This window comes from Hippopotamus amphibius, chromosome 4 (genome assembly GCF_030028045.1).
Source record: "Hippopotamus amphibius kiboko isolate mHipAmp2 chromosome 4, mHipAmp2.hap2, whole genome shotgun sequence".
NCBI lineage: Eukaryota > Metazoa > Chordata > Mammalia > Artiodactyla > Hippopotamidae > Hippopotamus > Hippopotamus amphibius.
This window is the reverse complement of record NC_080189.1, coordinates 37,875,575-38,807,114: the sequence shown is the minus strand read 5'-3', so window position 1 is coordinate 38,807,114 and position 931,540 is coordinate 37,875,575. Positions and strand designations below refer to the sequence as shown.

General features: G+C 39.4%; 5 protein-coding genes, 1 non-coding gene and 4 pseudogenes across 16 annotated transcripts; 5 read left to right on the top strand and 5 right to left on the bottom strand.

The window, feature by feature from the left end:
• Nucleotides 1–47,627: 47,627 nt before the first annotated feature.
• Nucleotides 47,628–48,706, bottom strand: LOC130851576 (mortality factor 4-like protein 1; annotated as a pseudogene).
• Nucleotides 48,707–57,554: 8,848 nt separating this feature from the next.
• Nucleotides 57,555–501,676, bottom strand: DOCK4 (dedicator of cytokinesis 4). Of its 8 annotated transcripts, none has more exons than XM_057733986.1 (53): nt 501,376–501,676; nt 316,906–316,989; nt 314,651–314,691; nt 312,577–312,632; nt 308,073–308,169; nt 302,613–302,761; nt 297,090–297,174; nt 287,050–287,201; nt 264,030–264,111; nt 263,425–263,485; nt 257,861–257,993; nt 253,587–253,675; nt 233,998–234,123; nt 224,152–224,276; nt 223,161–223,323; nt 217,520–217,626; nt 201,379–201,535; nt 196,930–197,027; nt 196,732–196,815; nt 196,453–196,553; nt 193,872–193,953; nt 192,554–192,724; nt 187,992–188,184; nt 172,706–172,833; nt 170,287–170,421; nt 156,869–156,967; nt 144,522–144,616; nt 132,678–132,753; nt 130,709–130,809; nt 129,935–129,993; nt 119,746–119,894; nt 117,966–118,051; nt 112,322–112,417; nt 111,383–111,443; nt 106,877–106,970; nt 99,243–99,391; nt 96,860–96,946; nt 94,942–95,046; nt 89,253–89,394; nt 87,733–87,899; nt 84,517–84,603; nt 76,303–76,479; nt 75,500–75,583; nt 72,374–72,493; nt 71,895–72,016; nt 71,445–71,565; nt 70,382–70,463; nt 70,124–70,233; nt 68,001–68,073; nt 66,160–66,273; nt 63,354–63,415; nt 62,673–62,714; nt 57,555–60,499 (listed from the first exon to the last, which is right to left on the bottom strand). In XM_057733986.1, the coding sequence occupies exons 1-53, from the start codon at nt 501,410–501,412 to the stop codon at nt 60,059–60,061; spliced, it is 5,937 nt and encodes a 1,978-aa protein (XP_057589969.1). In that variant the 5' UTR covers nt 501,413–501,676; the 3' UTR covers nt 57,555–60,058. The 8 variants fall into 8 exon arrangements, with proteins under 8 accessions (XP_057589969.1, XP_057589971.1, XP_057589970.1 ...); XM_057733988.1 differs by having other exon boundaries at nt 71,499–71,565; XM_057733987.1 differs by lacking the exon at nt 62,673–62,714.
• Nucleotides 167,873–168,416, top strand: LOC130852709 (60S ribosomal protein L11-like; annotated as a pseudogene).
• On the top strand, nt 501,298–618,238 carry ZNF277 (zinc finger protein 277). 3 transcript variants are annotated; one of them, XM_057733996.1, is made up of 12 exons: nt 501,298–501,398; nt 561,664–561,861; nt 571,316–571,404; nt 571,675–571,757; nt 595,689–595,780; nt 600,641–600,751; nt 603,294–603,426; nt 610,555–610,622; nt 613,044–613,140; nt 614,755–614,797; nt 616,201–616,375; nt 617,799–618,238. In XM_057733996.1, exons 1-12 carry the CDS (start codon nt 501,322–501,324, stop codon nt 617,983–617,985), a joined length of 1,353 nt encoding a protein of 450 aa, XP_057589979.1. In that variant the 5' UTR covers nt 501,298–501,321; the 3' UTR covers nt 617,986–618,238. The 3 variants fall into 3 exon arrangements, with proteins under 3 accessions (XP_057589979.1, XP_057589978.1, XP_057589980.1); XM_057733995.1 differs by lacking the exon at nt 501,298–501,398 and adding an exon at nt 501,950–502,095 and having other exon boundaries at nt 561,660–561,861; XM_057733997.1 differs by lacking the exon at nt 501,298–501,398 and adding an exon at nt 501,998–502,095.
• On the bottom strand, nt 525,297–525,402 carry LOC130852720 (U6 spliceosomal RNA). Its single transcript, XR_009053447.1, has one exon. It is a non-coding gene; the product is annotated as a U6 spliceosomal RNA (small nuclear RNA).
• An 87,837-nt stretch (nt 618,239–706,075) lies between the features above and the next one.
• LOC130851355 (uncharacterized) lies at nt 706,076–706,234 on the top strand. The gene has a single exon (XM_057731526.1). It carries the CDS (start codon nt 706,076–706,078, stop codon nt 706,232–706,234), a length of 159 nt encoding a protein of 52 aa, XP_057587509.1.
• IFRD1 (interferon related developmental regulator 1) lies at nt 706,232–729,722 on the top strand. The gene is made up of 12 exons (XM_057731525.1): nt 706,232–706,368; nt 710,834–710,938; nt 711,082–711,166; nt 711,922–712,046; nt 713,822–713,979; nt 716,574–716,624; nt 716,708–716,886; nt 716,976–717,084; nt 722,395–722,529; nt 726,423–726,551; nt 727,003–727,098; nt 728,964–729,722. Exons 1-12 carry the CDS (start codon nt 706,278–706,280, stop codon nt 729,051–729,053), a joined length of 1,353 nt encoding a protein of 450 aa, XP_057587508.1. The 5' UTR covers nt 706,232–706,277; the 3' UTR covers nt 729,054–729,722.
• A 3,330-nt stretch (nt 729,723–733,052) lies between these two features.
• Nucleotides 733,053–743,921, top strand: LSMEM1 (leucine rich single-pass membrane protein 1). 2 transcript variants are annotated; one of them, XM_057730207.1, is made up of 4 exons: nt 733,053–734,058; nt 737,875–738,006; nt 739,935–740,057; nt 743,348–743,921. In XM_057730207.1, exons 2-4 carry the CDS (start codon nt 737,880–737,882, stop codon nt 743,476–743,478), a joined length of 381 nt encoding a protein of 126 aa, XP_057586190.1. In that variant the 5' UTR covers nt 733,053–734,058; nt 737,875–737,879; the 3' UTR covers nt 743,479–743,921. The 2 variants fall into 2 exon arrangements, with proteins under 2 accessions (XP_057586190.1, XP_057586189.1); XM_057730206.1 differs by lacking the exon at nt 733,053–734,058 and having other exon boundaries at nt 737,614–738,006.
• Nucleotides 743,922–801,068: 57,147 nt separating this feature from the next.
• Nucleotides 801,069–811,380, bottom strand: LOC130851860 (60S ribosomal protein L17-like; annotated as a pseudogene).
• Nucleotides 811,381–838,279: 26,899 nt separating this feature from the next.
• On the bottom strand, nt 838,280–852,751 carry LOC130851859 (60S ribosomal protein L9-like; annotated as a pseudogene).
• Between the last annotated feature and the right edge of the window lie 78,789 nt (nt 852,752–931,540).

Here is a 931,540-nt window from a genome sequence, read left to right as displayed (position 1 = left end):
TAGCACTTTGGAGAATGCCTCTACTTACTAGTTGGGGTGCTGCCGAATACATGAATCATTCAATAAAGCCAATTAGATCTTTAAAATTTGCTCGGTTTAATTTTTGTTTTTTAACACTACCAATTGACTTCAGAGCTTGAAATTTTCATAGTAGTTCTATCTTTGGATTAAGGTTACGAAATGTTCCTGTTACAATGCCAGTTGAACTATTGGTACTTTTATGCATATAGTTTATCAGATTGGTCCAAATCCCTAGCAGAGTTAACATTTGATGAGGAAACCAAGATACTTCTCAGGCAGAGCTGTTTGTTGAGGGCAGCCTCAGATAAGACCCCACTAAAAGGGATCCCAGGAAGCTGTGGGAGAAAAAAAAAAAGGTTGGAGCGCCCTGATAAAAGGGGTGGCTTTTGCTCCTTTTTTGTTTATAGGTGTGACATTTACGCAATGCCTTGAAGGATCAACTGGGTTATATGTGGCAGACTTTTCTGCTTGTCCCTGGGGCTCCAAAATATGTCATCAGGGATGGAATTAAGTGGAACTAGCTGATCAGGATTTACAACTTGCTACAAATCCGGCGGGCTCTTTTTTGTGCTGTTGGCTGTGTTTCGCTAAGTCAGTTTTCGGGCAGATGTGAAGCATGAGAGACTGACTACTATGTTTGGCAGCAGATTTAGTGTCTTCCTTTGGACCACAGGACTTACAAACATCCTCTAGGCTGGAGAAATGGCAAACACAGTATGAATCATAATGTGGAGAGTTGACGCAGGCCCTCCTCAGAGTCTTGTGTATCCCACTTTACATAACACATTTTGAAAAGTTTGAAGAAAAGCACACTCTTGGTAAATTAAATCATATTCAGCCATTGACTTTTCATTTTTTAAGATATATATTCCTGCAAAACGTAAATCTTGACTTTAAAAACATTGCGAAAAATTCATATTTTTACTGAAAAATAAAACGTGATAAAATAATAGCATCAAATAGTTAAATATGATTTTAAATATTATTGCTGTACCTAAGGAAAAAGCAGTTATTGTCAGTGAAGAAAAAGAAAGAACACTAAGCATTTTCTAAAGGTTCTCAAAGAACAATTTTCTCAGTGTACACTTTTTGTCTTAGTTTTTAAAAATAGTTTGGTTTCCTTCCAGCAATCTTTAAACTAAAAGTAGTAATGGCCAACAATAACAACAAAAACCCCGAACCAAACCAAAGAACAGATAGCTCCCAACCCCTATTAGCATTTGCTGTGTGCAAAGCACTGTACTGAGAGATCTACACGGATTATCTACTTTCATCCTCACAGCAACTTACTAGTATTATTACTGCTGGTGAAGATATCCTGACATGCAGAGGTATGAATGTGAAGTAGCAATTAGTCGCTCCGCAGTATTTCTCAAAGTACATTGCTCAGACTGCCTATACCAGAATCATCTGAGACCCTGGTTAAAAATTCATCTTTTTAGAGTCCCAACATGCAGAGATTTTAATTCAGAGGTTTAAGACAGGAATCAGAAATTTGCTTTTTAAAAAGCACTTCAGGTGATTCTGGTGCACAATGAAGTTTGAGAATCACTTAGAATATTCATCTTTAATGTAATTTTCATACATATTTTTAATACAGAGACATATAAGAAAGTAAAAATGGCGCATAATTCTACTCTTATAAAAATTAAAATGTGCATTAAATAATTTCAGTAAAATAGAAAGTTAGAGGTAAAATCTCCCTCCTTGCCACATGCTTCATCCCTAACACGTAAACACTCCTCCAAATAACCACTATCAAGTTTCCTGTTATCCCCCAGAAAATGTTACCATATATATGCATATACTTTTTAATTATGCCCAGAAAGTGAATCATACTATGTTTACTGTTCTCCATCTTTTTAATGTATAACTCAATCTCTCTATAGAGGGTATAGAGCTCTACCTCATTCTTTTAAGCTGGAACACAGTATCCATTAAATTTATATACTAAAGTTTAATACATTTTTATCTATCCAGGTTTTTACTATTATAAACAATATTGCCATGAATACTATATATGATATATATATCTGTATTTATATAACTATATTGACTGTGCTGTCTCTTTCAAACTGTAAATCTGATATTAAAATTACCCAGGTAGAGACATCTACGTGTTCTAAAAGCTTTAGATGCCCCTCTTAATCTCATTTCTGCTAGAATGAAAGGAAAGATTCTTAGCAAAGATGGTTCATATTAAAGAAGTTAGTGTTTTGAGTTAAACTTAATTATACTTAACTGTAGAAACACACAATCCGATCCTTCATTAACTTAACAGGACCACAAATGAAAAGAAAGAATCAGCTAAATTGGAATATGGCAAAATGGAAGAAAACAGAGCAAACTTAGCAAAACTGTAAAAAGGCAGGATTAAAAGAGACCCAGAAAGGAAAACTTCACTTAGTAACAGAGTTATTGAAAGAAAGACTATTCAAGCAGTAGTGATTATTTCAAACATACACAATAACTTATTTCAGTGAAAGTTAAATGTATTCATTTGTTCATTCATTCATTTATTCAATAAACATTTTTTGTTAGGCACTGTGCAGAGTTTGAGGCTATATGGAGAGAAAGATATAGATCCTACCCTCAATGACTTTACTGTCTATGGAAATACAGATACAAAAAAAAAAAATCAGTTGCTTTTAAAAAAAATTCAGGGATGTTTTCAGAGAAGGGGTTTCCAGGTGGCATAGACAAAGTAACATGTGTAGTCATTGAGAATTATAAGAGCAGGGCAGGTTAGAAATCAAAGTGTAGTTCATGTTACTGGCGTAGAAAGTGCAAGGTGAGAACTGTAGGAACAAGGGGAAATGAGACTAGATAAGAGATGACACTAGATAGTGAGGTGGGGTTAGATCATAAAAGGTCTTACTTGTCACACTCAGGCGCTGAGTATTTATACTGTGTGCAATAGGGAACAGCCAAGAATTTTCAATGGGAATGTTACACAATCAGATCTTCAGGAAATTGGATGGAGTTGAAATAATCTAGTTCACAGGTAACAAGGCCATAAGGAGCTACAGCAATTGTGGTGGTAGGCCTGGAGATGACAGGACTCTTCATGGGTAGAACCAACAAGTCTTAGCAATTGATCAGATGGAGAGAGGAGGCAGAAGGAGGAATTTATGATGTTGCCAAAATTTCTGGCTTGGGCAAATAGGTGTCTGGTATTCTCTGAAATGGAAATTAGTGAAAGGGGAACAGATATTTCCAGAATCTCTTTCAGATGTTCTCAACTTTATCAACACCAAACACACTTTTTTACATTAAAAAAAAAAATGTGTAATATCCCCTGCATATGCTGAAAATTTGTGGGTAGTATAACCTTCTTATATACAGAAGTCTTAAACTTTTAACACAATGGCCCAAAGTATAAATAAAAGGAAAGTAATTGAGGACAAAATATTTATATCAATATGTAAATGTTTAGGCGTGGCTATATAAAACCATAAAGAAGTAGACAGATAAAAGTTTAGACGTGTATGTGAAGTCACTATCAGTGACCCAGCCACACATATAGCTCAATATACTATACTATACCTCCCACTACATCACCCGGTCCCAGAATTTTAGAGGAGAGTTCATCTTGGTTGTGGTATTGGAGAAGGCTTGATAATGCTGGTGACATTTCAGTTTGGCTTTAAAAAGAGGAATAGAATTTTGAAATGGAGAAATAAAAGAAGAAGAAAAGGGCATTCCCAATACAGAGAACAGTACAAAGAGGGCATAAAAAAGGAAAGAACAGGATGATCTTTGGCTTTGACTGTAGCAGAAGCTACATGGAGTTGGTTTATGAAGCTGGAGAAGTATGTTCTGGTTACTTCAGAGAGAGCCTTGAGAGTCTACCAAAGAGTTTAGACTTTAACAATCTTAGTTGAACTTCTAGCTTGCTTTGGTAAGTTATTTTCATTAATCAGCAGCTTGAATAATTTCATTTTCCTATAAATATTGAACAGATCATCTTTAAGCTAGCCCTGCCCAAATTATCTCAAATTCCAAGGTGATGAAATACAAATTAATGAGATTTTATTGTCCAAAGTGATAAAGCTACATTAAAGAGAGTTTGAAGGTAATGAGGGGATATAAAAATAGATTTCTTGTCTTTTCATATAATGTCAGGCTTGAAAGGATCAAATGAGGTATTTTGTAGTTTTTCTTCTGGATGATAATCTGAGCAGTGGACATTTATGACCTCTGCTGGCAGTGATGTCGAAAAAAGAGTAAAAATCACATAAGGGATAAGTTCCAGCTTGAGAAATGAGAATGAATTCTGTTAAATAACTTCCTAAGAGAGGGTTCATGTTAACATTCTATCATTTAAATCACAGTTTTCTTTTTAAAATATAAAGATGTACTACATAATAATATCCAACGATTCTAAGAGGTTTGTTAATTATCCTTGCTAGAAGACAATAAAAGATAAGTCCATTCAAGCAATATTCTTCTGAGAAAAATTAATCTCTCTCTTTTTATTATTTTATTTTATTTTATTATTTTTTGCCTGAAATGTCCCATTAGGTTTTCAAAGCCTACCTTCTCTTCAAACATCCATTTGACTAAGGAGTCAGCCCATAGAAATCAGGAATAGGACAATTAAACTACTTCCACACATTTTAAATCTCATAAATAATTGAGATAAAATGGATGGTTGCTAGGCTGCAGTCAATTTCATTCTATCCAATTATAATGAAATTTAGGTGTTTTGGTTTTTTTTTCTTCTTGTTCTTCTTTGTAATCCTACGGGGAAAAGCTTTTGGTGTTTGAACTGCTGTATATAATAGTACCTATTCCTTTTTCTTATTAATATTTATTTATTTATTTATTTGGTTGTGCTGGATCTTAGTTGCAACAGGTAGGCTCCTTAGGTGCAGCTCACTGGCTGCTTAGTTGTGGCATGTGAACTCTTAGTTGTGGCATGCATATGGGATCTAGTTCCCTGACCAGGGATCAATCCTGGGCCACCTGCATTGGGAGCACGGAGCCTATCCACTGCACCACCAGGGAAGTCCAATAGTATCTATTCTAAGGCAATGACTTTGACATATTTCATGTCATTTCTTCTCATATCTTTGAAAAAAGATCTAAAGAAATCCAATGCTACCCCAGAAATGACAAAATTAAAGAGAATAAGAATGAGTAAAACCTGAAACTTGTTCTCCTTGGTCCCAAAGTGACCTTTAACTTCAAGACACTCAGAGCAGAGGTCCCCAAACTAAGTTAAATCAGCTTCTGAGGTGGAAATCAACACGTGAAAAGCATCAGCCCTGAAGCATCATGTACTTCAGTCCAAGAATACCAGGTAGGTTCCATCTTCAGACAGCAACTCTGATTGGTAGTAGGTATTTAGAGCAGAGACCTGCAAACTACAGCCAATAAGCCACGGGACTACAGCCCATAGGCCAAATCCAGCCAGCTACCCGTTGTTTGTAAAACATGTTTTGTTGGAACACAGCCATGCTCATTCTTTCCTTATTGTCTATGGCTGTTTTCACCCTACAGGGGTAGAGTTGAGTAGTTGCAACAAAAATTGTAACGGTCCGCAAAGCCTAAAATATTTACTGTCTAGTTTGTTACAGAAAATGTTTGCTGATTCCTGATCTAGAGTGTTATGTTCGGGAGACTGCTGAGACCTCATCTGGTGGTAGAAGGAAAGAATGCTAAGGTTGATTTTTTTCTTTTTGCTGTGTTCATGGAGGAGGAGTGCCATGTATTTATCAGCCCTGCTCTGTGCCCTGCCCAGAAGTCAGAACAGCATGATGGGGGGTATGAGATGGAAAAGAGTAGCTTCAGCATCAAATCCAGAGCCCAGTGATCACCAGAAATGGGAGGATGTTGAAAAGTAAGTCAAAAGAGTTGGTGGCAAGGAGGCGAGAAGTGATGTCAGGGAAAAGAGATCACTTGTCAGTGGGGATGATAGAAAACTTATAAAACCAAGTCTATTATTCAAAGTGTAAGTGCATTAAGTTTAGTTTTCTATTCTCTGGATTGAATTATACTCATTGGTGATATAGAAAATTTGGAGGAAAACTCTCTCTGAGTTTATTTAATGAAGGGAGGGAAGCAAGGCAGAGTGATAAGAAAGCATTCACTTTTCCTTGAAAAGGGGTGGCTCCTGGACTTCCCTGGTGGTCCAGTGGTTAAGAATCTGCTTTCCAATGCAAGGGACATGGGTTCCATCCCTGGTGGGGGAACTAAGGTCCCACATGCTGCAGGGCAACTAAGCCCGTGAGCCACAACAACTGAGCCCACGTGCCACAACTACAGAGAAGCCGGTGCACCGCAACAAAGAGCCCGTGAACTGCAATGAAAGATCCCACATGCTGCAGCAAACATCTCGTGTGCTGCAACTAAGACCCAACACAGCCAAATAAATAAATAAATATTTAAAAAAGAAAAGAAAAGAAAAAGAAAAGTGTGGCTCCTTTCCTCTGTTCCATCCTTCACATGCAGACACACGCACTCACATCCTCAGACCTCCTCATTTCACAAAGCTGGTTGATTTCATACAAATAAGGACACTTCTTTGTCCTGAGATATTGTAGTCAGAACTGGAACATAAAGACAACCCTTCTCTAGTGACCAGTAATTATTTGTTTGAAATGACCTTAAATATAGGACTTTTGAATGGACAAAGGGAATTTTTTCACTATTCCTTGGATCCTAAGGGCTTATTCCTATACCCTTATTTCTTATTTCTATAGAATAGAAATCTAATGAACGATAGTAGAAGTGTCCAGAGATTTTTAGAACATGCTGTTAGGGATGCTTGCAGTTGTCATGCAAAAACCTCAACGTGCGTCAAGATACAAACAATCCATTGACTGGCAAATTCACAAAATAAGAGGTGTTGGGTAGTCACCTACATATCTTCCTTCCTAGGACGAAACCAGCCAAGGAAGTCTAATTTCTTTCTTTGACGCACTGACAAAGGAGAAGTAATAGATATTATATATCCAGACTTGAGTAAGGCTTTCAGTACCATTTCACATGACATTTCCTTTCAACAAGCTGGTAATACATACCTTGGATCACAGTACTGTCAAGTGGCTGAAGAGTTGCAATCAAAGAGGAGCTATCAGTGACTTCTTGTCATCCTGAGGACATTTATCAAGTGGTGTCCATCCATAAGGGCTGGCTGAGGGCCAGAGTCATCCACAGGGTGATGGAAGTGAGCATAAGTTCAATAAATTTGCTGATAACACCAGGCTGAGCGGCCTCTTACACCTGGCAAGACGGGAATAGTTTTCAGTGACCTTGATTAAGTCGGGCTGGTAGAGTGAAACAATCTCAAAGCCAGGATGCCAGGCCAAGACACAGTGGGCAGATTTTCTATGAAGGAAGGCTTATGGCATGTTGCAGTAAAAGGCGCCAGTGTTTTATTTCCATAATTTTCTGAGGCACTATAATTAACAACTCTCCATGATGCCAAGTAGTTTACAGCTACTTTTATTGTACTAGATTCCTGATTTGCAAAATAGAAACTCAAAGACATGTCTCACCATATTCTTTTAAAATTTAAATAACCCCTGGAAAATGCCTGACAGTATTGGATGCTAAATGTTAGTTTCCTTCTTCCTCCCTGTTTTCCCACCCTTGTTATAGTGGAACCAGCACTGGGAAGGAAAAGGCTTGAATTCAATACAGAAATTAGGAAAAAAGGATCTTCCAAGAAACAAAAACACTGGTATTGAACCTTAAAGCACCCTCTGGCATATCAAAATGTTACCCCTTAATAATATTTTAACCACCAAGTAGAATGCTTTTTCAAGGATGGTTCAAAATTATATGAGTAGTTATAAGAATTTTAAGAAATTTACCTTCAGCAGTTATGGGAGTCAGAGAATTATTGCTTCTTTTACTTCATGGATATTATAAAAAATTAGTCCCTTGCACACAGTGGGTATTCAATAGGTACTTGTTTTATCTGCCTTGTAAGTTGTCAGAAGAAATGAATTTTTAAAAATCAGTGCTTAATAATAATCCCAAAGCAGATGTTTTTAACCCCTTTGGGAATTAGACTTTCCTTTGAGAACAAGGAACCAGTAACAAGAGCCAGCGCAGCACCTAGAACAAGTGTTACTCACAAATTCTCTTTTTTTTTCCATTTTAAAATTTATTTTATTCAAGTATAGTTGATTTACAGTGTTGTGTTCATTTCTCCTCTACAGCAAAGTGATTCAGTTACACATATGTATACATTCTTTTTCACAGTCTTTTCCATTATGGCTTATCACAGGATATTGACTACAGTAGGACCTTGTTGTTTATATTCAATACATTCTACATATAGAATATCCATGTTCCTGCAAATGGTATTATTTCATTCCTTTTTATGGCTGAGTAGTATTCCATTATATGTATATACCACACATCCACTCATCTGTCAATGGACATTTCGGTTGTTTCCATGTCTTGGCTACCATGAGCAGTGCTGCTATATGTCAATCTTTATTGCTAGAACAATGTAGCCTACTTGAACTTCATAAAAACATATCAGTGGCACACGCTTATGTTTCCAGGGCAGAGTGGGCACATCTTTGGTCAACACGAATACTAAATGACAGTCGTGCTCAAAGGCTCAGCCCTTACTTGAGCAAAAAGTTATTATTCATCAGAAAGGGACTGCCAACAGGACCACACATACATTCTTTTCTAGGCTGAGAAAGAAAAAGTCAAGGTTGTATTCCCATTAGTAATGACTCCAGACAGACCTTGGTGCCTGGAGCAGTGGAAGTGCAGGTTAGGCAATGAGAAAGCTGGCAGGTGTTCTTGGTCAATATTTTTCCAAAATAAACTCAAAGATATTCTCAATTGTAAACACCTTCTGCTTGTAGAGGATAAGATAAAAAGTTTCCTGCTCCCAATTCCTTACATTCAACTGAGGAAAATAGAGAACCACTGTCAGAAAAGAAAGTTTCTGGCATTAAACATCTCTTCCCCTATCTTCATGCCCGGCTTACCACTTGTGTTTCATTGAAACAGTTTGGGCAGTCAAAAGAGAGCTTCCCCACACTCCCACCACCAAAGCTACCAGCCTGTTTGCATCTTTGCCTCTTTCCCTATCTAATAGAACTTTGTGCACTGATTCTATTCCTTTTCACCCCTGCCTTATCAGCTGCCCCCCAGCCCCCGCCCTGATCATTCCCATTAGGTTACATGCATGTCGTTAAATCTCTAACCTAAAAAAATTAAAAATCAAAAAAACATTTTAAAAAACCCTCCCTAGATCCCTCTCCAGTTAACGTGGCTATCACTCCATTCTTTGTTCCCTTGTCACTCAAAACTCTGAAAAGAGCTGCCTATATTTTTGTCTAAGCCCTTCTTCTCTAAGTCACTCAATAGACTCTGATTAGACTTTTGTTTCCTCTACTGTACTCAAACTACTATTAACAAGATTCTAATAAACCTCCACATTGATAAATCTGGTAATTAAGTCTCTGTCCTTTTTATACTTGACCTGTCTGTTGATCACTTTCCTTTATTTGAAACATTTCCTTCCCTTGTCCTCCAAGACCTCACTTTCTCTGGGTTTTTCTTCTACATCACTGGCTGTACCTCCTCAGTCTCCTTGCCTTGACACAGCTCCTCTTCTGACCTCTAGACACTGGTGTGTCCCAAGACTTTGTCCTCAGACATCTCCTCTTCAATTCCTATATTCACTCTCTGCGGGATTTCATCCAATCTCATGACCTTTATAAACCACCTACACTGACAATTCCTAAATATATATCTTGGGCTGAGACCTCACTCCTGAATTCCACACTCGTATATCTATCTTCTTGACACTTCTACTTAATTGTCTAATTGACATCTCAAATGTAACACATCCAAAACCAGATCCTTAATCCCTTCTCCTGTGCCCCCATGCGCCCCACCTCCATTGCTCCTCTCCCAGACGTTTCCGTCTCAATAAAGTCAGCTCCATTCTTCTAGTTGCTCAAGTCAAAAAATGTGAAGTCATCCTTGATTCCTCTCTTTCTTTTTTGGTTCTCTCAGTGCTACATTTGAAATATATCGAACTCTACTGTTCCATTATCATCCTTTCCTGGTAGGATTATTGCCGTTGTCCCTAACCAGTCTCCCTCATCCACAGTTTCTCTCTCTAACCTTTGCAAATGCTCTACGTATGCACATACTCTCGTCTCCAGAGTAGCCTAAGGGAGCCCACTAAAGCTCAAGTTCAGTTATGTAAAGATTCTGCTCAAAACATTCCCTTTGTTTTCCATCTAATTCCAAACAAAATCCTCAATCTTCTCCATGACCCACAAGGCCCTACCACACTCAAGTCCTGGGAACTCCTCTGGCTCCTACCACTCTCCCCTGCTCACTCCTCTCTAGACACACTGCCCTCCTCGTGTTTCTCTAATACCCTGGACACATTTCTGCCCACAGCACTTGCCCTTGATGCTCTCTGTACTGGGATCTCTTCCCGCTCATGAATCTGCATGACTCTCTTTCACTTCATTTAGATTTTTGCTAAAATGTCCCTTACTCCAAACACTCGATATACGAGTAAAATCCCACAAACACACCTTATCTCATTACTCTCCATCCTAAAGCAGGGTAACTATTTCAGTTTAATTCTCTGTACTTATCACCATCTGACTAATATAAATTTGTGTCCTTTTGATCTCCTTCCACTAGGATATGAACTCCAGGAAAGCAGGGATTCTGGTCTTTTTATCCTCTGCTTTATCCTCAACGTTTAAAACAGTACTTTGCATGAAATAGGTATCCCAAAAATATTTGTCACATAAGTACTGCCTAGTGCAATTTCTCATAGCTGCAACTTTTGCTTCAGGAGATTGAGCTAAAACTAGGATTAGTTAGAATACTTTAAAAATCAATCTACAACACCCAAGTTTTTCTCTAGAATAATTCTTCAAAATAAGTGTGAATTCTTGGCCAAGACTTTTGTTGTGGATGTGACTTCTACTAAAATATAAAAATGGCTTTGGTAGTATATTCATTAAAGTTATCCAAAGAAAGAGGACCAACAGGATGTGAGTGTGTGTGTGTGAGTGTGTGTGTGTGTGTGTGTGTGTGTGTGTGTGTGGAGAGAGAGAGAGAGAGAGAGAGAGAGAAAGGCAAATTGATTTCAAGGAATTGGCTCATGTGATTGTGGAGGCTTGCCAAATCTGATGGGGAAAGTCAGTAGGCTGGGGACTCGGGGAAGAGTTGCGGTTTGAGTCCCAAGGCAGTCTGCTGGCAGAATTCCTTCTTGCTCAGGAGAGGTCAGTCTTTGTTCTATTGAGACTCAACTTTTTGGATGAGACCCTCTCACACTATGGAGGGTAGTGTGCTTTACTCAAAGTCCAGCAGTTTAAAAGTTAATCTCGCCCAGATAACACCTTTGCAGAAACATTTGGAATAACGTTTGACCAAAATTTAGACACTATGGCCCAGCACAGTTGACATATAAAATTAGGCACTTATAGGTATGTTATTCCAAATATATGTATTTTGGCTTTGTCTGCTTTGTCTCTTCCATTATCTGTCAGCTTCCTGGGCACATTGGTTTTCAGCAGAGCAGGTGACTGATCGATGTGACATGACTTTCGTGTAATGAGGTCAAGGAAACATGATGAATGACAATCAAAGATTTACATTCACCATGAAGGGTCTCCATCATGTTGGGCAAATTCCTGCTAAATTGCTCAGTCAGTTGCTTCTCTAAACAAGGTCATATCTGATTGTTTATATGCTTTAAACAAGATAAGAAGTGAGTATGGAAAGCCTTCCAGCATCAACACTTCTGCTGGAGGTGGCCTAACGGAGTCTAGGTTCTTCAGTTGACAATGGCTTAGAACATTAACATTACATACAGTTTTTCTTGGTTTGGAGGAAAATATGAAGCCATAATGTGAAGCCATAAGCCCCAGGCAAACATCTTAAGCCACACAAAAAGTCCACAAAGAGGCTATGTTCACTGCAAACTGCAAAAGTTTAGCAACTTATGATCAATGCAAACTACATGGGTTTGGAGATCACTGTAAAACATGTTGATTCAGAAAATAAGAGGATGTGTGTATGTGTTTGCATGTATGGCAGGCATGTGTCTTTATTTTATTGAAAACGGTGTTCTTGAATAGTGAACATTAATGCCATGTGGTATTTTGCAGTTAACCCTTAAAAAGGGAGCTGTCGCAGGATAAGGCAATTGTTTGAAGTCATCCAATGTGCCAGCATGGATTGGAAGTCAATAGATACTTGACAGTAAATGATTAATTAAATAAACCATTTTAAAGTCTTCATGTGTGTAAATCTAATGCCATGAACTGCATGCTCCCAGCTGCTGATACACTGTTTCAGCAACGGCTGTCTCTCACCAAAGGAAAAATTCCAGTGCTCTTTTAACAGACTTGAAACTCTTACTCTTTTTTTTAGTTAGATTCAGCAAGAACTACCAAAATATGGGTTCCAGAAAATACAATTAGAATTAGAATATAACTCTCTTAACATGGACACCAGTAGCTCTGATTTCTTATTTCTGTTTCATTCACTTGGATCCCAGGTAAATCATAATTCAGATATTAGCTGAGGTCAGCCTGCCCTTTCAGATTTAAATAAAGTTGGTCTGTCTTCTCATTCTGCCCTGTGGGATGTCTAATGTTTTCTCTGATCTTTTTACTAAGATCTTAGAACGCACATTTCTGTGGACATATCTGCGCTGAGCTCCCAGTTCTGCTGACCTCTTAGTGTCCCTGTTGTCTGGTCCCCACCCTCACTCCTCCTCCACTTTTTTCTGCTGAGTGCTGACCCAGATGTGGATGATAGCCCCATTTCCTTCTTGAAACAATAGCACAGATGGGGAATGTGGGTGTGTAGCAGTCTATCAAAAACTTGGGGCAATGGTGCTTAAACCACAGCAAGGGGAGCAACTTTAAATGTATACACCTTTAGCCATCCCACATGGATTTTCCCTCTTGTATCTCCTACCCTCATCTTTGCTTCCTTCCCTTTTCTGCTTTCCCTCACCACCAAATTTCTGTTGTTTCTTATTCACAGCAATTCAGTCTTCTTATAGATCACACCCTGAGGGCCTTATCTTACCTCTGAGGGTGATCTTTCAGTGTGCAGTTTTAAGCCAACAACAGCAACACTGCCTAAAGGGTCCGGTGCTGCTGTTAAATTAGTTTTTCCATCTATCTCTGAAAAGATGACATGGGACGTTCCAATTCCAAATCTACCTCAGTCTCTGAACTTGGGTCTCCATGCACCAAAATAGTAAAGACTTCCTGTCATTTTTTTGCAATTTCATCCTTCTGATTCCACGATAAGCATTGCCTTTTAAAAGTTGAATGTGCTTTTTTAAATTCTACATTTGTATTCTTATCCTTATAAGCAGACCATGGTGTAAACTGTAAGCTGAGAAGCAGCTAATGCGTATGAGCAGATTTATAGACAGATTTTATTACAAATATTACCTATTCTACTGTAACAGTTCTCTGCTTATATTATTTAAATCATTCTATATCCAGAAAAATAGAAAGCAGAGTCTCACTGTCATACTAAAGAATTTCAGAAACATCTAATTATAAAGTAAAGCTTCTTGAACTTGAACATCTCTCAGTAAGTAGGTAGGGACTATTTGGGTACCTCCAGCAGCATCACTAACTATTGGTTATTGGTAAATCCAAAGACCTTAGTTTAATAGTTGCTCAAAATAACTTTTTCATTAAAGCAAAAAGTGCATTTTAAGAAATAACTTGGTGGAATATTTGGATCCAAATGGAACTTTCAGTTCCTCAGAGGATCTATTGCCTTTATTTTGGCAAAGAAATACATTTGAGTGTTTACTGTATGCCAAAGACTGTGTTAGGATGTACGTGAATTAAATAATTCAGTTGTCACCACCCCCCCCATGAGGCAGCTAGTTTATCTCCACTTCAGATATGAAGATACTGAGGTTTGAGAAGGTTAAGTAACTTGTCCAAGATAATGAGATGCTGGCATCCCTAGGTGTATCACACAGGGCCCTGGCCGGAGAAGTCTGGCCCACCTAAACAAGCTAATGGAGGAGAGTTTAATGAAGGGAATGCTTGTTGAGGTGTGGGCAGGGATAGGCAGGATCAGCCATGGGAGCCACGACAACAGCTAGGCCTCCAAGGCCGAGTCACCTTAGGGAGAGGAAAGCAGATACTGCCAAACTGAGCCCCAAAGGGATGGAGACTAACAGAGTATATTCCTCGAGCTCTCATCAAACCTGCTGATCTGCATTACCCAAACTCAACCCTCAGGCAGAGGGCAAAGGCACCTGTAAGATACAGTCCATAAAGGTGAGACTCTTTTAAGAGGAGAAACTTAATGAATGTAAACCCCTCCTCCCCTTGGATTGTGCATCGCAAGTTTCCCAACACATGATCTAAAAATCCCCAAGTTGTACTGTTGAGAGAAGGGCCACAGCTTTGTTGCCAAGGCAACAGGGCTTTCATCAGGCTGTGCCGTGATTTGAATGTAAATCTCCAATGGTAACAGCTGATGAGAGTAGACTGCAGTCCTCCTGTAAGCGCTCAGTTACCTGTGTTTTGCTAAAACAGGAGCACTAGGAGATTGTTTTAGTGCTATAAACTGGGTATTTGTTCCACCCCCCCACTCTCCCCCACACACACATTTATGCTTTGAAATCCTAACCCCCAGTGCGATGATATTAAAAGGTGGGGCCTTTGGGAGGTAATTAGTTCATGAGGGTGAAGTCCTCATGAGTGGGATCAGTACTCTTATGGAAAGACAGGAAAGAGCTTACTTCTCTCTCTCTGCTCTTCACCATGTGAGGATATAAGAAACTGGCAGCCTGCAACCCAGAGGAGGGATCTCACTAGAATCTGACCAGACTGGCACTGTTATCTCAGACTTTCAGCCTCCAGAACGGTGAAAAACAGATTTCTGTTGTTTACAAGCTACCCAGTCTGTGATGCTTTGTTACAGCAGCCCAGACTAACTAAGAAATATGCAATGAGCCATGAGCCTGGCAGGCTTCTGTGCAGAAGCCTGTGGTAGGCAGCATAAACTCCCCCTAAAGATGCCCACATCTTACTCCCTGGAACCTGTGAGTTTTTCTTACCTGGCAATAGGGACGTTGCAGGTATGATTAACGTGAAGGACCTGGAGGTGGGGAGAGGAGTCCGGATTATCCAGGTGGAGCCCATCTACTTCCACAAGCCTTTAAAAGCAGAGAACCCGTCTCAGCTCCGGAAAATCAGAGAAATGGCCGCGGGAGAGTGGTGTGAACCCTTCTTGCTGGTTTTGAAAATGGAGGAAGGAGGACATGAGCTAAGGAATGTGGGGAGATCTGGAAGCTGGAAGAGGTAAGATAACAAACTCTATTCTGGGGCCTCCAGAAAGGAGTGCAGTCCTGCCAACACTCTGATTTTAGCCCAGTGACAATTAGATTTCTGATCTACAGAGCTATAGGATAAGAAGTTCATATTGTTTTAAGCTGCTACGGTTGTTTGTTAGGGCAGAAATAGAAAAGTATTACAAGGCCCTTACATCTTTTTGTTTCAGGTTAGAAAGCAAGCCTCTTGGTATATACATTTCTGGATGTGGGATGACTGACATCAAGGTGTTCCATAAGCCCCAAACATCCATCTTTAATCATTGGATCTATTCAAATTCTAGGGTAGAAGCTGATTTCAATTGCATACCAGCGCCACTTGAAAGTAGGTTGATGCTTCACACTGTTGTTTTTTTAAATATCTGCTTCATCAAAAGAAAAAGTTTCGTTCTGGGTGTCAGTAAAACAATCGGGGAGAGTAGCCTTTGAAAAATAGTCCCAGAACTAGGAGCCCTACTCCTGGCCATGTGTAAGTAGAAGAACCAAAACTCTTCAAAAACCGCCAAGTCAACCACAAGGCCATCAGTATACAGCACACTGTGTCTGCACCAGTCGTTGCTGGGTTGCACACACTCACGTCTCTGTGCGGTTCCTGATCAACCTGTGTTCACCACGGATGTAACGAAACACCAGTGCTCCCCGGAGAGCTCCTCGGATAGCAGAGGACTCTAATGGCTTCATGGGGCCACACAGGAAGTGTAAACCGAGTCGTTTACGGCCGAGCCACCTGTGCCTGGGGGGTAGTGAGGGTCAGCGGGGTCCGGGAAGACCTGAGTTATCCGCGTGTGAACACTAATCCTTCTGGTCTTGACGCCCACGTGAACGCAGCCCTCAGACGTCCCCGTGTACTGAGAGGTAGCAGCCACAGGAAGCACATCTGGTGTTTTAGCAACTGCAGAATCCTCAACGCACAATTCACTCCACAGAACAAAGCTCATGTCCAGATTCTTCCCTGTGTTTTGCAAGTGGCAGCACCTGAAAGGATGAGAATCTGTCTTGATATTAAGCTCCCTTTGGGATGTTTGCTTCAGACAGGATTTCTGAGTTTGAAGTCCCAGGGTTTTAGATGAAAAGAATTTTTGAGTTAGTTAAGGGGTGGGGGGAGGGTCGCTATGTGAGAACGCCTGTTTCCAATCTCCCAGAGTGACCACATGCTGAGGGGCTGATTAGACAAAGGCCACAGAAAGAAAGCAAGAAACTTGGCTGCATCAGGAAGGGGGATCCGAGCTTCACTGTGGACGCCTGTTTATTCTGTTTGTGATCTGTTTCCCAAGGGAGAAAGGGGAAATGTGTCACTCCTACCCCAGCGTTGTCGCACACCCATCAGGGCAAAATGTAGGAGTATCCTGCAGAGAAACGGAGCGGGGACACATAACGTCACCCTCTCTACCTCTGTATCTAGCTGTTCATCTGTACCCTTTACCATATCCTTTATAATAAACCAGTCAATGTAAGTAAGCATTTCCCTTGAGTTCTTTGAATCATTAGAGCAAATTATTGAACCTGAGGAGGGTCATGGGAACCACCGATTTGTAGGCAACCTGGGGACTGAGTACTTGGCATTGGCATCTGAAGGAGGGGACAGTCTTATGAGACTGAGCCCTTACCCTGTACATAACTGAATTGTTGGGCACCTAGTTGGTGCCCAGACAGCTGGAGAATTGGTTGGGGTGGGGAAAACTCCCAACCACTGTGGTGTCAGAAGTGTTGGTGAGAGTAGAGGAAGGAAAGAGAGTTTTCCTTCATGTTCTTTTAACCTGCATTCATGTGTGTGTGTGCGCAGGTCTATGCAGTGTGATCATTACCAGCATTAAGGTAGGGAACTTTTCATCACCACAAAACAACTCCCTTTTGCCATCTCTGTATATTTGCACCCAATCTCAATCATCCTCCCCATTCCTTGACAAGCATGAATCTCTTCTCCATAACTATGTTATTTCAAGGCTGTTTTATAAATGGAATCACACAGAGTAAACCTATTAGGATGGGCTTTTTTCACTCAGCATGATGACCTTGAGGTCCATCCAGGTGTTTGCATGTACCAGTAGCTCATGCCTCTTTATTAGTAGTATTCCACTGTATGGATATAAATCTTGTTTGACCGTATACTTGTTGAAGATCAACTGAGTTATTCCCAGTTTCGGGCTATTAAAAATAATGCTGTTGTAAACACTGATGTACAGACTTTTGCATGAAATAAGGTTTCTTTGGGATAAATTCTAAGAGTGCTGTTGCTGTGAAGTATACTCTTTGATTCAATTCCATGTCCATATCACAAAAATGCAAAACTGAAAAAAAACTTGAGTTTCTGCAAAAGGATATGATTATTTAATTTGTTTTTGCAAACAAAGAAGTTTTTCTCCAGGTTTATTGAGGTGTATTTCACAAATAAAATAGTAGGGTTTTTAAAGGTTACAGGTGTATTTCACAAATAAAATAGTAGGGTTTTTAAAGTGTACAATGTGATGATTTGATATATTTGTGAAAGAATTCCCCCATCAAGTTAATTAATACATCCTTCAAGTCACATATTTACTTTTTCTCTGGTGAGAATATTTAAGTCCTGCCCTCTTAGCAAATTTTGATTATATAATGTTATCAACTATAGTCACCCTGTGATATAGTAGATCCTCAGACCTTATTTATTTTATAACTGTATAACTGAAAATTTGTACCCTTTTGCAAGCCTCTCCCTATTTCTCCCATCCACTAGCCCCTGGCAACCACTTTTCTACTGTTTCCATGAGTTGGACCTTTTTTTTTTTTTTTTTTTTTTTAAGATTTCACATAAATATGATACCATTTGGCCTTTGTCTTTCTTTGCCTGATTTATCTCACTCTGCATAACACCCACCAGGTTCATCCATGTTGTCACAAATGAGAGGATTTCTTTCTTTTTATGGCTGAATAATATTCCCATGTGTATATGTGTTTGTGTGTATCGATAGATACCATATTTTCTTTATCCATTCATTTGTTGCTGGACACTTAGGTTGTTTTCATATCTTGCCTATTGTGAGTAATGCTGCTATGAACGTGGAGGTGGAGATAGCTTTCTGAGATGATTTCATTTCCTTGGGATATATACCCAGAAGTGGAAGTGATGGATCACACAGTAGTTCTAGATAAAATTTCTTCAGGAAACTCCGTGCTGTTTACCATAGTGTCTGTACCAGTTTATATTCCTACCAACAGTGTACAAGCGTTCCCCTTTCTCCACATCATTTCCTTACCTTTTTTAAAGAATAGACATCCTAACAGGTATAAGGTGATACCTCATTGTGGTTTTATTCTACATTTCCCTGATGATTAGTGATGTTGAGCACCTTTCCATGTACCTATTGACTATTTGTATATTTTCTTTAGAAAAATGTCTATTCAGACCCTTTGTCCATTTTTTAATTGTTATTTTCTTTTTTTGCTATTGAGTTGTATTCCTTGTATATTTTGGATGCTAACCCCTTATCAGATATGTGATTTGGAAATATTTTCTTTCATTTCTTGGTTGCCTTTTAATTTTGTTGATTGTTTCCTTTGCTGGGCAGAAGCTTTTAAGTTTGATATAGTCCCACTTGGTTATTTTGCTTCTGTTGCCTTTGCTTTTGGTGTCAAATCCAAAAAATCATTGCCAAGGCTGATGTCAAGAAGATTTCTCTGTTTTCTCTTGGGAGTGTTAGAGTTTCATGTCTTACATTTAAGTTTGTAATCCAACTTGAGTTTATCTTTGTGTATGGTATAAGATAGGGGTGTAGTTTCATTCTTTTGTTCAGTTTTCCCAACTCCAGTTATTGAAGAGACTGTCCTTTCCCCATTGTATTGTCTTGGCTACTTTGTAAATTAATTGACCACATATGCATGAGTTTATTTCTGGTCTCTCTATTCGGTTCCATTGGTCTATGTATCTGTTTCTATGCCAGCACCATACTGTTAAAATTGCTGTGACTTTGTAATATAGTTCACAATCAAAGTGTGATACCTTCAGCTTTGTTCCTCATTCTCAGGATTCCTTTGGCAATTCAGGTTCTTTTGTGGTTCCATACAAATCTTAGGATTGTTTTCTCTCTTTCTATGAAAAATACTACTGAAATTTTGAAAGGGATTTCATTGAATCTGTAGGTAGCTTTGAGTGGTATGGGCATTTTAGCACTATTAATTATTCCAATCCATTAACACAGACTATATTTCCATGTATCTGTGTCTTATTCAATTTCTTTCATGAATGATTTATAGTTTTTAGAACACAGATATTTTACTTCCTTGGTTAAATTTATTTAACCAAGTATTTAGGTATTGCTTTTGACAGTATTGCAAATGGAATTGTTTGCTTCTCTTTCTGTTAGTTTGGTGGTGGTATATAGAAATGCGAATAATGTTACTTTGACTTGGCAGCCTGCAACTTCACTAAATTCACTTAATTCATACAGGTTTTTTGGTTTTTTTGTTTGTTTTTGTATCGTCTTTTGAGCTTTCTATATTAAATGTTACATACTCTGCAAATACACATTTTGCTTTTTCCTTTCCCATTTGGGTGACTTCTACTTGCTGTTCTTGCTTAATTGCTCTGGCTAGGACTCCCAGTACTGTGTTGAATAAAAGTGGTGAGAGTGGTTACCCTGATCTTGTTCCTTATCTTAGAGGAAAAACTTTCAGCATTTTAGCATTGAGTATGATATTAGCCATGGGCTTACCATATATGACCTTTACTATGTTGTGGGAAGTTCCCTCAATACCCAATTTGTTGAGTTTTTATCATCAATGGATGTTGAAGTTTGTCAAATGCTTTTTCTGCATCTGTTGAGAGGATCATATGACTTTTATCCTTCGTTATATAGTATTAATATGATGTGTTGCATTTATTGATTTGTGCATGTTGAATCATCCTTGCAACTCTGGAATCCCACTTGATCATAATATATGATCCTTTAATCTATTGTTGAGTTCAATTTGCCAATATTTGTTGGATTTTTGCATGGTCAAATATGACACTATTAAGGGCTTCCACTTAAAGTTAGGGATAGGAATACATGATACATCTAAGGTGTATTTAAATTTAAAGTATTAATTACTCTTTAAAAATTAGGCCTGATGCTTTTTACATTTGTCCTAGGATCAAGTTGGCGATGACATTTGTTTTAAAAACATGATCCCCTCTAGAAAATGTGGTGGTGAGACACTTTTCAGCTAAAGTTATGTATCCCCTTCACAATGTTTGCTATATATGTGCACTGTGTTATTATCTCTTTAAATCAACTCATATTTCCTTAAATGTAATTTATGAAGCTCTAAATAACTACCATACATTGGATAACATTATTACCTATCATGAGTAAAAGATAAATACAAACTGTTCTTAAAAAAATTCCAGCTGGTTACCATTGCTTCCTATATTTTTTGTTAGGAAGAGATAGTCTCAGTACCAGAAATATGTTAACGACTTAACACCAAACTGAATCTTCTACCTTGCGAAATCAGAAGGTAGAATTAAAAAAATTCTTTTGAATATTAAGAAAACCAAAAAAATAGAAAAAAATATGATAATTCAACATACACATGATGCAGTTTCAGTGGCACCGCCTAAAACCATCAGTAGTTTCAAACAGCTGTGAAGCACGATGTCCCCTCTTTTTCACAACTAATATTGTACATCTTCCTCCATTAAGACTCATGTAGAAAATCTGACTTATCAAAAGATTTAGTTCGGGGATAGGAGTAAAAACTGTCTTTCTTCACTAAAGGCTAACCTAGGTAACATCTTTGGGATCATTCCAGCTGACCTGTTTTGCAATATTTCTACAAACTATACTTAGAGTGTGTATCCTTTGACCCACTGACCTGGGTATTACCACAGCATCTGCCTTCCGCTCTTCAAATCTTCCTCTGCCATACTTCTTTGGCTCAACAAGAGCTCTAGGCACCCAAGCCTGGAGTATCACCATGGGGGTGGCCAGCAAAGCCTGAGATGGGCACTAGAGAATGCACCAAGAATTACACATCAGGAACACACCTTGACCTCAAAGGTGAGAACAGATTTATCCCAGGCAGTCCTTCCCCACCACTGGCCAATGTTTGAAGCCAATAACCAGTACTTGCAACATGAGAAAGATGGAAATCAGAAAAGGCAGCATGACAAGTACAAAAGGTTTTAGCAGCAGACCTTCCTGAGAATTGGTCGCATAGTCATTATCCTGCAGGAGAAGCTTAGCAGCTTTGCCTGACCCCTGGGAAGCTCCACAGTTGCTCCCCAAGGGGCATTAGCCAGGCCTGCAGGTAGCAATCACCTGGGGGCATTTAAAATGCCCACAGCCAGCCCCGTTCCTAAAGACAGTGTTTTAATTGATGTGGAGTAGCTGCAGAAGTATTTTCAAAGAGCTCCCCAAGTGGTTACGAGGTACAGTCAGGGTCAGAGCCGAGAAGGCATCATACTTAGCACACACCGGAGTTTAACCGCAGTCAAGTGCCCCAGAGATTGGGAGGGTGATGGGAGGGTGAAGCAGGCTCCTCCAGGGTTAGATGCTAAGACCGTGCTGGTGGCTTGATTAGGCCAGCTGTGCTGTCTGTCTACTGGGAAACAGGCAGCCTAGATTGCTGGGCCAGAGGTGACCACTGTAATAATTGTTTAAATAACATTGGAAAAGAAGCTTTAAAAGAAAAATTCCCATGTAAATTTTAACTTAGGTTAACAAATTAAGGATCTATTGTTTAACTTGGAGCATCTTGATCTCTCCAGTTCACATCTCATGGCTGGAAAAGAGTCGTCTGTTTACCCACTTAGTACCTTCTTTTCTTTGTTTCTCCATGTGCCTGTTTTTTCGTTTTGTGTTATTTTTCACTTTGCTTGTTCTTTTTAATATTTTTTATTGAAGTATAGAATCTGTCTTTTTCCATATAGTTATTACAAAATATTGAGTATAGTTCCCTGTGCTATGTAGTTGATCCTTGTTGTTGAAGTGCCTGTTGTTTCTAAGCTAAGGTTATACATGTACCTTTGAAGGTGGGGTGAGATCCATGTGTATCTAGAAGCAGACACTTCTCTGACTATGCTCTGTGTAATTTCTCATTTTCAAATTGTTGGTTGCATAAAGGTTAACGTGGTGCTATTAAAACAGTATTTAAGAATAGAACAGGATAGGTAGAACATCGAATTTCAGCTGATTTCAAAACATTAATAAAAAATCAGATCGGTTATTCAGAATCCGATAAAAATAAATCTTTATAAAAGTGAAATGACTTGATAGAAAGAGTCACCCCATCTTCCTTTGTTCGTGCCAGCAGAGGCATCAGAGTGTCATTTGTAATTCTGGCAGAATCAGCACATCCTCTTCTCCCACAGGTTAGAGTTCCATGCGCTGATTCTGAGTGACAGGAACAAATGTCATTCCAACCACCCTCTCTGCAGGAGGAGGACTCCTGGGTATGATGCTGGTCTTCTCCCTTGCTGGGGTATTGCAAAGCTTAATTAATGTTTGCAAAACACTTGGAGGACCTTATATAGAAATTACTATGTAATTACAAAAGATCACCGTGAGGGAAAATGTTAGTAAAATTTACTGGGAGAGGAAGAGGGTTTAATTGGCAAATCTTACGCATTACTTTGAAAATTATATCAGACAGAAGTGAATTGATTTTATAAGCACTCAGGAATAAAGGAAGTTATCTTAAGAATAGTGGTCTATAAATGCAAGGTATTAAATTTCATGACTCAGTTTAATTTTGTTTAAATTCATAATATTAGTACAAACCTAACCACCTAACACTAAAACCATTTGTTACAGGGAGGAAGATCTGCTGTTTATATGATATGTCTCCTAAAAAAGCCCTTGTGCATAAGGATCTTTAGTTTTCTATGAAGTTGAACAAGAAAACACACCCCAACCACCACGATCATAATTGGATTTACTTTGAGGTCTTTCTTTCTCCGCATATCTTTTGGATGCCTGTTGGAGCTGCATGTTGTGTTTGTTGGATTACTTCTTGGGAAACTTCAGCAACATCAGAAGTGACCTGCATTTTATTCGTTTTGGTTTTTTTGAAGCAGAGCATCTGAGCTGAACTTGTTTATCTGATAACACAATTTCATAACCACGTAACGTGTAGTGGTTTCCCCACCCCCCGCTCCCCGTCCATCTTATGGTACAATGTTCATCTTGTCTGTTGATGCTTATTTCAGGGCTCATGGATGAAGTAGAATCATTATTTGAGCTAATTCATAGAAGCTAAGTTTTGCAAACCCCTGTTACTGTGTGGCTCAGGGCTTGAATGGCTGGGAGCTGAGCAGCCCAGAACTGTGCTGTCTCATGGCTTCAAAGCCACTTCTGCTTATACCCCAACCCACAGGAGCTGGAGACTAGATCTCAAGGGCCAACTCCTTGCCCAGGCTGTGGGACAACACCCCAACTGTCGGGAGAGCAGCTGGGTTGCTGCAGCCATGCAGGATTTGCCAATAACTTCCTTTACCCAGGAAGGGCTATTGAGCCAAGACATTCCCGGAATGGATTAGAAGCTGTGGCCATGTGTGAGGTGGAGGGGAGTGAAAAGATAATGTTCTCCAAGAGAACAGGACAAAATATGGTGGTGATTTTGTTAGGCACTGAGATCTCAGGTGGGGCAAGTCTCGGGGCAAGAGGTAGGAACTAGGGATGACCCCTGGTCATCAAACTAAGACATGATGCTTGGAGTGGAATCCAGAGAACCCAGGGATGCTGTCAAAGACAAAAGTGTTGCCAAACCGAACCTGGTTCTGCTCAACTGCCTCACTCTGAAGCCAATTTACTGACACCAGGTTTTAGCAAAGGAAAATATAGCGTTATTACAGGCACCAAGCAAGGAGAATAGGCAGCTCATGTCCTAAAGACCCAAGCTCTGTGATGGCTTTCAGGGAAGGGTTTTTAAAAGCAATATTAGGGGTGAGGCCTGCAAGGTGCATGGCTTTCTTCTGATTGGTTGGTGGTGACGTAACAGAGTGGTGCTTCAGGAATCTTAGTAATCAGCCTTCTGGTTCCAAGCAGTCTAGGGTCAGCACGTAGCCACCATTCTCCACCTGGTCCAGCATCTTAATTTCTCAGAACAACTCAGAGAGGTGAGTCAGATTGTTAGGTATATTCCTTGAGAAGGAACTAGGATTGTTTTATTGCTGAACTATTATCATTACTTCTCTTGATAGAGAGGTTAATCATAAACTCTTCAGGGGAGCTCAGTTTTAGGAGGACTCAGTTTCAAAAGCAAGGAGCGGGGGCCAGAGGCAAGTTTTTCTGAGAGGGCAAAGTAATGGCAGCTGACTTGCTGGTACCATTGCTCTACAGCTCTCATCTGATCAGGTCTCATTCCTGCTTACAAACCTCGAGTACCTTCAATATCCTCTGTAATAACCAGGGTCAAATCTGACAATCCTGGACTTTGGGTCCCATGCTACTGGAGGCAGCAGTGGTAGAGAAACCACTGTCCTATCCTTGTAATCCTTCTGTGTTCTGAGAAAAGACTCACTGAAGGACCAGCTTGACCTTGCATGTTCCCAGGTAAGACCCACCTCCACCTTTCCTCAGGGACTTGCCAATTGTATGAAATCTTGTTTTCTCCCTCTCTGAGACCGTCCTCATTAATGAATATTCTCCTTTTTGCAATTGCCTGAATAAAATCCTTTCCTTACCTGTTGGATGCATTTTCTTTCACAAGTCCAAACTCCTTAGCATTTCACAGAAGGCCCTTCAAGGTCCAAGTCCAGACTCCCCTTCTGCTGCTCTTCCAACAAACCCTGTTCTCCAGCCCCACAGTCTACTTGCATCTTACTATTAGCACCATGTTCTCCTGGGTCTCTCTGCCTTTGCACAAGCTACACCAACTGGGAGGAACTCCTTGCCCACTTCATCTTTTCAGCTAGTCCCAAATCATCCCTTAAGACTAAACAGAGCTATCCCCTCCTTCCTCAACCCCCTCCACTACTCATAGCATTTTGTTTACCTACATCAGAGTACTTACCACACTAGTTTGGGCATACTGTGTTGTAAGTCTCCCATTTACTTACCTTAAAACCGGTAAAACCCTGTTAGACTCTGAGGTATGCAGTGCCTGGTGAGATAGTACTTCATAAATATTTGCTGGAAGAAAAATCTGCCTGATTAATGATCATAGGTTTAAAATGGACTGGCTATGGCAATAACCACCTCTGTGCTGTTTATGTGGGAAAGAGCATTGCTGCTGTTCTGATTTGATTGATAGCTCTCACCCTGTTCAGATGAGAAGCCCTAATTAAATGTCAAAAGGGACTAAATTGCAAAGCATGAATTGTCTCGTAATTAAAGGGAGAAAGCAATTGAATTAAATGATCCTGTAATTGTTTAAAGTGACCATGCTGCATCCTTAGACTCATCCTCAGTTTCTTTCTGACCTCAGCTCTGGATTAGAGCTGGGGGGGGGGGGGCAGGTATTTTAATGTCAAAAGCAGGGCCCCCAGAAGGAAACCTTGGGCTACCTCAGTGAGAGGATCCCTCCCTACATCCTTGTTTCTTTTACCTTCCTCGTTCTTCTCTTTCACCTTTTAGTCCACTCTTGGCCAAATTTTACTCATTACCACAGAGGATACTTTAAAAATTCCTGCCACTTTTGTGTCCTATTAATATTTTTATGGGCTCATGTCTTATTTTTTTACTGCACACAAAAAGCAAACTTGATGTGACTACCTTAAACAGTAACCAGTATTACATGTCATGAGTCAAAGGTCACCCCCAAAATACATAACATAGACTAGGTTTCTAGCCTGCCAGGAAATCTGCTCTGACAGAGCAGAAAAGTTCAAAAGGGGCCCCTCCCTAGGATCCTGGTCACCTCTAGAGGCTCCCTCCCCCACCCCCACCCCCACCCCATGCCGAGATTCTCTGCTTTGCATAAGCTGAAAGGCTGAGTTTGAAATTACCATTCGGGTCCTATCTAAAGCCAGGCAGCTAAGTCGCTGTTTTAAGGCAAGGCAAGAAAAATTTAAACAAATGTTTTCTCTGCCTATTCTAGTCTCCTCCCTCCCCTCTAGTGTGTCTTGCACATCTGCGTTATGTGTTAACCAGACCTCCCCAATGGCAGAAATACCTGCTCAACTATGAAGATCAGTTTTTCTCCTTCTGGCACCAGCCATGTAACTCCTTAGAAGATAATATTCCTTTCTCAATTCTGTAAGGGGTTATGATGACCCAGCACTCACCTTGAACATGCAGACATCTTTGGTGAACTTTATGTACAATGTCAACATATCATTTCTCTTAAAGACAGCAATTGGTGCAGAACAGACTGGTCAGATGACCTGGGGAGGTACTGGGCCTCACCTAAAGGAAGTTCTTAGCTTAAATACTTACTTATGACCTATTCATGTTACTACCTATATTACTGGTATTCTGCCTGTTTTAGAAGATTGTTTCTTGCATTACCAAATGTGTGACTGAGACTCGGATAAAATTAATGATTAGGTGACTTGAAACAATTGACCAAAAATATAGTTCTATAAGATCAATGATTGTGATAGTGTAACTCTAGATATGGGAAGATAAACCAGAGGGAACCACTTCCTGGACCATAGCAAACTAGTAAGACAGGCGGTTGAGAGACTTTTGGCTGCTGTTAACAGGGCCTAGTCTGGTAATAGCACATTGAGTGGCTCATCAATGAAATCCTTGCCTGACCTGGGAATGAGCATTCCCAGCACCATGGGACAAATTGATCATGGAATGCTTCCCAAATTTTGGTTGAAATTAAGATAGAAAGGGAAGGAATTGTGGAATAATGTTGCCCACTATTCAGTTCTACAAGAATCCAGCCATTAGCCACTGCAGTCGTTGACCTACAATACACCCTGAAAGAAATTCAGGGCAAACATCAGGATGAAGTACTCTGTACTCTAGGAAAACTGGCAGAACAGGGCTTCAAATGCTTTTTATGAACCTGGATTCTTGCATCTTAGAAAGCACTAAACCATTAAAATATCTGTTCCTAGTGGCAGCAGCAACCTTCTACCTTGGTGTGTGCTTGACTGCATGCACTCCTTTGCCAAAATCACATATATACTGACCTCCTCCTTTACCTTTTTGTAACTGTTCCCAGACCTCTCTGAGAGACACCCTTCCCGGGTTATAATCCTTGGTTTGGCTCAAATAAAAGTTCCCATTTTTTCTTTAGATTGACTACTGATTAATTCTTTCATTGACATCACTGGTGTCATGGACCACTGCTGATACGTGTACCACACTTTGGATGACATTGCTGGAGTTTTCAGTATCAAAAGAGATGAAAACCTTGTTACTGTGTTGAGTAAGAATTCCTGATTGTTTTTCACTTATATGCCACAAACAATTCTGATTACTTTAACATCTTGCCTGTTTTACTTTCTAACCCTTTTAACTACTTCAGATGTGTTGCTCTGGGCTATTCTTCATGTCCCTTTAAAAATCATGTAGCCAGAATTTGGAACTGACATTTAGCAAGCACCTATTTTAAGGTAATTTACATGCTCTATCTCTATTAATCTTCCCAACAAACTTGAGAAATAGGTATCGTGATCCCTATTTTACCGATGATGTGAAAATTCTGCTTACCAGTAGAGAGCTAGGATTTAACTGGCCTGCTTGTTCACCTCTACTCAGTGCAGCCTTTGAGAATGAGCTGGAGTCTTCTCAGCAGTCATGTCATGGCTGAGAATCATAGTAACACTGCCTCAAGGTTCCTACCTGCTATATTCCAAGTGATAAAATCAAATCAGCATGCCCATGGCTCATTTTCAGTTTGGGATCACTACGACAATTTCATTCAGAGAGGGCAGATAGGTTTCATCCGAATGGTAATGCCAAACAGCAGGCAGAAACTGCCTGGCACTCTGCATTGGGAGAATGTTTCTGGGTTTCTCGGGTAAGGATTAATTAGAGATGTCTTCCACAGGCTGTCGAGCAGGGGGTGCCATCATGAGAACCACGCATTTATCATGCCTGCTATAATCTTTTCTGGAAATATACACATGCTCGGTCATTTCCCAGTTAGCATTTACATGCTTTCTATCTTCTCCCTTTATTTATAATGTAGCAGTTGTCTTTTTGGTTTCCTGTTACTTCCTGGGCTGCCCATGTTTGAAATTTAAATTCAATTTTTTGAAGGTGCTGGCAAACCTCACTCTTTCTCTTCTTTACATAACCCAATATTATCTACCCACCTAAGGTGATGTAACATGAACTAATACAGGTACCTGAGAGGGAGCAGCATACGGCACCCCAAAATGTGCCACTTTGGCAGGTGGACCATTTTGATCTAAAGGCAATCAAGACCCAGCAGACTCGGGAAATCCTGTTTGCCTCTCTCTTACCTGCCTGAAAGAATTTAGATAGAGGGCCTGTACCAGGAGAGAGCTAGTACCAAAGATAACTTCTTATTATCAGAAAAACTCATCTGCACGGCCTGGCATATATTTGTTTCCCAAACATCTGCTCTTGTCATGTCCCTGTGATTTGTCTTCCCTTTGAAGCCCCAGGGCCCTCTCCCATTTTTTTAGTTCAGGTTGGCACATAAGCATCAAGTGCCAGATTGCCTTTGGGTCTGATGTTTTTATGGGACTCTGGTATTTACAAAGTTTTTTTTTTTTTCTCCTTTAGTCTGTCTTACATCAAATTAATTATTAGGCCAGCCAAAGAACCTAGAAGGTGTCAGAAAGGAAGAAACTTTGCTCTACCCTTCCAGGTTCTTCTGGCTGGTCTATTCTGTGAATTAAATTGACATGAGACGGATTAAACCAATCTAAAGTTTAAAAACGTGTGTACATGGAAGAGACTCAAGATAACTGAGTAACTCACCAAAATGGCTCAATCCCTCACCTTAAATACCATCCTCAGCTACAGACAGAAGAGGATGGGGTGTCAGGGGGGTTACCAGGAAAAGTACAGTAAATGAGGGTAGGTTTGTTATGCAGGTGTAAGTCCTGGCCTTCTCCACTGTTAAGTTCCTGGAGGTTTGGTCATTCTCCTCTTCCAGGAACAGGGAGGGAGACACTCTTACAAATGGAGAGTTCTCTTATAAGTGTAATTTTTCTTACCAAACAGTAACTCCTACTTGGTTATACCTTTTTCCTGTGTCTGTTGTTTCTTAGAAAATAATCAGCTTTAAACAATTAATGTGCCAAAGAAATATGTTTTTGTTGTAGCAAATTGTACTCCTCCAAAAGAGAAAGGGAAGTTTCCCTCCTTTACAAACTTCATAGAAACAGTCACTAGAATTGTATGCCTCCATGAGATTTCGTAATTTGTTAAAAATAAATTTCACAAAATACGCAATAAGGTTTTGCCAATTTTTGTGCTTGTGATTCCTAAATCCAAAATGTTTGCCTCTGACTGAACAAGTTCCAAAAAAAATGGATTACATAATTAATTTCCAACTTCATAGATCAAATTTTTCCAAATTTGAAGACCAAAGGTTCAAAAACAACTTTGGTTGTTTAAGAATTTTACTATTTAATTTGTTAACCTGAATTCAATAAAAGTGATTTTGAAAAAGTACTTTTTTTAAAGCACCAAATAATCTTTTATTCCTTTTTAAACTTAAGTAGTCCCCAGATACCAGTTTGCAAATAGATTTCCAATGAGTATCTGAAAAGGTCATATTTCCTAATATTAATACAAAGAAGGGAAAAATTCTTTTCCCTAATGTAATTTTTTGACATAAGTATGGAATATGTTTGGCAGAAAGGGAGTGAAAACATATACATATCATGGTTGAATTTTAAGTTCTTAACTTGTGTTCTAGAGTGGGGAAAACATAGTAACTTTTCCCCTACGAAAACCATCTTACTCATAATTTAAGAGGATGAAATTCTAAGAACTCTTTCATCTTTGTGAGTTATTCATAATTAGGATATTCTAAATTTAGCGTTTGCATACTGATTCTTAGTTAAAAAAAACAAAAGTTGGTCCTGGAAACTAAAATTACCTGCTCCAAATTATAGTATTTTCTTTGAGAGTTTTGCTTTTCTGTTACCCCAACCAAAGGCAAATGAAATAAGAGAGAGCACAGTCATATGGCAGCCTCAAGAGAAAATTCATTTTAATTGCATTGATCTTACTTCATAAGGTTAAATACAATTGTTCCCCAAGTTATATATCATTTTTATTGAGGTTAATGTTGAGTCAAGATCTAATTTCAGCAGCTCCTTAAAGTTATTTGAACTGTTTCCTCCAGCTGCGTGATGATGCTTATTGTTCATTTGAAAATTCCAATTCACGACATCTTATTCCATTCATATGTAGTTGGATACGCTTTTAGAAAATTGTGTTTCAAAATAAGAGTGTGTGCTAGTCAAGCAAAAAAACTTGAGACTTCAATTTCTGAGCTATGGTAAACCTGATAACATAAAATAAGCTTGTGGTTGTTTAGAAAGCTTTTACAACCTGGCCTCACACTCTTTGACACTCCTTCCATTAAGAGGTGAGGTCTATAACCCTCCCATTGGATTTGGGTAGGTTTTGAAGACTTCAAGACTTTGAACAATAGAGTTCAACAGAAGTGACACTAAATGATCTATGAAAACCATGAAACTTGTTTGTTGGCAAACTTGCTCTTGGGGTTGGAAGCCATATGTGAGAAGCTCAACTACCTAGAGGGCATCATGGTGCAGAAGCTCCCTGTAAGTTTTCTAGCTGACAGCTCTGATTGAGTCCAGCCTTCCTGCCATCTGCATGAAGGCGCCAGACATGAGTAAAGATGTTTTCATATGATTCTGGTCCCCAGTCCTTTGAATCAGCCCCACTATTCACATCTCCTCAGTCTGAGGTCCCAGACATCATGGAACAAAGACAATCCATCCTCGCTATGCTCTGTATGAATTCATCACTTACAGAATCCATGAGCACAATAAAATGCCTCTACGTTTTAGGGTTGTTTGTTATTCAGCAACAGTAACTGGAAGGCAGCTTGGTACCTGAAAAGGGGTGCTCTCCTAATAAAACCTAAAACATATTGCATTGGTTTGGAGGCCAGGTAGCAGATGGAAGCTTGATGGACACTGAGAGACTGAGGGGAAATACTGAAGGAAATTGAGAGATGTTTTGGGAAGTTGAAGGAAAGAGGATCCTTGTTAGTCTTAATGGAAATTTTGGTAACACTGTCACCTGTGATAATATGGAAAATGGAAAATATACCTAATGAAATCAGTGATCTAGCTGCAGAGAGTACTGTGCAGAATATCAAAGGTCTCTCCTGGCTTCATCTATCTGCCTATTTAAAAAATGGGATAAAAGAGAGATGCACTAAAGAGTGGAGTTTGGGAAAAATCAAAAAGGCACAAGTGAGTTTTCTCAGCTAGTGAAGTGTTCTCAAAGTAAGAAAGGACCTAAGGAGAAAGATCAGATCCTAGCTGCTGTCAGGAAAACAGGAACTTGGGGAAATGACAGTACTCAAGGTGTGATTTATGAACCTGTGTTTAAAACTCATGAAAATTTAAGGTGGGGCCTCACAGACCCTTTTCAAAAAAACAAAAGTCTTCTAAGAATCTGAAGGGTGTGCCTTGCAGACACTCTCCATTAAACATAGGCTTTCTATGGAGAACAGATGGACACAGTGACAGACAAACCTAAGCACCTTAAAAGTGTTGTTCCACAGCAGGCTCAGAGAAGCCCCAAAGTAGAGAAAGACTTCCTAGGAGAGATTTCTAGGTATATCTAATGAAACAAATGGATAAACAAACAATTTTTTAAAGAAATTATATCTGTTTGGAATGAAATGGACAGAAATAATATAAAATGAAAGGAGGTCTTTGGACCCCTGAACTTCTATGGGCAGGAAGCAAAGTGAGCAGACGTATCAGATGCATAATTGGGTGATTTATTTTGGGAAAAGAATGATGACACAGAAAGTGAAACCAAGAACCTAGAGTGGGGAGCCTAGAGCTACGATGATCCGTTTCCAAGAAGACCCTGATGAAGGAACTAGCAACACGGGCTTGACTGGTTTTAGAATTGCTATGGGCCAGTGACGGCTGTGTGCCTCTGCTTCTCCCCCCACCCCCTTTTCTTAATTGATGTGTGGTTGACTTACAACATTATATTAGTTTCAGGTGTACAACATAGTGACTCAATATTTTTATAGATTATGCTCCATGTAAAGTTATAAAATCATGGCTGTTTCCCTGTGCTGTACAATATACCCTTGTTGATTATTTATTGGTTCCCCTCTTTTTGATCAAGAGTATCGCAGTAATTCTAGATGTGTCCTGCCTTTATATATTTGCTATACAGGGGGCAGATAACTTGTCTCTTTAGTTCACAGGTTTTTAAACTAGAAGAAATCGTATCTGAGGAATTATACCCCAGGGGTCTCGTCCACATCTGGACCTGATTTAGATAACAAGATCCTAGGCCTCAAACCTGAACTTAATATTGGAGAATCATAGGAGTTTTGTGAGTTCTTGAGAGAGTATGTTTTATATGTGGGAGGAATGTAAATTCTTAACAGCCACTGGGCCAATTATGGCAGTTTAAAAACTTGGCCACAAATTCTGTGACACTTTTCTCTTTAAGAGGTGAGGTGCTATAGACTTTGAATCCATGAACACAAATATCTTTTCATTTATTTGTGTCTTCTTTGGTTTCTTTCATTGATGTCTTATAGTTTTCAGTGTATAGATCTTTCACTTCATTGGATAAATTTATCCCCAAGTATTTTAATGTTTCTGATGCTATTGTAAGTGGGATTGCTTTTTTATTTCTTTGGATAATTTATTGTTAATGTATAGAAACACAACTGATTTTTGTATATTGATTTTGAAACCTGCAACTTTGCTAAATGTATTGGTTCTCACAGTTTTTTGGTGGAGACTTTAGGATTTTCTATATAAGATTATTTCATATGTAGATAGAGACAATTTTACTTCTTCCTGATTACTTGGATGCCTTTTATTTATTTATTGTTTTCTTGCTTGATTGCTCTGGCTGGAACTTCCAGCACTATTCTGAATAAGAGTGGTGAGAGTAGGCACCCTTGCCTTGTTCCTGATATTAAGGGGAAAGCTTTTAACCTTTCGCTATTGAGTATAATATTCTAGCCATAGAACATCTGGTATAATGTAGGCTTGTCATATATAGCCTTTATTATGTTGAAGTATGTTCTTGGTATATCCAATTTGAGTTTTTATCGTGAACGGATGTTTAATTTTGTTAAATATTTTTTCATGCATCTATTGAGATGAATGTGATTTTTATCTTTCATATTATTAAGTGATGTATCACATTGATTTGCATATGTTGAACCATCCTTGTATCCCAGGGGTGAATCCCACTTGATCACAATGTATGATAATTTTAACGTGCTGTTGAATTGGGTTTGCTAGTATTCTGTTGAGAATTTTTGTGTCTATATTGATCAAAAATATTGGCCTATAGCTTTCTTTTGTTTCATGTCCTTATCTGGCTCTGGTATTAGGGTAATAGCAGCCTCATAAAATGAGTTTGGAAGTGTTCCCTCCTCTTTGATTTTTTTGGAGGAGTTTGAGAAAGGTTAGATTTAATTCTTCTATAATTGTTGAATAGACTTCACCAATGAAACAGTTTTGTTCTGGGTGTCCTTCTGTGACTGGCTTATTTCACTTAGCATAATATCATCATTTCATCCCTGTCATCAAATATGACAGGATTACCTTTTTTGTGTAATTACATATAATTTCCATTATATGTAAATTCCACATGATTCCACTTATATGAGACATCTTAAATAGTTGAACTCAGAAACAAAATAGAATGGTGGTTGCAAGGGGCTGGGGGAAGGAGGAAACGGGAAGTTACTGGGCAATGGGTTTAGAGTTTCAGTCATATACAATGAAAAAGTTCTAGAAGCCTGCTGTACGACACTGAGCTTATAGTTAATATTACTGTACTGTACACTGAAAATTTTGTTGAGTTGATCTCATGTTACCTATTTTTACCACAATAAAAATAAACACAACTAAAATAAAATCAGTACATTAAAAAAATTGGTTATGGTACTCTAAGCTGTATATATGTCTGGAATTCAGATTATTGTAAATAATGGTCTCTCTTAAAATGTACCCAACTGTACGTGGTATTGCAGATGCTCTCAGGGCACAGCAGAACCTGACCTTGGTTCTGTGCACGCTGTGGAGGAGATGACCACTAGGACTTTTCTCAGAGCATTAAGGCGTTCTGGATTCACAGCACACAGGATGTCTGAAGGAATATACAGTCTGGCACCAAGCCGACTAAGTCGTATTCAAACATGTGAAGAGCTGTCCTTGGGCAGAGAGAGACTTGTTTCCCAAAGAGCTAGACTTTAGTGGGCTAACGTTGCAGCAAGAAAGCCTTTGGCTCTGTCAAAGTGCCCCAAAGCTCCTCAGCAAGAGAATACAATGTCTCATGAGGGGGTGAGTTGAGTCAAGTAGCAGCTGGTTGGCCATCTGCTAGGGAAATCATAGGAAAGTCCCTTCTGGCTCTGAGACTCATTGACTTCTTGACTCAATGACAACACATCAATTAAATTAACAAATTATTCTATGTTAAGTAGTGAAGTTTCAACAAGGACTCCCTCTACTCATTCTCTGCTCTGTGATGAATATTAGCTGTGACTCAGAACTTGAAAAAAATGTTGAAACCTTCCTTAGAGACCTCTGTGCACATTGACATGGTGCCCTGACACTCTGGCTTTCTGGCCTCCGCAATTGGGGCCGTGTAACCCCCTGTTTGGAGAATTGGGCTCTTGTGTCTGTGAATCAAAGAAATTCACTTCAGACCAGCATAGGAAAAATGTGGAATTCTCTTAAGTTTTAACAGAGCTGTTTTACAAAACACAAGGCAGGAAGTACAGTCAAGTCTGACAGAATCCAGCCTGGGAGAGCCATCAGGCAGCCACTCTGTTTCTCTCCACATCTTTGTCTTTCTGTATATCTCTATCTCTGTGGCCACATGGTCTTTTTTATATCTTGACCAGCCCATCAGCCTCATTCTTCTATCTGCAGATGGGCTATCTTGGCTTTTTCACACTCAGTGCTGCCTCACAGGTCTACAGGCAAGCTTAAAGCCATTTCTAAACTTCTGGCAAGGAGTTTTGATTGGTTGAGCTTGGATCAGGTGTCCATACCTGCTCTGGATGGTCAGTGGTGTGTGATATAAATGCGGTCTCGGGGTTTGTCTCTATAGATATTAGATATTAGAGAAAGAGAACAGTTAATGAAGAGACCAGATACCTAAGTGATAGAAAGTTTTATCACAGTACTTGGTACATAGTGAATACTAAATAAATGTTAGATTTAGATTAATTACAATTATATAGAACATAAGTACAATTATATAGAACATAATTACAATTATATACAACAAAGAGTTGACCTGAGGTAGAGATTCTGGATGTGGTGAACTAGGCTTATATATTAGCTAGGTGACTGGAAGCTCGTGGAATTCAAATTTGTGTCTTAGCCATAGAGAACAGACTTGTGGTTGCCAGGCGGGGTGGGGGATGGATTGAGAGTTTGGGGTTAGCAGATGCAAACTAGTATATATAGGATGAATAAACAACAAGGTCCTACTGTATAGCACAGGGAACTATCTTCAGTACCCTGTGACAAACCGTAATGAAAAAGAATGTGTGTATATATATATGTATAACTGAATCATTTTGCTGTACAGCAGATATTAACACAACATTGTAAGTCAACTATACCTCAATAGAAAGTTGTCTTGGCAAAGTTCCAGTTTATAATATCACAAACTTCCAAGATCAATAATAAGTCAAGTTTGTGATTTTTAAACTTGGTAATGTCAGAGATCTATTATAATTCTCTCCTAAACATGCTATTTATAAAAAAGAAAAATGCCAAGAGTTTAAAATGCAGTTCCTAATGTAACACTGATTTTTGGTCAAATGAGATAGAGCTAAGCTACTTCCTTGAACATTTCAAGTTTGTTCCCACATAATGACCAAGAAAATAATTTAAAAGCAACAAGAAGAATTGTTGAGTATGTTACATCTTTGAAGTCATTTTTGGAAAGTATTAGGTAAACTTCGATATTTTACTTAAAATCATCCATCACTTCTCAGTGAAACTTTCATTGGGAATATCAAAACTATCCCAATGGGGTTAAAACAGGCCCAGGGGCTGAGAAATTTGCTTTACAAGAAAATATAATCTACAGAGCTCTAAGGTCTGAGTCGGTTTGATTTTTTTATATGACAAAGCCAATTACAGGTGTATCTACTTTCTCCTTACTGAGAACTAATTTAAGCTAACATCATTTCATATAATATTCCTTGGGAACTAAATCCTTCGCTTCTTAGGTAAGTAAAACTGTTTTGGACTTGAAAGGGAGTTTTGCCCATCTTAGAAACCGGATCATGTTTCTAGGCATATTACCCTTATATGATCTCCCCTTTCTCTTTACTTCTTTTTAGTCCCTTGATGTCTGAAAATTCTGATGGACTGTGTATTAATGGATAGGTGCAACTCCCGTGCTAGTTTGCATTAATGTTTCTCCCCTTTGCCTCAACTGCATATTTTTAAGAAAAATTCTGTTGGTGTACTTCTGAGAAACTGTACATTGTAATAGACATAACTTAAATACTTAAACTTAAAATACTAGGGTATGTATGTATAACATACATACCCTAGTATGTATGTAACAGCTATATAGTCCACAGCATTGGCAGAATACACAGATAAGATACATGTGTTCTGTTTTTGCTCTGTTGCACTAGTAAATTGCTTTTGAAATGCATGCATGGGTCATATAAGAGGGTAAAAGAAGCTATACCAAAGGATTGAATTTCACCAACTATTTAATATCTTTAAGAATTGATGAAATACATCCCATTGCCTTTTGGAATTCCTTTCAAATGAAAATGCATAATCAGTCTTTCTTGCTTCTCTGAAGAGAGAGCAGGTATCAAGCTTTCTCTCTTGGCAAATCAAGGCTAATTTCACTCGATGGATTTATGCAAATTGATATTTTAGATGAAGATATCTAAAGTAAAGGTCAAGACAATGCCCCAAAATGAATTTGGTTTCAAAGGGCAAATAGGAACTCCAGACTCATTTGTTTTCATTAATATTTTGCTGCCCCCACAATACACGTCATAATCAAATTCAGTCCCAGCAGAGAAGTTTGACCATAGCTCCCTGATTTGTAATGGTACCTGGCTCTAGAATCGAAATATATTTGTATGACATAATGCTCTGTCCCTTCCCCCTCTATGCAGTCAGTCAGCACTTCATTCCTGTTTGGAAAAGTGATGCCAAGCTCAGTTATTTGAATTGTTTTCTTAATTAATTGAGATTATGTGATCATAACAAATCTTTTGGCAGCAGCGGCTAGAACAGACTTCTTAATGATGCTCCATTATGACCAGGTGGACTTTTTGACAGCTGATTTTTACCTGACAATATGTGTAAAGCCTTTAATTAGATAAATATAGCTAACAAGCTGACCTCGCCATCTGCTGTCATTTCTCTTCCTGGGTAGAGCATTTCATCCATTGCTTATGAAATGGTAACCCTGTTCAGTGCAGACCCCTTCAAGCAGCCCTACACAGAACTTACAGTTCACCTATCGGTATAGTCCATGGTTGCCTACCTCTCAACCTATTTATGGCCCCCTAACCAGAAAATAATTTTCCAAAATCAGTTGGTGGGGATCTAAACACTTCCATTCTTACCTCAAACCCAAGGGAGTAAATGAAGCCCCGTTCTTTTTTATCCAGTCAACAAATCGCTGTACATCAAAGAATTCTGAGGCTTGAAGTACTTGCTTTCTTGTGATGGCTGGTGGCAGCAATGGTGACATGGTGTAATAATGACAGTGAGATAGGCAGTGTAGTGGAGCTACTGTACCTGGCTTGAGTCCTTTTCAGGACTGAGCTGTTCATTTCCCCAGCTGTTGGGTGTCTGGGCAGGAGTGGCTCACAGATGTGTTTTCCTCCCTCCTCCAGGAATTGCCCTTAGTCAAAGGGAAATGCCTCACTCTGTTACACAACCTCGGCTCCACAGCTCCCTGTGGGATCAGCTCAGGCTCTTTGGCAAGAGTATCTCAATTCAGCTTCTCCCGCTGCCTAATCTTGCTGCCCTTACCCCTTACAATGTTGTTCCTGAACTCCCCAATAGACTCCTGCACCCAGACCTCTTTCCCAGAGGCTGTTTCCTGGACACCCAAGCTATAACATGCAGTGAGGTCACAAGTCTTGCTTGCAGACAAATGTTGGACTTGGACCACACTGATTTTGTTTGTTTGCCATAAGACTTTCTCCACATTTCTTTATCTCTCTCCTATGAGTAAGAGAGATTGTGGCTTTATTACATGCTTCATTATGGATATAGTGTGATGAGGGCTACACCTTATCTGGATTCTCTCAATGCATCAGTCATACCAGATACAACTGAAGCAAGCACTCATGCATGGTCAAGGATTTCAGGGGCACAAACTGACCTTGGAATGCCTCCTGTCTACATCTTGTCTATTTCTGTGGCTCAGCCCTCAATTTCCTCCCTCCCCAACAGTCATCTATTCGAACTCTTAGCAGCTCTCCTAAGCTATAGTTTTCCTCCCAATACAATTTGTGTACTTATGTGCTTCAAGGGTTTGCTCTTTGGCAAACTGAACCTAAGATGCTTCTAAGATATTCAAGAAGAGATTTCAAGTAGGTTATTTGATCAAGTGAACTTGGAGAAGAAATACTGATGATTGCATAAAACTGCTATATGAAACCGTGGAGATGGGATGAGGATTTTCTAGGGAGAGAGGAAAGAGAGAAGAGAATTTAGGATGAGCTTGAAAACTCATCCTAGAAGACTGGAAGAGGATGTAGGACCTACAAAGGAGACTGAGAAAGAGCAGCCACATAGAGAAAACTAGGAGGGTATGGTATTCTGGGAGCCAGAGTGCTTCAAGAGGGCTGAGGTGGTCAACTGAGGGTCTTTTAAATAACAGCTTTATAGAGAAATAATTCACATACCATAAAGTTTACCATTTTAAAGTGTACAGTTCAGAGGCTTCAGCATCCATTACCATGATCTAATTCCAGAATATTTTTACCCCCCAAATACGAAATTTGCCTATTCTGGACATTTCGTGTCAATAGAATTGTAAAATATGTGGTCCTTTGTGATTAGCTTTTTTCACTTATATTTTCAAGATTCATCACAGTATAGCATTATCAATACTTTATTCCTGTTTATTGCCAAATAATACTTTATCACATAAATATACCACATTTTTGTTTAGCTGTTATTCATCAGTTGATGAACAATTAAGCTGTTTGACTTTTGGACTATGTCTTTCCTTTTCTTTCCATTCCTTTTCTTTTCTTTTCTTTTCAGCTGCACCACACAACATGCGAGATCTTAGTTCCCTGACCAGGGAGCGAACCCTTGCCCCCTGTAGTGGACGTGTGGAGCCTTAACCTCTGGACCGCCAGGGAAGTCCCCTGACTTTTTGGCTATTGTGAATAATGCTGCTAGGATCATTAATATACAAGTTTTTGTGTGGATATGTGTTTTCAGATCTCTTGCTTATATTTGGAACTGGAATTGCTGGGTCATACAGTAGTTCTGTGTTTAACTGTTTGAGGAACGGCTAGGCCGTTTTCCAAAATGACTTCACTATTTTACTATTTACAATATTTTACTTTCCCCAGCAGCAATCAATGATGGCCCCAATTTCCCCACATCCTTATCAACATTTGTTATCATCTGTCTTTTTGATTATGGTTGTCCCAGTCTATGTGAAGTGGCTTTGATTTGCATTTCTCTGAGGATTACTGATGTTGTGTAATTTTTCATGTGCTAATTGGTCATTTGTAAATCTTCTTTGGAGAAATCCTTTTCCAGGTTTTTAATTAGAGTGTTTCTTTTATTATTGAGTTGTAAGAATTCTTTATATATTCTGAGTACAAGTGCCTTACCAGATATATGATTTGCAAATATTTTCTCTTAATCTGTGGGTTGTCCTTTCACTTTCTTAGTGATGCCCTTTGAAGCATAAAAGTTTTTAATTTTGGTGAAGTCTAACTTAAATACTTTTAATTTGGTTGTTCATGCTTTTGGTGTCATGGTCAGCTGCTTTGCCTGCTGGGAGAGATCAGGTAAAGAGAGAAATATCCACAAGTTTGGCAACAAGGAAGTCGTTTGTGACCTTGGAAGAAGGCTTATAAAATGTTGTGGTTGGACTCCTGGAGTAAATTGTGAAAGACTATGGAGAACCCCTAAGTCAGCCCCTAGTCCTGAAGTCCATGGGGGTATAAGAGAAAACAGCCTCCACTTGAGAGGGCTACAACTTGCAAAGGAGATGACCTCAGGGGTGTCACTTTTCAGCTAAGAAAGGGAGTCAAGGGAATGTTCAGGAAAAAGTTTAAAAACATAAGACAGTTTGTTGATCAGTGTTGGGAAGTTAGAGAAGGCATAGGGAAGAGTTATGGGGCTGGGGTATGATTGGGCCACTTTGAGAGGAAGCCTGGACTGAATTCTAAATTGATCCTTTGTCTTTGCATCACTAGACCAAGACTCAAAATCCTGAGGAGATCTATCCAGTTAGAGACCTCTTTCTGCCAGGAGCAGAGAGAAATAAGGTCTAACACTCTTGGGAAATTGAGTACTGCCTCCTACCGATACTACCCACAGTGGAGGCATCCCCTAGTTGGGAACGGAGATTGGATTCTGGGTTGTTCCCCCTCAAACAAAAAATACACTACGTAGACTATTTGTTAAATTTTTGTGTCTACTTTAAAAGAATGTTTTAGATAAAATGTTCTTGGCTAAGTGACAGATTCAATATCAAGTCAGATTCACATATAAATATCTGATTTGCTGTCACTTCTAACTATATGTTTGGTCTAGATGGTTTGAGGTATGAATTAGATCAGCCTAGATTTCGGGGGTAGAGTGTAACATGCAAAAGAATTTTTAAGCCATCATATATTCCTGGAGTTAAAGTATTTTCAACCCATGCACACACGTAAAGACTCACTGAAAATCATCTTTCTGGTATGTGTAAAAACATGCTAGGCGTCTGCTTTGATTTATCCCATTCTACCTATGGCTGCTTGCTGCAGTATAAAAATCCAACAAGAAGCCCTTGACAAACAGAGTTTTATTTTACTGACACACTTGCATCAATTCTCTAATTTAAATTCTACATGTGTTAGGGTTTAGTCTAAGCTGCTTAAATTCTGTGGATTAAATTTGATAGTTTTTTTCCCTTTCTCCCCGCATAATAATCCAAATGTTCAAGGATGGGTAAATGGCTCTGCTCCATGACTAGTAATCTTTGCTTTCAACATGTGGCTTCCAACACCAGGCCCAAGGCCACTGCTATAGTTCATCCCATTTCCAACTGGCAGTAAGGAAGAAAGGCTGTGGTCCAGGGCAGGCAGCTTATCTTTACATTAGAGTTGCCCCAGAATTTGCATACATCACTTATGATCACATTCCATTGGCTTGAATTTGCATATATCGCTTATGATCCCATCCCATTGGCCTGAATTTGCATACATCACTTATGATCACATCCAATTGGCCTGAGTCACATGGCTACTCCTAGCTGAAAAGGAGGCTGGGAAATGTCTTTGCCATGAATGCAGCTAAAATAAACAAGTTCTAGCCCTCAAGGAAGAAGGAAAAAGTGGATACTAGTTTAGCAATCTCCACCAAATCAGGGGACAGCTAATGTGTGAAAGTTTACCAGTTTTTCCACAGTAAACTCAATCCTTGTAATAAAGTGCAGAGAGGAATGTCCTCTCGAATAAGGAAACTCTTTCTGTCTGCTCTTTAGAGGGAAGAAGCAATTAAACATCAGGGTCGAGGGCATGGAAACCCTCTTGGTAGATAACTCAAGTTTTGCTATGTACTGGCTCTGAGATTTTGAGTAAACGACTTCACTTTTCTGTGCTTTATTTCCTCAAAAGGATGATAGCAATAAAAAATGCTCGGAATAGTGTCTGGGTTATAGCAAGCATTTAATTGATATTAGTTTATATTCCAGCAGCCCCTGGGGGTAATTAATGGCTTTTTAGCTAACATGTTAAATTAATAAATATTCTGAAATTGTTTGGTATTAATATGGATATTTATGAACATATACTAGGCTCCTAATAATTGCTGAATCAATGGATAATAATTCACTAAGGCCAGGGAAACCCAGAGGTCAAAGTAACAACAGGGCTTTATTTTCAGAGTCCTTCTGAACAGCTTCAGGGACTGTGGTCTGCTTGTAATTGATAAGGAAAGTAGGAGTCTTTAATTCTTTCCAGTGCTGTCTTGTCTGATTAACACCGTGATTTATAGCTATAGTTCCATGGGGAAAAAAATGATCACAACATTTAAGCTAGTAATTCCAAGTGTGACACAGGTGACACAGACACCTCATGGTAGAAAATAGAAAAGAAGCTTAATGTAAAATCCAATCTTTGAGACCTTTTGTGGCCACCTCTGGTACTTGGGATGCGCTCAGGCCTGATGGGCACCACAATATGTTTTGTTTTGTCTTTTAACTTATAAATTTATTTATTTTGGGATGCGTTGGGTCATTGTTGTTGCACACAGGCTTTCTCTAGTTGTGGCGAGTGGGGCCTACTCTTTGTTGTGTTGCGTGGGCTTCTCATTTTGGTGGTTTCTCTTGTTGCAGAGCACAGGCTCTAGGCGTGCAGGCTTCAGTAGTTGTGGCTCACAGGCTTAGTTGCTCCACAGCATGTGGGATCTTCCCCAACCAGGGATCAAACCTGTGTCCCCTGCATTGGCAGGCAGGTTCTTAACCACTGTGCCACCAGGGAAGTCCCCACAACCTGGTTTTAACGCATGTGTCTAGTCAGCCAGATGTTTCTGGGATCATCATATCTGATGGGGTTCCCAAGGCTCTGAAACTAAGCCTCTTTGGGCTTTTTTTTTATGTAGGAAGAGGAAACATTTTCATCTTCTTGTTGTTTTTAGTGGAATATCAACATTTTGGGGGGTCATATTTGAAGTGATGACTAGTCAGTGAGAAAGTGCTGGAGCATGATGGAAAGCATGAGAAAAGATGGTACAAAGAGAGGGCAAATTGCCATCTAGAAACTAAAAATATAGATGGAGGGGCTCACTTAGGACCAGTTCGTGAAGAAAGATATCTCTGAGATTATACCTCCATGGGCTTGAGTCAATAGAAGTCTGTTTGATTCACTGTCAGTTCTTTGGAGATAGAAATGTTTGAAAACTTGGCTCATTTCTACTGGAGAAGAGCTTTTGAGCAATACCAAACAAGGGTCTCGGAGTCCAAAACTTTCTGTGATGAATCTATGTAGGTGTTATAATGAAACCTCCCAAATGTAGGCTAAGGTCTGAAGAAGTCAACTTTACAGTGTGGGTCAATGAATGGGTCAGGAAACTCCACCTCATCTCCCCCCAACCCACGCCCCCTGGAAATTCTGACTTTACAGAATAGGAGGAATAACTGAGTATTCTGACCAATGCAAAATAAAAGGTCTCTAAAGACATGAGCAGTAGTATATTTTAGGTAGGAAATTGTATTGGGCTACAAATAAGAAAACAGCTAAAGTAAAGTATTCCAAAGAGGAATGCATCAAAGGCCATTACAGCGATCTGCATTACACAGACATCGGGGTTATATATTGTGCTGTTTCGATTTCTGACTTTCACTTCCCCTTAACGTCAACTACTCACACCCACTGCACCCTCCTGACTGCCGATCCCCCAGAACTGCTCTGAAATAATCCCCAATACTCTTCTCTTGGCCCATCACTCCCTCTCCTTCTAGCTCTCATTCCTTCCACATCCCCTCTTTGGCTTTATCCAAACGTCCTGTCACATTCTTTCAAGTTTGTGAGACCCCCCGCAAGTTTTTACTTCCTTCCCTGCCTGGCCTAGCCTAGCCTAATGACCCATTGCTTTACACGTGTCTTTGGGCTTTGGTCTTTCATGCTCTACTAATTCTCAACTATGGTGAACCAAGATGAAGGCGACTTTCATCCGCCTTCCTGGGAGCTAGACCTTGGCCACTGAATGCTCTTGGAGAAAGTTACAAAATTGCACCAACTGGTGCCATCACAAAGTTATGATCTCTAATCTCAGCAGGTCCTCCACAGCCTGGTAGTTCTTAAAGGTGTTTAAACATCACTAGCTCCAACAAATTTAGCCAAAACTTCACAACTCTCCTCAGGCCTACTTTACCAGCTCGCTGTCCTTACTCTCAGCAAGTAATTCTCTGCCTGCTACATGGATAAAATGGGGCCACTAGCAGTAAATCGTATAAACTCCTACTACGTCTCTAAAAAAAAAATACTGTTCTATATTCAGCATCAAGAATTCCTGATGAAGAGGCAATTCTCCTTTTCATCCACCCTCTGAATCCCTTCCCATTTTCGGGAACATCTTCACCTACACTATAGGCCAACGATTTCTTTCTCAGTGCATCCTATTATTTTCTGTTGCAGGCAGATCTGTTCTATTTGTCCTTCCTGCTTCTCCACAACTCTGCCTTTAGTCAGATCGCCCTTACTGCAGACCGCCATGGGAGCCCCTAGCTGGGCTTCCTGCTTCCTCCATTCTTCACTTCTTCCAGTCTATCCTCTTCACCACTGTGAGTAATCTGCACAGCAATCTTTCTAAAACATAAGTTTGAGCATGCTTTCTTCCTGCTTAAAATCCTGTAGAGGCTCCTTATCACCACTAGAAAAAAAGTCCAAGCTCCCCAGCATGGCAAACCATGCTTTTCATAGCCTGTCCCTGCCCACCTCTTTAGCTTCATCTCTCTACTCAGTTTGCTACCAGGTGCTCCTGCAATCAGAGTCCACTTCCCATCCTCTAAACACTACATGCTTGCTGCCAGGTCTCTCCTTGTGCAGGTTTCTCTTCCTGGAATGTCTTTTCCCTGTCGTGTCATTCTTGGTGGTTCTTCAAGTCTTTGATCAAGGGGTACCACCTCTATGAAGCCTGCTCGGTCCCACTTTTCCCCAGTACCCCTTAGTCTAGGTTAAATGCCTCAAAACTACCAAAAGCATCCTCCTCTGACTCTTTTATGGGCCTTATCAAGCCTTATCATGTATTCATCTTTTTAGCTAGTTACTTTTTACTGAAGTAAATTAACCATAGAAAAATTGAAAATACACACAAGAAAAAAGAGAAAAACCCAAACCTAAAATTTCTCTGCCCAGATTTAATCAATACTTACTTTTGGGCATATATTCTAGAATATATTTCCAAGTATGTATATACAAATAATTATTTGATAATGGGCTTATATTGTTTATGCTGTATTACACTTTAAAAATGAAAATTTTATATCAAAATTTTTTAGTTAGCAGTGTTGTAAATATATTACCATGTCAAAAAATATGCATGCATTTCATAATTTTTAATAGCTTCTGAGAATTAGTGTATACATCTTTTATTAAAGCTATTCCCTATAGTTAGCCACTTAGAATATTTCAAAATTTTTTCTTATAATCAGTGTTGCAATGATTATACATAAATGTGTACATTTCTGGTGAGGGTATTAGAATAAATTTTTAGAAGTTCAATTTCTGGATCAAGGAGAATTTTAGAGAGTGTTGTTAGTTATTTGTCCAATAGCAGAATCATCCTTTGTTTAAGGATTGGCCTATTTCTCTTCCTTCCCATCAGGGTAGAGACTCCTACCAGCTGGAAACTTTGTCTTGTTATTTTCTATGTCCCCAGGACCCTTGGGAGTATCACTGCCTCACATCAAGCATGTCAGATTCATGCCATCTGGCTGATTGCCCTTTTCTGGGAATGAGGAAACACAGACCAGATCAGGATCATCAGCCCTAGACAAACATTGTTCCAGTGTTTTCATGGAAATAAATCAACCCCACAGTATGATACAACAGGGTGTTGAACCTATATGTTTTGAATGGGATATATATCATGTAAATTCTGCATTTATGGGCCTTGCCACTCATTTGCTAATTAATCACTTGTTCACACACTTCATGGAACTTCTTACTTTTTTTTTTTTGCTAATTAACATACATACCTCCATTTTTTCTCAATTAAGAAGAAATTCCTGGAAAATGGGAATGATTAACTTCTTTGTATGCCTATAAGTTTGTGCTCTTAGTAGGCCCTCAATGAATATTTTTAATTACCCCAATAAGTCTAATCTTGATCATGAAACTGCTAGGGGGAGGGACACGGGGCTCATTCTGCTAATGTTTTCCACCCCTCATAAAGAGCCAGATAAGAGAATTAACTGCCTTTCACAGTGAGCCCGTAGCACACTCATTAAGTATAGTTGGAGGTGACTCTGCTCAGTGTCACTCATGGGTAGGAATGAGTGGATGGTCTTGCCTGAGGCAGCGGGTGGGCATTGCTGGGAGTCACATAGGAGGTCAAGGACCATTTCAACACCTCAAATAAATGCATATTTACTGTTGCCACCCTTCAACCCATTAGTTTCTTCAGCACCATGTTCCTACTATCGATATTTTATGCATCTGACTTGAACAAATTTTCTGAATAACACCCAGCCATCCACCAATTTGAAGAATATGGGAGTGTTCTTTAAAAGCTAGTAGCAGGAATATGGGAGCCATTACCCACTCACCTGGTTGCTCAAGTACTTTTGACTTGAAATTTGTAGCAATCAAGCACTCAAGGTTCAAAATGAACTCCAGGCTCTTAGTCTAGAAAGTCTTTGAAATCACAGCTGAGCGTGATGAGGTAGAGAGGAAGAAGTAAAACAGGTTGAAACTTACAAAATGACATAAAATTACTATGAAGAGACTACATTTCACTAAATACGTGAGGTCAAGGTGACAACTAATCAGCTTATTTCTGTAAATTTTGAATATTTTATTTTTTAAATTTTTAATTGAAGTATAGCTGATTTACAATGCTGTTAATTTCTGCTGTACAGCAAATTGATTCAATTTTATATATATATTCTTTGTTTTTATATTTCCCATTATAGTTTATCACAGGGTAGTGCATATGGTTGTTTGTGCTATACAGTAGGACATTGTTCTTTATCGTTTCTACATATAAAAGCTTACATCTGCTAACCCCAACCTTCCACTCCATCCCTTCCCCAATCCCCTCTCCCTTGGCAACCACCAGCCTGTTCTCTATGTTCACGATTCTGTTTCTGTTTCATCGATAGATGCATTTGAGTCATATTTTATTTTATTTTATTTTTTTTGAGCTGTAACCCCTTTTATTTTCTCTGTTTAAAATCAAACAGAAAACAAATGTCAATTCTGTTATACACTAACATTTCCAAAGTACATAATTTGTATAAGAGAAGGACTAAAACAAAAATGTGTTTACAGAGATCCAAACATAGTGAGTAGAAGCGCCTCACACAGCCTTCCGATGGTACTCTGGAGGAGCCACTTCATAATCGCTGGCACTAAACAAAGTTGCAGAATTCTTTGCCAGGTATTTTAGGAAATCATGAAGATAATTCAGTAATAAAGCAAGGCTCTTCTCATCCAGAGGTGTATAGGCCAACATTGCTCCAATTCGTACAAATAATCTCAGTAGATGTGGTGCTCCATACACCTGGGACATGGGCGCATCAGGGTGACCTGCGAGGATTTCAGCATACTGTGGTCTCTCAAATTTGTAGAGCAGCTGAGTGCCCAACATGACATTGAAGTATTCCTTTATCCCTACCACAACTTCATTAACAGCATACTCCTTATTATCTGTGTTTCCTTGAGATTTCTTGTAATTTGCATAATCCTCTAGAATGGAATCCACATTCTTCTTGGCAGGAAGATAAAAGAGCTGTTTTTGCCGGGTAATTAAGTCCCAGTCATCAACAAGCCATGGTTTTAGCTCTTCAGGAATCTTTACTTTAACTTCAACTCTGTTCATGAATGTTTCCTCATTCTCAACAGTAGGATCTACTTGGGCCCTTTTCTTGCGAGGAGGCTGAGGTGTCTCACTGGTACTACCACCATCTCCATTTCCAGGTGTTTTCTGTTTGTTCTTTTTTGTTTTCACTTCAACATTTTTCTGCTGCAGACCAAGAAGTCTTCTTTCCAGGGGCAGCCCCTCTCATCTTCCCTTCTGCATACTGCTCCTGATTGGCTTTTTGAAGTTCTCTTTGTTTCTGCAAGTTGGTATCCATGTATTTGAACACTCTGCTTTCTGGAACCCATTCATCCCAATTTTTATTCCAACCACTGTAATGTATAAAGTACTTCACTTGTTTATCCTTTATGGCAACCTTTACACACTTTACTTCATAAAGAAGAGGTCCATGGAAGCACAGCACTCTCTCACCCTCCTGGAATTTAGGCTTCGGGTCCTGCTTCGGCACCATTTATAAGTGATTCGCTGCCGCCTCCTCCTTCTCCCACCACCCCCGACTACCGCCCCCTACTCTCTACCCCCTGAGTCATATTTTAGATTCCACACATAAGTGATATGATATAGTATTTGTCTTTCTCTTTCTGACTTACTTCACTTAGTATGGTAATCTCTAGTCACATCCTTTTGACTCTTGGATTAGGAGTATTAAAAGCAATTTCTGCATCTTTCCCATCTTATTTCATCAAGAGTAATGGAAGCCCCAGGCCCTAGTCCCCTACTCACACCCATACAATGCTCCATGCAGAGAGCTGGGCTTCCAGATCGACTGCTCTTACCCTGATTCCCAGCCTTTGAGATTTCATAAAGCAGGACAATGAAAAACAAATGTGGGACAGTGATAAGGTTGTTACCTTTTATTTGTGTAAGTAAAGATATTGGGGGGAAAACTCTTCATCTACCACCACTAACTGTTCCAAAACAGAACACTGTAGCACCCTGGATAAAGAAGATCACACAAAGCAAAATCCTTCCCAAGTTGACAATTGGAAATTTAAGCCAATATATTGATATCATATTGTTCTTATTTTTCTCATTTTATAAAAAAATGTGTGAAAACTTCACAGTGAAGCAACATTGGCATTTGAGAAAGTCCATTAGCCCACACAGGCACACTTGCCACTTTGCCCAACCACACTCCTCCATGTGCTTCCTTCTGTCTCCAGTCTGTCCTGGACCACCACTCTCCTGCTCCCCTCCCTGAGTACCTCTCCTCCTCTGCTTACACCCATCCTTATTCTGAACCCCATGGAGTACCGATTCCATTGTAGGCCAGTACCCCTTTTTCTTGCCTGTTACCTCTATTTCTCCCCAGTTCTCTCCTTTAAATTGCATCCTAGATGTTCTGATGACACTCCATTCCCTGTGCACCCCAACATTACTTAGTAGGAGGAATCAGTCTACCCCACTCCTGGGAGTTTGATGATTTCGACCAGATCCAGGCCTGAGGCTGCTCCTGCTTCTCCTGGTCCAGGATTTTCCCACTTCTAGGTATATTGAAAAGTCCTTGTATCCCTGGGATAAATTGTACTTAATAATGGTGTATGAACCTTTTAATGTATTGTTGGGTTCCATTTGCTAGCATTTTGTTGAGGATTTTTAAGTCTGTGTTCATCAGTGATGTTGGCTTATAGTTTTCTTTTCTTGTGGTATCTTTGTCTGGTTTTGGTATCAGGGTGATAGTGGTTTGGGAGTGTTCCTTCCTCTGAAATTCTTTAGAACAGTTTCAGAAGGATAAATGTTAACTCTTATCTAAATGTTTAATGGAATTTGCCTGTGAAGCCATCTGGTCCTGGACTTTTGTTTTTTGGGAGTAGAAATAGTACTTGTGATTGGTCTGTTCATATTTTCTATTTCTTCCTGGTTCAGTCTTGGGAGATTGTACATTTCTAACAATTTTTCTATTTCTTCTAAGTTGTCTATTTTATTGGCATATAGTTGCCTGTAGTAGTCTCTTATGATCCTTTGTATTTCTGTGGTGTCCATTGTAACTTTTCCTTTTTCATTTCTAATTTTATTGATTTGAGCCCTCTCCCTCTTGTTCTTGATAAGTTTGGCTAAAGGTTTATCAATTTTGTTTATCTTTTCAAAGAACCAGCTCTTGGTTTCATTGATCTTTTCTATTGTTTTCTTCATCTGTATTTCATTTATTTGTTCTGATCTTCATGATTTCTTTCCTTCTACTAACTCTGGATTTTATTTCTTCTTCTTTCTCTAGTTCCTTTAGGTATAACCTTAGGTTGTTTATTTGAGATTTTTCTTGTTTCCTGAGCTAAGGTTGTATAGCTATAAACTTCCCTCTTAGAAATGCTTTTGTGCATTCCATAGGTTTGGGATCTTCATGCTTTCATTTTCATTTGTCTCTAGGTATTTTTTTTATTTCCTCTTTGATTTCCTCAGTGATCCCTTGGTGGTTTAGAAGCATATAGTTTAGCCTCCATGTGTTTGTATTTTTTATAGTTTTTTTCTTGTAGTTGATTTCTAATCTCATAGCAGTGTGGTTAGAAAGATGCTTGATATGATTTAAATTTTCTAAAATTTACCAAGCCTTGCTTTATGGCCCCACATGTGATCAATCCTAGAGAATGTTCCATGTGCACTTGAGAAGAAAGTGTATTTTGCTGCTTTTGGATGGAATGCTCTATAAATATCAATTAAGTCCATCTGGTCTAATGTGTCATTTAAGACCTGTTTCCTTATTGATTTTCTGTCTGGATGATCTGTCCACTGATGAAAGCGGGGTGTTAAAGTCCCCCACTTTTATTGTTTACTGTTGATTTCTCCTTCTATGGCTGTATTTGCTTATATATTGAAGTATTCCTATGTTGGATGCATATATATTTACAATTGTTATATCTTCTTCTTAGACTTGTTCCTTAATCATTATGTAGTGTTCTTCTTTGTCTCTTGTAAGTCTTTATTTTAAAGTCTATTTTGTAGCAAAATATTAAAAGGAACAAAGGAAAAGCAACAGATAACATACAAGGGAACTTGCTACTCCAGCTTTCTTTTGATCTCCATTTGCATGGAATACATTTTTTCCATCCCCTCAATTTTAGTTGATATGTGTCTGTAAATCTGAAGTGGGTCTCTTGTAGACAGCATATATCTGGCTCTTGTTTTTGTATCCATTCAGCCAGTCTATGTCTTTTGGTTGGAGCATTTAATCTGTTTATGTTTAAGGTAACTATTGATATGTATGCTCTTACTGCCATTTTGTTGTTTTGGATTTGTTTTTATAGGTGTTTTTTCTTTTCTTCCCTTACTCTTTTGTTCTCTTCTCCTGTGATTTGATGACTAACTTCAGTGTTGTGTTTGGAACCTTTTTCTTTTGTGCATGTGTATCTATCATAGATATTTAGTTTGTGGTTACCATGAGTTTTGATATAGCAGTCTATATATAAACAAGATTCTTTTAACTTGCTGGGCTTTTAAATTCAAATGCATTTCCAATATCCTGCATTTGTGCTCTCCTCACAATTGCTGGTTTGGGTATCATAGTTGTGTGCCGTTGATTTCCTACCTTTACTATATGTTTGCCTTTATTGGTCAGCTTTTCCATTTATAATTTTCTTGTTTTAAGTTGTGCGCTTTTCTTTTCCACATAGAGAAGCTCCTTTAGCATTGGTTGCATAGTTGGTCTGGTAGTACTTAGTTTTCTTAGCTTTTGCTTGTCTGTAAAGCTTTTGATTTCTGTTTTGAATCTGAGTGAGAGCCTTTCTGGGTAGAGTATCCTTGGCTGTAGGTTCTTCCCTCTCATCACTTTAAATATATTGTGCCAATTCCTTCTGGTTTGCAGAGTTTCTGCTGAGAAATCAGCTGATAACCTTATGGAAGTTCCCTTGTATGTTATTTGTTGCTTTTCCTTTGTTGCTTTTAATATTTTTTTCTTTATCTTTAATTTTTATCAATTTGATTACTATGTGTCTTGGTGTTTTCCAACTTGGGTTTATCCTGCCTGGGACTCTGCACTTCCTGGACTTGGGTGACTGTTTCCCTTCCCATGTTATGGATGTTTTCAGCTATTGTCTCTTCCAATATTTTCTCAGGTCCTTTCTCTTTCTCTTTTCCTTCTTGGGTCCTTATAATATGAATGTTGGTACATTTAATGTTGTTCCAGAGGTCTCTTAGACTGTCCTCATTTCTTTTCATTTTTTTTTTCTTTATTCTGTTCCATGGCAGTGTTCACCATTCTGTCTTCCAGCTGACTTATCCATTTTTCTGCCTCAGTTATTCTGCTATTGATTTCTTCTAGTGTATCTTTCATTTCAGTTATTGTGTTATTCATCTCTGTTTGATTGTTCTTTAGTTCTTCTAGGTCTTTAAGTATTTCTTGTATCTTCTCAATCTGTGCCTCCATTCTTTTTCTGAGATCTTGGATCATTTTTATTATTATTACCCTGAATTCCTTTTCAGATAGATTGCCTATCTCCATTTCACTTAGTTGTTCTTCTGGGGTTTTATCTTGTTCCTTCATCTGGGACATATTGCACTACCATTTCATTTTGTCTAACTTTCTGTGATTGTAGTTTCCATTCTGCAGGCTGTGTGGTTGTAGTTCTTCTTGCTTCTGCTGTCTGCGCCCTGGTGGATGAGGGTGTCTAAGAAGCTTGTGCAGGCTTCCTGGTGGGAGGGACTGGTACCTGCCCACTGGTGGGTGGAGTTTATCCCTTTGGTGGGAAGAACAGTGTCAGGGGATGTGTTTACTGGGCAGGTGTTTATTCAGGAAGACTTTAAGCAGCCTGTCTGCTGATGGATGGGGCTGTGTTCCCACCCTGTTGGTTGTTTGGCCTGAGGCATCCCAGCACCAGAGCCTTTACAGGCTGTTGTATGGGACCACGTCTTGGTGAGAAAATGGAGGTCTCCAGGAGGGCTCATGGCAATGAGTACTTACCAAAACTGCCGCTGCCAGTGTCCTTGTCCCTGCAGTGAGCCACAGCTGCCCCCTGCCTCCACAGGTGACCCTTCAATACTAGCAGGTAATTTTGGCCCATTCTCTTATGATATCACCACTTTTTTCCCTGGGTGTGCACGAGACTCTATGTGTGGCTTCTAAGAGTGTTTCCCCCAGTCCTGTGGAATTCCTGCAATCAAACCCCACTGGCCTTCAAAGCCAGATTCTCTGGGGGCTCCTCCTCCCCTTGCCAGACCCCCAGGCTGGGCAGCCTGATGTGGGGCTCAGAACTTTCCTGTAGGAGAACTTTTGTGGTATAATTGTTTTCCAGTTTGTGGACCACCCACCTGGTGTGTATGGAATTTGCTTTTATCACAATTGCACCCCTCCTACCATCTTGTTGTGGCTTCTTCTTTGTCTTTTGGTAGGGTTGTTCAGCAGTTGTGATTCTGGTGTTTGTGTAAGAAGGAGAGCTCACATCCTTCTACTCTGCCATCTTGTCTCCTTCTCCTATGCTAACTGTGTGCATATGTGTTAAATCCTACTTTTTTTCATTTAAAACACTATTAGTTTTTCCTTCGTGTTACCAGTCCTCAAATACTTCTTTCAAAAGAGCATATACCATTCTTTTGTTTGGTTGTCATATTGTATGTAACCATCTCCATACTAACATTTCTATGACTTTAAATTTTGCCTGTTATTTCTCCATATACCTATGCTGCATTTTGAATTATTTTCTTCTCATAGATTTCCAGTATTGAGTTACAGCTCAAAGGACATGACCATTTTTTAGATTCCAGATCCCTATTGCCAAACTGCATTTCAAAAACATTATCCTAATTTAGTGCCACCTGCTATATCAGTGAGGACAACTTGTCACCATACTCTTCCCAGAACTGGGTTCTGTCATTTTATACATACAGCTAATTTCATAAGTAACAAATGTTACTTCATTGTTGTTTTCATTTGTTAATTTACTTTGATTAGTAGTTCAGTTAATTATTTTGCCAAATGTTTGTTTATGTTCATCTTTTGTAAATTATCTATTTGCCTGTTAGCATATTTTCTCCCTTCCTTCCAATACTTATGCCTCAATAGTCTTAATTATTATTTTTTAAAATCAATTTAGATGAATTCTTTATACAGATATTAACATTGTCATATTTGGTACAAATGTTTTTTTAGTCTGTTTGCTCTTTTATCTTGGCTGTATTTTTCTCTGACTTACATAAGTTCTGAAATTTAATGCCAACTTGTAAATTCTTAAGCTCAGACAGTTGCCTTACCAAAAGGAATAAAAGAGAGGGAAAAGAAAAGTTATCTGAAGTTGGTAAACATTTAGTTATATTTGTTCTTCTCTTCAGGTCCAGCCATCAGATCAGTTCCACTAATTAGATCAAAGGTCACAGCCAGATCCCCCCTCACTTCCTCATTGATAAGGAAGGATTCAGAGAGGTGAGGTGGTATCAACTCATGGGTAGAGAGTTTAATCCTGATGAGGGGAGCTCCTCCTTTTCTGGGTTTGGAAGAAGGATTTGGGTAGGTTGTGGGTGGTGAGGCAAGAAGTTGGGATTCAGTGAGGGGAAGGACAATGGGTGTACCAGGAGACCCTCTGTCAAATTTCACTACAGGCTTGAATTTAATGCTCGCCATGTATTTACCCCCCCCTTTTAAAATAAACTAATTATTTGCTAATAACCTAATGTTCCCCCTCTTGAAAGGAAATAACATGGGACTGTTGACTGTTGTTCCCATGTCTGTTGCACTAAGACCTGTGTGTGCTTTTATCAGGATGAGAAAATTCACATTAAAATTCACGCAAAAGGAACTTGTAACCTGGTGATACAGAGTTCTTTTCAGACCTATCTAAAAATTGTTTCTATTGGCTGCTTAGTGCTGCTACTAAAGAACAAAGAGGAGCCAGTCCTTTAAACTCATTGCAAATGACTGAACAAACAGGCTTTAGTCATGAATGGAATTAAAATCTGCTTGTATTACTGCCAATCACTTCACCCAGAGGAGTTTCACATGGGACCAGAAATTCCTCCCTTTTACTCCCTACTACCTGCCACACCCACGCCTTTGAAGTAGAAGTCTCCTAGCAAACTCTATGTGCTTCTCAAAGAGCTCCAAATCCAGTTCTGCTTTGGACTTGGAGGGAACAAAATAAGCAAGAGGAGTGAAACCAGTGTGGTGAGTATCTGAATGAATGTTGTAGAAATCATTTTTTAAAATCTCTTGAAATATATCACAGTCAAAAACAAAACCATTGTGGAAAATGGGAGTTTCAGGCAACATTCCTATCCTGCAGCCATTTTCACTCCAGAGAGGCCATTATTTTCAAGTTATTTCTACTTTTTTAATTTAGATATAAGAGCAAAAATTATCTTAATTTGCTACTTTTTGATTGTCTTTAAATTTTAGGCATTATTGATTGACATCCCTATATGGAAGATGAGAATTTGTTATTCTCCACATATACAAATTCCTTCCTTACCCTCATCCTTCCAACATAATTTGGAGTTATAGAAATATATAGTTTACATTTCCATGACTATGTAAATATTATGTATAGCTGACCCCCATGGTATACTATAATTATGTTCACTTACCGAAAGATTTTTTTATTCTTTCTGGGGTTCATTTTTTCCCCCTTGATTTGCATAGCTGTCTAGGTACCTCTCTCATCCATCCCTCAACTATCTTACAAAAGTATAATCTGTTAGTAAGTTCAAACACGTCAAGCATTTCATCAGCCTCATCTTCTTGGGAACATTTCACTCAGCTGATGGTGGCACTTATTATGGCTATTCAGGTCAGTGTCCTCACTTCTAGATTTTTGGCTTCTTCACTGATTGTGAATGACAGGGGTAAACTAGATAAGTGAGATGGTGCTTGTGTTCAGAATATTGGGGATTTTCTAGTATTCTATACAAATAGAGGATCTAAAATGCCTTGCTAGCAAGCTGATCTCTGAGATGAAGTATTTTCAGTAGGTGCTATACTAAGTGTTACTGCCTGTTACTTTAATGTTGTCTCATCTCTCCTTTTCATTTTCTTGTAGGATATCAACTTCCTTGTACACAATTCTGTAAAATATTTAATTGGTTTAGTAACATTTTCTCAAATTTTAGGTAAGGCAGCAATATTTCCTTACCATATAGGAAAAAAATTACTGCATCAATAGCCAATCTTGGAAAAATATTGCCAGTGGCACTACAATTGGTACAACTCTTTTTGGGAAATAATTTGCCAATATGCAAGATAACTACAAAAATCATTCTTCCCTTGCCTCTGCAATTTTAGTCTAGGATTCTGTGTTAAGGAAATAATCCAAAACATGGAAAAAGCTGTATGTCAGAATAGTCCCAGTGGTATTATTTGTAGTAGTGAAAAACTGGAAACAATATCATGTCCATTAACAGGGGAATGGATAAGTAAATGGTGGGAATATATACTTGCTTTTTATGTACATGTAACAATATGGAAATACTTACCATAACATTAAACAAAAAATAAGAGTAGTTGATCTGGGTACACTGTGATTACCACTATGTAAAATATACATGTTGAAAACTGAAACCATCTACTCTATGCAGCTTATGTCTACATGAACATGACCTCACTATTCTGATGTTTGCTGGCATAACTTTATTCTTCTAGGAGTCTCTTTACCAGATAAATAAGTTTAGTTTTTATAACATAATTTCTCAACAGACCCATTAAATTGTCAACAGAAAGTATCAGTTAAGTTTGTCCTGAGTCTCTGAACCCCTCAATTCTGCAGTTTCTAACCAACTTTCAACAATCATATCGTGATATTTACCCAACCTTAAGGCCTGCTCATTGAAAGATCTACCTTAAACAAAATTCCAGAATTACAATAAAATCTGATCTTGCCCCTGCCCCTCTGAGACACTGCCAAGGCTCTGCTGAGGTGGTGCTCTCCCTTATGGCAGTGGGCAGTGATCTCAGCCCTGTATTATCAATAGATTGTGTTGGGATGCTTGGGGAACCAGCACTGGACAATGTAAGAAAACTATGCAATATGTGCATTGAGAAAAAGACAAAAGGGGTATGTAAACATAATAGTTATGTTAGGGGATTGGTATTCTGTCAGATTTTCAAGTCTTTTAATGGTATTCTTATGCAATGAGGACAAGGTTTATTTCAGTCAATAACTAAGAATTTATTCTGGTAAAGCCATCTTTTAATGTGTAAAAATCAAGTAAAGGCAAAGCTGTGCAACATGTTATTTTCCTTATTGTGTTTTGTAGAACAATCAGTATCAATCCAGAGAGAAGACTACTAAGGTAGGAAAAGAAGCTATTCATATTGTAATTAGGCTTATAGAATCGAAATAATTGTGGGTTCAGTGGTAGTGAAAATGATCTCAAAATGCTCTAAAGTCACTTAATGTTGAGAAATAATCAGGAAGACACTGACAATGACCTTTAAATGGGTTTTGGCATTTAATGGAACAGAGGCTTTAGACAGTGGTTTGCTTAGCGTTGAGTGACATAAATGTTGTACTCTAACACAGCATAGATGTATCTCACAAAATTAAAAGCCGGGCTTTATTAACAAATCTGGTAGTCATTGGATTTTGCAGTGTTAAATGTATTTCCTATAATTTTATGAAAATCAGGGCGAAAGCAGGCATACAGATAGTTTGTCCAGCTGGCAAAAACAGCGCTCAACTATTCCTTCTGTACACCTGTCAATTATTTACACAGCTTCTTTTCCAGGTAAAGACATGCTGATGACAGGAATAAAGACAGAAATATCAAGATTAATCAGGTAATTTTATTTAATATTTACCATTCAGCAGCAACCAACATGAACATTTGGGCTAAAAGAATCTCTTGAAATGTTCTGCTATATAGCTGCTTCAGAAATACACGCACATAATCGACTGTTCATTGCCAAAAACATTAAAAAAAAATGGCTTCAAGAGCAAATAACACTGATTTATACTGTGCCCAAGCACTAGTCAAGGAATCTATTAAATTACAGAGGAAAAGGAAATCAAAGAAGCTTTGTTATCTTATGCATGTCACCTTATTTAAATGGAAGGAAGGCTTTACTTCTTTAAAGCAACAGAAATATGAATCTTCCTATATATATAGATATATATGTATATACTTAAGGATGTGATTACAAACACAAAGTGTTATCATCAAAAGCAAAAGCTAGTTCAAGAAATTTCCAATTGAAAAACTTGCAAGATACAAAGCTAAAATTCATGTTCCTTTTCTCTATTATGAATACTTTCACTAAACATAAATATTTTAACATATATTAATTTTTCTGACATTCAAAATTGTAAAGTCAATATGGCAGAATTATTGTTAAAAGCACATATGTACAAATATTCTTTTTCCATACATAAAGTATTTGGCATAATTATAACAATCATACTGCCTCCACAACAGTTTGCTTTTATTTTTACTTTTTTTTTTTTACACATAATGGTATCTCTTATTAAAATTAACCAGTTATGTACAAAAATACTTGAACATTTATTATAGAAAACCTCTATAACCAGCCTCAACAGCATATACCTGCTGAATGGTTTTATTAAGGGAATATAAAAAAGTGGTCACTGCCTTCCAGGTAAGCTATCAACAGAAACACACACAGTTAAACTAAAATGAGCTTCCCAACAAAAGAGGGAAAATATTCAACAGTATGATTTAAAATACAGTTCATATCTATTGTCAGTTGAGTGTTATAAACAGTCAGTAAAGAAAACAAAGATACAAAATACATTACTACATACAAGGTGCTTTTTTCACACTCCTACAGACTGTGGCATTAGCGTCCCTATCTAGATCTAAGATGCTATGTTGCAATATTCAAGCTAGAGTGGTCTGTAGCCATCCTCCTTCAACAAAAGGACAATAGGATTAGCTAAAAAGACAAGCTCCACTGGTAATAATGGAGAGTTGTGAGGAATTTCTTATTTTGTGCAGGATTGAAAGTTAATGCCCTTGCCTTTTGAAAGTCCTTTTGTCATTTAATCATGCTAATATCTTTTCTCTACGGTTTTTTTTCTTCATTTACTCTATTGATTTAATACTGTCCTGTATTGATTCCTGAATTCTTGTTAATGGGACATGTTAATTTGTGCCTACTTAATACATGAACATCTGCTTTTCTTCAGTGACAAATTTGGTAGAGGAAACTATCAAGTAAGGAAGCACAAGATTCAAGTAAACATTTCTCCTGGGGTCTTTTGCTTCATCTACCTGATTGGAACTCTGGAAGTAAACTGCACCTTGAAAAGACATACAGTAGATACCATGCTGTCAGGGCACTAAAGGGTTTACCATCCAATTGGTAAAGTAGCATTTTAAGAATGTAGACAGCAGTCAAGGTCAAAAGCAACCTTAAAGAAGTATTTTGTTTCAAGAACAATACTTCCAGTCCCAATCCTTGCAACCCCTTAAGAGTACTGTCTCACTAGCCTGCTTTAACTTTTAATTCGGAAGATGTGCATTCATCAGCCTGTTCACAGAAAGAGCCAGAAATCTCACTTTATTGACAGAAGTCTCCTAAAGTAAGGACCATTGTGTTAGGATGTGCACTTACTTAATAAGCTTTCTCAAAGTATCAAGTATTCAGTAAAAAGTATACAACATTATCACTTCGTATTGTTCGACAATATTGTATTGGTTTTAAGATTAAACTATGTAAAAAAAGTGAACATAAAAAGATACAAAAGAAGGCTTTATCACTATCACTTTCAAATGAGAAACGCTGCAATGAAATTCAGCTATATGTGGAACATCTGGCATTTGAGATCAGTAACTTAACATTGTGCAACATTCTATTAATAAGCGAGTTTTAATTCCATTCACCTAAAGACAAATCTGAGTAAGTTATTAAAGTGCCTACACTAAACGCCTTCTCACCATACCTCTTATTTCTTGTAAACGGCAGAGAATTCATCGCAGGGAAATAACAAAAGGACTTACAACTGGGAGACTTTCCGGGGCAGGGGCCTGGGCCGTGGGCCGGGGTCCGTCCTCCTGGTCCCATTCTCCAGGTGGCCTGATCTCGCCGCCAGAGGCTTGGGGGGCAAGGCGGGCGGCTCGGCCGTGACGGGGATGGAGAGGCTGTGAGGTAGCGGGACCGGGCGCCGCAGAGTCCGCTCGTACACGCTGTACGGCGGCGGGGTCTTGCTCTCCTTGCGCACCGGCTCCTCGGACCCGCTGTAGCCCGAGCCCGAGCCCGACCCCGGAGCCACCAACTGTTCGTTCACCTGATTTTCAAAGCCTGAGGTTTCCGACGTGCTACACCGGCTGAGGGACGAAATTCCACTGCTGTAGCTGCCGGACAGGACGGGGGAGTTGGAGATGAGTCCCGGGGAGTGATACTCCACTGGAGAGGGGGTGAAACACGGCACCGAGCCCTGTGCAGAGTGGAAGCGGGTGGGGGGTAAGACAGCAGAGTCACTGACCCTGTGATGAGCTCAGCTGTGTCCCCCTCCAATCCACAGGCTGAAGCCCTATCCCCTCTCCCCACTGCCATGTGACTGCATTTGGAGGCAGAGCCTTTAAAGAGGAGGTAAGTGAAAATGAGGCTCTTGGGGGTGGACTCCAATCTAATCCGACTGGTATCCTTTTAGGGAAAAAAAAAAATCGGACACAAAGAGACACCCAAGATGCATGCACACAGAGAAAAGACCCTGAGGACACAGGGAGAAGGTGGCCGACTGCAAGCCAAGGAGAGAGGCCTCAGGAGAAACCGAGCACGGTGGCACCTTGTTTTTGGACCTGTAGCCTCCAGAACTGTGAGACAACAAATTTCTGTTCTTAAAGCCCTCCCAGTCTGTGGGGTTTTGTTCTGTCGGCCCTGGAAGACTCACACAGACACCCAGACTCAAATCTGAGTACTGTTGTGGCTCAGCCCCTGACATACACATCAGGTATTTATCTGCCGGGGCCGCCAGTCATTCAGTTCACCTCAGTGCCCACCGTACTCCTCCTCGTGGTCAGGAAAGAAGGGGGATAAAAGTACTCAGGGAGAAAAGGCAGAGGCATATCATGAGTCCCATCGTTTGAAAGAGAGGAAACTGGCAAAGAACAAAACCTGTTGGAGGTACCAGTTCCCTTTCTAGCTCAGCAGAACCACTGGAAGTTCTAGCAACAACGGCTCACTTTGTTGCTGGAGAGAATCTTTGAAGCTGAGCAGCGGCTGTCCCCTTTAGATGGAACATGAATTCTTCAGTTTCCCACCATCCCCACCACATGCCATTGAGGCCTCCTGACCTCCTTCGCTCATTTGTTAGCTGTCTAGCCCCGGTGGCATCAGAATTTGCTACTTCCCCAGGGGTTCCACGGGGAAATACTGCATCCTCTGTGCTCCTTGAATCCATTCAAAGTATATCAGCTTCTTAAAGACTTATAATAAAGCAACCTAAGTGACTTTGCTCAGCCCAGGGTTTCTTAAACTTACTTGACCATACACCATTTTTTTCATTTATCACATAAATGGCCTATAAAACCAAGAAATGTTACCCTAGACTAACTCTACCTTGGTCTCTCTTTTTAAACAAAACAATGCTGGTACACAGAAATCCTTTCATTTAGCATGAGCCTAAAGTTAAGCATGGCCAATTAAGAGATTTGAATTCACTGGAATTTTTTTTTTTTTATTAAAAATTAGATCCTAATTTCAAAATAAGGCAGGTAAGCTGACTCTTCTCCATGGGGTTAATACCATCATTTAATTTAAGCTGATAAAACTATCAGTTAAGGAGTTTTCTGCATTCTAAGCACAGCAAAGCTAGTAACTTGGTAGCACTACGCCCTCTAATGTAACCCAGGAGTTACAACAGCAATGTTCCATCCATTTTCTCTTCAAGCTCGATTTGTAAAGATATGGCTATGAGGCTACCTATGGCCAGTGAGAACACAGGCAGGTCTGCTGAGAAAGAGTATACACCACTTTGCTGACTATTGGGTGGCCACTTGAACATTTTTAGCCCTTCGGGTCTTTCTAATTTTTAAGAATCAATTCCTACTCATTACTAATCTGCAGAATCAAGTTAAAAGATGCATATGTGAATTCCATAGCAACCTGTGGGGCTCTTTGGGAGCAAGGGGAAATGCAACAGTGTGGAAGTACCATGTTGCTTTTGTTCCTATCACATCAGCATGACAGTCTGTGGCTTCCAGGGTGAATGCAGTCCCATGCACTTTACAGTTAACAGCTGCTCTGCAGAATGACAACCAAACTACCAAATAACGTGCACCCAGCAGCAAATTTTGACATCAGAAATATTGTCAATGCAAACAAAATGAGACTTCTTTGCAATTTTTCTCCATTTTGGGGATTTTCCTTCCAGATTCTCAATTTCTACCAGCAACAATCCTCAGCACCACAGATGCACGGGATCACAACCTGCCCCTGTGTGTCTGTAGAAGCGAATCTGTCTTATTCTTTCACATTAGCTAGAAATGTCTCATCAACAAAAAGGACGCGGAGCGTGTAAATCCTAAGTCATTCAGGTACAAAATCATTCTTTCAGCACTTACTTCAACCTCATATTAGCCTCTGGCACAGCAGCTCTGAGCACCTACCTCTGAACGTACTGACAGTCCTTGCAGCCCATCTGATTCGATCTGGATAGAGACTAAAATTATTCTCTACCTTCTTGTGGGATTTTGTATGTTTAGAGATGTTAAATAGCCTGTGTCTACATATCAAATCAAACGTCTGACCTTTACAGCTTTCCAGTTTGTTTCCCCCAAATTTTTAAATTCATCTTACTGCCTTGTTTTTCATGATCAAGTATGTATCTCTAATGTAAATGAAAGCCTTGGTATAAAATATTAAAAGAGGAAAAGTTGGCTTTGGCGTTTTCCAAATGAGGCTGATGAAAAAGGCACTGGAGAATATTTAGTAGATCTTGATTATTGTTTTTCAATATAAGTGGTTATTTCTGAGGTACGTTAAACCAAAAGACCAGACTGAAAATGCCCTAGTTGATACGTAGGGACCATTTCTTTCCTAATTCAGTGTATATACTCACTCTAGCTTGTACCTTCTCACTGCCACCATTTGGGGAAAAAAAGGCTAATAATCAGAAAACAAATGGCAGACTCCCCAAAGGGAAAGCATAATGTTTTCTTATCTATCTACTCCCCCTTCTTCATATGTTCTTTGCTTGGTCTGTGCAGATGAAAGCACCTCACTGATGTACGAGGGAAAAAAGTAACACAGGGCCAATCTCTAGCTTCAATCTAAACAAGAGCCTCTACCTTCAATGGAGATCGCCCAGCAGGCGAGGGGGATACTGGGGTCGTGTGTCTTGCTGGTGAAGCTGTAAAGAGAGAGAGACCATTTCAGTTCAGGAAACCAGACAGTTGACTACCTGCAAAAGCCCTCTGTGTGTACAAACCCATATAGCTGATCCAGTGCACAAAGATCTGGGCAAGAGAGGGGGTGAGGGAGAGACTACATGGTGCCCCCCCCAAAACGGATTCTTCACAAAGGATGGTAGCTCCAATATATGGGGTAATTAGTGAAAGTCACCAGTGCATACATGATGCTTTAACCACAGTGACAGGACTCCAAACTGGTCCAATGTCCTTTCCACTTCCTCAAAGTCAGATGCTTCTCTGCTGCTTGGTATGTTTCAAAAGGGGCTTTTAGGCGTGAGGTGCCAGGGAGCAGACTTGGGAAATAGCTGCTGACTTTGGCCTGAGCAGGAATGGGAAGACCCAGGTCACCCAGGCAGCTTAACATAGGTCCCCAGGGATATACGGACATCAGCCTCCCCTTCCACCCCCCCAATATTCCTGAAATTGACAGGAAACCCTTGGCCACATCCATACAAGAGGTACGAGGTTTTCCATTTTTCTCCCTAATGTCTGTACTCAGGTCTTCCCTTTATCTCTGGGAGTGGTGCCCTATGGATTTTATTATCAAGGCAAAGAAGAACCCTCTGTTTCTCCCACCAGATTTTCAAGCCCTACACCTGGGACACAGCCTGTGTGATGGCACTGCTCTGTGTATGCACTCGTGGTCTAAATCCAGCTCTCTAAAGCATAACCACACACTAAGAGCCTGCCGTGACACCGTCAACACGGAGTGTATAAGCCAGATTTCCCAATGTTGCCAACAGAGGTTTCCGTGAGCTCAGAGCTGGTGGCTCTGTGACGAGCTGCCCTTCTCCCAGCTGTCACAGTGAGGGTTGTAGCTCCTAAGAAAACTACAGAAAGGCTGAAGGGAAGAGAGACAGTTACAGATCCCCCCAACAGTGACCACACATGATGACATGAGGACAGACCATGACAGCAAATCAGTGCAGAAGGGAAGGCAGCCCTGCCAAGTTAACCAGGGAGCAGTACAGTCGCCAGTGCGCTCTGGACCTAAGGGACCAGGCAGAGGGTCGCTCCCCACACTGTGGGGTTGTGTCGCCTCCGTCTTGCACGCTAGGGCACGCTGTCAGTGCCTGCCATGCTCCCCCACCGCTGTTAGGTCTCCTGGCGCATCAGCTGTGGGTGTTGCGTATGGAAGAACAGCAGGTACGTAGAGAGAAGCAGAGCTTGACTGGGAGTGGTATTTCTGGCAGCAGTCAAGATTTACTGTTGCTTGGGCCCCTCTTCCTCTCCACTCAGGCATCCCTGACACCATCACTGTGAAACGCACAGCCGCCCCTGCACCCGCTGCATGTTTACAGTGATGTTCCTCTGGAAAGACCTAAAATAGTTCTATTTTAGAACTATTTGTCCTTGTCTACAAGTTTGAATTAGCAGGAACCTTAATACCATGAATAGTATATATAGTTCCTTAGAAAATGCTTTTCAAGTTCCCAGCTTTAGGTACACAACCCGGTATAAACTGGAGGTGGCCTATGTGGACATCATGAATAAAATACCAGTTACCGGTTCATGAGTTTTAAACGTCCATGGTCATACTGACCGACTCATGCAGATTATCGACTAAGGCTAAAGTTATTTCTTGTTCTGTTTAAAGATCTCACGTGTCTTTCCAAATCTATTGGTGACTTTTAGCTTTGGCGAGTATAAAACAAACTGGGTAGCACATAGCTTATTTTAAAAAGAGAGTCATTTTTCTTTTCTTAGTTAAAAAGAGAGACTAGAAAGATGAGATGCTAAAATACAGCAAATGAAAAATGGATGACCAATCCAGAAAAATCCGTGAAAAACGGTGTCATATTTTCTCTTGCCTTTAGGCTAGTTGTATTTGTAACGCTTCAAAACTACTCTAAATGTATGTTAAGTGTTGAAAAGATTCTCCCCATCACCAGGATAGAGTTAGTAGAACAGGGTAGCCCCTCTTAAAAACCGCCCCCACATGCAGGGCACCAAGCAACAGCTTGTTCAGGAGGAAAGGGGACCTATTATTGTTATAAACTCACAAAGGAAGTTTCTTAAGAATACTTTTCAGTGGTTCTCAACATCTAGAAAGGTGTGGTAAAACACAGATTCTAGGGCCTTGGCCCAAAATAGTAAAATTCGGATTTAGAAGGTCTGAGGTTAAGCCTAAGAATTTTGCTTCTTCAACCACCACCCTAGGGGATGCAGTGCCTTGAGTAAACCCTTTGAGAAATATGATCCTTGAATACAGAACCATCTAAGCAGCAGATAACCATGGATACACTGTGAATTGTTTCCCACAAGCCTATCCAAATCACAGTGAAGTCAGTCCTATTTTGGTGCAACCTGAAACCGGGGCGTCAGTCCTGAAGAAAGTGGCTAGAGTTAGCAAAGGTTGGTAAGAAGAAGGTGACTCAAGTGTAGGATAGAGAAAATGCTAGTGGCTCAGCAAGGTCAGGGTACCCCCTAAATTCTGAGGATGGTATGCAGGAAAAGAACATTCTACATTTGTCTGTCGGCTTAATAGGAGTGGCACACTGCGTGACTTAGTGTGACAGGAGTTCAGGAAAGAGGGGGAACACTACGAACGAGTTATATAACTATTACTAAGGTTTTTACCTTGGACACCAAATGCCTACCTTTTTGAGGAATTCAGGACAAGTTGGATTAGTCAATAAAAGTTATTTTATAAAAGTGATTGTTAAATGCTTCAAATACCCACCAGTCTGTGTGGGTCTTGGAGGGACAGGGGGAGAGATAAGTTTCCCACCGTCCGACATGTTCTTGGCTTCCTTCCCACTGTCCAGGCTCCAGCTGCTAGGGGTGGGGTTCACAGCTGGAAGGGAATAACACAGCTAAAAACACACGGTCTACTTCGCCCTGAGAACACTCGAAATCTTAGAAGAGTCAGAATTATCCAGAATGAAAAAATCAACTGGATTGAAAAAACATCAAACTTCCTAAATACCAAACCTTTACTTAACTGCCTACTTCACCGTCATAGTTGACATTTAATTGGGTGATAGCGTGTCTCTTTCTTTCCCTCAAGCCGTCAAACAGAACTACACGTCTCTACACGAGAGTGTAGAAACTTGTTGAGAATGACAAACATGCTTAGATTCTGGATAACAGATGGAAGATGTAGTCACGAGACTATTTTCAAACCTGATTTTTAATAGAAATTTCTGGACACGTGGCATGCCAAAAGGGGGAAGGCAGCGGCACGCTATTATCTCCACTGTCTGGCAGAATTACTGGCAAGGAACAGCCAAGCCACGCCATCCTGTTGGCCCTTGCTCCTAAAGTCAATGGGCGATAGTGAAGAACGTCCTAAAAAAATAATTTGGAATACTGACAGTACCATTCCTTTTTTGTAATCTGCCTGCTCCACGGTTCAGTAAGATGCAGAAAAATGGAACAACCCCGTTAGGAACAAGGGCAAGACGCACAAAGTTATAAATAGCCGCTCTGCAATGAGGTCTGCAGAATGAAGCCTTTAGAGAGTTCCAGTAGCTTGCTCCCTGAACAGACACTGCCACCTGATGGACATATCTAGAATTTCAGCATTTTTAACATTCTTCATGTCACCACTTTCAACGGATGGAACTACCACTCGTAAAATACTTTTAAATGTGCCTTGTGGTTTTCTTTGGCATACATGGTGGGAAAAAGACCACATTCCTAAGTTCTCTGGACAAAGATCAATATTTGACTTGTAACTTTAAAGCAAAATGTGTGTTTTAAAATAATTTTGGCTACAGTGTCACTGATTTCTATCTCCCAAGGAAAATTTTAATGTATCCATGTAATCAAATGACAATACAGTTGAGATCTTAATGAGGACAATTAAAATGCACTTTACATGGATATTTCATTAGTGACTCAGTTCACTGGCTTGCAGATGGCTCTGATTTTTTGAGGCTTGACCCTGGGAGGCGAACGGGTACCTTGTTGCCATCCCCATCCCCCTAGCTGAGGAGGTCACATTTAATCCGCTCTTCCTCCTCTGCTATGCTGCACAGACCGATACTAATTGGCTATTAACTGCTATGCATGTGTTTGTTTCTCATTTTTCATGTGACCTTGAGGCAGGGCACACTCCATTATGCACTGGATTGCAATTCTTAAACAGCATCTGAGTCACCACAAACAACAGATGAGCTGGCAGAATGAGCTTTGTAAAGCAGACCCAAAGTGGGACCAGGGAATCCATCTGAGAAGCTGCTTATTTTCATTGTGCTGAACAAGTAGCCTAATTGTCCACTTTGTTTCAGGTAGTGCAGGCGTTGCCTCGGTGACTCACTGAATGACACCGAAAGTCATTGAACAGAGGAGTCCCTACCTTGCTCAGATTCTGCTGTCAAATCCTACAAGAACACAGTTTGTGAAGAATGAATCAGAAATAACTGTCTTTCATTCATTTCCTAAAGAGTGAATTAGTCCAGATCATTAAAGGTCTGGAGATCTGCCCTCCACACAAACACACGGAAGACTGGAGGAAATGAGGACAAAACAAACCATTACACATTTCAGGATTGATGGAGGGGCTGGCTTTACACCCACCTTTCTCAGGTGCAGAAAGATTTGGGTCACTGCGTGGCAACGCCCCGTCTCCAATATGATTAAACAGCAGCCTCTGGAAAGGCACAAGAATCTATTTTTATGATGTAATATGCTGACATGTGAGACCTTCTAGAAAATGAGATAATTATCTTATTACTGAACCTTTTTGTTAAAAATTTTTTTAATATGGTATGATGAGCCTAGGAACAAAGAATTCAATTATATTTAAGGGAAAAAGGGGAGAAGACCTTTAGGTTTCAACAGTGTTTTAAAAGTCTACACTAGATTTCTGGGCTTCCTAGGTGGCGCAGTGGTTAAGAATCTGCCTGCCAATGCAGGGAACACGGGTTCGAGCCCTGCTCCAGGAAATTCCCACATGCCTTGGAGCAACTAAGCCCGTGCGCCATAACTATTGAGCCTGCGCTTTAGAGCCCGTGAGCCACAACTGTTGAGCCCATGTGCTGCAACTACTGAAGCCCACGCACCTAGAGCCCATGCTCCACAAGAGAAGCCACGGCAATGAGGAGCCCACGCACCACAACGAAGAGTAGCCCCCACTCACCACAACTAAAGAAAGCCCGTGCACAGCAAAAAAGACCCAACACAGCCAATAAAATAAATTTAGAAAAAAAGTCTATACTAGATTTCAAATATAAATGGCATATAAGTTTTGTAATAAAATGTAAGGAAAATATAAACAGTAAGCAGTTAATCTATGGCACTCTTTGTAAATACAAATGCTAGACTGGCCATATGAAATGCAAGTAAGAATTAAAGGAGAAATATTAGCTCAAAAAATCTCTAGTGAATGGACATTTTAAATCCTAGATTAGATTAAAACATATGAAATGGTCAATATGTTTTCAACCCACAAAAATACCAGTTTTACATGGTTCTACCTAACATATTAAAAAGGCACCAAGTCCTTAAAAGTAGATGCATCAGAGCAATGTGTATTATTGAAATTTTGGCAACATACACACTGCTTCAAATTTGACCAAAAGCAGAAAATTTGAGAGGCTAATCAGCAAATCTTTGAGAGTCCCCCATGCTGGTGTCATGCTCACCAGGAGCAGATGGAACAAACTGTGATACTTTTGCAACATCAAGTGACAAAGGGAAATAAAACCAGTTAGCTGGTTCAGCCGAACGCATTCAGATTTCTGCGAGACATCAGTGTTGTGCGGGTGAGATATCCTGGATCTTTGGGGACGATCACACACTCAGCAAAGATAAACCAATCAAGCCAAATCCCAACCACTCCTATCCATTTCCAGATGTAGCTACAGACTTCTGCCAGGATGGTGCAGAAAAACAGAGAAATGAGCTGGAGGATAAATGACTATTACTCTCTGCTCCTAAGTCATCCCCAAATAATCAGTAAACTCAGGGCTCCACATGAATCTTATCTTTGAGACCCTCCTTCAACGCACCTGAAGGGCCCAGAGGGAAAAGGCTTGGCCCTGCTCTCCCTTGGACTGAGCGAGGTCACTGCAAAAGCTAGTCTGGGCAGGTGGTGAGGGCCATGTGCCTTACTCCCTAGGGCTGCAAGGGGAGGCCCTAGGTTTCAGCTGCTTGCTCCTCAGTGCATTAAGGAAGAATGGCAAAGGCAAAAAGACATGCCCCTTGCTCCTTGGTACCTCAGCAAGGAATTTGCGGCAGCTCTCTCGAATTAGGTGAAGGCAAAAAGAAAGACTACTGGGCAGCCATGCTTCTCCTCAAGGGTCTCTGGGTGATGTCAGAAGTTCCTCCAAATTTGTTACAGACATGCAAACAGATACCCCACCCCACCCCCAATTTGTTTACCCAACCACCCCTCCTAATGTTCAAGTAGCAGCAACAGAATACAGAGTCGGATCGAGGTGGGTAAAATCACTTCCCATTTCCCCATCGGTAAGGCTTTACCGCTCAGGCAATTACCCGTGTATCCACATCAGGTACGTGGCTCACACAGAAATGCCTGACAACGGGCCCAGGGCAGAGGTGCGCTCTTCACCCAGACAGACTTGTCAACACAGCCTATCTGGTGGCCCCTGGCAGCTACCATGAGTTTCTGCAGAGACAAGGTAAGCAACACCCAGACTCTTCCTTGTTTTCTAGAATCTCCATCCCACGAGGACTACCTGAGAAGGTTCCACGGGTGTCGGGTAGATGGCACTGCACGGCCGCTCTCTCGGGGACAGGCAGGCGTTTTCTCTGGAATGTTTGTGTTTGTCAGACAACAGAGGAGAAGCTGGGAAGACAAGGAAAGAGAGGGTCGTCAGGGTATGGAGGGCTGGGCCCATCTGGAGGAGGGAGCCTGGGTGTGTGAGCGCCACCACAGCTCCTGGGGCTGGAAGGTGCTCCAGGCACCCTTCGTCCCCCCACACCCTGGCACAGACCTCTGGCACTCGACGGAGCAGAACTTGTCACATTCGGTGAGGCGGAGTGAGTAGAACTCAAGCTTGAGGTAGATGGACTTGGCTGGAAAACACGGGAGCTGTTATCAAACACGGCTTAGAGGCTGCAGACGGCACTGACACATTCGAAACAAAATCATGTTTTTTTTTTCAAATTGGAAAAAAAAATCCATTAAGAAATATGGAAAAAATCTCACTAACTAATAAAGACACCTGTCTGAATTAAGAACCTGAGATTTTGACCCCCCCCAAAGGAATGCGTTTGTGTTCATTTCAGCTACACACATCCTATGACTTTGGACCAGTTAGCAGCGGCTCCCTGACTAAAGCACAAGCAGAAAGACTCCTGGCCTCAGGAAGGTAAATAGGTGAGTGCTTCTACAAGGCAGAGAAAGTGCCTTCGCATTTTCTCTAATGTAATATGTTCAAAGCATGAATCTGACACTATGTATTGTGCCGCTTTTCCAAAGACAGAGGGGAGGAAAATTTCAGCTGAGTCTTACTGAGTTACTACCAATGCCCCAATGAGCTGTGTCTAAATACAAATTCTGGTTGCAAGTTACACTGACTCTAAAATCCCTAAAATCTCTTTTTACCCTTTTGTAAAAAAAAAAAATTTATTATGGGAAATTTCCAACATGTACCTAAGTAGAGAGATTTTACAATGGACCCTTAAACCATATCTTCTTAAAGAAAAAAACAAAACACTTAGAAATGCTAAGAGACAGCTCGTCACCGGCGACAAGCTCCAGGAGTCCCAACTGAAGGCCTGACGCACAGGTAGAGCTCAAAGCTCCCCCCAGCACAGCCTGCCAGGACTTTCCCACGGCTCGCTCAGGTCTTCTTAGGGTGGAAGGGGCAGCGTTGAGAGAATCAGCTTTGTAGACGCCAGAGACCAACAAGGCAATACGAGCGTTTAAAGCTTTGTCCTTAAGTCAAGTGCTCGCTCATAGTCTGTACCTAAGCACAGCAGGGTGAACGGAAATGCTCATGACTGAGACAGAAAGGGAATAAACAGGACCAGACAAAAAAGCGAATCAAGTACCTGCATGTTAAAGACTTCATCAGAGCTTTCTGATTGCCCTGTAATATTGCTTACTTCAGCAGAAGCTTGTGAGGACAGTGAGGAGGAAGAGTATCGGTTGACAGCTGGGTAACTTAACGGGCTGTTTTGAGGGGGAAAAAAAAATGGTCGTTAAGTCAGTCTCTGAATTGCACTTCATCACATGCTGGCATGGTATAATACCAAAGGGAAAGATATCTACATCCCATTTTGTTGTCTCCTGTTTGCCGCGAGATGATCAAATGTTCGAGTTTATTTATTTCTCATGCTGTTGCTGTTTTACCAGTGGCAGATGTCTGCAGCTGCCTCGAGGGTTAATTATTTCATTAAGAAATAGCGTATTTGACAAACTGTGCCATAAAGAACGAGAAAATCGCTTCAGATCATCTTGTGGGGATGCCAATTTGTCAGATAATTCAGAATATGACTTACCTGCGTCTAGGAATTACCCTGGTACCATCTGGGCTCATAGAAGCAGGTGCTGAGTTTCTACACACGCGAGGGCTTCCGTTAGGAAAATGGACTGGACTGGCTTGTATACAAGCAGAGAATTCCTAAAGAGGCAGTAAAGACAACATTTTAGAATAGTAATTGTAAGGGAAAAATCACTCGTGAGGTACTTCGCTGTACTAGATGTGCATTCTAATCGTCATGAAATCTTTATATGGGGACCTTATGAAGATAAGTTTCAGTATTATTAAGCTTTCTCTCATTTACTTTTTTGTTTTCATAAAAGTTCCATGTGGCAAATAGAAGTTAATGCAATATTAATATTTGAGGGCTCTCTGGCAAAATGATGCGGTTTGGTAGAAAAACCAAAAGATGTCACCATTGGATACTTCATTGTCCTTCTAACAAAAAGCAAATGGCAGAGGTCAGACTGCCCCCCGATGGACACTTTGTGTACATACCTGTATCCCTAAGCTGGACTTCATCACAAAGAACTGGTCCACCAGCTTTTTGTGAAGGGGTCTCATATCTTGAGGTACAAACTTCTCATGCACAGCCAAGCCAAATTCCAAAATCTGTGCCTTGATAGTAAGATAAGGAAAAAATCCACATCAATGAGTACCTCTGCTAAGTGCCTGCTGGGAGATTCAAGCATGGTACCATGCATTTTTCATGCAATATTGCTAATCTCTCAATCTGACAGGATAGGAACAATCCTTAGTTTACTGGGGAGGACACTGAGGATTAGAAAATTCTGCATTTACTAAAGGACAAATGGGAATTTTAACATAGGTCTCTCTGATTCCAAAGACTTGATTTTCCTACTACCCCAAGTTTCTTTCCCATGTATTTTCGACCTATAACAACAACCGTTTTAAAACAGCTAAATGTCTCCTTGTCCCCTGCCTGCACTTCTCAGGATGGGGAGGGAATGGGGGCTCCCTGTTAGAAGGGCCAGCTGGCTCTCCCTAAGGGACCACTTTTCTGGATGGCACCATCTCTGCTGTGTTTCCTTTCTCTCTCCCATCAGGTTCTCCTCTGCCACATCCCTCCCTCTCTCAGATTTTCAAACCCTGTCAGGGAGGAAGGAACCATGAACAGGAATTCTGTAACAGTTGCTATGCTTCTTATTTTCATTAAAAAAGTATTATTCATGTTCACTTATTATAATGCAAAAAAGGAACAGCTCCTACTTTTAAAAGTTTTCCTGCTGTGGGAACCTACACCGTGATGAATATAAACATTCAACTTTTCTTTGTACAGGTATCGAAAGTGCCTAATTCCTTTGATTTGAGTAGCAGCTGTCTTTTACATTTTTTAAAATGCCCCAGGCTATAGTGGTCAAAAGAATGAATTCCAGAGGCTGAGAGGAAAACAAATCACCCATCACGATGATGGTCCTTTATCTTTACAGCCGTTGGGGGGTGAGAGCATCCAGCACCTTCCGAAGGGGTCAGAACGGTGGCAACTTCTGCTCTGGATGCCCATCCCCCACCAGCACATTTGCATAAAAATAAAAATACCTTGAAATAAACATCAAGGGCACCTTGAAAGTAACAGCTCGAGTGGAGCATATGGCTGCGGCATAAAGGGCGAGCCCGGTCACTGTGGGACGGTAGGAGGGATGGAGGCGTTGAGCCTACGTGCAGGGGCCTCCTCCGTCCTTTCCAGCTTAGACACTAGCTGGGAGGGGCCCTTCCTTCCGTTCAGGTAACGCCGCAGACTGGGTTCTCCCAGCAGTAGGCTCTGGCATGGCATGGAGGTTAGGATGTTTATCGGGGTACATCCTTGGCATCACTGCCTGTGGGAGTGAGGGAGGGGCAGAAGCGGGACGTGACCAAACACTGACCTGCACAGCAGCCTGGCAGCCTCTGCCAACCCCAGGGGAGTTACGGACCTTTAACCGTCTGTCACAGATGCGCCGTGTTGGGCCCAAATGCCCAGGCTCTGTATCTCTTCCCTAGTCACTGGATGCAGGTCATCCGGGAAGGTGGGGCTCTCAGGCCAGGTGGCTCCCTGCAGCAGAGGCAGTGCCGGAGGACCTGAGAGCCCAAGGTATCTTCTAGCAGGTGGGGCCACAAACCCTTTCTGGAAGGGGCACTGGGGCTACGCATCTCCGTGTCTACCAGACATTTCTCTGAAACATCTTACAGAGGTCCAGAGGACGGTGCCCTGTCCAGGCCAACCCCCTCCTATGGTCCCACAAAGACATGTGACTCGCCCAGGGTCACATGGCAGTCGCACCACTTGGCTTATGATGGGATCTAATGTTTCCTGGGCCATAGCTCTTTCCACAAGGCCCCAGGAACATAACTGGGCAGGATGTGGAGGAAACAAAGGTTCCTTGATTTCCTTTTTCTTGAGAGGCTTCTTAGTTAGCCTTTCTGATTTTAATTCGAGAGAAAGAATTCAATCAGACTGAATACAGCAGGTAAGAATCCTGGGGTGAGGCAAACCACTCACAAGAGACTGTGCTGGTAAAATACAGACTTTTAAAAATCAACCAAGGCTAAAGTCATTCCATAGACCTAAGTACTGGATAACCTAAGCTGCTCACTTCATTTCCAGAATCTACAACACCCCCAGGGCCACAATGAGAGTTTAACTTATTCTATATTTCTTTGCGGGTCAACTTCAAGTAATTCCTCTCTCTTTTCCAGAAGCTGAACAACTGACCCCCTCCAGCCGTGACCCTCGTCCATGGCCACGTCTCTCCCTTCAGCATTAAGTTTTGTGGACTAAGCCTACAGGGACTAAAACCAGATACAACCTCATCATTTCCTAACCCAAAAGAGCATGCTTTATTTGTTTATTAACTTAGTATTATCAAGTAGAAAGAGATGCTTTTGTCACATTTTATCGTACATATTCCACTCTTCATGGGTATAAAATGCCTTTATTTCCTATTGAACCCAGCCTCCCAACCATAATATCTCCCACCTCAGAGGTTTTCAAACCATTTTCAGGCCAAGAGTTATCAGTAGGGGCACAGCAGGCAACAGATTAGTCACTCTGGTTCTTCGTACTTGATGGAACCAAAGAAATAAAGACCAACTATGCTCCTATGAAGTTGAAAATGATGAGACTGTATCTGGTTTTGTCCGTATCATATAATAGGCTTAGTCTGCACAACATCATACTGTTTTAAAGCGAAGGCTATTGATTGCCCACTTGCTGATTCGAACATTTGAGTAAGTACCTCATTCATTCATTTCCTTATTCATTCACTTTGAGTTGGCCTGAACTTACTTGATCCCAAAATCTTGAGTGGAAAGTTGGCATCAAGTCTTTGGGAGAGAGCATTCAAAGAACATTCCAAGAGATTACATGAAGCTGTTTTTTATAAGGGGCTGCCACAGTCTACTCATTGTTTTTTGGTTTTGTTTTTATTTTATTTTTTTCATATTAAAGTGGGAAGAAAAAGTAGAAATGAGCAAGTTAGGATACATTACAAGTGAATCTGTAATCCCTGACTGCTAGCTTCAGGTAGATCACTGATGTAGAAAACCACGTAGATGGGTCTCTGGGTAAGCAAGTACGTATCTATGCGGAAGAAGGGGAAGGTGATGGGCTTCTGCCCCCCTTACCTGCTCAAGCATCAGCTCTCTTAACCGTGCAATTTTCTCTCCATCTTCAGGGTGACTTAAGATATATTCTTTGACAAAGAATGCCTAACAAGAGAAGGGACAGTCAGTGTACTTCAGGAGAGTTACAAAGGAAGTGAAAGACATAGTTATTGTTTTTTTAAAGCCATCTTTAAAGAAATGATACCATTATACACCACTTTTGAGGGGCAGACAGAGTGATTCTGAGTGTGGTCAGATGGGACTATAAGGAATGATTGTTAAAAGGAGATCAGAGATTGTATAAACTTTGTATCTTTGGTAAAACAAACAGCAAATCCAAATCAATAAGCTTTATAACATCCTAAGGTAAATTGCCTTAAGACTCAGAATGATCAAGATGGTGGCCTCAACTTCCAAGTTACTGTATCTTTCTGTTTAAAAATAAGACTGCAGATGAAAAATCCACTTAAAGCATCTTCCAAACAAGATCAGAAGTTTCTATGTCCAAGACCCATTCTTTGCTCAGAGAAATGAGTTTAGGCAGACATTTATTAAACAATCCTGATACCCTCACTACTTTTATTCATCTAAGAAAATACACACACACACACACTTTTATCCTCAAAATATCACATTTTGGGAAACAGTAAGTGTGCATCACAAATGACTGTGTGTTTGCTCTATTTAACAAAGAAGTCTGGTTGTGTTAATTGTAGCCCTATGTTAGCAGGCTGATGTGATGTGTGTATATTTTGAAAAAAAGATTTCTGAAACTTGAAGAAATCACATAGGAAAACTTTCAAACAACAATATCTAATCCTCACCTCTTGATACCTGGAAACTCCACCATTAACCGCAGCATCTATAACTCCATTCAGGCACATGGTCAGGGGATTAATATTCTGCATCTGTCTTGTCTGACACTGACTAATCAGAGTCTTCAACTGCTGATTCTTATTTTCCAATACTTCAATTGCATTTTCCAGAGGACTCATTTCTACCTGAGAACAAATGAGCACAAGTATATATTGGATTTTGTGACATTCAAGAAGAAAGACAAGGGACTTCCCTGGTGGTCCCGTGGTTAAGACCTTGTGCTTCCACTGTAGGGGGCACAGGTTCGATCCCTGCCCCAGGGACTAATATTCTGCATCCCGCATGCTGCGTGGCATGGCCCCCCCCCCCCCAAAAAAAGTACATCATCCACATTCTCAATTATCTGTGCTCCGCCTTGGCTCCCAACAATATCTCTACCAGGGGCCATCCAGCAGAATAGACAAGGATGTGGAAGGCAAATTAGCTGTTCACTAGTAAGGTCTGTGATGAGAAAGTGATTATATTTGTTGGTTGAAATGCACTTTGGATAATCAGCAATCATCAATTATATATTAGCACTGCAACAATCAACTTAATCCTTAACAGAAAATTCAAGTATGTCATTTAAAACTTGTTTTCTTTTGAAGGCTAAATGTTCAAGGGCCTTATATATTATTAGCACCTTTCTACATACTTAATGCAAAGTACCACAAGAGACACAAAGATGCATTTACAGATCCTCTGATGTCAAGGAGATTTCAGCCCAGCTGGGAAGATGGGACATATGCCCATATGGACCCCATCTGTATACATAACAGCACCATAAGGTGGCACAGGATGGCACACAGTTGGGAGTTACAGAAAATAAGAGGATCATATACGCCACAGGATCTATTTGTTGAAGGAGAGCCAAACAGAATCATAATGACTTCACAATTCTGGGTCATATGGGAGACCTAATTGTGAAAATGATGAAAATGCTCTTCAAATGTATGCCATTGTGACTGTCACTGTCATTGACATTCCCTTTGAAAGAAGGTCTGCCAAGCTCTCAGCTGTACAATAATTCAAGCTTTACAATAAGCACATTTAAATATTGGTTCCTTCAGTTAAGGAAATAGAGTTTTTAAAGGTCACTTAAATCATCTTAAAGCAACACTGAAAAGTACTAGAATAATTTGACTATGTCAGAATTAAGAATATACATTCATCAAAAGACACTATAAAAGAGAAGGAGAGATAAACGAGAAAGTAGAAGATATTTGTGACATGTAAAACCACCCAGGGAGCCTATGTCCAGAATACATAACGGACTCTTATAAACCATTAAGAGAAAGGCAAACAGCCCAATTAAAAATGGACAAAACAAAAACAACATAGCCACTTTACAAAGGAAGAAACCCAAATGACGACTAAACATATGAAAAGTGTTTAACCTCATTTGTGATCAAAGAAGTAGAAAATAATACCACAATGGCATACTATGGTGGTAGTATACACTCACCAGAATGGCAAAAAAATGACAACAGCAAGTGAGCAACTGAATCTCTCAATTCCTGCTGTTGGAAGTTCAAATTGGTTCAATCACTTTGGAAAACATTTTGGGATTATTTATTAAAGATGAAGATATCTATATGTTATATTTTATGATCCAGCAATTCCACTCCTAGGCACATATCTGAGGAAAAGTATCTGGGTACATGCGTACCAGGAAACATATAAAAATGTTCATAATCATCTCCAAAATCTGTATGTCCAACAAGAACAGAATGTATACGCATATTGTAGCATACAATGGAATACTATACAGCAATGAAAACAAACAAGTCATATATAATAACATGGACTAATATTACAAATAATACTGAGTGACAGATGGAAGTTACAATAAAATATATACAGTATGACACTGTTACACAGGCAGACCTCATTTTATTGTACTTTGCTTTATTGTGCTTCACAGATACTGTGTTTTTTACAAATTGAAGGTTTACGCAACCCTCTGTTGAGTAAGTTTATTGGCATCATTTTTTTCAACAGCATTTGCTCACTTCATGTCTCTGTCACATTTTGCTAATTTTCACAGTATGTCTAACTTTTTCATTATTATTATATTTGTTAGGGTGAAATGTGATCAGTGACCTTTCATGTTACTACTGTAATTGCTTTGGCATTTTTTTAGCAATAAAGTATTTTTAAATTAAGGTATGTACATTCTTTTTAGACATAATGCTATTACACACTTAATACACTACAATATAGTGTAAATATCACTTTTATATGCACTGGGATACCAACAAATCCATGTGATTTGCTTTACTGTGGTGGTCTGGAATTGAACCTGCACCATCTCCAAGGTATGCCTGTATAAAGTTTAAAACCAGGCAAAACTAAATGGACTCATTTAAAGAGGCATATATAGGTAATAAACGAAGCAAGGGAATGGACACCATGAAAGTTATGATGAGGGAGGGAGTAGTAATTGGGAAAGGATGCACGGGAGGCCTATAGGGTGTCACTGGCAATGTTCTGTTTCTTTACCTGGGTGGTGGTAAACAGGACTTTATTTTCCAACTATTTAGGACATTAAACTTTTGTTTTATGATCACAAAAGCTAAATCATAAAGAAGAAGTCTGAGATCTCTGATGAACTGAAAGTTAAAAAGTGAACAAAACATCTTAGGAACAGAAAGTAGAGCAGTGGTTGCCAGGTGCTGGGGGAAGGGGAAAAGGGAAATTGTTGTTCAGCGGATACTGCACAACAATGTGCTATAGTTAACACCACTGTACCACACACTTAAAAATGGTTATGATGGTAACTTTTATGTATTTTTGACCAAAATTTAAAAATACAGGCTCACCCCTTATAAATTCAGGTGCTATTAATATGAAGAAATTTAAAAAGTAAACAAAATAAAATACAATAAACACAGACAAAAAGACATAATAACTTGGGAAAATATTTCCAACATATATTTCAGATGAATTATCAATACATCTCAAATACTGAAGAACACTATACAAAGAATATAATCAGTGCATTCACAAAAAAAAGAGTGAATAAATATATGAAAACATACCATCTCCACGAGCACTAAACAAATGCCAAAAAAAAAAAAACCCTACTGTGATTATTGTTGGTCTATTATTTGGAAATTCTAAAATAATACACAACACCCAGTGTTGAAAAGAATGCTGGGAAAATGGCTATTCCCAAGAACGATTATATACTCCAGACTGAGCATAAATTGATACATGCAATTGCTGATCAATGAATCAAAGGTTATATTGTGGACCCTTTGACAGCTCAATTCACTTCTAGGGAAATTATTCTAAGGAGATGGTCAAAGAAGTGTGCAAAGAATAATGTGTAAAAATGTTCATCAAGGAATTATTTTCCTTTAGTCCCAGACTGTGATCTTTAATTACTATTTACCACTAAAAAGAATCAGCAGTCATTGGAGAAATGGTTGCTTTCGGGTCTGAGGTAGGATTGTACAAGTAAGCCTGGACTACCTAGTCAATCCAGTAAGCAAGGAAGGCAGCTAGAGGAAGGCTTTAGAGCAGCTGGCCAGCGGTCCACCCACTGCCTTTATTGGAGGGATGTCCTTGGGGAACAGAAAAGAAAGCAGGTGATCCGGTCTTATCTCCTTGTCAATTGAACCTTCAAATAAATAGACTAAGACTAACTGATAGGAGGAAGAGATGGTATCTATGGAATGCCCTTAGCGGGAAAGCCCAGCTAATGGACTGCTTACAGTCAATAAACCCAGGGTCCATAAGGCATGCTTCCCTAGAGAATGTCCCAGAGAAATTTGACAACTCTCTGGAGTATAAAATGGAATGTTTCACAATTTAAATTTCATAATTTAAATGTGCCTCCTGTATGAGGAACTCTGGGAACCTCATTTAGAGATTCTATTAATACGGATTGTTATTGATGTGGGAAAGAAGGACCTGGAGAGAAGGCTCGAGGTCTCAGATGTCTCTCTGCTTAATCTAAGCCTCTTGATTGCCTTAAAGTTGTTAGTAAACGTTGATGCTGATTTGATAATCTGGTCCTGTGTGTTAGCTCAGTAACAAAGACAACTTGGATACTGTCAAAAATGGACAAAATGGAACAATTTGAAAATTAATGAGAGTAATAACTGCAGTGGACTGAAACAAAACAAATATGTTTAAATGCATGAATCATTACTGCTACTAAAAACAAAACCAACCAAACAAAAACCTCTCTGGTTGCCTTTATAGGGTGTGAGGGAATCAAATTATTATTTTGAAAACTGGTAAATAAAGGATGGAATAGAGCATTATCCTTCCTTTCCATTACCGCAGGGTAATAAAATAGCTGATGAGTGGATATTTCTCTTTATAGAAGTATTCCAATCAATAAACAAAGAAAGAATGATAAAATATCACCATTTTGTAATCCCTAATAGATGATTGGATGGGGCAATGAGCATCACTGGCTGCCAATCAGAGCATATAACGCCACCCATGAAGTAGGCTTGCAAAAAATAAAAACAAAATAACAACATCTTATCAAGCTTCTAGATCTAACTGCCAATTTACAAAATATATATAGGAAGAAAGAAACATGTTAAATGACCCCACTGATTCACAGTATGCAAAATCCAGACTTAAGGAAACACTTCAGGATAAATAACCTGGTCACTTCAACAACAACAATAAAAAACTGAAAAAAAAAAAAAAATTCAGGAGGAACCTATAGATCAAATGGGATCTAGGAGGTATGTCAACCAATTTCAACATGTGGCCCTTATTTGGGTCCAGGTTCAAACAACAAATGACAAAAACAAACACTTGTAAAATAAAGATTTGGAGAACAGTGAATGAACTGGATATTTTTATGATCAAGGAATTAATGTTCAAATTTTTAGGTGGAATAATGATATCATGGATATGTTTTTGGTTAATATATGGACTAAAATGTTCTTCCATAGATGAAATGATATGATGTCTGAGATTTACTTCAAAATAATCCAGTGGAAAAGGGAATGGAGGCAGGTGTAGATGAAACAAAATTGGCCTTTTTGATAGCTGTTGAAGTAAAATGATGGGTAAACCAGGTTCATTATATATTTTCTTTATTTTTACATGATACAGCTTTAGATTGAAAAAGACACTGGCTGCTGTGTATAGAAGTGACTGTAGCGGTGGGAGGGCAGATGAGCAGAAGCAGGTGACCGCTCAGGAGACGACTGCAGAAATCGGGCACTAGATGGCGCTATCAGTATGGAGGTGAGGGATGGTCGGATTCTGAGTAATTCTGAAAGTGGAGCCACACAGATTTTCTGATGCATATGATGTGAAGTGTGATAATATTGTCATTATCTTTAGTTAGAGTTTAGAAAAGAATCATTATTTGTACATTCTATTTTATAGCTTTTCCACCTTGTTTAAAATGTTTCAAATAAGCTTATTTTTTAATCAAAAAAATATTTTGCTTTGAAAAAAATAAAAACAATTACTGAGCAAACAGTAGTTCAAAGTCATTAGCATCTTTGAAAGAATGGGAGAATATGTTCAGTAATATGTTCTGGGGTTACGATTTAGAGAATAAAAGCCCACAACCTCACCCGAAATTTTTTGCTGCCAGAAGTTTCTGAACTCAGAATTTTTCTGATTTTAGAAAGGTAACACTGGGTGCATATAATATACTAGGTAATTCTCAAGCAGGGTCTGAGGACATTCCCTTTAATCAAATGCATTCGTATTTCTGTAGTAAAATATATAAATAGTCATATGAAGTGACATAAAGATCATAAATGGTCTTAGATCAGATTAGGTTTATTACCAAGTGAATTTTGGAGCCAAACTTATGAAAGTATCTTTTGGTATTCAGAATCTTTTAGATTCTGGCATGGTCCATAAGGGATTTCAGTTCAGTGTGGCATGTATGTACTGAGTGCCTACTCTGTGTCCAGATCTTCAGGACCTTCTATACTAGGAATTAAAGCAGTAAACCTTCTTCTTCAACTTTAATAGAAGGTGGGGATGTGCCAGGCAGTGGGAATAAGAGAAAGACACGAGGTTGTCAGAAGTGGGCTGTGTTCAGGGAACAAAAGAGCCCAGTGGCTTTGTTCTGTCTGACAGAATATAAGATTGCATATCCTAATAAAGTAGGCGGTTGCTGTTTGAAAGGCTGTGTTTAGTAATGCGCCTTTAATCATTAACAGCATGCTGCTTTTTATTAGCGGGGTGTATGTGTGTGTATATTTCCAAGGTTAGGAACATTGGTGAGACTTCACGGAATTTAACGCTCTGGGTAGTAAGTAGCCGACACGGCTCTCTGAATCGTTAATGCAGCATGGATGACTAAGAGCATTTCTGGGGGTTAAGGCCCATGCCATTCAGCAGGAAGCATAACAATAAGACTTTTTCTGAGCACTGAATCCAGCAGCCTCTCCTCTTCCATGGAAGGCAACAGGGTCTACCATGTAAGTAACCAGCTTTGTGGGCCCTTGACTCAGATCTGACAAGAACACAACCATACTGATGTAATCTGCTGGACTGAGTTCAATTTGTTAAGGGAGCTGTATGAATTTTTCAGCCTTGCGAAAGGAAAATGCCATTAAACCCTTAGCATCACTAGAAGCAGCTTAGAGAGATTTCAGGTAGGATAAACCATTCTTGGAGGACGATTTGGGCAGGAAGTGCTCCTCGTTATTCATTGACAGAGTGGGCTTGTTACCTAAAAGAGGAAGGGGTTAAATTATATTTTCACAATTGGCACAATTTTCATCAGTGGAAAATGTCCACATCAGAGGACTGTGCTGATCAAGTGGCTGGTCCCAGCCATAATGGATGAACCAAGGGTAGGCAAAGAGATGCTTGAGATTGCAGGGCTGTGGCTGACAGCAGAGTGCTGTCAGCTTGAAGAGCAGCCCAGACACAGGGCGGGGTCTCACTCCGGATGTGGTTGCCTTCAGCAACTGTTCTCTCTGTTCCCACAACTGGGGACTAGAGCTGGGGGCGTGAAAGCTTCTTGGGTGCTGTGGTTTCCAGGTTCTGTAATGACACTTGCTGATCTCTCTGCTGGTGCTCAGGGAGACTAACACAGCAGCCTCCCTTCTACTGTGAACTGTTACAGCACGACCTTACCATGTGTCAGATACTGTGCTGGGGCTTGACACTGGCCTCATGTTGCCTATAAAGCTAGAAGAGATAAACAAAACTGGCTTTGGCGTCAGAAAAACTTGGGTCTGAGTCTATCCTTTTTCAATATCCTGCTATGGAACCTCCGGCAAAGGCTTTTAACCTCTTGTCAAAACTTGTGAAAATGGGGATAAGAATATATACCTCGAAGATGGAGAAATGAGAACCCTAGTACACTGTTGGTGGGAATGTAAATTGGTTCAATCACCTTGGAAAATAGTATGGAAGTTCCTCAAAAAACTAAAAATAGAAACACCATATGATCCAGCAATCCCACTCTTAGATATTTATCCAAAGAAAATGAAAATACTAATTCAAAAAGATACATGCACCTCAGCATTCACAGCAGCATTGTGTACAATAGCCAAGATATGCAAGCAATGTAAGTGTCCATCCATAGATGAATGGATAGAGAAGATGTGATTATCCATCAATCCATCCATCCATCCACACGCACAAACAATGGAATATTACTCAGCCAAAGAAAAGAATTAAATTCTGTCATTTGCAGCAATGTAGATGGACCTAGAGGGTATCATACTCAGTGAAATAAGTCAGACACAGAAAGACAAATACTCTTTGTTATTACTTCTATGTGGAATCCAGAAATAAACGAATGCATATAACAAAACAAAAAACAAACAAAAAAGAACACATATCTTGTAGCTCTGATATGGTGATTAAATAAGATAATGTAGATAATTTTCTTCCACTGGCTTGGCACTGAAGATAAACAGTGAAGGTCATATAGCTAGAATAGTTAGGAGAGCTGGAATTCCAGTTCTTCTAACTCAAGGGCCTGAGCTGTTGACACGCTGCAGTCATAGCTGTTTCTGAGGAATTCCTCTGGCTGGCTGGGCTAGGTCAATGGTAATGTTCCCCTGTCAGCTTAGGTCATAGTGGTCAATATCACAAACACTCACTAACTTACTACGAGTGTTTCCAGGGACTTCGAGTCCAACGCAAAAGCAATGAACATATGGCCTCACTCCAGGTGAGCAACTGTGGTGAGAAGGTACTTGAGAATAAGCTCTGATCCTTACCACTTCACGCTTCTCCACTTCAAACCAGCGGGAAATTCCAGGTAAACTCTGAACCAAGTATAATGATGTTCTCTCCACCCAGAGACTCTGCAAAATACAAAACAAATTAAGTCCCCAAGTTACTCTTCTTTCTAGTTACTGAGCTATGACTAATGTTTGCCATTCAATTTCATCAAGTTTTCAGTTTTTGTCAGCTTTTCTTTAGAGTTCATTCCAGCACTATGGCAATCCCTTTGCACTCAGGAAGCGATCACGGTAAGACACGCTGAAGCTTATGTTAATTTCACTGTCTATCATCTGAAACTTTTTTTCCTGTGTAGAATAAATCATCTACTCCAGACAGCAAGCTTAAAAATACAAAAACAGGTCATCACATTATTTTCTTTACAATTTCATTAAATTTCTAGTTTACACTCTCTCCACTCTGCAAGGGGTCTGGTCATTTTTATTTGGAAGGGGTATAGTATCAGCTAGCCAACAAGGGATTAGCATAACACAGTCTTCAAGGAGGAAAGGGCCTTAGGAATCACAGAGCCTGATCTTTTTTTTTTTTTTTAAAGATGATGATACTAAGCCTCCAAGAGCCACGTGACCTGCTCAAAGCTACATTCTCATCACCTGTAGAGCAGGCCCTAGGATCCCTGCCCTAGAACTTCCGTCTTCTCCACGACTACAGCCACTGTGCCACCCTTCCTCGCGCCAGTCTGCACGGCTGTGATGCAGGAGGGTCTGTAGTTAAGAGCCGGGGCTCCCTCTGGCCAGATGAGCACCCCCACGACCCCTGAAACCATGGCTGCCTTTGGTAAGAGCTGCTGTTGACGGTGGCTTTCTCTTTGGTCAACCAGGCTTCTGTGTCTCTACCTGTTTCTTATTTAAACGTATCCCTAAGTGGATAATAAACTTGACAAAATTCCTGACACACTGCCATTTATTCAACGACAACAAATGGAAGGATTTCTTCGTGCCAGCCAAGACCTACTGACATGAACAGGGCAGAGGCCCGGTGACAGGAGCCCCGCGTGCTCTGCTGGTGACAAGAGGGTACGTAGATAAAGAAGGGGGGCTCAGGGAGAGGAGAAAGGTGCTGAGCGGAAGCCAGAGGAGGAAGCAGGCATGCACGGCATCCTGTGGGAGGAGGACAGCGCTTCTCAGAGGAGGTGACACGTGAGCGGAATTTTGAAGAGTGAGTAGGAGTTTGCCAGGCGGAGAGCGGGGGAGGCGGTGCAGGCAGCAGGAAGCAGCAGGCGCAGAGACGCGAGCGGCTTGTGGAAAGGGCATGGCAGGAGCTGTAGGGAGGAGCTCGGTGCTGCCAGAGCTGACGGGGAGGGTGGGCTGCGGCAGAGACGAGGCTTCTGGAAGGGCAGTTTGGAGGCAGATGCTGAAGGCTGTGAGCCCAGGCATAAGGAGCCAGATTTATTATTTTTTTTTGGGGGGGGGGGGTCACTACACCACTGATAAATATTTAAAGTGATGGCCAAGAGGAAATGTGGTGCAGCAGAAAAAGCAATGGAGAAGGCATCAGAAGGTACGCGTTCTGGTGCAGGGTCTGGGGTAATTAGATGCCACTCTGAGTCACCTGCCTGACACTGGTGGATCTTGGACTTTTCATCTACTGGAAACTTGCAATGAAAACTGTGATATAGGGACTTTCCTGGTGACGCAGTGGTTAAGACTCTGTGCTCCCAATGCTGGGGGCCCGGGTTCAATCCCTGGTCAGGGAACTAGATCCCATATGCATACTGCAACTAAGGAGTCATCAAACCACAACTAAGGAGCCCACCTGCCGCAACTAAGACCCACTGCCACCCAATAAAAAGTAGCATAGACGTATATATATACTACCAACTGTAAAATAGACAGCCAGTGGGAAGTTGCTGTATAACAAAGGGAGTTCAACTCGAGGATGGATGATGCCTTAGAGGACTGGGACAGGGAGGGTGGGGGGGAGTCAAGGGAGGGTGGGAATATGGGGATATGTGTATAAAAACAGATGATTGAACTTGGTGTACCCCTCCAAAAAATAATAAATAAATAAATTTTAAAAAAAACCAAAAAACAAAAACCCAAAACCCTATATTACACACTAATGATCTTTAATTGGTTTTGGAAGGCAAAAAGAAAAATAAAGGTACCCAAAAGGATGAGAAAATGGCTACGGATCTTTTCAATAACATCCCAGTGCTGTTTTCCAGTGCTTTCCTACCTTGATATTTAACCCATTCACCTCCTTGCCTGAAGGACTATGCTTTGCTCAGACCCATCATAACACTGCAAAGCTATCATTGCTTTCCCTCTCATCACTTGGCTGTGAGTTACCACTGGGAGCACCGGGGACTGACACAAGGTGAGTTCACATCAGACAATCACAGCTGACAGTGTTAGGAGAACATTTCCCAGCTTAAGCAGAGACGCTGTGATCAAAGAAGCTAAGCCAAGTCACCCACAATCCTACATTCGTTTTACATTCTTTGTTTGGGGGGAAATACTGACTAACTAGGGATCTGTCTGGTCTCACTTTGTCACTGTTTTCAAGGAAAGAGCAGATTATAATTTATCGGTGGAACGATCTTGCCCCTTTCCTCCAGGGGGTGCTGTGAGAAACCGTGCCCTTTCCAGCTGAGACAGAATTAGCCAGGCGTACTGGAACCACTGAGATGGAGAACTCAACCCATGCAAAGAGTTCATGGTTTCGCTTTTATACTGTGTCCTCTCAGAAGTCCTAGTTACACATCATTCTAACAAGAAAAAGCAGCAAAAGATAGCACGGAACTCTCCCAATGCACCAGCAGTCCCCCCAGTGGTTCTGTCTCAGAATCCCGTTCCTTCAGTATCCTTCACTCACGGCAGTCTCCTGTAACTGAGAATATCCTGAGGTTTCCACAGCTGGTCCAACAAGAATGAATGAGTGGACTGAGCTGAACCATAAGATCTCAAAAACTGGACCAAGGACCACTGCCATTAGAATCGTCATGAACTTCAGGGCTTCCTCTATGATCCAGAGAGTGAGAATTCCTAAGCTAAGAAATCTGCTTGGTTAGAAAGCACCCCATGTCACCCTGATACACGGTAGAGTTTGAGAACAACTAGACCACATGATTTCTGGTCCCCTTTAGTTTTATCACTTGACTCTATTCCGAGTAAATATTTATCAAGCATCTTGCCCCAAGAAACTCTGTTTATCTGAGGAAACCATGTATCATAAGAACTGCCCGGTACCTTGAATTCATTCTCTTTATCTTTAGTGCCTTTGTGAAAGGGTCTGTCGTAGCGGAACTTCCAGATGTGATTCACTTTATAGAAACTTTTGATGTTGTCTGGGACACCCTCTCTCTGCAGGACCTCCTGGCTCTCCGGGATGGGAGTCACGGCGTATATCTGCAAATCTAGGATTTAAGAGTCAAGGAGGCAACCTGACTTGGCAAACTCTGGGGAAGTCTGGCTCGAGCTGAGCTGTGGCCGAATAGAGGATGGGGAACAATCTGGTGTTTCTATTTGGGGCCAAGTCAAAACTGCCAATAGGATACCAAGAACTCGGTTCATAGCAAATCACTTCTCAAACTACAACCCTTAAAGTAGCTTTACATAGGTGATTCTGACAAAGTATCAGTTTGAAATTTCTATGTCCTATAAATTTATTTCATTGATTTTTTTTTTGGGGGGGTGGGGATGGGTGGGAATGGCTTGGATCTTAGATAATCAGGATTGTATTAATTTTAATCCTTGTTCATGACACGCTCTGATCTTTAGTCCATGCATGGTCCTTTTAAAATTTGTTTGTTTGTAAAATAATGTATAAATACCCATGCAATCAAAGACAGTAACCAGGACCAGTAGTAACTCGCATACTCCTGTCTCCAGCCTTTCCACATCTGTGGTAGCCACTCTCCCAAATCTTGTATTGATGAGCAGAGTGTTTGGTTGTAGTTGATATTTTTAAAAACTACTTTAAAGGGGTATCATATTTACTTGTATGTTTACCTTCTCTTCTCATTCAAAGAAGGATAGCAAAATTTTTTCCTTATGTAATTTCTTGCTACTGGTGAATTTGAGTTTCTACTTTGAAATGCAATCTATAATTTCCAGAGGGAGGTTCTGGTCTTCTTTAAGATCATCAGTTTCATAAAGAGACAGAGGAATTCAGAAAGGAGTGCTGTGGTGAATTCCCTTTGTCTCTAATGCCTGTGTAATTTCAGTTGAGTTGTTCAGATTTAGACAATGGGAGTGTCAATTATATAGCAATTATTAAATGATTAGTCCAGGATACCATGGCTAAGAGTCCCTGGAAGATACGGGGGGTACCTCTCTCCTCTTCCATCGAGAATAAAAATAGCAAGGGGAAAGGGGGTAAATGATATGTCCCAATAAACATAATGCTATCATTTCCTTGAAGTGAATTCAAATAGTTTCTACAGGGGATGCCAGAGGAAAATTATTCTAAGGGAAATCCCTAAAAAGGAGCTTTAAAAGCAGGGTTGAGATACAGGAAAGCTGTAACTAAAAGAAACAAAATTTGTTAACAGAATCCTTAAGGGATTTCTTGTCAACTGAAATCACAAGAATAACTAGCATAATTCTGTTTGGAGGGAGCTGACCTAAAATTAAGATGTTGAGAAAGAGGGAGAGTAAGAGCAGGGCTATTGAAAAGGGATCAGTGGCTGAACCACCTGCATGAAAACGCCCTGCAGCTAAAGGCCAGTGCGATCTAACTGGAATCCAGCCTTTCCAGCTGTGGATACACTGAGCTTCCGCCTGGAAGATGGTCTCGTCCGGCTGGTTGGCATGCTGCATGGCGATTGCATGGGGAAACTCGTTCAGCATTCTCTGCTGGAAGGCCTCCAGCCTTTCGTAGTCATGCCCTCGACACACAAACTCTTTATTCTGGAGGTGAAATCAGAAAAAGAAAAATTAGGACTATATAATTGATTGCATTAACTACAGAGAGAAGCTAAAATATATGGCACTGGTGGTGATAAGGAATTTGAAACTTCCATACCTGTAATTGCTTACTCTCCTCTATCTTGCAAAGGCCTGCTCGCCACTCTCAGTTAAACAGTAAAATGAATTACTAGAGTGATCAGATAAGGGAAGAATGCCTCGTTCTTAGGCACCCACCCCAAGCCTTTGTTCGAGACCCTTTGCACATAGACTTGTTATGTGATCATTAATTTCAACCTGCAACCAATATGAGAATGCCAATTGTGACCTTAGTCCTGATAAGTATGGAATGTCCTGCTCCTACAAGTTTCTGTTTGGAAACCACCCCCTTGCGTGTAACCCATAGCAACTCCGGTGCTCTGTAACTGCCGGTGACCTATAGTAATTTTGTAACCAGTCAGTTTGTACTGATTATAGCTGTATGTTTTAACCTATATAAGGAAAAGACTCCCCTGAAACAGGGCCCAGAATTTTGGAGCGTTAGCTCATCTGGGTCCGCCGGCTCAATAAAGCTGAGTTCTCCAACTCTCCGAGTGTGGTGCTTGGTTTTTCGTGGGATCGGTTTTCTGCAACAGCGGTAACTAAGCATAGGCCCAAAATCAGCAGACTATAACCAAAAAAATACACTAAAACAGTCTAAAGAATGTGCCCAAATATTAAAAATGCAGGGCAAAGGTCATGAGCATCACTCTCTCTTGCTTTTAATCAGTCCCAGTAGCATTCCCCACTCTTCCGGGTTCTCCTGCATGAGGAGCAAAGAGTCTGTTTCTCAGAGCACTGAAGCACAAATCAAAGCAATCGTGTTCCTGTTAAATGTTAGTGAACACATGTGTTACGGATTATTTTTATAAGCTGGATATCAAAGTTAAGTGGATAAATTCTCAATTTTGAAGAAGGCATAGTAAGTGCAATCTCTAAAAATACACGTTATTGCATTCTTTCTACAAAGGCCACAGAGATCAGCCTTAACATTTTCATGCCTACATCCTTCCACGGAAAGGAAGACTGAGCCTGCCTGCATTCCAGCAGCTCTCAAAAGGGCTGGCACAGGCCACGTTCCTGCCATCCCCAGCTCAGCTCAGCCTTCTGTAACCAGGAATTCTGCTAACTGGCCGAAGCTAAGATTTGGAACTTTTAAGGTCTTGCTAAATGTTGGACAAATTTTTGTCTGTTTTTGTTTTTTTTTTTACAATATGTATAAATATTCTGTGGGTTAGGACTCTCTCTCATTCAGGTAAGAATGGTGAAGGTTATCCTTCATAGAAGCCACCGAGCTGGAAAGACAGGCACATTTCCAACAAGTACCTTTATGATTTGGTTATTGATAAGGAGGAACTCTTTCTGACAGTTTAATGATAATGAAATTATCATTGTTGAGCATTGACTCGGCTCTCCGCACATACCTGATTTAATCCAAATAAACGTCAGAGGTTGTCACCTCCACCCCCCATTTTATAATTGGGAACTGAGAATAAAGATTGTTACATACTTCATACGATATTTAAGCTCAGATCTGAGTCCAAGGCTTGAGCTCTCTCTATTCTGAACATGGCCTGGTACATCCAGGAAAAACTCCTAGGAGCTACTGAGACCAAGAGAGATTGTGGGATAACATGCCCTGAAGATCTTTAAGAACTAGAGCGATTTGTGGTCTGGGGAGTTGAAGCCCAAGGGTCTCAGCGTTTCTCAGCTCTGTGAGGTTTTTGTGATGGTGTCAAATGCTCCAAGGACGACCTCTGGGCCAAAGTGAGGACGTTAGAAACCACCCGCCGGCAGGGGCCTCAGGGTTGCGGCAGCTGCAGGCACACAGAGGAAACAACAGCAGGACTGGGTTCTGAGAACCTGCCACAATTCCCTACAAGCCTCTCAATCAATCATGATCCTTTGAAAAACACAAGCTAAGACAGACTCCCTAGAAATCAGGACCCCCGCCCCCCACAACGAGTCTGTATTTACAACTTTCTTGATAGAAGTCATACCTTCTGATGCTGTATTATTTGTTTTATTCTACTCAAAAAGATAATCTACAAGGCCCTACTGTGTATAGCACAGGGAACTCTACTCAATACTCTGTAATAACCTATATGGGAAAAGAATCTAAAAAAGAATAGATACATATATATATAACTGAATCACTTTGCTGTACACCTGAAACTAACACAACACTGTAAATCAACTATACTCCAACATAAATAAAAATTTAAAAGTTAATAAATTTGTCTGATAAAATAAAGCTGTACATACCTCCCTATATATTACAGAAGTCCCCAAATAAATATCTGAATAGTTGAAAAACTGAAACAGTTCTAAAGCAATGCTTATGTCACAACAGTCTGTAAGATCAGGGGAGTTCCTCTAAGTGTAAGGTCATTCAATGGTAGTAAGAAATCATTTTGGAATAAACATAAATTTTGGGTCTGAGATTTGAGTTACTGAGAAATAAAAAGGAATTAAGTATTTCCTCCATCAATGCTTTTTTTTCTTTTAAACCACAGCTTTGAGATACAGTTCACATACCATAAAATTCACCCTTTTGAAGTTTGCAATTCAGTTGTTTTTAGCATATTCACAGAGTTGTGCAACTATCAGCATTGTCTAATTACAGATTATTTTCATTACCTCAAAAAGAAACTCATAGCCATTAGCAGTCACTCACTAGTTTCCCCTCCCCCAGCCCTTGGCAACCATTAAACTACTTTCTGTTTCCATGGATTTGCCTATTCTGGACATTTCATATAAATGGAATTATGTAACATGTGGCCTTTTGTGACTGGCTTCTTTCACTTAACATAATATTCTCAAGGTTTATCCATTCTGTACCACATATCAGTACTTCATTCCTTTCTTATTGCTGAAGAGTCCATTGTATAGTTCTACCATATTTTGTCTATCCATTCATCAGTGGACGGACATTTGGGCTGTTTTTACTTTCTGGCAATTATAAATAATGCTGCTTTGAATACTCGTGTACATGTCCTTGTGTGGCCCTGTGTTTTAAATTCTCTTGATTATATATACCTACGAGTGGAATTGTTGGGTTGTATTTGTTAATACTTCATTCTTTTAAATTGTCTTTTTCTTTTTTTAAGGAAATACATACCTATGGTATAAAAAATTCCCAAACAGTACAGGGCATACAATAAAAAGTAAATCTCTTTCCCACCCTTGACCTCAGTCACTCTCCTCAGACAAATCATTATTCAAAGATATTCTATGCATATAAAACATTGTCAATAAACAGCCCATTTTCCATGAGGATAAAAAAACCTACTTCAATCATACAGTTATATAAACATATTAATTTATTGGAGCTTTAAACATTATCTGGAAATGGATCAATGATAGGAAATTTTTAATGCTGATATTTGTTTATTTTTAAATCAAAGAATAGACCAGAATCTGATTTCCTAAAAAAAGGTCTAGCCCCGTGATTCTGAAGGGTGCAATGCCTTTAGAAACCAACAGAGGGTGACTATTCTCTTTCATTTTGAAGGAAAGGCCATTTAGTTCTAGAAAAGCTGTTTTCAAAAGAACAATGATATAGAGATTGATTTATTCCAAATGACTTTTTAACAAAATTCATTTGGAATAAATTTAACAAAATTTAACAAAATTTTATTAGCTGATGCAGTCTTCTAATTTGCTAACTTCTCTTTAAAATTACGGCTTCTAAACTACTTCTGATTTTTAAAAAGTTTACACTTTTAATTAAATGCACATACTAGACAGACGTCTATGGTACTTTATAGCACACTTGCTAGCTGAATTCAGAATTTGATCGGGGCTACAATATGACTTTTGTGGGCTGCTTCCTCTATAAAAAATATGAAAAATCATATCGTATGACTGATCTGGTATAAAGACAAACATACCAATAATAATCTAATGTATAATATGCATTATAATATATATTTTAACGTTTTCCTTAACCTAAAAGTTCACTTTTATCTTCTAATTTTTAAAAGAAATTAATACAGTTTTATGGACCATCTAAGAATATTATGGTCTCTAAACACCGTACCTACTGTGCGTAATAGACCAGGTGGCCCTGAGTATGATATGGAAGAGAATGTAAACTTTGCATGATTTTGAGACAAGCGAGGAAAGGGGTCTGCAGCAGCAGAGTCATGTCTGGACCCTCTTGTGGGGTCTCTGGCCCCCTGTGCTGCTCACAGCTCTAGAATATCCCTCCTTGCCCTCGGAACCTAGACCCAGGCCCTGGGCACTCTGCAGGGGGTGGCTGATGACAGCCCAGGACTAGCATGTCCACTTTCAAAATGTAGTCTTTCAAATTCATCAAGTGTTCTGAATTTGCCACTATCTTTGATTTGGAATCGAGCTTTCCTCTGTCTTCAGGCAGGTCCATCTGCAGAGCCAACAACGTGACCATGTACGTCATGTGGATCCTCTTCAACCCAACAAAGAGATTTTACTTATGTCTGCGTGGCACCCAAATACACGGGCATTTCAATCAATTAAAGATGAATGATGTGTTATTGGAGCATTTGTTCCATGTGATGCTAAATGAATCTTTGCCTATGGTGTTTGGTTACTGCATATATATAAAACCTTTATTCTGAAAGGCAGACAAAGTAATGATTATTAAAGAAACAAAGTCAAATCTTTCTCCTCTCTGTTCTCCTTTAAGTACCCCCTTCCTTTAAGTATTCATAGGTACTGACAGTTAAAGCAAGATATTTAGGGCAACACAAATACCAAAATATTTGTATATTGAGATTTAAAATTTGTAATGAATTCACTGAATGTTACAAATTATCCCAGACACTTCCCCTTAGTTGCCTGGGGAGGTGCATTTCTTCTCCCAACCAATGCTTTTAGGTAAGTAAGTATAAGTGGATGTTACATATGGAAATGTTGCATAAGTATTTAAGCATGTAAGAGGCTATTTGGTACAACGTGAACAATGGTAAGAATGGAGTCAAATATTTTATTATCCAGTAGGTACCTTAGAAAGTCTGGAAACTTTTCCTCTGTAGAAATAGTTTCTACTAGCAATAAACTGGATTTCTTTGCTGAGTGACATTTATCTTTTCACAAAATCAACTAGACCAAACAATGCTCTTCACAAGATTCTGGAGGCAGACTTTCCACATAATGTGAAACCGCTATGTTTTCTGTAGTCTGCAACTCCCGCCATTTTTCTCTAATGCTAACTCTATGGAAATTGCACTCTGAATAGAAGAAAGAATATCAATCACACAAAGGAAACAACTATAACTTCCAGAGATTGCTCACAAAAGATAGTAAGCTTAGAAACTTAAGAAAAATCAAATGATCGTTTGCAATCTTGGGAAATTACTCAAAACCAGTCATTCTAGATGAGCGTGTTTGCAAACTACAAAGTTAAAAGAAAATCTCATGATGTTATTATGTGTCTTAAAAAGATAAAATGTCATTCATATCTTAGTTAGCTTGACTGGGCTATCTACATTGGAAGTATGAAAGCAAATTAAATAGTATGCTACTTACTCGTAAGAAAAATGGAAATTTTTTCCCATAAAATCCAACTCTGAAGAACTCTGGTTCAAGACGTTGCTGGTCCATAATTTTGTCATACAAAGAGGCTTCCATCATCTAGCAAAGAACAGGGGATGTTTTAATCATTGTATCTCATCTTTTAGCTCCACCACTTTATAGAGGAGGAGATTTCTTCTATAAAAAGGAGAACGTCATTTTAGTTCAGTTTGCAAAAAAGAAGGTTTGACAGCCTTTCTATGCTTTAAGGCAGGGATCAGCAAACTTACTCTGTAAATGACCAGACAACAAATATTTTGGGCTTTGCAGGCCACATGGTCCCTGTCACAACTACTCAATTCTGTGAGGCCCACAGGCTGCCGTTTCCTGATCCCTGCTTTAAAGGATCGAGTTTATTATTACATGTTCTCACCAGAGAAAATGATTTCTATACACATGGTCTATTGAGGAAATAGTGTCTTCATAATAAAATAAAAATCAACATGAACTCTTAGAGGCAAAACCTTTCTGGAGAATTCTCGTATTCACCTGTGGATTCAGTTTTCCTGGGTCATAGTAATTCAGGACATTTAGAAGGTGCAACCTTGTACAGGTTGGACAAGGATAAACCAATAAACCAAACCAAAGGGGGCCCATAGAGCAAAGTGCTGTCTGGGCTGAAAGCTCTTAAGTGTGTCTTTGACAAGGTTGGAACTATGAAGTACATAAAGCTTATGGTTTCCCATTCATGGTATTGTCATCCCCAGGGTTTCCCGAGTAAGACTAATATTGCACTTGAAAACATTCCCCCTTCCCCCACCCCCAGTAACAGCACCCAAAAGAGCAGTTGGCATGAAGTGTAATGCTTCGGGTTTATAAAAATCTTAGTGACTATGGCACCCAAGGGCTCTCACGGGTAAACATTGTAACCTCGCTTCTGTTCCAGGGACCGGATGCCAAGAGAAGCACAGCAACGTTTACATAAAACTGCAGTGTCTGCCAGAGCCAGCATGATGGACTGAAGTTAAAACAAGGTTTTTCCTCCTCGGTTTTCATGTTAGGAGAAATATCGATGAACTGCTGACATGAAATACGGCGCCCAAAGTACAGGGCCAGCTCCTGCCAGCGGAATACGTTACTTGTGATGTAAGGGGTTTTGAGTTGTTAAAGGTGTATGATTACCATCTCTTAAACGGCTGTCACAGAATTAAAAGGCAACATCATCATCTTTTTTTAAAACGTAAAAAAGCTGATGATCCTGTTTAACAAACCCTGAAGAGCTGAGGTATTACGAGATGACACGGCATGTTCATGACGTGAAAGAACAGACCTGGATAACCAGAGGGACTTGCTTGAATCTGAAAGATTTCACAGCAGGTATAAGGCGTTTGTCCAGGGACACAGAACACTAAACCCCTTGGGCTCTTGCATACCAAGACCCTTTCCAGTTTAGCAAATAAAAACATATTTCTGAAGCTAGAAAGACTTGACACCTATAGAACTTAGCCCCCAAATATGTAAAAATGGGTCAGCTAGCCGTTGCTACTATTTTACTGCGCAGACTATGGGACTAAGAACGGTATATCGTTGCAGAGATTTGTGTGCAAGTGGTAAGCTCTTCAGTGTGGAGAGTCTCCTCAATAAACTGAAAGTATTTATCCTGGGTTAAATTTTATATTTCAGATGTCAGATGTCGTGTTGAGCATAGATCAAGGGCTCAGTGTTTGTATATTAATCCAGAAGCATCACAGAGATCCACATTCTGTGCCTCTGTTTAAACAGAGGAGTATGCTTCAGAGGAAAGGCATCTTTACAGAGCTTTCCTCAAGACATATCAAGACTATCACGAAGTTAATTTCATAGCGCCATACTGGAAAGCTAAGCAAAAAAAAAGGACTCCATAACCTGATTAGGATGCATCCAGGTACCTTACCCTCATCTTGCTCAGGTTTCTGTAATCATAGTAACTCTCGTACTGCTCTGCAATCTTCCGGCACAAGATGATGCCGTTCTCCCAACACTGTGGACACGTGAATGACATAAATGTTAACAATCTCACAACATTTACTAACTTCTACCCAGAGGTCAGGAGGCAACTGCTTTCAGATGATAAAGCCTTATTTTTAACCTTTATAACCTACCCTTAATAGTACCACTGCAATTTTAAGCATGAAAATAACATGTAATGAACATGTTAATTATTAAAAATGTTTAGAGAGTTGGAAATGATAACCCACTGCAAGTCATTAACATATGGTGCAAAAACAACATTTCCTGGTGTCATTTCAAAATTAGCATCTTGAAGATGTGGTATATAAATATATATGTGTGTGTATATATATATATCCTATATATATATATAATGGAATATTAGCCATCAAAAGAATGAAATAATGCCATTTGTTGCAACATGGATGGACCTAGAGATTATCATACTAAGCAAAGTAACTCAGAGAAAGACAAATACCACAATGTATCATTTAATACTTGGAATCTAAAATACAACACAGATCAGCATATCTACGAAACAAAAGCAGAGTCACAGACATAGAGAACAAACCTGTGGTTGCCAAGGGGGAGAGGAGGTTAAGGGAGGGAAGGATTGGGAGTTTGGGATTAGCAGAGGCAAACTGTTATACGTAGGATGGATATAAAACAAGGTCCTATTGTATAGCACAGGGAACTATATCCAATATCCTGTCACAAACCATAATGGAAAAGAATACGAAAATGAATATATATTTATATATATATATATAAAGTGGAATCACTTTGCTGTACAGGAGAAATTAACACAACATTGTAAATTAACTCTACTTCAATGAAATTTTAAAAAATAAAGTAATAATTTACAGGTAAACAAACAATATCATCATCTTGAAATACCTGCAGTTCCACAATGGCCAAGGAGATGAATGAACAGGCCCTCCGCGCTGGGGTGGGGGCAGCTGCCACGGACCCCTAAGGCCCAGTGATCCACAACTGGCACAGTGGATTCCTTGTTTAGCCCAATTGCACTTGTAAATTGTGAGGGTCTAACCCAGCTGGTTACTCTCACAAGAAATGCAGAAATCCCTTGATCCACCTCAGGTATCAGCACATTTTTTCACCAAACAGTAAATACTTCAGGCTTTGTGGGCCATACAGCCTTCGTCACAACTACTCAACTGCCATTAAACCATGAAAACATTCGTAGACACACATAAGCTTGGCTGTGTTCCAATAAAACTTTATTAACAGTGAAATACGAATTTCATGTAATTTTCATATGTCAAATATCATTCTCCTTTTGATTTCTTTCGACCATTTAAAAATGTAAAAGTGATTCTTAGATTGTGGTCTGAAGAGAAACAGCAGTTGGCCACCTGACCCTGGGCCATAGGCTCCAAGCCCGGATCCGGCACAGACTCCTGGGAATGGGCCAGGGATGCAGCCAGACGTTTTGTAACAGCTTATCTCACGGGGGGGGGGGGGGGGGGGACTTTACTGCAGGAGGGCACAGAGGCATTTCTTTGCTATGAACGTAATGAACGATATATCAGTGTAGTTAGATAAATAATAGAAGAGGATAGGAAAAAAGCAATTCCCTTGCATCAAATTTTTAGGTGTACCCAATTATGTTTTATAAAAGAATGACATTCACTGTTGTATTTTAATTTCCTGTTTAACCTTGGCACTTGGAAGATATTTTTAAATTTAAGACACGAATCACCAACGCATCCAAGGGTTCAAATCAACTGGGGTCAGATTCACAATTTTTTTTCCCCAAAGAGCATTGCAAACCCTTGAAGAGGGAGCAGGGGGCAGGGAGGTGAGGTACTGAGTTGCTTCATTAGCTCAGGGAGGTTTTTCAACATCCCACGGTAACTCTAATCTATAACGGGATGCCATAAAATTCTGTAAACTAGTTTACTTTCATTTATTTTGCCTTAAAACAAAGGGGAGTGGGGCAGATTACGACATGCCAATTTGGGGAGCTGAGTGAGGTGTGATGACGGTTTTTCAGATAACAAAATGCCTGGGTGTCAAAACCTCTAGATCAGTGTTTCTCAAGGTGGGGTCCAATGTTCACACGCTTTGGAATTTCCTGGAGTTCTGATGAAAATCGTGGCACCCCTGCTCCACGCCAGACCTGAACTTAATCAGAATGTCTAGGAGTAGGGCCTGGGAATCTTAATTTCAATGAACTCTTGGGAGTCTTTGATGCACATTGGAAACCTGAGGGCCCCTGCGTGAAGAGGTGGCCACCCGTGAACTAGAAATAAGGGAAATGTGACAGTCACCCCGGGAGAGGTCCCGGGCGGGGGGCCGCTTACCTTGCCTCTGTCAAAGTTCTGGATGACGGCGAGGTGCAGGTGCTCCTTGCGTTGCCATTCCGTCTGCATGGGGTAGCTCAGGAACTCCCGGAGGGGCCGGTCGGACCATTCCAGCAGCTCATCATACAACAGGAGGGTGTATGCGGCCTCTGAAAGTGGGGTGGGGTGGGACGGCGGTGACGGAGACGGGGCCCCAAACCACCTGCCTTCAAACGGGGCCGGTTCGGGGCAGACTGAGAAAATACTATTTTCTGAATGTCACGATACCGGAGAAAAAATGTCCAGAATATATGTAACAGAAGGTTAATGAATGATGATTCTCCTGGGAGAGGGAATTATCAGAGATTTGCGTTTGATCTTTTGGTTCTCTTTATTTTCTCGTTTCCTTCTCCCCGCCCGGATGTTCATGTGCTACTGGCATAATAAAAATGTTTAACGATATCTTCTATACCTGCTTCAAAGATGTAGGGGAGACACGTCTTTGTTTGCTACGGAAGTTCACTGGTAAATCCCTTGGGGTGGGACTACGGGCATCTCCCATAGGGCACGCTTAGCAAACAAAGAATGATAGCTAAATTCTCCTGGTTAATAAAAGGCTGAAAAGTCTGAAAGTGGTGTGTGTGGGGGGGGTGGTGTCAGGGTACAGGCAGAATTTAGGAGGGGCAAAGCTAGAGAGGAGCTGAGTTCAGAGAAGAAAAAATTTTTTAAATCTAGCAACAAAGGAAGGACTAGAAAGGGTAAAGTATTGGATAAGAATTGTGTGTGTGTGTGTGTGTGTGTGTGTGTGAGAGAGAGAGAGAGAACAAACTGTGGGGGTTGTGTGCCATGACCCCCATGGTTGGCCCCACAAATCTTCAGTAACAGCTACTGAAGTCATGACATTTGGTGTGTTTAGAATTTCTTGGGGAAGCGTGTAAAGAGATGACATTCTATACACACACGTGGAAATGGCGATGCACAGGCTTAAGCACAAGTGACAGGTAGTGTATTTAATAGAATACTTGCCATTCTGCAGGTCTCCTCTTTTCCTGAACCATAAATATGGCCAAATACATCAAGAATAGGAATCAGAATTCACGGTCACTGATGAAGGACTATAACGTATCTTTTCATCTAACACTATAATAGCCAATCATTTACCAAACTGAATAAAATGAACAAATCCTTATGTTATTTATCCACTTACCTACCTACCATCTCCACACGTCTCAAAAGACATAGCAGGAGATTTTAACACAATATCCATAAATGGTAATTCTTTTTCTTCACTTATTTGCCTTAAGGGTAACTACACATAAAGCTCTTAAGTAACATGTTAAGTTCCAGTACCATGATTTGGCTTTCTTAATGTATAAAATATAGTTGTGATAAGAAAGAGCTAGGGGGACTCGAGGGGGGGGGAGTCAAGGAAGGGAAGGAATACGGGGATATGTGTATAAAAACAGATGATTGAACTTGGTGTACCCCCGCAAAAAATATATATATATACAGTTATGTAAAAAAAAAAAAAAAAAAGAGAAAGAGCTAGATCCCTATCGCTTTTCTTTTGTCTCTTAACTGCAGAAGTCCTGTAAGGCAAAGACTCTGGCCTTTTTATAAAAAAAATTTTATTTACCTTTTTTTATAATTACCTTTTTTAAAAAATTTATCTTTTTTTCAAATTGCCTTTGGTAGTTCTTTTTTTAATTACCTTTGGTGAGCTCAATCCCATGGCTTCAATGAGTGCAGCAAAGCTTTCATGACGCACCTGCAGCCTCCTGTTCCCCAGCACTCAGTTTGTGCACTGTCACCAATATGACTTACCTTCACTGCCAGTGATCACATTGCTCCCCTGATTAAAGCTAGCCAATGACTCTGAGTAACTAACAGAACAAATTTAGACTTCCTAAAGTGACAGAGAAGGCTGCGCGTGATCTGGTCCCTCCGCTCACATTTTCCCACTGTGCCTCCGCTTACTACCGGTAAGAAGGAGACCGCCTCTGTCTCTCCTAAGAAGCCTCCAGCCCCCTTGACCCCATCATCAGCTTTTGCTGAGTGAAACAAGATGCATCCTGACCCAGAGGAGCTGCCCGACAGGGACAGAGGTGCCTTCTGTTGCAAGGGCACTGGACAAACTCTTTCCTATGGTGAGACGGACAGAAAAAATATCCACTGAAGGGTAGTGGTTAATGGGTGGATGCAGAAACAGCTGAATCGCCACAGTGTAGGTGGCCATGGAAGACTGCTTCACAGGGGAAAAGAATGATGAGGTCAGTAACCAGATCATCAGAGCTCTGCTGTATTTGACTAGCCTTCTAGTTTTCTCTGAGACCTCCTGAGATCATTTCCTAATCTTTAATTACTCACATATCCTTATCAGGCCAAGCATCTAAGAAAACCCCACGTGTGTCTTTGTTTTCCCGTCCACACTCTTTGCTCCTGTCATCTGAACAAACTAAGGTTCCCCTCACTTATCACACCAACTGACACCTACCGTCCTTCACAGCCTGTTCCTTCAAGCCTTTCCCCTTTAGCTGCTGAGTATCTCCTATTTTCTCTTAATGACACAGCTCAAATTTCTTTTGCGTCTCCCTGAGCACTCAAAAAATGTCCCTGAGACCACCCATGTCACAGTGAAAAGGGGGAGGGGTGAGGACTGAGGGAACCCCTCCCCACAGCTGAAGCCTGCAGCTGCCCACAGGGAGGGACCTAAAAGGCAATAAATGTCAAATTCACAGAGACAGAAAATAGAATGTGGTTGCCAGGGACTGGGGGGAGGGGGGGGAATGGGAAGTTACTGTTTAATGAGTACAGGGTTTCAGATTGGGCAGGTGAAAAATTCTGGAGACAGATGGTGGTGACGGTTGCACAACAATGTGAATGTACTTAATGCCACTGAACTGTACACTAAAAAAATGGGTGAGATGGTAAATTTTATGTTATGTATACTTTACCACAATAAAAAAAGTGAAAAAAAAGGGGGGGGGGGAGCAATGAAGGGTTTCTAATCCCTAAAATGCTTTCCAAATCACGTTTGCCCTGGGAAGGTCCAGGGGATGGCTAGAAGGTCAGGTGTGGGTGAGCTGCCCCTAGGAAGCATGGGAAAACAAGCAAGCATTGGTGGGCCAGCAGAGGAAGCTGACAAATGAGCGAATGGTGACATGGGAAAGTATGAAAATAAATTATACCTGTTTCAGAATTTGATTTGGGAAAATCATGATGTATATCTGGGGTAAATGGTGTGTATAAAGGAAGCTGTAGAAAATTTTCATTAAAGGAAACATGTACGCCTTTGAGGCGTTAACAACAGACTACTGAGGCTGTTTGGACACATTAGCAAATCGTAGATGTTTTATCACCATATGTTGTATACTTATTTTTCTACATCTTTAGAAGACAATATTACATATTGAAAAGAGGATGACTCACATCCAAAATTTCCAACAGACAGTTTTTAAAAGTGTTTGCAATTTTGAACAAAAGGCATCACCACATGCTTATATACGGGCCATCTCATTCCATCATTTTGAAGAAGTGTACTGTCAAGGACACCAATATGCAAAAAGAAATAACATCGGAGGAGAGTGGAGATGAATCAAGAAATGCAGGGGACTGTCACAGAGCGCTGGAAAGGATTAAGCCATTTAAACTGAATCCTATAAAGACAGAAAAGTTTTTCCATCAGTTTCACTTTCTCCAAGGACACACAAAAATGGGGACAGAAGAGAAATGAGTAAAATATTATATGGGAGAAGAACTTTTTTATGACTTTGGGGAATATAAAAACTGCAAGCTGGGTAAACAAATTAAAGAAAAAAGATTTACTTGTTTCCAAAATATAATCAGACAGATCTGGACTTTCAGAAAACCAAAATATATCTGTTACATATTTGCAAGAGCTTGTCCTCACTTCCCTGTCTCATTTCTTTTTTTTTTTTAAATGGACTTTAAAATAAGTCTACTAGGTTTTCACAGATAGAAAAACTACATTAACCATTTTTCTCAAAAATTAGCTACAACTACTTTAAAATGACCAAACTCCCAGACAACACAGTCAGCTCAAAAATCTTAGTTTATTTAATCAAAACTATCAGCACATTTGTATGAAGAGATACTGGGGCATCCTCAGTGATTAAGGAATTACTAATATTGAAGGAGAAAAATCTACTCTCAGGGTGTTAAAATCTCAATGAGTGCACTCATTAGTAATGCATGTATTTAAATCTCACATTGCTGGGCACTAGTCTAAGAACTGAGAAGACTAAAAAGAAAACATCATCTCTGTCCTTAAGCAACTTATCCTTTAACTAAAGATCTCTTTACCTACCTACCTATCAGCTCGCATGCGCACGCGCACACAAACACACCTTATTTAACTATGAATAAAAACAACATGATAAATACTTTCATGGAAATCTGAGAAACCCGCAATGGGAAAAGAGTTGGAAACATCAACGCAGCCCATGGCAAGGGGTACTGGGTCATGGAATTGGTGAGCGAAAGAGAAGGAAGGTAAAGACTTCATGGAAAAGATGATATAGGACCTCGCTCTGAAGGATAAAAAGAAGGAATGTAGTACAAGAGGTAAGACAAGGCTGAACAGACAGGTGCTGGTTTACTTATGACAGGCCTTGAATAAAGAGTGTGTGCTTTATTTTGTAGAAGACATGAATTGACAGAGTCCTATCTAGAGAATGGGTTGGCAAAATTTTCTCAAAGGGCCAGACAGTAGATAATTCAGGCTTGTAAGCCATATTACAACTTTGTTGCATGTATTCAACTCTGCTAGTGCAGCGTAATAGCAACCACAGACAATATGTAATTAAATGGGTGTGGCTGAGTTTTCATAAAACTTTCTTTACAAAAGAAGGTGGCTGGCCTGCACGTTGAAGTTTGCTGATCCCTGCTCTAGTGAGCAACTCTGGGGAAAGCTAAGAAGCAGTCCAGGTGAGAGATGATGCAGGCCTATTTGAGGCAGTGAAACTGGAAATAATAAAAAGGAAATGGTGTTGATGTTTAGGAAGCAGAATCAATAGCACTTCACGAATAAGAGGTATCAAAGATATCACGAAGGTCTCCGGACTGAGTAAACAGTGATGCTCTTAAGTGATAGAGTGGAACCATTAGCTAGAGGCACATTTAAATTCTGGGAACATGAGCACCACTTCAGAAAGGTTCATTTACTCTTTTAAAGCTGAGGGAGGTACCATGATTCAGGAGTGCTTTGGAAGGACAGTGTGGCAAAAGACTAAGATTTGTAGTTCCTAAATCCAATTAAGGGGTTCTCATTCTGGCTAAGATGTAGTAAGCACATTCTAGTGTATCTCTCTCATGGATTCAACTAAAAACCCCAGGCAGAATATATGAAGCAACTATTGGAGAATTCTGAACAGTAAATGAGAGGGTAGACAGAACAGGAAAATAAATACTCAAAAGAAGGACCATATATTGGTGAGTTCCCTGTTTTTATTTTTTGCCCTTTTTATCTCCTGGCTTAGCCTTCCCTGTCTTCTGGAACTGCAAATGGTAACAGACAGAAAAAGCCCCAAGAAAAGCTCCTCTAGTCAGAGGACTGGGAAGAGGACCTTCTGTGGGATGGAGTACTTTGGACTCTTCTGGTCTACTCTGAGTCCCTAGAACAAAGTTGTAAAACCAAAGTGCGACAATAGGAGAAGTCAGAGTGGCAGCAGCAGCAGCTTCCATTTTTCTCTTTTCTTTCATTGCTTTGCTCCCAGGGAGACCAACTGTACATAGTATATCACAATGTGGAGGATCAAGCCTGGCTGAGTATTTTGGCTCTGATCAAGTGAAAGTACTAGCAAAAGGAGCCTCCAGGAGATGGGAAGAGTGAGAAAGATCAGAGAGAGGAAGGAGATGGAGGAAGGAATTTTTAAATTCTATGTATGACTTCCTGGGCTCACTCCCAAGCTGTACATGTGTAGAATGAACTAGAATCAACATAACAAAGATTTTGATAAATGAACTATGGTATAGATAATTGTCCATGTCCCAGACTCTCCCTGGGTGACATACATGAAGGAAAGTAATGCAAGGCTTTGAAAACTAAACTGACCTTCAAAAGGTGGCCCAGGACTGGAGGTCTGAAGCTAACTGGATTGATTTTCTGCTAAAATAAGAATAGTCAACATTCTCCGGAAGATTTTTAACAGAACCCAGACTCTCACAATATTCAAAATGTCCAGGATACAATCCAAAATTACTTGACATTCAAAGAATCAGGAGAACTAAACAAATCTCAAAGGGAAAAGGCAATAACAGATGCCAAATCTAAGATGATTCAGTTGTTGAAATTATAGGCAAATACTATGAAACAGCTATTATAACCATGCTACTTGAAGTAAAAGTGAATACTCATGAAACGAATAGAAAGATAAATGTTCTTTGCAAAGACATTGAAGCTATTAAAAAAATAGCTAATTAAAAATTTTAGAATTATATAATAAAAATAACAAAAACTAAAATTTCACTGGAAGTGCTCAATAGTTGAATGGGAATGATGGGGAGAGCCAATGGACTTGCAAATGGATCAACAGAAATGATCCAATCTGAAAAACAGAAGAAAAATTGGAAAAGAAAAAAAAAAAAGAACGAGAAAAAATAACAGGGTCCCAGAAACTTAAGGAACAATACCAAAAGGCCTAACATACATAAAACTGGAGTCCCAAAAGGAAGAATCAGTGCAAAAAATATATTTGAAGAAATAATGCCTGAAAAATTCCCAAATTTGGTGAAGGAAGTAAGTTTATAGATCCAAGAAACTCAGCAAACCCAACCAGAATAAACCTAAAGAAAACCATGCCCATATATGTCATAATTGAACTGCTGAAAACCAAAGATAAAGTCTTGAAAGCAACCAGAGACAATTACACATTACACACAGGGGAACAATTTAAATGACTACACATCTCTCATCAGAAACAATGGAGGCCAGAAGAAAGTAAAACAACATTCTTAAAGTACTGAAACAAAGATAGTGTCCAAACAAAGACACTATCGAGCAAACATTTCCTTCAGGGATGAAGGTAAAATAAAGATGAAAGAAAACTAAGAATTCTTCACTATTAGATCTGCCCTAAAAGAAATACTAAAACAAGTTCTTTAGGTTGATGAAAATGTTAAGAAAGGAAAATTGAGAATTTCAGGAATGAAGAAAGAGCAACAGAAATGGTAAGTATCTAAGCAAATATAATAGATTATTTTTATCCTCTTAAATTCTTTAAAATAGATATGACTTAAAAATTATGACATTATCTGAAGGAGTTTTCAATGTACCTGGATGTAATACCTATGACAGCTACAATGTAAAGTGGGAAGGTTGATAAGTTCCTATATTTAATTTGAAGTAGTGAAATACTAACTGTAAGTAGACTGTGACAAGCTAGGTGTGTATTTTATGATCCCAAAAGCAACGTCTAAAAAAACTATGGAAAGAGATATAGTTAAAAAAAAACGAAGAAAAAAAAAGCCAATATATTAAAAACAGAGTACTTAGAAACATAAATCTAATTAAATTCCAATTTTAAAGGAGAAATGCTTGAGTCCTCAGCTCTAATTAAAAAAACAGAGGAGTTATTATGTTTAATATACCAGTGGAAAGCCCACTTCCCCCCACCTGAGCCAAAAGGCACAATTACCTGTGAAGTTCTGTGCTTTGAGATGCAGATCATAGAGTTTGTGGATGTAGCGTATGTACATTTCTTCCTTGTTCAGTTCAGTCTTATAGAAGTTCTATAAAAAAGAGTACAAGCATGGATAATTCCTCAAGAATTAGGTTGGCAAGTATCTGCCTTTTACTCTGCTTGACGTTTCATATACTAAACCAAGAGAACAGATGAAATTTTCTGTATAAATGTCTTTACAAAATTAAGTAAGGAGACCTAGTGACATTTTTAATTCAACTCTGTCTGTATTAAACATTACCTATCAATTATTGAATAGGCTGGAAATTCCTGGGAGGATATTACTACCACCAATTCACATTTCATTTATTACTTGCTGTTGTTTTTTGTTAGTTTAACTGCCAGTGGACAGTCTATTTAACAAAAATATTAAAAATAGGTAAGAGATTAACTTGTTTATTAAATTTGGTCACTGATAGTCAAAGGATAATTTCTTTAATTTTAAACTTATTTTATTTATTTATTTTTATAAATTTTATTATTTATTTATTTATTGGCTGCATTGGGTCTTTGAAGCTGCACACGGGCTTTCTCTAGTTGCAGCAAGCGGAGGCTACTCTTTTTCTTTTTTTTTTTTTTTGCTGTGTGCAGGCTTTCTTTTTAGTTGCAGTGAGGGGAGGTTAGTCTTCGTTGTGGTGCGCAGGCTGCTCACTGCCATGGCTTCTCTTGTTGCGGAGCATGGGCTCTAGGCGCATGGGCTTCAGCAGTTGCAGCACATGGGCTCAATAGTTGTGGCTCACGGGCTCTAAAGCGCAGGCTCAATAGTTGTGGCGCACGGGCTTAGTTGCTCCGCAGCATGTGGGATCTTCCTGGAGCAGGGATTGAACCCGTGTCCCCTACATTGGCAGGCAGATTCTCAATCACTGCGCCACCTAGGAAGCCCGAGGCTACTCTTCATTGTGGTGCACGGGCTCATAGTTGCAGTGGCTTTTCTTGTTTGTGGAGCATGAGCTCTAGGCATGCACGGGCTTCAGTATTTGTGGTTCACAGGCTCACTAGTTGTGGCACACGGGCTTAGTTGCTCTGTGGCATGTGCTTCCTAAAGCAGGGATCGAACCCGTGTCCCCTGCATTGGCAGGTGGATTCTTAACCACTGCGCCACCTAGGAAGTCCCAAACTTATTTTATTTTCAATTAAAGGTTTCTACTTTATGACTACAACATAAAGGGATTAATAAGAGATTTTATTTCAAATTACTGTTATAGGGGTATGCTTATTGAAAATTTTTGGTTTATTTTAAAAAAAGTACCTGGATCTTATTAAACTTCTCTAAAATGTTTTGACATTCGTCATCAAAAACTCAACTCTGACTTACCTGGACACATTCTGTTGCCATTTTAAAGGTATACTTCATAGGCATCCACATCTACTCCTTTACCATATTAGAGAGTACATTAGTCCTCACTGAACTTAGTAAACATAGGAGCAAAAGTCTAAGAAGTTGGAGTCCAGCAAAAGCATGATGTTATGCAAGACTCTATATAAGGCACTTTTAGTAAGCAGATCATTGTACATTATGAAATCCCTGCTTAAGCCATCTGAACTACTATCATTACTATTGCTATTGTTATTTTGACAGATGCTACTTGGTGTGTAGAAGGGAAAATGAACAGGGATGGGAGGATAAATCTGTTGACTTGAAGCAGTGACAGGTTTTTCTTAGGGGGAAAGGCCAGGAATTCTAAACATTTTTGAAGTTGATTAGCTAGAGAGGGCTTTGGTAATGGACCAAACTAGCCATGTAGCTGCTTAAATTGTACTTGGGCTCTAAGCCTGAGGACTGTCTGTCAATGTACTTTCTGGCCATTACCTAACAGGTGTCCATTCTTCAGTATGAGGACTCTTCTAACCTTGAGACACTGACATTTAGTTGAACACATCATAAAAAATATTTTTTTTCCAATTTATACCATTATCCTTCCCCTTTTCCTCTTGTGTCCTGTAGATCTTGTCATTCTTTAAAAAGCTAAGTAAACAATGCTCTTCACATCTCTCTTATTATAACCAAAATCATTTTAATTAGCAAAAATTGTTGTACCATAAACATAAATTTAACAACCCCATAGCAGTGTTTTACATGATTAAAGGATGATTTGTTCTAATAGCTTTCTGGTAAGAGGCAGATTTCTTTGGGAACAAAATAAATGATCACTCTGTAAATGAACAGTTCTTGAAAAAAAAAAATCTCTCCAGTCAGCAGATGAGAATTTTTCACATGTCTGGTAAAACTAGTGACACAAAGAACAAAACAATAATTACATTTCCTAGTATTAGTCATGTCAAAGATTACCCATTTTTACCAGTCTAATACTACAGTTTAAATCTGATCTTGTAAAGAAAGCCAGGACTCTCCTGAAGACAATCTGAAATTGATCTTTTCCAAAGAGTTAAGAAAAATCTCTAGGAGGAAGTGAGTGGTTAAAGAGAAACATATTGCAGCTAGAAAACATCAAAAACTTTCCACATGGAGCAGAAGCTAAAAAGATTAACTTCAAAGTTATATATCTGGTCCTTTAATAATAAGTATTCTTGTGCAAGTTGAAATTAGAACAGCTTTCAGAACATTAGCATTTTCTATAAGGACGTTTCTTGGTCAGTGCAAAAATAGCAAGATAAAATCTTTGTCTCAAGTGAATACTGATGGGCCACTGATTTTATTAAGTCTCTGTCTTACTCCTACTGGGAAACTAGAGTAAACACATTTAGGTTAAAATATTCATTCTTTCGTCCGAGAAAATGATCTCTTCTGTTATACCAGTTGAGGAGATGAACCTAGGGTCTGCATTTACTTGTGCACCTCTAAACAGAGGGTGCTGTGAAAGAAGATGGAGACTGGAAGATGATTCCTTTGGAAAAAGGTAAAGGCTTTCCTTTGAGGTTATTTATGAGACTTTGTGTTTGGAGTTGGGATAGAGTAAGGATTAAGGAGACAACCTGAGAAAACCTGAAGCTGAGAGAGCACTTGGCTTTTCTTCCCAAACAGTGATGTACAAGCAGGGATATGGAAGGAGGACAGGCTGAGGACCTTGACCATGGTGAAAGGCTGGCAAAAAGTTGGGGAAGCAGAGAAAGGAAATTTAAAAGTGGAAATGACTGTGCTCAAGGTTAGAAATAAGTGCTAAGAGGAGGGATAACGGGTTGACCCAGTGAGCTTGGCTCGATGGCCTGCAGGTTACTGCTGGGTCTGATGATAAACATTATGGAAGAAACTGCATGACAAGAGGTAGCCTGATAGAGGATGCTCAGATCTCACTCTTTTTAACAACTGATATCGGAGGTGGAGCTGTAACAATGAAATGCAAAAATAAAGAGGAAGTGGTGGGTGTGGTAAAAGAGGATAAAGCCATATACTCAGAGATGAAGAACAGTACAGCGAGAGAACAAATTAGGGAAACAGATTAAAAAGACAGCCATGAGAAAGCAAAAATCCTGAGCTCTGAAGAGGGGCTGTGAGGGGAATAAGCAAAACAAAACAAAAAAACCTGAAATTGATGATCTAAGACAAGACAGAATCAAAGTGGGGGACAAAACAAAATTTTAAGGTATAGACAAATAGAGAACAAAAAGGCATGTGACAGACTCATGTGGATCAGAGCAAGAATTAGAATTCTGTCTGTGCAAGTACTTAGAATAGATGGTGAGGTTTCATCTATTTTGCAAAATAAGAAAAAGAAACCATGACATTCACAAATTTAGAACCAGAAGCGGTCACAACGTATTCCTGTATTTTAAATCCGACTGAAGCAAATTATCCAAAGCATCAATTTATACTATATTAAAATTTGAAAAAGGAGTGTAAATGTGTAATCCTTCTTTTGCTCTGTAGTGAGAATACCTTTCTACTTGATAATTAGTTATGAGACATTTCAGTTCAAGTTTTGTGTTCCTAGAACTGTTCTGGTGTAGCCTATCATCCGCACCCAGTATTTACTTTTATTCTCAAAAATGTCTTGTTTGGGTGAGATATTATGTGGTCATCCTCGTTAAAATCCAAACCTTAACAACAGTGCTATTATGGATTTAATTTGCAAAGAAGCTAGACAGTGAAAATTCATGTATTAAATAGGAAACTGTCATTTGTTCAAAAAAGAACATTAATATTTATTAAAATCTAGAATAAATATAAGAAGGGCAGAAAGAAACTGTCTACACAGAAGTAAAAAGACCTTTCTCCAGGGACATCATGCTTTTCCCTAGGAGAGCAACAAAAGCCTCCAGGGCAGAGGAGCGATGCAACAGGAGCAGCCGGCATCACTCTGGCATCTTCTGTGGGTACATTCTGCAATGTTCGGACCTGAGAATTCTCTGGCATTTAATTCAACCTGAAGCAAAAACACTTCTAAACTCTTCTAAGAAACACCCAGATAAAGACACATTGTGGCTGAAAACAAACAAAACAGTATTTCTGTGAAAAAAGCAAACGTTAGGCTATAAGGAGGAAAAGGGGAATCATTTACTAACCAGGAGGCTCACGGTGCAGCCAATCTTTTTGCCATCTACCTCGCCCATTTTCATGCAGTCCCTAAAAACAAAAAGCAAGAGTCATAACTCAGAACTTCCTTCCTAGGGGCAAAAAAAAAGGACTGTCAGAGACTAAAGGCAATCTGCAAGTTGCTGTTTGGATAAAGCCTCGGTGGAATAAAGGCAGTGCCCCAGGAAGCGTGAGCTTGGGAGAGGCTGGGGGTGGAGGCGGGGGCGGTCAGACCCTCCTGAGCACCAGTTTTCGCTGAGAATTTCACTTCCAGGTGGACTATGCTCCCTCCCAATAGACAGGGGACTCCGGGAAGTGACGGTAAGTTACTACACACCTCTTACTGGTGTGAGAAGGCACTGGTGAGCCTGGCCATCAACAAGGAGAATGAAGCTTTTATTCTTAAAACAAAACACCATGCATTTAAGTGGGATGAAATGCTTCAACAGTTTAGATCATTTCCAAATAAAAAATTATGTCTCTGAAAGGTAACGGTGTGAGTGTTATCTCCCCTCTCCTTTTAAAAGAAAGCAACATGGTTGTACAATTCTCTGTTTCACTGCTGTCACCCTAAGATGAATGGATCTATTGGTTCTAATGGGTGAGTCTAAATACCAAAAAAAAAAAAAAACAAAAGAAAAAACAAAAACAGATAAACAAAAAATAAAGATTTTAATAACAGGACTCTCTCAATTCACTAAGACTTTAAAAGAACTGTCAAAAACCCCAAAACAAAACATAAAAAAGGTAACACAAGGAAAAACCATTGAACCAGCTAGTTAGAAGTCCATTACTTTACTGTACAAGGTTCCACGGTCTGATTATCAATTCTTTGAGTGATTAACTCAAGTGCAATGTCGACGGTATTCTAACTCTTTGACTTTCTAACTGGAGCACAGCATATCTGGAAAACGGTGGGCTCGGCTTACCTGTAATCTAACAACCTCTCCATCAGACGAGTTACAGTGGCGATTAATGAAACGCCACTTTCCCTCCATGTTTCCCGCTCAATTTTCTTTAGTAGACTGGAAAAGAAAGAACCCAGGGCATTTTCAACATTTATTTTTACCAGTCACCATGACAACCATTTTACTTTCATCAGTACCTTAAATGCCTTAGCAACCACTGCAACATCTCACAAGTAGCACAATTTGCAAACAATTGTCTTACCTAGGATAGGGACCAAATAGTGGAATTCTAATCCAGGAAGCATTGACAAAGCAAATTGATTTTCAGATTATCCAAGTCATCAAATACGAACACATGCATATAAATCATATTTTCAAAATATGTAAGCACCTCACAGCTCAAAAACATTGTTTCCTAGCTTCTCTCTTCCACTAACAGAGGCTTGCACCTCACCATATCAAACAACACTGCGAAAAGCGAAAACAGGAGTACCTCTAAGTTTACTTTTAAGTAAGATCTTGCTTTATTCACATAAAAATGTTTTCCTACCTCTCAGTGGAATGCATCCTCTTCCAAGCAATTTTACTGCAATGCAACTGCTACAGGAAAATCCTTGTACAGACGGTATGACGTTTTGCGTTTTTTCCTTTCACTTAACATTTGCCCACTCAATACATATTGTACTATCTGTGCACTCACTCAACAGTTTCATTCATTTTGCCATTAATCACAGAGGATTTTCTATGTGGTTGTTACAGCAGATTGATGACAAGTACTGAACCACATCTCTCCTCCTACATTTTCCCTAATCATAAGCACCTTGGAGCAGAGGCTCTGCTATGTAAACACAAAACAATAACAATCGTAATAATTAGGATCTGTTTTACTTTGACTCCCATCTCTCAGCAAATTAACCATATACTTGGCAAAAGCCTCTACAACTGAACATTCCCCAAAAGAAAAAAGTAAGAACATAGGCATGACAATATGAGGACAATTTGCCCTCCTAAATTGAATGATTGTTATTTCTAAAATGCTGTTTCCCTTTCACTCTGGTTTCAGGAATAACATAGAGAGAAACCATTTCTTACAAGTACCATCTCAGCCTATCCTATATTGTGCTTAGTAGAAAAAAAGCTATTTTGCCAAAGCTGTTTTTTTGGTCTGTGGCTACGCTCTCTCTCAATTTTCCTACCCACTCCCCACTTCTTCTTCTTGCTGTTGCCATTCCAGTGCCCAGCCTTCTGTCTTGTCTCCTCATCTGGTGCCTATACACCCCTGACCAATTGTTTTCCTGGTTTACTCTGAAGTGTTCCTAGATGAAAGAGGGGAAGGAGGCGGAGAAGTAGCACATGAAGGGATGGAACTTGCCCTTGACTAATCCCTCAGGGAAAGGTCCCCTAGTTTGTTCTAAATGTGTTTTCTTTAAAAAAAACAAAACAAAACAAAACAACCCCTGAAAAGCACCTGTTTCAAGCTTAAATGCCAAACTGGTACTGAACCAAGTTCTCAAATGAAAATCTGCCTGCCAAAGCAATGCAGGATGATGGAGAAATCTTCCCAAGTGACAGCCCACACCTCATATACTTTAGAGGCTGAAAAACAAAGAACTCAAGTTAGGTAATAATTCTAAAAATACATAGAGACTTCTTTTACAGGCATGAGTTTCATTAGTTTGCACAGCCTCCGGATGCAGTAAGAAATCTGAGCTACAGAATCCTCTTGTAAAAAGAGGCACAGCTCTGCAGAGCCTGTTTCCTTGACTAACTCAAGACTCAAATATCAGGACCAAGCCTAGAATCCAGTTTATCTGCTTTCTCGGCCAGGCTAGTTCTTTCTGTGGGGAAGCTTGCCCTCCCAGTTTACCTGATACACATTGACAAGGAGAGGCTGTCAGACAAGAAGAGTTTCTCTAGACAACTTGGGTGACATTGATCTATAATTTGGTATATTTCTATTTGGTCTATAATCATGCCAATGTGCCCATGTTGAGCACACGGGGAACTCATGTAATAAAAGTGAAAGATGATTTCTTTCTTTTTTTTTTTTTGAGGCAATAAAATGATAAATGGTTGCTACATAAACTAATGCACTAGAATTTACATACATGTCAAAAGGGCATAAATTATGCATCATTCTTTCCTTTTTTTAAACCATTTTTTTAAAACTGAAGTACAATTGATTTACAATGCTGTGTTAGTTTCGGGTGTACAGCAAAGTGATTCAGTTATATATACATATATATACACACACACACACATATATATTCTTTTTCAGATTCTTTTCCATTATAGGTTTATAAGATATTGAATATAGTTCCCTGTGCCATACAGTGTGTCCTTGTTGTTTCTATTTTATATATAGAAATGTGTCTATGTTAATCTCAAACTCCTAATTTATCTCCCCCCCCCGCCCCGCCACACACACTCCAAGGTGATTTCTTGTTGCTAATTGATAGGCGATGGGACTCTATAACACTGAGGAGCAGAATGAGTCATGGTCCTGCAGGATGACACACTGCTCATCAGGCTTTCACTCTGTGAAGGAATATGAAGGGTGTAGAATTTGACCCTCAGTCTACCTCTCTCTGTATCGTAACAGGATTGTGTGCAGGCCAACACATATAAAATACCTGTGTCTGCGCACACTCTTCCTAATCTAAAGAGTTAGATACCTAAGTATGTGTTACATAGCTAATCCTCTGTCTCCAAACTACATTTAAATGTGTGCTCAGCAAACAAAGATCTAGAAGATGATCTGAAGTCCTACCAGATTATTAAGAGCAACATACAATAAAGCACAGTAAAGGACTGAGGTGGAGGTGACCTCTTCTGGAAAGCCCCTTTAGAACACCCGAGGCTGTTGGTACCCCCACTGTGTGCTCCTACAGCACAGTCACTGCTGCATCCTCAGCCTTAGAAGGGCACCTAGCACAGGGAGATGCTCAATAAATGAAGCTGAATGAGTGAATGAAGTGGATCCAGGGAAGCGGAATTTCATTCTGATAGCTTCTTCTGGATGTTACGTGAGCATTGATGATCCACAATTTCAGCATTATCAAAAGCAATCAATCCTGACCCCTATTTATTTCAAAAAGATGTAGTGTGTGACCCCTATTTATTTCAAAGAGATGTAATGAAGATAACGTGAGGGTCAGCGAAAGATGAGGTCTTAGGAAGGAAGGTACTATATAAATTTACAGTCTCATTCCAAGGAGGCTGTTTTGGCACGTACATACGACATTTTCAGGAAGCACTGAGCTACTTTCAGCTTCTGAACAAATTTTAAGATGTTTTAGACATAAATTACAGAGAACAAATGAGAATCTGTACCATAATGGCATGTGTTCCTAATTTATAATGTGTGCAGTGACTCACTGTGATTATACTAATTCATTGTGATTTCTACTGCCAAAAAAGCATTTTATTGTTTCCTGAAACATAGCTGGATTTTCACTTACTTTTCTGAGCCCAGGTAGTAATGACATTTAATTATCACTTTAGATTTTATTTATTCCCAATATGCTGATCATAAAAGTATGAAAGAAAAGTATTTATAGTAACATTTCTAGTAATACACTAAAAATCAACAAAAGAATAAAAATCGCCATTGAATGAATCAGTCACCTTAAAATAGTCCTAATTATAGAGGCTTAATATTCTAATTATTGGTTTGATTTTAATGTCAAGGTACATCTTCTATTTCAAAGCCATATTTACACACAAGCAATCCAAATTGCATGCTATCAGGCCTTTATTGAAGTAGATAAGAGGCACTATAGAGCTATGTGAGTGTTTATTAATCTTGTGAATTTATTATAAATAATTAATCAGAAATCTCAAGAGATTCATTTCACTGAGTGCTTTCTCATTTTAGTTCTTTGTTCAAACCAAGGACTAGTAACTGAATTGAGAGTGGTTTTCAAAAGCAATTTATTACATTGGATGAGGTTTTAATCAGAATTCTTGCTAAACTCCAGCTGTCATGAAAGACAGATGCTTTGTACACTAGAATGAATGAGAGATTGGTGCATAATTATTAAAAGTTCCAGTTTAATTACAGTATCAGAAGAAAATGGCGTTGTTCAAGATTCAGTACAAAGAATGTATTTTATCACCCACCACCACTAGAAGAAATGTATATGCCCCTTCTTGGCTTTTCCTTTCAATATAATTTTCTTAAAAGCTTTGAGAATGATTTTGAATCAGGCAAGTTGAAATCTATCAGTCACTAACAATACTTTTCAAACCTATATATTTTTTAAAATAAATTTATTTATTTATTTATTTATTTATTTATTTTTATTTTATTGGCTGTGTTGGGTCTTTTTTTTGCCGTGCGTGGGCTTTCTTTAGCTGCGGTGAGCGGGGGCTACTCTTCGTTGTGGTGCGCGGGCTCCTCCTCATTGCCGTGGCTTCTCTTGTTGCAGAGCACAGGTTCTAGGTGCGTGGGCTTCAGTAGTTGCAGCACATGGGCTCAACAGTTGTGGCTCACGGGCTCTAAAGCACAGGCTCAATAGTTGTGGCGCACGGGCTTATTTGCTCCGCGGCATGTGGGATCATCCTGGAGCAGGGATCGAACCCGTGTCCCCTGCATTGGCAGGCGGATTCTTAACCGCTGCGCCACCTAGGAAGCCCTTAAACCTATATATTAATATATCCACTGCTCTAAATTTATGATCATAAAACAAATTACAGAATTTTGTATTTGGCTATTAGTACTAAAGCATTAATATTTAGTTTTAGGTGATACTTGGGTGTAAATATAAGTAAAAGCATATTTTGTGATAGAAAAATGTATTGCTAAACTGTTTTTGCACTTCTGAAAGAACTGCAAACATTTCCCAAGCACGAGCTCGTTCTTCCTTCAAAAAGAAACACTTCATAAGTATAAAAGGGTTGAAAGTGACTGAGATCCATAGAAAGCAATAGAGAAAACAAGTGCTAGAATTAAAATCCTAAAGCACTAGAACCTTCTTATGTATCCTCTCTGGCCATTTCACACGGTGGATGAATATTTGGTACGAGCACTTCATCTTGTGGTAGTGATCACATTCTTACCTTAGTAAGGACAACCTCAAAGTCTCCTTACAACACTCCATTACTTCTCTATCCTCCATACAAATCCTACTCACAGAATTTACAAAAAATGACTTGCTTCTGTGATATTCTAATAAAAAACATTCAGGAAGCAATTAATAATGCCGAGTGAGCAATAAGTATTGATGAATTAAATCGAGTTGAAGAACAGATGCAAACTAGGTTAATTTTCCCAACAGCAAATCAGCCAAGGATATCTTGCTTCGGAAAGCACTGCGCACAAACACAACAATCACACTACTATTGTGTTTTCCTCTCCCACTCTTCACCCTATTTAAAATCATTATCTTGCAGCCCCAGTTTCAAAACTATTAGGCACAAAAAGAGCGAGATTTGTTACATAACACTTGTAACCTGTCCTAATCAGAGATTGATACAAGAAGATATGTCTAAGCATCAAAATATTAAGATCCATTCGCCAGAGTTAGGCAATTATCCTTTATGTCACAGTCCACAAAGACAAAGCACTCCTGTGAGACCCAAGCTGTCTTTGTAGCTCTCAGCTGCTTAGCACCGACAACAAATTCCCCGAACAGAATCAACTTGAGATAAACATGTTACTCACATACTGTTGAAGAGCTCACGGTATGTTTCATCACCTTTGCCTTCTGACATCAGGCTATCCAGTTTGTCAATGAGCTTGGCTTCCACCTGAAACAGACCCAAACGTTACTCTCTCTTTCCTCCCTTTCACAAGTAGGATCTTCTAGGCACACTGAAACATATTTATTTCTGCAAGGGAAAAAGCCACAGTAAATTCTGTGAAAGCGATATTATCAGCTGTGGCTAACAGGAGACACCCCCTTGGAATTCTAGGGGGCCAATTTAGATGCAGGAACATGACTTCAAACTCCCGGTGGGGTAGCATGTGCTGCCGCCAAAGACTTCTATTTGTTGATTCAAACACAAATGCTGCAGCCCAGCTTAAACGTTTGAATTCTTTTTTTAGGAGCTGTAAAAACTGGCAAGTCTCAATTTTTTTTTAAATCATGATATATATATATAAGAACATCAGCAAACTACCATATCCACAAACATTCATTTAAATCTTTGATGTGTTCTGTAACTATTTTCTTTCTCAAAACAGTTTGAGGTGGCACTAAATCTTTGCTGAAGTTGAGAATTTGTCCTAACCACGTACAGATGGTAGATTCATAGACATAGATTCTAAGTCAGCAATAAGCAGCGTGAGGGAGAAAGGACATATTTTCTGAAAACTGTAGTCAAAACATTTATATTTTCAAGAAAGTAAATCCTTTCGGACTGAAAAATCAGGAAGGCAGACATAAATATGCCTTCATCTGTCAGAGGCATCAGAAGAGACAGAAAATGCAGAATCTCTGCATGGCCAGAGAGAGTTAAACAGCTGGGTAGGGAGGGTAGAGAGGGATATTTGACTTTGTCAAAGGACTAAGCACAATTATTCCCTCTGAATCAAATTTCAATAAGGGGATAAAGAGAAAAGGGAAGAAACGTGGGTCTTCACCCATACAATTTTTAAATAGCCTTTCATTCACGTATCAGCTTTCTTGAAAATAAATGCAGACATTGATACAGAGGAAATGCCATGCTTTTGGCAACAGGAAGGTTCTATGCATGCGTTCAGCTTGCTCGTACAGTTGACAATCATTTCTAAGACTTGAGAAGGGCTTCATTTGGAGAAGCAAGAAAGATCCTTCACACAGGTGAGTGCAATGACTGTGTGAACAGACAGTAGGTCTGCTATCTCCAATAGGAGTGACTTGGCATAGCAAAAGCGGCTGATATCTGCTATGAGATCTGGTTTTGGAATAAGAACATCTGTCTTTCCAAAACTGGAGCAGACCTATTAGATCCTATGTCAAAGAGAAATGATAGGCTCATCTCCTCGGAATTTCCTTTGCAACAATTTCTACTGCTTTTCCCTTTAAACTAATTCTCAATGCTTCAAGCAAAGAGCAATAAAACATGCTGTGCATCAAAAGTTCAAAGCTGAGCCATTCACTAAACACAATGCGCAGACCACTGAGAGGTCAATGATTTTAAGAATCATTAACCTTCTGATTCCTCTGTGTTGTGTCCAGCTGGGAGCAAATAGAGTCTCTGCCAGTTTTTTAAACACAGACCTAGGAAATCACAGGATTTTTTAGCTGAAAGGGAACGAAATGTTTTTTTAGGGCTTCTTGGAGACTCAGGAAAACACAGTACCAGAGAGGTATCTGAGGCTATGCAGCTTAGGAGTAGGCAGCCCAGGCTGAAATCTGGTTCGGTGCTCATTCCTCAACTCTGAGTTGAATGCAGTGGCTCAGAGATGCTCGAACAGAACTGAAACTCTTCCAACTGCTCCGAGGAGCACATCCGCCTACCTGTTTAAAATTGCCACTCCGCCTCTGCTCCCAGTCCATCATATCATGAAAAATAGGAATCATGACATTCCTGAGATCTGGCTGGGGTATCAAGGTCACTTCTAGGAAGGGGCCAATCAGGGCAGGGATGAAATGAAGCTTGTGCTCTCCTAAATTGAATGAAATATTTACGTTTCAGTATATTTAGTTTTAATAAGATTTCAGAAAAGTATTATTATACAATTTGTTTAAAACTATCATAAGAATACATTCAATTATAGTTGTCTCTTCAAGCAAGAAAATAAACAGATATATAAACAGTAAATTTTCATGTGTTAATACGTCTTCATCATTTTTAATTTAAAAAACTAGGGATTTACCTTTTTCACAGTTTAAAAAAAGTCATATGATACAATTAAACATTACATAAATCATCAGGAATTGGTTATGTATACATAATGTACATTCACACATTAAAGTTCTTACACAATCATTAAAAATGAGGTTGAAGAAGAATAACACAGAGGAAGTTTTTCAATATAATTAATGGAAAAAGAAAGGTACCATACAGTATGCACAGGTACATCTTTCACTTAAAAAGAAAATATATGATAGTCTAGAAGATTATATCCCCTAGTCCTAACCACAGTGGTTATCTCTGGGTGATGATATTACTGGTGATTTTTATATATGAAAAAGGTAGTTCATATATGTATTATATAATTTTCTTGCTTTTTTATATAATAAACATACAGCCTATATAAACATTTAAATGGTGGTACAAACAAAAAATAGAGCAACTTTCCGCAAAGACTACAATGTGATAATACTGAGCTCAAAACGGTTTTTAGCAAGTGCTCAAAGCTACGGTATTGACAATTCAGAGCAAAGGAAGGTGAAGGATGGGGTAGACGTGGATGATTTTGTCTAGCACACCAGTGCTGAGTTCAGCCCATAACCCTAGTCATCCATGTTAAGTCTCAGAGTTTCTGTTTTTAAAAGAAAACTGATGTGTATAAAAACAGATGATTGAACCTGGTGTACCCCCAAAAAATAAAATATAAAAAAAAAAAAAGAAAACTGTATGCTATGGAAAATGTACCATGTACACTTCATGTATGTACATGTACAACATTTCACATTATGAATGAAAGCATATGATACTGAAAGCATCCACTGGAAACCCCAAAAATGAGCTCAGCAGCTATGCAGAAGAGAGCTGGCTTCATGAAAGAGCATCATTTCTTTCTTATAATTCTTTTCTACCTTTGATCTTTTCTATTAAGTGTTGAATACATACACACAATCACGCTGTTCAGAGTTATTTGCCAATTTCGGAGTTATAGATCTTGACATTAATTATCATTCTATTTTGTTTTTTGTACTAGAAGGCATTAAGGTGGCTACAGACTTGGACATACATAAATTCAGAGTGCAAACATATAGTTTAAATTTATATTGATTTTAGAGGGGATATAAAAGGAAAGAGAATGTAAAGGAAAGAATTTGGAAAGAGAAGAAAAATGATGGATGAGGCTCAGAGATGGTCAAATCTAAGCGGGTGTTTGTGAAGTCACTGCTTTTTGTGACTGAAAGTGTGTTGGGATATTTCTGACATCTTCAGAATGTGGCCCCCATCTCTTTTTCTCAATATGGGATGATAACAGGACACAACTGGCAGGTCCCTCTCTATCTAAGAGTACCTTTGCTTTACATCACTAAAGCCACATGGTCCTTTCCTCTTTTTTTTGATGCTTCATCAAAGGAACTTCATTGTTTCTTATCATCTCTAAATGACATACACATCCATCACATGTGAGGAAGAAACTGGCTTGTAATTCTTCTTGCTTTCCTACCTTTATTTTTGACTCAGGTAATATTTCATCTTTTCCAAGGGACTACCTAGTTTTCCTCATCAGAGCAGGAACATTTCCTTCTTATTCATCAAAAGAAACTTCCCTTTTAATCTACCCTTGTATATTTTCCTCCAAACGAATCAATACTTTCAAGACCAACAAACTCACTGTGGCAGAATATACAGAAACATCAATTCATAGGTCTTCTCCCTGTATTTCCCCTATAATCCCAATATACACATTTCAAGCAGGGAACTACCAGCCAGCACTTGCAATTCCTTTCCATAGTTATTTCTGTCAGGGCAGAAGCAGAAGCAACCTGAACTCAATCATTCTTACTGTCAATTGTAAAAGTCTAAACCCACTCACTGCTTATTCAAGATGTCCTGGCAAGTGAGAGCAAGAAAGAGAAAAAAGGAAGGAGATTCCTGCAGAGATGAAAGCTGGCAAGTCCTGAGATTAGCCAGCTTTACACCTGTTTTGTGACCCTGCCCCAGGAGATGGCTGTAGGGCTTCAAAGTCTAGCCACAGATTCTCTGCTCCCACAGAGCCATGGACTGAAGGGACTCTGTACACAGGAAAAGGGCCATCTTGGCATGTGAAGAATAACCGGGAGGACCTCTCCGCTTCCTTGACACTGTGCAAGACACCAAGCCTTTGCACAGCTTCTGGGTGTGCATGGGGAAAGGGGGATGAGAAAAGCAGGAAATACAAAATAAAATGAAAATTCCTGGCAGCCCGGATAGTCCTTCCATACCTGTGATGGTGGAATGAGATTCAGAGCTGCTACATTGCAGATTTTTGTTTTTAGTCTTTCCTGAGCCTGGCATCCTTTGACCTCTCTGACAAATTAGCATGCACTTATTTTATTTACCACTATTTCCTTGAATATTCTTGAATCTCTTTTTCAAAAATCTCTTCCATTTATAGACATGTTTACAACATGATTTTCTTCTTTAAAAAATTTTTTACTATGAAAAATCTCAAATGTACACAAAATTACAAAGAATAGTAAAATAAATCCCCACATACCCATCATCTAGCTTCAATAATTATCAGCATTTTTTTTTTGCTAATCTTGTTTCACCTACCAACCCAACTATTTTTTCCCCTAGGAGATTTTAAACCAAGTCAAAGACATCATAACATTCTACTTGTACAAACATCAGTAAGCATCTTTAACAGGTAGGACATTTTATAAATATAGAGTCCCAATGCCTTTATCACACATTTAAAAAAGGTAAACAGTAATTCCTCAAATTAATCTAAAACCAGCCTATTTTAAAATTTTCCTGATTGTCTTAAAACATGTCATTTATAACTGGCTTCTTTCAATTACAACCTAAACAAAATTCATACACTCTTTCATGGCCTGATTTTCTAGGACAGTAGAGAAGCCATACCCACATTTAAATCACTGTACAGGAATGTATGAGCCTAGCCTTCTTCACTGAAAACACACTTTGGGGAACAAAGAATCTGTGCAACCCATACAAGCTTTCCACCATAGAAAATTTTACTCTTATCCAATCCTCAAAGCAAAATCTTGAGCTAGGTAGAGCAACAGTAAAATAAACTTCATTGAGATTATTTCTTTTTAAATCACAGATTTCGTATAGTTTTCCCATCTCTCATTGTTGGCCACATGGTCTTGTTTTGAAGTATTTAGGGCACCTGCTCCTCGGGCTGCTGGAGTTGTATATTTCTGCACACAGAGCAGCCTGTTAGGGAAGTATTGATTTTTCTACAGCAGTTACAAGACGCTGTGTTTGCAAATGTGGAAGAGGAGCCCACTTTATATTTAGTAAGAATGTTAGTTCAACTGAAAATGGAAAGAAAAAACTTAACCTTGCAGCATGATGAATGGCAAAGGTGAGACTTCGCAGTAAAGAATAACCTCTTTCTTTGTAGACTATTCTTGCAAGTATAGGTACAAACATATAAATTTGGAGGGGGAAAGTCATGCCTTTCCCCTTCTCATTTTTTACTGAGGGAACAGTGGTTTGTAACATTCTATGTTTTGTGTGTACAACATTACATTTTGACTTCTGTATATGCTACAACATGCTCCCCACCAAAAGTTTAGTTTCCATCCATCTCCATACAGCTGACTCCCTTTACCCATTTCATCCTCCCCCACCTCCCTTCCCCTCTGGTAACCATTAATCCATTCTATCTATGTGTTTCTTTCACTTTTTTTGTTCACATATTTACTTTTAATATTCTGCATTGATGAAATCACATGGTATTTGTCATGGTCTGACTTGTTTCACTTGTTGCAAATGGTGGGATTTCACCTTTATTATGACTGAATAGTATTCCATTGTATGTATACACAACATCTTGATCTATTCATCTGCTGATGAACACAGGTTGGTTCCATATCTTGGCTATTGTACATAACGCTGCACTAAACATAGGGGTGCATATATCTTTTTTGATACACTATATCTGTTTTGATTACTATAGCTTTCCAGTTTAATTTGAAATCAGGGAGTCTGCTACCTCCAGCTTTGTTCTTTTTTCTCATAATTATTTTGGCTGTTCAGGGTCTTTTGTGGTTCCATACAAATTTTAGGATTACTTGTTCTATTTCTGTGAAAAATGTCACTGGGATTTTGATAGAGATTGCATTCTGTAGATTGCTTTAGATAATATAGACATTTTAACAATGTTAAAGTTAACAATGTTAATTCTTCCAATCCATGAGCATGGGACAACTTTCCATTTCTTTGTGTCTTCTTCAACTTCTTTCAAAAATTTCTTACAGTTTTCAGTGTACACGTCATTCACTTCCTTGGTTAAATTTACTCCTTGGTATTTTATCCTTCCCTTCCCCTCCACTGCAACAGAACATTTTTAGTCCTTCACTAATAAAATGAAAATACTGAGGAATAATACATCTAAGAAAAGGTGTTCACTTATCACTATTTGGTTTACTCTTCAAAAATAAATTATTTTATCAAAACCACAATGAGAAACCACCTCACAGCCATTAGGGTGGCTACTATTAGAATAAGAACAAAAACAAAAACAAAAACAGGACATAAGTGCTGGCAAGGATGTGGAGAAACTGGAACCCTGTGCACTGTTAGAAGGAATGGAAAATAGTGCAGTTGTTATGGAAAATAGTATGGCAGTTCCTCAAAACATAAAAATAGAATTACCATATGATCCATTGCTCACAGGTAAATCTAGGAGATATAATGATCAGATTTGAAAATCCTAAAGCTTTATGTTTAAAAATAGACTAGTCACAGGGCTTCCTAGGTGGCACAGTGGTTAAGAATCCGCCTGTCAATGCAGGGGACACGGGTTCGATCCCTGCTCCAGGAAGATCCCACATGCCGCGGAGCAACTAAGCCCGTGTGCTACAGCTATTGAGCCTGTGCTTTAGAGCCCGTGAGCCACAACTATTGAGCCCATGTGCTGCAACTACTGAAGCCCATGTGCCTAGAGCCTGAGCTCCGCAACAAGAGAAGCCACGGCAATGAGGAGCCCATGCACCACAACGAAGAGTAGCCCCCACACATCACAACTAAAGAAAGCCTGTGCACAGCAAAAAAGACCCAACACAGCCAATTAAAAAAAAAATAGACTAGTCACTAAATTATGTGTATCCCTTTCACCCTTGTCCTCAGCAGAACACAAAAACTAACTTATTTCTAGCATATGGAAGAGTTTCCACACTTCTGAGGTAAACACCAATGACCAAACTCTGATTTTAATATACTGTCCAGTGAAATTTGTGTTTCTAAATTAAACCAAGTCAAAAGTTTTAAGTAACAGTGTACTTAGTGATTCTAGACATTTCTTCTCAATTTATTTTCTAAAACTCAGTGCTTTTTGTATTTACTAAAAACTACTGAGGATTTCAAATTATGACATCATAATAGCTTACTTGCATTATGAAAACATGGTGAATATGTCTATCAAGCTCTTTACTGTTCCACACAAACTGGGCAAAAAGTTTAAAATATCAGATTTAAAAACTAAGCTTTTAACAGGCATGGAGCAATTTTTCTTATATCCCTCAAAGTAAGTTGCACATGTCCAGTGCTTTATGAACTATGCTAAATTCAATCTATTGGCCTGTTCCATTAAAAATGAAAATCTGTAATCATCTGGATAAATTCTCCTTTAGCATTCAAAATACTCAGTACGACATATTTATAGGTAAACCAAATTATAACTAATATATTTTGATATTCTTAAGTAACAAGCTGACTTAAGCCCTGTAAGGGCTGTCAAAATACCCTGAGTACTTAATTGTTATTATCGTATTTATAAAAATATATATCGGAAAAGAGGCTTTAACATTTCTAAACATTCTCCAATTCCAATTGTTGTAGAGTAGTAATGATATTTAAAATTCACCTGATATTTTGGAAGTCTCAGACCACAACTCCAAGGGAATAACGCAGACACCAAGGAATGAAGTGAAAATGTACACTCATCCTACACTTGAACTATGTCATGCTGGGAATTTGTACTTGAGTATAATGAGCCTTTTCTAACAAAGTGCTATAGCTAGTCTTTGGGGCTAGAAAAACAAAGGGGAGAGTGTTTTCTAAAGCAGTGCTTTTCAATCTTCAGCCACGTGCATAAGAATCACCTGGAGAACTTGTAAAAACTCAGACTGTCGTGTGCCCTCTCAGCGACTCTATTTCAGTGGGTCTGGGAAGGAATCAGAGAATCTGCATTTCTTACAAGCTTCCAGGTGATGCTGTCTACTGACATCATAACGAGTCCACGGGGGTCAGGATGCTCCAGAGATTTTTCACATTCTCTAGATTTCTGAAGAAAACTAAGAAATAACTTAACATAAAACCCAGAGAGGTAGAAATATTTTTGTTAAAGACAAAATAGAGGAGAAAAGTTGATGGAGTATATAATGACATCTTTAGCGAGACAAAAAGTGCCAGCTTTATTTAGTAAGCCACAGGTCATGGGCCTGAGGGCACAGGTATGCTGGCTTGGAGAAATTTATGTGGAAATAACCACACATGGCAATGCTAAGGTTTATCTAGAAGAGGTTAACCTGCCATGTTTTCTAGCATTCTGCTAACTCAAACAAATCCATCCTGGTCTTATCACTTGAGCTCTGACCAGAGCCTAAACCACAACAGCATTTCAATGCAGCATTCTTTGGAAAACACTTTGCTAAATTACTGCCAAATGTAATAAGGGACATTCCAAGGGTCTTGGTCTGTTTTTGAAAAACAAAGACACAAAGAATCAATGAAACATGAAGATTGAGAGGAGTGCTCTTTAAATAAGACAAACTGATGCTATTTTTGAGCTGAATCTAAAGACACCTCATGGGCTTTTTCTGGCTGGTTTTAGAGGGTTGGAGGTTATTTCCAAGATGCTAACTCGACTTTTTTCCCCTGACATTATCAGCAAGCATTGAACATTGGGTTCAATTATATATAACAAGGCTTCCTCAAATTGCTTTGTATATATTGTATATTTGAGGGATATCCTGGTCAAAAATCACTCTGTACATGAATTCAAGCAAAATGATAATGGTTCTATTTTCACTTACAGAAAACAAATCCTGCTATCTCCAACTTGTGCTTGGATGAGCCCAAGAGAAAAGATATAATACTTTCGGGTCATTGTATATTCAATTCAAATAGGCCCATCACTTTAATAAATTACAATTAGGAAGTACAACGCAGTAATAGTAAACAAATACTATAAACTTGCATGATCAACATAGCAAATTAAATAGGTTACGATTTTCTATAAAGAAATCCTATGCCAATCAGATTTTAAAACAATTTATCTTCTAAATATTATTCTTTTCTATGCAACCAGGTCTATGTCATCAGTTTGCTGGATAATATGCTCTATCTGCTGTGGCAGATTAACAAAATGGGATCTAATCGTTTCTTAGCAACTGCAGATGCTTTAAAATCCTTTGGCTAGCAGTCCCTCCCAGCAGGAAGCACGCACGAGCCTCCTAGATACCTTCCCCCACAAGAGGGCAGACAGCAAGATCAAGCAGTATCAGCAGTATTTTGTCTTGTGGAACTGAAAACCATAGCCACAGAAAGATAGAGAAAATGAAAAAGCAGAGGACTTTGTACCAGATGAAGGGACAGGATAAAAACCCAGAAAAACAACTAAACGAAGAGGAGATAGGCACCCTTACAGAAAAAGAATTCAGAATAATGATGGTGAAGATGATCCAGGACTTTGAAAAAAGACTGGATGCAAAGATCGAAAAGTTTACCAAAGACCTAGAAGAATTAAAGAACAAACAAACAGAGATATGCAGCACAATAACTGAAATGAAAAATACACTAGAAGGAACCAACAGCAGATTAACTGAGGCAGAAGGGCGAATAAGTGACCTGGAAGACAGAATGGTGAAAATCACTGATGCAGAAAAGAATAAGGAAAAAAGAATGACAAGAACTGAAGACAGCCTAAGAGATCTCTGGGACAATGTTAAACGTGCCAACATTCGCATTATAGGGGTCCCAGAAGGAGAAGAGAGAGAGAAAGGACCTGAGAAAATACTGGAAGAGATTATAGTTGAAAACTTCCCTAACATGGGAAAGGAAAGAGCTACCCAAGTCCAGGAAGTGCAGAGAGTCCCAGGCAGGATAAATCCACAGAAAAACATGCCAAGACATACAGTAGTTAAATTGACAAAAATTAAAGACAGAGAAAAGTTATTAAAAGCAACAATGGAAAAACGACAAATAACATACAAGGGAACTCCCATCAGGGTAACAGCTGATTTCTCAGCAGAAACTCTGCAAGCCAGAAGGGAGTGGCATGATATATTTAAAGTGATGAAAGGGAAGAACCTACAACCAAGGATACTCTACCCAGCAAGGATCTCATTCAGATTTGAGGGAGAAATCAAAAGCTTTCCAGACAAGCAACAGCTAAGAGAATTCAGCACCACCAAACCAGCCCTACAACAAATGCTAAAGGAACTTCTCTAAGCAGGAAACATCAGAGAAGAGAAGGACCTACAAAAACAAAAACAAAACAATTAAGAAAATGGTGCTAGGAACATACATATCGATAATTACCGTGAATGTAAATGGACTAAATGCCCCAACCAAAAGACACAGGCTGGCTGAATGGATACAAAAACAAGACCCATATATATGCTGTCTCCAAGAGACCCACTTCAGACCTAGGGACACATACAGACTGAAAGCGAGGGGATGGAAAAAGATATTCCATGCAAATGAAAATCAAAAGAAAGCTGGAGTAGCAATACTCATATCAGATCAAATAGACTTTAAAATAAAAAATGTTACAAGAGACAAGAAAGGACATTACATCAAGATCAAGGGATCCATCCAAGAAGAGGAGATAACAATTATAAATATATATGCACCCAATATAGGAGCACCTCAATACACAAGGCAAATGCTAACAACTATGAAAGAGGAAATGCAAGGCAGAAATAGAGACACAGGTGTAGAGAACAAACACATGGACACCAAGTGGGGAAAGCGGGGAGGGTTGGGGGGGAATGAACTGGGAGATTGGGATACCAAATTGTACACTCTAAATATATGCTGTTTATTGTCTGTTAACTGTATCTCAATAAAAGTTCTTAAAAAAAAAAAACAACACACTAATACCTATAAAATATTATGATCAGATCAGTCAGATTAAGAACAATATAAACTGGATATTTGCTTCCAAAAGTGTTAAATGGTAATATTTTTCATAGAAATCTTAAAATAAAAAATAATTATAATTAACAAACATTTAGATGTTTCTTTAGAACTACATTAAGAATTAAATTTATTGCACTTTTGTAAAGTCAACACTTTTGAGGTAGAACATTTATTTCTTCTCTTCAGTGAATACAATACTAGCTAAATTACTAAATTATTTTCTGTTTGAAATGTGTAATAAAAAAAAAAAAAATCCTTTGGCTATACTCTTTATGATATAGGTCACTGGTTTTTAAGCTTTTAAGAGTACAGATGCTCAAGTCAATGTTTCATGAAGTTTATTCTAAATTTGTTGTAATTCATAGCCTCAATTCAGAGTTCTAGAAATTTTTAGTTGCTACAATTCCAAATTCTGAAAGGTTAGCTCATTGCTAGAATAGCATGTATTATTGGAACAATCCTAGATTATAAAATTTGTCATTCAATAATAATGAAACACACAAAAGAAAGGTGATTTTTCAGACAGACACCAATTTAAAGTTGTAACCTTATTCAGTGCCAAAGTATCAATTACTCTCTATAGATTTCTTCACTGATTTAGACATTTGGTTTCAAATGCTGTCCTTCTTCATTTGTTCACTTAAAAGGACAGTGACGAGCTATAAAATGGAGGTGGCTTCTTTTCTCATTACTCACCGAGGTTTTGCCACATGCTGAAAATTTCACAACCCATCGTTACCCGCATGTCACCATACCTGAAACAGAACAAAAATCAAATCTGATGAAAAGACTTCAGGACAAAGAATTTATCTGTGTCTCTTTAGGACACAATCTATCATTCTGAATTAAAAGGCAATATGTTTTTAATTGAATTGTTTAATGTATGTCTTTTTATTGAGGTATAACTGACATAACATCATATTGGTTTCAGGTGTACAATGTGACAATTTGAATATTTGTATATATTGCAAAATGGTCACCACAGTAAGTCCAGTTAATATCTATCATCATACCTAGTTACCCATTTTTTTTCTTTTGATGAAAACTTTCAAGATTCACTCTTCCAGCTACTTTCAAATATGCAACACAGTATCATTAACTATAGTCACCATGGGTACATTACATCCCCATGACTTATTCATTTTATAACTGGAACTTTGTACAATGTACTTGCCTTGATGCCTCTAGTTCAAATCCTCATATAAATCCTTTAGTAAAACACATTTGCCTCATAATTTTTTTGTTCCTATAGTAATTTTGGGTCGTGAAAGGCTGAGGACAAAAATGTTTAAATAAGTTCAAAATAGTGAAATTTCCAGAAAGGATTGCTTATTGTCCTCTTGGTCACTGCCATTCCACTATGATCCTAGTTATGGAGACTTGATTTATGAATCATTTGAACTAAAATACTCTTAAAAAGGCACATTTGATTTGTCTCACAGTCTCACCCAAGCATACGCTGGTACTTACTTTTCTAATACCTTTTTCTTTTTGGAAGGTGTGAACATCTCTAACTGCAGACACAACTGGTTTATAAAAATGACCGCAAGGTAAAAGTAGGAATCCCAGATCTAAAACAAGAATAAGATATTTAAATACTATAAGGCTACACAAATATTATAGGTGAAGTGACGTGATATCTTGGATTTACTTCAAAAGTGGTAAATGGATGGGATACAGTTGAAATAAGATGGGCTATGAGTTGTTAATAGTTGAAGCTGGGTATGGGTACATGAGGGATTCATCATACTATTCTCTTTACTTTTATATATGCATGAAATTTTCTGTAACAAAGAAGTAAACTAACTAAATAAATACTATCTATTTTTATATTGCTTCAATGCTGTATCCCAAGTTTCATGAGCTCTCTGGTATATGCTAAATGGTAGATGTTTTGTTTTTCTTATAACATGTCTGTGTCTCCAAGGAGGCTGAGGTATAAGTTGGATTACTTTATTCCTGTGTGATTTCATTTTTGGAACTCCTTTTCATGTAGAACTCAAAAAAAAAAATACACTTTTGGATATGCTAACTGGCTTTAAATTCAGAGTATATAAAAATTCCCTACCCAGACAAATCTGAGTCTAAGTTCTCTTATACCAAAAACAGCATCAGAAAGAGATCAGAATAAAACTCCCAGAAACAAACGTAACCAAAAACATGGAGGCATCATGGAAGGAAACCACTTTTCTATTGACACCATGTAAAATGAAAGATAAATAGGAGAAACATTATAAAGAATTAATATCTTTTACATATAAAGAGCTCTCACAAATAAAAAAGAACATGGTAAAACTCCAAGCAAAATAATGAACAAAAATCAAGAACAGGTACTTCACAAAATATGAATTTTAGTCAATAATTAGTCAATGCTAATAACTAGTTAAGAACATAAGTAAGAAGTGCAAATTAAAGCAAAAAAAAAGCTGTTCCCCTATCAAATTGCCCCCCAAAATTGTCTCTTCTAGCGTTGGTGTACATATAAGCAATCAAATATAATTGGTATGATCTTAAACAATACTTTCATTTAAAAATATTTATCTAAAGAAATAACTAGGAATATATGTCAACTTCTATTTTGTAAGGCTATACATAAAAAGAGTAATTTATAAGAATTAAACAGTAGAAACAAGTTGAATATTAAAAAGGAGCACTGATTATGAAATTTTGATATTTTAATTATTGTAAAGTATAAAGACATGCAACCATTAAAATTTCACTGGTTTCTATTTTACTTTTTGTATTTCCTATTTGTCTGATAAGGACATTTTATTGAATGTTTAATATAAAAGATGTTATTTTTAAAAGAATAAGAAATAAAGATGTCAAAACCATAAAACATCACTGAGAAACCAGGATAGGCACTGCCCATCTTTACATCCCATTTATCATTTCCCATTTTAAAAACAGTATATTGAGACTTCTCAGAGACCCAGGCATATCACATTACATTACAGACTTAGAGAAAGATCTGCCTTAAAGAATCTTACTAATCTTTCATTTTTTTCTTTTCATGAATTCATTCTAAAAAATGGGAAGTTGGAGAACGAACTAAAGGGTTTACTTTGCAAATATGTTCTTCACATAAACTCTGTTTTAAAAGATGTCTTAAAAACATCTTTTATGCTCTGAGTTCTTTTTGTCATGCATGGGGATCAAAAAGAATAAGAATTAAAATTTACAGTAACAATAAAGAACTCTCTCTCTTCTTAAGCACTAAGATTTCTACCAGGTTGATAAACATATTTATAGACCTAACTTGTTCACAAATATAATGAAAAACTCTTCTAACACTATTCATGATTGAAACTAATATAGCCCCAAGATTAATTTGAGGTCGCCAGAATATTACTAAGAGAAAGAAAATACATGAGGTAACTTCTGGTGGACAATGAAACCTTTCAGCCCAAGCAGGATAGTCATCTAAACGGATACTCACCTTATAATCAAAGTTTTCATTTAAGAAGTTCTTACGAAGTGCATCTGACAGGTAGAGAACTGTTGTAATAATAACGCTAGTGATAGAAAAGAATACATTTTAAGCTGGAAACCACGTTAGTGAAACTCATTTATTAGGCAAGTATAAAGTAAATAAGACAAAAACAAAATCTTCTACAGTGAGCTTGTGGAGCAGTATTAAATAATTCATTTCTGAAATAAAAAAGAGAACAAATGCCCAGAAAAATCTATGAATCTGTGACTCAGAATTATATTAATATCTTGATGCTTCATAATTTTAAATTTCCAAACAAAGCAAAAATGATTTAATACAAATATAATCTTCTATATTTGATTAACATGGAAGAAAGTCAAACTTTTAAAAAATACAGAAAAAAAGGTGGAGCTCAAAGATGAAATGGATAGGATAAAATGATACACTCTACTGAGTATTTATTAGATGTCTTCTACTTTCCTCCATTTAAGGTGTTAGGGGTATGCAAGAGCTATGGATGTCAGAGTCCCTCTCTCGTGGTGACAAGATTGCCACTAAAGAAACCATTACAGACTGTGAAACTGTCTATAACTCAGTACTAAGCTGTATGAAACTGACAGTGAGTGTTATAGCAATTTAGAGAATGGGGCATCTCTGGGCTAAAGAATTTAGGGAAATATACAGTCATATGTATCTTGCTAGGGAGATTAAAAAAGGAGGATTTAGTGAGCATTCTTGGTTTAACTCTTGAGTTATGCAATTTGTTCAAAAGCTGCTCCTTTTTACAGCTACAAGACTATATATTTAAAAGTGAATACATTTGCAACTGGTTCATTTAATGTTAGATACAGTATTATTTTGAACCATGACAGGTCACTCCCAAACCACCAAAAACCAAGCACCAATGCATAAATGATATTTAAAACCTCTTTGACCTCTCCTAAGACACATGCATAAGAAAGTGCTTGTGATGTAATGAGGCCCTAGTTCTCATTACAGGATTTGTAATTGAAGGATGTAGTTGTATGACCCTATGTAAAACAACATGAAACAAAACAGCCCCACCAACCTCACACCTTGGTAATTCTACTGGTAAAATATAGATTAGAAGAATATCTGCTCATTAGAAGAATATTTATAGTCTTTAAAGAACTTAAATGTTCATTATTGTAATCTGCTGGAAAACTCAGTGTTATAGTCTCTTTGTGGAGCAGGAGAGGATGAACAAGGCTAAGGAGTTGGATGGTTGAACGTGGAAGCTCAAGGTCAGAAGAGGAAAGAGAAGAAACCACCATTTTTGTGGGCACTTGCTCTACCATGAGCAAGCACTGTGTTACATCCATGTGCCTTTCATATGTCATTTACATCTTTCAATGAATCATCCTATAAAGGTTAAGCATAAGTAAAGCCTACGAGACTGAGAAGTCCTGTAGTTTCTTCTACCCCCCAAATGGCAGATATCAACAGTGAATTTCACATCAGAGACAAATCACCTGCAATTAACAGTATAAAGCGGCAACTGTCCATAGACACTGGTGAAATCAATGATGGTAAATGATTAAGTTCCCAAAGTAGGTAATTCAAATCTTACTATATGAACCTAAAGCTTAACTATCAGAAAATGAAATGCTATCAGACAAGGAAGCGACTCTTTACCTAGCATCTAGTAGATTGTGTGGCTTCTAAGTTTACTCTTTAATTTTTTTTAATTTAAAAAAAATTTTTATTTTGTATTGGAGGCTAGTTGATTAATAACGTTGTGTTAGCTTCTAAGTTTAAAGAAGAAAATTCTGCATCCTTAATAAATTTTCTGCTTTGACATTCAATGGAGAAACACACATAGCCCCATCACACCTGAGTTTTACATCAAAAATCACCTTCTGGCCCACAACTCTAGCTTGGATTGTTGTTCAGAAACAATAACCTCTAGCGTTAGTGAAACATGACATACCTGGGATTTGGGTCATTGGGCCCAGTGCTCTGGAAAGAAGCCGCCAAACTCAGTCTCCCAAGTGAGAGAGGTTATTCCACGGCAAAGGTTACTCACTCGTTATTTATATGCTGGGTCCCAAACACACAAACGAAATCCCTATCTTCTTAAACTGTGCTTGCTGGTAAACAACATGGAGTCTCTGGCTTTACGAAGGACCCGTGAGTCTTAAACTGGCCGCTCACTGGATTCACTTGGGAGCTTGACAGGATCACAACCCCAGAGATTGAATAATTGGACTAGGGTGCAACCTGGACGTGAGGATTGGTAAAGCTCCCTGATGAGTCCTATATACACCCAGAACTGAGAACTACTGCTCTAGGCTTTTCAAAGTTAGACAAACTTCCATGGGTACCTGGAGATCTGGTTAAGATGCAGGTGACGATTCCGCAGGCCTGGGATGGGGCCTCAGGCTCTGCATTCCTAACAAGCTCCAGGAGATGCTCATGCTGTTGATTCATAACCCACCCTTTGAAGAGCAAGGCTCTAGGGAGGTCCGAGTCAGAAACACATTCCAAACAACACTGCTTCACATTCTCCTGCCTTCTAGAATTTTAGGCCAATGACTGCTGTGGTTCTTTAATGAGCTACGCATCCTTGCTTGAGATTGAACACCTCACCCTCTTATCAAGGCTGCTTTATCACCAGGCACAAGAGGCACAGGGCCATTTCAGGGGCTTTGGAAAATCTGGAGCCCTGAAAAACTGTTATGGAATCAAAAGTTAAAACTGCAAAATAAAAACTAAAAACAAGACTCAAAACATGTCTGCAGAATGCAACATTATTTTCATTGTCTACTTTAATATTCATGCAACTTCTATTACATTAAAAAATTAGAGGTTACTTTTTTATAACTTCATGAGAATTCCTAAATATACAGAAGTGCTGAGAAATCACAGGCAATTGGAATTAACTGATTTACTCCATAGACCAATAATTTAAAAAGCAAAATGTAAAAGCTGCTTTTCATTTTGGCATGTGGGTTTATTTAACATGTTTGATATGATGAAGGGTAAAACCTCCAAAAATAAGACTTCCCGGGGCTAGAAAGATCTTAAAATGACGCTACTTCAATTGCTTTTCATTTATGCTGATAACATTCAGCCCAAGTTACAGAGGCAGCTCTCCCAGAGCTTTTCATGTCTCAGCACTAAGACAGTTTCCTGGCACACAGGTCCCCAACCAGCTAAGGGCATATATACATTATTGCTCCTTCATTGTAGTGGATACCTGTCATGTTCAAGGATTTTTCTTTACTTGTTCTAGTTTATCCAAAACCATGTGGCTCCTTTGGTTTTATTCTTTTACTCGTGATTCAGTTTCTGAACATGGGGACATTTCAAATCTCAGTGCTCCAATTCAATAGCTAAGAAAGGCTGGCAATCTGTTACTACAAACGGTCAAAATACTGATGTCTGCCACGGAAATGCAGGCATGAGGATCACTTGTGACAACCCTGATCCGTGGCACAGTGTGATGAATGTATACAAAAAAGAGAAATTGGCACACAGGAAATCAAAGCTCTTGCTTCAAGTTTTCCAGCTGCCACTTCATTTCTGGCGTTTAGAAAGTATTTTTTAAGCAACACTAGCCCTCCTATAGAAACCTCATCTCCTTTAAACTGCCCTTTTGAAAACTACTCCAACCTGATAATATGCTGAAGCAAAAGCCCATCTCCATAAATTATCAATGGACCGACAGAAGCACCTTTTAGAAAAACTGGGCATCGACAAGGCTGCTGTTTGTGCACTGAAAAACTAAGGAGATCTAAATTTGGAGTACAACAACCTCTGTACAACCTGGTGGATTCAGAGGACAGAAGAAATCACCACAAAGACACTGAGGGCAGATAAAAATCTTGCACAGGCCTCAAGGAAACTGATCTAAGCTAGTGGTCCTCACATGTCAGTACATGAGCAGCACCTGAAGGATACACAAGACTTTAGGGCCTCACCGGCACCTACAGCTTGGAGAGATCATGCCGGGGCCCAGCCAGGTGACTCTGATGCACATGATCGTTCGTTTTGAGGTTTGGTGTTACAGATGGAAGAGAAGACAGACAAGGGTTGGAACCTGGAGAGCAGTGACATTTGGGGAATCTGTCCTTGTCAAACACTACATCACCAAGGGACTACCCTGGTAAGTATTTGTTGAATGACTATAGCCGCAAACCTGTATTTAAATCTATGCTTTGTGATCGTTATTTGCTGTACTAGATAATTCTAAAATGTAAAGCTTGCAAAACTTTTTACAGTTTTCTATGGATATTTTGAAGACGAGACTGAAATTAAGATAGGCAAAGCTGATGGAGAGAGGCACTCCAAGCAGAGGGCACAGGATCAGCCAAAACAGGGGATCAGGAAAAGGAGTGGTTTTGCTTTCAGTCAAGGAAGCATGCAGCGTGGGTGAGGTAAAAAGAATGAATAGGGATTGAAATGGGAGGATTTTTTAAAATTCCTTGACCTCCTCCTCTGGGCAGTATTGGTGGAAAACCACTCATGTGGCAACAGCTTCAGTTTTTTTCTTTTACCTATTAGCCTTAAACCCTAATGTGTTCATTGCCTTTCATTCTCTCTATCAGTTCTTCACAACTCACCAGGAGATGCAGTGTGTAGGCAATTCTTGCGTAAATATTTCCTGGAACTGTTGGTTTGGTACATTCATCTTAGTAATATATAGTTTTGATAAAAATCACTATCTTTCCTCCCCCTGGGCAATAAAAGCATTTAAAGATAATTACCCTAATAGAAAAACACCACCATCAACAAAAAACAATAGTAGGTGTGTCAATGGGTGTTCAACAGATCAGCTACTCTAACAGAAAACTTTCCATGGTCAGTATCACATACTCTTCCTTCCTGTCACCAGGGATAAACTATCAATGCTCCCAGTTAAGGCAAGCTTCCTTAGCACTAGATCAGTGCCACTCTAAGTGTGGTGGGGCTCCTTCATTGAGAAAGTCTCACCAGAAAAAAACGTCAACTGAAGGAAACTGCATGCTTACACAGTTGATTTAATTTCCACGGTAAGCTGATGGTGGACAGGTGCCACCCTCAGGAAAGCTGTTCTCAGACAGGCACAATGAGAAATACTGTACTTGATCTCATCCCTACATGCCTACCCAGGGACACTTCCTTCATTTAGGCCTCTTTTCTTTAGCACCATCAGTATCTCTCTTTTCTGTACCCTTCCTATCAGTAAACCAACAAGCATACTATTCCATATTTAGAAATGAATCCTAGTCCTCATATCTCCTTCCGGATATAGCCCCACTTCTCTGCTCCTTTTTACAGTAAAATCTTCTACAGAGCTGATAATTATTGCTTTCACTTTCTCAATTCCCATCTGTTCTCGAATTCACTCTAATAAGACTTTCATCTCCACCACTCCACTGAAACAGCGCTTGTCAAGGTCACCAATATCTACAGCACACTGCCAAATCCCAGGGATAATGTCAGTCCTCACCCTCCAGCCTCCCAGCAGCTCTTGATACTCCTTCCTTCATGAAATATTTTCCTCATACACTATTATACCGTTCTGGTTCTCATTTTACATCACAGCCTACTCCTTTTCAGTCTCGGTTGCTGATTGCTTCTCAGCATCCTGACCTTTGAAAGGTTGGCATGTTCCAGGGCCCAACCTTAAGCAGTCTTCTCTTTTCAATCTATACTTTCTTCCAGGGTGCTCTCATTCAGTTTGATGACTTCAATACTACCCGATGCTAATGACCCTCAAATATATGTCTCTAACCTTGACTTCTTCTCTGAGCTCCATACAAGCATGTCCAGCTCCTTCTCCTACATCTCCACTTGGGTATATAAGAAAATCTTAAACTTCTGTTCAATACAGGATTCCTCACTTCTCCCACCCCTAACGTTGCTCCTCTCTCAGTATCTTCCATCTAAGTGAAAGGCATCACCATTTGTCCTTCTGTTTAGGCCAAAATTCTAAGAGCCATCTTAAGATTTTTTTCTCTCCCACCCACACCCAGTCATCTGCCAATCTTGTCATCCCTGTCTTCAAAATCGATCTTCTTACTGCCTTCACTGCAATCCACCTGGTTCAAGCCATCATCTCTTACCCGGACTGCTGTATTAAGCTCCTAACTGGTCCTTCCTGGTTTCTCCAGTCTCTCTAGCTCCTAATATCCAGACCCTGTCTTCTTCCAACCTCATTTTTATTGGTTCCTTCCCTCCTCCCAGTTCCGCCACACAGTCTTTCAACTCCTTGAATGTGCCATCTTCACTCTGACCACAGGACCTTTGTATATGCTATTCCTGCTGATAAAAACAGTCTTCCTTTGCTGTCTGCCTGTTAACTCCTGCTTTAGATTTCAGCTCAAGTTTCAATCCTTCATAAAAACTCCTCCTATCCCAGACCAGAACAAAGTTCCTTTCATAACCCCTCTCATAAGACTGTACTTTTTATCTTTATGACAATTATTTGACACATTAGTCATCGGGAAATATTTACTGAATGAATGGGTCAATGAATGAATGGATGACCTTAAGATTCATTCCATAAATCATTTACTTGCTACACAGATCTCACTTGAATGCCAAACTGGTGAAGCTAATAATCAGCTAAACAACTCATTGTTTGGTGGGAAAACACACACACACACACAAAAGTATATGTTTGAAGCCAACATGCACCGAAGATAAAACAGGGGCCTGAAATTTCAAATGCAGGGCCAGGGAGCTTTTACTTTCCTTGGTAAGTAAGCCTGTTATAAGATTTATCTCCTTGAAAATATGTATAAAGCTGAGACTTTATTTTTGTACTGTATTTTGCAATGTGTATGGAAGGGGGTGGAGAGAAGCTTGTCTCAAAGTGTCCTGTATTTTTGGTACTTAATTTTCATCTCCCTTATGTTCCTTCGTTCTCCGATTGAGCAGTTTTCCTCAGGAGAAACATCTACCAAGAACTCACAGTGGGCAGGCACAATAAAGCTTTGCAGGCAGCAAAAGTCAGGTTTCTTACCCTCATGAAATTTAGCCTGGACACACTCACTACGTTACACAATATGAGACATTCAAGTAGAAATAAACAAAAGACCATGCTAATCACCAGGTGTCTATAGTCACAGCTTTTGGCAGGACTTCAAGTAAAAAGCTGGGAAGCTACAAGATTTGGGACAGCACAGCTTATGGATGAAAGTTAAGGGCATTTAACTATCTTGAAAACACAGGAAGAAAGGACCAACACATAAAAGAACACACATTTTGCAGGATGAGCTATTCAACTGAGTTCAAGCATAGGGCAGTGGTCACTTCTCGGCCAGTTACTATCAGTTTGACATGTATTAGGCACACAAGTGGGTAATAAAAGTGGGAGTGCCTCTCTGACGGGCCCTTATCAAATATTTGTCTAAGAAATTTAGTATCGTGGGAGAAAAGGTGGTCAACTTCAGGGACCTAGATCTAGGTTCTGCAACTTGCTTCTACACAATTTAACAAAGTAAAACCTTTTTCTTTCTGGTGTATGCTCTTTAACATACTTAAAATATTTTTAACATCTTTCAGAATTTTATTTTTATACCAATACTATCGAGGTGAATACTTTTTTCAGATAAGGCACAAATAGTTGAAGGCTTATTTCTGAACTATATTGCATTTATAACACAAGAAAGATCCCACAGGCTTTCATAATTTGGATGGGAAATGGCTACGGCAGTTAAATGAGGAGAGGAGAGGGAAACTGAGCAGCAAAGAGCAGGTGGTCTGTTCCAACTTGGCAGGTGCTTTAGCAGGCCCTAGAGTCCTGTCTATGAATTAGGCTGGATTTGCCACGGCCAGCCATCGCCAGTGGGAAAATAGTGCCAGATTCCTATTAGCACTGATTTGGGTGGCAATGGAAAGATGTTATTGCGTTCAGTAGAGGCTTATGGCCTTTTTCTTGGGTTTGCTATGGGACTAATCTTCTGTTTAAACACATTACACAGAGCTCATCTCTAACAAAATCATGTTCCTATTTGACTAACACTAGAGATGAAAATCTTGAACATCATATGTTTACTCAAAAACAGAAACTAGACTTCTAAGTCTGCTACCCACTCATGTGACCATACAGCCTTCCTAAATGGAGTAGAGGTTTTTAGGTGGGGCAGAGCGAGACGGTGTTTGGTATCAAAACCCAAATGACGGTCATGGTTTTCAGAAGCCTAAGAACAGCCTATGTACAGAGGATCAAAATATTAAATTTACTTTCAGGTTGAATTTCTGCCACTGAAAATTCTAATTCGAGTCAAAATATCCCTCTGCACACAGGGCAGACAGAATGACCAAATGATGATACTGTATGATGATGATGTCGGCAGCCTGGACCCCTCCCTGTGTGGCTCCCTGGACCACTCCATAACCCTCTCCAGGTACCTGGAATAGCTGCTCTTTGGGAATAAGGCTGGATACATGACCAACGGCTCCCACTTAAATCTGTAGCATCTGGACATCCAGATGAAGAGATATTTGATTTTACTCACAAATATCAAACTAAATATGCTAAACTCTAAAGAGAGCTATTTCAGGAGTCTCAATTAGTCTTCAACATGGAAAAGCTGTTTCTGTACTTATGTAAAATATAATATGCCATATTATACTATTTGTTACTTCGCAAAGTTTTTAACACAGCATTTTAACACCTCCCTGTCTATAAATGTATACTGCAGCAGAAGCCACATTAGGCATATCTAATCAAAATCAAACCCTATTTTCCTGGGGCTCTTACCACCATCATATCTGGGCACCTGGGGAGGACAAATGGCGTCCTTGGCCTATGAATAGATTCCTGGGGCATCTAACCTTCACCCTGAGCATGAGGGTGTTGGGGATGGGAGAGGAGGAAGGAGAGGAGGAAAATGTGGGTTTGAAGGAAACAATGCTTATGGAAGAGGGTAAACTACAAGTGTGGAGGTAAAGATCAGGCCACTTGCCTAAAAAAACTTCGTCTTCATTCTGCATCCTGAGATACTAGAGGTAAGAAGTATAAAAGCAGCTAAATCCATGACACTGTGCCCTCCAGGAACAGCTCCTGCCATTCTGACAGTCCCCTGCTCTCCTTTCCCAACTCCTATTCACCCAAGTATTGACCTCAGATCATTTTACCGTCCCCCCACCCCGATATGCTTAAAACAAGCTAATGAAATCAACTCTCAGAGATTTACTTTTACATCAGTAACTTCCCAGATGTCTGTATCTAGTTCTGAACTTCCTTTAGAGCACTATTTCAGCTTTCTGCCGGTCATGTCACTCATAACATAACAGGATCTTCAATCTTCATGTGTCCCACTCAGGGGTCGTGTCTTATTCCCAGTGCGCAGCACATGGGAGATGCTTAATGGATTCTGCTGAGTTAAAATGAATTAAGAAGGATCAGAAATGACTCAAGTGTGCAGCAACAGGGCTGGTTAAATAAACTATGGTATGTGGAATATTATACAGCTACAAAGGAAAAAGAAACCATGAGGGTCTTTCTACATATTGATTTGGAAAGACTGCCAGGATTTTTAAGTGAAAGAGAGATGTGCAGGAGAGTTTATCTATTCTGTTACCTGCTAAACTGTGCATAAAGGCACAATGGAAGGACATGTGAGAAACTAATAAAAGTGGTTACTGCAGGCTGGGGGGTAGGGGATAAGGTAGTGGGAGGAGAACTTCTCAAGGCATACTCTGTTTATTGTTTGATTTTTTAACTGTGTTCATGTATCACCTATTTAAAACAAATAATAATCATTAAAAAGCAACAACAATGGAAGAGCAGAAAGAGAAATTAAGGAAACTCTCCCATTCACCATTGCAACAAAAAGAATGAAATACCTAGGAATAAACCTGCCTAAGGAGGCAAAAGATCTGTATGCAGAAAACTTTAAGACATTGATGAAAGAAATCAAAGATGACACAAACAGATGGAGGGACATACCATGTTCCTGGATGGGAAGAATCAACATAGGGAAAATGACTGTACTACCTAAAGCAATTTACAGATTCAATGCAATCCCTATCAAATTACCAATGGCATTTTTCACAGAACTAGAGCAAGAAATCTTGTGATTTGTATGGAAACGCAAAAGACCCCGAATAGCCAAAGCAATCTTGAGAAGGAAAAATGGAGTTGGTGGAATCAGGCTTCCTGACTTCAAACTATACTACAAGGCCATAGTGATCAAGACAGTATGGTACTGGCACAAAAATAGAAAGGAAGATCAATGGAATCGAATAGAGAACTCAGAAGTAAGCCCAAACACATATGGGCACCTTATCTTTGACAAAGGAGGCAAGAATATACAATGGAAAAAAGACAGCCTCTTCAATAAGTGGTGCTGGGAAAATTGGACAGCAACATGTAAAAGAATGAACTTAGAACACTTCCTAACACCATACACAAAAATCAACTCCAAATGGATTAAAGACCTACATGTAAGGCCAGACACTATCAAACTCCTAGAGGAAAACATAGGCAGAACACTCTATGACATACATCCAAGCAAGATCCTTTTTGACCCACCTCCTAGAATCAGGGAAAGAAAATCAAGAATAAACAAATGGGACCTCGTGAAACTTAAAAGCTTTTGCACAGTGAAAGAAACCATAAACAAGACTAAAAGGCAACCCTCAGAATGGGAAAAAATAATTGCCTATGAAACAACGGACAAAGGATTAACCTCCAAAATATACAAGCAGCTCATGAAGCTTCATACCAAAAAAGCAAATAACCCAATCCACAAATGGGCAGAAGACCTAAACAGACATTTCTCCAAAGAAGACATACAGATGGCCAACAAACACATGAAAAGATGCTCAACATCACTCATCATCAGAGAAATGCAAGTCAAAGCCACAATGAGGTATCACCTCACACCAATCAGAATGGCCATCATCACAAAATCTGGAAACAACAAATGTTGGAGAGGGTGTGGAGAAAAGGGAACTCTCCTGCACTGTTGGTGGGAATGTAAGTTGGTACAGCCACTGTGGAAAACAATTTGGGGGTTCCTTAAAAAACTACAAATAGAACTACCATATGATCCAGTAATCCCACTCCTGGGCATATACCCAAAGAAAACCATAATCCCAAAAGAAACTTGTACCATCATGTTTATTGCAGCACTCTTTACAATAGCCAGGACATGGAAGCAACCGAAATGCCCATCAACAAATGAATGGATACAGAAGATGTGGCATATATATACAATGGAATATTACTCAGCTATAAAAAGGGATGAGATGGAGCTATATGTAATGAGGTGGATAGACCTAGAGTCTGTCATACAGAGTGAAGTAAGTCAGAACGAGAAAGACAAATATTGTCTGCTAACTCACATATACGGAATCTAAAAATGGTACTGATGAACTCAGTGACAAGAACAAGGACGCAGATGCAGAGAATGGACTGGAGAACTCGAGGTTTGGGAGGGGGCGGGGGATGAAGGGGAAGCTGAGACGAAGCGAGAGAGTAGCACAGACATATATATAGTATCAATTGTAAAAAGATGGCCAGTGGGACGTTGTTGTATAACAAAAGGAGTCCAACTCGAGGATGGAAGATGCCTTAGAGGACTCGGGTGGGGAGGGTGGGGGGGGGGGGACTCGAGGGGGGGGAGTCAAGGAAGGGAGGGAATACGGGGATATGTGTATAAAAACAGATGACTGAACTTGGTGTACCCCCCAAAAAAATTAAAAAAAAAAAAAAGCAATAACAACAAAAACAAACAAACAAACAAGTGAGAAGTTAATTCAGAGGCAAAGAAAAAGAACTCCAGGATTTGGAGGTTTCAAACTTGAGATCAAAGTGAAAAGACTGTTTGGCAGTCTCCTCTCCCCCTATGCAATGGGCAGCAGTCATCATCAATGTAAATGTCTTACTTGTTAGCCACCAAGCGCATGACAGTCCAGTCCTTTGGGAACATCTCTGGGCGTATCAATATTCGGAACACAGTAAATATCTGCAGCAGGAAATCCTTGGATAAGGAGGAAAGAGACAATTTTTACTGAGTTATTATAACTGTCAACACACACACACACACACACACACACACAGAGTGCTGCTGTTACCATTTCCAAAGCAATTAGAGAGAAGGGAGCCCTACTTCAATAATTTACCCAGGAGAAGGAATTATCACCCTTCCCATTCTCAGCACCCAGTTGGTTTGCTACCCTTCCCAAATGCTCCTTTTTCTTTCTCTTTCTCATGCACAATGGAAATGACTTTTTGTTTTTCTTCACAAGCTCTAAAAATTTCAGTTTGAGAAATACAATGGAAAACTAGTTAACAGAAGATTAGCAGGGAAATATATTATCTTTCTTCTATCATAGTGTCCTAAACTTCACAAATTTTCAACTCAAGAGAACTGTAAATAGTCCTGGTTTGATTCTGCTTTCCTTTAAGTGGGTGTCAAAATTTAGAAAGTTATGTTCATTAAAAAGCATCTTGGGGCTTCCTAGGTGGTGTAGTGGTTAAGAATCTGCCTGCCAATGTAGGGGACATGGGGACATGGGGGGGGACATGGGTTCGAGCCCTGCTCCAGGAATATCCCACTTGCCGCGAACAACTAAGCCTGTGCCCCACAACTTCTGAGCCTGTGCTTTAAAGCCTGTGAACCATAACTATTGAGTCCACCTGCCACTACCGAAGCTCACATGCCTAGAGTCCGTGCTTTGCAACAAGAGAAGCCACGGCAATGAGGAGCCCACGTACCACAATGAAGAGTATCCCCTGCTCGCCGCAACTAGAGGAAGCCCGTGTGCAGCAACAAAGACCCAACACAGCCAATAAATACATGAATAAATAAATAAATAAATAAATAAATAAATAAATAAATTTTTTTAAAAAAGGCATCTTAAGCAAAAACCCATGTTTCTCAGAGGGCATTCTGAAGATGCACTATTAATGGGATGCATGCAGGTTTATTGAATCTGAGAGTCCTATGCAGAATAAATAGAAATAAGGATGTGCGCTAAGCTGAGCCCAGTGACAAGCCCTTAGAAGCTAAGAGAGTGTCAAGGTATTCTTCATAGAGATGCCATACAGGGGGCAGTGGTATTTACAGAGATGTTATCTTTAAACTGATCACCTGGAAACACTCTTGAGAAGAAGCTATTGCCAGGCATGGAAATATCATTTCTTAAAACATTGCAAGAGATAGGCTCAAAGTGCTGGAGCACATTATACTTAAGGAATCAAGAAGAAAACACACCACAGGTAATGAATGAAATGGAGCTTGCCCTACTCAAAAAGACACTGGCTCAATCTAGCTATGATTTAGATTTTATTAACTAGAAAACAAAATTTTTTTGTAACTTAAGTACTGCTAGGAAAATATACTTAACAATCCGATGGAAGGCAACAGTATGGTATTACTTAGAAAAAAATACCCCAAACACAAGAGCTTTATTTATCAAACGCAACAACACAGTATGTTAAACACGTAAGCTGCTTGAATACAAGACTACAATTGTCACTCATACCATCAGAAGATAGAAAGATAGAATCTAAAAAACTAAGAAACATGTGGGAACTGTGTGTGTGTGTTTACATATTCTAACAGCTTTGATCAAACCTATAAATATTTTGACAGGAATTTATTTTAGCTTCTCTGGCATCAGCACACATACGTTGATGTGGAAACATGCCCACTAGGTCATCTTTTTTAAATGGCCAGACAGATCCTCCCTGGGTTGGCAGAATCACCAGAGGCAGTTTCCTAAATGTATTCTACTGCAGGTCAGATAACTTTGGAAAACACCTCCCACTCTAGCCCTCCCTTGGGATAGGAGGTCATTGGCACAGTAAAACTGTGAGAAGCCCTTTTTAGTGCATTTCTGCAACTTATTCCAAACCATTTTCCAGTTGATTGTTTTTTTTCTTTTCTTTTTTTTAAATACTAATAGAAAAAGAAATAGAAAAGGAATCAGGTCCTGCAGGCTGCTTTCCGTTCAGCCACACTCCTCCCTGGGAGGATCCTTAGTCTCCTCGAGAGCGGTCCTGTGACATGGAACACCCGCACGTGCAAGACAGGCACCCGACAGGTCATGGCCATGAATAAGGAACAGATTCCTCCTACTCCTCCTTTGCCCTACTCCTTATTTGGGGTTCCCTGGAATGTTTTCTTCTTGCCCTTTTATATTTTCTCTGGATGATTTCATGCACTCTTTCCGGTTGATTCTTTTGAACACATATAAACCTTGCAAAAACTCATGTTTGCATTTACCTTTCAAAGTGTCATGCCCCACTTTAGTTTCCTATCTTGTTGAATTTTCTTAGAAATTAAAAATCATAAAGGTGGGGAGTCACTTGTGTTTCACAGTCTGCAAGTACTTAGGAACAGTTTAAATTCTAAAATATTGATGTTTCATCTTTTCTCCTCCAATCTTTTAACAGAATTGGAAACTGGAGGCAGCACCCTTGGTGGCAGGGAACAGGAGAGTGTGATATCCGTGGCACAGAGAAAAAAATTGGCTGAATAATTGGCTACAGGAGGCAAGATATTTATCTTCTGGGCTAGCAACTTTGATTGTTCTTTTGTAGTGCAGGGGATAAAGGCAAAATTATTCCAGGTGTAGGACTGGAGACAGACAACCTGTTTCTGTACTATCTCATTTTCCTATTCCCATTTATTTCACAAAATAAAAGGCGTGGCAGCATGGGACTTTGTGACAATGCCTATGTATTGACATCAACCCTTATTTCCTCGAAGAAAACTTTTCAGTGTCTCAAGCAGCTTTCTAAGCTTCATCTACCTTTACAAAATCAAACACATTCATTTGTAGAAACCTTACAATGAAAATAAAAGAACATTGTACTGAGAATCAAGAAACCTAGGTTTTAACCCTGCCTCTGTCATTTAACTAGCTTAGTGACCTTGGTCATTTATTTAACTTCTCTGGAACTGAGCTCTGAGGCTTTATAATGCGGGGGCTTTAAGGTCCCTTATAGTTAGAGGAGATTAAAAATATGATCACTTATCTATTAATACAGTATGCAAACATGTTTCTTATTTCTCAACTGTAGGCTAATGTTTTAACAGATGGTAGCACAAACACCTTCGACAGTGGTGCTTACATGTAATTTAGTTCAGTAAGTATTTCTTGTCAGCTGCCATGCGACAGGTTACATTTCAAACTTAGTTCCAATGTTTTAAAGCACTAAGGCCTGAATACTAGATTCAATATTCCCTCCCTTCCCTCTCCCAATACAATATTTCATTGTTCTAAGTACTTTTCAGCTCTGATTATTTCACTAAACAAGAACTTCTGCATAGATATGTGAAATTACTTTGCACACATACCAATACCTAACAGATTCTTTCTATAATTAAAAAAAAAGAACACTGCTGTAATAATATTCCTGTTTGGCTAGCACACAGAAATAAGTGTTTCATATGCCATCATTTCAAAACTGGCAGCCTGCGAGCAGTTTCTTTTTTGTTTGTTTACTTCAAATAGCACAACAGGGTTACTTAACTGCATTAGTGGTTCTTATTCAAATAAGGGTTCAAAATTAAAAAAACAAAACAAAACAGGGAGGTGTTATTTCACAGAAACACTTTTTCCGCAGTGCAAGAGGTTCAAGTAAGAACATTCATGTGAAAACCTTTGAAAATAAGTCTCACATTCAAATATAAAAGAGAGATCAATTGTTATGATGTTAGATTATCATTAACATTTATTCATTCATAAACATCGGTTCCTTTAATATGTGCCGGGCACTGTGTAAGATGCTGGGGACACCTAGTGGGGTAAAATATACTCTTTCATTTATTCATACAAGAATACTCATGGAGTGCCTGCAACAAGCCACACTATACTAAGTGAGCTGAATGTGACCTTTGCCTTCCTGGAGCTCAGAGTTCTGTGGAAGAGATGAATGCTAATCTATTTACACACGTTACAAACTAGGATAAATCCGAGGGCCAAGTGTTACACACGGAGGGAAGGGCATCTCCAAGCCTCAGACGCAAGACAGAGGTTGCCCAGGCTGCCAAGAGGAATGGCAAGAAATGGGGCTGGTAGGTAAGAAGGTCTAAATAAAAGATGGATAGGGACTTCCCAGGTGGTCCAGTGGTTAAGACTCCATTTCAATGCACGGGACATGGGTTCGATTCCTAGTTGGGGAACGAAGATCCCATATGCCTTGTGGTGTGGCCAAAAGATTTTTTTAAAAATAAATAAATAAGTAAGTAAATAAATAAATAAAGATGGACAGATAAACAGAAAGATAACAATAAATAGGGACCAATCAAAGGTAAATAAATAAATAAACAGTAAATAAATCTCATGCCTTTTCCCTGGTAAGTAGTTTGGAAATTTATCCTGAAGGCAATGTAGAAACATCGAGTGGCTTTACGCAGACATGTAAGAGGATCGAATTCCTGTTTTACAAAGATTTTCTGACTACAATATATAACGTATTGCTTTGTGTTTACAGGTACTATGGCATCAAAATAGCATAGACAGAAATCAGGTGTATGAAACAGAACTGGTGAGGCACAAAAGGAGGCCTTCTGAGATCCTGAAACTTGGGTTAAGAGATTTGGGGGAAAAAGCATCATGAGGTAGGTAGACATCCCAAGACACTGTTTCCTTATGTCAAGAGCAATGAATGGGACACAGCCTTTGAGGTATACATATCCTTTACTTATGATTTAGACTAGAGTCAACTCTTATTTTAAAATTTTGCCACAAATTTCAAATGTGTAACACCCTTGACACAAGCTCTGAATTCAATTAAAGGGTGTTAATAATCATTATCACATTGAAATTTATATCCTTAAAATTGACCATTTAAGTACATAATGCAAAAATAACTCCCAATGGTCCTCAGTCTTCAAGAGCTATAGAACTGTTTTTCTGTAATAAAATAAAGACTATAAGTTGAAATAACTGTATGGAAAATGATGGCTTCTGAAGCAGGCAGACATTTATTATGAGGGTTGATTCAATCAATAAAGATTTAATGTTCTAGGCTCTGTGCTTAGGACACAAAGACAGAGTCCCTACTCTCAGAGAGCCCAAAGTCATCAAGAACACAAGGAAACAGCAAATAATAACACGCACTGTTGCACATGCTGTCACAGAGAGGGGACTGTAGTCTATGAAGGCTTCATTTTAAAAAAATGATACCTAAGCCAGATTTTATAGCAGGAGTTGAAGTCAGGGAAGGGATTAATAGGGGTACAAATTAGGCAACAGAAGTGAGGTAGTGGTTGAATAGGCAATTTAGGGCGACAAAAAAAATGATCTAGAGGAATTAAAAATTATCTGTATGGTTTGTTAAGAATATACAAGTAATCGTAGCAATCTTGAGTGACTAGAATGAAAAGTACGTATTTGGAAAGGGATGGAGGACAACGGGATGGAAGGTAGACTGAGGATATGGAAGACTTGACAAAAAGACTGGACTTTGTCCTGTAGTTAATGTAGAGTCTTCAGAGTTTTAAAGCTGGCTTGAGACTTGATCAGATATGATTACTGAAAGCTAGTGGGCCCGTACAAGGGAGACAATGAAAGGTAATAATAATGCTGTACATAACTTTCAGAATATGTATACTCTCAAGCTTAGAGCAAGATCCCCACAGTTCTATATGAAAAGTCATAATCAACAAAAAACAAGAGTCTTACTGCTCTCTATATACACAAAATGCCAGGGATATGGCCCCAGTAGAAGGTAGGTGTATAACACAACATTACTGACTACAGAAGGAGGAAAAAAAAACCATAATCACTGCTTAGTTTCTGCTTTTGTTCATTTCTAAAATCATGGCACATTCTAGAGAAGAAAGGAAACAGTGCAGAGGACCAGTGCTTAGGTCCACGCTCCTACACGCTTCAGGTGATGCTGTGACTCACAACTACTTGAGGACCAAGGAAAACAAATGGCCTACTGTTCACGATGCCGGAAACCACTCCAACAGGAACCCTGGAAACACCCAGGTTCTCCAAGCAAGAAGGGAGTTAAAACTCCACCAGGCTTAGCAGATACTGGAGAACTACTTCCTCTCAACATTTGTTTTGATTTAGAGACCCAGTGGGAAATGCTGGGCCAAATCTCTGAACTGACAAGAGAAAAAAGCTGTGATGCTACAAATAAATGACAACCAAAACAAAGATTGATTTGAAAATCTCAATATATAATTTGTCAGTATCAATTAAGATTAAAATGTATATATCCCATGCTGCAACAGTCCTACTTCCAGAAATTCATTCTACAGAAATAAGGGCACAAATCCATGAATCAAGCTGTACACTGCAGGATCCTTTCTAATAGGAAAAATCAGGAACATCCAGAATGCCCATCAAAAGGGAAATAAATTATGCAGCATCACATAATGAGATTCAGAAGAATGACTAATGTACTGGGCTATATGATGTCCATGGTATATTACTGTGTGAAAAGAAGTGCAACCAGTATGAACAGTATGATTCCATTTAAAAATGTGCCTGTGGCTATAGCATAGAAAATAGTCTACAAGGATACATGCCTAATGTGTTAACTGCAGCTACCTCTGGGGAGCAGAATACATGTGTGTGATATATGCTTTGATTTATTACTTTAAGCCAACAGGGTTATGTGGGATTTTTAGTGTCTAATCCCAATATCAGTTATGATTTTTCATCAATATCACTCTAGTAAGTTGCACCTTTCCTTACCAAGAGTTCCCTTCTTTATTCAATTTCCAACCTAAATGTAGGTACAAAAAAACCCCAAATAACTCTCCCTCTGCTAATTTGGCCTTTTTCAATACCCTCACTTCATGACTAGAACTACCTTACCATTAAAGAGTTGACAAAGGAAATGTTATACAATTTGATAGCAAAGATTTTCGTTGAGGAAAGTTTATTAAAGTTTAGGCAAAAACTGAGTTGAGCTGCCTGAGCAAAGAACTGGGATGTTAACAGAATTCCTAGCCCCCCTAATTACTTGGGAATGATGATAGTATCAATACCGCAGGGGGTAGTGAAACAAGATACTGCAAGGAAAGAGCTGAGCGCTGCATCTGCCTCGTGGCTTTGGGGGTGGGATGAGGAGGTACTCCATAACTGTTAGCCACTATCACTGGTGGTGTTTATCCACATTAAGCTCATTTACAACTTAGTGATTCAGATGCCCCAATAACATTAGGGCATCAACAGAGATTGTTCTATTAGTCTTGATATCCCCAATGTCCAGTCAAGGTGTGCAACAAATGTTGAGTCCAGCAACTGACACAATACAATAATAATAGTGCTTACCTCATGGGGTTCTTTTCAGGATTAAATGAGTTAATACGAATCAACCTGTTAGAACAGTGCCTTACACGTACTAAGTTCTATATAAATGTTTGCTGTTTGAGGTCCTCAGTTCCTTTACCACCATACCCAAATCTCATAGTCCTTTAAGATTTTTGGTTTTATGATCCATTTGAGTCAGCAAAACCTGACCCTAACTACTTACAGTCTTCATTTATCCCACCTAGAGCGAATATGTTGTTTAGCTGTGGAAATACTGAGATGTTTGTTTCTACAGTTGACCCTTGAACAACATGGGTGTGGACTGTGCAGGTTCACTTATGCACAGATTTTTTCCAATAGTAAAATCCAACAGTAAACAGTTCTACACGATCTGCTGTTGATTGAATCCACGGATGTGAAGGAAACATGGATAGGGAGAAACCATGCCTACAGAGGGCCGACTACAGGCTACATGTGGATTTTCCATTGCACATTGTTCAAGGGTGAACTGTAGCTGCTACCCCCAATCCTACTGGAGGTGCTACATGATACTACACAGTATATGTGCCATATTATCTTCCTGAAATCTCAAAAATTCTGATCTCTGAAATACATTTGGTATAAGGACTTCAGATAAGGGACTATGGACCAGTGCTATCATCTTCAGAAAATCTTGTAACATAGCTTTCAGGAGCATAAACATGGATATATGACTTTGAAGAAAATTGAGAACAGGAAAGATTTATTTGTTAAAATGTGGCATCTGAACTTTCAAAATACAGATGAAAACCAGATGACTAGTTAGCCTTTAGTAAAATAAATGCCCTCCAGCCTGCCATCACTCCACTCATCCCCCTTCCATTCTTACGCTGGGGAAGGTGTCCTTCCTCCCAGCCCAGGCTAGTTGGGTCCCTCCTGCTGCTTCCTTAGAGACCTGCCCTCTGTGAGTTAGCATCTCTTTTATCTTTAGTGTCCCCCTCTCCACCAGCTCTGATCACTTATATTTAAATATGTTTAAGTCTCCTCCATGATAAATATACCTCTGACATCCCAAGTTCTCCTTCAGTAGACACTCTTCTTGAAACACTGTCTACATCCACTATATCTTTTTCTTCTTTTTTAAATTCCTCAATCCATGACATCTTGACTTCCACCCTCACCAATACATTGAAAATGCTCAAGTTCACCAAATATTCGATAATTCAATAGTGCAACTAGATAGGTCTTTCTTAACACAAATATGATCATGTCTCTCCCTTTTTTTTTCTTTTTTTAAATTTTATTTATTTATTTATTATTTTTTGGGGGGTACACCAAGTTCAATCATCTGTTTTTATACACATATCCCCTCTCCCTTCTTAAAATACTCCATAGTTTTCCAATGTCCTCAAAATAAAGTCTATACACATTCACAGAGCCTTATGTCTTACAACTCTCTTCCTCACACTCTACAGCGGTCTATCAATCCACAAATGTTGCCTGAATGCCTACAATGTGCTAGGAAAGTTCTGGGATCTGAGGATACAGCAGTAAACCAGCCATCATTTCAGACATCAAGAAGCTTAAAACCTAGTAGCTAGGAGTTGGGGATGCACATAAACCAATAAACAAAAATATTCCAGACTCTAATAATCATTATAAAGGTCGAATGGCAGATGTGGTATGTCAGTTAGGATATTCAGGTGATGTTTTAGTTGAGAGATCTGAATGTCTCAGCCAAAGATGGACAGCACACGCCCACCCAGCTCACAGCTGAGACCTCCCTTGGGGAGCTTTCCTCTTGCCCTGTGTTTGGGCTGGCAGCAGCTCTTAGAGGCTCCGAAGCACCGTGTGCTTACTCGGTGTCTTCACCACTCTCTTTTGCCTATGGTACCACCCATTACTGGTCTGAATCTTTCCTCTACAGGAACTGGCCTTTTTGTTTCTAGTTACATAATAATACTGGTAGCATTTGGTATGCCTGAATTGCTCGATCTGAAGGACAGGTAGAGTAATTAATATCGTTAAATAAATCTTGCTGGCCTGAAGGCCCAGGTGTTTTTCTTTTTTTTTAGGCCCAGCTATTTTGAAGCGGGAAACGCGCGTCCTGGGAAAAGGCGTGCGGCTGACTGAAGTGAGGAAAAGCCACATAAAGCACTTTGTTCCGCACTTTCACTTGCTTTATTATTGTTAACGTGAATATAAAAGCATCACACTTAACACCTAGATTAAACAAATCATGTTTTTCAGCTTACGCTTTTCTATTATTATTTTTTTTTATTCCCAGGCCCTGTGAAAATATGTAATCTTTTCCTATGTGAAATTTTGAAATATGAAGTCATAGGCTTCTTAAGTAAAACACAATGGTTTCTCAGCTGTGTTAAATATTCAACTTGTGATGAAAGTTAATATCTGCACAATTATTTTCCTTTTTAACCATGTGGATTTCTGTATGTAGAGTGGGTAAGTTCTAAAAGCTTTATCCATTTTTAATTCTAAAGTCAAGATTAAATACAGGCATGAAAAACATGATATTTTCAGGCTTGGGCAGATGCTAATCAACTGTCAGATACATTACATCTGCCCAAACCTATTCTTCGCTCCATATGACTCAGCTTGTCAACTGATCCAAGGTAACTGGAAGATTCTTCTGAGATGATACAACAGTTAAAAGTCAAAGATAAGTGATCCTTATGCATTATCTATATCTAAAAAAAGTCTTGAAATCTTCCTCTAAGGCACTATGAAAGCTTCTAATCATGCAAATGTTACTTTGTGACTATAACCATTGTCTTATAATTCTCCATCCCCCAATGATAGGGATAGAGTAGGATAATTAAATAGTTTGCTTAGCAATCCCACTAGGGAAGGGAATTTTAAAGGCGTTTGGGAGATTGTTGTAAGCTAATAACCACTCAAGAAAAGAATCCAGGGACTTCCTAGGTGGCTCAGTGGTTAAGAATCTGCCTGCCAACAGAGGGGACAAGGGTTCGAGCCCTGGGCTGGGAAAATCCCACGCACCGCAGAGCAACTAAGCCCGTGCGCCACAACTACTGAAGCCCATGCGCCTAGAGCCCATGCTCCACAACAGAAACCACCACAATGAGGAGGCTGTGCACCACAATGAAGAGTAGACCCCGTTCGCCGCAACTAGAGAAAGCCCGTGTGCAGCAACAAAGACCCAACACGGCCAATAAATAAATTAATTTTTTTTTTAAAAGAAAAGAATCCAGTAACCTAGCAACAATCTATACTACCTTTAAGGAAGAGCAGGTGCATTCAAGTGCCAGGCACACTCAAGCCACAAGTCCTGATAGCTAAAATACAAGACGATAGATCTGAATCTTGTTACATGAAGTCAGGGAATTAATGGTCCTTGAACAGTAGCATTCTGCATGTAGCCAAGACACAAATATAGGTGAAAGGGGAAAGAAACTAGGTGAAAAGGGACATTATACCAAAATCTGAGGTGAATTACTGTATTTAACTATGTGTTACTACTCTTTTGCTAATATATATATGATTTAAATAGTGCCATGACAGTCCTGGTTAGACCATATAGGGTCAAAGGAGGAACTAATGATGTAAGCCTTGATGTCTACCCAAAAATGAGGAAGAAAGTTGTCTTCTCCCCCTCCCCACTTTTTCTTTGATTATAAAAGTGCAGCCCTCTTTTTTCTTGGGGCTATGCTCCCTTGCCGGCCAGCTTGTATCTCTCACAAGGCTCCTATGCTAATAAACTCACTTTTTGCCTACTGCTTTGCCTCATGCTGAATTCTTTCTGTGCTGAGACAAAAGAACATGAACTTCAGTAAGTCCTGATACCAGGTTTCAATTAAAAGACCATGGGGACTCCCTTGGTGGTGCAGTGGTTAAGAATCTGCCTGCCAATGCAGGGGACACAGGTTCAAGCCCTGATCTGGGAAGACCCCACATGCCACGGAGTAACTAAGCCTGTGTGCCACAACTACTAAGCCTGCCCACCACAACTACTGAAGCCTGCACACCTGTGCTCTGCAAGAGAAGAAGCCACCACAATGAGATGCCTGCACATCGCAATGAAAAGCAGCCCCCACTCTCTGCAACTAGAGAAAGCTTGTGCACAGCAACGAAGACCCGACACAGCCAATAAATAAATAAATACAAATAAAAGACAGGCGATTCAAGTCCCCTTCTTAGTCAGAGATCGTGGGTTCAAGTCCCAATCTGAGGATGGCTTGGGTTCAAGTCCCAGCCCGTGGGTTCGAGTCACAATCTGAGTGTTGGCTGGGTTTAAGTCTCATCTGAGAAGGAGTACGGTTTCACCAGCAGTTAAGAAACCCTTCCATTTTGATGGTTTATGAATGAAGCTGTCTGGAAACCGAAGCGATGGAGTAGTAAATATGGACAGATGATAGGTCTTTCCTACGACTGAGGACCATCAACTTCTAAGATTTTAGTGAACACCATGAAGGAGGCATTAAAGTCCCCTAAATCTTAGCAAAGACTGGATTTTTACAAACTCAGCATCAATATTCTCCATTTAATGTCAGACTGTCAGAGTAGCACAGCATATTGATTAGACTATGGCCGATAGAGAATATCAAATACAACTCTGCCTCCCTAGTCAGAAAGTTGTAGCTAGAACTTCTCATTGTGGTTTTAGAGGGATGTAATCAGCTGAGATAGTAATATATTCTCCCTTATCTGCTATTAAGGCAATATTTCTAAGTCACTTAACTAGACGCAGTCTATTTGCTTTTGTCTCATTAGTTCTGTTATTCTGTTTCTAGGTTAATGGACTTTGACGGCAGGAGTTTCAAATTCTATACGCTTGTCCAAAATAAGAATTAATTGCTTAGCTTGAGTACAGAAGTTTTAAAGAGTCAATATGGAAAAGCAAATTTGTGGATAAATCTGATAAGAAACAGAACTTAATGGAATCAGATAAAGCAACTGTCAAAAAAACCATCTGAACAATGATGAATAAGAACAAGAGAAACTAAAAAGATATATTAAAGGACACTTTAAAAAATGTCACTTACCCTTAGTTCTTCTTTTGTATTGAAACTATCAAGAAGCTGTTGATAATGTCTATCCGTCATTTGCCGTAATAGGGACAGGAGACAAGCAACAAACTCCCCCTAATTAAAAAAAAAAGTAAGCACATTTTTTTAGTAGGTACATAAAAGAATATCAGTAACTTACTTTCAACTGCTCTCAAATAGAACACTTGGAAAAAAACCCCACTATGATCCAGATTTACCCTATGATGTTGTCTTAATCTAAATTAACCATAATACTACAGTCAACATTTCTCCTGTGATGATTACCATTTACTTGGTACACACGCATTTTAAAATTTAGAGTGGATTTTTTTTTTAACTTCGGTGGAAGCTTTTCAGTCGGGAAGCAACTACACACATTTAAAGAAGGTATGGCAATGAGGCGCCTGACCATCTATTAGGCATTTACTATGCCTTCATTTATTGTATCATTTGAGCCTCATACCAATGCTTTAAGGTAGGGGGTATAATACTAATTTTTTTTCCTTCTTTTGTTTTATTGAAGTATAGTTGATTGACAATACTGTGTTAATTTCTGCTGTACACTACAGGTAATACTAATTTAAGGAAACTAAAATGTAGATTTGGTGGGCTACAAGATTTGCCCAAGGTCATACAGCTAGAAACTGGCAGAACTGGAGTTATTCTTAGGTTTTTCTACTCCAAAACTCTTCCTGTAACTTCCTGCTCCATTTTTGAACTCACATGACTTTCTCCAGCTCACCAGACTACTCATCTGTTGATGTGCTCGATGTAGAGAAAGCCATACATTGCATAACATTGGTTTCGATCTCCTTTTAAGAATAGTTTATTTTTTTAATTTATTTTATTGGAGTATAGCTGATTTACAGTGCTGTGTTAATTTCTTCTCTACAGCAAAGTGATTCTGCTATATAGAATATATATATATGTATCCTTTTTCATATTCTTTTCCATTAAGGTTTATCACAGGATATTGAATATAGTTCCCTGTGCTATACAGTAGGACCTTGTTATTTATCCATCCTGTTTACACTAGTTTGTATCTGCTAACCCCAAACTCCCAATCCACCCCTCCCCCTTCCTGCTTGGCAACCAGAAGTCTAAGAACAGTTTAAGTTAACTGTGATCCTTTTGTGCTTGGGTGCCTAATGATTGACTCCTATAAAGTCCAAATCTTAAAAATTAATAATGAAAAAGAAAAAATACATATAGTGTCCACAGATCTGAAGACTAATACAATTGTTGTCACTTGCATTTCCTGATGCATTTCTAACTTAAAATATTTGTTTTCAATGCAACCATTTTACTCAGCAAAGAATTTATCTACTTTTAATTACATTTAAAATAATACATGCACAACAGAAGTAATCAGTGGTAACTGTGGATTTAGAAAAATGCAGTTTAATTAGGAGTTGGTTTCTTTGAGTTAATACAGAAAAACATGACAGGCTTACATGTAAATATTGAGACTAAAAGCCTTGAGAAGTGGGATTTACCAAGAGAGGCATCTAAGTCAGGACAGTCAAACATATCCCCACCAAGGCCATGGGAGGCTTGAGGATGCTGCTTAATGGCCATGTCAGGGCTACCTGAGACGCAAGCTGGCTCCTTGCACGTGGATAATTATCTGCAACATGCAGATATGACAAATTATTATCCCTACATGCTTTTTAGGGCAAATATTTAAGAACTAACCACGATGGGCTAGCAGAAATACCCTCTAAGCACAACATATTCCTTTGTTAATGCACAAAGGAATCCTTGATACTTAACATAAGAAATAGAAATTGTAAGGGCACAATTCTGAAAATTTTAGTGTATGTGTAAGAAGAAACAACCAAGGCTAGGAAAACACTACCTGAAAGGATTGGTGCTCATTCCTACACCATACGTTCATCTGCAATGTGGTCTTGCCAGTCTTCCATCAATGGATGGAGTCTAGTTCCTCTCCTTTTGGACCTGGACTGACCTTGTGACTTGTTTTGACCAATACAAAGCAGCCAAAATGATGCTGTTCATCTTCTGAGTCTGGGCTTGAAAAGATCTGCAGTTTTGCCTCTGCTACTCAGAAGACTTCCTCCCAGGACCTCCGTGGGTAAAGAAGCCCAGGCAGGCCACAAGGAAAGAGCCATATGGAAAGTAAGAGACAGGCTCAGCCTCCAAACCATCCTTGCCAAGGTACCAGGTGAGTGAAGCCATATTGGATATTCAGGCGTGGCCTTCAGCTTACTATTGCCACTTGAGAATTGATGACACATGGAGCAGAAAAACATTGACCCAAGTTCTACTTGAATGTTAGCAAAGACAATGGCTGATGCTTTAAGCATTAAATTTTGCAACAGTTTGTTAGATAATAATAGAAAACTAAAATGTAGGTCATATATTTAGTTTTGTTGGCACTCTCATAGAAACCAAGGCTTTTTCCCCTCTTTCCAAATCTAAAGCCTAGTATTCTCAGATTTACTTTTTGTTGTACAAAATTTAAATCTCTATTCTTAATTTTAAAATAATGGATAAAACACAATACAAGCAGTTACTTTAATAAAAAAAAAAAAGGATTGTTGATCATATATGACTGGGAACAGTGCTTATTCTCACCAGCCAGATTGAAAAAACCTCACTATTGATAGGGCATCAGGGCACCAGTTAGAGTACTAAAAAGGGTCTTTCCTCAGTAGTGGGGAAAAATTACTCCTAGAATAAATGCTGCTCTAATCCTGCCTAAATAAGTTCAAAAGCAAGACCTGAAACAACTGAACAGTCCCCAAGAAATTTAACCTCATTCCACAGCAAAGGTCAAAGGTATTTTTTTTGAATAAAAAAAAATTCACCTCCCAACCAGGTAAAATTTACAAAGCTGGCATTCAATAAAAAGTTACTAGGCTTACACAGAAATAGGAAAAAACGATGAAACAAATGAGAAGAGGAAATAATCAATCAATAGAAACCGACCGGAAATGACACAGATAATAGAATTAGCAGTCAAGGACATTAAAATAGTTACTATTACTGTATTCTATATATTCAGAAAGCTTGAGGAAAGACTGAACATATTAATTAGAGACATGTAAGATTTCAAAAGGAACCAAATTAAACTTCTAGAGACTAAGACTATCATGTATGAGATGAAAATTCACTGAATGGGACTCATGGCAGATTAGACCGTGGACAAAGAATGTCACTTGCCATTTCGGTATACAAAGGCTGTTGAGACATCAGCCACTACAGCCACCCATGATGGTGCACCCTGAGGGGAATCAGGATGGAGAAAAACAGGACACTGGTCCTAGATAGTTAAGATGCACATCAAAGGAATAATTTCAATAAGCCCAGCCTCTTGCATCTTCTCATACATAGAAAAGCACTAAAATTACTTACTTGAGATGTATATTTTTGTGATTAGCAATAACCTTTTGATGTTCAACTACATTTTTTTTTCCCAGTAAAAACTCCTATATATCCTGATTCCTCCCTTACCTCTTTGGGACAGTCCCTTGGAACTACCTGAGAGGCTTCCATCCCAGGCTATAGTCCTCACTAAGTCCACTGAATAAAACAGCATTTTCAACTTTTAGGTTGTGCATTTTTTTTCCGTCAACAGACAATACGGAAGAAAACAGGGCAATAGATAGCCTCCAAAATGAAATACAGAGAAAAAAAAAAAACAGGAAAAAAAACAACTAAAGGAAAAGGAAAAAAAAAAAAGCACAGTGAACTCTAGGACAACTTCAAGTAACAAAATATATATGTAATTGCAGACCTCAAAGAAGAGGGGTTAGAAAAAGTAGTTGAAGAAATAAGGGGAAATGATTTCAGATTCTTTGAAAAACATACACCTATATATCAAAGAATTTCAACAAACCCTAAGCATGCAAAGCAAGAAAAAAAATGACCAAAGCACAACTTAATAAAATTGCTGATAGCCAGAGATAAAGAGAATATCTTAACACCAGTCAGAGAAAAAAAGACACATTATACACAGAGGAAGAAAGATAAGAACGAGAGATTTCTCACTGGAAACAATACAAGCTAGAAAATGTAGAGCAACATCTCTGGAGTACTGAAAGAAAACAACTATCAACTAACGATTTCTTACCCAGTAAAATTCTTTCAAAAACAAAGACAAAATAAAGACTTTTCAGACATCCCAAAACTTAAACAGTTCACCACTTCTACTCAACATTATAGTGAAGGTTCTAGTAAGTGCAATAAAAGAACAGAAAATAAAGAAATACAGATTGGAAAGGAATTTAAAAAGCTGTCTTTATTCACAGATAACATATTCGTATACAAAGAAAATGCTACAGAACCTACAGTGAGCTACTAGAACTACTTAAGTGAGTTAATGTGGAAGAATACAAGTTCAGTGTACAAAAATCAATCGTCTGCATAATGAAAACGAACAATTAGAAATTGAAATATCAAATAATATAATTTATACATTAAAATATGAACTACTTAGTGATATAGATGACAGAATAGATGTAAGATCTGCTGAAAACTACAAAACCTTGATGAAAGCAATTAAAGATGACCTAAATAAATAGAGAGAAATACTATGTTCATAGACTAGGTGATTCGATATTGTCAAGATGTTAATTCTCCCCAAATTGATATATAAATTCAGTGCAATCCCACTCCATATCACAGCAGGTATTTTGGGAGGGGGGGGCAGAAAGTGACAAAATGATTTTTAATTTCATATGGAAATGCCAAGCACCTGTAATAGCAAAACCGACTTTGAAAAAGAAGAACAAAGTTAAAGGTCTTAGACTACCAGACTTTGAGATTTAACTATAAAGCTGTGGTAATCAGGATACTGTGTTACTGATGTCAAAACATAAAAACAGATAAATACAACAGAAAGCCCAAACCAGAAACAATCAGAATGTCCACCAACAGGTGAATGAATAAACAAATTATTGCATATCTGCATAATAAAATACTATTCAGCATTGAAAAGAAATGAACTACTGATACACAGAGTAACACTGATGAAACCCAAATAATTATATTGAAGAAAGAAGTCAGAATGCTTTCCTCCTCCTCCCCCACCCCCCCCAAAACCAACAACATTAACCATATACTGTAGGATTCCATTCATATAAAATTTTAGAAAATGCAAACTTAGCTACAGTAACAGAAAGCAGGTCAGTGGTTGCCTGGGGATGAGGCAGTATAGAGGGAATACAAACAAGCACAAAGACATTTGTGAGAGTGACAGGCATACTCATTATCTGAATGGTGATGAAGGTTCACAGGTACATATATTATGTCAAAATTTATCAAACTGTAGACCTTAAACACATGCAATTTTTTGCATGTCAATTATATCTCTAAACTTTAAAAAATAAGACATTATGACAATATTACCACTTATGGAATGGCACTATGTATAAGTTGCTGTATTTTGATTATACTATAAAATTTATCCCTCACTAGAGCCTTGTTGGGTGGAAACTATTAGCATTACAGTGAGATCTGTTAAAGTTAATACCATATTTATCCCACATTCCACAGTTAGAAAATGATGAAGCTGGGGTGTTAACCCAGGTATCTCTGGCTCTTCTGCCTACTGCTCAGATTGATTTATTTTACTGAGGAAATATAACTGAGCTTGGAGGTTATTTTTCAAATACAAATAGGTATATAAGAATCTGTCTGTTGATAACTAATGTCTGTACCTTTTAGCCTCTCATGTCTCAACATAAAAATGCAAATCTAGTTGGTAGAAATGCGTTCAATTTTTCACCTCTTAGTTTTTCTACATCCTATCTACACTATCTCCAATGTAACTACTATATGAATATTCTTAGAATATTTATTTCAACATATATTATGTGAATAGTGAAATATCTTAAATGACATACTTTTTTAAGCTCTTTATTGGAATATAATTGCTTTACACTCTTGTACCAGCTTATGAGGTACACCAAAGTCAATCAGCTGTATTTATACACATATCCCCATACCCCCTCCCTCCCACGACTCCCTGCCACCCTCCCTGTCCTGGCCCTCTAAGGCATCACCCATCATTGAGTTGATCTCCCTTTGTTATACAGCAACTTCCCACTAGCTATCTATTTTACATTTGGTAGTGTATATATGTCTATGCTACTCTTTCACTTCGTCCAAGCTTCCCCTTTGCCCCCCATCCCCCCAACCCCGTGTCCTCCAGTCCATTCTCTGCATCTGCATCCTTATTCTTGCCCTGTCACTGGGTTCATCAGGACCATTTTTTTTTTCCAGATTCTGTATATATGAGTTAGCATACAATATTTGTTTTTCTCTTTCTGGCTTACTTCACTCTATATGACAGACTCTAGGTCTATCCACCTCATTACATATAGCTCCATTTCATTCCTTTTTATAGCTGAGTAATATTCCATTGTATATATATGCCACATCTTCTTTATCCATTCATTTGCTGATGGGCATTTAGGTTGCTTCCATGTCCTGGCTATTGTAAATAGTGCTGCAATGAACATTACGGTACATGTTTCTTTTTGGATTTTAAATGACATATTATTTTTAATAATTTAGTAATAATAAAAATTACTCAAAAATGAATAGACTTTCATTAAATCTTTACAGTCACCACACCTAAGAGAATACCTCTTTGAATCCATATTATTACCTGTTTACATCTGTCACATCTGGTTTAGGCCCACTGCAAACAACTTGCCATCCTGATAACTAATCTTGGCACATTTAAGACATGCTGTCAATACCAATATCTATTATACAATGTCATTTTATTTATTCACTTCATCAGTTTAGGAACTCCAAGCACATTTAACCCTGTTAAGAGGCCTACACATCCAATATTTTACTGACTTATTTTTCACCTGTAATGTAATTTTATTTGTTTTTAAGAGATTTTTAAGCGTCTACATGAAATCCCTAGGCTCACAATTTATTAAAAAGAATAAATACTAAACCATTGTTGGCCAAGATGCATTTCATTTTAGTGTCAGAATTTTTTGTATGTACAAATCACCTTTAGAAAGAACTCTGTGCTATAGTGGCTTGCATCCATTTCACAACTAGATTGAGTATAGCGGGCATTTCCACCAATAACTGTGAATAAGATTAGATGACTACAATGGTCTTCAAGAAACCTATTATACATATCCACAGTTTTTCCCGGAAACTTCTTACAGAATTCTCCTGACTTCTTCTTCTTCCCCCAACCGCAGCCCATAGCGCACACAAACTTTAGACAGATGCAGAGTATGTCTTAGACACGGCTCCTGCTGAACTGAGTCACTTGTACTGTAAATGGTGCTGAACAGAATTACATGCAAAGAAAAGAAGCATTTATCAATTGTGAGGAACTCTGGAGTCCAATTAGTTTGAGGGTGTGAATGAATGGCCATATATGCCTCTTTATAAAATCGGCTTCCACATACAATTAGATGTTTGAAAGGCACAAATTACAATGGTGCTTTTTTCTCCCCCCTCCCAGCTAGAGGGAGTATTTTAAAGCTTAAAGAGCACTGGTAGAAGACGAAAAATTACAATCCTTTTGGATAGTAAAAATAAGGCTATTATTATCTGGAATTATGACTAGAGCGGAAGCCAGTTGTCCTGCTGCTGTTACCGGGAGGCAGGGATGATAGCCATGGTACTTACAGAGAGCTGGAACACTTCACCACGACACACCGTGGGACTGGCTGTCACCCACAATATGGGCCCTTTCTCTGTAAAGACTGAAAGGTGCTCAGTGCAGGACTGCCATGTAAAGACTCCCTCTTATTTAGGGAACAGAGAGCCTATTCTCTAAATAAGAGAAAATAATGAAGGAATCAGACAGGTCCTCAGTGCCCAGAGAAATGACCTTGTTAATGACCAGAACATATTCCTCACCACAGAATTAGTTATAACATAAGCGGTCTTTATAGGAAACTGCCCCGTTTCGTGTAAAAAGCAGGAAGACCCTTTTCTTGTCACTTCAGCAAAGCTATCTTGTAACTAACTTTTAAACCAGGGATCCTCAAGCTCTACTCATCTCCAGCCCAAGCACACGTTTCAAATCTTTTAATCACACACTATCTTGCCTAACTTGTCAGTTCTTTTCATAGATTAAAGAAGTAGAAATGAAGAATAAGTAATTAACAGATGGCCAGATCTCTTCCCTGGCTTTCCCTTCAGTAATCTCCCAAATAAAACGTTTGACTTAACTCTATAAACAAGATAACATCCAGAGGAAGATCACGAGGCGTCGACAAGCCTGCACACAGTGGGGGATGGCCATGACTCTGACCCCCTATTTCAGTGATTAACTGAGATTACTTCCTTGTTTCTTTTAAAAGCTTCCATGGCTTTTAAATCAGAATCTTCAGAGGTGGTTTTTGGGGGGATGCTAAGTCCCCCATCTCCCCACACTGTCGGCATTCTAATTAAAGCCACCTTCTTTTCTATATTTGTATGTAATTGATTTTGTAAGCAGCAAGCAGTGGGACCCGATTAATTTGGTAACAGTAACAAGAACACAAGTATTACTTCCGCAGTAATAATAATAATAATATTGTGGACTGTTGTTGCTACCACAATTACTAATGGCTAAAAAGTACTGTGGTGTGTAAACACTTTTACAGATTTGATGAAACCTCACACGAACTTTAAAATAAAACAAGTATCAATACAATTATTTTCTCTATTTTAAGGGGAAAGAAACAGAAGCTTAAGGATACTAGGGAACTTGCCCAAGAGCATGCACAGTTAGTCAAACGGCAGAGCAGGACTCAAACCAGGTCTGCCTGAGGACACACACGCACACACACACAAAGTCTTAAAGCATAAAATCTAAGGTGCCAAACAATTTCAGTGTGCTTTTTCTTGCAAACTTCATCCCACATACCTAGAGAGTTTAGTTTTTCACACAGCAAGGGGCACAACATAGCTATGGGGGGAAGGTTTCACTTCCTGTGATTTTTCCAAAAATTGTAGCACACCGCACGATCACACTGCCTGCCCCGATACATCTGTGAGCCTCACTCACTGCCTTCTCAAATCTCTTAATTTACCCTGATTATTACACTGTGAAGGCCTACAGGCCATGCATGGCCCAGAGAAATTTGGCAGTTTCAACCCTGCCTATGGATACAAAGCAGTTTGAAAAAATGTTTTAGCTTTTGACCTCAGGCAGTCTTTGACCACATGGAGCATTTCCTACGATTCTGTGTGCTCGGCCATTATAATTTTAGAATGGTGTGCGAGCTGTATTGCCAGGAAGCAATTGAAATGTTACCATCAAAACCAAAATGAAAGAGACTTTCTTCTGCTTTGGGGAAGATGGAGTATATATGCTTTTCCCAATTCCTCCTGCCAATTATAAGTAAAACCCCTCCATTATATATAAAATACACAGAGAAGACTCTGGAAGGTGGAAAGAAAAGACCAGCTGGGGACCCTGGACCCAAGGAAGGACATGGTGCTGAGTTCTCTGGGTTTTCTTTTTGCCTCATATATCCCACCCCTGAAGCCAAAGAAGCTGGCCACCTTGAAACACCAACGATTGCAACAAACCATCCCCACTAAAAGTCTGTTGTCTTGGGCCAAAGGACCAGGAAATGGGCAGTTTAAGAAGCAAAATCTTCTAGCAGTCACTGCTCTACTACAGCTGAATTCTGCAAAAACTTTGGCCTTTCTCACAGCTGCAAAAGTCAAATGGGGAGCCCAGACTTCTGTCCTCACAAGGCTGTGATGAGGCACCCTGACATCTCTCTCCAGAGTGGAGAGCCAAATAGGGAGAGGTCAATTTCATGACCACTGGTCTGTGTCAGTGAAGACAACGTGAGGAACCTGGACATCGACCTCCATCTGGCCATAATGAATTGGCACCCAACCCCTTACCCTGCTAAGTGCTGTGACATAAAGCCACCAAAAAACAGGTTTAAATAAGATCCAGAGTCTTATAATACAAAAATGTCCAGATTTCAATTGAAAATCACTCATCATACCCAAAACCAAGATATCAAATTGAATGAAAAAAGACAAGAGATGTCAACACTGAGATGATAGAGATGTTAAAATTTATCTGACATAACTAATATGAAAATCAACTCAAAATTGTTCATGGGCTTAAATGTAACACAGAAAACTATAGCACTTGTTAGGAAAAAAGAACTAGGCGAGAGCCTTCATGATACAGGGCTAGACAAAAGGAGTTCTTCAACTTGACATCAAAAGCGTGATCCATAAATGGAAAAACTGATGAATTGGACTTCAGCAAAGTTAAAAAACTTTTGCTCTACAAGAGGCCCTGATAAAAGGATGATTAAAAACAAGCTACAGAGTGAAAGAAAATATCTGTAAACCATATATATATATTCAATAAAGGACAAGTATCTAGACTATATAAAGAACTCTCAAAACTAACGAGTGAAAAGCAATCCAATTAGAAAATGGGGAAACGACATAAAAAGACATCCCACTGATAGGGACATATAGATGGCAAATAAGTATGTGAAAAGATGTTCAGCATCAGTAGCCATCAGGGAAATGCAAATCAAAACCATGATAAGATATCACTGCCTACCTATCAGAACACCCCCATCCGCTCCCCACTCTTCCAAGTGAAAACACCAAATGCTGACGACAGTGTTTAGAACTTGGATCCTTCACCATACACTGTGTATGTGAGAATGTAAAGTGATACTGCCACTAGAGAAAACAGGCCAAAATATGTAACAACCATAAAATCCAGCAACCATACTCTTGGGGCTATTTATCCTGGAGAAATGAAGACGTATGCTTACATATAAACTTGCACACAAATGTTTATAGCAGCTTTGTTAGTATCAGCCAAATTCTGGAAACAACCAAGATGGCCTTCAATGGGGATAAACACACTGTGGTACTGATACCTCCACACCATGAAAACTACTGAGCAAGGAAAAGGAAATCATACATCTACACAATGACCTGGATGAATCTCTAGAGGATTATGCTGAGTTAAAAAAAAAACAAACAGACTTTCTCTTCCTGTCTCCCGTCATGGCGCAGGACCAAGGTGAGAAGGAGAACCCCATGCGGGAACCTTGCATCTGCAAGCTCTGCCTCAACATCTGCGTGGGGGAGAGAGGAGCCAGGCTGACCTGGGCAGCCAAGGTGCTGGAGCAGCTCACAGGCCAGACCCCCGTGTTCTCCAAAGCTAGATACACTGTCAGATCCTTTGGCATCAGGAGAAATGAAAAGACTGCTGCCCACTGCACAGGGCACAGTGCGTGGGGCCAAGGCAGAAGGAATCCTGGAGAAAGGTCTAAAGGTGGGAGAGTATGCGTTGAGAAAAAATAACTTCTCAGATACTGGAAACTTTGGCTTTGGGATCCAAGAACACATCGATCTGGGGATCAAATATGACCCAAGCATTGGTATCTATGGCCTGGACTTCTATGTGGTGCTGGGTAGGCCGGGTTTCAGCACTGCAGACAAGAAATGCAGGACAGGCTGCACTGGGGCCAAACACAGAATCGGCAAAGAGAAGGCCATGCGCTGGTACCAGGAGAAGTATGATGGGATCATCCTTCCTGGCAAATAAATTCCTGTTTCTATCCAAAAGGCTAACAAAAACTTTTCAGTCAAATGTAAAAAAAAAAAAAAACAAAAAAAACAAAAAAGCCCATCACAAAAGGTTATATACTATATGATTCTATTTGTACACTTTTTTAAATTGAAGTATAGTTGATCTACAATCTTGTGCCAATCTCTGCTGTATAGCAATGTGACTCAAGTACAACATCCTTAAAATGACAATATTACAGAAACAGAGAACAGATTTTATGGTTGCTAGGCTTAAGCAGGAGGTGAAGATGGGAGGGAAGTGAGTTTGGCTATAAAGGGGCAAGATGGGGGAGTCTCAGGGTGATGGAAATATTCTGCATCTTGATTGCACTCATGTCAATATCCTAGTTGTGATGATGTCCTATAGTTCCTTAAGATGTTACCACTGAGGAAACTGGATAAAAGACACATGGGATATCTGTATTATTTTTCACAACCGCATGTGACTCTACAATTATCACAAAATAAAAAGTTCAGGAAAACATGAAAAGATAGAACAAAAGAATTCAAAATAAACCCCCTAAACTTTCAAACTCATAATGAACTCTAGTAGTTTTAAGAAGAAGGAAAAAAAAAAAAAGACATGTTTTGAGCATTTACTGTGAACCAAATAATTGCTAAATACACAAAAACCAACCCTATGAGGTAGGTAGCATTTTACACACAAAATTCCATCAGACCATGAGAAAATAACTGCTTGTTCTTCTTTTCGTTAAATGAGGCAGTACAGCTATTACACATATTAGGAAGTTTTTTCATACTATCTTTAACCTTAGTTTGTTAAAAGAAAGAGTTTAACTTTGCTTCCCAATCCCAGAGCTTGGCAGGAGGAATCAGGTAAATCTTAACTCTGAAAGCAAAGAAAATAAATAAAACTCAACACAAGATGGCCATCCTTAACCATTCAATTTTGGCAGAAGAGCCAGGGTGGACTTTTTATTTTTTTAAGTAAAAGTAAAAATTATTTTCATCAGGGGCTAGGCAAACATTCTTAAGACAGGGAATCTACAGTGCACAATTTGTAAAAATAATGGCAAAAGGCTGACATTTTTGTAAATAATCTATATGTGAAAACCATAGCATCTACTGCCATTTCTGCAAATGGTATTTGGAAGAATGTTCTTAATCAGACCTAAAAAAAAAAAAAAAAAGCCCATGTTTGGTCAATTGAATGTGAGTTTTAAATAGAAATCAATTTATGTACCAATCCATCCATCTACCTTTCTCTCTCTCTACACACACACATATAAATATATACACAAATAAACTATCACAAAAAACATGTCTTAATATTATATCCTAATATTTCTTACAAATCATGTTATATTAGATTCATAATAGTGGAGCTTGAAGACATCTTAGAAAGTTACCAAGTCAAACTTTCTCAATTCATTGCTGAGGAAACTGAGTTCCCTCATCCGGCCCCAAATGAAGATCCTTACTAGTCACAGTGAAAAATTCAGAATCAGAACTCAAGACCCCCAGCTGCTATAGCTCTATTTCATTATTCTCACTTCCCCAAGCAATTCGATGAATGAGAAAAGAATGAAACGTTATCAAGAAAACTGGGGATTTAGAACCAAGTTAACTTAAATTGGGCAAAGTGAAAATAAACTGGACCAATTTGGCCTTCCTGTAGTTAAAAATATCTTACTCCAAGATCTTTTAACAAACATGCATCTTACTCTCATCCCCTGGTAAAATGAAGGTAAACTCATATACATTTGAAATGAACACAGATCATTTCAGATTCTTCCAGATTCCCCAGATTCTTATAGCAACCCACCCTCAAAGCGACTGAGGCTTTCACAAGCACAACTCTGCTGTTTGGTGTACTATGGCCTCACCGTGACATCCTGGAATTGGAGCCGCATGGTGGAGCCGGATGGCTGCGGTCGACTGGTGATCTCCAATATGGTCCTCAGCAGGATGTCCAGCAGGCTGGCCACTATCACGTCTATTTCTTCCAGCACAGACTTTTCCTTAAGGAAAAAAAAAAAACATGTTCAGGGAATTGTGGCTTAAAGCGTATCTTAATCTCTCTTTAAAGGTAAAGGGGAAAAGCACATTTCCAAATATAGAATCGAAGAGTCAGAGAACTTGAGAGCTTGACAGACCTGGACCTCCCCTAACTCACCTAAGTGAATGACCTCCTTTTATAGAAAACAAAGGGTACGGAGATGTTAACAGCTTACCTGAGAGTATGCAACTCCACTGTGCAATGGGTCCCTGAGATACAAGTAGAAAGTTGGGGCGATAGTCTGGAAAGCACCCAGACTGACTTGGAGCAGCAGCTATGCCACCAACACGGCCTGTGTCCCTGTGCCAGTCAGTTTGCCTTTCTGGGCCTGATTCTTCACGAAACGTCCCTCTTGGTTTTAAGAGTCTACAGTTTTTTGATTTCATTTTGTGCTTATACTTATTCTTCTCATCACTGGACTTGCACAGGTCATTTTCCAAAACTCGAGTTTAAGTGTAAATGACTAGTCCTATAAAAATGATTTTGTTAAATCCCTACATGTAAAGGCTAGCAAACAGCATTCAGTCTGGGTGAATACTGTTAGTTACAGACTGGACTTAATGTCATCGGCCACGGTGGGACTGCTTTCCCAAAGCAAAATTAATACCATCTTAGCCCCCAGGACTTGAGAGGGAAATGCAAATTGCTCTGGACTGACTATATGTAGTAGATTTGAGTTCTTGTTATACCTGCACCAGACGAAGCACTAGGATGACAAATACTTGGTGTACCAAGGAGATTGCCTTTGCAAAGAAAACTTTCAGAAAGTATGAGTCTGAAGGAGCTTTTTGGCTAGGAGTTTATGATAAATTTTCTTACATCTTACAAGAAAACTATTGTACTAAGGACTTTCCCCCAAAGCAGAGTTTCTGCTCTGAATGCCTTACCACATAAGTCCAAAAATTGACTGCAACTTCAACAATGAAATAGGAGGGGAAAAAAAAAAAAGAAGTCACCTCTACTACCACCTGATGTTTTCAGTTTTCTGCAGTTAACTTTTAAACTTACTTTTACCTCTCAGCAATTAGAGTTAGCAAAAACATTCTAACAAGGCCCAGCATAGCTATGCTTTATTGAACTGGATGTGTAAAAAGCAATGCAGGTGTCTTGTACTTTTATGTACTTTTTAAAAAATTAATTTTTATTGGAGTATAGCTGCTTTACAATGCTGCGTTAGTTTCTACTGTACGGCAAAATGAATCAGTTATATGTATACATATATTCCCTCTTTTTTGGATTTCCTTTCCTTTTAGGTCACCACAGTGCCTTAAGTAGCGCTCCATGTGCTATCTATCATACGACACTTTCAGACACAGAGCTTCTGGCCTTCTGCTCTCGAGTACTAACTCTGTTTCCAAAGTCCTGGAGCCCTATCTCTACCACTTCCACTGGAAGCCCATGTCAGCTGACTGCTGAGCTCTTCAGAAGGTGATCATAAGTCAGACGGACAAAAATGGGGAAACTGTAGCATAGTAGTAAAATGGAGACAGAGAAATAGGAATCTCAGCCCTCACTGCCAAACCCTGCTTGTAAAAGCTGTTACAGATGAAGCTGCTTAGTGAACAGGTGCAGATGGACAGAACTGGAAAAGGCCATCCTTTATACGTGGACTTCACATCAGACCCCTGAGCCATGAACACGCATACTCCAAGTTGTCTCTGTTTATAAGCAAGCATGTGATTTTTCTCTACTGACACTGCATGGTCTAATGCAACAGCAGTGCCTTGAGAGTCAGGAACACCAACAGGAATTCCTAAAGCCATAACAATTGAGTGATGGTTGCGGTGCAAGATACCCCCAGGCTCCTGGGGCTCTCCTTTGCTTTCTCTATCTCTAGGTGCTGGGCCCAAGGGCCATGGCCAAGTTCTGACTATCATCATGCAGTCTTTTCACAGAATGGGCCCAAACAGGCTGTCTTTGAAAGCAATAATTTATTCTCGCCACAGAGCATTCATCAAGATTAAAGACACATGTGGGAGGCTTTGAGCTTTCTAATTTTTCTCATTGGGTATTCAGTTCTTTCTTAAAATACAAGTTTAGGAAACCCAGGTTATTTGGGGTTACAGCCATCCCACAAGGTTGACAACAATTCCTTTAGAAGAAAAGTAAAAAGTCCAACGCAGCTGGAAATAAAAGTGAGAGTCTCAAAGGATGACTCTTTGGTGTGGTTTCTCTGAAGACGTTTAAAATTTTATCTCCAGGAGCCATTTGACGGGAACGACATCCTATGACCTGCATTTACTTACTGAGCTATTTTTCTTGATGAGACAAAATACGTTGCTAAGGATCCGAGCGCACATGATCAGGTCCTTCTGTTCTTGCAAGTGCATGTGGAGGTGATGTAACACGACAGGTAAGAGAATGTACCGGGAATCTGGAGGGAGAAGAAGCATTAGTGTCACATGGAGGAGTCCCACGCAAACCTCGTGCAAATCCTTATCTACTCTTTAATTTTAATTGCTAAATTATCAATACATGTAGTTAGAAAGGTACTAGTTCTACAAGGTTAATATTGAAAAACAGTAGTCCCTTCCCCAACCCGTGATTCCTGCACTCTCGAGACCCTTGACTCACTGAAATAGGTTTTTTTAATTGTTTTGTTGTTGTTGTTTGTTTGTTTGTTTTTTACTGCCAATACCTAATTGGCATGCTTCTCTTGCTATTTCCAGATTTTTCATTGTCTCCTACTGAATTCCTACTAAGGTAGAAGAGAATTTCATTTTCTTACCCCCTTTTCTTCGCTCCAGCCTCTCAAAAGAGCTGTATACAACTTCTGGCTAAATTAACACTTTGCGTTTGCTGCTATTCTGATTTCCAACCCTTTGTCCAAGATCAGATTTTTGTTTTCTTTTATTTTCGTTTATCTTTCTCTGAAAGCTTTCAGGAACTTATTCTTGGTAATTCAAAATTTCATGACTATGTGCCTTGCCTTGACTCTTTGAATCTATAAACTCATGTCCTTCAGTTCAGGGATTTGCCTTGAATAATTTCTAAGAATTCTTCCTCCCCACTATTTCCTCTGTCTTATGTCTGGAACTTTGACTACATTCACGTCATGAATATTTTAAGCTATCTTTTTACCTTTCTTGAATATTTTTTCATTTTTTGTCTAACATTCTGGGCAATTTCCTTACTTCATCTTCCAACCCTTCTATTCAATTTTCTTATTTATGCTATCATATATTTAATCTCCAAGAGTCCTTCTCACTTCCAAGTCCAGTGTCATGGCCATACAACTTGTGCGGTCACACAGGTCCCTGTGCCCATTAAGGCCCCACGCTTGTGTGGATGAAAAATTGTCTCTTGCCATCTGCCTCTACAAGAATGAAGTCACTAGCCACTGCAGTCACTGACCCTCAACACACCCTGAAAGAAGTTCAGGGCGGAGATCAGGAATGAGGCACTCTGTGCTCTGGGAAAAACTGGCAGCATAGGCCTTCCAATAGTCAGATCTTTTTCAGGAGGAGATTTTATGAGCCCTATTTCTTGCATCTTCTCATTTCTAGAGAAGCACTAAAATCAATAACGGAGACATCTGCTCCTCATGACTAGCAGCAACCCTCTGCCAAAGTGTGTGCTTGGCTGCACGTATCCCTCTTCGCCAAAATCACATATATACCAACCCCCCCTGCTACCTCTTCAGAGCAGCTCCTCAGAGCTATCTGAGAGGCTGTCTCCCGGGCCATGGTCCTCGTTTTGCCCCAAATAAAACTTAACTCACAACTCTCAGGTTGTGTGTGTGTGTGTGTTTTTATTTGTTTTTTTCCCCATCAACACTTGGTCTAACACCCTGCTGCAGCCATCATGAAATTCTTAATAATTTTCAAACAAGAGGTATTGCATTTTCATTATGCAGCCACTCCTCTTTATTTCTCTGAATGATCTCTTTACAGCTTCCCATTCTTGTGTCATGGATATACTATCTTCTCTCTCTGGGGAAATCAGAGGCAACTTTTTGATTTTTTTTTTCTCCTTGAATTATCTTTGTCTTTCATGTTCTTTTTGTTTGTTTGTTTCTTCCTTTTGGCCTCTGCCTTTCCCATTAGAGGTTTTTCTCCAGTAAATGGTGATCTTTCATTGTCTGTTCATCTTTTCAAGGGAGGTACTGAAATGCTAACTGGAAAAAAAAAATACATGTGTGCCTAGGCAAGCTTGTGGACTGATGAGGCTTCACTGCAGGGAGGAAAGACATGCAGATGTCTCATCAGGGGATCCCCAAATTTCAAATCTGAGATGTCTGCTCTTGGGCTGGTCAAGATTTCTCCAGAGAGGAATCTGCCAATCTCCTCTCTGGGAGCACGAACCCACCATTTTTTGGTAATTTGGAGTTAAGACACGAAGTGGCTGGTGGGGAAATGGCTGGTGGGGAAGTGGCTGTGGGTGTCTCTCTATTTCATGTTTAAGGAGGCCCTGTTTACAGTGTGGAGCCTCACCCCTAAATTTAGCATCGTCTGATTCTTCTGAATCCAGGCATGTCTCATTCACTTTCTCTAGAGAGTAAACATTCCATGTTTTGCTAAAGTAGAGGAGGGGACCGAGGTAGGGTAGAGTGGGATACTAAATATTCCTTCTAAAGATTTTTAAAATTTCTATCACCCTTATCTTCAGCGATAGATCCTATTTATACTTCCTGATCCTTTCTGATACCATCCTGAATTTTCTGCAATTCTGTGGTGTAAACTAGTTTGTTTCTTGGCCCTATCCCAACTCCACACACCTGTCTGTGTTTCAGCCTTCTTTTGACTGCTGTTAGATTTTGCAAAAACTATTCATATCTCTTATATGTGGTCATCTCCTCTCCCATTGTCCTAAACTTGTGAGATTCCATGTTTTTTTAAAAATTCCTTGGGACTTCCCTGGTGGCACCGTGTTTAAGAATCTGCCTGCCAATACAGGGGACATGGGTTCAACCCTTGGTCTGGGAAGATCCCACATGCCACGGAGCAACTAAGCACATATGCCACAACTACTGAGCCTGCACACCACAACTAATGAAGCCCACGTGCCTAGAGCCTGTGCTCTGCAACAACAGAAGTCACCACAATAAGAAGTCTGTGCACTGGAACGAAGAGTATTCCCCACTCACTGCAACTAGTGAAAGCCCGTACACTGCAACAAAGACCTAATGCAGCCAAAAAATAACAAAAATTCCTTTACTGACCATAGATACAAAATCACTTTTCAAAAACTTTGGCAAATCAATGTCAGCAATATATAAAATAATATTACTTCGGGACCAGATAAGGTTTATCCTGAAAGCAAGGTTTGTTTAATATCTGAAACTCATATTCGTATACTTTAATCACAAAAGAAAGATAAATAGAGTTGATTTCCTTTTATGAACAGCAGTAAATTTCTAAAAAAAGTCACTGGGAACAATGAAACAGCAAAAATTGAATCACTCCTCCTAGGGGAAATAAACGTGTACTTGTGCCTATCTCACAGAGATTACAATCTGAAATCCTAAAAATGACTCATCCAGGTAAATTCTATTTTCTTTATTTTACGAAAGAGAAAACGAGCTTCAGAAGTGTGAAGGGACCTGCCTGAGGGAGCCTCACTTAACAGGAACGAGAGCTGGGAATCAAACTGGCCCCAGAGCTGGAGCTTCCTGCCCTCCGCTGCCTCCACCCTCTGTTCATCCCTCGTGAATGGAAATGGAGCAGAACACTGCCTTGTTCCACATCAGCCGGGAATGTGTGCATCCCACAACTCAAAGTGTTCACCACTCTGTGCATGTCCATGAATGAACGTAAAAGTGCCACAAGTACTGAGTTGGGGGTTACAAATAAGTTTCAGTGAGTCAATCCACAAATAATGAATTTTGACTAAATATACGTCAAACCTCCCTCAACTGGAAGTCTTACATCAATCTCTAACTTGTCTGTAGTATTTGAAATAGTAAGGCGATAAGTAATCTAAAGTTGACTTATGCAGTATATATTTCAACCTTCTGAAAAAGTAACAGTGAATATGCTTACTGTCCTGAAGGTTTATTTTTCAACATGATGTCATAAACACAAAATTATTGCCTATTATGGGCCCATAAGGGGCATATTATTTATGGGATGTGCCCACTTGCAAATGCCCCAGCCCATGCTGCTCTGCTTGGTTTTCTAAAAGATATCATCCGTGAAACAATTTAAATGAATTAATTTTGGTTTACAAACATCGATGTGTCTTATAAAGAGTTTTCATAAATTATAATTCAACTTCACTCATTCAAGGAAAAATGGATAACCTAAATAACTCTACCTATTAAAGAAACTGAACTTGCTGTTAAGAGCCTCCAAGGAAAATTCCAGACCCAGACGGCTTCTATGAATTCTACGAAGCATTTATTGGAAGAAAGCATATGAAGTCTACACAAATCCTCCCAGGAAAAAGAACGAACAGGGAATACAACTAGTTCATGTTATGAGGGCAGTACTTTCTATGCCAAAGTTAGCCAAAGACATTACAAGACAAAATAACAGATTTGATATCTCTCATCAACATAGCTACAAAAATCCTTATAAAATTTTAGCAACACACAAAATGATTAAATAGGGTTTATCCTGGGAATGCAAGATTGGTTAACATTTGAAAGTCAATCAATGTAATTCACTAAATTAGCAGTAGATGTAGAAAAAATGTGCAAAATTCAGCATCCATTAATGATAAAAGCTGTCAGGAAGATAAGAATAGAATATAATTTCCGCAAATTGATAAAGGGCATTAATGAAATGCCTACCATGAGCTAATATAATAACAGTAAAAGATTGAATGCTTTCTCCATAAGATGAAAAATAAGGCAAGGATATCCAATTTCACCTATTCAATTCAACACTGCACTGGATTCCTAGCCAGTATAATAAGTTACATCCATGGTGAAAAAAATATGCTTCTGAATCCTCATAAAAATCATAAGAAATGCAAAAAAATATTCACAATTCAGAAAGTGCCTTTATCAGTGTTTGCCTGACTTCTCTTATTGTCTTCTTGTTTCTTTTAGTCATGAGGTTGGGAGTCTCCTATTTCTTTTAATGCCTGCCACCAGGCTACCAACACAAGGAGGTCTGGCCTTAGGTTTACCATTAAAACAAATCACATAAGGCACAGGCACTCTTCACTTTAAGAAAACGAATACAGAGTATTAAAACCCAAACTTGTAAAATAATTCATTGCAGGCTTCCTTTCCACAGGAAACCTAACCGGGAACTTAAATATTTATTTACAAATCAATTACTTAAAAAAAAAGAACCAAGAAAAGGAAACTGAAAGCTTAAATGACAGGAGTCACTGCCTAGTGATGTTTAATTAGAAAGGAAGATTAAGCTTATCTGATATGTTCCTGCAGCCAGTGCGATTTGATTTCTAAAAATTCAATTTGCAACCAACTGTTAAGAAAACCTCTATTGCCAAAAAGTAAGTAAGGTAGACAAATAATTCACGTGCGATGTGTGTAAAAAGAAATATACGGCTAGCCTGCAGATGTGCTGCTTCTCCATTACTAGGGCAACATCAGCCAGTGCACGTGATAGAATGGGTGGGTAAATGCCAAAGGAGCTGACTGGTTAAAATGCTAATTCTTACCTTTAAAAGAAAACACCTGGACTCATCGAGAAGGCCCAAAGAGAAAAGAAAACCCACAGCTGAGCAAACACCTTTTACACATTTAACAATAGAATCTGTTATGCAGGTTCTGTTCTTGAAAGGGTCAAAACACTCATGTTGCATATCTCAGATAAAGCTCACTATATTGCCTCACTTTTTGTTCTGCCTGAACACACCTGAGTGGATACAGACAGCTCCCATTAGCAATTTCCAGTGGGTGTGGGGCTAGGCAGGAGAAGCAGCGAAGAAATGCTGATAAATTTCCTCCCTGAAGTTAATTTTGAGGCAAGTCATCATCTTTGCCTCCTCTATCAACAAAACTTTACAGTAGCATCCCCTACCTTTTTGGCACCAGGGTCTGGTTTCATGGAAGACAATTTTTCCATGGACAGGGGGTGAGGGTGGGGGGGTGGTTCAGGCGGTAAGGGAGCGATGAGGAGCAGCAGATGAAGCTTCACTCACTTGCCTGCCACTCACCTCCTACTGCGAGACCCGGTACCAGTCCTCGGCCCGGAGGCTGGGGACCCCTGCTTTAGACAACAATCCTTGTAGACATCTATGCCCATGGGAGTGAGGTCTGTGAGTCCTGTGGTGGCATGCAGAGATGCCAGCCACCCTCCACAAACTGTCCCCGCGTGGGCTGGACAACAGCAAGGACACCCAGGCAGCTGCTCTGTGGCAGCCTCAGGGCACAGACATGATAAACCAGGTGGGCGGGAGCTCAAGCTGTGGCACAGCTTTGCATGTAGCAGAGCTGGTGGCTGCATGGAAGCACCAGCAGGACAGGAAATCCTGAAATCAGAGCTGGGTTAGGACTTTGGGATCAAAGCCACCAGAAATTGAATAGTCAGTGTTACAGATGTCAACTATAAATTGGCACTAGCCATGGGCACTTGCCAACTACCTCTACTACAATGATTAAATCACACGTGCTGCTGCAGCTGCTGACCTTCCACATCCCCTGAAGGGAATTCAGGGTGGAGACCAGGAATGAGGCGCTCTGTGCTTTGGAAAACAGGCTGGATGGAACAGATCTTCAGATAGTTAGATGTTTTCAGGAGCTGATTTTCTGAGCCCAGCCCTTGCACCTCCTCATATCTAGAAAAGCACTAAATCCCTGCATGGTGATGTCTGCTCCTCGTGACTAGCAGAAACCCCCTACCAAAAAAAAAATGTATTTGACTGCATGGACTCCTCCTTTACCAAGAATACATATATACCAATCTTCTCTCCTGCCTCTCTGGAACAGTTTCTAAGAGCTACGTGGGATACTGTCTCGCGGGCTGCAGTCCTCATTTTGCCCCAAATAAACTCAGCCTGCAACTCTCACATTGCGCATTTTTTTTTTAGTCGACACAGATAACAACAAAACCTATTAACAAGCCCTTCAGACATCAGAGGACTGACAACACTCAGAGTGGAAAGGACTGCAGATGACCTAGGGGCTACATGCCATGCAGACAAAATCAGGATCACAGAGCAAAACAAAATACAGGGCTAAGGATGACCTCTGTGTGTTTGAGTCTTACCGGGTGGATTCAATCCCCTCCCTCCCCAAAGCAAAATCCTAAGGAATGCAAAGTATCCACCAGCGGGAAAGTGCCTGTATCTGCGTTTGCCTGACTTCTCTTAGTAACCTCTCGATTCCTTTTGGGAGTGAGGTTTGAAGTCTCATATTTCTTTCAATGCCTCCACAGGGCTACCAACACAAGGAGGTCTGGCCTTTGGTGTACTTTTTACTTTTGCCCACTGTGCTCTGCTCCTGGTCTGGGACTCCAGCACTGAACACTGTTCTGTTGTCACAATCATGCTCATCCTTAGGTCAAAAGTTACTTTTGCAATAAGACTTTCCTTTTTTAATATGCATTCAATAGCTATCAAATGCTCCATCCTGATCCCTAGCCATGACCCAGTACACAGTATTCACAGAACATTTATCCAGCATCTATTACGCACCAGGCACTGTTATGGAAGCTAGAGATATAATTGTCATCAAGATAAATACAGCCCCTGCTCTAAGGCTTTCCTTCCAGGATTAGGGTGGGAGACAGACATTAAACAATGAAATCACCAACTCTTTAGTTATTACAGATGTGTTAGGTTATCCAAAAAGTAAAAAGAGTAATAATGGGGTAGGCTAGGCAGATAGAAGATTTCTTGAGAAAATGAGAGTTCAACTGAGCCCTGAAGGGTGAATGGGGGTCAACTAGGTTCAGAAAGGAAAAGGAGAAAGTGGGTTATAAGCAGTGAAGAAATACGGAGATGGGACCAGGCAGGTGCGCAGGGCCAGATCATGCGGTCTGGAGTGTGCCCTCAAAACTGAATAAAACAGCTGGGATGTCAGTAAAGGAACTGGGTGGGAGTGACATCATCTGCTATGAGTTTTGGAAAGGGAACTTTGGCTACACAGATGGACAGGAGAAAGGAGATATGTGGGAAAAGTACAGAAACCACTGAGGCAGGTCAGACCAGGTGGCGGTTTGGATGGAGAAGTGGGAGTCGTGGCGGGGAGACGTGGCTGGGCATGGGAAATGCTGTGCAGGCCCAAAAGCAGAAGTGGTGATGGGTGGAGATGAAGGGCAGAGGGAGAAGAGGGTTTCAAGAATAACTCTGAGGTCTCTAGGTGCATAGTGTTGCCACATAAACAGACTGTATGGTAATTCACTACAACATTTGTAACATAAAGCCCAGAGTGGGGTCTGCTCACAATAAACGTTTGCTGAATGAATGAATGAGCTGCACCATGAGCTCTACTGGATCTGACAGGCAACTGAAATGAACCTGACATTTCTGTCTTCATGTTTTAACCCAGCTTAGATGGGAAGCGAGTAGGTTGCACATCACCTTATGAGTCCAGTTTGCGGTGACTCCACGTGCTGGTGCTCACCCTGGGCCCCCAGGAGAGAGCAGCGATTCCTGACACTATCCTCTGATACAAACCACGGCAGCTGCTTGTGGCACTGGAAACAAGACACACATCCCGGCTCAACTCCTCACCCCCTGAAAACCCGTGTGTATGTGGTCTGAGTGACAGATAAGAAATGAAAAGATACGGGTTCACCCTTTCCCAGAAACAAGCTTGCTCGTTCAATCAATATTGAAAAGATCAGAAACAAGGTCACAGAACAAAGTTGAAATTGGATGGTGAGTAGCCCAAAATATGTACGCTTACCTTTATTTTCAAATGGCACAGATAAAACTTAGGGTCCGACTATGATTTTGGTGATGCCTCTTTTTCATCTTAAGTTCTATGTTCAGAGTGATGCATTACCTAAAACTCCTAATTTTATCTTTGTCTCTTCTAGGGAAAGATGCAGAAATTCTTTTCCAAAGAAGCCCCTTTCCAAGTACTTCTTTAAGAATGTGCACTTTAACATGGTTTTAACTCATATATACACCTTAAAAAACTTATGTGTGCCAATCTTTAATAAAAGCCAAGAATAGACACTGAACAACTATGAAAACTATGAAACTCTCAGCAAGTGCTTTCAGAGCTCCCTGATGGTGGAGGCCACCCAGAAAGACCCTTACTCCTGAGATTTTCCACTTTGGGAAAGGAAGCCTGGGGGGAACACAGATAGGGGCAGTGAGGAGGGAGGGGACGAAGGAATTGAGACTAGAGGGGGCAGAGCACTAATGATAACTTAACAAAGGCTTTCTTGAGGTCTCAGTGGATTAAAAAAAAAAAACCAAAAAACTATTTTTATATTGGCTAACCAACATGAAATCTACATTAAAAAACTAAGGTCTTGGGCTTCCCTGGTGGCGCAGTGGTTAAGAATCTGCCTGCCAATGCAGGGGACACAGGTTCGAGCCCTGGGCTGGGAAGATCCCACATGCTGCAGAACAACTAAGCCCATGTGCCACAACCACTGAGCCTGTATGCTAGAGCCCATGAATCACAACTACTGCGACCACGTGCTGCAACTACTGGAGCCCGAGAGCCTAGAGCCCGTGCTCCACAACAAGAGAAACCACCGCCATGAGAAGCCCGTGCCCTGCAATGAAGAGTAGCCCCTGCTCTTCGCAACTAGAGAAAGCCCGTGTGCAGCAACGAAGACCCAATATAGCCAAAAATACAATAAATAATAAATCTTAAAAAAACCCAAAAAACAAACAAATAAACAAAACTGAGGTCTTTACACTTCCTCTGATGGTCCCACATTATCATTCTATTTCTAGGGAAAAAGAGCAGCCCTCGTTCACGCAATTCTGCTCATCTTTATAAGGCCCGTCTACTACAGCACACATTCTGGCTAATAGAAAAGTTTTAAGCCAATGGCATTTTCAAATGGAAAGAAATTTAATCACCCACAGTGCCAGAAAAGTCAATACTCAACTATGCTTTATCTATAGTTCTAAGAAATAAAAGCTAGTAGGCACCCATCAACTGTAGTAATATTTCATTCTTAAAGTTGTCAAATTAATAAGTAAACCATCACACATCCTTCCTTTACATTATGACCTAAAATGGGAGGTGGAATGAGGACATGGAGGCATTCATTCCCAGAATAAACTGTAAAAACAGTCTCACAGTCCATCCTTCCTGCCTCTCTCCTTTACTTTTCATTGTAGCCTTGTATCAAATCCACAAAAGAGCTAATGGGGACTGAGGAGTTTCTGGTGAGAAGGGGAAAAAAAATGACTTTTGGCTACTTTCTTAAGAAATCCCTACCCTATGAAATCTGATTCTTTAGTTTGTAGGAAAAGAAAGTAGCAGCAGCAAGTTTCTCATCACTACACGCTCAGCGTGCTTATGTTCACCTCTATTAACTGCGCGGAGGTTTGCCTGATAAACTGCTCACTTATCCCAAACACGTATGACTTTTTCTTAGCAAGCGAATAGCTCAGCAATGACTGCAGACCTCTGCTGAACAAGTCAAGTGCCAAGCAACAGAGCCCAGTGCAAAGCTGATGCAAAACCACAGTCCCCCAGAGCCTGGCCTTGCTGTCTGAGAAGACTCAGCATCCGCCCTCTTGCTCCCATCACTCAAACTACCCCTCTGCTCCCACCCTCCATGCTCCTGCCTCCCCCTGCCCCAACCTCTATACTTCAAATCTACTCTTTTTGCCATTGCCAAAGCTTTCTTCTCCAATATCATTGAGACTTTTTCCTGGCCTTCAAAAACCGGGAAGAATAGAAATGTGGGGAGAAAGGGAAAAGTGAGTTGCTCAACTTTTATACCTTAAACAAGTCTGCCTGGACTCCTGATGATTTAGACATCGAATAACCTGCTTAAATTGCAAATCTGAGCTAAGTCTTTCAGGTCTGGCCAGATTCCCTAGACTCTCATGGTGAGGGTATAACTCAAAGGGGTTGACAGTCCTGCCTGGCTGTGGAACGCCTCCATCCCTGAGGCTGCCCCTTGGCCCTCAGCTCAAGATGGCTTGAACCTTCCTATCACTTTTTTAATTCCCTTCTGTGGTGCTGACCTTGTGTGTCCCTCTTTGTCTTCTGTATGTATCAATTTCTAACCTAAGACCAACTGGAAGTATTCTGCAGCCAATGCTGCTTCCTTTGTGTGTCTCCTCCACTTTTTTCCTCTTTGGGATTTGTCACGGTTAATTTTATGTCCGTTTGTTCCATGGGAGACTAGATATTTGGTTAAACATTACGTTGGGTGTGTCTGTGTGAGTGTTTCTGGATGAGAATCACATGTGATTTAGTAGACTGAGTAAAGCAGATTGTCCTCCCCAATGTGGGTGGGCCTCATCTAACCCGTTGAAGCCCCGAATACAAGAAAAGGTGCAGTAAGGGAGAGTTTACTCTCTCTGCCTGTCCTTCAGCTAAGAAGTCCATCTTCCCCTGCTTTCAGATTTAGATTGGAATTTACACAATCACGTCTCCTGGTTTTCAGGCCTTGGGAGTCAAACTGGAACTACACCATCAGCTTTCCTGCGTCTCCAGCTTGCCAACAGCAGATCCTGGGACTTCTCTGCCTCCATAATCACATGAGACAATTCTTTATAACAAATGTCCTTATACACACACACATACACACACACTCTATTGGGTCTGCTTCTCTGGAGAACCCCAATACAGGATTCTAGTACAAAGACAACTTTCAGAACTTTCTATCTCTCCTAGAGGGCTTGTAACATCTACAGTCTCATTCTCCAACATGTTTTGAAATTTATTTTCTTAAAGTGTGGGCCAACTGTACTCTATACTCCTTTCTAGCTCATATGAACCCCCAGAAAATGAGGTCCCTATCTCAGATTCTTCTCACTCCTCTATCACTAACTAGTTCATCTTTGCTGATCAGAATTCAGTTCAGAGTAGCAATTATCTTTGCCACACTCAATGTTCTGAGAAATGGAACTGTCATTAATGCAGTCAAGAATTAAGTACTTTGTCTTCAGCTATATACATAGCCAGTTGATACCCTGTAATGTACTTACCCCTACTTTATTTTGTCCTGTTCAGATTTATAATTTTAATCAGCAAAGTGTCATGTGTAACTTCCATCTGGCCAAGATGTGTATACTCATATAACTGCAAGCACTTCGTGTTCCATTTATTTTACTTTCAATAAGTAAATAAAATTCATAGACTTCTGAGTGTTCTTAACCTTCTTATATGGAGCTACACCATTACACTGCTTTTGAACTGTTTGTTTTATTCATACGTGGTAGGCAGAATAAACGGTTCCCCCAAAGATACCCAAATCTTAATTCTCAGAACCTGTGAATATGTTATGTGAAAAGAATATGTTAGATGAAAGAGATTCTGCAGAAACAATTGAATTAAGGATGTTGAGATGGGGAGACTATCCTGGATTATCCAGGTGGGCCCCATGTAAACACAGGGGTCCTTACAAGTGAAAGCAGCTAGACAGAGTCAGCGAGAGATGAGAAGATATTACACTGTTGGCTTTAAAGATGAAAGAGGGGGCCACAAGCCAAGGAACGCAGGTTTCCTCTAGAAGCTGTAAAAGCCAAGACAACGAATTATCCCCTAGACACTGCACAAAGGAATGTCACTCTGTTGACACCCTGATTTTAGCCCAGTGAGAAGCATTTTGGACTTGTGTCCTACAGAAGTGTAAATAAAAAAATTTGAGTTACATTAATCCACTAAGGTTGTGGCAGTTGTTGCAGCCTCAATAGGAAACGAATAGGCCAAAACTGTATCTAAAACACAAGTCTGATTTCACCATGTTTTGTTGATGCTATTCTTTTTTTTTTTTTGGTTATGGTTCCTAGGTAATTTTTTACCCTTTCACTGTCATTTGGGGAAATAAGATAAAACTGGGGCAACCAAATTCCAAACTCCCTAAAAAATTTCTTTCCTTGTTGTAAGAAGTGCACACACACAAATGTATTAGACTTAATCCCTTTACCTACTGTTCTCCGCCGGAGCCCCTTTACTGTGGTTTTCTGCATCCACACAATGTCCTTAGTCACAGTTTTGTATCGTCCCTCTTCTTCCCCCAATTAGAAAGAATCTGTTTATTTTTGTGAGATGCGCCACGGCCCTTGTAGGAATCACACTCTCCTCTTAACCACCAGCCAGGACTTCCTATCTGGTTCTTTGACACCATCTAAGGAGCCAACTATTTGCACTGCACATCTTTTCCTCCAATATCTCATCTTTCAACTGGACAACACAGATGTGCTCCATCTACCCTCCAAGTCCACAGTTTCTGTCTTAGAATTTCAGAGTCACTAGAAATACTTTCTAGGTGTGCTAACACTATTATTGGGTCCCACATGATTTAAACAGAGGGTAGTCTGAGCCTTGGAAGGCATGTTCTTCTCCACGAAGATGGCCTCCTTACAGATGCGCCCTGCCATTTATACATGATGACAGTCTATTTTCCTCAGTAGTGACTCACTAAACAGCCAAGCTAATCCCATCTCCCTGGGGCACTAACGGAAGCTGATCCTCTTACTGGCACCTGCCTGTGCTTCTAAATGTTCCATCCATCAGGAGTTGCTTTGCTTCCCCAAAGTTTATGCTTCCTCACAATCATCCTCCATGGGGACTGTCCCACGTATCATGAGCGGCAGGTTTCCCCTCCTCCTCCACACTAGTGTCACCATCACCAACTCCCAGCGCTGGCTCTGAGCCTCCCCTCCAGGTAACAAGCACAGACTCTCCTGGGTCCACACGTCTAGGTCTCTTGAGTCCTTCCAACCAGGCCCCAGTAAATAATCTTACCACCTCCCAGACAGACCCCATAGTTTTTCTCCTGTCTTGTAGCAGCTTCTTATTTCTGCTAAGTTCTGATTTCTCTACCACCTCCTGAGCATCAGTCATCAACAGGACACTGAGTCCACAGACAGAACACATCTCTCAGGGGCAAATAACGAGCACGAATCCCCCCAGGTAATTCCCTTATGTTTGAAAGCAATTTTCATTAACTGTGTTGCTCTTTTTGTGTCAGACTTTAACCTAACAAAGAATTATCTGGCCAGCAAGGGAGAAATATGGTAACAAAACAAAACAAAACAAAACAAAAAACCCAATTCTTCTGAGAGGGGGATGAACTTTTCTTAGTTTGGTAAAAACAGAATTGGTAGTCTAGTTACCTTGGGATGCCTGGTCTGGACCTTCACCCCTTCTACTTTATACTACCTGTTCTTAACCCTGGAGGAAGCCCTAATCACTGCAGCAGCACCTTCAGGGCTCTTAAGGGTAGAGTTTGAAAACTACTACAAGAAACATCTTTGTGCTGGGATAAGATGTGTTTTTGTGTGGAGAAATCAGAAGGTTGAACTTTCCTTCACATTGATTGAAGCATTGTTTATTTTAGAAAAAAAAATCAGAAACATACTAACAGTCTATTAACAGGAGAAAAAATAAATTAACCATTATATATATATATATACACACACACACATTTATTCACTCAGTGGAATACTATAAAAGAGTAAAAAAAGAACTAGAGTTATATCTAGTAGCATGGGTAAATATAAAAGTGTAATATTAGTCAAAAAGAAGCACTCTACAGAATGACATTCAACATAATGTCATCATACAAAGACTAAAAGATGAAAAATTTTTGAAAAGGTTAAAAAATGATATGTTTTTATAGCTATAGAATAAAGGCATAGAAAACAGAAATGGAATCGCTGAAAGTGGAAACTTTTATGAAGGAAGCGAATATACACAAGAGGGCCTGACTATTTCTATAATGACAAATCTCTTAAAAGACCTAAAGCAAATATCTGATATTGTTGAGATTTGTTAATGATTTACTCATATTATGCTCTATTCTTGTTTGTATGTTTAAAATACTTTACAATAAAATGTAAAAAAGGTTTATTAACTATGTTTTAAACAATTTCAAAAATACTATACTATACACACATGTATGCATTCATGTGAAGAGATAATTCTCAAAAGAATTTTTAAAAGTTTTTGATTCAGTGATAAGGATGGAAACTTCTTAAGACAAACTTTAAAATGAGATTGGTATTTTATTATTTTTTTCAGAAAAAAACTAGAATAAAACAAGAGGCAATGGGATTTAATAATAGCTATTATGGAAAAAATAAAAAATGACAATACACTGAAACTTTTACCCAGTTTCAGAGCACAAGTTGATGGAAAACTTTTAAGGACAAAAGAGACAAACAAGCAAAGACCATAGCAGATCCCTGACAGTATCTCTGAAAGAAAAATGTTAAATTTTATTGAATGTTAAAAAAAAAATCTATAGCAAGGAGAAAAGCATGCCCTATACTACAACTTGTTGTGATTAGAATTAATAATTTAATCATTAGTTTTCATTCTTCCCAGAGAGTTTTAAGAGCCATACTTTTGTATCTGACTATTTAATAAACTTAATCTACCATCCAAATAAACAATGCTTTTGAGGAAGTAGTTTTTAGTTTCCTTTTTTAATTGCTTCTGCTGACCTATGACTACAAGATGTAAATAATGGCTTTCTAGAGACACCGTTTCATCCAAGCAACCCAGCACCTTACCGGGGTTTGTATAGAGCTGGCTTTCCACGGTTTTGCCGATACACTGCAGCTTCACGGCTTGCAGGGCGTCATCCACGTGCACGATGGTCGGCAGACTGCCCAGGGTGTCCTGTACCAAGTTGGCCACTTCCCGGACATCAAAGAGCTTCAACAGCTCCGAGTATACAGCTGGGAAGGAGCTCAGAAACACAGCCTTAAAAAGATGAAATTTAAATCAATTCACACATATGCCCTGAGAAATCAGCTATAAAATGTCAGTGAGTTTAAGACTGTGACAAGTATTTTTGAATGGTAGGAAAATGAATGTAAAATGCTTCCGGTACCTAAAACTAAAAGGGCTAAGTGTAGGGGGGAAAAAAAAAGGTGTAACAAAATAGAGCAATTTTTCAAAATATGCAAAGGTACAACATAGTAAAAACTGAGAAATTCTGTAAAACGACTGACATTAGCAAAATGATGGACAAACCCCCCACAGAATCAGCAGAACGCAGCAGGATCAAATGGAAAGAATGCTCAAAAGACCTGGATTGTAATTATTTATGTTTCATTCTTTTTGGAGAGGCTTTCTGAAGTGCTCATTTAAATCTCATTTGCTTTTAAGAAGCCAAACACATTAACTCTCTAAAGCACTCAATGTATAATTGAAGAAAAAACACAGGACATCAGAAGGCATCGAAAGACCTAGATTATATTAGCTTCTAATCAACTCTGTGACCTTGGACAAGTCATTTTATCCCCCTAGGTTTCAGTTTTATCACCTGCAAAATGACAAGATCACTAGAACAACCCCTTGAGTTGCTTCAAGAGCAACTGTGCGTATTAAGGATAATATTCTTTATATGAATAAAGAAACCAGATAATTATTTTTTAAGGGGAAAAAAAAAAGATGCTAACACCAAACACTGAGGGGCATACTTTAAAAATCGGGCTAGGACTGTACATCAAAACAAACAAACAGAGCCTTTGAAAATTCCACAAAAGGAGGGCAGTGGAAGGAAAAGTTGATCAGCCTCAACCACCTGGTAGAGGAAGAGGCACATGTTTCTAAGATGCTGAGATTCAAGTGCTGGCGGGTTTACCAATGAGATCTGACACCAGAGGAAAGTAGGTCAAGTCTACATGCACTGATGATTCAAACACAGAATCAAATTCAAATTCATGGACTTTGGTATTTACCTATACAGCAGCAGCAGAAATATCTAGAAGAGCCAAGACCTGTTTCTGATGCCAGAAGCATCAGAATGCTTAAAGGTGCTGGGGTCAACAGCTATGTTTTCCCCTTGACCCTAAGAAATTATAGACTTACTTAAATGCACTTAAAATTAATAACCTGATATTCCCTGGTAAAGACTATATTTATATAACCTTCATTTCACTCTGTAAAGAGCTGAGTCATACAGATGAAGTTTAAAAAAGTTAAAATGAGTCCAGCTTTCTGATCACTAAAAAGTCACCTAAGTTGACTTTCCTCAGGAATCCCTTGATTTATCCATCAATTCTTTATTTATACCTCTTTATTTCAAAAAGGTATTTGTGTCTACAGCGTAAGATACAATTATTAAAAAGGATAAAGGAAAATGGACCTTGTGTTGAGGACAGAGAGTTGTATAGGTATCTAAGCTAAATATTTTTACTGCAATTTAAAAATAAAAACATGATTTGGTTTTGACCTTCCTGGTAAGCCAAATAAAGTAGAGAAAGATAATAAGATTTGGGGGCAGGGTCTTGAGCTTCAACTCCTTCACCATTCCTCTTCTTTTCTTGAGGTTTCCAGGGTAGACACCTGTCCTTGGAATGGGAAACCAAGATCCACCGTATACAGCTGGGTTAGCCTTCAGTGCTGCCCAGGGCAGGGCTCCCAAGGACAGAGTCATTAGGAGGCTGGGCTTAGGCCAGGAGGACTAAATGAACCTAATGGTACTAGGATGGCCAGATCTATAGAGCAGCCGTCCACTGATCCAACCTGAAGGATTACTGGGATGGCTATCCTGCCTCTAGGAAATGGAATTTGCCCTGCTGTAGTCCACATGGAAAAAATGCAAAATGGAGCAAGGAAATTGGATTTTTTTCCTTAAGGCAAGAATCTGGGCCAATGGATATCCTTGGCTCTGGACATGGTATGCAGAGTTCTAAGACAATCTCCATGAACTTTCTTCCCTGATGCTGTTCCCATACAGAAGTCTTCTCTGACTTGTGGTGGGGGAGCTTAGAGATTTAAAGCATGAGAAAGATTTGACAAACTGTGCCTGGCTCTGAGGATGGAGGGGCTACACACCCAGGAATGCGAGTGGCCTCTAGAAGCTGCGAGCCCCCAGCTCCTCCCCCAACCCCTGGCTGACGGCCGGCAAGGAAACGGAACTCTCATTCACAAAGAAACCGATTCCTATCAAAAGTCTGAAAGATCTAGAAAGTGAAGTCCTTCTCAGAGGCTCCAAGACCAAAATCCGACCAAGTCTTCTGACCTACAGAACTTGAGCTACTAAATGGGTGTCATCTAAAACCATGATGGTCATTTCTTATGCAGCAACAGAAACCTAACTATTGGATCAATCAGATTAGGGACACCTTCCTTCTTGGAAGAGACATCTATGAAGGTGTGGGGTCAAAGGGGGACTTGGGATGGGAAGAGGTGTTTAGCATTCTCCCAAAACACAGAGGAACAAAGTCCTCATTGCTTACTAAAATAACCACTTCATTATTTTACATAAATTTTCTCTTAGCATCAAACTAAATAAAATTATCATTTCAAAATGTACAAGTATAGGATACTACAGAAAATAATAGAGAATGCCTTCAGTAGCATTTATGAGGATATTTAGAAACTATGTACACATTTTCTATATTATCTCTTGATAAAAAGCTAACAGCCAAAAAAGAAGAATCAAATATGATTCTTTGAAGGTGCTAAAGTTGTATCACTATCTTGATGGAGGGGTAAACTTAGAGAATCAAGAGCAGTGGAGGTTAGTATCTTAAATGGAGACAAGGAGGTTGCTCTATATTGTGGTTGTACCTCAGTGGCCCAGATCATCTCAGGGTGTCTGCTGGGATTCCGTGGAAACACAATAAGGTAAAAGAGTATTTCTCTAACTTTAAAGAAGAAAAAAATCTCTTGTGTCCCTAGGAAGGCATCTCAATGAGAAACCATGATTTAAAGTTACTCTTAAGAGTAAGACAATCCTTTCCAGTTATGTATTAAGTAAGTTTTAACCCTGTAACTGATATTTTTTTAAGAAAAATCTCAAAATGAAAACTCAAATTTTCAATAGCTTTTGTAAAAGTAGTGAACTTCTGAGAACTATGATCTAAAGGAAAATATGGTTAGCCTGTTGGATTATCCTTTTCAAATATCACTGGCTCATAAGTAGGGTCTGATTACTGGGCAACTTGACACTGAGGACTCTGGCAAGTTGCCTAAAGCACAGTGATTGTACTGTTGACAAGAAAAGCCAAAAGGACATTAAAAGAGCCTGTATCCTTACCTAGACGGAAGGTCAGTCCATTTCTGCAAAGAACAAAGCAACAAGAACACCCCTCAAACAGTCAGAAAAACATGCCTTTATTACTAGAGGGGTTGTTACATTTCTAGTGTATTGCCGTTATATATACCACCTTCCAAAAGTCAAATGACACCAAATTACAACAAGACTCTTAGGGATCTACTTTTGTCTCCTAATTTCCCATTTTATATCCCAATTCTCAGTGATTATAAGTCTCAAGTCTCTAGGCGATGGTAGTAAAGAGGTTGCTTCTCCATTTGCCAGGTTTTTAACCAAGTCATTAGAATGAAACATGTACAAGAAGGATTAAGGAAATATAGAGAAAGATATTCAGAATTATCTCTTGGCATGTGTTCAAGGCCATGCTATTTGGAATGTGGATAGATCCTGTTCTTAAACAAAACATGCGGAGCTACTCCTGACAGAATTTGGCAGCAACTGCTCAGCACTGGTCATAGAAGATCAGTCCCAGGACGATTAGGGTCAAGTTAAATAAGACAAAACAACATGCAGTTTAGCTGAGACCAATATGAGTCTCAAGTCCACAGATTAAAACGCAGCACCAGGGAATCCCCTGGCCGTCCAGTGCTTAGGACTCGGCGCTCTCACTGCCCGGGTTCCCTCCCCGGTCAGTCGGGGAAGTAAGATCGCACAAGCCTTGTGGCGCAGCCAAAAACAAACAAACAAACAAATGCAGCAAATGGCTTGGGGAAAACACCTGCAGCAGATCGGCTAGCGCAAAACTCCTTCCCAACGGCTGACCGTGACAGGGTGTCTCTAATCATCAGTATGTGTTCTAGAAACTGAAATGCAGGCTGATGCAAACCAACAGGCTCTCGATTCAGAGCGAGGACAGTCAGAGGAAAGGCAACCTAACGTCTGCTCTGCTGGTGCTCAGAAGCTGGGGGACTTTTTTAAAAGTCTTTTCAAAGTCCATTAAGCTACAAATAGACACTGGAGCTACAGATTGCTGATGGAGAAAATATTCACTTATGCGGCTGTGAAAAATAAACAAATTGGGCTCATTTTCCCTCTATTCAGCAGAGATGAAAAAAAAATTACCTGTGATTGAGATAACACTCCACACCCTTTGCTCTCTTGTGAAAGGAAAAAACGGACGGACATGAGGAGCTCCTGAATGCAGCAGCGAAACTCCTCCTCGTTCTGTCCTCCGGTGGCGAGGGAAAACAGCCTTCGAGACTGAACTATATACTTAAAAATATATTCTTGGGCCTTAAAACAAAATTTTTAAAACGTTAGTTTCAAAGGAAACCAAAGGTATTTATTTAACAATGACACAGCACAGAAACCATAGTACAACACCAGACTTTTAAATTACTGATTTGAATACTAAGGCCCGGTGAGATTTTTGAACAGTATTTACTCATAGGGAAAGAGCTGTTTTTCTCTGAAGCCTAATGAGAGAAAAACGTATAGATAATTTTTAAATTCCATGTAATTCTCGAGAGGTATGAACATTAAATGTTTCTGATCCTCGGGTGGTTTTTTAAATCTAATTAACAAAGATACAGCAGTCTGTTTTTCGAAAATTATTTTGCTTTGCTGGTAGAGGCACTCTTGCCACTTGCATTTTACCTTCCGTCAGCCCCAAATGACAAATTTATAGTGAGTAAAATGCTTGTTTTTTAAAATGTACCCGTTTACTTTTATCTACTGACATCAAATACGGTGTACTCAGTTACAGAAATAAAAGACTGCCAGAGCTGTTAGTGGACAATCCTTTGAAGAATCTTTATTCTTTACGAACAGGTTTGCAAGTAAGGAATCAGCATCTCCATAGGTACTGAGCATGTAGGGCCCAGAGATATGGGCAGTGTTAAACCATGAGACCCAGTAAAACCTCAGGTTTCACCACTGTGGTCCCTGCTCAGCCACCCTATTATCCTTTCTTTTTTTTAAATTTTATTTATTTATTTATTATTTTTTGGGGGGTACACCAAGTTCAATCAACTGTTTTTATACACATATCCCCGTCTATTATCCTTTCTTAAGACAAATGGTCCCCAGATGGCCGCTGTCAGGGGGGTAGAAGCAAGAGCCAGGAACTTCTGAGCTCCACTGTCCACGTGCAGTCTTCTCTTCTTTTCAGTCCTTCCTCCTGCCAATCCTAGACTTCAAGTGTTCGGAGCCCGGAGGAGTAAGGATTCAATCCCGGGCGGGTCCCAGTGGGTGAGCCTGGCAAAGCCCCTATCAAAGTTCATCAGCTCTAGAGCAGCCAAGAACTGATGAAGATCCTTGAATTGGAATGTCGGTAATACATCATCACCAATTACTGTCTGTGTAGAGGAAACCAATTCGTTTAGGCATCACCGTGCAACAGCACTGTTAGGCTGATCTGTTACTGACAGCGTGTCCTTACCTTCAACACCTCCTGGATGTGCTCTTGTCTCTCCGTTTCTGTGATCCTGTCCACATACCACTTGAGCACTTTGATGAGATCTCTAAAACACAAGGAGACATGCCGAAGGTAGAATTGGTCTCATTCTCAATTCAATGCCAAGAAATCAAATGCTTATTTTTATCACGATGAGGCTTCGCTTCCCATCAGCTCTCACATTTTTCTGTCAAACTGCTATAACATAATAATTTTACGAAGTCTGCATATCAACATCACTACTCCTTTTTTGAAGATGAGGAGAGAAACAACACCTCCTCCCAGTGCGATTCCCTTCAGTCTGGACCTATTCCATCGGCCCTGCTGTTTCTGGCAATGCTTCCAACAGGGTGAACGTAAACATCAGAGAAGAGAACTCTGGCCAAGGGAGCGCCTGAATATGACTGTTACGGTCAGCCTCGGACAACTGCTCATTGGGATTTCCTCCCCAGCAACTACGTAAACGGTTGCATGAAATATTCAGCTGGAAACAAAAGGGGGTGTGGGGAGGGATGAAGGTAACACCTCCCCACTTCCAATCATACCCGCACGGACTTATCAAGCCAGTTCTCTGTGGGAAGGATGAGGCTTACCGTCAAAGTGTGCCTTCATAATTTCCAGAAAGGCCAAGTTTTTATTTTTTAAAGTAATTTCCAGAAAACCCAAGTCTTATTGTTTTAAGAAACAAAAACTGAATTAACCTCCACCCCCCAAATTCTCAAGATTGCAGTCGTGTGACCTTTAACACTGGTCAGTTCTTGGTTTCTAGGAAACAGAGCAATTTTTAAAAATGCTCCTCTCTTCCGTCTGTCGGGAGAGAATCCATTGACGTGTCAGTAGGTGGATTCTGTTGGGACTGCTATCTTGAAGATGATCTGTCGGTGAGTTTCTGGCCACCCACAGCTCAAGAAGATTCCACGGGCCTGAATTTGTCTTATTAGAACTGGTTAGCTGCCTTCCCGGCCAATCTGATATTTAGAAATTACGCCCTCGTTCTCTACCTCTCAACGACAATCTCAGTCGGAGGTGGTGACCACCTCACACCAGAGCCCAAGCTGTTAGGCCAAGGGGCAAAGTTGGGCCAACATTTCAGAACTATCCCTGCTGTTATATTTCACCCTCTGAAAAACTCATGTTGGCAGAGGGTCAAGTCTTGCAAAAATAATTCCATTCGTTTAAACGTCAGAGGCATAAATCTTACCAGGCCACGGTAGGAAATACCCAAAGGAATAGGATCAAACGCTTATCTGATTACCTACTATCTTTTATATAGTACAGAGATGGGGAAAAGGGGCACACCCCTGATTCCATGCTCTTTTAACACACCTCTGGGAATAGATGATTGTGCCCATACATGCCCACAGGTGCTTAAAGTATAAAAAACGTTGGCAGAATAGCAATGACAGGAGTGTAATGGGGAGATAGAATTTTGGGGTACATTTCAGGGCTGTATTTAAGCAGGGCCCAAACCCAGGAAGACGTTCCACACGGGACAGAAAGAGGGAAGGTGCTGCCTTCTGGCAACTATCCCCTGAACTACATGGAGGCAGGTACCAGCTAAAGCATGTCATTATTCATTCACTTTTAGCCTTGCCTGCATAATCTGAGCTGATAGGAAAGGACGAGCAGTTATAATGGCAGCTGGTAACAGAGGATAGAGTCCAATGACTGAACTGCTTGCAGTCAGGGACCAGGTCTTCATATGATCAGCACAAAGCATAGTGCCTGGCATGCAGTACGAACTCAGTAAGTATTAACAGGTGAATGAACAGATGACTTTAAAATGGTATGATGGCAAAATTTGTTTTCCCATCATATTTCTTTCTTAAAGACATCTAGAATCATCAAGGTGTGTGGTGATTAAATGGGGCTCTTGACAGCCAAAGTGAAACAACCAGATATTTTAGGCTAAAGAATATCAAGTGAAACAGAGACAAGAAGAAAACACCTTATATTTTAGGTTGCAGGAATAGAATTCAGGAAGTTCTTCTCCCCCCCCCCCCTTTAATTAAAGTAAGTTCCAGCCATTAAAAAAAGGTGTATGGGGCTTCCTAGGTGGCACAGTGGTTGAGAATCTGCCTGCCAATGCAGGGGACACGGGTTCAATCCCTGCTCCAGGAAGATCCCACATGCCATGGAGCAACTAAGCCTGTGTGCCACAACCATTAAACCTGCACTTTAGAGCCATGAGCCACAACTATTGAGCCCACGTGCTGCAACTATGAAGCCCACGCGCCTAGAGCCTGAGCTCCACAACAAGAGAAGCCACGGCAACGAGGAGCCCGTGCACCGCAACGAAGAGTAGCCCCCACTCACCGCAACTAAAAAGAAAGCCCGTGCACAGCAAAAAAAAGACCCAACACAGACAATAAAATAATAAATAAATAAATAAATTTATATAAAAAAAAGGTGTATGAGAAAGGAAGATACTGTCTCAAGTGACACTTCGGTGGTTGTGCTTCATTTCTTCCTACACTCCTTTTAAAATTTTCCTATATAGCTGGTTCTGCTTTAAAAAGCTCAAAAGAAAGTGCTTCTAAACCAATTATAAGATAAAGGGTCTTACCTGTATGCAAGTGCCCCAGCAAAATGACTCTCAATATAAGTGTCCATTACAGGTTTAAAATGATGAAATTTGCTATCTTGCAGCAAATTTATTATGTGAACCTAAAAAAAAAAAAATTAGAGCTTTATAAAACTGAACACAAACCAAGATTTTTTTGGGCGGGGGCAGGGTTTCTTTTAAGTGAGCTCATGCTATTAAGTGCCCATTTCTAAAACAGCCTTATAAAAGCCATGATAGAGAGAGGAAATTAAGATATTATTAAAGTGAATTTAAACTCACCAAGGAATCAAACACTTTAGACCCATATTTTTGGGAATTTTCATCTAAAATTCCAAATAAGGTATCCAGTGTATCTTGCAGAAACTGTTAGGAAAAGAGGTAAAAGCATACATAAAATATCGTCTGTCCTTCCCCTCTAAGTATCCTTTATCCCATGAATTTCTAAGAGAGGGTTAACAAAACAGCATAAAGGTATACCTTCACTATCTCTGAGCCATCGATTTCTTTTAATTTAGAGAGGCAGCCTGTGATCTTGTCGGGGTGGGTTCTCCATTTCAAAAGATCAAGCATATCACCTTTCCAAATAGAAAAGCAAGATTAGTTGCCGTAAGAGAGAACAGTCTCTCACATGAAAGTGGTCAACACTGGTAAACACTAAATTGTTAAACATGTGCCTCTTGGTCACCCAAGTTGCAGGCTCCCCCAGACTCTGACTAGCCCTCTAAGATGGCGTTTATTACAGTGTATTCTAATTGTTTCTCTCTTCCCAATGCCCTTGACTTACAAACCCCTACTTCTCCTTCAGTTCTCAGGCTAGCTATCTGTCTTGCCCCGGCTAGACTGTAAACTCCAAGAGAACAAAACCATGCCGAGCTTGGTCCTATCATAGTCCCAGCACCCAGAACAGGGCAGGCACACAGCAGGCGGTTGTAAAGACTCGCTGAATGATTTTCTGCCTCCTCTCATTAAAATGGGAGATTCTTGAGGGCTAGGAACCCACTTAATCCATATTTCTGCCCCCAGCACATAGCACTCTGCCTAGCAACCAATTCCACTTAGCAGTGAAGGTCTTCTTGACAATGTGAACCAAACCTGGCATGACTGGAAGGTCCCTACATAGTGATGACAAGTCCAGTCAATTGTCAGACCATCTAGCAAACCCTTGGACCTGAGAGAGCCAGTTTCTGGACCTCACGGTCATCTTCCATCCTAGACTCTGGCCCAGCTCTTCAATTTCCTCCTCTCCCTAAACTGACAATACGTGGGTCCTGAGTCTAGCAGGGTCCTCGGGGAACCTCTTCACCCAGTGAGAGAAAAATCCTTCCTTCATCTTTCTTGGGCAGAAGCTCCTGAACATGGTGTCTAGCTTCACTGGTCTCCAAAGGGAGCAGGGAGACGGTGGCATCTGGAGGCCAATGAAAGCAGTAAGAACTGACAAGACACACGTAAGCGGGACGTGCCCTGGGAAGGGAAAGCTGGTAGGGCTGGTCTCCAGGTGCTCAGTGGGGCTGAGAGACTAGAATGGCCAAGAGAGAAGCAGGAGGGGTTTTCTACTGCAAAGCACTTGTTTCAGGAAAAATCCAAATGGGATTTGCTGAGAGACAGAAAGACTGACATGGAAACCAAAAACAAATCAAACAAACAAACAAAACACAACCCAAGAGATCAAAGAAGTAGTTATGATGAGAAAGAAAATATGATGCAGTGAATAAAGAGAAAAAGCATAAGAATCTGGAGAGGAAAGAGAAGCAACCTCCACCCAAGCCAGCAAGAGAAAAACTTCACAAAGGACTTAAAAGTAAGAGATTTAGTACTTGATAAGACTATTTATAACAAATAGGGGTAAGAGGAGGAGGACTTAGAAAAATGAGGGAATTTTTAAAATACTGACATCGAAAAAGAGATTTATGATTATTCTTATAACAGAAAATCCTGAAAATGTTGAATATTTATGCCTATCTCAGACATCCTGGAGGTATGATTGAAACCTTTTTTAAAAACGGTTGGTTATATTTAGATGAGAGATTCCACGGGGTGAGACCCTCTGCCGCAGAGGCTGCCCTCGAGGATTCTCCTCCTTTTTTTGCTGCCTCCCTGTGACTTCCTGTATCTAACTTCAGGATGCGACCCTTCCCTGGCAGCCCCTCTCTTATAACTCTCCCTGCCATTCACTCTCCACTTCCCACTCCACATCTCTTAGTTCTCTATTTTAGCCATTTGAAGATACATTAGTTGCAAATTTGGAGCTAGGATCTCCTACTGAAAATGTGAATTTTACACATTCCATTCAATTATCACTTAAGCATATACTATGTGCCTAATCTACCAGGAGCTATAAAATAGGTAGGTGGCATGATTGCCACTTTTGTTTTTTTTAATCACAATCTCAGGAAGAGATTAAATAAACCGCCCATTACTGGGGGGAGAAAGACATGTAGGGCAGTCAATACCTGCACAAACGTTAGACTGAATTTAAGCATTGTTTTCATTTTTCCTTAACTTTTTAAAAAGTTGTGTTTAACAGTCCAAGGAAGCTAACAAACTAGTTAAGTAATTCCTTTTCCGATCCCCACTTTTAAGCAGCTCAAGATATCTACTTGATCTGGCAATCACAGACGTCCCACTGAGTGCTCTGGCCTTGGTAGGCTATCCAAGAATGACACTGGAACACACAGAGAATGTGCAGACAGGCACATGTTAGAAACCCTGAAATGCAAATCTGCTCTAGGAAACTGTTCCTAGAGACTACCTCACTTACTAAATGCCCAATTGCAATGGAAATGGGATTTGTATATTTTCCAAGTTGAGTAAAATGACTACGAAGCAATTTAATTCCAATTTGGAACTGGAATACTTCTACACAGAGATGTGTCCAGCATGTAAATTTCAGAAAGATCAACTAACTTCCTTCCTCCTTCTCATGTCTTTGAAACACACTATTCATTTCCTGCCTCATTTTGAGCGGTCTTACATTGACAAGGTTAATCAAAGTCAAAATGATAATTAAGCACTTATTAGCCTTCGAGTCAAGCATTGCCTTCCATATAGCAAGATGTTTAATAGAATGACTTCGTGAATGGTTTATTTACCTGAAAATGTTCTCTGCTTTTGCAAAGCAGCAGCTTCTAATTATCAGGATTTGGTTCCCTCTGTCTTATATTCACAATTCTGTCTAATATCCTAAACCCTAGAACTAGAAAAAATTAAGGAGGCAGGGCCAAATATTTTGACGGCAGAGAATCTATTGTTAGGTTGCTGTCATTGGCAGGATAATGGCCCCCAAAGATGTCCATATTCTAATCTCTGGAACCTGTGAATATGTTTACCTTACATGGCTAAAAAGATTTTACAGGTATGATTAGGTTAAAGATCTTTTAAAAAGGGGTATTATCCTGGATGATTTGGTGGGCCCACTCTAATCACAGGGGTCCTTAAAAGATGGAAGATGGTCAGAGTCAGAGAGATTAGAAGATGCTATGCTGCTGGCTTTGAAGATGGAGAAAGGGGCCAGGAGCCAAGGAATGCAGGTGGTCCCTAGAAGCTAGTAAAAGGATTTTCTCCAGGAGATTTCTGAGGGAATGTGCCAACACCTTGTGAAAGAATCATGTGCCATTTGCCAACGTCCTTTAGAAATACAGCAGCATTGCATGGCAACTTCAGTGGTGTCTTAAAAGTGGCCATTATAATAATGCCATAATTTGCTTCCTTTCTCATTTCATGTTCTAAGAAAAGAAACATATTTCTTACTACATGACACAGAAGAAAGAACTAATAACACAAAAGTTTAAGCACGGGAGCATTTTTTGATTCACATTACAGAACCCTGACTTATGATGGTATGACTTAAGGCTTTGTGACTTCACATGGGTGAGAAAGTGATAAGAAATCATTTAGGAACAATATTTTGAATTGTTCTCTTCTCCTGGGTTAGCCATTAGGATACCCTCTTGTGATTCTGGGCTTTGAGCCCCAGCTCGCAGACAGCCATGTGATCACGAAGGTAAACAACCCAGTTACAACCATTCTGTACCTGTACAACCATTCTGTTTTTCACTTTCAAGTACAGTATCCAATAAATTACATGAGATAATTCAATACTTTATTATAAAATAGGCTTTGTGTGAGATAATTTTGCTCAATGGTAAGCTACTGTAAATGTTCTGAGCATGTTTAATGTAGGCTAGGCTAAGCTATGATGTTTTGCAGGTTAGGTGTAAGAAATGCATATTCTACTTATCTTATTCAAGTTACCATGGGTTTATCAGGATGTAACCCAATCCTAAGTCAAGGAAGAGCTGTACCTTATTTATAAAGTGATTTCTTCAACATAATGAATCTGACTTTATTAATATGGCATTTAGAATGTTTTCCAGAAGCCTTTCATGGGAACCATGAAGAACTCAAAAATGTTTAATTTACTCCTTCATGACAGACAATGTTTTCAGGACAATTTGGCAAGAAGAAGAACTTGCTTTATTAATCATAACTTGCTAAACAATCACTGACATAAAAAGTTATGCTAGAATAGAAAAGCAATATCTATCTAATTAAACAAAAAACAGCCTTTACTCTAAAGTCTGCAATTAGCACTGTTTATGGAGCTATAAAGCAAGAGAGATTAAGGTGGTGGTAATCTTTGCTTTTTTAATTTTTTTTTAAAGCAGCTGGACTTTGACGGTTTATTTGAAGAGTTGTGTACTTGGGTTCCAATCCTGGGATGATTCTGTAGTCCTTAAACTACATGCATCTAACAGATCATTGGGTCACAACTGTTTTCATGTTACTGGAAATCACAAACAGAAGGATCAACAATTTTTCTTATACAAAGTTTTTAAATATAACGTCGATGTTTATTGAATATCCTACCAAAATTCACAAGAGTACCTAAATACAAGGGCTTTGAAATAAAACACTGTTACACATTACCGTTTTGCGTGAGTTTTGTGGAGCAGAGAAAAGATGTTATCCAAAAAGACTCCTTCGTGGCCTTCGTGGCTTGATGATTATTCCCAAGGAGAATGCCCTTCGAAAAGGGAAGTTTGAGGTAGCGGGTAGTATCCTGAAGATTTGTGTTTTCTTCACACTATAGAAAATATTTTTTAAAATGGGGGGGTGGGAGGAAGAGACCTCATGAGAATTATTAAGCATAACAGCCATTTCTAGTGTTTATGAACTGGGAAATATTCCAAATATCATTACAAATAGAATTTGGCTTTTAAGTAAAATGCAACAAAAATGTCTAAGAGGAATTACGCATGGATTCTGGACTCAGACCCACTTGGGTTTGAATCCTATCTCTGTTACTTGCCACACAAGTAACTGTATCAAGTTATTTAACCTCTTGTGATTTCCGTTTTCTGTCTCTAAAATCTCATTGTGCCGTCATAAGAATTAGATTACATAAGGCCTTTGTCACAAAGCCTGATACACAGGAAGTGCTCAAGAAATCATACTGCAGTGACCACAGCATTTAAAAAAAGCGCTTAATTCTTCCCACATGTCCTCTGGGGCAGATATTAAATCACTCCTTACTGTGAAAACTGGCAATTAAAGGACTCTGTATTTCAGGATAATCTAATAGCTCCACTACGCTGAGAAATCTCTACAGAAAATGCCAGCCAGGAAATGTACAGGGAATGACAGGTTTTAAAAAACAGAGTTTCATATTCCTAGTGTCATTCTTTCTCAAGTCAAGGGTTGTCGCGACGTGCTAAAACCAGCAGGAAAACTGTTGATGGAGACATGAACACTCACACGACGCCACACAGACTACCCCTCACCGGCAAGAGGACGAGTGTAACTGCACGTGGGGGGACTGGGTTGTGAGCCCTCTTACGCAGGGCGACGCAAAGCAACACGTCCACGTCTGCCAGGCGCTCTTCCCAAAGCCACGGACCCTGAATCTATCACACCTACAGATTCAACTCCTACTCCACAGGAAATACGAGGGACAGAGCAACATGCTGAATGTTATGGGAAAGCAACTAGACCCAGCCAGAAGGCAGCACTTTCTGTGGGCTGCTTGGCTTTATCCCTTCGAGTTAAGTTCTGTGGAAAAAAAGGATTGTTCTAGATTAAACAACACTTAAGAGACAGGTAGCCAGATATTAACATAATGGTCCTGGATTTAGACAAACTTGCTGAAAAGGTTTTTTTTTTCTTAATTTACACACGGACTAAGTTCTAGATGAGATAAAAAAAATTAATGATTGGAAAAGTCACTAACCGAAAAAAAGGAAATTAAAAAATATATAGAATGAAGAAGTAACCTAGATATCTTTCAGCACATGGACAGATAAACTGGGGTACATCCAGAAAATGGAACACCATTCAGTGCTATAAAGAAATGAGCTACCAAGTCATGAAAAGACATGGAGGAACCTTAATGCATATCACTAAGTGAAAGAAGCCAATCTGAAAAGTCTACACACTGTATGATTCCAACTATGTGACATTCTAGAAAGGGCAAAACTATGGAGAGAGTCAAAAAGATCAGTGGTTGCCAGGGGTTGGGAGTAGGGAAAGGATGAATAGGCAGAGCACAGAAGACTTTTCTAAGGCAGTATGATATTATCATGAGGGATGCATGCCACTACACATTTGTCCAAACCCCCACCGAACATACAAAATCAAGAGTGAACACTACGGTAAATTATGGACTTTGGGTGATGATGATATGTCAATGTATGTTCACCCTTGGTAAAAAAAAAAAAAAAAAGTACCACTCTGATGAATGACGCTGATGGCGGGGGAGGCTCTGCATGTGTGGAGGCAGGGGGTGGACGAGAAACCTCTGCACTTTACTCTCAGCTTTGCTGCATACTAAAACTGCTCTTTTAAAAAGTCTACTAAACATATATAATATCAGTTGGGTAAAAAAGTCCATACAGAAAAACATCCAGGAAGATATACACTAAGGGGTCAATCGTTAACATCATCTGGGTAATGAGAGTATGGTTTATTTTATTTTGGTTTATCTATATACTGCTTTTGTAATGGAGGTGACTTTAAAAACATTTTGAGAAAAAAAAAGATATACAGATGGTATAGCTTAGCTTATTCTGAATACAAATTTAGGAAACATTTCTTTAAATTTGTATATTTTCAAGCCTAGTGTCTTGGGAACAGGTAGGAAATCAAGCACAGAATCCCTTGGTATTCTAGACTACTTTGTGTGACTTAGAAAAATTTTTAAAGAATAAATCTTTAAGAAAGACCTCTCCAACAAGTTTAGAGGAACAGAATTAGAATATTACAAGATGTTCTTCCCAGCACACCTGCCCAGTAACAGGAGGACCAATAAACACAACAAACAGCCTCCAGAACTCTCTTCTCCTGTTATCACTCCAAATGCTGTCTTTTATTACTGCAACACATTTCATTTAGACAGAAGAATGCATACACAGTTTAACGAATAATTACAAAGGGAACACTTTAGATGCTTTCCTAAGAAAAAGTGCTTAGGCAAAGTAATGTTTTGGCACCCCAGGTCACCATCCCCTCTCCTCCGTCCTGTTCTTGGTATCAGGGCTTGGAGCACATCAGATCACAGCCTTCGTCTCAGCAGCCCACACGGGCCCTATTTCCTGCCAGGATCTGGTCTCCGGGGTCAGGAACATGCTCTTATCTGCCATCCCCAGCCTGACTCGTGCTCCATTTGTCGAACCACTACTTCCTACTGGGACTGAAGCCTCATGCGAACCCAGTCCAGACACTGTCTAGCTGTTTCCAGGCCTCCTCCCCAGGAGCTGGAGCGTGCATTGGTCTGGTACACTCCATCGGTTAACAGAAATCCTGCCCCTATAGATAGAGCTCATAACCCCCTTCTCCACAGCGAACTAGGTGCCTGCGCTTGAGCACTTCTGGAAGCCTCTGAGAATTCCTGCTTGCTGCAACGAGTAGTTCAACTGGCAGTCAGGGCTGATCACGTCTGTGGCTGAAGATGTGATGGCCGCGTTGTGTCCGCAGGGGGCACCATGGACAGAAGCCTTGGCTGCCCTCACCGGGGCCCGTCGCTGTGGCCAGGTCAGTGCCACCTGTTCCGTTAGTTCACGGCACTTCTCCAGCCTGGAGGGCTGAGACCTCAGCATCAGAGTCTCTGTGATTCCAAGGTGTGAAACCTCTTACCGCGAAACTCTGTCACCCTTACTCAGTACAAAATACAATAACTGATACAGATATTACTCTAGACACAGAAGTTACTTTACGACCTTCCACCAAAAATTCTGGTGTGTGTCTGTGTGTGTTGTATATGTGTTGGTTTTGGTATCGGTGTGGGGAGGAAGTGGGGGGTTGGGTGGGTAGGAATTCTACCCATTAATTCAGAAAAGAAAAGTACATAATCACCCTTTGGTCTCTGTGAACCCTTTGCTATAATATTTACCAGGAGTTCAGAACTGGTTTTTCTGTCCAATAGGAGTCAAGGCCATATGCTAGGTATAGGGTTAGAGTTTTAATTTATTTCCAAAGAGCTGAAGTGTCCTGCGGAGAAAATCTCACGGTGTATTGTTTCTTGTTCCCTGAGGTTTCCAGCAGGCATCCTTAACACATCACACAACACTGGAGATTTTAAAGGCAATCCAAGCAACCACTGTTTACGAGGGCTCACTAAAAGCCAGGCTAAGCACGCTGCGTGTATTTTCTTATGCTGATACTAATCCTACGAGGCAGGACATCGTACCTTGAGGAGCTCATGTGATTTGCTCAATATCACAATATTAGTAAGTGTCAGAGCCAAGATCTGAACCAAAGGGCGTGCTCACAGCTACTATACAACATAGTTATGACTACAATGACTCTTCCACTGCTGCGTTTACCAAGTTTCGAGTTTTGCTATAACAAATTTTTTTTAATATAAATTTATTTATTTTATTGGCTGTGTTGGGTCTTTTTTTGCTGTGCGTGGGCATTCTTTCAGTTGCGGTGAGTGGGGGCTACTCTTGGTTGTGGTGCGCAGGCTCCTCATTGCTGTGGCTTCTCGTTGCGGAGCACGGGCTCTAGGCACGTGGGCTTCAGTAGTTGCGGCACATGGGCTCAACAGTTGTGGCTCACAGGCTCTAAAGCGCAGGCTCAGTAGTTGTGGCGCACGGGCTTAGTTGCTCCACGGCATGTGGGATCTTCCTGGAGCAGGGATCGAACCCGTGTCCCCTGCACTGGCAGGCGGATTCTCAACCACTGCACCACCTAGGAAGCCCTGCTATAACAAATTTAAAGTTTATCAATTTATAGACAACATACTGAGTGGTGGGTATGGCTAAGAAAGACCCTCCCCCGAAAAGTTCATTTTTCAAAAGAAAAAAAAGAGAAAGTATGCAGTGGGAGACACCCTGGGAGAGAGCTTAGAGTGGTCTGTAGAGCTGAAATAGCTTCATACACAACACACCTATGAGTCCTACATTGAAATGGCCAGTCTATGTTCCGAAACCACCCAGGGTGAAAAAGGGATCACGTGATCTGGATGCAGTGGGGAGGAGGGGCAGGGAGGAGCAGAGGAGGCATGACACGGGAGCCCAGGAACACAACAGATGAGTTAGAGATCATTCGTTCATTCACCTGATGAGAGAGCATTTACAGAAGACAAATGAAGTTGAAGAGCAGTGAAGAACAGAAATAGGTTCCAGAAGATAGGCCTGTAGGGCAGGGACAGGGGTCAGCAAGGATTTAAGCCTAAAAGGTTGTCCAGACTCTTAAGAGGAAATACACAGTTCACCAGCAGAAGCCAGGGAGTAAGGAAGAGTCAGCAGGGAATGCTCGAGCATTCTTCTGCCAGGTGGCAGGAGGGTCTGGACTGTGAGGATGAGTCTGAACCAGGGTATGGACTGGAGAACACAAACGGGGATGAACAATCTTCCCCCAGGTGAAGGGCTAAGAGTTAATGAAGTCACAGAAATGAAGCTGGTGAAGTATAGCATGGCACTGACTGTGCTTTAATTGGAAATATCAGTACAAAAGAGTTGTGATGGGGTGTCAAATGCCTGTGAATTTGAGCAATGCAGGCTTGACACCAAAAAAACCGCAGCTTTGCACAAAACTGCACTGCATGTAGCTGATGGATGGTTTTGTCATCACAGTAAAATCCAATTACACCCTTAAACTAGATGCGTGGTTAAATACGGATCTCTTGCATTCTGGGGAACACCTGTAACACAATTTATTTGGTTTTGGCATAGGGACAATTGTTTTCATCAAATCCAGTGCAGGCAGGGAACAAGACAATATGGATATGAAAATATGAAGGACTGTCTTCCCTGTCCTCTTGCAACAGACACAGATGCAGCTAAAGTCTTCCTGGCGTTATGGTAGATGTATGATGACAGACAGATGAAGGAACAATTAACAGAGCCATTCTTCCTGGGAGAGACAAGGCGACATGACCACAGCCTCTTGAGGCTGCTACTGGATTGTGGGAACAAAACAACGTCATTGTCATAGGAAAGGACAATTCTCTGTGTTTGCTTTGACAGGCTGGGATCTGTGCAAGTCATTTTAAAATGGCATGAAGTTAATTTATTACAAATTAGAGAAGAGGGAGATGAAAGCCAGCCCTCTGCTTTACTCTAGACTGAAGTCAGATCTGACAGGAGGGATGTGCTCTCAGATTCTGAGGAAAGAGTGAAAACGCAGGCTATGTGGCAGCAGTAGTAGCCTCCATCTTCTCTGGGATTATATAGCATGGCTCACAGTCTATTTCTTTGCCCAGAATTAAAACCGGCTGGTACAGCACTGAATGGTGCATCGTGTGCCAGGCTACTTTTTGACCAGTGTCTTAGGCAGATGAAAGAGATGCGATGGTCCCTCACAGACACGCTTCCAGAAACGTGATATGTGCAATAAAGCAAGCTATGTATTGAGAGAGACAAATAAAAAAATCCTTCAGAAATACACTGGGACAGGGACTTCCCTGGTGGTGCAGTGGATAAGACTCTGTGCTCCCAATGCAGGCAGCCCAAGTTCGATCCCTGGTCAGGGAACTAGATCCCACATGCATGCCACAACTAAGAGTTTGCATGCCACAACTAAGAAGTCCACCTGCTGCAACTAAGGAGCCTGCCTGTTGCAACTAAGACCTGGCACAACCAAATAAATAATTTTTTTTTTAAAAAGAAATACACTGGTACAGAGATTCATAGTATATTAATCAAATTAAGAGGCCTGTAATTTGCATGAAATAGAGAATTAAATTAAAAACTACAGTAAATTAGGCAATCCAGTCGAAACTATATATTGCCAGTTAATTGAACCAGTTGTGGCAGCAAAATACTTTCTTCTGGGGATTCTTTCAATATTAGTTATCCTTAATGTCATTATTAAATACTTATTAAAATCCTACTATTTGACAGCCCCTTAATTTGGTATAAAGACTGTAACAAGGAAATGAACACAGTCTCTGTCCATGAGGGCATTTCATGGCTGACCTCTGCACTCTTCTGTTAATACTGATTACAAAGCTGTGATAAAGACCCCTGGATTCCAGCTCTGCCAGGGAAGGGAGAGAAAACCTTGTGGGAAAGAGGCTATCTGACCTCAGTCACAAAGACTAAGGCTCGCCAGGCAAGCAAGGGAGAGAAAGGCATGTTACGTGGAAGAAACAATACATATAAAGACACTGGGAGAAGGACTTCCCTGGTAGCGCAGTGGTTAAGAATCCACCTGCCAAGGCAGGAGACACAGCTTCCATCCCTGGGTTGGGAAGATCCCACATGCCGTGGAGCAACTAAGCCCATGAGCCACAGCTACTGAGCCTGTGCTCTAGAGTCCGTGAGCCACAACTATTGAGCTCACGTGCCCCAACTTCTGAAGCCCACGCACCTAGAGCCCATGCTCTGCAGCAAGAGAAGTCACCACAATGAGAAGCCCATGTACCACTACAAAGTAGCCCCTGCTCACCGCAACTAGAGAAATCCCGTGCACAGCAATGAAGACCCAATGCAGCCAATAAGTAAATAAATAATAAAGACACTGGGGAAGACAGCATATATCTGAGACTATGGAGATATGGCAACTAAATGGAATGTGGGATCCTGGATTAGATTCTAGAATAGAAAAATGACATTACTGGGAAAACTGTGACATCCAAATAAGTTTTGTGTTAACAGTATTGTACCAAGGTTAATTTAGTTTCAATAAATGTGCTATGGTTATGTAAGATGTTAACATAAGGAGAAGTTGGTGAAGGGTATATGGGAATTTTCTGTACTATTTTTGCAATTCTTCTGTAAGTCTAAAATAACTTCAAAAACAACTGTTTTAAAAAGTACAGGTGTAGTCAGACAACTATATGTAGTTTAGTGTGGCTGAAGCCTGTGATTTTTTTCAATAGCAAAAAGGCCCTGGGACTACCTTAAACATCTTAAATAAGAAAAACTCAAGGTGATTCTGACAGCTGCCTCTTGTTTCAATTCCCCAGATTAAAGTACTACCAAGGAGGTGGCACTGACTGGTCGTGAAATCAAGTGTTTCATGACCAGTCAGTCGTGAGGGGGTGAGGGGGTGAGTGTGAGAAGTCAAGAAAAACTGCAGGTTTCTGTTCACCACAGGCGAGGATGGAGATGCAATAAGGAACTGAGTTTTGGACAAGCTGAGTCTGAGGTGTCTCTGGCGAACCCAAATGAAGATGTTCAGTAGGTGGGTCAAAGTCCTGGGCTACAAACCCAGATGTGGCCATCAGCAGCAGAGATGTGGCAGGTTAACCCACAGCAGGGGATGAGATGGTTCCAGAGCAGAGAAGACACAGGCAGTATCCAAGGATTCAATCCCCGATAACACCACCGTTTAAGATGTAGATAAGACACAAACTAGTATATACAGGATGGATACACAACAAGGTCCTACCGTACAGCACGGGGAACTATATTCAATATCCTGTGATAAACCACAATGGAAAAGAATATGAAAGAAAAAAAAAAGAATATGAAAGAGAATATATATGTGTATAATTGAGTCACTCTGCTATACAGCAGAAATCAACACAACATTGTAAATCAATTATACTTCAATAAAATTTTTTTAAAAAGATGCAGATACGAGAGAACAGTCTCCAAGGAGAAGGATGAAACTCAGAAGAACACTGCCAGACAGACCACGGAATATGTGATTTTCAAGAAGGGTAATCAACAGTGTCACATGCTACAGAGAAGTCAAGTAAGGGAAGATTCAGAAAGTGTCCAGTAGTGTTGGCCCCAGCATGGGTGCTAGTGACCTCAACAGAGAAACTTCACTTGAGCTGCGGGGACAGAAGTAGCCTGAGGAACAAATGGAATTGAGTGGCAGGAAGTAGAGACAGTGCGTGAAGACTGGCCTTTCCAGCAGGTGGCTGAAATGGGATGGGAAGAGGCAGTGTGGTAGCTATAACAATTTTGTTTGTCTTTAAAGAAAAAGGCTTGAGCGCGTTGAAGATCTGAGCCTACTGCCAGAAGAGAGGAAACACAGCAGCAGGAGCAAGAGATGACGTTGAGAGGAGCAAGGTCCCAGGGGAGTCAGGAGGGAGGAAGATCCTGAGGGAGGCAGGTGCAAGAGTCAGCCTTGGAGGGAAGGAGTCTTGCCCCATCCCCTGAGACGGAAAGCAGGAAGGAAGGGAAGGATGCAGATAAGTTTGCAGGTGGCAAAGGAGAGAACACAGGAAGTTAAGAGAGTTCCTGTCTGATGGCTTGTTTTCTCTGTTAAGGACATGGGAAGTGGTGAGGTAGGCAGAATGGTAAAACCTTGTCGATAGCTCTTGTGGGGACAGAGCAGGGGAGCGGATGAGTCTGCCTGCAGTGTGGATGGTCCTGCACCTATACCCATCAAGCTGATGCCCACCCACAGCAACTATGTAATTTCCTCCACTAATTAATGTTCAACCACCCAAGGAGGAGTAGAGAAGGGGGCAGTGTTGACAGACTGATCCAGGGCTGGTTTCTTCTTCCTATGCAGGCACAGCACAGCAGCACTAGAGCTCAAGGGATATTCTGAATAATAAAAAGAAGAAAGTGAAGTCAGGTGGGGTCCACTGGAGGAGGAGAAGACTGAAAAATAGGTATAGTCAGAAAATTGGAAGGTTGAAAGGTTGTGGTCAGGATATCGCGAATTTAGATTTTTGATTAGAAGTGGCTCTGGATGATCTCATCCATCCCTGCATCCAGTATTCATTTAGCACCCACATGGGAGGTCCTGCTGGCTGGGGATGAAGCAAGGCTGAAGGAGAGACCACAGTGAAACAGAACACAAACAAAGGTTGCTGGAGTTGAAGTGACCAAGAAATAAGAGGAGAAGGCACTGGACAGGTCAACCAGAAGGAGGAGACAACTTTGAACCAGGGGCTAGGCTGACTGTGGGAAAGTAAACAGCCACCCACCACCCCATCCTTCCTGGCCAGGAATATATACACAGATAGAAGGCAGCAACTAGGATGGGTAGAAAGTTGCAGCGCTGTATGGAATGAGCCTTATGGAGGACTGGGAGCTCTTTACAAGAGGGTAGAAAACCAGTATCTTTAAAGGCCCTGGGGCATTTAGAGACATCTGATGTCTGGACACTGGACACAAGGCTTCAGAAGATGAGCTCTCTCTACTCCAGAGGTTGTACAGGAAGCTCTCTTGGCAGGAGAGCCAGGGTTCAGTTGAGGCAGAGCATTTTAAAAGATTGAAGATGTAGTGATATTAGTAATTAGAATGAAAGGGCTTTCTTCACATCACATTAATAGCCCTCAGTGATAAGACCAAGTCCACTTATGAAGTTATCTTAGCCTTTCTTCTTTTTCAGTTTTCTTTTTTTGGTCTTGCTCCATGGCATGTGGGATCTTAGTTCCCTGATCAGGGATCGAACCCATGCCCCCTGCAGTGGAAGCACAGAGTTCTAACCACTGGACAACCAGGGAATTCCCCCATCTTAGCCCCCGCCCCCTTTTCTTTTCTTTTATTCCTGTTCAGCTTCTGTGTTCAGTTTGGCATGCTTTCATGCTAAACTTACCAGGTTATCTACTTTTTAATTTAATTTTGCAGTTGTTTACTATTTAACTTCTCTTACAGTGTATAATAAAACAAGGATTATGGGATCAATTCTCCTATGCCCAAGCCCAGGGTGGACAGATATGCTTCGGGCTCATCTAAGATCTATTGATCATGGTTACAGAGGCATGTCTTTCAGAACAGTTGGAGCAGCATGTGGAGTTCTCTGGACAGCAAGATGGGAGGCAAACCTATCAGTCTATCTGAATTTTTCAGATTTCTCTCATTTTTTTCATTTTACTTATAAATACAAACCTACTCTAGGAAAGGATAAGTGAAGAGCAACTCCATCTGAGAAACCCACCTCAAAGACGGTAACGAGTGCAGACTTCCATGGACCAGGTGGGGAACTGGGATATAGCATAAGAAACTGCAAAGTGGCAGGGAAAAAATATGAGCCACAAAGGGTTCACAAACAAACTTCCATGGTGCGAAAGTGAAATAAGCAAACTCGTAAAAGACTCTTACCATCTAGGCCATACATTAAATTAATCCCTTTCCCAACCAGGAAACATGATTATCCTCTACTCAGCTGATTTCTTATCTGGCCCTTCTCTTGCTCAGAAGCAATATATCCCACTCTAAGGAATCAGATTCTAAGCAAAACCTTGGCCTGGCTAAGTTAGGTCACTTGAGCCAAAGTGGTGTTAATCAACAATAATGAATTTGCAAAACCTCAATTTCTTTAAAGATAGATTGTATTATTATTATTACTTGTTTATACACACATACTAGACCTGAGGGTATTTTAGAATGTACTTCTAAGAACTAAAAATGCTTCACTGGAATAAGTCAGAATGGAGACTTGAGTGCACAGCTATTAACTTCCTATCCTCCTTTTTTGGATTCTCACATTATTCTTCTTAAGAGACTTGACTTTTGGAAAATGAATTTTCTTAAGCTCATTATTGCAATCTCTTTTCTTAGCTTGCTTTCCAGCAGGTAGCTGGCGAGGGGTAGCCAAAAATATCCCTACAAAGTTAAGGAAGACAACAATCCTACCAGAATGCAGCAAAATAACAGAACTTAATAAGATTAAATACTGTTACTAGCAAGTTAGCAATTCCAAAGACAGCTTTGGACTTATCCATCAACCACTTGGAGATGTTACTGATGTTCTGGGAGCTGAAAAGGGACCCTGGAAGCACAAAATCTTTAATGATAACCAATGAAGTTCTTTCACTTACCTTTCTGAAGCTATAACATTCAGATGTTTGCAGATTTCAGAGTTTATCTCCACTGAACACTACCAGTGATGTAATGGTAAAAACAACCTTAAAAGGGAGCTTTGCCCTCAGGATTCTTCAGCTCCTGCCTAAAGGATGAGTCGAGGTCCTTGCCAGACTACTGACTGTTAACAGCTCTGTGAGAATGATTTCCTTAAAAAACACACTCAGAAGAGGAGTCCAGCCATTGTCACAAAGGGAAATTATCTCTTTCATAAATTTTAGGTCCAAATTAGGTTATTTAATAGTCTACAGCTTTTTTCTTAGCTCACTGCAGGATTGAGTCTTTCAAATTAATATCTTACATGAGGAAGTAGATTTTAACTCTAAATATCCTACTATGAGCCACAGTTATTCTGTGTCATATCTACAAGAAAGAGTTAAGGACACTTTTTTTAAAAGCATTTTTTTTCTGTCTCTCATCAACCTTGGATTTCATAGATAGTACCTATCAATGAATGACATGGAATATGGTTTATAAAGATCTAGGGCAATTAACGTTTCTTCAGAACCTTACCATAGAGACTTCCTAGGTGGCGCAGTGGTTAAGATTCCACCTGCCAATGCAGGGGACACGGGTTCGATCCCTGCCCCAGAAAGATACCACACGCCACGGAGCAACTAAGTCTGTGCACCACAACTATTGAGCCTGTGCTCTAGAGCCCGTGAGCCACAACTACTGAGCCCATGTGCCACAACTACTGAAACCCACGAGCCTGGAGCCCATGCTCCGCAACAAGAGAGGCCACTGCAGTGAGAAGCCCGCGTACCACAACGAAGTGGCCCTGCTTGCCGCAGCTAGAGAAATCCTGTGTGCAGCATCAAAGACCCCACACAGCCAATAAAATAAATAAATAAATTAATTAATTAATTTTAAAAACAAACAAAAAAACATTATCATAAACAGTACTTTCAAGATTTTGTGACAGAAGAATGGCCTTTAGTTAGATCAATCTCCAGAATTAAATGGTATAAAATGAAGCTAAGTCTAACTCTGTCTCTTCTCATTTTTATTTTTTCAAAATGAAGATTTTAATGTTTTAAAATGACACACGCCCATTAACAAAACCTTTAAGAAATGTAAAAATAAAAATAAAGTCATAGTTAATGTTTTAGGATGTCCTTTCTAGCATCTCTATATGCATATATACATGTGGACATGCAGATACACAATTTTATAAAAAGTCTTATAGTAAATATATACATCTAGAAAATGCTGTTTATTACTATATCATAAACATTTTTCTCTGCACATAAAAATTTCCATTAGACATTATTTCAATAAATATGTAGTATTTCATTCATTATATAGCTATAACTAACTCATGTATTTAACCAGACCTATGTTATTGCTAACTTAGATTACTTTCAAGTTTTCCATATTTTAAGGAATCTGCAATGATCGTCCTTTGCTCACCTCGTCTGATTATGTTCTCCCAATAAATACTAAGATGTGGAATGGCTGAGCCAAAGAATATACACATTTAAAATATTGCATTGCCAAACTGTCCTCCAGAAAGACAATATTCACATTTCCTTTATGAATGCAAGTGTTCGTTTCCCTTTACACTTCTTTTCCAATTCTGGGTTTTAAAAATCTTTACCAACCTAAGGCCAAAAGATTTCCCATTTTTTATTTAACTTACATTTCTTTGATTATTTCTATATTTATTTTATATTCTTGCATTTATTATTTTTGAATAGCTTGTTTGTAGCATTTATTAAAATTTTTTTTAACTTATTTGTGATAACTCTTGGTAAACTGGGAATGGTCCCCCTTTGTAAGCTGTGTTGCAATGCTATTTCAGTTCATCATGTGTCTTTCAGCCTTGATTATGATGATTTTATCAATAAAGAGGTTTTAAACCTTATGTAGCCAAACTTACACATTTTTTTGCACCTGATTTCTAACATTTGAGAGGCATCATTAAAAAAGCCCTCCTTATCTGAACTTTCTAAAAAATGTTCATTCATATTACATAGGCTCTTACAGTTTTAATTTTTACATTTAATCTGGAATTTGCTTTGGTATAAGAAGCAAGGTAGGGATCCAGCTCTTTATTCTTCTCTATAACACCCACTGTGGTCACCTCAACATCACTTATTAAATGGGCTATTTTTTTACCCAATAATTTGAAATCCACTCCTCTCCCTATCTTTGTTTCTTTTGTTCAATTTTTTTAAAATTAATAAATTCACGGCTGCAATCAAGGAGCCTGTGCGCCACAGCAGAGGAAGCACAAATAAACATCATGCTCATAATAATGGTTTTATCATCAGAACCTGCAAGTGGCCTTAAGCTGAAACTGAACGTCTGGGCTCAGTATCTCAAAAAAAAAAAAAAAAACCCTGTCATCAACTAGACGAAAAACAAAAGATGTTATGCTTGGCAGGTGTTCCATACCTCTTTAAGCAACACTGAATAACCCTACTCATAAGCCAGCTCAGCTACTGAGGGTTTTTCTGTGGAGCTAATGCTTCCTGATGCATCTACAGGATGTAGGTCTGACCCAAAGTAGATGATCTACAGGTAGTACCCTGAGCCTCCTTTGTCATGGAGGAAGGTCACTGGGGACACCTGCCCGTTACATTGGTGATGCTTTCTTATGCTTCCTGCATCGGGATTCTGGGTATTCAGTGAAAATTTGTGCAAGGGCTTACGATGATTCAAAGCTCCACTTTTGAGAAAAATTTTGGTTCTGCCAAAGGCACCCGGACAGGCCCCTGGTAACAGAGTAAAATGATTCTTTGTCTGGGAATCAATACCAGTTGGACTCCTAAATGCTCACATGGAGAAGTGAGCTCTGCTACCTGTCCTCCTGGCATTTTAAGTGCATGGGTGTCTCTAATCAGCAACGAAGAATCTTGGTATTATTCATACCTGTTTAGAGGAAGTCAACCTGAACTTGACTGGAAACTTAGCACCTGCCCAAAAAACCCCTCCGACCCACAAGGGAGAGAGCCCACATTGTGAAATGTCATAAAGAAGTGATTTATTCTTCAAAATAATATTAGGAAGCTAATGATGACCTCACCCCTGCTTTTTCTGTGTGACGATTTAATGGTACCCAGAGACAAGATCACAAACATTCATATCAAGTACCATTTATGTCTTTTGGAAAACTAGAGCTGAAGACATTGCCTGCCACATTATCTATTTCACATAAAGGGGCCTCAGACGTAAACGTGATACAAACAGGTCATCTCAGGTGTCTACTGCATTTAGCTCTTCTGTTTGCTTTAGCGGTTACTCTGCTTTAAAACATTTTTTCTTTGTATTTTAACATTGTAGGTTCCTTTAAGTCACTTTTGAAGTCTAGAAAATATACATGCCAGAAATGGAGGGACTTTAACTGTTTTGTTCGCCACTATATTCCCAGTCGCTAGAAGAGTGCCTGACCTGTGGTTTGCAGTCAATGTGTTGAACAAACAACTAGAAAATAAATGATTCAGGAAATCTGCACATACATATCCACACACAAACAAAAATGACCAGGTGTCTTGTGCATGGACACTCATTTTACTAGCAATAATCCAAACGCAAAGAAAGTTTCTGTTTGTAATCTCCTTCCTTCCTTCAGTATGTCTTCACTGCACATCTGCCACGCGCCAGAACCCCTCTAACAAAGTGGCTGCTCTTGAAGGGCTCATAAATCCACCAGAGTTAAGTCGAGAGATCATGAGACGCTTATGGACAATGTAATGAGGACAACGGTAAGAGATGTGTGCAGATAACCAGGGAACACGTGGGAGGGCACATAGCCGGCTGGAAATACAGGGAGTAGGGCGCTGGGGCGTGGGGACCATTCTCCTGAATAAAGGTGCTGGCCCAGGTGAGCCTCTGCAGATGAGGAGGAGTCAACTGCGGGGAGACAGGGGCGTGCCAGGTGGAGCAGGGGGAACCAGGAGGCAGGAGGTGAGGAACTAGAAAGAGCCAGATGTTGCTGCAGCTTCAAGTGGAGGACCAGAAGGGGCAAGAGGTGAAGCAATAGGAAGGAGGCAGCCTGACACACCGGAAAGCCTACAACTTTCCCTCGCAGCAACGGGGAGCTTTTCAATGGGTTTAAATCAGGCAGGGGCCTGACTGAAAGATGCACCAGAGGGAGATAAGGCGCAGATGGGCAGGACTGGTTAGCCCAGGGGAGAGTAGACAAGAACTTGGAATAGCATGTGGTTACAGAAATGCAGAAACGCAAAGGAGAAATATTTTGGAGAAAATCATGTAGTTGAATTCTCTGTTTCATAGTCGCTAGTGTTTTTATTCCATACCTCATTATTACTGGTTTTCTCCGATAACTTCTAAGGATCTCTTGTTTCGTGAATGTTCTTTTCGTTGCCTACAATACTATCCCTCTTTCCAAATGCTTTTATAACAGTTCTTGATGCAAAAAAATAGAAAGTTAACAAGCACTAACGTTGTCTTGACAAAGAACAGCCATTTCTCTGCTTGCTTCATGAGAGCAGCAGACAGAAAAATGTAAAGCTGACCTTGCTAAATTTGTTTCTGGGGGTATACAGATCTTCAGATGAGAAAGCAGGTATTGGGAATATTTTAAAACTTATTTGTAAGGTTTATCTAATCCTATCACAGCAATGGAAAGGACTTTAAGGTCACCCTATAGACCTACCCAAATATCTACACTTCAATTAAGATGAAAAAAAAAATCATTAAAATATGTGTTAGAATATGAAAGAATACAGAGACAATATTCTCAAAAGACATTCTCCCTGTCAGCAGTCTTCCAAAAGAGTATCTTCACAGTCATTTTGTTCTCTTTTCCAGGGTGAGGATGAGACAGTGAGTTAGTAATTCTGCCCTGTTTTTCACAGCTGCCCCCAACATCTGACTGACATTACCTTATGCACAATGAGCTCGTGAGTGCCATCTGGAAGAGTTCTACCATCTTCCTGCATCAGGGGGACGAAGGAGAAGCCAAACAACTTCTTCTCTCCTTTCTCCTTTGCTGTAGGGGAAAAAAATTAGTCAATTTTTTGGAGTTAACTTAAGTACAGCTTATTTACAATGTTGTGTCAGTTTCAGGTGTACAGCAAAGTGATTCAGTCATATATGTATACATACTTTTTCAGATTCTTTTCCCTGATAGGTTATTACAAGATATTGGGTATAATTCCCTGTGAAAATCAGTCAATTATTTAAGTGTATGCTTACACAACTGTGTTCAGATACACAGATTGTGAAGATGTGCAATCATCAGGAAATATAATCCCCGACACACACATACACACACACACACACACACACACCAGCTCCTTTTACACAACGAAGAGCAGCTTTTATGATGGGACCTCTATCTACAGTAGCCACCCTCTAACCCTGTATTCCTGCCTTGTAATCTGCAAGTTACATTCCTTGACTAATTTTCTTCATGGGACTCATTATCTGAAATTATAGTGAATTTTTTTTCTTTTAATTTGTGGATTTCCTGTTTCTTCTCCTCACAACCCACCCTCCACTCCTGACCATAAGCACCATGAAGGGCAGGATTCTTGTCTGCTTTATTTCATCCTATGCTTGGTATCTCAAAGAATGTAGGTTTTCAATAAACGTATGGTACATAAATGAACGAATGAATGAATGAATGCATGTGAAATGCAATGTTTTGCTTACTCCTCACGGAAAGAGAGGCTCTCAGCTCTGCTCTGGTCCATGACAGTACTCTTCCTACAGCCACGTGTGTAAACACAGAGGCCTATGGAAGCCACCTCCTTGGAATAAGGCAAGCTGAAAAACATACACTGCGTTCTATAGTTTGATAAGCGCTTACTGCAGTAGTATTCTGGAAGGTGGAAATGAGGCAATGAGGTTTTCAGACGCCTAACTGTGAATCACAAGGACTAGAAATGTCAAGGGTCATTGGCAATTGTTTATACATAAGGAAACTGAGATGGTACAACATCAGGGAACCTGTTTCAGACCTCTTGAGTACCACTGACGTTCTTTCCACCCACCTTCTTTTCCTCTAAAAATGAAGAAAGCATGAAAAGAACCTGGTTTGCTCAACTGGACTCTCTCCTTGTATTTAGACGCGTAGGGAAGAGTTGCAGGGCCGGCAGCCATCGTGGGCTAGGTGGTTCTTCTCTCCCACACCAGTGCGGAAGTGGGAGTTATACCTGATAGAAAGTCTAGCTTTGGGATGCAGTAAGACCCTCACTAGAGGAGTCGGACATGGCGAGCCTGAGGCTCAGACGAGAGGCTCTAGCAACAAACACACGGCTTCTGGCATTTAACCACAGGGATGTGGAACCCTGCGCAGAGAGTAGTAATTCTGGCTGGCTCGCTTAGGCCCCTAGAATGAGGACATCCCTGAAAATGTGATTACGGCAACGGATTTTCTTTTTAAATCATTAATTTCAACCCCAGAGAAAAACTGGGGAAATTTAAAGTTAAACCAAAGTGACAGCGAAGATCTCTGGGAAGGGATTTCTACGTCAATAAGCATGCTGGGTGTGGAACCTACGATTCAGGGGAGAAGGCTTACTTAGAAATAACTTCCTAAGTTGACTTGACTGTCCTTTTGGTGTGGTTTTTGGTATTCAATTCAGAAAGATAAAAAGAATCCAAGATGCATAAAATTAACAAAGATAAGGAACAAATCAACAGTTTCCCCAAATTTGCCTTCTGCTATAAAATAAAAATAAATACCAAGCAAAGCTTAAAGTACACGGCCTTTTGTCCTGAGCTGTCAGATCAGGATTCATAAACTGAATGGACTCTTATGTATAATATGCATAACATGATCCCCTTTTACTAATAAAAACCCTGACTTTATGAATTCCACCTCCTAACTTTCCAATTCACTCTTTCTTGTATCTCAACCCCAACAACTCTGCCCCCTGGGGTCTGCAATTTGTTGACGCACCCCTCCTTTCCCTCCACTCCTAGTTCTCATTTCTACAGTCCATCATTCTAATCACTTGCTTGAAAATACCCTCAACCCCTCCCCCCTCCACACGTCCACTAATAAACACTGCACCCTAGTAAAATCCAATTTGTGGCTTATTCCATGCCTATACTAATCTAAGTTTAATTAATGCACACTAACCACAAAAGCACCCTGGGCTGGGCAAACTTTCCACCTTTACCTAAGGTAGAAACTCACTCTTCAACTTTTCTAGACAATAATTTCATCCATCCTCCTCCCCTCTCAAGCCTCCAATACCCTGACACTTTCCTCACTCTCAGTTCAGGTACAGAGAACTCCCACATCTCCAGCACCCATCGATTTCTGCCTTCCTGTACTAGGCCTGAACTGCCCACACTCCTACCCAAGGCCAATTCTTAACCTTGAGCACCGGGTCCACTGCTCCTTCCCCAACTCAAGGACACTGCTCCTACAGTGGTCCCCACTTCCTACATCATCGAATTTCCCCCCTCTACTGAATGATTTCTCCCAAAGAAACATGCTGTAAAAGCTCCATCTTAAAACAACAAAACAGACAAAAAAACCCCACCAAAAATCCAACTTTCTGTGACCCACTTTTTTCAAAGCTACCACCCCATTTCTCTGCTCACCTGTATTCTTTATAGCAAAGTTTCTCAAAAGATTTGTGTGTACTCACTGCTTGCCCTTCCTTTCTCCATCTTACTCTTTGACTCACTCCAGCCAGGCTTTCAATGCCACAAATCCACTAGGACCACTTGTCAGGTTCAATGACCTCCACAATGCCAAATCAGGTGATAATTTCTCTGTCCTTACCTTGCTTATCCCTGGCACCTAATACATCTGATCAACTCCCTCTTGAAAAACTTTCTTCATTTAGTCTCCTGTATCCTATTCTTTCTTGATTTTCCTTCAACCTCACTGGCTATTCCTTCTTAATCGACATAAAGGCTACTTTTCATTCTCCAGAAATCTAAACGTGTCAGTGCCCCAGGGATCCATCCTTGGACTTCCCTTTGCTATCTAAACTTACTTAGACATCTCACCAGTCTCATAGCTTTGAAAATCCTCAATGTCCATGACGTGCTGGAGTTGGCCTGCACTGGCTCACAAGAACTGACAGTGTGTATCTTGCCCCAACTCCAAGATCAGTGAGGTCATGCTGGCAGCTTGAAATTGACCACAGTGGGAGTATTACTCCATGGAAATCAGCAAATGCTATAATTTAGGACTGCCCCTCCCCTCCATCACCCTTAGTGCTGGTTAAATATTTATAGCACACCACTGAACTATATGTTCTCATTATCAAGTTTAAGTCTCCAGCTTGGATCTCATTCAACTGCCTACTTGACACCTTGAATGTCTAAGAGACTTCTCAGACTTAACATATTTAAAATGGAATGTTTGATTTTTACTCTCCAAACATATTCTTCCTGTTGTCTTCCCCACTTCATTAAATGACCACTTCTTTCTGAGGCCAAAATCTTGAGGTCAACCTTGAATTTTCTCCTTCTTTTACACCCAATATGTCAATAAATCTGTAGAGAAGAATCAAAGCACTGAAATCTGTTACTCGGAAGACTGCAGAAGCCTCTCAAATGGCCTTTCTGTTCCCCTATGGGCCACCTACAATCTCTCATCCATACAGCAGCCAGACTTATCTTCAATCTAAAATCTCTAATGCCTCTTCTCACTCCAAATAAAGTCCAAAGTCCTTCCCATCACCTAAAAGACAATAGGGGATCTGGCTCCCCTGCTACCTCTCTGGGTCTCACCTCCAAACTTTCCCACTTGCTCGTTCTGGCCTCCTTGCTATTCCTTGAAAGTGCCAACCGTGTTTCAACCTCAAGTGTTTTACACTTACTGTTCTATATGCCAGGAATATTCTTTCCCCAGATACCCAAAGGCTCACACCTTCACTTCTTTTATGGTGTTGGCACACATCTTTATCAGAGAGGTCTATCCTGACTGCCCTATGTAGAACAGCAACATAGCACCATTGCTTTCTAGCACCTAACTCCAGTCTCGTCTTCTTCACAGTACTTAACACTACTTGACATATTATACGTCTATTTGCATGTGCATTGTCTGTCTTCCCTCTCCAGAGTGAAAGATCTATGAGAGGAGGTATTTTTTTGTGTTCACTGATGTATTTTCAATGCCCAGTAAAATGACTGACATATAGCAGGTATTTAATACATATTTGTTTCACGAATAAATATTTTTAAATTGATAAAATGACTACATTGATTACTTGTAGTTTATGGGATTACGGGGATTTTCTTTCTTCTTTATACTATGCTGTTTCTTCTGAATTTTAACAATGAACATTAAAAAAAAAAAAAAAACACCCCAAAACACCCTGTGGACAATGTTTGAAGTGCAAGGACAAGAGGGCAGAGGTCTAACAGGGTTCTACTGAAAATCACCGTTAGTCCAATCTCCAAGTTCTGAGTTATAGTAATCTTCTCCAAATGTTCTTTCTCCTTTTTCTCCCATTTCATTTTTATTTTCCTCTTTTTCTTCCTGAAAGCTCAAAGCTCATATTAGGCCCAAGTGAGAATTTGTAACAAAGACTGGTGGAAGAAATGGTGTGGCACCACACCAAGTCCTTTATGCTTTCCCACGTTAAATCCTACCCATGAAACTCTTCTGCAAATTTGGAAGGATGGTAAGACCCTGCTAACCATCTCCCTACATTCTGAAACATCCACAAAAACATAATTTGTGGTGCTTCCTGAGTTAATTCCAAAATATGCCATAATCCCAGCAACAAGACAAAGTCCCTCTCCTCTCCCTGAATCTTGGGTGAGTTACACAGCACCCAGGCGAGGTCACCGCATATCTACTGGCAATGCTTACGTTCCTTCCAGGTGAGAGAGGAGTCTGCTGCTTCCCCAATAATGTGATTCTTTTCTATCTCTTGATTATTAGACTTCTCTTGAAGAAAGATTCACCAGAACCTTCTCTGGTTACAACATATACTACCAGAAGTGCACACTTCCAAGGTACAGGGAAACCCAGAAGATCCCTGGACTGGGGGCATTACTTGATTCTCGTTTGAATACTGTTTGAGAATGCACTGTGATATAGATATACGCAAATCAATATGAATCTGAGCCAATCAGAGGCTTTCCTAGTGACTTCCCATGCCTAGGGAAGTCGCCAAGGGTTCCCGAGCTGTCGGAGAGCTGGATCAGTTCTGGCTGGAGAGACAGTAGATGCATCAGGACTGCGGAAGACTACCCAAGCCAGTCAGGTATTTAGTGCTGCATCTTCTCTTTCTGTCGAGTCTTTCCAGACTGTGAAAGTGATTAACTGATTTTTATGAAAGTGATCAACTTAAGAACCACCTTATAGATTTCCACAGGTATTTTGTTTCCTCCTTCTCTTCCATCTCCTTCCATAGAGGTTATTGGTTCTTCAAGAAGTGAGCCCATTCACCTCTCAGGACTCCACGCACCTTTGTTTCTCCCTTGTGGAGGTCTCCGGTTTGTTACACACTTTCTACAGATCAGCCCACACTGTTGTTTCAGCTCAGGAAGCAGACTACCCAGCACAACAAAGCCACGGAGACAATCCCGCCAAACACTTACTGGAACAATGCCGAAACTCAAAGCGGATGTGCGCGCCCCTGAATTTATCCACAGGGATAGGAAGTTTCAGCAGCTCGGACCACCTGGGACTGTTGTTATGATAAAGCACAAAGGAGTGGTACTCGCTAGCTGGTGGCTCTCCAGAGCCGAAGGAGATAAAATCCTAACAAAGGAAACATGCAGGTTAAAGACAGTTTCATTTCAAGATGATCTGGGGAGGAGCAGAGCAATTGCTTTGTTGTATCTGCCTGATCCCCAAATAGCACTTCATGTGAAATTACCTCCTCAGTTCTTTGCAGGGCTGTTTCTGGACTTGCTTCTGCTGACAGGCTGTGTCTTTCATCCTGAGGCTAGCCTCCCAGGGTCTACTTGGCTAAGCGTGGACCTCAGTGACGCGAGTGAAACGGGCAACTGCATGCCCAATTTGGAGTCAACTACATGGTAAAATTCTCAACTGGCCACAGCCAAAAGCCTGTTCTGTGCCTTCCTATAAAACTCACTAAGCCCTGAGGCTCACATGAAACACTTCTTCCACAAAGGAACCTGATATAATCACCCCAATTAGTAATACTCTAATCTTCATGCCCTATTTTGGTCAAAATGAAAATCCTATTTTGGTCAAAATGAAAATACACAGGTTTACATATGATTTTTTTTTTGTTTTACTAATTGCCAAAAGCAAAACTATGCATCTTCAAAACTATGACAGTTGAAACGGGAAAAATGAAATGGCATAAAAATGCTACATTTAAGGAAGAGCTGTTATGAGGACATTGTTGACACAATCAATTAAACAAACTATGAAAGCCTTTTTGTTTTTCTACTTTCTTTTTGAAAGGCATTTTAATAATTAAAAAAAAAAAACGACACAGGGCTGGAGAAGAAAAATAAGATTGAAAATACTGCAAATCAGAAATTAACTGATTGCACTAAAAATGAACCCAAAGCAAGGATGTGGAATTGTTTTACCAAAGAGAAAGCATTAACGTACCTTCAAGGCCTGGCCACTACTCTCCACAATGAACATCGTAACTTCCACGTTTCTGGCCACGCTCTTTCCTCCTTTCTCAAATTCTCCCCTTTCTATAGTAATGTATAAATCGTTCCGCATTTCACCTAGTAGGAGAAGAAAATCAAAACCATATTATATATAGTAGGAAGTGTAATAAAGTACTCTATCAGAAAAATTTTAGTTCATAAAAAATAGCCGGAACATACATAGAAAAGTAAAAAATACAATAGTTATACTTTTATAAAAAGGTCCCCACCCTTTCTGCCAACATCCAAGAAAAGCAAAGGCCAGCTTCTGCTAGTCTGAATTAGCAATACTAGAAATGTACATTTAGGAGGTGAATACTGGGCCTGGGTAGGAAGATGTTGTCAAGTTTCACCATATTTCAATATTCCCTTCATTTTCATTTATGAGGTATGATTACAAAATGATAGCCTAGCAGGGGTGGCTCAAAGAAACTAGTCTTAATACTTTATAGTCACAGCACTTAGAGAAGAAGAAATACCTAAATGGAAGAAAATGATAGGACTGCAAAGGGTACAGTTACAATTTAAATATTTTCCAAAATTCATGGACAAAATGATTTCACTGCTGGAAGAATCCAGATTAGTGCTACATGAACACAGATGTAGAATAGGTCAGTCATATAGACACACTTGGCTTAATATTTCTTGCCATCAAGCTATAAAACAAACAAGAAAGGCCCTGGATTCAAACTGACATAGTCTATGTACACATATATCATCTATTTTTTTTCTCCATTGGCTATTTATAAAACTTGAATGCTTTTTCATCTTGCCCCTTTCTTATTACTGCAAGAAAAAAACAGAAATTTGATGCCAACTAGCGAAGGGAGGCAAACCTGCTTGACAGCATGCTTTTACCTCCCCTGTAAGAATTAAATTAGGGGTAAGCAGTGAGCGCATATAGACATGAGAAGTAAGTAAACAAAGTGTGACTAGAAAGTTTTTGAAGGTACATGTTGGCAAGGTTGAATTTACTTTTACTTAACACAGCTTTCAAACATTTGAAGGCTTAAAAGCAGTATTTATTTTTTCCTAATAAAAGACCTCTCCTTAAGAAAGCAAATCACCAGAAGGAACAATAACCATACAAATATGCCCACACTTGGGAAAATTATCAAACTTCCTGACCAAAGTGTGTATAAGAAAGTACCCTAGCTTTCAAAACCATGGGGGAATACCAGTGTGCCTGGTCACCTTCCTTCACAAAGACCAACTTTTTTTTTTTTTTTTTTACAAAGACCAACTTTTAACGAGAGCATCATTTGCAAATGACCTCGACTGACCAGGAAACAGATGGGCCATAAAAGAGAAAAACTGAATAAGCTCTAAAAAGGATGAAGTCTCGGCCACGCTTTACAAAGAGTATATAAGAAATACATCAGTGGAAACAACTGATACTGTGTCTCTGTCTTACGAATTTCTCAGTGCTCTCATACAGCTCATACAAATCAACGTGGAAAGGCAATGCACTTGGAATTCCAGGAGAAAAGCAACATATTTCAACACATGTAAAATTATATTCGTATGCTTCGAAAGTTTTTTTGTTTTAACCATCTCCATTGAAAAAATTTTGGAACTTACACAATGCTTTATGTCAATTATATCTCAATAAAAATAAATTTAAAAATACAAATAAAAAAAATTTTGGAGAAAATGGCCCAGTAAATTTTACAAGTTTTCTACACTGTTTTATAATCCAGTTCATTTAATTGCTACATATTTATCATTTTATTCATACATGCATAGCACACATTCTCAATGCTATTTAACACTTCCATTACAGAATAAATAAGCTCACAAACTTTATCCTCCGAATCCATCAATTTCAACTCAGAACAGGTCTGCAATGTTAATGTTCTGTACCTGTGCTATTTCAACAATCTGTTTGGGAGGAAATTTTCGACAATAGTTTTCCCGCGAACAGATTTGGCAGGAAAAAAACACAATACAAAAATCAAGGTACTTTAGAGCAAAAGATGCTAGTTAATAGCAGCAAAATTCCTCTGCTTCTGGAGTAGGTGACACATGATGAGTGGCTGTGCTTATACACAGGCTATAAAACACACACTGATTAATGGGAAGTACAGCTACAGGGGTTTTTACCTTAGAAATTTCTCATAATGAGTGATTAGCTTGTCCAAACCACATGGGGATTAACTGCCCTGCAAAATGAAGAATAAGTATTTCTTGGGAGGGGGATTTCCAACTCTCATCTGTTGGAAGGACCGGCAACTCTGACTTAAGCAAAGACAAGCAGGGATGAAGGAGGTCTGAAAGGCAACCTCTTTCCCCCTGTGTGCAGGCTGGACCCTATGTAAAAACAGGGATCGGGGGAGAGTAACATATTGCCAGTGCTGGGAAATTGTTTCTTCATGTATTCATTCAGCCGTGAGCACCTACTATGTGCCAGATGTTATTCTAGGCCTGGTAGACTCAGCAGTGAACAAAGCAAAAATGCCTTCCCTGTGGAGGGATTCTAGTAGGAGGAGGTCTTGGACAAAGAAGTAAAACATAGAGCATGCTAAATGATGCTAAGTGTCATGGATAAAAGTAAGACAGAGAAGGGGACGGGGTGCTGCATAGGGCAGAGAGGGTGTCACATGAGAGAGGCCCTCACCAAGAGGATGAGACATCTGCGGAAGCTATGGTGTGTTTCCAAAGCAAGCAAAGTTAAAAATGGCCTTCACTTCCCAAATGGACCCCTAGAGCTGGTTTAGCTTATCATTTAGCTGGATTCCTCTAACTCCTCTGAGTTCAAAGAAGCCTAAAAAGTGTAGGGCCACTAGAAGGCTGGAATAAGGAGATCTGAATTAAAATCTTTCTCAGCTACTGTCTACTCTCTGTGACATTAGTTTAGACAGGGTAAGGGAAACCTCAGAGTTCCAAGTTCTCATGTCATAAAAGTGGGGATGGAGTAAAGGCAGAGGTAGGGATGGGAGAGGCAGTAGGAGGGACGAGACTACTTTATTACGTTATGCTTGCTGTTTCTGTGACTTACAAAAGAACTTCTGGAATATAACACATTCATAAATTAAAACACCATATACATATCCTTTACTTTTCTGTTCTTTAACGGTCACTGTCCCTAGAACCCCCTTTACCTTTTACAAAATTTTTAGACTAAAATAAGATTTCTTTGAAAAAGAGAATACATGACAAGAACATTTCCCCTGGACGACATTCTACATGTGTCCCCCCAGGAATCTGTAGCTTGCTATGCTCTAATACTGCAAGGTGCCACGTTTTGCCAAAATACACAGAAGGATAAAAGTTGAAAGAAGTGCTAATTAGAGTCAATACACTTGAGGTTGGCTCTGGAGAAAACTAATAAGCCCAAAGGGTGTTAAGAAAGCCTCTTGGGTAATTAAGAGAGAAATCATAAAGTGAGTATGAAATGGAGTCATAGCACCAATCGTGAAAAGCTACTTGCCTGACAATGTGTATTAATACCATGAACATCTTAAACTTAGTACTCAGTAAATTTGATGCGCTTGACACTTTCCTCTGTTTCACAGGTTCATTGGCTGGGAAGCCTTTACACGTTTTGAAGGTTTCTCAAAACATCACTGTAGATGAGATAAAGATAAGGCCACAGAAATAGGAACAAATTCAAAAGAGTTTGACTACAATCAAATGGGGTTGATTTATGGCTTGAGCAGTGGCCAAAAACCTCGATTCTTTATTCTATTCTATGAATGCCTTGGATAAAGGCACAGAGGGCACAGTCATCACATCAAGTAAACCACTGTCCCCAGCCACAGGGGCTAATCCAGTGCCTCTTCTGTGCTCAATATTTGTTACTATGTTTGGAACTAGAAAAGGAAAATTCCTGTCTTTCCTAAAAACAAAAGAGCATATGTAAAAGGCTGGATTTTTTGTGAACTTTGATGATGAGGAGGATGGTGATGGTTAGTAGTAGACAGTAGCAGATCGACAGCAATTAGGTACTTTGCCAAGTGCTATAAGTAGAATATCTCATTAAATCCTCACATTAACTTTATGAAAAGCCCCTATCATTACCACTTTACAGATGAGGAAACTGAAGTATAGAGATTAAGAAACATGTCCAAAGTACTGTCAGTACCTCTGCTTTACCCATGAAAATGTAACTCAATTAGATGAGAACATTCATCAAATAAGCTAGTGCAATTCAGCCTCTGTCTCCAAAACATCAGTGCCTTGAACAAGGAAAGCATTAGTCCCACCCTAACTGGCCAGGCCAGTTGTGAAGCAATGATTTCACTTCTAGGACAGAGACAGACAGAAATGCTATCATCCAGACCATAAATGATACGAAGAGGGGATTCATCAGCGGAGAGATGAGGGAGACAAGAGTTAACTGAACTTTAAAATGCTGAGGTTACAAGCAGAAAAACTCCACCCAGTGGATAGAAGGTAGAGGGAGACTAGTTCAACATGAAAGCGGCTATTTTGCGAGACGATGTAAGATGGGATGATGTGACCTTCGCCATCATTAACATTCAAGTACAAGCCAGAAAACCATCCCCAGGGACCTGAGGAAGAAGCTCATGCACTGGACATGGCTGGGCTGGATGGCCCTTCATGTGTAGCAGGCACCCCCTTAGCTCCCCAAAGATGTCCATGTCCTAATCCCGGGAATCTGTATAGGTTACCTTACACGGCAAAGGGGACTTTGCAGATGTGATTAAGTTAAGAATCTTGAGATGGGGAGAGTCTCTTGGATTATCAGGGTGGGCTCAAGATAACTACCAAGGTCCTTATGAGAGGCAGGCAGAAGGTCAGGGTCAGAAAAGGGGATATGATGAGAGAAGCAGAGGTTGAATGCTGTGGGGCCATGAGCGAAGAGTACAGGCCATCTCCAGAAGCTGGAAAAGGTAAGGAAGTGGATTCTCCTTTAGAGCCATCGGAAGAAATGCAGCCCTGATATTAGCCTAGTGAGACCTGTGCAAACGTTTCATCTCCAGAGCTGCAAAACAATACATGGTGACGATTTGTTACAGCAGCCATAGGATACTCATACAATATGCCACCCACACCTAAGCTTCCACCACTTCCTTCAAGGAGGGGGCCGGGCAAGGGACAGGAGCAAGGTTCGCAGGTAACTGGGAATCAAAGCAAACTACACACAGGGAAAATGTATGTATGGGATGAAAAATAAACCTTGGATTTCTCACACAGAGTACACTTGAATAAAATATATCTGTTGTTCTCATGTCTGTTTTGCTTTATTTTAAAGAGTACTCTGAGATGCTGAACTTTTAAGGGGGTGGCTTTTTAATTTTTGTTTATGACTATCAAGTAAGCAATGGCAAACGATACAACAGCAACCATGAAGGGCTTTCCAGACACCGGTGCTTAGAGACAGGAGCAGGGATGGGCTGCCCCATCATACTCTGGGACAATGCATGCATTTCTGGTGGTGCCAGTTGAGCAAAGTCCCATATCCTTGTGCAGTGGGGCATGTAAGCTTCACAATTTGGGGGCACCAGCCTCTCTCACAATCTGATCTGGGGCTGGAATCCACCCTTAGGGTGACACAGTAGAATCTCACCCTCCCTCTCTCTTTGGTCACTAAGGCATTTATTGGTTGAAAGACCACCACCCTCTTGGTGGCATGATCAGGGGATTCAGATCTACATCAAGTAGTTACACCTGTATGATGTGGCGGCCCAGTGACTGGGACTAGGGGGATGGAGAGCTTTGGTAGATTTAGGATATATTTTTAGGGAAGATCAAATCAATCTGCTTTCTCCAAAAGAAGGATTATTTGAGGAAATTCCATCTGGTGATGTACATGTCTTTATCAGTAAGTGGTATATAATAATAATATATATTTTTAAAAGAATAAAATTATGTATCTTCTTAAATGGGAGGCAAACACATCTACAACATTCTTCTTACCCTAGTCTTGTAAATCACTATCCAGTCAACTTTGACCAAATAGAAGTTTGACTTATCTGAACTACTGCCTAAAGACCAAAGAAAAAGTAGGCTTACTCTGGAAAATACTTGTAAGATAAACAAATAAACCTTGAAATCACTATCACAGTTACTATGCTGGCAACCATTTGAAATACAGGCTCTGTTAATCTTTTTTGGTGAGTCTCTAGCCTCCAAATCTCAACCCCTCTCTCATCACTCCACCACTTTTCCTTAATTCCTTTATGGATTAGAAACTTCAAAGATGTACTAAAAGTGAATGCACTGGAAGGTATTAATTAGGTGTCCCCTAACCACGAGGGATAGTTTTACTGGTTGATATGTGAGAACAAGTCTCCAGGAGACAGGGTACAGGTAAGGAAGATAAAGTAGGGAGACCAGGATGATTGCCTAGAGAGAATCAAAAACTCAGAACTACCATATGATCCAGTAATCCCACTCCCGGGCATATACCCAGAGAAAACCATAATCCCAAAAGAAACATGTACCGTAATGTTCATTGCAGCACTATTTACAATAGCCAGGACATGGAAGCAACCTAAACGCCCATCAACAAAGGAATGGATAAAGAAGATGTGGCATATATATACAATGGGATATTACTCAACCATAAAAAGGAATGAAATGGAGCTATACGTGATGAGGTGGATAGACCTAGAGTCTGTCATACAGAGTGAAATAAGCTAGAAAGAGAAAAACAAATATTGTATGCTAACCCATATATACGGAATCTAAAAAAAAAAAAAAAAAAAATGGTCCTGATGAATCCAGTGACAGGGCAAGAATAAGGATACAGATGCAGAGAATGGACTTGAGGACACGGGGTTGGGGGCAGGGGGCGGGGGGCGAAGGGGAAGGTGGGACGAAGTGAGAGAGTAGCATAGACATATATATACTACCAACTGTAAAAGAGATAGCTAGTGGGAAGTTGCTGTATAACAAAGGGAGATCAACTCGATGATGGGTGATGCCTTGGAGGAACAGGACAGGGAGGGTGGGGGGGAGTCGCAGGAGGGAGGGGATATGGGGATATATGTATAAATACAGCTGATTGACTTTGGTGTACCTCATAAGCTGGTACAAGAGTGTAAAGCAATTATATTCCAATAAAGAACTTAAAAAAAAAACAAACCTCAGAATAAGAAAGGACCCTTAGGGTGGGAGGAGGACATGGCCTGATCTCCCATGACATTCCTGACACGTCAGCCAGCTTTGTTCCAAAACGACTGGTGGATAGAAACTTAGTCCTTCCTGATAAGGCTCGAGGTCTGCTTTGTATATAGTCTGTTAAGACATTTAGAGCTTGGCTGTCCAATCCCGTAACCACTGCCACATGTAGCAACTGAGTCCTTGAAATGTGACTTGGCTGAAAAGAGATGTGCTGTAATGTATAATAGTTACCAGCCTTCAGAGACTTAGCTGAAATAGTGTAAAATCTCTCATTACAAATTTTTTATATGCATTATCTGTTGAAATGATATTTTGGATGTGTTGGGTTAAATAAAATATATTGTTAAAATTAATTTCACCTCTTTCTACTTTTTTTAAGTGGTTACTAGAAAAGTTAAAATTACATCTGTGGCTTGCATTATATTTCTACTGGAGAGCACTGATTCAAACATTTTTGCTGCCCTCCCTCTCATGGGCTCAGAGACCAGACCATGGAACTTTCTACAGTTACTTGGTTCATAGGTGGCAGTGATGGAGCTTCACAGAGGGTGACTTTTCTTCTTTGGAAATTAGGCACCCTTAGAAACAAAGTGCCGAATGACTGACCCTTAGCAACAGGGAGAGTTCAGAGGACTTCATGACAGGCCGAAAGCACGGGGCAGGTCACCTCTTTATACCAGGTGACATTCCAGAGACCAGCCCATGTAAAAGCCAGGCCAAGGGGAAAATCTCTGCTTCCATGGTTTTCCCATTCCAAAAAGAGTTTGGCATTGATGACATTCTGTGACCCTCAAGAAGAGTTCTGTGTACGTTCCTGTTAGTGTCGGGACCACAGAGAATTCTTTCTGCAGAAAGCAGTGACTAATCTAATGAAGGTCCCGTAGGCATAAACACGTGCCTCAGCCATCCTGACCCCTATCAGAACACACATTAGCTCTGAAGGACAAGTCTAGAAAAACAAAAGGAAAAAAACCCATCATGCTAGCAGACTGTCAATACAACACTGTGATCAAAAATGCTGTTCATGTACATTTTCTCACTGAAAATTCAGCTCAAGTTTTCATCAGAGCCACCAGTGAGAATTGAGAAGTCAAAATTCTGAAAATAACGAAGAAAAACAAAACAATGGCTGTTACGTTTGCTAATGCATAACAATCCATTGAGTTGCATAGTTGCTGTCAGCTGTTTTAAGTTAATACACACAACTCTCCCTTTTCCATCTAATCTGAAAGACTCAGAAGCCAGAGAAGAAAAATGAGAGAAGAAAAAGAAGAAAGCACTTTAAAAGAAATCTCTTGCCGTCTTGGGCACTGCAGTCATGTGTCTGGGAAGATGGATTCCCCTGGTCAGCATGAACTCTGCCGTTGCAAGGCGGTGCAGGAAAGGAACAGGAGCGAGCCTTATTCCACAGAAAGTTCATTTCCATCATTAAAGCCAGACAAGAGCTGTGTGAGTACAGCACATCCCAGACAATTATTCCACCAGTGAAGTGTCATGTTGCTTTATATTTTTCCATTTCTCAATGATACTGCTCGGAGACCAAGCTGAGGAATTCTTCTAACAGCTGGCTGCATTCTGTTCTAAAATATGTTTTTTATATTAGATTTACCCATCAATTTGCTTCCCAGTGGGATGAAATTTTTTTCTTTTTGGTTAAAGAGGAAATTCCAGCTATTTATAGCAACTGAAGGAAATAATGAACAGTTGCAAGAGCCACCGAATCACATGCCACCAAGTAAACAGTGCTATAAACAGTCATTTTTGACAACAGCAACAGGAGATGCCGAGGCAGACTGGGTCCCTAGGCTAGGTCAGGTTATTTCAGGAAAGTTTCCAGGCTGTTCTCTTAGCCCTCCCTGAATGAATGAATTTCCATCATTCATGATGGATCACAAAATGCCGCGACGGTCCATGCCGGTCAGTTTCTGCATCATGTTAGGTCTTTATGGACAACAATCCTACCCTCAGTCTCCGAGCCACACCAGGAGCCTTGTCAGGTGCAACTTCCATTGCTTGCTTTTTACACATGGGATTTAAACAGTGATTTAAAGGATCTCGTTTCTAAAAACACTGTCGACAATTTGAGACTCCTTGGTCTTTCTATTTTTTTGCTGTTTGTGGAAAGTAGGATGTGGAGCCGTGAGAAAGACTATTACTTGGCATTTACTTTGATGGTGTGAATCTCCTTAATCTCTACCATTTCCACTCAGAAACAAACACTTCTTTGGGAGTCTCTTTTGGTTGCTAACATAGACCTGATTTACACATATAAACAGAACAAGGAGACGTGTAGAAATACACACGGCGTTTGCATGTGACTGCTTATTTACATACACATATACACACTATCTCTGGTGGAAAAACCCTCCAAGAAAGGCTAACCATTGCTTAGTAACTGTTCTTACCAAAACCTGTAAGGATTTCCCCTAAGTGACTTCAATAACACTTTCCACCAAAGGGTAAAATATTTTCTGGATTCTACCTCAGTTTTCCTTCTCATAATGAAATGCAGTCATGGCCCCCACAAGTTATCCGCCCTAATATAATAAAAATGTAAAGATTTTTTAAAAAGAATGAAATACCTCATTTTATTCTCCAGCATGGCCCATTTGAACTCTTTCAAGCTAACAATCTGAAAAATTTCTCAAGTGTCTAAAGCAGACAAAATAACCATATTTTATCATGTGGTTCATCCCAAGTCACCTACCAGGCATAATAATATTAGAAAACCCCAACTTCCTGGTGATGGATACTCCATGAGAAAAGACTGATGAATATTCTCTTCTGATCTGTTCAATGTCTCCGTGTAAGAGTTGTAGGGAAACTGCTAAACCTAAAATAAATGAGACCAGAGTTAAAAATAGAAGGATAGAGACAGCACGAACAGAAACTGAAATTGTTTCAACAGGCCCAAATCTATGGCATCATTGTTTTAAACTAAAGATTACTATTCAGACAAAATCCACAGAATCTGTAAGACAAATACCTAGAGAATACTTTTCCAACTTTACTACCTGAGTTTTCCCATTTATAAGACGGTTCCTAAAAACTGGGAAAAAACCTGAACAGAACACTAAGCAGAGGAAGTCTGACTTCCAGCCCCAACAACCCCCTTTTCAGCCCCGGTAAGAGAGAAACACCCCTCCGGCAACCTCATCCCAGCAACTGACAGGGGCTATCCAGCCCTTAGACAACACTGATTTCAAAATGGTAGCTCCAATTTTTTTTTAAACTCTATGAGGTCCGTGAATAATCACGTACCAAATATCATAAATATGAACACAAATCTAAAGACATAATAATTCAAAGATTTTAAGGATATTCATGGAGATTTAAAAAAAAAATTTAACTAACAAAGGTGATCATAATGAAACCAAGATTATATTCTTAATATTATATACGGTAGAAACTCATAATCACATTATATTCTACTGAGCAGAATTTAGCAGGATGCAGGCCACTTTGATAAAAGGAAATTAAATCAGTAAAATAGTAAAATTATCTTTTTGTTACCTCAATTATAGTGACATTATTACAGTGGGCTACATTGAAGAATTTTTTCGTATCTTATTTTCCCAACTCTCAGGCAAGAGCTATAGAAAAGAAATTAATGTAGTATCTTTTTTAAAAAATTTTATATTGGAGCATAGTTGATAGTTGTGATAGTTTCAGGTGTATAGCAAACTGATTCAGTTATTTGTACACATGTATCTATTCTTTTTCGAATTCTTTTCCCTTTTAGGTTGTTACATAACATGAGCAGAGTTCCCTGTGCTATACAGTAGGTCCTTGTTGGTTATCTATTTTCAATATAGTAGTGTGTACATGTCAATCCCAAACTTCCAGTCTATTCCTCTCCTCAACCCTTCCCTCCCGTAACCAACATTCTCTAAGTCGGTAAGTCCGTTTCCGTTTTGTAATACATTTGTTTGCTGATTTCCAACATGCTGCTTCTCTTTCAGCCTTTTAGTTCCCTGTTCCTTTTTTCCTCTATTATTTTAAAATAAGAAAGAGAAATAAGTCCTTCACTTACATTAGTGACAGAAAATGAAACCAGTCAGAGGTACTATTTTCAAAAAACTTTTAATCATCATTAACCTGAACTCAATTTTAAAATGAATTTGGATGGTGGTGTCAAGAGGATGATAAACTGTATTCCAAGGATTCTCCATGTACATCATTCCCTATCAGCCTTTTCACTCAATAACATACATACTATTGTGCAAGTAGTCACTCCCAATTCCTAATGCACAGCACTACAATGCTATCTGCAAACACACACCATAAGCACGGCAACAATCACGCTGCGATGAAACAGAAATGCAAGGCATTTGCCATGCATCTAGATTAGGATCCTCCTTTCAGTCACCTTCAGTAATATGAAGAAACAAACAACAACAAAAGCAGTGTTGTATTGGTTTGTTTGCTTGCTTTTCAAAAGAGTGGGTGACGCATCAGGAAAACCGGTTTTTTAAAACAAGCATTAGGCTTAGAGAAAAGATGGAGCCTTTCCCAGGGTTTGAATCTGACCTAGATGAGGCATACCCAAAGGGGCAATGACACATAAGAAAAGGAGAGGACATGGTTGCATCACTGTGTCCTCTGGTGTGTGGATCTAATAGAATGCCAGTGTCAGAAAGTTGTTGTGAGAATTACATTAAGTCTGGCAGGCACTCAGGAACTGTAATTAAATCTTCATCCTATTTTTACCTAACTATCCTTTTGCTCCCCTCCCCCCTCCAATGTGAGCTGAGTGACTGAAGGTGATAGAATGGAGGAGTGTCAGTCCTCTGACAGCCACGTGGAATGAAGCAGGCGAGAATGAGCAGCCTGGACGGTTTGATGGTGACAACTTTGATGTGGTACTATCGGCTCCTTTTAACACCAGAGGCCGGCACACGAAGATAAACTAACACATTATAATCCATCCATCCCAGCAGCTATTTCTTCCTGACTCACACTCTCCCACTACCCCCACCTCATTACTGGTGTCTCTGTTCTCCTCCTACTCCTGTCCTTTTGCCTTCAAAACACTCACCCACACCGTCACCAGCATCATGAACATCATCAGGAGCCGATACCTGTAGAACAGCAGTGTGTGCCAGACAGCGTACATGATCACAGTCCTTCCTGCTGGGTACTACACTGTTCCAGTGTTGGGGTACCACAAGCACTGCTTTCAAATGGAGACTCACATGTGCCAAAAAGTCTTGAGGCCCTGTGATGTTTTGCAAGTGCCGATCATTTTACTAGAACTTCTCATCAAAGGATCTGATCAGAGATACTAGCAACTTTATGTGGTATGTATAAAGTAAGAAGAGATAAGAACTAAACAATAATGAAAACACAAAGAGCCCATGCTATTCAGGGTAGAGGCTGGAGGAAGAAGAAGTGACCAGGATTCTTGTTCTGTCCTATTGGAGCCAGAATTCATTTAACCATCAGTGATTTATCTTTTTTTTTTTTTTTTTAACATAAGTTAAATACAGAGGATAAGACAATGAGAAAAGAAAGGCAGTCAATCCATGTGAATGCTAAAGACAATTAAAGATAGGAAATAGAGAAAAAATATGTTTTGGGGAAAGACACAGATGTAAGCATGAACAAAGAAATGCATCAATGTTCTCAAGACAGCCAGAGCCATAGAGATGAGAGAATGCAAGAGGACAGAGGACCCAAGTAGGAGACAACAGACAGAAAGGAGCCAGTTAATGGATAAAGGAAGGCAATGAAGAAGTGACAGGGGAAAACAGACACAATGGCATATGGGAAAAAGGAAAAGTAGGCATTCAAGAGCTGAATGCACCCTAAAATCTGGTTAGAAGATACGGTAGTTTTCAATCTGAAGGTTTAGAAAGATATAATGAAAGCCCCAGGCACAATAACTTTGTTTGTCTGGCCAACTGATATCAGTTTTGGGGAGGAAGGTACTGTTGAGGTGACCCAATTTCTTCAGAATGAAGAACTCACAGAGAATCAAGACATGGGAAGGTCAAGTCGGCCATGGGCTTGACCACAATATACGTGGCTCTCCCCAAATCATCAATTTCCATAAAAAAACATGACACAACAAAGAAACATCAAAGAGTGGGTGTACTTCCAGGAAGATGAAGAAACCTGACATAGCAGTGAACCCACAGGGACCAGCCCACCAAGAACCATCGCAACAGTATTTATTTTCCAATCCGGGAAATTCTGATCCTATTTTTACAGTGGTTCTTAATTATCATGACTACAATGAACAGGTTAGATACATGACTCACTAGACAATAAGAAGTAATGTATTAAGACAAAGAAACTACTCTTCACTACAAAGCAGAGACATCAAATATTTACCCATTCCAATGACCTGAGGATCAGTCCCATCCTTTTAGGAGTGTCGCTTATGAAACCAGGTATGTTCGCAGAGCAGCATTTTTTTCCTATTCTCTTTCTTGTCAGGCAACTTCACTGTCCTCGCCTTACCTGCTACCTCTGGGGCTGGAACAACTTGTAAAATTTTATCGGCACATTTTAACTTACTTCTGCCACAATTCAAACTGTCCACTTTGGTCCAGGCAGTAACTTCCAGCTTGAGTGGAAGGTGGAAGGCAAGATATAAGGGTGTATACAATAGGGTCCCTGCTCCAAAGAAGCTGATCATCCAATAATGAAAGTAAGACACATACACACATAAGTAAAATATGAAGCAGGAAGGGTTAAGTGCATGATAGGAATATTAAAATAAGGAAAAATTATGACTGAGGGAATTTGAAAGTTCAGGGAAGATTTTTTTTTTTAATAGGGATTTATGACAACCAATAAGCTAAAAAATTAGGTTAAATTTTTAATTTCACAAAATAGATCAATAATGTTCCACAATCAATTTTTTTTCTAGCCTTTAATATAAATACCAAAAGTGAAATTCCTAAGGGAGAAATGTTCCTCTTATTAGAAGAAACAATCATGAAACTAAACTTTTAAAAATCATCTAGATTTTTAAGGCCCAATTATAAAGATATCTAATTTTTTTAATTCTTTTTACCAAATGCTGTAGAAAGTTCTACAGAACTGCTGTATTTTATAGTATTTTAGAATTAGGAAATTAGTTATGAGCACTGAGGGGAAAGTTGTCATGTTTAATGAAAGCCAGAAGACAACATTTGACACATATTATTGCCAAATTCTTCAAAGAATAAATTTCAGATCCTCAGTAAAATAAATATGGTTAACCACTTAATAAGTATCTATTGCTTAATTCAACACAATTCAGAAAATTTGTAGAACTGAACACATATTAAATTACATCCCTGTCATAAAGTATTTAAGACCAAAGAAGGCAAAAATAAAAATAAAAATTAGTAATGTCAGTAATAGAGAAGTTAGAGACAAGGGCCTGGGCCCTAAATAGTCTGTCACACAAGGACTCTCAGACAAAAGTGGAAATTGTTTAGCTCAGGCCATTGTCACTATTGATGATGGATGTGTAAGTTCAACTCAGGAAATAATAAAATCAACAATAGCATCACTGAGTACTGGAAACAGCAGCACATAACGTCATTAATCATGTATATTCGTTACTGCCTTCAACAATGCTCCAAGGTAGATAAACATTATCCTCTTTGTTTTTAATAAGGGATGCTAAGAAATTTTAACAAAATTCTGTGCACACACCATTACTCTAACCCTGTTGTGTCTCTTATTAGCATGGCCACTCTTTCTCAATGTCTTCACTGAATTTTCTTTCTCCTTCCTCTTCTTACAAGTCATCGCACCCTCAGGGTTATACACTGAGCCCTCTTCACACTCTATGTCCTGCTTCTTAAGGTTCTTGTTTGCTCCTGTGGCTTCAAGTTCTCCTACATGCTGATAGCACGCCCATCTTTCTCTATACTCCCTTGAGCACCAGGGTATAGTCGTTCCTCAGTATCCACGGAGACTGGTTCCAGGACCCCACTGTGGATCCCAAAATCTGAGGATGCTCAAGTCTCTTACATAAAGTGGCACAGTATTTGAGTATAACCTACACACATTCTCCCATAGTTTAAATCCTTTCTATATTGCTTATAATACCAACTACAATGTAAATGCTCTATAAATAGTCGCCAGTGTGTTAATATCTAATTTTAAACAGAGGCATAGTCATTAATTAATCTAGAGTCACAAAACAACATTTTTTCATGATTAAACTCAGCTTGCGGAGCAGAACTACAGGAAATAAAGGCTTGGTATCTGTTAAACAAAATGCGGTTGATTCTTTGGGAACTCAATTTCTGGGCATCTAGGCTAACCCACTTTACAAGATGATTCCTTTTAAATTCATGAAATTCTGCACTTTTACATTAAAAAAAGGCAAGCACAGCATGATTTATTAAGTAGCAGGCAAAATTAATTTTAGACTAGATCAGCCATTTTGGCATCAATGAACCAAATAACACATAGCTGCAAATGTATAGCAATGAGAAAATGGCAAATAGTGACAAGTACAGGTGATAAATACATGTTGTGATTAACTGTGCAGTTTAAGAAGTCTATCATACAGAATCATGACCCTGTCTCAATGTTAGCGTCTCTATGCTTTGGTTTCCACATCTGTTAAATAAAGATGATAATGATTCCAACTCCATAAAATACTTTGGGCAATACCTGGTATAAAGGAAGTGCTCAAAAATGTTAGCAGCTGCTCCTACAACTACTGCTGTCATTATTGTTATGATATCAGGCCATTCTTTCTCTTTTCAGTGGCGCTCATTTGGTATTTAAGCAGTGTACTAGTATTTCTTCAATGACTTCTTTAAAATATTTTTAGAAATTCTATTTAGTTCTTTCTAACCACTAGAAGCTAAGCGCCAAGAGGACAAAGAGTTGTATTTGCTTTCTTAAACGCTATGAGTGCCTTGAATAATTCAGACATACTGATGCTCAGTATTTTTTTGATTCATGAATTTGAAACTCTCCTTGTGCATTTTTTCGTGTTTTCTTTTTCATTATGAACCTATTCTTCTACCTTTTATGTAGTGTTTTCCTGATGGTTTATTATCTGAACTTCTGGGAGACACAGCTTAGGGAATATACAAGTGATGTTTAGAAGTGAGTCCTCTAATACAGGGCTTGAAAGAACTCTTCTCTGTTTTAAAAAGGTGATGAAAGTACATGATTCTCCGATGAGACAGAAACTCCAAGCTTAAGCCACTGAATTTAAATTAACACAGTAGTTTGGAAAAATCCATAGCTATGAAATCCAATGTAAGTAACTGGTCCCAGTTGAGTACCCTGAAAAAAGTAAATGTATAATCACGCCATACTGCCACTTTCACTGCCACTTATTCCTGTAAAAAAGACAACACCCACTGAAGATGAGTCATGATAAAATGATAGGAAAAGTAATAATCAATCATGAAATAATCAGCAATGAGGGAGAGGGAGCAGATACAACAAAACACATCTTAGCTTCTACGGGAAATTTAAACTTAAGCCCCCAATTGTCAGGCCCTGTGTTCACGTCTCTCTTCCCTGTCAGAGCATCTTTTTGAGTGTTTGCCCTCCTGGTTTTGGAGCTCCCTCTTCATGTCAGCAGGATGTCCCTTCCTTTCTTTGAAGCTTAGTTTTCCATTTCTTACCACATCTTGGTTGTAATTTATGTAGCATTTTTATGTGTTTGTAGTTGAAGGGGAGGTTACAAGAGTTAGTGCATCATGTTTCAAAAGCCAATTTATTTTAAAATCCTTGAAATCCCTATTGTTTTCCAATAACACAAGCAGTCTGTGAAGAATACAGAACAGTGTGGCTTCAATGCACAATTAAATTGTAATTGTAAATGGGTAAATTAATTAACCGAGCAAAAATTTACTCTACTTATACAGTATTTAAGAACTATCAATCTCACCAATATTTAATTCTAAAACTGTCCTTTGCTTCAAAAAATTTACAAAAGTGCCCAATTAAAGTATAAAATAAAATCACAATATTGATTAAATAACTGACAAGAAATGTAAAAAGTACTTAGCACTACACAATTACATTTTTGTTTAACTGTCCTGAGTTTCTATACAACTACGGAAGAAAAATGGCAGAATATTAAAGTATATGTTCTAAAAATACACGTGCTAAAAACATCTGAGCTAAGAACAGATGCACTAATAGTGCAAAAATAGTTTCACAAGTGGGGTATCCAAAGGTCACATTACAAACCCAAACTAATAACAAACAAATCCCTGAAGTGACCTATGTGGGAGGAAACGAAGAATATAGCTGGCATATATTTATTAATTCTTACTCATTTAATTTTCCCAATTAGAATTTTCATGAAGTTTGATGACCAAATTGAAATGGTCTTTTCCTTCCATTTTCAGCATTTAAAAATATCCACATGCTAAGAAAAGGCAAAAAAAATTCCTTCATTTACTTTTTCTCAAAATAAAGTGTCAGAGAACTCTGAATTAGGCTCTTTATCTCAACTCAGCCAGAATATTCTAAGTTTTAAGGAAACTCATTTTAGAAAATGGGACTAATTGAACAAGATTAAAAAGATTTGGGGGAAAAAAAGCCCATCATATATGACACGGCAAATCTATATGAAGAAAGGCAGGGAATAATTTATCAAAGGAAGTAATTTTTTTCTTTTTTTAGAACTGAGCAGGGAAAGGACATATAAAATACAGCAGGGGATTGTGAACAAAGACAGAAACACATAGAATCGGTAAAAGAAACGTCTCTGCTGTGTTTTGCTTTGTTTTGAAATCACTGAGGTCTTCCAATTCCTAGTAGAATTATTGAAGGCTGTACCACTAGTTTGATTTTGTAATATAACTGTCAAAAAGGCATGCACTTCTGGGCTATGAACATTTACAGTGTCACAACTCTATGTGGCTACTAATACCACAATTCAAAAAGGGATATATTAGGTTGAAGGTAGAATACAGGGAGAGACATTAAAGGGAAGCTGGGTCAGATGTTGGAAGCCTGCCTTGCAATGCCACAGGAAGAGGTCAAGCTGGCATCACAAGTGATGAACCAATAAAACCTGAAATGGGAAATGAGATGAAGAACAGATTTTTATTTGACAATGAGGATTCTGACAGTACAAGAGAAGAAGATTTGGCAAGATACATAGTATGGATAAATTTAACAGTCTAGGTAAGAATTAGAGAGGGAATTAATATTATAGGTGACTACAGAAGATGAAAACGAACTTCAGCAATTATCTTGAGCACAGAGACTGTGAGAGTAAACCTACATCTAAAACTAGTGTCTTCCACTCAATCCCCAAACAATTTCTTCATCTTTTTTCCACTTTTATTAATTAATACTGTAATTCTGAATCTATAGTTTCCAAACTTTCCAAAAATCTTCATTATCTGTCTTTGATGTCCTCAATAACCTATCCAAGGTTTTATTCCAAAATGACCATCCAAGCTGCTTTATATTTTGTTAATGTGGCAAAATTCACTAAAAAGCTCATATTCTCCCTTAATAATCCCATTTCTAAGGCTTTATTTTAAAGACATATTCCAAAATACAGGAGATGTTCCTCACATTATTACTTATAAATGTGTAAAACTTGAAAGCATTTAAGAGTCCAACAGTAAAGACTGGATACATAAATTAGGGCCTTAAATCTCAAAGCTAGGAAAGATAATGCAATCTCCTTAGGACCCAGTAAATTTTCTTATCTTCTAATTTTTTTTTTTCCTATTTGGTACTAGGAAACCAAAGAAACAAACTTGAGGCAAGCATCTGATAACTGTGTTTTTTATTCCTTTATGAAATAGATACTGAGTATCTGTTAGTCATTAAACATTGGGCATTTTAAAATTTAACCAGATTTTTAAAAAAACTTTAAGTAGTAGATGCACGTGTTAAACTGTACAAAAGGTTCTATTATGGAAAGAAATGTACTTCCCTACCTCAGTTACAGAGTTCTGTTTACTAGAATTAATCAATGTTTACAACTTTTTGAGTACCCTACCACAATTTTTCTCTTTTAATTGTGATAACTGTTACAAAGAAATAAACCAGAGACTGAGATAAAAATAATAAAGGATAAGTGGTTATAGAAGGCATTTCTGAAAGGGTAACATTCAAGCTTGGAAAGTGAAAAAAAAATGGCAATGCAAAAAATGGAGACGATGCTCCAGGCAGGGGGAAAAAAAAGCATGTGCAAAAGTCCTGCAACAGCAAAGAGCTTGGGTGATGGAGAAACTGGAAGAAGCCCACTGTGTCTGAAGCACGAGGAGTCAGATGAGGCTGCAGGGGAGTCAAGAGAGAGAAGTGGTGGTCATGGAAGCCATAATAAATTACTCTTATTCTGAATGCAGCAAGAAGCCACTGGAGAATTTTAAGCAAAGGAAACATGATCCAATTTGTGTCTTAAGAAAGTATTCTCAGTGTTGCCTGGAAAACGGGATCAGAAAGAGGAAGAGGGAAACTGATGAGTCCAGTTAGAGTCACTGCGCTTCTTGGATGTGTAGATTAATGTTTTTCATCAAACTTGGGAAGTTTTCTGTGGTATTTCTCTAAATATGTTTCCTGCTCCTTTCTCTCTCTCCTCTCCTTCTGGTACTCTCATTTCATTATGTTGGTGTACTTGATGGGATTTTACATTTTTCTTAGGTTCTGTTCATTTTTCTTTAGTTTTTTCTCAGAAAACCTCCTCTGCCCCCAGATCAATTGTTTTCAAGAGTTCCTAGAGTCTTAAATTTCTGCAGACTCTGATTCAAATAAAGTCATTTTCTTTCAAGAGAGCTTGTGAGTTTTCCCTCTTTATGGACTGCCTTACCCCTGGGCCAAATCTCTGACCCACTGCTCCTGAGCTGGAGGTGGGTACAGCGGTCCATTCTTTAGAGGGACACTCCTGCTTTATGTGCAAGTGCTAGGCTGGGGCAGTAACCTCTGGTCTTATGTGAAACCTCCATCCAATGAGTGAGCTGGGGCGAGGGCAACTGATGCCCCAATAGTCTCAGCTTGCTGCATCTACGATGCAGCCTCTGCCCTATGAGTGGGGGGCTGGGTGGTAGAAGGGAGCTCCCAACCTCTTAGCCACTTTTGCCAGGAATTTAGCCTCTGCAACTCACAACTAATGGAGATGAGAAACACCGGAGGCCTCCACCTCTTGGTCAGATACAGTATCCCTTGACTGAGAGCTGAAGAGGGAGAAGCAGCCCCATCTTCCTGGCCACATGTGCCCAGAGCATAACTTCCACCATGCTGAGCAGGGGCAAGTGGGAGGGAGGAAGTGGGCTGTGGCACAAGTGTCACCACATCTCTCTGTTCTTATCAAGATTTATCATTATTATTATTGGCTGCACAGGCTTTCTCTAGTTTCAGCGAGCAGGGGCTACTCTTTGTTGTGGTGTGCAGATTTCTCGTTGCAGTGGCTTCTCGTTGCAGAACATGGGCTCTAGGCACTTGGGCCTCAGTAGTTGCAGCACGCGAGCTCAGCAGTTGTGGCTCACAGGCTCTAGAGCGCAGGCTCAGTAGTTGTGGCACACGGGCTTAGTTGCTCCATGGCATGTGGGATCTTCCTGGACCAGGGACTGAACCCATGTCTCTCGCGTTAGCAGGTGGATTCCTAACCACTGGGCCACCAGAAAGTCCCTAGTATTATTTTTGAATAAGTATTTCTTCATTTGCTGTATGCTCTTAAGAAAATTTTCAGACTTTAATGCTTTTAAAAAATATGATCTTTACCAGTTACAGTTGTTCCAATTTGCAGCTCCTCACACTGCAGTTCTGGGGCAAAACACTAAAAAACTTTTCTTGACAGTACTTGCATACTTTATGTTTGGCAGGTAGGGGTCTACGGATAAAACCTAATTGCTAGGGCTTCTAAACATGAATTATAAAATTACTAACATCATCAGGTGTCAACAACATTTTCTAAAGGTGATATTATTAGATTCTTTCATAAATTCACCTTCAATAAAACCTATTCATTTCTGAAATCCTAAGACCTCATTATTATCAGAGCAAGAATTTTTACTGCTATTTCCTTCTATGTGCTTGATTTACAAAATCTGTCACCCAAGTTTTGCTTTGGGTACTAGAACATTATATACTGTATCTATAAGGTAAGATAATCGATTTTTAAAATAAAACACCAGAAGCTCATATAACTTTCAGGGGTACATCCTCACTGCACCAAACAGTAAAACCCTGAAGGGATCAGACAAGGTGTTTACACAGGGAGGTCAGCGACAGGGTCTCAGGGCCTCTGGAATAGAGGGAAGAAAAGAGGCCAAATGTCTGGTAGGAGTGGTGTCAAGTGAGACGCTGGAAAATGAGTAAACTGAGGAAAACCCAGAAGCATTAGGAAGAAATGAGATTATAGAAATGGGCCAGGTTAGATGAAGAAATAAAATCGGAGCCATGACAGCACTACAGGCCTACTGAAATGTGTGTTCATCATATGACAGAGGGCGCAGAGCTGCTCAAAGCCTCTCCCCAGCAGGACCAGGTTACCCAAAGGACAAGTGTTCTTTAACATCTTCATATTGAAAACCTAGACACTTATGGCATTAATGTTGTGACTGCTCAAATTTGGGGATGTTATCTCCTCTTTCAGATGCACTTTCAAAGGTAATTTAAAGTTAAAAAAAAAAATTACTCTCCTTTCTAAATAGTCACACCTTGATTTCTGATTTTCAGCCAGTATTATTCAATTTGTGAATATGCCTAATGCTAACCACTTAAACTGCTTAATGAAATAAAAATTCATATTTTAAGACAAGACAAGAAAACCTTAAACATAAAAATTTCTCTGCCCTTTTGGGCCCCCTCCCTCCCCTCTAGCTTGCACTGTGCATCTGCATTACGTGTTAACCAGACCTCCCCAATGGCAGAAATACCTGCTCAACCATAGAGATCAATTTTTCTTCTTCTGGTGCCAGCCACGTAACTCCTTAGAACATAACATTCCTTTCTCAATCCTGTAAGGTACCCAACACCCACCTTATGCATATAGATATCTTTGGTGAACTTTATGTACAATGCCAATATATCATTTCTTTTAAAGAGAGCAATTGGTGTAGAACGTCATCTGGTCAGATGACGTGGGTGGAACCTAACTGAAGTTCTTAGCTGAAATACTTACCTGTGACCTTATTAATATTAGTAGCTATACTACTTGTATCCTATTTTATAAGATTATTGTTTCTTGCATTACCAAATGTATGACTGAGCCTCAGATAAAGTTAATGATGATTAGGAGATTTGAAACAACTGACCAAATATATAGTCTCATAAGATCAAAGACTGAAACAGCGTAACTCCAGATATGGGAAGAAGCAATAAGAAGGAACCATTTCCTAGACCATGACAGACTCGTAAGACAGACAGCTGAGAAGCTTTTGGTTAATGCTAACAGGGCCTAGGCCAGTAATGGCACATGGAGCGGCCCATCCACAAAATCCTCGCCTGTCCCGGGAATGAGCATTCCTACCACAGTGGGACAAACTGGTCACAAAATACCTCCCAAGCCTTGGTTGAAATTAAGACTGAAAGGGAAAGAATTATTAAATAAAGAATGTTGGCCACCATCCAGTTCTACAAGCGTCAAGTCATTAGCCCCTGCAGTTGCTGATCTACAGTTCAGGGCAAAGATCAGGATGAAGTACTCTGTGCTCTGGGGAGACTGGAAGAACTGGCCCTCAATAGAGTTAGGTGTTTTCAGGAGAAACTTTTATGACCCCAGTTTCTTACATCGTCTCATACTAGGAAAAGCACCATTAACTAAGACAGCTGTACCGTGAGCGCAGCAGTAACCTTCTACCAAGATGCCTGACTGCACATACCGCTTTGTCAACATCACATACATACTGGCCTCCCCCTTGACCTCCTCAGAGCAGTTTTCAAAGCTCTCCGAGAGACTGCCTCCTGGGTTATCCTCAGGTTGGCTCAAATAAAATCTTCCATTTCTTCTCTACGTCGACAATTTTTTCATTGACACACTTAATTCTTAAAGGATGCAATTTTTGACACCACAAGGATAAATCAAAGGGTCTAACTACACGCTTACCTTCTGAAGATCACGTCCCAGAGATCTTTGAACGGGTAACCCTATCCACTGGGATGCCTATTTTCTAACATGTAAAAGGTGGGCGAAGTATAAGCAAATAATCTTGTGATTTTAACTGCTAGTCCAAACAGATCTGCTATTTCAAAGTTTTGGGAAGGCTTTTATGCTTTCTTTAAAGAAGTGGTTAGCCCATGGCTAACAGTTATTGAGAAAACATGACTGAAGTAAATCCTAATAAGTCATGAAATGTCAAACTAAGGAACATAAGAGACATCTGAAATTGGTTACTTTTATCGAAGCTTAACCAGAAGAGAAATTTATTGACCAGAAATGAGAGATGAAGAGAGACCACTGGCACATGGTGGAAGCTATAATTTTAACAGTGAATGAGATCATTCAAAGGGAATTAACATTTCTTTTTTTAACAAAGGAGAATTTTCACCTTAAAGTTTCCATCCTTATTCTGATTGGGATATCAACACTTCAGTGGCAGACACTGAGGATTATGTCAAGGTAAAAAAAGGCTGTTTGTTTATTTGCTTTCTACTATAACTGTTATTACTTATTTGCAGTTTTTTTCAAGACTGTGAAGCACATAGCCACTGGCTAAATACAACTTTTTAACAATGTATATAGAGCATAGCATATATGAGTGTATGTAATATCTGATGCCTTTAATTTATTGAAATACTTGCTATAAACTGCAAATTTTTTCTACGTAGCATATCTTCCAAACAATATTGCTAGTGATTATATCTAAATTAGCAAAATATAAACAATTTAGAGAATAAAATTAGGCTCTAATTACTACTTCCAGTACCTTATAATCTGAGTTTGGGTTTACTTTTTTCTTTTAAGTACTGCATGAAGCTTTACAAATATCTTAAAGCATATTTTAATATCATATTTTGAACTATATCTTTTTTCTTCACTGTCATGAAAAGACAATGGTTTAAAGGAAACTAAAAAGATATGACAATGGCATGCAATACAGCCTGATATTGAGAAAATTGTCAAAATCTGAATGAGATCTATAGATTAGATAAGTGTACTATATCATTGTTAACTTCCTGGTTTTAATCACTTTACTGTGCTTACGTTGCCATGCACTGGAGTAAGCAGGGGTAGAGAAGAATAATTCCTGCAATTTGTTCTCAAACAGTTCAGGTGGGAAAAAACATAAGTGTGACATATATGTATGTATGGGTATATATATGTATATGTGTGTATGTATATACATAAATATATAAACATCAGGGGCACTAATGCAATCCTTAAGAATTATACAAATTCAGTAACATTAAGTTGCAATATATAGTCTATATTAATCTACATATACACACATATATACATATATACATACTGTGTGTGTGTGTATGTACAGAGAGAGAGAGAAGGATGAAACAAATGTAGTAAAGTCTTAACCTTTGAGAAATTAGAAATTCTTTGTACTATTCTTGCAACTTTTCTGAAAGTAAAATTAATTAAGAATTAAAAACTCTAAAAGAATAAAAAAGAGAGCATGGTTTAATAATTAAGGAACTCCAAAAGTGAGCAAAAAGGCCACAATCTATATGTCTAGCCAATAGGTGGTGCCAATAAGTACCAGTTTTCTTTAAAAGATATTAGAAAGCAAAGTTTCTAAATGCAGTGTTCAAAAATCAAGAGCACCGACACAATCTTTAAGAATTATACCACTTCAACACTACTGAATTAAATAACCACCTGGCTACTTGAGGATAGGATGCTCAACCCCCCAAATGCAATCTAACTCTCTCAAAAGCCCCCTTTCACCTCAGCTAAATAAAGAACACCGTTCACTTCCTGCACAGGGTTAAACTGCCCTCCTTGTACATGTGGGCTCCTTATCTAGGTAATTCCTTTAAACCTTCTGTGGGGGTTAAAACATATAGCTGGCAGGAATGCAACCACAACACTCATCTTGCAAGGCAAAAAAGCAGACTGTAGAAATTGACCTGATTAGCAAATACGATTTCTTCCAGTTGTAAGTTACATGTTCAAATTACAGGAAACAGGATTTCACAAACACACAGATAATATGAAAAGATTCTGAATTTTCTCTTAGGACATACTGAACAGGAGCCAAGGATTTTTACACAATTTATTTCAAGTCGTAGAACTGAATGTGTCTCAGTAAATCATATTGGCTCAGTCTTATTTCACATTCCTGTAATTCCACTGCTAATGTCTATCAGAGGTGGCATTTACAATAACCATTTGCTTGATAAGCCTAAACCAGGCTCATTGTAACGACTATTTTTAGAATTTCAAATTCTCACAATATGATTTTTGGATTTTAAAATTCCCACAGAGTACAACTTTGGAAATTTCGAATTACCAAACCTAACTAAATCTAACCATACAGATGTGTTAATAAGTTTTTCTCCCAGTTTCTAAACTCAATAAAGAGAGTGGTTAATGTACCTTTGCAAGTCTTAGGTTAGAGGGAAAAACCTAGTTATCTAGACAAATCCGTTTATCTATTAAACAGATAAGATTACAACTCCAAGAAATAGGAGCACATCAATGAAGCATAAAAGGCCTGGAAATTAGGTGCTAGAATTTGATTCTGAAACTAATTCCCAAGTTATTCTTTTTTTCTTTTTTTAGTACAGTGACCAAGGAATAGCAGGAGGAAAGCAGGGAGAAAACAATGCTCTGTTGAGTGAACTCAATTCTCTGGAAAACATTTGACTGCACTGCTTCCATTTAATCAACTACTCCATGGTCCAAGGAGAAAAGGTCAACATATCTTAATACTGTGATAGTTTAAACATTAGGCACCCCAATTTCCAACTTCAATTCTGTATACACTTGCTTCCCCCTTAAGTAAGCCATCCGATGCCTCTTTTTCAATAATAAAGCCAAACAGCTCCCAAAACCCTATCTGCTGGTTTTTAAATGCTTTTCCTCAAGACAGGTGACAAAAGAACAGGGACCCACCAAGACTGAAGAGTGGAAACTTAAATGGAAAGAGTAAAGGCTTATTTTAATAATTTTTTAAAGTTTCTTTCTGAACTTTCTCTCTGGAGCAGTATTTTGGAGTGATGAGGCTTAGGGCTGGGTTTGCCTTCCCTTGAGAGAGTTAGAAGGGACCAGGGGGAGACCAAAGGAATATAAGGCAGGTAGATGCTGGCTGCGTGCAGCTGGCTGGAACTCCGGCTTGCAAGGAGGATGGAGAGGGGTGGGTCATAAGGACAGGAGAACAGACAGGGCTTTGTAGCAAAAACCAAGCGTAAAGAGTATACATTTGGCTGCTTAGGAATCTAAGCATCACAGTAGGCAGCACAATGGAGGATTCATTCTGTCAAAGGGAGAGGAAACCTGGTAGACAGGGGTCTATGGTTTAACAGTTTCTTTCACTCTTTCCAAAGATGCTACAAGTAGTTTTTCATTTCAGCACAATGGCTGCACACATAACAGATAATACCCAGAGAATAACATGGCTTGGATCTTACTTTCTGGGAGCCTCACTCAGGATTCCAGGAAGACTAAGTGGTCAGTTGGTCGATAAAACTGACGAAGAACACGGAAGACATGGAGCATGTCTAAGAACCCGAGGAACTTCCCAAAGAAATAGAATGTGCTGCCCTTCCTTCCTAGAGTTAACCTATGTAATCAGAAGGAAGACCCAGGAAGAGATGTTAGCAGTCAACTGAGCAGAGATGAGATGGAAGAAACAAAGTGTAGGAAGGGTCATTTCAATGATTCAACCTATCAATAATCCAGCTGTATTATTCTCAAAGTCTCCATTTAGAAGATCAAATCAGGATCCATTTTGAGAAAATGAAACAAGGTGACTTGACTAAAGAGGAAGGGATGGACTATTCTAGATGATCACTCCAAAGTGGGTAAAAACAAATAATAGCTAACATTGATTGGACACTTATTATGTATCAAGTGCTGTGCTACATGCTTTGCATACATTTTCTCTTTTAATCCTTCCAATAACCCTTAGAAGAGGATACCACTATTATCCCAGTAAAACCTGAATCAAACTTAGGACATCCCACTTCCAGAGGCAAAGCTCTTAGGGGCTATAGTCTCTAAGAGATGACTCCCATCTGTAAGTAGACAGAAATTTATGGTACCCTGATCTCATAGGATACAGGGTCAATTATATTAGGAATCTATCTGGATGTATAAATAAAAGCCCATCATTGAGTGCTTCACCATGATTCAAGAGGCTGCTGGGTATATCCTCAGTGTGGACAATGATATATTCCAACGACCCAACAACAGAAGAATTTTAAGGCATGTTGGAAAGAGGAAAGCCTTGGAGGTTAACAAGGAGTTTGGAAAGAAGTATACTGGAGCAGGCCAACACACCCTGCTTAGTCAAGGCTGCATCTATGATGGTAAGGAGGGAAGGGAATACATGGAAAAAACTGGAAGGTCAGGATTAGTTTAATGTTTATTTATTCACATACGTGGCAAATGCAAGCAAATTAAGAGTACGGGGACTCTTGGGGAGAAAGAAAAAGATATACAATGGCTATAGACTTCACCACCCAAAGTTAGTGGGCAGAAGGAAAGGAGTAAGGCATAACGAATGTTTGTGAGGCATCAAAAGAATTTTAAAAGAATATTCATTAAATTGAGTCTAGCGCAGCACTGCCTAAAAGAGCTATACGAGCCACCTATGAAATTAAACTTTCTAGTAGCCACATTAAAAAGTAGAAACAAAATTAATTTTAGTATTATATTTTATTTAAGCCAATATAGCCACAATGTTATCTCTGAACATATAATCAATATAAAAATATTAAGGGGATGTTTTATATTCCTTTTGTATCAAGTCTTCAAAATCGAAGGCTGTACTAGCTTCAGGTTGTACTAGCCACAGGTGGCTGGCATCTATCAAAGTAGACATCACAGGTATACAACACAGCTAATGATAAAAAATAGTCCATGGTATCAAGAAACACCAAAAGGTCTGAACAAAACTAATGGATTTGACTAGAAGTTTGCCAATGAATTTGGCAAGCAAGTTTTAAAAAAGCAGCAGCCCTACCATCTTACTGAAGGTACATTTAAAATAAATCACTTGGTCTCTACATAATAAGTGCTACTTCAATTCTTTCACAGAAAAAGTGAAGACAAGTATACACAGCACCTTCTGAAGTATTCTTATTATTTCATGCTATAGTCACTACTAAAATCTCCTAGTCCTTCAGAGACTCTGCCTTCAAGAGTAAGTGCAAGTCTTTTGTTTATTTAGTGGTAGATGTAGAACTTTACGTGAATCAGAGAAAAGTCAGGTTACCTCCCCAGCTCTTAGGAGAGGGAACAGAAAACTGACCTCACCATTCACCGTGGCCTGAAGCACTGCCACATGTGTGAGCTGTGGACACTTATGGCTCTCAGGGGACCGAACCACAAAGTTTCTGTCTGCAGTTACTTTTTGTTTGTGGGTCGTTTTGGCCTGGCAAGATGTGCACAGGTCTGAAAAAAAAGGGGGTCTAAATTTATATTCGGGTTTTTCTAATTGTCAGGCAAGTTGGACTATAACTCAGATATCTATATCCAGGGTACTTTAAAAAATCAGCCACAAAAAGCAATGCATTCAGTTCAAACACCAGCTAATTGGATCTGAAGTTTCTTTATATCAATCAAAGCATACAACGGCATAGTTTATTTTGCTTCAACATGGGTTTGAAGGTGGGATAAGGAGCAAACAATATTCACCAGGTATTTGTCTACTGAACAGACTTTAAGATGTCACTCTATATACTATATAATCTAGATATGCTATATAACATAATAAAATCTATAGTATATTACAGGTATAAGACTACGGGCCATATAATGTATTAAATGTAACTTATAATGCTCTACTATATTTCAGTTCCTGCTGGATAGGCATGCATACGTTTTTCTCTGTATAACACGGCAGCTATAGGTAGTGAAGCAAGTTTTTCCTGGACCTTATCGACAAAAATTCCTGTTCATCAAACTCATTCCACACAATAGTCATGAATCCAGGCATATTTGTCACTTGGTTTTTAGCAGTCACTAACAACTGGGAGGTCCCAAGACTTGGTATTATAGAACAAATTCAGATACTCTATCTTGATTCAAACCAGAACAGAATATATTTTTTAGAGATATAGCTACAAGCCTATCATAGAAAAAGGAGACATAAAAGAATGCTGACTGAGCATTTTTAGGGAGTGAGTAGAGACAAAAACAAAGGGCTGATCATTTTCTTCTTCACAGACAAATAAAAGACAGCACCTGAAATGAAAAGTGTAGGGAGTCAGCCAGACCCACATACTCACCTGCGTTGGAGCCAGTCAAATTATAACGTGCATTCAACTTCTTGATGATGTTCTCGTGGATCTGGTACCACTCACTCTCTGTATTACACCTATGAAAACATGATCCCTCTGTTAAGCTTTGATGATGTGTAAGATGACCTTACTGGCACACCTGCCCTTTTTTTGTTATAACCACTACAATGTACTTACTTACTTAAACCTCTTGGCGTTCTCAATAACTCACTGCAAGTGACTGTCAGTTTTGGCATAGTTGCCCCAAGATGAGCAGGAATGACCATATCTGGTAGTACATGACCAACTACTTCATTCCAGAAATGGCTGGGGTGAACAATTCAGCTTATGAGAGCTCCCATCGCCCCAATCTCAGAGAACAACGTGTACAATAGAAGGAAGTACAGACTAAGAGTCTGATTCTCTGGATTCGAATCCTCACTATTAACTGAGGTATGTTCTTTGGGGGAGTTATTTACTTTCTCTGTGGCTTGATTTAGTCATCCGTGAAATGGGAGTTATATACTAGAACACTAAACAAGCTTGGGCTTAGGATGATGCCTGGCATATAGTAAATGCTTAATAAATGTTAATTCTCATTAGTGAGTCTCCACCTATTATATCATGACCAAGTTGGCTACCATCAAAATGCAACTAATCAAGCAAAATACAATTAAGGTTAACACAGCTCACACTGGCGAAAGGCTGGCAGGGTTTACCAAATGGTAACTAAGGTAACCCTTCCAGAGTTTCCATTTCTAGGCCAAAAGGCATCTCTCCATCTTCTCACTGTACCTGGGTCTTTCAGCTCTTGTCATTCACTGGCTCATGCTATCTTTGTGTACATGGTACAGTTCACCTAGGAGACTCTGAAGTTCTTGAGGATTGGATATAGGACTGAGGGGGACACATAGATACTTTGTGTTCTTTGAACATTGTGGGTACTTAAAAAATATCAGCTGCACGTATAATAACGCATATATGTGGAATCTAGAAAAATGGTGGTATAGATGATCTTATTTGCAAAGCAGAAATAGAGACACAGACGCAGAGAACAAATGTATGGATACCAAGAGGGAAAGAGGTGGAGTCAGAGGAAATGGGAGACTGGGATTGACACATACACATTATTGATACTATGTGTAAAATAGACAACTGATGGGAACATGCTGTATAGCACAGGGAACGCTACCTAATGCACGGTGGTGACCTAAATGGGAGGGAAGTCCAAAAGGGAGGGGATATCTCTACGTGTACATGTGTACCGCTGATTCATTTTGTTGTGTAGTGGAGGCTAACACAGCACTGTAAAGCAACCATACTCCGATAGAAACTAAAGAAAAAAATCAGCTGCATGAATAACTGGATGGATCTCCCTCTGACTGGTAACTCCTGGTGGTTCATAAACATCTGGGTCCGCTATCTCCTCACTGCTGGGCCTCCCCCAATTAGCCTAGGGAAAGCCTCCCTCCTCTAGACATGTTTGTAAATTCACCAATATCTTTTATTAGCCACAAAGGCTCCCTCCCAAGAGTCCTGAGTACCAAAGAGTCTATACACTGTCAATCAAAATGTTACAGAGTATAGAGTCCTTTTCCTCCGATCTTGTCTATAGCCAATAATTCACAATTTGTTTACATATTAACTTATTTCATCACCACAAGCTTTTCCAGGAGGAACATGATGGAGGCTGTTTTTGAACCGGTTAACAGTAGGATACCAAACAGACCACTGACTCTTAGAAGCCATTCCACCTGTCCAGCTGTAAGATACCAAATTGCCATTTAGTACATTCTGCTCCCAGGTTTCTTAGTTCAACTCAGTGGGGAAGGAAGAAAGACGGTATGCTTCCTATCAGATAGTTAAGTGACTTCAGAAGTCATGCTTTTAACCTACAAAACTCCAAGTAAAATAAAAGCTTCCTAAAATATGTGACTGAAATATCTTCCGGGCTCAGATGAGGTATTCATTACTATTCTCTGTTTGAGTCCCAGATGGGCTAGGGATGCGGTCACCTTAACAAATAGAAATTTCTTCCACATTGTTTCTAACAGGCACTTCCCTAAAATGTTTTACCATATTCATAGTTTCTTCTTAATCTACAATGACTGTTTCGACTGCCTAGCATTCTTCCTGGAACAGATTCGTAATTTGCTGAACTGGAATTTTTAAGGGATCTCTCTTGCAGCAAGAATAACCCCAAACCTTATCTGATACTTATGAAAAAACAGACAATAACAACCACAAGGAGAAGTGCAATTTCTTTTCCTGAGAGTATCTCCCACAGAACTGAAATTTACGGGTCTTCCTTGGCTGGTTATACAATCAAGGGGGATGAATGAACCTCCGGGTCACCCAGTTTTCCCAATGGCAAGATAAATCTAACACTTGCTACCCATACCTGGAAAGATCACTCGAAGAAACACTGAGACTGCGTTTGTAAGGAATTTGAGTTTTCTTGAAGAGCAATGCCACCTAACAGCATCACTGTGACATTACTAGACAGTGGTGTGAAATAACACTTGGAAACATACAACCTCATAAGGTGAGAGCTCAGGTTCTGAGTCAGACAGTCCTGACTTCACATCTGGTTCCTGTTCTGATTAGCCAGCTGACTTTGGACGTTATTTAGCCTCTCTGTCCCTTTATGTGGAAAACGGAGCTAACGGCATCTGCTTCACGGGTTTGCCATGAGGATAAAGTGACTTGACACATGCAAAGTGCTTAACACGGTTCCTTGCATGTAGTAAGCACAAAGTAAATAGTGGCTATGATCCGTATTATTGCAATTAAATTATGTTTTATGATTACCAGTTTAGAAAAGGGATTATCATGGATTTAAGCCGGACCATAGGATAAAAAGAGTCGCATGCTTTACTACCCACTAGTTTCACCAGAAGTTGTCAAGTGTAAAATCAAGGTCACAGATTTTATCACTCTTAAAAGAGAGAAAGAGAGTTTCCAGTCCTGAACCACAGGCTGTAAGCAAATCTTTGTCAACTAATTAGCCAATGTGTGGCACGGGTCCCGGGGGCACTGGGTAGAGGATGAATAAATCCATGAAACCCTGCAGCTGTGGTCAAAAAGCAATTTGAAGTATATTTCCCACAGGCAGCAGGCCACATGCGTTCCCTCTACATATGGAAAAATTATTGGCAATGTTGGATATACCAACTCAACAGCCAGAACAGAAAACTAAAGCAAGCTCACTCACAGAGGAGGTCAGCGGCACAGTCCTCTGGTCAGGAATGTGGACACCAGACCCCCCAGCCCCCAGCCCCCGAGGGGTCTGCTCTGAGGATGTCACTGTGTGTCCACTCTCAATTTTCAGACTGTGGGGAGGTGCTCAGGGTGGGGTGACCCAAAACCACGTGCATTTTTTAAAACTTAGGATTTGGGATACACTTAGCAATTTTCTTAGTGGAGTGTTGAGCTGAGCTGTGTCTGCCTCCACCGACCCTCAAATGATAATGGAAGTCCTAACTCACATTCTGAGGACCTTATTTGAAATAGGGTCTTTACACAGTTAATCAAGTTAAAATTAGGTTGCTCGGGTGGGCCCTAACCCAATATAACCGTGTCCTTATAAAAAGGGGAAATTTGGACACAGAAACAGACACACAAGCAGGGAGAAAGCCACGTAATGATGAAGACAGAGATCAGGTGGCACATCTACAAGTCACCAGAAACTAGGAGGGAGAGGCAGGGAACAGATGCCCCTTCACAGCCCTCAGAAGGTATCAATGTAGCCAAGACCTTGGTCTTGGATTTGTGGCTTCCATTACTGTGAGACAACAAATTCCTGTGGTTTAAGCCTCCCTGTTTATGGTGTTTTGTTAGGGCAGCCCTAGCAAACTAATAATTCACGAAGTAGGAGGGAAATCACCTGACCTGAACTTCCTTTTCCTAATTTTAATTAATTTATATGAGAAACTATTTCCTATTTCCAAGAACAAATGAACCCTCTGGGGGTAAAGACATGTTAGGTGTCAAATTCATGGGAGGTTACTCTACGCAGTGGATGGTCCACCCAACTGATAAACTGTCTGTATTTTTTGCTTCTCGACTTCGTAATCCCTCTGACAGGCAAATACTGATTTGTGGGCTCACTTGTAGTGAACCTACCGATTATTGAGTTTTTGCAGAATGGCTCAAAAGCTCAGCCCATCCCTGGCTCTTCCATTACCCACGAAAAGCAGGATTCGCCACATAGGATCCCCATGTAGCCCTGTGCCATGTACCCCTGCACTTGCCCCAGCCCCCACCACATGCAAGCTTCTTACATGTACACTTTCAGGATGAGGTCATCTTTTGTCTCTCCCGTCAGCAGGTCAGCAATGCTAAGAACTGCACAGCCAAAGGGTCGCCGGTACTGAACACTGCAGGCGTTCTTTTTTTCTCCTGCCCCCATTCGACCTGTTCAATTAAAAAGCACACATGGCCCAAGGAGCCATTTGATTAATCCATCTTAAAGAGAGACACATATAGCTATAAAACAGGCCATACGAAATGTAACTGGGTGACGGAAAAGACACAGCTTTGGGGCCACTGAAGACATTGCTTTAATTCTGGACTCTCCCCTCCAACCACCTAGCTGTGTGACCTCGGGCATGCAGTGTAAACTCTGGCCATCAGCTGTTATCTATAAAACATGAAGACTGGAACTGAGCCCATGTTTAGGTACCTTCCCCCAAGCCTTCATGAAGGCATCCCAGGAGGCTCGCATCAAAAAAGGCAGTAGTGGTGCCAATTTCATTTTCTACTTTTCACAATTGCCATATTTAAAAAACCATTTCAAATATTTCACCTTTGAAAGGAAGCAGTTTGAGATTCCCTGAAGGTATAGTAAGTAAGCACAGGTGATCAAATGAGCACTCTCTTTCTTGACACCATAGGCAGGCTGAAATCTCCAGGGATGGTTTTTACTCTGACACAGTTTCAATTTGTTTAAATTGTTAGACATTTTAAAATGTGTGATTGAGATGCTGTTTTAATTTATCATTGCATTTAATTACCAATGGGTTATTTTGAAGACTGAAAGCAAAAAGCACACTGGAGCTGTAATATAACAAGTTCAATGTGAGGAAAAATCATGAAAAAATTCTGTAAGTCTGTTTCCAGATGCCTGGTAACAGATCCGTAAGTAGTTTCCATCTGAGTGAAATTCTCCTATAGCACATCTGCATGACTCTAGCACTTCCCAAATCAAATGCTAAATAGGGGGGAAAAAAAGGAATGGCAACATCCAATTTGGCTTTCATTTTTCAGTAATAAAGGAAAATTTCCTCTGCAATATATCATCTTCAGAGAAATGCTTATAAATAGAAGCTGGAATACCCCTTAAGGTGGTAAGAAGACAGAGGAAACCAGTTCAAAAGAGGACCTCTGAAACGATGGATAGGATGTTTCGCTATTGAAGTCCCTTTTGAACGACTGATGTGTGACAGCACTGAAATGTACTTTCTTGGATGATGTTTCATCATCATGATATATTATTAATATATTGGTTAATAGGCCTAAAGATAATAAGAATGTTGAGTTTAAAAAAAAAATGGAATCATACACTAGACCACACATCATAAGAAGAGCTGGGAGGGCTCCTCTGAGGTCAGGAGCTGGCATTTGCTTTGTGACATGCATGGGTTTGGTGGGTCATTAGGTATTACCATGTAGGTAAAGGCTTACTGACAGGGTTACTATGTAAACTTGACTACTGTGAATTCCAGAATAGTAAGTAAAATAAGAATAATAAATGTAATGAAGGCTGTAGAAGAACTAACGATTATTAGGGTTAGGGTTGCTCCTCCAATTAAATGAATGAGTAGGTGTCCGGCTATAATATTAGCTGTCAGTCATACAGCTAGGGCTACTGGTTGGATGAATATGCTGACAGTTCCAATAATTACTAATATACTGATAAGGGGGACGGGTGTTCCTTGTGGTAGGAAATAGGTTAGAGATGCTTTTGTTTTATGGTGAAAGTCAGGTATGACTGTTCGTGCTCAAACAAGGATAGCTGTTCCTAAATTTACCAAAAGTTGTGTGGTGGGTATAAATGAATGTGGTAGGAGACCTATAAATTTGCTGAGCCGATAAATAAGTGATATAAGAATTAATGTTCAAGTCTGTCCTTTATAGTTACGAATGGTCATTATTTGTTTTGATGTAAGTTGCACTAATCACTGCTGAATACAAATCATACAGTTATTCACAAATCCGGTGTGGGGAAACTATATATTTCTCTTTGTTTCCTCCCCTTTTTCCAATCAAAGATCAGGGCTTAAATTCTGAGGCAGGTGCTATTACCTCTACTCTCTGCAGCCAGTGAGGGTCAGCGTGCCCGTTTCCTATTAAGTAGTACAAGGAATATTCTAGAAAAAGTAAGAAGTATATGTCCCTGATAGACAAGAATCTTCCACTCCTTAATTTCACTGCATCAACTAAGTCTTAATCTTTCTTGGAGTTTCTTACCTTCAATCTTATTGGAGTGATGATCAGGCAAGTTTTTGTAGTAATGTCAGTAAAGAATTAATTTGACCAAAGCTCAGGGAAGGATGGCAGGTAATTCCTGACTCAACATTCATTCTGATAACTTAATGATCATTAAAATCATTAGTAAAGTAGATAGCTTCCTCCACAAGAGGGCAGACAGCAGTATCAAGAAGTATCAGCAATATTTCGTCTTGTGGAACTGAAAACCACAGCCACAGAAAGATAGAGAAAATGAAAAAGCAGAGGACTTTGTACCAGATGAAGGGATAGGATAAAACCCCAGAAAAACAACTAAGCGAAGAGGAGATAGGCACCCTTCCAGAAAAAGAATTCAGAATAATGATGGTGAAGATGATCCAGGACTTTGAAAAAAGACTGGATGCAAAGGTCGAAAAGTTTACCAAAGACCTAGAAGAATTAAAGAGCAAACAAACAGAGATATGCAACACTATAACGGAAATGAAAAATACACTAGAAGGAACCAATAGCAGATTAACTGAGGCAGAAGGGCGAATAAGTGACCTGGAAGAATGGTGATAATCACTGATGGGGAAAAGAATAAAGAAAAAAGAATGAAAAGAACTGAAGACAGCCTAAGAGACCTCTGGGACAATGTTAAACGCACCAACATTCGCATTATAGGGGTCCCAGAAGGAGAAGAGAGAAAGGACCTGAGAAAATATTGGAAGAGATTATAGTTGAAAACTTCCCTAACATGGGAAAGGAAACAGCTACCCCAGTCCAGGAAGCACAGAGAGTCCCAGGCAGGATAAACCCAAGGAGAAACACGCCAAGACATATAGTAGTCAAACTGACAAAAATTAAAGACAGAGAAAATTTATTAAAAGCAACAAGGGAAAAACGAGAAATAACATACAAGAGAACTCCCATAAGGTTAACACCTGATTTCTCAGCAGAAACTCTGCAAGCCAGAAGGGAGTGGCACAATATATTTAAAATGATGAAAGGGAAGAACCTACAACCAAGAATACTCTACCCAGCAAGGATCTCATTCAGATTCGAGGGAGAAATCAAAAGCTTTACAGACAAGCAACAGCTAAGAGAATTCAGCACCACCAAACCAGCCCTACAACAAATGCTAATGGAACTTCTCTAAGCAGGAAACATAAGAGAAGAAAAGGACCTACAAAAACAAAAACAAAGCAATTAAGAAAATGGTAGTAGGAACATACATATCGATAATCACCTTGAATGGAAATGGACTAAATGCACCAACCAAAAGACACAGACTGGCTGAATGGATACAAAAACAAGACCCATATATATGCTGTCTACAAGAGACCCACTTCAGACCTAGGGACACATACAGCTTGAAAGTGAGGGGATGGAAAAAGATATTCCATGCAAATGCAAATCAAAATAAAGCTGGAATAGCAATACTCATATCAGATAAAATAGACTTTAAAATAAAAAATGTTACAAGAGACAAGAAAGGACATTACATAAAGATCAAGGGATCAATCCAAGAAGAGAAGATAACAATTATAAATATATATGCACCCAATATAGGAGCACCTCCATACATAAGGCAAAGGCTAACAACTATGAAAGAGGAAATGCAAGGCAGAAATAGAGACACAGATGTAGAGAACAAACACATGGACACCAAGTGGGGAAAGCGGGGTGGCTGGGGGGGAATGAACAGGGAGATTGGGATACCAAATTGTATACTCTAAATATATGCTGTTTATTGTCTGTTAACTGTATCTCAATAAAAGTTCTTAAAATAAAAAATAAAATAAAAAATCATTAGTAAAAATATACAAGCACTAATCAAATGCCAGGTATTTGAAAGGCAGCCGTGTGATGGGTAATACTATGAAGTGGTTTCCTCAGCTGTATCCTGGAAGTGAAGGACTGAGTTGCCCAGGCCATGGGCAAGCAGGGCATGTGGTCACTCTGCCATGTGTGTTTCTACCACCAAAAACCTACAGACACCCTTTTAAAAGTTCTGAAAGCTAAAGTGGTATACTTTTTTCCTCAACGCTGTAGAAGATTATACTCAAATTTCAGCAATGTTTACATGAAGAATTCCAAAACCACATATTACATTAACAATTGCCATTATGAATTTGAATAAATTAAAAAAAAACCCACAAAGAATTACATAAACTGCACCCCTGCCACCCTGGGAACAGACAGAGGCTTTATTTCATAAATACACAGCAACATTCATTACAACTTTCTCAAGGCTTTAAAAGATTCTTTCAAATTTCCACCCCGCCCCATACTCATCTATAAAATGAAAATTAAAACAAAACCAAAAACAGCTTACTTTTTTATTTATTTCTATTGTCCCTCAAATATAAAAGCAGAATAAAATGAAATGGGTTTTCAGAACAGATTTTTATGAGAAAAAAATACTGAGAAAATCTATGTTGAAATGATATGTTTTATAGTCTCTCAATGCACGATGCAGTTATCATGTGCATAAAATCAAAAAACTATAAAAATAAAGATCACTGTGCAGGATTGTATGGTGAGATATTACAATCCTGTAGAAGTATTCCCCAGCAAGTCATGTAGCACAGTTAATGAGGAAGTGGGAACCAATTCCCAGTACAGGCCGATTAGCTTTCACAGAAAAATGATGTAGACTACACCATATAGTTCCTCTGCTATAAAATGCCTGCTTTTAGATGCCTTATATGTACAAAAACTAGTGACCATATTTTGGCTCTGATGTGCAAGTTCATTGGAGAAGTGTGTTCTGCAAGATGTTAATAAATGTTACATCATGTAAATGTTTCCACAGTCAGATCAATTTGGAGAAAGCTAGGGTCAACAAAGTTAGAGAAGCATTTTTATTTTTCCCCATAGGACTTCTCAGACCCTTTCATAAGCTGATAAAATTACACAAGTGAAAAATATATATACAGTTTTCAGTATTTCATAACCCTTTTCATATAGCACTTTCTGTAATAATGCTCTGCAGCCTTCTGCACTCTGGAAAATGCCAACTGGTGTCAAGTTTTCATAAACTTGTAGGAAATCCAGCTTCTAAAAGTTTACTTTATGCTGTTAACAGAAATTAGAATTAAAAAACACAAACAAACAACAACTGTTTGACTCAAACGTCTAGAGAGTCCAAAAAAACAAAATGAAACACAGCAAACTAACTAATGACTTAATATGGAAGGAGAACAAAACCTATTTATGGTGGTATGAGAGTCTGGGGACACCGGGGAACAATTTCCAAATTCTGTGATTACTGGATTCAGATCTGGCTTTGACTTCTTTCTGATCTAGACATTACATAAATCACAACTCCACGCAGACCTCTCAGCAATTCTCCTTGTCACGCTCCTGTCACACTAACACGTGTCGTACCTACCGATTCGGATGATGTGCACAGTGATGTAGATGTCCCTTCTTAGCTCGCTGCTACCCAAATCCTAGCAGAAAACAAAGTCTGGTCATTTTAGAACTCATAATTTATGCAGAAGCATTTAAAAGGCATACACAGCACATAATTTTCACAAATAACAAAAGAAAGACAAAGATAAACACAGACATTCTTAACGGAATTTTTATAGCAGAAGCATATAGTTCAAATTCTGTTCTAAAAATACCACTACAATCAACTTTCCTGTCAGCCTATGGTGTCAAATAAGACTTAAAAGAAACGCCCATTCTTATTTCAGTCTCTCACTCACCTGTTCTTTAAACATTTATTAACTACACACTAAATACCACATGCCATACTAAGCCCCATCACCACTGGGCATTGACTACAGTGTGACAGGCTCTAATATATACTAAAGGGACAAAGGTGTGATTGTGAATACTGCTATTCAGAATTTGGGGCACTGCTGTAATTTTTGTGTTATTTACAAAATTTAAGCAAATCCACTATGTTCTCTCACAACTTATTTCTCTTAAATAAGATCAAGTACTTAAGAAAGAATCTGCCTCCTGGATAAAACAAGATCCACTTACCACAAAGAGAGAGCAATGTCGTTCTGGTTTATCTGGGGCTTTGGGAAGCCCGTTTCTATTTAGCCTCAAGAAAAATCTTTCACTACAAGAAAAAAGAAGTTTAATAATTTGAAAATTATTTAATATTTAAAGACTCATCACTTTTCTAGCTGCTCTTCATCCTAAGTTAAATACAAAACTTATTAGGCCTTTCATTCGACATTAAAACTGTAGATATGATATAGGAGAGAACCCAAGACAATAAACATTTGCTTCACTTCTGACAAAACCGGCAAAGCAGCAAGTGCTAAAGCAGAAAATATAAATATATATGCAAATGAAAAATTAACTTTTAAAAGAATGTTTCCATATCAGTGATATCATTATTTTTAAAAGCAGAAAAAAGTACACTAAAAGAAAAAATGTGACAATGTGTTTTGTGTTTGTACCTAAGTTTTTTTTTCATGTTTACTGTCATAGTATTTAAAAAACATCATACAAGGACACCATTCTGAGTGGTAACCATTCATTAGAAGGCTTAATATTTTATGCTCTTATAAACCTATAATCCAAAACACAGAAAGAGAGACCAAGAAATGAAATTTCAATTTTCTTTTGTCCACAAAGAACATTAGATCTCACACAACCTACAGAACTTGCATTGAAAATACAGCGACACCTAGATTTAATGCAAACACAAATAATCCTGTTGATCAGCCACTAATTCAAGTCAATAAATACTTGTGGACATTACTTAGATCCAAGATAATATGTTACAGTATTTATGTTCAAAAAAAAAAAAAAAAAGAATATCACACCCACTCCCAAATTAATCTACCAGCTACCACAAGCTTCTGAATTTCAATACCCCAGTGCCCACGACAGAATCAAACAGCTGGTTGCCTCAGGCAGAGAACAACGTCTCCAAAATGTGAAATTAGCACATGGTGTGGCCTTGGTCAGTGCAGCTTCAGCCTGAGGATGAAACAAGGAAAGGGAGGCTAGGGCCTTAGTAAGGCTCAGACCCTTCCAAGTCTCCATGCTCATTTCTCACTCGGTCCTTGCCGTAAATAATGGCTCTATTATCCAAGATCTCCCTTCCCCCCTACAGGGAGAGAAATGAGAACCATAATCAGATCCCTAAGGAAGCATGTGGATTTGAATTTATGGTTGTTTTGGAACAATTTTATTCTCTTTTGCCATGTAAATCTAGATAGATATATTTAACAGATTCAACCACCTGGCCCGCCCTGCCCTTTTCTTATCTTATGCCTATCCCTGACCTCTCACATGAGAAAGGGCAAACAATACCCCCTTCTGTGGGGTCATTTCCACACCTATTACCTATGTCTTATTCCACAGAGCAGTGGCTGATGAGATGTGAATGAAGAGAATACAAACTGCTGCAAGGATTCTCCAATGAAGAATATAAAGTTCCCATATGATATAATTCTGAAGCGGAGGCTGGAAATGACAGATCCAACCAAGGATGTGGAGTTAAATAATTTATCCAATTGTCATTTATTGTAATTCACGGCAAAGGACTGCAAATTCTCTTCAGGATAGAAGAATATTCACTATTATTTCTAACTTAATATCTGCTAAAAGGAAATGTGCAAAAATTCATCATGGTTTAAATGAATTACACTTTAAAATAGTCATATTATTAGGTAATACTACTTTTTTGAGTATGGGCACTCTGCTAAAGACTTTACATGGATTAACTCCTTTAATCCTCACTATGCATTTAGGAAGTCAGTATTATTATTATGCCATGTTATAGCTGGGAAAACTGAGAAATAGTAAATAGTGTTACCCAAGATTACAGAGCTGTATGGCTGAGTAGGAATTCTATGCTACATATAATTCAAAACCATCGTACTTCATTTGAATGCTAGAAGATAAATTCTTTCTTTGCTTTGTAGAATAATTGAGCAAACATTTACTGAGATAGGGAGAAGTCATTCATCTGCCTGGGACACCACTGACTCACTCAAGCCTGGTCTCAAGAGGTCAGGTAACTGTCCCCACGCCCTTCCTGGGCTAAGAGGAATGGAAGAGTAGGGATCTTGATTTAGCAGGTTTCAAAGCTGTCCCTGGTTTGAAATTGTTCCTTGGTAGTTTTTTTTCATTTTCAATGAAACATACTTAGAAAAATGACTTGGGAAATAAATTATTTTACTAAACAAATGCAAACCTCCAGAAAGACTTAAGTATTTGGTTTTAGTTGGTCAAAACTCTGGGGTTTAAGACCAGTGTTGGTTTTGCTTCTTAGTCATCAGTCACCTACTAACATATAATGTTTATTGATTATATTTTAGCCCCAAACACAAGCAGTGTGACCATTTTCCCCTCTCCTGATGATGGGCAGCAGGCTCTGTCTCATATTTTTGAGGTGCACTTATGTTTGAGGCTCCTCTTTATCCCTACTGAAACATTTTAGACAATTGTCACTTTATCTTCTGACGGGTCAGTCAAAAATGATAAATAACAAAAATATTAGTAAACAAAAGTCAACAGGGCATTCTAGATATCGAGACCTTAACTTTAATACTAATATAAAATACTATTCCATATTCATATATTTCATCAATATTCTACTAAAATAATGCTTCCTAAAGCATTCCATTTCAGAGACTCCTTTTGCTCTGTCACTATTTTAATTTCACTAGTCTAGACAGAATCCTGATTATGCCAGTATTATATCATATCCTGTTACAGAAACAATATCAATATGTACTAAGCCTTATTCCTCAGCTTAAGCATGCCTTAAGGGGGAGATAAAAATAGACAGGAGATGGGACTATGGAGAAATAAGTCATGTGCAATTTTTTAAAAACCAGACTCCTTTTAAAAGGAAAAAAAACTTTTACGGCCAATTAAATAAAATCGTTTTCATTCATTTGATGACAAGTTGTTGGTATACAAACTCAATCAATTTCTCTTCAGCTTTGGTGATACAGCAACCACTTAATCAGCAAATGGTTTCAAAAAAAAAAAAAAAAAAGAACTACAGCAACACATTTCAGAATCTTCGGATTACAAATAAATACCCACCCACATGCTCACACATGTTTGGAGAATGCCAAAATGTGGCCTTCAAGGCCAGGGGTGGGGGGGTGGGGAGATGGGCGGGGGGGGGGGGGTCGGGGGGGAACTAAATGAGTGGATGACATTTCACTCTCACACATCTTCTAAAATTCTCTCACAAACTTTTGTGGCCACACACAAAGGTATTTTCCTCTCTCTACTGTAAGTCAAAGATTGGCAACTCCGATCAGAAAACAGAATCAGTTTTTGTGAATTTAAGAAGTGCCCTATTATAAGATATGCATACCTACCTTACATCATTTACACCTTTCTCCCCCTAATGGTAAGAGGTTTGTGTGTTTCTTTCTATTACACTGTGACTAAGGGGGAGTTCAGGCCCATGACTATTAACCCTTATATTCTCAGCTGCTAGCCAATGATGCGGTACCTCCTTAGTGTTTAAAGACTGAACAAATACAATCTTTTAAGAAAAAATACAGCAAAATATAAATTATCGGGAAGCATCTTTCCCTCTCTTCCCTATAATGTCCTTTAGTTCACGGTAGTGAAACGTATGAAACTCTCCAGAGACATTTGAATCAATGGCACCTTACCATCAGATGTGAGAGTCACCTAATTAACTTCATGGCCCCTCCAGATTCTAGATCATGTCATTTAACTACGTCTGCCATGAATATCCTATGTCTTTTTACAGTAAACATATCTATGGTGACATAACATGTTTTCAAATGAGAATACTGCCTCCTTCTTCATCATCAAAGAATGAATAAGCACATAGAACACTTCTAGACTCATTAAGAAATGAGAGCTGATATTACTGCCAGTGGAGAAAAATCCCCTTACAATGCCATGTCCTCCCAGAGGAAATTTCACTGCCAGAGAAATTTAGTGTCCCCCTGAATTCCTTGTGTGAGCCATTATAAATCTCTGTACGATAAATCAACAATAACAAATTCTTTCTTTGGAAAGAAAGAACAAAAAACCACAATTATTTATTATTTATAACCTGCCTTCCTCTAACAAGGATTTGAGAAAACCGAGATAGTGAATTAAGAATGGGTAGGAGCATCTCTGGATACCCCTGCGGAAAAATAGCGCAAGTCAAAAATATACGCTGTCCTGGTGTATCCACATCGGCTTTACGTGGATTTTCTCATTCAATTCTCCCAAAATGGGGGTGGGATGGGAGGCGCCTACCCCCTCTCACCCCCATTTTACAAGTGAGAAAGCTGGGGCTTGGAGATATTGAGTAAGTTGGCCAAGGTTGCATGGTCAGTCAAGGATGAAGCCAGGAAATTAATTTCCAGGGTCTGATTTCAAAGTCTCAGCTCTTAACCACAATGCTGCGCTGTCTTCAAAAGAACAGAACACCTCTAAAAGAGACCAAAAAGAGCAAGCCTAACCATGTCACGTGAACCAAGGATTTTTATTTTGAATATTTTCAATAAAATACAAAAACAGTAATTAAAAATGCATGAAGCCAGACCAAAAATAAAGAAAGAAAGCCACAAACATATGTTTAGGGAGTTTATGTCTGTGAACCAGCTCAGTACACTACTAACCTTCTGCTGTACTCAACGTCTGATTATGAAGGGTGTACTTCAACAGCACAGTTGGTAGAAAAGCTCTTACCAGTGATGCAAATAATATGGGAGGCACAGTAGGGATCCGAAGATGCTGATAGCTTCTCCTTCCCTTTCTCATCAGGATAGGATGCTCCTATCTTCCCACCCCCCTCCTATCATATCACTCAGAAGCATCATTTACCTTTAAAGAGCACTGCACCTAAAGTTAGGAATGACCAACACCAAGGAGATTTTTGTATCTCTCTATATGGATTCATGTTTATCAATCTATAGCTGCCCTCTCCTAAGAAGCAAAACTGTCTAGTGGTTTAATGTTCGTGAAAGTTCCACAATGTATACTTTATCTAAAAATATATGACTGCATACTCTCTGAGGTTGAAGTCTGATTAATCTACAAAAAAATACAAAATCATCTTGAACAGCTAAGTCATTGAAAAAAATTTATGTTCTCCCAAAGTGACAGTAACAAAAGAGAGAAAACACTTAGATGGTTGTGTTCTGGTACACTATTTGGAAAAAGAAATGCCCAGTTCTTTCACATTTACACTTTATAAAACAATTGTAAATACCAAAAAATATTCCATGCAGCGTCTTTGAAAAAGCCAAGTCTCTTGTCTTAAAATTAACTATGCTGTGTGTGAGGACAATTACTATTTATTCTACACTGAGCAGGAGTGCAGAGAGATGCACCAGGAGTCAAGGAGGAAACAGTGGGGGCAAGAAGATGGAAGGAGAACAGTGAGACGAGGCAGGGGAACGGTTCAGCTGAGCTGACTCTAGGGCCTCTACCCAAGAGGCAATAGTATGCAACAGAAGGTGATCTCAGTGCTTCTATTTCACTGCTTCTCCTGCGTTTTCTCAAAGGCTTTCTGCTTGACTAACAGTGTAAGATGCTTCCAACAATCTGTGCAGGGACCCGTTACTGTGTTCTTTCCTAGTGGCAAACGACAACTCAAGGAGCATTCTAAATTGTCATAGGAACGCCCCCAAGAGCTGGTGCTACCACAGACCAGGCAAGATACTCTGGGGAAGTGAGTGGAAGGTGTGCTAGCTGCCCTGGGGTGGCCACTGGACCAAGAGTTTTGGTGCTCACCACGGCACAGAAGAAGGGGCTCTCACCCAGGCCATCTCCCAACGTGGGTGTGTACAGCATTCTCCCTAGTCTGGGGATCGGACGTACCATGGACCCAAAAGCTCCCTGTATGTTTAAAAGCACCTGACTGATACAAATGAAGTTTTTCCTTGGCAATAAATAAAAGGACCTTCTCAAGCAAGTCTCCCTAGAGAAAGCTATTAATGTGCTTTCTAATTTTAAAACCAAACAAACACAAGGGTCATGAGCTCCTCTGATTAAAGGGAAATGAAACAAGGAGGGTCCTTGATACCAAGGTTTCCACAGTAGTTTACCCAAAGAGCAGACAGACTCTGAGTTTCCTTTTTTAATATCAATGTTCAAGTCCTGGGCTTCCCTGGTGGCACAGTAGTTAAGAATCCGCCTGCCAATGCAGGGGACATGGGTTTGACCCCTGGTCCAGGAAGATCCCACACGCTGCAAAGCAACTAGAGCCCATGCCCCGCAATAAGAGAAGTCACTGCAATGAGAAGCCTGCACATCACAACGAACAGTAGCCCCCGCTCGCCACAACTAGAGAAAGCCCATGCGCAGCAACGAAGACTCAACACAGCCAAAATAAATAAATAATAAAATAAATCTTAAAAAAAAAAAAATTAATGTCCAAGTCCAGATTCACCTCACAAATACTTGAGGTTGAAGGACTAAGCAACCAACTAATGGGATGGCTTTGTCAGGACAACAATAGAGTTCGCTTTAGTTGAATGTTGAAAGGGGAGATAACTTTTTAAACTATAGTCAACTCTATTGCCAACACTGAACATCAAGCTGATTCTTTCTTACTACCTAGAATGACTTAAAAACAATTCATGTTATTTTTCTTTTCAGAGAAGAAAGCTAGCTGAATCAGAATTCTTTTCAGGAAGGTAAAGCTCAAAGGAAAAGGAGTGCAATGCTTTTTAAAGTGATAAATAAGTGATGTGCAGATCACCTACTGATTGACCAATGAATTAAAGAAAAGATTTGGACCAACTGTTGATTTGAGGAAAACAATAATGACTCTCAGTTCTAAAGACCTGAGACCCTAAAAATCCCATTGGTGAATTCAAGTAAAATCCTTAGAAACAGCTAAACTGTTTAACTGAGCTGCTCATGAAAATACTTGCTTATGTCTATCTCTAGAGAACTCACTAAGAATTTCATTAGAAAACAAGTTTCTTAGAGAAGTAATTAAAAGTAGGTGATGATAGGATTCAGGCAACAGAAACAGGGACTGTAAAATAAGAAGGCCTGTTCACAGGCAGATTGTCTTATGCTTATTCTTCTTGGAATTTACATAATTTGATTATGGTAAACACTACACCTTTGACAATTCATGAGGGAGGAATCGCTGTGATTTATATACAGTAATTATTCTGACCTTTCTAACAATGCCTCTTTGTTAGGGAAAGTATCTGTAATAAGCAATCGTGAAAGTAAAGCAAACCTGAGCTCCCTATAACTACGCTGGGTTGAAGCATGCAGTTCTTTGCAAAGGCAAAGAAACCTTAATGAAAACAGAATAAATCATAAAAATCCAAGTAATTCAAGCCCTGCAAAAACAGTAAGTATAATGTCTTTCATACATTTATTATCTCAAAAAAGTTCTAATTTTTAAAATGAAAGAAGCCAAAAGCAAATGTCCCTTTCAACAGCTTACTGATACTGATAGATTTTTTTATATTCATTGTAATTCAAAAACATAAAAACTTAGGGTTACCAAAGGGGAAAGGAGTAGGAGAGGGATAAATAGGAGTATGAGAGTAACATACAAACCACTATATATAAAAATAGATACACAATAAGGATTTGCTGTATAGCACAGGGAACTACAATAACCTATAATGGAAAAGTATCTGAAAAAGAAATTTGTATATGTATAACTGAATCACTTTGCTGTACACCTGAAACTAACACAATACTGTAAATCAACAATACTTCAACCTAAAAAAAAAAAGAAAATTATCTAAATCATCATTAAATACTATTTATTAACTAGATGACCCATGCAATTGGACTTTCTAAAGGTCAAATGCTGTTTCTTTTTAACCAGGGAGCTACAAAACCTCTACACTGATATGCATGCTATGAAGTTCATGTGTGTGAGGGTAGGTACATTATTTTCTGTAGAGCTCTACAGTCTTCATAAATTGGAAAATGCACTTTAGGCACTGAGATGTTTAGGATGCAATGCTTTAGACACCACAAGTATTTTTTGTGAAACAAAAACAGCATATTGGTTACCATACAAAGAGAAACTCTAGCCTTTAAAAATATTTCTTGACTTAAAGCTTATATATATTTAATAGTATAGTTCTGGGAGGGCAAGAATTTTTTTTTTTTTTATTTTTGTGTCACCAATGTCCAGGTCAGAGCCTGGCCCCAAGAAGGAGAGCAGTAATTGTTTGCTGAATGAATGAAGATCAATGATTCAACAGCAAAAGCGTGAAATCTCTGATGCTCAATGGAAATAAAAAGACACAGTCTCTGTTTAACTTGTTATCAAAGATCTCTAAATGGAAATACTTAGGAGAAGATGCTACATAGATATTCCTCAACTTACAGGGTTACGTCCTGATAAACCCACTCAGCTTCACAAGAGGATTGTACAAAATACGGCTAGCCCAGGGAAAGATCAAAATTCAAAATTCAAAGTATAGTTTCCATTGCATGTGGATTGCTTTCACACCACTGTAAAGTAAAAAAATCCTAGGTCGAACCACTGTAAGTCAGGGACTGTCTACAAATTTATCTGCTGATTTTTATTTGTTTTTTTTTTAAGCAGGACAGATTTTGCAAATGATGCTCCTGTAGAGACACGTCTGAGAGCGTAGTTCTGATTAACACAGGGGAACATGAAACAAATCCATTACCACTGCAGATGCCCTCAACCTTGAGTTCTCTCTCTTATTAATAAGCACATCCCCACTGGAGCGGAAGGAAGACAGCAAAAATTAAGACAACAATGACACAATCCCTTACTATTTTGCCTCAACAGCAGTGAGAGACTTGTAAACTTAACTGCATCGATACCCAGTCTGTGTAGGGCACTCTGCAAGGTGCTGGCAACAGAAAGATAAGGAAAGGCTAAAGTCTTATCTTCAGAAAAGGAACCAGCGAGGACCGGATCATAAATAATTCCTTTGTTGATACTGAATCACCTTGCAACACAAATGGCAATGAAGAGCAAGGACGTCCTTGCGAGGTGGGTTGCTATGTGTGAACATGATTTAATTGGCAGGGAATTTAGGAAAACTAAATTAATGTGAATTCCCCATAGGCAGCATACACAGGGCAGAGGAGAACAGGCAGAGACCACCAGAATCCTGGTGAAAAGATCATCAATCTGGTTATCTTTCAAAACACAGGAACAAGTGTGGAAAGTCCTTCTGATCCAATTTCTAAAACACTGCACCATTTAAGTACAAGGAGACAAGTCAGCTGTGTGCGTGTCAGGAGCTAAAGGCGATGAGAGAGCCAGTTCTGAATACATTTACTCTGAGTTTTCGGTTTTCTACCACTTTAGAGCTCCATCCGCTTATTCTTATAATAATGTAGTAATTTACAATTTCAAAAGTAATTGGAATTGTGTGGCTCTTAAAATGCTACAGAGAGAAACAGTGGATCACTTCTAAGCTGGGTGTTCTCAGCATGAATAAAGTTGTTTCTTTTTGTTTCAGTTTAGATCTTCCTCCTGGCCCATTTCTTAAAATCTCTCCTATGAACATCACTACATCTCTAAAGCAATGTTTTTTTTGTATGCAACAGAAGCGGCAGCAAACCACTGAATCTCATTCACTTCCAAGTGACAACACTAGAAGGGGAGAACGGAAAGCACTTGTGCCTTTAAACGGGAGGCCTGCGGGAAGGTCACTGTGGGTCAGTGATGTACAGACACCCACGGGGAAATGTGTGCCAGCACGTCTAGACACAGCAAGAAGCACTCTGGGCTCCATGCAGTTGCTGACACTGCCACGATCCAAGGAGCATCTCTGAACGCCTTCTTCTATTTCTGTTCTCAAATAGAGCTGCGCTCCCTGCACGCATGGCCGGTCAGACGGTTCCCCCTGCATTATTACGTTACTTTGGGGAGGTTATAATTTTGAGTTAATTTTATAACACAAAACTATAAAAAGAGATCAATGCCAACTATCTTTCTACGTTCAAAACAACAAATGCTCCTAATTTTTGTAACAATATAGATGCTGAACTTGTGTGATCACACTATAATAAGTTGTAAATGAGGTATGAAATGAGAAATTCTAGCACAGTGCTCAGAGAATTAAAAAATCATATGTGCTCTCAACTGTGTTATGTACTATAATATAGACGCAAAAATATTAGCATTTTTTTCCAAGAGTGGGAAAAAATAACTATTCTCTCTGACAGCTCCCTTCTGTAAGGTCTTGAAAAAATTTCTCAGTAACTAAGTCCTTTCAAAAGAAGTCCAAATTCTTTAATTTCCTCTTGAAAATGAAAGGCAATTAGATCACGTCAGCCTCTGAAGAGACCAAATGGAAGCTATGGTTGTAATTTCTGTAATTCTCATCTTCATTATGCTAGATTCCCATTCTCTGTTTTTTCCAACTATGACGTGTCAGACTCCAACTCTACCACCTGATACCTCTTTCCTGAGCACACCTGGCAAAAGCTGTCTAACTTGGGAGCCAGGATTGACCACCAATTTCAGCTGTCTCTCTTTGGCAGGGGCCTTCCTGCACTCAGCAATTCCACGACTCATCACTCACTCACTTCCTATCACATTTTTCCTCAAAAGCTGCTGACCTTGTTCCTGCAACTCACGTTCAGCCCCGAACTCCCCTTCATTCTCTCTTTTGCTCTCCAACAGCAGCTCCTCGTGTTTCCCCACATTCCTTATAAAAGATGAAGGCCACACACCCAGTCCCTCTTTTCCATTTCAACATCTTATACCCATTTCACCGCCCTCCCTTCCTCCCGCATCAGTAGAAGCAGCGACCTTCCTCTTTCCTGGATCCCTTCTGCCATCTGCTCCAGGAGTCACCTGCGGGTCTCCAGCAGGGCCTCACGCTGCTGGCACACAACTGTTACACCTGTGCTCTGTGTGATGAGTGAATGAATGAACAAGGGAGTGGTTGGAAGGAACATGTCATTCATGTAACTAGAATCTCCTTGCCTTTGAGAGGACAAACCTCTATGTTTTTTTAATTGTTATTTTTAAATTTTATTTTATTCAAGCATAGTTAATTTACAATACGGTGTTCATTTCTGCTGTACACCAAAGTGATTCCGTTTTACATATATATATACACATTCTTTTTCATATTCTTTTCCATTAGGGTTTATCACAGGATACTGAATATAGTTCCCTGTGCTTTACAGTAGGACCTTGTTGTTTTGGACAAACCTCTATTAATTCAGTTTCTGGGAAGCTGGTCCTTATATAGACACAGGATTTTGCTTAAGCATATAAAGTATTTCCTCTCACAGAACATTAAGCTTCTAAAAGTTGCCTATTTTGTTTTATATATGAGTCAAAGCTTACGCTTTAAAGACAATATTATTGTAATATATGTTATTATAATACTGAATGTCCTAGACCTTCAGAAAACATTCCTGTTAAGTTCTGCCAAATACATTATCAAAAATGTTACTGTCAGTTCATAGGAACCCAGGATTATTATTCTGGGCAGAATGGAATCCAAACCATGTATGGGGCTAGTGACTAGACCACATTAATAAACCCATCGTCTTTCAAAGAGATTGAGGAAAATGCCTGCCCTCATTGCTTTACTACCCACACGCATAAAACACTGATAGTCTTAAGGAGGCAATTCATTAACCATACACACTCTATGCCACAGGTAAATCAAGCAACCACAGACCTACTGCAGGGAATTCTCAACCATTCAGTTCTGTCACACTTGCTCCACCTCTGCCTTTGCTCTTGCTTTATTTTTCTTTCTTTTTCTCTTGCTGAAGCATTTTAAGGCAAATCATATCCGTGATGCCAATCCACCTGTTTACTAGTAAGTCTCTCTAAATCTTCTGTAACTATAAAAACACATCCCTTAAAAATTAGTAATAATTCCTTAGAATATATGATCTCTTTTAGAATTCAAGACCAAACACCACATATCATTTCTGGTTATCTTAAAGTACGTTTCCCACTTTTTTTTAAATTATCATAACTTATAAGTAGTGACCAATGACCGAGTGTCAAGCATCAGACGAAGAAGTATATGCATTATCTCAAGTCATCCTCAAAGAATCTCATGAGAGAAGTACTATTATTATCCTCATTTAGGAGATAAATTACAGACATAAGAGACAGGAATTAATTTGCCTGGGCTGATGCAGCTACTAAATGGCAATGGCAGATCCCCTGACTCTAGAGCCTGGCCACTTACATACCATGGAGGGATACCCGCACAAGATACAAGATACGTGTCTGGAGGATGGAGAGAAATGCAGGTATATTCGTAGTCCAGAATGAGTTCATACAAAAACATCTGTGCATCACCAATAATATTCACTACTTTTTCTTAAATGACAGAACTGGACTATACTGAAAAAGAAGGTAATTTTAGGCAATATAAAAATTAATATGCAAATGAAGCATTTAATGAAAATAGAGAGCTTAACTGTGTGATGGTAGAAAAAAAACACATAACTTCAGTCAAGTATGTGAATAAGGTACCAGCAAGAAAGTCAAGTTTATCTGAACTTAATTATCATGAAAAGACATTTTCTATTTAATCACCAGGATAAGACTTTTTAGAGAAGTACTACTCTGCTGCTATTTTCTCAAATAAAAGCCCACGCCAGCAGCTTGCACACACAAGCAGCCCTATAGTAAGCTGAGTACCCGTTGGGGGCACTTAGGTCCTATTAAATATATTCTCTGATGAGAATGAAATATAGTAACAGATTAATCCTGAAACTTAGACTATACCAGTAACCAAAGTAGTGAAAGTTTTAAGGGAAATAGTCAACAAGGGAACTATGTCATTTTCACTGGCCCATGTAACTTACACTCTGTTGTAGATTAATTGACATATTAATATGTCAACACAGGAAAGAGAACACACACATCCATAGCTGCACAGACTATGAAAAGCATAAACACTGTGACCATTTCTATCGCCGAATAGTAGGACATCCAATCTTAAATGCGAGCTGAAAGAAACATTCATAGCATATGATGCTAAGTACAGGCAGACCTCATTTTACTGTGCTTCGCTTTATCGCACTTCACAGATAATGCATTTTTTACAAAGTGAAGGTTTGTGGCAACCTTGTGTTGAACAAGTCTATCGACACCACTTTTCCAATAGCATTTGCTCATTTCAGATCTCTGTGTCACATTTTGATAATTCTCGCAATATTTCAGACTTTTTCATTATTATTATATTTCTCATAGCGACCCATGGTCAGTGATCTTTGATGTTATTATTGTAATTCTTTTGGGGCATCTTGAACCGCGCATATAAGATGGTTGTGTGTTCTGACTGCTCCACCAACAGGGCATTCCTCATCTCTCTCCCTCTCCTAGGGCCTCCCTGTTCTCTGAGACACAACAATACTGAAATTAGGACAATTAATAAACATACAACGGCCTCCTAGTGTTCAAGTGAAAGGAAGAGTCGCATGTCTCTCACTTTAAATCAAAAGCTAGAAATGATTAAGCTTAGTGAGGAAGGCAGGTGGACAGCTGAGACAGCTGAAAGCTAGGCCTCTCTCACCAGTCAGCCAAGCTGTGAATGCAAAGGAAAAGTACTTGAAGGAAATGAAAAGTGCTACTTCAGTGAACACATGAGTGATAAGAGCAAAACAACTTTACTGATGATATGGAGAAAGTTGTAGTGGTCTGGATAGATCAAACCAGCCACAACATTCCCTTCAGCCAAAATCAGATCCAGCGCAAGGTCCTAACTCTCTTCAATTCTCTGAAGGCTGAGAGAGGTGAGGAAGCTGCAGAAGAAATGTTTGAGGGACTTCCCTGGTGGCAGAGTGGTTAAGAATCGGCCTGCCAATGTAGGGGACACTGGTTCGAGCCCTGGTCCGGGAAGATCCCACATGCCGCAGAGCAACTAAGCCCCTGCCACGGCTACTGAAGCCCACGTGTCTAGCGCCTGTGCTCTACAACAAGAGGAGCCACCACAATGAGAAGCCCGTGCACTGTAAGGAAGAATAGCCCCCGCTCATCCCAACAAGAGAAAGCCCACGTGCAGCAACAAAGACCCAACACAACCAATAAATAAATAAATAAATAAATAAAAAAGAAAGAAAAACACTTGAGCCTTATTATAAAAAAAAAGGAAAGAAAGAAATGTTTGAAGCTAGAAGAGATTGGTTCATGGGGTTTAAGGAAAGAAGCCATCTCCATAACATCAGAGTGCAAGGGGAAGCAGCAGTATCTGATGTAGAAGCTGCAGCAAACTATCCAGAAGATCTGAGTAAGATCATTTATGAAGGTGGCTACACTAAACAACAGATCTTCAATGCAGCCGAAACAGCTTCACGTTGGAAGCAGATGCTACATAGGACCTTCATAGCTACAGAGGCCAAGTCAGTGCCTGCCTTCAAAACTTCAAAGGACAGGCTGACTCTCCTGTTTGGGGCTAATGCAGCAGGTGACTTTAAGTTGAAGCCAATGCTCATATACCATTATGAAAATTGTAGGGCCTTTAAATCTACTCTGCCTGCGTTCTGTATATGAAACAACAAAGCCTGGATGACAGCACATCTGTTTACAACATAGTTTACTGAATATTTTAAGGTCACTATTGAGACCTAGTGCTCTGAGCAAAAGATTCCTTTTAAAAGATTACCATTCACTGACAACGTACCTGATTACCTAAGATCTCTGATGGAGAAGTTCAACAAGAGTCATGCTGTTTTCATGCCTGCTAACACAACACCCTTTCTGCAGCTCATGGATCAAGGAGTCATTTCAACTTTTAAGTCTTATTATTTAAAAATACTTTTTGTAAGGCTATAGCAGCCATAGATAGTGATTCCTTCGGTGGATCTGGGCAAACTCAACTAAAAGCCTTCTGGAAAGGATTCATCATTCTAGATGCTCTAGATGTTCTTAATGGAACATTTGTGATTCATGGGAAGAGGTCCAAATAACATTAACAGGTGCTTGGAAGAAGTTGATTCCAACCCTCATGGATGACTGAGGAGTTCAAGACTTCAGCGGAGGAAGTAACTGCAGATGTGGTGGGAATAGCAAGAGAACTAGAGTTAGACACGGAGCCTGATGACATGACTGAATTGCCGCAATCTCATAATAAAACTTGAATGCATGAGAAGTTGCTTCTTAAGGATGAGCAATAAAAGTGGTTTTTTGAGATGAAATCTACTCCTGCTGAAGATGCTGTGAAGATGGTTGAAATGACAACAGAGGATCTAGAATATTATATAAATTTAGTTGATAAGGCAGGTTTTGAGAGTATTGCCTCCAATTTTGAAATAAGTTCTACTGTGGGTAAAATGCTATCAAACAGCATTGCCTGCTGCAGAGAGACTGTTCATGGTAAAAAGTCAACCGGTGCAGCAAACTTCACTGCTGTCTTAGTTTAAGAAATTGCCATGGCCACCCCAGCCTTCAGCTACCACCAACCTGATCAGTCAGCAGCCGTCAACATTGAAGCAAGACACTCCACCAGCAAAAAAGATGAGGGCTCAGATGATGTTAGCATTCTTTAGCAGTAAGGTATTTTTTCATTAAGGTATGTACATTGGGATTTTTTAAAAAACATAATGCTATTATTGCACACTTAAAAGACTGTATAGCATAGTGTAAACATAACTTTCACACACACTGGGAAGCCAAAAAATTTGTGTGCCTTGCTGTAGTGTGACACGCACTTTATTTCAGTTGTCTGGAATCAAAGCTGTAGTTTGATTTCTTTATACGAATCCCTTCTCCCCCGATATCCTCAGTCCTTTAACCCAGTTTATGCACATCCACACTCCGCCCTTTCTCTGGTCCATGGCTGATCTTCCCACCTGAAATTTCAAGTCTGATGCCTCCTAAGGGACCTTGATCCAGCAAGACCTCCCCTCTCCCCTGAGTGTAACCTCTCCCATGTTCCTCTCCAGCGTTACTGAAGCCTTCCTGTCAATTCTGAACTTATTCTCAAGCCTCTTCCACTCCAGTTTCTTAAAAAAAACAAAACAAACAAAAAAAACCCCAGCCCTCAACAGACCCCCTGCTACACACTGGTGAGTAAAAATTTGGTTGAGAAAGAACACAGAATATTATTAATACTGAAGTTCATGAGAATGTGTACAGAAAAGTAATTAGGAAGACTGATGCCTGATCAGACTGCGTGCTAAAATACAGTTTCTGTGAAATGACAGCCAAGAGCTACAGGGAACATTCACCAGCACCATTGTAATATCCTGAAAAGCCCAAAGGGAATGAGAGAAAACAAATCCGAAAACACCTCAAAAGGAAGGAAATGTGCTCCTTGGAGTTATTCGTCGTTACTCAAATATACACACGGACTATACTGGGTGAATATTTCCCTCTAATTTTAAAACACACCTAGTTTGATGGAATAATTTAACATCCTCTTCTTCCCGCAGCTCCAGGGCCTTTCAAGCTGCAGCAAAGCTTGAAAATGACACCACATAAAGCACTTTTGCCGTCGTTGTAACTTAGGACACTGTAGTTAGCAAATGTTTAGCCACAAATCACAGTATCTGCTGCTGTTAGAAAGGCAAAGGCATGTTCATTATGGTTTCTAGCCTCACGGAGTTTACGATCTAGCAGGAGAGACGAGGTCAGACTCTAACCAGATCAAGGAGAGGCTTCCTTTCGCCTTTAACATGAAACCCACTTATATGTGGAATCTAAAAAAATGATGAACTTATTTACAAAACAGAAGCAGACTCACAGGTTGAAAACAAACTTATGGCTACCGAAAGGGAAAGGTGGGGGGAGGGGTAAATTAGGAGTTTGGGATGAACAGATACACACCACTACATATAAAATAGATAACCAACAAGGACCCACTGTACAGCACAGGGAACTCTACTCAATACTCTGTAATGACCTATATGAGAAAAGAATCTGAAAAAGAACAGATACACGTATATGTATAAATTTAATTCATTTACATATTTATATATGTATATGATTCACTTTGCTGTACACTGAAACTGATACAACATTGTAAATCAACTCTAATATAAAATAAAAATTAAATTAAAAAAATACAGTTTCACTATATACCAGCTGTGTGGCCTTGGGCAACTTATTAGTCTCTCTGTGCCTCAGTTTCCCCATCTATAAAAATGGGGAAACAGTCAGCCTTCCATATCTATAGGTACTGCCTCTGCAGATTCAACCAACTGTAAATAGAAAATATTCAGGAAAAAAAAATTTCAGAAAGTTTCAAAAAGCAGGTATTTAAACAGCATTTACATTTTATTAGGTATTACAAGTAATCTAGAGGTGATTAAAAGTATAAGGGACGGGGCTTCCTAGGTGGCGCAGTGGTTAAGAATCCGCCTGCCAATGCAGAGGTCATGGGTTCGATCCCAGCTCCAGGAAGATCCCACATGCCGCGGAGCAACTAAGCCCGTGTGCCAAAAAAAAAAAAAAGAAAAAAAAAAAATATATAAGGGAGGATGTCATAGATTGTATGCAAATACTATGCCATTTTATATAAGGTACTTGAGTATCTGTGGATTTTGGTACCTGAGGGGGGTCCTGGAACCAATTCCTCACAGATACTGAGGGAAGACCGTATTCAAAGTACCTAAATCATAGGGTTGTTATAAGGGATAAATAAGTTAATATTTACAGCTTAGAACAGTGTCTAGCACATGGTAAGCATTATATAAGTGTTAGTTAAACGGACTGAATAGAATTGAATAAAATAAAATTAGAGATGCTATCTAGGGAAATGACTCCCTGACTTTTCTAGCTATACCCTTACCAGCCTGGAGAAATTACAAACTTTCAACCAGATAGATGCTCTCTAAAAATATTTTACTCATATAAAATTTAATTTGGAAAAAATTTTTTTAACTAAGAAATTATCTTTTGTGGTGAGAAATCATGTCAAAGACTGCAAAACTCACTCAAGTAAATAAAAGTATGTTGCTTCTGCTGATAACTGAGTCCAATGTAGCTGTACCTGCCAGGGGCTCTGTCTGGGCAGCTGCTGTTACACAAACAGATGAGGAAGGAAAACTGGAAAAGAAGTACGGAGTAGGTGTATGTTAGCAAGATGCTGTCAGAATATGCCTGAATCTTTCCGGTACAGTAAGAGGTGTCTGCTACATGCATCAGAGGCTTAATATTCTAGGTCACCTTCAGGCAAAAACTGTTTTGAAGTAACATTAACGGGCTTTCTAAATATCGCCCAACATCAATGACAAATTGTTTAAAGTTTCTGTCAGAAAACGTACCCCTCCTGGTACTGAGGAATTACCATGTGCTTCACTGCTCCTCACGGTGAACTAACAGAAGGGGGTAATTTTCACGTGTTGACTCCTTTTGCATTTGACATCTCCAAGTACTGGATCTAAGGTTTTGATCCCTGGCACACAGTAAGGGTCGACGCTTTTTTGCGGTTCTTAAAGTATCTTGAGAAGGACTCAGTTTGAAAAACCAATTTCTACAGCATAGAATATGTCTGAGGCCCTATGTTAGTTTCAGTGTTATCGTTGTCAATAATTTATAACAACTTACTATTAGGGCTATCAGTCTCTGAAGCTCTCACTCTGGGCCAATAAAATCTCCCCAGTGGCGGAAATGTTCAGACAAATACTGAAGCCCTTAAGGAGGAACGCAGCTCAGGCCAATGGTGGTGGGGGGAGGCGGAGTGTTCAGAGGGCAACCTTCGGGGCCAGACCGCTGGCTTGCCACCCTGCTTTGCCCCTTGCCCGTGCGGTAACTGTGGGCACGTTCCCTAACCTCTCTGTGCCTTCTTCCTCACCTACACAATCAGTGCTGATAATATCTTTAAAGCATGTAGAACAAAGTCTGGAGGATGGTTAGTGCTCAGTAGAAGGCCGGCTGTTCGCTTCTTAGAGGAGGGAAGTTACCTGAAAAAGTCCTAGCCAGTTGTCTGCTTTGTGAGAGGAATAAACATCTATCTTTCCTAATCAGACCTCTACAGGCTTTGTACATGTTGGCCCCTCCACGTGGACCTGGACAAGGTAATCTCCTGGGACTGATGGTCAGGGCAGTGTCGTAAGGATCACACTGAGATTGTATTTTAGTCTTTGTAAATGACAGCACTAATGATCCTATTCAACAACAAATGCATTCCAGAACCACACCATCTCTTGCCTGCTAAATTTCATTGCTTGGATTGGACATCAAAAGGCTGAACAAGAAAAAAAAACCAAATGAGCCAGTCTCTTCAACAAATATATTACAAGGAATTTAAGAGAGAGAGGGAAAGGGAGACTATAGCTGGACAGTGACTTGCAAAACTTATCAACCATGCAATGGATGGAAATTAATTTGGGTCTTGTAAATAACAAATTCCTTACTTGGAATCTGTAAAACAATATTCATTAGTCAAGAGCAGAAATCTGAATACTGACTAGAAATGGATATTTGATGATAAGGGAATACTCATTTGGGGGGTGGCAATCTCTGTAGAATTCCTTTTACAGATAGGTACACCCCGAAATATTTACACATGAAAATCTAACGTCAAGGATTTGCCTCCAAATAAGCTGGGGGCAAAGAAGAGGACTAGAAAGGGATGTGGTTAAAGCAAGATCAGCCCTGAGTCGATCACTATTGGTACTGAGGCTTCATGATACTATTCTACTTTTGTATACATCTGAAATTTTCTAAAACAAGAAGTTTAAAAAGTAATACGGGACTTCCTAGGTGGCGCCATGGTTAAGAATCCGCCTGCTGATGCAGGGGATATGGGTTCAAGCCCTGCTCTGGGAAAATTCCACATGTCACGGAGCAGCTAAGCCTGTGAGCTATGACTATTGAGTCTGTGTGCCGCAACTACTGAAGCCCACGTGCCTAGAGCCCGTGCTCTGCAACAAGAGAAGCTACCGCACAATGAGAAGCCGGTGTACCACAATGAAGAGTAGCCCCCTGCTCTCAGCAACTAGAGAAAGCCCGTGCAGCAACGAAGACCCAATGCAGCCGATAAATAAATTAATTAATTAAAAAAAAAAAGTAATACGAGTAGATTTTAAAATACCCACACATCCCACACTGCATGCATCGTTGGGCATAAGAAGAAACAACGATGCCTCAAAAACCATATCCTGCATTTATAATACCTTTTTCTGAGAAGATGCAAATATTTCACACTTATCAGCTATGCCAGGAGCAATGAAGGAAGCAAGACTTGTCACCAGTTTCAAGATGAAGGAAAAGACAGAGGTAAGTGAAAGGGTCAGGGCAGCAGCAGTCAACTGCAGAGACAAGAACCAAGCCCAGTCCTCAGATCAGCACATCCGAAGGCCTCTTCAAAAGGAAAGTGTGACACCACCCTGTGTACTGTTAATCCAAGCTACTCATAGCAAGGTTTTGAACATTCCTTAAAAGAATAATCCTTGTGCTATCCAAGGCCTCAGAAAGTCAAGAAGAGAAATCTGAGATGGTTCCAAACACCTAGTAAGCATGTATTTTCTCCTACTCATTCTTTTGTCAATCACCTTTATAGTGATTATGAGTTTGGGAGGCGAGAGCCAATGGCCAAACTCAGTGAGCAGAAGCAGGGGAGAGGGACTCAGGCTTGATTTCTGCTAGGGTCATTCTGTATCAGCTGTGGGTGATGGACGGAAAGGGAGAGGGGAAATGAGAGGGGAGGGGGAGAGGGTGGAAGGAAAAAAACCAGGAAGGGGAAGGAGGAGGGAGGCAGGCAGATAAGGCAGCCTAACCACATCACAGGGCAGGAAAAAGGCCCAGCTCCTGGCCTGAACCAAGGGACCACAAAAACAATATTCTGGGGATTTTGCAGCCAGGTTATTTTCCTACTTTCGCCAAGTAAGGAGGAATAAAAGAAGGAGAACTCTGTCAATTAAAACCTAAAAGAACATTTTAGAAAATCTGAAAATGTTTGTAATAAGACAAAACTGAAGGACAAGCTAATATTAATCCTATATAAATGCAATTGAACATTACTGGCAAAAGGGGAATGTATACGCCTCAAAAACTTTAGCTAAACAGGAATTAGCAAAAGGGTGACCTCCTTTCTCCCTGTTACATTCCATAACAAACAATAGTCTGTTAAATATTTTAGAGATCATATATTATACAATATTATGAAGACTTTGGTTAAACTAAACTAACTGGAAACCAAGCTTTCTAACACACACTTCAATATGTAAGCAAGTATTATCTCTAAATAATCTTTCACATTTCTAAAGCCAGTGCTAAGCTGTAACTTGGATACTTTTTTCAGGCCTTTATCTTCCCTTTTTAGTGGTGTTGATTTGGCAAGGGGGAAAGGTCTTTTAACTCACTGATTCATTTCCTCCAACAGTGTATAAAGTAGATTTTGAAACTGTATTACAATTGTTATTTCCACACCTCACAAATCCTGTCCTTGCTGCACAAAACCACCACTTTTAAATTCTATGGACACAGTCCACTGTCAAGAAATAGAAAGTACACTTTCTAGTAGGTACTGAATAACATGTAAGTTAATTCACCAAAGGTTTTTATCGCTATCAATGCATTAAAAATAAACTTCACACATATTTCCTAGAAAAAAAATTTTTTCTTTACCAGAAAAGAAATACTCCAGGATTATTTTGTGTTTACAAAACAAAATATGTGGCTCATTGTTGCTTTAAAATTGTCAACATTTGTTTTTGTAAGTATTATTTTTGAAAGTGTGGTACAGTTGGGTCATTATGTGTAATACGTAGTACAATCTTTATTCTAAATTCAAATGTAAATTTTTTTTCATTTATTTATTTATTTATTTATTATTTTTTGGGGGGTACACCAAGTTCAATCATCTGTATTTATACACATATCCCCGTATTCCCTCCCTCCCTCGACTCCCCCCACCCTCCCCGTCCCAGTCCTCTAAGGCATCTTCCATCCTCGAGTTGAACTCCCTTTGTTATACAGCAACTTCCCACTGGCTATCTATTTTACAGTTGGTAGTGTATATATGTCTATGCTACTCTCTCACTTCATCTCAGCTTCCCCCTCACCCCCTGTCCCCCCAACCTCGAGTTCTCCAGTCCATTCTCTGCATCTGCGTCCTTGTTCTTGTCTTGTCACTGAGTTCATCAGTACCATTTTTAGATTCTGTATATATGAGTTAGCATACAATATTTGTCTTTCTCTGACTTACTTCACTCTGTATGACAGACTCTAGGTCTATCCACCTCATGACATATAGCTCCATCTCATTCCTTTTTATGGCTGAGTAATATTCCATTCAAATGTAAATTTTTTAATGTAAAAGATGGTGTGGATTGTGCTCAACTTTAAGATTTAAAACATTTTAAACATAAAAAAGTCTCAAAAAAAAGTTGAGACCTCTGGATAACAATCAAAACATCCATTGTAAGTTTTTCCTAAATACTGAAAACTTTCCATAAGAGAACTACAACAGGTAAATCAGAGAAAGAAAAAAATTGTATGTGAAAACTGTTTATTACTTCCTGACTCTGAATCTCTAATGGGAAGGTTTCAAAGTGTTCAGTTGTCTCTCAGTATCATCTGATGTAGACAGGGTACGAATAATATAATTGTTTACTGAAAATTTGAAAAATACAATGTATTGAACTTGATAAGCAAACTTCAGATTTTAGAGATACTATGTCTTCCTTGCATTATCGATACAAAATAACTCAAACAAATAACAGACCTAATATCAATGACATACTTTCATTTAATAATAATCATGGTTCAACCACCCTATTGAGTTTTTAAAAAAACCTTTGTATGCATCATGTCATCTAACTTTCAGTGAAACCTCCAGAAGTTAGGCAGCTTAGAAATTCACAGAGCTCTACAGATGAGAAAACTGAGGCTGATAGAGGAAAAGTGTACAAGGTCACATATCCTATTTGCCAGCTGCAAATATCCACCATTCCAACATTAAGAAATTCAAGTTATGTGAATAAACAGTGATTGTGTAAACAGTTTTCATAATTGCATAAGGTTAGTTCTCTGCCTACATTTGCAAGCTTCTATTCACAATGGATTATTGCTAATAGATCTGAATTTTATTCTGTGAGCTAAAATAAGGTTAAATGTATCAAATCTAAATGTAAAAGCAAAAAAGAAAAGAAAAAAGAAAAGAAAAGCAATTCAAGTCACATCTCCATGTGCAATTACCTGATTGGTCGATTCTCTTTACTGTCAAAGAGTGAAAAGATGACCTCGAGCTCTTCTCCCAGGTTGGAACACATGAGGCTCTTCATCTGCACAAAGAGGTGGTGACTGCTGGCCTGCACTGGGGTATCTTTCTTCCGATGTCGATGCTCCATCTGAATGACACCGCCCAAAAACATGATTAGCCTGGACTGAATTAAGTAATGGAACTCAACAAACTAATTAGCTGTGGTGTGATTATGATGTCCCGTGTTTTTTTTGTTTTTCGTTTTTTTTTGCTGTGGATTTGCAATCTAGTTGGATGTTAAATTCCAAATTTTCTTCCAACTTCTAAACTATAAAACTGAAGTTTGCAGACCATCGAGGAATCCTGCTTTAAGAAGTTTAGTTTCTCAACCATTAACATTAAAATGATACCAGCTCACTGAGAAGATTTAGGCAGTGTGAAGCTCAAAGGATTCTATTGGTCCCTTGCCAACTCCCAGGGTGAGAACAAATTATTAGTCACTTTTTAAAAATTAGACTAAACTGTATCTAACTGATCATTTCACTGAACAATGTAGCTATGACTTCACATTTCTCATAATTAAAAGTTCTTTTAAAGTATACTAAATTTCAAAACTATGGTGGTTTTCTGAGGCAGGCAATATCAAATGATATTCAATCACTAGAGCAAGAAAATGTTTCTAACTTGCTGTGGAGCTATAGGGAGGCAGACCTAAGAAAGCCAGTGAGGTGTCTAAAGGCAGGACTAGCATCTGTGTCCATCTCTTATTTCTGTCCTTAATATAGCTAGCCTAGGCTATATTTGGTAGGCGGGACCTGAAGTAAGAGTTCCCACAGTTGAGGAAGGAAAGGAATCACCCGTGGTTCCAGGGGTGAAGAGACCAAGGAAATGATCATTTATTCAACATATATTTGTTACGGATCTATTATGTGCCCAGCACTGGGAATGCAATGATGGGTAAACACAGAATTAGCCTGCCTTCATAGAGCTTTTCTACTAGGGGAAGCAGACAGCAACGGAATTGTCACATAAACGGATGGAAAACTACCACTGTTTTAAATGGAGTGCATGGAGGATTTGACTTGTGTCTGGGCAGTAAGAGAAGGCTTCTTGGGAAAGTGACACTTTAGCCAAGAGCTAAAGAGTGAGCAGAAAGTACGAACCATCTAGGAGAACATTTCTCAAACTACTTGCCGTTGAAGACCAGGTTGTTTTTCCCCCTAACCTACCGCAGACTGATATTTTCATAAAATACAATAAAAATGCCATGGCAATGTCAAAATGTTACAAAGATTTCTAAACATTTATTCACCCTTTTTGTACTTGGGCCAATTACAAACATTTCACGGTCCAGCTAGTTCTTGGACCACATTGTGAGCAGAACTGACTCCGGGTAAGAGCACAGGGAAAATACGTAGAAAGGCTGTGAATTAGTAGAACAGGTGTTAAGAATGTGGACAATTATTGCTTTCATAACATAGACTACTAAAGAGGCCACCTCTTGTGGACCACTTGACAATTAAAAAAATATTAATAGTTCAGGGATAAACTCCAAAGGAGTCATATCCTTTGCTTGGGGGTAAGGTACAGAACTCTATGTCTACATTAGCCATCTTTTTATGTTTCTAAACACGGTTCTATAACTAATGACTAACCAAGATCTGAACACACAAACATGCCACTTACAATTATAGATGCAACATAAAATCACCAGAATTTCTTTCATACTTTTATCTTTTAAACTGAACCACTTGAAAAGTAAACGGCTAAACAAAATGCAATTAACCAAATGTATCTATAATCGTTATATAGTCAACAGGTACACTGGATACATCTCTGTAAAAGTGAAGAGTAAGTGCATCTTCTTTTAAAGTGGACCTCAGCATTGTGGTATGTGTTTGCCATAATTACTAGAAAAGGCTTCCTGCAGAGAAATTTGCTAACTAGAAAAAAAAAAAAAGCGTGATTCTGTCTTTTTTTCTATGAAGGCGGCTCTATCTTGTGCTTTAAAAATCCTTTTAACAGGGAAAAGGGAGCATCATACATTCATAAAATTATATCTCTTTAACTTCTTGAGCAGTTTTTTATTTTCTGAAACTGCTAACTTATTTACTTATTTACTTAAACGTTCAGGGTAACAAACCACAAACTGCTATGAAGAAATGAATAACTACTAAAGGCTAGAGTTGGAAAAAAATGTACAAAAACCTTATGAAAAGAACAGACCTCAAAGAGATGTCTGGTCTTTACTTCAAACAGCGTGAACTTCCCAGCATCAATCATGACATTCACTAAAAACTGAGGGGAAAAATTAGCTCCCTTACTCATGCAAAGAATCTAATACATCTAGATCAGTGGTTCTCAACCTTGGCTGCACTTTAGAATCACCAAGAGAGCTTTTAAAAAATACTTATGCCCAGGTCTTATGCCAGAACAATTAAATTAGAATTTCTAGGGGATGGGGGTGCAGACAGCGGTAGTTTCAAAAGCTCCCCAGGTGATTCTAATGTGCAATGAGGGCTGAGAATCACTGATTGAGATCATGTGTAGAGAGATGCAAATCCTAGCCGACTGAAAAATGTATTGTTTCATCTTTTGTATAATTACTGCCTTGGAACATCTGGTCTTTGCATTCACACTAGTAATAAGCTCTCCTGATTCCACCATTATACATGTGACATGGGTCCTCACAAATGGCACTGAAATCTCCTCCCTTCCCTTGCCCACCATCCTCCCAAGGCTGAGATGGATTTGAACTTAACTAGGTTACGATGACTTGTTTATCTTTTGGTGATTCACTACTTTCAGGAACTGCTAAAAATAACTCTGTGACGATATTATTACAATAGCAAAATTAAAAAGGCACGTCCAATTGGGAGACTGGGATACCACATTGTACACTCTAAATATACGCAGTTTATTGTCTGTTAACTGTATCTCAATAAAAGTTCTTTAAAAAAAAAAAAGGCACGTCTGCACTTCAAGAGCTATGATTTGGTAGTTAAAACATACAGACAAAATTCCATCTGAAAAAATATATGGTTACAAGGCAACTAGCAGTTACTCTAAATGTGCTTGCAGTTTAACTAGACCTTTGCTTAGGAAAAGAAACAGATGCATTCCAAAGATTTATTAAAGTGATGTGAATTTTTAATCCTCACTAGTGCATTAATTACTGGATAAACTGTCCACACCAGGTTTCTCACCCTCAGCACTACTGACGATTTGGGCTGGTTACTTCTCTGTTGTGGGGGCTGTCCCGGGGTTTGTAGGATGTTTAAGATCTTTTTCTGGCATCTACCCAACAGATATCGGTAGTACTTCTCCCCATCCTCCTCTCCACACTATCCCCAATTGTGACAATCAAAAATGTCTCCAGACATTGCCAAATGTACCCTGTTCTCTGCTTGAGAACTACGGGCCTACCTACTAAGTATCACAAAGCAAGCAGCTAACATGAACTTATAAAAACCGAGAAAGGTTCCTAAAAAGATATTCCTTGTGCACAAATAACCAAAGAATCCAGCCAATAAGGTCCTCTTTATTTATAGAAAGACTGAGATGTGGTCGTTGGCAGTAAACCAAATGTTCCAAGTGGACATATGTTAACACTGTGAGGTTTAGCACATTTTACTGCTTAGATGAACATAATTAGGTGAGAAAGATCTGCTAACAAGGCTATCAAAACAAGGCTTTTTTTTTCTAATGATGCAATATGGGGTTAAGATGCAAACACCTGTGTTTCAAATATGACACAAAGAAGACACAGTAAAAGAAGTGGCAACAATGAATCCACCATCCTGTGCTGGGGCATTTTACCTCCATGCCATGATCCCTGATCCACGAGTGACAAATCATATCCCCACCCCCACCACGAGGGATTGGTGGTGGTGCCTGCCAACTTTCCCTGGTGAAGTCAACATTCAGTCACGTTTACCTTGCATAGAGAGAAGGGCCAGTGCTGCAGAGAACCTGATTATTGCTGGGCCAGGACATAAACAGGAACTTGAAACTGTCTTAAAGAAAATACATGTCCTTCTGAAGCTTATCATCATTTGGGGTTTTCTTGGGCTATTGTCTTTGGTTGAGAAAAAGTAAAATGCAATCACTATGAAGGAGAAATTACCATTTCATGTAAAATCACAATGCTTTATTTTCCTCATCTGTCAAATGAAGATTGTGGACTAGGTTCTGAGCCATGAAATAAGAAAAACTTCCTCCCATGGCAGTCTTTGCTAACCAGTCACAGACCGGGAACTTTCCTGGTAGCAAAGTGGTTAAGAATCCACCTGCCAATGCAGGGGACACAGTTCAATTCCTGGTCTGGGAAGATGTCACATGCCATGGAGCAACTAAGCCTGTGCGCCACAACTACTGAGCCTGTGCTCTAGAGCCCACAAACCACAACTACTGAGCCCATGTGCTGCAACTATTGTAGCCCATGCACCCACAGCTCATGCTCCACAACAAGAGAAAGCACCTCAATGAGAAGCCCGCACACCACAACAAAGAGTAGCCCCTGCTTGTTGCAACTAGAGAAAAGCCTGTGCACAGCAACGAAGACCCAAAGCAGCCAATAAATTAATTAATTAATTAATTTTAAAAATCACAGCCCAGATAAGACCCCAGAATTTAATCAACATAATACTCCCAGGGGGACTTCCCTGGCAGGTCAGTGGTTAAGGCTTTGCCGTCCAATGAAGGGAGTGCGGTTTCCATCCCTGGTCAGGGGAGGCGCTGGGATCCCATATGCTTTGAGGTCAAAAAACCAAAACATAAAACAGAAGCAATATTGTAACAAATTCAAAGGACTTTAAAAATGGTCCACATCAAAAAAAAAACCTTAAAGCAAAAAACAAAAACATAACACTCCCAGCAGCCACCACTAACAAATTTTAATGTTGAAAGAGATGAAAGCAATTTTCCATCCTATATATGACAATAGGTGAGAAAAATAGAAATAAAATCACACGCATACAAAATCAAACTAGGAAAAATAAAACATATTTGTGTCAGACACTGTTAGTTGCTTATCAAATATTTGACATCTCTAGTTAAATATGGGGATGTGACTGTGTTCTGTCCAATGAAATAAAAGTGTAAGTATTGTGTGGAATTTCCAGGAAGGCTCATTAAAGTAGCTGAGTCAACAGAGAGAAATCTTTCTCCTTTCTACTGCTGGAGAGGCATGTAATGGCTACAACTCTTGCAGCTATGTTGTACTTTAAAGCATCCTTGATGGTGCAGCGTTTTTTGCTTATGACATCATGAAATCACAAACAAGCCCAGGACCTCCTGACTCTGGGCTTGCATACTGTAAAAGAGAAATAAATTTCCATCATGTCTAAGCCTCTATTATTTATTTATTTCATTGACACTGCCAAATCTAATCTTAAGATTTAGCATATAAGGTAGCGATTATTCTTGCCACCTTGCCTCTCTAATAAAGATGAAATAAAGATGAGAAAGGAATAAAAACTGACTGAATGCTTTGGTGCTTTGGAAACATTATCTGTCAGGGAATTTAATCTTCCTAACAAACACGATAAGAGTTATTTCTCCATTTAATAGACAAGCGATGGGAAAAGATGGCGGCAAAGCAGAGGGACATGGAATGCATCCCTTTCCACAGATGCATTGGGAACGCACCAAGAGATGCAATAAATCCCACAGAGAACCAACTGAACACAAGCAGACGACCTTGGACACCAGAAAGGACTGCAAGGATTCCGACATAACCGGTAGGGAGGCATCTACGAGGGCTCAAAGAGGGTGAAGCGGCTGAGCTGTGGCAGACGGGAGGGAGTGAGAAACACATGGAGGGTCCGCACCACAGCTCAGCATTCCCGGACTGAGACGTTGATTCACAGCTGAACAGAGGGTCCGAGAGCGGGAGCGTGGGAACCGGAGAGCTGGTTCAGGGTGAGAAAAATTGTTGCCAGTAAGGTGACAGACCGAGAGGACAGGAGGGAAGAGGTCTGCGGCGAGGAGAGGAGTGCCTGCCCCTGAGAGGTGCCCGGCCATGATGGCAGCTGGATGCTGCAGGCTCCTGGGCAGGGGGGTGGGGGTGGGGGGAGGAGCTGCAGGCATAGCCTCTCTCTCTCTTTCAGCACCTGCACCAGGCAGTGGAGGGACCCCTGTGGACCACCTAAGGCACTCAAGATAACAGGCACCCTCAGGCACTCGGGCGGGGCTAGCTTAAAACCCCTTGGAACGCCAGCAGCAGGGAGGCTGCTGAGAACAAAGAAGCCCGGAGAGAGACCCAACTCTGAGACATTGTGTTTACACCTGAGCCACTGGCGTCCCTCTGCAACAGGCACCTCCAAGCCCAAGTGAAATGACAGTGTGCCACTGCTCACTCACTCCCAGGGGAAGGAGCCACTATTGTACCCTCTCCCTCCCCACACACCACCACTTACAGACAAACAATAAAGGAAGCTCTGCTGCTCACAGAATAATACAAAAAACCCAAGGCAAGTAGAAGGACACTTACAGCTGAGACTCTAAGGAAACAGAAATATTAGTATCAATTCTACTGAACTGGTCCATTCTGGAATCAGTTTCAGTGTTGTTGTTTTTTTTTTTTTTTATAAATTACGATCACAGTCCTAAGGGATCTACAAGTTTTATAACATATTTTTTTATTCTATTTTTTATTCTATTTTTATTTTTAGCCTTTTAAGGAGGCAAAAGATCGGTATGCAGAAAACTTTAAGATATTGATGAAAGAAATCAAAGACGATACAAACAGATGGAAGGACATACCGTGTTCCTGGATTGGAAGAATCAACATCGTGAAAATGACTGTACTACCCAAAGCAATTTACAGATTCAATGCAATCCCGATCAAATTACCAATAGCATTTTTCACAGAACTAGAGCAAGAAATCTTACGATTTGCATGGAAACGCAAAAGACCCCGAACAGCCAAAGCAATCCTGAGAAGGAAAAATGGAGTTGGTGGAATCAGGCTTCCTGACTTCAAACTATACTACAAGGCCATAGTGATCAAGACAGTATGGTACTGGCACAAAAATAGAAAGGAAAATCAATGGAATAGAATAGAGAACTCAGAGGTAAACCCAAACACATATGGGCACCTCATCTTTGACAAAGGAGGCACAAATATACAATGGAAAAAAGACAGCCTCTTCAATAAGTGGTGCTGGGAAAATTGGACAGCAACATGTAAAAGAATGAAATTAGAACACATCCTAACACCATACACAAAAATAAACTCCAAATGGATTAAAGACCTACATGTAAGGCCAGACACTATCAAACTCCTAGAGGAAAACATAGGCAGAACACACTATGACATCCATCAAAGCAAGATCCTTTTGGACCCACCTCCTAGAATCATGGAAATAAAATCAAGAATAAACAAATGGGACCTCATGAAACTTAAAAGCTTTTGCACAACAAAAGAAACCATAAACAAGACAAGAAGGCAACCCTCAGAATGGGAAAAAGCAGTTGCCGATGAAACAATGGACAAAGGGTTAACCTCCAAAATATACAAACAGCTCATGAAGCTTAATATCAAAAAAGCAAATAACCCAATCCACAAATGTGTGGAAGACCTAAATAGACATTTCTCCAAAGAAAACATACAGATGGCCAACAAACACATGAAAAGATGTTCAACATCACTCATCATCAGAGAAATGCAAGTCAAAGCCACAATGAGGTATCACCTCACAATGGTCAGAATGGCCATCATCACAAAATCGGGAAACAACAAATGCTGGAGAGGGTGTGGAGAAAAGGGAACTCTCCTGCAGTGTTGGTGGGAATGTAAGTTGGTACAGCCACTATGGAAAACAGTTTGGAGGTTCCTTAAAAAACTAAAAATAGAACTACCATATGATCCAGTAATCCCACTCCTGGGCATATACCCAGAGGAAACCATAATCCAAAAAGAAACATACCATAATGTTTATTGCAGCACTATTTACAATAGCCAGGACATGGAAGCAACCTAAATGCCCATCAACAAATGAATGGATAAAGAAGATGTGGCATATATATACAATGGAATATTACTCAGCCATAAAAAAGAATGAGATGGAGCTATATGTAATGAAGTGGATAGACCTAGAGTCTGTCATACAGAGTGAAGTAAGTCAGAAAGAGAAAGACAAATATTGTATGCTAACTCATATGTATGCTAACTCATATGTATGGAATCTAAAAATGGTACTGATGAAAGTGACAAGACAAGAATAAGGACTTAGATGCAGAGAATGGATTGGAGATCTCGAGGTTTGGGGGGGTGGGGGGTGAAGGGGAAGCTGAGACGAAGTGAGAGAGTAGCACAGACATATATATACTACTAAGTGTAAAATAGATAGCCAGTGGGAAGTTGCTGTATAACAAAGGGAGTTCAGCTCGATGATGGGTGATACCTTGGAGGACTGGGATGGGGAGGGTGGGGGGCAGTAGAGGGAGGGAGGGGATACGGGGATATGTGTATAAATACAGATGATTGACCTTGGTGTACCTCAAAAACTGGTACAAGAGTGTAAAGCAATTATATTCCAAAAAGAAAAAGAAAAAAAAAAATAGACTAGGAAACAGAAGCTCTGAAAGATTTAGCAATAAGTCTGAGAGAGCTGGTAGAAGAAAGAGATGAAATTCGAATCTGTTTTTTTGGATCTATACCCATGGTCTTCTCATAATACCATAATAACTTCAAAATCATTCAGTGATTGCTTGTTATGTGCAAAGCACTGCACGAGATTATTTTGGGCATAACAGAGGAAGTATTAATGAAAGACACGGTGCCCACTCTAAAGAAACTTCAAATTGAATGGGATATTAAAACAAAAGTGAGAGACCCAAACTTCAACCGTGTTTTTGTCCTGTGCCTGATACTCTGCTTAGCACCAATGCCACAGAGGGGTGCAGCACAAAACATCACTCTCAAGAAGCTCAATGTAAAGGAAAATCTCCACAGAAACAGAATTTATTTCAGCTGACATAACGAGCTGTAGATAATCTGAACAGATTAATGAAGAAGGGAAAAACTGAAAGCAGTATTAAGAATTGTTTTCCCAAATCAGACATACGCCTGATGGATTTACTGACGACTTTTTCCCCTATGTTTTTCAGACCATCTCAGGTCAAGAATAATCTGCGAGTCTATGAAGAATGCTCTAAGCTTGGGAAACTACCCTCAAAGAGGCAGCGTCTTCCAAAAAGGAGTCTCCTATTTACCACAGTCACCACTCCTTGGAACATTATGGTAAGATGCAGCAGTCACTAGAGCAAAGCAAAATTGCACCTGGGATCATGGCTTCTTTGATTTGAGGTTTTAAAATAGCTTAGTGAATATCTAGAGATTAGGTAAACGTTACAAAAATATGAAGAAAATGAGGATAAATATAAGGCAGATGGGACCAGATGGTGGGGAACGTAGATGCCAGGTAAATAATTGGACTTTAACCTACCATGTAACTGGGAAAAAAACTCACGTCATGAGTGATGCCATGATGGGCAAAATTCTCAAATATCTCAGGATGATGAACAAGCTTCGGCACTTAGGAATGGCCTGGGGTTTGGGAGGGGTGGGGGATAAGTCTAGCACTGGAGCCCAAGGAAGAGATACTTTCAGGAGCCTGTGCATCCAGGGATTACGGGGCAGGGACAGGAGCTAACATGTGGATGGGCACTAACTGGAAACCATTAGTCACAACAATGTCCTGAACCACAACAGATCAATATGTATGACTTGTAAGCATTTCACTAGACTAGCCAAAGTACAAAGATCTGCAAAATAAAACTTAAAACTTCTTTGGTTCTACTTCCTAGTGTCTGGGAGTTGAGGGCCCAGCTGGAACGTCAGGTCACTCTGAGATGGGTAAATTATCTCAGTTTTGTACTTGGGGCATGGTCACCTCAGCTCTCAATTCTCTTTACTTGCTCTACATTCAACCTGGAACATCCTGTTCTTACGAAATCAGGCAAGTAGAAGAGTGTCATGGAAACCACAATATGAGCAGTGAGGCCGGGAGCCAAGGATCCCTATACGTACCAATCGGTAGAGCTCAGTAATGCTGATGTCCTCTGGATCCACCATCGCATACTCTTTCCTAGGCACCAGGTCCAGTCCCAGTTGTCTAGAAAACAAATTGCAAACATTTGGGAGAAAAGTCACCTCGATAGAATATATTAAAAATAATTACTGTATCACCCTGAAATTCAATACATCACCCACCATGCTTCTCTCACCTATATATTTTTTTTTCACCTATATTTTTTACCTTATATTAACTTCTTACTGTGGTTGGAATAAGTAACTAGGCTGAACACTGGTCATAACATGAGAAACAGAAGATGACAAAGGCAGGTAAACGAGGGTTGGGTGGGGACGGGCTGGCACTCTTGGTGGAGTGCTTCCGCCAGTGGGGGCCTTTGTGCTCTACGGTGGGGAAACAGCACCTTGCAAACTCTTACCACTGAAACCCTTCCTCATTGTACTGGGGTAGCAACTAGGGGTAGATATAACTTTGTTCTAGAAAACAGAGTTGAGGAGAGGGAAGTGTAGCCTTTAGGATTTGACCTGGCACCAAAATACCAGTTATATCCACGGTTAACATATTTCCACTGGGAATCTCTGGCAACACGTGCATGGTCCTCATTCTGGGGTCAGTCATTAGGAGAAACTCAGTAAAGGAAGAGGACAGAAATCGGGGCAGCATAGGTCTAGGCCTGGGGTAGCAAAAAATGGCTTAATCTCTTGTGTCAGGTTTCATTGTGGCTGATATGTGAATTACTGTGCTAAAAAAACATTCTAAGATTATATCCAGTCTTAGAGGGACCAAGTATGGTAACAGATTTGTGATGTCTTACCATGGACAGAGGAAAATGAGTATAATCCTGTCAGTTTCCCTCTAGTGACCTTGATAACATGCTCCTCTGCAGGCATCCACCTTACTACACTGATATCAATGCTATATAATTCTACTCATCTCAGCCACACACGACCATCCCAAAGGCTTCACAATGTCTCTCTACCAGACTGCCCTCAATTACCCCACTCTAGGTCTTATGCCTAATTCTGAGGATACTTTTCTCTACATCCCTTTCACATCATTACTCTCTCTACCATGGAAGCCTTCCAGCACGGCATTTTCAATTATACACCCACAGCTTTCTCACTTCTGCATTTTAAAAAGATCCTAAAATTCTGTGACCTCCCCAAAACCTCATTAGAGGTTTCATAAGTAAAAACCTCTTATTAATTCAGCACCTACTTCAGCCAGGTACCTCCCTGGCCACCCTGAGACATTGTTGATTTTAAGATTACGAGACTGTGGCCTTCTTGTCAGCAGGAGTTGGCTTTTAGATACTAAAACAGTTTCTGGCTTTTTTTCAATTATGTTTCTCCTTGAGAAACTTAAAAATCACACTCCCATTCTCTAATTTTTGGTAAACTTTCAAAGCACAAACACTAATTTATTTTCAAAATACTCATGTTTCCCTGTTAGCGACTGAATTGTGTCCTCCCAAAATTTGTATGTTGAAACCTTAACCCCAATATGACTATATTTGGAGAGAGGGACTATAAGGAAATAACATAGGTGACGTGAGGTCATATGGGTGAGGCCCTAATCCCACAGGACTGGTGTCCTGAGAAGAAGAGGAAGAGACTCCAGAGATTTCTCTCTCTCCATGCAAGCACAGAGGGAAGGCCACACAAGGACACAGCAAGAACTGGCAGCCGTCTGCAAGCCAGCAAGAGAGCCCTCACCAGAAACAATTTGCTGGCACCTTCAAGGACTACTAGCCTCCAGAATTATGGGAAAATAAGTGTCTGTTGTTTATACCACCAGGTCTGCGGTATCTTGTTATGGCAGCCTGAGCAGACTAATAAATCCCTCTTTGCTATACCCCATCAGGGATTCTGATAGAACCTGTTCCCCATTCTCTATCCCGTCCCAAGAGAGAACCACACATTAAAATGTAAGATATCAAACAACATCAGGTCAATATTACTGAGGAAAGATTATCTAGCAAAAGAAGGAGAATACAGTATACCTCATTTCATCCCACTTTGCAGATACTATGTTTTTTTTTTACAAGTTGAAGGTTTGTGGCAACCCTGTGTCAAGCACACCTATTGGAGCCATTTTTCCAACAGCACTTGCTCACTTCATGTCTCTGTGTCACATTTCGGTAATTCTCAAAATATTTTAAACTTTTTCATTATTACATTTGTTGTGGTGATCTGTGATGTTACTATTTTAATTGCTGTGGCATTTTTTTTAGCAACAGAGTACTTTTAAATTAAGGTATGTATATTTTTAAGACATATTGCCATTGCACACTTAATAGACTACAGTACAGCATAAACATGGTTTTTACATGCACTGGGAAACCAAATAAAATTTGAGACTTGCTCTATTGCAGTGGTCTGGAACCAAACCTGTAGTATCTCTGCCGTGTGCCTGCATACAACCACATGTGCGTCAGGGCACCTGCCTCCTTCCCCACAGCATGTTCCATGAGAAGCTGCCCTACTATACTCTCTCCTGGGAGGGGCAGGGGCGGCTGAAGTAGTCTAGTCCTCTGACCACCTCCCCTTCCCGAGCCACACCTGACTGGCCCACAGATAGGCACCTGACCAAAGGACAAACAATCCCTGGACTGGCCATCGGCTCATGAGTGGCTGGTATAAAATGCTCAGTGTGAATAGGAATAACTGATACTGGCTGTTAAAGAGATTCCCTCATTGAGAATTTGAACCTGGAAATTCCCACAGCATCAGCCGTCTGAGAAACATGAAGGACAAGTGACCTACATCAATACAGAACAAGTGAGTCAAAACCAACTCCAGCAGCAGAGGTGCTGGAGTAGGTGGGGGATCCAGAACCTTCCACAGCTTTGGGGCCCCAGGAGCTGGTGGTTTGCAAATCTCTTCCACTCACAAGGCTTGGATTGTTCAACCTCTTCTGGCTTTCTGGAGTCCTGATTATGTGAAGAGAGTTTTATCTGTTTCTATTTTGTTCGGTTAATCCTTAGGTATAGCCTTAGGATAACCCCTCTATTGTGTGAGGTTTCTGAGAAGAGGAGCAGGACAGTGCTCTAAAAAACAAGAAGAAACGAGGCAAAGAAGGAAGGAACAACATGGAAGGAGAGGACACAGGTGATGGGAAGCCAGCAGGGGAAAGGCAGAGGGACGGCAGTTAGTTTTATATTAACTCAGTCGCTGAACTGCTCTGGGACCTCAGGAAGGAAGGAAGAATTGATTCTCCTTCCTGTATCATCATCACAGGAAAGTCAAAGGACAGCACAGGATTCCACGGAGAACAGAGACAGGTGCCATTTTCTTAACTCTGAAGCTTCCAGGGGAGAACACGTCTTCTGATGGCCCCATTAGGGAACAAGACGGATTATTCTCTCCTCCTCTCAAGTTTTCTCCACCTAGAGGGCTTCTCCTCACCACTCTTCAATGGTTTGACACACAACTGGAGACGGAACACATCCTTCACTTATGTTCATCCTGAGATCTACGTGCTGATAGATCATTTTGGAGAATGATTTAGTTTAATATGCAAGAGAATTACCTATATTTGCTTTCCACTTTTGCTTTTCCATTCAGTAAGGAAACTAATTTATATTTAAAGGGATACAGTCAATGCACAATTGGTAAGCTGTAAGTCATTTTAAATAAGTTGTCAAAGAAATTGAAAGCAAACAGAATGAGACCTCAGGAAATGCATGGATTTGAGGGTGAGCTAAGTAAACTATACTGTTCACTTTCATGTATTAATGTTTTACCAACTTATCAGAAATTAGGCATAGAACTGCCCAAAGTACAAGCTAGAACTTACGTGAGTCAAAACTGAGCCATGATTCAGTCGTAATTCATGTTTTTCCCTCCTTTCCCTTCCTTCTGTCATCATCTTCCTTTCTGAAACTGAAAAAGTATCATCTTCTTGCCTGCTCTATATTTCTAAGCTATTTTTGAGAAGCTAACTTCATCCAACTTTCTTCCTATTTACAAACTAGTCTTTTAAAGCAGGACCAGCACAATGACTAAGAGCCAACATAATTCAGAGAAAGCTCAAAGTTTTTTCAAAACAAAAAAGCAACACATGAAAGATGGGCAGCCTAGGTCACGGTCAAACAGTCTTCAGATCTACCCCTCAAAGTGCTACCCCATCTCACACAGTGAGACCGGAAGCTCCACGCATGTGGCTGGCAAACTGTCTCTCTCAGGAAGTGCTATGTGCTTTGAATCGTATGCCCTGGAGTGGAAAGGGGCCTTGGATCTCTTCTGGCTCAACTTACTCCTTTGACAAGTGAAGAAACTGAAGTCAAGGAGGGCTCAGGAATTTGCCTCACATCTTTAAAGGGCAGAGTTCCTAGTGCAATGTCTTGCTGCATTCCACACATGCTCTTGGTTTTGATTTCCCATAAGGAGTGAATCTCCCTGAGATAAATGAATTAGGGCTACTTTCCTGATTGTCTATAAAAGGATGAAGGGCACAGCTCACTCAATGAAATACCAGGACTCTGGATGAGACGTCTTCCCACCTGTAGTTTGTGATGTCTTGGCAGGAATCAAAACTGCCTTCTGATAAAGCAACTTCCTATGATTAGAGGAAGCAGTGCTCTCACTTCAAATCAGTTTTTCCACATTTAGTAAGAGGCAGATTTATCTGTGGCATACCTTTTACCGCCTTCTCCTTTTCTGTCGGCTTCTCTTCCATTCTGTTGCCCTAAGATCCTCTGAAGGTCCAAATAGCAAATGGGGATTTGGGGAGAGGAAAGGGAGGGAGGCTATGACCTTGTAGGATACTGAGGGACCACTTACCTTCCTTAAACTTAAGTCATACAAGCCTAACATCATAGTCACAGCTGGCTTATTCTAATTTCTCACCCATATATTAACATGCATACTTAGCACAATATCAGCCTTCATCAGAGCTTTAAGTGATTAGATTTACTATTTAAAGTGCTTGGCTGTTATTTTAGATTAGTCACTCACAGTTTTATTTGAAAGTAAATCTTGATCAAGAACAGCTTTTGACTGAGTTCTCCCAAGTAGCTGCTCAAAGAGACTAATAAACATGCACAGGCAGAATCAGGGCAATAAGGAGAGCGACCCCACCCCCACCCCCACCCCGGACCTATCCTGAGACTTTTAACAGAATCTATTGGCATTAGTGTTTCCTTCCAGAGTACACGGACGACCTATGACCACAATACAGAAAAGGAATATATTTAGAAGGAAATTCACATGCCAAACCTAAAGCCTTTTTGAAACAAGATGATGTCATATCTGATTGACCCCAGGGAACACTTTGCATTTCATGACCACTTGCACACTGTCAGAGCACACAGGGCAGCAGAGAACCAACAACGTCTTGGGACCCTAGAGGATATGGTCCTCGACTCACCACTGACAGTTTGCACTAAGCTCCCCAAAGGGGAACGCCTCCTTTGGTGTTTTCCAGAGATACGACTGCAGAATGGCTCACACCTCTGTGGCACTCGCATTGGTCAGGTTCAGCCACCAGAGACTGCCCCCTCGGTGGCCGGTACTCACTCATTGCCCCAGTCCAGGCGGGCGGTGATGTGGCGCTTCACGTCCTTCATCCGGTCGTGGGTGAGATGCCCCACCAGCACCTGCCGCCGCAGATCCAGGATCTCATTCATGATGTGCCAGAGCCGGTGGAAGAGATCGCCTTCATTTCTCTAGGAAACAGGCAAATGTGGAGATTCAGTGGCCAGTCTCTGAGACATGGGGTAACCATGGGGGCGGGGGGGCACGTCTGGCTTACCCTCTATATGCTGGCCACTCTGTGGATAGATTCTGTTAACAGACATACTCACCTCTCGGGTCCTTAAACGCACTCAGTGCTCTACATGCTTTCGTTCCGTTTCCCAACGCTGCTCTCCTGCCCCAGAATCCAGCTTGACTTCTCAAACTCCCCAACACAGACATTGTGTCCCAGGGTCCTCACTACGCCTCCATACTCAAGCTTGGCCTGGTCTCTGGCTTTACATACTTTGCTTCCTTTTCTACCTCAAATCCTCTTTCTTTAGCTCCATCCAATTCTACTATATTTCCAGACTCCAACTGACTTCCACCTCCTTCAGGAAGTCTTCCCGTGACAACTCCTACTCACATTCTTTTTTCCCTTCTCTGAAGCATGGCTGTGTGTAATTAAACCCAATTCAATGGAAAACATTGTCTTCCAATTATTTCTTACATGTTGGTCTTAATGCTTTAACTGTGTTCCCATCAGAAGTTGGGTACACAGAAGGCTCTCACACTCCTTCATTGATGTATTTTCACTGGTGGGTATTTAGACTTAAAATGTTTTCTTTCTTACTTGTTAAGCATTCATGTAAATTCAGGCTAATCTCCTGTGAAATTCATCAAGCGAGGAGGCTTAGTTGGAAAGACAACCGGTTAAACTCCTGGCTTCAAACCTTGGTTTTGTGACTTACTAGTTTTACAGGCTTTGAGTATGGGTTTTGCCATCTGTGTAACAGGCACAGTACTAACTTCCTGTAAGGTTATTTGATGGATTAGAGATAACATTTGTGAAGAGCGCCCCATAGGACAGTGATTAAGAGCACAGACTTGAAAGACAAACTACCTTAATCTGCTTTCTAATTTTTCCCTTTACGGACTGAAAAACCTTTGGCAATGGTATTAACCTCTTTGTACTTATTTTCTTATCTGCAGAATGGCTATCATAGTACCTATCTCATAGACTTGTTATGAGGATTGATGACTTCATATACTAAAACTCCGAGAACAATGCTTGGCCTAGAATAAATATCATGCAAGTATCAACTGTTACTAATGCTGTTATCATTATGGTTTTGATCCAGAATAAACCCTCTTATAAATATTGTGTCTTTATCAAAATCTAAGTGTATGTCTCTTACCCAGAGATATTTAGGGTAAACCTTTTACACGTATTTCATCTTTCATCAACGCTTCATCCTTCTTAAGCAGAAGCCATGCTTTTACTTTCTACAAAAATTATTAGTAGGCTATATGAATAGTGGTACGACAGTATTGAGATTATCATTCATCTAAAGTCTTCTACAGAGATAAGCTGCCAGAAATACCAAGTTCTGTGTAATGGGTAAAGACGGTCAGTCACAACATTCTTTTTTTCTTTTTTTAAAGTAGTGATGAATCTTCTGCTTTATCAATGCTTGATGGCTAGAAGCGTTTTCGTGCACTGTGCATGTTAGACAATGTGCCAGCTGACCAAGAAGCATTCTCCATGACACCATCCCTGATCCACTGAGACATACACAATCTTGCTCTCAACTCCTACAGCACTCTCTTGAGCCTGTTCTTCCATGACCTCTCATTCTTAACTCATGTTATACACTCCCATACAGGTCATTACAAGGGCGCTGAAATGCAATACTCTTATAAGTCTCTGGTCAGTGTCTGTGTTCTTCACCTGGTGGAAGCTCCCAACCACAATGGCTGAGACTGCCCTGTGTAGTCTCAGCAGCTGGAGAATGAAGGAACACCTTCATTTATAGGCGTTAGTTTTGGTGGATCTTGAGAAGTGCGTTCTGTTTAGACCATATAAAAGAATAAGAAGGCAAGATCAAGAAAAACTTGAGGATGGACCTGGAGATTATCATACTAAGTGAAGTAAACCAGACAGAGAAAAACAAATATATGATATCACTTATATGTGGAATCTAAAAAAATGATATAAATGAATTTACGTACAAAACAGAAAGAGACTCACAGACATAGGAAACAATTATCAAAGGGGGAAAGGGGGGGATAGATTAGGAGTTTGGGGTTAACAGACATACTTCTATATATAAAACATAAACAACAAGGACCTACTGTATAGCACAGGGAACTATATTCAGTATCTTGTAATAACGTATAATGGAAAAGAATCTGAAAAAGAATATATATATGTATGTGTATATATATATATACACATACACATACACACACATATACATATATAACTGAATCACTATGCTGTTCACCTCAAACTAACACAACATTGTAAATCGACAATACTTCAATTAAAAAATTAATTTAAAAAATTAAAACTCAAAGTAAAAAAACCTGAGGAACTCCGTGGTCAGAAAGAAAAGCCCACTTGAGTCTAAGAATTACATGAGGAAGATATAAAATAAGTCAAATCTCATGCAGCCAGGGAGACAGCCAGCTCCACTGAAAACGACTGTCAGAGTGTGAAAGTCACCTGTCCTGCTCTTGGAGAAGGTGTTCTACAGTTTTCCAGAAGGATGGACTTGATTTCCTAATAACATCACCTCTAGTTCCTAAGTTTAAGAGAACATTGAGCTGAGAAGAAGTCAGATCCTTTATAAAAAGGAAAACCAGTTGGTCTGCTTTCCCTCTCGGGAAGAAATGGAAGGAACAGTGACATACTGCAGCCCTGACCAGCGAACCCTCCCCACTAACGCATGAAAAACAGTACATATCTGTTTTGACAGCTAGTCAGAAAATGATGCTTCTTTAAAAAATGGATTTTAAAAACTTGATAGTTATGAAGACTATTCAGGAAATATGAAAAATATTTTTGATATATGGTTAAATGAAAAAGGTAAGGTACAATATTAAACACTTAAAATAGAAAAATACCTAAACATTTTTACAACATATCAGAAAATTTCTGCAATATTTATCTGCAAAAAGTGAACGGTAAATAAGCATTTTAGTGTTGTAGAGAATGGGTAAGCTTTGATTTGCCTCAAGATGAAAATAATAAAATTTTTGGAGCAGCAGACCTCAATTTAGAGCCAGGCTTTCCCACTTAGCAAGGGACTCTGGATAGATTATCTTTGATGAGATTCAAGAATAAAAACTTCCTGGCAGAGTCCCAGGGAAGAGAGATGTGAAATACCCAGCCGAAGGCCTACACAAAAATACTTGATAAAAGATGGCTGTTGTATTTCTCCTAAACTTTTTGTGGTTAGATTACTGATAGTTTATTAAAGGACATTATTTTATTTTAAAGGACATTATTTAGGCCCTTATCAATGTTACTAAAAAGAGCAAACAGCATTTCTCAAGTATCTGCCATGTGTTTTTTTTATGCTAAATGTCCCACATATATTAAGTACATCTCATATACTGCTTAAAATTGACAACATATTACTTGCTTATCAAACACCTTCCAGTGGAGAAGACAGGCACCTTAAAACTGTTAGGAAAGACCATGGACAGTACCCCAATGCCCTCAAGCATGATGAACTTGAACCAAAACATTTAGCAAAAACATTTACATCAGGGAAGGAGAAACCAAAAAGTCCAACAGAGCCAAGTCAGCCTCCTTCTCAAGGTCAAAAATCTGGTATTTTCAGGTGAAACTTTATATTTTTTCCTAATAGAACTGACTACAGTTCCAGTATCCAAGGAAACTCTGAAATAATCCTCTCTCTGTCTCCATCACTCAGGACAGTAGGAGGTGAGGAGGTTACTCCTAATGCTTACAACACATAGATTTTCAAGCCAATCAAGTATGTCCCCAAAATAGATGCTCGCAGCCTCAAAAGCAGGTAAAAATAGCTAGATAAGGCAGAATCAAGAGGAAATTCAACTTAGTTCCTCACCTGCAGCTACATAAAAGGAAAAGTGCTGGAGCCTTAGCTCAACTAATGGTTGACACTTACACTGTCATTATTTTTATAGTGGGTATTTAGGATGCAGTGATTTGAACGTTTCACCTAGTTTCATTTTCCATGTTAGTGTCATGTACAATATTAAGTGAAATAATACGTGGGTTTTATATCCTTTCCAACACAATTTTCTTAAAATCTAAAAAGGAGATCTGCATTTCCTTTGTAGTCTCCTAGCACAGAGCCCTTGAGTTCAGTGATCTTAACGGTGCTTTCCCTCACCCCAGCAAAGCCTAGACACTGCGTTTCATCTAAGATCGTCTTGTAGATTTTAGTAGTGAGCCCTAAAGCCACCAGCTCCAGGAGGGCATGGTCAGAGAAAGCCAACATCAAAAAGGTTTTTATTAGTGACTTTTAAAGATTTTCTTGCCTCAGTGAAATATCCTATTGCATTTTCTATGTAGCAGAAAATAAAAACGGTCATTCTGTGCCTATGTCCTTCAGTAATCTGGATTTTCCCTTCGACAGGCTATTTCAAATCGTATTGTCAGGATAAGGACACCTCTGTATTTTGAGCACATCCCTTCAAATGATTAAGCTGTTCTATAAATTCCTTTGAAAATCAGAGAAGAAATAAATTCATCTTCCCCAAAATATCGCCCCCAATTCCCCACATATAGTGGTTCAGTGTGAGGGCACTAGATTTACATCTGAATTGCAGCTCAGCCATTTTCCAACTACTTGGCCTCCAGCAAGCTCTTCACTCTCCGCCTCATTTTCCTCATTTGTAAGGATCATTTCCTCAGACTGATCATAGTCTCTATTTCCTTGAGAGTTGTAAGGATTAAATGAGATACTACAGATGGAGTACTTCCCACAGGGTTTGCAACATAGAAGACTCTCAGTAAGTGTAATATGTCAATAGGTACACCCAAAAAACACAGACTCCTTTTTGCCCCAAGACATACCTTTCTCTTATGTATTTAGAATATTCTCATTGATTCTGGTTAAGTAGCCTATCATTTTTAGTATACTTGAGTAAATTATAGAGAATTAGAATATAATAAAATACCACCAATATGAAAACTGTACTAAAAATAAGTTTATTTCTCCCTGAGAATTAAAAATATTTAGAAAGTCTAACCCTGGTTCCATGTTAACCATCCTATCTAATGAGATGCCAGGAAAGTCATCTTTTACCTTTGTGCAACCTGAAATAGAACTTACAAAATCTATGCTGGATGGACACGGGGATTAAAACAAGACTGTGTCTAAGGAAGCTCTCTTTCCCCAACTCCCAGAGGAGTACTAGTAATTTACAGCAGGTGCTCAAATGCTAGTTGACACTTACTGCTGTTCAAATATTTCTTAAAACAATTCTCTATCTGAAAAATGATGCCATTAAAAAGTTACGTACCACATAGAGTTGTTTCCACATGGTTCCCCAGTCTCTTAATGTTGATGTCATTTCTGTGATAACAGAGTCTTCAGTGGGAATAACCATTTCAAATTGTCTGTGAAATTGAATAACAACCACAAAGTATATAGGCAAATGACATAGACAATAATCTTCTTTTAAATACTCTAAAAGACCAACTAGGAAAGGAAGCTGCCTAGTTATTTTTGGTTCTGCAGACATTAAGCAGGATCTGATTATGAACTTGTGTGAGGAATGTGAAGTGGGTTACAGCAGTATAAGACCATAATGACCAGCCACTTCATTCAGATCAAGTCTGAGCAGTGCGGTAGAGAAGCGACAATAGCAGAAGAGTTCTGCTCTAGCCACAGTCTGACCTTTAAATAGCAACTCGTTTAACTTCTCCAAGCCCCAAAATCCTCGTGTGCAACATGAGGTCACGAGGCTACATAAACTGTGAGATGGCTTTTGCCTTCCAAGCACTATGACTTTAGGACTCAAAGTGAATGACAGGCTCATTCAATGACTAGGATATGATGGCTGCAAACATCCAAACTAACTCGGTTTTATAAACAACTAGATACGGAGGTACTGGCTGAACCCTCACTTGATCTCATTAACACCTCATTTTTATGACTTGCAAACAGGACCATGAAAAATGATTACTACTATCAGTAATATTGTCATGCATCACAGAACTTATTAAGGGTTTAAGACATCACAGATATTTGAATATCCATTGCAGGATGCTCCTCTCCGTGATTAGGGTAATACACTCCTCCTATTTCTTTCCTAAATGTCGAAAACTATACTTGGAAAATATTCATACCAACATCTAGCAGGGTATGTACAGTGGTCCTGATGTTAAGGAGCTGGAGGGAGGCTGAACAGAAGATTGAATTTGTCTTCTGTATCCCATCTTTAACATACAATAATCTTTTTCTTTTCATCTCTAGTTTCTTTTTTCAAATTCTTCCAGTATTTGTGCAGGTTAAAATAGATAAGTGCCTATTAATACTGCAGCTTCTCAAAAGAATGCTAACTGACTATATTGATGGAGATTATCTTCTTCATTTGAGTATTTTTTCCCAAGGACAACGTCTAATATGTAGACACTGAACCAGGCTACGCAGATGATCAAGTGAAAATTACTTCTTAGCATGAGGCTAATAATTGCTCTACATTCCTTTTTGATGTTATGTCCAAAGCAGATATGCTTTTTTTGCAAAGTTTTCTTGGCAGCAAGTATGGGAATTAAAATCTTGCCTGATTTCTTCATCAACAGAGCCTCATCTACTCATTTCATACTGCTGCTAAAATACTTACCCTGTGAATATTTTACTCCTTTCTAGAGCTTAAACACAGCTGAAAATGTAAAGCTGGGACGTAAAACTAGAAATAAAAGTAAACAGTAACATATGAACTGTGACATATACAGAACCTTTTATCAAGTCTACATAATATGACATTTTCAAATGGTAGTGCATATATTTCACTTTTGAAGCAGCTGTTGCAATTTAAATGATGCATATTTGGAGACAGAGATTATAAAATGATAAAATGCAAGGTCAGGAGGGAACCATAAATTTCCAGGGAAACTCAACAACCTACTTAACATTTAAAAACTGATATGACCTCAGCAGGAATTAAACAATACAGAAATGATCTCACCATTCATAAACTATAATTTTATTTAAGGATCCCCATCAGTCCTGCATTGCTCTGAAGACCCAGGAAAGAACATAAAGGCAATTCAGTCTGTGGGAAGTTGATCTGGGGTTTGTTCAACCAAAATGTAAATTTTTAAGAGGCACAAAATTGCCATTTTAGGTGAGGCAGCTGTTTCCTCTTAGTTATACCAAAATCAACATTCAAACAGTCTGTCATAAGTAGTTGCCCCTGAAATTATATTTTGTTCAGTTATTCTGAGATGTACTTTGCAGCTATTTCATCCTGGTGGGCCATCAGGCTGCTAATCCCCTGAAAATAAGAAAGGTAACATCAAAATCCCAAAGAGGTTCCTCTATAGGAAAGCAATCACCTGGCAATACGTGTTTCTTGAATGTTTTCAGGCTAACGTTTTTCTTCCAGTTAATAGTCCTAGAACCTAACGTCTCAATCAATTTCAACAATTCTTTTTTTTAGAAAATAAATTTTGGTTCTACCCTGAAGTTCTCCTGCTGTATAATGCTTCTCATGCCCTGTGTCAGGTGGAGAACCCACAACCAAGTCTTTTTTTTTTTTTTGGGGGGGGGTGGGGGGTTGGTGAGTTGATTATCTTTTTTTATTTCTCATTTCCCATATCAGTAAAAAAAAAAAAATACAATCAATACAGGTACAAGGATCCAATTGTCAAAAATCATCAGAGTACAAAAAGGGCCACAGCCCTGCCCAGGTTGAACTTCTGTATTTACAGGGTGTGTGGCACAGGCGTGGCTGCAGAAGCACTTTTAAAAGGCAGTATTACAAAATATACAAAGGTGGTCTTTCTTAGTAGAACGTGGCCTTGTATCCAAATGAGAGCGCCACATAACACAAATCACAGAACTGTTTATTATATAACTTATGAAAAAATGCTGTACAGTTGCGTGGGTATAAATATAGAGTATACATGGCTCTGTTTGGGAATCGGTATCTACACAGGGAAGGTCAGGGGAAGGCTCAGTTTGGTACCACAGCCGGTGAAAGCGATGGAGAAGCTAGGATGGGGGAGGGCGAGGTATGGGAGCACAGCTGCACTCACAATCAAGTTTTACACGACCAAATTTTGAGACACCTTTAACCCATATTTAAACTTCCTCCAATTGAAGGGAGCCAGATACTCGCGACTTACTGGCTGGGACAAAAATAAAAACAAAAAAATAAAAGAGGGTACTTGTTTCAATTAAAATTACGTCCCACCGCAATACACTCGGAGAGGGAGGAACTTCACTGGATGGAGTGATGCGCAACATCATCTTAGCTAGCATTCTCTCTTTTCTTTTCCTTGGTCACAGTGTGAGATGGGGGCTGGGTGACCCTCTGCCCTGGAGAGTTGAGGGGATCAGGGTGGGGCCTGGGGCAAAGGCAGCAAAAAAGACTGGCTGCCCAGGTGGACTCTTTAAGGGACAGGGTAGAAACCGTGGGTTTCCAGTTGCCTAAACCGGATCTCTAGGGCAGAAAGGTCAGAACAAAGAGGAAGCATGTGTTTTCTGGAGTGTCCCTTGGGTTACTGGAAGGGAGCTGGACAGAGCCTGGTGGGAGAACTCCAAAAGGGCTGATAACTCCACCTGACTCACTTCTGGTAAATTATAAGTGCACAACATTTTTGAAGGACACACAGTTCTTAAAAGAGTAACAGTAGTGGTAATTACTAGTATTAGAATTATGCTTTTAATCTACTGTTTGAAATAATTACTACTACTACTACTATCAAAATAATAGTAATATTGCTTAAAGTAACTGATATATATAAGACATAGAGCATAAGGATCTCCTAGATTCTAAGTTTTATCCACATACTCAAAGTAGTTGTACCATATACCCTCAGCCTCCTGAAGAAATTATTTCACTGAGCTAAGATTTAATATGCTACTTTTATAGACTGGATATAAGAATCACCCATTTGAATAGCATCCATGGAACTTTTTTGGTGAAAATAAAGCTTGAAGATATCTTTTAATATGCTTTAAAATGTGCTTTACTAATTTAATAAATTCCTAGTTTTTGCTATTTGATGAATAATGCAATTTTTATGGTACAATCTATATAGTTTCTTTTGTCATAAAATGAAAATTATTCAATGATCCAATGCATAGTCCTTGTGACATTGGCAGCAAATATTTGGACCCACTTAAAATGAATAATCTGCTTATGTTAACCATTTAAACCAGCAAGTGCTACTCTTTAATTCCGTGATATTTTATTTGAATAATCTGTTATCATAACAGCTGTTTCAAGTCCTTTTGGACACAGACTGGAAAAACTTCTTAAATATATGAGAAATCCTAAGTGATCAATGAGCTCAATCAAACAAAATAGCACAGAAATGATGTTCTCTGCAGGAGAAGAGTGGCTCTGTGAAGTGGTTACACAAGGATACGGTAATGTCCCCAATTAGGAAAATAATGGCAGACTTGGCTGCTTATAATCAGTAGTGAATCTAGGAAATTCCTGGGGTTGAGACGTGACTCAGCATTTGATGGGTGTGACTGCCATGCTATCCTACACAGCAGGAAATCAAGGAGAACCAACTCCTTTTGCTTAAGATTAGGCCAATTTCATGATTTCTGGACAATGAGAGACCTCCAGTGCCCTAGATCCTGCTGTTGTTTGACACATCATATGTGGTTCTTTAATTTTCTCCACCAACTGCCTTAGCGTAATCTGTCTGTATCAAACAACACAGACAATGGCGTGATCCTCTATAGTCCGTTTTTCAAGACAATTACTAAGTCTTTCCAATTCCAAAATATGCAATGATTCTGTGAAAATCCTCCAACTATTAATAAAATTCATTTCTTACCCTTTGTTCTTTACACAGGCATTTTTCAAGTGAACATAGCTGGAAGGAAATATACCCTGGAAGAGAAAACATAAAGGTTATGATGCCAGCTGTGTGTTATAGCAGAGTTAGTTTCTTAAGTCATATGTATAAAATATAGCCACACAACCATAACAATACTAGGAAGAAGGACTCTCTAACACATTCTCTAGCCTAAATCTATTGTAGTTTAGATCCATTCATTTTATTTTCTACTATTTACCAGTTTACAACTCTAGAGATACTTTAAAATAAATATAATCAAAAAATTAAATCCTACTCAAAAATATATTCTTTATAAAACAGAAAATTTTTATATTTTCAGGAATTCTATATAGAAAGCATGTTGAATAAGAATTTTTTTTTTAATATTGCAGCTTTGAAAGAAGGGGGTTTTTGTTTGTTTTCGTTGTAGTTCTTTTTCTTCTCTCCAAGATACTCATGTGTCTATTTAAAAATATATACTAAAAAAAAAAAAAAATCACTACAAATTTGGAAACAATATGTGTATTACATGTTCGGGAGGATCTCTGATGAAAACATAGCAGCAATTAATCACCCGGCTGCCATTCTGATAGAACAAAAATTAAACAAAAGAAGCCTGCTAGCTTAAAGCTCTTTACTGTAGGGAAAAGCTAGGGCAAAGAAATTGTTCCTTTGTTCTAAATGAGAAATTGAAGAAAACAACATTAAAAAAAAAAAGAGCATCAGTTTTATTATCCATTAAATGACAATATTCTCTGAATGATTTTTTATGTACAATTAAATGACAAATTCAATTAAATATTTAAGAAAACAAATGTCATTTGAATACATTATCACCATTGTGGATCCAAGGATAATATAAAATTTAACTAGCAAGTTCTGTATATACTACAGTAGTAAATAGATATATAGGTTAAAAAAATAACCTTTTTTTTCTTTGGAATTTAAATTTACCTCAATATGGTAGGAATAACAAATAGAGTAATTATAGTAATTAACAAGGAAAAGTCAGAACTTGAGGTTCATTAGAAGAAAAACAAGTTACTCTACAAATCATAACACATCTTTTTCTCAAGCATGTTCTATATGAAAAATTAAACACTGAAGCTACATTTGCATGTGCCTGCAGAAGTCCAAAAATAACTTTAAATGAGGGTTAAAATATCAGGGTCTCCTTTAGAATGACCTAAAATAAATGAAACAAAGTAATTAAACACAGTTGGATGATCCAGAAAAAAAAGGAATATTTAAGCAGAAAGGCCAGCAAAAGAGTTTAGATTACTCATATTATATCTTAGTAATGAGAAATGATAAAATTTCTTATCTACTATCCTAATAAAACCAGAATTAAACCAAAAAATGAACATGACATGTAAGAAAATGCTAGAGAATGTGGGTAGCATGGTGAAAGCTGGGGAGATTAGAACAAAGTATTAGAAAAATATAGATATTAGCAAGGATTAGTGTCAAAATCATAAATCACACAAATGAAAGGTAAAAGAAAAATCATATTACTTCCTGCTATAATTCCTTAGGATTTATATAAATATATAAAGGATAGTGAGTCTTAGTTTTTGTCTGGAATGGTAAGAAAGATGGTCTCTTTATAGTATGATTTTCCCACATTTTAGCTTCTCAAACCCAAAGGGACTCTTAACATCCCCTAAAATAAACCTGTTTCTCTATACCAATTTTTTACAAATGATACTACAGAAAATCTAAAGATTAAATACCTCTATTCACTACTTCTTTTGGAATATATATATTTCGCCTGCCTGAATTTTAATTTCACTCTCTGTGAAACTAACACTTCAAAAAGATCTTGTTTATACATAATGAGCTTATTAAGGTCTTCTCAGTATAAATTTTAAGAGCTACAAAGGATTATCATTTGAATAGCATGTCCTAACTATAATCCAAGTTCAAAGGAATTTCCAAAATTATGAAAATCTGTATTGCCATTTAGTATTTCAACTAAAGGTCCCAACTGTAATTTCAATTGTATAATGAAATAAAGTAAATTATCTTTCTTAAAAATCCCATAATTATGGTTAAAAGTAATCATTTTTACCTTGATATTTGGGTTTTTTAAGGCAAATCCTCTGTACCAGCCTGTGGAGAAATAATCATGATCATATTTTAATAAATCATTACAATACTTTGAAGAAATGATTAGAAATCAATCTGCCCTTCACTGATGGAATTTTACCCTACATGTAAATATTCTAAGTATAAATATAGTGAGGGTTGGGATTAGGCTAGACTAAAAGTCCAGTGACTATTAATTTAAGTCTTCAACTAATAAAATCATTTTAAAATTGTATTGGAAACACATGAAAAATAGAAACATGCATAATGGAAGTAAAGGCTTTGGAATCAGAGTATTGGGCTTAAATTCTGGCTTTGCAACTTGTTAGCTGTTGAATCTTGTGCAAGTTAATTGACCACTCTGAGCTTAATTTCACTCCATTTTATAAAAGACTACACTACACCTCAGGGAAATTCAAGAATCTACACAATTTAACATAGTTCCAAATTCTCTTTGCCTGACTATAAAGCCCAGACTCTACCACCAAAGAACAATGCTCAGCTAGCAGTTGTGTAGTGAATTCACACATTCTTCAGCCTGCCATCTTGGATTAGGATCAGTCTCAGAGACTGAAAAGAGTGAAGCCAGGTCTCATTCACTAAGAGAACTAATGGCACTCTTTCATCCACATAATGTCCCATCAACTGAGCTCACCATAGTTTTTATTCTGTAGGATGCCTATTACTTAACTTCCAAGCAACCCTGAATCAATTTTACAGCACTATCCTTAAGTGGGAACATATCTTTTTATAGTTTAAAACAATTACAAGGTATATATACGAATTTATATGGGTAATATATAGTCCCCTATAAATGTATTATTTTCAATTTATTTTTTCTTCCAGGATAGAAACCATTTTACTTATTGCTAATAAATTATTTTATTATGTAACAAACGTTCTAAGGAATCGAATCTTTTTTCAATTAATCGATCTTTCAGAAAGAAGTATTTGAACTTTGTATTTAAATATTTTTGTTCCTCATAAGTTTTCTCAAAAGAATGTATTATAAAACATCATTCTGAAATCAGTCTGGAGAGAACAGAATGAATTGAGAATCGGAATCTCTACAATGTCAGGGTTTATTAGATCCATCTAAGAAATATAGCCATTCTTAAATGACTATTTTAACAGAAACCAAAACTTTATGAGAATTGCAGAAATGTCACAGAGAGGTCTCTTTCGAACTACATCATACAGAAAGGTTTTCAGATTACAAAACAGCTCCCATTAGCTGTGAAGCCCATTTTCACCAGTTCAAAACAGATTTTATATTTATCTGTAAACAAAGCAGAAACAAAATATATCTGGCAAAGACAGAGAAAACCTTTTATCTTTATTAGTTACATTGAACAAGATAAATGTCCATGCATCACCACCATTTAATGATAGGCTCTAACTAAAAGTAACAGTTCTATTTGGGAGAACACAATTTTATCAATAATGAACCTTGAAATGATAGAATCTTACCATATTATAAATTCCTAATAAGGACAACATATTAAGAGGAAAAACAGATATCTTTGGATATACTGATAGGATTTTACCATGTGGCCATTTTGTTGAGAAAAAGAGTAGTCATTTCATCTGGGATCTTTTTAAGGACTAGAGTTTAAGGATGTTTTGTTGATGAGGAATAGAAGCATTTGAGAATGTACATATTAGGTTAATTTAATGAGATACCTGTTACATACATTAATCATACAAGTTCACTTAACATTTCAAATGCAGTAAATAATTTCAGTCCAAATTTGAGGGAGGTGAGGAGGAGACAGCTGCAGGACTACAGCAGAGCTGGCCTGGGCAGGAGTCCCACCCCGGGGCATCTGGTTACCCAAACTTGGGTAAGGCATTTCTGCTCTGGACCTCGGTTTCTTTGTGTCCTGGGGATCCCACCAGACGGTCAACATTCTTAGAAAGGCCTTCTAGTTTGGCCCCAAGTCATGAATTCTCACAAACCCAACAGTCTCAATTGCTTTCTATGTTGGCATCTAGTGAATATAAGTAAATAATACTAGGAAAAAATACAATCAGCTTAAAAATACTAAATAATGCTTTCCCATAAGCCAAACACTGAATATGCAAGAAAAAAGTTCTGTAAAAAAATGGTTCACTGCGACTACTGGGAAAATTCCAGAGATTGATAGACGTATGGGAAGAATTTATAAACTTTATGAGCTGTTCAATGTTGAGGAGATTGTTTATACAATCTCAAACAATCAACACTAGTCTACTTACCATCACACTTCTCCAGGATCTGAACTGTATCTCCAATTTCCAATGACAGGCCATATGGGACAGTTCCTCGAAAACTGGCAATAACTGTAAGAAATGACATAGAATATATGGAGATAATCATATCAGTTATAGCCAGTTATACTGCTTACTATTAAACGTTACTGACTAGGAAAAATGAATGGGAGTAGGAAATACACATTGATAGCTAGAACTGGCTGTCATATCTTAATTTTTTTTTTATCAGACCAATACTATTTTATTTTTTTTCTTTAAGAACTTTTCTTGAGATGCAATTGACTTAACAATAAACTGCATATATTTAATGTGTACAATTTGGTATTTTTTTTCGTATTTGTAATGTATACATGTCATATTTTAATTTGACAGAGTCTTGAAGAAAGTCAATCTTTAAGTTTACCTACTTCACCAACTTCTTGGTCAAAGACGTGTCTTTAATACAAATCTCAAAGATGTGGAATTTACTAAGATAGTAGACAAAATATCAACAACATCACCCAGCAACATACGTAAACAAAGATGTTGCCTGAAGATCTTCCTAAGGAGCCGTGCCCCTCCAGCACTGCTACAATCACTCCCCATCCAGATGCCCACCCCAAGGCAGTTACTCAAGAAATATGTGTTCAATAATAAATGAGGAATATATTTTTACTCATTAAAAAGCTTGGTTTACCTTTCTGCTATGCTGTTTGCAGGCTATTTCTTTTCCCTAGACCAGAAAGTCCTCAAGAGAAGGGACTGTGTCTATTTGCTCATTAATAAGTCCCCAGGGGCTAGCCCCGTACGTGGTTTTAAAGCAGTCTGCTGATTCTGTAGTAATCAATAGTGATGCCTGGACCTCTCCCCTGGGTCTAAACACACGGCCACCACAACAGTTCCCACATGCCTTAGCTCTCAGATGACTGGGATTGGGGGGGGCTGGGGGGACACAGAAAGGAGTCACCATTTAGCCTTACCTAATGGTTACAGGTTGATTGCTTTCTGAAACGGTTCACAAGGCTGAGCAGGACTAGGTTATAATACCAGAGAGAAAGTATGCGTAGATTAGCCATCCCTAGGCAGTTTGAAGGGTTAAGAGAGAATGAAGTATAGTGATTCTTCCCGGGAAAGTCACATGAGTCATAAAGGAGACAAGAACAGAAAATAAAGAAAATGCACCTCAACACACAAAAAGGGAAGAGACATATCCTGTTAAATACTATACACACTGAAACCACCTTGCAATTCACACCCAAAAAGATAATAGTAAATGCTTTGATTGCATGATTTTTAGAAGCCCAAAATTTTGGAAGTGAATTTTATAATTCTTTTTCAGATGGTGAGATTTAGATACAACTCCAATCTCCAAAATAAATTATTGCTATTGCTATGAATGTATTTTAAAAGCCTGAAGGAATATATGAACCTGTCAAAAATCAAAACATCCCGATAAGTAATGGGCTTTCAGAGAAGTCTAAAGCCGTTTTATGATCTCAAAACAAAATTAGCAGCAGCAATCAAAACACAGGACAGAAAACATAACCCAAAGTACAGGAGATAGATAAAAATAACTACAGAGTAACCAAGTTAGGACATTTTAGATAAGCACTAATTCATGATGTCATTTTCTAACTATAACCATAAATACCCTATGACCTCACGTTGATGTCCTAGAAGATGTGTGCTTGAAAAATAATCAAAGGTCTGTATATTTTAACAGATTACTTCAAAAAACTTTCAGAGACCACTTATAAGGGATCAACAACTGAATAGACAGTAGATTGAGTACAATCTGAAAGACTCCAAAGCAAGCTTGTACCCAGAATTGCCTTTCTACACTCATGAAGTTACCGTAACCTCTCACAACCCTAGTGGCTCAACCCTGCACTGTTGATGCTTCTCTCAGAGATCTCAGTGCACGGGTACCCTCACCCAGCTCTGTGTACAGCTCTTACCACTCACAAATGCCCTTGGAACTCCCAAAGCTGCCATGAATACCTCCCCTACTGCTGGTCGCTCTCTCATCGCCTTCTTGAACATGGCAGTACCATTCATGTGTTCCATTTCTTCACCATCCCTTCAATGCCTCAGTGCTTCACTTCCCTGTGTTCTGAAACTGCTCTGTCCCTCACTGGGACCACATTCATGTCGCCTTTCAGGCGTCTATCTTCTTTTGAATCTTCTACTGCTTCTCTCAAACCCTCCAGCCTTCTTCTGTAGACCTTCTTTTCTTAGCCCTCTTTTTAAATACTGGTGTCAAAAAGGCAGGGTGCAGGAAAATAATATCAAACTTGACATCACGAGATGTGGGTTTGAACCCAGATCTGACCGCTTATTAGCTGTGTGACTTTGGTCAAGATACCAACCTCTCAGAATCTCCATTACCTCATCAGGAAAAGGCGGGGGGGGGGGGGTGGGGTGGGGTGGGATGAAGACACTGTAAAAGGTAGTGGAGGACTAAATAAGGCACCTATCAGAAACAATCTGCCCTACTGTCTGATATATTCTAGCTAGTTAATAAATATCTCAATTGTGAAACTATACTTCTTTTTTCCTTCTATCCACATACATTCTCCCTATTTGCAGAGCATGCTAAGACTTCCAGAATCCTCTGTTGATATAGGATTTGCCGAGTCTCTCTCCAGTCCTGATCTGTGGCCTGAGCAGCTGACACAAACTTCCAATTTGTGTGTCTCTATTTAGAGGTCTAAGCAGCTACAACTTAGCATGCTCTAGACTGAATGCATTCTCTCCCCTCCACCTCCAGCCAAATCAAAGCAATTTTCTCTCTCCCAATCACTCACTCTAAAATGTTAGTCTTCTGCTATTAGTCCTGCTTTATGTCGCTATCCCTAGATGGATTTCTCTGCATCTCTCCACAGGGCCGCTGGAAAGCCTTCCAGAAAGGCTCCCTGTCTCCACGGTTGTCCTTCCTCAACACAGTATCTACGAGATGCCCAGAGGTCCCTTTATTTCTGTCACATTTGCACTTAAATGGTTTTTGGATATGTGACATCAGGAAATTTTCATTAGGTTCAATTTCCTTTCTTTGAAGGAAAAGGTAATAAGACATGCCATATCAGACAATAGTTTGATGAGGTTGTTTTCCTCTTATTTCACGCCACCGCTTAGCTGATACAGTCCTTACAGTCTCCAAGCCAGATCCTCTTCCACTGCCCCCAGTTCTGTTGAACGGTAGCACTGTATCTAAGCACTCTACAGGCCAGAAACCCAGGGGTCATCCACAGGCCCCCTGACCCACGTATCCAATCCAGGACCACATCACAATGGCCTTATCTCTTCCATATCTCCCGAAGCCATCTTCTCCTCAACATCTCCACTCCCATCACCACCCTGGCTTCCTTATCACCTGTTGCCTGGCCTTCTCTAGCAGTCTCCTTACAGGGCTATGCCCACAGACTCAGGTTCCTCTCCAGTCCATTTCCCACACAGCAGTCAGGTCTTTTCAAAATGCACATTTGATGATGTCATCGTTCTCCTAAACATATCAAAGCTCTGAGAATAACAGAAAAAAATCAGTACTACAGCCTGGAAGGCCCTGGCCTTCTCTGATTTCATCCTGTACTTCTCAACCCCGAACTTCCTGTACTCCTGTCACAAAGACCTTCCATGCTATACTCCATCCCACACCGGCTTTTGCCCACGATTGACCCTTTGCAAGGAATTCTCTTCCTTTCCCTCCCTGCCAAGTTAAGCTGTATTCACCCTACAGCCGTTGGTTCAGTGGCTTCTCAGAGCAGCCTTCCTTGATGCACATCCCCTCACCCCAACTGCACACCCTCATAGCACCATACACCATTCAACCACCCCTCTTATTTGTGCAGCTTTTTGAATGATGTCTCCTGAAACAATAAATTCCATGGATATAAGGGCTAGATTAGTTTTAGCTCCCAACTGTCCACCTAATTCAGTATAGAGTCTGGCACACAAACTGAGCTCGGTAAATAATCACTGAGGGCAGAGCCATTACTGTTAAGTGTTCTGGTCTTAGGCAGTCAGGTTCCTTTATTACGGGCAATTCTATTTGAAGAGGGTGCTCAAAATTCAAGAACCAAACTATATTACCTGTGAAAACTCATTCTTTCATAGGAGCTGTTTAAAACTGGGATAACAGGTTGTTTGGGTCATAACTAGGTATCATCTCATTTCTCACCCAAGAAGTTTACGTGGGCGAATTCTCACTTCACTCTTCTGCTATACAATATTTGATAACTATTAAAGGCAAGCTATTAAGTTCCTCAGTTTCATTTGGGCTTCAGATGCCTCCTCTATAAAACAAAGGAACTAGACAAGGTGAACTGAAAGGTCCCTGCCAGCCTGCAATTCTGTGAGTCTGGAAGAGGCCTTTCAGCTCAGCACTGACAGCATAATATATAACTGAAGCACTCTGTCTCCAAACCAGCCTTCCTTTGGTTTTAGTCACTGCCCATTTCAAAAGAATGGACATCTGTCCTCACCTGCAACAGGCATCTGGTGAAGCAGAGGGAAAGCCTGCTCACAGTATCTCCTACAAAGTCCTTTACCGCTGCTCTCCTGCTACCTTTCCAGGCTCCCATCCCAGCTACCTCTTCACATACTGCCCTCCACACCGCCATACCCAAATTCTCATCAAGCTCTTTCACGCAGGCCTCAGCGCCTTTACACATCTTTTCCCCTTTGGGGGAGTTGCCTTCCCCAGCCCTTCTACACTGGATACTGCAAAGTATCCTTAGTTTAAGGTCTAGCTCCAAGGTTAGCTCTTTCAGTTTCCTGATTCCACCCCTTCCTTTTCCCCATCCTTGGACCCAAAAGGAATCAATTACTCTCTCATCTGTGCTCTAAGGGCTCTCTGACCACACCTTAAATAGGGCAAGGTATCATATACTATGTAGCACTTTACCTGTGTCTTTCTACTTGTGAACTGGAACTATTCCTAATTTATCTTCCATAAGCCAGCATACAAATATGTCAGTGCATGGATGGAGAACGAACAAACACATGGAATGAATAAATGAAGCCACTGAAAAATGGTACCCAGGTTTTAATGGATTCAGAGAATGTCAGGGGCACCTCTCATAACTTCAAACATCTAAAATATTAAACTTCAGATCATATTGGAGAGTAACACTTTTTTAGGACCCAGTTCAAGGCATGACTTTGATCTTTACCTTCTAAAATGGCAAGTCATTTCCAATCTTTGAATTACACAAGTAACTCTACCTTGCCATGTACTAAAATCATGAATGAATAGATGAATGCTATTCTATTTATGCTTCAGGTTATGAAAGAGAAAGTTGAAAGGCGAAGGCAGTTCTAGGCAAAAAAGCAAAAGATCTGAATACATGATTGGCTCAAATTTAGTAGTGGTAGCATATAATGTATCATAAAGTAAGGAAAATTGGTTTAGCAAAGATTCACAGAAAACACAGGCATTCATGAAAACTCAATTTGCATTTCCATTAAGTGCACTGAAGCATATGTTATCTTTAGATTTCATTTTGGATACAACTTTCCAACTAAACCCCAAAATCCTCCAAACACTTTTGCATGAAACAAGTCTATAGTTGAATATTCATCTTGTCCCCAGTTGTTTTAAAGTAGCTCTGTCTTTATACAAAAGTCTTTTTATCCTACACTTTCCAGTGGCATTTCCCCATCAATAATATTTATTAGGCTTACTGAACATGACCACACACTGTCTTGATTTCCTTTTCTTGTTTGTTTTTTTCATAAACTGAACAACTTTAGTAGCTACAGAAAAAAATTAGAGACTGAATCCTTCATAGAGCTGAGAATATAAAGGTTCAATACTATTGTTTTAGTCCTAAGGATCCTGAGAGTACAGTTTTAAACAGCACATAAAGACTACTGTATAGTATTGTTTTCATCTCTGACCATTTGCTACTATATAAAAATTTATTTGGATTAACAAACATGCATATAAATATAGCTTATAGTCAAGTCCTTTAAAAATTACAAGTGGGGAATTCCCTGGCAGTCCAGTGGTTAGGACTCCGTGTTTCCACTGCAGGGGGCACAGGTTCGATCCCTAATCAGGGAACTAAGATCCTGCATGCCACATGGTGCGGCCAAAAACAAAAACAAAAAAACTGGCTAAAATTATATGTGTAAGCTGGAAGTGTTAAATGTATAGGGTGACCATCTTGAAAATTGTATCATACATGATTATCACTTATAATATTATTCCTTTATATAATCAGTTTAGTACCTAGTGACAGTTTATTAAAAATTAAACGTCTGTGAAAAATATCCTCATATATAACTCACGAGTGTTTTCTATGAAGATGGTGAAAAAAAGAAAAATTGTGTTGTGAAGCAGGGATTCATTTCTCAGTTTCATTGACACTGCTTGCTCATACAAAGAAGATTCGTACTTTAAAACTTTTAAACTTAGTAGAGAAACTCAATCACAGAGTTCTATGACTTTTAAAAGCAAAAATAGAAACAAATTATAAAAAACTACTAGACAACAATCATGTAGCTCTGCATCACAGATGATAACATATTCATCATCATGGTCAAAATAACATTTACGATGATGCTACACACCACAATGCAAGTCAAGCCTGGCAAATGCTGCCCTTGCCCTTTACGGGTTGACAATCTAAGATGAATAGAACATAATGCAGAAAAAAAAATAATGAAATACTTTGTCCCTTGTGACACAACGGAAGGAAACTCATCTCTCACAGTCAGAGTTTTGGCTTCATCTTTCTGATAAAAGGATTTCCAACGCAGGAACAGGTTGTGGTCTGAAAGGTCACTTGTAAGCTATTTACAAAAAAGAACACGATGCTATTGTTCTCAAGTTCTGAGATTATCCCATGGAATCCCATTTTAACACAAAAAATGAAACTCTTGTTTTTTGCAATAGAAATGAGCTATGGTTGCACCAGAAATTAAATAAACATTTTTATGTGAGTAGCTATAAAATTCTGAATGCTGGTACTTCAAGCATGGCAGTAACAATGAGAAGGCAGTGATAAAGCAGGGCACTGTAAAGGAACTCCATCTCTCAGAGGACATTTAAAACTGGTTCTTCCTATGTCCACATGCATTTCACACTATATTTGGCTCTGGTTTGTCATGGATGTATCTACATGTAGGTTTATCAGTTTCTATGAGTACCATTGCAGTGAGAGAGCCCACAAATGGAAAGAAAGGGGAGAAAAAGGTAGAATTTCTGAAGGATAAGAAGATTTTTTTCTGGATAAGAGCAAGAGGAAACAGTGAAAAGGGGAAGGAGATTAAGGAGAACTAAATTCTTTTCAGAGATTTTATTTCATAAAATGGTGAAGTGTGGAAGAAGAGGACAAGGGGTCATCTCCTCTGTACATGCACAAAATTCTCCTGTAGGCAAGGATAAAATATGATGGGGAAAAACAAGTTAATAGTCTTCTCAAAGACACTACCTTTTTAAAAGCTGTCTGGATAGGGCTTGAGGGAAGATGAAATAGAAGCCATCTAGAGAATTCTACTGGTATGATCACTAGCGCAGGATGGAACTGTCTTTCTCCATATCCCTTTCCATCTTCCCCCTCCATGAGATGAAGTTAAGCACAAAGTGTCATTTCTAACTTCAAGGGACTTCCAACTGGCCATCAGTATGACAGGAGGGCCACCGGAGCAAGCGGTCCAGAAAGACTGAAGAAAAAAAAAATTCAAAGGAAATGTGGGAGGGGGAGATGGGGTGCTACCTCCTGAACACTGCTTTGATGCTGAAAATGAACTCACTGGGAAAAATCAAAGACACGCTATGCTCCATCTTCTTGTCCTCCGACTTGCCACGCATTTGAGATCGCCTCCATTCTGGGCATTGTCTATGCAGACCTCACACACCTCGCAGGCGCGCCTTCAAGGCGGACATACGCACATTCACCAATAGGACTTCATTCTTATGCCACAGGTACCACGGTCAGGCCTTGAGACAGGTCACAGGACTCTCTCCAGTCTAAGTGACTTTGAAAAATCGGAAGCGCACTGAATAAAATGTATTCATTTTCTGACATTTTACAAGTACCGCCTGAAAATACACTGCTGTGCTTGACTGTTAAGAGGACATGTCTACCAACTGCAAAACTTCACTCTGCTTGAACCACTGCCCTTTGGGTTCGAGGTGAAGGTGAAGTACAGTGGTGGCTGTGGCCACACCAAGACCCCTCTTCAGAAATGGATGACTTATTCTCCCAGCTGCCGAGAGCATGAGGGTAGGTGGGCAAGGGGCAGCCTTCTGGGGTTGCCTCAGCTGAAGAGAGCTGCTTTGCCCAAGACCGTGTCCCCTTCCCAGGGTGGCCTGCACCTAGTGACCATGAGGGCCAGGCCCTCCTCCTACAACCTGGTACAACTCTGAAGGGCCACTCCAGCTGAAGTGATGAAGGCTGTCCCTGGGCCGGCATCACAGGTCCTCTGTCCCCTCTGCCCAGTCCTGCTTCTCCCCCTTCCCTTCCACAAGAGTGACACCCAAGAACATTCCTTGATAAACATCCTTCAAGCTAATCTCTATCTCAGAGTCTGCTTTCTGGAGAGCCCAACCTGCTCCAAGTGTACAGCGTTGCCCATTCAGAACTGACTTCTGGCCAGATCCATTTTCAAGGGAGAAGGAAAGTAGCATGATTGCAGTACTACCTTGTGGTTTTAGTAAGTTCTTTATGTATTATTTCTAATCTTCTATCATGTAGGTATTTCCTTCCCATTTTAGAGACAGAGAAGAGGAAAGAGGCAAACAAGGGAACAAATGAACATCAGGAGGGAACTGTTCCACACTGAGATTTATTTGAAGATATTGTCACTGTGGCAGTAAATGAACACGTGTTATTCCCCAAAGAGTCATAAACATACTCTTCCCCTTGGTTTTAATGTTACCAATGCAAAGGCATCTTCCTAAGTGGCTACAAGAACGACTGAAGGTCAAACAGTAAAACTGTGAACTGATGACTGCATCCACCCATCAGGACTTTTAAAAAAACAACTTAATATGATAGAAAAGATTAAGGTTTGGGCCAACTGCCAGTCAAGAGAAGCATCTTAGAAAAGGAAGAGTTTAAACAATTATCTCAGAGGTATCCCAGCACTGAGGAAAGGGAGACAATATCGAGAGCTCTCGTCCCCCTTTTTTTATTTAAACTTTTTTTGGCCATGCAGCATGTGGGACCTTAGTTCCCCAACCAGGGATCAAATGTGTGCACCACCACCCCACCCCACCCCACCCCTGCACTGGAAGCGCAGAGTCAACCACTGGACCTCCAGGGAGGTCCCCTAGGGAGACAATATTGAACAGAGAGATGGATCCCTGGGCTTAGCTCCACTACTTATGAACCCTGTGGTATTTGGTCCTACCGTTTGCAGGCAGAATGACATCACCTGCCTGGCCTACCTCACAGAAATGTCACGAAGATAAAATAAATGTATGAGAACTGGATGTGTAAGCCTAAAAATGTAAGTAAATGTAGGATATTATTTTTTCATCATCACTGCTAACTGAAAGCTTGGCGACTCGGTCTGAATCTGTTATGGGCAAAAATAAGGCTTCTGTTTACAACTGTAAGTCAAAAACCCTTACTCTGTTTTACTATTACAGATTCTTGGAAATCATCATCAACAAGCTAAACTTAGATTCAGGTTCAACGGCTCCAGAGGGGATAAAAGTCTGAAACTATTGCTTTTTCTGATAAAATAGGAAAACATCTTTGGCAAACGAGACGGATCTTAAAAAAATAACAGAGTTAAGTAAGATTTTCCTAAAATGCGAAGGCAGAGATAGGAAGGGAAGGAGATTCAGCTTCTAATATTCACTCTGCCAAATACAGCATTATTTGTCCAAGGGATACTAGACAGCATTAGGAGGAAAAATCACAGCGCAGACTTCATGTCACAAAGTGGAATGAAGTTACAGAAAATAATACTTTGCCCACACTCCAAGGGAAAAATTTTCACTAAGAAGTAAAATACCATTTTCCAAGCAAACATTAAATCTACCACCAAGTATTTGGTTAAAAAAGTTATATATATATATAAAGTTTATATACATGTCTATAAATCTAGTTATATAAAATATATATCCTTTTTCCAATGTGAGATGGTTAATATTAAAATTATATTATTTAAGAGAATGTTTGAAACACAGGATTAGGTTTCCTGATGCTTTTTTCTTTTTCACTTAATGTTTTGCTATAAGAGAGAAAAAAAACCTGTTACATCGTTCTGTGCTTTGTTCTGATTTCTCTCTCCAAGAACTAAATACTCAAAGTCACAAAACAGCAGAGGAGAACAGAAGTGGTACACCTGGGCCCAGCCAGCTCTGTCCTCTGCCCTGTACCAGAGGGACTCATGCAGGTTGCCCCCACATTGGAAGAGGTCAAGCTTGTTCTCACAGCCTCTTCTAATATCCTCTCCAAGCTAATAGTCCTGTCTCATCTGGTCAATCATCTGACCCACACAATAAAGCACTCGTATTTCTCATTTTTCCTGCACAGGGTTTTCTTTTTCCAACTTGAATGTGACTTCCATTCCCAGCGCTCACCTCTCAAGAGGTCTGCTGGGATATTCCTTACAAACCATGTAACTTCCACCTGAAAAGAACCACACCCTACGTTCTTACTATTCACTACTCCCTCTTCTACTCTGATGACTAAGCCAATTTCCAATTTTGAAACAAACACTAGTTTTGACCGCTTGTGACCACTGAAAACCAGTCAAAAGCAATTTCTCTACAAATGGGGAGCCAGTGATCAGTGGAGAAACAGAACGAAGTTCAAAGCTCTCTAGAAAGGTGTGCAGGAACCAGATTTATAATCTCAGCCTTTATAAACCACATTCAACAGTCACACCGAACCTCCTATCTGGGCCTTAGCTAGTGCTGCAAATGCTTTTCGCTCTAGTTGGGATTGCCTCTCGCCTTTCCCCACAGGGTGTTCTTCAGATCAACTCAAGCGTCCTCCACTCCGTGGTACCCCTCCTATTTACAGCCCTTTAACAGCATACCCAGCATCTCTAGGTCTGAGGCACCTTTATGTTCCCATCACCACCCAGTGTCTCCTCAATAAATACTGATCAAATGCAAAATGTGTTCAGTTTACTCATTCACTCACCTTCTCTGTGCCAGCACTGTGGTAGGCACTGGAATACAATGGTGAAGGTAATACTCTGCACCAGCTACACCTAGTTCATAAGTTGCGAGAAAGAACATTTCCTATATCTTGTGGTTCCTACAAAATTCAGCGCTGAATTTTGTATCTCCAGTGGCTGTTACATATATATACACAAAACTGACACACCTATAATTGTGTTATTCTTGTGTGGGGGGAAAAATTAAGTGTACTGCCCATTTTTTTTAACTTTCAATTTTGAAGTAATTACAGATTTATAAAAAAACTTACAAAAATAATATAAAAATTGATTCAGCCTTAAGTTAGCTTCAGCAAATGTTAAGATATTAAATAAATAAAGCACATCTACCAAAATCAGGAAATTAATGTTAATACAATATCCTTTTTTTTTTTTTAAATGTTGATACACTATTCTTAACTACCCTACAGATCGTATGCAAATTTCACCAACTGTCCAACCAATGTCCTTTGTCTGGTTAAGGATCCAATCCAGGATTCCACATTAAATCAGTTATTATACTTCTTTAGTCTCCTCTCATTTGACAGGTTCTCAGTCTTTGTATTTCAGGACCTTGATGGTTTCAAGAATACTGTCCAGTTATTTTGCAGAATGTCTCTAAATTTAGTTTTGTCTGATGTTTCCTCATGATTAAGTGTAGGATATGCAGTTTTGGCAAGAATACCTCAGAAGTGATGACGTGTACCTGCTCAGTGTACCTTATCAGAAGATATATGATGGCAATGTGTCTCGTTGGTGATGTTAACCTTGATCACTTGGTTAAGGTTGTTTCTCCACTGTAGAGTTACTACTTTTTCCTTTGTAATTAATAAGTATCTTGTGGGGACATACTTTGAGACTATGCAAATACACCATTTTTTCATCATACTTTATAGCATCTATTGATGATTCTTGCCTGCAACCTTAGCAAATTTAACTCTGACGTTTTTTCATAGGGTTATCCAGACACAGCTGGCTTGTTTTAATTGCAGTTAAAACCTACAATGGGTCCTTTTTGAAGCTGGCACAATATCCTGACTTTAGCCTTGCTTTCCTATGCATAAAGCATAAAATTAACACCACTACTACCATAGCTATTCTTGAGATGACCTACTCACAATATCGAATAAAATAAAATGTCAGCCTTAACAATTCATTCATTTCAGAAAATGAATAGAATTAACATTTTTGCTTAATTTTCAGTACACTACTTGGTCTTCTTAAATACTACTTTCTTAACTAAAGAATGGATATATATGTGCTTGGTGAAAGATAGTTTTTGAATTGTTTCAGCCAACATTTTCAAGAAAGACGGAACAGGTCTTATCAAGTATAACCATCTGCAGGCTTGAATTAAGCCTTCTGTCTTTACAGAACTTATGGGTCCCTGATGAGGGAATTGTAAAATTTTCAATTTATTTCAGGGAAGGAATCTAGCCTGGCTAATTTTATGTGTCAACTTGACTGGGACACAGGGTGCTTGGATGAAACATTATTTCTGGGTGTGCCTGTGAGGGTGTTTCTGGAAGAGATTAGCATTTGAATCAGTGGACTGAGTAAAGCACACCGCCCTCCCCAACATGGGTAAGCATCATCCAATCTGCTGGAGGGCCTGAATATACCAAAAACGTAGCAGGATGAATTTGAACTCTCTGCCTGTTTGAGCTGGGCCATGGGTCTTCTCTCACCCTGACTAGGATCTTAAATCATCAGCCCTCTGGTTCTCACGACCTCATCACTGGCTTTCCTGGGTCTCCAACCTCCATCGTGGGACTTCCCTGCTGCTGTAATCACATGAGCCAATTCTTTATAGCAAATCATATATATACACACACACATACATGTATATATATACAAATTCATGCATACATATATACATGTACATATATGTATATATGCATGTACATATGTATACATGTACGTGTGTGTGTGTGTGTGTCTCTCCATATCCATCCTATTGGTTCTGTCTCTCTGGAGAACCCTGACTAATATACTCTCCTAATAATTTTATACAATAATACTGACTTTTAACTAAAGTCTTGGGTGTTACTGATGTTCCCAACAGCTCTTTAAGTTATTAATTCTGTTGCATACTGTAATAGAACTGATTATAAATAAGGCTGACTACAAACTAGAGTAAGTCTTTAACTTACAAGTGATGTGCATTTTGGAAATTTTATAAAGTTGATTATTTAGAACGAATGGATTCTCAAGCTACCATATAACAAGTCTACTTAATTGATGAAGCAGTTGAAACAATCACTTCACATGCAACAAAAATTAGGGGATGGGGAGGATTTATAGCAGAGAGGGTATACAATGGCAGAAGTGAGAGGTACTCGCAAATGCGGAGAGACAGTGCACGTACGCTAACTCCCTCCTAATAGCACGCCTCTCATCCTGCTCTCCTAGAAAACCCCAAGCCCAGAGAGGGCCACCGTACCGCAACTTTGCCACAACCTGGTGCTCTGTCGTACCAGTCAGTGCCCCCAGTACAGACTGCATAATTATGAATACATCTTAGCCTTCTTTCACCATTTTCCTTTCCCCAGGGAAACGTAGCTGTATTAGAGCACCTCTCTCAACCTCACTCCCACCCCCTATTCTCAGGGTAAATCCAGTAGCTATCTGACCAAAGGGACAGGAGGGAATGAACACCCACGTCCTCTGGAATCTGTTAGAAGCCCAGCCTTCCATTCGTTAGGCTTACAAAGTATTAGGACTGGAAGGACTTTATAGGAATAATCACATCATTATATATGTGGTATTTGTAAACCTGGTACTCATATGGCTTATATTATCCAGGAAATTCATCTAACCCTGTTATTTCCACTTTATAAATTCTCCAGGAAACCTTTCTGCTTCTCAATAACTATTTTTAAAATTAAAAGATATTAAGAAAAGAATTGCTGCTAGTTTATCATTGAGATTTTAATGACAAGTTAAGGCAAAACTCATGAAACGGTAAGAGTTGAATCAGGGAACCAGGATAAAAATGAACATTACTGACTCAGCACTTATAAATGAACTTTTAAACCCTTCCTCGGGGTTTCTAGAAGGCACCAAGTTCCCCTGGGGATCATGCCCTCTGTTCTTTGCATCTTCCAATTTTGTAAACTAATGAAGCAGTTGCTTCCCATGCCTTTCTTCTCACTGTAAATTTCAGCTAACTATTGCTCCCAGATGTTGTCTACAGTAATTGAAATCTGCATTCTTTGTTAACAAATTGATGCACTATTGAAAAGAAACTTTTAAAAACTATGCCCACCCCCAGCACACTACTTTTTTTTGTCATAGAGATTAAAAATCCCTGGGCTTGGCTAGAATTAAAAATCTTTGTAAATATTTGTCCCTTTCCCCTCTACAATGAAACTTGCCAAGCAAATTTGATAAGTTTTCCAAAATATCTTCAAAAACAGACAACAGGTCTGGTATTAAGGCCAAACCCAGCCATTTGTTTCACAATATGTTAATTAGGAACAATCCATCTATTGCAATGCTTTGGTTTGAAGCATAATTTTGCACTTGTTTTTATTTTTCTGAGCATCACTGGAAGTGACTCAGTCTGTTCATGAACTAAATCTGACAATGTGAATGCCCTTGGGAGTCACGTACAAAGTGAGTGCCTTTAATATTCCAGCCAACACGGAATAAAATAACAAGTGCCCGAAGATGATACGATTAAAAAGAAAAAAAACATTTCAAACAACAGAAATTTTTATTTTTTTGGAAGATAATTCAAATTCCCAAAAATAACTTTATGTAAAAAAATTAAATTGAAAATGGGGTGGATTCTTCTACAGGTATGTGGGAATTTAAAGATAATTCCATTTAACAAAAAGAAAAATGAGATCAAAATCCTAAGCATCATTAGAAGATGTTACATCCACATGAAAAGTACGTATAAGAAAATACAGCTATTTCCTCTTTTACTCACGACTATAATTAAAAATATCTTGTTTTATAACCTTTGGTAACAGCCATATGTTAGTTAGGCTTTATAAAGCATTGACAATTTACTAACAGTTTTACTATTAACAGTAAATGTAGGTAAGTGTAGTGAATTCTTAAAGTTAAAAAGCTATATATTCATCTATATAAGTGAATAATTTAGCTATTTCTAAATATAAATGACTAGATCAAAAAACTGACCACAGGCTATCAAGACCCCATAATAATATGCTTAAAAATCCTGAATTTATCAACTTCTGATAAAATTCAAATACAAAAATAGAAACAAATTACTAAGTAAATACTGTTCCTGCCATCTCTCCTAACACTAGCTCTGATATTTGAGTGAAATATTAGCAAAAGATTTAGATACTTCTTTAAAGATTTTTCAGTCACTGAGTTTTAAGGTCTTTTTGTGTCCTAAATATTCGTGCATTTTTGCAGTTTTAAAAAATTGCAATCAACTCATGTAATCGAAAAAGACCATCCCTCACTCTGTATTTCTGCTCTCTCCACTCTCTACTCCCACTAGTCAACATTTTCAGTGAATCCAGAGTAGCAGATCTGCCTTAAAGAGAATGCAGTTTAAAAAAATTCTGCATGTTTCTATGAGTTCTTCCTAAAAGCGTTCACAGCTAGCAAGGTCAGCTTTTCTTCTTTGTTTGTTTATAAAGGAGATATTTGTAGGACTAAGTTATTTCATGCCAGGAAATCCCAATTTACAATTAGACCTACACAGTTAAAAATACCAAACGTTATAGGGAAAAACTTTCCTAAAGTGTATTTGAAGCTGTGCAACAGATATATGTCTTAAGTGTTTCTCAATCATCTCCTCCCCACCACCTGCCCCAATTCTGACAAACACAGTAAGCAAATAAGACATGTTAACCAAAATCTCATCAAAACAGGTAAGTTAAGATGTACCTAATTTTCTCTCCATCAAACTAATATTTTTCTTTCTTTGCCATAGCCTGAAAGTTTTTCAGCTCCTGACACATATGTAGAAATAATAAATCATTCTGTCAGTTTCCCAAAGACTAGTGGGGTCCCACTAGAAGTAACACATGGCAAGCTGCTTAATGTGCATGCATCTCAAAGCCCCAAGGTGAAAAAGTTCAGCTTGATGCAATTCCCTAGCCTGTGGCAGATCCTTATGTTTGTTAAAAAACAAAAAACAAAAAACCATCTCAGTTTGAACCCCTGATGCCCTTCATTTAGTCTGCAGTTTGCACCTACTGGTCTTATGAAGACCAAATGTCCGATTTACATTTGTTTTCTGGGAAATGAATAGATGTCAATCATTTCTTGAAAACTAGTCTTTGGCTTAAATGATCAAACCTTCAGTATCCCAAACCTGAGGGCCTTATAAGATCATGTGGTACAGAAAATAGACTGAAATTGATTTTGTTTTCTATGCCAAAGACCCACTCATAGCCTATGAGTAAAATTTTTAAAAGAAATTTAATGAATGAGCAAAAAGCTGGACAAGAGAGTCGGGGAGCTGGAATTAATGAGAGGGTATGGTAGCTATGGTAGCCACTCATCACAATGGCCTGGCTCTAGGTGAACGTTGTCTAGAGATTGGGTCCTAAAGACTTTAGGGTCTACAAAACAGTGTAGTTGTAAAAAATTGCAATCGACTCATATAATCAAAAAAGACCATTTTTCACTCTGTATTTCTGCTCTCTCCACTCTCCCACTAGGCAACAGAACACTGTCATCAGTAAATTTCAATATCAGGAAATTTGGAAGGATGGTTCTTGGATTTACCCACCCACATTTGATTCTCAAGCTGGACAATATGTTTATTGGGTTGGCCAAAAAGTTTGTTCAGGTTTTTCTGTAACATGGAAAAACCGAATGAACTTTTTGGCCAACACAATATTATTTGTATTTTTCATTTCCGGTAATTTCCTGTGCTCTGTAGCCCTCCTCCCACTGAGGCACTTGCATTGTTTCATGAGGCAACAAAACAAAGGAGACATGCTCAGTCTTCCACTTCCCAAACAGACGTGGCTCGTTTCCCAGTCAATAGTTGTGAAAGTCAAGGCTTCCATTTGCCAAGGCTTTCATTAACACAGGCCTGGCTTTACTGGGAGAAGTGTTTTCTAAATTCCGAAGGCTGTCCTTTAAATATCCAGATTAGAATTTGGAGAACTCAGACTTTTGCTATAAACCACAGAGCATGAAAGATGCAGAATAGTTTCCCAACATTGGAAGGAGAAAATCTCTACCAGTCTAGAAAGGGAGAGAAGGGGATGCGAGGGAAGAAAGATGTGATCCGGGGGTTGTACACAAGCACAGCACCTGCCTGGTATCCTACTGGGGCCAAGACCCAAGAATGGGGAGAAAGGTTGAATAGATTCCCTAATGGAGTTTGGAAATTCCAAAGCAATGAGGTCTGTACTCCCTGCTCCATAGTACTCTGCAAAGGACCTCAAAAAGAATAGTAGCCAAAGTACAGTAGAAATGAAAGCCTGGTATAAGTTGGGTCTGAATAAGGTAACCTCCCTCACCTTAAGATAGTCTCTCCCTCTCCAGAGGACAGTAAAAGGCAGCTGAGAACACAGAATCACATTCCTGCCAGGTCTGCAGAGTCAATAGCCCAGTGCCTGAGCTGGATCGAGTCTGCAAGCTGAGTCTGGAAGGGTCAATAGCACCTGCTAGACCTAAGGTGGAGGCCAAGTGAGGATGGGAAATGGTCTATCACTACGCCCCACCCATGCTAGGAGACAAAACAGAGGGTACACAGAGGGCAAGGGCTGATACCCAAAGACACTGTAACTTTTCTCCTCTAAATTATTTTGGTCCAGAAATTAGCCCTTTAGATTTAGACATAACAGAGAATCAATACACTGCTAGAATGAGTACCATCAGCTTTAGAGCATAGACTGCAGCAAATCTATTCTGTTAATTCAGAAAATTACTTGTTAGTTCTTGTCCATGTGGTATAAATGTGAGGTGAGTCCCATAGATACACAAGACTAGGTACATCTAGGTGAAGAGCCTAGAACTAGATGAAGAAAAAGGGCAGCTACAAATGAAAAATAAGAAAAACAATCAATCCTGTCAATCCTTTGACTCGCTTATTAGAAAAGGAAAGAAGCAGTACATGAATTTCATACGTAGTTCTCCCATATAAACTGAATAAAAACTTCCTAGGTTACTTGCAGTTCAGGACGAAGTGTAACACCTTCCATCAGGCAAGTTAGACTAATCCAACTCCATGAGTCTGAGTGTCAGCCTAAGTATTTCTTTATCATCCACAAAGGATCTCATCATCATTTCCATAAATTCACCCAAATCTACTCAGTAAGCTACTTTTCCTCTATCTTTTAACAGCTCCCTTAAAACCTATGTCTTTTCATTTTCTTACTTCAACGAGTGTTTTGGTCTAATATTTCCTTAGATAATTCCCAAACCATTCCTATCTGCCAAACACAGCTACACAAATGGACCTCAGCTCTTTCTTACAGGTGTCCTGCTGAGCACCTTCTCCCTAATTTCCTAGTTTAAATAAGCCAGTTGGTCCCTGCCACCCACAGACTACAGGGCAGGCAGCTGGGACAATCTCCAGAAAGCCCAACATTATGTTCAGGGCACACAAATTGCTATTTTTATAAAATATACATTTGATTATTTATGCTAATTAATATCAAAATTGTAAGCTGAGAAAGACCACTAGCCGAAAGCAGGGACGTGCTTTACTTAGTGCTAGTCTATATCATGATGGTGTGAGAAACACTTAGAATGGGAAGTTTTACCTTTTTCTCTTCATGTGCAATCTCCTCAGTCCCCATGTGGGTTACCCCCAAAGGATGCTATGGTATGTGCTTAGCACATTACAATCACCCACTCAGTAAAATATTTATTAAAGATCTACCACTAGACAAAACAAAACAAAAGGATCTACCATAGACTGGGCCCTGCTCTTGGTACAGAGCCAGGAGCAACCACAAGTGTATTATGCCTCCTCTCAACAACTCTCTGCAATAGGTAATTTTATCTGTATCTCACAGAGGAGAAAAGCCGGGTTTAGACAAGTGAAGTCATTTGCTTAAGGTCACAAAGCTTGAAAGTGGTACCCAGGAGAGTTCAAACCTCAGTTGGCTGACGGATGTGATTACTGCTGCTTCAGAGGAGAACAAGTACCACAGCCATGGTGAAGAGCATCATTCGGACTTCTGCATAGGTGAGCGCAAATCCCATTTCTGCTTACTCATCAAGTGGCCTCAAGCAAGCCATTACTCCTGTTGTGCCTCAGTTTCCTCAAACTGTGAAAGTGAGGTGATAACAGTATCTGCCTCACAGAGTTACGTGTTCGTGGAGAACAGGGAAGGTGTTTGTTCAGCACAGTGATGGGCACACCCGCGCAGTCAGTATCTGTGAGCTGTCACCACGGCTACCTCTCCTCCCACCACTACTACAATCACACAGCAAGTCCTTAACGTCAAGGAATGTTTCCCTGACAAAATGCTCATTTCCTTCATTTCCAATCTCTGTGATTTACTGGCTGTAATTTTCTACTAATAAGCACTCGAAGCTAAAGGTCCACAAATTGCCCCAGAAATAAAGTACAAAAAGAAGCCTTGTCTAATGAGCCTTCCTGAAGCTGTGACATGTACTTGGTGTCAAGTTCCTGCAGGGCACGTTGCAAAGGCCCTTGTTTCCCCCCTAAAGATTTGGCATTTACTCCCATTCAAGTTGTAAAGAGCACCTAAGAAAACCAGGCAAAGGTACCGGGCAAAGCTGCATTTGTCATTCATCGAGACACATCACCTCCTTCTCGTGGGGCAAAATCTTGGTAAGAAAGTAAGCTATCAGATAACACCATGCCTTCTCAATCAGAGAACAGACATTTTAGGTTATTGTGCTTAACCATATTGAAAATCAGTAACAGTGAAGGCTTTTCCCCCCTTAAACTTTGTGCTTGGAATCTAACTAGAATTTCACTTGAGTACTAATGAGAGAGGGGCATTTTGTACCCCATCCCCTGAATGACGGTAGTACGGAACTTGTGCAGCATTATTTCTGCAACTTGAAAATCCAGAAAGAAAATCCTCAACTTGTCAGTTCATGCTATGTCTTTGAGGAATTAACAAAATTCTCAAAGACAGACGAATTCTTTAATTTACATTCTAGCTCATTTCATTACAAAATAAAACTTTGATATTTAATGTTGCTAACTGCTAGTCAGGAGACCATGTGATACCAGCACATAAAAGTGTTTCTTTCCCTTGATTTGTCAACCATATGCTGGTCAATAGCTTTCCTTCCGAAACTGCTTTGTCTACGTCTTTCAGAGTTAAGAAAATGTTTATCATGTACATGTTGGTTCATCTTCAAGAAAGATTACTTACATGCACATCATTTACAAGACATGATCCAGGATACAATGCTTTCAATTTTCTAATGAAATGACTTCATAAAAATGATCAACTTGCCCTCTCAGCCTCCTGGCTTCATATATCATCTAAATGCTAATGATTCCCAAACTGATCTACCTACTTGGGACCTCTCCCTTGAATCCCAGATCAATATATTCAACTTTCTGCTTGATTTTTCCATTAAACTGAACTCAATCTCTCTTTCCCACACTACCTGACTCCACAGTCCAAAACCTGTTCTATTCTCAACTGTCCATCTCAGGAAACAGACTGCATCCATCCAGCTGCTCAAGCCCAAACCTAAGAGTCATCCTTGCCTCTCTTCTCTTACATCCTTTAACCAGCCCAACAAATCCTGTCCTCTACTTGTAAAGCATCTCTCTTGAGCCTGGTCACTTCTTACCTTCTCCACCAATACCTACCTGATCAAACCACCACTACCACTAACCTGGATTATTACATTCACCTCCTAAAGCTCTCCCTGCTTCTGAAATCTTGACTTTCAAACAGTCAATTCTCCACATAGCCACCCAAGTGATTCTTCTAAAACTGAAGACAAATCAACGCCCTGCCCCTGCTCAAAATAATACAATCTCTTCCTCGACTGTCCATGGACATTGGTTATTTTCACATATTTTGCTCTTCCAAACAGTGCCGCCATCCAGACCTGTATTCTTAGCCACGTGTAATGTAAAATTAGCAAAGTGATACAAAATCTTTCACAAAATGAGCTAAGTGATACAACTCCTTCCTCCCTATTTCATGCTACTAAACACATTTACAAAATAACCAAATTTCCAAGTTTAGAAACTTGGTTCGCATAACACAGCTGGTCACTGAGAAAGCACTCATCAGCAGAAATGTTGAAGACCAACCTAAAGTCTTCAGTGACACTGATGGTAGTGCAGATGTCTTCCAAATGCTGACACAAGCCGAATCCTCAGCGTTCACTCCGTGCCGCCCATATGCCGGCCCTGTGCTGGGGGCTAGGGATGCAGTGAAGGATGATAAAAAACCAGAAAACAAAAAACTGCTGTTCCTACCTTATCCTCACTGAGTTCCCTAAGCTCTCACGGAGCTTCCACTTCAGCTCTATTCCACGCGTGTGAACTCACCCCCAGCTCAGAGCCACCCTGGATGAAGACAAGGGCTAAAAACAGACCCAGCTTCTGACTTAAATTGTGGATGGTGGCAACACGCTGTTTCTTTGAGCTGTTTTGGATACATCCTGGCCTTTCTGTCTCAGTTCAAAGTGCTTAGTTATCAGACCAGCCAAGGAGAGGAGAACCTACTCTATCTACCAGGTTGATAAACTCCTTTTTCTGTCACCCTCGTGTGCCTCCTGCCTCGGCACCTCGGATGCTGCCTCCATTCCAATGCTAGCATAATCTTCCCCAAGCTGAGCTGACCAGGTCTCTGCCACACAAAACCCTTCAGTGGCCCCCCACAACTGCTAAGATAATGTTCTCATCCTCTGTGGCCTGGCCCTGCTGCCTGCCTTAATTGGGGACCCCCTCTCTCACCATCCTTTCTTTTTCTTCAGCAAAATCAGTTCCTTGTAGTGCATAGTCCTGCTCACTCATGATGCTTTTTCGTAACTCCTACTGGCTCACATGGGTCCTTCTGCTGGGCATAGCCTTCAGCCCATTCACTGCCTCGTTTATTCTAAATCATTTTAAATTCAGCTACAAGGGTGTCACCTCCACCCAGGCAGCCTTCCCTGCCCACTCCTGTACACACATAGAGCTATCTCTTTATTCTCTCAGGCTGATAACCTAATAGATGACAGCAAAGATAAGAAATGGATCCCAATCTTCCTAGGATGCTATGAAAACATACTACTTTTCCAAGAGCAAAAGCATTTTGTTGGCAGATTGGAGGCCAGGGGGTGCACGGAAAGGACCAATCAGTTTATGTTTGAAAACTGCTACCCCACTGTTCCTAACACAGAAGTATCTCATCTCACTAGCATGAGCTCAGCATAAGTAATTGGCTACATTGCAATTGCCTGATAATGCCTTGAAAAGATCTAGTTAACCTCTTCTCTTAAAGAATCATCACATGGCTGAAATCAAGCGGGAAAAATTTTAACACAGAAGGAAAGCTTTCTGAAAGAACCTGGATGAAGTGAAATGAAAACCTGGAGAAGAATGAACATCTCCAATCATCCCCTACACAGCAAGTCACAGCGGCACTCTGAGTCTAATTGCCTCCCTGGGCTCCTTTTGTCCATTTCTCTCTCAGCATGGACAACACACCTTTCACACTGAATCATACCACAACTCTAATCATTTAAAAATAATAATGCTAGAGCTAGCATTTTCCAACTGACTACCCAAAATGTAAATCAGATACCTAGCCAGGCTAGACCTGCAATATTATGATGCAAGCAAGGTACATTCTGCGTTTTTCCTCCTTTCTCTCAACACCAGCTCCTTCTAGCTGCCCTTGAAGGATCTGTCACTGAGCTGGTGGTCCCCAGAAATTTGCTTTCTCATTCCTTGGTTCTGTGTCCCAACACTAGGCCCACAGGATCCAAAGCAAATCTGATAACCTAATCGTTGTGGATGTACAAGTACAGAAAGGCTAACCAGCCACTCTCAGAGAGCACAGTCACCTCAACTAGAGCCTTCTGGGTGAAGAACACACACCCACCCTCTCACTCCAGCACATCTGGCTCCCTGGGTATCCACAGGAGGAGGAAGAGCCTTTTGGACCTCTCAAACTATGCAGCATAGAACCCCTTCTTTCATAGGTATGTCCTGGATATAAATCTGCGTTGTCAAAATGAAAATCCTAAGCAGCCTCAAGGGATGAAAATAAACAGGGAAAAATAATTCATAAAATGTCACCATCCATTTTCTGCACAGGACCAACGATTGGTGTTGGCAAAATCTCCTGCAAAGTCAAACTGACATTGGATGAAAGCTCTTATTAACCCCTGAACTTCCATGCTAATGTGAAGGACGGAACTTGTCACTTGAGTTTGGATAATCTAAAATGTCAGCCAGCAGTCACTCTTGAACTTAGATGGAAATTCATTAGTTCCAACAGACAGCAGTGTTAATGAAGATGATAACTGTACTCACCGGGTGGTTTGTTTGCTTGTGCGGACAGAAGGAGATACTATTATGAGTGACTCTGATCCCACTTAATCCCTGGAAGTACAAGGGTAAACTAGTGATGCACTACAGGAAGAAATTATTTGTAATATGGCTGAACCTAAACAGGATCACGATTCATTGTTTCTCTAAACAGTCATGACAATTAAATAGCTGTAATATTTCCAAAAAGATTCGGGACTTCCCTGGCAGTGCAGTGGTTAAGAATCTGCCTGCCAACGCAGGGAACACAGGTTCGATCCCTGCTCCAGGAAGATCCCACATGCCTCAAAGCAACTAACCCGTGTGCCACAACTATTGAGCCTGCACTCTAGAGCCTGTGAGCCACCACTACTGAGCCCACGTGCCACAATTACTGAAACCCACATGCATAGAGCCCAAGCTCTGCAACAAGAGAAGCCATGGCAATGAGGAGCCCATGCACCACAATGAAGAGCAGCCCCCGCTCGCCACAACTAGAGAAAGCCTGTGTGCAGCAATGAGGACCCAACACAGCCAATAAATAAATAAATAAAGATTCAGATGTCTAAATCCCTACAAATGTAACTTTCTGGTTCAAAACGACTTTAGGAATTCACTTTCTTAACATAAGCAAAGCACTACATCTGCAGGAAAAACTTTACTGATGTCAAGAACTGTGATACCAGTGTGTGTGTGTGTGTCTCCAATTTGAATGCTGGCTTCAGAGTCATACTGACCAACGCAAAGAACCAGGATCCTTGGTTTTGCAGAAAGCAGAGAAGAAGATCTTTTAAGCCTAAACTGGAATGTGGGCATGGAACAGCAAGTTCTACAGGTATCTGTTTCCTAAGAAGAACATACATCAAGACAGAGAAGAAGGCTGGCCTGGGAGCTCAGGCTGGGTCTGAACAGTGAATGCTCACATCTGCAACACACACATCCCACTGTACAAATACAATCGCTATTCAAAGCCAACCACAGAGAACCTTTGGCTGTGTTAATACTGCCTCAATTAATGCAGCTAAATAATGGAGTCACGTTTCCCAAGTGTTTCTAAACCACAATGAAACTAGAAAAATTACAAAAAACGAACGAGATGGCTGCAGTGAACACACTTGTGCAGCGTGCCTCTCATCTCTTCTAATCACTCTACACTGCCCGTGTAGTTTAAGGGGGAATGCCCCACATATCTGACACCCCCTCCAGTCCAGCAATGAACGAGGTCTAATAGATCCTTCCCTCTGACTTCAGCCAGAGCTGATGAGAAAGAAGATCTTTAATTCTTTTGGGACTTGGAGGTCTAACAGACGTGAAAGGCTAGAGCCACACAGACAGAGCTTGCTAGAAAAAGTTTTCCTAGAAGGATGGAGAGCTCTGATGGTACAGTGAACTCCTGGATCCAGTAGTTGCTATAACAAGAGTTAGCACCTCAGATTACTCAGTTTAACGAACAATTTTTTAAGCTTATTTGAATTTGACACTTGTGACTAAGAGTACTGGCCATATACCACGTCAAATACTCAGAAAGGGATGCATTGGAAGACAAGGGATGGAGCTTTATAAGGCAGAAGTCACTGGAGTGTATTCTCTTACAGCTTAGAGTTCATCACAGTGAACACATGCCTGTTGGTGCCCTTCATTTAGTGCCACCAAACCAGAACAGAACAGAGGGGAAAACAGCAGGACTATTATGTGAGTAGCAGAGGCATTAAACAACCATTGCCATTATCTAATAACAACTAGACTACAAAATCAGGGATACCAGCAACCATGAAAAAGCACATAGGGATGATACTGGATCCAAGGATGCTGAAAGAGGAGCTGGTTCAGATCCTGTCTTAGTCAGTTTGGGCTGCTATACCAAAGTGCCATAGACTGGGTGGCTTATAAACAACAGAAATTTACTTCTCACAGTTCAGGAGGCTGGAAGTCTGAGATCAGACCAGCATCATCTTCCTGGTTTGAAGATGGCCAACATCTCACTGAACCCTTACATGGTGAAAAGAGAGTAAGCTAGCTCTGTGGCCTCTTCATATAAGGGCACTAATCTCATTCACGTGGGCTCCACCCTTATGACCTAATTACCTCCTAAAGGCCCCCACCTCCAAATGCCATTACACTGGGGTTAGAGTTCAACATATGAATTTGGAGGGAACACAAACATTCAGCAAGTAAGGTCCCCAGCAAGTAATCCTTCACTTCAATTCCTTGCTGACCCAACTAAGACATCTTTCATACAGTCAGTGGATTCCTTTTCTTCTCTGCTGATCTTCAGTGGAACTGGAGTATCACTCTCCCACCTTTTTAAGGTTAGATGCCAGAGGGTTTTTTTCTTTAGAGAACCTTAATTCCACTCTCTTATTCTTCACAGTTCTTTTCTTCCTTCCCCCTCCCTCTCTTTCTTCCCTCCCTTTCTTCCTTCTCTCTCATCTGTCCTTCATATGAGCTTTATTTTGTTAAAGATTAAATCTTCTTACAACCTTCTCAAAAAGAATACCAGGCCTGGTTTTTACGAGCTTTCAGAGTGTGCCCTGCTTTCTAACCTTTAATCAAGTTGGAGACTCTTCCTTCACTCCTCACCCTCCTCCTTTTCTCCTCTTGAGTTGTAGCTCATGGACTGACTTCTTTTCAAAGAGAATTCACTATGCATAGTTCATCATTTCAAGCCTCTTCAAATTAATCTTATTGCTACAGGGTGATTTCTTGCTTTACTCCAAGAACATCTTTGAAACTATTAGATTAACCCTTGAAAAATACAGACTTGCAAGTAAAAACGCTGACAAACCAGAATTAAAGTGAGGTGAACATATCATTAAAATGTCTCCAATCAAAATACCAAAAGATACATGCAGGGTATGTCAGAAACTCAAATCAACCAAATCAAATGATATTGCTTCATGAGAGTCACAACACAAAGCATGTCTACCAAAAAAAGAACGCAGTGGGTTTGCATGACAAGCCTGGCCATTATCTCCATAGGAACAAGACTGGAAAACACAAAGCACAATTGCTGAATCCACTGCAGTCTGCAGCACACAACTCACCAGAATTTTTAATCTTGTCATAAGACCCTTAAGTAGGTCATAGCAAGCTTAAAAAATTTTGACAGCAAAGAAAGTGTGATGGGTGACAATGTGTACATCATCTTGGAGAGGAAGTCAGTATTTTGTTATTCTGACCAAACCTCAGCTGCATTACAATTATTAAATATTTAGGAAGAGCATGTACAAAAATATCTACTCTAACAGAGAAACTAAAAGACGTATTATATTATCTTCAGCTAAAATATTTGATAACTAATTAGACTTAAGGTGCTATTTACCTAAAATTGGAAATCCTAAGTAAATGACTATAAACACCAAATACAATTAAGAAGTTATTTATACAAATGAGTTGATTAAATAAAACTAAATCTTTAATGTCTTAGAGTGATGTCCCACATAAATGCTGTCCTTGGCCTCCACATCTGGGGCTGCCTTTGTTCTTAATAAGGGCCTTTTGGTGTTTTGGTATTCCTTGCAAGGCACCAAAGCATTCGGGAAGGATCTGTCTTAATCTGAATTCCTTCCTACATGATAGTGTGTTGCAGTCAGATTCCTCTGTGGTATGTGAATGCCATATAGAACAGCAAGTAAGGAAGTGGCTGAAAGGCAGACTAGGTTTTATTCCCTTCCACTGTGACCCTAGATTTTATTCCATTCCACCGTGACCCTACCTTAGTTACTTTTGTCTCATTCTACCCCAATGTCCCACACTCACCTAAAAAGGGAGGATGGGTAGGGAAGGGGTGAAAACAAATGTCCAGTCGTCCCTCAGTATCTGCTGGGGACTGGTTCCAGGACCCCCTGCAGATACCAGAATCTGAGGATGCGCAAGTCCCTTCTAAAAAATGGAGTCGTAAAGCCAGCCCTCTGTATCCATGGTGGTTGAATCCATAGATACGGAACCCACGGATACAGAGGGCCTATTATATCGCCTTTTATTTGTAGCTTCAAATTAACATTTAAAAATTAATTAAATAATTTTCTCTCGTATATTTTACTTTGAATAAGAAGAATACATTCTAACCTCTGAGGAAAAAAAGTTTTTTATTACAACATCCCCAAAGGAAAGGGCAAGAGAGGTGTTAAAGCCCTCATTTATTTAGCTAACAAACGTAAACAAAATAAGTCACTGGAATCACCTCTGACTTTAATCACTAAATGTATCTGTTTTTTTAGCTTTAATAAATCTGAACAAACAATCCAATGAGACATAAAGGTACATTTTAATTTTTTATTTTAATTTTTAATTAAAATAATTGCACGTATTTCTGAAAAGCTCAGTATAAAGTAAATAACTTCAAAAGAAATATAGAAACAGATAAAACAGAATTAAAAAATAGACCAAACTCCTTTACCTTTCTAGACTAGAAAAAATGGGCTAACAAAAGCAAATATAAAAATGATTATTTTTCTTGTTAGCTATTGTTTGAAACTTGAAGAGGAAGATGAAAAAGCATAAAACTTCAAATTTATAAATGGAGTTTCAATGCTCCCAACCCCACCCCTTAAAACAACAGAAAGCCAAACAAAAAACCCTCTTCAGGAGGGTGGAGGTAAATGTCTTTTATTCTGAAGGCATATGCTATGTCCTCCTAACAAATCCAGCAATACTTTTCAAGGTGTGCCTTAAGCTTCTTTCTGAAATTTACTTGCAACGCTTTCTCACCTTCATTCAAAACTTCAAACCCTCCCCTCTTTCAGGCTATTATCACTGTAGCATTGCTTTCCTGACCCTATCATTTAAGACTGGGCTTCTGTTTTGACTTTATCAGTTATGACTGCTTGATCAACTTTAGAGGATACAAAATTTTTCATGCAGTTCTTCTGCAAAGGACATGGTCAGAGAGCCAGCGCTAGTTTCCAAAGTTCATACTCATTGCCCCAAAGAGCACAGTTCTTGGAAATTTGAGCCACTACTTCACTATTGGGGGATCATAATCTTCTTTATACTTAAAAAATATGTATCTTAAGAGAATAAGTAAGCTCAACATAAAACCCACATCAGCATTAATGTTTCAGTGTGAATACAGTGCTCAGTCTGGAAAAATCCCTAGAAACAGAAGCCTTAAATGATAGCATCTCAATTGACAAATCCTGCACTAACAGAGCCCACTTTCAATTCATGGGCTAATTTACTATGCTTTTGATTGGGTTTTGGTTACCAGCTCACTCTCAAACCTCTAATTTTATTTAAAGGGCCTAATATTTTCACTTGCATACATGTATGGGAAAGAGAAAACAAGAGAGATTCATGTGTGTTTTCGGGGGGAGAAGAGAAGAAGAAGAAAGATAGAATATATAAGGATGAATCATTTGAACCACTTTACCTAAGTTTTATAATGGACTGGGTAACAGTCGTGGAATCAAACAGGATTACTGAATCTCCTTCCTCAAATGGCTAAATAGAAATTTTAAAATATCTTTTTAAAGTAACAGAACAAGGAAAGGAAACTAACTAGGTGCGATCTTTTGAAAAGTGCAGCTGGAGGGACGGAGCAAGACCCTGAGCGCCGTCCAGCATGTCTCTGAGTCCTGTTTGCATACTCTGCCTCGGAAGTGGTAATGAGGAAAAGAAGGAGCTGATGAAACTCTGAACATTCTCACTTAAATGCTCTCAACTGGAGAGAAGCTGACTTGGAATTAGAAGTCCTAAAGGAAAAAAAAAAAAATCCATGAGACTTAGTCCTGGATTAGACTAGACTTACTTAGACTAGACTTCCACGAGTGCCCCAGGCTTGCCACATTCCAGGATACTAAGGAGAAATGGGGTCAAGCTAAACCAGCTGCAGCTACATGGACCTAGAATATTTAAAACTTAGAAGAAAAGAAAGTCCAGATAGGGTGACCAACCATCCTGGTGTGCCTGAGACTGAGAGGGTTTCCTGGGACGTGGGACTTCCAGTGTGAAATCTGGGAAAGTCCTGGACATACTGGGATGATCCGTCACCCTAGATCCAGGTCTCCAGTTGACTTCTGCCCACTCTTGCGCCCTTGGATGATGAGTACTGCAGTAAAGCTGACAGCCAGCCCTCAAATTATAAATAAGAATTTAGAAGACAATTTAGTCCCAGATAAAGTAGAAACAGGATCAAATGAATTCACTTCTACTTGATCAGAACAAATAGATAATGTGGAGCATGACTTCTATCATGCATGAGTGAGAAGAAATAAGAACAATTATAAACCTCTGTTAAAACAAACATACAAGAAAAGCATCCAGCATGTGAACAACAGATATGGAACTAAGACTGTAAGGAACATAACTCTAGAGACAGTAGATTCTCAGTGAGTGTTTCACAGTCTATCAAAAACTTCCTACGACTATGAATTCTATAAAACAAGGACTCAAAGACGAGATGATGACAGAATAAAAGTTCAAAATGAAAGGAAGATTATAAAAATAAGGAGATGCATACAAAACAACAGTATTATGTACTTAATAAACAAATCAGAAATAGTAAGGGGCAGAAGAGAAAAAAATCTAATTAATGGCCCAGAGTAAAGGTTAGAGATAATCACACTGAATGTGGCAAGAAGAGACAAAGGAATTAAGAGAACTAGAGAGGCGATACATGGAGAATCAAGATCAGCAAATGTAAGGATGATTGTTGTTCTTGAAGTAACATATACACACATAGGAAAGAGAAAAGAAGGGTTTGTATTCAAAAAGTCAAAACTTATAACACGCCCCCCAAAGCTCTCTATAATAAAGGAAGAGCTGAAACTGCAGATCAAAAGGACATTCGGATGCCAGGGAAAAATTATACACAGTAAAAAAAGAAATCAAGCAATAGCTTAAGTTATTAGACATAAGAATTAAAAATTTTTCAGACATCAAGTATAAAAAAATAAGTCACTACTAGAGGGAGAAAGACAACAAACTAGGCTGACTACAGACATCGTCACAATAATATTCAACGTCATAAGACAGTGGGGCCATGTCTTTAAACAAGGAAGCGTATGACTGAAGAATATTAAATCCAGCTGATTTACAGTTTAAGTATAAAAACAAAAGGCAGACATTTGCAAACATTTAAAAACTCAGGAAATAGGATATCCATGAGTCTTTGTTTAGAATAAACAAACCAAAAAAACTGCTTGACCATGAAATCTGGATAAACAAGGGATGGATCCAAATAAAGAACCAGAAATGGAAAAACTGTGGCAAAAGGACCCATGGTTCTATTTAAATATAGAACTAAGACTAAACAACTAGGACATTATGATTGCAAATCAGAGTATGAATGTTGTGAAGCCTGAAAAAAGGAAAATGAATATAAGCAACATAAGGGGAGGTGGGAGGAAGCACAAGTCTGTTAATTCCTCCCGTTTCCTAACAGGGCGACAATCCACACTATCTAAGACGTTTAAATCCAATTTGTTTTTAAAATGTTTAAGTTGAGATTTAATTATATGTAATAAAGTACACAGATCTTAAGTGTACAGTTTGATGAGTTTTGACAAATACATACACTCGTTTAACCAATATCCCAATTAAGATACAGAACACTGACATCATCCTGGAAAGTTCCTTTCCAGTCTATACTCCATTCATCTCATAGGCAACCCCTGTTCTGATTTCTATCACCAGAGCAGTTTTGCCTGTTCCAGGACATAATATAAACAGATTCACAGAACATATACTCTTTTGCATCTGCCTCCTTCGCCCAACACAAGGACTATGAGAGTCATCTGTGCTATTGCATGTTCCTTCCTTTTTCACGATGCATGCTATTCCAAAATGTACCACAGTTTGTTTATGTATATTGTTTCCAAGTGCTTATGAATCGAAATGAACATTCTTGCACAAATCTTTTTGTGGACATGGGTTTTCACTTTGGGGAGGAAGTAACAGTGGAATTACTGTATCCTAAGATATGGGTACATTTAAGTTTATAAGAAACACTTTCCCATAGGGTCTGTATCATTTTACATTCCCACTAAGAGTGTACAAGAATTCCAGCTGTTCCACATCCCCATTTAAACTGTATTTTCAGTATTTTTAATTTCAGCCGTTCTAATGGGTGCATTATGGTAACACTGGGATGGCTCCAACCTCCTAACGGTTCTTCTTAACTCTTTTCCTTACCTTGGAGGCATTATTTTAGATATGAATGTTTTTAAGATAAAGAAACTTAATCAGAAGTTAAAAAATTCCTCCAGTTTCATTTCATTAAATATAACGCTTTAAATTTTAAAATAACATGTACACACACTGTTATAAAATTACTGGTGCCCGTCTACCTATAGCCATTCATTCATCCTTCTGTCCATAAATTCTCAGATGCTGATATCTCCCAAACGATAACATTTTATTTCTGGCAGGTAAGATGTGGAGGTGATTTGTAACTGTCTTCTTTGTATTTTTCTATATTCCTTGAATTTTAGAAAAATGAGCATGTCTCATATTTCAGAAAAATTGTACAGCTATTTTTTGTTGTTTAGTGGGGATTGGACACCATATAAAGGCATGGAGAGAAAAATATGGACATGAAATCTAAGTACTTTCGAAAAATTAATTAACAGATATATCAACAGGTCATCTCTACTTTGGGGACTTGTGATTCTTCAAAACCTTTGTAGGAAGGAGTGACAGAAGAGGCTTAATGGTGATGAATACTAATGCCATCCTGCCAGACAAATGGATGAGGACACAGATCAATAGGCCAAGTGAGATCAAGAACAAACAGCTTGGAGGTGGCAGAACTGTCACACCAGTGCCACCGCTGGCTGGAAGCTTCAACTGCACTCAGGACAGGCTACACCCTATACTATCATTGAGCTTGTATCCTAAAAACCAACACCAGTAGGACCATGTTTCTCCTCCAGGTGACAAAGCGACAAAAATATAAAATCCAAGTAGAAGGTAAATAATCCTCAATCAGAGGTGTAAATCAAATCCTGTTTGGCTCTATGGAAAGGACATAACTTTTGGCACCAGCTAGAGCCAATTTCAACCCTTGCTCCTTAGTTACCAACTTCACTGTTTTGTGACTATAAAGAGGATCATATCTATTTCACTCAGTAGGACCTTTTTAGAAAAACAGACTATTGAACCAATGCCACTACCTTCTGGGCCTAAGAAATGGTGCATATCAACAAGTTCACTCACACGGAGGTGCTCATGTCCACTTTAGATGGGTCCTTGGCTTCTGAGAAGTGGTTTAGTCTCTTCACAACACAGAGTAAATAACAGGAAAGGGATTTAAACAGGGGAGCCAGAACAGAGAACCTGAGTACTAACATTCATATATCATGATATACTGTATTGTTGCAGGCTCAGTGAATTTCCAAGATCTCCCAGAATCATCATCCATGTTTAAACACAGACTCCAAATGCATTCCACTCTTCAGTACAAGTGATGTCAGAATCATCTCCAGCTCTTACATTATTATTTCAGTGGAAAGACACTTACTGATTACCCACAGTGTAAGGAACCCTGCCACAATTCCTGCTGATAAGGTTGAATTACTTACAGTGCTATGTAGAAAATTGAAGCTTACAGAGGATTTCACTTGGGCACCTTAGAAATGCGTAAATCTAGTTATAAACTGTTATTTGTATGTTTTTTTCTTTCCTCTTCTTAAGTTATTGCCTACTTGATATATTCTGGCTTTTATATATCACACCTATCTTTTTTTTTTTTTAATATGATGGTCACCATTAAATAAAAATCTAGATGGCATCTCAAAGAGATGATTGGACTTGCTGGATTTCACATTTCTGGGTGAAATGGGAATTCAAACCTGGGTCTTCTTACTATTAACTGTGTGCTCTTTTCACTAACCATTGCCAATAATAGTTTTCATAAACATCTTACTTTGGCCACATGTCATTCGTGTTTTCCAGAAAGCTGCATAGGACAGCAGCAGAAACCTGGACATGAAGATGTCCCAGGAGGCAGGATGTTAAGACAACTGCTTTCCACAGCCCCTTCTTGTCTGATGCCTGTTGGCTTCAGCGACATTCCCAACTGCAAAGGTCACATCTCGGGGAAATTGGGAAGTTTCTGGAAGGTGGCACTTGGGGCGGTTTCATCATCTGAATATTATACCTATCCTTAAAGTAACTCTGGAAAGATGGATGTAGAAACAAAGCCTTCTCTTTCTGAAGGATTTCCTGATTTCCAAAGAGCTGGAGACTTGCCCCTGGGGCTACCTCTACATAGACCTGTGGGTTAGATTTAAATCCACAGATGTCTCCTGTTTTACCTGCACTGTGTTCTAAAATAATGATAATTACTACCAACATTTGAGAAGTAGGAGTTTTTCATAAATAAATTTAATTTTCAGTTTTTCTTGAAAAATGACAAAATCCAGTTAATCCAAGTTCTTATTCCCCATGCTAACAACTTAATTTGATTTAATAACAGCTGAGCTCTTTAGATAAAGAAGATAGCCTCCAGCTACCCCTATTATCAATACTGACCCCGCCCCCTCCGCCCCCGCCTTCCACTCATTCCTGGCACCAATAAGCATTGGAATTTTCAGCCCCCACTATACATCAAATATATTCTACTGGTAACTACCTTATTCATACTGCATACATTTTCATTAATAAAATTTGAGTGATTTAGGCACGGCCTCAAACCAGGAATGTAGCCTGTATGTAGCCCAATAGCTGGGAAAATAAAGACTCTCCACATATGTATGCTGACCCAATTAAAAGTGAGGTCAAAATGTTTTACAGAGAAAATTTAACAAAATCAATATGAAAAACAATAAGTGATTAAATGGAAATCTTCCAACAAGATTCTCAAAAGATCGAGATTAAATCTCTAGTTTCTATACTATCAACTCTTATCTTCTAAATGATCAGAATTCTAAATAGAAAGGCTTTTATATTTAAGTGACACAAATATGGGAAGTTATGCCACAGGTAGACTCTGCACTTATGTTTTAAAATGTCCAATAATAGGGGTTTAATTAAATAAATCATGATGTTCCACACAGAAGGATACTAGCATTAAGAATGCTGTTATACGAGGTCAGATAGTAGCACTGACATATACACTGTCAAATGTAAAGCAGAAGGCTAGTGCGAAGCTGCTGCACAGCACAGGGAGATCAGCTTCGTGCTCTGTGATGACCTAGGGGGTGGGACAGGGAGGGTAGGAGGGAGGCTCAAGAGGGAGGGGATATGGGGATATATAATATAAACACAGCTGATTCACTTTGTTGAACAGCTGAAACTGGCACAACATTGTAAAGCAATTATACTCCAATAAAGATCTGAAGAAAAAAAAAAAAACTTAAAAAAAAAAGAATGATGTTATGCAAGGAAATTTAACTACATTAAAAACTGACCAAGAAGTATCATTCAGTGAAAGGATCATGTTCTAAAATAGTATATTCAGCATAATTCCTTTTTTAAAAAATGTACAAAGTATACATACATGCATTAAGAATGTGTAGTTGTATATATTAGACTCTATAAACATTTAAAAAGACAGAAAGTACATACAATGTCTAAGGTTGTTATCTCTGGGTGGTGGATTTAGAAGTAATTATTATTTTTCTATTTTCTTTTACATTTTTAACAATAACTAAATATTATTTTTCAGTAAGACAATGAAAACATACCAGCTCAGGCTGAGATGCAGCCCTAAACTTAAACCATTAGTTGAGACACCTTATGAACTATTTTCCTTGGGTTTAACAGGAAAGCACTGATGAACACTGCTAAAAATCCTTCTGGAGTCTCAAGTGCCCATCTATTGTGACAGGAAGGTCACAGAATGCCCAATTATTATAATTCTTTTCAGGAGAGGTGAGACCCTGAGGTGTAGCTGTCAGAGTAGATAAGAATACACAATTATAGGAGTTAAAAAATGTATTTCCTCTGACCTCAAGGAAATGGGGAAGAGAAGAAAATGAGGTCATAGTATATGTCCATATTAGTCAACATTTTTCACCCAATCACAATCCTGAACAAATTTTAAGTATCAAAATGTGATATAACTCAATGAACAGACAACAGACAAATTTTAGATGGAGGCAGGGTCATTGACAAATCCACCCTTCAATGGATAATGAACAATTTCAAAAATGATTACAGGTAATTACTTCAAATCATACAACTACTGTGTAACAACAGACCTGGGCATAAAACCTCCATCTTCAAATTTAAACCCAATACTGTCTCTACTCTATCACTCTACCTCTTGTTCCATTTCACCATAAGGGTAACACAGGACTAAAAAGACTTTTTAGTTATGATTCCTGTACTGCTATTAACTCTCATTTTGACAAACACTTCCCATTTATGATTTTCCTTTCCTCATCAGTAAAATGAAGCAGGAAACCTACATGATATCCATGACCCTCCCAGCCCTAGAAATCCTATGATTCGATGGCAAAGAGAAGACATTTGCTTGGGCCCCAGACTGCCCTTTCTGCACTGCATAGCCTGCTTCTGGAGAGCCAAGTTGTACCCCCATTGGTTTAAGAGTGCCAGCCTGTGGGTTCATAGGCGAGCCCTGCCAAAGTAAATCTTCTCCAGTCCATAACAGAATGAAAATAACAACCAGTGGCAAAGTAATAAAGAGTAATAATCTCTGAGGATGTTAACCTATCATTTTAGTGACTCCCCAACTCCACTCACTGGAACAGACATCACTATACTCCAGAGGAGTCAAAGATGGGAAAATGAAGACATTATTCTCATGCCGTTTTTGCCTTGGGATAGGAAGATCAGGTCACAAATGTGAAAGACGATACAGGCCCATGGACAATTAGAAAGGATCAAGAAGTTATAAAACACCATTGGTAAAACTCACATTCAAGACAGCAAAGATTAATAAAACTTGTACTGATAAGGGAAAAGCCTAAGTGTGTGCTAAGTGAAAATTCCGTGAATGCCACGTGACAAAAATTAGAGCTAATACAATGGGGGGGGGGGTATTTAGTTGATAATGCACACACTATACATAATCAAATCTCTGCTGTCCAACTGCTTGTTATAGGAATGACCAATCATCCATGGACAATAATGGCTCTGTTCACTCACCTTACTTGACAATTAGCATGTCAGGCAGAAGAGGGAAATAAACAGACTTCATCGACTACCCAATGAAATAGAGAGAGACTTTCACATGTCTTGACCACAATGATGTCATTAAATCTCTTTCATAATCAAAAAGAACCTAATAAATAATCTCATTATTCCCTCTGAAAAACTTAACAGTTTCACTAACAATCACATTCAATTCTTCTACACACAAGACACTGCCACAAATCAATTCTTACCCACAAAAGGATGGGGTCCTAAAAACAGGAGCTTACTTGTTTTGATCTGCATACCATGATGCATTGATAACGTGAAAACACACCAGTGAGAGGTTACAGCGTAGATAACCAAGACATTGTTTAAAATGTTAAAGGCAAGATTAAGATCTCTATTAAAAAGGCATCCATAAAAGCCATCAATGGAGAGAATGAAGTGTCACAGAACCATGAATATGTAATGAAGAGGCAGATAAGCCATTCTCACAGAACACAGTCAATTTAAAGAACAAAATGATGCAAAAGAGCAGAGTTTGTCACCAACTAATTATGAGTACCAGTAGATCCAAATGTCAGGAAGAGAACAGACAAGCCTGGATAGAAGGGATATGAGAATATCTGCCTTCAAAATGGTTTATATGTAGTATTTGAATATTCCCAGATACCTAGCCAATTCTGGGTCTCCCAGAAGTTGTAATAAATGCTCTTAGCTTCCACACCAAAATAATAATCTTAAAGACAACATTTAGCAAGATACATTATTTTGCATGTGAGCCATGGATACTCAGGTTAGAAAACAGACTTTCTGAAGATCCCCCAGCTAGTTAATTAGAATAATAATAACAATTAATAATAGTAATTGTTATTATTATTATTATTATTATATTATTGCTGCTGCAGCTTCACTTGGCTAGCACTAAGGTATTGTTTGAAGTGCTTTATATCTATCCTGTCAATTAATCTTCCCATTTACTTTATGAGGTAAGTACTATTATCAATCCCATTTACAGATATGGAAACTAAAGCATAGAGAAGCAAGGTTATTTATCCAAAGTCACACATTGGGTGAGTGGGAGAACCAGGATTAGAACCCTAGGAAATTTGCCCCAGAATCTGTGCTCTTCACCACTGCCCACCATCCTTGGCTTTTATGTTTAGTGGGGTTCCGCCTATTCTATCATTATAGCAACATGGATGGTAGGCTGTGCACTGAGATGGCAATAGTACTAGATGAGGAGTAGAGTGACATGGGTTTCATCAACACCCTGTGCATCCTTGGGCATCATTCTACTTTCCTGGCTTTGGAGACTTCATTTGCATAAAGTGTGTTCTGTGTTAGATAACACTAAATATTATTTTTATCTAGTGCTCACCAAAGTGCATGAATATACTTCTCCTTTCACTGCAATATGCCCTAACACATTTTTATCTCTAGCCTGAACTTCTCGTCTCACCTTACACTCATATGTCCACGTATCTACTTAATATCTCCACTTATGTCTAACTTGTATCTCAAACACACCAAAATCACATTCTTTCTTCCTACCCACCCCTCCAAAGCCCCTGATCCCACCCCAGTTTTAAACTCCCTACTAAAACAGAATTCTCCTCTACCAGTCATGAAGGCCAAAAACATGCGAGCTATCCTTGATTCCTTTCCTTTCCACACTCTACGTTCAATGCTTCAGCAAACCCAAGGATGGGTTCTTCAAAACATATCCTCACTTCTTGAATTGACCACTCTCACCAAACAACAAGCCCACGCAAGCCACAGTTCTCCAGAGTCTCTAACCTGGACGATTTCGATCGCTTCTCACTGCCCCCCACTACCTGTAAAGGTTCCTCCCTTGCTTCACAGGGCAGCAACCAGCGGGATTCCTTATAACACCTAAGTGCTTCAGATCTCTCCTCTACGTGCCTTCAGATCTCTCCTCCAAGTGCCTTCCCATCTTCTCTACGTGCTTCAGATCTCTCCTCCAAGTGCCTTCCCATCTCACTCACAATGAAAGCTCACATCCTCCCCGCCAGGGTAATCAAGGCCAGGTGATCTGGTTCCTCACCCTACCCCTCCTCTTGATGGATCTCTGCCATTCTCCTCCACTCATTCCACTGGCCACTCTGCTCTCTCTGTGATTCTACAATCAGCATCAAGCACACTCTCCTTTTCTAGTTGTTATACCTACCTCTGTCTGAAATACTCAGACGGCTGCGTGATTTGTCCTCTTATTTTTTTTTTTTTTAGGGTTTCCGCTCAAATGTCACCTTACAAAGAAAGGTTTTTCTAACTAGTGGAAAATATATAGAACCTTCCTACTAATAAGATCTATCCCTTTACACTAATTTACATTTACTGTATCCCCATTGCATCATCCCCTCATTAAAATGTTACCTCCATGAGACTAGGGAACTGTTTCCTGCCGTGAACACACAGACGGTAATAGTATTGGACCCACAGCAGATTCTCAATACATACTTATTAAACAAATAAGCAAACCAATAACTATCACAATGTGTTTTAATGATCATTTGACACTAAACTCTCCCTGGCTGAGGACAAGGATCAAGTCTTTTCATCCAAATGCACCCAAAACTTAGCACTTAGCTGAAAGATAATAATTGCTCAATAATAGGTATCAAACAAGTCAGGACATTTTCTTTCTGAAACATACTAACTCCTTTCTATGACATGTTAAGAACTAGGAGATTCAAAAGTCATGCCTCTAAATCTGATAAGCTGGTGAAAGTCTGCCATTTTATTCAAGAGAGCACTGTTGACGCCCCCTCCCCTCCCCCCACCAAAAACCCTAAGAGACGTCAAAGGCACCACCATAGAAAATGGTACCATTTAAAAATATGGCAATTGGCATTTGGCAAAAAAGAAAAAAAAAACTATATTAAAATTTATGCCTTATGATATGAAGTTAAGAAAAATAATAGTACTTTTTCCATGGAGCAAAAAGCAAGCAGGTTCCCCTTAGCTATCATTTATCATTCATAAGTTTATATTCATGGTATGTTGAATTAGTGCTTAGGGAAAGCACTGTTCAGTACCTTGTCTCTTGAAAAACAACTGTACTTAAAAAAAATAGAAAAACTTGTCAATTGAAAACCTACACCTGATTTGAGCTTGTTTCTTTGCCGGATATACTTGTTACTTGCTAGATTCTGGGAGCTTTTACTGGTCCTAGGGAAAAAAGTAATCCTAGTCCATTATACCTTAAAATCTACACAAGACAACACAAAAGGCAATAATCACTTACATCCATGCAAGCGATATGATCCATACAACCACAGAATTAACAAAAAGAGCATCTGTCAGGGAGCATCGGGTACCAGTTAGCCTCTGTTCAAGTCTGGTGCTGGTGCCAAGAACTGAACGTCTGTCTCATTTGTCCCACCTTGAAATATTTAAGAAAATTCAGACAGTAGAAAAAATAGATTTAGGGGAATTGTATTCTTGTAATAAAGGATAAAGGCCAGTAATAAAAAAGTAAAAACCAAGGTAAAGGAAAATAGTCTCCCAGGAAGCTGCCAAATTGGAAAAGAAAAAAAAAAAATCCTTCAGTGAAAATTTACACCTGATACTTTTGTTTCCAACTAAGATGGAATAATAGGAAATAGATGTAACCTGCTATCTGAAACAACAAAAAAACTGAATAAAATATATGTAACAATAGTTTTCAAGACAGTGGACATGGGACATCAAAAGATAGTAATCCTTGAGAGAGGAGAAACACATCCGGTAATAAGCCCTATGATTGTCCCAGTTTTCTGCCTTAAAAGGGGGTCCAAGCCACGGAGCCCTGAGGAGAAGTCTGAATGGAGCCCAGCAGACTCCCTGAGTTGAAGAAATAGAGTTGGGAGTCTGGGGAGATCAAGGAAGTTTACAGTAGCAGAGAGGAATAGAGCTACACAGAGAAAGAACTGCAAAGGTCTGCAGAAGGTCTCAAGAAATACTTGAATACCTCAAGTATTCAGGAGAATACTAACCAGTGCATGCATGTGAGGAAACCACATAAGTCTGGGGGGGAAAATCACCCTAAAGGATTAGAAGGAATAGTGTCTGGAACTCACACAAGACCTGCTCCCAACAACCAGACTGGAAATCCTCCTAATTCACAGAGTATTAGGTAGAGAAGGGTTTTGCCTCAGTAGAGGGGCAAAAGTAGGCTAGACTAACCACTACTCTATCCTGATAAACAAATCTTAAAAGCAAGACCCAAAAGGATCAAATTAACTTAAAATGCATCCCATAATGAAAGTTAAGAATATGTATATGAAATCAAAATTTCCATCACCCAAGAAGGTAAAATCTACTGTTAAGCAATTTAAAAATTATCAGGAATGCAAATAAGCAGGAAAATATGGCCCTTCGTGTTAAGAAAAATTAACCAATGTAAAATGACTCAGAAATAATACAGATGTTAGAATTAACACAGACATTGGCATAGTATTATAACTGCACTCCATATGTTCAAAAGTTAAGTAGAAATTTAAAAAGAAGATATTAGAAAGACTTAAATGTCTAGAGTTGAAAACTACCATGTGTAAGTTGGGGGTGGGGGTGGGTGAAGAGCCAAAAATGGGATTAACAGTAAACACTGCAGAACAAAGGTTAAAGAATTTGAAGACATAAAAATAAAAATGTCCCAAAATGAAATAAAAAGGAAAAAAACTTTTAATGAACACAGTATCAGTGATCTATGTGACAATGTCAAGTGGCCTCTTAAAACATGTGTAATTGGAGCAGCCAAAGGAGGGGCAAGAACAAAATATGTATTGAATAAATAACAGCTAAAATTTTTCCAATTTTGGTAAGAAAACAAACCCACATATCCATTAAATTTAAATAAACCCAAGCATGAGAAACATGAAGAAAACCACCCGCATTATAATGGGATCGCTTAAGACCAGCGGTAGAGAACATCTTAAAAGCAGAAAGAGAAAAAACATGTACAGAGAAACAAAGATAAGAATGACAGCAGACTTTTCTCAAAAACAAAGGCTAAAGATTTGCCAGACATACAAAAGCTGAAAGAACTCATCACCAGCACTACAAGAAATATTAAAGGAAGTTCTTCAGGCAGATCAGTATATGAATACACTCAAAGGAATAAAGAGCACCAGAAATAGTAACTACATGGTTATTCAGATATATTTTTAAAATTTTCTGTTATTTAAGTGACTTTAAAAGTCAATTGACTGTTTTAACAAAAAAAATTATAATGTATTCTAGAGTTTAAAACATATGTATAAATAAAATATATGACAACATTGCAAATGTCTGGAGAGGAGGAAAACAAGTATATTACTGTAAGGTTCTTTTACTATATATGAAGTGGTACATCACTTGAAGGTAAACTATGATAAGTTAAAGATGTATGCTAAAACCTTACAGCAATTATTAAGTAACCAAAACAAAGAGTTATAGTTGACAAGCCAATAGAAGAGATAAAATACAATCATAAAAAATACTCAATCCAAAAGACAGAAAAAGAGGGAAAAGGACAAAAAACAAAAAACAAAAACAGATGGGACAAATAGAAATACAACATAGCAGGATGACAGATTAAAATCTAAACATATCAACAATCACATTAAATGCAAATGGCCGAATTACCACAATTAAAAGGCAAGATTGTCAGATTAAAAAAAAAAAAATCAAGACCCAACCACATGCAGTCTACAAGAAAACACTTCACTATAGAGGCACCAGTTAACTTTAACACGGCAACAGTTACCAAAAGAAAGCCAGAGTAGCTATCGGGCAAAGTAGTTTTCAGAGAACAAAATATTATTAGCGTGAATAAAGAAAATCATTTCATGATGATAAAAGAGTTAATTCATTAAGAGGATATAACAATCCCAAACATTTACATACCTAATTAACAGATCTTCAAAACACATCTAACTACAGTTCTATCAAGTCGTATGGACTAGAAAGAGTATGGTGCTTAGGGGCCTAGAGACTTAAATCTGAATATTAGCCTTACCACTGCTAATTTTGTGACCCACAGCCAGTGATAAAAACCCTCAGACTCAGAGCAACATTTCTTTACCCATATTACAGACATCCTCAAACCTACTTATTTTAAGGATTAAGGAGGATTTGTCTCAACACTCAGCATGTCTGATACAGAGCAGGCCTTCGAAATTGGTTATTTACCCTTCCTTTTGGAATGTCTGTTGCAGCATTCCTTCTAAAATATGAGTTTTGCCATCAGCAACAAAATCTGGCATTTCCCCCCAGAATTTAAAGAGACCTCCCTCTCCTAAAAGTCTTTAAAGTATTGGTCATCTTTGGACCAGCCTTGTTTTATTCACATTTCATGGGCAGCCTCCAACTGAGATAAAAGGAAAATGGACTAGGGTGGTAAATAACTGTTGCCATTCAATGCTGAGGTCACTGAGTTTATTCCCTGACTTTAAATGAACTGTATGCAAATCAGAACAATCCTCTGTTTTGCCAGTTTTTGCTGTACAACGAAGTGAATCAGCTTTATTTATACATATATCTCCATATCCCCTCCATCCCGAGACTCCCTCCCACCCCTCAAAGTCATCACCCATCACCCAGTTGATCTCCCTCTGTTATGCAGCAGCTTCCCACTAGTTATTTTACATTTGGTAGTGTATATATGTAAGTGTTGCTCTCTCATTTCGTCCCAGCTTCCTCTTCGCCTTCCCCTCCTCCCACAGTGTCAAGGCCTTTCTCTACATCTGCATCTTTATTCTTGCCCTGTCACTGGGTTCATCAGTACCATTTTTTTAGATTACATATATATTCCAATGAAGAGCTTTCAAACAAAAAAACAAAAAAACAATTTCTCAACTTGGTGTTTACTTGCTCAAAAACCTTTTAGTTTTCTGTTTCATCTGCATAGGTTACAGAACATTATACTGATACAGAAAAAAATACTTTTGGGTATTGAATTCAAATTGTTCCTCCACACCGTCAAACAACTATTTATGTAGGAAATGAAAGACAGCCATTGATATGAATGAGATAAAAGTAATCGTGATAATACTTTTTAAACAAAAGCCAAATGAAATTCACTGGGGAATCACAACAACAAACAAACAAACAAACAAAAAACAGAGAGCTCTAGCTCCCAGTGCACATTTCCTCTTTCACCATTAACTTTCACAATAAGGAAACTGCTGGTCTCAATTCTAACTTTTCACGGATTTAAAAGTCTACATAAGATTTCAACTTGTCAAGACAAACTAAGATTGCCAAATATTACTAAAATGCAAATTCTGAAGCTAGAATATCTATGAGCTGTTTTTTGTTTAGCTCAATATTTGACAATTAATAGTTTCTGATTATGGGAATATACAGATGAATCAATGATCTGTGAAAATTCTTTGTGGCTTGTAATATGGCCTACCGGGTATTTAATTCTAAGAGTAAAATACAGCCATTGCTCAAAGTTTTAAAAAAAGAAAAAAAAAAAGACACAGGTACACATATATATTCGTGCTACATAATTCTACTGTACTATATAGTACTATGCTCACACCTATATCAACTGGTGGAACAATAAAAAAATAAGGTTATTTTTAAGGTTTAGAAAGGTAGGGCAATGGAATAGCAAAATGATGGTTGGCAGGGACTGTAATGAAAAGTTTCATGAATGTGCTGGAAATTCCTCAAGGTTCTGGGGGTGGAAGGTTAAAAACTCTCAGAGAGGATGAGGTAGGACATTTCAGCAGCAGGATTTATTCATATGATGGAGGGTAAATGTAGTGGCACCAGATTACAAAACACGATGAAGTTTCTGCATACACATTAGTTATACTTTTTAGATGGGGAAGTATCAATGACACTAAATTACAGGTTCTTTTTAAATGATCTCTTTTATTGAGGAGAAGAGGAGCCAGGAAGAGTGAAGGAGTTAGGAGGAGAATAAGTAGGCTCAACACCTTTTGATATTAATTTCTGAAATAAGATATCTAAAAATGATTGCAATCATTTTCAGAGAAGCCATTAATAGGTCAGAAAAAGATCAGAGAAAAGAACGACATTTTATAGTAATAAAAAAGTTTAATTTGCACCTGGCTGCAAATATTTTTTCAATGAAAACTTGAGGGTATGAAGGAAAGAGCCTCAGGAGCTGTTCAAATGATACTGTATTGTTATATGAGATGATTTGATATCACTATGAAAAATACTCAGGCATTTTTCAAAAAGGCAAAAAAAAAATACTCTTACATCTTCCCAAGGCTATTCCAATTTATTTTTCAGAAGACTTATTTTTAATTAAAAACCTAAACAAAGGTCTATCTAGATAGATCTCTAAACACTGATATCTATATTTACAGATCTATATCCATAATATTTATATTTATGTAAATGTAGAGAGACAGGTCATTATTTTATTTTATTCAAGTACGGTTGATTTACAATGCTGTGCTAATTTCTGCTGTACAATAAAGTGATTCAGTTATACATATACATACGAGACAGGCAGTTTTATACACACACACACTTAAGCTATCTTTTAACATCCAAATCCCAATACTCCTCTTAAAGAAAGTTCTGTAAATATGTGTTGCATTCAGTAGAATTTTAAACTTTCATTCAACATTCTTTCCTATTTCCCCTTTCTCCCCCTTTTGGGGCATATGATATATTACAGATTTCCATGCTAGATTTCTTTGAAATCCATTACAAGGTTGTGATATTTCCATGCTGGATCACCAGACCTATGTTGGGTCAGACATGTTTCCAAACATAGCAATTTACCATCTGTATCTCCACATTCTGTAATAATGGTCTAGACATAGACCCAAACTATTATATATAAAGCTTTGCTCTTTCCCATTCACGCACTGGCAATAATGGCTACGGCTTCCTCATAGCAGCAGCTGTATTTGTACACCCATCCCTTCCCACCATTCCCTTTGATATGTCCCTTCACTGATTTCACACTCCTCTCCAATATTATTATTAAGCTCCTCATTCTTCCTCTCAACAGTTTCATTTACAGTTTTACAAACTAAAGTCCAATGAAATTTGCCTAATTCATACCACAGATAAGGTCAGTCTGTTTTAGAATCAATGGACAGAACACATCCATATGATTCCAATTTCTTGTTCTGCTTCCTATATCACCAAACTGACAGGAGTTAAAAAGCCAAGAGAAAAGCCAGTTCAATATTACAGTTTCCCCAAGCCAGTGTTTATTCGTTTCAATTATTGTTATTTCAAAGGACTCGTATATAAAGAGATTCAATTCTCTTAACCATTCAAAGCCTGGAGCTAATAAAAGCCCTGACTCTTACTGACCGGCCATCATTCTGGAGAGGCAATGGCAGGACATAAACCTTATTAATTATAGTATAATATCTGGCCACATGCAAGACCCCAGGGTGCTATTTATATTCCACTCTACAGATCAAGTTCAAGGGTTTGACGTTCAAGGGAAGGACAAGCAAGGTGGCACGACTGACTTCACCGCTGCCCATCATACCACAAAGAAAGCAAAAACACTCTTGTTCACCTTATTTTTATGACTTAATCTATGTGCATATCTTTAAAGGGTTTTTTCTGCAAGGAAAAAAAAATTATTCCCCTCATTTCTTCCCTACTCCAATCCCTGTTTCTCAAAAGTTGAAGAAGTAACTCTGCCGTCTCTCATGAAAGAAAGCACTGCTAACTAGCACAACCCAACAAGGTATTATCCAGCTTCATTACAAAGTGTCACACACATAATTACAACAACAAAAAAGGGTCTTGCTAAACAACTGACAATACTCAGACTATAAAACAGGAGGATGTGTTTCCATAGCTTATTTAGAATTTTGCTTGCTTTCCCACTCAGCGGTATGCATGCAATTATTAGGTCCTGCAAAACCCGTTGTGTCTGTCAGAACCTGTAAGAGGAAGGTCCCAGAGGAAGGCGCTGTCAAGCAATACCATCATCATCATACCATGAGTCAATCCCTGGGGCTGGAATCTGACCCAAGCACCTGGGTGAGCAAGGAGTAAAGAAAGAAATAGCAAGCGAAGAGGGGAGCTGGCCCCGGAAGAGGGGGCAATGCTGGAGGGGCCAACAGCGAATGTCCAGGAGCTCAGCCTCTGAGCTTCTCCAGCTCCACTTTCATGTACAGTCTCAAGGCTTCTTAGGAAGCACTCCTCCCACGGGATCAGTGAACAAATTAATGTTTTCAGAACAGGGAGGTTCAGAATACAAGTACCTCCACTTCTGAGCTGGGTCACAAAGTAATGACTCACACCAGGTTTGGGACTAAAAAACCTTTAATTCCTCGGATAAAAGTTATTTAATATTGCTTTTCAATTTCAAAATAACGAGATCCATCATTACATATACCTTGGTAAATCTCCATTTGTCGCTACCACAACTGATTCCAGTTTTCAGAGAACACAACCTCCATTCTCCAAGTAATCCCAGCATTAGATCCCTGACCAAAAACAGTACAGAAGCCATGACTATATTAACTGCTAACTTAGAATGAGAGAGCCTGAATGGTCCTCTTTTCTAAACTAGCTTCTGAACTTGAGAATTACTGGGGGGAAGAAAAACAAACACTACAAAATAAATAGAAAACGATATAGTTTTCTTGTAAGGAGAAAAAAAAAATTTTCATGTAACATCGGATTTACCTGCCTCTGCTCTCCAAGTAATCCTGTCATTCACTATGTTCTAAATTCATGTATTTTACAGTTATTTATAGAACTTTCCTTCCAAATATGATAAGGTTGATTTTTGAATAACAATAAAATAGGTGATATTTTCAGAGCCCTTGTATTTATTAGAAAATAAATTGAAGCTATACCTATATAATGGGAAGTTAAAATAAATTTAACTTGTTTAATATAAAAAGAAAATGTAAATTAAATATGAAGCAAAGGAAAATAAAGGTAGAAAAGCAAGATAAAGCCAGGAGTAGGCCTGATATCAAAAAAGTATCCCATGTATCTCCATATACTGCAAAAGATACAGCAGATGGAACTCAACGCGGTACTGCTCAGTACAAAACAGGGAGCTGGCTGGCGCTACGCTCTTCCTAAAGGAAGGCAACGAGGAAAATGTGATCACACTGACAAGAATCTCAGGATCCAGGAGAGAAAAAGAAAGAGACAGCAAAGGAGAAGCACAGTGAGATCTAATACTAAGATCAGAGAAAACTTTTTCCTTCCTATCTTGAGTCACAATGTGCTCTGCTACCTTTGCCTGGGAGGGGGGAGGGAGGAGGGAGGTAGGTGAGAAAGGAATGAGGCAGGTGATATCAGCTGAGATCTCAGCACTTCAACCGTGCGGCTGCCTCAAGAAGGCAGCTCTGGGTATTTTTACATAATTGGCCTCTGCTAAGAAGTTATTGGCGGTGGGGGGGGTGGGGGGGTAAGGTGGCTCTACTTTAAACAGTAAATTGACAACCATTGACAGAGTTAGGTACACAAGATGAGCCAGTGAGGTACGGGAGAACAGATTACAATTTCTGTGTATGTGTGTATGATATTATATATATAATATATATACAATTTTTTTTTAAACCTTAAAAATAAAGTAAGCTCTCCGAAAATCTCTTGTTTGAACTTTCCCTGGTGCATTCCCTAAATCACATGATACTCAAGAACCGTGAGGCATGGAGAGAGAAAAGGGGATTCTGCCCAGAGGGAAGAATCCACGCAGTTCTTTGCTCCCAGAATATGGTGAACGACTGCAGTGCACCTGGGCCTGGCTGAGTGGATTTACAAATAAGATTACATCAGTTTAACTGAACTCATTTACAAATGTGCAAATGGCTTAAAAAGATTCCTGCAAAGAAAACCTGGATTAAGGATAGCACTAATAACATAAGCACGTGCAAACAAAAAGAAAATGGTAAAACAGACACTTCTATGGATTTGCCTTAATCAACCATACATTATAGGTAAAAACTGAAGCTCTAATCAGATCTGAAAATAAGAGGGCAAAAACAAATTATGCAACACAAGCTGAAATTATCAGGAAAATTGCTTGAAATATGGGTTATATAACCACTATCATTAATAATGAATTGTGTCCTAACTACATCTTGTGTATTAGATATCAGCTATTAAAATCAGATATCAAAATAAACTACTTGGTCCAAAACTCATCAAAATATGTGCAGTTTTCTGCACATAAATTATAATGAAAATAATGAGGCAAAAGATAATAAAGGACTTAGAAACTAACCTTCAAATGTCGGTATCACAAAGAAGTAAGCTTAGGTTAAAAATAATGAAGTATATTTAATCACATTGCTCTCACTAAAATTCTATGATTTTGTCATGATTAAAAGGGCTTCATAGTATTAATAAAAATTATATAATAAAGTTCATTTTACCTTTATCTCCTCTTATAAAATGTGTTTTTGGAAGTGCTTTATGTTATGCTTAATAAGAATATATAGTATACACATATAACTTGTAAATTAAAATACATGTTTTATGAGTGCAGACTCCAATTTTCTACCAATGGAATTTCACTAACATAAGGGATACGGTATGAATTATATGAAGTAGAAATGTCTGGAAGTGTTTGCATAGGTCCTTGGAGAGAAAGAAGTCGAGCAGCAGTGACAGCGCCTCACCTTTGCATCCCCTCCCCCCTTTTTATTCCTCTGTCTTCACCCCTACTGTGGTAATTTTTTTTTTAATAATATATGGTTTAGGTAATTCTTTTTTAAATAAACCATTAAAACCTCTGTTACAAGGAACCACAAGCATCGCCTCCTCTACTCCTGGAAGGTTCCAAAAGCAATATGAAGTGATAACAATGTCTTATGCCTAAATTATTTTCATAATATGAATTACCCTAGCATAATTCACATTAAATTTCATTTGTAACCTTTCATCTAAGCCACGCTGCTTGATTAGAATCTCGGGTATGTCTTTTCAGCCCTTTCAAATGCTTACTGTCCTGAATGGGGCTTCCAGAAACTAAAGTTGTCACCGGCTCCCTGTTTCATTAACCCAATCGTGAACACGTTAAATACTGAGTCCCTTGGGCAAAGGCCTCATGTAACCAATTCTCAGAGCTTCAGGCAGGCAAGAGCCTTGATTCCAGGCTTGTCTGCTGTCTCAGAGGAACCAGGGACAGATAATGAGCAAGAAAGCAGTAAGGCAAGCAGGAGAGAAGGGAGAGAGGAGGAAAGGAAGCCAGCCACCTCTGGAAGTGGGCTCTATGGACACACCGACAAAGGTCAAAGCCCACGTCCTCTTCCTCTTCCCACGGAGTCAAGGATGGCACTGTGAAACTGGGAAGGCAGGGCAGGCAGCTACGGTTCAGAGCAGAGAGAAAAGCTCTACCTAAGCCATAGGTCAAAACTCTGAAGGAAAAACTGATTTGGGTGAAAGATTAACCTCCACTCTGAGGACATCAGGGGTTTCCTCACCCAAAGGAGCCTAAATTTCAGAAGATTCAGTTCAAACTTCTTTAGAACCACTCATGATATTCTGAGGCAAGTGGAAGTCACAGTAATGTTCTTAAATACACGTAACAATTTCACATTCACAAAGTTACACGACGTTTCAGGATTTTTTCACTTCAGTGAATATAAAACCATCATGGTCAAACTTAGGAACTATTCTCTTTCACGTATCAAGTCAGGACGTGATGATGACAATTTACCTTCAATTTCATTTAACAAAAGGGACATACAATTATTTCACCAACTCGATATAAATGGTCAAAGAGAATTCTAGATATGCAGCCCTGACGAACCAACCCTATCCCCTCAAAGAAGTCTCTCCACTGGATTTAACAGGGCTATTTGACTAAAGGAATAATTTTCTGATTAATAGAAAAATTAATTTAAGATAAACATGGACACATCAAAAGAAAAAAAGATGAAAGCCATGGGATATGGACACAGATATACAGAAGAGGATATGAACACTTTCCCATGGCTGTGTCTAAAACTTTGAGAAATCCTCCTTTTCAGACACTGGCATTTACTAAATTCCCTTGCAGTGCACTGGACAGATATAAATTCACAAATACTGCTGTCAAAGTCTACACCAACTCAGAAGAAGAGGAAAGAGAATACGTTTAAGAGCCAATAACATTTTTTCTTTAACATTAAAATTAAGAATTTCTTTAACTTTTAAGAGAAAACTTTAGAAAAATTCTTGGTTGTAACGGAAAGAATTAAGATCATTTCCAAGGTGGTGGCTAAAAGGAGCACCACACTCAATTCAGGAATTTCACAGGCTTGACATCAAGCCCATGTAGCACGTGTCGCAGTTAGGCAGAGAGAAATCACATCTGTGAAGGGCTGCCAACTCCAACAGAGACGATTTCATCTCCTTCAAGACGAATTACAGAGAAAAGAATGGATGAGCTTTCTTCCTTGATTTTTAAATCAAGCCATTTAAAACACATTCTAACAGGAAAAGAATGGCCTGAGTTCATAAGGTTATGAGGTATTTGAGATAACTGTTAACAATACCTCATGTCCTACTTTACTACTGGTTCTCTTTTTTGCATTCCATCATTTCACACAAATGGACACTTTCCAAAATAAAAGGGAAATATAAAAACTACTCACCTCCCCCGACCCATCTGTGGGTGTCTTTCCTACAAAGTGATGATCACACACATGTACACCATCATTTCCAAAAATCACCACTCTGGATAGATTCGAGGCTACAGCTCCTGGACAGAAGGGACTGCAGTGCACCCTCTGGAGAACAGCTGCGTCCTGCCCCAGCTGGCCTGCCCAGCGCCCGGAGGACTGCAGAAGTGGGTCAGATGAGCAGGCAGTGGGAGAAGTAAACCACAGAAACGTTCACAGCCACAAAGTGAATGAGATTCGCACTGGGAAAGACTGTCCCAAAGTGCCAGGCTTCGGTTCATGAGGTAGCTCAAGACAGATGCCCAGGAGTTGGGATGCAGACAAGGTTCTCCTTTAAGGGAGCTGAGCCTAGGGCCTGCTACACACCAGCCTTCCTGTCACCTGCTTTCCAGGATCCCAGCCTTCCACGTGATACAGAATAAGGGTCAGCACATACAGCAAAGTCTTTTTAAGCTCTCTCTGGCCACTTAAAATGCCTTCAAAATAAATACACCGCAGTTTTCCTTTAAAAAGAATTATGAATGTAACTTTGATTCAACAGGGGCCTTTCCCACATTTTATTTTGTGGAACAATACTGTGGGAAAATGTTAATAATGTTCTATACACACACACACACACACAAAGAGGTGTATATGCTTTTTTAAAATGTTAAGAGGTTCTTTTGCTGGAGAGCTTCCCAGGGTCTTTGTTATGTTAATCTTCATGGGGAATTTCCCAGGGAAGAATGAAGCAGTGACAGGTAGTGAAGGAAATGTTCACCGAGTGCTTCAACAGAAACCACACCAGCATCATCTCATTTTTTTTTAACATAAATTAGCTTATTTAATCCTCAAAACAGAGCTGTGTAGTAAGTAAAATTGTACAGTATAAAGATGAAGAAACTGAGGCTGAGAGAGATCACTGCAACACAGCTAGTAAGGAGTAGGGCAGGAACCTGAACCCAGATCTGGCCGAAGAGAACCGTCATGCTTTCATTCCTTCATTCACGCGGTGAGCGAGTCAATATTTACTGCGTAGGACACTCCTAACTGATATGTATTTTTCTCTAATAGTAATGTTGCTAATTATCTGACCAACATTTTTCCTCCTACCACCCTCATATTTTTAAAAATGTTAAATTTACATGAAAAAACTAGAAAGGAAACCTCAATGAATATCCATTGCTCCTGGCTGTGAAATTCACGCTGTGTAAAGCAAAGTACCTTTCAAAGAGGAAAAGAACATAAGGGAAGTCTTGGAAATGGGAAAAGGCACTAAACATTCAGAAGATATTTTGAAGGGACAGTTCTGTCTCCAATAAAAGCAAAGCTAATTTCTCAAATCTTATATTCTATACCAAAGTAAAGGCATTTGCCAATACCTGCATATTTAGCGTGTGTCTTAGAAAACACCTCCTGATGCATATACTGGAAGGATCATTAAGATGTGCTAATATATCTTTTTTTTTTTTTTTTTTTTATTTTATTTTTTTGGGGGGTACACCAGGTTCAATCATCTGTTTTTATACACATATCCCCATATTCCCTCCCTTCCTTGACGCCCCCACCTCGATTCCCCCCCACCCTCCCTGCCCCGGTCCTCTAAGGCATCTTCCATCCTCGAGTTGGACTCCCTTTGTTATACAACAACTTCCCACTGACTATTTTACAGTTGGTAGTATATATATGTCTGTACTACTCTCCCGCTTCTTCTCAGTTTCCCCTTCACCCCCCGCCCCCTCCCATACCTCGAGTTCTCCAGTCCATTCCCTGTATCTGCTTCCCTGTTCTTGTCACTGAGTTCATCAGTACCATTTTTAGATTCCGTATATGTGAGTTAGCATGCAATATTTGTCTTTCTCTTTCTGACTTACTTCACTCTGTATGACAGATTGTAGTTCTATCCACCTCATTACATATAGCTCCATCTCATCCCTTTTTATAGCTGAGTAATATTCCATTGTATATATATGCCACATCTTCTGTATCCATTCATTTGTTGATGGGCATTTAGGTTGCTTCCATGTCCTGGCTATTGTAAAGAGTGCTGCAATAAACATTATGGTACACGTTTCTTTTGGGATTATGGTTTTCTTTGGGTATATGCCCAGGAGTGGGATGACTGGATCATATGGTAGTTCTATTTGTAGTTTTTTAAGGAACCCCCAAATTGTTTTCCATAGTGGCTGTACCAACTTACAGTCCCACCAACAGTGCAGGAGAGTTCCCTTTTCTCCACACCCTCTCCAACATTTGTTGTTTCCAGACTTTGTGATGATGGCCATTCTGATTGGTGTGAGGTGATACCTCATTGTGGCTTTGACTTGCATTTCTCTGATGATGAGTGATGTTGAGCATCTTTTCATGTGTTTGTTGGCCATCTGTATGTCTTCTTTGGAGAAATGTCTATTTAGGTCTTCTGCCCATTTGTGGATTGGGTTATTTGCTTTTTTGGTATGAAGCTGCATGAGCTGCTTGTATATTTTGGAGGTTAATCCTTTGTCCGTTGTTTCATAGGCAATTATTTTTTCCCATTCTGAAGGTTGCCTTTTAGTCTTGTTTATGGTTTCCTTTGCTGTGCAAAAGCTTTTAAGTTTCATGAGGTCCCATTCGTTTATTCTTGATTTTATTTCCATGATTCTAGGAGGTGGGTCAAAAAGGATGTTGCTTTGATGTATGTCAAAGAGTGTTCTGCCTATGTTTTCCTCTAGGAGTTTGATAGTGTCTGGCCTTATATGTAGGTCTTTAATCCATTTGGAGTTGATTTTTGTGTATGGTGTTAGGAAGTGTTCTAATTTCATTCTTTTACATGTTGCTGTCCAATTTTCCCAGCACCACTTATTGAAGAGGCTGTCTTTTTTCCATTGTATACTCGTGCCTCCTTTGTCAAAGATGAGGTGCCCATATGTGTTTGGGCTTACTTCTGAGTTCTCTATTCTGTTCCATTGATCTTCCTTTCTATTTTTGTGCCAGTACCATACTGTCTTGATCACTATGGCCTTGTAGTATAGTTTGAAGTCAGGAAGCCTGATTCCACCAACTCCATTTTTCCTTCTCAAGATTGCTTTGGCTATTCGGGGTCTTTTGCGTTTCCATACAAATCGTAAGATTTCTTGCTCTAGTTCTGTGAAAAATGCCATTGGCAATCTGATCGGGATTGCATTGAATCTGTAAATTGCTTTGGGTAGTACAGTCATTTTCACGATGTTGATTCTTCCAATCCAGGAACATGGTATATCCCTCCATCTGTTTATGTCATCTTTGATTTCTTTCATCAATGTCTTAAAGTTTTCTGCATACAGATCTTTTGCCTCCTTAGGCAGGTTTATTCCTAGGTATTTTATTCTTTTGGTTGCAATGGTAAATGGGAGAGTTTCCTTAATTTCTCTTTCTGCTCTTCCGTTGTTAGTGTATAGGAATGCAAGAGATTTCTGTGCATTAATTTTGTATCCTGCTACTTTACTAAACTCATCAATGAGTGCTAGCAGTTTTCTGGTAGAGTCTTTAGGGTTTTCTATATATAGTATCATGTCATCTGCAAAGAGTGATAATTTTACTTCTTCTTTTCCAATTTGGATTCCTTTAATTTCTTTTTCTTCTCTGATTTCTGTGGCTAACACTTCCAAAACTATGTTGAATAACAGTGGTGAGAGTGGACACCCTTGTCTTGTTCCTGTTCTTAGAGGGAATTCTTCCAGTTTTTCTCCATTGAGAACAATGTTGGCTTTTGGTTTGTCATATATGGCTTTTATGATGTGGAGGTAATTTCCTTCTATGCCCATTTTCTGGAGAGCGTTGATCATAAATGGATGTTGAACTTTGTCAAAAGCTTTTTCTGCATCTATTGAAATGATCATATGGTTTTTATCCTTCAATTTGTTGATATGATGTATCACATTGATTGATTTGCGTATATTGAAGAATCCTTGCATCCCAGGGATAAACCCCACTTGATCGTGGTGTATGATTTTTTTAATGTGCTGTTGCAGTCTGTTAGCTAGTATTTTGTTGAGGATTTTTGCATCTATATTCATCAGTGATATTGGTCTGTAGTTTTCTTTTTTTGTGACATCTTTGCCTGGTTTTGGTATCAGGGTGATGGTAGCCTCATAGAATGAGTTTGGGAGTGCTCCGCCTTCTGCAATATCTTGGAAGAGTTTGAGAAGGATAGGTGTTAACTCTTCTCGAAATGTTTGATAGAATTCGCCTGTGAATCCATCTGGTCCTGGGCTTTTGTGTGTTGGGAGATTTTTAATCACTGCCTCAATTTCTGTACTTGTGATTGGTCTGTTCATGGTTTCTATTTCTTCCTGGTTCAGTCTTGGAAGATTGTATTTTTCTAAGAATGTATCCATTTCTTCCAGGTTATCCAATTGATTGGCATAGAGTTGCTTGTAGTAGTCTCTCATGATGTTTTGTATTTCTGAGGTGTCCGTTGTGACTTCTCCTTTTTCATTTCTAATTCTGTTGATTTGCATCTTCTCCCTTTTTTTCTTGATGAGTCTGGCTAATGGTTTATCAATTTTGTTAATCTTCTCAAAGAACCAGCTTTTAGTTTTATTTATTTTTCTTATGGTTTCTTTCCTTTCTTTTTCATTTATTTCTGCTCTGATCTTTACGATTTCTTTCCTTCTGCTCGCTTTGGGGTTTCTTTGTTCTTCTTTCTCTAGTTGTTTGAGGTGTAAGGTTAGGTTGTTTATTCGATCATTTTCTTGTTTCTTAAGGTAGGACTGTATTGCTATAAACTTCCCTCTTAGAACTGCTTTTGCTGCGTCCCATAGGTTTTGGGTTGTTGTGTTTTCGTTGTCATTTGTTTCTAGATACTTTTTGATTTCCTCTTTGATTTCTGTAGTGATTCCTTGGTTGTTTAATAGTGAATTGTTTAGCCTCCATGTGTTTGTATTTTTTGCAGTTTTTTTCCTGTAATTGATATCTAGTCTCATGGTGTTGTGGTCTGAGAAGATGCTTGATATGATTTCAATTTTCTTGAATTTGCTGAGGTTTGATTTGTGACCCAAGATGTGATCTATCCTGGAAAATGTTCCGTGTGCACTTGAGAAGAAAGTGTAGTCTGTCGTTTTTGGATGGAATGTCCTATAAATATCAATGAAGTCGAGATGGTCTAATGTGTCATTTAAAGCTTGTGTGTCTTTATTTATTTTCTGTTTGGATGATCTGTCCATTGATGTAAGTGGGGTGTTCAAGTCTCCCACTATTATTGTGTTCCTGTCGATGTCCCCTTTTATAGCTGTTAGCATTTGCCTTATGTATTGAGGTGCTCCTATATTGGGGGCATAGATATTTACCATTGTGATATGTTCTTCTTGGATGGATCCCTTGATCATTATGTAGTGCCCTTCCTTGTCTCTTTTAATAGTCTTTACTTTCAAGTCTAATTTGTCTGATATGAGTATTGCTACTCCAGCTTTCTTTTGACTTCCATTTGCATGGAATATCTTTTTCCATCCCTTCACTTTCAGTCTATATGTATCCCTTGGTCTGAAGTGGGTTTCTTGTAGGCAGCATATAGAAAGGTCTTGTTTTTGTATCCATTCAGCCAGTCTGTGTCTTTTGGTTGGAGCATTTAATCCATTGACATTTAAAGTGATTATTGACATGTGTGTTCCAATTACCATTTTCTTAATTGTTTTGGGTTTGTATTTGTAGGTGTTTTCCTTTTCTTGTGTTTCCTACTTAGAGAAGTTCCTTTAGCAGTTGTTGTAAGGCTGGTTTGGTGGTGCTGAATTCTCTTAACTTTTGCTTGTCTGGAAAGCTTTTGATTTCTCCCTCAAATCTGAATGAGATTCTTGCTGGGTAAAGTATTCTTGGCTGTAGGTTTCTCTCTTTCAGGACTTTCAGTATATCCTGCCATTCCCTTCTGGCCTGCAGAGTTTCTGTAGAAAGGTCAGCTGTTATCCTGATGGGTTTTCCCTTATATGTTGTTTGTTGCTTTTCTCTTGCTGCTTTTAATATTTTTTCTTTGTGTTGAATTGTCGTTAGTTTGATTAATATGTGTCTTGGTGTATTTCTCCTTGGGTTTATTCTGTATGGGACTCTCTGTGCTTCTTGGACTTGGTGAATTATTTCCTTTCCCATGTTGGGGAAGTTTTCCACTAGAACCTCTTCAAATATTTTCACAGACCCTTTCTTGTTTTCTTCTTCTTCTGGGATGCCTATAATTCGAATGTTGGTACGTTTAAGGTTATCACTGAGGTCTCTGAGGCTGTCTTCTAGTCTTTTTATTTTTTTATCTTTTTCCTGCTCTGTGGCGTTTATTTCTTCCATTCTATCTTCCAACTCACTTATTCGTTCTTCTGCCTCAGTCATTCTGCTGGTTAGAGCATCTAGAGTATTTTTAATTTCAGTTATTTTGTTATCCATTGCTGTTTGTTTTTCTGAGTTCTTATGAACTGTTTCTTGTACTTTCTCTAATTTGTTATCGAGATTTTGTATCATTTTTACTATCATTACTCTAAATTCTTTTTCAGGCATTTTTCCTATTTCCTCCTCATTTATTTGGTCTTGTGGGTTTTTTTCCTGCTCCTTTGCCTGCATGGTGTTTCTTTGTTTCCTCATGGTTGTCCAAGCTTTTGGGGTTGCTTGTCCTGGTGATAGAGGTGTTTATAGAAGACTGTCCAAGCCTCAGACTAATGTCCAAGTATTGGAGTAGACGAATATTCAGTCAGCTATGTCAGGTTCTCCGCAGCCCTTTCCGGTGTCCGAGGCCGTCTGCTGGTGTTCAGCTGGTTCTCTGTGGGAATGACTGTGTCCTTCCGTGCATTCCCAATGCATCTGTGGAGAGGGATGCACTCCACGTCTCTCTACTTCGCCGCCATCTTTTTCTCCGTGCTAATATATCTTTATCGCTGCTCTATCCCAGCACTAAAAACAGTGATACTTTGAGTGATAGCTGAGAGTCAACATTAAACAATTCTATATGCAAACGTGTGCATACACAGAAGTATATATTCTGTGAGTTTTACTGTGTCCTTCTTGATAGGACCACAGCGCGCACAGCCTTGACCTCACGCATACACTCAGGTGTGGCAGAGCATCTGCACACAGGTGCTCCCCCTCCTCTCCTCCCCACCAAAAGACAGAGAACTGGTCAGCACAAAACTCATTAATAATGGGAGTCCACCTGAACGTCACGAAGCATGAAAAATTCCCCAGTTTAAAATAAACCAAATTAGGCGAAGACATCTACAATACCTTCCGCTCGGACCAAGGTGGAAAAGACTATCTTGAAGACGAAAGCTATGGTTCTAGAGAAGCCTCAGGACAGAAGCTCTGGGGGCTCCAGTATGCTAAGCTTGCACTTACTACCTGCCAGCCTTTCTCTCACAGCCTTCTATGCTCCTTCTCTCCTGCATAATACAATCATAAAAATGAAAGACATTTACTGATGGGACGCTTAAGATCTCTCCATGTCTCATCTCCTACTTTATGCTCTTTGCATCTCATCTGCATCTTCGTAAAGATGAACAGACAATGAATATAGACTCTGCTCATGTCCTACCATTTCGCCAGGGTATGGCTGGGAGACTTACAATGTGAGCAAATCTTGGAAAGGGGGATTAGAGAGGAGGATATCCTGTCATATGACATTTGGGGCATCCAAAATCTTATTCTTTCTTTTTTGAAGAGGAAGGGGCTATCTTTGACAGCTCCCCATACTGTGAATCTTCCCTTCTATCACTCGGATGTGAGTTTTGATTAGGAAGTGAACTGTGTGAGGTAAGAGCCAGGCCCTGGACACTCTCTGTGCTGGCACAGGTGATGGCAGAGGTGTGGGTACCGGAGTCAGATGTGCAGCAGCTTCGTGGGTCACAGCAGAGGCAATGTGGTTCAAGAGTTGGCAGTAATGGCAGCTATCTCATCAGACTAGTCCCATGGGGTGGTTCTAGGAAATGTTCACGGAAATTTAGCCTAGAGCATGTTTCTGCATCCTTTCAAAGAGTCTGTAAGCCAGCTATCCCATAACAAATCCCATTTAAACCAACCAGGGTGGATTCTATTATCTGCATCAAAAAACTCTAGCACATACAGACCTCTATGGAAATAAAAGGTTTTGAAACTGCAGAAGATCCCAGTAAGCAGAGCAAAAACTTCATAAGCCCGTTCCACACCACTCACCACCCCTCCATCTACATTAAAGGCTGTAAGGACACTAAGCCAGTCTTTTGCTTAGGGTTCTTTTAATCCAAAAAAGTAATACAGATTTCTCTCTTGGTGCCAACAGCAGGAAAGAAACAGGTGCTTTTTGTCTTGTTAGACAAGCTCCTATGAAAATGGGGCTACAGGAAGGCAGCTCTTACTGGCTGAACTGCGTGTTTGCCCCCACCTCAAAATTCATATGTTGCAGCACTAATCCCTAGGACTACAGAATGTGACTGTATTTGGAAATAGAATTTTTAAGCAGGTGACTAAATTAAAATGAGGCCATCGGGGTGGGCCCTAATCCAATCTGACTGGTGTCCCTCTAAGAAGAGGAAATTTGGACAGACGAGAGACATCAAGGAGGAAAGCCCATGTGAGGACCCAGTGAGAAGGCGGCCATCTGCAGGCCAGGTAGAGAGGCCTCAGGAGAAAGCAACCTGCTGACATCTTGATCTTGGACTTCCAGCCTTCAGAAGTGTGAGAATGTAAATGTTATTGAAGCCACTCAGCCTGTGGTCTTTCGTTACGGCAGCCCAAGCTGACTCATACAGCAGCATGAAGGGCATTGGTTGGACATGCAATCAACAAAGTAGGTTCGGGCCTTCATTCTGCCAGTTACCAGTGCTGGTTCTTGGGTAATTAGTTAAAACAACCTTGAGCTTGTCTCTGCACTCTGCTTCTCCTACTATACTGCAGGCACACTGCCCTCTCAGTTCCTGAAACATGCCAAGCTTTTGCTCCTACCAGGGCGTCTGTGTGTACTATTCCTCAGCCTGAAGCCTCTTTTCCAACCTCTTCATACAGCTGGCTCTTTTTCAGCCTCAAGTTCTGAGACTTTGTGTCTCTTTCTGAGAGGCTATGCCCAACCACAGTATCTAAAGTCACTCTTTCTTACAACCTTATCTTCAAACTATGTATTATTATTTGCTTATTGTTATTTTTGTCTAATAGTAATTATTATTTTTAATTTTTTTGTTTGTTTATTTGGTGTTTTGCTGTCTCCCTGCTAAGACATAAACTCCAAGAGGGAGGACACCATGTCTACCCTGGTATTCCTAAAGCCTAGCAGAGTGCCTGGCTCCCTGTTAAGCTGCCAATAGATATTTGATGAATAAATCAGTGAAGTGACTCTCAAATTCCAGTTCAGTGAATGGTGCTGAGCTGAGCTGAGCTGACGGTAGAAACTGCCTAGGCACCTTCCTCTTCTCAGGCTCCATCACCAAGATTCTGATTCAACTGGCCTAGGATGGAAGCAATTTAACAAGTTCCCCAGATGTTCTCATGCACAGCTGGATTTGGAGCCACTGGCTGAGATGACTTCCAAGGTCCATTTTAAAATTATTTTGTCTCCACGGTATTTTCACGCCATGGTACCTTTCCCCCATCAAGTTATTACATAAGCTATTCTAAGATAAACACTGTTGGTGGAGTTATGAAGGTAGAGTCACTGTCATCACCATGTGATGACACCAAGCATCCAAAATGGGGCTTTCATCCAAGGATCAAAAAATTTAAAGGGATCCATGGCATTCCCACATGATAAAACTTCGGGTGTCCAAGGACAAAACAAACATAAAGTGACGTTCACTCCTGACACTAAAAGCAAATGGCTTGGACTTCCCTGGTGGTGCAGTGGTTAAGAATCCACCTGCCAACACAGGGGACACAGGTTCGATCCCTGGCCTGGGAAGATCCCACATGCCATGGAGCAACTAAGCCCATGCACCACAAGTACTGAGCCTGTGCTCTAGAGCCTGCGAGCCACAACTACTGAGCCCACACGTCGCAACTACTGAAGCCTGTGCACTCTAGGGCCTGCGTGCCACAACTACTGAGCCCGCGTGCTGCAACTACTAAAGCCCACATGCCTAGAGCCTGTGCTCCACAACGAGAAGCCTCTGCACTAATAAGCCAGTGCAACACAATGAAGAGTAGCCCCCGCCCAGCCAAATATAAAATAAGTAAATAAATAAATAAATGGCCCAAAACATTAACTCTGGTTATCTCCAGGTGGTGAGTTCATGGGTAATGTCATATCCTTTCTTTTTTTTTTTTTCATCTTAAATTAAATTTTTAATTAAAAAAAAAAAAAAAAAAAAAGGAAAGATTTTAGGGAGCCAGCAATGCTACAGAAACATAGGGTTAGAGCCCTACCTAGAGAAAGACCCTGGTATTGGCAGAGAGATACTGAGGGACTGTGAGCTTAAAGTCTGAGATCTAAAGAGAAAAAGTAGACTAGCCAGTGGTCACCCTCCCAGACCCTGTTTGACGTCTACTTCAGTTCATTCCAGGAGGAAAGATAAGAGCAGGAAGGTAGGGAGCTTCTCAGCAAAGCCAATTTCAGCTTTGGTAATCTCACCTATCCACCACATTTAAGGAGTTCCAGGTTAAGAGTTTAAAAACATATGGCACCTAGACCGTCATTCAGGAGAAGGGAACTCATTCCAAGTTCCCAGAAAACTCCTGTCTCAGATCTGAGTGTGTCCAGGGCTTCAGCTGAGCTCCTCTGGCCAACCAGTAGTCACTTGGTCAGTCCTGCTGTTCATGGGTAATGTCATATCCTTTCTTTTTATCTCTTTAAAAAAAATTACACAATACACATTATTACATTTATAATCAGAAAAAATATCAGGTTACTTAAGAAACAATCCTATTCCTAGAATCAAACTGGAAAGAAGTGCCATGACACCAAGCAAACAAAACACACTGGCATCCGAACGTCAAGGGCCTGGCCAGAAAGGCCATGGAGCAGTGCGTCCGACTCCCTGAATGGTTGGCCAGAGCAATGAGAGGCATTCTCAGATGGGCAGGAGACAGGAGTATGGGTATGAGTCAGCTGGGGAGGTATTCCCAGAGGAGGTTCAACTTCAGCTAAGTTGTAAAGGAATGGAAAACATAGTGAGCGGAAAAAATAGTCTTTTACGTGCTCATTGGGTGATAACTGGAAGGCTAAAAAACAAAACAAAACAAAAAACGTGTAAATGACATGGTAGAGTACTGGGACTGCTGCCTGCTGCGAAGAGGTATTCATTTCTTGCAGGAAACAGGCAGGGATGGGTTTCCTGCCAGCCCTCCTAGAGCTGATAGCTTTGACTCGCCTCCAGCACCTATGGGGAACAGGAAAACTCCCCAGAGCAGCGGAGATGTACAAAACATGCCTTCAAAGGTCACCACTTGAAATCCCCGGGAATTCTTACACCCTTGCCATGTGATTGCCGCGGAAATCTACAGCATACACCTACCTATCAGATGAACTCTGGCTGTCTGCTGCCACTAGCAGTTTAATTATTAGCATTTCTGGAGAAAGATATTGAATGACTGGCGACAGGGTGACTAAACTCCATCTCAGCCCATTACTCACTACACTGAAGAGTGTTCATCTCGAAGCAGGTATGTAATTATATACATAGCCAAGAAAATTATGCATGGCCCACACAATAAGGGAAAGGAAAAAATGAATTGAAGGAAAATATAATAAACTCCAGATTGCTTTGTTCCTGCATAATAAGTTGTTCCTGTTTGTTTCATTGCTACTGGGAGTTGCATTAAAAAGACTGGACTTGTGGGATGAATTGGGAGATTGGGATTGCCATATATACATTACTAATAAGAAAAAAAATACCAAATTGTACACTTTAATTAAAAAAAAAAAAGACTGGACTGTTGTGTTCACAATGCAGTATCATCAGTTAGTAACAGGAGTATAACTTCACTCCAGACAATCCCTCTGGGTCAGTGTCTTCAACTATAAAATGGAAAGAGTGTCGCATATCCCTCACCGGTTCACTGAAATGATCAAATGATGCTAAAGCATCCTATAATGACCCTGAGAGTTCTATTTTCCTAGATTGCTTTGGGTCAAATAAGCAGGTAGACTAATAGAAGTGATTAAGAGCACTGGCTTTGGGTGTGAATTCCAGCTCCATTCCTTCTACGTATGTGAATGTGGACAAATTATTAACCTCTCGCTAAGCCTCAGTTTCCTCACCTGTAAGACAGAGACAATAAGACTTATCCCATAGGTTTATTATGAAATTTTAAAAAAACAACAACTCACATAAAGTGCTTGGCACCGTTCCAGGCACATTACAAATACATACAAATTATTATAATAATGATAACTTCTGTCTTAAGCAAGGATCAGCCTACAAGGCAACCTAAAGCAAAACAGGCCATCCCAGACAGACACTTTCAGGAACCCCACCACTGGCTGGAGGGAGACTCAACTTTCTAGAGACAAGAGGTGGTGTCCTATTCATCCCTGTATCCCTGAGCATCTCCCACAGTGTCCTGCGCTTGGTGGGTGTTCACACTCTGGTCAAACTAACGGTCCCATGATCCTTCTTGTGGATTCCGAGACCCTCTGAGAGGAAGCAGGATCTCTGTCTCCTTGGATTACTCCCAAGTGGTTCACCAGGGAATCACTTCTTTAATGAGTTAACATGAAAGTACCCAAATGAAACAGTTAAAAACAACAAAAAAGAGCAATATTAATGAACGATCTCATCAGGAGGATTTCCCAACTTTCATCTCTAATTTCTCCGAGCTATACAAAAACGTGTCTCCTTCAGAGCAGTAAACGTGCCTGCCATTTAAAATACACTCTGAGAACCCTGAATAACACTGACTGGCTATTCTGAGCACCCAAATCATTACCTGCTGCCTGACATGAGTACTGCCAGATAGTGAATAAACCAATAAACCAAATCACCAGGTGGATGCAGGCTCAATGCTTTTCTTCTGAGAAGAATGAGTTATCTTTGGCTCTGTAGGCTAAATACATTTATAACACTCACACCTTTGCTCTTCTCATTCAAGCAGTCATTTCACCAGCTATTAATGAAAGAGACAATTCTTGCTTTCGAGGGGCTCTCAGCCCAATGAGGAAAGCAGCATGGGGTCGTTGTTAAAAGGTAGGGCTCAACAGTAAGAATAACTTCTTGAAATCTCAATTCTGCCTTTTGTTGGAAGACTTAAAGAAAACGGCTTAACTTCTTCAATTCTGTTTCCTTGTATATAATATGGGGAAAATAGGACCCACCACTCTCATAAAAAGAGATCAGGGAGCTACCTAGCTTTCTTTTTGTCTCGTGAAGAAACAGCAAGAAGAGCCCTCTGTAAACCAGGAAGATGGCCCTCACCAAGACTCCAACCATGCCAGCACCCTGATCTCAGACCGCCAGCTTCCAGAACTATGAGAAATAAATGCTTGCTGTTTCAGTCATCCAGTCTATGGTAATTTGTTACAGCAGCCCAAAATAACTAAGACATGATTATCATTAGCAGTCGTGGTGGTGGTAGAGAAGGATGTGCCACGACAGATGTGGGCTGGGGTCGGAGCACAGATCAAGAGTCCCCAGTTCAGTGGGAAGACACAAAAAAGACTTCCTGGCAAAGGACCTACGTACCTAGAAATAGTCAAACAGGCAAAGAAGAGGGAACAGGAAGGATGGCAAACCAAAGATGGCATTTGCCCACAGGCTTTTTTTTACTTTGAAGGTAGCAAGAGGATGTAGCTAGATGGTCCACACTTGTTTGGAATTTTTTTTTTTTGAGCAGCAGCCACTGCTCATCTCAGGCAGGAAAGTGTTTAGAGTAAAGCACTGGAGCAGAAGATGCTTCATTCTGTAGAATTTCTTGCAACCAAATCAGTGTTCTGGGTTACATGACAGACGGAAAAACAATTTGTTCTACAAAGCCATTCTGTTTTTTAAAATAACAGCATTGGTTATAATATGATTTTACCACAGCCCACAATGGGGCTCTCCTCCTAAAATAGTTGGCATTTTTATTGATATCTGACACCATTTTTTTTCTGCTCTTCTTAACCACTATTACTTAGTTCTCCTTCATTTTATCTTCCTCCCAACTAGCAGTTTAAGTATTTTCGGATCAGGAGCTTCTACCTTCTGTATTTTCCACAGCCCCTGCTTGGCAGAGTGTACTAGACATGGGAGAAGGATCAATAAATGTTGACCAAAGGAAAAAAAAAAAAAAGAATTTTTTAGCATGATTATTAGGGATAGTTTGAAATCTAAATGACTCTACCAGATTTAAGTTATAAATCTTTATAATTCCACCACCTGAAGGGAAAAACACTTTTTTAATTATAGTTCTATTACTTCTCTAATTGGAATGAACTCAAGAATGATTCTATTTCAATAGGAATGTTAAACAAACTGTCAAAGTGTTACATTCCCAGAGTAGTCTTCCATCTTCTCAAAGGAATGCAAGTACAATCTTCTTAAATATTTTCTAACCTTCGAATTTATTTTTATTCATAATTACCTGCCAAATACTTACCTTCTTACTTACATGTCCTTGTCCTTAGCACAGAAAACTAAAAGTACGCTAGGCTTTAGAAAAATGTACCAGGAACAATATTCAATACCATCAGAAACAAAGCTAGAAGGAAACTACCATCTAAGCCTTGTCAAAGTAAGGGGAGCCTTACTTGGTATTTTCAGTTAAAAAAATTAGACTGATGAAACCCCAAATTACTCCTCTTTCTACATGTTTAAAATTTTCGTGGAATTTTCTTCACTCTCTTAGGTTCAAGTGAACCCCTTCATACCCCTTCATCCTGCTGAAATCACTTCACTATAAATTTCTGGGAAAATTCATTCCTGAGTCATAATCTGCTAAACGCCATAGGGACTGAGAATCCAAAGTACCCTCAGGTTTTTTTCTCAATGGCTCTAACCAAAGAGCTTCCATTTCCAGTTGGAAAGCTCTAACAAACCTTAATAGTTCCATGTACTCAGGAAGTACAAAGTACTCATAGATATATTATCTCTTTAGAAATTCTCCTGTGTAAAAAAAACTATCTATGACCAGATTATCAGCTTGCAGAGTAACGTGACAATAGCAAGTCTGTCAATATTTTATTTGCATTTCACTGAATCTTTACTGAACACCTCCACAAGATGACAGGGATGCTAGGCCCTTGTGATCCAGCATCACTCATCAGAAACCATGGGATCAGATGTATTGTGTAATTCAGTATGTTTCCAGGTTTTGCCAAATAAGTTAGATTAAATATCATGTATTACTAAACCTTCCCAAGCAGATGTGGGTCAATGTTAATATCTCTGTATCAACATGTATGAATATCATATCAACAAGTTAGATTAAGGTTTACTGTCAAATGAGTTATATGAGAAGATGTAGATTTTAGAGGGATCCAGGGATGACAGATAAATAATATACTACTCCTATACCAAGGAGCTCACAGATAAGAGGAAGATATTTATTTATCCCTCTGAGTCAGCTAATAAGCCAGTATGGATCAGCCCCAAGTTCAGTCTTCTACTCTCTGCTCTAGGATGCTTGGCTCAGAACACCCCATTTCTGCTTTGCCAGCTGCTCTCCTCTACCTGCCACAAAGGATGTCGTGGGAGACTGGAGGACCAGAGAGAGAGAAGGGACACATTCTTGCCAGTGGATGTCTGTTCCCATGTTGCCTCCGGTCTGTTGGCAGTTGCTGTGAGTATCATCCAGGCACCACTTCTCCTGGGCATGGCAGGTGCCTCCAGCAGCACTGGAATCCAGTTGGCCGGTTTCCCCACAACAGCAGAGCCCGCCACACCCAGAGACCTAAGCAGGAGCCCACGAGGACACTCTCCTAAACTCAGCCAGGGCAGCACCCTCTCCTCAGGTCTGTTTCAGCTCTGTAGGGCCCCCTCTAAGTTTCTAAGTCTCAGTAACCTAACCTCTTCCCTCCAGTTACTACATCCCTGATACTGTTAGTATTCTCTTCTTGCCTTGTCAGTTTCCCATGTCACACTTAGTTTATCCTTTACACTTAGTTAACAATTCTTTATATTAAAGTATCTCTGTTCAGATAACTAGTGTGGTTACTATCCCTGACTGGACTCCCTCTGATTCCTAATCCCCAACTTGCTATAATAAGTCTGGAAACACAGATTATAAAAGAAAATATTACAACAGTGGGGCCAGGGAAAAATTCTGAACGGCTAATATCCATAGTTGAACTAGAACCTTACAAGACAAGAAAACAGAGGAAAGGGACGTTCTGATAGAACATACAACAGAAGCTACCACACAGAAAAGGCAAAGCCCTGCTCACCGAATTTTTGCAAGGGAGGGAAGGGAGGCAAGGCTGGAGGAGAGACTTCTTGCTGGTGCTAAGAAATGTTTCCTGGAGACAATTGAGAGTTACTGGAGACTCACATGCAGTTCCCTGCTCTGTATGGCACAGCACTGATGGTAGTGTACAGGACAACTTACAGGGGAGTATAGCATAGGAAGAACTTAGAAATCTGGTAGAAAGCTATATGCTAAGACCATGTCTCTCCTCTAAAAAATGTATATAATAGCAGGAAATTCAGATACCACTCACTAAATACGGTAGAGTTAAATATAAACAGATTCCAAATGTTGAGCCACACTCACTGGCAGCAAATAATGGAATTTTAGTCCACTTCAGAAAGTGGTATGACAACTTTAATTTCTAAACTAAAGATTTTCATTAAAAAGTACTTTCACATAGATCCAACCACCCTCCCACATACACACATAACCACAATGAAACTTGTCATTATGCAAATGTTAGAGGGGTTAAAAGCTGCCTTTATTAAAAAAGAAAAATTCTCTACAGAATGAATATGTAATATAATAGGAATAAACGCTTCCAGTCCAAAAGAAGGACCCAAATAAATGCAGTGACTACTGATTTCCTAACTTGATTTCCTTTGGACTCCTGTAGCACTTAGAATTTTAATACAATTATTGACTCATGTCTTTGCATTATCTGTTACTTTATCTTCTCTCTTAAGCTAGATCATAAAATTACTTTGTCAAGGGGATGAATCACATATGACACTTGGCTATACTGTCCTAGAATCTGTCACAGTGAGTAAAAACTCCTAAAATATTTGTTGATTTGTATGCTAAAAAATATAGTATTTTCAGATATCCACTTAAAGAATTCTGTAACACTGTGAAATTTTATTAGAATAGACCTCAGTAATTTGAACAGTGTAATTTATATACTTTTATATTCCCTGGAAATAAGCATTACCTCTTGCTCAAAGTAGGCATGCAATAAATATTTGCTGATTTGAGTTGACTGAGGAAAAGAATCAAGGGTCATTTAAATATTTTGAAATCAAGTTCTTCATTAATTTAAGATCTGGACAACCAGAGTTAATAAAGACAAACTGGATTTGGCAAAAATCGTTAAAATCTTAGGAATTCATTTTCATATTAAATGTTATTAAAAAAAAAAACAGATGCGGAAAGCTTAGGACATACTGGCATACTTCCACAGGTTATTTAATGATCAAAGACATCTGGCTTCTTTGATTATTTATGGAATTCCACCCTAAGGCCCACTTGATATTTCCAAAATATGTTTTGCAATATTTGGATATTCTCCAGGTGGCTGGTTTAATTCACATTTCCCCAAACACTCATCTTATTGGGAAGTTTATTATTTCTTTATGGTTACAATTAAATCCTAAATTCTAGGTAAAGTGTGTTCAGGGTTTTATGAAACAAAATGAGATTTTTAAAAATTCATTTTTAATTTAAAACTGAAATTAAGCTTAGAACCGCTCAATTTGTCCCAAGTCTCATTTTCCTACATATGATGTAGGGAAGAACTAAACATTACACAGAATTTCATTTTTCAGGAAAAAATATTACATTTAATCAAGAGATAATTAAATACACTAGTTCTTAACAGTTGACAAGTACAAGTAGTATTTCTGACAGTATACAACAAAATAGTATATAGTTTGGAGATTCTTTTCTCCCAGAGATCTGTTAAACATAAATGTCAAGATTGTATATGGTAAGTAGAGTAGTTAGACATGTTTGATTTTATTCAATGTGATGGCAAATGAGAAGAAGGAAGAGAAAACTCAACTGGACAGGGAAAGAGCAACTGAATGCCAACCAATATTCAACAAATAAGGTTAATGCCTGTCAGTAGTCAGAAGTTCCAAATTCAAAAGCAGTACACTTTTCTGATGAAACTAACCTTTGGGATAAACCTTCCCTTCAACCCCAACACAGATAATTACAGAGTAAAATAAGTTATCCGAAAAGGAAAAATCTACAAGAGTTATTAGCCAAAGAGCCTCCTAGCCAAAAAATGCAATATATTTGGGCTCCTTGTGAACATTGAGAACAAAAATGCAATGGTGTTCACATCTACACAATGGGAAAAATAAACCATGTAAAAGGAAACCAAATTAGAACATTCTTTACTTTATACTTCTTATAGTATAAAAATATTTTAGGAATTCCCTGGTGGTCCAGTGGTTAAGACTCCACGCTTCCACTGCCAGGGACACAGGTTTAACCCCTGGTCGGGGAACTAAGATCCTGCAAGTTGTGTGGTGCAGCCAAAAGAAAAAAAAAATTTTAATCTTTGTAGAAGATAGCAAGTCTTTTTAAAAATATACCGTTTACAAAACAGAAAATTATAAATTAGTAGTGCCATGTACTTAAGAAAGATGGAATAAGTATTCAGAAAAAGTCTTTCACTAATAAATCATTTCTAAGCATTCTATAATGAGTTGTGGTACCATGTACTATAAAAATCACATTTTAAACAATGGTTCGTAACAGATTTCCTTCAAAGAGTACCTACCTACCATTTATTTATATATGTGTATGTGCATATATATTTTTAAGAACTGTTATTGAGATATAATTGACATACAATAAACTGCATGTACTTAAAGTGTACAGTTAGATTTTTTCTTTTTTTTTTAGCTCTTTATTGGAATATAATTGCTTTACACTGTTGTGCCAGTTTTTACTGTACAACAAAGTGTATCAGCTGTATTTATACATATATCCCCATATCCCCTCCCTCCCACGAATCCCTCCCTCCCTCCCTTTCCCAGCCCTCTAAAGTCATCACCCATCATCAAGTTGACCTCTCTGTGTTATGCAGCAGCTTCCCACTAGCTATCTATTTTACAGTTGGTAGTGTATATATGTCAATGCTACTCTCTCACTTCGTCCCAGCTTCCCCTTCGCCCCCACTCCCCACTCTGTGTCCTCAAGTCCGTTGTCTACATCTGCATCTTTGTTCTTGCCCTGTCACTGGGTTTATCAGTACCTGTTTTTTTTTAGATTCCATATGTATGCGTTAGCATACGGTATTTGTTTTTCTCTTTCTGGCTTACTTCACTCTGTATGACAGACTCTAGGTCTATCCACCTCACTACAAATAACTCAATTTCATTCTTTTTTATGGCTAATATTCCATTTGTATATATGTACCACGTCTTCTTTATCCATTCTTCTGCTGATGGGCATTTAGGTTGCTTCCATGTCCTGGCAATTGTAAACAGTGCTGCAACAAATATTGTGGTACAGCACATGTATTTTTTAATATTCCAGTTATTTGTTTGCAATATTGTGGCAACATTTTAAGCTGAATGATGATACTAGAAAGCACTGAGTAGTACTTATAATTTTCTCCATAATCCTCTCAAATTCTTATAAAATATTATTCATTTTAATACTTTTGGGAAGTAAAAACTATAATCAATAAACTTAATGGATAAAAAGTAGCTAAGAATGTCAAAGCAGTCCCAGAAAGAGGATAAATATCAATTACGTTGTCGTAGATATTCATTAAAAGTACAAGCCAAAGTGAGTGAAATTCTCACTACTATATATATTGAACACATTTTCATAGATGCTACACTATTTATTGATAACACTGACAAATATATAAAATTGTTCTCTACTAAATAGGATATTGATAGATGGATTAACTAAAGACATAAATGTATCAAATTCTTAGAATTTCAGGGTCACCAGTATATGAATATAATTTTATTTCTCCATTTTCTTAATCAAGAGATGTTAAAATATGCTTAATTAATTGACCCCTAAATTGGGGCTTTCCTTAAAATGAACAAGAAGTGCCCTTTGTCTCACATTCTACCCCATTTCTCTCAGTATACTCTGCCCCCAGCTATACTCAGTATCACTAGAGCTGTCATATTTCCTCACATGAAATAGAAATGGTCTACAATTGCCAAGGAAAACACTCTTCCCTGTTATTAACTCTCCCAGCTTGATTACTATGAGCAAAGTATCATGAGTAACAGTTTTATTATTTGGGGAGAAACTTTACAGCTGCAAGCAGGGCACAGGACGACATGGTGATTTAGGGATAGTTTATCTGACTAGGCAGGATGGCTGTGGCGTATGAAAGGAAGGTGATTTCAGAGTCTGTCAGATTATCAGGAGAAAAATGCTGCAATGCCTTCTTCCCCAAAGACAATATGGTCAAATAGTATATACACACTGATGTCCCTCTATAGCATGTCTACATAAGCCAGCTGGGAAGACAGGCAGAGGCTAGGGATGGTCCAGGGTGAGGAAGAGCACAGAAGGAGCTCATGCATCATACACGTCCTTTCCCTCAGGTCTGGGTCTCTGTTCTAAACACACATTCCTACCACCATTACAACATATTATAAAGCATCAGACAGGGTGATATTTGGCAGGAAGAGTGAGGTACAACAAAACACTTACTAAAAATTATATAAATAAACAAAACAAAACTGCATGTGTACAAACCAAGTAAGCCAAGGGAGACTTGGCTTACTTGCATTTTGTGTAGATAGAGACCTTTTAAGTTTTACCTGACTAAAAGTTCAGTCTGAGGCAACGGTGTTACGCGGAAGTATATTCACCACAAAAACAAACAAACAAACCTCATGTAATGCTTGAGCCACTATTAGAACTATAGTATCCAGTACAAAAGCCATGTACCTGCTGTACCCTGCTTACAAATTATATGACATGTGACGTGGACTTTAATATTTTGGCCACAACATACTCAAGGGCACTGGCAAACCACAGCAAGCCCAGAACTGAACGAAGACAGAAGGGGTCTAGACCTTATCCTACAAAGTATAAAAGAAGGAACTGAAAACTTAAAAGACTACAAAAGAGAAAATATTGCAAGAGTTGACAGAGAGACGTGGCCTTGGTTAAGCTAATTAACATCTTTGTGCTTTAGTTTCCTAATTTCTAAGACAGAAATCATAAAAGCACCTACTTCATAAGGCTGTTGTGAAGATTAAATAAATTAAAACAAACACTAGAACAGTGCCTAGCACGTAATTGATCTCAGCAAGTGCTATCATGAATAACATCATCTTCATTATTTTCTTCTGTAGCCTCCAGATGGCAGAATTAGGAGCAACAGGGAAACATTAAAGGAAAACAAATATTGACTGGATACTAACTATAAATTCTACTTTCCTATTTCAGGGATTCCGTCCTGTCTCTTCATTTTTATCTAATCAAGCTGCAGTCACTTCAGCTTTTAAACACCTACGCTTCCTTGGTTATCTAAGTTAAATTTCTATCAGAAGAACTAAATTTAGAGCAATTGCTTCTGTAAACATTATTTACATTAAAAAAAAAATACTCTAACTTACCCAGTAGGTAAATATAGATCATCAAACTTTCTTAAAAGTAGGATTTCCAGATAAAATACAGGATGTCCAGCTAATTATGAATTTCAAAAAAAAGACAAATAAGTTTTTAGTATAAGAAGGTCCCCAAAATTGCACGAGACCCACTTTTACTAAAAAATATTTCACTGTTTACCTGAAGTTAAAATTTAACTGGGTGTCCAGTACTTTTATTTGCTAAATTTGGCAAAGGTTTAAAAGGGTAAATGTTAACAAAATGCTAAGTAACTGAAAATGTTGGGGTTTTTTGTTTTTGTTTTTTGGTTTTTTTGGATTTTACTCATTTATTTAAGAACTTTTGAGATAAAACTGACATAAAATAAACTGCATATATTTAAACTGTACAATTGGATTTTTTTTTCTTATTACTAATGTATATATGGCAATCCCAATCTCCCAATTCATCCCACACATTGTTGTTTTTTTTTTAAACAATTTTTTTGAAGATCCTTTTCCATGTAGGATGTTTTCTAACATGGATAGGGAAATGTTACGTATCTACCACTTTTTGTTTAAACATCATTTAAGAAATTTTTCCTCCCTGACGCATGCTTTAGTCACATCTCCGCTTTCCGGTGCCAGCTGAAATTGCTCAAGAGGAGGTTATGACCAGCCACGCACTTGTGGCAACTTGTAGGAACATCACTTCCCACTTGGGCTAAAGGAAGACAGACCTTGTGGTCGATTTCTGTTTTCACCTCTGTCAGGCACAGATAACACAGCTCCTCTGCTCTAAGAATATTTACACAACCAATGTGTCCAAATATTTGAAATGACCACTGTCAAAGCTCACATCTTCTGTCATTTTCCTCAGGCTCTACAAATAGAGCCACCATTACCTGACTGCTATAAACTAGTAACTGCATGGAGACAGTAAGATAGCCTGATGTTTCAACAACATTTATATTTGTCATTAAAAAGTTATATTGTGGGAAGGGAGAAATGAAAAAGTAGATGTAAGTGACTTCTAGCTACTGTTCAGCGGTATAAACAATCTGTAAAGGCTACAAATGGCCACTGAGAGACACTTCTGGAGGGTCTGCCAGGTGGCCCCTAGGCCATGGAGGAGAAGCTGCCATCTGAGGAGACAAGGGTAAAACCAGGAACAAATGTGCTGAGACGTGAAAGGGAGCGGGGTGCTGTAAAAAGCCTATGAAAGAAGAAGTGAAACGGGAAGGAGGAACCCCAAGTCAGAAGAATGCAAGTCCAGTGGATAATTCAAGGAAGCAGTGAGGTTTGGAGGAGCCTGGCAGAATGTGGGCAAGCTGTATTTACAAGGACTCAGTTTCGATATGACTGCTGTTTCTCATAGTTGTAGGGAACAAACAAGACAACGCATGTAAAAATATTCTGCACGTGACAAAATCTTCAGGAGATGCTGCTTGTCATGGTCATGAACCAGGATGGCTTGAACCCAGGGCTCAAGGTGAGAGTAGAGACTTCTAAGAAGTCTGAGATGGGACGTGCCCACAGGAGTAGTCTTTATGTCCTGCAGAACAGACCAGGTAGACAAAGAACATGAAAGAATGACCTGCAAGTGGGACTCTTCTAGATAGTTCCCTTGAAGGAAGTCATTGTATATATCTTCATGGTCTTTGAGATTTATTTTTATCTCTATTTTATCAGCTACCTCAAATGTTTTATAGACTGTAATAGAAAAAAAAAATCTGTGTGGCTCCTGCTCCTAACACAGTACTCCTCACACAACTTATGTTTAATACATGTCTCTTTTTTTTTTCTTTTTTTTTATTTATTATTTTTTGGGGGGTACACCAAGTTCAAACATCTGTTTCATGCATATCTCTTAAATTAAATGATTAAATAATGGTTGTTCCCTTTAGCACACCAAAAAGAAAGATGGTAACTAAACTTGGGACTCGAGAATGAAAAGAGGGAAAACTGCCTGAAGTACCATGATTCAAAACGTCAGGACAAAGGAAGCGGATCGCAGAGTCATGGGGCACATGGCATAGTGCTCACAGGTACAGCCTCGACAGGGGCACAGACCTGAGCTGGAGCCCTGCGCTGCTTCTTACCCGCCATGTGACAAACTGGGTAAACTGCTTACCCCCTCTGCACCTCCAAATCCTCGTGCAGCCCATGGATGTTGGAGGGACACTTACCAAAGAGAGCTGTGGGAATTAAATGAGATTCCTATACATGCAGCGTCCCTTAGCACAGTGCCCAGCATGGAATAAACCCTCAATAAATGATAAAAGGAAGAGTAATAAAATACTGAAAAACAACTTGTTTTAAAAAACCTATATCATGACTGGGATGAGAGAAAGTCTACACCAATTGAACCATGCTTTGTGGGATCTCGAATACACGATACTGTACCCTGAAATTCTCATAAATCATTATGTCAGCAGTGGAAATAACAGCCATCACCACACCCTCATCTGTGGGTCTGGAAGACTGAGAACATGCCAGGTAGGGGTTGATAATTCCACCGGAAAGTCAAGGACAGAAGAATGGCTGAAAATAGGGGTAGTGTTTCTGTGGTACAAAATCTACCTTTTTTTTTTTTTTTTTTTTTAAATCTCTACTGGGGGATGACAAGATTGGAAATCCCTAGCAGACTGGGATTTCCCACCAAATCCAACATCATAGTAGTTTATTAGAAAATTCTTTTTTCTTCCTGTAAGAAACTGAAAGGCCTAAGGAGAATGTATTGTTAAATTAAACTCTTAGCTAAGAGAGATAGGGAGGCCCTTAACAGAAGTGGCAACTTCACCTCTCTCTCCCACTTAGATTACATTACATTTACTACATTTAAGGCTTTATACACCACCACCCTGCCCCCACCTCCAAAAAGAGAGAGAGAGAGAAAGAGAACTTGAAGGGAGAGAAAATTACTAGCCACCAACAACACATCACTTGCTGAGACATTAAATATCAAAAGTAACTGTACAAAATTGGCAGTGCTTCTCTTGTTCCTGAAAAACACACAATTTTGTAAACATGGTAAAATCCTATCCATGTGATTTGGTTAAAAATAAATTTTAAATTAAGAAAATATGATTTACTGTGAAACATATTTAAATAAAAAACACTCTATTACTTTTAATTCACTATGGAGATTGTGAATTTAAAGTCCATTGGGTCTGCTTTGTGAACAGACTAAGCACACTTGAAATTAGCACTAATTATAATTAGCATTGATTATACCCCCAAATAAATGTCCTAATTTTTATAATGTACTTTTTTCCAGTAATTAGTAACACTAATTTCTTAAAATAATGCCTTTCTCCATTGATTATACTAAGGTAAAGTAAATTTCAGTGCATCTTAGGCAAAATAATTAGGAATTAGAATTTTATATTAATATGATTTTAAAACAGTAGGAAATAATTTTATTTGATATTTGATTGCTACCACAATTCCTCGAGCTTTCATATTGATCATCTCCATGGGTTACATTTACAAGCAACCAGAGATTAGGCAATTTGCCCCTGTCGTTCTGTGAGTTGGCTGAAGATGCAAGATTAGAATCTGAAAATCTAGAGTTACTACTAGAGTATGTGACCCAGTTACTGTAACAAAATGAATTAACCTCTGTTTCCTAGTGGTTTACCTTTACATATTGGTTAACCTCTTACTCCCAGAAGCCAAATTTCTAGCAACATCAGGGATTCTTTTTAGAACAAATAATTATATACAAAGAAGTAAGAGAAAAGTTTATCGAGTACCCAAAATAGCCATGAAAATTCTTCACTTCCCAGGAGGCCTTAAATCCTCATATAGAATTAATTCATCCTTGCCTAAAAACGATCCTTAAAAGATTTGATTATCTGTGGTACAGAATGAACAAGCTGAAAGGTAGGATTGATGGCCAGGCTATTAAAGGTGCAAATAATAACTGTACATAAGGTAAAACCATGTTAGGTAATCATATCAATGACCTTGGTTAGTAGGATCAAATAGATGACTGTTTAGCAAACTCTTTCCTTCCCCACATTTATGAAAGAGATATACTTCCCTGTGCCACTGATGTGTTAAGCTCAGTAAGTGACCTGCTTTGACCAATGGGATGGAATCAGATGTAATACAAGGAGAGATCTGAAATGTGCTTGCACCATTGGGCTAGCCCTTTTGTATCTCTGCCATCACCATAAGAAAAGCTTTCCTTGGTTTGCTGCCCCTTCAGCTTGGGCCTCAGACCCAAGTACAATCCACAGTGAGAACACAAGCTCAGACAGGCATGCAACATAACCTAAAATAACCCACAGCCAATCAGCATCTGGGGAAATGAGAATGAATTAAAATTTTTTTAAGCCTCTGAGTTGTGGGATTATTTGTTACATAGCAATAGCTGTCTGATGTAGTCATAAAGAAAAGGTTAAGAGATGTTTCAATTGCCCCTGCTTAAGGCAGTTACATCTTTGGTAAAATTTTTATCAAAACTTATTAAAATATTTTTAAACTTTAGCATTTGAAGAGAGTAACTTTCAACCGACTGGAAAACTCATTTACATGAAAACTCATTTATATGTTAAGCCACTACTTAACAATGTAATGCATAGTTCTTATGAGTTGTGTGTCCAGAAAAAGAGAATAAGCACTTTCTTTAAATAAAGTCTGCTTAGCTTTGCTGAACAGTTGTACTGGACCCTGAGTTAATATACTTCCATCTGAGGTTTCACACTGCTGACCAGCAATAAGAAACAGTTTCATAACACTGTGGACTGAGAAAATATTTGCTTCTATTCCCACAAATCAACCAACAGAGGAAATTTCAAGATCTGCATAATGAAAATGAAAGAAAATCCTTGTCTTCTCAGAAAATCCTCCTTCATGTCTGAACAGAGTGAAGTAACAGATTCAGACTTAATGCCCAATCCCGTGGGTATGACTTGTTGCCATTTTTATGCTACCGCTAACTGAACATTTCCTGTGTGTGGCAGGCTTTGTGCTAGGTGTTTTACTGTTATTACTTCAAGTAAATCATACAACCACTCTAAGATGTACGTATTATTACCATCTGCACTTTAGGGAAAGAAAAAACGGAAACAAAGCATATGAATAACTTAATGAAGCTGTAGAGCCAGGAAGTGGTCAGGCAGAGATGTGGAGCCAGTATGTCTTACTCCAGACCAGTACCCTTACTCATACCCTATACTATGAGAAAACAGTTTCAGCATCTTCATTTAACATCAGAACCTGCCACGGAGATCTTGTCACAAAGCGACCTTCTAATCTTTTCTCCTCCGAGTGGAGAAGATCTAACATGATAACATTAACATTTGGAGAAATACTTCATTGTTCGCTCTCAACCTCCAAATGCCTACTTGTCATCAGATCGTCAAGATGCCCACAGAGTTACTTCAAGTACCCTTTAGAAATCAGTAAACAAGATTAGAGATTAAAAGTCCATACTTGATCAAATTTGATGAGACTGTGTCAAAAAGACACAGAGGTCAAAGTGGCCTAAGACAGGGCAATTTGAGCAAAAAGAAAATGACTGCACTGGATTGAAATATATTCAATGTCTAAAAATGCATGAGTTCATAACAATACTTATGGGAAAAAGCTAATTACTCATTACTAGAGGTTGCAAGGACACAAATTTATTACTCCCCAAATTTATAAACATGGAAGAAGAATCAAGCATTTATCTTGCCTTTTCTGTGCAAACTATATGTCAAGGTAATCAAACAGTAGATGAGAGGGAATTCTTCTTTATAGAATTCCAGTCAATAAATGTTGAAGAACTGACAGAATTAGAAAAATCACCATTTTCTAATTCTGAAGAGAAAGAACAGGCAGTGATTATCAATGGATACTAAGTCCATCAAGTGAGAGGATGATGGGGAACTTTATAATGGAATCAGGCTGACAGCACCTGCACCTCCTGATCGATGTACCTTGAGTAGTGCCAGTGAAGGAGGAACAGCCAGACATTGTGTCATTGTCGAAGGAAGGTAAACATACACAGCACCACCTATGAGACACTTTCCCCAAAGTAAATAAGTAAACAAGCAAGGCTGAGTCTGATCACATCTCTAGACCTAATATCCAATTTGCAGAAAATACAGGTTATAGAGGAAGCAGTGAAAGGTTAACACACCATGAGAAAGCCATCAGCCAAATCCACGATACGGCACATCTGAACCTATAAATGAGCTCATTTTGCCAACAAGTCAAAGGCATGAGGGGAAAAAAACAGAATAGCAGGGGACGGAAGGACAATAATAAAAGACTTAAGACACCCAATAACCACTGCAAAATGTAGACACTGTTTAGATCCTGAATTGGGACAGAGACAGGGAACAGCTATAAAAACATGTCCTTGAGATCACTGGAAATATGGACTGTTACATTAACCCCTGAAATTAATGTTCATTATATTAGATGTGATAAGGAAATAATAATTAGTTTTTTAAAAAGTCCTTCCCAGTTAGAAATGCGTACTGAAGACTTCTGAGGTTAAATGACATACTATCTAGGATGTGCTTTAAAATATTCCAGAAACAGAAAAAGGGGGGGGGTACATGATGTGATGTTTGATAAGTAAGATTAGCAAACCATAGCTAATTCTTGAAGTTCAGAAAATACATGAAGATATATTACCTTTGTATATATATGTGTTCAAATTGCCACAATGAACTAAGGCAGAAAGGGAAATCAAAAAAAACTAACCCATGACAGCTAATGCTCTCTTAGATCTGGGGACTGTTAGTCATGTTTCAGTTAGTGTTTACCTGCTTGTCTCTCTTGTTTCTTTATTTTTAAAATGATAGTTTTGTGTTAAATTGTATTGTATTAAATAAACTGTATTAAATTAAGTTTGGGAGAAGTTGTCTTTTCTATAGCAAGAGAGTCAATGAAACAGAAATTTAAAAAAAAAAAAAAGAATTGAGAGCACCAAAATTCATTCATCTAATAAATATTCATGAGTCCCTACTTTCTCCTCACCAGTCTAAGGGCTGTGGGGAAACCTCAGTGGAAAAGACACAGGTCCCTCTTGTTAAAACAGTGATTGCTAAAAATGTGGCAAATATCAGCTTCCCCATTAGGGTCAGGAATAAGGATGCGGTAACAGATGCAATTCCCCAAATCAACTTTGGCATGTAAAATGTCAATAAAACCCAACTCCAAAGTCACATCGAACTGATCCTGACAGGTGAGCCCAGGCCATCCTGCCCCAGCTCATTAATGTTAACTGTGAATGAAGCACATGCAGGGAAATTAGATAGTATTCAAAGATCAGAATGGGGTTTTGTCACAGTTTACATGGTCAGAAACACCTGGGAAAGGAAAGCAAAAGCACTTAGGAGGATTGAAACATTCTACCATCACCACCCCCACCCCCAGAGGGAAAAAAATCCAAAAAAGACAGTATTTCAAGGAGGAACACTGCATGCTAAACCCAGTGCAAGAAGGAAGAAAAGTCAGAAAAACAAAGAGGAAACAGGATTATCGGTTCTACATTTTGGGGTGCAGACACGATAGCTCACCACAGTAGGGCTGTGGTAAAGGATTCCATTTTTTACATTCCAAGATGTCAATTTAGATGATATCAGTCTCCAGCACTGACCTCTTTTTTCAATGGCAAAGTTCCACTCAAGAATGGTGTTAACTGAGGCAGGATAACCTGCTATTAACATCACATATTCTGGAGCTGGATCGCCTGAGACTGTATCCTAGCTTTGCCACCTAGTTGCTCTGTGACCTTAGGAAACTCCCTTAACCTCTCTGAATCTGTTTCCTCATCTATAAAATGGGAATGATACTAGTACCTAAGGTCTGACATTTGAGGTCTGATTAAATAACACGTTTAAAGAGCTTACAGCGATGCTTGGAAAGTACTAAGTTCTCAACAGTGCTTGTTATGTGCTGTCAATGTAAAAGACACACTGGATTTTGAAGATTTGATTCTAAAAAAAAAAGAATATAGAATATCTAAACTGTTATGTTGTTACATATAGAAATGATAATATTTTCAATACACTGGGTTAAATAAAATAGTATCAGAATTCATTTCACCTTTTTTACTTCTATTACTTTTTAAACTTTTTAGTGAAGCTACTAAAAAATTTAACATAATACGTGTGACTAGCATTTTATTCCTATTGGACAGGGCTGCTCTAGAAGGATGATCTTTGAAATTAGGGATCTCTCATCTCTCCTCCTATCCAGAACTGCAAATTAGGTTTACCTGAATTTAAGAATACCTGTGTATATGTTATCAATAAGGTAATCTCCACCACACCCACCCATTCCACAGCCCTGAAAAGAAGATATTCACAATGATCTTTCTCAGGTCTTTCTTCACCTAGAGAAGGCTCTACCCATCTCAGCCCCCAGTTAACAATGTAAATGCTCCTGAGATTTGAAATGAATGGCGGTCCATAACTGACACACAGAATCTCTCCTGCACCTTCCGAAGGCATCAAGAGCTGAAAAGCACCAAACCTATAAAGTCCATTTCATAAGCTTGTTATCTCTTTCTGAGTATCATCAGAGCAACCTAACCAGCCTTATCTCCCACCCTCCCATCCCTTCCATTTCCCCATCCCCCACACACACCATTTGATCACATCAGCAAGTCATTCTGTCCTAGGTGGGATGCTCTCAATGACTCACAAAAAACAAACAAAAAAACCCCGAGCACTCCGAAAGCAAACTGCTAGAGATTCATGTGTGTGTCCTTAACAGAGTCAGACCCACTTTCAGCTCTGCTCTCTAACACCCCAAATCCTCACCAAGGTTATTTGTGCAGTAACTTTGTTTAATCAATGAAGATGCTGGGGACCGCCATGAATTATTTCTTGCCTAATGCACTGTAGATATTCTCATTCGGCCCCATGCTCATCCACTATGGAAGATGTTTGCTACACTGGTCTGTCACATGGAAGGGAAAAAATGAACATTTATTGAGTGCTTATCTTGTATGAAGCACTATTTTGGGGTTATCACATTTTATTTTTTAATCCCCTCAACAACCCTGTGAGATATTTTTACCTTCACTTTCCCACCAATGAAGATGTTAAAATTCAATTATATGCCCACAAAACAGTTCCCAGTAGACCTGACTTGTGCACACTTTTGGTGTCAAGGATCAGAGAGCTCTAGCCAAAGAAGCGACCGTCTGTCTCCACCAGAACCATAAGAATCTGGGTTCTGACTTGTCCTTGGACCCGCACGGGGACTTTCGGCCCCAAGTGTTCAGTTTCTTAAAAGCAACATCTGAAAAGCACTCAAGTAAAAAATAGTTTCTCCAAAGCCTACTGCAGTGTGAAACAGCTGAAGATGACCTGGCCTCAAAGAGACGGTGATCTGCATGAAACTTCCTTTCCTTTTCGTTTTTAACATGCCCGACAGGCAGCAGTAGATCACAAAGCCATAATCACGATTCCAGTTTTGAAACTGCACTGTCCTCCTTCCCCAAGAAGGTGGAATAAAAAGCAGAGCCAGCAGGCTCTGGGTACGGGTAAATTATACCCCCACACGCCTCAGGATGTCAAAGAGGTGTTGCTCTCAGCAGGCATTTGGGAGAAGTGGGAACAGAATACTAAAATCCCTACCAGCCGAGAGACTCAAGGTGTCCTGAGGAATCCAACCCCAGTTTAACAACAAAGGATCTACCTTTTCTATCTTTCCCATATTGGTGTCATTATGGAAGATTTGAGCACATGTGGAGATAATTATATCGGAAGGCAGAAAAGAAAGTAGCCCAAACACAGTGAAGGTGTGTTGCTGAATTCTTAATAGGCAGATAGCTATCCGGTTGCTTGAAAGGATACAAGCGGGTATACTATTACCCAGAAATCGCCTAATGGTTCACCTAATTACAAACCAACATTAAGGGGTTCTTGTCATATATGCTCTCTCTATACACTCGCTCCCTCCACCTCCTACTCCCCACAAATCCCTATTCTTATTAATGCTGTAATTAATTCTCTCTGGGCAACGAACCTGCTAAAAGTATCATTTAAGCTGGTCTGCAAACCATCATTAATATCCTCTTCACAAAAATAACCTCCGACTTAACACTACAGATTAAAAGTCATCACACATTTCAAAAAAGGGGGAAAAAATTATATTAGCACTACCACTTTGAAGTTAGTGATGACTACACCCTTGATTGATGCATGTGGACCAACAGTTCTAAGAAATAGGACTGTTTTCTCTGTTTTAAAACATTCCTGTGGTAGAGCTGGCAGTCAGCAAAGATGTTGTTTCTTTTAAATGAGAAACGCTGTACAAGCAGAATTACCTCTCCATAAGGAAACTCTTATTACTGTAATACATCATCTCAAAGACCAGTGCAAAGAATCCAGTGATTCTGCTTCTCATTTTTAAGAAACAGAATGCCCCATATCCGCCTAATATGAAGTTAGCTTCATAAAGCTTGCTTTTAAAAAAATTCCATTGAAAATCTGAGATTAAAAATTGATCCATCAGGATTTTGGGTCCTTATAAAAAAAATTAATGACTCTCTGTAATACAGAAAAAATAGAAGAAAAAACAACTGTCCAAAATGGTTATTTTTGAAATCTAAAAGCTGTAAATTTAGTTCTATTTTAGAAAAACATACTGAGCCTAGATATTATAAGACCATTTGACTTACCTGAAGCAGGCAGAAAAACACACTGAAATATTGGCAGCTGATTAGGAAATATTTATATTAAAATATACATTGGACTTCCTAGGCGGCGCAGTGGTTAAGAATCTGCCTGCCAATGCAGGGGACACGGGTTCGAGCCCTGCTCTGGGAAGATTCCACATGCTGCAGAGCAACTAAGCCCCTGCGCCACGACTATTGAGCCTGTGCTCTAGAGCCCGTGAGCCACAACTATTGAGCCTGTATGCCACAACTACTGAAGTCCACGTGCCTAGAGCCTGTGCTCTGCAACAAGAAAAGCCACTACAATAAGGAGCCTGCACAACACAACGAAGCGTAGCCCCCGCTCACATCAACTAGAGAAAGCCCGTGTACAGCAACGAAGACCCAGCGCAGCCAATAAATAAATTAATTAATTAATTAAAAAAAATAAAAAATAAAAAAATAAAATATACATTACCAGGACCTTTCAAAAGCACATTCATGCCATCTCTCTCTTAAAAAATATTATAATTTATTTAATCCCATTAAAAAATACACTTCTTTCTTCAAAAACATTGGTCCATCATAGGTTAAATTAACAGTCATCGCAAGGGGAAAAAATGCAATAATATCAGGTCAGGGCTCAGGGAGGAGCCACAGGGCATTTTCTCCTGTGACAGTGACAAGCTATACAGATGAAATGGGAATATGAGAAATAGAGCTGAAATGCTGCTGTGTAAATTACACCAGCTTAGTTGTAGCTAACTTGAAAGACAGAAACATGACAACTATGAAAACAAACGTAGGGATTTAAAAATATATCATATTTAATAGAAAACGACAGAATCAACAACAAAGAAAGTTTCAATTTTAGAATTGAAAACTGACCAACTCTTAAGGCTATATATATGTCAGTGATTATAATAGGGGCTTTATCATTAACTTTTGTACAGCAATAGAATAATTTGTAATCCTGAAAAAAAAATCCCTTTATTTTACCATTGATCAGCCTTTCAAAGACAGAGGGCTAAATTTAAGCTTCTTTAATGTATACAGAACATGGACAAGCTGGAGTCACAGAAAGGCAATACAATGAGTGGAGAGGGTAACGCTGAATTATGGAGGAACGGATAAAGACATTTGGTTGCTAAAAGAAAGCAAAAGGCTTAAAAAGGAAGAAATAGGAGATAGTAAGGGATTTCAATTGCTATAAGAAATATTTCGTTTATATTTATTTGAAAATCAAAGGAGAAATGGTGAATAGGACACAAAAGGGAGTTAAACCCCAAAGTTTTCATCTAGTCAGAGACAGAATATGTAATTAAATGGCCCGTGACATTTCTTGGAGTTATTTAGCTCTGTGAATCCTACGGATAAAGAATTCAACAAACATTTCACCGAAGTCTTCTTTCTCCTATTGTTAGTCATAACTCCATCAAAAAATGGCTTCATCCTTTCCCAAAACATGCATGCTAATTTGGAATACTTTCATAAAGTTCACTGATGTAAAAAGGGACAAAAAATAAAAGCAAGAAATTTTAAGAAACCATAAAACATTTCATCAAATTCCCTTAAGAAGACTGAATGCGCAAGTTTCATGAATTTAAGTGTATCCAAAACTGATAAAATGTGGGTATAATTAGGTCTTTCTGAAGCAAGTTCTACAATTATATACAACTCTGTGTGTGTGTGTGTGTGTGTGTGTGTGTGTGTGTGTGCGCGCGCTTGCTTCATTTTTTAGGACATTCCTTCATTCATCATGTATCATGTGCCAATTTAATTTTGTTCTCTCAACTGATTCTGTGGCTCTAGAAGTTGGGATCAGGTTTCACTCATCTCTCTGCCACAATGCAAAGCACTGCCTTATACCTAACTGGTGCTCAACAAATGTTTATTCAGTCAAAATGAATTCTAATACCTTTGAATTCCACCCAGGAGCCAAGACACTGTTAAATGTCAATGAATTACTCCACAGAAAGTGAGATTTGGTGGAAGACCTCCTTTTGCTTTCTTTTAGCAACTGAATGCCTTTATCCATTCCTCCATAATTCAGCATTACCCTCTCAACTCACTGTATTGCCTTTCTGTGACTCCAACTTGCCCATGCTCTGTATATATTAAAGAAGCCAAAGACCAAGATATAACTGATTAGTAAAGATCCCAGTGAGAAGACCAGAAAGACACAAGCCAAGCCAGCATGGAGATGGGCAACGAGACATTCCAGCAATGGACCACAGGGCACAGCATTGGAAAATGCAGGAACAGAAAGTCAACTGGTGTTGCAACAGAGAAGTAAACAATCTCTGTAAGAGAGGCACAGAGGCAGGGGTTTAGGGGCAAGATTCAGCCACTGCGGGGGTCTGTCTATAGAAAGCAGGGCATCAATACAGAATAAATGGAATGCATATCAGAACACACCAAGGCAAGGCATAGGAATGAACACAGGACCGGTTAACTACAACTACAGCCAACTCTCATTCAAAGCAAAGAAAGAAGCTTACCCAATAGAACCCAAGTAACCAATCAGAAGAAAACAAGTGGTAGAAGAGTACTGCTCCTAAGTCATCAAAATGAGGATTCTTAAACTTTTTTGGCTACGAAGAGGATTACTTTCAGCTATCAGGGAAGGTCTAAACTACTGAAATGTTTAAAAAGCTCTAAGTAAAGGGATGAGGATTCAGGCTGTTCCATAAGCCTTCTGTAGACTAAACTTATGTTTTGAACCTTTTTTTTAAATAGCAACATGGTATGGTTAGCCATGCATACTTCTGGGGATTGCAGAGGTGAACATGTGAACAGAACTCTTAAGAAGCTGTGGATCTATAAAGTCAAGGCCAACTGATACCCCCTAAGCTGAGGACAGTTTATTAATAATTTTCCTGTCATTAGGCCAAGATGCAGGAGGGAATGCTGAATGTCAGAATGCCAGACTAACTCCCAATTCTAAGAGTTTAGGACACCAGAGGTTTGCCCAGAGGAAGCTGAAAAGTTTTGGTAGAACTCAAAGGATTCCACTGTGTATTTCAGCATGGAAATTTTGCTACATAATCAGGGCTTTAAATATGCCATACAAATAGTACACTCTTTTAGGAAATGCTTTCCTTCTCTTCTGCCTGTGTCTCAAATGTTTCCATCCTGCACAATTATCAGAAACTGCTTACATGTGAGCAACTGTCAAAATTAAAAGTCGTAAGTGCTAAAACAAAACAAAACAAAGATAATCCACATTCCTCTGCTCAAATTCTCTAAAAAATAAACATTTACTACTAAAGGAAATTTTATTTTTTGTGCTATAAATTATATATATATTTCATAATTAAATTATGTGATTTCCTTTAGCAGCGAACAGTTTAATATACACATCACACAATTTGAAATAAGATAAATACTAGATCCAAATTAATATATACTGAACTTTAAATAATTCAAGAAATACTTTCACAACACCTAAAAAGAAAAAGTGCAGAAGCAATTTAAATTCCTAAAACTTACTACTACCATTTACAGTCTAGAAAGGCAAATAAATACAGTCCACAGAAACATCAGCAGACATTAGCCCTGATCACCATGTCCATAGCAGGATCCTCCACACACATGCCCCTCTTTAATAAGAGTCCCTTATTCTCTTTAACAGGAAAAAATAGTTTATTGTATTCCTAAACACAATTGAGAATTTGTATTTACTTGTTTGTTTACTCATTCAATGCCTGTCTCCAGGACTCCACTGTAAGTTCCATGAGGTCAGGGAAGGTGACAGTTCTGTTCACTACTAAGCAACTATCCCAACACATGGTGGGCATTCATGAAAACTGATAGATTGATTGACTGAGTCCGTGAATAAACACTATTTTCTTTTAGGTTGACAGACCTTATACAGACACATCAATCAGAAAAACTTGCCTTTCTGTTTCAACCAAGTACAAAGAAACCCCATAATATGTACACATAAGAGAAGCAGCAGATGCAATTAAAGAGACAACTAGCTGGATTGACACAACAGCAGATAAAACTACCCCCTCACTCACATTTATAAATATGTTTGGAGGTATTTGAGCCCATTAATATATTACTACTAATGTAACTGTTGGTAAGATGTAAAAATTAAAAATCAACAAAAAAATAATGAACAGGTTTTGTTTTTGTGGATTTATTGTACAAATTAAACTGATAAATATTTGCAAAACAAGGACTCACAAATAGTATCTTATCCTCTTAATTCTAGGTTATTATAATTTTACAATCATATCTTTATTTTTAGACTCCATGGAATAGTATAACAAAAATAAATTCTGGCAGTGAAAATGAGCTGTGTTTCAAACCTACATATGCCAACTATCATACTTCCTTCCAAGTGTGAATAAGGAATATTATATTATGCATGAAGCATTTCACAGAATGTCTGGATATAGTTACAGTTCAGGTATTGCTAACTACATAAAGCACTTGTTCAAAGTGTGAGGGTCTCAGGCACCGAATGTGGCTGTGTGTTATGGAAGGGTAGGGTGAGGGAACACGTACCGGGAGAAGACTTCACTTTTGGCACCACTTCTAAAGATGAGAATTACTACAGTCAGCAATCCACCAAAAAAAATATCATCCACTAAGAATTAACAAGCAATTTTATCACAGGCAGACAGTGCCCAGGTATAAATTCACCTCCATTATCCCAGTGTAAGGTCATGTTGATTTACTATATACTTCACATGCTCGTTAAGAAATTCATCTATAATATATACCTCAAAATACCTTTTGAATCGAGATGATGGGGACCCTGCCTACATCATAGCTCTGGTCCCCAGGGGGTAAAATATGTGCTATAAAGAAAAAAGGCTTGATTTTTACATGCGGTTGCTTAGCATCAAGTACTTTTATGTCAAAAGACAAATGGCACCAAATAACAGCTTATTACAAAAGCTACCAATCAGCCCTAGAAAAGTCATGACCCAGTGCCAACTTCCCGAAGCAATTCTCAGTTGAATTCGATGTTTATTGTTGTTATGATTCTCTGCACAATGAGTTCCCTCAGAACCCCCCTCCCTCGATATTTTTAACTCCAATATTTCACTTTCTAACCATAACTTTTTTGCCCTTCCCCTATTGGCAAATACACTCATTTTTCCTTTTGCCTTCGAATAGAACTGTAGCTCATTCCTGAACTGTCTACATTTTATGCCCACTGACTAATTTTTCCTAAGGTCTTTTATTGCCCAGCCATTATCCTTTGCTTTCCTTTAAATGCTGATGCTCTGAGGTCTTTCCTGACATTCACATGCACCACCAGCTTTTCCCCTGTTCTTGCTCTTACCTCCTGATTTCAAATGTTCCTCACACTACAGCTATTTACGTATCTGTCTCCTACTGCCAGTCTGAGGTTTTTGAGGACAGGACATATACTCAACTACAGCACCTAATTAATAGCGGGTCTCAGTAAATGTAAGATTAGTGAGCAAGTGGCTGAGGCACCGAGAAGTGGGTGAGGAAGAAAGAGAAAGCTAGAAACACTGTGAGTTCTTAAAGCAAGCACTGCAGAGTGGTTAATAGGAAAAACTCCAGAACAAACTGTCAAGGTTCAAATTCCAGCCCTGCCATCTTCTAGTCCTCAGGAAAGGCACCTAGCTGGTGAATTCACGGGATTAACTAAGTCACGTTAAACACTGAGAAAACTGCCTTTAAGCATTCTAAACACATTGCGTGTTGGAAATTAGCATTTACACAGCAGATCAGCCCTTTAAGAATTCCGGTTGCTCTATACTAATAAAATCTTTTAGGTTATTCATAAAATCACAAGATCAAATTTTTTTTAAAGTCTTTATATTGAATCTGTTACAATATCGCTTCTGTTTCATGTTTTGGCCCTTTGACTGTGAGGCACGTGGGATCCCAGCTCCCCAACCAGGGATCAAACCTGCACCCCCCGCATCAGATCACTGGACCGCCAGGGAAGTCTCAAGTTCAAATCTTAAGAAAGGGTTTTCTTATTGAAAGGAAGCAAACCCACAGATGCCTAGACCTCTGCCTCTGGTAATGATGCCTTGTAGACACGTGTGCATTCACCCGTGACGAGAAAAGTCACTTAGAATATCTACAAAATTAACTCAAGTTACATGAAACATTGCTATTTTTTAAACTTATCAATTATAGCCATTTTCCCCACAATACTACAGGACAATAACTCATGACTAATTTTTCTAATTCTCAGATGATAACCCCCAAACTTTGGAGAGCAAATGGAAAGTAAGAACAGGGTGGAATTTTCCTATGACTATGGATGCAAAAATGCTGAAAAATAACTGGGAACTTGAGTTCAGAGAGGTCATAATCACAAATTCAGACCATCTCCATCCTCCCTTTCTAGTTCCAGCCTAAGGCCCCTGAGAGCCAGTGGGAAAGCCCAAAGGGCCACCTCTTAACCTGGGCAGGAGGCCTGTTTACTCAGGGGAATCAGAGTTGCAGAATAGCTGTTCATGGCCCTTAAAACCAAGGGTTCAATCTTGGGGTAGCGTAGATTGGTGAAAGGTGGTCTATTTATAGGATTTTTTATTTACTTGTTGGGGGATTTTTTTAAAAAGATAAACTCACGAGTACCCTTACCCTATGAATAGCCCTAAACAATCATTCCTTTTCTGTGAGACCAGGGACCCAGTCCTGCCTATCCCCTCAGGACAAAACACAGGACCAGCTTCTCAGAGGTGGACCCATCTTACCAGCCTGAGCTTTAAGAGCAAGGGGAGGAAACCCAAGCTCCTGCGCCCCATCCGCCACTCTCTTCTCCTTGCTAAGCCCAGTGATGCAGGACAGGCTCTTCAGAAAGACTGGGTCTGAGTTTTCTCCTGGAACTGTGGCCATTAGAGAACGCAGAGTAGGTAGGTTAATGCCCTCGCAATCTTGTAATGGTACTTTCACGACAGACGTGTTATTGCTACTGTGTGTTCTGGAATATGAATCATAATACACAGCAATTATTACTGAATTACTTTTAAGTACACCACTGAAACAGAAAGCCTCATTAACCAGCCCTGCTCTCTCCGTCAGCAAACTAATCATTACAGGAGGGAGGGCCCTCGAAGAGGAAGGGGGCGAAGCTCCCAACTCAGAACCTTTACAGATTCTTTGCACATAATTGTAGGCATGGCATATGAAACTTGGCTCTCTGATTGCAAGGGAAGTGCCAAAATTCAAAATTAACCTTGGCTGCTAACAAACCCAGAGAATCAGTCATCAGAAGGAATCTGCTCCCCCGCCCCGAGCCGCCCCACCATACTGCACGGCACGATTTAGAATGGACAAGTATAAAATACCATATATTTGGAGAAAAATATCCAAATGACCTCCTCCTATATTTTAAGTCTGTGCTGAGGAATATAGAAAGATACAAAAAGTATAAGGCAGAAGTTTCAAAATGCTTATAATCTGGGGCAGGGGAAGGGGGGACAATAGACTAAAAAATAAGTTTTAAAAAATATAAGATAGTATATAATTAACCCAATGTCAAATGGTGTGATATATAGATCTATAATAAGCAGTAAATGGATTCAAACAAGGGTGAAATCAGTAATGTTTGGAGGATGATAGTTTCAAGAATAACTATTATGACTCAAGAAAGGGATTAAAGCATCATTTCAGATTACTTCTAGAGACTATCAGCTTAATAACCTACTGGGATCATTAAAAAACAGGAAAAAACTCACCATTATCAGAAACGTGTCAGAGACCATATTGAGGACATTATTCTGTGCTTGTATCTGAGGAGAAAAACTCCTAATCCCTGTCGCCTTGGAAGGTGATCTGAAATATGCTTAAATGAACTCATTAATGACAGATCCTATTATTTTTCTTTATTTATTAGCTCTTATTTATTTTCAACCTTTCCCTAAATAAACTATGGAAATTACAATAAAGAAGAAAGCAATAGCCTTAGGGAAACAAATTTACAAATCAATGTGAAAATCTAAAACTCTCCTAAAATAAAATGTGTATTTTTTTTTTAAAGTAGACACAACGCTTGAGGAAAGCTGAGTAATGGGTACACAGGACTTCTCTGTATTGTTTCCACAACTTCTTACTAGTGTATAATTACCTAAAAATAATCTTTTTTAAGTCATCAGGAGAACAGAATCTAAATGCAAACATTATAACTACATGAGTTGAGTAACTGTGATGTTTCAAATTTGGTTCTAAGCTTCCTTGAAGCAAAGGGATAAAGTCTCCAAACATTAAGAGAAATTTCTTATAAGAATCTTTACAGTTCTATGAAGGACGGGAAGGCATGAACTGGGCAATGGACTCCACAGCAGATTCCACGAGTGGTTCCTAATTGCTACAGTCTGAATGACTATGTCCCCCCAAACCTCGTATGTTGAATCCTAACCCCCAGCATGACGGTATTAGAAGGTGGCTAGGTCATGAGAGCAAAGCTCTAATGACTGAGATTAGTGCCCTTACAAAAGAGGACTGAGAAAATGCCCTGCCTCCTTCTACCATGTGAGGACACAGAAGACGGTCTACTATGAACCAGAATGTGGGCCTTCAAAAGTCACCAAATCTGCCAGTGCCTTGATCCTGGACCTCCCAGCCTCCAGAACTATGAGAAGTAAATGTTGTTTATAAACCACCCTGTTTGTGCTATTTTGTTGGAACAGCCTGATCAGACTAAGACATGCATGCAGACTTCAGCAAGAGAAGAAAGCATGACATTCAGGTTCAGCTCAGGGAGGCGGCGATGGACTCTAAAGGAAGGGACCTAGTACTTTGAGGCATGAATGGATACAAGTCTTCCCCCTAGGCAGGTTTCTGATAAAAGATGTTTGGCAGAAAGGTTGAGGGTACACTCTAATCTGCACCCAGAAATGGATATTCCAAACCTCTGATGAGGACAACTCTATAAACACACAGAAGATCAGACTAGCAGACAGCAGAGCAGGACCTTGCAAATCAGGTTGAGAAATTGAACCAGACCTTTCCAAACAAAGCATCCACACAGAGGTGGGGCGCTGAGGAGGCTGTGGGCTAAACAAGGCATTTTCTTGGGCAGCAGCAAAGACTCTCCTCTGACACACAGATGTGTATTTGACAGTGCATTCAGGAATCCACACATGGGACGCTGGCAGAAGTGCTTTGAATCTTATGGTTTTCAAAACGGGAATAACGACTTTCTTAACCTAACCAACGATAACTTCGAAAATATTCCCACGGAACATCTAATTCTGAGTAGCACTGCTTGCTGATGAGGCCTTTGATGTCACTAGCCCCAGAGAGCTGAGTGAATTGGCTTGTTACACCCAAGCGTTATTTCACATTTGCCGAACAAACGCAGAGAATGACTGCCAAAGGCAGTGAGGATTCATGTGTGGATTTAAAAGGTAGATATTATTAAGTTTTGCCTTGACTTCTGTTTTCACCTTGAGTTTCTAAGACTGAGAGAGGATATGTGTGCAAGAGGACAATGAGCATGGCTTAAGTCTGCAGGAAAAAGAAAGATTCATAACAGTATTCTGGCAATATTTTGTTTTATAAATTACTTGGCAGCATTTGGCTAAATCCGTAAAGAAATTTTAAATATCCTGTTTTGGCCACAGATCACTTCCATAAAAGCATAATAACTGCAGTAAATTTTTGAAGAGTTGATTTAATTAAAATTAAATCCAGTAGATATTTATTGACTATTTATTATGTATGAGGGATTATATTAAGATATGATAAGCCCATTCGTACAAGGCCCTACCTTCAAATACCTCAACCTCTAATCAGAGAAAGGAAAGAAGAGAAGACATGTAATGTATACAAAGAGCCACTGTTTTGGACTGAACTGTGTTTCTCCAAAATTCACCTGTTGAAGTTCTAATCCCCAGGACCTTAGAATATGGCTGTATTTGGAGACAAGGCTTTCAGAGAGGTAATTAAAGTGAAATGAGGTCATATGGGGGGCCCAACCAAATCTGACTGTTGTCCTTCTAAGAAGAGGAAGAGATCCCAGGATACAAGGGAGATGCATGCACAGGGGAAAAAAAAAGACCATGTGTTGACACAAAGGGAACTCTGAAAGTCAAAGACAGATGCCTCAGGAGAAACCAATCCGGCTGACACCTTGATCTTGCACTTCCAGCCCCCAGAACAGTGAGGAAATAAATTTCTGTAGGTTAAGTCACCCAGTTTGTGGTATTTTGCTATGGCTGCCCTGGCAGACTAATAATATAGCCACTCTGCGGGGGGAGGTAATGTTACATACTGTAAGAGGAAAGTGATACTTTATTTAATTAAAGGAATCGGGAAAGATTTCATGGAAGAAGCTCATGGGATGAAGGGTGGAATTCTGAAACATAAAGGTACAGGAAGGGTGGGGAAAGAAATCATTCCAGGAATAAGCCACAATTCCAGGGTAGCAAAGAGTAAGCCATTTGGAAAGCAGCCAGTTGCCCAGTTTGGTGACATTCTGATTTCCTGTGGGCAAGGAAGTGAGACCCTATTAAAGTCAGAGAGCAAAGGGCTTTGAATGTCAGCATGAGGAATTTATCCTGAATTTCGCAGAGGCAGGGCTGCACATAAAAGAAATAAATTGTCAGTTATACAGCCTCCAAGTGCAACAGGAATGATTATTTCTGGATATGGAGAAGAGTCTTATATAGGGCAATGAAGTTAACAAAGTTTCTCAGTTTTTCTTTTTCAAAACACAACCTCACACTAAAGTTCTAAGTATAAATTTATCATAAAGAGTGTGAGATTAGCATAATACAAACATTTCTGGGATTACATCCTTAGAGAGACAGTGATATTATTTCACTGAAAGCTCGTTTGACTTCTGAAGAGCTTGCAAAAATAAATGCCACTCTCTACAAAGGGATACTAACCTGAATTCTAAATTCACATTCATTACATAATCTGTTAGGTGTCACACACAGCCCTGGAGTGATACATACCCTTCTAGGAAACAATAAAAAATGACTGAACTAAACAAATCCCTCATTAGAAGCGTGCTATGCATCTAAGCTTGACAGTACAAGTCAAGGAGACATGCTCCTTCTTGAATTGGAATTTCCACCTCAATTAATAAATGAGAAGGCATAATATTTTACACCATTAACTACACTATTTATTATCAGACCATTGAGGATACTGTTAGACCACTCTCGTGGCAATATTTATTTGTACTCCCTTAATTTGCAGACCCCAGTGAAACTTAGATAATTAAAAGGGTATTTAAAACTTAGGTCATTAGAAGAACACTGGCCAAACACAATAAGTTTCCACTGATATTAAAACAAACTAAAAACCCACTTCAGGAGCTGACTTTTCATCACAACCTTTCTATTTATTGCACACAAATGTCACAATACCCACGTTATTGCATTCCAATGTGAGGAGAAACCCAACAACCGCTAAATCGCATACATGAATGTAATCTTAGGGATATAATCTAGTAGAATGTAGGGAATTTTAATCTGCAGTACATAAAGCCAGACACCTTATTTCTGCATGCCGCTAGGAACCAGGGATGTAAAGGTGACCAATCACTTCCAGTACTTGGCCCAGTTTTGTTTACTGGCGGAAAAGGAGAGAGAAAAAAACCCCAATCATAACCCCATTTCAGATGGCTGACGAGAAAGGAAAGTGCTTTGCCACTCTTGACGGATCTCTGTCAGAAACAGAAGTTTCCTTCACTGAGGGGAAAGAAACTACCTCCCTGGCCACGTGACAACATCCCAGTGGTGTGGCCAGGAGGCCAGGATTTCCCCGAGTGCAGCAAATGGGCAGGCAGGATGCCCAAGAGCCCTGCAGCGCTGGCTCCCAAAAGCCCTCTTCCCGCCTGCCACTGCCATGTCCCCCAGCAAAACAAGCACACACCCAGAGGTGAACAAGAGGGGGCCCTGTCCCAACTGCCAAACAGACAAGATGGAAGATCTCTGCTGATCAGGCTTCTTCCCTCCAGTGAGGACCGAGGGGGAGGCAACACTGAGGGGTGAGCCACGGGCCAACTCAACTCCTCCGCAGCCCTACACCAGACACAGAGAAGGAAAAAAAAATATATGCTGAGCCTACAATACAAAAAGCAGGACTGCTCTCTTGAAGAAAATGCTATACAACGTCAGGCGATCCAGCTCTCTCATACATGCAACCCGCTTTCATGATAGAAACTCCTGGGCCACCTGCTCTCTCAAGGTAAAACTACTGAACTAAAAATAAGAATGTATTGATTTTTAGGGATATTGTGTCTCAGCAGAAAAGGAAGGTCCTCAGGTTTTAAGAAAGTTTGGAGAGAGGCTGGGTACTGAACAAAAGCTACATATTTGTGAGCAACCAGGGTACATTTCTATAGATAGCAATATTTTTCTGTTAAGCTGCAGTATAAATCATCTCTGGATGCAATATTGCATGCAAAAGCAAAGTCATTTGTGGATGGCCTCCCAGAAAAGCCAAAGGACTGGCAAACATGAATATGAGCCTCCAAGTCTCCTGATACTGTTTTTTGTTTTGTTTTGTTTTGTTTTTTTCATTAAAATGTAATACATTAAGTTAGATGTCTTTCCAATAAAGGTTTAAAAACATTCAAATACTAGGAAATCTTGTCTTAAAACACTGTTAACACTTGCAGAACTCTATTATGATTAGAATAAAATTCCAAGGCAAAGAATATTTCCTAAAAATTTGTACAGGGGCATGTATCTCTCTGATATAGGTCTACTACCCACCCATCCATCTTAGAGCCTTAGGCTTCAAAGACATGACTAGATTACTCTATGTCAAGAAACTAAACTAAATAGGATAGGAAATATTTATGGGTTACTACCCCTGTATCAGGCCCCGGATACTGGGCTTTTCTAGGGAAAAGCCACGTGGCAGTCAGCTCTCCAGGCCATCTTCATCAGCACATGAGACAGGGTAAAGGCTGAATCTGGCAAGCATCGTGCACAGTGGGGGTCATCCAGAAATCTCTCAGCCAGGAAGACAGTGGCCCTGTTTTTCAGAGGCAACCTCGTCCCTGGTTGGGGTGACTTGGTGATTGTAGCCTTTCAGATCAGACACTCCCCACTCCCATCTTTTAGATACTCTCGCAATCGACCCAGGGTCCATGCTCAGGGAAATGAGACAGGTATTCCAGTTGGAGGGTCGGTGCAGTTCACATGCTGCTGGAGGAGCCTGTCCCATGGGCTCCATGCAACTCGCCTCCCACAGTGAAATGTACAGATGCAGCTGCCTGCATCTTCCCCATTCAGAATGCACCTGGACCTCAGCAAAGAGACGTCCCACCTATGTCCCATCTATTCCTCCCCTCCAAGCTCCCCTCACTCTTCCGTCATCCACCCTCGGGTCTTCACATAGCAGGATGCAGGATGTACAGGTGACTCACATGAGAAAAAGGATGCAGTCATTCTGAAAAGTGCCCACAACCAGTGATGTCACCTGGGCACAGGAAGAGTTGGTCCTTTCAGCTCGTCACATCTGGGGCAGCTGGTCCTGCCTCAATAGCTGGTTCTTAACAGCATTCACATAGGCAAGATGACACTAAGGAGGGGATGCGAGCTCCCTGGAGAAGAATGGAGCCCCCTCAAGGGTCCCAAACTGTCTAGGAAGGTCTTGAGGTGTGAACAGTGGACATGAAGACACTCCCTTATGTGGGGAGTGGTAAGGAATTGCTTTCGTTCCAGTTATTTCCGCCTGCCTGTCCTCAGGACACAGGTGGGAGTCCTGGTCCCAATGCTGTTTACATCAGGCTGATAAAAACACTGTAATATTACAAACTGGTAAACCTCATTAATTTACACTGACATGAGTTACCATACATAGAACTTCTGCCTATGCGGGGGCATTTTTGCCAGCCATTTTTTATCTCTTTATTTTAATTCCAACCAGTAATTTCTATTTTACACAGACATGATTTGTAATTTTTCACTGAAGAGATTTAATATATATGAAGTTTATCTTCAGAAAACTTATCACTCCATGACACTTCAAGTTACCATCCTTGGCTTTTGCTCTCAGAACTCCTGTGACAGGATCCTGATCTAGAGAGGCCCTGGTTCTACATGTAAAGGTCAGTGCTGAAGTTTCTCTTCTGTACAGGGTATGGCCTGCCTGTCTAACCTCGGACCACTAGCTACTTTAATTAAGCACCGATGTCTTCATTCATAAAGAAGAGGGATGAACAGGCTACATAACACTTCATGGTCTACATAACCCTCAGAATACTCTCCGAGGGCCTCCACGTTGCTCCTTGGCCCAGACCTGGAAGAAGGCTTTTCCACATTCAACAAGAAGATTCCCCTGAGTCAACTGTGAGAGACTGGACTGTACCAAAGATTTCACAGAGAGAGGTGCCAGAGCGTTTGCACCCACACAGTCACATCAAGCCCCGTAGGCAGAGCTCTTCTTAAATCTCTCTTTCCAGCCTCCCGCCATCAGTCTACTCTCTCTTCGCCTTTCCAATGAGAGGTCTTTGAATCTCATTGGCTTTTGTTCCCCCTCGGGGGCCTTTTCAGGGACCTCTCAATCTGTCCCACTTTCCTATACAGGAAAACTGAGTTCTATCCTAGTTTCCACCTCTAATCTTGAACCCTTCACCTGGCACTTAGCACTGTCTTCAAGGACAGGACAGGCTATCACCATGAGAGAGCTGAGTCTATGCTCAGCAAACCACCGATTTTCCACAATTAGGATCCTTGGAAGGCAGTGGTGGATTACCAATGGCAAAATAAAAAATTATACTACTGCATATTCAACAAAAACAAGCTTGCAAATTAAAAACAAAAACAAACAAACAAAAAAACCCAGCTACAATTAGGTCAGAGGCTATGGTGAAAGACTCCATTATTAGGGAATTTCTGAGGCAAAGTGGGGTGTAGGCCAGTTCCAGCAATTTAAAAACCAGAGAGATCTGTTCCTGAGTTCTCAAATACAATGACCAGTATCTGAAACTAGGAAGGAAAAGTCCCAAGTGAGCAGAAGCAAAAGAAGAACTAGGACCCTGGTGAATCAGCTGGGATGAGAAGGCAGCTATGCAAAATCCAGCGGTTCTGACAATGAGGTCAGTACCTCAAAGCGGGCTAATTTTTGGCACCATAAACGATTTAAAAAGGAAAATTATGACTATTAAGGTAAGTAAGAAAAAGAAAAAAAAAATCTTTGAAAATTGATTTCTCTAGATCTAACTCCATAAAGTCGTCCCCACACAGAAAAGCTTGAATAAGTTTAGCTTCTTTTCAAAAGATCTGATGAAGGATTAAGAAAATTTCATAGCAGGATCCAGCCGAAAGCAGAACATCATTTTCCTTACCCTCCCTCCGCCCCCACCAGCTCCCTTGGTTGACCTGCATTTTTCATTAAAAGGACTACTGCTTTCTAAGTCTCCCAGGTCCAAACATCTGTGTGGTTTTTGGCTTTCTGACTGATCATCCCTGGGCAGGGACCAAATCCTGCAAATCGGACCTACCTCACTGTGCTGCTCCCTGAATGAAGGCATGAATACACGAGTCCTCCCGGTTAAGCCCTCCTGACACAGTCACTCCCAATGACTAATAGTGGAAAATATTGGTTCACTTAGTATCACAGAGCTTCCAAATGCTGATGCATCTCATGATACAACATAAAAATATTGCAAATCTCATCGAAAAAGGTTTAACGTATCGGTGCACAGTTAGGTTCACAGCGGCAGATACAAATTTTTAATTCTCATTTTCTCTCAAGAGGCAAATTTTATCATTGGCAATAAGTGCTGTCAAATGTCTTGAAGTGACAGGATCGTGTTGTTCTTTCCAAGAAAATGTCTGCCAAATACCCAAGCATGAATGACTGTAATATGTTGGTTTGTCTTCCATGTAAAAAGGATGTTCCTTGCAAAAAAAGCAGCTAGTTCAGCTTGCAACTCAAACATTTGCGGAAGTACTTTTCCTCAAGACAACCAGCGTTGTTTAGCATGCAGCAGAGGTGCTTTACGAGAGAATTCCCTGGTGGTCCAGGGATTAGGACTCTACGCTTCCAATGAAGGGGGCACGGGTTCCATCCCTGGTCCAGGGAACTAAGATCCCACATACCACACGAGACGCAGTTTTAAAAAAAAAGAGAAGAGGAAGAAGAAGAAGAAGAAATGCTTTAGGAGTGCTTCCCATTTTTGTCACACAGCATATTAAAAATATGTGAACCTGAGATTTCAGATTTTTCCTGGTCCATCAAGGATATTCTTAAGTGAAACATATTTTTTTCTATAGGTGCACGGAGGTGGAAAGTACAAGGACTACAGCTCCATCCATGGACTTGATTTGTGCTAAGGCACCGAAAGTTTTCCCAACATTGCTTTTGCACCATCCATATAAATGCCAAACCCAGTGGAAAAGGCAAATAACACCTTAGCATTATAAAAACAGCACTGTCTTTGCAGACCCTCCCCTAAAAGGGTCTAGGGGGACCCCCAGGAGCCTGCAGATTTCACTTTGAGAACCTCGGGTCTAGACCTTCAAAAAGCATTCCTTACAGGCCTTTCGTCTCCAGCGATTTATCCAGCAGATCATTTTTATCTCAAAAGCTGCCAGATTCACCTACCTAAAGTACAAGCACAGGTATCTAGTCCTCCCACCCCCAGCAAAATCACCTGAGTCCTTGCCACTGACAACAAAATGAACTGCAGATTCACACACACATAAAAGATGCCCAGTGAGGTTGCTGAAGCCACGTTTCCTGCCTGGCTCTCCCATCTCTTGCATTCATATCCTTCTGTCTAGTCAAACAGAACTTGGGGTCTTCCCAGCTGGGCGTTTGCTTCTTTAATTTCCTCTGCCCAGAACGCACCTGTCAATATCCCATTGTTCCTTAAACTTGTGGTTCTCACCCCAGCTGCAAGTGAGAATCCCCTGGGGGGGGGGGGGGGAGGAGGGGGTCTATTCCTATTTACATCCCATGGGTCTATTAAATCAATGTAGAGATTTTGACTTAATTTGAATGGGGCCAGGCCTGGGGATAGGTGTGGTTTAGAGCTTCCTAGGTGACACTCAGTTGAGACCCAATGATTCCATCTTACGTGCTACTGTCTGAAGGAAAGCCTTTTAGATTCCTCCAGAAGAAGAGATGCACTTTTTTTGGCACACCTGCAGCCGACTATTCTCACCTCCTCTGTGGCGCATTTCATTTCTGCCCTGTAATGTAACTCTTGTTCTATTTATCTCATCTCCCAACTAAGCCACACAATCCTTCGAGACAGCAGCACCTTGCCGCACACTTCACTGGGTTCCCTGTAGTGACAAGGACAGAGCCCTGTGCAGGACACAGATTCAAAATGTGCTGCTTCTTTTTCTTTGCTTTTTTGCTTTTCCCTGTGGTAAAGTACACATCACATAAAGTTTACCATTTTAACCATTCCAAAGTACATAATTTGGTATCACAAAGTGCAATCACAATGCTGTTGCAACATCACCACTCTCTAGTTCCAGAACGTTCTCATCACCCCAAATGGAAACCCCATATCTATCAGCAATCATTCCCCATACCCTGCCTCCCCCAGCCCCTGGCAACCACTGATTTACTGTCTCTATGGATTCTATAGAGATATGGTATATAAGCCAACGTGTGTATATCTATACATAGTCGACCCTTGAGTAACATGAATTTGAACTGCACAGGTCCACTTATATGTAGATGTTTTTCAATAGTAAATACAACGGTCCACTGGCAGTTGAATCCCTGGATGAGGAACCTTGGATCCTGAAACACCACACACACAGAGGGCCAACTATAAATTACATGTGGATTTTTGACTATGTGGAAGGTAGGGGCCCCAACCCCCACACGATTCAAGGGTCAACTGGGTAATATATTTTACATATCTCCATATGATATATGATATACATAAGACACACGCAGTGATGACTTCCCTCAGAATCCCCATATTCTTTCCTTGCACCACTTCACAATAACTCCCACGCTGCTGCCCTTTGAGGCCCGCCTTCACAAGCAAACTTCAGGTCTTTGTCAAGTGAAAGTGCTATATTTTTTGTAGTATTTATATATGTCAACCATTTAACATGTGTAAAACCATGCCCCTACTTTTATTTGCTTCCTATCTTTAAAAAAAAAAATGTGTCATTGGGGCTTCCCTGGTGGCGCGGTGGTTAAGAATCCGCCTGCCAGTGCAGGGGACACGGCTCCCTGGTCCAGGAGGATCCCACATGCCACAGAGCAACTAAGACCACAAGCCACATCTGAGCCCACGTGCCATAACTACTGAAGCCCGCGTGCCTAGAGCCCATGCTTTGCAACAAGAGAAGCCACAACAAGAAGCCTGCGCATTGCAATGAAGAGTAGACCTGACTTTCCGCAACTACAGAAAGCCCACACGTAGCAACGAAGACCCAACGCAGCCAATAAGTAAAAAATTAATTAATTAATTTTAAAAATGTGTCCTTGATTACATTTTTGAATGCTGGGTGCCAATTTTTCCCATAAGTACTATGATTTTGATTGTGCCACTTTGTGTAGCATGGTGATTTGGGGGAAGGCAGAAGCTGCATTATAGCAGAACTGACTGGACGGCTTCTACCTCAAAGTAGAAGCTTGGGCCCAAGACCAAGCTTTCATGACCTGCTTCATCCTTTGCCTCAATCCCGGACATCCAAACAAAGATGTCACTGCACTTACCAAAAGCCTCTCTCCATTCAACTCCCTTTAAAACTTATTCTCACATCACCTTAGGTAGGAGCAGCCTCCACCTCCACAGTCAGAAAAATACATGCACGATTTCCTGCACAAGATGCAGTGCCGCTGTGTAAGAAAACTCTCTTTGCACTTATCAAATCATCCCCATTTTCCACAAAAATCTGTGATCTGCTCGCATATCTCTTGTTTACTAAGGAATGACAGCAGAACCACAGACACAACATTTAAAAAATCGTTTCTCTGAAAATCCCTGGAGCTTACTTATACTGTACTTAATTTTCTCCTTAAATTTTAGAGAAGTTATGGGAATTACTGAGTAATTTATTGCCAACACTTAAGTAGACTTAATTGAGAAGAACATTTTGGCCTCTCACTGTACCCAAATATTCCACTAAAATGAAATTCATACTTCACATAAAAGTAGAGTAAAAAATACTCAATGGCTCTATAGTATATATAGTAATAACTGCCCCAAAGGCCCTCCTCCTAGACCTCGTAGTCAGGTAGCCACTAGGACTTCTCTGCTTACTGCCAACTCCCCCCCTACCTTCCTCCTCTCTGTAATGCAGCCCAAGACGTTAAGACCATTGTCTTTTCTAACGTCTAGAATCCCAGTCCAGGGTGTCTTCAACCTATGCATCAAAGGGGCCTACTTGGCAAACACAGGGACCAACGAGGAGGGGAGAAAGCTCTGGTAACTGTCACCCCTCTACTCCACCCCTCCTGCTGCTTCCCAAACTTTACATCTGCTTTGTACGTAGAGCTGCAGCCCAACTGCTTCGATGACTACCCAGAAGATGCACAAAATCTTCATTTCCTCCTCAGTGTAGATGTGTCTTTCCCCCGAAATCTAAGTGTTCAGTGCCCCACAGATAGCCCTTATATGTCTTCATCTTTTCCTAGTGACCATGCGCATTTAAAAAGAGACAGGATGGGGCCAGAGATAGTCACTCCTGTTAGCTGCCTGTTTCCAACAATTGCTGGCAGTAAAAACAGCCTTAAACAATAGCCAAGGAGTTCTGTCAGTCCATCAAGGCCCCGGGACAGGGGACAGGAATTCCACTCAAGACAAGAAGTGGAAGCCACAGCAGAAAACGCAGAGGAGAATAAAAGGCAGAGGAAGATAGGGCATTGAATGAACTGCAGAATCCCAGAGGCTTTGCTGGAAGCCTCCACGCCACCCCCACCAGAGCCCCCCTTAGCCTCTGTCCCCACCCCTCTGTTGCAGTAGACCACCACCAGCCCAGGCAGCAGGTGGAGGGGTACAGGAGAGGGTAGAAATGCCTGAGAACAGACCAGCAGTATGGAGAGAGTAGCCCCTGACCCTCCAAAGGGAAAAAGCAAACACTGTCTCGGGATCTCAGAACAGCTTTAAGATCTACGGTGCTGTTGACACTCACATACCTCAGACACATTACTGGCCAAGAACCTAATACTGATCAGAACACAGCATCTATGGCAACGTGTGTGCCAAAACCACTCAACTGCATCCTAAGTGAATTTTGGAAACTCAGCCTTTCATAAAGAAGCAGTTGGGGTGGTGATGAAGTATGGGCTCTGAAGTCAGACAGCGTGGGTTCAGTTTCCAGCTCCAACCTCGGTGGCCTTAGTTTCAAGTTGTCAACTTAGAAAGGATGCATTAGTGAACTAGCAGCACTCACATACTGAGCATCTACTGTAAGCCAGACACCATGCTAGCTATTTTACATATGTTCTATCCTCATAATCAAACCACGAGATTAAGTAACGTGTCCAACATCACATATGTAGAAGATGGCAAAGCTGAGATTTGAACCTAGGTCAGCCTGACTCCAAATCTCATGCCTCCTTCCAGTCTCAAATAGCATTTCTACATTATATATGATAGCTTCTGTATCTCAGTGAAGAGCCTCTAACTTCCAAGCAGTTTTTTTCCTTCTGGGGCAGAAGCAGGACTTCATCCTGTGACTAGATTCAATGAGTCCTCAATGAGTCCTCCTCTGTGCTCTGCTGAGCACAGGGTCCAAGCACTGCTTAAGGAGGTCCACACACACTCTCCATTGACAAAATGTTTAGCACAGTTTCCTACAAATCCACGGGGGAACAGTTCTCCTCCTTTGTGTCCACTTTATGCTCTCAAAGTCACAAACCTGTTGGCATTAGGTCCAATTCCCTTGAATTTTCAGAACCTTCTCACTTCTATTATTTCATCATCCTTTTCTAGGAACCTTTACCTACTCAGAGAGAGAACACACAGTTTGAAGACTTTTACTGTTCACAAGTTAGACTGCCTTTGCACACATCAGTAGAAAATAACTCCAGGCAGGAAGACTCACAGACCAGTATGTAGATATTTTAGTCTGTGGGTCCCCTCTTTTTGGTTCCCCTTCATTCCTCTACATGAGGCATGTGGTTTTGACCCCACCCACCCACCAAAACTGCTCTCACCGAAGTCACTGATGATGTTCTGGTGCAAAATGGTAACTGAACCCTTATTTAACACAGACAAAGTTATCTTGTATTTGAATATAGAGTATAAAAGTTCTCCAACACTACTATCCTTTGGTCAATCTCTCCATCCACTTCTATTAACATTTGATTTACACTTATTCCTGAGCACACAAAAAATGCTGCAAACGATATTAAATTCTGCTTTGTCTGATCCTAATATTGTCACATTTGATTCTCACTTGCCACTGCTAATAGATCTTAGCCAGTTTTTTTTTATTTTTAATTTGATAGGTCATTATATTGGTCTAATTGTGGCAAAAAACACAACATAAAATTTACTATCTTAACCATTTTTAAGTGTCAGTTCAGTGTGTGAAGTGTTTTCATACTGTTGTGAAACATCTTCAGGACTTTTTCATCCAGCAAATCTGAAATTCTTACCCATTAGACAGCAACCCCCCTCTTCCTTCCCCCCATGACTTGGAAACCACCACTCTACTTTCTAGTTCTAGGAATTTGATTACTTAAGACTTGAGTCATTATGGTATTTTTTTAAGAACTTTTATTGAGATATAACTGACATACAATAAACTGCATATATTTAAAGTGTACAATTTGATTTTTTCTTACTAGTAAAGTATATATGGCAATCCCAATCTCCAATTCATCCCGCCCCAACCCCTCCCCTCTCCCACTTCCCACCCTTGGTGTCCATATTTTGTTCTCTACATTTGTGTCTCTATTTCTGCCTTGCGAAGCGGTTGATTTGTACCATTTTTCTATGTTTTAAGACTGTGTCTTATAAATAATATTTAGTTGGATTTTTTTAAACCCAATCTGAGTCTGAACCTTCTAGTGTTTAGCTCAAATACATTTATTGAGATGACAGATATGTTTGCATTTATTTTTGATATTCTATCGAATCCTTTTTGTGTGTTTATACACTTTGTATTTTATCTTCCACTTCATTATAAAGACTAGGTTTTCATCTGCTTTTATTTATTTTAGTCTTTTGGAAGTTGGAATCTCTTCTATTTTAGTCTTTTGGAAGTTGAAATCTTGTTTTTATTTTACTGGCAGCTGTCTTTAAGTTCTCAAATACACACTAAACCCTTTATTTCTCTAATGATGAAGTCAAGAGCAAGAAGAGTTGCAATTTTCCCACAAGCAGGAGTAAGAAATTTACAACACAAAAGAGTGACCTGAAAGGATGGTCTTTGTAAAGAGTATCATGAATAAACTTTTGATCCCCAAATTAAAATAAAGGTCTAGTTAACTAAACTTAGTTTCCATCAATCATTTCTATAATTCAAGCAAATAGCATCTGGAGTTTTAGCTGTCAAGATAGGAAACCTCTTACCCCTGTATAGAAGAGGAAACAATTTTCTAAATGACTCTACCCACTGTATCAACTACTTACTCAATAAACTGTCCTCCATTTACCCATGGAATATTCACAGTAAATTGTATATTCTGGGCCCAGTATGGCCTTGAGCCATCTTCTTCCTAAGTCCTGCTGTTAGAATTCAAGGCAGTCAAACTAATTTTCCTTCTCCCCTAAATCAGCTGTAACAAGGAAGGAAAATCTGCTTTAAAAACTAAAGAAAATATTCTAAATCTTAATAAAAGGAGTTTGTCTAGATAGAAGGAATTTGTCTAGAAGTAACAGAAGGGACATCCAGAGTTAGGTGGTATCCCTACTGCTCTGTCCTTGTACTAATTATAAACAGGAGTTTATCATGAGACCAGGGTATTCGTTTTCTGATCACACAGAAAACATTTTAGGTGACAGCATAAACTAACATTCTCTACAACTTATTTTTATGTGTAATACATCAGATAAGTGAGAAGTGGTTAACCTGGACACATTCTGTCATTATCACTTAAATAAGAAATGAATTGGCTAGAGTATTCCACCTGTGACCTCGCAGCCACATTAAAGGATACTCCACCAGCGTTACCCCTCTTTTGGCCAAGGAGCAAATCCCAGCTCTATTTCTCCTTCCTCCAGTGCAGCAGAGGGAAGATCATGGCCTGGAAACAGAACAATAAATGAAGAAAGGTCTAGCCACCCCACTGGCCACATGATTTGGGAAACCTCACTTTCTCGTTTATAAAATGAGGACAATATCACCAACTACTTCATAGTAGTTTTAAGGATAAAATAAAATAATGTATTATCAATCGCCTATCATGGTGCCTGGCCCATAGCAGGTATTCATTAAATGCTGTTTCTTAAAAAATAAACCAAGCTTCATCAATTTCCTTGTTTTTAATATAAAGAACAAACCCACATTCATTAAGGTAACACCTTCACTGACACATTTTACATATTATTCAGATTTTTTTTTATCACTTTCCTAACTATAACCTGCCTTTTTTTTTTTTTTTTTTGGTGAACTGAATATAGTGGAAGCAATGTTTTGTGCCTTTCCAGCAAAGCCTCATGGAGCTTTGAATCTTCTATAATGAGACCTCTGGTGTTTCAATCTATTATGTGCAGAAGCCTGAGCTTGCATTCTTGATGATGAGAGAGTATACGAAGAGAGAGGCCCTGCTGGCAGACTGGCCAAAATTCCAAGTCTGTGGACAAGGCCATCCTAACTCTCCAGTCCCCAGAGACTACAGCCACATAAGTGATTCCTGGTGACACCAGTAGAACCACTCAGCTAATCCCAGCCCAAATTGCTACCAGAGAAGTATGGGCAACTGAAATGGTGGTGGTTCTATGCCACTATGTTTGGGGATGCCCTTTTTTTTAAAAACATTATTTTGTTTGTTTGTTTGTTTGTTTGTTTATTTTAAGAGACAATAAACAGCATATATTTAGAGTGTACAATTTGGTATCCCAATCTCCCAATTCACCTCCCCCCCCAACCCTCCCTGCTCTCCCCACTTGGTGTCCATGTGTTTGTTCTTTACATCTGTGTCTCTATTTCTGCCTTGCATTTCCTCTTTCATAGTTGTTAGCATTTGCCTTATGTATTGAAGTGTTCCTATATTGGGTGCATAGATATTTATAACTGTTATCTCCTCTTCTTGGATGGACCCCTTGATCTTTATGCAATGACCTTTCTTGTCTCTTGTAACATTCTTTATTTTAAAGTCTATTTTATCTGATATGAGTATTGCTACTCCAGCTTTCTTTTGATTTGCATTTGCATGGAATATCTTTTTCCATCCCCTCACTTTCCGTCTGTATGTGTCCCTAGGTCTGAAGTGGGTCTCTGGTAGACAGCATATATATGGGTCTTGTTGTTGTATCCATTCAGCCAGTCTGTGTCTTCTGGTTGGTGCATTTAGTCCATTTACATTCAAAGTAATTATCGATATGTATGTTCCTGTTACCATTTTCTTAATTGTTTTGTTTATGTTTTTGTAGGTCCTTTTCTTCTCTTATGTTTCCCACTTAGAGAAGTTCCGTTAGCATTTGTTGTAGGGCTGGTTTGGTGGTGCTGAATTCTCTTAGCTGTTGCTTGTCTACAAAGCTTTTGATTTCTCCATCAAATCTGAATGACATCCTTGCTGGGTAGAGTATTCTTGGTTGTAGGTTCTTCCCTGTCATCACTTGAAATATATCATGCCACTCCCTTCTGGCTTGCAGAGTTTCTGCTGAGAGATCAGCTGTTAACCTTATGGGAGTTCCCTTGTATGCTATTTGTCATTTTCCCCTTGTTGCTTTTAGTAACTTTTCTCTGTCTTTAATTTTTGCCAGCTTGACTACTATATGTCTTGGCGTGTTTCTCCCTGGGTTCATCATACCTGGTACTCTCCACACTTCCTGGACTTGGGTAGCTATTTCCTTTCCCATGTTAGGGAAGTTTTCAACTATAATCTCTTCCAGTATTTTCTCAGGTCCTTTCTGTCTCTCGTCTCCTTCTGGGACCCCTATAATGCAAATGTTGGTGCGTTTAACATGGTCTCAGAGGTCTCTTAGGCTGTCTTCAGTTCTTTTCATTCTTTTTTCTTTATTCTTTTCTGCATCAGTGATGATCACCATTCTTCCAGGTCACTTATTCGCCCTTCTGCCTCAGTTAATCTGCTATTGGTTCCTTCTAGTGTATTTTTCATTTCCGTTATTGTGTTGCATATCTCTGTTTGTTTGCTCTTTAATTCTTCTAGGTCTTTGGTGAACTTTTCGATCTTTGCATCCAGTCTTTTTTCAAAGTCCTGGATCATCTTCACCATCATTATTCTGAATTCTTTTTCTGGAAGGATGCCTATCTCCTCTTCATTTAGTTGTTTTTCTGGGGCTTTATCCTGTCCCTTCATTTGGTACAAAGTCCTCTGCTTTTTCATTTTCTCTATCTTTCTGTGGCTGTGGTTTTCAGTTTCACAAGACGAAATACTGCTGATACTGCTTGATACTCATAACCTGCTTAATCTTTTAAAAGACAGGCTGTATTTGCAAATGAACTTATTTACAAAACAGAAACAGACTCACAGACTTAGAGAATGAACTTGGGATTGCCAGGGGTGAAGGGCGGGGTGGGGGGGGAGGAATTAGGGAGTTTGGGATTGACACCTACATGCTGCTCTATTTAAAATGAAAAACCAACAAGGACCTACTGTACAGCACAGAGAACTCTGCTTAATATTATGTAACAATCTAAATGGGAAAAGAATTTGAAAAAGAATAGATATATGTATATGTAGAACTGAATCACTTAAAAAAAAAAAAGATAGGCTGTATTTGAATCTATTAGTGTGCTGCTAAGTGATAAGAAATGAACAGACTTAGATGAGACATTCATACCAAAAATAAGTTTGGCTTCCAAAGTATCAAAACCTCTTTTCTTAAGGAAGCTTCCTGTGTGAGCACAGCCCTAAAGCACTCAGTTAAATCTGGCCTCCCTGTGAAAAGAACAAACGTGAAAGACCACAGCTCCACCAAGTCTGAAATTATAAAGAAGACCGAATTATACATTTTAAAAGTTATGTGCCTGATAAAGAGATGGGTGAGTTCACTCACAGGTAATTGTAATATCTAGTACTTTCTATAACATCTTTATAATTTAAATTACAGTGTGTGGGGAAAATCATATGTTTTAGAGACAATGCCTCCCTGCCCCCCCAACAGGGTGACCCAAAGCCTTCTCTATCATGTCATTTAGAGCAATTATCTTGCCTCTCAAAAATCCAAACCAGCTATTTAAAAAATACTAAGGGTGGTTGGATTCTTTCTTTCTGAAACGTGAGGTGACTCTGTATGTGTGATTGCTTCCACTGACCTCTAGACAAAGCTAAAGAACACTTCTTAGTGGAGTTGGCTCCTAATGAATACAGTGAGTGCACCTGGCACTTCAGTTATCACTACACAGTGCAAAGAACTGCATTTGAAAAAGCAATTGACGCTAAGGAAAAGGTACAGACTGTCTAGGTTCAAATTCAAACTTCCCAAGATATGTGACCTTTGTCAAGTCAATTCACCTGTCTATACCTCAGTTTCCCTCATCTGAAAAATGGGTATTATAAGAATACCTAGCCATGCATCTGCTGTGGGAGAGTAATTCCCACTCATCAAGCATGGCATTACACTCACTATGCTACCAATAATGGAAGGCTCATCATCATATTCTGATTGTGAATTTTTCTCTCTTCTGAAAAACTAGAGCTAATGAAAATATTAGCTATTTCTAAGCACCATAAAAATTAATCAAAAAGGCATAACGCTGAAATCCTCAAAGACAGAGAACCTCTGAGTACCTTACCATAATCCAGGAAAACAGCCTATTATCCTGCTTAATCCCCCCAAGAGCCCAGTGAATTAGTATTATCATCTCCAAATTAAAGATGAAGCTACAATTCAGATAACCACAGATAAAATGGGGAAGAGCTGTGAGTTAAACACCGTCTCTCTCACTTCCAAATCTGTATCTGCACATGAGATCAGGCTGTCTCCCTTGGTGTCTGATATTAGCACATCAGACTAAATGTTCGCCAATAAAAACACTGAATAATAACAAAATAAACCAGTATTATATAACCAACAAGTATGTGCACATGTGTCTTTGTAAAGAAAGTCTAAGCTATGGCTCATCTATTTAAAGCAACATTCAATTAGACAAACAGCACCACAAACACATAATTTAGACACATAATTTCCCTAATATCCCTTGGCAAGGGAAGATTCCAGTACTATCCTTCTCCAATCCTAGAAAATTCTGAATCCTGTACCCAGATGACTTTCTCAGTGTCCAAATTACTACCACCTTGAAAACAGTCCTCTCACACATTGCTGGTGAAAAAAAATGGTAGAGTCAGCCTGAAAAGCAGTTTGGCAGTTTCTTATAAAACTAACATGCAGTTACAATATGACCTAGTAACTGTACTCTTGAGCACTTATCCCAGAGAAATCAAAACTTATGTGCACTTGTAATATGAACACTTGTAATACGAACACTCACTGCAGCTTTATTCATTATAGCCCCAAACTAGAAAGAACCTAAATGTCCTTCAAGGAATGAACACTTAAACTCTGGTACAACCATACTACGGATCAGTACTCTGCAATAAACAGGGATGAACTACTGATACATGCAACATACTTGGATGAATCTCAAGGCATTATGCTTAGTAAAAAAAAAAGAAAAAAAGCCAAACAAAAGATTATATATAGTATGATTCTAATTAGATACCATCTTAAAATGACAAATTTATAGACATGTAAAACAGACAAGTAGTTACCAGAGGCCAGGGCCAGTGGAGAGACAGGTGAATCTATAAAGGAGTAGCTTAAGGGAGGTCCTTTGTGGTGATGAAATGGCCCATATCCTGATTATGGTGGTGGTTACACGAATCGACACATGGGATTAAAGTGCACAGACCTATACACATACACACTAGTGCATGTACACACTGAAAAAGGCATGTGCCAATGTCAACGTTCTGGTTTTGATATTGTATTATAGCTACTTAAGATGTCATCATTGGGGGAGCTGGGTGAAGGGTACATGGGCCTCTTTGTGTGCAAGTAATCTTATCCATGAGTCTATAATAATAATCATTTCGAGAGTAAAAGTAGAGGGCTTCCCTGGTGGTGCAGTGGTTAAGAATCCACCTGCCAATGCAGGGGACACAGATTCCATCCTTTGGCTGGGAAGATCCCACATGCCGTAAAGGAACTAAGCCTGTGCGCCACAACTACTGACCCTGTGCTCTAGAGCCCGTGAGCTACAACTATTGAGCCCACGTGCCACAACTACTGAAGCCTGCACACCTAGAGCCTGTGCTCCACAACAGAAGCCACCGCAATGAGAAGCCCGTGCACCACAATGAAGAGTAGCCCCTGTTCACTGCAACTAGAGAAAGCCCGTGCGCAGCAACGAAGACCCAACGCAGCCAATAAATAAATAGATAGATAGATAGATAGATAGATAGATAAATAAAAGGGAAAGCAGAACACCCTGAGCAACCTTCCTCTTTTTATAACATTGCAACTTCTCCAAAACTCCTCAAACTAGCAACAGCCTGGAGACTAGAACCCGTGTCACCTAACTCACCATCCAATTCTCCACCATAACTTTTCTAACGGAAGACAGTGAAAACACAAACGTATTAACATAGCCATAGTCTCTGGCTTTCAAGAATGTCATTCGCTCATCCTCGGGAATCCCTACCCAAATGAACAAGGCCTTGACTACATCTTGACTTGGAAGCAATTTACTCTGCCTGAAAAGGTCAGGGGATGGTTCTTCCAAGAAGGGAAATTTGAGCTGAGTTTGAAGGTTAAGTAGGACGTCACCTGGCAGAACTGGAAGGAAAGAGCATTCCAGGAAGAGACAGGCCTAGGACAGCACCCCCGGTTTAGAAGGCTGCACGGAAGGGGGAAAAGGGTGTGACTAAAGTGCAACGTAGCCGTGGGAAAGAAGCAGGCACCACGTCTTAAAGGTCCATAGTGCCATGTTACAGGCAGAAAGTTTTAAAGTTCGGGGTTACACACCCACCACACTCCAGTGATGACAGGGGTTCTCTTAACACTTCTCTTTATATTTTGTTTATGATACCTACATGATAGGTATCTTCTTTTCTTCATATGCATATCTTCTGCTGGTTAATATACACAAGATATCATGGTTCTAACAATTCTTCCAATAATTATGATAGCATGATGCTTTGTCAGTTTGTCTTCTGACTAAGCAAAGCAAGTAGATTCTTCTGGGGAAGCAAAATTAAGCCAAGAAGGAATGATATCTAAATCACTACCCCAAATTACACACAAAAGCTAAAGAAATCCCATGTAACATATTTCAAGCATATCTATTTTTATTCAGTCTTGCCCTTTCTCAAAGTTTGTCTATACTCTCAAAATAAACATACGCCATGTTTTAAGTTAGTAAATTGGAAAAAAAAATATACAGGGGGTGAGTAAAAATACAGAGGCATCCTACCAAAAGGAACCAAGAATTCTTGATTTAAATTTAACGACTTTGTTCACTGTGGCAGTAAAATATTAATGGCATTGCAAAGCTGAATTCATATGAGCAGTAATTCACAATCTCTGGAACAGAGTCTTGATTTTACGTCGTCATTACATCAGTAAAAGTTACCAAAAATAAATCCATCTGACTTCCAGTATTTTAGACAATAAATAGAACCATTTTTCCCAATGTCAAGTCAGCTTTGAAATACACGGACTTACAATAGTGAAAACCTCCTTGATATCAAAGAAACAGCATGTCATATCTCATAAATATGTCTCAAAACTAACAACTTGGCCTCTGTTTCTTGAAGTTTTTGAGGTGTCTTCTGCTCTTTGAATTAACCTAAAACTCCGAATATGAAATATATGCTGTGTGCTGAATGAGATCAGCTCTATGTTCAGCACTTTAGGTTGTTCTCAAATGCACTTTGGCCCGTGACTGATCAATCACTCTGCAATGACTAGAGCATCAGGTACATGCAGTCATGTGATGCCCTGTCTACCTGGGGAGGGCAGGAGGAGGCAAGCAATTCCAGCAGGATAGGGGGATGCCAGCCTAAAGCTGAAACATCAGGGTGGGTCATTCACCTACGTGAGGTACTTAATGGCCCTCAGCTTTATAAGAAAGGAAGGCATCAACTACCTTCACATCTAATAAACCATGGGCTTTATTAGGAATAAGCTTTATTCCTCTTCATACTCTCAGTCCCTAATATGATGCCACTCAATACATGTGTCTGGACTAAACGAGTGACTGACAGAACGAATGCCTGCTGCAATGTAAAAAAACACTTAAAAGGTGGTACATACATTATTAATTCACTTATTTTTTGTTATAAACATTTATCAGGTGCTTGTAATGAGCCAAGTACCATGCCAGCTAATGATGAAGAGACAACAGGAGAGAGAGCAGACAGGTGAAAGCAGAGAAAGATAGGACCCAAGACAGGAGAAAGGGAAAAGGATTAAGTATGGTCCTAACAAATGGCATGATTTCAAACCGACATACTGGTACAGGGGCAGAAGGAGATGCTTTTAAATTCTGTGCCTGGAAAGAGGCTGATGTCCTGTGGGAAGGAGAACACGCAGGGTCAAGAGGCAGACGCCTAACTCACACACAAAGGGCCTTCATCATCACCGTGGGTCTGAGAGCTTTAAAAATCTCACTTCAGAAGTATTTCTTAATACTGCATGAGGGCTAAGATCACAGGGATCTGGGGAGGGGGGCTGGCAGTTCCTCAGACTATTAGGAAAACAGTGGACTGTCGTGGCGTCTGGTTTTGGAGTCTCACTTTGATAGGATCCCTTAACCCCACCTAAATTGGCCCCCTACTTCAGAACCAGAGGTCATTTTCTCTGTGGTCAGTTTGTCTTAACTACAGGGATTCTCAAAGAGGTTTAAGCCACACAATTTCAAAGGCACAGTTTTGCTTGAAATTCGGTTCAACGCAGTCAAAGAACAGATTGCCATCCCGAAAGGATTTCGAGCTATCATGAACAAAAGAATGGAACTTAACCAGGAAAAACCTGGGGGGAAAACAGGACATTTGGTCATCCCAGCCTGGTGGCAGCTCGCACAAAGGACGCAATGTTAAAAATAGAATCAACAAACATTCACATGGAGATGGTATCTAGAAACAGCACAAAGATTGATGGCATCCCTCCCTTGAAAGGACCTTGAAGGAGGAAGCTACAGACCACAAGCATGCATGCACACAGCAAGACATCTGGAGAAACGCTTTAAAGAAAAAAGAAAAAAAAAGCCCTTTCATTGTGCTATTTCACCTACATTCAATATCCTTGGTTACAAAGTAGGAGGGAGCATGGGATGGACAGAGAAAGATTATTAAAGGATGAGCAGAGTATTCTCTGGCCTTAGAAACATTTACTCCTGATTTATACTGCTCCTTGGGCACTTGGCCCCAGAGCTTGACAGACCAATTCTCCTTGCAGGATTCATTAAGCAGAAACCAGTCCTTATTCTTTGTCAGATGGTTCAAGTTTTACTCCCAAGTTTCAATTGACAATGGATGGACGTGAAATGGATGAATCCAGACGTTGAGTATTCAGGTTCCCTAGAATTTAGAATCCCAAATTCCAGAATCACCACATACCCCTTAAATTCCAGAACTATGGACATCTCTAACACTGAAGTAGCCCTGAGACTTCTATGTCTTCATTTCAATCTAATTCCCAGAATACAGACACAGGTCATATCTCCTTCTCTCAAGTGTCAGAGGGTGAGGACGATGTGGCCCTGTGTGTACCTCTGGGAGCCCCTGAGCCGCCAACATGCAGAAGTGTGTCTAGAAAGGAACCAGAATAGAATCCAGGGCTGATGGAGGCAGAACGTATCTTGCCATTCCATAAATGTTTCTGTCATGAGTCTTCTCAAACTTCCTCAAATAAATAAGCCATGCTTTGTTGTTTAATCCTATAATTAGGCTTTTGGATCTTACATCTCCTTGCCTGAATGAAAAAAGAATATAATATAAAAAGGCTGCTTGGAGGTACACTTATAAAGGACAAAGATTGCTTTTTGGAAAAGCATCATATACAGGTGCTTATTACTCTGAATTCGTGGCTCTCAAACTGTGAGTTGTGTCTCATTAATGGTTCCTAGAATGGTGCATGAAATCAACTTTTTGAATGGAATAAAGTACAATGGAATGGAATACAGTGGAAAGGAAAATATTAGAATGTATCACATATTGTCAGGTTAACTAATATTTGGTGAAACTTATACTATAGTGCAGTCCAGGATTTGGTTTTCAAAATAAAAAGTCACTACTGTGGATAATGTCAACTTCACATTTTGAAAAATGTAAAGGCACTATTCATACTATTCATATTACTTTGAATTCTTCACTCCATTATAATGCTTCAGAATCATTTGATTTGTAAATAGACAAAGTTCCAAACCCTTTACACTTTAGTCTCAAGATAAAGAAAATTAATAAACTGGGTTGAGCCTCTACAACAATAGCAACATTCCTTGTCCCTGAAGCACGGAAAGCCTGCATAACACGGAACAAACTGAAGACGGGGTAAATCCACCATCCAAAACTGTCAAGATCCTATATCTCTTAAAACAATCTGTTCCAAAGACACCTGAACACAGTGTCCTGATCCCATGAACTGCGGGACTAACCCAAGGAACCATAGAAGAGTTTTTACTAATATTTTTAAATGACTTAGATATTTTATCTATTATAATTTTTTAAGACCAGAGAAATAAAGTGGATTTTAAAATGATAAGTATATCAAGATATGTTTCAAAAACTCTCATGTGTCTTATCTTTTTAGAAGAAAAATGCCTGGCATATCTCAGAGTAGCAGTAATATGTCATAGTTAGAAAAACATTTACTTCCATAATTTTCTTAATCAGTATTTACCCTTGATTGCTGTAAAACTTATTTCACCCTTAGAACATATATACACAAGTAAACTTTAAATAAAAATATAATCTTTATTTAATAAAGTCCTTTCTGTATAATTCACTCTTTCTAAATCTTAAGTCAATCAATTTTGCCTTAGCTAAGACATAATTTGCTTTAACTAAGACAATTATTCTGATTAGGGCTTTATAAATGGGATTTTTACATTGCTAAATTAAAACTGTATTTTTCAAGTAAATATGATTCAAGCTTATTGATAAAGCTCACTGATTCAGATGGACTGAACTTTAAGTCATTTAAAAATAGCTAAAACCACGTGGATGGACCTACAGACTGTCATATAGAGTGAAGTAAGTCAGAAAAAGAAAAACAAATATTATATATTAACACATACATGTGGAATCTAGAAAAATGGTACAGATGAACCGGTTTGCAAGGCAGAAATAGAGACACAGACATAGAGAACAAACATATGGACACCAAGCGGGGAAAAGGGAGGTAGGATGAATTGGGAGATTGGGATTGACATATGTACACTAATATGTATACAATAGATAACTAATGAGAATCTGCTGTATAGCACAGGGAACTCTACTTTGCTGTACAGTAGAAACTAACACAACAGTGTAAAACAACTATACCCCAATTTAAAAAAAAAAAGCTAAAACCATACAAGTAAATAGCTTATTATTATCTGTTGAAGCATTTCCTTTCTCTCCTTCTTTATGTTGTTGTTTTAGGGCATTAAAATATCTCTGTCTATCTGTATCTATCTATCATCTATCTCTTTCTTTACACTTCCCTGACACAGGACCATATATACAGTAGGTACTTGGGAAAAAAATATTTTCTGAATGGAAAGACTACATAAGACACATTAAATTTATTCTAATACCCAATTACCACCTAACTTATTAAATTTTATTTCCTAAAGCAAGTTCTTATTAGTTCTACAACCTATCTCCTTTAATCGATAGAAAGCCATCAATCCAAGCATTATTATATCCACTCAACTGACAGCTTGCTGCTTTGATTAAGCTGCATGAAGACTACTATGCAAGGAATTAAAGAGCATGTAGAATAGAAATTCAACCATCAGAAACTTTAAAAAGCAAACAAAAGTTTTTTATAACTCTCTCTTTTCCAAGGGTGACATAAAATTCTAACCATTCCTCTCATCAAAAAATTAAACCACTCCAAATTACCCCCAATATATAATGATGAAAAACTGAATTTTGTTGCTTTCCCAGGAATATCTGAAAGGCCAATTGAAAAGACCAATGGGTAGAGAAAATAATGTAAAACATCAACCACTGCTATCAACTTACTTAGACATTCATCCTAATTACACGCCACCTGCTCCCAAATAATCACCTAAATCTATAGCCAAAAGGAGAAAACCAAGTGTTAGGCAACAGTCAAGAACTAATCATATTTTTCTCTCATGTCATACACCACTGCCATAGGTTTAAAGGAGTATTATTTGGGCCAATTTCCAAAAATGTCACTGTAAGTTAAACATACTCTCATAAGTTTTTACCTCACGGTGGTTTATAACCCTAATCAATAGCTTGAAAAATTTCAAAGCTCTGAAGAAATTGAGAACAAAATAAATGAAACTTGTTTTATGTCTAATATAAGTGTTTTTATATAAAAAAAAAGTATAGAGGCTATGAAGGCCTAGCAACACAGAAAAAGCCATTATCTGCTTGTAGATTTTTGTCTCTATGGTTTATTTCATCTCTGCAATCCCAGGCTGGCTTGTAAATCACTCAGCCTAAAATCATGCCACAATTCCCACTCCCACAGACAAGTACAATGCACTCAGGGAACACAAAAATAAGTTTTAGTAACTTAATCCAGACATTTATGAAAAGATAAGTCTGCTATGAAACGCCCTCACTCACTTATTCATATATGTATGTAACACCTGCTATGTGTCAAGCCCTCTGTTGAAGGATGATGTGGGGAATAAGATTTGCCTCTGCCCCTCAGAGTTTACAATCAGGTGGTGGACAAAGACTGGGTACAAATAACTAAAGTTCAAGGTCAAATGTTGTAAATACCATCAGAATGAAATAAACAAACTACTCTAGGAGTCAAGAAGAGGCAGATTATCATCAGTTTATGTGATCAGGTGGGATTTTTTGGAGACGATCACATGTAAATTGGGTCTTGAAGGATGAATGGGATTTTGAAAAGCAGAGATGGATGGATAATTTGAAGAATGAGAACACTGACATTTCCCAGAGGTCTACTATGTATGCTGACACTGGGCTATGAGCTTTTATTTATGATATGTCATAATTCCTTTTCAATGGGGCAGCACGACAGGATTCAGCTACAGGATCTGAGAAAGAAGCAAAAAGGCAGGCAAGATGAGGTGAGTGCAAGTGTCAAACATCCCCAGTGCCGAGCCAAGAAGTCTGAACTTCACCAGAAAGAAAAATGGAACTCAGTACTTCAGTTCCCTCATCTGTATAATGGGGCTAACAGCCATACCTGCCCTGCAGGCTTTTTGTACGTTCAGTACGTGGGATAACACATGTAGGACCCTTTGCACAGTGCTTGGCACACAGTCAACATTCAGTAAAGTGTCAGCCATTATCATCATCTACCTCTAAACCAAATAATTCCCTCCCTGCAATCATCCTCCATATGACATGATTTCTAAAACACCTGCCTAATTCTGGGTCTATTTCAACCTGTCAGCATCCTCCTAAGAAATGTTTTCTCCAAAGAGGAACCAATATCCTCTCAGTGGTTTGGCTGGAATATGACACAGAAGGACAATTATCGACCTTACTCTTGACCCTGAGTAGAGAGCATGGGCTATAGTCTCTTTGGTAGAGCTAATGTAGAATGACCAAGAGAGAATTTGCAGAAGAAATGTTACAATTGATATATTCAGGTAACACATGTGTAGATCACGGATGAATACCAGAATGGCAGAGGCCATGAGTGGTTGCTGACTCCAAATAGATTAGAAGCCTCATTACACATCCAGATTGTGAGAGGAGCCGCTCACACCGTCCCTGGCCACACCCAACTCCACCACAACTGCCGGCCCTACAAGAAGCTGGCAGCACTACCACCAGCAGCAGCTCCTGCAAGAAATTTACACACATTCAAAACCAGGGCCTCATGGATTCAGGAGACAACCACGATGGGCATGGAGTCTAGCTATTGATACCTCTAAACTAACAAAGAAGCTACCTCCTGCAGGTAAAGTAGGAAGCAATAAAATACCCCCCAAAAGGGGTGATTCCTTTGAATAAAACGATTTTGAGTCCCCAAAGCAAGGCAGTCCACCACAAAAAAAAAAAAAAAAAAAAAAAGAGGTTTTAGTTCCACAAACCATTAACCCCAACAGCAGGCACTCCCGTTGTTTCTTTATGCAGCAGTGTCATCAAAAGTATCATTTTAGAAATATTAAGGACGAAAGGGCAATAGCTAAGTCTAACGTTAGAATATGTGAGAATGCAATTTTATTTTATCCAATCTAAAATGAGAGGGAATGGGAAAAGTATAAAATTAACAAATTCAGCAGCAGGCTGATAATTCTGTAGGCTGGTGTGACAAACTAGTAAGTGCTTTACAGCTTAACAGTGATAATTAAAAGTTTTCCTGGGGGGAAAAAGTCAAGGCCATAAAACTAGGAAAACTGACAAAGATATGCTGAAAGGATAATAAAGTTCTTGACAAGGAGGAAAAGGGACATAGCAGAGTCCGGGGCTTGAAGAGAGCAAGAGAATGGAGATACTGACCAGAGAGCAGCTGATGTGCTAGACCACAAGTCACCACTGAATAAAGAGAGGATGCTAGTTGCAGGAGTAGAGGAGTTGAGGGACTGTGAGAGGTCCAACCAACCTACAAGTTTTGCCAAGGCCCAGTTTATAGAGCAAGGAAAATACAGTATCTCTAGAATTTTAGTTACCATCCCATTCGAATCCCCTGTGGTTAAGAAGGGGAAGAAAAGGCTCAAGTGACCTGCCTAAGGCTGCGAAGTTAAGGTACCACCTAAGCCAAGACTGGACATCCAGCTCCCAAGTTCGAATTCACTGCTCTTCCTTCCTAATGACCTAGTCCAAGAATAAAAATTAACACAGCTGGAATTCTCCCAAGAAAAATCAAGGCTAGGATTTCCCGGGTTAAGAATCCACCTGTCGGGCTTCCTAGGTGGCGCAGTGGTTAAGAATCCGCCTCCCAATGCAGGAGACACGGGTTCAAGCCCTGCTCCAGGAAGATCCCACATGCCACGGAGTAACTAAGCCCGTGCGCCAAGAAAAAAAAAAAAAAAAAAAAAAAAAAGAATCCACCTGTCAATGCAGGGGACATAGGTTCGATCCCTGGTCCAGGAAGATCCCACATGCCTTGGAGCAACTAAGCCCGTGTGCCACAACTACTGAGCCGGCGCTCCAGAGCCCGCAAGCCACTACTGAGCCTATGCACCGCAACTACTGAAGCCCACATGCCTAGAGCTCGTGCTCTGCAATAAGAGAAGCCGCCGTGATGAGAAGTACTCGCACCCCAATGAAGAGTAGCCCCCGCTCTCCACAACTAGAGAAAGCCTGTGTGTAGCAACGAAGACCCAACACAGTCAAAAAATTTTAAAAATAAAAAAAATTTTTTTAAATCAAGGCTAATCTGCATGGTTCTAATACAAGTAGAAAATCAGTTAGAATAACAACCCAACCAATACAAGGCTCTATGCTCTCCCCTTGAACAGACAGCTCTGAAATGTAGAAATGTTGGTGCCTCGACCTGCCATCTGTAGGACACTGTCCCTCACGCCAAGCAGCCAATATCCAAACTACACCCAGAGCCCACGAACTCGGCTCCTACCCACTTGCTCCTCAGCATCTTAGTATATTCCACACAGAACATACTTTTTGAGGTTAAAACTCTGAGGCTGAGCTGCTGGGGTTTTTGTGTCATTCTTTAAGATTGATTTTGGATCTTCTAGCCAGTCTATTTTTTCAAAGAAATAAAACACAAATATTCATTATTTTACGTTGTTGTTAATTAGCACAAGACATGTAGAAATGCAGTCTTGAGGCTTTATTCGAACTCCCTATTCACCTACTCTCTGCAAATAAAAAACTAAGCTCAAAATCATCTTACCTGATGCATTACAAAAAATAATAATGCAGAGACAAATACACATGGAAGATTGTTTTTGCCTTGCCTTTCAGCTTCTCTTTAGCAGCTTTGCAAAAGATCTCTGAGAAACAAAGAAGGCTTTGGGAGAATTCCCCTTGAGCTTTGTTGGCAGTCTTCTAATACACAAAGCCACCTGAGGTTAACAGTGGAGATAAGCATTCAGAACCTGCATTAATGCCTGACCTGAAGCAGGAACAGCACACACCTGTACACCTGGTTTGCAGGAGACTCTACAACCAGTGCAGAAATCCAGTTCTTCCTAAATACCCTGTCTTCCTTCAAAACTCCTCTGAGAGTGTACACATGACTATTCCCATCCCTGAATGGCATAGACAGTGCTGCCAAACCAGGATCTCTTGTCACATCCCACCTGCACCTGGAGGAAGCACCCTGCATCGTCAATCACCAACACGCAGCCTCTTACATCCCAACCCAGACAGTAGCTTTATTTGCAAAGCTCAGAGGTTCTCAGTTTTTTACGTGCAACTCCTTCAAATAATCCTAAATGCCACCACTATCCTCTACTATAAAGGACAGAAAAAAGTCTATAGGTGCCACATATATATATATATCATAAGATTGTTCCCAAAAAATGTAATCTGTGATGGTTAGTTTCATATGTCAACTTGGCTAGGCTATAGTACCCAGTTATCGAATCAAACACTACTCTACTCAAAACTAACTGCTCTGAAGGTATTTTGCAGATGTGGTGACATCTATAATAAGCTGACTGTAAGACAATTACTCTTGATAATGTGGGTGGGGCCTCGTCCAACCATTTGAAAGGCCTTAAATGAAAATATTGAGGTCCTGAAGAAATTCTGCCTCAAGACTGAATCAATTCTTATCCAAAGGTTTCCTTATATATATATATAAGGATATATATATATATCCTACCAGTTCTATTTTTCTGGAAAGCTCCATTACTGATACATAATCCAGTTTCCTATTTGCATCACTGTAGACCTTTTAAAATCTGGGATTGTAAACTCAAATGCCAATGGGGCCCAAGTAGGTAATGTCACTGCGGAGACTGGCTGTTAGACATCAGATAGCAATGAACAGGCTGCCTAAGTGCCCAGAAGGCATGAGGGAGTTGCTGGGAACTACGCTGAACTGTGGACACTTCTACCTACAGGGGACAGCAGTGTTGCCAGGCTGCAATGGGGAACCAGTGCCAGTAGATGTTCCATTTGTTCAAAAGAAGCCAGAAATCCATACTTTTTAAAGGTAACCTCCCCCAATCAAATTTAAAGCATCCTATAATCCAGTCCTACAGAGATTAAATAAAAACAAGTCTGTGAGCCAGATGGGAGCGAGGAGGAAAACAGGCTCTACGGATTCTACATGCATTAACTTATTTAGTCTTGAAAACATCGCCATAGGCAGGTACTATTATTATGTCCATTTTACAGATGAGAAAGCTGCAGCATAGAAGGCAAGGTCACATGACTATTAAGTGGGGCAGGCAGGACATCAATTCTGGCAGAATACAGGGCCACAGATAATTTTGCTTACCTTTTGTCTACAGTCCTCATCCTGAAGAGTTTGATGCCCTGACTCTTCATTTCTGGATGTTACAGTCGGCTCCTAAAGGCAGCCATGGAAACTTTACAGGTGGAGAAAATGTAACACAGAAAACTAAACACATATTGAAGGGCTCGCCCATGTAGACGAGCCAATAATTCAACTGATGCCTCTGTCCTCTGCCTTTCAACTCAGAAGGTGCACCATACTCACAAGTGTTTTTTACCACTTACAAAAGAAACCAGAACCCTGAATTTTGTGTGTATCATTCACAAGTCTGTGGCTGTGTTTACACTGTTACTTCACAAGCATGTACAGCATGTAATACCACTAGCATGCTTTTAAGCCTGAGGTAAATGGCATCATAAGGTATACATATCCTTCTAAAAGCTGCTTTTATTTTCTCACTGTGATGCGTTTGGCATTTATTTCTTTCTATATTGCATAACATTCCATTATATGAAAATAACAGGGTATTCATCCATTTGTTACTAGATATTCAGTGCGCATCATGTACAATGCAACAAAGCACGTTCTTACACGTGTCTTCTTGTGGACAAGTATGAGGCGTCCTCTGGGGTGGACAAGTGGGGGTGACAATTATACGATGGTAATGAGAGTGATGTAAGGGGATGCTGTATAATTTTGCAGTTCTTCTGTAACTCTAAAATTAGTTCAAAATAAAAAGTTTTTAAAAAAGAAAAGCAACACATTCTTTGGGGCCACTCAAAGCACTCTCCCCACACGACTGCAAAGCTTTGGGCTCAATACCAGACACAGACGAGGCCTCCAGTGGGAACAGGAAGAGGCTGGTTCCTCAGCGCCCCAGCCCAGAAATGTCACAACTTCGCCACGTGAACACGGTGGTTTAGAACGCCTCAAATAGCTGAGCTTACATATGGTCAAGTATGTGAAGTAAAATCAAAACAGTTCTTTGAATATTTATGAACCAAGACAGGAAGAAGTTATTTAAATTGAAAAGACAGCAAACATTCATGAGCGTCAGGAAACCTCTCAAGCTATAGCGCTTCTCTATCCAATATATGTAATGACGTACCTTTTCCATAGCGTGAAACTGAATCTAAGATGTGTAGGGGCCTATCTAAAAGTTTGAGGCTCCCCCTAAAGTATGAAGGGGGAAAAAACCCTCAGAGTTCAACTATTTCTTCTTTTCCTTCCTGTTCTTTCCAACCAGGCAGATTCCTTGTGCTATGAGAAAACTGTGTTTATGTAAAGGTCCAAAGAGTGGGGCTGAGAACAACTAATGGGCCAAATCCAAGCTCAGCCACCTCCCCTAGGAAGCCTGCCAGGACTAACCTCATCTGAACCACATCACTCAGCTCCTCCTCTCTCCCTTTGGACTTGCACATTCCCTTTGGCCTCAATCCCTTAGCACTTGTAGATGTTTTGATTGGGATCATCTGTAAGTCCCTGTTATGTTTTCTCTTCCTATCCAGATTATAAACTTCTCGAGGCATTATGTCAACCCATCGACAAGGTCAATTGCCAGAATATAGCAGAAAGTAGCCAAACTGGAAACGAGGAGAAGGCTTGGTTTCCAGTAAGATCTCTGCAACCACAGCCTAAGGATGTTATCTCTGGGGGGACTTAGTGCCTTCAAAATCTTTCTTCAGTTTCTAATGCAACTGCTTCCCATTAGATTCTACGGATATTTATAAATCATCCATTCATTTCACCTTCTTCTGCTGACAGTTTATTACATGCAAGATACATGAATCCTTGCCAATAAGAGACAGTGGATAATTGCATTTTTTGATACCTCTCGCAATATAAGTAGCTCACTATCAAGCAAAGACTGCTTAATAAATGTTGGTTAAAGTAACCAAGTGATAAAGCCAGTGGCTGGCAAATAAACAATCTCAGCAGATCCTTTATCTGAAGTGTGTTTTCTCCATCTAGCCTCTTCAATCATGGCCCACACTCAGGAACAGTTTGACATTTGAGCACCATATGGCTCAGCAAGGATCCAAAGGCCACACTAAAACTTGCCAGGCCGCTTGGCATTTCCCGCACTTGCCCATGCGGATGGCAGCAGGCACTAGCTCACAGCTGCAGCCTGAGTCAGGTCCAGGAGGACCAGGAGCTCTTCAGGATGCCAGGTCAGCAAGTAGCCAGAGCAGTGGCCACAGAGCTTTGTAGTTCAGCGCCACGATGCCAAAACTCATAATCTAGTGCTCGTTTACCCCGATTTCTGGCACCACTGGGAAAACACCCTGGCGGTTTTGGAACCAAGTGTCTTTCCATCAGAGATCTCCCGTAATCACACCCTGCACTGAAATGCCATCCCTCTGAAGCACACTGCGGTATGCTCACTCTCCTTGGAATTCTTGCCAACATCAAGGAACCTATCTATCGGGATTATCAGGACAGACAAAGCACTAAGGTGTGAAGAGAGGGATCCCACCCTCAAACGAGCTCCTTTTCCAGAAGCCTGGATTTCATCATCAGAGATTTGTTTCCTACTGGGTTATGAAACACCTTCTGCTTGTTAAAATTTTAAAGAGTGCTATACTTTATAAGCTATAAACTCAGACCTCTTCTTGTGCCTCTGTAAGGGCAGCTCCCTCTGTGATGAAACAGTATTTACGTTGTGAGAAGGAGGGATGTTGCAGGAGCCAAGGCAGGGACTGGGCACCTTGGGGAAGGATAAAGGTAGTAGGTGTCGGAGGGGAGGCAACGAGCAGCAGGACGGCAGGGCAGAAAGGCAAGGTGGGTGTGAATGGAAGACAGCTCGTCTACTCAAGGTCTGTAATGAGGATACTTTGTAAACCTATGTGTTCAGGGTCAGGCTGTGATCATAGAACCACATCCCTAAGCATGCTTTGCTCTAAATGGCAAAGCCTCATTACTCCAGGCCCTAAAACCTCTCTTAAGCAACATACACAGGTACATACACACACGCTAATAAACGCCCATCCTAGACCTGAGGGTGGTTCAGCTCACATAAAACCGAGCTACATGCAAGCATATGTTGTTCAGGAAAAGGGCCTCAGGGCTCGCAATACTGCAGTGTTATATATTCAGAGATACAACAGAAGTCTTCTCGGTTTATAGTGCCAAAACTGGCTATTCAGAGGATGAGAAATTCCAGACGGACTTACCATTCCTTACTTAATAACAGTTAATCTATACAAAAACCTAACAGGGTCATTAAACAGGATTTTTATACTTCCTTCAGGCTCACCTAATTTCATTCTTTTCTCTGGTAAGCTTTGCATTCCACTAGACATACATGCACTCTAGGGGTGATTTTAGAAACATGATTTGCACGGAAATGCTTATTTTCATCTGACTTTGCCTCTGAAGTCAGAAGCCCAGGTCACAGCATCCAAGTGAAAAAATTAAAACAAAGTGGGGGAAGGGTATGAGAGCAAGTATGCAAAAATATACTTATGAAAATCTATTATTTGATGTCATCTAACTTCTCTTAAACTGCGTACTTCATTAGAATGTGTTCAAATGTTTATTTCCAATACAGAAAATGAAATAGAAGATATAATAGTCTAACAGAATAAAATGTGCCTCCCATAGTGAGTGGCCCATGTAACAAATCTGAAGATGCGACATCTAAAATCACAATGTGGCAGTATTTATCAAACACTTACAACACCCATCAGTTTTTGCAGCAGGAATCCAAGGTGACTTTACAAAGGTACTCAGCTTTGGGAAGCAGTTGGATATTAAATGCTTAGCCAGAAAGATTTTGTAAAATCAGCCTTTTCTAAGGCTGCCATGGGGAGGAGTTTTGAAATCTCCAACACAAAGCTACAGAAGTCCCTAGAGCTTGGTCATCCCTCAAGGGGTTTACCTAGGCTTTCCTTAATAAACTGGCAAAACCTGATCCCCTTCCTTTCTGGTCACCCCAACTTCAGGAGTACCAAACAAAAGGCAGGAATTTCAAGGAGATCTGAACCTAGGCTCTACTATTACTTGAATAAATTTTTTTTTTTATTCCTTAGAATTAATTTTTAAGCATAGCCATTTATAGATACATCAGTACATGCGTGTCACTTTACGTTGTGGCCTCATCCACTTGACCCGTAACTTTTCTCTTTTGCTCCACAAAGATTTAACATTCTTATTGTTATTGGATAGTCTGCCTAAAAATATTTTCTTTTGGAATGACTTTTTACTCATTTCCATGCCCGATACCTCCAAATACCCTCAAAGGGAGACAATATTCCCTACAAGTCAATGGTTTGCCTATTTTCCCATTCGGTATAAAGTCTGGTAATACCACATCAGAAGATTCTGGCAACAACGTGAACTAAAATAAGGGAGTTATCTGGGAGGTAAGGGAGCCTTCACAGAAAGCCTTGAGTCACAAAAGCTCCATACTGAATTCCAGTAATTGTAGACACAGGTGACGAATCCATCCTGAACTACACAGGAACAGTTCCCAGAAGCAAATGCAGCTTTTGATGAGAGGCCTCCACAGGAGTAGGCTCAATTTAATTACCCCTCCATCTTCTTCTTATCCCACCCGACCTCCTATTTCCCCATCTCATGTCACAGCCTCCACCAGCTCTCCCCTCAGGCCTCATGTTATCCCTTTGTACAAGCACACACTCCTGCTCTCCCTCATCCGCACTCCCATGGCTAAATGTTCTCTGCTTTCTGTGACTTGCTTTCACAGCATCCAGCTTTCCAATAAATTGTCATGAATCAACACCTTTCACTAGAAGTTCCTCTAGACATTACTGTCCTAGAGAGGCAGAAAAGCTAAAGAAAGTCTCCTCTTATTTAAGACATGTAAACTGCAGACAAAACCAGACAAAGAACGCTTGTTGCCAGAGTCAAGAATATAGAGCAGGTTCTCAAGATGCGATTGATGTTGAACTTTTCAAAGTCCATACCTCAGCTCTCCAGAGTGCAGGCAGAGGGACATGGTGCAGAAGCAAACATAAGCATGGCTGAGAATCAGGACCAACAGAGAAGCAAACTACCTGAAAACAGGGTTCTTAACTTTTTTTTACCCCAGAACTCTTCAACAATCTGGTGACGTCTAGGGACCATTTCTCATAATAATGTTTTTAAAAGCATGAAAAATACAAGATTAAAAAGGAGCACAATTACATTGAAATACATTCATAAAATTATTTTTTAAAAAATTCTGATACAGTTGTATTTGTGCTTCTTTATTACTGAATAACAGGATGTAGTGGCGTATTTCATAAGTACCTTAATTTCAAAGGCTAAATGCTACTATGATTTGTGGCCTACATGCATACTTAAAGGAAATGCTAAATTTTATTTAGGGATTAGTGAAAATGAAGACTTTTTTTTCCCATCCAGTTTCAGAGACTAGAATTCTATCCACGGGCTCTCGGGTTAAGAACCCCTGCCACAGTTATTTTTGCCAGATCTTAAAACGATTAAAGTTCTTTAAGGAATGACCTCCAAGTTCACGTCAGCACAAGTCCAATGTGACATCCAATTCAGTGATAATGGGGCACACAACTACTGGACCAAAAGCTGTAACATGACCTCCAGTGTTTTGTGAATACAGTGGAGCCCCGGGAGCTCTAAAGGCTGATGCCTTGGAACTAAGGTGAAGGCTCTGGCCACTGAGCGTGCTGTGCCTCCCTGCAACAGGTAGGTGTGGCATCTCCCTCGCTCCTAGGCATTAATTTTGTACTTCCCAACTGAAGATACATAAGCACATGTGTGTGGACTCATGAATCACTATGTTTCCAATTCCAAGACGATCAATTTTTTTTTTAATTGCAACATTAAACGAGCTTTATGGGGGTACAACATTTAGTACATCCATGGATTTTAAGATACATACAATTTTTAGACATTAAAGATTGTGGGAAGGAGCAGAACACCTCAGACTTAGAATTGAATAAAAAATATAAGTAATTTTGTTATTCTGAGTATGCCAAATATTGTGCTTAGGCTGAAGCTATTTGAGAAGTGAAATGTACAAAGTTTCAAAATATTAGCCAATAGATTTTTATGAATTCATGGAATCTATTTAACCAATGGTCACTGTATTTTAATCTTATGCAGAAACATGCCAACCAATCAGCTTAGCAAATACCCATTATTATCATTATCAGTATTTAATATTTAGCAAATACTTATATAGTGCCAGGTATCGTTCTAAACACTTTGTAAATGTTAACCCAGTTAATTTTCAAATGGCTAACATCCCCATCGTACAGAAGAGGAAACTGAGACACACAAAGGCTGAATGACTAGCTCAGGGTTATACAGCTACTAAGTTGCAGAACTTGGTTTGAACCCAGGCAGTATGGCTGCAGAGTCCATTTTCTCAACTATGCTCTATTGCTTTGTCTCACTCAGTTCCTGGTTATTTGAACAACACTTTTTAATTTCTTTTTCTCACATTTTAAGAAGTGCTATTTGCTAACACATGTCTTTCTGGCGTGTGGACATAGAGACTCTCCATGGAAATTTTTCATGCCAGTCAACAGGTACTTATGATTCTTAACATCTGTGGAGTAAAAGATGGTGCAGCTGCAGGACCAGTCCCGGGGAGTCACTGCTGTCCCTTTGTCATTACGAATTCTTAGTTTCCCACTGGACTATATCACTATTTCTATGCTCAAGCATTGAGCCCATAGGCTGATACAATCGAGGCACTAAGGGGGAAAAATGCAAAACAATCATGTTTTCAGCAATTGGGCATTTCAGAGTACAGACTCAGAGCACATGTGATAACTGTTCTGTTATCACATGCCAATATGGGTCTGATAACCTGTGTATGAAAATATTGGGTCTTAAAGTTTCTAATAGAAAAGAAAGAAACATCTTACAAAGAAAATTAAAAGAAAAGGAGAGGAGAACAACATTTAAAAAAAGTATACAGGGTATCCTTATCTTGCAGAAATTAAGACTATCAAAGAAGAGAACATCCTACCACCGACAAGAGAACAGAAGTTCACATAAGCTGGGAAAAGATTCATGTCATATTAGAAGGTATCGTTTCTAAGATACCTATCGCCTGGACTCAGTATACCTGGAAGAAGGATGAAAAATATTGGTAGAGAAAATAGAAATAGAATAGAATAGAATCTGGCCAAGCCACCAGATCTGCTTGACAAGTACCCAAAGGCTTCTGAAATATGCCCTAAGGGCAGCCCCCAGAGGTGTCTGGGTCAGGTTCAATGGCATGTGCTTGGCACATCCTCAGGGAGGATGGGAAGCTGCAGTAGCTGCTGACATTCACCAAATATTTACTATGGACCAGGCAAGGTACCAAATGCGTCACATGCACTATCTAATCCTCACAAAAGCACTACTATCCACCATTTTAGAAAAGAAAACTGATTTAAGAGAACTTAAGTAATTTGCCTAAAATAACAATGCTATTAGTAAAAGTCTAGGCCTAGATTTGAACCTAAATGGGACTCCTACGCTTTGAAATACTTCCCTGCCTGAGGAATTTCTCTCTAAGACCCTAACACTACCTTTTTAACCAAGCATCTCCCAAAATGACCACAGCATATTGCAACTGCAGTGGTAAATGCATAAAAATATGCAAATGTTTTATCACAGTTGGCAGAAATATCAGAGTACAAATTACCCAACGATTAGGTAGTTTATGGGTAAATAGTTTCAATATTCTCAATTATCTTCACTTCAAGAATGAGTCTTTTTTCACAGACATAGCAAACAAACTTATGGTTACCTGAGGGGATAGTGGGAGGTGGGGAGGGGAGGGGATAAAACAGGAGTTTGGGATTAACATATACACACTACTATGTATAAAACAGATAAACAGCAAGGGCCTATTGTATAGGGAACTATATTTAATGTCTTATAAGAACCTGTAATGGAAAAGAATCTGAAAAAGTAAAACTGAATTACTTTCCTGTACACCTGAAGCTAACACAACACTGTAAATTAACTATACTTCAATTTTTTTAAAAATTGTTTAAAAAAGAATGAGTCTTTCTGAGAAATGCAAATCAAACAACAATGAGATATCACCTCATACCTGTTAGAATGGCTATTATCAAAAAGTGTACAAATAACAAATGTTGGACAGGATGTGAAGAAAAGGGAACCCTCATGCCACTGTGTAAAACAGTATGGAGTTTCCTCAAAAAAACTAAAAATAGTACTACCACATGACACAGCAAGTCCACTCCTGGGTATATATCTGGGAAAAAACAAAAACCCTAATTCAAAAAGATATATGCATCCCAATATTCACAGCAGCACTATTTACAATAGCCAAAATATGAAAGCAACCCAAGTGCCCATCAACAGACAATTATATTAAGAAGACGTGGTATAGCTATACAATGGCATATTACTCAACCATAAAAAAGAATGAAATACTGTCACCTGCAGCAACATGGATGGATCTAGGGAATGTTATGCTTAATGAAATAATTAAGACAAATAGTGTATGATATCATTTAGGTGTGGAATCTAAAAAAAAAAAAATACAAATGAATGCATATGCAAAACAGAAACAGACTCAAAGACACAGAATAAACAAACTTGTGGTTACTAAAGGGGACAGGGAATGAAGGATGGACAAATTAGGGGTATGGGATTAATAGATACGAACTATATTGCATAAAATAGATTAGCAGCAAGGATATACTGTAAATACAGCATGGAGAATTATAGCAATTTCCTAGTAATAGCCTATAATGGAGTACAGGAAGAAAGGGAAGAAAGGTTAGGAAGGGAAGAAAGAGAAGGAAGGAAAGAAGAAAGGAAAGGAAGGAAGGGAGGAAGGGAGGGAGGAAGAGGGGAAGAAAAGAAGGAAGAATTTTTCTCTGTCAACACTGGTTCCAAGTTGTTGAGTCCTCAGCTCTCAGCCTCTGCCCCTCATCCTTAGAGATAGGCTTGTCTAGTCTTGCTTTATCCCTCAGAGAGTCCTGTGCTGAACTATTTCCTTCAAAAACAGCAACAGGGACTTCCCTGGTGGCGCAGTGGTTATGAATCCGCCTGCCAATCCAGGGAATATGGGTTCAATCCCTGGTCCAGGAAGATCCCACATGCCACAGAGCAACTAAACCTGGGTGCCACAACTACTGAGCCCGTGTGCTGCAACTACTGAGGCCCCTGCACCTAGAGCCCATGCTCCACAACAAGAGAAGATACCATGAGAAGATCGTGCACCACAATGAAGAGCAGTCCCCGCTCACTGCAAGTAGAGAAAGCCCGCGTGCAGCAACAAAGACCCAATGTGGCCAAAAATAAATAAATAAATAAAATTTAAAACAAACAAACAAAAAACAGAAAGTCCAACATTTCAACAGCAAGTCAATCCTGTTCCTGCTTGCAAACCTCCTGATGTGGGACCGCTAAGCATCCTAGTTTCCACTCACAGATCTTCCCCACTTTCCCAGCATCTGTTCAGCTCACTTATTGCTCAACCCTTGAGCCTAGTTTCTGATACAGCTCTAAGTCCTCTGCGTGCCTCACAGCCCTAAGTACCAGAGTGACTTAACAAACCCCATCCCCAACCTGCCCAGGACCTTCAAAGTCCCCATGTGGGACTAATAGTGCCTTCTCGGGGCTTCCATATGTTCAGATGGCAATTCCTAGCCACTTTCTTCTAAAACATTAACAAGACTAACATCATCTTCACAACTTAATTACAAGGCACCTCTTGGCACCAGCCAGACTGGGGATGCTGAAAAACTTAGGAAGGAACATCTTCAAGATTGGTCTTCCAGAGTTATTAAGTGGAGGGTAGGAGCACTACTTCTATATCTAAAGCACAGTACATATAAAGCAAGTAGCATTCAACTACACAGGGAGTAACTTAATTCTGGATACTTTTACTACACCCTGGAGCTGGTTTCTAGAAGAGATGATGCAATAGTCATCTCTGAAGCAGTTTTACAACAGCAAAGATCTGCACTTACAGCTAGGTCAGTTTAGTGGCTGAAGCCTGGGGCTGTGGCATCTAAACCTGAGCAGGTAGCCCATATTCAGCAGATACATTTTCTTGCAGCTACACAGGGTCATGCAGCCTCAGTTTCCATACATGTATAATGGCAATAATAAGAATACCTACCTTATAGGACTATAGAGAGCAAATAAAATAATGTATGTTATTAATATTCAAACTATAGCAGATATTACTTACTAGCAGTGGTTAAAAAAAAAAAAAAAAAAGAGGCCGGGGAGGCAACTCAATAGCATACACACTGCACCACAACTGTCACACAGCCAGGGTAAGAAAGATAGTTGCAAGATTCATTTAACTTTTCGTTCAGTGGGAAGGAAGTCACATTCGAGCTGCAGACGGACACCCCTGTCTCTGGAGCTCATCACCAGCACACACCTCTGAGTCACGCATGGTAGTGAAGTATCTCTTCCCAAATTCCACTTTCATGCTGAGGTTAAATCCAGCAAACATAAACTTCTGTTACTGTGGGCCTCTAAATGCTTTTCTCACAAAGCATTCTGATGTTTTTGCTTTTATCAAATGGTACTTTTTTTCAATAATAAGGAAAGTTCAGCAAACTGCAGGCATGTGGTTGAACACAAAAGTTTCTATGACCCAACCACCTACATAAATCTGATCATGAAAAAAGAACCCGTGTCGGCTGTAGATTGAGCTTGATAGGAAGAAAGCATTCACACACAAATGCAGAATGTAGAATATCTTTAACTACAGCACCAAACTGCTGATGATTTGTTAGAAAACAAACTCCAACTGATTGCAGCTAATATGCAATAAGTTGATGCCTCACTGCATTTGAGACAGAGGGGAAAACTAAAATCCATTCAAAGATGTACAAATGAATAATGAATGCTATTTTCTCAAATGTTGTATTTATATAAAGGCACATGCTCAACTTTAAGTTTAGAAGGCCTCAAGAAAAAAATAACTCTTCCATTTACTATCTAAGTAACAATCTCAGAAAATGGACAATTAGACCATTCCATGACAGAGACTATTAGCATTTAACAAACTCTTCTATAAATATAAGCAATAAACAGTTTCAGCACAGCTGGCTTCTGAAGACTTCAATATTAACAAACAGACTTAATATTCTTGATTTACTACAGATTTTTCCATCAAATGAAATAGTCATGAGGATGATAATTGGGCCCACATGCCTCCGAAGGACACAGCTCCCTGGTGTGAGGGGGAGCAAGTCACAGAGCCCCAGAGGATAGCCATGTGTACAGCAATTCTTAGCTTGCAGTCTTGAAAAGGTTCTGTTTCCTCAATTCAACTAAAAATAAACAAATGGGGGTATATGCAGTCCCAATGTCCCATCACAGATTTTAAACCACAAAAAACTCATCCATTACTCAAAACATGCCAAAGATTGACTCTTAAGAGTACTTTTACAGTTTATATCCATCAAGCTGAAGGCTATATCTTAAGTAGTAAAAAATGAAACCATCAACATTTATTCAAACTAAGGTCCTGTGAGAGTAAACGTATACAGCCTATGATGTAATAAGAATTTAAACATATTTTCATGTTGAGCCATTTCAAAAACATGTCACAAATAGAACCAGTATTCACACAGGACACTGAAGTCAGTTTCAACAGTAATTTAAGGACTACAGTTTGGAATGGCAGATGGGAAATATCTATATAAAGTAGTCCTTATACATCAACAATATTTTACAATAAATTGTATTTACCTTTTCAGGTAAATTCTTGGAGTTATGTCTTTGCTACCACCATTGTGTACTGTTTTGTTGAGTTTTTAAGGAATTCTCTTTACAACAAAGGAAAGACAGTGTAAATCAATAAAATGACACTATTTTTAAATTATATTTAATCAAAAGGCAGAAAAAAATTTAAAAACCACAGTGCTAGTTTTTAGCCAAACTTTGACAAATAAACAGGCAACATTAAATTTAGCTCAGCATCTACCAGTTGCTAAATTTTAATTTGTTTTAGATTGCAGGTTAAAGTTCCTATGAAGGGAGCTGATTCATACACTGAGAAGTCAGAAATAACTTAAAAAGTAACAGATATGACAGTTATTCATAATTTATATTATAAAAATGAATAGGCAATTCCCAACTTACCAACATTAAGTTATTAACTGTGTAAAATTTAGCTCTGAGTCAGTTTTTGAGAGCATCTCCAGATTCTAGCAAACATGTTTCTCCTTCAGCTAAACTATATTATGCGTTAATTTAGTTTGGTGGACCATCTGGGAACAAACCCATTATTTATAACATTATTCCAACTGGAAAATTAATTGCCAGTTCCAATATAGAATGTGGGATGTGTGTGAAGGACACATTGTCCTAGCAAAACAAAGAGATCACCCTCCAATTTCTACCAACTGCAGTTACTGAATCAGCAAACGATGTGTGCAAGGCACCATACGAGGTACTTTGGAGGACCAAAAGCAATAATATTCCGACAAAATCAGCCCTCGGTTTAAAAGCTAGCAATAGTAAAAATGAGCCATTGAGGCAGAGATAACAAACTGCCTGTCAAAATAATATAATGATGTACCAAATTTTTAATATTGTTTTAGGTGAAAAGAATAAGTAATCTTTAAATGACACCATACCTGAAGAAATTACAGGTTTGAGAGTTATAATCATCACTAATCAAGACCTGCTGCCTTCCCAGCTAAGAGCAATGTCTCCATTCTGCTTAGATTTTGTTTGAATGACTCCTTTTCCTCTGCATTCGCTTTCTGAGATACAGATTACTGTGAAATTCTACAGTGATGTTCTACGTTGGTCACAACATCCTTCTAGGCCTAACTAGTGAACGTATTAGATAACCTCCCCCTTTCATGAATAAAATGTCGGCTGATACACAGACTACTGCCTATCAAGTCAACTGTTCTCTGCTATAGATGTGCTAGGATGGAGACTGGTATTTATTCTTCCAAGAGATAAAGACTCTCTCATCTCCCAGGAACACTGGCTCAGGGTGAACAAGTTCATAAAGTGAAGACAGCTCATGTAGTCCATGACATCAAGGCTCCTCCCCAAACAAAGCATTTTTCATCATGTTAATCATATCACTACTGACCCTCTCTCAAGAACAAGATCTGTCATTGCAAGTGCACGCCAGAGACGGGAAACAACAGAGTTTCCCGAAGGAGAGTTGGACCTCACGCAAAACCTTGTTGTTCTTTAGATTTTAAAAGGATTCAGACAGTAAAGGATCTGTGACACAATGCCATATTGACATTTGCAAAGCACTGGTAATTGCCCAAGCACTATCATAAACATCACTTCATTTGAGTTTCCAACGACTCTGACAAGCAAGGCAGACATTATTGTTCCAATTTATTGATGAAGAAATGGATAAGGAAATTGATAAACCTTAGAGGGGTTAAATGACTTCTTAGAGATCCACAGTAAAGCATTTTTTCTTTTATAGGACACTGCCTCACTTGTCAAAATGATCTCTTTTACTGAACTACTTTTAAAAGCCATAACAATAAAATACATAGACATTAGGTCAAAACTCCTTTTATGTACCCCTCCTCCCAAAAAGAGTCCTTTAAAAAGTCTATTCCCTGTATCATAAAAATTTCCTGAGGAGAATGCTAAGGATTCTAGTATTCACCAGAGTACACTCTGAATTTCAATTCTCACTAATTCCTACCCATTTTGGTTTGTCCTTCCCCAACTGAATTAAGACCCTGTGTTGAGAAAATATTAAGCAAATGTCAAAGAATAATTTGTACCTGGGAGATACACAGTTCAGCATTCACTGGGCAAAGAAACAAATCATTACTCTTCTCATGGTCTGACCTATTCAAAATTAAAATGCTTTTTGGGTAAAATTCCACATATGCTAGTATTATGGTTACGCTGCAGTCCTCAACCAGTGGGTTAAATTAAGCAAGCCCTCTCCTCTCGTCAGTCAGGAGGCCCCCAGACTGTGGCAATGTGGATGCCAGAGTTCAAAAAGATATGCGAGTGCATGAGTAGCTAAGAGGGCGGAGAACTCAGAGTCCCAAATAGCACTTCTGGGTTTATTAGCAATTCTACCAATGATGATAGTGGATGGTGGCCTATAAGGACTTTTCCAGAGGAAGCCTCAAGGCCAGCCCTGTCCAACAGAATTTTCTGTGACAAGGGAAACGCTCTATATCTGTGCTATCCAATGTGGTATTCCCTAGCAACACGTGACTACTGAGCGCTCAAAATATGGCTAGTGCAGTAGAAAAATAAATTTTCAATTTTATGTAAATTTAAATTTTTTGGTTTTTGTCTTTTGGTTTTTGGCTGCTTTAGGTCTTCGTTGCTGCGCGCAGGCTTTCTCTAGTTGCCGTGAGCAGGGGCTACTCTTCATCACGGTGCACGGGTTTCTCAGTGCAGTGGCTTCTCTTGTTTCGGAGCACAGGCTCTAGGTGCTCAGGCTCAGTAGTTGTGGCATGTGGGTTCTAGGGCACACGGGCTTTAGTAGTTGCAGCATGTGGGCTCAGTAGTTGTGGCTCAGGCTCTAGAGCATAGGCTCAGTAGTTGTGGCGCACAGACTTAGTTGCTCCGTGGCCAGGGATTGAACCCGTGTCCCCTGCACTGGCAGGTGGATTCTTAACCACTGTGCAACCAGGGAGGTCCCACCTTAACTTAAATTTAAATGTAAAGACCCACACATGAACAGCCCATGTTGAGAGTAAGGACATCACTCCAGACAGGAATCACAGCCCAGTTTGTTTTCACAGGGCTCAGACCAATGTAACAAAACAAGCATGGGCTTTGGGGGCTGACAGACTAGATCTCTAACAAGCTGTACCACCTTCAAAGTTTACTTTACTGAGTCTCAGCTTCTTCCATCTCTATAATAGGGATCACAACGCCAATTTCTCAGGATGGTTTGGAGGAAAGGGCTTCCCTTCCACTGTGTCCAGCACACAAAACACGCTATAAAACATTAATTTCTCTCCCCTACCACCCTCCCCCAACCTCTCAACCCAAAAGAACTGTACAGTTGGAACCTACTGGGCAATTATGAGATACAATTTTGTGAACAACCAATAAAAAGTCTGAGCTTCTTAGAAGTAAGCTACAGAAGAAAAAAGAAAATCACATCTGGGCTTATGTCTTAACTAGGCAAAAATTTTACAGCATCAAAGAATTATAAACTGTACTCATTTTTCAATATTTGGTTAATTACAACTGCGCTTTATTAATGAGGCAGAAAACTAAAGCATGCTCCCCTCTTATCTCACAAAGCATAACATTCTATAATAGAGACTATAAAAACCATATAATGTTGTTTAAACATTACTTTGTGTGATACAGTCTTCACAAGAAGCAGATTGGAAATTCCCTACATTCCCGTGTAAGGGATGAACCATCCAGCATTGCTCTAGTACTCAATAAATGTTTGACTGACTGCAAAGTGAATAGAGTTCAAGAGTAATTACTGACATCCTTAATTGTATACCTGGCCTTAGCGATTATTAAAAGACTATTCACACACAAACACACACACACTATTCACGACATCCAATGTAGTTTATTTACAATGAATAAAGTGGACAACTCTAGCATTCCATTACAGTGGAATTACATAGGTAAGCAGACACATTCATTCAATGGAATTTCATGTAGTCATTAAGAGTGTATAATGAGAGGTTCATAGTATAATAAAGAAATCAGGTTATAAAATAATACACAGCATGATATTTTAATTAAAAATATACATGGAAAAGAGAAAATTTTAATAATAACAGCAGCTATTTTCATTAAAAGATGGAAGCAACATATAATTTTTCCCTCACACGTCTCTCCTATCTTCCTAGATTTAGGTAATGAGTATGTATGACTCTGAAAGTGGGTGGTGAAGTGTAAATGCTTTTAAAGTTACTCACTGTGGTGGAGCCCCAGTCATCTTTGTTCCCCGTCATTTGAAAGCAGTTCACCATAATGTGGAAGGACAAGAGCTCGGACCACAATACCTCAAATGTGTTTTAGCCCCTGGCAGCCTGGCAACCAGGCAATGAGAGTGATTACACAGCGCTCAACCCACACCCTCCCTGCGGCCGCCGCTGGCAGCATCGCCTCCTCCTCCCGGCCCTGGATGACGGCACACCAGGTTCTGCATCAGCCGCTGGCTTGCTCACCAGAGGTAGGAAAGTTTTAAGGATGAAGAACCTGCTTGAAAGGTCTTCACTGGGTCCCAAAGTTTTTTAAAATATGAAGTTTGTGGTCTAATAATTTTTGGAAGGACTATTTGGAGGAAAACCACAACAACACTCAGAGAATGGAGCTCCTAAGCCAGCTTGGGTTGCTAAGGAATACTTGGTTACAGAACTTCTGTGTGAACAGAAGTTCACCAGGTAAGGAAGAGGGAGGGATGTTTCCAGGTGGAGGAACAGTCAGTGCAAAGGGGAGATGTGTCACAGGACAGTCAAAGAACTGTGGAGTAGCTTCAGCTAAAGCTAAGATACAAGGTACGTGCTGAGAAGCGTTAAAAGGGGAACCTGGAAATGTAGACAACGTCTAAGCCATGAAAAATTCTTGCAAGCCATTCTAACGAACTTGGACTTGATCCCATCTGATCAGTGGCTGCTTTGATGGAGTTCAGTGATTTGCAGCTAAGAACCATCCCTTTGGCTTCAGTGGAGAGGATGAGTTGGGGGAGGAGCGAGCCTGCTGAGAGGCAGGACACTTAGGTTCTAACTGCAATAGTTTAGGAAGGAAATGAGTCTTAAACTAAACAAACAATAGTGGGGATAAAGAAGAAAGGGCAGATCTGAGAGATACCTCAAGAGTGGAATCCACGGGATTTGATGAACTGAGAGATAAGAGAGAAAAGGAGGAGGGAGAAGGGAAGGAATGCAGGCCCACAGGATTCCTAACTAAGCTCTTCTGTGCCATGCACCGATTTTGTAGCGTGGTGAGGCTGAGAATATTTCTCAAACTTTTTAAGTGCATAAAATAAAACATATAGAATTAAAAGAAACTAGTAACACCAAACTACAGTTGTCCCCATGGAAGTCCTAAGAGCCTATGGCTTTTAACATTTAGTCCATCTCAGAATCACTACGAGGGCTTGTTAAAACAGGCTGCTGGTTAACTAAGTCACAGGGTGTACTGTACAACACAGGGCAAGGAGCCAATATTTTATAACTATAATGGAATATACCCTTTAAAAATTGTGAATTACTAGGTTGTACACCTGAAACTTATAAAATATTGTACATCCGCTACACCTCAATTAAGAAATAAAACAGATTCCTGGGCCCCACCTCCAAGTTCCCATGATGCAGGTGATGCCGGTCTGGGGAATACACTTAGGAAGCACTGTACCAAGGCGATGCCCGGGTTTCTGGCTAGACACCTGAGTGGACTTGGTACTACCGATATGCTTGCTTACCTCTGTATCCCTAGAGCCTATAGCTTGGTACACTGTATGGATTCAGTAAATAATTTGTGAACAAATGAAGCAGCAATACAGATACAATAGTGAATTTAGTGCTTAATGTTTGGCTAAATTATACCTTTGTTTGGTTTTTGTTATGCTTTTTCTGTAATCCTTGGAAGTCCTAAAGACAATGGATTACAGTGTTTTGATCTAATTTACAAGTCCCTGTTAGATTCAGAAAATGACCTTCAAGTGGCCAGTTATATTCCTCTCTATATAAGATAAATACTTAAGAGTATGCATGTACATTTCAAAATAATACTTGGGCAGTCAGTGAAAATGCTGAATCCTCTTTATTCATACATAAGGAATCTCTTATTAAGGCTTACAGTGTCAAACACTGAAAATTTCAAAGAAACTATCACTTTTAATAAAGTCGGCACAGTTAAAAGAATTGCCCAGTAAAAAGTTTTTAGAGAATCTCTCGTAATAAATGCCTGAACATTGTTTTCAATTAGCATCTCAATAGTTTAGTAATAAATAGATGTTTCTCTACCTCCTGGAAGTGCTAAAAAATCATTTCTTTCCATAATATTTTAAGTATTCCTGGTCCATTCTCATTACTATAACTACAGTGTAAAGCTGACACTTAAGGTAAGATTTAGCCCAGCTTCATTTTAGTGACTACAAGCCAACTAAAAGAATTCCACTGCTGAAGTCCACATGTATTTTAAGGTATCCTGCTCTGTGCCGGTTGCTATGGAGATTACAGAAGCCAAAGAGAAAGTTAGCCACAGTTTAGCTCTGTGAGCAGCATTACCAAATCCCTTTGGTATTCTACCTATGGGTGTATTGCCACAAACACGTCCTTCTCAGAACTATGTTATCTTCCCTTGGAATGAAGTTCCAGGACCTTTCCAAGTCCACGCCACTCTACAAATTACACAGCCCCACCCCATCACTTGCCTGGGGCTGTCCTTTTTTTCCTTCACGATCATGCTCACAGCTACATTTCTTCCCCCTCTCCCCCCAACTCCCATCACCCCTGTTCAAGTACCTATCAGGCAGGCCTCTGCAACAGTCCCTTCCTTACCTTTCTCCTCTTCCCCAGAAGCTCCCTGCTGCAACCCCATCGCAGCCTTTATCACATCACTCTTTCCCTCAAACTCACTCCTGGCCCAACCAAGATCCTTGATCTGGCAACCAAGTCCTCCATCATTTGATCCCAACCCGAATGTCCGACCTAGTTCCTTCCTGCTTCTCCAAATACACTCTTCACTTCAGCCAAATTCTCCTACTTCCTCTGATCAAAACATGCCTTTTGCTTCCATATTTCTTTTGCTCTGTTTCCTCCCTGACAATGATGTCCTGCATCTGTGAAAGTCTTACCCATCTACTGAGATCTAGCACATGTATGACCCCCTTCTCCCCCAGAAGCCTTCCTTATCCCAATAAACTATCTCCTCCCCACTTTCCACAAAGTAAATTGTCATGTATTTTAGATAACTCTGCACACACCTCTTCTTGGCGTGACTGTAAGCTTCTACGCAATGATTGTGTGTCACACTTTCCGACACCCATGCATCTGTCCACCACAGCACAATTGCATTCAGAGCAACACTCCATAAACACCTGACTCTAGGAACCACATCTCTGGGCCTCAGTCCATCTGCAAACTAGGCTCCTGTGGTACCTCTCTCAAAGGGCTTTTGTGAATTTCAAATGAGATAACTTTTTTTTTAAATAAATTCCTGTCTTTCTTTATTGGCTGTGTTGGGTCTTTGTTGCTGCACACAGGCTTTCTCTAGTTGTGGCAAGCAGGGGCTACTCTTCATTGTGGTGTGCAGGCTCCTCATTGCAGAGGGTTCTCTTGTGGAGCACAGGCTCTAGGCGCAAGGGCTTCAGTAGTTGAGGCACACGGGCTCAATAGTTGTGGCTCATGGGCTTAGTTGCTCCACGGCATGTGGGATCTTCCTAGACCAGGGCTCGAACCCATGTGCCCTGCATTGGTAGGTAGATTCTTAACCACTGCGTCACCTAGGAAGTCCCGAGATAACATTTCTTTTGAAAATACTCTACAAATTGAATTGGTAAGATAACATAACTGGGGAGGCAAATATGCATTCACACAATATCAGAGACCCAAACAAGGCCTCAGGCTCTCAAGCACTAATGGTATCAGACGCCCCAGGATTTCCAAGACAGCAAGGACCACTCTCGGCCCCACAGGATTCCTTGGGAAAGTTTTCTCTGAAGAGAAGAATTTGAGGCAAGCCCTGGAGGTGTAGGATCTCTATTAACAAACAGAAGAGGAGCAGCTAGGACAAAGGAAACCTACCAAGCCTGCCCAGTCTCTCTGAAACTTTTTAATCTCCTAGTTAGTCATAGAGAATCTGAACACGGCAGTCAGAGGTTACGAAGAGATCTTCAGAACAGCACTGGGTGGTCTCCTTAAACAAGCACCACCATTTCCCCGGCCAGAGGTCAGCGGCCACCTCAGGAAAGGAAACACAATGTTCCTTCAGCGGGGAACAACAATAAATTTGTTAAACTTTAGCTTTCTATACACTTATCTTTCTAAATGACTTACTTGTACTTGGCTACGGCCTCTATTAAAGAACCTATCATTGCATTCATGAGCCTGCGTTTCACAACTTCTTTCCGAGAGTGCAGGCTTAGCAAATACCTTCACAGGCCAACGTGGACTCTGGGTTCTGTGAAGCAGGACCCAAAGCCCACCATCAGGATCACCACCATGATCCTGCAATTCCTCTGATACAGACACTTAATATCTGCAGGGAGACAGAGAGAATTAACAAATAAGTGAATCATAGGATTCTTTTTTTTAAGCTCTTTACTGGAATATAATTGCTTCACACTCTTGTACCAGCTTCTGAGGTACACCAAAGTAAATCAGCTGTATTTATACATATATCCCCATATCCCCTCCCACCCTCCCTGTCCTGGCCCTCTAAGGCATCACCCATCATCGAGTTGATCTCCCTTTATTATACAGCAACTTCCCACTAGCTATCTACTTTACAGCTGGTAGTGTATATATGTCTATGCTACTGTCTCACTTCATCCCAGCTTCCCCTTCGCCCCCTGCCCCCCCAACCCCGCATCCTCAAGTCCATTCCCTGCATCTTTATTCTTGCCCTGTCACTGGGCTCATCACTACCATTTTTTTAGATTCCATATATATGAGTTAGCATACGGTTCGTCATAGGATTTTAATAATTAAAAAACAGCTTTGAAAGCACACACACAGAAAAGGCCAATCAGTGGCAGATTTCCTATTGTTCCCCTTCCTGTTATGTCTACTTGGTGAGAGCTAGCTAGTCTTCAAAAACACCCCATGCACAAACATTCCTAGAATACTCGTGTAACATGCTTGTCACTACCTATATAAGTCTAATATATAAGAAAACGTTGAGAAAGCACTTCTGTGGACTAGCAAACTTGCTGTACCTGTTTAGAAAACTGAATAGCACATATGTCTATTGCAGAATCCAAGTAAGACAATTTCTTTCATTTTACCATGTAACCTGGTAGCACAAAACAATCTGGCTAGGCACACAGTAACAGGAAAGAAAGTTAAATACATCTTTCATGCCTGACATGGAAAATCTAATGGAAGGCTACATTTCCTACAAATTCTAATTAGACTAGAAAGGGAAATCAGAGGATTTTGCTTTGATCCTGGGATCTTTCTTTATCATAGTATCAACCTGTGTAAAACAAAAGCAGCTTATTAATTCTGCATTTCAATCTCACGCAGCAAAGCCTTTTAGCGTAAAACAAAATGCAGTCCGTGCTGACTGTCTAGAGAGATTGGGCTAATTTACGTGAGGTAAGGGATGCTTTATTTATGGAAGGAAGGTAGGTTAAGCTCTCCGGGGGATAACTTCGGCTCTGGAACAGTCTCTTTGGACCACTTAAGCAATATCAATAGTTCACTTACAACATTTATACTTCTTGGTTAATGTGGCATAACAAAACTGGAGGACCTTTATGCCAAAGTTATTTTTTCCTCTGTGACTGTAAGAAAAGGATGACAAAAGCCTTCATCCCTAGCATGTTAACTAAAGAGTACAGTATACTGAACTCATAGTTGCTACGCCCACCCAGATTGGTTTCAGCTTTCCTCTTAAGATTCGGAGGGTGGAAAGAGGGTATATCATTTCTACTGTGGTGGTTAAAAAGCTCATGAAAATAGATTCACTTTCCATTATACAATATGTAATAAAGTTTGGTTTAAAATGACAGTGTAATTTTTTTAATGCATCACAACTTTTATTCTGCATGTCCCCAAAGAGAGTAAGTAACTCTAAATAGTGTGAAACCTTATTTATCTGGCATCAAGAGAGTAGAGCTCTGGAGGAGTGGTTTCCTGAATAACAAACACTCTGCCATTCATTTGCCTGGAGTGGAAGTGTCTCTCCTGCCAGCACTCCTCCCTTTGGTGGCCTCCCCTCCTCCACTCTGCCTGGCCTGGCTGAGCTGTCACTCATGGTATCCCAGCCCCCTGGACTCAGAGGTAGCATGTGACCCAAACTGGACCAATCACAGCCAACAACCTCTGGATATAGTGGTACATCTAGAAGTAGGCATGTGACCCAAACAGGATCTGCGTTCTTTCACTTAATTTTGTGTATAGCCATTGGGAGGAAGAGGGTTTGTTTTCCTCTTTATCTAAAAGCCCCAACCTTGTAGATTTGGAGCAAGAGCAACAGAACCCTAAGAAATTCTACCTAACCTCCTGAGTACTGCTTTGCCCCAAGCCAGCCATGCCTTTGAACTACTAGTTACATAATCAACATTTTCAAGATGGGTTTTTTTCGCTTGCAACTAAAAGAATTGTGATCCAATGCCCAGGCTTCATCTGATTTAAAGTTTACCTGATGTTACTGGAACACTTCCCAAAACAAACTGCATGCTTCTCTACCTTAGTTTAAAAAAAAAAAAAAGCCATTGTAAACATAATTTACCCTTTTCTTATTGATCTAGCCACTTACATAGTAACATTTGATGTTCTCAAGCACTACTGTATTACCCAGGGATAACTGATTCTTCATGAAATAGGTCAATACTGCTTTGTAACAGATTTCTGTGTTTATTACACTGTAAGCAACGTAACGCTGCCTGAGTGAGTGGAGGCCAGATGTGAATTTGTCCTCTGTTGTAGCTACCTCTACTGCCACATTCCACAGCAACAGACCATTTACTGACCAGAAACCATCTACTAAAGGGGAATAATTAAGACATGCCAAGCTAGTTGTTGTGAATGACTAATCACACCCTGTCCTTTGTCACACAAGGAACAGAGCTTCACTCACGTTAAAATACAAACAAACAAAAAGATGAGGAGGTGGGGAACAGGAAATGCAGACTACACCATCGTAACCAAGCTAACAGAGCCCAGCCCCCAGGCCCTGGCATTCTGCCCTTCCCACCAACCTGTTTCTCTCTGCACAACGCGGCACCACCGTCACCACTGCCAGGGCCAATGGCAACCCTTGTTGCCTCTCATGGCCACCCTTCTCTGGGCAGTGAATCACCTTTCTCACAGCGAATTGGCTTAATTTCTCAGCTTCCCAAGGATAACTTCCTGGAAGAGGAAAGCGCTCAAGCTCTTCTTTTTGAGCTAAACTGACATCCTGTCAACATTACCCCAAATCAGCTGATGAACAGCTGTTTCTGGCCTGTGTGTCCACCTGGACACAATCAGTGGTAGACAAAGAGAGGTCCCTTTTATTTACTTATTATTTATTTAATAATTTATTTAACAAACATTTACACAGAACTTAGTAGAGGCAAGGCAAATACTTTTCTAAGTGCTTTTCAAATATTCATTAACTTAATACTCATAATAAACCAATGAGGTAGGTACAATTATTTTCCCATTATACAGATGAGAAAACTGAGGCATACAGAAGTAAATAATTTCCCCAAGGTTCACAATCAGTATATGGATCTGAGATGAGACTGTCTTGGGGAAGAATTTATACTGTTAATCACTATGCCATAGAAAATTTCATAATCAGTTAAAAATTGTGAATTACTATATTGTATACTCGTAATTTATATAATATTGTACAGCAACTATACTTCAATTTTTTAAAATTCTTCTGATTTCGATAATGGCAGTAGCAATGAAAAACAGATTAAATATTTAAAGTGACTTCTCTTAGGTCACAATAGTTGCTTGGAAGAATAAATTCTGATAATTATAACTGTGTAAATTCTCATTACTTTAATGAAACCCACTGCATATTTATTGAGGCAGGTGTAGAAGAAAAATGGGTGAAATGGTTTATAATTTTCAAGGTTCCCAGACATATCTCCAATAGTTCTCAACTACAAAAGAATTCATTAGTGGACAAAATTACATTCAGTCAAATGGCCTATAGTTGGACCAATGTCCTGGGGTCTCAATTAAGAGTTGTTATTCTTCAGGGAACAAAGCCAAGAACACTGATCAACTTTTGCCTCCCCTTTCCAAGTTCTTCCAAGGAATTTTTTGGAAACTGATGTTGATGCCAGAAGAAGCACAAACAGCCACCATTTGCAAGTGGAACAGAAAAACAGAAGCAGGTGGTCAAGTAGCTAAACTGGCAACACTTCTAGCCAGTAGCGCGATAGCCTGAATTCAGTCTTGGCCGAGGGCACCAGTGATTCCCCAGTGCACAGCTGTGTAGTGGCCAGTCCTTCCTTTACAAGAAAATGCTTGTGAAAGATAAGAAAAGGCATAACCAAGAAAATACACACCTGAACACAGAATCTGCTAATGCCATAATGGCCATTAGAAAATCAGCAGATCAATTTAAAATGCTCATGGCAAAAGGAGGAACAGCAAAGACACACAGAAACTCTTGGTGGGGATGGGTCATGTATATTCAAAGAATTTATTTTAAGATACCAATCATCAAAAGTGTCCATCTGTCCATCCCTCACTCTTAGTGATCCTCCTTTATACAGTTCATATTCATTTTACATGTCTCTAGGCCTTGGTACTGTTGCCTCAATTGCTGGTTCACACACACACCTGGGTAAACTTAAGAAGTTCCATTACCCACTCCGGGCCTTACTAGTCTCTTCAGAGGGAAAAACAAAAGAGGTACAATTGACCTTTGAACAATAGGGGTTTGAACTTCACAGGTCCACTTATACGCATATTTTTTTCAAATACTGCAGCACTATAGGATCTACAGTTGATTGAATCAGAGAATTGAGAACTGCAGATACAGAGGGCCAATTATAAGCTATACTTGGATTTTTGATTGCACAGAGGGTCAGCACCCCTAACTCCCACATTGTTCAAGGGTCAACTGTACTAGACTAAATAATCTCTCAGACTTGTTCAAGGCTTTTCATGTCATCATCACAAAATTAAAACACCTCGACTTTCTGCTATGCCAAGAAATTCCTCACCAGCCCTGCCTCCTCACTCTCTGTGACTCTAGATAACAACTGTCCTACACTTTAAACCTACTGACTAGGATGCATAACACAGTCATGATCATGGCTCACTTCCATTAAAATCTAAAAGCCATATCACAGTTTTGAATCATTGAATCCACCACACATTACATTTTCTGGCAGAAAAACACTACCCTTCATGAGCATTAGAAAATAATCTCTCAGTTTGGAATAAAAGCTATCCGGTACCTCCTAGTAAAAAAAAATCAAAAAACCGAGTATTAATCAAGTTTTTTGTTTTGTTTTGTTAATTTTTATTTTTTACTTATTTATTTTTAATTTCTTTATTGGCTGTGTTGGGTCTTCATTGCTGCACACGGGCTTTCTCTAGTTGTGGTGAGCAGGGGCTACTCTTTGTTGCGGTGCGCAGGCTTCTCATTCTGGTGGCTTCTCTTGTTGTGGAGCACAGGCTCTAGGCACTTGGGTTTCAGTGGTTGTGGCTTGTGGGCTCTAGAGCTCAGGCTCAGCAGCTGTGGCACACGGGCTTAGTTGCTCCACGGCATGTGGGCTCTTCCTGGACCAGGGATTGAACCTGTGTCCCCTGCATTGGCAGGCAGACTCTCAACCACTGAGCCACCAGGGAAGTCCTTAATCTAGTTTTAAATGTAATATCTTAAACCCATCGCACTCATTCTGCTACCTGGATATACTGTTTGGAGCTGTATAAGTCCGAGTCTCTGGAGAAAATGACTCGTCAATTTTGGACGAACTGCCAGCATGTATAAAAAATGTTCCTCTAATTCCTCTATAAACACGGTTAAGTTAATACAAGGAATTAGCAAGGTAAGTGCTGACCATGGCTGATGCAAAGAATAATTTTCAATTCTACTTACAGCTATATTTGTAAATCACTGAAGAAGAAAATCAAGTACACCTGTTTTCCTCCATTTGGGTCAGAATTCCATGAAAAACTGCAAGCTAAGCGTGGTGAACTGAAAAAAAACCCCAGCACCCTGGGTGGTCCTTTTTAGGAAGATATACACACATGCACATTTATATTATCACTATAACTCCAAAGCTATAGTTTTCTAAGTAAAACATCAGTAACACAAGCTTTAAGGATGAAATTTTATACACCGAAATTAAGATGCCTTTTAGAACAAGCTCATTTAAGTCTCTGAAGGATTAAAGTGAGAATTTTACAGCCCAAATATTTGATCTTTTGAAGGAAGAACTTTCTTTGGGGGAAGATTATAAACTATTTTGTGATTGACTCCCTGAAGAAATTTTTGAAAAATATGCCACTAGCTAAGGAATGTGGAATTAGGCAGATAAGTCTAAATCATGCATTTGTGGATCATTTAAGGCCTCTCTCTTAGAGCCTTGGATGAGACTTTTGGCCTCTATTTCAAATAAAGATTGAGAGGAGCAGAAACTTTTATTTCTCAACTGCGTAAATGGTCACTGCTGATAAGAGAGCAGGAAGACTGGTCACCTCTGTGCTTCACCAGCTGGAATGCAGGGAGCTGACCAGTGCCTGCACTGGGTGGAGCTCGCCTGTAACAGGCACTCAGTAGAAGTTATATTAATCTGAATAGGTGAGCAACTCAACGAGATGCCACAATGTCCATTAGCACTTTTTCCTGAAGCAGAGTTTCCTAGGCCTCTCAGGTCACTGATTTATACACAACCACTGTAAATTCAATTACTACAATCTCCATCCCCATAAACAAAGCAGAAGCAGCAAACTACAAGTAGGGAAGTGGCTACAAAAAGCAGGCAAAGAAAATTACAAGTGATAATCTGATAACAAAATAGGAAAGAAAAAAGTAAAAGTGCAAGGAAAACATTAAAAAATTATATATATTTAGGGTTATTTATTGTAGGAGCACGCTCTACTGATCTCAATAGCTCCAAAGACATCATTACATTGCAGAACAAGAATCGCTTTCATAAATAATGATGACCTTGATTAATTACACAAAAGGTCAAGCTACATTCACAATATCTAAGAGGGAAAGGATAATTAACATGTTTTACAAAAATTTTTTTAAGAAGTATTTTTAATTAGGGTGCTAAAGGGAGAACCTTAGGTATCCAGAAAGCCTGATAAGATGCTTTAATCTAAGAGATGTTAGTCATCTTAAGAAATGTTAAAGCCCAAAGCTCCCTGTGAATAATTACCAAGATATTGAGATACGCAGAAGTGTTGTCAGCTACTGCCTCAGAGGATAGAATACTCAGAAGCCGTACCGTGTGTGCTGAAAGGGGTGTTTTTCCAGCACAACGCTCCAGTCAATTCCACCTTGCAACCACTGCCATGCATTTCAAATGCGATTTATCAATGTGAGAAATCTCTGTAGTCACAGTACTGAAAAAAAAGGCTACACGGACACGAACGTGGATTGGGCTCACTTTCACAAAATACCCACACCCCCACCCCTTACTCTCCAGGTTATGGTAAATAGTTTCAATTCTAAATGTTAGAAAAACTTTCACAAACAGTCCTGACCCTCCTTCACAGCAGATATTTTAGGATCATGCTTCAATGGCACACGCTTCTGCATGTTCATATCACATTGGCAAGGCTGGATGGCCCACTTCTGATACTAATTATCCCCTTAAACGGAAAAATGACTAATCTATTTCCCATCAAGAAGTAACTGATGAACACCACAACAATTTGCTTGAGAGAACAGACTGGCTATGGAAAAGAAAAACTACGTAAACACTAGTAATGAGAAAGTATTCTGAACATGTCATATTTTATGTCACTAAACGTAATCGGTGTAAACTATTTTTTTCTTTTTTTTATATTTAATGGGTTTTTTCTTTATCTTTCATATAATGTTTGATCCATGCAAAATCACATAATATTAAAAGGATGTAAGTTATAAAGCATAATAATGCCATGGAACACAATGAACAGACCACAGAATCCAGGAGCTGGAGCTTCACCAAAAACCTGCATCCACCCAGGTACACCTCTCCTTGACCCCTGCCTCCTGCCTAAGGTGATTTGTTCACATTCACATAGAAATGTTCCCATGTTATTATATTTGGAAAATATACTACCAAATATTTCAAATGATTCTTCTACCTGCCTTATTAGTTTGGTTGGGCTGCCATAAAAAAATACCACACAGGAATGAGACTTAGTTATTTGTAGTGAGGTGGATGGACCTAGAGTCTGTCATACTGAGAGAAGTCAGAAAGAGAAAAACAAATACCATATGCTAACTCGTATATATGGAATCTAAAAAAATGGTACTGATGAACCCAGTGACAGGGCAAGAGTAAAGATGCAGATGTAGAGAACAGACTTGAGCACATGGTAGGGGGTGAAGGGGAAGCTGGGACGAAGTGAGAGAGCAGCAGTGACATATACACACTACCAAATGTAAAACAGATAGCTAGTGGGAAGCTGCTGCATAACACTGGGAGACCAACTCGATGACTGATGATGACTTAGAGGGGTGGGATACGGAGGGTGGGAAGGAGTTGTGGGAGGGAAGGGATATGGGGATATATGTATAAATACAGCTGATTCACTTTGGTGTCCAGCAGAAACTGGCATAACAGTTTAAAGCAATTATACTCCAATAAAGAACTTTAAAAAATAAAAAAAACAAAACAAAACCAAACCACGGACTGTATGGCTTAAACAACAGAAATTTATTTTCTCACAGTTCTGAAGGCTGGAAGTCCAAGGTCAAGGCAGGTGGCAGGGTTGGTTCCCTCTGAGGTCTCTCTCCTTGGCTTGCAGATGGCCACCTTCTTGCTGTGTCTTCACGTGGCCGTCCCTCTGTGCACTCCCACCACTGGAGTCTCTCTGTGCATCCCAACTTCCTCCTCTTAGAAGGACACCAGTCAGACCAGAAAAGGGCCCACACTAAGGCCTCATTTAACTTAATCATCTCTTTCAAGGCCTTGTCTCCAAAGACAGTTACTAGCACATTTTGAGGTACTAGGGATCAGGGTTTCAACATATAAATTTTGGGGGGGACACAATTCATCCCACACAACTGCCCAAATGAAATTCTAAATATTAAAGAAAAAAAAATTCAAAGCAAATATTCCAGTAAGTTTCTGGCACTGTGCATCTCAGGATTCTTCATAGTAATTTAAGGAAATGTCCCATCTAGAAGGCTAACATTCATTCAGCCACAAGAAACGCCCACAAAAACAAGAGAAACACTTCTCGAATAAGAAAAATGTATCTCTTTTTTGGGCTTACTTTAGTGTGCCAGCATCTCTCTTTGGGTCCTGTAGTAGGGCCCTGTAAGAAGAGAGTTCAGACCAAATCTCTGAGATCTATCCTCTCTCTACTTCTGTTAAAAAGCAAACCGTCAGAAGCACATGATCTCAAATAAAGGCCAGGTAATGCCATTTCCAGTGTATGAAGAAAACAAGTGACTTTTAGTTACTCACTGTCAGTGTTAGAAACAGACGTAAAAATCAGGGCAATTGCTCCCTCCAAAGCCAGACTACATTAATTAACTAAAATTACAGTCATTCACATTTTCAAGTGTTTATCTTCCACAATAGAGATAAATTCATTAGCTTGCAATATTCTGTCAGGTTGAAGAACCATAATACCAAATGGTAAATAGTATACCATCCTGTTACTACAGAGAATACGTCAAATACAGAAATAAAAAAATACAAAGACAGAAGACTAGACCTTAAAAAATAACAGTAGTTTATTTCTGGTGGTGGGACTATAGATAGATTTTGATCTCTTTACTCTATACTTTTGGATAGCTCCCCACCTTCAACCAAGAAGTGTTAAATTTTGGATGCACAGGCCAAAATGACAGCCTACTGTCCTAAAATACCCTCATGGGTAGACCTTAGCCCAGAGGACACTGTCTCAGATGCAAACAAAATCTGGGAACTAGAAAGAAGCTTAATCACCTCCTGTGAGCCTTTTATGACAACCCGTCTGATCACATGGACATCTATCCTTTCACTGATACCAAAGACATCTGGTATGTCAACAGCTCAAAGGCCAACCAATGATTACCCAGGATCCTATGTAATCCCTCTGACATTCTATACATTTGCTTGATTAATATAGTGTCAGATTTTTACAGGGATTCTATTCAAAAACCAGGGAGGAAACAAACTGCTAAAAAGCATGATCTCCCTCGTGCATCGCATAAGAAAGAGCAAAAGGGATGACGCCCCTCCACCCCCCAATCTATAATTATTTTTTCATGTTTCAACACAACTGTTTCAACTCAAGGGAAAGAGGGAAATGTCACTTCTGGACAATAGCCCTTGTTGTACTAGATTATTTTCCATTGTCTCCTTCTAAAGCCTTAGTCATGAGGCAGCTGTTTTGTAGGCAGCAGGTCCTCTTATCCCGGATCCCTAAGGAATCATTTCCTAAAGAGATTAATAACAGAGCCAAACAGACGTGGCTTTGAAGCCTGCACTGCTCTTTTAAAGGCAGGCAGCACTTAGCTCAAAAAGGTTCCACTGGGATCCAGTCTGACTTTCCAAATAGTGATTAGTTGGGCAATATTTAGGAATCACCTGCTCCCAAAGGCTGCCACACACTGTGAATACATTACAAAGACCTGCCAGAGACCCAGGTCATGGCTATGCCAGCTGAGAGAAAGCCTGGAAACACCCAAGGGCAGACGCTGTCCCAGCACAACCCCACAGCAAGACACTTTCACTGGCAATTCCAAGTGGAAAATGGCCCCCAAGGATATGTCCAACAATATAGTGACCAAAACGAGTCAAGAGAACAAGCAGGGTCTCTGTGCAGCCTGACAACACGGGAACTGGGCTTCCAGGAGCAAGCCCGGCAGGTGACTCACAGTACGGCTCAGAGAGGACAGCTCAGGCTGTCCCCTCCTCTTTGCCTTTCCCCACCTCCCCACCTCTACACCAATTCCCTCTTGGTTCTCCATTTCCGTTCTGCTCCGCTCCGGCCTGCCAAGTATGGTTTGGGCCACGGCCAGGACCATGCCATCTGCAGACTCCCAGTCTTGACCAGCTGAATCCCTTCCACTCTTCAGTTGGCCAGAGAGAGACTGTGGGATCCCAGCAGACATTAGCACACCAACTGAGATGGCCCCTACCATCTAAAAACAGAAACTGTTCACACATGCACTTATCATCTGAGAAACACCTCCATGATCCTTGAACGGCACTCTGTCTTTCCTAGCTTGATCTGTTCTCCCTCAATGACCTTAATGACTCAGAAGCTTATCCAACTCACTGCTTAAGGGTCAGCTGCAGACATTCCATCACAGAAAGGTATGTGGATGCTGCCTCGCACACAATCACAAACTCAATGATTTTTTTTTAATAATTTTATTTATTTATTTATTTATTGGCTGCACTGGATCTTCGTTGCTTCCCTGGCTTTCTCAGGTTGCGTCAAGCGGGAGCTAGTCTTCATTGCAGCGCATGGGCCTCTCATTGCTGTGGCTTCCCCCGCTGCAGAGCATGGGCTCTAGGCACACGGGCTTCAGTAGTTGTAGCTCACAGTGCTCTAGAGCGCAGCCTCAGTAGTTGTGGTGGGGCTCAAGCCCTGGTCCAGGAAGATCCCACATGCACGCAGGCTCAGTAGCTGTGGCTCACAGGTTCTAGAGCGCAGGCTCAGTAGTTGTGGTGCACAGGCTTAGTTACTCCAAGGCATGTGGGATCTTCCTGGACCAGGGCTCACACCCTCCCTACTGTATTCCAGGATGACTGGCACCTGGTTCTCACTAGATGACCCTTTATCTCAATGTTTCCAAAAAGTTTCTGCCTCCACATTTGCTAAAAGAACTATGACAACTATGTTTCCCCTTGTACATGTGTAAGTTGACACCTAAGTTTTTTCATCTCAAATTTCAGTAGTTTGAAAGAATCTAATTTCCAAGGTACCGCATAATGACATCTGAAAATTAAAAGTGTAACATGATTCTCTAAAATGTATCCAACTGAATAAAAACACCAGAGCTATTTGCTATCTACCATTATTCATTAAAAAAGAAAAAACTGAGAAGCTGTTGTAAAACAAAAATTTTCATTGTTTCTTATTCCCTTTGAATTTATATGTCCATTTCAATATTCCCACGGAATTTTATCTTAACGCAAAATATTTTGATGTTTGAAAATTTTGTTTGTCATTCTATTACATATCTCTGCAAATTAAGTATGAACATATATATACATAATTTACAGAAAATATTATATATGTAAATATCTTATGGTTTGAGAAACTATAAAAATTTACATATAAATATAAATACTTTATGGTCACAGGATCTTTTTAAATTTACATACATAAAAACACAAATGTGAATAAGTTTCCTGTAACCATAAGTCTCATTTTTTATCTGAATTGATGTACACTAGTTATTAGTTATATACAACTGATAAAACCATAAACATAATTTTATAAATGATTAAAATAAAAATTAGTTGTTAGAAATGCATCACTTAATGAGATGAATGAGCCACTTTTTTCAATTAAATTATGCATCTGTAGTTGAATATTGCTAAAATGAGACAAAATTCACAGTAGTTTTTTTTTTCAGGTTATTCTTTTTTTTTCTTTTTATTATTTAATTTTATTTATTTATTTATTATTATTTGGGGGTACACCAAGTTCAATCATCTGTTTTTATACACATATCCCCATATTCCCTCCCTCCCTCGAGTCCCCCCCCACCCTCCCTTGAGTCCCCCCCATCCTCCCCATCCCAGTCCTCTAAGGCATCTTCCATCCTCGAGTTGAACTCCCTTTGTTATACAACAACTTCCCACTGGCTATCTATTTTACAGTTGGTAGCATATATATATGTTCCTATCTGTCTCTCCCCCTTTTTTAATCTAAAAGCTGAGAAAACTTGTTCACACAAATAACTACATAGAAATTTAAATCTGCTGTAATAATTTTCCTCAATAGTTTGAATTCCTTCTGCGACATAAGCCAAAAACAATCTCAGGGTGATCTATCATCAAAATTATTTTTAATGATCAACTGACAACTCAATTAAGTCCTCTTTCAATTTGTGGAAAATAAAAGATTGGACACCACCTGAACTGCAAAAGTATTTGTTACCCTGTCATTAGAGTCATTAATTTTCATCAACACCAACACCACTATTTCAATCATCCCTTTGTTTGGAGCCCAGGAGTTTTTCTACCTCGGGGTCTGAAGGGCCCCCTAGTAAGATTACAGATGTGTGGGAGACTGGCCTTTCTCTTGTGCAGGGATAGAAGATCTATCAGGGAAGAGGGTGGGATGGGAAAGGAGATTACAGGCACTAAAGAAAGAACAAACATGAAAGTTGAGATCCAGAAATAAATTCCCTGAAATCCACTCATACCCCTCACCACCACCTCCTCATCAGACATCTATGGGTCCGTGAACCCCTGTCTGAAGGTTCCCCTTGACCCCGCAATGTTCTGTTTGGTCTCGACTCCAAAGACAACATGGGACTGGAGCTTTGTTCTTCCCTCCTACAGTAATGCAATTCTGTCTGCGTCACCTCTCATTTTACCTTCCCATTAATAACAATACAAAATTTTCAATGGCTCTCAGTTTATTAGGAAAAAGAAAAAAAGCTCATATAAACAATGCCCTTATTTGGCTTTTTCAAAATCAAAATAGAAAAACCTATATTTTTCAAAAACCCGCCAATTACTGTATTTTAATTACAGCACTTTTTACCCCTCAGAGTCTTCTAACCACCAAGTCCCGCTCAGTAACAATGCTGGAACTGCCTCATTATACTAAGCTGTCTCCTGAGTACCTATTTCTTTAACCAAGTGCATTTGTTCTGAGAGCACTGTACCCGGTGCTGAGACTGCACTTAAGACAGAAGCAGGTTTACTGACTGTTTGTTGTTGTTTGTGTTTGTTTAATGAAATTGCTGTGCATATGTTGATCATCTAGGCGTGAGCAGCCTGATATACCATTTTGCATCAAAAGCTTGCATAAGGTCATCCTTTTAGGACCTAGGTTGCCCTAGGTTATAGAGACAGTGAGGTGGGGTGAGGGTAGGAGAGAAAAGAGCTCTCCTGCCAACCAACTTCCAATTCCAGTCATCACTGTTGGACAATTAAGCTCCAGGGCACACAGTCACAGTCAGACCAAGTAGTTAGGCAGACACTGGGAATCTGTGCTGTCCCTAAAAAGTGCTGCCTGTCTTACAGTTAAAGACACCGGGCCACAATCATGACATGCTGAGGGATTTGTTATGCATTTAGGAATCAGACAACCCTGGGTGCAAAGTCTGGTGTCACCCCTTACTGTAGCTGTGTGTCGTTGGTCAAGCAACCTTTCCAAACCTTAGACAGCTCTCCTAAAATATAGGGATGATATGAACAGCACCTACTTCACAAGGTTACTGTCAGAAGCAGACAAGCTAATAATTCATTTAAAAGCACTTAACCTGTTGCCTGACAAACAGAATTGTTCATTTAACAGTAGCTACTGTTGTTAAACAAAATGTTCTCTTAACACATTTGCAAACCAACTTCTTTTAAAATCAATTCATAAATGATATGTCAAATAAAATAGGGGAATATTGATTTCTTTTTCACAGAAATTTGAAATAAGCCCTTTCATAAGGTTAAAAAAAAAAAATCACCCTTTTGGTGAAATTTGGTGAAATTCCCTTTTGGGGAAATCCAGATCTTTATCAACATGATATTAGGTTTGCTTAAAAGAAAGGACAACTGATTTGCAGAAATCCTGTCCCTCTTCAGGCTACGGGGACACGACGGGCAGTCTCTTGGACATGACTGGCCACCAGCCGTCATCTGCTTAGCGTGAGCTGCACGTGTGTGTGTGTGTGTGTGTGTGTGTGTGTGTGTATTCGCTTGCACATTCAGGCAGGCACATAACACATCCTAAGACACTCATCCCCTGGGACTTTCAAAGTGATAGTAAAGCAGCTGTGGGACCATGGTCAATCCAACAAACAAATTGTTTTCAGTGCCCACTCTCAGGATTAGGAGATTTCCAAAATGCTTATTGATGCCAGAAGCATTCTCTCATTCCCTAAGGCCTTTCTGAAGACGGCTTCTTGTCTCATTTTCCTTCATCACAGTGTTGCAGTAGCATATGTACTAAAAGTTGCAGCATTTCTGCTGCAAGATGTAAGAAAGAGTTTGACCATATCCCTTGCCTACCTACTTACGAAATGAAGCTTATGGCATGCCTTTCTGCTTATTTAATTGTGAATGGTCCCAAGTCTTTCCATAATGTAAATGAATAAAGAGCTTTCCCAGAAGAGAGTCAAAGAGGGGAGAAGACCAGACGTTAGCAAGGGAATGAGGCAGCTGTGAGAGAGAAAATCAGCAGCTAACAGCACCTCTATCTCCCAGGCATACCTCTTCCAAAGACACACTTAGTAAAACTTCTCCACTTCTCTGCTACCAGCCTCCACAATTTAGCCAGGAACAGAAACACCCACCGAAAGGAAGCTGCAGAGAAACACTAGGAAAAGAGCTGAACTGAGAATATACTGTCTCCTCATATCAGTCTCTAAGTACCATACACACGCATCATACTCAGTCCTAGCCTTACAAAGCAGCTGCCTGAACTACAATGACAAGGACACCATTTTGTTGCTGCTAGCAGATAGTCATGTGGAAATGACTGGTTTGCATGCTTTGAAAAAAAGTGATCCAAAAAATAAAAATAATTTTCCTATCCATCACGCATCACACTTCCCTTCAATCGTCCCTTTCATTCTCAGTTCAGAACCACTGAAGATCTCACACACAGAATATATGTGCAAAGAACAGCAGGCTGCTAAACTAGAGGCTTTTGTAAGATCTCAATACACTTACCAATCCACAAGAAATGAGGACAATATCCATTATAAAGGTTACCTGAAAGATGCAGCAACTTGAGACATAAAATGAACCTATGATGGTAAAAAGAATGAAAAACATTTTTATTTGTGCTTGCCTGTAGCCAACTCCTCAAAAGTTATAAGTACCTGAAAGTTAGAATGCTTATTTAGGAACAGAAATAGACACAGAGGTGACCACAGGAGAAAAGTGTCTATGGGAACCGTTTAGAAACCCTCCCATATAGATATTGAGTAACATAGTGTTAATGTATCATCATTCATTAGAGAGTTTCAGCAAAACACCCAAGACAAAAGAGTTCTCTTTTAAGCCCAAACACACACATACAAAAACCTGAATTAAAGGTGCTTGGCACTCAAGGAACCCCTTCAAGAACACAAGTGCTTCAAAAGGAAGTTTTTCTAGAATCACTACATGATTTTTAACTGACACATAAGGGCATCTCAAAACCCTTTCTTCCACATCTTACAAAAACCTAGCTTAATGAGAAATATGGAAATAAAACTGGCAGTTCTGTCAAGATTTAGGAGATTAGGATAGCTTTATTGAAAAGCCTCAAAATCAGGAATGTGCCAATGAAGCAGGTACCTGAAATGTGTGATGAATATTAAACTTACACTCATATCACTTTAGCATAAGCATAAACACTTTTCAATTTAGACTTTTCCTATTATACGTACTTCTGGCATGTCATTAGGAAACTGACAAGCTGTCAGTTCAGTTTTGAAGGGGAGGGGCACAACATCAGTTCCTCGTTCTGTAGCAAGATCCAAAAGTCTAAATTTAATAGAACATGACTAGCAAACAAAATTCCAAAGTAAAAACTAAAACTTGAGAACCTCAAGGTCAACCTGAGCAGTTGTCAATACCACATACCCAGAGTTCACTAGGCAGAAAACTGACCAGACAAGAGAAACGGCATCCACGGAGCCCCAGGTTGGGCAGCAGCGGAACACAACAAAGAAGGACCCAGCTCACCCCAACCCAGAACCCTCTGGTGGCTGCAAAACCTCTTCCCTCCCAAATCACCTAACAAGCACTCACAGGACCAGAGACCTCAGAGGCACAGCACACCCTGCTACAAAAAAATTCCCCTCTTCCTTCAGCGAACAATCTTGTACCCCAGAGCACACAATCTGCGATCTGCCAAGCAGATCAAACGGAAATTCTGCTCTTCCAGGCCTGAACGTTAATGTGAGTTGATCCTGTGGAGCCAAAGATTTCTGAAACGGAGTCTGTGGGCATGTAGTTAAAGGTACTGGCTTTTCCCTAGAAAACGCGCAGAGCAGAAACGCGCCGGTGATAAAAGCACAAGCTGGAGAGTCACTTACGAAGCTTTCTCAGTTCCACGATGACAGCATGGGCTTCCTGCCACTTTGTGTGAAACACGGTCCCAGTGACGGCATCCTTCTTTTGAGTAGCTGGGGGCCCCACAGTGCCGCCTGGGACTCTGTGGTTAATCACAGCTTCTCTGTCTTTGAGGGAGGGGTAGGCAAAGTGAGCTGGTTTGTGTATTGGAGGGCAGTAAGTACAGACCCCCTAATCAATAATAACTGTCTGGCCCTAGCCTAGGAAGCATTCCCTAGCTGTGATGTGGCAAAGGTGGTTTTCCTAAAGTAGGTGAAAATGACACATAATAGCTGCACTTTAAAGGAAAAAGAATGGAGTATATTTCTTAGTAAAACAGGGAGTTTTACTTAAGATAAGTTTTACTTATCTGCTTAACTCACACATAACTCTTCTCGAGCAAGTGATTCCTAGCATGACTGGATCAACTAAAGGATCACCAACGTCAAGTGTTACTAATTTTGCTCGTTTGGTGTACTGACATCACTTTTATAAAATACTAGCAATAATATCCACTGTCGGCACAGGAAGATGAAACAAGTACACTGGTGGGAATATACACGGTAGAGACGGGGGAATATAACTTGTCAAGATCTATAAAAAGTTTAAACGTGCCTCCCTTTTGACCAAGCAATTGTACTTCCAAGAATATTTTCTACAGAGATATTTGCACGTGTGTAATTACATGACTGCACATAGTTGCATATTAATATAAATGCAGACGTCTCTGAGGCAGTGTTGTTAGAAGAACATGTACGTGATATGGGAAACCACAAAAAGAGGTGTTTAAATAAATTATGGCATGTTCCTAGTGTGGAACAGGATGCAATTATTAAAAAGAGTAATGATTCACAATAACCAAGGTATGGAAACAACCTAAATATACGCTGAGGGATGAGTGGATAAAGGAAAAACGGTTGCTACATACAATGGATTATTATTCAGCCTTTAAAAAAGAAGGAATCCCTGCCATTTGTAAGAATATGGATGGACCTAGAAGACATTATGCTAAATGAAATAAGCCAGACACATAAAGAAAAATACCGCATGATTTCATTTACACTTGGGATCTAAAATATTCAAACACATAAAGCAAAGAGTGGAAGGGTGGTTTCCAGGGACTAAACAAAAAAAAAAGAAAAAAAAGAAAGGGTAACAGGAAGAAAGATTACTGGGTTGAAATGAATAGGAACCTCACTTGTCCCTATATCACTCACTAACTTTTTGCACCTTTTGAATTTATACCATATGTCGTCAAGTATATTTAAGAGTAAGCATTCTGGAGCCATGCCTCCTGGCTTCAAATATCAATCTTATCTCCTTGTCCTGCATGACCTTAGACAAGTCACCTGATCTTTGTGCCTCAGTTTTCTGAGCTGAAAAACACTACCAACAATACATATCCTATAAGGTTGTTCTGATACATGTAAAGGGATTAAAACAGTGCAGGCACACAGTAAGTCTCACATTTAGGTATTATGGTTAATATTATTATTACAGATAATTTTTCAAAAAAATAAAATTTTAAATATATTAGTTTTAAAAGAGTTAGATTTATATTGTACATACATGGACAGATTTTTTTTTTTTAAGTTGCAGAACATACAAAATATGATCACATTTCTAAAAATATACACACCAACAGAACCGAAAAGGATCTAAGGCTCCACCCTAAGGCATTACAATGATAATTTCTAAAAAGCAGAGTAGGGGAAAGAGGTAAAGGGAGACTTTGGCTTCATAATTTACCTTCTACAGTACTGTTAAACTTTTCATCATAAGCAGGTATAAACTGCATGTATGTGAGAGAGAGAAAATTTAGAGCTCACAGAGCACCAAAGCCTTATTTCCCTAAGGAAACTAAAGGACCAGATAAAGTTTAAAAAAAAGCACTCCTTTCATCCGCTGGAGAAATAGAGCAAGCAGGTCAAAGCAATGGGGATCAAAGTGTCAGCCTTTGACATTCAACACCAGACGGAAGGACACAATTGGGTGTGCAGACCCTTGGCTCACTACCAAGGCAGGGCCTACAAGACCTAGAACAGTAGACACAGAACACAATGAGAACACAATGGTGCCCTCGGTGGCCACTAGACTACACAATGTCCTTGTTCAAATGAGCAAAAGGAACTGCTTGGGTCCCAGCACAGCTGGCTGGGCCCAGCGGAGCTCTGGCTGCCTTCCAAATGCCACTTTCCCCCTTTGTGCAGTACACAAACCACATCACTGTACACAGGACCCGGCTAACACCCCCTCTATACTGCGTTTAGGTCATGAACACGCAGGCCTCTCATCTCACCACTAACCTCACAAATCAGAAGGCAGACTCTCTGCAGAGGGCAGATCCCAAATGGCAAGGAAGGACTGAGCCAGGCCAACCTGGTCCCCAGTCTCGAACTAGCCAGCCAACTGCCAATTAAACCAGGCAGGGAGGGAAGGAGAGAAGGGGCAGAGAAAGCGCAGACTGTTTCATTAATGGGTTTCTCCGCTTGTGAACAGGAGGAAAATTGTTTGCTCTCAACAAAGATACTAGCGACATAAGGTATTATTTAGAATTTTATAAGGCAGACTAGCAATCAAACATGGAAACCAGGAAGAGCAGAAGCAATTTCAAACTTAAGATAGTAATGGAAAAAGTATTACAGACCCTACTGTTGACCTACAAGCTGTGGACTTTGCCTTTTGTCTCTCCTTCCCTCGCTGCCTGGTTTGATCGGCAGTTGGCTGGCTGGTTTGAGCCTGGGGACCAGGTTGGCCTGGCTCAGTCCTTCCTTGCCATATGAGAGTCACCATGTGCAGCTCCCCAGCCATTCCACACATACCTTTAGCTTACCTGCCTTTACTTACACTATTCCTGTATCTAGGAAAGTCCTCTCCGACGTCTTCCACCCAGTTAACTCCTACAATTCCTTCAACTCTATTCAGATACCACCTTCTCCAGGACACTTGCCTGCCCATTCAGAAGCGGCTCGTCCTCTGGGCATACCTACCTCTCCCAGGATCACAACCAGTGATCCCTTCTCTGCCTTCTCCATCGAGCTCCTCGCTGTTCATCTCTGTAGCCACAGCACACCGCACAAGCCTAATGCATGTACCTAACACATAGTTAATAGAGGGCTGAATTTTTAAGCTTCCTGAAGTCCAAAACCCTTCCCCTCCCCAGTATTAACCCAGCACACCGCCTAGCAAAAGAGGAGCTCATAAATCAGTGACTATCACAGGGATGTAGCTATATGGATGACCATCACTTGCTGACTAATCTGGGCAGGATCAGGTTATCCCAAACCTTTCTTCCTTCCCTCCCTCCCTCCCTGCATGATCAGGGGGCACTTCACATGGGCGCTCCTCTAGGCAATTTCTTCACACTGCACTGTACTCTCCGCCTCAGCCTCATACAGGAGCATTACATAGGAAACACTGGTGTTTGAACTAACTCCAACTGATTTGCGATTTAACAAAGCATGTGCTCCAACTTGCCTTTGATTTCTATTCCTTCTTCCTTTTTGAGCAAAAGGTACAAGCTACTATCTTTGTTTTGGCTCATTCCAGGGAGCATGGCACTGACCCTCCTTATCAATACCCGGTTGGCCCCTGGAGGTCAGCTGGTGACTCCTTCCTGACACTGGGTCTCTGTTCCTACATCACATGTCTTGGACACTGGCTCCCCGAAGTGTGAGCCAGGGCTTTCCCAAGGGGCTTTGGAAGTCTTTCTGCTCCTGCACAAACACCTGTGTGACCACCATATCTCCCCATGGGCCTTGTAGAAGGTCTTAAGAGAAGGAGTTATGGATGGTATCATGAACAATGATTCTAACTAGTGGAGACTTCCATCATCAATTCAAGGTCATTCATGATCATTCCTCATGCTTGTAAAGTTCTTTATAATTTATATGACAGCACAAGAATGATCTCACCTGATCATGATAATTACACTGTGAATAAGCAAGGCAGGTATTACCATCCCTGTTTACAAAGCAAGACGCTAAAGCTTTCCTTGACTTTCTCTTAAAAAGACCCTTCCCACAATTAAAAAAAAAAACTGACATGGGCTATAAAAATGATAAAGAATGCATAGGACACCAGTCACACTGACCTACAGAGCAGCCAGTACACGCAGCGCTGGCAGCGCTGGCACCGTGGCGGCGGTGGCTGGTCTGGGGCACAGCAGCAGCAGCAGCTAAGCAGGGCTGCACACTGGTGTTCTCATCTAAAGATGGCGACCACCCATCAGGATCTGGTTGCATCCACTACCTGGACTCATATATACACACAGCATGTGGTAGATGGTCAGAGTTCTGCAGACATGGAAACTAATTCTACAGAGAAACAAACTGAGACAGTTCTTCAAATGAACAGCAGACCTGGGCTGTCTTGACTGGTCACATCCGACTTACACTCCACTGGTCACTTCACTTGCTGTGCCTTCACCAACTCATCCTTAAAAGAGGAACAACTCCCTCCTATCCACCTTCCAGGGGGCTAAAAGGATCTAAAAGGATACGTGAGAAAGCACTGCAAATAGCTAAAAGCCCCACATCAATGGAACAGGGTATTACTATTCTATACACAGGAAAGTTGTGATTTAAGCAGTTAAGTCATTTTCTGTTCAACAGGCCCAATGAGTTCACAAGAGAGTCAGAACATGGGTCACCCTCAGAGAGCTATCTGCGGCAAAAGTCACTTGAGATGAAAGAGACACTCAGTCGGACCACAATACTTGCGCAATGGTGTTACCGTTAATTTTCCCTGGTATTGCCCAGACCCCCCACCACCCCCTCCACCCACCCAAAAGGCCCAGCAGGTCTCTACGGTCATGCATCCTATTTTCCTAACCTGCCTTTTCCACACTATGAGGGCACAGTCCTAAACTGCCTTTCCCAAGTGGCATCCGGTCTTTTATACCTCACCTGACAAATGACAACTCCCACAAGGTGGGAGGGTACCTGACACCACCGGCTGCAGCTGAAGGAAAGGGTCCCTTTGATGGAGGGGCCTTCTCATCTGCACTCTTAGGGATGCTCCAACCCCAGCATCCTGCAGACACTCCCTGCTTGGCTGAGTCTCAGCCTATACGTCTTTGTTTTTTTCAGTTTTTTTGTTATGTTCTTGTTTTTTTGTTTTGGTCTGGTTTTTTAATTGGAGTGTAACTGCTTTACAATATGGTGTTAGTTTCTGCTGTACAATGAAGTGAATCAGCTGTATGTATACGTATACTCCCTCCCTCTTGGACTTTCCTCCCACCATCCCCCTCGCCACCCAGGCTGGGCTGGAGAACCTCTCTGGGACATCACGTGGGTTCTCAAAGGTAACAGATGGTCAAGGCCCAATGCCATGCAAAGGTTTCAAAGTCATAGGCTGTCCAGCCATTAGCCTTGGCTCTGTCAGTAGCCACCTTACGTCCCTTTACCCCAGTGGACCTGCCTGTTTCAAAAAAACAAACAATTAAGTGCTGAAATAATAACTAAGGCCTTTGTCGACAGCTTAACTTGAGGGTAACTAACACCACTACCAACACAAAACAAATGAGCAACGAAGATGTGACCGGGGAGACACTGTAAGTGCAGTGAAGGCGTGACACCCAATCGCAGCTCCACACCTCATTAGCCTTGAGCTGTTGGGCCGGTTCTGTAATATTTCTTGGCCTCAGTTTCTCATTGGTAAAATTACAAGCAATAATAAGAACAGCATCCACGCCACGCAGTTGTCATGAGCATGAAAGGAAATAACGTGTACACAAGCTTGGCATGGTGCCTGACACATAGTAAGAGCTCGGTAAACGTTTATTATTATAAAAGCAAGGGACTGCCTGTACTCAACCATGTCATCACAAAACATGGTTGCATCAGCAATGTGACATCAAATTAACGTTAGTACTGAGGTAGCAATATAAATGCAGGAAAATTTCTGTTGTGCTTAATGAGACACTCAAAACAAAACAAAACAAAAAAACTCTGCGGTATTTGGACCTGATGTTCACCAAATATGTCTTAACAGTTCTCCTTCTTGAAGAGACTAAAAACACCAAAAAGGTCAGCACCCTCTTTAAAGTACAGCAGCAACTCTGTGTGAAGGGGGACAGAACTTCAGGGACATATAAAAGAAGTTGCTTACATTAGAGAAACAAAAGTCTTCCAACAAAAATGCCGTGACTATGAAAAAGAAATAGACGGTAAGGAGAGGCAGAAGGGGTCTCTGATTACACATTTTTTTTACACATGCTTATATTTGTTTCTCTTTTTTAAAAAAAGCTAATAAAAGTTAATATTGAAGCCTAGAGAAAAAATATATTTTTAAAAGCCAACCACAAAATAGCATTTGTCAGTTACCTTTTTCTTTTAACTCCTGCTTAAAATGTGCAATGTGCAACTGCCCGGGTAAATTTTAAGTATGCCAATACACTAAGAAATTACAAAACTCGATACCAAAATAATTCATGTGTTATAACCATAATTACTTCTACAGTCAGAAAATTATTATCCTCAAAAGAAAATCCTGGCAAATTGCTTAAAACATTTCACTTCTGAGTGGCTCTAGGAGGAATAAAATGAAAATTCAGAGTTCAGTCATTTTGATGTCCCCATGCCTAAGAAGACTTTACCTCCTTCAATCAGCTACATGCAGTAATTATAAATGTCTGTGCAACAGCCACACTTCCTTGGTTTTGAGGTCTTCCTTCCCTCCCCCAATTTTCATTTTCACAGATGTTTCTGTGGAATACAAAACGAAGGAAAGCTTTCATCTTCTGTTTCTGGTGCCCTCTGCTCCGTGTAAGTCTTTGTCTGATCTACTCCAGAGAGCTACAGCCAGAAAGGAAATGGGAAGAGAAAGTGGGGAAATGAGGGTTTGGCTTTGCCCTTAGAAGCCACCATTTCTCAGGTGGAAAATGAGACTGTCATGCCATGATGACATTTTGTCTTGTGTCACAATGATGAATAGTCCTAATTTTTTCCAATTAGGGAAGTAATCACAACCAGTCGGTAGAATCTGACCAATCTTGTAGAGCGTGGTCTGTGAGTGCTGTAATTTCAATGTGGAATAAGATCTAAGATGATTCTTTTCCTTTTGACAGCTAAGTGTAATATTATATTTCCATCCCTGAGTTCTTTTTCACATCTAAAAAAGAAAAGAAGTTTTTAGAAATAAATTATTTCTAAATCTGACCCCTTTCACCAATCTGCTTTCTTTGAATTGGTACAATGGGATTCAAAAAGAGAGCAGGGGGTTTATTCACTTGAATATGTTAATAACCTTGGCAATGCCTTAGTAGGGATAGAAAGACTTAGGGGAATAGAGTGGTTTTATATGATATTTACAAACACTTATTAAAATTCACAGAGCCAAGTTCTATAGGGAGTTGCCCAAGAGCATCAAGAAACACACAAGGCTACAAATGCAGTAAACCGTCCGGCAGAAGAGACCACTACAAAGAGTAAATATCTCATATACTTCACCTTCAGTTACCTAAACACAAACCAAAACATTTCAGCTACAGAATGTTCCAGACAGTTCCACTGACATCTAGTCAGAGGAGTGCCCGAGGAAATCTCTAACTTACAATGAATTTTAGAATTTCAAGGAAACTTGGAAATCGCCTCATACAACTCTCTAATTTTACAGAGGCCCTAAGAAGCCCCTAAGAAATAAATGATTTCATGTTTCCATATAGTTCAGTTATTCGGAAGGAACCTAAATTAGAATCCTAGGTGCTTATGTTATAAACTCATGTTAACCCTTTCAAATAGGTAATTTATAGCTTGATGGTATCAAATGGTTTTTTCAGACATGAATAGCTTTATTACATCAATATAAATGGTGCAAAATGTGCCACATGGCATATGTGCTCTGGAAAGCACAATAATCCCATGACTGCTCATACCCCCAAACCAGGAGATTTCTCTCCAGGACCACTCAAAGCAGAAAGACCTCAGCTCCTCAGGGGAATTCCGACAGGAATTTCAAAGCTGCTTGTAACCGAAATTTACCTGCAATACTCCAGTCCAGTCTCATTTCAAAGCATTCAAGGTTTTCAAATTTTGATTTTCACAGAAAAGTTTTCCTGCTTTTTGTTTTTTTAATGAACTCAGATAAAACCTCAACATGTAACACCAGTAAAATCAGCATTTTATCCTACTAAATCTATATTTTCAAATCTTTATCTGCTCAGTATCAAATCTGTCAGTGAGGACATTGATCAGGGTACCTGTTAGCCCATATCACAGCACTGTGCAAATCAGAAAGAGGACATCGCTCTTTCCCAGCAGAGACTTTCCCAAATCCAGCCACCCTGTGCAGAGCACATCCTGCAATACCATACATGGGGTATGACAGAGAGCTTCTAATAAAAAGTTCTAATGAATAACGCTGTTTCCGTGAAAATAATTTTAAAATGAGAAGCTATAGATGATAACTGTGGTCTCCTTAGCATGCCATGTACCCCTATATTTTGTTTTGGTTGCACAGTATAGTGAAAAACGCTGTTCCTTGCCAATGGCTAATTGCATATTTGGTAACAGTTTTTGTCTTTTGATAGTAACTTGCCTTGCAATCTCAGGATACTCTTATTCTGAAAAAGCAGGGGTAGGAAATTTTGTTACAAAGTTGAATCACTAAAAAGTTGGATAAGCACCCCAAACTTGCAGGAAGCACCAAAAATGTCTAACATACATTGTTCACCACAAAATTTTCCACAATTGACCAGCACATGGTGATCCCAGCATGTGAAAAACAGATGTGGGACTTCCCTGGTGGCACAGTGGTTAAGAATCCACCTGCCAATGCAGGGGACATGGGTTTGATCCCCAGTCTGGGAAGATCCCACATGCCGCGGAGCAACTAAGCCTGTGTGCCACAACTACTGAGCTCACGTGCCACAACTACTGAAGCCCATGCACCTAGAGCCTGTGCTCTGCAACAGGAGAAGCCACCAAAATGAGAAGCCCACACACCACAACAAAGAACAGCATCCACTCGCTGAAACTAGAGAAAGCCCAAGTGCAGCAACAAAGACCCAACTCAGCCAATAAATAAATAAATATTTAAAGGCAGCTTTTATGAGACTCTATATTTTTTGTTTCTCTTGTGATTTTGTCTGTTTTCTGTTTCTTTGTTTTAATTTATATTTATATATGTATAATATTCTTAAAAAAGCAATAGTCCTTTGGTCCCTAAACTCTAAGGAATGATATGATTTTGACATTTATTTATTTATTTAAAAACAAAAACAAAAACCAGATCTGCCTGAGCATCTTCTGGTGTTTAAGTGGAGTCCAAGAGCCATATGCTATTGTGAAGACTTCACTTATAAACACTCTTAAAAATTTAGACCTGCCCATGCTAACTCAAATAAACTTTATTTTATTTTTAATACTATAATTTATTATAAATTATAATTTATTATGTAGCAAATATTATGCTAAGAGCAGAAAATACAATAGAAAAAAAAAAATCCAGTCCTGTCTTCATGGAGTTTAGTGGTTAGCAGTAGGTTTCTTCATGAAATAGCACTCACAACTTTCTGGTTTTTATTCTCCATCTGGATTTTTGGATGCCAATTTTACATGGTCACAGAACAAACAGAACCATGCCGTATGCTTCGGAATTTCTGTAGGTAATTTCGTATACTTTTGACAAATTCTGTCCCTTCTCTGAGAGAAATCTGTCTCAGTCTGGATCAGTCCTGTAGGATGTGGGAGGCAGGCCCTGGCTAGTCTGGTTGACCTCATCTCCTCAGAGCCTGGTTTATACAGTCCAGACAACCTGGTAGATTAACTCAACAAATAACTACAACACACTGAGCCTAGAGTTTTCTCCCTCATCCAAGGAACCCATTGGCTATGGTCTCAACGATTATGTTCCCCCTACATTCAAATGTTGAAATCCTAATGCCCAATGCGATGGTATTAGGAGGTAAGGCCTTTGGGAGGTGCTTAGGTCATGAGGGCAGTCCCCTCATGAATGGGATTAATGCTCTTATAAAAGAGACCCCAGGGAGTTCCATAATCCCTTCCACCATGTAAAGACCCAGCAAGAAGTCTGCATCCTAGAAAAGGGCCTTTACCAGAACTCAGCCAGGCTGGCACCCTCATCTTGGACCCCCAGCCTCCAGAACTGTGAAAAATAAATTTCTGTGGTTTATAAGCTACCCAGTCTGTGGTATTTAGTTACAGCAGCCTGAATGGACTAGAATACCATTTATTCATTGACTCCCCACTTACTGAGCCTACTAGAAGCTAGCTTTGTGTTACCCCTCCCCCAGGGAAATCAAAGCTGGACAGCACAGCATTTAGGGCTTCACAAGCCTGTAGCAAAGGTAGACAGTTTCAAACAGTAGTAACAAGAGCCCTGAGAGAGGCAGCTACGGGTGCAGATGGAGAACAAAGAGGAGTTTCCATTTCTGCCAGGAGGAGTCATATATGGAAGCTCTTAGAGAAGAGACATCACAGTTAGATCTTCCAGGCAAAGGAGAGGAAGGAGGATGGACCAGCCAGGCAGAGTTCCAGCAAGTGCAGAGATGGAGAGTCTGGAAGCAGCATGGCATATGTGAAAAGCTCTACCTGGTTTCCTAGGATAGAGCACAGGGTACATGAGGAAGAACTGCCCGACATGGGACTGGACTGCAGTCAGAGGCCAATTTAGGAAGGGTCTGGTGTGCTATGAAATGACTTTGGACTCTATCCCGACTGCAAAGGAAACATTACAGGTATTTTTGTATTTCCAGATGAAGCACATCATGAAAGCTGCTCAATAAAAAAGATCACTTGTGGTTAAAATGCAAGGCATGTGTTAGAGAAAGAAGAGACTACAGGTAGGAGACATATGAGGAGGCTACTGCAGTAATAAGACAAAAGGTACCAACCAAACACACCCTGGTTGCTACGGCATCAGATCCTTGGCCCTGCATAACGAGGCTTCCCTGAGCATGGATGGGGCCCAGGTCCATGCAGAGCAAGGGCTTCCAACATCAGAACCAACAGCCTCAGAGATTAGAGTTTCCATGGCTGCTCCAATCAATGCTGATCAGCCCTCCTTTCTAGCTCTCTTTCTTCTAGGGCCCCCATCACTGAGAACTTGCATTTTACTCCAGGGTTCCTCCTGGTCCTCATCACACTTGGCCATCCTCATTCACAGATGCACACTTTTACTCCCTTCCTGTCACGCAGCCCTGTTCGGTCCTTGGCTCTCATTCCCCCATTCCTCCATCCCTTCTGGTACCCATCCATCTCCTGACCCACACCGTGGCTCCTCCAGCACCGCTGTGCTCCATATCCCCCACCCATAAGCAGGCAGCACATGACGGGTGGCCTGACCATGAAGTCAAAAGACAATGCAGGTACTTATTTCATATAATACTGGAATTAACATCAGCGTCTTATTCAAAAAGTAAAGTATAGTGAGCAATTTCTTCACTACTGTCCACAGAACCCCAAAGCCAGGAACTGGGCCTCCAGAGACTGGCCACAGGCCTGTGTGTGCAAAGGAGTGTGGTACCATGACAGGGCCACAGGATTCAGACTTGGACAATGTATCCAAATCTCAGCTGGGTCACCTTGAACAAATTACTCTCCCTCTCTAGGTTTGCTAAGGTTTCAGTGTGTGTACATGGGGCTGATCACACAGGCCTAGCCCCTGGTAATCATTCATCTTAAAGCTGTTTTTCCCTCTGCCTACCCACTCTTAGTTAATATTGAATCCATCTTTCCTCCTCCACTCAGTCTTAGAAGGAAATCACAAAAAAAGAATCCACCGCTATGGAAAACAATACGGAGGTTCCTTAAAAAACTAAAAATAGAACTACCATATGACCCAGCAATCCCACTACTGGGCATATACCCTGAGAAAACCATAAGTCAAAAAGACACATCCACCCCAGTGTTCACTGCAGCACTATTTACCATAGCCAGGGCATGGACGCAAATGTCCATCGACAGATGAAAGGATAAAGAAGATGTGGCACATATATACAATGGCGTATTACTCAACAATATGAAGGAATGAAATTGAGTTATTTGTAGTGAGGTGGATGGACCTAGGGCCTGTCATATAGAGTGAAGTAAGTCAGAAAGATAAAAACAAATACCGTAGGCTAACATATATATGGAATCCAAAAAAATGGTATTGATGAACTCAGTGGCAGAGGAAGAATAAAGATGCAGATGTAGAGAACAGACTTGAGGACATGGGGAGGTGGGGAAGGAGAAGCTGGAACAAAGTGAAAGCACAGCAGTCACATTTATACACTACCAAATGTAAAACAGCCAGCTAGTGGGAAGCAACTGCCTAACACAGGGAGATCAACTCGATGATTGCTGATGACCTAGACGGGTGGGATAGGGAGGGTGGGAGGGAGGCTCAGGAGGGAGGGGATATGGGGATATATGCATAAATACAGCGATTTGCTTTGTTGTACAGCGGAAACTGGAAGAACCGTGTAAAGCTATTATACTCCAATAGAGATCCAAAAAAAAAAGACAACCCATTGTCCAAGATACTTAACATTGGTCAAGTCACAGGAATGAGTCCAGGATTGGGGGGAGGGAGGGGGAAGCAGAGGGCGGAAATTACCCAGTAGGAAGAGGAAGAAGGTTTTCCAGCTATTTAAAGTACTGACTCCACTCAGGTGTTTATACTGGACAATTTCAGCAGCTGGTGACTCACTCTACAGGGAGTATCTTAAAATGAAACCTCTATTCTTTTGGACAGGTTCTGAGTTTTCCAGGATATGAGACACTCCCTCCTCGAGGCTGTTTCCTCAGGCTCACAAGTGAATAGCATCACCATCCCAAGTCCTTATATTCCTTTTAAAGCTTGAGGGAAAATATGTCTTAACCTTCACACTGATTTCTCTGTGATATGTTTATACGCTGCCTAAGTGAATATTTAATAAATAAAAAAAAAGATAACACCTATCGTGAAAAAAAAAAAAGGTGTGTAAATTAAATAAAAAACTATGAAACATTTCAGGCTTCTTCACTTGTCCAGCGACTCAGTTCTTCACCCCTTCATATGACCCCATAAAGCTAGCAGAGTGCCTTATACATAGCAGGAGTAGCCAATAAATAATCACCCAACATAAATTTTTCCATCAATATGTCATTGGATATGCCTTTACACTTATCACTAAAGAAAAAAAAAATATGCAGCAAGTAAACTCTTAGAAGGATGTACTTACTACCTGCTATCAGGATACGCATACTTAAGGACAGAAGATGGGAAATAAAAAATTCCCCCAATATTGCTTTATTCTCCTCAGGGACCGGGCATTTACTACCCAGGCAAGTCTTTCAAAAACAAAGTACACCTGAAGTGATGTCTTCAACCAAATTTCTAAATAGTAAAACTTCAACTACCTGTTCTAAATGCTAACCCAGATGGTCAGACATATCACCGTTTTTCATAAATAACTGTAGCAGGGAGAAATGACTCATTTCAAGACCCTACTTGTATTGGTTGCTTTGAAGGCACCAAAAGTGATCTAATGACTTAAAGACGATATGAGAAACTCTGCACAAATGCAAATAATGCATGATTCAAATAAACATATTAAACATATTCCTGGAGTTATTAGTAGATAACCATCATCAAACACTGACTCAAGTCTGTGCTTCCTAGGGTGGAACAAGGGAGTTAGACCTCAAACCATACAAAGGGCCTACACTGATTACATCTATTACAGAGAGGTCCAGGATTCTGCTTCTAATTTCTTTGTTCCTCTTCCTACAGTGCCTAATACTGCTGTAATCCATTATACTAGCTAAGGCTGCCATAATAAAATAAGCCGGTGTGGCTTAACAGCAGAAATTTACTTTCTCACAACTGCGGAGGCTGTAAGTCTCAGCTCAAGGTCCAATAGGGTCAGTTTCTGGTGAGGGCTCTTTCCCTGGCTTACAGATGGCCACCTTCTCACTATGTCCTCACATGCCCTTTCTTAGGTATATGCAAGCTTGTGTGCCTGGAGAGAGCGAGCAAGCTCTCTAGGGTCTCTTCTTGTGAGGACAGAAATTCAGTTGGAATAGGGCTCCACCCTTATGACCTCATTCAACTTTAATTACCTCCTTACTTCAAATGCAGCCAGGCTGGGGGTTAGAGCTTCAACATAAGAATGTTAGAGGGACACAAACATTTAGTCTATAACATCCATAAATAAACAGTTATTCCCCATAATTGCTAAATAAAACCTCTTCAAGTTCTTGACTTTCTACACTGATCAATTTCTCCTGCATAAATTATCCCAGGATTCACAATCTCACCGGACAGTTTACAGAACAATGGAAAGTGAGCAGTGACACCAACATTCATCTTCTAAACAAACACTTCTTCTAGAGAACAGGTATTTTTACCTTAAATGAATTTGTTTGAAGCTCTTTCTCAAAGAGGGATTAGGGCTCTTTTGCAAAGATTTGTACCCTACAGCCATCTGAAAACACAGCTTTTGTGACCACTGGGAAATGAACAAAGCTGTGACATCACAAGTAATCAAGCAGATAGAGCAAGGAAAGCCACTTTGAAACTTTGGAACAGAGTACTTCCTGGACATGAATGACAAACTAAATTCAGGCCTTCCAGACTCAACTTCCACCAGTCTAACCACTAATCCTGAGAGGAAAACACTCTGCAGGAAATAATGTTCGGCTTATAAAAGAGTTTATATAATTATTTCTGATTACAAAAGAAATTCATGTTAATTTTTGGAAATTATTAAAAAGTAGAAAGTCTAAAAAAATAACACCACCTCTCAATTGTAACAACTGGTTGTAACAACACTGCAACATGTAATTTTGCATCGCAATTCTTCACTTCTCATACGTATTTTCTCATTTTACAACTCATTACCATAATTTTTACATAATTTATACATAATATTTCCTCTTCTAACTTGGGGCCAAGAACATAAATAGTTGGTTTTCTGAATCAATTTATATAAACAAGGACGGGGATATTAAATGAACTGTATGATGCAATTAATACAAGTATGATTTTACTGAAAAAAAAACAAATTGAGGAAGGGGCTTTTACCCTTGTGTAGAGTTTTACAGGAACCCTCCTATCTTGTTGTTAGTGTTTATCATCCAAACTTCTGGAGAAAAATCTCAGATATTTCTCCTCTCTTGATTCTTTACAGAACTGCCTATGCATGTTTGCGTTTTCCTATTTCTTCAAGAGCCTGGCTAAACCCTAAGCCTGTTATCAAGGAAGCCCCACAGACTCTTCAACCAATTCAACCCTCAGAGAAAAGGCCAACAGGTTCTTTCCTCCCCCCAGGACAGTGAGTACTGTTTTCTCCAGGACCTGGGTTAGGGCTATTCTTAGTTGCCTTACATACATGCCTGCCTATATTCCCAAACATGTTCACCGCTGGTCACCAAGGCAGACAGGATCCTTTCATTTTGGAGAAAGAAAAAAAAAAAACCAAATCTCTACATTTCTGCTTAAAGATTTCAGGGACACATGTTTAGATTAATGCCCAATTAGCACTCTCATAAGAGGGAACAATACATGGCTTCATTTAAGAAAACAGTTCACAAACTGAGGGAGGAATGGTTATCAAATTCACCCAGGAAGACGTGCACATTTCATAACCAGAAGGGTTCTCGCCAGCCTCCATCCCACCAACCTTCTCTTTCTGGCACACAACAGGGGACATGAATGGGGGTGAACAAATGCATACGTGTAACTGGCAGCTTCCCAAAGCCTCCCATGTGAATGCCATGCTTTCCCTCTTCCTCCCCAGCTGAGAAGCAGTCATGTTTTAGTTCATTATGGAGGGACAGATGCCTCCTTCTGGATTTTGCTGCTTTCCTTCTTTGACAGGGATACAAATATGATCACTGACTGATGCAACCTGGGTCTTGAACCTGCCTGCAGTACCAAGGATTGGGCTAAAAATAAAGGTGAGGGTTTGGTCCCACTTACAAGTTTTCCTTCCTGGTTGAAGTGCACAGCTCCAAGCAAGGTTCCCAGTGATAACTCATCAGGTACCATCACCATGGTTTTTGGCAATTCAGAGAAGATTATCTCTTATCTCACCACTTCCTTCTCTGTCACCAATAGATTGCAAGCAAAACTATAATATCCAGCATGCTTTGTTACTGCATATTTCAAAGGTGTCCATGAAACCACATTTTTTATGAAGATAGCAACACACTTGTCAAAGACAAAATGGCATCCTCCTAACCCTAACCCTCCTCTCCACCCACCCAACCATCCGCCTTCCTGTACCAGATGTTTCTGCAAGTGGTCATCTCTCAAGAAAATACAAAGATGAGATGGAACAAGAAGGACCATAGATGCCTCAGGCAGTAAAGGACACACATCAAGTTGAAGGTATTGACCCGGCCTGGAAGGTGGTGACAGTGGGGAGGGGCAGTGGGTCTTCCCGTCCAGGTCACTGAGATCATTGAAGCTGCTCTGCTTAATGAGGGAAAGCAGAGGGAAGCCACCAAATGGTTTTCATAATGTAGTTCCACCTGCCTTGGAGAAATTCCTCCCAAATTTTGCCACTAGTTTTTCTGCCAGACTTCATTTCTAATATTATCAATGTTTGCTTCTTTGAGTGCATTTATCCATATTTCCATGGGAAGTTATGACAGGCTACATTAGGGGAAGCGAGCTTAATGCTATCTTAAGCTGGAATCCCTTACTTAAAATCACGTGTTTTTCAGGAGCACAGTGGTATAACTTTAAGAATTCTAAATTTGACCTTGTGGTTCCTAAGAGGTATTACGCATTTATCACACACACACACATACAGTCTGTATGCACAAATACACTGCTTTGGATATCTGAGCATTTTCCCATTTGTCGATGTGTGTATACACTTATATTCTGTTTGAGGGATGTAAAAATCTTGTTTATTGAAATATTATTTATGGTTTCTGCTTTCAACATCCTGTTGGGGAAACCTCACAAACATGCACAATCTGGCATGAGACATTTGCTTAGGAGAGAACTATCACAGAAACAGAAATAACTAACGCCTTAACCAGGCAATGTCCTAATGGGAAGCAAGAAAAGACCATAAAAACTGTTTACTACCAGCTCTACATGGACAACTAATATTTCTTATTTACAGTCCCCATACCCATATTAATAAAGTGCTTCAAGATGACTATTCTTTGAAAATTTAAGACCTGTCACTTTAAAATTCAGACAAGCAGACTACATAATCAAAGTCAATACAATTAATAAAGTGGACCACTTCAGTCATCACACATAAACCAAATGACTCTCTAATCATGTTCTTTAGTCTAGAACCTCTCCTTTGCTCTAGACTGATATCCTCTTCCTGTCTATGCAAATAGCACCACCTGAATGTTTTAAGGGTATGGCCAACTCTAGGCAGTCAAACAAAACTCTTAATCTTACACCATAAACATGCCCCACCTACAAACATGTTTTTGTTAAACAGCACCTATGTTCACCCAGTTATTCAAGCCAGAAACCAGGAAGACACTAAACTTCTTCCTTTCCCTAATCAAGCCCTGCTGTTCCCATCTCCTAAACATCTTAGATTTATCCACGTTTCACCATGTAGGACTGTTCACCTGGTTCAGGTACTTCTCTTCCACTGCATCTACTGCAATAATCTCTCTTCGATCATGTTTATGCCACTTCCATCATCCACAAGCAACAATACGTGTGCTTTAAAGTTGAATCTTGGGACTTCCCTGGTGGAGCAATGGATAAGACTCTGTGCTCCCAACGCAGGGGGCCCGGGTTTGATCCCTGGTCAGGGAACTGGATACTACATGCATGCCACAACTAAGGAGCCCGTGTGCTGCAAATAAGGAGCCCTGGAGCCACAACTAAGGGGCCCACCTGCTGCAACTAAGACCCAGCACAACCAAATAAAGTTGAATCTTACTCATATTTCCAACCAAAAGGAATTTTTTTTAATAAATTTATTTATTTATTTTATTGGCTGTGTTGGGTCTTTCTTGCTGTGTGCGGGCTTTCTTTTTAGTTGCGGTGACTGGGGGCTACTCTTCGTTGTGGTGCGTGGGCTCCTCATTGCCATGGCTTCTCTTGTTGGGAAGCATGGGCTTCCAACCAAAAGGAATTAAAAAAAATTTTTTTTGATAGTAATCATTATGTTCTAACAATTCTCTTCTGTGCTCTAATTATATCTTCTCTCTGGGCTACACATTAACTACATATTCTCTATAATGCTACATATTTTATGCAGTTTCAATCAGTCTATATTTCCTTTGATTTGTCACTTGACACTAGATACCTAGAATGTATTTTAGAAATAGCATTATTTATGGAATTATTCCATTTCTTGACTATAAATACCCTGTTGTGCTAACAGTCAAAAGTGATTAAAGTATTCCTGTATTGGAACTGATGTTGTTTCACAGACAACATGGCAAGGAACAACTCTGTACATAAAGTGTTTTGTCCCTTTTGTTGACTTTTCTTTTCATGTAAACTTTGAAGGTGGGATTACTGATTCAAACTCCTACTAATGACAGTCATATTAGGCAATACGGCATAGTGGCTAAGACAGCAGGCTCGGTCTAAAACTTTTTGGGTTCCGATCCTACTTCTACCATTTCCTGTGTGACCTTAGACAAGTTACTTAACCTCTCTATGACTCAGTTTCCTGTAAAATATGAGTGACAACAACCTTTCCTCATGGAGCTGTCACGAGGATTAGACAGAAAACACATGACAAGCTCTCAGAACTATGCTTGGCAAATTGTGAGTGCTCCACAAAGGCTAGTAAATACATACATTCATTTCCAAAAGGATCACATCAATGTTCAATACAACCAACAGGGTAACGCATATCAGTTTTACTGCAACTTTGTCACCAAAAGGCATTAACACTATTTTCAGTGATTCTTATTTACTTAGTAGATAGTCAGTGTATCTTAGCACACATTTTTTTTTTAAACACCAGAGAGTAAAACAGTTGTTCCTTAAGTACATTTAAATTGCCTAAATAAAAATAGGCTTGGGGAACTTTACTTCTTTATTTTTTAGTATTATATACACTCTGACCAAATAAGCTTACCAGTTTCGATTTTTAAGAACACAAGTTCCATGAGTTGCCTTGTTTCTTCTAATAGTGATGAGCAATATGTAAAAGTACAGAAAAGAATGGTGCTGGTAACCCTACACCAAGAGAGCTCATTAGATGCATTATATTTATTTTTCTGCTATAATGGCCAGAGATGATTGTCAAAGGAAATTATACAGAAAAATCCAAAATTGGTCATTACGCAGTAGATACCAGCCCTTGTCAAAAACATCCTAGTAGAAAGACACATGTAACCTTAAAGAGACAATTTATACAATGTATGTGATGGCTCGGATACTTGTTCCATCACTAATGAGAAATATTATATGAAAAGACAGATTTTCACTTATATTGAAAGAAAAAAGTATGATCAAAGTCTAAGTTAAAATAAACACAAATACATATTTGTCAAAAAAACAACATCATGAACGAACTAAACTAGAAACCCAACAAGGTCTACGTTCCAGTACTTCCTGTATCACAAACGTGGTATCTAGAGCACTGCTTTTCAAACTATGGGTCAGGACCCATTAATGAGTCACTAAGTCAAGTTAGTGACAACCTTTTTTTTTAAGTTTATAAATAAATTTATCTAATTGAGGTATAATTGACATACTTTATATTAGTTTCAGGTGTACCACATGATTTGCTATTTGTATACATACACATATTTTTAAATGAAGAAGAATAGAACATCACAGAAAGTATTAGCAAATATTGTTTCACTTATATGTGTGTGGGGTAGTGCTAGTGATGTCAGGAAATAAAATGTATTTCCTATTATGGATGACTCTTAAGATTAAAAGCCACTGATCCAGAGTACAGGCATACCTCATTTTATTGTGCTTCTCAGATACTGCATTTTTTTTTTTTTTTTTTTACAAATTGAAGGTTTGTAGCAACCCTGCATTGTCAGATGATGGTCTGCATTTTTTTTAGCAATAAGGTATCTTTAAATTAGGCATGTACATTGTTTTTTTTAAACATAACGCTATTGCACTCTTAATAGACTACAGTATAGTGTAAAAATAACTTTTACATGCACTAGGAAACCAAAAAATTTGTGTGCCTCACTTTATTGCAATGATTCGCTTTATTGTAATGGTATGGAACTGAGCCCGCAATACCTGCAAGATATGCATGTAAGTCACTTAACCTCTGTGAAGTTGTTTCCTCATCTCTTAAATGGAAATTATCATTCCACTTCAGAGAATGGACCCAAATAAAATAATTTCACAACACTTTTTTAACTATAAAACACCGTATTAATATGTTACGGTTACAGCATTTTGGTTGGGTTTCCTTAGAGTTTAATGTTTCTCTGCTATATATGCTCACAGCAGAAAGTCACTATGCTAGAAATGTGGACATACTGTATCAAAGATAATTCTGAAAAGGTAGTCTCCTAAAAAATGGAGCTAGAGACAGGAAAGCCTTAAGTTTCTTGAAATTTTTATAATCTCCTTTGTAGTACTTACCATACAGCCTGGGGGGGGCGGGGAACAACACAAGACTGAAGAAGAGAGGCAGCATCTCTGTGTTACTGTGGGGCCTCATGAAAGAATCATCACTTAGGAGAATGACCAAAAGCAGGAAACGTTTATAGGCTATTCCCACAGGAGGCCAGATCAAGAAAGTCAGCTGCCATCTCACTGTCCGCACAGCCTTTCAATGGTACTTTACTTGGAAGTATAAATCACTCCTCCTTGCTTCCCACTGAAAGTTTAGAATCCTGTGCCAGGCTCTAAATGCCACAAACAATTCCAGGCAGCGTATCTTTAGCTAGCTGCACATGTTATCAGCACACGCCATGGTACCACAAATAGGAAACATTTAAAAACCACTAGCTAACAAACTGAAAACAGCTAAGAGGAAAAGTACACTCCCTCAGAACTCTCCCACACAGGCTACCATTAAAGCATACTTTTGAAGGAAAAATTCTAAAGATCCTATGAAATTAAGAGATGGTACCTCTCCCCCTCACAACAGAAGGGGCTTTAAAAAGGAGCAGGATTCCTACTTGGATGAGTTCAAAAACCACTTCAGGATAAACGGAGGACAAGAATGTCTGAGAGGACTCAGTGATACTGGTACTATAATACCTCATTTTTTAAATGACATCCATGACCTTCAGATCAGCTTGTTCTCAGTTTTGTTTCCTGTAAGCTTCACGGATTTTTTTTGCACTGATCAATCCAGATCATATTCCCCCTTCAAGCTTAACCGGGTGCACGCATGTAAAACACCTGGCCAGGCTGAGAGGAGCAATTTGCAGCTCTGTAAGGTTCACCGGCTCACCTGGGAATGCTGCATGAATACCTGCCGAGCAAATGAACATAGACAAAACTCTGCAATGGTCCTAACTTTCTCTGTGACTAACTCCCACCACTTTAAGGGAGGAGACAGGAGTATGACAGATGAGGACATGCAGAAGGCAGACAGTGAGCGTGAGGGAAGTTGTGAGGGGGATCAAAAATGTTTTAGTCACTGCCCATGGAGTTCCTACTGGGGAGAGAGAATCAAACAGACTGAAAAAGCAAGCAACCATCACCTTGGTTCTGGCAGCTTACCAAGTAGCTTTTGCTTACCTGTGATCTTAGTTGAAAACCATGTGGGATGTGTCATAGCAAAAGTGTCTTTCTCATAACAAATCTTGGCAGAATAGAAATGTCTTTCTAACCAAAGGACACACTTGTCTAGAAGAGCGCTACAGAACTGGTGCTGGGAAGGACCTTGGATATCATTTGACCATGATGTTGAGACCCTGAAAGGTTAAGTGACTTACCTAAGGTCACACTGCTGTCAGCACTGTCTAGACTAAGACCAAAAGCCAAACAGAATCCCCCAAGATAAAATATGCCTATCATTGTGCCTACTAACATGTTTTTAAAGAGACAAGGTTGCTATCACTCAGGACTCTAGCTTTATTATATACCTGTCTAATTCCCTAGAACACTTAAGTATATGACTAAATACACATTCTTTTAAGACCATTCATCAATTAAATGGAGGAGATATGGTTTGAAAAGGAATTTCTATCTCTGGTACACCTTACTACAGATATGAAATTTAAGTAATTTTATCCATGTTTACAGTATGTTGCTTGAAACTGAAACACTGATATATAAAGACACATAACTATCTCATACACAATTGATGGTAGATAGGAAGTATATTAGAAATACACAATTTGCATGGAAACTTCAGGCACTCAAAGTTTCAAAGACTGGTTTACTTCAAAGAATGAGGAAACTGCATTGCTACTACACCTGATATCAGCCAAACATTTGTGCCCATAAAATATCTTTTCCTTAGTATTTATAAAAAACTAGACAAGAAAAGCACATACAGTAACCAAGTTTATTAAAAATAAATAAATAAATAACAACGTGCAGCATAGGCAGCTACAAATAGTGCTCTCCGTGGTGAGAAATAAAGTCCACACATAAGAATCCTAGCAAAATTTTCACCACGCACACACACCTAACAGATGGATTCTAAAAAACAGCTAAGCATTTCATAAGCCAAATGCTCAGAAATTAATAATAAAAGATGGCTAACAGTCCATGTTATGTGTTATATTGTATAAATGAGCACAACAGACTCCCCACCTCTGCTTTCACCTCTCATCTCACTCAATGTTTTTCCAAATGTGTGCTCACCCTTCCACCTCCCCTACTCTGCAACCAAATCCCAGCCACCCAAAGGCGAGGTGTCTGCTGCAGCCCAAAACACTTGAGTGATAACATCCGGTTTGCCATTCCAGGAAACCCCAGAGTATGTTTTAATCCTCTGCCCACAGCTTGCAAAGAAAGGCGAGAGAGGAACTAATTGATACCAGCACCCCAGCTGTGACCTGGCACATAAAGAAATCAAGAAAATAAATCCCATCCATAATCTGTATAATTTAACACTTGGAAGAAAGCAACATCTGGGAGCAACTCCAAGCGGGACAGTGTTGCTGGATGTGTTTGTGCTTCCTGCACTGAGTGCTAACCCTATGACAAGGGAACGCTCCGGTCCTCACCAGTTCATCAACGTCTTTTCCTAGCAAGGGGTAACCTACCCCAAAAAAGGGGCAAGTGAAGAGAAGGAAACATCTACACCTTGAGAGTAGAGTGCCTGGCAAAAGCTCCCCTTACACTTTGAAGAGAGGGAAAGATGGAAACCCCTTCCCAAAGGTGGGTTCTGGACAAACTATTGTCTTTGCTAACCAGTCAAAATCCAGAATGAAATCTAATGTAATATACGGGAATGGCTCTGTTTAATCATACAGTCCTTTCAGGGGACTCCAAAGTCCTATCCCCAGGCAAAGCTAAGAAAAAAAAAAATCCCCTGTAACTATGACTCCGTGGAAAGGCTTTCCAGATTTTTTAAATTACAGGAAAATGAATTTAGAACATAAGCAGATACCTACATTTCATGTAAACCGCTAGATCTACACCCAATTTAAAAAAAAGTACACCAATCAGCAGGATGGGACAATATAAGAAATAGAAATGGTTAGTAAAATCCATAATGCTTTCTGTTAAATCTTCTGAGAGGTTATAATTGCATTTGGTTGCTGCAGGCTTATCAGAGAGCCTGGCTTCTTAATAGTCGCAACCTAAAAGGAGTAACTGTCAAGGGGCGACCCAGCTGAAATCAAACAACAAAAACGGGAACTGTAATCTGCCTGAAATGGGAGGAGGGAAAGGAAGGGAGACTCCTGTATTCATCCGTCAACATTAATGTCCTTTGTTGTTCACCTTTGCACAGAATAGCGAGCGCTACCCTGCTCCTCTTCCTCCGAACACCGGTGTCAGGGTAGTCCTTTCCTAAAAGCTGTGTGCTTGCCTCGAAGACCCAAGCCTTCCGATTCCCTGTCCCCATTAACACTCCACAGCTGTCCTCCACCACCACCCCCACCGCGCTCACCCAGGGCCGGGAGGGTGGTCAGAAGTAAAAACACTGCTGAAATACCCGTTCCCCTCCAAAGACCAAAGAGCAGAGCGGCGCAGATGTTGAAATTTACCAATTCCCCCCCGCCTCTCAACACACACACACACACACACACACACCCGGTAACCCGGGATGGAACGGAGGAGGGAGGCTCGGGCCGGACTCTGTCAGACCTGCTCTTCTGAGGACGGTGCCACATTCCGCTCTCCCGGAATGCTGAAGGGAGGCAGAGGGAAGGTTCTGTGCCTCCCTTCTGTTTTGGGGATGTTCTCTCCGCGCGCGACTGTTGTTGTCTCCCTCTCCACCCTGGAAGATCACTGCAGCCCTTGCCGTCTTTGGATAAAAAAGGAGAAGGAGGGAGAGGAACGCCGTTCGCCCTCCTCTCCCAACTTGACACACACACGCCCCGTCGCCACTCCAAACTCCGCAGGCAGAGCCCGCAGCAGGCGGGCTGGCCGCGCGCTCCCCCCAGACGTCCCGGCGCTCCCTCCGGGAGCCGGTGCCGGGAGCGCCCATCCGGCGTTGAGGGGCAAGACCCCGGCGCGCACCCCTCTGCCTGGAGCCGGCTGGGCAAAGCCCCGAACCCGCAGCGCGATGCCAGGATCAGGCATTTCCAGCCGCGCGGAGAGAGGGGCGCCGAGGCAAGGACGCGAAATGCGCACTCGCTCGGGCCAGAGCGGAATAAAAGTTAGCGCCGCGGAGACTCACCCACGCCGTATTTCTCGTGCTCCGTAGGTATCCACATGGCTAAAGAGGGGGCCGGGGTCTTCGGGCTTTGTAATCCCCGCGCCCCTTCTCCGGCTCACAACAATGCACAGCTCCCGAGCAGCGGCTGCAGCGCTGGAGCCCGGCAGCTCCGCGCGGGCTGCGGGCGCTGGGCAGGGTCTGCGCTGGAGGCTCCCGAACCCGGCGTTGACACCGCACGGTCGAGGCTGCGCCGCCCGCCGCTCTCCAGGCGGCGGCTGCTCACAGTCCTCCGACGCGCTCTCGGGGACCTGGAGGCGCAGTCATTGTTCTGATTCACTGAACTAAGCGAACACGCCGGGGCACTCTCGGGCGCACCCCCGCCCGCCAGCGCCTCCTCTAGCCCTCCCTACCCAGCGCCCCCACAGCACGCTGGGAATTGTAGTTCTGGGCTGGTCCCTCCCGGAAGGAGGCGGGGAATTAGAGGCTAGGGGCGGGGTCACGTTCCTTTCCCCACTTTCCTATTGGCCTAGGTCGTGACGGCGCGACGTGGGCGTGGAGGAAACGCCGCGCTGATGGGGAGTTCGCTTCCAATCGCGTTTTCATTGGTTCCGCGCCTGACCGTGGCCCTCCCTTTTTTCCTGAGCCGCGTAATGGCTGCTCCCGAGACCCAGGGGGCTGCTACCCAAGGGGAGGAGGACGGTGATAGCAACCGTGGTGGAGCCGAGGGTGTCAGTTATGAGGGTGAGTACCGTGCCTCTGAGGGGTAAATGGTTTGTCTTCCTTTCTCTCCGGAGTGCAGCTGTCTGCTGGGCGGACCCCAGCTCTAAGACCACCTGGGCGCGAGGGGACCACGCGCGGGGCCCAGCGGGACGGGGTGGGGTCGGGTGCGGCTACTTGCGGGGGACTGTCTGGGAGGGAAGAGAAAATGGTATGGAAGGGCCTTCTCCGCAGCCAGGAAAGTTCCCTGGGCGCCTGTCCCACGTTTGGAGCGCCCACCTTTGCGCTCGCTAGCGAGTGGGCGTGGGTCAGGTCGGGTTCGCGCGTGTGTGATTGTAACTCTGGGATTAGCAGCTCTCGCGCCTCGCCAGTACCCTACCCCGGCCTCGGTTTGCTTGGTTTGGCCTCGGGAGATAGGTTTTATTTGTGTTCGGGCGGATTTCCAGCGGCAAACTGATTGGTCACTGCTCTCCACTCTACAGATTTTCTTAATTGCTAGCTTGAGTAGCCTCTGAAGGGAAAGTGTATGCGGCTTGTACAGCTTCCCCCCTCGCTGGTTGACTGCCCCGGGCGTTCTCCAGGATTGAATTTGGCGCCTGGGAGATCTTCCCAGGCTGGGTCCTTAGAGCAAGAGGAAAAGAAGTGGTAATTTGCGGTCATGGCTTCAGAGGAAATCATCACAGCTACTTTAGTTTTACTCTACTTTCAAGTAGTCTTCTGATCCAGTGTAGAGAGCAAAAATCAAACTTTGAAAGCTGCAGGGGGATTGTCTTTAGAATTCCTAGCCCCATTCTTTTACTTTTAGTCTATCTGCCCCCCAACCGACCTCCTTCTTTTTTGATTTGATATGTAATTTAATACAGCTAGTTGTCTTTTTCTAGTGGACATAGTGTGGGGCTTAAATTTGGTTCTCCGTCCTTGAGGTTTTTTAAAAATTTCTTTGTTTTTGCTTTCATGGTTAAATTGACATTTAGTCATAAGTTTTTGTCTTAGCACAGAGATAGTGCTATTTCTTCCTACTTCTCATCAGTGGAACCCCCCTAGCTCTGAAATTACTTAAGTACCTCAACCAAAGAAATCTTTGGTAAGCTCCATACTTAAAGATTGTGTTATATTCACACTCCAGAGAGTTCATTTTGGGGTTGGCCGTATAGTCAAGTTTTACCTTGTAGTAACATGCTAAAGGTTTTCCAGATTCTCAAAGTTCCGAGGGCTACCTGTTTAGCATTTGATGGAGGAACCTTTGGTGAATTTATATCACGGATTAAGTCATAAAAAGGAAAATGGGGTATGCCTTTCAAAAACATTGTATGACCTTTAAATATCATTAGTTATTTTAAAATCGTAGAACTTTTCATATGAGCAGTTCAAACCATTCAGAGATGTGTAAGGTAAAAAAATGAAAGTTCCTGCACCACACAGTCCCACTCCCAAAGTAACAACTCTTGGGGGCTTGGTGTTTGTTCTTTCTTTTTTTTCTTTCTTTTTCTTTTCTTTTTTTTTTTTTAAGCTGCGTTGGTTCTTCATTGCTGCGCACGGGCTCTCTCTAGTTGCTGTGAGCCAGGGCTACTCTTCGTTGCCGTGCACAGGCTTCTCATTGCGTTGGCTTCTGTTGTTGTGGAGCACAGGCTCTAGGTGCATGGGCTTCAGTAGTTGTGGCACTCAGGCTCAGTAGTTGTGGCACACGTGCTTAGTTGCTCCCCGGCATGTGAGATCTTCCTGGCCCAGGGATTGAACCTGTGTCCCCTGCATAGGCAGGTGGACTTTTTTTTTTTAAGTAAATGTATTTACTTATTTATTTATTTAACTGTTTGTGTTGGGTCATCGCTGCTGCACACAGGCTTTCTCTAGTTGCAGGGAGCGGGGGCCACTCTTCGTTGCGGGTGCACGGGTTTCCCACTGCAGTGGCCTCTCCCGTTTCAGAGCATGGGCTCTAGGCGCTTGGGCTTCAGTAGTTGCTGCACGTGGGCTCAATAGCTGTGGCTCACGGGCTCTACAGCGCAGGCTTAATAGTTGTGGCGCACGAGCTTAGCTGCTGCGCTCTGAGGCATGTGATATCTTCCTGGGGCAGGGATCAAACCGGTGTCCCCTGCATTGGCAGGCGGATTCTTACCCACTGCGCCACCTAGGAACTCCGGGAGGCGAACTTTTAACCATTGCGCTACCAGGGGGGCAGTCCTGATGCTTTGGTGTGTGTTCTCTGTAATAAATTTTATATATGCCACACATCTATATGGTTTTGATTTTTTTTTTAATAAAAAAGGGATCATTCTATGTAAGCTTAAAGACCTGGCACCGTCTTTCTTCCAATGTTCTATTATAGACGTTCTTCCATATGAATACATTTGTTAATTCATTCTTTTTAAGGACTGTGCCCATAGTATTGCATAGTATGGAAGTGCCGTACTTCAACCATTCCTCTGTTAATGAACATAGTGCGGCTTTAGTTTTTCAGTAATGTAGTGAACAGCTTTATATATATATCCTTGTCCATCAGGTGTGTATTTCTTGAGGAATTGGGTCAAAGGTGACATGTTTAATATTGTGATACATGTCAGATTTTCCTCTTAAAGGGTGTGTGTAGACATTCCTACCAGTGATAATGTGTCCTTTTCTCCATATACTTACCAAGCTGTGATGACCATCATTAATTCAAGATCAATGTTTAGATGAGTATCAGATAGAATTGAGTAACTTTTGATAGAAAGCTTAATTTTAGGTTCCAGTTTGTTTTCAACAAAAGTATTGAGCAGTGAATTTGCTGTATCTGTAACAGAAAAAAATTCCTCACCCTGGTTCAGAACTGCCAAGTATTCTAATTTGTTGCAGTCAATGGGAGAGCTTAATAGTTGATTTTTATGTCTTTCTTATAAGGTAAAGTTGTCATTAAAAATTCCCTTAATAACCTATGTATCATTCTTTGACTTTATCCACATTCTTTTCAAAGCCTGCAAAGTGTGATACAAATCTTGGTTGGAAATAATGATGTTAAAAGTATGCATATTAATATTTTTTAAGCAGCCACTTGAGCTATCAAGTATGTCTTTCCCTGTAAAATCATTAATTTCTTGAAAACTGCCTCTTTTAAGAGGTTTCCCTCTAATTGTCAATCTGTGTGTTTAATATTCTGGGACAGAAGGGACTAGGGAGTCTTTTTATAGAAATCCTTGCAATTCTACAAGGTTTCTGCTAGAATGAGTCACTGGGTGGTATACAGGCAGGTACAACACCTTCCCTGAGGTCTATGTGCCAGACTTCCTGAGGCTCCGTCTCTCTCCAGGGAAGCCCCTGATCCTGCACAACACTGCTTTCCGAACATTTGAACAGTAACGAGGATTTCATAGTGTCCCCTAAAATTAAGATCAGATAGTAGACTCAACATTTCTCACATTTGGGGGTGTTACTGGGGAAATTTTTCTGATGGCGGTGATTTCTTCTGACAGTGTTAACCTATGCTTCCATATTGCAGTGTTCTGACAGAGTCAACTTTTTTCCCTACAAATGCATGCCCCGTAGATGATGATAATGGTACTGGCTCTTTGGATTTATAATGCTTTTCCTCTGGAGACCTTATTAACTCATTTGTGCTGTCTCTAGAAGAAATGGGGATAGCAGGTGGTGTCAGCTCCTCACTGTTATATTTCCTATTTTGATAAATGGCATCAAGCCTTTTATAGAAACCTACGGAGCACCCTTGATTCCTATCTTGCCCTTAGGTCCTGAATCTGATCAGTTGCCATGTCTTATTTTCCTGTGCCTGAAACATTCTTTTGAATCTGTTCTTTCTCTTCATCTCTTCAAATAGCCTCACCATTGCTGCTGCATTGCCTGTGTCCCCACGCTCTAAACTGTGCTCTTGGGGGCCAAAACCGTGTCGTTTGTTTTTGTCTGCTTGACTCTGTTCTTGGTACCTTGTCAGTGTTTAATAAATGTTTTAGCAGAACTGCATTCTAGCCTGGATGATTGCAAAACCTTCCTGTTGATCTCACTGACTCTTGATTTCCCCTTCCTTAGTCCACCTTCCAAAACTCAAATGTATTCATGGATCTTCACTTCAGATCTTCAGTGTAACTCTAACGTGTTGCATTTAAGGTTCCAGTCTACTTTTCCGACCTCATTTTCAGTCACCCTGCTTCCTTTCCCAAATCTCCATTATCACACTTACCATATCAGATTGTAGTTATTTGTTGGCAGTTTTGTCTACACCAGTAGACTGTGAACTTCTTGAGGGCAAGAGTTGTCTTATTTTACTCTTGTACATCCAGTGCTTATCAGAACTGTGTGTGGTAAACACTCTATAACAGTGTAATGGTTAGAATCTATTTGAAATTTATCCAAAGTACGTAGAATGACTGCCATTCTAGACAGAGGAATTGAAGTAGAATGAAAAACTGAGTAGATGTTGTGTGCTTGTGAAACTTTTGCATACCAACTGGAAAATGAAGAATATCATCATAAAGTATCATCTGTGTCAGAGATAATCATAGTTAGCATTTTAGCATAGTTTTTTCAGTCTTTTTTAAGTGAAATGTTAGTGTTTAGATAATGATTAAGTATTTAAAAGAATACTTCAGGTCTGTCCTTTGTAACCCTGAATCCATAACTGAATAAACTGCTGCAGAGACCTTGAAATCTGTCTTCCATCATCTGTATGGCTCTTTTCCAGTTTTCCACAGGTTGTCATCTTACTTCCAGCATTAAGGCTTAAGTCTTGTCTCACATGTTTGGCATGACAGTAGAAAAAGGACTAGACCCTATCTTGGAAAAAACTGTGTTTAAATTTCAATTCTGACATTTAGTAGCTGTATAATGTAGATTTATTACATATCTGCTACATTTATGAAAATATAGCTATAATACCTCCTTGCAGAGTGACTGTGATTATTTCATTGAGTTATATATTTATGAAAGCCCGACGTATTTTCTTTTATAAAGTCGAAACTCAGTAAGTATCAGTTGCATTCAATATAAAGATATGCCTAATTGAACTATAAAACTGCCTACTCTGATTCACTTAGAAACAATCTAAATTGCAATGTAACCAAGGGGTTGCTTAGGAATGTGGTGGTGATAACTGCTTAGCCTGCCCATGCATTCCTAGGGGTTGTCAGAGTGTCTATTGGTGCTCTGTACCGGTATTGCAACTATGTGCATTGAGGGCCTTTTATATTATCTTCTATACCCTTTCTCACCCCTGCCCCTCCCTCTCATACCCAGCTCTTCACATGTACACCCACATTCAGAGTCATCAAGAAGCTCAGATAATCTTACATACACAGATGGCCTTGCAAGGTACAGACCAGAGGGTGTCAAGGAAGAAAAAGAATTATAGATACTAGGTTTGGTGTAAGGCTCTAAAGTGCCCTTCTTCAGAACATCAATTTGTTTTCCTTTAAAACATACATGGGGCCCAGCTTGCAGGATATTGAGGAGATATTATAAAAGAAGCGTTATAATAATGATACTGATGGCCGTTAACATTTGTTGAGCAGTAACTGTGCCAAGTACTGTTTCAGGTGTTTTTAGGGATCTTATTTCATTTTGTCTCACAACATCCCTGAGATAGATACTCATATTATCTCCTTTTTATTTAATACAAATGAGGAAACTGGTGCAAAGAGCAACTTGCACAAGGTCACACAGTAACTGAAAGAGAATTTTTAACCCAATTACTATTATAAAGATGTCTCACAGTAACTAAACTCCACTGGTTGAGGTGTGAAACAGACTTTCCTTAAACATAACTTTGTTCTGAAGTTATTGTTACTGCAGAAAGTCAATATGGTATGAGAAAAGAGGTCAGGCCAACTTAGGATCAAATCCTGGTTGCTTACCAGCCACAGGTAAGTTAAGCAACCTCTGAACCTCAGTTTCTTATCTGCAAAATGGGTGATAATCGTATCTGTCTTGCTGGAATGATTAGTGAGATGATAGTTATAGTACCTAGTCTTCAATAAATGGTAACTTTTACTTCAGTCATAGGTTTAGGAACATCCTTGCCTTGTGTGCCAGAGGTGGTACAGGTGATGATTTTGAGTGCTACCATCTTAAGGTGTCTTTTCCATTTTATGACCAGGTTTCTGTTACGGGATTTGGTAGGTACTTGTAGTATCACACACTGAGTTTACGTACACTTCTCATTGTATTGATAGATCTTGCGTTCATGCAGAAGAACAGCACTGTCCTCCACAACACATTCTCATACACATCCCATCTTGAAAAACTGAAGATGATATTGACCAGATTGATGAAATAAAAATCATACTTTCTTCTAAACATAAACCCATGAGTATGTAGAAACAAAAAATGTCCATGAACTGCCCTTCAGTGATTGAATCTTTAAATACTTCTATTAGGTGTTCATAGAGATCTTTGCCACAGAGTTAGGGTTCAGTTTTGCTGCAATTTATTTAATAAACTTATGAGAGTGAATGGATTGGCATTTCACTGACAGTACCTTGAAGAATTGCCATCTCTTGCAGAAATAAGTGTGTTCTAGTGACTTCATTGACCCAGAGGTGAGCAGGGCAGCTTTTTCCAGAAGTGGTGATGGATTTGACTGATCAATCTCCTGCCTTTCTTTACATCTCGGCCAATGGTCTTTGTGACCAGTGTCATTTATTTGCAAGATAGCCAACTGGGGTTGGGTGCTATCTTTAGCTCTAGGAGTCAAGTAGTTTCTGGAATTAAACAGGACTTAAACCTTTGCTTCATTGGGTGGGGGAGTTGGGGGGGGGTATTTAACAATAAGTGGTAGAATATTTTGAGTGACATAAGCCAATGTGGAATACTTTGGGGCTTTCTTTATGTGTAATGTATTTAAAATTAATCAATACATTGAGTAAAACTGTGTGGAAGGAAAACCTGGATTAAGAGTCAGAAATCTGGGTTCTGATCATGAATTTGCTGCTTTGTAGCAGTGTGAATTTGGGGAAAATTATTTAACCCCTCTGAGCCTCCCTCTCATGAAAAGCTGCAGGTAAGTACCTTGCTGATCTTACTGGGAGGCTGAGTGATACATTGTATGTGAAAGCATTCTGTAAACTTTTATACCCTATGAAAAGGTAGGGATGAATGGTACTGATGAGGGTCTATCACAGGAGGCAGTGGTAAGTCTTTGGAATTGGACAAACTGGCTTCCACAGCTGTCGGTTAAAACCTGTGTGGTCCTGAGTGAGTCAGATGACCTCACTATTATTATCATCACCACTGCTGCTGGTATTACAGTGGTCTGGAGATATGACTTTAAAAATGATTACAGGCTAATTAACATTAGCGTTTGAATGAAGACATAACCCTGATTTTATAATAAACCCTTTGAGGACAGGTACTGTCACATACAGCTTCGGATCTCCTCATCCTCTGGGACAGTGCCATGCTGTGATGGCATTTGGTGTAGGTTGGGTGGTGACTGTGGATCAGCTCCATGTTGGGTGCTGTATGGGGCACAAGTGAAGAAGAACCCTGGCCTTATCCTTGGGGACATTTCAGTGTAATTGGTGGGGCTCCACATTCATATTTTACCAGAGCTAATTGGAGAGTCCTTTTTGTTTCCATATTACACTCTGGGAAGAACTGAATACATTTGAATCTGCAATTTGTATTCATTGACTGAGGAGCTGAGCAGAGTAAAGCTTTTAAATGTGGTTATTTTTAAAAGAAAGGAAATGCATGCTCCATCTCCTGGTTTCCCTAACACTGTCCTTATTTCATGTTTTTTCTAAACTGAAAGATGAACCCTCCCCCAAGTAATTACAGAGGCCCCGACTTTAAGAATTTTTTTTAAGTGTTTTTGTTCAAAAACTTAGATTTGTTTTTTAAGAGAAAGACTTCGGAATTGTAATTGTGGTTATTTAACACAATCTTTCTGTTATGTAACAAGCTGCTATTCACCAGTAATAGCCAATTAGAAAAGAAAATATATTGTACCACAAATGGTAATTACCATTATAAAGCAATTAATAGCAGGAACTGTTGCTGAACAGTAACATATCATCAATTAAGCTATCTTTGCTGAAGCACCGTACAACTAATTTCCACAAATGGAGGAGGGGAGAGGAAGGTGAAAAAGTCTGAAAGCTTATTGGAATTTCTTACAAACTAGTTGATGGATGCACCCACGTGAAGGAAAGTAATGCTGATAATCTACTGGGACTTTGAGTTGGTTTTCCAACATCACTGATCATAGACTATTTTGTTTAGTGGGAAGCCCATTGGACAAGGAGTCAAAAGACCTGGGTTTTAATCCCACTTCTGCTTGTGACTGGCTCTGTGATTTTAGAGAAATTATTTGCACTGGTATTTAAGATTTCCTGGTTTGTAAATGAGAGAATTCTTTATATTAGCATCCTTTCAGCTGATCTTCCAAGCATCAATAAAAGAAAGAGAAGGTGGACTTACAGCTAGGGAGCCCAATTATACATATCCTAGAGTCTGTGTAGAAAGAAAGAATATTATATCTGGGTTTTTCCTTAAGAGTTAGTTACACATTAATTGCACCTGTGAATGTCCCTAATCAGGTGTATCAAGTTAGAAAATTGGTGGAGAACCACTGGCAGTAGGTAACTTCTGGGGTCTCCTAATCCAAGAGATTATAGATGGATCATTATCATGCATCCCATCTTACCCCATCCCCTCTCCTCTCCATGTTTTAATAAACGATGCAAATCTGAAAGAGTTTTGATGGAACTCAGAATTAGTTCATTCAAAAAATTGTATTAAGCATCTGCTTTGTGCAAGCTTCTGTATTTTAGATGCTACAAAGATAAAAAGACATATCCTTACCCAGAATCTTTTGGCCTAATAGGGAAGATGATAATAAGTGCATAAATAACTATATTACAAAGTAGAAAGTGTTAAGGACCATCAGATGATCAAGATGGAGTTGAGCAAGAAAGAGATTGTGCCCAACAGATGGTACTAGGTCTTGAAGCTGAGTAGGATTTGAACACGCAGAAATAAGGAAAAGCATTATAGGCCCAGGCAAAGGGAGGAAACAATAGAAAAATTAAGGGCATCTACAGCAGGTAACAAGTCAATTCATTTTGCCCAGAGAAAACGTTAAGTAAATGGAAGAAATGAAGTTTGGACAGTTTGAAGCTAGACATATAGCCTCAGATGTTAGACCCTGACTGCAGACTTGAGGAAAAGGAATGACAAGATCAAAGTTTAATCAGATAACAATGTACTGAAGAGAGAAAGTTGAGTCAGGAGGCATGGGTATTTGCCAAAGAGAGATAATAAAGACTCATCCTACACTTTAATAATATGCCTTTGTTAATAAAGTCAGATGATTACTCAGTCCTGTAAGGAAATTCCTAAAATTAGAAAAATATGCCAGGACAGAGCAGGTTGTATTTGACGATTCTTTCTTTGATAGGTTGGGGTCTGCTTGGGCTCTGTCATAAGGGAGGCCCAAAGAGTGCAGACAGAGAACATCATAAAGAATACAGAATAGGCATCAGAGTACAGACGGGTGGAGAAACCTGGTGGCAGGTAGTGTGAAAGGAAACCAGAGCTGGACAGTAAAGTGGTAAAAAAAAAAAAAAAAAAAAAAAAACAAACCAGAGTTTATTCAGCAACTATTGGAATAGAAGGGAAGAGATCTCAGTATAGAACTGGACTCAATTCCAGATTCAAGGAGAGGTGGATGGAGATTTTTAGACAAGGAGCAGATTGGGGAGGTTGGGTGATGGAAAATTACTAATAGGAAACATCAGGGGGGTTCTGCCCTAGAAGCAAAGGGTTCATGTGCCCATGGTGCAGGAAGCCAAACTCTGACAGTGGACGTTTGTAGCGAAGTCAGGATTTATTGCAGAGGCCAAGCAGCAGAGTGGGAGACAAGCCTCAGATCCACTCCCACGTGGTCTTTGAGTTCGGGGTTTTTTAAAGGGGAAGAACAAAGAAGCTGGGGGTAATCATCATCTTGTGACATTTCTTAGTCGTCATTTTGGAAGTTAGAATGTCTCTGGTTTACAGTTCTCTGGCCTAGTGGTCCATGGCTCAAGGGTCTATTAGCTCATCTTGCTCTGGAGAAATAACCTGAGTTTGTACATTAATGATGATATCAACAATATCAATTTTAGTCATCTGACTCTGGTTGATTAGTGTTCAGTTAGCTTAGGATTGAGGTCAGAGGGGACAAGAACAGGAATAAAGTTTTAGATAGGTTAATCATAAACTCAGCAGGGCAACTCCAGTTTAGGGGGAAACAGTTTCATTGGCTAAACAGACTTGACAGGATTCTTGCTCAGGTGGGCCAGAGTAATAAGATATCAACTGGAGGATAGTAGAGACAGAGGAACCCCATCAGAGATGGAGGGTGGGGGATTCTCTCCAAACTGACTTAGCAGGACTCTTACTAAAACCTGGCTTTTCAGATCTAGCATGGCCTGATCGAGGAAAGAGTTCAGAGGAGCCTGACTAAAGTTTGGTCAAGGAGAGAGCCTTTGTCAGTAGCAGGAACACAACCACAAGTAAACTGGACTTCAGAGACAGGATTCAAGTCAGTTAAAAAGCCTTAGAGAAGCAGGTTTAAGAGGAATGTGATTCTGGGCGAGGCCTGGATTCTGGTTTACAGAATCAGGGCAACAGGTTGAAGACTGAATTACTAGAAAAGGTATACAAGTTGAGGCTTGGTTCCAAAAAATTAGTCACATGCCCAGTGACTAGCATCCCAGACCCAGATGGAGATGAAGCCAAGAAAACTGGGTTGGTGTAGAGCCACTGGCTTGAGGTGGTTCCCTGCTGGAGCAGAGCCAAACTACTGGTGGGCTTAGGGACCCCTGCCACGCTGATTGGCAGTGGTAGCAGGGGCCTAGCTCCAGGCAACTCATTACAGTTGCCCATATGGCCACTGAACTCCTAACCCTGCGCTCATTAATCCTGAATAATCAGCCAGTTGTAATATAATTCTCAAGTATAAGGTGATAATACCCTTTCTTTTTCATGGCCCCTAGACTACATGGGTACTTGATGCCACAGAGAAAGATTCCTGTACTTGATCTTTTTCCTTTTGAAACATCTTAGAATTTATTGACAAAACAGATTAAAGTATGTTAATTATTTCCCTCTTGTTATCAGTTGTTATACTTGTTTCCATAAATAGAGCACAATCCTGTTTTTCTTTCGTTACATGAAACCCAGAGTACATCCAACCACATAGATTTACATGTTCTTAGAGTCTAAATGAATTAAAAATGAATTAAACCTTTAAGTAATGGACTGAAAAGAAGTTCATTTCTTTGCTATCATACTTTTGAGATATACTCATAGAAAATTGTGTTCTTGTTTTTGTTCATCTATGTGATGGAAGTAGATAGGCCTAATGTAAATTTAGTATGCTATTTATGTTTTTAGGAACAATATTTCAGGACTCCATAGAATTCTAAGACAGAAAAAGTATTAATACCTTTTTACACAAAGAGATTTTCACGTGCCAATACTGAGTTAAATAAAGCAACGTAGCATCTTTACTTCAGAACTTTTTAGTATGCAAATTTTGTGACTGTCCAAGAGATAAATATTACATTGCATTTTCCCAAGTATTTAACTACACTACCTTTTTCTTAAATAGCACCTATTAACATTTAATGGGATGCTAGTGTTCCATGGAATTTGATTTGGCAAATGCTAATCAGGGTCATCTTCCCCTTAAACAGATCATATTTGTTAAGAGCTTAGACACTCCCAACAGTTCCATCTGTAAACATCTTCAAGAAGAGATCGTTCACCCTGTATCTATAGTAATAACCATTGTTGTTCATTTTATAGCTTTCCTGTTTTACTTCAAGACCTTAGTGGGGGAAAAAGAAAAGTAGAGTATTAAGCACAGGGTAAAAACAACAGACATAACTATTTGTTCTGAGAGAGATGTGACATCCTCTAAGTAGCATTTCCCTCCCTTTCAAAAGCTAGAATTCTTTTGAAAATGTTCAAGGTAGCATTGAAATAAATATTTGTATGAATAAAACCTAACACTTAAGCACAATATGAGGACTCTTCAAATTGTTATCTTTATTTTAGTGTCCCTTCCTTAGTACATTTGAATTAAGATATGAATATGGAACTATAAAAAAAGAAATTGTTCCTAAATAACCAATTTCTGATCTACTGTTCCAGAGCACTCAAGGCTGTGCTTTTTATTAAGCCAGGTAAGCATAGCTATTTAATGCATTATTTAAGGTTATAAAATTTTAATTCACATTCTTCTATCAGCTTTCATTGACTTCAAGAATGTAGGTTGCATTTTTTTTTTAATTGCCTCTGTTTGGCATCATTGTCAGAAATGTCAGTTTCTGAATTACTGTGTATTAATGAAATGATGAATCCAGGCATCTCTTTGATGTAAAATCCACAACTAGTGTGATGTAGAGGAATTTTTTAGTGAAAGGTTTTTTGAAACAGCTTAGAAATGATTCATGGAACCATTGTTATTCACTTCTAGTTAGCAGTATTCAGAGCCAACTGGCAAGTCTCCATTTCTTCAGGATTCTCACTGTTACATTAAATATAGTTTCAAAGTAGACTGATTTAGGCAAGCAGAGTATAAATGAAACAACTGGATTGCTCTCTTTATCTTTTCACCTTTTCTAAAAATTACATGTTTGCTAATCTTTGTGACAGTACATTAATGAATCAGATTCTGAATTCATCTCATTTATAGTTACCAAAAATTATTATAATGTTATTAATAGTGACTGATCCTTGGACCCTGCTGTGAAATGCACACATACTTGTGGAAACTCAAAACACATTTTCATATACTTATGGGCAACATTTGGTTCATGTTATATCCTTCTTAAGTTATACTTCATAAATATTATAATCCTCATTATAAGTATACACCTCCTCCCTTTCTCTTTCTGGGTTAGTCATACTCGTATTTCAAATCTTAGCTTAAATGCCACTTTCAAGCTATTCTTGAACCATAGTGTGAAATAGCTACACACTTCTTCGTAGCTTTAATCATATTATACTTTATAATTATCTAGGAGAATCCCATTACCTGCTTGTTGCAGAAAGAAATTTTAATTCTCATAGTTCCATTGACATATACTAGGTTAGTTTTCAAGAGCTGCTTGTAACAAATGACACAAAAGGGGTGGCTTAAAGCAGCAGAAGCTTCTTCTCTCACAGTTCTGAAGGCCAGAAGGCAGAAATCAAGGTGTCAGCAGGGCTACACTTCCTCTTCTCTAGAGGAGAATCCCTTCCTTGCCTCTTCCAGCTTCTGGTGGCACCAGACATTCCTTGACTTGTGGCAGCATAACTGGAGTCTCTGCCTTAGTGTTCAGCCTGTCGGAGAGGTTAGGTAGGCTTCATGAGGAGGTGAGACCTAAGTGATTGATCGTCTTTGCCAAGTGGGGTAGGTCTTGGTAGAGGAAGCAGCATGAGGAAAGGCTTGGAGAACTCCTACACCTGCATATTGTCACAGCCTGAAATGATGTGGTGAAGTAGGAGGCAATGCTAAGAAGGGCACAAGGGCTGTATTAAAAAGGAGCTTTTGGGCCATGCGAAAGAACTTGGGTTATCTCCTACATAGTGGAGAGTGTTTTGGGCAGGTGAGAAATATGAATCAGACCTGCTGGATGGGAGCAGCCTTGTGGCGGTTCTAATGTGAAGGTGAATACCGACTTCAGAGGCTCTCGTGAGAAAAGCACATTCCTTATGCACTCCAAACTGGGTGCCAAGCTGAATAAGTCTCTCTGAAATGTGTAAACCATCATGTAACCTTCCAGCTCAGAAACCAGCTATAATTTCTCTTTGCCTATAGGAAAAATCCAAAATGACATAATATTTTTATTCAGGACTCCTCATTGCTTGGCCCCACTAATTTAATCTGCTGCTTCTCAACCACAGAGATAGACAGCTGTGAGTTTTCTTTTACTCCCTTGTTTGTAACGACACCTCACATGAGAGACCCACATGAGAAGAGTAATCTAAGGGCCACAGATGGAAGAGTAAAGCCTGTTCATTGAGTGCTCACTTGACTTTGTCATGTGGAAATCTGCACTTTTAAATTTTATTTTCTAGATGAAAGTGAATTTTTTCATGTTGTTTTTCTTTATTATTTCTAAGAAATGTTTGTTTTCGAAGAAAAGTTGATATTTTTTCCATAATTAAAAATGGCCATATACCCTTGCAACTTGGTATTTTTATTTTGATCCATGGCAGGTTTTATCAGATACTCCTAATTAAGCTCCACATTTTATACAAATCGTCCAAAAGTTTTCAAACAAGACCTCACATCATTTGAAGAGAGAGTGATTGTGTATCTTTAAAATAGTGTCTGTGTGTGTGTGTGTGTGTGTGTGTGTGTGTGTGTGTGTGAAAAGGTTGACTTGTAAACATTTTTAAATGTTGGTGTGTTAATTGGAGTGAAGTTTAGTCTGATTAACCAGAAAGAGGAAACCCTGCTTTGTGGTTGTAAATTTTTCTCTTACTGAAAACTTACATACATATCTACTGCAAATCCTTAACTCTGATTTAGCACAACTGATAAGTCCAAGGTCACCCTTTCAGAGGTATTTAATCTTCCACTGTAGTACCTCTTTTTAATGATAAACTGCATTTTTTTGTGAGCAGCCCAGTTACTTCTGAGGTCTCTGATGAATGCCATCTGGTCTTAATGATGGATTGCAGTTTTTCAGATTGCTTTCTTTGTGTCCTTCCATCTCCACATTCCACTGTTTATTTATTTATTGGCTGCATTGGGTCTTTGTTGCTGCACTCGGGGGCTACTCTAGTTGCTGCGAGTGGGGGCTACTCTTCATTGTGGTGCACAGGCTCCTCATTGTAGTGGCTTCTTATTGTGGAGCACAGGCCCTAGGTGCTTGGGCTTCAGTAGTTGTGGCACATGGGCTCAATAGTTGTGGCACATGGGCTTAGTTGCTCTGAGGCATGTGGAATCCTCCCAGAGCAGGGCTCGAACCCGTGTCCTCTGCATTGGCAGGCAAATTCCCAACCACTGTACCACCTAGGAAGTCCAGTGTGCAGCTTATCTTATGTATTCCTTCCTAATATCAAGTGTATTTGCTTGAAATCAGTAATTTGGGGGAGGGGAGTCTAATCTACTATTTCAGAAAAAACAGACAAGATAGTAGTTTCCACTTCATTAGGAAAGAAGATTGGTATCAATTTAAAATATTCTGCTGTTTTCTCCAGTTAGTTCCCTCGGTAAAAATGCAGTAGTATCCAGGGACTGCCACCCTCTTCCCTGGACAAAAGGATTTTTTTCCCCTTAACTACAGTGATTTCAAAGCCTTTGTCCTGTAAGTTTCATATATTAAAGATTGGACAGATGATTTTAAAAGTGAATAATGAGATCTAGGGAATTAAGATAGAGATTGAGAGTCACTATAATTGGAATTAAAGCCTCAAGGGAAGACAACATAACTTGTAGGAAAGAGGAACAAGATATCAACTAGACAATAGAAGAAATCTTGTGAAATCAAATAAGGTGTATTCATTTGGAGAATTAAAACAAAGTAGTCTGTCTGGAATAGTTTGTAGATTAACACTTAAATTCACATAGGATAATGCTCTCAATTTTCAAGTGTTCCTCTGTAGTACCTGTTTTGAGTTGATTTGCCTTCTTTGAATTAATTTGAAAACCGGATTACAAATGAAATACTGAGAAGTGAGGCCAGTTCTCCGAAGTTACTGAAAGTGTAGCCGTGCATATGTGCACAACAATAGCACAACTACTAGTTGATGGTATTGAGGCCTTGAAAGGGATGGGTGAGAGTTGAAACTGCCTGCTGTCTGGGATGGCCTCTCCTCAAGATCCCCTTGAGTCCTGAATCTGAGTAATAATTTAACAGCAGTTTTGTTGTTAGAGTGGTTGTGTATCAAATGTTTTATGCCATGTCCAAAGCAAGAATCTAGTGATGCAGTTCTTACCCCATCAACCTCACTACAGTGAACTTTTGTCTGTAGTCACTGGAGTAGCTTGTAATCTTGAGAGTGACGGCTGGTGGTTCCAGAAGCCTAAAGTTAACGTGAATAGTCCACTTCAATTATCCCTGCATATTTTGAGAAATTTTGTCAACTTCTGACCGGTCTAACCCTAACTTGTATTCTCTCTGACTCGAGTATCTTTTCTCTGCCTTTCCACTTTACAACGCCTACTCATTCCTCAAGACCTGGTCTAGATGGCACCTTCACCTTTTCTGTGCGAGGTTCTTGTTGACTCCTTGCCTCCACCCAGAAGGTAACCCAGCATTTTCTCTTCTTAATGTTTCATTTCCATCATCAGTTTCTGGTTTCAGCTCCCATCTTGGGATTGTCACTTCAATACACTTTGCTTCTATATTTTATGTTCTGATGCTCAGGCAGTGATGTCCTCTTTACTCCTGACTTGACACTTGTCACTTGGCTGATATTAGACATCTGTATGCTGTATGTCCAGGGCTAAAACTGAGGCACCGCTGGATTCATCTTCTTTCTCCTGCCTTTTAGCTGTTGGAAGCTGCTGTCCTTGCAGAGCTGGTACTACTCTGACTGTCCTCCACAATCCTCCCCATATTGTTAGCAAGTCATATTTTCTGGAGCGTCATTCCATGCTTGATCTTTTTTTATCACTTCAGCTACATTTAGAAGATAAGCAAGTTACTGAGCAAAACGGACAAGTCACACAACTAGTTTTTAGCAAGTAATGCCGTCTTTGGAACCCCATATCTATTTACGATTAGCACCGTATCATTATACCAAACCACAGATTCTCTCCTGCTGTCATTTGAAATATCTCTGCTTTGAATGAATAGCATTTTTAGGTAATTCTTGTGTGTGGTATAAGGAAATGGTCCAGCTCTATCCTTTTGCATATCGACATCCAGGTGTTCCAGCACCATTTGTTGAAAAGACTGTCATTTCCCTAACTGAATTGCCTTGGCATCCTTGTCCAAAATCAATTGATATAAATTGTGAGGATAAATTTCTGACGAGTGGGCTTCAGTAATTGTGGCAGGTGGGCTCAGTAGTTGTAGCTCGCAGGCTCTAGAGCACAGGATCAGTAGTTGTGGCACACGAACTTCATCGTTCCGCAGCATGTGGGATCTTCCCGGACCAGGGATTGAACCTGCGTCCCCTGTATTGGCAGGTGGATTCTTAACCACTGCACCACCAGGGAAGTCCCTTGAAATCTCTTCTTAATGGGCTCTTTTCAGGTACTATTTGATACTAGACCCAGGTAGTAATCTGGGGCAGATGGTGTCTGAAACTTTCTGGGCTTTAGTTTTTTTCTGGTGGTTAGAGGCTGTCAGATACCCTTCCAGGCCCCTGGTAGCCTGTAAAAACCTGGGCTTAGTAATTTCTCTTTCCTTTCTTCTGTAGTGAACAGGTAAGTAAAATATAGACAAGAAAGGATTTCCTGGTGAGTCATTGTTAATGGAGCACCCATGTTGCACAATTGGCCGTAAGTATGAGAATGAAAAGCTTAAATGGTTGTGCGTGCTATGGTAAATAGCTTAAGTTTTGTTGACCCTAAAAATTCTATAAATCTTTTCACTAACAGTCATTCACTTTCCATGTTTGAAATTAAGCACAATCTAATATTTTAAACTAGAACCCAAATGACACTTTTAGAAACATTTATACTGTAAAAGGGGGTCTCTCTGTGCAAATAAGGTATAGTTCCTATGATAATGAGTGCAGTGTTGAACCTGACTAGAATATATGATATTTGTATTTCTTTGTCACCCATATTTCTCATAATAGACATTTTTCTAGGTTCTCTATGTAACCTGTTGAGGTTTGAAGTAGTTTTTTCTGTTGTAATTTTAGATCATTATATACTTCTCTTCATCAAGTTGGACCCTTTGACATTCTGGGTACCAGTGACTTCAACTTCTTCAGAATTAAAACAGAAAAATTACTAGACATGAATTTTTATATACAGAGAGAGATACACAGAGTAAAAAAAGAATGGATGCATTTTCTTTAACCAGATGGTTTTTAAAATTATAGATGTATATAGTTTTATTATATCTTTCTAATAAGATACCTGACGGTATCCGTGTTTATGAAGTCACTTAGTTGCCTAATTGTATTAAAGTATTTAGATTAGAATTTATGGTCATGTGATTAGTTGGTATATTTCTTCAAACATTAATTTACATTTTCTATTTTTATCTTGATACATGCGTTAAACATAATTTTTATAATTTAGTAAGTCAAAGCCTAATAATATGCAGTTATTTGTGTGATTAGAAAAATTTTTCAAAAGGCAATTATGAAGTTTTCAAAAATGAAATGTAATGTGTTGTACAGTTTGCTAACCTAGGAAAAGAAGCACAAATCCTTTTTTCACTTTGAATACCGGTTACTGGCATAGAAGAACTCAAAATATATGTCTTTTGAACAAGTCTGTTTATAGTGTCCAAAATAATTTTTTTTTCTCATGCGTGCTCTTCTTAACTAACTTTGCATTCAGGAACTTACTCCTCTTCCTGGCATTCTGATGAGTTAATGACTACTCTTCTCCCAGTCATCTTGGCTCATGGTTCTTCAGGTCCTCATTTCCTCTTTTTGGTTGTTCCTTCACCTCCACCCCAAGCCACTGACAGCAGTTAACCCATACATTGCTTTGGGATCCATGGGTTCTGAGAGCCAGTGCAGCTGAGTGAAGGTGAGAGAAACTCCTAGCTGAAGCTCCAACCACCCTTCTCTCTTATTGGGGTTCTCACACAGGTTGGAAGTGGAAGAAGGAACAGAAGGAAGAGCAGGCAGAGGGAAGGAAGCAAAGAAGAACTTGGGCTCTATGTGGTTGCGACCTCTTAGATCCTGTTCTTATGTTATTTTCACGCCATTATAAGGGAGAAGATCAGTTCCGCAGTTGTGGATGTATTAATTTGCTATGGCTGCCATAACACAGTACCACAAACTGGGTAGCTTAAACAAGAGAACTTTATTGTCTCAAAGTTCTGGAGGCTGATAGCGTGAGCTCAAGGTGTCAGCAGAGCTGGTTCCTTCTGAGGGCTGTGAGGGAGAATCTGTTTCGTACCTCTCCTAGCTTCTGCTGGTTTGCTGGCGATCTTTGGCGTTTCTTGGCTTGAAGGTACATCATCCTGATCTGTGCGATCACCATCTCATCCTTTCCTCCCTATGTGTGCATGGCTTTCTCCAGGTCCAAATTTCCCCTTTTTATAAGGATACCAGTTTTGTTGGACTATAACCTCTAATGAACTCACTTTAACTTAATTCTGTAAAGACCCTGTTTCCAAATAAGGTCATATTCTGAGGTACAATAGGAATTAGGACTTAAATGTATCTTTTTGAGAGGACACGATTCAACCCGTAACTTTGGACATCTTATAATAGTCAGTGCCCATAGCATCCAAAACTGAGACACTCACCTTTCTTTGATAAGCAGTTACCACGACGGAAGGAGGTTGAGGACAAGTATCATTAGAAAATTAGTGGCCCTTGATGGTTTATGCATCATAGTTTGCCTGTGGTTTAGAAGAATGTCTGAATTAGAATTTTAGACTTCACCCAATTTTAGCAGACAAAAATGCCAGTCTCCATGGAAGTTTCTCCACATTTTTCATTTCAAATTTTAGTTCTTTGATTTTAGAAGAAAAGTGAACCACTAAATTCTTGATTATGTTTATGCAACAAAGAACCAAGATTTATCATACCTCAAATTTGATGTCGAATGCCTAGCAATGTAGACACCAAATAAACCCCTTCTTGGAGCCTTCTCTGATACAGCCTCCTCTGTGAAGACTTCAAAATCATATTCACCTCCTCCATGAGCATTCCTTATCAAAGATACCTGCCTGTCACCTCCCTTCACAAGACACCACTCATTAGACCATCTTCGGCTTTACCTGTTGGCAGGCCTGTTTCCTCTCTGTAACTTCCTCAAGGACAAAATCAATGTTTCATTCATTGTTCTATCCCCAGTAACTAGTCCAGTTCCTGAGACACTCTATTTAGGGGCTTTGGAAACACTCTTCACTTCATTAGTTTCTCTAATCACCCACTCACCAGCTTTACAAAGCCTGAAGTGCTGAATATCTTTAGTGTCTTACTGGATCTCTTGGTCAGGATCTTATTCATATTGTCATTGCACTAGAATATAATGGCCTAAACATATTTGAGGAGTGTGCTTCATTACTGCTCTTCAGATGAGGAAACAAAAGCAGGGAAGGATCAGATGTTTTATCTGAGGTCCAAGGCTATCACTGACAGAGAATATTGCAGGTCCCCAGATTCTAGGTTTGCTATTCTACCTTGACAGACTTCAGGAATCAGGCAAAATTGGTTTTCTCCTAGAGACACTATGGGCATATATATATATAATGTACCCTTTTGCCAGAAAAGAGTTGGGTTTTTGTTTTTGTTTTTTCTCTCAGTGACTCAAGAAAACCACAGCTCTACTTCTGAACTGGACACAGGAACAGTATTACCATGCTGTCTTGCTCCATTCACTCACCCTTTTAAGGAAATGCTTGAAGAATAGCAGGGCCCTATGGTGACAAAGGCACTTTATTCTCAGTTCAGTATTCCACTTGGCAGCCTTGTCTTTCTTCTCCTTAATTGCAATAAGCTAACCTCATGCATCTCAAATGTAGTTGTAATCCAAAGGAAATAAGCAAAGTGAATGTTTTATTAGTTGTATATTTCTTAATGAGGTAAGAAAAACATAACAGTTCTTTGCAATGCATGTAGTATAGCAGAATGTAGCAGTTCATATATTTGTGCATCAGTGTACAAAAACTTACGTAAACCCAAAAGGCATGAATAGGATTGGTAAGTTAACTATACGTCCCAAAACTGATCCAGTGCCACAAACTGCAAAATTTAGGTGGCCTGATTTGAGTCATTGAAAAAGCTCCATTCCTCAAAAATCTATCTTTCTTGTTTGCTGCTGATATTAAAAAATCATATCTTTATCAATCCATCGCTTTGCATTACACGCTGCCCCCTGTGAAGCACTGTTTTTTAAAATGTGAAATATTCATCACAGAGAGCAGTACATCCTGCCACTAACCTCAGTAGAGGTCACCTCAGTATGAATATTACTAGATCATTTACAAAATGAATTTTAAAATGAATCAGTCAACAAAATGGACTGCTTTGGCTCATCACTGAGCTGAGCACAGTGGCAGAAAGGAAGGTAAGCTTATTCTAAGGAGCTTCTGGTATAATTTATGAGACAAAACATGTACGTGAAACAGAAGTGCCAATAACAATATTTTATTGAGTGACAAATGATTTAGTACATTAGAGAGCAGTATTTCTCAAACTTTTTCTTTAAGCAATGGAACTATTTTCCAAATTATCTTACACAAAATCCCAATATGTAAAACCTATGAAAGTTGGGCCTCTTTGGTTGGAGAGGGTGGAGGGGAAGAAGCCAAGGCAGCCATCTGCTCCGGTTGTCCCTTCATCCCTGATGAGACTCCTTGGGATCTAAGGCATCGGGGATCACAGTTAAAAATCATTAAATTTAGCACATAAACATGGGGTAAGTTGACAGAAGGGAAAATCCACTCTGGGTCTGACAAGGAGAGGAAAATCCTAAGTAGGAATTCCTCCTCAAGTTGGTATAAAAAAAGACATAGACAGTATTAGGGGTAATGAGAAAAAAGCTGGGTAAGGAAGGTAGGTAGACATTGGGTCTAAGCTAGAAAATCAGGCAGAAAAGTTGAGATTTGTTAAGAAAGAAAATAGGGAGACACTAGGGTTTTAATCTTAGCAACTGATGTGGTGAAAGCAGACTTGAAGAAGGAAGATTGATAACAGGTGCAAGATGGTTTAGAAAGAGAATTGATTCTTATTCTCAAGTTATTCCTTCCTCTCTGGCTCTTCTTAGTTCCATTATTTGAGAAACTGAGAGCAGGTCATCCACGTATCCTTCCCCCTTTCTCCATCCCCAGAGCTGTGGGCAGTACCTGTCTGAGCCTTCTGTCTCCCGTTCTGTGCAAAGCTGAATCCAGTTGAGCAGACTGCACATCCTTTCCACATAGCCCCTAGCCTCAGGGTCATCATGCCTACCTGATGCCTAGCAAACCCCATAATGCCACTTTCCTTTTCCTCTTTTTAAAAAGATTTTGTTTTTGTTTCCCTCCCTGAATTGCAGAGGGATTACGCATCTTCTGAAGTTGGGAAGATTTATATGTGGATCTTTATAGATCCCCTTATTAAAAAGGAGAATTTATACTTTAATTTACATAAATGCCAGAAAATGGGAGATATAACTTGACTTTATTTTCTCAGAAATGTTTAGTTCTTTTTTTTTAATTCATCAATTCCTTCTTTTCATTTTCTGTGTGCTGATGATTCCTCTCCAGTTGGTCCCCATAGCAACACTGGATAATGCTAATGAAACTGCAACATCTTAAGCTCTCCCACAGAGCATCTCTGTTAAAATAGCCATGGAACACGGTTGCATTTATTATTTTCTTTGCTTAAAAGAAATCGATATTTTGGAATCTTTCCCATGATCAAGACTTAACTTCCTATACTCTCTGGCTAGAATTGGAGCCTCTAATTTAGAGAAGATTTTTCAAAGGTGATAAACCACAGTTGCAATACCACTTCTTCCCCCGCATTCACGCCCCATGTTGGTGTACAGTACGACAGTGGTTCTCAAAACGTGATTCTCCAGCAGCAGCAGCAGCATCTGGGCACTTGTTAGAAATGCACATTCACGTGCCACACCTCAGACCTTTTGAATCAGCGACTCAGGATGGAGCCCATACTGTGTTTAACAAGTCCTCCAGCTGATTTGGATGCACACTGAAGTCTGAGGACGACTGGTGTGGCAGATAAACAGAACTGTAGTAGGCAACAACATCACATCCAGTTTGATGGGATTCTGCTAAATTAAAAGTTATTTTACTGTTTGTTTTTTATATCACCTAAGTTTATTTATACTATGAAACAGCTGAATGTCAAGTTGTGTTAAGATAAAATATGACAGTGGAGAGTGTAATTGATTTTAGCTACTGAAAATAAATGTCTTCTGGTCCCTATTTGTCCATTATTAACAAACATTTAAAAAACCAAGTAATTACCAGTAAGTCTATGATAATAGGTAATGGCTCAGATTACAAAAGCATATTGTTTTGGGGTTTTTTTCTGTTTCTTATGTTTCATGTATAGATGCTGACAAGATTCGCCTTTTTTTTTTCTTCTGATTTTTTTTTCATTGGCGTATAGTTGCTTTACAGTGTTGTGTTAGTTTCTGCTGTACAGCAGAGTGAATCAATTATACAAAAAATATGGACCGCTTCACAGATTTGCGTTTCATCCTTGCACAGGGGCCATGCTAATCTTTCCGTATCGTTCCAACCTTAGTATATGTGCTGCCAAAGCAAGCGCAGTATTCACCTTTTTGAGAGGAGTACAGTTGACCCTTGAACGACATCATGGTTAGGGGCTCTGATCCTCCTCGTGGCTGAAAATTTGAGTATAACCAAATTCATGATTCCACATCCACAGATTCAACCAACCTCAGATCACATAGTACTATAGTATTTACTATTGAAAAAAACCCACGGGTAAGTGAACCTGTGCAGGTCAAATCCATGTTGTTCCAGGGTTACTACTGTATTTTAAATAGTGCCTTTTCTGCTTGTAGTAAGTAATTCATCCTTTATATGCAGAAACACACCAAAAGCAGGCAGTAAAAGCAAGAATCTTTTGTTGGCCATGATTTAGAGAACAAAAAATAGAAAGCAAATGTAGTAGAGAATTTTAAAAATGGATAAGTTTATTTTAAGAGGCAAGTAGGCCCCAAAACATGGATATTCAGTCAGAAATTTGAGCTGGAGAGAGGCACTCCAAAAGTTAAGGTATTTTAAACTGCTGGTTATCACAAAGATGAACCACCTGCATGCCAGGATGTTGGAACAGAACCCTAAGGAAGTTGTGCTTGTTGGTGGTCAGGTCCAGTCTGAAAGGCAGGCTGTTAAGCATTATAAAAAAGAGCCAAATGGGGTTCAGAAACCAAGATAAGTAAGATTCCCCTCTTCAGGAATCCAGAGGTTAGTTCAAGCAAACAATACAAGCAGTGATTCTTATCAGCACCTAGCATTTGCTCCTTCATCTTGATCATCACTCCCCTTTTTCAAACCCACTCTATATCTCACCAAGAATGTTGCTCTTGCTTCCATATGTGGGCCAGATCTGTGAATATTAGTAGTATTCATAGTTCCCTGAATATACTGTCTCTGCCCTTCTGCCATATTACTCCTTGAAGTGCCTGTGGCCACCCTGCTGTCTCCACCCATGTTTGCTCCTCTCATTTACCCTTAAGCCCTTAAGGTCTTAGTTGAAATAATAAACTTCAATTTTGATTGGCTGACTTAGGTCCTCTCTGTACCCTGGATTTTCCATATGCCTTGTACTTATCAATTTTTATAACAAATGCCACGTATTGTAATTGTTTGTGTCTCTACCTGTGCTTCGGTAGCTGGATCCATGTCTTCATCTCTCTAATTTTTTCTCTTTGCTTGGTGCCAAGCTCACTGTAGATTTTCAATAAACATTTTTGAAGTGAATGATTAAGAGATTTTTACGTATTATAGGCATGGCAAACAAATTATGGATTTTCTGAAATAATTCTGATTTGAAATTTTTTTCCTTTTCTCTCAGCTACTGTAACTTAAGCTGTTTCAGTGCCCCTAAATTTATCTTCTAAATGTCTTATATGCAGATATAACAAAAATCCTTGGAATAAAATTACTGTATACCAGGGATCTGGAAATATGGAAGAGTATATCTCTGCCCTTGGGAAAGGATATGTTAGCCATTTAATACAATCTCCAGGGAAGTCCATTAGTGAAATCTGAAGATAGGGGGCTGGAATAGGGTGTTTCTGTGCTTGTTTGAGGTATTTAATTATTATAATTCTTGGACTGAATTATTCAGACCTTATAGAAAACCTCTTCTTTCCTCTCTTTGCGTTTCCATGTTATTCCAAAATTAAGAGTACTAGGGGAATGTGGTTGGAATTGAGAAATAAAAAGAAATTCTAGATTCTTTCCATGGGTAATGGTTTATAATGCCCTTTAATTTATCTGGCAGCATCTCAGAAAATAATATGATGCTTTCTTTTTTTTTTTTTTTTTTTTTTTTTTTTTTTAAATTTATTTATTTATTTAATTTATTTATTGGCTGTATTGGGTCTTCGTTGCTGCATGCGGGCTTTCTCTAGTTGCTGCGAGCGGGGGCTATTCTTTATTGTGGTGCAGAGGCTCCTCATTGTAGTGGCTTCTCTTGCTGTGGAGCACGGGCCCTAGGCGCGTGGGCTTCAGTAGTTGCGGCACATGGGCTCAGTAGTTGTGGCTCACGGGCTCTAGAGCACAGGCTCAATAGTTGTGGCACACAGGCTTCGTTGCTCCGTGGCATGTGGAATCTTCCTGGAGCAGGGCTCGAACCCGTGTCCCCTGCATTGGCAGGCGGATTCTTAACCACTGCGCCACCTAGGAAGTCCAATATGATGCTTTCTTTAAGGAGCTTAACGGGTTTCTAAAGATTATCATGTTGAGTCATTTTTTTCAAAGGGGTGTATACATCACTGACTACAAACATTGTGTCTTGATGACTATCAACAGAATAAACACAAATTTTTTTTACGTACTGATTCCACTAAAATATTCCTAAATAGCTTTACTTGTTTTGATTTTTGCTGCCATAGTTATTCTTCTCCCTTTTGGTGATCATTCATTTATTAATCAAACAAATATTCATTTAGCATCTACTGTATGCTGGGCACTGGACTGGGGGATTAGAACCAGAAGAATGTATAAAACGGACAAACTTCCTACCTTCTTCAAATTTTAAAACTAGTGTGGGAAATAGACTTTAGCAGTATTTCATTCTCTCCATATCATATTCTGTGGCTTCAGATCTTTGGTGGAGAGAACTAGGTATAAAGTAGATATATATAGCAGAACCCAGGCCACAAACTCAGTGAAATTCAGGGAACTACCAGGTAGTAGAAGTGAAGGACGTGGGGTAGAAAAGGACCACTTTGAATTACTGCTGTGTTCAGCTTGATTTTGGAATAATGGGGACTGGTGAGGATCATGGCAGATGGGAACATGCCTACCCTGCCTGAGGAAGCAGCCATCCAGATCTGGATTATTGACATGTGGAAATGGACTCCTAGTGTTATCAGAGTCTGGTAATTTTTTTAATGTGTCCTCTTTCAATTTTAATGATGGTAGCTAAATGAAATTAAAATACTAGACATATCAAATAAAATATATCAGAGGGGTAGATTTGACATGAGGGTTGGCAGTGTATAGATTGAGAGTCTGAGCTCCCTGTAAGTTAACTGCATGAGTTTTAGCATCTAATTTGAATAAACAGAAGCCTTTTTTTCTTCCTTCCTTGTTAGAATTATCAGATTAAACAAATGAAAATAAAGGTTGAGGGCCAGTTATATTTGCATTTCAGATAAGCAACTAATAACTATATACCCCAAATATTGCACAGTATATGCTTATACTATGCAATACCGTGCAGTATTTGGGACATACTTATACTAAAACAGTATTCGTTGTATATTTGAAATTCAAATTTAACTGGGCATCCTATATTTTATCTGGCAATGCTATTCCTAGTACTGTCTACAGTTTGAATTTGTTTGTCAAATAAGTGGCCTATGGGTGAAATATTTAATCATTTGCCCCTATTTATTAATAATTGATGTAAATAATTAAAATTTTAATTTTCATTAAGTGATGACTATATGCCAAGCTGGGCATACCTTCAAATAGGAATGGGTTTTTTTGTTTGTTCTTTTGTTTTTTATATCTGGCTAACTATGGCTTCTTATTTAGCCTTTATATGTAAATATCTAAAAATGTTTTTACAGTGTTTCATTATTTTGGCACAAAAGTAATAATTGTTTCTATAGTTCAAATGAACATTTTTATCTATGTATTTATCCCCATGCTATCAGCTTGCCTTTATGACATTTAAAAAAGACCCATATTTTTGTAAATGTCTTTTCCATGTTAGCACACTGATTTTTATTTTAATATTTGAAAAGCTAAGTTCTGAGCACTTTGCTTCAAATAGTATTCTCCCTGATGCCCACGTCACTTTGCAATTGCTTTTGTACTTTTTCAGATTCTTCTATTCTTCCCTTCATGATATTAACCATCTGTATTAATGAGATAATAAACCAGGCTTGTTGCTAATGAATTGATTCATTCAACTGCTAGATTTAATTAGAAAGACATTTAACATGCCAGCAGCTGTTCTGGTTTTGTTTAATTGTCCCCAAATAAAATAAAATAAAATACAATGAATTTTTATATCTTTGCATAAATTAAACTAAATCAAGATTTGTTACTCTGTCATGTATTATAAAAGGTTAACCGATGGAGTTTTGTTACTTTTGTATTCCAAATATCGAAAGGAAAATCAGTTTCCTTCTAAAAACACTCATCTAATTGGCACAAGAGTAAAGTCTAAGAGTAAAGAGTATCCTGACCCTCAAATCTATATAAAGGAAACTAAGCCATAGATGCATCCCAAAGCCTTTTTTTTTTTAGTACTTTGATGCATTTTCTAAATTAATTAACCAATAAAAAAGTTACTTAATGCCTCTTCAGTAAGTGGTGCTGGGAAAATTGGGCAGCAACATGTAAAAGAATGAAATTAGAGCACTTCCTAACACCATATACAAAAATAAACTGAAAATGGATTAAAGACCTAAATGTAAGCTCGGACACTATAAAACTCTTAGAGGAAAACATAGGCAGAACACTCTATGATATACATCAAAGCAAGATCCTTTTGGACCCACCTTCTAGAATCATGGAAATAAAATCAAGAATAAACAAATGGGACCTCATGAAACTTAAAAGCTTTTGCACAGCGAAAGAAACCATAAACAAGACAAGAAGACAAGTCTCAGAATGGGAGAAAATACTTGCCAACGAAGCAATGGACAAAGGATTGATCTCCAAAATATACAAGCAGCTCATGCAGCTTAATGCCAAAAAAGCAAATAACCCAATCCACAAATGGGTGGAAGACATACAGATGGCCAACAAACACATGAAAGGATGCTCAACATCACTAATTATTAGAGAAATGCAAGTCAAAGCCACAGTGAGGTATCACCTCACACTGGTCAGAATGGCCATCATGAAAAAATCTAGAAACAATAAATGTTGGAGAGGGTGTGGAAAAAAGGGAACTCTCCTGCAGTGTTGGTGGGAATGTAAGTTGGTACAGCCACTGTGGAAAACAGTTTGGAGGTTCCTTAAAAAACTAAAAATAGAACTACCATATGATCCGCTAATCCCACTCCTGGGCATATACCCAGAGAAAGCCATAATCCAAAAAGAAACGTACCATAATGTTCATTGCAATACTATTTACAATAGCCAGGACATGGAAGCAACCTAAATGCCCATCAACAGATGAATGGATAAAGAAGATGTGGCACATATACACAATGGAATATTACTCAGCCATAAAAAGGAATGAAATGGAGCTATATGTAATGAGGTGGATAGACTTAGAATCTGTTATACAGAGTGAAGTAAGCCTGAAAGAGAAAAACAAATACCGTATGCTAACATATATATGGAATCTAAAAAAAAAAAAATGATACTGATGAATCCGGTGACAGGGCAAGAATAAGAATGCAGGTGCAGAGAATGGACTGGAGGACACGGGGTTGGGAAGGGGCAGGGGGGAAGGGGAAGCTGGGATGAAGTGAGAGAGCAGCATAGACATATATACACTACCAACTATAAAATAGATAGCTAGTGGGAAGTTGCTGTATAACAAAGGGAGATCAACTTGATGATGGGTGATGCCTTAGAGGGCCAGGACAGGGAGGGTGGGAGGGAGGGAATATGGGGATATATGTATAAATACAGCTGATTGACTTTGGTATACCTCAAAAGCTGATACAAGAGTGTGAAGCAATTATATTCCAATAAAGAACTTTAAAAAAAAAAAGTTATTTAAGAACTGTAATTCCAGAGACACTATCTAGTGAGTTTTTTTAATTGTTTGCTTTTCGTGGTCTTGCTTACAATATTCAAAGGGACTTTCACTCTAAAAAAGAGAAGAAGGCAGAGTTTTAGGAGAGATTTTAATGTTCGGGGCTTTTATTAGAGAAATTGGCAGGGAAGGTTTTAAATGTGTTAGTGCATGCACAAAAGTAACAGCTCAGATAAACTGAGCAGTCCTCACTTTGGACCTTCAGCCTCTAGGGTGCCCTTCCTAGAAAAGAAATGATAGGATTCTATGCAGTGTCCGAGATACCAAGTCAGTAGATGATGTGAATTAAGCAATACTCAGATACAAAGCAAATTACAGATAAATTAGGAGAAAACTGTCTTAAAAAAATTACCAAATAGGTAAATTCATCTATTCGGGATACACTTGCTGAGATTAGGGGCATAAAGGCTCATAGAGTAGCTAAGGAGAAAGAAGAGGAAGAAGACAAAAGTAGTTCCTTTCACCCATTCAGCTTAGCTTGCTTTTGTTTTTTTGTTTGGTAGTTCCTTTTGTTTAAAAATATGTATTTTTTTTAAAAATAGCGATCATAGTATGAATATGGATTTGTATAATTTTTTCCTGAATATTTTCCCATGCCTTTAAATCTCTCAAAACACATTTTAATGGCTTGCTTAATTTCTTTAATTCATTTAATCTTTCTTTTATTGTTGGATATTAGGTCGTTGTATTTTTTTTCTATCATTAAATTAACACCAATAGGTAAATTTTAGTAAATTTAGTAAACCCCCCAATCTTGCTTTTATAGGGCAGTTATTTCTGGGATGTGATCTTAGATACCAGTCAAATTTTAATTTTCACATTACATTTCAGAGTGTAAGGAATGCAACAGTTTCCTAAAACTTGGGCAAGAAGAGAATGAAATCAGGGGGTAGGCTAGGCAGAGAGCAAGAGTGATGGAACAGAAAGTTGTGCCTACTCTGGTTTCTGTACCATACTAACCTCTGCGATGAATAATTACAGCATAGAGTGATTTTTTTTTTTTTTTTTACTCTGAGGTTCACTTCTTACAAATTTGCAATATTTTTCTTTTAGTTTTAACAGTTCTTTCAAGGACTTCGTAGGATTGTTAATATCATTCATATACAACCACAGAAATGTGTGTGAGAAATAGAGATTAGACCTTGTGATGATAAACTACTGTAACCCCCAATAATAGTCTCTAAGTAAAACTTGCCTCAGTGGTTCTCCTGCTTATAAGTTTGCTAGGGCAGCTTGGAGAAGATTCCAACCACCATAAAAACTTGAGGCATTAAGTAGCTTCATAAATCTTGAGTGTCTTTCTGGGCACTGCATTAGAGTCTTTGAATTCCCTTCAGGGCTTCTCCTGTATTCAATACTATAGGCTGTGCAGTGTTGTCCAGGTGCTTAGGTGATTGGAATGAAGTTTCAGCTTTGACGTTTTCCTTCAAAACTAGTAATAATGTACCTGGAGACCAACTGTGTCTCATTTCACAATTTGTAAAATCTATTTTACCTAACAGCCAACAATTAGGTTTTCTGCCTATTTAAAAAAAAAAAAAAAAAAAAAGGATGCAAAATAAATGTGCTAAATCCCATAAAGAGCTAATGAATGGCATTTTATATGCCTGGCTATGTCTTACTTTGTGGTTGTGTTTTTAATTTTTCAGATTGAGAAAGGTGATTATAGTTAACCCTTGCACAACAGCAGGAGTCTACTTATACCTGGACTTTTTTTTCTGTAAATAGTACAGTACTACATGATCTGCAGTTGCTGCAGAACCACAGATAAGGAGGACCTGCTGTAAAGTTATATGTGGATTTTCAACTGCGGGGGGCTTTATGCCCCTAACCACCGTCTTGTTCAAGGGTCAGCTGTACTTCATTTGGGCACTTATTTCTTGCTTTTTCTGGGAGAAAAGAATGCTGACTTGTATTGAAGGTGGAAACAAAATCTCATTTTTTAATGTTAACCTCTCCCCTAATTTATTTTTGTGCTTCTTGTCTGAATTTTACCACATGTAACATTTTGCCCCAAATCCTTGTATTCTTTAACCTTCATGGTCCCTTTAGAATTGTGTTTTTATGAGTTTCTTCATAATCTGTTCTCCATTAAAAGACACCAGTGCTCATTTGTTTAATCCTCTTGAATATCAAAGCCTCTAGTCAAAGCTTTTGTGTCATTCTGCTTGCTTTTACTTGAATATTCTGTAATAGAAGACTTTTTTAAAGCAAGGTGATCTGAACTACTCTTTGTTCTAAATAAAGTTACTGCATTTTAAGGTAACATCCTTTGACTTATACCAAGACAATAAACATTTTAAAAATCTACTTAGTTTCTTAAGCACTGTGCTAGAAGTTTAGAGTCTTATCCTCTACTAAACATTTATTCTTCTGTTCAGTGTCTTGTAGCATATGAGTACCAAGGGTGTATTCATTTTCTGTAGAATTTGGTGTTCCCTAACTCATTACTTTATATTTCTCTACAGTGAATTCAGTACACTGCTCTCAGCATGCCTGCATTTAATAGCTCTCCTCCTTCCTACAATCTGCCCTTCTAGTTTTGTGGCCTCAACAGATTTCATCTCCCTTAGTGTTCTGTCTTCCAAATTACTGAGACATTTTAAAAAGCAATTACATTTAAAAAGATTATTATTTAGCCATGTGTATATAGACTACTTGCCCAAATTTATAGATCTTAAAATGGTCAAGCTGCTGGCCAGGAATTTTTAGCTTTATGTTAAAGCTCAGAAAGAAAGCCAAGGAGAGAACAATACAGGGAGTATTCTCTTACAAAGAGAACTTTGGACTTTAAGTTCCCATGGTAAATAATATTTTTAGTTTCATTTTTTTTAAGAGATTTTTTTTTTGTCTATTTGCCTTAAATACTTTTTAAGAAAAAAATTGCTGCATGTGATTTATTTTCTGTATTAATATGTTGAAAGCCTAATAAGTTAATTATATTAATAAAGGTAATTTAATGACGTAAAACATTTGTTCCATGGGATTGTCTCTCAGAATGTTTTATAAACAATATAGAGGATTATATATTTTTTAAAACACATTTTGTTTTATTGGTACAAAAGTATGCTATTACTCATATTTAGAAACACTTCAAAGCTTAGTATTTGAGGTTATTTTGTTTTAAATTTGTTTCAATTAAAAATATGAATACTTTTGGTTTTAAATGTTGATGAATAATACTAACTTCATAGGGACTTTGCCATTCACTGTGTCCATAAAAATGTAATAAAATTAGAAAGGAGCAGTAATAAGTTACTATACCCTATATTTAAATAACATTTCTATGGTCATGAGAGAGTGAGGGTATCAAGGTCTCTTCACCATTATCCAAATATTAGGATATTTGCTCAGGGAAAGTATAATGATTCCAAGGTCGGGCTCCAGAATCGGACTGCCTGGATTCCAATCCTCTGTGTAACCCTTTGGTCAAGGAGGTCATTACTCAATCTCTGAATCAAAAAGTGGGATTTCCTCTTGCTGGACAGTGGAGACCTTACTTGCAAGGCAGTCTTTCTGGCAGGGCAACTGCTGATCTTGTTTTGGGTTTTGGGAATCATAGAGATCAGAGACTGTTGGACTCTCCGAAGCAGTATTCTCTGGGGACTGGTAGACCTTTAGCTATGGCAATATAGTTACTGAATGAAGCTGCTGCTGGTTAACTGACTTTCAGAAGTATGGTAATGGCTTGAGTTGTCACCAACCCACTGGGATAAATTTAAAACTGTGATTCTCTTACTACTTAACAATAACAAAACTGCCTTCCTTATAGAACTTTTTTTGATAATTAAATCAGAGATTGTGCATAAACTTCCTAGCATAATGCCTAATAAAAACAAACCATCACCTTCATCAATCTGGTCTTAGAGAGAGTAAAGCCCCCAAACTATGAAAGCTCAACTTTAGAGTGTTAGGTCATCATATTGGGGCAGTGTAGCACCTCAGATTTGCCTCATTCCCCAGTGTTACATAATACACGCTGTTCGTTTTCACTTTTGTGTGTGCTTAATACACGACTCTACAGTGTCAGCATTTTATGCAGTATTTATTTCACTTTTAAATAGATATCATTTGCTTTCTAGACCAGTGGGCTTTTTGTGGGTTTGGTTTTGTTTTTAAGCTTTTATGAGCATCACAGATCTCTTTGAGAACCTGGTAAAAGCTGTGAACTCTTCCCCTGAGTTATGTACATGTGCATATACATATTTTTATATACAGTGTCTTGGAGTCTCAGATTCCATGAAGGCCCAGGCCCTGCTCTTCAAAATTACCTCTGTTCCAAAAGGTAGTTTTCTGTGAGAATCTTTACATCTAGAAGCATAGGTTTCAGTTGTAGGACATTGGGTAATACCAATAAAGATAACCCTTTATGAGAGAAAACATAAAGTGTATCTTGGAGGTTGAGGGTAAAGGTTAAAATGGATTAGGCAAGAAGGTGCAAGGTCCTAGAGGCCACAACAGTGCAGGCTGGGCAGTAGCTTTTGAACATTAGTGTACAGAAGCATACCTGGGATTCTGCTCTGGCCCAGCCCCCCACATTTGATTAATTAGATTTGATTAATTAATTTGAATAATTAATTACATCATTAGGCACTTGATGACTCTGGTCTTAACTACTCTTAAAGAAAAACTGAGTTTATCAAATTCAAACATTGTTATGACACAGAAAGTTCTCCCCACTTTCCTCTCCTGTCCATTTTTTTTAACATCTGTCCCCTTTCCACCTTAACAAATCCTATGAAACAATGTAAGCGTTTCACTGGATGATTTTGTGGTGTCAGGTCACTAGGCCTTTGGTTCTTAAATTGCATCACCTGTTAAAACAGGTTGCTTGTTAAAACACAGATTTCTGGGCCCCACGCCCAGAGTTTCTGATTCAGTAGGTCCTGGTCTGGGGCCCAGTGATTTGCATTTCTAACGAGTTTTCAGGTGATGCTGATGCTGCTGGTTCCAGGGACCACACTTTGAGGACTACTACTCAAGGCATTGATACATCATTGGTCCTCCAGGCCCACTTACCACTGGGCACAAACATGAGATTATTTATACCAGCTACTCAAACTCAGTAATTTGTGTTAAGTAATTATTTATAATAACTATAGGTCAGTTGATAGAGGTAATTGCTCTTGGTTAGTGCCTAACAATCAATAAAAGAATTGCAGAATGGATACAGAAGATGTGGCATATATATACAATGGAATATTACTCAGCTATAAAAAGGGATGAGATGGAGCTATATGTCATGAGGTGGATAGAACTACAATCTGTCATACAGAGTGAAGTAAGTCAGAAAGAGAAAGACAAATATTGTATGCTAACTCACATATACGGAATCTAAAAATGGTACTGATGAACTCAGTGACAAGAACAGGGAAGCAGATACAGGGAATGGACTGGAGAACTCGAGGTATGGGAGGGGGCGGGGGGTGAAGGGGAAACTGAGAAGAAGCGGGAGAGTAGTACAGACATATATATACTACCAACTGTAAAATAGTCAGTGGGAAGTTGTTGTATAACAAAGGGAGTCCAACTCGAGGATGGAAGATGCCTTAGAGGACTGGGGCAGGGAGGGTGGGGGGGAGTCGAGGGGGGGGCGTCAAGGAAGGGAGGGAATACGGGGATATGTGTATAAAAACAGTTGATTGAACCTGGTGTACCCCCAAAAAAAAAAAAATAAAATAATAATAAAAAAAAAATTGCAGAAATGTCTTCAGGCTTGAGAGAGTGGCACAAGGGCAGAAAAACTTTTAAGCAAATTATTTAGTAAGATTAAAAACAAACAAACAAAAAAACCCCACAGCAATCCTGACTTTAAAATGCAGAGTGCTTCCTCTGGACCCCAGCATGACTCTGGGTGAGAGAAATTTTTGAGCAAAGGCTGCATCCGTTACAGGACTAGGTCACGCTTATAATATGGCCCTACCTAAGTTTATGCTTCTCTAGAAAGGAAATAAGGCGCTCCTACAGTTAGAGAGATTGTTGACTATCTTTTCTGACTCTCTTCATATCAGAATACAAGAAACAAATCAGGTTTATGTTCAGAGTCAACCATTAAGATATCTGGTTCCCCCTGCTAATTTCACCTCCTAATTGCTAGTGACCAGACTTTCTTTAACCACTTCTATAACTAAAGATATAAATGATCCTCATTAAAATATTGGTACCCTTTGACCTAGAAATTCTACTTTTAATTAATCCTAAGAAAATTATCTTTAAAAGGACAGAGATTTAGCTACAGGTATATTCACTGCAATTTTGTTTATAATAGCAAGAAATGTGTACAGTTGGTTAAATAAATTGTTACATTCCATTGTTAGAATACGCTGGTTATTTTAAGTAATCTCACAGAAGGATATTTAGTGGTGTGGAAAGTTCCTTATGGCATATTAAGTGGAGGGGAAAAAAAACATGTATCAGGGAAGTATTTTTTGGATTTTTAATAAAAAATATGTGTGGAGATATATAGGAGGAAAAATCATCATAATGTTAATTGTGTTTATTTCTTTTTTTAATAAATTTATTTATTTATTTATTGGCCGTGTTGGGTCTTTGTTGCTGCACACGGGCTTTCTCTAGTTGCGGCAAGTAGGGTACTACTCTTCGTTGTGGTGTGCAGACTTCTCATTGTGGTGGCTTCTCTTGTTTCAGAGCACAGGCTCTAGGCATGTGGGCTTCAGTAGTTGCAGCACTTGGGCTCAGTAGTTGTGGTTCACAGGCTCTAGAGTGCAGGCTGAGTAGTTGTGGCACACGGGCTTAGTTGCTCCATAGCATGTGGGATCTTCCTGGACCAGGGCTTGAACCCGTGTCCCCCGCATTGGCAGGCAGATTCTTAACCACTGCGCCACCAGGGAAGTCCCCAGTTGTGCTTATTTCTGAATGGTAGAATTTGGAGTGCCTTCCCCCTTTGTTTTGCTTAAAACTTCTACAATGTACTCCTTTTTTGTTGTCTGAAAATTTTGTTTTAGAAATCTATACAGCTTAAACTATTTTAGTGAGAGTTTTAATCAAAGTACTACAGCAGTCAACCAAGAAGTACAGAAAATAACTGGAAGCTCTTTCTTACACTTTGAATAAGAAAAAGTGAAAGTCTCAGAACAGTACTGGCTGCTTCTCTGTAGAAAAGAGTGTTGGGAGAGGGAAGGGTGCAGAGGAAGCTATTGGAGGCAGTCCCATTGCTGGCTCTGCTCTGTTAGCCTTTAAATTGTAAAGGCAAATAGAACTGTGAGTAGTATTTTCTTCTGACTACAGAGAGAGGCAACTCTGCCTATTATCAACATTTCTACACTTAATTTTTTAATTCTTAAGATGACTGTATAGTTACTGTCTGGCCGATGGATCACTAACAATGGTCCAAGGTTATCACTGGCTATAAAATTACAAGCCAAGAAATGAAGACTTTTTTTGGACAGTGGGTAAGAGCTGCAATAATTTATGCAATTTCCAGTAAGATATTTAAAAATTTCACCAGCATATCATAACAGACTTTTGAAAATAATTATAAGATTTAGGTTTGTTGAACATTGAAAACCCCATTGAAAGCTCTAAAGTTTTACTGTACTCCTAAAACAATTACTTACCAGAAACTAGTGTTTTGTAAAATATCTCTTGGCTATTTATACTTCTAGGACCTCTCTTATGGAAGTATTGATGTCACACATGTTAGATTTTTAAAGAACTCATCCTTAAAGTTTTCTTAATAATCCCTTAGTGCACCGAAGAATGTGTATTTATCTTTTAATGAATGTAGGACTCATCTCTTTAATATTATTAAACTTTCTGCTCTTTATTCTTTTTTGAGTAAGAGTTTGTTCAACCCAATGGCATGTTTGGAATACAGCAGAAATGATGGCTGGCAGTGAGATTCAGAGTGAAGCACCTTTCTGCTCTGTAATAAGATTCCTGTAACCACTGCTATATCCTCTTATATTTAAGCATATTGGGTATGTTGAATAGAATTATTGTCCCATTAGCTTATTTTATACAATGCAAATAGCTTATTTTGCATTTTATATTTAGTAGTTATCATGCATGATAAATAATCAGTATTCAGTGAAACCTAGTGTCTTTTTATGCTGATCTTTATTGATTTTATCAATCAAATATTTGCTCATTGTGTTTTAACTTTAAATACATTCTGTTCAAAAAATCTTATTTCTTAAGGGCTTTATAGAGTCAAAGTTGAGCATGAGAAGAAGTTGGGGAATGGAGGGAAGAGAGCAAGGGCAAAGAACAGACCTTTTAATAACTTAGAACATTTGACCAGCTTTGCTGGCTGTTTGGGGGGTTTTTTTGTTTTTGTTTTTCTAATCTCTTGCCTGCTTCTAAAAGTCCCCTTCACTTTTTTTTTTTTTCCCTTTCCTGTTTTTCCATTCTTTTTTGTTAGTGCGCTTCTCATTGCTAGGGAATATCTGCTAACTGGAAAAGGACTAGGAGGTTTGAGTCATCAGACCTAAGAAGCATAGAGGAAAACAGGGTGTTCTCTACTATTGACATCTCCTCATTCCACAAAGGGGATCTGAGCCCACTGCACTTTCAGAATAACAGTGGTGGAAGCGTGCCCCATCAGAGACTTTCCCCAAGATTTCCCTGGATGCTCCCTCAGATGATTGAAATTCTCAACCAGCTGAAACTCAGCCTCTCCCTTTATGGAGAAAGCTAAAGTTTTGTTAACTCTGGCCCAGTGTAAGACCTGTCCAAATGATTCTGATTAGTTTTGAGTCCTGTTTCTGGAAAGTCAAAGGTACCTCATGACAACTTGACATGAAGGTGAACTTATCTATGTGTTCCTAAGGATTTACAGCGTGTTGCTTTTTTCTCTTCTTCTGTTCTTTTGGAGGGCGGGGGAGCTGTGTTGGGTCTCTGTTGCTCCGCACAGGCTTTCTCTAGTTGTGGCGAGCGGGGGCCACTCTTCGTTGCAGTGTGTGGTCTTCTCATTGCGGTAGCTTCTCTTGTTGTGGAGCTCGGGCTCTAGGCACATGGGCTTCAGTAGTTGCAGCATGCAGGCTTAGTAGTTGTGGCACATAGGCTTAGTTGCTCTGCAGCATGTGGGATCTTCTGGACCAGGGATCAAACTTATGTTGCCTGCATTGACAGGCAGATTCTTACCATTGGCAGGTGGATTCTTAACCACTGCGCCACCAGGGAAATCCCTTTTTCTGTTCTTTTTGTACAGAACTTCATCCCACATAGGATCAGTTGGTGAACACTTGAAATTTGGAATGATTTTATAACACAAGGAGTACAAAGAATAATTTATAGATCATTGCCTCTGAACTTTTTTTTTGGCATGTCCAAAATTAAAATCCAAAGTGGATTTTGGAGATTTATGTAACTTCAGATTAAAGTAAAACATTGCCAAAACTATGGACTGTTTTGTCAGTACATATACTCTTTCCTTGGCTTGCTTATTTTGAATTACTGTCAACTTTTTGAAGATAATTATTGTATATCCATTTTAGGTGGTTTATATGAACATCTGGTGAGGTGTTATTGATTGCCACTTAACTTCAGATACACAGTCACTTAAGTATTTTGTTTTAATCTAGATTTCTTGAGGGGTTTCTTCACTTTTAAGACTCTGCACCTCTTTGATATCAGTGTGTCATCCCATGAGTCAATGCCCTGAATCTTACAGACTGGGACTCTTGAGTGATACTTATTATCTTTCTGTATCTAGTATTTTTCTCTCTCAGAATGGCAGTTTTATATCTGGATTTGGGGGAATAAATCCATTCCAGTAAAATTGATGTTTTATAAAGCATGTTTTGCTAAAACAAGTGCTATTTTCTCATTGTTTTGCAGAATAAAACTGGAACTGCATTGGGGAAGGACAAAGCCTCCTTGTTGACTTGGCTGTAGCGGGATGCAGAAACTGTTAAGGTGGCCAGTCATTTGGCATAATGAGCATTGGCCTATACAAGAAGGCTTGTTGTAACACTTTACTAGGGAGGCAGGATGCAAAGTAGAAAAAAGCTTTTAGGTCATAATTTTCGAGTTTTGATTCTAGGTCCTCGATTGCTGTAAACCTTGATATGCTATACCAGAAGCAGCTTTTCAGCACATGGAGTACCGTGATTCCCTAGTCTCATGTTCTTTTTTTTTTTTTTAATTGAAGTATCGTTGATTTACAATGTTGTGTTAGCTTCAGGTGTACAGCAAAGTGATTCATTTATACATACACATGTGTATAAATAGGTTTTTTTTTAGATTCCACATATAATATCATATGATATTTGTCTTTGACTTACTTCGCTTAGTATGATAATCTCTAGGTTCATCTATGTTGCTGCAAATGGCATTATTGCATTCTTTTTTTAATAATACATTTTATTTAATACAATAGATCTAAAATAACCTCACTTCAATATTTATTCAATATAAAAGTTATTAAAGATACATTTTAAATTCATTTTTAAATACTAAATCTTTGAAATCTAGTGCATATTTTATAATCACAGTACATCTCAATGCATTCTTTTTTATGGTTGAGTAGTATTTCATTGTATGTATATATACCACATCTTGTTTATCCGTTCATCTGTCAATGGGCATTTAGTTTGCTTCCACATCTTGGCTACTGTAAATGTGCTGCAGTGAACGTTAGGGTTCATCTATCGTTTTTTTTTTTTTAAGAACTTTTATTGAGATACAGTTAACAGACAATAAACTGCATATATTTAGAGTGTACAATTTGGTATCCCAATCTCCCAATTCATTCCCCCCACCATGTTGTTTTATTAAGGGTTTTTAAATCTGAAAGCTGAGCTATATTATCAGTAGATGCCCTCATCTGTTCCAGTATTCAGCCCTAAAAATACTTTGTGCTATGACTCTGGTAACCTTATATGCATTCCTGAAAACTTTCATTGTACAAAAGCATGCAATGCAAATAACAGGTCTTGTGCAGGGGCAGGAGTTGAAGAGAGAACAACATTAGTGATAGGTCACGCAAAACCAATAGAACTTTGTAAACCAGAGCACCCCTAGTGAAAAGGGAAGCATGGTTAAGTCTCCACTGGATTCACATTCAGAATTGCAGTCCAGTTAATTCTTTGCATAATCAAACCCTGGAATTCATGCTGCCTCCTTCAAACTGTAGTTCCTTGGAGACATTTGCTCCTAATGAAGATGAGTTTTATCAAAATTAAATATCCGACTCTTGTGTGTAGACCTCTATCAGTCATGTGTTTTGTTTTTAAGACTATTTTTTTTAAGAGTAGTTTTAGATTTACCACAAAATTGAGAGGGACAGAGATTTCCCATATACTCCTTACCCCCACACATGAAAAGCCTTTCCCATTATCAACAGTATTCACCAGAATGGTACGTTTTTTACCAAGGATGAACCTACATCAACATATAATCACCCAACATCCGTTGTTTACTTTAGGGTTCACCCTTGGTGTTGTACATTCTAAGGGTTTGGACAAATGTATAATGGCAACACCCATTATTATAATATCATGCAGAGTATTTTTCACTACTCTAAAAATCCTCTGTGCTCTGCATGGTCATCTGTTCCCACCCCCATCCTGGATACCATTGATCTTTTCATGGTCTCCATAGTTTTGCCTCTTTCAGAATGTCATATAGTTAGAATCATACAGTATGCAGCCTTTTTAGATTGGCTTCTTTCACTTAGTAACATGCATTTAAGATTGTTCCATGTATTTTTATGTCTTGATAGCTCATTTCTTTTTAGTGCTGAATAATATTCCATTGTCTGAATGTGCCAAAATTGATTTCTCCACTTACCTACTGAAGGACATGTTAATTGCTTCCACGTTTTGGCAGTTATGATTAAAGCTGCGATAAACATCTGTGTGCAAGTTTTTGTGTGGATGTCAGTTTTCAGCTCCTTTGAGTAAATACCGAGGAGTACGATTGCTGGATCGTGTGGTAAGAGTATGTTTAGTGTTGTAAGAAACTGTCACACAGTCTTCCAGAATGACTGTACCATTTTGTGTTCCTACCAGCAATGAATGAGAATTCCCATTGCTCCACATCCTCACCAGCATTTGGTATGTTCAGTGTTCTGGATTTTGGCCATTCTAATAGCTGTATAGTGGGATCTTTTTTTTTAAATTTACATTTCCCTGATACCATGTGATGTGGAGCATCTTTTCATATGCTTATTTGCCTTTTGTGTATCTTCTTTGATGAGATGTCTGTTAATATCTTCAGCCCCATGTAATATTGTAAATCAACTATACTTCAATTTAAAAAATAAAATTAAAAAATAATAAAGATCTTCAGCCCACTTTTTAATCAGGTTGTTTGTTTTCTTATTGCTGAGTTTTAAGAGTTTTTTGATATATTTTGAATATCAGTCCTTTATCAGGTGTGTCTTTTGCAAATCTTTTCTCCCAGTCTGTGGCTTGGCTTCTAATTTTCCTGATACTGTCTTTTTCAGAGTGGAAGTTTTTAATTTTAGGGAGCTTCAGCTTATCAGTTATTTTTTTCATGGATCCTGTCTTTGGCATTGTATCCAAAAAGGCATCAGTAAGCTCAAGGTCATCAAGGTATTCACCTATGTTATTATTGACTTAAAAATGAACAACATAAATCTGTAAGTCTGATCTATTCAATTTCTTACTAAGGACTGTTGCCCAGGAGACAGCCTCTCAGATAGCTATGAGAAACTCTTCCAAAGAGATAAACAGGGAGGTCAGTATATTTCTGATTTTCGCAAAGGTGGTACATGCAACCAAGTACATCTCTTGGTAGAAGGTTGCTGCTAGTCACGAGGAGCAGATATCTTAGTTAATGGTTTTAGTGCTTTCCTTAAGTATGGAAAGATGCAAGAATCCAGGTTCATTAAAAAAAATTTCTCCTGAGAATATCTCACCATCTGAAGGCCTGTTCTGCCAGTTTTTCCAGATCGCAGAGCGCCTCATTCCTGGTCTCCATCCTGAACTCCTTTCAGGGTTTGTTGAAGGTCAGCAACTGCGGTGGCTAATGACTCAATCCTCAGAGAGCCGGATGGCCAGTGGCATTCTTTAGTTGGCATTATAGTTTGTTTTACAGCTTTGTGTTTTACGATGAAGTCTTTGATCCATTTTGAGTTAATTTTTTGTGAAGGGTGTAAGGTCTGTGCCTAGATTTTTTTTTTTTTTTTGGCCTGTGAATGTCAATTTGTCCATACCATTTGTTGAAAAAACTCTGTTAATCAGATGTTTTTTAAACACAGGAAGAAATGCCATTGCACCTTGTTCATCAGCATTATCAGCTTCCTTGAGTAGCTTAACATAATGGAAAGAGTAGCGGTTCTTGAAGCCCCTACTTGCTGTAAGGAAGAACTTAACTAAAATTTTAAAGATTGTTATATATTGCTTAGGCTTTCTCTAAATAATGAGGGAGTACACCGTGACTGCTTCAAATCATTATTTTGCTGGAAAAAATACACATGAACTAATACAACTTCTGTGTTATGCTGACATTATTCAGTTTATCAAATGTGTATGAGCAGTTTCACATTAAAAAAACATTGTATCAATAATGACTGTTTTGATTACCTTTCATAAATAAAGTGCTTTCTCTTTTTAGTTAGCTTATTATCTACAAAATACAGTTTTGAGGGGAAAGGCTGCGTTGGGTCTTCCTTGTTGTGTGGGGACTTTCTCTAGTTGCAGTAAGTGGGAGCTACTCTTTGTTGTGGTGTGTGGGCTTCTCATTGTGGTGGCTTCTCTTGTTGCGGAGCACAGGCTCTCGGCCTGCGGGCTTCAGTAGTTGTGGTGCATGGGCTCAATAGGTGTGGCTCGGGGCTCTAGAGGGCAGGCTCAGTAGTTGTGGTGCGAGGGCTTAGTTGTTCCTTGACATATGGGATCTTCCCAGACCAGGGATTGAACCCGTATTCCATGCATTGGCAGGTGGATTCTTAACCACTGCACCACCAGGGAAGTCACTGCAAAATATAATTTTATCTATCACAAAATATCCCTTCTAAAACCTGTAGAAAAGGTGTTGTTTTTCCCAAAATCAGAAACCATTTTTTAATCTTCCCCCATAAAATGTCTATCTTTTTACTCTTATACTAAATTATGAAGTCATGGAATTGATCATAGCAGGTTTTCCTTACAACAGTAGTTTATGGATCCACAGAAAACATGTACCAGTCACCATAGAGTGATTGCATTAGAGTCACTGTGTGAAAAACATCATGTTTCCAAAGCTCCCTAGTTGATTTATATGTACTATTATTAAGTATCATTTTCAGTAAAGTTGCATTTGCACATCCCAATGAAGCCAGTGCTAGACAGATTAACTGCTGGCAAAATTCTGTGTTTGCTGTTGCATGCGTAATTTGCAACATGTACCATCTTATGTTAACTAACTTCCACCTATTCTTTTAGAGATACAAGATTTATATCACTTTTTGGATTAATTTCTGTAATTATGATGTAAACCATGGGAAATTAGTACTATATCTGAAATTCTAGGACTAAAATCTGTTGTGGGTTTTATTGTGCAGCAACTTTTTTTTTCTTTTTTTTTTTTTAACAATTACCAAGTTTTGTTTTGTTTTTTTTCTTTTTAATTTATTTATTTATTGGCTATGTTGGGTCTTCATTGCTACATGTGGGCTTTCTCTAGTTGTGGTAGTAAGCAGGGGCTACTCTTTGTTGTGGTGCACAGGCTCCTCATTGCCGTGGCTTCTCTTGTTGTGGAGCACGGGCTCTAGGCTCATGGGCTTCAGTAGTTGTGGCACATGGGCTCAGTAGTTGTGGTACACGGGCTTAGTTGCTCCAGGGCATGTGGGATGTCCCCTGCATTGGCAGGCGGATTCTTAACCACTGCGCCACCTAGGGAGCCCTGTCAAGCAACTTTTAATTTCCTCTTCCTTTGTATTGGAAGTCAAGTGATTTTTGTGATGTACTTAGAGAAGAGTATTTTATATCATGGAGATGGGATTTATACTAAACTTTACTGAAGATACAAGAGAGGTTGTCAGTAGACAAGTAAATTGAGAATTATATTTTTTAAATGTCTTGAAAATGATTGGATCACAAGTGTTTTGCAGAAGCTTTAAAAAACTACTCATAACTATGTTATTATAAAAGCAGCAGCTCCAGATAACTTGAAGAAAAAGAATTTGTTAAATACCTCAAAGTAAGACCAAACAACTACCCGAGTAGTCTGGTATGTGACTAGACCTGAGGAAGCGCATCCAGTGCTTCAGTATTTCACTTGTTGGATATAGGCTACCTTACCATTGTGCTTTGTTCTTTTCTCTCCTCCGGTGTTTCTTACATTCTAGGTCGTGTGAGATGTATCTGTGAACATGACCAGTCTCCCTGGTGGAAAAGATGTAGCTTCCTTGAGGGCAGGGTCACTCTTATTCTTTTCATTTGCTCCCCAGTATCTAGCATAGCCTTTTGCCCGAAATTGGGCTGGAAGGAAAAATTCCTTTCTAGGGAAATATTTTTATAAAACAGAGTGATAGAATGAATATCAACTAAGACTTTGCCTAACTTTCGGAAAGTTTCTATTTCAATATCAGGGCTAAGGGACAATCGGTTATTATTTTTCATCCTCAAATCCTTTAAAGCCTTGCTATTACAGAGCTGCTTTATTGCTGGGAAGGCTGTTATAAAGAGGTCTTTTACTATTTCAACAATTAAAATCCGTCAGATGGAATCTCAGCTGACTTACCCAGTGCTGAATAATCTAGTAAATACTATCATAGCCAAGGTTCACTGTATTAATAAATTTTCTTCTAAAGAAGTTAGAATAAATTAGTAATTGTTAATTTTAATATATCACCCAAAGACCAAAAAAGAATTAGAAAATTTTCTTAGTTTTATAATTTGTCGTGGTATTTAGTATTTAAGATAGCAAAATTGCTTGTCAAAAGAGCAGAGAATGTATTCAGTGACTTTTCTCCACATGAAAAATCCATTCAGCATAGATACCAATTTGAAACTACTGCTTGACTTTAAATTATGAATATGTTTGGGACATAAGCCAAATAGAGAAATGCATTTGTAGAGTTAACAACACTTTTCATTCAGTGAAAGATAAAAACTAATTTTTTTCAAGGAACGAGTTGATATCTGATATATACATACATATATATGTATATAAGTGTGAGGAATTAAACTGTTCTAAAACAAGAATTTAAATCAGTGGTTATGTGGTACTTTTGAAAAGTTCCTTAATTAATGTGCTTTTCTGTACTTAAAAATAATTATTCTTAACCTGTTCTGTAAAAACCAAACTATTTATTATATTAACAAATTACCCATATTGATGAATTAAGACATCAAACATTAAAATTAAAAGATGACATAGCTATTTAATTTTTTAGAGATATATTAGTCCCACAACTGAGAAAATTTATGATTCTATCAAAAACACTCATTATATTTAATAGGGAAATATCAGATCGGTAATTTACAATTTTCTAGTTGCGAACCCATTTCATTAAAATATTGACTAGAATACTAATTCCAAAGTAATTGCCTGTCAAATCAAATCAATTAAATTAGGTTAAACCCAACCTCTGTGGATGCACTGTGAAATCTCCACTGGGCACTACTTATTTAGAAAGCATAAGGTAGGCCAGTAACCAATCAGGTATTTATGAGTCAGAATTTACCCTTCCTTCCTTTCCATCTCTTTCCCTCATAGAAGAGTGTTCACCAGTTTGCTTTGTTTCTCCATTCCTGCCCCCCAAAGTCTTATTTGTCAGTGTCTTTTGTTACATTGGTCTCTATCAGGATCATCAGCATTGTTGATATAGGCTATCCTGGTTAATTAAATTTTCCATTAACTGAGGTGAAAATTTTTCTACCTTTTTTGTTTATTTCCAGATTTATATTCCCAAATCCCTGGTGTCTCCCTCCTGCCTACTATTACTGCCTTCTACTGGTGGAAGGGAGATAAAGTTGAGGACTTAGTTCCCATTTGTTCCATTACTTAGAATGCAATATATATATGCCCAGCCTTGAATTCCACTTAGAGTCCCAGCATCCTTATCAGATAAAAACTTGTAGTAGTTTTACATTTAAATACTCTGAAGTATCTTTGATAATGTAGAGTAGGAGCAGTAGAGGAAGTGAAATATCAGTGATGTGAGAGAATATTTAAAGTAATAACACAGAGTATGGTTTTTTATCTTCATTCCAACTCCTTTTGAATTCTAAATCTCTCATTGCCAGTAAACTTTAGGGTTAGAGAGAATATTTCTGGAGAAATGAATGTACTTAACCATGTATGTTTTAAAGTACATTTTTAACATTGTAGATTTAAATCTACAAATAATTATTTATCACATTAATAAGGAAGGATTTATTTTTATTCATTTACTTTCTCTTCCTAGAATTTATTTCCCTCTGAAATGTCATGAGCTTGTAATATTTCAAACAGCTGTTGCTTTTACACTATTTTTACTACTGCATTATTAAGGTAGACACTACTAATTCCTCTTTATGAAGTGGATTAAGATAAGAAGGTATCATGTGTAAACCAGAAACAAATAATCGATAGTCAAGAAGCTGCCTGAGAAAGGAAATTTAATCACATTTTACCTTTAAGTAGTTTTGACAGTACGAATTGTAGCATGGAAGGGAGGCCCCAGCCAATATTTTGGATTCTGGAGTGCTTTCATATTACAGTAAGGAAGAGGGGCTTAAGTAATATCATCTCAGTTATAATATCAGAAGGAAATCAATCCATTTCTGCACCCTCTAGTCTACTACATGATTTACTCCTGAGTTCCATTTTTTTTAGTAACTCCTAAACTAATTAGGAGTTTCTGGAAAAAAGAATAGATCTACAAGTAACCAACGTCCCAGCCCATCCTCAGGGAATTTGGTAGGATGGACAGTGATTTGGGGATGTAAGAGAAAGCAATTTCTGAGTATTTCTAGAAAGATTGGACCTGTTAATAGCTTTAATATAACAGTAGGCTGGTTGCCACGTGTTCTCACTCAATCTTTTCCTGACTCCTCTTTGCTATTGATTATGCTTGCATACACACTGAACAAACCTGCTTCCCTGTAAATAATCAGGTGATAGAATATGCTACAGAACTTAACACCTAAAACAGTTTTTCTTTATAGAATGGGAATGTAAAAAGGAAAACCTTTGGGAAACAAGAGAGTTGTTAATCCTGAGTCTATGTGAAAAACATTTTACCTTTTCTCAAATAAATCTTCCTGTAGACAGGATGCAGTAATCTGGTCCTATTAGAGACTCTATGGAATATATATCTCCAGAGGTAAAGGATCCCTCCTAATACATCTATCCTCAGTAAATTCCTATATTTATGTAAAAAATACCGTATATTTTACTTTCAAGAACAGTAGTCCAGGGGGTTAATGTTAATGGTGGAGATTTCAGGCACTGTGATAACTAGTTTAAGAAATTACTTTTTCCAGGGAATTTGTTTGTACTTTCTATATTATACCCTATATAATTATTTCCTGTTCTGTCTTCAGGCTATCTCCTGTTCTGCCTGCAAAGTGAGGTCATCTAAATCCTACTGGTTAATTTAGTTATGTAATTGCTTGAAATCCCAACATAAGGACACTATTCACATACATATCACAAATAAAAATGTTAGACTAAATGATAGAATATGTGGTATAAGTGACAGGATGCATGGTTTTAAACAACTTTTTTGAGTCCCCAGAACCCTTTAAGAATTAAATCTAGAGACCTTCCTAGAAAAATTCATACACACATAATTTTGAATACAGTTGCACATTGAACTCTACAGATTGAGTCCGTGAATCACATAGGTGCCCATGGACCTAAGATTAAGGTTTTCTGCACTAATTAAATCTGCTCTGTCAAATACAATAGCCAATAATCACATGTGGCTATTTAAATTAATTAAAATTAAACAAAATTGAAGTTCCTCACTCTCACTATCCACTTTCTCAATGCTCAGTAGCCACATGTAGCTAATGGCCACCATGGACAGTAGCCAATGGGACAAAGCAGATATAGAACATTTCCTTTCTCTCAGAAGGTTCTTTTGGACGACACTGGGTTAGGTGTTTCTAAAATACTCTATTTAAGAATCTCATCGTTATGTGTACTTATGTATGAGTATTTGTGTAGAGCTGCACAATTTGACAATGCAGAACATGTATGTTGTGAGAAAAGTCAGGCTCTTTGTGTAGAGCTGCACAATTTGACAATGCAGAACATGTATGTTGTGAGAAAACAGTACATATCTGTTCCCTAAATATAAATACGTCTCAGAGTAATGCAGCTAGCTAACCTCAGCTGGACCTTCAGAACTATTCTACAGTGATTTTTATCTAAATTGCATTTTCCATTAGTAGTAGTTCTAAATCTTTTCCAGTTTTTCCTTAAGTTCTTTTCTTCAGTATGGTTGGAGACCTCACCTCCTATGTTCAGAAAATCGAGGCTATCAGTATAAATTCCTTCAAATTCCCTTATCTCTGTATAAAAATCTCATTGTGTTTCCTTTTATTATAACGTGGTACAGAAATAGCAAGGTGATCGAGATAATGCCTTTGAATTTTAACGATATAGTCAGGATCTAAGACTAAATAGTTATGAAGTGAGCTTATTCTTTTTTAGAAGCTTGGGATCCACTCTTAGATGATTTGGTGCTTTAGATCTATTTTAGGACTGTGGAATGTGTATTTTGAATTAACTTACAGGAATTTCAGTACACCTCAGTGTAATCATGCCTGTCTCTCACCATCCTCGATCTTACAGGCATACTCATTATTATCAGCAGTAATAATGGGAGCTAACATTTATTACACTAATGTGTCAGCCACCCATGTGCTTTACCTCAGTTTCCTCAACCCTCATAACAACTCCATCAGGTGAATATTGTAATTAATCCACTGTATGTTGTAGAAACAGACCTGAAGACGTTAGGCAACTCGCCTAGAATTGGTTAGTGGGACCAAGTGTACAGTATTTTTAAGTGTATGCACTTTGTTGCCCAGCAGATCTCTAGGACCTTTTCATTTTGCATAACAAATACTCTATACTCAGTGAATAACTACTCCCCATTTTCCCCTCCTCCATCCCCTGACAACCACCATTCTACTCTATGCTTTTATGAGTGTGGCTAATTTAAATACCTCATATAAATTGAATCATGCAGTATTCATCCTTTTGTGATTGGCTTAGTTCATTTAGCATGATGTCCTTCAAGTTCATCCATGTTGTGCCATATGACACAAGATTGTTCTGGCTATTCATGGTCCTTTCTGTTTCCATATGAATTTTGATTTTTTTTTTCTACTTCTGGAAAAAAAAAAAAAAAGCCAAAGGAATTTGATAGAGATTGCATTGAATCTGTAGGTTGCTTTGGGTGGTATGGACAATTTAACATTTTGCATGTCCCTACCCATGAACACGGGTTATCTTTCCAATTATTTATATCTTTCATCAATAGCTTTCATCAGCATTTTATAGTTTTCAGTGTACAAGTCTTTTTGCCCCTTTGATTAAGTTTATTCCTACATATTTTATTGTTTTTGATGCTATTGTAAATAGAATTGTTTTAATTTCCTTTTCAGAAAGTTCATTGTTGGTGTATAGAAACACTGATTTTTGTATATTGATTATGTGTTCTGCAACTTTACTGAATTTATTAGTTCTAAGCATTTTTTTTCTGAGTGTATAATCTCTGTAGTATTCTACATATAAGAACCATGTAATCTAAAGACATAATTTTACTTCTTTTCTGATTTGGATGCCTTTTTTGCTTGTTTGTTTCTTGTTTGTTTGTTTTTTTCTTGCCTAACTTCTCTAGTTAGGACTTCCAGTATTATGTTGAATATAAATGACAAGAGTTGGCATCCTTACCTTTGTTCCTCATCCCTCATTAGAGGGAAAACTTTCTGCTTTTCACAGTTGTATATGATATTAACTATGAGCTTTTTATATATTGCCTTTATTATGTTGAGGCAGTTTCCTTCTTTTTCTAGTTTGTTTAGTGTTTGTATTATAAAAGGATGTTGAATTATGTCAGATGCTTTTTTCCATCTATTGAGATGATCCTATGATTTATGTATTTCATTCTGTTAATGTGGTGCATCATATTGATTTTCATATGCTTAACCATTCTTGCATCCCAAGAATTAATTCCACTTGATTATGGTGTATGATCCTTTTAATGTGCTGTTGAGTTTGGTTTGCTAGTATTTTGTTGAGGATTTTTGCATCTTTATACATTAGGGATATTAGCATGTAGTTTTCTTGCAGTGTCTTTGTCTCGCTTTGGTATCATGGTAATGCTGGCCTCATAAAATGAGTTTGAAAGTGTTCTTTTCAGTATTTTGGAAGAGTTTGATAGAATAAATGTTTGATAGAATTCTCCTGTGAAGCCATTTGTTCCTGAGCTTTTCTTTGTTGGGAAGTTTTTCATTACTGATTTAATCTCCTTGTAGTTACAGGTTTTCTATTTCTCCTTGATTGGGTTTTGGTACATTGTGTTTTTCTAGGAATGTATCCATTTCTTCAAGGTTATCCAGTTTGTTGGAGTATAATTATTCATAGTAGCCTCTCATGATGCTTTATATTTCTGTGTTATCAGTTACAGTATCTCCCTCTTTCATTCCTGGTTTTATTTGAATTTACCTTTTCAAAAAAACACCAACTCTTAATTTTGTTGATTTTTTTTCTATTCTCTATTTCATTTATTTCTGTCCCAATCTTTATTATTTGTTTCCTTCTGCTAACTTGGACCTTGGTTTTCTCATCTTTGACTAGTTCCTTGAGTTACAAAGTTTGTTTATGTGAGATCTTTCTTTCTTTTAACATACTTGTTTACCACTATAAGTTTCCCTCTAAGTACTGGTTTTGCTGCATCCCACAAGTTTTGGTATCCTGTATTTCCCTTTTGTTAAGATTTGTTTTATGACCTAATATGTTGTGTTACCTCCCTGATGAAAGACCTTCAGGATCTACTCAGAACTTTCAAATTAAAAATAAATCTTTGGCCTGGCATTAAGGCTCACCAACATGTGATCCATCTACCTTTGCAGCTTTTTCTCACTTAGGTTCTAGCACTATTTGGACTATTTTGATTTTTTAAGTACCCATATGTACTTGCTATAATTCTTTCCCATTTCAAGAATCCTCTATGATGACTACCCTTTATTTCTCCAGATTTAACTTTTTTCCTCCCTGTCCTTACTCTTGATTTATATGGTCAACTTCATGTATGTTGACTTGTATTATAATTATACAGTTGTCTCATATTTTCTTCTAGACTATCAACTTCTTCAAGGTAGGGATTTTTATTAGTAATTTTTGAGTTTCTTATAGTATCTAGAATATACCTTATGCATAATAGGCATTCAATTTTTAAATGGTAAATTTAATCAAAAATTTTCACCTTAGACACCAAGACTTAGGAAGTGACTGAATAAAACTGTGCTTACTTCACTTCTTTCATCTGTCACAGTCACATTTAGGAACTCATCAGTTGGCATGCTTTTTATTTAAGAATTTTTCAATATTAAAGAAAATTTGGGGTAAATAAATGCATTCATAATCTCACTGTTTTGTGTATATTCTTTCAAATTGTGTATTTGAGTGTATGCACATGTATGTGTATGTATTTGTGAGGAATTGTTTGCAATTCATTGTGGATTAGGCTCTTTTCAGTTAATAAAAAATGTGTTTGTCAGTATTTCTCCATTGTCTTTATAATTGCCAGTTAGCAAAAGCATAATGTTAGACAGCACAGATATGCATATATTATAGAACAGTTTTCATTTGCATGACATTTAGGTTGTTTCCATTATTTTACTTTATAGGCGATGCTGTAATAAAGTTTTCATAGCTTTTTGCCTGTTAAATTAGCTCCTTAAATTTTCAAGCATGGGTTTATTAGGTTTAAGGATTGAATGTGTTTGTAACTATTTTCATACCAGAGGAAGTGGCAGACCTTCAGTGGTATAGATGAATGTACTCATCTAGCACAGCCTCATCAGCGGTCTCAGTGTCGTATTGAGACTATGTAACAGTGCTGATTTAAGTCCATCCCCGCCCATTCTGCCACTCTTAGTAGGAGTACAATAAATTAATCTTTTAAATATTGGACCTCATTAATTTACAAGATGAATTGTTAACCCAAGAGTAATTAAATAAGGGTCTGATATTCTTACTCTGATCTTTAGAGATTGATTATGGTTAAAAAGACTAGACCCAGTCTTTGCAGTTTTCCAAATTCATCTGCTGGGGAGCCACTTTTAGAAATCAAAGAACTGACTTGTTTAGGAAGTAGAAGACCATTTTTTGGTATAAGAGCAAAGTACCCTCAAGAATTTAGAAATAAAGATACCTTCTTGGAGTTTAATTTTTAGAATAAAATCAGTACATAATCAGTGAGATTGAAATCCTATGGAAGGCTTCCCTGGTGGTGCAGTGGTTAAGAATCCACCTGCCGGACTTCCTAGGTGGCGCAGTGGTTAAGAATCCGCCTGCCAATGCAGGAGACACGGGTTTGAGCCCTGCTCTGGGAAGATTCCACATGCCACAGAGCAACTAAGCCCGTGTGCTACAACTACTGAGCCTGTGCTCTAGAGCCTGAAAGCCACAACTGTTGAGCCCACATGCCACAACTACTGAAGCCTGCACGCCTGGAGCCTGTGCTCCACAAGAGAAGCCACCGCAATGAAAAGCCCGAGCTCCGCAATGAAGAGTAGCCCCTGCTCTCCAAAACTAAAGAAAGCCCGTGCACAGCAACGAAGACCCAATGCAGCCAATAAATGAATAAATAAATTTATTTTTTAAAAAAAGAAGTGACCAAAATTTAAAAAAAAAGAAAAGAAATCCTATGGAGAGATATGATATCTGTCATATCAGAAACTTAGAGAACAGGCCTGAAAATATTATCCATACTTGTTACAATACGTAAGTAAGCTCTAATCAAATAAATTACACTAATATATATAAAGAACAAATGTAAAGGAAATGTTTACTTTGGAAACTAGGGTATGTTTACAGTGTTTTCAGAATTAAAACAGGAAAAACTAAAACACTCTACCTGTCTCGATACTCCAGTTTTTATGGTAGTTATCAGTTAATTAGATGATCAGTGTGATGAGAATAGCAACTAAACCAATTTTATCTGGATTGAGTATATCACCAAATTACTGCTTTATTTATTTTCACATTTTCAGTAGTGGTGTGGTGATAGTGTGTAAAGTAGGTTGCAGAGACTTCTTTAAAGGGAAAATGATGTGTGAGGTGTTCTGCAGTTCCTTGCAATGGAATGCTGAAAAAGTTCTCATCAATTATTTGTTGATTTGAGCTTTTCTCCTCTCATTTGACTTAAGGGAGACAGAAACCTCAGAGTCTTATTTTTTCTTCAAAGCACCAGCAGCCAGCTATTTGTTTGGCAGTAATGATACATTACAAAGTCTTGGGCTGCCTATTTTAGCACATAGGTATATTATGAATTCGTGACTGGTTTGATCTCTAGATAGAACCTTGCTACTCAAAGTGTGGTTTGTGGATGACTGGGCTGACATCATCTGGGAACGGAGACATGCAGAATTTCAAGCCTGTCTACCTTCTAGGCCTACTTTGTTAGTTCATGTCCTCCAAGAAGCACACACCAAGATGGGATTTGATGTGTAAGAGATTTGTTAGGGAAGACGCCAGGGTAAAAGGAGAGGTAGGTCTGACCTGTGTGAAGGAAAGAGGGAAAGGAGGGTTGTGTAGGATCTCAGTAGAGCACAGCTCTAAGCAAGTTTCTGGCAAGCCAGTGGGGAGTCCTCCAGCCAGTGTCACGTCTGTGAAGTTCCATCTCTCACAAGAATGAGTCTGCCTTACTATTTCTGCTGCCTCCAGTCATTTACTGAGAGCCGGGTATGGAAAGTTTGGCTTCAGTGCAAGTGGGGTTTCAGAGCACAGCACCTGAGGCCTTTCTGTTATGGTCCTAGCAGCCGAAGATTTGATTGGCACATTTCCCTGGCCGCTACACCTACTAAATCAGGTGCATTTCAACAAAATCTCCAGGTGATAATATGCACATTAAACTTTGAGAAGCACTATTGTAGAATAATAATATGACACCTTGAGGATCTTACCCGAAGTCAATAAAATTGTTTATAATCAGCGAAGGATCTCCTCAGAAACTCAGCTCTTGCCAGATACTATTTTTTGCAGTTCATTTGAACAAAGTTGCTGTTCAGAGTGAGAACTAGAGCAGATAATTTGTTGTTAATTTGTAACAAATGTGTGAAGCAGCTTTTGAGCCAAAGCAGAATTTCCAAGATAGTTTGCCTCTTTGCTGAAAAGAGCTAGATATAATTTACATCCTTTGGCCTTTTAGAGTTCAAGGTTCTTGTAGCAAAGAATTATATATTTCTGCATCTATTGTCTTTTTACCATGTGGTAAGATACAGATATGATTCTTATGGTGATGGCTGAAAATAAACAAACTGTTAGAGAAATCTTACTGAGTTTCCTCTGCTGACACAGTGCTTAGCATTTGAGGGGCTCTCTTTAGGACAGCCTACACTATAAAGTTAGCTTTGCCACAAGGCATTGTCACCTAATTTATGGATTTTTCCATGAGTCCAGAGTACCTACACTCCATGAGTCCAGGAGACCCACAGTCCCGGTGTGATCCTCCTCTGAACCATTGATTCCCAGGCTTCAGTGTAGAGACTACTGCTTGGTAAAAATTACATTTCCTCTGTCTACAATAAGGTCTTGAAATCGGTACTTTTAAAAAGCCTCCCAGGTGATGAAACTGAAACACTTTGGAAATCACTGCTCTAAAGTAAAATATATACTGAAGATTGGAGTCTAGCCCATAGAAACATCCTCAAATGGAGTGGTTATAACTTACTCAGCATTTCAAACGCCACTTATTCTTTGTTTATTAGAGAGTATCATTACATGAAAAATTAAAAATAATTTTGAAATCCCTAGTTAAAAATAAAATAATTTTATTACACTCAATAGTATTTATTGTTATCTCAGAATTCAGTGTAATTTTTACATCATTATTTATTAATTAGCAGTGGGCCTGTTACACCAAGGCCCACAGCACTGAAGATCTGGCTGTAATTATAGTTGGACTGCTCTCAATCCTGGACATAGAAAGTTTTCCTAAAGACAGACAACCACAGGTGTTCCCTAAAATGGAATTTACCTGGAAACTAAGTTAAAGATGTAACTCTAGTTGTAAGTACCTCTGGTCCGTTATTCATTCTTTTACTTCTTTGTTCAACAAACACTTATCAAATACAATACTATGGGACTTCCCTGGTGGCACAGTGGTTAAGAATCTGCCTGCCAATGCAGGGGACATGGGTTCAAGCCCTGGTCCAGGAAGATCCGACATGCCGAGGAGCAACTAAGCCCATGCGCCACAACTACTGAGCCCACATGCCATAACTACTGAAGCCCACATGCCTAGAGCCCGTGCTCTGCCATAAGAGAAGCCACCACACTAAACCCACGCACAGCAACGAAGAGTAGCCCCCCGCTCACCACAGCTAGAGAAAGCACGTGTGCAGCAACGAAGACCCAACGCAGCCAATAAATAAAATAAAATAAAATAAAATAAAATGTACGATCTATGTTTCAGACACTGTATCATCTACATCAGAGACAAGAAAATAAGTAAGACTTAGTCCTTGACCTTGAGGAATTCACAGACTACCCTAGTGGCAGAGACGTACGTGAAAATGGTTAATTACAACAGAGATATTTGTACTGTTGAGCATGGAGAGATGGAGTGGGTCAGGCCCACAAGCAGTCGGGCGGCGTGAGGGGTGGGGAGCAGAGTGAGAGACGGCTGGCAAACACAAAGAACAGCACAAATGTATCACATGAGACACCAGTCACTGCTGCTTTTGTCCACCAGCCCTGTCAGGAATATCTAAATTCTGAGCAGATCACCTGAGCTATCTAAAACTTAATTCATTATCCATCCCTCTCACAAAACGAAAATCCTGCTTCTTTACACGTATTCCTAGATTTGTGACTGGTACCCCTGTTCATACAGTCTTTCCAGCCAGAAACTGGGGAGGCTTCCCTGTCTCCTTCTTTACCCCCTGTGGCCAACCATTAATCAAGAACTGTCCGTTTAATCTTTGTAGCCTCTTCTCTGTCCCTCCCTTCTAAGCACTGCTAACATTGCTACCTCAGACAAGCTTTCAAACTTGGACAGCTGCAGTAGTCTCCTAACTGGTCAGTTTCCGCATCTTCAGACTTGGCCTCTTTCCAATCCATTCTCCCCAGATCAGTTTAAAAAAGGAGTGGCCCTTCTTCCGATAAGGAAAGTTCTAAGCTCCTTAGAGTTCGTTATAGGTTGAAAGTGCTAATGCTTGAGCCAGACTGCCTGGATTCAGATCCTGAGTCCACCACTTACTAGCTGTCTAGGGCACGTCACTTAGCCTCTCAGTGACTAAGTTTCCTCAGCTCTGAAACTGGCGTAGAAATTAACTCTGCATCACAGGATTGTTGTGAGGGTTGAGTTAATACTGTACCTATAAAGTGCTTAACAATACCTGGCACAAAGTAAACAATGGTGGTGAGTACTCACGGTAGGATAATAATACACAGTGTAAGTGCCAGGCAAATACAGATGACCAGGACTCACCTTGTCTTCCAGTGACCAACAATCTGAAGGTAACCAAATTACTTCTTATGATCAATGCTATTATAAATTTGAACACAATGATAAATGATTATGGAATCAGGAGAAAATTTTAAAATCTTGTGATCTAAAAATATTCTATTAAATTTTTTTTATTTTATGGATACATTGTAACTCACATTCCCAAATACAGCTTGGTACCTCTCAAACCACAATTTCCTTATACATGAAATTTGCAGATTCCTGGTTTTATTCCTGTATACCCTTACAGTGACAATAAACAATTTGGTTCCAGTGTGTGTGAACATTTAGGTTCCTTCTCTGAGGTAACTGGCCCTGAACAAACAGAAGGGAAGAGACATGAGCCACAGAGGAATAGTAGACAGTTTGTAGGAAAGCCTCAGGAAAGAATAAAGACAATGGTAGAGTGCCCAGTGTATTTTGAAGGATATGGGCTACTGAGGTTTGTTTAAGAGTTGCTGGTGGAGGGACTTCCTAGGTGATGCAGTGGTTAAGAATCCGCCTGCCAATGCAAGGGACGTGGGTTCAGTCCCTGCCCCAGGAATATACCACATGCCGTGGAGCCAACTAAGCCCATGTGCCATAACTATTGAGCCCGTGTGCTGCAACTACTGAAGCCCGAGCACCTAGAGCCTGTGCTCCGCAACAAGAGAAGCACAGCAATGAGGAGACCACGCACCACAATGAAGAGTAGCCCCTGCTCACCGCAGCTAGAGAAAGCCCATGTGTAGCAACAAAGACCCAATGAAGCCAATAAATTAATTAATTTTAAAGAAAGTTGCTGGTGGAGGTAGTATGAGGGAGGCTGCAGGACACTGACAGAATACATACAAATTCAGTATGACTTATAAGTACATATGACTTCAAAACAACACTGAACATATAGTATAAAGAGGAACTGCCTTTTGGTGTTGGAGGCAGAAAAATGTAGTGTTTGAATTTAGGCTCAAATTACTAAGTTTAGGCCATTTACTAAAACTGTGACTTTGGGAAATTAACTTTTCTAAGTCTCAGTTCTCATCTGGAAGATGGGAGTTGTAATAGAACTAATTGAATAAGAGAGGATTAATTGAGGAGGTGTCTTAAAACACGTTGCTGGTAATTTACAAGTAGCAAACACCTAGTAAGGTTAGTTCTTGCTGTTGGTGGTGATTTATTAATATATTGTTTGCTTTCTTCAGTTAAGAAAAATGAATTTACAGATATCTCAGTCAAAATTGGGGAAAAGAATGTAGTACAGTACTTATTATTTCCTAGATGACAGGTAATGTTACTAATCTTTACTTAGAATATGCTGCCTTTTGTTGTCCTATTGTAGGGAACCTAAAATATTATAGAGTTTCATAACTATGTCACTTATCTCTTTCCCCATCCTATTTTTCACATGCAGGTTTAAGTTCCTACAGAATTTAACCTATAACTGAAAAATATATCCTGCAACTAAAGAGCTATAGAATTCCAGAACTCCTTGATTTCATTATCTAATTTAATGAATATAATGATGGGTAACATGCCAGTTTTACTAATAGTGCTTCTAAAGTGCTTAAATATCTTTAATATCTTCCCTATTGTCATGAATACTGTTTTCTTCTTTGCTGGTATTTAATAATTTTATGTAACTAAGATAAACAGTTTGATTTAGCATACCTTATTATGAATGATGTATTAGAGGACGTCCCTTATGGGACACCTTCCCTCTCCAGCTCACTTAGGTGACTCCTCTATCCCCATGCTCCCATAAACCCTATATTCTCTCTCTCTTTATCCTTTTAACTTCTCTGTACCTTCAAACAAATTTCAACCACTTAGTCCTTGATGCTAAGAATAGTGTCATGCAAAGTCAAGCAGGAAAAGACCAGCACTCAGTAAATACTCAGCTAATTTTTGTGAAGTGAGTGAATGAATGCTGCCCTCATACATCACTTATCCAGTTCTTAGGCCATGGTCAGCAGTGTACCAGTAACTGAGTCAATTAACTGTTCAATTAAGAGGGCCTTTAGAAGTAAGGTAAAGTAAAATAATAATAAGAAATAAAATTTAACAGTAGAATTAATAGTAACCTAATTCCAAAGACTGCTGTCTGTGAAATAGCTGTCTTTCTAAAGAAGATTTCCTGCCCTTCCTCAGACACCAGATGTCTTATACTAGTTACCTGTTTGCTAACTACTCAATAGCCTGTGTAAGGTGACAGGTCCAGCCTTCCACGCTAGAAGACGGAGGAGAACTCCTGACACAGCTTGCGATAGTTTGAGGCCCTGAATTCAGAGCTGTAGATCTTACATACCTCAACTCTTAAAGATACTAAAGGTGATGTTAGGAAAAGGAATAGTGTAGACAAGAAAAATGTTTACCATGTGTGTCTAGTAATTGAGCATTCATCTCTTTGTTTGCAAGAACTTGAATTATGATATATAATTATGCAATAAGCAAATGAGAAACATAAATCAACATCAAAAATTGCCACCTGGGCCAGCCAGCACATGCTATGTCAACCCAATATGAGACCTATCATCTTCAAACATGACAAATAATCAGAAACAGGAAAGAGTTTGCAGGTACAACAGGAAGCAGCTTAAAGGTTGTCCTGGCATCACCTGTAGCCTCAGTACATCCCATTTACCTCCCAGTGTGATGACTCTCAGCCACAGGTCACAGTTGGGCCTTCAAACCTTAACCCAGTGTGTTGCAGCCTTTCCCCTCCAAGTACCCCTGGAATTGCTGCCATTGGCCAGTATCCAAGAAGAAGGCTTGATGAGTTGTCCTGACAAATGGGTTTCCCCCATTCAAGCCGGCAAGTGGGGAGATTGAGCTGCTTTGTAATACTCCCTGCCTCTGGGTTGCAGAAGCTATTTAAAATGATAATAAAGTATCCTGCTCTCTGGTACTGTGTATTTTCTTTTTGGAATTATGTAAATATCTTTAGGATCCTTTTAATGCAGGAGGTGAGAAATCATCCTTCTAAAGAGAGTTGATTTCAGCTTTTTTTTTTCTTTTTCTTTTTGTCTCCCAGACAGTAAGGATTGTATCTTGGAGCCACTTTCCCTGCCAGAAAGTCCAGGTGGCACCACCAGTTTAGAAGGTTCTCCATCTGTGCCTTGTATTTTCTGTGAAGAACATTTTCCTATGGATGAACAAGACAAACTTCTGAAGCACATGATTATTGAACATAAGATTGTCATAGCTGATGTTAAGTTGGTTGCTGATTTCCAAAGGTAAATTTTGTTTTTATCTATAAAAGAATTGTTTATTATTTCTTTGAGGAAAGGTATAACATATATAAAATTATCCCTATAGAAATATGAAAATTCATATTCTTTTTCAGGTTTCACCCTAGTCTCTTTTAAACTTTGAGCTTACTTGCCTTCCTGAGTGTGTAAGTTGTATTTGAAAATGTCAGATACTGTTGCATACCCTACAAATTCTGGAAGCAGATCAACTGTCCAAAAAGTCAGTAATATTCCCTTTACCACATTCCATGAAATTTTTGACATTGTTAATCTCTATCAGATTGATGTTCTTTTCATGTTTCAGGACATAACGCATTCTCCAATTTTAAGTGAGTTCTTCCAGAAAGCCCAGAATAGACTTCGTAAAAGCCCACCCAAGGGGCAGTTTTGGGAAAAGGGGATCTTTGGAGTGTTTCAAGCCAAAAGCGGGTCATCCAAACAATTCTCAGCTTAAGTGCTATGATAAGGTTGAAAACCAGAAAAATATTGAGTCTTTCAACAAGCCAAAGGGCTATAAGAGTAGATAGCAATTAAGGTCGCTGACTGTGGTACCTAGAGGAAGAGAATGAGGAAGATGAATAGCAGATAGAGGTGAGCAGTTGAGGAACTCCCAGCGTTGGGCACGTGCGAAATGCAGGAAGCTGACCTATACAGCCAGGGCACAAAGTGAGGTAGACTCACTAGTTCTAGACTAATTCTTGGAAGTAATTCTCTAAGAGAATACCTTCTTTTAAACAGATATAGTGGAGTAGTTATGTACAGGTCATTATTAGTTGAAATTTGGCATCATTTTCCATACAGACAATGGAAAATGGTAGTTAACTGGCTTTGTATCATTACTGAAACACATTTTGATATATCTGGTAAGGTCCCATTTTGAGATGGTCTGCATTGACTTCCCTACAAAAGGTTAGAGTAGCCCGGATATTATAATATCCCTGCATCTAAACTCTGTATCTCCCAGACCACATTATTCTTAGCAATAACTTCTTTCTTAGGATGGGTTTTGCAAACAACAAGCTGTTTTATTAAGAGTGCACTATGAAACCCATCAGGCCTAGGATTGAATGCAGACTCAGTGACTTTCTTATCACATGACTTCCAGCAAGCTACTTAGCACTCTAAGCATGTTTTCTCATCTATAAAAGTACTCTGTGCTTCTCATTCTCAATCATTATTCTTTATTTTCAATTAAAACATTTGTATATGTGTATGTATATTTATACATGTGTTTGTGTTTGTTTGTTTCGGGAGAATCCTGGGAGTTTTGTCTTATATGATACCTAGTTATATGTAGTCAGATCTGTTGGTTTTGTTTTAGACACTTCTTAGGCTAGAGAACTTTGAATTCTTTTTTTATTCAAATGTTGACAGGACTATCAAATGAGTTATTTTATAAATTTTGTATCACTTGGCTTTTCTTTGACGTAAAGCTATTTTTTTTTTAACTCTTTTTTACCATATAAATGCAAATTCTCCCTCAGGAATTGCAGAAAAATATGATGATCAACCAGTGATACTTGAGTAATGTTAAGATTTTCTTTCTCTTCTAAAATCTGTGAGAAATGTCTGAGTCAGAGTTTGTATTTTATCCTTTGTACTTATACATGGCAGATAAGTGGCTATATTTGTACTAATCAATCCCTTTTTTTTTTTTAAGAACTTTTATTGAGATACAGTTAACAGACAATAAACAGCATATATTTAGAGTGTACAATTTGGTGTCCCAATCTCCCAGTTCATTCCCCCCCAACCCTCCCCGCTTTCCTCACTTGGTGTCCATGTGTTTGTTCTCTACACCTGTGTCTCTATTTCTGCCTTGCATTCCTCTTTCATAGTTGTTAGCATTTGCCTTATGTATTGAGGTGCTCCTATATTGGGTGCATATATATTTATAATTGTTATCTCCTCTTCTTGGATGGATCCCTTGATCTTTATGTAATATCCTTTCTGGTCTCTTGTAACATTTTTTATTTTAAAGTCTATTTTATCTGATATGAGTATTGCTACTCCAGCTTTCTTTTGATTTTCATTTGCATGGAATATCTTTTTCCATCCCCTCACTTTCCGTCTGTATGTGTCCCTAGGTCTGAAGTGGGTCTCTTGGAGACAGCATATATATGGGTCTTGTTTTTGTATCCATTCAGCCAGTCTGTGTCTTCTGGTTGGTGCATTTAGTCCATTTACATTCAAAGTAATTATTGATATGTATGTTCCTATTACCATTTTCTTAATTGCTTTGTTTTTGTTTTTGTAGGTGCTTTTCTTCTCTTATGTTTCCTGCTTAGAGAAGTTCCTTTAGCATTTGTTGTAGGGCTGGTTTGGTGGTGCTGAATTCTCTTAGCTGTTGCTTGTCTGTAAAGCTTTTGATTTCTCCGTCGAGTCTGAATGAGATCCTTGCTGGGTAGAGTATTCTTGGTTGTAGGTTCTTCCCTTTCATCACTTGAAATATATCATGCCACTCCCTTCTGGCTTGCAGAGTTTCTGCTGAGAAATCAGCTGTTAACCTGATGGGAGTTCCCTTGTATGTTATTTCTCGTTTTTCCCTTGTTGCTTTTAATAACATTTCTCTGTCTTTAATGTTTGTCAGCTTGACTACTGTATGTCTTGGCGTGTTTCTCCTTGGATTTATCCTGCCTGGGACTTTCTGCTCTTCCTGGACTTGGGTAGCTATTTCCTTTCCCATGTTAGGGAAGTTTTCAACTATAATCTCTTCCAATATTTTCTCAGGTCCTTTCTCTCCCTTGTCTCCTTCTGGGACCCCTATAATGCGAAAGTTGGTGCGTTTAACATTGTCCCAGAGGTCTCTTAGGCTGTCTTCAGTTCTTTTCATTCTTTTTTCCTTATTCTTTTCCACATCAGTGATTATCACCATTCTGTCTTCCAGGTCACTGATTCGCCCTTCTGCCTCGGTTAATCTGCTATCGGTTCCTTCTAGTGTATTTTTCATTTCCATTATTGTGTTGCGTATCTCTGTTTGTTTGCTCTTTAATTCTTCTAGGTCTTTGGTAAACTTTTCTGTCTTTGCATCCAGTCTTTTTTCAAAGTCCTGGATCATCTTCACCATCATTATTCTGAATTCTTTTTCTGTAAGGGTGCCTATCTCCTCTTCACTTAGTTGTTTTTCTGGGGCTTTATCCTGTCCCTTCATCTGGTACAAAGTCCTCTGCTTTTTCATTTTCTCTATCTTTCTGTGGCTGTGGTTTTCAGTTCCGCAAGACGAAATACTGCTGATACTACTTGATACTGCTGTCTGCCCTCTTGTGGAGGAAGCTATCTAGGAGCCTCCTGTGTGCTTCCTGATGGGAGGGACTGATGGTGGGTAGGGCTGGGTGGGCGGAGCTCAGTAAAGCTTTAATCTGCTTGTCTGCTAATGGGTAGGGCTGTGTTTACACCTTGTTGGTTGTTTGGCCTGAGGCCACCTAGTGCTGGAGCCCACAGGCTCTTTGGTGGGGCTAATGGCTGACTCTGGGAGGGCTCACACCAATAAGCACTTCCCAAAACCCCTGCTGCCAGTGCCCCTGCCTCCTCGGTGAGCCACAGCCGCCCCCCACCTCCACAGGCAACCCCCCAACACCAGCAGGTAGGTCTGGTTCAGTCTCCTATGGGATCACTGCTCCTTCCCCCTGGGTCCTGGTGAGCACATTCCTTTGTGTGCGCTCCAAGAGTGGAGTCTCTGTTTCCACCAGTCCCTGGAGGTCCTGCAATCAAATCCCGCTGGCTTTCAGAGTCTGATTCTCTGGGGATTCCTCCTCCTGTTGCTGGACTTCCAGGTTGGGAAGCCTGATGTGGGGCTCAGAACCCTCACTTTAGTGGGTGGACTTCTGCAGTATAACTGTTCTCCAGTTTGTGAGTCACCCACCCAGCATTTATGGGATTTGATTTTAACGCGATTGCGGCCCTCCTACCATCTCATTGCGGCTTCTCCTTTGTCTCTGGATGTGGGGTGTCTTTTTTGGTGAGCTCCAGTGTCTTTCTGTCAATGATTGTTCAGCAGTTAGTTGTAATTCTGGTGCTCTTGCAAGAGGGAGTCGAGAACTTCATCAATCTCTTTTTTATCATTGTTGTCAATCTCATCTGTATGTGGGCAGGAAAATCTAATTGTTTACTGGGTCTCAGGGCTTAGGAGTTAATTAAATATTGAGATCAATCACGCTATAAATGCATTTCTATAGTAAAATGGTTGCTTTAACTAAAAAGATGCATATCTGGTATGTGCTTTCTAAAGTGTGCAGTTCACATGTACTTTAAATTTGGAAACCTAAATTTTCCTTTATCAGCCGTCCTCCTGATTAAATAAAAGTTTCACCCTCAGAAAGTAAAAATGAGATTAATTCAAAGTGATCAGGAATGTATGTGAGTAAACTTTGTTGTTTTTAAATACCTTTTAATATATTCAATCTCCTTTAGATAATACCCTCCTACTATTTAAGGAACTTAAAAATTCTGCTCCAAAACACTGCAAGCATTGACTACTTATGATCAGAGTTAAGTCAGAATCTTCTCAACGGTATATGACATTTTCTTTTTTTTTTTACCTTTTATTTTATATCGGAATATAGTTGATTAACGGTGTTGTGTTAGTTTCAGGTGTACAGCAAAGAGATTCAGTTATATGTAGACGAGAATCTATTCTTTCTCAAATCCTTTTCCCATTTAGATTCCACAAAGACTTGCTGTCTACAGCACAGGGAACTCTGCTCAATATTATGTAACAACCTATATGAGTTTTTCTTAGCAGTTATTGAGAGAAGGGAAGGACAGTTTTAGGTTCAATTGACATGAATGAATTCACTCAGAACTTACTTATAGGTTGAATAATTCGTGTGTATGTAATTCATGTGTATATAAAACTTCTCAGAGAGGAGTTGTTCCTTCCGAGTACAATAAATAATAAAGATGATAAATAATAGATAAGAGATGGACTTATCTTGTCCTTTGTAAGAAATAAGCTCTAAAGCTTCATGTTAAATATATTTAACACTTTCTTTGTTGTAACCGAGTAACAGTAAAACTTTCTCAGAGCGAATAAAACAAAACCAAAAATAAAACTCTCCTTTGAGCTGTTTATTAACATAGTTATTTATACTGAGCTACTTGCTAGCTTTATTCAGTAGATAAAATTTTTCCAGAAGAATAATGTTAACTCCTTAATTCTTGCCCCTTTCTATATTAGATTCCACTCATTCAGTGCTACTTAATTAACAACTATATCTCAAATCTTTGTGCTTCTGTCAGTAAGCGCACCAGTTACAGTGGGGAGCTGCACGGGCAAAATGATATTACTACAAGGATTTCTTGTGAGATGTGATGAAAGTTCTTTTAAAGGAAAGTATTTGCGGATGACCTAATAATTATTTTTATGGCTTTTTAATAAAATATGAAATGCTGTAATAACTATCCTCCAAATAAAGGGTTCATACCATATATTATTTCTCAGCTTCCTTTGTATATTGAATGGCTACAAGTGTAGCTTTAAATAAACTAAAGAAGTAGGAAAAAATGAAGAAGTACTAAATGATTTCTTAACATGGAACAATTAGTTTTAGAGGATGGAGAAAAAATGCCACAAACGCATGTATTGAACATCTGCTATCTTTAAGACGTCTCTCAATTGAAGATGACTTATCTGAATGCTTTTGCCAACCACAGGGAAATGGATATATTGACAACTCTTAATTCTAAATATAAACTAAAAAAGTACTATTATGTGATAACCAGGATACATCTTAAATTTAGACTTAGGTCAAAAGTTTGTTGTAATTCAGATCTATTTATATAGTATACCACAATAAGATATGATACATAGTTTTATATATTTAAGTTATATGGTAGTTTATGGTTATATTTTGCTTTTGTAACATGATTTTTTCCCCTTTGATGTTGTTGTCACCCAGCCTTTGGTCCAGAGGAGACCATTCAAATGACACCTTTGTGCATATTGGACTGGCCTATTACCTGCTTTATCCTTCTTCCCCAGAAGCTACCTAACAACATCTCAGAGATGTTCCTAGAGGTGGTATCTGAAAAATATCCTTTCCAGCATTCATGACCACTTGTTCGTGGAGCAATAAAATAGCTTTTAACCAATGTAAAGACCGCCAGACTATGAGCATATAATAGTATCTTCTCTCCCTTCATCCCATTGGAAGCCTTAACTATTTGAGGAGGGTAACTGAGGTTCCGTCAGACAGAATCTCCCTGTGATTGTAAGTCAATCATGTTAGTAATCACTTCCCTTGTGCCTACCACATTGAGATAAACTGTGATACAAAACAAGTATGTGATGTGAACCTCCTCTGCAAAGATCAAGGAGAATAGGACCCAACATGGAAGTCCTTGGAGACTAAAAGCCATTGGCTTTTGGAATCAGGACATCAGAGGAGTCACTGCCTTTGTAGGGGCACTTCTTTGTACCCCTTGCCTAATCAAGCAGTTCCAATTCAACAGCCCCAAACAGCTGGTGTCAACTTTCAGTACTTAGGCAGGAATTTAGAAGCAGTTCAGACCAAGAGCTGTTTTTCGGTAGTATGCGTTTCAGAAAGGGAAGACCTTCCCTCTCCCTTCAGACTTCATTTCTGTGCTTCGGTTTTGCCCTGTCAAAAAGCATTCTTCTTGGTCTCTATGGAAGAAAATTCTTCAAGTATCCATTACAACTATAATTCTAGAGGCTTTTCCCTGTTCCTGCCTTTTTCTGAAATTCTTGTGTAAATGGGTCCTCACATGACATGAGAGGCACTGTGTGGTAGAACACTTGAGTTTGAATTTGGAGATGACAGATCCCAATTCTCATCGCAGTTCTCACATTCTAATTGTATGACCTTGGGCAGGTAGGGTCTCAGTCACGTAGCTGCTAATAATTGTCATCCTCATGGTCACTGCCATCGTCATCACTCTGCTGTTCCCCCACCTTAGCCACCTGCATGTGCCTTCTGACCTACTGATTTTTATTAAAACCCAGGATGGTGGACTCTGCTTTACATGTATTATCCTATTTAATTATCAGCAATCCATTTTGCAAATGAGTAAGCTGCGTGTCAGAAAGGTTAAAAAAAAAAACTTAATTCAGGTTCATATTTCTGAATGCAAAGTCCCTGCTCTTCTATTCACTATTGCCTGCAGAGCTGATGGAGTCAGTTAATAAAATGTCAACTATGAGGATTTGGCCATAGTCTTAATTTAAAAAGCACAACTACTTCTAGCTCAAGATCTGTGCAGATAAGAGACTCTTATTATGTTGGCTCTGTTAAAGAATTAGTTAATGACCATTCGAAGACAGTCTGATCACTAGTGTCTGCTCTTACCTGGTCATCTGCTTCATGTAGTTATCACTGCCTTTTAACAAACTGCAGGCTTATAGTAGAGATAATATTATAAAGGGCTGACGACTCTTCTCGTTTCTCCAGAGGGAATCACCCACACAGCCTTCAGGGGGGTAGTAATCAGGAGTGACGAACCTCTCCTTGGCGTTTTCTAGTGGTAGCCGTGAGGGAACTCCAGATAAAACTTGACTCTCCTGTTTTTTTAAGTCAGTTATCTCAGCACCTGGTTCTGCTCTGTGAGTTTGATTAGTCATGAAAATAGCTGTCTTTGTTTTTCAATTTGGAAGAACAGTCCATCTTCTATTCCTGACATCTCTAATGGAGGTTCTCTATGGTCCTTCATCCTTGTCACCACATTGCAATAGAAAATATGCTAAGGGAAGAATAAGAAAAGTGTCTGGGAACGTCATTTTTATGCTCTTAGGTCTTCTCTTGCCTTTTCTTTCTCCTTTTTTTTCTCCTTCCCCTGAAGGGAAAAAAAAGGCAACTAGTGGGGAATGGAAAAGAGAAGAATAAGAGTAACTATGTAGGATAACTGGGGAGTGGAGGGTGCTGAAGCTGGCCAGGATGGTGTCATTTTGTAGGTGCTCTTCCTCTTTTTGTGTACTTTGGTGCATCTGAAATGCCTTCTGCTCTGATACTTCTAATATGGAAGCCAGTGAGCTGGACACAGGGTCATGATTTATCATTTATAGTATTTTATGGTTTGAGGCTGAGCTGGAGCCTAAGATATATTATTTTCAGATCTCTTAAAATAAGGTCTAGCACTGTTTTATAAGGAAAGAGTTTTCCGCTTCTTACCCATCCAGGTTGGTAGCATGGTTATACATGAGAAGGAAGAACTAAAGCATGTGGTTCTATTGTTATACATTATTCTTTTACTTCTTTTACTTTTATATTCTGTACTCAGTGTTGTCATCCATTTATATTTTATGTATTTTATATTAGCTCATGTCACGTTTGTTTCTCTCTTTCTCTCAGACCTTTCTCCCAGCACATTTTTTTTTTCCTAAGATATAATGAATGCCCTTTTTGTAGTGCACTATGGGTTGGGAAATTAAGCAAAAGGGAGAATAAAAAGGAGCCAAAATACTGGGAGCTGGAGATTACTTGGAGAACCTTGCAGGAATCTTCAAATGCTCTTCTACCTCTTTAAAACATTTAGTGTGGACCTACTATGCTAGTTGCCATATCAAGCAATTTAAATGTTCTCTTCTGTGTACTTTGTTTTACTAAGTTCCATCTCTTTCATGGGTTTTGGTTCTTTGTTGTAAGTTTTCTTTTTTTATCTATCAACCATGTAGCCTGATAAATTATCACCTGTGGGATCAACCTTTCCATTTCCTTTCTCCCCCATGAAAGAGATCACATTCTCTTCTTAGTACAGTTTGATAAATGAGATTGCAGTTGTCAATATAAATCTTGTTAGATAAATAGAAAGATGAACAACTTGTTGAATCCTGTCATCTTACTCCCTCTTTCATCAAATAATGCAGTTCTGGGTATTATGCTTTGCTTTTAAATTTAGCCAGTGTTCTTCTCCTAACTCAGCTGATTAGATATAGGAATTGTAAGCTTGGCTATTTTTCTAAAAGCTAAATTTGTCTCCATTCAGACAGTGTGGACATATGGAATTGTTCTATCTTGTTATATAGGTATTGGATTTAGACTGACTTCTCATTGCATTATTATCGTGATCTGTTCTTTCGATGTATAAGGTACCCACCTAACTTTCAGTTTATTGGAAAATGTGTGATAAAGCCTATTTAATCATTGTTGCATTTTAAATTCACATAAACTTAGATGTGATTTCAAAAAACCTCATTATCACATAAAAGTAATTCATTTTTATTTTCCCATATGTCTGTTTATTGAATTTGGGGATGGTAAAATTTAATCATTTTCATGCCTTTACAGGGTAATGTCATTTCATTGAATATTTATTTCATATTTCTACAATACTCTACTGCCTTTCTATTTACATATTTTCTAGCAGTTTTCAGTCCACATTTGATTTGTTACTTTAGGATAATTAAATGTTCTTATAAAATCCTATCATTCTAAAGTAAATAGTATATTGAGTCTTCTCACCATTCTTTCTTTTTGATTTTTCTAAGGTACATTTTATATTGGAGGAAAAGGTTCACTGAACAGCCCATTACAGATTTTTGTAGTGTGATAAGAATCAATTCCACAGCTCCATTTGGTAAGTGTACGTCTTGACTACCATCTTTTCCCTGCAATCCAAAAATTTAAAGGAATAATCTTTCTTAAATTATAATTCGCTAAAATAATAGCTAAAATTTAATTCCTCTGTTTCTGTTGTCTAACTTCAATAAAGCTAAAACAGAACTATATACCAGAAGGGAGATCATCATAGACATAGACATGGATAGATATATTTTTTTAAGAAAAAATTTTTTTTTGACAAAGTGATAAATATAATTTCTCATTTATTTTCCTGATCTCTCAACAGAAGAACAAGACAATTATTTTTTGCTATGTGATGTTTTACCAGAAGATAGAATACTTAGAGAAGAACTTCAGAAGCAGAGACTGGTAAGAATTATTTTAAAGAATGAGCAGTGTGTTGGAAATACACACAACATCATTTTTGTTATTGCTCTTTTTGTTTGTTTGTTTTCATTCTGGAAACTTTCAAACATACGGAAAAGAGGAGATAATATATAAAGATCTTAAAACAGAAAAAATATACACTGGATTGAAGACTAAAGCGTTTCATGTTAAAAATGCAGAGAGAATTTTTGGCTTTGTTTTGCTTCCTGGGTTATCTCTAAAATAACAACAGAGCTTACACATTTTAGTGTAATTTTAGCTGCCTGACACATGCTAGGGTTCAGCAGTTGTGGAAAAATGCCCTCAGCTAAAATTGAGTTGAATTGATTAACTTTTTTTCTCCCACTGGAATGTGCTATGCACTAGCACTTCTTTTATTCCCCTTTATGAATTAAGCATATAGTTTCATCATAATAGCCTTTCTCATTTTCAGCCTTTGATAAGCAAGCTAATTTGAAAATCTCAGCATCTGTAGTCTTTTAAAAAGATAACAGAATATTCAAGTGTGAAAATCTTCATTTTCAGAAGTTGAACAGAAATCGGTTAATTTTTGAAGTTACTAATTTTATTTAAAAGTATCCAGTTTTCCATTAGTTGTCACTAAATCTCAACTATTACTTGAAAATGACTTGCTCTTCCTTTAGTGGTTACTTATAAGTGTTCCCTGTATCTTTGGACTTGGCTGGATATATTGTGAAAGAACGCTATGATTTCAATGTTTCTGCTAAATCCTCAAGAGATCTAGGAGGAAAATAAATTCTGTCTACCAAAGTCATAAGATTTGAGAAAGTCCCCTGAAGCACATTATATTTTGTAAACATCCCAAATGATTATTTCTCCCATAAGGAGAGATGATATTGTTGGATATTGATTTATATAAGAAAAAGTATGCTTTTCCTGTAGCAACAAACCCAAAGAAGAAACAGGACTTCCTGAGTTTCTCTTCTTTCCCTATTGTAATATACATCTAAGAAATCTGCAGAATAAGGATGAATTTACTATAAAATTTTATGGATTTTGTTTGGTAGTACTTATTCATAATTTTTTATTTCCATGAGTTTTTTCACTCTTACTCAGAATGGTCTTAATCAAGAATGATCAAAGTGACATAATCCTAGTATCCCTATGTATTTCCTTATAAGAACTCAAACTGTAATACCTCAGCCATTACTGTTACTCAGTACACAGAATCTTTACTGTATGTCTGTAGTTAGACTCAAGTCCCTAGAAATATCTGCACCTATAAAATTTAAATAACCTTCTAGAATTCTGACACCAACTCCAACATGTGTGTTCTTTCCCCATACCACCAAGCAATTCTCTGACACTAGCTACCTGTTCTAGAATTCAACTCAATCCTGACACAGTCCACCCAAAGATAGCATCAGATCCCACAGGTTAAGGACTCAGTCCCACAAGACTGCCACGTACTTCATATTCCAATCGCGAATCCAGGTTGTCACCGTGGCTATAAACCGCTATAAAGGGGTTCTCATGACCCTCCTTCCCTGGATTTGATTAATTTGCTAGAATGGTTCACAGAACCCAGGAATCTAGTTTACTCACTAGATCATTGGTTTATTACAAAGGATGTAATGAATGTGAATCAATAGCCAGATGAAAAAATGCATAGGATGAGATCCCAAACAAAGAAGCTGTCTATGTCTGCATGGAATTTGAGGCCCACCGAGGCAGCATGTAGATGTGTTCTGGCTCCTCAACATGAAAGCTCTCTGAACCATGTCCTTTTGGGTTTTTATGAAAACCTCATTACTTACGCATGGTTGATTAAATCATTGACCATTGAGGGGAATGAAAGTTCCAACCCTCAAAATGACACAGTTGGCTCTCATCCTTAGGTTACCTACATGCTCTCCAAAAGTCATCTCATTAACATAATGAGAAACACATTTATAGCTCTCAATACTGATTGAATCTCAGGATTTTATGAGCTAAGTGCCAGGAATGAGGACTATTTCTTATGACAGATCACACATTCCCATCTTTTTACCAACTTTACATTCTGACAGTGGTGGATTTGATGAAAGCAAGTGTTATTGCAGCTTGAAACAAAATATGATGAAATTGCAGTCAGTGTATATACATGCATATTCATTGAATTCCTATTTAACTAGATGATCATACAAAGAAGCACAAGGCATGGTTCTTGTCATAAAACAGTGTACAATCTAGAGGAAAAACGCAAATATGTGTGCTTATCTTGGGAATGGAGATAATGATAGAATGTAGGGCTTGTGAAGATTAAGTGAGGTAATGCATGTAATATACTTAACGACAATAGCTGCTACATAGGAACCACTCAATAAAATGTTGCCAATAATGCAAATAAGAATAATATTGTTTCTTAACAGTAAGCTAGATTTGGGTGTTTAGAGAGTTGTAAAAAAGGGAGGAAAATATATGTAGATCTGTATGTTCAAGGTATATTCAGGAAAGTTGATTTAGTCTGATCTGGCTGAGCTATAGGAAGAGTTTTGGAGGAGTATGAGATAGGTTTCAAGAGGTAAGATGAAACTAAATCGTGGAAATCCTTTGGTGCCAGAATTGTTGACTTTCTAATGAGAAAGACCCATAGGTATCTCTCCATCGTCCATGAGAGTGAAATGAAGAAAAGATGATAAATCTACCTGTGTAAAAATCCATTTAAAGCTGGCAAGTTCTGACAGCAGACCAACTTGGAGATGTGAAAAGAAGCTAACAATTGCTGAGTTCCAGCCATATGCCATGCCTTGCATTAGATTCTTGCTTCATAGCAACCCTGTGAAATAGCTATTAAATGCTGTTCTACTGATGAGGAAACTGTGGCATAGAAAAATGATTTTGTCCAGGAACACTTAGTGAATGAAAAGCAAAGCTGAGGCTTTAAGCTAAGTGGTGTGCCTAGTGCATGCCTTTTAAAGCCATGCCATGCCAAGTAAGTCTAGTAGTTGTTTACTCTGCTTCCCATATGTCTTGCACTCTTGATTATTCTAGGCTCTGGCAGTTGCTCTGTCCTGGATGCTCATGATCTCACAGGTCTGCGTAGGGAGGGGATTCAGGTTAGGATCGGACTTTCAGGAAAGCAGAGGAGGCTTACAATAGGCTACCAATGAGAATGGTGCTAGAAGATCAACAAAAAGAAAAGATTTGCCCAATAGCAGGAAGACAGGCTGAATTTGCCATCAGCCACTTCATCACAATTTTATGCTCTATAGTGTGGAAGCAGGAGGTTGGTGTGGGTGATCTTCCTTTGGGAGTTGGCAGTGACAACAGGATGTCTCTCTTTTATGTATAACGAGCTCTACAAATCAGTGACAGACATTTCCAGAAAGAAGTCCAAATGATCAAATGAAACAGCATTCAACAAAAGTAATAATACATCTTTTTTCTTCTATCAAGTTAACAAAATTTGAGAACAATAACAGTAAATGGTGGCAGGAATGTTAAAAGACAAGTACTTTTCCAGCCACTTTAAAGAATATGAATTGGTATACCATTCCAAAAAGGTGCTTAAATGTAGTTTAAACCAATTAAATTGCTTTATGGTAATAGGTATATAATCCGGTGTGTGTTTAAATAAACTCAGCTCAATGTCAGTAGGATCTCGAGTCCATGAGAGAGGACCCTCAAAATAGAGTGGCATTTGCTCTCCTGATTTGCATTAGTGATGACTTGTGTATATCATTCATATGCACTCTCTCATTTGGAACTCTAGGGAATTCCCTGGAGGTCTGGTAGTTAGGACTCTGTGCTTCCACTGCAGAGGGGCACAGGTTTGATCCCTGGTTAAGGAACTAAGATCCCACAAGCTGTGCAGCATGGCCAAAAAAAATTTAAAATTTCACCGACTTTATGAACACCCGGGTGGTGGGCGCGCTGCTCCGGGCCTTGGCCAGCAGCCTGTGGGCCCGCTTGTACTCGTTGTTCTCGGACTCCAGCTTCACAGCTTCCAGCCAGATCTCCTCGCTGTTGGGGTTGGCCTGAAAGGCAAGAGCCAGGATGCTCCTTGCTGCGGGCATATCCCCAGCCAGCCACTTGGACTTGGCGCCCATGAACCACAGCACCTCTGCTTTGGGGCAGTGGGCCACGGCCCTCTGCAGCAGGGCTTCCAGGGACTCCCTGGTGCCGTGGTTCTTCTCGAAGTATGCGGTCCGCAGCCACACGCTCTTCTTGCTGGGGAAGACCTGCAGGGCGTAGGCGTAGATGGCTCAGGCGCACTCCAGGGCACTGTGGGGCATGCAGCTGTCAGCATCTTCCATCCACGTATGCTTCCTGTCTTCCTCCCCAATTCCAATCCCGATCACAGCATGCATGACCGCCAGGCAGGTGGCAACACTCCTGGCCTTGTCACACTCCTCGGCATCCTGGATCCACTGCTCACAGTTGATCTCCACGCCATTGGCCCTCAGGGAGGTGATGGCCTGGTCAATGATCTTCTTCACCATCTGCCTGTTCCCATTGGCCTCCTCCAGCTTGGCGGCTGTGATCCAGATGTGCCAGTCCCTAGGGATGTTCTCCCAGGCCTTATTCAAGATCTTGTGGGCATTTTCGTAGGTTTCTAGCCTTTCCAGGGCAAGCCAGAGCTGCACGCTGGTGGGGCAACACTCCACAGCGTAGCTCAGCATGATTCTGGCGTCTTTGGGCTCTTCCAGCTCCACGGCCGCCTTCCACAAGCGAACCGAGTTTGGAACGTGCTCAAGGGCTTTTTGAAGAACCCACTTCTTGGCACGAATGTCTGTTTCCAGCTCTGCTGCTCTGATGTAAATCCTAACGGACTGAGAGAACACTATCATTCAAAAAGACACATGCACTCCAGTGTTCATTGCAGCAATATTTACAATAGCCAGGACATGGAAGCAACCTAAATGTCCACCAACAGGTGAATGGATAAAAAAGATGTGGTACATATGTACAATGGAATATTACTCAGCTGTAAAAAGCAATGAAACTGGGACATACTTAGAGACATGGATGGACCAAGAGACTGTCATACAGAGTGAAGTGAGTCAGAAAGAGAAAAACAAATACCGTATATTAACACATATATGTGGACTATAGAAAAATGGTACAAATCAACCGGTTTGCAAGGCAGAAATAGAGACACAGATGTAGAGAACAAACATATGGACACCAAGTGGGGAAAGCGGGGAGAGTTGGGGAGGAATGAATTGGGAGATTGGGATACCAAATTGTACCCTCTAAATATATACAGCTTATTGTATGTTAACTGTATCTCAATAAAGGCCCCCCCCAAAAAAATAAATAAATAAAATAAAAATAAAATAAATAAGTGAATCATTTGGAACTCTAAATAAAGGATTTAGTGTAAATACCTTTGTATGATTTGCTCTTAGTTCAAAATGACTTTGTAATTTCTTTGAGGCAGGAATTATGTCTTATATTTAAATATCTTTCATTAGCACTCACTATATTGCTAAGTTCACATTGGCGTTTTTTCCAAACTCCATTTTTTTTTTAATCTGTTTCTGTGTGTGTGGCTAGAGGCATACAGAGTCTAAAGGATCCACTTTTTTCATTTTCTTCTAGACCTCACTGGTTCCTTGTGACATTTATGAGATTTGTCTGCGTCCCCAGTTTTCTTTTTGAAGAGCTTGATTCCTACTTGACAATTCTTTGAAATTTTTCGTCTGCACTCTGAAGGGGGTCATCTGCACTCTGAAGGGGGAGCCACAGAATTAGGAAAGATTCTTGAGGGTTTGAATAGCTTGTATACCTTCTTCCCTTTAGCTTACTTCTTTAAAAATATTCCCTTGATCTCATCATTCCACCTTAATCTCCTCCAGTGGTTCTTTTCCCTCTTTTCTTTTAAATGGGTAAGTTTTCCAAGGTCCCCCCATCCAGGGTATGCCCTCTCATAAATACCACTGCTATGCTGGTGGCTTAAATTTTGGTGCTTGCACAGAATAGGCTGTCAGAATAAATGTCCATTGATTGAGTTCATCTCCAGCTTTCTTCCTGGCTTACCTCTAAACTCCAGTTCCAGCTTTCATTATGTTGAACTTTTCCGTATGAATTTTCAGTCAACACCTTAATTTGAATGTGCCTAAAACTGAACGTATTTTTTTTCTCTACCAAAATTTGCAGTTTGCTTGTCTCCCTTTTCTTATATTATAGCACCACATTCTCCTGGTCACTCACTTTGGAAATTTCATCCCACACCTAAGTCATTTGTCAAGTCCTGTTAGTTCCACCTCTGAATCCCATATCCATACTTTTCTTTGCACTCCTACTGCGTTTTATCTTACCTTGTATATGGAATCACTTCTCTAGTCAACTGACATTGCCTCCAGAATTTTAATATTAAAATACATAGCAGATCATTTTATTCTCCTCAAACCTACAGTGGTCTTCATCTATATATTCTCAGGCTTTTCTGGGCTCAAACTACATTTCCAATATCTTTCCCCATTTTTTCTTTCTATTACCCAGGTTCCAATTTATTCATTTATTTAATATTTATCTTACACCAGACATTGTTCTAAATGCTGTTGCTATAGCAGTGGATGAAATAGGCCACAGTGCCTGCCGTTGTAGAGATTGCACTGTAGTGAAAGCACTGCTTGTCTCACAGTTACTCATATGTTAGGTGCACTCAGGAATCTGCTTCATCAGTCAGGAATGCCTCAGGAATGCCAGCACTGCCACCTGTGTAAATAATATACCCCTCAAGACATTGTTCAAATGCCACACTTTCCACAAAGCTTCCTGATGCCACCAGTTAAAATTAATAACCTCTTCTAAGCTCTATTAATACAGTATTTTACTTGGCTTTTCAGTTATAGTTGTTTAAAAATCTTTCTGTCTTACTGGATTAGATGCCTTTTAATGGTTGGAATGATCATGTTCAGTTTTATATCTTCTCTGAGCCTTGTTCATAAAGTATTAAGTTAAATTTGATCCTGAAGCATTGGTGTGGTATTTCTGTAGAGCCATATAGTCACATCTCCCTGATTTAAAGAAGAGGGATAAAATAGCCGAGGCAGACATCTTGAATCACGGATTACACTTTTCACTTAAGCATAAAAAAGTACTAGTTTTTATGTTTGCCTACAGTAAAAGATAAATGGCACTCATAAGCTCTCAGGGCAAGATATAACTTTTAATTAAATTGGGATGAGGGGAAACATCCATTTAGCTGCATCAAAGTGGTTTTTTTTTTTTTATCACTATTATAAATGTCAGCTTGAGAGGTCATTCATGACAACTATAAATATTTTATGAAAATTTTAACCTACATAACAATTTGATCCTCTGGAGAGAAACAGTTTTTTTTTTTTAATGCTATTTCATATATCCCACTTCCCCCCACAGTAAAACAACAAAATGAAATTACGTATCTCCCACTAAGAAGATTATTCTTCCTTGTACCACTTTTCTGTATAGAATTCAGAGATTTTTAATAAAGGATCAAATTATATCAGTGACTTTAAAGTATAATGTCAATTTATATTTATACCTTTCCTGCATAAATCCTAGCTTTATAGCACAAATTTTCTAATTGTATTTAGGGTAACTTTACCAAATATAAGAGAATGTTTCCCATTGAATGTAACATTATTATTAACAGTGCAGCAATGATCGTTAGCCAGAGTGACCATTGAGTGATATTAACCTTCAAATTAATTAATGTTTTCATTTAGGAAACAAATGTAAACCGAGTCTGAAACAAAACTAAACTGAATCCTAAAGTTTACCACTTTGAACTTCAACAAGAACTTAAATTTTACATGGCAGTTTATAAAAATTGTCACACTGACTCTGTGAGATCACTAAGGCAATATCATTATCTCTATTTAGATGGAAAAACAAATTTGAAGATATTAGGAGATATGCTCAAGTCCACGGTTATATAATGTATTAAATAGGAAGGGAAGAACTCAAGCTCCTATTTTCCAACTCCAAGCACCACTCTCTGCCAGGATTCTTCATCAAATTGGATCTTCCTTCTATAAGCAAATGTGACATTTTAAAAATTGACAATTTTGGGAATTAATAAAAATGGATAAACAGGACATAAATACATATATAAATAAATAATAGTGTTCTCTTTCCATTGCTAAGAATTTTTTTTATCCAATTTCTTATCTTAGGTCAGTCATAGACAGGAATTTCTTATATCTTTGGGCTTACGCTGCTTGTATTTTCTTTTAACACTTGAAAATAGTATGTTTTGGGAGTTGCCTCTGTCTTTAGAGAAACATAGGACTATACCTGACCTCGAGTTTGGCCAGTAAAATACTTCCTCAGGCAGGTAATGCTATACTGATCCATGCCATGCTGATAGCTTGTCTCTTCTTTAGTGTAAAAGGCGGGTATTTTGCAGTCTCCCATAGCCACCTTTCAATTTTTAAAAGTCCGCCTTTCCTTGCCTAAGCTAGATTCCCTTTTATCTTTAATACAAATAGAAATTAGGCTTTTCTTGCTCTCCTTTGTTTAACTCTTGCATTTTTTTTGTTCTGTATTTCAGCTTTTTTTCACTGTGATGATATATTCCATGTAAATGATTAAATCTATATAATTTTTTTCTCTACTAGTTAATTTTTAAAAGATGTTCTGTCTATGCTGTCTCTTCAAAAGCCACCTCATGGAGATTCAAAGTGGCAGAAATACACTGTCTGTGTATGCTATGTAGCAAGCAGATGGTTATTGCCTTTATCATTGCAGTTTCAGAAAGGGTGGGAGGTACTAATATCTTTCAAAAAGGTGAGATATTAGTCAGATCAAATATCATGGATTTGGGGGAGAATATCATCATCCAGTTAAGAAATCTCTGGATTTCTTTGTTTTACTGTTTTCCTTTAGTCATTGACATGTGTTTTATTTATTTAAAATATCTTGATATTGGCATAAACTTAACTTTCCCTCATCTCAGAATGCTGAGAACACTGGATTTTATTGATTTATTTTAAGAAACTGTATTGTGTCATAGATAATCCTTGTTTTAATACAGTTATTCCTGCTTCTACATGCAAAGATGTGTTTTTAAGTATATTGCATGAGTTATATTGCTAAGAGAAACTCACGTGCTTAAGTGATCAGATTCTGGCAAGCAGGTTAGTCTTTCCCAGCGCAACCTAGCAGTTTTTGATACTTAAGAGGGAATTCTTTGGGGAAAAAGTAATTTTTTACTTGACGCCTGGTCAGAGGGTATCTAAAATATTTAAGTCACAGGCTGATTCTGTCCTGAAAGTGATTAAAATGGTATCTCAATATCTATATGCAAAATTTACCAGACTTGTCCCCTAATCCTTACATTAGTTACTGAGCTTTTTACTTTAGTTTTCTCATATTAAGTGTTACATCAGATAAAGGATGTGGTAGGGAAAAAAAAGCTTTTTCCGTAACTCTGAGTGAGATTAAAATGAAAATACCATGCTTACTGTCAAATGATGTAAGAAATGGCAGAAAGAACAAAAGGAGATGGTGTTATCTTTTATCCTTCAAACCTGAGTTTGAAACAATTTCAAGGCCTATTTCAATAATTTATGTAACATTCACTTATTCAGTTCACATAACTCTAGTATTAAAATTTGCCAGTACTTTCAAATTTATTTAGAATAAAAATCCAGTCTCCTTACCAAGATCTCAAAGGGTCTAGTGCCTGTTTCCCTCACCCACCCTCTTTGCTCACTGTGTCCAGTCACACTGGCCATGTCTGTGTTCCTCAGACACACCAAGCTCTCTTTAGCGCCACTTAGAATGCTCTTCTGTAAAATTTCATAGCATTTCTGAAGGGGAAAAAAGAGATTTTGGAGTTGGTTATATCTGAGATGAGCCTCTAGAGTGGAGGTATAGGCAAATGAATGCCTTAGAAATGCTTTTGGAAGATAAAGTCACTTAGAGTGATTCAAATGGTTGACTGAAGTGATTTAGGAAAAATTGCCTTCTGTGGAGCATTGATTTAGCTACCAGCTACAGTACACTCAAAACTTACACTGACTGGTTAATTTACTGAAAAGTCTTTTCTCAGAGTGTAAAGACTTAAACCTATTCTCAGACTTCCCTGGTGGCACAGGGGCATGGTGGTTAAGTATCTGCCTACCAATGCAGGGTTCAATCCCTGGTCTGGGAAGATCCCACGTGCCGCAGAGCAACTAAGCCCATGCACCACAACTACTGAGTCTGCACTCTAGAGCCCATGAGCCACAATTACTGAGCCCTCATGCCGCAACTCCTGAAGTCTGCATGCCTAGAGCCTGTGCTGTGTAACAAGAGAAGCCACCGCAATGAGAAGCCCAAGCACCGCAAGGAAGGGTAGCTCGCGGCAACTAGAGAAAAGCCCATGCACAGCAACAAAGACCCTGTGCAGCCAAAAAACAAACAAACAAATAAATAAATAAATTTACTTTAAAAAAAATAAAAGAGTGCCCGCTGTAATCTCAGGCAGACAATAAAAGTGTAGACAAGAGTGTGATTTAAAAAAAAAAAAAAAACTATTCTCAATTTGAGATTAAACCAAAAAGAAGTCATAGATTGCAGTGCCCAGTGTAAAACCAAACCTTTAGTTAAATTTCAAAAAATCTTTGCTGGATAAATGACACATGTTTTAGCCAGTTGAAGAGTCCATGTCACCTGTTTTCACCAAAAAAAACCCCAAAACCATATATATGTGATTTTCAAATTATTTACTCCTGGCGACAGGGCGGGGGTGGGTTGCTGGAGAGCAGGAAGTAGGTAGCAAACAGACTTCTTTGGTTCCTTTCTTTTTTTTACCACCAGTGTTAACTGACGTACCATTCTCCATACCTCAATGTCAGTTCCTCAAAGGAATGCCAGTCCAGAATCTCCAGTGCTGTACTTAAGAGTAGCGAACGTTCACACTCTTTAAGAGAAAAGGCTCCTCGGTGTTCCATATGTGTATCAGGAGCTTACCATTTGGTATGCAGCTTGGGTTCTCATATTGTAAACAAGTTACTTCACAAGAAAGCTAGTACTTTGTGACTCATTTGTATCAACAATACAGACCTTTTTCTGCATCTTCCTAATAAGAATTTTTATTACTTATCTTTTAAGCCTCCATTTTGTTAACCATCTACTGCTTCATTTTTTTACCCTGAACTTTTATTGATAGCTGAAAACTTAAGAAAATTCTAAGCTGTTCCAAGATTGATTCTTCTTCAAGGTTTTTCCTCTAAGATTCCTGAACGCTCATATTTTATCCCCTTTTCTTGTGAGGATCTTTTATAGTCCCAGCACGTAAGCAAAAAGTGAATTACTCTGGACCTTTATTGGCCCCTGGACGAATCAGGGGAGCAGAATGGGCCAAGGGTGGTGCTGCGGATCTCCTCAGTCTGCCTTCTTTCCCTGCTTTCTATCAGGTTATGGCCAGACCTACCCCAAGTTTTAAAAAGACAAACCTTCATCTCTGTAAATTTTAAACATCTTAAATTTTTTTAAATATTTAAATCCTTTAACACCAGAATACACATCTATAACTTTCTTGAATGTCCTAAGAAAAGTGCATTGTCAAACTTACTTAAAAGCTTCGTTATGATCTTCCAAGCCTATCTTTATATAGATACAGATAGTGCCTAAATAAAGATCGCTTTTATACCACAGAACACTATTTTACACTCAGAGAGCTCAGGAATACTCTTCTTTTATTTCTCAGCATCCCTGCCCTCTCCCCCAACAGTGGCAGACCTTGACTTTGTATCTGTGTAGTATTTGGGTCCTTCCCCCAGCCATCAGTTTTTGTTTTGTGTGCTACATAACGGTCCCAGGAAGTAAGCAGGGTTTTATGCCCATTCACCATGGAAGAGCTGTTGTCCATTTTCCTTTGCCCGACTCCCAGTCTTTCTCCCGAAAACCTGGAGGAAACCTGTGGAGAAGAGCTAGATCCCTTTGTGTCTGGGGCTCCCAGGGACTTAGCCTTTAAAACTTCTTTAAAATTTCAGCTATTTTCTTCCTACTTGCCCTTTTCCTCTCCTGCTCTGCCAAAGGTAAATAGTTCACGAGTCCCTGCCTCTCTTCAGAGAGCTTGTCACCTTTTGGAATTCAGTTTGTCTGGTTGCCTTTTGTTTTAAGATTTATTTATTTTTTATCTATTTATTTAGGCTGCACCAAGTCTTAGTTGCAGCATGTGGGATCTTTTAGTTGCAGCATACAGACTCTTATTTGTGGCACGCATGCAGTATCTAGTTCCCCGACCAGGGATCGAACTGGAGCCCCCTGCATTGGGAGCACAGAGTCTTACCCATTGGACCACCAGGGAAGTCCCTTGTCTGGTTGCCTTTTGATTTCAGCTTTTTGGAATCAAAATAAGTTGTGTGGGTTTTTTTTATTTCTTTGGGTTTTTTTTTAATTATCCATCTTTTTCTCATTGTAAAGATATTCTCTTGTGGCTTTCCTCATCCTAAGCAGAGTGAAATTCATGCTCTGTCTGCTTTATTTTAATTAATATCTTAGTGATTAAGTGCCACTTTTGGTTAAAGTAGATGCTTTTCCTCTTTTCACAGAATTCAAAAAGACATACACATACATATGTGTTTACTAAAAGAGACAATTGGCTTTACTAACTAGTTGTCATAAATAATTCCAAAACCTATTATTGTTTAGTATCTAATCTTGGCCTTTTGACTGAGTTATCAGTGAATACTGTATCAGTAAGTTACTACATTTAGTTACCTTGGTAAACATTTTGTTGGAAGTTTGTCTTTGGAGGATATGCCAGCAAATTATGTCACTCATTGTCAGGTGTTCTTTGGGTACATTCCTGACAACCCTCCACTCACCCACCCGATGACGGCTAGGCAACTGGTGATGCCTTCCTTAAAATTTAATCCGTGTTAAAAATTGTGATGGACTTCCCTGGTGGCACAGTGGTTAAGAATCTGCCTGCCAATGCAAGGGACTCGGGTTTGATCCCTGGGCCAGGAAGATTCCACATGCTGAGCCCGTGCGCCACAACTACTGAGCCTGCGCTCTAGAGCCCGTGAGCCACAACTATTGAGCCCATGTGCTGCAACTACTGAAGCCCATACACCTAGAGCCCATGCTCTGCAACAAGAGAAGCCACCTCAATGAGAAACCCAAGCGCCGCAACAAAGAGTAGCCCCCGCTTGCCGCAACTAGAGAAAGCCCACACAGCAGTGAAGACCCAATGCAGCCAATAAATAAATAAATAAATACATTTATTAGAAAAAAATTGTGACCATGATAAATGAAGTACAACTTTGGAGGCTAGTAGTTGGTGCTGGGAGGGTGAGGTGGGGATTAAAAATGATTTTTTAGGGGACTCTTTTGTCTGTTGTGTGGCTATCCCCTTGAGTCTTTTTTTTTTTTGGGGGGGGGGGGGGGACACCAGGTTCAATCATCTGTTTTTATACACATATCCCCTTGAGTCATTTTTGACAAAGAATTAAATGACTTTGCACGTCAACTCCAGTCCACGTTTAGGACTATACAGTTTTATAAGAGAGTGTCAGCTCAAATATCTCTCCTGGTTGCCTTCTAAGGCTAATGGCTCTGCATCCAAGTGAGAGCTTAGAAAAGCAACATTCCAGTTACTTGACTGGAAGGACAAATTCAAGAATATTATCAACGATATTTATAAAAACCATGTTCAGGGAAAACATTGTTTAAGGAAGTTCATAATTTTTCTAGGAAATCTTAAATTCTCAACCTCCAGTCAAGAGGAAGCAGGTATCTGTAGTGTATCATGACAGCTCCTACCCCACTCCTCTGCATTGCTTTCACTGAATTTCGGGATATGCTTTGGCATGAGAGTCAGCTTTGGAGAATCAGTGTCCATCTTGTTTGGTCTATTTATTCTGTGTATATCGCCCATTATATCACACAGTATACTTATTATCAATGACTTCTAGCTTCCCAGAGTTAGGCCAAAGTTCACAAGACTATCCTCACTTCAAACATCCGCCAGAAGTTGGGGTATCCCCAGGCCACCTTCACGTCTGACCAGCTGGCTGCAAATTCAAGGGGTTCCCACTACCCCCTCAGGTTCATTACTTAGCTATAACTCACAAAACGTAGTAAAGCACTACGTTTGTAATTATAGTTTTATTGTAGAAACAGGTCCAGATCCGAACCAGCCAGATCCATAGGGTGGGGTCTGGGAGAGCCCCAAACAAAGCTTCCACCATCCTCAGGGACATGTTGCCCCCCTGGCACATCAGTGTGTGTCAGTACACACAGTATTGCCAACCAGGAAGGCTTCCCTGAGCTTTGGTGTCCAGAGTTTTTACTGAAGCATCATTAAGCTTGATTGATTGACTCACTGACCACATGGCTAAACTCAAACTCCAGTTCCCCTCCCCTTCCTGAAGTCATACTGATAACCTGTGGCTCAAAGCCCTAACCCACTAATCATATGGTTGGTCTTTGTGGCATGGCAGTCCCCATCCTGAGTTATCTTATTAGCATAAACTATCTGGTGGAGTCAAAGGGCCCACCAGGAATGACAAAGCCATTCCAGCCACTCAAGAAATTCCAAGGCTTTAGAGGTTATCTCCTAGGAACGGGGGACAAAGCCAGCCAAATTCCTTATTACACAAACTGCTGTCTCTTTTTGTAAGAAAGCTGATAGCCAAATTTGAGGCCCACCTATAGGTTTGAATGTGTAGGTTTGGGGGTGTGTATATGTGTACATATATATTTCTACTTTTTATTTTTTATCTTCAATTTATGTGCCCATCCCACCCTAATTTTTCTTTCTTCCTTTACTCATTTTTATGCTGCATTATTTTATAACCGCCTGGAATGCTTAATAGAACAAGATGGAGGTGTAAATGAAATAATCCCAAATACCTCTGAGATAATCCATGGTTCTAGAAATAGAAAGCAGGAGGAATAAGGAGTTCTCCTGCCTTTCTGTGGAGCCTTTGGGCCACTGCTGTACCTTTATTAGGAAGATTTGTTGTGTTCTTTATTGGAGGAGTGCAACTGGTCTCCTGGACTGAGAATTCCTGGCAGATTCTGCCATGCTGCTGCCTTTGACCTAGGTGGGGAGGGAACCTTCAGAGTGTGCTGTTTTCTCTCATAGTTGCTCCACAGCCATTTAGCCAGGAAACTATTGTGAATCTAATGTCAGTATCAATAAAATGTTTTTGATATCTGTAATTAATAACATCAGCCTCAGTTTTACTTCCTTATGTTAATGCAAGCTGTTTCCATTGGATTTGTCATTTAAGCATCAGTTTTTTCTTTCCTGTATACAAATACTTACCTAAATTGACATTTTCTAAATTGCTTTTTCTCAGATTGGCTGATTTTTATAATTTCCAACCTAACTCACAAATTTCATTTTCTACCTACATGTGAGTCCCCTATGACTATGTTGCATGCCATCTGTTGTGTCTGCTGTTTCATTAATGTTTCCTCTGCTTCAGCTTATGAATAAAGATGAACGACTGTGCACTGACCCCTTTGCTACCAGTCTTGACATTTTAAACCAATTACACAAACATACAGCTTATTACGACTCTTTGCCTAATACATCAGCTGATATTGTATTCTTACAACTGTGGTTTTTATCCAACTCTATTTTGTAATGAAAATTTTATCTGATTTCATCAGCTGCTTTGAGAAGTTCAAACATATAACATCTGTGACATTCTCTTCATCCCTCTATTCTTTAAATCCATGAATAAAATCTAGTATATCTATCCAGCGTGGAGTTTTTTAGAAAAATAGAAGCACAAAGATGGTGGCTTGGATTTGCACATCTTTGTAATGCTTTCTATGGATTGTCTCCTAATATTATATTTTTCTGTTTGTAAGTGACTTCAAACATGCTGTGATTAATCCCATCAGATACCAGGCTTAACAAAGGAAGAAAGGAAAGAAGGAAGGAAGCGCAGGAAGAAAGAAAAAAAGGGAAAAAAAATTTGTTCTTGATTGCCCAAGTGTCTTCCACTCAGTTTCCTCCTCACTAAATGCTTGATCAGCAGCGATCACCATGTGTGTGCTACAGCGAAAGGAAATATAGAATCCTTAAAGCTCAGTGTTATTTTGCAACATCATACCAAGTTAGCAGCAATGTGAGTAAGGGTAGAGGAGCATAGTGGCGATGTGGCTCTCTTTTACCTAGATTCCTCCTAACTATTCAGGGGGTCTGAGGAAGTAGAGACCATAGGAAACAGAGCACTTCGGTTCAGCAGTTATTGCTCACTCCTATCAGGTGAGGTACGGTGGGGACTACGAAGATGAACAAAGTAGTTCTGCCCCTTCGCAAGCTTTTTATCTGATGGGGTACATTACATAAAAGTAGTAACATTAGCAAGGTTTTCCTAGCAGTCATCCATCCATATGCTTTAGAAGACCATTATTGAGTTGGAAAAAATTTCCCTTTTCCAGACATCAGAGCCTAAGTCCCAGGCTGGTTATTTTGTGATTTATAATTTTTAGAGACTGGGGAATTGGATGAATGGAAAAAAAACTTTTTTTAAAGAGAGCAGGCTGGGGGGGGGGACAGATTTGGAGGCAGGGCACATAAGAACCAAATGAAATGTTTGAATCTAGGATGGTCTTGTTGGGAGTTGGGAAGAGAAGAGCATTAAAAGACATTCTTGGGACAGTTGAAGACATTTAAATATTGCCTAGAATGTCACATACTATTTTAGAATTATTATTGATTTTCTTAGGTATAATGGTGGTGGCACTGTGGTTGTATACAGGAAAATGTCCTTAGTAGAGGGATGCTGAAGTATTTAGGAGTGAAGTGTCATGAGGTCTGCAGCTTACTTTCTTACCTTCAAATGGTTTAGCAAAACAAAAGGTGTTTAGTGCTAAATATATATGTGTCTAGTGTGTGTATGTGTTTGTATTTGTGTAGAGAGAGGGGAAAGCTGTGGCAAAATGTGAACAATTATTGAATATAGATATTGGGTATAGGAATGTTCCTTGTACTAGTTTTTCAACTTTCCTGTTTGTGAAATTTTTCATAATAAAAAATGGTAAGAAAGAGAGACAGTGACAGAGTTACCTGACTTGAATAGCTTCCAGATTTACTAACTCATTTGGTATATCATGACATAACTGTCAGCAAAGCCAGTTTCAACAAGTAAATGAGAACTATCTTCTTAATTTACTGAATTGATTACAACAGGATGATGAAAGCTATTATAGATATAATAGTTGAAGAATTAAAATAATTTCTTTTCCATCTTCATGTGATTTATTTTATGTATGGGTAAAATGTGATTAAAAGTATATCTGTATATATTTGGTGTTCCTATACTAAGAAATAAGAATAATTTCCTATTTTATAATGTACAGACACTTCATAGAGTAAGCTTTATTAGAGTGGATAAGAGGGAAAGCATATGGCCATTATTTTATTTCTTAATATGTTGAAAGAGTAAAACAGAAACAATTATATTCCACTTCAATATAGCTTCCTTAATTGTTGGATTTAATAACTATCATTCTAGTTCATTTCCTTATCTTGACTTGTATCTCCTGTTTTTCTCAAAAAGTCATCTTAGTGACAAACATGAATTGATAGCATAACTATGCTTTTAAGATACATACTTACTAAAAGTATATATACTATATTAAAATGAAAGTGATTAAGTGAAAAAAAAAAACTTGTCCTCCAAATTCCTATCCCATAGCAGTATAAAATTCTCTGTGTAACTCTTTATAGTTCTAAAAATTATCAGTTGTAAGTTAAAAAAAAAAGCTACTTTAGAACTTTTAAATTAATAACCAATAATAAATTCCATTTTTAGAATAGTTTACATATACAGTAGGCTGTTATCTTTGTTCAAATAAATATCTTACCAACTTACTATTGCTGTGGAAAGCTCTCCATTTTATAGTCTATATGAAGTACCAATAAGAATTGATCTAAGAAGTGCCAGTCCTATATGAGTAAGGGATAATCGAGTGTTTTATAAACTCCACTCCTTACAGAATTTCATTTTGATTTTCAGGAGAGCATTCAGATTTGTAGTGTGTATGTTGTTGCACTGGCGGTGTAAATTTAATTATCATGTATTTTTAAGACTCTGCTGTAATAAATTGTGTACATGTGGCATAAAGGAGCTCATATTCCATTAGTAGAGATGATTGCGACATAGTTTTCTTTAAGACCAAGCAGTATGGATGTCAGTGGAACACTACAGACTGTGGTGGCAGAGGAAGATACTTATAGCACAGAAGTGGTCAGGGTCAGTCACCTTTATGATTTGTAGAATGTTTCAGAAGCAATTTAGAGATCAGCAGAACCTAAGTCCTAGGAAAGTGGCGTGCTCAAGGCCACACTTAGAGCTAGTTAGTCACAAAAACAGGACAAGAATAGACATCTCCTGAGTCCCCATCAGTAGTTGTTCCCACTCACCACAGAGCTCTGAAGGATTAGGGAAGAGAACTCCAGTTGGCAAAGATGGATGAAAAAGAGAATAGTTACTCCAGACCATTGAGTGGCCAGAGAAATCACAATAGGTAATTGAGAACTGCGAGAAGAATTATACACAAATTATAGCAGATGTTCTTGTTTTTCCCTGTAACAGAGTTTATATGGGGAAGGAATGCAAGAGAAGGCTTTTAAAAACCTAGAGTAGAATGAGATACAAAGCAATGTGAATGCCATTCTAAAGATTGTGAATTTTATTCAGTAGAAAACAGGGAGCTATTTCATGTTACTTTAAGTACCATTATTTCTAGTTGTTTCACTTTCAGATATGGTCATTACATATTTATAGACTAGGGTTTTGTTTTTTTTTTAAGGTCCATTTATGATCAGATTTTGACTTCCATCTCTCTGGACATGCGTCGGATAAACATACTTTTTAAATGTGTGTACAGGGGAAGTCTTTCCTTTAAATCTGTCCATCTGGTATCTGGTAACCTCAGTAGATCCAAACAGCACCGAAGCCAGAAAGCAGAGGAAAAGCATCCCTATGAGATGAAAATAACTTCCACAAAACCCATCCTGGGAAGATACTGCAAGCTCCTCTTTCTCAGATACCAAACAAATTTGACTTAATTTTATCCATAGAACTTGATTATCTATTTTTCAATAGCTGGATTTTAAGAATTCCTGTAATCTTGTTCTAGTTTAAGGAGAAAAACAGGAGGTCTCTGCAAAGAATAGCAAGTTAGATGGGGAGATCCAGTTGGTGGGTACAGAAGTAGACTCACTAATAGTGATGAAAAGCTTCAGTGAATAAGGGGAGATAAACACAGATGACCATAAAAGAGTGGGAAGGAAGTCCAACCAGAAGAGCACAACAGTTTAGAGTCATTTGTAGGGACAAAGAGATCCTGAAAGTAAGTTATAAGTAAGATACATGTTACAGTACAGTGTAGTAGTAATTGTTCATAACAAGGACCCTGCATCATACAGAAAAGGTTAAATCATGTCTCAAGTTTGGGAAGTAGGGACATGAGAGGTGTCTTAGAAACCATTTTGTGTAAAACTATTAACCCTTTGAATACCAAATTAAAATTTTTTTCAATCTAGAAAATCTACTTAGCCAGTATACCTCTTTTTATAATTAAGTCAGGAGTAAGGCATGATTGCATTTGTATATATTATCCTATCCTGTTATTTTAGCTTGTGCTAAAGCCTCAAATGCTGAGAAGTAATCCATCTAAGACTAATCTAACTGAAGTTTTTGTGCGGATATTTTGTAAGAAAGATTTTTATGTTACACTACCTTTCCAGATAACTATTCTGAACTTGTTTGTTCACTAAATAGAAAGGTTATTGTTATATGTTATGTGTCTAGATACGCTGCAGTGGGTAGCTTCTGAGAAAAAAAATCAAATGTGGTATCCAGATAGGGCACCAAGCAGCTGTGTAGCTTTAAACAGGTCACCCTAATATCTCTTTATAGGGAGTTAGTAAATAGTTTCACAAGGTCACTTTCAGTTCTCAGATTCTTTCTTTCTTTGTCAAATTCTTCCTTCCTTCGTCAAATTCTTCCTTCCTTCCTTCCTTCCTCCTTCCTTCCCTCCCTCCCTCGGGTCTTCACGGGCTTTCTCTAGTTATGGCGAGCAGGGGCTACTGTTTGTTGCCATGCACAGGCTTCTCATTGCAGTGGCTCCTATTTGTTGTGGAGCACAGGCTGTAGGTGCGGGGGCTTCAGTAGTTGTGGCACACAGGCTCAATATTTGTGGTGCACGGGCTTAGTTGCTCCATGGTATGTGGGATCTTCCTGGCCCAGGGATCAAACCTGTGTCCCCTGCACTGGCAGGCAGTTTCTTAACCACTGCGCCATCAGGGAAATTCCCAGTTCTCAAATTCTGAAATGCCAGTACTGAGCAGCATTGGTCAGAAAGGAAATCTTACTGAAGAGATTAGATGTGGTTAGTGGGGAGAATGTGTTAATGGGGAGACAGGAAAAATAGCCTAGAAGAAATAGGTAGAGTATTCACATTATTGCAATCACAAGAGTCGAATATGGCAAGAATAGAAGTTGGAGCTGAACAGTTGGAGCAGAGAATTCAACCGAAGCTGGACTACCTGGTTGCCATGTCCATTTTTCCCAAGTAGAAAACTCTTTTTTACATTGATGATACTGAAATGAGAAAAGTCTTATGCAAGTGAAATAAAGAGAAAGCAGAGGTGAAACAACAAATGTAGCTCCCCTTGGCAGAAGGTCTGGGAAAGAGTTTAAAAAGAGCTTGTGCAGTGAACAAAAGGCAGATCTTGAAAGAATGAACTTAGATAAAAATGAAAGGAGTTGTGTGGAACCTGCCAGATCAGGGACGACACAGGTACTCTAGAGCACTCGTCTCTCTTAGTGTGATTGTAGGTAGTGCACATAAACCAGGGGCGAATCCACAGTGCCACCTCATCACCATGGCAGAGAAGCTCCAGAATGCGAGCAGAACAGCGTGGTTTAGTTACTTGCCATTAAAAAGTGGCTTCTAGCTTTAGTGCCCTGTCTATTCCTTGTTCCTTCTAATTCACCAAAATGTAAATTAGGCTCTCCTAAGAAGAATCAATTTATACATAACTTCAGGTGTCTACACTCAGGTTGTGCAGTCCAGGGTCGACGGATAAAGCTTAAGTTTGGCCAGAGAAAACTGTGGATGGCTTAGTATCACTCTGGTTTGAACTCAGAATCTGTTATGTTTGTGCTGAGTCAAAACCAAGGAAATATTGAGTAAAATTTTCCTTTAGCTAACTTTGGGTTATATCATCACCAGCCTGAGAAGTATGAGCCAGAATGATGATTTTTAATAAGCATTAACAGGTTTTGTAGGCTGAAAACAGGAGCAGGCAGAGAAAGTACTGCCCAGCCTTACTGTGGGGTATTTATAGTGATCTTTATCAAGAGCTTTATCTGTTGGGTTTCTGTTTTTGTTGCTACCGCAGTTGTAAATATAGGACTCTGAAATATGTTTTCTCTTTTTCAGTCAAACTATACATGTTTGTGAAAGTTCATTTCTCCTTTAATTTGACTTTTACCATCACTTTCAGTTTTTATTAAGATTCACTTAAACTTAAAAAGCAATAATTAAAATTGTCTGGTATATCAACCTTACTCCCTTTATTTCTTTTGCTTTTATCTATCCACTTGCTGCCAACATAAAGCCCTAAGCTTCATGAAATAAACAGTGATCTTTTATATTTGCTGTGTGCCTGAAGTGCTGAGCAAGGTCTCTCCATTCTGTGTGTCAGAGTTCCAACATATTCCAATGCTTTAATTTCTGGAATCCCCATTAAGCTTCACAGCCCCTGGAGACTCCTCTGTAAGGCCTCACAGAGTCCTGCCCTATACATATACAGCTCAGTGTTTGGACAAAGTTTAAAAGAATCCCAGTCCAGGTTTCTTGAGCTCCTCCTCTGCAGCTCTCTTTAGTACCTTGTCCCACAAATTCCTCTTGCTTTTGTATCCTAAATGCCAGTCTTTTTTTTTTTTCTTTCCCACCAAGTGAGGTAGATACGCAACCTTCATTTGGGCTTAACTGCCCTATGTTGCAATTTGGAAAATAGCACCCAACAGAAAACTGGCAATGTATTAGTTTTTTACTCATCGATCACAGTCATGTGCTATTATCCATTTTCTGAAAACAGATAAGATATATGAAGCAATTTGTTTTATAATAGTTTACAAGGGAAGGGGAAGTGTGATATCCATTATTTCATCATGGCTGAAACCAGAAGTTGATTGAATTAATTTTTATCATGGCATCTTCTTAATTTTTTTTTCTTCAGTGGATTAATATTTCTAAATGTTTGGTGATACATTTCCAGAAATGCCACATAGAATTTATTAAACTTCTAGATACTAGCTCATTTTTTATGCTTTCCTACAAATATTTATAGAATCAGCAATAAACTTTATGAAGTTGCTATGCAGATGTAAAATAAGAACAGCATAAACTCTTTTAATCTCAAACAGTTTTCATATCTGTTCAAAAGGTAAAGCAAGCAAAAGAGAAGATGGTAAAGCAAGTTACCGGTTATAGGGGAATTGATGTCAGGTGAGCTCATTAGTTACCAGGGAAACCAGTAGAGAGGCATGCCCCTCACCGCCCCTTTGATGAGAACAACCACTAGCTGGGACCTGGGGCAAGTACGTAGGAAGGTCAGTCATGTGCCTAGGGTATAGGTGAAGCAGGCACTGGTCCAGTAGGGGATGTACAGAGAGCAAGAGAACAGCCATCTTGTGTGGCCTGACCATACACATGCACAATTTGAATTCTTTACGTAAATTTCTGATCTAATCCTATAAACAATGCTGTGAGGTAATATTTTCATCTTAAATTTGAGAAAACTGAATATTAAAGATGTTAAATAAAATATCAAGTACAGGTGAGAGCCAGAGTTAAATCTAGTTCTGTTTGCTGCTTCAGAGTCTGAGCTCTTAACTATTGTACTGTGGCAGAAATGGGAATCAGATTGGATCTTAAAGAACAGTTAATATTTATGAGTGAAAAAGCAGGGACTTGCTAGGTGACACAGTGGTTAAGAATCCGCCTGCCAATGCAGGGGACACAGGTTCGATCCCTGCCCCAGGAAGATACCACATGCCTTGGAGCAAGTAAGTCCATGTGCCACAATTTTTGAGCCTGTGCTCTAGAGCCCATAAGCCACAACTATTGAGCCCATGTGCCTCAACTACTGAAGCCCACGTGCCTAGAGCCTGTGCTCCGCAGCAAGAGAAGCCACCACAATGAGAAGCCCACACACCACAATGAAGGGTAGCTCCCACTCGCCGCAACTAGAGAAAGCCCGTGTGTAGCAACAAAGACTGGACACAGCCAATTAATTAATTAATTAAAGTAATTAATTTTTTGAAAAAGCATGTAAAAGCAAAGAGAAATAAAATTACCTCAAGGAAAAAGAATGCATAGAACCACCCTGATTAGAAAAGGATGTTACCAATGCATATTTTAAATTATTTGAGTTGGAGAGTAACAAGATAATTATACATGAAAATAATTTAAGAAGTTTTTCTAGCAGCAGAAGAGAGGATGGATATGATAGAAAAAAGGATTGAAATCAGGCAGACCTCCTAGGATACTTACTTATAGTAATCTCATAATGACTGATGAAGACTGGATTCAGGGTGATGGCATTGGGATTGGTGGTGAGAAGTTATATGAAAGATAGTTCAAGTGAAAATTTATCAGAACTTGATTACAAGCTAAACTGAGAATTACAGAAAGGAGCACATTTTTCTTTGGGAAGAGAGTGAGGTTGGGAGATGACTAATAAAGACAGGAGGAAGCACAGAGTAGGGAAGGATGGTGAGACCCTGTTGACTTTAAGTTTCGCACATAGCTATCCAAATAGTATGTTGTCTGGCATTTAATAGCATAGATTTGGCGTTTAGGTACAAGGACAGGAATGGAGAAATTTGAAATACAATCAGTGTTCTCACACTTCCTTTATGCTTCTACCCCAATTTCCTGCCGTGCTAACTATGCATTTATTAAAGATAATATCATATATCTGTTTCTACTTTATAGAAAGATATTCTGGAACAACAGCAACGAGAACGAAATGATAACAGTTTTCATGGCATTTGTATGTTTTGCAATGAGGAATTCCTCGGAAACAGGTAGCCATTATGTTATATCTTTAAACGTTACTGTTTTTCATCTGAAGACTTATCAAAACATCCACAATGGTTATATAGATTAAGTTCTTTGGATTGGCTCAGGACCCTTTCATATATCTGCAGTGATTTTTTTTTAATATGCCAAACATCAAAGATGGAATGTAGTTGCTCTAAGCAGAGTAGGGGAATAAATTTTGTAAAAGCGAGAAATAGATTTGTGCTTAATGTTGTAGGGTTTTTAAAATTTGCTGACAGGCAAGACCAAATGCAACAAACTACAACAGACATGCCCTTCTATATTAACTTCTTAACTCTAAACCTTTATCTGGAACTTCTCTGGCAGTCCAGTGGTTAAGACTATGCTTTTACTGCAGAGGGCACAGTTTCGATCCCTGGCTGGGGAACTAAGATCCCATACGCAGAGCCAATCAGCCAAAAATAAATAAATAAATAAATAAACAAACCTTTAGCAGTTTTTTGGTGTTTCACTTTTGAAGATTAAAAATGTTGAAGATCTAAGGGAGAAAATAAAACAGGAAATTGGTAATTCTGTCACCAACCCCAACTGGCCCAAAACCAACTGCTGTACTGTAATTCAGTTCTAACACTAACCACCCAAAGTTAGCATCAGATTCTACAGATTTAAGAGCATCATCCCCAACAAGACTGCCCACACTTTAGTCACCAGCCACAAGTTTAGGGGTTCCCCAGGACACCTGCACTTTTGACCAACTGGCTACAAATTCAGGAATTCCCACCAATAATTTGCATAGGTTCATCAATTCACCAGAATGGCTCACAAAACTCAGGAAAGTATTTATCATAAAGGATATAGATTAGGAACAGTCAAATGAAGAGACACATAGAACAGGGTCTGGATGGGTCCTGAATACAGGCTTCTCTTCAAAGAATCAGAATATATCATCCTCTTGGCACATCTGTGAATTCACCAACCAAAAATCTTCACTGAGGGACTTACCTGGTACAGTGGTTGAAGAACCTGCCTGCCAATGCAGGGGACATGGGTTTAAGCCCTGGGCCGGAAAGATCCCACATGCCAGGGAGCAACTAAGCCCATGTGCCACAACTACTGAGCCTGTGCTCTAGAGCCCTTGAGTCACAACTGTTGAGCCCATGGGCCACAACTACTGAAGTCCTCGTGCCTAGAGCCCATGCTCTGCAACAAGAGAAGCCACTGCAATGAGAAGCCCACACACTGCAATGAAGAGTAGCCCCCAATCTCCGCAACTAAAGCCCATGTGTAGCAATGAAGACCCAACACAGCTAATAAATTAATTAACTAATTTTCAAATTTTTTCATTGAGTTTTTTAAGAACTTTTATTGAGATAAAATTGACACACAATAAACTGCATATTTCACTAAGTTTTGGTATGCAGAATTTTTACATGCTTCATTATGTAAGCATGATTGATTTAATTATTGAACTTCAGCTCCTCTTTCCTCTCTGGAGGTCAGGGTGGCTCTAAGTCCCAACCCTTTGATCACATGGTTAGTCTTTCTGGTAACCAATCCCCATCCTGAAGCTTTCTAGAGGCCTACCACAAGTTACTTTATTAGCATAACAAAGATAAACTTATCACAGAGAAATTCCGAGGGTTTTTGAAGCTCAGTATCTGGAACCAGGGACAAAGACCAAACAAATTACTTTTTATACAACAGTAATATTTACAGATGTACATTCACTTAAATATAAGTCATGAAGTTGTAACCTCTAGAAAATGGAAATAGTTTCAGTGATAACATGCAGTGGGCAATCAGAAAAATATCTTTCCTGTGTCCACTTGAAAGAAAGCAGTCTTTAGTTTTAAAAAAAACAAAACAAAAAACCAGCCTAGCACAGTACCTGACATTGTTGTCTGAAAAACATTGAAAAAGAGAAGGAAACTATTCGTTTGAATTTAGAAAAAGGTTTGCATGAAGCATCACTGTTGAAAACACCAGTGGTGAAGATTTGATTCTCATATAGATCAGTTAGCATAGAGAAAAATCTGTACCAAGGTCACTAATAATGCTTCTAACCCTGTCAGTTTCAAAGGGCTTTATAGGAATGGCAGTGAGAACCACCTCACTATCAAAAAGTTTACCAAGCATTCCTACTTCCTTTTAACATGTTATTTCTGATTTTATGTTAAGACTGTTATTAACCTAGTGAGGAGATATGTAATTATTATTAGGAATCTCCAGTATTAAAAAGTTACAAATATTTTTGTTTTCTACAGCTTAAGTTTTTATGATAAATGTAGATACTGATATGATTTGAAATCTGTGTCCATATGGTATTAAATTCTGATAATGTTGTTATTTCAATTTACTGAATATTGATGCTCCTGTAATTCCTAATATAATCCTCCTGTTCTTTTCAGCTGGTATCTGTATTCTCTATTGAGTGGGGTCACGTGGGAATTAAGTGAACTCCTCAGCAGTCTTGATTGACTATGTCATTGTTCTCTAATAAATGAAATTTTTAAAGAAATTAACCAATGACAAAGATAAGCAGCCTCTCATTTTTATAAAATGTCCCTTTTCCTTCTGCAGTTCTTGTTTATGAAAAGGTCAGTTTATAATAAAAGATTAAAGATATAACTGATTCCAGCTATGCACTATATTAGTAATATTTTGGGGTTAGATTTGTGTCCTCCCAGCCTAAGGGCATAAAAAGAATAGGAAGACAAAGGACATGAGTTAATGACAAGGATAGAAGAATGAGTACTTACTTGCTATCCTACATCTCTACTTTCCCCTCCCCTGTACATTTTTGGAATGTATGAAGCTATTTCTTTCAACCTATTTGCATTTTTTAATCTAAAATATGTCTCTTGTAAACAGCATATAGTTGGGTCATGTTTTTTTGTTTGTTTTTTTTTTTTTTTTTTTTTATTGGCTGTGTTGGGTCTTTTTTGCTGTGCGTGGGCTTTCTTTTTAGTTGTGGTGAGTGGGGGCTACTCCTCATTGTGGCACGCGGGCTTCTTATTGCCGTGGCTTCTCTTGTTGCAGAGCATGGGCCCCAGGCGTGTGGGCTTCAGTAGTTGCAGCACATGGGCTCGATAGTTGTGGCTCACGGGCTCTAAAGCACAGGCTCAATAGTTGTGGCACACAGGCTTAGCCACTCCGCGGCATGTGGGATCCTCCTGGGGCAGGGATCGAACCCGTGCCCCCTGCAATGGCAGGCAGACTCTCAACCACTGTGCCTAGGAAGCCTGGGTCATGTTTTTTAATCTATTTTGCTAATCTCTGTCTTTTGATTGGAGTGTCTAATACATTTATGTTTAATGTAATTACTGATGAGGTGGGATTTACTTAGACCATTTTGCTATGTTTGTTTTATGTTTTAAGATTTTTTTTTAATCTTCCATTACTGCCTTCTTTTTTGTTAAATACATACTTTCTAGTGTACCATTTTTATTCCCTTGTTTCTTTTACTGTATTTTTTGAGTTATTTTCTTAGTGGCCCATTCACTATCCACTACAATTCACTGAAGATTACAATTAACATTTTAACTTAAAACAATTGAGTTCAGATTAAGACCAATGTAATTTCAACAGTATACAAGAACTTAGCTCCAGTGTAGCTTACTCCTTCCCCACTCCTTTGTGCTATTGTTGTCATACAAATTATACCTTTATACATTATAAGCTCATTAACGTATTTAAAATTTTTGCTTCATGCAGTTATTTTTACATCAGATATGGGAAGAAAAGATTTTTAACCAATAGTTAATTTATACTGCCTTTTATATTGGACTGTGTAATTACCTTTACTGGAGCTCTTTATTTCTTTATGTATATTTGAGTTACTAACTAGCATCCTTTCATTTTAGCCCGAAGGACTTCTTTTAGTTTCTTGTTGGTCAGATCTGTTCGCAATGAATTTTCTCAGATTTTGTTATCTGGGACTGTTTTGATTTCATCTTCGTTTTTTTCTTGGTATGGGTCTCTCTGATTTATTCTACTTGAAGTTTATTGGGCTTCTTTGATGTTTGGGTTAATATTTTCTGTCAAATTTGGGACGTTTTTGGCCATTATTTCTTCAAATATTCTTTCTGCCCCTGTCTTTCTTTGCCTTTTGGGAATCCTGTTATACATATGTTGGTAGATGTGATGGTCTCTGAGACTTGATTTATTTTTCTTCATTCTTTTTTCTTCTGTTCCACAGAGTAGAAAATCTCAGTTGATCTTCAAGTTCATTGATTCTTTGTTCTTCCAGTTCAAATTTTCTTTTGAGCCCTTCTAATGAATGTTCCGTTTCAGTTACTGTACATTTCATCTCCAGAATTTGTGTGGGTTTTTTTTTTTTTTTTTTGGATATAATTGCTTTACACTCTTGTACCAGTTTTGAGGTACACCAAGGTCAATCATCTGTATTTATACACACATCCCCGTATTCCCTCCCTCCCTCAACTCCCCCCCACCCTCCCCGTCTCAATCCTCTAAGGCATCATCCATCATCTCCCTTTGTGGTATGTTTTTTTTAATTTGTCTTTTTATTAGTATTTCCTTTTTGGTAAGATATTATTCTCATACCTTTTTTTTTTATTCTTTAGACATGGTTTTCTTTAGTTCTTTGCACATATTCTTATTATCTGATTTAAAGTCTTTGTCTGATAAGTCCAGCATTTGGGCTTCCTCGGTGACAATTTCTATTGACTGCTTTCTTTTCATATGGTAGTGTTTATATGCATACTTACTTTATAATATGTCACTTTTTCATAGCGCAAATGTGCGTTTCAGTGTTTAACCTTTGCTTGTACTTCTAATTAGTGTTATTATTATACTACTCATGACCTGAGTTGTTCCTAGGTGAGTTATAAATAATGCATACTGCTCAAATTTCTTCCTAGATCTGTTCTTTTGAACCACATGGCCAGAGAGCATGCTTTCAACATTGGATTGCCAGACAACATTGTAAACTGCAGTGAATTTCTGTGTACATTACAGAAAAAGCTTGACAAGTAAGTACTTTTTCATGAAACACGACCTGAAACTGTCTAAATCTTGGATTCTGTTGTGAATTTTTTAAAATTAATTTAATAGAATAAAGAAGTGGAATTTTCTCATTTTTCATGTTGGAGTTCACAATTTTATATGATAATCCTTATTTTGTGTAGATGATATTGTCTCTTAGTAGTTTTTAAATATAAACGTCATATGTACCAAACAATGTATATACCATTATAAGGTATATTATATAGGGTATGAAAAATATACTTACCAACCTAGGAAAGAGAATATTGGTATTTCCTTTGAATCTCCCTGTGTGCCCTTCCTCATTAGTATCTCCCCCAGAAACCACTGTTATTCATTTTGGATTCATAATTTCTTTACTTTTCTCTATAGTTTTTCTACGCATTTAGTAAAGTAAATATATTGTCAAATTGCTAGATGTTATTCAGCTTTATGTGAAACATATACTGCTTGCATTTTTCCACCTTTTAGTATTTATTCACATTTATATATCACAACATTTCACTTTTCTCAGGGTCGTATTCTGGCAACCTTGAGTATCTAGAGTTTAGCTTGTAGAAATAGGGAAGGAAATTCTCCACATCACCAAAATGGCTTTTAAAAATCTATCCACTTTTCTTCCTAGGAAAGGGCCCAAGATTTTACTCTCAAAACCTAATTTTATTCATTTAAATATGCTACTGATGAATGTGGTATCTCAACCGACAACATTTGGAGCAATAACATTGAGAAAAAGCACCCACTATAAAAAGTTCTGAATTCAAATTCCAGTATCAACAGTACAAGTCTCTTCACTCCTTTATTGAATGACCCTTCATTTGTAAAATAATACTAGGTGTGCTTTCTAGCAAGATTTAGCAGTAATGGATATCCCTAATCAACTGTTGCCCATAAATTGTTTCCTATGAAAGAATATAGTTACTCCTGTGGCATAAGAAATAATTGAAAGAGTGTTCAGTAAAGATGAAAAAGAATTCAAAATAGAAGCAACAACTGATTTCAGTCTTTTTGTTGTCGAACCCAAGTTCATGTGCCCAGGACACAGTGAGGCCAAACAAACCAAAACACCTTTGGGAGTTTAGGGAAAGGTTTATTGCAAGAGCCATACAAGGAAAACAGGTGGCTCATGCTCAAAAGACTGGAACTCCCTGATGGGTTTCAGGGAAGCATTTTTAAAGGCAAGGTGAGGGAGGGGAGTCGCAGGATATGTGATCAGCTTGTACACAATTCTCTGGTTGGTTGATGGTGAGTTAACAGGGCAGTGTCACAAGGGTTAACGTTATTGATCTTCAGACTCCAGTAAGTCTCGGACCTACACGCTCACGATCATCAAGTAGTTAACTTCTTCCATTTGATGGGGGTTTTAGCATCACATCAGACACTGTTATCTAGGTACTTCAAGAAGGAACTAAAGATTCTGTGACTGCCATATGGCTGATTTACTACTCAAATTTTTACAAGTTCTCCTGGCCCAACTGATATTTTTGTCATTACATGTTCACATCCTTTCGATCATTCATTCTTGAGCTAGACTTTTGTGACTCCGGGGAGGCCTGGAAAACTACAGCTTTTCTATAAACAGGCAGGCAGAGGACATGGTGGGAGGGATGTGTCCTGGGAAGGCCCCACAGGGTCGTGCTTCGTTACAGTTCCACTGTTTTCATGTATACTTATTCTTTGTGACTCCAGAAAGTAGAACCCTAATGACTGTTGGTAAAAGTTCCAGGCAGTATCAACTGTCAAGCTTAGTATGAGAAAGACATTTTGTTAGTAATCTGTTCAAAACTAGTCATTACTGCCTCATTAGGTAATGAATTTCCAGTCAGTGGAAATATTCTAGCAGAAGGTACATGTGAATGATAAGACAGTAAAACTAGCACTTATTATGTGCTATGAGTGTACTAAGTATTTTATATATTTATATATGTGTGTGTGTATATATATAAATTAAACATATATGCATATATATTGTTCATATTTTGCATGAATTATTTTCATGTTTATGAATTAATATGCACAGAATGATTAGAGACCAGAAAATGAGTGATATCAGAGGGGCAAGTAACTTGACCATGTCCCACAGCTGGAGCTAGGAATCAAACCCTGCAAATCAGGTCACAGGTATACCAAATCCTGGACTAATTGTTATACTCAGTGGAGGCAACCAGTGCTAGTTATCATCATAATTATTTGAAGAACATACCTACGTTTCATTTTTAAAATAGGTATTTCGATTAGTAAGGCACCAAAATCATTTTCAAATAATTGCTACTTTCATCACAGTTTTAATTAAATAGCCAAGTTGGCCAAATTAGCCAACTACAAAATAAACCACAGCATGCATCCTCTAAAGCTAAATGAATAAAGTGAGAAGGATTCTGGAAGGATATCATATCCTGTTTGAAGATTCTGTGAAACCTAAAATGAATAAATTATAAGACCCAATAACAATAATAATAATAATAAAGGGCTGTTGCAACAACTATTCAAGAGACTTATTTAATCTCAGTAGTTGTGTCATTCTTGTAGCTTGCAGTGCCTGTACTGTGAGAAGACCTTCAGGGACAAAAATACACTTAAAGATCATATGAGGAAAAAACAGCATCGTAGGATCAATCCTAAGAACAGAGAATATGACCGGTTTTATGTCATCAATTATTTGGTAAGCCTTTCTTTTCTCTTCATAATTTAATATTTGATTACATATCTACAAACATCAAAATGTAATTGAGGGATACTTTCAAGCAATGATTAGCTTTAAAGTGGTTAGTTTACAAAGCATAACTTGATTTGTCTCTGATTTGCCAGATGTTTATATAGTAAAAAGGTCATGTCTCTAGAACTCACAGTGATGTTGATCAAATAAATAAATAAACATGAAGCCGCCCATTTATTGTCTATTACCATGAGTGCAGACTTCTATTCAAAAAACGTTGACTTGATGAGCTAGGTGCTATGCTAGATAATTGTTTACAGTCTCTTCACTCATTCCTTATCCCCTGTTAAAATATCTTTCCCTTTCCCACCAAAAAAAAAATTGTCCTGGTCATTCTCTTGGGCCAGCTTATTTTTAATGGAAACTTTAGAGAAACCAAGTGATTTCACTCAGTAAGAGAACTTTACTTTTTAGACTAGTAGGATGGACTAATGGGTTACCATGTCAAAGATTTTAAATACTTTGAAAGCTCCTTGCTCAGTATCATTTGCTGGCCTCTGCAGATTACAGTCCCTTTTATTTAAGAAGAGGTGTTCAGTTGGAGGCAAATGTCCTTCTCTACCAGGGCATTTGGAAATTGAAGAAGGGATTTTTCATTGACACAGTGACTGGAGAGTGCTACCGGTCCTGCCCCCAGTCTGCTGATTTTTTTAGGTATGCGTAACACAGGAGGGAAACTGGTGCAGGAAGAGGGACCCCTGCCAGGGCTCAAGAGTGGGCTCTTGCCTGACACTCAGAAATGAATTGTCTGAGGAGACACACATGCTGACAGAGCAAGAGACTATTGGGAAGGGGCATCCGGATGGGGAACAGCAAAGGGAACCCAGGAGAACTGCCCTGCCACGTGGCGCACAGTCTCAGGTTTCATGGTGATGGGTTAGTGTCCGGCTTGTCTCTGGCCAGTCATTCTGACTCAGGGTTCTTCCTGGTGGCGTGCACATCTCTCAGCCACAGTGGATTCCAGCAAGGATTCTGGGAGGTTAGTAGTACATATGGACTGGCATCTGCTCTCTCCTTTTGACTTTTCCCGGGTTCTTCCAGTTGGTAGTAGCTTGTTAGTTCCACGTCTCTTACCAGGACCTCCTGTGGTACAATAACTCATGCAAGTGTTTGTTATCCTGCCTGTCCAGGATGGGCAGTTTCAGTCAGTGGTTCCCTAACAAAACTACAGATGAAAAGAGAGGGAGTTAAGTAATTCTCCAGTGGAACTGAAAGAAAGATAGGGAGTTCTGGTTCTGACACTTTTCTAAAGCAAATGGAAATTGTTTTTTGCTCTTAATTTGAAAGAATTTGAATCCAAACCCACTGGCCACAAAAGGCATAATTGATAATAATGAGCCATTTTATCAATTGCACAGAAACAAGCATATCCTGAATTATGTTGCAAATCTCTGCTTTAGGATAGAATTTTTGCCTGTTCTAATCCTTAGCATATTAAAATAAAATTCTCCTCGAGAGACAAGTTTAGCATATATTTGAAGATTGAGAGGTTGCCGTGGTTTGCTACAAATGTTTTACAATTAGCTAAAGGCAAAGGCACCCTTTGAGTCTTTCAATCTTCTCTTGAAATCACTCAGTCATTAATTCCTAGAGCAAGCTCTACTTCAGGGCCCAGCCCAATCCTGTAGGGAATGGACTTAAGTGTTAGCTCTAAGAAATATTCAACTACTGAAGAAAGCTGTGGAAGCAATTTAATGGTACTTCCTTCTGCGGCTCTTTTAAACTAATAGTCTAGAGCTTGGGACTAGCAGAACATTGTATATAGCTGGAGGTGTTCATCTTTTAGAGGAGACTTCAAAGAAATTACGCACTCAAGTTCTGCTGGCACTTTTAGAAAAGTTCAGTACTTCATTCCCTGGGCATCAAGTAGTGTGACTGTGAAAACTGAAATTATCCATGAGGACCAGCTGTCTCTAGATGAGCGTGCTAGATTGTACTGCCCACAGAATGTCCAGATTTCACGTGGGATGAATCATGGCTTGAGAGAAGTGCTTCAAGAGAATGTAAAGGCTTCAATAACATATAAAATGAAAATTAAATTACTTCAGGGTAATATTGATAGAAGTTTTTGGTTTCTTTTTTTTTAACTAGCAGCGTTTGAGTACCTGCTATGTGCCAGGTGCTATCTTAGGTATTTACGTCATTTACTCTTAACCATATCCTTGTGACACACAGGTTTTATCATTATCCTCATTTATAGATTAGGCAACTAGAACACAGAGAAGTTGAGTAATTTTCCCAGGGTCACAGAGCTGGAGCTTTCTGCATCACTTTCCTTCAATTTTTCCTGTTTTTACAATTGAAATAATACTAATACCTACCTTTTATACTTTGGGTTGGGTTTTTTTGGTAAATTAATGGTGATAAATTCATAGTGATCCACACATATACACACACATACCCCTACCTTTGCCTATTATCTTTTATACCAAACTAGAAAGTGAGCCTAGGTCAACAGCTCTTTAAGGGCTCTAACCCCACAACCTTAGCCATCTTAGCTCTGTATGCTTTTGCATTGAGGCCAACAACAAGTAAGTTTTTGTGTTTTTTTTCTGTTTTGGCCACACTACGTGGCTTTTGGGATCTTAGTTCCTCGACCAGGGATTGAACCCACACCCTCGTGAGAGTTCGGCCTCCTAACCACTGGACCGCCAGGGAATTCCAAAGAAAGTTTTTTAGAAAAACCTAAAATGTATTATAATGCCTCAGCATTTTTGGAAATGATATAAACTTACCTTTGAAAAGATTGAAAAAGCTGATAAAGTCTCTAAAGACATATAAGTGCCTTAAACTAGAGTAGTGCTTATCACTCCTAATAATGTTCTAGGAATATTGTTATAAATAAAAGGTATAAAAATACATAGACTGAGTATATAAAAGACTGTTCCAAATACTAATAGTGTATAGCTAGAGAAAAACGAGGGCCAATGGTTTTTCATTCTCTTTTTTTTTTCTTAATTTTTTTGATTTTTTTTTTAATTTTTTGGCTATGTTGGGTCTTCATTGCTGTGTGTGAGCTTTTTCTTTCTAGTTGTGGCAAGCAGGGTCTACTCTTTGTTGTGGTGCATGAGCTTCTTAGTGCAGTAGCTTCTCTTGTTGCAGAGCATGGGCTCTAGGCATGCGGGCTTCAGTAGTTGCAGAGTGTGGGCTCAGTAGTTGTGGCTTACGAGCTTAGTTGCTCTGCAGCATGTGGGATCTTCCCGGACCAGGGCTCAAATCCGTGTCCCCTGCATTGGCAGGCGGATTCTTAACCACTGTGTCACCAGGGAAATCCCCCATTGGTTTTTCATTTTAGTTTTCTTTTAGACCCTGTTCATGTAAAATATTTAATATGAAGACTATTCTAAAATTTTAGTTAAGCAATAAAAACTTTTTTTTTTTAGAACATTTTTAAGAGGTGGTCAGTTTCTTATTGTTATTTTATACTTTTTGGCTGTGCCACACAGCTTAGGAATCTTAGTTCCCTGACCAGGAATTGAACCCAGGCCCCCAGCAGTGAAAGTTCAGAATACTCACCACTGGACCACCAGGGAATTCCTGCTTTATTTTCTAAAAGGCTAAAAAAAAAAAAAGAAAAGAAATGAGAGACATTCATTGTTTATTCCTCTGAGGGAAAAGGCCAACATGAGTGGATGTGGGCAAAAGATTGAATTGTTGTGTTAGTAGCTGGTGTCTGCACATCCATTTTTCACATCCTCTTCCCTTCAGAAGCAATTTCATTGGCTTCATACATTCTACAAACGTTTGAGTGCCTTCCAGGTACCAGACACTAGTGAAACAGAAAGAAAGATACAGCAGGACGGGTGGTTGATTTAAGCCACTGCTTTCAAGCTATTTAGAAGTTGATGTGAGAACCAGACATGTAAGCACATTCATTTCAACACTTTGTAATGGTGTGTACAGAGTTAATGTTTTGACCTCTCCAGTGACAGATCTCTGCAGTAATTAAGTCACGCACCCCCAGAGTATCTCACCTCCAGACAGAATTTTCAGACCAGCAGTAATGGAAGCAGCCAGGATGTTCCTGGCAAGATACACTCTGAGAGTCATAAAAGGTGGGAGAGCCATATAAGATGTCCTGACCCCTGGTCAGAACAAAGAGGCTGTTTTTGGTCCCTTCTGAGCTCAGCAAATTGATAGATTCCTTTTTCTTTCTCGGGTGAAATAATTTCCATGTTTAATAACTCATTTCAGGTTTTTAATATTAACAGACTTGCAAATAAATGTATTAAAGGTCTTTTGCATAGTCTAGATTATCTACTTAGAGTTCTTGCTGTTTTCTCACAAACAGAAGGGTTCAGTGGATAGTGGGGAAAACTAAGGAGACAGGGTACCAGGCAGTTTCACATTCAAATACCCCTGCCTCAGAGGACAGCAGACTGCTTAACATCATCATCAAGGCTTCAGCTACATATTCCTGAGGTGCTCATGGTTAAAGCCCTGCGTTTTTCTAAAGGGAACTATTTTTGCAGTGGTATTATCTTTTTTTTATTTTTAAAATATGCAAAGCCATTTGTAACAAAAGTAGGCTCTTAATCTGTTTTTCACTTTTGTTATAGTTCTCTCTATTGCAATTATTTACATTTAAAACACTGTCTCTGTTTCTGATGGATTTTCTGTGTAAGCACGTGTAAGTCTGTGTATTTTTTGCATGAAGGAGTGGTGGGTGAAAGGGATCTTTTTTTTTTTCCTCCATCTTTTTTTCCACCCTCTCATTGATCATATGCCATCTGATGCAGGGGGTTGAGGAGGTGTTCTGAACATCTTTACTGACATGCCTTCCAAGCTTTGTTTTTCTTGCATTCTTTTCTTTCCTGACATGATTCATTAGCAGGCACAGTGTCTTAATTAGAGACTAAATTTTTTTCTCTCTTTGGGTCTTGTTCCTGTAATAAATCATATATTGAACTGTACCAAAGCAGAGCACTCTAGGAAAGTCTCAGCCACTGTCACATGCAAATCACTTGTTTCCTATTATAGTAATGAACACAGAGTTCCATTTTCCTCTCAAGTGGTAAATGGTTAGTGCTGTATTGTCTAGATAAATCCCCGTGTTGTACTCAATACTGAGAAAGCTGCAAAGTAGTGCTTTCAGTTTGGAAGTTTGACAATGAAAGATATTTTTCATCATTTTGGGCTCAAAACATTTTTTGATAAGTAACATTTGCCTGTATTGTTGAGAATGATAATACCCCAAATGGTCCATTTGGGTATTAGTCCAAGTCCAGAGAGACTAAGTAATGCATAAAAGATTTAATTCATCACCAAAAATTCCATCTAACAAAGATCCTGTTGGCAGTGGCGAGGCCATTCTTGATGTTCATAACGACTCTTAGACACTTCATGACGACTCTGGGAAGTACATGATAGTGTCCAAATTTACCATCTCTAATGACGTTATGGTAAATCTCTGCATGTCTTAGTTTATGCATCATTTAGCTGATAGATAATGACAGCTTCAAAACCTCTCATTAAGTTGATGAATGATAGATGTTCTTTTTCTCTAAATCATAATGGCTCTTGTATTTCTTTGTTTTTAGTTAAGTGAATACCTTTTTTGAGAAAAAAAAATGTTCCTGAGAGTTAATTCTGGTAATTTTTTTCCAAAAGAAAGATATCAAACAAGGATATCTGTATTATATCAGGTGAGGTTGGACTTCACAGTTACCATAGTTTAACTGCTTGAAAAAGTGCCCACTGGTGGTTCCCACATCCCTCTTTAGTGCACTGTCTGCTCTTGCATGGCACAGTGGGAAGACTGAGTGGAGAGAGAAGAAAGGACAAGAGAAAGAAAGAAATGACTCAAGGGATAAAAGAGACATGGTTGAGCCAAAAGGAATCATTCCTGCTCATCACTACATAGAGTTTTGCTGAAACTATGACTAAATTTGCCAGACACAGCCCTAAAAGGGTAGAACTCCTCCGTGAACTGTAAGAGATAAAAGGATTTTGAGTAGATATTTGAGTACCTACTATTGCCTGGTACCATGTGCTTTTTATACATTAACTATTTAATCACATTATAGAAACCTTTTGAGGTAGGATCTAAATTGACATCACCTTTTTTAGATGTTTTCAGTTAAAATTCACTCTGTGCCCAGCTCTGGAAATGTAACAATGAATGTCCCCACAGACATTCTAGTGGAGAAGACAGATAGCAAATAAGAAAACAAATATATACACAAAATGATTTCAACGTTGAAGAAAAATAAAACATCCTAGAGGAATAAAAAGTAACTTGAAAGAGAGGTGTTTTAGACAGAGTAGTCAGAGAAAAAGGTGGTAACATGTAAGCAGAGACCAGGATGACAGAGCCATATTAGGATATGTGAGGGAGCGGTGTTTCAGGCAGACGATGCAACAAGTACGGAGGTAGCTGGGTGGAAGTCTGCTTGCTGTGTTCAAGCAGTAGCAAAAGAGCAGTCTGGCTGGAGCCAGCTGAGCGAGAGAAAAAGTGGTGGGACATAGTGATGGAGAGGGAGCCAGGGCAGAACATGGAGGCCTTACAAGCCATGGTAAGGCCTCTGAATTTTGTTCTGAGTGTGTGAGAAGCCCTGGGAGGTGCCCTTTAGAAAGCTCACTGTGACTGCTGTCTGGGAAATAGATTGTAGGGGACCTCAAATAGAAACAGAATCCAGCTAGGAGGGTGTTTCAGAGTCTCTGTCAAAAGATATTAGCAGTTTTTTTAAAAGATCCCCAAGAGATTCTTATGTGCATCCTGGGTTGAGAAACACTGATTTACATTTAAGAGAAAAGAATTTGACTGAAAAGTTATCACTGCTTCTCCAAAAAGAAAAGCATATTAAAATATTATTAAATTCGTACGTTTTTTAAATGTTTGATTTAAGATATATATCCCAAATCCTAACCATTTAGGATATATCCTAAATCCTAAAATTTGATTATCATTTCTTATCCCTGAAATAACAGCTTTAATATATCCTACTTGTATTGTTTTAAAACCATTTGCATTTGAATTCTGTCATATTTTGTTTTTGAGTTCTGTGTCTACTTTCCCCTCTTCCCCCTTCACCCCTCATCTTTATCTTTAATCTCTCTATTCTTTCTACAAAGGAACTAGGAAAATCCTGGGAAGAAGTTCAGCTAGAAGATGATCGGGAGTTGCTAGATCATCAGGAAGAGTAAGACACTTAATATTGATGCTACTTAATTACAGTGTTTTAAGAGAAAGAAAACAGTTCTTTAGTTTGATTTTAAATTACCATTCTGAAAAGACAATAAAAAGAAAGAGAACCCTCTCTCTAAGCCATGTGTCATTTCTTGTAATATAGCAGAAATTTGAATTCAAAATAACTTTGATACCTCATACCAGTCAGAATGGCCATCATCAAAAAGCCTGCAAATAATAAATGCTGGAGAAGGTGTGGAGAAAAGGGTACCCTCCTATGCTTTTGATGGGAATGTAAATTTGTGCAGCCACTATGAAGAACATGTTAAAAAAATTAAAAATAAAGTTAGCATATGATCCAGCAATCACCCTCTGGGCATATATCTGGAAAAGATGAAAACTCTAATTTGAGAAGATACATGGGACTTCCCTGGCTATCCGTTGGTTAAGACTCCAAGCTTCCACTGCAGAGGCGTGGGTTTGATCCCTGGTCAGGGAAGTTCCGCATGCCACGAGATGCAGCCAAAAACAAAACAAAATTATAAAAAAGAAAGAAAAAGAAAAGATACATGCACCCCTATGTTCATAGAAGCACTATTTACAACATCCAAGATGTGGAAGTAACCTAAATGTCCATGGACAGTTGAATGGATAAAGAAGATGTGGTATACAAACAATGGAATATTACTCAGCCATAAAAAATGATATAATGCCATTTGCAGCAACATAGATGGACCTAGAGATTATCATACTAAGTTAAGTAAGCCAGACAGAAAAACAAATATCATATATCATTTATATGTGGCATCTAAAAAAAAAAATGATAAAAATGAGCTTATTTACAAAACAGAAATAGTCACAGACATAGAAAACAAATTTATGTTTATCGGGGGGGAAGAGTGGGATAAATTAGGAGTTTGGCATTAACAGATACACATTCCTATATACAAAATAGATAAACAACAAGGTCCTACTGTATAACACAGAGAATTATATTCAATATCTTGTAATAAGCTATAATGGAAAAGAATCTGATAAAGAATATATATGTATATAATACATATATGTATATGTATATACATAAAATAATATGTATATAAATATATTAAAAGATTTTATATGTGTGTATATAAATATGTATATTAAAATATTTATATATGTATATAAAAAACTGAATCACTTTGCTGTACATCTGAAACTAACACAGTATTTTAAATCAACTATATGTCAACAAAAAATAATGATCATAATACCAAAATAACTTTTTTTTTTTTATGGTTTTTTTTTGGGGGGGGGGTACACCAAGTTCATTCATCTGTTTTTATACACATATCCCCGTATTCCCTCCCTTCCTTGACTCCCCCCCCCGAGTCCCCCCCACCCTCCCCGCCCCAGTCCTCTAAGGCATCTTCCATCCTCGAGTTGGACTCCCAAAATAACTTTGACATAAGGATCACTAAAGCAACTGTTATTCCAACTAAATGGTGTTTTGCTACTAAAGCTATTCATTGAACACAAAGGTAATATATAATTCAGAGAAAAATATATTCCAGAGTGCTTTGCTTATTAGTGCATTGGTCCCTAGACCTTAAAGTGATATGATCTTTGAACTCTCCATGCTGCTTGCCATTGGAGTAGAGAGTATAACTAAATTGAGGTTAACCTTGTTCTGTGTTCATCCCACTGAGGACTAACTTAAAACATTCACAGCTTCTTTGCTTGAAATTATAAGCTTGAGAAGTATTCTTTTCAACCCAGAAGGATTCCCTGTTATTCATCCTCTTTTTTTTCCAAGCTGTTCAACCTTTTGTCTCTCCTGGGATTTTGATTCTCCTGGTTAAGGAACGACGAGAAGTTGACAGTGTCTCAGAAAATAAATGCAAGGAGGGGAGAAAATGGTAAAAAGAGCCCTGTACACCTTTTGATTTCTCTGTCTACCATCAAATTAACACTTACCCCATTTAAAATGATCAGTATTTCCCACATGAAATACAAGGTTTGCCTTTTTAAAACATGCCGTTTGTGATGCAGAAACATATTCCCAGCACCACACCTCACAGCATGTGCACTTAGGGGTTGTGGTTAATGAGAGAGAGCTTATATCTCCTGATATGTCTTCTCTGCAAATTAAAGCTGGTTGTCTCAGAAAGACATTGCACTGATTTTGCAGTGAAATAGCTACTCAGAAAGAGAGGCAAATATAAGAAAATGGAGCAACACCTGTTTGCTGTTTATATTAATTTCATGCTGCTACTTTGAATTTCAGAATGTGTATCAAGAAGTCATAATATGATATGAGAATCTTTATAAAAATGTCAGAGTTGAAAGAGACTGCTGGGGTTTCCAAGGGAGCAGAAAGTAATACCAAGTCACTGTGCAAGACACCCTCTTAATGAAGAGAACCTCCATGTGTGCTGTTTTCTTTTTAACACAGTGACTGGTCTGATTGGGAAGAACATCCTGTCTCTGCTGTCTGCCTATTTTGTGAAAAGCAAGCAGAAACAATTGAGAAATTATGTGTCCACATGGAGGTGAGATATTTTTATTCATTTGAATTTTTATTTGTTGTTCTGACAGGGAGAAGCTGATGATTACTGCAACCTCATCTTCTTATACCTTTAGTTTCTCGATTATTTTCCCCTTCCTAAAAGTGCTGTAAGCAAAATGGAAGAGACAGGGCGGGCCCATCAAGGAGAACCAGAACTCAGGGCACTTAAGTACAATCGCCTGGACCTGGGTGAGCTGTTAGTTTGGGATTTCACAGACCACTGATGCCATCCCACCTCTGAGATGATTATGAGATCATTCTGGCGTAGCCTGTGGGGTCTACAACCACAATTAACAATACTCAGGTTATGGACAGTTTCTGAGTCTTTTTTCCAGTGCTTCCCATGCTGGTGAACAAGGAGAGCAGGAAAAGAGAAAGTTGCAATTTACAGAGCCCTTGGGGGAAGTGGAGGTGGGGAAGCCATGGAGGTGGAGAGGGCACAGGGTGTGGTCTTGCAGCTCCTTCAGTTACAAGGATTTGGAGAGAAGAAATTTGAGAACATTTCCAGTTTGTGTTTTCCATTCTGGAGGCCATCTTTATGTTATATTGGGAGTAGAGAGTTGCGTGTAATAGAAAAATATTACTGGATTATTCTGATGTGCCCTCCCTCCTCTCCCCTCACTCAGCTCTGCAATAGTGGAACAGACTCTTTTTTTTACTTACCTTCACTGCAGTCTCGTTCATGAACACTGTTCTTAGTTCAGTAAAACAAGGACCTGGAAGGTGTTCAAAAGGCTATGGGCATTTGCTCAAGTGAGAGCAGAGTCATTCTGTCTGAAACAGGTTGCCACTAGTATGTGTATATAGTTTTCAGTGTTTAAATGTAGCTCATAATATCCTAGTATCTTTGAATTGAAAGGAGCCTTCGGCCCCCTATCCTGTGTAAGAATTCCCTTCACAGCATCCTTTCCTGGTGTCTTCAACCTCTGCTTAGTTACTTTCAGTGATAACATATCATGGAATTCTTAAGTATCCTGCCTGTGGTGCTAAACTGAATGCCTTCAAGGGGAGTTAGACAGTCTTTATTCTCTGTAACTTATAAGTTGAAGCATTTACCCAGATGGGCAACTGCAAGAATGGAACAGAATAAAGATAAGTCTATGCATCATAAAAATCAAGACATGTAATTTGTGGGAAGATATAAGTGATGAGAAACTTGCAGTTTTAAACATTGTATTTGACAGCATAAAACAAAAAGAGGAATTTTTAAAATTACCTATCTGCTTGTGGAGCAAAGAACCTATATTCATAATTCTAGTCCAGACACAGTACAGTAGGGCCACATCTTACCTAAAGACTGAGAATACTTTTGTCAGACTACAGAATGCACACAGAGTAAATTGTAAAAACTGTAGATACAATCTGTGAACAATTAAAATGTTTTAACTGATTGACATGACTTGTTTGGACTGTGCTTTATAAAGCAGTTGGATGTGGGGGCAAGCAGTTAGACTTCAAAGACTTCAAAAGCAGGTGATGAACCGAGATTGGGTTTCTACAGTGTTCAGACTCCTGTGAGTAAGCTGTCTGTTTATAACTTCAGCCTGAAAGAGTAAATAATTTATATGCTCACAAATATATTCATTCCCATTTTTAGGATGCACATGAATTTGATCTCCTCAAAATAAAGTCAGAACTTGGTAAGTTTGGTTCAGAAGTTGCTTTCCATGATGCTGCATTTTTTTATACACCATGCCATAAACGATGCCTGTGTTCTTCAGTCATGATTGGAAAGTGCACAGCCAAAATGTGTCTCTCTGCAGATGGTCTCAACAGAACTGCCTGAAGCAGTGATTCACAACCATTTTGAACTATAATATTCAAATATGGTTTTTATTTTATATAGTCTTTCTTTTCCACATATATGATTGCTTCAAGTAAAATACAAGTTAGTGGTTAATATCTATCATAAAGTGGAGGGGTTTAGGGCTTCCCTGGTGGCGCAGTGGTTAAGAATCCACTTGCCAATGCAGGGTACACGGGTTCAATCCCTGCCCTGGGAAGATACCACATGCAGCGGAGCAACTAAGCCCATGCGCCACAACTACTGAGCCTGCGCTCTAGAGCCCACAAGCCACAGCTATTGAGCCCACATGCCACAACTACTGAAGCCCACGCACCTAGAGCTCATGCTCTGCGTCAAGAGAAGCCACTGCAATAAGAAGCCCATGCACTACAATGAAGAGTAGCCCCCACTCTCCCCAACTACAGAAAGCCTGTGCGCAGCAATGAAGACCCAATGCAGCCAATAAATAAAAAATAAAATAAATATTTTTAAAAAAGGAAAAAAGAAAGTGGAGGGGTTTAGTAGAAAAAACACAAGATTTTGACGTCAGACTAGAGTTCATATTTTACCTCCAGCACTTACTTGCTGTGTGACATTAGTCCTCAGGTCAAAAGAATATTATAGAGAGTAGATGATATATGTAAAACACTTTCTATGTTGCTTGGTGGTGTAGCTAGATTATTTATTATAGATATACCCAACTGGATCACTATGATAGAAAGATTAGGGTCATGAAGATATAAAGTACTGGCTTGCTAATATATCCAAGACCATAAAAAGCTCACTTCCCACACCTCAACTCACCAGCTACTTTCCTAGACTCTTGAATGTGTTACTTTACTTTGCTGCTCTTATAGACATGTATATATGTTGTATACATAATATATTAATATTCAAGAACATGGGCTGTGGATCCAGTAGCCTGGTGTCAAATCTTGGCTCTACCACTTACTGGCTGTGCAACCTTGGACAGTTTCCTAATGTATAATGTGGGTACAGTAACACCACCTATGTGATAGGGTATTGCAAGGATTAAATGTATTGATATTAATGCATAGAAAGTGAGTAGAACAATGCCTAGCACATAAACCCTATGTAAGTATTGGCTGTTATTATTTGGTATCTGTTATTGTGCTTTAAAATTGCACTGCCTCTTCAGGTTGGTTAATAAGGAGAAGTGGTTCTTTTAAAAAATTATAACAGTGCAGGAATGGGTCCGACCAGTTGTGTAATAATTCTATGTACTATCATTTTCAGGACTGAATTTCTATCAGCAAGTGAAACTGGTCAATTTCATTCGAAGGCAAATTCACCAGCGTAGATGTTACAGCTGCCATGAGAAGTTCAAGTCCAAAACAGACTTAAGAACCCACATGGAAGAAGCTAAACATACTTCACTGCTTCCTGAAAAACAGATATGGGATCAGCCACAGTGAGTACTGCTCAACCAGACATGTATTTCTTTGCTCATTCTCCATTATTTCATCCCTTAAATCCTTTAAACTTAAATTAAAAAAGAAATGCAAGTTTATTGTAAAAAGTAAAAATCTTCAGAAACCATGTTTTTAAAATAATCCCCGTTACAGATGTAACCAACTACTTCAGATTTTATGGTGTAGAGATATGGATAGATGTAGATAGATATAGAAGTACAGACTTTTAAGTTATATTTGGTTAACAGAGTATTTATAAGCATCTTTTATATCCAGTGTGTATCTGTTGCATCATTTCTAATGGTTGCCAAATATTCCATTATATTGATATACCCTAATTTGTTAGATATTTAGAATTTTTATGTTTTGCTCTTATAGTGATACAATTAAGATCCATATGCCTGCAGTTTTACACACTTATCTAATTATTTCATTTAGATAAATTCCTAGAAATAAAATTACTTTGTCAGTTTGTAACTCTAGGGCTTTTAATACATATTTTGCATCTTGACACTTTTAAAAATATTAAGCTGTTCTACTGATACTTACCTATTGAGATGGTATCAGACTTCCAGGTATCCTTTGCCAGTCTAACCTCCTAGAATGCTTCTCAAATCACTCTGGATAATCTCAGTTGAGGGAACCTCTGAGAGGTTGTGGAGTTCTAGCTCCCCGGAGGGTCCTCTGTTCAAAGGGAATGTTAAATCAGAGCTCCCAGTAATCTAGCCAAAAAACTCTAGTTTCTCCTCTATAGAAACTTCCAGATTTATGAGAGGCAAAGTCAGCCCTGGATTGACCTGAGACCCTGTTCCTATAACTCTTCTTATATAGGTTGAAAGCTTTAGATTTCAGAACTAACTTCCAGAGAAGGAACAAGAGTAATAGACTTAAAATTCTATAGACATTTTAATTTTTTATGATCTGTTATGAAGGAAATAATAATGATTAGGTTGGTGGGGGGGGGGGGCAGGGCACCCACAAGCGGAAACAGTTGTTTTTTTATCAGATATTTGAAGGAGTAGTGTATGAAAGAGTAACTGTATTTGAACTTTGTTAACCCTGGGGAAGAATTGGGACTTTTGAGTAGAAATGAGAGGGATGTCATTTTTAGCTTTATACAAGGAGGTATTTTTTAATAGCTAGAGCTGTCTGATTGTGGAGTAGGCTGCCTCTTGTTATGGTAGCGATCACGCAAAGGCTGAATTGCCGGCTAGCAAGGATGCTAGTAAGACTGATGTCAGCCAGTAAAGGTCAGAAAAAAGTAATTCAGAAGTTCTCTCCCTTACAGCCTCTGCAAAATGCGGTTGAAATTGTTGGCAAGGAAACCTAGCAAAATTATAGTAATGTGTACATTCACCTGCCTAGAAATTTTCTGGAAAATGTATAGTTTTCGTTATTCAGTATATCTATGGTTGTTTTCAGGTATTATTTTCCAACCTATGAAAATGACACTCTGCTATGTACACTATCTGACAGTGAAAGTGACCTGACAGCTCAGGAACAAAATGGAAATATTGCCATCATTAGTGAAGATACATCTAAACTGCATGCTTTGAAACAAAGCAGTATTTTGAACCAATTGCTGCTACAGGAGTCCTTGAAAAACTAGAAGAAACTGCCACAGAAACAATGTTTCATGTTTTCTACTATGAGACAGACACAAAAGAATACTTTAAAGGATTAATGCTTGGTAAAATAAACTTTTTAAAAATGAATTTTTTTTTTTCAAAAACTAAAATAGAAACTAAATAAAATGAAGACTTTTTGTATTGGGCTCTAAACTTTTATTCTGTAATCATTGTAAAGGATCTCATTTCATTAGACTCATATTTATCTATAATAAAGAAGACATGCAAATCACAAAGAAATGAAATGTTCAAATTATTTATAAACCTAGTTTCAACCAGTAGTTTCAGTCTCTTCCCCACAGGCTTTCTTCATCCAACAAGTCACAAAATTTGACAGATTTGTGCTTTCTGTACTACATTGGGTAAGCTGCAAAGGTAGTGACCAAAAGAGGAGCCGCAGAAGAGAGGAATAATGGTCAAAGTCCTGGATAATGCACAAATTGGACACTATTTCAGAATAATCAAGATCTGACTATATTATTATTATGTTTTCTACCTGGAGTTACTGAATTCCCTAGAAATGGACATCAAGGCAAATAACTTCACTTTCCCCTACAGTGTATATATTGCTAACAGATGAGTACCATTTTTTAAAAACATACCACAATACTATTATACCATCTAGCAAAGTTTATGACAACTTCTTAATACCATATGTTTTCAGTTTTCCCTGGTTGTCTCAAAAATGTCTTTTTACAGTGTTACCAGTCACAGGACAAACATTGTATGCTTCCTGATAAGATGCAGTGAGGAAGACAAAACATCACAAATAATTGTCCTTTACTCTTAAAAAAAATCAAAGCCCTGAAAAACAAAGACTGAAGTAACTGTTCCAAATTAAAGAAGACCAGAGAGGTATCACATTGTGTAACCCTGGATTGGATCCTGGACCAAGAAAAAAATGAGGTTTTCTTTTGCTGTAAAAGTTATTAGTGGGACAATTTTTATATAAAGTGGTACATGTTTTAAACACTAACCATAAGGGCTTCCCTGATGGCACAATGGTTAAGAATCTGCCAATACAGGAGACATGGGTTCGAGCCCTGGTCCAGGAAGATCCCACATACTATGGAGCAACTAAACCTGTGTGCCACAACTACTGAGCCTGTGATTCTGGAGTCTGCGAGCCACAACTATTGAGCCCACATGCCACAACTACTGAAGCCTAAGTGTCTACAGCCCGTGCTCTGCAACGCGAGAAGCCACCACAATGAGAAGCCTGCACACCACAACAAAGAATAGCCTCTGCTCACTGCAACTAGAGAAAGCCCATACACAACAATGAAGACCCAATGCAGCCAATAAATAAATAAATAAATACATTTATTAAAAAAAAAAACTAACCATACATCTTCATAGATACTTTGGACTTAACTATCAAAAACAATGAAAAAGTTATATGTATTGATATGGAAGAATCTCCATGATTTTTTGTGAAGTGGAAAAAATGAAGAGTGTTTAGAACAGTAGGTAAAACATGGGGCTATTATGCATATTTATTTGTGTTAAAAACTGAGGGCATATTGGAGCACAGTAGACTTGAACAACACAGGTCTGAACTGTGTGGATCCACTTACACAAGGATGCAGAACCCCAGATATGGAAGAACCATCTAAGTTATCCATGAATTTTTGACTGCTTGGAAGGTCAGCACCCCTAACTCCTGTGTTGTTCAAAGGCCAACTATATATGTATTTTGTATTTACATAATAAAATTTATAAAAGGATCAACAAACTAAAAAAAAACTAAGATGTCTTTTTACAGTAGGTTTGCTTAAATCAGGATTCTACTGAGATATATACTTTGCATTTGTTTGGTGTGGTCCTTTAGGGTCTTGTGTATAACAGTTCATGCCCCCTTTCATTTTAACTGCCACTTATTTGTTTCTTACTTCCTGAGTTTGGATAGATATCATATGCTCTTTGTGTCATTTAACATGTTCCTCTATCACCAGTTTTTCTTGCAAACTGGTAGATCTAGAAGCTCCATTAAAAATTTGTATTCAAAAAAAAACTTTTACAAGAATAATTCGTAAGAGATAACGTGTGCTATCTCTCACATCACATCAGACACATGATATCAGATGTGCTGCTTTTAAAGATGTCAGAATTGATCAGTGCGTTCAGGTGCTGTTAGTCTGATGCATCATTATAAAATTCCCCATCAAGCCATTTTAGTATCCATTGGTATATGTTATCTAGAATTTTTTTAGGGTTTGCAAAATGGTAATTTTCTAATTCTGTCATTTCTTTACAAATGGGTTCTTTACATGGCATGTGTGATAGAGGGCACTGGAGTCTGAAGTTCTAGTTTTCAGTTGTTAATGCCAGCCTGTGTAGGCAGTGCCCCAAGGGTAATCTTGAAGTCATATGGTATGGCCTGTCCAGAATATCAAGTGTAATCTCCCACCATGTGATCCAAAATTGACTGGATTTTTAAATTACATGAACTATGACCAAGGCTTTAGATTTCCAAGCCTCCAGCTGTGCAAACGCCCGTACAAGGCTTTTCATTGAAAAGCACCAAGCAATGAATGGGAGCCCTTATTTAATGAAAAAGCTACCTAGGTTAAAGACACAGTTAAGTTGTTTTAAAACCAAAGATCAAGAAGGCGTTTAGTCCTGTGCCTAGAAACTTGTGTCTCTAGGAGTCAGATTTGTTCAGGAAGTCAAGGAATGTCTGGAGTGAATGTGCTTCAGTCTTAGAATAGGAGCAATGGCAGGATGAGAACAAAATAAATAAAGAGTAATTAAGCTTTGAGAAGGAGAAGGTGGTTTTGGAGACGAAGTTGAGACTTTAGAGAACAGGTCCGTTAGACATTAAAGGAAAAATGAAATTGAAGGACAGACCAGCAGATAAAAGGGACAGGATGCTGTACTGGGTGTTTCATTCCTTTAAGAGGTTTTTCTTAAATTGGTAGATATTTGGGGGATCATCTGGAACAAAAGGACAGAAATAATAACTTAATTCCAAAGGAACTGAACAAGAATGTAAGCAAAAAGTCTCAGGAAACTACTGACTATCCCAGAGGGAGCACGGATACAGGCCACTACTGGAAAAGTGAGAGTGCTCAAGGGTTTTTTTTTTTGACCAGTTGTTGCCTTTGGCAGACCAGAACCTAGTGACTTTTATCTCAGAACGGAAGACCCCATTAGACAAAATCTAGACGAGAAACGTGACATCATCTGGGCCAGAAAGGAGAGAGTTTTAAAAAAGAGAGCGAGAAGGAAGGATCAGATCCTACAAATACTATTAGGCCTACATGTTAGGGAAGGAAAGGGATCAACTTAAGAAATCAGTTATACTGTGATCAACTCTGCTGTTCCTCCCCAAAAGGTGTAGTGGGAAACTGAGCACTAGGACATATCCTCTCTTGCTTGGAAAGGCAGAGCAGAGAGTAATAGTGCTGGAGGCCTGAACCAGTCAAAATCAGGAGAAGGTGATAATCAGGAGGAGTGCTCACCAGAGGTCCGTGTGCTTCTCACCAGTGCAATTAGTCTGGTAGTCCAGTTGCCCCCAATATTTATATATTTCTTCAATAATAACAATGTTTAGCTGGGTATATGGCTGCCTAGAATGAAGACTACATTTCTCGGCCTCTCTCGCAGTTCAGGGTACAGGCATACCTTGTTTTATTGCACTTTGCTTTACTGTTTTTTTCGGATACTGTGTTTTTTCTAAATTGAAGGTTCGTGGCAACCCTGCATCAAGCAAGTTTATCCATGCCGTTTTTCCAACAGCATTTACTCACTTCGTGACTCTCACATTTTGGTAATTCTCACAGTATTTCAAACTTTTTAATTATTATTATATTTGTTATGGTAACCTATGATCATTGATCTTTGATGCTACTACTGTCATTGTTTTGGGGTGCCATGAGCACCCCAAACCAGCCCATCTCTCTCCCTCTCTTCAGGCCTCCCTGTTCCTTAAAACACAACAATATTGAACTTAGGCCAGTGAATAGCCCTGCAATGGCCTCTAAGTGTTCAAGTAAAAGGAAGAGTCACACATTTCTCACTTTAAATCAAAAGCTAGAAATGATTTAGCTTAGTGAGGAAGGCATGTTGGAAGGTAAGATAGAAGGAAAGGTAGGCCTCTTTGTACCAAACAGCCAAGTTGTGAATGCAAAGGAAAAGTTCTTGAAGGAAATTCAAAATGCTACTCCAGGGACTTCCCTGGTGGCACAGTGGTTAAGAATCCACCTGCCAATGCAGGGGACACGGGTTCAATCCCTGGGCCGGGAAGATCCCACATGCCACAGAGCAACTAAGCCCATGCGCCACAACTACTGAGCTTGTGCTCTAGAGCCTACAAGCCACAGCTACTGAGCCCTCACACTGCAACTACTAAAGCCCACGTGCCTAGAGCCCATGCTCCAAAACAAGAAGCCACCACACTGAGAAGCCAACACAGTGCAATGAAAAGTAGCCCCTGCTTGCCACAACTAGAGAAAGCCCATGTGCAGCAATGATGACCCAGTGCAGCCCCCCAAAAAAAGAAAAGTGCTATTCCAGTGAACATATAAATGATAAAGCAAAACAATCTTATTGCTGATGTGGAGAAAGTTTTAATGGTTTGGATAGAAGATCAAATAAGCCACAACATTCCAACATTACGTTAAGCTGAAGTCTGATCCAGAACAAGTCCCTAACTGTCAGTTCTCTGAACGCTGATAGAGGAGAGGAAGCTGTAGAAGAAAAGTTTGAAGCTGGCAGAGGTTGGTTCATGAGGTTTAAGGAAGAAGCCATCTCCATAACATAAAAGTGCAAGGTGAAGCAGCAAGTGCTGATATAGAAGCTGCAGCAAATTATCCAGGAGATCTAACTAAGATAATTTATGAAGGTGACTATACCATACAATAGATTTCCAAGGTAGACAAAACAGCCATCTATTGTGTTGCGGGAAAACCGGTTCCGCGAGAAACCAAGCAGAGCACTCAGAGAGTTGGAGAACTCAGGTTTATTTATGTCGACGGACCCAGACGAGCTAACGCTCCGAAATTCTGGGCCCCGTTACAGACTTGATTTTCCTTTTTATAGATCATACTAGGCTATACGTTGGCATCTATTGATTGGACTGCACAATTCCCATACTCTTCAGATTGGCTACAGTGGCTACAGATTGTGGCAAGTTAATTACAATGAGTAATAGTTTCTTTCAGTCAAAGCAAATTGGGTACAAAACATTTAAGCAGAACAAGCACACAAAAAATCATCAGACTATTTTGATCACTTTCCCAGTTCCCAGTTCTGACTGATTACAATTCACTCTGTAAGAATCGTTTCTACACCCTCTATACATTCATTAATGATTAACTAAACCTGCTCAGCAAGCTTTAGACTACAGATTTCAAAATGCCCCTCATCAGTTGGAAGAAGATACCATCTAGGAATTTCATAGCTAGAGAGGAGAAGTCAATGCCTGGCTTCAAAGCTTTCAAAGGACAGGCTTACTCTCCTTTTAGGGGCTAATGCAGCTGGTGACTTTAAGTTGAAGCCAGTGCTCATTTACCATTCTAAAAAATGTAGGGTCCTTAAGAATTATGCTACATCTACTCTGCCTGTGTTCTGTAAATGGAACAACAAAGCCTGGATTACAGCACATCTGTTTACAACATGGTTTACTGAGTATTTTAAGCCCACTGTTGAAACCTGCTTAGAAAAAAGATTCCTTTCAAAATATTACTGTTCATTGACAATGCCCTTGGTCATCCAAGATCCCTGATGGAGATGTGCAGCCAGATTAATGTTTTCTTTCCCACAGCATCCATTCTGCAGCTCCTGGATCAAAGAGTCATTTCAACTGTTAAGTCTTATTATTAAGAAATACATTTTCTAAGGCTATAGCTGCCATAGATAATGATTCTTAAATTGGCAAAGCCAGTTGAAAACCTTCTGGAAAGGATTCAGCATTCTAGATACCACTAAGAGTATTTGTGATTTATGGGAAGAGGTCAAAATATCAACATTAACAGGAGCTTGAAAGAAGTTGATTCCAATCCTCATAGATGACTTTGAGGAGTTCAGGACTTCAGTGAAGGAAATAGCTGCAGATGTGGAAATAGCGAGACAGCTAGAATTAGAAGTGGAGCCTGAAGATGTGACTGAATTGCTTCAATCTCATATAAAACTTAAATGGACGCGGAGTTGCTTCTTGAAGGTGAGCAATAAAAGTAGTTTCTTGAGATGGAGTCTATTCCCGGTGAAGATGCTGTAAAAATTGTTGAAATGACAACAAAGAATTTAGAAGATTACATACACGTAGTTCATAAAGCAGCAGCAGGGTTTGAGAGGATTAACTTCAATCTTGAAAGAAGTTCTGTGGATAAAATGCAATCAGACAGCATTGCATGCTACAGAGAAATCGTTCATGAAAGGAGGAGTCCATTGATGTGTCAGACTTCATTACTATCTTATTTTGAGAAATCGCCACAGCCACCCCACCTTTCAGCAGCCACCACCCTGATCAGTCAGCACCATCAACATTGAGGCAAGACCCTCCACCAGCAAGATTACAACTCACTGAAGACTCAGATGATGGTTAGCATTTTTTAGCAATAAATTATTTTATTAAGGTATGTACATTGTTTATTTAGATACAACACTATTGTACACTTAATAGACTACAGTATACTATAAACATAATTTTTATATGCACTGGGAAATCAAAAAGGTGCTGTGACTTCCTTGCGATATTCACTTTGTTGCAGTGGTCTGGAACCCAACCTGCAATGTCTCCAAGTATGCCTGTACTCGTATGTCTTCCTTAAGAAACTGGATCCAAGCACCCTTTTCTTTACTTTCATCCTTTCCTACCTTCTTTTGCTTAGGATGTAGATGTCTGCATATGGGACAGTGAGGTCCAAGCCACGCATGGTGGAGCAGCAGTGTCAAAGGAATCTGGATCCCTGACACTATGGAAGACTACACCAGCGGTGGAATGCTGACCTAGACATTTATGCGAGCAGAATAAACTTCAGTCTTTCCCCTGTTATTTTAGATTTTCTATCATTCATATCTGAAACTAACCCTAACATACCTAGAGATTCAACCTCCAGAAATATCAACAACAGCTTTAGTTCAGGAATCTGCTGAGGATGTTTTCCTGCTGAAACAAATGAGGGAATGAAGGAGAAACTCCCCTTGCATGGCAGGCTTCACACACCCAGCAAAAGGCAATAGCAGGAATAAAAGGCTCATTATTTAGAGCCCAGATTCCGTGGATCAGAGGATGTTGTGAAAGAGGGCTCAAAGGGGAAATGGAAGTTAAGAGGCGTTTAAGATTCAAGATGGGAGAGAAAGATCTCTCGAAACAGACTCATGACTGGGCTTGCCATCATTGCTATTTCTAAACTTTGCAAGAGTGCAAAAATCTTGTGGGGAAGAAAATTCTCTTCTATCCTCTTAGGTTCTCTGTCTGGGTCTGCAAAATCATCTGACAACAGACATGTTAATGTGAGAAAAAACATACAAATTTCTTTGATGTTAAAAGTTTTACATGATGAAGGGTCTTCCCAGAAAGAGAGAAAACTTACAAAGTAACAGCTAACCTTGGAGGTCTTTATAGCATTTGAACAATAGAGGTTACATTTAAAAAGTGTCAAGACAAATGGAAAGGACTTTGAGCTTCTAGGGGCAGCAAATTGTAGGAAGGCAAGTATAGGGGAAATATATGGTTTTGTTTGTGTAGATTCTCATGGGGCCATCCTGTCTCCTGTATCACTGGAAGTTATTATTCCCTTCCTAGTATGGATAGTGGGGGGCTGGGGGCAGGAGCGGGGGAGATACCCTCACAAGGGGAATTTGTGACCTTATTTTCCAGAAGATAAGGGACAGCAGAGAGCTCGTCCCGTGCCTGCTTTTTCTCAATTGCCTTCAGCTCCAAATAATCCTTATGCCAGAGTGGCATATATTGGGATGGTGTATTCTGACCTCCTACAGTCTCATAGGTCACCCTGAGAGAAATGTGTTGATTCTTCCCACAGGAATCATAAAACATGTTGCCAGCGTTAACTTCTTGAGCGAGCTTCCTCCCAGTTGAGTTTGTGTACAGATCAAGGATTTCAGATCACTTTCACAGACAGACCAGCATCCTGGTGAAGCCCAAATCAAGATGTCACTGAGTCTTTTTTATGGAAAGTGCAAGGTTCTGGGAGCATCACTTTGTCTTGATAAGTACTTGAAGATCTTGGTATTGATTTTTTTCTATTGTTTAATTTTGTTGGTGTTGAGTGCTTTGATGATACTCTTTTTTAGAAAGTGAGGTATAACAGAAATGTGGTGTCTAACTTCTGAGATTAGAAAAAAGCCACACTAGTAGTTCTAGTGAGACCCTGTTCAGGCTGCTGAAAGAACCACAGTTCTCTCCAGGTATGAAGAATCCCTGTGGTTCAGAACGAGCAGAATCAGAAATTGGGAAGGATGAGTTTTAGACTTTAATGCCTTTTAACTTTAACTCAAGCAGACAGAGAATCTAATCTTAGAACTTTAATTTCTCCCTGGGAAATTCACAATGGTAGAGGGGTTATATTTAAATTGAGGACATCAGTATTTTTTTTTTAATTTTTTTAAGAACTTTTATTGAGATACAGTTAACAGACAATAAACAGCATATATTTAGAGTGTACAATTTGGTGTCCCAATCTCCCAGTTCATTCCCCCCCAACTCTCCCCACTTTCCCCACTTGGTGTCCATGTGTTTGTTCTCTACACCTGTGTCTCTATTTCTGCCTTGCATTTCCTCTTTCATAGTTGTTAGCATTTGCCTTATGTATTGAGGTGCTCCTATATTGGGTGCATATATGTTTATAATTGTTATCTCCTCTTCTTGGATGGATCCCTTGATCTTTATGTAATGTCCTTTCTTGTCTCTTGTAACATTTTTTATTTTAAAGTCTATTTTATCTGATATGAGTATTGCTACTCCAGCTTTCTTTTGATTTTCATTTGCATGGAATATCTTTTTCCATCCCCTCACTTTCAGTCTGTATGTGTGCCTAGGTCTGAAGTGGGTCTCTTGTAGACAGCATATATATTGGGTCTTGTTTTTGTATCCATTCAGCCAGTCTGTGTCTTCTGGTTGGTGTATTTAGTCCATTTACATTCAAGGTAATTGTCGATATGTATGTTCCTATTACCATTTTCTTAATTGTTTTCTTGCTGTTTTTGTAGGTCCTTTTCTTCTCTTATGTTTCGCGCTTAGAGAAGTTCCTTTAGCATTTGTTGTAGGGCTGGTTTGGTGGTGCTGAATTCTCTTAGCTGTTGCTTGTCTGTAAAGCTTTTGATTTCTCCATCGAGTCTGAATGAGATCCTTGCTGGGTAGAGTATTCTTGGTTGTAGGTTCTTCCCTGTCATCACTTGAAATATATCATGCCACTCCCCTCTGGCTTGCAGAGTTTCTGCTGAGAAATCAGCTGTTAACTTTATGGGAGTTCCCTTGTATGTTATTTGTTGTTTTTCCCTTGTTGCTTTTAATAACATTTCTGTGTCTTTAATTTTTGTCAACTTGACACTGTATGTCTTGGCGTGTTTCTCCTTGGATTTATCCTGCCTGGGACTCTCTGTGCTTCCTGGACTTCGGTAGCTATTTCCTTTCCCATGTTAGGGAAGTTTTCAACTATAATCTCTTCCAATATTTTCTCAGGTCCTTTCTCTCACTCTTCTCCTTCTGGGACCCCTATAATGCGAATGTTGGTGCGTTTAACGTTGTCCCAGAGGTCTCTTAGGCTGTCTTCAGTTCTTTTCATTCTTTTTTCCTTATTCTTTTCTGCATCAGTGATGATCACCATTCTGTCTTCCAGGTCACTTATTCGCTTTTCTGCCTCAGTTAATCTGCTATCGGTTCCTTCTAGTGTATTTTTCATTTCCGTTATTGTGTTGCGTATCTCTGTTTGTTTGCTCTTTAATTCTTCTAGGTCTTTGGTAAACTTTTTGATCTTTGCATCCAGTCTTTTTTCAAAGTCCTGGATCATCTTCACCATCATTATTCTGAATTCTTTTTCTGTAAGGGTGCCTATCTCCTCTTCATTTAGTTGTTTTTCTGGGGTTTTATCCTGTCCCTTCATCTGGTGCAAAGTCCTCTACTTTTTCATTTTCTCTTTCTGTGGCTGTGGTTTTCAGTTCCGCAAGACGAAATACTGCTGATACTGCTTGATACTGCTGTCTGCCCTCTTGTGGAAGAAGCTATCTAGGAGCCTCCTCAAGGACATCAGTATTTTACTGGAATGTTTTTATTGAAGCATCTTTACAGTGTCATATAATCTCTTTGCAGAACCTCTGATAGACTGTTCTAAACAACATGGTTAGATGTAATTAGGAATGAAAAATGAAATAGGGAATTTTCAGCTGGAGTTCAGCATTGCCTATAATTACTTCAGTCAATAAATTGCCTTCTGAGGGCAGTAGCTACACTCTTCACCACCAGGCTCACGAGAACACACAAATAAAGAGTAGTTGCCACTGCAAGGAAGAGTAGCCCTGGCTTGCCACAACTAGAGAAAGCCCGTGCACAGCAATGAAGACCCCATGCAGGCAATAATGCAGGGAATAAGCTAATTAATAAATTTAAAAAAAAATAGTTACCATTTGGACGGGAGGGGTGGGGGGATGTGCCCACGGTAGGGGCTGCACTGTCATCATAGATTGGTGATCTCCTCCTGCAGGGGAGACAGACATGCTCTCAGTTGGCCTGGAATTTAATGGTTAAGCCCAAGGAGCTAAGAGAACAAAAACCTGAGGAATGTTGGAAAGAGGAAACTCCTTTCCCCTAGCATCTTATTTCCATGAGAAAAGGAATCCATTACAATAACATTCTGGGTTTCTTTCCAGCCCTGTGGGAAGAATGAATTTTCTAACTGGAAATTTGGAGAACAGGAGCTCAGCAAGTTTGACTCAGCCCCTTCTTCCTCCTTTTTCTCTTTGGTATCTGTCTGCAGAGAGAACAGATCCTATTCTGCTCCTCCTTTCTGCAAACTTTATAGAGTGGCAGGCTCTGCCAGGGCAGCTGGCAGGCTTCAGTTGTCCACACTGTCTACAACTGTATAGATAAGTCTGCCTGGCTTTGGGGTTCAGTGTTAGGAAGCTCCCTTGCCCACAAGCCATGTTCTCCAGTATCATCTTTGTTAGCAATAATGGTGACATTTAGTCTCCATCTGCTTGACTCATGTTTCAGCTGGCCCTGCTCTAAGGTACATGGTCTCTCAGGGAATGGTAGGTATGGCCAGGATGACTAGGAAACCACCTCTCAGAGAGTTACCACTAAATGCACTAAGTCCCAGCAATCAGGAGGCAAAATAGACTTAGTTCCATCCAGGACTAAAGCTGGGCGATAAAGGCAGAGAATTCTAGGATGTCATTGGTGAGCTAGATGCACATATACTTTTTGAAAGACCATTAGAACTAGGGTTTTAGGTTGAGTTCCACCAGAAACAGACCTTAAGATAAGAATCTGGGGGCAGGTCATTAATTTGAGAGGTAAGCCCCAGGAAATACCAGTTCAGGAAGTGAGGAAGTAAAAAATAAAATGGAAGGGACACAAATCAGTTGCATTAATGAAGTTACTGCTATGGGAACAGGGCTTAGCCTTACTGAGGACCTCTGGGAGATTGCATAGAACACTTCTTAGAGTTGCTCCCCCACCTGCCAGCACCACCAGGGGGCAAAAAGCTGGGATATTTATCCACCAACTCCACTGGTCATGGGTTGAGGACTGCTCTCAGGGGCATAAATTCCTTGGCACTTCCAGCCTGCCTTGCACACTGGTCTAGTGCCCTCATGCAAAGGCTGAGGAAACTGTAACACAGTTGGGCCCCGACAGTAACTGCTGCAACTACAGATGCTGCTTTATCACAAAAGTAAACATTTTATGTAGATCTTAGCAGTCCTCACAACTTTTCCAGGTATCATCTCACTTGATCTTCAAGACAGTGTTGTGAGGTATCTAGTCAGGAACTTGGATCCTAATTAGGGGTAAAGAGAGGGTGAGGGGACTTCCCTGGTGGCACAGTGGTTAACAATCCTCCTGCCAATGCAGGGGACACGGGTTCGATCCCTGGTCTGGGAACATCCCACATGCCTCGGAGCAACTAAGGCCGTGCGCAACAACTACTGAACCTGCACTCTAGAGCCCATGAGCCACAGCTACTGAGCCCGTGTGATGCAACTACTGAAGCCCATGCACCTAGAGCCTGTGCTCTGCAACAAGAGAAGCCACCGCAATGAGAAGCCCAAGCACCACAATGAAGAGTAGCCCCCACTCGCCACAACTAGTGGAAGCCCACGCGCAGCAATGAAAACCCAACGCAGCCAAAATAAAGAGGAGAGAGGATGAGAAAAATGAAGATCAGAGAGATGGGGCAAAGCACAATGAAGTAATATATAACAAAGTAATATATGGAAATTTAAAATGAGACAAAGCCAAGTCCCATACTTCTTTAATGAATGGAGAAATAGCAATTTTTTTTTGAGAGGATGGAGTCAAACTTGAATGAGAACAAGAGTAAATTCTTTAATGTAAGTGCTTTGCTGAATTTATATGCAGAATTAACATACCAGTCCATTTCCATCAAGGGCATCAAATTGCAGCTATTGTTTGCTTAGTCTGCAAAAATAGCCATCCTATATCCTTGAAGTTTAATTCAACTATTCCTGTAAGCTTTAGATGATGGATAGCTAAAGGATTAAACCAGGAGCTGCAGTTGAACCCTTATGCCTTATAATTGATATTTTGAAAAGCTAAAGCACATTCAATTCCTGAGGATAGCAGTTTGCAAGATTGACTAGCATTGCAAGCATGTTGATTCAAACTGAAAACATTCAGCAAAGTTAATATTAATCTCACAGTGTTCTAAGATTCAAGGGAAGATGTGTCCTTTTGGGCTTGTAAAATTAGACTACAAAAAAGATTTTTGAAGATATTCTCAGGCACTTGACTTGGATACACAGTGAGCAGTAAATAAAACTCTAGTTAAACCATAGATTGTGATTTTGGTGTTTTCATCGCCGGGAAAACATTGGAAGAACAAAAGAATATACTGTGGTAAATTATAAAAAGTAAAAGAAAAAATTTTTGAGGAGGAAGAGAAAGTGAAAGACAAATCAAAAAATAAAAATTATTAATCTTTTCCTCTCACAAAAGGCAACCCACTTCAACCCCTCCATCACTGACTACAAAGATGAAGTCCAAAGCTTGGCATTTGAGACCCTGCAGAGTCTGGCCAAAACTTATCTCCTCCAACACCCAATCCATCACTAAATCCAGTCAATTCTATCTGCAAAGTACATCTCAGTCTCTACCACTGCCATCTCTGGACCAAACTACTGCAATTGTCTCCTAATTGGCACCCCTCCTTCCTTGCTGGCTCCTCCAACCTGTCCTCCTCAGAGCAGCTGGAGGGAGCTTTAAAAATCCTTCTATGGTATAATCAGCTTTCTTGATGACCTACCCAGCATCTTCTTCCCCTTTCTTCCTTTCCTAATAGTTTCCACATTATTACTAACTAGCAGCCTTGCCACTGGGATTGACCCCAGCACTAGCTTCAGCGGGGTCCTGATTGGAGGAAGAGCTTCACTGCAGAGATTGGGTTGTGCAGAGAGGTGCCCAGCAAGGGCCTGCCCACTGTGACTGGTCCGGGCCATCAGAGTGAGGGTGAGGAGTTCTGTTACATGGATTAAAGAAGCTAGACCCTCCCTTTCCTGTTGAAAAAAAAAAAAAGACACCCTTACCATGGTCACTGCCAAAAACCATCTTGCAACCTTGAGAGAAACTAGCCAAAGGACTCTCACAGAAAAGCAAAAAAGAGAATCCCTGAGAAATGAAGCCAGAGCCCTCACCTCAGTGTCCTCTGGACTTTTCGGTTACTTGGGTCAATAAATCCCCTTTATTGTTTAAACCCTTGAAGTGGGGTTTTCTGTTTCATACAGTGAGAGAGCTTCCCATCAAATGTAGGGGCAAGTCTAAATTTCTTACACAACCTGCAAGGCCCTCAGGAGTGTCATCTCCACCCTCATTTCATGTCACTCTCCTATGCCTGCTACTCTCCAAGTAACTGGGCCTCTTTCCATTCCCTGAACTGACCACGCTTTTCCTACTTCGGTGTTGTCATCGCGTGTTCTCAGTGTCTGTATACTGTTGCCCGAGCTCTTCAACATTAACATCTCCTCATCATCCAGGCCTCCCTTTGACCCTCTCCACATGCTGGCCCAGCCCACTTTCTATCCCTGCACTAACTCACTTCCTGCCAGTGCAGCTTCAAATTCAGCAGTCCCGTAAGAAAACTGGGGAGGTGTTGGAGCGGGGGGTGGCTGGCATCAGGCTGCGAGTTGGAAACAGTCTTGGGTACCACAAGCTAACAGTGCATTGGCTCTTCTTCCACGGTCACCTCTAGAAGGAAATTATACAGTAGATTTGTGGGGACATCAGATTTTTCTAGGGTTGAGATGGAGAGTTTTGTTGCCATGAATCCCAAGCGGCTGCTTCCCATGAGACAAAAGCCAAACTGCACTTTGCGGCCAGTTGTGTAGGTCTAGAAGGTCTCAGGCTGAGAGCTGGTGGGGGTGGAGCACGAGGAGAAGGCGGAAGGAGAGACAGCAGCAAGGCAGTAAAAGATGAGGGAGGTTGTAGGGGTCAGAGAGGGCAGACCACTCAACACCCGAGAGAGTTGAAGAGAACTTTGAGGCTATTTTGATGAACAATGCATGGTGCACAGTTGTCTTCCTTAAAAACATTCCTTGGGAAACAGAAAATAGACCAGAGGTTACCAGGGGTGAGGGAGGGGGGATGGGAGTTACTGTTTGATGGTTACAGAGTTTCTGTTTGGTATTATGAAAAAGTTCTAGAAATAGACAGTGGTGATGGTTGCTCAACATGTGAATGAAATTAATGCCACTTAAAATGTCAAAATGGTCAAGTGTATGTTATATATATTCTACCACAGCTTTTAAAAATACCAAAAAAAGAAGAGATTTTTTTAAAACTAGCTGACTGTGAAAAATGAAGTGGAGCAGGTCCAATTGACTAAGAAGGAGGCTGGCACATTAATCTGGTCAGAAGGTGATGCGAACTAAAACTAGGATAGTGAAAGTCAGGAGGAAAACTGGAAATAGCATGGTCAGGACCACATGCATTTGGTTTTGGACCTGCTGCGTGTGAGGCGTGTGGTGGATACTGCCCAGCTCCCTCCTTCAGGACTGAGGTCTTCATTCCCCCAGCTGGTCTGGTGCAGGTTGATAACGACGCCCACAGTCACCGCCTTCTCTGGGCATTGCCATTGGCCCAATGGAGCTGCGTCGTACAAGGGGTCGTGGACGCTTCGGAAGGCATGGTTTCTACTAGAAGGAGGGAGTGATGGGCAAAGAAGGTAATCTGAGAGTCGCCATTGGATTTGGCAACGTAGAGGTCCTTGGTGACTTTGGCAGGAGGAGTGTGCCTGCGGAGGAGCCACGTCTGGATCACATCGGGATGGAGGCCACGTGGGAGGCAACGAGGACGAGCTGGACCAGCACCTGGAAGGAAGGGTAGGCATTAGGGCACGAAAGAGCTGCCAGGCAGGGCAGCAGTGTGAGCCAGGGAACCCAGGCTGGGGAGTCACCCAGTGTAACTGGAGGAGGTCGAGGGGAAGGCAAAGGGATGGCTGGAGAGGTGGGTCATGCCCAGGCACAGCTATCTTAACTGGTAAGCTGTGGGGTTTGAGCAGAATTAACCAGGCTGTCTCCACACATGTGCCTGAGTTCCACTGGGTTCAAGAAACTGCCCTCTGGTGGAAAGTAAGTATTTTCTTCCCAGAGTGTGGCCCTGACCACTCACACCAGGCGAATATTTTCACCACAGTCCCTTGGACTCCATGTTTATGAATGCAGACTTAATACATTTTCTGAAGTGAATTCCAGTTGAATTCCTGCATCAATCCTATTCTGTCTTATAAACTTGTATCTAATACTCTTTATTTTTATTTTACTAAAATTATTTTCAAAGAACTTATTTCTGTTTTGTGTAAATTGTATAGGAAGTATTTAATACAGCTATCCATTTGCATCCATTATAGCATCTGCCATTGTAAATTTTCTTTTGTGTCCATTGTTTTTATCAAATCCGATTTCCCTAGACAAATATTTGCAGATCTAAATTTTATCAAAGCAATTTGATCTTTTTAAAAATCCCTAACAAATTGTACGGTGTGACATTTTAACCATTATCAATTCTATATTGAGATTATTCCTTCCAGTAAAATTCATTAAGTCTAGGGGGAAAAAATTCCTTGATAAAAATCTGTTGTCAAGGCTTCTGGAGTTGATCTGTGTTGTTTTTGGATGTGCCAGGCAAAAGCTGGACCCAAGACAGCCTCGTGGTAGCCCAGTTACAAAAAGGATTCAGGGTGATAATGTATCCTCTTATCAATGAAATTCTGAGACACTAATGAAAGAGTTCTTTTGACTCTCCATGCCCCCACCTTACAATCAATGAATGATTTAAGCTCTGGAGAGAATCTGGCTTATTAATTTATAAGATAGCTTTCATCTTTGTACATTCTTCTTTTCCTCAGAAAGTGACAACATAGTTATTTTAAATCTCCTTTGAAACCAATGACAATATTAATCCTGTTTTTTAAATGCCTTGGTAAGTGAAATTCTTTCAGTAGCATGTTATTACCCCGGCCATTGAAATAACCTGGGCTAAATTATTAAAGCAAACTCTCACTGTGGTGCATATAATAAGCAGACTTATAAGTAGGTTGACCCCCACAAAATCCCTTTCTTAGCATTTGGAACCTAAAATATGGCAGATTCACATGAGTCAAGCTGAGAGGGTTGGTTTTAAAAGTTAGGGGGGGCAAAAATTATCTGGTAGCACACAACATGCCAAGATGAGATTATCTTCAGGTTGGGGTAGAATCAGAAATCCTCATGTCTAGGCAGTAGATCTGATGTCAAAGCTTCAGTTCCCACAGCTCATACTTAATTATGAGTGAGTGAGGTGGGCTGGACAGACTGCAGCGACCCCAAGACGCACCTGGCATCCTCCCCCAGGGCTCCCTGCTGGGCTGTTGCCCACTTCGCCTGAGCAGCCCCTGCCAAATCATTAGATCAGAAACTCTGGCCCAGGCGGGCCTTTGTCATCCCATCTATTTTTTTTTTAAGAAGGATTTTTATGTGAAATTTCCTGATTTTTAATTCCTGTCTGACAGCGAATTCCACTTTATGACTCTTGATATGGATGACATGATAAAATAGAATAGCAAAGTCATGTTGTACTGACTGCAGCGCAGTGTTCTCAAAGGGCTGGAGGAGTGAAAGCACTCAGGGGACACTTTTAAATTTGTATTTGTATACATGTATGGCATGCATAATACAGTAGAACAGTGGCATCTATATATTAAATTGTAGAGTAATTTAGAAAGAACAGATATAATTTGGAGAGAGAATGGAAACACATTGAGTAAATATATTTTAAAACATGTTACAGATGAAGGTGTAGAATCGAGAAAGTTCAGAGAACCTCTGATGAATACTATACCTCAACAATATGTCCTGGGCCACTGTTCTCAAACTTGGATAGACTTAAATGTATTTCAGATGCATATTCCTTGGCTTCACACCATGGTATTCTGATGCACTAATCTAGGATGTGAGTGAGAAATCTGCCTTCTTAACAAGTGCCCTAGTGGTTTTGAGTCAAAAAGTCAATGGACCAGACTTAACAATTGTAGGCACATTGTTAGCAGAGGCTCCTGAGTCAAAAAATTCTGAGTTCAGGGACTTCCCTGGTGATACAGTGGTTAAGAATCTGCCTGCCAATGCAGGGGACACGGGTTTGATCCCTGGGCCACAACTACTGAAGCCCGCATGCCTAGAGCCTGTGCTCTGCAACAAGAAGCCACCGCAATGAGAAGCCAGCACACCACAGCAAAGAGTAGCCCCTGCTTGCTGCAACAAGAGAAAAGCCCACGTGCAGCACCAAAGACCCAACACAGCCACACATAAATAAATACATATTAAAAAAAAAAGATCCTGAGTTCAAATCTTGCCTCTGACATTGATCAGTCATGGGACTTTGAAAAAGTGAACTTTAGCTTCTCAAAGGTGCAATTTTCTCATGTGTAAAATGGCATCATCATCATAATAATAAGTAAATATAATAATACCTCATAAGTTTGTAAAATGGTGCTTAAGACATAGGAAAGTTTTAATAAATTTCAGCTACTTTGTTATGATGGATTTATTCCTAAATCCTGTGGGAGGCATCAGGAATGTTCCTAGGGCAAGGTGAGCCATCACCCCTGTGGCCTTTGTCATCCCCGTCTTACAAAGCACCTTTGTCTGAGCGCCACCCCTCCCTTTTATCACACCCTCCTTTGTCTCTTCTTTCTCAAATTCTTTTCCTCTTCAAAGCTGCCTTTGATGTTCTTTTTATCTTGTTAGATTTCATCTATATAAAAATATTCGCACACATGGGTGCTCATGATACTACTCTCTTTACTTATGAATATGTTAGAACTTTTCCTTAATTAAAAGTTTTTAAAAGTGATTATTCACTTGAACTGCTCCAAACACACCCTCCCTAAGGATGGCTGTGACTAACATCACATGAAATTTACACCTGGGCAATGAACTTCAGGCACCATCTCTGGAACTCCTGCCACATGTGAATTACTGGAAAGTTGCTATGACAGCAAGAGGTACAAGGTGTGAGGCTTATTCATGGCCCTAGCATGGTCCTCTGGGAAGAGTGTCAACCATCCCAGAACATACAATGCTGATTTGTCAGACCTGTGGGAGGCAGTGTTTCCAGACAGCCTGTGATCTCACTGCTGGGATAATCCAGTAGGCAAGGCCCTGTCTGGGGCCCTGGGGCCAAGTCTCTAACTCCTGTCAAGACTCCCCACAGACAAAAGCAAATGATTATAGGAACAAGGTAAAAAGAATGTAGAGAGATGATGATAAGAATCATCATTATTATTAGTGGGAAAGAAATTTAAAGAACTGGCCTGAATTTCCATAGCTCAATGCCAACATTTTTGTAAAAAGGTACTAGATCAGTGCCTCCACTTTCTTATGTGTATTTTGGAAATAATAATAGAACCTATCTCATAGGGTGGCATTAAGAAATAAATGAGGTTGTATTTTTAAAGTACATCCCTATAAAAACATCAATAGCATTTCTGCACAAATGGAAAAACTCTATCCTAAAATTCATATGGATTCTCAAGGGACCCAAATAGCCAAAGCGATCTTGGAAAAGAAGAACAAAATTGGCGGTCAACTTCCTGATTTCAAAACATATCACAAAACTGCAGTAATCAAAGCAGTGTGGTATTAGCATGATGACACACACCTAGATCAATAAAATAGAAGAGAGCTCAGAAGTAGTTTGCAGCATGTATGAGGCAGTAATAAATGTGCCATCATCGTCAGCATCACCATCACTAAGCTTGATTATAATTACCCATTTTTCTCCCAGCCTCCTTCTCCACATACTGCATGCTGATGTCAGTCATTTAATTTGGGTTCATTTCTTCACTTCTTTTCTAGACTTTGAGTTTGGCAAGTGTTGACTAGGTATAAGGAAACCTGTGATTCAGGCAGGAATTAAGTGAGGAGAAACAGGTTCCAATCTTATTAGGCCCCAAGGACTTTTCTACCAGGATTTTGAAGAGAAATGAAGGAACTTATATTTCTCCAAGCATTAGGAGTTACTGGATGAGCAGTGGCAGTTGCAAGTCTATAGGCAAAGCCATAGCTCACACAAAGCCAATTATGACCCCTGGGCACTGTTCATAACTTACACAGAGTCTTCAGCATATGGGAGGCCAAATGGGGTTTATGCTCTTAAATACCATGCTGCTTGGTACATTCACAATATCTGACTGTACAGAGAATGAAACACTCAAACAGTCTCAAAGAAAATTTTATTTTGCAGGTAATTTCAGAGCATCCTTGAGGTCAAGGAGTAAATTTTTGGGCAGACAGCTCAGAGGTCAAGGCCTGCGCATGTGTTTTTCACTGCCTTCAGCTACAACTACTCCTGTAGTTCCAGAGGGGCTTAACAAAAGCCAAAAAAATTTCCGAGTGTTTATCAGCAACTGCCAGAGTTCTGGGTTGACATTCTCTCAGAGCAGGACTTTTTTTTTAACTGAACTGTAATTGATTTACAATATCATGTAAGTTTCAAGTGTACAGCACAGAGAGCAACGTTATTTGATGTCCCAGGTGGAAGCTATTTGCTTTTTTCTTCCCTGAAACAATAGCTACAATTTAAATATAGTCAATGGGAATGACCAAGTCTGAGTTTCATTTCATGTTGCAAAATTTGTCAGTCCCAGCTTACTTCACTCATGCCATTGTAAAAGTCTACTACTGCTGAGTTTTGTTCAAAGGTCTACGTGTGGAAGATGATCTGCCTTGTGTCCTATTTTTTACCAACAAGTAATTATAAATTCATCAACCTACAAGCAGGTATAACTCTAACAAATATAGTCAAGGAAGGGGTGCCAGCCATGACGTGCTGTCGATGCCATCACAGGTGGATTCTATTGGAGTCGCCCTTCTCTTGTGGCTCAACTCTACCCAAGGCAGTTGATGACTGTTACCACACTCACACACTACAACAGGGAGATGTCACCTCCCTGAGTACCTGGATCCTTGGTATCTGCAGCTCTATACTGGGGACCCTAGGGCAACCTGAGCTTTCCAGGAATTTACACAAAGGGAGAGTTTTCTGTTTTCCCGGGAACTGGGCCATGATGAAAATCAGAAGGACACTTGTGCACCCTCCTCACCCCCCTCAAAGGGATGGAATGGTAAGCATTTAGGTAAATAAACAGGCACCAGCTGCTGGTATGCACAACTTGGACTTCAGTGGACACTGGTTCTGGATGTCTTAGAGAACATAACACATCAGGGTCTGGGTCTGTGTTACAGTCTCAGCTGGAGGTTAGTAACCTGGGATCCTTAGACTTTCCCCAAGGGGTCTCTGAATATGAATGGGAAAAAATGACATCTTTATTGTCATTAACCTTAAAGTCAAATTTAGCACTTCCCTTCACTGTGAATGTAGGCAATAAATCACAGTAGAATTAGCAGTGCTTTTGATAATAGAAACCACAGATATATTCTTATTACATTCAGCTGTTGTGGACATCTCACAATATCATTTACACTCATTACTAATTCAGCAGTTACTGTCCCCACCACTGGATCTTGTTGTTGAATGCATTAATAAAGATGCACAAATTTTACCATATCTTACCTTTATTAGTATTTTTATATATTTATATATTTTATATTTTTATATGTTAAACTATACTTAACATATTTGGTTTCCTCTGTATTTAATTTTATTTTTGAAGACTATTATTCTGAAAAAATGTCCATAGTCTGCTCCAGGTGGCAGTGGGCCCATGACATGCAAATAAAAGCTTTAAAAAAATCCCCTAGACGAGTACCAATGTCACCACCGCACTAATCAAGGGACTCCTCTCAGAGACTGGGTTTAACTTCAGAATCCTACTCAATACAGTGCATCGGACAATCACCAGCAATCAACTGCAGTTGGCCTCTGAGATGATGCCTATTTACCATCTCTGGTCAGTAAGATGGAACTGACACAATGACAGGCCATCTCCTGGTTCCATAAGGTTCAGGTGCCCCTGGAGATTAAGACATAGCCCTGGATTATTACATCTGTCCTGGCATTCTTCTGCCAGTGGGGAAGTCTTTTGAACTTTTGCTGAGTATTTGCAGTGTCCAGAAAGCTCCTGCAGAAGACTGGCCCCTGGAAGAAATGATCAGTAGCTCAGGGATTTCTGGTCACAGCACTGTGCAGAGATCTTCCAGTGTTCCTCAGAAGCCATCCTGTCTCCATGTGTCATGACCACGGCTGTTCCCAGTACAGCAGTGAGCACTAGGAAAGTATTAAATGCTCCTTACCGGTTAGTGAATAGGCACGGGCCTGAGCTCCCTGAGTCTCCTTCCACATCTCCAGACACACTGGCCCCAAGGAGCCCTCGCAGGTGCTAAAGCAAAGAAGCCCTGGAACTGGCTAAATCTCCTGCTGCCTGAAGCTGTCCTGCATGTCCTCCCCTCCTCCACCTACCTTCTACCATTGCTGCCAGAGCATGTCAGAGCTCAGCCCTCCTGGGAGAGTGACTACCATCCTCTAGGGAAATACGCCCAGCACCCACCTGGCCACCCCAAGGCTGTAGTGTCATCCTGCTAGCCTTCCCCCAAAAGTCACTTTTGCATGGCCTCTTTGGGTCCATAGGGTTGAAAATATTTTGACTATCCTCATGGTCATAGCTACCCTCCCCTGCCCCTGAATCTCTGCCACTTTCACAAGGGAGATATCACAGGTTTGTACTTGCTGAGAGACTGTGTAAAGGACCCCAATGTCACTTCTTCACATTTTTGTAAAAATGCTACCACAGGATGAACTGAACAATATTCACAAGGAAGGGCAATGTTGCACTGAAGGGGAGGCAGCTCCTAGACACTTTGCTTCTTCCTTGTCAGCTGTCATTCACTGAACCAAACCCTCACTGAGGCTCAGGCACTGTGGTCCTTGGATGGCTGAGGCCATGGCATTCTCCTTGGCTCTGAGCACACGCCTAAAACAACTGACCTTCACTAAAATCTAGACTCAGATCTCTGCGTGAAAGTGGCTAAATAGCATCTCTCCACCACCACCTATGACACCTCCCACCCTGAAATGGGGGCCTTTTTCCTAACTCACAGTAATCATAGAGGTAGATGGCTTCCTTATTGCTTTAAAGGAAGGAAATTAATGCAAAACTTTGGAAATTTCTCTATTGATTCAAGAATGTCCCACCCAAACATTTTCTTCACAGTCTGGTATATGATTTCAAACCCTGAACGGTGAACAGTGCCTTTTGGACATTATTCAACAAAATGTGTGAGGATCTCTGTGGTGTGCTGCTGAGCTGTTGCTAAGGCAGCCGTGCTTGTGTGCCAGCCGGGAGTGGCTTTCCGGCTGCTCCAGTGGGCTGGGCACTGGAAGTCAAAATAGCTGAGTGGATTTTCTCTCTGCCACTTCCAAGCTGCGTTCCCCTTGGGAGACATTTGGGTATCCAAGCCTCAGCTATTTATCTAACCCGAAGTCGGTGTGGGGTTTAGAGGAATGTAAAAGGCCCGGCCCAATAGCTAGCATATAATAAAGACTCAGTCATTTGTTATTTTCGTTGTCTTAATGCTCTTTGGTATTTGACTGAGCCAAGGGGCTGCGTGCGGGCAAAGTAATGGTGCATTTGGAAGGATACAGGAAAGGCTCAACCTTGCCATTACGTCACTGTTGCCCGAAGTTCTCCCTTAGAGAGGCTTTCTTGGGGTTAACAGCTTTTTCCAAAACAAACAACTCTAGGGTACACTTCATTAAACTACTAGCACTCATTTGCACAGACAGCATATGTTTGATTGGGACAAAAATATAATGTGTGATTGTCCAGAGCTTCCCCTTCCCCAAGGATTGGTGGTGAATGAGGTGAAACACGATTTGAGAGAGAGAGCGAGAGTGAGAATGGGGGAGGGGCGGGCCTGTAGTCATAGAGGCCCCGGTGGTTCTCTGCCAGGTAGACCTTAAGTCTGGGGCCCACTTTCCATTGTGCGGCCTGAGAAAGAAGAAAGAGTGCTTTGCGGAAGCACTGAAAAGAGAAAACCTGAAGCAGCTAAAGTTTAGGAAGAAAGTTGGTGGGAGAAGGTGGGGGAAGGGACTCTGATGAATCGCTGCTGTGGTAGACATAACGCTTGTTTCAGGTCGGGTTGTCCAGAAGCAGAGCTAAGATGGTGTCCGGGTTGAGACGATTTATCCGTAGGTGCACCTGGGAAGGGAAGTGGGTGCACGTGGGAAGGGAAGTGGGTGCACGTGGGAAGGGAAGTGGGCGCACGTGAAGGCAGGACTGGCCAAGCCTTGGCCAATCAGTGTTGAGCTCGTCCAAGTCTTGGCCAATCAGTGTGGAGCTCGGACGAGGCCACCTCCCCTAGGCCGTCCCACCCCGCCTCCCTCGGCTCAGTCTCCTTCGCGGAAGAGCTGGCGGCCGGAGGCGGCTGACTGGACGCCTCAGTTCTGTGGCTCCCGCATCCTCCCAGCGCAGGGCCGGAAGCCACATTTCCGCACCCGTTTGCAGTGCGGTTCCTCCATTGCTCCATGAGCCTCGCTTCCCGAGGGAAACCTGGAAGAGGGAAGTGAGCGGACAGAAGGCAGCCACCACTGCTGAGCTGGTCACAGTGGCAGCTACTGTTCATTGTCGCCCTGCTTCACTGTCCAGTGTAAGGTCCCCTCGTCCCCAGCCACCGCCTCTGCTGGCCTCGGTGGCCTGCCTGGTGCCATGACCCACCCCGACCTTTATCTCCAAGAGGCCTAAGGTTCTGTTCACCATGCTCTTCTTGGGTGGGGGCCGGTACACATGCCCACTTTACAGTCACAATTGGGCAAGGGAATGCCAGCGAGAGCCCGGAGTGGGGTTGGGGGCTGGGGGCACCTATATTCCTCACAGACCCCACTGCGTGACAACAGGCCTGCCTCCTCCTGATGACAGGCAATTACCTGCACCAGGATGTTAAGTTCTCTTCTTCCTGCTGGTCCCTGGACACAAGGAGCCCAAACTGCCCCCAGTAGACGCCATAGCTTATAATTCAAGAGATTCTTGCTGTGTCCCCTGGCTAGAGTATGCCTGCTCTGAGTGCCAGGTCTTCTAAACCTTGTAGAGCCCAGAACTGAAGAAGCTGGGTCACTGAGAGTGACAGTGCCACTCCTGTTTCCACTCTTGTTCCTGATCCCATCTGTTCTTTCTTTAGGAGACAAAGCATGTCAAGGTCTTTCATTTGATGAATATACTGCACCCTAGAGATTGGGACCCCATCCTTTCAGAGAATGCCTTTGACGGTGCTTCAGCTGTGCCCTCAGCAGGCTGTTTCAGCTCTCTCTGAGGTGCGCAGCTTCTGAGAGATGTGGAATGTGCTGCAGCACGTGGATTCCATGGTCCTGGGCCCACTCTTGCTCCTTTTCTGCTGGGAAGTGGTCCCATGGTCTGATGTGATGTTATATGGGACCTCATAGCAGTGTATCAAACACTCTGTAAGCCCTTAGATAGTGGTCTTGGCTGAGGCCTATAGGTGGAAAAAGCAAATATGTCACCAGAATACATGTGAATTCCTGAACTGCTGGCTTTTCCAGGATTGAAGGAGCCCAGTATAGTCAGTTTGCTGCCAAGTTGGCCACTTGGTCTCTTCAAGGAATGGTCCCATACTGGGGGCTCAGTGCTGGTCTCTGTTCAACAGTGGCTATTTTTAACCTTAGGCCTTTTCTTTTCCACTCAAAAGGGATGACAAGTAGGAAGATCAGTCTTGGTAAGTGAGAATCCATACTGCTGGCCTGTGTATTACCTCCGTCTGTGCCACTGTGGCCGGAAGGGCTGCTCACATCACAGCCTGAACCTGCTGTAGAGCCCTTTCCTGCTTTGCAGCCCTCAAATCCAACAGCCGCTCACCTCACTCAGTACATGGGCCATGAAACTATAGCTAGCTGTGGAACATGATGTCTTGAGAACCCAAAGAGGCCTAATAGGCATTGTGTGTCCTTCTTAATGGTAAGAGGTGAAAGATGTAATAATTTCTCTTTCCTCTAGGAGGGGATTTCAGCATGTCCCTGACCACTGGACAATAAAAGTTTAATGGATGAAGCAGGCCCCTATATATTCAGTTTATCTCCCACCTTCTGGAGCACCTGTGAAGGTCTTACCAAGGCCACTAGCCTGCTGGTCACCTCTTGCTCATCTGGCCTAATCAACATAATGCCCGTAGATGTAATAGCTAAATATCATGTTCTGAGCAATACCAGGATAGTCCAGAGAACTCCGGTAATATATCTATGTAATATATATGACAGAGGGCAGAAGTTTACATAGCTCTGCAGTAAAACTTAAAATATATATTGTTGTCCATTTGATGTGAATGTGAACTATTTCTGATTCCCTTTCTCGTCTGTGATAGAAAAAAATGCATTCACCATGTCAAGACCACATGCCATATTCCTGAGGCCGTATTACTTTCTCTAGCAGAGATACCACATCTTGCCTGATGGCTGTAATTTAGACTCCTATGTGGCTGTGCTTGTCGTGGTCTGCAGCAGGAATCGGCAGACTCGAGCCTGAGAGTCAAATCCAGCCCTCTGCCTATTTTTGTACATAAAATTTATTTTATTTTAAAAATATGTAACTGTGTTTTATTGGGACCCAGCCACATTTACAAATTGTCTATAATTGCTTTCATGCTATAACAGCAGAATGGAGTAGTTGAAACAGAAACTCTATGGCCAGCAAAATCTAAATATTTATTATCTGGCTCTTTATGGAAGAAGTTCATTGACCCCTGGTCTGCAGTAGTCTTCCAGGATCCACCTGGTTTCTTCAGGACCGGAATGAGCAAATTAGATGGAGATATTTTGGGGACCATCAGCCCTGCATCTTTTTTATCCTTAAGAGTGACACTAATCTCTGCTTTTTCCCCCAGGATGCAGAATCACAATCTTGAGGGGAGAAGGGGTTCAGAGCTTTCTGTGTGGCCGTTCCCATGACAGCTCTTACCCCACAGGCCAAGGCCTTGATGTGGGAGTTACACCAGCTGCCAAGTATGTCAATCCAATTGTACATCTGGTGAGAGGGGAACATAGCACATGTTGGGTTTATGGACACAGCAGACCACTAAGCCAGGACTTGGCTAGGATTTCATTTATTATCTAGTGTTGGTATCATTTTACTATGACCAGTGGCCTTTGGTGATGCTTCAGGTCTCTGGGTATCAGTGTCTACCCAGGTCTTGTTTTAGTAGTCCTTGAAATGTCAAGGAATTCCCCTTTCTCCATTGCACAGTTATCTGAGCAAATGCCACATGCTGCCTTCAAGAGGGAGAGCCTTCTGCATTGTCTTCTGAGATGGGGAGATGAAGAAGTGTAGGTGAGCAGCTTCTATAAGTCTGCAGGCTCAGCAAGTTCAGAGGATTCTGGGAGTCAAAACCTCAGGGGTCTTAACTGGGTATTGGAGCCTCCTGAACTTGGCCCTTGGCTTTCTCCACCCTCCTAAAGGGGATGAGAGCTTCTCTGTATACACCTAAAGAGGCCCTCTGGCTTCCATGCCTGGCTTTCAGTTGCCTCTTACTCAGCTGTTCAATGTTGATTATCTTTCTGTAGAGCATCATTGGCACTTAGCAATCATTCCAATACTCTTACCCATGCAGCTGCTCTTTTCTCTATACATCTCAAATGCCTGATAAATTGTTCTAGCTGGTTCATTCCTTTCTACCAGTACACACTCCCACATGTGAAAGTTTTAACCTGTGGGCTGCCATCTTGCCCCAGGGCTGTCTGTGTTCCTCCTACCACCAGCAGTTGGTGTCCTCACTGCCAGCCCGAGGTCGCTGATTGATAACTGCTCCAAAACCCCATCTTATTGCCTACTTTCTTGGACCACTCCTGGTACCAACTCTCATAGCTTGGGTTCTCTGGAAGCAGATGCTGAGATGGAGTTTGAAGTATAGAGTGTTTATTAGGAATCAACACCTGTGAAGGGAAGAAGAAACAAGATTGGGCAGAGGACAAAGTTGAACTGCAATGCAGGCTCACCATAGCCTTGGCCAATTTGGCAAGGAGCTACGGAGCAAGTGTTCTGTGCTGAACCACAATGAATGTGCCTTTAAATCCCCAGTTTGCTCAGTCAGAACGTGTGGGCTGCCTTGGAAAGGGAGAGAACTCAGGAGAGGCAGCTCCCTGCAGCTGACTGTACCACATGCTCCTCCCCCAGCTCCCAGCTGGGAAGCAAGTCCTTATTTGAAGGCGGTTTGGGCCACCCATCTGTGTGTCTACCCCAGCCCCTTTCCCGGTATTGAGAAATCAAGGAAGGAACTTGAGTTATTGTAAAATGATGTTTTGGCTTCTTAACCTGTGCTGCTTGAATGTGACACCCCTCAGAGTCTTCAAAGAAAAAGCATAGCAGCTGAGGAATAGAGGAGGAATCAGTGCTCTAGAGTTTGGTCAACAGCAGTTTATGAGAATGGAAAGAGACACTGCCTGGAAAGGCACTGGGTTCTTGGCAGAAGACCTAATTAGGAAGGAGAGGGAAGAAAGGGGACTAGGAAGGTCCAGGAGTTAGAATTTGCCTACCTTACAAGACTGCCTTGTGTTTTAAAAAACAAACCAAAAAAACAGATTAAAAACAAGAGTGAATGAGGATGAGGAGCAGTTGGAACCCTCATACATTGCTGATGGGGATGTAAAATGGTACAGTTGCTTTGGAAAAGAGTCTGGCAGTTCTTCAAAAGGTTAAACATAGAGTTAACGAATGACACATAAATTCCACTCCGTTATACACCCAAAAGAACTGAAAATGTATGTCCACACAGAAACTTGCACATGAATGTTTATAGTAGCATTATTAATAATAGCCAAAAAATGGAAACAAGTCAGATGTCGCTCAGTTGATGCATGGATGAATTGTGGTATGTTCATACAATGGAACATTATTCAGCAATAAATAGGAATTAAGTACAGATACATGCTACAACATAGATGAACCTTGAAAACATTATGCAAAGTGGAAGAAGCCAGTCACAAAAGACCACATATTCTATGATTGCACTTATATGAAATGTCCGGAACAGGAAATCTCTAGAGACAGAAAGACGGTAAGTAGTTTCCAGGAGCTGGGGAAAGGAGAAGTGAGAAGAGGCTGCTCATCAGTAAGGGTTTCTTTTTTGGTGTGATGAAAAGGTTGTAAAATTTACTGTGGCAGTTGCAAAATTTTGTGAAAATACTAAAAAACCATTGAACTGTGTACTTTAAATGGGTAAATCATATGGTATGTGAATTATTCCTCAATAAAGCTTTAAAATAAGAAAAGATTTCAACCAAAAAAAGATGGCTTTGCATTGACCCTGACCAAAGCTGTCTCTGAAAGGACTCAAAAATCTCAGAACTTGCCCAGGTCTTCCTGAAGTATGCATACCATTGGTTTCTTTTAAATTGGGAGACTATAAAAATCAAAATAAAATAAATTATAGAAAAGCATCTCTAATACTTAAAAACTCAAGACTGAGATAACATGTTGCCAGTTGTGAGAATGTGGTGTCTTTTGTATCAGTTTTTAGGTTTGGATTTCTAAGATTTCTCTTCCAATATTTAGAATTTTTTAAAGGTTAAACACCAGGAATTTGAGCAAACTGTTGCAAAGAGGTTAGCGGTGTCTGAGAGATGTTTGTGATTGTGGCATTGGCAGTTGAGCTTCCCATGGGTGTGAGGAAACTTTCCTATTTACTGTAGCCAAGGATTGTGCAGCTCCCTAACACCAGAAATGCATGAGCTAATCCTCTCCCCCACCCATCCCTCCATCCATTCATCCACCCGCTTACCCATCCACCCACTCACCCACCCATCCATCTAGCCATTCATCCATCCATCCACCCATCCAGTTACCAGTACCTACCATGTATTACACCTTGTGTAATTGTCCGAGACACAATGAAGAACACAGTAGTCACCATCTTTATCCTTAAGCTTAGAGTATAGTGGTAAGGAAATGAGATAAAAAGGTGTTGCAACACAATCAAATTCACATGCTGTAAGAGGTGAACATAGGAGTTATGAATAAACATAGGTCTAGCTTGATAAATCAATCCACTCAGTGCTCACCTCATCCAGTCATCTTTCTATATGGATGAACTCCTTCAATTTTCTCTCTGCCTCTTGCTTCTTAATAACCATTTTCCTGTATTCAGTTAGCTTTAAGATATATTCTGTTAGTGAGTAGTAAGAATATCAATTTCTAACTGTATATATTAATAAAGTGCTCTTAGGATATTATAATTTTGTATCAGATCCTTGCTGCTCTATTAGAAATAGATGACCATACTGTCAAGATAACAGTCATATGGATGTTCTAGAAATATTGTAGCAAAAATCTCAAATTTACTGAAATTATTGTATTAATTGCCTTCTCTTCTGAGACTTGGGATTGTTCTCCCCCTAACAACTCTGTTTAGAGAAAGTCTTGTCGCCTAGCCCTGTGTATCTGTCTCCATCTGTCTTAGAGGGCTGGTTTGGGTTTTCCTATGTGCTTTTAGTGGTTCTTTGAAATTGTTTGCCATTACTTCCTCAGCTCTGTTATCGTTTGAGATACTTTGAAAGAGAAGTAGTTAATTGCTGCCTGCATTACATTGACCACATCCTCACCTGTGTCAATTTACTTGAGTTCATTTTTTAACCATATTATCCATCTCGAGTTTTTAAGTATTACAGATGCTTTTCCGTAATTATTTTATTTTGATTTATATAGTCACCCAATTTAAAAGAAACCAATGGTATGCATAATTCAGGAAGACCTGGGCAAATTCTGAGATTTTGAGTCCTTTGAAGTAGGGCACTGAAGGAGGTGTGCTATTTCTAGTTTTGTTTGTAATATCTCCGCATTGAAAATTCGAAAGTGAGAAGAATTTAAGAAATACTGTATAGCTATAGATACCACTGTGAGAGATGATGAAAAGGGCAACTGAGTGCTATTGATTTAGAAAATAAAATTTAAATATTTTGTAATAATTTTTATAATAAAGACCCCGTTGTAATGTTTGGACATGATATTTAAATTCCACAATTTGTTTCCAATCTAAGTGTTGCTTTAAAAAGCTATTGACGGGGCTTCCTAAGTGGCGCAGTGGTTAAGAATCCGCCTGCCAATTCAGGGCACTTGGGTTCAATCCCTGCTCCAGGAAGATCCCACATGCCCCAGAGCAGCTAAGCCTGTGTGCCACAACTATTGAGCCTGCGCTTTAGAGCCCGTGAGCCACAACTATTGAGCCCATGTGCTGCAACTACTGAAGCCCACGCGCCTAGAGTCCATGCTCTGCAGCAAGAGAAGCCATGGCAATGAGGAGCCTGTGCACCGCAACGAAGAGTAGCCTCCACTCACCACAACTAAAGGGAGCCTGTGCACAGCAAAAAAAAAAAAAAAGACCCAACACAGCCAATAAAATAAATAAATAAATAAATTTATTAAAAAAAAGCTATTGACAATTCCACTTGTTTCTGCCTTAGCAGGGCAGTTTTCTCAAATTGAGACTAAGGAAAAAACTTTAATTACTCAAGGAAGATTTTCTAGTTTAATATACTATCAATAGAACTCAAAATAAAACTACATAGTTAGTTTTAATTGAAATGAAGGCCAAAAAAAAGTATGAAATAAAAAACACATTGTGAATTATGTACATCTTCCAAACATCACCAAACCATCAATGGACCATGTCGATATACACAATAATTTAATTCTTTTGTATTGGGTATTTTGCCAACTTTCAATTTTACATTTATTTGTCTATTTTCTAATTAAGAAAGCTATTTTTCAAGGTGGGAAAAGAGAACATGTTTTATTTAACAGTTTGTTAGTTCGATGTATAGCTTCTACATAGTGTACGACCCTACTGCCCTGAACACGCCTGATCTCATCGTGTAACTTTTGTGTGTTTAGACTTAGAGTCCGTGGGCCTTCATTTGTGTTCTGGGCCCAGATTCCACAAGTGCTTGAGGGAAGTCTACCCCTCATTCCTTAGTTTAAAAACAAAACAAAACACAATGTTCACATGACTCTAATTTTTTTTAAAATTAGAAAAGGCAAACATTGAAGCCTAATTTCCACCCTACTCCATCCACCCCATTCCTACCTCTGCCTGCAAACCCTTTCCCACATAACCATGTTTATAAATTTCTTGTATTTTGTACACAAATAAAACCATATGTAAATATGCTTCTTATCTACCCCCCAAATATTAGCATACCATATACATCACTCTTTTTCCACGTAATACATTTTGGAAATCTTTCCATATTAGCATATGGGGAAGTTTCTTAATCTTTGTAAACAGTTGCATGGCATTCCATTGTTTGAATGTACTATAAATTATTATTTAGTCCCATGTCAAGAAGGACATTTGGTTTATCTCCTATCTGTTACTATTATAAACAAAACTACATTGAAAAAACTTCTACATTTATCATTTTATTTGTGTGCAGGAAACTCTGCGGGAAAAAAATGACAAAAAGTGGGAATGCAACGTTAAGAGGTATGGCAGTGTTTCTCTGCTAGTGAGCGAGTTCTTCATTGTTCAGGACTGTCCTGCTTATTGTAGCTTGCTCGCCATCGCTGTTCTTCCCCTGTTAAATGCCACCAACACCGAATCGTCTCAGAGGTTAGCTGATGTGTGCCCTCTTCCTTTTCAGCTGCCTTTGAGCAGCTGTCTACCAAAGTTTACTAATGAACTGTTTGTAGGGAATTGGCTAAAGAAATTGTGGTATATCCTTATGATGAAGTCTCATTTGCCCTATAGTTAAACCTTCTTGTATACTAGGTCCTGTTCTGAGGAGTTTAAATATTACTATGCCTTCGATCATCAAGATACTCCTATGAGATGCTGTTACATTCTACAGATGTAGAAACTGTTGCATCCAGAGATTAAATGATTTGCCCAGGGCCACACAGCTGATAGGCATGGGAGCTGGGAGTTGAACCCAGGCACTCTGACTTCACAGCCGACATGTTTGACCCTTCCACTGTCCTCTCTTAAGAAGCATGAGGTACAAAACAATGTGTGTGTACTGAACACGACTAAACTGCACACTTAAAAATGGTTAACACAGCCAATTGTATTATATATATATTTTACCACAATTTTTTTTTAATCCTATTTTTAAAAAAACAGAAAAAAACAAAAAGTAAGGCAGATCTCATCCTAATCTGGAGAGACCATGAAGAAGTAAATGGAAAGGGAAGGGGAGAACAGTAAGTAAAGCATACCGCATTTTGCACTGTTTTGTATGTGTGTCTGTACTGTGAGTACATATGAAATATATATTCATAGGTAAGGTATTGTATATGCACAGAAGAACATCCAGAAGACAGACATCCAGTTGTTAACTGTGATGACTTGTGGTTAGAGAGATTAGAGAGGAAGGATTTTAAAATTCACATCCTCCTTTAATTTTTAGGAAAAAAATTAAGAATGAAATAGAGAAGATATAATAGGGGCCCCCAAAAGACACCCATCTCTACATCCGCCTGCCTCTCCCAGGGGCTTTCTGTCCCCCATCCTCTGCTTCTTTACTCCGAACCTTGGAATTTCTTTGTCTTCTTTCCTTATATACTGATCTGTCTTGGAATATTCCAAGGGCTGATTATCAAGTGGATGTTTTTTATCTCACCACTAGTAACCGGTTTATGCTTATATGTAAAACAGCTTAAAATTTTAACTAGACATCTGTGTTCGTATCCCCTTCATCTCTGTGCTAACGTTGCCTCACTGTCAGCAAATGCGGACCCCACGTTCTCTCCTCTGCTTCTCATCACAACCCCACCACCACCTGTGCCCCTGCTGTCTTCACACTGCCTGCCTTCCCTTCCTTTCTCCTTTCTTCTCCCAGGCTTCCCCTGCTCTTCTCCACTTGGGCACCATGGCATATCCAGAAAAGAGAACGTTTTAAACATCTTTTTGTTCCAGGAACTGATACCTGGAATTTTATCTTTCACACTCTCTCTGTTCTCTCTTACTCTTTCTCTCCTGATTCTCTCTCTCTCTCTTTTTCTCTCTCTTGCAAAGATTTTTGCTAATTGACGTATTGTTTCATCAAGTAAGGAAATGTTTGGTTCTTTGCTCCTATTTGTTTGCCTATTATAATTCCAAGTACATATTTACGCAATATTTTCTAAAATGTTCTTAGGCTACAATATACATAAATTTTCTTTATAGATTCACACTCAAGATTCATTGCTTCTTAACATTGTTATGCCTGTTGGTATAATCCACTAGTACATGTGGTATTTGTCTTTTATTACCGCAGAAAACATAACTAAAACTGTAATTAAAGTAGCTGATTGAACAGTGCATGAAATATGTAACATCGTACTCTCCTGCTTAGATATTACTAATTATAATCCAGTATAGTGAACTGTTTTAAATTATCCATTATTATTTATTTGGGCCAAAAGAAAGCATACTCTGAGGTTTTTGGCTCTCTGCCTAGACCTTTTACGGTGGATGATAAAACAATGCCAGATTCTATAGTTATACATATGTATGTGTGTACACACACACGTGCACACACACATATTTAATTTTTTTCCACAGATTTCCTCCTTGTATGAGGCAAATATTCTACCTTATCAATTAAAACCTGTTAGTGAAACTGCCATTTGGGTAGGGAAATGTAAAGTACATGTAATGCCCTGAAGTTTAATAAGTAGTTTCTGGAAAGCTGTGTGGCTATTGTTGCATAACTATTACTACAAGGCTGTTATTACTTGATTAGCTCGCTGCAGAGGAGTCTTCTACTGAGCTTTTGCCATGGATCACTTGCTGCATTTGATGATTTGTCTCCTAAGCTGTCGGAGTAACCCATCAGTTCCCCCTGGAGGCTCAATCCGGGGATGTTAGATCTTATGCACTAGGGAAGCATCCTGTGTGATTAACTTCTTTTAGGCTGCTTAAAAATGAATTTCCACAGCCTAATTTGGAAAAAGGAAACACTTTTTTTCTTACTTTTTGATAGTCTCAGAGACAACTCTTAAATATGCAGAAGACGTGACATATAACCACTTTCTTAAGTAGTTAGAAACCTGGTAAAAAAGTCACTTTTTAAAAAATTAATTTATTGGCTGTGTTGGGTCTTGGTTGCTGCGCATGGGCTTTCCCTAGTTGCAGTGAGCAGGCGCCACTCTTCATTGTGGTGCACGGGCTCCTTATTGCGGTGGCTTCTCGTCACGGAGCACAGGCTCTAGGCACACAGGCTTCAGTAGCTGCGGCACACAGGCTCAATAGTTGTGGCTCACAGGCTCTAGAGCACAGGGTCAAATAGTTGTGGCACACGGGCTTAGTTGCCCTGGGGCATGTGGTATCTTCCTGGAGCAGGGATTGAACCCGTGTTTTCTGCATTGGCAGGCAGATTCCTAACCACTACGCCACCAGAGAAGTCCCGAAAAAGTCACTTTTGGTGATAGCTCTCTGTCATTAAAGGAACCCCTCTCATTTTTGCCTCAGACCCAGCCCTTAGTTTCATTTTTTAAAACAGTTCTATAATAGCTTTTTCTTGCTATTTGCCTTGGTATGCAGTATCAAGCTTTCTTACTATTTTTTCCAGCATCCATACACTATAATTTATTTCGTTTATTTTTAAGATAACACTTACTTGCTTTGTAAAACCCAATTACAAAAATAATATGTACTCACGGGGACTGAAGACCCAAAGAAGAAAATACAAATCACCTCTAATCCCTCCTCCAAGAGATGCCTGTTGTTCACATGTGAACATGTGCTGTCAATTGAATTATACATAGCTGTACTTTACATTGTTTAATTAACAAAATTCTCTTTAATTGCTTTGCTTTGGAGAATATATTTAAAAATCGAGAATAGTTTCAGACACCTTGTGAGTTCTGAAGAGTGGTGACACGTTTGAGGAGCAAGTACTTTTTTAGCTAGTTTCCTAATTAAACATTTTGCTTTATTCATTAAGGCTCTTGTTCAAGCAGCAGAAACTAACTCTCGCTAAATTAAGGAAAAAGAGGCTCTACCAGAAGAATACAAGGGTCTCCTGAGGCTGAAGAACAGAGTTTATTGGTGGGCCTAGCCTGGCCTCCCTTCCTCAAAAATCAAAGTACCAAGGAGAGAGTGGTTTTTGTTTTGTTTTCTTTTGCTGAATTTAAGTTGTATGGAACTAATTGGGGGAATTCCCTGGTGGTCCAGTAGTCAGGACTTGGTGCTTTCACTGCCAGGGCCTGGGTTCAGTCCCTGGTCGGGAAACTAAGATCCTGCAAGATGCTCAGCATGGCCAAGAAAAAAAAAGAAAAAAACAAACAAACAAACTATTCGGACTTGGTGATTGACTGTGGGTGGAGAGGGAAAGAAAGGGGCCAGGAATGATCTCCAGGTTTCTGGCTTCCATAAATACATTGATAATGGTGCCATTTCCTAAGGTTAGGAACATGAAAGAGGACAAGGCTGGCTAAATCTTGGGAGGGGTTAGATAACTAGTTTGGTTTGGAGCCTGCTGAATTCAAGGTGCCTGGAGACATCAAAAGATGTGAAGCAGGCAACTGGATCCATGGGCTGTGCTGCAGCTTCTCTATCTGCATCTCCAGCCTCCTCTCCACCCTACCTGCAGCCTTGCGAGGCTGACCTGCAGCAACCCATTCCCTTTGCTTTTGGTTTCAGGTTGGGTCGGGTCAGTGGGGAGCAATGGCAGGAGATCAGAGGGGGAAAAGGAGTAAGGTAGGTCTTTATTTTCCTGGCTTCTTCCCTGCAGAGTTGCTGTGGGCTGGATGCAACCCTGAACCGAAGGTCACAGCTCTCATCAGACAGCCTTCCCCACCAAGCCCTCTCTCTCCAAGGTCTGGCTGTGCTCTCGCTTGTTTCAGAATACTGTGCTACCTCAGATAATTTCCCTGTTTTCTGTCCACCCACTCAAGTTGCACCAATCTGAGGGTATCACTCATTTCTGCCAGAGTCCTGACTAATACATTTGTACCGAATTCAAAGGACAGGTTCAGGCTGGAGATGTATTTTGTGATTCACCTGTTTATAGATGTAGCAGAAGCTGATGTGGAGGTTTAACTCCTTTATGGGGGAGCACAGTCAAGAAGTGGAGAGTGTTTAGGGTTGAGCTTCCAAGAATCTCTACTTTGCCCCCCACTGAAACAGGGCAGTGAGAAGAAGCCTCACTGAAAAGAGCCTCTGGGGACCCCCTTGGGTCCATTAAAGGGAGAATAGGCACCTAGGCTTGTCCATCCACCATGGCATCACACAGCAAGAGAGGGCCAATTCACTAAAGGGAAATCAGAATGATATTAAAATGGGAGAATGGATGCTAGATGGCTGTACCCAACACTCACACACACACATCCACACACGTATGCATACACATCTACATAAGTTTATTAAAATGGGATACACGTATTTCTGCTTTGTCAGCAAGATTAATTCTGCTGTGAGTGGCAGAAAATCCAAAATGGTAGTAACGTAAACAAGATAGCAGTTTGTTTCTCTATCATGTGAATGAAGTTTGGAGATAGCTCAGGGCTGGTATACATAGCACTCATGATTCAAGGATCAAGGCTCCTTTATCTTGTGGTTCCACCATCCTCAGCATACAAATTCCACCTTAAGGTTCAGTATGGCTACTTGTACTCTAGTCATCTTGTCTGTGTTCCAGCCAGCAGGACGTTTTTCAGATATTGCACATAACATTTATATCAATACTTATATGTCACTGACCAGAAGTGATATATGTGACCATATCTACTGGTGAGCTACTGAGAAATATCTTTGCTTCAGAAGGCCATTTGCCCAGCATAAAACCAGAAGTTCTAATGCAAAGGAAATAGGGGAGAATGGAAATTGGGATGCCACTAGTGGTCTTTGCCAAACGTTATTGTGTAACCTATTTTCTTTTTCAGTCAAAATTTTTTCCAACTTTTGATGACTGTTTGCCAGTTATAGCTATACTGTAATATCCTTCCATGTATGTACTATGTCTTCTAATCCAAAGCACTCATGAAAAATATTAGATGAGATCAAGGATCCAACATGGCTAGCACAGCTTAGGAAGGTTTCTTAAACCAACTCGGCTCATCCACAGATCTTACAACGTTAGAGTCAAAAGGACCTATAGAGAACATCCAGTCTGGGAGATGGAACAGTGACGGGTCAAGGCACATATTTCAGCAAAGTGCAGCCTTGCTGCAAAAACCTGCCTCCTGTAGCTAGTTCTGACTTTCTGTGATTTAAAAATTCTAGAGGATCTTTGATTCATGGGCACATTTTACACCCTGCTTTAGGCAGATGAGAATGTGCACATATTACCCCTGGCTACACATCAATTTCTAGACAGGAATAAACTACCCATTGCTTCTTTTTCTAGGAGGCATATGATGCTGTGGTGAATGGGGCCATAAATTTCTGCAGGAGGTGAAAATCCCACAGTAGGCACTCATTACCATGTCTTTGGACTGCCTTTTCCCATAACAAATACAGTCAATTTTGTTTATGGGGCTGGTAGGGGAGGTAGTTGTTGGCTCAAAAGAATTTGGCTCATTAAGTCAGAGTACAGCAACCAAAAAAAAAAACAAAAAACAACTTAAGCAATGTGGAATAGAAGCAATTTCAGCCAAGGGTAGGCTGGGAAGCGGGTAGCGTATCAGGATTTTTCTCATTATGATGGATCCACTTGCTTCTTATGCAGGGATCTCATGGCTTAAGGGATCAACAACTACTCTGTGGCAAATTGTCTTTGAATTCTAGAGTTATCAAACCCTGTCTTGGATACATGGCAAAGAATGTAGCATGGTAAAAAGGGCTTACAATAAAAATCATATCTAGTACATAAGATTTTTGGTGAAAAACAAATGAAACTGTGAATAACAAATAATATTGTCAACTTCAGACTGCTCCACCAGTGTTATTTCAATCATCATCTTCTTTGTGTCTTGGCTCCAGCCCAGATGTTATTATTTGGCCAGCAGGAGTTAAGTGTATTAGTCTGATATAATTATTAGATCCCAGAGAGTCCTAGGTTATTAGTCTCAAAGGTGCTATCTTAGCCAGATGGCCAAAAGGTTGTGTGCAGCTCTGTTCAGTGGGAGAATTAGTGAGTCATCATGTAATTCTGCTTATTTGTGTGGGTAGAAAGTTGATTAATTTGAACCTAGCACCAGCAATTAAAGATCTCTCTCTGGAACCTTTACAAAAACCTAATAATTCTCTAAGATTATAAAACTGTAATAAGAATTGGATAATGCCAGTGTTATTTGGGTTCCTGGTCAGTTCTGTCCTCTTACCACATTGCTTATTGGTGACAATAGTTGAATAGATCACAGTGCCAAATTATTACAGATTTTGAATCTCCATGTAATAGCTTGTCACATGCTGACTTGTTTACCAATCTGTGAAAAGTACCATCGTACACAAAAGTAGCAAATAGAATGATTTCCCCATACATTATGTAGAAAGAGTCTTCAGGATTTCTTCATGAATAAGATAGTGAAACTGCTGAATAATAACTGTATTAGTTATCCTCCACTGTGTCACAAATCACCCCAGTCCTTAGAGACTTAAAAGTATTCCTGTGGGTCAGGAATTCGAGCACACGAGCACAGCATAGTTGGGTGCCTCTGGCTCCAGATCTATCAGGAGTTTGCAGTCAAGCTGTTGGCTGGGATTGTGAGCTTGTACAACAGCTCAGCTGGTGGTAGTGCTGGGGTCCACCCTAAAGCTCACTCACGTGGTCATTGACAGGCCTCAATCACTTGCCTTTAGGGACTTTCCATGGGGCTGCCTCATGACACGGCAACTGGCTTTTCATGGGGCCGGTGAGAGAGAAAGAGAAAAAGAACCAGAAGCTAGTCTTTTATAATTTAATCCCCAAAGTAACGTTATCACTTCTGCCATACTTCATTCATTAGAAGTGAACCAATAAGTCCAGTCCAGAGGACTGGGAGGGAGTACACAGGAGCATGAATATTAGATAGTGGGAATCATTAGGGATTATCATAGAGGCTTCCAATGGCATTGGAGTTTTATAATTTTGAAATAATTGTTTGGCAGATGGTCTTCATTTTATTTTTTATTTTATTTTTTTTGTTTTTTTGGTCTTCATTTTAATAAATTATTTTGTTTTTACATAGTAGTTAATGTTGAATATTTGTTAATGAAACAAGGCTCTATGAGGTTAGATATCTGCTGATAATTTCCTAGAATGTGCTCACGTTTTATGATCTACTTGGAGGCACTGAGCCTGTAAAATCTACATAGTATTTTTTATAGGTTCATTACAGTTCATCTAATAAATTCTCTTTCAATAAATTAAATAGTAAACTAATTTCTACTCCTCCCATTTTTTTTAAATTAATGAACAGAAAGTACATCTTACGTGGTAAGAATTTGGCTTACTATTGTATATTTGGCATGACTGGGTTAAATGTTATATATACTTCCTAAACATAAGACACATGTGTGTGTGTTCATGAAATTAATCTCTAAGCACGTATATCAATTAGCAGAAGATACATTATGATAAAATCAACCAGTATCATTTTCTTTTTGCCTGAAGAGCTTCATTTAATATTTCTTTTAGTGCAGGTCCTCTGGCAATGAATTTTCTCAGTTTTTATTTATCTGCTATTTTCTTTGAGAAAAGCATTCTAGCCTGACAATTTTTTCTTTCAATGTTTTAAAGATATTGTACGAGTCTCTTCTGGCCTGCATAGTTTCTGATGAAAAGTTTGCTCTCATTCTTTTCTTTGTTCTCTGTGCATAATGTTTCATAATTTGTTTGGCATGGTTTTTTATTTTTAACGTTTATTTAATTTTTGGCTGCATTGGGTCTTCATTGCTACACGTGGGCTTTTGCTAGTTGCAGTGAGTGGGGCCCACTCTTTGTCTCGGTGTGTGGGCTTCTCATTGCAGTGACTTCTCCTGTTGCAGAGCATGGGTTGTAGGTGCACAGGCTTCAGTAGTTGTGGCACGTGGGCTCAATAGTTGTGGCACATGGGCTTAGTTGCTTGGTGGCATGTGGGATCATCCTGGCCCAGGGATTGAACCCGTGTCCCCTGCATTGGCAGGTGGATTCTTAACCACTGCGCCACCAGGGAAGCCCTGGCATGTTTTTTTTTTTTTTTTTTTTTAAGGCATGTTTTGCTTGGAGTTTGTTGAGATGTTTGAATCTGTGGATTTATAGTTTTCACCAAATTTGGAGAAATTTCGGCCATTATAACTTCAAGTATCTCCCCTCCCCTTTCCTCTGGGACTCCAGCTACACATGTATTAGAGTCCTTGATGTTGCTTACCATCACTGATGCTGTGTGTGTATGCACATGTGTGTTAGTCTTTTTTCTCTTTGCTTCATGGATAAGTTTTCTATTGCTGTGTAACAATTTACCACAAACTTTGAGACCTAAAATAACACCCATTTATTAAGTCACAGTTCTGTAGGTCAGAAGTCTGGCACAGTATGTGTGGATCCTCTCCTCAAGATCTCACAAGGCTGAGATCAGAAGGTTTCCTGGGGATGGGGTTCTCATCTGAGGCTCAGCATCCTCTTCCAAGCTCACCGGTTGCTGACTGGTTCATTTTCTTGGGCTTATAGAATTGATGTCCCCATTTCCTTGCTGCTTCTCAGCTCATTGCTGGCCTTTGCAAATGGAGGCTGCCCACATCATTCCTTACCACATGGGTTCCTCCATTATCAAGCCAGCAGCAGTACTTTGAATACTTCTCCTGCTTTTGATCCCTGACTTCCTCTCTGTGATCAGCCAGAGACGCTTTCTGCTTTCAAAGGGCTTTGGTGCTCAGGTCAGGCCCACCTGGATAATCTCTCTTTCTTAACATCATCTGTGTCCTAGAACATAACAGTCACCAGAGTGGAATTGATCGTATTCCTAGCCTTGTGGAGTATGTTGCGTGTGTACACCTAGGGCACACAATCTTGGGGGTACATCTTAGAATTCTGCCTATTATGGATAGTTTTACTGCTGTTTTTTCAAGTTCAGTTATCTTTTCTTCTGCAGCATCAGACCTGTTATTAATCTCATTCAGTGAATCTTCCATCCAGACGTTATATTTTTCATCTCTAACAGCACCATTTAGGTCTTTTAAAAATCTTCCATTTCTCTCCTCATAATGGTCATATTTTCCTCTACTTTCTTAAATATAGACCATATTTATAATAACTGTTTTAACATCTTTGCTAATTGCATCATGTTTTTCATTTCTGGTTCTATGTTTTTTTTAATCAAGATTTCTCTTGGTTATAGATAACGTTTCCTGCTTCTTTGCATGCATGGTGGTTTATGGTTAGCTGTTGGACACTGTGAATTTTACATTTTTGAATGTTTGGTCTTGTATTGCTTTAAATTGTGTTGGATTTTCTTTCGGCACACAGTTAAGTTACTTTGAGTCAGTTGGATCCTTTCAACTTTTGCCTTTACGCTTTGTCAGGGCAAGTCCAGAGTTTCCTTTAGTCAGGAAACAATTTAGCCCTCCAGCTAAGGTGGCACACTTTTGATGATTCTTCAGAATGCCCCATGTGTTAAAAACCTTTCCACCCAGGCTTGTGCAACACAAACCACTCCCACCCCTGTGTGAGCTCTGGGAATTGCTATGCCTTCACATTTCCAGTGGGTCTTTTCCTGGCCTTGGGTAGTTTCCTTTCATGTGAGCAAACAGTAGAACTCAGCCAAATACTTGAAGGTGTTTCCCTGCAGGTCTCCAGAGCTCTCTCTTTCTCAGCAGCTCCCTCCTTTCTGGTAATTTGCCTTGAAAATTCTACTTGCCTTGGCCAATATCTGCTTTTCAGCTCAGCAATGCTTCTGGGGGTTGTTTGGGTTCCCTGCTCTTTGTATTGCAGCCTGGAAACTACTTCCAGGCAGTAAACTGGTACAGTTATAGGGCTGACCTTCTTTATTTCCTTTCTTTCAGAGGTCATGGATCTGCTCTGCCTATTCTCCAATGTGTGAAAATAGTTGTTTCATATATTTTATCCATTTTTCTAGCTGTTTAAGGTGAGAGAATAAATATGGTCCCTGTTATTCCGTCTTGACTTGCAGTGGAATTTTTATGATGAAACCAAAATAAATATAGGATTTTACTTTTAAGACCTTTTAGAGTATAAGATAATCTTCATTTTAGGTCTAAATGAACTGTGATTAGTCTTCCTTTCAAATATAAAGCTAGGGACTTCCTACGTGGCACAGTGGTTGAGAGTTTGCCTGCCAATGCAGGGGAGACGGGTTCGATCCCTGCTCCGGGAGGATCCCACATGCCGCAGAGCAGCTAAGCCTGTGCGCTACAACTATTGAGCCTGCGCTTTAGAGCCTGTGAGCCACAACTGTTGAGCCCATGTACTGAAGCCCACCCGCCTAGAGCCCATGCTCTGCAACAAGAGAAGCCACAGCAATGAGGGGCCCCCACTTACCGCAACTAAAAAAAGAAAGCCCATGCACAGCAAAAAAGACCCAACACAGCCAATAAAATAAATAAATAGATTTATTTAAAAACAAAAAAACAAGAAAAACAAATATAAAGCTAGTGCTAAGTATTAGGGTGTAGTTGCTCTTCTGTGTCTTGAATAGCAAGGAGTTCACACAGGAAGAGGACATGTACGGCATTTTTGAAAGAGTGGGAAAATGTTAAGAAGAGCATAGAAGAAGGTACCATGTCAAGGGAACTGTTGCATTGTCTGGGTTCGTTGATTCAGCAAGTATTCCCTCAACAAACATTTTTGCCAAGTACCTGTTATCCTGGTTTTCCTACAGGCTGGAGCAAGCTAAGGAGCAGGTACAGCAAGTGCAGCTGGAAATTTTGGAATTCCAGGTGCCCCCCCTTGTGCTCAGGAGCTGCTGTGGCTGCTTCCCTTTTCTCATCCTTTGGATGTCATTTTTAAGGGTCAGCACCATCCTTAGACCCAGGCAAGACGGTTTCTCTGTCCTGAGCTCTGTGCTTTCAACATCTGTATTTCACAGATACAGAAAACATAACTTTATTGAAAACAAACCATATCCTATCACTGGGATCCAGAGCTTAGCCCTGGTGTAGTGACATTACACGTCTGCTCTCATGACTAATACTGTTCAGGACCCAGGGAAATGCTTATCCACAACTTCTTGCCCAAAGTGCTTTTATTTATTTATTTAAATTTATTTATTTATTTATTGACTGAGTTGGGTCTTCATTGCTGCACATGGGCTTTCTCGAGTTGCAGTGAGCGGGAGCTACTCTTCTGTTGCAGTGAGCGGGCTTTTCATTGCAGTGGCTTCTCATGTTGCAGAGCACGGGCTCTAGGTGTGCGGGCTTCAGTAGTTGCAGAGTGTGGGCTCAGTAGTTGTGGCATACGGGCTTAGTTACTCTGTGGCATGTGGGATCTTCCTGGAGCAGGGATTGAACCCTGCATTGGCAGGCGGATTCTTAACCACTGTGCCACCAGAGAAGCCCCCAAAGTGCTTTTAAACAACAAGTGATGGCATCTGAGTGCCCTGAAGATCTGTGTTTTACCACAGCAGAAGCTAGAGATGGACGCTGCTTTGGTATGAGAATTTGAGTAGCAGAAATGTGTAGTAAAGAGAAGACGAGTTAACTGTTGAATGCCTCCTGTCAGATAACTTGAATGCAATAGATGCTCGCACAATGAAATATCATTTTCCAGTAGTGCTGAATGTTCATGTTCTTGCTTCTCCTCATGTTCCAATCTGTGATTCCAGAGTGTAGCATTCACAGTAATTGCATATGGTGGCCAAGGAATAGTTTGCAATATTAATTCATATTATTTTAAAATTCGTTTGTATATAGGCCTAGATGTAACATGAGTGAAATGCAGTACCAATTCTTTACACTGTTGACTAAATGGATAATATTGTGCTAGTTTGAGTTTTTCAGGAAGCAAATGCCAAGACAGAGTCAGAAGAGCATGAGATTTATTTGGGGAGATGCCTAAAAAAGATACAGGGAAGAGGGAGCAGGAGTGGGCAGGAAAAGCCTTCAGACCACAGAGTAGATCTAACACCTGTGAAAGGAGAGAGGAAAGGAAGGAAGTTTGGGTAGGAAGAGTCTCAGACTGCATTACAGCTCAGACAAAATCTTGACCAGCCTAATAAAGAATAATTTTTAGTTTTACTTGGGTCCTTGGTGCTACAAGCACTAAGGCCTGCCAGAGTTTCTGTTTCTCTCACAGCTAGACCTCTCTGCTGCAAGTGTAACAATCTGACCTTTTTTTTTCCAGCTGTATTTATACATATATCCTCATATCCCCTCCCTCCCACGACTCCCTCTGGCTCTCCCTGTCCTGGCCCTCTAAGGCATCACCCATCATCGAGTTGATCTCCCTTTGTTATATAGCAACTTCCCACTAGCTATCTGTTTTACAGTTGGTAGTGTATATATGTCTATGCTACTCTCTCACTTCGTCCCAGCTTCCCCTTTGCCACTGATGAACCCAGTGACAGGGCAAGAATAAGGATGCAGATGCAATCTGACCTTAACAGCCTGTTTTTTATGCCCACTTTGTTGTTTCAGAAATCTGATTCTTAACTATAACTTGTCCCAATTCATTTAAAATGTGCCAGAACTCCTTTTCCTGGCGCAAGCTGGATCAAATGGGCATTGGGAGGGGCAGAATGGGAAGAATAAAATCTCGGGGTGGGGCAGAGTGAGGAGACTGGTAGTATTTGGTGTAAATGTTGCCAAGATTGAAACTAGCAATGAAGAGTGGATGTTATATGGCAGGAAAAACATACTGTCTTCAGAGCAAATTGAACAGTGAACTTAATGACAACACACAACTGACATACTGGACTTTTCGTTTGTCTCAAAGAAAAAAAATAACATAACAGACCCATTATTAAGATATACTTTCAAGTGTTTTTCTAAGATGTCACACAGATCAGTGTATGTTCAGAAATGTTAATGAGAAACCTTGAGCTCATTCTCAAGATTTTCATTAAATCAGACCCACCTGGCTCTGTTACTCTATTACTCTGTTTTCTTTTTTTTTAATAAATTAATTAATTTGACTGTGCTGGGTCTTAGTTGCAGCAAGCGGGATCTTCTTTGCTGCGTGCAGGGTCTTCATTATTGCACACGGGATCTTTAGTTGCATCATGCGAACTCTTACTTGCGGCATGTGGGATCTAGTTCCCTGACCAGGAATTGAACCAGAGCCCCCTGCATTGGGAGTGCAGAGTCTTAGCTACTGGACCACCAGGGAAGTCCCTCTTTTACTCTGATTTTAAAAGGCTAAATGCTTGGCAGAAAGTGTAGAGAAATTTTAGAATTGCATATATTGGAGCAAATTGGTTGTGTCCAGAAAGTACTGTTATTGGGAGCATTGAATTATTATGTACTGTGTAAATAAATACAAAATAACAGGCCTGGCCGGGCAGCATCCAGACGGCAGCCCTTATAAGCTGTTTGGCTTTGGAATAGTCACTTGACCTCTCAGTGCCTCAGGTTCCTCATCCATAGCGAGGAGGGATAATGAGAACTCTTACCTCATTAGAATACTGTGACAATGAAACGAGCTTATACATGTGAATAAAATACTGGAACAGGGCCTGGCACATACCAACCATTCAATAAATATTATTTATAATGATTGTTTCTTTATCCATGTGTGTCTGCTCCCTTCCATGGATTGATTACACTTCTAAGCTTAGCTGGCTGCCTTGCAATATGTGTTCTTTAAGAGAGTGTTGAGTGGATCAGTTTAAACTCACCACCACTACAAATTACTAAAATAAAACAGCTCAAGGATCCTGTGATAACAGCCATGGGTCACCCTTGCAGCAGAAGACGAGGTGGATGAGGGTGGATCATGCATTTAAAATCACTGCCATCAATCTACCACACAGGTTTTGAAATAATTCTTGTAAAGGGCATAAAAGGAGTTCATTTTTCATGCCTGTTCTTGAAATATGCTACAGATGCTATGAAGAACAAGGACAAGAAGTGGGTGGCAAGAGTTCTTAGATGAGATTTAAGATACTACTTGCCAAAGAATTTTGGTCTTGCTTTCTTATATTTCAAGATTGTGTCCTACAGGTCTCCATAGCCGCATCCTGAAGTTGGTTGAGTGGCTGATGAGGAAAACACACGGTTCTCTTTGACACTCCAGGGCCTCCGCTCTGCTCCTGTCCAGCGTTCACCCCCAAAGACCAAGGAGCCATGGACCAGAAATCCCTATATTCCTTTGGAATTCCAAACTGGTAATATCAACAGGAAATATGGGAATTTGGGGGTCTTGAAAGTAACTTGAAATCAGTAAATCAAATTTTATTTGACCTATTTCGATTTGCTGAGATTTCTTTCGTCTGTGCTGGCCAACCTCACTATGGATTAGAAGCCAGAATCCCTCCCATTCTTCCCCAGGAGTCAATTCTGAATGTTTTTCTTTATTGAGATGCAGACCGAGGAGAACAGGACCTAAGATATGTAATTCCATCCTTGCCTGCTTCTCAGCCCACCTTTGAGTTCCAGTTCCATGTCTGAAGAATTATTCTCTCCTCAGCACTGGACATTTCAAGGGAAAGGGAGCTCGCCAGAAGGGAATAGCCTTGCCTGTTAGGTCTGAAGATAACCATATCTCCTAAAAGATATCTCGGGGTCCATTTGACACAAAGATTCCTAAGACAAAACTCACCACCCTCTTACACTCACAGTGGCTGGCGTGCTTTCTGGAAGCACACATAGGACTGCCACCATGAATAGGCCACAGCTCTCAACATGCATCCCTTAAGTCTCTTTCAGGCTCAGGATCCAATTTCCTTCCACTTGTTCATTTAGCAGGGCTTGGAATCTTCTCCCTCTCCTGTTTACAATTCTTATATTACTTTGGGGCCATTTGCCTCTACAAGTGAGGCCCCTGGAATGAAATCCTTGACTCCAGGTGTGTTGTGACAGGGCCGAGTAGATAAATGATAACCAATGAGGCGGATTATTTCTGCTCAGGAAGCTTGTGGAGAAATCCTAGACTATACTCAATAAATACTTTTGTCTACTCTTAGGATGGTTAAGGTGTTCAAGCTGTCATTTTCATCCTCCTGCTTTGAAGTTCCAGGGAGAACTTGATGTCTCCTGCCATTAGCCTCTCCCTTGAATTAAAAGGCTTCTTCATCTCACCCAAAATCCTACCTAAGAATCCAAACACTTTGTGCTCTAGGGAAACTGACAGAACTGACCCTCAGGTAGTGAGATATTTTCAGGAGAAATTTTTTTATGAACCTGGATTCTTGCATCTTCCCATACTTAGAAAAGCACTACGACATTAACTGTCTGTTCCTTGTGACTAGCAGCAACCTTCTACCAAGATATGTACCTGGTTGCATGTACCCCCTTCACAAAGTCACATTTGTACCAGCCTCCCCCCCTTACTCCTTCGGAACAGTTCTCAGAGCTCCTAGGTTACAATCCTCAGGTTGGCACAAATAAAATTCTCCATTTCTTTCTTAGATTGACTGTTCATTAATTTTTTGTTGACAGTCCCAACTGGTGTTCCTTTGGGGTCTTATGAAGATGATTACATTGTGGTAGCCCTCTGTGATGTCAGGTTGGCCCATGGGAAACGAGCACCCTTGTCCACCATTGGTGGAAGTGTTGCTTCCTCTGCATGTCTCTTTTCTTGCTCTGGCAGCTCTAACCATTCCTTCACCTTACATGTCTGCAGGTGAGAATCAAGTATTCATTGCTATATTCTTCAGCTTCTGGGGCACATGTGTCAGGCAGTCTTACTTTGGTCTCATGGCAGTCCCTTCACTGGTCTCTCTCTCCTCCTATAAAGCATTTCACTGTAGGCTGCCAGCTCCTCTAGGAAAGCTCTCTTTAATTAATCTCCTTGATAGTAATTTTTCTTTTTTTTTTTTTGTTAGTTGCTGGGGAACTCTTTTTTTAAAAAAATTTAATTGAAGTATAGTTAATTTACAATGTTGTGTTAGTTTCAGGTGTACAGCAAAGTGATTCTCACATATATACATATATATTCTTTTTCAGATTCTTTTCCCTTATCAGTTATTACATAATATTGAGTATAGTTCCCTGTGCTATATAGTAGGGCCTTGTTGGTTATCTGCTTTATGTATAGTAGTGTGTATACGTTAATCCCAAACTCCTAATTTATCATTGCTCCCGATAGTAATTTTTTTTTTCCTGGCCATGCTGTGCGGACGTGTGGTATCTTAGTTTCCCGATCAGGGATCAAACCCGCGCCCCCTGCATTTGGAATCTCGGCGTCTTAACCACTTGGACCGCCAGGGAAGTCCCGTGATAGTAATTTTTTACTGACTTGTACTTTAATATTTTTGTAATTTTCTGCAAGTATGCCAGACTTCAATAAAGAAGTTTATTTGAACATTTATCTTGCATGGGTGATTACAACTTAGCTTCAAGTTGCTTAGCTACAATCCCTGACAAGCTTAGGACACACACATGCTTGTAGGGAGCGTCATTAGCTGCACAAGGACATGCCACAGGGTTTCTTTAAAGCAGTGGTGAGCTACTTATGTGACGTAGGGGTTCATTTGCAATCACCATTAACCAAAATAATGAGGCAATGTCTGCGTACCCTAGAGAGTCTAACAGAGGAATTAGAGGTTTTCAAGGGCTGCAAGCTGCAAGTGAAAGAACTCCAGCAGCTAAAAGGCTTGTGATTTGATCATGAGAATCCTAGGGTATTTGTGGTTTTTTGTTTTGTAACTTCAGACTTGTAGAACAGGTTTTTTAGGACTGAGATGTATATGAACTCTTTTGTTGAAATCAAGAAGAGTCAGTTGGACTGAAAAGTAAGCTAGGTGACTGAAGGGCACTTCATCACCTCAAGTCTACTTTTATGTGTATGCATATATACGCATTGTTGCCTTATTGCTTAAATACTAAGGATAGTGACATATGTGTTAAACCTTTTATATCTTGCCTCTCATTAATCACTCCCTCACAGAAAGTGTCTTACCCCAATAGAAACAAAAACTTCCCTTCGAGGAGATGATTCTTTATTTCTAGGTGTTAGCAATTGTCTTATCAATTGTCCTGTAAGCCCTGCAGCCCACCCTGACTATTCTGGCTACCAGTGGTGGTACCATGCTTTGGTTGACTATCTCTGCCTTAACCTAGAGCACCTCTTTATCTCATTTGATGATCTTGGAAGTCAAGCCACATCTTTATTGTCTTTGGAAAGATCGTTAGAGAAGGTGACTCCTCATGGTTTAACGTGAGGCACACCAGCTGTGTTCTGTGAAATAAGCAACTTTCCCAAACAGTGATCCTTATTCATCATTAAGGCTTTCACAGGGAAGTAGAAACCACCCTTTCAAGTTAAAAATAGGTTAACCAAATTTGTCGACCACTTATTTTAGTGTATTGTATTACTATGCAATTTGAAAAGTAGAAAGACACACTCTAATGGCTTTCAGCGGAGAATTTGCTCATATGCTGAAGATTTTTTTATGTTATAAATGGGATTTCACTCACAGGGGCAAATTTCTCTTGTAATCCTGAAGGCACTGTTTAAAAAAAAAAATTCACAGTTACCTTATGCACAATAGTTTTTTGACATTTTATCAGCATGCAATTAAAATCCCTTTGTCCCAGGTGCTGGCTCTAAACTCTTAAGTAGATAGAAGCCCAGAATGGACTGTGTTATGCATTTCAGAAAGAAATTAATTTGACAACTGGTACAGTTCTGTCCCCAGGAGGGAGTGAGCGGTGCAGTGCTGCTCTCTGTCGGGCCACTGCAGAAACATACAGGATGCATTTTGTCTGTCTGCCAAGAAAGTCTTCGTGAGGAAATGTCTCCAATCACTTCCCTGGGAATAATCTGGCTGCTTATTCAACACAGAGACTTTTCTTTCAGCTGAAGGGCAAGAGAAACCCAATAAGCTAAGCAATAGAGCGGAAAACAAAATATTTTAAAACTCCTTTGATGGGCACTGAATGTTTGTATCCCCACAGATTCATATGTTGAAGCCCTAAATCCCCAATGTGATAGTATTTGGAGTAGGGTCACTGGGAGATAATTAGGGTATAAAGGCACAGCCCTTATGAATGGGATTAGTGCCTTTATAAAACAAATGCTTTCACACAACATTATAAATCAACTATACTCCAATACAAAATAAAATTTTTTAAAAAATGCTTTTTTGGCATTGATTGAGATGATCACGTGATTTTTCTCCTTTATTCTTTTTTTTATAATTTTATTTATTTCCTTTATTCTTTTTTTTATAATTTTATTTATTTCCTTTATTCTTTTAATGTGGTATATCACATTTATTGACTTGTGATTGTTGACTCATAATTGCATCCTAGTGATAAATCCCACTTGATCATGTTGTATGATCATTTTATAATGCTGTTGAATTTGATTTGCTGGTATTTTGTTGAGGATTTTGCATTCATTCGGTACCTTGATCTTGGACTTCCCAGCCTCTAGAACTGTGAGAAATAAACATGATCTAGTTCTTGCCAATGAAATATAAGAGCAAGTCAAGGGGTGGGGCTGGGGGTGGGGGGGAGCTTTTCTTCCCTGATAAGAACAGGAGATATAGGAGAAGAAAGTTACATTTGCCCACCTATCCCTCCCTGCTTACAGAGCTGGTATGTTAGGCTGGGCTGCCTGGAACCAGGCAGACACCTGGTGACCATCAGGTGTTACTTCTCTGGATGAAACCACTGAGCTGCTGACCACCCTGGAAGAGCTAGCTCTGAACTTCTTGTTCCTTATGGTTTAAGCTTCTGTGGTTACTATTCTGTTAATTAGAGCTGAATGCATTTCAGCCACTACAGATGGTCTAAAGTCTGGGTAGGAGATAATGCTTCCTCACACCACAACCTACAGGAGTGTTAGAACTGGCTGTCCTACCTTCTATTAGTTCTTTTAGTAGCTACTTTGATTGCTCAGTGACCTAAGAGCCCTAAGGATTATGGTTTAGTAAGACTCAGGGATGTGTAAAAGCAGCCTGTATATCCAAGCTGAAGCTGGCCTCTAAAAACGTGGTTTGAACGGCAATAAAATCCTTTACCCAGCACATAAAATAAAATAAAATGAACTTCCTTATATCCTGCTTTTACATCTGAAATTCTATTGATAGCAATTAATTTTCTCAGGCTCAAGAGCCTTTCTTTTTTTTTTTTTTTTTTTTTTTTTTTTGGCACACGGGCTTAGTTGCTCCGTGGCATGTGGGATCTTCCTGGAGCTGGGATCGAACCCGTGACCTCTGCATTGTCAGGCAGATTCTTAACCACTGCGCCACCTAGGAAGACCCAAGAGCCTTTCTTAAATTACATATTTTCTTATGCAAAGACTAGCATCTTACACTCTTATTAGCTCACATGTTAACTGAGATGGGGAAATGTAAGATGGGGACAAAATGAACAGCATCTTAGGATCTATGAGTTGGTTGGGATCTTCGAGATCACCTGGCCTCACACCTTCTTTTGCCGGTGAAAAATAGTGTGGACCAGAGAGGTTCAGTGGTTTACCCAGATAATCTCCACCTTAGAGCCAGAACCCTAGTTTCTAGACTTCCAACCCAGTATAGACTTCTTTACTCTCCTGCAGTCCCCAAGTATGTGCACGGCACATTTTAAACACCTGGAGGAACTTTGCTGCAGTTTCTCTAACTGGGTCTGGAGTCTGTGGGCTTGAAGCTTCATTTGAATAGGAAGGATAGTTTTTACAACATGAGAAGAGCTGATGGACACTGGAGGGAGCAGACATGTGGCCGGTGTCCTCAGATTTTGCTGAGGTCTAAGCATGCTCTTGCCCTCTATGTACTGGAAAGGGGAGTTCCTTCTCTCACTTTTCCCACCTCCATTCTTACTTACCTGGTAGATTAAAACATGTTCGTTTTTGTTTGTTTGTTTGTTTTAATTTATTTTGGCCACGCCTGGTGTTAGTTGCGGCACTCAGGCTCTTCTTCGTTGTGGCATGCGGACTCTTAGTTTCAGCATGCATGCGGGATCTATTTCCCCAACCAGGGATCGAACCAGCACCCCCTGCATTGGGAGCTGTGAACTCTTACCCAATGGACCACCAGGGAAGTCCCAACATGTTTGTTTTTAATAAACAACCCATTTAACATTTTGACCTTCGTTAGCCCATTTTAACAAACATGCTATATTTACAATTCACCACATTCTTCAGAGAAATCTACTTCTGAGACTTATCAAATTAATCACTGCTATGTAGGCTTATTAAAGTTTTTAGGGACTTCATCATTTTTGTGGGATCTTCAAATGAAAGTGTTTCTTAAAATATTAGGTCATATTATTCAGACGTATCCTCATATTTTTGTCAAGCATTTAAAGATCTATAAAGAAACGCGTGCATCATTTAAAGAGTCTGACTTTTTATTAAAAAGCAAGAATTTGTTAAAATGTCAACAGTAATCAGTCTGCTTTAGACATGCAGTTTTTAAATATATGTTTTTCAAAAGAGCCACATTTGTGATTGTTTTTGTTGTTTGCTTTTGCAAAGACACCTGTACAGTCCTTCAATTCTTTGCAAAGACATCTGTACAGTCCTTCAATTACAAACATTTCTAAGACCATAAATCCTGGAATGGTTTCTGTGTTCTCTTGCCCTCTGCTGGCTAAATGGAGACCTTCTTGGGAAATGTGTCCATCAGCCACCTTATGGTCACAAATGTACACCTTTTGTCTTGTTCAGTTTTAGGTCCATTTGACAAAAGCCCCCTTAACAGTCTTTATGCCAGAGATAAAAATCTAGCTTGAGGCCCCCACTCCTCATCAAGAAATCCATGACCTGATGGTTCCAGTTCAGGACATCGGTCCATTCTCAAGCATCTTTTGTATTTACCCCTGCATCCTGTGATTAGCACCTTGTTATATACTGTACTATTCCTGAATTGTCTCTACTGAATAATGTAACAGATATATCAGTGTGTAAATATAAGCTGTATCATTCTGTCTTGGTTATTAATTGCTTAGTGTTTGTCTTGTTTTCCCAGTGTGGCTGTCAATTCTTTAGGCCTTCAACCCCATCAACTGAATTTAAAGGAGGTCTCAGCCATGGAAACTAAGCCCTCACACGTCCCCTAGACTTTCATGGAGTGATGAGGGAGCCCTCGTTCTTGCTGTGACCCTGCCATTCATTCCCAGGCATCCTCCAGTCTACTTGCAGTGGTCAAGATGGAGCACGCACAGTTCGGTAAGGTCAGCCCTTCCCTGGTGAGCCCAGTGGAGGAGAGTAAACCAGTTCACAGTGGTAGATCTGATCCCCCTGCTGTCCTGCAGGTGGTGAACCCCTGCTGATGTTATTTAGATTCTGCTATCCCTGAGAACCTACTGTCCTCTCCTCTCTTCCGTGTAATTCTCACAAGTCTGATGTTCTGGGGTAGACTCTGAGTGAACGCTGCTTTGGGTTTCTACTTTCCATTTACATCTAAATTGCAACCTGCATGATTCTGTCTCCTAGTTATTCTGAAGATACAAGCTTCTCTCTCTATTAATCTGTATCTTTTTTTTTTTTTCCCAGAGGGAGGGTGCGTGGATAGATTTGAATTTGGGTGGCTGGCATCATTATTATCCCATGGGAAAGCTGCAGAAGTTCTCTTCTGATTTCTTCCGAGTTTTTGTTTTGTGTTGCTTTCTCGGTAAGGTAGAAAACAAGACCATCAGCTGAATGAGGATGGGGGAACAGAGGGAGAGGGTGTGAACAGCTGCCTGGGGAGCCAGAGACTGAAGGACAGGGCAGTGTGACTGCCTAGGAGCATGAAGGCACCGCTTGAGATTCGTGGTAATAAATGCAGAGTAAGACCAGTCAGCATGATCATGGGCTTTTCTCCAGCCATGTTCAGTTCAGCTGCATCCTGTTGTGGTTTTGCCAAATGAGTACAAAGAAATGTGCAAAACAGGAGGAAAACTTCAAAGCACTCCTGTGAAGCAAGAAAGTAGAGTGTAACAAATAGGGAGATGTCTCGTTCTTGGATTAGACAACACAGCATCAGGGATATGCCAGTTCTTCCCAAGCTAATACGTACATTTGTTGTGATTGTGTTAAAAGCAGCCATTTTTTTTTCCCTGGAATCAGAAAAGTTGACTCTAAGCAAGAATACTCAGGAAAACCCTAAAAAAGAGGCACAATGGACAAAAGATAAGAATGGGCTCTTCAAAGAAGAAAAAAAAAAGAAAAGAAAATGGCCCTTACATAGCTAAAAAGCTACTCAGTCTTGCTTATGTTAAGAGAAAATTGAATTTAAAAGTATTTTAAAATATGAATGCTCAACTCTCTGATTGGCAAAACTCAAAAAGTTTGTTAGTACCCTCTGTGAGTGAGGCTGTGGAGAAACAGGTGCTGTCTTAATTGCTGGGAGAGCAAAATGGTCCAGCTTCTATGGAGGGTAATTTGGAATTAACTAATAAAGCTACATATGCATTTGCCTGTTGCCTTAGCAGTTCTACTTTTAAGAATCTCTATAAATTCATGTGCAGGGAGTTATTCATTCTGACATTATTTATAGTAGCAAAAGATTATAAACAATCCAAATATCCATCAGTAGGGGATTTGGTACATAAAAAAACAGAGCAGCTATTAAAAAAGAAAAGGAAAGAAAAGAAACACTCCCTAACAGCAAGATTCAGAACCAAAGATTAGATTGATGGATAAAAGATAGGTATAGAATGCTATCTTTTGTGTAAGGAAGGAGGAGAACAAAACATCTGCTTACTTACTTTTGCCCAAAATGAAAGCCTTGGAATGATGTCTAAAATTAGTAAAAATGGTTTCCTAGAAAGGGCAGGAAAAAAGTTGCTGAGAAGACAGAGATGGAGGTGACACTTCTCTAAATATATTGAACAATGGGAAGTCTTACTAATTTAAAACATAATAATAAAATGAAAGAGGAAATAAAAGCAAACCCTAATATCGAAAACAAATTAATTTCATGTGAATAACAGATTGAGGGACCAGGTGTGTCTTCTTGTCGACCATCCACTTGTGAGCTTCCCCAGTAAGGCTTGCTTTTCATACCCAAACCATGGAAAGCTGTGGAATTTGTTTGCCTCAATTATGTTTAGTCTGTTGTCTGTCTTTTCCTACTGAACAGTCAGCTCCACAGGGCAGGGATCGATATTTGTTTTGTTCACTGATGTATCCAAACAGCCTACACAGTGTCTGGCATATAGTAAGCGCTTAAAAAATATTTGTTGAATAATGAAACTCCTTGTGGGCAAGGAAGCTATTTTTTTTTTTAATCTTTTTTTAAAAAATTGAAGTATAATAAGGACCTACTGTATAGCACAGGGAATTCTATTCAATACTCTGTATTGGCCTATATGGGACAAGAAGCTAAAAAAGAGTGGACATATGTATGTGTATAACTGATTCACTTTGCTGTACACATGAAACTAACACAGCATTGTAAATCAACTGTACTCCAATTTTTAAAAAAGCCGAAAAAAATAATAAAAACATTAAAAAAATTGAAGAATAGTTAATTTACAATGTTGTGTTAGTTTCATGTGTTCAGTAGTTACTCAGTTTTTTATGTATATATTCTTTTTTAGATTCTTTTCCATTATAGGATATTATAAGATAGTAAATATAGTTTCATGTGCTATACAGTAGGTTCTTATTGTTCACCTGTTTTATATATAGTAGCATGTATATGTTAATTCCAAACTCCTAATTTATCCCCGCCCCCCACCCCAACCTGGCTATCCCTTTTGGTAACCATAAGTCTGTTTTCTATGTCTGTGAGTCTATTTCTGTTTTGTGAATAAGTTCATTTAAATCATTTTTTTAGATTTAGTGATACCATATGATATTTGTCTTTCTCTGACTTACTTCACTTAATAAGATAATCTCTAGGTCCATCCATGCTGCTGCAAATGAAGGAAGCCATTTCTTATTTGTACTTTCTTTAATGCCCCAAAACTAGTAGTGGGCTAGCACAGGAATTGCTAAATATATATTTTTACCTGAGCCCAGATGTTTTTAGCAGAACTCCAGCTACATTCCTGTTGTCACTGTTGTTATTCACATCTGGCCAATAGCCCGGGACCCCACTGCTGTGACTTCATCTGCAGCTGGCAATTCCTGGCAGCCAAGACATTGCCCAGGCTCGTGCTGTTTTGACTGTGGCCCAAACTGCCAAAGATTTACTCTCCTTTCTCCTTTAGTGTACAAACTTCCAACTGAGCTGCTTTGTAGATATTTCAGAGGTATCTCTCCATTTCTTTGTAGTCAGCTTACAGTGACAATCAGTGATGTTTTGGATTCAGGAAGAAATAAATCTCTTTTTAAAATGACTGTATACAGGCGAAGAAACTTCTTTCGGTAGGTCGGATTTCATAATAACTGGATAGATGTGACTCTCACTAAGAATAGCATCAACTTCATGGTCCAGTGGTTAGGACTCCATGCTTCCAATGCAGGGGCCACAGGTTCGATCCCTGGTCAGGGAACTAAGATCCCATGTACCTCGTGGCACAGCTAAAACATTAAAAATAAATAAAAAGAATGGCATCAACCTTCCAACATTCCTCTTTTCATCATTTCATTCTCTCCAAAAAATCCACTTAAAGGCTTCAGTTTGGAATCTGTTTCTTAAAAAATTTTGTTCTGGGAGTGAGACGTGCATTAGAACTAACTCATCTTCCTGGGGCTCAGTTTCCATAATTTCAGCAACACGTGTCTTTCTAAATTGCTGGAGATGCAAGCAAGTATATATGTCACTCTCCTAGCACAGTGCCCATTCTTGGCTGAAAAGTGCTATTAATAAAAACAGGCCTCCTATTCCCACTAAAAATTGTAGGAAAAAGAGATTGGAAGGAAATATATCAAAATGTGGACAGTTATTACTATGGGGTGTTGAGATTATTGTGCTTTTTATCTTGGTAATTTAAACTTTCCTGGGCTTGTCATATCTTGTAAAATGGTTACATACAAGGGTGAGTCAAAAATTATCCGCACTCTGGTTATATTAAAACTTCTATTGGCTGTGCTGTCTTATCAGCGCTTTCCGTTCAAGGCTGCTGTCTCCCCAGTCACTGCTGTGCAGGTGTGAACATGTTACATCAGCTCATTTGTAACTGGGGTGCAAGCAAAAATAGATGCCCCGCTTGTGATTTTCAGGAAAGAAGAGCAGCTTACAGTGATTCATTTTTTGTGGTCTGAGAGTGTATATGTCTGCACACTTCTGCCCAGGCTGTCGACCCTCTGCAAAAAGATCATTTTGAGGTGTTATAGGATCCTCCCTATACTTCTGATCTTGCTCCATTGGACTTTTACCTGTTTGGTCCCCTGAAAGCAGCCCTACAAGGACAAAGATTCACTTCTGATGAAGAAATGAAGACAGCGGTGCGTTCGTGGCTCACAGCTCAGCCTAAAACATTTTTTAATGAGGGAATACGAAAGCCTATTGTCAGATGGACAAAGTGTATTGAAAAGCAAGGAGATTATGTCAAAAAATGATGTATTTGTCCTTTCTATAAGTTAATTAAAATAAAATAAATTCTACAGCCATAGTGTGGATAATTTTTAACTCACCCTTGTAGTAGTTTTATAATCAGAAAATGTGAATAAAAATGATAATTTGTATAATCCTTAACAGTTAAAAATTATTTCTCCTTCCATGATTCTGTCACATTTCTCAATAATAACTCAACAAAAATCAAACTAAGTAACGGAATTCGCTGGCAGTCTGTGCTTTTACTGCTGAGGGCCTGGGTTCGATCCCCGGTCAGGGAACTAACATCCAACAAGCAGGAAAAAAAAAAAAACCAGACTAAATAAGAGAATTCGTGTTGGTTCATTTCATTAACAACCAAAAGAATTCATATGAACACACCAGACCCAGGGCCCAAAAAGAAAGCAGCCTGCAAACAAATGTGAATAAGAATGAAAACGGAGGACTTGATCTTCGGCACAAATGTTGAAGTCAGAACTTCTAGGACCTAGTGAGCAAATGGTGAGTCTTTTAAAGTGTTGGCCAACCGAGTGGCCTCTGTGAGCCAGAGAGCAGAGTGGGGGTGCACATCTGTTGAGAGGGGCACCCTCTCTCTGCAGGGAAGGCATCCTCTTCAGTGGCCCCTCCAAAGGGTCATGAAGCAGACAGGGTCATGGAGCAGCCGGGTGGGAAGCACTCACCCAAGTGATAGCCACCCTTGGTGGTCAGTGTGGAGAAGGGTGTCACAGCCAGGTTGTGCATGCCCCCACAACTGGATGGCTGTGTTTGCATCACCAGGTGGGGGGAAAGGCGAAGGAGGTTGTTATCAGAGATCGGAACCCAAGAGGGAAGGAAGTGGCAGAGTTGGTGGCTGCTGCTTTTCGGACCTGCCGGCCACTCCCGCCTCCTGTCACTTGCAGGGGCTGTGGTCAGGGTTGCAAGAGGAGCAGTGGGGACAGAGGAGGCATTTGTGACCACTCAGACCTCCTGCATGAGACTTCTAACCACTCTGCATTTCATAACTGAGGAAATAGGAAGTGAGGCCTTAGAAGGGAACATGGGGCTGGCAGCTGTACACTCAAGACTTCAAAGGGCATGCATTTTTGCCAATACAGTTCTCCAGTAAGTGAAGATGCTGAAATGTATTTCCTGTGTGGCTGCTTTTATAGAGTGTTGACCGGCTCTGTGACTCCAGACACCTGCAGTCTGTCGCAGAGTTTTACAGCTTGAAAATCAGAACCAACCATTCATCTCACAGTCCTACCACATAAAGCAAGGGTCAGTTAGTTACCAAAATTGATATATATTATGGGGAGAATTTATAACAGAGGATATAGCAAGCCACCTTTATAAGACTGGCAGCACCCTCAGACTGCACAGATAGGACTAGGAAGTTAATAAAGCAGTTGCACTCATCTGTCTTATGTAAAACACATCTAATTTTTTCCCCCTTTCCTTCACTTTCCTCTGTTTCCACTATGAGCAGGTTTTTAAATTTGCTTCCTCCTCCCTCTCATTTAACTCTTTTAAAAGAAGAACCTGAGCCATGTTCCCAGGAAGAAAGCACCTTTCTCTGTTCAGGGCCTCCCCTGATTAGCAGATGGAAATTCCCAGGTAAGAGCACCTGCCCATTTGGCTGTGGCTCAAGAACTGACGTCTGGAGTCTTGTGCCCACAGAAGGAAAATAACCAGTTGGATCAGTGGGAGAGAGATGAGGGCATAAATAGGGCTAAGACAAAGAAAAGGTCAGCTGCAAGTGGGTCAGCAGATCAGAGTGGACGAGTAGGCCCTGGAAGGCTCTGCTGGGAGGCCTGCCGCAGAGGATTTCAGTCCCCACCCCACCCCGGGGGCAGGATGATTCAGCATTTCCTATTACTGTTATTAAGGCCAACCCCAGAGGCCCTAGCAAGGCTGACAGCTGTTAAAACTGGATTGTTCTTCTGGCCCCCGGTTCATTCTAGGTCTACATGGTAGAAGGCTGTTGCAGAAGGGATGTGTAATTCATCCCGGTATTTAATGCTCTTTTATTACTTTTTTTTTAAACTTCAGCCAATAGCCTGAACTGGTCAGGCTTTGGGCTGACATCACTGCTTTATCTGGTCACATTTCCACATAATAATAAATAACCTTTATTTGTGATCACCAGGTGCTGACATTTTGTGACGACTACAGGAACATCCCTTTTGATTCTCAGAAGCAGACCACAAGGTAGGTATTATTATCTCCATTTGCAGATGAGAAAGCTGAGGCTTACAGATGTAAGTTGCTCTAGGACAGAGAATGTAACTTGAGCCTTTTCACTTAAGAGTCTGTGCTCTTGTAAAAAGCACCAGGAAGAGTTCTTTGCTCAAAAAGATAAAAGGTTTTGGGAAGATGGAATTATGAAGTTGCCTAAAAATGGCAGAAGGTAGTGGAATGAAACGATGAGTATGTTGTTCAATAAAGGTCTTGGTGAAAATGAAAAAAAAAAAAAAAAAGAGTCTGTGCTCTTCACCTGTACCCTCTACTGTCTGGCAGAGATTAGAAATGGTTTTTCAAGCTTAAACACAAATCAGAAGGTGATCATAGGCAGGAGAGCATGGAGAAAATGAAAAGCAAACATTGGGGCAGTAATGTGATGAGAAGAGAAGAATAGAGGAGGGAAGCATATGCTGCTGGTAGAAAATCAAGGTGGGAAAACCATTGGTCCTTTATGGCCACGTAAGGTCCTACCTAGAGGCTTGGTTACCTTGTTAACATGTCTTCAAGATGAACAGTTTTTGTCATCCCTGTTTTCCATGTGTGCATTCCATGGGTTTATTACCTAGATCTATATTCTTCCAGCCACCAAGGGACTGGTGTGTATTCAGTGTGACTGGGGAAGCATCTGTCATTCCGTTGCCCCATCTCCTACCCTCCCTGGAAATTTCACTATTAAAGTTAACTGGATGAGGCTGCAGAGGCTGGGCATTGTCTTCAGAAGGTTATTGTTGAAATGTACATGTCCTCAAAGTTAAACTCCATGAAGGCAAGGATTTTGTCTTGTTTGCCTCATATCCCTAGGAATGTAGAAGGTGGTATTTATGTATGGAATTAAGAATGTATAAATAAGGGGCTTCCTAGGTGGTGCAGTGGTTGGGAGTCTGCCTGCCAATGTGGAGGACATGAGTTCGATCCCTGCTCCAGGAAGATCCCACATGCCGTGGAGCAACTAAGCCCGTGTGCCAAAAAAAAAAAAAAAAAAAAAAAAAAAAAAAAAAAAAAAAGAATGTATAAATAAATGAATTCAAGAAATGAACAGGAGGCAGAGTGTCCCTTGAAGCCTTTGTTGATACTCTTATCTAGCTGATTCATTGATTTTGCAAAGTAGAAAATGGGGAGGAATGGGTCACAGGTAATATGTTGGGGAGAGGTATGGTTGTGTAGGCTTAGGGACAGGAAACTTTGGAGCTTGGGGCTCTAGAGCAGGAGACCCTGGAGAGCTGGTGGGAAGTGTCAACTTCCCAATCCACCTCCCGCCCCACTTCAATGTCAAGGTCTCTGTACTGTCCTCTCATCCTTCCTTTAATTTCAGGAGCAGACTTCTGATTTACCAAGCCTTAAATCATTAGTTTCATACCTTCTCCAGCATTTTTTATCTTTCCTTCCACTGACATCTTCAAACAAGCACAGGTATTCCTCCTTCAAGAAAAACAGAACAAACAAAAACAAAACCTGGTTTGACTCTGTAGTTCTTTCTAAGTCATCACCCTATTTCTCTTCTTCCATTTAATGTTAAACTTGAATAAATGACTTGCACTTTTTATCTTCATTTGCCCACTAATCAAAACTCTTAATCCCTTGAAATCTGGCTTTTCCTTCTGTTTCTACTATTGGGTTGGCCAAAAACGTTGTTCGGTTTTTCTGTACTATGCTGTGATACTTTACTAAAACATTCTTTTTCTCTCTCTTTTATAGAAAACAAACAGAACGCTACATCAGAACACTAGTTGTCCCTGCTTTTCCTTTTCTGTTCTTCCTTTTTTTTTTTTTTTGTTATAGACATTTTTGTCATTATCCTGTTCTTCCTTTTTTTTTTTTTTTTTGGTTTTTATTGGAGTATAATTGCTTTACACTATTGTGTCAGTTTCTGCTGTACAGCAGAGTGAAAGAGCTGCATATATACATACATCCCCACATCCCCTCCCTCTTGAGACTCCCTCCCAACCTCTGCATCCCACCCCTGCTAAGTCTTCACAAAGCATCAAGCTGGTCTCCCTGTGCTCTGTAGCAGCTTACCACTAGCCATCTATTTTACATTTGGTAGTGTGTATATGTCGATGCTACTCTCTCACATAGTCCCAGCTTCCCCTCCCCCTGGTGTCCTCAAGTCCATTCTCTACGTCTGCATCTCTATTCCTACCCTGCCATTAGGTTCATCAGTACCATTTCTTTAGATTCTGTAAATGTGTTAGCATACGGTATTTGTTCTTCTCTTTCTGGCTGGCTTCACTCTGTATGACAGTCTCCAGGTCCATCCACCTCACTACGAATAGCTCGATTTCATCCTTTTTTATAGCTGAGTAATATTCCATTGTACATATGTGCCACATCTTCTTTATCCATTCATCTGTTGATGGACATTTAGGTTGCTTCCATGTCCTGGCTATTGTAAATAATGCTGCAGTGAACATTGTGGTACATGTATCTTTTTGAATTGTGGTTTTCTCTGGGTATATGCCCAGTAGTGGGGTTGCTGGGTCATATGGTGGTTCTATTTTTAGTTTTTTAAGGACCCTCCATATTGTTTTCCATAGTGGCTATATCAATTTATATTCCAACCAACAGTGCAGGAGGGTTCCCTTTTTTCCACACCCTCTCCAGCATTTATTGTTTCTAAATTTTTGATGATGGCCATTCTGACTGGTGTTAGGTGATACCTCATTGTGGTGTTTGTTTGTTTAAGATAATCTTTTTTTAAATTAATTTATGTATTTTATTTATTGGCTGTGTTGGGTCTTCATTGTTGCACATGGGTTTTCTCTAGTTGATGCGAGCGGGGGCTACTCTTCATTGTGGTGCGTGGGTTCCTCATTGTGGTGGCTTCTCTTGTTGTGGACCATAGGCTCTAGGCATGTGGGCTTCAGTAGTTGCAGCACATGGGCTCAATAGTTGTGGCGCATGGGCTTAGTTGCTCCTCGGCATGTGGGATCTTCCCAGAGCAGGGCTCGAACCCGTGTCCCCTGCATTGGCAGGCAGATTCCTAACCACTGCACCACCTAGGAAGCCCCCTTATTGTGGTTTTGATTTGCATTTTTCTAATTATTAGTGATGTTGAGCATCTTTTCATGTGTCTGTTGGCCATCTGTAAGTTTTCCTTGGAGAAATGTCTGTTTAGGTCTCCCACCCATTTTTGAATTGAATTGTTTGTTTTTTGGATATTGAGCTGCATGAGCTGCTTGTGTATTTTGGAGATTAATCCTTTTTCAGTTGCTTCATTTACAAATATTTTCTCCCATTCTGAGGGTTGTCTTTTTGTCTTGCTTATGGTTTCCTTTGCTGTGCAAAAGCTTTTAAGTTTCATTAGGTCCCATTTGTTTATTTTTGTTTTTGTTTCCATTTTTCTGGGAGGTGGGTCAAGGAGGATCTTGCTGTGATTTATGTTATAGAGTGTTCTGCCTATATTTTCCTCTAAGAGTTTTATAGTGTCCGGTCTTACATTTAGGTCTTTAATCCATTTTGAGTTTATTTTTGTGTATGGTGTTAAGCAGTGTTCTAGTTTCACTCTTCTATGTGTAGCTGTCCAGTTTTCCCAGCACCACTTATTGAAGAGGCTGTCTTTTCTCCATTGTATGTTCTTGCCTCCTTTGTCATATATTACATGACCATATGTGTGTGGGTTTATCTCTAGGCTTTCCTTTCTTCCTATACCATTGATCTATATTTCTGTTTTTGTGTCTTGATGTATGTAGCTTTGTAGTATAGTCTGAAATCAGGGAGCCAGATTCCTCCAGCTCTGTTTTTCTTTCTCAAGATTGCTTTAGCTATTCGGGGTCTTTTGTGTTTCCACACAAATTGTAAAATTTTTTGTTCTAATTCTATGAAGAATGCTATTGGTAATTTGATAGGGATTGCATTGAATCTGTAGATTGCTTTGGGTAGTATAGTCATTTTCACAATGTTGATTCTTCCAATCCAAGAACATGGTATATTTCTCCATCTGTTCATATGTCATCTTTGATTTCTTTCATCAGTGTTTTATAGTTTTCTGAATACAAGTCTTTTGTATCCTTAGGTAGGTTTATGCCTAGGTATTTTATTCTTTTTGTTGCGATAATAAAGGGGATTGTTTCCTTAATTTCTCTTTCTGATTTTTCATTGTTAGTGTATAGGAATACAAGAGATTTCTGTGCATTAATTTTGTATCCTGCAACTTTTCCAAATTCATTGATGAGTTCTAGTAGTTTTCTAGTGGCATCTTTAGGATTTTCTGTGTATAGTATATCATCTGCAAACAGTGACAGTTTTACTTCTTTTCCAATTCATATCCCTTTTATTTCTTTTAATTCCCTGATTGCCGTGGCTAGGACTTCCAAAACTATGTTGAATAAGAGTGGCGAGAATGGACATCCTTGTCTTGTTTCTGACCTTAGCAGAAATGCTTTTCACTTTTTCACCATTGAGAATAATGTTTGCTGTGGATTTATCATATATGACCTTTATTATGTTGAGGTAGGTTCCCCCTATGCCCATTTTCTGGAGCGTTTTTATCATAAATGGGTGTTGAATTTTGTCAAAATCTTTTTCTGCATCTATTGAGATGATCGTGTGGTTTTTATCCTTCAATTTGTAATATGGTGTTTCACATTGATTGATTTGCATATATTGAAGAATCCTTGCATTCCAGGGATAAATCCCACTTGATCATGGTGTATGATCCTTTTAATGTGTTGTTGGATTCTGTTTGCTAGTATTTTGTTGAGGATATTTGCATCTATGTTCATGAGTGATATTGGTCTGTAATTTTCTTTTTTTGTGATATCTTTGTCTGGTTTTGGTATCAGGGTGGTGGTGACCTCATAGAACGAACTTGGGAGTGTTCCTCCCTCTGCAATTTTTTGGAAGAGTTTGAGAATGATAGATGTTAACTCTTCTCTAAATGTTTGATATAATTCACCTGTGAATCCATCTCGTCCTGGACTTTTGTTTGTTGGAAGATTTTTTATTACAGTTTCAATTTCATTACTGGTGATAGGTCTGTTTATATTTTCTAATTCTTCCTGGTTCAGTCTTGGAAAATTGTACCTTTCCAAGAATTTGTCCATTTCTTTGAGGTTGTCCATTTTATTGGCATATAGTTGTTTATAGTAGTCTCTTATAATCATTTGTATTTCTGCAGTGTCAGTTGTGATTTTTCCTTTTTTATTTCTAATTTTATTGATTTGTGTCCTCTCCCTTGTTTTCTTGATAAGTCTGGCTAAAGGTTTTTTTTTTTTTTTGGCTGTGTTGGGTCTTTTTTGCAGTGCACGGGCTTTCTTTTTAGTTGCGGTGAGTTGGGGCTACTCTTCGTTGTGGTGCGCGGGGTCCTCATTGCCGTGGCTTCTCTTGTTGCGGAGCACGGGTTCTAGGTGCGTGGGCTTCAGTAGTTGCAGCACATGGGCTCAATAGCTGTGGCTCACGGGCTCTAAAGCGCAGGCTCAATAGTTGTGGCGCACGGGCTTAGTTGCTCTGCGGCATGTGGGATCTTACAGGAGCAGGGATCGAACCCGTGTCCCCTGCATTGGCAGGCGGATTCTCAACCACTGCGCCACCTAGGAAGCCCCCTGGCTAAAGGTTTATATCAATTTTGTTTATCTTCTCAAAGAACCAGCTTTTAGTTTTATTGATCTTTGCTATTGTTTTCTTCGTTTCTATTTCATTTATTCTCTGATCTTTATGATTTCTTTCCTTCTACTGATTTTGGGTTTTCTTTGTTCTTCTTTCTCTAGTTGTTTCAGGTGTATGGCTAGATTGTTTACTAGATTGTTTTATTGAATAAAACTCTACTGAGTTTTTAGCTGGGCATATAGGAGCCCAACTAGAGTTTACTATTCTCAATGTTTTTTTTGCCGCTGGATGTTGACATTTGGCCACAAGCTGGGGGCAAATTCCTGCTTCCCTGAAAGCTAACTGTCCTGTTTTTCCTATTTTGTTCTCATTGGTCCTTAGAGAAGCAGCCTTGGAAATTGGTGGTCAAGTTGGCAGGGTTGGCATGTTGAGGACAACAGTGCTGCTCCACCAGCCTGGGACAGATCACCTCTGGATCTTTACATGAGAGAGAAATAAACTTATACTGTATTTTAACCATCCTTTTTGGGGGTCTTTTTGTTAAGCAGCTTAGCATGTACTCTAATAAACAGCTTTTTCTTATTTAAAAAGTAATATGCATTCACTGTAGAAAATAAGTAGAAAGAAGATGGCACAAACAATTCCTGTTGATCCTCCTACTTTTCTGCTTGATTAATCTCACTAGCCTATGCCTAATTGCCTTCCTTTCTTTCTTCCACCTACAATCTTGGGCATAGCCCAGTACTAAGTTCCTTACTCTTTTGTCTCTCTGTATTCTGTCACAGAAAATGGCTCATACAGTGATTGATTGTCATTAATTAGTTCATTCATTCCAAAAAATGTAGTGAGGACCTACATTCTGCTAAGTGCCAGGGACCTACATTCCACTAAAAATTAATTAGACATGTCTCCTACCTGCAAGGAGATCACCAGCTGGAGAGGAGATGGAAAGGTGGGTTATAAACCAGTCCTTTGAACATAGTGTGCTGAGTGCCTTGATGGAGCTCTCATGTGGGATTAAAGAGGAGGGCACCTGACCAGCTTGTTGGTGTGGAAGGCTGGGTGTTGATGAGAGAAGGTGAGCCTGGTAGAGAAAGGTGGAAAGGAGGAGGGATGAGGAGAAAGGGAGATGATTCCAAGCTAAGAGGTCAGCAAGGGACCAAAAGCTTGGAGATGAAAATTTTCAAGGTATTTGCAAGGAACTTTGGCCACATGGTATTGATACTGTGAGAGGTTTTGCTCAGGAGAGACGCAAAGGATGAGATTATGGAGGCTTTGCTTGTCATGCTAAGAAGGCTTGGGCTTTCTTCTGAGGAGCCATTGCTGAAGAGTACTAAGCAAAACTGTGAAACTGTAGATCTACCTTTTAGATAGATGGTGTATTCTGGGTGGTTGAGTGAAGGATAGATTTTTGGGAGGCAAACAGGGAAATGGTTAGGAGGCTATCTGCAGTGGAGTAGGTAAGAGGTGGTGATGGCTAGATCCAAGGTATTGGCAGGAAGAATGAAGAAGGAAATGAATTTGAGAAACATACATGAATGTTTATTGGGCATTTTATTATGGGCATGGCTTGGTGACTGGAGGGAAAATAAGAGGAAGGATCAAAGGTGACTCCTGGGTTCCTAGTGTGGGTGCTGGGTAGATGGGGGTGACAGCATTAGTGGCTTTAGCTGTCACCCCTGAGGTAGCTTACTGTGACGGTAAGGAAGCTTAACCTTCAGGCCTCCTTCCAGGCCATGAGCCCATTCAAAGTCTTTGGGATTGGCCCTAGCAATTTTTTATTCTTAAGTCTGTATTCTTTTTCTTAAAGCGGGCTCACACCCTCTTTAAGCTGGTATTAGCTTCAGATGCCCAGAATCTGAATCCACCCTGCCCATCTTCTTTCAATTCATTGTGCTGATTACCACTAGATTAATCCTCCTAAGAAAAGCAGTGACGTCTTTCATTCTTCTCCTTAAAAGCTACTGTCATCGTGTAAATGGCCTTTTGCTAACTTGACACTTTTACCTTGAGGTTGCCTTTTACTGAAATACTCTGCAGTAAATGTTTATAGTTTCAGACATCTCTGTCTACCAAAGAGTCGTTGGCCCTTTAAGACCTACCTACTAGTAGAGCTGCTTTAGTTGCGATTGCAGTTGATCCTTGAACAACACAGAGGTTAATCCATGTATAATTTGTATACACGGATTTATAGTCGGTTCTCTGTATCCTCAGTTCCTCAGCATCTGCAGATTCAACCAACCACCAACTGTGTGGTACTGTAGTATTTACTATTGAAAAATATCTATGTATATAAGTAGAGCCATGCAGTTCAGTCCTGTTGTTTAAGGGCCGACTGTACTCTGCTGAACTTTGTTTACTGCCAGTCTTCTTGCTTTATTTTTATACCAGTTGTGGCTTTTCTACCTTAAATATGTGTCTGGTCTCTGACTCGGCCCTTCAGTGGTGACTGGTGTCGGGAATGTCTCATGCCCACAGAAAGCTTCTGGCATAAGCAAACATCACTCTGTATTGTGGCCCTGGTGTACATCCAACATGTGATGACACTTTAGAATTCTAGTTTTTGATAATGTTGAGTCAAAGGCAGTTTGTACTCTAGAATGTTCATTCTGGGCTATAAACCCTTGAACATTAGTTATTCAGTAGTTCTGATACCTGGAATATGCTTGCTGTCATCTGCAGTCACAGGGCTGTCCTGGACCATCCTCTCATCTGAAAGGAGTTGTTTTCATTGTTCACTGCATTGCTGCCTGATGAATAACTTCGTAGGATTTTCCTGCTATTTGAGCAGCTCCTACTCTGGGTATGAAAAATCTAATTCACTCCTTAAGCTTTTTTCCCATGATGTCCCTTCTGCTTCAACAGATTCTCACTCAGACACACTAAAATGGGACTCATAATATCGATTTATTATCTTAGCAATCTCAGTAAACAAGGCAGTCTCACCATGTTCTTTTTTCTTCAGGGATAAGGCAGGCCTAACATCTTTCTAAAAAGAACATACTGTATGGCTTCATGTTACAAAAGTTGCAGCTTGGTTAAAATTTCCACTGGCAGTCCTTCAGATTTTTTGTAAGGAGATAACTTATTACAGAGAAATGTTGTTATATAAATAAAATAAAGCTATAATGTTACTATTAGGAGACAATTCTGAGCCCTAGAGCACAGTACTGATGTTTCACACTGGATCTTTCTCATCTCCTCCTCAGCGTCTTTGCATTCCTTCAGTCTCTCCATCTCTCTAGTATATGTTGGTGGATACAAATCAAAGGTGTGATGAGGCTGATTTATCCAAGGCCTTCTCTTGCATAGAGCGATTTGGGTCTGCCCACTGTAATTCCGCCAAAGGAGTTATGAACCAAGGAAAGCAAAAAATTATGATTCTAAGTGACATAGAACGGATGCAACCTGCAGCAGGAGGAGGATTTGGGAGCCCAGTTCTCTTTCAGGAAAATGCTGTTTTCTGTGTTGTAATTTTCTTCTGTTAGCCCGAGCCTTCTGTTCTTTGCAGCTTTGAAGGATTCAGGGATGGGTATGCGTGGGTGGTTGGAGTAAAACAGAAAGAGAAGCCTGGCACCAGCCTGGGAAGGTGGTTATGAGATGCCGATAGCTGAGCCTGGCTCCCTGCTGCTCCCAGGGGGCCAGCCAGCAGCTGGTGCAGAGGTGGGAGCCGGTGAGCCGTCCTCTAGGATTCTCAGAGGAACCTGGGAGGAGAACCTGGTAAAAGATAAACTTCCTTTTTGTCACACATGACATGAACTCTGATCCTTGTTGCCCTTGGAAGACTAGAGAGGTCTTTGACATCTGATCTGCCCTGGATGAACACTACTGAGCCCATGTCCAGGAATGGGGCTATTTCACACCTCCCTTCCACATACCCACTCACTACTAGCTGCCTTCATGCCATCTCTGCCTCTTCCAATGGGGGCTGCCCAAGTGGGAGGAGAAAACTAGAAGGTATTTTATATAAAGGGAGCAAGGAGGATGTCAAAGACTCACGTCACCTGTTTGCAGTGGCCCTGGCACTCATGTAACCTGCTGTCTGAAATCGAGGATTCTCCCAGCATCCTGTTTCACATATGTCAGCATCACGTTTCTCAGGTAATTGATAAGACACCCCCCAAAGGCCAGTGGGAGTGCAAGCGCTGTTTTTCAGAGCTCCTTCAGCTCACTGTTTTACATAATTATTCCTTGAGATGGATGGAACTTGTTAGATTCATTTATTATTTCTTTCCTTTCCCCCTCTTCTCTCATCTTTCTTCTCCTCTCCCTCCCACCTTCTCTCTGCCCTCTCTTCTTTCCTTCTCGCATCCTTGGTTATAGGAAGTTTTCTGCTCATTATCTTTCAAGCAGTGTTGCTGCTATTCCCTGTGTCCTGTGTTCCCTGCAGTGGCCAGAAATCTGCTCCCATCATTAAAGCCTTAGAGAGCATAAAGGGAGCCGAGGAAGCTTAAGTCTGGGCTTCAAGATTACTGCTTAGATCTTTTTGCCTAGAAATGATTATATGAAGACATAAAATGTTGTTTTAACTCTATGTCTTATTATATATTTTGAATTAAGAATCTCAATAGAGATATGTTCTGTAAAAGTTCAGATGGATAACTCAACATAACAGCCTTAGACTTTTCTCTCCTTTTTGATTATTAGTACCCCAGTATGGTTTATGGAGTCTGTTTTCCTGTCTTAGAGAACAAGAATGACATGCATCGATTTGGACTGTTTTAGTTGAGATCACCTAGGAGCAGGTTACAGATGAGGTGTAATCATTTGTTTTTAGAATCCCAGCTTTGATTTACCCACCCTCCACCCATTCCTCATATCTACATAGTCCCATCTTGTACTAATGGGAGGGTAGTATCCAGGGCAGTAGGAAACTCCCGTGTCCTGACTCCATAACCTGTGTTTCTATACTATCTGTATTTGTGACAAAAGTCATAGGGGCTACTTCCCTTTGCCTAAATAGATGGGAGCAGAAAGGTCACAGCTATGTAAGTAGTATTTGAAATAAAGAGAGAAAAGACAGGTATCCTGTGTTCATTATGCTCTTTTTGGAATCTCTTTTTACATGGAAGTTCCGTTCATCTGCGATCTCAGATTCTTGGAAAGCAAGCACCTCCATATTCTGTCCCTGATATAGATATACTTATTCCTAAATAGTTTATCCATCTTGGTGTTCTCCACATCCTTAGTACTCCATAAATAGTTACTAAACAAATGATTCTTGCTGCCTGTATCAGTGTTGCGTTGGAGGTAGGAGCACAACTTAATAGTAGAAGGCATTAGCTATCGGCCAGGGCCAGCCACATAGCCATGTCCTCTTATAGCCTCTTCCTGTAATTACATGATAAATACATGGGCATGGATGCTCATAACATTTTTAATCCTATTTTTTCATATCCATTTGTTTTGACAATCAAAAATCAGTTATTGTGGCTTACTATGTACCGGGCACTGTAACCGTGACTGGCACTTTGTGTATACATTGTTTGTAATTCTTGCAGTAGTACTGTAAGGAATTACCTTCATTTTTCATTCATTTGTTGCTCCATTCAGCAACTGCTAGGCTCTGTGTTAGAGGGTACGCACACATCAGTCAATGAGACAGACAAAATCTAACATTCATAAGACTTAGCAGCTGAGGCTTAGAGAAGTGACTTGTAGTTTGGGGACACACTGAGTGACCATGCTGGGATTTGAGTCTGTCTGATTCCAAACCTCATGCTGCCTCCAAAAAATAGTGATAGTTACAAAGAACCTAAGTGCCAGTCCTTCACAACTTCACCCATTTTCAAGCTTTCAGACCAATCTCATATGTTCAGTGTTATTTTCTCCATTTTACAAGTGAGGAAATGGGATTTGGAGAGGCTGAATAACTTACTCATGATCTTACAGCTGGTATACAGCAGGGCCACAGTGTGGATGCAGGGCAGCCCGGCTCCAGAGCTCACAGTGCTTGCACTTGACCGTGCTGCTGCCCCATGTAGCAATGAAGACCGTGGTCCACAGGCCCTGCTCTCCAAGAGCTTACAGAGCAGCAGACGAGAGAAGTAATGGAAGCAGAGTGGAAGAAGGCCACAAGAACAGTATAAACAAAGTGCTTTGGGGTTGAGGAGGGATTATTTTAGTCTCAGGAGTACTTGAAAACAGAGGACAAGGAAAAGTGCTCTATTTGATAAATCTACAGGGTATCATCTTTCAAGCAGGAAATAATCTATTATCCTGAGTGAAAACATATTAAATAGAAATTAGAATTATTTCACTTCCTTTTTTCTTTGCTTAGTAAGTATATTCATTATATAAAATTTATTGAGTGGCTGACTGAGCACTGTAAGAAACATTGTAATTTCGGAGATGTTAAATAGCTAAAAAGTGTGCATCTTAAAATAAATACAGTTTTTTGTTTTGTTTTTTTTTGGTTTTGGGTTTGGGTTTTTTTTTAGCATTTAGTATTTTTTAGTATTTAGTATTTTTGTTTTGTTTTTTGTTATTTATTTATTTATTTATTGGCTGCATTGGGTCTCTGTTGCTGCACACAGGCTTTCTCTAGTTGCAGTGAGCAGGGGCTACTCTTCATTGTGGTACGTGGGCTCCTCGTGGTGGCTTCTCTTGTTGCAGAGCATGGGCTCTCCGCGCACGGGCTTCAGTAGTTGCAGCACACAGGCTCAATAGTTGTGGCACACGGGCTTAGTTGCTCTGTGGCATGTGGTATCTTCCTGGGGCAGGGATTGAACCCGTGTCCCCTGCATTGGCAGGCAGATTCCTAACCACTGTGCCACCTAGGAAGTCCCTAGTATTTAGTATTTAAATTCAGGGTATTTTAAGTAGAGAAAATAGAGTCATAATATATTTTCATTTTCATTGGTGTCCCGGTGGGGCTGCTGTGTACAGTTGTACAGTTTGTGTACTACATGAGAGTACCCAGCTGAGGCATTGAGAGGGGTCTGAAATCCAGTCTGCATTTCCCATACCAAACAATGCGCTCCCTATTGTAAGACTGCCTACCTCCCAAAAGGAAGGACATCTTGGTGCCTTTTAAAATTTTGTAGGAGTTAGAAAAGATTGTTTAGGGGTTCGCAGTGACCCTGGGTCCCACAGCAAGAGCCATGATAACAGTGCTGTAGCAGCCAGGGTTGAAGTGTGGTGTTTAATATGACAGTTTGTTTATATGTCTGCTATAGACTTTAAAATACTGTAGGAGTTTATTAAATTCTAAATTAAAGATTAACTTAGTAATTAAGTAATAACTAACAACATTGTAAAATCTGTTCATTAAAAATTTTGTTGATTCCATGTTATTAAATAACACCAAATTGTAATGTGGGATAAAACAAAATATTATAACTTTAATACTCAAGTACACAGTATTTTTGCATATAATTTCAGGGATTCACAGACCATCTGAATCCCATTTTGGACCTCAGATTAGCCTACCTATATCACGGTACAGAATGATTCAAAAAGAATTGACAATATAATGTGTTTCTGTGTTTGTAGTATTTATTTATAACAAATATAAACATGTGGTCAAAACCCAATACTTTCCCTATGGCTAGACACTTAAAAGGTCACCCACATGATGTATATTTACTGGTTACTGAGTAGTCCATTTTGAACATGTTTAGTTCTTTTTGAATCACCCTGTGTCATTTAACAACTTCCTCTGAGAGGGTTTAAATGGCAACTCAGCACTCCTAGTATTGTGCCGTGAATACATGCTTATTGTGGCTCACTTTGCAAAGTGCCTTTTATAGGTTAATGGTGAACAGAATAATGCTTTATTGGATGACAATAATTTTCCTTTAGATTCCAATGAGCAATGGTGGTATTACCTCCCACTACAACACTCCCTCAAAATCAGATCCACAGATCCAGAGTGTCTCCGAAAGGCTCAGAGTTGTCATAGTGACCAGGAAATTACGAGCTACTCCAGGGCTCATTCTCATAGAAAGGGACGTTTCCCAGGACAATGAGTCATTATTAAAGCAGAGAGCGCTGCTAAATGGCTCCCTTATTAGAGCAGACAGTGTGTGACTGAAAACGTGCACCTGGCAGTGTGGTTATCGTCACTAGCCAGACTAGCTGTCTTCCACATCACAGACTATGTCATGAAATTGTCATGCTAGGTGTTTATTTTCCTGGTCAAATGTCATCTTTAAGAAATATTTCATTGGAGAGTTTGCTGAGAGGAGACTGGCTTGGAATTTTTATCATGAGCCACATGAAATCTTCTGTGGGTGGAAGGGGTGAGGGACCACTAACTAGTTTACTAGTTGAAAATGCGCCGTGATATGACAGCAGCCACATACATGAGCTCCATCAGCGAATATAAATTAAAGTTGACCTTAACAGCAGTGTATTTATCTGGTCAATTTAGAGAATAGCTCTTTATAAATTTTTTTAATAAATTTATTTATTTATTTATTGGCTGTGTTGGGTCTTTGTTGCTACACACAGGCTTTGTCTAGTTGCAGTGAGCGGGGGCTACGCTTTGTTGTGGTGCGCGGGCTCCTCATTGTGGTGGCTTCTCTTGTTGCGGAGCATGGGCTCTAGGCGTGTGGGCTTCAGTAGTTGTGGCACATGGGCTCAATAGTTGTGGTTCACAGGCTCTAAAGCGCAGGCTCAGTAGTTGTGGTGCACAGGCTTAGTTGCTCCATGGCATGTGGGATCTTCCTGGAGCAGGGATCGAACCCATGTCCCCTGCATTGACAGGCAGATTTCTACCCCCTGTGCCACCTAGGAAGTCCTATAAAGTTTTAATTGTCTCATTAATATGAACATTCATACTTTTTTTCCCTTAATATTTCCTTTTTTTTTTAACAATATATATAACTGCATGTATTTAGAGTGTACAATTTGGTATCCCAGTCTCCCAATTCATTTCCCCCCAACCCTCCCCACTTTCCCTACTTGGTGTCCATATATTTGTTTTCTACATCTGTGTCTCTATTTCTGCCTTGCAAACCAGTTGATATGTACCATTTTTCTACAGTCCACATATATGTGTTAATATATGATATTTTTCTCTTTCTGACTCACTTCATTCTGTATGACAGTCTCTAGGTCCATCCATGTCTCTACAGATGTCCCAGTTTCATTGCTTTTTACAGCTGAGTAATATTCCATGGTGTATATGTACCACATCTTTTTTATCCATTCATCTGTTGATGGGCATTTAGGTTGCTTCCATGTCCTGGCTATTGTAAATAGTGCTGCAGTGAACATTGGAGTGCATGTGTCTTTTTGAATTATGGTGTTCTCTGGGTATATGCCCAGCAGTGGGATTGCTGGGTCATATGGTAGTTGTATTTTTAGTTTTGCAAGGAACCTCCATACTGTTCTCCATAGTGGCTGTATCAATTTACATTCCAACCAGCAGTGCGAGAGCATTCCCTTTTCTCCATGCCCTCTCCAGCATTTACTGTTTGTCGATTTTCTGATGATGCCCATTCTAACCAGTGAGAGGTGAGACCTCATTGTAGTCTTGATTTGCATTTCTCTAATAATTAGTGATGTTGAGCAGCTTTTCATGTGCCTCTTGGCCATCCGTATGTCTTCTTTGGAGAAATACCTATTTAGGTCTTCTGCCATTTTTTGATTGGGTTGTTTGTTTTTTTGATATTGAGCTGGATGAACTGTTTATATATTTTGGAGATTAATCCTTTGTCTGTTGATTCGTTTGCAAATATTTTCTCCCATTCTGAGGGTTGTCTTTTCGTCTTGCTTATAGTTTCCTTTGCTGTGCAGAAGCTTTGAAGTTTCATTCGGTCCCACTTACTTATTTTTGTTTTTATTTCCATTACTCTAGGGGGTGAGTCAAAGAAGACCTTGCTGTTATTTACGTCGAAGAGTGTTCTTCCTATGTTCTCCTCTAGGAGTTTTATAGTGTCTGGCCTTACATTTAGGTCTTTAATCCATTTTGAGTTTATTTTTGTGTATGGTGTTAGGAAGTGTTCTAATTTCATTCTTTTCCATGTTGCTGTCCAGTTTTCCCAGCACCACTTATTGAAGAGGCTGCCTTTTCTCCATTGTATATCCTTGCCTCCTTTGTCATAGATTAGTTGACCATAGTTTACCTCTGGGCTTTCTATCCTGTTCCGTTGATCTATATTTCTGTTTTTGTGCCAGTACCATACTGTCTTGATCACTGTAGCCTTGTAGTATAGCCTGAAGTCAGGCAGCCTGACTCCACCAACTCCGTCTTTCCTTCTCAAGATTGCTTTGGCTATTCGGGGTCTTTTGCGTTTCCGTACAGGTCGTAAAATTTCTTTAAACATTCATACTTGAATGTGTCATTTATTTTGAAATGTTTTATTTATGTTACTCTGCATCAATGTTTTTCTTTTTGAAGGTATCAAATAATGGTGAGTGATTAAAGTAGACACTGTTTCCTTAAATTTTTCCTTTGTAGAAAAAAGAGGGGGAATATTTTTTCAAAGAAGACAGGTTTTAATCATGAATGACATTCATGAATGATATCATGAATGCAAGAATTGCAGTATGAGATCACCAGGGCACATGCCCAGCATTTTGCTTCACCACCTAGAGCAGCAGGGATGAAAGTGATTACAACTGGGGATTTGTGTTGGGAATATTCACTGTCAGTGATTCAGTGGGTGGCCGTTTTCCTTGCCTTATACGTAGAGGATCCATAAATATTTATTGACATTTTATTCATGCAGAAATATTTGGTGAGTGCCTCATCTGTGTCAGTCATGGAGTTGGGTGGTTGGGATACAAAGATGAATAAAGCAGAGCCTCTCTGTGTGCTGAGTCTTGAGTAATCTGTGCTTCCCAAAAGAGGCAAAGGGTGATGTGGGAGCACGAAGAAGGGAGGGATCAGTTTTAGCTGCAAGGTTGCCATGACATCTGGAAATGAAGATACATTATTTCGTCCTGTATTGTAACATAATACCAGCAAACTATTTATTATGTATTTGCCTATGTTTTTAGACTTGCTGGCTGTCTGTAAGAAGGTCAGGAAAGACTTTAAAGATACTTGATGTGGGTCTTGAATATCAAAAGAAGTTTACCAGGTTTGGAGAAAGGGCCTTGAAAGACATTCACAGTTGAAGGAGATGTGTGTTTGGGGAACTGTGAGTGATGTGTTCAGCTGCAGTGTAGAAGATGAGGCAGAATAGATGGGTAGGAGCCAGATTTCAGAGGTTTTGCAAACCATGCTAATGCGTATGGATGTTATACCACAGGCAGTCAGGAGCCAACTAAGGGTTATGAGTCAGGCAGTAACATGGTCATTCAATGAAGATTTATGGAGTGTCCACTACTTTTCAGACCAGTGCTAGATGCTGAATGATGAATTAGATGCAAGAAACTCAAAGCCTACTAAAGAAAACTATAAACAAGTTAGTGCAGTGGAAGTCATAGATTTTCTGAAATAATGTCATTATTATATTTATTGAGTATTTACTATGTGCCAGGCATGTGCTGAGTGTTAACATGCATTGCCTTATTTAATTCTCCCGATAACTCTAAGAGACACTATTGATTAGTGCCATTTTATAGAAGAGGAAACTGAAGCACAGAAATTTGGTACCTTGCCCCTGGTAAGTGGTGGAGCCAGGGTTCAAATCCTAGTGGTCTGACTCCAGAAAGTATACTTTTTACCACTAAGGGCTATGCTGCTTCCCCATGACAGAAATCTCTGATTTCTAAGAGCACCAGGGACCACATGATCGATTCTGCAGACACAGAGGTAAGGTTTGGAAAGTCTTCATGGAGATAGTTACAGGATTTGTCTTATTGAAGATCACTCTGTCAGCTTGGAGCTGGGCAAGACCAGAAGGGGGAAGGTGAGTTAGGAGGCTAGGTAACGCTTGGCAGTATCAGTGGGAATGAGGGGAGCGGATAGAATCCAGAGATATTTTAGATGTGAAATGGTTTATTGTGCTGGCTGAGGTTAGGTTTCTAACTTGGCTATCAAGGTGGATACTAGAGCTGTTAAGCATGATTCATAATGCCAGGGGAGAAACAGATAGGTGTGGGGTGGGGGTAGAGTAGGTGTGTACATTTTTAATTTGTTGAATCTGTGGAGTCTGTGGGGCAGTAAATGTCAGTAAAAGTCAGTGACTGGATATACAGTTCTGGAGTTCAGGAGAAATATCAAAGGTAAACTAATATATTAGTTAATTGATGTTATCTAAGTGTCAAATCATAACTATTGATTCTATCCAAAAAATTGGGTCAAATACAACAAATAGATAATACCAGTAGGAAGCAAACAGTGAAGCCGGCAAAATGTACCCCCCCCCATTTTATTTTATTTTTAAAATCTTTTTTTTTTACCACCCCATTTTAAAGAAAACATGTAGGTTGGGTATTCTAGCTTCCAGGGCTGTGAAACAATGGTATTGTACTGTGCATACCTTTGGGTGGGCGAACACTGGGGGTGGGGAGAAGGTGGATTAAGATATAAGAGGTAGAACTTCAGGGCAAGAGTAGGGAAAGAACATTACTGAATGTTGCCTTAAGCATATGGAAAGCGCAAAAGTATAAAAGTTGTTGGTTCACTTCCTATTTTTAGAGTTCATTGATCAGCCTCAGGGGACAAAGGATGCATGAATGGAAATAATATGAGACTAGACTATACCTCCTATATAAAAAAGACTAGGCTATCGAAATCAAGCCAACAAAAAATAATCTTCAAAGAAATAACAGTTATGACCTATATATTTAGAATTAAATTAACCCTGTTATCATGTAGAATACATTTTATTCCCTTGGTCTTTAGAAAGGGCACCATTGCTCACCCATCACGGCAGCCCTTGTTTAGAAGGAACTACCATTCATGAATCATTAACCTAAACATAGTGCAAGTTAGCCACCTGGGATGCCATTGACAGAAAAATTGATTCCTCGCATTGAAAGATGTTTCAGTTACAAAAATTCTGATGCCAATTAACAACAGCAACAAACGACCCTATTAAGAACCATTAAGGGAAATAAAAACTCTTAATTAGGAATGCCAAAGATGGAGAAAGAAAAGGATACTGGGAAAAAAGCCCACAAAACACTCACATGATAATGGCAGGAGTGGAGGAAAGGAAATTCTCCAAAGAGTTTTAACAGGGTGTTCTTGGACAGAATTCTGTGGAGGCGGCATGAGGTGGGCAGTGGTGCTGTGTTGGTACGTTCTATGTACAAAATAGCAGATGACAGGAATGAGGATTTCAAAGGCATTTTCTCTCTTAGAACATATGGGACTTTTAAGGGTTGTAGGGGAATAGTTGGGGGATTATTTTTATTCAACTCACTTTTGAACATATATGAGAACGTTAGAAATTGCCAAATGCTACCATCTTTTTAAGGGGATTGTTAGATATAACAGTATCAGTTAGGATACTTTCAGCCCCAAGTCACAGAAATCTTCAGTTAAAATTGACTTAAATATTAAGGGCCTTCATTATCTCACATAATGGGTAGTCTAGAGGTGGTAAGTGGTATCGGTCGGTAACTGAGTGATTTGATGAGTGATTCAGAAATCTCATGCAGGTCCTTTAATCCTTCCCTTTGGCCATTCCTCGTATGTTAGGTTTGTTTGCCCTCATGGTCACAAATGACAATATCCAGAGAAAGAGAAGACTATCTTTTCATTTGTATTTCTCTTGGAAAGTAGAAATCCTTCTGTAAAACCCCTCAACTCTTATATTTCATTGGCTAGAATGACATTTCATGTCTAAGACTACACCAACCATTTGTAAGAGGAATCAATTATGGGATCAGTTGTGACTCAACTCCTGGGGCTGAGGCCAGATTGAGCCTTCCCTGAAGCACATGGCTGCCACGCATAGCAGGTTGGAAATCTGGACAAAACTGGGGTTTTGTGAATGAATAAGGAAGGTCAGATAGTTTTTGGGTAGGAAATCAATCGTGTCTGTTACAAATCAATTACAAAAGCCTTTCTTGAATGGAGTGAAAAAATATTCATTAAATATTTCTTATCAAAATGTTTAGTCTTTTAGCTATGTGTTAAATGGCCAGTTTTCTCTTATTTTTAGTAAAATAATTAAAATGATAATTTTAGAACTATTTAATGTAACTTTTTCAGTGTGATAAACCCAGTATGGTCGGTTTAGTTTGGCTTAAATTTTTGTTTTTTGGCTGCACCACGCTGCATGTGGGATCTTCATTCCCTGACCAGGGATCAAACCCATGCACCTTTCAGAGGACAGGTGGAGTCTTAACCACTGGACCACCAGGGAAGTCCTAGTTTGGCTTTTTAATTTTTATTATTTATTTATTTTTTAAAAAATTATTTATTTATTTATTGGCTGCATTGGGTCTTCGTTGCTGCACATGGGCTTTCTCTAGTGCAAGCTTTCTCTAGTTACAGCAAGTGGGGGCTACTCTTCATTGTGATGCGCGGGCTTCTCATTGCAGTGGCTTCTTGTTGCAGAGCACAGGCTTTAGGCATGCGGGCTTCAGTAGTTGTGGTACACAGGCTTAATAGTTGCTTTCGAGTTCTAGAACACAGGCTCAGTAGTTGTGGCACACGGGTTATTTGCTCAGCAGCATGTGGCATCTTCCTGGACCAGGGATCAAACCCATGTTCCCTGTATTCGTAGGTGGATTTTTAACCACTGCAGCACCAGTGAAGTCTGGCTTAAGTTTTTTAAAATATCTTTTCAGAATTCTTTTGGCTGGGTTGGTTCACAGTAAATATCACAGATGATGAATGAAATTTGGCAGCTCACTCATTCTCCATAATTTAGAAAAATGCTAACATGCCTCCAAAGTTTTGGAGAATCTGTTCCTATTTCCTACTGCCTTTCATCTGAGACTGAAAGATAGGCTTTGCAAGTCCCATTTGCAACTACCTGGACAGTTTCCTGGGTTTCCCAGAGATACTAGACTCAAGAAAACAGGGGGAGTGCCAAGAAGAACTATCAGTTACTCTGGCTTGTAAGAAATAGAAACTGACAAGACCTAACAAGCATAAAGAAAGAGTATTTTAACAGTTCAGGGATGTATCCTAGAACCCGAAGGCAGGAATTCAGTTGAGTCTTTGAAAGTTCTGCTGCCTGGAAGTGGAGGACCATTGGGAGCTGGGCTGTTCCATCTCTTGTCTCTGCTTCTCACTATAGTCCTATTTTGTTATTTTCTTTCTGCAAATGCTTTCTTGTTTTTTTCATGTCTGTGGTGGGCAGAGGAGAGCCACTTTTTATTCCTTGACATTACCTCTCAAAAGACTAGTCCAGACTCTCAGTGTCCCTCAGTTCTAATTGTGAACTCCCAGGAGAGAGAGTCTGATTTACAAATGAGGAAACTGTGGCTTAAATGCAGCATCTTGCTCAAGGCCACCCAACTAGGAAGTGGTAGATAAGGCTTTTTTTTTTTTGGCTGAGCTGCATGGCATGTGGGATCTTTGTTCCCCTGACCAGGGACCAAACCCGTGCCTCCTGCAGTGGAAGCACAGTCTTAACCACTGGACTGCCAGGGGAGTCCTGATAATGCATTTTGACTTTAGGTCTGTTTGGATCTAAGCCTTGGTGATCTTCCAACAAAATATGTGAGCACCAGTGAGGTTTTCAGGAGCAATGCTTGATACCTTGTTGACTCAGGACAGTCTTGTGTTTGTAGGTGAGCCTGATTTGAAGGCTTGGTGCAGTTCCTCTTCTCACTGCCTTTATCAACTCCCAGCCAAAAGATCTTCCCTTCCCATCATTAGAAGAGTTATTCCTTTGTTAATACAAGGAATATCTCATCATTACAGAGTACCTGACAGGTTCCAAAGACCACGTAATGATCTCTTTTTATTTTACAACAGTCCAGTGACATAGTAGGCTAGAATTATTTACTCCCATTTACAGATAAGGAAATGGAGGTTCACAGGGGCAAGGTGATTTGCTCTAGTAGAGAGGACTGAATTCCCTGGAGAGGTGGACTAGTTGCTTAGGAATAGATAAAGGATCTCCTTGGTCATGTCCCTGGGGGACCCAAGTGGGCTGAGAGGGCAGGACAGCCACAGGCCACCTGGTGCTGAGCTTTCTTGCTAGACTGGGGACTTAATGAGGCCAGATACTGTGTTCTCACTCATCTCTTTGTTCTCAGATTCTAGCACAGTATTTGGTACATAGCAGACTCTGGAATATTTGTTGAAGGAATATGAGACTTTCCTAAAAATGATACCTATTCAATATTGGAATGAACTGCCTTGAAAAGTTGGGTGATTCCTAGCACTGACAGAGTTTAAGAAATGATGCATAAATATCTGCTTGCTAATATTAAAGGCTAACATTTATTGAGCATTTACTATGTGCTGCGCACTGGGTTTAAGTGCTCTACATGTATTATTTCATGTACTCCTCACTCCATCCCCCTGAAACAGGTTCTGTTATTATCCTCATTGAAACCATGGCACAGAGAGGTGAAGTGACTTGCTTAAGAATCCATTGCAAGTCGTGCGGCCAGGATTTGAACCCTGGAAGACTGAGTTAGAGATATGGATCTTAGTCATGTTGTCCAAGTGTTTCCAAATGCGATAGTAGTTTGAAGTAGATTACCTCTCAAGTCTTTTTCAACTTTAAAATTCTCTGATTGTTTGGCTAGGAGACTGGTGCCAACACATACAGAGAAAGCAGGGAAGGAGAACTGGTTGTATAAGGATAGAGGGGTTGGTAGAAAACAAATTAATTTTAATTATGTTTGGTATGGAGTGTCACAGGATATCCAAATGAAAAAGTCCAATGGGTATCTTTATCTTGAAAGTAAAGGTAATTCATATATGTTCTATTGCCATGCAAAGCTCTTCCAACACAAGATGTCATAACTATTATTGCCTGGTTGTGCATATTATGGTACTTATGGCTCACAGTACTCTTCTAACACAGCCTTATACTGTATTATGGATAATACTATAGCTTTGTGAGATAAATAACATTCTCTTTTTAGGAAAACATAATTGAAACTACTCTTACTGTCTTTTATTTGTCAGAAATTTCATTAGAGAAAGAGTATGCAGTTTCCAAACTGAAAACCACAAGGAAATGTCTCCTAAATAAGAAAAAAGGCAAACAAAACATATTTTAAGGCTTAAGAGTTCTAACTAAATTTGCCACTGTATCCTTTCTTAAAAGAAACAAACAGGGACCTCAAATTCAGCACGTTGCATTATCACCATTCTTGGCAATAAAAGGAAACCTGCAGCACGTTAAGAAAGCAGCGTAACCTAAAACATAACACGTGATAATCCATTTTTTAAAAATTATTTGATTGAATAACATTGCTATTTGATAATATAATTCTGCTACAGCTTTAGAAATAGCAGAAAAATCTAAATCTCCAAACAGTTATCAGACAGTCAACAACACTAGGGGTCGAGAGACACTGGGGAAAAAATGGAACAAGGCAAGATTTTGCCCAGATGGGCCTTTCCTAGCAGGACTGCATACATAACCCATGACTCCTGGGAACACGCAGTCAGGTGTAGCCAAGGCCAGCCAGGGACAACCTTGGAGTCAATCAGATGGGCCTGCGTTTTAATCACAGACTCACTGTTTACCAATGGTACAACCTTGGGGAAGTTGCAAAACTTCTCTGAGCCCATTTCTTCATCCACAAAATGGAAAGACTAATCTTTCCTTCTTGGGGTGCTATAAGAAGTACATGAGATGTGTTAAAAAGAACCTGGAATGAAATGTTCTTAACACATAAGTACACATGTGTGTGCACACACACAAGGGTGAGAGGAAACTTTTGGAGGTGACGAATATGTGTGTGGTATTGATTTGCTGATGGTTTCATGGATATATACTTATATCCAAATTCATCAAATTGTATACATTAAACACGAACAGCTTTTTATATGTCAATCATACCTCAATAAAGTGGTTTAAAAAAAAAAAGGAACATGCCACAGAGCAACTAAGCCCGTGTGCCAAAAAAAAAAAAAGTTAAAAAAAAAAAAAAAAAAAAAAAAGGAAACAAAACAAAATACCCTATAATAGTATCAGTGAGAGCTGGCTTTTGATAATTGTTAAGTGTCACCCATTCCCCCACCTTAGTTTCTCTGCCTCTAAGAAACCAAGATATAGAGGAAATTCACTCTCTCATTGAATTAAAGTTAGTGTCTACCAGGGCCACTATGTACATGTGTACAGGTTGTTCCCTGCTGAAGTGAGGGGGGTGGATTCCAGCCCATTAGCACTCATCAAGCTGGGTGCCCTGGCCTCTCTAATTTGCATAAAGGTGTTACACATGCTTGTAAAGCCCCTGCATCTAAGAGATAATGAATTTGAACTCTGCCCACTTTGTGACTGATGGGAAATGGACAAGTAATCTAAAGGTTATAATACATATAACTAATGCTATTATAGGGAAGGTACTATAGGAACACAGAAGAGAGACATTTAAATGAGATGGGGTGAGGGATGGGGTATTCAGAATCTGTGACTTAAAGGATGAGGGGGGAGATTGTGGACAATGTTCCAGGCAGAGCAGTGACATTCAATTATTTATCCATTTACTCATTCAGTAAACACGAATTGAATAGCTACCAAGTTCTAGTACTGAACTTGAAGAAAGAGCAGTAAATAAAACAAAATCTCCTTTCTCATAATTCTAATATTCTGGTAGGGTAGAGAGATGATGATAATTGAACTAGAAAAATATTAGGTAGTGAGATGTGCTTTGGGAGAATAACATAGGCAGGGTGGTGGGTTGGTCGAGTGGGTTATGTGAGAGTGGAGAGTGGAGCAGGCATCGTCAGGGAGGTGTCATTCAAGCTGAGATTTAAATGGTAACTGTAGGAAGCTCATGGGATGATCATGTCAGGCAGAGGGAGGAGCTGTTATAAAAGTCTTAAGGGGGAATATATTTTGAGTTGGCAGAGAGGACGCTTGAGGTGTGCCTGAAGTGGCGTGGGTGAGAAGAGGCTTGGGAGATGAGATGGAGAGGTGGGCAGGTACCAAACCTGTGTGAGCATGGTGACCTTGCAGACCTGCAAGGCATCCCATGTCGCAGGAGGGAAGGTCCTACGTTGTTAGGTGATGAGACGTGAGTTGGGAGAGACAAGCAGGAACCAGATGATGCCAAGTCTTAGATGGAAAATCTGAGAGGCATTTATTTCTGCTAAACACCATGCAGAGAATCCCAAGGAAGCCATGACTAAAGTCAGTCAAAGAAATCCTTTCATGTTCATGTCTTCAAGGGAGGTTTGAATACCAAGTCTTGTGTTACTTGTTCTTGAACCAAAATCCTCAATATATATATCCCATGAGAGATGAGAACTCTTCTCAGGTATGTCCAGAAATTCAGATTAATGCACAATTTAATTTTGCAACATCGGAATATACTTACCATGATGGTGAAACCTGTTAGGTGGAATGTTAAACTGGATAGGTTGTGTTTTATAGGAGGAGGATACATCTTCCTATGAGTAAGCAGTAAGAAGAAGCACATAACATCAAGTTGGTAACAAATATGTGATATTTATTAGAGCATTTCAAGGGAGACCTTTGCCTCATAGTATCTGAGGGAGATACTGCTAGCTGCCTATCTTATATCCATGATCTTCATTCTCATCCACAGAACCTCAGATTTGATTATCAATGAACTTAACTAAAAATACTTGTCTTCTAAACTCCCTTGACTAGGAACTGCATTTGACAAAAGTGTAGCCAGTGAGATATAAGCAGAAATCCCTGCAGAGGCAAAGTCTGGCTAGGAGAAAGCCCCTCTGCCCTGTTCCCTCCTGGTATTTGTAATTATTCTGTGCTTATTTCATGTTGTTTGGAGTCTTCTAATTTTTTCAAATATGTTGCAAAACCAATATATTGAGTTAAGGACCACTGTCTTATGAGGTCTATGGCTAAATCTTTCTGGTACTTGTACTGCTCTGGAACTAAGCTGTGGACATAAAGACAGTAAGATGAATTTATCAAAAATATCTCTCAGAGTTCGTTATACTAAAAGTAACACTCCACGTATGTAATGTTGCTGCCTTTTCTTGACCCAGAAAAATCTAGTCAACAAGTATTTCTTAAACATTGATTTAACATATACTGACTACCTATAATTACAAAGATAATACTTCTTCACATGCCATGAGGGACAGAGATAATGCAAACAAGGTTCTTGTTTTTGGGAAGTTGACAGTTTCATGAGATGACAGATGTGTTTACAAACAAATGAATATGATGTGGTAGGTCATAGCTAGGCCTGCTCAGTAAAAACCTCCAAGTGGATGTGAAAGGGTGTAGATAAAAGGAGCATGCCCCAAATGCAGGCAAAGCACAGGTTTCAAGGCCTCAAACCTGGACTTTAAGCCTGGGTGATGTGGCTCACAGAGTAGCAAAATTATTGCCTTACGTGTAGTATGAGTTGTTTCTGGATGACTAAAAGCCTGGGGTTATGAAAGGTATAGTTCTTCAGTCTCGGGTCATCTCACTCAATGTGGGCCAAGGCCACTGGGCTTCAGACACACAGTCATCTGAAGGGATGGTATAAGGGCATCAGTGGGAGCTGTGTCCACCAACCTGCATCCTTATCTGGTTTACTTGTGGCTTCACGATTAAACAAAGTAAAAGAAACCGTGAAATATTGCCCTTTGAATAGCATCTTTGAATAGGCTCTATGGCCTGTGGGGATGTAATAAGTGTCATTAGAGTATTACAAAGAGTTTTAAGAGTTGTGAGAAAAAAGAAACAATTTTGGTTGGAGGCTTCAGGAAGGAAGGAAGTTGGATCTGAGCTAGATCTTGCAAGATGGATAAGGTGAATGTGGGAAGAAGGACATTACAGAACACTGGACAACGTGACGGAGGCAGGAGAGCAGAGCTGTGTACTGGAAGTGAGGAGCAGTGCAGTGTGGCTGAAGCATAGGGAGTGTACTGGGAAGCGGTGAAAGATGGGCTGGAAAAGAAGTCCAGGGCTGTGGAAGAGTACTGGCATTTAATATATTGGTAATGGGAACCAAGGCATGATTTGAGCAACTACTAAACCATGTGACTTAGTAAAATAGGGGATACATAAATAAATCTGGCAACGTTATCATGCATTAAATATGGCGAAGTGACTGGCAAGACCCCTTAAAATGCTCAGGGACCAACTGAGGTCATGTGTGATTGGAGAAGAGGACATGAATTTAGGAGTTTTACAGTAAAACTGATTGTTTTTAGGGAAACCAGGTATGAATTTGAGTTTCTGTATTTGGACATATGGGAGGACAGTAGTACTGTGAACACTCAAAGGGAAGACAGGAAGAGGAAAACAGTATTAGAGATGCTGGATTTAGGTGCATATGGAACATTCAGGTGGAAATGTGCTACTTGCCATAGAAAAGAAAATAAGGACTCAGGAGAGAGGTGGAGTGGGGCATGAGTCACCTACACTGAGGTGAGTCAGTGAGTTTGCTCTGTCATAAGCATAATATATGAACTTAATAACAGGTCCTAAATACGTGACAAATGTAGCAAGGAAGACAGAGATCTTAGGCGCACCTTGGAAAATAAAAAACACTGAGATTATTGGTATTTATAGCTCATGTTTGTTTTACCAGCTGTTAAATTCCCCAAACCCAATCCTTATCCCAGATTGACCTCCTAACTGGAAGGAAGAATTGTCAAAGGACGCATTCTTGTGTAGAAATCTGAATCGCCAGATCTTTGTAGTCTATAATAGGAGAAATACACTAACTACACGACTAAGTAGACTAAAGCACATCTTTTTGAAGAGGGCAGGGGGCACATAGCCCTGAACCACAATTAAATGATAGGTACTGATGGTACTAAGTCAACAACTGAAACCATGGAAACGTTCCTAAGGAGGGGTATATATGGCTGTGCCTGGGCAGAGTCCACAGGCAAGTAAGGGAAAGGTTAAGGAGAAGAGGGCGAGCCTCTGGAGACGGATCAGCAATGCGGATTACGTAGCTCCCAGCTGGAAGTGGGCTGTCGTCACCGGGCATACCCGCGGTATGGCTCATCCCCGGCGACCACCTCCGTCAATTGCAAGGCGGGGCCGCCTGGAGACAGGGGAGAGGTCAAGAGAAAGGAAGCTAATGCGTGGAAAAGCCTGTTGGGAGGAGCTGGGAGCCGGCTCCCCAGGGCTGACTATATTTCCCAGAATTCAGCACGGCAAGGAAGACCGGCTGCCTGGGCGCCGCTGGAAGACTTGCGGCATGGGATCGGTAGTCAGCATCCTCCGGCCGCCCGCAGCCGGGCTCTGGTGGGGAGGTCTACGGGGATTGGCCACTGAGAGTTCGAGTCCCGCCCACGTATGGTGACGACAGGTGGCGGTCTTGCTACTTAAGGCGTCGTGGCCTCGCCCGCCCCGCCTTAGCTCCCGCGCTAGAGAGAAACATGTATCGTTTCCGATCACAGCTCTTCACGGGGATTTCTGCTGCCGCCATCGCCCACGCTTACCCGCGCCGCTTCTCGCCTCTGTTGTTAGCCGAAGACTCGCCTCTCAGCCGCCCGCCGCACAGACGCACGAGTAAAAAGTGCAGCTCCATCGGCTGATCTTCGCTAAGCTCCGAGTTTAGACGGCACCGGGCGTCCCACGATGCCGAAGAATAAGAAGCGGAACACTCCCCACCGCGGTGGTAGTGGTGGCGGCGGCTCAGGGGCAGCTGCAGCGACGGCGGCGACAGCAGGTACGAGGGTATCCCCGCCGCCGGCATCCCAGTTGCCGGCCGGGCTGGCGAGTCTCTTAACCTTCGGCACTGTGGGAGTTGTAGTTCTTTTCCTTTAGACATTTGCGTTGGCGGGGCACCCGGCGTGGCCGGCGAACTACACTTCCCAGCATGCCCCGGGGGCCGTACCTCGCGCGATTTGGATCTGGCATGCGAACCGAACTCTTGGGCACCGGCCGTGGGGGCTGGGAGGGGGCGAGTGGGTCTTTGGGCCAGGGAATGGGTCGGGGATGAACCGGAGCTGGCGGGAGCTGGTGCTGGCTCTCTAGAGCTCTTCTTGACGGAGGGTGGGGCCGAGCTCGGAGTTCCGTCCATGCTGTCACTGGCCACCTTTGACCACCCGGCTCCAACATGGAGTTCTCGGGAATGCCAAAAGTCCGGCGGGTTTGGACCGGCTCTTGCGTCACGCGGCCTGAGCTTTGCGCGGTGAGGCAGGGGTGACGCAGAGGCGCCCATGTGGCATCCCATTGCTCTGCCTTCTTGAGCATCCCGCCTGTTCATCTGGCCCGGCGGAGGCGTCGGAGGCTGGGGGCCACTGTCCCAGCGTAGACTCTGCTGTTATCCCTGTATGACCCCCGCATAAATGCTGAGCCCCCAGCTTTCCTGCAACCAGTCGAGGCGACCTCCTCCTCCCCGGGGCAGAAACCGCGTTCTCCTTTGTGCTGTAGTTTGTAGGTTCTCTGCTGGGATTCCGGCATAGGCGGGAGTGGTGAGGAGCTCAGATTGCAGTTGGCCAAAAGTTTGGGGGTTTTTTGTCTCCTCTTTGCGAAGTTGAAGCTTTTCTTGAATGGGTAGGTGCTTAACTGAATTAATGATTCTTTACTCCTAGTTATACGGCTAAGAAAGAAAGGACTTCAAGCAGAAAGTCCTAGGAGACACACCATACTGAAAGCTAGTGTTAAACTCGGTAAAATCATCTCATTTAATAATTGATTTGCTGAAACTTTGAAATTAAATGTTAGAATAACCTCAGATGTTATCACATCGGGACTACTACTAGCCATATATACTTGTCAACATAGTTGCTACTTTGGCCTCTGAATGATATGCCTTTGTTCTTTAGCAAGAAAATAGGCCAGTTTTCTTGTCAAAGGTGATTGGAAACTGCTATTTAAAAAGCTTTTCTATAGGCTTTATAGCAGCACGAAAACTTTGTGATCATGTATTAAATATTTAATAATTGATAATAGGAATAAATTATTATAAATGCAGTTTTTACCCTTTTCTTTATATCGGTCTTTATTTTGATTGCGCTTGGTGTTCATGAAGTTCATTCTTGATCAAGATATAAAATACATAGTTTGTTGCATCTAATTGCTCTGTGTGAATTGAGGATACTTCATTACCTTTCTGCTTCAGCTTTTTCTCATTTAAAGTAAACATTTAAATTCTGTGTAGAAGGTTTGTATTTATTTTATTCTTTTTTAAGTTTACCTTTTGTTGATGGAACAAATGATGGAGTTGCAGCAAACTGAAGTCATTTTGAAAATGGTAATGATGTTACCTTGAATCAGAAAGAAACCTTTATTCCCTTTTGAAGCTTCCGGTCCAGCCTCTTTCCTTCCTGGTACTTAGAGAATAATCTCAGGAGGCAGTGGGGGATTGCCTTTCAGATTTTTCCAGGAGATTCATTTGTGACCTTTAATCGGTAGGAAAGAATTCTTTGATTAGTTTATAAAACTGCATGCCTTGATTATGTTTGGAAGTTTATATTAAAACTTAACTGTGCTTGCTTCTAATTGGGCCAGGGAGTGAGATTTACTTTTTGAAAGGCTTTATTTGATTCCCTGTGGATTTTACTTAAAGAAAGAAATGAATAAATAATAGTTTTGAGTAGAAGAGATGGAAAATTGTCACAGACTTGTACTTAAAAGTCACTTAACCTTACTGGTATTTTTAAATGACATCTAGAAGGAATGGGATTCAAATGAGATCTTCACATGTACAGCCAAAAGATAACCAAGTTCTCTGTATCACTTTGGGTTTCCCATTTAAATTCTCTCCTTTTTAAGTTAGTGAATGGGTCTAGGAAGCTAATAAAATTGACCTGTTGTTCAAGTATGCATATTTTTCATAGCACTTAATTTGAAGAGAGCATTTTTAGGAAAGAATAAAACTTTATTAATAAGTAAGTCCTCTAAGAAATAAGAACTTTATATGTCTCAGTGCCACATTAATGAATCACAAGGTGGGTGAATGTGACCTAGATATCAGACACACAGGGTTTTTTCCTTGATGTTTTTTTTTGTTTGTTTTTTAAATCTCTTTTTCCCTTGGACCTTGGAAAATCATTGAAACTTACAGAAGGGAGCTGAGTAAGACCTGGATAGGAAACTCTTCTTGACAGTTTAGGCTGAATATGAAAAATAAAAAATTGTAAATTTATTTGTGAATGAATGTTAGTAAAAGTTAAGCAGATGACTTAACTATTGCTATGACTTCAAGAAAACATTTGAGGATGGATCCAGAAATAGAGTATGATGTCATAGGTCTTTGTTTATTTGTTTATTCTTGTCCTAAGCACTATGAGTAAGAAGCTTTGGAATCTTGGCTTCATTGCTTATTCTTTATGCTTCACTACTTTGGCACACTTTATTCTCTTTGGGATAGCAAGCAAATTTGAAGGGCACTTGCTTCCTGTGTTGATTTAAAAATCTGCTAAAGTCTCATCTGTTTTGATTTAAAAAAAGAACCCCCATTAAAAACAACAACAGGCTTAATTAAACTTAAGAGAATTTTTGAAAAGCTTATCTTAAGATATAGTAAATGACACAAATTTCTTGAACATAGGGACCTAAGTGATATCTAGTGCAGTCTCTTCTTCGGGCTCAGAGGTAAATCAGGTAACTCAAGGTCACTTTGGGAGCAGAATTTTGGACGGACTTCAACTCAGTGCTCAATGTAGTTGATGACTGGGTAATCTTTTTATTAAAATGAAATTCCCACAAAGCAAAAGTGACTAGAAATGATAGTGAGTAGGAATATAGATTTATTCCTTAGATTAATGAAATTGAGAGAAGGATTCTAGCTTTAAAAAAAGTTTTAACTCTTTAGTAATAGCACTGATATTTTAAGACCATTGGATATGTTAAAACCTTTCTTTTAAAGATAATTTATCTAATAGGCTTTTATCCTATATCAAATACCAAAATTTTTAATTTTTAAAAATTTTATTCTTGAAACTTGACTCTTTATTGACTGAAAATACACAGACTTTAAAAGGGCACTATCAGTCTTTCCAAGGGAGTGACAGGAATGTCAACACTCATGACTAGGAACAAATGTTCACATGTACACCCATTATAGTAGGAAAGTCATCATCCAACTTAGTCACTGGTCACCACAGTAAGGTGGGTTTGTAGAATATTATAGTCCCTTTTGAAATTGGCATGTGAAAAAAGTCAAACCCTAAACATTGCTCAATTAAATAATTCAGAAATCTTTGAAGCAGAGAAAAGTCCCAGTTTTAAACATACCATGCCTGCAGTCTTGATCAGCTTGCATGTTGCCCATAGTTCTTCACTTGCAAAACTGAGGCAGTTTTGTAAAGACTCTCCAGTGGACATGGCCCTGCGAAGTCCGCCATAGAGTACTGGCCAAGAGAGTGGAGGGCCTCTGTGCAGTGCGTGGGGACCATTTCATAGTCCTGCTCCTTAAGTGATTCACACGCTAGTTCACAAGACTTCTCAGCTTTTCTGTCTTCCATGACTTGGGAACAAAAATCCCGTAGTTGACTATGCTGGCTATCACCCAAATAGCCCATCAGAGCTCTTTATAATTTCTTACACATCTCATCAGCACTGTAGTTCTTTAGTGATCAATTACTTCATCCTTTTCCTATCATTACTTTCTATGCCATCTGGGATCCACTTGTCAACATCCCTATCCAAAACTTTTATTTTAAGCCTTTTTGACCCTCTAAATTCGAGTTGTCTTTAAAATACCATCCCTTAACTCCTTAAATTCCCTTTCACATAGACATGTGTAACATAAAACCTAACCCATTCACCAGTTACTGTTTACTAAGCCCAGTTACTCTCATTGGAAATATATATTTGTCTTATTCTTATGATGGTCTATCTAATTTCATTGTCTTCATAATTTGAAGTCATGATTTGGAAGTAGTTTTTTCATCCGTAATACCACTTTTTGTATCACTGAAAATGGGTGCTGCATGTTTCGATGGTTGATATATTTCTGAAGTTGATGTATTACATTGTAAGTTGTTGGTGCTCTGAAATACATATTAGGTGAATTGACTTATGTTAGGAATATTTAAGTGTGGTCTTTTGTAAAAAAAAAAAAAAAATCTCTTAAATTTGGATTTATATTACTGGATTTTTCTTAAGTAAATTAAAAAATTCAAGTTAAGTGTTTGCATATATGGCAACAAAACCATTTACCTCCACCCTCTTTTACTTACTAGGTGGCCAGCATCGAAATGTTCAACCTTTTAGTGATGAGGATGCATCGATTGAAACAATGAGCCATTGCAGTGGTTACAGCGATCCTTCCAGCTTTGCTGAAGATGGTATGAGTTTTCAGTTTAGATTTGCAGTGTTAGGTAAAAGGATGCTTTAGGTGGAAGAATCTTTATAGCTGAGTGTACAATTACCATTCCCTATCTGCTTTTTTCTATTTAAATCACAGTGGTTGGTTTTTGTTATTCCTTAGGACCAGAAGTCCTTGATGAGGAAGGAACTCAAGAAGACTTAGAGTACAAGTTGAAGGGATTCATTGACCTGACCCTGGATAAGAGGTAGGAGTTACTGGAAATTCTTTTCATTCTGGTCCTATCAGCCACCTTTTATTTAAAACATGTGCCGTTCTTTCATTTAACATTATGTTTTTCTAAAGCTTGATTTGTTTACTTTGGATATTTTAGTGTTTCTTATTGCTTTGGACTTTTAATGTAGATAGGAACATGCCACTAGAATTGAGATTGATAGACTCAGATTAGTCATTGTTCTAGCATAAGAGCACATGACTTTGATAATTGAAGTGAATTTGTTAAATTAAAAGCTAATCTTCAACTAGAAAGGATAACTAAACTTTGAAAAGTATCGAAGCTAAATTGTTTTCTCACTTAACAGTAGCTGTAGAACCAACTTAAAACAAGTGGAATTAGAAAGTCCAGAAGATGCAAACAAGAACTCTAGACTTTTGTAGTGTTAAAAAAAAATGTGAGTTTACTTGAATATGTAGTGTAGGAGAATGTGTCTTATACATTGAAACTATAAGATACTATGTGGTCATTTAACGTTGTGGTTATTTAACTAATAAACAGGAAAATGCTGTAATATAAAGCAGCTTAATATCTTTTGTGTAATAAGGTGAGTTGTAGATGAAAATTAAATTATTATTGAAAAATGGTGAGAGATGGATGAAAATTAGATGTAAAAAAATCTGTAAGTAGAAAAAAATTGAGAGGGAAATAAGCTGTTTTTAAAAGTCTCATTGACTGATGGTACGCTCCAACTGGATCTTCTTTCTCTTACGTTTTGTTTTAAATAGTGCAAAGACAAGACAGGCAGCTCTTGAAGGTATTAAAAATGCACTGGCTTCAAAGATGCTTTATGAATTTATTCTGGAAAGAAGAATGACTTTAACTGATAGCATTGAACGCTGCCTGAAAAAAGGTAATGTCCTTATTTTTGAGTCACAGTCACAGAACCAAAAAGGAATTTGCTACCTTCTATGCAGTAACATTTGTTAATAGCACTAGAAGTCTGGTTCACTCTTAGAACTTTGTAATTGGCAAGGAATATGCCAGGCTTGTTAGAACTCAAAATCAAACTTGTTAGCTTTGTTTTTGCTTACGTAATAAACGGTTTAAAACTAGGAAGGATAGGGTGGATTGTCAATTTTCGTTGTATCAGAAGAGGTGTTTGCCATTCTCTTGTACATAAGAAAGGCTTGAGAGTTTGTGTCAGATGTCAACAAAAAGTATTATTTAAAAAGCCATCCTACTTGATTTTTCTAAAATTAACAAAGTATCATGATTATCTGCCTCATTTTCTTATTTAAAACAGCAGTCATACCTGTCAAAGACATCATTTCAGGATATCCCTTGGAATATTTAACTTTAGAACTTTGTAATAGAGATTCTGGAATTCATATTATGGTCATAGAACTTTTAAGAATAAAGAGAGACCTTAAAGATTGTCTAATATTAGCAACTTTCAATTTTAGGAACTGCCAGAATTGAAAAGATTTGGGGCTGCCAGCTTAATTATTTTGCCAAGTAAAGAACATTATGAAAATAATTAGCTTCTACTGTCATATCACTTTATCAACAAAATATTTCTAGCACCAAAAGTGTAGGAAGCACACATGTTCCTTTACATTGAATGAGCTTAGCTTTATGTCCTTATTCTCATTTTGCTTCAGGTGAAAGCTCTGTCAAGAATGGATGTTTAGAAACCTTTGATCTAATCCAACTGTCATTGTGCAGAAAAAAGAAAGGCCTAGGAAACATGAGACTGGTCTGAAGTTATTTAACTTGTTATTCATAAAGTTGATAGCAGAGTCAGCTTTTTTGAGATACTACAATGGCTTTGTTAAAAGTGTTTACATTGAAACTGTATCCTGTAAGGTAGTTGGACTAAGTGACATTTAAAAATTTCTTAGAACCTGAACAAATATTTAATTTATCAAATAATAACTTCAGTTCAAAATTTGCCCAAACTCTGGTGTATACAGTTCTCAAAGAGTTAATTTACATTTACCTTTGTATTAACATATTTTTCTATAGTTTTAAAGAATCCCTTATTTTTTTAAATTTATATTTGTATTTTTATTTTTTGACTGTGCCATGCAGCTTGTGGGATTTTAGTTCCCTGACCAGGGGAATTTGGCAATGAGAGCTTGGAGTCGTAACCACTGGACAACCAGGGAAGTCCCAAGAATCCCTTATTTTTAATTCCTTATTTATTTAAAAAAAAAATACTGGTGGAGGAGGCCCTGAAAGTTTAGTTTACCTCATGGGCTGTGTACATCTGAAATGCTTGACAGATTAATTGAAGGGCTACTTGAACACTTTTCCATGAGTATATGAAGGATTTGGAAGGTCAGATCAGCTTGAAATTAATTATTTAGCTGAACTGTTACAGTACTCCCTTAAAATTGGTGTTAATCTCCATTTTACAGATGAAGAAATGTTTTGAGAATAAGAGTAATTGGTTTAAGATCATTTGGCTAATAAGTATTAGATCTAGGATTTGAGTGAGGTCTGTTTCTAGAGTTTGAGCTCTTTAACCTCACTAGATTTATAGCTCATGTCAAAGCCTCGAGCATACTATGAGTTTCATAATTGGTAGATGCTGTTTTGAAATTGAACAAATTTGGGAGATTGCTGCCTTAATAAGTCTGCTGAAAATGATTTGTCATAGTTGTATTGTGGCTTCTTTTATAGGTAAAGGTGATGAGCAGCGTGCAGCTGCAGCATTAGCATCTGTTCTTTGTATTCAGTTGGGCCCTGGAATTGAAAGTGAAGAGATTTTAAAGACTCTTAGACCAATCCTGAAGAAAATAATTTGTGATGGAACAGCTAGTATCCAGGCTAGGCAGACTGTAAGTATAGGATTTTTAAATTTATACCTCTGTCTAGGCACGACACCCAGACCTTGTGATGAATGATTTAGGAAAATAGCATCTTTTCAAAAAAAAAAAGTGTTTTTTTTAATTAACATTTTATTCTCATTTTGACAATTGTCCCCTTAAATTTTCTGACTCAACAGAGCATCCCATACAGAGAAGATTTCTGTATCTTTGAAATGGAAGACCATATGCTGATATGAAGTACAGTGCTATGTTGAGTTATTTAGGATGATCCAGTTTTTATTGGGGCTTAAAGAAATGGTTTAGACAATGTTTATTTTGTGGTTATTTTTTATTCTAAGAAACGGAGTGGTTTTTTTTTTGAAAAAATTCTGGCTGTTGTGGCCTAAGAGCCCTAATGAGAGAGCGGAATGCTATAGTTACACAGGTGTATTTGGTAGATGTAGGAAACTCTGAAACTCTAACTTGTGAAAATATTCATTTGGTTTTCAGGTTTGGAAAAGCTTTCATTCTCTAATTGATATTTACCACTTGCAGTACTTAAAATTGTGGGTTTGGGGTTTTTTGTTTCTTTTGGTTGTTGGTTTTTTGTATGCTAATAAGTGGTTTAAATGATCACATGAACATGTTTTGCTTTATCACAGAAACATGAGGTGGTTGTGATGGATTTAGAAAGTGGGTTTGAATCTTAATGGATTTTAAGATTTGGATCTTAATGGATCTTAAGAATCTTAAGAGTCTTAATACATCTAAAGAATTCAATGTTAGTGGATTTGAATCTTAAGCTGTTTTCCTAAGGAGAGAATCAGTTTAAGTTTAAAACTTTTTAATACTGATTATTCAAATTAGCTTCCTCTTTAGTATTACTTAAGGTCAGTGACATTAATCTTTGTATCAGATAAGCCCTGAAGTCTTAGTGGTTTAATAAAAGTTTATTTCTTGTTCATATCACTGCCCAGTCAAGTCAGCAAGGTCCCTAAGCATCTATCCTGCAGCTCTGCCCTACCTTAGGTTCTTTTCAAATGGCAGCTATGGTAGCTAGATGGGAAAGCTAGAGGACAGAGGCACGTTGCTTCTGCCAAGGGTTCCTTGGTTTACCACCTGTATGGATGCTGGGAATAGTTCAGAAGCAAAGGAATAGGAGTTTGGTGACGTTATAGGAATCTCTGTCCCCTAGTACTGTTAGTAATTGTAAAATATTTAATCATGCTTTTGCTCTTTACCTTTCTGTTCTTCCTTTTTGGGTAGTTTCATGCAATTTTTAAATTGTGCATACTATAGGGGTATTTGAAATGTTTGACAGAAAACACTGTTGATTAGATATTTGGGGCGACCACTTAATTTTGGTTGCACGTGAGGGTTTGTGGTCACCTAAAGGCACTTTCTTCATCCTTCTCACTGCTGCTGTGAAAATAAAACAGTGACACCAAGCAGATTACTATTCCGAGTGTCATAGTGCTGGAAAGAACTAGCGGAAACCTGGGCATATGAATGATAACTTTAAAGATTTAAGCTTTTGTGATACTTGGAACAACATGAGGGAATTTTAGTGGTAACATAGGGAGAAAAGGGAAATGAAGAGTAATAAAGCCTTACAAATTTCAAATTCTGTTTTTATTTATTTATTTTAATAAACTATTTATTTAATTGGCTGTGTTGGGTCTTCGTTGCTGCACACGGGCTTTCTCTAGTTGTGGCGAGCGGGGGCTCATCTTCATTGTGGTGCGCGGGCTTCTCATTGCAGTGGCCTCTCTTGTAGAGCACGGGCTCTAGACACGTGGGCTTCAGTAGTGGCGGCACATGGGCTCAATAATGGTGGCTCACAGGCTCTAGAGCACAGGCTCAATAGTTGTGGTGCACGGGCTTCGTTGCTCCGCGGCATGTGGGATCTTCCTGGGGCAGGGATCGAACCCATGTCCCCTGCATGGGCAGGTGGATTCTTACCCACTGTGCCACCTAGGAAGTCCCAAATTCTGTTTTTATGTGATTAATTTGATAGAGCCGTGTTCTGAGAATTGATGGCTCCTGTTTATGTTGCAAGTAGATTGTACATAAATGTTCTGACTCTACCCTAGAAGGTGAGCCTTACCTTGGTGGTCTTGGAGTGTTTAGCAACCCCCCGCCCCCAAAAGAAAAAAAAAAAGCTATTACAGGATTCCCAACCTCTTTTCAGCATATTCCAAACTAAATAAAATCTGAGTTAATGGATCCTTCTTTTGGTGGGAAGTTTGAGAATAGTTATTTAAATTTTTTGAGATTTGTGTTTTAAAGGCTTTTATAATAGAGAGACTAGGTTTCTTTATCTCAGATATCCACATTCATCTTTATCTTTGACGAAGTTTTAAATGATTTGCTAGGTTAATGAAGGAAAATCTGAGAGGAATGGAGTAACTTTCCTTAAAGTCGTACTCTGAGTTTAGTAGCAGACCTTAAACACACTTGCCTTAACCCTTGACCTTATATTTCTTTCTTTTTACACTATACGCGGGACCTAATGTAGTCATGTAGTTGAGAAATTTTTCACATTAAATTATAAAAGCAGGAAGATGTAGAATTAATAAGAAAATGGCACACATTAATGTCTATTTTCTTTTTGCTTTTTTTAGTGTGCAACTTGTTTTGGTATTTGCTGTTTTATTGCCACAGATGACATTACTGTAAGTAGACAGCCTTTTGATTCCAGTTATCTGCACATTTCTCATTTAAGATGGTAATCTTATTTCCTGTTCTTATGCATTAGGAGCTGTATTCAACTCTGCAGTGTCTGGAAAATATCTTCACCAAGTCCTATCTCAAAGAGAAGGAAACTAACGTTCTCTGCAGCACCCCTACTACAGCACTTCATATCAGCTCGCTTCTCGCGTGGACATTATTACTGACCATATGCCCAATCAATGAAGTGAAGAAAAAGCTTGAAGTGTATGTGTTTTTAGTTTCTTATTTTATAAAAACAACATTTATTGACATAATTGGTTGTGTTCACATAGTAATGACGAACTGTTTTCTAGGCATTTCCATAAACTCCCAAGCCTCCTCTCTTCTGATGATGTAAACATGAGAATAGCCGCCGGTGAATCTTTGGCACTTCTGTTTGAATTGGCCAGAGGAATAGAGAGTGTAAGTATCTGATGGGTAAAACAAAAAACTTGCGTGACAAGGACCATTGTTCCATCATTACCCTCACAATTAAGAAGTGGATGATAACTTTAGAGCATGGCCCACTTGAGAACCTAGTGACTGATTGTCCTGCTTCTTGGCAGTGGTGATGTAATACTTTTAGGAGCATAAACCAGTAGGGGTTGGTAGAGCAATATTTGAGTTCATTATACTTAATCGTTGCTGCCTGTAAAACTGAAGTTTAGGTACACTCATTACTCATGGAGAGAGTTGTTCTGTAAGATCTTTTGGATCTTCTTGGATTTCTCACACTTGAGATGCATTAAGGTAATTCAGGCGTGGATGCTTTATAATAAATGTCAGACAAATACAAGAAATATTAAATAGAATAGGTTTGGGATTAAGTCAAATGAGTTTAGTTACTGTTATGTTTAATTTTTAAGCCAGAGATGGAAATAAACATGGCCCTTTAACCTTGGACATGTGCTTTGCAGTTCTCCACCACTGTCCACTCATGGTTATTGGGGTTTTTTTTTGTTTTTTTTTTTAACCACAGTTTGGCTTTTGAAGGTGTTAGAGTTTGTGATAGGTGACCAATAGGTGATCCACCATCCGGGTAGTATTCCGAGTTTAGCACTGAAAAATCCCATGTTCTAGGAAACCCTTTGTCTTAAGCCATATGCAACCGTTGGTCACCCTGGTTTGTGACCTCTTTGTGTGAATCTTAGGTTACTTACTAGCTGCTTTTTAATTTAAGGAGAAAGACTATTATTGGAATGCAACTTTGTCTGCAATTAAAGAAGTTATTTAACAGTGGATAATTCTAAACATGATTAATATGAGTTCTGGGTTGCCTTGGTCCTTCACGTTCCATTCTCGGCCTGTGTTTCGGTTGCCCACACCGCCCCCTCCCGCCCCCACCCCCTTACTTTGAAAGATAGCAGGTACAAATTAAAAGTAATTTATGAATGCTGTCAGTAGCTAATGAGTCTCCTTATGTGAGAAATTGGACTCGAGTTTAGCAGTCCTTTTCATTTTATTGAGCTAGTCAATGACTTCTTAACCTCAAGGCACAGAAGCCAGATGTCTCAGTTTTTAATCTTGTATTCCTCTACTGACTAGAAATGGGAATTTCTTTTCTTTTTCCTTTGAAGTGTATCTTTGAAGTGAACTAATGATACAATTTAAGTTTTGCATGTTGAATTTGTTTAAGTTTGTGTAAATGTAAATATATTACTACCTACATATCTTGTTCTCTGACTTAATAAATCATATGTGATAGCCAGGAGAACTCATCCAAATGTGTTTAATTTGACAAAAGTCCGTGTCAAAGACAAAAATGAGCTGGGTTATAAAACAGAACCTAGTGTTTTGTTTGCTGTTTTTGTTAAGTTTTTTGAAGGGAGGTGAGTGTCTGGTGGTGGGTTAGTGTAGTTATAAGCTGTTCAAAAAATTAGTTAAACAATAGGTTTTTGTAGCACACGTGTGGCATCGAATTATTCAGAGCCTTTTGCTGACATAATTGTTTTCTGTTATTATTAATCTGGAAATCTAGCAATGTGATGAAATAAGCCTGGAGACTTTTGTAAAGAACTTCTGAAGAGCTGGCTTTTAGGTTAGGTTTTAAAGAATGAGTTGGTGAAATATTAATAATAGCTGTTCAAAGTTGATATGAAGGATTAGTAATCCTTCGTTTGTGAGAGTGCCCTTGGTTTACTGTGTGTGTCTGCCATACAGCCAAGCAGGTAAGAGAGTGCTCAGGAGCTGCTCTGCCTGGGTTCAAATACTCTCTTTCACCCTTGTGAGTTGGATGATGTTGGGCAGCTTCTCTATGCCTCAGTGTCCTTACCTGTACCATGGAGATACTAGTAGTCACTGCCTCATACGGTTCTTGGAAACACATGCCAAGTGCAGTGTAAGTGGTGGCTGTTCCTGCACTGCTACTGAGTTGCGTATCACCTCCCCCTTGCTAGTCTAGTAGTGGCCTTTTAGGAGCTCTCTAGGGTAACTTAAACTAACACCAGGACTGTTTAGTGAGTGGAATTATAGGTCTGAGGGCCACGTGATATGCTGATTCAGGAAAATATACTAAAATATAGGATAGTCAGACCTTCCCTCATTTTTCCTGCTCCATCCTAAGCTGACAGGCGAAGTGCTTGAGGATAGAGAGAGCGGAAACAAAGAAAAGAAAACCCAAAGACTCACAACACACACCCCGGGCCTTAAATCACTTAGATTTTATATTTCCGGAAAGGACCACTCCACATGCTTCTCATTTCTTGCTTTTGTTTATAGGTTAACTGACTCATGTTAAAATGTCTCCATACCTTGACAAAGACATTCTGCCTCAATTAGCAGAGAATGAAAAGAATAAAAGTCTTTGTAGTTGAGTCAGATAAAACCATTCCAGAAATAGTAGTCAGCGCTTTGCAGTGAAGTGGGGAGGGATTAAATTCTGTTTTAATGTTAAGCTTCCCCATTATTATTTCTTAACACTTAGGAGGGCCATGCAAGACCCAGCCTATTTTGTTTATCATCAGTGCTCCAGTGACTTCTTCATAGAAATACTAGTTTGGGGGATGATTTTTGTAACTTTAAGCATCTCATCCTGTGTATTTGAACTCTGCGAAAAAGTTTTCTGTGGTTTCATTTGATTCTAATTCCACTCAGCTTTTTTTTTTTTTTTTTTTTTTAAAGCTCTTTATTGGTCCACTCAGCTTTTGAAACCTTTTAACTTACTATATCTGTTATTTTAGTACGAAATAATTATCTTTAGCTGACCTGTTTGAAGCATTTATATTGTTAGACTGAAACAGGCTATATCATAGAAGAGCTATAGCATGAAGGATGTTTATGTACTGTGTTTTCTGTATTTTTAGAATGTATAAATATATTTTGTGTAGGCCTTACAATAAACCTATGAGATGTGGGTGGTATTGACTATCCCCTTTTTATATCAGAGGAGCCTGAGACAGATTGCTAGTGTAATTATGCCCAAGGTTATATATATCTAAGTAAGGATGTTTATGATTCTCAAATATTGATGTTCTGACTGCAGAACCTATGTTTTGAATGACAGTAAACTTCCTCTTATAGATGTAATTGCTACACTGATTTCTTAAAAGTCCAATTCTGCATGAATTCCTCTGAGTCTAAAATACTGATGTAATAGTTCATGCTTCATAATTTATTGGGCAAATTTATATTTACTGTCTGATTTAATCCTTAAAACTATCATGTGGGAGGGTGGATATTTTCATTTTACAGGTGCCAAAACATTTATAATTTTTAAAACTTGGTATAATGAGTAATAGGCTTGAGGTTCTGATCCAGGGCTTTTGACTATGCAGTTATGTTTTCATTACTGATAAGAGTTAAGGTATTTGTCCCTCTAGGAGCCCATTTTTCCTTTATCCCTGAGTGTATAGTTTTACTGTACAGTTATATATCCCAAACTTCAGTAAATTAGCTTTGTTATATGTTTTGTTATGTTTTCTTTCTTTTTAAAGTACAACCGCATTATGGAGACATTTCCATACAGTATTTAATAATTATTTCGCAGGTGTTATATTCAGCTCAACGATTCAGACTCTCTAAACTAGATTGAGTTTTGTTGATTGCTGAGATTATTTACAGTGGGGTTTCTCAGCTTCAGCACTGTTGATACATTGGGCTGGATAATTTGTTGTTTTTGGAGGCGGGCGCTGTCTTGTACATTCTAGGATATTTAGCAGCATCCCTGGCTTCTACTCAGTAGATGCCAGTAGCACCTCCTGGCAGGTGATGATAAAACCAAAAACGTCCCCAGATGTGGCCAGAGGTCCGCTGGCAGGTAAGATTGTTGAGAACCACTGGCCGTGGTTCCCAGTCTTTTAGAACAAATTAAGGTAATGCATAGAGTTTTCATTAATTTTTGGTGTATTCTCATATATGTATTTTTAATTCTTCTGTAAATTTTTTTTTTTTTTTGAGAATAATACAAAAGAACAAGTAGCCAGTGAAATAAGTAGGAAACTACTTATTTGGAATCAATAAGTGATTCCACTTGATGGAATCAAATTTATTGGAATTTAAATACAGAGATAAACATAACGTTGGTCCATTTTTAATAATACCTTATCAGCTTTGGTAACTGCTTTTCTAGATGGAAATCTTGTTAACAGGTGTTATTTCCAGCTAACTCAGCCATAGGAAGTTGAATTAGAACATTTGAAGGAAACGTTTGTTAGAACAGTTAAGGATATACAATCTCTAAAATATTGACAATAAGAAAATACTTGCTTACTTGGAAGACTATCTGTGTTAATTTCAAGCTTATTTTCCAGGAATGTAATAATCTTTTTCATTTTAGGCTTTAAAAGAAGTTACATCTGTACTTTTTGAGATTGAGTAATTAATATATACATGAAGGATGCCCAGAATAACTGCTTCTTGTTTTAATAGAATAAGTTAAATGATTATTACCACTAATGCAAAAAAATGTGAAACAGGTATTAATAACTAGAACTGGAGATGGCTCTCCTTCTGGCTTCTATAGGTATCTGCTCTAGTTTTGGTCAGCTAAATAATTTTGAATCATCTTTTAGTTTTTAATGTGGTTGTAAGATTTAATCAGCGAGTAAAAACACCCAAAATAAAGAGACTTCTTAAAAGCATAGCCATTTATACTGTAATAAGGAAACCTATAACCAACTCAAGGTTATAGCAAATAGTAAATACATTTTGTGGCTTCCCTCCAAAAGGGATTAAAGTATCTTTCTTAAATAAGTTAATCACTTGAGTTGTGCACCTGATGTAAATACTTAATTGGTTATTTGAAATATGGCCAATAAATTAGAAATTAGGTGCTTTAAAAAACATTACTGATAGCTTACCCTTTTGGCATAAGGATATTTGGAATTCTAGGAATATGTGCTTTGGGGACTGGGGAGCCAGAGGGTAGAAGCTGTATTGGTTTATGTGTATCTGACCATCACTGAACTTGGAAATCCCAGTAATGTCTTGAATATGGTAGGAACACAGTAAGTATTGCTTGAATGCATCTGGATATACTTGGAAGAGGAGTGTTCATTGTTTGGTGGTAGTGTATCGTCTTGTAGGCAGCATTTCTGGATTAAACATTTGCATGATAAGAAGTGTTTATGTGTGCATCTGTACTAAGATCTCTAAACATCTCAAAGATTTGTGTTGCTCAATGTAGCCTGTTGGATATTTTCCAAGATGAACTGTTCTTTGTTAGCTCTAGAAGAGGCTGGGGAAACAAAAAAACAACTAACAACACACAAAATAAAGTTGTTTTTTTCCGACCAGGACTTTTTTTATGAAGACATGGAGTCTTTGACTCAGATGCTTAGGGCTTTGGCTACAGATGGAAATAAGCACCGGGCCAAAGTGGACAAGAGAAAGCAGCGGTCAGTGTTCAGAGACATCCTGAGGGCAGTGGAGGTAGGCCTCTTAATGCTGTAATAGTCACTGCTTTTGAAATTAGATTGTTTTAAGCCAAACTTGTCAGTTGGGGTGGTTTTGCTGAATGAACTTCACCTTTGACCAAAATCATTTCCACATTTTAAGACTGAGCAGATTTTTAACAACAGAAACAAAGATTTCTTTCTTTTTAAACAAAGGAAAATTTAATTCTGATGTTATAAAGTTTGTTTTAAATGTTGAAAAAGATCAAAAAGATTCATAGTGATAGACATGTATTTCCTTACTGTACTTGCCATCAGTTAAGCCATGGTGCTCATTCTTAGCACATACATACTTAGTATAATAGGAATAGTGAATTATTTTTTGTGAATGGTAAATTATTGCCTGTCCGTCAGTGTCTTTAAGCAAAGACCTTTGTGATCTCCCTGGGAAAGTCAGTTGCTGAAAACTGAAATAACAAAACCCAACATTTTAACAGGGTCACTTAAAAATCATTTTCTGATGCTTGAATGCTTTCTATAATCTTCTAACCTGCTTCAGCCTACTTGGCAAACAAATTGATTTAGAAACCTTCAAGGATTAGAATACATGGTTAAAATGAACTGTAGGGAAAGGGCAATCTTACTGTAGAGAATACCCAAGTCTTTAACAGTTTTGTGTGTGTGTCCAGGTAAAAATATTTCTTGATAAAAAGGATGAGTTTCTCAGGTAAATGCTATCCGGCAGAGCAGCTCTTTTAAGAATATTACTGAAGAGTCTTTCAGTATGACGTGTATATGAGATTTTAGAATGGGAATTAAAAAAAAAAGATGCTAAGGCCCCACTCTGATCCAGGTTTGAAATGTTCCAGTGATTCTTATGTAGCCTGCTTAAGAAATACTTTCTTTGTTTTAATTTACATTAAAAAAAGCACAACCTGAAGTATAAATTAGTTATAAAGCTCCTCTGGGATCTAAATTTTTGGTTAATGCTAACTCTAACTGCATTATAGTAATATTTTATATTTACTCCGGATGTTATTTAAAAAACAAAACAAAAAACCCTAACTTGAACAGACATACATGCATACTAAGCATTGATCTTATTGGTCTTATAATTAGTGTGGCAGTATTTCCAAATTAAGTAAGCCTGGATATAGGAATAAACTATTCCTATAGTTGGATCCCATAGCCTCCAAAAGACAAAATGATGACATGTCCTAGATTTTATGGATTATATCTGATTTCAGATTTTCTGTCTTTTTGCATCCTCTCTGGGTAATAGGTTTTAAGGGTCAGTAGGATCCAACAGACACTGTTGACAGGCCCCTTAGCCCAGGCCAGTCATAGCACAAAGTACTGATGCTCCTGAGAGAGATAACACGTGAAATTTCAATGTGCACCAGCTTTAACAGGCCTCTTGTCTCCTTCCCACCCTCCACCACCTCTCTAGGCACTGCTAAAAATGAAAGCCCTCTGTTTGCCTCATAATTCTGTCCTCTAGTGACCTCCCTCCCCGGCCTTATCCACCCTCTCTTCATCTCAGGATTTCTGTTCCTTCTCTGCCCTGTGACTGGGTTCCCTGTTCCTCCAGCCCTGCTTCAGTATACCTGCCTATCCTCAGAGCCTCGCTAAGTGATCTTGTCTCTTTTTTGATATTGAAAACCAGCTTTCCGTGAAGGACTCTGCTTCCTTGGATCTTTTAAACAAGGTTATTCAGCTGCTAAGAGGGTTCTCCATTGCGGGGGCGGGGTTGTTGCTGCACCATTTCTTTTTGTCCGGAAACCCTTTTTGAAGTTCATGTATTAAATCGGCACACATTTAATATGTTAGGTGCTTTGACATACGGTTTTCTTATTTCATTCCTATTATAGCTCTTAAGCAATAGAATTATCTTTTTAAGGAAAAATGGAGACCAAAGGAATAGTTAAAAAACAGTAAGTAGCAAAGCTGGTTTGAATGCACCGTACTGTGCTTTCTTTCAACAGGGCCAGATGCTGTGGGTAGGTCAAGTGAGAGGGAATGAAATGTGTCAATTGGATTTGTCAATTAGGAGGTCATTGGTGACCTTTGTAAGAGCAGTTTCAGCCGAGTGATGGGAAAAAAACCAGGTTGAAGTGGATTGAAAAATGAATGGAAAGTGAAAAAGAGGAGATAGTGTGCCTTGACTAGTGGCTATAATGGGAAGGGGAAGAGAGTTGATTGCTGGATTGTGGGAGGGTCTGTTGTTTTGTTTTAAATGCTAGAGACAGTTTATGGGAAAAGGAATCAATGGAGAAAAGAGCATTTGAAAATATAAGTGAAAGATTTGGAGTATGAAGTGGTGAAAGAATAATGATTAGCCTTGAATTAGGGAGGAGGGCCTGTCTGATTTAGGAGAAAGGAATAGGTAAAGATGCACCTGAGTTTACAGGGAGTTCTTTTCCTGGTGTCTCTGTTTTCTGAAGTAAGGAAGGCTTGAACTAGTAGAATCCTACTGTTTTCTTGTTGTTGATAATGATGTTTTTTTTCTTTTTTTTTAATTAATTTTTATTTATTTATTTATTGATTGCATTGGGTCTTTGTTGTTGCACACGGGCTTTCTCTAGTTGCGGCAAGTGGGGGCTACTGTTCATTGTGATGCGTGGACTTCTCATTGCAGTGGCTTCTCTTGTTGTGGAGCACGGACTCTAGGTGCGTGGGCTTCAGCAGTTGTGGCACACAGGCTCAGTAGTTGTGGCACACCGGCTTAGTTGCCCCGTGGCATGTGGGATCTTCCTGGAGCAGGGATTGAACCCGTGTCCCCTCTATTGGCAGGCGGATTCTCAACCACTGTGCCACCTAGGAAGTCGCTGTTGATGATGTTTTGAGCTGTTGCAACAGACCAGGCACTGTATGTGCTTCACAGACGTGCTTACACCTCGAATAATTCTGTGTGGTAGAGGTATAGATATAGCCCCATTTTACAGGCAAGGGAACAGACCCAAACAGATTAAATTACTTGCCAAAGTCACAAACCAGGGAGTGGCACATCCATGTAAGTCTAGAGTTCACCTTCTTTTCTATTACATGAGATACTGCCTCTGCTGAGAGAGGAGGGTACTAGATAGATGTGGGGAAGGCGATTGGCGTGGTCCTGCCCAGTGGAGTTTCCATCGCCTTCTTTCTCCTGTCTCTGTGGAGATCACCTAGTTCCTTCCTGGTTACTCTTCCATATTTGTGATTCATCAAAGAATGGAGCGGCCATTTTTTTCATCTCAAGTTGTGTCACCATTCTGAGTGACTTCTCTATTCGTTTGGAAAACCTTATCCTATATTTGTTCCTATATCCATTTCACTTCTACTCCCCACCTCTTTTCCATGGTTATACTTTAGAAATCATCTTCTGGTAAAATTATTCCATCTCTGAAATCTTGAACTCAAATGTTACCTCTCATTTTCTTAATAAGACTCCTTTTAGGGCCTTGGAACCCTCTAGTTGCTCATCCTCCTTTTTGGTTGGTTTAACTCCATTTATCTTCCTTTCCTCTTCTAGATTTCTGCTTCCCTCAATTTTCACCACTGGCTTGTGGAGGCATCTTGTCTGACTTGTCCTGTAACTGCTGCTCCCCTCACCCCCCCACCATCCTAGACCAATACAGATATCTGACTTTTCCAGCAAGTTTGTTGAGTGCTTTTGAAATTTAAAAACATTCATAACGGGTGGTTTGGCCATTAATATTTATCAAAACTTAGTGTGTTTTTAAGTCTACCACAGCTAGACAAATTCTACACCCTTATATGTGGGATAGTACTTTCACTTTCTAGTCTGTTCATGTTTCAGGGAAGGAGGTATTGGTTTAAACCATACTATTCATTTCAACATGTATATATGTCTATTTAAAATTGTGTTTATGTAGGATCTCTTTAGATCATTTTGGTTCCTCATACAATTCTTGTTTTACTGTTGGCCAGGAACGGGATTTTCCAACAGAAACTGTTAAATTTGGTCCTGAACGCATGTATATTGATTGCTGGGTCAAAAAACATACATATGACACCTTTAAGGAGGTTCTTGGATCAGGGATGCAGTACCACTTGCAGGTGAGTGGGTGACATCCTTTCTATATGTTTGCTTCCAAGTTAGGGAGCAGTTTTGAATGCACCTCACTTAACTGGCTTTTGAAGTTAGTTTGAATATACAGAATGTTTTCAGCATATGATATGCAAAATAGCAAATTTATTTTTGAAAGTTAAATTGAATAAATATGAAACTTTTTGTTTTGTATTGTGTAAGCCAGGTAGACCATCTCTGTGGCTGTTGTGGCACTATTGATGTCTTTGTGGGAATGCGAATAGTTTGACATAGGTTTCTTGAATTCAAGGCATTGGAAAACCAGTTTGGTCTTAGGAGAAACAGAAAGAAAATAAGTGACTTACATTCATATTTCTAAGCTCCACATAACTTCTGTTAACCAGATTTCACTTTATGTAGTTTAAAAAAAAAAAGCTGCTATTTAATACTGAGCCTTATTACATTTTTCTTTTATTTAAGTCAAATGAATTCCTTCGCAATGTATTTGAACTTGGACCCCCGGTGATGCTTGATGCTGCAACACTTAAAACAATGAAGATTTCTCGTTTTGAAAGGGTAGGTTTGGTTTTTGTTTTAAATAGAACTAAATGTACAGAAGCAAAGTGGAGCCGAAGCTTTGATTCTGCCAGATGATAGGTATTTAACTGTGTCTGTGAGATTTTAGTTCTCCGTGATGTTTTGGACACAGAATAGCTGGACTAAAAGTACAGAAACTTTACTGTACTTAGAGTATGGAGGGTTACAACAAAAAGTTTTTATCCATAATCCTATTAACATAGAAGCTATTTTCATTTTTTGGTTTCCTTTTATTCTATGAAGTTTATATATTTAAGGATAAATATTTGCACTGTGCTTCTTTCATATCAGATAACTGAGCCTAAACTTAGTAATCACCGAATCCATTTACCAGTGAGGAAACAAGTATGCTCAGAGTTTGTAACATTAATGACTAATACTATTTTTATTTAACATTTCAAAAATCCTTATATTTTTATTCTTTTTTACTAAGGTAAAATTCACATAACATAAACTATTTTAAAGTGTACAATTCAGTGGCATTTACTACACTTAAACTGTTACACAACCATCATCACTATCTAGTTTCCAAACATTTGTGTCACCTCAAAAGGAAACAAACGTCCGTCAAGTACTCCCTGTTCCCTTCCCTTCTGCCCCCAGCTGCTGACAATCACTAGCGTGCATTCTGCCTCTATGGATTTACCTGTTCTGGATGTTTCATATTCGTAGAATCATATAATGTGACCTTTTGTGACTGGCTTTTTTCACTTAGCGTAATGTTGCCGAGGTTCATCCATGCTGTAGCGTGTGTCAGTACTTCCGTCCCTTTTGTGGCCCAGTAATCCTCCGTTGTGTGGATGCACCGCACGTTTATCTGTTCATCCATTGGTGGACATTTGGTTTGTTTCCACTTTTTGGCCCTTTTAAATCGTCCTGGTGTGAACATATATGTACAGGTTTTTGTTGGAGTACCTGTTTTTGATTCCTGTAGGTATATACCTAGGAGTGGAATGGTTCAGTCATGTGGTAATTCTGTGTTTAACTTTTTAATGCACCAACAAGCTGTTTTCTACAGTGACTGCAGTGCATTTTACATTTCCACTAGCAGTATGAGAGTTCAAATTTTGACATCCTTACCAACACTTTTTTTGTTTTTATTTTTGTTTTGAATTATAGCCATCCTAGTGGGTGTGAATCGTTTAATTGTATGTTTATAGAATCTTTTTTAAAAAAATCTTTAATCATTTGATAGCCATATAATTTGATTGTTGGGTATTTTAAAACCGTTTTTAATAAATACTAATATTTTACATACCTTTCTCTTTTGAGTTATTTCTTGGAAGAAATCCTTACAAGGATTTCAGGGACTATAGGGCTTTGATTATGATTTTTTGATATGTATTGCCAAATTACCTTCCAAAATTATTCTATCATTTTTAATTATTTTCAGCAGTGAATGAAAGCATGTAGCTATTACACACATATTTGACAGCATTGGGTTTTATAATTTTAAACATTTGTTAGTTTGAATGAAACCTTATGATGTTTTTCCTTGTTATTTTAATTAACAGCAAAGTTGAGTATTTTATTCACATTAATTCATGATTTATCTTTTCTTTGACCAGAATAAATGTTGATATACTTTGAAAAAATTTTTTGGCTGGAATTTTCTTGGTATTTTACGTTTGATTATTATTTTTTTCGTACAGAATAGCCATGAACTATTATGTGTTAATTTTCCCCCTCAGTCTTTGTGTGTGTCTTATAAACATTTAAAATATTTCTAGAGTCAAATTAGTTCATTTCTTTCCTTTGTGATTTTTTTATTTTTATTTTTTTAACTTCATAAGAATATCTGAAGCCTTAGTGGCTCACGTGTATTTTCCTTTTTTTCATTTCAGCATTTATATAATTCTGCAGCCTTCAAAGCTCGAACAAAAGCTCGAAGCAAATGTCGAGATAAGAGAGCAGATGTTGGAGAATTCTTCTAGATTTTCACCATTTGAAGACCACTTTCTAATTTCCCTTTTTCTTTTTTCTTTTTTTGTAATTTCTAATGTATTTAAACTCTGGACACAGTTTTTATCTTGGGTCAATAGATAGCTTTTGTAGTAGGAGTTATATTATAATTTAATGTATATTGCAAATGGTGAGTTCTGATTATTGAATATTCTCTGTATATATAATCAGTAAACATGAATAAAGTGTGTGTGATGTTTGGTCATTTTCTATTTATGAAGAGAGCAAAAATAAGGTATTTCACTTGATTTCATGATGAGAAAAACTATTAGCCAAGGTTAAGTCTCTTATGCTGTGGTTGTCAGAAATATTGATTATAATGATATAGATATACAAGGTATTTAACTTAAGATCTTAAATGAGTTCTGGATATAATTTTGGGAGCTAGATCTTTTGGAAAAGCTGCTACTATTTTCAATTTTAAATGGAACCCTAATAATTTTGTCATCGACAAAGGGAATTATACCATGAGACCTTACAGCTGTGCTTACAGGCCTTTCAGTCCATCTGTTGTTCATGATGAATTAGTATAAGCCAGAAAGGTTGCTAACCTTGACCTCTGAGGGTAGTAACACTAATTTTATATGTTGTGTAAGACCTTGTGCTCTTTATTTTGAAATAAAAATCTTTTCACACTAAAAGTGCCTCTTTTTTAATAGAAGAAACATTTATGAGTTTGAAGTATGGAGTTCAAAATGATGAAGTGGGGTAGGAAGAGAGTGAAACAGAACTTAGGTTGTGTATTTGGAAACATAAAAATAAGTGGAAAAATGCAACAGTATATCATTGGCATTCCACCTACTCTTTAAGAGTATTGGTGCTTGGTTGCCCCATGAGGTGACTTTTTTACTTTATGGGAAGTTGTAAGGGTTTTGACAATGCATTATTAGGACTTTGTTATTATTAAATTTTATATTAAAATTATATTGCACAAGTAATACCTGCAGTTTAGAATTCATAGATTTATTTCTTTATATTAGTGCAGAAAACAGAGATAAAGAGGGGTGGGGAAGCATGTAGATAAAGGACCCAAATCAACAGAGGTATTTCTTCTACACAAGCATGCCTCTGCCACATCTTCAACTCCTCCTAGAAGGTCTGATGTACCCCCTTCGTTGAAAATCATTGTTTGGCCTCTGGAACCACTGTTGCTGCTGGGAGTATGCATTCCATCCCTCAGGTACAGTGCAACGGAGACAGACGTGGAATCTCCAACCTGGGGTTACGTGTTGTCGCCTCTTTATATTCCAGGTAGATTAGAACCATGGAGAAGAGATTGTGAGTAATTTTTTTTCCCTAAATTTTCAATTTCATATATGTATATTTTAAAATATTAATGATTCTGTATTAAAATGGTATATACACATAGTACTTCAAGGCTTATAAGGAAGTTAGCTCCCTGTGCCATCCTTTACTGCTCAGGAGGCATTTCATTCCAGCCTTTAGTTTTTTCCTAGCATGTTGATTTCAGATTTCTAAGTAATATGCTTCTACAGCTATTTCTTTATTTGATAGGTGAAGATTTCTGCCTATTTACTTTTCCGTCCTCCCACATTTTTTTCTTGGTTAAGTCAGTATCATCGTTTGCATTACAGTGGCTATATTTGTATTCATTTTGAACTAGATGGTTTACTGTGCTTAACATTTACATTCTCAGGACATTTTGTCTTGGTTTTACACACACATTACTAACTGCCAAAATAGTCCCAAGTAACTTTGTAAAACTCTTCTTTAATCTATTTTCCACATGGTCAAAGCCTAACAGAGTACTTGTTTTAGTGTAGACTAATTTCTCTCTCATCCAAGTATACAGCTGTTTCCTGAGACTTCATCATCCTGAGATCTGGTTTCCTGTGGAGTTGGCTCCCACATCTCCTGAACCCCATGTCTTCATTATTAGATTGCTTTCCTGTTAAAATGGAACACTTTCTTTAGTAACTTATGGGAATGAGTGTGTGGGAGGTCAGTTATTTTGAGACTTTACATGTCTGACAGGTACTTTGGCTTGATACATAAAATTCTAGGTAGAAAACCAAATACAGGATTTGAAGGCACTGCTGTATTGCCTTCTAATTAAAGTGTTGCTGTGATAGCTGATAGAATTTTAATTTCTAATTTGTTTCTTTGTTTTCTTTTGTTCTTTGAATCTCTGTCTCTACTGTTCTAAAAGTGCGTGATACTGTGCTTTGGTGGACTCTTGGCAATCCGGAAAATACTAAATTCTTGATGCCACCCTTCCCCCTTCCCCACCCCCCTCCCCCCATGACACACACATACACATTTCCTTTGATCTGGAACTCCCATGAGATGCTAGAGGTGCTGGATTGAGCCTCTGGCCTTATTTCTTTTTTCTAATAAATTTATTTATTTATTTATTTATTTATTTATTGGCTGTGTTGGGTCTTTGTTGCTGTGCATGGGCTTTCTCTAGTTGCAGTGAGCGGGGGCTACTCTTCATTGTGCTCAGGCTTCTTATTGCGGTGGCTTCTCTTGTTGCGGAGCACTGGCTCTCTGCGCATGGGCTTCAGTAGTTGCAGCACACCAGCTCAATGGTTGCGGCTCGTGGGCTCTAGAGCACAGGCTCAGTAGTTGTGGCGCACAGGCATAGTTGCTCCGGGTCATGTGGGATCTTCCCGGAGCAGGGATCGAACCTGTGTCCTCTGCACTGGCAGATGGGTTCTTAACCACTGGGCCACCAGGGAAGTCCCTGGCCTTGTTTCTTTTTCATTTCTTTTTCTTTCTGGGAGATTTCTGTAACACGGGTTTCCAATCTTCCTATTGCATTATAATTTTGGCTAACATGAAATTACCTCCCTGTATTTAGCTCCATACTTCACTGTTGCCTCCAATTCCTGATCCTGCCTGAATTCTGCAGGGTCTGTCACCTCACTCAGCAATGATGGTCCTCTGGAGGTCTGCTAAGGCAGGTACCAACCACTCTCCTTTCCATATTCAATACATTTGTTGAAATCTTGCTCAGTGTTGTTTCTCCTATTTTTATTCTTGTGGTTTTATGATTTTTATTCTGCCTTTTTACTGGGGTTTTAGGAGGAAGAGATAGAAACAAGTGTTCATATGTATATTAAATTTATAGAAGGGTGCCTTTTTCATGAAGTTGATGGGTAGTTGCTAGACAGGATAACGGGATTCAGTGTGAAAGAATGCTTGAATTTTCTTCAAAGCAGTAAAATGGTGTATGATAGACCAATTCCTTCCTTAATTCTTGGTTAATTTTGCTGTCTTAAAGGAATTTAAAATGGTCCCTGCCTGGTAAGTTCTTTGAGGTTCCGTCATCAATTCAGTCATCAATTTTGAATCATTTGGCATCTTTGACTCATGTCTTTGATAGCATGTTTTAATTTTCTGGGAATGAGATATAATATTTGAAAGAAAAGGCAAGAAATACTTAAAGATATCCTCAGATTGAACAGTTCATGTGAGAATACCTATTTTCTTCTGGTGACTCGAAAGTCTTCTGGATGTGGCCTTTCAGGTACATAGGAGGTAAAATCAGGTAGATTGTCTTGTTTTGTTCTCAAATCATTCTCTAGAAGTCTAACTGACCACAAGCCATAAAAAAATCTCATCCCCCTCATTGGTGTAAAATCCGATTGAATTCAGACGTTGGTGTGGGGACTTGCTTACTCTCCTTTTTCCTGGTCTTTGAGAGGAAGTGGGGGTGACTAGTACTTCAAGGGTTAGGTTTACAGGAGAGAGAAAAACGGAGCCAGTGTGCACAATGAGGCTATTTTCCTCAAAGAATAGATGGTTGAAAACAGATCAGCTAGTTGGAAGATTAAAGCTGAACATAATTAAAATAATAGGTAACAAATTCTCATTTTTCAAGAAATTTGACATAGCTTTCAATGTACAATGTGCATCTGAGAAAACAGTTATTAGGTACATTGCTTTTCTCCATGAATTGGTCCTCAGGTATAGATGAAGCTTTAAAAAATGACGTTCCTTTTCCCCAAAAGGAGAGTGAGGTCCGTACTGAATACAGACGTAAAAGGAATTTTGTGGAGCAAACAATTTCTAATTGACCTGCAATATGTTTCAAGGATGAATCACTGTCTAGTGATGGCAGTGGAGGGTAGGATTATAAAGAGTTCCGCATCGGTTTACCACTTAACACTTAGTATCCTGCTGGGATCAGTCAGTCGGGGAGGTGGGCTTGTGGTATTGTCTACTCCTCAGTGTAGCTTCTTTTATGTACACCAGAGGGCAGGCGCTTCTTTGGCATGTGTGAGAGAGAACCATGTTAGAAGCTTGACATTCCTGAGAAAGAAGGGTGCATTAAAAACTCACAGAAGAAAGCCTTTGGAAAGGAAAGAGTTGATGAGATAAAGTGCTTCATCACTGGCAGCGGGGTCACTGGGTCTGTAGCCATGCAATCTCCAATGCACAGTCAGCTTTTGTAGCTACTGGAAGCCCTGGGAGTCCTCTGATCTGCCATCATCCTAGTTAGACTGTCACAACCTTATTCTCTTCCTGTTGATTGTAGTCCTCTGATTGGTCTGGAATCTTGTGCAAGTTACTTGTCAAAGTGGCAGCTCCAGCCAGCTATCCGATATTTATATATGGGAGCGCCCCGTGGCAGAAGTGCAGGAACTGTTGTCAGCTTGCACATCAGCCAAATAAGGACATAAATCTCAGTCCAATCAGAACCTTGTCAGTTACCAATTGAATCAAGGCATGGTGGGTTTTTTCTTTTTAAAGCATAGTTTCAGTAATATATTTACTAAAAACCTTAGACATTATGAAAAAAGTCAGCATTTGGAATCATATACTACTTGGCTGAATTAACACTAAATATAGACCAACAGTTTCATGCTGGGTTTTTATGGGCCTTATAGGAGCACCCTTGTGCTGAAGGGAAGCAAAGAAAGAACTACAGAATTTCTAGAAAGTCTTATTATAGTTGCTTCTGAATAATTTATTTTCCCTGGTAACCTAGCAGTCAAAGCTCACATTTTTGTAAGTAATTTGCATGCTATTACTCTGAGACTGAATTATGATTCTTGAGGCTGGGATGTTTTTTATTGCATGTGCTCTGTGCCATTTTTTTCCCCCCTCTGTGCTTTTTAAACTTTTGATAGAAATGATTTAGACTTGATTTTAAAAATTACTTCCTGAATGTGAAGTGGCACTGACTCTGAAGTGGAATTAAAGAACAAATTACCATGACTCACTCAATAAAGCTTCCTATTAGCTTTGAATTAAGCCCTTTTACAACAATTCTGATTTTGTGGCAAGCAATACTGGTGTGAGTTATTTCTCTGGTTTGCTACCAAGCACCTTTGGGAAAAAATAAAGAGCAAAGCAAATTTTCATAGACGATTATATTGGTCAGAATATTTATTAGTAGGTAGTCAAAGAATTCTTAAATGACAAAAAGAATCAGCTGTTAGCATTGATCTAAACTGGAGGAAAATGAAATTACTTACGTATTTCAGCTCAAGGTATTAGAAAGGGTTCCATGGAAAGGATGCTGCTTTGGTCAATCTTACTTAATGAGCAAATTTGCACAGAAGGAGGGTCAAGTTAGTGCAGCGCAGAATTTAGTAACCCTCTGGCTGCTCTGGCCCTGCTGGTTGTTCCCAGATGCCTTCATATGGAGATGCCAAAGACAGCAGCAACTGGGTGTCAGGCGGCTGTGGCTCCTGGTTTGAGGGCCATGTGATCTTGTATCCATTTACTCACAGGGTCATTTGCAGGCTCTTAATATCCATGAACCATACCCAACTCAGTTTTATCTACTGGCTCTTTATTTTCCATTTGCATGTTGCTTTTAGTTAGAAATGTATTGAAATAGCACCTATTTACACAGTGACTTTACCCAAATGAAGAGATTTCCTTTTAGAGCACTTCAGAATTCACTCTAAGTTGTTATCTTAGTGCATCACCTTTTGAGTTGTCAGCAAGGCTAGTAATGTGGAGATTTTATTAGTCACACAGCTCGTAAGTCAGTTTTTGTGGCTATGATTTTCTAGCTAGTCCTCTACTTTGTAAACACTGATTAAGCCTCAGTATGAGATTTAAGCAGTAGTAATTAAATTCCTAAAGGGGAAGCTAAGGCTCAAGGATGTCAAGTCAGAGATCCAAAAATGAACTACGTGTCAGCCACCAAGCCTAAAATAGATGCCCTGTTTGGAACGATAATCCTATAATGTGACACAACCTTATGCCTCATCAAATGTTAATGTTTGGAATAATAAAGTATAAAGAGATGATACAATACAATCCGTGACCATGCATCAGTCGGCACTTTGGGTCTTATCTGTAAAAGGAGAAGATTTGATTGATCTCTAAGGCCCCTCTGCGCAATATGCTGTTACTTTTTTTTTTTGGTCACTGAAAGTCATTCCCTTAGGAATGACCCACGAAGTATATTTGGAATTCGGTAATATCAATATCTAAAGTACTTCAGTAGTATCTTATCTAAAATACTCAGGGAGTTAGGTGTTCTTGCTAATTAAAATTTCAGGATAACTGAAACACCCTTTTTAGATTTTTACTTTGGAAAAAAAATTAACTAGTTCATGACTTTTCGAGCTCACCGTTTTTCTTAGCTAGAGTTCTGGGAGAATGCATTTTCACAAGTACTAGTAGGTTTTTAGGTATTACTGGGAAATTGCTCAGTTTTAATATTTTAGAGTGTAGTTTAATCTGTTTAGTAAATGGCTGATACTTTTTTTTTTCCAGATCTTCTATAGGTGTTCATCTTTTTTTTCTAATTTGGTTTCTCCTAACTCTAATCATATTTCCCTTCATTCTATAGCTGAGTGTTAAAGGAAATTTTTCAGATGTGAAGAGGAAATCAACAGTGTGTTGCCACATATAGGCAGACACAAAGTTCACTCATTGCTTTTACTAAAGTCCAGATAGATATGACATGAGGATATTTAACTTCAGTTTTATGTTAGTGTACTTGTTATTAACTGCCTCAAATTCTCTTGGAAATTGTCAGTGAGATTTAAGTCCTAAATAAAATATTTTAGGTGTTCCAACTTAAGTTACCAGCTTCTAAACTTGGCACTGGGCATTTGAAAAATAGGATTGGAGCTTACCCTACAGAGTGTTCAGTCAACTGGGAAAATCAAAGATGTAAGCAAACAAATGTGACAAAATAGTAGACATTCTGATAGAAGAAAGTACAGCATCCAGCAAGGGCACAAAGGAAAGGCAAGTTGATTCTTAATGGAGGTGAGGTCTGAGCTGAGTCTTGACAAAAGATTTGAGAAGGGTGTGGAGAAGATAGGTAGCACAAAGGAAGGGGCACTGAACTCTGAAGCACGAGGCCCGCTTCCAGTCCTGCAGCTAGCTAATGTAGGATCTTGGGCATTTACCTTCTGAGCTTCAATCTCCTCATTTGTGGAAAGGATGGGGGCTAGATGAGAACATGTCTAAAATCGTTTCCCAATCAAAACATCCCACATCACTGCTAGACTAAAAAATTAAAATTTTATTTATATGTATTTATTTAGGCTGCGTTGGGTCTTTGTTGCTGCACGTGGGCTTTCTCTAGTTGCAGTGAGCGGGGATGTACTCTTAGTTGCAGTGCATGGGCTTCTCATTGCAGTGACTTCTCTTGTTGCCGAGCACGGACCCTAGGCATGGCTTCAGTAATTGCAGCATGTAGGCTCAGTAGTTGTGGCTCTCGGACTCTAGAGTACAGACTCAATAGTTGTGGCTCACTGGTTTTGTTGCTGCTCGAAATGTGGGATCTTCCCGGATCAGGGATCGAATCCGTGTCCCCTGCACTGGCAGGCAGATTCTTAACCACTGCCCTACCAGGGAAGTCCCTGTTAGACTCATTTTATGTAAAGAGATAACTGTGAAGGTGAACACTTTGATAGCAATTGGAATATGTCTTCCTAGAACCTTCTTTTCATGTAATTAATAAAAGGCCACAAGTTCTCTGTTGTGCTAGAGAGACATCTTAAAATAGAACTTTTTAATCTATTCAGATTTTTCAGTGTAGCTTGAACTTGTGCTATCATTAGAGAATACTATCTTCGACGTAAACCACAATTTTAGAATTATTTATTACATAAGTGACCTCAATCTAAGGAAACTCAGAAGGAAGAGACCTGAGAGGTCCTGAAGTTTAGTCTCCAACAGCTGCAGAATTCCTCTCTGTAACATCTCAGTTTGCTAAGATTTTTGTCTTGGGGTCTCAGAGCCAGTCTGTAATAACTAAAGGATACATTTAAGGTAGGAACTCCTATACCATATTGAGGGAGGATATAAAAAGTATAGTTTTGTATTAAAGCCTCATCAATTAGAATGGTTCACAGTAACATTTTCTTCTCTTGGAATCTTTATAGCCACAGGCTGCCTGGCTTAATTTTATCTTTTTATGTGCTTATACACAGTCTTGTTGTACAAAGGATGTGAGAAGTCTCACCAGAATATGAACAATGTAATAAAAAGAAATATTTAAAAATCAGTTACAAAGAACCAAAAAAAAAAAAAAGAGTTCCAGGGAAAATATAAACAGAATCGAGAAATCTGAGCAGAGGGAAAGAGCAAGTGCGGATAAGCAGGCTATTAAAGCATTAAAATTGGTCCACACACTTGACTCTGAGCTTCCTGGCAAGCAAAGCAAAACGAAGACTTACAATGTTGTCCCCAAAAGGAAAAGCTAAACTTTTCTAGCCCTTCATTTGGCAGTAATATGTGTGGGTGGGTCTTCACATGCTGGCCCAGCTTCCTGTGGGCAGTGATCCCTGGGAAGCCCAGCTCCCCAGCCCTGCTCCTCTCGTGTTTAACGGCGGCGTTTTCTTCTAGGGACAATGAATCATTCTTCCCAGGACACCAGCTCTCGCGGCATTCCTGAAGATAGAAAGCTTTATGTTGTGGATTCCATAAATGACTTAAACAAGCTAAACCTCTGTCCTGCCGGATCGCAGCATCTGTTCCGTATGTGTGCCCTCCCAGGCTTGGCGGCCCGCCCTGGCTTCTAGGCCACCTAAAAATAGCGAATGCTAAGCTGGACCTGTGGGTGTGGTGGGGGCGGGGTGGGTATTAGGAAGGCTCTGCATTAGAGATGCTGTTTAGTATCAGGCAAATTTTGCTTTTGTTCTCTGAATATTTGCCAGGCTTATGGGCTTTCTTGGCTCTAGCGCAGGATTTGACCTTTTGACTTCCCTAGTTTTGAGAAGTCCCTGTGGAGTTTCTCTCCCTGGAAAGGGGTGGAGGCTGCTGAGATGACCTCGCAAAGGCTTACTCATCCCTTTTGGCTGTTTTTGTGCCTTCTAGTGACCATGGCTGGGTCACCGAGGGTGCCCACTTTCCTAGAGAGGTCTTACTTCATAGTGGATTGTTCCACACATTTATCTAGTTTTAAAAAAAAATCATTAAGATTTTGTTGGGCCAAAAAGTCAACTTCATTTTTAAAATTACAAATGGCCTCAATTAAAGCGTTAGAAAAAGAGGGAGGGAAACAAAATAAAAACTGCTAAATACTAAATACTACGTGTGTATCTTGTCCCCTAAATATTATAAATGAATTGCAGCAGGTTATTCTGAGCCCCACCTTTTCTAGCTTACACGCCGATGTTCCAACACAGGTGATAAATTCACACTTGCTGTTTCACATGCACTTGAAACTCTCACTGTCGCAATTTTATATCTGTCATTCCCCTTCTAAATCCTTTTTGAATTCTTGTTTTTCTCTTCATTTTAATTTGTTCAGATTTTCACCTGTTTTTATTGCAGTTGGTCTCAATAAATATAGGTGTTTGGATGCCAGCTTCTGCCGTGGCTGTGATTAGGAAGGAAAAGCTGTAGAGGATGTGACACAAGATGTCCTTATAAAGCACGGGACCTAAGTCTCCCTCTTTCCATAATCAAGTAGAAGAGGGTGTGGGACTGATACAAAGTAGGAGGGATTACAGAATTCAAGGATCTTCGTGACTCCAAGTTTCCGTATTTCTTTTTCAAATTTTTTTTCTGGCCATGCTACACAGCATGGGAGATCTTAGCTCCCCAATCAGGGACTGAACCCACACCCCCTGCAGTGGAATGGCAGAGTCTTAACCACCTGACTGCCAGGAAAGTTCCTCTTTTTCAATTTAATTTTGGTGTTACTAGGCAAATAGGCCTTACAAAACAATGACCAAATGCAGATGATTCATGTTTGGGGTGAACCAAGGTGTTTTATGAGCATGGTTGCATTCTCGGTTCAATTGCAAAACATTTAAGAGAACCTTGCCTCCAGAGTATGTCCGTCCTGAACACAGCTTTAAGAAACCAAATTACATTTCGTTGGTATTGTTAAATGGATGTCAGCACAACTGGTTATTTTTATAGGAAATAAAGTTTTCTGGGAGATATCTGAGTGTTCAGACTTTTACCCAAAGTGGCCCATAGCCAGCTGTGCTTTATTCCTGGGTTACTTTGGGAAAAGGGCAATAGAGCCTCCGTCACTCTGAACCCTTAATTTCTTTATCCCCCACCCACCTCCCAAAAGAAATATCCATGTCCAGCTACATCAGTGTTAACATGATCTTCAAAGAATTTTCCAAATAGGGGCTAAGAAGATAGCTTGACCCAGCTTGTTCTTTGAATACTAATACAGAAGAAGGTGAAAAATTCTCAAAGAGCATCCGGCCCAAAGACATTCCTCAAACATAAGTCTCTTTCCAGCATGATCAGAGGGAAAATGGGAGTACCCCTTACTCACATCTCTTTCTCTCTCTCTCCTTTTTTAAAATTTTTGTTGGAGTATAGTTGGTTTACAATGTTGTGTTATCTTACATCTCTAATACTCGGGGACTGTTCAGTTCACTGGCAAGCTGTATGCTGAGTTTTTGTCTTTGTTGTTGTTTGTTTCACATTAACTCTAGAGGAGAAAATCCCGGACGTCGGCACTAACTCAGGAGATGGAAACCACAGTCTGTTTTTGGTGGGGCTGATCATTGTGCTGGTTGTCAGCCTGGCTCTGGTTTCCTTCGTGATATTTCTGATAGGTAAGTACCACTGACATGGTTTTCATCACTGCTATGCACTTACTTTGTGGCTGGTTGTCTAACTTTGCTCCAGTGACCAGGCAGTGCTTCCTGGCAGTAAGTGCTGCCACTGAAGGGCGAGGGGACGTGAACGCCTAGGGTCCCCGGGGCGGGTCCCTGGGACGCACATAAGCCCTCGGTGCCAGAAGTTCACACACGTGGACGTTAAGTGTTTCTATAACACATGAATTCCTCACCCGGAGTCCCCAGCTGCCAACGGTAGGCAGCTTATTCTAGTTAATTCTGGGTTTTCTTATTAACCTAACACACAGGGTTAATAATGAATGCAGGTCTATAACTTTCATTCACAATCAGGTTCAGCCCCCTCCCAGGTTTCCTCGCTTCCTTGAAATCTGTTAGAAGCACTAATTGGGCTTGTGCAAGGGCCCAGAGGCAGGGCTGGGATGTGAGGAGACTGCTTGTCTGCTGTCGGACACGGACCAGGCTGGTGTCCTGCCTGCCCTTGGCCTGGGCCCTGCGTGTCCGCCCTTGAGTAGTGACCCAGGCTTTCCCACACAGCCCCTCAGCCGAGATCCCCCGAGGTCTCCGTGCCACTCTCCTCTCTGCCTTGGATGGGGGAGGGATGCTGCCCATTTGCAAAGCCGTCCCCTCCTTATGGTGGTGGTGGTGATGGGAGGTGGGCAGAGGGCATGACTCTTACAACTTCTAATCCCCTTTTCTCCCCAAAACTTCATCTCCCTTCCAGCTTAAAGGTCTTTCTCTGACCTAGATTTCAGAGCTGGTGCCAAGGGGTGATGGTTAATTGCTTCTCTGTCACCCTGCTGATGCTCTTTTGCACTCAGAAGCTGCACTGTGAGCTATCCTTGCAATAATGGTGCCCTTGCATCAAATTATTCTTTGGAGGAGGGTTGGCCCTGAACCTGCAGGGCTGGAAAGGGTGCATGGATTACTCTTCTGAAATGTTATACCACATAAGCTGATGCTCCAAATATCATCCTGCCTTACCCGTCTGAGGAAATGACTGAGTTAAACTATGGAGAAATTTTAGGTATGCCTACTGACTTGGGAGCAACCCAAAGGCTCTGCTGTCTTTTGTGGGAAAATAAATAGTAACATTAAGGGTACTGATAATTAAAAATGTTACGTATTGGGTGCTCACTCTGTCCCAGGCACTGTGCTTACATCTGTTTGCTCACCATCTCATAACAACTCTATAGTGTAGGACCTATTGTTATTCTGGTTTTATCAATGCTGAAACTGAAGCTTAGAGAGACTAATTAACGTGCCCAAGGTCCACAGGCAATGGTGCCTAATCAGGGCTTAGAGACACCACTGCCTGAACATCAAAGACCATTCGGTTTGTCACCATTTTATACCCCCTTGTATGAATAGGATTTATTTTATGTTTTCTTCTAGTGTTTTATATTGAGGGCAAAGTTATATCAACAAACAGAAAGAAGATGTGAGTAAAGAAGAATGTCTTTTTATTGCACAGTTTTTCTGTGCCAGACACCTTAAATTCATTACCTTAAATCCTTACTCTACCATTCAAGGTAGTGTCTAATATTTCTATTTTACTGATGAAAGGCTAAGACCCAGAGAATTTAACTCTCCATGTTTATCCAGCTAATGAGAAGCAGAACTGGGATGCACACCCTGGTCTGTCTGCCTGCAGAGCTCTCCGACACGCCACTGCCTGGGTTGCAGTACTAATGAAGGCTTCCTGTGGCTTTCAGATAAACCTTAGCCCAACCTAAGACCAGTGTCGGCCCAGGCTCCTGTGAATGAACTTGGCCTGTGCTCTTCTTTAACAGGGAAACCATTTTGCTCTCAATGGGATTCAGTGCACATTTGTATCATTTGTAACTGAAGTGCAAGAGCTTATATTCTTCATAACTCTGACATTTTTATGCAAGAGAAATAAAGCTATTTTATACTGATTACATTGATTAAACTGTTGGGCCTTGTGCTTTTGTCACACTCTCTGTCCTTAAAGAGGAGTAACGGACAGCAAGGGCAGATCACCATGGGTGCCTGCCTGCCTCTGTAGCAGTTTCCAGGGGCCAAGCAATGTAGGTACTAGGTGTGTGCATGTTATTAAGTATGAGCTTAGTTTAAAAAAGGGTACTATTGTCAAATGAGTTTGAGAATTGCTGAGTTAGTAATACTCAGGGTATTTTATTTTACTTTTTGTGAATTTCCAAAAGGCGGGTCAGGCATGATTTTTCTCTAACGTTTTTGCGGATAGAACCCTTTTTCTCTTTTGGAATTTATTTTGGAACCAGTGTATTGTGGAGTAGACTTAGTCCAGCATGGCTGCTACTTCCTTCTGTGTTTAACTCATCTAGAAGGTTCCCGAGAGGGGAAATGATGTTGCATACTATGGATTTATTTGTTTCACACTTTTCTCCAGAAGCAAGTGGTATCTCTGCTGGGCTCTGTAGCAAAGCTCAACTAAGACCTTTCCCTCATGTCCTGGACCATAATTCATCCAACATCATTTTTCCACCATGGGGGGAAAGCATCTTCTGGGCAACAGTTTGTCCCAAGGCTGGAAGGTGAAGTTCTAACACCTTCCCATGTTAGTTTTCAGCTAAACCCAGGAGCATGTTACCACCATCATTAGTTCCTGAAAGATATCTTGGAAAAAACTTGCCTGCAATGGAAATGATAATGAGCCCAGTTATTAAATACTGATTTTGTGCTGCCTTTCTTGGAAATTTTAACACTGATAAGCAGACCTCAGAGGGTTCCATTCCCTGGCTTACTCAATAACCAGAGGTTCTATTTATTTTGGAAATATGGTCTCTCTGCTCTCAGGGTAGTCTGAGGGGAATTATTATACATTCATTATGGGCTGGTAGTTTAGAACCAGGAGAGCTATAGGTTGGAACCCAAAATATCTCACCTCCTAAATGAGGAGTGAAAAATCTTTTCTGAGAATGGGTCTCAAAATGAGAAAACATAACAATCACTTCTCTGGGGGGATAATTAGAAGCTGGCAGTTTCCTCTGGTTGCTCACAGCAATGTCTTTCTCAGCCAAAATCTGTGCAGAGCCGCCAAAGCAGTCAAGTCTGGCACCAAGAAGCTGTAAAAATAATTCACTCGATAGGTAACTTCAGTCTTCAGCAATTTCTCTCCCAGGCTCCTGGGCTGGGTGGGATATTGGAGCAGGGGATTTGGCAAGAAGGCCTGTCAGCTCTCAGCCGAGTACCCCCACGAGGCTCTGATGAGTCCCAATGGAACACGCTGGAAACCAGTGTAACATTGTCTGTTTTTCATTTTAAAGTTCAAACTGGCAACAAGATGGAAGATGTGTCAAGAAGACTAGCAGCTGAGGGAAAAGACATAGATGATCTTAAGAAAATCAACAGCATCATCGTAAAGCGACTCAACCAACTAGACTCAGAACAGAACTAAAGACATGATCGTCTAAGAGCAACCACTAACACCTGAGCTTCTTGCTGTCCTGGGAGGGTACAGGGTTAAGAACCCACCAAGGGCACTTCTGCAGGCAACAAAAGGCCAACTTCAACTACAAGGATGGGAGCAACGCAAGGCACGGGGAGCTGGGGACAGCAGACGGCAGTGGGCTGGTTTTGTAGTAGGTCCTTCACCCTTCACCGGGTTAAGGGCGGCTGGCACGGAGGACAACCAACATTAAACAAGGAAGGGAATTTAGATCTGTACGTACAGCTTCTTCTACGAAAGGAGCTTTGTCACCAGCATAAGTTCACTGTGGCCAGTAAAGTTCATGGCACCTCATGTACCTTTATAAACTCCCGTGAATGCCTAAGGAAATCATTGAATTATTTGTGTTCCAGGGAATCAGGTGATAACTTTTCAATAAAGGAGATTCTGCTCGGGTGATTACACTTTGACTGTTATTTCCCCAGGGACAGGGGATGGGCAGACTCTGAGCTAGTTGCCTACTAGTATTTGTTAATAGTGGTTATGTGTGTATGGTAGGGTAGGGGCCAAAAGAGAGAGCCCGATTTATTCAAATAATGTTCATTGAGCTGCTACTTTGCGCAAACTACCGTACTCTAGAGGAGCTTACGTTCAGGTGCGGAACAAAGGAGGTGTATATTTATATATAGATATATAAGCTTTTTGACCGTTTCTGACGCAAAGAAACTCCCTCAGTACTCCGCCGATTAATTGTGAAGAAATCTGATAGGTTTGTAGCCTTTAAACTACATATATTTGGAAACCATATATTTGGAATATTTGGAACCTGCCTTGTTTTAGCACAAAAGGTAAGGCACAAAGTTTATGAAATTAGATATGTTGTGATATAAATGAGCTTTAAAAGCATGAGTCTTAGAAAACCTTTTATTTAATATAAATATATTGTGTAAGTCTATTGTGTGAAGTCTATTGCAGTTCTATCATTTTGGGTCCATCAAAAACTTTTGGGTTTATTCTAAAATTACATACACACACAAACACATTTTATAACACTAAATAGTTAGTGAAATAAACACAAGACATTTCATCTATCCATTTTTGCACTTAAAAACATTTATTTTTTAAAAAATAGTTTTTTTAATTGCAGAAAATTTTAAAAATCTGAAATTTGTGTTTGCTGGAAAATTCTTATTGACCTATTGATGGGGTGTGGCAAAATAACTTATCAGGATTTGTTGTAACATTGTTTCAGAAACCACAGATGAGCTAATGCAACAGCTCTTTTTAAAAATACCCATTTCTTTCTTTGAATCTGTTCTTGTTATGCTTTTTTTTCTTTCTACCTACACAGTGGATATTTTTTTTAGCTCTTTATTGGAATATAATTGCTTTACACTGTTGTGCCAGTTTTTGCTGTACAACAAAGTGAATCAGCTGTATCTATACATATATCCCCATATCCCCTCCCTCCCTCGACTCCTTCCCACCCTCCCTATCTCAGCCCTGTAAGTCATCACCCATCATCGAGCTGATCTCCCTGTGTTATGCAGCAGCTACCCACTAGCTATCTATTTTACATTTGGTAGTGTGTATATGTCAGTGCTACTCTCTCACTTCGTCCCAGCTTCCACTTCGACCCCCACCCCGTGTCCTCAAGTCTGTTCTCTACATCTGCATTTTTATTCTTGCCCTGTCACTGGGTTCATCAGTACCATTTTTTTAGATTAATGACTTAGAGAGCTGACACTGGATATTTTGTGCTCAGTAATAATCTTTATTCCAAGAAATTTATGATTTTTATAACATGAAGTCGTGTAGTGTCTGATAAGTATTGGATCCGTCCTGTTGGATCTGTACTGTCCTGCCTGTGTGGCATCAGTGGGGCCGTGGTTACACACAGCCTGGGGCCTCCAGGCACCATGGCTCTTAGTATTTGGATTCACAGATTCACAACTTCTACTGATCCTGTTGTAAAATATTGGCTGGCTGCACGTAGTCTTTTTTTTTTTTCAACACAGGGATTTAATTTTGCTATTAAACCGATTACTGGAACAACTGGAATAATCTGAGTAGTGTCTGTAGACTAGATAATTAGTATTACACCAGTGTTAATTTCCTGATTTTAATAATAGTATCATGGTTATCTAAGGGAGAGTCCTTGTTTTTAGGAAACACGTGGAAGCATTTAAGGATAAAGGGACATCATGTCTTCAGTTCCAAAATGGTTCATAAAATAAAAGTGTTTGCATGTAAAGTAACTGTGGTAAATGTTAACGTGCAAATTTTTGTTTAATGAATCATCCATTTTTTTCATTTCCTTTTTTTTGTTTAAAAAACAGCTTTGAGAGATATTTGACATATAAAAATGTATATATTTAAGGTGTACAACTTGATTTTTTTAAAATTTTTATTGGAGTACAGTTGCTTTACAATGTTGTGTTAGTTTCTACTGTACAGCAAGGTGAATCAGTTATATGTACACATATATCCCCTCTTTTTTGAATTTCCTTCCCATTTAGGTGACTGCAGAGCACTGAGTAGAGTTCCTTGTGCTAAACAGTAGTTTCTCATTGGTTATCTATTTTATACATAGTATCAATAGTGTATGTACGTCAATCTCAATCTCTTTATTCGTCCCACCCCCGCAACTTGATGTTTTGATCTATGTATTCGGTTGTTTTTAAGATTTACTTTATTATTTATTTATTTTATTTTTAGCTCTATTGGGTCTGTTGCTGTGCATGGGCTTTCTCTAGTTGTGGTGAGTGGGGGCTACTCTTTGTTGGGGTGCTCAGGTTTCTCATTGCTGTGGCTTTTCTTGTTGTGGAGCACAGGCTGTAGGCACGAGGGCTTCAGTAGTTGTGGCTCACGGGCTCTAGAACACAGGCTCAGTAGTTTGTGGTACACAGGCTCTAAGCACACAGGCTTCAGTAGTTAGGGCGTGTGGGCTCAGTGTGGGATCTTCCTGGCCCAGGGATCGAACCTGTGTCCCCTGCATTGGTAGGCAGATTCTTAACCACTGCACAACCAGGGAAACCCTATGTATACATTGTTAATCGATCACCATAATTATGCTAATTAACATAATCACCTCTACATCGTTACTATTTGTATGAGTGTGTGTGTGTATGGTGTATACGTAAAGATCTAAGATCTATATTCTTGGTAAATTTCAAGTATACAATACAGTGTAAATTACTATCACCATACTGGACATTAGGTCTTGAGAACTTGTTCATCTTGCATAACTGAACCTTCATGCCTTTTGGTTACATGTAGTCTCATCGCAGTCAGATATGGTGGTTGAGACATGGGCTGGGGAACCCAATTGTCTAGTTGGTCCTGGTGTCACCATTTACTGCGGCTCTGGGGAAATTAACCTCTTTCCTCCTTTATCAGTGAAATTGGATAATTATAAAATCTATTTTTTAGTATTGTTGTGAGGCTTAAAAGAGGTGATAGATGACTTACACTGTCAGAAACAAAGTACTCAGTAAATGTTAATTATTGTAATTATTATTATTAATGTTAAAAGTAATAGGTGGTTATATAAGGGGAATAACCCACTAAATTTAACATCTACTGATGGGGATGTTAAGTTAGGGCCAAATGTTTTTCTGCTGTGCTAAGACCACAGCATCCTGATGTGATCTGACCAGGGATGGTGGGGTAAGAGCCTTTTGGCAAAATAACTTAAGCTAATTTACAAGAGGTGATCACTATAAGCAGGAGGATTTATTGTTTTCCAAGTGATCTAGTCTGAAGAACATAAGCATCCACGTTTGTCTCCCTAAGGCGGAACCAGGAACTGTCTGTCCTGGACTAATGCCTTGACTACAGGGTGCAGTGGCAGGAGGGATCCGGGACACTCATGGGAGGCAAAGGAGTAGGAAAAGAAATAGGAGGGACTGCTGAACTGAGGCATGTCCTGATAGGGAAAAAAAAGGTTTTGCATATTTCTTTGGACTTCTTATATGTTCACAAGAGGCTAAGAGAGAGATGATTTTTTTCTGGCAACGGGCTCTACCTGCATGCCCTTCCTGGTATTGCCGTGACGGAAGGATTATACACGTCTACTGACCTCCGGGGCCATCGCCATGCACTCCCCGGTCCACCATGACGATCCTGGGAGAGCCTTCCTATAGCTTCTCAAATTGTTCTGATTGGCAACCACCTGCAGGTGAGCCGTGCCCAGCCCCGCCCTCCACACCCTGCTGTGACACCTGGAGGCCATTGTGGGTGGAACGACCTGGAGGGAGGAGGGGAGGCTCTACCTTCCCAGTGTGTCTGCCCGGCCACAATTTAGGGAATACGGGTACTTCTCTCTCCTGGAAAGACCAGGGTCACCTGGCCAGGATTCCACCAGCGGACAACAATCTCCAAAGCAAGGCTTTTGGGTAAGAACAAGAGAAGCAGGAGGTTAAAAACAACACAATTGCTTTTTTTGTTTTTTTTTCCAAATAGCAGTCTGTGGTGGAAAAGAGAAAAGTTTTGGTGTGCATGACATTTGGACTGAGGTGTCTTGGGAAATATTGCACAAACCATTGTGTTATAACCCATTTTTATTGCTTAGAGAGAGAATTTTAATGGAAACAAGATCTCTCTGAGTCATGGTGTATAAAATAATTTTTTTCCTGCTTAAAATAATGACCCCATTTAAATTCAGTGGAGGATAAGCAAAAGAAACAAGTCATCAGAAAAGACTGGGAATCTATTCCCTCTGTGAATGAGTTTGCCCAAAAGAAGCTGTGAAAAGGAGAAAGAGCATTAGGACTATGAGCTATATTTCCGCAGAGTCAGAAAGTGTATTTTTTTTTAAAAAAAGAGGAAATTAAAAATGTTCTTATTGGAACTCATGTTTACTTATTCTCATTTGGTGACAATAACTTCTCACTAATTTTTTTATAGGCAAAACTTTACTGAAATATAATCTTGCTTTTCATAAAGATGAAAAGAATTAAAAAAAAACAACAAAAAAACGAAAAGCAGTTCAGAGCAAACTGAATTCTCTGCAACAAGTGGGTGTTGAGGGTGTATGTGGTACCCACCTTTGTGGGCTGACACTACAGAGGATTCAAGAGGAGGCTAAGAGTCACCCCATCTCTAAATGGGCTTCTGATCTGGTCATGCAAGTAAGATGTGTAGTAGTAGTAGTTACCAGTAGTGACCTGTAACCATGAACAGGAGAAAGCAGCTCCCCAGTGTGGCTGTCCAACGATCACCTGGGAGGCTTAGTTCTTGGATCCTACTCTCCAAGATTCTGACTTAGCAGGCAAGGGGAAGGGATTGAGAATTCATGATCTTAAAAAGCTGCTGCGATGAGTCTGATGCTCAGTTTGGTTGAGTGGCTGGACAAATGATGGATTCGGAGTAAACTTGTGCTTGGATTCTGGTTCAGAGTTACAGTGAGGACTTGCCCTCTCTTGACTCCGTTTCTTAACCTCCCTGACTTTTCGGGATTTTTGTCTGTAAAGTGGGAGGGTGTTGCTGCTGGTGAGAACAATGAAGTTGATAGAAAGTCTTTCAGGCTCTGTGTTGTTTCATAAGCGACTAGTAGATTGTATGTTAACGAGGGGGACCGATTGTTGGGTATTATTTTTAATCCTCAGGGAACGCTATTCATCTCCTGTCGAAGGACCCATAAAAGTCTTGGGAAGAACCCTCCGCTTCCTGCCTCACCTGTCTTTTCTCTTTCCTCTCCTTTCCTCTCCCACTTCTCAGCTGTGCTTGGCTGAGGCTCCAGTGTAAGGGGCTGTTCACCTTGCCTGAAGGGCTGGTTGAGGGCTATTCTGATAGCAGAAGGTGTGAATGAGTGAGAAGGGTGAGGAACCTGGGGAGAAGCCAGACAAGGGGTCTGTTGCACTTCCTGCCCCAGGAGAACAGAAAAGAATTATTCTTTCCGTAGAAGCTTTGTGGAGCCACGACCTAGGGGCTTCCTGGGAACGTGAGGCTGGCCAGGCTGGTAGACTGCCCAGCAGTTTGCCTTTCCACATGTTGGAAAGATTGTGATCAGCCTTGATCTCAAAACACAAATGATTCCGATTTCAATTTTGTTTTTAAGGGAAGTGGTGATGCTCAGGGCCCTACCTGTGAGGGGCCTGGCAGCACCGAAGAGCCCGCCCCTCCCCACCCCCACCCAAGCTCTGGCTCCAATTAGGTCAGAATCTGCCCGTGGTCTTTTGGAAGGGGAACCTCCTCCTTTGAATATCTTCATCTGAAAATGTTTTATAGGTCCTTTGACAGAATATTGACATTCCCTGGGCGTTGAGAATCATGTCTGGGAATGGTCACCCTCCTCTTTAAAGTAATAGTTATAAGTGGCTCAGAGTTGGTGGGATAAAAAAAATCAATACCAAAATATTCAATAATCACCTGAAACCAATGACAATCATGGGCCGTGAGGTGAGGCAAATGACTAGCTCAATCCTCAGCACCTGAGGAGCAAATTAAACAGTTAGACAGGGACTCGGCTGTTAGGCAGTGAGGTGCAACTCTTAAAACTGCAAGGATTAAAAATCTGTCTTCAAGGTACTTGCATTTTCTGTCTTTGCGAGAGTTCACTTGGATACAACTTGGGTTACCCTTGAATTTCTCACTACCTAAGAGAAATCAAACTGCACCTAGAGGAAGGCATATTATTAGTCCAAAAGAGATCAAAGAAACTTTTAATTTTGTTTCATTTCTTCTCTCTTATTTTTTTCCTTCAAGGTTGGTCTTGCCAATAAAATATACAGGGATTTTTCTGTAGACATTTGCTTTTAGGCCAGGAATGTGGGGAGCGGGATGTGCAGGTAAATAAGGGCAGAGAAAGCAGCTCTGGAGTGAAGTATAGATCCCACCTTTAAGGCTGCAGCGTTTTAAGTCTTCCCGGAAGGAGGCAGACAGGTGCTACCCCGCGTCTTCCCAGGCACACGAAAAGTGAATGGGCCGTGGAGAAGGAAGTCATGATCCTAACTTCTCTTTGTTTCTTGGCGTCCTCTGACTCTCACATCCCCTTTCACATGGTGAAACATGATTCATGCTTCACGCATGAAGCCTCAAAGAAATGGATTGGAACAAGCTTATTCCATGAGGAATACCCTTCCTGAGTGTGGCCTACTGCTGCCGCAGAGAATTTGTCTGATGAAAAAATGGGGTAGGTCAAACAATCGAAAAACCAGTTAATAATTTAATTATGGCTTCTCAAATATTGACAATGTCTAATGTTCCATGCCCCAACATGATTTTAAATATTGCCACAAACAGACAAAATTAGAATTCTACTCCACATCCTCCTCCCTCCCCCCAATTTAGCAAACTTCTTTAATATTGACGAGTCAACTTCTGAATCACTGTAAATCCATTCAGGGGCTCAAAAAAACAATTTCTTACAGACTCAGAAAAAAGAGTGAAGGAAAAGACATTAGGTAGCCTTTGAGGTACATTCCAGGACCTATGTTTAACCTTCATTTGGTACAGATGACAGAAAACTCAGGTTCTTTCCATATTATAGAAATCACAAAGGAATCATTTATAATTGTTTCCCCCATGACCTCGGTGCAATCTGTTCCTCCTTTGAGCCTAGAACTTCATGTGAACCTCTCAGATTTTGCCTTGTCATTGTGCACTTGTACCCTTTGTGTGATGTTCTCACCTGGGCCTCCTCAGGCTATAAGGATGGCTCAATAATGGGCATTTGTGTAATTGAATTAAGCTAGGACGGGTTTCTATGCTGCTTGCGTTGCCTTGACTTGCAATAGAGCCAAGTGGTGCTTGCTAATAGAGGAGGGACACCTGGTGGCAGTTGGCTATTTCAGGGGAAGGAGGTCAATTTGAAAAGAAGAAAGAAGGCGAGAGTTAAAATATAGTGTGTGGTACTGGTGGGAGGGTGGTTCCTTCAGACATAGGACAGCTGGGTTGAGGGGCGGGGTACACGTGGGAGAAACAGCCACCAGGCTAGGAGGCCACCTTGATGGTGGTGAAGACTTTGGAGTTGAAGGACCTGCCTTTGAATCTGGCTCTGTTGCTCACAAGCTGTGTGACCCTGGCTAAGTTACTTACCTTTTCTGAGCCTTGGTGACCTCATCTATAAAATGGAAATAATGCCTGCCTCACAGTGTTGCTGTGAAGAGCAGACAAAGTGACACCTAGCACTTGGTAACCACTTGATAAATGGGAGTGGCTGTTACTTTTCTTATTCACATAAAGGAGGTGAGAGCAAGGTTTGAGGTGAATGGGAGGTTTTCTGCCCGGCTGAAGTGACAGGCTGATAGTTCTTTTGGATTTGGAGAAATTCCCTGGAAGGGGCCTCTCTGATCCTGCATTTAGGAAGGTCTGCACAAGGAAACCTATTGTCAGGCCTCTATTAGGAAGTAACTTCCCATAAAACAATAGGAATTTATTAAGCTCCAGTGTCTTCTCACCATGCAGACATGCTGCCCTCATGGAACTTACCCTTAAGTGAGGAGACAAGATTACCATGCAGAGACAAAAGGAGAAATAAGGCATGGTTAAGTTCCCAATTTTGTGACCCAGAGACTAAGAGCTGGAAAAGTTCAGGGCAGGGAAGGCATCTCCCTGAGCAGACAATAGACTGGCCATCTATCCTGGGAAAGTCTTCATTCCCTGGCAAACTGGGATGGTTGTTCATTCTACCTTCAGAGAGAATATTGATGCTGTCAGAATGTTTTCTCTGGATGGCCACCTTCTCTCTCTACAGACCTACCTACAACCTCACCCCAACCATGGGTTTTCCTCAAGACTCAGATCGAGGTAAACTGCCCTCTATCCTTGATCCCAATCTCTTTTCCTAACCTGGTATCATGTTCTATAATATTTAGTCAATCTGTCCCTTTCCACTGGCTCCTTTTCCTGTAGTAACCATGTAAGTCTCTCCCATCCTTATAAATCTTTCTCCCAATACCCTCACTGGTCACTGTCTTTTTTGCTTACTCTCCTTGTCAAGACTTCTCAAAATGGTATGCTACAATCATAATCTCTTATCGTTTAATATCCCATTCATTCCTCAAAGTGTGCTGCAATGTGACATTCGCAGCCACTGTCTCTCCTTTTTTTTTTTTTGGATTTTAATTTTATTTGTCTCTCCTTTTTTAAAAAATAAATTTATTTATTTATATATTTATTTTTGGCTGCATTGGATCTTTGTTGTTGTATGTGGGCTTTCTCTAACTGTGGCAAGCCGGGGGTTACTCTTTGTTGTGGTGTGCAGGCTGCTCACTGTAGTGGCTTCTCCTGTTGTGGAGCATAAGCTCTAGGCACATGGGCTCAGTCGTTGTGTCATGTGGGCTCAATAGTTGTGGGTCACGGGCTCTAAAGCGCAGGCTCAGTAGTTGTGGCATACAGGCTTAGTCACTCTGAAGCATGTGGGAGACCAGGGATTGAACCTGTGCCTACATTGGCAGGTAGATCTTAACCACTGCGCCACCAGAGAAGTCCCCGCACCCACCTGTCTCTTGAAATTGTCCTTGCTAAGGTTATAACTGATGACCTCATGGCTAGATCCAATGACCATTTTTCCAATTTGTTCTTAATGGATCTTTATGTTGCATTTGACATTGTTGATCATTCCCTTCATGAAACTCCGTACTCCCTTGACCTCTGGGTTAGCACTCTCCTGGTTTTCCTTGGATATTTCTAGGATTTCTATTCTTTTTCCTCCTAGGCCCCTCTTGCTCTACCTGCCTCTTCAATGTTGCTGTTCCTGCTCCTCTATCTCTACATACTATTTCTGTGTTAGCTCATTTTATGCTTTCAAATGCCATTTATATTTATAGATGACGTCTACATCTATTTCTTCACTCCAGATCTTTCTACTGTGCTTTAGATATAGAACTAATTGCCTGTTCAATAGCTGGACTTGGATAAACTCAACATGTCCAATACAAAACTAGTTGCCTTTCCCCATGAAACTTACTCCTCTTCTTGTATCCCCTGGCTTAGCTGGGGGCACCACCATCTGCCCAGTTATCCAAGCCAGAAACCTGGGGGTCACCTTTGACTTCTCTCTTTTGCTTACTTACCATATGTGATTAGCCATCGAGGATTTTCTATTTTACCTTCTAAATCATTTCTCAGATCCATCCTTTCCTCCTTATCCCTCCCACCTGTGCCCTACATAAGGTCATCATTGCCCTTCCTCTGAATGATCACAACATCCTCCTAACTGGTGAAAAAATCTTTAATAGTTCCCAAGTCCTGCTTTGTGGTCCTTACAGCATGTCGTTTCCACTGCAAAGACTTCATCCATAGTGTCCCTTCTGTTTGGGGTATCTTTGCTAATCCCTCCATCTCAACACCTCTTCTTCAGATATCCAGGCTTCTCAGACACAGTCTCTGAAACATTTTTGGATTTATCACCTCAAGGAGACCTACCCTCATATTTTCAGGCACCGGAAAGACTTGGAGTCTGGCACACTGGGTTAGTATCTTAGGTCTACGTCCTGAGGGCTGTGTGGCCTTGGGAAGGAAACTTAACCTCTCTCCACCTTAGCTCTCTCCTTTATAAAGTGAGGATGATAATCACCTACCTCAGAGTGTGTTTGAAGGGAGATAACATGTTCGTGAAGCGCTTAGCACAGCACTTGGCTCATAGTTTCACCCTGGACTCTAATGACCATAGTGGTAGAAATCACACCCATTTTATTTTTAACCAGTTAGGGCCCAGAAGGGACTTTATTGACTCACAGAACCTGGGTCTCAGGGACAGTTGCAACTAGGAACTCAAAAGCCACCAGGACCATCCCACTTCTCTCTGGGTCCTCTTTTTACTATGTGTTGGCTTTATTCTTGCTAATTTTTAAGTTCTCCTGTCGGTTGGTCCTTCCAGGTGCTGGAACCATGGCACCAGCAACTTCGGCCTCGAAGTGCAACCATGTCTATCCTACCCATCCTTGAATCCTCAGCGCCTGACAGTGTCTGGCAACAGAAGGAGACTTTTTGAATAAATGAATAAAGAAATTGTAGCTATTAGGAATGTATTTACGTACAATTCCTTCCTACAATTTTCTGCTTATTCATAATGTTTTGGGATAAGAAATCTATCATTCTCCTAGGCCTTGAAGGCCCACTCTCCTATTTGACAGTGTAGCTCTACTCATCAAAGGCGGATCGTGGTTTCTGCAAGAAGAAAGGTGACTTAATATGGAAAAATTGGAGATGTCAGTTGGCCAAAGAGAAACTTTATTAACACGTAGTGACCTCTGTGGAGGAATCCATTGCTTAGTGGACTCTGACCAGGCAGCTTGTGCTGTCAAGGCACATCTTCTTTAAATGTGTGCCCGCTGTCCTGGGGCAGGATGAGTGGGGGAAGCTCAGCCACCAGGGAAGACAGAAAGGGGATCTTACAGAGACAGGAGGTGAATGGATTGCCCTTGTTCTTGCTTTAGCCTCTCTCCAGATTTGTCTGTTATTGCAGAGGTGGGGAAAAAAAAGACATTTTGCCAATAGTGGTGAAGTTCTTTACAATCTGAGTTTATTGCAGGATCAACTATATAATTTGTGGGGTCTGGTGCAAAATGGAAATGCAGGGCCCTTGTTTGTAAATTATTAAGAATTTCAAGATGGCAACAGGAGAGCTGATTTCAAACCAAGCCCAGGGTCCTGTGCAAATGCATAGGGTGACTGCCTATGAAACTGCCCAGGTTTAAAGGCTGTGACAGCGTTGGCAGACAAGGAAGCTGGTTTGTTCCTGGCATTTTCTACTGTGTTCAGCTCAATTCCTGACCCATGAAGTTTAGAAAAAGAAATAACCAGCCAGCAAGTCCTCTCTCCTTCATAAAGTTAGGCTGCGTTCCCTGTAATTCACACTCTTTGTTTGTTTTCTTGCCCCAAACTCTGAAAGTCCTTGCATTATGGGCTTTGCAGTTTTAATTTTTTGTCCCCTTGCCCTTGTCCTGCTCTCATCCTTTCTATTAAGGATTTGTGTACTGTTTTCATTATTAGATTTCATCCGTTCATCCTTCCTTCTTTGCCTTTGCTGTCTTTAAACTAGATTTTCCATCTTTAATTCATTTAGGTTGTCCTAAAATATCTACTCTTCTGTGGTCACTTTTAGTTTTCTTTGGATTCTTTCCAATTTTCACTTGGTCCTCAGCAGATAAAATGCTGAAAATGGAGTGTGGTGTCCTAGGGGCCATGGATGTGTAGGCAGTGGTAGGCTGCCTTATCTCAGGAGACCCAGCTTATCAGTGGATAGCTCACCAACCCCTAACCATTGTTGTGACCCAAATTATATCCACACTCTTTTCTCATAGTTGGCTCCTCTCACATGATATACTTGGCATTTTCTCTTTTCAAGCTTTACCTATATCTATTCAATATCAGTTTCGTAGGTAGAGTTGCCACTTCTAATTATTTTAGTTAGCACTCACCTTTTAGTTAAATTTCGATTGATTTTTGTGTCTATTTCTTTACTTCTATTTCTTTGGCTCCATATCAATTTCTTCTTTGATTTTTATTGTTGTCCTAATTTAAGAAAGGGTTAGATCAGTGATTTATTTAGCTTAGAATTCTGCCTGACATGCAAGGATACTTTATGGGTGAATATGGCGGTTCTCCATGGCTCATCTGAGTGATTAGAAATTAAAAACACATGATGGATCTGTAGCCTGTAATATTACTTGTATTCTTCTTTGTAGTTACTTGTTTATATATTCTATTTTTATTTTTGACTTCCTGACATCCCCTGCCAAACTATGACCTATATCAGAGATATAAAATGTCCCCTGCAATCGGCTCTCTTTTGCCCTTTTTAGGAAGTTAGGGATACATGGAAGGATGTTAATGTTGAGTACTCCCATGCAGAGTGTCTGGCCTGCAGGAGAAGAATGGTTACCTTCCCATGAAGACATTTAAAGATACAGGAGACAAAAATACAGTTTCGTGTATTTTTATTTAAAAAATTCATTAAAAAAGCACACAAATTCTACTTGTTCAATGTATCAGATGCTTTTGCTTAGGGGAAAAAAGGCAATTTATTTGAAGGACATTGGTTAATGTGAAGAAATCCAAGAAAAAATTGACCACAAGCCTTGGTAAATGGGAGATGAGACCTCTGCTTCTGATCAAGACTGAGTAACTCTGACTGGGCTCCCCCTCCCCCCCACCATCCCTGAAAACATATGCAGCTATGGTTTCAAGACAATTGGCATCAGCATTGAGCAACTGTTATCTCTGGAGACTGGAAACAAACAAGGTAAGCCTACAATTGTCCCAGTGTACTGCCCTGAACTGTATTCCATTTGTTTAAAAAGCTAGAGACAATAAAAATATTAAAAAGACCTAAATTAAAGCCTCTAGAGAAAAAAACTACGGTGTGTAAGATGAAAAATACAGTATATGGTATTAACAGCACATTAGACATTGCACTATCAGTGAATTTGAAGACATAGGAATAGAACTAAACTAAAATGAAACACGTAGAGAAAAGAGGATCAACAAAAGGAAAAAGAACATTATAGCTGTAGGACAACTGCAGCAGTCTAATATTTGTGTAGTTGGAGTCTTCAAACAAGAGGAGAGAAAAAAATATTTGAAGGAACAAAAGCCAAACGTTTGATGGAAACTAAAAACCCATGGATCCAAGAAGCTTGACAAAACCCAAGCACAAGATAGATGAAGAAAGCATATGATAATACACAACCAGTAATAAAGAGAAAATCTTGAAAGCAATCAGAGAAAAAAAGACAAGTTAAATACAGAGGAACAAAGATGAGGATGACAGTAGATTTCTCACTGGAGAAACATAAACAAGGGGAGGGATAAATTGGAAGATTGGGACTGACAGATACACACTACTATATATGAAAGAGATAAGTAATAAGGACCTACTGTATAGCACAGGGGACCCTAGTCAACACTCTGTAAAGGCCTATATGGGAAAAGAGCCTAAAAAAAGTGGGTATATGTATAACAGGTTCACTTTGCTGTACACCTGAAACTAATGCAACATTGCAAATCAACTATACCCCAATAAAATTTTTTAAAAAAGAAAAGACAGTGATAGTGAAATGACATCTTTAAAGTGCCAAAATTTAAAACAAAACACAAAACCTCTCAACCCACAATTCTGTACCCAGAAAAAATTACTTTTAAAAACAAAGAAGTAGACGTTTTCAGACATTCAAAAGCTGCAAGTATTCAGCACCAATAGATTCACACTACAAGAAATGTTTAAGTCCTTACCAGAAGGGAGTGAGAGGTTCTAGAGACAAGGAAGACTGATGGGACTCAGGCACCTCGTCAGTTTCCTGTGGAAATATGTGGTTCTCTCTCTGCAGACCAATCTCTGCTTTACTGTGGAATCACTTCTCAACAGCTTCTGAGTTGATATGTCCTTAGCTTCAGAAACAATCAGGCTCTCTTTGACCCCATTCCAACTTTCTAGGAGAATCTGTGGCTCAGCTTTTACCAGGTGACAGACTATTTCTGGTCCATTCACACATGGCTGAATTGAGGTGTGGGGTCATACTGTACAAGCGTGGCTTTTGAGGGGAAGTTCTCAGAGAAAGGGTTTTATTATGAGCTGGGCGTACACCTAAAGGTGACTAATCAAGCCTTTAATTGCCTCATACCCCATCCTTTCGGTGAACATGTCCTGGAAATATCTCAATCTGAATTAATCCTAGAAGTCTATTGAGAAATAGGGTTGCCAAGGAGTCCTCATCATGGATATTTAATGACCAAATTTTATGGCAGAAGGTGAGAAGGGAGAGATAACATTAATTTGGGCTCAGATTTGCCAACGACAAGGACATAAACTCTGAATGTGGGTAGACACTGGTGTTGGTGACTCCAATACGCTGAGACATGGACTTCAGAAGATGGGAATTGAAGAGGTTATTTATGATCTCATCTCCTCATTAAGACAAGATAATCCAGAAGAGAAAAAAGCTCCATTTTAAAAGCCTGGGAGAGAATCTGTTGACAAGAGGCAGCCAGTATTTTCCTCAATGAAAGTGGTAGGAAGAAAGGGAAGACACATTTTAGATATAGGGCATTCATACACGGTATAGGGAATGGAGGTAGATGACTTCTAGAGTGTAAAATGTGAAAGAAGATGAATGGGGGAACAGAACACTGAATTCCAAGGTGAATGAATCAAATGCCAGGTGATGTGCAAGCACCTGGATATTCCAACAGATAAGCAGGCAAGGCATAACACATACCAAGCAGGATGTTGGAATACCGGAAGTGCTATTCCTGTGTCCCTATTGACAGATTTGTTTTTCTTCTACCCTGTCTGGTGTCATCTTGGGCTGGGGTCAGTGATGGAATGAACTAAAACTAAGATTCCATCTGGAAGAGGGAAGGAAATGCGGAAAAGTGCAAAGATCTTGTTTTTCTTTCAGTGTCGACTCATGATGATTTAGTGTTGGTCTCCCAGGAAAATTAATCAGTTTTTCTCCCTCTTCTCCTCTCCTTCTCTTCTCTGTTGTCTTAATCAGATCATTGTTGCCATAATCTCTGTGGCAAGTTTTGTGCCTTCAATATTATTGCCTGTGATGGGGTCGTCAAGCTAAACAAAGCATCAGAAAATTCATATCTATGAGTAAACAGAATTGTTTATTCCTTGTAAACATGCAACCTCAAAATCTATTGAAAGAATGGGACCTTGCTTCACAGACTTGAAGGTTATGTCTTTTCTCTCAGTTTGATTGACTCCCAGAGAGAGATGTGGATGCGAATTTATGCTTAACATGTGCAAGACATTAAAACTGTGCCTGATGTCAACCACTTGTGCTCGCATCTTGATGTTATCAACACAACACGAAAATGGAAAAAAATCCTAACAATGGAAGTAGATCTCTGCAGTTCCCCGCAACTATTGCCCACCTAAGAGGTGGTAACATTGCTGAACTGAGACCAAAATTTACACACTCTTTCATTGATTAAAGGTGTTTTTAGCAGCTCATTTCCTTAAAATCTACATGTGTAGCTACTGCCTAACGGCTAACGTATTCTAAATTCTAAAAAGGATTTAGAGTAAAGAATGGAGAGTTTTTCCACTAGGTGGTAGGATTTTGCCATGGTCCTAAGTCTCAAAATGTTGGGAGGAGGGAAAGTAATTCAAAATTAGGAAGAGTTGAATCAAGATAGAAAATGACTGTAATAATGACAACTACATGTTGATTGAATAGATTTTTTTTTTCTTGGTACAAACACAGAAAATTACTCCTGATACTATGTTGAAGTAGGCCCAAAATAATGCAATTCAAAGATTTAAAATTTTCAGAATAAAACTGTGATTTTAAAGAACACTCTTGGAGGGAGACTTAGTTTGTGGTTTATGCTCTTTAATACCAATTGAATTTTTTTTAATTGGAGTATAATTCATTTACAATATTGTGTTAGTTTCTGGTGTACAGCAACGTGATTCAGTTATATATACTCTTTTGCATATTCTTTTCCATTATGGTGTATTACACCTGTTGAATTTTATATCATGTGCATGTTTTACATATTCGAAAAATTAATAAAAATTTGATTCTTTTAACTTTTTAAAGAACTGTCTTGAATCTTTGCAAGACTTCAGCCCTCTCTGTTGAATGTCTTTTGGCAAGTATGTCACTCTAGCATTTGTCAGAATTGATGATTGTATTAACAACATCTTTTTAATATTAGTGCTTCTGAGAATGAAAACTAAGATGACTGGAGAGAGAAATCTCAAAAAATAAAAACTATTTTGATAGTAAAGAATTTTATTGAACACCTGGTTTCTTATTAAGTTTCTTATTATTTTAAATCAACCTACTTTGATTTATTTAAATATTATTGTGCTGATAGCAATAATTACTGTATATCCCACAAAAAATGCTTTTAATCCATTATTCCTAGTTCTAATTAAGAAATAAGATTAGATAATACTCCACATTTCTGAAGTTTTTAGTTGTCTAAGGAATGAAAGTGTTTATATTCCCATCTAGTTTCTCTGAATAAAACCTTGTCTCCTTAGCTAAACTCCTTTAATTTTCCACATTCTGTAAATGAATCTTCCTGATCCTTTTATCATTCCCCTGTGTGACACCCTGGCTCTTTTCCCTGGATCTTTTGAGCACCATAGAAGCCTCTGTTGAAAACAGGATTCAGCTCTCACCTCAATAGATTTGGGTCAGGCTCTATGATTAATAATTAATTTCAGGCCTTAGATAAAGGCTGGCTAGACATTGTTTCTCTGAATCCTTTTGTGGTCTAAACTCACAGTATAATTTGCCATCCAGAGCCACAGCCCTGACCTTTTGGCCTTTCTGCTATCTGGGTCTTTCTTCCAGGGCAGAGCTTGCTTTCCTTTCATGAAAAATTCACAGATTGAAAGCTATTTTTGTAGTGGAATTGGACTTAGGCTGTTAACCCTCACACTGACTTGAGGTGCTTCCCTTCATACAGTAAAATGGTATGTACATCTGATTCACTGGGTGCAGTTCTGGACTTTTTTCCTGCTGTATGATGTTTTTGGCAGGCTGTCTGGTGCTCTTGTGGCATTCTCTTATGGGATATTTGTTGGAAAACTATTATTGATTGCCAATTTTTTTGCCAGACACTGAAGAGTGCTGAGGAGATATAGATACCCAAAGTGGTCTCTGACTTCACAGATAATATCTAGCATGGGGTAGAGATGAGTGAGTTGAAAATGATAATTCAGTATGAAAAGTTAGGATGGGAAAGGCACAAGATGACGTGGGAGTTCAGAGAATAAGAGCCTAATTCATACCTGGGTGGCCAGGAAAGTGTATCAGTTACTAGTGCTGGGTAACAAATTGGACCAAAACTTAGTGGTATAATACCTCCATTTTATTACACTCACAGAATTTGTTGGTCAGGAATTTGGGAAGGGCACAGTGGGATCAGTTCTTCCCTGTTCCATGACCTCAGCCAAGAAGACTCAGATGGCTGGGGTTAACTCAATGGCTGAGGGCTGAATCATTGGTGTTTTCACTCACATGTCTGACACCCGGGCAGAGGGTGTCAACTGAAACACTCACATGTGTCCTTCCTCACAACATGACAGCCTTAGAATAGTTGGATCTGTTATGTGGTCAGCTCAGGGCTCCAAAGAACATGTGGGATAAAAGATATCATTGTGGCCATCTTTGGAAAATCCTTCCTAACTCAGTTCCTATCTAGTGCCTCATAAATTACACATTACATTATCTGATGTAGCCCAAGGCCCCCAACTAAACGAAGGACCTCTCATCAGAAAGGACATTTCAAGGGCCTAGAGGTCACCTTCCAGGAGCCAAGGGCAAAGACCAGACTTCTCTTTGGGTGAGGTTAGTTCTTTATTACACAGTGGGTTTATGGGTAGGGTTAGTGGAGAGAAAGTAAAAAGTAACTTGATGGTTTCAGTCTAGTGACTGAGAGAACACAGGTGCTATTGTCAGAAACAGACCTGGTTAAAAGATGAGGACAGGAAGAAAGGAGTATGTTCCTGATTTCAGCTTTTGAGTTTGACACGGTCCAACATTGAGGAATGTTAACTGCCTTCAGAATGGCAGTAGTGGTGGAGGTGGCAACCCAGTCCCAGTAGCATGGGAGGCGGAGGCCATGGGCTCAGGTGGGAAGGGCAGCTAGTGTCAAGACCCTGAAGAGAGACAGTGATGGAGTTTCTGGAGCACCAGGACCCACCACTTATCCCGCCCAGCAAGATTAGGAAAATGACCTCTGAAGAGACCTCCTACCAGGCACTTTTGGGGGAATTGTTCTTTATAAATCCCTCCTATAACAAACCTGTCACTCTGGGCCATTCCATTGTGCTGTAAGGTTGTATCTGCCATGTTGATGTGAATGATTTTGTAATCAATAACATCAGTAACAGCTTTGAGGTTTATTTCTCTTTGGTTATTTTTGCACCCCCACCCCCTGCCTCATTTCAATTTACCATTTCTTCAGTATCAGTGGTATCTGCCAGACAATTCAGTATTTATCCAGAGCACACGATATACAGGTCTGGCTTCTCTCAGTGACTTCCAAGTGTTCATTTTCCTAGCAGACCCATAACACTTTCTGTTTACAATATCCCTTACTTAACTCGAGTCTGAATTTGTCTTTAATTTTTCTTTGTAAAGATGCTTTGGGGATGAACAGAGCTAAAATGCCTTCCCTGGGTAGATTTCTGCTTTCTGTGTTTCCCCCAACCAAGCAAAATTTCCCAAGACCCCTGGGCCCTCTCGTCCACAGAGTCATTGAATTGCCGTTGCTTTTGCCCAGAGCCTTCCTGATGATGGCAGCAAAACCGTAAATTAAGTAAAAGCCAAAGCCAGGGATTTAAATGGGACTCTGCAAAGCCCCAAGCAGATGTTCCTGGAACTTGGAAAGTAAACACACACGAGTTCTCAGGGAGGTAACAGCTTGGGATGAGGCAGGAGACAGGAGCTTCCCCTCCCCTTCCCTTGCGGGGTGTTGAGGGAACAATGCATCTTTCATTTTCCTGAAAGATTGCGAATCTCCCTGGTGTTGACTGTCTTCCATCTTTGTGGGGATGGAGTGTGGAAAGGAGATGAGCCCCCCATGTGCTGTTTCTCAGAACTTCCCATACACTTGGCAGAGTCTTAAGTTGGGAGGAAGGGACCTGTTGAGGAGGGGTCCCCAAAAGCCAGCCTCTCACACGCTCTCCAGGTAACTGGCCAGTGTTCACATCCTCACTGTGTTCTGCCAAGTGCTGTCACCACCCCATGTCTCCTTAGCTCTTCTCCTGGAGTTACCTGTATGTAAATTTAATTAATAGGTCTCAACCTAGCAGAGACCAGATTGGTAACTGTGTATCTGTGTCACAAGGCCTAGAACAGAGATGCAGCTGTATCTGGCATATGGGGTGACAACCCTTCCTCTCATGCATCCTTTTGCCTCCATTTGTATAAAAAGGTGCCCCATAGGGAGCTTTCCTTGAGAATTTTGTTTGAGAGAAACTGACAGCTGTATTCTTTTTCCTTTTTTTGAAGTTTATTATTTGCTTATTTATTTATGGCTACGTTGGGTCTTTGTTGCTATGCACAGGCTTTCTCTAGTTGCAAGAGCGGGGACTACTCTTCCTTGTGGTGCACAGGCTTCTCATTGCAGTGGCTTCTCTTGTTGCAGCGCAGGGGCTCTAGGCGAGGGGGATCTAGAGCACAGGCTCAGCAGTTGTGGTGCACAGGCTTAGTTGCTCCACAGCATGTGGGATCTTCTCGCACCAGGGATTGAACCTGTGTCCCCTACATTGGCACGCAGATTCTTAACCACTACGCCACCAGGGAAGTCCCTGTATTCTTAGTGAGTGGAATCACGTGGGACCAGATCTTTCATTGACGAGTCAGTGGAGTGACGCCACTGCCTGATTGTCATGAGATTCATGTGGAACAGAAAAGGAATATTTCCCCCAAAGAAACAGAGAGTTGCTGGCAGGCAAAAATAAGAACCATCTACTATTGTTGACTGATAGCAAGATGTTGGGTAAAGAGTAGAAGAGCTTCTCTCACCGCAGATCTGTGCACTGTGGCACTTCATTCAACCCATGTCTTGGATGCTGCTTCTAAAGCAGGTGGGGGGCCATCCCCAAAGGCTGACTCCTGGAGATAAGAATGCTGAAGGGAGGGAGGGACTGCCTGCGTGACTTGGCTTTCCTTCTGTGGGTGTGCAGATGAATTATTGGGTCCTGTCTCTGCCTTTCCCCTGGGAGTGTCTAGTAGACACTGGTGCAGAGCAGAGAAGGTGAGGGGCCAGACCCCTCCCAGCACCGTTCTCTCGTGAGTTGTCGCCCACACAGACCTCCCTTGTCTTGTACATGCTGTTTCTGCGCAGAGCGTGGAGAGGGAGCTCCTCCTGGTACAGTGAGGGGACGCTGGATTAATCTGACTCATTCTGTTTTTTAAAGGCTTATTTTTATCAGCTGTGGGTAAGTTGGAGTTAGAAGGTCGTTGACACAGTTCAGGTGTGAGTGGTAACCTGCCTCCTGTTTCCCTTCGCTATAATTGGATGTGGATGGGTTTTTGAGGAGAAGGTAGGATGAGAGGGGGCTTAAAGAAACGAGGGGAGGGCCCACAATGGGAGATGGCTCCAGGCAGAGCAGCTAAAGAGCAAGGAAGATTCATAGCTGGAGGTGGGCGAAGCCAACAGAAAAGGCGAGAAGGAAAAGGCACCTTCCCGGGAGGAAAGGCTGTGGGTGGAGATGGATGGAGATGCGTAGAGAGAGGAAGCTGCAGAAAGAGGGGCCGGTGGAGGATTTGTCAGCCAGGAGTGATTTAGTGAAGCAGCCATATGGAAAAAAGGATTTGAGGAGAGTTGTGATGTTTGTGAATCAGCCATTCAGATACATAATTTTAGCTGTCATGGTAGAAGATGTGCATCACAATTTATGGGGTGTACAAAGTAAAATCTAGGATGGAGAAGATTACAGATGGATGTCCACTGTTACCCATACTTTGATCATTTGATTCCGTGGCCCCTTAACAGGAACTAACTCACATTTATTGAATACTGACTATATGCCAGGCACAGGGCTGACCATGTGACCAGGATTATCTCATTTAATCCTCATAACAACCCAATGGACAGGCACTATCTAAGCAACCCTATATTATGGTTGGAGGAACAGGCTTGAAGAGCTAGCCAGTTGTGTAAGATCACAGGCTGGGTTTTGGAACATGGTGGCTGGATTCCAGTGCCAGGGGATGGAGCCCTCTCCCACCCGCTCAAACCTTCTTCCTTGTCCCAGTGCATGTTTCTTAGGGCTGCCATCACAAAGGATCGCAAACTGGGTGACTTAGAACAACAGAAATTTATTGTTTCACAGTTCTAGAGACCAGAAATCTGAAATCAAGGTGTCATGAGGACCACTCTGAAGGTGCTGGGGAAGGGTCTGTTCCTGGCCTCTCTCTTAGCTTTGAGTCATTCCCTGGCTGGAGCAGTATAACTCATCTTCATAAGGCATCCTTCTGATACATGTGTCTGTCTCTTCACGTGGTGCTCTTTTAAAAAGACATCAGTCATGTGGAATTAGGGACCCACCCTCTTCCAGGATGACTTCATCTTAATTAATAACATCTGCAACAATCCTGTTTCCAAATACGGTCACATTCTGAGGCACTGGAGGTTAGGACTGCAATATATGAATTTTGGGGGGGGCACAGTTCAACCCATAACACCCAGGGACTCACAGACAGGGATCCTGCCTCTAGGCAGTCCTCTTGGCCTATTCCCACCTCTGACTGGGCCTCTGGCAAGGTCCCCTTTGCTGAAGAGGCAGGCGTGCCCCTGGCTCCGCTGCTGGCTCTGGGGCTCAGCTGTGGCATGCACGCTGCAGCCATGACCTTGGTGAATGGGCTGGAGTCGGTGCCAAGGGCAAATGCTCTTCCCTTGCCACCAGCGCCAGTTGCATCTTTGTCATCACTAGGATGTCTTGCTGACCTGCCAGAGAACTTCCTGCTGTTCTTTGTTTACCATTTCTGTTTGTCATCTGCAAAATAGACCCCCAGCCTCCATCTTTGTGCTTGTGTGTCTGTGATGCCTGCGTAATTGTTTAATAAACGCTTTTGGAAAATGATTTTGTCCAAATTGCAAGTGTTCCGAGATCCATTTCCCTCTTTCTCTCTCTATGGCCTTAAAATGGGTTTCCTCCTCCACCTGCTAAGACCCCAGGAAGGCACAGTAAACAGTATACCTGCGTGGGGGCCCCACTGTCTTTGAGAATGAAATTATCAGCATCCTTTCTCTTTCTTTGACTGACGTTAAGAGCAGAGGCCTGTGGATCTAATTTCCTGGCTGACTTCTAGGCAGCAGCATATTTGATAGGAAACTGTGATTTGAATGATTCTGTTAGCTCCCCAGAAAAGCCAGCGCCGTTGTTGAGCCTTGTCTTTCTGATTTGGAAGTCTGCAGAGGACACACACAGTCACATTCCCCTTTCCTGTAGAATGTTCCAATCAGCAGCCAGCATAATGAAATCCAATTAATGTGTTAGGCTGTTGTGATTCTAAAAATATGTCACATCCCCCGGAGGGGCTGAGGAAATTGGAGGAATCAAGGTATTATAGCAAACCCGTAATTTGCAGAGAGGTTCTTCAATCAGTTTGAAGGTGGTAGATTTGTTCTTGAGAAAACAAAAATAGATCACCTCTCTAAAATGAGGCTGTCCCTGAGATCATTTCGATGATCCTTTCTTCAGACGCCAGCCCTTGCGTGCAATGTAATGATCCCTCGGTTCGGATATATATGAATTATTAAGGTCAGTTAATTAACACATTTTTCTTCTGCTGAAGTAATTAGATGAATAAAGCTCTTGCCCTCTTTTTGGCTTTACTGGCAATTGCTCAGGGCTGCATAGAGGCAGTAAACATATTGCCACACAGATGCTAAGCAGAGAAGTAATTTTTTGGTTTCCATTTGATTTCTGAAGCATCATCCTGCAACCCAAGGCAGCTTCCACCTGGGGAGTGAAGGCGGAGGGCAGCAGGGAGCTAGAGGGGAGAGGCGGGGTGAGGAGCAGGCAACGAGCCTTCACACAGAGCTGCCGGAGAGCGTCTTCTAGATGCCCAATATTCATTTGTCGTTCCACCCAGTTTTAGGCTTTGCATTTGATGAATTTGTGCTTCCCTCACAAAGCCTCTGTGTCATTTCTCCAAAGGTTACCCAACATGAATAGTTATTACAGCTGTGTGTATTAATATTCCAAGGTCATTTTCCTTCTGTCCCCAGTGTGGTCACAGAGTTCATAGTTGCCAGAAATTAGAATTTGGTATGTTTAAAGGGATCTTTTCTGAAATTCATATTTTCTGATTTTCTAGCTCCTTGGTTCCCAAGACTGCCTACGCGTGAGCATCCTTTGGGGAGCCTAGGAAAGCGCAGATTCCCGGCCTTGGCCTCACATTCATGGGCTCACCGTCTTTGGGGATGAGGCCTGGAAATCTGGATTTAAAAAATCTCCCAGGGTGAGGCTGATGCTCAATCCAAGTTTGGGAACCACTGTTCTTTGTAATAACCACGGAAACGGCAATACTTAGCCTCTCCGCTATTCTTTGCTGAAGGGCAGCTTGCTGTCATTCTTCAGGTCAGGCATGATATCCAGTCCAGGGAGGCCCTTTGATCCCCAGGCAAACACACCAAATGGCATTGGTGGCTTGGTCTGTGTGTGTGATAGGTCTTTGTCTACATCAACCAGCACTGTATGAGAAGTCGGGCTGAACTGAGGAGATCATGACAACAGAAAAGAAGGATAAGACATAGGTACCAACCCCCAGACTTCCCACAGCTTCAGGTTGCTCACCTGTGAAAGAGATTTAATAATAGCAACCCTATGTGGCTGTAAGGCAGGAAAAAGGTGACGTATGTAAGAGCCCCAAGTAGATTTTAAAGCACTGTCTCATGGAAGCATGCTGATGGTGATGGTGATTTAGCAAAACTCGGACTGAGGCGAGGGAGCAGGATGGAGGGCCAGAGAAGAGAAGAGGCAGACACTGTGCTGTCTTAGGGTAGCGCAGGCGGACCAGTGGCACCATGCCTGCTCCGTGGTACACAGCCAGCGAACGTCTCCTTGCTGACCCCTGTCTCACTGAGATTTTATGTGTTTTTTTTTCTGGTATTTCCCCTCTATCTTTTACACTTCATGATCACTTTTGTTGATTTTAACAATATTTTGCTTTCAAAAATATTGTGGACGCAGGGGAAGGTCCCCCATGGCGTGATTCACCCCAGCTTCACATCTCCCAGGATGGTCCTGCAGACAGGTCTGTGCGTGGGGGTGAGCAGGGCAGGGCTGGTCACTAAGACCCGCCTTAGGAACGTGGAGACTGTTTGCACAGGCTTGCTAGGGCTCCCAAGAAAAATAGTGAATTGGGCATTATGATTGGTGGTAGGGCTCAGAGACTGTGAAGATTAGAATTCATGATTAAAGGGGGATTGAAGCCATCCTCAGCTTCGGGAGCTCTTTGAGATAACAGAGATGACGCTTGGGCTCTGTAAGTGGGATACTGGGTCAAATTGTCAGGCAGGAGAATATCACATTCCAAGTGCTTTGTATGCATTACCTCATTTAAGTCTTAAAACAACTCTGAAGCAAATAATATTATTACAAGAGGGGCATAATCCCTTATCTGCAGTTTTGAAACCCCAAAAGCTTTCAGAGTTTTTCATAACTCATTTGAATGTAAAACTGACCTGAAATCTTTTGACAGGGAAACCTGACTTGAACTTATGTGGGGTTATTTATAGTTTTGATTTATCTTAGTGTGAATATTCATATGTTTTGCTGCGGGGATATTAATGGGCTTGATTTTAGGGGACTGCGTCAGACCTCACTGTTGGTGTTAGATGACATATGATAACACCCTTATGTGTTACTGTCCTATCATCCAGAAAATCTGAATTCTAGAAACACATCTGACTCCACTCTGAGTTTTGGAAGAGGGATTTTCATTCTGTTCTGTGCTTCTTTAGAAGAACTAAAGCTCAGAGAGGTTAAGTAATTTGTCTGGGGTCACAGAGCTGCTACACCGAGAGCTATGCTTCCCGCATAGGTCTGTTTCGAGCTGTTCTGCTAAAAGCTGCTGTTTCTGCCTTGGTTTCGAATTACGTCCCCGACGCTCCCCTTTGCGTTCGCCCTGGTTTGTGCGGCAGGCCCCCGGAGGAGGGGTGTGTGTGTGTGTGTGTGTGTGTGTGTGTGTGTGTGTGTGTGTGAGCGTGTGTGGTGGGTGGGTGTGTGGGCGTGTGCTGAGGAGTGGAGTCAAGTCTTCTCACTTCATCACCCACGCTGGTTCTACCCTCCTCTCTGGGAACACTTTACATTTGTCCTAAAACGTACGTCTGATGATTTCGTTCCTCTGCTTAAAGTCTTTCAGTGCCGCTGGAGAGTCCGGTCCAAGCGCCTTAGGATGGAAGGTAGAATCCTCTCTGAACTGGCGCCTGCCTGACTGAGGTAGCAATGCTTCAGAGTGTGGACTCGAGCTGGATCAGGGGGTAAAACTCCGTCTCTGCTGCTCCCTAGGTGTGCGTGACATTGGGCATGTCACTTATTCTCCGCCTCAGGTGTTTTTGTCCGTAAAGTAAGGGTAATGTAGGCATCTACCTCCTGAGGTGGTGTGAGGAGTGCATGAGTTAAAGCAGTGTGAGCTGTTTAGTGCACACAATAAGCACTCGGGGGATGTCAGCTGTTATTATTAGGGTTTCTCCAGCCTTTTAAAAATATCACTCAGCTTTATTGAGATATAATTGGCACATAACATTGTGTAAGTTTCAGGTGTTGATTTGATATCTCGAACCTTTTCTCCTGCTGCCCAGACTCCTTCTCGCCGCCGATCCCATGCTTCGACTGGACTGTCCTCCCAGAACGGGGAAGACCACGGCAGCCTCCTTGTCTTTGCTAATGCTTTTTCCTTTGTCCTGTTGCCCGCCTGCATGTCAACCATCTGCTTATATTTTACAACTCAGCTCAAGAGCCATCTCCTTGAAGATTTTCTAAACCTGCCCTTCTACTTCCTATTTTTTTCTAATTAATTACTTTATTTTATTGGCTGTGTTGGGTCTTTTTTGCTGTGCGCGGGCTTTCTTTTTTAGTTGCGGTGAGTGGGGGCTACTCTTCGTCGCGCTGCGCGGGCTCCTCATTGCCATGGCTTCTCTTGTTGCGGAGCACGGGCTCTAGGTGCATGGGCTTCAGTAGTTGCAGCACGTGGGCTCAATAATTGTGGCTCACGGGCTCTAAAGCACAGGCTCAATAGCTGTGGCACATGGGCCCAGCTGCTCCACGGCATGTGGGATCTTCCTGGAGCAGGGATCAAACCCATGTACCCTGCATTGGCAGGCAGACTCTCAACCACTGCGTCACCTACGAAGCCCCCTATTTTGGGGGCCTCCATGATGCGACATTCATATTTCTGTCATGGCCACCTACGATATTTTAAAGTTCTTTTTGATTCGCTGATTTTTCTATTTCCCTGAATTTTAAGGCTGTTGAGAATGTCCTGGCAGAGTCTGACACAAGCCACATAATCAGTGTGTGTGGGTAAACGCTATGGAGAGAATTCTTTCCAACTTGGTAGGAATTTCTGCTTGGGACACTATTTACAAGCAACAGAATCCACTCTGGCTAATTTGAGCTGAAAAGGAATTTATTAGAAGATATGAGGTAGCTCACAGGATTTCCAAGAAGCTGGAGAATGGGACTTGGATTTTTTACAGCCAGGAACAAGACGCAAGCTATGTCAGTTCATTGTTCTGCTGGAGGTCTTCCTACCAGGCTGGTCCTGACACTGAGTGTGGGCACTGCCTGCAGACCATCACCACTGCTGCCTCTGTAAGCTGTCAGTCTCTCTTGCCCCCCCCCCGCCCCCCCCCCCAACCTCACCAGCAGGTTGTCATGCAGTGCCTGGTGTGGCCTTCTAATTGTGTTGCTTTCTTCCACACTGAAATCTCCGTGGATGCACCTGATTGGTGGAGTGTAGGTCACATGCCTGTCTGTAGCCTGCAAGGGAGGCTGGTAAGGGGAAGGCATCTACGTTGAGAAAGCATAGGTTCATTTACTGGGCGTGCCCAACAAAGAAAGGGGTTTCAAAGGTGCTGATGGGTCAGGGTGTCTTGTGTGGTGAGAATGGCAATGACGGCCAGAATTTACACCAGTGGCAGCAGTAGTGGTGAAGGACTGGTAGGTAGACAAGGTCGTGAAGAGGGAGAGGGTTTCCTGAGCAGCAGAAGGAGAATTTTCATAGACCTGGAGTGGGCGACTTCTAAGACTATGGGGAAAAATGAGGGAGACATTTGAGCTTGATGTTCTGGACCCCTACTCTTCTGACCTGTGCTCGTCACTGTCGCCTATCAAGACTGATGTTGTCTGGAGAAGTGAGGACTGTGCTCACGCATCATAACTGCTCTCCTCTCTGAACTGTTGACTGTGAGGCATTCATTGATAACAAAAGGAAAGAATTATTCCTTGTATAAATTAACGAATGTTTTATATCTGCACTGCCCACTGGACCCACATGGATAGCACTTGAAAGGTGGCTAATGTGACTGAGGAACAGAATTTTTAATTATGTCAATCAATTTATTTAATCAATTTAAATGTAAACACTACCTTGTTGGATAGTGCAGGTCTAGATCATTTGACCTGTTTAGGAAGACACAAGGGGATCAGTTTTTTTTAATGTGAAAAAATATTTTTATAAATTTATTTATTTACTTATTTATTGGCTATGTTGAGTCTTCGCTGCTGCACATGGGCTTTCTCTAGTTGCGGTGAGTGGGGGCTACTCTTCATTGTGGTGTGTGGGCTTCTCATTGCCATGGCTTCTCTTGTTGCAGAGCACAGGCTCTAGGCACGTGGGCTTCAGTAGTTGCAGCACATGGGCTCAGTAGTTGTGGTTCATGGGCTCTAACACACAGGCTCAAGAGTTGTGGCGCACGGGCTTAGTTGTCCCGTGGCACATGGAATCTTCCTGGAGTAGGGATCGAATGCGTGTTGCCTGCATTGGCAGGCGGATTCTTAGCCACTGGGCCACCAGGGAAGTCCCGAAAAAATATTTTTAAATGTATCACAGACTAACTTATAACCAATTGTTTCTTCTTGGCAAGTAAAGCCTTTATTTTATTGGTAGAAATATTTCGTAGCATGTTGACTTAGCGACAAACAAGTAAATAGATATTGGATTTAATCCTCAATAGTGATTCCTCACTTGAAGTTTTGTTAAACTAAGGATATAAAAGTTAGAGTTTGCAATAACAATATTTTCCAAGTAAATCACTTTGGGAAACGCTATTATATGCCATAAGTAGAAAAAGGGTCAATGTTTAGGACAGTGATCCTCAAACCACACATCAGAGTCACCTTGGCGGACTCGTGATAAACAGACTGCAGGGTCCCACCCCAAAGCCTTGGATTTAATGGGTCTCGGGGGGAAGGAGGATTGACGTTTCTAACAAGTTCTCAGATGGTGCGCCTGCTGCTGGGCTGGGCCACACGTCAAGGACCTCTGACTTAGGAAATACTCTGCTCAATAAAGTTAGACCAAGTTTTTCATTGTAGGACAGCTCTCAATCTTTCAGCCACAAATATTTCTCTGGTACTCTGAAGCTCCCAGGGGGAGCTATGTATGCGGCACGTCACACACCGACTTGATCATAAAACCCTTTCCCCACAGAGTAACCCACGGACTAGAGCTGGAAAAACACAATTCTATGAAATTCCATTGAAATTAAATATAAAGCTTAGTTTTCCATTCTTCTACTTCCTCTCTCTAGTCACAGAAATGGCATTCCCTGGGGCTCAATTCTGAGGTGGCTTTTCTTTTCTATCTGTCCTCTCCTCACAGGAGGGCTCATCTAGGGCCATGGCTTTAACTGTGGATGGACACCCAATTTGACATCTCCACCCATCTCTCCTCTGAACTCTACAGAGTGCAGCCACTGCCTACCTGCCATTTTCATCCCAAACAGAACACATCCTGAGCTGAACTCATGCTTACAGCTCCCCACTGACCCAATCTGACTCTTCTCCTGGTTTCCTCTTCTAGTAAATGGCATCACCATCCACTACCTGGACTATTATCAAATTCATCAGCAAGATCTGTCCCTTCTGCCAAAAAAAAGGTGTAAGAGTGTGTATGCATACACTTACATATATACATGAATGCAGTCAATATGTATGTGTGTATATGAACACACTCATAAATATGTATATGTATACCCCCTTTTATCCATCAATAATGCCACATGCTAGTTCAAGATATGAGCCATCTTTGATTACATCATCACATTCTTTTTTTTTTTTTTAATTTATTTACTTATTTACTCATTGGCTGCATTGGGTCTTCATTGCTTCACGGGCTTTCTCTAGTTGCGATGAGCAGGGGCTACTCTTCGTTGTGGTGCATGGGCTTCTCATTGTTCTGGCTTCTCTCATTGTGGAGCACAGGCTCTAGGTGCGTGTGCTTCAGTAGTTGTGGCACATGGGCTCAACAGTTGTGGCTCACGGGCTCTAGACAGCAGGCTCAGTAGTTGTAGTGCACGGGCTTTGTTGCTCTGCTGCAGCATGTGGGATCTTCCCGGACCAGGGATCAAACCCGTGTCCCCCACACTGGCAGGCGGATTCTTAACCACTGCGCCACCAGGGAAGTCCCCACATTCTTTTTTTGAAAAACGTGATGATTCCTATTTTTCTGGGCCATGCCATCTTGGAGGTTACAATGGGGTCATAATGTAAGGGAGAATAAAAAATATTTCTCTAGCTCCGCCCCATCTATAATTGTGGAAACTCAAATGGTTCTCGGATCTTTCCAGCTGGTTCAGGAAGATGCTGAGATGCTTTGCATGTGCTCAACAGCCAGTCCTCTCTGCCAGCTTGCCCACTCTTCCTCCCTCGGCTGTGGCAGTGTTGCCTATCACCCAGAGAGGAGCCCAGATGCATCTCATTCTCTCCTACTTCTCTGTCCCAGAGGGAGTTGGATCCTACTTCGTGCCCAGCCTGCTCTAGCCCTCTGCTCTGATGAGCTCCATCCATATTCCTCTGAAGTGGGATATGAAAGGATACTGAACTCCTCCATATTCTGTTTTTCATAGTCTCCATCTAACTGAAAATTTAGTGAAATAGATCTTCTATTTTCCCTTTCTTGTATGTCAGGCTCCTTTTCTGGGACTCAGGCAAAGAGCTATCCCTAAATCTTCCCCTTCCTACACTGACCTAGTGTCCTTGGATTAAGTTTGTATGAGTTTATTCTCCTTTCTTTAGGAAGGCTTTTGAAAAGTGGTTTCTGATTCCTCATACGAATGGAACCATGGGGGTCTCCCCCCACTGACGTTGGCCTTTCTTGTTTTCTTTCTGGGGTGAGCCCAACCTCTTGCTTACCTGCCCCCTGACGTGGACATAAATGTTCACTTCTCTGTGCATAAGTATTGTACATAAATTACATGCCTACTTCTCTCCATTTTATTTGCATCACACAGTAAAATCCAGGAGCTGCTACCCTGTAGCCTCCTCTTTTTGCCCCCTTCCTTTTGGATTGTCCCAAATTGTTGTTGGTTACCTTCGAAAACAGTGTATGAAGGTCAGAGAAGCAGATTTTGTCCTTCCAACTGTGTTGGAACTCTAAAGCCCGTTAGGCCCCCGAGCACAGGTTCTTCAGACTCTACTGGCTTTATTCACATCGAGGGAAAGATGCAAACTGCAACCTGAGCTTCGAGGAGAGCGTCACGGAAGGGCCTGTCCACCCCTCAGGTGCGCCGTTTCCAGCTGAGCCAGGCTTCTTGCAGCGCTGGGGGCGCACGGGCTGCAGAGTCTGGCGGGAGCGGCGCAGGTGGAGTGGGCCTTTACGCACAGCTTAGCCACCTTGATTACTCCTCGGGAAGCTAGGTGGACAGGTGGAGGCTCTTTTTAGTTTTTCACTTATTAGCACTTTGTCACGTAGCATAACCCCACTTAGGCAACTTGGCGCAGTTCGGGCTCTGTAATTTAAAAGATCAATAAACAAAGAGTGAAGAAGTCATGAATTAAGCGTGGTGTGGATTTTTTTCAAAGGTAAGACAGCACCAACGTAGACGTAAAACACACATTTAAAGGGAAACCATGTCTGTGGTCATTTGTTCCTCTTCCTATCATGGTCCCAAATAAATAATTTAGAGATTCATTTGTCGTGACCCTATGCCAGTTTAATCCCAAATCATTCATGTCATTCAATGGATCTGATTTTCACGTGACACTTTTTTCAACAATTAAAAAAAATCTTATCGTTTTCTACTATAGAAAGTGATAGAAACACCTTCTACTGTAAATCTAAAGAAAGGAATATTCTTAACTCCTGGGAGCGAGGGGAAGGTGTGGGGAGTGTTAAACCAAAGAGCTGATTCCTGACCATGTGGTTCCTGAGCATTCTGAAGGCCTGCTTTAGTGTCACCAGAGAGGTACCAGCAGTGTCAGCACTGGCTTGATAGTTTTCTCTCCAGAGCAATAGTTTCCAAAACTGGCTGCTCAACAGAATCACCCAGAAAGCCTATTAAAAATACAGATTCTTAGTCCAGTTTGGGATATCAAATTGCATAGGTCTGGGGTAGAATTAAGGACCTATGCTGTCTAGGACTCACGGTAGGTAGCAGCCATTTGAATTTCTTTTCCTCTGGGATTTTTGCCTAGGAGAAAACACAACCCGAAGACCAGGTCTTTCTTCCCATTTTCTAATCATTAAAACCTAAACTTACTGAAGAGCTGGTCTGCTAGCTGATTCTGGTCCCAATATAATATCTTGCAAAATACTTGGAACAGATTCCCATTTCTTCTCAGTTTTCTTGCAACTCTCTCTTTAAATTAGATTCGTTGTTCAAAATTTTCTTGCTTGCCTGGCAAATAATTGGTGGGACACCATGTACCGTCCAAATACCCTCATTATCATTAGTGACTGTTATTGTTTCCAAATAGAATTCTTGAGAAAGCATTGCTTCTTGGCAAGTACCATGTATTGCTTTCAGAATTATATCAATTATTTTAAGAACTATTTATAGAACGTTTGGCTATGATTTATTATATAATGTTATTCAATTTAAATTTCAGCAAAGAGTCTGTAATAATCATGATATTTCAAAAATATGTATACTTGGATGTTTGTTTCTCTTTATATAAGTAGGTAAAAACATAGCCAGTCTTTTCTTCTCTAGAAGTGACATAAAGGAAAAATGTAATCTCTATCTTCATGTTAGTATTTTTAGAAATGGTTTGGAAATCACTTATTTAAATATTAGATGCAAAATTGCATTTTTATGAACATTTCTCTCCATTCGAAAGTTCAAAAATCTAAAAATTCTCATCATATCTCTTCAAAGAGTGAGTGGAGGAAACAGAATCCTCTGTTTAAGGCAAAAACAATTTAGAACCTTATCAATTTTTCCTATTACCAAGAAGCTAATTTGAATAAATTTTTTTTACTGTGTAATAACTCTGATTTAAAACTCTCCATTCAACTAAAGGACTAACATCACCTGTGTACTCATTAAACGTGAAATGGTTGTGATTATGTCAACTTCCTTTTTCTACCCTGGACCATTTTCTTTGTTAAGAGACAACTCTTTATCCCCTGTCAGGCACAGATCCGTGCCTGACAGCCAATTGCCTGAGTGGCCAGGAGCAGCGATGCTTCTGGATTCACAGAAGACTGAGTGCTGGAATTACTTGCTGTCCCTTCTATTTCACACTTGATTTCCTTGCGAACCGTTGATCACATTCTACCCAAGTCCTATGATTAATAACATTTAAATATCTCTTTTCTGTCTTCCCTCTTTAAAGAACGTGATTGTTTTTCTTCTTCGTTTCTTTCTTCCAAGTTAAGTTGCCTCTGAAATTCAGAGCTTTCTTGCAGGAGACAATTTTTTACCTCCAGGCAGTTCTTTGTGCCGGGAGTACTTTGTACATCAAGTAGAGGTAGACTCCTTTGGGTAGACCTGCTCAGCTCACAATACCCTCCCTCCCCCACATCTTCATTTGGGAACTCTCTCCTGATCTGTAGGGGTGGACCCCGATGCCAGGCTGATGCTGAGAGTCGTGACGACCTCCTCTAGCTGTAGGGGTTGACACTTGACCCAAACTGAGTCTCCTGGAGTCTCTCTCCTCAGTCAGTGACGGTGGGGTTCGGACACAGATGCTTAGTCTCTGTGAGTGACTTTCCAGCCTCCAAAACTGTGAGAAATAAATGTGTGTTGTTTATAATCCACCAAGTTTACGGTCTTTTGTCACATCAGCCTGATGCACTGGGACACGGGGCAACGGCAGGGGACAAAGGCACACGTGGAAATGAGGCAGGCCTTACTAGCCTGGGTTTGGAACTGGTACGCTTTCACACCTGCCTCACGGTTTGCCTGATAAGTCAAGGGTTGGACCCCACATTGAGATATAGGTAAATATACTCTGCCCCTTGGTAGAACGGTGGTCATAAGGCACATTGCATGGATATGAGGCCCAAGGGGTGAGTGGTGAGAAGACTCAAAGCTAATGATGTCATCTATTACACACATGTGAACTTGGGTTTATCTGTGGGGTGGCCCACATACCCCTCCATGTGGGCTAGAAAATAGAGAGAATGCATCTGCCCTCAGAGGCAAGAACAAAGCAGATGCAAAGAATCAGAAAGGAGGGATAGAGTTCTGGGAGAGGTGGATAGAATTCCCTATTCCAGGTCCTTTTTTTTTTTTTTTTTTTTTTTAATTGATATACAGTTGCTCTACAGTATTATATGTTATAGGTACACAAAATAGTGATTTGCAGTTTTAAAGATTTTGCTCCACTTAGAGTTATAAAATATTTTCTGTATTCCCCGTGTTGAAAAATATATCCTTGAGGCTTATTTTATACTTGGTAGTGTGTACCTGTTGATCCCCCAGCCCTGTATTGCCCCTCCTCTGCCCCTCCTTACTGGTAACTACTGGTTCGTTCTCTGTATCTGTGAGTCTGCTTCTTTTTTGTTATATTCACTAGTTTGTTGTATTTTTAAGATTCCAAATGTCAGCGATATCATATAGTATTTGTCTTTCTCTACCCGAGTTATTCACTTAGCATAATGCCCTCCAAATCCATTTATGTTACTGCAAAGGGCAAAATTTTGTTCTTTTTTATGGCTGAGCAGTATTCCATTGTATATATGTACCACATCTTTCTTTTTTAGTTTTTAAGCTCTTTATTGGAATATAATTGCGTTACACTCTTGTACCAGTTTTTGAGGTACACCAAAGTGAATCAGCTGTATTTATACATATATCCCCATATCCCCTCCTTCCCGCAACGCCCTCCCACCCTCCCTGTCCTGGCCCTCTAAAGCATCACCCATCATTGAGTTGATCTCCCTTTGTTATACAGCAACTTCCCACTAGCTATCTATTTTACAGTTGGTAGTGTATATATGTCTATGCTACTCTCTCACTTCATCCCAGATTCCCCTTCACCCACCCCCAACCCCATGTCCTCAAGTCCGTTCTCTGCATCTTCATCTTTATTCTTGCCCTGTCACTGGGTTCTTCAGTACCATTTTTTTAGATTCCATATATATGAGTTAGCATATGGTATTTGTTTTTCTCTTTCTGGCTTACTTCACTCTGTATAACAATCTCTAGGTCTATCCACCTCATTACATATAGCTCCATTTCATTCCTTTTTATGGCTGAGTAATATTCCAGTGTGTATATATGCCACATCTTCTTTATCCATTCATCTTTTGAAGGACATTTAGGTTGCTTCCATGTCCTGGCTATTGTAAATAGTGCTGCAATGAACATTATGTGTACCACATCTTCTTTATCCATTCCTCTGTTGATGGACACCTAGGTTGCTTTCCTGTCTTGGCAATTGTAACACTGCAGTGAACATAGGGGTACACATATCTTTTTGAATTAGTGTTTTTGTATTCTTTGGATAAATACTAAGAAGTGGAAGAGCTTCTTAGTCATATGGCAGTTCTATTGTTAATTTTTTGAGGAATCTCCATATCATTTTCCATAGTGACTGCACCAATTTACAGTCCTACCAACAGTGTACGAGAGTTTTCTTTTCTTCACATCCTCTCCAACATTTGTTATTTCTTATCTTTTTGATGATGGTCATTCTAACAGGTATGAGGTGATATCTCATTGTGGTTTTGCTTTGCATTTCCCTAATAATTAGTGATGTTGAGCACCTTTTCATGTGCCTGTTGGCCATCTGTATATCTTTTTCTTTTAAAAAATATCTACTTAGATCCTCTGCTTATTTTAATATCAGGCTGCTTGGTTTTTTTGTCACTGTTGAAGAAATTTTTGTTTCAAAGCAAAAGTGGCAGCAGGCTCTGTTTGAGGGGTCGTGAGCAAAATTTCAGCCTCAAATGTTTGCCTGGTAGTCAATCCCAATTGAAATAATTTTTTTTAATGACTACTGCACTCTTTGTTTTATATTTTTTCCTTTTCTGCTCTCTTTCAAAAATACCCTGGCAACTCATACATGGATGGATATCATCACAGGGGAGTGTCCACTCTCCTTTATGTCTGAAGAGAAACTAAATTTTTATTTAATACAGTACTGAACATTATAGAATTCATGAATTGTCACATACTCTGAAGTCTTACTATAATACAGACTTTGGAGGTGTGTTAAAGAATTACGGATTCATTAAAATATAGTGAAGTGATTTTTTTTTTTTTTTTGAGAATTACAATCTATGGTACTGGATCCAAGATTGAATTTTGTCTTATACCAATTTTCAAACTTTATGGGACTGGGTTATGGTGGTAACCCTCAAGCACCCTTACTGCGGTTTTAGGGAAGTCACTTAAATTGATGGTGGGCTGGTATGTGTAAAAAGAGAAAAATGACTCTTTTACAGTCTTCTTGAGAGACCAGAGATGAGCTAGTGATTATGGTATTTTATCTTAGCAGTTTATATTTTATTGAAGAGATATAACACTGGCTTTTTCAGGCAAGATGTCATTTTTAGAAAACATTTTTCTTTGTAATTTTACTACATTTCCCCATAGGACTATTTACATGGCTAGACGTACTCTCTTGTGAGATTTTGCTATTATTCTTCTTTAGATTGGCTTCCCAGCTTGTCTCAAATTCAGGAGGAAATTGAGTTTTCCAATATTTTCCTCTGAATATAAGCCTTGATAAAATGAGTATGGGGAGGACAGAAGGTACATGGTATTTTGAGGTGGTCTAATTTGCATATCTCTAAGCATCTGTCTTAAAATCAAGCAATGCACGTCAAGCACTCTCACTCCATTCCTACCCTCTTAGGCCTAGGGGTGGGGTGAGGCTTAAAGAGGTCTATTGCATACATTTCTAATTTTTGTTTAAAAAAATAGAGCTTTTTACATTTTGGTGATGTTCCACCCAAATGACTACATCAAAATGTCCCTCTGAACCAAAACAATTGCAAACTGACTCTGCCCTAACATCCTGCTTTTGAAACCACCTCAGTTGAGAAACCTACATTTAAAAAGTATGGAACATGCGATTGTGAACACAGAACACAGTATACACGGTATCAGCTTTGAAAACGGAAAGGCAAAGAGGGAGCTGTCCATAGACGGGAGGGGGAGGGGAAGGTGAGGTGGGAGTCAGGGTAGGGGTGATAATGTCCTCAGTTTACAAACTCTGGAGTCTAGATATTGTGTTGAAAATTGATAGCAGTTTAATACATCACTTAAACTTACAAAGATAAGCAATGGATGCATTAAACATAGTTATCTAAATATCCAAAATGAGACAGGTGGAGGAGAAAGTGGGTTATGGTGTGAGCTGCATCCTTACCGAGTGTGGCAGAAAGTCAACAGATACAAGCGGCCTGAAGCTGATAAATCAAGAAACAGCAGTATAAGCACATTCTTTACAGATACGGAGGTAATCAGCAAGAGAACACAAACTGGAAATGTTTTCAGGTGGTGGTCTCTGTGGAACAGAACTGGGAATCAGAGGGGGTCAGGTGAGAAAAGCTTCTTTTTCATTAGAAGTTCTGGGCCTATTTACTTACTTATATCATGTGTATAAGTTAATTTTAATTTTAAAATCAAGAAATATTTCCGTAGTGATCATAAGATCTGAAAGTTTATTTCTTCTGGAAGGGAGATGGGCTAGAGTCTCCTGCAGATAAATCTTTCACTTGGTACCTACAGTGGAAACATCTAGGTGCTGCCGTGGAAGCCGCACAAGTGTGACAGCTAATTAGCGAGTGGGGAAAGGCTTGACAGCCAGACTGACATTTTGCCACATAGGGAGATAAAAGAAGGGTGTGGGACGGATGAGGATTCGCCTCAAGTCCACCCAGGACTGTCTGCACTCAGGCTGTTTCCAGAGTGTTCTTATACCCGTCTCATCCAGTTCCCTCAGGACCCATTTGCTCTCCAAAGTTTTAGCTCTCATCAGCTAAAGTAGCCGGCCTGAATACCACAGTGCTGGCTAAATTCTTAATGGGAAAGAGCTAGCTCCTGGGGCCTCTCTCCCAACCCCCAAAGGGAACGTTTCACTACCTGCATTGGAAATAGCCGTCCCTACTTTGCTTCTTGAAACTCTGTCTTCCTGGCCCTCTGTGGCCACACAGTTACTTTCCTTTATGCCTCTGAGGCCTTTCCTTCTCAGACTCCTGTGCCCGTGGGTGCCTCAGGCCTTGGTCTGAGGTTATTATTCTCTTTTAATCTGTAGCCTGTCATTCATGCCTATAGCTCTAAACACTGGAACAAAATGTCCAAACTTAAATCTACTTCCAGGCTCTGTATTTCATTAGGAGTTCTGGGCCTACTTACTTATTTATATCTGTATGTAAATGGTGATATGACCATATCATAGCACCATTCAGCGCCTCAAATTTAACTTAGCCCCAATTGGACTCCTCACCTTTATCCTTAAACCTGCTCCTTTGATGAGTAATTGAATGAACTGTGGCCTTCTGCAGACAGTGCTGTAATCAAAAGAACTGGATCTAATGGTGAAAGTTTACTCAACATTCAGGCTGTTAGGTGATGTGATATAGACTGTATTTTAAACAAAACTGTGATTTATGAAAAAAATCTCTCTCTCTGCCTCTTACTGTAGACTCACCAGAGAAAAGCAATTCCTCTTTTGCCCCCTTTGCTACTTCCCCAAGAAGGAGAGATCCTTGGAGGACGAGGTGGTGAGGGAGAGGGGGAGTGAACTGCTGTGTGTGTGTGTGTGTGTGTGTGTGGGTGGGTGGGTGTGGGTGTGTGTGTCTTAGAAAGAGGAGACTTTGCAAAGTGTGGTGAAGCAGGAGAACCCACGCTGGAGACAAATCAAGACAGGCTTTTGTGTGGGAAGGTTGAGACCCTGGAGGTGGGAAGGTTGAGACCCTGGAGGTGGGAGAGTTGACGTGGACGGTGGCATACTATCTACCTGCCTTCCAGACAGAGAAGGGAAATAGAGAGTTTCTGGTTCTGCTGGAGGAAAACATCCGGGCCTGTGAGAGGACAACTGCCACCTGTCTAAAGGCCTTAGAAAGGTCCTGGAGAGGGCTGAGCATGAAGTACTTGGCCATGTGGACTGTGGGGAAGGTTTCCTTGGCCGCGCTTGGAATGGTGGGTGGCGTTGCCATCGAAACCGGTTACCTTCCAATGGCTGGGGCCACTACACATGTGGAATCAGATCTCCCTCCTCATTTTTCTAAATCTTGTAAGGCCTAGGATTCTTATACGATCCAAAGAGAGGAGATGGTATCCTTCAAAATCCACAAATATCCAATTTCTTCTCAGTCTTGTTGAGGGCAGATGAGGGGTGGACTCAAATCAGATCTATTTTGAAATATTGCTTTTGGAGGGTTGGGGGCATTTCATATCTGTTACATTTGTGGTGACATCAAATCACCCCAGATGACTGTCTTCACTGTGTTTCCAGATGGACCCAGGAAATACATTTCCAGTCACTGAAAGAACCAAGGACTCAATCATGTAAAATGCAAACTGGCCATGAAAAAAAACCACTTAAAAAACACTTTAGTGTCACTCTAAAAGAGAGTTTTAAATCATGTTCATTAAATGCAAATATTATCTCCTAAATATTTGTCATTTAGCAAAGTTGTGGTTTCTGTCTGGGAAGCCAGCACTGTTAAAAAAAAAAAAGTTCTTTTACTGTCTTTTTTTTGGGGGGGGGTAGAAACTAGGAATATTTATTGCGAACACATTTGAGGCATTATCTATAATGTACTGAGAGTCTCTTCTGCCAAGGCGCTGTGGTATCTGAGAATCATGATAAAGAATGTGGGGGTGCGGGTGGGTGGGGAGACAGAGGGAGAGAGACAGAGAAAGAGAAAGAGAAAAAGAAGACTTGAAGATCCCTGCCCTGAAATTACTGAACTAAAATAATATGAGATCTAGAGTGGATTTTTAACTCTGTTCACAAGAGGCATCTCAAACCCTCTGGAAGCGTTATAATTCCCATATTGTGGGAACAAGGAATCTAGTGAAGCAAATTCGCAGTCTTAGAGATGCCAGGTCGGGACATTTTACATGCTGGTACCCATGGCTCATCAAACCAGGAGATGGCCTGCAGATTGAGTCGGAGCCTATAGGCCAGGTCATTTGTAGGGGAAAAGTGTCAGATTCTGGACTGTATGAAAATAAGATCATATGCAAAATCCCTCCATTAGACAGACACTTGTTAGATTATATTACATCTATTTTGGGTCAAAACACTTGAGGAAAATAGGGTAGAAACTGAAAAGAGACCAAGATCAAAAGATGTAGAGTACAGCAAGTCCTCATTAGCCATAGACCCAGGTCCTTATTTTTGTTCAAAAGATACCAAGTAAAGATATCTCATAGACTTGATGTTTCTCTTAAGATAAATTTTGACAATATCGATTTAGCAATTAAGATAATTGCCGCTTGTGTCAATTTGGCCCTTACTAAAGCCAACAAGAAAGATGTATTAACATTTTCTTTAAAGAAAACCACCATGCTTTTACATAATTACTCTGCCTTTGCTTTAATATTTTAATACATTATTACAGATGTGGTGTAATATTTGCACCCTCTAAAATTTTACTCTTTTTTTTTTATCTCTCCCAAAGCTAACCCATTATCTTGAAATGTGTGTTTTCTGGCCTAAATTACTTTTAAGACATATACTATATTTGCATCCATAAATATTATAATTTTTGTGTTTGTAAACTTTAAACAAATGATGTTGTAGTATAAATATCATATCCTACATATTATTTAACTTAATAACAGCTTTTTATTAGGAGCTTTATTGAGATATAATTCATATACCATGTAATTTACCCAATGGCAGTATACAATTTAATGGTTTCTAGTACATTCACAGATATATGGAACCATCACCAGGATTTTTAGAACATGAATATTTTCCTCATCTAAAAAAAGAAAACCTCCACCTATTAGCTATTCCCACCCTGTCTCCCCTCCTTTGCCCTTTCCCCAGTCCTAAGCAACCACTAATATATATTATGTCTCTTAGATTTCCCTGTTATGGACATTTTATAGTAATGGAGTCATATAATATGTGGTCTTTTGTGACTGGTTTCTTTCACTTAGCATAACGTTTTCATGGTTCATCAGTATTGTAGCATGTATGAGTACTTTGTTCCTTTTTATGGCCAAATAATATTAGATTGTATGGATATACCACATTTTATTTATCCATTCATCCTTGATGGACATTTGAGTTGTTTCCACCTTTTAGCTATTATAAACAATTCTCCTATAAACATTCATGAACAGGTTTTTGTGTGGACATATGTTTTCATTTCTCTTGGGTATACGCCTGGGAGTGGAATTGCTGGGTCATATGGTAACTTCACATTTAATAGTTTGAGGAATTGCTGGACTATTTTCCAAAGTGTCTATGCCATCTTACATTCCCATCAGTAGTGTATGAGAGTTCTTATTTCTTCAAATCCTTGTTAACACTTGTTATCATCTGACTTTTTTTTATGCTAGCCATTCTAGTGGATACTCTTTATATATTCTGGATACAAGTCCCTTATTAAATATATGATTTTTGCAAATATTTTCTCCCATTCTGTGAATTGTCTTTTACACTTTATTTAATGATAATTTTAAAAAATATATCTTTAATTTTATTTATTTATTTATTTATTTTTGACTGCCTTGGGTCTTTGTTGCTGTGCACAGGCTTTCTCTAGTTGTGGCAAGTGGGGGCTACTCTTTGTTGCGATGTGCGGGCTTCTCATCTTGGTGGTTTCTCTTGTTGTGGAGGATGGGCTCTAGGTATGGGGGCTTCAGTAGTTGTGGCATGTGGGCTCAATAGTTGTGGCTCATGGGCTTAGTTGCTCTGCAGTATGTAGGATCTTCCCGGACCAGAGATTGAACCCACGTCTCCTGCGTTGGCAGGCGGATTCTTAACCACTGCGCCACCAGTGAAGTCCCTATGTTTTCTTCTAAGTGTTTATGGTCTCATATTTATGCCTTTGATTCATTTTGAATTAATTTTTGTGTTTGGTGTGAGGTAAGGGTCTAACTTCATTCTTGTGTATGTGGCTATCCAGTTGTCTCAGCACTGTTTGTTGAAAAGACCATTCTTTTGCTCTTGAATGATCTTGGCACCCTTGCCAAAAATCAATTGGCCATAGATATATGGATTTATTTCCAGACTCTGAATTCCATTCTGTTGATCTATATGTATATCCTTGTACCAGAACCACACAGTCTTGACTCCCATTGCTTTGTAGTACGTTTTGAAGTCAGGAAGTGTGAATGCTACTTTGTTCTTCTTTGTAATATTGTTTTGGCTATTCTGGATCCCTTGCAACTCCATGTGTATTTAAGAATCAGTTTGTCAATTTCTACAAAGAAGTCAGCTGGAATTCTAATAAATATTAAATCTGTAGATCAATTTGGAAAATAGTGCCATCTTAATAATGTCAAGCCTTCCAATCCATGAATATGGGATGTTTTTCTGTTTATTTAAAGCTTTAAAAATTTCTTTCAACAATGCATTATTGTTTTCAGATTATAAGTTTTGTACTTCTGTTAAATTTATCTTAGTATTTTATTCTTTTCTTCTTTTTTTTAGTATTTTATTCTTTTTGATGGCAGAATAAAGTGGAATTTTTTTGGAGGTGGAATTGTTTTGTTAATTTAATTTTCAGGTAGTTCATTGTAAGTGTATATAAAAACAATTTTTGTATATTGATATTCTATCCTTCAATCTTGCTGAACTTGTTTATTGGTCCTAATTGATTTTAGTGGATTCCTTAGGATTTTCTATGTACAAGATTATGCCATTTTTGAATAGAGGTAGTATTACTTCTTTGTTTTCTGTCTTGATGCCTTTATTTCTTTTTCTTTCCTAATTTGCTTGTCTAGAACCTACAGTACAGTGTTGAATAGAAGTGGCAAGAGTGGACAACGTTGTCTTATTCCTGAAGTATCAAGCTGATCACCAGTAAGTATAATGTTAGCTTACTGTGGGTTTTTCATTGATACTCTTCATCAAGTTGAGGAAGTTCCCTTCTATTCCTAGTTTGTTGAATGTTTTCGTCATGAATATTGAATGTTTTTTTATCATGAAGAGTGAATAGAATGCTTTTGAGTTTTATCCATATTGATGTATGTAGCTCTTGTTCATTTATTTTAACTGTTGTATAGTTTCTAGTATAAATATACCATCATTTATTTATAAGTTAAATTTTCTTCCTGCCTTCCTGTCCTCCCTCTTTTCCCCTTCCTTCCTTCCTCTCTCCCTCCCTCCCTCCCTTCCTCCCTTCCTATTAAAATTACACTGTAATGAACATGCTTACACTTATCTTCTAGTCCATATGGCTACAGTGTCTCCAGCATATATTCTAAATAGAATTGTTGGATCCTAGGACAAGTTCAAATTATTCTAAAAGTTTGTGACAGTTTATGCTTCCTCTTGATTGTGAGAGTTCCTATTCCCATATCCTATCCCAAATTTGTTATTGTCATGTTATTGAATTTTTATTAACTTGATAGGTATAAATATATCTCATTTGAAATTTATATTTTTCATTTGTCTGTTTGTTGATGTGGTTTAACCTTTGATTTGCACATTCCCACTAATATTTGCCTGATTTTCCACTGGGTTTCTTCTTGATTTGTAGCAGTTTTCTATATATCCTGGATACTAATTGTGAGAGTAGGAACCTATTTTTCCTAGATTAAATACTATGTATTGAATACTCCATTTTTCTCCCTCTCTGATTTGTAACTCTACCTCTGTCATCCTTCAAGGTTTTGGATATGTGTGGGCTTGTTTCTGGCCTTTCTATTGTTTTCTGTTGGTCTGTTTGTTGCTGTTGTTTTACTTTATTTGTAATGCCTCTAATTTCTGGAGTGTGAGTAGGTATACATGGGGTGTGTATGTGTGTGTGTGTGTGTGTGTGTAAAATACAATTTAGAAGAGAAAGAGAATTTATATCTGGTATAAATTTATAACAAGTCCCCCACTTGTTATTTTCTAAAACTATTTTGGTTTTTCTTGATCCTTTATTTATCTAAGTGAATATTAGGATGAACTGGCCAGGTTCTGTGAGAAGTTCTGTGGATTTGCAATGATCACACATGTTTGGTTAGCCAAAAAGTTCATTTGGGTTTTTCAATAAGATGTTATGGAGAAACCCAAATGAACTTTTTGGACAACCCAATACTTATTTGGAGAGAATTGACCCTTTGTGCATGTGTTGATTTTGTATCCAGCCACCTTTCTAATGCTAATAGTTTGTCTATAGAGGCTCTTGTATATCTATGTGGACAATCATATTTTCTCTAAGGGTGACAACTTTGTCTCTCCACATCCTCTTTAAAGTTCATACAGCATTTAATGTTCTTGAATCGATTATGAGTTTCCGTATACCTTGAATAGTACAGGGAACAGTGGTAATTGTTCTGGTGTTTATTTCAATGAGAGAACATTTCCAAAGATTTATCCTTTGCTGTTGGTTTTTGATAGACTACTTAGAGAAGCTGTTCCAGAGCAGTGATTCTTATCCTGGATGCACAATGGACATCCCTGAGGAGCTTTATAAAAATACTGAGCCTGGTTCCAACCCCTAGAAATTCTGGTCTAATTGGTCTGGGATGCAGCCTGGGCTTTGGGACTCTTAAAAACTCCCCTGATGATTCTAATGTGCAGCCAAAATTGAGAACTACTATTCTTGATTAATGCCTACATTTATTGGCCAAAAGTCTATTAGTGATGGGTGACAGAAATCCAAGTATAATTAGCTTAAGAAAAATAAAAATGAGAAAGATTTATAAGTTTATAAGATCATGGCAGTTGCAGACCTAGGAATAATCAGATCCAGAGACTAAGGCTGTCTGGAGCCTCTTTTTCTCCATCTCTTGTCTCTGCCCTCTCTGTGAGTGGCAATCAGTCTCTACTGCAGCAGTGGACTGTCTCCAAAGACTCGTGGAAAGCTCTGAACTCATCTTGTGGTAGCTTCAGTGATGACAGCATCTCTTTCCTGCTAGCTCCAGCAGGAGAAATCCACAAGAAAGGTTCTGATTGCTTGACTTGGGTACCTGTCCTCCTCTGGACCAATCACTATGACCCATATATGGGCAGATGATTGGGGGGAAGGCTTGTTGGGCAAACTGAGAGAGTGATTTATCTTACATTTAGACTTTGGTTAACTTTAACCTTTTTGAATATAGTCATAAATTTGACAGTAAGAACAAGTCTCTAAGAAGGGATGAAAATAATATTCACAAGAGAGATGTGAAGACATTCTTAAATATTGTGTTAAATTATGTTGCTCATTTAATAAAATTGGTAATTTGGTTTTCCCTGGCAAGTTACTTATGTTTCAGAAAAAAGATATCAGGAGCAGGGAAGGATTCCTGCTGAAGCTGATGTATTGCAAGTGATCATTGGTATCAAGGGAGGAGAGAAGCAAATCATCTTGTAAAAGCTGGATTTTGAACAAGTGAATCTTTCTAAACCTCAGTGTCTCCATCTGTAGAGTGGAGACGGTGCCGAGTGTTTAGGATCATTGAGGAAGTTAAGTGTTCTGCTTCGGAGACATAGTAAGTGCCCAATAAATGTTACTTCTCATCCTCTCTATCTTTTACCGTAACAAGTGATGATCATTACAGTGACCCTGAGTTTGCAGGCAATATTATATCATGTCTAGTGTGCTGTGTATTGGGAAGGTAGGAAAATTTTAGTGAGCTTGACCAAAAAGATGGCTAAAATTAAAGGTTTAGTTCCTAAAGTAGTAAAACTTTAGAAAATTCACTTATCCAAATAAGGCGTTGCTCTACTACCATAACACAAAGGAATTTGAGGGTGCCAACTTTATACTTTCAACAAAATGTAACCTCTAACTTATTTGTTAACAGGCAGACTGTTTTTTAACCTTCCCTGCTTTCTAAAAGCTTTCCCGCTGACCTGAAGCTGCCACGGACCAGCTGGCTGAACAGTGGGATAAACTCCTTTCTCTGCTTTGAGGAAGCCACGGGCCGTCTGGCTGACCTGAGATGTGAGTGCAGAGGGGGACTGTTCTGTCTTGGGCCACTGCTGTCATGGAGGCGTCTAGGAAACCTGCACCCCAGGGGTTGCTCTTGGATGCTTGGGCCTGAGGTCCTAGAGAAGACTCAAACCTTTTTCATTTCTAGGCAAAACTTCACATGGGTTAATCTGATGAGGAAGGAACACCTGATCAGGCCTTTCTCTCTCAAACGCTGCCCCTTTCCTCCTGTGTCACTGTCCCCTCCTGGTTTCCCTGCAAGCTGTCTGGTCTTCCTTCTCACTTCCCGCCCCCTTTTCTACATGCTGTGTGTTTCTCCTGGTTCTCTCATTCTCATTTACACTGATGGTGTCAACTAACCAATTATGGGTGACCACTCAAAAATCTGTATTTCTAGACCCCAACCGTTCTCCTGACTAGTTTTCACATGTGCAACATGTGCTGTTTCCCACTGGTTGTTTCCCAAGCACCTCTAACTCAGCATCTTTTTCATCTTTCCTTCCTCTCACCCAAACCTGTTTTTCCTTCTGTATTTCCAGCCCAGTGAAAGGCATGTCTATTTAAAAGTCACATAACCCAGAAACATGTAAGTCATCCCTATCTCTGTTTCCATCCAATATAGCTAATAATATTAATAGCTACTCTTTCTGTTCATCTTACTAAGCCAGAATTATTAATAATACAGAGACATAATTCACTGGATCCAGTGTCCTGCTTTTAATTGCTCTACTTTAACTGCCAATCAGTTCTCAGGTCTTACTGACTCTACCTGGCTGTTATATTTTAGATCTTTCTTCTTAATGTGTGACATATTTGACCTGTCCTTTCTATCTGACTCTTACTGCCTTAATCCAATCCTCTAAATGGTCTCTTTGCTCTACCTTGTCCTCTTTCAACGCTCTCCACACTACAGCAAGATCTAAACTCCTTTCTGAGACCAACTAAAAAGGAAGTAAGTCTTTGGCATGTACCCCTGTGTTAGGCTACTCCCTTATACATGCTCAAAGCAATGTTTCATGTAATACTTTACCCATCTTCTCTTTTCTTCTACAACCTCAGCATGATAAACATTTTAATTCATTTTAAGCAACCGAAACAGTAGCTAATCAGCTGTTCTTTCAGAGCTTAGTCTCCCTGTATTTAGTATTCACAGAGGGTTCATTTCAGATTTTCTCAGCACCTTGTTGAGTTCCTCCCAACTACAGCTCTCATTGGTGGAGATGAATGCTGTGGGGCAAGGGAACAAATGAAAAATGGTCTCATAATCTCTATCCACATGGGGATTGAGATGCTACATTATCATGGGAAAGAGGATTCGGTAGAGAGCTATGGGAGAGCTTCAGAAGAGCTGGTGCTAAGCACAGATAGGCTGATTTTCAAGTAGAGATACATACTACATACTAGAATCCTCTCCATGGAGCTATTGTGGTTAATTAAGAACAGGTTAAGGATCATAAGATCCTTGGTAATCAACAATAAACTATTGTATGGTGGTTGGCAAATTGAGGTAAAATTTCTTTCTTTAGGAAAAAGTTAAGATAAACAACAGAAAAGTTTGTCAGAATTTGTTAACTTGTTACAATGTGGAATGACTTTTAATATGTAAAAAACCCATTATGTATTACAAATTATTTTTTAGAGGATTTATGGAATGTGGAAGATTTTAGAAAACATTTAAGTAAATAATACACAGACATAGAATACAAAATTCAAAAAGTGAAAAAGGGTATACCATAAAAATTAAGTCTCCTCCCCAGTGGTAAACATGTTAACAATTTCTTATGTTTCCAGATACAGTCTATCATAGAGTAGATTTTGAGTAAAGGTTTTATCAAAATAAGTGTCTCCATTTCCCCAATACTTAATGTGTTCCCTGTTTTTTTAGTAGGCATTCTATAAGTGCTGATTAAAGGAAACTAATTATGAGGAATGGTTTAGCAAATTTTACAAAAGTTTTTTTGTTTTTTTGGCCACACTGAGTGGCTCGTGGGATCTTAGCTCCCCAACCAGGGTTTGAAACCAGGCCCATGGCAGTGAAAGTGCCCGAGTCCTAACCACTGCACTGCCAGGGAATTCCCAAGTATTTTTTTCCAAGTTAAAATTTCCCTTTGGTCATCACATAAAAACAAAAACAATACAAAATTAAGCAATGATATAACAAAGTGAAAAAGAGATGTATATAGTCTGAATTGCTTTATTAAAAACCAAAGGCTAACATCATATTCAACAATGAAAATATGGGGAAAAAAATCTAAAAAGAGTGGATATATGTATATGTATAACTGATTCACTTTGCTGTACACCTGAAACTACCAACATTGTAAATCAATTATACTCCAGTAAAAATTTAAAAAACAAACAAAAAACAATGAAAAGCTGGAGGCTTCCTACTAATATCAGCAACAAGACAAGTGTTCTCACTCTTACCACTCTAATTCAACATAGTACTGGAATTCCTAGCCAGAGTAATTAGGTAAGAAAAAGTAATAAATTTGTCCAAATCAGAAAGAAAAAAGTAAAATTATCTCTGTTTGCAGATGATGAAATCTTACATACAGAAAATCCTGAAGACTTTATCAAAAAAACTGTTAGAACTAATAAATTAATTCAGTAAAATTGCAGGATACAAAATCAACAAACAAAAATCGACTGTGTTTCTATACACTAACAATGGACTATCAGAAAAAGAAATTTTTTAAAACTGCATTTACAATAGCATTGAAGATGATAAAATGCTTAGGAATAACTTTAACCAAGGAGGTAAAAGATCTGTACACTGAAAATTATAAGACATTGATGAAAGAAACTGAAGAAGACACAAATAAATGGGAAGATATCCAGTGTTCATAGATTGGAACAATTAATGGTGCTAAAATGTTTGTACTACCCAAAGCCATCTTTAGATTTGGTGCAATTTCTATCAAAATTCCACTGGCATTTTTCACAGAAAAAAAAAAATCACGAAAATTTTTATGGAACTACAAAAGACCCTGAATAAGCAAAGTAATTCTGAGAAAGAAGAACAAAGCTGGATATACCACTATTCCAGATTTCAAACTTTATTACAAAGCTATAGTAATCAAAACAGTATGGTATTGGCATAAAAATAGACGCATAGATCAATGGAACAGAACCAAGAGCTCAGAAATAAACTCCCACATATGTGGCCCACTAATATTTGACAAGGGAGCCAAGAATACCCAGTGGAGAAAGGAGTCTCTTTAATAAATGGTATTGGGAAAACTGAATATTCACATGCAAAAGAATGAAACTACTCCACTCACACAAATGAACACAAAATGGATTAAAGATCTAAAGTTCTAAGCCCCAGAACTGTAAAACTACTGCAAGAAAACATAGGGAAAAATCTCCTTCACATTGATCTTGGCAATGACTTTTTGGATATGACACCAAAAACACAAGAAACAAAAGCAAAAACAAACAAGTGGGACTATAAATTATAGTGGGACTACAACAAAAGAATTAATCAACAAAATGAAAAGGCAACCTGTAGAATAGGGGAAAATATTTACAACCATCTATCTGATAAGGGGTTAATATCCAAAATATATAAAGAACTCATACAACTCAATAGCAAGAAAAATAATCCAATTAAAAATAGGCAGAGTAACTGAACAGACATTTTTCCAAAGAAGACATACAAATGGTCAACAATACACAAAAAGATGTCCAGCATCACTAATTATTGGGGAAATGCAAATCAAAATCACAATGAAATATCACCTCACACCTGTTAGAATGGCTATCATAAAAAGACAAGAGATAACAAGTGTTGGTGAGGATGGGGAGAAAAGGGAACCCTTGTACACTGTTGATTGGAATGTAAGTTGGTGCAGCCACTATGGAAAACAATATGGAGGTTCCTCAAGAAATTACAAATAGAACTACGATATGATCCATCAATCCCACTTCTGGGCACATATTCAAAGGAAATTAAACCACTATCTCGAATAGATATCTCCACTCCTATGTTCATTACAGCATTATTTACAATAGTCAAGACATGAAAACAACCTGTGTCTAATAATGAATGAATGGATAAAGAAAATGCAACACACACACACACACACACACACACACACACACAGAGTGGAATAATATTCAGCCACAAAAAAGAAGGAAACCCTCCTTTTTTTGTGACAACATGGATGGATCTTGAGGGCATTATACTGAGTGAAATAAGTCAGACAGAGAAAGACAAATACTATATGATATCACTTACATGTGGAATCTAACAAAGCCAAACTCATAGAAATAGAAAGTAGAATGGTTGTTGCCAGGGACTGGGTTTGGATGAGTGGGAGAAAGGGGTTGTTGATCAAAGGGTACAAACTTCCAGATGTAGAATAAATAAGTTTTGGGGATCCAACATACAGCATGGTGGCTATAATTAACAATACCATGTCATATACTTGGAAGTTATTAGGAGAGTAGATCTTAAATATTATCACCACATACATACATACACACACACACACCTGGTTATGTGAGGTGACAGATGTGTTAACTAACCTTATTGGGGGAATCATTTAACAATATGTACTTGTATCTAATCATCACATTGTAAACCTTAAATTTACATGTGTTATGTGTCAATAATATCTCAGTAAAACTGGAAACAAATGCCTTTCAGATGAGTCAAAGATTACTGTAAAAATAAAACAAATTTATAGAAGAAAACATGAGAGGAAACTTCCTGAGGGATAAGGAGTTAAGAAGGCTTTTCTCACTATAGAATTTTGTACTTTATGAATATTGTACAGCGTACATGTATTACCTAGTCAAATATTTTCTAATAAAACAAAATAGTTAAATAAGAATATTGTCTTTACCCAAATAGTCAAGTCTAATTTGTAGCTCAAAAGCTGAGTATTAACTCATTTCTTTCCAGCTTCATTTCTGCTGTAACAGCACAAACTTGAAGGCAATGAATACAAAACTTTTTTTGTTCTTGCTGTTGCTTTCTGAATGGGGAGGTGAAGTAGAGGAATTACAGGGCAAGAGGAAATGCTGGAAGTGAGAAATAAAACAAGTTGGATATTATCTCAAAATATTTACCTAGACTGCCCCCTCTCCTCACTACCTCACTATGCTTTATAATCTAATATTTCAAGAGGATGACCACATTATTTGGGTTTTCTGATCAGTGAGTCTGTCCTGAGCTGTGTAATTCACAAATAGAAGAAACCTGGTAGAAATTGTTTGCTTTGTTTATTTTGTTTTCCCATTTCAGATTGTAGTTGACTAAAACTAAGATGTTAACTTAGTGCCAGCACATGACTTGACTAGATAATATCCAACAGTTCAAACCCTGAAAAAGTTGATAGAGCAGAAAGGATCTCTAATTTTTGCTCTAGATTTGTTAATCATTACTTAAAAATTTTTAGGAATTTGCTTTTAGTACTAATGGAGACATGAAGTGGTCCCATAAATTCTGAGTGGATAATTATAAAAGCTTGTTAAATAATTTAAAAATTATTTAAAGATATGGAAAATATCCAAAGCAGATGAAAGTCAGAGGAGTGTTTAAAGGGGTAAGAAGTGTGGGTTTGTCTAAACCCCAGAATAGCAACTGAGGAAAATTACAAAACACTACTAAGAGAGATTTTATAAAATTTATTATTTACTTTTAAATTTTATTTATTTATTTACGTACTTTTATTGCAGTATAGTTGATTTACAATGTTGTACCAATCTCTGCTATACAGCAAAATGACTCAGTTATATACATATATAAATTCTTTTTTTATATTCTTTCCCACCATGGCTTTTCACAGGAAATTGAATATAGTTCCCTGTGCTATACAGTAGGACCTTGTTGTTTATCCATTATAAATGTAATAGTTTGCATCTACCAACCCCAAGCTCCCAGTCCATCCCTCTTCCTCTCCACTTTCCCCTTGGCAACGTGTTTTCTACGTCTGTGAGTCTGTTTCTGTTTTGTAAATAGGTTCATTTGTGCCATATTTTAGATTACACGTATAAGTGATATCATGTGGTATTGGTCTTTCTCTTTCTGACTTGCTTTACTTAGTACGATAATCTCTAGTTACATCCATGTTGCTGCAAATGGCATTATTTCATTCTTTTTACAGCTGAGTAGTATTCCATCGTATATACGTCCCACATCTTTATCTATTCATCTGCCAATGGACAGGTTGTTAGGTTGTTTCCATGTCTTGGCTATTGTGAATAGTGCTGCTATGTATCTTTTTGAGTTATAGTTTTGTCTGGATATTTGCCCTGGAGTGGGATTGCTGGATCATATGGCAACTCTATTTTTAGTTTTTTGAGGAATCTCCATACTGTTCTCCATAGTGGCTGTACCAACTTACACTCCCGCCAACAGTGTAGGAGGGTTCCTTTTTCTATAAAATTTCAGTAAATGGAAAGATAGGCTGCCGAGACCAGCTCGGCGACTCGAGGTGAGTGACGGGTGCCGCAAGCTTGAAGAAGACACAGACACAGACTGAAGAGAAAGATGGGACCGGGGGACTCAAGACCTCTAGGATCAAGAGCCCTGCTGACTCATCCCAGGTTGCTTTTATTGAGTTCGTGGGCTAACATTCTCAGGTTACACTCATAAACAATCAAGGGCCTCACATGACTGGGGCAATGATCCTTGTTTGCCTCCTGGGTCCGAGTTGAGCAGGTGTGGATTTGAGCTGGGGGTGGAGAGCAAAACAGCCCTGGGGGCAGGAGACCTCTCTCAGATATTGGGGGTCTGTGCCCCACCCGTGTTGGCCCCTCTGCGACTGTGCCTGTCTTAGGTTGTTCCTCCCTTGAGGAATCTTACCCGTCTCTGGCTAACCAGTCATCCTCCAGGGCCAAACACGGTGATATAAGGAAGGCTCTATGCACCACCCCTGTTGGCCCCTCTGCGGCTGTGCCTGTCTTAGGTTGTTCCTCCTCTGAGGAATCTTACCCGTCTTTGGCTAACCAGCCATCCCTCAGGACCAAACAGGGTGATATTAGTCTCCACGCCCCGCACCCTCAGCTCCTCCACTGCTCAAGCAGGACATTCTGAATCCCATCGCTCGGCCCACATACTTCAACATTTTCAATGTTTCAAAAAGGTTCCAGAATGTCTTCCCACAATAGGCCATGTTTATGGATCAGAAGATGTAACATACTTAAGATTTTAATTATTCTCAAACTGATTTATAGATTTAATGAAACCCCAATCAAATATCTTAGTCGTCATTGAAAAATATAAATTCACTACTGATTCTAAAATTTACATGAAAGTATAAACTACCTAGAATAACCAAACGATTTTGAGTGAGCAAAATTGGATAGCTTTTCAGTGAGGAAAAGAACAAAGTTGGAGAATTCATTCTATCTTGTTTCAAGATTTACTATACAAATTACTGTAATCAAGATAGTCTAATTGTTGTAAGGATAGATATATAAACCAGAGTCCAGAAATAGACCTATACATACGTACAAGTGATTTTTGACAAATGTGCTAATGTAATTCAATAACGGAAAGAAAAGATGTTTTTTTTCAACAAATGCTAAAGCTATTGAATATCCATATGTAAAAATAGTAAAGTCCATCCGAATCTCAAACCATATAAAATTTTTGACACAGGTTAGATGATAGTCCTAAATGTAAGTGCCAAAATCTCTAAAACTTCTAAAAGAAAACAGAAGGAAATATTTATGACTGTCCATTAGTCAAAGACTTCTAAGGCAGGACACAAAAAGCACGGAGAAAAAAATCAATAAATTCAAATCTGTCACATTTAAACATACATGTATTGGATGAGTCATCTATTTCCTCTCAGCTCCAAACCCACTCTTCTAGTCCTGGCTTTGTAATACCGGAGCTGCACCCAGTAAACATTTCTTTACCAGTTAGTGTAATGCCAGCCTTTGTCAGTAGAGGGCACTGGAGTGACATTGCAAGATGATAGCAACAAGAACTTTTTGGGGGGATGAAAATGCTGTGCACTGTATAATATGGTTGTCCTGCATCACATGTTTAAATTAAGATTTAAATTAATTAAAATTAAAGTTAATAGTTCAGTTCCCCACTCCACATTTCAGGTGCCCAATAGCCATTGTTGTCAATGGCTACCATATTGGGCAGTCACAGAACATTTTCAACAGCACCAAAAACTCTATTGGATAGTGCTGCTCTATATCTTCATTGTGTTGAATGGTACACTGCTGCGTACATTTGTCAAAGCTCATCAAATTGTACACTCAGAGTTGGTGAGTTTTGTTGTATATAAATTATACAATAAAAATTACTCTGATTTAAAAGGTCTTAATGGGTTAGTCTAGGGTTTTAGTCATTTGTATCACTGATATTGCACCATTAAATAAAAGTCTTGCAAATATCAATGTGCCCCCCCCCCCCCCGCAATTTGTTTTTTGAGCCAGGGTCAAGCAGTACTGCAGTGCTTTGCAGTCTTGTGTTAACATTTATTATGAATTTCCATTTTTAAACGAGGTTTTCAATTCTTATCTTGCTTTAGAAAATTAAAAAACGTATCCTTTGGAGATTTAAACAGTTTTGTGACCATTTTTCAATGCTATTCATAAAGTTTAATATCCTAAGGGAACTGCCAACAATTTAAATGTTTTTCTAAGATGGTCTATGCAATTATTAAAAAATTATTTGATGCATGAAGTAAAATATTCCTATCTAGTTCAACTCCCAGATGCTAGGTGATTGCCTTTACCAGAAAAATGAATAGCTTTTGAGTGAGAAAAACCGTGGAGATGACTCCATGGAGGGGCAGAGGCCATGTAGGTTTTGTTCAACAAATTGCATCTTGAGCACCTGAACAGAACTTGTTACTCAGTAAATTTCTGGTGAAGGACTGGCTGAGTGAATGAATAAATTCAGGTATTGGGGGAAGTCTGTGATTAGTTATGGATTTTGAAACATATACCACCAGCAAAGAACAGAATAGAACTGGGGAAGTGCATAGAGGTTATTTTTAAACTAAACACCCCCCCCCCCAATTTTTTTTGATTGAGTACCTGGGAAAATTTCCTAATTTCAAAATCCATTTCCCATAGCAAAGGGCAAACTGGATGGCTCATTCGAGGTGTTTAAAATAGCAAATACTGAGCTTCTGTGTGTCTATGTTATTTAAACATTTGAAACAGACCACTGAACTACTACCTCAGGAATTTCTATCCAGCTACCTGCCAAGCCACTCCCCTTGCCATCCCCCAGACCCCTTAATGTCAGTGCGCTTCAATCCAATCCCTTCCTCTTTCCCCAACTCCCTCTCCTGGTCTAATTTTTGCATCTTAGTAATGAGAACTACTATTTTATCCAGTCACCCCTGCTAGAAACCGGGAAGTTATTAGAGGAAGTCAAAGAGGAAGATTCTTTTCTCTTTCCCACCTTCCAGAGTCAATCAGCTGCCAACTCTTGGTTATTCATTTTAAAACTGGACTGTCTCTAGTTGTGTGCAGAAGTATTGTTGAGGGTGATGAACACTGGAAGGACAGACGAGAAAGTTGGAATTGACGATAACTGGGAAGTGGAGGCTCCCTTAGGGCACATTCTCAAAAAGTGGCCCCCCATTTTTCTGTAAGAGTTGTTAAAATTATGATGAAAAATTCTTAGAAGAAACAACATGAAGTAAAGACTCTGATATGGAGAAAGTAGTTGGAGCAATGGTGCCATTTTAACTTCTTATCTTTTCTAACCAGCCAGTGACAGAGACTGGCTCATTCTTTGTTAGAATCCTTTGTCTCTAGTCCCACTTTTATTTCAATTCTTTTCACATCGTGATGTCAGTGTCATCCTCCTAAAACTAAAATTTTTATTTCTTCCCTTCTTAAAAACCTTTAGTGGGACTCCTTGATACCACTAAAGTAGGATGGTCAGAATTAAAAAGACCAATAGTAGTAAGTGTTCACAAGGATGTGGAAAAGTTGGAACCCTCACATACCACTCGTAGGATTGTAAAATGGTGCATCCACTTTGGGAAATAGTCTGGCAGTTCCTTGAGTGATTAGATGTGAGTTACCATATGACCTAGCAGTCTTACTCCAAGGTGCATACTCAAGAGAAATGAAAACTTATGTCCGCAAAGAAACGTACACAAATGTCTATGGCAGTATTAGTCATAATAGCCAAAAGGTAGAAATAATCCAAATGTCCATCAAAGGATGAATGGATAAATCAAATACAGTAAATCCATACAATACAATATTATTTAGGATGAAAAGTATGAAATACTTGGTACATACTACAACACGGATGAACTCTGAAAATATTATGCTAAGTGAAAAAGGCCACTCACAAAAGACTACATATTATATGATTCCATTCCTATAAAATGTCCGGAATAGGTAAATCTATAGAGACAAAAAGTAGATTAGTGGCTTCTTAGGGCTCGTGGAGGGTATAGGGTATGGGGATTGATAGCTAAAGGTGGTGAGGTTTCCTTTTCAGGTAATGAAAATTGCCTAAAATTGTGGTGATAGTCGCACACATTTGTGAATATACTAAAAACCAATGAATTATACATTTAAATGGGTGAATCATATGGTATGTGAATTGTATCTCAGTAAAGCTGTTAGCATAAACAAAAATTTAAAAACCTTTTATGATCTACATGGTAAAGCCCAATCTCATCTCACCCATCCTGCATTCTCTGCAGGGCTGGCTTCATAGCCCCAAACTCAGCAATATGCCTTCACTGGGCTCCACAATCATGTAATCAGCCCTAACTTGGTTTTTCATCCACATACTATCCCTGGATGTTCCAAACTTCTCCATGAGTCCAGTTAACTCCTGTTCATGCTGCTCTCTTTGCTCAGGATGTCTTTCCCAATTGCCCCTTCTTTCTGAGTTCTACCTGGCAAACACTTATCTTCCAAGTTTATTCACAAGTCACCTCCATTTCAAAACCTTTACCCAATGTTCCCAGGCTGAATTGACCCCTCTGGCTTTTTGGTCCATTCTACAAATGTACAACATCTCTGGAACTTGTTTGCTCATGTGCTTTTTGCTCCCTGTTTAGACTGTAAGCGTTTCATTGGCAAAGATACTGCCATTTTGTTTTTCTGTCGCATCTTACGGCTGCTTGACCCTTTTTGACGTCTGCTGGCTCATCCTTGCCAGACACTGAAATTAAAGCTTACAAGGAAAGATGGGACAGTTCTGTCTTGGTTTACCTTATACCCTGCCCCTGCTGCTCTGTGGTCCTATATATTCTGATGGTTGCAGAGGGCCTCCTCCCAGATCATCTGTTCAAATGCTGAATCTGAATCTGAATTTGGACTCTGACCCATGCCAGCAAGCTTTCGGCTATGTTGTGCACCATGGCTGGTGCCCGCTGGACTTATACCTCTGGAAGCTGACTGCAGAAATGTGTACTTGACTGAGAACCTTGCCAGGCCTCTCCAGTTCAACCATCAATTCTGCTTTGATTTAAGACTGATGGGACCAAGATCCATAACCTGGGCACTGCCCAAGCTGTTCCAACCCATCTCCTTGTTCTGTGTCCTTGGTCAGGCTTACCCCATGTTAGCTATGTCTTGGCACAGTTTCCTCTAATCCTAACCACACCCTCTCCTATCAGCACAGTTTTCTTCGACCCTTTCTCTCTTTTTTAAAAAAATAATATCCTTTTAGTATCATTTTAAAAATTGGGGTATATTTGATTTACAATGTTGTGTTAATGTCTTTTTTTTTGCATTTGCATTTATTTTCTGTAGCATTTATTCCCGGGCCATAAGTTGTTTCTTTCTTCAGTTTATTCTGGGATATCTTTTTCTTCTGTGCAACCTCCTCTTCTGGTTTAGGAACTATCTGTTCTTTTTCAGTAAGGATCTTCTCAGTGTGGCAGGGAGAGCTCATGTATGGGTTGATCCGACCATTAGCTCTGTAAGTCCTTTGCTGCATCTTGGGGTCTTTCCTCACCTGGATGTGCTCAATGACCAGAGAATCTACATCTAAGCCCTTAAGTTCAACATTACTCTCTGCATTTTTGACCATGTGCAGTAAAAATTCAGCACTCTTTTTGGGCCACCAACTCTGTGTCTAGCCCCTGTTTGGCCTGGGCATGCCTGCCAACTCCACCATTGTAACGACGGAATGGTACACATTGCTTCTTTAAAGTGATATCCTTCAGATACTTGGTGGCTTTTCAGATATGCATAACCTTAATGGCCGCGGCAATTTCATGAGTGTTGTTAAAGTGAACACAAAGTTTTGAACCTTTTGACTTGCATGATTTTTGTGGGGTTTTCTGGGTCAAGTGAAGAGCAAACCATTTTTAGAGGTCACCTCAGGTTGCTTACTGGAAAAGCTGTTAATTTCTGCTGTACAGCAAAGTGATTCAGTAATATATATATATATATATATATATATACACACACACATTCAGTTATATATATATATATACACACATTCAGTTATATATATATATATATATATATATATATATATATATACACATTCTTTTTTTAATGTTCTTTTCCATTATGGTTTATCACAGGATATTGAATATAGTTCCCTGTGCTATACAGTAGGACCTTGTTGTTTATCCATCCTATATGCAATAGTGTACATCAGCTAACCCCAAATTCCCACTCCATCCCTCCCCCTCCCCCCCCCTTGGCAACCACAAGTCTGTTCTCTATGTCTGTGAGTCTGTTTCTGTTTTGTAGATAAGTCCATTTGTGTCATATTTTAGATTCTACATATAAGTGATATCATATGGTATTTGTCTCTTTCTGACTTACTTCACTTAGTATGATAATCTCTAGTTCCATCCTTGTTGCTGCAAATGGCATTATTTCATTTTTTTATGGCTGAGTAATATTCCATTGTATATATATACCACAACTTTATCCATTCATCTGTCAATGGACATTTAGGCTGTTTTCATGTCTTAGTTATTGTGAATAGTGCTGCTATGAAAATAGGGGTGCATGTATGTTTTTGAATTATAGTTTTGTCTAGATATATGCCCAGGAGTGGGATTGCTGGATCATATACCAATTCTATTTTTAATTTTTTGAGGAACCTCCGTACTGTTTTCCATAGTGGCTGTACCAACTTACATTCCCACCAACAGTGTAGGAAGGTTCCTTTTTCTCCACACCCTCTCCAGCATTTGCCATTTGTAAACTTTTTAATAATGGCCATTCTGGCCAGTGTGAGGTGATACCTCATTGTAGTCTTGATTTTTATTTCTTTAATAATTAGTGATGTAGAGCATCTTTTCATGTGCCTGTTGGCCATCTGTTTGTATTCTTTGGAGAAATGTCTATTTAGCTCTTCTGCCCATTTTTTGATTGGGTTGTTTGTTTCTTTGTTGTTGAGCTGTGTGAGCTGTTTGTATATTTTGGAAATTAAGCCCTTGTCAGTTGCATACTTTGCAAATATTTTTTCCCCATTCTGTAGGTTGTCTTCTTGTTTTGCTTATGGTTTCCTTTGCTGTGCAAAAGCTTATAAATTTGATTAGGTCCCATTTGTTTATTTTTGCTTTTCTATTGCCTTGGGAGACTGACATAAGAAAACATTGGTACCATTTTTGTCAGAGAATGTTTTGCCTATGTTCTTTTCCAGGAGTTTTATGATGTCATGTCTTATATTTAAGTCTTTAAGCCACTTTGAGTTTATTTCTGTGTATGGTGTGAGGGTGTGTTCTAACATCATTGATTTACATGCAGCTGTCCAACTTTCCCAACACCCCTTGCTGAAGAGACTTTTTCCCATTGTATATTCTTGCCCCCTTTGTCAAAGATTAATTGACTATAGGTGTGTGAGTTTATTTCTGGGCTTTCTATTCTGTTCCACATGTCTGTTTTTGTGCCAATACCACACTGTTTTGATTACTGTAGCTTTGTAGTATTGTCTGAAGTCTGGGAGGGTTATGCCTCCTGCTTTGTTCTTTTTCCTCAGGATTGCTTTGGCAATTCTGTGATCCTTTCTCTTCCTTGGCCCACCCAAAACACCCTGTATTTACACTAGGCACATATGATTGCACCTAATGGACTATCTTGTAATCATTTTCTGTCTGCATGTCTCCCTCTCCCACTAGATCTAGGCTAGAGCTTGTCAACAACTTTTTCTACTTTGACACATGATAGTATTTTCATTTGCTGGCACAACCCCATGGATTTATCCAGATGAATCATAACTCCACCCCTTCTATTCCTATCCTAGAATGAAAAGGAGAATGAAAAGGAAAGGCGGTATAGGAGGTTTTTAGAGAGGGGAGGGGTATGAAATAATTGTCTTAGAAAGTGGGAAAGTGAACTTACTAGGGAAACACTGTAGACATTCTAGGATGTGTTGCATTCCCATTTGAGATATGTATTCATGAATTTAAGTGATGTGCTCTAGCATCATCAAGATACAGGAAAAGTGGCTATTCAAGTTCAACAAGGGTTTTGTTAGGATAGTACACTCAAAGGTGAGAACATAAAGGGAGCGATAGTCTTCATGATTACCAAAAGAGATAGTTAAAGATAGGAGATGGGTGTGTTAGCAACAGATAGAAAGTTGAGATTGAAAATTGTAGCAATGGAGGAGGTTGTTAATAGAATAAGTAAGCTCAAATAAATAGAAGGTGGGAGCTAGAAATAGGATGTTTGAAACATATTGTGGATAGACTCACGGTATAGTCATGGCAATGGCTGGCTGAGAGGCTGTGGAAGAAAAAGTCCCTGGAATTGAGTGGGTTGAAAAATTGAGACACTGAGGTGTATGATGGGTCATCTATGTGGATGTCATCATCACTAAGAATGTTGACAGAAGTCGGGGTGATAAGAAAGACCCTGGGGGCTTCCCTGGTGGTGCAGTGTTAAGAATCCTGCTGCCAATGCAGGGGACACGGTTTCAATCCCTGGGCCAGGAAGATTGCACATACCACAAAGCAACTAAACCCGTGCGCCACAACTACTGAACCTACACTCTAGAGCCCATGAGTCACAACTACTGAACTCACAAACTGCAACTACTGAAGCCCATGCACCTAGAGCCTGTGCTCTGCAACAAGAGAAGCCACTGCAATGAGAAACCTGTGCACCGCAACCAAGAATAGCTCCCACTCGCCACAACTAGAGAAAGCCCAAGCACAGCAATGAAGACCCAGCACAGCCAAAAATAAAAAAACAAATAAAAAATAAATAGTAAAATAAATCTTAAAAAGAAAGAAAGAAAGACTTGGATCTAGGATCTAGGATCTAAACCTGTCAAAGAAGGAGGGTAACTGGGAGATAAGAAGATGATAGCATTGAGGAGATAGAGTATCTAGTATAGCTGGCTGGCATGAGCTTCAAAGCCATAGAAGGGGAAAATGATTTGAGGTTGCAATGGAAAGCATGGAGGATAATCTACTTTCTAATCCTTTTGTATGTGTGATTGTGAGAGGGAAAAAAAAATCGTATCTACTTGAGAAGATTGCGGAGAAAGCAATGCCATTAAAAGGTAACCTGGTTTCATTTAAGGCAAAGAGAATGTAATATTCAGAGAAGACATTGAAGATACAGTGTTTACTGATGAGGAATTTTAGAGAATTCAACAGCAACATTTGGAAGAGAAGGTAGGGTGGTGTGCTGGGTCAGATTCAGGGATGTACTGGGAAGAGTGGGGGAAATTGATGACAGTGGAGGAGTGCTGGACTTCTAAAAGGGCAGGGATAGAATCATGGATGTGAAGTCTCTACCCCAAGGGGGACAAAGGGTCTCAATACTTATCTCAGTAATAAGACATCTTAGGAAACTTACTTTTCTGTACTTACTATGCTGAATTGTGGAGGCTTTTAGGTAAAAGTAGGAGTAAAGCAAGCCTCTGGGGCATGAATTATTTTCAAGTTATAATTATGAATTTGTGGTACAGGTAGAACTTGTTTAACAAATATATTGGTAGAAATCTTTAGAGCTCAGAAAATGATAAGGCATTGGCAGTAGGACACTAATAACATACAATAACTGGTTGATAAGTGAAAAATCACTGTTCCTTTTCTCCACCATAAGTTCTTCACCTGGTCCAGATTTTTGGGAGGGAGAATCCATAACTTTCACTAAATTCTCAAAATGGTCTTTGAACCTCCAAAAAATCACCAACCACTGCTCTACATGATCAATCAACATTGGGTGAGTTTCTTTTTCTCTGAATTAATTGAAATTTGGACTGGATTTACCAAAATTTTTGTCATCACGTGGACACAAACATTAATCTTTAGTTTACATAATTGAGTTCTCTGTGAATTCTTCTTACATTATAATGAGAAATACAATACGGAGGAACAGTAGTAATTTCCCGTAATTCCTAAGAGAGCCTTTTCAATGTACTACACTTCATAAATCAATGAGTAAATGAACAAAGAGACATGGTAAACAGACAAGGGCATGTTGTCCCTGTGAATATACTTGATTGCATAATAAAAAAAGGGGCCATGAACTACTTGGGATGTACATTAATGGTCTGAATAGCACTCTGCACAAAAACAAATACGTCATTAACAGGCTTCATTGGAATTGATAATTCTGACCTGTAGTCTGAATTTTTATATCTTTGCACTAAGAAAAATGTGTTTGATATGAATATTAATCATGTAAACAAAGGAAATGAACAGCTTATTTGAATGAATTCCTTTAGTCCAATAAGCTATTTTCAAAAGCATTTGGAAAACCATATTTAGAGTATTTGAATAGTACCAATGAATATGTTAATGACAAATGATTACTTATTTATTAAAGAACTCATAAACATTTTCTAAGACTCACAGCCCCATTCACTCCCCTGCCAGCAAAGTAACTATAGGTCCTCACGCTATAAGCCCCAGATATGCCCTCCAGTTCGAGTAAATTTATTACAGTTAATCAATTTAAAATTTTTCTTCTCTCAAATCCGTAAATATAAAAATAGGCAGTAATTCTATTGTAAGAGACTATTTTGACACAGATATTCAGGCTTGTGTATTACTGAAACTAATAGTTTCCTTTGGCTTGTGATAATTTCAAATGACTTGAGATGATTCATAGATGGTTGGATAAATTGAAGTTTTACGTTAAGGTTTTATTTTACTGTTCTTAGGACAATAGAAGGTAAATCAAATTATATAATATTATAAGCTAAAATAATAAAATTTGGAATACAAATATAAAACTATCTCTATAATATGAGCTAGATCATCTTTTATTCCTCGCATATAACAGAGGGCCTGGTTCATCGTGAGCGTTCAAGAAATATTTTCTATGATGAGTGAAAAAATATAACAAGTTATTCACACATTTTTGATGGCTAGAAAACACTGATATTTTGGAGACATGTATTATAAGTCTTTTTTGTGGCTCAAACTATATACAATTAAAAATGCATACTTAAATTAACTTGGTATATAGAATTAAGGGCTTTCTGACTGGTGTGCATTTTCTAAACCAACTGTACATGATCAGCAAATACCATAACAATTATTTACTTATTTACATATGGATGTAGAAATACCAAATAGTCAAGTAAATCATGGTGCACCAACCAGATTTTATATCTAAAAAATCTTATGATTTAATAGCATAAAGATAAATAGCCAAATTTAAAAATGGACATGAATAGACATTTCTTCAAATAAGATATGCAATAGGTACATGAAAAGATGCTCAATATCACTAGTCATTAGGGAAATGCAAATTAAAACCACAATAAGATATCACCTTCTAGCTGTTAGAATGGCCATTATCAAAAAGACAAGAGATAACACATTCTGGCATGGATGTGGGGACAAGGGAACACTTGTGCACTGTTGGTGGAATTATAAATTGGCACAGCCACTAGGGAAAACAGTATGAAGGTTCTTTGAAAAATTAAAAACAAAATTATTGTATGATCCAGCAATTCCACTTTTGGGAATATATCCAAAGGAAACAAAAACACTAACTCGAAAAGATATCTGTAACCCTGTGGTCACAGCATTATTTCCAGTGGCCGAGATATGGAAACAAACTCAGTGTCCATCAATGGATGACTGTACAAAGAAGTTATATATATATATATATATATATATATATATATATATATACACACACAATGGAATATTACTCAGCCGTAAAAATGAGAAATCCTAACATTTGGGACAACTTGGATGGACCTTGAAGGCATTATGCTAAATGGTATAAGTCAGACAGAGAAAGCCAAATACTGTATTATCTCACTTATATGTGGAATCTAAAAACAAAACAAAGCAAAGCAAAACAAAACAAAAACCAAACTCATAGAAAAAGAGTCAGACTTGTTACCAGAGGTGAAGGATCAGGGAAGGAAAAATTGGAGGAAGGTGGTCAAAAGGTACAAACTTCCAGTTATAAGATAAATAAGTACTAAGAATGTAATTTATCCAATACAACATGATGACTATGGCTAAGACTGCTTTATGATATATAGGAAAGTTTTTAAGAGAGTAAATCCTAATTCTCATTACAAAGAGCAATTTTTTTCCTTTTTTCTTTCTTTTTATTTTATGTATATGAGAAGATAGATATTAACTGAACCTATTGTGGTAATCATGTCAGAATATAAGTAAATCAAACCATTCTGCTGTACACTTTGTTTATACAGTGATGTATGTCAATTATTTCTCAACAAAACTGGGGGGAAATCTTGTGAAAGATAGAAATGATATGTGTATTTCAAGGACAAATAGAGGGGAAATTCATATAGGTTGCAGTTACTGGGAATGAAAACCTTAAATATATTTTTTAAAAATTTGGATTAATTAGGTCTACAACTTGGAGCCATAGGAAATTGCTTAAAGACCAGATTTCCTTACAGAATTAATAGATGATGGCAGAATTTATAATTTGTCATATTACCCAGTGTTGGCATTGTCCATATTCCCATTACTTTCTTTCCTTGTTTGTATGGATTTCATTAAAAGAAATATATTGGGGAAATGTACACAATAGGTGTCTAATAAATATTAAGTGAACAAATGAAAAATGATGAAGAAAAATGATTTTGTAACCTATTTTTATAGTTGAATGTTCTGGTTCATTCATTTAGCAAATGCTTATTGAGCACACACTTTGTGCTGGGCACTGCCCTAGGACTGCAGATACAGACACATTGGAGCCCAAGTTCCTACCCTTATGGCACTCACATCCTGGAGTATCAGGCTAGCCCCGATGGAGCTTAGCTGCTGCCTGGCAGAGTTCTAGTGCATTACACATATTAACCCAGCATTACACATATTAACCCATGTAATCTCCACAAGCGCTCTGTATGGTTGGTACTATTATATCCATTCTCATTTTACTGATGAGGAATCTGAGGGTCAGAGGAGTTAAGAAACTTGCCTATAGTCACATAATTAATAGGAACTGACAAGTTCAAACCCAGGCAGTATAGTTCCAGAGCTGTCTCTGTGACCTGTTTATGACTACAGGAGAAAGTGAAATAGGAATAGGTTTGGTGATGAAATTCCAAATGGGCAACAATTTTACTAATGGGTAAAAGTCTTATAGTAATTTAGGGTTCATTGTCAATCAAAGATCTTTCCACATGTATTGCTTGAAAAATTGAGTGACTTTTTACTAGACATTGGGTAAAAGTTCTGACACCAGTACTTAAGATTCTTGGACTAAAATTTCTCTTTATAAACCAATATGACAACTCTCACTGTTATGTTTATGTATTTTTTAAAACAAGGAGTGTGATAATATATTCTGTTGATTTTTTTTCTTTCACAGTTTAATTCTAAAGATTTGAGAGAGAGGAGGTCCTGATGAAGAGTAAATAGAAGGATATAATGGCATCTTAGGCATTTCTGAGTGGTAATAATGGGAGTAGAAGCTTTCAGATACTGTATTTCCAAAGGAGTTACATTAAATCTATTTACTATAATACAAAGAAATCTGATTTTTTTTTTTGCTTAGTTTTCAAACTTTGACCTGAATTGGAGATTTCTTCTTCATTAATTTATAAATATACACGATTTCAGAGCTGTAGTAAGATGCTAGTATTACGGCTAGAGAAATGAGGAAGGGTGCAGTTGGGCTATTTGGTTCATGTCTAGGCAGCTAGTCTGAGCAGGTTAGGAGAGACGAGGATTGAGACTAGTTTGAAAAAAGTAGACTAAAGCCTTGAAAGACTTACACAGAGGTGTGTGAAAAACAATAAAGAAAGGTGCTGAAGAATAGATATTAATTAGCAAGATTGCAAGCTAACTTCACTAGGATGAAAGGAGTAATATATTGTATCCTTAGACAGGCTTCTCTGGCTCTAAAGTTCCAGAGTGCTCACAGGGGAACAAGTTTTTGCTGAAGCAAGAAACTTGATGTCCTATTATTTTTTTTAATTCAATATACATTTTTAAAAAAGTTTGAGAACCAGTAGTTTAGTTTAATTAATTAATTAATTTTTTTTTTTGGCTGCACTGCACGTCATGCAGGATCCCAGTTCCCCAACTAGGGACTGAAACTATGCCCCTTGCCATGGAAGTGCAGAGTCCCAACCACTGGACCACCAGGGATGTCCTGTTTACATCCTCACTCAACAGACATGAAGCACCACCTGGCCTCTGCCTCTTCTGTAAGCGGTTGGGAGATAAGCTTCAGAGTCAAGCGGGGGCAGGAGGGCTCAACAATGAGTTGCATAAGCCCAGACCAAACTGTAGTTTTCTGTTAGTGTTTGGAATAGAATTCGAAGTCCTTAAGATTTTATATTATTTAGACTTCAGTAAATTTTCAGATACCCGAACTTGAAAGTATCAGTCCTTCCCTTTGCTTTTCCATGGTTGGGCATATTTATAAGAACAACTAAAACTTTATTTATTTATTTTAAAGATTTATTTATTTATTTATTTATTTTTGGCTGCGCTGGGTCTTCATTGCTGCACAAGGGCTTCCTCTAGTTTCAAAGAGCAAGGCTATTCTTTGTTGTAGTGCATGGACTTCTCATTGGGGTGGCTTCTTTTGTTGCGGAGCATGGGCTCTAGGCACACGGGCTTCAGTAGTTGTGGCACTCAGGCTCAGTACTTATGGCTCATGGGCTCTAGAGCACAGCCTCAGTAGTTGTGGTGCATGGGCATAGTTGCTCCCAGTCATGCGGGATCTTCCCGGACCAGGGCTTGAACCTGTGTTCCCTGCGTTGACAGGTGGATTCTTAACCACTGCGCCACCAGGGAAGCCCACGACTGGAACTTTCAATCTTCTACTTTCACTGTCAGTGAAAGCAGCAGGAATGACAGCGGTAAAAGGTCTTGACTTCTATTACTGCATTGATGACCAATCCTTTCCTGTCTAAGCAAGCCCATGTGAGAGTAAGCAGTGGTCTGTAACACCATTATCATAAAGGCCAGCCAGCAATTTTGTTACAAAATCTTTTGAGGCAGTTTGTAATTTGGCTGTTTTAATTAAATCTTACCAGCCCAGATTGCAGGGAGAAAGTACTGAACTGTCACTCTAAGACAGTGTTTTACTATAGATTTCATGTCAGAAATCATAATGATATTTAATACCAGATAATTGGTATAACAATGATCTTGACTGACAGCTTGTGAGCTTGGGAAGTTAAATTAAAATGGATATGCTTATTTATCTCTTGAACTGTTAAATCGACACATGCAACTTTTCCTTTTTCAGCACTGCTACAGCTTGGGGCAATTGGCTGCAATCAGTAGTTAATTCTGTGCATTTTAGCAAGAGACTGGATTTGATTTTGTTTTTCTCTTCTTTTTTTTGAGCTTAGAGAGGGATAATAATGATGGTATTGGTAAATTCACCCCTACAAAGTGGGGCCGTAGAAAGCAAAATGTCTAGAACATTTTCTTGGCTTAATTTCATCAGTTCAGAGAGTTTAGAACATGTAAAGCAGCTAATAATGGCAATGGCTACCATTACTGAGTGTTTACTCTGTGCTGGGTACTAGTCTAAAACCATTCCTGCATTTATGACTTAGAACCACGCTTACAGAGGAAGATAATTGCGTCACTTCACAGATGAGGAAATTTGCCCAAATCCCACAGCCAGTAAGTGGTGGATTTGTGATTTCAACTTTGGTCTGCTTAACCCTGGAGACCATGGTTTAAACTATATCATAATGCTTCCTGTCACAAACTACCTCCTCTCTACCAAAAGTCAAATTCTTTTTCCAAGAGTCTTAAGTTAGGGTGAGGCTTTTCTTATATTGTCTTTTATCTAAAGGAAAACTATTTGTTCTAGGGCTGTATACAAAAAAAGAGAGATAAATATAAAACATTCAATTCGTGTTCTTTTAGCTTAAGAAGTCATAAAACAATATAATTTTACAAAAGTGGACATTATTATTTTTTAATTCTATATTACAGCTGATTGGGAGAGAGAGAAGTCAGGTGAGACAAAGAGAACATGAAAAGGAGAAATAAAAAGGAAGGACTAGGAAGTTGAGGGGAAAGAAAGATTGATGGGAGTAAGGAAAAGCATGGAAACAATTCCTAGAAACAGTGGGGAGAGGTCCTGGGAAGGCTCTTGTACCATCTTTGACCATCATCACTGAGAACTTTTTTCTATGTATTTCTTTTAATCAAGGCTTTTCTTTTAACTTGACCAATTTATTAATTTATTCCCGCCATTGGCTTCATCTTCTTTGCCTTCAAAAATACACAGCTCTCTTCTAACATGAAGAAACCTTCCTTTGGTCTTGAGCCCTTTCTATCACTGGTTGGATTAATGATTGACTTGAGATACAAGGTCTGGGCATCCATTTACTAGGCATTAGCTGCTACGTCCTGGAGTACAGAGTAGTACAAAAATGGGTTCTTTCCTTTTTGTAAGCAAACTTTCTGAATGGTTGGAAATTAGTCATGAGCAGGTAGATATATCTAAGACCATATTTTATAATGTTAAAGCAATTAAGAATAAAAATCTGCCAAACCAGCTTATAGTGTTATGTAGATAGATTAACTATCATAGTGATAGTTTTCCCTCTTTTCAGCCACTTATTTCTTCTTTTTGTGCACTGTGATTACGATCCTCTTTTCCTTTCTGTCCTCTCATTGTGGCAGTTTGGTACATAACTATCCCGCTACTAAACTGCACCCTTGAATGTCACCAATTACTTCTTTATTGAAAACTCAAATGTTTCTTTTACTCTCATACTTTCTCTTCTTTCTATTGTACATATTATGTGTATAAATTGTTTAATCTCCTTTGTCTCTTCTCCCCACCCTCAAATTATTTCTTTCTAGAACTGTAGCTCAAATCATTCTGGTTTAGGAAAGCTTTATCTCAAACTGGATGAGCTTGGTTAGAAAAGCTTTATCTTGAACAACCCAAGTTTGGCGTGCTAAATTTGGGGCAAGCCACTCAAATTGAGTTTCTGAATATTCTAAGTCATATATTCAGGTCATAGATTTCATTCTTTCACATCTGGAATATATCGTCCAATGATGATGGTTTCTATCCTGAAAGGAGATAAGGTCATGTCTGCAATTTTTTTTGGGGGGGGATTATTTTATATTTGATACACATACATCAGAAGTAAACATGGATTTTAGAAATCTAATTTAAAAAAAATTTATTGAAGTGTAGTTGACTTACAATGTTGTGTTAATTTCTACTGTATAGCAAAGTGATTCAGTTGTACATATATATACATTCTTTTTCATATTCTTTTCCATTATGGTTTATCACAGGATATTGAATATATTTCCCTGTGCTATACAGTAGGACCTTGTTGTTTATCCATTCTATATGTAATAGTTTGCATCTGCTAATCCTGAACTCCTAATCTATCTTTACCCCACCTTCTTCCTCCCCCTTGGCAACCACAAGTCTGTTCTCTATGTCTGTGAGTATGTTTCTGTTTCATAGATAAGTCCATTTGTGTCATATTTTAGATTCCTCATATAAACGATATCATATGGCATTTGTCTTTCTCTTTCTGATTTCACTTAGTATGATAATCTCTAGTTCCATCCATGTTGCTGCAGATGGCATTATTTCATTCTTTTTTGTGGCTGAAAATATTCCATTGTATATATGTACCACATCTTCTTTATCCATTCATCTGTCGATGGACACTTAGGTTGTTTCTATGTCTTGATTTTTAAATTAGAAATCTCATTTTTTGATATCCAATGATTCAGGCTTTTTAGCTTTCTGGGTGTAGGGATTGGGGGGCCAGGGAAAGTCCAGCTTTGCTAAAACTAATCTGACTTCTAACTTTGTCCCATCAACCTTCTCTTACCTTAGAGGGAAGACCACCAAACTCCCTGGATTTTACCATAAGACCTTCAACAACAATATCCTTAGTATAAAGGCACAGACTATCTGCTCAAGTATTAGGTTACAATTTGCATATTTCTTAACTCCATTTTGTGTACACTCATTGTGGAGTTATTTATTTTGGGAATTGAGTATCCCATGAAGCTGGTTATCAAGTTTATTATAGATATAGTTCCTCTTTGCCCTTCTCTCTTTAGAATTACAAAAGTTTGCATTTTTAAATGGTTCTGTGGGTTTTGCTTACTAACACAGTAAAGAGATTTGGGTTGTGTCCATATAAAGAATAAATAAGTGGTTGAAAAGAGGGGAAACAGTTTATATGGTCATTAATCTATCTATATGGCACTAAACAATTAGTTTGTCAGACTTCTATTCTTAATCGATTCAATTATCATTGTAAAATATGGTCTTAGTTGTCTACCAGGTCATGATTAATTTCTGATTCATAATGCTGCCTCTTCTGACAATTTGCCCTTAGAAATTTTCCAATAGAAATGAAATCTTGAAAAATGAGTATTAGCTAATTTGAAGAACTTGGAACACAGATGAAGGAAATAGAGCCAATTTATAGAATGAGGCTCAAATTAATTCAACTTTAAAAGACTATACAACATTTGGGTTCTGAAATTCTTAGGAATATGGTTTAGACTTGGATTTGGTAGTAAATATCCACATTTACATTCATCATGTATAATTATTACTCCAGTAGAGCAGGTGAGGTCTGAGTTTTATTAGTCATGAATAAAGAACGAAAAAAGAACACGTGCAAATATACTTAGTGAACTATAATTTCTATGTAACTGTTAAGAACAACAGCAGTTACTGTTTTAACAGTCAGACTAACTGTGCATTGTCACTGTAAGAAGGATGCAGTCTGTGGCAGCTTCTATCAGTCAGGATGCAGACAAAAAATAAATGGCTCACTTAAACCAAGTAATAGAGGAGAGCTTAGCGAAAGGACTGTTTACAAAGATGTATGGAAGGTAGGCAAGGTCAAAGTGAACCAGCAGGGAGAGACGAAGCACAACAGAACTAGCAACAGTAGGGAAATAGCACCTTCCTAGGCCTGAAGCAGCGAGGCAAGGGAGCAGTTACCAGAACCCAGAGAGAGAAGGCAGCTGCAGGAGTCTGTCTGACAGGCGTTGTGGTCTTTGGTAGAGGGAAAGGGTCCAACCTTGGTCAAGGGAACAGATACCTAGTCTCCCTCTCCTCTCTCTCACTTTGATCTCCTAGTGTCTCCCATTGTGGCCTCAGTTGGAGGCCAGAAGACAACACAGCCCATTGGTGCACGTCATGTACATTAGCCTCTGGAACACAAAGCAGGGAAGAGAAGCATCAAGAGTGAACTTGCTCTGGAAGAGCAAGTGAAATACATCCAGCTCCCAGGCTAGGCTGATGTCTACGGCCTATATCAATTCATTTGGAGTCAATTAACTTTTATGGGCCCAGATAGCATCACTCCCTCCTTTGAATGTCACCAATTACTTCTTTCTTGACAAATGTTTTTTTTACTCTCACACTTTCTCTTCTTTCTATTATACATGCTGGATGATCTCCCCTACCATTTTTCCACCCAAGTCATTTGTTTCTAGAACTAGAGCTCAAATCTCCATTCCAGTTCAGAAAAGCTGTGTCTTAAACTAGATGAGCTTGGTTTCCTAAATTTGGGACAAGCCACTCAAAGGGAATTGAAATTCTATCTGATGATTTCCTCCCCAAAGAATATGTAAAACTTAGAAGAGATCGTTGCCTTGGGTAGAGAGTTGAACCATGACTTCTGAAGTCTATGAGTACTGTGAGTTTAAAGCATGACAATATTTGTCTTTTTTTCTTTTTAAGCTCTTTGTTGGAGTATAATTGCTTTACACTGCTGTGCCAGTTTCTGTTGTACAACAAAGTGAATCAGCTGTATTTGTGCATATATCACCATATCAATACTTGTCTTTATAGATCACTATCCACTGTACCATCCTCTCCTGAAACCATCATGCAAATGTGAAAAAGAAAAAAAGTCATACATCTTTCTGAATTTACACAGGAACTGCTATATCAGGAAGTATTAAGCTGTTAGAAGATTTTGAATCCTAAAAACACACCTTATAACAGTATGCAGCCATATTAGCTTTGTCTTCATGTGAATAGAGTCCACTGTATGATGGCTCTTGTCCAGTTAACCAAGATGGCTTTGCCAAGATGAGAGTATCTTTAAGGAGGAGTAATTTGGCCCCCAATTCCTCTTCGATCTCATCTTTCATCATTCCCTCTAACACCCGTAGTGCAGATGCACACACCAGACACACACTCTTAGGCAGACACACTCCACCTTATTATTGCTGTTCCTACTGCCAGGAATACTCTTTTCTGCTCCTTTTATTTTTCTCCCCCTGCCACTCACCATATTATATTATATTTGCTTACTAATTACGATTGTTAGAATCATTTTGGTTAGATGGTTTTGCTGACTCTGCTATTTAGGCTTGTTATTGAAGCCAAGTGAGACATTATGCTATGAACATTCTGAGAGTAGGGACTATTTCTTACTTATCTGTCATTAAATATCCAGGACCTTTTCCAATGCTGGGCATACAATAGCTTCTCATTAATAAATGAGTTAATAAATGAATTAATAAATGAATGCAGCAAATAGCAATGGGAAGTGTTATTCACTGATGTTTATTTTCAAGTTCTGCTTAGGATGATCTCATTTGTAACTGTGAGAGAAAATTGTAAAGTGCCTGAATAATTCACAAATACGGTGCAGGTCCCGAATAAGCAGCAGAACAATAGCCAGCGTGTTGCATTGTGAGGGCTCTGGACTTGTGAGACAGTTGTGAGGAAAGTGGCTCCACCAGTGCTGTCCAGATTAGATGCCCATCAGAATCCCTTCAGGTTACTTACCTCAATTACTGAAGCCAGGCCTTCTGCCTCCCAGACCTTCTGAGTCAGTGCCTCTGGGGGTGGGTTCTGAGAGCCTGTGTTTTATCATCCTCCCCCACAACCCTCCAGGTGGTGGTTCTAGTGCACACTCAAGCAAGAGAAGCTTTGCTTCATCCCTGAAAGGTCTTAAAGCTCCCTGAGGACTTGTAATCTCGCCATGGGCATGAGTCATGAACAATCTTAAGTTTGTAAATGATCTTTGTAAATATTCAGTTTTATGTTTTAATTTTTTATGACTTGTAGGCTTTTCCCTAGGGAGATGTTTAATTTTCTTTTGCTGTTTTGTACTGCAGGGTCTTATTCACTTGATTAATTTTTAATCGAAGAATCATGTTGAGCTATTTCCAGACTCTGAGTGGAGGCAGCACAGCACTGCTTTCCCAGTGGATTTCTGCTTAATGCACCGTCTCTGTGGTCCCTGCGGACCACCAACTTCCTCATCCTCCAATTATGTTTATTTTGTGGAAAGGGAGGCAGAAAGTTGGGGAAAGGTAAGCACAGCTGAGCAATGTTGAGATATGCAGGGTAGCAGAATGTTAAAACCTACTTTTGCACGTCTGTAGGTATGAATCTACTTGTGTGTTTCCATGGAATCATCCAATATAGTTCTGCCTCTTTGTTTTCACAATCACTTGCTTTTATTGGAAAATTGGTTATTCTAAAATTAAGCATTTAACTTCAGCAGTGACCTCTGCTAAAACTTCCTAATATGCATCCCAACCTTGAAAACAATTGTTAGAATCATTTAGATGGTTCTGTTGACTCTTCTATTTAGGCTTGTTATTGAAGCCAAGTGAGTCATTTTCTTATTATAGCTCATTGCAACTCAACAGATGATCTTCAGAATAGTCAACAGACCTTTCCTGATGGTCACCTGGTGGCCTTGCTGTTTCTCCATGTGAATCAGATTTTTAATGTCGTACAAAGCTGCGTGAAAATGTTAGATACAAAAGAAGCATGACATCCAAGCTTACAGAAGGAGGGTGGATTAGTTATCCATTTTTGTGTAACAAATTTCCACAAAGTTAGTGGCTTACCACTCATTTATCAGCTTACAGACCCATAGGTCAAAAGTCTGGCAGGGGCTTGGCTGAGTTCTCTGCTTGGGGCCTCGCATGGCAGAAATCAAGGCCTTGGCCTTGTGGGAGAGGTGCAGTTTTTATCTGGAGTCTCTGGGAGGGAATCTGCTGCCTCACTCATTTGGGTTGTTGGCAGAACTCAGTTCCTTGCAGTTGTGGGACTGAGGTTGCCCTTACTCTGCTGGCTGTTGGCTGGGGGTCTTCTTAGCTCTGAGAGGCTGCTCTCTGGTCCTTGCACAGCACCCTCTCCATTTTCAAGGTCAGCAATGCTGCATCACATTTTTTTTTCATGCTTCAAATCTCTTTGACTTCACCTTCTGCTACCAGCCAGAAAAAATTCTGCTTTTAAAAGGGCTCATGTGATTAGGTCAAACTTACTTGTATAACCTTATCTTAAGGTCAATTGATTTGGGACTTTACAATTTAAAAATTCCATTACAGCAGTATCTAGATTAGCGTTCAATTGAATAACTAGGGGACAGGAATTTTGAGGATCCATCTTGGAATTCTGCTTAAACAGACAAGGACAGTATTTAAATGATAAGACAATTATTATAATTTATAAATACATGCAATCTATATTACAAATGCAATCTATATTATTCAGTTTTAATTGGCTGATAATATGGCTGCTATCTTTGCGAAAAAATACTAGTTGTGACAGTATATGATATCATTTGTACATTATATCTAAGCCAGAAATTATGGTACGAGAATGTAAGATCTTTTACCAAACTTAAAGGTATACTTCCTGTTGACTTTTGAATGAAATAGCTCATCTCTACAGTCAGGACTTTCAGGTCATCTAAATGCTCACTTCAATGCTGAAATCTCCTAGAAATTTCCCAATAGTTACCTGCCAGGGCTGAGGGCTCATTCTTTCCGAAGCCTGTTGTCTGCTATCAAGAATTCATTTCTGGACCAAGATAGCTAGTACAAAACTCCCTTTCTGATGGGCTTATATTATGTTTAAAAACACAAACAGATACTGAAAAGTCCTTTTCATGAACAATTCCACAGACCAGCTAACACATTGTATCAAAGTACTTTAAGTTCTTACTAAACATACACATTTTTTTTCTTCAATAGCACTGAGTGACAAGTAAAGGGGATCTGTTTAGGGTAATGTACTTAAAATAAGTAAGAGAAAATAGTTTTACAATGACTAGGATCATAAGAACTGCGTCAAAGATTAGGATGTATGGTTGAACTATGGATTTGCAAATTGACCTTGCAACCAAAACCAAAACTATAGCAAGGTTTGCAAAGAAGAGGAGAGACTCAGAAGAAGGATGAGATCAGGAAAGTGCCCAGGGGATGATGGCTAAGGATAGCTAAGGGCTGGGACGAGATGAGCTGTCCAAACCGGCGAGAGTGAGGTTGTGCTTCTATATCTGGGCACATCCTGAAGCTTGAGTTTGAAGCAAGGCAATGAGTCAAACTAGAAAGAATGCAGAAACCAGGAGAACACAGATAATGGAGATCAGTGGTTCTTCACTTCTAATAAAACCTATTGTGTTCCTTTCTAAAAAAAAAAACGCACACACAAAACCACACATACAGGTTTTGTATTTAATTCTGGATCCCATAGGAATTGGGACTCTGTACAAAGGAATGTTTAGATCAACAGTCATCCAACACAGGTTCTGGATTAGATGCAGACCCAGAATTCAGGAACAAGCCCTGAAACCACCTACGGAACCCATAATGGGGCAGCAATCAGCAGCAGGCACCAAGAATCTTGATTCTGGAGCTACCTCTTCTTCCACCAAAATCTCCTTGTACACGCTGGGCACTTAGAAGCCAGTCTTACAGCTTGACCCCTGCAAGGGTTAGAAGGAGTGAAGTTACAGGGGATGGACTTGGACATGTGAGATAGAAGGAAGGGTGAGTCCTAACATCTAGATTATATTCTCGAGCAGATCTGATGGATACCTGGACTGGAACGACCTTTCATTTTTTCCTTTGTAGATTCTTAGCCACCTTACACGTTTCTGGCTCCTTCATGGTCTAATTCTTAAACCTGCCCATCTGAGAAAATTGTTAGAAGTCTTTTTAAGCTGGGTGTTCACAGAGGCTTATTTAGTTTATATTCTTGAGTATTTAAATAATTAAGAAGGAGCCTCAAGAAATTGTCAAATGAAATAGGTACCTAATAATTGATGAAACACAAATGAATCTGAACTAGAAAGACAGAGCAATGGCAGATTCAGCCTCTAAGGCAAAACAGTTAAGAGAAAGCATGGAAAAAATATCGTTTGGGTTTTGTCTAGGGACATTTGTCAAGGGTCACTAAAGTTAGAGTTTTCAGACGGCACTGTCTTCCCTCCCCATTATCAAATCTGTAGCCAGAAAAACTAGGCTGGTTGAGAAGTTCAGTGATTATGAGTATCTACGCTGTGTCCACAGAGGCCTAAGAGTTATCCACATAGACTGTTCCATCAGGGTGGACTCTCCCAGCCTGTCTACATGTTACACTCACACTGGGTTTCAGTGTGTCAGTTATGCTCCCTGACTGGTATCACCATCAGTGGCTAAAATTTAGCTTCGGGAAGGAACATTTTGGGGAATTTTAGTTCACTAAACATGTCGTTGCTGTCACAACTGAGGGTTAGTCTGTGTTCTGAGCTCAGTTTCTCTTTAGGAAGGAGACATTGCTATTGATGAGGAACATCCTGAATGCTTGGGACTTCTGCCTGGGTAGGGGACTCACGTATAAGGACAGACCAAGAAAGAGATTCCAGAAATGAGGCTGTGCTAGGGAAATCTATTACTAACAAATGTGATTGGAAAGATTCAGCTACTCTTCTAGTGAGGAATCATTTGCATGGAACATGACCTAATTGATTATAAGTGACAACTGTAATTCATAAATCACTTAATATTTCGCTGTTATCCTTTCTGCATAGGTGAGCAGGTGTGTGTTTATAGTCCCAGGTCACATATGTATTCAAGATGCACAGTGTTCTTAGCTGCAATATTTCACTGATGGTTATAACTCTTTGAGGTAGGCAGGGAAGTTATTAATGTTGTTATCTTTAAAAGATGTGTAACTGGGGCACAGAAGGATAAAGTGACTTGCCCAAAGTTATATATGGTGTAAATAGCAGACCTGGGACTTGTGCCCTGTCTCTATTCTTGCCTACCTGTAGAGGCACTTCTCCTCCACCATCCTGAGGGAATGTGCTCCGTGATGTGTTTTTTTCAGAAATGATGATAAGATTGTGCTTTTTATGTGCCCTTCGGAGCCCCAGTAGCAATACCCATGTCAGGAGTGAGTGGCACAGCATGGGCACCTCAAGTGGGGCTTCCCTTCAAGTGGCAGTTAACTGGCATATCATGATCAAAATCATATTCTAGTCAACTTTCTTAGATAAATGCAAGCCAACCCCAATGAAATGCCTAGAACAGTGCTTGATATACGATAGACACATAAAAATATATGTTGAATTCACAATTATTAGTATTACACGTATGACTGAAACTTTTATAGAGTGTGTTTAGTGAGAAAAGTTTATTCATTAATTCAACAAATATTTATCAAGCACCATTCTGTGCTTGGCACTGCTCTGGGCTCTGGGAATTCATTGGTGAGACAAAGATTCCTGTTTTCATGGAACTTACAGCCTAGTACAAAGACACTGATATTTGATGCGTAAGAAAATGTCATGTACAGTGAGTGATCCAAAGAAAATTTAAATGAATAAAGTGATAAAATGGTCGGGCCAGGGGGTGGGCGAGCATTTCAGAAAATTCTCTTCTGAGATGGAAACACATGTGCTGAGGCCTGAATAATATGATGGTGCCTGCTGTGCAAAGATCTGGGTGATGAGCTTTCCAGGACAGGACTCTTAGAAGTTAATAAGCTGGGTGTGTTTGAGGGACCAAAAACCCATAGGACCAGTGAAGTTGGAGAGTCCTAACTGAGGGGACAAAGAAAACATGAGAAGAGTGAAGAGCTAGTCAGGGCCTTATGGACCATGATGGGAATTCAAAATCTAGTCTAATTTTACTCAGAAGTTACAGGAGGATTTGAAGCAAGGTAGTCATAAATCTGATTTATATTTTAGATGATCCAGATTCATGTGTAATGAGTGGACTGTTGGGGGCAAGGGAAGTCGGTTCAGGTGAGAGATGTTGGTGGCGGGGCACAGAGAGTGTCAGTGGAGGTGGTGAGAAGTGGTTGGGTTTGATGTCTATGAACTGGGGGTAGGACTTGGTTGATCTGATTGACTGGGAAGGGGGCGCAGGGAAAGAGATGAATCCAGGATGATTCCTAGGGTTTAGTCTTGAGCCAGAGGTGGATGGTAATGTCTTCCTCTGAGGAACAGGATTTGTGTGTGGGGGCGTGGGGATAGAGAATCAAGAATTATTGCCCAAAAGCATCCCTACCACCAAGAAAACTCTGCCTGTAAAGGGAGAAGCTGAAGAACGGACAGAACCAGGATGTCAGAAGACTGGGGCTTTCTTTGACCTCTCCCTGCTGGGGTATGTAGGTCTAGGAAAGTATATTCCTGTTTGTGTCTATTTCCTTTCTTAAGGAGTGGCGAGAGTAGATACATGAAAATGCACATGCACAAAAACCTTCCCCAAAAGTTTTGAGCTGCTTGGGTTTCAGTGTTATATAAGTGTAAATGGTTTCCCCAAAGGTCACATGATGTATCTCCTCGAGAGTGATTTATGTTAGCAGCTCTGGTTGTTTATCTCTTCAGCAATTCTGCTGCCAGGAATAGAAAGAGAATCCTGAGACATCTTATTCTTCATTAGGTGGTTTATAGTCCCTGTCTAAGTTATTAATTAACCACTTAGCTTGGTTTTATACTAAAATATAAGGGATCCTTTCTCCTCATCATATAGGAATATTGACAAAAGTGAAATATATAAAACAAACAATATGAGTGTGTAGGTTAATGAAAAATAGTACTTGTCTCCTCGCCACAGTTCAGTCTCCACAAAAGTAAGTCAAGGCTTTGAGCATCCGTTAACATTTGGTTATAATTTAATCAACATGTCATTCACTGGGGTAAAAAAAAGCTATCACCAGGAGATAACATTTGGGTGCCAGACAAATGACTTCCCTGATGTCGTCAAGGACTCTAGATGGTCTTTAGATTGGCACTAATAGTAGAAGTAATGAGTGAAGTTAGCCAGAGTGATTATCTTCCATACACTGATGCAGATTTTTTTCCTCTTCACACGCTTAACACTCAAAGACCGCCAAGCATTTTTAAAACCCTAAATTTGTGAGATGTGGACAGCTGAGAATTTGAGGCATTGAAGAGGTGGAAGGCTCATCTAAAGATAGGCTGGGATTAGACTCGGAAGAATCTAAGTTGATTGTGGGTGAAAAAGTAGACATTTATTTCCAATGACTAATGCTCCCCACCACCTCCTTTATCTGAATCATTCCCCTCTCCAATGGACGAGGGCTTTACTGTGTACACTTCCTGGACCTCTCATTTCAGAAGAAAAGGTTATGATTAATGAATTCATGATTGAATCAGACTGGTCACAATTTAAAATGTTATTCCTCCAGATGGGATTTGAATTTTTAGGAGTAGATACTCAGGGGGATGCTTAGCTTAAGGGGAAAATATGAATCTTCGATAGTAGACTTTTAGTCACGTGGCCTCTGGTTGAACATGTGTTTGAGGCAAGGAGCATCTTCCTGGTTTCCCAAGTCATAACAAATCAAAGATCGCCTGCTTTATCATTGTAAAGATTGGTCCTGGTACATCTTCCATTGATTCTCTGAAGCCCAAGAGATGGAAATATCCATCCCACCACTTGTAGGGCTTTCTGTAAAATGAAAAGAATATTTTTACTCAAGTACCCTCTAGTAAATGTTATTTACATACATGCATTTCAAAAAAAATAGCCAAATGTTTCTTTGTTAAATTCTTCTTTCCTTGAGAGATTGGGATTGATATATATACACTGCTATGTGTAAAATAGGTAACTAATGAGAATCTACTGTATAGTACAGGGAACTCTACTCAATGATCCGTGGTGACCTAAATGGGAAGGAAATCTAAAAATGAGTGGATATATGTATAACTATTCAGTTCACTGTACAGCAGAAACTAACACAACACTGTAAAGCAACTATAGTCTTTAAAAAAAAAAAATCTCGAGGAAAAAGATGGCGGCGAAGTAGAGAGACGTGGAGTGCATCCCTCTCCACAGATGCATTGGGAATGCACGGAAGGACGCAGTCATTCCCACAGAGAACTAGCTGAACACCAGCAGACAGCCTCGGACACCAGAAAGGGCTGCGGGGAACCTGACATAGCCGGTAGGGAGGCATCTACGAGGGCTCAAAGAGGGTGAAGAGGCGGAGCTGTGGCAGACGGGAGGGAGTGAGAAACATACGGAGGGTCCGCAGCGCAGCTCAGCGTTCCCGGACCGAGACATCGATCAGCGGCTGAACGGAGGGTCCAGGAGCAGGAGCGTGGGAACCGGAGAGCTGGTTCAGGGGGAGAAACATTGTTGCCGGTAGGGTGACGGACCGAGAGGACAGGAGGGAGGAGGTCCGCGGAGAGGAGTGCCGATCCCTGAGAGCTGCCCGGCCATGATGGCGGCTGGAGGCTGCAGGCTCCCGGGCGGGGGGGAGGAGCCGCGCGCATAGCCTCTCCCTCTCTTTCAGTGCCTCTGCAACAGGCAGCGGAGAGACGCCCTGCGGGGCCACATAAGGCGCTCAGGGATAACAAGCACCCTCAGGCGCTCGGGCGGGGCTAGATTAAAACTCCTTGCAACGCCAGCAGCAGGGAGGCTGCTGAGAGAAAAAAAAAAAAAAAACCAGCATCAAAAAGAAAAAACCCCGAGAGAGGCCCAACTCTAAGACTTTCTGTGTACGCCTGAGCCACCAGCGCCCTCTGCAACAGGCACCTCCAAGCCTGACTGAAGCAACAGTGCGCCACTGCTCACTCCCTCCCAGGAGAAGGAGCCACTATTGCACCCTCTCCCTCCCCACACACCGAGGCTTACAGACGAACAATAAAGGAACCTCTGCTGGTCACAAAAAAAAACCCAAGGCAAGGAGAAGGACACTTACAGCTGAGACGCTAAGGAAACAGAAATAGTAGTATCAATACCTATTGAACTGGTCCATTCTGGGATCAGTTCTGGATTTTTTTTTTTTTTTTTCCTTTCTCTCTCTTTTTTTTTTGATTTATTAAATACGATCTTAGCCCTAAGGGATCTACAAGTTTTACAACATAATTTTTTAAGGATATTTTTTACTCTTTTTTTTTTTGCCTTTTAAAATACTTCTATATCTAGCTAAGTTTTTGGTAGTACGGACAAAATATCTTTCATACTTTCCTTTCATCCCTTTCTTTTATACACTTCTATCCCTTTCTTTTTCTTTGCATATTTCCAACCACATTACACTCTTCTGTTCCCCTTTCTTCCAGCCATTTTAAGTGTATTTTATCTTAACATACTTATAAGCAACACTATCGGTCTGCTCAGACTCCTTGCTCTATTCTCCAGATGATGCACTGCCTTGGTATTAATATTAGGCTTTTGTCTTTATCTTAGTTCTTAGTACAGTTGTCTAATTACATTCTGAGAATCTCCATTCTCTCTGGTGGTACTCCAGCTCATTTCTATATTTGATCCTAGCTTACAAAATCTCCCTGGATTGATGTTTGTATGTGTAGGGTGTTATTTGTTGTTTGTTTGCTTTTGCTTTTGTCTCTGATTTGTTCTGTTTCAGTTGTCAATTTCTGCTGGGTTTCTCTCTGAATATCTGACAGCACACTGGGGTTCTGTCAGGTCTTTCTAGAGCCTTATGTCCTAACGGATTCAATAATTGTGTGTCTTATACATGTATGTGTTTCCTAGACTGAATATTCGTCTAATCCAATACTTGGACATTAGTCTGAGGCTTGGACAGTCTTCTATAAACACCTCTATCACCAGGACAAGCAACCCCAAAAGCTTGGACAACCATGAGGAAACAAAGAAACACCATGCAGGCAAAGGAGCAGGAAAAAAACCCACAAGACCAAATAAATGAGGAGGAAATAGGAAAAATGCCTGAAAAAGAATTTAGAGTAATGATAGTAAAAATGATACAAAATCTCGATAACAAATTAGAGAAAGTACAAGAAACAGTTCATAAGAACTCAGAAAAACAAACAGCAATGGATAACAAAATAACTGAAATTAAAAATACTCTAGATGCTCTAACCAGCAGAATGACTGAGGCAGAAGAACGAATAAGTGAGTTGGAAGATAGAATGGGAGAAATAAACGCCACAGAGCAGGAAAAAGATAAAAAAATAAAAAGACTAGAAGACAGCCTCAGAGACCTCAGTGATAACCTTAAACGTACCAACATTCGAATTATAGGCATCCCAGAAGAAGAAGAAAACAAGAAAGGGTCTCAGAAAATATTTGAAGAGGTTCTAGTGGAAAACTTCCCCAACATGGGAAAGGAAATAATGAACCAAGTCCAAGAAGCACAGAGAGTCCCATACAGAATAAACCCAAGGAGAAATACACCAAGACACATATTAATCAAACTAACCACAATTCAACACAAAGAAAAAATATTAAAAGCAGCAAGAGAAAAGCAACAAACAACATATAAGGGAAAACCCATCAGGATAACAGCTGACCTTTCTACAGAAACTCTGCAGGCCAGAAGGGAATGGCAGGATATACTGAAAGTCCTGAAAGAGAGAAACCTACAGCCAAGAAGACTCTACCCAGCAAGAATCTCATTCAGATTTGAGGGAGAAATCAAAAGCTTTCCAGACAAGCAAAAGTTAAGAGAATTCAGCACCACCAAACCAGCCTTACAACAAGTGCTAAAGGAACTTCTCTAAGTAGGAAACACAAGAAAAGGAAAACACCTACAAATACAAACCCAAAACAATTAAGACAATGGTCATTGGAACACACATGTCAATAATCACTTTAAATGTAAATGGATTAAATGCTCCAACCAAAAGACACAGACTGGCTGAATGGATACAAAAACAAGACCCTTCTATATGCTGCCTACAAGAAACCCACTTCAGACCAAGGGATACATATAGACTGAAAGTGAAGGGATGGAAAAAGATATTCCATGCAAATGGAAGTCAAAAGAAAGCTGGAGTAGCAATACTCATATCAGACAAATTAGACTTGAAAGTAAAGACTATTAAAAGAGACAAGGAAGGGCACTACATAATGATCAAGGGATCCATCCAAGAAGAACATATCACAATGGTAAATATCTATGCCCCCAATATAGGAGCACCTCAATACATAAGGCAAATGCTAACAGCTATAAAAGGGGACATCGACAGTAACACAATTATAGTGGGAGACTTGAACACCCCACTTACATCAATGGACAGATCATCCAAACAGAAAATCAATAAAGACACACAAGCTTTAAATGACATATTAGACCATCTCGACTTAATTGATATTTATAGGACATTCCATCCAAAAACAACAGACTACACTTTCTTCTCAAGTGCACACGGAACATTTTCCAGGATAGATCACATCTTGGGTCACAAATCAAACCTCAGCAAATTCAAGAAAATTGAAATCATATCAAGCATCTTCTCAGACCACAACGCCATGAGACTAGATATCAATTACAGGAAAAAAACTGCAAAAAATACAAACACATGGAGGCTAAACAATTCACTATTAAACAACCAAGGAATCACTAAAGAAATCAAAGAGGAAATCAAAAAATATCTAGAAACAAATGACAACGAAAACACAACAACCCAAAACCTATGGGACGCAGCAAAAGCAGTTCTAAGAGGGAAGTTTATAGCAATACAGTCCTACCTTAAGAAACAAGAAAATGATCGAATAAACAACCTAACCTTACACCTAAAACAACTAGAGAAAGAAGAACAAAGAAACCCCAAAGTGAGCAGAAGGAAAGAAATCGTAAAGATCAGAGCAGAAATAAATGAAAAAGAAAGGAAAGAAACCATAAGAAAAATAAATAAAACTAAAAGCTGGTTCTTTGAGAAGATTAACAAAATTGATAAACCATTAGCCAGACTCATCAAGAAAAAAAGGGAGAAGATGCAAATCAACAGAATTAGAAATGAAAAAGGAGAAGTCACAACGGACACCTCAGAAATACAAAACATCATGAGAGACTACTACAAGCAACTATATGCCAATCAATTGGATAACCTGGAAGAAATGGATACATTCTTAGAAAAATACAATCTTCCAAGACTGAACCAGGAAGAAATAGAAACCATGAACAGACCAATCACAAGTACAGAAATTGAGGCAGTGATTAAAAATCTCCCAACACACAAAAGCCCAGGACCAGATGGATTCACAGGCGAATTCTATCAAACATTTCGAGAAGAGTTAACACCTATCCTTCTCAAACTCTTCCAAAATATTGCAGAAGGCGGAGCACTCCCAAACTCATTCTACGAGGCCACCATCACCCTGATACCAAAACCAGGCAAAGATGTCACAACAAAAGAAAACTACAGACCAATATCACTGATGAATATAGATGCAAAAATCCTCAACAAAATACTAGCTAACAGACTGCAACAGCACATTAAAAAAATCATACACCACGATCAAGTGGGGTTTATCCCTGGGATGCAAGGATTCTTCAATATACGCAAATCAATCAACGTGATACATCATATCAACAAATTGAAGGATAAAAACCATATGATCATCTCAATAGATGCAGAAAAAGCTTTTGACAAAGTTCAACATCCATTTATGATAAAAGCTCTCCAGAAAATGGGCATAGAAGGAAATTACCTCAACATCATAAAAGCCATATATGACAAACCAAAAGCCAACATTGTTCTCAATGGAGAAAAACTGGAAGAATTCCCTCTAAGAACAGGAACAAGACAAGGGTGTCCACTCTCACCACTGTTATTCAACATAGTTTTGGAAGTGTTAGCCACAGCAATCAGAGAAGAAAAAGAAATAAAAGGAATCCAAATTGGAAAAGAAGAAGTAAAATTATCACTCTTTGCAGATGACATGATACTATATATAGAAAACCCTAAAGACTCTACCAGAAAACTGCTAGCACTCATTGATGAGTTTAGTCAAGTAGCAGGATACAAAATTAATGCACAGAAATCTCTTGCATTCCTATACACTAACAACGGAAGAGCAGAAAGAGAAATTAAGGAAACTCTCCCATTCACCATTGCAACCAAAAGAATAAAATACCTAGGAATAAACCTGCCTAAGGAGGCAAAAGATCTGTATGCAGAAAACTTTAAGACATTGATGAAAGAAATCAAAGATGACATAAACAGATGGAGGGACATACCATGTTCCTGGATTGGAAGAATCAACATCGTGAAAATGACTGTACTACCCAAAGCAATTTACAGATTTAATGCAATCCCGATCAAATTACCAATGGCATTTTTCACAGAACTAGAGCAAGAAATCTTACGATTTGTATGGAAACGCAAAAGACCCCGAATAGCCAAAGCAATCTTGAGAAGGAAAAATGGAGTTGGTGGAATCAGGCTTCCTGACTTCAAACTATACTACAAGGCCATAGTGATCAAGACAGTATGGTACTGGCACAAAAATAGAAAGGAAGATCAATGGAACAGAATAGAGAACTCAGAAGTAAGCCCAAACACATATGGGCACCTTATCTTTGACAAAGGAGGCACGAGTATACAATGGAAAAAAGACAGCCTCTTCAATAAGTGGTGCTGGGAAAATTGGACAGCAACATGTAAAAGAATGAAATTAGAACACTTCCTAACACCATACACAAAAATAAACTCCAAATGGATTAAAGACCTTCATGTAAGGCCAGACACTATCAAACTCCTAGAGGAAAACATAGGCAGAACACTCTTTGACATCCATCAAAGCAACATCCTTTTTGACCCACCTCCTAGAATCAGGGAAATAAAATCAAGAATAAACGAATGGGACCTCATGAAACTTAAAAGCTTTTGCACAGCAAAGGAAACCATAAACAAGACTAAAAGGCAACCCTCAGAATGGGAAAAAATAATTGCCTATGAAACAACGGACAAAGGATTAACCTCCAAAATATACAAGCAGCTCATGCAGCTTCATACCAAAAAAGCAAATAACCCAATCCACAAATGGGCAGAAGACCTAAATAGACATTTCTCCAAAGAAGACATACAGATGGCCAACAAACACATGAAAAGATGCTCAACATCACTAATCATCAGAGAAATGCAAGTCAAAGCCACAATGAGGTATCACCTCACACCAATCAGAATGGCCATCATCACAAAGTCTGGAAACAACAAATGTTGGAGACGGTGTGGAGAAAAGGGAACTCTCCTGCACTGTTGGTGGGACTGTAAGTTGGTACAGCCACTATGGAAAACCATTTGGAGGTTCCTTAAAAAACTACAAATAGAATTACCATATGATCCAGTAATCCCACTCCTGGGCATATACCCAAAGAAAACCATAATCCCAAAAGAAACTTGTACCATCATGTTTATTGCAGCACTCTTTACAATAGCCAGGACATGGAAGCAACCTAAATGCCCATCAACAAATGAATGGATACAGAAGATGTGGCATATATATACAATGGAATATTACTCAGCTATAAAAAGGGATGAGATGGAGCTATATGTAATGAGGTGGATAGAACTACAATCTGTCATACAGAGTGAAGTAAGTCAGAAAGAGAAAGACAAATATTGTATGCTAACTCACATATACGGAATCTAAAAATGGTACTGATGAACTCAGTGACAAGAACAGGGAAGCAGATACAGAGAATGGACTGGAGAACTCGAGGTATGGGAGGGGGCGGGGGGTGAAGGGGAAACTGAGAAGAAGCGGGAGAGTAGCACAGACATATATATACTACCAAGTGTAAAATAGTCAGTGGGAAGTTGCTGTATAACAAAGGGAGTCCAACTCGAGGATGGAAGATGCCTTAGAGGACTGGGGCAGGGAGGATGGGGGGGAATCGAGGTGGGGGGGCATCAAGGAAGGGAGGGAATATGGGGATATGTGTATAAAAACAGTTGATTGAACCTGGTGTACCCCCCAAAAAAAATAAAATAAAATAATTAAAAAAAAAAAAAAAGAAAAGGCTTCTAGAACAAAGTTTGAGAGCATCTCAACATTTAACAGCTGGGTAGAGAGGGATGAGCTTACAAAGGGGGCACAGAAAAAGAAGCTGGAGAGGAAAACTGGGAGTGAGTAAGTGAGTTGGGGGACCATGATTGAAAAAAAAAAAAAAAAAAAAAAAATCTCCTTTGTTCCATGCTTCCTCCTTCCTAGTGGTCCATTAATTAAACATAGCTGGTTAAATTATTGCCAGTACTTGGTTGTATGTCAATGACTGAGAGCTCACATTAGCATATGGTGGCTCTCAAACTTGAGTGGACAATGTACACCAGAATCACCCAGAGAGCCTGTTAAAACACAGGTTGCTGGACCCCATCTCTGGAGTTTCTGATTCAGTAGGTCTGGAGTTGACATGGAGAAGTTGCATTTCTTACCAGTTCTGAGGTGATGCTGATGCTTCTCATCTGAGGACCACATTTTGAGATCTACTGACTTAACTTTCACACTCATCCAACTCCCCTCACTTGAGTCTCTGTTGGGGTAGTGAAGAGTTGATGTTGCAGGAACCAGAATTTTCACTTTGAACCATAGGACCTTAAGTCTCAAAACTTAATCCCTAAATTATTCCCTACCTTAATTTTGTCAAGAACATCTATTTCACATGACTGACTTTTGCCTTTTCATATTTTATTGGCGTATAATTGCTTTACAATGTTGTGCCAGTTTCCACTGTACAACAAAGTGAATCAGCTGTATTTAATGACTTTTTAAGTTAAGAATTGTACTCACCTAGACAACTCTCCCAACTTGTAATAATACCAGTTCCAGTAATAATACTCAGTTCAATCAAATGTACCTCTCTGTTGTGTTATCATTTGGTTTAAAAATCAAATTGCAAACTGAGCTTAAGCTGTGTCTTAACACTCTGTAGTGGGTTGATAAAGATCAGATTACCTGGTGTCGCGATTTCCTTCAGCTTCATTGTGATATAATTTCTTCAGAAGCTGTTTCAAATGTCAACCCTTCCCCATTTCTCTCAGGCAAGAGGGAGCCTCCCTTGCAAGGTCCACACGACACTTAGTTCACACGCTGCTGTTTATCACAGGGAACTACAATATATTAAGTGACTTTGTTTTTTTTTGTTTGTTTTGTTTTGGCCCTGCCACGCAGCATGTGGGTTCCTAGTTCCCTGACCAGGGATTAAAACCTAGAAAGTGCGAAGTCTTAACCACAGGACTGACAGGGAAGTCCCTCACAGGGAACTACGATATATTCTACCACAGGTCTTTTACCTTTCAGTAGATTGTAAACTGTTCAAGGAAGGACCCAGCTGTCATATTTTGTAACATCAGGGCCAGTTATAATGCCAACCATGTAATAGATGTGTAATAAATGTTGCTAAATGAATGGGATTTTTAAAGGTTATTGTGAGGCAAACATTGATAAACAGCAGAAGAGGAGAACCACATTCTATCAATAATAGTATACCTTTTCCCTTTTGGACTAAATGATAAACTCAATAACAGGTACAGTTTGCAGCTGTTTTGAAGTGTTAAGTTGAGTGAACTGGTGATGAATGAACCGGTTTCAACTATTAAAAAGGTGACATTTATTATAAAACTAATATATGGTTATTGTGGGAAATCTGGAAAACACAAAAAGATATTTTAAAAATCACCCCTGGTTCTGCACTCAAATTTAATAACAAATATTTATAGTTAAAACAAAAGTCCCATTTTTGTCTCCTTTCCCCCAAAATATACCGTGTTAATGATTTGGTTTACTAATTTCACATGGGTGAGATCCTATTTAATACGTTGTTCTCTTACATGACTTTTCACTTAGTATTCTATATTTTGCTTACTCTGGGTGCCAATATTATAAATTTACATTTTATTGATCTGCTTATTGTCAGGATGAGAATATTCTCATGTTTCTGCATTCTTTGACTTCCTAAGCAAAGGAAACTGACAAACTATAGAATGTCTCCACTTTCTCAGACCCATTTGCTCCTCACATTCAAGAACTTTAGACCTGGAGCCATCTGCTCCCTTCCAAAGAGTAATAACCATATCTCCTCCAAACTGCGGAAATATTCCAAGATTGTAAACTTAAAGATATTTTTCCTATCTTCCCCCTGGAGACACCTATTTATGTTCCAAAAGGAAAGAGGCTAGCATCCCTTCCCTTTTATTCCCAGCGAGAGTTTGCTTGTTTTAGGGAACAAAATTTTCTTTCTTTCTCATGAGAGAAGGAGGGGGAACAGCTGTTCCCAGATTGGTATTTATGGGGTTCCTCACCTACAGAACAGTCCCCGTGTATGTGGGATGACATCTGTCAGCCTCTCATTCTATCATCCCAAAAAGGGGAGGAATTGGGACAAAGGGGAAACACTGTGGTTATCGTAAGTAGTAATCTGTCCTTGCCCCAGAAGTCTGGTGCCTATTTTCAGGATATGAATAAATATAGGTATTAAAAACTGATCACTTGTTATTTCATATAATGGCCATACCTGTTATTTAACACATTTTCTTCTCAAAAGCATTTAAGTTGTCAACATTTTTCACAACCACAAATGATGCTTCATTAAACAGATTTCTGTAAGTCTGATCTTAGAAGTGAAAATGTTCAGTGAAATGGCATGTGTATTTAAATTTTTGTCAGATATTATCAAATGGCCCTCCAAAAAGGCAACACTAATTTATACTTATATCAAATGTGTATATTACCAGTTAAATATATATTTTTTGCTAATCTGATTGATAAAAATCACATTACCTTGTTGCAATATGCATTTCACTCTTTACTAGTTGGGTTAAGAATATTTTCTTGGTTCATTTCTCATGTATATTTCTTTTTCTACTCATTGCTTGCTCTGTTGCTTTGTTCATTTTCTACTGCATTGTTTTTCTTAGTGATGCAGAGATCATTATATATTATGAGCATTGATGTTCATCTGCTCCATATATTGCAAATATTCTCCCCCTGTATTTTGCTTGTTGTGTATTATGCTTTGTTTATGGCTTCTATTGCTACATTAAAAATTTTAAATTTGATGTAGTTCATTTATCAATCTTTTCCCTTATGGTTTCTGAGTTTTCTATCTATCTTATTGTGAAACAAATTGGTGAAATTCCAGCCTCCTTGTAGCATGCTTTTCATGCTAAAAGCTAGAAAGTAGAAAGGCTAGAATGTAAAAGACTACATTATATAAAATCCATCAAAGCTTGACTTCTACATGTGAGCTAGTAATTCCTGACAGACAAGCACCTTCTCCCCAAGAGTTAGAAGATGGAAGTGAGGTGGGTCCATGCCTGTGCTATTCCAGCTGTTTCTACAGGCAGGCACTGTGGAAGGGGCACTTGGTTTTCAGAGACAACAATAGTGGAAGCTCCAATTCCTGGTTTTTACTTTCATGACTATCAAGAAAGAAGGTGGATGGGGGGGAGGTTCAGTTAGTTGGTATGGGAAGCGCTAAGATCAAGTGTTTTTTTAAAAGTTTTTTAATTTTATATTGGAGTATAGTTGATTAACAGTGTTGTTACTTTCAGGTATACAGCAAAGTGATTCAGTTATACATACACATGTATCTATTCTTTTTCAAATTCTTTTCCCATTTAGGTTATTACAGAGTGTTGAGCAGAGTTCCCTGTGCTATACAGTAGGTCCTTGTTTGTTATCTATTTTAAATATAGCAGTCTGTATGTGTCAGTCCCAAACTCCCAATCTATCTCTGCCCCCTACCCTTTCCCCCTGGTAACCATAAGTTCATTCTCTAAGTCTGTGGCCCTCTTTCTGTTTTGTAAATAAGTTTGTTTGTATCTATTTTTTTTTTTAGATTCCATATATAAGTGATATCATATGATATTTGTCTTTTTCTGTCTGACTTATTTCACTTAGTATGATAATCTCCAGGTCCATCCATGTTGCTGCAAATGGGATTATTTCATTCTTTTTAATGGCTGAGTAATATTCTATTGTATATACGCACCACATCTTTATTCACAGAGTTGTTTTAAAGTTAGCTGACTCCCCCACTTTTTGATCATGGAGTTTTCTGATCACAGCAGAGTTATTGATTATTTTGGTGGGCCAGATCTGCAGTGATGTTCTGGAAATCTTTTTGAATGTTCTACTTAGATCTTGCTCCACAAATCCCTTCTGATAATTTTCAAAGCTTTAGGTTCTCTATATTTAATTTTTTTCTGCTTAAGCCAGGTAGGATAATTTCTGTTATGTTCAACTGGACCCTGATTAGTATACTTGGAAATGCCTCCTTAAAGTCTTACACTCATTCTCTTATGCTTTCCTCTAATACTTTTGTAGTTGTGGTTTTTCATTTAAATTGGGATTACATCTGGAATTATTTTTGTTTTGCTGTTAGGTAAAGATATAATGGATAGTTATTAGTTCCAACAAAATTCTTTGAATACTCAATTTTTTCCCATGGATTTCAAACATTACATTTATCTTACATCATATCCCACATATACAGATGTAGGGGTCCATTTGGATCCTTTATTTTATTCTATGATTTATTCCTTGAAAGATTTGTCTGTTATTTTAAGAAATACTACAGTGTTTTGATTACTGAAGTTCTCCAACATGTACTTTGAAATCTAGCATGGCAATTTACCCATCATAATCATGTTTCCATAATATCCATAAATAATTTTAATATTTATATATATGTAGATAGATAAGATTACCTTTTTCATGCTCAATAAAAGTCTTTTTCAGATTTTATTTAGAACTGCATTGAAATGATAGAATTTGAGAATGGACTTTTTTATTAATAATAATAATCATTATATTATACTTTACATAAATTAATTCATTTAATTCTCATAACTACCCAGTGAAGTATTGGCTTGGCCAAAAAGTTTGTTCAGTTAGTGAATATATTATTCAATAAGGTTCTTCATGAAAATAAAAAATGTGTCTTTTATTATTACTTAAAATCAAATGAACTTTTTGGCCAACCCAATAGATCGTATTTTCAGTTCCATCTTACCAACAAGGGAGAGAAGACATAGATAGGTTAAATAATTTACCCTACTTCTACAACTAGAAAAATAGTGTATTCAGAAACATACTATGTCATTTCACTTGTGCTTAAATATTACCTTCAATAAAGTTTTATGATTTTTTTTCTCATAGGTTTGACATAGTTCCTGTGATGTTTATTCCCTGGTGTTTTATAAATTTTGTTGCCAGTGTGAGTGAATATTTTCCCCATTACTGTGCAGAGTTATTAATGCTGGCATGCAGAAAAGCAAGTCACACTAACATGTTGCTCTTATATTTGGCTATCTGACAAAATTTTCCTGTTAGTTCTCATAGTTTTAAAATATTTTGCAAGTATTATCTACTCACTGGGATGACTGATCAGTGAAATCCAGAACACCACACACGGGTGTGTACATACACACAAACGTGTGTGCACACACACGCAAATACACATGAGCATGCACAGTGTGCTGCAGAGCACACAGGACCGCAACAGGCATCCGGGTCTCAGCCCTGCTGGCTCAGTGTCTACAAGGCCTTGACATTTATCCCTCACACAATAGGATCCCTGCCAGCTCTGAGCCAGAGCAACATATCAGTTGGCTCAGGTCATTCCACACCCTTCAAGTCACTACCTCTGTGAAAACTGCAGTGTTTTCCTCACTTTTCTCAGTCGAGCTATTATTCCTTTCAAATTCCACTAAGTCAAAGCCCTTTTCTTTCTGCCTTCTCTTGGATGTCTACTTTAAATACCCCAGGGGGAAACCAAATCTTCTAATCATAGAGACTGATTATCTCCAGGGCAGCCAGTACTTGAGTGCTCACTTCTCCTTCACTAGCCTGGAAACACAAAAGCTCCATCCATGCTGCGTTTGGAGAGAACCTAGACCATAGGTTGGTTGTCCTCTTGGGAGGCGGTAGCACTTTCTTTTATTCCTAATTAACCAGCCTAAAGGAGTGGGAACAAAACTCACATTAATTTTTCACAGAGCATCCTATTCTCATCCTATTCCTAGAATACTAAGTTTATTTCAGGAGTAGATTTGGGGTTGTTTAACTCCTTCTTTTCAGCTTCTATTGCAGGATCATATAGAATTTCTCTGTTTTTCTATTTATACAAGGAATTAATACATGTTCCATTGTTTAACCATTTAACCACACTTTTATTCTTATAAAAAGTCCTACCTGGTCATGATATATTCTTCTTGTAATATGCTGCTAGTTTTTTTTTTAATATTTTTAATTTGTTTTTTATAACATCTATAACATATAGCTTACCATCATAACCATTTAAAAAATTATTTATTTATTTATTTATTTTTAGGCTGCATTGGGTCTTTGTTGCTACGTGAGGGCTTTCTCTGGTTGTCGTGAGAGGGGGCTACTCTTCATTGTGGTGCGCAGGCTTCTCAGTGCAGTGGCTTCTCTTGTTGTGTAGCACAGGCTCTAGCTGCAAGGGCTTCAGTAGTTGTGGTATATGGGCTCAGCAGTTGTGGTGCATGGGCTTAGTTGCTCCACGCCATGTGGAATCTTCCTGGACTAGGGATCGAACCCATGTCCCCTGCATTGGCAGGGGGATTCTTAACCACTGTGCCACCTGGGAAGTCCCCTATGCTCTTAGTTTTGATTTGTAATTTTTAAAATGATTTTTGCTTTTATAATTTTACGTAAAAAGGCTATTTTGGGCAGTTTTTGCTCAATTTGATGTTATTCTAGCCTTATAGAACAAAGAAAGGAGTTTTACGTTTATTCTATGCTCTGAAACAATTTAAATAAAACATGAAAAAACAATCTGTTCTTTCAGGGTTTTGTAGAACTCACCCATAAAACAGTCTGGGACCAATGCCTTTTTTAAATGGTAGATTTTTAAAAATTACGTTTTCAATTTTTTTCCTATGGCTGTTTATCCAGTTTTACATCTTCTCTGATATTGTTTTGGCAATCTATATGTCCTGAACAGTTCTTTCCTCTAAAATTTTGAATTTATTGGTGTAAGTATTAGATATAATTCTCTTGATTTTGCAAGTATTATGTGTATCTTTGGCTATGTTTTAATTCTTATTTCTGTTCTTATTTCTCTCTCTCCCTCTCTGTCATCAGAATTACCAGAGGCTTATGAATTTTACTGGGCTTTTCAAGAACAACTGTATTTTAATTAATCTAATCTGCCTTTGGGGTTATTTTCTATTTAATTTATTTGCTTTTATCTTTTTTAGATTCCTTCATTTTTTTTTGTTTCTTTCTTTTTTCTTTTTTTGGTTTGGTTTGGTTCTTTTTCTGTCACTGAGAGTTGAAAGCTTAATGCATTTATTTTATTTCTTGTTTTCTAATAAATGTACTTAAGAATGTGCATTTCTGATGATTATTTCTTTGGCTGCATGCAATATAGGAGAGGTGCTGTACTCTCATCGATGTTCATTTTATCAGTAATTGTTAGATGTGATTTCTCCTTTAATGCAAGAATTACTTAGAGCTGATTTTAAATATCTCAAAATGCCTTTATTTTACCCTCACACTTGTTTTTCAATAGATGATTTCAATTGTGCTCTTTAAATATCACAAATAGGTAGTGAGTGTCATTCAGTATTTCATTGTTTCTGTAGCTGGGCAGCTTCTAGATGTTATTCGTTATTCATCTGCCCACTGAACTCTTCCTGTATCAGAGACAGATACCATCCAAAACCTTTCTGATACCCTTGTTTTTAATTAGTGTGGCTTTTTAAATTGAAGCATCTTCAATACAAGTTTAAAGTTGTTTCCTTCAAGAATTAACACATCTTTTTCAGCTTGAGAGATTGCACAAGTAATAAGCCTGGCCTTATCCCAACTTTGTGGATATATTTTTTACCCAAGCAATTTCAGATTTCAAGAAGAGACCCATTTTCCTGAATAACAACATTGATGGGGAAGTAAGCATACATGGACCTCACCTTGTAACGAAAGACCAGTGTTGCAACCTTGATGACATTTTGTGCATAACAACAGAGACTTGGAAAGGATGCATAGAGAGTTCCTTCCTACTTCCCCAGTCTTTGTCAACCAGACCTTGTTCTTTTCTTTCCAAGGAGAATGAGTTCTATGCTGATGTGACTGAAGTCCTTCTGTGGTGTTCCTGTGAAGCCTTTTGTAATAAATGTGCATCCCTTCGAGTTAACTAAACTCTGTATTCTTAGAGTTTAAAAAAGTAAAATACAATCTTCCTAAAAGAAGCAAAATGCTAGCAAAGGGTGTCATACTCCCATCTTTCAGGACAGAGAAGACTGTGCACCTGCCTGGTTTCTCTGTAGCTCCTTAGGGGATAGAAAGAACAGCAGCATTCACCCAGGGGACCAAGGATCTCCACGGGCCAAGCTTTCTCTAGAATCCTCAGCCTGATCTACTCTTTCTCCTAAGCCTTTTCGCTGCTAGTCCCCAGCCGTTCCTTGGGTTCATCTCTCTCCTTCAGGACTAGCAGAGCTGTAGCCTGCCCACACCCTCTAAGCCCAGGAGCCATTTGGCTGGAAAGTGATGTGGCAGTTAGATTGGGGTGAGGGCCAATGAATATGACAGCACAGAGACCAGTTCAATCCACCACCTTCTTCTTGCAGAACTTTAAGTTTTTGCATCTTAATGAATGTAAAATGGCATTTCATTGTGTTAATTTGGCTTTCTTTAATGACTAGTAGGATTGAGCATCTTTTTATATGGCCCTTCTGTCTCTCTTTTAAATTGCTACTTTCTATTCCTTCCCATTTTCCCGTTGGGTTATTTTTTTTCTAAATATTTGTAGTTGTTTTACAAATATATATATATATATATATATTCTGGACTAACCCTTTGTTGTTGGTGGTTTTTTTTCAGTTTTATTGAGATGTAATTGACATACAGCCCTGTATGAGTTTAAGACAGATGGCATAATGACTGGATTTACATATATTGTGAAATGGTGCCAAAATAAATTTAATTAATGTCACCTCATATAGATTAAAAAGAAAAAAGAAAAATTTTTTCCTTATGTTGAGAACTGATGAATTTATTCCCTTGGCAACTTTCAAATATACTATATAGTAGTGTTAACTATAGCCATCATGTTGTACGTTGCATTCGGTGCTTATTTACTTCCTAACTCGCAGTTTGTATACCTTGACTATCTTTATCCAGTTCCCTCATCCTTCTCCCCCTGCATCTGGTAACCACAAACCTGACTTTTTTTTTTTTTTTTTTTTTTTAGATTCCATATATAAGTGAGATCATACAGTATTTGTGTTTCTCTGTCTGACTTATCTCACTTAGCTTAATGGCCTCAAGGTCTATCCATGTTGTCACAAATGACAGGATTTCCTTCTTTTTTATGGCTGAATAGTGTTCTATTGTGTATATATGCATATATATCATATATATATCACATTTTCTTTATCCATTCATCTACCAATGGACACTTAGGTTGTTTCCATGTCTTGGCTATTGTAAATAATGCTATTATGAACATGGGGTGCAGATATCTTTTTAAATTGGTGTTTTGATTCCTTCAGATAAATACCCACAGTGGGATTGCTGGATCATATGATAATTAAAAATAATTTTTTTTGTGCGACCTCCATACTGTTTTCCACAGTGGTTGCACCAATTTACATTCCCACCAACAGTGCACAAGGGTTCTCTTTTCTCTACATCCATGCCAACACTAATAAATGTTGTCTTTTTCAGGGTAGCCAACCCTTTATTGTTAATGCATCCTAACTCTCAGTTGGTGGCTTGTCTTTGTTTTGTAGTGTCTTTTGTTGTACACAAGTTTTAAATGTTAATCTAAGTAGCTTATTTTTTCTTTTTGAAGAAGGAAAAAAATTGACTGAGGATGTTCTCTCTTCTTCACCACTTTCAATTCCTAAGAAAATGTTGAAAGGGGAAAATTGATGATTCACTTCTTTGACTACAATAATAAATAGTAGGTGATGTTAATAGGAAAAAACCCAGGCTGTTTTAGCATTTTTATACCAGAGCTTAGAAAAGCTGCTTAAATGTCAATTTGTGCTAAATGACAGGCTTTAAAAGAGGCCGGCAAAATTAACTGTCAAGGTTATAAATCCCAAGAAAAAACCCAAACCTAAGTTCACATGAACGTCTGCCAGGAGTGGGTAATTTTCACTTTAACCACTTTTTCGCTGACAGGAGTAATCTGTAAACGTCGGAACCTTGTTATTTACAAGACAGGGTGGCTGAGTCATCTTGATAGCCAGAGCAAAGAGCTTAAGTGTGTTGTGGATCATCTTAATGCTGAAATATTAATGGGGAAGACACGTATAGAAGGAACAGAGTTGAAAATAATGCATCTGAAATAGTGATACATACACTCACTTTACATAGAAGGGAGGTCTCTGGCCACCATGGTAACTGGTTTTATATGAAAACTCATTATCACATAAGGATGCAGAGTAGACTAGAAATAATAAAGATGTCAATTTTTACATTTTGAAAACAAAAGAGAATCCTTTATACTAAAATGTTTTCGTGATTATGTAGCTTATGGCCCCACATCCTCACCCCAAACGGTATACTTAGCTCTTCATAAAAGCAGGCATGTGTTTCTAGGTGACTTATTAATTTTGAGAACTTGCTTATGACATTTTTAACAATTTAAAGTAGTGGCTTTACCTATCATTAGCATTACTTTTTATATCAATGCATGACATTGGAAAAAACCTCAAAATAACCTCTGGACTAATAATTTAAGCAATTTATTACTCTAATCTTTTAAAAGTGAACTCTTGCAAGTTCCTTTCCTCTTCCTGACCCTCCAGTGAGATGGAGCCTTCTCATAGGGCTGGTCTTTTATTGGCTCCACTGTTGGGGGATCCAGTAGGCCAGGTGCACTGAGGGATGGGCAACTACATCTTGTGTTGTTTCTGCATGATGATCTGGTACCCGATTCAATATGACCTTGACGCTAGTTCCCTCTTCTAACTTGTAGACTTAACCCACTCTGGCCTTGGACTTGGACTCTAGTTAGTGCCAGGCAGCCTCAGTTGTTCTGCAGATGGTTCTTGTTTCTTCAAGCCTGGCATCACCCCAAGCCAGTTCTTCAACCTCTTCTAGATTGTGATAGGCAGCAGTTATAAAGATGTTCTTCTAACAGTTCTTTTTAATTGGAAAGGTTGACGTGTTGATGGGAATGGGGAACAAGTGTCCCTTTCTTCTTCCTCAGTGCCCTCTGCTTCCCCTGGGTAGGTTGTTTCCACCTGCTTCAATGCTAGGAGCTCTTTTCCCTTAGACAGTCCAGCTCTGGGGGTCTTTGCTTTCAAATCAAAGGCTTCACATTCTCCTCCACAGTGAAGGAAGCTCCAAATTCTCCAAGCCTAAACTGCTTTCTTGGATGGGAAAACAAAAATGCTTTCCTACGAGGACAGATAGGACTGAATGGAGTGGAGTTGGGGCACCCCAAGCAGGTTCCCTAAATGATACAGAATCTAGTGAGGCTGTTGTCATAGTTGTTGCTGTTATTGATTGTTATTTTCAGATCCCACTCAGGAAACTCATGTTTTCTATTCCAAACATACCTGAGCTTCCAGGGTAACAACAGTTAATATGTGTCAAGTTCTCTCTAAGGGCTTTACATGCAATACCTCCATCTATGCTCACAGCCACCCTATGGGGAAGGTACAGGGACTGTTACCATCATCCCCACCTTTCCACAGATAAAGACATCAAAGTCTAGGAGTTGCTAAGGTCACACAGGAGGTGATGTCAGAGGCAGTTCAGAATCTGCTATCTGGAGGGTCCAGAGGCCATATTCTTACTTCTAAGACAATCCCTTTCAGCTGCACCCAACTGCTGACTGCATCAGAACCTCTCCATTCTTCTGTGCCCCGTGCCAGACTCTTCCTTCTCTAAGGAGGAATTCCCTTCAGGGACTCACCTGGATTCTCTCAACTTCCTTGCTTCTGGCTCTGGTTCATCAGATGAGTGACTTGACAGAAATAAGGATGATTCTTTGAACTCTGTACAACTGAATTTGACTTGTAGTTTGAGATTTTTTTTCCCCCAAGAATCTCCTTCACTGCTATGTAAATCAGAGAATAAAAATAAGTATTTACTTGCCAAGCAATTCCTAGTTCTGGCTATAGTCTAACCAGAACCTCTACTACATGTAGGAATCACAGTCCTAAAATGGAGTTGCTTCTCCCTCCCTCCTCTCTTCTTCCTCCTTTTCTTCTTCTCTTCCTTCCTAGAGGCTTTGTATTTTTTCTGATTCATAGGTCTACAGTACAGGAACGTTATACCAGGTGAACAGTAGCACACGGATTGCATTTTTATGGAGTGAGTATAGATTGAGTTCACTGAAAATATGAGTAGCCATTTTTACACTCAAATCAGTCAATCTGTTTATCCATCTATCTATTACCTATCTATTTATATCTTATTTTCCTTGCAGAGCTGATATCCAGGAGGTATGACCATAATGGTTGTTTGCAACCAGCTTCTGTCATGGTTAATTGATGTTGCTCTAGTTGAAATATTTTAAATATCATTCCTGTATATGTGTGCTCACAGAATTATATATCTATCTCCATTAAAATAACAAATCCATAAACTCAGAATCATATAATTTTAGATTTTAGATTTATATGCTCTGAACCATCCAATGAGAAACAAATTATCAGTGGGAACATTTGGAAATGAGAGCGCTTTCATGGCTTACCCAAGGAGACAGAACTAGTAAGAGACAGAATCAAGCCTATAGCCCATATCTGCCACATCCCCAGTTCAATGGCACCCTACTTTCTCTTGACAACTTCCATTGAATATCAAGGTTTATAGAAAGATAAACATCTAGGTATATTTAGGTAGGTTGCCCTCTACCTTTTAACAGACCTCAATCATTTTTATTCTAAGCTTTGGTTTTTCTAACTGACCTTGGTATTTTTTTTTAAGAACTTTTATTGAGATACAGTTAACACACAATAAACTGCATATATTTAGAGTGTACAATTTGGTATCCCAATCTCCCAATTCATTCCACCCCAACCATCCCCGCTTTCCCCACTTGGTGTCCATATGTTTGTTCTCTACATCTGTGTCTCTATTTCTGCCCTGCAAACTGGTTGATCTGCCTCATTTTTCTATAGTCCACATATATGTGTTAATATATGATATTTGTTTTTGTCTTTCTGACTCACTTCACTCTGTATGACAGTCTCTAAGTCCATCCATGTCTCTACAAATGTCCCAGTTTCATTGCTTTTTACAGCTGAGTAGTATTCCATTGTATATATGTACCACATCTTTTTTATCCATTCATCTGTTGATGGGCATTTAGGTTGTTTCCATGTCCTGGCTCTTGTAAATAGTGCTGCAATGAACATTGGAGTGCATGTGTCTTTTTGAATTATGGTGTTCTCTGGGTATATGCCCAGCAGTGGGATTGCTGGTTCATATGGTAACTCTATTTTTAGTTTTTCAAGGAACCTCCATACTGTTCTCCATAGTGGCTGTATCAATTTACATTCACACCAACAGTGCAAGAGTGTTCCCTTTCCTCCACACCCTCTCGAGCATTTACTGTTTGTCGATTTTCTGATGTTGCCCATTCTAACCAGTGTGAGGTGATACCTCATTGTAGTTTTGATTTGCATTTCTCTAATGATTAGTGATGTTGAGCAGCTTTTCATGTGCCTCTTGGCCATCCGTATGTCTTCCTTGGAGAAATGCCTGTTTATGACCCTGGTATTTTAACTATAGCTATCAACAGTGGATACCAATACTTTAGTGTAGGATATTCTCCTCTCAATGACAGTTCTCTCATCTTCCAGCTCCTTCTCCCTGGCTTCCTCCTCTTTAATATTCATAGAATTCCCATTCTGTGGAAGGTGTCTTGCTAGCAAAATGTCCTCCCAGACCTGCCTGGGTCATCCTTCCCTACTTGACTTCCTATACCTAATTTTCTCCCCATACAGAAACAGCAATTCTTTCTTCTTTTTCACATTCCCTTCCATCTAAGTTCTCCTGTTTCTTTCTGTTACATATTTACTTAAAGATAGCATATAATGGTTAAATTGGCTTATTTAACATTTCCTTTATCAATGCACCTTTCCTAAATTTTTTCAGTCTGTCTTTTGTGATAGATTGATTTTGAAAAATTTAAGATACAATTGCAGTTTGTCCCAGGTATAACTTTTAAAAGGACATTTAAGGAAATATAATAAGATTTTGATAAGAGGAGTTTTTTCACATGTATCTTCTAGTCTGATGACTGAACTGATTTTCTACATACAACAGATTCCAGAACCCCTAAAATCATTTAATTCTGAATGGAAGATTTTCATCTTGATAAATCTTACGATTTAATTCAGTTTTGGCGCTCTTCCCATCAATCTTTTGTATTTTTAAATCACTATAAAAATGTTTTTAAGGAAACTCATTTTTCTCCTTTTCACTTGAAGGCATGGAAGATGAGCAATGCCAAGTGTATAGCAACATGGGGAGAGGCATGTCTTATGGAAGAACCTGTCCAGGCTGTAAAAAAAAAAAACTTACTAAATTCTATGTGTTAGAAGGATTTTGCCACTGAAAAAGATGAAGAAGCCTCGTCTCACCTCAAGGAAGGTGGGGTGGTCAGACTTTTGCTTCTAAACACAAATTAAACAACTTTAATAACGAGTTTAATGATGTTGTGCATCCATTTGAAACTGCAGAGCTGTGGTTATAAACGTGTATGTATTCATCTGCCATTTAAACTCTTATAAGATATAAGAGTAAGCTCTGGACCATACAAGAGAAGTAGAGGACATAGTTCTTGTACTTACGGATGCTGTTTCTAGTTTGGCAGACAGCTACGCTGAGCTTATTTAAACTTCTAACATAAAAATGTAAATACAAAATCATCATATCAACCACCTTTTTACTAAGCACCAAGCACCTGCCAAGTATGAGATAACACAGTGTCAATCTGGTTCATAATTGTTGCCTTCTTCTGCCTTTGTGCTAGTAGCAAAGTGTAGTGAGTATTTATTGAGTGCCGAGGGATTTTCAGATACCTTTTCTTATGGGTTGAATTGTGCATCCCCATCTCCCTACATATGTTGAAATCCTAACCCCCAGTACTTCAGAATGTGACTTTAAAAAAAATAAGGTGGTTGCACATGTAATTAGTTAAGATGAGGTTATATTGGAGTAGGGTGGACCCTTAATCCAGTGTGACTGGTGTCTTTATAAGAAGAGGAGAAAAGGACACAGGGAGAAGATGGTCATGTGACAACAGAGGGAGCGATTAGAGTGATGTATCTACAAACCAAGGAACACTGAAGACTGCCAACCAACACCAGAAGCTAGAAGAGGCAAGGAAGGATTCTCCCTTACAGGTTTCAGAGAGAGAATGGTCCCACAGAAACCTTAATTTTGGACCTCTAGCCTCTAGAACTGTGAGACAATGTATTTCTGTCATTTTGAGCCACCAGTTTGTGGTCCTTTGTTATGGCAGTCCTGGGAAACTCACACACCATCTCATTTAATCCTCTCAATAAACATATGAGTTGGATAATGTTATTACCCTATTTTTAGAGACTAGGAAATGGAGTAACTCGCTCAAAATTAACTAGCCAGTAAAGGGACAAGAGTAGAGCCTGGATTTGAAGCAAGACTATTTAATAACTGTTGTCCCTAACTATCAACCTCAATGCCTCCTACAGATGCAACAGTTTGACATTCTTTCCCAATGCTAGTTACCAAAAGGTCATCAACTAGCCTGTACCTGCTGATGAGATGGAGCTGTTCTTTGTGTAATCCTGTCCCAGTGTAGCATTTCAATATATAAGCCTAACCTCCCTGCTCAAGCAGTAAACTTTCAGGACAGCCAGTTCCATGGAAATTTGATTTTTTCCACTAATAACTATCTAAAATATTTTAAAATAATCTATAGAAATAAAATTTTCAAGAAAAAAGCCCCCTCATGTGGAGATTTTGTTTTTCCTAGAAACAAATAGCTTTATTACAAAGGATATATCTGGTCAACTTATTTTACTAGATAACCTGATCTTCTGACAAATATCCAAACGTAATTTGATACATTCTTCATAAGCTGGTGGAGACTCCAACTCTATCCCCAGGAATACTATGTCCTGACCCTGCTCTTCACCCACACACCCCATTTCTAACATTTTCCTACTTCTGTAGAGTCCTGTGTTCTCCTCTTGATCTCTCAGACTCTCAGACATCCTTCAAGGACCAGGCGAGGTGCTACCTCCTCCATTCAGCCTTCTCCAGTCTTCTCAGTCCAGGGGCCTCTCCTGCCGTGGTGCCTGTAGTGGGTTAAATTGTGTATCCTCAAAATACATGTCTGAGTCCCAAGCCTGGTACCTGTGAATGTAACCTTGTTTGGAAATAGGGTCTTGTGGATTTAATTAAGAATTTTGAGGTGAGATCATTGTAGATTAGGGTAGGCCCTAAATCCAATGACAAGTATTCTTACAAGTGACAAAGGAGATGACCCAAACACACACAAATACAGAGGAGAGACACAGAGGAAAAGACCATATGAAGAAGACAGAGAGGGGACGGTAGCCACAAGTCAAGACAAGGGATACCAGAGATTGCCAGCAGCCACCAGAAACTAGAAGAAAGTCATGGAACAGATTCTCCCTCAGAACCTCCAGAAGGAACCAATCCTGCCATCACCTTAATTTCAGACTCTGGCCTCCGGAACTCTGAGAGAATAAATTTCTGTTGTTTTGAGCCACCAAGTTTGTGGAAATTTGTTACCAAGGTTGTCACTGTGGTAGTTAAGCAGTCATATTAATGAGACACAAGGCCACTATTTTATTTCTGGTATCCTAAATTATTTTGATGATATAGCACCACTGTTTACAAACCATTTATCAAGCATTTTTGAATTCTAGTTTAAGAATATTAAAGCAGCCCATGTTGCAAATTCATCTTGACTGGAAGTAATGGCAATGTTATTTTTCTTGGTTAATGCTGCAACAGGGAACAAACATATAATGCACGATTTCCTCCTTTTAAGTAAGCTTATTTTCAACTTAAATAACCAAGTAGATGGAGCAATATTTTTTATAGACTTTGAAGTCTTGAACCTGAGATATTTTTAAATAGAAAAACTGAGGTAGATAATCTTGGTGAAGAGTGATATTACTTCCTTTCTAGCTTTTTAATCTTAAAAACAGATATGAGAAAATTCTTGTTAAATAATCAAACAATACAGAGTATATGGGGTAACAAGTGAAAAAGTGAAAGTTTCTCTTTACATGTTCTCTTTACATATTATGGACACAAACCCTTGTCTGTTATTATTGAATATTTTCTGATACTGTGTCCTCACTCTTTTAAGAACTTTGTACCTTATACCATATAGTAGTTTATGTTTTGGTGTTGTCCAATTTATTAGAATTTTTAGTTTCTGGATTTTGTGTCTTGCTTAGCAAGACCTTTCCCTTACCAAGATTTTGAAACTATTCTCATTTTATTCAAATTCTTTTGTGCTTAAGTATTTAATTTTATGTTTGGTGGGGAGAAGAGATTGAATTCTCCCCTACTCTAAGGTATAGCCAGTTATCATATTATATTTAGAAAAGTTCATCATTTCCACACAGATATTAAACATCAACTTCATCAAGTATTCCGTTATGGAAATGGAATAGCATGGAGTATCTGAAGAGCGATTTCTAGACTCGCTAGTCTGATCTGTGTTTTGTATACCTCAGTGCCAGTCCAACTCTGTTTTTATTGTTGGGGCTCCATAGTATGTTCGAGTACATGTTAGGGCAGTTCCTCTCTTATTCTTTTTATTTTCAAACATTTTTTGGATATAATTGAGAATTTTTTCTTCCAGGTGAACTTTAGAATCAGCTTGTTAAGTTACATACACAACAAAAATCCTGTTGGGATTTTGAATAAAATTATATTAATTAAATTAATAATAATTCCCTAGGAGAAAACTATTGAAGAACAAGGTGGGCCTCTGTATTTACTCAAATACAATTTTATGTCCTTCAGTTGAGTTTTGCATACTTCATATACTTTTTGAACATTTTGGACAGGTGTCTTCCTATATATTTTATATTTCTTTCTCTATTATAAATGGTAGGTTTTTTTACTATATTAAAATAATTGATTATCACTAGTATATCACAATGTTATAGATGTTTTTATACACGTATCTTATATCTGCCTATGTTACTAAACTCCTTGAAAAACTAACAGTTTTTCACTTGGTTTCTCTTGATTTTCTACGTAAGCAACCATATTCCTTTGTAAATAATGACAGTTTGATCACTTTTCTACTGTTTACCTCATTTATTTAATTATCTAATTGCATTGGGCAGGATCTCAGGTACATGCTTGAATAGTTCTGGTAAGAGTGGACATCTTTGTCCTGTTCATGACATCAAATGGAATTACTTCCAATGTGTTCACATTGGGCATGATATTTGTTATCTGTTTCTGGTAGATATCCTTTATGAATTAAGAAAATTTCCTACTATTCCTAGCTTGATAAGATTTTATTTTGTATTATTTTTAGTCAGTAGGAGATGTTGAATGTCATCAAACAGTCTTGGGCTGTAAAATTGATGGCTCTTCTTTTTCAATCTGTTCATGTAGTGAATCACATACATAGATTTATTAGTATTAAATCATCCTCGCATTGCTGATATAAACTCTACTTCATCAGTAAATTAGTCCACGTTTTTAGTTGCAAGCAACACAACCAACTCATGCTAAGTTAAGCAGGAAAGCAATTTATAGAAAGCAATCAAAGAACTCCTGGAATCTCTGGGAAGTCAAAAGAATCAGACTACATGGTCCAGAACAAAGCCTCAGATTATTTCATAGAACTGGTCCAGGAAAGATACACTGCGTAAACTGCAGAGCACAGACACCATGGTTTTTATCACTTAAGCTGGTCAGCAGATACTTCCTTTGGCCCTACCATCCCTGTGCTTGGATGTAGCCTCTACTGTCCAACGAATGGATTCTGAGCAGTTTCTGCTTCTTCATGGCAGGTGCTTCCAGCTCAAAGTCTGGAGCACTCAAAGCCTCTGAGTGCTCAAAGTCTGATCAGCAAAGCCTAGGTCATGTATCTCTTGCTTTAACTTTGAGGGAAGTTGGTAAAGAAAATATGTGGCATGGGAAGCTTCCTTGAAAGGAGATTGGGGATTCCCTAAACAAAGGACAGGTTTTCAGATACCAGGTAGCCCAGAAGAATGACTAATGTCCCTGATAGTTCTAATGTGTTACTTTAAAAACAAACTGTTGGATTCTGTTAGATAATATTTTATTTAGGGTTGTTACATCAGTGTTTTAAAATGAGATTATAGCATTCTATTTTTGAGATATCTTTATTTACTTTTGACATAAAGTTGGGCTGTTCTTATAGAATGATATGGGAAGATTTTTATGCTTTCTATGCTCTGAAAGAGTTTATGTAACATAGTAATTACCTGCCTTTTATAGGTTTACTAAAACTTATAAAACCATCTGGGACTGGAGCCTATGTTTAGGATAGAACTTTGACAATTCTTGCAATTATTTTTACGAGTTGTTATAGTCACATTTTTTCTTCTCTCTGGTTCAGTTTGATAATCTATATTTTTAGGAGAAAATAATTTTATCTATATTTTCAAATTAATTGGTATTAGAAAGTTTGGTATTCTTTTACATTCTCCTCTGTATTTGTAGATATATCTCTTTTTTCATTATAAATGGTATTTATTTTTTTCATTTATTCTAAACAAAAGACTCAAAGCTGTTATCTATTTTATGGGACTTTTTCAAAGTGCTATGTTTGATTTTATTGATTACTTTTACTCCTTTATGTTTTCTACTGCATTCTTTTTAATTTAACCTTTATGAATTCCTTTTTCTTCATTCTCTGAAGATATCTTATTATTGTTTTTTAGCTACCTAACCTGAGATAACTTATTTGCTTATTTTTTTCCTTAAAATTATAAATTATATCAAGCAAATAGAAGAGTTTAGAGAAGGATATGTCTATATTCCTCATACAACTTAGACAAATCTTAATATTTTGCCAAATTTGCTTCAGATAGTTTTTTCAAGAAATAAAATATTTCAGCTAGTAAGTCCCTTATGTATTCATAAGAGAAAACTACTATCCTAAGCTATATATTCATCATGCTTCTCTATTTACTATATTTATGTGCCCACAAGAAACATAGAGTTTTTACAAAGTTTTTAAGCTTTATATAATTGGATTATACTGTATGTTTCCTTTTTACAAATTGCTTTTGCTAAACACATTATGTTTAAGATTTATCTATCAAAATAAATGTAGCTCCAGTTTATAAATTTTAGCTACTCTATAGCTTCCTCCGATGAATGAGTCACAATTTATTTACAATATCATGCTGATGAGTTTGAGGGAAAAAGTGCTTTATATAAATATTACTAAAAGGAGCAGAAGAATGACTATAGAAAGAGATATTAGAGTTCAGACATTGCTATAAGAGTGCAGGCAGAACTTTGGTTGGCATCATGCTTGGAAATTGACTGATTTCTTTTGCTGTTTCTTTGTTGAATGATTCAGAAATTTTTTGTGAGACCAAAATGGAAATCACTTCGGTAATGTAATTAATATTGTTAAATTTTATTTTTCACTCAGTGGTTTCAAATTTTGTAAAGCCTGTTTATTTTCAGTTTAAAATTAGAAAAACAGAAAAAATTTCAAAAAGGTTGGATTTTCTGAGGTTAGGTTAGGGATGACTTAAAAGTAATACTGGTGAATCCCCTCAACTTTTGTCCTTTCAGGATGTGATGAATGTCGAATTTTCATCTACCTGCTTTTTTAGATTTTTCTCCCCCCCCCCCCCGCCATCTGTTACACTTTACCTTAACTGAATATAGCACAGAACTAAAATATAGAATGGCTTGATGTTCCCTGTTCTAAATTTAATATGGAATATTCCTATTTCCTCTTCAGTATAAAAATTGCTTTTTGATGGATTTTTACTTAGGTCAGAAACCTCAATTTAAAAACATATGTGTGTGGGTCTTCCTCATCTGATTTAGGGATTTGAAACTAAAATAAAGCTTCTGAAATTGGTAGCTTTATGTGTTGTTTCACAGAAGCCTTGTTCCACAGGGCTGACTAAAGCTGATGGTTTGTCTGCATCATGGCATCAAATCTTTCATTAAAAAATTCTGCAGTATCTCCACATCAAGATTATATACACATATTTATATAAATATATATTTTAAGATTTCAAAACAACTCTTTGTCCCTAGACATTTTGAACTCAAGAAATATATACAAATTATTAAGACTGGATTATCTTTTTTTCTTAACTTTAGACATGTTATTGTAGAGCTGGAAAAAAAAAAAAAGAGGGCATACTGTATATTGCTAAAGGTGGAAGACAGAAAAAATTGTCGTCACATGGAGAATAAGAATGAGCTATAGCATTTTGAAAGGTATTATCAAAATATATTTTCAGTTTGAAAACCAAACTTAAAAGAAAAAGGCTCCAAGGGAGAGGGTCAGAGAATTTGAAGTGAATCTCTGCCATTCATGAATGTTCCTTAGAGGAGATGCCAGCGGGCGAGGAGAGCAGAGAGGTGGGTTTCTCTTTACTGTCTTCTCTTGGCAGCAGAGGTAGACTTGGAAAAACTCAGGGAGGTAGCCTGAAGTTCTTTGCAACTTAAATCATAGTATTGAAATAAACTGCTGAGACCTCAGTCATTCATGTATTGAGTGTTTCCTCTGCGTCAGGCAGCCCCTGTGCTATTTTCTGGATATACACTGGTGAATTGAAGAGATATAAGTCCTGCCCACAAAGGGACTTCCTGTCTGAGCCATTCATTTGTTTGGGTACAGCAGGAGTTTTATTTTTTTTTAACCTATTCTTTCTAGACTGGAGGCTTTTTACTGCTTCGCCTCTCTATTAAAGATCTGGAACCTGTCATTTGTCTTCTGCTTAAAGGATGAACATGTTCTCTGTCTTCCTTAGTGACCTTTCAGAGATGGACCCAATGAGCATAACCCAGTTAATAGCCTAAGAGAGCCAGCTGGGAAGATGCACAATGTGAGCTCTTCCCATACCCTGACACCAGACAGACACTGGAGGACTGATACATGTTGGGGGGCTGAGATCTCATCTAGCGGGCAAAATATAGTGCCGAAGAATAACAGCAAACACTTCCATAGCAGTTAACATGTTCTAGGTGTAAATAACATCAAACGTGTATTAAGCTGTTTACTCCACATCACAGCCCCATGAGGTAGATGCTAGAGTTTGCCTTTTTTTTTTTAAGCTCTTTATTGGAATATTTTTGAGATATACCAAAGTGAATCAGCTGTATTTATACATATATCTCCATATTCCCTCCCTCCCACGAGTCGCTCCCACCCTCCCTGTCCTGGCCCTCTAAGGCATCACCCATCATCGAGTTGATCTCCCTTTGTTATACAGCAACTTCCCACTAGCTATCTGTTTTACAGTTGGTAGTGTATATATGTCTATGCTACTCTCTCACTTCATCCCAGATTCCCCTTCGCACCCCGCCCCCCCAACCCCATGTCCTCCAGTCCTTCCTATGCATCTGCATCTGCATCCTTATTCTTGCCCTGTGAATGGGATCATCAGTACCATTTTTTTTTTTTTTTTTAGATTCCATATATATGAGTTAGCATACAGTATTGGTTTTTCTCTTTCTGGCTTACTTCACTCTGTATGACAGACTCTAGGTCTATCCACCTCATTACATATAGCTCCATTTCATTCCTTTTTATGGCTAAGTAACATTCCATTGTATATATGTGCCACATCTTCTTTATCCATTCATCTGTTGATGGACATTTAGGTTGCTTCCATGTCCTGGCTATCGTAAATAGTGCTGCAATGAACATTATGGTGCATGTTTCTTTTTGGATTATGGTTTTCTCTGGGTATATGCCCAGAAGTGGGATTACTGGATCATATGGTAGTTCTATTTTTAGTTTTTTAAGGAACCTCCAAACTGTTTTCCACAGTGGCTGTACCAACTTACTTTCCCACCAACAGTGCAGGAGAGTGCCCTTTTCTCCACACCCTCTACAACATTTATTGTTGCTACATTTTTTGATGATGGCCATTCTGACCAGTGTGAGGTGATACCTCATTGTGGCTTTGACTTGCATTTCTGTAATGGTTAGTGATATTGAGCCTCTTTTCATATGTTGGTTTACCATCTGTATGTCTTCTTTGGAGAAATGTCTATTTAGGTCTTCCGCCCATTTGTGGATTGGGTTATTTGCTTTTTTGGTATTAAGCTGCATGAGCTGCTTGTATATTTTGGAGATTAATCCTTTGTCTTTGCTTCATTGGCAAGTATTTTCTCCCATTCTGAGGGTTGTGTTCTTGTTTATGGTTTCTTTTGCTGTGCAAAAGCTTTTAAGTTTCATGAGGTCCCATTTGTTTATTCTTGATTTTATTTCCATTATTCTAGGAGGTGAATCAAAAAAGATCTTGCTTTGATGTATGTCATAGAGTGTTCTGCCTATGTTTTCCTCTAAGAGTTTTATAGTGTCTGGCTTTACATGTAGGTCTTTAATCCTTTTTGAGTTTATTTTTGTATATGGTGTTAGGAAGTGTTCTAATTTCATTCTTTGACATGTTGCTGTCCAATTTTCCCAGCACCACTTATTGAAGAGGCTGTCTTTTTTCCATTGTATATTCTTGCCTCCTTTGTCAAAGATAAGGTGCCCATATGTGCTTGGGTTTACCTCTGCGCTCTCTGTTCTGTTCCATTGATCTACATTTCTGTTTTTGTGCCAGTACTATATTGTCATGATCACTGTGGCCTTGTAATATAGTTTGAAGTCAGAAAGCCTGATTCCACCAACTCCATCTTTCCTTCTCAAGATTGCTTTGGCTCTTCGGGGTCTTTTGCATTTCCATACAAATCGTAAGATTTCTTGTCCTAGTTCTGTGAAAAATGCCATTGGTAATTTGATAGGGATTGCATTGAATCTGTAAATTGCTTTGGGAAGTATAGGCATTTTCACAATGTTGATTCTTCCAATCCAAGAACATGGTATGTCTCTCCATCTGTTTGTATCATCTTTGATTTCTTTCATCGGTGTCTTCTAGTTTTCTGTATACAGGTCTTTTGCCTCCTTAGGCAGGTTTATTCCTAGGTATTTTATTCTTTTTGTTGCAATGGTAAATGGGAGTGTTTCCTTATTTTTTCTTTCTGCTCTTTCATTGTTAGTGTACAGGAATGCAAGATGTTTCTGTGTGTTAATTTTGTATCCTGTTACTTTACTAAATTCACCGATTAGTGCTAGCACTTTTCTGGTAGCATCTTTAGGGTTTTCTATGTATAATATCATGTCATCTGGTCTTTTCCAATTTGGATTCCTTTTATTTCTTTTTCTTCTCTGATTGCTGTGGCTAAAACTTCTAAAACTATGCTGAATAATAATGGTGAGAGTAGGCACCCTTGTCTTGTTCCCGTTCTTAGAGGGAATGCTTTCAGTTTTTCACCATTTTGAACGATGTTGGCTGTTGGTTTCTCATATATGGCTTTTATTATGTTGAGGTAATGCCCTTCTCTGCCCATTTTCTGGAGAGTTTTTATCATAAATGGATGTTGAATTTTGTCAGAAGCTTTTTCTGCATCTATTGAGATGATCATATGGTTTTTATCCTTCAATTTGTTGATATGATGTATCACATTGATTGATTTGCATATATTGAAGAATCCTTGCATCCCAGGGATAAATCCCACTTGATCATGGTGTATGATCTTTTTAATATGCTATTGGATTCTGTTAGCTAGTATTTTGTTGAGGATTTTTGCATCTATATTCATCAGTGATATTGGCCTGTAATGTTCTTTTTTGGTGACATCTTTGCCTGGTTTTGGTATCAGGGTGATGGTGCCCTCATAGAATGAGTTTGGGAGTGTTCCTCCTTCTGTTATATTTTGTGCCTTTCTATCTTAATTCAGGAACAAAACAGATTCAAGTAACACAGGATGCCCTCTTAATTAATACCATTTTAGGGACGAAGAAACTGAAGCATGTAGAGGTTATTGACTTGCCCAAGGTCACATGGTTGGAGAACTAAAGGTTCAAATCCAAGTCGTCTGGTTCTAGAATCTGTGCTCTTAACCCCTGCACTACCGCCTCTGCACCAACTACCATTAATCTTTGTTATTGAACTTCCAAAATACTTTTCACCCCAGTCTACTTATCCCACCTTCAAGGCTTCAGAATGGTCCTGCCCTGGAATTGGCTGATGCCTTAGGAAGTACAAGGTGATTTTGAATAGAATAGTAAGGATCTCTAACCATTATGGAAGGTTTGTGATTGTTGCCCTATGGCTATTGTACAGTTTATTTGGAGAAGTCAGGGCTGAGGAAATGGAAGAACTTTGACTCCTTTGCCTTTAGGGTTATTTTTCTGTTGTAACAATGGGTTGTGTGAATTTGTATCCTGGGGGCGAAATGATGGTCATGCCTCGATCTTTAGTCTTTTTGAGTATTCTAGTTCATGATCCCTAGCTGTCCAGCTTGTTGGCCTGGGTTCTGACTCCCCAGCATTGCCCAACTTTTTGATCTATTAGATTTCTTACTTCTTCCTTTATCTGATTTCTTCTACAGCAGAGATCCTCAGCGTGGGATCATGTACTTTTAAGGCATTGGCTTGAGGTAGGGGGAGCCTGTGAAAATTTCTTACATTATATATGGATTTTTATGGATATGTTCATGGATGTAATTTCTTTCTTTCTTTTTTTTTTCTTCAAGGTGGAGAGCCTACAATGTATTAAATTCTCAGAGGGATTTCTAACTATGATATACAGCCCAATTTTATAAGCTGCTCATTTTCTACCTCATTGTATATTAAATAAGCTGCCTTAAATTCTTTTTTAGAAGGATATATGATACAAATATATATAATCATGTAACTTACTTGAAGGATTAATCATTAATTCCTTGTGTCAGACAGGCTCTAATGTTGTGCTAAAGGTTGCATTAACTATCTATGCCCAACATTAAATATAACTTCCTAATTCATTTTCAGGAATATTTAAAGGAATTGTGATCCAAGATGATATCAATCTGTAAGCATCTGTGGTCTACCTAATGGGTAAAGGATTCTGAAGTTTAGGATTGAGGGAAATGTTAGAAAAAGATGGGAGAGAGAGCCTAGGACTGACACAGATTTTGAAGGAAGGAGTGTCATCATATCTGAAACAAAAGAAAGGATGGGGGTAAAGAGAGAGATTCTAATGTGGATAGAAGGTTAGATGAAGGAATACACAAGTGATGGCTCAATACTTTCAGCAAAGAAAGAAGTAAGGGGAAGATTTTATTTTATTTTTTTAATTTTATTTATTTTTTTGGGGGTACACCAAGTTCAATCATCTGTTTTTATACACATATCCGCATATTCCCTCCCTCCATTGACTCCCCCCACCACCCTCCCTTGAGTCCCCCCGACCCTCCCCGTCCCAGTTCTCTAAGGTATCTTCCATCCTCGAGTTGAACTCCCTTTGTTATACAACAACTTCCCACTGGCTATCTATTTTACAGTTGGTAGTTTATATGTCTGTGCTACTCTCTCGCTTCGTCTCAGCTTCCCCTTAAGGGGAAGATTTTAAGTAATCTGTGTGAAAAAGGGAGTGACTGGTTTTAGTTCATATATGAATGTCCCATTGAGGTGAGAGGACTCAATAAAAGAGTAACAAAAAAAGTGGGGCAGTCAATTCAGCAGTTCAACAAATTTCTATGAGCATTACCGTGGTAAGATACACAGGGTTCAGAGAAGATACAATCCCTTTCCTCAGGGATGTCACACTTGACAAGAAAGTCACCACCAGGGCCTAGCTGGAAGCAAGTGAAAGTGAAACATTAGCATAATCCCATGACAATCCTCAACAATGTTTGTTGGACTTAGGAAGTTGAGTTAAGGTCTATGAAGATTCAGGTTTACTAATGCCCTTATGGGACTATTCAAGGCAATATTGATCTTTGTGAACATGACATCCAGACTAGGCAAGGAGATGTGTAAACTAAGGGAAAGCACTGCTCTTGTGTGGAGGGAGTGGAATAGGTGTGCAGAAAGGTGGTCCCACCTTGAAGGGGGCTGTCAAATAGAGATCTGCTAAGTGATAAGAGGTCCCACAGTTAAGCCCTAATGGTGGGTCACTGAGACAGTGTGGAGGAATGCAGATGAGCAAGAAGTGTTCTAAAGATGTAATAAGGGTTTAAGCGTGTCATAATATGATCTAAACAAGTAGCAAGTACACAGAAGTTGTGGGGAGTTGGCTTCCCCACAAATTTGAGAGAGACCAAGACATGTAAGGTCCTGCTCACGCTTCAAAATTTCTAAGTATAGGAATACTGATTCTAGAATCATCTCGGTTTTTATTGGTTTATTTTTTTTGAGACACTTAGTTGCTTCTGAGCTGCCTTACTATGAAGATTCATTACCTGTTCTTAGCTCTTCTTTTCTCTGGCCTGTTATCTGCCGCAGGTAAGAATTTACGATAATAAGGGAAGAGTTTACACAAGCGAGAAGTCTATATGAAATGACAGAACAACCATCCGTTGCTGGTGGTACTTGGTAGGTGCTCAGTGAATGTTTTGAATGACTGAATCATTGTTTCTTTACAGATAACCCCTTGAGAATAGAATAAAATTTGGAGAATTCTAAGATTCCTTTTCTTTTTCATACCAAATTTCTTATCTCAGCTGCGAGGTAGAATCTTAAGATGGTTTCCAAGGGGAAACTTTATAAAGAATGATTTTGAGACCTTGAATCCAGGTCCTCTTACTCCCAGTAAACCATGCAAATTTCATTGCCACTGCTGTGTTTCTCTGCCTGTTAAAAGGAAAGTACAAATAGTGTCCATCTCACAGATTTCTATTGTGACTCTTACATGTGTTAATCTCTTAAAGGACCTTTAAGAAGTACTTGACAAATAGTGTTCAAGAAATGTTAACTGTTACTATTATCATTATTACAATTTTTACATCTTCTTTAGTTTATCCCCTTTAGTAATTTTTCCTTTCAGTTCAGAATATCCTCAATCAGGATGAGCTCAGGAAAAACTGTGAAGTTATTGTTTATCTTTAGAACTTCAGGTGCCCATGAAGTGATAAAGGCTTGATAGGGTTAAGAATGAGAAGCAAGAGATGGAGGAGAGAGAGAATATCAGGAGGATCAAAACATTGATGGTACAAAGGTGAGTAGAGAGAGGGAGGGTCAGTGTTGGCATGGGGGATTTAGGCTGAGTGATTTAGCAAGTTTTGGTGCTATTAATAGAAATGCAAATACAGGGAAAGGGAGCTGGTTTGGGGATGAAGCCAGTTAAAATGATTTTCGAAATGGTTACTTTGAAGTGAAAGTAAGACATCCAAGTGGAAATAATCTAGTAGACAGACAGGTGGAGATATGAAGCTAGGAGAAAGCTTGTGGCTGAAGATAAATATTGTGGGACCTTCCAAAGAGTATGACAGTTGAGGTTATATGAAGAGATGGCTACGTCAAGGATAATTCTCCCTCTCTCCTCTCGCTTTCTCTCAGGCATGTTGTGCTCTGGGCGTGGAGATGACAAGCCCCATGTATTTGTGGAGGACAAAGGCAGCACAGGAAACCACAATTCTCTTTTTCTTTATCCTCCTCTCCCTTTCCTGCTCCTTTCTACTCTTCTCCACTTCATCTTGCTCTTTCTCTCTCCCTACTTTTCCTGGTCCTATACCTATAAGGAATTTTACAAATTGCATACAGTAAGTTTTTTCAAGCTGAAAAATTAGGAAGAAGATTCCAGCAGAGGAAAATGAGCTTAGCAAAAACTGATCTGGAACAGTGATGATATTGTGTTCCAAAATGATCCGTGGGTAAGGCATCTGAAAGTGGAGGAGAGAGGAAGTCCTTGATGAGATTTCAATTAGGAATGGAGACAGTGCACCGACGCTTTCTGTCCTTGTTGTCCTCACCTGCCTGGAATGGCAGGATATCCAGCGTGGTGTGATCTTCTAGAATGTCTAGTATTGGACTTTCTCCTAGGATTATCCCATAATACTGGGCTTATTCAGTCCAAAGGGAGGGTGATAGGTCTTCTACACCAAGTCAGGAGACCCGCAGTCTCTGTCAGTTCCTTCTAAAATGTATTTTTTTAATCTGATTAAAAACTATTTTGTTCCCATGAGCCATTGTCACCGATAATTCCACAAGTCTTTATATTTGCAGTCTCTGCCAGAACTTTGTGAAATATCTGCAAGTAAATGTAGTCTCTTGTTTTTGCTTATGTGTTTATATATCTCCTTATTTTTAGGAACTGAAGATGGTCATGTCATCTCTAGTTTTCTGGAGTGTAAAAATCAAACACTGTGTGATTCTTCAGATGAAAAAGGAAGTTGCTCTTATGCTAACAAGGAGGTTGGAATATGTATCTTGCGTCTCAGAAAACATGCAAAGCAAACAGTCATGAAGAAATAGAAAATTAGGAAGACAGGACAATCAACTCCCTTGTCTTACTGAAAAATAAAGTCCGTCTTCCTTTCTATTTTTTCTATAGTGACACATTTATTGACAGTTTAGATAAAAGCTTATCAAGGAATTACGAGAGCCAACATTTCTTCTCTAGTTCCAACAGATCAAATCTTTTCAAAGATTAAGAAAACAAAAGCCCCATTCTGTTTGAGTTGGGGTGAAAAGTTTGGGGGAGTGTGAGGTTCGAGAGAAAGGACCTGAAGGGGCATCTATAGTGTGTGTATGAGATACAGAAAGAGAAGATGGGAACAGACTTTATTAAATTTTACTGTAGATTATGAAGGCTTCCCTCCCTGTTTCGCAGATTTTGGTAGTCTTAAATTGCTTTTTAATGATTACTTTTGGCTCAAAAATCTTTGATTGTAATCAACATGTTAGTGTTTGTATCATAACCGGTGATTCCTTTCCTTGACTTTTTATGCCAAACACCCAAACACCCCCCGGGACCTGGTAAAGTAGGAAAGTGATTCTTTTAGTCTGGGATTCCTTTCCACATCCTCTGGTGCCTGTGATGCCCACACTATCCATAGTAATTATAATCCCCTGCTTGGCGTGCCAAAGAGGGCTATCGTCCCCAACTAGCTTATCCACCAAAGTTCACTGATTCCACCACACCAGTTTCCCTATGAAACCGGTCTCTTTAGCCTTTTAGAAAAAACAAAAACAAAAACACGTGATTGAACATATCCAATTTGAGTAAAAAAGACCGTCTGCATTTTAAATAGAAAGCTTAGTGCTTGTAGGTGAATTTCAGACTGTATAACTTATAGTGAAGAATTTCAGGCAAATATGACTCTGTCAGTCGGGGTTCAGGCTGGAAACCAGACATTCAAAGAGGTTCCCAAAGGTTTGGGCGGGGCTACGGTCCTCAACCAGCGCAGGGGCGGGGTGAGGGTGGGGAAGCGGGGGAAGCAACGTGGGAAGAAGCCTTTCAGTGATGCGCTGCACCTGGAGGCCCACAGGGAGGCGGGGAGGAGGAGTTCCCAGACTCTAGCGCGGGAATTCAAGGGAGTAGCAAAGGAAAAAATTAGCAAGGTTACACCAATGATTTGTCTCATTATTAATAGAACAGGGGGCAGCAGCAGGCTAATAAATGGAAATGTTGGTCCGGATGTGCTTAGAGGAAAGAGTTTTTGTTTAAAGAACAAAGGCCCTGCCTTCGGGGTCTGGGTGGCCTCCTAACGGGGCGCTGTCCTTCTCAGGGTCTGCCGCTCCGCAGGTGAGCCGGGTCCCTAGTGTCCCTTTGTGATGCTGATGAAGGTGCCCAGGAGGGGGATGTGACGACTCCCTTCCATTCCCATCCTCAGTCTTCTCTCCTGCCGCCGGCCCTCAGGCCCAGCCCGGGGAGCTCAGATGTCCCTGTCTAGCAGGTTGTCGGGCTCGGAGCGTTGGGCCAGGCAGTCCCAGCTGCAGGACGCGGCCTCTGTGGCGCTGAGCAGGGCCCTGGTCAGCGAGCGCAAGCGCTCCTGGACGAAGGTAACCGTGCGGGACCCCCGGGGCTGCGGTGGGAAGGCTGGGCTCCCAGGTGCTGTGAGGGGTGAGGCTCGGCCGGGCTCGGCTGTCCCAGTTCCCATAAAGCCCTCCCTGTTCCCAATGTCCTGTGTGCTTCAGAAACACCAGTGCATTAAAAACAGGTAAGATGTACTGTTCAGCTTCTAGTCGCTATAAATGCATCATTTGCTGTTTCTATACTTATCTCTTCAGCCTCACCGGCCACCTCCCTAAATGCCCAGAGATGGTTGCACTAGTTTTCCATTTTGCCTTCTAGCCTCAGGTTTGCTCTCAAATTTTTTCTTCATTATGCCACCAGAAAAGGGGTGGGGGGCGGGGAGGGGAGGGATTCTATGGCTTATGTATTTCTTACGGGGAGGTGGCTGATTTTATATGCACAGACTCACATTTACTGGTGTGTAGGCTCAAAGAGGACCTGGAAGTACACGTAGTGTAACTTAAAGTCTCTGGGAAAAGAGTGCCAGAAATTCCCGTGGGGCTTGCTTTTGCTTTGGCAAGCCAGGACACACCAAAATCACAATCCCTGAGTCAGCTGGGCCAATAAATTAGAAGGGATGAACCGCTACTCCTGCCATGGCTGTGTTTTAAGCTGGGTAGAGTTGCAAATGGTACATTCCTCACCCCCACCCCCCCAAACAAACAAGCAAACAGTGAGAATGAAAAGCAATGGCAAAGACAACCAGGCACAATGATGATAATTAACACTTATTTTACTTACTCAATTACCTATGTGAAGTAGGTAGTATATATCACTTGTGTACTAATGAAGAAACAGGCACCTGAGAGGTTAAAGAACCTGCAGTTTGTAAGGAGTGATGCCAGGATTCAGATTCAAGTGGAAGTTTTAACTCATTCTCCAAAGAAAGCAACGGGAAGCAACTGTTACTTCAAATGTATAAATTGAAGGTATACACTTGAAGTAACGTATCATAATTGCTGGAGCAAGTTCATAGGAGGCAAAGCCAACTAGGTTGAGTGAGTAAAACTTGGGGGTCCTTTAATTTCTACACAAGGAGACGTGTTGACCTTTTAAGTGGAGCAGTAGGGAGCTAGAGACAGCAACAGAATCTGCAGGTATTATACAGAGCAGGAACCAATTTTAAAACAGAAAAAGTACTTTTTGTCTATAATATCTCAAAATGCAATACAAGAGACTGCAATCTCTTTTAAGAAAAATAATTATGTATATTAATATCAGAAAGATAGCATTTGGCATAAACCCTGATCTAGTCATTAAGATTAGACAGTAAAGCCAAAAGGTCTTACTGGTCTTAAAATAAGGCTCTGCCTTGGTAATTATCAAGGTGACAATCACATGGGGGGCGGGGCTATGGGGACATATGTGTAAATACAGATGTTTCACTTCGTTGTACAGCAAAAGCTGGCACAACCGTGTGAAGCAATTGTATTCCAATAAAGAGCTTTAAAAAAAAAAGGTGACAATCAAACTCTTGAAATTATGACCAAGCTAGACAATTTATTAAATTTTTTCCCTTCCAGTTTTAGGTTGTTGAATATTACACTGAACTACTGAACATTCTGAAACAAGTGGAAATATACCAGATATCCAACCCTGACATTCCTTTAGCCCAACTGGTAACTTTTAACTTTCTTGCCATAGAGTCTTATTTTGGGTGGTAATAAGATGATCCTTAAAAATAGAGTTGAATTTCTGGGATGAAAAGTGCAAACTACGTATTATAATTTTCATTATTGAATTTTGTTTACTATTATTCTAAGAAGTACTGGGTTGTGGATACAAAGTAGGGTTTTTTTTGTTTGTGATTCAGAAAAACCAGTGTGACTGGATCCGTGTCATTATTAGGCCTTCCTTAAAGGATATTTCTGCAGCATCATTCTGTTGGATTCACCTTTGCAAAGAATGGAACAAAACAGAAATTAAAGGAGACAGAAAAACCAAATCTATCCCCTCTGCTCAAAGAGTGTACCACCTAATGAGGCTGATTAACATATAGACTTTGTAGTGTTGACAGCACCAATCCCTCAGAGCATTGCTACCCAACAGGGTAGCACATGAGACTCACCTGGGGAGCCTATGAAAGCTCAGATGCCCTGGCTATCCATCAGAATCTCGGGGTGGGGTGAGGGGGTGACCCAGGTTGTGCATTTTTTAAAGCTCTCCAAGCGATTTCTATGGGCAGTGAAGTTGGAGAATTAACTATAACTGTATCACCTTGTTAATGAATTTCATTATTTTAAACCTTGAGAAAAACCTTTTAAATATGAACCTGAATTTAAAACCCATGTAAATTTTAACTGGGGATCCCACAAGCCCATGTGGAGTTCTTTTAATACTGTTTCTTTGACTGAGAATGGGAAGAATTAGGAATCAAGATGGTGTGAATTTTAGACAAGAAAGCAATGTGTAAAAAGATTTTTAATTCATTGTGATACTTCAAAACCCAACTGCTTAGATGGGGGGAAGGAAACAGCTGAGAAAAACTTGATTCAAGGCAGTCTCTGAAACGTGCTCATCACCATGACTTGAAACCTGAGTGCAAAAAGAAGTCTCATCAAATCCTGTTGTCTTTCCTGTGCAGACACTAAGGTTGTTGATTTTACAAGCATTCACTGGTTTTTATGTCAGGTTTTTTTTTGGCTCCAGATGATTTTCATTTATTCACACATTCAGGCTGAAATAACTCTTCTGATTAATTTATTTTCTTCCTCTTAAAGATATTGAAGATGTAGCACTAAAGGTACACCAAGTGCTTAAATGTATCTGAGTATCTTCTGTGATGATACCCTTCATTTTGCCAACCTGTGCTTCTCTTAGCATCTTATTGATACTCCTCAGAAAGCCACCCATTTATTCTGAGCCCAGTTACAGAGACAGGGTTTTTGTGCTTATGAGCCATGATTGGTTTTCAAAAGCTCGTTGGAACAAACTGTAACAAAGCAGAAATTAGCCCCAAGGCATTTTCCCCAATAAGTCTCTTCCAGTCCTCCTACAATCATATTAAGTTTAGACAATTTTAGCAAATCATCTTCTAACCTATTAATTAAAAGAATTAATTGGAGGTTTTGAATTCCTCACTTTTATTAAATACCATAAATTTTGTTAGTCTCATTTTTTAGGTGGCACATATTTCGAAGATTTTTTTTAACTGTGCTGAAGCTGTGGTTTCAATCAGTGAAATTTAACATACTTTGTAAATAATTGGTTTCCGTAAGTATTATTTCAAGTATGTATTGATGATGATACCTGATGGAAATATTATAAAACAATAAAAATGGCGACTGTCATGCTTAAATAGAAGAGGTTATTAGCTAAAATTATTTTGGACCATATTACCAAAACCATCTTGGGCCTGACCACTGTTGAAAACACCCTGCTTGTTAAATTGCTGGTCAGATTTAGAATTCCTTGTAACCTGGCTTTCTATTCCTCACAGTGATAATTTTTCAGAAATCATGGTTGCCTTTCATGATACCGCAAAAAGCTAAGCTGTCACTCAGACATCCCTACCTTTTTTTATGGCTTGGTTATAAATTTATCATGAATTTCCCTAACCATTTTCTGGATTAGTTTATATTTTTAGCTTAGACTACAAGCTACAGTGTGGGAAATCAAAATGTGCAAGTAATACCTTCTACAGATACCAGCATTTTCCCAAGATTTATGTGACCTCTGAACACATACTCCATGATTTAATGAGTTACTTTAAAAAATTTTTACTTTTATCAAAGTAATTTTTGGGTTTAGTATTTAAAGTCAGATACTACCATAAGATTTTTAAGGAACAAAAAGAGTAGCCCTCAGATATGTCCCATCCCGACCCTGGTTCCTGTGCCTAGTCTTTTAATGTTTTTCTCCTAGCATTTATTTCTGTGCTTCTCAAGAACATGCTTATATTGCTATTTCTTGATGTTTCTGCTATAGACATTACATATTGGCTTTCTATTCTGGAAGATGACGATGTGATGATTTAGTTCTCAAATCATCTCTCTTAGACACAGAATCTCTCTAATACACACACACACACACACACACACACACACACACACACACCCAGCTGCCCATACCCTGCACATACTGCCCCTTCCTCATCCTTTCAAAATAGTTTAAGTCCATAGTCAATATTTACATCATTATGACAGTTATTCACGGATAAATCACACAGTGTATAGCTATCACATTTCCTTTCTTGTACCACATTTTGTTTTTCCTGACATTAATGTATTTTGGTTTTATTTTCCCTCGGTTGTCTGTTTTTTACTGAATGCCTAGTATATGGCAGAAACTGTTTTAAACACATTATATTATAGTAACAATTTACTTCTTGCACTTCTCCTATGAGATAGGTATTGTTATCATCCCCATTTTACAGATGAGGAAACTGAGGCACAGAGAGGTTGAATATCTTACCCAGGTCATAAAGCCAGCAAGTGGCCACCTTGAGATTTAAACACGGGCAATCTAACTCCCCCTAACAACAACAACAAAAAAGTCCAAAGCTTTTGAGTCTAGGGCCTTGAAAGAAAAGAGCAGTTATTAATACAAATAATAAGTAAAATGTATTATTCCAGTTCTTAAAAATAAGAACTGGAGAGATGATCTAGCCTGGCTTTTTCTTGGCAAATGGAGGAGGAGATGATTAATTTAATTCTGGACATGTTAGAATGTCATGATGTCAGGATATATAAATATCTGTCCTAGAGACAGACGTATGTGCTTAGGGCAGAACCTACACTGTGGATGTGGATTGGAAAAATCTTTAATATAGAAAAGGTAGGGTAATAAATGAGAAAGTATGATTTTTCCAAGCAAGCGAATATACAGAAGAGCAAAGGAGAAAGAGCTGAACCTTATGGTAAATACAGAGTTATGATGGGAAAAGTGGAAGAAGAGTCAGAGAGAAGCAGTCATAAAGGGGGAGGGAGAACCAGAGCAGGGCTAAGACCCCACCCAGGAGAGACTTTCCTGAAAGATGAGCATGGAATAAAAAGGGTTAAGTCTTTCAAAGAAATGGAGGAGAGTTATGAATGAGAAAAACAGATTTGGTGACCTCCACAAACTTATAAATACTCAGTATAAGTAGCAATAGATATTACTACCCTTTATTTTGTCTTGTTCATTTTTAAATTTTATTTTGTGTCATTTCTGGTATTTTATTGTTTGTTTTTGGTAGACGAAAAGAGTGAATTATTGCTTCTCCAAGTGTTTCTGGGTCAAGCTCCAGAAATCTTGCCCAGAATTTAGATACCAGCAAAGTCAGAAGGCCACAGAATGCTAGCAGTGAGAAGGCCCTCGGGAGTGCATCCTGGTTCATTTCATCTTGTTGATGAGGAAATTGAGGTACAGAGTGGTTGCGTGATTCCTACCTGAGAAACTCCCCCAGATGAGGCTGGAGATCTGAGCCACATACAGGTCATTCCTCTTTCTGATGTGTCTCCACTTGGCTGTGGAATAATTAGTAGAGTCAGCTAAAAGCCTTAGGCTCTCTTCTGACTTACATTTTCAGTCCTTTCTTGGTCTCTGTGGGGGACTGTTTCCCCAGCCAATGCCAAAATCCTTGGATGTTCAAGTCCCTTATATAAAATGGCATAGTATTTGCATATAAGCTATGCACATCCTCCCATAAATTTCAAATCATCTCTAGATTTACTTATATTACCTAATACAATGTAAATACTATGTAAATACTTGTAAATGCAATATAGATCTGTGAATGTGGAACCTGCAGTTTCGGAGGGTGGACTGTATCTCAACTTGCGCCACATAACAGAGAGAGATCCTAGAACCAAAGGCAGAGATTAAAAAAAAATCCTTTATTGTTGAATCAGACCATTGAGCTGCGTCTGGTTTGTTTGGTTCAATGCTTTGAGTACCTCCGTGCCTCTTTTAGACATAATAATGTACTTAGAATCAGTAGTGTCAGAATGAAATGCATACTTTTTCTGGAAATGGGATATCTACTTATTAAAGACTTTAAAATTATGACACATAAGTTGCAGCATTGGAAAATATTGAAAATAAAAGTGGTGAGATTTTAAGAATGAATTTCTATATAATTTTGTGTAGTTTAGGATATCACGGTAGAAGACAGGCGCTGGAGTCAGCGCTGTATATTTTTGTACCTCTGCTGCCTGTCCTTCTGGCTATTAATGCTAGAAGGGCATTAATATTTACTATCTATATTTACTAGTATCTATTTACTCACAAGCCAGGAGATTTGTTCTTACATGCTTAGGAATGTAAACTGACTGACAAAAACTTTCACAGTATCCAGGAACCTATATGAAATGTATGTCGTAGTTTTAAGAGGGAACTGTAAGCTAGTTTGTACTATAAGAGAATGTGTCTGCCATTTCAAAACACTAAATTCCTAGACTAGTGAAGGTTTGGAGGTGTATTGAATAGGCATCTATAGATATATATCATCACAGATTCATGAGCTTGCTTTGGTTTATGTGTCTTTAGACCAATCTGTTCTCAGCGGCTCTGGGGAGACTGAGGCAACTTCCCCGACATCATGGAGGACATTAGTAAAAGGTCAGAAAGAACTTCTGTTTTATGGTTTAAACTTAGCCCAAAGCTTGCTACTTCAAAAAACAAAACAAAAACACAGAAACCTTAAGTATTTTGACATGGTTTTTCTCTTCCAGCTCTATGAGGGTCATTTTCATTTAGCAGTTGCTCTCCAGAACCTGAATCTCCACAAGAAAGCCATCCAGCAATTAACAAATGCAGCAAGGATTGCCTCCATACCCAAGGAAAACCCGGGGGCGGGGGGGGGGGGCTACTGCTTAGAATTTTCGAAAAGGTGCAAATTGTCGGCGTATAACGCGCTGTTTCATGACAGCCATGTGTTTCCAGCAGCTGTACATGGTGTCATGTAAAGTACATGAAATACTCCAGCCCAGAAAACACAGCACATTGCTTGGTTTGTATCAGGCATCACCATAAACCATTTTTTCTGAATATTTTATGTTGCTTCATGCTTTGTTGCTGTTGTTTTAAGTTTCTGTTTTTCCGATTGCAGAGGTCATATGTATTCTGTGTTGAGAATTTGGAAAATGAAGAAAAGTACAAATCGCATCAACCACAGTAGCTTCTGCATTTCTGAAAACAATGATATCACTCTCAAATAAGTAAATGAGAGACTTTTGTTAATAGAATTTTTCTTTTCTTTGCCATTAAATCTGTGTCTAGTAGAGTAAGCTTAGGGAGAAATTAGCCGTTCTGACTGTTCTTCAGCATCGTTTTACTTACATTTACTTATATTACTATTACTACTAAAAATAAACGTTCCCCCAAGCACTTGGCAGGTTTGGGGTGGAATGCTAAGAACTGCGTGTGAGTTATCTCATTTAGTCCTCGCAAGAAACCTAGGAGATTGGCAGGATCCCCAGTAACTTAATACAGGTGGGTTAGTGGAAGCACAGAGTGGTATATAACGCGCCCAAAGTCAGGCAGCTGGTAAGAGGGAACGTGGATTCACACTCAGTCCTCTGCAGTCCTTCCACTAGCTAATCTCGAAAGGAACGGAGGGAAGGAGGTGATTTAAGGAGCTTCTCCATGACGGAAGGCACTGCGCTGATTACTTCCCTTGCTGATCTCGTTCCATCCTCACAAGGTAAGGCTTGTCATTTACATTTGTCATTTACAAACATGGAAACTCAGGCTTCAGGGGATTAAGTACTTTATTAAAAGCCGCACAGCTAATAAGTGGCATAGACTCAGCTGTTTCCAAAGCTGTCGTCCCTGGTCAAGCACACACAAAAAACTATTTTTGCATCTCTTTTTCCCACATGGATTTATAAGACAGAAATGGGTTTCCTTTTTTTAAAAAATAAATGGGTACAGGATAATATGCACCCTGGATTTGAAGACTCTTTAGCCCTGTAGATTCATGCTGAATTGGACTTTGAGGTCCATCTTGGAGAATTCCACCAGAGATTCAACTTAAAGCCCAAAGATTGTATTGAATGCACAGTCTAATGTCTTGATATTTTAATGTTGAATCTCAATTTAAAGTAAACCAGAAAGAATAGATTTGACACTCTAGTTTAAAAGAGATAGCATTTTAAATATGTATAGGAGGAATTCAATCACATTGCTGCAGTTTCCCCAGTCAAATAGTGTTCTCTCATTTACTGATTAGATGACAAATGAAAAATAGATTTGTCATAACTTAGAATATATTTTTGCCTATAAAATAATTTTTTAAAGAAATTATAAATAGTAGAAAAAATGATATAAGAAACCTGGCTTAAGAGTGGTATCATAGTTTATTCAACAGATATCTATTGAGTACACTTTTCTAGGAGCTGAAGATATAGCAGAGAAAAGAGCAGAATCCACGCTCTCAAGGCAATACTTTCTAATGACAAAATGTAGACAGTAAACAGAAATAGTGTATCAGATGGTGAGCTGTGCAGTGGAGAATAATGAAGATGGATGGTCCGGGAAAGGAAGTCTAGAGTATAAGGGGAGGTTATTGTTTAAATAGAGAAGTCAGAGATCTCTGTGTAAAACGGAAGCTACAATTTCTGCCTTAAAGCAATGTTGTAAGAATGTAGGATAAAGCTCCCTGTGCTTAGCAGAGAGGAAGGTGTTATTATATTTTATAGATGAGACACAGATGTGATTAACAAGGTTGCGTTCATTCAGTTACTGCTAATTGGCAAAACAGGATTTGAACTCAGTTTTTCTGACTCTAGAATCTGTGATCTTCCCATTTCACTTTGCAGTTGTGCTGTTTCCCGTGGGTGTTGATCACCCTCGGACAGACACTGAAGATAATATTTGCTTGCAGATGAACCTAACATAAATGCGTTTTTTTCATTTTCATAAATTTTTCTGTGTGATGCATTTGTGTTTTGAAAGTATGCTTACTGTTAACTGTAATTTTTATGACTATTAAATGTATTTTAAAAAGTTATAGTCTCTAAGGATGTGAACTGATATAAATTAATGTGTGGCTAATGTAGGTTTTTAAAACAACCTCTTGGGTTTTTGTTTTTAAAAAGCAAGTGTTATTATAGGAAAGATTTATGGAATGATGGCGTAAGTCAGCCCTAAAGGAAGAGCAAAAGTCCTGGAGTAGTTTTGTAGAGTCCTCTTAAGATTAATAAGGGTGGTGATTTAAAACAAACAACCAACTGTGCTAATCCACTACGGTATAAAAATATTGTTAGATTTCTTGGGAGGGATTTTTATATTTGGCAATTCTAGCTGACCATTGAATTGCTCTGAAAAACTGTGCCACCAAAGAAATGACAGAGAAAAGTATTTTAGTGTATGTAATCAGAGCTAAAGAGGACATATGAAAAATACATTCAGTTATAGGCAAAAAGTTATACCCCAATATAATTGACAAACACAAATTTTCGTCCAAAAAGAAGTAGAACTATTTAGGAAACAGCAAAAATGTTTGTGGTTGCTAGTAATCGTAGAATAAAATTAAAAGGCAGAAGCAGTTATTTTTCTAATCAGATTAGTTAAAGGAAATGACTGAGAAGAGACAATGAAAATGGTAGTTTTATACCATGCAACTGGGAAGACAAATGATAGAACCCTCGTGAAAAGCAATGCGGTAACAGGAACCAAGAGCCACAAAAAGATTCCTAGTATTTTAACCAGCAAGTCAGTTTATTGAATTTATTCTATAAGAGTAAACTAAAATAAGGAAAAAGCCTTGTTGAAGAAGATATTCATTGCAGTATTATCGGTAACAGCAAAAAAATTGGAAGAAAAAAATCCAACAAAAATATCACACTAGGTAAATTAGGGTGGACCTACTTGTTAGAAGACTGTGCAATTAGAAGAAATGATAATGAATGTACCATAGCCATATAGAAATACCTTAAATAATATCTTAAGTGAAAAATAAGTTTATGAAATAAAATGCAGGCTATTATTATAGCTATATACAATTATGTAGAGAAGATTGAAAGGAAACAAATAAAATCATTTGAAACTTAAGGTAGTGGGATTACATACTTCCCCATCTATTTTTCAAATATTCTGTGCTATTGTTATAATGCTTTAATAATAAAAATGTTGGTTCAAAGTATATTAATAATATTCTTCACTTATTTCCAGTATGGCTGTAATGTTGGCTGTAAATATGAAACTTTCTTCCACACACCAGTATTTTCAAGAATGGCATATTCTCATGCAGTATGTGGTAAGATGCATTGTTTCTCTCTGAATTGGGCTGATATATTTTCAAGCTAACAATTCTGTTTCCTCTATGAAATTAAGTTTCCACTGGAGACCTTACTCTCACTGTACATAAGCAGTAGTTAACAAAAAAAACATTATTTTGAAATGTCAAGTGCTTCCTATACTAAGATGTTTCTATACATTCATAACTTACAATCAGCTTGATTAAAGCACAACATCTTAAAAGCGCATTGGGGGATTTCCTAGGTGGTGCAGCAGTTAAGAATCCGCCTGCCAATGCAGGCAACATGGGTTCGATCCCTGCTCCAGGAAGATCCCACGTGCCATGGACCAACTAAGCCCATGTGCCACAACTATTGAGCCTATGCTCTACAGCCTGTGAGCCACAACTATTGAGCCTGTGTGCCTCAATTACTGAAGCCCAAGAGCCTAGAGCCCATGCTCCACAACAAGAGAAGCCACGGCAATGAGGAGCCCACGCACCACAACAAAGAGTAGCCCCACTCGCCGCAACTAGAAAAAGCCTGTGTGCAGCAACAAAGACCCAACACAGCCAATAAATAAATAAATTTATTAAAAAAAAAAAGTGCATTGGGACATCTTCATACTTGCAGGATAAACCCTGCACATATGAGGTTCAAATACAGAATTTAAACACAGAGGTTTAGATACAGAACTATTATTTTTGAGGGAGGTACCACTTAGGAAAACCATGCTTTATGTCCCAGGAGAGATGTACTTAAATCCAAGGCTTTCATCCCTTGGAAGATGAATGAAGGTCCCTTTGTTTTTATCCTTCACCTCCTAGATATCCCAAAACCTAGCTTGGAGAGAAATCCACTTCTGTGGGTTGAGCAGAGAAGGGTGCAAATAGCTTGAGCTCAAACAATAATGCTGTATCCACTTTCATACATGATCCCTCATTCCTGAGACTTTCCTCTCAAATTTGCATCTCTTCCTGTGTTCTCTATCTTGATTCATGGTTCCATCTTTCAGAAATTTACCTAAGAGAAATGCTTCAGAGATATTCCAGGCTTCCCTCTCCTTCATGCAAAAACTGTCAACTTCTGTTAACTAAACCTCTAAAATGATTCTTGAGTTGATTTGCTCTTTACTTCTATACCTGGACTATTGTATTAACTTTTTGATAGGCTTCTACCAAAGTTATCTTCCTCAAACACTATTTCAAACAATTTTACTTTTATATTAAAAAATCTTTGATGGCTCTTTATTGCCTGCAAAAGAAGGTCCATATTTCTTTTCGTTTGGAAATTAAAGGCTGGTAATTGATCACCCACCTTTACTTCTTCTAGCTCTATTTTTTAATTCTCCCTTATGCATTTCATATTTAATTCGGACACAGCAAAACAGTTTAAATTTCCTCAAACCATGAGGCCTTTGCATGATTCCGTGCCTTTGCTTGAATATTTTTTCAATAGCACATTACAAACACAGGGCCATTATCTGTTTACATCTGTCCCCCTCACTAGATTGTCCATCACTCAAAACAGAGACCATGTCTTGTTCATCACTGGATATCCAGCAGCTAACAGAGGTTACATTAGTTGAGTGAATGAATGATTTAATCATTCCTATAGTGTAGAGTGCCGATAAAGTTAATGTGATGCTCCAAAGAGATGACTCTGGTTTTCACAGGTGGGAAACTTTGGGAGGGGGGAGTGTCCACAGACTTGGCCTAGATTAGAGCTGGAAGCAGAGCTCTGACGTGTTCTAAAGCTAGGAAGGAGGGAGCCAGACTGGGAATGTGGTAGGGGCTGCACTTGAGGTCAGGAAGCAGGAACTAAAGATACTGATTGGGTCAAGAATAAAACTGAATATAATTAGAGGAGCATAGATCCTGTGTTATCTTTCCTATAGCCTCCCAGAGATGCTCTCTTGCAGCAGATAGGACCAAGTTATTTTTTCTGCTAAGAACTTGAGGTAGAGAGAATCTGTGTAGGTAGAGTAGAACCTAATATTCTGACAAGCAGCTGAGTTAAGGGCAGAGTGGACTCCCACTCCTGAATATTAAGGAACTTAACCAACACATGCATGAACTGCTGGCTAGAAGTGGGCCAAAGACATTCCAGTTAGAAGAAACAGAATGAACAAAGGTTCAGAAATGTGAAGATGTGTATTATGTTTGAGGAATTTCTAATACTCTCATTCAGTGGGAACGTGGAATGTGGGGGAGCAGTTAAGGAGAAGAGGATTCGAGAATTTGGGTAACGAGTGAAAAATCCAAGGTGGCTCATCTGATCCCTGCCTCGGTGTTTACAGGTAATCCTCTCCCCTTAAATGTGAGCAGAACTTGTGATATGATTCTAACCAATAGAGTAAAGCACAGGTGATGAGATGTCCTGAGATAACATTACGTTCTACAATACTCCATCTTGCTAGCAGACTTGCTTCCCCTTTTACTTTGATGGTTTTGAAGAAAGAAGTGCCATGAATTCTGTAGCCGAAAAGAACTGAATGCTGCCAAGAACCACACGAGCAGGGAAGCACCCCCCCTCCCTAGCTGAGCCTCTAGATAAGCTTTGGTCACCACCTTGGTAACAACCTGTGAGACTCTAAAGCAGATGACCCAGCTAAGTCACGTCCACACTACTGACGCACAGAAACCGTAAGATAATAAGTGTAGGTTGTTTTAAGCTACTAAGTGTGTGCTGATTTGGTGCGCAGCAATAGCAAACAAATACAGATTTTAGTATTTATAAGTGGGATGCTGCTATAACCAATACCTAAAAATGTGGGAATGGCTTTGAAACCAGGCAGTGGGTAGTCTGGAGAAATGTTAAGAGTTATAGTAGAAAAGGCCTTAATTCCTTCAAACAGGCTGTTAGTAGATATCTGGACTTTAAGGACGCTGTGGGAAGACTCAAAAAACAGCGAGCGTGTTATTGGAAAATGGAGCATGGAGGATTCTTGTTGTATAATAGCAGGAAGTACACAAATTGTTTCTAGCAGTTTGCTCTTCTTCAACTGTCTCAATAGGAACTAAAGATAGAAAAAAAGATCGTCTTGAAAAGATCTGTGGGTATGGCTTTTGTCTCATGGAATGAACCCCCATTGAAATCCATGAGAGACCTACAAAATTTTTGAGAAAATTATTTCAGTAGAAACACTTCCTGCTTGGATGGAAAGGGACAGAGAGAGAACAAAATGAAAGGAGGTTATTGGACTCCCAAAGTTCTTCTGTCAGGAAGTAGGCCGATAAAACTACCTGGCTGTAAACCTGTGCTACCATTTATGAAAAAGGAAAGATGATTTGAAGGACAGAACCAAGATCCCAGATGACTGGGCTGAGAGCCTTGGAGAATCATTTCCAGCCTTTGAAAGTTAACAGAGGAACTCCCAACTTTCGTCTGGCTGGATTGATTTCTAAACTCCTATAATCTAGTAATGCTTTTTTACCTTTGATATTCCCCCTTTATGAACTGGAATGTCTATAGCAGTTTTCCTACACCTCTTCCACCATTGCATGTTGGTTATGTTTGGACAGATAACTTCAGCTTCACAGGTCTGAATATGGAGAGTAACTGATTCTCAGGAGCTGTACTTAACAGATTACACCTAGGAGCCTACTCTGCACCTGGACCTAATTCCTAATTTAGATGAGAGTTTAGACTTTGAGCTGATGCTATAATGCAGTGAGACTCTTGGGAATCTTAAGAAGAGAACAATGTATTTTGCATGTGGAAGAAATGTAAATTATTGATGCCAGAGGGTGGACTGTGGCAGACTCTAAGGTGGTCCCCATGACCTCCGTTTTCTGGTGTCATGACCTCCGTTTTCTGGTATAATTACCTCCTCTTATAGGACCTGCGACTTGTTTGATTCTAACCAGTAGAATACAGCAAAGGTGAAGGAATCACACTCTACTGATTGTTATGTTATACTAGAATCTGTCTTGCCAGCCAACTCTCTCTCTCCACTTGTGGTTTTTAAACAAGTCAGCCTCTGTGAATCCTATAACCTCAAGGAAGTGAATGCTTCCAACAATCACGAGTGGGGAAATGGATCCTTCCCCAGTTGAATCACCAGACAAGCACCCAGCCCTGGCCTGGGTCTTTGTATAATAGTAACTTTTTACTCAGCAATAGATAACTAATACATTAGCAGAGGAGGCAAAAGCCCCTGATAATCTCTACTTTCATCCCCAGTCTATAAGAATAGTTAAAATGCTACATTTTGAGGGGGAAACAATTATATTCCATCTTATAAAGATTTGTGAAATCTTCCTAAAGCACTTTATTAGGCTTCTATTCAACGAAGTAAAGAATTATTAAAGCCAGTTTTCCTCTCAGATTAATCTTCTCTATTTTTTTCTCTCGCTCTTTTATATCTGCTTATCTTCACCTCCAATTCAAGCTATGTCCAAAGCTAACCTCCCGGTCTGATTTGAGGTGGTAGGCCCTTTACTACCATCAACTGCATTTAGATTACTTCAGTGGCTCATTTTTATTTTAAAAAACATTTTCTCACTTTATAAATACATAAGAATTTCAGTATGTCCTATAGTACTTTTCAGTAAATTGAAACCATCAATGAACATGTCATATAAATGAATATTTATCAGAATATTATATGCATTTATTATCTAGTTTATCCTTGGCCATGAAATGTAAAGAGAGACTATGGAAAAATATATTTACTTTCCACCTTCTCTACACTGATTTAGGACAGATGAGAGAAGCAATAAAGGATGCTAATAAAGCGATTTCTTTGGACATTCTTAACCCGATAGTTTTGATAAATTTTAATGTAAATAAATGACTAATAATAGTGTACTATTCCTATGATTCTTTCCTTTGTCATCTCTACTTGCTATTTTTTAAATACTGGAATTACCTCTCCCTATTTTTATGTATGTGTGTGCCACTATATATTTCCTTGACTAGTTTTTAAGTCAGTGAAAATTGTGCACCTTGGGATATAAGAATGAAATTTAGGAACACTTAAGTTAAACACTGTTATAATCAATAACACTATACTATAGCTTATTTACTGTTATACATCATCTTCATAAACTGTGCCTCTAAAAATTTCACTTTCTGTGAAATAGGTTGATAATATGTTGCATTAACATTATTAACAATTTATGGCCAAATGTTACATGCAGTTTTCTGAAAAGATAGGCAGAGCTAAGAAATGTATGAAATGAAATGAATGAAAATGCATGGAGAAGATGGCTGTAAGTCTATAACTTGAGAAGGCTGAAAGGTATCTGTTGCAGTTGTCTCACTTTGCAGGTGAGGAAACTAAATCCAGGGAACTGGTTGGTTAAAGTTATGTGGGCTCCAGGACCACCAGGCTGTGAATGACAACGACCCTGAGGGGCACGGTTCACATGATCTAAGTTTGGACCATGTAAATGGTGCTCCTGAGTTTCCAGTTCACAACCTGCATGGCTGCACAATTAGTATAACCCTGTTAGTTACTGGAGCTCATGCAATAAAAATCCAGATCTCTGAACTCCTGGGCTGGGGCTCCTTAAACTACGTTATTCTGGCCTGCCTTGTGTCTTCTTTACTTGTTTGGATTCTTCTTCTTTTTTTTTTTTTAAGCCTAAAGGTTAACCACAGTTTTAAAAATGAGTTTTATGTTTTCCAGGATGTGTACTGTGTTAGAGCTCTTGTGTGGAATTCATGCAAAGAAACCAAGAGAGCCATTTATGATTTAAACTCTGGCCTCAAGCTAAATCCTTCTCACATTTGTACCTTAATATTAAGAGGAGCTATCACTATGTCTATTGGAAATGAAAATGATCCATTTGAGAATAAAGATAATGAAAAGGTAAACAATTTTCAAAAAGCTTTTGACACCATAAATTTGAAATTTAATACATTTTCCTTCTATTGTCTAAAGTTTTAATTCTAATAAGAAATGTGATGTGTAAAGCACTAAATTAGCAATTATAAATTTGGGGGGGAGAAATGTAAAAATTATTGCATCATGATAGCATTACTGAAGCCACATTATAAAACAAAAAAAGGCACTGTATACATGAGTGATATAAAGGCATATCACATAAACTCTCAAAGTGTAATACACTAACATACACTTTAACATATTAGTTACCTTTGAAAGAAGATAGTTACATCTTTACACTTTTAAATATCTTGGAAAGAAATGTATGAAAGAAATGTTTATTTTTATACCTGTTATTTCATTGTCACATTTATGGCATCTATCCATTAATTAAGCATGAAATGAGTTGAAAATAGTCCTTCTACTTTTACTGCAAGCCCACTTTGCAGAATCTGAAGCTACCTTTTGGTATTATGGAAGAGGCACTCCCATGATGAATCTGAAATAATCTTGTGGAATGCTTTTGAGTTCAACTGAAAAAACTTAGAAAGATTAGACTTCTAGTCCTTTTGTTTCAGTTGGATCTATTACCAGTAATCCATCACCTCACATAGTTACATAGTTACTATTTTCTGGTGGTGAGAACTGTTAAAATCTACTCTTCTAGCAACTTTCAAAGATGTAGTACAGTACTGTTAACTGTAGATAAATGCTGTACATTACATCCCCAAAATGTATTTATCTGATAACTGAAAAGTTTGTACCCTTTGACCCCCTTCATCCATTTGTCCCACCCCATCCCCTGTTCCTGGAAACCACCAATCAGTCCTCTGTTCCTGTGAGTTCAGTTTTTTAGATTTCACATTTATGTGAGATCACATGGTATTTTTTTCTGTCTGATTTATTTTACTTAGCCTAACGCCTTCAAGTTTCATTCAGAATTTCCTTCTTTTATAGCTGAATAATATTCCATTACATAATGTGTGTATATATATGCATATGTGTATATATGTATGTGTGTGTATGTGTGTGTGTGTATATATATATACATACTGTTTTATTTATCCATTCATCCATCAGTTGACACTTGGATTGGTTCCGTGTTTGGCTATTTTGTAAATAATGCTACAGTGAACATGGCAATGCAGATATCTTTTTGAGTTGGTGTTCTGTTTCCTTCAGATAAATAGCCAGATGCAAGAATGCTGGATCATATGGTAGTTCCATTTTTAATTTTATGAGGACCCTCCATACGGTTTTCCATGGCGGCTGTACCTTTTATAATACCCATTCTAACAGGTGTGAGGTAATAACCTCATTGTGGTTTTGATTTGCATTTCCCCAATGATTAGTGATGTTGAGTACCTTTTCACGGACCTGTTGTTTGAGTATCTTCTTTGGAAAAATGTCTATTCACATCTTTTGCCCATTTCTCAAATTGAATTGGTTTTTTTGTTTCTTTTGTTTTAACGTTCTTCTGCTGTTGTGCTGTATGAATTCCTTATGTTTTGGATATTAACCCCTTATCAGATATGTCATTTACAAATATTTTCACCCATTCTGGGGTTACCTCATTTTGGACATTGTTTCTTTTGCTGTGCAGAAGTTTTTCAGTTTGATGTCGTCCCACTTATTTATTTTTGCTTTGTTACTTGTGTTTTGAGTGTCAAATTTATAAAATCATTGCCAAGACCAATGTCAAGGAACTTTTTTCCTGTGTTTTCTTCTAGGAGTTTTTCTTTTTTCTTTGGAAAAGAGTTTTATTGAGATATAATTGACATACAGTAAACTGCATATATTGAAAGTGTACAATTTGATATTTTTTCTTATTAGGCATTTGTTTTACACATATTAATGTACATATAAGGCAATTCCAGTCTCCCAGTTCATCCCACCCCAACATCCCCACTCTCCCCACTTGGTGTCCATATGTTTGTCCTCTACATTTGTGTCTCTGTTTCTGCCTTGCAAACTGGTTGATCTGTACCATTTTTCTAGATTCCACATATATGTGTTAGTATATGATATTTGTTTTTCTCCTTCTAACTTACTTCACTCTGTATGTCAGTCTCTAGGTCTATCCATGTCTCTAAAATGACTCAATTTCATTCCTTTTTTATGGCTGAGTAGTATTCCATTGTATATATGTACCACATCTTCTTTATCCATTTATCTGTCGATGGACATTTACATTGGTTCCATGACCTGGCTATTGTAAGTAGTGCTGCAATGAACATTGGGATGCATGTGTCTTTTTGAATTATGGTTTTCTCTGGGCATATGCCTGGTAGTGGGATTGCTGGGTCATATGGTAATTCTATTTTTAGTTTTTCAAGGAACCTCCATACTGTTCTCCATAGTGGCTGTATCAATCTACATTCACACCAACAGTGTATGAGGGTTCGCTTTTCTCCACACCCTCTCCAGCATTTATTATTTGTAGATTTTCTGATGATGCCCATTCTAACCAGTGAGAGGTGATACCTCATTGTAGTTTTGATTTGCATTTCTCTAATAATTGGTGATGTTGAGCAGCTTTTCATGTGCCTCTTGGCCATCTGTATGTCTTCTTTGGAGAAATGCCTATTTAGGTCTTCTGCCCATTTTTTGATTGGGTTGTTTTTTTTTTGATATTGAGCTAGATGAACTATTTATATATTTTGGAGATTAATCCTTTGTCTGTTGATTCATTTGTGAATATTTTCTCCCATTCTGAGGGCTGTCTTTTTGTCTTGCTTATAGTTTCCTTTGCTGTGCAGAAGCTTTGAAGTTTCATTAGGTCCCACTTATTTATTTTTGTTTTTGTTTCCATTACTCTAGGGGGTGGATCAAAAAAGATCTTGCTGTTATTTACATTGAAGAGTGTTCTTCCTATGTTCTCCTCTAGGAGTTTTATAGTGTCTGGCCTTACATTTAGGTCTTTAATCCATTTTGAGTTTATTTTTGTGTGTGGTGTTAAGGAGTGTTCTAATTTCATTCTTTTCCATGTAGCTGTCCAGTTTTCCCAGCACCAGTTATTGAAGAGGCTGCCTTTTCTCCATTGTATATCCTTGCCTCCTTTGTCATAGATTAGTTGACCATAGGTGCATGGATTTATCTCTGAGCTTTCTATCCTGTTCCATTGATCTATATTTCTGTTTTTATGCCAGTACCATATTGTCTTGATTACTGTAGCTTTGTGGTATGTCTGAAGTCAGGGAGTCTGATTCCTCCAGCTCTGTTTGTTTTTTTTTTTTCTCAAGATTGCTTTGACTATTTGGGGTCTTTTGTGTCTCCATATAAATTTTAGGATTTTTTGTTCTAGTTCTGTAAAAAATGCCATTGGTAATTTGATAGGGATATTATTAAATCTGTATATTACTTTGTATAATCATTTTCACAATATTGATTCTTCCAATTCAAGAACGTGGTGTATTTTGCCATCTGTTTGTGTCGTCTTTGATTTCTTTCGTCAGTGTCTTATAGTTTTCTGAGTACAGGTCTTTTCACCTCCTTAGTTAGGTTTATTCCTAGATATTTTATTCTTTTTGTTGCAATGGTAAATGTGATTGTTTCCTTAATTTCTCTTTCTGATCTCTCGTTGTTAGTGTATAGGAATGCAAGAGATTTCTCTGTGTTAATTTTGTACACTGAGACTTTACCAAATTCATTGATTAGCTTTAGCAGTTTTCTGGTGACATCTTTAGGATTTTCTATGTATAGTATCATGTGAGATATGATAGTTGTTTAAATGTGGACTGTAGTCAAAGAGATGGAGGAAAATGGATGGATAAGGGATGTTTCAGAGATAATGCTGGAAGACCCCTTGATAAATTGAATATTCAGTATAAGGAAAAAAAGAGGAATGAAGGATAATTCCTGGATTGTAACTTAATTACCTGGAGGGATAATGGTTTAATTTATTTAGCTGAAAAGCATTCAGAGATAAAAACAAGAGTTTTGTTTTGTTTAGTTTTTTTGTCAAATTAAATTTGAGATGCCATTTGTCAATCATGCAGTTATATTAAGTGGCCAATTTGTTATATGATTCAAGATTTCCAGAAAGATGTAAAGAATAGAAAATTTGACTGGAGAGTCATCAGTTTTTGAGGATACTGAAAGCCATCATCCTAAATGAGGCCATTATTGGAGAATGGAGATGAGAAGGGAGCTTAGGATAGGTTCTGAGGCTTGCCAGCATTAGAATGTGAGTACAGTAGGAGGAAGAAGTAAAGGAAGCTGACAAGGGGCAGACAGAGAGATAGGAAGAAGCAGAGAGATTGGGAGTCTGGGATGTATAATGAGAGGTGACTCTTCTTTCTACTCCTGATTTCCAGTTCTCTTGTCAGTAGCAGTTTCAGGTGTATTCTTCCACGAGGTGTAAGCAAGTAGCTTTTTCCTAGAGGATTCATACGACTTAAAGATATTCAAATCCAAATAGGAAGATACCATAATATTATTTTGCAGCTTGCTTTCTTAACAGTATGTCTTTCCATATTAATACATACACATTGACCTCCTCTTTTCTATGACTACACAGTGTTTGAAACTTATCTTCAAAGTCTAAGTAACTACAATTTTCAGGTGAGTCTTTTTAAAAATGCTTTATTTACACAGCCAGACAGACAGACACACACACACAAAACAATAATATACTGAACAAGAAGCCACCGAACGTGAAGCATTCCAGTTTGAATTAATGAATACTCAGAGGATCAGCTCTGACCTTAACTTAAAGATTTAATATTTGCCAAAACTGAGGGTTATAGAAAACCAGCGACAATGTTTTTCTCAATCTCCAGAAAAGAAAATGTGGAAAAACAAGAGAAAATGTTCTCTTGTGCAGGTTTCATGTGCTCAAAAGTAATAGAATTGAATAAATACCCTCTGACAATGCAGTGGAAAGGAGAGTTATTTCAGCCATTCAGTCATAAACCCTGGCTGGTGGAGTCCTTGCTCCCATTAAGTAAATACAGCAGCTTATTTTGGTTTTATTGAGTTAGAAGTAGAAAAAGTCAACCTGATGTTTTGTGAAAAAGTTAATAATTGTGGGTTTAAAAAATTTCTTCTCCACGTATTACCGAACAATGATTTTCTTACTGCAAAGAAGCAGTGAGATGTATAAAAAATCGAATCACTGGATGCTTACATTACCATCAAACTATTCCAATTCATTTATTAGGTTCCTTGTAATTGGAAAACAGCTTTTTGTACCATAGAAATAGACTTTGTATAATAATAGGCATACAATTAGTCACCGTAAACAAACAGATGATTTAAAACAGTAATCACTTTTGTGATTAAAAATTTCTCACACTTTCATTCACTCAGTTATCATTGCATTTAAGCATCATTAATGAAGTATTAGCAATTCACATTAATACAGTTGAGATGTCATTTTTTTTCTTTAATAGGTTTGTAAAATATGCCCGACTCATAAGCATTTCTTGGTTGTTACAGACTTCAACAGTCCTAAAACGGCTGATTTCTATGACAAGTAAGTGGTGTAACAGATGAGAAGAATTTGTTACTTTAAAAAAAACTCATTGTTATTATGAAATCAGCTTAATTAATTTTTTTCAATCTGTTAGTATAAACACACATCAGCACCAAGGCTTGAGAGCCTGTGGAGGAAAGGGAACTCAGGCCTGCCTGAGCAGCTACATCAGATCTGCTGTGTTCGTTTATCCTGAAATGATATTCCAAACCCACACAAAGGCCACCCCGTGACTTGAGGTCTGTGTCTTCCCGATTCTGATCTGATGCACAAGCCTCCTAGGGCTTCAGGCTTTGCCTTACTCCCATTTTTCTCCTCTCCATCTGGTCAAGCTTGTGTATATTGTCAAGAACATTATCCTTAAAACTCTTTTTCTTACACCCTCTTTGCTTTTCTTCTTTTGGTAGAAAGTTTTAAAGAGCAGGATCTATGTGATTCTCTCAGCCCGGGACAGGTCGCTGTCCGCTGATTGTAAGGAAGAATTCTTCTCGGGGTGTACTTTGTTTTGTCACAGATTGCCACATGCCCCAGTCTCGTCCCTCAAAGTAGAGTTAATATTTTGTTTTTGTTTTTTTGCTTTTTTCAGAATTTTGTCTTCCTTCTTCAGCCCACTGTACTGTTTTCCCAGGAGGCATGTTGATTTCTGGTACTTTTTTTCACTTAGTTCCAAATTGCTCTGGTTTTAGATAATATTTCTCAAAATGTAAAGTTTGAGTTTTGGACTCTTTCCTGTTGGCAATGTTGATTGTGACTTGCTATTTTTGTTGTTTTTCATCTGGTTTGGGGGATGGGCTTCTTCAATTCCGCACCAAACTACCAATTGCCAAAGTACAAGCTCCCTGAGAGCAGGGATCCTGTTTTATACTCCACTCCCTACCCAGTACCAGACTAATTTTGAATAATGAATGACTCTTACATGATAGTTTTAGGGGTATATTGAATGTGACAGGATGTATCAGATACCCTCAAGTCTCTGGAAACTCTATTCAGTGAGTGGTGTGGACCTACTAGACTAAAAGCATCAGGGTAAGGATATTTCCATTACAACCTACAGCTCCTCATCCAGGTGAACAGTCCCTCTTTCCAATCCATGGTCTCTCCTGCCCACCCAGCTCCTCACCAAAGTTTGCCTCTGGACACCCTCAAATCCTAGCCAAGCATTGAGAATTGCAAGGGATGAATTTCATTTTAGGTGCTTGGCCTGACTTAAATGAACACGGTATGCTAAATGTTAAATGCTGATATACAGTTCCTCTCCAGAAGATGTAGAAAAGGTTCTTCCTCAGTTGTGTAATATTTTTTCCTCAGTGTGAACAATTGTGTGTGTATTGACTAAAGAGATGTACACTGCCTGCCTGCTGTGTATCTGGCCTTGAGTACAGTCATGACTAGAATAATCTCTGCCCTCAGAGGGTTTATGGTCCAGTGAGAAAAAAAAGTAAATAGAAATTATATTGTCTGCAACCTGCTTTGATAGATTGGGTGAAAAAATTTCAAATTAGATGCATCCTGCAGGATTCAGGGATTATTGATAACAGAAATGATTGTTCAGAGAAGTCTTTATATTTTATTTTCCCTTACAGATTGGAGGGACAGATTGGTGATTGTTTTTTTAAAAGCAAAATGCTTTCAAAATTTTGTCTGAAATTCAAATGAAAGTTTTGCATAAAATTTCTGGGTTTCAACAAGAAAAATTATAAATATTTGGCAACCTGAATATCTATTGTTGCGTGGCTAGGAATCTTCAAATGTCTCTTTCGTACACACTTAAAGTCAGAGATTCACACCAGCTATTCACTGAATATAACAGCTGTGTCTTCCGCTTAACTGCTAGTTTATTTTTCCCTTGCTCTTTGAAAATGAATGCTGTATGCAAATTGCTAGGTTACTTGGTAAGGTATAGGCATAAATGGTATAGTCTGGAATTGTTAGAATGTGTTTTATCTGTGCAGCTGTTCCGTGGAAGAAAGTTAACAATGACATTCTATTTACTATACCAGAAAAACTGGCTACATTTATTTTAAATCATTACCTTTTCAAGATGGTATTTCCAATGTCTAGTCGAGATTTTTGCAATAGGAAATTTAAATTCAGCATTGTTGTTTTAAAAATAAGCACTTCTCCATTCCATTTCCATTTCATGCCATTTTCCAACAAGCTGCTAATCTCACTTTCTTTGAGAAACAACGTACTGGTTCATCTTTAAACCAGTGGTCTTTTTTTTTGTTCTTGGTAGGCTGCTCGGAACCACACTCTGCACCCAGGTTTTTAGATATTTGATCTGAATCTAATGGAATTAAGAAACAGAAACATGTAAAACCATTACTTTCTCATTATCTGTCTTCTTCCAGTAGCACTAGGGAGAGATTCAAAGCGTGTCCTGCTTGTGTGTGGCCGTCCTCAATACCCTTCTTGAGAGAGGAAGAGCAGGGTAATCCAAGGTCATCCACAGGTTACTAGAACAAACATTCTGGGTCTGCCTATAATCCTGTGAGGGGAGGAAATTGCATGGAATGCTGCCTAAACCTTTATCAGGTCCTGTAGGTCTTCGTAGAAATGCAAACCTGCAGAAGGCTGCCCTACACAGATTTCTTTCAGTCCCGTATCTGGGTCTCAGGAAAAATGTGCAAGTAGGACAAGAAAAATAGAATCCAGCAACCAAATATATACTTGCTCACCTCTCTCTGTCTTGGGTCTTACCTTAATTCACCTTTACTGCTTTGTGGTTTCAGGCCCAGGTAGAAAGGCAGGTAAACTATCTGGAAGTGTTCTACATGTGGGAAGGTGTATCAGAGGTTGTTGGCTGCAAGCAAAAGACCAATAAAAAATGAAACAGACCGTTTTGCTTCATGTATTTGAAAGATGAATACGTTCATGTATTGTGGCAACGGCTTCATGTTAACACTATAAGTGTAATTTAAAAGACCGCCCCCCCCCAAAAAAAACAAGTCCAAGTAAAACAGAATCAAGCGCACAGAAAAAACCCTGTTACTCCTGTTTTGAGAAGGTAACCTGGCAATGTGTATTAATAGCTAGGAAAACGATCATGCCCTCTGACATAATCTTAACCTGTAGCAATCAAAACAGTTTGTTATTTATTGTTTACATTTTTGGTAAACTTTCAAAATGCATTTAACCTTGACCTTCATTTGGAGAATACCTTCGTAAATTATGATTCTGTGGAATTCAACATTGAATCAATATTTCAAAATATTTTTTGGACAGCTTTGTGACCATGGAATTCAGCACTCTCACATTTGTGGCTTAGAGTTGCAGTAATCACTCCCACGGGGCACCATTCCCAAAGATGTGCAAAACCTGAATCGCTGACTCAGGCAGAGACGCTTAATGCACAGAGAGCTGCCTTAGAGCCAGCTCCCCGGATTTGAGGCTCACACACATACCTCTGCCTTCAGCCGAGAGAGCTTTGACTTGGAATTTGAGTCAAATTTGGCACCAAGTCTTCTGAAGTGAAAGGTCAGCTATTTAATGGAATAGTTTTAATTAAATGATAATGGCTTTTGTGCTATATAAAAAGAAAGTAAGCAAATTCCAAAACGGAAGGCTGAATAGCTAGTTCTAATGAGGAAATCAGACTTATGAACACAGCAAAGTTCTTATTAATTACTTTCTTTAATGAAAGTGTATTTTGTTCTCTTTGCCTCTGTATTAACTTTTATAAGTGGGAGTGTATTTCCTGTATTTATGCTAAGTTTTTAATTACAATGGGTGTTGCTGAGTCATCCTACTCAGAATGTGAAAAATAGAATAGGAATACTGCAGTTAGATTGCTGTTGGAACTTGAGATAAACTTCATGTGTGTTGATTAAAATCGCTTTCAATATTCTTTATCTTAAAAAGCAATTTTTAAGCCAGATATAATATTAAAGTCAAATTTTTTTTTCCTCCAAAATTAGCCATTTATATCTCAAAACTGAAAATGTTTCTCATTTCTGTGAATAGGGTTCAGGATGTTCATTACTGAGTTCATGGTTACTATCATTACTTTAAACAATAGGAACCAGAGCAATTTTGCGAAGATTGGCATGCAAGTGAAATTAACAGTTGAGTAATCAGCAAATTTAATGTGCACATAAACAGATGTGCTTATCACTGTTCATTGTGGGATGACCTGTTCCTGGATGTGTTACCGACGTGGGTCCTTGGACTCTTTAATCAATAGAAACTGATGAACGGCCAGAAGAGAAATTCAGGCAAGGCTTTATCAGGACTCCTGCTGCGGCAAAGGGGAGAGAAAACAAGGAACAGGTGCCTTGCTTGCTCCCTGAGGAGGGTGTGTTGGTTCCCTCAATGGGCGCGGGTAAGGGCGGATAGATGGATTGGGCTGAAGGGGTGGCTTAGGTGGTCTGCCCCGCTGGTTGGTGGTGCTGTGTGCAGGCATCCTGTGCAGTAGTTCCCTGCTTTTGCTCCCAGCGCCTCAGAGGTGGAGGTAGGTTTTAGCCTTCTTGTACCTTATTATTCATAATTTGCCCGAACTGGGCACGAACAGTATGTAGTTATTTTCAGTCCCTTATAGTTTCTTGTGTTCTGCTGCTCTAGGAGACATCTGTCCAGGTGCAAGCACTCCCGTAAAGGGCCCCAGGTCCCAGCCTATCTCAGCGGCTTCAATCTTTTCAACATTTATCTACCAATTGCCTCCACTTCTTTCTTACTTTCACCTTATGCAAAAACTTTAAATCTGTCTTTTAGCCAAATTATTCTATTGAAAGTGTTCTGAGAAATCCAATGATTTTTCTAATTGCCGATGCCAATAGGTTTTTACCTCTTTTAAAAAAATTTTTTTTCATCTTTATTGGACTATAATTGCTTTACAGTATTGTGTTAGTTTCTGCTGTACAACAAAGTGAATCAGCTGTATGTATACATATATCCTCATACCCCCTCCCTCTTGAACCTCCCTCCCACCCTCCCTATCCCACCCCTTTAGGTCTTCACAAAGCATTGTGAACAAATTTAACATAATACTTTGAAAAATGCACAGATCATAGCTGTACATCTCAGTGAATCCTCTCTTGTAAAGGTAACCACTATCCTTTGCCTTTATGGTTTGGTTTTGCCTGATTTTTGAAATTTATATAAATACAATCATACAGCTTCCCTGCACCCCTGGTTCTTTTGCTTCATGCTGTATTTTTGAAATTCTTCTCTTATTAGGTACAGCTATTTATTTATCTTTCTGCAGAGTATTCCTTTATAGAATATAATTTACCCATTTTACCGCTGATGGACATTTAGCTTTTGACCAGGTTTTGGCTGTTATGAATAATACTTCCATTGTTCCACTTTCGTGCACGTATTTCTGTTGTTATATATTTAGGTGTGGATTGCTGTGCCATAGAGTGAATGCCCTCAACTGTTTTTTTTTTATTTTTTTTATTTTTTTTTATTTTTTTTTTTGGGGGGGGTACACCAGGTTCAATCAACTGTTTTTATACACATATCCCCATATTCCCTCCCTTCCTTGATGCCCCCCCCCTCGAGTCCCCCCCACCCTCCCTGCCCCAGTCCTCTAAGCCATCTTCCATCCTCAAGTTGGACTCCCTTTGTTATACAACAACTTCTCACTGACTATTTTACAGTTGGTAGTATATATATGTCTGTGCTACTCTCTCGCTGCTTCTCAGTTTCCCCTTCACCCCCCGCCCCCTCCCATACCTCGAGTTCTCCAGTCCATTCTCTGTATCTGCTTCCTTGTTCTTGTCACTGAGTTCATCAGTACCATTTTTAGATTCCGTATATGTGAGTTAGCATACAATATTTGTCCTTCTCTTTCTGACTTACTTCACTCTGTATGACAGATTGTAGTTCTATCCACCTCATTACATATAGCTCCATCTCATCCCTTTTTATAGCTGAGTAATATTCCATTGTATATATATGCCACATCTTCTGTATCCATTCATTTGTTGATGGGCATTTAGGTTGCTTCCATGTCCTGGCTATTGTAAAGAGTGCTGCAATAAACATTATGGTACAAGTTTCTTTTGGGATTATGGTTTTCTTTGGGTATATGCCCAGGAGTGGGATTACTGGATCATATGGTAGTTCTATTTGTAGTTTTTTAAGGAACCTCCAAATTGTTTTCCATAGTGGCTGTACTAACTTACAGTCCCACCAACAGTGCAGGAGAGTTCCCTTTTCTCCACACCCTCTACAACATTTGTGGTTTCCAGACTTTGTGATGATGGCCATTCTGATTGGTGTGAGGTGATACCTCATTGTGGCTTTGACTTGCATTTCTCTGATGATTAGTGATGTGGAGCATCTTTTCATGGGTTTGTTGGCCATCTGTATGTCTTCTTTGGAGAAATGTCTATTTAGGTCTTCTGCCCATTTGTGGATTGGGTTATTTGCTTTTTTGGTATGAAGCTGCATGAGCTGCTTGTATATTTTGGAGGTTAATCCTTTGTCCGTTGTTTCATAGGCAATTATTTTTTCCCATTCTGAGGGTTGCCTTTTAGTCTTGTTTATGGTTTCTTTCACTGTGCAAAAGCTTTTAAGTTTCATGAGGTCCCATTCGTTTATTCTTGATTTTATTTCCATGATTCTAGGAGGTGGGTCAAAAAGGATCTTGCTTTGATGTATGTCATAGAGTGTTCTGCCTATGTTTTCCTCTAGGAGTTTTATAGTGTCTGGCCTTCCATGTAGGTCTTTAATCCATTTGGAGTTTATTTTTGTGTATGGTGTTAGGAAGTGTTCTAATTTCATTCTTTTACATGTTGCTGTCCAATTTTCCCAGCACCACTTATTGAAGAGGCTGTCTTTTTTCCATTGTATATTCTTGCCTCCTTTGTCAAAGATAAGGTGCCCATATGTGTTTGGGCTGACTTCTGAGTTCTCTATTCTATTCCATTGATCTTCCTTTCTATTTTTGTGCCAGTACCATACTGTCTTGATCACTATGGCCTTGTAGTAGAGTTTGAAGTCAGGAAGCCTGATTCCACCAACTCCGTTTTTCCTTCTCAAGACTGCTTTGGCTATTCGGGGTCTTTTGCGTTTCCATACAAATCGTAAGATTTCTTGCTCTAGTTCTGTGAAAAATGCCATTGGTAATCTGATCGGGATTGCATTAAATCTGTAAATTGCTTTGGGTAGTACAGTCATTTTCACGATGTTGATTCTTCCAATCCAGGAACATGGTATGTCCCTCCATCTGTTTGTGTCATCTTTGATTTCTTTCATCAATGTCTTAAAGTTTTCTGCATACAGATCTTTTGCCTCCTTAGGCAGGTTTATTCCTAGGTATTTGATTCTTTTGGTTGCAATGGTGAATGGGAGAGTTTCCTTAATTTCTCTTTCTGCTCTTCCGTTGTTAGTGTATAGGAATGCAAGAGATTTCTGTGCATTAATTTTGTATCCTGCTACTTTACTAAACTCATCAATTAGTGCTAGCAGTTTTCTGGTAGAGTCTTTAGGGTTTTCTATATATAATATCATGTCATCTGCAAAGAGTGACGATTTTACTTCTTCTTTTCCAATTTGGATTCCTTTAATTTCTTTTTCTTCTCTGATTGCTGTGGCTAACACTTCCAAAACTATGTTGAATAACAGTGGTGAGAGTGGACACCCTTGTTCCTGTTCTTAGAGGGAATTCTTCCAGTTTTTCTCCATTGAGAACAATGTTGGCTTTTGGTTTGTCATATATGGCTTTTATTATGTTGAGGTAATTTCCTTCTATGCCCATTTTCTGGAGAGCTTTTATCATAAATGGATGTTGAACTTTGTCAAAAGCTTTTTCTGCATCTATTGAAATGATCATATGGTTTTTTTCCTTCAATTTGTTGATATGATGTATCACGTTGATTGATTTGCGTATATTGAAGAATCCTTGCATCCCAGGGATAAACCCCACTTGATCGTGGTGTATGATTTTTTTAATGTGCTGTTGCAGTCTGTTAGCTAGTATTTTGTTGAGGATTTTTGCATCTATATTCATCAGTGATATTGGTCTGTAGTTTTCTTTTTTTGTGACATCTTTGCCTGGTTTTGGTATCAGGGTGATGGTAGCCTCGTAGAATGAGTTTGGGAGTGTGCCCTCAACTGTTGTTGACAGCGCCAGAAAGTTTCTGAAAATGGTGGTAACAATTTATGCCTCCACCAGAGCTGTAGAGTTCTAGTTCTATAAACACCTAATTCTGAGTCTTAATTTTTAACTGTTTTGGTAGGTGATTAGCTACAGCTCATTGCCTGTTTTATTTGCATTTCCTTAATTACAGTGAAATGTGTCACTTTTCACAAGTCTGTTGTTTACTTGGACTTCCTCTTTTGTGCAGTGCTGGTTCAAGGCTCATGTTCATTTTTTTAAAATGGGTCATTTGTCTTTTTCTTACTGATCTGTGGTTATGTGTGTACGTATCTCCTCCTAGTCTGTGGCTTGCCTTTTACCGTCTTAACTGTGTCTTTTGATGAACATACATTTTAAATTTCAATGAAGTCATGTTTGTCAATTTTTCCTTTATTAGCACTTTTTATATTCTGTTGGAGTCAGTCTCTCATCCCGAAGGCATGAGAATATTTCCTATATTGTCTGAACATTTTATTGATTTACCTTTTAAAAATCACTTCCAGACGTTGTGTGGGAATTAAAGAGCAAACCAAATGAGGATTGTAGGAACATTATTTAGGAAAAGTGGAGGATCTTACATTTGATATAAATGGCTCCAAGTCAAGGGCTCAAGCAGTTTTTACTTAAACAAAAAGCTGTATAGTCCCAGGTTCAGAAGAAGGAAGATATAAACCGCATTTTTAGGAACAATGGTGGTTCATCCTGGCAGCTGTGGGCTTTGTGATTTTCCACTTGGACTGCAATATTCTGGAGTGTGCTAGAGAGTGAGTTGCTTGGGCATGTTAGGAATGCAAGCCCAGCTTCACTGAAGACCATCAATGGGGAGCCTCACACCTTATACAGAGGAAGGGCTTTGAACTTGCAGGAAAGGCAATACGTCTTAACTAAGAAATATATGTCTGGAGAAAATCATAGTCATTTTTTTTCCATTCAGTTGGATTTTTATCTGAATTCTGGTGTGTTTGTCACTGAACAGAAAATAAAACATGAGCCTTTTACCTGAAAGGTAAAAGTATTAAGGGGAATCAGGTTCACTGTTGTCTAAAATGGAATCAGTTCTACAATTTGTTTTTTTGTTTTTTTTGTTTGTTTTTACAACCCCTATTTTACACTTCCAATTAGTAATATTTTCATGAAATAGCTAACAGATGAAAGGAAGTATATATAGGTATGAAGATAAATGTACTGATCCCACCTGCCTTATTAAACTAACTTTGTATTAGACAAAATAGTTCCAGTGCTCTTGGTTAAAGAAATTAATGATGACTAGAATAGTCAGGACTCTTGGGAAGGGGCAAGGCTTGAACTGAGTCTTGAGGGCTTTAACTTTATTTATTTGAAAGGATTTGAGTATAGATATCACAGAAGTGGGAATGACACGGTTTGGGCTGAGTTCTTGTTGGGTGGGGAGTGGTGGGAAAGCTCAAATTTAAGTGAGGCATGGAGGGCATCAAAAACTCGGCAGAGGGGTGTGGGTTTGATGCAACAGGAAATGTGGAAAACTGCTGGAGAAATTGAAGAGCGATGAAGGCATTATAAAAAAAATGGTAACTGTGCAGTTGTGAGCGGAAGGAACTGCCGTGGTGAGATTCCGTGAAGGACAGACCAGCTGAGGATTGATCATGTGGACTGGACAGGGGCTTTCAAATCAGAAAAGTCTGGCTGTACCCCCAGTTCTACCATCTAGCCTCTCCAAGCCTCCTTTTCCTTCTGTTAACCAGTAATCTTTTTTTTTTAATATTTAAAAAGTATTTTTTATTGTAATTCAGTTCTAAATAGTTTTTAATTCCAGTGTTATTTCTTTTTTTCCCATCTTGATTGGAGTATAATTGCTTTATAATGTTGTGTTAGTTTCTGCTGTAACACAAAGTGAATCAGCTGTATTTATACATATATCCCTGTATCCCCTCCCTTCCGCGACTCCCTCCCACCCTCCCTATCCCACCCCTCTGGGTCATCACAAAGCATCGAATTGATCTCCCTGTGCTATGTAGCAGCTTCCCAGTAGCTATCTATTTTACATTTGGTAGTGTATATATGTCAATGCTACTCTCTCACTTCATCCCAGCTTCCCTTTCCCCAGCCGTGTCAAGTCTGTTCTCTTCGTCTGAGCCTTATTCTTGCCCTGCCACTAGGTTCATCAGTACCATTTTTCTTTTAGATTCTGTATATGTGCATTAGCAATCAGTAATCTTTTGCTGGCAGGTGGTTGAAGCTGACTTTAATCTATGTTAAAAAAAAATGTATTGGACAGTAAACTGGGTTGACTCCCAAAGCCGAGGGGATGCTGAACAACCAAGCTTTGGGAAAACACAAACCAAGGCAACTCTGAGTCTCAAGAAATGAAACGAGAGGTTTAAAACTACCAGGATTCTCTCTTCCTCTCTGAGGAAGGGATGCGAGCAGTGTTTTGCTATGAAGTAAGGAATGTGGCTGCTGGCAACTGCACCTCTTCCTAGCTTCTTCACCAAGAGAAAAGGACTCTTTCCGTAGCTGCAGTTCTTAAGTTTTGAGAGAAGCCTAGCTTATGACCTTAGGCAAGTTCCTTAACCTCTCTGTGCTTCTGTCTCCTTATCTGATAAATGGGAAAAATACCAGGACTTGTGTCACAGGGTTGTTGTGAGTATTAAATGCCTTAAAATATTTAAAATATTTGGAATAGTTGCCAGCACAAAGCTATCATTGTTGTCACCATGTCACTGTCATTCGCTCACGCCTGGACCATCATGATGGTTCCGTGGTTGACCTAAACATGCCAGGGAGGAGGGGTAAGTGCACTGTCAGTGGCACCATGGCAGTGGGGTGGGGTAGGAGTAATGCTTCAAAGACTATGAGGGGAAGGAAAGGGGTGCCAGGCAGACAAAAGCAATAGCTTCCCTCCCTTCCTCATTTGTAGAAGCTGTTGCTATTGAGTTATCATGTAACTGTGAGAATAAACAATCATGCCTGTAAAGTGCCTGTCCCATCTCAGGTCTTCAAGATATATCATCTATGCAATCTGCACATGAGAAAACCAAGGAAGGCCTGGGCTGGATATCAGTTATGGGAATTAATGAAACATTTTGAAGGAAAATCAGATAGGTTTGTGGATTATATTGATGATGGACATGGACTGTCACTTTGGATGTTTTATCTTCTGTCTGTGCCTTACTGTTCATAGAGCAGTCATATCGTATATGTTACCTTAAAAATATGTTTTGATACTCTCTCCTATTGGTGGGCGGGTTTCCCAGTAAGAGGTATATCCTGCAATCTCTCCAGCTAGGTGGTCTTCAGTCTATTCTAATAGAATCAGGCCTCAGCAGCCTTCTGGTCCCCTGGGACCCTGGGTTATAGTTCCTTACATTATCAGGTCCCAGCAAAGAAGGCCGTGTCCATGGTTGGCCAAAGACATTGCTAATCCAAACAAGTTCATGAGAAAGGAATATTCTTTTTATGAGGTTATTGGGGTACTGTGGCTCTTAACCCGTTGCTACCAAATGAACTGCTTACTCTCTGCTCCACACCAACATTCACATTATTCAAGATGCAAACCAACATTTATATCATCATATTACATTGTTCACAAATTTGAGTCTCTAGGCTTCTGCTAATGAAATCAGTACTCTTGTGGTTGTGGTTTTAAAAATCCATTATATGGTGCATTGAGAAGGGAAATCAGGCCCAAGAGAGATAATCCCAGACCATCTCCAGGCTCCGGTGACAGAGAGAGGCCTGAATCAAAGATAATTCCAGCTTTTTAAAGGCTTCAGCTGAGAAGTAGGAAGCTATGTTTTCATTTCAAATCCTTCAGAATGTGCAAATAAATAAGCACGCAAAGATCTTTGTGTATGTGATGTGCTCAAAATGAACAAGAGAAACTACAAATTTCAGCAAAACTTACCATTGTGACATTGCTCTGAAAAAATTTATGTGAAAGAAATAGTTTTGTAAAGATTTGATTGACAGAGATTATCCCTGCAGGAAAGAAAGCCTAGGAAGAGAATGAGGCAGAGAAATTGAACCTGTGATTTGTCCTACAAGAGCCCAGCAGGCCAGAGGGAATTAAAGAAAAGAGGTTGGGAATGAAACAGGGAAGGTCAAATGTAGGGGGTAGAAAAAGAAGCTGCAGAGCCTTCTGTAAAACAGGAGATTGGGAGATACCTTGGCTTCAAGAGGATACCGTCTAACATGCAGAACAGTAAAAGGGGTTATTATTTGAGATGTTTATTTGGCCTCATGTTAAGCGTTTATGACACTCATTGACCAGAGTTTTATTTGACATGCAAAATGCCTAGCTTGTATCTAACCTTTCTCATTTATTTACACTCTTAATAATCCCCAGGGTTACCATATGAGCACCGTCCACCCCTGCCCCTCTCCACACACCTGTGTATGTATGTATAAACATAATAATTCTCTCAGAGAAGAAAAAAGCAGCGCTGATCACACCCAGTTGGGGGGTGTGTCTGTGGAGCAGGTAGCTCATTTACTCGTGTATCAGTTTCATGTGAATTTTATTATTAATGCATCAGTTTACTTTGGAATTCGAGTCTTCTAAATTAGCTAATTGTATTGACCAAATGAATTAATAATCACCAGTCACCATCCTAATTAATTAACAGCCGCAGAAGCAGTAGCAGTAACCATTTCCAGCTCTCTGGTATTTTGCGATTTACAAAGCACTCTCGCAGATTTATCTCATTTGATAAATGAGCACGTGATGAGTGCAGTATGCCTTCGACTGGCTCTTTACATAAACAAAGTGTATATTTAAATAAGGGTTGGCGACTCTTTTCTCACAACCACAGGGATCAACTTCTGTTGCAAAGCTTATTTCAATAAAAAGTTTACATGGACCAAATATTAGTTGCAACGTGAGTCACAGGTTTAATTAATATAAGAGACACAAAGAGAGCAGCTCAACATCCAAAACATTTAAAATCCAATGCTGAGCATTGGACTGTGCTAAAGAAAAGTGCAACCAGCTCCACTGCTGCTGGAGATGAAGTGGAATGATTCCTATGCAGTAGGAAAGTGCAGCTTATTTTTGCTTGAAAAGTGTTAAAGGTATTTAGCACTCATTCCTTTTGTGATTAATTTATGGCCAATCATCATTTGGAAACAGTTTTTGGCCTCATGTTTTCTTACAGCTTTACTGAGGGTTAATTGACATATAGTAGCATATTTTTACAGTGTACCCTTTGATGAGTTTTGACATAGGTGTGTTCTCGTGAAACCATCAGCACAACCCAGATAATGAACATATCCATCACCCTGAAATTTTCTCAGTGCCCCTTTGTAATTCACTTCCCACGGATCTGCTTTCTGTCACTACAGAGTAGTTTGCATTTTCTAGAGTTTTATATAAATAGAATAATACAGTACGTACTCTTTGGGTCTGGGTTCTTTCACTTAGCGTAAATAATTTGAGATTCGTCCATGTTGATGTGTATACATAGTTCTTTTCTTTTTATTGCTGAGCTGTATTCCATTAGATAATCTATAATTTGGTTATCATTCACATGTTGATGGACATTTGGTTTTATCTAACTTTGGGTTCTCGCAAATAAAGCTGCTATGAACATTTTTGTACAAGTCTTAGTATAGCTATATTCTTTTAGTTATCTTAGGAGTAGGGTAGCTAGATCATATGGTAAGTGTATTTAACTTTTTAAGAGACTGCCAAACTGTTTTCTAAAATGGAAATCGAGCAGATTGTTTAAAAAACAAACATTTGTGAAACAGTTGATTCCTGATGTGTTTGTGTGTATTGTTCAAGGTAATTAATGCAATTAGTCTTAATTGAGTTGATACATGTTTTAGAATTTTTGATTGACTTGCTAAAGTTTGTTCCAATAGATTTTTTCAATCTATTTAGAGCTAATATGTCAAATATCCACTGGCGGCATCCATTCCACTGCATGGGCTGTCGCACAAATATGTCAGTCACTTGCTCTGCTTCTTCCCTTGTTTATTTTGAGGTTAATAGAAAGATTGTTACTACAATATCCATGTTAGGATTTGCATTATATGGAGATTTTAGTTATAAATACAGGTTAATTGAAACCAAGGATCTCAGAAAAAGATTTATTTCTGGAAATACACATCTTCTTAGAAACAATAAGTAACCAAGTTTGACACACGAGCCAAAGAACACATAGAGAGTTGAGTGCAAATTTACAGACACCTGTCCCCAGCCCTGGTCTCCTACTTGACGGGTTTTTTTTTGCTTTAACATGAAAGTGACTATCATCCCCATTCCACGCATGGAATCAGCAACGCCACCCCTTCCCACATTGCTAGAGATTTGGGGGGCCTGTGTTTCTCTTGTTTTAAGCTCTTTCTTCCTCTGAGCTCTTGCTCTCCTCTGTGTCTGGCCTCCTGCGCCTGGCTTCTTCCGTCTGCCCCACACCAGTACAAATATGCAGCAGCCGGCTTTTCTTCAATACGAACCCAGGGCTCTTGTCTATAGCAAAGCAGTATTGCAGCTCTGGGGACACAGAGGGCACGAGTAGTATTGCACCTTTGGGGACACAGAGGACATAGGAGGTGAGGGGCAAGGGACTGTTTCACAGCACAGCAAACAATTTAATTGAAAATGAAACGTTATTTTCCTGGAGGTCGTTATCCATCTGCCTTAGAAAATTTTTGCCCGACACCATATTGCTCTACCCCTCATTCTTCCTCCAGACCCTCGTCCGTCTCCCCTTCTCTCAGCTGTCTGGAATTTCTTAGTACCTAAAGGTTTTCCGAAGTACCTTCATTTTCATGCATGGACTAGAGCAGTGCTTCTCAAAGTTAATGTCCACATGGGTCACCTGGAGATTGTGTTAAAATGCAGATTTTGATCCATACATCTGGAGTGGGGCCTGAGATTTTGCATTTCTAACAAGCTCCCAGGTGACGTTGGTTCTGTAAGTCTAAAGGCCATGCATTTAGAACTGCTGGTTTGGGACCATCTAACTCTGTTCTGTATCCATTTCTGAGCCTTTGTCTATCCCAGTGGTTTTCAACTTGGGTCAGTTTTGCCCCTCCAAGGGACATTTGGTAGTATCTGGAGACACGGTTGATTGTCACAACTAGGGGGAAAGTGCAACTTGTATCTCATCATAAAGGCCAGGGATGCTGTTAAACATCCTGTAATGCACAGGGCAGCCCCCCTCCCCAATAGGAAATACCTAGTCTGAAATGTCAGTAGTGCTGTGGTTTACAAACCTCGATTTATCCCAGTGCTCGAAATTGCTTTGCCAGTGTCTCCACCCTTCGAAGAACACTTATGGGGTGATTTTAAGTTTTAATAGGATTCAGCTCTGAGGCTCTGCTTCCTTTGCTCAGCTGCTATTTTCTATATGGAAAGTTCATCTTCCCCTTCTATAAATGAAACTCCCCTCCCTTTATTTGAGGGCAGAAGCAGCTAAAGTCAGTTTGTTGTTTTTGTTTGTTTTAAATATCAATAAAAAATTTCCCTAAGTACAATAAAAATTTCAATACAAATGTATATATATTGTTAAGAACATAAAGGAGACCTCAAGCATCCTGCTGGCACAATAAAAAAATTGTTTTATAAATGGCTGGGGGAAGGAACTAATTTACCTGACAGAGTTCCAGTTTAGGTTAAAGAATACTTTCTGCTTTCCTCAACTTCTACCTGTGACCTACCAGTTACCATTCTAGCTACTTGAAATTTCTGTTTAACTAGAATATAATCAATGTGCATGATGAGTAGTCCTGGAATAATATGAAAGAATTGACCTTGATGGAATCAGGGACTTACCTATAGTGAACTTTGCGGGGTTGGTATTGCCAACATTCCTAGGATCAAGCCCATGGGACAGGAATTATGTAAAAGGGAAAAGTCCTAGATTAGTATAATGGTTAAGGGTAGGGGCTAGAGCCAGAGTGCCAAGGTTGAAATCCTAGCTACATTGATTACTAGCTCCGTCACCTTGGCAGGGAAATTGCATACAGCAGTGTAGAGTGTCTAATGGCGCCCCCTGGAGTTGTGCAGTGCACAGTCTGCACATGTGCAGCCCTGGATCTTGGACACCTTTAAAAATTATTGTGACTCTTTTCCCTTATTTGTAAATGAAGTGTTTAGAACATGCAATAAATGCCACGTTGTCATTAATTTTCTATACAATGTAGGCAAAGAGATGGTAGGGATTTTTTGGTGACTTTGGGAAGAACTACAGAGAGGGAAATACAAGGGATTGAAGAGAAAAGAATATTTGATATATACCCTTATTGTTAATACAACTCTACTCAAAAGTAATAGGACAAAATTCTATGCAATTAATAATTATGATTCCAAATACCCGGCTTCAGGCCTCTTGAGTCAGAATGAGAGACAGTCCCTTGGCTTAGGAAGAAGTTGGGTCAGGATCAAGAATAGCAGAAATAGCTGAAGGAGAAAAATGTGGGAAGGCTTTCATTCAACCTTATTCAACAGGTATTTACTGAACACCACGATAGGTGCTGGGGATGCAGTGATGAATGAGATGACAAGGTCTTGCCCTCTGACGCTTATTTATCACTCATTGGGAAAGATAGACAAGAGAACAAGCAATTACAGTGTGTTAAGAAGGACAAGGTGATCTGAGGGGACACGTTTTGTGTTCAGCCTAGGATTTGCTGTGTTTTTCTGAAAATTTTGAACTGAAATGTTTTAAAGTTTTTTATGGTAACAACTGTAAGGGAGGAACGTTGTAACTATTAAATACCCTCTTCCTAAGATTTCACATGGGTCACGCTTCTTTCCTGCTACCTCCGGGGGGAGGACGTGACGGTCCCAGGACTCGCCACCAAGCTCACCCCCTCAACATTCCTTCACCTCCCGCACCATGCCAACGAACAGGTTGGGAAGGGGGCACGTGTGATAATTTCCTGTTGCAATGAAAGGTGGTTTTGGTTAACTTTGTCAAGACCCTGTGCAAGTAATGGACGGGTTGTTCTCTGTCAACAAGATTCCTGAGAAGATGGAGAAATGGCCAGAGGTTCTTGAGGAATTGTGGCCAACTAGCTTCACTTTTCAACGTGTCCTCTTGTTCCTTCACTCTTGAGCCAAGTCTCAGCATCTCCCTTTTGCTACAGAACGCGGGCTGGATGTCTCTGGTGCAAGGAGGGGTGCGCTACGACTTGCATCTCCACTTTAGCCCAGCTCCACACCCTAGTCCTGAACCGGCTCACGCATCACCCTACTTGATCCACACCAGCCACATTTCATTTAGAAAAGGCTTCAGAGAACTATGACTTAACACCATGCCCACAGATTTTCTCAAGTAGGGATCAATACTTTGTCCATATGAAGAGCATTCTTTCATCTTTTAAAGGAATCACTACGGAGAGTATATCTATTATATTACTCAGTAAAGATCCGTGTGATTTTTTTTTCCAGAATGTACTGCCAGACAAGTGATGATCTCTGGAGAAAATAGTATAGCTAGTTACAGCTGTGAAGCCACCTGCCTCAGCTGCAAGGAAGTTCAGAGCTAAATTTAGTACCCAGGCCGAGGATTATATCATCCTCAGTTTCCTTTTTTCCATTAATTCAGACTCTGCCTCAGTTTTATTTCCCTGTGTATATATGTACGTGCCTTTTCTATAAGAAGACTGGTTTCTTTTTCTGCAAGTAGAAAAGATATAAACTATACATTTATTTTAAAGTAACAATATATTTGATAGTCTTCACCATTTTTCAAGTCATGCAGGGTCAAATCTTATACTCCTCTCTTTCCCTCCTCCCTCATTCCCTAAAGCTGTGTCACATCAGTTTTTTTCTCTAGAAAATCTTTATGGCCACTCCACGCCCACCCCTCATCCCACCGAAGTCCAGGCTCTTACCATGTTCCACCTGGACTTTTACAACGTCCTCCCATCTGACCGCTTAGCCTTAAATGTGTCCCCCTGAATCTAGCCTCGATACCCATCCTTAGTAAGTGCTCATTTCATTATGCTACTCATATGCTCAACAACTTACAATGATTCTCCATTTGCTGAGTTTTACCTTTGCCAAGCCCTTTGGCCACAGTGGCTCGCTTGTCTCGTTTCCTTTCAACCTCTATTATCCAAGCTCCACTCTTGTTCAGCTTCCTACCACCTGAACCTGTCTCCAAACCTTTCTCTCACCAAGGATGCTTTCCTTCTTCTCTCCCCTCCTTGGTCGAAATGCCTTTTTTTCTTTTTAAGTAGTATTATCTTAACAGGTGGCATCAGAGTTTCTCTCAGGAAGAGAATCATCTTTGTTTAGGAAACATAAAAACTGAACTCTGATAAGTTGCTTGGAGTGAAAGATGGGAGCTTGGGGACACGGGTCAGCAGCACGTACGGCAGAAGAGGAACATCTGATGGGCAGAACTAGCCATGGAGAGAGCAGAGGAGAGCAAGGGGGTGGCTTAAGCAACGGGTAACGTGTTTTGAGAACAGAGAGGTTCGATATTCAGTTTGAAATTCTCTTCTTTGCTGTGATGGAAACGCTCTCCTCCGTTTGGCTTGCTCTCCACACACGGGCCTCGTATGAGGGTTTCCTGATAGAAATCACAGAAATGAGCTGTTTCTCATTTGATCCAATGCAGAAGAATATTGTTTTCTTTTGAGCTAGATTTTAAGCTCCTTGAGGGCAGAAGTTACAACTTAATTTCCTTGAGGTTCTCCACAGGGTGAAGCACAGAGCTGGGCAACCACCTACCCAATTTACCAACGACAAAATTTGCCCTCAAGTAGATGTGATGAACAATTTCCAGGGATATTTACAACTGGCAGAGTAGATAATATGCTAACCCGTAAGAGGAAAGTAAATTGTTGTCAAACCTGTTTTTGGGAAGTGAGCTACAATGTTCTCATTTACAGCGAAGGTTGGCAAATTTTTTCTATAAAGGGCCAGATGGTAAGTATTTTTGCCTTTGTGGGTGATAATGTCTTTGTCCCGAGTACTGAAGTCTGGGTTGTAATGTGAAAGCAGCCGTACACAGTTGGTAAACAAATAACCATGGTTGTGTTTCAATTAAACTTTATTTATAGACATTGAATCTGAATCTCATATACTCTTCACATGCCATGAAATATTATTCTTATTTTGATACTTTTCAACAGTTTAAAAATGTTAAAACCGTTCTTAACTTGCGGGCTGTATAAAAATAGGTGATGAGCCAGATTTGGCCCTGAGGCCTTGGGTAACCCCTAATTTAGAGAATCGATCTCGCTTGCTTGGGTGTTTTATGAAGTAAACTCTTATTTTAAAAAAGCTGTTATTTTTAAAAATCAACACTCTTCCTGGGAATTCTATGCATAATTTTGTTTGAAAGGAAAGTTTCCCTGCTTTAAAAAAGTATGAGAAAATAATGATTTTAGACCATCATCAAATGGTTTTATTTCCCTTGAGTCACTATTAGATCTATGAACTGTGCATCAGAGAGAGCAAATATAAATGACTCCAGCACATGGGCTGAGTGAGAACACATGCAGGCCATGAATACCCAAGCATTTGCAGATTCGATGGCCGCATCTCATGGCCTGGGTTTGTTTGTTTTTTTCCCAAATCTCTAGAACAGTTGGAGACTTTGTTTCAATTAACTGTATGCCCATTGGTATCTTTGCCAGTCTCGGAGAACTTAAAATGTATCTACGTTAAATTTGTGCAACATCCCTGAACTTGGTATCTGGTCACTTTAGGAATATTATATAAGTTTTTAAGCCAAAATTCAGGAGATTTTGGCTTCAGACTGAAAATAATGCAAGGTTGTAGTTTTCTTACAGAAATTCTTGAAGTTAGAGCTTGACTTGCCTAGGGAAGAAATTCATAATTCAGGAGTTCCTGTTAGGTTTCTGGAAGTGCAGAAAAGCTTCAGTCTAATTCATATACTATCAAACTTTTTTTTTTTTCCATTTTTCCCCACCAGGGATCACTTAACTATAAAGTCTCACTGATCATTTTCATAAAGATATCACAATATACTGAAGAGATTATTGTAAACATTAAAAAAAATCATTCTGATAACTCATTTTACATTAATTACACCCCTGACTCACCATAGTTAGAGCACATTCTGTTCTAAATTTGTCCAAAAGGGCTAGAGAGAAAAATGAAAAAAGAGAAAAGGATAATGATACTAGAAAAGCGAATACAGTTCAGTAAACCCACAGAAAAGAGGCATAGGTATTCTCGTGCCAAATAAATGCGAAGGTACTGGAACCAAAGGTAACACGAATCATAACCTGATTGCCCGCCCCCCCCCCCCCCCACAGTGTATATCAGTGCGATTTGCCTTCTTATTGCTATACGGATATACTGAATTATGTTTGGAGAAGATAACAATTTCTTCCAGTTTTAATGTTTTTCCCTGTTGTAGGTGGCATTTAATCTTTTTGTGTTAAAAATGTATGGAGTTCATATCACATTTAAAATAGCCAAAAAACAGTAAAGAAAATTGAGTCAAGGAAAGAAAACAATTACCTTTGGCTTATTAAAGCTGTCCTTCTTCTAGATTGTTGTGGTCTCTGGGTGTCCCTCACACGATCACAGTGGTAAAACTATCAGGAAGACATCCTTCATCTTCTAGCAATATGTATTCAGATCTAGGTATGTATACTTAAAGTTGGGGGTAAATGTTAATTAGATAAATATTGATCTTCAAGCAGTTAAAAGCAATGTTAACTAAATAAAGATGGGAATGTGTATTTCCAACTAGAAGCAAAGCTACCAGAAATCTCTGCAGAAACAAAAGACAAGTTTCTGTCCCAGCTGTGTGTATGGGTGATGATGTTTAGTGTCCATTCAGTCTTGAAAATCCAGTCAAGCTAATTTGTAAATAAGTAAAATTATAATTTAGTAGGTTGACTTTTTCACTTTCTTTCAACCTGTTTTATGTTCCTTAGCTACAACCTGTGTATTAGAAAATAACACAAAGATTGGAAGTGTAAGATTAAAAGTAATAATAAGTCAAAGAAAGAAAGAGAGGGAAAGAGAAAGGGAGAACTTGAGAAAAGGAAGAAAGTTTCTCCTATGGGCCCCTGGGAATGATTGAATGATCTTTTTCTTCCCCTATTGTCTAGTTTCCAAGATTACAGTGACTATAAAATTCACTCAGTTGAGGAGGATGAAAATCAATTTTCAGTTTACAAGCTTGCCAAGCAGATTACTAAGCAGCTTGGGGGATTGTTTGTTTGTTTGTTTGTACTCGTATTTATGTTCTCAGTCAATGCTAGAATTAATTTTAATTGTACATAATTCGATTTGAGTGGTTTTAAGTGTTAAAACCACCAGTGCAATGCTTTTGATAACTTCCCACCCACTCCCATCATGAGCCCTAAGTAGGATGTTTGGGGAAAATAAATATGTTTCTAAAGGTTAATAATTATTTAGAAAATTTCCTTAGTTAAATCTTCAGTCAATCATAGTCAAAGACAGACATCAGCAAGTTATGGCCCATGGGTCAAACCTAGCCAGCCACCTGTATTTGTAAGACCCATGAGCTCAGAATGCTCTTTTTATTTTTAAATGGTTGAACACAATTGAAAGAAAAATATTATCCCAAATAATTTTTACATGAAAATAATAGGAAATTCCAATCTCAGTGTTCATACTAGTATATTGGAACACAGCTTTGAAAATGTGTTCCCATGTCTATTAATCATGCAGCTTTTGCAGTACGATAGCATAGTTGAGTAGTTGAGACAGACATCTTACGGCTGCAGAGCCTAAAATATTTACTATCTCACTCTTTACAGGAAATGTTTGGCAACATCTACTCTAGAATAGTCTTGCCTACAAATTATGCATGTAATTTAAGGAAAAGACAAAAAAAAAAAAAAAGCCCAGCTATTGAATGATACAACAAAAACAAATTGATGGTAGGAAAGTCTGTCTTATTGGTCTGTAAACGCCTGGCCAAGAGATTGGAAATTAGTGAAGGGGATCAGAGTGAAAGAGAGTAAGCGTTACAGTGTTTAGACTGTATCTGAAGTTGATTTCTTGTATATAATGAGATTGGAATTGATTTCAATTTCATCTATGGAGTCTCACTCTTCTTTACTCGAACTTGTGCTGGCTCATAGGCAACCACAATTACAAGTGAGGCTACCTTATAACTTGTAAAGAGAGATGCAAATGTCAAGAATTATTTTTAATATACCCATCCACCAAGAACACCTAATAAGTGGTCTCTAAATTTTTGGTTGTGTGCCATCAGCAACAAAATCTATGAAACATAATTCCCATTCTTTTTTTTAAACAACTTTATTGAGATTTGATTTATACAGCATACATTTTACCCACTTGAAATGTATAACCCAATAGTCTTTAGTACCTTCGCAGATACGTACAACCACCATCACAGTCAATTTTAGAACATTTTCATCACGTAGAAAAGAAACCCCATAATCTTTAATTATTATCCCATTTTCCTATTTCCTACAGCCCTAAGCAACCACTAATGTCCATTGGTCTATACAGAATTTCCTCTTCTGGGCCTTTCATATGAGTGGAATCATCTAATATGTGGTCCTTTGTGACTAACTTCTTTCACTTAGCATAAGTTTTTCAAGATTTATTTGTGTTGTAGCATGTATCAGTACTGCATGTTTTTCATGACTAATATTACATTGTATGAATATACCATATTTTGTTTATCTACTCATCAGTTGATGGACATTTGCATTGTTTCCACCTTTTTGGCTATTGGAAACAGTGCTGCTGTAAACATTTGTGTACAAGGTCTTATATGGACTTGTGTTAACATTTCTCTTGGGTATATACTAAGTTGTGGAGTTGCTGAGTTAAATGGTAACTTTGTGTAATTGAGGAACTACCAAAATGTTTTCCAAAGTGATTGCAGCATTTTATATTCCCAGGAGCAGTGTATGACAGTTTGACTTCTATACATTCTCACCAACACTTGTTAATTATCTGACATTTTTAATCTAACCATCCTGGTGGGTGTGAAGTCCTTTCTTATTGTGGTTTTAATATATGTTTACCTTATGACTAATGATATTGAACATATTTTCATGTGCTCATTTGGCCATTTGTACTTTTTCTTTGGAGGAATGTATATTCAGATCCTTTGTCCATAACCCATCTTTAAATTTGTTAAAATGGGTTTTAACCATTTTTGTAAGAATACTATATAATATATAAATTGTGAGTATATAAATGAAGTCCAGGATTACCAATATTTCCTTCATGGATTGTGTCCTTGGTGTTGTATCTCCCTCTACCATATCCAAGGTCGTCTAGGTTTTCTCCTATATTATCTACTAGGAGTTTTATAGTTTAGCATTTTACATTTAGGTCTATAATCCATTTTGAGGTAATTTTTATGAAAGAGGTAAGGTCTGTGTCTAGATGCCTTTTTTGGCATATGGATGTTCAGTTGTTTCAGAACTATTTGTTAAAGAGACTGTCTTGGTTCCATTATATCACCTTTGCTCCTTTGATAAAAATCAGTTGACTATATGGGAGATCTATTTCTGGGCTCTCTAGTCCAACCCATTAATTTATTTGTCTATTCTTTTGCCAATACCACACTGTCTTGATTCTGTAATTTTATAGCAGTCTTGAAGCTGGATAGCATCAATCCTCCAACTGTTTTCCTCCTTCAATATTGTGTTGGCTCTTCTGGGTCTTTTGTCTCCCCATATAAACTTTAGAATCAGTTTGTCAAAATCCATTAAATAACTTGCTGAGATTTTTGACCGGGATTGCATGGAATATATAGATCAAGTTGTAAAGGAATGACAACTTGACAATTTTAAGTCTTCCTGTCCATGAACATGGAATATCTCTCCATTTATTTAGTTTTTATTTAATTTCATTCATCACAGTTTTGTAGCTTTTTTCTTATAGCTCTTGTACATATCTTGTTAGACTCATGCCTACATATTTCATTTTGGGGGTCCTAATGTAAATCATATTTTATTTTTAATTTCAAATCCAATTTCTTCATTGGTGTATAGGAAAGCCATTGACTTTTGTGTAATAACATTGTAGCCTGTAACCTTGCTATAATCGCTTATTGATTCTTGGAGCTTTTTATGGCAATTCTTTAGGATTTTCTACATAGATGATCATGTCATCTATGAACAAAAATAGTTTTATGTCTTCCTTCCGAATATGTATACCTTTTATTTCCTTTTTTTGCCTTATTGAATTAGCAAGGACTTCCAGTGTAATGATAAAAAGGTGTGATAAAAGGAGAAATCCTTGCCTTGTACTCAAGCTTAGTGTGAAAGGTTGTAGTTTCTCAGTATTAAGTATGATTTTAGCTGTAGGTTTTTTGCAGATAGTCTATCAAGTTGAGAAAGTTCCCCTCTATTCCTAGTTTACTGAGAGTTTTGTTTTGTTTTTTTTGTTTGTTTTATCAAGAATGGGTTTGGGATTTTGTCAAATGCTTTTTCAGCATCTATTGACAAGATCATGTGAGATTTTACAAAATCTGTTGCTGCGATGGGTTACATTAATTGATTTTCAAATGTTGGATCAGCCTTGCATATCTGGGATAAATCCCACTTGGTCATGGAGTATAATTCTTTTCATACCTTTTTGGATCAATTTGCTAATATTTTATTGAAGAATTTAGTCTATGCTCATGAGAGATATTAGTCTGCAGTTTTCTTTTCTTGTATGTAGTGAATTTTTCATTTCAGTTATTATACTTTCAACTCCAGAATCTTCTTTTGTTTTTTAAAAATAATTTTTAATCTATTGATATTTTATATTTGATTCAACATTATAATACCTTTCTTTACTTCTTTAATCATGATTTCCTTTAGTTTTTGAACATACTTATAATAACTACTTTGAAGTTTGTTAATTCTAATGATCTGGTTATTCTCTCAGGCAGTTACCGTTGCATGCATTTTCTTTTTTTTTACTTTTTTTTTTTTATATTGCATTCATTTTTTAAAATGGTGATTATACTTTCCTGTTCCTTTACATGCCGTATCTCTCTCACCCCACACCAGGTCTTGTTATTGTTTCTTTGTTTAGTGGCTGGCTGGATTTTTTTTAGTGAAGTCTATTTCTTCCCTGCAGCGTGCTGTCTCTGATGTTGCTCCATGGAGGGTGGGAGGGAGTAGAGGGTGAGGGGTGCAGCACTGGGTGGGCCGCAGTCACCCTGCGTTTTGCCAGGGCTTTCTTAAATTATCTTCTTCCTGACTACACCTATCTGTTAATTTCCAGTACTAGTTGCTGGCTGACTGCTTTATTGTTTTCAACATGCCCTGGGCCTAGATTTTACCATCCTCTGATCCAATCAAATTCAGGCTCCTTTGAAGGGTTACTCCAGATGTCAGTGCCTGAGATTTTTACTAAATCCAGGAGGGCTCCTCCCAGGCATCTCTTCCCAGCTGTCTGTTCTCTCTGACAAATTAGCTGATATAGAGTTTAGCGTTTATCTCCAATGAATCTATCAGTTTTTTCCCAATTTTCTTTCACCACAACCTTCAATGATTTTGAGAGGATGCTTAGATTTTAACTTCTCTACAATCTGTTAGAAATGGAGTCCCTCACTCTAGGACAAGATTTGGAGCTGTCTATTTTATGGCCTGCTTCTTACCCTGAGCAAAATCTCTGTGCCAGGGCTTGAGCTGGAGGTGGGGACAAGGTTGCTTTTCTCTCTGAGTGATACTTCATTCTATAAGCTGAGTCTTAGTGGAGGGAATGGCAGTAGCTTCAGGTCTTCAGCTTGCCTCTCCTGGCTTGGAATCTCTGATTTACAAATGAATTATGGCAAGAGAAATCTGGGCCCCAGCATTCTTAGCATGCTGTACCTAAGGTAAAGCCTGTATCCAACTAGTGGGTGATGGATAGAAGAAGAGAGCCCCCACTTCTCAGCTGCATTCACTTAGAACTTAGCCTCAGCAGCAGGTATCACGGGGCAGAATGAGAAATGTTGACATTGTGCTTCTCCTGGATGATAGCCCTCTAGTTGGGACTCGGGAGAGGGAGCCCTGTGTAGTTATCTGCACCAGTCTGGGAGGAAATAGCAAGGAAGTAAATATTGGTTCAAATACCACAGACTCTATTGTTACTAAGTTTTTTTTTGTTTTTCTTAAAAATTTTTTTAAATTTATTTTTTATTGGCTGTATTACGTCTTTGTTGCTACAAGCAGGCTTTCTCTGGGTGCGGTGAGCGGGGGTCTACGCTTCATTGCAGTGTGCGGGCTTCTCATTGCAGTGGCCTCTCTTGTTGTGGAGCATGGGCTTCAGTAGCTGTGGCACTCAGGCTCAGTCGTTGTGGCTCAAGGGCTTATTTGCTTCGCAACATGTGGGGTCTTCCTGGACCAGGGCTCAAACCCATGTCCCCTGCATTGGCAGACGTATTCTTAACCACCGTGCCACCAGGGAAGTCCTGTTGTTACTAAGTTTTAGTAGATTTCAAATTCTTTATTTGCTGTATATCCTTCAGACCATTTCCCATGACTTTATTTTTTTTTTAAGAACTTTTATTGAGATACAGTTAACAGACAATAAACAGCATGTATTTAGAGTGTACAATTTGGTATCCCAATCTCCCAATTCATTCCCCCACAACCCTCCCCGCCTTCCCCACTTGGTGTCCATGTGTTTGTTCTCTACATCCGTGTCTCTATTTCTGCGTTGCGTTTCCTCTTTCATAGTTGTTAGCATTTGCCTTATGTATTGAGGTGCTCCTATATTGGGTGCATATATATTTATAATTGTTATCTCCTCTTCTTGGATTGATCCCTTGATCTTTATGTAATATCCTTTCTTGTCTCTTGTAACATTTTTTATTTTAAAGTCTATTTTATCTGATATGAGTATTGCTACTCCAGCTTTCTTTCGATTTGCATTTGCATAGAATATCTTTTTCCACCCCCTCACTTGCCATCTGTATGTGTGCCTAGGTCTGAAGTGGGTCACTTGGAGACAGCATATATATGGGTCTTGTTTTTGTATCCATTCAGCCAGTCTGTGTCTTCTGGTTGGTGCATTTAGTCCATTTACATTCGAGGTAATTATCGATATGTATGTTCCTATTATCATTTTCTTAATTGTTTTCTTGTTGTTTTTGTAGGTCCTTCTCTTCTCTTATGTTTCCTGCTTAGAGAAGTTCCTTTAGCATTTGTTGTAGGGCTAGTTTGGTGGTGCTGAATTCTCTTAGCTTTTGCTTGTCTGTAAAGCTTTTGATTTCTCCGTCGAATCTGAATGAGATCCTTGCTGGGTAGAGTATTCTTGGTTGTAGGTTCTTCCCTTTCATCACTTGAAATATATCATGCCACTCCCTTCTGGCTTGCAGAGTTTCTGCTGAGAAATCAGCTGTTAACCTGATGGGAGTTCCCTTGTATGTTATTTCTCATTTTTCCCTTGTTGCTTTTAATAACATTTCTCTGTCTTTAATTTTTGTCAGCTTGACTACTATATGTCTTGGTGTGTTTCTCCTTGGGTTTATCCTGCCTGGGAATCTCTGCACTTCCTGGTCTTGGGTAGCTATTTCCTTTCCCATGATAGGGAAGTTTTCAACTATAATCTCTTCCAATATTTTCTCAGGTCCTTTCTCTCTCTCATCTCCTTCTGGGACCCCTATAATGCGAATGTTGGTACATTTAACATCGTCCCAGAGGTCTCTTAGGCTGTCTTCAGTTCTTTTCATTCTTTTTTCTTTATTCTTTTCCGCATCAGTGATTATCACCATTCTGTCTTCCAGGTCACTTATTCACCCTTCTGCCTCAGTTAATCTGCTGTTGGTTCCTTCTAGTGTATTTTTCATTTCCGTTATTGTGTTGCATATCTCTGTTTGTTTGTTCTTTAATTCTTCTAGGTCTTTGGTAAACTTTTTGATCTTTGCATCCAGTCTTTTTTCAAAGTCCTGGATCATCTTCACTATCATTATTCTGAATTCTTTTTCTGGAAGGGTGCCTATCTCCTCTTCACTTAGTTGTTTTTCTGGGGTTTTATCCTGTCCCTTCATCTGGTGCAAAGTCCTCTGTTTTTTCATTTTCTCTATCTTTCTGTGGCTGTGGTTTTCAGTTCCGCAAGACGAAATACTGCTGATACTACTTGATACTGCTGTCTGCCCTCTTGTGGAGGAAGCTATCTAGGAGCCTCCTGTGTACTTCCTGATGGGAGGGACTGATGGTGGGTAGGGCTGGGTGGGCGGAGCTCAGTAAAGCTTTAATCTGCTTGTCTGCTAATGGGTAGGGCTGTGTTCACACCTTGTTGGTTGTTTGGCCTGAGGCCACCTAGCACTGGAGCCCACAGGCTCTTTGGTGGGGCTAATGGCGGACTCTGGGAGGGCTCACACCAATAAACACTTCCCCAAACTCCTGTTGCCAGTGCCCCTGTCTCCTCGGTAAGCCACAGCCACCCCCCACCTCCACAGGCAACCCCCCAACACTAGCAGGTAGGTCTGGTTCAGTCTCCTATGGGGTCACTGCTCCTTCCCTCTGGGTCCTGGTGAGCACATTTTTTTGTGTGCCCTCCAAGAGTGGAGTCTCTGTTTCCACCAGTCCTGTGGAGGTCCTACAATCAAATCCCGCTGGCTTTCAGGGTCTGATTCTCTGGGGATTCCTCCTCCCGTTGCTGGACTCCCAGGTTGGGAAGCTTGATGTGGGGCTCAGAAGCCTCACTTTAGTGGGTGGACTTCTGCAGTATAACTGTTCTCCAGCTTGTGAGTCACCCACCCAGCATTTATGGGATTTGATTTTAATGCGATTGAACCCCTCCTACCATCTCATTGCGGCTTCTCCTTTGTCTCTGGATGTGGGGTGTCTTTTTTGGTGAGTTCCAGTGTCTTTCTGTCGATGATTGTTCAGTAGTTAGTTGTAATTCTGGTGCTCTTGCAAGAGGGAGTGAGTGCACGTCCTCCTACTCCGCCATCTTAATCCTCTCCCCATGACTTTAAATGGTGGGTTTTGTTTTTGTTTTTTTTAAAATAATTTTCACCAATTTCACTGGTGAAATGGAAGTGGGTCTGTAGAACTCCTTACAGTATCTTGCTGGAAGAAGAAATTTGATTTTAATTAATCGGAAATCACACATACACACACGTGTGTATATACATACACACATGCTTTACTAATACCCTATGTGTGTTATAATTTACCATATAAATTTCTGAATGATAAAATTACTTCAGATAAACTTTTTAAAAGGTACTTTTTATTTGTGGTACAAAGTATCTTACTGATCTTTTCAAAAATATTATATTATTACAAGTGTTTACAATTATACTAATATTTTTAGTGAGAGTGGTGTGATTGAAATGCTTCTTTGTTTTTAAAGTTCTGGTTCTGATTCAGTTTATTTTGATACTTGGTTTTAACTGTGCCTTAGCTGGGAAAATACCTAACAAAGAACTCTAGATCTGAATTCAAGAATTACATCGCTGGATGTACTTATTAAATCACTTTTAATCCTATTCAGCAATGAAGCAAAGACTTGTTGAAATGTGACTAGTAAGTGTGCATCTTCCATCATGCCTATCACTTGTTTTTGCAAACTAAGTTGGATGGTTCTGCATTTTAATAATTTTTTGGAAAGGGGTTCAAAGCCAATGAAACTCTTCATTTGAAAGATTTAAAAACAAACAATAAAATTGTTTCCAAGTTTTTAAAGTGTTCAGATATAAAAATGCATCAAAGTGATCAATTACATTGGTTTTGCCCCAAAGATTGCATAGCAATGGAAACATTTTCAAATATGTTTTCAAAGTACTGTTTCTGTAGTACAATTTATTTTGAAAGACTTTCCTTCAAAAATCTGGTGTTTTTTCTCTCTTTTTAGCCTTTAAAGGACAGTTTATGTGTGTTCGTGTGTTTGAAAACATTTGATGGATAGCATACTAATAATACTTACTGTCACCAGTTATCACATTGGTCTCTGGAAAAGAGAAATATCCACTGTCTTTAAATCCGGTAGTTCTCTTAAGTATAAGATAACCAGTCAACCGCTGCTTGAAATTTAAAAATTTACTATCAGCCCCTTATCTTTTTATAAAATATTAGGAATATATTATATTTCAATGTCCTGTCTTTATATAATTAATTACATTGCTATATACTTTAGCATGTTGTTCACTCCTGACTTTAATATTGTCTGTAATGTTGACCTAGAATAATCTTTTGAAAATTATTCCAGTTAAAGTTGCAGCTCCAGCTAACATAATTTTCCCACAAAACATTTTTTCAACCTAAGAAGCCATTTACTGTTGAGACTATATCTTCTCTGATGCATCTTTCATTTGTTGACTCATAAAACAGAAGCTTTGTGTGTTTTAGAATCTAGAGGTGCATTCTTAGCAATCATGGATGTATATACTCATATTTCAGATAGCATTCTTGGTTACTTCTTGCTGCTTCTTTTTTTTTTTTTTTTGGCTGAATTTCTGTCAGATCTAATTTCATCATTGTTTTTTCTACATTGGAGTGTGGCTACAAAGGGCTTATATTGGGAAAAGAAGAATCAGGTCTGTCATTTTCTTACTGTTTGCCTGTATTTACATTATTCAGTCCATCTTTGTTTCTTGTTTCCTTCGCAGACATCTTTTAAAGCTCTTTATTCATTTTGTGAAGGTTAGTTTCATTAAAATTAGAGAATATAATCTGGACACTTTATGAGGTACGGCAGTTTCTCTTAATAGAAGGATTTGCTAACTCACCAGTGGAATTGTATTTTACCAACTTTACATAGCACTTACTATGTGCCAGGCACTATTTTAAGCACGTTATACATATTATCTCATTTAATTCTCATAATGATCCTATGGCATAAGCACAATTATTTTCTTCCTTTACTTAGTAGGGAACCGAAGCCCTGGAACTTGTATACTCCACTATCTCTGCCTATTGAGCAATTATTAGAAAAGTATAACTCAGGTTTGGAATGCAAATGGAAAATCAAGTCCCAAGTTTCCTTCCCAATCTTACTCCCACGAATTCCAAGGTCAGGAATCCTTTCGTGCTTTACTCTGGGTAGCAAGCCCTCTCAGAGATTACTCTATTTTCTCAGAGTAAGTCTGCCCTAGGGAATGGTCTGGGAATACAAGCAGAATTAGAATATTATTTTATTCTGGTTAAAATAATGTTTATTCTGGTTAAAATAAAGTCTCCTTGTAGGAAAATCAGGGTTAGAGAGACAGGAAGTTATTACACATGAAAGAAAAAGAAACCTGTGCACCCAGGTGATTAGAACAGAGAGAAGAGGAAGGAAACAAAGTATGCTTTGGAGGGAAAGCAAACTGGGCTCAAAATGTTCCTGTATGTCTAAGGTCGTGGGGGAGGTGAAGGATAGCAAAATGGCAAAGATGAAGGAGGAAGGGTTCGTCAGCCAAATTAGGAAAGTGAGAAGGAGATGTAGGTTTTTAAAACTTAATTTCATTTTTTTAACCTTTTCTTGATTTTTTAAAACGTTTTTATGGTGAGGAATTTTAAAGGAATACCAGAGTAAAGATAATTACGTGCATGACCCCTTGTGTAACCATCACCAGCTTCAACTTGTGCCTAATCTTGTTTCATCTGTAACCCCAGTCCCTTTCCGGCCAGAGGATTTAAAAGAAAAATCTCACACATCACGTAATTTCATCCATAAATATTTTAGTGTGCATCTCAAAAAGATAAGGGCTTTTAAAAAACATACTTCAATACCATTATCACACATAAAATTTAGCAATAAGATCATAACAGTATCAAACAGTCTTCAAATTTCTCTGATTGTGCCATAATTTTTTCCAGCATTTTTGATATGTCTCTTAAGTCTCTTAATCTATAGGTTTGCCTTACCTTTCTTTCTTGTTTTTTAAAAAATTGCACTTTATTTGTTTCTTAAAAAAAAGGGGGTGGGTATTAGGGTAAAATGATCGATTTGGTGTTGTTCATGTTGTGTTGGAGGTGCCTGTTAACCATCCAGGTGGAACTTCTCTGGAAACAGTTGACCGCATGGGTCAGGAGCTTAGGTCAAGGTGAATCATATTGATTTGGTAAATATTTGAGCAGAGGTTGATATTGGAGCCATAGGAGCGATGAGATCACCTCCTGAGAGGACGCAGGGCATGAAGAGGACTGGATCAAGAGCTGGGCTGTGGGGAGAGCGAGGACAGGCAGGGCCAGAGCAAACCAAGGGAGGGAAGTGCTTCAGGAGAATGTTGTTGGCAGTGTCCATCTCTGAACCAGGACTAAGGAAGAGGACTGACCAATGAATTCAAGTGTATGGTTATGCTGAGATCTTTGGCGGTAAAGAGGAGGGATAGCACACAACTGGAGGGAACTGTGTTTTGTTTTGCTTTTAGAATACTGGAACTCTGGTGCATTCAGGAGAAATAACCAGTAGAGAAGGAGACTATGGCCTCTCCCTGGAGAGGGAGAGACAGTGGAGATAGGAAAGAATCATTGACGGAAAAAGGTCTTGGAGATTATGTTTGACCACAGAAGCAAAGACACATGTAGAGGAGTTGGCCTTGGGAAGATGGAAGAGCCTGTACCCACTCAGTGAGGAGGGAAGGGAGACAGGAGGATGAAGGAACAAAGAGCTTGGGGTAGAGAGCAAGGGAAGCTGAGGGAGCCCACGTGGAGTAGCCTTCATTTCCCAAGAGACAAGGAGAGTGAGGGTAAGGCTGGGGACATGAAGAACAGTAAATAGTTCTTTTTTTCCACTAACCCTGCTCTCTAACCTTATAATTAATACCAACCTGAAGGACAAAGAAGTGAGCAGTTAGTATACGTCCAAATATTGAACTTAAAAAAACTACCTCATAGCAGTTTATTCAACCCATCTTGCTTTGGGGCTTAGGCTGAGGCAAACTCAGTTTGTGCAAACTTCTTCGCTCTTCTAAAACTTTTCACCCTCTGAAAAATGATCCGTTTGCCTCTGACTCTGGTCCATTTTGAAACATGGAGCAGATCTCACCATCTGAACACCCTCCACTAGACAGGAGACTACTGTTATGAGCTGAACTCTGTCTTTCCCATCCCCCGAAATTTGTGATTCCAGTACTTCAGAATGTGACTGTATTTGGAGCTAGGATCTTTAAGAGGTAAGTAAAGTAAAATAAGATCATATGTGTAGGTCCTAATCCAATATGCGAAGAGAAGAGAAGGTTGGGGATGCAGAAACACAGAGGGGAAGTCCCTGTGAGGGCACATGGAGAAGACAGTCATTTACAAGCCAAGGAGTGAGGCCTTCAGATGAAACCAACCCTGTGGACACCTTGACTTTGGACTTCTAGTCTCCAGAACTGTGAGAAATAAATTTCTGTTGTTTAAGCCACCCAGTCTGTGGTACTTTGTCATGGCAGCGCTGGCAAACGAACGCAGGCGCCCTCCTGTGAAAGCCATTTACATCCTGCAGACAGTGGAATAGGGCTCCCTAGAGCAATGACCACAGCTGCAGGAGCATAAGCAATCCTGACCTCAGGTACCACTCTGGTGAAGAGCGCAGAATTGTCCCTCCAGGCTGAATCAGTGCCCTCTCTGAAGTCAGCTCTGCTCTCTCTGGAGAAGTCATCAGAGCAAACTGTGCGTTTAATAAAGGCTGATCCAATGTGAAAAAAAAAGCAAACTAAAAGGAAATTGGTGTATTGTGAGAAGTAAAAATGGATTTTGGAGAGTCAATAAGTAAAAAACCATTTAATGCAGTGGTTTTTGTTGTTGTTGTTGTTGTGTAAATTTACTTTTAGGTTCCCAGATTATCATTAGATTCTTTGAGAGTTACCTGATGATTATCAAGTCTGTGGAGAATTGCTTTTCTCCAACATGCAAAATAGCCATAGTTGTTTTTTGTTTTCCTCCTTTGTACTGCTAATTCTTAAGGTTCACAGTTCTCCCTGTTTAGTCTCCTTACTCTCCTCAGACTACATTTTTTTCCCCAAAAGATGATTGATAAGGATTAGAAACAAGACAGGGAAAGCATCTAGAGAACTGCAGTGGACCAACACATTGATATGGTGGAGGTGGGGGCTTATGTACATTTGTCATTTTTGTGTTTATCTTAAGAGGAGCTCTTGTATCAGAAAAAGGAATTTGCCAAATTGCCAGGGCAAGACTTAGAATTAGTTAAACTGAAAAGAAATGAATCTTGGTTCTGGTATCTTTTGTTGTTTGTCTTCAATAAAATTTGTCCTCTGGCCAATGGGCTCATTCCAGCTGAGACTGATAAGATTGCAGTAGGATCTTTAGGGCTCCCCACTGGGTATACTATCAATCATTTGACATGCATGACTAATTCACTTTGGTGGCTGTCAATTACCCTAGAAGAGAAAAAAAACTTCTTGGTCAGACAAGGCTCTCGTGGAGATCGGTGCCCCCAGAGAAGTTTAAGCATTTTCTTGACGAGTGAGTCCTAAATCTAGTGAAATGCCTCACTCAGATTAGTTTCCCTCTGTATAGAAACAGAACATTGTTTATATTTTTGTCTATATATATATAGATAGAGAGAGAAAGAGAGAAATAAAACTGATATCTAATATACCCCTTTGGATGCAGTTATAAAGACTGAGGACAATCTAGATTGATATGTCCTCTGAGCAAGCTTGTTGAAAAGGAGACAAAAACCAAGCATCGTTAATGCTCTGCTATTTAATGCAGCACCATTCTTAACATCCTTATGCTGCACTGACTTCAGTTTACACTGATATTGATATCCCTTTGTTCTGTTTTAAAAGATTTGTGGGGATACTATTAACAAGAAACAAATAGGAATTCTTAATTCTTGGACAGATGTGACATCGATAAACTAAATCACGGAAAAAGCGTGTGGGTATTTTGGCATAGAGGAAGCCAGGCATATTAGTTTAGCCAAAGCAACTTCACATAGAATCACGAGAAATGTAAGTGCTACCGTCTCACATGTCTCAATCTGGCAATCTATTAGCCTGCTTCTGGTAATGGTGGGAGAAAGGCAAGATGTCATGCTGAAAAGGGTGTGCGATAATTTATCTTCTGGGTGTTTATTTCCTGGAGCAGTGGTAAGTCATAAAACTAGTGGTGAAACAGTAAAACCGGAGAACTGCCTTGCCTTGCTGATACCCTGGAGGGGATAGTTCCCATTTTAGCGGTAGGAAGATATCACTCATCAGCTAGTTTCCACTCCACCCTCCATCCAAAAACCAACCAACCAACCAAAAAGAACAAAACAAAAAACCCCAAAATAGAGCCCTACAGCCTGAAGACACACTCTGCTCAGCAAGTTCAAGTGGGGGAGGGGGCAGTGTTCCTACTGCAGCTGCCCACTTGGCTACCCTAAAATGTGCCCAGTGACCTCCTTTCATTTCTTGGGTCCTTTGACTCTGAACTTCGAGCTTCCCTGAAACTGACACCATGGCCATAGCAGCCTTCTCTTTGAGTTTTGCTTTGGACTATCATTGCCTATATTTCCCCCAGAGATCTGATCCTGTCTACTTCATTTTTCAAGTATTTCTTAAAATTTTTGATCCCTTTTTTATTATCTAGTGCTGTTAATAATTTATTCTTTTCAGAACTACGTTTTTTCTTTCTTTCGTGGAAGTTGGAAGGCATAAGGAAATGTGCCATCTTGATCCAATTAAAGAAGAAAATTTTTTTTTGAAAGGAAATCAGAGTTTACAGGAAAAAAATCCAACTATTTACACTGGGTGTTAAGCTATTATCTTACCCATGAGTCCTAGATATTTAAATGACTTATACAAATATTTTAGAAAACTATTTTCTAGGAAAGCATATGTCAAGGTCATAAAGACCACAGTTACTAAAATCATGAGATTATCTTCAAATTGCATTAGTCTAAAGAGGCTACCTAATTTATATAGAATTAAAAATCCTTTCATGTTAAACAGAGGCAAAGTTTATTTAGAAAACAGAGAGACTAGCATTACGTCAAGTTTACCAAACATGTGCTAACCTAAATCCTTTTACATTTTTCTATTTACTCTCTAGTTAGATGTTTCATCTTACTTTGCAACCTGTTTCCCTATACTTGTTCCATGTTAAAGGTTTTAGCTGGTAACCACTCTAGAATGCCAGAAATAGCAAGTTATTTATTGTTAAACATATACATACATATATCCATTGGACTTTATTTATTACACTTCAAAATTTAGAATTAAAGCAGTTTAAATACTGTGGGTAAAAAATAAATACACACATACATGCACACATACATACATACATACCTACGTACTGTGGGTACGATGATAATGCTGGGGTACAGGACAGAGAACTAGTGTGGAGTTTTCTTCCACTCGATTGGGAAAACACCTGGAGGACAGGACAAACTCCCAGGTAAGGACCAAAAAGCAGAGGACCCTGGGAAGAGCTCGGCCTCAGAAAGCTGTGGACCTCCCTGGAGAGAGAAACATTAGTCCAGCAAGAACATGCCCTGTCGTCCTGATTCCCCAAAGGCTAAGAAGTTGCTGAACAGGTGAGCCAAGCCTGTCTTGAGCCTGATTCTGGGGGTTGGATGTAGGAAGATGAAGTTGCCGAGAGACCTTCATCAAATAACTTAGCAGGAAATTGGCTTCTTCCTTCCTCCATCAACAGCACCCGCCACAGGGGCAGAGGTCATTTTGCCTGCCACCACCCACAGGATTGCCACCAACTTAGGGCAGCCCAAAACTAGACCTGAGCTCCACTCAGTCAATAAAGAAAAATACCACTGAAGGGAACCTACCACCCAGAAACGAAAATTAGTCACATTACAAAACCAAATGTTTAGTGAAAGACAGCTGTTAGGACAGATTAAAAACCTGAATTATAAAATATCAAAGTGACTTGAGATTCTAGTGGAGTCCATTTAAAATTTAAAAAACAGTAATCAAAACATAATTTTTAAAATCAGATTCAGTAAATAAAATGAAGTAGACTTCAATTAGTGACCTGAAACATTTAATGGAAGAACTGTCTTGTATTAGTTTCCTAGAGGGGCTGTAACCACTTACAAAGAATTAAGGACTTAAAACAACAGAGGTTTATTCTCTCACAGTTCTGGAAGCTAGAAGTCTGAAAGCAAGCTGTCAGCAGGACCATGTTCTCTCTGAAGGCCCTAGGGAAAAATCCTTCCTTGCCTTTTCCTAATTTCTGATGATTGCTAGTTGTCTTTGGCATTCCTTGACTTGCATCCCTCCCGGTCTCTGCCTGCATCAATACATGGCTTTCTTACCCTTTGTGTCTCTATGTCTCTAAATTTCTCTCTTTCAATAAGGATATCAGTCAGGATTTAGGGCCCATCTCATCCTAACTTATTTACATCTGCAAAGACCCCGTTCCCAAATAAAGTTACATTCAAAGGGATTGGAGGTTAAGATATCAACGTTTCTTTCTAGGGGACACAATTCAACCCATAACATATCTCAAAGCACAAAGCAAGAAATATAATGAGATATGAATCATTAGAAAAAAGATAAGAGAATTGGATAATATATCTAGGAAATGAAACATGGAAACAACAGCAGTTCTAGCTGAGAGATAAATCCATACATAGAGATAAGGCTGTAATGAAAGCAAGAGAGGAAGAAAGTGTCCCTGAGCTAAAGAAAGATCTGAAATTAAATTATATTATGGCAGCCATGATAGTAGCAAGATTGTATTTTATGATACTGGTATTTGATATTTTTGGTTAAAAAAAAGTAAGCTGGAATGATTTAAATATGTCTGACACATGAACTCAGCTTATATGTTAGTTTTTCTTTGTTTTGTCTCAGTCTACCCACTATTTTAGTTCCTTTAAGCAAACGTCTTTTTATTGTACCTTTGCACTATTATCAAGCAAGACAGTGAGTGTCAATATCAGTAGGTTTACCTGTGCTGTGAGGTTTAGGGAACATCTGGTCTCTAGATCAGGCTTTTCTTGTCTATTTCCTCTGTCTCGGTGCACTTAGAATCTTTTCTAACACAGGTACGTACCTTTGAAGGACGTTGGACCTTCCTATTCAACCATCTCTTCTTCAGGCTATTCTTCTTCGCATAATTTTTCCCTCAAGTCCAATTTCTATAAATTAATAATTTTTGTTGTTTCCTTCAGGACTACCCAAAGATAACTTTCCCTGTCTCCTTCAATCTGTACTTGAGAATAAAAAATTTTTTGACTTAAATTCTCCCACTACCTGGGCCACAAGATTTTATAATAGGCAAGTAGTTTAAGACTTTTAAAGTCAGGTCAGGTGCTTACCCTTCAATGCTGATTCCTTATCTGCAAATCTCTTTCTATTTTTCTTGTTCTCTTTTTCTTATTTTCTTCATTATAAAATATTTTTATCACCATTAAATAGTCACTGGATTATGCTTACATTTAAGAAAAGTTGTTCTGCCTTTTCTATAATAATATCATATTTAAAATTTTTTCTGCTATATAGATATATATTCATTTCATTTTCAGAAAAGATTAGCAAGACAGTATTTTCAATGTAAGACATAAATCAGAACTTATTGAGAAATAAAATTAGACCTGAAAAGAATGAAATGACTTTTAACTGCAACATCTAGACATCTTACTTTGAAAACAGGTATGTGATGTTATATAAATAAATAGGTTAAAGAAAATGGTTTTAAAAAAAGTATTATTTTTATATAAGCTCATCTCAATATACTTTAAAAAAATAAATGGATGAACAGAAAGAAATACAAGACCAGTTAAACTGTTCTAAAATTTACCTCTAAAAGCAAATTGAGTAGTTCATCACATAGTAATAATGTACTTTAATGACATGATTAATTGGTTGATTGATTCTAATGCCCAGAAAAATATGGCTGAAGTAGGGAGCAAAGTTTTAAAAATCCTTAAAAACAGATAGATTTCCTCAAAATTTAAAAGATTTCAAAATCTGGCACTAGTCTGTCAGTGGCCAACATTCAAAAATATGCATGAGTGGAACATTGAAATCTAACAATCATTCTAAATGGAATATTATAAAATACATATGTGCCTTGGAACTAGTTATCTTGGAACTAGTTTATTGATTATAAGATGTGTAGGGTGAATTTCAAACCAGAAATATTAGCTCAGACTTTTCAATATGTATTATATTGACAAATGGAGAATACCTGAGCCATTAGTGAATACGTTTTCCCCCCAAAGATCTTAAGCTTAACTCCTGAAAGTTCTGATTTTGAGTCATATTCCAAACTAAAATTTTTCATTTGCTTGAGTACACTGAAATCATCATTTCTCTCTCACTCTCTCAAATTCACTCTTTCTCCCTTCCCTGAATTCATTCATTTACATATCAATTCATATATCAATTTCTTGTTGATTGCCTCAGTATGCCAAGAACTGTGCCAGATAATGGGAGAACAGTAACAAATAAGAAGCATTTCTGCTTCTGACTATTACAGAGTAATTCGCACTAGGTTAGCATTCATGCTATAAAAACCATATAACTGTGTGAAATATGTGAGGCCATTGTGTTCAGGTATTGGACAAGGGACAGCATAAGATTGTGATCCCTGAAAAGAAAACTCATCAGGTAATATCCCATGATCATTCTGGCTCTCTGCCTGGAGACACTTGGTCAATTATGACTCAGATGAAGTCTGAGCAGAGCATGGAAGTCCCACTTAGAAGAATCAGAACTGGGGCAGATATAGTCACTGGAATGTGCAGGGGAGGAATTGAAGAGGGAGGAGAGCGGGAGGGGGCAGAGAAGTTCATGTGTCCTGCACATGCAGGACAGGGGTGAGATCACACAGGCTCACTGGAGAGCGTTTGCTGTGAGGTAGAGATTGAAACAAAGATCCTGGAGGTTGAGCACTTCTGGGAGACCCTGGAATTCCAGCCCAGAAAGAATGTTAATGCCCAGGCATCCAGATGAGACACCCCAAAGGCTATGCCTTAAGACTAAGGCCTGTGCTCTTAGAGAAAGTCTATTTTAGAGCTCTCCCAGTAAAGTTGAAAACCACCAACCTAAAAGTCTTTATCGAGTGAAATTATCATCCAAAAATGAAGGAGAAATTATGACCTTCTTAGGCAAACAAAAATTGAGGGAATTTGTTGCCAGTAGACGTGCCTTGTAAGGAAAGTTAAAAGAAACTCTTTAGAAGGAAGAAAAATAATATGGGTCAGAATTTTAGATCTTCATAAACAAAGGAAGTATGTTAAAGAAGGAATAAGTGGAGGTAAAATAAGATTGTTTTCTTCTTATAACTAATCCTGCAGATAAAAATTTGTTCAAAATAATAATAGCAGCAATGCATTTGGTGATTGAAGTGTATGGATAAGTGCAGTAAATGACAGTGATGCCATAGGGGACGGGAGGCACTAAGAATATTCTGTTATCAGGTATCCGTGCTACTCATGAAGCAATACAGTGTTGTTTGAAAGTGGGCTTGGAGTGGTTGTAAGTGTACCTTGTAAACTCTAGGACGATCACTAAAAAAACTTAAGAAATGATATTGGTATACAATTAAAAGCAGAAATCAGAGAAAGCAGAAAAAGAGTGAATGAAAAGAAGCAGAGAAAGGCAGAAGAACAACAACAAACAACAGCAGCAGCAACAAAAATGATGGAAACGACTAGAAAACAGATATAAATATGAACAATATTAATCCAACTATATCAGTAATCACTTTAAATGTGAATGGCTTAAATAAACCAATTAAAAAACAAACCATCAGAGTGGATACAAAAATAAGACCCAGTTGTATATTGCCTACAAGGAACCACTTTAGATAAAAAGACACAGCTAATTTAAAGTAAAGCAGTGAAAAAGATACACCACAGTTAACAGCAATCAAAAGAAACCTGGAGTAGCTATATTAATCTCAGACAAAGCAGATTTCAGAGCAAGGAACATTATCAGGGATAAAGAAGGGCATTATATAATAAGGGGTCAGTTCTTCAGGAAAACATAAAAATCCTTAATGTCTACTTGCCTAACAACAGAGTGTCAAAATACATGAGGCAAAAGTTGATAGAACTGCAAGGAAAAATAGAAAAATCTACTTTTACAGTTGGAGACTTCAGCACCCCTCTATCAGTAATTGACAGTTCCAGCAGGCAGAAAATCAGTAAGGATGTAGTTAAACTGAACAGTACTGTCTGTCAACTGGATCTAATTGACATTTATCGAATGTTTTGTCCAACAACAGCAGGATACATGTTCTTCTCAAGCTCACATGGAACATTCACCAAGATAGACCACATTCTGGCAATTAATATGGGTAAAACACACCTCAACAAGTCTGCAAGTATAGAAATCATGCAAAGTATGCTCTTAGACCACAATGAAGTTAAACTAAAAATCAGTTACAGAAAGAGAGCTGGAAAATCCCCAAATATTTGGATATTAAATAACAGACTTCTAAATAAAATGTGGGTTATAGAAGGATCAAGAGAAATTTAAACATTCTTTGAGCAGAATAAAAATGAAAGTACAACTTATCAAAATTGTGAAATGCAGCAAAAGCAGTGTAGAGGGAATTTTATAGCATTGAATGCATATATTTGACAAGAAAGATCTATAATCAGTAATCTAAGCTTCCACCTCAAGAAACTAGGCAAAGAAGAGTGATATAAACCAGAAGCAAGAAGAAGAAAATATGACAAAAATTAGAACATAAATCAATGAAATTGAAAATGGGGAATTAATAGAGAAAATTAACAATATCAAAGCTGTTTCTTTGAAAAGATAAAAAAAAAAGATAAACCTCTAGCCAGGTAAGCAAGAAAAAAAAGACAAGACAAATTATTACTATCAGAAATGAAAGAGGGGCCATTACTATTGATCCCATAGACATTAAAAAGTTCTGTTTCTTGGGTGGAATCCTGAATAAAACAGGTACTTACATTAAGTTCATACATTTATGTAAAGTACAAGGTGTGAAAGAATATTCACCAAAATCAATAAAATGGTTGAGGGGAGGGACCAAGGATAGAGTTTGAACTTAGAATTGGATTTTGGTCATCTTTTTTTTTTTTTTTTTTTTAGTATTTATTTTTATTTATTGATTGTGTTGAGTCTTCATTGCTGCACGTGGGCTTTCTGTAGTTGCAGAGAGCGGGGGCTACTCTTTACTGTAGTGCACAGGCTTCTTATGGCAGTGGCATCTCTTATTGCAGAGCATGGGCTCTAGGTGTGTGGGCTTCAGTAGTTGTGGTACACGGGCTCAGTAGTTGTGGCATGCGGGCTCAGTAGTTGTGGCTCATAGGCTCTAGAGCACAGGCTCAGTGATTATGGCACATGGGCTTAGCTGCATGTGGGATCTTCCCAGACCAGGGCTTGAACCCGTGTCCCCTGCATTAGCAGGTGGATTCCCAACCACTGCGCCACCAGGAAAGCCCAGTCATCTTTTTTTTTTTAAACCAAGAGAAGATTTCTTTTGCAATGAAAAGACATTTTCCAAAGAAATGAAAAGTTGAAAGCCTGGATAACCATCTAATTAACAATAGAGAAGGCAAAGGTATGTATTGTTAACATAAGAGTGTGCAAAACAACAGTGTGGAAACAAAAACTTTCTCCCATTTCTGATAGCATGGTACACGTTCGGTGAGGACTTGCAATGTGGCAGCAAGACACTAGGAGTAAAATAAAAAGCAAAATGGTGTCTGCCCTCCTGAGATGGAGATATCCTCATCGATACCATACTCTTCACACCTGCTTTTATCCTTAAGCATCAATGTTTGTTGAGTGCTAACTAAACGCAAGGCACTGTTCCAACCTGTTTGTCATGTTTTGCATGTGATTTTTCCAGTCAATCCTCATAACAGTCACATGCATAAAGGCATTATTTTTATTATCCCTGTTTTAAAGATAAGAAACTAAGCCCGACAAGTTACTTGCTTACGTTCCCCTGGCTAGAAGCTGGGATTCAAACTATGCAGCTGATCACAAAGCCCGTCTTCCTAACTAACACTGCTTTACCAATACTGCTTTATCTTGTTTAAACCTCACCCAAACCTGACCAGGTAGTACCCATTACTTTCAGATGGGGAAACTGAATCCTGAAAAGGTTGTGGAATTGGCATAGGTTATGACAATGGTAGGAGGCAGAACCAGGTTTTAAACTAGTCCTCGCTACAGTATTCTTCTTCATGATGTTGTTGAAATAAATAACTGTAATCACGTGTCACAGAGGTTTGACTCACAAGCCCCCCCGGGTGACTGTGGTGCTTCTCTGCCACAATATTCCTCCTGTGCCTTAGCTGTCCTCGATGTCTTCCCTTGGCTCTTCCTTTTCCTGACATTTCTCTGCATGGATTTTCTTCTCCTCTCGGTGCCTTGTCTTCCTTTCCCCTCCGTCTGCCTGCCTCTCTTAACTCCACCTTTCTGAGTACTTATACCACACGCCTGTGTTAAAAAAACAAAACTCTTCATAGTTCTCAGTCAAGGGAGGGGCCGGAGAGGAAGCATTTATGCTCTTGGTTAAATTCAGGTCTTTGTTGTTCAGTTCTTTCCTGAAGAGTTAACAGTGTTTTTGCTCCTGTTTGAATTCACAATCATTGTGCTTGCAGTGGTTTTATATGTGCATCTGTGTGTCCTTCTACATGACATAAACAAGTGTTGATGGAATACTGCCTTTATTGCTAAAGAACTGCCAGTTGGTGCCTGGGTGCTTAGACTGACTATTGCTCTTGAATCACGTGCTGAAAACTTCATAATGAAACCCAAATCACAGAAGCATAAACACAGCTGCTTATGCCGATAAAGTAAGTGGCTTACAAGGGAAAGCATAATCAGTGGAATCTAGTGTTTAGTCAATTACATTAACAGCAGACAAATAGAAATCATATGTATTTGACAGGAGGCCATTTTAAGAAACTATATTTGTATGCTGCAAACGTAATGAGACATCTTACAAGAAATGTGATCCATTATTCATGAACTTGAAGAAAATACAAAGAAATTTCCCCCCAAAACAGAAGATTTAAATTCGGTTAAAAATGTAAGGGTTTTTTAGATGATTGAACTTGGTGTACCCCCCAAAAAATAATAAATTAATTAAAAAAAATCACTGCAACAAATAAAAAAAATGTAAGGGTTTTTTAAATTGAAGTATAGTTGATGTATAATATTATTTGTTACAGATATACAATATAATGATTCACAATTTTTAATGTTTATACTCCATTTATCATTATTAGAAGATATTGGCTGTATTTCCTGTGTTGTACAACACCTCCTTGTAGCTTATTTACTTTGTACATAGTAGTTTGTACCTCTAAAGCCCCTTCCCCTACATTGCCCCTCCCCCCTCACCTTTCCCCACTGGTTACCACTAGTTCGTTGTCTATATCTGCGAGTCTGCTTCTTTTTTGTTATATTCAAAAATGTGAGGGTTTTATTTTGGTAGCTCTTTTTTTTTTTCTTAAATTGATTCAGAGGTTTATTTTTTTAAGTGATTGCAACCAAAGAGATTTAAGCATGCCAGAGGTATTATTTCAAAAAACACTGTATTTGGGGGATTTCCAAGAAACACAACCGATATCAGAACTTGAACTGGGTTGGAGGAGGGCCATAGTGAATAGTCATTCAGCAGAAGGTGGGCAGGTGATTAAACAAGTTCCTTAAAGGGATGATAGAAGGTAATCAGTGAAGGCAGCTGGACCATCGGGGGAAATCTCATAGCATGGGCGGGTCAGAGGTCAAGCCAGCAAGCTCAAAAGACCCAGTGCTGGCTCATTGGTGGAGTTTCAGCCGTTGGGATCAGAACATAAGAAAATCACTGATGAAACCGAAAAGGAATCTGAAAGACCCCTGTGCTGGGACGTGGGTACAAGCATGCTGCTATTGGAATTGCGGCTCAGGCAGGAATTTTGTACAAGGACCATTTCTGGGACGTTCAGGCCAAAGGTACAGTGGTGGTCATTTGTTTCTTAAATTCTACTGATTAAGGACTGTTGTGAAGGCCTAGACTGGGGCTTAGTCTTCAGGTTCCAGGTACCTTGTCATAGTTACAAGTTTTGTGGGGAGTGGGTGAATGCCAGTTGTAAATGAAATGTTACTAATTTGGTATAACTGCAGTAGTGATAAACGGATAAAGTACCAGTGTGAACAACTAGTAATTGTAAATTTCACAGGGCATTTTTGAAAGTATTCCTAGATTTCAATTATTACAGGACTGGAAGTCCTTAAGGTATCTGTTAATAAATAATAGACGATAAATAAATGGATAAGATGCATGGTTGTGTAATTAACAGAGATCCCCCAACAACTGTGCATGAGTCAATCACATCCAAAACACCTGGTGGTGCTTTAAGACATAAAATCCCAGGCCCACGGAAAGCCTACGGAATCGGTATCTGAGAGAATGCCTAGAAACCTGAATTTTCTCTAAACTTCCCAGGGAACTAATGACAACTCCCCTTAGAGCCCTGTCAAGTTCATTCCACATAGCATTTCAAGTGCTCCAAAGAGTTTGAAAGTTTAAAGATTTTGTTATCACAAATAGTTTAAGCATTCCTTTTCTGAGAGTATCGAATAAATACACAAATACAGCTTCTTATTATACCACAGTGTGTAGCTTTAGCTCAGTGCTTCCCAGAATTATTATGAATTCCAATTTAGGAAGTCCAAATTAGTGAGCTCTTAATTGCAGAAAATCATCCCCCTAAAATCCTCCCACTCCTCTGCAGCTGCACCATCCACTCTTGGGGTGCGTCTTCCTGTGAAGAAAATGTCCTTGAACAATTCCAACTGTGTCTTTATTTTGTGTGCTTTGCCCTTCACTGTCTTCCCTGCCATGCTGAAGTGACCTCTGTCTGGTGGTGTTGGGAAGCGAGGAGAAGCCTTGATCCATTTCATCAGAAGGCAAGGACTTGACATCCAGTCGGGTTATTGTTCCAGCTATAGGTGAAGACAGAGGTGCATAAGACTTTGCTACCCGAGTACATTTCCTTTTGCCAGTCCTCTAAGCACGTCTCTCTGTCCAGCTGGCAGCTGCAAATGTGTTCTTGGTCTGTTCACAACCCCTGGTGATCCCAGACTCCTGGATGGGGAATCAGGAGACGGAAGTCTTGGTTTTGCCTCTAGGACTAGCCAGCTGTGTGGCCTTACACAAATAGCATCATTTCTCTGGGCTTTATTTTCTTTTAGTGGTAGCATCAAGGATTTGAATCATGACTTCACTTTCTGTTTGTGTAATTTTGGGCAAATTATTGAACACCTAGTGCCTCAACCTCCTTACTAAGGCAGAGATAATAAAAGGACCCACCTCAGAGTAGTTGTGGCAATTTGCTCAGATATTTCCTGTTAAGTACTTAATACAGTGCCTGGTACAAAGTAGTTCTATAAATGCAGGCTATTACATTTAAGAAGATGTGAGATAATAGATGTGAAAACACTTTGAAACAGTCGAAAGTCCAGATGTACATAAGTGAGAAAGTATTAGTATTAGCTGTTGAATGCCGAGTAACAAATGACCCCAGTAAGTTAGCAGCTTAAAACAGCAAATATTTACTACCTCACAGTTTCTGAAAGTAAGTGGTTTTGGCTGAGGATCTCTCAGTGTCAGGAGCTTAGCTAAGCTGGAGAAGGCACTGAGCTGTCAGGTGTTGGAGTAGATGATTAAAGCACAGGCCCCACAAGAATTAGCAGTGGACTCTTTAATCACGTACTGCAATGGTAGAAGCAAGGGTCTAAACCCGGAAAAGGAATCAACTGCCCCCATTCCATTTGCTCCCGTGGGAGACTGTGCTGGTCACGCATGAGGCAGGGAGGAACTGAAGGCTAGGAGTGAATGAGTACAGGATACTGAGTCAGAGTCGAGAAAAAGAATCTTCAGAGTCCTGCAGATAGAGGCGCCTGAGGAGTGCCTTGGCTGACATGTGCCTGGGCTGGCTAGAGGGGCTCGAGTCCTTGCCTGGAACTCCCTTCCGAGACTGTAATGCCTTGGTGGTGCCCCAAGTCTGGCACAGGGAGAGCGCCAATCTCCTGCAAGTCTACCAAGCAAAGCCTATAATCAGGCCCGGAAAGTCACACATGGTTTTTGGTCAGGAGCTGGACTCCTCAGCTACTCCAGATGTGATCTGCTGTGGTGGTAGCACCAGGCTGCACGCAGAAGGCAGGCCTCAGTCTCAGGGCAGCTGAAGCCAGACCCAGTTGGATAAAGGGTGCAGGGGGAACCGAGGGCAGGGCCAAATAGTACATGTAGACATACACAGGAGGTCAGGCGAACAAAGTGAGCAAATATCAGAGGGCTGAGAGCCAGAGTAATTCCACAGTCAGCCAGAAACTGGGACCTAAGAGCGTTTCTCCGTGCGTAGTGCTGGGACCATCTGTCATCACCTGACAAACTTTCTTATTCACTAGTCTTTTGGGTTTTTTTTTTTTTTTTTGGCACATGGGCTTAGTTGCTCCACGGCATGTGGGATCTTCCTGGAGCTGGGATCGAACCCGTGACCTCTGCATTGGCAGGCGGATTCTTAACCACTGCACCACCTAGGAAGCCCATCTCTTTTGGTTTTTGATTTTTATTTTATTTTTTTATTGAAATATAGTTGATTTACAATATGGTGTTAGTTTCAGCTGTACAGCACAGTGATTCAGTTATTTATATACATGTGTATATACATATATATGTATATACATATGACTATTCCTTTTCATATTCTTTTCCCTTATAGGTTATTGCAAAATAGAGTGGAGTTCCCTGTGCTATACAGTAGGTCCTTGTTGGTTATCTATTTTATATATAGTAGCGTGTATGTGTTAACCCTGGGATCCTAATTTTTCCCTCCCCCACCCCCTTTCCCCTTTAGTAACCATGTTTTCTATGTCTATGAGTCTGTTTCTGTTTTGTAAATAAGTTCATTTGTATCATTTTTTTTTAGATTCCACATATAAGCGATATCATATGATATTTGTCTTTCTCTGTCTGACTTAGTTCCCTTAGTATGATAATCTCCAGGTCCATCCATGTTGCTGCAAATGGCATTATTTCATTCTTTTTAATGGCTAAATAATATTCCATTGTATATATGTACCACATCTTCTTTACCCATTTATCTGTTGATGGACATTTAGGTTTCTTCCATGTCTTGCCTCTTGTAAATAGTGCTGCAGTGAACATTGGGGTGCATGTATCTCTTCCTTCCTTTCTCCCTCCCTCCCTCCCTTCCCTGTGTTGGGTCTTCGTTGTTGCACACAGGCTTTGTCTGGTTGTGGTGAGTGGGGGCTACTCTTCGTTGTGATGCCAGGGCTCCTCACTGCCATGGCTTCTCTTGTTGCAGAGCACAGGCTCTAGGCACATGGGCTTCAGTAGTTGTGGCACACAGCCTCAATAGTTGTGGTGCATGGGCTTAGTTGCACCGAGGCATGTGGGATCTTCCTGGAGCAGGGATCAAACCCATGTCCCCTGCATTGGCAGGTGGATTCTTAACCACTGCGTCACCAGGAAAGTCCCGCATATATCTTTTTGAATTATGGTTTTCTCTGGATATATGCTCAGGACTCACTCACTAATTTTAAAGTGGAATCAGGACTTTTAAAAAAAAACAGTTTTTAGGAAGTTCCCCTGTGATCTTG

Bases quoted from the DNA above. Each gene is read 5' to 3' on its own strand.
- DOCK4 (XM_057733986.1), bottom strand. From the start codon at position 501,412: ATGTGGATACCTACGGAGCACGAGAAATACGGCGTGG. The intron at 119,895-129,934 runs GTGAGTAATGAG...CATTCAATTTAG, and splicing joins CAGCATGTGGCAAAACCTCG to GAGAGCACAAGCTTCATTTC. The intron at 112,418-117,965 runs GTGAGTAACATG...TTTCTTTTCCAG, and splicing joins CGTGAGCTCTTCAACAGTAT to TCTACTAAAGAAAATTGAGC.
- LSMEM1 (XM_057730207.1), top strand. From the start codon at position 737,880: ATGAATCATTCTTCCCAGGACACCAGCTCTCGCGGCATTCCTGAAGAT. The intron at 738,007-739,934 runs GTATGTGTGCCC...CATTAACTCTAG, and splicing joins CGGATCGCAGCATCTGTTCC to AGGAGAAAATCCCGGACGTC. The intron at 740,058-743,347 runs GTAAGTACCACT...TTCATTTTAAAG, and splicing joins CTTCGTGATATTTCTGATAG to TTCAAACTGGCAACAAGATG.
- IFRD1 (XM_057731525.1), top strand. From the start codon at position 706,278: ATGCCGAAGAATAAGAAGCGGAACACTCCCCACCGCGGTGGTAGTGGT. The intron at 711,167-711,921 runs GTAGGAGTTACT...TGTTTTAAATAG, and splicing joins GACCTGACCCTGGATAAGAG to TGCAAAGACAAGACAGGCAG. The intron at 726,552-727,002 runs GTGAGTGGGTGA...CTTTTATTTAAG, and splicing joins GGATGCAGTACCACTTGCAG to TCAAATGAATTCCTTCGCAA.
- ZNF277 (XM_057733995.1), top strand. From the start codon at position 502,005: ATGGCTGCTCCCGAGACCCAGGGGGCTGCTACCCAAGGGGAGGAGGAC. The intron at 595,781-600,640 runs GTAGCCATTATG...ATTTCTTCCTAG, and splicing joins GAGGAATTCCTCGGAAACAG to ATCTGTTCTTTTGAACCACA. The intron at 614,798-616,200 runs GTAAGTTTGGTT...TATCATTTTCAG, and splicing joins CAAAATAAAGTCAGAACTTG to GACTGAATTTCTATCAGCAA.
- LOC130851355 (XM_057731526.1), top strand. From the start codon at position 706,076: ATGTATCGTTTCCGATCACAGCTCTTCACGGGGATTTCTGCTGCCGCC.